The sequence below is a fragment of the Pan troglodytes genome, chromosome 3, assembly GCF_028858775.2.
Source record: "Pan troglodytes isolate AG18354 chromosome 3, NHGRI_mPanTro3-v2.0_pri, whole genome shotgun sequence".
NCBI lineage: Eukaryota > Metazoa > Chordata > Mammalia > Primates > Hominidae > Pan > Pan troglodytes.
In genome coordinates, this window is record NC_072401.2 from 83,756,781 (window position 1) to 84,837,436 (window position 1,080,656).

Genomic DNA, 1,080,656 nt, shown 5'->3' on the forward strand with positions numbered 1-1,080,656 from the left:
AATAAGACCCATGACCAATTCCCTGAATAGGTATTGGCTGAGTGACTTTCAGAAAGTAATATCTTAAAAGTTTCACTTTTAAGCTATTTTCTCTTTCTATGGTGCTGTATTCCTCACAAATCAGAGCTCAGGCAACAGGCTATGGGTACAGTGCAAGATAACACTATCAGCCTCTGCGACAGCTGCGTGGGACCTGGGGTGTCTGGAGCCCATCATGGATAAGAAACTCATGGATCTGATGAAGAAGCCTGTGTTCCAGGCTCTCGAAGAGCACAACAAGTGGCCGAGAGAATGTTCGGTGGGGTTGGCGAGGAGACTGGGCCAGCACAGCTCTAGACACCCCAGGTCCCATGCAGCTGTCTTAATTTTCACATATCTTTATTCTTTATTTTCACAGTATGTTCTGCAAATAAAAGCTTGGCATAAAAAACTGAACTGGATTCAAAATCCATTCACATTATCACAAGGAATTCCAGTATTACATTACCCAGTAAAATATTAGTTGGAATATTGTGACTGCCAATATTCAGCCAGTTTTGACATAAAAATGATAGCTTTATGTGGTTCAACTAATAAAAGAAAGGACTATTGGCATCTTTAGGTATAATGTCAATTATTGCACAGTCTGGTATGGTTGTAAAAGTCATTCATAAGCTTTTGTCACATATTTGAGTGAACATAATTTCTCATTGATAGTAATTATCAAGAATTTGAATGAATCATTATAAAGTATCAAAAATTGTAACTAGCCATTTTAAGCATAAAACCTCATATGAAAATGCACCCAAAAAGAAGCTAGACACAAAAGTCTACATATTGTTTGATTCCATTTCTATGAAATTCCCAGAATAGATAAAGCCATAGAGATCGAAAGTAGAGTAGTAGTTGCCAGGAGCTGGGGGAAGAGAGGAATGGAGCATGACTGTGAAGGGGTACAGGGTTTCTATTTGGTGTGATGAAAATGTTCTGAAATTAAACCACTTAAAAGGGGTGATTTTTATGGTATGTAAGTTATATCTCAATTAGAAAACATATAAGAAAAAATGTTCACTGAAGCAAGCAAAAGATAAGAATTTTTAAATGTTTTATGAGGATATTGTATATGAACTCAAAGTTTAATATTTTTCTCAATACTTCGAATTTTAGTTTTTAACAATTCTGTAATACAAGGAAAACACAATGAAACTTTATACCAAGTCCCACAGAGATCAGTTAGTTTACTTCATGAGGCTGTACAGGTATCATCATTTTTCATGAGTGCTAGCACATGAAAAAGTACTAAAATCTCTGTGCTGTATTATCCTCCAACCTGTAATGAAGTCTGCTCTGACCACTGCCCCTATCAATTGGGTTGGGAAAGTTAGGAAGGAATGTCTGCCTGAGAGGAAGAGGCCAGAGAAAAGATGGCAAACTTGGAGGCTATATGACCAGTTAGGATTAAAAATTCATGGGAAGGTCGGGCGCGGTAGTTCACACCTGTAATCCTAGCACTTTGAGAGGCTGAGGCGAGCAGATCACTTGAGGTCAGGAGTTCGAAACCAGCCTGGCCAACATGGCGAAACCCTGTCTCTACTAAAAATACAAAAAAATTAGCCATATATGGTGGTGGGCACCTGTAATCCCAGCTACTTGGGAGGCTGAGGCAGGAGAATTTCTTGAATCCAGGAGGCGGAGGTTGCGGTGAGCCGAGATTGCGACACTCCAGCCTGGGCGACAGAGCAAGACTCCATCTCAAAAAAACAAAACAAAACAACAACAACAACAACAACAAAAATTCACAGGAAGCACAAATTCTGGCTAGGAAATGATTAACCCCTCCTTTCTCTGTGAATCTTGTAATCAGGAGGAAGTTCTAGCTATTTTATTTGAATTTTGAGGGATAAAGCGACCTTAGAAGGCAGAAAGAATTTGAAATATGTGGATTAAAAATCAATTCTACAATCACTAGAAAAAGTTGGACCAAAGTGAATTAAGTCTTCAGTTTCAACCCCTCTGTACCCAGAACTTTGTATATTTTGTTCATTCACTTATTCATTGAACAAATATTAATAGAGCACTGAATATGTGGCAGGCACCATTTCGGGTGCAGGGAATATACAAAACAAACAAAAAGCCTTGCTCCTTATTGGATGGATGTAAAATATTTAATATAACAAATGGCAATGTGTGCTATGAAGAGCACTGGAAGGTGAGGAGGAGAGAGAGTGCCAGAGTAGGGGAGAGGGATAGCTTTTGATTTGGGGAAGGTCTTACCAAGAATGTGACATTTAAGCAAAGATCTGAAGTAGGTGAGCGAGAGAGCCATAAGGGTGTCTGGGGATGGAGCATTTCAGGGAAAGAGAACATGCAGTGCCTCGAGGCAAGGGTGTGCCAGCTATGCTGGAGAGGCAGTAAAGCACTGGCGTGCCCAGGGCACTGTGATGGGGGAACAATGTGGAGGTGTCAGTGGGAAGTAGTAAAAGTGACATCAGAGCCATAAAGTCATGGAAGACTTTGGATGTTACCCTGTGTATACTGCAAATATGTAGATAGGTTTTGAGTAGAGGACTGATACCGTCTGGCCTATGTTCCAACAGGATCCCTCTAGCTTTTTTTGTTGCCAATAAACTGTAGGGAGCATGGTTGATGCTGGGAGACTAGTCAAGAGGTGATTTTAACAATCCTGGGGAGAGGTGATTTTGGCCTAGGTTAGAATTGTAACTGTGAGGGTGGTGGTCAGCTTCTGGATATATTTTGAAGGTAGAGCTAATAGGATTGTTTGTAAATTGTGTGTGAGTTATAAGAGAAAGAAAGGAATCAGGGATAATTCCAAGGTTTGGGGTGGAACAACTGGAAGACAGAAGTTTTTAAATTGTCCTGGTTATTGCTTACCTGCAGAATAATTTATTGCTAACAGTCCCTGGATCTGACCCTGATGGGGATGGTAAAGAGTATGTGTGTGTCGGGTGGTAAGGTTTTTATTTTGTTTTCATAAGTGCCTCAGTATCTGATAATTGGCCACTTGGAATCAACAGTTACGAAGCATGATATTCCTTTAAGGATAAGTCTAGCCGGGCACTTTGATCCCCTGATAGTATTACTGCTAAAAGCCAATTACATAGCAATACATTTTTTCTTTACTTATTTGTTTCCCATTTAGATACATTTTTTGAAATATTTCACTCTTCAGTTCAGTATCTTTAACAGAATCTTGCAAAAATTTCAAAAGAGAAACTAATGATTTCAAAGTTCAAAGTGAAGTTTCAGAGGGGCTAGCAGAAGTTTTATATAGGATTTGTCATTTCAATGGGTCTTAAAATGTGAGCAAGAATATCCTGATGGAGAAATCGAGGAAAAGCTTCTGGCTAAAAACAAGAAACAAGAAGAAAAACACAAAGATGTTAGAGTATATGGTATATCTGGGAATTTTAAAAATATTTATGTGGCCAGAATATTGTAGAGAAGGAAAGAACAAAAATTAAGGCTCCACTGTGAAGGTTTTCAAGAAGGAGAGTTGTGGTCCGACCGGGGCTGTAATAAAGTAACCTAAAATAATGGGTAGTGTGGCACTGCAGTGTGAGTGAAATGAAACGAAGGCCTGAAACAAGAAACTGGCAGTGAGTGTGGAAAGGATGGTATATATTCAAGAGTTTGTGCAAGGCCAAGTCTTCCCTGTTATGACAAGAAAAATGAGAAGGAACAGAGCTCCATCCAACAATTTAGGTTGTAGGCTGGCAGGAATGTTACTGCTCTGCAGGAATGGGGTCAGTCAGCGGGTCCTGAGCTCTTCAGAAGATCCCTGACCTGGACAGGCTATACTACCTGATGTATTTTTGGTCTGACAGATGAAACAGCACTTAAATTGCAATAGGAAGTGACATTACTCCGTTCATTTAGTTGCCTTATAAAAAGTCTAGTGCAAGTTTCCATGCTGAATGTAGTGATATCCCTGCCATCTACTAGGTGAAGTGTCAAATCTCCTTTTTGAGTGATTTTGCTGATCAAGTTCCATTATCAGGATGTTCATTCATGGAAATATCACAATAGAAAGTCACTAGGGCCATGGAATTCATACTGATCTCCTGTGTGCCATGGAGGGGCACACAGTGAACTTCAAAGGTGCTGGTCATGTTCTACCATTTCTTTTTTTTTTTCTTTTTATTATACTTTATGTTTTAGGGTACATGTGCACATTGTGCAGGTTAGTTACATATGTATACATGTGCCATGCTGGTGCGCTGCACCCACTAACTCGTCATCTTTTTTTTTTTCTTTTGAGACGGAGTCTTGCTCTGTTGCCAGGCTGGAGCGCAGTGGTGTGATCTTGGCTCATTGCAACCTCCGCCTCCTGCGTTCAAGTGGTTCTCCTGCCTTAGCCTCCTGAGTAGCTGGGACTACAGGCATGCACCACCACACCCAGCTAATTTTTGTATTTTTCACAGAGACGGGGTTTCACCATATTGGCCAGGATTGTCTCTATCTCTTGACCTTGTGATCCGCCTGCCTCGGTCTCCCAAAGTGCTGGGATTACAGGCATAAGCCACCATGCCTGGCCAATGTTCTACCATTTCTTAAACTCAGTGGTGGTGTATTAGGGTTCTCCAGAGAAACAGAAGGAACAGGATGTGTGTGAATGTGTGCGTGTGTGTATGTGTCAGTATAGGAAAAGAAAGAGAGAAATTATTTTTAGGTTAGCTCATAACACTGTGGGGCTATTAAATCTAAAGTCTGCAGAGCAGGCCAGCAGGCTGGAGACCCAGGGAAGAGTTGATGTGGCAGTTCCAATTAGAAGGCAGTCGGCCAGCAGGATTCTCCCTTTCGCGGGTGGGGCCGGGGGGGCCGATAGGAGGAGGGGAAGATCAGTCTTTGCTTATTAAGGTCTTTAGCCGGTTGGATGAGGCCCACCCACATTATAGAGGATAATCTACTTTCTAAAAGTCTTCTGATGTAAATGTTAATCTCATCTAAAAAATACCTTCACAGACATATCTAGAATAATGTTTGACCAAATATCTGGTACTGTGGCCCAGCCAAGTTGATACATAAAATTAACCATGACAAGCGTGTACATGAGTCTTCCTTTAAACTATAACTACACATTAAAGATAAAAACAGGCCAGGTGTGGTGGCTCATGCCTATAATCTTAGCGCTTTGGGAAGCTGAGGCAGGCGGATTGCTTGAGCCTAGGAGTCTGAGACCAGCCTGGGCAACATTGTGAGACTCCGTCTGTACAAAAAATTAAAAATTAGCAAGGTGTGGTGGCACTTGCCTATAGTCTCAGCTACTGGGAAGGCTGAGGCTGGAGGATCACTTGAGCCCAGGGAGTTTGAGGCTGAAGTGAGCAGTGATCACAACACTGCATTCCAGCCTGGCTGACAGAGCTAGACCCTGGGTCAAAAAAACAAAACCAAACCAAAAACAAAGTAAAGGGAAGAATCTAGAAAACATCCTAACTATTGCCTTTGTCAGCCAGGCAGGCAGAGTTGAGAGGCGGAAAGGAGGGCTGCCCAGAACCCCCAAGAGGCTGACTCCCGTGCTGTATCTGAAACTGCTTCTGCTGGCACCTGCTGGCATTGACTATTGCTATTATTTAAATCCACCCAGGCTATCATGTTTCATGTTCAGACTAATTTGAATCATTTGTCATGTAGAAGACACAATTCCTGAACTCACAGTAAGCGCAGAGCAAGGCAAATATGTATTACTCTGTTCACCAAAATGATGTTTCTTAAAAATGATGTGTTTATTGAAGTTCCATAAATCAAAGTTTATTTCAAATGCCTTAGAGAAGCTTATTGTTAAAGAAGGCTGGTGATGAATTCCTTTACAATTTCAAATTTTGCTATGTTCCTTTTCTTATAAAAGGGCAATTATCATGTGCAGTGTACTCTACTAGCCTGCTAGATTCTGAGTGGTTCTTTACATTGTCCCTTGATAGGCTATTATTTTGTACAAAATCCATTTGCCATCATTAGCATATGCCCTTTGTAAGAATTCTTGACAATGTTTTCATGTGTGTGTACCTTTTATTAAACCAGCTTTTACAAATGCTAACAGAGACAGCTTATATTATCCTTTTAAATGCTCTTGATTTACATAGTTTAATCTGTGCTAAAATTCATTTGATATTTTGGAAAATATTTCTCTGCATAAAAACTGGTTAAAATAAAATGAGTTTAACAAAAATGAATTTACACAAGTGTCTGTGTTCTTTTTGTGTTAATTTTTAAGATGTACTATCTCCAGCATATAATTTTTACTCCCCATTCTCCCTACGTTCCAGCACGTCAAGTGGACACTCTGTTATACTATCAAAGAAAGTCAACACTTGATTAGCTCTATTGAATTGTGTTCTGATGATGTCGATGCGGTAGCCAGTGCTTGAGTCTGGATTGGACTTGACCACCGGTGACTTCAAATTCTGAGGACCTCTGTTTCCTCTTCTGTAATAGGAAGTCTGATTAGATGCCTTTTGAGGTTAGTTTGGCTTCTAAGACGGTAATTATCTGTCCAAGTTTTTGTTTCCTATAATTTAGCAACAATATCAACAGAAGGGCTATATTAGAAAATTCTACCTGCATCGCCCTGGATCTGAACATTCTTCATGATACTATAAATAGAAATGTCTTTATTCTTGGCATCAAATTTTGATTTAGAAATTTACTCATTTTTGGATACATACTTACATTGGGTTTTATTATCTGTCTTTTTGATTTGGGTGATTCCTTCCAACTAAATTGCCGTGCTTATCAATTTCTGCCTATGGATATTGAACCCATCTCCCAAATCCTGCTTCTTCCTTTACCTGAAGGTCTTTGATCACCCTGACAGTGAGTTCTCCTTCTTTTAAACTCCTGGCTTAGACCCACCATGTGACATTTGTCTTTATTTTTATTTTGTTTTTGGAATTTAACTAATCTAGAAAAATACAAAGTCCATAAAACAAATTCATATTATCTTACCATTCAGAAATTCAGAATGAATTACAGTTACCATTTTGGATTTTATGCCTCTAATCTCTTGTTTCTTGTTTTTTTTGTTTTTTGTTTTGTTTTGTTTTGAGACTGGGTCTCGCTGTGTCACCCAGGCTGGAGTGCAGTGGCGAGATTTTGGCTCACTGCAACTTCCTCCTCCTGGGTTCAAGCTGTCCTCCCACCTCAGCCTCCCCAGTAGTTGGGACTACAGGTGCACACCACCATGCCCGGCTAATTTTTTTTTTTTTTTTTTTTGGTATTTTTTGTACAGATAGGTTTTGCCATGTTGCCCAGACTGGGCCTTAACTCCTGAACTCAAGCAATCTGCCCACCTCAGCCTCCCAAAGTGCTGGGATTACAGGTGTGAGCCACCACTCCCGGCCTCTGTTGTTTCTTTGATGAAATACTATAGATATCACTAAAGTCCTCTTCAACACCAGTCCAAGTCTCATTGCCAGAAGCTACATGTACATATGTAAACTTCCAGATTATTTAAAAAATACACATATATATGCTTGTAATTTTTTTGCATTTTAACTTATGTGCATGGTTGTTATACGGTATGACAATATATAGTTCCACATCTTACGTAGGAATGTGGATCTGAGAGTTCCTTTAGGAGGAAGAAAGTACAGAAAGAAATGTTTCCTTTTTAATTTCCTGATATAAACCAGACTATGCAAGGAAAATCTGCAAAATACTTTAATTATCTCCAGGCCTTTTCTAACTTTCCTCTTCGGTTCTCTCAAGGATTGAATACGCTCATGCTAAGCTTTGCTGCCCCAAGCTCATTGTTGAGGAATTTCTCTGATAGCCCTTCTGGCTCATCTACATTCTTCAAAATTACCTATTTATTTGACTTTGACCAAGGCTGCCTTAACATTCCCCAGCTTGACTAAACTTTAGATCAGCTTCTTCCCTGACACTAGACCCCTGACCTCCATTTTTGTACAGCATATTTAGAAAACCTGTAACATATTTTCCTGCCCCTTTGAAATATAAATCTTTCAATCAGTCTCTTGTCAGTTTTACAACTTACGAATGTATTTCTCAAGAACCTTTGAGCCATGTCTTTGAAATGTAATCAGCAAATGAGATAGTCACTCTATCTTTCATAACTTTGGTGGGTACCTTCCTCCAAGTTGTAAAACTGCATCCTGTCACAAAGATATGGGAAAATTTACTTTTGAGTAAAACCAATTAGTAAACACATATAACTTATACACTCCCTCTCACTTCCAACACTTAGAAATCCTACTGTCCTTTGTTTCAGTGGTGTTGAGTTTGGATTGAGTTCTGGCCCCTCTCCGCTATTGGAATAATGTTGAATAGAGTCTTCCTTGCCTGTTTAACATTGTCCAGTACAATTTCTGTTTTGACACTTTCAATGTTCTACCCAAATCAAGATTCCTATTTCATAATGGTTCTTCAAACAAAATGTCAAAAGGAAAGTAATCATAATCAAAACTTCAGTGACTTACATGAATGGCCAGTTCTTTCTTGAGTATCATAGGGGCTTTCATATATTTTAAAAACAGCTATCTGTTAATTCACATATATTTCTGAGCTCCTTCCAAGCAATGTAACAGCAAATAATTTAAATATTTTAGGCAATAGAGCCAGGATATTTTGGTCAAGGATAAAATTTTGGACCATCCTTTGTGGCTTTATGCCCTTGATTTTCAATTTCAGCTGCACATTAGAATTAGATGTAAAGAACATATACTGCTGGGTCCAACCCCTGGAGATTCTGATTTCATTGGTGTAGGTGTGAGCTGGTCATAGGGATTTTGAAAAGCTCCTCAGTGGATTCTAATTTGCAGTCAAGGTTGGAAATCACTGCCTACCCTTTACGTCGTTGTTTTTTTGTATTTTCCCAAGTCAGAGTCTTGCTCTGTTCACCCAGGCTGGAATGCCGTTGCGCGATCTCAGCTCACTGCGACCTCCACCTCCTGGTTTCAAGTGATTCTACTGTCTCAGCCTCCCGAGTAGCTGGGATTATACGAGCTTGCCACCACGCCCAGCTAAATTTTGTAATTTTAGAAGAGATGGGATTTCACCATGTTGGCCAGGCTGGTCTTGAACTCTTGACCTTGTGATCTGCCTGCCTCGGCCTCCCAAAGTTCTGGAATTACAGGCGTGAGTCACTGAGCCTGGCCTTCATAGTTTATTAAAGCACTTCTTCTATTTCCGAATTCAACAAACACTTTTTGGGAGTCAGCTTTGTGCCAGACACTGTCTAGATACTCAAATGAATGTGGCATGGCCTCTGCATTTCAAGGAGCTCTCAGAAAAATGGGAAAGTCAGAATATGAAGAAACAGCACAATGCAATAAGGACTATAATAAATGTTTATTCAAAGAGTTATGAAAACACAGGTGAGACAGCAATTAAAGTTCTCTGGGGGTTGTGTCTGAATTCATTAGGCGAACTAGGTGTGCATGGAGAGAGTGGCAGGAAGAAGGAGGGGAGATTCTAGGCAAAGGAAACAGTAGGAACAAAAGTCCAGGATCAGAAAACCACCATTCTCTAAATGTTCTAAAGGCCTCCTTTGTTATTGCTGCTGCTGCTGTCGTGACAACATTTGGTCTAAGCCAGGTGATCTCTTGGTTAGTAAAAGGTTACATTTGCATTTTCCAGATCTTCATCTTTTCTATGAAGTTTTGTCCACATCACTGTATCTCAACACTGACCTATGTCAAAATTATCTGGGGAGTTTTGTAACAGCAATGACGGAACATTGGTGTTAGTAGTCAAAGAGACTCCGACAATATTTGTCTGCAGGGTATGACCTTTTCTTTCTTTCTTTTTTTTTTTTAAAGCTCCCCATGTGTCCACTACAAACAGGCATTAAGGATCATTTTGGGAGACATAGTGATAATTGCATTCCTATACAAATTTAGAAAACCTCGCTTGAGTAAACTTAGCCAACCTGTATTTTAAATGGGTAGACTTTATGGTATGTGAATTATAAAGCTATTTTAAAAGTACAAAACAAAAGTGTGACACATTTAAAGTTAAAAATCAATACTCAAAAATTCCCTGGGTTGACGAATGTGCTTCTTTGATTAAGAACCCCTGGCTGAAATCCTAACAGCTTACGGATGTGGTGGTTGTAAATACAGGGCTTAAAAGGGGTAGCAATTGGGAGGCAGAAGGTTTTACACGCACAGAACCTTCACCAGAAAGATTAATTGACAACCTGGTGTGCCATTAAAGAATGCCAGCCCCTGAGGATATAGCATGTATTACATCTTAGGTCCAAAATTGCAGCTTATTAAGTATTTCACTTTAACAGAGCGATTTCAGCTTTTAATGTATTGTTTTCTTTAGTGCTACACTGAAATAAATGTTATGGGCTCCCTCTATTGCTCTTCTTAAATCAAAGTATCTGTTTATTTTAAAGATCTCTTTAATGGAGATCTTAAGTGGCTCAAGCTACAAGATTATTTTTATCTACAAATAATGAAATAAAGAGGTGTTAACATTTCTGAGTTACATATAATGCCCTAAAAGAAAGACAAAGGCCTTCAGTTTATTAAGTTCATTGACCAGAATGAAATGAGACACTTATCAAACTGATTTCTAAGAACCAGTTTTTATAGGCAAACAAATCTGTCCAGGTTTATACAGACAAGATTAAACTCATCACCTTGCAAATCTTTGCCAATTCGTCATTCATAACTTCTTTTAATGCAATAGAGCCAATGCCAATGTAATATTCAAATATTTTCTATATGGTTACAAGACCGTAATTAAACTCCTTTGAACTTTAAGCCCCTTTCCTCTCAATAGTTTATGAACAGGAATAATTTTATGCAGGTTGCAATGCAAATAACTAATTACATATATATTGCAACACAACTAATTAAGGTGAACAAATTAGTCAACTTCAAGTCATAGGATAACCTGAAAAGCAGGTTTGAACTGAGGAAATAAATGTGAAAAGAAATACGGACCATTTTTTTAAATTAAAGGAATAAACATAAACTCTGAATAATGAACTAACATCTTTTCTTTATTCCTATAACATTTTGTTGGAAATTGTAATTACTGAAGATACAGTTGTCAGTTCATAGGTAGTAAAAGTACGTAACCCCAGAATTTGGGGAAAAACAAATATTTTTCGTCTGAAATTAACTAGTAAAACTCAACTCATAATGATGGGGACTAGTAATGCCCAGAGTAACCTTCTGGGACTGAAAGTTCTAGTATTTCCTGAATCTTGGTCAAGACTCCACATGAAGTAACTACAAAGGTATGGCATCTAGTAAAATGGAGAATCAAAGAAACATAGATTTTTTTTCTGCACAGTCAAGAGAAAAGCATGCTTTCTTCTTTCTTTCACTGGAAATATCCCTGGAATGAAAGAAGGTCATTAGGTCATGACAATTTAAAGAAAAAAATTAATTTAGGTCTATTCCATTTTCTTTCATTCAGTCTTACATTCACAGAGCCTCCTTATGATCTATAATTTGGTTGACTAAAAGAACTTGTGGATCAAAATACAGCATCCTACAGAAAAACAATTTCTACTCTGTGACATTGTGGTTTATCAATCAGTCTCTTGAGAGTTTGGTTACAATGAGTCAGTCTCTTTTGAATGAAATGACAAGCTCAAGTTTGGGGACCTAAAAAGCTGAAAAACAGACTCTTAATTCTGAATTAGTATATTCCAGAGGCTTACCTAAACAGCCAGCCAAGTTCACCTCCTTGACTTCTCTCAGACATAACTGCTATAATTACAAATTTTAATCTAAGCTGATTGTGGCAATAAAATGAAAAGGGATTGATTGGATTACTAGGCTCTCAGATTTTCCTCTTAATATAAATCTGAATCGATACATTTTTGAGGCAGATGCAAGACATTAGTTGGAGCCCAGTTTTATATTTTGCTAGTGGTTAAGTGCAAGCCATGAAGGATTTTGGCTCCTCATGAAAATGTGAAAGACAATTGTTTACAGTGTTTATATGAGGATTTCTTCTATGAGAAATTCTCTTTTATTTTTTAAAAGGCATGATTGTGGTAGAAACAACTATACATTTATTAAATTTCATTTCTTTCTGCACACACAGCTAAGTTATATTTCCAAAATTTCCTTAAAATTGCATGCTGCCATGAAATTGGTTTCCAGGTGATGAAATGCAGGTAGGAATGATACACATTATATCCAGGTCTGGCACATAAAAACTCCCTCCGTGATCCTTCATATTCTTCCTCTTTCATATGCAACCAATTCCAGAATAAAGAGAATTCTGAGGTCTTAGAGAATAGAAGAGCCACCTAAATGCCTGCACCGATATGCATCAGACTGTTAGGTAAACACACACACACACACACACACACACACACACACACACACAAAGACAAAGAAGATTATGTTAAACTTCTAAAATTCTGCAGTTTTATTGAACTAATTAACCATTAAACTAATTAACCAGCTGCCTAATACAGACATTGGAATAAGGAGTGAGAGGCTGCTGTAATATAACTAAAATATGTGGTTGCTTAGCGATTATCAGCAGGCTAGAACTCTAGGGATTCATATTATGCAGTGCCTAAGACAACTCAACAACTAGGAAGGCAAATCCCATTCCAAAGGAGGCTGCAGCTGTAGAGAATGGGGTAAAAAACAGATTATCATCAGTGTAATTGGATGTTGTTGGTGATGTTTAGCAAGATACTGGAGGAAGGCGCTGAGTTCAGGTAAGACCTGGGTTTGAAAGCAAAATTAAAGTGAATCATTAGAGTCAAAATTTATCATAGCTATCTTAAAATATTTAAGATTTTTAAATAAAAATTTGACTTAAAAATGCAGAAAAACTAAAAGAAGAAAATCAAAATCATCTATTATCTCCGAAATGAAAGAAAACCATTGCTAAAATTTTGTATATTCCTGTGTCTAGGAAATTGCACACTACACATGCACACACATACACACACACATGAACACACAGACACCCAGCACACCATGGATCACACAGAACAAATAGATTTGAAACATAACTCTTTTCCCAATAGTTATTGTGAGCAAGTTTATATTCTATTAAATATTCTTATATAAAATCACTTTTTTGTGGCTTCATTTTAAGTTATAATATCATTTATTAAGCCAATAACTTATTACTAGTTATTTGCTATTGTAAGCAATGTATAAATGAATATTCTTGGAGCCAAATTTTTTTTTTCTTATATATTTCTGGAACTGGAATTTCTTTTTTTTTTTTGAGATGAAGTTTCGCTCTTGTTGCCCAGGCTGGAGTGCAATGGTGCAATCTCGGCTCACCGCAACCACTGCCCCCCGGGTTCAAGGGATTCTCCTGCCTCAGCCTCCCAAGTAGCTGGGATTACACACATGTGCCACCATGCCCAGCTAATTTTGTATTTTTAGTAGAGATGGGGTTTCTCCACGTTGGTCAGGCTGGTCTCGAACTCCTGACCTCAGGTGATCCGCCCACCTCAGCCTCCCAAAGTGCTGGGATTACAGGCGTGAGCCACCACACCCGGCCTGGAACTGGAATTTCTAAGTCAAAGAGTATGTACATGTAGAAAACTTTATAAATGCAATCAAAACCCTCTAGAAAAATTGCCAATGGCGATGTATAGGAATGCCTATTTTTAAAATGTATACTATTATTTTATAATTTTGTCTTTTAATTTTTACCATTGAGATCAAAACCCAAGACTACAGGCCCGTGGATGCAAATTAGGAGTCATTTACTATAATGCTTATATTAGTTGGGATCAGACTGAGGGATATTGACATGAAGCCCGCCATAAAAAAGGCTTAAATAAGGGGGAAGTAGGGTAGTATTTCACGTACATGTCCATGTAGGTAGTCCTGAGCTAATGTGGCATCAGGCAAGGGTTCAACAATGTCAGGTACCTTAATTCCATCCTTTTGCCGCTTTGTACTTGGTCCATGACCTCCCTGTCCAAAAACAGCATCATTTGAGTTCTAGGAAGCAAGATGGAAGCAGAAACAAAGAAGAAAAAGGCAAATGGTACATTTGGGTTCTCCTTAAATAAAAGGTACCGAGAAGTGCTACATAATACTTCCATTTTCATCCTATTGGCCAGCACTTGGACACCACCCACCCCAGATGAAAGGGAGGCTGGGATATGTACATTATTTTATTTGAGCTTCAGGACAACTTTATTAAATATGTGGTAGTTTTATCCCTATATTCAGTAGAAGGAACTTAGGTATGAGAGTTTATCCAACTTGTCCAAGGTTATGTGGTTAGTAAGTGGTGGAGACATAACTGGAATCCAAGTCTGTCTGACTCTAGACCCTGTACACTTAATCACCACACCATTGCACCTCAAAAAGACTTACACCAACAAAGAAGCTATAGTCTATGGCTCTGTCTCTTGTTCAGGGCATAAAACTTCATGCTGGCTTGGATGACAGATGCTTTACTATCTCTTTTAGTCTGCATTTCACTTCCACAAGCATCTCTTTCTCTTACACAAGCATCCAATCCACCATCAACTTCTATAGGTCTTAGTTCCAAAATATATTTTGACTCTTTCCATTTGTATCTAGTTCCTGCTACCACCATCTATCACTAAGCCCCTGGAATTCTACAGTCTGGGGGTGGAAACTAGGCCATATTAACTCTAATCTCTATATTAGTTAGAATAAGTCTGGAGTAGTCTCCAAATTGGTTCCCCTTCTTTTGCTCTTGCACTCTAAGATCTGTTTTGCATAGCATAACTATTTTCCAGTTTCCATGGTATAAGCATTTAAAAATGTAAACCACATTATGTCAATTCACTGGTCCAAATCCATGCCCACATCTCTGGTATCTTCTTTACCAAATCCATGCCCACATCTCTGGCATCTTCAAGGCCTGTCCAGCCACACAGGCCTTGGGTCATTATGCTGAATAAGGCAGGCTTTCTCTTGCCTCAGGGCTTCTGCATTCTGCTCACAACTATTTTTCCCTAGATGTTGCCTTCATGTCTTTTCAGCCTTTATGCCTTAGTATAAATGCCATTTGTTAGCTAGGTGCTTTTTGACCAATCTAAGGTATATTTCTACCATCCCTTTCTATTACATGACTGTTTTATTTTCCTAAAGATACTTCTCAGTATATTTCACCATCTTAATTGTCTATTTGTTCATTATCTAAGCACTCCTTCTCCCCTGAAACCAGAAGGTAAATTATTGTCCACTGCTTGCATTCCTAGAGTCATTAGAGCATCTAATCAATTGTAGATGTTTAATCAACAATTGTTAAAGAATGAGTGAATGAGTGAATTTCCCAAAGCATGGCGTGCAAAACTCTTTCCTCCTTCCACCTCAAAACAAAAAATCTCAAGGAAACTAACTTCAGAAAAAGAGCACCAAATTATTTCACAAATAGCAAGCTTGAATTCCAGTTTAAGCTCAGCAAGGGCACACACTGTGGTTTACCTAAGATCTTTGTACACCTCTCCCATCTGTTAGCAATGACCTACATCACCTATACAGCACTATATAGCTGGCTAGTTGGGTTTCAGATGCAGATCACATCTCTAAGGCAGTGACAGTTCACTAGGAGGGTAACTTTCTGGAACCCACTAGACTTTGGCTAGATAACAGTAGAGCAAAGAAGTCCACATAGAAGGGAATATAATACAATTTTCTATGTGCCAGGCCAGACTTCATTTCAAGAACTTCACATATATCAACTTACAACCACCCTGTAAATCCTAGGCTGTCATTATAACCAATTATACAATTTACAGGGTTGTTGTAAGGAATGAGAAACACAGAGAAGTGAAAATAGCTTGCCCAGATTACATAGTCATTTGCAGAGCCAGGGTTTGAACTTATGAAGTTTAGCTCCAGAGTTCATGCATTTAAAGATTGCTATAGTACAAATAAGATTTGGGAGATGGAGACCAGAATATACCTCGTAGAGATGGAACTACAAGAGACAGACATATGTTTTGAAAACCTCTTGGATTACACACATAAGAACATCCTCTTACTCATCAAACGGCAAATATTAAGCGCTGTCTCTCTTGCAAGTTGTTAACTATTTTGGAAACCATATTTGTTGCAGGCTAAATTTTGTCCCCTCCAAATTCAAGAGTAAAGATCAAATTCTTCTTAGTACTCAGTGTTGCTTGAAAGATGAGTTAGGACCTAATTCTCTGTCCTCTGACTAAACCTTGGGCCCTGCTAGGTGTGTCATTTTACCTTATTTAGTCATGTTACGTGGCCTTAGGTAAGCCATATCATTTCAGTTCCTCAGCAGGGGTAGTCAAGCATGCAAACTGAGATCACCGTTTCTGGCCTCAGACCAGTGATTTTGTAACTACTATCTATGTGACCTTACAAAATACATTACTTCAAGTTCATTTCCTCACCTGTAATACCCACTGTACAAGGTTGTAGCAGGAATTAGTAAGATAAAAATATATGAAGGGTTTGACATATAGTAGATGCTTGAAAGTATTTTTCTCCCAATTATTATAATACATAAAATTTAAGTTTTTTTCTCAAAATAGACCTTACCCATCATTAGATTTACAGAAAGACTCAGGTGAAGTAGTTTTCCAGACTTCTCATTTTAACTATTACTAAGGGAGCGCCTATTCACAAAGTATCTTAAGACAATTACATTTAAGATAGGGCAATGAGTGTTGTGCATCTATCTGCATTAAGAACTAGAAAGTGGTAAATAAGTGAGGGACAGCTAAAATACCATGAAAACTCACGGCAGAAAGAAATTGACTTCACCTTTTAGAGTTGAGGCACACAGAGAAAGGACGTAGGAGGTAAACCTAGAATGCTGCTAATGAGTAGTTTTTCTCTGCGTAGCCCACAGATTGAATACTTTCTCTTCTGCTTCACCATTTTGCACCACTTTTATTATTAAATTTATAAATTAGATTGTAATTCCTGTTTCTAGTCTACTAGTTATTATCCGCTTTTGCAGGACATGCTCATTTTACCACCACTGAATTCCTCAGCACCTGATTAAAGTAACAGCTGTAATAAGAAATAACAGAAAGGATATTTGGACTTTGAGCTTAGTCCAACATTAATAGCATGGCTCTTGAGTCTGATTGATTTTGTTTAACTTCAGACTGGGCCTCTTACTTAGGTCAGTGATTTTTAGCGTTGCCAGATAAAACACAGGACACCAGTTAAATTTGAATTTCAGATGGACAAATAATTTTCAGTATAAATATATCCCATACAATATTTAGGGGATACTTACAACAAAATATTATTGTTTATCTGAAATTTCACTTTTAACTGGACGCTTGGAATTTTTATTTGCTAAATCCGACAACCCTAGTGACTTCTCTAATCATGTTTGCTTTCTGCAAATAGGGCTGAAAATAGTACCTTCTCCCTAGGATGATCTATATACAGAACGTTGCTCATGGCAAAACCTTAATTTACCTTGCAAATCACGATACTTTAGTAGAGACTTATGTTAAAACTCTGGGACAATGACCATGCCCAGGCACCCAAAAAGATGGTTACCTTTATTCGACGGTTTTCTAAAGAGCACAGAGAAAGTTCAATAGAACCCTAAACAAAGGTACAAACTGCGTTGAAAGATACGTAAATGTGCCTTTAATAGCACAAGGGTATCTTAGCCACATCACTGCAAACTGCAGTCTCCCTGGTTACGGGGAAAGCGGTAGTTCGGTCTCTGCGCAAGCGCACAGGGACTTCTTGGGTCCACGCCCCGCCCCTCCCCGCCGGAGAGAGTCACGTGGGCGAGTCGTAGCTTTAGATAAGCGGCCAGCCTTGACACGTGACCCAAGCCCCAGCTTCGCGCAGGGATGGAGCCGGAAGAGGGGACGCCCTTGTGGCGGCTGCAGAAGCTGCCGGCCGAGCTGGGCCCGCAGGTGAGGGCGGGTACCGGGGGAAGCGGCGCGGGGCCTGGGCTTCGCGACAGCCCGGCGTGCGGATCAGGCCGGGTGCGACCCAGACGCCTTCGCAAGCTCCCTAGGGAAGGGAGGAGGAAGGGGCGTGATTTCGGGTGGTTGGTCCCCGCCTTCCCAGGGGAGCCTAGGAGGACAGCTTGGGGCGCCACCCCCAGCCTAGAGGTGCAGCTCCGGGGGCTTTGCGCGCAGAAGCGCCCACACCAGACTGGGCTTTGAAAGCTTAAGTCGGTGTTTGCTGCCTCTTCGTATACGTTTTCTTAATTCATTCAACACATAACCTCCCAAAGGCTCCCTACCTACCGGACAGCAGGTACAGAGCTAGGTGCTGGAATACAATGTGACAAAGACCGAAGCGGACCCTGCCCCCCTCCCTTGAGGGTGGTTGGAAGGAAGCGAAATAACTGGGCGAGTTACTTTCGTTAGGGTCGTCCCAAGAGGTGATGTACCCATTGACTTCCAGTCTATAAAAGAACCTGGCTTGTAAGAATCTGGAAAAAGCAACCACATTCATTTGTTCAGCCAGTTTTTCATTGAAGTCTACCATACATTGAGCGCCCCGATGGGATGAGGTAAATGGTGAGTGAGACACAGCCTGTGCCCTGGTGGAGCATCTTTTTTATAAGTCTCAATTTTGGCTTCCTGTTTCCTCTATTCCATTTATACTGGAGAAAGTGTGGAGGAGACAGAAAGGAATGAACTTACCTCCTGCCAGGGTCAAGAAAAAAAAACACCTAATTCTTTTCTTTGTTTTTGCAAGTGAGGAACCTGAAATGTCAGCAGAAATTTTGGCTAACTTGCCCAGGATTGCCCATCCAGTTAGTGGCAGAGCTGGAACTTATGCTCAGATCTATTGATTCTGAGTGTTTTATTGGCTTTTGGCTCTCCTTGTCTTCACTCTACCCATTTAGATAAGGCCCATAACCTTTACTACCATATATGTTGATGACTTCTAAATCTTTAGGTCCAGCCAAAAATTTCTTCCTCTATGGTTCAAGAATGCCAGGTAAAAAACAAAACAAAACCCCAAACCAAAATCTCTTCCCTGAGTGTCAGGCTTCTGCCACAGGTACCTCAAATTCAGTATGCCCTTGCCTCAGCTCTTCTTTCCCCCTGGACCTACTCCTCCCGTAGCCTCATTTTCGGTTTGTGGCACCACCACTTTCACCCAGCCCCTCTCAACCTGACGTTCTAGGTTTCATCCATGGCCTCCCCTTTTCACATCTCTTCTACCTCTTTACTGCCTCCATTTTGAGTGTCCTCAACAATTTAAGCCCCTTAATCTTTAACTCCTTAACTGAAAATTGAGGCACCTGGGCTCACCCTCTCTCTTCTCTTACATCTTCCAACCTGTTAGCAAATATATGGAAAAATAATGCAAATGTGTGAATAGGTTGCTTCCCGGTTTAGCACAGAGTGAAGTCTAGGCTCTTTTGCTTTGTACACAAGGCCCTTTTTGATTTGGCTCCACCCACCTCTCCAGCCTTGTCTCCTGTCACCCCCTAGGCACCCCCCAAAATAACTTGCTTGTGTCTAGAAATGCACTTCTTCTCTCCTGTTTGCTTGGCCAACTACTCATCCTTTTAAGATGGACTTTTCCTTGCTTCCTCTCTGTGCTCCTTCGTACCTTGTATATATTTTTATTATGTCCCCATCATTCTAAATTACATGTATTTGTATGTTTGCCTTTTTCGAATGGACTAAAGCTCTGTTATGGTAGGGCCTTATTTATTCTCAGTTTCCTCATTTGTAAAATAGAAATAATAACAATGGTTACTTCAGAGTTGTAGTGAGGATCAGTCCAGAGTGTGGTACCTAGTTAGGGCTCCATAACGGTAGCTATTATAGTTTCTTTGCCATTCAATAAAGTCATTTCCATGACCTTTGTCGTTAAATAAGGTCATTTCCATGACCTTATTTAATAACTGGGATGAAGTGTTCATTACATATTTGTGAATGAATAACAAACATATTCCAAAAAAGATAATGCTTTTATTTTTCAGTTTGAGTTCTGGGTTTTTCTTTAGCATGGGGACAGTATAGGATAAGGTGTAGAGAATTTTGAATGGATTCAAAATTGAGTATGTTGATTTATGGTAAATAAAAATTCAGTTTGTATAGTATATTAGCCACCATTTGGAAGCAGTTGCTTGTGTTCTGGCATGTGTGGTGTTAGAGGGAAGGAGTTATTAGTTAAAATGGGGTGGAATATGATTATTTCCAAGTTATTTGGTTCAAATACTCCTCTTGTAAGATACAAATAACTTCGAGAAAGATAACCTTATTAAATGTTAAGTGCTTAGAATAGTACTGGCATTGTGTTATCTCAGTTAATAGATGTTGAAGGCATGAATTGGAGGAGGAGGAGTAGTGATAATAATTAGAATGGTAACGAGGGCTAGCAATGTCTACATGTCTTTGTACATGCCAGGAAGATGCCAAGTGATTTGCACGTATTCTTATTCCATCCTTACAGCAAGATTAAGAGAATAGATGATATCCTCATTTAACACTTGAGGAAACAGACTCAGAACATTTAAATAAAACTTGAAAATACTGAAACTGGGATTTGAACTGGATAGTTTTATTCCAAAATCCGTAGTCTTAATCACTATGCTCAGTTATACATGTGTTAAGCTTTCCGTTGCTGATATTAAGATACTAATAGGATAGAAAGGAAAGTAAAAAAAGGGAAAAAGTACTGGAGACTTTCTGGGAATACAGCAAAAGTAACTGCTGAGCTGGGTGCGGTGGTGCTCGTCTGCAGTCCTAGCTACTTGGGAGGCTGAGATGGGAAAATTGCTTGAGTTCAGGAGTTCAAGGCCAGCCTGGACAACATAGTGAGACCCTCAAAAGAAAAAAAAGTATGTTGTGAAAATGGAGGGAAAGCAAAATGAAGCTTATAGGCCTACAGTAAGAGACTTTGATATAAGTCCTACCCTTTTGTTTGGTCATTGCTGTAAATATGATATCTTTTATATGTATCTTCCTTTTAGTTTTTTCATTAGGTAATTTTTATAACAAGATTATTTTAGCTTCTGAAGGTCAACATAATAATAGAAAGTCTAGGATTTTTATGAGTTCTAATTTTTAATTAGAATAATCTTAAAAGTGGTTTATACATTTTAACTTAAGCTGGTCTTGCAGATAACATGAACATCTCCCAACATTTGTTTGTTAAGAGGAAGATAAATTTGTTTCATCATTTTACTTATAAGTACATTTATTTCCTTTTTTCTTGCTAGCTTCTTCACAAAATAATTGATGGCATTTGTGGTCGAGCTTATCCTGTGTACCAAGATTATCACACTGTTTGGGAATCAGAAGAATGGATGCACGTTTTAGAAGATATTGCCAAATTTTTCAAAGCCATAGTTGGTAAAAACTTACCTGATGAAGAGGTAACTTCTCTGCACATTTCTATAACTTACAATAAATAATGCTCAGGTTTCTCTGAGTTTTTTAGAGCAATGTATAATACAAGGGCTATCATCAGTAACAACAAATACCTTATAATTGTGAATGGAAAAATCTGTGGAAGTCCTAGGTTTTTGCAGTTTTGTTTTTGGTTGTTTTTACTCTTTTGTGAAACATTTAAAACATACAGAAGAAAACAAGAAATTATATAACTGACACCTGCATTCACATTACCAGTTAAACAGGTGTTAACATTTTGCAATGTGTGTGTTTGTTTCAGAAATAAAGCATTACAAAGATAACCTAAATTCCCTTATCCCCCTCCTGGATATCCCACTCTTAACTAGAGATCACCACTCTTGAAGGTGGTGTTCATGTTTTGTATTATATATTGTATGTATGTTTGAATCTTTTAGTATATTGAAATTATTTGGGGTGTGTAAGTGTATAACTTGTAATAAAATGTAACATTTGTCTGCACTTGTAAATTGTTTTAAATGCAGCATTGTGTTTTACATTGATAAACATGGATCTAGTTAGTGTATTTTAACTCCTTGTAGTATTTGATGATAGGAATTAAATAGGATTTATTTATCTCCCTACTGACTAATGAATAGTCATTGCTTCTTTCATTATTACAAGTAGTGCTGCTATAAATGTTCTTTTCATGTCTCCTTGTTCACACTCACACCAGCTTTTCTGGGGTAGATATCTTGAAGTGAAATTGCATGGTCGGCCGGGCGCGGTGGCTCACGCCTGTAATCCCAGCACTTTGGGAGGCCGAGGCGGACGGATCACGACGTCAGGAGATCGAGACCACGGTGAAACCCCGTCTCTACTAAAAATACAAAAAGTTAGCCAGGCGTAGTGGCGGGCGCCTGTAGTCCCAGCTACTCGGGAGGCTGAGGCAGGAGAATGGCGTGAACCTGGGAGGCGGAGCTTGCAGTGAGCCGAGATCGCGCCACTGCACTCCAGCCTGGGTGACAGAGCGAGACTTCGTCTCAAAAAAAAAAAAAAAAAAGAAATTGCATGGTCATAGGATATCCTTCTTCCACTGAATTGCTTTTGCATCTTTGTCAAAAATTATTTGAGCTTGTGTAGGTTGCTCACTTTTCTAAAAATTAAGTTATGTATGTTTGTCATTGATTTGGATGATATTCTGGATATAAGCTCATTGTTAGAAATATGTATTTTAAATATCTTCTATTATGTGCTTGCCTTTTTACTCTCTTAATGGTATCTTTTGGTGAAACAAGTTATGAAATTTAACAAATCTACTTTGTCAATATTTCTTTTGCTAGCTAATACTATTAATGTTTTGTTTCAGAAATATTTGTGCTGAAGACATGAAGATTCTTGGATGTATTCTTGTAGAAGCTTGATTGTTTTAGCTCTCACATTATGTTACTGATGCATTTTGAATTAATATTTGTGTATGGAGTGGAGGTCAAGTTCACAATTTTCTACATTAATATCTAGTTGACCATTTATTGAAATGACCATCCTTGCCCCACAATATTGCTGTGCTGCCTTTATTGTAAATCAAGTGGCCCTATATTTGTGCCTCTGTATCTCAACTCTTCAATGTATTCCATTAGTCTACTTTTGTATATTTGCCAATGCTATACTGCTTTAATTACTGTAGAATTAAAGCTAAATTAAATTATGTCTTCATATCTGGTAATAGAAGACCTTCATTCTCATGCTTCTTCAGGAGTGCCTTGGCTATTATATTTTCGGATAACCCTCTAGAATCAACTTTTCAGTTTTAACCTACAAACCTGCTGGAATTTTGATAGAGATCATTTATGGGGAGAATTGACATCTTAACAACATTTAGCTTTCCAAAGTTAAGAACATGGGATAGCCCTCTATTTATTTAGATTAGCTTTAGTTTGTCTCTCTCGTATTTTGTAGTTTTCAGTGTCGAGCTCTTGCAAATATTTTTATTTCTGAGTCAATGATGTTTTTGATCTTTAATTTTTCAGTAGTTTTTTGCTAGTATGTACAGTTGATTTTTATATACCTTGTGTCCCACAGCCTTTCTAAATTTGTTTACTGTGTCTAATTGTATACAGATTTTTTTGGGGGAGATTGTATATAATAATTTTCTTTTTCAACTTTAACATCTTTCATTTATTTTTCTTACCTTAGTGCATTGGCTAACACCAGTAGTCAGTGTTTCTTTTAAAAAAGCAGTCATAGTAGATATATGTCTATTCCTAACCTTAGGGAGAAAGTGTTTACTATTTCACCATTTAGTATGTTAGCTCTGTAATTTTATAGATATCCATTATCAGACTAAAGAAGCATCCTACAATTCTAACTTTGCTGAGAATTTTTACCATGAATGGATATTGAATTTTATGAAACGCTTTTCCCTGAATTTATTATTGTTTCTTCTCTATTTTGTTCATGTGATTTTTGAATGTTAAACTAAGGCTGCACTGCCAAAATAAACCCCACTTGATCGTGATGTATTATCTTTTTTTTATATATCTCTTGATTTGGATTGCCAATATTTTGTTTAGGATTTTTACATCTATATTTGAGTGATCTTGGCCTAGGTGTTTTTTTTTCTTTTCCTCCCTATAATACTCTTGTCAAGGTGTTAAGTTTTATTCTGGCCTCATGGAATGAATTGGGAAGGATTTTTTTCCTGTTCTCAGGAAGAATAAGTGAGATTGACTTTATTTATTTAGTGTTGTGCTACTTAATTTTCACACATTCAGAAATTTTTTGGTTACCTTTTCTCATTAGTCATAACTTCATTACCCAGTAATAAAAATATAAACAGTATTATTTAAGTTCTTTGAGATCTGTCGTGGTTTGCCAAATGGCTCAGAATATGGTACGTTATGGTGAATGTTCCATATACATTTGAAAATAATGTGTACAGTTGTCAGGTGTAGTATTCTATATATTGCTAAGGTTAGGTAGAATGCAGTTTTTCAATTCTTCTATATCCTCATTGATTTTTTTTCGTTTCTTTGTGTCAGCTATTGAGAGTTGTATTAATACCTCTAATTGTGAATGTGGATTTATTCATTTCTTTTAGTATTGCCAAATTTTGCTGCTTTATATATTTTGAAGCTATGGTGTTAGGTGCAGAGGGATTTATGATTGTTGTGTCTTTCTGTTGAATTGCCCTTTTACTGTCGTTCTCTATTTCTTGTAATGCTTCTTGCCTAAGGGCTACATTGTCTGATATATTAATACAAGTTGAGTATCCCTTATTTGAAATGCATGGAACCAGAAGTGTTTTGGATTTCGGATTTTTTTGACTTTGCAATATTTGCATTATACTCACCAGTGCAGCATCCCTACTCAAAAAATCTGAAATCTCAACTATTCAAATGAGTACTTCCTTTGAGCATCCTATCAGTGAGTAGAACTTTTCCTGTTTTGGGATTTGAGATACTCACCCTGCGTGGCGGTATCAGCTTTGGTGTTTTCCAGGTGTATTCATTTCCATGCTGCTGCTTCCATCAGTCCTTTTTCTTTACTGTATATTTTGCAGAAATTTGTTAAAACCTATTTTCTGGTTATTCATTCTCATCTTACTCTTTTTTATAGTTACAGAAGTATTTCTCTTTTTCTTTTACTGTTGCTTTAAAAGTGTGCAAAAGGAGAGTGGAATTGTGTTTTTACATTTTAAACAGAAAGCCCCTTTTGCCTGTTTTTATTTTTATAGATATTTCAGCAGTTGAATCAGTTGAATTCACTTCATCAAGAAACTATCATGAAATGCGTGAAAAGTAGGAAAGATGAAATCAAACAGGCTCTGTCAAGAGAAATAGTTGCTATTTCCTCTGCACAGCTACAGGATTTTGATTGGCAGGTAAAGGTAAGAGTCTATGAGTATGTGTATTTTTTATTTCATTTTTTGGATATAGAGAAATATCTTTATAATATCATATATATAAAATGTGTTATTTTGGGAATGTATTATCCCAAAGAAATATCAAAGATAGTTTAAATTACATCTTGAATTAACTTGGGCATAAGTACACTACAAACATCTAAGCCATGTATAATAACATTATATTGATAATAAATATAGTTAGATCTGTAAATTATTAAATGACATAAGTGATGGGGCAGCATATAGTCAACATATACATATATATATATATATATAATTTATTTATTTTTTGAGACAGAGTCGTGCTCTGTCATCTAGGCTGGAGCGCAATGGTGCGATCTCAGCTTACTGCAACTTCTGCCTCCCGGGTTCAAGCAATTCTTCTGCCTCAGCCTCCTGAGTAGCTGGGACTACAGGCACGTGCCCCCATGCCCGGCTAATTTTTGTATCTTTGGTGGAGATTTGGGGTTTTGCCATTTTGGCTAGGCTGGTCTCAAATCCTGGCCTCAAGTGATCTGCCCGCCTCCACCCGCCAGAGTGCTGGGATTACAGGCGTGAGCCATCCCACTTGGTCAATATATATTTTTGACCACAACTTTCTAGACTTTATAGCTTTCTTAAGACTGGTAAATGTGATTCTACCTCTAGGAGGAAAACCTATAAGATATTATTAAAACATTAGTTTTTAATACATTTTGAGAGTCACTATCAGTAGAGTTCATAAAGAAGAATTTCAGACCAACTTTTTGTCCTTATAAGATACCTAGACCAGTAGATGAAGAGGAAATAAATACATTGTGTTTCTTGATGTTAGCATGACCCTGGATAAAGTGCCTTACATTGTGTATGTGGATTAAGTAGAGAAAAATGTGGGAAGATAACAGGTGGGTTCATAATTGGATAAATAACCAAGCAAAGACAGATGAATTTATATTAGTTAAAAAGTCTCTGTGGCTCTGGTCTTGGCCCAGTCAGTTTCAACATTTTTATGAATATTATGCTTATCAGATCTGAAGGTGATACAAAACTAGAGCTATAACAAGTGTATAATGTGACACAAAGTTCAAAATTATGTCACAGCCAATTACAATCAGTGACCAAATGAAGCAAAATAAATTAATCAGGCAACCTAAACAGAGGATTTTTAATTTAAATATTTAAATTTTATAAATTTAATTTCAATTTCAGAATTTATATTTTTATAAATATAAAAGATAAAGGAGACCAGGCACGGTGGCTCACGCCTGTAATCCCAGCGCTTTGGGAAGCCAAGGCAGGTGGATCACTTGAGGCCAGGAGTTCGAGACTGGCCTGGCCAACATGGCAAAACTGCAACTCTACTGAAAAAATATGAATATTAGCTGGGTGTTGTGGTGTGTGCCTGTAGTCCCAGCTACTTGGGAGGCTGAGGCACGAGAATTGCTTGAACCCAGGAGGTGTAGCTTGCAGTGAACCAGGATCATCGTGCCACTTCACTCCAGCCTGGGCACCAGAGCATAACTCTGTCTCAGAAAAAAATAAATAAATAAAGGATAAGAGAGATGTTAATAGTAGCATATATGAGAAATGTTTAGTTATTTTGGTTTATCAAAGTATAGCTTCATTTGTGTTGATTCAGGCCCATATTTTGTTGGTAGAAATGTAGTTCTGTTTTTTTTTTTTTTTTTTTTGAGATGGAGTTTCGCTCTTGTTGCCCAGGCTGGAGTGCAATGGCACGATCTCTGCTCACCGCAACCCCACCTCCCGGGTTCAAGTGATTCTCCTGCCTCAGCCTCCTGAGTAGCTGGGATTACAGGCATGTGCCACCACGCCTGGCTAATTTTGTATTTTTAGTAGAGATGGGGTTTTGCCATGTCGGTCATGCTGGTCTAGAACTCCCGACCTCAGGTGATCCGCCCACCTCAGCCTCCCAAAGTGCTGGGATTACAGGCGTGAGCCACTGTGCCTGACAGAATTGCAGTTCTTCAAGCAAGAGATGGTGCTAGTACATTCTGTTTCCAGTGATAATATCTTCTTAGTGTATTATCTGTTTAGTTTTGGCTGCCAAACTTAAGAGATATTTAAGCAAATTGGACTCCAACTAGAAAAGAATGACCAAAAACTTAAAATCGTGGTGTGTGAAATTGCTTTGAAACACTGAGACCATGTACCTGGAAAAGATTAAACCTAGTAGAAACATGACACTTACCTTTAAAAGGCTAAAATTCATAGATGGGGAAATATATAAATGCTTTGTGGCTCCAGAGACTAGGTGAAGGACTAACGTATATTATTTGCAATAAGATACGTTTCAATTCAACCTGGGGAAGAACTTTTTAACAAGTATGAATATCTGGAAATGATTGTAACCGCTTCTCGAGGTAGCACATGCATCATCATTGGTGGTATTCAAGCATAGGGTGAAAAACTATTTATTGGAAATATTGAGGAGGAGAATTATGCATAAGATAGTTAACCTGAAGCTGATACTTCCAGATCTGAGATATTATGGGTCCTGTTTTTGGGTGAGAGAATGGAGGAGCTATGTCAAGATTTGATTCTATAGTGTATGTACCACAAGGGAGATCCTTTGAGGTCATTAGGGAAGATGTCCCTTATCATTGCATAAGTAATTTTTTTGCAAGTGGCAGCATTCTAAACAAAGATTCAGTTTTTGTGGATTTTTCTGGCTCAGATTCTAGAAAAATTGAGTTTCCCTATGCTGTCTGCCAAGGAAGCTACAGTGCTCATTTCGAGAAGTATTAGTATTATAAATATTTGGTTCTTCCAATTCCCCTAGGATATATTCCAGAGAAAGAAATTAAGAAGTGAGGTAAATGTACAGAGTGTTTCTGTTGAGTGGCTCTAATTGAAGATGGTATCTTGATAACATATTTATCAATATTGTGATAGATAGATGGCTGACCATGAATTAAGCATCTTAATTTCTGAGAGTTTACCAGTATTTTTGGTCTCACTTATCTTTGTACATGAACTTTCATCTTCTTGGTGCCTTCAGTCTTCTTTAAGAATTCTCTGTTTCTTGTACATTAGACCCATTCAGTACTTCCCAGGCATGACTCTGATCTAGACACCTGCTTCTGCCACAAGATTGCTGACTGGTTGTCTTACTTTCCTACCGATTTCCTCTCCTTTATTCACTCTCCTTTCTCTTTCTGTTCTTCAAATATGCTTTAGCATGGACTTAATTTATTTCTTTCACCTTTCTCTATACTCAACAGCAAACAGTACTTTAAAAAAATGTACTGCTAACTAACCTCTGATGTATACTCAATATAGTTCTTTTTACTATTTATTAATTGCTATTTTTCTGATTTTAAACAGCTTGCACTTTCCAGTGACAAGATTGCTGCATTACGAATGCCACTTTTAAGCCTGCATCTAGATGTAAAAGAAAATGGTGAAGTAAAACCTTATTCTATTGAAATGAGTAGAGAGGAGCTGCAGAATCTAATACAGTCCTTGGAAGCAGCGAATAAGGTATTTGCTATAATTTTGTCATATGATTTGAATGTTTAAGGTTTTTGGGTTTTTTTTTGTTTGCGTTGGAGTCTCACTCTGTCACCCAGGCTGGAGGGGCAACGGCGCGAACTCGGCTCACTGCAACCTCCGCCTCCCGAGTTCAAGTGATTCTCGTGCCTGAGCCTCCAGACTAGCTGAGATTACAGATGCCTGCCACCAGGCCTGGCTAATTTTTGTATTTTTAGTAGAGATGGGGTTTTACCATGTTGGCCAGGCTGGCCTCAAACTCTTGACCTCAAGTGATCTACTCGCCTTGGCCTCCCAAAGTGCTGGGATTACAGGCATGGGCCACTGCACCCAGCCAAATGTTTTAAGTTTTGATTGATACTCCTAGACTCATAGTTCACTTTTAGTGTTTTTTCTCCAGATGTTTTATGTTAATTAAGCACAGAAAATACTTTGTTAATATGTTCTGAGCTCTAGTTTTAGATATTAATTATAACTTGTAATGTTCAATTACTTAGTTTTGAACATAATGTACTAAGTAATTTTTGAAAGAATAATAGTGCTATTCTAACAGCTGAATTTCTTTTGCTGCAATGCTCGTTAATGATAAAAATAACATTTTTACCTTAGAATAATAAAATTGATTCTGAAGAGTTTTTATGATTAAAAAAATTACGATCCTAAAAAAAGTGGCTTTATTAACTGGACTAATAATAGAAAATTGCTTTTATGATCCTCTAACTATGGAAGACAGAATATGACTTGTAGTTATTATGACAAAATCAGGTTGAGGCAAGACAGAACTAATGAATGTCCAAAAACTTCACATTTACAATGGAGTGGCTAAATAACAATAACTGCTCCTAGTGTTTAATAAATGAGAAAAATAATATTTAAACAGTGGAAACTGTTGTGAGGAGGAATAAAAATAATTGTCTTTGTATATGTATGTTTCTTCGTTATTGCTCAGCATTTTCTCTAGTGATCTCATCTCAGTGATTAAGTCTCAGTGATTCTTACAACCTCTATTGCCCTACTATTTAATCTTCTTGATCCTCCTTTTTAAAAACTCTGATAAACTTCAGCTTCTCTCCACACTCTGCATTTGCTCAAACAATGTAGTGCTTTGATTACCGGTCCACATGCCTATTAACCAAACGAGCAGCTCAGGCTTGGTTGGATGGCTGGGGCTAAATGTGTGAAGGGTGCATGTGATAGAGCCCGATATAAATGGTAACAGATTCTGAACCGTAGATTCCAGCAGGCATATGTCATCAGTTACTGTGCATTGTACTTGCTTGTTATGAGTTCTCCATGCCCTTTTTCAGAGACTTCAAAGCATTTAATATGGAATATATCAGCATCAGTCTTGTATAACCTGATACTTTCTCTTCAATTTGTGTTTTAAGGTGGTCCTGCAGTTGAAATAACTGGAAATGATGAATACCAGTCCTATCAGATTTTATTGCTCCAACTTATATGGCAGAGTGAATACTGCGTGTTCAGAAACCTTGTGATGTCTTGACTGTTGCACCAGGCTGAGAAAGCAGCAATATTGATATTATAAAGATAAAAATTTATCAACATTCCTTAACAGGAAATTACATGGTTGAGAGGAAATGCATAAAATGAAAGATGAAAAATCTATAGTAGCAGTTTATATTTTCATGATTGTTTTGCCTCATTTATTAAATATTTGAGAAATCTTTGGAGATACATAGTTTTATTGAAAGCTAAAAATAGGTTCTAAAGTAATGTAAAAATATAAAGCACAAATATACTTGAATATTGCTTAAAGAATTGTGTGAATAGCAACATATATTATGGATATATACTTTGTGATATTTTTAAAAAATAACTTTTTCAAAGAATGTATAAGCTGCATATATAACTCAGGAGATCCCATGTCTTTCTCATATTTCAGAGGAAAGATTATAAAATATAAAATTTCTTAGAGAACACCTCTTTGTCAGAGATAAACAAGAACAAATACTCTAAACTTATGTGAACAATTTTGAGTTTATGAATTCTAGAAACTAAAATCAAGAATACAGAAAAATGAAAATAACATTTTACTTCTGCGCTTCTATGTTTGGGAAACATTGCTCTGATAAAAAATAGCTGTCATGCAGTGTGTATATTCAAATATGAGATAAGACTATGTACACGTCCACTTTTGTTAATAAACTCAATATTGAATACTTTTGGATGTTAAATTCATTGGAAAAACAAACCATTTGTAACCTCAGTTAACTTTAACAACAAGCATTCTGAGCAAATGAAAAGTGTCTTGTTTTATTTTTATATATTGCTTTATTTTAAATGACTCCAAATAACTCAGTAGTTATACGTAATTATATGTAACTCAATAATACATAATTAATAGGTGCTTGCTATTTGCAAGCCATATGGCTTATTAGAGCATCAGACTATTCTTTGAGGCATCCGGAGCAATTATTACTATTCTCATCATACAGATGAGGATAGGCTTAGAGTGTTTTCTGAGTGTGATCTAAGCAGTGCTACTCAAAATGTGTCTGCAGAGAAGTGCTTGTCTGTGAACTGTTTGTTAAAGGTCAGTGATTCAATAAGGAGCTTGGGCCAGAAAGTATATCAGTATACTGCTGTCTTCATCGAGAAATTTTGGTTTTAAAAAAATTATCAGCTGAAGGAAATAGTGTGCTTAGTGTGGTAGTTAATTTACCTTCTTGTGCAAGTTATTTGTTATGATGGGCCAGTGATGGTTTGTAGAACAGCACTTCGAGTAGCACTCATTGTGAAGTCTCTTCTAAATTTCAGCTTTCCATGCAGTATCTCCTTTACAAGGAAAACGTCTTGCTATAGTTAGTCTCTCTCTCACCACTTGGTAACACTCCATTAGCACATTCAGCAGCTTTATCGAAATTGAATCAGTATACTAAATACTGTGCATATTAAAGTGTGCAATGTGATATTTTGACATATACATATTTACATCCATGAAAGCATCACCACAAATTAGGATAATGAACATTTGATCACTCCTGAAGTTTTCCTCTTGGTCCTCTATAGTCCCTGTCCCTTCCATTTCCCACAAGTAACCACTGATCTGCTTCCTGTCACTATAGATTGTTGCATTTTTGGAAGTTTAGTATAAAGGAATCATATAGTGTGTAATTTTTTTTTAATCTGGCTTCTTTCAGCATTATTTTGAGTTTCATCCATGTTGCATGTATCCGTAGTTCATTTCTTTTTATTGTTCAGAAGTATTATGTTGTAGAGTTCTGCCACAATTTATTCACCTATTGATGGATATTTTGGTTGGTTCAAGTTTTAGGCATTAGAATACACAGAATGCTGCGAACTTTCTTGCATACATCTTTGAACGAACATATGCTTTTTTTTGAGCAAGTACTTGAGAATGAAATGGCTGGATGATATAGTAGGTTTATTTTTTCAAGATACTACCGAAATTAAAAAAAATTTTATTTGAATAATTTTTGAGGGTACAGGTGGTTTTTGGTTGCACGGAGAAGTTATTTAGCGGTGATTTCTGAGATTTTAGTGCACCCATCACCCGAGCAGTATACTGTACCCTAAATGTAATCTTTTATCCTTCATGCCCCTCCCAGCCTTCCTCCCCAAGTCCACCATGTCCATTATATTACTCTTACGCCTTTGTATCCTCATAGCTTAGGTTTTCCATTCCCGAGTTACTTCGCTTAGAATAATGACTGTCAAGCTTTTTCAAAGTGATTTTAACATTTTGCATTTCCATTGCAGTCTATGAGAGTTCCAGCTCCATCTTGCCAACACTTGGCATTGCCAGTCTTTTTAATTTCAGTTATTTTAATATGTATGTGTCTCACAGTGGTTTTAGCAATATTTAACAAATTTCCCTAATGACCAATGATGTTAAGCATCTTTTCATGTGCATATTTGCCATGTATACATCTTCAGTGAAGTGTCTGCTCAGATCTGTTGCCCATTTTTCAATTGGATTTTTTGTTTTCCTAGTATTGAGTTTTGAGAGCTCTTTTGACTTATTCTGAATACAAATCCTTTATTAGATAGATACTTTGCAGATACTTTCTTCTAATCTGTGGCTTATCTTTTTTCCCCCATGTAAATTGACCCTATATTGTTTTAGAACAGTTTTAGATAAACCAAACTTTAAAAGATAGTACAGAGTTTCTATATTATTAACATTTTACATTAGTACAGTGCATTTGTTATAATTAGTGAACTAATATTGACACATTGTTAAGTAAATTCTAGAGTCTATTCAAACAGAAAATTTCTAAGTTTTTCCCTAGTGTCCTTTTCCTGCCCCAGGATTCTATCCTAGATACCATATTACATTTAGTTGGCATGCTTTTGATGACCTTGACAGTGTTGAAGAGTGTGGGCGAAATACTTTGTGGGATGTCTCTCTCTGTTGGAATTTGTCTGATGTTTTCTTCATGATTAGACTTGGGTTATGGGTGTTGGGAAGGAAGATCACAGAGATAAAATGCCATTTTCATCACATCAAATCAAGGGTACATACTACTAACGTGATTTATGGCTTGATATTAATCTTGATACCTGGCTGAGGTACAGGTTTCTTCACTGTGAACTGACTCTTCATTTTCTCCTTTTCTTACTGTACTTAAGGAAATCACTATAGTTCAGCCCATACTTGAGTGGGAAGGTGTGCTCTCCTTTTTGAGGCTGGAATATCTACATAAGTCATGTGGAATTTTGTACACATTTGTTTCTTTTCCACTATTGAGATTTCTACTTATTATCAGTATGGACTCATTTTATACTTTGGGTTATAATTCAGTACTGCTTTGTTACTCAAACTGTTCTAATGGCTTGGCCATTAGGAGCTCTTTCACTTGGCTCCTGTGTCCCTTTGACATATCCCCATCAATGAGGTTGGACTTTTTATTTTTTTCAGGGCAGGGGGGTGCATCTTCTTTTTCTTTTTCATCTTGGAAAGTATTTTCTTACTCTCTGGCAGTGCAAAATGCTCCAGGCTCATCTTGTGTATTTCCTGTCCAATCCTAGAATCAGTTATTTCTCCAAGGAACTCTTGGTTCCTTTTATTGAAGAATGGTGTTAGAAACCGAGCTAGGTATACTCATTTCTACTGAGGTGTTATTTCTTTTAGGCCCTTTTGGTGCTGACAGCACTAAGAAATATGTGTGTGTATACTAACCTGGGTATATACTCATATCTATATTTATATTATACATATCTATATTAAGCTAAACAAGCTCATATTGATGTCTCCAACTCTAATCCATTACATGGATTATTCTAGCCTCCTATCCTTCCCTATCTACAAATTTCAGTTCCAACAATGAGAAAGGAGTTAATCCATTTTGAGCAGGTTTCTGTGTGTGATGTCAGATAAGGGTTAGGTTCATTATTTTATATGTGGACATTCAGTTTTCACAACCCTGCCTGTTGAAACTATCCTTTCCCCAGTGTGTATTCTTGGCACCCTTGTTGAAGATCAGTTGACTATATTCATGTGGATGTACTTCTGGGTGCTCTATTGTACTTCATTAGTCTACATGCCTGTTCTTATGTTACTGCTTTGCTGTTTTTGATTTTTGTAGCTTTTTTCATACATTTGTAGGCCCCTGTCAGAAAGTACGAGGCCTCCAGCTTTGTTCATTCTCAGGATTGTGTGTGTGTGTGTGTGTGTGTGTGTGTGTGTGTGTCTACTAGGGGTCTTTGTGGTTCCTTTGAATTTTGGGGTTTGGGGATTGCTTTTTCCTATTTCTGTAAAAAATGCCATTGGGATTTTATAGGGATTGCATTGAATCTGTAGATTGCTTTGAGTCATGTGGATATTTCAAAAATATTGAATCTTTAATTCATGACCAGTGCTGTCTTTTATTTGTGTCTTCTTTAATTTCTTTTAGCAATGTTTTGTAGTTTTCAGTGTACAAGTTTTCTGCCTCCTTGGTTAAGTTTATTTCTAAATATTTCATTCTTTTTGATGCTATTGTAAATGGGATTTTCTTAATTTCTTTTTTGCCTTGTTCATTTTTAGTATATAGAAATGCAACTGATTTATGTATGCTGAATCTGTATTCTGCATCTTTACTGAATTCTTTTATTGGTTCTGACAGCTTTTTAAAATAAGGTTTTCTACATATAAGATTGCATCGTTAATGAACAAAGATAATTTTAGTTCTTTCTTTCTGATTTGGATGCCTTTGACTTCTTTTTATTGCCTAATTGCTCTAGCTAGGTCTTTCAGTACTGTATCGCATAGAAGTGGCAAGGGTAGACATCTTTGTCTTCCTGGTGTTAGAGAAAAAGCTTTCAGTTTTTCACTAAGTATGATGTTAGCTGTGGGCTTTCATATGTGGCCTTTATTATATTTATATAATTTTCTCTATTTCTAATGGTTGAAAGTGTTTTTATCATGAAAAGGTGTTAATTTTTGTCAAATGCTTTTTCTGCATCTATTGAATTCATTATGTGATTTTTATCCTTTCTGTTTATGTGATTGATTGATTTTCATATGTTGAAGCATCTTTGCATCCCAGGGATAAATTTCACTTGATCATGGCGTATGATTTTTTTTAATGTGTTGTTGAATTTGGCTTGCTATTGTTTTGTTGAGGATATTTGTACCTATGTTTGTTAGGGATATCGGCGTGTGGTCTTTTTTGTTAATATCTTTGTCTGGATTTAGCATCAGGATCATGGTGACCTCATATAATGAATTTGAAAGTGTTCCCTCTTCAATGTTTTGGAAGAGTTTGAGGAGGATTGATTTTAATTCTTCTTTAAATGTTTGGTAGAATTCTTCAGTGGAACCCTCTGGTCCTTGACTTTTCTGTGTTGGGAGATTTTTGATTACTGATTCAATCTCCTTGCTAGTTGTAAGTCTTCATATATTCTATTTTCTCATGATTCAGTCATCGTAGGTTGTGTGTTTCTAGGAATTTATCTATTTCTCTTAGGTTATCTAAGTTGTTAGCCTATAATGGTTCGTAGCAGTCTCTTGTAATCCTTCTTATTTCTGTGGCATCAGAAGTAGTATCCTCTGTTTCATTTCTGATTTTTTAATTGTGAATTTTCTTTTGTTCTTAGTCTAGCCAAAGATTTGTCAATTTTTCTATTTTCAAATAACCAACTCAGTTTCATTGGTTTTTATTTTGTTTTTATATTCTATATTTCATTTATTTATGCTTCAATCTTTATTATTTCCTTCCCGCTGCTAACTTTGGGTATAATTTTTTCTCATTTTTCTAGTGGTTGAAGAGTATCTTGTTTAATTTTCACATATTTGTCAATTTTCTAGTTTTCTTATGCCACTGATTTCTAGTTTTATTCCACCGTGGTCTGAAGAGATACTAGGTCTGATTTCAATCATCTTAAATTTGTTAAGACTTGTTTTGTAACCTAACATGGGCAATTCTGGATAATGTTCCATGTGCTTTTGGGAAGAATGTGCATGCTGTTGCTGTTGGATGGAATGTTCTGTATATATGTCTGTTAGGTCTATGTGATCTATAGTGTTGTTCAAGTCCTTTCGTCCACTATTGATATGTCTGGATGCCCTATTATTGAAAGTGGGGATACTGAAACCTACTATTATTGTGTTGCTGTTTGTTTCTCCTTTCATTTCCCTCAATGTTTGATTCATATATTTGGATGCTTTAATGTTGGGTACTATGTATTTATCATTGTTAGATCTTCCTGGTGATTGACCATTTTATCATTATATAATATCCTTTATCTATTTCTGTGTCTGTGTTGTCTCGTGCAGATTCCCAATTAATGATTTGTGGGTTTCTCAGATGTCCATAATCTCTCCTTCCTTCTGGTGTCAGTCTGTGGTACTGCAGGTTTTCTGGACTGTCACAAACAGCCCCACTCTTTTGTTCTCAGATGCCCAAGGCTTCTAGAGTTTTCTAGGTCCTGTTAGTACTCCGAGTCAGGCAAGAGAGAAATCAGTCCCTTGGGAAGCCCTAAAACATCAGAACATTGGATACATGCTCCACAATTCTCTCCTCCACCCCCAGTTCCCAGGGAAAGGCTACCAAGTTGTATCAGCCTCCACTGTACTGCAGGTCTTCTGGAATGACAGGAAGCAGCCAAGCTCTCTTCTGTCCTCAGCGGCCTGTAGGCATCTAGGGTATTCCAAGTCCTGTTCATAATCCCAGACAGAAAACAGTCACTTGGGCAGCCCCCTGTAAAGACAGAACGCTGAAGTCATGCTCCAACTCCTCCTTTCCCTGGGAGAAACCAGGAGTTGGGAGTTTTCTGCTGGTTCCATGCTGAGCTTTGGAGGTGGACTGTGGTGAATGAATACCACAAATGTTCTTATTGGAGATGCAGCTGGTTTTGTGTTCTCTTAAGTTACAGATGCATTTTAACTAGTCTCTGGATTACTCACAAAAGAAATTGGTCTGTATGTTGTTGACTTCAGATCTCAGGTAGTCAGGGGCTTTCTATTCTGCTGTCTTGCTGATGTTACTCCACTTCGCAGTTCTACGAACAATGAGAGTTGTTGCTTTGAATTCTCAGCAGCATTAGGTATTATCGGTATTTTGAGTTGTAGCTATTCTAATAGAGATGTAGTGGTATCTCATTGTTATTTTAATTTGCAGTTCCCTAGTGACCAAGGATGTTGAGAATCTGTTCTTATGCATGTTTTCTATCTGTACATATTCTTTGGCGAGGTGTCTATTCAGATGTCTTTGCTTATTTTTAATTAGGTTGTCTTAATGTTGATTTTTAAAAGTTCTTTGTATATTTTGGATAGATGTTCTTTATTAGACATGTGTTTTGCAAACATCTTCTTCCAGTCTGTGGCTTGTTGTTTCATTCTCCCAACTGTCTTCAAGGGCTGAAGTTTTAAATTTTGAAGAAGTTCAGTTGACCAGTTCTTTTTTGGATCATGCTTTTGGCATCATATCTAAGAAATCATTGTCTAACCCAGATTAACAAATATGATCTCCTAAATTGTCTTTTAGAAATGTGATAGTTTCAGTTTTACCTTTAGGTCTATGTTCTATTTTGTGTTAATTTTTGAATATGGCACACGGTGTGGCTCAAAGTTCACTTTTTGCATGTGAATATTTAATTATTTCAGCACCATTTGCTGAAAAGGCTATCCTTTCTCTACTGAACTGCCTCTGTGCCTTTGTCAAAAATTAATTGTTCAGGCCTGGCGTGGTGGCTCACGCCTGTAATCCTAGCACTTTGGGAGGCCAAGATGGGTGGATCACTTGATGTCAGGAGTTCGAGACCAGTCTTAATTTTAACACCAGTGTTAGTGTTGATTGACTAGTCTTCTCATTATGGATCTCGTTTTCCTTTTTCTTTGCATGCCTGGTAATTTCTGATTGGGTGCCAGACGTGATGAATTTAACCTTATTGGCTGTTGGCAATTTTTATATTTCTGTAAATAATCCTTGAGCTTTGTTTTGAATTGAATGCAATTAAGTTACTCGGAAACAGTGATCTATTAAGATCTTGCTTTTCTGATTTGTGAGGCAGATCCAGAGCAGTGCTCAGTAATGGGCTAATTATTCCCTATCACTGAGACAAGACTGTCTTGAGTACTTTACCTACTGCCTTGTGAATTAAGAGATTTTCCAATTTAGTTGTTGGGAACAGGCACTATTCCTGGCAATGCGTGAGTACCAGACCTGTTCCCTCTAATTTCTTCAAGTAGCTCTTTTTCCAGCCTTGGGTTGTTTCTTCACATGTACGTACTGATCGATACTCTCCTAAATACTCAAAGGGCAATCTGCTCTAGATTTCTGGGGTTGTTTTTTTCTGCAACTTCCTCCTCTTTGGTTTTCTCTCTTGTGAATTCTAGCTGCCTTGGTCTTCCCGGATTCTCAGTTGTACTTCCTCAATTCAGGGAGCCCTCCAGGCTCCCCATGGGTTCCTGTCTCTGAACTGTGGTCTGATAACTCTGTCAAGTAAGCTGGAGCAGTCGTAGGCTGCACCTGCTTTGTTTCCTGTCACTCAGGTATCATTATCCTGTGTTCCCTGATACTTGGTGTCTTGAATACCAGTGGTTTGTGTGTGTCAAGGAGTCAGGAGTGAGGGTGGGTGGCTGTTTTTGTTTTTGATTGTTTCAAGTCATAGTGTAAATCCTGTACCTGTTTTTAAAAGTAATTTTTATTTCAATAGCTTTTGGAGTGCAAGTGTTTTTGCTTTTGGAGTCTTAGTCATGAATTCTTTGCCTAGGCTCGTGTCTAGAAGAGTTTTTCTAATGTTGTCTTCTAGAATTTTTATAGTTTTAGGTCTTAGATTTAAGTCCAACTCAAGATGCATCTTGAGTTGATTTTTGTATAGGTGAGCGATAATGATTTGTTTCATTCTTCTACATGTGGCTTGCCAGTTTTCCCAGCACCATTTATTAAATAGGGTATCTCTTACTCAATTTATGTTTTGGTGTGCTTTGTTCAAGATCAGTTGACTATACATATTTGGCTTTACTTCTAGGTTCTCTATTCTGTTCAATTGGTCTATGTGCCTACTTTTATACCAGCACCATGCTGTTTTGGTAGCTATCGCCTTGTAGTATAATTTGTTCTTTTTGCTTAGGATTGCTTTGGCTATTCAGGCTCTTTTTGGGTTCCATATGAATTTTAGGATTGTTTTTTCTAATTCTATGAAAAATGATGTTGGTATTTTGATGGGAATTACATTGAATCTGTAGATTGCTTTGGGCACCATGGTCATTTGCACAATATTGATTCTTCTAATCCATGAGCATGGGGTATGTTTTCATTTGTTTATATCATCTATGATTTTTTTCAGCAGTGTTTTTGTAGTTCTCCTTGTAGAAATCTTTCACCTCATTGGTTAAATATACTCCTAGGTATTTTATTTTATTTTTGGCAGCTGTTGTAAAGGGGAAAATTCTGTACCTGTTAATCCATCTTGATTGGAAGTGTAAGCCCATGTCATTAAAATTTTAGGTTAAGAAAAAAATTATCTATTTTTTGTTCTTAGTCTAATGTGAACTGAATGCCTGAGAGATGTTGTGGGCAGTTAATTATAAAGTAGTGTAATTATGTTAATTCTGAAGTCATTAGAGAAGATGAGAAGATAGGATACAATGTTTATTTGATCCCTGTAACTATAGCTTGATAAGATTGAATCTTAGAATTAGGGTCAAAAGCTGAGCTATATCATGTAGCGTTTTATTTTCTGCTTAAGGTTATTTAAGAAAAAGCATCCTGGAAATAGTTAAGACCCTTTTAAAGGAGAGCAGATTCAAATAAACTCCTTTGAGAGGATTATCTCTCCTTGCACATACAGAGTACGTAACTGGTAGGCTGTACCGCACAGACAGACTGATCTACAGCTTGTCTAGCAAAAGCGATTCAATCTTGTGATGACCTGCCTTGCAAACCCAAACATAATTCATTGATAATAATGTCACATATTCCTGTGATAATTGAAAGAGTTAAGGTTATATTTGTTTAACATTGGGACATAATTATCTTCTAATAAAGCTAAAGTTTCTGTTAAGAATGCTATTTTCTTTGAAAAGGGAGTTACTTCTGTAGCTAATACCTATGTTGAGAATGTGATATGATGATATTCATAGACTCAACGTCCAGCCAAGATTGACATCTCCTGCTACTGATATTTTCTATTTAGGATATATGATAAATATTTTATTTTTCTTTTAAGAAAACCCCGAGTTTAGGTGAAATATTGTCTTTTATTTATATGCTACCAGACGCCAAAGTTAACGGATTTAAAAGTTGATTTACTTTTTATTAAGTTCTCTGGAGCGGCACATTAGTTGTATGTGGATTTTTTTTTTTTTTTTTTTAGTTTAGGGTCTCTTTGTTTTTTCCAACATAATGTTTCTGCATTCATCTATTCTTAAAATGAAAACCACATAATTTACTTCTTATAAAGTCTTAAATGGGAAACCAAGAAATTTAATCGAGCAGTAAAAACATTCTCAAAATGTAGACCATGATCTCAGTTTCTTCCATTTTTCTCCCGAGTGGAAAATAGACTTCTGCATAAGAAAGCTAAAATGTGTTAATATTTTTAAGTTAAAGGTTTAATATTATCAGAATACAATCCAAAGAGTAAATCAAGTTACATAATTACATTTTTATTTATTAAATATGGAATCATCTACTGAATTGCAATGCATTAAATATACTGTTTCCTCTTAAATAAAACTGCTTGACAGTTAAAAAATTATGGGCTTGCCATACTTGCAGGTCTCTTATGTTTTTAGATCTTATTTACTTATTTATATTTTTACAGTGAAATAGTAATTTAAAAAGAGGATGGGAAAATTCTGTAGTCACTTGAGTTTCCTCTAGCCACATTTTATTGCAAACCAGTTCCTCCTTTGAACATCTTTATAATTTAAGTCTTTAAAAATGCTTTCATTTCAAACACTAAATATCTCTATATTAGAAAAGTTTTTACAGTATATTATTTTTTCCACATGTCCCACCCCTTTACAGTATATTTTAAATACTATCTTTGGATTTCATTTCTTTCTGTTTTGTAAGATGGATACTATAATTCACCCTGGTAAACTCAGTTTTTCTTTCAGTATTATGTGTACAATATACATTGTACTGTACAATGTACATTAATGAAAAACACATAGTACACATTCAGTGTACATTTTCTTTCAGTACTATGTGTTTTTCATTAATGTACACTTTTCATAATGTATATTGAAACTGAACATGTTGAAGCTCAACAAGAGTTTTCGATTAATTCTGTTTATATTCTGAACGATTAGAATGTCTAAGTGTAAGGCAGAGTACGAGCTTTGGAGTTGGGCATCTGGCTTGGTCACTTACTTGGCAAACTCTTTTTGTCTTGATTAACTTCCATATCTCTGTGCACAAAATGGGAAAAACAAAAATCTCATAAATTTTGGATTAATTTAATTCTCACAAAATGTCTGTGAAGCAAATTCTAATGTTATCTTCAGAGAAAAAAATGGCCAAGCTGAATAGCACCATGTGTAAGCACGTGGGCTGTTCTGCAGAACTGGCAGAGCTTCTAGCATAAAAGAAAGGGAGAGAGGAAATGTTCTAGAGTCAAAGAGACTTAAGAGACCTCACTTGGATCCTCACTTGAAAAAACAACTGTAAAAAGGTATTTTGGAAACAATTGGGGAAATGTGGATAAAATTCATCAAATGTCAAGGAGCTATTATTTTTGTTTGGTATGATAATGGTATTATGGTTAGATTTTCTTAATCCCCATAATTTACAGATATATGTATAAGTGAAATCACATAAGGGATAAGATTTACCTTGAAATACTTTAGAAGAAAACCCCACAACTGATTAAATGAAGCAAGTGCAACTTAATTGTTGCAGACTTTTGGATAGTTGTGGAATCTGGATGATGGTTATGTTTGAAATGTTTCAGAATTTAAAAAAGAGAAAAATTATGCAGTGGACTCAGATATGAAATAACTGGGATACTAGTGACACAGGTACAGAGACTATGCAAACATATGTTCCCAGGTGCCTGGAGAACTCTCTTGCATGCCAGTGTATGACAAAAATACTTTCATCCAAGCACTTTCATATTCACTTTGTAATTATTGTGAATGTGTAGATATGCTAGTTTGCCCTAATATGGTTTATTAAGCTGGCCTCCCCATCTAAACTGTAATTTTCTCTGAGACTGAGAAGATCGGTTTGATATCTTTATCCTTTTCCCATTGCCCTTGCATGATTACTATTCAATCATTGCTGAATTAAACAACACTTTCCTTTGTTTAGGAAGATGCTGGATGCTAAACACCTGTCTTACTCAGGCTTCTTATTGACATAGCAAATTCTAAACGTGTTACATATACATGTGTTCCTTTTCTGCTTTAAATAAAACTGATGGGTATTTATTTCTCCCATTGTGTAATGTAGTCTGTGGAAATAGTAGCCAGTGTAGGATGCCTCAGATATATCCAGCTCTGCAGGCCAAAGCTCAGCTTTTAAAGTGGCGATTCCCAGTTATTTTGTTAAATGGATGTTAAAGTCATCCCTGGGTTGGAGTTTAGACTTTTATTGAAAAGCTTTTCTACTAATCACCAGTTAATGGATGAATAAAATTCACACTTTTGGTCTCTTCATTGTTTTATTGTCAACACATTCTTTCTCAAGGGAGAGAATTAATTTGGAAGTTGGAGGTCTTCAAATTAGGAAAGTCTGACAAATAGGCCAACTCTAATATTCATATTTACAGTGGAGATTTTCAAAGAAGTTTGACATAATACACCTCACAAAGGGATGCCAATAAGTCAGTTTTAGGCATTATTTTTGAATACAAGGAGACTGTTCATTTCTTCTTTTCTAGTATAAACACACCATATGTTTAAGTGTTTGTAAGGCATGTTGTCATCTTAAATAATATTTTAAAAAATCAAAGTGGTACAGACACAAGCTCCTGGAAATGTGCTGGTATCTTTTTTTTTTTTTTTTTTGATTGTTGAGTAATCCTGAAAAGAATTTCTTCCAAATAAAGGGATGTAGCTTTGTATTAAATTTTGTAATAAAAGTTCTCAAATGATAGATTCAAAATTCTAAACATTTTTAAGGATTATAAAAAGATATGCCTGAAATCTTGCATGTTTTAAAATGTAGTACAAAGTAAGCTTTTTATATGTAGGCATTTGTAATTTAAAAAAAAAGTTTTATTTGTGTTTTCAGAATAAACGAGCTAACATAAATTGTACATATTTACAGCAATAAACTACATTTCAGAAGCTGCACAACAACTTTTGTAAGTACAGCTGATGATTTTTGACACCAGCTTTCAAAAGTGTTTTCATTCTTTCATTTGCTGCAACATTTAAAATCTTGTAGTACCAAAGCAAAGGAAACACCAACTTATTTTATAGCAAAGCCACATTATTAACAAAAAATACTGAGTGAACTACAGTCCCGTGACTGTTATGGTATCTGTGAGTCCTGAAATCGAGAGCACAAGCATTTCTTGTGTCCATACCTGATTGCATGTAAATTGATTTTGCATTTTACAAGAACACACAATTACTCAAGGAATAATTAAGAATAGAAAAAAGGCCATGAAGGGTAAAAGGGTCAGGAATCAGAGGCCACTGAACAGTTTCTTATTCACTGATTCACTGCTTAGGAGGAAATTGATTTTTTTCTTTCACGTGTATAAATCACAGTCAACAGGCTTCATGGATTTTGTCCACAGATAGCTTTTGAGATAACAAAGCCATAAATGTCACATACATTAAGCACATAAAAAGGAATTAATGAAACGGTTAGAGTATTTTAATCAAATCCCTAACAGAAGGGGTACAGTTAAGCACACACAGTATGAAAGTTTGCTTTCAAATGTAAAAAGCAACTACAGAAAATCACAAGTTTCATTAGACAGAACAGCAATTTCAATCAGAAAATGCAGCATATATTGATACAAAATAGAAAACTTGAAATATAAAAGTAAGGAGTCCACCTTTTCCTTTCTTGGCATTTTTTTAAACCTGTCCCATTTCATTAAAATTTCTACAGGTTTTACTGAAATACTCACTCTTGACATTTAGCTTCTTTAGTGGTCTGGTAGGTATACAAAAGTATTACCTGCTTAGGTAAGAAAGCAAATGCTTATGTCAAAGAGCCTTAAAATATTGTAATTTATGTTTATTTGCAATGAAAGAAGTCTACTTGGTAAAAATAAAGAGGGAGAAAAGGATTCTTTTATTTACAAGAATTGTAATACCAATCAGGATATGAGTTGGTTAAATAATGTTTGGTAGGAGGATAGATAGCAAATTGGTAACTGGAGATCTAAAAACACAAGGAATAAAACATTTAACACGTAACGTATTTGGTGAGTTTAGCATAACGGATTTTGAGAGGCAACAGAAGGTATGTATTTCTTTCCGTATATACGTAGCACCTGCTTTTGAAAGCCCCAGCTATTTAGTACAGGATGCTATGAATTAAAATCGCAGGAGACTGGTGTGGAAAGTTCAGCTAATTTTCTGATTCCATGAAGTTTTTGGTGAGGTGGTAGCCAAAGAGGTGTCCCATTGCTGGCAGGATAGTAGTTTCCTAATTTTTAGTCTCATGAGTCCTGCTTTCTCAAACCTCCTGAATCACTGTAGGATTAGGCCCCTTGAGTAAAGTCAAGAGGAGCAAAATAATGTTCAGAGATGATAGACAGGAGAAGTTTTCAAGCAAGCCACGCTCAACCCAGATGCCTTTCTTTCAAAAACAATTTTATTTGTATTAAACAATATTAAACTTCCCAATTTTCATGTCCGTTAACCTTTTAAATGACATGCCAACATTATTTGACATTAGCCATCAGGCTTCCATCATGATGGCACAGCATGCTGCATGGTGGTTAAAAAGGATAAAGCTTATTTTAAAATATCAAAAAGTTTTTGGTCCTTGTAAACATGTAAGTCATTTGGAATTTTCAAAAATGTTGTGAAATCTTGGCTTTGTATAATGCCACGTGGTAGTTTTTTTTTTTTTTTTTTTTTTTTTTTTTTTTCCTTTATTTGGGCAGTGTCTCACTCTGTCACCCAGGCTGGAGTACAGTGGCACGATCTCAGCTCACTGCAGCCTCAGCCACCCGGGCTCAAGTGATCCTCCCACCTCAGCCCTCCGAGTAGCTGGGACTACAGGCACGCGCCACCATGCCTGGCTAATTTTTGTATTTTAAGTAGAAACGGGGCTTCACCACGTTGTCCTGGCTGGTCTTGAGCTCATGGGCTCAAGCAATCAGCCCACCTCAGCCTCCCAAAGTGCTGGGATTACAGGTGTGAACCACCGTGCTTGGCTCACATGGTAGTTTTTATCAAGAAAAAGAGTTACTGACTCTCCTTGAGATAAGAAGCTGAGCAACACAGTCAATAAATATATGTGTATATAATCATGAACATTCCCTTCTTGGAAGAGTACTGGATGTTCTGAATATGAAAGAACACTTGGATATATAATTCTGTTTTCCATGACACTGAAGTTAAGTTAGAATAATCAAAGGACTTCCCTAAAATTGTCTCAGGGGCATTGTTGTAAAATTTCAAGCTTTATCCAGTGAGTATTTTAAAAAGATCTAACAAACAGACCAACAATGAATTAATTAGCTTAAAAAAAGAAAAAGCAGATACACTGCAATTCAATTTATTTGAGGAGTATCAGGTAGAAAAATACGTTATCTAGTAAACTGGGATGGCTGGTTGCCACTCTGAGGTAAGGCTTGCAAATTATGTATTTCTTTTATGCAAATTAGTAAATTATTTAACAGGACAACTGGAAAGTTACTAATTGATAAAAGGGGGTGGAGGCAGAAAATGCATTTCCTTGTACGTCTATTATATTTTATGCACTCTTGAGAAGCAGTGGTGAATGTCAAGAACTGTCCATCCCTCTTATATAGTTCTAAATCTTCTATTTATATCTTGGCAGAAATAGGATTTGTTGTGCAGTACCTTCTGGGAGTATTAGAATTCACATGGGAATGTTCCATCAATAATACAGTGTAGCCCCAGCTTCAAGAATAAATACCCTGTAGAACCTAGATTTAAAAGGCCATTAATAAGGCAAACAATGATAAACGGGGGAAAAAACTATAAAAGAAAACTTTCCTTTTTCCATAAAGGAAAAGCAGCGGTAATTAGCAAGGTATATTCAATTCTTCTAGAACTGGTAGAATCTAGACTGGTGGTATTATCAGGATTCAGTCTGCTTGGAAAATCCCAGTAGAAAAAAATCTTAATGACCACTTTGCAAGACACAAAGCTGGATTCAACCGTACCTTTGACTGCATTTTTTATTCTTTGAGAGGTTGTAGATAGAGGCTCTATGGGACTAAAATAATTTGAGAGAGGAGGTCATCTGTCCCACAAGGTATTATCTATAATCCTGAAATATTGCCTGTTATGAAAAAGCGTTTCTCTTTTGCTGCCTTTCCCATTGTAGGTGATCTAATCAGCATTTATAGACCCTGCCATGGGCAGAACAATAGTTGCTTTGGACAATACAAAAGAATTAGAAAATGGGGTGTTTGCTTTTAAGGACCTCACAAAGGGAGGCAGAATATCTCTTTGCAAAACTAGAAATGTGCAAATAAACTGTCTATTATTGTTGAATAAAGTGACCACAAGAATTGAGGGAGTGTTAACAGGAGAGTGAACAGAATGAGGCAGGGTGCTCATGGACAGCATTTTCGAGGATGTTGGCCTGATTCATAAACCACGATTGAGATGGGGCTAGGAAGAAAAATATCTAATCAGTGGAAATAAAATGTAAAACTTCTAGCACAGCAGTGAGAACACTTTGGGATGATGTGTGGATGTTGGAGTGGAAGGATAAGGAAGACCTGAGGATGAGCTTGCTTGCAGCTAATTAAGGAACTCATGGAGAAATAAGGTGAGTATGAATGAGTGGTGGAGAAGACTGGGCCAGACTTAAATGATTTGTAGGGAGCCAAGACATGTTTTCTGTAGTGTGTTAATGTTAAATTTATTAATATTTCCCCACCCTTCAGGTGGCTGAGACCCCATAATTATGGTGGTCGTATCATTTATTATTCACATGGACAATTTTGAGAGTGAAAAGGAGTTTTATTAATAATTACACGCTGAGACTGTCTGAGGCAAATTGGGTCATATGGTCTAAACAATAATGTTAACCAAAAAGAACTGGAGCACATTTCAGGCTATTTCGCTGCTGTGCAAACTTTCCTTCTACATATTTTCTCAAGAGACTAAGGAAAGGCTTTTATGTATGGGTAAGCAAGTGGGTGGAACAGATGGAAGAAGCAGAAAACAAAACTGGACACAGCGTGTCTACTGAGCATGATATTTATCTGTTGGGAGTGGGAATAGTTCTCTTCCCCCTTACTCTCTACTCATTTTTGAACTGCCCAAAATCTGGATCATCAAGGTAAAATGGATAAAATCTAGACAGCTTAGTAGAGTGGAAAAAGCTTGAATGGCCAGGAAATACTCAGGAAAATCATGAAAGTTTAGAGTTGGAAGGTATCTTTCAACAAAGAAAAAAAAGTTAAGAACATCTGTTTACAGAAGTTGTATTGAGGACAATGTTCAGAGACCAGAATTCTTCATGCATGCTTGAAGAACATGAATAGCTAGAATGCTAATCACAAATTAATAAACTGTCAGTTTTGTCATGGCTGTGCCTAACACCAGTGGATTTAACTAGGTAAGTAGTTAACTAGGTAAGTAGTTAACTAGGTAAGCCGGGGTGGAAGGAGTTGAGCAAGGAGAGTGGATAACAGATGTTCTAAAGACCTTGGATCTTTCCAACTATTATAGATGGAAAGCTGCTTCTTGCCTGAGAGCTCAAAAATATCTGCTACTCTACTTTCAGGAAACAAGACAGTGTGGGGTCCAAGACTGAGGAGGGCACTGCAACAACATTTGGGCTTAGATGCTGCCTAGAGATTGGCTTTTCTACCCATGATGGGGTGTTTCATGGCTGTTCCTTAACTGAATTACAGAGAATGGTTTAAGAACATCTTTATCTTCCAGGGATCTAAAAATAAAGGATTTGTATTATCTGAGACTCTCTCTTAAAGGGAAATATTGTAGTTATAGAAAATTACAAAAATAGTAACATTTTTCCACTTGGCTTGCAAATGTAACTGTATGTCCTATATATTTTTAAAGGAACGTGAATAGGTATTGAATTCAATTCACTTGATACCAGATGGCTTACTCTCAAAGACATGATATCAAGAATTATTACTAAATTAGTTGGGTTATGTTAGCAGAGGCCATGGTCCTCCTGTATCTTTCTGCTAACCTCCCATACAGATGAACTTCTCTAAAATTACCTTTGAAATTTAGTTTTGGAAGATAACTTGGAGGTCATCTGGTGGCATGTTCAAAGTCATGCACCTAGGCAGTGGCAGAGACAGCACCAAGACCAGGTCTCCAATCATATTAATAATTCCAAGGTGTCTTCCATCCACTGTGAATTCCCTCTCTCCATCATGATGCTCACTTATTGTTAACTTTTCGAGGTTAGGCTGCATACTCTTTGGTATACGTTTAGAGAACTCTCTTCCAAATCTATATAAATGCTGTCTAGAGGAAACAGATGTTCTACATATTTTTATGGGAGAAATTTAGACAGTTTGCAGGCTGTCTGCAAGGCTGAGGGGAAGTGGGTAGGGTGTTATATAGAAGTAGAAATTTGTAATGGGGGTAATATACAAAAAAGATGAAACGGATCGAGGATAGTCTGTAACTAGTGGTGTGCTATTTGAATGATAAGCCCTTCTAGGAGGAATAATAATAAATTGTAAAATGGGCCTACTGGAGACTGAAAAAGCTAATGAATAAACAAGTTTGATAAAGGATCGATACACTTTAAGTTCACTATATTACAATTATAGTGTAAGGAGATGGCCTTATCTTCAAACTCTGGGGTAGATAATATAAATTTCTGTAAGATTGAGCTAAAGATTTTTATTTCCACTTTATTTTGAAATAGGCCGGGACAGAGAAGGTTTATGTAAATATATGTACTCTTTACATAAGTGACAGAAAAGCAGAAAAGAAAACCAACTCAAGGCAGTTCAGAGGAGGCTATTATGATTATACAACCTGCCTCCAAAGGACTTTTAAAGGCAATGGGAATAAGAATTTGGAAAAAAATTATTAAAATTCATTGTTTTAGTGAATTCAATTGAGTCCAAAGAAGTCAAAACTTTCAACTGTTCATAGGCAAGATAGCCTTTGAGGTTTGGAAATAAGAAAGAGGAAAAATAATGGAATCAGTTTCATTGGGTTGACATGAGGCAGGATGGTATACAGTGTGGGAAGGAAAGAAGACAGGAGAGGTAATCTATTTTACACAAGTCAAACTTGCAAAATGCACACACATCATATTTTAACAATTTGTCCCTATAAACAATTATATTAGAAAATGTCCTCCCTTCCCTGTTTCTCTGAAAAACAAAACAAACCCAGGAAGAAGAAGCAAGAGCCAGGTAGCAATCCTGATTGCTCTTGCTCATTCTTTGGCATCCAAATGAGGTTTAATTAAGCTAATGAATCTGTGACCCTGTAAACCTAAGGCAAATGAATAATGCTATTTGGCCTTTCTTTCACTTACTTATTTTTATTGGTTTGTTTTTTGATTGTCTGCAGAAACAGAAATGCAGGTAGTGTTGTTCAGAAAAATGATTTTCCTTCCCATATGGTTCAGAAATACACCTACTTTTCCCACCTTGAATTCTGACTGGACTGAATGCTTTCTGATCAGTGCTGGTTGTTTCAGGATATGCAAAGTATCCAGGGGCCAATAGGGAATGGTTATGAGTCCCTTGATGTAACAAGAACTTTTTAATTAGAAAAAAACAAAACAAAACCAACTAACCAAACAAAACACCCAAACAAACAACTGTTAGACCGTTTCAATTTGAATAAGAAATTCTTGCTATAGGAGAAGTAATAACAAACACAAAACTCTTTACCCTTATCCTTCCAGGAGCTTATTATTCTCTGGTTTGCAATTCCTCTATTAAAAATGATTTCCTTTCAAATGCTTTTAAATTGCAGTCTCCAAAAATTATGTTTTCTATTTAGTTGATTTCAGTTATCTTAAAAAAAGAAAGTGTGGTTACAGTAAAAGCACAGTGTGTTCTGGAACTAGTAATTGACTGACCTGATCAGTTCAAACAAAGCATTTTTCTTTCTCAATTGATGGTGGACCCTAGTTGGCAAATTTTAGAACCAATATATCTCAAAGTCATGGCTTACTGAACTCTCCTGGCACTTAAAATGTTGGCATAAAAAGTCCTATCTTGCAAAGTTCTTACCTCCAAGAAAGATGTCCATTCTAAAACATTACTAAGAAACAAGCTGGTTTAGATATTCTGAAGTTCTATAGACACCATTGCTCTCCCTGGGACTGCCAGTTTGCATGGAAACACATCTTGTGGCATAATATTCCACCATTCTGAAGACTTTTTCAGGAATACCAATACTTGGGAGAAATGTATTTGAGAACATTTAATTACCAGACTCTTTTAAGCTTAATTAGCACATATCACACATATCCCAAATACTTGTGTGTGTGTTTTTCTTTCTCTCTCTCTCTCTCTTTTTTTTTTTTTTTTTTTTTTTTTTTTTTTTTTTTTTAGGAGACAGAGTCTCATTCTGTTGCCCAGGCTAGAGTGCAGTGGCACGATCATAGCTCACTTGAACTCCTGGGCTCAAGTGATCCTCCCACCTCAGCCTCCCAAGTAGCTAGGATTACAGGTGCATGCCAACACGCCCAGCTATTTTTTTTTTTTTTTTAATAGAGACAGGCTTTGCTATGTTGTCCAGGCTGGTCTCAAACTCCTGGCCTCAAGTGATTCTCCCACCTTGGCCTTCCAAAGTACTGGAAATACAGGCATGAATTACCATGTCTGGCCAAAAATACTAGTTTCAAGTCCCAGTGTATAACAATATTTCTCTTTGCCTTTAAAAAATAATGACATGGTTACCTCTGGATCTTTCAGGAATGAATCAGCCTGTTGGTGTTACCAATCATTTACTGTCCTTCCTTTGTTCCTTCCCATCATTTGGACATTTGACTCTTTACCCTGATCAAACCCATCCATTCACTTCTATTCTTAATAGAAGTTCCGGGAAACTGGAAGAGAACAAGTTAGAAGCTAAAGCTGCTTGGTGCAAATAAAGCTTTGGATTGCCTGTGGATTTTGAATATCTCTTCCATTCCTGACCCCCTCAACGGCATGGATAATTCAGTATCTGAATATATGAATAGCCACGAATGACTGATAAAGACAAATCTCTTTATGACGCAGTTCAAGGAGCAGCTTGCTACAGTTTCCGTTTCTGCTGGTGCGCTGTTCCTGAGCCCCACAGGCTTGCAGCCTTCTCATCAGCTGCTGTTCCTTTCAGTGGGGTAGGGCGATGAGGCAGTGATCACAGACACCTGGCTATGGCTTGCAGCAGAGTTACACAACTGCACACACAAAATGGCAGAGAAAGAGCAAGACCTAAAAAGATTCTGGTTTGGGCCCAAATCACTAGTCATTTCACTTCATGAAGAAAAGCAAATACCTTATAAGCTTACATTATTTACAATGCTCAGATTTTTTGAACATCCACCCAAAGCTGAGGACCACCACACAACAGGGTCAATGAACTATGTACAGAATTTACAAGGAAGTTTACATAATAGTCTACATTCCATTAACAAATTTACCTTTATGTTCACTGCTTGCTTTCAGGAAACAGATATATTTGTTTGTTTTTCTGTCCCCCTCATCCCAGTCATGCTGATTGAACCACCATGAGCAAATGCTTGTACATTCCTTTTTTCTCCCTCCTGGGATATATGATTTACTTTGTTTAGGAAAGAAAATGGTGACACATCACCCTTTGGTAATATACTATTCAAAATTGTCCATATAAGAAATCTTGGAGATTATTTCCTTCTAGAAGTATTATAAATATATCTTTTTTTGTTTAACTTGGCAAATTATAATTGAATTCTTTCTTAATATTTATAAAATAGTCATTGATTTTAGAAAGATGGAATTTAGTCAACATTTCTATGTATTGTACATAATGCTTTTTAAGGAATGCCTATCCTTGGACCCTTAAACCAAAGTTTATTCTCTGCACCACATTTTTTTCTCTTTGCATTTTCAAGATCCTTTGTTGATTGTAATGTACAATAAAGATGGCATGTATGAAAACACATATCATTCAGTTGGCAGAATTACCAACCAATCTGCTGTTTCTATTTGGCAATGTAGAAAACAGAGGCAATAATCCTGGATAATTCAAGCCGAAAATATATCTTGACCTGGATCTTTGCCTCACAAAGCTGGTAAGTGTAATGCACATGTCATCCCTAATATTTTAAGCCAAGGAACATGATTGGAAGGAATGAGTATGCAGTCATCACTGTCCAGTGAAAGCTGGAATTTCCAATGGGCTTACACAGGTGAAGTCTATGACACAGTTTATGTCACAGTTTCTGAACTGTAGACATGGGGTTACTTGGACATGACTTGGACATCAGAGAGTGAGTCTGTGTAACTTTCAGCCTCTTCCTCAACTTAACTAATGCAGGGGATTATGGCTATTTTCATGGCAAAAAGAAAACAACCCAATAATGATTGAATAATAATCCCTCTATCATGTAATAATCTGAATCTTTCAAGAATGGGGCCAGTTTTGAGGGCACTTAAGAATGTCCAACAACATTTATATTTTATGTACATGATTTTGGGCAAGACAAGGGAGACAGCCAGAGAAGGAGGTTTTTTTTTTTTTTTTTTTTTTTCTATTCACTGTTGAGCCTGAAAGGGGAGGACTTGGCTAGGAGTGGGGCCAAGGAGGGAAGAATTTGGCCCACAGGTGTCCAGAAAGAAGTGGGGACAGAGGTCTTTAACCATAAATATAGCAGCTTCTCCATTCTTCTGGCTGCCACTGCCTCTAAAATCAGCTATTTACCAGGATTTTTATAATGCTGGCTGTGGCCCCTCTACTGCCCAGGAGGGCATATGGTGACACCATTTTGTGCCTGATGGGTAGATTCAGGCTTAATAAGTTTACATTTTACAAAGGTTAAGATATGAATTCAAAATGTTCTCTTTTTTTCTCAGAAGATGCTTTACATCTAAAACTACAGCATCAAAATCGTTACATTTTTTAAAGACAAGATAAAAATATAATAATAAAAATACAAATATTCTCAATCTTTCCCAAGAATAATAATCTAAATAGATAAATAAAAATAAATTGTTTGTTAAGGAACATAGATTACAGATACTTCCTTTCTGATTTAGCATTTCATTCTTAAAAGCTTTTAAAAGAGCTTTGACACAGAATGATTCATTTTTATTAGGCATCAGCCAACAATTTTCCTTCCTGTGTTTAAGATAAATGGCTGCACAGTGGTTCCTTTGCGGTCATTACGGAATATTAACCTTACAATCACTGACATGGCCACATGCCACTCTATTTGGCCATTTTATGATGGCAAAGCATCTCACCCTGCCAAGGGACTGAAGAGTTTCAAAATGGATGACTTCATACCCTAAGGCTGGGGATTTCCTTGACCAGGAAAGTGTGATAATACAACTAAAAATCTAAATAAAAATGTGGTCCCTATCATGAAACCATTGAGATCATTTTTTCCAGTTAAAGCAGAGTTTTTGTATATATATTATCTTCAGCCTTAACTATTCATTTATTTTAAGGTTCCCTTTTCCTCTTGCTTTCTAAAAGAATATCTTGTACCTTTCTCCCCTTCAGCTCATCAGTAAAAATTCAGCATCATCTGTCCAGTGAAGACTGTAATTTCCAGAAGCTGATGCTATTGTAAACATGGACCCCATCACAGTCTTAGGGAAAAAGCTAGATCATTAAGCCAGGCAATCGTCCCTATTATTACCTCAACCCTTATTTCACATTCATGGGTCAGGTCCCAAACCTCCTGCATCAGTGTTTGGTTAGCTTACAGTTTCATTCAGTCTTGCAAATGAACATAAAGAATTCTTAGATACTGAGGTTGAAAAATAAAATGACAAGGTTTCAGTGATATAACATGGGAAGAATCTCAACTGTAGCTGGTTGGACATGTTTAGAATTGTGTTGGGCTACTGAAGGATGCCCCTTCTATGAGAACCATGACCAAGAGTAATCCACAAGCGGAGATAAAGCAGAGGAGCAATGACAGTGATTAATGAGTGTAGACAGGGTCTATTCTTTAGGGACTGGTGCATGTGTTGGAAGCTCCACTGCTTTTCTCATCGCTCTTGTTTTTATCTGTAGTTCTGCAATTTTCAAGATTTTCTTTAAAATGGAATTCTGGTCCTGAAGGGGAATGACATCAGCATGGGTATTTGTGCATTTTCCAAAACATTCATTCCAGTCTGGAATGCAGAGCTCAGAGAGCAGAGCCATGAAGTGCCAGTTGAGGCCTGTGTGACTAGCCTGTCACCATTAGATACTGCTCTCTAGAAGGCAAAGAAATATATACTATTTGATTTAAGATTTGGCAGTTCAGATAACTGCCCAGGCACCCTTTTCACAGCACATAAATCTTGCCTTCCTAATGGCAAGGGCAATATTTTTCTCAAGCAAAAATTGCTCACCATCCCCTTCCTCCCACACTCTCTGGAGCAGGAACTATGGAACTGGGGTGGCATGGCTTCCTGGCACAGCATCAGGGGGTTCCAGACTGATGAGATGAATTCAGGGCTGCATGTTTGAAATGGCCAGTTAGAAAAATGGTCATTGCCTTCCAAGCTCCTTATTCTCAAGAAAAAAAGAAAAATGTTCTCAATGGCTACCAGATCGACCAGGTTGGATTCTAATGTTAATTTAAAATTTGCCAGAAAGTCTGAGAAAGAAGCATATTTCAGAATATCCAGCTTAATGGTGCAGTGAAGATGGCAGGTTGGGATTGCATAACCTTGACCAGCGCTTGTCCTTCCTTCCCTCTTCTTCTGTGGAGCTGTGGAGCCCTTTTACAACGGACATGGGAGAACTTAAGGATAGAGGGGACTCTTCCTTCCCTGTCTAAGCTCCTTTTTCTTTTGCCTTCTTCCTGGAAATCTGTAACTTGTCAATGGCTTTGTTTTTTTCTTCTGAGATCCTGGAAATTGTGTGGTTTTTAAAATTTATTTATTTATTTTTGGCAGCATAAGATTGTTACAGTTTACCAGGAAGCAGTGCAGGCGGACAGCAAGGTCCTCTTTTCATTTTCCCTAAAAAATAAATCAGTGAAATCCAGGGAAACTAGAAAAGACTGCTAAAGATCTACCTGTCTAACTTCTCTCTTTGTGTTTGTTTGTAAACATGGCAATTAATAGAGCTCGTAAAGAGCTGATAACCTGGACAACGGTAGACTGGAAAAAATAATTTTTTTTTGTTTTGTCTTTTTGAAGTTAACATGGTGCAGTAATAAAACTGATATGCAAGACCTAAAACCAATTGGATGGCTGAATCTCTTACCTCGAGAAACAGCAGTATCACTGTTGGGGACCTGTAAGGTTAAAAAACAACAGAAGAGGAAAGTAGTCTAAATGGAACCATTAGAACAGACCTCAGTGTACATAGTAAAGCCAATAGACGACATTAAAAAGAGAAAAGGTGATGGGGAAAAACATTCGGGACCACTTGTCTATGGAATTCACATCAGTCAAGTCGGGGATCTTGACTTTGAGCTGGGAGGCACGCCTGCGGATGCGCCCCTTGCTGGGTACCCCGTGCCGGTCCAGGGCGCGCCCGTAGGCCTCGCGGCTGCTCAGGGGCTTGCGGTACTGGATGCTGGCGCTGTCATAGGAGTACATGGTGGCCTTGGGGTCGCTCACGCTCGTGAGTACTTCCGAGCCACTCGTCTCATTCCGGATTTCCAGGGTGCTGAGGAGAATGTTACCGTGGGCGTCGACCTGATGGCAAAAAGAACAGGCTCGGACACAAGTTGCAGGACCTTTGCCTGTTTTCATTAACCTGTTACTAATGATACCCCATAAGGCTCATTAAACACTGTGTTCCTAAACATCTGGCTTGATGTGCCTCCCTGATGTGGAGATAGATAGATCGATCTATCATCTATCTATCTATCTATCTATCTATCTATCTATCTATCTATCTAATCTATCTATCTATCTATCATCATCATTCATCCACCTTGCTAGCTTTCTAGCTATCATCTGTCTCCACTCACAGAACACTAGTGTGTGTGTGTATGTGTGTGTGTGTGTGTGGTATTTCTCCTTGTTATAAAAGTGGTACATGGAAACAAAGCTAGAAACACAAAATAAAAAGTAAAAATTCATAATCTCACCTTCAGAGTCAATCATTAACATCTCGCTTGGCTTCCAGTCTTTTCTTTATTCATATTACTTGCAAACACAGGTTCATTCATATATTTTGCCTTGCAACCTGCTTTTCTCAGTTAATAATACAGCCTGGGCATCTTTCCTTGTTAATAAATATTCCTCTGTGACACGCTTTATTAATAGCTTACATGAATAAACCATAATTGAATTAATCTGTTGTTAGATGTTAAGGTTTGTTTTACTTTGTAGTATTATAGACAAGTCTGGAAGGAATATTTTGTAGTTAAATCTTTGTGCATATCCATAATTATTTCCTTAGGCGAAACTGACAGATATGATTAATGGGTCAAAGGATTCGCCTGGCTATCCTTTGACTTTTGTTCCTCTACTGTTGTTCACTGATGCTTCCTGTAGTTCCAGTGATACCTATCCCAGGTTTCCTGGTTCTTCTCTATGCTATGCCCACACAGTCTTTTGGAACTACAGAAAATGTGAGCACAGTTTGGCTCAGAATGTGGCCTTGTTTAACTTCAAGCTGATATACTTTGCAAACTGATTTACCTGGAAGGGACATGGCTCATATGTGAAAATGAGCTTGAAGTACTTCCAGGGCCAATAGAGGGAGAGGGAGCTGTGCTAACATGTGTATTAGCATAATGCCTGACTTACAGTAAGGAGTCTATAAATGCTTTTGAATGAGATTAATCTTAGTAAACACTTAACACACTAGGTATAGGTAAGGAGGCAAAAGAGCCTGGTAAAGAAGAGATGGAGAAAAACATAGGCGGCAAATACAAACAAGAGAGAAAGAAAAGAAAGGGACAGAGGATAGATAGCATATGATGGTGCAACCGTGGTGCAGTTTAAAGAACTAAGATTTATTGTGTTTCCATCATGAGTAGCATTTATATTACTTGTTTAATACAGCAACCCTATTTTAAAAGGCCATCCCATCCCCATTTTATAGATAAGGCAAATAAGATTTAGAACGGTTAACAATCTGGCTCGTTTACACAGCTAGTAAGTGCCAGCCCTGATATTAGAACCCATGTGTATCTGATTCAAAGCTCAAGCACTTTCTACTTGGAGGACCACATCACAGTCCCTGGCCTTTGTTACACTTTGTTTCCACAGGAAACTCAGTAATGCATTTGTTAGCTTTAAGATTTGAGTTGGTCGGAGAGAGAAATGGCGACTGACTCTGGTTTCTGTCATCTCTCTCTCCTTTTTTACTTATCATTGTTTCCCTCTGTGAAGCATTTTGCTTCAGTCTAATTGGGCTACCCACGTGCCCTGACTGTATACATCTATTGGTGACTTTATTCAGGGAGTTATTATTATTATTTTGTTGTTGTTGTTAATAACTACAATTTATTGAATTCTACTGTGTAATTTATCTCAGTAATTTCAGTATTTCAGTAATTGAATCTTACTAACTTACCTTAGTTATAATAACACTAAGACATATATGTTATCCTAATTCAGCAGACAGGGAAACCAAGGCTCAAAGAAGTTAAGTAAATTAAACAATAAGATTAAACAACAAGTACCAAATTTGGGATTAAAACAGAATATTCTTTGTCTCAAATATTATTTTCTCTCCTCTTTGTATGTTAATCAAATCCACCTGTTTTGGCCAAGGCTCAATTTAAATCCTGCTTTCTTTGTGTACCTTTGTACTTTGCCTGCCCATAGGCACCTCCAAAACTTTCTCCCAACATTTATTGAGTGCTTACTGTGTGAGAGATGAAGTGTTAGGTGTCAAGGATATATGCAGCACAACTAGCATCCTTACCATCAAAAACCCTTAGCACTGACTTTTACAACAGAATTTACAAACTCAGCCACCTACAGGGACCAAGAAGCATGGCTGAGTAGAGCCAGGTGAAAGTAAGTAATTGAGTGAAGCTAGGGAATGGTGATGCCTATGGGGCCTCAGAGAGCAGATGTCTAAGGAGGGGACTGCAGCTCAGCTCCAGTTGACAACTACACTGAATGGACTAGACTCTAATGTTGCCAGATCACCCCCTTTACCAGAAAACCTGAACATATAGATTTTTATTTTGTCTTTCCTTAAAGTTGACTCAATAGTGTAAAAATGATCTTCAGGTCAGATGAAACATATCTGTGTCCAGATCTGACTTTTGCATAGCCAGTTAGGGACCTCTTTTTTTTTTCCATTCACATATCCTTTAGCATATATTACTTTGTGTTGATGTTGATTTTTAGGTTTCAGTCCTATTTTCCCAACCAGAGCTATTGGGGTGCTCAGGGGATAGATAATGAGGGCCTGGACTAGGACAATGTAGCAGAAAGAAAAGGAAAACTACACTAAAGAGGAACTTTTGAAAAATGTTTAAAATAGAAATGAAATTGATTTGGCAACTGATTAGATTTGTAGCACAAGGAAGTGAAGGTGATCTGGAAACTGTCAGCCTGTTAGGCTGAAAGATTATATTGTCATCAGCGAAATGGGGTGTCTGGTGTGCGTTGCATGTATAGGGTGGAAAAAAAGAGTTTGTTATTTTGGTTGAATTTGTGATATACATTAGGCATCCTTGTGGTGGTGTCCAGCAAATAATGTATATGTGGTGATGACTGGGATAATGTTGGGGCTGAGATTATTTTAGGAGTGGGAGGCAGCTATGGAGTCAGTGAAAGAGACACAGAGAAACTATAGAGGTAGAGAACAAATAACATCTTGCTATGAAGAGAAACTCAAGGAGGGAGAAGGGTATCCAGAAGGAGAGAATGGTCAATAGTGTTTCAGAGAGAACAGGGGGAATGAAGAAGGCTCATAGATTTATCAATAAGGCCATTTGCGGTCTTAGAATAAGAGCTGAAGCAGAACCTGGATTGCAAGGGGTTAAAGACTGAATTGGTAGCAAGGAGGAGAAGGGAGTTTGTATGGACTCCCCTTTTCAAAAGTTTGCAGGTCAAAGGAAGAAAAGAAATAAAAGCATTAGCTCACACATATTGGGATAGGGTGTCAAGTGAAGCTGGAAGAGACACAGTAGATAGCAAAAGAAGGATTGAGAAAGGCAAATTCTAAGGGAGTGAGTGAGGAAGTCAAAGATGTGGAAGGATAACAGGCTACCTTCAGAAATGGGAATTTTACACATGGAGATATGGGAGGTAGAATGTTTCTGAGCAATGGGAACATGTGCTAATGTTTGCTGGGGATTTGAGACCAGGTGACGGTAAAGGTCATTGAGAATAATGAGCCAGATGCAGTCTCTGTCCTCTACTGTATGTCTATAATTGAAAAAGTCATGTGCATGAAATTTGACATTACTAAGGATGGTAGGGTTGAAGTGATGAGGACCAAAATGCTTGAATTCCTTAAAGGAGGGAGAATTACATTAGAAGATAAGGACTGGAACACATGATTTTGTTAGGTACTTTGGAATAGCCAAGATAATCACAAAATATGAATTTTGTCCATAAGAGATCATTACCTCCTTAGAGATATAAGAGTGAAGCATAATATTGGGAGTGACAAGTTTTCAATCAAACTGTACATGGCATAATATAGATCATGATTAGGGATTCATCAAAGTGAGAAATCATTGGGGGTCACAGAAGCCTTCTTGTAACAGTGGGCCTTGCATTGAGTTTTAAAGGATGGGTAGAGGACAGAACAAAAATTGAGAGTTGAAAGCTATGTTATTATTCTAGTTTTATTATCTACTCAGGAATGGACTTGGATAAGTCTGGGTCTCAGATACCTTATCTATAAATGGAAGGTTTTCATTAGGTAATCTCAAGAGTTGGCTTCCAATCTTTGACAGTTTTTGATCATGAAGAACATTCCAGGTGGAGGACATAGCATTCTGAAAAAATGCTTGTAAAATGGGATCACCTGATCTGCACTCTATGCATCATTAAGTTACATTATTATGAATCTCTCTAAGTAAAAAAAAGTTGCTAGAGTTTAGAATCGGCTAGTGAAGCATACAGATGCTCCTAATTAAACAGAAGTCAGGGTTAACAAGGTACATTTTATTAAGCTATTTTGGTTAACCTTGGTGCAGATTTAAATGTGCCTAAAACTTGCATGAGGTTTACCAGTTTGTGCAAATCCCTCAATATTCTCCGTCACTGAGCTAGAAATCATAACATTAAGTGGTTTGACATTTAAGATAATGGATCTAGTTCTGCAACTATCCATGAAAGCTGATTTCATTACTGTAGAGTTATGTCAACATTACCATGTTCTTTTTCAGGAAAATTTTTAAAGTAGCTATATAACAATTCTTGCCCACTTCCATTTTCTTTCTTACCCAGTGTAGGACTTGTCCTAAAGGCTGATGTTAACAGACTCTGTGTGTGTGTGTGTGTGTTTGTGTGTGTATGTACATGCTCATGCATTTCTTCTATAGTGTGATACTTCACCCTCACCCTCCAGCTTTCTGCTGTCGGGTAAGGTATACATGTGGTAGCCATACCACTGCTGACATCCACAAGTTTCTTGTTGGCTCTGCTGTAACCGATTCCCCTTGGAGAAGAGTGGCTTTCCCTTTGCCTCAACCATATTAGGGCATCTAAGGTATTCTTATATCTGAAGCTGACACAGCTTTCCAAAAATAATATCCATGGAGAAAGGGCTATTGTTTTTTCATATCATCAGAGGGAGCAAGAAGTCATGTTGTACATTGCCTCAACATCTGCAGTGGCCAAATGCTGCCTAATTAATAAAGAAATATCAAAATATCAATATTTGAGTTGACCACAATCCAGATTGAAGATTTTTAAACCTTGAGGCAGAAGGAAGTGAGGCAAATTAAAATTGTTAACATACTGGATTTCTAAGGCAGGTATAGACCAGCAGATTTTTTTTCAAAAGTTGCTGATGTTGAAAGAACTCTTCTGTGGGATAATTATTCCCCACTCCTCACAGTGCCCTCAAGTATGAGAATTCCCACTCCAAGTCCCAGAAGAGAATCTAAGGGAGGAACATGTACAACTTCTTTTCTCCTTCTCCCCTCTCACTGCTCCCCACTGACCTATGTGGTAGGTATATTTAGAAGAAGGAAGCAGGCATTCTAGGCTCCGTGCCTTCTGGAGTTTTCTGTCTCTGATCTGCTTCCTAAGAGGGTGCAGTGCAGATAGGAATCTGCATGTTGAACCCTCCTGTGCTTTTGGGTAAAGTCTGCAGTTGTTCATCAGTTCCAGTGACCGGGGAGGTAAGTCTGTTTCTGATTAGAAGGAATGACTGCAGTATATTAATCATATATTCCTCAAACCAACATAATGGATTCTCTTTTTTAAAGTTTAGAGTGTCATTGAACCTAAATTGAGAGAAAATGAATGTAATTATTAATAAGGCGTCAGGAGGGCCAATCGAGAAACGCTTCCTCTTCCACTTCAGATAGATGACCAGTAAAGGGGAGTGGAGAATACAGCTTAGTTCTGCAGCCCCAAGGGCTTGGCAATATTTCACTCTCACCCCACTCCTTATTAGACAGGCATATTTCCTGGCTGCAAAAGGTAATTTTAGGTGGATCATGGATAATCATTTAAAATGTTAATAGTAGTTCATGCATTCACTCACTCATTTATTCAATGTTTACTGAGTGCCTACTATGCCTCAGGCACTGTTCCAGACACTGATGAAGACATCAGCCCCTCCATAAGCAATAGAACATCATGTCCCTCATTTTATAAATTCAGAGATCTCAACAAATAAAGCCTCTTGATGTTACAGTCTCCTGTACAAACACTGGAACCCTGACCCTCTATTGATTCTAAATGTTTTACTGGAGAAATACTTTGACCTCTTTCAAATGCAGGTTATCAGTGCCCTTTCCAAAAGCTTCTTTGAAGTTTGCTCTCTTGCAACCACGATGTCCACCTTCTTCTTGCCTGCCGAGCCTTTCTTTCATCTCCTTCCTGAAGGTCATGACACCCAGCCTTAAGGCCTGCTGATCACAGACAAGTCTTAGAGGGGCTCACATATAAAGAAAGGTCCTGGAATTTTACTTCATAAAGACCTGAGATGGAAGGGACAATCCAGCTTCTGGCTGGCGCACACTTTCCTTCCTTCCTCCAGTGCACTGCTTATAAACCATGTTATCTTGTTTTTAAATTCTAATTCTGATGACACAACAGTCCTGGGAAGATGGTGGTGAGCAAAACAGACAAAGTTCTTGAAATACTGGTGTTTACGTTGTTATGGAGGAAAATGGTCAATACCATCCCTCCTTCTAAAATTAGTTTTTAAAAAAATCAGGTAACATTATGAAGAAAAAAGAGAGCTGTATATATCTTTTAATGTATTTAGGAAAATATGACCAGTTTGTGATTTTGTGCATATTTTTCTTAACATTATATTCATGCTCACATTGCATTATGACAAGGGAAAAATCTAAAGTAATTCACGTTTCCTTATTTTCTTCTGGAACTTACTACAGAAGAACCTAAAGGATAGTGCTGCATGGATGTTTAGAGGCATCTGCATCTCAAAATTGCCAGAGCAGAACTCTTGATCCTCTCTCTTCCCATCCAACTTGTTCCTTCCACTGAGTGTCCCATCTAGAATGTTACTCCAAGGGGGCAGGGATTTTGTATTATTCACAACCGTTTCCCCGAAGCCAAGAAAAGTACTTGGCATATAGAAGCATTCAATAAATATCTTTGAAATGAATGAATGGGGATAAATACATTGGGTATAGTGGTTAATTTTGTTTGTCAACTTGGTCGGCTGTGGTTTCCAGTTGCTAGGTCAAACACTAGTTTAGATGTTGCTGAGAAGGTATTTTGTATATGTGATTGGCATTTACAGTTACTGTAAGTAAAGGAGATTACCCTCAATAATGTGGGTGGGCCTCATGCTATTGATTGAAAGCATTGAGAGCAAAAACTGAGGTTTCCAGGAAAAGAAATTCTGTCTCCACACTGCACTGTAGAAATGTTGGCCAAGTTTCCAGCATGCCCTGCAGATTTCAGGCTAAAGATTGCAAAATCAACTCTCATCTGAGTTTCCAGCTTCAACCTGCCTGACAGATTTTGGACTTGCCAGCTTCCACAATTGCAAGAAATGATTCCTTAAAATAAATCTCTTATTATATGTATGTTGGTTCTGTTTCTATTGGTTCTGTTTCTCTGAAGAGCCCTGACTGATACAAAAGCCATGCCAAAAATCATAGGGTGATTCTCAAATGACTAAAGTCCAGAGAACATAATGTGATGGCTGTACTGTTTCTTTCCTTATCAGAAATCTGAAGTGAATTTACAGATTTATTTTCTGGCTTGGGTTTAGCCTTTCTTCCACCCCTTCCATCTCACTCACTCTCTCCTCTCTGCCCCAACATTCTCAATGAGTGCCTTAGGCTGTGAAAAATGTTGCCACTCACTGAATTGAACTGCTCTGGATATTTTCAATATATAATATAGCTCAACTCATTTTAGTGTAATTGGAATAAAATATAATCTTGTTTTCAGTGGCGGTTTTAAAGCCCTGTCGAGGAACACCTCTGGGCTCAATCTACTTTGCAAACAGTGAGTTATTTCCTTCTTGCTAGCCAATTCAATTAGATTCATATTTACTGAGTGGTTCTGAAGCACAGAGCAGGAAACCAAGTGAAGTGGAGCTGGCTACAGAATGAGCTAATTCACTGTCCTCAAGAAGCCTACACTCTACTTAATGAAGCCAACTAGTGCGAATGGCTGCCTTCCCTTGTAGAGAACACACAGTTGCAACAGCCCAGTCTTCATCTTCCCATTCCTCTCATAGAATGTACTGTATTTGCTGTTGCTGTCAGTCATTTGCGCTCACCAGGGCTGCCAAACCCTGATCTCTTAGCCTGGAATTCCTGAAACCTTTTCTGGGGGGGAGGAGATGGGAGGTTCTGCTGATGCTTTGCATGTCTCTTTGCATGTCCTGAAAGCTTGCGGCAGAAGTGGAAACTTTATTATCATTTTGAGAAGGAACAGAAGATTAAGTGCAAATGTACATAAATCTAAGACAAATAAGTTATATTATTCAGGAAATAGAAAAGGAAAAAAACAAAAAACAAAAATAAGGCTGTGGCTTCCAGTTGCTAGGTCAAACACTAGTTTAGATGTTGCTGAGAAGGTATTTTGTAGATGTGATTGGCATTTACAGTTACTGTAAGTAAAGGAGATTACACTTGATAATGTAGGTGGGCCTCATGCTACTGATTGAAAGCATTGAGAGCAAAAACTGGCAATTTTCCAGAACAGTACTCAGGTAGATACATTTATCCTGGATTCGTTTCTTTTCCTTATTTCTCCCATTCTATGTTTTAGTAGGTCCAAATTGCTCTACTTTTAAATAGATCCTGATTCTGTTGACTTTTTTCTTTTTTAAAAAATTTTTATGAGCACATAGCAGGTATATTCCATGCCTTGTTCTTTCCACCATCACCTCTTTCATCTTAAGTGATCTTCCTCTTTCCAGAAATGTTGCCCTGTGGTCCTTTCTCTACATAGAAGCTGGAATGATCCTTTAACAATGTAAAACAGGGCGACAGAGTGAGACTCCATCTCAAAGAAAAAAAAAAGTGCAAAACAGGCTGGGTGCAGTGGCTCATGCACGTAATCCCAGCAATTTGGGAGGCTGAGGTGGCCTGATCACCTGAGGTCAGGAGTTCTAAACCAGCCTGGCCAACATGGCTAAACCCCATCTCTACTAAAAATACAAAAATTAGCCGGGTGTGGTGGCGGGCGCCTGTAGTCCCAGCTACTCAGGGAGGCTGAGGCATGAGAATTGTTTGAACCCGGGAGGCAGAGGTTGCAGTGAGCCACGATTGCGCCACTGCACTCCAACCTAGGCGACAGAGGGAGACTCTGTCTCAAAAAAAAAAAAAAAAAGTAAAACAAATGATGTCTATTTATATCTTCTGTTTACTCTGTTTATATCTTCTAGTTACTTTTCAAGACATAGAATGAATTCCAAATTTCTTATTCTAGTCCAAAAAGCACCATGTGGTTTGCTTCCTGTGGGTACCTCAGCCCTCATTTCCTACCAGGCTGCTCTTCAAGCACTGCTCCAGCCACACAGGCCTTATTTTGGCTGTCTCTTGATGCTCCTAAGTCTGCAGGGCATTTTCACCTGCTATGCTTCTCTTGCGCAATGCTGTTTCTTGCCCACATTGTTACCTGGCTAGCTTCTCATCATTTTCTTTACTATAATTATCGTCATCTGCCATTATATCATGTGTTTATTCACATATTTGTCAATTACCTCAACTGGAATATAAGCTCCAGGAAGGCAGGTGCTTTTTTTGTTGTTCATCACTACTCAGTATGTCCTCCTTGCTTTTCCAGAACTAAGCCTAAGATACATTTTGCTGAGTAAATGTCTGCAGAATGGGGAAATCTGAAACTTATACTTTGAGTCATCTCTCTGAGCTCTGAGTTTCAATGGCCAAGGACACCTGCAGAGGTGGCTAGAATGTCTAGGATCTCCAGGGTTGTGGTTCTCAGACATTGAGGTGTATCTGAATGAATTGGGAAGCTTGCTAAAAACACCAGTTTGAGTTCATCTCATTTTAGGTTAAGATCCTCTTAGTCTGTATTCCACCCAAACATCCCAAGGGTCCTAGTAGGTTGTGGTGGATGCCTATTCGTTTGACCTGTCTGATTCCATTCTACCTTCCTCTGATGATAATGCCCTGATATTCTTTTGGTGCACGTGGTTGAAGTATGCCTAATTGCATCTTCTAGGTTCCAGGGACATGCATGTGATCCAGACCTAGGCATTTAGCATTTTCCATCTTCCTGGTGAGAAGAATTGACTTCTGCGTGAAAATATGACAAGTTTATCCAAAAAGACTCAATCCTAGGCCTTTTTTAAATTATAACTATGGGGTATAAGAAATAATTTTGTGCTAGGGTCAAAGAGCTTTGACACTATAAACTTGGAACTTTGGGACCACCATGAGGGAAGGGTCAAAACAAAGTCAATATAAAAGAAAGCAGAATTAAGAGATGAAGAGAGATACTTCTGACAAATTGTTTGGACACCTGGAACAGCACATGTGAAACTAGGACTGTGCTTCCACCTTTCAGTTGTGTGGGACAATAAATCCCTTTCCCTCCTCTTTTATTCTTAAACCAGTTAAGTAAAGTAGACTTCTTTCTTGTTCACCAAAGGAGTTCTAGATATCTGGGTAGAGAAAAAAATAGAAAATAAGAGACAGAGATTCCTGAAAAGGAAAATTAGACTTCTGAAGACTGGAGATAGGATAGGATTAAATCAAGGCTAGAGAACAAAAAGTGAACGAAGCCAGATTTGGACAGGGGTTTGAGGAATAAAGAAATTCATGAACTATCAACACAGGCTGTCAGTAGAAATTCTGGATGCTAGGTATAGATGGTGAAAGTTTCATCAAAGGCAGGGTGAGTTTTCCAGTTGGTCTGAAGGCCCAGGCTCAAAGGCTGACAGATAGGGAGCTGTTTCAAGCTGGACCTAAAGACAGAGCTGTATACCTTTACAATGTCCGCCTCTACCTGCACATTGCATCCTGGAATTAACCACAATACAGAGCTGATTTACATTTAGAAAGTTGTCTGAAAGTGTTTGGGTGACTTACCATGGAGAACAGGAATGGGAGAGAAGAGGCCAGATCACAATACTAATATCTGATTTTAAGAGAAAAAAAATCTATTTCTTGACTATTGGGGATACAACTGCATATTTGGTATTGTGAAAGGAAAATAAATCTTGGGGCCCCCAAATCACTAAGCTAAAGGGAAAAGTCAAACTGGGAACTGTTAGGGTACACCTGCCTCCCATTCTATTCAAAGTCACCCCTCTGCTTACTGAGATAAATGCATATCTGATTGCCTCCTTTGGAGATGCTAATCAGAAACTCAAAAGAATGCAACCATTTGTCTTTTATCTACCTATGACCTGGAAGACCTTTCCCTGCTTCAAGTTGTCCCTCCTTTCCAGACCGAACCAATGTTCATCTTACATATGTTGATTGATGTCTCATGTCTCCCTAAAATGTATAAAGCAAAACTGTGCTCTGACCACCTTGGGCACATGTCGACGGGACCTCCTGAGGCTGTGTCATAGGCACTCATCCTCAACCTTGGCAAAATAAACTTTCTAGATTAACTAAGACATGTCTCAGATTCTCAGAGTTCACAGAATGAATCTTTGGCAGATTCCTCTGGTGTCCCCTGTGACACGGAATGACTGAATCAGTCTCTGCTCACAGACCACCCAAGCTACCATTTCAGCCATTTCATTTATTTGCAAATGGAAAGGGATCGTGGCCAGAATATATAACTGAAAAAGTTCCAGATGAGTATAAAAGTGGCCCAGAGGTAGCTTACTTAAAGCCTAGTTGTACTGTGAAATCTATCTTTCAAAACTCTAAATACCATCTCTATTTTCAAATGATGCCTGAGGGGCTTATGAATCTACAGTCTTTATCACCTTAGAGGTTGAAACTCTCCTAATGTCTGGATCTAGCATCTGCACTGAAATAAAAAGATGCTTCAGAGCAGCTGGAGGAAATATAAATCAAGACAAAGCAAGCACTCCTGAAGCTTCAGTACAAATACCCCTTGACCTGACTGCCCAGCCAGAGCGATCAAAAGTAATGTGTAACAACTGAACAAGGCCACTCTATGCTCCAGTGAACCAAGGCAAATACTGAGGAAATCCCTCAAATGAAAATTGTCTGGGACCAGGGCACAGATGTCATTTAAATTTAACTGTTTACAAGCATCTAAAAGTAGAGGATCATCCAACCATTATATTTAAAAAAATTAATAGTCTTTTTTATATTTTTGAGTTTAACTAGCAGGTAGCAATTTAAAATACCACACAGTTTGCATTATTAATGTAACTGCTGAAATGACACACTGAATAGATGAAGTAAATACTTGCTTTGTTATTGACATATTATCTGTCTGGACTTTTGGTTTTAGAAGAGGATAAGAAAGTTAGGAACTACCAAACCTAAGCAGGTGCAGGGATGATTATAACTTGCATGAGATGGTAATGCTGTATTATTATCCCACCTAAATATGAAGAAGTTTATAAAATTGATACAGGAGATAGAAAGAAATTATTTAGACAGATAGTAAGGGCAACAGAGACCTCGGCGGAATTTCTGTTTTAACAAAAAGCAGCCCCCAAATCATTTCTTTTCTAACAAAGAGCAGTCTGAAAAATCAAGCTGTAGACATAGATAAGCAAGTTGGAAGCTTTCACGGTGAATGCTGGCAGCTGTGCCAGTAGAAAAGGGCTACCTGGAAGCCAGGTATGTTCAACATGAAGGCTCCATCTTCCCTTTCCTTTTTCACCCGAGTACAGTACAGAGAAGCAGGCAACATGGCGCCAGCCAGGTAGAGAACCCACTTGCATAATAAAAAATTAGAGTGGGGTGGCCAGCTTTTTCACATGCTATGCAAATGGCACATCTAGCCTTAACCAGTTTTTTGAGCCTTATGCAAATGGAAGACCTGGTCTGACCAATCTTTCATGCCCTATGTAAATTAGACACTACCTCCTCTTATTCAGCTGTAAAACCCATTGCATTTCACCACAGACCAGAAGACCTGCTTGGGACCCCTCTCTCTGCAGGAGAGAGCATTTCTCTTTCTTTCTCCTATTAAACCTCTGCTCTTAACCTCACTCCTTATGTGACCGCATCCTTGATTTCCTTGGCGTTGAGACAATGAACCTTGGGCGTTACTCCCAGACGAACAGTGCCATTTCAAAATCTTAGCCATAATGCTCCTTTAAAGATTACATGTAATGCTATATGGCACTGTGATTCAAAAAGAATACCAGAGGTTGATATAAAGCATGTTTAAATTTTTTTTTGAAAATAAAAATGATAGGAACAGTAAGACAGTCTGGAGCAGAAGCTGAAGTGGAGTATAGTCTCTTTTTCTTACTTATTATGAATATGTACGAGTTTTATAAAACATAGTGTAACACTGAATGCTTTGCGTGATTTCTAAAAACATCTAAAATGGAGAACAACTCTCCAGTATTAATTAATTAATTAATTAATTCAACAAGTATTTATTTGTTATCTACATTTTAGCTACTGAGGAAAGAACAATGAATGTAATAGACAAGGGCTCTGGGGTGTATAATTGGGAAGCTGTAGCTTAAAAGGAGAAACAGATGTTAAAAGATAATTATACAAATAAACATATACTCACTATCATGGAAGTCTTATTGTGGAAAAGCACAGGATCCCATAAGAACAATTAACAGAGATACCAAATAATAAATCAAGAGTGAGAGTGTCTATTAAGGCAACCCCAAAGTAGTAGCATTTATGGTAAGAACTGCTACAATTGAGAAATTGAGAGAAGCCCAATATGACCTTCAATTTCGCTAATCATTTTTTTCTGTTGTATACAATGTGATGTTAATTCATCTAATAAAAATTTTAATTCTGTGATTTCCATTGTTCCACTTTTATAGTTTCAACTATCTTCTGAAACTCCCCATTTCTTTATACACTATATCAATTTTTCCTATTGACTTTCTCTTAAACTTTTTATTTGGAAACTATTACAAAGTTGTGAAGATAGCACAGAGGGGCCCCATGTACCCCTCACCCAGGTTCTCCAACTGATTACATCTTACATAACTATGATATAATATCAAAGTCAGGAAAGTGACATTGACATAAAGTGTGTATAGTTCTGTGTAATTTTATTGCATATGTAGATTCATGTAACAAGCATTCCAATTAAGTTACAGAACTATTCCATTACTGCAATGATCTCCCTCACACTAGTTCTTTATAATCAGTCATACCCATCCCACATCCTTCCTCACTATCACTGACTCCCGGCAACCACTAATCTGTTCTCCATCTCTATAATATTGTTATTTCAAGAGTGTTATATCAATGGAATAATACAGTATTATAACCTTTTAATACTGGCTTTTTTCACTCAACCTAATGCCCTTGAGAGACATCCAAGTTTTTGCATGTATCAACAGTTCATTTCTTTTTTACTGGAATAGTACTCCATAGTGTGTATATACCACAGTTTGTTTAACCATTCATCTATTGTAGGATATTTTGGCTGTTTCCAGTTTTGGGCTATTTCTTATGAACTTTTAAATACACTAATTGTAGTTATTTATACTAATTATCTTTTAGGCCAATATTTGAGACTTTTACTGCTCTGTTTCTGTTGACAAATGTTTTTCTCTTGATGATGATCACATCTTCCTGTTTCTTCTTATGTCTAGTAATTTTTTACTATATATTGGATATTTTGAATGATGCACCATAGAGACTCTAAATTCTGCTATCTTCCCCGAAGAATGTTGAGTTTGGTTTGGTAGGCAGTTATATGACTAACATATCATCCAGAATATGTGGAGACTTGGTTTTATGTGTCATTAGGGTGAGCCTATTTTAGATTTTCCCTTAACCCAAGGGGAATCCCTTATTCTTGTGACTTATCTTTACCCTTAAGGTATAAGCCTCTTGAGATTTTTATGGAAAACCTAATGTGCTTACCACCCCCACACTCCCCAACAGGCTGGATTCAAACTCCAAACTCTGACTTTTATATGGTGGACAGTAACTAAAATCTCTGTTCATTTTTCTTTCCCCCAGCTTCTAGCTATTTTTTCTTTCTGTGCTCCTTGGTATTTGTACATTTGTACATTTGTAGCTCAGGGATCAAGCTGGGGAAGTTTACACTCAGGTGTCGAGTTTCTGCTATGGCTCACTTCTGAAATTTCCAGGAACTCTGGAACAATCAAACTCCATGATCTGACTCCTCAGGTCAGTACAACTTCAGTTTCTGCTGAAGTTTTGCTGCCCCACATCCCTCAGTCTGGGACATGGCTTCAGGGGAAAAGCTGCATAAACATGGATTTCACACAGTGTGGTTCCTTCCTTTTGAAAGTTGATTCTCTTTTAGTTTTTGCTTGTTTTGTTACTCTCCCATGTCTTAAAGCAGATTTCTAAAAATGTGCTCACAGTTTATTATTTCTATCAATAGGAAGATTACTCTGATACAAAGTACTCTGCCCTGTTTTAATATGATTTGTTTTTGAATTTTGTCAGAATTATGTCTATTTTTCTGTGGAAATCATTTGTGGAGTTCGTAGTCTAACTTTCCATGGATAAAAACATATTTTAAAAAAATCTCCTTTAAGCATTGTCTTCTGACAGTTGAGGAATTTCTTTATTCGTTCTCTTTTAATTCAAAATTTAAAAAGTCAATTTACCAGGAATAAAAGTTTACTGATTCGAGAGACAATGAATTCTTACCACATTTAAGCCCAATGTTACTCAAACAGCCTGTTTATGAAATAAAGGTCAGTCAAATGGGAACATTTTACTTATTTATTAGCCAGTCATGAAGTCCTCTGCAGGACTTATACATCTAGATCTGACATGACATAGGCTTTCCTCCTGCCTTTATTCAACCTTTATCATCTTAAAAAATTTCTCTGATATCCTAGTGTGGAATCAAAAGCTGAAAGTGTTTGCTTAAAGTTTGTTTTGTAGTCTTTTTATTTTATCTGAATAAATTGATTCCAGTTTGCTTGATGTTTCATTTTGATATGGACAGGAGACAGGAAAATACTGGAAAGAAGGGGGTAGTTCCCCGGCAAAGGCCCCACCCTCAAGCATGGAACCCTACGGCTCTAAATGGGAACAGGCATTTCTGTTTTAGTGTCAAATATTGCCTTTTGGCCCACCATGCCCCCCATACTGTACCCATATAAACCCTGAATCCTGGGCTCCATGAGCAGAAGAGCAGAGGAGCAGAGGAGCAGAAGAGTGGCATAATAGAGAAGGAGAGAAGAGAAGGAGTGTCTGAATGTCAAGAGAAGTTTGGCTGGAGATGGTCGGAGAGATGGCCGCGGGATGGCCAAACTCCTGGGGAACATTATCTTCCCACTCCAGCCTCTTTCCAGCTCCCCATTCATCTCACTGAGAGCCACCTCCATCCAGCAATAAGATCCTCCACATTTACCATCCTTCAACTTGTCCATGTGACCTGATTCTTCCTGGACTCCAGACAAGAACCTGGGTACCAAAAAGGCACTGAGCTGGTTAACACTTAAGCTGTCTGCGGATGGCAGAGCTAAAGGAGCACTGTAACACACCTGCTGGGGCTACGGGAGTCGCAGGCACCCACCTCTAGATGCTACCATGGGGCCAGAGCCCAAAAGTGCTTGCCCCGGCTCCCACACCTGCCCGTCTGCATGCTCCCCCTCCCATAAGGTTTGAGTGCATGGCAGCCCAACAGATGAGCGTATCAGGGAACTCTCCTGTTTCAATTTAATTACTCTCCCTAGAGAACATTGCTTTTTAGCAACTGAAGGGCCCTGCTTTCTTCGTTATTCTTTCCTAAATTGTACTTATCTTTGAGTATCCATCCAGTTCATGTCTTCTGCATTTTCCCACCACTGAACCTATTCCACCTTTTTTGGGTAGGGTTTTCCCTCGTGACTTATCAATTAACACACATTCCAAGCTGTGCAGAGGATGAATTAGTATGTTTGAAGGCAACTGAGATGAGGATGGGAATAGAAAAGATGTGGCCTCCCAAAGTACTTTTAAAGCTGGTATGGTTACAATCAGACATTGGGAAGTTGCTTCTTTTCAGGTATACACCTCAAACTAACTGTGTCCTGTCTCATTTTATAATCACCTCATATGAGTATAATATTCTTTCACAATAAGATCAGAAGATTCTTGAGGGCAAATATCTTGTCTACTTCTCTCCCCATAGCGCTGAACATAGTGCCTCACACAAAGGTAGAAGTTTATTTGATGTGTTCCTTTGAATTTTAACCACTTGGCTGAATCCCTAAGTTTTCTTTGCTAATTTTTCAAACAGTGTTTATCCAAACTTTCGTCCTACTAAAGAGCATGAAGATACACCCTGAAAATTTATAATTTGGCCTAAGTATCCAGCCACATTTCACACTACTCCGCTTTCTTCCTCACTAACTATGCTCTTGCTCTACCGGTCTTCTCTCAGTATTTAAACACACAGGAATTCCTGCCTCAGAGCCTATGCACTTGCTATTTCCTTTGCCTAGAATGGACATGGCATGGTTAGCTGTTTCTCATTACATAGGTATCAGATCAAATGGTCATTCCACAGAGAGGTCTTACCAAAGTGTCCTGCTCCCTTAAATCTGACCCAAATACTCTTTTGTTCAGTACTCTGTTTTCCTTTTTAAAATTATTATTATTTTAAGACAGGGTCTCACTCTGTCACCCAGACTGGGGTGCAGTGGCGCAATCTCTGCTCACTGCAACCTTTGCCTTCTGGGTTTAAGCCATCCTCCCATCTCAGCCTCCCAAGTAGCTGGGACTACAGGCAAACACCACAATGCCCGGCTAATTTTTATATTTTTTGTAGAGATGAGGTTTTGCCATGTTGCCCAGGCTGGTCTCAAACTCCTAGGCTCCAGTGAGCCTCAGCCTCCCAAAGTGCTGGGATTACGGACATGAGTCACTGTTTTACTTTCTTTTTAGCACTTACTAGTAACTAAAATTATCCTTTTGATATTTGTTTGTGTTTATTGCTTATCTTCTCATGTTAGAACCTAAGCTCCATGAGGGTGAGGAATTTTGTCTCATTCACATCAGTATCCCAAATGCCTAGAACAGTGCCTAAATGAACAGTTGTCACCCTCTGTGCTATCTTGAAAACAATTTGTGGTAGATACACATTTGAATGTACTTAATAATGGTAAATTGATTTCAGTGAAAAATGGCTCAGAGGTAGAGGCTACAGAGATGTTTTTAAAGAATAAACAGATCATTCATTTAAATTTAATTCCATCCAATGAGACCACAGGTTATAAGATGTACCAATGAGAAAAACAGAGTTCTTAAAACAACTCTGTGAGATAGACATACTATAATAATCTCCATTTTATGGATGAGGACACTGAGAGAAAAGGTTAGATAAAGACTGAAATAGGTTGATTTGGCTGAAGTTGTAAAGCCATTAGGTGACTAAACTGGGAATGAAAGCCAGGCAGTTTGATTTCAGTCTATGGTTATAACCACTGTGCCTCATCTCCATTTAGGAATGCAATGTATATTCACTTTAGTTCTCTCATTTATTTACCATGCAAATCTAGCATTATTACTTTACATATGCTTTTACAAATAGTTTAGAATAAATAATAATGGACTTGGGGTTGAGTTCCAGGGTATATTACTAATCAGTATAACCCTCAATCTAACTTCTTCATTCCTCAGTCCCTGAATATGTAAAATGAAGGTTTGGTTGAGTCTTATTAAAGATCAACTATTTTTTTGTTAATTGTTTTTAAGTTATGAGAGCCCGAGGCATCATGATGCTGATAAATTTAACAAGAATATTGTTAGGAATATTTAATATCTTACCTGGACTTTATTCATCTCCAGTTTATTCTTCTCATTGGCACTCTGGTCTTGTTTGCTAGCTCCCTTTTTCTGAGGGCCTTTCCCAAAGAAGATGTAATTTACAAAGGCATACTCCAGCAGAGCCAGGAACACAAACACAAAGCAACCCATCAGATAAATATCAATCGCTTTGACATAAGGGATCTTTGGCAGGGTCTCCCTGAGGTGGGTGCTGATGGTTGTCATTGTAAGCACTGTCGTGATTCCTGTGAAAGAGAAAGACAACACTTAGCTGAAGGCGCCACTATTAAGTTCCTTTTTCAAGATTGAGAGGACAGATGCCATTTGCCACTTCCTTATTGGTGCCCCTGAGTGATCACAGTAGCATGATAAACCACTAGGCAAAAAGGGCAGGTATTTTGAAAGACAAGGCATTAGCCTCCCTACATAGTCCATTAATGAATCATAAAATAGAATGTGTAGTTAATGAAGGGTTGAAACCATTTTTTTAATTGCACAAAATAAAAACAAAAGCAGATGGAAAAGCAGATCAAAATCCCATTGAAATCCTGCTATTGAATGTCGCTCACTTTGTTACATGACCACATCTTTCTTCTTCCTTTTCTCAGCATCTCATTCACTGTGCTCCTAAATCTGTCTTTGTGATACTAATCCCTATAGCAGCCTCTACCAAACTGAAAGCTGGTGACTAGTTTGAGATCTACTTCATCCCATGAATCTACAGGACACCCAAGTTACAAGGTCAGTATTGCATTTTAAAATGATTGTGTGTCATTCTTAGCAAAACATCACCAAAAGAGGAAACATGAGAAATGTCATAATTTGTATCAAGTGCTTCATTTATGTATATTTTACATTTACTATAATCTTGTTGCTTTGATATTTCAAATATTCTCTATTTTCTTGGTTCCAGAACCTAGAATGAATTAGTTCCCTGATGTCAGAAAACAGCTTCTTAAAAATTTGAACTTGGATTTGTTGAAGAAATTTAAGTCTGTAAACTCATAAAAGACAGATTTTGTTTTATTTACTTTGTTATATATAGCATTCTTAATAGTATAATGTTTGTTTAGCTGTATAACAAATATTTTGTGTTGATGATGGTGGTGATGAAGTGATAATTGTGAAAAGCAAGAAGTGAAAAAAAGTTGGAATCTAGTGTAGATATTTGTTCTGCAATACTAATATTATGCATTTGTATAGTGTTGTACAGTTTTAAACACTTACAGTTATAAATTATCTTACATGGCTGTCATAACAGCCTGAAAATGATAGGGAGTGTATATTATTCTCATTTTATAACTGATAGGGACTGTATGTTATTCTCATTTTATAACTGGGTAAACAGAAAATCTGAGATTAATTATTTTGTTTTAGGCCACCCAGCTAGGGTCAAAAGAGCATAGAAATGTTACACAATAGCATTTAAAATAAGCAATGAGATGAAAAGGTAAAATCTAAAATTTGATAGAGGCTCTTAAAAATAAAGTCAGAAAGTATAAAATAGATAGTAAAGACAAAGGAGAACTTCCAAAGGGAATGGAAGGTAGCAAAATGAAATGAAGGGAAAAATAGTTTCGCATTCATTTTCCAATCAGATTATTCTAGATGTATATTCCCGGATTTGACTATTCAACTTTTAGAAGAACAGATAAAGTAGGAGGTCAGGGCTACCATACAAAAAATTAAAGTGGTTCAGATCAGTAATAAATTCTAATGTGCTGGACTGATATAAAATGTCATAATGAGTGGTCTTTCTTATTTCTTTGAAAAAACCTTTAAATTTCACCTGATACAATTCTAGCTAATGTGCTTCACAGAAATGAATGAGTCACTTATAAATTCACCAATTGCATTTCTGCTTCTACTCTTTGTTTTACATTTTTAAGCAAAAGTGTTAGTAAATGAATGCCATTTTAAATTACATATGTTTTAAAATATCTCGTTTTACCATCCAAAGAATAGCTTAAACAAGCACCTTTATATACTGACATCTCTAATATCTCCAATTAAAATAGTATTAGCTTTGAGGATAGAAGAGTAAGGAAAACCACAATTCATAAACTTACTAGTTATTATTCTCTGCTGTGGACATCATCCACTGTTTTTTTCTTAAGTGTAGCATATAGACCTAACAATACTCATGTTCAAGTAATATGTGCAGATGCATATGTGTGATAGATACTATTATTTGTTTGCTTTCTTTAATCTTAGGCTGTTCAAAGATTGATAAGGGGCTGCAAACACTTGACTTTGTGAGCTTTATGTATTCAGCCATTACAAATAAGCTGTAGTGATGACAATTAGTGTAGCTGTGAACCGGTATGCTGATCATCTAGTCCAGCTTAACAGTCTCCGAAGTGAAGAGATGAAATATGTTAGTTTAGCCAGAAATGATATGTGTGTGTGTGTGTGTGTGTGTGTGTGTGTGTGCATGCGTGTGTGAGAATTAGCCCCAGAAAGAGATAACTGAAATGGCTGTAGGATCAAATAATGACACAGACTTGCACATCCCGAGATTCACCAGACAGACCTTACACATTCTAACCTTCCAAGGAATCCTTTAAAGTCTCAAATATAGCCTGTCAGCTTTCAGCAATTAATTAACCATGACAGGATTAGTTCTAAATTTTGTTCCCCCAAGAAGGAAATCATTTTTATTCTGTCTTGACCACAGATTATTAATATAGCTGATGAATTGTCTGTGCCTTATTCAAGTGTAATAAACTCCATTTAAAGGAGACGTGACTTGATACGATTTAATTTTAGTTAGTATTCAAAGGATAGTATTTCTCAGCAATTGACAGCTTGTTATTAGTCACAAGGTTTAGCTTTCTCCAAATTCATTTGAAAATAGTGCATTGTATATGTTCTTCACTGTTAAAAGCAGGGATTAAAGGGGAAGTCATCCCAAAGTTAGTAAAAACTAGTGTAATGAGAATTTAAAAATATATTCCATGAGACACTTAAGTAGTGCTAGATATATTCCAAGATTTTTGTTTGTTTGTTTTGGTAAAATGCTAAAAAGACAGTACATTGTAGAATATTCGTTGTGGACATTCTTACATTTAGATATTTTATATTCAGGGACTTGTAAGATGATCTAATTCTTTGGCTTGCTATAAGAGAGCCCTTGCCTGTAATTCCTGATATTGGTTATTTGTTTGAAAGTAAAATCTGTTAGCTCTCTGCAGTGCTGAGAATGTATTACCTAGTGCGACTCTGGCTGCAGATGCATCATAGTTGATCCAAAAAGACACCCAGGACAGAATTGTAATCAGTGTAGAAGGCATGTAGGTTTGCAAAATGAAGTAACCAATGTTTCTCTTTAGACGAAAACTTAGTGACAGTCGTGGATACGCTCCTGAGTTGAGAAACAAAAGACAAGTAATCAGACCATTATTTGGTTGGAACCATCTTCTTCCTTTCACAGCACCCCTAGTACATTTTGGGGGAAACAACCTCACCTGTTGTGAACTCCACCTTCTTAGACACCATCTTGTAGTCAACAATTGAAAATTGAGGAAGTTCAATTTTATTAACACCAGTGACTGCCCCTTCTCCTCCATTCCAGTAAAATTCAATGTCATCAGTGGTATAGCCATCTGAAACCAATAAAAACAGCACGGTTAAACAAAGTTTAGGAAATCATTTTGAATACCATCTGGGAGCTAGAGGAAAAATTCCCAGCACAAAAGTGGTAAGGTGGCATTGCTTTAAACTAGGGTGGTATGCAGGTCTCATGTGGAGTGCTATTTCTGATGGTTTGTTAGTAGCTTCATTGAAAGAATGGGTGCATCTGGCTTTACTGGACTTAAGCTCTGGATCGTTTAGTGATATCTGATGTCATTGCTGCAAATTTATTCTTATTGTATCTACTAATTTGCATTCCTTGGTTAAATTGGGGGATGGCTGAATTCTAGGTACCTGGACATGGCTTTGGCTATGTGCTACTTAACAACAACAATAGCACAACAAGTAATAATAATTGAGCACATATTTGTTAAATGGATAACAGATAGTGTAAAGAGATGAAGTGTAATGAAAGACCAAGTTTATATATAGGCATTACATGATTAAGACATTAAAAACTACATATTTCTTTTAGAAAATTTGGCAAGCTTTTATTAATATCCTTTGATTATAGCTAATATTATTATAGCTAATATGTGGGTGAAAGTCTTAGGACTACATAAATTTTTGATAATGCTTTTATATCTTTATACTTATGAGAGTGAACTTTAGTTAATTTAAGGGGAATGTGTAGGGAACTGTAGATTGTAATACAAGGGCTTGTCCTCAGGTCTTCAGCATGAAGGCCCTTTGCTGATGGCCTAATCTCTTCCTCTTCTCACTCTACTCCCACCTGGCAGTGGTCTAGCTGGGTTATCATTATGTATAAGAGTAACTTGCATAAGAAGAATGTACAGATACATTTTAAAAATCTAAAAATAATTTTAGGAATATTTTAAGACTATATTTTTCTCTACCAGCTAGAGACAAAGAAGCTCTTTCTAAATTCATTTTCTATTTAGGTTCACCTCAAATAAAAAAGCATAAAATCTTTTTTTCCATTAGAATTGCAGGGGCTAGTGTTTCAAAGGTAACCACATAAGCTTTTTGTAGTGGACACCATGCTGATCTACTTTTGATTAAAGCCAGTAATACCTTTTCAAGAGATAAAAAATGATGTATTTGATATTTAGAAGTTGAATGCCAGGTGCCAAAGGGTCACCATCAACTTGTCCTTGCAGAATGTAAGAAATTTTAAGCTATTTTTCCCTACTCCCTTCCCCGCTTTTAAAAAGGAAAACAAAACTGTCTTAACTTTACTGCTTTAAACTGGCTTCCAGATATAATCACCAGTGTCTGAAAGACTAAGACCCTCTTTACTATTGGACTTAGAATAATCTACATGGGACTAATTGGCATATTGGGGACTTTACCAAGTTTGGGTATGATTCTGTAAGACTGATTCTAAATGTCTCCTTGAGAATTTGGTAAAAACCTGCCAATAAAATCCATAGAAAAATATACACAGATAGATAGATGATAGATAGATAGATAGATAGATAGATGGAATTTGATGGCAATTTCAGGAGATCATGGATCCCATTCATGGATTTTAGAATACAAAACTCCTTTCTTAGTTGAAATGGTTAGTGGCAATATGACAGCTTATATTCAACCCAGATTCCTTCCTTTCCAATTCCAATTCAACCGTGAGTTACCTCTCCTAAGCCCAGCAGGAAGTAGTATCTGGGGAATGTGAGTTCTCAGCCCTGTCTGGATCCAGTGGACAATGGCATCATGGGATTTTCTTTCCCCCCTCAGCCACTAGAGAGAACCTAGGGACTGGTGGCATGGAGTCCTTGGGTGGGGATTAGAACAGTGAGATCAAAGAAGATAGCCGGGTGAAGGGGCTGTTGGGCCTACTAAAGAAGGAAGGGTATTACCACCTGTATGACTGTCTGGAGGAACTTCTGTCATCTCAGTCCTTTAAGGGGATGTGGGAAAGTTAAAAAGGTGGGCTGAGAAATCGCCATACTGTTTTCCATAGATATTGTGCTAATTTACATTCCTACCAACAGAGCATAAACGTTTCCATTTCACAACATCTATTGTTTTTTGACTTTTTAAAAATACAATTCGATTTAGCAATCCCACTACTGGGTATCTACTCAAAGGAAAAGAAGTCATTATATATAAAAGACTGCATTCGTACATTTATCACAACACAGTTTACAATTGCAAAGATATGGAGCCAATCTAAGTGCCCACCAACTGATGAATGCATAAGAAAAATGTGGCATATATATACACCATGGAGTACTACTCAATCATAATGGCCTGAACCCCGGAGGCGGAGCTTGCAGTGAGCGGAGATCGCGCCATTGCACTCCAGCCTGGGTGACACAGCGAGACTCCGTCTCAAAAAAAAAAAAAAAAAAAGAGAAGAACAAAAGAACAAAATAATGTATCTTGCAGCAACTTGGATGGAGTTGGAGGCCATTATCCTATATGAAGTAACTCAGGAACAGAAAATCAAATATTGCATGCTCTTATTTATAAGTGAGAGCTAAGCTATGGGTAGGCAAAGGCATACACAGTGGTATAAAGAATGTTGGAGACTCAGAAGTGGGGAGGCTGGGAGGAGGGTAAGGGATAAAAAAATCACCTATTAGGTACAATGTACACTATTTGGGTAATGGATATATCAATAACCCAGACTTCACCACTATATAATTCATCCATGTAAGTAAAAACCCCTAAAGATATTGAAAAAAAAGAGAGAGAAGAAAAGGCAGGTTGGGTCACTGAGAGAGAGAGAGAGAGAGAGAGAGAGAGAGAGAGAGAGAGACTACCTCCTGGTGCATCAACAGGCTGGAGCTCACTATGCTTTCCATCTATAACTTTGTTCCTTTTAAGGTGACCTGGCAGCTGGGCCCAAACCCCAAAGAATATGCAAGAAAAAATAACAATGCATATAAGGAACCCAGTAGCCCTAGAGAAGGAAAACAAGTGGAACAACTAGATTTAGGTATCATCTAGTGAAAAGAACTGAGGAGGAAAAGAACTGAGGAGGAAGCAAATAATAGCTTGAACTCTTCATTCCTCACTCTTGGTAAAAATATAGGAACGCTTACAGATATCTGATTACAGCACAGGCAACTTTTTATTCTAAAACTCAATGGTTTTTTTTTTAATATATGAAATGTCTTACATAAGTTGAAGAGAAGATGGCCACTGATGAGGCCACAATCTGTGGCTTGGAAGACAATTTTATAGATATTTGGAAAGCATGAAGAAACTATAAAAGCTTTGAAGGACTCATCTAGGAGATCTAATATAGGAATAGTGGGCATTCCTGAAAGAAGGGAGTTATATAGACGAGGAGCCATAATAAACAAAAAGAAAATACAAATTCCCCAGAGCTTACTAAATAAATTATTTTGCAGATTGGCAAGCTGAATATACCAGGTCATCCCAATATCATTCCTAAACTCCAAGGGTGTAATAATAGTCTTACAATCTTCCAGACAGAAAGTACAAGGTGTTTTCAATGGAAAAAGTATTGAACTTCTTATACACAATGCTGGAAAGAAAAGATTATGGAATGACACCCACAGAACATCTAGAATATAGGCATAAAGGACAGCAACTATGAGACCCAAAAGTACTACTCCCTGCCAAAATACCACTTCTTTCCAGAGAAGATATATAAAGATTCAGAGGACATATCATCTAGGTACCTGCATGAGGAAACTCTTCTACAGAAGACTCTAATCAAACAGATCAATCAGGACAGATAAGGGAATCCACCTTAGAAAGAGAGGAATGGTAAAGAATCATGACTAATCAATTTCATACAAATTAATTTGAAAATGTGGATGAAATGGGTAATTTTCTCAGAAGAAAGCATTTTTTAAAGCTCAAATAAGGAGGCACAGAAAATCAAAACAGCTTGATTTCATCCCTACAAACAGACATTTAAGAACTGATAATTCTATTGCTACTTAAACAGTTCCAAAACATAGGCTAAGAATGAAAATTTCTAAATTATTTTCATAAAGTAAGCAGAACATATTAGCAAACAAAATCCAGCAGTATTTTAAATAATAAAGCATAATCAATATGGTTTATTCTAAGGTTAACATTAGAAAATCTAGTAATATACTTCATTACAATAACAAATCTAAGGAGAATAAAACCCATATGGTTATTTATACAGATACTAAAATGGCATTTGATAACTTTCAACACTAGTTCTCTTTTAACAAAGCAAAAAACATTATTCAATAAATATGAGAAAGGGCCCGGTGCCGTGGCTCACGCCTGTAATCCCAGCACTTGGAGAGGCCAAGGTGGGCGGATCACGAGGTCAGGAGATTGAGACCATCCTGGCTAACATGGTGAAACCCCGTCTCTACTAAAAATACAGAAAATTAGCCGGGCATGGTGGCGGGCCCCTATAGTCCCAGCTACTCAGGAGGCTGAGGCGGGAGAATGGCGTGAACCCGGGAGGCGGAGCTTGCAGTGAGCCGAGATAGCGCCACTGCACTCCAGCTGCGGTGACAGAGCGAGACTCCGTCTCAAAAACAAAACAAAACAAAACAAAACAAAACAAACAAACAAACAAACAAAAAACAAAAAAACCTCACACAAAAATTTAGCCGGGCGTGGTGGCGGGCGCTTGCAGTCCCAGCTACTCGCGAGGCTGAGGCAGGAGAATGGCGTGAACCTGGGAGGCGGAAATTGCAGTGAGCAGAGATGGCGCCACTGCACTCCATCCTGGGCGACAGTGCGAGACACCGTCTCTCTCCGTCTCTCTCTGTCTCTCTCTCTGTCTCTCTGTCTCTCTCTCTCTCTCTCTATATATATATGAGAAGATATTTCCTTAACATGGGAAGATATATCTTTCCTGGTCCCAAACCAGCATCATGTTTAGTGTGGAAACAGAAAACATTCCCATGAAAGTTAAGGAGAAGATGAGAGTGTCTACTACCATTGTTCATATTTAACATTGTTCTGGAAATACTAACCAAGACATTGGACAACAGAAAGAAAGTTGAGGTACAGAGTTGGAAAGCTGCTGGTTAAACTATCAGGATTTGCAAATTATGCAATTGTATATTCAGTAAACTCCAAAGAATTAACTGAAGAGCTATTACAAACAATAAGAATTTGGTAGGGTAATGGGGTATAAAATTACTATACAGAAATTGATAACTTTAATATATACAACAATAACTTATAACATATAATAGATGAAAAGGACCAGTTAAAAATAGAGACAAAATTATCCAGTAATAAATTTGGTCATAAATATGCAAAACACATATGAAGCAACATTTAAAATAAATTTGAAGGGCACAAAAGAAGCCTTGAACAAATAAAAGGCATAGCATATTTTTGAAAGGAAAACTCAACATCGTAAGTTTCACAATTTAATATGATTGCCTCATAATGCCAACAGGATTTTTGTTCTGGGAACTAGACTAGATGAATTGAAAGTTAAAATAAAGAAACCCAAGAAAACTCTGAAAAAATAGTAGAAATAGGCTGGGTGTGGTGGCTCACGCCTGTAATCCTAGCACTTTGGGAGGCCGAGGTGGGTAGATCACTTGGGATCAGGAGTTCGAAACCAGCCTGGCCAACATGGTGAAACCCTGTCTCTACTAAAAATACAAAAAAAAAATTAGCTGAGCATGGTGGCAGGCACCTGTAATCTCAGTTACTCAGGAGGCTGAAGGAGGAGAATTGCTTGAACCTGGGAGGTGGAGGTTGCAGTGAGTCGAGATTTCACCACTGCACTGCAGCCTGGGCAACAGAGCGAGACTCCATCTCAAAAAAGAAAAAAAAAGTAGAAATAAGAAGCAACTAGCCCTACCAGGTAGTAAAACATTATACAACCTCAATACTTACAACAGTGTGATCCCAGTGCTGGAACTGAAAGAAAGATCAATGGGTAACAATAAAAAATTCAGAACTTGTGCCAAATACATAGGAAAATTTAGAATATGATAAAAGTGGTGCCTCAAATTATTGGGGAAAAGATAGCTTAAGAAATCATGCTGGCTGAGGAATTACTTGAAACAGCAGTTTGGACCCCTATTTCATGTCATAAACTATTGTAAATCTCAAATAAATTGTAGATCTATCTAGAAAATATGACCATGCTTATACCGCAAGAAAACATGGGAGAATTATTTTATACTACTGGCATGGATGAGGCCTTTCTAACTCTAACAAATAATTCATAAGTCATAAAAAATTAACACATTCAGCTACATTAAAAAAGTGTGGCAACAAAAATCTATAAACAGAATCAAAAGTAAATAAGAGACAAAAAATAATTGCAGTTCATATTTAAGACAAGGGTTAATGTTCTTAATATATAAAAAACTTCTACAAACAACAAAAAAGAAAAAGACAAAAACCTTAATGAGAATATAGTAAAAGGATATGAACAGAGAGTTCATTGAAAAATAAAAATGCCTAAACTCAATTATAATCAGAGAAACTCAAATTAAAATTAAAACTGTATCAAGATACTCCTTTTTGCCTTATAACTTGGAAAAAATCCACAAAGTGATAACATATTTTGCTGAGCACGTGGGGATGCAGCTACTCTCATGTTGCTGATGAGGATGTAATTTGTTATAACCCAAATGGAATGCAGTTTGCTTCAGCTATCGAAAGTATTAATGTATATACCCTTTCACCAAGCAACTCCTATTTTAAGAAATCATTGCTTAGGAATTACTGGAAAAAGTAGTTTGGACCACTCTTTCATGCCATGAACTATTGTAAATCTTAAATAAACTGTAGATCTGTCTAGAGAATATAACTATAAAAATTTCTAGAAATTAATCATTAAAGAAATTTCTAGAAATTTCCTTCTAGAAATTTGTGTGAATTGCACAATTGTGAAGAATGTGCATACAGGATTATTCATTAAAATACTGTTGTAATAGCAAAATATTTGAAACAACATAAATGTCCCCTGATATGGTTTGGCTCTGTGTTCCCACCCAAATCTCATCTTGATTTGTACTCCCATAATTGCTTCATGTTGTGGGAGGGACCTGGTGGGAGATAATTGAATAATGGGGGTAGTTTCCCCCATACTGTTCTCCTGATAGTGAGTAAGTCTCACGAGATCTGATGGTTTGATAAGGGGAAACTCATTTCCCTTGGCTCTCATTCTCTCTCTCTTCACCTCCTGCCATCCATGTAAGATATGACTTGCTCCTCCTTGCCTTCTGCCATGGTTGTGAGGCTTTCCTGGCCACGTGGAACTGTAAGTCCAGTTAAACATCTTTCTTTTGTAAATTGCCCAGTCTCGGGTGTGTATCAGCAGCGTGAAAACAGACTAATACATCCTCCGAGAGAAGAGTGGTTAACTAAATTATAAATTATAGCACATTAATGCACTATTATAAAGCCATAAAGAAGAACAAGGAATTTCTTATATATAATATTAAAAATCTCAAAAATCCAGTTTCAATTAAAAAAATCAAAGTTCAGAACAATAATGTTGCAACATGCTAATATATGAGGGAAAAATCTGGGAAAAACAGAAACATATTTGCATATACTTGTAGGTGTATGAAAAAACTCTGGAGGGACAGATAACAAGGTAATAACAATTTCTTTTGGGGGGACTAGGAAGATGGATGATAAGGATGAAAGGGAAATTTTCACTCTAAACTTTTAATGTATTTTGAGTTTTGAATCATGTGAGTAAATTAACAATCAAAAAATTAAATTACAAAGAAGGAAATCTTAGCATCCTATGTATTTTCTACATGTGGGCAATGAGATTTCAAATACACACCTCCAGAAGATCTAGAATGGGGTTTATTAAGAAAGAATTTTATAAGCAGGGAGTGATATGGTTTGGCTCTGTGTCTCCACCCAAATCTCATCTCGAATTGTAATCACCACGTGTGGGAGGAGGGGCCTGGTGAGAGGTGATTGGATTATGGGTGTGGATTTTTCCCTTGCTGTTCTCGTGTTAGCGAATGAGTTCGAATGTGATCTGATGGTTTAAAAATGTGTGTGTGGCACTTCCCCCTTTGCTCTCTCTCGCTTTCTTCTGCTGCACCATGGTAAGACATGCTTGCTACCCCTTCACCTTCTGCCATGATTGTAAGTTTCCTGAGGCCTCCAAGCCTTTGTATAGCCTGTGGAACTGTGAGTCAATTAAACCTCTTTTCTTCATAAATTACCTACTCTCAGGTAGTTCTTTATAGCAGTGTGAGAACAAACTAATACAGGGAGGTAGTGGATCACCAGTTGTTTCCCAAATTCTCATTATCCCATGGTTTAGGCTCATCAGGTAGGCTGGGTGCACTGAACCCTGCCTTGCAATGCTGTACATTTCACATTTTTATAGGATTGCAGGGGGTAGCCTTAGGAACTCAGCAGTTGAGACCAGCTTCTGTGTCTGTCTACTTAACTCAGATCTGCCGAGTCTGCTCACTTCCAGGGAGGAGGAAATGAACTGCCAGCACCACCCGGACCTGCCTCTCCTCAGAGACAAAAAAATTGCTTTTCTATCAAGTAACACAAAAATCAGATAAGTTAAAGAATTCACCATGCCCATGAGATAAAAACAAACCAATTGGCTTGGAAGAAGGGGAAGTGCTGATGCCAAGCCTGAGAGAAATTTCTCCCATGGACTTTTTTTTTTTAATGTGATGAAAAATGCCTCAGCAAAATCCATTCAGGAAGATGGCGTGAAAGGCGAAATTTTTCATAAAGATAGATGGAATCAAAATAAGTACAATTTAGTTTTTAAAAATCCTTTAAGGAGACAAGGCAATACAGTCCAAATTTAAAGCTGTCTTCTTGTCTGACTTATCTAGGCATGGATTTTAGTAGCATATCTAAATATCCTTTGCTAACCTTTATATGGGGCTGGGGTGGCCTTTCATTCAGTCAGGTTCTCGTTAAGTGCCTCACATTTCACGAATGAATGACTATCCTCTTCTGAGCTAGACTGCACATGGTTTTGCTTTTAGTTATAAACATAGAATAATTACACTGGGTATTTGTTAAGGAGGGAGTTGTAAACCAGTATCTAGAGACTCTGTGGAGAGAAATACTATTTATAGATCAAAGCCTGAATAGGAACCTTTGCTCTTGTCCCAATTGAAGTCTGGATTTGCCTATAGCTTTTGACTTCATTATGCCTGTCATTAGTTTGTGATCCTGGGTGGCCCATTTTCAAGTAGGCAGTAAAAACAGGGCTGACAGAACACAGCTTCCATGTTAGCTTTAGAGTCACCCATCAGTGATGCTGGCGTGCTTACTTTCCCCTCCTGAGCACTCTAACATGAGGTCTTTGCTGACTCTTCTCTGCCACAGACAACTTCTCTGGATTCAGTCTCTTATCTTTCTAGATATCCATCAGGATCCCTGATGAAGCACAAAACAATACCTAGTTCTTAGGGATGGCATCAAACATACCTAATTCTCTAAACTTGCAGGCAAATCAATGGAAAATATACTTGACATTGCAATACACCTACTTGTAGTGCCTGCTATGCATCAAACACTATCCTAGGCATGAAGGATATGCAGTGGGTTAGGCGTGGCCTTACTTTTCAGGATCTCATGGTCTAATAGCAGTCTAAGCAAACTATTGACCCAAGGGAGTTAAACTTCTCAGAGGATTTGGCCAGATGGGTAGAGCAGGCCTGCCTGGCAGAAGAAGTAACATATAGGATGAATACTGTATACAGGGAATAATATAAAGGTTGGATGATGTCAATGGAATATTGTGATTTACTTCATGAAATTTACTCAATAAGCAACTCAATTTTAGCAAGAAAACTGAACTTTGGCAAAGTTGAATCCATACGAACACCACAAAATCCTCAACAATTTCAGTATGCAAAGAAAAAACTGGGCCAAGAAGAGCAAGGTAATTAGGTAGCCAGGATTGAGTGTAGGGAGAGCTGTAGGTAGACTCCTATGGCCACCGGTCACAGTCCTTTCTGCTCCTAATTGACTTTTATATACTCCACTATACACACGCCCCGAAAAAAGCACAGAACCATGTTGAATTTTACCTGACTTATCTGTCTTTCCCCCACTAGGCTCTGAGCTTCTTGAGGTCAAGGACTGATTCTCATCATTTTTGCTTGCAATCAAAACACTGAAGTAGTAGATTCCAGGCTGAGCCACTAGCAATGACTCCCAGAACCACAGTGAAGATTGGCCTTTCAAAGGGACCGATCGCCACAATCAGAAAGCTGTTAATCAAGTAGGTACAGCAACCACATTGACTCCAGGATCACAGAAAGCTAAAACCAGAATTCTTGGTTCCAGAGCCATCCATGAGTTATGATCTGCACCAGCAAAATGGATGCTTCAAACACTACCTCTGACATGACTTGACTCCATCTAATCCAGAAAACTAAATTATAGCCACAACCTCAGTTTCAAGAGAATCTGGGAGATGTAGTTAGCTTTCCAAAGGAGGTTAGCATACATACTAAACTAGCTAGATGGACTTCTGCTGTCTGCAACAGACACTGGATTGACATACCTTCTTTCTCTTCTAGGGAAGAACTATTTGCTCCGGCATTGTGATTACCAGAGCTTTTCATTAAAACCTCTGTTGTAACCCATGCCAGTCATTCACTTGATATTTCTATGCTGCATACTCCACTTTCTATGCTCTACTCTGTACTGCTGGGGCTGGGCTTCCTGCCTCTCTGGCTTCATGTTAGATACTTCCCCTAGGAAGAGCTAGCTGAAGATTAGAAGGTGGAAGGGAGAGGCTGGGCGTGGTGGCTCATGCCTGTAATCCCAACACTTTGGGAGGCCAAGGCGGGCAGATCTATGAGGTCAACAGATGAAGACCATCCTGGTCAACATGGCGAAACCCTGTCTCTACTAAAAATACAAAAATTAGCTGGGCGTGGTGGCACACACCTGTAGTCCCAGCTACTCAGGAGGCTGTGGCAGGAGAATCGCTTGAACCTGGGAGGCAGAATTTGCAGTGAGCCGAGATTGTGCCACTTCACTTCAGCCTGGTGACTGCACGAGACTCCATCTCAAAAAAAAAAAAAAAAGGTGGAAGGGAGAAAGAACCTTCCTGCTCCTGGCTCTTGCAGCATGGTAGTGCCTCAGTTTCTGGTGACTGCTGCCAGGGCAATTGAAGAAGTCACCTCTCTTTTGGCAATTTCATAAACAACTAGGACAGTGCCTCTCACAGGATCACATCAGATTCAAACTTGTGCTCTACTGCAAGCATGTTAGCAGCCTCTGACATCTGCCCGTTTAGCACTCTTCTCCTTCTCCTTTCTGCGTTTTTTTTTTTTTTTAGCCCTTCCAACCTTTGTAACAAAGTCTCTATTAAATATTAAATTCCCTTTTTGAAAAAGCTTGAGTGGTTTCTGCTTCCCAGATAGGATCCTGTCAGTTACGTAGTACTGAACATACCATGCAGAATATTTCAACTGTTTCTATAGCTTTGTGTTTATCTCTACCCTTTGTCTTCTCTATTCCTCATTATATTATAAGCTCTTTGAAGAAAAGGGCCTTCTTTTATTCATTTAAAAAATTCCCGATGCCTAGAACAGATTCTGTCTATAGTAAAGTTTCAATACATATTTTTGAATAAATAAGTTAATATTGTTTGCTTCTTAGAGTTTTGAGTTTATGGTCCCAAACTGGTAATCTGATAGAGGGACCTATTTGGTATATTCTTGAGCCTAATTTACTCCCTGATGAAGGACGCCTTCACAGAGGCCTTACAGGTAAGTCTGGGCACCAAGGAAATGCAAAAATCTGTGTATTAATTTTAGGCTTACTGAGTTAACTAAGTGACAGAAGTGATGGACTCCAACTTCAAGCTGGTCTTTGAATTATAAGATCCTAGGTGAGAAACATGTAAGCACCAGTTATCTGAGAGTCAGTGATGGTTTGCCGCTTGCAGTTGAGGTGGGGAGAAGGGCGAGTCAAAACAGCACCTCACATTATCTCCCACTTCTGAAGAGCAGCAGAGCATGTCAATACTACACAAAATAAAAAAGCTGGACTATGACTACTGATCAATGGAGATTTTAATAATATTCCACAATTTATCCAGTCAGTGGTCTGGGTCTTTATTTCCAAGCTCACACGCACTTTGTTTAACTAAAACCCATTAGGCTTAGTGTTCAAGGCAGAGATAATTACAGATGATTTGGGGAAAAAAAAGAAGGCTTACTCCTTTTCTTTCTTTTTTTTTTTCTTTGAGACGGAGTCTTGCTCTTTTGCCCAGGCTGGAGTGCAGTGGGGTGATCCTGGCTCACTGCAACCTCCACCTCTCATGTTCAAGCGATTCTCCTGCCTCAGCCTCCTGAGTAGCTGGGATTACAGGCACGTGCCACCACACCCTGCTAATTTTTGTATTCTTAGTGGAGACAGGGTTTCACCATGTTGGCCAGGCTGGTCTCTAACTCTTGACCTCATGACCCGTCCCCCTCGGCCTCCCAAAGTGCTGTCATTAGAGGCATGAGCCACCGTGCCTGGCCAGCTTACTCCTCTCCAAGTAGAAGCTTGAGTTTTCATGGGAACAATAATGGCAGTTAGATCCAAAGGAAAGAATACTGGCTTTGAAATACACTATTATTTCAAAGGTTACACGAGAACATTTTGCCACAGAGTGAGAACATCAATTTACTCACACCTAAACAACCTATTTTACCAAAGGTTTTCTTTTATGAACCAGTGACTTCACACAGTGTCTCAGAGCTGAACACTTGGATACCAAGGATGTTGTTTCCTAGCAACAATAACTATACAGGAACTCTTGAAATTTCCTTTCAGCCCCTGGGGATTTCTTAGTGGTGAAGAAAGTACAGATAAAATTAAGTTGATGTCAATGGATAAAGATGCATGGAGTTAGTACAATTGTAGAAGTATCTGGGATGTTAGTATTCTTTTGGTACTTGAAACACTCTATTTTGGATGCATTTTCTAATTTGAAAATAAAAATTACTCCCCACTGTGCTTAATAGAGCTAGGGGGATGGTCTAGTCTTGTACATAAATGTGTTTCACATAATGCAGACATTTAAGCTTCTAATCCATGGGTGGGCAGAAATAAGTTTATGTCCTGTTGTGGAGCAGTTGTAACCCAATCTCAAATTTCATGGTGTGGATCTTGATTGGCTTAGGCCAATCATTAAAATATGGTGAATGGCTCAGGGTTAGGCAACAATCCAGGTCTAAAACATTATCTCATAGCAGTGCTCTGGCCAAATTAGTTGCTTGGCAATAGGCATGTGATCCAAGTTGATCCAGTCCCAAAGAAACCTAGGACTTTTCTTCAATAGTCAGAGGAAAGGTAAATTTATTTTTCTCTTTTAGCTGTTTGCAAACATGAATGTTGAGTGGAGAGTACCTGGTCCTTACAGGAGCCAGTACGTTTCCTTCCTGTTTACATCAGTTGCACCTAATTAAAGTATCCTAAATGACACTCAAAATCAGCATTTCAACTATTGTTAGAAAATAACCTACTGAAATAAGCATAGGGGTCTACCACTCCCTAATTCCTCTTACTCTTCCCACATGAGAGGAGACATATTAGGAATTTATCAAGAGCTCTGCTGTTGTAGCAATGTAGATCCTTTAAACTACAGAGTTATTGGATATTTGGAATTGTGCATCTTAGCTTCAGATAAGACAGTCAACTGGGTTTAATTTTTCCAGTGGCTCCAGATGTGCATAACAATTATTCAAAAGGCTACTTTGGGTTCCTTTCTCATGGAACTTTGTATCTCCATGACACCCCAAGAAGCAGCAAATAAACTATGGAAGCCAGATTTTTAAAACATTCTCACAGTTAAAGGCAAAATGCAACAACCCATTTAATGTTTGATTCCTGATAACCCACTGTTTGAATGGTCATCCACTGCTTACAGATAGCCATATTACTACTTTCTGAGTCTGCTCAGTAGTTAATTAGGTTTTTAGATAATTGTGAGAAAACATTTTCAATGGTCCATTTTCAAGGCATGATAAATCTAAGCACTGGCAGCCCGCTTGCAAATGAAACAAACCTCACGGCTCAGGCACCTAGAAGGTCACAATAAGAGAACAGAATGCAGAGGAAGGGTCAGCCCATAAAAGGGAAGACAGTTTTGTTATTGAGAAATCAAATCTTAAGCAGGGAAGGGGATGGGGATAACCTTATAAGGGGATAATGAAACTTAGGTGATGTCCAGGAAAATTGTAACCCCACAGTACTCAACCAATGAGGAACTGGGGGAGGAACTTTGTGTAAGAGATAAATTACCTGTTGTGACTTCCCCAAGTGTGCCTGCCCACCAAACACCCAATCTTGCAAAGCCATTATTAAAAAGTCTCACTTTCACTGTTCTTCATACCTCTAAGTCCATTCTTTGGGTTTGGATGGGTGAGTGTGTTTCTGATAATAATCATTAGAAAACATGTTCTATCATCAGTAAAAATTCATCTTCTTGGAGAGTATCCACCATGACATCCTTGCCCACCTCTATGTTAATAGAAAACAAACCCAATCCTTTTTTTCTTTTTTTAACATAATAACACCTCCCATCTTTGAGAACACTTTTCATGCTCCCTTTCTTTTATTCTCCAGGCTCTGGTCCTTCCCAGGGTATGCTCAGTCTTAGGAACTTTTTTCTGCTCACGGTTTCCAGTTTGCTTACATGTCCCATGAAGTATGCAGCCCTAAACTTAGGGGTAGTCATGTCTACCTTGTTTCTTTTACCACTTTTTGGGTTATCTGTCTTCTTTCTCTATTGCACAGACCTGTCCCCAAGGTTAATTCTGCCCTTGTTATGGAGCCACTCTTGATTGACATAAGAATTAAGCAGCAGCAGATTTGGACGTATCCCCAGATTTGCGATCTTAGAATCCAACCATGTTTTCTGATTTCTTTAGCATCCTCTGGAAAGCCCCATTACTTCCAACCAGATCTAGGACCTAACACACCTAAAGCAAGGTCAGGATACTCAGGCTTCTCCCTACTCCATTTCGACCCTGGCATTTTCTATGTTTGGACAATATGTAAATTCCCAGAGTGACTTTTCTAGAGCCCGGTTTCTTCATATCTGACTGTTTACACTGCCTAGTCTACTAATCCTTGTCTACACTAGACCATACCCATTTAAAGGCATTTAGACTCCAGGCATTATATCAAATACATTAAAATGTATTCACATTCCATGTTAAACATAATTTACATATCACTATAAAACATTTAATTGCAGCTTATTTGTTAACATATTATACTAATTTTAATATTGTAATATTCTTTATGTATTTTGGAGCCAATAATCCGTTTAAGACCCTTGATTAATTTGTAGATGTAGACACTTTGCCTATAATGCGTGTTGGCTATATGGCTGAACCTTTGACACCAATGGGACTCTAGTGCAACGGCCAAGATCTCCTTCCGAGCTTTATTTATTTGGAATATGTCCAACTCCTCCTAAATTTCCCACTGATAGAAATTCTGCTGCCACCATTAGATCTCCTGACCCTGATTGTGGCCCTTCCTGACTTTTAAATTGGCTGTCTACCTGGAATTTCTCAAGATGAAATTGCCTGCCAGGTTGAACTGCATGTGATAGGCATCCATCTGGGCTATTCAGGTGGGGTTAAGCCTCTATACAACCCTGTTCTGACCTCCTCTACCATTTTTCTGGTCCCATGTGGATGAGATCCCCCCATGCCTGCCCAAGTCATGACATTCTTGGAGTGACTGGCTAGCAAAGTCTAGTCACTGGTCTTCCATTAAAGCAGCACAAGTTCAAATTCGCTTTTTCCACAATCAAATGGTTTTTACTTTCTTTTGGACTCACACATAAGAACTAATATTGTTCCCATTTAATTGTATCTAGCCAGTTTGATAATTTTATCTAATTCAATTTGACTTACTATTTTAGCCTATTGAGTTTTTGCTTTTTGAGATGGAGTCTCACTCTGTGGCCCAGGCTGGAGTGCAGTGGCACAATCTTGGCTTATTGCAACCTCTACCTCCCAGGTTCAAGTGATTCTCCTGCCTCAGCCTCCAGAGTAGCTGGGATTACAAGTGCATAACATCATAAAAAAATTAGCCCATCTAATTTTTATATTTTTAGCAGAGATGGGGTTTCTTCATGTTGACCAGGCTGGTCTTGAACTTCTGACCTCAGGTGATCCACCCGTCTTGGCCTCCCAAAGTGGGATTACAGTCATGAGTCACTGTGCCTGGGCTATTTTTGTTTCTGGATGCTGATTTGCTCAACCTCTTAGTTTCATGTTATCTGCAAATTTGAAAAACATGCCTTTTATCATTATTCCCTTGATTGAGACAAATGTGGACTGGCAGAGACAAAGACAGAGCCCTGTAAGATTTCCCTGGTAATATTCCTGTAGGATGAATCAAGTCTTTAATCAGCACTTTGTGGGGTGACACCATCATTTATCCATTTAATATTTGCCTAATTGTTTAGCCTTTCGTCTATATCTCTATATTTATCATATTTTTCTTGATTGATTTTGCAGCCTATCAGATAAGAAAGTAAGGTCTGTTAGACTTATTTTTAGAAACATCAAGCTGCTTCCATAGATTACTGATTCTCCTTTTACAGAATGTGGGGTTAGTATATTGCCCAGAATGCTTCAATTTCATCAGCTTAAGTGTCTGTTGAATTTTTTTTTCTTACCTTCTTGGACAATAGAATGATGTATTTCATTCTATAAACACAAATAGCCATGTGGTGTACTAATGTCTGTAGGCTCATGATAATATCTTCCCACTCACAAGGTCTGCTTTCCTTTATACATGCTAATGGAGCTATATTGCATTAATTTATGTAGGTACATATGTTTTAGGTACATTGCTAGCCAAAGATCACAATGACAGTTACTCAATGGCCCCAATACATAGTGAAGTAAAGGATAATCACACCTGCAAATGCTAAAAATCTTATTGTCTGTATTGATGTGCTTGTTATCAATAAAATCTCAAAACAAACAGCTTGTAGCCTCTACATTTTATTTGTCTTCATAGTCAAAGGCGAGAATATTTTATGTCTCAGAAAAAAATCCTTAGTCATCTATTTCTGTGGCATAATAAATATATATGTGATTTTGTCCCTCATTCCTGACACAGAGCTCTTAAATATCTTGGAATTTCTTGGGTGACAGCAGCATCTCTCATTTTAATGCAGTGATTCTGGTGAGCATCTAGATGGCTTCAGGATGGGGGCTGGTTGTCAAAAAGACCACACCCTGATTAGAAGCCTGAAACTTTCACAGTCCCCACCCCAACCTCCAGAGAGCAGAGAAAAGCTGCAGATTGAGTTAATAATCCATTATGCCTATGTGATGAAACTTCCATAAAACCCACTAATGTTCAAAGACCTTCCAGGCTGGTGAACACATCAAGGTGCTGGGAGGGTGGCATGTCTGGAGAGGGCATGAAAGCTTTGCACCCCCACAACTCCCTGCCATTCTTTGCCCTATGTGTCTCTTTCATCTGGCTGCTCCTGAATTGTATAAACCAGTAGTAGTAAGTTGACTGTTTTCCCGAGTTCTGTGAGACATTCCAGCAAATTGTCAAACCTAGAGGGAGGTTTGTGGGAGCCCCTGATTTGAAGCTAAGTAGGACAGAGTTGTGGGTAACCCGGGAACCCAATGCTTGTGAATGGCATCAGAAGTGAATGCAGTCTTCTGGGACCGAGGCATTAAACCTGTGGAGTCTGACTCTGGAGTCTAACTCTGGAGTGTTAGAATCAGAATTGAATTGTAAGAGATCCACTTGGTGTCCAGAGAGTAGGAGAATTGGTTGGTGTGAGGCAAACCCAAACATTTGGTGTCAGAAATGTTGTGAGTAAAAGCAGTTCAGAGTTTTCAATTTATTTTAATAATCACAGAGTAGATTTCTCTTAGATACCTGTGGTCAAATCTTTTACAGTCTTGAAATCCTGTTGCATCGTCTATACATGTAATAAACATCTCAATTCTCGGCACCTCCCTTCTTAAAATAATCTCAGGTGAGAGATGAAAATAAATTGTGACTGTTTACTCTTGTTCTTAATTTCCACTGAGATCTGGGTACAACGTTCTCAAAAAGATGAGTTTCACAGTACTGTAACCAAATAAAACATGTACTCCTTGCAAAGTTTGTGAGAAATCTCTTTCAAAGTTCAGACAACCTTGACTTATTATTGTTATCATGGAAATAGAGAGGATCTTGCTGTTCAACTAGTCTCAGATGAGGTCATGGCATTATTATGATAGGATGTTGCCTCTGCCAGTAATTTCTGCTCTGGTTAAAAAGGAAGATTGAAACCTCTTTCCACTTTGAAACATTTGTTTGGTTGTAGGCAAAGTCTTTCGTGTTAATATTCTCCGGAAAGTGTAATGACAGCGTTCACTAGGACAAATGAAAAGGAATTAACCCCATATGCAAAGAAGCTAAACTAGTGTGTCAGTATCATAATGTTTTTAAAGATTGTTTTCAAATTGAGTGGTAAGAATGCCTAATCTATTTGGCATCCTTAAAGATGTGCATCATTGCTTTATTTTAAAAAATAAAAAACAAAATCAGGCCTAGTGTAGAAAAGGGAGTCACCTCTGATTTTGACAGGCACTTAGTGTGTCAAATATGCCTTTATTTTCTGAAGTGTAAACTACCTTTAAGAATAATAAGATCATGAAAAAGTAAAATAGAAACAGAGGCACTTATCTAGCTAACTTAAATGTACTACTACTTTAACCTTACTGCACTAACAGTGTTATTCTTGGCCTGAAACCCCAGATTTGATAGTTTGGATAATAATCTTATTTACCTAATTTAATTTCTAAGACCACCTTATATCCTCAATGTGGGAAACTATTCAGAATATCTCTATGGTATTTTTGGTTTGAAGAATCATGTGTATCCTGATTTTATTGGTTATGAACCCATCCTTGAGTGGTTACTGAGTTTTGTTTTGTTTTATTTAAATTCACTTTCTTTCCTTTTTTTTTAATTTTGGTGTGGGGGTCACTTTTCACTGAGAAATTCTGATGAGAAATAGTGATTTGTCAATAAAGCACATTTTTGGAAAATCCATTAAAATCTAAAAAAAATCCTCAAACTGCCAAAATCAGTGATGGCAAAATGTTTATGGTATGTTGTTAAGAGAAAAATATAATAAAAATGTATGTGTGTGTGTACATATAACAAAGATTATATATGGAAAGAGTTAATAGTGGTTATCTATGAATGATAATATTATGGATGATTTTTTCTTTCAAAAATTTTACGTGGTGAATATGTAATCATTTAAAAAATAAAACCTGATACGTTATTTTTATGTTCTAGAAATTGCCTGTTTGGGAAAAATAAACATCAAAGTTATTTAAATATCCTGTAGAGGGCACTCAAGATCTTCCAGATTCATAGGCAGCGACATGATACTGTGAAGATTTTATTCCTTTAGTTACAGGAGTTTTAGGTTTTCATGATGATTTTAGTTTTGGATCACTGATTCTCACAAGGTTTTATTTTAAAATTCATTTATGTTAAGTGACACTAGAACAATTATGATTAATATACCTTGTCACATATTCAGATCTTTAGCTAAAAATATATCTGAATATATGCAACTCTAATTGATTACTAAAGTAACTATAAAAAATGACTTGTTTGGTATATGTAATGCTTAAGTTATAATACTTTCACTAACATTTTGAGGAGTATGGTAGCTCATATGCCCGCTATTTTAGCTATGCATATTAATGAACAAAAATCTATGTGCCATAAGTGATATGAACCCATTCTTCACGTCTCTCAGTTATGATTTTACAACTGGTAGCAATAAGATGCATTGAATTAAAAATTACTAATATATCAGATCAGAATTTAATTTTCATTTTTATTAACTTATTTGCCTAGTCCCTGGTTTTTTTTTTAGGTATAATCTATCATTTTAGTCTCATATCCCTTATTCACTCACTCTCAGATGATACTTATTGAGACCTGCTACCCAATTCAATTTTTAAATTGGATGCCTTTCTCGTCTGTGGATGCAAAGTTGTGGTCCCTGACCTGAGTTTTCACAGAGGTATTGCACACAACCTCCAATAATCCTATTCTACCAAGCTCTTGTGTCTATAGAAAATAGTGGATTTTCTTTCCTAGGAAAATAGCTTTTCTCTGGCAATTCTCAGCTGTCTTCAAATATGGCATGGTTTTTGGATCCTCTCTAGAATCAGGATGGATAGCCTTAGCAACTAGGAGGCTATGTGCTTTTGAGATTCACAAACTGTCATGCTTTCTTGTATAATTTCTTGGCTTTTGAAATCCATGTGAATAGAATGTTGTAGAGCTGACAGTTCACAGTTGTTTGTATCTATAGCTTATCTGCACTCATTCCCAAGTGCTAGATTGGTGTCACAGAGGTTATTGTAGTAGGCATGTTGGGCACATTAATGTCTGTGTTTTAAAAATTGCATTGTGTCTGGGCATGAAGGAAAAGAACTGATTCGATTATTATTGGTTTTGCTAGAATTGATTTTTTACTCCATGTAATTTGGCAGTTACATTGATGAAATACGTGGCTAGCTGCCAATTTTGTTTATGTTGAAGGCTTTATTTCTGATGTCCATGAAATAGGAAGTCCTGCAAATATGAATTGGTCTTTAGAGCTGCCTGGGATGGAACAGTTTGGGAATAGCAGTTAGGAAGGGGCAATGCTCTGTACTTATTGCTCAATCTCAGGCTTGGGAAGAAAAGCAGTGATGATACTTTTCACTTTTTCAGATGGAGAAAATGGAAGTACAGAGTTCCATGACCTGATTGGGAAGGCTGAATGCTTCCAAGTTTCTCTCTGTGGAAATGGGGCCAATAATCTGTGCTACCTGACTTACAGGAAAGATAAAAGAGGTTATTTTGCAAAGTGATAGCTACAGAGTGCTTCTTAGAAGCAATCCATCATCAAAACGCTTAGAAGAATGCTTCCAAGTACATAGGCATCACATGTTGTGTCAGGGTGGGTCTACAACACTGGTTCTCAACCTCAGGTGATTTCCCCTGCCAGGGACATTTGGCGATGTCTATTTTTGGTTGTGAAAGGAGTGCTACTGGTACTTAGTAGGTAGAGGCCTGGGATGCTGCTAAACTTCCCACAAAGAATAGTACAGTGGCCTAGAAAAAAGAATTATTCCACCCAACATGTCAATATTGCTGATGTTGGAAAACCCTGGCCTATAGCTATGAGATGCTGTGTTTGGTAGAATGGCTCATGTTAAAACCATTTGTTTTGGTGATGTAACATGTGGTGCATAATTATACCTAGATTCTATTCTATTAGGATAGAAGATTTAAGAAGGGAAGATGCAAAATCGTTTTGTAATTCAGTCACAATAGAATTTCTTCACTATAATCCAAGCACCTTATCCCTACCCCCAGCCTAGACAATAAAAATGTGGTCACACACTACTTGGAGGGGGGAGGATACAGGGGAAATTCGCATCTGACAATCTTTGTAATTTTTTGCAAATTCTTTGCTCTTTGGTTTAGAAACTGTTGGCGAGAAAGTAAGATAGAAGCATGTTTACACATACAAACTTCCTAAATAATTCTCTTCACCCATAAGTTCCCCAGCACATACACTAGTTAAAGGCACTTCAGGGCAGGGAAAAGGGGAAAGAGAAATAGACAGGAAAGAAAAAGTCAGATGTGAATTTAGGAAGGCCTGTGTCTGTCTCTGCCCCTTCAAGCTGGGTTCTAGGGTAGGAATATGAGGTTAGACAGCCTCTTCCAAGTTCTGAGACATGAGTAGAAGCAAGCCTTGTAGGGAAGGCTGTTCATTCCACTGTTTGGGAGAATGGACAGGATGCTCTGTTAAGCCTGTGGAGTGTCAGAGATAATTTTGTCTGAGTTTATTAAAGTAAGGGAGGCTTTCCGAGGAATCCTGATTGTGAACACACACGGGGAGAGAACCAGTGTTCCTGAAAGAGATCTCAGGGTCATCCCGTTGGAAGATGCAGCATGGATGGTTCCTGCCAGGGATCAGGCAAAGACCAGTTAAGTCTTGAGCACATCACTAGTGCAGAGAGTTGAGTGGGAGCTGAGTTGACACCCACAAAATGCCCAGTCACCAGTGGAGTGAGGACCTGATCCTGCTTGTGCTGAGCCCCAGGCAGAAGTTACAGCTGAAGTTAGAGGCTGGCCCAGGACTCAGGAGACTCAGCATGATAGGTGGAAACCCTCTTCCTTAGCTCCCAAGGGTGAGGCTTCTGTAGTCACCTCCAGAGCTTACGATAGACTTCAGGGGTAGGTGTGGCACAACGGGGAGACAGTGCAAAAGGTTTAGGGCACATTTCCCTGCTCTCCTGGTGGCAATTACCCCTGTGCTATCTGAGCCCTCTATCAATGCCATGGGAAAGAACAGGAGGAAACATAAACCATCCTGCTGTTGCTGTATTTACAATCTGAAGTGTCTGAAAAATTGCTGAATCGAGGAAGTATATGGCCATTATCAGACTGAACCATAGAGTCTAAAATAAAATCATAAAAACCAAAGAATGAATTTTCATATATCTTAGTTTGTAGACTTTGAAATTCTTACCCATTTTATCTTTATCTATAGAAAAAATACAGAGATTATGAAGTCCAGTGCCTCATTCCCAATCTTCATTGAATAACTAGTGTGCCTATATAAGCAAAAACCATAATAGAATTCTATCAAGGAGATGTACAGTTAAATTCCCATGAAACAATATAACTAGGGCTTTAAGAGGATGCTGAAGTACTCTTTTTCTTCAAAGAATTTCCATTTTTATCTTTTCAGTTGAATAGACGGATGATCAATTTCCAGAAGTTCATGTTAGTAAAACGTGGATTTTTAGATAAAATTGTACTAGAAAAATTCTTTATCATCCACACCCCATAGTGCTAATTAAAGGACTCTGAGCATGAAGATGGGGCTTATCCCTTATCTAGATTGCTTTTGGACTAGCCACTTCTGGCTACTGATTTTCGTTTCAAAAGGAAGATGTTGGCTAAGTTTCTTTTCTACAGCTTAGCGCAGTCAGTGCTCCTGGGAATTCTTTGATAAATTTCATATAAATATTTATCACTGAAAGTCCGCTGTGTGTCTACTTCTTCCCTGTTGAAGATTATCTTTTACTAAAGTTATTACTTGGCAGGCAACTGTTTGTTGATACTTGGTTATATGCTCCATAAAATAAACCTTTAATTCTGAGGCAAGTAATATGCATTATAACAAGCAATTCCAGAGAAATCATTATATTAAGAATACATACAGCAAATTATAATTCTGCTCTGGAATAAAACCTGGAAATAAATACTAGTGATTAAATAACACCCTATATCAAAAGCATCCATGTTCCCTTGTGATCATAATTATAGTTGCCATTGATTTAGTGTCTTTAATGGGTCAGGTATGGAACTGGGCCTTTTACGTACATGACCATATTATTCAAACCTTACGGCAAACATTAGGAAAGAAATTATTATCTCCATTCTAGTGATTAGGGAACTGAGGCTTAGGAATTTTAAATGACATGGTCACAAGCCTTGTTAGGGCAGTATTAGTCTGTTTCCAAAATCTTTCTTCTTCACTCCACTGCCTAGTTTCATACTAATTATTTCATACTACTAATTCATACTTTTAGTTTCAGACTATAGAAAAAAATTACCCTATACCATATTAGGTTGAATCATATGAAAGTGCTGATATATTTGACCCTTCCTGGATGTAAAAGAGCAATCTCATATGGTTAAACATACTACAGTACAGCATGTTTAGCTACAGTATAGTACACAGATGGTTTTCAATTTATAATGTTTGTGTCCGAATAAACCAATCATAAATTGAAAATATCATAGTAAAAATGCATTTAATACACCTAACCTACCAAACAGCATAGCTTAGTTTAGCCTACTTTAAATGTGTTCAAAAATCTTACATTAGCTCACAGTTAGGCCAACTCATTTAACAAAAAGCCTATTTTATAATGAAGTGTTGAATATCCTAGGTAATTTACTGAATACTGAACTGAAAGTGAAAAACTGAATGGCTGTATTGGTACTCAAAGTATGGTTTCTACTAGATGAGTATCCCTTTTGCACTACTGTAAAGTTGAAAAATTGTATACGTCAAACTATCACCAATCAGGGACCATCTGTGGTATAGTATGTTCAGCTATAGTATAGCATAGTTGTATAGTAGAGTATAGTACAGTATAGTATAGTATACTCAGTAATATACTATGTACTATAGTATGTTCAGTATTAGGCTCAGCTCAGTCAAGATTATGAATTCAGGCACTATGGGAATTGGCAGAATAGTTTTGATCTATTGACCTATCCACATCTCACATTGCATTGTTAATCTGTTATCTTGAATATAATGAGGGATTTGAAAAGCAATACATAAGTCACTTTGAATCTATCAAGCCAGAAAAAGCAGTTCTGGTGTGACGGAGAGAAAAAGACGTTGAATCAGAAATTGGATTCTGGTCTCAGCTCTACCACTTGCCATTTCTAACCCCTGAGCCTCAGCTACCTCCTCTGTGAAATTAAATCAATTATACTTCCTTCACAGAGCTGTGAGGATTAAATAATTTAATTAAAAAAAAAAACTCCGGCCGGGCGCAGTGGCTCACGCCTGTAATCCTAGCACTTTGGGGAGCTGAGGTGGGTGGATCACCTGAAGTCAGGAGTTTGAGACCAGCCTGGCCAACATGGTGAAACCCCGTCTCTACTGAAAATACAAAAAATTAGCTGGGCGTGGTGGTGCATGCCTGTAGTCCTAAGAGGTGACAGCATGCCGGCAGTCCTCACAGCCCTCGCTGGCTCTCGGCGCCTCCTCTACCTGGGCTCCCACTTTGGCAGCACTTGAGGAGCCCTTCAGCCCACCGCTGCACTGTGGGAGCCCCTTCCTGGGCTGGCCGAGGCTGGAGCCGGCTCTCTCAGCTTGCAGGGAGGTGTGGAGGGAGAGGTGTGGGCGGGAACCCGGGCTGCGCGCAGTGCTTGTGGGCCAGCACGAGTTCCGGGTGGGTGTGGGCTTGGCAAGCCCCGCACTTGGAGCGGCCGGCCGGCCCTGCCGGCGTGCCGGGCAATGAGGGGCTTAGCACCTGGGCCAGCGGCTGCGGAGGGTGTGCTGGGTCCCCCCATCAGTGCCGGCCCACTGGCGCTGTGCTTGATTTCTCACCAGGCCTTAGCTGCCTTCCCTCGGGGCAGGGTTCGGGACCTGCAGCCCGCCATGCCTGAGACTCCCCCCGACTCCCCGCCTCTGTGGGCTCCTGTGCAGCCCGAGCCTCCCTGACAAGCGCCACCCCCTGCTCTACGGTGCCCAGTCCCATCGACCACCCAAGGGCTGAGGAGTGTGGGCGCACGGTGCCGGACTGGCAGGCAGGTCCACCTGTAGCCCCAGTGCGAGATCCACTGGATGAAGCCAGCTGGGCTCCTGAGTCTGGTGGGGACGTGGAGAACCTTTATGTCTAGCTCAGGGATTGTAAATACACCAATCGGCACTCTGTATCTAGCTCAAGGTTTGTAAACATACCAATCAGCACCCTGTGTCTACCTCAGGGTTTGTGAATGCACCAATCGACACTCTGTATCTAGCTACTCTGGTGGGGACTTGGAGAACCTTTGTGTAGACACTCTGTATCTAGCTAATCTGGTGGGGACTTGGAGAACTTGGTGTCTAGCTCAGGGATTGTAAATGCACCAATCAGCGCCCTGTCAAAACAGACCACTAGGCTCTACCAATCAGCAGGATGTGGGTGGGGCCAGATAAGAGAATAAAAGCAGGCTGCCTGAGCCAACGGTGGCAACCCGCTTGGGTCCCCTTCCAGACTGTGGAAGCTTTGTTCTTTTGCTCTTTGCGATAAATCTTGCTGCTGCTCATTCTTTGGGTCCACATTGGATTTATGAGCTGTAACACTCACATCGAAGGTCTGCAGCTTCACTCCTGAGCCACCGAGACCACAAACCCCCCCAGAAGGAAGAAACTTCGAACACTTCCGAACATCAGAAGGAACAAACTCCGGACACGACACCTTTAAGAACTGTAACACTCACGGCGAGGGTCCACGGCTTCATTCTTGAAGTCAGTGAGACCAAGAACCCACCAATTCCGGACACAATCCCAGCTACTCAGGAGGCTGAGGCAGGAGAATCACTTGAACCCAGGAGGTGGAGGTTGCAGTGAGCGGATATTGTGCCACTGCACTCCAGCCTGGGCAACAAGAGCAAAACTCCGTCTCAAAACAAAACAAAAAAACGCACAACTCCAAACACATTCACTGCGTATCTACTATGTTCAAGCACTGTAATGAACTTTTGTTATAAACAAATCAATGAACTCTCTACCCTTTTTTTATCCTGAAAGAATTCATTGCTAGAGGGAGATGGATAAATAAATACAATGTGATGTGAAAAGTATTAAAGGGCTATACAAAATGTTATAGGAAGACTGAGGAGAAAAGAAACATTCATCTACTTAAGAGCAAAATCTCAAGATTGCAAAGCTCATCTGTCTTGTTTGTATTCTAATAAATCCTTACTATTAATAAATATTGGTTGAATAAATACATGACTCACTGGGGTTGAGGAAGAAGGCTGGAAGTAGAACATTACTGTCACTGCCTCTTCCATTTCCTTCCATTTCCTTTCACTGCTCAAATCCTGTCAGCCTAGCTTGTGCCTCTACTCCTCCCAAGAACTTCTTCCTGCTGAGATCATCTATGGCTTCTTTTTTGTTTTTTGTTTTTTGTTTTTAAGACGGAGTCTCGCTCAGTCGCCCAGGCTGGAGTGCAGTGGTGCGGTCTCGGCTCACTGCAAGCTCCGCCTCCCGGGTTCACGCCATTCTCCTGCCTCAGCCCCCCAAGTAGCTGGGACTACAGGCGGCCGCCACTAGGCCCGGCTAATTTTTTTGTATTTTTAGTAGAGACGGGGTTTCACCGTGTTAGCCAGGATGGTCTCGATCTCCTGATCTCGTGATCCGCCCGTCTCGACCTCCCAAAGTGCTGGGATTACAGGCGTGAGCCACTGCGCCCGGCCCATCTATGGCTTCTTAACCGCCAGATCCTCTGGGCCCTTTTTGGCCTTTATCTCACAGGATCTCTTATTTGTGTTTGTTGTTGCTGATCATATTCTCTCAGAAAGGCTCACCTCCTTTCACTGTTTTTGAAATAAAATTTCTGGGTTCTATCCTTATCTTTCTCTGACAGTCTCCTGTCCTCTTCTTGGGGTTTTCAATCAAACCCAAAACTCCAATGTTCCTTTGGGAACATTTTAGTCTTCTTGGATAGTATTTCCACTCTTGGTTTAATGACTGAGGATGATTCCTAAGTTTTGGTTCCAGGACAGAATTTCTGCTTTGAGATTCAAACTTAACATGTTCAACAATCTACCTGTTATCTTCAAATGAAAATTCCTTTGGCACATAAAAAATACAAATGTTCAGAATGGAAGTCATCATCTTCTCCTCCAAACATTCTGTGCCTCTTCTGGTACCCTCCTGCTCCCAGCTCATGGAACTATCATCTGCCCAGTCACCTTTGGGAGTTATCGTTGATTCTTTCTTCTGCACATGCTGCCGAAATATTATCAATATTTGCTTTTCCTCCCCTTCCTAGACACATAGAGGATAATGGGAGATCCTTTGCAATTAGGCAGGTTATGTGACTCATTCTGGTCAGTAGGCTGTAACCGAAAGTAACAAGTGTTATTTCAGACCAAAGCCAGGATCTGAATCTCCATGCTCTTTTCCCTTGTAATGACTCAAGAAGCTCAATTTGCCAGATGGTGCTGCTATAAGATGATAGAATCTCCATCATCTGGATCGTTGAGTGATTCTGTGGAGCAGAACGCATCTCCCCACCAACAAATGATACACATTTAGTGTAAACAGGACTGGAGCTTTTACTGGGATAAGTCATGAAAGTTAGGGTATGTGTTTGTGACTGCAGCATGACCTAGCTCTCCCACTGATAACACTGACCTCATCTAACACATAAAAACATCTTTCAAATTTCCCTGTTTTCTGTCTCTATTACTTCATTTTTATTCATGATTGTCTTCCTGGATTGCTTCCACAACTTCGTAACTGGATTCGCTAACTACTCAAATTTTGGTTCTTTCAAATCTGTCTTCTTCACATCTATTAGAGTGTTTAATTTAAAATACAAATATGACAATGTCACTCCCAGCTTGAAATCTTTTAATGATCCTTCTTTACCTATAACAGTAATTTTTAAACTTTGTTCTCTGGAACAGTTCATTGATATTCTGGAAAAAGAAATCCCTAAAAGACTAATAATGCCCCTAGGTTCAAGAGGATTATGCAATAATGCACACCATTGTGGAGGTCTATAAATGCACATCGCTAAAATATTAAAATATCCATGTGGTAAAAATTAGTATGACTTGCTTTAAATTTTTCTTTCCCCAATTTTTTGGATCCTTAACCATTTTTGGAAGAATGCTTCTTAGTATTGGATATCAGAATAGTGTCTAAGCTCTTTTCCTGGACTGCAAGGCCCTTTATGATCACCCTCTGTCTATCCATCCCTTTGGCTTCTTTTCCTACCATGGTTTACTTAACAATTTATGTTTCAACACATTAAATGTGTACAGATCTTGCATACACTCTGTGGGGAAAAAAAAACTTGCCTTCAGCAGTGCTATTTACTCCAACTGGGATGCCATGACACCAATCCTGTGCCAATCACTTTTATTACTCTTAGTCAGTGTTATTTAGGAGTTCAGATGATGTTTGCTGCAGGAGGCTATGACTCAAGGGCTAAAATTCAGGCTCAATACTATGTGCTGTCTTGACATATGGTGAAATCAGGAGGGCTTCAAATGGTCCAACTGCAAGTTCCCCTCGCTACTCTACTCCTTTGGATAAGGTCTCCTAAACAAATAATTCTGTTCATCATGGGCCCAAGAACAGTTTTCCCTTATCCCTGGGTAGTGGGTTTCAGTTTCCTGTCAGCTTGCAGAATTATTTATTTGTTATTTTTCAGTTTTCTGAGGCAGGGTCTCTCTCTGTTGCCCAGGCTGGAGTGCAGTGGTACGATCACGACTCACTGCAGCCTCAACTACCTGTGCTTAAGTGATTATTGCACCCCAGCGTCCTGAGTAGGTGGGACCACAGGTGCACACCACCATGCCCAGCTAATTTTCTTTTATTATTTGTAGAGACCAGGTTTCACCATGTTGCCCAGGCTGGCCTGCAGAATTATGTAAACAATTCAATCACATATACCTTGCGGGAACCAGAGAGTCTTACATCCTCTTGATATTACAAAGCTTCTGATTGTTCACTCATTTTCTGGGTGCAATTCTCAAGGGCTTTGCATGGTGTATGGTGTCTTTCCCTCACTCCCGACACTGAGCTGTGAGTATTTGTGATTAATAAACTGCTGATCTCTCTGTCCACTGTCAGGTTGTTCAACCATCCCAATACCTTAGGGCAGAAATACTCTTCTCACATGCAGAATGACTCAGAGGCAATAAAAACAGAGACCTTCCTTGACACCTTACCTCACAGCTCCCCTTGTTCATCCTGAGCTGATAAGCACTCTATATGTATCTTTCTTTGCACTTACCAAATTTTATGTATCTGTGTCTATATTAGATTGTGAAATTCTTGACGTCAGAGCCCAGGACTTACCTTCCCACATAGTTGCCACAATGCTGTTTGTGAGTCTGATGATAACATTAAATTTACAAATTTAATGTGCATTTACAAATCACAGCTCAAGACTCCACAAAGTTGGTATTGTCCTTATTCTAGAGATGGCAAATTGAACCCTAATCAAGAGTTTTCTTTAAGACCACACAACACATTAAGAAGCAGAGCTGGATCTTGAACCCCAGTCTGGGTCTCACATATAAAGATGACATATTATAGGTATACAGATGTATTGCTCTTCTGAGTCCTTGAAGCTAGGATATGCCAAATTACTTGGTGATGTGACAGTGAAACTCATGTTTTGTCCTCAAAACTGGAACAAAAGAGGAACTAAGTATTTTACATTCTGGAGAGAACTACAAACATGTGTGATGACACATCTTTTCCTGAGTGTACTTAGGGGTAGCAGACACTGTCATTTCAACCACCATTCTCACCCCAACTCAAATAAAAAGAATGGAAGAAGCAGAAAGAAAAAGGGTTATGGATAGAGAAGGTATAAAGACAATAGAGAAAATAGTCAGTGTATAGGTTGTCAAAATGGAAAATGTTGTGGTTTTCCCTTCACCTCCTTGAGGAGAGATAAGGACACACTACTTCACTGGGAACAGCTGCAAGGAAGGGACACTTAGCACCTCATTCCCACAGGGATGATTTACTCAGGCAAAGACTTACTGACAAGTCTCTGTGTCTGCAGGGAGAAGGACATGTGGACCCTCTAAGAGGGCTGGCTACCTGCAGGGCATGTGGGTCCAGCAGAAAGAGGTTTGGTGACTCCCAAGGTCAGGGCATGTAGTGTGTGAGTATGGGGAGGGAGTGAGGAGGGAGAAGAGGAAGGTAGTAGTTGGTGATGATAGCTGTTTGTCTTCACATCAGGGAACTGTGTAGTGAGGAAGCCCCACACCTCCCCAGAACTCACTCATATACCCAAAGAGAGGCAGTCTTTGGATGCCTGCCATACAGAGAACATCTTTGGCCAGACTGTTAGCTGGGGAAGCATCGACATCTGGCACTGGATTATAATCACTTATCCACTAAGCAAAGACATTTCTCCTCTCAATGTCTAGTCCAGAAAGAAAAGCAGGGTGACAGAGCCGACTTGACTCTTTTCCTCCTGTTGCAATTCTTTCAGCTATAAGGTGAGGAGGAGTGGTGGATGGGAAGAGATTGAAATTTTAAATTGGACCAAGATTTCTATTTTTGCAAATAACTGAAAATGGCCAAAAAGTTATGAAGCTGGTTTGAGGGGTTCTCAAAGATCAGAAAGGGAGATTTAACAGCACAGTGGGGCCAAAATTGGAGAAAAAACAAAGCTCTCTGCATCTGATGAGTTCTGACTGTTCAGTAAACCACTCATCTAAGTTGCTTGTGAAAATGGTAGCCTATACAATAATCAAAACAGTGTGGTACTGGTACAAGAACTGACACATAGACCAATGGAACAGAATAGAGAATTCAGAAATAAGACTGCACACTACAACTATCGGATCTTCGACAAACCTGACAAAAACAAGCAATGGGGAAAGGATTCCATATTTAATAAATGGTGCTGGGAGAACTGGCTAGCCATATGCAGAAAATTCAAACTGGATCCCTTTGTTACACCTTATACAAAAATGAACTCAAGATGGATTAAAGACTTGAAGTAAAACCCAAAACTATAAAAACCCTAGAAGAAGATCTTGGCAATACCATTCAGGACATAAGCACAGGCAAATATTTCACAATAAAAACACCAAAAGCAATTGCAACGAAAGCAAAAATTGACAAAAGGATCTAATTAAACTAAGGAGCTTCTGTATAGCAAAATAAATAATCAACAGAATAAACAGACAACCTACAGAATGGGAGAAAATTTTTGCCATCTATCCGTCTGACAAAGGTCTAATATCCAGAGTCTACAAGGAACTTAAACAAATTTACAAGAAAAAAACAAACAACTCCATTAAAAAGTGGGCAAAGGACATGAACAGACATTTCTCAAAACAAGGCATTCATGCAGCCAACAAACAAATGAAAAAAAGCTCAACATCATGGATCATTAGAGAAACGCCCATCAAAACCACAATGAGATACCATCTTACACTAGTCAGAATGGCAATTATTAAAAAGTCAAGAAACAACAGATGCTCGTGAGGTTGTGGAGAAAAAGGAACACTTTTACACTGTTGGTGGGAATGTAAATTAATTCAACCATTGTGGAAGACAGCGTGATGATTTCTGCAAGATCTAGAGGCAGAAATACCACTTGAACAAGCAATCCCATTACTGGGTATATACTCAAAAGAATGTAAGTCATTCCATTATAAATGTACATGCACGTGTATGTTGATTGCAGCGCTATTCATAATGGCAAAGACATGGAATCAATGCAAATGTTCATCAGTGGTAGACTAGATAAAGAAAACGTGGTACATATACACCATGGAATACTATGCAGCCATAAAAAGGAATGATATCATGTTCTTTCCAGGGCCATGGATGAGACTGGAAGCCATTATCCTCAGCTAACCAACACAGGAACAGAAAACCAAACACCACATATTCTCACTTATAAGTGGGAGCTGAACGATGAGAACACATGGACATATGGTGGGGAACAATACACACTGGAGCCTGTCAGGGTGGGGGCGGGGGGAGGGAGAGCATTAGGAAGAACAGCTAACGGAAGCTGGGCTTACTACCTGGGTCATGGGTTGATCTGTTCAGCAAACCACCCTGGCATATATTTACCTATGTAACAAACCTGCACATCCTGAACATGTACCCCAGAACTTAAAATAAAAGTTGAAGAAAAAAAAATAAAGTAGTAGCCTGAATTGCTTCACACAGAGTGGCAATTGGAAGAAATTTTGTCTACTCATTAGGTGAATACCTGAGACCTCATTCCCGCCCACTAATGATCCACTTGTAAGCAGCATGGCAGTGTCCTTGGGATGTCAAGTCCAAGAATTTAGAGGCAACTACTTACTGTAAACCCTGAAAAGACAAGCACCTGGTTGGTCAATATTGTCTGTCTCTAGTGTTCAGATGGTTACTCACATTGAGCACAGAATATACCTGCATATCATTTGGTGCTCATAGCAATTACACAGAAACCCTAAGGCCAGAAGTATTGTAAAGTTTTTTCATCATAAACCCTAACTTCAGCTAATTTAAACTTAATTGATCATTATTCTGTGTGTTGCCTAAAGCCTCCCACGACTTTTCTTTTTCTTTCTTTCTTTCTTTTTTTTTTGAGATGGAGTCTCGTCCTGTCGCCCAGGCTGGAATGCAGTGGCGCGATCTCAGCTTACTATGACTTCCGCTTTCCAGGCTCAAGCGATTCTCCTGCTTCAGCCTCCCGAGTAGCTGGGACTACAGGTGCCTGGCACCATGCCCAGCTAATTTTTGTATTTTTAGTAGAGATGGGGTTTCACCATGTTGGCCAGGCTGGTCTCGAACTCCTGACTTTGTGATCCACTCGCCTCGGCCACCCAAAGTGCTGAGATTACAGGCATAAGCCAGACTTTTCTTAAACTAAAAATGCCTTACTAAGATGCAGAAAGATTTTTTTAAACCAAATTATAAACAGCCGTTTTTGTAAACCTTGATGAGAAAAATAAAATTATTTTTGAGTATGTGTGTGTTTGTGTGTGTCTCTTTCTGTTTCTTATAGTATAGGAAATCAGGTTTGGGACAGTTCTTTAGGAAATTGAAGAGAAGCATCTTTATATGTTTATATAAAATTTAATTTATCACTCTTTGTTTCTTTGAGTTTGACTACAAAATACAGTAAAAAGGAAGACAAATATTACAAAGATAAAAATAATAAAATAGCTACCCTTTTTTGCATGTTCATTGTCAGTAACTATTCTTGAAATTATGAAAAGTATGCATTTTTTTCTACTGCCATTTTATGAATGGTGATGTCTTGTGTGTTCATTATATTTTCATGGTACCAATTATTACTAGCTTAGAAGGGGACAAGATTAGGCCTGAAGAGTTCTGAGTAAGAAAAGTATATCAGAATTGCAAGGAAATTTGGAAATTGGCTTCCTTAGTTTGCCAAGTGAAAACTAAGGCCCAAAGAGATTAAAAAACTTGGCTGAGTTCATACAATTAAGTTGAGCAATAACAAGTTTGGAATTAGAAAAAAGGATTAGATGAGGATATGGATAGATTTGCCCGTTGGCTTAATATCTGTTGTCACAAACTGCTACTGGTTTAATTCTAAGGAATATAAATTTGACGGAGGAAATTACCTATTTTGTAGAAATGAGTGTGTGTGTGTGTGTGTAAATAGAAAGAAAAGAAAAGTGAAGAGGTAATTATTGCAACAGGAGATTAGACACAAGAATAATAATTTCATGACTAAATAAGTCCAACTCTTCATTTTACTGAAAGGGAAGCCTGAAGCTCGGGACTGTGATTTGCTCAAGATCACACAACTAGTCAGTGGCAGAACAGGATTAAAAACCTCGTCCCCAGTCCTATCCTCTGTCCACTAAGCTAAGTTCCTATATTTTTTGTTTGTTAGTATTGGGAACAAATTTAATATTTCTTAAGAGTTAGTCAATTTTGTTTTAATACAAAGAGCAACTTTAAAAAAATTTTTTTAAAATTGAGACGGAGTCTCTCTCTGTTACCCAGGCTGGAGTGCAGTGATGTGATCTCGGCTCACTGCAACTTCTGCCTCCTGGGTTCAAGCAATTCTCCTGCCTCAGCATCCCAAGTAGCTGGGATTACAGATGCCTGCCACCATGCTCAGCTAATTTTTGTATGTTTAGTAGAGACGGGGTTTCACCATGTTGGCCAGTCTGGTCTCAAACTCCTGACCTCAAGAGATCCACCTGCCTTGGTCTCCCAAAGTGTTGCGATTACAGGAATGAGCCACCATGCCTGGCCAAGAGCAACTTTTTATGAAAGTTTCAGTAGTGTATGACCACTAACATTATTTAAGTTTAAATAATGTTAGTGGTCACACACTGCTGAGACTATTAACATTCATAAAAACCTAGACTAAGGGTCTTAAGCAATGTGTGGTGAGAAAATCAGGTTAAAGTATGAGGGAAAAAACAACACTGGCTATCAGAATCCACGGTGCTGGGAGCTTGGGCCTGGCTCCCTGTAAGATTTCTGGGAATAATTAGAATTGTCCTAGAGCAAGATTTCTTAGTGTTATCACCATTAGATTTTGTACTAGATAATTATTTGCCCTGAGGAGCTATCCTGTGCATGGTATGATGTTGAGCAGTATCCCTGGCCTTTACCCACTCAATGCCAGTAGCACCTCCCCTCCCCTGTTATGACAACCACAAATGCCTCCAGACATTGCCAAATGTCACCAGGTGGTGATGGGGAGGGATTGCTGCAGTTGAAAAACCACAGGCTTAAACTGATAGGCCTGAGCCCATGGGTGTTGGGGAGTAGATAATACCAACTAGGGACGTGGCCAGGAGACTGGAGGAAGTAGGCATGGTAGTTCTTGACACCCTTCAATTTGAGGATATTTATATGTTGACTCCTAGTTAGGCTGCATATACACATAAGCAGGGGTGGAGATTCCAATTATGGGAAATGCCTTTGGACATCTTCAAACAAGGGCTTCATGTCTCTGGATGGTAGTAGAGATATAATATTGGGCTTGGAGTTCCCACTCCCAGAGCTTTCTGCTGCCTATAACCATGGGAAGCAACATGATTCATCTTTAGGGTTCTAGTTATGGAAAGTCTGTTACTGTTGCGATAGATACTTAGGCAGGTATTGGCTGCCCTCCACTTCCTTTTCCTTTGTTTCATGTGAGCTAGAATGTGGTTATAATCAGTCAGCCTTTACTGCAAGGACAAGGGCAACTTGTGGGGCATGGCACAGCCAAAACTGGCTGGGGTTTCTGTACATCCTTTTGGAGCAGAGCCATTTACTTACCTTGGCTCTGTTCTACAAGAGAAGAACAAGTGCTTCATTCCTGCTAGTGAATTGTGGGGTTTATTTGTTCTAGCAATCTGGTCTGTGTCCTACCTAATATACAGGGCAATGTGATAAGATGAACATTGAGGAGATAAAGGTTGGAGACTGGCAAGAAACTACAAAGAACTGCCACACGGGACAGCAAAGGAGTTCTAGGGAAAGCAAAACATTTACTTGATTAGACTTTTCTGCATCTGTTATTTGTTGGTTCCTTTTGGGTAGAAGATCAATTACCAGCATTTTCCTTTTTGGGGTAGTTGAAGATCTCTACAAGCAGATAAGAGAAGTGCAGTGAAGTCATTTCTTTTCTGTCAGGTTGAGAGGACTGACTCCTTAGAGCCGCCTTTGGAGGATAGAATAAGCTTTGACTTTAGCCATAAATTACTTATTGAATTTCTATTTTCTGCCAATGGAGATGTGAGACTGACAGAGATACTAGACATGGTAGCTTTCTAAAGTTGCTTACAGTCTAATCAGGGACTTCTAAGCTATTAGGAGACACATACCTTAAAATAGTATATGATAAATTAATCAGTAAGCAGTAAGATCTCTAGAGATAGTAGTGCTTGGAATGAGCTGTGAGTGGTGGATATAATAATGGTAATGCCTACTAATTATTTAGCACATGACATGTGCCAGCAGTGCTCAGATAAGCAGAGAGGAGGATAAAGGCCATTTCAGGCAGGTAATAGTGAGGTGTGGAAGGAGGGAAGTCAGAATGCATATGGTGGTAGATATGTCCAGGTATGGCAGAAGCAACACCTTGTGTAGCTTTGGAATTGGGAGATGTCACACTACTTTGGTACCCTAGGTTATAATCCACTTACACAACCTAATATGCCACACATAATGTCACAAAATCTCAGAGAAAAATTTAATAGTCTAAAAAGTAATATAAATTAAAATTTAATAGCACATGAAATCAGGTAAGTTGTGAAGCTTAAGTCACACTTTTAATTCTTCCATGACAGTGAAAACCTTGCAACTTTTCATCATAATGGAAACTAAACTTGGAGAAAAATTACGAATGTCATCTCATGAAAAAGTCTACCTCTGCCACATGACATTATTCTTCAGTTACTGAAGAAGGCAAGAAGAAAATATGTTTCGAAAGGGGGGATAATGTTGAGATTTTTTTTTTATTTTCCCATCTTATGCTATTCTCCTAATACAAGGTCTGTCTGTAGCAGTGGATAAAATAGGAGACTCAGTTTGGAGCCAGATTGTGGATCTCAAATGGTTGAATTTATCCTATGGACAATGAGTAGCAACTGAGGCTTTTAAAAACCAGTGGGTAGCATAATGAGAATGTCTTTACAGAGAAATGTATCTGGCTGCAGTGCTTAGAATAGGTAGGTGGAGAACAAAACTGGAGGAAGAGATGCTAGCTAAGAATTGTGTTTGGAATAATTCATGCTTATGTTGTAATTTGAGGGCCATTAGGAGACACTCTGCTACCTGAGTGAGAGACAATACATTTTCCGGCAGAGATTAGCTTATGGAGACTCACCTGCATGCACACTGAAGAGATCTGTGTCTTGGGAAAATGGTTCAATATACAGATAAATTTGGACAAGAAAGGAAGTCAGACACATTCCAGATGGCACAATGGCTTTATGAGACCTGGAATTGTTCAAAATGGGAACCTATGGTGAGTCTATGGGTAGTATGAGGGCACTGAATGTTGGGGTGAAGAATGCTAAAATTAAATTTGCCTATGACATACTTTTACCTACTGTGTCAATCAGGGTCCCAGCAGGAAACAGATGGCACACTCAATGTGAATAAATTGAGGAATTAATCAAAGGGCTATTTACAACTCTCAGGACTGGGCTAAGAGAAAGCAACAAGGTAAGAACTGGACAACAAAGCATCCTGAGGCAGGCAACAGCTAGGGAGCCAGTCACCACCACCTCTGGGCCTGAAGAGTCAAGGGAGAGAGCAGATTAGCTGTGCTCAGAATCCAGAGGGTGTAGCTCAGGAGAAGGCCCTCAGGTAGGAGCCGTGGTCTTGGCAGAGGGATGGAGTCAATCCATGGCGATGAGCGAAATACAGGAATAAATACCTTGATCTCACTTTCCTCTTATCCTTTAATCTCCTGCCCATGCCTTTCATTGGTAAAATCAACCAGAAGACACAGAGTAAACAAGCCCATGACTGCAATCCAGATAGGTCACCCTCCCAGGACACAAAGCAGGCAGAGAAGGGAGGCAAGAGAAGGGGTATAGCAGGGGTGGAGCAAGGAAGACATCTGACATCAATCTTCCTGGTGTTGCTAATCGCTGGGTGGGAAGAAACAATCCTTACCCCAAATCCCTCTCCAATGGGCCTTCTTGTAAAATGAAAATTATCCTGAAAAAGGGTGAATTAAACTAACTCAAACTAAGTGGTAATTAACTAATAAATGAATGAGTGATAGATTAAAGGGCAGGAGGATATTGAAAGGACAAACAAACAAAAAAGTGAAACAGACTATCATTTGGAATTTTGCCTAGGGTTCACTGTATCTAAACTGCTGAAGCTTCTGTCTGTGTCTCTTAATTGTAGCAGTCATGCAAGCTGAGCTGAGGATTAGAGAGAAATTGTATTTTGTTTTCTATTCTTGGTCAGAGGGACCTCCATACGGGGACCGGAGAGGTGGAAGGATGTACAGGAACTGAGGATAGGTTTTCAGAGTGCAGTCAGCTAGGTGCTCACTGCTTTCCTCTCTTTGTCCTATTCCTTTTGTTTCCCTGTTATACCAAGAACATATTCTGTGGTGCAAATCAGCATCCTGATATTATTTTAGAATTTCTTGTTGCCATGGTGTATGTTGATTATTTAATTTTTTCCTTATTTCTATTTTAGTTTGTTCTGCTTCATTCTTTAGGGTTCTTATTTTTCCTTGACTGTACTTTCTATCTCAAATTCTTTTTTTTTCTATTCCATTTTAAGAAGGAAACAAATTTTAAGCAGTCTTTAAAAGAATTTTATGCGCATCTTCTAAGTATTGCTTTTAACTTGGATTTTCTTGTTTTAGCTTTTATCTTTCATTCCTTTAACTTTCATGTTTCCAGCTTTTTATCCTCTGGTTCTAGCCCTTTATGTTTTTTATTTATGCTGGTTTTATCTTTAATCTTTCATCCTTCTTTCATGTTTAAATTTTTTTTAGTCTCACTGGTTTTAGTTTTTCTTTTCTTTTTTCTATTCTTTAAGTTTTATCTTTGTTGAACCTTCCATTTTCAGCCTGAAATTTTGCTTTATTTTCTTATCTTTTCCTTTTCTTTTTATTCTCAACTTTATGCTTTCATTTGCCTCAACTCCCTTCTCTGTCTTTATCATTTTAATAGCTTTTTTGCTCTTCCTCTTCTTGTTCTCCATCCCTTTCTTTTACTCCAACTTCTACTTTGTCTGCTCTTTTTTTCTTTATTTTGTAATTTGCTTTTGTGCTACAAAAAGGCAAGAAGCTTGGCAACATGAAGAATACTCATAAAGTAAATTGGACAGTTTGGAGACCTTTGTCCTTCCACTTTTTAATTATTCCCCTAATGGCCTCTCAGTTAACTGAGAGAGAATCTCCCCAAAATCCTCACTCTGGAAATCTCAAAAAATCCAAGGCAATGCCAGCCTCTTCTAGTGTCTTCTCTGTTGGTCTAAGTCCTAAATGTAAGGCTGCTGTTATATTGTGTCTCTGATGCATGCAGTTTTTATTGTGTGAATTTAGACCATTTCTATCTCCAGCGATCAGATAAATGTGTTATTGCATGAGAAGTAGATTAGTTTCTTTCCTCCCTTGATCTTAGAACTGTTGTTGAGCTCTCCAGCTCATAAAAGAATATTCTCTGTCCTGATTAAGTGTTCTGGGAAGCTAGGGATGATTAACCTTAATATCTTCCTGACCCTGTCCAGGTGAACACTGTTTCTCTTTTATGATCTTCTGTTTATTCAGTACATCCCAGGGTGGTATTAATCACCTCTTATGCTCTAAGTACCATGACTGACAGGTGGTCTGATGGAGCTTAACTTGGAATCATTAAGAAATGAGCAGGATTCCTTCCTTATTAGCCCTTTTGTTCTCAAGAGGAACTTATTAACCTAAATACAAAAGTATCCTCTAGTCTATTCATAGCAAACTTTACTTTAAAATGGACGAAACCTGTAATCCATTCTGTTTCTATTCTCTAATGGTAACCAGGGGACCAGATCATAGATTATTTTATAATAAGCCTCTTTCTGCTTACTGGTATTACAAATATGACCTGGGAAAGTGGTCATGTCTCCCTCTTTTTAACCCTGGGATAGCTGTTTCAGGATCCTGCAATCAGAGTGGGATGAGAAAACCCAAAAGTAAGAGAGACTGATTTTCGGGCCTGAGATGTGCCTTTTCCTCCCCCATAACCGACACATACAAAGTTTGGCTAATCTCTAATTTTAAGTCATGGTCCATGGTATATGGTATGTAGCATGGTAGTCTAGAAGATGGGCTCCGAAGGAAGACTGGGTTAAAATTCCAACTCTGACACTCAGTAGTTTGTGTCACTATGGACAAGTTACTTCAACTCTATTTGCCTCAATTTCTTTATCTCTAAAGTGAGTATAATAAATTTGTTAAGGTGTAAAGTGCTTACCACTCTACCTGGCACATTGTAATCTCTCAATAAATGTAAACTAATAGTTTTTAAGACTCAATTCAGAAGTCTTCATCTCCATAAAATATTCCACAACTGAGCCCCTTGGACACACACACACACACACACACACACACACGCTTAGACACACATTCTCATTTATCAGTCTGGTGCTTCAGGTACCTTTTTTCGTGTAGCATCTTGCACATATCTCTTCATGGCATGTTCACAGTGTACTAGCAGTATCTGTTTACACATATTCATTTCTTGTTATTTGATGAGCATCTTGAGGTTAGGAATTATGTCTTATTCACCTTTGTATTCTCAAAATCTAACATAATAGCTGGTATGCAGTGTGTGCTTAATAAATATTTAATTAAAAACAGTGATGAACAGTTGACGCCTGAGGACTTTTTAAGTATCTATGTCTTAGGTAACTTAAAAGATTGTTCCTTTTACTTCCTCAGCAACAGAAGGACAATAACTTAAACCTCTATAGGCACCCTAGTCTGTCCTCTGAGTGCGTACATGAATTGGGCTTCTATGTGCCACAATCATAACCAGGTTAATGGATCACTATATGAAAGAAAAAAGAAGTCTCCTAGAACCACGTAAAATTTATGATGGATTACAAACTACTCGAACCTTCGAAAATGCTCGAATTTTATAACTTGATGTGAGAATCACATCAATAGCCTAGAAATGTGGGCGAATTCTGAGATACTCTCATTACAGATATAAATTTTATGGCTGAGGTCACTCCACCTATCCCATTTTTCTCTCTTGCTGCCACTCTACTCACTCTCCCTCATCCATAGCCAAATTTCTAGAGTTATCCATAATTCCTGTGTCCATTTACCTTACTCCACTCTGACTTCTAGTTCCATCAATCCCAAACAGTTTGTACTACTACGGCTCTGACCCTCATTTTGCTATATTCAGTTTTTTGTTCTCATTTTCTTTGACCAGTCAGCAGCATTTGACCTGATTATCCTGGCCATCCTTCTTGTAACTTTCCTCCAGTGGCTTCTCTGATATTGTTTTCTCCTAGTTATCCTGCTATTTATATGGAAGCTCCTTGTCACAATTCTTTGCAGACTTATGCTCTTCTCTCAAGGTTGGGTTCTAGGTCTTCCTCTCTTCTCATTCATTTTCCATTTTCTCACTAGGCAAATTATCCATGTCATTGGCTTTAACAACTCTCTCTGCCTTGATAACTTCCAAATGTACATGTCCAGCCTAGATTTCTCCTCTGAGATCCAGGTCCATAGCCTCACTGCCCACTTGACAACCCCAGTTGATGACTTAAAGCCACCTCAAGTTCAATATCTTCAGCATGACTTTTTGATTTCCCCATCAAAACCTATCATCAACAAAGTTGCACCATTCAGAAACTTGGGAGTAACCTTTGATGTCTTCCTCCTTTTCTCCAGTATCTAATTTGTAATTTCCTATTTTAACACTGGAATTTCTCTTAAATCAGTCCAGTTTTTTTTCCATCACCACTGCCATAACCATTTTTGTCATATTTGGCAGATGCTACTGAACTGGTCTAGTCACTTCCACTCTGTACTTCTCCAAACTGTTCACTATAGTGGCAGCCAGGTGACAGATTTCAAAGTGCACATCTGTTCACTTTACCTCTTGCCTAAGTTCCTTCAGTGGTTTCTCATTTTGCTCCGTCTCTTCTACAACCTCAACTCCTGCAGGCTCCCCTCACTCTGACTTTAGCTACCCTGGCTTCAGCTTTAGTTTCTCAAATACCCATGTTCCTCTTGCCACAAAGCTTTTGCATATGTTGCCATTTCTGACTAAATCCAGAATATGTTTTACCCTTTGACTTTTGGCTTGTTTACTATTAGTCCATGAGATATTTTGTTGGCATGCTTTCCTTAAGTCCCCAGAAGAAATTTTTTGTTGTTACGGCCAGGAACATCATTGCGGTTTCCTTGACCTCCTTTTTTAGTTGTTTTGTTTTAATCTTATAGACACAAAGAACCATGCGATGCACCACTATTTTTTTCTTGTCACTAGCTTCTGAAGAGTCTTCATTATATGGTGGTTACCTGGAGCCAAATTAACTAGGTTTAAGTTCTGGCCGCAGTATCCAGTAGCAGTTTGATCTTTATCAAGTTATGCAAAATTTCTGTGATTTCAATTTCTCATTTATGTAATGGAAATATTAATAGTATTTATTCTCATTGGGTTGTTGTGAGAGGTAAATAAATTAACATGCATAAGGCATTTAGAATGTGTTTGATGTATAGTAAGTGTTCAACAAAAATTGGGATGATTATTATTTCTGACCACAACTTGAATTACCAGAGTAAGTCAGGTGAAAGTGACTTATGGGTCTTAATTATGTGGATTCTTGACTCAATGCTCCACTTTACTCTCTATATAATAACACATATAGTAATCGAAGAGTAGTTTTGAGTATCCAAATTCAGATTCTAAAGAAATACAGTAGACTCCTCATTGTAATAATAGAGATTTTACGTTAAAATAGTAGTCATGCTATTTGTAGGACTAACTGTAAAGGCATTATGATTTGCTCCATAGAACTGTATAATCAAATCCATAGCAGAAAATACCTTTGAAACAAGGTTTATCTGCACTTTTACTCCAACAGATACATTACTGCACACCATAATTAGAACTCAGGATTAGAGCCATGTTATATTATTAACACAGGCAGCTATTCAAACTTGTTGTAGGAAATTGGCTATTTCCCTACATATGAAAAGAGGCTGGATTCCATTTTTATTTTCTAACACCAAAAAATGAGAGAGAAAAAAACTCTGAGTTGCAGCACTCTTGTCATCAATTGTTTAAAAAAACAGGCAAAAATATAGTTATTTCTTAGGTTTTCAATCCTAAAAATGATGTTTCCTACTCTCTGTATTCTTTGAATTTTCTGGAAAAAAAAATCTTCCTTATACCATATCACAGATGTCTCCGTAGCTACAGACTCCACCAGCAGAATAATAAACGGATTCTCGAGATTATGCTGGGTCTGTTTATCTTTTTTTTTTTTAAAGCTTTCCTGCAGAGAGTAGAAACAGCCAGTGCCTTTGTTGTACATCTTGTAATTATATTTGGCCATATTAGGTGATCCTCCCCGCTCTCATGTTGGTTAATGTAACAGGCTCCCAGAGTGAAACAAAATAGAAATTCATTTTTACTTCAAGTCTGATGCAGAAAGCACACAGGCAGAAACACAGATCATTTTTTGCTTAAAAAAGAAATCACCATCTGCTTTGTATAGGGATTAATATTCAGGCACCATCTCATTGAGGTGTTTCATGTTAGAGTCTTTTGACCACAAATTACCCTCAGTTTTTCTTTAAATGGAATGTGCAGGTTTGGCTATTAACAGAAAGGCAGAATGAAAATAAAGGCAGGGTTTTGTCTGAAATTTTTAATACAGTGAAATTGGACTTGAGAGCTAGCCTTACAGAAAATAGTGTTAAAAACAAAGTAAACAGTAAAGGATTGAAAATCTTCATATAATCCCCAGAATTGTCTTATGGGTTTAACTCAGCTTCACTATTTATGAATTTGTGTAATAATGGTGCTGTGATTTTACAGAATGCTTTCAGAGCAATTTCCTCACTTTGGGTCATTTTTTTCTTCAGCTCAAAAAGTACTCTTTACGATTATTAGGCACGTTGGGAAGCTGATTTAACTTTTAGGTCAATCAAGGGCCATTTAGATCAAATGAACTAATGTATGTATAAGCACTTTGAAAAGTACAAAGTTCTCTACAAATTCAAGATGATTTCACTGCTATTAAATAAATGATACAAGAGTTAAGGAAGCTTTTCTAAACACTGAATAACAAATCTTCAGATGAAAAAATGATAAATGTTTCCATCATGATGTTCACTGCTAAGGGGTATACTTCAGATCTCATAATACTGTCTGGCCCCCTTGAGATTTGAAATCTTTGCAAGAGCTGTGAGATTACAGCCAAAAGCTATCAGTACTTGCACATGAAGAATATTTTGAGAAGCCATTTCACTTTCTGTGCCATAATGCAGTTTATTTTATTTGATTCTCCCAAGGGGTTTAAGTACCGAGAAATTGTAGTCCAACTTGTTCTTGTCCTATTGCTTGTGGGACAAAACCTAAAATTTCTATGTAGTTGGGCATCATCATCCCTAAGCTATTTTAATCAGGATACAGGAGACCTTGGCTTCCAATAGTGTTATGGTTACCATTTTAATGGTGGTTATGAACAGGGCTGGTATTTGAAAAACACCGGGGGTCCCCACACAAACTATAGATATATCACCCAAACTCAGAAAAATTCCTAAGATTACTTTAGAATTTTATCAAGTTACATTTACATTACAGTTACATTCGGGTTCATTGAAATTACTACTGTTATGGGCTGAATTGTGTTTTCTCTACCCCTAAATTCATATGTTGGAGTTCTAACTTCAGATTCTGACTGTGTTTGGAGATAGGGTCTTTGCAGAGGTAATTAAGTTAAAATGAGGTCATTTAGTGTGGATCCTAATCAAATATGACTGGTATCCCTAAAAGAAGAGGAAATTTGGACACAGACATGTACAGAAGTAATTTGGCATTCAGACTGCCTTTGAACTTGAGCTGTAACAGCAACTCTTCCCTGGGTCTCTGGCCTGGTAGCCTGCGCTATTGATATTAGACTTACTAGCCCCTACAGTTACATGAGTGATTTCCTTAAAATAAATCTCTCTCTCTCTCTCTCTCTCTATATATATATATATATATACACACATATATACACATACATATATACACACACACATATAATATGCATATATATAGCATATATATATATATATATACACACACATATATTTATATACATATACACACATACATCCTACTGGTTCTGTTCCTATGGAGAACTCTACGACTAATATAACTACCTATAGACATTTACATCCTAAAACATGAATGCAAGCTACCTCTACATTATATATTCTAGTTTACTGGCTAAGTGAATGGCCTTTAGAGTCACACTGCTGAGTTCAATGTTAGCTCTGCCATTTTCTAGCAATGTGTCTTTAAGCAAGCCATTTAACCTTTCTGTACTTTAGTGTCCATATCTGCAAAATGGAAATAAGGGGGTGTGATGAGGATTTAAAGAGAAAAGTGTTTCTGAAGCATTTAGCATAGCACCTTGTCACATCATAAGCTCTCAACATATGCTAGTTATTAGTATCATATCGTGATTATTTACATATTATTTTAGTTAGGACTTTTATTTGGGTTAGTGAGAAGTGAATAAGGCTAGTTTGAGTAGAAAGGAGTTGATTAAAAGATGTTGGGCAGCCCACAGAATCACTGAGAACATCAGAGAACCAGGCTCTGAGGCCACAAAGACAAGAACCATTGCCAAAATAAATGCTGTAGAACTGGTCTCAGGAATACCTCACTGCAGCTCTCTGAACATTACTTGCACCATCAACACTGTTGAGTCTGGGTACCAGAGGAGGACCCCAGAACCACTTTAGAAGCTGCTGTTATGGGGCTTCTCTTGTACCAGCACATTCTCTGTACTCCCTTCCTCTTTACATCACTAACTTCCAATTTGACATTTGCAATGAGTGTGAATGATTCGTGGAACCTGGCTTCATGCTCAGCTGCAAGGGGTGCTGGAAAAGCAAGGCATTTTCAGTTTTGATGATGGGAGATAGGCTCTGCCTTACAAGGTGGGAGACACATAAGACACAGGAATGCTGGGAGTTCCAAAAATGACCAACATTCACCACATATGTAGATGGATGCTGACATCAGCTGACTACTGGCCATAGAAACTCTTCTCTTCACTTCTGGTTTTCACAATCTTTTCCCAGTCTTCTCTCTGTGTCACTTTTAACCACTGCTGCCTATAACAACTCCCCAGATCTTACTCATAATCGCCCTAACTTTTTTGTATGTGTTGAATTGGTTTAAGTGCTTTGGTGTGATAGTGTCAGGTGAAGGATATAACATTATTTTACTTCCTATGAAAATATTTAATTATGACTGCTAGGGAAAACGTCTTATTACAAGAAAGAAAGGTATTGAAAAACATTAACCTTGAAATTAGAAAAAATGAGGTTTGTATCTTGGCTTTCTGCTTAGCATCAAAGTGACCACTGGCACATTTCTTACATTAGGTCTCAGCCTCTCCATTTGAAAAGCAAATAGCATTAAATGACTGACCCTGAAGGATGTTTGTGAGAATTGGACATAACATATGTCTTGTAATATGAGACTGACATATAGGACCTACTGTAATCATTTCTTAGCCTTCAGGGGCATCAAAAATATCAATCAAATAATATTTTTAAAATCTAATTTTATCAGATTTTTATACACAGAGCAACAACAAATAAATGTCAATTCTGGGTGGCATTATCAATGAACATTACGGGATGGAAGCTTTCTGGATAAAAGGACCATTTGAAAAAAACCAAAAGTAGATCAACATCTTCCAAGCCATTTCTATTAAGGTTTATGACCCACTTTTCTCTGCCATGTCAAACTAGCATCTCCATCACACAGGCAGCAGAAGGGCCATTTTACCTATGGTACATACTTTCCAAACCCTAAACTCAGGATTTCCCTGTTTCTTATTTTGTCCTTAGTATAAATGTAGCTAGAGATGGCACAGCAGACAAGATTGACTGAGTACTTCATTGGACACGATCAGAAAATAAATCTTTGCCTAAAATTTGCTCTCTGGAAGTGTTTGGAAATCAAATTTTGAGGAACAGAGAATGCTTTTGTAATAGCAAACTGACATCCCTAAATACATGTACTTGAAAGTTTTCGGGAAGAAAAATTTTGTATCATGAAAATTAATGAACAATATATGTCTATTTGCTCAACACTTTATTGGTAAACTTATTTAAGGAGTAGTTGTCAGTTTCTGCTTTGTATGAAGCACTGTGCTTGGCTCCAAGGATATAACGATGAGAAATACAAACACGATGTCTTTAGTCTTAGGGTTTACAAACCCTTTGGGGAGCCAGATCTTAATCAAATTCTTTGTTCATTCATCCATCCAATTAATTCATTCAACAATAATCTATTGAATGCCTACTAGGTGTCAAGCAGTGTGCTATGTGCTGTTAATGATTGCCATATTCATTGCATGCTTATTATGCATTAAGCCTGGTTGCTTTACATACCTTTAATCCTTTCAACAAACCTGTAAGGTACACATTATTTTATAGAGCAAACACAGACTTAGAAGGGTTAAATAATTGGCTTAAGATGATATATCTAGAAAGTTGTAGAGCTGTGGGGCCCAAACTCACCCCTGTTCTACAGCCTTTCAGGAAAAGTCCATCTTGTGACTCACACAGTTGATGAACCAAATGATTAGATCAATTTAAGTGTATAGCAGAATTATTGTTCCCTCAGGGCCCTTGATATATCTGCGCTAATGGTGCTAACAATTTCTATAAATTAGGAAAACAGTAATTAGGCCTACCAAATTGAAATCCAGGGAAGAAATGTTACTGTAATAGTTATAGCCAAAGACAGGGAGGCAAAAGCCATAAAAAGCAATGTATTGCCTTGTTGAATGACCTCAGAAACCCTTTAGACCACAGTGTTTCTCTGTTTTTTGTCACTGCAAAATCAAACAATTCTCTACCCCCACCTTCACATTCTTTCTAAGGTTATTTTCATTTGTGAAAACTGAGTCCCTTCATTCTGAAAGGATATGATCAAGGTCTGGAAAGGCACAGTGGAAGCATAGAAGATGAGAGTGAATGAATTCACCGACATCTAGACACTACCTGCACATTGTGCACATGTACCCTAGAACTTAAAGTATAATTAAAAAAAAAAAAGAAGTTTTCCTTGAGTTTCAAGATGATATGACTAGGCCATGTGTGGTGGCTCACGCCAGTAATCCCAAACTTTGAGAGGCCAAGGCAGGCAAATCACCTGAGATCATAAGTTTGAGACCAGCCTGGTCAACATGGTGAAACCCCACCTCTACTAAAAAATACAAAAATTAGCTGGGCGTGTAGTCCCTGTAGCCCCAGCTACTTGGGAGGCTGAGGCAGGAGGATCACTTGAACCCGGGAGGCGGAGGTTGCAGTGAGCCAAGATCGTGCCACTGCACTCCATCCTGGGTGACAGAGAGAGACTCTGTCAAAAAAAAAAAAAACAAAGGAAGAAAGAAAGAAAGGAAGGAGAGAGAAAGGCAGGCAGGCAGGCAGGCAGGCAGGTAGGAAGGCCTTCAAAAGCAGGGGGTCAGGGTAGGGATAAAAAAAAAAAGCCTGCCACAGAAAAGCTTTATAAGAGGCTAATATCTTTTGATGAAGGAACTATACATCTAGAAATTAGGCCCCAAATTTGCAGTTTTAAAAAAAAGTGAGGTAAATTGCTTTCTAACACAAAAGTCATTGCCAGATATACAAAACCTTAAAGAGTTTATCTTCTCTGCAGCCACTTTCAGGAAGCTACGGGGGAAGGATCCACCTTAATAACAAATATCAAGAAAGATGACATGGAATTCAGGACACAGAGACTGCAATACAAAACACAGACAAAAATTCCTAAGATGAAAGGAAAAGAGATCCTAAGATGATGATGGTACAGGAAGGCCTGGAGAGCACCCGGTTTAGATTACAGCATGAGAACACAGAGTTCTGGGAAAGATGTCCCTAAGAAGATGAATTTGACAGAGTGTGTGTTTAAGAAGAGATGTGCATCAAGAAGAAAGAGTTTGTGAATAATTTAATAATGGGAAACAAGCCAAGTTGTGCAGGAAAGGGAATTTACACAGCACACTAGCTCAGTTGTGAACAATGTTCATACAGTTATAAAAATGTGAACAGTAAATATAAGTATAATAAAAAATTGTGATCTAACTATTACACATTAATATTAAGCATATTAAATACTCACCAACTGGTCATGAATGGGCCATTAAACCAGTCAATGCTGGACAATAGGTCATGTTGAGGGCTGCCCCCTGTGCTACATATGCCTCCCCTAATTGCTGGATTATGAGAGAAGACCTGAGGGTTCTAGGGGTGGGACTAGGCTAAAAGAGAGAAGATGGGTTGCTTGGGAACTTCAGAGCAGTAACTATTTCCCAACCTATAAAGGAGTACTTCAATATTTTAATACTGGTGGATGCTGATTGATCATTAGTCATCAATATTTGGGAGATAAATGTGTGTGTGTGTGTTTGTGTGTGTGTGTATGTTGGCGGGGGAATGTGGGAGAGTATAAAAAAATAGTATAATGCATAAACCTGAAAAACCAAGAAGTAACAGTACAATGGTGATGTCATTTGGAAATGTGAAGGTAAATAATAAACTAAAAGAGTTGTGAACTCGGTTACTACTGGTTATGGGAATGGAAGGAGACGGGAATGTCGAAGGTGATAAGGGACTGCTGTTTTTATAATAGGCTTTGGAAAATATTGAATTCTTAAACCATGTATGTGTATGCCTGATGAAAAATAAAATTGGAAATGAATGCCTACTGTGTACTAGAGTCAATGTTATTTCAAGATAGGTATTCATTCCCATTTTACTATTAAGAAAGGAAGAGTAATTGGTGGAGCTGGTGTCCTTTCTGTTATATCACTTCGCCTATAAAGGTGGGAAGAGGCAGTATTTCTTTATAGGTTAGAAGGCCAACTCAAGGCATTTATACCAAGATTTGCAAAAGCATTTATTAAAGATTGATCCTTGATTTACCTTAACAATAAGTTAGCAATAATCAAGTTATGAACTTATTTGTAAGGGAAACATCAAGGGAGTCACTTATCATGAGCTTCCCTAAAATGTATCTTGACTTCACTGATGGAGAAAACACTCAAATGGAAGGAACTTTGATGAAATTCATTACACGTTGTAGCAGTTTGATATGGTTTGGCTGTGTCTCCACCCAAATCTCATCTTGAATTGTACTTCCATAATTCCAATGTGTTGCGGGAGGGATCCAGTGGGAGATAATTTGAATCATGGGGGTGGTTTCCCCCATACTGTTCTCATAGTAGTGAATAAGTCTCATGAGATCTGATGGTTTTATCAGAGGTTTCTGCTTTTGCATCTTCCTTATTTTCTCTTGCTGCCATCATGTAAGAAGTGCCTTTTGCCTCCTGCCATGATTCTGAGGTCTCCCCAACCATGTGGAACTGTAAGTTCAATTAAACCTCTTTTTCTTCCCAGTCTTGGGTATGTCTTTATCAGCAGCATGAAAACAGACTAATACATAGTTTTTGCTTAACTAAAAAACACTGGAAAGAAAATGGATCCAGAAACATGCTGGGAAAGATCTCTGAACATCCTATACTCTCTTCTCACCAAACCCTCACTAAACAAAGAAATAAACAAAGTATCTCAAATAAGCAAACCCAAATGTGCAAACCAAAATAATGTGAGTGCTGAAATGCCAATCAGGCAATAGGTAAATTAGAATGTAACAATGTACTCAGAATCTAGAATAAAACAGTATCCTAAAGAAACCAAAATTCTGTTTATATGCTGGATTACATTTATTGATTTGCGTATATTGATCCAGCCTTGCATCCCAGGGATGAAGCCCACTTGATCATGGTGGATAAGCTTTTTGATGTGCTGCTGGATTCGGTTTGCCAGTATTTTATTGAGGATTTTTGCATCAATGATCATCAAGGATATTGGTCTAAAATTCTCTTTTTTGGTTGTGTCTCTGCCCGGCTTTGGTATCAGGATGATGCTGGCCTCATAAAATGAGTTAGGGAGGATTCTCTCTTTTTCTATTGATTGGAATAGTTTCAGAAGGAATGGTACCAGTTCCTCCTTGTACCTCTGGTAGAATTCGGCTGTGAATCCATCTGGTCCTGGACTCTTTTTAGTTGGTAAGCTATTGATTATTGCCACAATTTCAGATCCTGTTATTGATTTATTCAGAGATTCAACTTCTTCCTGGAAAGAAGACATTTATGCAGCCAACAGACACATGAAAAAATGCTCACCATCACTGGCCTTCAGAAAAATGCAAATCAAAACCACAATGAGATACCATCTCACACCAGTTAGAATGGCAATCATTAAAAAGTCAGGAAACAACAGGTGCTGGAGAGGATGTGGAGAAATAGGAACACTTTTACACTGTTGGTGGGACTGTAAACTAGTTCAACCATTGTGGAAGTCAGTGTGGCGATTCCTCAGGGATCTAGAACTAGAAATACCATTTGACCCAGCCATCCCATTACTGGGCATATACCCAAAGGACTATAAATCATGCTGCTATAAAGACACATGCACACGTATGTTTATTGCGGCACTATTCACAATAGCAAAGACTTGGAACCAACCCAAATGTCCAACAATGATAGACTGCATTAAGAAAATGTGGCACATATACACCATGGAATACTATACAGCCATAAAAAATGATGAGTTCATGTCCTTCGTAGGGACATGGATGAAATTGGAAATCATCATTCTCAGTAAACTATCGCAAGGACAAAAAACCAAACACCGCATGTTCTCACTCATAGATGGGAATTGAACAATGAGAACACATGGACACAGGAAGGGGAACATTACACTCCGGGGACTGTTGTGGGGTGGGGGGAGGGGGGAGGGATAGCATTAGGAGATATACCTAATGCTAAATGACAAGTTAATGGGTGCAGCACACCAGCGTGGCACGTGTATACATATGTAACAAACCGGCACATTGTGCACATGTACCCTAAAACTTAAAGTATAATAATAAAAAAAAGAAACCAAAATTCTATGGTGAAATTAAAAACAATGGAATGAACAATTTGTCTTGGCTTTTAATTTGGTTGGATTGGATATTTTTTGGGGGGAATTATTATAGACACACTTGGCCTAATGTGGATGGATTATATGAGGATTAGATGAAGGAGGCTACATTTTTTTGGCTAGCTTTTGAAATAATCTTGTGATTATGTCACAGTTTTCCAATATGGTGCCATGGCAGAGACCTATAGATGTGATTCTTTTTCACCCTAATCGTGTCTAATCTGGTAGCTGTGTGGTAGGACACAGTATTTGTTGATTGAATAAATGGCTGCAGAGCCCAGTGTAACTTTGCTTTCCCACAGAGCTGTGAAGCTTGCAAAATCAGCACAATCTTTAATTTTATACATTTTCTAAAATGTGGAAGAAACTTTTATCTCATCCAACTTCACTTTGTTCATCCACTCAACAAACCATTATTGAGGAAATTATCTGTGAAAGCCTCTCAGTTGGGCATCCTTCACTGAAATCTAGTGTAGGAGAAATCATCATTTTCTTCTTTCAAATCATGTGAAAGTTAAGTGCTCACGTTGATCAGGGTCATGAAATATTTCAGTTCACAGGTTATGAGATGACCATAAATCCAGAGTTGATTTGTTTGCATCGTGTCATCAGGGTTTATAGCACTCTACATATATTTTAAAAAGTGATTATTTTTCTGGGTGGTATATGTGCTAACTCAATAGCTTGCAATACAGTCACATTCTGTTACCATTTCAAGTGTCAATTTTTGTTTTTTTCTATCTTGATATAATATTATATAATTATGTAAGTAAGGCATTAATATTCATTGAGTGTTTTGATGTGATACACATTTTTTAAAAGAAACTCCATGAAGTTGAAAAGAGCCGTGCACATTCCTCAGCCCCGGGCTCAAAACAAACAAGCCCAGTACAAACACCACCAGGAAAGTCTCCGATAAGGGGACAGATGAGGGGACAGCCATTCAAAGTTTTACTGAAAGAGCTGGAACCAAAAGAATTCCTTTCTTCCCCTGTAACTTTCAGGCTATAAAAAAGCAAACACTTGCATTGTTCGGGGCCCTCTTGTATGCGGTGAAATGGAGGGACCAGGTTCGAACTTGTAGTAAAGATCCTTGCCACTTGGCTTTGACTCTGGACTCTGGTGGTCTTCTTTGGGGAACAAACGGTCTGAGCGTAACATCTGGTGGCCCGTCCGGGATTCCCCAAGCCCACCAGACCCCTGGTCAACGGATCTGCTAGGATCGATCTACTGATAGGTGAGCTGGCTCATCTCCGTTTGTCTGTCCGTGTCTGTTCTGAATCCGAATCTGTGACTCGCGAGGTCTGAAACTGGAGCTGGCACAGTCCTGGCGGACACGCTATAGGACGGCCAGCGGAGACCGGTGGGAGACGTCCCCTGGCTCTCATCTGATCTATATTGCGATCTGAGCTGCCCCGGTTTGGCGGGCAGCAGCCGTATCTGAGCTGCCCGGTTGGGCGGGCAGCAGCTGTCTCTGATCTGAGCTGCCCCGGTTTGGCGGGCAGCATCTGTCTCTGATCTGAGCTGCCCCGGTTTGGCGGGCAGCAGCTGTATCTGAGCTGCCCGGTTGGGCGGGCAGCAGCTGTCTCTAATCTGGGCTGCCCCAGCGCGACCGCGATCCAGGCAGCTGACTCTGACCCGGGCTTCCGGTGCGCGCTTGCGATCTGAACTGCCCCGGTTTGGCGGGCAGCAGCCGTATCTGAGCTGCCCGGTTGATCGGGCAGCATCTGTCTCTGATCTGAGCTGCCCCGGTTTGGCGGGCAGCAGCCGTATCTGAGCTGCCCGGTTGGGTGGGCAGCAGCTGCCTCTGACCAGGGCTGCCAAAGTGCGCCTGTGATTAGATATCATTAATAAGTAAGTCAGATCAGATTTCCTTTACAGGGATTCAAACCCACATTACTTTACAGGAAGAGACTACAAATTATTACAGGATGGGTAATACCCAGAGCACTCCTCTATCTCTCCTTACGAGTAATTTCAAAGAAGTTAGAGCAAGGGGCCATGATCTTGGTATAGAAATCAGGAAAGGAAAGCTAATTACTCTGTGTCGCTCCGAATGGCCTGCCTTTGATGTGGGGTGGCCGCCCGAAGGGACCTTCCGACTTGCTGTCATCACTAGGGTAAAGTCCAAGATTTTCCTACCTGGGCGTGCGGGCCACTTAGATCATATCCCATATATCCTCATATGGCAGGACCTTGTTGAGAACCCGCCTCCTTGGCTGTCCCCTTTCCAATTGGCCTCTGAACCCTGTAAGGCACTAGTTGCTCGACCACTAAAATCCAAGCAACCAACTGCCCCCCCCATCCTGTTTTACCTGACAGCGGGGACCCACTGTTCACAGAACCCCCTCCGTACCCCTCCGGGCCCCAGGCCCCAGCCCCCCTGGCTGAGCTGCGGGAGGGAGCAGGCGGACGGGAGGCGGCCGGCACTCACGGGCCCGCTGAAAGGGAAAGTAACTTTGAAGGGCCGGCGGGGAGGACGCGAGGGCGCACTTCGCAGACCAGCCCCTCTCAGCCGCCTGACTCCATGGTGGCTTTACCCCTTCGGGAAATAGGACCCCCGGATGACACAGGAATCCCCAGGCTCCAGTACTGGCCATTCTCCACCAGTGATCTGTATAACTGGAAAACTCAGAGTGCTCGGTTTTCAGACAACCCCAAAGATTTACTGGCTTTACTAGATAGTGTTGTGTTCACCCACCAGCCCACTTGGGATGATTGTCAGCAGCTCCTCCGAATTTTGTTCACCACGGAAGAGCGAGAGAGAATACAGATAGAAGCTAGAAAGCTGGTCCAGGGGGACGACGGTCAACCGACTGCCAACCCCGACCTCATAAACGCAACCTTTCCTCTGACCAGGCCGGCGTGGGACTACAACACGGCAGAAGGTAGGTGACGGCTACACCTTTATCGCCAGACTCTAATGGCGGGTCTCCGGGCAGCTGCTCGCAAGCCCACTAATTTGGCTAAAGTATATTCTATTCTGCAGGGAAAGACAGAGAGCCCAGCTACCTACTTAGAAAGATTAATGGAAGCTTTTAGACAGTACACCCCCATAGATCCAGAGGCTCCAGGAAGTCAGGCAGCTATTGTAATGTCTTTCATAAATCAGGCAGCCCCAGATATTAAGAGAAAACTCCAGAAATTAGAAGACTTGGAGGGAAAGCGGATTCAGGACCTCCTTCAGATAGCCCAGCGGGTTTACAATAACAGAGATACTCCAGAGGAAAAGCAATTTAAGGCCACTGAAAAAATGACCAAGGTCCTGGCAGCAGTGGTACAGAAAGAGCATCTACAGCCAGAGTACACCCAACCTAGGCGGCCCCCCCGGCATGATAATCTGAGCAAAGACCAATGTGCCTATTGTAAGGGGGCTGGCCACTGAGTAAGAGACTGCCCCAAAAAGAAACCACGAGGACAGGGACCCGGACCCCCTAGGTCTACACCCGTACTAGTCACTCAAGACGAAGACTAGGGAAGATGGGGTTCGGACCCCCTCCCCGAACCTAGGGTAACTTTGCAAGTGGAGGGGTCCCCAGTCCAGTTCTTGGTCGATACGGGAGCACAGCACTCGGTCTTAGTTAAAACTAATGGGAAATTTTCCTCCAAATCCTCGTGGGTACAAGGGGCCACAGGAGTTAAGAAATACCCATGGACAACACAAAGAACAGTAAACCTCAGAGCCAAGAATGTAACCCATTCTTTCCTGGTCATCCCTGAGAGCCCCTGTCCCCTATTGGGGAGAGACCTGCTAACTAAAATGGGAGCACAGATCCATTTCCTCCCTGAGGGGCCCGTCGTGACCAACCCCCACAATCGAACCGTGTCCATCCTGACTATAAACCTAGAAGATGAGTACCGGCTCCACCAGGAGAAAGCGGCCCCTGACCAGGACATAGCAACTTGGCTCCAGCAGTATCCAGAAGCGTGGGCGGAAACGGGGGGCTTAGGTCTAGCAAAACACCGTCCTGCCTTATTTATTGAACTTAAGCCTGGGACAGACCCCGTGCGGGTACGCCAATACCCAATGCCCCTAGAGGCCAAGAGAGGGATTGCCCCGCATATCTGCCGGCTCCTTGACCAAGGGGTCCTACGCCCATGTCACTCACCCTGGAATACTCCATTGTTGCCGGTACGAAAACTTAATAGTGGAGAATACAGACCTGTACAAGACTTAAGAGAAATCAACAAGAGGGTTGTGGACATACATCCAACTGTACCTAACCTGTATACCCTCCTAAGTACCTTAAACCCTAAACATCAATGGTACACTGTTTTAGATTTGAAAGATGCTTTCTTTAGTTTGCCTTTAGCCCCTCAGAGCCAAAAGCTCTTTGCCTTCGAGTGGAATGACCCTGATAGGGGCATAAGTGGCCAACTGACATGGACCAGGCTGCCGCAGGGATTCAAAAACTCTCCTACCCTGTTCGATGAGGCCCTCCATGAAGACCTGGGTGAGTACCGACGTAAACACCCCGAAATAATTTTACTACAGTATGTTGATGACCTCCTGATTGCTGCTGAGACCCAAGAAGCTTGCATCCAAGGGACCAAGGGTCTCTTACAAGCTCTAGGGAATCTAGGCTACCGAGCCTCGGCAAAGAAAGCTCAAATCTGTAAGCCAGAGGTAATATATCTAGGGTACCTGCTTAAGGGATGGGAGCGCTGGCTAACAGACGCCCGGAAACAAACTGTTCTGCAGATCCCCAGGCCACAATCCACCCGACAAGTGAGAGAGTTCCTGGGGTCGGCAGGATTTTGCCGACTATGGATACCTGGGTTCGCAGAACTGGCTAAACCCTTGTATCAGGCAACACGGGGGCAACAACCATTTAATTGGACAGACGAAGCTGAGTTGGCCTTCCAACAGATTAAAGCCGCCCTACTCTCCGCGCCTGCACTAGGACTACCTGATGTTACCAAGCCCTTCCACTTATACGTGGATGAAAATAAGGGTGTCGCCAAGGCAGTAATAACTCAGAACTTAGGCCCCTGGCGGAGGCCAGTTGCCTACCTGTCAAAGAATTTAGACCCAGTAGCTGCCGGGTGGCTCCCTTGTCTCCGAATGATTGCGGCCACGGCTCTGATGGTGCAAGATGCTGATAAACTTGTCATGGGGCAAGAATTGCGGGTTGTTACTCCACATGCCATCGAAGGTGTACTCAAACAGCCACCTAATCGATGGATGAGTAACGCCCGGCTCACCCACTACCAAGGACTACTACTAAATCCTCTCAGGATAATTTTCCTGCCCCCAATGACCTTAAACCCTGCCTCGCTGCTGCCCAACCCGGACCTGGACGCCCCACTCCATGACTGCACCGAGATACTAGCTCAGGTGCACGGAGTTCGAGAAGACCTGCAGGACCGCCCACTTCCTGATGCCGACCTCGTCTGGTTCACTGATGGGAGCAGCTTCATGCATCAAGGCCAGAGGTATGCTGGGGCGGCAGTAACTTCAGAGACTGAGGTAATCTGGGCGGAACCCCTGCCCCCGGGGACCTCGGCCCAGAAGGCCGAACTGATAGCGCTCACCCAAGCTCTTACCTTAGGGGCGGGGAAAAAGCTGACAGTATATACAGACAGCCGATATGCTTTTGCAACGGTGCATATACATGGGGCCATTTACAGGGAGCAAGGGTTACTGACGGCTGAAGGAAAAGAGATAAAAAACAAGCAAGAGATCCTAGCCCTGCTAACAGCCCTATGGAGGCCAGAAAAATTAGCTATTGTACATTGCCCAGCGCATCAGAAACTAACTACTCCAACTGCTCAAGGCAGCTTTCTGGCAGACCAAACTGCAAGAAATGTGGCGAAGGCTCCCAGCCAACTCCTTGCACTCCAGCTCCCTGACCCAGGCCCCCGGGACTTGCCATATTTCCCTGAATATTCAGAACAAGATCTCCAGTGGATTGACAAACTTCCCCTGAAACAAATCCAGAATGGGTGGTGGACTGATACTAATGACCAAACCATCCTACCAGAAAAATTAGGACAACAGGTGTTAGAACACATCCACCGAACCACCCACCTGGGGGCCCGGCGGATGATAGACCTGATCAGACGCTCCAAGCTCAAAATCAGACATATAGCTGAGACGGCCAGCAGTATCGTGACAAGTTGCAAAGTCTGCCAGCTTAACAACGCATACCCCCAATCTCAAGCTGCAGCAGGAACAAGGCTCAGGGGAACCAGGCCCGGTATCTACTGGGAAGTAGATTTTACTGAAATAAAGCCAGGAAAGTACGGGTACCGGTACTTACTTGTCTTTGTAGATACTTTTTCAGGGTGGACTGAAGCATTCCCAACCAAAAGAGAAACTGCTCAGGTCGTAGTAAAGAAAATTCTGGAAGATATCCTCCCCAGGTATGGCTTCCCCATCCAGATAGGGTCAGATAATGGGCCCGCTTTCGTCGCTAAGGTAAGTCAGGACTTGGCTTCCATCCTTGGGGCAAATTGGAAACTACATTGCGCTTACAGGCCCCAGAGTTCAGGACAGGTAGAAAGGATGAATCGGACCTTAAAAGAGACCTTAACTAAATTGACTATAGAGACTGGCGCTAATTGGGTAGTCCTTCTCCCCTATGCTCTGTTCCGGGCCCGTAATACCCCTTACAAACTGGGCCTCACCCCTTACGAAAGCATGTATGGCAGACCTCCACCCCTGGTTCCTAGCTTAAAAGATGACCTGCTTAAGTCTGAAACAGAAAATGTCTCTGAATTCTTATTTTCCTTACAAGCCTTACAGAAAATTCACCAAGAAATCTGGCCCAAGCTGAGAGAGCTATATGAGACCAGTCCCCCACCGACACCCCATCCGTACCAGCCGGGAGACTGGGTCCTGGTTAAGCGACACCGACAAGAGACCCTAGAGCCCAGGTGGAAAGGACCACTCCAAGTACTCCTGACCACACCCACCACCCTGAAGGTAGAAGGCATTGCGTCGTGGATCCACTACACCCACGTCAAGCCAGTGGACCCAACCTCCGACCTTCTGGGGCCAATCACGGCGGCGGCGGCTGAAGCACCGGACATGTGGACTGTGGACAGAGCTAAGAACAACCCCTTAAAACTCACCCTGCGCCGGCAGCATAACTCACTGCAAACATGCTGTTAGGTAGTCTAACTCTAACATTAGTCGCCCTAGTGGCCGCTGGGGAAAACATAAAGCCAGCTCCTAATCCCTTTGTCTGGAGATTCTGGCTTTATGAAAACCAGACCCACCCTGGGCAACCTCATAAGCCCGGGAAGTTAGTGGCCAGTGCAGATTGCCCCTCCTCAGGGTGCAATAGCCCAATTTTACTAAATTTTACCGATTTCCCAGTAGCCAAACCAGTGGCACCAATAATATGCTTCGAGTATGATCAGACTGAATGCAATTGTAAGCACTATTGGTGGCACCAAAGTGCCGGCTGCCCTTATAACTATTGTAACATCCATAAATACCAATGGTGGGGTGGAGAAGAACAGATAGATCCCAGATGGCCCTTCCATCGCAGACGAGATAGAGACCTTTCATATACATGGATAGTTAGAGACCCCTGGAACTCCCGCTGGACCATGCCTCAACACGGGGCTGTATACTACTCCTCCGCCTCCACGTGGCCTAGCAGTCACCTCTATCTGTGGCGGAGTCTAGTGCAGGTACGGCCCCTGGTCCATGGAAATAACCAGCGACAAGAAAACCGCCTGACACAAGATTTACGTCCTTTTTCCTGGTTAAAATTATTGCAAGAAGGATTAGAACTTGCCAACCTTACAGGACTTCACAGCCTGTCTGGCTGCTTTCTATGTGCCACTCTAGGGCGTCCACCGCTAACCTCTGTCCCCCTGCCATGGGGATCATCCACCTCTGCCCAAGCTAACAACCACCAAAACCTCTCATATGCCCCTATCCCTAACGCGCCACTATACCTAAACCCCCGTCAAGAGAAGTTTCCCTACTGTTTCTCAGGAACTAATTCCAGCCTCTGCAACATCACTGCAACGCCCCCTAACATCACCTTAAGGGCTCCGTCAGGCATATTCTTCTGGTGTAATGGAACATTATCTAAAAACCTATCAAGCCCCTCTGTTACCAACCTACTGTGTCTTCCTGTCACATTAGTTCCCCGGTTAACTCTACTTACTGCCGGCGAGTTCCTAGGGTATACCGGTAACTGGACTAGTGCTGTTATTCACCCAGACCCTAGACCGAGACCTGCACGAGCCATATTTCTCCCCCTCATTGCAGGAATCTCCCTCACCGCATCCTTCATGGCGGCCGGACTGGCTGGGGGAGCCCTAGGTCACACCCTTATAGAAAGTAACAAGCTGTACCAACAATTTGCCGTTGCTATGGAGGAGTCAGCTGAGTCCCTTGCCTCCCTCCAGCGGCAGCTCACGTCCCTAGCACAGGTAACCTTGCAGAACCGGAGGGCCTTAGACCTACTCACTGCTGAAAAAGGGGGAACGTGTATGTTTCTAAAGGAAGACTGTTGTTTCTACATAAATGAATCAGGACTCGTGGAAGACCGAGTCCAACAGTTACGCAAGTTAAGCACAGAAGTAAGAACATGGCAGTTTGCTTCAGCTGCAGACCAATGGTGGAACTCATCTATGTTTTCTCTGTTAGCCCCCTTCCTTGGACCCCTGCTGAGTCTACTATTTCTGCTTACCGTAGGACCTTGTGTTGTTAACAGAATTTTGCGGTTCGTTAAAGAAAGGTTTAACACTGTACAACTCATGGTCCTCAGAGCCCAATACCAACCTGTAAACGCTGAAACAGAATCAGACTTATAAGACCCAAGATTGGCTCTAAAAAAATACCTGAAAAGAAAGGGGGGGAATGAAAAGAGCCGGGCACATTCCTCAGCCCCGGGCTCAAAACAAACAAGCCCAGTACAAACACATCCCATCCTCCCATCCCACCACATATCACCATATATCTCTTAAACTTCCCCCGGGCTCAAAACAAACAAGCCCAGTACAAACACCACCAGGAAAGTCTCCGATAAGGGGACAGATGAGGGGACAGCCATTCAAAGTTTTACTGAAAGAGCGGGAACCAAAAGAATTCCTTTGTTCCCCTGTAACTTTCAGGCAATAAAAAAGCAAACACTCGCATTGTTCGGGGCCCTCTTGTATGCGGTGAAATGGAGGGACCAGGTTCGAACTTGTAGTAAAGATCCTTGCCACTTGGCTTTGACTCTGGACTCTGGTGGTCTTCTTTGGGGAACAAACGGTCTGGGCGTAACAAAGTAAACATTATTGTCCCTATTTTATAGATGAAGCAATTGAGGCATAGGGTAATGTAATGACCCGCATAAGTGGCAAAGCTAGGATCAAGCTCAGAAATGTTTGATTTCTACTGCATTATAGGGGAGTTTGTTAGTAGTGCTTCTTAGCTTTATGATAAATTAATATATATTAAAATTGTACACATAAATTTAAGTTACTTGCAGAAACATATATTGAAAAGCCAGCTCTCTCTCTCTCTCTCTCTCTATATATATACACACACATTAATGAATGCCTTAAAACCTCATTATATATATATATATATATATAATCTGAGCCCAAGAGGAAATATTTTAAATAATCAGAAAATAAGAACTAATGTAAAGTAATAAATACAATATATTTTTTCAAATATTAATTTATCTGAGACCAATAAAGCATATTGCAGTCACTTTGCTAAAGGTTTTTTATATTGTGAAAGTATAGATTATTGTATTCTCTCTCCTTAGCATTTTCATGGAAATAAAGTCAGAAAATGTTTCTACAATCTGTAAATAACAACAGAAGCAAAGACCACTATATGTAAGAGGGCTATAAAGTGTGTGTATATTCTGACATAGTTTTCATAATTTCAATGAGGGAAATAAATCAGACTGCCTAGGGTCTAAGAATTAATATCAGAGCTGTGAATCAAAATCTATGCTCTTTCCTCTATTCCATTTTGAGCTTGACTAGAAGGCCATGTAAATCTTATTAATGAGACAAATCCACATGGGTGTACATGTGTATTTTTTTCAGATCAGAGCTTGTTGAACCTAACCTTATACATACTATGTTTTGTTTATTTGATAACTGAGATGACTACTAAGTAACTAGTGGATGGGTGGCGGTGTATACGGCGTGGATCCACCGGACAAAGGGATGATTCACATCTCAGGCTGATGGAGCAGGATGGCATGATACTTCATCAGGCTACTCAGAATGCTGGGACATTAAAAACTGATGAATTGTTTACTTTTGGAATTTTTCATTTATGATTTTCAGATCACAGTTGACCCTGGGTAACTGAAATTGCAGAAAGAGAAACCATGGGTAAGGGAGATACTACAGTCCTTTCTTTCCTTGGCCTCTGTGACTCAACACTCCATGGTTTTCCTCCCATTTCTCTGGCTGTTCCTTCTTTCTTTCCTTTCCAGTCTTGCTTTATTCTATCCAGTTATTAAATACTGAAATTCCCCAGACCTCCCAAGCCATCTTCCTTACCCTGTGTCACCTCCTTAGTAGAACTCACCCATGCTGATAGCTATAATTATCATCAAAATATGCAAATAATTCACAAATTTATATCTTCAAGGCAGACCTCCCTCCCTCCCTCTGTGCTCCAGACCTGTATCATACATCAAAATGTCCAAAATTGAACTTATGACCTCTTCTTCACCTTCCACTCAGAATCTAAAACATTCCCGGTATTCTCCTTTTTGGTAGATTGCATCCGTGTTTATTCATTAATTCAAGCAAAAACCCAGGAAATCAAGTGAGCAATTCTTTATTTCTCTCTTGCTTATTCATATTGTATACTTTACCAAGTCTCATCTAGTTCACCTTTTACCTCTCCCTGGAATTCATCTACTTCTTTCCATTTCCACCTGGTCCAAGCTAGCATTATTTCTTCCTGGTCCATTCTGACAGTCTTCAAAATGGTTTTCTTTAATTTACCGGTGTCAATCCATTTTCCATACCACAGCTAGAGTGATTTCTGAAAACACAAATCTTATCATATTAACTATCCTTCCCCTAGTTCAAAATCTTCAATGCTCCACTATTCTAGGATAAAGACAAAACTTCTACAAAATCTGGAGGGTCAGTCCTCTACAGGTTGAGTATCCCTTATTTGAATTGTTTGGAACCAGAAGTGTTTCAGATTTTGGAATTTTTCAGATTTTGGAATATTTTCATACATAATGAAATATCTAGGGGAGGGGACCCAAGCCTAAACACAAAATCCATTTATGTCTCATATATACCATATACATACATGCTGTAGGTAATTTTATGCAATATTTTAAATAATTTTGTGCATAAAACAAAGTTGATGTACATTGAACCATCAGAAAGCAAAGGTGTCACTATCTTAGCCACGAATGTGGGCAATTCGTGGTTTTTTGGCATCACCATCATTCCTGACTCTGAGTTTATATGCTGCAACAAGCAGTCATTTTCTTATACTTATTCACACCTAAGTACTTAGTAGAAAATGGTGTACCATTAATACAATTAAAAATAATGTGTTCAGGGTAACTGAACATCATGATAACATCACCAGAATACCTGCATCAGTTGATGAACAACAGCAACAAACAGGACAGCCTCCACCTACAATACTGTGTTTTGATTAAAAGGTTACTGTGTTTTTCTGTCAGGTGAGGAGAAATACAAGAAGAAAGCTAGGGACCAGGAAGTAGGTCTTTTAAGAAGGAGGAGGCATTCTGTTGGATGGCTTTTTAAAACGTTTTCTCCAGAGTCATTTGCCTCATTAACAATGATTTTTATGTTAGAAGTCTTTCTTTGATTTTTATAACTGATATGATTTCTTGTTCTATTATGAATGCATGCTAATCTAGTCCTTCAATAAGCCCATCACACATTTTTACCCTGTTGTCTGTAACACTTTTTCTGTAGTGTTAACATCATCTTCATTGTCATTATTATCACAGTCACCTGGATTTAGAACCATTTTGGCTATTTCACCATTGGTCAATGAATGAACAACTGAAGCCTCATAATTACGTTAAAAACTTCAATATCCACATTTTTCAGCTTATAATGGACTCTAAAAATATATATATTTGCAAATGTAAGCAAGTCAGACATCATTTTTTTTTTCACTTGACATATGGGATCTTTCAAACTTAACACTTTGTTCATCAGCATCACTTAACATAATCATAGGCCAGAGATTGTGCCACGAAGGCAGAACTGTGTCTTTAGTTACTATGTTCCAAGGGTTGGCAACAGCATATACGGCATTCTTCATGCTACATTGCTTTGAAAACCTTCTATACTCACACTTCTGTTCACTGCTGCAAGCATGCTGTTCAAGAAAGTGTTTTTATATTTGCTCTTCAATATAAAATAAGGATACCCTGGTCATGTGGCTGAATTAATGAAGTCACATTTGGGGGAAATACATGGCATAAACATTATTATTATTATTAATTATTATTATTATTATCTGTGAGATGGAGTTTTGCTGTCACCCAGGCAGCAGTGCAGTGGCGTGATCTCGACTCATTGCAATCTCTACCTCCTGGGTTGGAGCAAGTCTCATGCCTCAGGCTCCCAAGTAGCTGGGATTACAGTCGAGCTCCACCACGCCTGGCTAATTTTTTTTATGTTTAGTAGAGACAGGATTTTGCCATGTTGGCCAGGCTGGTCACGAACTCCTGACCTCGAGTGATCCACCCGCCTCAGCCTCCCAAAGTACTGGGATTACAGGAGTGAGTCACCGGCGCCCTGCCATAAACGTTATTTTTGATGAGAATTTCAGCTGGAGGTTGAGCAGAACAGTTGTCAAAGAATAACAAGATCTTACACTCATCCTCCAGTTCAGCTTCCCTGCAGTGAGCATGAGGCTGCTGGTACAAAATGTTTACAAAACCAATCAGAGAAGATGCCCCTGGTCATCCATGCCTTTTTGTAAAATAATGGACTAGTAAGAAATTCACTGTTTGAAAACAGCAAGGATGCAAACTTTCCAATCACAGCAAGTTTACACTTATACCTGCCTATAGCATTGGCACAGGCCAGCACAGTTATTTTGTCTTTGATTCTAAATTCCTGTAGGGACTGTCTTATCAGCTGAAGTCAGTGTCTTTCTGGGGCAATAATGCTGAAATGGTAATGTTTCATCAGCATTATAGACTTGTTCTGGCATCAGATTTTCATCAGCAATGATGTTGGCACATTCATCAATGAATTTCTCCACTGCTTCATGATTACCAGATGCCTTATTACCACAAATCTTGAAAATTAATGCCATGTCTTTTCTTAAATTTCTGCAATCAGCCTGTTGAATAGTCACAGTTTCTTTCAATCCAGGTTCATCATAATAGATACTTGATTGTTTCATGATCAGTATCCCATTAATTGGCACATGTTCACCTTCCATGCTGACAAATCGACTTTTTCAATACACAGTCAAGATCTTCATTTTTAGTTTTATGTAGAGTTTTCTATTTTTCATTAACTCCTATTCATCTCTTTTATCATAGAACTTCAACAGTTTATTCTGTGTCTTCAGGTCATATGTGGTGGTCCTTCCAATGCCTTACTCTTCTGAAGGATGTTTCACACTTACAGTGCTGCCCAGTTTCTCCAACAGCTTGGCTTTCTGTGCTATAAACAAACAGAAATTCTTTCTCTTTTTCTTCTCACTGTTATTGATAGGGGTATCTGCAGGCCTTTTTTTTTTGCCATTTTCAACAATATCTTTATACCACAGAACAAAGAATAAGCAAAAAATACACAGTGAGTAATACATGTAGGTTTGTGGCCTCATGTGGGGCATTGTGGGAAAACTGCTGTTGGCATGTCTGGTCTGCACACATGCCATTTTATTATGCATTGTGGGTGTGCTTGTTTGGGGGAATCTGGGCATGTGCAGAAAAAATAAATCACAGCAGAAGGAGCTGGAAGGGTCTTTTTTTCCCTTTGGGATGCTGAATAAACTATTGTGTTCCTGTATTTCGACTATAACCAGTGACATGAGGTCCGGAGTAACATTTTCTACTTGTGGCATCATGTTGGTGCTTAAAAAGTTTCAGATTTTAGAGCATTTTGGATTTTGAATTTTTGGATTAGGAATGCTCAACTTATACCTACATTTCCAATTTCAACTCACACCATGGTCTTTTGTATCTTATTACTACAGCCACATTAGATTTATTTTCATCCCTTATGCTTACCAAGATCCTTCCTACCACAGGGTCTTCAACTTGATGTTTTCCTTACCTAGAAGGCACTTTCAACTCCTCTTTGCCTAGTTAACTCTGTACTCATCCTTTAGATTTCTAAGCAATAGACACAATCTCGAAAAAACTCTCTTTACCTCCTTAAGTCCAATTCTGCCAATTCACTATTTCATAGCAATTTTACCTTTATTGGTGTAAGTCTTTGACAAGTGCCTATCTCCTTTACTGCTTGAAAACTCCATTAGGGAGGATAGAGGCCCTCTTAACTTTTGCTCTCCGTTGTCATCTTAGCATAGTGCCAAGGGCCCACCCAGCCTATAAGTACTTGTTGAATGGATTAATGAAATAATTAACCTAACATTTCTGATTATTTGATGCCAATTCTAAAAACTATGTCTTCAAGAGAGAATATTCAATTGTTCAGGAAAGAGGGAAGACACATTAGACATAGATTTTAATAGTGTAGATAAATGCTTCGCCAGGCACTGAAAAACATTTTACAGACTGAGAGTTACGTAAAAGAATGCTGCCAGGCATAGTGGCTCACGGCTGTAATCCCAGCACTTTGGGAGGCCGAGGCAGGCGGATCACCTGAAGTCAGGAGTTTGAGACCAGCCTAGCCAACACGGTGAAACTCCGTCTCTACTAAAAATAGAAAAATTAGCTGGGCGTGGTGGTGCACACCTGTAGTCCCAGCTACTTGGGAGGCTGAGGCATGAGAATCGCTTGAACCTGGGAGGCAGGGGTTAGAGTGAGCTGAGACTGTGCCACAGCACTCCAGCCTGGGGGATAGAGCGAGACTCTGTCAAAAACAAAAAACAAAAAACAAAAACACACACACACAAAACAAAACAAAAAGATGTGCCAGTAACAGATTGGTTGGAGACACCCCACTGACACTTAAGATTTTTTTTAAAAAAATGTAAATCCAAGCATGAGTTACAGCGCTTGTGTTGATATTCATTGCTGAATGCAATAGGTGGTCATGTAAAAAAGATTCAGTAAGTTTGATTTTGTAACCTAGTTATACATGACTTTCTATATGTTTTGGTATTGTTTCCTCCAAACTAAAAACAATAACCTTTGAATATTCAGGTCATCAGGACATTTTCATTACAAAAGCAGAAACCCAGCTTCTAGTACTCTAACCATATAATATCATGATGGCACATGACAATATATGGTAAACCTGTTTAGGAATCTTTTTATACTCAAACACAGTTCCTTTCCCATATTCTACAACTAATTGTTGACCTGCCCCAGAGAAGACAGCTGGGAAGAGTTTTGAAGTACACAGTATTGTGAACCCAACCATCAATTTCTCCATTAGCCAGGTCTAGCAGTATTCTGAGTTGCTCACCTTTGCTACCACTCTTTGACATGTCATATCCAGAATTAGAAGACAGGGTTAATGATCCCTCAGTGAGCCTTCAAATTTCAGGTTCTCAGCCTTCAAATTCCATGATTATTCTCTGAGAAATTGCTTTCCTTTATTATGCTCTATACTATCAACCAAAGCACTTTAGTAATATAATCTAAAGCAACAGCCCCTAAGAAGCTGAGTCTATGTTGTACAGAGATTAAAACGCTAGCTTTTAAGTCAGAAAGGCATGAGTTCAAGGTCTTTGACATTAACTAGATGTGTAACTCTGAGCAAGTTACTAAAAGTTTCTGAGCTTCTGATACCACTTGTAGAAGCCAGTGATACTTCTTACTTCATAGAGAGGTTGTGAGGATAATATGAATACCTGGTACAGGTTTAGATTTCAATTAAGTATAAATGTAACTACAATTCTTTTGGTCCTCTGACCCTACACATGCTCTCTAGTGAGCACAGGTCTAGTTTTCTGGTATATACACGCCAGGCTGCAAATTTCTAAGTCTCATTTTGCAACCAGGGTCCATCAGTCATTCTCAGCCATTCTCTCAATCAGGACAGCTGACAGAATCCTCAGTGAGGTCATTATTTTTAGCTTTGGAACTGTTAGAAAGTCTGCAGGGGATTTTCACAGCATTCAACAAATTAGGAAAGGTCATCAAAACAAATTCACTTACTGAATTCACTGGCTTGAAACCCTATCAAACCAGTGCAGTCATATTAAATTAAAGAAATTTCTACTGGCAATATTTCCATAAAAAGGGTCAAGCTGAATTGTGTTTAGAGTTGGTCCATTGTTGCTGCATTTTGAAGTCACAAACATTGATCCCAAACTGACTTGTCTCCTACCTGTACCTCCCCCCACCAAAGTGGTGTGTGATTTTATCCTTGTTTAAAAATTCCTCACTTCTCCTTGTCTGTCCAAGTTCAAGTCCCATTTCCTCCAAATAGCCATTCCTAAATTCTCTAACCCTGTCTCGGGTCTGTTTTCTGCTTGACCCAGAACAGACATTTTTTTTTTTTTTAAGTTGAGTGAGGGTGACTTTAACCATACTATTTAGCCGTGCACAAGCATATTAAACAGGATTCAGTTAGGTCCTGGCATTTTCTCAGATGCCCTTAATGACACTCGCCTCTACTTGGCTGATTATCCAAGCTTGTGGAGCATCCATCAGCCAGCGTGATGGAATCTTCACACCACACATCTTGCCAAATATGACAGCATCGAGGTCTGTTTCCTTGCTTTCCATAGTGCCATAAATAATGTTTTGGAAGAAATACTTGAGGGTCAGGTAATTGATCCATTTCTCTACATACCCTGAATGGTGCCTTTCAAACAAGCCAGACCACAAGGATGTTGGACCCCTTAGTGACATCATTTTGGATCTAATATGCTGCTTTATGAATTGTACTTTGGTGTTATGCTAATGGACCGCATTGATGGATTCTGTAAGAAAGAACTGGATGAAATTCAGGGCCCTCTTTCTGAATACCTACAGGAGAACTATTCCTCACACCTCATTAGGAAAAGCTGTACATCTTCTGAATAGTAAACTAGGTTTTTATTTTATGGAAAATTTGAATCATAAGTTGTATTTTATTTACTTCAGCCGTTAGAAAACTAAGTGATAAAGCTGAGGTCTGTTTCTTTCAACTGTATGGTCTTTCAACTGTAATAACAGGTCTGGCTTTATTATTTTTCTATCCATAGTTTTCCTTTGTTTTTGTCACCATAATTGCTAATTTTAATCCTTTTGCATTGAAAGTATTTTTTTGTGGGGTGCCTCATGTCTTTTGTAGAATAAGACGAGTATTAAAAATAAATCCCTGATCTATTCCTTCAGTGAATTACAGAAATTCCAGTTTATGGACCATTATTTAGCAATTATTTATTTCTTGCCTCTTGTTTTTTAAGTAGTTTTAAGTTTCCACAACTAGATTTTAAGCAAAAAGATGTGTTTAAAACTTTCCTTTCTAAAGACTGATTCAGATAGAGAAAAAAAGAAAAAGTAAATGAAAAAATAACAAAAAAACTTTTCTGCACCCCTCACATACTGACAGCATAGGATATGCTCACTGAATCTTTAAATCAGACTTCTGCACACTAGTCCACTTCTAAGTAACTAACTGTGTGAGTTTGACCTCAGTGCTATTGAGCTTCACAGGATTTCACTCACTTCATCTCTATATAAGGGAGTTGACCTAAATAATCTTCAGTGTCCTCTCTGGTTCTAAAATTCTGTTATAAGTGCTTGTGTTCCCTAAAAGGATTTTTGCCAGGCATAGATCTTTTAGGGCAGATGTGACTTAATAAACTACTCATAGATATGAATGTGACCAGGTGACCTATTTATTGCAGGGGATGTTCACGAAAGGAAGGGCTCTGTCCAAAGAAGATTTGTTCATTTGTTCATTAAACAAAGAAAGGAATATTTCCAGACACTTTGGTTCAGAATTTAAGCCAGAAAAACAATTACAAGTGCGAAAAAAAATGATTAGAAGGTCAGAGTTTTAAAAATTCTATAATTTCTCATATATCAAGTGCTAATTCTAGTTCTTTTAGTACGGAACAGGCAGTGTGATACTGTAGAAGAACACTAATTTGAGTGAAGACCTAGCTTGCAGACCACCATTGTTCATTAATTAACTAGATAATTTATTGCTCTTTGTTGTGTCCCAGATTTTTCAGTAATGAAAAGAGAAAAATTACCCACCTTTACTTGCTAGATGTTTTATGAGGGTCAAACAAGACAATGCTAGAAAATACATTTCCATAAGTGCAAAAGGTTATATAAACGTTGTGGACTATTGTGATTAATTTCCAGAGAGCATGGCCACTGGTGTTGTGGGATCGAAACAATGAATCAAGGAATGACATCTTATGACTCGGTGGGTATTTTGGATTGCTTTTATAACTGAACTGAACGATTTTGCAGTTGGTTATTAAAATGGCTGAAGTAATCTTAAACTCTTGATGCTCCCCAAGTCCGTGAATGACTCAACAGCTTGTAAATTCCCCAAAATGCAAATTTCATGGAGTTGAGAATAAAGCCCTATCAATATGCAGGTGCCACAAGGGCTGGGTCCATCTCTGTTTTGTTCACTGCACATAAAAAGATCTTATCAAATATTTACTGACTACATGGTTTGAAAGTTGAGTGATTGATTTAAGTTATCCTCCCTGGCTGTGTGGCTTGCTCCTGTGCTATGCCAGTCAGAGCATAAGATCCCAGGTTGTGCTTCAGCAAACTTACAAATAATGTAACATGAAATTCTGAGGTAACTTTGACATGCTTGTCTTAGATTGCTTGTGTCAACTTGGCATCGCTACCACAGCTATCATAGAAAAGATGGTGAAAATTTTTTTTCAGAATCTCCTTTCCCAGGTTTGAGTTTGCCAAAGAGATGTACTGGTACCTGCTATGGCCTGAGTGTTTGTGTTTACAGAACATTTTTATGTTGAAATCCTATGCCCTGAGGTGATGACATTAAGAGGTTAGGACTTTGGGAGGTGATTAAATCATGAGGGCTCTTCCCTAGTGAATAGAATAATGTCCTATAGAAGAGACCCCAGAGATCCAGCTAATCCCTTCTGCCATGTGAGAGTACAGTGAAAAGATGCCTGTCTGTGCAGGAAGTGGGCCCTCACCAGGAGCTGAATCTACTGGTGCTTTGATCTTGGACTGTAGAACTGTAAGAAATAAATTTCTGCTGTGTATAACCTACCCCCTCGAAGGTATCATATTATACCAGCGCAAATGGACTAAGACAGCACCAGATTTGGAACATGGTGGAGGAAAGGCCATTATTTTGGAGGCAACTGCTGCCAGATGAATGGGCTGATGTGAGATTCACAAAGACTTACTGGGGAGCATTTGAGTACCTCCAACTTGTTATAGAGACTGAGATAGTTGGTAGGAGCTTCCCTGAGATCCTTGAGTATTACAACACCTTCTTGCTTGGGTGCTGCAGGCTGAAATTACCAAGGCTGGTTTCTCTGACCTCTCCTCACCAGATTTTCCAAGCTTTCAATAAGCTCTTAGTTCCCTATATTAAAACTTGTAACACCTTGAATATATTGAGTGACTCTTCTGTTTTCTTGACAAGACCTTAACTGGCAACAGAATGTCAAATGTTAAATTTTGGAATGTTAAGTTTCAACTAAATGCATTTATATGCGCAAAGTTATAGTTAGCACTTTGGGAGAAACTAGAATTCTTCTTAGTCACTTATTACTTAGTGAACTATGGCTTTTCAGCATTCAGAAATACCCTTGAGACCTAAGAAAGTTAATTAAGTTTCCCACAGTGGGGTGTGTGTGTGTGTGTGTGTGTGTGCATTTATTTATTTTTGCTCTATGAAAACAACCTGTTCAACAGGGTAAAGTTTCCTACAGTGGAAAGAACAGATTTTTAACTCATATAGCCCATAATGTAGTCTGGGCTTCGCCACTTTCTAACTGTATGTATTTGGTGAATTCATTTAACTTCTCCTGGGCTTGGTGACTCCATCAGCATGATAGAACTAATGACAACTCTCTTACTTTTCCTATAGGTTGTTGTGGGACTAAAAAATATGTATAAAAGCATTACACACACCCCCCCCACACACACACATATGCACACATACACACATAAATATGTCATTACTTTCTAGGTACTTGTTCATAATTGGTTGAATGCAATAATTAGTGGAGATTGATAAAGATTCAATAAAAGTAACTTCCAGGGCACTGAAGCATGCTCTGCTCTCCCTAAGCCACAGTTAAGAATTGTTGAGTGTCTTGCTGGCACTGAACAGATCTTTCAACAGCTCAATGCCTGGTTTTCATGTCTATGAAATGTACACAGATGCTGTGGCTTACTTTCCTCGAGTAGTGTTATTGGCTTTTCATAACTTCCCTATCCAAAACAGAATGTCTGTGTACAGCACATACTCACAGACCACATACCTCTCAATCCTTCCACCTGGATTTTCTTTTCTTTATCACTCCTGCATTACATTTCCTACTGTTTTGATTATTTTATACTTCCCTATAATAGATAATAAGGTACATTAGAGCTGGGGCTTGTTTTGCCTAGAATAGTTCATGACACATGGTAAGGAGTCTAGAAACTTTGTGGGTGAATAAATAGATTTATGAGTATCTGAATTATTAACCAAGATTTTTTTAGCATTCTGTTTGATTCCCCAAAGTATTAGTTAGGAAGTGAACTGCTAAATCTACAAATGGATATTTTTGGAAAATGTACCAGCACATCTGCCCCCAACTCCCATTTTTCTTCCTTAAAAAATGGAAGGTTTATCTAGAATTGTGTATGAGGTAGAGTTGTTCAGTGCAAGAAATAGTGGATATTTCTTTCCTGGGAATTAGGAAGAGGAACTGTGAGCTAAATTCCTTATCACATCACCTCCTTTTCTACCAAGCAGGCTGAGCAATCATCTGCATGGTGCTTCGTAGAACACACAAAAGAATGTTGAAAAGTTGTCTGCTTAGCAATGAGGTAAACAGGGATAAGCTGAAACTAGTAGCTGCATTAATATTTGACCTGCCAATAATAGGGAGAAATACGTGTCTTCAGAGTCTTTTCAAGTGATCACAAGCCTAAAAGGAATTGAGTCACTAGCCTGTGGACTTGACAAAAAAAGCACATTGGAATTTAATGCTTAGTTAAAATATCAACGAAAGGTTTCTCCAGTTACTGGTCAATGATCTAATTTCTAATAGTCTAAAACGCTTGAGAATGGCGTGGTGCATCTGTAAAAATGCTACTTTGGGAATGTAAGCTTTTGAGGGACTAGGATGTAGTCATCTTGTCATCCTAAAAGTACTGATGGTGTCAGAAAAGGCATGTGCACAATGAACACTTGCAAGATGAAAGAATCAGAAACATCTGGGAACTTAGATAAATACAGCCAGGAAGAGTGAGACAAATAGCACTTTGTCATCAGTCAGCTCCAGAGCAAAGGAGAAGAGAGCTTTGATTTGATTGGTGATGTACAGAAAGATCAGCTTTTTAGGTGGAAGCCAAGAGATATGGAAGAAAATGGCTAGAATTGAAGAGGGGAAAGTGATGACGACATTGACAGCAGCAGTGACAATAATCACAGTGATGACAAATGTGAGAAAACTGAAGAACAGGAGCATTCACAACTGTTACAGAAAGAAGTTGAAGCCGCTCAGAATTCTGGGGGAAGCAAATAGCTTATTGCCCTGTACTTTCATGACAGTTGTTACCCCCATTTATTGAGTAGTTAAAATGCAGTAAAGACTGTACTGGGCACTTTACATGATATTTTAATGACATCCCACAAGGATCTATCCTTTTTTTTTTTTTTTTTTAGACAGAGTCTGGCTCTGTCGCCCAGGCTGGAGTGCAGTGGCATGATGTCGGCTCACTGAAACCTCTGCTGCCCAGATTCAAGCAATTCTCCTGCCTCAGCCTCCCAAGTAGCTGGGATTACAGGTGTGTGTCACCAAACCTAGCTGATTTTTGTATTTTTAGTAGAGACGGGGTTTCACCATGCTTGCCAGGTTGGTCTCGAACTCCTGACCTCAAGTGATCCACCTGCCTCGGCCTCCCAAAGTGCAGGAATTATAGGTGTGAGCCACTGTGTCCGGCCAGATCTATGCATTCCTTATTCTGTCTTCAGTTCTTAGCCCTCCATGATTCCAAAACCCTCCTTTATGCCCACTGAGGCACACAGTCCATCAAAAGTAAAATCCCCATATCCTCAATGCTCTCATCCTCACCACCTCCTCTTATCAAAACCTTGCTCTCCCTTACAAACATAGCTTATCCACCAGCTCTCTGAAGTCCTAGCTGCTTTTTCTCCTACATCCCTGGTATTAGGCCTTGGAGTTATATGAAGTGACTCTTTGTCACTTCTTTCGGGGGATGGGGGGATGGAGTCTTGTTCTGTCACCTAGGCTGGAGTGCAGTGGAGCTATTTCACCTCATGGCAACCTCTGCCTCCCGGGTTCAAGTGACTCTGTTTCTTATTGTCCCTTCCAGACTATTCTCCCTTACTCCTTCCTAAATTTGAATCTTATGTCATCTTACTGCTGTTGTCATCTGCCAATCCAAGGTTAATTATTCTCCTTTTTCTATGTTTGGCTTCTATTTCAACTTCAAACTCCTGTCTTAGTTCTTTGTGAATCCAATATACATGCGGATTATTTTTCTATACACCAGACTTTAAATTCCTTGGTCTCTGCAATGATCATTTCCTGCATTTCACCTCACCACTCACTCCCATCTCTAGACCTTGTTATGACCAATAACTGCATCACATCCAACTGGCTTATTAATTGGCCACTTTTTGACTGTGTCTTATCCCCCTCATAACTGTAATTATCTCCTGGTCTAGCTTCCATCCACTCCATTTAGACTTTCACTCCAGCACTCTGTGTTGCTAAATCCAATTGTCAGTTATCAGTTGTCATCCAACTTGCACTATCAGGGACATTTGTCCTAGGTGATCACTTCTTTTTCTAGAACATTTTTTTTTACCTTGATTTCAAGCATACCCTTCTCTCCTAGGTTTTCTCCTATCTCACTGTCATCTCTTTTAGTTTGCAGATTTGGCTCTGCCACTTACTAGGTATGAACAAGGGCAAGTTAGCTATTGCCACTGTGTCTTGGCTTCTTCGTTGGTAAATGGTAACAACACTTCCTCCTTGGAAAAATGGGAACGGTGGCACCTACTGATAGAGTCATGGTTGAGATTAAATGGGATATTATTTACAGTGTGCTTGCACATAATCATTGCCATGCTTGTGTTTTCTATTATCTCCCCAACCTCTAGCACCAATTTGACCAAGACTAAGCACTTGGACCTCTTCTTGAGGTATACTAATTACCTTGGAAATGCCATTCAGATTCATGGGTTTAAATATATCTATAAGATCATGACTTGTAAATTTATATTTCCAGATAGAATCTCTCCTCTGAACTCTAGACTTAGACTTTCACTTGATATCTCCACTTAAATGTCTAATTGATGATATAAATTTAAAATGTTAAACACTGATCTGGGCTCTACTTGCAGCTTTCTTCCACTTGGTCGATGGCATTTTCTCAGGGCTTTGATTTAGAAAGACCAGTTTACTTCTAAGTGTAGATCTTGAATGTCTAAAACAGAACTTATGACAAAAAGATGCTTCCCATGTGAATTCAGTCAGAGTAATGCATTAAGTCTCAGAGCTGGTGTCCAGTGTTATCTTTGCCAGGTTTAAATCTTCTGTATTCATGCCTCCAAATACATTCAACATACATCTCACCTTGACCTACTCTTGGATTGCCCTTCTCATGGTCTTTGTGGCATGTGAACGTGGTATCTGAGATTCAATCTAAGCATGCTTTTGCTTTAGTTTTTGCTACTTCTAGTCATGTTATCATCGTAGCATTATTATTCATCCTCAAATGGAAAAAAAGAGAATTTTCAATGTTTGTTATGCATGAAATTCTCTTCAAAGTAAAACTTTAAGAAGAGTAACATTATAACCTGGTATCAACGTAGCAGAAGAATACTTCTTAAACTTCATTAAACTAGGAAGAAAATTTAGTTTTATTGTAACTGTACATACTGGTCAAGAAGCTGTGAAAATGTAGCAGAATCAGGCTTGTTCCTTTTATTATGCAACTAGATGAACAGTTGGAAGGAAATAATCAGATGGACAACAGGGAGAGTATCATCTTGCATTTGTTGGGGCAAATGGGAGGACACTTCTGAATATTTCCAATCTAAAATCAGATGACAATTATGTAACGTATCTTCCCTCTACATATAACATGTACAAATTCAAAGAGGAAGATATAAAATAATGGCAACAACAACAAGAATAGGGGAGTTCATGTAGAAAACACTTATATATATATAACCGGATGCTGAGTGAACGCAGGTGACCCGTGAGAACCTATCGTTACTGCAGAGATGATGGAGGAAGGTAAAGAGGAGGTAGACATTCAGGATCTGGACCATGGCTGAGACCCTGAAGCTCACAATTCATGCTAAAACGATTACTGATTCCTAGTAAAGGGACTAGGTTACTTAAAATGAGAACTATGCCAGAAAAACACTTATGTCCTAAATTGTAAAAATATGCCTAATGACTAAGATGGACTTTTCTACTGTTGATACATTAATTACATAGAGAGGTGATTCATCACTCTGCCCAGGAAGATATTACAAAAAGATAGGTTTTCAGGTCACTAAGAAGATCAGAGAACAAGTCCTTTACATCTGCCTTTAATTCATGTGAAGCTAGAGCTTTAACACATCATGAGAAACGCCCACAATTATGACCTTGAATCATCAAAAAAGGATAAATGCTTTTCAGAATTCTGTGTCGAGAAAGATTTACATCAAGAATAGTTAAAATAAAGTCTGGAAAACTTGTGCTCTCCAGAATGACTCATTAAATTGCAGACCTCTAGATAGCGGAGGTGTAAACTATGTGCTCCTTCTACTAAAAAATCTCTAGTTTCTGGACACAGAGTCAAATAAAATCAAATAGAGTGTTTAAAACTTTTTCTTTGTTAAAATAAGTCCTTTCTACACAGAAAATATTTGCCCAAATATTATTTTTAATGTGGGTTTAGGAGTATTAATGATACTATGTTTCTGGAAGTCCTCCACACATAAGAAATGCCAGGAATGTTACTTAACAAAATTTGCTGTTCAGTTGCATGTATTTCAGGTAATTTGAAAAAGACTTTTCTGCCTCGGTTTATTTAAAACTCAAACTCTCTGATTCAAGGGCTGAGCAAACAGTGTGAAAAAAGCCTTTTAGCTAACCATTTAAATCACAGTAGGAAGCAAACAGGCTGGGAAAATAGATTGAGGAGGACAGGTGAGACAGGCTTTTAAAAAAATTTTCTTAAAATTATTATTTATTTATTTACTTATTTATTTATGCTGACTCCAGATTTTTACTACTCGAAGTTGAGTCCATCAACCAACAGCATTAGCATCATCTGGGAAATGTTTGAAATACAGACTCTCAGGCCCCAGCTCAGGCTCACTAACTCAGAATCTGATTTTAGCAAGACCCTGAATGTTCGACAAGCACTGCAAGGCGCATCTCACACATGTTGTGTGATTCTGCTCTGATAGTGTCTAAGATGAGGGCAGGCAAGTGCTTGGCTCTATTCAGTGAAATTTTTTTGTCTACATTGTAGGTCCACATAATCTAAATCCTGGCAATACAATTGATTTGGAATCAATGCAATAATGTACTAGGAGTTTTCTGAGACATCCAACTTTTTACACAATCAAATGAGTACAGCCAGTACCTATAGGGCACAGTGTGGTGGGATGAAGATTAACACAAAGAAATTATTTTTATATAATTTTTTATGTTTGAAAGAAATAGACTGTGCTTCATTTCGGTCTGACAAGCTATTCCTTTTTTTGGGGGGGGAGGGTGATGGAGTTTCACTCTTGTTGCCCAGGCTAGAGTGCAATGGCACGATCTTGGCTCACTGCAACCTCCATTTCCTGGGTTCAAGTGATTCTCCTGCCTCAGCCTTCTGAGTGGCTGGGATTACAGGTGTATGCCACCATGCCCAGCTAATTTTTGTATTTTTAGTAGAAATGGGGTTTCGCCAGGTTAGCCAGGCTGGTTTTGAACTTCTGACCTCAGGTGATCCACCTGCCTCAGCCTCCCAAAATGCTGGGATTACAGGCATGAGCCACTGTGCCCGGCCTGAGAAGCTATTCTTGTAAAAACCGTTGTCTATTCATTCAAACATACATTTTAACTTGCTTTATTTCTTTTACATGGCAGAGAATGTTGCTAAAGTGGCTGATGACCATGTCTCTCCCAAGTATAGATAACTCCCCTTTCCATAGCATCATTATTCAAATTAATGTTTATTGGTCACATTCATATTAATATGTGGTATGTATATATATATATATAAAATGGGTTTTAAATATATATGTATATATTTTTAAATATATAAAAATATAATATATATTATATAAATATCTTTATAAATATATGAATATAAAAATATGTATATATTATACATATATATGAATTTTAAAAATAGATTAGCATCCTGTAACAACTTGACTTCTTATTACATAGATTTGAATATTAAGCTGGAGCACTTAATTCTAATGTAAGGCAGGGTCCATTGGTCCACCTATTTCAAGGCATGCACTTTAGAGAGAAAAAATGGAGCCTTCTGCCAGAGGAAATAAAAGAAAGAATAGTTTACAATTTTTCCTTTGATCATTTCAGTGATTTCTTTCTTTGAAAATCATGTCATTTTCTGTTCTTTGCTGTACTTTATTTCATTTCTATGTTTCTATTCTGCTTTTTATTTACAGAACTGGGTCTATTAAAAGAGGAGGTTAAAGTAAAAGAGAAGAAGAGGAAAAAAAATCAATGCATGGCAACCTTAGAGCAGTGGCTGTCAAATGTGGCTGCATATTGGAATCAACTTGGAAGCTTAAAAAATTCTTGTGCTAGGACCCACCTTCCACAAATTCTGATGCTATTGGCCTGGGGTGGGGCATAGTATCAATAGTTTTTAAAAGCTCCCTTTAAAAGTCTTTCATCTTAAAGATAAGAATAATGCAACTTAAATGTGGAAATTGACACCTATATGGGAACTAAATTATATACTTGTTTCATGATTCGTATGTGGATGTTGTTCATAGAAAATCCAAGACCCCTCATAAGAATATGTCCATTTCCAAGATTGTAGATGTTAATGCATATATATGAATAATAAATTGACTTTGAATATAGTGCCTGTTGCACTATAATTATGGATAATAAATGGACTTTGAAACTGTAGCACCATTGTTGTCAGGCCCAGCACCACACTGATGTGATTTGGGGGAATAGTATTGGTAGCCATTTAGAAGAGAAAGGGTTTCTGGCCATTGTGTGATCTATTGCATTTATAGAAGTGATTTGGCAAAATAATTGTTATTCTAAAAGTATATCAATATTTGGTTTAACTGGCAAGAATGTCGAAAATAAAGCCTACTTAAGAACTGAATTGGGACAGATTCGGTGAGAGAGAAGGACCAATTAAAATGTGCTTTCTTCTCAGGTGTTTGCTTCCTGTCCAGATAGAGTACACCTAAAACCACCCAACTCACACCTAGTGGGGAAGCTAGAGAAAAAGGTTTTGTGAAGACAGTATTAAGAAGCAAGTTTTCTCAAGAGACTATAAGGGCTAAATCGTAGACTTGCCAGTCAGATTGACTGAGTTCAAATCTCATTCAAACCTCTACAGATTTTTGTCTTGAAGCTAGTTACTACCTTGATGGTTTGATTTTCTTCTTGTGAGAGGAATCAGTGGTGAATCTTTATAAAGTGCCTGGCCCATTAATAAATATTAGATATTGTTATTATCAAGTTTGGATCTCAAGTGAATCAAAGTTCCTTAGTTCAGCAAGGGTGTCCAGTATTAGAAGATCAAAGTTCCTTTATAAAATGTGGCTTTAAGTGTTTGGTTGTTTCCTAAAAGCTTTAGATTTTAAAAAATGAGCTTTATTTTACACTTCCTCTTTGGAATCTAGTTGCAAAATGGTCATCCATCATGACACCAATGGAAGAACAAACTTCCAGAATCTAAATCTGTAAATCTGAGATACTCTCATCAATCTACACAGCCGCTTGCTCATGGATGGAAAATAAACTGTCTGTAGTATAGAAGTGAACAAATATGAGGCTAACTTTATAGTCAAGTTGATTGCAAAACTAATTTTCATAAAAGGAACTCCATTCTCCCACTGGCTTTTATTTTATAACTTTGAAAGATCAGATACTTTTCAGAGAGAGTACTTTTTCACAGTTTCAAAGAAGCAGGCTGGAAAAAGGAATAAATTAATTCTGAAAAAATATTCCCTTCCTCTCTCCACCCACCCCTCTGCTCATCAAAAAAGCTACAGGCACTAAAATTCATTAACATTTCTATGAACATAAATGTGAAATATTCATTTTCATTAAGTAGTCTACTGAATATGGCAAAATCAAATTTATCTAAGGAGATATCCAATGCTGCTAATTTCCTTGACAATGGGGACATAAAGCAAAGGAAGTCATGAATCATTCATGAAGTTCAATTTACTTCTGTTATTTTTGGTGTTTTGCATCCATGAATAGAAAGTGTGCAGCATGTTGTAGATGCTGGTTTTACATTATTTCAGATCAGAACTAATGATTTGGCAGGCAGCAATAAAAGTAAGAATGGTTTAAAGGCTTTTGCTTGTAATTGTCCTATATTTCATATTTTCCTTGTGAGTATTTACATGTTTATATATTCATATTTTTTTCTATATTCTAATTTCCTTTATAAATCAGGATCACTTTAGAATTAATATTTGAGATAAGCACAGAAAGCAATGTATTAGTGATGTAACTAAATTTAATAAACTCCCAGCAGTCTAGATTTTGAGGCTAAAAGAGACCTTGAAGTTTATAAAATTAAACTGGCCTCTCAATGAGGAATGTCTTCTATATTATTTCTGGTATGTGGCCATTTCTTATTAGTTGAAGTGTCTCTGTGGTAGGGGAAGTTCTTTCTTAAGCAGGGACCTATTTCATGAATGAACACTGCTGCTCCTTGGAGAGTCTCTTAATTTCTAAATCTACCTTCTTGCAGCTTCTGACTATTGTCTACTTGTTGCTGCTATATCACCAGCACTTAGTAGTACAAAGAGCCACATATCGCTACTTAAGAAGTGCTAGTTGAATTAAATGGAATTGAATGGGTTCAAATCTAGCATTTCTGGATTAACTTTATGTGTCAACTTGGCTGGATCACGAGGTGTCCAGTGGTCAAATATTATTCTGGGTGATCCTGTGAGGGTGTTTTTGGAGGAGATTAACATTTAAATCAGTAGATTTAAATCAGTAGACTGAATAAGCAGCTTGCCCCCCACAACGTGGGTGAGCGTCATCCAACCAGTTGAAGTCCTGAGTTGAACAAATAAACTGACTCTCCCCTGAGTAAGAGACAATTCCTCCTGTCTGACTACCCTGAAACTGGTACATCAGGTTTTTTCCTGCTTTTGGACTCAAATGGAAACATCAGTACTTCCTAGGTCTTGAGTCTGTTAGGTCTTCAGACTAGAGTTATGCTATCAATTCTGGTTCTCAAGGCTTTGGACTGGGACTGGAATTACACCATTGGCTCTCTAGTTGGCTGACTCACTCTGTAGATCTTGAGATCGTCAGCCTCCATAATTGCGTGAGCCAATTCCTTATAATAAATCTGTCTTTCTCTCTCTTTCTTATTTCTCACTTGCTCTCTATATATAGATATATATCTTATCTGTACTTTATCTATCTTTCTCTCTCTCTCTGTATATATATCTATATACATGTATTGGTATATAATATATACTATTATATATGTAGTGGTATTGATAGCTATGTATCATATATATGATATCTATATAGAGAGATAAGATACATATATATTTTATATATATCATATACCAATATTTATATGTATATATGTGGGATATATAGACAGACAGAGAGTGAGAGAGAGAGAGGGAATAGTATTGGTAGCCATTTAGAATGGAAAGGCTTCTATTCTAAATATATATATATTTCTAAATGTATATATTTCTAAAAATATGTAAATATATATTCTCTATATTCTTTATGTATGCTATATATTCCATATATATATATATGCTATACATGTCCTATTGGCTTGACTGGCTGTATTTTACATTAAATTATATATTTTATGTTATACATTATATATTTTATTCTGTATAAAATACAGCCAATAGGATATGTTTAGCCTACTGGCTCTATTTCTCTGAAGAACTATGAATAACACACTGGGCAACTCTGATCATAATTTCATCTGCTATATGATAGCACGTTAAAACATTCAGAATGTCTGCTATGCCTTCTTATATTTTTCTTACAGATATCTTGGTCTCCTCTTTCTGAATGAAATTACCTTAAAATGGCATTAAAAACTGGACATAATTCTCCAGATGTGACCATTCAACGGCAGACTTTTACAGAACTACTCATGTCTTATGTCTGAAAACTATACTTTAAAAATTTTATTTCCACTTGTTAATGTAGCGCTTTACTTAAATAAAACTTAATATTTCAATTCTGCAAACCTCCCATTTTCTCAGAACATTTTCCATATCTAAGCTAGGCCATTTTGTAACACTAGGTGGACAGATATTTCTTTTTATTTTTAATATACTTTAAGTTTTAAGGTACATGTGCACAACATGCAATTTAGTTACATATGCATACATGTGCCATGTTGGTGTGCTGCACCTGGTAACTCGTCATTTAACATTAGGTATATCTCCAAAGGCTATCTCTCCCCCCTTCCCCCCTCCCCACAACAGGCCCCAGTGTATGATGTTCCCCTTCCTGTGTCCATGTGTTCTCATTGTTCCATTCCCACCTATGAGTGAGAACATGCGGTGTTTGGTTTTTCGTCCTTGTGATAGTTTGCTGAGAATGATGGTTTCCAGCTTCATCCATGTCCCTACAAAGGATATGAACTCATCATTTTTTATGGCTGCATAGTATTCCATGGTGTATACGTGCCACATTTTCTTAATGCAGTCTATCATTGTTGGACATTTGGGTTGGTTCCAAGTCTTTGCTATTGTGAATAGTGCAGCAATAAACATATGTGTGCATGTGTCTTTATAGCAGCATGATTTATAAAACCCTAGAAGAAAACCTAGGCAAGACCATTCAGGACATAGGCATGGGGAAGGACTTCATGTCTAAAACACCAAAAGCAATGGCAACAAAAGACAAAATTGACAAATGGGATCTAATTAAACTAAAGAGCTTCTGCACAGCAAAAGAAACTACCATCCGCGTGAACAGGCAACCTACAAAATGGGAGAAAATTTTTGAAATCTACTCATCTGACAAAGGGCTAATATCCAGAATCTACAATGAACTCAAACAAATTTACAAGAAAAAGACAAACAACCCCATCAAAAAGTGGGCAAAGGATATGAACAGACACTTCTCAAAAGAAGACATTTATGCAGCCAAAAGACACATGAAAAAATGCTCATCATCACTGGCCATCAGAAGAATGCAAATCAAAACCACAATGAGATACCATCTCACACCAGTTAGAATGGCAATCATTAAAAAGTCAGGAAACAACAGGTGCTGGAGAGGAAGTGGAGAAATAGGAACACTTTGACACTGTTGGTGGGACTGTAAACTAGTTCAACCATTGTGGAAGTCAGTGTGGCAATTCCTCAGGGATCTAGAACTAGAAATACCATTTGACCCAGATATTTCTTATCACATGCTATTTTTGTAGACAAGAAAATAATTTTATTTTGGAAATAATTAAATATGACTATTGCTTTACATTCTGTGTACATATTGTTACTATCAAGATATTTATATTAAGACAATGACAATCTTCTGAGAGTTAAACAGATGGATTAAGTGGATAGTTCATTAAATTAAATACATACGACAAGGACTAGGTTAAAAGTTATCAAACCATTTTTTAAAACAGTATAAAAGTAACCAGGTGTCACTAAGTGTTACCTTTGTCTGAAAACTTGGTCATAGTGTAAGCAGGAAGAACATAGTTAATGCCTTATGATAAAACAACAACAAAAAAATTCATAGTTTCATTACACTTACCACCCTTCAAAATTCCTAAAGTAATATAAATGTTAGATCTTTCCTTACCTGGCTGTTGGTTAACACTTTTATAATTTTTGAAATAGTTTTCTTTTTCTTTTTTTCTTTTAAGAGATCCTACTCTTTTTTTTTTCTTTTAAGTGATAGGGTTTCACTATGTTGCCCAGGCTGGACTCAAACTCCTGGAGTCAAGTGATCCTCCCAGCTCAACCTCCCAGATAGTTGGGACTACAGGCCTATGCCATCGTGCCCAGCTGAGATGGTCTTAAAACATGAATATAAAATTATACAAATGAAAGACTGTACAAAGTATATAAATGAATGTATAAATGAAATGATATTTTATTGCAAGTAAAAATATCCTTCTTAAATCTCATCTGAAAAAATTAAACTAGACTTATATTCTAAAAGTCAAATGACTTGAAAAGTTTGAAGCCAAGAAATTTAGCATACATTCACTACACAAATATTTATTTTCAGGTACTAGACTAGGTTTAGTGATTGAATGGTGAGCAAAACAATGATACCTTCCCTCATAGGAAGTTTATAATCTATGGGGGAAAGAAACAAGAAGCATGGAAACAAATACTACTATGATATAGATGTCTCAGTTCATTTGGATTGCTATGACAAAATGCCATAAACTGGGTAATTTATGAATAACAGCCATTTTTTTCTCATAGTTATATAGGCTGGGAAGTCTAAGATCAATGTACTGGCAGATTTTAGTGTCTGGTGAGGGCCCACTTTCTGGTTCATAAAAGGTACCTTCTAGCTGTGTCCTTATATGGTGGAAGGGGCAAGGTAGATCTCAGGGCTTCTTTAATAAGAGCACTGTAGTAGTTTTTCCTTATCTTCAGGAGATATATTCCAAGACCCTCAGTAGATACATGAAATTGCAAATAGTACCAAACCCTACATATACTATGTTTTTTCTATATGTACATATTTATGATAAAGTTTAATTTGTAAATTAGGCACAGTATGAGATTAACAATAATTAATAATGAAATAGAATAGTTATAAAAATATAATGTAATAAAAGTTACATAAATGTGATCTCTCTCACTCAAAACATCTTATTGTACTGTCCTCACCCTTCTTCTTGTAATGTGAGATGATACAATGCCTGCATGATGAGATAAAATGAGGTGAATGACGTAGGCATTGTGACATAGCTTTTGGTTACTACTGATCTTCTGAAGATATATCAAAGGGAGCATCATCAGCTTTGGGTGATCCTGGATCATCAAGCCATGATGATGTCAGGAGCAGATGGTGTCAATGATTACTGGGTAGGAAGTATAGACAGCATATACATGTGGATACACTGGATAAAGGGACGATTTATATCCCAGCCAGGACACAGCAGGATTGTGGGCGATTTCATCATGCTCCAATCAAGGGTATAATTTAAAACTGATGAAAGTTTATTTCTGGAATTTTCCATTTAATATTTTCAGACAGAAAGCAAAACTGTAAATAAGTGGGGACTACCGTTTTCCCATTCATGAGGACTCTGCCCTCGTGATCTAATCACCTCCAAAAGCTACATTTCTTAATATTGGGGGCTAGGTTTCAACATATGAATTTTTGAGGGATACAAACTTTCAGACAATAGCAATGGGAAACTACAAAAGAATTTTGAAAGAGAATAACTACTGGTTCCTAACTTAGATTGGAGGAGTCTCAAGAAAGCCTCCTATCGAAGGTGGCATGTGAGGTGAGGACTGAAGGATGAGAAGAGGAAGCCAAAAGAACTATGGTGGGGAAAAGCATTTCAGCCAGAAGAAATGAGAAAGTTATGATAATGGGATATGAGAAAATATGGTCTGCCAGAAACAAAGTCTATTGTGCTGGAGTAATGTATACAGTAAGCAAGAGGAAAATGGTGACAGATGGGATTCAAGATAATGAGGAATATAATGAGGAAGGTCAAGTCACACAAGAGCTTGAAGATCAAGTTAAGAAGTGGACAGTTTTACCAGTGTAGTGGGAAGTCTTTGATTTTTTTTTTTTTTTGAGATGGAGTCTGAGGCTATCCCTCAGGCTGGAGTGCAATGGCGCCATCTCACTGCAACCTCTGCCTCCCAAGTTCAAATGATTCCCCTGCCTCAGCCTCCCGAGTAGCTGGGATTACAGGCGTGTGCCACCACGCCCTGCTAATTTTTGTATCTTTAGTAGAAACGGGGTTTCACCATGTTGGCCAGGCTGGTCTTGAACTCCTGACTTTGTGATCTGCCTGCCTCGGCCTCCCAAAGTGTTGGGGTTACAGGCGTGAGCCACCGCAACTGGCCTGAATATTTTAAAGCAGAGAAATAATATGATCCAATTTACATCTTGCGAAGATCACTGTGGCTGCTGGGCAGAAATTGGGTTAGAGGGAGTCAAAAGTGAAAGCAAGAAGACTGTAAAAGGCAGCTACAATGGTCCAGGTAAAAAGTAATGATAGTTTGGAAAAGACTGGTGGCAATAGAGCGGGGGGAGAAATGGATGGGCCTGATAAATATTTTGCAAGTAGAATAGATGATACTTGCAATAGAATGGATCAGCAGAATTTGAGAGAAATGGAGCTGTTAACAATTAATCCCAGGATTATGGTCGGATAGTGAGATTAAAGTGACTGAGGAAGAAATTCATTTGAAAGGGAAAAATCAAGAATAAAATTTTGAGAAAATTAAACTCAAGATGCCTTTGAAACATCAAAACAGACATGCCAAGAAGAGTGCTAGTACATCAATCTGGGGCTCAGAAGAGATCTCAGTTGGAGATATAAATCTGAGAGCCACAGCATAAGATTGAATGTAAAGAGGTCCTTTGTGACCTTTCTGAGAACAGTTTTAGCAGAGGCGGGAGGTGGGTAGGCAGGTGCCAGATTGCAGTGGGTTGAAAGGAAGTTGAGGCAATAGACAACAGATATAGATTATCCTTTCAAGTACTTTGGAGAAAAAGAAAGAGAGATTAGGAAAAAACCTTCAGGGAAATGTGGGGATAGAGTGGAGGTGTTTTAAGATGAGAAGAGTTTTCAGCTTGTTTACAGGCTATGAGAAAAGAGGTAGACAGGGCAGGATTGAGGATCTGAGAGCTCAGGGGTGAGGTATGTGTGTGGACTAGAGATAATCAATTTCCAGAGGAGGAAGAAAGAGATGGAATTCTAAGCACAGCGGGCAGGGCCAGCCTAAGAAAGGAATAGAAACACATCTTCCTGTGAAATACAGAGAACTAACTCGGAATGGTGGTGAAGAATAAGAAAGTTTAAAGAAGATAAGTGAAAATGGGAGATTTCAGGCCTGAAATGGCTTTTTCTTTTATTATTATTATTTTGGTGTGGTGAGGTGACAACATCTACTGTAAATGAGTGGATGAGATTAAGGTCCGGATCTTTTTAAATCTGCACTACCTGATTCCTTCATCATTATTACTCCAAGCTCTTTCCATATCCATGATGCTTGTGGCAATCAAACCCTCACATGATACTGCTATTGATTTCAAATTCCAAATACGCTTTAGACTAAATTCCTTGATTGATTTTTGTATATGCCATTAACTCCTTTTATAGCATCCCAGGGCTACAGAGCTATTAATCTGCTCCAAGTTCAAGGAAACTTTCAATTTAACAAGTCTTTATGGCTTTTTCAATTTTACTTGATTAGATGACATCAAGTTAAACAAAACATCTTTAATTTGTCTCAAAGGACCCAACCAAGGAAAACATTTTGCCAGCCTTGAGATTGTGATGGGAGAGCATACGAACTAGTGGATTTTGTGATGCAGGCAAAGTTTCCACTCTGTTGGTCACAAACGTACGATTGGTTCAATCTTACATCAGTGGGATGTCTACCTCATCATTCTTATTTCCTGACTGACACTAGAGCCTCTCATTTGTAATCACTTTAAGGCTCAGTATAGTCTTGATACACTGTCAAGTCAGAAAGAGCTGTTTCAGAAAATAACACGTTTCTTTGTGAAAAGTTAAAAAATAGATGAATAATCTATTCAGTATTTATTAAAACCTAGCAACATATTGATTATGTACTTAGGTAGAAACCAGCAAGGCTCATTGAAACTCCACATTGGCATATGCTAATTCACTTTTTAAAATTATTATTCTTAACATTTAGGAACTCTACATTGGTTTATCTATTGTTAATAAGGGATTCATTTTAAGTAAAATGTTGAAGTTAAATTATGCTGTCATCAGAAGCCTCTCTTTTTAAGGGTAAGATCAATAGAATCAAGGCCTGCCTGGTTTTCTGCATCCACAAGCTACCTTCTCTCTGTAGCTGCAATTGTTTGACCCTTGATCTAAGAGCGAAATTCAGCTTCTGGGATCTATACTGAACTTTATCAGAGATAGTTTAGGAAATACAGACCAGTCTTTGGTTGAGTCAGCATTTCCCACCTAGCCAAGAGTGTTTCCAGTTAACGCTATACTTCTAATTATTATTATTATTATTGTCGTTGTTGTTGTTTTGAAATGGAGTCTCACTCTGTCACACAGGCTGGAGTGTGGTGGCGTGATCTCAGCTCACTGCAAACTCTGCCTCCCAGGTTCAAGCAATTCTCCTGTCTCAGCCTCCTGAGTAGCTGGTACTACAGGTGCATGCCACCACCCGGCTAATTTTTGTATTTTTAGTAGAGATGGGGTTTCACCATATTTGTCAGGCTGGTCTCGAACTCCTGACCTCAGGTGATCCACCCTTCTTGGCCTTCCAAAGTGCTGGAATTACAGGTGTGAGCCGCCGTGACAAACCTATACTTCTAATTATTGATGCCATGGTCCCTTACTCACCTGTTGATTCAGGATTCCATGATGAAGAGAAGAACACTTGGGCTTGAATTCTTACTCCATTACTTTTTTTGCCCTGTGACTCTGGGTAAGTTATTTTACTTCTTTGAGCCTCAAGTATATCATCTCTCAAGTGTTGTTACAAATACTTATGTCACAAAGGTGTTATATAATACCCAGCTTTAGTCATGCAAATCTTTCTCCTAAGTTCCTGCCTCTGTAGACTCCTCATTATCCAAATTCTTACAGTCAAGAGTTTTTGCTTTGTTTTAGGTAAGTATCTAGGAATTGTAGTTCTGTGACCAGCTGCTGGATCACTTTGATGATAATTACCATCTTTTCAAATTTGTACATATTAGCTTATTTTAGTGTCTCAGTTACTGTGTTCATCTATATGTCTAGACAACTAGTTGCATCTTGCTAAACTGCCTCAATGATTGTCATATGTCTGGGTCACCACCTATTATCTGACATCATATTTGATGATTACTTTGGGCTATCTGGGTGCCTGGGCTTCCCTCATCCCTTCCCCACAAAAGTTACATTTAATTTCTGCTTCATTTATAGTTTTGATCATTATATATTATATTAAATGGACTTAAAGTCATCTTTTAAAAATATGATTAAAGAAATCTTCAAACTTAAAGAAAAATATCAACCTATAAAAGAAAAACTCAGTATCCATCATAAATACAATATGCATTTTGGGAGAAAGTGTTGATAATTTTAGAACTTACAATTTACAACACAGAATCAATTTCAAGTATTTGTCAAAATTCATTGCTCCTTTAAACAAATGATACAATTCATAAGGTCTTGGAGTTTCAAGAGGTTGCTGTATGTCAATATTCTCCAGCAGAAGCCAAGGTAAAAAAATCACAAAGTCAATGGAAGAGTGCTCAAGGGTAACAAACAACTAATATGTATGGGCAATCCATGAATTATCCTTCTCTTTCTATATCAGTTCCAAAAGTAATGATTTACTTGTCGAACTAATGTTCTGCCTTATTTATAAAATGTTATTAGCTACTAGTATATGATTGGGTTTATATAGTTCATTCCTATGATTTGAATGTGGTCATTTTTGATATCTGAACCAAAAGTTACCATCAATACTTTATATATAAACACCTTTCAATACTTAATAACTTCTTTATATAATGAGATTTAAAATTAGAATATTGATTAGAGAATTATTCATGAATTTTCTTGTTCATTCTAGGTTTTAGTGGTAGTAGGTCAATGTCTATGTGTAAACTTGTAATTATATCTACATTAACACCTTCATCTATTTCCATATATACAGTGGAACTAGAAAGTTAATGTAATTGCTCAGTAATGAGACACTACTCTCCAACAATACTATAGAATCACCTGGAATTTTCCCATTTTCCTTTACTTTCTTAATGTTTAGATCTAGAAAGTATTTTAGACGATCTAAATAAACATCTGTCAATTTCTAACATTACATTAAGTGGTACTATAGTAATGTTCTGATTAGCTACTGCATTTTTTTGCACCTCTGAAAACCAAGAAATGGCTTAGCTTTGGTATTCACAATTAATGGTCTCAAATATCTACAGGCTGATGGCTGAGAAATAATCACAAAAGGATAACCAATCAGACTAAATCTTCATGACTAAAATATTTGAATTGTTAAGAAAGCGCCATCCTGGCTAACACGATGAAACCCCGTCTCTACTAAAAATACAAAAAATTAGCTGGGCGTGGTGGCGGGCGCCTGTAGTCCCAGCCACTCTGGAGGCTGAGGCAGGAGAATGGCGTGAACCCGGGAGGCGGAGATTGCGGTGAGCGGAGATGGCGCCACTACACTCCAGCCTGGGCGACAGAGTGGGACTCCGTCTCAAAAAAAGAAAAGAAAAGAAAACAATCAGTGAAAAAGCAGCCCAAGAGGACAAACGAAAATTAGTCACTAGACTTAAAAACCATTAAGTCTTTGGCGCAAAGCCTAAGCCCCATGAGTGCAATTTATCATCTTTTTCTTTTCATGAGGAAAGACACATTATTCACACAAGACACCAACATAATGTTTTTCTAAAAGACAATTTACAATAGTTTAGGTCAACAGATGATAGAACCCAAAACAATCTCACAAACTCTTTTCATATTAAAATGTCTTTCCTTTCTTTTTAATGCAGCTTGGATATTGGAAGGCTTTGGGAGAAACTACGCTCTGAGAAGGAGAAAGTATGAGTTTATAAATTGTTGAGCTAAAATAAGTGAACTTTCCCTAATTGTTCAAAATGATAACTTCATTGAAATGACCCTTGAGCCACCAATATAAACCCTTTGAAAACTTATCAGACAAGCACAGCTAGAAAATCCTGGTGCTAATTAACTCAGTGAGAAGTTGAATTCAACTGGGTCAAGGAAGAATCCCTCTTTTTCATTCCCCTGTCCAAGTAACTCACAACTTTCGATCTCCAGGGTGCAGTTCTGCTCATCCAGTGGATATCTTCGAAGATCCATCATACATGCAGCTGTGGTTGTGATTCTGATAGAGAGGAGAGAGAAAAAAGAAAACATTACAAAAGTGATGACATTTCATTTCCAGGCTTCCTAGCCCCAAATCATGTTTACCAGTTGGCAGAAACAAGGCATCAAAATTTTGTGAGATTTTAAGAAACTATTATGAATAATTATATGTCAACAAATTGGATAATCTAGATGGACAGGTGGAAATGGATAAATTTCTAAAAACATACAACCTACCCAAACTGTGTCAATAATAAATAGAAATCTGAACAAACCAATAACGAACAAGGAGAGTGAATCAGTGATTAAAAACTTTCCAACAAAGAAAAGCCCAGGGCCAGATGGTTTCATGGATGAGGTCTACCAAACATTCAGAGAAGAACTAATATTAACCTTTCTTAAATTGTACCACAAAATAGAATAGGGAAAACTGCCAAATTCATTTCATGAGGCCAGCTTCACTCTAATTCCAAAGCCAGACACACAATACAAGAAATGAATAGTACAGGCCAATATCCCTGATGGAATTAGATGCAAACATTCTCCATAAAATACTAGCAAATGAAATTCAACAGCATGTCAAAACAATATACACCATGACCAAGTGGGATTTATTACTGGGATGCTAGGATGGATATGCAACAATCAACAACACATACAAATCAATAATGTGATACAACATATTAATAAAATAAAAACCACACTATCATCTCAATAAATACAGAAAAATTAAAGCTTTTCCTCTAAGATCTGGAAGAAGGCAAGAGTGCTCACTCTTGGACGTGCTAGTCAACATGGTACTGAACTCCCAGAGAGAGGGAGAGAGATTATGCATATATATACAAGTAAATGTATATGTAAATATATCAGTGTGTGTATGTATATACACACTTATACAGTATACTGTAGTACAGTACATGTGCTGTGTACATAAAGTACTACAGTATATTCAGAGCCCTTTCATTTGAAAAAATAAAATGGAAAACAACACAAATGCCCACAAAAGGATGATTAGAAAATAAATTATGGCATTTCCACACTATTGTAGTACATTTTTAAAGATAGCTTATTATTTATTAATACAGAAGCAAATTCATGATGCATCGTTAAATAAAATAAGCAAGGTGCAGAGTAGTGTGTGTGGTAGGCTACTATCTTGAGAGGTTTTCTCCCTAAGAAGACACAGCTGTGCTTCTATTTGCATAGAGTATTTTTAGAAAATTTCAAATTGTAGCTCCTGGAGATTAAGATAAAAAAGAAACCATTTAATTTGAATTTTTGTGTTGCTTAACTTATGATTACACTTTATGGGGAGGACCGTTACATTTTTAAAAGTTCTTTGTCAATTCAAAAGTGAATCAAAAACTTGTAAATGTGGACTCACCATCTGAATTTTAGTTACTCTCACACTTCACTGACCAGAAAAACATCCCAGGCAAGAGAAAATGGAGAGATAATGAAGTCCAGATAGGATATGTAGAGTTAGGGTCCTTGAGTTTGAATAAACACAAAAGCTCAACTGGGAGTGGTGAATATGGTGTTAACTCTCATCCTAGGATAGTGTTTCTTCCCTGCTTATATGCTACCTGCTGAATGTAAGTGGACCAGAGTTTCAGAGATAAATCTTACAAATCTCTCTAATAGTGGGAAGTGTGAGGCACCATCAGTCACAGAAGGCTGGTTTTGTTGTTGTTGTTGTTGATGATGATGATGATGATGTATTTTGTTGCAGCAAGAGAGGAAGATATGCTTTTATGTATAACGTAGATTCCTCCCATTCACAAATTCTGCAGATAGTAGCACAGACATTGCTAAGGTGATAATAAAAATGGAAAGGGTCATGAGATAATAACAGCTATAATATTGATCATCATTTGGGGAGCACTTCTTAAGTACAGGGCACTGGGCTAAAAGCTTTGCATACATTATCTCTTTTAATTCTCACAGCAATGCTGTGTAGTAGGTGCTTTGATTAATGAGAGGACTGAGCTGCAAAAAGATAATTTAATTAATGCAAACTCACACCACTTATGGGCAACAAAGTTAAGACTCAAACTCAATCTGCCTATCTTTAAAATTTTTAGTCACAAAATATTTTAATAGCTTTACTGGGATATCATTAAAATATGGCTATTGCAAATGATACATTTGTTACATAAGTTATGAAAGTAATGTAATCCTCAACAAATATTAGCAAACTAAATTCAATAGCACATTAAAAGGATTATATACAATGACCAAGAGGGATTTGTTACTGGGATACAAGGATGATTCACCGTATGTGAATATATATATATATATATATCAGAGTATTTTTGAGGCTTCCAAGGTGAGTTATTGCTTTGGTCATTTGTGCTAAACTATCAGCAATAAAGGCTTCTTTTTCCTAAAGGAAAGAGAAAAACCCTACCTCTTTCCAATTTTCCTTTGGCTTTCATTATGAAAGATGAAAGCTCACAGATATGAACATTTTCACATACCTTTTGAAGCCTTTCTTAGGACATTGGTTAATTTACTTGAATTTATTTAAGCATTACATCAGAGCAAAAGGAATTTTCAAGTTTAATTAAAAATTTTTTTCAAAATATTTTACAAAACACTATGCTTTCTGTTCCTATGATCATATGGGTTAATTAATTTATTCACTTAATACATCATGAATATCTTTTGTTGTCTAAAAATACAGTTCTGCAACATTCTTTTTTTTAGTCTCATAGTGATTCAAACACCCTAAATAAAACACCCACAATAAATATTAAAAATTCATTTGTCTGCTATACTCTTTTACCATATTCTTTGTTTAACAGCTTCTTATGAATTAAAAAATTGTCAAGAGGGGAATATTCTCTTGGAATTACTAAAATGTGGCAAGTCCTGTGATTCTACAATTTAGCTGATGCTTTTCAGTCAGAGATGATTTTGCCTCACTGGGGACGTTTGGAAATATATCTGGACCTAAAAGTTTGAAACTGGAATCTAGTAGATGGAGCCCAGAGATGCTGTTAAACATCCTACCATGCACAGGACAGTCCCCAACAACAAAGACTTAGCTTTTCCAAAATGTCAGTGGTGCCAAGGTTAAGACATCCTGCTACAATGATGGTTTACAAATTTGATAAGGGACCTCAGTATGTAAAGTACAAATGAAATAAATAAAAGCCATATTATGTTAATATAAAATCACCTTGTAAGTTCTAATGTTGATCCATTTTAATGGGCACATACATATAAAAGCAGGGATTATGATGAGAATTATGGTTTTAAGCCTCTCTCATTACCAATTTATTTTTTATTGCATTTTATTTATACAGCATTGAGAAAATCCTTATAAATAGTGAAGTACTTGCTTCTAAATTCTTAAATAACCAAGCAAAGGCTACCCTGAATTGGGAAAACAGGAACAACAACAGCCCCAACCCCTGTGCCAAGAAATCACCTTTATAGTCAATGATACCACTGCAAATGGTTTAGGAACACCCATAAATGGTTGGTCTCTAGAAGTACTTAATGATGGATTAAAGGCAAGCTTTACTTGGTGCTCAATGCTCTGCATAATTTAACCTGGCAGCACAAGTTAATATAGTGATCTTGAATGTGTTAACATGGGGCATAGGACATTCTCATATTTATTGCAACATATTCACAATAGCCAAATATGGAATCAACCTAAGTGCCTATTAACAGATGAATGGAGAAAGAAAATGTGGTAGATATGGACAATGGGATATTAGTCAGCCATAAAAATGAAATCCCGTCATATGCTGCAACATGGATGGAACTGGAGGCCATTATGTTAATTGAAATAAGCCAAGCACAGAAATACTAATATTGCATGTTCTAATGCACATGTGAGAGCTAAAAAAATGGATCTCAAGATAGAGTGTAAAGTGGTAGTTACCAAAGACCTAAAAAAGGGAGTGATGAAAGGAAAAATAAGCATATAGTATATTAATTACCACCAAACTATACATTTAAATGTAGTAAAGATGGTAAATTATATGTGTATATTTTACCTCAATAGAAAAAGCACCTAAGACATTTAAGAAAGTAACATAGGACAGGTGATAGTGTAATGCTTCTTATTATAGTTTAAAATATTTATTATATACATTTTTAAGTTTTATTTTAGGTTCATGGGTACATATGCAGGTTTGTTATACAGGTAAATTGCATGTTACAGGGATTTGGTGTACAGACTATTTCACCACCCAGGTAATAGTCATAGTATCCAATAGGTAGTTTTTCGATCCTCACCTTCCTCCTTCCCTCCACCTTCAAGTATGCCTCAGTGACTGTTTTTCCTTCTTTGTGTCCATATATATTAATATTTAATGTTTAGCTCCCACTTATAAGTGAGAACATGTGGTGTTTGGTTTTCTGTTCCTGTGTTAGTTCACTTAGGCTAACGGCTGCCACCTCCATCCATGTTGCTGCAAAGGACATGATCTCATTCTTTTTTAAGGTTGTGTAGTATTCCATGGTGTATACGTATTACATTTTCTTTATCCAGTCTACTGTTAATGGGCACTTAGGTTGACTCCATGCCCTTGCTATTGTGAATAATACTAAGATGAACATATGTGTGTATGTATCTTTACGGTACAATGACTTATATTCCTTTTGGCATATACTCAACAAGGGAATTGCTGAGTCAAGTGGTAATTTTGCTTTGAGTTCTTTGAGAAATCACCAAACTGCTTTCCACAATGGCTGAACTAATTTACATTTCCACCAGCAGTGTATAAGTTTTCCTTTTTCTCCGCAACCTTACCAGCATCTCATATTTTTTTACTTTCTAATAATAGCCATTCTGACTGGTGTGAGATGGTATCACATTGTGGTTTTATATGCATTTTTAATGATTAGTGAAGTTGAGCATTTTTTATATGCTTGTTGGATGCTTGTATGTCTTCTTTTGAAAGGTGTCCATGTTCTTTGCCTACTTTTAATGGGTTTGTTCATTTTTTGCTTGTTGATTTCTTTAAGTTCTTTATATATTCTGGATATTAAACCTTTGTCAGACGTGTAGTTTGCAAAATTTTTCTCCCATTCTATAGGTTGTCTGTTTGTTCTGTTGATGAACAACATTCTAATGATGTTTTGCCGTGCAGAAGCTCTTTAGTTTAATTAGGTCCCATTTGTCAATTTTTGTTTTTGTTGCAATTGCTTTTGCTGTCTTCATCACGAAATCTTTGCCAGATCCTCTGTCCAGAATGGTATTTCTGAGGTTATCTTCCAAAGTTTTTCTTTTACATTTAAGTCTTTAATCCATCTTGAGTTGGATGGCCCCACACATGATTTTCTAAAGCATGATTCTAGAAAAAGATGTGATTATAAGGGCATCCTGATTTTCTGTTTAAATGTGGATGAAAAATAGGAAGTATGGTGTAAGAAAGGAGTCTAATTTCAATCTTCTGGATATGGCTAGCCAGTCATCTCAGAATCATTTATTGTATAGAGAGTCCTTTCCCCATTGCTTGTTTTTGTCAACTTTGTCCAGCATCAGATGGTTGTAGGTGTGCAGCAAAAAGTAATAATAGTTTTAAATAAAATTAGAATCCAATATTTGTGGCACCATTAAAGAAAAAGCCTTAGGGATACTTGAGAGTATTATTTGAGCACCACTGGTCAGCACATCTCACTTTATTTAGTCCATTTTCAGAAAAAATGTCATCTGGTTAGTTAACCACTCCATTATTAAATCAGGACATGCATTGAAATATAATATTGAACCATTGATTCAGAATTGTGAATTACAATAGCTTTTACAAAGTAGTTTACATAGCCAATTTAGCATTGTCTACAAAATAACTAGTTAATGTCTCATGTGTATGGGTACTTAGAGTTGTGAGTAATTTTTAAAAAACCCAACTTTTAGGAAGCATAACTGAATTTACTGTTGCTAGCCATTATGATCAATCTATTCAACAATCAATAGTTATAAGGAATATAAATTATATCACCTAGGGAAACTATATGTCACACCAAGACTTTACCATAACTCATTGTTTTTTAAACTATGATCACCTGGGCCAATTTACTTTTATTCCTCCCAAATCCCAATATAATATTAAAGAGAATTGAGTAATCATCACAACTTAGCAAGAGAAGAAATCAATAGCTCTAAGAACTTACTATTAAAAAGTCATCTGATTTCCTTTGGAAAGTACTGAAACAACTTCCATCTTGGAATATATATGTTCCACATTTCAGTCTCACAGGAGGATTTCACTGGTCTAACTTGAATTAGGTACCAACTCTCCCACAACTATTTAGTAAGGGTTGGAGGACAGCACTAATACACAAATACAAATATGGTCACCAAAGACCCACAGGACTCTCTGAGAAGGGAGGAATTATTGAGACTCAGACAGGGACTCCCACACAAGCACATATTCATGAATCTATGTTAGGCTATAGAAATCTGTGTAACACAGTGTTGAACTCTGCTGATTTAAGAGTTTGGCATTTCTAGATTCTGTAATGCTTATCGTTAAGTGAGCTGAGTGTATGAGCTCTTTGTGAGAAAAAATTGCTCAGCAAGAATTCCCCAGATCATCAACAAAAAGAGAGATGTCCCTGGGCAGAGTTCTGTTCAGCTCTCTTGTCTTCTGGGTGAGAAGCAACAATGAGTATCTCTAAGAATGATTGCTCTTGTATTTCCATTTGTTCTCCTTGCCTAATATGACTGCTTCACAGTTGTTAGTCACTTCTACCATTAATTAACACATCCACATGGAAATGTACTCACACTGTGGCTGAAACTGGCTGATTATAAATTGAAAAGATTGAATTGTTAATTCTGTCTTTAGTTTTTTAAACTCAAGATTTTCATTCTGGTGTGTGAAAATATTTTTATTGGTGGATAGCAAATGAAAGTATAGGACGGTAAAACCAGCTAAAGGCAAAAGCATTAACTGACTCTTCTTCTGCAGAGAGATTTCCTAGAGGTAGATTCATGACAGCATAACATTCATCTGTCTTCTTTCAAAGACATTTAGAATGGATTACATTATAATCCCAAGTTATTGACATTTTGATGGTTAGGTCAGAACACTATAATGGGCTATTAGTTAGAAACTGTGGTCTCATGATACTTTGGAATGAACAGAAATCATGTTACTGTAGTATTCATTTGTTAAGGTTAATGATGCATGGTCATTGGCCTTAGGAGTCATTGTAATAGCAAATCATGTATATTTAATGCCTGAAGGTGGCATGATTCTAATTGCTGACAAAACATAATCCAAAAGCCCTGGCCCATAAGTATCTTGAAACCTAGGTTTATACACACACACACAAATACACACATGTGAACACATATACACATGGAGAGGGTACATTTGCTAATAGCAATGTGAACTTAAATTAACAAATTATGTATGCTCAGTTGAGGTTTTCCTATAATCATGAATTTTATCAGGAAGAACTCCCAAGTTTTAAACCCCATCTCTGTATAACATAATTGTACAGTTTAATAGAATCTGTATGAAAGAAAAATGTGAAAGAAAATCCCCTAAAAATGCTGAACCCTATTTATACTCCTAATATTGGTGAAATTGAGAGTGAGTAGCTGTTATAAGATTGATATCAGTATCACTCAATAGAGTGTTTGAAGAATGGCTTGTTTAGCCTCTTGGATACACCTTTAATTCATGTTAGTTACATTACACAAAGAAACTGATGAGAGAAAACGGATGGGTTAGTCTGTTATGACTAAAGAGTACATAGATTTTTTTGCAGCTAATACTTATTAACTGCTCAGTGCAATAGGGTGAAAAGAATTTGCATTATCTTTATAGTTGTGACAGGATTTTGGCTAGTCTGTTTAGAAAAATACATTGGTATTTGAAGGTGAAATCCTGGGAGCGTGAGACATAAATGATAAGGAAACCAAAGGAGATAAACTGTTTTGTGAGATTTAAGAGGAATTTAGGTGTGAGGAAGCAAAATGTTGGAGTAGTAAAAAACTTTAAAGAACGGTCATATTGATATTTAATTTTAAAATTTTTGTGGTGCAATCATAATACATTTTCTGTATTTACTCAAAGCCTGATACACACCAAGCATGCCTGTATGCACGCACACACACACACGCACACACACACAAGCCTTGGGTAAATGTTTTATTTTTATACTTGGAATACTGGGAAGTGGCTGAACTTCTTATCCTGACAGCATTATTGGAACAGTAGTCTGTAAACTGAAGCAATTCAAAGCCAGAGATTACATAAGCCCTTTGGAAAGCCTCAGCAATCTCGGGGAGGGCATTGGACTCCCACAAATAATGGATTGTGGGTTCAGGCTACTCTTACCTAGATCTAAAGAGGCAGAGTTACTTTGGCTAGTATTATGTTAGAATCCTAGATGACAGGCACTGTACTAAGCACCTCACATACAGTATTAGTTTCCTCTTGCTACTGTAACAAGGTACCACAAGCTTAGTGGCTTAAAACAACACAAATTTATTCGCTTACAGTTCTGTAGATCAGAAGTCCTAAAATCAAGGTGTTAGCAGGGCTGTGTTCCTCCTGGAGGCTCTAAGGGAGAACTTATTTATCTGCCTTTTTCAGCTTCTAGGGGGCATTTCATTCCTTGGCTTATGGACCCTTCCTCCATCTTCAAAGCACATCTCACTCTCCTGCTTTCCTTTCATAAGAACCCTTGTGATTACATTGGGCCCACTAAGATATTCCAAGATAATCGACTATCTTTTTTTTTTTTTTTTTTTTTTTTGAGACAGAGTCTCGCTCCGTTATCCAGGCTGGAGTGCTGTGGCACGATCTCAGCTCACTGCATCCCCCATCTCCCAGCTTCAAGAGATTCTCCTGCCTCAGCCTCCCCAGTAACTGGGATTACAGGCATGCAACACCACGCTCGGTATTTTTGTTGTTGTTGTTGTTGTTGTATTTTTAGTAGAGACGGGTTTTTACCATGTTGGCCAGGCTGGTCTCGAACTCCTGACCTCAAATGATCCACTCGCCTTGGCCTCCCAGAGTGCTGGGATTACAGGCGTGAGCCACCGCGTCCGGCGGACTTCATCTTTTTTTTTCTTTTCATGTTTTTGTTTTTTTGGTTTTTTTTAGACAGAGTTGCTCTCTGTTACCCAGGTTGGAGTGCAGTGGTGCGATCTCGGCTCACTGCAACCTCTGCCTCCCAGGTTCAAGCTATTCTCCTGCCTCAGCCTCCCGAGTAGCTAGGACTACAGGCACCCGCCACCACACTCAGCTAATTTTTGTATTTTTAGTAGAGATGGGGTTTCACCATGTTGGCCAGACTGGTCTTGACCTCCTGGTCTCAAGTGATCCACCCACCTCAGCCTCCCAAAGTGTTGGGATTACAAGCGTGAGCCACTGTGCTCGGCCACAGACCTTATCCTAGTTACATCTGCAAAGCCCGTTTTGCCATGAGAAGTAGCATATTTATAGGTCCAGAAAATTTAGGACATGGACATCTTTGGAGGAGAAAGCATTATTTTACCACACGTGCATTATTTATTATTTATAATAGCCTTATTATGTTGAAGCCTTTTCCACTCCAATATCAAAGATAAGAAAATTAACATCTCACTGTATTAATAAATTTTTCCAAGTTTACATAGTCTATGGTAATGCTGAGATTCAAACCCAGATATACTAGATTCAAGGGTTAAGTTCTCTCCAGTTATTGTCATTAGGCCAGATGAATCTAAGCAGAGAAGATTTGCTTCAGTAACATTTCTTCCATGAGCAGTTAAACAAAGCACAAATATTAAAAGTTTACCTTACCATATTTTTAGTATTAATTGTTATCAGTAATTTATGACATTCATTACCAAGTCTATAGTGAGTATAAAATGATATATGACTAACCAGGAATCAGGCAATACTGTAAGCATTGGCTACAGCAATTAAAAACATCCAGCTACATATTCATGCTGTCATATATATGTATATACTTTAATACTGTAAGGTCTCAAGAGAGAAGATGGAGCCACTGTCTACTTGCTTTATAAAATAGGTAAGGTGTGCTTATTTCTCATTTGGAACTATTACCTTTGCCATTTTTTTAGAAATCCAGAGCTCTTACATCAGATAAATATTTACATTATTAAGAAAGCCTGAATATCACTCAGGATTGCAATGCAAGACAGTTTAGTTCTATACTTATTTGGTTGGTGGCAACTTGGACAAAATGTGCCTCAACCTAGGTTTATGATAATTCATGAATGCAGGTATGATGCAGGTGGAATGTGATATGGAACAGGAAAGAAAAGAGAGTTATTATATGCATGTACAAGTTCAATGCTTGATACACAGTAGGCACTCGATTAACAGTAGCTGCTATCACTTCCAGTCAATATGCTTCCAAAGAAATAAAAAATGCATATAACACTATTACAAATACATTATCAGATTAATATGTGGCCATATTAAAACATCTGGAAAATACAGAAAATTATAGATAAGAGAAAAAATGACCCATAATGACACTATCACAGTTTTATTAATTTCTTTTCTTCTTAAAATTGAGATTATATTGTATGTAGCAATTTCATTTGCTACTTTGGTCAACCTATAGGTAAGAACTTTCTTAAGTCTTAGGTATGCTCCATGGACATAATTTTAATGGATACTATACCCCGTGACTTACTTAACAATTCAGCTATTGGGAGATATCATTAATGTTCTTTAGGATGCTTTAAAAAAATCACACTGAGTAAATAGCATTCTCACTGCTATTCTTATTTTTTGATTCCATATTTCTGCTTTCTTTCCCTCCTCTCTTTCGTAGACTTAGTGCTGAATGCTAATGACACTCTTCTCAGTGCAATCCCAGGCAGTCATTTTCAGCTAATTAGCTACACAGCAAAGGTTGCATAAATGGGCCCATTATTATTCACTTCTGTTGGGGCAGGATGATTCATGAACCACCTTATAAATATGAAAAGCAGTCCATAAATCAGAGTAGGGGATTGAGGGTGGGCAAAAAAAACTTTAAAGGATTAATAGGGAATAGAACAATAGTAATTAACAGGCTCATGTCAAAGTTCCAGTATCAGGGTGAGTCATATTTTACCATGAATGTCTGGCTGAGTTCAAGACATACTATTTTTCCTAAGTTGTATCATTATACACATATGTCTATGAAGTGTAAGAGTATGCATTTAATTTATACCATATTTAATACTTCCTATTAACCAATAAGCTGAAATATGTATTAGACTGCAGAAATAAAATGAGGCTGCCCTCTCAAATTAAAGCATCTTTATTCTTATCGTCTTGATTATTAGGAATTTCTGCAGTGGACAAATTGCCAGGACTTGAAACGATAGCAACAGTTTCTTGGTCTTTTGGCTAAGAACAAAAGTGTGGTATCTTTTCTTAACAATTTAAAACAATAGCAAGCCCTAAGCATTCAGAAACGACCTAGATATTGAAATAAACATAGAAGCCAAAGAAAATGTTTACCTGGAATGGAATGCTCTGACTTGGAATCAGTAAGTACAGGATAACTAAACAAGACTCAGACAGAAGGAAGAGCTAGAGCTAATACATGAATCTCCTTCACAGTTACTACCTTTTTGGTTTATTTGCAAACCAATTCTATTGCTTTGCCACATGATTCTCTTTCCTAGAACAAAGAGCAGACACATTTACTGAAAGGTAATCAGTCATCTTGAAGTGGTATTCCTCAAGGAGTAAAGTAAGATTCAAGAGTGATGGAGTATTAAGATACTGTGTTGTTTGAGAACAATAGCTTTATGCTGAGAAAAAACAAACAAAACCAAAACCAAATAGGACAGAAGAATAAATTGTGCAAAATTCCCAGCTCCCTAAGGGGATAAAAGCAGGCCCAAGACATTTACTTTCTATTCAAATAAGCAATAAAGAAAACAAATATCCTGAAATTAGTGGAGAAATGCTACTTCTAGAGCAATGATTAGCATTGTAGTATGTCTTTTCATTTTTCCCCATGTGGACTTTTTGCATATTTGTAATCATACTTAGGATTCTGTTTCCTTCGCATTGAATCTTAATATCAGATACCTTTTCCTCATCGGCATCAGGATTGTAATTTTTTCAATGGGAAACAGTATACTTTAAATTGAACATTTAGGTGGCTTTCAATTTTGTCAGTTTAAAATGAAGCTAAAAACATTTTCATGAATATATTATTTTTCCACATTTTGGATTATTTCTCTAGCTAGAATCTAATAAATAAGATTATTATATCCAAAGATACAAAAATGTGTATGTCAAAAATGCTTTCTTCAAAGATTGTGCTAAATTATAATGCAAAATATTATTAATTTTCTTCACTGGTTCTCAGTTTGATATTGTAATATTTTTGTTCATTAAATAGATGAAAAATGGTACTTTTGTGATTTAAATGTTTTAATTACTAACAGAATGAAGTGTTTCTCATGTAATTGTTTACAAGCTGAATTTGAAACTATTCTTTCTCTAGATACCAAAATTATTAGTGATATATCAATATATCAACTTATGACTAAAAGAATATATCAATAATAATATTTTATTAAATATCAGGCAGGAATGAAAAGTATCGCAGTATAGATTAACTTTGCTGTTGTCTTATTCAGTTACTTAGATGAATAAATTTGTGTTGTTGAATTTAATATCTTTGTTGACATATATTTTTATGGTTTATTGTTAAACTTTTTTGGAAGGAGGTATAAGTTATAGAAATAAAAAATCAAAATAAGGCCTGTGTTGCTTTTCAGAGTTCACAATGAACACCATCAAAATCAAGCGAATTGAGAGGTGATCATATATTCTAAAAGACAAAAATAGAAAGGGGATTTTGTATATTTTCAAGTTAATAATTGAGCACTCCAGATATCATACTAACAATAAAACATGATTTCTCTCTCTCTGCTTTTGTGAGCATAAATCCCTAAAAATGACCACATTTAAAAGCTACAAAACAAAATTAGTTTTATTTTCTATTCATTTTTATAGGTCCAGTGTTAAATAGGTAAATTCTGGAGGGGTCAATATATCAACAAAACACTAGTTTTTTAAAAATAAGAAATACTATTTATTTCTATAACAAAGAAATTATAAACTAATATAATAAGAGATCATTTTCTAGCTGTCTGAGATTAGCCAAGATTGTCTGGTGACATTGGATTTTTGTGTCCCTTTGGGAAAATTAGGAGTCATACTTCTGGTGAGAAAATAAATGGATACATCCACCATGGTAAACATTTTGACAACATATTGATTCAGTGATTACCTCTTGACTCAGCCACTATACTTCTAGTTCCCTACTTGCTACACACAAGGAAACGTAAGTAGAGATGTTCCTCAAGCACTCCTTGTAAAAGCAAAATGAATAAACACCAAAATGGTCCAGCAAAGCTAAATGGATACACACCTCTAGTGTATATACACTGGATTACTTTACAGCATTTAAAATGTATGAACATGGGTATGTCTTACATAGTGTTGTGTGGAAAACAAACAAACAAAAAAAAGAAGAGATGCTTACAAAAACTACATTTATTTAAAATTTTATAAGAATGAAACATTAGCATATATGTCTTAGGGAATTACATATGTGTAGCAAATTTTTAAAAATGTACACATTGAAAGGATACACAGTAATTTTAGAATAGTGGTTATCTCTGGGGAGGGAGAGGTAGGGGAAGGAAAAAAGAGGATGGGATGAAGATGGTATTGGATTAATCTATAATTCCTCCTCCCATCCTTGGTTCCTTTCTTCCTTTTTCTCTCCCTCCTTTCCTTCCTCTTTTCCTCCCTCCCTTCTCCTCTCCCTTCCTCCTATCTCTACCCTGCACCTCCCATCTCTACTTCGCACCTTCTATCTCTACCCCGCACCTTCTTCTCACTGTTCCCCTCCCTCCCACCTTAAATCCTCCCCTTCCTCCTACCCCACCCCTCCTCTTCCCATCCCTCTTTTCTTTTTCCTCCCCTTCCCTTCTTTTTTTTTTTTCTTGTCAATTGTGTTATTTATTTTATTTTATTTTACTTTAAGTTCTGGGATAGATGTGCAGAATGTGCAGGTTTGTTACATTCCATCTTTTGTCTATCTTTCCATTGTTCTTTCTTTAAAGGAAGCTGAAGCAAATAGGGCAACAGGTTGTTATATTTTTAACCTCTCTGTTACTTTCCAATTTGATATCCTTAGACAAACAGATAAATCCTCAAATGAAGATCCTTTTGTAGTACATGAGCATGATGATTTAATTTTCACACACATGTGTAAGACATGCCTCTCTCAAACTTTGTTATGAGGTCAGCACATTACCTTTCTGATATTTAAAAAAAGAAAAATATCCCAAAATATCCCAAAATATCTCCACTTACACTCTTATTTTAAATGTTGCTTTGAACTTGGCATAGCCACCTTCCTGTCCCCAGTTTGAGTTACAACAGGAAAGGTAAAGGAACACAAAGATTATCTCTCCATCACATTGACTCTATACCTAATTGGTATTTAATACTGGGTGATGATTATGATCTTTCAAAATGAGTTCCTTCAATGAAGAAATTCATCAACTTACACGGATCTTGGTGTTTGAAACTGACACATATTTCTCCACATTTCTCATTATTGCAATTACACATTCATTTATTTGATTACTTGCTTCTTGTGTGACTTCCACCTGAATAGATGGTAAGTACCCCATAGGAAATGATCTCATAATGAACCATTTACTAGGGCCCAGCTCAGTGTCTGACACAGAATTGATGTGTAAGGTAATGAAATTAATATGGAAATTAAGGAAACACTGAAATCGTTACTTTTCTAAAGAAGAAAGAAGACAACCAGTGTGATATCTTCATTAAAAAATTATGCCACTGTTGCTTGAAAAATGTATTCATGGTAAAGATCCATTTTCTTTCTCCTGACTAAATTCTCATTAAAAATCATTTTTAGTCCATTGATTAAATAAACAACTACAGATCATTGTCAGTTGGACAATTTCCAGGGCCATGAAACTACTAAAAGTATGCTCAAATTAAGCTAGATATTTTAGGAACTCTCAATTGTTAAATTTTAGACACCCTGTGGCTTGAGAGAGAGGCGGCTAAAACACTGGTATACACATCGAATAGTCTAAGCATAAACATGGGTTAAGGTCCTACTTCTTCTCTTGCTATTAAGAATACAAATAGATTAGGGCCTCGAAGTACAAAATGTTGGTTTCTTTTCAAGAAACAAAATGACTGTCCTTGCCAAAAGAATAAATGAATGAGGCCTTCAGTGATTAATCTATGTCTGAGTTTCCTCCCATGTTAAGTGAGTGGACCAGTGGCTGGACTTTTCTATGAGAAAAGGAAGTATTCACATGGTACAAGAGGATTTCTGTTTTTAACCATTAAAACATCATTTTGATTAGTGTCATTAGAATGCTAACTTCATGAACAATTAAAAATTAATATTTTCTGGCAGATTTTAGTAGCTCCATACATAAAATCCAGGGGAAGATAAATGAAGTCATATGGTTCTGATTCACTGCTAGTGTTACAACCCATTGTGAATTTGATCACAATCCAATGAAATACTATTCAGTCTTAAAGAAGGAAGTCTTGTCATTTACAATAGCATGGATAAACCTAGAGGACATCATGTTAAGTGAAATAAGCCCAGCACAGAACGACAAATGCCACATGATTTCACTCATATGTGGAATCTAACAAGTTAAAGTCATAGAAGTAGAGAATAGAATGCTGGTTACCAGGGACTGGGTGGGGAAAGGGCATTAGAGAGATAATCAGTCACTCTAGTTAATAATAATATATTCTTGAAAATTGCTAAAAGAGTAGATTTTAAAAAAATGATATGTGGGGTAATGCATATGTGAATTAGAACAATTTAGCCATTCTACAATGTATAGATATTTCAAAATAGCATGTTGTACATAATAAATATAAACAATTTTTGTCAGTTAAAAATAAATGATAAAAAGGTAACTTTAAATAAATCTGATCTTATATTTGTACCTTCAAGACAGAGTAAAAAAATGAAGAAAATAAAGCAATGTTTAGAGAAGCATTAAAACTGAAACATACATGGACATATAGAAAGATATTTCAAAAATAGTTTGTCACAAGAAGTAACTTGATATTATTTCCTATGTAAGTTTTATATATTTTGATTGGCATTATTAGAATGATATATATATAGAGAGAGAGACAGAGAGAGAGAGCACACCTTCAACATTCACCTTAAACATTTAAAGTGTAATTTAAACTATCAACATTGTTCTTTATTAAAGATTAATAATGCAAATTTATTCATGTCTATTTCCATTTGTGTAGAAATACATCATTTATACTGCAAGAAGGCTGTGATTTCTAGAAATCAATTTCAAATAAATTACAAAATGCACAGAGGTTCTGTGCTTTCTTTATAGTAGTCAAACTTTTTAAAATAAAGTTTTAGTAACTAGAAATTCAGAGTAAATAAATGTGCATTTCTTCTCATCTTCCCTTTCCTACCACCACCTCTCAAACTAAAAACAACAAAACAAACCCCTAAATACACTGTATTCATAAAGAACATGTGAGCACGTAGCACATACATTGTTAAAGTTAAAAAATGTACTTCTTAACAAGGGAAATGATAGATAGAACTTTGCCTAGGTTACATTAAACATAGTTAATTTCTGTGACCATTACACTTCAGAATAATAAAAGTCATGATAAACATTTTCAGGTTTATGGTAACCTGAAATTGGAACCTGAATGTTCCAATTAACTCCAGTAATTAATTAATCTGAATGAAAGGCTCTTTTGGTACCTTGCCTATTTAAATGAATAAACAAATTGTGAAGTCCTATTACACAAGAACTGCGTAAATTAGAGCTACATTTTAGTAGAGATCATTATTATACTGAGTACATTCAAGATCTTGTACCCTGAAAATCTTATTTTTAGACCTAATTGTTAATTAAGAAAATATTGTACAATAAACACATAAAGCCTAATTTTGAATATTCCTTATGCATCATAATTTGGGTTTAAAAACATGAGTCACAGCAAAGGATTCTTGAATTTTGTGTATTTAAAAATATTTAAATGCAGTTTATTAAGTTAATATTTGTGAATCTTATATAAATTATTAGTATTACAATAAATGATATATTCAGAAATATGCAGAACTTATAATATCACTTATGAAAATAGAAGGTTTCTCTAATAAAAGTAAGTAAAAATAACATTCCTCTCTTTAGTCATTTCCTAAAATTTTACATTCAAATTTTCTATAAATAAGTTGCTCCATTTTATAGATAAATGCTACATTTAATACAGCAACTAGAAATAGGAAAATGGAAGAAATGGTACTAAGCACTTTACATATATTATCTTTTTAAATCCTCACAGTATCTCCCCTGTACATTGGGAATTGTTGGATCAAAAGAGAAATCTTAGTATATCAGAGGAGGGAAACATATGACCATGAATTTTGTGCTATGTTTAATCTTGATCTGTGGCAAAGTACAGATCCGAATTTATAAACACTCTACATTTCTTTATATTTGTAACTTAGAAAGGGCTTTACCTTCCATTCTGTAGGAAAAAAAATTGTGAAATATTTTGAAATGAACCAAAAAGATGAACAGATGTCTAGTAGTCAAAATTATCTCACCTTCACTGTCTATGAATTATTTTGGAACTCTCTACATTATTTAAAAATGATAGAAAAGTAACAAATTTCTACCTGTAGAATTGCAGTTGTAATTGATTATTGCCCTGTGGATACTGGCCAATTTTGCCAATTTGCATATATTTGTAAGTGCTTTTCAGTATGCTATGTTTTTTCAGTATACTATGTCTTTTCAGCATGCCTAGTCCTTGGATTCTCCTTTGAATGAGCTGTAGCATCTTAATAAATCTCTCATTAATTAATGGGTTAATTGAAAATTTTTTTTTTCTGAGACAGAGTCTAGCTCAGTTGCCCAGGCTGGAGTGCAATGGTGTGATCATGATTCACTGTAGCCTCAACTTCCTGGGCTCAAGCGATCCCCTGACCTTAGTCTCCCAAGTAGCTGGGACTACAGGCACGCACCACCATGCCTGGCTAAATTTTTTATTGTAGAGATGGGGGTCTCACTATGTTGTCCAGGCTGGTCTTGAACTCCTGGGTTCAAGCAATCTTCCTGCCTTGAACTACCAAAGTGTTGGAATTACAGGTGTGAGCCACCATGTCCAGTCTCATTAAAATCTTTAATCCATTTTGTTTTATACTTTTACATGAATTTATCTTTTTAAACTGATTGCCCATGAACCATTTTGGAGGTAATCTACTATAATATCCAATGGATTTATTTAACAGAGCCAGGTAAAATATGTTGCCAGAGTAGTGTATCTCATTAGGATACTTAAGGTTGGTGTGTCTTTTTGGTTCCCAGAAATGAAACCTAAGAGCCAACATAACCTAATTTTGCTGACTGAATTTGTCTATTTTCCTTCCCTCTACTGATTTTTGTTTCTTTTTTTGTTTCTGGTTTGCTTATAACCACTAATTTATTCTACATTGGTGACAGCAATGACTGGGAGTTTGGTTTCATGATCTGATCATCTAGTGATTTATACAAATGGCTAACAGGTTATAGAGATAAGATTTCCATACTCTTTGGGTGACAGATAACAGAGAGACTGGTTTGTTTACATATACATATATACATATGTAGGTATATGTATAGCCTCTTTGTCCATTTTGAGCTTAAATCAATTAAGAATCTTGTATTCAATGGAATGGAAAGCTGTTTGATATTTGGACTATGAGTTTTTGGGTTTCAATGTTTACCATTAACCTGTGGCAAAAGGGTTGATCTGGGTTTATAAGCACACTAAGTGTCCTGGTACCTGTATCAAAATATCTCATTTACCCCATAAATATATACACCTACAATGTACCCAGAAATATTAAAAATAAAAAATTTAAAAAGGCCTTTACCTCTCATTGTATGAGAGCATTGACAAATTACATTATAAAGACTCAATATAAAGGGGCTGTGTCTTGGTTGATTTAGATAAATAAGTGCTAATATAAATAAAATATGCTAACATTAATACTACATAATATTTAAGATTATGAAAATATAAATTTGTGTTTAAATAAACTGGATCATTATTCTGACAAACTTTATGTCAATAGTAATTATGTTTTGTGATATGTCAGCTTGAAGATAATTTTTACAATGTCCCTCTTAAAGCCTAGGACTGATATTGAACCTAATTAATGAATAATCACTGGCTATTTAGATAATTTCTTTTTTTTTTACTATTAGCACTTTTTAAAATTAAAATTAAAATTTAAATTTTATTATTATTATACTTTAAGTCTTAGGGTACATGTGCACAATGTGCAGGTTAGTTACATATGTATACATGTGCCCTGCTAGTGTGCTGCACCCATTAACTCGTCATTTAGCATTAGGTATATCTCCTAATGCTATCCCTCCCCCCTCCCCCCACCCCACAACAGTCCCCAGAATGTGATGTTCCCCTTCCTGTGTCCATGTGTTCTCATTGTTCAATTCCCACCTATGAGTGAGAACATTCAGTGTTTGGTTTTTTGTCCTTGCGATAGTTTACTAAGAATGATGATTTCCAATTTCATCCATGTCCCTACAAAGGACATGAACTCATCATTTTTTTTATGGCTGCATAGTATTCCATGGTGTATATGTGCCACATTTTCTTAATCCAGTCTATCATTGTTGGACATTTGGGTTGGTTCCAAGTCTTTGCTATTGTGAATAGTGCTGCAATAAACATACGTGTGCATGTGTCTTTATAGCAGCATGATTTATAGTCCTTTGGGTATATACCCAGTAATGGGAAGGCTGGGTCAAATGGTATTTTTAGTTCTAGATCCCTGAGGAATCGCCACACTGACTTCCACAAGAGTTGAACTAGTTTACAGTCCCACCAACAGTGTCAAAGTGTTCCTATTTCTCCACATCCTCTCCAGCACCTGTTGTTTCCTGAATTTTGAATGATGGTCATTCTAACTGGTGTGAGATGGTATCTCATTGTGGTTTTGATTTGCATTTCTCTGATGGCCAGTGATGGTGAGCATTTTTTCATGTGTTTTTTGGCTGCATAAATGTCTTCTTTTGAGAAGTGTCTGTTCATATCCTTCGCCCACGTTTTGATGGGGTTATTTGTTTTTTTCTTGTAAATTTGTTTGAGTTCATTGTAGATTCTGGCTATTAGCCCTTTGTCAGATGAGTAGGTTGCAAAAATTTTCTCCCATTTTGTAGGTTGCCTGTTCACGCTGATGGTAGTTTCTTTTGCTGTGCAGAAGCTCTTTAGTTTCATTAGATCCCATTTGTCAATTTTGGCTTTTATTGCCATTGCTTTTGGTGTTTTAGACATGAAGTCCTTGCCCATGCCTATGTCCTGAATGGTAATACCTAGGTTTTCTTCTAGGGTTTTTATGGTTTTAGGTCTAACGTTTAAGTCTTTAATCCATCTTGAATTAATTTTTGTATCAGGTGTAAGGAAGGGATCCAGTTTCAGCTTTCTACATATGGCTAGCCAGTTTTCCCAGCACCATTTATTAAATAGGGAATCCTTTCCCCATTGCTTGTTTTTCTCAGCTTTGTCAAAGATCAGATAGTTGTAGATATGTGGCATTATTTCTGAGGGCTCTATTCTGTTCCATTGATCTATATCTCTGTTTTGGTACCAGTACCATGCTGTTTTGGTTACTGTAGGCTTGTAGTATAGTTTGAAGTCAGGTAGCGTGATGCCTCCAGCTTTGTTCTTTTGGCTTAGGATTGACTTGGCAATGTGGGTTCTTTTTTGGTTCCATATGAACTTTAAAGTAGTTTTTTCCAATTCTGTGAAGAAAGTCATTGGTAGCTTAATGGGTATGGCATTGAATCTGTAAATTACCTTGGGCAGTATGGCCATTTTCACGATATTGATTCTTCCTACCCATGAGCATGGAATGTTCTTCCATTTCTTTGTATCCTCTTTTATTTCATTGAGCAGTGGTTTGTAGTTCTCCTTGAAGAGCTCCTTCACGTCCCTTGTAAGTTGGATTCCTAGGTATTTTATTCTCTTTGAAGCAATTGTGAATGGGAGTTCACTTATGATTTGGCTCTCTGTTTGTCTGTTATTGGTGTATAAGAATGCTTGCGATTTTTGTACATTGATTTTGTATCCTGAGACTTTGCTGAAGTTGCTTATCAGCTTAAGGAGATTTTGGGCTGAGATCATGGGGTTTTCTAGATATACAATCATGTCATCTGCAAACAGGGACAATTTGACTTCCTCTTTTCCTAATTGAATACCCTTTATTTCCTTCTCTGGCCTAATTGCCCTGGCCAGAACTTCTAACACTATGTTGAATAGGAGTGGTGAGAGAGGGCATCCCTGTCTTGTGCCAGTTTTCAAAGGGAATGCTTCCAGTTTTTGCCCATTCAGTATGATATTGGCTGTGGGTTTGTCATAGATAGCTCTTATTATTTTGAGATACGTCCCATCAATACCTAATTTCTTGAGAGAGTTTTTAGCATGAAGAGTTGTTGAATTTTGTCAAAGGCCTTTTCTGCATCTATTGAGATAATCATGTAGTTTTTGTCTTTGGTTCTGTTTATATGCTGCATTACATTAATTGATTTGCGTATATTGAACCAGCCTTGCATCTCAGGGATGAAGCCCACTTGATCATGGTGGATAAGCTTTTTGATGTGCTGCTGGATTTGGTTAATTTTTGCATCAATGTTCATCAAGGATATTGGTCTAAAATTCTCTTTTTTGGTTGTGTCTCTGCCCGGCTTTGATATCAGGATGATGCTGGCCTCATAAAATGAGTTAGGGAGGATTCCCTCTTTTTCTATTGATTGGAATAGTTTCAGAAGGAATGGTATCAGTTCCTCCTTGTACCTTTGGTAAAATTCGGCTGTGAATCCATCTGGTCCTGGACTCTTTTTGGTTGGTAAGGTATTGATTATTACCACAATTTCAGAGCCTGTTATTGGTCTATTCAGAGATTCAAACTCTTCCTGGTTTAGTCTTGGGAGGGTGTATGTGTCAAGGAATTTATCCATTTCTTCTAGATTTTCTAGTTTATTTGCGTAGACGTGTTTGTAGTATTCTCTGATGGTAGTTTGTATTTCTGTGGGATCAGTGGTGATATCCCCTTTATCATTTTTTATTGCATCTATTTGATTCTTCTCTCTTTTCTTCTTTATTAGTCTTGCTAGTGGTCTATCAATTTTGTTGATCCTTTCAAAAAACCAGCTCCTGGATTCATTAATTTTTTGAAGGGTTTTTTGTGTCTCTATTTCCTTCAGTTCTGCTCTGATTTTAGTTATTTCTTGCCTTCTGCTAGCTTTTGAATGTGTTTGCTCTTGCTTTTCTAGTTCTTTTAATTGTGATGCTAGGGTGTCAATTTTGGATCTTTCCTGCTTTCTCTTATGCGCATTTAGTGCTATAAATTTCCCTCTACACACTGCTTTGAATGTGTCCCAGAGATTCTGGTATGTTGTGTCTTTGTTCTCATTGGTTTCAAAGAACATCTTTATTTCTGCCTTTATTTCTGTTTTCATAAGTTCTGCTAGTCAGCTGAAATGCTTATGTATAATGGACAATTTTCAATATTACACTCCCTAGTTTTCTTTGTGAAATACAAGTTCATTACTTTGCTTACAAGTTATAATTAATAGGACTGAGACTATTTTAGGAGCAATAGAAACAAAGAAATATAACTGTATGTGTGTGTCTTTATTATTCAAGAAATAAAAAAAGTTTATCCTAAAGCCATAGTTCTTAAAATTTTGATCTTGGATTCATTTACACTGTTACATGACTATAAAACTGGCATCCATGACCTTATCTTAATTAAATGTTCAAATCTTTCATAATTTTTTGATTTTTCCATTTCTAAATCAGTTTATATCTATATCTATAGATATCTTTTGCATTTAAAACTATTTTTTATTTTCCCAGAGTGCTCCTGAAAATCCTCAAGTAATTTTGTAAGGATTGCACATGAGAAGTTGTTAAGTAAGAAAATGTGCTTAGGGCCAGGCACGGTGGCTCATGCCTGTAATCCCAGCACTTTGGGAGGCCGAGGTGGGTGGATCACCAGCAGTCAGGAGTTTGAGACCAGCCTGACAACATGGAGAAACCCCATCTCTACAAAAGTACAAAATTAGCCCCGCGTTATGGCACATGCCTGTAATCCCAGCTACTTGGGAGGCTGAGGCAGGAGAATCACTTGAACCCGGGAGGCGGAGGTTGTGGTGAGATGAGATCGCACCACTGCACTCCAGCATGGGCGACAAGAGCAAAACTCCATCTCAAAAACAAACAAACCAAGAAAAACAACAACAACAACAACAACAACAAAACTATGTGCTTACTCTGCCCCCAAATTTGTATAGGTAAAATGCTATTGATATAAATTGTTATTGATATAAATTGTTATTGATAAAATGTTATTGATATAAATATTGCAGAGTGTTTGTGCTATGATTTAAATGTTGAAATTTAATTGCCATTGTAACAATATTAAAAGGTTGGACTATTAAGAGGTGATTTGGCCATGAGGGCTCCACCCTCATGAATTGATGAACAACATTATCATGAGAGTGGGCTCATTATAAAAGAGGGATTTCAGCCCCCTCCCTCCCTCTCTCACTTCCTCTGTCTCTTACCCTTTCTTGTCCTTTCACCTTTACCTGTGGGATGACACAGCAAGAAGGCCCTTGCCAGATGCCAGGCCCTCCTCAATCTTGGATTTCGCAGCCTCCAGTGCCATCAGTCAATAAATTTCTGTTCACAATAAATTACCCAGTCTGCAATAGTCTCTTACCATAGCCCCAAAGCAAACTCAGAGAGTAGGCTTTATGGGAAGTCCCTGGAAATTTCTCAATGCCTTTGCTTTCCATAAATTGTTTTAAGCTCAGGGGATGTACTGTTTAAAACTCTTTTCAAAATAGCTTTTCTAGGTTTTCCATTTATTAGAGCCCTCAAGGGGCTTGCCTAAAGATATTAAGTAACAACAGTATAGTATTTTCAATTATAATTTGTTATTATTTTTATAAGTAAATTTTTTAAAGTAAACTTTTTAAAGGTATACTTGTCCATGTATTATTTCATTTTCACACTGCTGATAAAGACATACCCGAGACTGGGCAATTTACAAAAGAAAGAGGTTTATTGGACTTACAGTTGCACATGCTGGGGATGCCTCACAATCATGGTGGAAGGTGAAAGGCAAGTCTCATATGGTGGCAGACAAGAGAAGATAGCTTGTGCAGGAAAACTCCCTCTTGTAATGACCATCAGATCTCATAAGGTTTACTCACTACCACAAGAACAGCATGGAAAAGACCTGCCCCCATGATTCAATTACCTCCCAGTGGGTCCCACCCATAACACTTGGGAATTCAAGATGAGATCTGGCTGGGGACAAAACCAAACCATATCATTCCACCCCTGGCCTCTCCCAAATCTCATGTCCTCACAATTCAAAACCAATCATGCCTTCCCAACAGTCCCTCAAAGTCTTAACTCATTTCAGCATTAACTCAAAAGTCCACAGTCTAAAGTCTCATCTGAGACAAGGCAAGTCCCTTCCACCTATGAGCCTGTAAAATCAAAAGCAGGTTAGTTATTTCCTAGATACAGTGGGGGTATAGGCATTGGATAAATACACCCATTCCAAATGGGAGATACTGGCCAAAACAAAGGGGTTACAGGGTCCATGCAAGTCTGAAATCCAGCAAGGCACTCAAATCTTACAGCTCCAAAATGATCTCCTTTGACTCCATGTCTCACTCACATCCAGGTCACGCTGATGAAAGAGGTGGCTTCCCATAGTCTTCGGTGGCTCTTCCTCTGTGGCTTTGCTAGGTATAGCCCCCCTCCTAGTTGCTTTCATGGGCTGGCATTGAGTGTCTTCAGCTTTTCCAGGCACATGGTGCAGGCTGTTGGTGAATCTACTATTCTGGGACCTGGAGGACAGTGGCCCTCTTCTCACAGCTTCACTAGGCAGTGCCCCATATGGACTCTGTGTGGGTGGGGGGGCTCCAACACCACATTTCCTTTCTGCACTGCCCTAGCAGAGGTTCTCCATGAAGGCCCCAACCCTGCAGCAAACTTCTGCCTGGGCATCCAGGCATTTCCATACATCTTCTGAAATCTAGGCAGAGGTTCCCATACCTCAATTCTTGACCTCTGTGCACCCGCCGGCTCAACACCACATGGAAGCTGCCAAGGCCTGGGGCTTCCGTCCTCTGGAGCAACAGCCTGAGCTGTACCTTGCCCCATTTTAGTCATGGCTGGAGTGGCTGGGACACAGGGCACCAAGTCCCTAGACTACACACAGTGGGGGACCCTGGGCCCATCCCAGGAAACCATTTTCTCCTAGGCCTCCTAGCCCTTGATGGGAGGGGCTGCCTTTAAGACCTCTGAAATGCCCTGGAGACATTTTCCCCATTGTCTTGGGAATTAACATTGGGCTCCTTGTTACTTATGCAAATTTCTGCAGCCAGCTTGAATTTCTTCTCAGAAAATGGGTTTTTCTTTTCTATCACATTGTCAGGCTGCAAATTTTCTAAACTTTTATGCTCTGCTTCCCTTATGAAACTGAATGACTTTACCAGAACCCAAGTCACCTTTTGAATGCTTTGCTGCTTAGAGATTTCTTCCACCAGATACCCTAAATCATTTTGCTCGAGTTCAAAGTTCCACCGATCTCTAGGGCAGGGCAAAATGCCACCAGTATCTTTGCTAAAACATAACAAGAGTCACCTTTTATCCAGTTCCCAAAAAGTACCTCATCTCCTTCTGACATCACCTCAGTCTGCACCTTATTGTCCATACTGCTATCAGGCTTTTGGTCAAAGCTATTCAACAAGTCTCTAGGAAATTCCAAAGTTTCCCACATTTTTCTGTCTTCTTCTGAGCCCTCCAAACTGTCCCAATCCCTGCCTGTTACCCAGTTCCAAAGTCAGTTCCACATTTTCGAGTGTATTTTTAGCAACGCCCCACTCTACTGGTACCAATTACTGTATTAGTCTGTTTTTATGCTGCTGATAAAGGCATACTAATGTTGGACTTACATTGCCACGTGGTAGAGGAGGCCTCACAATCATGGTGGAAAGTGAAAGTCATGCCTCATGTGGTGGCAGACAAAAGAAGAGAGCTTGTGCAGGAAAACTCCCTCTTACAATAACCATCAGATCTCAGGAGACTTACTATCATGAGAACAGCAATGGAAAGACCTGCCCCCATGATTCAATTACCTCCCACTGGGTCCCTTCCACAACACTTGGGAATTCAAGTTGAGATCTGGTTGGAGACATAGCCAAACCGTATCAGTCCACAACTGCATTTCATTAATTTGAATCTAACTAATCTAGACAGTAAGTTTCCATCCTATCCCCACATATGCTATAGAAATCTACTTCTAGGCAAAATTGTGAAGTTGCGTTTGTTGTGAGTTGTGAAGAGTCAGCATTTCTCACTGCTTTTGCAGATCTTGCACCTCATTTATTAGCTTTTCTTACTCTTGGCACAACTTAGAAGTGCCCTGAATCACATTCTCCAAAAGTTCCCAATATTCTTTGTCATGTTATTTCTACTTATGGGTAATGAAATGCCATAACATAGTTTAATGTAATGGTTATAAAAGTCCAAGGCTAAAAATGGTTAAGACATTAATGAAGTTAGGTTTTCAGGTAGTTTATATCTTGTTATGATTTAATTTATCATCCCAGGCTATACATACAGGGAGGTAAGGCCAATAAAGCATCTTATGTCATACATGGGTTTCCATCACTCATCCAGTACGCCAGTATAATTTTGGCAGTTAAATCAGCTAATTGGAAGACCATGCTCCTTCCAATACTATTTTAGTGTGTGACCAATTTGCCATGGTGAGCAGAAATCAAATCAAATACCAAATAGAAAAAGAAATTCTGTTTGGTGGAGTTAGACTAATTTTCCCAGAATCCAGGCTGAAGGTTGAGGACAAATGGTGTAGGTTCACATCATTTGGTTTGTTATAATCTATGAAAAATCTTCCCCACCCCTAATAACAATTTCAATTTGTAATTACTACTATTTCAGGTTTGACTACAACTATGATGTAATGATGTCAGTTGGATCTGATTTCAAAGAGATAATGCACTTTTTCCTCTCTGAGTGAGTTCATTTAAAATAATAGGTTCAAAACGGAAACAAAAACTGGCAGAAATAAAGGCTCTTGAAAATGTGGCATTCCTTTAGTTTTCACTCAGACAGCATGGGGAATTGAAAGGGTCTCTGTGGACTGATGGTCTCTGTTTCACATCATCACAGATAATAATGGATCCTCAGGGAAGAGTCAAAAAATTCCTCTGTTGCTGATGCGCATGTCTCCCTGGCTCAGAAGCAAAAACAAACTCAGGCCAAAAAAAAAAAAGAGGCTTGTGCTGATTTCTTCACTTGTTCACTCATCTATATTGATCATCTTTACAATAAGGTGCCATGCTAGTAAATATATTTTAAAAATATAAGATGTACATAAGATGTATATACTATTAGAAGTATAGGATATGGATGTAATCTTTGTGGTTAAGAATGTGAACTCTGGGTAGACCGCTTGTCTCCATAGCCAGGCTCCATCAGCTGTTGACGTTGGGCAAGTTACCTGACTTCTCTGGACTCAGTTTCCTCTTTTCTCAGTCGTGATAATTTTAGTAATTAAGTAAAATAACACCTATAAAGCATTTGAAAATTGCCTTGAAAGACTAGGATTCAATAAACGTTTGCTATGATGATGATGATGATGATTAAATGACTTACCACAAGGTGCCTCCAAATCACTAAACATCCCAGTCAAAGACTTAATTCATTACAGGAGCTGCTAGACCTTAGGAAAACATTATTAAGATAGAAGCCCTGGCTGGGCATGGTGGCTCACACCTGTAATCCCAGCATTTTGGGAGGCTGAGGAGGGCGGATCATGAGGTCAGGAAATCAAGACCATCCTGGCTAATGTGGTGAAACCCAGTCTCTACTAAAAATACAAAAAATTAGCTAGGTGTGGTGGCAGGTACCTGTAGTCCCAGCTACTTGGGAGGCTGAGGCAGGAGAATCACTTGAACCCAGGAGGCAGAGGTTGCAGTGAGCCCAGATCGCGCCACTGCACTCCAGCCTGGGCGACAGAGTGAGACTCCATCTTAATAATAATAATAATAATAATAATAATAAGAAGAAGAAGAAGAAGAAGAAGAAGAAGCCCTGTTCTCAAGGTTCAAGGTGCTAACAATCTTGTGGGTGGTGCAGACATACTACACCAGTGTTCTGTGATTAGTGCTACACTAGATGAGTATATGCTGATTTATTGCCTATCTACTGCTGCATAACAAATTACTCCAAAAATTAGTAGCTTAAAACAACAAACATGTTATTTCACAGATTTTGTGAGCCAACAAACTGGGCTTGATGTAATTTAGTGCCTCTGCCTCAAGCCCTTTCACAAGGTTGCAATCAAGTTGCTGGCTGGGACTGTGGTCATATCTGAAAGCTCCACTGAGTGATGAGTCACACTCAAGCTCATTTACAAGGTTGTTGGTAGGGTTAAGTTCCTCACATGCTGTTGTACTGAGAACCTCAGTATCTTGCTGGCAGTTGGAGACCTCTCTCCGTTTCTTGTCATATAGGCATGTCCATAGGGAAACTCTCAACTGGCTTCCATTAGAGCAAGTGAAAAATAGCAAGAAAGGGCCAGCTGGCTAGAAGTCAGGCTTTTTAAAACCTGATCGAGACATGACATTGTATCACTTGTGCTATATGCTATCCATATGAAGTAAGTCCGAACAAACTCAAAGGAAGGGAATTACACATTGATGTGAATACCAGAAAGTGAGGATCATTGAAATCCATTTTAGATGCTGTCTAACACAAAGTACAGTGGTGAAACAAACAGCAGAGATAAAGACTTTAAAAGTAGACCAGCATGATCTGGGTTTTAAAGTATAAATAATTATTCACTAGAAAGGTATGGGGGAATGGCATTCTAGGTAGAGAGAATAAAACATTTGCAGAAACATGTGAAAAAAACCCTGATAGGATCAGGTGTCATAGAAGAAGTTATATTGATGCCTTAATAGCTTCTAGGTATACTAACATGCAAACTTCCCATAGCACCATAGAACAGAAAGGCTCATGGACAAAATTAAAATACTTGAATCATGTGATATAGTAAATCAAATTAAAACACAGAAGCAAAGGGAAAGATACGGGGAAAGCTACATTTATGATAGGGTGCAACCAGGTATAAGAACCTCAGCACCTGAATTCTGGGGTATGCAATGTTCATACATCTCTCTCTCTCTCTCTCTCTCTCTTTCTCTCACCTCAGACTTTCCTAATGATAGTGTGATTATGAGGACCAGAGTTGAGGTTCAAGAAACATAGCTCACAGAACATACTCTGGGCCAATGAGGTGTAGGGAAAGATGTAGTTTAAACCCAGCTGTGTCTTGGCAACAAATCCCCCAGCCATGAGTTTTACTTGTATTTATTGGGAAGAGCACATGTGGGGTGAGAATTGGTCCTTTAGGGTGTTGCTAATGGGTAGCCATGTTTGGGGGCATCATAGTTATCAATTGATGTTAAGACTTTGACCTTTCTATCTGTAAGTAACATTCTTGTTTGTGCAATCATATTTTTCTATTTAATTTTTTCTTTGGCATGTCACATGTTATTAATTTATTGTCTACATTGAACACATCATATGAATTCTGCCTTTGTTTCACAAGGTACTTGCTTACTTATTATCCATGCTTAATTATCCTATGAATTTTACCTATACCTCATAAGCTACAGGTTTACTTACTATCTAAGCTCAATATTTCTTATAGGTTTTATACAGTTTGTTATTTTTTTCTTGTCTTTTTAGCACAGTTGAATACAACATACACACATTACATTAGGGGACTTGAAGTGTTCTGGCGTAGCAGGAGCACAGGGGGCTTGTCAAGGAAGGGCAGGAAATAAATGTAGAAAGGTAGAGAAGGCTTTATATGGAAACATGGACTCTATCCTGCAGACAATGGAGAGTCACTGAGGGGTGCAAGCAGAAATAGAACTGTATTAGAAATATCACAATATACTTATATAAAATATTAAAATAAAAATAATGTATGATAAACTCCCAATGAATCATTCAAATAAGACAATGCATGCACTTCAACCTACTCAAAGTGATGTCCCTGGTGTCATTTATACAGGCTTCAGGGAAGTTGTAACATGTTTATTAGTCTGTGGAGGAAAGAAATGTCTTTGGCTGAGAGTAGAAACCATTAAGGCAGAAAGACGTTAATACATGAACCTCTTACTCAGCTCCTACTGGTATATCCAGTAAGTCAAAGAACAAGATTACCCATTTGCATACCATAGAAAAAGTTTTCATGGATTTAGTAATTTGGATTTTTGACTCTCTTCCAGTAAGGATAAAAGTTTAATGTTAGATGTTAATTTGTAATTTAGCTCAGGCACATATTTAAATCATATGTATTGCAAATTAATTAGTGATTAAAACTAGTTAACTTACTTCCTCCCTTTTCCCTAGCAGTTGAATCTCAATGCAAAGTGCTGTTTCATTCATACATAAAAAACAATTTGGGTGGTGCATGGGTGAAAAATGGGTCTTCAAAAAATCAAACAATTATTAACTATGTACCAGGACTTTTATGATGTCATACATATCATTTAATACTTACAATCAAGCTAAAATGTAGATGCTGTTTCAGAGAGGAAGAAACTGAGGATGAAAATGATCTATCAAACTGGCCAATGTCACATAGTTAGGAAATGCTAGAGTAGGGATTTGAATGTATGCCATTTAATACTAGAGCCTGGCTCTTAACCACTCTAGGAACCAACTCCTGCTGTTGGTGCTGGCCCTGGAAGTAAAGAACAAGTGGGGAAGTCTAAAAAAGTAGTGGCTTATAGTTAGGAATGCTTTGGATAAACTAAAAGAGAAAAGTAGAATTTACCGGATACTATAAATAAGTTGTGAAACAATTCATTGTACGTTCTATATAAAAATGTAACAATTGACTTTAAAACCATTTAGTGAATGCCAGGTCAGTAAAAAAGTGCTGTTTAAAAAGAAATAAAACTTTAGTTATAATTACATTGGGAAGCTATGCATAGTAAACATGAGGCTTTCATGAGCTTGTTTCCTATCCAAGAACTAACTGGGTACCATATGTCCTTTGTGAAAATCAAGGGTCTCCTACAGTAGTGAGCACAACACACCAGTCAGCTACAACTCTTATGCTGTACACATTTTCAATTTGTGCTCTACGTCATTCATTTCTGCAATTTCAATTTTTTATCACTAGGCTGCCTTTATTTCAGAATCTAGACTGAAATCTTCTCTGCAAATACTCTCATTATATTGCAAACTATAAGAAGACATTCTTAGAAAGAGCATACCTACTTACACACGATGACGTTAGAAATCCTTATTTCATGGGGTACCATCCTCCAAACTCTGTTGTTCACTCTAATGTGTTACTATCTGAGACATCTTATGAAATGCTATTGTTTTTTATTTTTTAGTTATACATTTTAAAAACTATCTCTTTTCTTCATTATAGGATTTAAGTTTTATTTTGCTTCTGAGAGCTGTCTGGTTTGAGAATACCTTTGTTTAATTATGAAACTGTTTGTTTTGTGCTTGCACAGTCCACTCTTTAGGGCTTTTATATTCAAAGAACTAATAAGAATCAAGAGGACATACCGATCATGGTTGCCCTTTAGCTTTGGTTGTAGGATCCTGACAAGAGAACACAGCTAAAAAGCCACTTTAGGATTACTTACGAAAAGCGATGTAACACTACTTGAAAAATTAACATAAATAACTCAGAATTATATGTTGTGAACCCTCTTGAGAGAAAAGAAAAAGTTTTCCTCTTGGAAGTAGGGAAATAAAATGGACATATTCTTGTCTACATAGTAGAGTGTTGAGAATAAGTATGAATTTCGTGGTTGAGTATTGTTGGAAATGACTGTGCAGATGAAAACATCACTAAATTGAAGTTTATAAAGAGATGCATTGAGAATAGCAGAGCTTTTCTTGGTTTATTCCTGCTTTGTGGAACTCAATGTTTCTCTCATGATGGGCAATAGGGCCATCTTTACATGCTTGTCTGACTTGTAATAGAAGTGGGGCTGGCAGAGCATTGCTGGTGAGGGTTCCTGAGCTGTAAGTCTAATATGCAGACCTCAGCCAAAAGCCTGTCAATCTCGAGGGACAGAAAAAAGACAACCCCAGCCTCCTTGCTCTGAGCTGCCCTGATGGAAAATGGGACTTCCTTTTTTTTTTTTTTTTTTTTTTGAGACTGAGTCTCGCTCTGTCTCTCAGGCTGGAGTGCAGTGGCGCGGTCCCGGCGCACTGCAAGCTCCGCCTCCCGGGTTCACGCCATTCTCCTGCCTCAGCCTCCAGAGTAGCTGGGACTACAGGCGCCTGCCACCGCGCCCGGCCCCCGGGACTTGCCTTTGATTGGCTCAGTACTGTGAGAAGCTTGACAATCCGTGTTTTGCATTTTGATCAAATACTGAAGGACAGTATGGTACAACAGTCTAAGAGAGTTTCACCACAAATTCATGGTCATCGACCTTATTCAGGTTCTGAACCCAATTCTACATTTGTTTCAATTATCTTTGGTGAATTCTTTCTCCATCTGAACTCAAGCAGCTATTCCAAATCTTTATTTTTCTTAAGTCCCCTAAAAAGTAGCCCCCAGAGGCCGGGTGCGGTGGCTCACGCCTGTAATCCCAGCACTTTGGGAGGCCTAGGCAGGTGGATCACGAGGTCAGGAGATGGAGACCATCCTGGCTAACACGGTGAAACCCCGTCTCTACCAAAAATACAAAAATTTAGGCGGGCGTGGTGGCGGCAGTCACCTGTAGTCCCAGCTACTTGGGAGGCTGAGGCAGGAGAATGGGGTGAACCTGGGAGGTGGAGCTTGCAGTGAGCCGAGATCGTGTGGCTGCATTCCAGCTTGGGTGACAGACTGAGACTCTGTCTCAAAAAAAAAAAAAAAAAAAAAAAAAGTGGCCACCAGGTATGGAACATTGCCTAGAAGATAACCTCAAGAAGAACGAATCCTCTTTCCCTCATCTACAAATGCTTTTATACCCAAACTTAGTGCCTTGTTTGAAACAGAATACTCAATTGTTTTAATAATCCTATCCACCTCACCAATGCCAAGACCTTATCAATCAATTATCTATGCCATCTCTCAAACCTACCTGTCCTTTTCTCATAGTTTCTCCACTTTTGCCTCTAAACATGTTCAGGGTGTTACAATACAGACAGACATGGAAACAAATGAAAAACTCAAACCAAACAGTGATTACAAAACTCTTTCCTTAACCATACCTCCTGTTCTAGCTACTGCCTTCCCTCTCTCTCCTGCCTTCTTCAAAGAGTGATATGGTCCTCCCACAGCACATAGTTCAGCCCAATTACTGCACACAGCCTTCTATAATCAGAGGTCTCCACTGAGTGTCATATTGTCAAGTACCATGGCCACCTTTCTCTTCTTACCTTACTGAGCATCTCTGAACTTTCCTTTGTTCTGTTTGCAACACCTTACTAGTTCCAATATTAATTAATGAATTAATTAAAGTCTTTCTTATGTGCTTATTTTATATTGGCATAAGAGTTATGATTTTAATTTTAGAAATTTGATTTAATACACTGAAAAGATTTTTCTTTCTTTTGTAATCAGAAGTATGGGTAAGATTTGTAAAGAAAATAATTTCCTCACCACGTAATTTAATACCAGCATTAATAACTATCTCACAATTTGACAATACTGAACTAGATTACTGTTTTTTTTTTTTTATGCTTAGTTGCTATTCCCAGTTACTTGTGGAAGTTAAGAGCTGGGGCTACTACAACTAGTTATGTATGGTTGTGATCTTCAAGAGGAGATATCTGAAAAAAATGAAAAACAGGAAAGCATCAGTTAAAAAGTATATATGTGCTAGTATGCATGTGGGGCTTATAAGCCCACCCAGGTTGGTAGGGGTGGGAGAGGATTCTCAGAGAAGACTACAGGTATAACAGAGAGAGCTGTGTTTCAGGCATTGGTAGATGGGCTGTGAGAGAATTTATAAATGTGTTGTGCAAGGCTCTAAGAGCCACAAAAGAACATGTGTTTTAGAGAACTGGAATAGTGCAGTATGATTAAATATAGTTTTTAAAATTTTTTAACTGACAAATAATTGTGTATATTTGTAGGGTACAAGGCGATGTTTTGATTTATGCTTCTATTATAGAAAGAGTCAATCAATTAATTAGCATATCCATCATTTTAACAATTCATCTTTTTTTAATGATGAGAACATTAAATATTCTAGCAATAGCACATATTAAGTACTAATACATAATACATTATACTAACCGTGATCACTATGCATTACAATCACTGAAACTCATTCTCCCAGTTTAACTGAAACTTTGTATCCTTTGATCAACATTTTGTCTTTCTCCATCCCTTCGTCTTTCTCCCCACTCAGCCACCTTTTTACTCTCTTTCTCTATGAGATTGATTTTTTAAAATCCACATATAAATGACATCATATAGTATTTGTCTTTCTGTGTTTGGATTATTTCACTTAACATAGACTTCTAGTTCCATCCATTTGTTACAAATAACAGAATTTTTTAAAAGCTAAATAATATTCCATTGTGTATATATACCACCTTTTGTTTATCCATTCATACATTGATAAACACTTAGATTGCTTCCATATCTTGGCTATTGTGAATAATGTTAAAATAAACATGGAAGTGCAGATATCTCTTCAACATACTGATTTAAAGTCCTTTGGATATATATCCAGAAATGAGATTACTAGATTATATGATAATTTTATTTATAATTTTTTAAGGAGCCCCCATACATTTTCCAAAATGATTGTACTAATTTACATTCATACCAACAGTGTACAAAGGTTTCCTTTTCTCCACATCCTTGCCAAAACATATTATCATTTGTCTTTTTTATAACGGCCATTCTAATAAGCATGAGGTCATATCTCATTGAAGTTTTAATTTGTATTTCCCTTATGACTAGGAATGTTGAGCATTTTTTAATATTTCTCTTGGCCAGTTGAATCTCTTCTTTTGAGAAATGTCTGTTCCCAACCTTTTGTTCATTTTTTAATCAGATTATTTGTTTCCTCACTACTGTGCTATTTGAGTTCTTTATATATTTTGGACATTAGCCCTTTGTCAGATAAATGGTTTGTAAATATTGTTTTCCCAGTCAATAGGTTGTCTCTTCACTCTGTTAATTGTTTACTTTGCTGTGCAGAAGCTGTTCAGCCCAGAAAGAAATGGAATGAAAATTCAAAAAGCTGAAAGAAAAAAGAATACCTGTCAACCAAAATACAATAACCAGTAATTCTGTTCTTCAAAAATAAAGGGAAGGCTGGGCACAGTGGCTCATGCCTGTAATCCAGCACTTCGGGAGGCTAAGGCAGAAGAATTTCTTGATCCCAGAAGTTTGAGACCAGCCTGGCAATTTAGCAAGACTCATTTCTAAAAAAAAAAAAAAAAAATTAGCCAGACATGGTGGCACACACCTGTAGTCTTAGCTTCTTAGGAGGCAGAGGTGGGAGGATCTCTTAAGCCCAAATGTTAGAGGTAACAGTGAACTGTGATTACGGCGCTGCACTCTAGCCTCAGTGACAGGGCAAGGCCCTGTCTCAAAAAATTAAAATAAAAAAAAATAAAATAGTGTTGGGGAGTGGTGAGATAAAAACTTTCTCAGACAAATAGCTGAAATAATGTGTCACCATTGCACCTACCTTATAAGAAATGCAGAAAGGAACCCTTGAAGGTGAAAGAAAAGATTGCTAAGTAACAACATGAATATATATACATAAATATATATATAAAATCACTGGTAATAGTAAGTATATAGAGCATTCTTATAATGTAATAGTGGTGTGAAAATCAATTATATCTCTAGTATAAAGGGCAAAAGACAAAAATATTACAAATAACTATAGCTGCAGTAATGTGTTTAAGGGACACAAATTATAAAAATTATGAAATGTGTCAATAAAACAAAAGGTGGGGGGGGAAGAGAGTAAAAGTGTAGAATTTGTGCAAGTGACCAAAGTTAAGCTGTTATCAGCTTAAAATAGCCTGCTATTAGTATAAGATGCTTTATGTAATTTTTATAATAACCACAAAAGAAAAATCCTCTGTAGCTACACAAAAGATAAAGATTTCAAAGCATACCTCTACAGAAGATCATACACCACAAAGGAAGACATCAAGAGAGAAAGAAAAAAAAGCAACAATAAAGAATCTACAAATTAACCAGAAACAATTAACAAAATGCCAATAGTAAGTCCTAAAATGTTAATTGTTACTTTTGATGTAAATAGATGGAATTCTCCAACCCAAAGACATCAAGTGACTGAATGGCTAAAAAAAAAAAACCAAGACCCAAATATATGCTGCCTACAGAAACTCGTTTCACCTCTAAGGAGTGACTGAATGAATTTAAAAAAAAAAAAAGACCAAACTATATTCAGCATTCAGGAAACTCACTTCATCTCTAAGGACACACAGAAATTGAAAATTAAGGGATAGAAAAAGATATTCAAAGCCAATGAGAACCAAAATTGGGGGAGGAGGGAAACTATAATTATATAAGCAAAATAGACTTATTTAAGACAAAAAACTGTAAAAAAAAATACAAAGAAGGCCATTATATAATCAGGGGTTACTTCATCAAGAAGATATAGCAATTATAAATATATATGCACCCCCATTACGGCACCTAAATATATAAAGCAAACATTAATAGATGTAAGAAATGGGGATGGAAGGTGGATCAAAGGGCCTTCCCTGTTAATGGTTTTCAAACTTTTCCTTACTTTCCAACAAGAAATGCATTTACCTTGTAACTCAGTACAACACGCTAAAAATTTAAGCAAAATTTTCATGAAGCAATATTTATCCTGAATACTTACAATGCACTTTGCTCTATTCAGTCTTATTTTATTCTATTTGCTTGTAAAAATGCTTGTCACCACCTGCTAAATTGATTTCACTCACTAATGAATGGCTGCAGTTTGAAAATCATTCAGATTTTGTTTGTTTGTTTATTTGCTAAACTATGGAACTTGGACCATATCCCAAAAAGTGAAAGGTTTAACAGAGAAGTGACTTGATGTTGAAATACTCCATCTATGTTTGTTGACTGACTGGATGAATTCATCCATCCATCTATCCATCCATCCATCCATCCATCCATCCATCTATCCATCCATTCCTAAGAAAGAGTGGGAAACAAGGGCTTATCTATGCTTAGATCACACTTCTATTTGGTTCCCCAAGTGCCTCACAAGGGAAGATGCAAAGAAGAGTAACAAAAATGAGCAATATAGCACCTAGCACTCTGGCTACAAGAAAACAAGTACAGCTTATGCACTGACCCTCAGAAGCCATCTTTAATGAGCAGTGAGACAGTTCATCTAAGTCACGAATTGTCACCATAGCTTCTGTTTCCATAGAAACAGGGCAACTGGTGAAGCACTTGGCTCTAAAAACTATGATGAAATATCCAGTAGCCAGATGGTCTGGCAACTGAAATTGTCATGCTTTTGTGAGCATTTATCATGAATTGGCATCACATGAGAAAAGAAATATTTTCCAGTGAGAATGGAGCAGAAATGGAAAAGTATGATCAGCAGGTGTCTGTTGGTAATTGACATTGAGGGCCAGGCAAAAGGCAAAAACCTAGGGCTTGGAGCTCCACCCAGTTCAACAATTCCCAGTTTACTTCTGCTGTCATTGTTCCTATTGGCTTTGCATCCACTGTGAAATAAATATTGCTTCCATCCTCACAGTGTCTAGGAACAAGTGGAGTTCTGAACATTTTCAAATCCCTCTTGAAGAAGATGAATTTCTTATACACCTCCTGCAAATTAAAAATGCCAACCAGCACTAGGCAGGAGAGAAACTAATGTAAGCATTTTATGTTCTTTGGCATGCATTTCAAAGATTTCTGTGTTTGGTCAATACCATTGTAACGTAATTGGCAAAATATTTACTTGACAATTATATATAAACAATAAGACATTAAAGGAGTAATAAAAATAACTTGTAGTAATTATGTGCTCACTACGTGCCAGTCACTGTGCTAAACACTTAACATTATGAGAGCTAGTAAAAGATATGTGCTACTATTATTCTCATTTTACAGACAAAGAACAGCTAGTAATTTGATTACAGGTGCAATACAGTCTGCACTCTTAGCCCATAAAAAAGTTTGTCTCTCCAAATATAAAACTTGTCTCTCCAAATATAAGGTGGTAAAAGCAGGGGCTTCAGGGCAGGGCTATGAAAACTTTCTGTGTCATAGATCCCTTTTGCAGTCAAGTAAAACCTATGGACACCCTCTTAGAAAATGTGTTGGTACAAAAAAATCAAAGAAAGGATTACAAAGGAAAACAATTGTATTAAAACATAGTTAACAAAATTTTAAACATATAATATAGTTATATATACTTTTAAAGTAATGTATCAAATAAGATTAGACAGTAGGCCTAATATCTATCATAATTTTGAAGTAGGAAATACAAAATAAAAATTTGAAATACCTGCAATAAATTGTAATTAGATGTGAAGTTTGGTTTATTCATGTTTTTTCTTTTCCTGTTGGTCAACTTTTTATGTTTAAAATTTTTATTTAAAAATTTTTTTGTGGGCACATAGTAGGCATATACATTTATGGGATACATGAGATGTTTTGATATAGGCATGCAATGTGAAATAAACACATCATGGAGAATGGGGTATTCAACCCCTCAACCATTTATCCTTTGAATTACAAATTCAATTACACTTTTTATTTTAAAAGGTACAATTAAGTTATTATTGACTATAGTCACCCTATTGTGCTATCAAATAGTAGGTCTTATTCATTCTTTCTATTTTCTTGGTACCCGTTAAGCATCCCCGCCTCCCCCAGCCCCTCACTATCCTTCCCAGCCTCTGCTAACCATCCTTTCACTCTCTATGTCCATGAGTTCAAATGTTTTGATTTTTTATTCCACAAATAAGTGAGAACATGTGATGTTTGTCTTCCTTATGCCTAGCTTATTTAACTTAACATAATAATCTCCAGTTCCATCCACATTGTTGCAAATGGTTGGATCTCACTCTTTTTTATGGCTGAATAGTACTCCATTGATGTTTTATTGGTTACAAGTCTCAAGTGTAATTAGTGGTAATAATACCACTAAGTCCTGTTGCCTACATTAATTATGGAAAGAAATGTTAAATTTCTATTAAATATTAGTGTAAAGATGTAAAATTTTCCCATCTAAGTTCAAGGACCCCTAGAATCCTACCTATGTTTTATTTTGGGGATCCTAGATGCCAGGTTAGGAGCCCTGGCTTTAGAGGCATGGTTCTCAATCTGGGGCCATTTTATTTCCCTTACCTCCACCCCACTCCACAGGACCCTTGGTAATATCTGTAGACACCTTTGATTGTCATGACTAGGGTGGTACGCTACTGGCTTCGAGTGGGTAGAGGTTAAGGAGGCTGTTACACATCCTATGATGTACCGGTAGCCGTATAGAACAAATAATTATCTGGCTGAAAATATCAATAGTGCCAAAGTTAAGAAATTCTGCATTAGCGTAATAAGATTTAGGTTTGAGTCCAAAAGCTGGTACTTAAAAATGGAGTACTTGGAAAATATTTCCATTCTGAATTTTGGTTTTTGGATCTGTAAAATGAGGGCAAGATCTATATCATTAGGCTTTTGTGAGGATAAAATAAAGTGAAAGTGTATAAAAAGGAATAATGCATTATACAAATTGTTTTCTTTTGAGTCCTTGGAATATACAGGGTCATTTCAGGAACTATTTCTGGGGACAGATGGAGAGCCTTCAAGGTTAGAATATTCAGGTATCTAAGCCGCTCTTTAACCAGGTATTTTCTGCTTTTTATCTATTTTATATATTGAGCTTCCCTGAAAGATTATTGAAAAACATAAAATTCTTTGCAGCTCAATATAATGCTAGACATAATTATTGTAAATATATTATGACAACCAAATATAAACAAAAATTCTGAGCTCTTTATTTCTTAGCATTTAATCACTTGCATGTTCATATTATTGCAGAGGTTACGTTAGCTAGCATTACTTTGGGACAAAGTTTGAACACAGCAACTTGAGAAGAAAAACACACGTTTAATATGCTTCCATGTGATACATTTTGACGAATATTTTCTCTGTACGAGTATTGAAAACACATCAAATAAAGGGACTGAGATAACTCATATTTCTAAACCACCTTTTCTTCTACTGCTGAAACAGAATAGAACTTTCTGTTTTCCAGTTTCCTGCATATGGTAATCAGTTTGCTTTGCTTTGAACTACATAATTGTAAGAATCACAGGATATCCAAAGCCTGCCCATGTATATTTATGTTCACTAACACAGTTACATGAGGGATCAGCAGAAATACTACTGGTTCTGTTGGTTTAAATTAAATTCCTTAATCAATCCCTTGAGAAGTGTTATCCAGGAGGTAACTGCCAAATGTGCATGAATCTTTTATGCGCTTCATTCTATAGCAGATTCTGGGAGGCTGGCAAATGTGAATTTTGCACAACAAAAATGAATGGCTGACATCAGACAAGGCGTCTGGTGGTTTCCTGATCTTGGAAACCTAATAACACAGGCTTGGCAAAGCAGAACACAAATATGATAAAGTTTTCTTGTCTTAGACCTCCCCCCATCCACCTCCCTTAAAATAGCAGAAGATAAGATATACTCTTTGATTCCTTATGCTAAGACTTTATCATTATTTAGTCCCTCAAAAGACTATGTAAACACAGAACCATCCTTATCATCCACTCTATCAATCGAGAAAGCCATGGCTCAGAGAGGTTGTGTAATTTGCCCAAAGTCACTCAGCTTGTAAGTAGCTGAATGAGGACAGGAACGTAGGGCTTTTTATTTCAAGAGCACATGGTCTTAGCCTCTACTAGAGACTGCCTCTCCTAATTTAACCCTTCCTCTCCTCCCTGCCCCCAGAATGAAGTGATTATTTAAGCCCCACATTTGCACTAGCGGTAGGATGAGTTACAAAGTGATAAGCCACTCTGGACTTGCTTCTTTGTCATTTTCTTATCAAGGCTAACTTGAAGTAAACATACAGAGTAAATATATTTTGGTTGTGGCCTTTGTGGTTTTCCTCTTTCCATGCTTCACTGAATTGTACCCTGAAGTTCTCCTTCACACCCTTGCCCAGGAAGCTGACTGGGAACTACCCATTGGCTTAACTGGAAGTTGCTAAAATCCAGAGAAAAAAGCTGTCAAAGTTTTGGCTCTTGAACTTTGCAAAGGCCTTATTTCAAGGAAAACACGAATACAATTTGAAAACAGATTTAATCTACTTGTTGACCTCCTTTCCTAGACTGAAAAAATAATTTCTTCTAGCTGAAAAGGAATGGCCATTTGGACAGGAGCTAAGTCCACAAGGAAAGACCCCTAAGCTCCACACAGCAAGTACAGTTGGCCAGCAGTACTGGGGCTGAGACACCAGGGCCCTTGAGAGTTAGCCTGTATGAAGCTCATCCTTCCAGTTCTATGGGTCAGAACTCGCCATCAAAAGTAACCAGTGGAGTGCAGCTTTTGAGATGTCCTTCAGAAGTGACACTTGCCTGTATGCCTGACATTGTTCAGTCTTCCATTTGGCTTACTTTTGGGGGTAACAACCTTCTCTAAATATTGAAATTGAGTACTGGGGTCATGTGACACTTATGGGTTGGTGTGCAAGTGGGGAGAGAAGAGACCCTTATCTAGGCAACATGGAATAGCTGGAACAGTCTTCTATGTCCAATAGCTCATAGATAGTCATAGAAAAGAACCCTTTCTACATATAGATAATTTTATCTTTCCTATGTGTTCGGTAAGTGGTCTAAAATAATTGTGAGATTCCAGAGGGAGAATGATAATAACGGGCCTCAAGTCTATGGATAATTCTTATATTGACTGAAGTAATTTAATTACTAATTGTAAATGCAGCTAACATTCATTGTCTTTTTAAATGTGTGCCAGGCACTATGTCAAACATTTTATGTACATTATTGCTTATAATCTGCATAAAATCCCTATTAGATGATATTGTTTTTATTATTACAGATATAGAAACTGAGTCTTAATAAGGTTAAGTGTATTTAGCAAGAAGTAAAATTTGGATTTGAGCCAGGAATTTGGGTTTTTCTTGCTTTAAGAGTTGAGAAAAAATGAAGAAGAGGGCCAAATAGTAAAAGAGGATGGAAGCATTGTCCAATCATTTTGCCTGGAAGAAAAATACGTATTCATGTATGTATATAAATACTTGCATGAGTGTAAATGTATACATGTATGTGTATGCATGCATAATCTTTCAATTTATGTGTGTGTACATATACACACATAGGGAGAGAGAAAAAATCTACCTTCAATGTGTGTGTGTGTGTGTGTGTGTGTGTGTGTGTATGTGTGTATGCATATATGGTCTACCTTCAAACAGATTGTGTCTTCTATAGAACAAAACCTCAATCTCAATAATAAAATAATAACTGACAGATATCCTGAGTCTGGGTGGGATGCCCTCATCTGTGTTCTGTGTAATAATTTTTTCAATTGTGTGACTCTCTTTTCTTTCTCTGTCAACTAAGTTTCCAGCAGGGCAGGGACTACAACTTGTTTATTGTTATTATTATTTAATCCCACAGCCTAGTACAGTCCATGACCAGCCTAAGTTTGCCTAGCTAGCAAGTGGGATTCGAACTCAGGTAGTCTGGCACTAGAGCCAAACTTTTAGCCACCAATTTGTCCTACTGCGCCCAGAACAATCCTCTCCCAGAAGCACTGCCTTGTGACTTTGGGGCATGGCTTCTTCCTTGGTGTGGGGGTAAATCAGATTTTCCTCGTATTTACTTTCTTTCTGTGTTGCACACAAGATTGGCAGGAAATAAACTACCCAGAGAAATGTTGTCTGACTCCAAGCTTAAGAACAAATCTGAGTATCCATAGTCCCTTCCATCATATCACCAATTTCTTATTTAGCATGTGCATTGAAATGTGAATAAATATAGCATATTAGGATGCTCCAGATGACTTGTAGCTGCCTGGGAGGATTTTATTCTGCAAAGCTCCTGTATAACATGATAGATGGAAATGTTCAAGAATACAGCACATAAATTATAGAGGCATATATTAAACAGGGAGGTTCTTAAGGCTTTTTAAAGCCAACGCACCATAAGGATTTTTTGTCTTTTGGTTTTTTTCCTTAGGATGCTGTAGGTAGGTCATCTAAATTATGGATACTTGGTTTGTGGATAATTAACTACTGAATAAATGAGAGTTCACTACAGTAACGGTTCACGTCATCTAGTCTGTGAATAATTGATTACGGTACTCCTGCCCTGCTTCTTGGCCCTGTTTATTGCTTATAAGCAGTCCCATAAAGTTAAACTCAGGTTTCGTCAGAAAGCAGGAATAAAATGTATACAGAGATATTCATTATAGCACTATTTATAACAACAAAATCTGGAAACAACCTACTTGTTCAATAATAGATTAATAGTTAAATAAATTTTGGCTTCTCTGGGTAAAGGAATAGTTTGGATGTAGTGGGATAGTGTTTGTAAGGAAAACTTCATTATAATTACATGCTTAAAACATAAGAGACAGAGGAATACCTAAAGTATTTGACATCTAGGGTGAATTATTTTTAATTTTTTCCCTCCATTCTATAGATCAAAATTATTTTCACTGATTAATTTCGGTAATTACCAGTTATAATTTTTAAGATTTATTTAATTAATATAGAACCATAAAGTATAACAAATAATAATGTTAAAAAAGAAGCATGAATTATAGAATTCTTATCTTGAACTTTTTCATATGTAATCATGCCAGTAAAGAAAATGGAATAAAATAAAATGTAAAAATGAATAACACAGTACTAAGAATGAAAATAAACAAATTAGTATTTTTAGACTACATTTTTTTAAAGAAGGGGAGGGGAAGCCACAATACTTCCAAACATTGGATTCCCAATGTTTCAGAGAATGAGCTGCACATACAAAGACATAGTTGAAGTAACTCAAATTCTGTTTATCTTTACAACCATTATGTTGCCACTTTTTATTTAAAATCTACTAGTTAAGTGCAGGAATATACAGCACAGGAGTTGAATACATGAACTGCATCCAAAGTGAGCTTGAATGATTCTAAATCCTATAGAACTAACTTTCCAAAAGAGAGGAACACGTGTAGTTAATTACGTGTGTCATGGACCATACATGGAGTCGTTTGGATTAATTCTCATGTACATTACAAAGTTTATTAATGTTTAACTAATGAAAACGTGCTAATTTGAAGCTTAAATATATACTAGTAAAACTCATCCATGTCTTCATTAATTGCTTAGAACCTAGATCAACAAAAAGGATTTGAAGAAAAAGAATATTTTCTCCCTGATATTTAGGATCACTGGAACATTGTGAGACTATGAGGCAGGCTGAATTTTACTTGATTTTATTTATTAATTGTTGCTTTTAATTTCTCTATATATTCCTTCCCCCTTATTGCTTGCACCTGAGGTGAACCACTTCCACTGTCCCACTCCTGAAACGTTACTGATGATACATCTCTGAAAGAAAGAAAATAATATAAAATTGTATATAGGGTAAACTGGAAAGGAGCCTCTGAAGCTGCCTTCTGCACAAGGAAGGCTGAAATGGCCCAGTGAGATTTCTGGGGTTTATAGCATTTGTGATACCTGAAATAAGTGTGCCACCTGGGCCAGGACTGATTAAGCCAGGGAATGAGATGCCCCATATTGGATGGTGGCCAACAGACAAATCAGTGCCTCTTTCTGGAGAAGTAGGAATGCCAAATGCACAGATAAGGTAGGTTAATTACATTTGAGTATTCATTAAACTGTTGTTTTGGTTCTCATGATGTCAGTCTTGGAAACACTGCCACCCACATGATTATCTACTATATTTTGAGGTTTTATTTTAGGCAATAAACCTTTTATTATCCAAGCTTATCTCTGTGGCCAAACTTAAATAATGGTTTAGTTTATAAATATGAACAAATAAAATAGGGCTATACTATAAATACTAGCAGGGAATATATAAACATGTTAATAATGGGTAGGCTCTCTGGGCTGTGAGATACTAAATGCATTTTTCCCCTAACATTTTCCTGCATTTTCTATATTATTTATCATGAACGTGTGTTGATGACATGTCAGAAAAATATTATCAGAGATAACTTTATTTTATATTTTCAACTTGATTGCCTTTAAAAGGAGAGAAGAAACAACCTTTATAAATTCTTTGCGTAGAAGTAAGTTCTTTGCTTTGGTAAAACTAGTACATTTTATACTAATAGCACAAACTAAAAGTGCTATAACCTGCTGAGACTAAATACAGTTTAACCTGGGCTGGTTATCTTAATTTGTGTTCGTACGCTATAGGATAAACAAACCATTTGAAGTTCTTCCAGGGAAGTAAGAGACCAAAATAATGGTCAGGTAGTTACCTTGGACAGCAAAGGTGAAGTGGGTTAGTGCTTTTGACAATCTCTTGCCTATACTGAAAGGTTATTTTTGAAGACAAGAGTACCGAATGTTCCAAGCTCCCACTGTTGTCATGGAAACATTTCAGCTAGCTGAATAGGTTAGGAGGATTTTATGTTCCTCACTCTGACAAATACAAGAAGGCATGATCCTAGCTTTGCATTTCTAATCAGAAAACTTCAGTTTTCAATTCTTCTAGCACTTGATTAGTCACATTTTCTTAATGTTTCCCTCCCCACTCCACAACAGAAAGCAACAGGCAATTCTCTTTCAAAAAGTATTCCCACTTTAGAAGCAGAGCCAAAATTGTGACTGGGCTGACCTTGCTGTGCTTGGGAGTAATATTGCTTGCAGCTCTGAAAGGCTCCTGCAGGTTAATTTAGGCTCCTGCAGAAACTCTTCTGATTTGTACTCACTTTCAGTGGTTTCCTGGAGGTAAACTCACTTACTAATAGGCAGGAATTATTCCTCATTTTAGCAGCAACAGACTGCCAACAGTAGCTTATAATGCACAGGTAAGCTTTTGGAAAATGGCATCCTAAGGCTAAAACCAAAACAGCCATGTTATGTGCGTACATTCAGAGCCAGCCAATCAGACTTTTTCCTATTATTTATCTGTAACAGCCCTCAACACTGTTTTGGAAGATAGAAATAGTCTAAGAATCCAAAGGCGAACTGGACAACTAACAACTGCATTGCAGGCAAAAGACTGACCAATTAGGTTGAGCTAGTTGAAGCTGGAATTTGTTGGACTTCTTTAAGAGTCATCAGACTCAGCCTGTGTGTGTGTGTGTGTGTGTGTGTGTGTGTGTGTGTGCAGGGAGAGTTGACAAAGACACCTTAGAGCATCAGGTTTGTTAAGTAGTGAATAATGTAATAATTAAGTTTGATGTAACAATTAAGAATGTGGGATCTTCTAGCTATGTGAATTTGAGGACTTCCTCTTGCATCTCAGCTTCTTTAACAGTATAACGGAAATGCTTGTGGTGAGAATTAAAGAGGTAATACATGTACATAGTGTATCATCCCCGACACATAATACATGTTGAGTAGCTATATTTGGCATGACAAAAACACGGGGAAGAAAGAAAACAAAAGAGCATAAAAACATAGAATAGAGAAAAAGAATATAAGAGAAAAGGACCAGGAAACAATGAGGTGCATCTGGCTATAAGGTAATCTCTTTTCTAGTTGCCTCAATTGTTGGATGTTGACAAAAACCTACCCCCTCCCCCACACCTCACCCTAAACCCCACTGGAGCCATCTATCACTGGATGCAACTAACTGAAATGATTTTACAGAATTAATTTGACTAATATAATGGTTTTCATTATTTAATTAGCTCCAATGAAATCCTGTTTTCTGTTTTGTTAAACGTTCCAATGTCTGTTCTGCACTAATGCAATGATGCTTGCCTAAGAAACCTTAAGTTAATAAAGAAGTGCATAATGAAAAGTGCTGTTTCAATGGGGCAGAAAGGGTTTGTGATTAGAGGGTTTCAGCCTTGCCATAGCAGAATTATATTTCTTCTGAGAATTAGATAGTGTATTTAAAATACATCTGTATATTCTTCTTGCAAGCTAAAAGTAACAAATTGACTGATGCAAATGAATAAAAAAGAAATCAACCTGAACATCATTAAGTAAATCTCAAACAGTGCTTAAATTCAGACCAAAATAAATGATTTTGGAGATCATCAAAATAAGTTGTAGCACATGTTTCAACTCCAACATTAAACTAAAACATGGTTGCCAAATGAGAAACCAAAAATGAAAATAAAACAGCTTGGGTTTTCATTTTGCATGAAACACAGTTTTCCTATACTCACAAAATGGATTTTCGTATAAATGCTTTGTTTTTGAAGAGTTTTGTATAATAATAAATGATAACATGTACAGTGCAAAGTGTATCCTCCCTTTAATCAATCATATTACGTCCAATATGTTATAAAATTTGCCCAGTAGAAAAAAGTTCTACTTCAGCTAGCTGATAGTAATAAGTGTTTTAATGCTCTCAGTACATATTGCTTTGTATTTATTCTCTTGCTTTTTCCATGTGGCTTTTCTCATTTAAATTACACATTTCAAAAATCTTTTTATTCAAACTAAGCACTTTTAGTGGATACTTACAAATGAATGGATGCATTAATGACTAAGTAATGGGGATTATGATTTGGGGAGCTTAGCGAATAGTAAAATTAAATGATACTTTTACCTTCTACAAATGAATTATTATTTAAATCAAATTTCATTTTACTGATGTAATACATGCACATAGGAAAAAAACTAAAAGATTTTAAGGAAATAAAGCATCCCCTACCCTTCTCTTTTCCACTCCTTAGGCTTTCTGAAGGAAATCATTTGAACCATTTTAGCTTTTTCTTCTGACGTTTTATATTTTGAAACATTCTTCTTTTGCAATGTATCCTAACAGCCAATTTTCTGACATCAACTGAGTGTCTAACAATTCAATTAAATCTAGAGTGAGTTTACTATTTCATTTTGTTGTAGCACATTTTACAGCAACTTTGTAAGAAAGTATATAAATGGAGGTAAATTTTTTTTAGTTTTGAAATATCAGGTCATATTTTTACTCTTATTTTAATAGATGATTTATTACACATGGAATTTTTGGGTTGAGTCATTTTATCTCAGGATTTTGAAAGTGCTTCTTCACTTTCTGTAGATTCCTGTTCTGCTGATGAGAAGTCAAGTGCCATTCTTATCCCTCCTCTTTGAATATGATTTAAGTTTTCTTCCTGGAACCTCTCTGAAATTTTTTTATCTTCAGGAGGTGCTAATTTCATAGTGATGGGCCTTCAAGTGCATCTTTTTAATTTATTGATCTGGGAATTTTGGCGAGTTTTTCAACATGACAACTTACTTTTTTTTTTCCCAATCTATTAAAGTCATCTCCATTTATTTAACAATTTTCCTTTCTCTCTCTTTTTATTTTTTTGAGATGGAATTTCACTCTTGTCACCCAGGCTGGAGTGCAATGGTGCAATCTCAGCTCACTGCAACCTCCGCCTCCTGGGTTCAAGCAATTCTCCTGCCTCAGCCTACTGAGTAGCTGAGACTACAGCCGCCTGCCACCATGCCTGGCTAATTTTTATATTTTCAGTAGAGATGGGGTTTTGCATTGTTGGCCAGGGTTGTCTCGAACTCCTGACCGCAGGTGATCCACCTGCCTCGGCCTCACAAGGTGCTGAGATTACAGGCGTGAGCCACCGCATCTGGCCTTCATTTTTTTTTCCTTATTCTCTATGAAACTGTCATTTCGATGACTGAATCTTTAGTTGATATTTAAATTTTTTAGTTTTTTATCTTTCATTATTCATCTCTTTTCTTTTTTCCACTTTCTATGAGGCTTGCTTGGTTTTTATTCTTACTCTTTCACTGATATTTTTTCCTTAAGAGCTATAATATTTTTAATTTCCAAGAACTCTTTTTTGTTGTTCTTTTAAAAACAACATACCATTTGTGTTTTATGGATAAAGTCTCATCTCTCTTTCTATGAATGCACTTTTTAAAAATGCCTTTATTCTTGAAATCATTTTGTCTTGTTTGCTGTCTCTGTTTCTTTTAAATTCTATTTACCCCCTCTGTCTCTTCTGGAGAAAGATTTTTTTTCAAATTGCTAACACTCACTGTTTGCTGTTTGTTCATTTTAATAGTAAGGCATTTAAAAGCAGGACAGGTATATTTAGAATTGTCATATCTTCTTGTTGAATTGATCACTTTACAATTATATATTAATCTTCTTTATTCTTTTTTACTGTTATCCACCAGAGCAACTAGATTCATAAAATAAACACTACTAGACCTATGAAAAGAGATATACAGCAATACAGTAATAGTGGGGGACTTCAACACTCCACAGAAAGCATTAGACAGATCATCAAGACAGAAAATCAGCAAAGAAACACTGGACATAAACTGGACCCTCAACCAAATGGACCCAACAGACATTCACAGAATATTCTGTCCAGCAGTTGAAGAATATATATATTCTTCTTCTCTGTGCATGGAACATTCTCTAAATTAGATCATTAAGCCACAAAACAAGTTTCAATAAATTTCAACAAATTGAAATCATATTGAATATCTTTTCAGACCACAGTGAAATAAAGTAGAAATTAATTCCAAGAGGAAGTCTCAAAACTATACCAATATATGAAATTAAACAACCTGCTCTTGACCAATCTTTGGGTCAATGATGAAATTAAGACAGAAACTAAATTGTAATTAATTAATTGCAATTCCTTTCAAAATACCAATGCCATTTCTCACAGAATTAGAAAAAACAATCCTAAAATGTATATGGAACCAAAAAAAGAGCCCAAATGGCCAAAACAATCCTAAGCAAAAAGAACAAAGCTGGAAGCATCACATAACTTGACTTCAAATATTACTAGGCAACAGTAACCAAAACAACATGGTACTGCTATAAAATTATAGAATAGAATAGAGAACCCAGAAGTAATGCTACAGAGCTACAACCAACCAGTCTTTGATAAAGTGAACAAAAACAAACTGGGGAAAGGATACCCTATTTAATAAATGGTGCTAGGAAATTAGATAGTCATATGCAGAGAAATGAAACTGCTCCAATATCTCTCAGTACATACAAAAATAATTCAAGATAAATTCAAGGTTAAATGTAAGACCTGAAACTATAAAAATTGTAGAAGAAAATCTTGGAAATACACTTCTGGACATTGGCCTAAGCAAAGAATTCATAACTAAGACCTCAAAAGCAAATGCAACAAAAACAAAGTAGACAAATGTGACTTAAACTAAAAAGCTTCTGCACAGCAAAAGAAACAATCAACAGAGTGAACAGACAACATGTAAATTAGAGAGAATGTTTTGCAAACTATACATCTGACGAAGAACTAATATCTAGAACTAGAAGAAATTCAAACAAGTCAACAACAACAGCAAAAAACAAATGACCCCAGTGGGCAGTGAGCAAAGGACATGAGCAGACATTTCTCAAAAGAAGGCATATAAATGGCCAACAAGCATATGAAAAAACGCTCAACATCACTAATCCTCAGAGAAATGCAAATTAATTCCACAGTGAGATACCATCTTACACCAGTCAGAACACCTATTATTAAAAAGTCAAAAAATCATAGATGTTGGCAAGAATGTGGAGAAATGAGAGCACTTATATACTGTTGGTGGGCATATAAACTAGTACAACCTCTATGGAAAACAGTATGGAGATTTCTCAAAGAAATAAAAATAGAACTACTATTTGATCCAGCAATCCCATACCCAAAGGAAAATAAATTATTATGTCAAAAGATATCTGCGCTCATATGTTTATTGCAGCACTATTCACAATGGCAAATATATGGAATCAACCCAAGTGTACATCAATGAATGACTGGATGAAGAAAATGTGGTATGTGTATATATATATATATATATATATATATATATATATATATATATATATATATAATGGAATACTTTTCAGCCATAAAAAACAATGAAATATGTCTTTCAGCAATATGGCTGGAACTGGAGGCTATAATCTTTAGGGAAATAACTCAGAAACAGAAAGTCAAATATTGCACATTCTCACCTATAAGTGGGAGCTAAATAATGTGTACACATGTACATAGAGAGTGGAATAATAGATGTTGGTTATGCAGAAAATTGAGAGGGGAGTGATGGTTACACTAAAAGGCCAGACTTTACCACTATGAAATATATCCATGTAACAAAACTGTGCTAAATCTATTAAAAAAAGATGACCTGACTAAGTAGGACTTATTTTAGGCATTTTAGAATTAGCAAAATTTATCAGCATCATTCTTTACCTTATTGTGTCTAAGGAGAAACAATCACAAAAAGCACATAGTGCATGATTCCCTGTATATAAAATTCTAGAAAATGCAAACTCATTTATAGTGACAAAAAGCAGATCAGTGGTTGCTTGAAGGTCATGGGCAAAGAGAAATATTGATTGCAGAAGCGTAAAAGGAAACTTTGGGGGTGATGGAAAAGTTCTGTATCTTGATTGTGTTGGTAATTCCCCCAGGTGTATACAGTATATTTGTAAAAATCCATATAATTGTACACTTTAAATGTATCACTTATTAAATGGAAATTATACCTCAATAACAAATTATTTTTCTAAAAGAGAAAAAAGCAAGGCAGAGGTTTTCATCTCATGGTTTGCATTTGAGACTTGAGCTTTGAGTTATATGCTATTAACTGTGAAGCGTTTCAGTTTCTTTAAAGACAAATCCCCAAAGAGTAGGCATACCCTGGAGTGCCCCTGGGATGCCAGTGGTCTGTGAACAGAGGGATGTTAATGGATACTGGATGTTCCAGTATGAGACTATGTAGGCTTACATTTAATTCCTTGCTTTCTCTTTGGTGCTTCATCATTGCCCCATAACATAGGGCCATGAGTCCAAATTCTCTGGTTTATTTTTTCAGCATATAAAACTCTTCTAGCCTTTGAATGCTTGGCGGGGTGGGGGAAGGATAGTTGCTGGGTTGCAAACATTGTAGGAAAAAATATGGGTTTAAGTCTTTCCTATGAAGTCTTTCTATCTACTCTGTTTTCAGCTCCAAGCTCTACCTTGATTTGCTTGTTTTTTTTGTTTGTTTCTTTTGTTTTTGAGATAGAGTCTTGCACTTTTGCCCAGGCTGGAGCGAAGTGGGGTGAACTTGGCTCACTACAGCCTCCCTCTCCTGGGTTCAAGTGATCCTCCCACCTCTGCCTCCTGAGTAGCTGGGACCACAGGTGTGTATCACCACACCTGGCTGATTTTTTTTTTTTTTTTTTTTTTTTTTTTTGTAGAAGTGAACTTTCGTCATGTTTTGAATTCCTGGGCTCAAATAATCCACTGGCCTTGGCCTCCCAAAGTGCTGGGATTACAAGTATGAACACTGATGTTTAATAGCACATTGTGTTTCCATTCTCAAGCTTATCTTCAGTTCTAAGGAATGTTATCATTTGCTTTATCACTATCTATTTGTGTAGATACATAAGAATTTAGCTTTTCCTTCTCAGCAAACTCAGTGTCCTTTCATTTATAGACTTCTAACCTACAAAGTATTTATTGATATTCCCTCCTTGCTGTTGCTTCCCTTTAGTTCTTTTTGTTTGTTTTGTCATTGAGGGTTTACTTTGTTTTTATTTCTCCTCTATCATTTTGGTGTTTAAAGAGTGGGCAGGGATTGACTCATGTATTCACTCCTCTGTGTTTAACCAGCATTCTCTAAAAATCCCAGTATTTTAGAAATGATTTAGTGGTTTGATATTTAGGAAGCCTTCACAGTGAAGTCCTGGAGTCAAACATGCATCACTTGGTCTCTGCACTTTCCATGAGACTGTTGTTTTTCTCTTCTTCCCGGTGACTTCTTACTTCTCCCCTAGTCATATTTACTGCTTGTGTGTTACAGAAAAGGTGGCTATCTGATGGGTTATTTTAAGAGTTCAAAGTAATCCTCCTTGCATCCACTAAATCTATCTATATTTCATGCAATATTTAATTTTGCCTTAAAATTTTAACTCTTGTTAATGTTAAGCTCTTTTCCATTATTTATTTATTTATTTATTTATTATTATTATACTTTAAGTTTTAGGGTACATGTGCACAATGTGCAGGTTAGTTACATATGTATACATGTGCCCTGCTAGTGTGCTGCACCCATTAACTCATCATTTAGCATTAGGTATATCTCCTAAAGCTATCCCTCCCCCGTCCCCCCACCCCACAACAGTCCCCAGAGTGTGATGTTCCCCTTCCTGTGTCCATGTGTTCTCATTGTTCAATTCCCATCTATGAGTGAGAACATGCAGTGTTTGGTTTTTTGTCCTTGTGATAGTTTACTGAGAATGATGATTTCCAATTTCATCCATGTCCCTACAAAGGACAAGAACTCATCATTTTTTATGGCTGCATAGTATTCCATGGTGTATATGTGCCACATTTTCTTAATCCAGTCTATCATTGTTGGACATTTGGGTTGGTTCCAAGTCTTGCTATTGTGAATAGTGCCACAATAAACATACGTGTGCATGTGTCTTTATAGCAGCATGATTTATAGTCCTTTGGGTATATACCCAGTAATGGGAAGGCTGGGTCAAATGGTATTTTTAGTTCCAGATCCCTGAGGAATCGCCACACTGACTTCCACAAGGGTTGAACTAGTTTACAGTCCCACCAACAGTGTCAAAGTGTTCCTATTTCTCCACATCCTCTCCAGCACCTGTTGTTTCCTGAATTTTGAATGATTGCCATTCTAACTGGTGTGAGATAGTATCTCATTGTGGTTTTGATTTGCATTTCTCTGATGGCCAGTGATGGTGAGCATTTTTTCATGTGTCTGTTGGCTGCATAAATGTCTTCTTTTGAGAAGTGTCTGTTCATATCCTTTGCCCACTTTTTGATGGGGTTGTTTTTTTTTTCTTGTAAATTTGTTTGAGTTCATTGTAGCTGGATATTAGCCTTTTGTCAGATGTGTAGTTTGCGAAAATTTTCTCCCATTTTATAGGTTGCCTGTTCACTCTGATGGTAGTTTCTTTTGCTGTGCAGAAGCTCTTTAGTTTAATTAGATCCCATTTGTCAATTTTGGCTTTTGTTGCCATTGCTTTTGGTGTTTTAGAAATGAAGTTCTTGCCCATGCCTATGTCCTGAATGGTAATGCCTAGGTTTTCTTCTAGGGTTTTTATGGTTTTAGGTCTAGCATTTAAGTCTTTAATCCATCTTGAATTAATTTTTGTATCAGGTGTAAGGAAGGGATCCAGTTTCAGCTTTCTACATATGGCTAGCCAGTTTTCCCAGCACCATTTATTAAATAGGGAATCCTTTCCCCATTGCTTGTTTTTCTCAGCTTTGTCAAAGATCAGATAGTTGTAGATATGTGGCGTTATTTCTGAGGGCTCTGTTCTGTTCCATTGATCTATATCTCTGTTTTGGTACCAGTACCATGCTGTTTTGGTTACTGTAGGCTTGTAGTATAGTTTGAAGTCAGGTAGCGTGATGCCTCCAGCTTTGTTCTTTTGGCTTAGGATTGACTTGGTGTTGCAGGCTCTTTTTTGGTTCCATATGAACTTTAAAGTAGTTTTTTCCAATTCTGTGAAGAAAGTCATTGGTAGCTTGATGGGGATGGCATTGAATCTATAAATTACCTTGGGCAGTATGGCCATTTTCACGATATTGATTCTTCCTACCCATGAGCATGGAATGTTCTTCCATTTCTTTGTATCCTCTTTTATTTCATTGAGCAGTGGTTTGTAGTTCTCCTTGAAGAGGTCCTTCACGTCCCTTGTAAGTTGGATTCCTAAGTATTTTATTCTCTTTGAAGCAATTGTGAATGGGAGTTCACTCATGATTTGGCTCTCTGTTTGTCTGTTTGTTATTGGTGTATAAGAATGCTTGCGATTTTTGTACATTGATTTTGTATCCTGAGACTTTGCTGAAGTTGCTTATCAGCTTAAGGAGATTTTGGGCTGAGACAGTGGGGCTTTCTAGATATACAATCATGTAGTCTGCAAAGAGGGACAATTTGACTTCCTCTTTTCCTAATTGAATACTCTTTATTTCCTTCTCCTGCCTAATTGCCCTGGCCAGAACTTCCAACACTATGTTGAATAGGAGTGGTGAGAGAGGGCATCCCTGTCTTGTGCCAGTTTTCAAAGGGAATGAGTCCAGTTTTTGCCCATTCACTATGATACTGGCTGTGGGTTTGTCATAGATAGCTGTTATTATTTTGAGATATGTCCCATCAATACCTAATTTATTGAGAGTTTTTAGCATGAAGGGTTGTTGAATTTTGTCAAAGGCCTTTTCTGCATCTACTGAGATAATCATGTGGTTTTTGTCTTTGGTTCTGTTTATATGATGGATTACATTTATTGATTTGCATATATTGAACCAGCCTTGCATCTCAGGGATGAAGCCCACTTGATCATGTTGGATAAGCTTTTTGATGTGCTGCTGGATTCGGTTTGCCAGTATTTTATTGAGGATTTTTGCGTCAATGTTCATCATGGATATTGATCTAAAATTCTCTTTTTTGGTTGTGTCTCTGCCCGGCTTTGGTATCGAAGCCCATCAGACTAACAGTGGATCTCTTGGCAGAAACTCTACAAGCCAGAAGAGAGTGGAGGCCAATATTCAACATTTTTAAAGAAAAGAATTTTCAACCCAGAATTGCATATCCAGCCAAACTAAGCTTCATAAGTGAAGGAGAAATAAAATACTTTACAGACAAGCAAACGCTGAGAGATTTTGTCACCACCAGTCCTGCCCTAAAAGAGCTCCTGAAGGAAGAACTAAACATGGAAAGGAAAAAACGGTACCAGCCGCTGCAAAATCATGCCAAATTGTAAAGATCATCGAGGCTAGGAAGAAACTGCATCAACTAATGAGCAAAATAACCAGCTAACATCATAATGACAGGATCAAATTCACACATAACAATATTAACTTTAAATGTAAATGGACTAAATGCTCCAATTAAAAGACACAGACTGGCAAATTGGATAAAGAGTCAAGACTCATCAGTGTGCTGTATTCAGGAAACCCATCTCATGTGCAGAGACACACATAGGCTGAAAATAAAAGGATGGAGGAAGATCTACCAAGCAAATGGAAAACGAAAAAAGGCAGGGGTTGCAATCCTAGTCTCTGATAAAACAGACTTTAAACCAACAAAGATCAAAAGAGACAAAGAAGGCCATTACATAATGGTAAAGGGATCAATTCAACAAGAACAGCTAACTATCCTAAATATATATGCACCCAATACAGGAGCACTCAGATTCATAAAGCAAGTCCTTAGTGACCTACAAAGAGACTTAGACTCCCATACAATAATAATGGGAGACTTTAACACCCCACTGTCAACATCAGACAGATCAACGAGACAGAAAGCTCTTTTCCATTATTTATAATTTGGAATACATTTTAGCTTCTTCATGAGGTTTGGTAAAAGCTAGGGTTGAGAATACTAGAGAAATGAGCCACAAAATGTGATGTATATATCACCACCAAAGAAAGTACTCATGTCCTTGGCTCAGATATTAAGTTTATAGTAGTAAAACCCAAGGTTATTCTGGAACCTATAAAATCTGGGTCTGATTCCTGCCTCAGCCGCTTGTCATATAAACTTGAGCTAATGATTTAATCTTCCTCATTAACCTTACTCATTCCTCATTACAAATTGTTGTTAATAATGCCTATTTTGTATGATGTTGAGCAGACTGAATGAGATAATTAACAAAAAAACTAAGGAGATTGAGAGACGTGAATGAGATAATAAATGAAGAAATTTAGAACACTGAACACTGTCTTGCCTGCAAAAGTATACTATAAACATTATTGACTTTTAACATACAAACAGAGCTTATAGATACTACAGAAAACAATTACTTGCTTTAGAGACAAGGTTTGGTTTTGCTCAGTATTTTTATTATTTTTTATTTTCTTTTCTCCCTCATTTGTCAAGTTTATGATTACAAACATGGTGGATCACCCAAATCATTAAACTTAGAATTTTGGGGTAGCTGTGCGTTATTCTCACTAGTGTGGGAAAACCTTCTGCACAATGTGAAGGCTGGATTTGTTTGTGGCTGAAAGTGAATTGATAGAGGCATGCTGGGATTGTTAAATGGGGCTCTCTCAAAGATGGATGTCAGTTGCTGCATGATCAATTTGGCTGTGGGGACTAGAATTGATCACATCAATGGTGGCAATGAAAGTTCCATTCAAGGCTGCAGTCTACTTAAGTCAACTGCATATGGATGGACATGACCTGGAATAGATTCACTTGATTAAAGCTCCAAGGCAGCAAGCAGAAATTTGGGTAGGGATATGGGAACTAGGAAATTTTATCGATAGTTTCTGTGTAATTTGTTAGCATAGAAATTTACCAGAGTGAAAATAACCCTAGGTTTAAAGATAAGAGTTCTAAATTTTACACTACATTATTGCATCATTTATTTCCAACTTAATGAGACACTTTTTAGGAAAATAAATTTAACAACTTTTGGCCATGTATATATTGATTGCAATTATCACAGTGATTTCATAGAAAATTTTGTTATTTTGTGCACATAAACAAAATATTCTGAATATTGTAATTCGGTAGGAAATTGAGTCTTGACTAATACATTGTCATTCTTTTGAATTCTGAATTTGAATATTTCCTTTTTCTTTTGCATATATTTGTGGTCACTTTACAATTTTCCTACAAAAACTGTTTTCTACATCTATTAACTTATGTTTGTTCTCATATCCTCAAGTCTTTATTATTAGGAATTGATGGTGACCACATTGCCATATTTATTTTTAATGTCTGACAATTTATAGCAACAACTCCCTAGAATTTGATGGGAACTAATATATTTAAATGTTAAATGGTAGGAACATAATCTAAACTTATCTCTGATAAGCTCAGGGATTTGTGGTTTGTTATATTGTTGAGAAAACTCCTAAGAGTATATGTAACCATTATCTTGGCTATGATAGTACCCTTTTCTGAACTCTGATTAAAAATTCTAATCAGTTCTGGAAAGTTGAACATCCATCTGTTTTCTGATGATTTTATGTATGTTAACTTTAGTTACATATAACTGTATATGTCACTATATATGACACTCTATAATAAAAATATGATACTCTGCAAGAAAATGAGTTACTTTAACTGAAGAGGAGGTGAACATGACAGAATTAATAGATACACTCTAGAATGCTGCTTCTCAACCTGAACTCTATTTTTACACATTAAAAATATTACTCTACATCATGTACAAGTTTGTTAGTTTAAACAGCCTCAAGAATCTCACAGAAACTTTGCTCCATTTGGTCTCATTTTTTCCCCATACTCTTTTAATTGGTTGTCTTGCTGATGAAAGGGGGAGGCAGTGGAGTGAAGTGTAAGACTGAGAAAATCAAGGGTTGCCATCTAGTATCTTTATAATGGTAGGACTGTAGACTGTTTTTATAGAGACTCTCAGTGTCGTATATAGTCACTTAGAACAAAGTAAAGTCTTTTTTTCTTTACTAATTAGGGTGAACTGGTAAAGAGGCCAAAGAATGGATTTTTCACTAGTTTTTTTTTTTTCCTGACTCTTAGCTTTCCTTGATTTGTAAAAATTTTTTTAGCTAGATAGTCATTCTTTGCCCTTCTCTAAACTCAGTTCCAAAATAAAGTAGAGAAGACACTTCTCACCAATCCACTTCTCACCAATCCACCCTCCCTCCCTGCACCCACCCCACACACAGCAGGCTCTAGGAACTTGTGCCTTGTGTCAAACTGTGAGATTTCAAGTTCCTGCCTCCCCTAATTTTAGCTGTAATCTTTGAGTAATGATATCAGTTAGGATTCCAGTGGAAAAGAGATGGTACACTCAAAGCTCAAAGTAGAATAATCTGATGAGAGTTTCACAAAGCAACTAATTTTCAAGTGTAAGCAATTTTGTAAGGAGCCTATGAGGGAGAGTGCAGCACTCCAGTTCTAGGAACAGAAGAGCTGTTACTATCCCTAAACCTGAAGGGAAAAGGAAAAATATGGTCCCTGGAACCAGGAAGGAAAACGTTGTATAGATAGGTCCTATTCTACTTTGTTGAGTGACATAAACAGTGTAAGACAACAAACAGGGAGGGGGCTGAGGGAATAAAACATGGCCTCACTCTCTTTCCTATGTCTGATCTTCTACCAGGTTCTTCCATTGACTAAACCCAAATGGAAGCCTTCCACACAGCTCAGCTTGCTTGGGTAGAAAGCAGGTGGAAAAAAATGGAGAGTGGACATGAAGTGGCAAGTGGAAGATAACTGAAACAGTAAATGATATAACCTGTGAGCCATAGTTTCCTCATCTGTAAAGTAGGGCCAACATAGTACCTACTTTATAGAATGTGGTGAGAATTAAGTAAAATACCTGATATGGTTTGGATTTGTGTCCACGTCCAAATCTAATGTTGAATTGTAATCCTCAGTGTTGGAGGAGGGGTCTGGTGGGAGGTGATAAGATCATGGGTATGGACTTCCCTCTTGCTGTTCTCCTGACAGTGAGTGAGTTGTCACAAGATCTCATTGTTTATAGTGTGTAGCACCGCACTCTTCTCCCTCTCTCTCCTGCTCCACCATGTGAAGACATGCCTGCTTCTCCTTTGCCTTCCACCATGATTGAAAGTTTCCTGAGGCCTCCCTAGCCATGCTACCTGTACAGCCTACAGAACCAGGAACCAATTAAACCTTTTTTCTTTATAGATTATCCAGTCTCAGGTAGTTCTTCATAGCAATGCGAGAACAGACTAATACAATATTAGATGCAGAGCGTGTAGTGCAGTTCCTCATACAAAACAGGGATTAAATGCAGAATAGCAAACATTAATTATTCTTACACACATGGGGGATTTTTTATCAAATGGAAAAAGAGTACCAAAATGGTCAGTAGCTGGGTGAAACCCATTAAATTCTTTCAAACCTTTTCTATTTTAGCATGTATGTAAACATATGAAATAATTCAAAACTATTTTTAACACAAAATTAGAACCATTCTAGTTCATATAGTTTATTACAGACCATGAGTCCTTAAAGAACATCTTCAAACTGGGCTTTTTCTATCCCTTCACTAAATACATCAGCAAGTCCTGTGTATTTGTCTTCATCCCCACACTTACTTAGCTCAAGCCCCTATCATCTCTGCTCTGAATTATTATACCAGCTTCTCAGATGGTCAACCAGGCTTCAGATTTCCCACTCCCTAATTCATTAGTGTGGCACTGATCCTTCTAAACTGGGCCTCGGACTAAATTTGTACTCTTCTTGGAGACTTTTATCAGTAGATATCCAGGTTATTCCATGATCTGTGTCCTTTCTTCCTTTTCTGGCCCATCTCTGGCCATTTCCTTATTGCCTGCTTCATCAGTAACAAGCCACAGTCCCTGTAGTCCCCCAGTGCATCACCCCTATTCCAATGGTTCTCAAAGTGTGGTCCCAGGCCAGAAGCACCCAAATCAACTATGAAATGTTTGTTGGAAAGGCAAATCCTCAGGCTTTATATGAAACATTGTTAATCAGAATCTCCCTGAAAGAGGCCCAGCAATCTGTGTTTTAACAAGCCTTCCAGGCAAGTCTGGTGCACACTCAAGTTTAGAAGCCCTTGGCATGCCTCTTTGTCTTAGGTCACGATCATCACCCTTCTGGCATGTCCATTCTACTTATTTAATCTTCAAGACACATTTCAGGCATCAAAGACTCCAGTATTGACTTCCTTACTTATTCTTCTTCTAGGAAGAGGACAATAAATGCTTGTAGATTTATTGATAACAAATTAACTTTAGTTTCCCTGAATCTCATTATTTGTTCAGATAACTCACTTATTTGAAAAGAATCAACCTAACTCTAGTGATAACTTTATGGGGGAAATTGTATTGTACAAGTATTTATTCAGAAAGGCTAATGTATTTGTTTGGAGAAAAGAGGGAGCTTTTATGTAATCAGATTTCTCGTGAAAATGTGCCAGACAATGATGAATAACTACATCTACTAGTAATAACAGTGAGTGATGTGAACTCTATTTAAATGGGCTCACTTTATAGGTGAAGAAGAGGGATTATGTAACTCATTCAGGGTTACAAATCTAGCAAATAGCAGAGTCAGCACTGGAACTCAGGTCTGGCTCACCTCAAAGATCAGGTACTCAAACATGATATTATCTTTGAAACACACAGAAAGCAATTACCTGAATTCTTTTTCTCAAGGATTCTTCTTTCAATTCAATCAAAGGAAAGAGAGAACTTTTATAGGCAATGTAGTATGGTTCTAGTTGTTTACTGAGCAAATAGGCAGAATTGTATGAGATGGTCTAGCCTCAGTTCTCTCCTGCAGTGTCATGACCAACTAGTTCATTAAAACTGACTACATGTGAAGTTTGCTACAAATAATTTTTAAAATAACATATTTTATTTATAATTTATTTTTGCATGCATGATAAAGATTCAAGGTTAACTATATAATAATGTTTCTCCCAAATACCTGTATTGCCAGAAGAGAGGCTGACAATGTAGCTATTGGTAAAGTAATTGCACAAAGAATACAGCCTATTTTATGGGAGTTGAAACATCATCCACCTTGGCTGGGCATGGTGGCTCACCCTGGTAATCCCAGCACTTTGAGAGGCCAAGGCAGACGGATCACAAAGTCAGGAGATCGAGACCATCCTGGCTAACACGGTGAAACCCCGTCTCTACTAAAAACACACACACACACAAATCAGCCGGGCATGGTGGTGGGCATCTGTAGTCCCAGCTACTCCGGAGGCTGAAGCAGGAGAACTGCGTGAACTCGGGAGGCGGAGCTTGCAGTGAGCGCCACTGCACTCAAGCCTGGGCAACAGAGCGAGACTCTGCCTCAAAAAAAAAAAAAAAAAAGAAAGAAAAGAAACATCATCCACCATGTATATTCCAGGAAGAGAAAAATACCATGTTCTAAGACTTTATAGAACCGTTGAGTATTTAATGGGGTGGGGACAGGGGTATCACGGTTACTGGAAAACCTCTTTCAACTTATTTTCTCAATAAATTTAGGGAGATTTTCTGATAGCATATTCTCTGGTGCAGAAACGGTAGGACTCAACCTTCTTGATTGTGTGTAGTGGGCATAATTAGACAAGAAAGTGAACTATCACATTTCCAAAACAACACTTTAAAGCTTCAATATTTTCTTTTGTTTTAAAATAAGATGCCCCTATTGTCAGTACAATGCCCATATTGTCAGTACAATCTTTTTATTTTTAAGCATTGTTAGCTCATTTTCTGCTCCAATCTCAATAAAGAGATGTTATCCATTTTATGGAATCGCATTAATGATAAGTACCAGCACATTCAATAAAGTATACAATTACCATTCCATTAACTATTTTACTAAAGCAATTTCATCATGAAACATTTCTTTGGAAAACATGACTATTATGGCCTTTTCTTTATGTTCTGGAAAATTGTGCCCTAAAAAGTGAGCTTCAAAATCCCTTTATTAGTTTTTCTGCATGTACTTCACATAGGTAACTTTAATGAATCATTTGTATATGTTTTATTTAATTATCTTAATTTCATTCATGGACAAAAAGCAAGAGTAATGGAGCCAATCAAATGAAATTGTTACTGTAATAAAAGAAAGTGGGTGGTGTTTGGGGTATAATTCAAAAAATTTGAATATATTAGACCATTGGAAAGGAACAATTTGTAAATAAAACTAAGGAGATGGAATCAGAGGAAGAGAGAAATTGCATTACAAAGAAGACATCATGACAAACATAAAGATGGAAAGTTTAATTACCATAGTTACTCTGCAGTGATATTTTTAATAAAAAGGGACTACGTTTTCCAAGTTGCCGTCCTAGTTTGTCATTTCAGGGTTTCTTCAACTGACAAAGTCTTTCTTACATAAAACTATATTTCTTTCTGTTTTAATTAGAGCTCACGGACTCACACAAATGGGATTCCCCTTTGACATAAACAACTAACAACCTCTCTTCCTTTTTAAATTCTTCAAATGCCTAACGGTAAAAAATCACATTATCTTTCAGTCTTCTTGCATTATCTCAATTGCTTTATAGTGTATTTGTTCAAGAGCCAAAAGGCCAGGCACACTGCCTTGCTTCAAATCATGGGTTTCTACTTCCCAGAGGTGTGACATTGGGCAGGCTATTTAGCCTCTTTGTACCTCACTTTGCTCATTTGTAAAATGGGGTTAATGATCATTTCTTCTTCCTAAGGTTGTTATGAGGATTCAATAGTCAATGTATATAAAGTGCTTAGAACAGTGTCTTGTATGTGGTAAGTACTAGAAAAAGTTTTCTATTATTGTTATCACATAGACTTTGTGTTTTGGTAAGTAATTTTTCAAAAAGTCTCATTTTTATCTTAATAGAATATTTAGGTATGATAAGGGATTTTAACAATAAAGAAATGTGTACAGGCTGGGCACGGTGGCTCATGCCTGTAATCCCAGCACTTTAGGAGGCTCCTCCACTTTGGGTGGATCACTTGAGATCTGGAGTTTGAGACCAGCCTGGCCAATATGGTGAAAGCCCGTCTCTACTAAAAATACGAAAATTAGCCAGGCATGGTGGTGGGTGCCTGTAACCCCAGCTACTTGGGAGGCTGAGGCAGAAGAATCACTTGAACCAGGCAGGCAGAGGTTGCAGTGAGCCAAGATCACATCACTACACTCCAGCCTGGGTGACAGAGTGAGACTCCATCTCAAAAAAAAAAAAAAAAAAGGCAATTGCTATTAATGGTTTCTTAGACAGTCAATTGTGAACTTTAGCTCCAGATTGACTGCAAGAACAATCCAGCAATCCTGAGGACCCACAGACCCTCTGAAGGAAGCAGACTGCTTCTGCAGGACCCTGGAGACACCCCAAATACTGTGAGTGCCCCAACTGTGGAAGTGGGTAAGGGAAAGCCTCCTCTCCTGAACAAACACCCCCACTGGAGAAACTGAAAGTCTTTTTGTGGGAGAAGTTTCTGACCTTACTTGGAGTTGAGTCAATTTAGAGAGCCAAGAGAAATACAGGGGTAGAGGAAGCAGCAGAAAGGCCTTGGGAGCTCACTGGGTCTCCAGGCAGGCCATTCCTGCCTGGCACCACAGGGATCCATCTGGAGGGCATCCAGAGGAGTAGGAGAGGGGGCAGCGGGGTGGGCGTCGGTGGCGGGAACACCACAGCCCGAAGGATATCTCCAGCTGAACTTTGTAACAATTTGAAAGGGGCAAGAAGCCTCCCAGCCAGAACTCAAGGGAGGGCGTGAATCCAGCATGCAGACTCCACAGGCAGGGGAAGAAACAAGCCCTGTTCCCCTCTGCAGTTGGGAGGCGGATAGCCTGGGGCAAGTTCTCAAGTCTGGCTCGCCCACTGCCTGAAAATAGACTCAGGGCTGTTAGGTGGGGCACAGCAGGAGTGAGACATGCCCTTCAGTTTGCATGGGAGCTGGATGAGGCCTGTGATTGCCAGCTTTCCCCCACTTCCCCGACAACCTGCAAGACTCAGCAGAGGCAGCCATAATCCTCGTAGGTACACAACTCCATTGACCTGGCCTTTCTGTTGCTTCCTGTACCCCTGTATTTCTCGTGGCTCTCTAAATTGACACCCACATCCTCCGCAGCAGCCACAGCAAGACCCACCCAAGGAGAGTCTGAGCTCAGACACGCCTAGCTCTGACCACACCTGATGGTCCTTCCCTACCCACCCTGTTAGGTGAAGACAAAGGGCATATAATCTTGGCAGTTCTAGGGCCCCACCCACCTCCAGTTCCTCTCCATAATACCCCAGCTGATGCTCTTGGGAAAGCACCACCTCCTGGCAGGAGGCCAACCAGCACAAAAATAGAGCATTAAACCACCAAAGCTAAGAACCCTCACAGAATCCAATGCATCCCCCTGCCACCTCCACTGGAACAGTTGCTGGTATCTATGACTGAAAGACCCATAGACGGTTCACATCATAGGACTCTGTGCAGATAACTCCAGTACCAGCCCAGAGCCTGGTAAACTTGCTGTGTGGCTAGACCCAGAAGAGCACAATAATCACTGCAGTTGAGTCCACAAGAAACCACATCCATAGGAAAAGGGGGAGAGTGCTGCATCAAGGGAACACCCTATGGGACAAAGGAATCTGAATAACAGCCTTCAGCCCTAGACCTTCCCTCTCACACAACCTACCCAAATGAGAAGGAACCAGAAAACCAGCTCTGGTAATATGACAAAACAAAACTCTTTAACACCCCCCAAGAAATAATACTAGTTCACCAGCAATGGATCCAAACCAAGAAATACCTGATTTACCTGAAAAAGAATGAGGAGGTTAGTTACTAAGCTAATTAGGGAGGCACCAGAGAAATGTGAAGCGCAATGCAAGGGGAAATACACAAAATGATACAAGAAGTGAAGGGAGAAACATTCAAGGAAATAGATAGCTTAAAAAAAATTCAAAAATTCAGGAAACATTGGACACACAGAAATGCAAAATGCTCTGGAAATTCTCAGCAATAGATTTAAACAAGTAGAATAAAGAAATTCAGAGCTCTAAGACAAGGTTTTAAAATTAATCCAATCCAACAAAGATAAAGAGAAAAGAAGAAGAAAATATGAACAAAGCCTCCAAGAAGTCTGGGATTATGTTAAATGACCAAACCTAACACTAACCAGTGTTCCAGAGGAAGAAGAGAATTCTAAAATCTTGGAAAATATTTTTGGGAGAATAATTGAGGAAAACTTCCCTGGCCTTGCTAGAGACCTAGACATTTAAATACAAAAAGCACAAAGAACACCTGGGAAATTCATCACAGAAAGATCTTTGCCTAGGCACATTGTCATCAGGTTATCCAAAGTTAAGATGAAGGAAAGACTCTTAAGAGCTGTGAGACAGAAGCTCCAGGAAACCTATAAAGGAAAACCTATCAGATTAACAGCAGATTTCTCAGCAGGAACCCTACAAGCTAAAAGGGATTGGGGGTCTATCTTCAGCCTCCTCAAACAAAACAATTATCAGCCAAAAATTTTGTATCCAGCAAAACTAAGCATCATATATGAAGGAAAGATACAATCTTTTTCAGACAAACAAATGCTGAGAGAATTCACCACAAACAAGCCACCACTATAAGAACTGTTAAAAGGAGCTCTAAATCTTGAAACAAATCCTGGAAACACATCAAAACAGAACCTCTTTAAAGCATAAATCACACAAGACCTATAAAACAAAAATACAAGTTAAAAAGCAAAAACAAAAAACAAAAATACCAAAGTACACAGGCAAGAAATAACACGATGAATGCAACCGTACCTCACATCTCAATACTAACATTGAATGTAAATGGCCTAAATGCTCCACATAAAAATTACAGAACCACAGAATGGATAAGAACTCACCAATCTACTATCTGCTGCCTTCAGGAGACTCACCTAACACATAAGGGCTCACATAAACTTAAAGTAAAAGGGTGGAAAAAGGCATTTCGTGCAAATGGACACCGAAAGCAAGCAGGGGTAGCTATTCTTGTATCAGACAAAACAAACTTTTAAGCAACAGTAGTTAGAAGAGACAAAGAGGGACATTATATAATGGTAAAATTCCTTGTCCAACAGGAAAATATCACAATCCTAAACATAAATGCACCTACCACTGGAGCTCCCAAACTTATAAAACAATTACTAATAGACCTAAGAAATGAGATAGACAGCAACACAATAATAGTGATTTGAACAAATGTAATTAACAGATATATACAGAACATTTCACCCAACAACTGCAGAATACACATTCTATTCAACAGTGCATGGAACTTTTTCCAAGATAGACCACATGATAGGTCATAAAATGAGCCTCAATAAATTTAAGAAAATTGAAATTATATCAAGCACTCTTTCAGGTCACAGTGGAATAAAACTGGAAATCAACTCCAAAAGGAACCTTCAAAACCATGCAAATACGTGGAAATTAAATAACCTGCTTCTGAATGATCACTGGATCAAAAATGAAATCAAGATGGAAATTTAAAAATTCTTTGAATTGAACGACAATAATGACACAATCTATCAAAACCTCTAGAATACAGCAAAGGTGGTACTAAGAGGAAAGTTCATATCCCTAAATGCCTACATCAAAAAGACTGAAAGAGTACAAATGGACATTCTAAATTCACACCTCAAGGAATGAGAGAGACAAGAGCAAACCAAACCCAAACCCAGCAGAAGAAAGGAAATAACCAAGAATAAAGCAGAATTAAATGAAATTGAAACAAACAAACAAAATACAAAAGATAAATGAAACGAAAAGCTGGTTCTTTCAAAATAGAAATAAAATTGATAGATCATTAGCAATATTAACCAAGAAAGGAAGAGAGAAAATCCAAATAACCTCATTAAGAAAAGTAACAGGAGATATTACAACTGACACCACTGCAATACAAAAGACCAATCAAGCCTACTATGAACAACTTTGTGTACATAAACTAGAAAACTTAGAAGAGATGGATAACTTCCTGGAAAAATAGAACCCTCCTAGCACAAATCAGGGAAAATTAGATACCCTGAACAGACCAATAACAAGCAGTGAGATTCAAATAGTAATTTAAAAATAGCCAACAAAAAAAAAGTCTAGGACCAGATGGATTCACAGCAGAATTCTACTAGACATTCAAAGAAGAATTGGTACCAATCCTTCTGACACTATTCCACAAGATAGAGAAAGAAAGAACCCTCTCTAATTCATTCTATGAAGCCAGCATCACCCTAATACCAAAACCAGGAAAGGACATAACCAAAAATAATATCCTTGATGAACATAGATGCTAAAATCCTTAACAAAATACTATCTAACTGAATCCAATAACATATCAAAAAGATAATCCACCATGATCAAGTGAGTTTCATACCAGGGATCCAGGAATGGTTTAACAAATGCAAGTCAATAAATGTGATACACCACATTGACAGAATTAAAAACAAAAATCACATGATCATCTCAATAGATGCAGCAGAAAAAGCATTCTACAAAATCCAGCATCCCTTTATGTTTAAAACTATCAGCAAAATTGGCATACAAGGGACATATCTCAATATAATAAAAGCCATCCCTGACAAACCCACAGACCCACAACATAATACTGATTGGGGAAAAATTGAAAGTATTCCCTCTAAGAACTGGAATAAGACAAGGATGTTCACTCTCACCACTCCTCTTTAACACAGCACTGGAAGTCCTAGCCAGAGCAATCAGAGAAGAGAAAGAAACAAAGGGCATCCAAATCAGTAAAGAGGAATTTAAACTGTCACTGTTTGATGCTGATATGATTACTTACCTTGAAAACCCTAAAGACTCCTCCAGAAAGCTCCAAGAACTGATAAAAGAATTCAGCAAAGATACAAGATTAATGTACACAAATCAGTAGCTCTTCTATACACCAACAACGACCAAGCAGAGAATCAAATCAAGATCTCAACTCCTTTTCCAACAGTTGCAAATATATATATAATACTTAGGAATATACCTAACCAAGGAGCCAAAAGTCCTCTACAAGGAAAACTACAAAACACTGCTGAAGGAAGTCATAGATGACACAAACGGAAACACATCCCATGCTCATGGTTGGGTAGAATCAATATTGTGAAAATGACCATACTGCCAAAAAATAATCTACAAATTCAATGCAATCCCCATCAAAATACCACCATCATTCTTCATAGAATTAGAAAAAACAATTCTAAAATTCATATGGAACCAAAAAAGAGCTTGCATAGCCAAAGCAAGACTAAGCAAAAATAACAAGTCTGGAGGCATCACACTACCTGATTTCAAACTATACTGTAAGGCTATAGTCACCAAAACAGCATGGTACTGGTATAAAAATAGGCACGCAGACCAATGGAACAGAATAGAGAACCCAGAAATAAACCCAAATACTTACAGCCAACTGATCTTTGACAAAGCAAACCAAAACATAAAGTGGGGAAAAGGACACCCTTTTCAACAAATGGTGCTGGGATAATTGGCTAGTCACATGTAGGAGAATGTAACTGGATCCTCGTCTCTCAACTTAAAAACCAACTCAAGATGGATTAAGGACTTAAATCTAAGATCTGAAACTATAAAAATTCTAGAAGATAACATTGGAAAAACCCTTCCAGATGCTGGCTCAGGCAAGGATTTCATGACCAAGAACCCAAAAGTAAATGCAATAAAAACTAAGATAAATAGTTGGGACTTAATTAAACTAAAGAGCTTTTGCTCAGCAAATAGAATAGTCAGCAGAGTAAACAGAGAACCTACAGAGTGGGAGAAAATCTTCACAATCTGTACATCTGATAAAGGACTAATATCCAGAATCTACAACAAACTCAAACAAATCAGCAAGAAAAAAAAAATCCCATCAAAAAGTGGGCTAAGGACATGAATAGACAATTCCCAAAGATGATATACTAATGGCCAACAAACATATGAAAAAATGCTCAATGTCACTAATGATCAGAGAAATGCAAATCAAAACCACAACGTGATACCACCTTACTCCTTTGAGAATGATCATAATCAAACAATCAAAAAACAGTACATGTTGGTGTGGATGCAGTGATCAGGGAACACTTCTACATTGCCGGTGGGAATGTAAACTAGTACAACCACTGTGGAAAACAGTTTGAAGATTCCTTAAAGAACTAAAAGTAGAACTATCATTTGACCCAGTAGTTCTACTACTGGGTATTTACCCAGAGAAAAAGAAGTCAATATATGAAAAAGATACTTGTATATGCATGTTTATAGTAGCACAATTCACAATTGCAAAATAGTGGAACCAACCCAAATTCCCATCAATCAACAAGTGGATAAAGAAACTGTGGTATTATATATATATATGTACATATATATGTGTGTATGTGTGTGTGTGTGTGTATATATATATATATATATATATATGATGGAATACTACTCAGCCCTGAAAAGGAATGAATTACCACCATTCACAGCAACCTGGATGAGATTGGAGACTATTATTCTAACTGAAGTAACTCAGGAATGGAAAACTAAACATTGTGTGTTCTCACTGATATGTAGGAGCTAAGTTATGAGGATGCAAAGGCATAAGAATGATACAATGGACTGTGGGGACTTGGGGGGGAAGAATGAGAGAGGGTAAGGGATAAAAGACTACAAATATGGTGCGGTGTATACTGCTTGGATGATGGGTGCACCGAAATCTCACAAATCACCACTAAAGAACTTACTCATGTAATCAGGTGCCACCTGTTCCCCAATAAGTTATGGAAAACAAGAAAAAAGAAAAAAAGACAGAAAAGGAAAAAAATAGTTTCCCAGGTAGACCTCTACAATGTTTCTATGCAGCTTTTTATTAAAAACAAAAAAAAAAAAGAAAGAAAAGAAGAACGAAAAGACCACAGTATGCACAATGCTCCTCATTCTCTCAAATGTAAAAATATGGTGGTTTAAACTGAACACAGTACTCTGGTAAGACGGTCTAACTCTTTAGGAATAATAGAATAATGTATCATCAATTTTAAACTTTACAGGCCCTATGGTTTACTTTTCTTCAAGCACACTGTAGCTTCCTATTGGGTTTCATGGAGCAGTGCCATATTGTTGACTACTGTGTTTGTGGATTGTCCCCTGGAGAAGCAGGCACTCACCTTCTCCACTTTTGTGGAGATGCACACATCTGGCTCCCTTCTTCTCCCCAATCCCTTACTAACATCAAGAGTCCCTAAAATCTTTTCCAGGGAGCAAGGAAAACTCAGTTCCTTGTGTGACTATTTTACGTGATGAATAATTGAACATTGGTATCCCCTACTCTTTCTCTGAGGGAATAACTGAGAACTTAGAATTTACAAAGCAAAACTGTTAGGCTATCTGAACAAAATTAATATTGGTCACTTGATATTTTTTATTGCAAGTTATATTAGGAAATAGTGTGTTTTACATTTTAGCTTATTGTATGCAGGAAAAAAACCTTAAGTGAATCTGTTTATAGTATTCTTTGATGGTAGTTTGTATTTCTGTGGAATCGGTGGTGATATCCCCTTTATCATTTTTTATTGCATCTGTTTGATTCTTCTCTCTTTTCTTCTTTATTAGTCTTGCTAGCGGTCTATCAATTTTGTTGATCTTTTCAAAAAACCAGCTCCTGGATTCACGGATGTTTTGAACGGTTTTTTTGTATCTCTACCTCCTTCAGTTCTGCTCTGATCTTAGTTATTTCTTGCCTTCTGCTAGCTTTTGAATGTGTTTGCTCTTGCTTCTCTAGTTCTTTTAATTGTAATGTTAGGGTGTCAATTTTAGATCTTTCGTGCTTTCTCTTGTGGGCATTTAGTGCTATATATTTCCCTGTACACACTGCTTTAAATGTGTCCCAGAGATTCTGGTATGTTGTGTCTTTGTTCTCATTGGTTTCAAAGAACATCTTTATTTCTGCCTTCATTTCGTTATTTACCCAGTAGTCATTCAGGAGCAAGTTGTTCAGTTTCCATGTAGTTGAGTGCTTTTGAGTGAGTTTCTTAATTCTGAGTCCTAGTTTGATTGCACTGTGGTATAGAAGAAATGGATAAATTTCTGGACACATACACCCTCCCAAGACTAAACCAGGAAGAAGTTGAATCCCTGAATAGACCAATAGCAGGCTCTGAAATTGAGGCAATAATTAATAGCCTACCAACCAAAAAAAGTCCAGGACCAGATGGATTCACAGCCGAATTCTACCAGAGGTACAAAGAGGAGCTGGTACCATTCTGTCTGAAACTCTTCCTATCAATAGAAAAAGAGGGAATCCTCTCCAACTCATTTTATGAGGCCAGCATCATCCTGATACCAAAGCCTGGCAGAGGCACGACAAAAAAAGAGAATTTTAGACCAATATCCCTGATGAACATCGATGCAAATATCCTCAATAAAATACTGGCAAACCGAATCCAGCAGCACATCAAAAAGCTTATGCACCACGATCAAGTTGGCTTCATCCTGGGATGTAAGGCTGGTTCACCATACTCAAATCAATAAAAGTAATCCATCATATAAACAGAACCAAAGACAAAAACGACACAATTATCTCAATAGATGCAGAAAAGGCCTTCGACAAAATTCAACAGCCCTTCATGCTAAAAACTCTCAATAAACTAGGTATTGATGGGACATATCTCAAAATAATAAGAGCTATTTATGACAAACCCACAGCCAATATCATAGTAAATGGGCAGAAACTGGAAGCATTCCCTTTGAAAACTGGCACAAGACAGGGATGCCCTCTCTCACCACTCCTATTCAACATAGAGTTGGAAGTTCTGGCCAGGGCGATCAGGCAGGAGAAGGAAATAAAGGGCATTCAATTAGGAAAAGAGGAAGTCAAATTGTCCCTGTTTGCAGATGACACGATTGTAGATTTAGAAAACCCCATTGTCTCAGCCCAAAATCTCCTTAAGCTGATAAGCAACTTCAGCAAAGTCTCAGGATACAAAATCAATGTACAAAAATCACAAGCATTCATCTACACCAATAACAGATAGAGAGCCAAATCATGAGTGAACTCCCATTCACAACTGCTTCAAAGAGAATAAAATACCTAGGAATCCAACTTACAAGGGATGTGAAGGACCTCTTCAAGGAGAACTACAAACCATGGCTCAACGAAATAAAAGAGGACACAAACAAATGGAAGAACATTCCATGCTCATGGATAGGAAGAATCAATATTGTGAAAATGGCCATACTGCCCAAGGTAATTTATAGATTCAATGCCATCCCCATCAAGCTACCAATGACTTTCTTCACAGAATTGGAAAAAACTACTTTAAAGTTCATATGGAACCAAAAAAGAGCCTGCATTGCCGAGACAATCCTAAGCCAAAAGAACAAAGCTGGAGGCATCATGCTACCTGACTTCAAACTATACTACAAGCCTACAGTAACCAAAACAGCATGGTACTGGTACCAAAACAGAGATATAGACCAATGGAACAGAGCAGAGCCCTCAGAAATAATACCACACATCTACAACCATCTGATCTTTGACAAAGCTGAGAAAAACAAGCAATGGGGAAAGGATTCCCTATTTAATAAATGGTGCTGGGAAAACTGGCTAGCCATATGTAGAAAGCTGAAACTGGATCCCTTCCTTACACCTGAGACAAAAATTAATTCAAGATGGATTAAAGACTTAAATGTCAGACCTAAAACCATAAAAACCCTACAAGAAAACTAGGCAATACCATTCAGGACATAGGCAAGGGCAAACACTTCATGTCTAAAACACAAAAAGCAATGGCAACGAAAGCTGAAATTGACAAATGGGATCTAATTAAACTAAAGAGCTTCTGCACAGCAGAAGAAACTACCTTCAGAGTGAACAGACAACCTACAGAATGGGAGAAAATTTTTACAATCTACCCATCTGACAATGGGCTAATATCCAGAATCTACAAAGAACTTAAACAAAATTACAAGAAAAAATCAAACAACCCCATCAAAAAGTGGGCAAAGGATATGAACAGACACTTCTCAAAAGAAGACATTATTCAGCCAACAGATATATGAGAAAATGCTCATCATCACTGGCCATCAGAAAATGTAAATCAAAACCACAATGAGATACCATCCCATACCAGTTAGAATAGCGATTATTAACAAGTCAGGAAACAACAGGTGCTGGAGAGGATGCGGAGAAATAGGAACACTTTTACACTGTTGCTGGGACTGTAAACTAGTTCAACCATTGTGGAAGACAGTGTGGTGATTCCTCAAGGATCTGGAACTAGAAATACCATTTGACCCAGCCATCCCATTACTGGGTATATACTCAAAGGATTATAAATCATGCTGCTATAAAGACACATGCACACGTATGTTTATTGTGGCACTATACACAATAGCAAAGACTTGGAACCAACCCAAATGTCCAACAATGATAGACTGGATTAAGAAAATGTGGCACATATACACCATGGAATACTATGCAGCCGTAAGAAAGGATGAGTTCATGTCCTTTGTAGGGACATGGACGAAGCTGGAAACCATCATTCTCAGCAAACTATTGCAAGGACAGATAACCAAACACCACATGTTCTCACTCATAGGTGGGAACGGAACAATGAGAACACTTGGATACAGGGTGGGGAACATCACACACCGGGGCCTGTCGTGGGGTGGGTGGAGGGGGAAGGGATAGCATCAGGAGATATACCTAATGTAAATGACCAGTTAACGGGTGCAGCACACCAACATGGCACATGTATACATATGTAATAAACCTGCATATTGTGCACATGTACCCTAGTACTTAAAGTATAATAAAAAATAAAAAATAAAAAGAAATGATAAAAAAACCTTTAATGAATTTGCCTATGAAATTTCTCAAGTAGAATATTAGATTTAAAATTCTTAAGGAGCCAGACCTATAATTTATGTCCCCTGCATAATCAAAGAAAACAAGACCTTTGTTAAACATTAACAAATGTCTTCATCATTCACATTCCATAGGTTGAAAAGGTGAGAGTTGGAGGTAAGGTTCAGGAACCCCTGAGCATTACCTCTGCTTTCCCTATGGGGATGGTTATATGCCCTTTATGAAGGAGAAGTTTGTTCCAGCATGTATCAGAAGATAAGCCAACCCTTGTCAGCATTTTAGTAAGGGGACAAAGATTGTTGGTGAAATTCTTCTGAAAAAAAAATGATGTAGCCTGGAGCATACAGAGGATCAAGGTGAGAACATGTCTATGGTGTGCCAGGCTGCTAATCTCACAGTGGGAAAAGCACATTTGTGGTCTTCCTCAGTCATATGGCAAGGGCCTCTTGTTAGTTAGTGCTAACACACAATAATGACTTAAATTGGGTAACATACTGTAAGGGGGTAGGGGGAAAAGAAGGAATGAAAATACCAGTCTCATCCTACAACATTTTAGCACCTTTCCTCCAAGCCCAAATTACTTTCGGAAAAAAAAGAAAATTGTAATTTTCAGCATGAAAGCTCTATTGTTGCCACCTACCACAAGAAATCATTGTAGACAGATTTTCAGGTTTTATTTTTTTTACTGGAAAAATAACCTGTAAAACTATAAATGATGCTGTAGAATTAAAACACAGAAAGAAAAGTAACAGATTTCTGAATTGCAAACTTCTGAAACTGATCTGGAAAGGAAATGAGGAATGCTGATTCATTATTTTTTTTAAAAAGATTCTATATATTGGATTTTCTGTGGCTTTTTCTGGTCACATAGGCCATTTTAATGAGTATGTACAATTTGCATTTCCATTATATAGGGATTGGAGGCTGAAAGAGGAAAAATGGGGAAGAAGGTGAAGGAGAAAGAGAATGGGATGAGAAAAATAACAGTTAAAATAATAAAGACAGGTAATATTGAATGCCTCTAACTACCGGGTGCTGTGCTATGTCCTTGAAGGGCCAGATCCTATCAATCCTCACCAAAGTTCTGTTAGGTTGATAGCATTTTTATTCACACTTTACATATGAGAGTAGTGAGGTACTGAAAATTTAAATTACTTGCCTAGACTTTCCGTATATTCTTATGCCATGAAAGGAAAGGCAATTAGTTCTTTGTGGTTCTGGATTCAGCTCCTTTCACTGCTGAGCTATAGAAATATCTTCGTGTATTAAAAGGAAGAGGGTAATTATGTACCATCACCTTTTCCTTCCTGTCTAGCTCTCACTTGGTATAGACCTCCAGAGAAACTGCGCCTTTTCTGGCATTGGATCAATGCAATTTTCACATTCTCCACTCTTGAAAAATGGAATTTCCCATTTATTCATTATGCATGCACAGTGTATAGATACAGCCTATTTGGAAACACAGCTCTTGTTTCTCAGAGAAGTATGCTGATAATAACTTTGGCAAAAATAGGGACTTTGATCGGCATTTTGTGATCAGCCAAGATTTTGATGTATTAACGCACTTTTACAAAGTTGTACCTTTTATTCCCTTGCTCCTTCTTCCTCTCAAAAAACTAGCTCAGAAAAATTTAGCATCTGAAAATGGTCTACAAGTAGCTGTCTGCAAAAATGGGAAAAGTCATCCCAAATAATAAATAATCATAAGCATGCTATTCAGACTGAGCTGCAGGGTCAGATGATAACTCCTAACAAGGCCAGCAACTGAGTAAATTGCCTCTTGATCTCCCCACTGAGAATAAATTCATGTAAATCCAAGGAAACTGAGCTGCTGCTGCTAATCCACCATGTGTGGTGACTAATTTTACTAAGTGAAACACAAGAAAAAGAAGGGTCCTTGGAGTAGAAATGTACATGAAGTTGATTGCCTTAGTCCAGCACTGAGCCCCGTGGCAGCAGTGAGAAAGGCCGGATAGGGTGATTGTCAGCCATGCCAGAACACAGCCAGCCAGGACTGGAACCAAGCTGCCAGCCCACGACTGCATCCATCCACTCTGCAGATCGCTAGGAAAGTGAAAAACAGCTACAGTATTGCTCTTGACTTTGAGGTAACCTTGCTTCTGAGGAGAGGGTTGACTGTACTTGGAAAAGTTTACTTTTGTTTAATCTAAATACTTAAAAGCCATTAACACTGAAAATTTGAAGTTACAATTTCAGATGTATCAGTTTACTAAGTTCTGTTTCTCTTAGCAGTTGCAAACTTGCTAAGAGTTTGCTAGACCAAGCCAGTTAAATGAGGCTATATAGAAATGATGGGGCCCATTGCCAACTGGACAAGCCCATTGCTAATACATTTTTTTTTTCTCTAAAAACAACATGCTAGTGTCCACTAAAGCTAAATATACACCTACCAGAAGACATTCACAAGCAAATTTATTTATAATTACCAAAACCTGGAAATAACCCAAAGAAGTTCACTAATAGGAAAATAGATAATTAAAATGTGATATATTCACACAATAGATAGAATATTACACAGAAATTATAAATGAACAACTGATTCAGTAAACAATATCAATGACTCTCACAGATGTTGGGGTAAAGCATTGTCTGGGAAGAGTTTACAAGGAATCTTCTGCTTACTAAAAATATTCAGTATCTTGATTGAGATAGTTACATGGGTGTACACATTTGTAAAACTGCATCAAGCTGAACATTTAATATCAGTTTTACTGTATATAAGCATTTAATTGTAAGTATAACTCAATTAAAAAGTTAAAAAAATACATCATAAAAGAACAAAACAAAAAACACAAAATAAAATAAAGCCTGTACCAGGCAAATGAAAATTTTGTGAGCCATAAATTTAGTCATTGACCATGAATGTCTGTCCTCAACTAACATTTTCAAAGCTCCTCCTACAATAGCTGAAGCATTAATGTTTCATCCTTTAGCTCATGTTTCTGGCTTTGGGAAAAGAATTATGACAGCAAGGCTTAGTATTTATTTAATATGTATATTCAGCCTTTTGTACTTCATATAAATGTTGCGTAAGAATTTCTAGCATGGTCATAATTCAAATAGTTGTTTTATACTTTGGAATTCTATTAATTTTTTTTACTTAAGTATTCCAAAACTTTTCGACACTTAGGATATTTCAAATTTTTCATACAGAATAAATATGTCCTTTTGGTTTTCCACTTGAAGTTAGCTTATTTCTTGAAGTATGCTCCCTGCAGTGGAGCTATTCACACAAAGAGCAGAACTGGATTTTCTGAGCATGTTTGAATGCCAATTACTTGTAGAAAGCTGGCATTATTTGTGGTGTCATACACAATTTGTAAGATTACCTATTTGTTGCATAGTTTCCAACACAAGTTACTTAAAAAGCATCTTTAAAAATACCAAAGTATAATGATTCTCTGAAGTGATTTAAAAGAGCTTTACTTTTGACTAGATTGAAGGTTGATTTTCTAAAAAATAGCTAATTTTGTGTTCCTCCATTTGTGTACTATTTTTGATAATTTAAAAAAAGGATATTAAGCAGAATCGGTATAATGATCATACATGTTAATCACAGTTTTCTCTGTATTTTGAATACTGACAGCTTATTAATTATGTTTATATGTTATGTTTTCCTCATTCTTTTATTTTTATTTTACTGCAATGTGCCTTACAAAAAGTTTCTTTACATGTTCAGGCATATCCATTTGCCTGTAATATCCTTCATTTCTTGAATGGTCTTGATTTCCTTCTCTTCTGCATCATTTAAATATGCTATTGTATATTCTTCTATATTAAAAACATAAATTACATGTTTTTTGATTGAGTTATTTATTGCAATGCAAAATATGAAATATAAATTCAAATTAATTACTGTTTATATAAATATTTAATTACAACAAAATTATGAAATTTTACCCACTGTATGCTATTTTTGCTGAAATGCTCATAAAAAGAATCAATGTATTTTTAAAATCTCAATTATTACTTCATTAATCTTCTTCTCCTGTTTTTTTGAGGTCAAACACCAAGTAGAGTTCTATTATGATAGTAAAACATTTTGTAAAATTAATAAGCAAGTCCTTCATCAATCATTTATGTGTGGCTGTGCCTATCTCTATCATCTATCTATCTTCTTTGTTCTTCATACCTGCTCATGCATTCATATACTAATATATTGGAGGTAAAGGTAAAGGTGTTTAGATTTTAAATTTCTTAGAACATTCAATGGAATCTGGAATTGGTATTTTTTGCAATTATTAACTAATTTAAAGTACAGCAGCTTAATTATATTAAATCTTCATAATTAGAATGTGCTCATCTTTTCATTTTCCTCAGTCAGAATGAATTATTCCTTTTCTCTGTTTTCAAAGACCTTATCCATAGTTCTGTCATGGCATTTATTTCATTTTTCATTGTGGTAGTCAATACTTTGCATGTTTCTCTCCTTCAGTGAAGGGTTATTTCCTAGAGAATATGAAACATAGTTTATTTCTCTGGTTTTTCTCAATCTCTTGTATAGTCCCTGGTGCAAAGTATGTGAACAATAAATGTTAAGTCATATTTACTGAAATTAATGATTTCTTCCATTATCCTTTCCACTAAGGTTTTATTTGTTTCAAAAACTAGATCTGATGTACTCCAAGTTAAACTCATAGCAAATATATAATATACATTTTTGATATTTAAAAATTATAACCTTTTTCATTTTATTTTCTAGTTATGGCTATGTATTGCTATTATATAAAAATTCAAATATTTTTATGCTATTTATTATTGTTGAAATTATAATTTTGATAAATTTTTGGTTGATTTCTTAAATTTTTAGTATGATATTACCCGATTTGCCAAATATGTTCATTTCAATACTTGTACCTTTTATATGTTTTGTTTTCTGAAATTTCTTACGTCAGCTTTTATAGTGATGCATTAAAATCCAGTGTTTACAAAGAACAACTTTACCTTTTTCTTTTTCAGTTACTGAAATAAGTTATTTCAGTGTAGCTTTGGATATCGTGGTAGAGAAACAATATAAAATTAAATGGAGAGCTTAAGAACATTCAAGAAAGCAAACAGTGATCACTTGGAGCCAGCATGGGCTCACCAGGATTGAACATTGCCCAAATAAACTTACTCCCTTTCTGCCTTTGTTTTACCTGGTTGGCATGTAAGAACAAATACAGAGACAAAATCTCTCACAATAAACATATAGATAAATGGATCAAAAAGAACTATGTTCAAATTCCGGCTTAGTACTCTAAAAATTTGGGCAAATTTACTAAAGTTCTTTAAGTGCCAGCTTTTGCATTAGTAAAGCAGGGATAATACTTTCTTCACCAGTATTATCTGAGCACTAGTAGTTACTAAATAAATGTTAACTTTGTTTCCTTTATTAATACACTGAGATACATAAGAAGCATGTTGGCTCTACTTTTCAATATAGAATTAATTAAATGAGTTAATTACATAAATTATAGATGTATGTAATTCATTGTTAAAATGACTTTTTTTTTTACAAGACTGTAAACTTTTTGTTGGCAGGGCAAGTGTCCACTCTGTTTACTGTTGTGTCTTTAATGTATAGCAAAGTGTCTTAGAATAAATGATGTTAAAGCTTGAATTAACAAAGCTCTCAGATTTCAAAAGGATAAACCGAAATGAATAATACAAAATTTAATTGAATAAAATTTATGTTTTAATACAGTATGGTATTCAGAAGAAGGAAGCTAAAAGATATACTGTCATCTGTGCTTGTCAGACTACATCTGAAACATATTGTCCAATTTCTGGCACCATATTTTAAGAAGGACATTGAAGTTTAAAAAAAGCATTATAAGAAAAAAAACCTAGGATGGTTCACTTCAATCCATTTTAAATGAGAAATTTTGGAGGAATGGGGACGTTTGTGCTATAAAGATAAGACATTGTGAAACAGCTCAAGGGAACTCTCATTATATCTGGAGATTTGTGAGTCATGAGATGAATTTAATAAATTGCAATTGTGTTGAGACTATTGTAAACCAATTTAATATCTTAATCGTTTAAAAATTTTTTAATAAAATTAAAGAAAATTTAAAAAGCTAGACTAGAATATTCAAATATTTTAGGGTGATATGTGATATACTAAGGAGTTTGAATTTTATTTTGGGGAACTAAAAAAATTATAAAAGGAGAAATTTCTCTTATCCTCAGGTTTCTGATATATAAATTTAGGGAGTTAGTCTTCTATCTTCCCAAAGAGTTTTTCTAGATATAAAATGCTATGAACCTAGTTTTTTTTGTTTTTTTTTTTTAGATGCAGTCTCACTGTGTCACCAGGCTGGAGTGCAATGGCAGGATCTCGGCTCACTGCAACCTCTGACTCCCTGGTTCAAGCGATTCTTCTGCCTCACCCTCCTGAGTAGCTGGAATTACAGGCATGTGCCACCACGCCCAGCTAATTTTTGAATTTTTAGTAGAGACGGGTTTCACCGTGTTAGCACGGATGGTCTTCAACTTCTGACCTCGTGATCTGCCCGCCTTAGTCTCCCAAAGTGCTGGGATTACAGGCGTGATCCACCGCACCTGAGAACCTAGATTTCTATAGTCACTGAGGCACAATGGAGGGTTTTGCACATGGAAATTCTAACTGCTAAATTTCTTCCTTATGAAGATTAATGACTCTGAAGGGTGGATGAGATGGAAATGAACCAGAAACAAAGGACTGGTTAGTATGTTATGGAAAAAGCTAGATATGATCTAGATAAAGTTGTGGTAGGAGAAATAGGGAAGGGTATAAGTGGGGAGCATTTTAAAGGCTGAAATATTGAGTATTCAGCTGATTGAATACAAAGGATACAAGATAGAACAATGTAAAAGATGATCTCAAACCTCATTAGGAACCTGTAAGTCCCTGAAGGATAAAGGCTGTGTCTTGTCTCCATCTTATTTTTGGCAGCAAATAGAACAGTGTGAGGCACATTTGCAGGTGCTCATGATTGTTTTCTGCTAAAGGGTGAATTGAGAGGAAGAGATGCGGCAATGTCCAAATGGATGGCCAGATCTAGGAATGTTTATAAAGAAAAAGAATTTACATTTTGCATATCAAAACATACACTCAGATCTAAGTCATTGATAAAGTGAAGGAAGAATTTTTTCTTCCTTTTCAAATGCCCTAAATTAGGGTAACTTAAATTTAAGATGGCAGTTTTACCATCAATAAAATCTTACAAAGCAGGAAAAGTGATGGAAAATTTTCTAAAAGAAGTAGAAAATGGGGTATTTTTTAAAAATGAAGCAATGGTAAAGGAATACAGCATTTATTTTAACTTGGAGAAGCTGAGGGAAGTGTAGCAATTTTTTTTTTTTTGAGACGGAGTTTTGCTCTTGTTGCCCAGGCTGGAGAGCAATGGTGCAATCTCCACTCACTGCAACCTCAGCCTCCCGGGTTCAAGTGATTCTCCTGCCTCAGCCTCCTGAGTAGCTGGGATTACAGGCATGAGCCACCATGCCCGGTTAATTTTGTATTTTTAGTAGAGATGGTGTTTCTTCATGTTAGTCAGACTGGTCTCGAACTCCTGACCTCAGGTGATCCACCCGCCTTGGCCTCCCAAAGTGCTGGGATTACAGGTGTGAGCCACTGCACCCAGCCTGCAATCTTTAAATGATGGGGTTGCTGTCACATTTTAGAGTGAGGAAACATTACCTTATGCTTTGGAAACTAAGTTTTATTAAGTTCTTATAAACAACTTCATGGTTTTCATTTAAAATAATTCATCACCCTCAAGGAAATATTCTGGTAAAACCAGTGAAGAACAAATTCTGTGGTTAAATTTTTCTTATGATTCTGTCACACATCAAGCAATATTTCATGGCAATCATTAGGTTTCATGAAGTGACTGTTTCAGGGAAAAACAAGATAGAAGAGTTTATTTTTCATAAGTAGGTTAATGATGTTTATTGTAATTTCCTTGATTTGCTAGCAAATTCTTTTATCTAAAGTCTATATGCTATCAATATGTAATAAAATACACTATTTGCATAATTTAAAATCATAGCTTTTAATCACCACAAAATATAACTAATATGTAATTTCTAAAATGTACTACATTTCAAATTGAATTTTTTAGATTTTCCAACAATTTTGTATGTAGAAATTGATAAATTATACAGTCTAGTGATATGAACTGACATAAATGGAGAAATTGCAGTACAGTTTGGTCAGTTGACACTTACATATATAAGGACAAAAAGCTCCAAAAGCTTGAATTAGGAGCAACTATCCATTCTTCAAATAATAACAAAATACTTTATTGAGAATCATATATGTAATGAGCAAAAACTTTGTTAAAAATGTAGAATCCCAAAAAGGCTTGGATATGACAGAAGTTATAAAAGTTCAATATTAATAATATTAAATGCATGGCAAGCAGTGGCAAAGGATAAACCTAGAAAGAGCTTGGACCCTCATTAACCTCTTTATATGTTAAATGCAGAAGTTAGAATTTTATTCCAAAATTAATGAAAGTGTTTGAGGTTCAGGGAGGTTTTTGAGTAAACGAGTGATGCAATTAGCTTCATTTTATAGAAAAGTAACTCTTTTAGCAGTGTAGAGAATTGTCTAGATAAGAGAAAGACAATAAGAAGACCAAGGTTATGAAAACATAGACAAAAGATTATCAGGTGGGATGTGGTGGATCACACCTGTAATCCCAGCACTTTGGAAGGCCAAGGCAGGCGGATTGCCTGAGCTCAGGAGTTTAAGACCAGCCTGGGCAACATGGTGAAATCCTGTCTCTACTAAAATACAAAAAAATTAGCTGGGCATGGCGGTGTGCACCTGTAGTCCCAGCTACTTGGGAGGCTGAGGCAGAAGAATTGCTTGAACCCAGGAGGAGGAGGTTGCAGTGAGCTGAGATCAAACCACTGCACTCCAGCCTGGGTGACAGAGTGAGACTACGTCTCAAAAAAAAAAAAATGATGATCATAATCTGGGTGTGGCAGAGGGAGTAGGAATGGAGACAAAAAAAAAAATAAGAAATTTGAGAATCATTTTTGAAGTAGACTCTGAAGAATTTGATGACCTGTTGGATAAACTATGTGAGGCAGAATAAGGATGTGAGTTTGCCTGATGAAGAGATCTGAAAGGCAGAATTGATGTGGATACTAACAGCATCCACAGAAATGGATAAGCAGGCAAGGAGAAGGAGATGATGTTTCATATTAGAACTTAGAATGTGTGTTATATGCTGAGTCTGAAATGCATGCAGGACATCCAGATGGAGATACTGTAATCAAGTTTGAGATTCAGATGATAGATTAGAGTTCTCATCAAAAGATAGTTTTAAAAGTCACAAAAGTGCGTGATCATGGATGAACCAAATAAGAAGAAGGTTGTATGGAAAACAGGAAAAGATTAACATTTGAAGGATTGTCAGAGGATGAGGAACAGGCAAATAAAATTAAAAGAAGAAATAGGAATGTTCTACCTCAAAAGCCAAAAAATGGTAAAAAATACATAAATATGTAAGTATCTTAAATATGTTTAGTAGGATAAAATTAAAATTAGTTTTCTGGATTTGGCAATTAGGAATCACTGATGATCTCAGTGAAAGAAAGATCAGAAGGCAGTTTTATTACCCTTGAGGATCAACCAGAAGGATAGGGAAAAGCGGCTCTGGTTTTGGGGATTTTAGAATTCGAAACTTATTAAAAGCACCAGGTAAGCGCTTGACCCTGATGCTATTTTGACAGGTGGGAGAGGAGTTAACTTTAATATATTGGATAAATCATAAATTTGAAGTCATATTTACAGCTTGCTCCCTTCATTTGTAGACTACCAAAATAATACCTACTACTTCATGGGCAATTTTGGAAAGAATAAGATGCTCTACAAAAGGGCTTAATGCTACTTGGATACAATATTTTAAAAATACAACAAGCTAATGATAATGATCAGCATTACCAATTTGTTGCCATGGACAATTTTTATTGGAACTCCAACAGAGTTGAACATGGATAAAATACCAAAATATTTTAAGTAATTGTAATTTTCCTCACCACGCCTGTGTCGGGAAATAAATTCTAACAATAGGCTTTCACACTGGGCATGAGTACCCACTATAGTGTTCCAGGCATGGTGTAAGCACAGTTCATGTACTCAAAGAGCTTGCAATGATTTTTTGGTCAATATGAAAAGGTAATCTAGTTCCCCAAATCATTGTCTGTCTCCAGGGTTTACATTATCCAGAAAAAATGTTATGTTACTTTTTGTTGTCCAATAATAAAAAGCACCATATAATAATTTCTACTGTGATCCAGTAAATTTTTATTTCCTTCTAAGTACATTTACAGCCACAAGGAAGTGATTTATCTCTATAGAACCAGAACATTTCCAGCTTTTAGTGATTGAGCCATGGATTTCAGGATCATTGGAAACTATAACATGGCTGATAATTATTTTTTCACCCTCCTCATTTTATAGATGAAAGAATAAAGGCTCAAAGAAATCAATTGACTAACACAGAATATTACTGTGATTTGAGTTAAGCACAACATTTCTGTTTGCTGACAACCATGATTCTCTTGAAATAGCTAATTTGTTTTAAACTTCTTTTATGGAAAAATCAATTTTACTAAACATCATACATTGTCTTAATATGAAAGTGCTTGATTATTAGTAAGTTGATATGAGTCTTCCAATAGCTTCTGAAGCCTCAGCTGTGCCAATGTGGCTTTAGGAGGGACAAAGCTTGGGACTCAGGAATTTTTGCTTCAGAATCAGCATTTTGACTCTTATCCCTAGCCCCAGGATTTCTGTTTTCCTACTGAACTAGTAGGTGTAGAAGACCTTAAAACCTTTTTACCTTATAAATCCAGCCATATTGAGTACTGAACTGCAAGACCCTCAAATGAGGGCCTGTTACATGGAATTAGGCAGTCATTTGACTACCTTTCTCTGGGTATGCAGAATGTGTTTCTAAGCCAATGAAGGCCAAATTCCACAAAATGGACACACATTTGAGGGTCTTATCAAATCCTCATAACCCAAATCCTCAAGATGGGTTCCATGGGAAGTTTATTCTTTTCAAAAGCAATTGGTGATAACTGAAAGTGTTCGAGCCACTGTTTTTAGACACTAGTACTCCCAATCAGTTGAACAGAACCCTATTCTCACATGGTTATGGGAAGATAGAGATCCATAAGAGAAAATACTTAGCAAGCTCAATGTTAGGCATTGGTATTCATATCTTAATTGACTTGTCCCACAGCACTGCACAGCTTTTTCCAAATGAGATACTCTGCTTAGATCAGAACTGAAACTGTGTTATCAAAGTTACTGAATTTTTAGCCCTTCCAAGGGGACCACTGGGTGTCCTCTCTCTTCCTGCTGCTCTAGCTCCCCAAATCTCTCTCTGACTGACATGCTTGGAGGTTTTTCTTACTACTGTGCATGAATTTGGATGGTCTTTTTCAAATCACCTTCCAGAAATACTTGGGACCTTGTAATCTCAGCTCTGGTTTATGGGAAGAATCAGTGAGCATCCCTCCTAGATGCCTTTGGCTCCTTACTGAGTGCTTCTCACGTCAAGACTCAGCTTTCTTCCTTCCTGTCATGCAACATTCTCCCACACCACATGCTCATATAATTCCTTAGCAATACTCTCCCTTTTACCTAGCCTCAAAGCTTTGGGAAAATGGAAAATATTTTTTCTTCACCAAAATGTTAAAGTTTATTTTTATAACAATCAGAAGTATATTTTCTATAGAATTCAGTCTTTATTATATTGACTGTTTTGTAAAGTGTTATCTTTAATAGCTAGCACAATCCAATAAAGTACCCCTTATTAAGATATTTTGCAAATTTCCTATTTGCTATTGCAACAAATTACCACAAATCTGGTGGCTTAAAACAACAGAAATTCATTTTCTTATCATTTGGGAGGCTAGAATCCTGAAATCAAGATTTTGAAAAGGATGCAGTCCCTCAGTAGAGCTAGGGCTCTAGTGAAAAATCCATTTCTTGTCTCTTTTAGCTCTGGTAGCCCCCAAAGTTAAACATCCCTTAACTTGTGCCTTCATCACCCTAAAATGTGCCCCTTTCTTTATATTGCCATCTTCTCTGTGTGTCTCTTTCTCCAGCCCCTTCCTGTAAAGATACATATGGTTGCATTTTGGACCCATGTTGAAAATCCAGGATAAACTCAAAGAATCATTAATTTAGTCACAGTATCTGCAATATATGGTAATATTCACCCTTTTGGTGTATAAACTAATATAATAAGTTAATATTCACAGATTCTGGGGATTAAGAAGTGACTATATCTTAAAGGGAGCATTATATTCAGGTGACCATAGACGCCATGGTTACCAAATTCAATTTTTGTTTGGATACACTCGTTTTCTTACTAGGAATAGTTACAGAATTATCCTACACTTGAGTGTCACACAAACCATTCAATAAACTCTGTGTGGTAATGCATGTGTGCCAAATAAATATCACTTGTCTCTATATTATCTTTCGTTGTCATACATTTGGCCCCTCTTATTTTTAAATAAACCATAAAAATACTGAACTGAAGTTAAACAATACTGAATGGAAGTTCAACATTCATTCACTTTCTTTCAGCAAACATGTATTGAACATCATAAGTATGCAAGGTTTCAATCAGTCACTTCAAATAATTTAGCTCACTTAAGTCTCCAAAAAGCCGTTTGAATTAGAGCTCAGCATAGTGATTAGGATCCTGGGTTTTGAAGTCAGGCAGACCATTTACTAGCCATGGGAAAATTATTTCACATAAGTGTTAGTTTCCATGTCTATAGAATGGACACACAGAATACCCAATGCCCCAGCACAGTGCCTGGCAATAGTAGACACTCTGTACATGGTGGCAGTTTGTATTATACCCATGAAGGAACTAATATATGCTGTAGTAGTTACTGTGGTATATTGCACAAATCATCCTTTAGGACCAAAATACTCATCTGCAAAGTCCCTTTCCATTAATTGCTCTTCAGTTAAGTGAAGCCAGGCCCAAGGTTTTGCTCCCTCACAAGGGCATCTAATTATGGCTCCACACCAAGGGAGGATACAAACAACTCTGAGAGCTCGAGATCATCCTGCAGAATTAGCTGAGTCCCCTGTTGCCACTGTCTCACAGTTCAACTTCTCCCTGTGCCCACTCCTACTTTCGGTGTCATGTTAATTAGTAACAAGTAGCAAGTATGTTGGAGACTTTGGTAAGACACATATCCTCCAGAAGATGAGTGATAGACGTACAAAGATCCAGAGTGCTACCATATCAACGATATGTTAAGTATCTATTAATCTAGAATGCAAAGACATAATGTCCAAAATTAAAGAGATTATTACATCTTGCATTTCTCACCAACGAGAAACAGAAGAAAGTACCTGGTAAGCATTTTTTTTTCTTTCAATTCTGGAGGTAGCATATTTGACACACTTGGGACCCAAGACCTCTTTCTTCTTTCTGATTTCTCCATTTGGAATAAGAATGTCTATCTTATGCCTGACCCACCCTGATGTTATTTTAGAATGTCATAATTCATCTGGTTTCACAGATTCATAGCTGGAGAAGAATTTTGCCTCAGGATAAATCATATCATTTCTCACTCATACTATGATATTGAGATGAGATTCTGGACTTAGAATTGATGCTGGAATGGGTTGATTCCAATGGCTGCTGAGATGGAGGTTGATGTAATTTGCACATTAGAAGGACATGAATTTTGAGAGTTCACAGGGTAAAGTGTTATGGACTAAACTGTGTTCCTTCCAAATTCACGTGTTGTAGACCTAACCCTCAGTACTTCAGTATGTGACTGTATTTGAAGCTAGGGCCTTTAAAGAGATAATTACGTTAAAACGAGGCTATTAGATGGGTCCTAATCCAATCAGGTATCCTTAGAAGAGAAGGAGATTAGGACATAGGGAGAGATTCCAGGGATGCATGTGAACAGAGGGATGACTACGTGAAGAAACAACAAGAAGGCAGCCATCTGCAAGGCAAAGAGAGTGTCCTCAGGAGAAACCAAACCTGCTTACACCTTAATGCTGAGATTCTAGCCTCCAGAACTGTGTGAAGCTACACTGTGGTTATTTAAGATACCTAGTCTATGGCATTTTGTTATGGCAGCCCTACCAAACTAAGACAGCCCCTCATGTAATTATTGGTCTCCATGGGTGTACCATTGGTCTACATGGGTGTACAAAAGTCCTACTCTGTTGGTTTGACTTAAGATGAATCTAAACTCAGGGCCATCTCAGCTCTAGTGCTCTATGTAGGATCAGCTAATTCCTTGGTTATAACTTCACTGCAGTTCAGATTCTCTGTCTAATTCTTCCTCCTTCACTCTGTCACAGGTGTTTCTGATAGCACCTCAATAAACTTCGTGCATGCAAATCTCCATCTTAGAGTCTGTTTCTTGAAGCCCACACTTAAGAGACATGTAAACTGTATAGAACATGGTTAACTATATGAAACAGAATAAACATTTAATAAATGTAAGCAATTGCTTTCAATGTTATTGATATCCTTACCAGCTTAGGATTTTACACATATGAGTTATTTATTATCTATTTGTTTGGGGAAGCAATACAATTTTGCATGAAAAAAATGAATGAATATTGCAGCAACTTTGCCTTCCCTAAATGACACATAATGAGTGAAGCTGCAGAGCCAGATTTAACTGGATCGAGAAATTACAGAGAGGAGCAGAGAAGGGAAAAGGCACCTGCGGCATTCCTCTCAGGCACTTGATGTTGAATAATAAACACTGCAATGTTGCATTCACTTGCATAGTCTCGCCTTTCTCTCATATTTATTTCAATTTCAAAATAAAGTGAACTGAAATAAATATGGGAGCAATGCCTTAATATTTTTATGACAACAGTGGTTATTATTCACTCCATATCACTTTATTGTTTCCATTGTCTCTGCTCCTTTCCCTCCTAGTTACATGTTTTAGCTATTAGTATTGAACAGAACCACTGAAATAATATTAAGGACATTTGAAGAGGTATAAACATTGCTTACAGCTACAATTTTCACCAAATTTTATTTAGCTCACATCTATGTAGTACAACTGCTGGCACTCAGAAAAAAATGTGGTGAGCTTATTTATTGAGATATTTATAGGTTTTCTTTTGCCCTATCTCTGTTCTAAGAAGAAAGGCAGTCCTCGAGGGATACTTGGATGAAGATTTCTTGGTGATAATCCCTCTTTCTGTGTTTTATATAAAAAAAGGATTTTATTGAAGAGATTTGGCTTGGTATAAACTAGGTGGAAAGAAAAGGGAGCAGGACTCTGAAGTAAGAATAAAACAGGGATGATTTCTTGAGAGGAGAGGATGCTCTTTTCACAATCCTTTTAGTAGTAGGGAGCTGTGTTCTGCTTCTTGGCGATGTTCCTAGTGCCCACCCCGAACTTTGCATTTGCTCCTCCTTTACCTGTAATATTCTTTCGTCTGGTATTGTCATGGGTAGCTAAAACTAGGTTTTCAAATGTTTCATTCGTAGGCATTCCTTGATACCTTATTTTAAATTATAGCCCTCACCATCTTGCATTTCATATTTACTAATCCAGCACTTCATAAATATGTAATATTAGTAAATGCTAATTAATTTGTCTCCACAGTGTTCATTTCAATTTGACAGTATCACATCTATTTCACTTATTGTTGATGGTCTATTTCCCCACTCAGAAATATAAGTTCTTGAGAACAGAGATTTTTCTGGCTTTGCTACTCACTGTATTCACAATACCTAGAACTATGTTTAATAGCAAGGGTTTAATAAATAGTTGATGAATGAATGGATATAATCCTTGCATTGTTGTACGTCCTTGGATAGTGGGAGTAGATCTGGTCATGATAAAGTGGAATTCACAGCCAGTACACTGGTGGGGGGTTGAAGTTAGATTTAACCCTATTTAAAGAAAATAAAATGCTTGATATTTCTGGATGATCAATATTCATGGTTGCATATTCCTCATCCACTACGCATGCATTTACTGGAAGAAATTTCTGTGGAAGGGTAAAACAAAGTTGGCATGAACTATTTATTTGTGCTGAAATATTTCATGGTGATTAACAGATCTAATCAGAATTTAAAAAGGCAATGATAGCCATATAAATGGAGTTATATTCTATTTTCTACCGTCTCAAAGAGAGGCACTTTTGCCTTCACTTCACTTATACTGTGTTTTATTGAGATTATTCAACCTCCTAGAATAAGCATAGAATGATCAGTTCTGTGATTGAGATAGCTAGCTGGAATTTCCACAATTTACTTACCTTCCTAGCCATTCTGCAATCTCGTCTCAATAAAAAAAGAGATATCTGTGAATTTGAACCTTGCCAAGAGAAATAGGAGAAAACAGCTCTTCCATTCTTAGTTAATAAATCACACAAAATTAATTCCACCCCACCCTCAAAACATGAAAAACATTTAACAGTGCTTCTTAAATTTTTATAGGTGCACAAATTTATGGGAAAATCTGATGAATGTTATAAATGAAATCTTTACACTCCCTGCCCCCTCCACCAAATGCATATCCTCACAAAGTTCTGTCTATAATTCCGGGGCATGGACTCCTGAAATCTCTCTATGGTTCCATCTGAGCACCTCTGCTCCAGGACAATACTAATACCTCAACACTCCAACATTATGCAGTGGCTCATGCCTGTAATCCCAGCACTTTGGGAGGCCAAAGTGTGCGGATCACCTGAGGTCGGGAGTTCGAGACCAGCCTGACCAACATGGAGAAATCCCATCTCTACTAAAACTTACAAAGTTAGCCCGGTATGGTGGTGCATGCCTGTAATCCCAGCTACTCGGGAGGCTGAGGCAGGAAAATCGCTTGAATCTGAGAGGTGGAGGTTGCTGTGAGCTGAGATTGCACCATTGCACTCCAGCCTGAGCAACAAGAATGAAACTCTGTCTCAAAAACAAAAAACAAAAAACAAAAACAACAGCAACAGCAACAAAAGACAAAATGCATGAGAAAGCCAAGAAGATTATTTTAGTTAGGTCATTACAAGAGGAAGAACATTTATTAAAGAGAAATGTCTCAAAGAAAAGGAAGGGGACATGGGGGCTTATATATTGGCAAAGACTCTCTTTTTAACCAAACTTTAGTTAGCCTCCTCTGAGCTATCTTTTAAATGGCTTTGGCTTTGGCCTTCCATGTCTGTCCTGGCAGATTCCACTTTAACAAGAACCCCACTAAGTCAGTTTAGCAAGAGTACCCTCCACCCTTGCTATCTGATCAAATTCTTCATCCTTACCTTTGATGTATAAGTTCTTGACCTGTTTTAAAGGGAGAATCATGTTAGGCCAGTTTAGCAAGAATCCTTCTACCTGTGATTTCTCCTTTTAAATATTTTACATTCATTAACCTCCTCACTCTGCTCTTTGGTTGCAAATCCTTGCTTTTTCTTGTACTTGGGCTTGAGCCTCATCTCTCTCCTCTATTGCAGTGAAGTTAACCCCTACTGCAATAGTCGTGAATAAAGTCTTCTTTACTGTTTTAAAAAATGCCAGATTATATATATATATATATATTTTAATAAGCAGGTAAACATGGGAGTCACCTGTAGCCTTTTGGGATCATGAGGAAGAATGGACATTTGAGTCTTATTTGAGTCAAATGTGGAAGGGTTCTTTGCAGTTGGAACACACAGCTGTGGAGGGAGCTTGAGAAACAAAATAGTGGGGAGAGGGCTTTTCATTCTTTTCTATTTTCTGGGAGCACAGAGCTCAGGTAAAGTTCAATGTTTTCAGTTCATAAAGTCTTTAAACTCTTGCCACAATAATTCAGCTGTCAGTAGTACTGAGTTTCAGAGATTTATACAATAATAACTTATTTGTGGAGCAATTGTATGGAAAATAAAAAATAAGTCATATTTTCCACTCAAAAGTAGAGAGTAGTGATTGGAAAGGAGAGATTTATAAGAAATTTCTCATGGTTGAGATGTTACTTCTAGCTTTAGTGGAAGAGACAGTCTTCGACTGAAGACAGATTTCTCAATTTTTTCTTGTCTAGAATTTTTATCTTCTTCATTTCTCTGCAAGGACTTATTTTCTAATGTCATAGTCTAAACATACGGAACATATATTTTTAAACAGGAAAATCATCATCTTGTGGGTCTAGAACCCCAGCATCTCAGACCATGGGAATATTCTCATAAACAGCCCTGATTTCCAAAGCCTACATGCCTCTTCTTGAATGTTCCAAAAGCCATATCCTTAACATTTTCTTAATTATCTTAATAACACTTTCTTTATACAAAATAAGCACAAAAGTACAACAATCTTGTAATGATTTATAATTGTCAGGCTTACTATAAAAGAATTTTAAAAGCCCAAATAAAGAAAAATTTACTAAATATTGCATTAAGACCTTAAAATGTCAGTTCATTTCTATGGTTACATTACATTTATGTATATATTTTATTTTACTATGTCTCTTACCTACCTAGGTTCTATTTTCCATTTCTGAGAAAGAAATATTAGGTCTTTTACTGCCACATCTTTCATTGCACATACACACTCCCATAACAAATGAAAAATACTAGCGTAGATACCACTGGATATCTTTTAGTAAAATAATATACTTTCGATTCTAATGACTCACATCTAAGTAGATTGGTAAAAAATACATTAAAAAACTTTTTTACAAGTCAGAGAGGTTTGGGGCATTGTTTCTCATGAAAAAAGAAGAAAAAACAGTCAAGATAATAGAAAAAATGTGTTATCTTTGCTACAGAAATGTTCCCGGTAGGTGGTATTAGAAATAAGCAATTGCCTTAGGGATATTGCTCCTCCTTTGCTGGACTATGAAGAACCTGGGATACTACAATGCTTAAAAGGAGCTTAGATGGCAAGGTGTCATTTAATATTTTTCTTAAGTACTCATGCTACTAAAAATCTAGAAGAAACAATTATAATACAAAACCTAAGAGAGAAATGAATTTTTTAGATAAGAAGAATGTTTGCTTGCAAAGAAACTACAGAGTTCTTTGAAGTACAGATTTTTTTTAAAGAGATAAAATTATAGATGAGGAATATGGAGGTTGTATATAAAGTATTTATTACTTTGTAACAAATTACTCCAATGTGTAGTGGCTTAAGACAACTGTTTTGTTTGTTCACAATCTGTGGCTCAGCAATTTGGGATGCTCTGAGCTCAGTAGTTTTCTAATTGAGTGGCTTAGAATCACTTATGTGGATGCAGTCAACTTGTGCCTTGGCTATGGCTAGATGGTCTAAGATGGCTTCACTCACATGTCTTGCGAATGCTAGCTGTCTGCTGGACTGTGTCTCTTTAACCCTATATTCCTGGCTTCTTCACATGGTGGCAGCATTCCAAGACTTCAAGGCCTAATGCAGAGATGCATTTCAAACCCCTGATTGCTTCATATTTACTAAAGGCTTATTGACCAAAGCAAGTCACATGGCCAAAGTCAGTATCTATGTGGGAGGGGATTACACAAGGATAGGAATACAGGCAAGCAGGACATTTTGGGGAACCATTACTGTAGCAAAGTGCCACAGAGGCACATACAGTTGATACTCATTATTTGTTGATTCCATATTTGCTAATTTGCCTATTTGCTAAAGTCTATTTGTAACCCCAAAATAAAAATTCACAGTGCTTTTGTGGTCAGTCACTGACATGTGCAGAGCAGAGAGAAATGTGAGTAGCCTGGCACACACATTTCCAGCTGAAGTTGATGGAGATGATGCTTTGCTTTCTTGTTTCAGCTCATACTGTAAGCAGATGTACATTTGCAGTAATGTATATTTAGTGCTATGTTTTTCACATTTTTGCATTATCATTTGTAATTTTGATTTTTAAAATGTCTCCCTAGCATAGTGCTAAAGTGGTTTCTGGTGTTCTTAAGCACCAGAAGGCTGTGGTGTGCCTCATGGAGAAAATATGTGTTCTAGATAAGCTTCCTTCAGGCATGAGTTATAGTGCTGTTGGCCAGGAGTTCTATGTTAATGAATCAACAATAGATACTAAGTCAGGCATCTTTAAGTAGAACCACATATAAAACAAGAAAATGTATTGGTCTGTTGATGAAAATGTTGTGACCAGATACTCACAGGAAGAGAGATACTCACAAGAAGAGAGATGGAGATATTCACCCTGCAGATTCTCACAAGAGGAGAGAGGCAGATACTCACCCTGCATTTTTTCTAAGAGCAATAGTTCAGTATTTGCTAATTCAGTGGTTGTGGCACCTTTATATGGCATAACTACCATGAACAATGAGAATTAGTTATATATCAATTCCCATCTAGTATAGTTTTAGAGCAGTATGCCTATATTATTTCTATGAGAAGTTAAAGAAAATCATAAGCCACTTCTGATAAATGAAGCAATAAAGGAAAGGATCATGTGGCAAGCCCCAGGTGAACTGAATTAGTTCAGTAACAATTCCATTTGATAAATATTGATTAAGTTTCTATATAATTGGGCAAAGCAATGTCACTTGTAGGTGCTTAGAATGGGGATAAAAATTTGAACACTTAACTTGGTTGTATCCTAAAAGTGCTCAGAATCTAGTCAAGGAAACAAGGCAATGGAAGATGTGATTTGTGCTAGAGGAGAGATGTTCCTAAAGTATTAAGGAAGCCCAGCAGTAAGAAATACATTTGGCTGGTGAAATCAGTGCAGTCTTCATGGAAAAGATGACTTTGAAATGTAGATGGTATTTATTTACATTTAGAAATGTAAATAGCTATGAGGTAAAATAAAATTTCTTTTGTAAGAATCATGAGCAAAAGTTGGGTTGGAGAAAGGATGGAGGAAGTTTGGGACATTTAGGCGGGGAATTTATTGTGAACGCCTAGTGCAATGGTTATGTCAAAGGTGGTAACGTCTGGCATTTACAGAGCACTTAATACTATTTTTTAAAGTGTGATATGTAGACAACTGATGATTTGAGATCTAAGCTAATTAGAGCGATGCTTTGATCAAAAGTTCTCTTTGACAACAGTCTGTTAGATTCAATTGGAGAGAAGCCACAAGAGGGGCTTGGAGAGGAGTTAACACATTATGAGAGCAAGATAATAGATGAAAGGGGGGGCATTGAAACCCAAAAGGAGGGTGATGATCACACAGATACTGGAGAGTTCTAATTCACGGAACTATGGAGTGAGAGATAGAAGTGTGCAGAAATCAAAGATCAACATGAGGTTCTGAGCTTTTCTGGATAGCAGGCTGGTGATGCCACTAACTGAAAATAGAAAGGTTTTCGGAGGGATTCAGGATCTGAGTTTAGGTATGCTCATTTTCATTACCGGTAAAGCCCCTAGAAAAGATAGGCATTAGAAATTGGGAAATTCAAGAGAGGCTAAGCCAGGGATATATATTTGGGAACCATTTGTAGAGAGACAGTTATGAAGCTATGGTTATAGATGAGATTAACAAACTGGAGTGATTGCAGAAGAGGATAAGGAATATAGGTACAAAAACTGCCTGCATGGAACAGGGAGAAGGAAGCAGGAGAATGCAGAATAGAGACATCAAAGTAGAAGAGAGCAAAGAATTATTCAGAAAGTGCCAACTTATGATAATATACAAAGGAAAGGCAGTTTGGGTGATAAGAAGATCCTTAAACACCTTAAAGGAGCTGGTTTAAGAATGTTGAAATAAGAAGTCAGTCTGGAAGTGGTTGGGAAATATTTATTATCTAAAGAAAAAAGATGGGATGATGCAGCTGAAGAAGGTAACCAGTTGAAGTTTCTTTAGAATAGGGACTCTTTTAAGGCATGGTTTAAATATATATTGTGGTTTGAGGATAGAGGTGGTTAAATAACATAATGGGTTTAATCAGTGTTGGGTAGTGTAAAGTTGAAATGGCAGAAATTTAAGAATATAAAACATTCTAAACTTCTGATGAGTTCAATACTAAAATGGCTGAATGTGAGATCTAGGTTTAGGAAGGAAGACAAGTAATTCTTGGGTAGATGTGGTAATCTGAAAGAACTGAAAAAAATCCAGTCTCATTGTTGATGAGAAGTAGATTCAGTAGGATCAGGAAGTAAAGAAATGAACAACGTAGTCTGTGAGTTGAGTCAGAGAGGAGGAGATTTAGATAGCTTTTGAATTTGGAAATAAGGTAATTCCACATATGCTGGTGTGTGTTTAGAATAAAATGGAGATGACACACAGGATTGAAGAGTTTGAGGAATAAGGTTGTGGGAAGTTTACAACATGAATGTTGACATTTTTTAAAAGGACTATTACCAAAGAACAGTGACTGAGAAGGGATTGAAGGGAATAACACAAGCCAAATGTGAACAACACTGAGTCCAAAAGATTCTACAATGGCCCAAATGTAATAAATAAGTTTAGTTGTGGTTGCTTAAGAGAATTACAAGACAACAAATAGAAGCAGGTTGGAAGAATACAAAATAATAACACAATTATTTTATTTTAGTGCTTTATATTTAACATACACTTGTGGAGTACCTAGATCAGGCTAGTTACTTTAGTATCTAATTTCTGTAAGCAGTGTCAGACTCTCACATCTGATGTAGCAAAACTCTGAAAGGCTTATGTGACTATCTCATATTAACTCAGCCAATTCCTTATAGAATTACGTTTAGTAATTGAACTTTAATATATCATCAGATTTGAACATGATCATTACAGTTACATAATATGACATATAACATTTTAATGTATATTTTATTAACATTTCTATATTTGATTTCACTTGATTCTCATAAGAATCCCACAAATACTACTCTTCTTTTCAAAATGAAGAAGTGAGGAATAGGAGGGAGGTTGTTAAAAGCTTTCCAGAGATCATACATCTCATTAATAATAACATCAAGTTTTAAAACAAGGTCAGTTGACCATAGACCACACTTTCTACATTAACTTTTAGAATGAAGAGAATGCACACTACTAGAGGTTTCTCTATGAACAAATATTTTGGGTCTATTTGCCTATGTACTCTTAGATGTAGAAACCACATGTTATTTCAGGAATACTTGGCTCTAGCCTAGTAGGCTTTTGGCATCTGCATTAGATGGTGGAGCACTGTTTCATTGTTTATCGCTCATGAACTTTGAAATAAAAAACACACTTAACACAATAAGCCTTGGAATGGGGAGAAAAGAGAGATTCAAAAATGAATAAGGAATAGCCACTCCTTCCTTTCAAAGCACTGTAAGCAGACATGAAAACAAGTGAGCCATCTGAATAGACATTTCTCAAATAATACATACGAATGGCCAACAGGTATATTAAAAAATGTTCAGCATCAATAATCATCAGAGAAATGTAAATTAAATCCACAATGAGATATCATCTCACCCCAGTGAGAATGGCTATAATAAGAAAGACAAAAAAATAACAAATGTTGGCAAGGATGCAGGGAAAAGGGAACTCATATACCAGGTGAAAATGTAAATTGGTGTAGCCATTATGCAAAAAAGTATGGAGGTTTCTCAAAAAACTAAAAATAGAACAACTATACAATGCAGCAGTCCCATTATTGGGTGTTTTTTCAAAGGAAATAAAATCAATATATCAAAGGGATAGCTGCACCCTCATGTTCATTGCAGTTCTGTTCACAATAACTAAGTTATGGAATCAACTTAAATGTTCAATGATAGATGAATGGATAAAGAACACATGGTATATATACACAATGGAGTACTATTTGGTTATAAAAATAAATGAAATCCTGTCATTTGCAGCAACATGGATGGAACTGGAGATCATTACATTAAGTGAAATAAACCAGGCACAGAAAGACAAATACCATATGTTCTCACTCATATGTGAGAGCTAAAAAAGTTACTGTCATGGAAGTAGAGAGTAGAATGATGGTTACCAGGGGCTGGGAAGGGATGAGCGGGGAGGGAGGATGAAGAAAGATTGGTTAATGGGTAGAAACATACAGTTCAATAGAAGGAATAAGTTCTAGTGTTCAATAGCACAGTGGAGTGACTATAGTTAAGAATAATTTGTTGTGCATTTCAAAATAGCTAGAAGAGAAGATTGTGTTTCCAGCAAAAAGAAATGATAAATGTTTGAAGCGTTGGATATCCTTAATACTAAAATGTGATCATTTCACATTGTGTGCTTGTATCTAAATGTCACATGGAACCCCATAAATATGTACAATTATGTATTAATAAAAAAGAGAGAAAGAAAAAATAAAAAACATTTAAAAAATCTAAAAAGGAAATAAATAAGCTGGGGAGGGAAATAAAGAGAGTATGAGAGAATCTATTTCTATAATCCTATGATTTAATGATAGGAGCAACGCTGAACTTTAGGGAATTTGTGGTGTTCATGAGTTGCTCTAAATTGTGTTTCTGGGTGTATACTAGAGACAAGCATGAACTGGTAGATATGTTCATGGGTGAATCTTTTTCTTTCCTCTTGAGAGTTTTTAATCTCTCAGGTGATGTCATCACTTAAAAGCTCAGGTATAAATAGAGTACAGGGTTCTGTTGTGAATACTATTTATTGCTATGTTGGGATATGAAAAATAATATGTATTATTATTGTTACATGTATCAGACATGAAAAAATACAGAGAATAATATAACAAGCATGTAGTCATTTTCTACTTAGGTATTTAATACTATAGATACAGTTGAAAGTCCCTGCCTACCTAGATCACATTGCTATTCTTCCATTTCTGGAATTGGTGGCTTTCATTTTCAAAAATGTCTTAATTCTTTAAGTATACAATAAACAAGGGTGTTATTATCCAATGTTTTAAAGTTTATATCAATTGTACTACGTCTTGCCTATTTATTATAATGAGTTTAAAAATATTTATCCATGTTGATGCACATAGATCTAGCTTATTTAATCAGTAGTATAGTGTATTGTTGTATGAGTATATCACATCTTATTTTTCCATTCTCTTGCTGATAAATATTTAGGTTATTTGCAATTTTTCTTCACTGTTAAAACAATGTGGCAATAAGCATTTATTTATAATTCTTTTCAAACACATGCGTGAGAGTGCAAACTTAGGGCTGGACTTCCTGGATTGAAGCATGCATAAATTCAAGTTTATTAGCTATAACTTAGCTTTTTATCAAAATGGCTGTACCACTTCGCTATGCATGCAAGATATTATTGCAAACATATTATTGTCAAACTTTATTCTTAAGTTTGTCAATCAGATGGATATGAAATAGAGCTCCCCCATTACTAGCAAAGTTGTTGACCTTATCATACGACTATTTGCCATTGGATTATTCCAATTCCCATCAGAAATCTCTGGGTGATTTTTGACTCTTGACCTATATACTAATCTGAACCATAGTTTTTGTTATAAGAAATATTTATATGAATTAAAATAACAACAGATGATATCACATTACCAAGAGCCCTGATGCTAAATGGGGTTCAAAGTGGTTCCCTTGCAGCTCAGAAATATCGCTAAGGTTAATTCTGAGACAACTGCTTAATATCAGTGATAACTATTTTCTCATCACATGTTTTCTACAATCACCATGACTATTTTCCTAATGGAGTAGAAAACTGTATGTCACTTTATGATTGGTCTCAGGCACAGGGTAAAGGATACCCTCCCTCTTCTCTACAACATCTATCAAATATAGAAAAAATATACAGTATTATCAGTATTTTGATATAATAAACTCTGAATGCACTGAAGGGGAAAATGAATCACTTACTCTAAAAAGGCTAGCTCTGAACTGTTAAAGTTTCTCATGAAATCTGACACGTTGTAAGTTCTCTTCTTAAAACTTAATATCTATTTATAATCTGTTTTTCCTATTTATTACTCATTTTTAAACTTGGAGATCCTATTATTCTTTGTAATTAATGTATTCCAATCCCGTCTGTCACTAACAGGCCCACTAGCCATTCATTTAAGGTAAAAGGTAACATAAAATGTGATATCATCCACTTAAAATAATTTATGCTATTTTGAAGCTCCTGTGTGAATAATTTCAGAGGAGCTGTGTCATCCAATATGAATGAAGAATTTGACTGAGCTGGCTTCTAAAGAGGCAGTATTCATTCCTATTCCAAGACCATTCTAGGGTGTTTGAGCATCTATACATTGTGAATAAATTTTCTAAAATGGGTTTATTTCTTGTAAATAAGTTACTACATTGACCTAAATGAATTCCAACAATTAAGTTTGTCAGTTTATTAAAAGCCCTGGGGAATAAAAATAAAATTTAACAATTATTCTAAAATATGATTGATCTTTCTTATTCTTATCCCCATTCATAAAAAACAGAGAAACTCAATATCTTATAGTACATCGAAGTACATTAATTTTTTTTTACTGAGGGTATACCTTATTTATTTATCCATCTTTTGATTTTTCCCCCTTCTCTACCTAGCATAGTCTTTTGGTCTGGTTGTTGCTCAGTAAATAACATAACTTAGTTATGTTTCCTGAACGCTTTAAACACAGAATTGAATTATCTACATATAAACTTTGAGAATTACTGTTTTATAAGGTTGCTGGATACAGAATCAACTTATACAAAGCAACAGCAATACTGAATACAACCGATTGTAATATAGTAGAGGGAAGAAGAAGACTTCATTTTCAATAGCAATATAAACCATAAAACATCTAGGACTCAAGCTTATAAAACATGCACTTCACCTTCATCAGAGACTGGACTATTTTTATTTTGTAATAAATAACACCCATTATTGTGGGTGTCCCATCCAGCAGCCATGAAGAAGAGTCAATAACGGTGTCCCCCTTCCTTTTAGGGATCCTTATACAAGTCCCACCATGACACTTTTGGTTAAATACCATTGAGCAGTACATATCCCATGGCCATACAGACACTACTGGACTGAAGGTGGGGTTACATCCCAACAAACCTATTATAAAATTGAAACATATAAGTTGAACCATCAGGGACAAAAAGCACTTTACTCTAAGGGAAGCTGAGAAATATGGTCTTTACTTAGGGCTGTCATATACCTAGCTAGAACTTTGGATTCTATTCCTGAAGAAGAAGAAACGAAGACAGATATTTGGAGATTTCTACCAATATCTGCCACAACGTTCGTCAGCCTTGTACTCTCATGGAGAAATTCTGTTGGCTTATGGCTTTAGAAACAAAAGTGGGAGATGGGAGGATACTATGGTTGATGTGGCTGAACTTGAAGTTGATATCAATTTGGGGAGAAGCATTTTTCGATTGATAATAAAAAGATGAGTTTATTTAATATAATATACTTGAACACTTTTATAACCATATTTTGCATATGAGAAATTATTGGTATTTATTTGTTGAAAATACAATTGAAGTTCACATTTCCCATAGGGTATTTTTCTAAATCTGAGTTTCTCCACACATTCTCTCATAAGCCCTACAAAGTCACAAGGAGAGTGGAGAAGACCACTCAATACCCATGCCTATATCATGACTAGAATACAGAGAACACCACAACTGTAATTTGCATGTAAGTAGGGAAATATTTCCAAACCAGCAGATCCAGCTACAAAGCCCACTCTGGAGCTGAGAGGTAGAGACTGCAAGGAAATGAGAAGAGGGTTCAGAGGGCTGAGGAATGATTGAGCACAAATCATGTTCACTGTAAACAAAGGGAGTCCCACCACCCATGGTAACATTGAGGACTGGCCCAAGACCTGATGAATCAGAGCTTTGAAAAAACATTGAAAGTTCACAGGACCAGAGGCTGGAGTCTTGTTAAGACACTATTTCCACAGATGGAGAACAACCATCTATTATTCTTTATGACTAATGCATTCTACTCTCATCTGTCAGTAACAGGCACACTAGCGTTTCATCCATTTAAAGTGAAAGAGATTATAGAATGTGACATCATCCACCAGGAGTAATTTATGCTGTTTGGGGTGTGGGGATGAACAGAGAGAAGGAAAAAAGCAGTGAAAATTAAGAGTCTTACTTAATGAAAAGAATCACAAAATAATAAGATATGCCAACATCTACCCTAAAGCGCATAACATAGAACTATTGATTTTAGGAGCTGTACTTCCTGAACAGAAAAAAAAAAACTGTTTCAGAAAAGAAATTTTGTTAAACCACACAAATCACTACATACATCTGTTATTACTGGCCCCCCAAAACAGAAGACATTTTACAATGAACAGAAGATGGCAATCAAAGCTAATATAAGAAAACAGAAATGAGAATCAGGATGTCAGCTGATAAATGTTCTCCTCCAAAACCTACCATGAAGCAAAAGAAAAAAGAAAGAAAACCCCCCAGCTGGAGTTAAATACTACTAAAGATTTCCAGGCATCAAAACACAGTTAGAATTACAAATTAAAAATTTAGAACATAAATTGAGAGGGAGAAAAAAATGAGAGGGAAAGGAGGAGGGGGAGATGAAGAGAAAGCGAGAGTGTGAGAGGCATACAGAGAGAGAGAGAGAGAGAGCGCGAGAGAGAGAGAGCGAATGTGAAAATATTAATTAATTCTCGCACTGAACTTTGAAGCTTTTCTGTGGATTTGAAATTTGTCAGAAAAGTTACAGTACACAGACACATAAAACATTTAACTTATGCTTTGTGTCAACTACTGTCCACTGGGCTGGGGCAATAGTAGCTTGTCTGGCTTCCTAGAGCTAAATAAACCAATGAGGAGATAAGCATATAAACAATCAATTAAGCATACAAAATTATCTTTACTGATTACGGAGAGGAAAATGTAAGATTTGAAGAAAGAGTATAAGGACCATGGGGGTGGGTTTCTAATTTGTATTGGGAAGTGATATATTCCAGAAGTAATATTTGAGATAAGACCTATAAGGTGAGTGAAAGCAGCAAATAATGAAGAGAAAACAACTCCAGGCAGAAGGAATGGCATCCACGTATGTCGTGCATTAGCAAAATGGCTGAAGCAGAGTTTATCCATGTCATCAGGTTTTGTTTTGTTTTGTTTTGTTTTATCCTTGACCTCTGCTACTTCCACCTATGCTTACACTTAAGTCTTTTGCCACTGCAGGTTCAGACTAGGGAGGGATTGTTGGGGGATATTGGAGACTGGATTGGGGACAGACTTTCAGTTATATTTTTATACTTCCTTATTCTTAGATTTTAAAGAATTTATCTTTTATAGGAATAATTAAAAGTTAAACATAGTCTTATGAAAAGAAGGGGGTTGCCTGTCTTCTTTTTTGTTTTGTTTTTGAGAGTGTCTCACTCTGTCACTCAGGCTGGAGTGCAGCGACACGATCTCGGCTCACTGCAACCTCCACCTACCAGGCTCAAGCAATTCCCAAGCCTTAGCCTTCCTAGTAGCTGGGACTACAGGCACATGCCACCATGCCTGCAAACTTTTAATTTGTATTTTTAGTAGATACAGGTTTTCACCACGTTGGCCAGGCTGGTATCACTCCTGACCTCAGGTGATCCAAAGGCCTCAGCCTCCCAAAGTGCTGGGATTACAGGCGTGAGCCACCACACCCAGCCCTGGGGCTGGCTGTCTTCTGTGCCTCACAGACTGTCTCTTACCATTCTCCTCCCTTGCTCGGCACCTGGAAGACTGAAGTGCATGGATGTTGTTAGTGGCCTCCCGCTGTGGCTACTGGTTGGGTTTGGCCAATGGGAGACCCAGGCAGGAGATCAGAGGTGGAAGAGCATGAGGACAGGGTACTTATTTTTCCAGATCTCACCTTGCAGGATCTGCGTAGTTGGCTGTGTTGCTTTATATTAAAAGTCCACATTTCATGCCAGGTGCTTTTTCTATACAGCTCTTTCCGGGTTCTGATAACTGTTCCATTCCCTTTGCCACTCAGGCTGTGGTAGGCTGAATAGTAGCCCCTAAAGATATCCATGTCATAATCCTCAGAACCTGTGAATGTTACCTTATATGAAAAAAGGAACTTTGTAGTTGCGTTTAAGTTAAAGATGTTGGGATGAGATTATCCTGGATTATTTGCCTGGGTGCTAAATATAATCACAAGAGTCTTTCTAAGAGGGAGAAAAGACAGTCAAAAACAGACTGGAATCAGGTGAGAAAAAGTGATATGATGTGAAGACATGAACTGAGGAATGAGGACAGCCTCCGGAAGCCAGAAAAGGAAAGGGCACAGCTTCTCCCACTAGAGCTTCCAGAAGGAACTCCATCCTGTGGATACCTTGACTTTAGCACAGTGAAACTGGTTTCAGACTTCTGACTTTCAGAGCTGTTTGATGAGAAATGTGTGTTATTTAAGCCACAAAGGTTGGGGTAATTTGTTACAGAGGCAATAGGACACTAGTATACAAGCCTAGGGCGGTAACGGTTCTCTGCTCAGGGTAGCACGCCATCCCCTTTCAGTCATTCTAAACCTTGTCCACACTGTATAAGTAGTTGTTATATTAAACTGTCCTCAATTACCTAGTTTGAGTATGTCATCTGTCTCCTGACAGAAACATCTATGAGTTTCTGTTTGATCATTTTTAAAGTGAGTATTATAACTAATAATACCTAATACACAAGATACCTAATAATACCTAATACAAAGCAAATGAATTATTGGAGTAAGCGCACTTTTCTTAAGTTGTAAAGATCTGTTAGTTGAAAATGTTTTTCTTGCTTCAAACTATTGGGCTCCACTCATTAGGAGACCCTCCTGGAATGAACAGCTAAGCTACAGTGAGTAGATAAGGATGTCATAAACTCATATTAGGCTCAGGTTCAAGTCACCAAAACAGATTATGATTAAGAATCTCACAAAAAATATAAAAAGGCAAGTGGGTTCTGGTAACGTGGGAAAGAAGTAGTGCCCAAGCACAGACATGTCAGCTGGTTAATCAATGCTTTAAAGATAAGGGCCTCTTATGTGTCAAAGAAGCTAAGCACTCTGCCTCTAGGGAATAGAACTCTTAGCTCTTTGCTGCATGTCTCTGGGCTTTTCTCAGAATGTCTTTGTTTTCTTCTCTGTTCCTAATTTCTACTTGTCACCTCCTCCCAGAAGTCATCTATGATCTACAGGCTGAGTTAGGTATGTCCCTAAGTGTTACTATAGCCCCCGTGGCTGTCTCTTTGCTAATCAAATATATTTACTTGTCTGTCTCCCACCAGAGTTCTCTTAGGACAAAACTATGTTCATTTTCTCTATGTCTTTAACAACTGACACAGTGTCTGGTTCATAGGAAAGTTTCGACAAATATTTAATAAAGGCATTTTGATTGAATGAATGAATACTATACAGCCATCTAAAGTTAAATCTACACAATTATTATATGAAGATATCAATATTCCAAGTATTATATTTTATTTATTCAGAAATTGTTAAAATTAATAGTCTCTAATAGTGCTTAGTATCCCTATTCAAGATTTTAGAACAAAAATAATGCAGGGGAAATGCCACGATGTAAAAATAGTTACCTTAAATGGAACAGCCAGACTTCAGAATCAAACACAAATGCTCATATGAAATTGAAAATCTGTAGATCCCTGAGAGACTTCCCTTCCGCTGTCTAAATTTAATGTGGATAATTTATCGTTCTATAAATACATTTCAGCTACAGTTCATTCATATGCTTTGCAGTCTCTGTGTGCATTTCAGCTCTTGGCATTAGTGAGTGTATAAGCTATAAGATTAAAAAACTTATACAGATTTTCTATTGGAATTGAGTGGGTCAAAAACCTGGAGCACATAATGTTTAATATATATTATTTCTCAGAAAAGAGTTACTGTGTCCTACCATTAATAGGTATTCTTTTATAAGCTCTGCATTCCTCTCTTCCTGATGGATTCTTAATGACACATCATTTGAGTCATGGTTCAAGTGGGTAAGGAAAACAGAGAGCACTTTGGAACTGGAATGAGTAGTGAACCAGGCCTTCAATATATTTCTGTCATCCTGACGGCAGGAAATTATGCTTATTTTGAAATACAATGCCTATCTCATCTTTAATAAGGCTAAAACTTTTGGAGAGTGATTACACAACCAGGAGGGAAGGGGCACAACAGAAGCTACAAAGGGTATAGGGAAAACATATATACCCATCTCTACAAAGGCAGACTGACCCACTGAATATCTTACTAGTCACAAACTGTACATTTTTTTTTTTTTACTAAAGTGCCCTGTTATAATCAGTAAATAATTTATTTATTTACTGGTTTCTTTCTATGCCATTCATACATTGATGTATTTTTTTGATTCACTGATTCAATTAGCAAGCTTTTTTTGTACATCTATGATAGAACAGGCACTCTGGTCGAAGTGAGAAGGTAAATGGCACATGGTCTCTGCCACTTTGAAGTTCATAGCTTATTAGGGGAGACTGATAAATATACTAAAAATTGCACAATGCAATGAACACCAAGAGAGTGTTATTGTAGTTACATGGTATAGAAGTAGTATAACAAAAGGGAATGTCAGAGGATATGATTTACTTAGAAACAACAATGGATTACTGAATAATTTGGAATATATAATCAAATTTGAGTCTAAACTTATAAAATATGAAATTAGATTTAATAGATCTGGAATTTTTCTTTGTTTAGTGAAAAGAAAATAGCTGAAGCTATGAGATTCTAAGGTATCCAGGAACATTTCAGTTAAGGGGGAAATGGAAAGGCTTGAAAACAATCTAATAATGAATGCTGTCAAGGCTCAGTGACGGTGGTCAGCCCTGTCTGTGATCTGAAGTGACGTTTGAGTAGCTAAAGGGAAAGGCAGGCAAATTTGAGCATTGCTATCTTTAGGTGAGTGCAGTCACATCCACAGAGAAATTAGGTTTTAATACCCAGTCAATTCCTAAGTTTTTGGTACTATGTGGATAATTTATTATTCTATAAATACATTTCAGCTACAGTTCATCATGTTATACTTTATAACACTGATAGTACCAAAAGCTTAGGAATATATAGTTTTTAACACTGATAGTACCAAGTCCATTTTAATATCAAGTCAATTCCTGTTATAAAGTATAACATGGATAGTACCAAAAGCTAAGGAATATTTAGCTTTTAACACTGATAGTACCAAAAGCTGAGCAATGTAGTTGGTCTTAGGCCCTTAGGTCATGTCTGACTTCTCAGATGGACCCAACTATAGGGTAGAAATGAAAATACCATAAGAATATAAATCATGCCCAGCAGGAAAAGAGTCAGTCAGAAGCAAACCAAAGTAATCCTAGGACTACGATAGTGTCAGCAATCACTTGGATATCACATCAACCTCTCCATGAAGAGCCTTTCACAACTATTGATGTCCAACTGAACCTAAGAAAAATCCATTGTTTTGGTTTGTTTTTGACAGCTTTTATAAAATATAATTCACATACCATGCAACTCACCCATTTAAAGTATACAATTCAATGTTTTTTGGTATATTACTTTTTTAAAAATTGTGGTTAAATATGTGTAACTTTAAATTTGACATTTGAGGCATTTTAAAGAATAAAATTCAGTGACATTATTTATATCCACAATGTTATACAACTATCACTATTATCTATTTCCAAATGTTTTTAACCATCCCAAACAAAATCTTTGTACCTATTAAGCATTAATTCCCCCATTCCCCATCTCTTCAGCCTCTGGTAACCTCAAATCTACTTCCTGTCTCAATGAATTTGCTTAATCCAAATATATAATATAATTGGAATTATACATTACTTATCCTTTTGTATCTGGTTTATTTTTCTTAGCATTATGTTTTCAAGGTTCATCCATGCTGTTGCATATATAAGAACTTCATTCCTTCTTATGGATGAATAATATGTCATTGTACACACACAAACACCCTTATTGTGTATCCACTTATCTGTCAATAGATACTTGGGTTGTTTCCACCTTTTGGCTGTTGAATAATGCTGCTATGAGCACTGATGTATAGTCAGAAAAATCATTTTTTTTTATCATTAGTCAATTACTTTAAGTGTATCCGTGGATTTACATACCAGGAGTTAGGTAATTTTTCCCAAGGCCACTGAAGAAGTTATAGGCAGTAATAGCATCTAAAGACTACATCCCACCTGCACTCTATTTTCTAAAACTTACTGGCTTTTCTAGATCAAATATATGCTATGCCTTTACATAGGTTACCTTTGGACTGAAATTAGTTGGAGTTCCATGCCATGCTACAGAAGTGGAAAAGAATGGAAATCTGCATAAATGCAATTGAATAGCTAGCTCTGTAGGTGAAGAGAAGGCACTTCTAAACAAGGGTGAATAATTGGCTCCTGTGACTGCTTTCATAATAATCTGTAAAAACACTGCACATTTGACATCACAAGATCAAAACATCAGCATAATACTTTTAATACCTGCAATATCTAGATTTTATAAAACAAAGGTTTACCATTGGTCAATATCTAGTTAGTTGCATACAGAGCCTAAAAGGGTTATGAGTATGAGAATTGTGGAAGTTAAATCTCATTGTATAATACTTTCCTGAAAACTAATTTTAATAGAGAAGTCAGTTCTGATTCACTCACTTTTTCTGACTGGCGTAAGATGCAGAACATTATGACAAAAGTAAACAACAGGGACCAGCTTTGGAAACACCATTATCTCTGTGTAGTTTTCTGATCACCTAAGCAGAGTTCACATACTAGTAGGTAAACAAGGACAGAAGTTGGCATTTTAGAGAAAAGAGAAACAGAGAGTAGCTCAAGTTAAATGTAATGTTACCTTAACATCAAGTTAATGGATTGCCTGTGGAGATAAATGAGCTAACCTTATATGAGATTTGTGCAAATTGTGCTGTGATACTACAAGTAAAATGTCCTGTTAAATAATTGAACACACTAATAAATTCTAATAGTCTCTTCATAAAAACCTTATTCTTTCCTTCCCTGTCAAGAAAGACTTAGGTTCGAAGCCATCTCCAAGTACTACAGATTGCTAGAAAGATGAAAAGTCAATTAACAGAAGATAAAATGTCATGATCACTTAAGTCTTTCAGGTTTCTGAATAGAATTTTAAATTCAGAAAACTCTTTTTCTGGTGTAGCCTGATAAACACACACACATATACATATATATATACATACACACACACATATATATACATATATAATTCAATAAACTTTTAATATTTTGTATTTATTAGAGAACAAATTATATTCTCTAGCTGTAGAAAAATGTGGACCATTTGATTCTGTGTTTATATGTTTGGCTATGCTTTTGATTTGGAGTTAGACTGTGTGGATCATATCCTTGACTTCTCCTAAGTTCTGTGACGTTGGGTAAGTTATCTCCATCCTTTGAGTTACTTAGAAAGATGAGAAAAATAATAAAACCTAGATCTTTAGTGTTCTGAAGATTAAATGAAATAATGAAATACATGCTTCACACATAGTAAGCAACAAAACAATGTTGGCTATTTTATTTATTTTTCAATGATAATATTCATTATGCTTCAAAATAAGAATTAAATGAATGCATCTCTAGATATTTTACTGGCCATTTTCCGGAGACACAGTTACAAAAGATGTACAGAATTAGATATACCTTTGAAAGAGGTGTGAGATCATTGTATATTTAAAGAGATCAAATGCCATCCAGCTTCCATGTAGAGAAATCTATTTCTACCCTTGGCATTCCTTCCTAGGATTATTTATAGACTGTGAGAGGATTTAGAGCTTCCATGAATTTTAAAACAAACAAAGAATAAAAACGTAGCAACAAGCATTTTAACCTCCATTCTCTTGCCCCCAACTGGTAAACTAATCATTCTTTCATAACTATGTTTTTCCACCAGAGTGTCTGAATAAAAAAGATTAAAAAGTCCCATCATGGAAAAGGGAAGCTCAAAGCCTTAAGGTCAATTCATGGTTTTAAGATATTCAGTGCTTTTTTTTTTTTTTTTAATCCTGTGAACCTATGGCTCAAACGGGAAGTGTTTTATTAAGAAAATCTCCATGGTTCTTTTGTAGTTAAACCTGTAAGGTCTTAGCTAACTGTGGAACTATATTTTGTACTAGTCTTTTTAAGCATTCACAGGTAAGGAGAACAAAAATATTTGAGAATGGGAAAGGTAGCTCTGAACAAATAGTAAAACCACTCATCTCCCCAAAATACCGTATTTAGCAAAATTTTCTTAAAATGGGTTCTGTTCAGTGCTACACAAAGATATTTCCTTCCCTTCCTTACTCTTTCCTGACTCAGTAAGTGCAGAAGCCCTTTCTTGACTCAGTAAGTGCAGAAGCTCAAAAAGAAATGAAGAGATTGGTGATAATTAACAAAGCAAAATATTACCCTTTGTAACAGATTATAGCTGTTGAACTAAACTTCAACACGGCAATGCAATACCAAAATCTGAGAGCGTGACCTACAGAACTATCCCTACAAGGCATTTTATAGAATTTCAGAACATACAGTCACATAAACCTTAAACTGAATTGCTTTTACAATGTTAGTAAAATCAAAATATATTCAAGTGTTTGCTTTGGACAAAATTAATTTGAAGGACATAAAGTCAATAAAGAATGAATACTTAGACATCAAAGATGTCCCATAATCCTCACAAGCAGCATATTTTATTAATTGACATAAACCAAATCTAAATATGTGACTTAATCATAATTCCTTTGAGCTGAATATATCCTACAAAACTAAGAAAGAGGCAACTTTTGTCTTCTCTGTTACATTTTCTCTTTATTCCATAATTATATTAGCGCCTTCTTTCTATAAAAACCATTCTTGTGAAAGAGTCTTGAATCAGTCCATGTAAATTTGCCTTTCTCAGGAGTATTTGGAGGTTAAGCCTTAGAATTAGAAGTAGAGTCTATTACTGTTGCCACATGGATTTCATATGCCAACAACATAGTAAAACTGCCTCTGTGTGACTCTATACATGTACACATGTGTATCTGTGTGTATGTGAAATGGTGAGTGGAGGGAATGCACAGAAGCTGCCCCTGAAGCCCCAACAGGTAGTCATTTACTTATGTTTCATTTATCAACAAATCAAAGCCCAAGATATGCCAAGAGAGTTGTGTTTGATTAGATGAACAGTTTTCTTGATGGGTATTTTATTAGTTTGTTTTCACACTGCTGATAAAGATAAACCTGAGACTGGGCAATTTACAAAGGAAAAAGGTTTAATGGAGAACTCACAGTTCCACGTGGCTGGGGAAGCTTCACAATCATGGCAGAAGGCAAGGAGGAACAAGTCACATCTTACTTGGATGGTGGCAGGCAAAGAGAGAGCTTGTGCAGGCAAACTCCCATTTTGTAAGACCATCAGATCACATGATACCCATTCACTATGAGAATAGGACGGGAAAGACCCACCCCCATAATTCAATCACCTCCCACTGGGTTCCTCCAAGACACGTGGGGATTGTGGGAGTTACAATTCAAGATGAGATTTGGGTGGGGACACAGAGCCAAATCATATCAAGTATGTTTGGGTTAGGGTTAGGGTTAGGGTTAGGGAGAGCAGAGTGAGAAGAAGAATTAGGTGGCCTCTCAAGATCCCTTCTAATCAGGGTAAAACTACCCAAACCTACTTTTGGGATATTTGACCAATAGTCTAAAGTGCAAGCACCATTGTGACTTTGTGGCCCTGCATATGTTAAAACATTTGTCCAATTAGTGCTGTTTGTCACCATATTCCCTGACTGTGCTTCTGATTTTGATCTTCAAATACAGACAGAGAAATTGCAGTTTGTGGCCAGCTGTGAACAGAAATGCCAGAGCACACATGCGCCATGCATGTAACCAGAGAACCCAGACTCGATGTGATAGAACACGAATCATGTAAGCAGTTCCAGATAATTTAATCACCTCATCAGAAATATAGTGATTTACTACTTAAATTCAGATACATCCACCTCCTTTAAACATCAAGGCCAAGTTCAATTTTTTATTTCTCAGCCTTTATCTTCTGCAACTGTAATTTCAGAGGGAGAGAGTGCAAAGCACGGAGAAATTATTGAGCTGGTTTTAGCCCAGCTGTTTTATTTTTTATTCTTCAGACCTATCTAAGGTCCTCTGAGGATTTTGCTTTCATTTTCTCAACCCCAGAATGAGCAAATGGAAAAGGCTCAGAGCAGCATGGGAGTTGTTCCAAGAGTAGGGCTGTGAACATACATTTGTCCTGCCCAGGAGTGAGGTTTCGCCTCCACCTACGCTCTGAGGGGGCAGCTGTGATGTCTCGATGGGATGAGAGAAAAATCAATATGCATGGCAATCTGGTGTTGTGCCCATGGGACCATTGAGGGAAGATATGCTGTGTGCCATCCCTGTGTCACAAATGAGGGTTGCCACCATCAACCAGGACACCTCTGTGTTAAAACAATTACTGAAAGGAAGGAGTGGAGTGATGGTTGTAACAGCAGAAAGAGGTATTTCTATCCTCTTTATGTCTCCCTCTCTTCACTTGCCTCGGAAATTCCTACTCATCCTACTACCCCTACTCTATCATTCTTTGTATGATATATCCGGGTATTCAGCAAAGAAGTGAATTTTGGGGTGGAGAAGCTCATTTTCTGCCTGACATAAGGGAAATAATGGACTCCCCTTCTCTGATAAGTCATATTTAGGTAGCAGCAGTTAATGGCATTTGACCGATGAATGTGAAACATCACAATGGCTTTACACGTTGAACGACTCCTTACAAGATGGAATCACAGAAATTGTTTATTGAAGTGAAAGGGCAACAGATGGACATTTACAGTCATTGAATGCCCTAAAGTGGAAGAGCAGGGAAATAATTTCTCCCTATGTAGAAGTGCCTGGTGTTGTTTATCCCAAGCAAAGTGGCTGACTTGTCTTTGACACTTTCTTAAGTTACATCAACCACAGAGGAGTGACTGTGTGCTGACATACTTAAATGCCTACAGGGCCAGCACTTTTCCTCAGAAAAACCTACTTGGAAGGTATCTGTATGGGAGGTGGAGGCAGTAGAGTCTTCATTTCTTTTCTGTTCCAAGCCTTGCTGTTCCAACCCTTGCCAACTTCATAGACTAATGGCTTTGTGTCCTTGTTAGGGCATGAATGAGCATAACAGCTGTCCTCTGGGGCCTTTATTTTATATTAGGGGCTGACTGTGACAGCTGAACAGGAAGCCACTGTCTGTTTCTTGGGTGGTCAATTCAAAAGAAGTGGCATTGATAGAGTACTGAGGCCTTCTGAGAGATGTGGATTTTTCCATTACTGGGAAAGAATTATTATTTACATTGATCAAGAAGAATGTGCAATGTGCAGACCATTCTTTAGAAATTAAGTGTTTGCCCCACAAAGGAAATGACTTTTTTGAGACAGTCTTGTCAACTCTGTTCTTGTTTCTTTTCATTAGCTATTCTCAGGATGTATTTCAATTGTTCTCTTGCTCTGTGGGAACCAGTTGACTACTAAAAGAGATTATATACTGTAAAACTCAAAGTGGATTATTTACATACAAGTGATCTCAAAACTTATAGTTTCCTACCAATAGAAGGTATTCAACAAATGCTTATTATATGAATGAAGGCTGTGTCAAATTCTTCACTACTGTATTAGTCCATTTTCACACTGCTGTAAAGAACTACCTGAGACTGGGTAATTTATAAAGGAAAGAGGTCGGTCTGAAGAAAACAGATCAGCATGGCTGGGGAGGCCTCAGGAAACTTACAATCATGGCAGAAGGTGAAGGGGAAGCAAGGCACCTTCTTCACAAGGTGGCAGGATGGAGAAGCGCTGAGCAGAGGGCGAAGAGCTCCTTATAATACCATCAGATCTTGTGAGAGCTCACTCACTATCATGAGAACAGCCTGGGGGAAACTGCCCCCGATGATTCAATTACTTCCACCTGGTCTCTTTCTTAACAAATGGGTATTATGGAAATTATAGGGATTATGGATGAGATTTGGGTGGGGACACAAGGCCTAACCACATCAACAACCTAGTTTTAAGTTAGGGTGATGAGGATGGAGAGACTAGACAGAACATTTCGTGTGGAAGGAGGACAGTTTATACTTGGCTGGGGTTGGGGGATCCACGTCCATTCCTGAAGGCTGCAAGAGTACTTTTTTATATCAATTAATTTAAAAGCAAAGCAGCATATGCTTATATTTGTCTGAAATATTGGGACAGACGGGACAGACATCTTATTACATGCTAGTAAAAATAAGCACTTGTGCTATTTTGGTTGACATTTTTCCTCTTTGATCTATGATAAATAGGGTTATATTTAGACTATCTTTGCTTTTCACAACTTTTTATTATTAAACATTTCATATATTTAAAAATATTGGTAATGAATAATACATTTTTAGGCATAATAATAAAACATATATATACCCACCACCCAGATTAAGAAATAGCACCTTTCCAATACTGCTGTATCTAGCTGTGTGAAAACACTGGCATTTCCACTGTCTTTTCATAAAAGGTAACCACAAGCATGGGTATGTTCTATATAATTTTCCTTATTATTCCATTATCTAGCAAAGAATGACAAAGAATAAATAGCCTTTCACTGGTTATAGAATAAAAAGTGGTAATTTTTTCAATTTGGAAAGACAGTTGGTCAAGGTGGACATGCCATGAAATATAGACATGTAATAGAAGTGAGTGCCTGCCCCAAAACAGACTTAGCTTTAATTCTTTTTTAGATAAAGTATAGCTGTAACTTTTTTCTTTTGTAGATAGTTTCTCTTTGAACTTTGGTTCCTTATTCAAAATTTTTGGAAATGCTGTTGGGTATATTCCATTCGAAAATATAGAATGATATGATATAAAAGATGGTCTCCCTTATTCCTCAATATTTTTTTTGTATCCTTACACAAGTTTGGATATTTTCATTTTCACAAGATTTAACGTATTTTAAAAATATTGCACAGTTCAGGGAGGTTACATTCAGATATATTTTATGAAGCATGGATGTATAGTCATCAAATTTATTTAAGGTAAGAAAAATGTTTCTCCAATTAAATATTAGTGAACTATGTTTGTTAAAATATGGCATGTCTAAATTTGTGATCTTTTACCTCATAAGACTGGCTAATGGCTACTCTACCTGGATAATATATTATTAACCACTCTGGCTGCTTGAAATACAAGTAACAGGGAGGTATTAAATATGTACACTATATTATGCAAATGAGTGATGTTAAATCAAGGTCCTAGAGCTGACTTTCTTAGGATGTAGTTAACATTAGACAACATGAGCTAAAGTTGTGGCTTTCAATGTCATATACAGCTATTTTAAGGCAGCACATATTTATTGAACAACTATTTGTTTCCTGGCCTTGTGCAAAGCTCTGGGGATTTAAGTATCTAGAAAGAGGTTATAAATTCAAGGGTGGTGCCTTTATTATTAATGGTATCATGCAGCAGTCACTTCCACAATGTAAGGTACATAAATTCAAAACTGTCTTTTGGTTTTGGGGCTTTAGTAGTTATAAATGGAAAGTGTGAAAGATAAGTCAGTCACACTTTGCCATACAGTGTTCGATGCCTTTATTAAAAAACAAAAACTATATCTTTATTGATAAACCCTTCCTGAATCAGACTCCAAACTCTTCTTTAAATCCATGTAGATGATCCTTCCAATGTCCTGGTGTCTCAGCAGCTGGACTTCTGCAATGACCTTGTCATCTGCCCTACCTCAGCCACTCACAGCTAGGGTCATGCTCTTGACTTTGTGATTATCAACAAGTGCATTTCAAATGCAAGCATACCACTCCCCATGTACCTTATCCTGTTTCAGTTTGTTCCTTCTGGTACTTCAATTCCAACAACGTTTTGACCCCTGCAGGACCAACAATCGATTGGTCCTACCAGCTTCTCATTGTGTCTTATCTCATACATGTTCTCACTTCCCTCTATGCCCAGCTTCAATTCTATGCTCAGACATTATGATCACTCCTTTATATACATTGACAGCTCTCTTACCAGTCTCTCTCTTTTTTGAATTACTTCGGCTAGAGTATAACCCTGGTTAATCAATATATCTGCCTATCCCATATGTACATCCAGGTGGCCAAAAGTAGCTGGAGAAAAACAATAACAATGTGGATTGATTCACTTGAAATTCATGACTACAAAATGGGCTTGATTATATTGACTGACAACATTTTTTTTCTCTGTCTAGACTAAGCGCCGTCCCCATCTTCTGGATGACTCTTTTGTATCATTCTTCCAACATTGAACATTTCCTTCCAATTTTAACTCTCAGCTGATGATTTAGCAAACTGTTCACCTAGGAAATAGAATACATTAAAAGAGAACTTGCACATGCCTGCAGACCACATACACCTACCCATCTGCTTCTATCCCATGTCCTTCACCTTGTGTCCTAACTCCATCCTCTATGCCCAAGGCTCCCCGCTCAGAGTCACCCTTCCCTTCTTTCATTTTGTCCTGTGTCTGTCTCTTTCAGTGCAAGCCAACAACGTTGCTGGTGGTATAAAATTCTTAAAAACTATGTAGGTCTCTTGCATATTTTGTGAGAGTTACTCTGTTAGACAAGAGGCTCCTACACAAATCTTTCCTGAAAAATCCCATCTTTATTCCTGACTTCTGCTAAGATAGCTAAGGGGATCCATGAGTCGTACATTTCGTATATTCAAAAAGGCCTCTGTGTGAATAAATAATCTGACCTTTTGGTTGTCAGAGGCACTAGCAAAAGGTTGTCCAGCCACACCCTTGTCTGTCCCACTTTTCTGAGAGTTAATCTCCTAATTTAACTTATTTTGCAATTTGAGTAAGTTAAGAATTTTTCAAATCATCAAGTCCTGTTTCCTTTTTGCTGAACAGTTTCTCCTCCAATTATCTCTTTCTTCTCACATTTTACTATAAACAGCAAGGAGAAACCAGGCCCCGCCTCCAACACATTGCTTGGAAATTGATATGGTTTGGCTCTGTGCCCCCACCTAAATCTCATCTTGAATTGTAATCCCCACAAGTCCAGGAAAGGGCCTGGTGGGAGGTAATTGGATCATGGGGGTGGTTTCCTCCATGCTGTTCTCATGATAGTGCGTGAATTCTCACAAGATCTGATGGTTTTACAAGTGTTTAGCAGTTCCTCCTTCTCTTTCTCTGCTCACCTGCCACCATGTAAGATCTGCCTTTCTTTCCCTTTGCCTCCTGCCATGATCATAAGTTTCCTGAGGCCTCCCCAGCCATGCTGAAATGTGAGTCAATCAAGCCTCTTTCTTTTATAAACTACCAAGTCTCAGGCAGTTCTTTGTAGCAGCAGGAGAATGTACTAAAACAGAAATCTTCTCAGCTAAATATCCAAGTTCATTGCTTGCATATTTTACTTTCCTCCTAACTGTAGAATACAATTCAGGTAAGTTTTCTGCCACTATATAACAACAATTGCCTTTCATGATCCTCATGTCCTTCTGGGCCCTCACACTAGCACTTTTAACATCCATATTTCTACCAGCAGTTTGTTTGTGATCATTTAGGTATTCTACAAGATGATAGAGGTTTTCACTACCATGCCCCTAGCATCCTTCTGAGCCCTCATCAGCAGTCTGTAACATCTATATTTCTCCCAACAGTTCCTTCAAGACAATCTACGCCTTTTCTGTCATGTTTCTCAAAATTATTCTACCCTCTATTCATTATCCATTTACAAAGCCACATTTCCTCCCCCATCTTTGGGTGTTAGCACAGTATCCCACTAAGAGGTACTGAAACATGTACCATACTACCTTCTGTCTCCAGATCCTCAGTCCCTCTGAGTTTATCCCATGTTTCACAAAATTCTTCTTCAGCTCACCAAAACATTGTCCCCAATATAGAGATTCACATCCTGCCACTATGCCTTAGTGGAGTTTTCCTATGCTCTGAAACCTGCAGTTTATTAGTAGAGATATCGGTTTATGGAGAACTTCCTTGAACATGCTGCTGCCAGGCAATATACCTGACCCCAGGGCAATCTCTTTCCGCTGCCCTCTCGTGATATTCAGATTCATCCTTGATGGGGAGGTTGGCAGGGGAAAAAAGGGAGACTTGAGATGTGCTGCAATTAAGAAGTATTTATAGTGGCATTTTATACTGGGAAGAATATGCTTTAATAAATTAAAAGGCTTGAAGGTATAGACAGGCACATTGTCATACTCAGCATAGAAAATGTCACAGGTGTTCTTACAAAATTATTCGTAAGATTATGAGAGGCTTAAATATTGAATGACAGAGTATGAATGAACAAAAGAGTAACATTCATTTTCTCAACAAACATGTATGGCATATATAGTATAGGTATGGCACTAGGCTAGCGCTTAGAAACAATGAAGTAAATAGGATATGATTCCTTACTTCAAGATGCCTATGTTCCAGTGGGAGAATCATAACTTTTATATTAACGTATGTTATAATATGACTTGGAAAGCACTATGATAGAGTTATGAATCCAGAAGCTGCTTATATTGCAGCAGCACTATTGTTTCAGCCCGAGGAAATGAACAATTTTGTATTATTTTCCTCCATCAGATTCAGTTGTGAATAGTAAGGAAACACCAACACTTCTAATGAGTCACTCCATCAGGTCAACAAAAATGGGCCATCACATGGGGCTTATGTGTTGTACCACATTGCCATTAATAACTGGGGGCAGAATGGGAGGGATCAGAGACTAGAATACATAGTTAATAAAAAGGGGTAATCCAGAAAAATAAAATCCCATGAACAAATAGACTTAAATGGCACAAAAACCAACTGTAGATCAAACATATATCCAGGAAGTTCTAGGCTTTGCAATCAAACCAAGCTATGTAGAAGATAGGACACAATCTTCTCACATTTGGTAATGCTAGATGCCCGAGGGAACTCCAGCCATTCTCAGTGGTGTCTAACCATTGCCAGAGGAAATCTGGTTGTTACTGCAGGTTATAAGAGGAATCCTGGCCAGGAGGCCATGGGCCTGGTTCTAATTCTGCTTCTGCTACTGATTTACTACCCAACACAAGTTACTTACTCCTCTTGTGGGTAACTCAACAAGTATACACTAAGTGAATCTTGTGCATAGAGGGGCTGTAAGTAAGAAGGAATTTTGAGCACTGCCTTCAAGGAGCTGACATTCTAGTGAATGCAACAGATAAGAAAGTAAAGAACTGCTCTACGGAGTGCTCAATGTAAAATGTGTTCATGAGGCACAGAAATACTACTGAAAGCATATTTCTTCTAACTATACCGTAATCTGATAGAAAACACTTGAATTTTTATTTTAATAAAACATTGTGCTGATGAATGTTTTAAAAATACCAATACCCAGACTTTGATTTGTTTGGGTATGCATTTTCTTAGAACTCTAACAACATGTCTAAACGTATTCTAGTCCCTATACACCAACACACCTTTTCTTCCCAGGGCACTTCTGTCCTTTGGTGAGCCATAACTCCAGAAGGTCTTTGAAGAGTTCCTATGCTTGTTCAGGGAGGGAAAAATCTTTTCCACTCTTCTTCTCTTGGCCATCTGCTCCCTTGCTTGCATATGCTCCGTGTTCTACAAGGGCCCTCCATGCTCTACCTGATCTGCCCTGTGGCAGCATCGAAGATTCCAGATTGGATCTATCCAGTGCTGGATCTCCCTGGTGCCCCTAGTAACAGCAAGACAACTAGAGTCTGAACCCTGTGAAGACCTATACCCAAGTGCTTGGGCCTAGATGGATTCTGAACACGTCTGAAAGTGCTTGAAAATGGATTTCTAGAGAAGCTGACCGTATATCCCAGCCTACAAGAATTCTCTTACGTTCATGTTCAGTTTGACAGATAATCTACTTTCTTCCCAAGGATTAGCTCTCAAGGGTATATTTGAGGATTCACCATCTCACTTATCTAGATGCATATTCCTTGCTTTTCACAGTGAATTCTCAGTTGGTGGAGTTCCTTTTAGGATACACTATTTGGTGAATGTATAGGCATTAATGCCATGGATTTTGTTCTAAAAGTCTTAAGATGTTCAGTACTACTACATATGGTTTGAGCTACCACACAAGCAGGAATGTCTAGCAAGTTCTGCTTTGACTTTTCTTATTCACTCTATATCACAGAAACAGTGTTGCATTTTGAGCCAGAGAACGGATGACATCAGACTGGCAGAATTTGGCACTGAATCACTGGTGACCTTAGACAAAGTATCTAAAGTGTTTAAGACTCAATTTCTCAACAATAAAATAGAAAAATCAAGAGAATTACATGGAATAATTCAGTGGAGTCTTCAAGACAGTATCTGGAATCTAATAAGTGTTTAATATTACCATTTGGGTATAAATAAATAAATATACAAATAAATAGAGAATAAATCAATACATTATTGTTCTGCATCTGGAGGTTGGAGTCCTTATGGACATACAGTTCTATGAAAATATTATAGTCTGAAATTTTAATGCTTACCAACATTTATACAGTTTTAATTTTGGAGTATGAGGTGGTAGAAATATTTGAAAACCAGAAATCAGAATTTGGGATATTTATTTTATTTTATCTATCTATCTATCTATCTGTCTATCTATCTATCTATCTATCATCTATCTATCTGTCTATCATCATCTATCTATCTATCTATTTATTTATTTTGAGACGGAGTCTCCCTCTGTGCCCAGGCTGGAGTGCAGTGGCATGATCTTGGCTCACTGCAAGCTCCACCTCCCGGGTTCACGCCATTCTCCTGCCTCGCTCTCCCAAGTAGCTGGGACTACAGGCGCCCGCCACAACGCCCGGTTAATTTTTTCGTATTTTTAGTAGAGACGGGGTTTCACTGTGTTAGCCAGGATGGTCTCGATTTCATGACCTCGTGATCCGCCTGCCTCGGCCTCCCAAAGTGCTTGGGTTACAGGCATGAGCCGCCGGGCCCGGCCCAGGATATTGATTTATATAGCAGATCACCTTACCCACCTCTGCTTACCCATGGTGAGGAAGTAGAATCACTGTGAAACTAATGAATCCTCCACTTCAGGACCTGTAACTTTTATTGGACTGTTTCAAGACCTTAGGAGGAGCCTAGCAATTATGTATTAAATTGTAAAACCTTTGGACTCCTAAAGCCTAGATAAGCCTCTGCCTGGGTCTCATGACACTTCTCCATAGTCTCTGACTGTGGCTATTTAAGGAACTTAATATCCTTTAGACGCTAAGTACACTATGTTTTTTTAAGAAACATGGCTCAAGTTTTAACTGACAACAAATCTTCTCCCACTGGAGTATATCCATTGAGTTCTGCAGTGACACTTGGAAATTTCCTCATTGAAGAGATCTTCAATAAAATACTTCATCAAATGTTTAAGAATATGCATCTCTTTGGTAACTTTTGTGCAGCACTGATGTGCTAGTTTGAATGACACCCACCTGATGATTCATCATGGGAAAAATAGTATTTGCCATAACAACAGAGAGCATTCATGGTTTTATTAGAATTCAGTGAGCAAAAAGAAGACTAAAAATTTAATAACTTTTTTTTCTGGAATGAGAAAAGATAATATAACCCCCAAAGACAGCTGTATGTGTCTTCCCTCATTTTCATAAGAGAAATGGCAGTTGGGAAAGGCAAAACAAGAGGATTGGCAGAAACAACTATTCATTCTAAATAGAGTGTAGCCAATGAAAAAATGTAAGCTTGTTAAAAAGAGTATGTATATTATTGTGTAGTTCTTAAGCTCACTAAAGAAACACGTTCCAAATTTGGAATATGTGTCTCAGGCTGTTTTCTGATTCCAGGCAATGAGACCATCTGACAAAATGACGTCAATTCTATTCCATACCGTTGAACTTATGTCCTACTTTAATCAGCTTGATATGAGTTTTGCAGGAAATAAAAGCAGTATGTTAATGAACTCGAGATGAGAGTGCTACAGTCAAAACATAAACCATTTTACAGTTAATGAAACTGGAGAAAATTTAAAGAGAAGCAGGGTATAGTTTAATACTGTCATTTTCAAAGTAAACATGTACTGTATCTTATTTTTGAGAATTGTGTCTGAAATAATGCATTTTGCATGGAACTTAAGAGGTAAAAAGAAGCTGCTGCCCTTTTCTCGGTCATAAAAACTGCATTTAGATAACAAACACATTTTGCATAATCTTATCTATCATTGTCAGATGATGAAGATTCTAACTATCCAGTGAAGAATCATGGAATGGAGGGTTAATTTACCTTTAAATCCATTACACAAATATTTGTATACATTTTCTCCATTTTTAGCATCCTCTTTGCACAAAGTTATTATATTGATAAAGTAGGTTTAGACTAAATGCTTTCAGTGTAGACTCTTAGGGTAAACACTTGGATTTAGATAATACCTTCAGCAAAAGTCCATTTATGGAGTGCCTATTACTTGCCAAACACTTTAGGTATACATTTTCTTTTAATTCTCCCCAAAACTCTGTGAGATATTTGGTGTTATTCCATTTTACAAATGAGGAAATTGAGACTTAGATTAAATAAATTATCAATGCTTACAGACTGCATGAAGACTGACTATAAATTCCAGTTTCTTCCATTGTAAAATGGGATAATACCACATATGGGCCGGGTGCAGTGGCTCCCGCCTGTAATTCCACTTTGGGAGGCCCAGGCAGGCGGGTCACCTGAGGTCGGGAGTTCCAGATCAGCCTGACCAATGTGGAGAAATCCTGTCTCTACTAAAAATGCAAAATTAGCTGGGTGTGGTGGCGCATGCCTGTAATCCCAGCTACTCAGGAGGCTGAGGCAGGAGAATTTCTTGAACCCGGGAGGCAGAGGTTCACAGCCTGAGCAACAAGAGTGAAACTCCGTCTTAATAACAGAACAAAATAGAAACAACAACAACAACAACAACAACAAAAAACACATATCTCATAAAACTGTGGGGATAATTACAAGCTCATATTTATTTCTATAGTGCTAGCTTCATGTGGATTAAAAGCTTCCTCAATACATGGTTAGGCATGCAGGCTCTGAAGCCTGAGTACCTCAGTTTGAATTCTTAGCTTTACTTCTTAACCAAGTGAACTTGTGGTTATTCAGGTCTTTATATGTCAGTTTTCTCATCTGTAAAATGGGGATAAAATAGTACTCACAAACATATTATTGTTATGAAGATTAAATGAGTTATAACATGTAAATAATTTTAAAAAGTGCCTTAGAACTTCATTCTTAATGTTTAGCTATAATTAATATTCACACAGTCACTTGATTATTGGATCTATCATTAATTTTATGTTCCTCAATTTTTATTTTTAAGAAAATTTACAATAAAGTAAATGGATTACAGATCTATTCTGTTTGTGGGACTGCAATGCATAGTTGGAGAGCAAAATCTCACATTCCAAGGTATCTACCATTTATGTGGAGGTAGAGACTTAACACATTTATTTATAAATGAATAATTTAAAACTACTATATATTTTTTGATAGTATGGATATCTTAAACAATTAATGATATAACACAGCAAAAATGTTATGATGGCTAGAAATTAAATGACAGACCCAAATGTATTTTTTACTTTTTTTATTCTGTTCAAATTTGAATGGGATTAAATTACATTTTCCTTTTTTTCACAAAAATATATATTCACCATGCTTTAAAATCAGGTGATTCAAAAGCCTTTAGGAATGATTGCAGTGGATTTCAATGAGGGAAAACACATAAAGCTATCATTTGGGATAATCATCAGCATTGGTGCTGACACTGGTTAGGTAGTGCCAACATATTTGGGTTTCCACACCATTTCCCACTAGGCTCATAGTAAAGTAAGCGTTAAAGACATAGGGACCTAGTATCTCTCTTTTGAAAACTTTCCCCAAATGTACGATTCCATCTTATGTGGATTCTAGCATGGTAAGGCTTGAGGGTTTTTTGTTTTGTTTTGTTTTGTTTTCTTTTTCCAAGGATGGTAAAAAAAGAAAATGTGAATTATAGCTTGGTAATTGTACGAGTCTATTTAATTATGTTTTAAAATGCTTTAAAGTCTTTAAATGGCCAGTCAAAATTTGTGATTTTCCCATTTGTGAATCAGTATTCTATGTGACTGCAGAGGGCGGGAGATAATTTTGCATCGTTTGTTTGGGTTTTCCAATTACAAGAGTTTAGTTTTTCTACTAATTTGATTTAATTTTTTTTCATCTGTTGTATTTTCAGTTTAGCTAATGTTGCTGGTCCCTTCCTCTCTTCTACACAGAAATGCTAAAATATATAAGACCCTGAAACTAAGCCAGTCACTTCCTGCTTCCTGGTTCTTTCCTAATTTTTTTTTCCTGTGCTGATGAATATTCTGGAAAGGTAGACTAAATTAATTTCTTTCAAAGTTTTCTTTCATTTCCATCATCTGAGTGAAAACACTGTTATCTAAGGGCACTAACAATTTATTAATGAACAAACCCACAGACATCTTCTTAGTCTCATTCTACTCAGCTTTCATGTATACCTTTAATAAATATTTGTAATCTCTGTACCATAATCCATGTATTTCACTAGTCACTGGAAGTGACTGAAATTGGTGAATAAGGTAGAATTGAGTCTGTTCATTTATGGAGTTTTGGAACAGTTAGGGGGTGAAGTAAATGTTGGAGATCTATCTTAGGTAAGATGGTCATTTCTGAGGGGATTGTATTTGAGCTGAAAACTGAAAAATAAGAAATAAACTGCCATGTGATTTTTGAAAACTGCATCCCTGAAAAGGAACAGAAAAAAAGGATCTTGAGGCACAAAGGAGTTACACATGTTGCAATAACTGCAAGAAGAAAACTTAGGGAGACATTTGTCTTCCTTGGCCTTGTTAAAACTTAACATTGGTTTAGTGACTCAATACTCTGCTGATTCTCTGATCTTCTGATCATCTTTTCTTTAGTTATTGTCTTCTGTGTAGGCATATTCTTTCCAGGCAAGAGAAAGAATAAATAGACCATAAATGCTTTGCTGGGAGCTTAATGACCCGAAAAGACCTGATTTTTAAAAATTTGACAATTCAAGAAATAAAATGTGCAATGTGAGTATGAGGAAAAATTACATGTACAAGTTAGATCTGGCTCCAGCAGTTGCAGACCTAACAGTAAAACATCTGCCACAGTCATTGGCATAGACTAAGTTTTCCATGCGTACAGTTCAGGGTGCTGGTTGAAAGCCTGAATACTCAAGTGTGCTCCCTACGATCTCAGGCCCCCCCCAAATCTACTGAATCAAAATATATGTTTTCACAAGATCACCAGGTGATTCAAATATACATTAAAATTTTAGAACCAGGAGGGCTTGGAGTCAAATTGGCTGAGGTTTAAAGCCTGGTCCTCCTTCTTATTACCTATGTGGCCTTGCCCAACTCAACCTCTTAGAATTTTAATCTATATCCCTTTGCTTTTGTTACCAAAAGCATATATTTACTATGCTTTGAAGTCAGGGATTTAAAAACCTTTGAAAATGATTGTGATGGCTTTCAAAAGCACAGATAAAGGATATGTGTAGGTGCTGACAATGATCAGGTTTGTTGGAAGGATCAATAAAATAATGTGCATAAAGCCGTTAGCACATACTTTACAGTGGTTTCCAGTATGTGCACAATACATGATAGTGAAGCTTCTCTTGTTCACCAAACCAATTATAAATTAGCCAACAATTTAATGACTTTAGATAGAGTTGGGTATGGTTAGCAGAGAACAGGTGGCAGTACTTATTATCTCCACTGTTGAGTAACCTGCTGGGATACACATCTTATGACACATACAATTATTTTCTTAATTCATTTTCCTAATGATGGCTTTAGCTGCATTTTCAGGGAAACCTTGTCAGGTATGTTCACATTGTTCTATTCACCAAACCTGGTAAAGCTAGAAGATTAAGGGAGTCAGATAAAATAGGAATTCAAAGTTCCTTCTAATTAAATTATTCTGGTTTTTAACCTGCTGGAGAATGAGAACAAGACCAAGATTGCTTGAAATGGTTTCTCTGCAGTTTCCAAATCTTTCTGGAATCATGAATGCCCGCAGAGCCACATCATAAAAAGATGGGCCACTGGACACTAGTGAGAGCCTTCAAAGATGTCTCCATCTTTGCATAATAGTATGTTGTACAACAGAGCCTGGGAGCTCACTGCATTAAAAAACAAACCAAAAAACATAATAGTCTGATTCAATCCACAAAGTATTGAATACCCACAGTTCTAGGAACTCTGTTAGTTCCTGGGGAAAGAAAGGTGAATAAAAACAGGTGCTCTACCTTGAAGAATTAATATTCCAATGTGGCAGTAAAGGCAGACTCTGAACATGTCGATAAAAATGTTTAGCTCCTTAACAAAACCTCTGTTTAGGAATGCAAATCAACTATTAAAAATACAGCATGGCAGATCCATAAATGCAGGGACTCAATCCTGCCCTCAATAAGGATAGAATATAAGAAACTATCCGATACCCTCCATAAATGCACAGACACAATTCCACTTAGAATTCTACTTAGAATTGAGTCTCTTCATTTATAGAGGTTATCGGATAGTTTCTTATATTCTATCATTTCATATTCTATATATCATCTTATATCCTATCATGTTTCTTATATTCTTATATTCTATCCTCCATATCAATCCCAGAAAGAGGTTTGTTATACAGTTCTGAAACAGTTATTCACCTGCTTCCTTGGACTGTTCATCACTGCCATAACATTATGTATAAGGAACCCACTTATCTTGGCTTGACTCCAGTGCTTAACCCATGCATGGTACTCTCCATTCACTCCAAAACTTTCCAAGTATGTCCATTGCACTGGTAGCTGTTTCCTTACCCTGACCTCTTCTATTTTTGGTAACTTTTTAGATGTCACTCATAACTCAGCTCAAATGTCACCTTCTTCAAAAATCTCTATTTCTTAATCTTCCTTGGAAGACCTAGGCTCCTATTGCTTTGTGGCCCTTTCCACGCTCAGGACTCGTTATCCATTAAACTGCAGTTATTTCTTTCCCAGACTCTATCTCCTTCTAAAAATATAATATTTCTTGCTCAACTTTGTATCTCCAGCAGCTGGTAATGCATCTACTGTTTCATAAAAGTTTGTTTAATGGATAAGCAGAGATTAACTACATGAGTTATTTGTCAGATATTGATGCACATTTATTGTAATGCCCAAACCAAAAGCAGATTGAACTTACATAAGCCAGGAAGTCACATACTGACTTCAGCACAAAGGAAGTTTGAATATTTTCTTTGGATACTATCAGTGATCTTTAAACATGTTAGTTGATTAAATGTTATTATTTAATGAAGTCAATCTTGATTCCATAATATACTTATTTTATGCCCTTCATAGCCTCTTTTAGACTCATCTTCAATGTCACTTATCATAGAAGGAATAGAAAGAATGTTTTTTTTTAAATTTTTATTCTAAAGTACATCGGATTTCTGACAAACCAATGAACTTGAAGAGTAACAATGTGTTTTTATATATAAGAATTTCCAGAGGGGACTATTGATTGCAGTCTAACAAACACAACATTATTTACCTTGGCATCCAAAATACAATATTCCCTTTTGAAGGTCAATTAGATTTGGGAAGAAAAATCAACCCAAAACATATATGGGTGAATAAAATGGTTATCAATCTAGACAGTCACATCTTGCATTAAAAAACGTCCAAAGTGACTATAAAATAATGAAGCTAACTTCACTGAGTAGCTTGTGAACTAATTCTGAAACAGCTTTGAAGACAAATAAATATAATTGGCTTTTTAAAAAGATGTTAATTTGACTGTGAAGGTACTCAGTTTTATATTTTGTACCATACGTATTTATTAAGTCCTTTATCTAATTCATTCTTTCATCCAAACCCACTGTGTGGCAATCATGATCTAGTCTTTGGGATTACAGCAGCACACACAACAAATTTTATGTACTCATAAAACTGAGCACATCTGGTGTTTGGAGATAGGTATCCAACAAATACATGATTTGAAAAATGGTTATAATTGCTAAGATGAAAAACAAATCAGGGTAAGAGGACAGAGGGTGATGCAGGACCTCTGTGATTAGATGGCATGGTGGAAGTGAATGAAGTAAAGTAGCTGGCTTTGTGGATATCTGGAGAAAGAGCCTTCCGGGTAAAGGGGATGGTAAGAACAAGGACCCTAGGCAGAAGTCCACTTGGCATGTATGAACAACAAAGTCTTTATGACTGGATTGAAGTGATAAAAGGGAAGTTATAAAGCTATAAGGAAATGAGGTTTGGGAGCTACCCTGGGGTTAGACAATGTGGTGTCTCATTTTGGATTCTTTTCTGAGTGAAGTGAGAAATTACTGGAGGGATTTTAGAAGAGGAGTGACACAGTTTAACTTCTCTGTATCTAACAGACTATGGAGCAGTTATTCAAAACTCGGAGGGAGTCGGCATGGGAGGATCCATATACTTTCACGCTAAATTGTGCACGTCTGTTTGTGAAATGTGAAGGTGCACATTTGTTTTCCTGGAAGGCAAATTTCATTTCTTATACCACCTTGTCAGAAAGATCTGTGATCCCAAGGAACTGCTGTTGTAAAGAAACAAGGACAAGCAATTTGAGGCAAGAAATGATGGTTCCAACGAGGGAGGGAGTAACCATGGATATGCTGAAATGCAGTTGGTTCCAGGATTTATTAGGACATGATTAGTTTGTAATCATCCCTAAGGTATGTATGCATCTATTTCCAATGTGGGTTTAAGTCCTTAATAATATTGAGTGACTTGAAGCAAAAGTTGGACTCGTGTCCCATCTTTGTAAGCTGTGTGATCTTAGCATCTCTCAGCATAAACTTGCTTATGTACAAACTGTATTTTTAAGGGGATCATAGGTAAGCTGTAGCTAAGTATGCTTTGCTGATAAAAGAAGTTTTGAGTACAGTGCCTAAATGTAAAAGCACTGGAATCACAATCCCGAGAGCTTCATCATACTGCTTCCAATATTTACTAGGCGTGGAACATTTAGCAAGTCACTTAACCACTCTCTGGCCTTTATTTCTTCATTTAAAATAGGAACACTAGTTTACCTCATAGGGATTTCTGGAGGAATGTAACAAAATAATTAATGCAAACTGTTTTTCACAGTGTGTGCCATATAGTAAGCACTGAATAAAGTCTAGCACTTTATTCAATTGTTACCTATTATGATTTCATAATTTGGATAAAGCACCTCTAAGAGCTAACCAACAACAATGCCAAAGCAGTCTCTCTAATAAGAGGAGCCTACTATCATGAAATTAATACTGCCCTCTTTAGTTGAAGATGCTATTGCTTTTAGTAGAATATTCCTTTTGAGTTATTTGTTCAAGACAGAGAATTTCTGAGTTCCATTGTCATTGTCTGTGCAAAATCATCAGCTTAGGATAGGTGGGGACACTTAAAGGTATAGAAAAATAAATTGGTTAGAAACATGAACAATTTCATTATACCTGGAAAGTGCATGGGCCATTTTCATCTATGTCTCTTGTTACTAGACATTAGATACCCTGAATTGCTAGAGATATTTTTCAAGGACATTTGAGACTACCCAAATGTTTTCAGACAAATTTCTTCCATAAATCAATGTTTACACCAGTCTTCCTAATTTTAGCCAAACTAAAAATTACAAATAGGGATGTTATTGTGATTTTAGGTCCATGTTCTGATACTTAATATGCATGATAGTGTTCTCTGTATATACTTACTGATTTTCTGACAGACAACTGAATCTTTTGTTAATAAAAGCACAATGATTACAAGAGAGAGATCAGGACTTACCACCCCCCCGCCACCAATTAATGCCTTGACTTTATGAAACTGAAGGTATATTTAGGAAATGTTCATCGAAATTCTATTTGTTAAAACACTTTGAGAGACATGCTCAGTGTCAGCGCAATATTATGGATGTATGCAGTATTTGAGAAGACGTTCAATTAAGCACTTTGGGGACCTTCTGGCAAAATCTATATATAGGCCAGTTATGACCAGTTTTGAACATCACTTTATGTTTTCACTTGGTTAAGTATAGCATAGCCACGCATGGTACTCCTCCATGAGACAGATGAACAGAAGGACCATGTTCCAAAGAGAGCAGCAATCTGTTGCTGTTAGCTTTAAAGGATTCTTCCCCAGCACTTGAGAGCTGGGATTTACAGGCCAACTTTTGATTACTTTTTCCATCCCTTGAAGTTAAATTTTTTTAAAAAAGGTTGATTACTGCCATTTATTGAACTCTTACTATTTTCTAGATGCTTTACATACAATTACATATAATATGAAAATCTTGTGAGGTAGTTTGTGTTATTAGCATCTTCAGATGAGGAAACTGAAGCACTAGGAGACTGAATATTTAAAGTTTCACAGGTAATAGGAAAAACTAGAGTTCAAGCATAGTTTTGAATGATTCCATCGCTCTGCTATATAATTCACCATACCATTTTTTTTTTACAACAAGGTGGGTGAGCAGTGGATGGCTCTATATATCATATGTCAGGAAGTTTGGATGTTGACCTTTGGATTTGAGACTAAAACTAAATTCATTACTGCATGTGACTGATTTCATGTTAGCTGTGATCTTTAACTCCATGGTAGGGTTGTGGTGCAAACAATCTTACAAGAAGCAGTAGTCTTGGGTCCTATTAGAAATTTACTTGGAAGGAAGGAAAAGGACTAAGAGAAGGAAGGTCACCTTTTTCTGGGAGAACCAGAAGAATTTTCCAGTGGCCTTTTTGCCTGTGAATAATATTGTGAGGTGTATCCAGTAGCAACATTGAAGGATTTCAGTTAACTTTTGTGTTTGAAAGACTGTCCATTTTCATAAAAATACAGAGATGAGCATTGAGAAAATAACTACTTGGCAAAGGAAAACCAAAATAATATTTTTCTGAATGTCAGATGCAAGCAGAACATTCTTTGAGGCACAATAGAAGTAAATAAAATTAAAGATACATTTATTGCCTATTTTAGAGGAGTGAAATCCGATATATTTGGCTGTGGGAAGGCCTGTTGCACTTAGGAGGTAATAAAAAGTGAAACACATAACCATGGTATAGCAAAGTAATCGTTTTGTAGATAAAAAAGGGGACCCCTGAGTCCTGACCTGTTTTGCAGCTACTCTGCCTAAAAGATATAATATTCAAAAACCTTACGTATGTGGCAGTCTCTGATCTCATTAACCCCTCCTTGAATGTGGACTACTGAGGCTATAAAATTCAGGCGTATTTCCGCGAAGGTTGAGGTGGACAGCCTGGGAGCCATGCCATCTGTATCACCAAGTTTTTCAGGTTGAGAAGCAGAGCTAAGGTAATGTCATCTCAGCTCAATACGATGTATCATTTTTCTCTGACTCTTGATCCTGGATTGGCTTCTGTAGTCTAACCCAGCTCATGGGGGTACAACCACAGGTGTTAACAGGAAATCAATTAACTTGGAAAAAGGACTGAGCTGAGCAGGGCTTGACATTAGTTCAGTGTAGTGCTAAAAGAAGTGCTATCACTTGAGTGCATCTTTTAGAGTGAGGCAAAACAAGGTGAGATGGAGCAGCAAAGTTTTATTGTTTTTTGGGAGAATCCAATCATTTCCCCGTCCATCCATTTATTCATTCGTTCATTTCAACACAGTATTACATGTTAGAAACATACCAGTTCTTAAGGGAATGGAGAAATGTATCAAATAGAGCCTTTGTCCTCGGTAATCTGGTAATATAGTTGAGATATAACACATACAAGAAAGTTCAAAGGTCATTGGGTGTTACGGTTATGAGATAACTAATGAATAAAACGTTGGCTGTTTTGGCAGACTGGCAGAGTTATAGACAGAAAGAATGATTTCCTTCAATGTTGTTCTGATGTCCAGAAATGGAAACAAAAGAAGCAGATTATTAGAGCGACCAGGTGTGGTCACTAGCCTTTAGAGGTGGTAAAAGAAGATTTTAATTTACAGTGGGAATCACTTTATAATAGCCAATCATGACATTCTGAGTGAACAGGACTCAAATTAGATGAATTAGGAAGAGATCAAGAACTGGAGTAACAAAGTGAAGAACTTCCAGTTGAGGGCTTATGGAAGACTAACTGAGTGAAGAGATTAAAGTAATAAAGCAAGTAGTCCAAGTATGGACTTTCCAGCATGTTTTTGACATGAAAGAAGCTGGAGGTCAATGAAATTAAGTGGTCTATGGTATTATCTATTTGAATGTAGAAGCCACTGACCTCAAGGTGGAATAGAACCAAAAAGCAAAACTGAGTTATGTGAGTTGTATAGGAAGGTAGCCATGAGTTCATGTGGATGTAAGGCAACACTAGCAGGGATTGAGAGGTGATATTGACAGATGTAGAAAGAGAGGAGTAATTTAATATCTTGGAATTAACAATTGGGAAGGAAAAGAAGGTATTTATATGACATTCCATGTCAAGAGTTTGGTAGAATGTGGAAAGGTGGGAACTCCATGGAAGAAATGAATAAATAGGTCATGCTTGTAAAGGAGTAGCAGGTCACAGGTCCAGAAGACAGAAGGGTGCTGGCTATCTTAAATTAAGTGTGGAAGTACCAAATACGAATCAAGAAAGGAGAACTAAGTTTAAAAATAAATGTGCTAAACCAGTAAATATGTATTTATATGAGTGGTGGAATATATACATATATATATATGCACACACACATACAGATAAGATGTTATATAATCAGTTCATATATATGTGGTGGAAGAGCTGATAATATATCATCTTATCTATCTATACCACTCTCTTAAATATTAGCAGTTCTCTCACCACCTCAGATACCCCTGAAATGCTTGTGGGTCATAGAGATGTCAGTGAAACATGACATTGCTATTACCTCACTCTTTAATATCTCATCATGTGTTTTTCTCCTTAAACGAAACACCCTACTGAATGAACTACAATCATCAATGTAACCTGAACTTTGACAAATAAGTTAATATACCTACCAGTAACAGTAGCATTGGTCTACTTGCAAGAATAATAAATACACAAGAAATCTGTAATTTTTATAGCTAAAGAAAGAGCCTGAATAAATGAATAAATAAACAATTGGCATATGGGAATCTTCAAATGTGGCTAAAAATTCTAGTTCCTTTGGAATTTATGTGTCTGGCTTGCTTTGTGTGTTGAGGTTTAGCTTGTAAAAGCACTATATAAAAATCTCTGAACTGTTAGAGTTTTCTCTGTTATAACACTGACAAAAAGGCTCATTCTTAGGTATGTAATTAAATTTTTTTAACTATTAAAGCAACTTATTACCTTGCTTTAATTGCCATTATTTAGTCACCTTTTTTTTTTGTCTGATTTGAACTTTGTCAGCAGAGAGATTGTGGATGAGAAGAAGTAAGTTAACATTTTGCATCAACCTTGGTATTATGTGCAAAGGGTAACAGAAAAACTCTGAGAGAAGGACCAGAATAATTATAACAAAATTCCACAATAAATCTATTCACTATGCTGTGGAATAAGATTTTATCTTCTGAGTCAAATAATATTCCCTATGCACATAAGAAGCAAAATCTCTTCTGTTCTAAATATCAAGGAAGATCTACCACTTGGTAAACATGAGATTCTCATGGATCATTTGCTCATCAATTAAAAAATAAAATATTTTTTACTCTTTGGTTGAAAATCTGAATGTCATACCTTTTTTTCTGCAGTGTGAAACCATGAATCTCTACTGCATCATAATATCCTGAATTTAAAAGGCATCACATTAGTAGTAATCAATAGTATACCAGGTTTTCACTTCCCCCAAAATACCCAGAAATTTCTCTCATGATTTTCTGAGCGATCCCAGGAAATGGCTCTCATGCTGTCAAGAACAAATCCTTTTAACCTCCAACAAGACAAGGTCACCCACTTTCGGGTACAAAGTTATCAGTGCCTCTAGTCATAGAATCTAAGCAAAAAGAGGGGATCAGATTATGCCTTCTGTATTTCCAAGATCTGTGTCTGTGTTAAGTTGCTGCTCTGGCTGGGGCCACAACACTACACCATACTGCAGGAAAAGACTAGAACATTGGCCATCCAAACACAATTGGATCCCTTAACTAAGTATCATTGAGCAAGACATGAATATAGCCACTCCCCGCTAGAAGTTTGGGGCTGAATCTTCCAAACACCTGCTCCATTATGAGGTGATTACAACCCATGATGCTTGCAGGAAAATTCTCCCGGGGAAGATGATTTAATGAGCAAAATTTAGCAAACACACAGATAAAACAAATGTCATTAAATCTTGCCTTTGAGGAAATAGTAATCAGAATGCTAATCATTACAACAATAGCAGCTATTTATGAGCGCAAATTATGCACCAGGTATGGTACTAAATGCTTTGCAATTATTTCTCATTATTGCCCTTACAACCCTATGCGATAGGCACTACTATTTTTGCCCTCTTATGGATGAGAAAAGTGAAAGAAGATTAAATAATTACATGAGCAAAGAGGTACTAAATGATGGAACGAGAATTAGAACTCAGGCATCCAACTCCAGTGTCTACATTCTTTGTCACTTCGCTCTATTGCCATCTGAAAGGACTTTGGTTTACGTATAATTAACATTTCCAAACAGATTAAAGAGTAAAAAGCATAAATAGAGTAATTAAAACTATTTAGGTGGTTGTAAAAACCCAGTAAAGCATGTAAATTAAAAATATGGCAATTAAAATAAAAGTTCAAATGATGAGCCAACTGGAATAACGGATATAACTGAAGCCTGAACTAAAACAAACATTAAGTTGAAGAAATGCCTAGGATTCTGTTCAAAAAAGGAAAAAGATATTATTAGAAATATTAAGAAACATAAATGAACTCATCCAGAAGCTCCAACATGACTAGTAGGAGCTATAAAAGGAAAGTATAGAGAAAATGGTGATAAGCCAATCTTTGGAGATATGATAGCTGAGATCTTACCAGAATTAATAAAGTATCTGAGTCTTTAATTTGAATACAGTATCCCAGAGTGCTGACCAGGCTTTTAAAAAAATCACCCAAAGCCCCATACCAAGGCACATTATAATGAAATCAAGTACAGGATCAATAATAGAGAGAACATTCTAAAATACAATAGAAAGAATGCATTTTTTATTAGTGTTAATCTTAATTCAAAAGATAGTGAAAATGAACTGCCAAAGTTATCTGTAAAAATATCTTAGAAAGTAGAATTCTACCACCTGTCAAAGCTTCATTCATTAATCCAAATCAAGTAAAGACATTTTCTGATGCATTAAGTGAAATTATAACTGTGCTTGGCAGTAAATATCTTTGAAAACTTTTGGCTATTATTGCAACAGCTATTAACTCCTGTTCAAAACTGTACAGGACTTAGTACTACATTTAGAAAGACCTTAGACAGTACAAAATGAGATAAATATTTTTAAATGTAAAGAAATTTGGTAACAAATTTATAAATGTTAAGTTGATTCAAAGTTAATTTAAAAAGCATCCAAATAACTAAGTCTTTGGAGGTTTGCCTTCTCTTCAGCAGGAACAGTATCAGCAAATTATTACTTTCCGTTTCACAGGAAACTCAGTATTATTTTTGTCTTGTGATGTGAATGCCTTGTGATATTTTTATTTTTAACATTAATGTTTTTTATCAGAAATATTTTTCTCATTGAAGCATATAACATTTTAATGTGTTGCCTCTGTCTTAATATGACTTATTACATTGAAGAATAAATATTTCCACCAAAGTAAGTCAATGGGAAACAGAGTGTGCACTGTAGAAATTTACTTTGGAATAGATTTTTCTGGAATGATTCTCTTCCACTATGTGAATGGGATCTGTGATTATAAAAATATTTGAGCATCCTCTGCATCAGGGTGTTTCTTGTTGCAAAAGAAGTTTTAGATAGAAAAAAAAAAGGTTGCGACTTGCACCTGTGCTGCTGTGCTACTATTTTGTGTATCTGTTCAAAGAGATTGACATCCACTTAATTTTTTTCTTTTTTGAGACTGGGTTTGGCTATGTTGCCCAGGCTAGTCTGGAACTCATGTGCTCAAGCAATTCTACTGCCTCAGCCTCCTAAATAGCATAATCTTATCTTAATGGATGAATATTAAAGTTCTAGCAATAGTAATTTGGAGTCTAGGCTTACTTGATTTCAATGCTAATTTTAATTTCACTAATAGAGTTAAGAAAGGGAAGAAAACCAGAAAATAGAGTCAAGGCACAGGTTAGTGAGCATTTGAGCATCTCTTCCCAAATTTGTCCTTACAGATGCTGAAGGTCAGGAGAGGAAGATTTCTCCAGCACTATTTCAGATCCTGAAGTAATTGAGATAGGGTCCTATTTAGCACCATGCCTATCTAACTGAGCATTGTCATTAAAACATACTATACAGGAAAGTTATTTTGCTATTATTTTATTTTGTGTCTTCAAAGACATTGAAAGCAAGTAAAACATATATGTTGGTAAAAGTAAATGACTTAAAAGTATGGCCCGTTTGCGTTGGTTCCAAGTCTTTGCTATTGTGAACAGTGCTGCAATAAACATACGTGTGCATGTGTCTTCACAGTAGAATGATTTATAATCCTTTGGGTGTATAACCAGTAATGGGATTGCTGGTTCAAATGGTTATTTCTGGTTCTAGATCCTTGAGGAATCGTCACACTGTCTTCCACAATGTTTGAACTATGCCCTTCAATGATAGACTGGATAAAGAAAATATGGTATAAAAAGGATAGCTCATGTCCTTTGCAGGGACATGGATGAAGCTGGAAATCATCATTCTCGGCAAACTAACACAAGAACAGAAAACCAAGCATCACATATTCTCACTCATAAGTGGGAGTTGAACAATGGGAGCACATGGACACAGGGTGGGGAACATCACACACTGGGGCCTGCCAGGGGGTGAGGGGCTAGGGGAGAGATAACATTAGGAGAAATACCTAATATAGATGACGGGTTGATGGGTGCAGCAAACCACCATGGCACACGTATACCTATGTAACAAACCTGCATGTTCTGCACATGTGTCCCAGAACTTAAAGTATGTATAAAAAAAGTATGGCCCATTATTTTTATAGCCATGCTGTACTAACATGTTACATTTCTTGCCAATAAGGATGGAGATAAAAACAGAACATGAAATTGGAACCTGGAACAAAGCGACTCATTATACTGTATTTTCTCTACATTCAACCATAAATGCTACATTCAACCATCGTTCCTAATTTTCTTAAGCTTCTTAGCAGGAAATAAAGCTCTTGGCATCTCATTTGGCATGTGTATTTCTAGATAAAAAAAGAAAGAAAGAAGGCTGCTCTTCAAAGACTCTTTATCTTTTCTAAAAATGGCATTCATCGTTGCCCTTTTTATATGGGGTGAATAAAAGTGACTCTTTATATTTTCAGCACATACAGCTTCTTTGGTACAGAATTATCCTGTGACACAAAAGACCAAAGTACATAATACTTGAAAATAATGAGCAATAACAGTTTCCTCCACCAAGATAATGGCTTTATTCTTCTTTAGCTCCACTAATCCAATGACAAAAGTCTCAGCACATAGAAAAGAATGAAATTCCTCTTCATTGTCCCATTTGAACAAACCTGGAGAGATTCTAAGGGACAGGAGCGGATATCATCAGAGGTAATGCAAAGGATTCTATAAGGACCATGAGAGATCCTTCCATTTAATCTTGAAAGTAGCAGAACCTCCTCAGGAAGTGCAACAACACATTAAAGAGATAGACTCTTAACCCAGAGAGAAATTTCTAAGAGTAGAAATAGTTCCCATTCATTGAGTGTTTATTAGATGACAGGCACTTTGCTACTCATTCCGAATGCATTTTCTCATTTAATGATCTCAATGAGTATGCCCCTTTGGTACTATGATGATCATATTGAAGAAAGTGTGGCATACACAGGTGATTGTGCCCAAGGTCATATAACTGACATATTGGAAAGTTAGGTAATCATATCCAAAGACTGGCTTCCACCAACATCCATCCTTTTAATCTTAGTTCTATAGCAACATGGAGTTGTAATATACATCCTAATCCATTTAATCAGCCTCACACTCGGAACCCAAATCCCTTTTTGCAGCATTCCAGACATGTGCCTGTACTAGCCTAAACAGAGTTTAACAAACATTCCTAGTGATGGAGAGGTTGGAATGAGAGAAAAAACAAACAGAAACATGAAAAAAAAAAAACACTGTTCTTATTTCACACATAATAGTTCTCATAGGAATTTGAAAGCTGGATATCATTACAGCCACTTTATAAGTGAGGAAACTGAGGCTCAGAGAAGTTGAGGAGTCAGTTTTAGGTCATTCTACCAAAAATAATGGAACTGGTTCTCATTTGATTCCAAAGCTGAAGTTCTTTCTTTTTTACCAGGTTACCTACCTCTGAAGAGACACTAGTAACAAGTCATTGGTTCCATTTTTGAATAGTTATGCAGCAAAATTTCTTTAGAGTGAACATTTTTCACATTAGGGTCACTAAGGTAAGCAAGTAGAACTAACATATTCTTTGAAGCTTCCACAAGTTCGTCATTGATCTTCTGCTGGAAGCAACACAGTGTAAGTCTAAGCTTTCTTTGGAATGACAGACTTTCAAATCTTTCAGGTGAGTTATATTTCTCTACTAGCTAGGCTCTTTTTCAGGCCCCTCTTCTCTAGTTCTGCCCACATTTACCCCCAGGTTTCTCAAATATTACTTAAAACTATAGTTATTTTATTCTTACATTATTTAACACAAGCAACTATATTCCATCTGATCTGTGGCTTTGAAGATAAAAAGGTCTAAGAGAGACAATCTTCAGTGCTTCGTTATCTCTGCTGCATATGGACAGAGTTCCAAGTCCTTTGCCATTTCAGTTGTGTTCTCAGTGGCCTCTGGATTGTCAATGATGTTCTTAAAATGTGTTATCCAGGACTGAGAAAACAGTACATGAGACCTGACCTTGTGCTCAACTTATATTTCTATTAAAATAGTGGTTGAGCCTGTAGGCCATGAAATCAGATGACTGGTTTCAAATTCAGGCTCGGTTATTTTCCAGCTATCTGGTCTTAAGGAAGTTACTTGTTACTGCCTCAGTTTCTTCATTTTAGAAGGAATAAAATGTGACTGTCTATCTTAAGAAATCATTGCGATGATTATATGTTACCACCACATGGACCCATCTGTTCCAGTTTGTACTTGGAGCCTTTCCTTCTCTGCCATTATGAAGAATGAATGGTCCAAGGCTAAGCTTCCATTTTTGGCTCCGTTTGTTAATTCTGCCTTTTCTTCCTAACTCTAAATGTTGAAATACTTCTCCTTTTTCTTGACATTGGACCTCATCTCCATTTTATCTATGCTCTCTTCCTTGGTGAAATAATACAGTCACCAAGGCCATTATATACTAATTACTCCAAATCTAGATCTCCCTCTTAGACCTCAAACTTCTGCAACTGCCAATCAACCTCTCCACTTACATGTCTACAGGCATTTCAAAAATAACATTTCCAAAACAGAGATCTTTAGTTTATCTCCAGAAGTATTTTGTCTACAGTTTTCCTCAAGTCTGTTCTTTCAGTTCCTTGGGTCAAAAACGTTATAAACATACTGACTACTCTATTTTTTTCACAACCCACATCTAAACTATGAGCAAATCAATCAGTGCACTAATTTCCACCTCTCTCAATAACTGTGTCCTTCTATAATGTGTTAATTATCTTTGTTTTAATAAATTCTAAATCATGCTTGCCTTAACCATTCTAGATGAAATGCAATTCTCCTTACCCATCATATAGAAGTTGAATAGTTCTGTTTTCTGACTCTGCTCGTTCATAATACACCGCCTGAACTAAGTAATGGGTATAATATACCCAAATACATTTGGACTCTTCAATATGGTCCTATTGAGGAGGCACAAAAGAATTCATTTGTGTGCTCCCTTTGCTAACGGTATTTTCAACGTTCATTTAGAAATGCATTTATAGTTATTTTATGAACAATATAAGAAAAATTAGTTGTGTATAAGTTATGCACCTAATTTTTGACTAAAAATGTTATCCATTAATTTATTTTTCTACTCTTACTTATTTCCAATAACCACCTTCAGTGTAACAATTTGCTACCACCTTGAATATTTAAACAAGTGGCCAAGAGTTCAAAGGGAATTTCTACAGCAGGGTTGTGAACATATTTTAAGCGCAGCAGTACTGACAGACTAAGCATATAGCTTTCTGAGGGAAATATTGTGAAGAGACAACATTCATGTGTGTATCTGTAGGTTGGCCCACAGTGAAAAAGTATTATCCATAATACTGCGCACATATTTCTCATATCTCAATGCACTTTATACTCTTAGGAGGAAATCCCCTACTCATGGGCTGTTGAAGAACCTTAATCACTAGAATTAATAATTTTCGTGCAAGCAGTTTTATTTTCATATAAGGTTCCAGTTTCATATAAGGGGTTAACTTTCTCCTTAAAATCTAGTAAACCTGACTACATAAAAGCCAAAGCCATCAGGGAGATAGTGTTAAGAGTAGACACTTTCTAAGTTGAGATTTAAAAATAAGTAAATAACCACTTACCATTTGCTTAATATGTGCTAACTATAGTGTGCATTGTAGGAAAAAGAAATACAAGGAACAGACTCTTTTAAAAAAGATTACAGGGCTGGGGGTGATGATTCACGCTTGTAATCCCAGCATCTGGGGAGGCCAAGGCAGAGGATTGCTTGAGGCCAGGAGTTTGAGACAAGCCTGAGCAACATAGGAAGACCTCATTTCTATTAGAAAGAAGAAAGAGAAGAAAGAAAGTAAGAAAGAAAGAGAAAGAAAGAGAGAGCGAGAGAAAGAAAAGAAAGAAAGATAAAGAAAGAAGAAAAGAGAGAGGAAAGAAGAAAGGAAGGAAAGAAGGGGAAGGAAGAGGAAGGAAGGAAGGAAACAAACAAGGGAGGGAGGGAAGGAGGAAGGAAAGAAGGGAGGGAGGGAAGGAGGGAGGGAGGAAGGAAGGAAGAGAGAGGAAGGAAGGGAGGAAGGAAGGAATGATGAAAGGAAGGAAGAAAAGAAGGAAGGAAGGAGGAAGGAAGGAAGGAAAGAAGGAAGGAAGGAAAGAAGGAAGGGAGGGAGGGAAGGGAGGGAAGGAGAGAGGGAGGAAGTCTATAGTGCAGGGCACTGACAACTGACAACTGAATATGTCAAACAGGAGCCTTTGAAATACCCTACCCAGCAAAAATCCTAAGAATGACACAAGAAGATTACAGATGCTCTGCAACTTGTGATGGCAATATGTCTCAATAAACCCATAGTAAGTGAAAAATACCTTGAGTTAAAAATGCATTTAAAATCCCCAATAAACCTATCATCAAGTAAAAAAAAAATCATCTAAGTCAAATGATTGTAAGTTGGGGACCATCTTTAAACTGTTTTTGAAGAGATCAGACTAATACATGTGAAACAATATCTAATTAAACATTTTATAATTATATGCTATATGGTAAGATTTCCAATTTCTATAGAACTGTGAGAAGGGGTATCTACAAGAGTTGAAGTAGTTATAGAAGTTGGAAGATGAGCAGTGTACAGTTAAAAGGAAAATGAAAAATATTTATTGTTGATTTAAAAAGAAACAAAGCAAAGCTGGGTGTGGTGGGTCACACCTGTAATCCCAACACTGCAAGGCCCAGGAGGGAGGGTTGCTTGAGGCCAGGCGTTTAAGCCACCTTGGGCAATATAGGAAGAACACATATCTACAAAAAATAAATGATGACACAAAAAATTAGCTGGGCATGTGCCTGTGGTGCCAGCTACTTGGAAGGCTGAGGCAGGCATATTGCTTAAGCCTGGGAGGTTGAGGTTGCAGTGAGCCATGATTGCACCACTGAACTCCAGCTGGGCAACAGAGTGAAATACTGTTTCACTCTTTCAAAAAGCCAGAAAAGGGAACAAAAAAAACAAAAAAGGGAACAATTGAACAGAGACTTGGAATTAAAATTCTGATTAGTAATTAAGGAAAATGAAGGAAAAACAATAGTTGTGATATAAAGTTTCATGGTTAGGCAAAATCAGAGACTATGTTTGAGACTATGCAACAAGGGTAGATTTAATTGAGAAGTGTCAAGTCTGGAGAGGAATTTCAACTTGATGTGGTGGATAATGGAGAATCAATCTGTTTCTGAGCAGGGCAGCAGTGTGATGAAATTGCGCTTTAGAAAAGCAAATCAGCTAACGATATGTAGGATACAACAGGAAGAAGAGAGAACAGGGGCACAAGAACAGGTAGAAAACTCAAATAAACGAAGCATGAGTGAGGTCTTTGGGAACAATTTTTGGGCCTGAGGCACTTCTGAGCAAATGCAGCAGACATCACTTTTAAAATAACTTAGAATTTTGAGTTTTGTGATTTTTTAAAATCTGGAAGTGACTTGTAGATATCATGTCACATTTGGAGGCATTTAATGAATAATTCTAATTTTGATATCAGTTTTCCATTTTTGTGCCATTAAGCCTTGTGTTTCATGTCTTAAATATTTTCAGAAAATGTTGAATAGTTGTCAGGCCCTATGTCTGTTGTGCTGGAAAATAAGATATTCTTGAACCAAAAGAGATGAAATTCCTTTGTCCTAGTGTTGTCCATACTTTAGTTGAAAAGGCAGAAACATGTAAATAACATATATATGGTGATAACACCTTAAGGGGCTCATTAATCCTCAGATTCCACTTAGTTACTGAAGTTTAATCATCTAAATACTCAAAGCAGATAGTTGTTTGTATTGTAGAACAAAAAATTTCTCTCTTCAATAATCCTTTGGTGTTTAAAAAGAACAAACAACTCTGCTTTAAGCAACTTTATACAACTTTACTTAAAAAGGGGTAAGAATTTGGGAATTTAATTAAAAAATAGAATTTACATGAATTTTTGTTATTGTTACTATCTTGAAATGGTTACCACTACTTTGCAAATAGAAGAAAATGGACCAGGCAGCTCTCTCAGCTCCAGTTCTTTGTGGTTTTGTTACAGGTGGGCTCTACCCTAATAGCTCTATCCCTGTCTTTATTAAAAAGAAGAAAAAAGATTTAGAAAAGATAAACCTGCACTTTGGGTGGCCGAGGCAGGTGGATCATCTGAGGTCAGGAGCTCAAGGCCAGCCTGGCCAACATGGTGAAACTCCGTCTCTACTAAAAACACAAAAATTAGCCGAGCGTGGTGGCACATGCCTGTAATCCCAGCTACATGGGAGGCTGAGGTAGGATACTCGTTTGAATCTGGGAGGTGGAGGTTGCTGCGAGTTGAGACTGTGCCACTGCACTTCAGCCTGGACGACATAGGAAGACTCCATCTCAAAAAAAAAAAAAAAAAAAGTTAAATCTAAACTTGTCCTAGAAGATATAGAAATGCAAGGCCTACTTCATTAAACATAAAGCTGCTTATTTAGTAGAACTGCATGTGCTGGAAAGGCCAAAGCATACTCTACTTAGTGAGCAACACTCACAGTTTACAAGCAGGGGTAGGGAAAAAAAGAGTTATTTAGGCAAAGCCTATTTTCTTCTCAAAATGTGTTTTGTGAGTTGAACCACTCAGGAGGATGAGGCACTACTTCCTGTAAATATGGTACTTGTTGTTCCATTACTTTTTTAGGTGTAACAAAGCAATATTAAGCTTACTGTAAATATATCCTATTAACTTCAATCAGATTACTTAGATTGATATACAAAAATAAGCCAATATTTTTCTAAAAGCTCCAGCCTTAAAAATATGTTTGTTGTATTTTAATGGTACTTATCATTCCAGAAATCCTCTGTGACATTCTGTTTTTGTGTAAAGTAAAGTACTGTTTCCAAAATGATGATGGGATGCTGCATAATCCATAAACAGCATGTTACATGGATACAAAATGGGACACCTCTATATCTAGAGTGTTATAATGTCATAACACTTGAAAATAAGAAATGACATACCAGGCTTATTATTATATTTGATATACAAACGACAGTGGAATTTTAGGCTTAAGAAACACTCTTTGATACATAAAATAGAAGTTGAATTGCAACCCAGCCAAATGGTGGCTTCTGGATGACTATTTCACAATCTGGGATACATACCATTGATTGAAGGAAACCTAGCTTTAATATCGTGCTCAAAAAGTTTATAAGGAAAACTTAGGTTTTTATTTTGATAATGATGATGTAAGCAACATGTGTTACATAGGCAATAGTATTATCTCAATTCTATAAATGAGGAACTATCATTGTAAATGGAACATGAATACAAATTTTTTAATTTTAATAAAATGCGTTGCTTAGATGTATTTTAATGTATATTTAAAAATAATGATTTCCCATATAAAGAGCTAATGAAAGTTTTCTTTAAAAATATGTATGAATTTATACATGTATACACATCAATACATACATAAATAATAAACAAGTCAATATTTTTTAATGATGTGCAGTTGTGGCAAATATCATGGAAGTGGTACTAAAATACTAAATTTGAAACGACGGTTTAATGAAATAAGATGAGAGTCCTGCAGAAGACCACTTGAAAAATTTCATAAATGGTTGTCAGAATCTGATACATCTTCTCAAGAAGTGGTGTCATTTCTAATAATATAACTAAGATGTAAAATTCATAACATTTCTGAGATATTTGTTTTTTCTTTTCTTTTCCTTCCTTCCTTTTTTTCTTACATTCTTTATCTAAGTCTTTTCTTTTTTTTTGAGAACTGACATTTAATATTCTTCCACGAGACATACAATCAAGGTCAGGAATTTGAGGAGATGTAGCTCTTATTTTTTTGGTTACTGTTTGTATTTAATCTTCTGCATTAATCTAATTAGGAAGGTTTAATCACAATGATACATCCACAAATAACATACTCACACAATAGCTGTAATAACTGCATAATTATTTCAGTTGCTCATTTAATATTTTACTTGGTTACAATGCCATATATACCAAAAAAGATATCGTAATATCATTTAATTATAAAGTTTTCCATATACATAAATGAATAAAGAACATAAAAATAAAAACTTTGAGAGGCAAAAATTGCAGTTCTTTCACTGGAGAACATTTTGAATAGCTTTCTCTATACTCCAGTGATGAAACTCTAAAATACAAGCCAACTAAACTGTGAGGGGAATATCAACACTGTGTCCTTTAGTGGGAATTGTAAAGTCTCCAGGCATTCTTTCTAATAAACTGAGTTACCTATTCTTTATGTACGGTCTGCTGTTTCTCTCTTCCATTTGAAATAGCAGGTTTCTTTCTCTTAACAAGATGCATTGTCAATAACAGCCAAGCTTCCTCTGCAAATACTACATCAACTCTCATATTTATTTCCTGCAATCAACCTCACAGTATTTTTACCTAGCATATCTCACAGTAAGCCTTGTGAGATCTGCCCAGGACTTTTGAATGTAATCATAATTGCTTCTCTACAGGGAAAGTCTGTAGAAGAGAGAAACAATTTCTTTCACTGTGGATAATCAATACAGAGAGCTAATGTTAGACATTTAGGACCCCAAACTGCTTTAAAAATCAATAATGTGTGTGTGTGCGTGTGTGTGTGTATGTGTAGTGGATCTGTATTATCAAGATAATTGCCCATATTTTTTACTTTGCTTTGTCATGAAGACTAAGGCAAGATGAGATGATTCTCCAAGGAATAGTGAAAAACTCTGTCTTTCTTTTATATTCAGTAAGTGTAGCCATTGATTTTATTCTCACACACAATCCGTGGTCAGACACTGCCAAGAATATAAAAAAATTGATTCGAAATAGAGCCAGGTAAACAAATATGGTAGAGGAGTTATCAAAATCCTCATCAGGCCACAGGTTTTTAGTTAACATTAGACTCATTTCTAAAATCTGAAGCAGAATGGCTTCTCTTTGTAATTTAGAATCATTAGTATGAATTAGAAAAGCCAAAAAAGTTGTATACATTTTTTTAAAAGCTCACACACTTGGCAGAGCTACTCCCATTTAGGCTGTCTACCTTCTGCAGTTCTTTTCATTTCTATAATGGTGAGCAGTGAAATCACCATACATAGACAACTGTCTTCCTAGAAATGATGTGCAGGGACAGTAAGATGCCTTATGCCAGGGCTGAGAGTGTAGACTCTGGAGTGAGAAGACTTGGGTTAAAAATGCTTTCAAGGCCGGGCACGGTGGCTCATGCCTGTAATCCCAGCACTTTGGGAGGTCAAGCGGGGGGATCACCTGAGATTAAGAGTTTGAGACCAGCCTGGCTAACATGATGAAACCCCGTTTCTACAAAAATACAAAAAATTAGCTGGGTGCAGTGGCACGTGCCTGTAATCCCAGCTACTCAGGAGGCTGAGGCAGGAGAATCGCTTGAACCTGGGAGGCAGAGGTTTCAGTGAGCCAAGATTGTGCCATTGCACTCCAGCTTGGGCAACAGAGCAAAACTCAGTCTCAAAAAAAAAAAAATGCCTTCCACATTTATGGTGGCTTTGCAAAATCACTTTGTAAGGTATAGAGTGGTTGGCATAGTGTGCTACCTTTTAAACAAAGGAAGGTATAAGAATATGAGACAACAAAATACTAACCCTTGGTGGTCACATTTGGAAGATTTTAGGGAAAATAACTTGTTTAGAAAACTGCTAAATAAGAGGAAGCAATCAAGCATTTATCCTGCTTTCACTGTACAAACTCTACCTCAAGATAATCAAATAGTGAGTTCAGTCCTTTTTTAGAGAGTAGTATAGTTCATAAATAAAGAAGAGATGATAGAATATCTCCATTTTGCAAATGCTAAATAGGTTTAGAAAATTATTATCAGTTGCTATTATGGGTTGAATTGTGTCTCGTCAAATTCATATGTGGAAGTCCTAAACCTCCGTGACTTAGAATATGACCTTATTTGAAAATAGAGTCTTTAGAGGGGTAATCAAGTTGAAGTGAGATCATTAGGGTGGGTCCTAATCCAATATGACTGGTGATGGCTGGTGTCCTTACAAAAGGGGGACATTTAAGTACAAATACACATAGAGGGAAGATTATGTGGAGACACAGGGGGAAGATGGCTATTTATGCACCAAAAAGAGAGGTCTGAAACAGACCTTCTCCTCAGAGCCCTCAAAATGAACCAGTTCTGCCAACACCTTGATTTTTTATTTCTAGCTTCCAGAACTGTGAGACTATAAATTTCTACTGTTTAAGTTATCCAGTTTGTGGTACTTTGCTACAGCAGCCCCAGCGAAGTAATACAATTACATTAAAATTAATATAAGTGGATAGATCACGCTGTCAGTATATCTGAATCTGCTTATCAATCTTCGTATCATCAAAGAAGACAGTCAGGCATTTTGGGTCCCTTCATAGAAGTATACTATACTGCCTATGAAGCAGTCTTGCCAAAACACAACCCTAAAAGCAGGTAATCTAAATCTGATCAAGTCTTAATATAGGAGATGGAGATAGAGAAAGACATTTACAATAAGGGAATATAATCACAAAAATGACATCGTTTCTTCAAAAAATAATTTACAAGGGGGGCTAAAAAGGGAAGAGAAGAAACTGTAGAGTAAAAGAGATGTGAATGTTAACAATTTAGCAGCCAAATGCAATGTGTGTACTCTTTGGGACCTAGTTTTAAAAAGTAAAGAAGTAACAAATTATGAGACAGTAAAATTTACTTTTGATCTCCCAGTGTTGGAATCTTTAGTATTAGCTTAATAGTAGTACATAGCTCATAGTGTTGTAGTAAAGATTACATATGACAATATAGGTGAGCATTAAGCATTGTGTCTGTTATATAATATATTTTCAATTACTTATTTACATGAGTTTTGCTTAAATTTCATGATACAATTGCCACTAATATTAGTTAAAATGATACTGTATGTACATCTTACTCTGTATATACTTACAATGTATGCATAACAGACCTACATACACACTCAACAACACAAGTACAAAGACCTAATGTGGAGCAGTATTGGAATGGAAGGCTTTTCGCTTCCCATCTTAGTCCATTTTGTGTTGCTATAACAGAATACCATGAACTGGGTAATTTATAATAAACAGAAATTTACTGGCTCCCAGTTCTGGAGGCTGAGCAATCCAAGATTCCCTAGGGAGCTGCATCTGGTAGGGCCTTCTTGCTGAATCATAGGATGGCAGAAGGGGAAATTGAGAGAGCAAGAAAGAGAGAAAGTGGGCACGGGAGACAAAACACATACGCTAGAGGGGGCACACCAACTCCCATGAAAAGCTTTAGTCCATTTGCAAGGATGGAGCCCTTATGACCTAGTCACCCCTTAAATATCTCTGCTCTCCAAACTGTCACAATGGCAATTACATTTCCATATGAGTTTTGTAGGAAACAAACATTCAAACCACAGCATTCCTCATTCCACTAGCTGTTTGCACACATTCATTTTTAATTCCTCAAAACCACCTGGCCCTGGGCTCACATCTGGTAAAAGAAGAAGGAAGGATCACTGTGGAACTTTGAAAGAAAAGCAATTGTAGGGGCTAGGAGGAGAAGGCAAAAAATTTAAAAAGGCATTTTTTTTTCAAGGAGGTTAAATGCTCCACTAAATGTCTTCTCAGAATTAAATTCCTCCATGCCTGCCATTTTCAGGGAAAGATAAACACAGTGTTTCAGCACCCACATGGCTAGGGCTTGGAGAGAATAAGTGTATGCAACCATCTGGATCATGTTTGGAGAAGAGGCAGAATACATCTGGTCATTAATAGTGATAATTGCTCTTTGGTTAAAAGCCATCATGTAGATATAGAAAATGTTGCAGCTGACAACTATTGTGAATCAGGTGACTGCATCCTACAATTTTTAATTTCATTTCTACAAACATTTATTGGGCATCTATTTGGTTTGAGAGAGAGGATACAAAGTTTAAGGAAATACAATTCACATTTTCAACAAATACACAATCCTGTACATCAGTGGAAAATGACTACAGAAAGATAAAACATTGTAAGAGAGTTATGAATTTCAATTTGTAAGATTAAATTGCAGTAGGGCATCAAATGAGAGAGAGTATTCATCTGGTTAGGAAAATTGTGAAAGTTCTCATGGAGAAAGTGGAATTTGAGGGAGACTTTGAAGCAACAGTAAGATGGGAAAAGGTGGTGGAGTGGGGGAAAGAGTGGGGGCAGAGAAGGGAGGGCATCGGTAGGGCTGTAGGGTTACCAGGTAAAATACTGGTTTCCCAGTTATATTTGAATTTTAGAGAAATGACAAATAATTTTTGTAGTATAATTACCATTGAACAATGTAGGGATTAAGGGCTCTTACACCCCTCATGCAATCAAAAATCCACATATAACTATGGACTCTCTCACAATGTAACTATTAATAACATACTGATAACACCTTACTAATAAAAAGACTTACTAATAATGTAAACAGCAACAAACACATAATTTACATTATAGGTCTTACTTTATTTTTACAATAAAGTAATCTAGAGAAAATAAAATGTCATTAAGAAAATCATAAGGAAGGGAAAATATATTTGCTATTTATTAAGTGAAAATGGATCATCATTAAGGTCTTCATCCTCATAGTCTTCACACTGAGTAGGCTGAGGAAGAGGAGGAAGAAGAAGGGTCCTTCTTGCTGTCTCAGGGGTGGCAGAAGTGGATGACAGGGAAGAGGTGGAAAGGGAGGCGGGAGAGGCAGGCACATTCAGTGTAACTTTTATTGAAAAAAAATCCTCCAATAAATGGACTTACGCAGTTCATCCCATGTTATTCCTGAGTCAACTGTATATTCCATGAAATGTTTATGGGATAAAATATTTAAAACATACTTAAGTTTGAAATGCCTCAGATATGTTTACAGAAATAAGCAGAGGGTCTTAGATTTCTGAAAGAGGAACCATTTTTTTTTTCTAGGCGAAATAAGAAGGCAGTAATGAGAAAAATTGAGATAGGAAATGGGCCAGGAAGTGACAGATAGTGAGGATGTTAATTTAGATGGTAGAAGTGATTTGGAAATAGAGAAGATTGAGATAGAGTGGAATAGAAGCAACAGATTAAATCTCAGCGACAAAAGAGACATGGAATTACAGTTGCCTTCAAGTTTATGTCTATTGAATGGGATAATGGTAATTTCATTAGCACTTGGGAAAGGAGGACGGCCCAGTTTTGAGAAAATCAAATGATATGAACTAGAGGTCATGTGAGGAGGAGCTGGCAGGCAATCCAAATACAGGTGCTCAGTGAGCAATTGGAAATTTTCGAAACTCAGTGGTTTGGGAGGTTAGATATTTAAAGCTGTTAAACTCAATAAACTGATCAAATCGTGAAGAATCCTTACAGTTCCCAATTAGTGGCAAAAGAGGAGTCAATAATGAAATAACAAAAAGACAGAAGAACAAGAATAATTTAAAAATTGGGCTGGGTCTTGGAAGTCCTGAAGTCAGAGTCAGTCATTACTCTTAAAGCATTCGGAGAAGTCAAGAGATGAGATTGAGAACCAGTGATTGTTTTGGTAATTTTTGGCAGAGTTGTTATAGGAAAGTAGCATGGATGGGAACCATGTTGTTGGAGATAGAGGAGTAATGTGTAGTGAGGCAGTAGAAGAAACAAAAGCTGTGAGAAAACTGGTGCTCAAAGCAGAAACTGAAGAGAGGGAGTCAACAGAGAGGAAGGGCTGAAGAGGTAGATAAAATGGGGGAGCAAAGTCTGTAAAGAGTGTGTACCAAGAAGATTACATGCAGACATGGAGAGATTAGCCTTAGAAAAAAGAGAAAAATCCTCCTCCAAGTTAAGTGGAAGTAAGGGAGGAAAAACAGAAGAATTTTAAGTGACATAGACGGAGGTGATATTGTATAGTCTCCTTTTTTGAGTAAGAAAGGAAATGACATCATGTGTTCTGAAAAGACCAAGGTAAATGGCTCATGGCACATGGACTAAAGTTCTGGTCTCCTAACACAACTTACGGCACATCATGGACGTTCTTTATTTAGATTCCCCACCTAAATGGAGGAGGAATTACTAGAGGTTACTGGGTTACTCTTTTGTGTAATATGTTTTGTCACAGGAGGGTGACCTAAGGGCAAGAGGCACAAGGAATTAAGTCTGTCCCAAGGGCCGAATATCTGTTGCATAGTAGCCTGGTTCCTCTAGAAGTGCCAGTCCCTTACCAGACACCATTCTGTTATGTCAGAGTGTTTACAGGACTATGTGCCATCCCTTTGGTGAAAAATCTGAATTGACATAGTTCACAAAAATAGACAACTGACTCTATTCTTCTGGCTTCATGTAAGTTAAGTTATAGTATCTCATATTGAGCTTAACGAGTTTGAATATAGCAACAAATTGATTTTGTTTAATGACATGCTGTTACGATTATGGAATACCTAGCCAAAGGCTTTCCAGTGCATTCAGAACATCTCATTGATCCCATGATTGCTAAAACCTACTCATTAATATATGGACCCATTCATGATGACTATGAACTGGACTGATGGAAAGGAATAAGACAAGAAGTTTGATTCTCTTAATTACTCATGCCTAAAATAAATACAGCTATAAATATGCCAATATGTTATATGATAAGGATATTCTTATATGTGTGCTTAGGAGGTGACAACAGATATTCTTTAAAAGACTCTTACCTAGGAAAAATGCAGACTGTCATTTCTTAGACTAGGAAATGTTACATCAGGGGAATTAAAATGAACATGCCCTAATACATAGGATCACAGAAGCAATGGAATTTGGGTTTAGTAGGTGATATAGTTTGGTTCTGTGTCCTGCACCCAAATCTCATCTTGAATTGTAATCCAAATTGTAATCCCCAGGTGTCAAGGGAGGGCCCGGTGGGAGGTGATCGGATCATGGGGGTGATTTCCCCATGATGTTCTTGTGATAGTGAGTGAATTCTCATGAGACCTGTTTTTTTTGGTAAGTATGGGGTTCCTCCCCCTTGGTATTCTCTCTCTCACCTGCCACCATGTAAGACATGCCTGCTTCCTCTTCTGCTATGATTGTTAAGTTTCCTGACACCTCCCCAGCCATGCAGAACTGTGAGTCCATTACACCTCTCTTGTTTGTAAATCACCTAGTCTTGGGTAGCATCTTTATAGCAATAAGAAAACAGACTAATACAGTAGGAAAATTAGGAACAGTTTCATCCAATCACTTTTTTTTAAGGTTGGTGGATCTGAAGCCCAGGGAGGTGAAATGGCTTACTGAAGGGCATCAACTGGTTAGGTCACAAGTCTCTTGACTCAAAGTCCCAAGTGCATTCCACTGAAAAGTTTCTTTTTTTCTTTTTTCTTTAAAATTTTAGATTTAGGAGGTACATGTGCAGGTTTGTAACATGACTATATTGCATGATGCTGAGGTTTGGGCTTCTGTTAAACCCATCACCCAAATCATGAATATAGCACTCAATAGGTAGTTTTTCAACACTTGCCACACTCCCCTTCTCCCCACTCTTGGAGTACCCAGTATCTATTGTTTTCAGCTCTATGTCCACTGGCAAATTTCTACTCAGCTTCTGGAATATTATTCTCAGGGCCAAAATAGTGAGTGTGTGGCAGATAATAGGCACTCAATTAGTGTATTTTTAATTGAGCAACTTTATCTCTATTTTAATCACTGATACCCCTGGGAGTTAGAAAACTATCCTGAGTATGCAGTTTGCCCAGTACCTAATAAGGCTATATAAGGCACAACTACTTTAGAGAAATATAATTTAGGACTTACTATGTATTGTCATATTGATTAGTTCATAAGATTGTTCCAATAATGAGTAAGGGGGTATTAGCCCATTACTATACAACTGATATACTATACAACTGATAAAACTAAGTCTTAACAAATTTACATAATTTGTTCAAGGTCAAGAAGTCAGAAAATTGTGGAGTTTATGCCCAACCTTGGTCCTCTGACACTAGATGTCATACTTTCTCTGCTATACCTTATGGCCTTTCCAGGATATTGATAACATTTAGGGAAAGGAAAACCAAATCTGTGAGGGAAGAGGAAGTGGGAAAGACAGAGGAAGAGAAAGGGAAGCTATGAGAACTAGTGTGAGGCTCTTACAGAGAAAATTGATGCCAGAAAAAAGAGTAGGGCATAGATGATAGATGAATGGTTTGTGTTTCTCTTTGGAAAGGTCATTGTCTGTTCGCTAGACAACAAGCTACAAAGAACTGGGTTGGCTCCGAAGGGATTAAAGCAGTGGTGCACAACCTGAAAATAGGAGTTGACTTCTAAGTGCACTTGAATGGCAGTGGAGTGGGAAAAGCACAGGCATGGGAATCAAGATACACGGATTTTAGTCCCAGTTCTGCCATTACCTTATTATTCCCTTATATAAGGTACTTCTCCCTTTTCTGTCTCAGTTTTCCCAGTTGTAAAATGAAATGTATTCAACTTCATGATTCTCAAATATTTTCCTTCCTTTGTATTATTCCCACTGGTAGATGCTGGTAATAATTTGGGAAATGCCTGAAGTGAGACTCTGTAATCTGACAATGTAAACCATATTCTTTCTTGCAAAAAAAATCTAGTTGCTCTTTTTTTTTAACCAATCAACTTTTTATATATTCTTGACTAATCCATATACTTACACATGTCATGATTAGCCTATTAAATTGAGTCATGGAATTACTCTCCCAGGATACTTCAGAAGGGTAATTCATCCCTTTACACATTGGGCATGTCTGACGGAAGTTACATTGGTAACAGAAAAATTACAATTGATTTATAGTATATGAACCATAACTAATGATTAACCACCAATCTTGGATTAGTAGGCTTTTTGTTGTAGCTATCAATAGACTCAAGGGAACTGTTAGTTTATTTTACCGTTTCTCCCAAAGACTTTTAACTCAGAGATTTTTAACTGAAGTTGAAAGTCCTTGGGGTACAGAAAGAGTGAAAAAATTTCAAAGATCATTTTGCCAAGAACAACTGATGTTATTTTACTGTGCAAATGAAGACCAAAGCTATCAACTAAATAACCAACCACTAGAAATTTCATCACAGATATATATTTTTTTCACTTGTGTATTGTTTTGGGGCATTGGTGAATTTAGACATTAATTGTTATATTTTGACCCGTAATTGGATTTTCAGCTTAGTGTTCATGGTACATGGAAGGATTTCAAGGGGCTTATGAACACTCTGAAACAACAGGAAAATTTGAGGCATATATGAGTTTATGAATATATAGGTTTCATCTGTTTCTCAAAAGAATGACTAAAGGTGACACCAAAGAATAAAGAGCCACCACTTTACATATCCTATAATAACAGGTTACAGTTCAGATATTTCCTTGTTAAAACTGGTAGTTAATTTTGACGTGTTGCCTATAATTTGTAAAAAGCCCTTAACTACATGAGGGTTAGTAATAGACCTTCATAAGTATATGACACCCCATTTATATATTCATCTATATATTCTTGCTTCTCTCCCCTTTGCCCACTTCCAAAAGTTTAAAATGAAACAAAACAACAACAACATTAAAACATGCAACATAAAGCCATTTACCGGAGTCCATAGAGAACTGTTCCATCAGGATGCAGTCGAATCATTCGATTTTTCACTGTGACCCCATGCACAAATGATTTCTTGTCATTCAGAAAGTAGGTGTCTGGTACCCAGAGTTGGTCAGCTACCCTATTGTCTAGGGTGAGGTTTAGTGGGATTCCAGAATAAGAAAGCCTTTTGTCTTTCCAAGACTGCTGGAAATACATGGTGAGTGTATAATCCTGTGAAATAAAGAAAGCAAAAAAAAAAGAATTTTACTATCATTATCATCTAAGGTTTAATAACATGTAGGATGTCCTGTAAGAGATTACATTTGAATATATTAAAATTTGCACCTAGAGGTATAAGGTAACCAATAGGTTAAAAGTACTAGGGGCCTGGCACTGTGGATCATGTCTGTAATTCCAGCACTTTGGGAGGCCAAGGCAGGAGAATCCCTTGAGCCCAGGAGTTCAAGACCAGCCTGCGGAACGTTATGAGACCTCATCTCTACAAAAAATAATTTTTTTAAAGTTAGTTTGGTGTGGTGGTACATGCTTATAATACCAGCTACTTGGGAGGCTGATGTAGCAGGATCTCTTGTGCCCAGGAGACTGAGGCTGCAGTAAGCCAGGATTATGTCACTGTACTCCAGCCTGGGTGATGGAGCAATACCTTGTCTCTAAAAAATATATATAATTAGTTAAATAAATAAATAAATAAATAATAAAAGTACTAGAACTATACTTGAAAGTATATATAAACATTTCCACCAATATAGAGCAAATAGATGTAACTGAATTTTAAAGTTTGAAGTTAAGGTAATGATGTCATGGGGAAGGCCATGAAGAGAAATTGTACAGAGGAATCTATGTTCACAAACATTGACCTCTGGACATTATATTACACTTCTGTTTTGGAGAGGAATGCCTGATACATAATAACTAAAACTGAATGCACTGAAAAGGAAAGGGTGTTTTTCACACCCCAAATTCTTTTGAATGAACACTGCTCATTTAACACATGAAGGTTATCAATTTGCCCTTATCTGGATTTTTCTTTGAATTACAACTTATCGATGGATGAGTCCTGAAAAGTAGTTATGAGGCACATACAAATGGAGATGTTTATTTGGTCTGAAGACTAACCTCAGTGGTGGCACTTTTCAACATTTCTCTCTTACCACATTCCTGTTTCATTTCAGGAAGTGGTTTGAATTCAGAGTTGAAATTGATCTTGAAAGTTTGTTTCTTCACCTTCGCAAAATATTACAGAGGATATCCCCCTGAACTTTTTCTTTCTACTTAGGTTTCCCCTGGCAGTTAGAGACAGGAATATTGGGCTCACTATAAATGGCTCAAGTTGCTGGAAGGGATGGTTTTCCAAATAATGATCTTAGCACTTTAGTTATTTTCTGTTTCTAACAACTCTATTAATACAAGGTAAAATTGCCCATTAAAGGAAAATAAACTGGCAGCAGTAAAATCCTAAAGTCTTTGATATGAATCTCAACATAATAAAAACAGAAAGTTCACTTTTTCTAAGACATTCATATGGCAATAGTGACTTTGTGAATGCCTTAGTGACTATTAAGAACACACTATGTACCTCCTGCACAGTGTTCCTGTACAGCCACTGTTATATATACCAGTGGGGAAAAAGAATGATTAGAATCATGTCTAACATCTGGGCAAACTGCACTTCATATAGACTTCCAAATGGATATTTATGCATTTCTGAAAAATCTTAAAATATAAAACAATATTCATTCCTCACAATGAATTCCAGGGTCTTTTAACCATATTGAAGAACGTTTATACTATTTACTCAGAAACCACCTTGCAATAATTTAAAGACATTCTTTCTTGTTTAATAGCAAAAGGATATTCACGTTTGACTGTTAGTCACACAATATCCTTTCTAAAGATATAAAGCCTCCTTCCACCTTACCTTCATGTAAAAAAAAAAAAAAACCCTCAGGCTACTTACAGTCCTCAGTTACTACCATTCTCATTTGCATCCTCTACAAGTTCTTAACATTGTGACTTTTTGGAGGAAAATGAATTGGGCAGATTATGGGTTTATATTACAAAACTGCTTGATTTTAAGCTCTACCACATATAAGCCTAATTATGAGTGAAAGACATAATCTCTTGTACCTAAGATGCCTCTTTTTTTACTTTTCTCTTCTTTTCTTTTAGAGACAGTCTCACTTGGCCATCCTGGCTGGAGTGCAGTGGTGCCATCCTAGCTCACAGCAGCCTCAGATTCCTGGGCTTAAAGAATCCTATCTTTCAGGCTTTCAAGTACTTGGGACTACAGGCATGCACCATCACACCTGGCTATTTTTTTTTTTTCTTTTTCTTTTTCTGAGACTGGGTCTTTCTCTGTTGCTCAGGCTGGTCTCAAATTCCTGGCCTCAACTGCTCCTCTGGCCTCAGCCTCCCAAAGTACTGGGATTACAAGTGTGAGCCACTGCTCCTGACTTGCCTTATTTCTAAAATGAAAAAGTGCATTTTACTGGCTTTTTGTGAGCATCAATTGAGAAAATTAAGGTTAAGGTACTTTAGAAACCATAACATGCTAAACAAATAAATTATCTTCAAAATTTTTAATTGCTATGTACAACTTAGTATTACACTTCCAAATAGAGTGTATATGCTCATTTTCATAAGCATTTATATTTTTAAAGAGATGTTTATATAAGAATTTGTAGGTAGATGGACTCAGTTGGCCATGAAAATAAATAATTGTCTGTAATGAATTCTAAGTCTTGGTGTTGGGTTCTTGTTTATAATTCAGCCAGTATAGGAAAATTAAGTATCAACCACAGCCATAGTGTAAATTTTGCTATGGCAGTTCAGCATTATCAACAATGGAATACATGTGTCAGCTTATACCGATTCCTCATTAGCATAGAGATTCTTATGAGTGCCACACAGGATTCCTCACAATGAAACCTGCGGCAAAATCCTTGCTCCACAATTCTTTTCTATAAAGCTTTAATGTGTAATGGTGAAAATATATGATCATAAACTATAAGGGACTATCTTGAAAATTGGTAAGAGTAAATTTTACCACAAAAGAGAAGTATATGAAGTAACACATTGGTTAATTAGCTTTATTTAGCCATTCCACAATGTACAGATATTTGAAAACACCATGTTGTACACAATAAATATACACAATTTTAATTTGTCAACTTTAAAAATGGCAAAATAACACTGAATGATAAATGCTATATTAATACATAGCATTTATTATCATTTACTTATTCTGTGTGGTAAGTGGAGAACAGAAAGGAAAAAACATGGGTAATCCCTGCTTAGACCTGTGTGTGTGTGTGCGTGTATGGGTATAGACTTTTCCCCTTTCCTCTTTGGAAACTATTTTTGTTTCCTGTAGAGAAAGAGCTACATGCCATGTGGTGAAACCTTTGTTATACAACTCATTCTGTTTTCAATACATATTGAGTAAAAATTATATCGTGGTTATAAATTCAAGCAATAATGTACCCAATTTGCAATAGAAGTTATCCAGTGAAAATGAACATATGCTAACATATTATACCTGTGAGTAGGTAAGGGGGAGCAAGTGCCCTTCACACCTGGTCTTTTAATGCATTTCTGGAGTTAGTAGCCTAATCTAGGACCTGATTCTACGATAAATAAAAATACAGACATATGATATTGATATCCTTAATAAAACCTTTTTGAAGATAATAATAATTGTGATGATAATAATGAACATTATGGAAGGACTAAAATACACCAATTTCTCCTTTTTCTACAATCTATATAAAGCCACATGCATGACAATAATTCCCTTCTCCTGTGGCGTGCTCTGTGCTCGTGGTTCTCATAACCCTTTCATATCTATTATAACATTTGTTCTCACACAAACCTTGTGAGATGGGCAAATTTTCCATGAAAGTGTTTATTATTTACAAGTCAGAGAAACTACTTATTATATTTTAAACAATTTTTTTATCCATCCCTTAATATAAAGGTTAACAGTGACATCTGAATATAATAAAGCCTATGACTTCGTTTTGGTGGATTCTATTTTTAGGTAGAAAAGAAAGCCTCTAAATTGCTGTATTTTTGTTCTCTTACACAACAAGTTTTCTATTAATTCTTCATTAGTCCAAAGTGCAAGAACTCCAGAGAAGATGGGACATTTTTCAGAAAGAAATTAATGCTCTTTGGCCAACAGCATTAAAATTATTTTCCTTCTAGGTGTGTTTACAAGTGTTCCACCATCTTTCTCAAGTGTGCAAGCTATTTCTTGAGAGAAAGTGTGACACATTTAGAAACTGTGGGCCATAGGGAATTCTTTGACACCGAGGTAAGTTAATGTGATTAATGGATATGAGCTTGCTAATAAAATTAGTTGGGCTAATTCAGGCATGACAGAATTTGACTCATTGAGGAAAGGCAAGATAGACAATACCAAACCAGTAGCACTCAATGAAACTCCAAAACAACATTTTTAAAAATTTATTTTTATTTTTTGAGATGGAGTCTTACACTGTCACCCAGGCTGGAGTGCAGTGGCATGACCTCGGCTCACTCCAACCTCTACCTCCCAGGTTCAAGAGATTCTCCTGCCTCAGCCTCCTGAATAGCTGAGATTACAGGTGTTCACCACCATGTCTGCCTAATTTTTGTATTTTTAGTAGATGGGGTTTCTCCATGTTGGTCAGTCTGGTTTAGAACTCCTGACCTCAGGTGATCTGCCCCCCTCGGTCCCCCAAAGTGCTGAGATTACAAGTGTGAGCCACTGCGCCTGTCCCCAAAACAACATATATATGTTTTTTTTAAAATCTAGAGATGATTAAAGGTATAGTATAAGAAAATTATGTTAAACAAAAGTCAGTCTTTTGGAGAATAAAGGTAACATTCTTCCTAGATTTATAGTTTTAAGGACAGGCTGATTTTTCCCCCATGTTAGGTACATTTAGCAGTGACTGAAGACAGTTTTGGTTGTCACCAGTGAGATTAGTGGTGTGCTACTAGCATCTGTGAGTAGAGGCCAGAGATGCTCCTTCACTTACTACAGTGCACAGCACAGGCCCCCATAATAAAGAATTGTCTGGTTCAAAATGTCAATAGTGGTAAGGTTGAGAAACACTGCCTTACATGAAAATATCTCTTTTTATCACTAATCATCAGAGAAAAGCAAATCAAAACCACAATGAGATATCATCTGACCCCAGTTACAGTGGCTTTTATTAAAAAAACAGGCAATAATGGATACTGGCAAAGATGTGGAGAAAAGGGAACCCTTGTATACGGGGAGGAATGCAAAGTACAGCGACTATAGAAAACAGTATGGAGGTTCCTCAAAAAATTGAAAACAGAACTATCACGTGATCTAGCAATTCCACTACTGGGTACATAGCCAAAAGAAATGAGACAATATATCAATGAGATATCTGCACTCCCATGTTTATTGTAGCATTAATCCACAATAGGCAAAATATGGAATCAACCTAAGTACCTATCAATGGATGAATAAAGAAAACGTGGTTTCATATATATAGATACATATATATGTATCTATATATATGAAAATACCTCTTTTTAGTATGAGTAAAAGATTTAAAAATGTTTTACCATTGTTTATCATGAAAAATATGTGTATGAACATGCTTATCTGGAGATTTTAATGTATCCTTCAAAACTTTATGCTAGGGAAGTCTGACATAAGATGGTTTCTAATTTGCTATTTTACCATAAGAAATCATTTTATTAAAATCCATTAATTATCTAGCATTTGGAATAGGAAAAACAGCTATGCAGTGTAGGCAAATATGTTCAAATATGTTGAGGTATGTGTTTTACCAGAATGAGATCTAAGAAGACATCACAGCGAGCTGCAAAAGTGAGGGTCCCTTGTTCACTGCCCCCACAGTCTGCACGTCTCAGACTATGTTAGGAAAGAGACAGGATATTTCTTTAACATCTAGTAATAGAGCATCCACTCAAAAGGATCATTCAAGCAATTCCTCCTTTTCTAACTATTCTCAAGAAAGGCATTACATGTATTTTTGTAATACGTGTGTATATCTTTTGGGGAAAGAACCAAAGCTCTTGTTCACATTTATGTTTTATCTTTCATTGATTTTAATATATATTAAAAGCAGTCCCAAGTACAGGCCTCTGTTCCCCGTAAAATATTCATGCCAGTTTAGCTGAGCTCTGAGATCTGCCCTTCGTAAAACTTGGGCTGCTTCCCTGGAAAGCCTTATTAGAGTAGAGCTGTGCATCACTGCCTATGATTTCCGCAGTTCTTCTGTGATGGAGACTGCCTGCCTGTAATTCCTGCTGCTTGAACAGAGTCACATTCTATCTCACGTGAGGCCGCTCTCCTCCCATCTTTGGAATAGGAGTAGATACCTGATTCAAGAGCAGTTGCTTCACAGGCAGTCAATAAACATAAGCCTGGCTCGAAAAAGTTGAGATGGACCAATCAGAGTCCTTTCTCAGGAATTTGCTTGTTAGACAAAGGATCTGAGGCAGGAGTTGTGGGACCAAGTGCAAAGGTTACAACTAAGAATTAGGGCTGCACTGCTATTATGAGGTTACAAGAGAGGAGAGACTGTGAATTAAAAGAGGAAGCTAGCCTGTAGAGAAAGAAAGAAAATGGAGAAAAATGCAGAAAGTAGCCATAAAGGGCAGAGTTTATTGTTAGAGAGTGAATGAACAGGTTCACGAAGACTGTCTACTTCTGTTTCTAGTTCTCCTGAGGTCTGAACACGTTCAGTGCTTTAGCTCCTTGTGATCTCTCTTTGGTATCCTTACACCAAATTCCCTTTCCTTGTGCTAATTTGCTCCCATCTTTATTTCCTCCAACCAGAAAAAGCTGTAGTAGTGATGCCCATCGACACACATATCAGAATCTCATTACCAATAATTGCATACATTAAAGGCCAAGGAAACCTCAAACAATCATCTAGCCCACCTCCCTGAACTGAAAAAAGGGAGGTATGCTGAGAAATCTTAGACCTAGAGATGTTAAATGACTTTTAAAAAGGGAGAAATATTTGATTTGGGTTTTGTTTATTAACCAAGACAGCAAGGAAGAGAAGAAATACATATTTACTTGCCAGCAAAACAATTCCTTATCAAACACAATGAAAATAAATTACCAGGACAAGTCACCTATATATACTAGTATACATGCCAGTAAAAAGAAACGCCCCTTAGGATAAGAAAAAAAAAAACATAATTTGTATGTGACAAAGACATTCAGTGAAAAATGGCCTGATAAATAAACCAATCTAAACCATAATTGTAATCAACCACAAAACACCTGTTTCTAATAGAACCTTCTGTCTAAATGAATGTTTTTCTTTTCACTGTCACCATTAGGTACATTCTAAAGCAGAAATTCATCATTGTATCCTTCAGGTTTGCTGTTAATTTCTAATCTTTTATCTTTACATCATCTAGTGTTATGTTAACTATTAATATGTGTTTGTTGTGCTTATTCCTTAGTCTTGTTTTGTTATAATACCTTTAAAATACATGCATTCTTTATTACCATTGTTGCTAAAGTCCATGTTCTTATTTATTATTGATTTTTCCCAGCTGTAGCCTAATGTGTGCTTCAGGGAACATAATCTTCTTTTACCTTTCTCGCATCCTAAATAGCCCCATTTGGTCTACCCAACTGTGTAGTCAGACTTTTCGTTAGTCTTGTGTTCTGAAAAATTTTGAAATTAATCAACCCAATGACTGAACAGAATCATGTAGCTGTGATGCTACACCAAATGATAATCATCTAAGAAAATCACGTGGAACACATTTTAATACATGGGGCACATATGACACTGACATGCCAACTGGAGTATGGATTCCAATAAAATGAACCGCATGGCATGAGACTCAGTATATGAAACTCTGAGCCTGTACTAATATAGCTCAGAGTTTTAGCATTCTTAATCTAATATCTACTCTTAAAACTATAAAGATCCATTTTTTAAAAAAATGTAAAAAACTTTTTTGATGATGAATCCAATTTCTTTAAATAGATATGATAAAATTTACATTTCACACGGTGACAGCCTAAATGGCTTACATTCAAGAATCTAAATAATCAGAAGCTCAAATAGTTTTTGTTGTTTCCATGGTAAGATATAGTTAAATGTTGAGCCTGAAGTAGGGAAAGTTTTCTAGAAACTTCCAAGTCAAAATATTTTAGCTTGTTAGAATGGCTAACTCATTCTTTCAACTTTTAATGGTTGTTTACTATATTTAAATGATTGTATTATGCCAGATGCTGAGACATAAAGGCTGACTGGTATATGTTCTCTGCCTCAAGGAACTCATAGGCTAGTGGGGGAGACTTAGCACTGCTTATTTCCAGGCTTTTCCACTGTTCTCTGCAGGCTTCTCAGTTCTTCCATCACCTGAGTAACCAGCTCCGTGCATGAAATTCCCGTCACTTCAAACACTCAGAGAACTCAGGGTGGTTCCACTTTTCTTTACTGGCATCTGCCCAGTAAAGGATACAAAATGATCGAGTAGGAGGATATCAGTTTAATAAGTGCTTGCATTAGCCTAGAGAATAGATAAATCAGAGTTGACTTAATACTCCACTAAAGGAAGGTGAAAGAGAGGAAAACTGTGAGTTATTTAAGGCAGCACTTGGTGACCTTTTAATATGGGAGGTTAGGGAGAAGGAGGCACCAAAGGATGGCCACCAGGTTTCTGACCTGAGTAGGTAGGTAGACTACGATAAGAAGAGTTGAAGATTGGGGGCTGAAGATGGCTAATTCATCTAAGATGGTTTTGTGTTGTGGGTGTCAGTGGCGCATGCACATAGAGGTGCCAAATAAGTAGTTATGGGTCAGAATGTAGAAAGACAGGGCTCAAGGAAAAACACAGCTATGTGACTCATGAGTGACAGATGAAGTTGTGGGAACGGATTAGCTCACCATGGAGAGAGCATAAGGTGAGAAGAGGATAGAGCCCCTGGGAAATTGGATTCTAGGATCAGTCACTCACTCTTTTGAGCTCCCACAACTCTCTTCTACTTTGATTGTAGCACTTATCCTATTGTTTTAAAATTATTTCTCAGTTCCACTAGATTCTGAGTTCCTGAAAGGCAAAGTTTATCTTTCAGGGCCCTGGCATAGTGTACAGTGGATAGCAAATGATCAAATGCATCAGTTGAATGTGAATTAAGTGGTGTCATGTGTTTGGGGCACTCAAGATCAGCAATAAGTGTGTTAGTGCTGTCATCTTATTACATTCCAAATTTCTGAAAAATTGTTCATCCTTATAAAACATAAATGGGGACTTTCACATAACTAAAATAATTAATAATCCAGAATTTCCATTCTCTAACAACTCAAAAATGAATGAGTCTATAATTCCTGAAAACATAGAGAATTGACAGATTTCCAGGAGATGACAAAAGCATATGGCAAAAGTAAAATTAAGTTAAAAAATTTACTCTTTAGAAATGAATTAGTAGTGACTTTATACAAAATATTAATAAATATATTTTGAGATATGTCAAAGTGATATTTTATTGATTGTTCCAGCAATTACTGTCATCAGTTTGATAGTATAAGGCTACTTGTACTAAAGTTTTAAGAACTGATCTCTATTCAGTGAAATTTTGAGGCTTGTTTACAAGTTAGTCAATAATCAAAACAAAAAATTAAATTGATTAATTCATCAAGATAATGATTCATAAACTTCACTCACATTTTTAAAACCACATAATGGCATATGACACAATAGATTTTCTGTAAGTTCCTTAGTTCCAGAGGTTCATAGGATATTAGTGTTTCCATTTTTCTCAATATCTAAATAAGAGCAGAAATAAAATCAGATGCATGGAAGATCTAATCGGATATTCAGAATATGGTGGTTTTGGCTGACTATCCTTAGGTGGACTATGACTACATGACCAGAATGGTAACCAATATGTGGTATGCATGGTAACCCAAGAAAGCAAAGCTAGTTATGAAGCAAGCTAAATTGAGAAAGGATATATGAATCTGAATTAAATCAAGATTCTATCAAAACCCACATTACTTTGAAGAAATGAAGAAATTAATCTATCATTTTCTATCCTTGGAAGGCAGTCTTATGATTTGTGATTTTATAATAAGTACAGAGCTTAAAAGGGAGAAATCTATAGGAATAATTCTAGGTCTGTACTGTTTTGTTGGAGGAGAAAGAGGTTTTAGGAACTCTTGACTGAAAATAGAGTGGAAAAGGATTCAGTAATATTCCTTCCAAAAATAAAGCAGTTCTGATATCCCTTAGAGCTTTCAGTTACCTTTCCACTAAGGACTCTATTGGGCCCATTTGGAAACCTTAATATCAGATGTTCTAACAGAAAGAATGATTTTTATCAAATTATCCATCAAATTATCATTCTAAAAAGACTAATGGTAATAGCCTCTTGATAGTCCCTGGGGAAGTCTTAAAATAGAATGAATAGCCTGATTATAATGCCCAAATGTCAACTTTACCACGTTATCTCTCTTGCCACCTTCTCTGTCTTCTGTATACCACCTTGTATTTTAAAAATCTACTATTCAGAGACAATCACTATCAACATTCTGGTGGTTTTCTCTCTCCTTCTACTTAAAAAACAATAAGATCATTTTATATATAATACTTTTTAATCATATGCATTGTTACTTTTTTCACAGCTATTTGTTTAGTCATTTATTTATTTTTGTCTGTTTATTGCTTATCACCTCTCCTCCTCTATCCTACTTTCTTTCTCTAACCAATTAATAATGTGGTAGGCAATTTTGTGTATTTTTGCTCATGCTTATAACATTATGTGTGTGTGTGTGTGTATATATGTGGCTTTTGTCATGTATTGAAAAGATAGTATATATTTATTTCTGTAATCTTTCCTTTCTTAATGACACAGCACAGAAATTCTCCAATTAAATGAGTAGAAATATAACTCATTTTACTTAATAGCTACATACTATAGTATGATATGAATATACTGTTAATTATTTAATCATTATTCTATTAATGCTCATTGCAGTTGTTTTAGGTTTTTTACAACTAAAACAATTCTGCAATGAATCTCTTCTACATCTCTCTCTCTCTCTGTGTGTGTATGTGCGTGTGTGTGTGTGTATGTGCGTGTGTGTGTGTGTGTGTGTGTGTGATGGATTCTCATATCCTATCTCAGTTAGCTCACTTCATAGATAGCTTGGCTTTTGTCATGCTCACCAAACATGCAAAATGAAATAACTGTGTGCGTGTGTGTGTGTGTGTGTGTGTGTTGTGTGTGTGTGTGTATAAGCATAGGTACTGGTACTAAATTACATTTTTTTTTCTTTGTACGATGCCATGTTCTGGAGCTCAATATTATAATTTGCTAAAGTAAATAAAATAAGACCATAGCCTGCTCCTTTGGAACCATCATTTTCTAAATATTTAGCTAAACCCAAATGTGTGAAAAGTCTCAAGTAAGGCCTTAAAGTCAGGTTTACAGAGCCACATAAATATCCATATTGGCCATCTCCAGTGGCTCGAACTCATTGAGCATCTGTTCTAACTTCTGTTGGTCTTTGACTGAGTCTGGATAGAAGTGTCTTGGCAGACACTACTTGAGAAAAGGATTTTTGGCTACTTTATACTTCATAATGAGAAAAAAAGAAAAAGAAAACTCTAGAAATGTCTTTGTGAGTGAAGAAAAAATGATTTGAGAATATTAAAGCAAAAATTTGGATAACCTTAGTTTTCCTCTGATGTAGCTTTATAATCATCCTTGGGCCTGTATCAAACATACACATCTAAATGAATTAAGGATATAGACTGGACCTAACTAGGAAAGAAACCTCCATACTAATGGCATGGGAAAACAAACTGAGCTATCAACTAAGTCTTTGGCTAAAATAGACATTCAGTATAATAATGACATGTGGCATTAGGAATTGGCAGACTTGGAATCTAATTTAAAGACTCATTGCTTATTAGTCCTATGATTGTAGAGAAAATTTATCAACTACTCTGAAACTCAATTTCCTTATTTGTGTGATCAGCAGGAACACTATATAATGAGACTGTTGGGATGATCAATTGAAATACTGTATGTAATAGTCCTAACAAACTTTAAAAAGTATAATTTAATAAATAAGAAAAATCAAGTAGCCTAAAATATGTTACATAACAATGCAGTTAATAATACATATTTTCATTCTTTTTGAGTAAATGATCAATTTTGGACCCCTAAATACTTAATAATAATTTCTGTCTGTTTCTGAACATTTAACTGTATGATCAGCATTTTACCGGGTGCTTTCCCTATGTTATATTGTTTATAACAATATAAAACCACCATATAGAGTTGGAGTTAATATCTTCCTTTGATAGGTGAGACTGAGTTTAAGGATGCCCTAAGTGCTTCTTCTCAAAAATATCACAGCTGTGATTTGAACCCTGATCTGTCTGACTCTATGGGCAAAGTTCTTTCCACTGTATCATATAACAAGCATGGTTTAAGCATGTGCCACAAGCACAAAAGGTTTTCCTCCTAGGACATAGCTTTTATCTGTTGCCCAAGGCTGACTTCTGCCTTGCTTTCTTATGGATGGCAATTAATCATTAACATTCAGTTCTTGGGTAGATTTTCCAGTTTTCTCTGATGTTTTATCCATGAATTCTCCTTCATCAGCCAGCGATGCTGATGAACTCTGCTGCCGTGATGTCCTCTGTGTGTGGTTGATACTAGATACAAATCAATTGTTCATCACTGCCCTGGACAACTTTTCAAATGTTAGCCAAGGGAAGGCCAGCATTTTTCTTCCACAGTGATCCTTAAGGAATATGGGGAGTGGAATAATTTTCTTTTGGTAGGATGGCTTCCCCTTTAAAAAGTCTGCCAAAGTATTTTACCGCTTCTCAGTAAAAACCTCATTAATCATTAGTTATAGTAGCAACTATATTTCCCTTGCTAGAAATTATTTGTAAGTGACAGTAAGATAAAAGGCAAATATTGTTATGTGCTTAGAGGCTAAATATCTCTTAATTTACATTGTGAGTCCATGACGACTCTAGGATAAAGGATGAGCGTAAACTTATTAAGAGAAGGGGCTGGTGCACTTTACTTCTATGACCCAGCACCACCAAGCTGACAGAATGCTAAATAAAGGAACTATCTCTGGCCCAAAATAGAATTATGCCCACCCACCTTTAAATCGGGTCCTCCATCTCCACCCTCATTCTCATTGACTGGTACAATCAAACACTCCATTGACCAAACCAGAACCTAAGAGTATTTCTTGACTCTTTTTCTCTTCTGGCATTTCTGTTTCATTAAAATGTTTCTTTATTCTGTCTATACTTGCTACTATCTAGTTTGGTCTTTATCACTTCTCACCTGATTTACTATAATAAGCTGCTAAGTAGACTTCTCTAGTCTTGCTCTTCCCTAATCCATTTGTTATATGGCAGGTAAAATGAGATTTCAATTTTTAAAAAATTGCAAATATGATCATGTTGCTCCCAAGGTTAAATTCGCTGTAGCTCCTCAATGTTATGAGAATAAAAATACAAATTTCTTAAGGGCAGACAATACCTTCCTCTGTCTCTATCTTATCTCTGCAGTCACACTTCTTGCTTGTTTATTTTACTCTATTATCCAGCCACCTTGGTCTTGGTTCCTCCAACATACCTCTTGTCTTGCTATAAAATCTTCTTGGTCTGGAACACCCATTCCTCCTGTCTTTCCCCTTTGCCTTTGCCTAGCTAAATCGTATTGAACAGGCCTTAGATTGGAAATGGAGCTACACCCTCTTCTCCCACGTCAGGAGCCAGGAAGTCTGGGTTTGGCCCTTTCGACGTGCTCCCACAGTAGGCTGTCATCATGGCCTGCATTGCTCTGTGTGGAAATTAGCTGGGTGCTCTTTTATTTCCTCCACTAGAACCTGGGCTTCCCAAAGGCATAATTCTCTTGCTACATCCTCAGTGTTGAGGGCAGGGCCTGCCGTCTAGTGGATGCCCAAACTACTATTTGCTGAATAAGTCAATAAATGGATTGGAGTCAGGAAAATCCAAAGATAGACATCCCAGTTAAGAAAAAATTAAAAATAGCAGTGGAGGTGAAACACTCTATTAGTCTGAATGAAGGCAGAGGAATATGAGGTTGTATAAAAGAAGGAGGAAAGAAAAAAAGAAAGGAAATAGAATGGACTTAAATTGGTTGCTGTGGATATGGGAGATGAAGAAAAGAATGTAAGTACTTGAGGAGGACCAGAATTTAAAGGAATGAAATATTGGATGTTAATTTAAAGTGCTTGAAGTAGAGACATAAATGGTAAAGGATAAGATGTAAATGATGAGTAAGACTTACTTTTAGACTATATTATCTTATGTATTTAAAATTTATTTTTAAATACATTTTAAATGTGCCTTATCCACTCTCTAGGGTAGGTATATGTTTCAAAGATAGGCATCAGCAATAAAAGTGGCCCAGAAAAAGAAACTGCCCTAAATAATTTATCATTCAACCAATCAAATTCCTAATTAAACTGAATAGTCACACTAACACATTTCTCTTTATGACATTTAAAAGTTATCAATTTTGTCACATTCTAAGTTTTACATTATTTAAAAATTTTTCTAAAAATATTGCCTTTAAGAAAAGTCACGCAGAAAACTCGGTTTGCTGAGAATGCACCTGAGGATCTAGAAAAGTGGGTTTTATATTTTTGGCAAGACAAAAATCCCAGAAAGTGAGCTCTTCTGTCTAGCAAAATGAGTAGATTGACCTGTATCAACAATTCTTATGCTCAGTGTGCATAATTATCACCAGGACAACTTGGACAGTCCTGAAATTTACATTTTTGGATAGATGCCTCCACGGAGATTATTACGCTATTAATTCTCATGTCATTATTGGGGAATTAATTTGAGAGTGGCCTGGAATTCCCTAAGGGTTCTTCAAAATCCTAAATGAGCAATGTCTATGCTTTCATTAAGCCTAGAAAATCTGTTCCTGTCTCCATTTATAATGTCATTTCATATTTTATCAATTTCCTCGTATACTTTCTTTCTACTGCAGCAAAGGGAACTTAAGCCTGAAATTTTCTCTTACTGTTGCTCTACAAAGACGCATTATCATGACAACCAAAAAGAGGAAAAGGGGGAGAGAGAGGGGGAAAAAAAGAAAGGAAGAGAAAAAGACAGAGGCATTTATTATCTTTACTTTCTGGTACTTTATGTTCCCCTGTCTTTTTGACTTGCTTACTTCTGGCTCAGCAAATTTTTTTTAAAGAATGTAAATTCTGGAAGATACAGAAAATTGAATCCCAGCTCAGACATGAGTGGAAATCAAGGTTCAGCAAGGGTGTGACCACTAAAGTGATACCTGCAAACATAATGCAGAATTTTATTTTTGAAAAGCAGCTTGAGTTGCCCCAATCTTCCACACTTTGTCTGTGCCCATTTCCCTATCCTGAAGGTGGGAGAGACTGAAGGACAAGAGACACCTTGTATAGAAATAAAACGGAGAGTTTTAAGAAGAAAAAAAAGGCTGTGCTGATGCATTTTTTTCATCTGCATGGAGCAATGTGTATTTTGGTACAGTGCTAAGAATCCTCAAGCAATTTCTCTCATGTCACAAGTTTAAAGAGTTATCTATGAATGAGTCAGCCTGGGAGTTGCTATGGTAACAATTCTCATCCTGTCGGAGCCAGTCCCCTTCTGATGTTACCACTGAAAAATACCTTGGTTTCAGAAGTATGTGAAGTTCCCCTTGCATTTAAATATTCATTATGTTATATATGCATTCCCTGATTTTGCAAGATTACCTGACTAGAAATCATTTTTAGTGCTCTATAAATAGACATGCTATGTCGTGTTCCTTTCTTCCACAAGATAAAAGATAAATTCCTGTACTCACAGAACAATCTCTCTCTCTCTCTCCATTTTCTTTCTGGGGCGATAAGTTTATGCATGTGCGTGTAATCAGTGTCCTTCACATTTTAATATTTGAAGAAGACACTCTGGACAGCAATCATAAGCCCCAATTTTCAAAAGAGTAGTTGAAAGTACTTGTGGGCTTGCCACACTGCAAGTGCACATGAATGTAAATGATCCTATAGTTTAGTGTGGAGTCACTATGGGCAGCATTTGTGTGGTTTACCAATTTATATCCCAGGAAAGAGCTGCCTGGCAGAATGAAATTGCGTGTAGCTGCCATAAGTCCAAGAAAGGAAGTCCAGACTCTTCTTTGACAAGAAAGGTTTTCAATAATCTAGCTCAACCTACTTTTCCAACATCTTTTCCCCCTTGGCTAGCTGCTCACTAAGGCATACCTGCTGCAGATAAAAAGAGATACTCAATATTTCCTTAACATTCTTGCCTTTCCCATATCTTTTAGGTTGTATTTTTTTTTCTGTTCTTGAAGGTCAAAATTCTACTTATCTACAAGTCCCAAGGGGAGTCAAGTTTATTCAAAGCCTTTCCCAATCCCCACTCCAAATCAAATTAATCTCCCATTATTTTACAGTTTGTTACTTTGTTAATGTCTCTCTCCTGTAGCATCATACATTCGGCTTGGCATGCATGGTCATGATCTAACTATTCATCTGTTTCCCAACTCTATACTCTCAAAGGTGTAGCCTATGTCTCCATTTTTTTTTTCTGTGTATATGAGGCAAGCATGACACACTGTTAGTTGTGATGGTTTCCCTAAAATCCATTGCTGTGCTGTGCTGTGCTGTTAGAAACTGTAAAAATATAGTATCATGATGAGAGTATAAGATTTGGTGTCAAATCAATCTAAATTCGACTCCAGTTTTGTCTATAATGAGTTCTGTCACCAAGTCACTTAACCCCTTTGAGGTTCAGTTACCTTATCCATTAAATAGAAATTTAAATAATGTAATAAAGAGCTTAACACAGAACTTGGTGTACAATTATGTGTTCAACAAGTAGTAGCTGTTACCACGGCAAATATAACTCAGGGACACTGAAAGATGTTGCTTTTTCTCAATTGTTCTCACATTACCACTTTTGTGATTGGTATATGAAAGACCCCTCTGAAGTTATGACATGTCTGCAGCTACATTTTTTTGTACATATTTGACCATACTTTGGTGCCTTCAGAGGGAGCACAGCCTTGCTGACAACTTAATTTTTAACTTCTGACCTCCAAAACTCAGAGGGAATAAATTTCTCTAGTTTTAAGACACTTTGTGGTAATTTATTAGGGCAACCATAGGAAAATAGCCACCTCCTAAAGTTGTTCTTTTGAATTTAATCTATATTTTTGGATATTCACAAACATTATCAGTCACTCAGTCAACCTTATCATTTGGCACTTCTACTTATCAGTAGCATTTTGGTACTTAGCATTTAGATTCTTGAATTTTTGGTCCTGTGCACAATATAGAATTTATCATGCCCCCTTCGTTTAGTGTGGTCAAGGAGAAACCACAAATACATATCAAATACCATCAATGAAAAGTATTTATACATATATTTAGAAATACTTTTTCAGCACATATTTTGGAGTAGAGATAGTTTTAGGTGCTGAGGATGCAACAATAAACAAGACAGAAAACTTGTCTATTCTCAGTGAGATTCCAGAAAAAGACAATAGCTAGTTCCAGGCCATACAAAAGGAGCAATCATGGTGGGTTAAAGGAGCAAAAAGGAGGCCTGACATGTATTAAGCATTTCAACAGGTGTGAGCTGCTCTACTATTATTATTATTAATCACCCAATCAGTGTTTAAACAGAATATTTAGAATGTGTGACCAAAAGAGAATGTTAGATTATTTTTGAATATGCAAATACAAATACCAAGGTACAGGATCAATCTGATCCAGCTATAGAGAGTTGAATGACGAAGCACCTCCAAAACATTTCTCCATCTAAGCACCATGCAGTACTCACACGATTTCTAGAATTCTAGGGAAACCACAATAATAAATGAATATGTTCAGTCTTTTATCCCTGTGGTTTACTTTAAAATCTTTCTCTAGCAGTGTTTATGTGTATGTTTGTGTGCCTGTTCCTCCTGTCAAGATAGAGCAATCCTCAGAAACACTTGACATTTTGGGACAGAATATCCTAAAAGGGAAAGGAAAATAATACACGGAAAGAAAAAAATGAAGGACACCACTAAAGACACATTTTATACAATCTACAAACTGCCTGGAGTCAGCACTGCTGGCAGGACATTGCTCTCTCAGTGGCATGTTAAAATAGAGAAAATGTGGAATTCTTTTTGATGATACCCTCAGCTTCCTGTTCTGACCTGGCAGTCACCAGGTGGAGGAAGCATTTTAGCTTCCTGTTCTTATTCCATAGTATCATAGAAAAGTCATACCAGAATACTGCTGCTAAAAGTACTGGTACAAACTTTCTGAATGTAGTTCACAGCATATTTTAAGTTTCGTTATTAGTTTCATATTTCATTATAATGAAAAATATATCCACAATTCTGGCTCCAAGCAGGATGGTCAAAGAAATCATCCTTTTCATGAGGACTAGGTGAATATGATTGCAGAAATAATTTCAGTGGAAGGAAATTAATAAAGAAGAAACATATTTGTTTCGTAATATACATACAGTGCTAAAAAGGATACTGAAAATCACTGATTCAAGTGGCAATTATTTACTTTTCACATCCCAGGCACATCTTGGTCATGCATTCACTTGGGTATCCTCCTTGATCTTGTCTGTTTTTCCTTTGTCTATGCTTCCCACATCCTATCAATTACCAATTTCCTTCATTTATTACTTCTAAATTCAATTCAGATGTATCCCCCTCACTCCTACTGATCTTAGTTAAGGCCACGATGTACTCTCTTCTGAATAACTATTTAATTCTAATTAATTTGTCTGCCTTCAATTCACTTACCCCTCCAAACTCATTTTCCACATCGGGTTGGAGTAATCATGTTATAAAACAAGAATCTGATAATGTCGCTTCTTTGCTTAAATGGCTCCCCATGGATCTCAGGATTAAATTCAAATTTGTCAACATGCTTTTTCAGACCATTTATGATCTATTTATATGCCTAGCCACATCCCTTATTTCTGTCCCTATCTTGAACTCTCTTTTATAGCCATAAAATCTTATTTGTCGTTTAATTCAAAGGATGCTGTTCTTCATAAGCATTCTCTTAGATGCTCATATAATGACTTTCAAAATACATATTTTGGCATTTATACTTGTCTTTCTCTTTGCCCCAAACCTGCTTGAACTGTCTACCTATGCCTCCTCTCCAACTCTCATTTAGTCCTAAATCAATGATATGAATTTGGATGTCCTTTCATCTGGATTAATTCCTTCATCCCACAATGCAAGAGACACTTTTAGAGCACCCTCGGCTTACCTTTATTTTAGCATTTATCACATTTATTGAAATTACTTATTTCTTTAATATCTTCCCTCTGTAGTGTAGGCTCCCTTAGGGATGGAATTATATTTTATTCACTGATGCTTCCTAGCATCTAACTGATGGTTGGCTCATAGTTACTACTCTCAAGAAATATCTTCTGAATTAGTACATAACCCAGGCAAACAAAACAGCCATTTCAAGGAGGGGGTATGGTGATAGAGTCTGCTTCTGTGTTAGCTAAGTTTTTGGCCCAGAGCTATCTTTACAGGGCTAGGCACTTGTTAACACAAATTCTTGAAATGATTTTTTGTGCAATAGATACTTATATTTACTTGGATTTACCTTTAAGTTAGTGAGTGGCATGAATCTCTAGAGAAGAAGCTGAGTATCAAAGAAACTAAGCACTCTCGTGCTAGCTTAAATGTAATTAATAAAGATATCAAGTGTTTCTGAGAAATGTTTGCCAGCTTCAGAAAAATTAAAAAAGACATACAACTTCATAAAATAATACAGGTATGTGAATGAGTCAAGACGAAAGGGGCAAATAAGAATAAGGCAAGAAATGAATTTCATAGTCCATAAAATATAATGTGCATAATGACTACTTATTTCCCCAGCTGCCAAATTTACAAAATGTGAATGATCCCACCCCTAGCCATGGTTGATAAGACTAGGAGAAAATATCTGATCTAAGTGGAGACAACTAGCTACCTTCTCAAATTCTAAATTTCAATAAAGAAATTAGAATTATGTGGGAAATTTTAACCTGAGAGCTTTGGCATGTGCATAAGCTACTTGTCATGTAGGCCAAGAAGCTGACCTTTATAAAGAGAAGAATGAAGCAGGCTGATGGATGGGAACAACGATGAGAAATGGAGAAGTTCTGGTGGATTTCTAGTTCCAGATTTTATCTCTTTCCTGAAGCACAATACAGGCCTAGCCTCTGTTATTATCTGACATCTCTACATAGGAGGAGAATTCAGATGAATATGCTAGTATAGCAATATTAGTTGTTTTTTTTTTAAACTGTTGTACACTCTAACTGATGGGTACCCATCCTGTATTAGTTTTGTATTGAAATGTTTTCTACCTTCTGAATTTAGGGCCATTGGTAGTAAATTTTGATATTTTAAATATCTTTCTCACAAACACTCTGAGGGATTGTAGACAAAATTATTCTATTCAATCATTGAAGAAATATATAGGCAACTGCTAAGAAGGTTGTAATTTGAGAGTTGTTAAGTATTTTAAACATCACATATACCTTTATATTCATATAGGAAATATCCCTGTTTTTGATAAGCTAGCTTAAGTTGGTTCTGGTCTTTTAGGAAAAAAAAAACAAAAAACAACTCTTAATCACACAGGAAAGAGCAAATAAATAATGGTTAAGGTATACATGTTCCAAAGTACAGGAAGGGGAAAGGGCACTTTCTCATGGTGGGAGTTAGGAAAAAAAGTAGTAGGAAATATGGAATGTTGGAGCTAAGTAGCTCACGGTTTGTGTGATGTGATTACCCACCATGTTTTGCATGTCACTGCCAAGATACTGTTTTTACTTCATACCTGGCAAATGTGATCATTGCCAAGACAATTCTATCCTTTTTTCAGATACAAAAAAAGTGTTTAGGAGCTCTTTTGGGATTTTCTAGATTTCCCTACCATCTAACCTACTTGGATGCCATTCATATTCTTTTCTCTAGCTATTATAAATTTCATATCTGTACCAAGCAAAGTCATCAGAGAATTGTATATTTTGATCAGAAATGTTTGGCTTCAATGAACTAGCCTTTCTCTGTTATATTTCCTTATTATACTCTCAAACCTGATATGAGAAATTATGTATGAAAAAGTCAGACAAAATGTTTTATATTGTAAAATTACAACATACATTATATCTCACAATGTTCACAGGATTTGTGCTTCCCCTTAAGTTTTGCTTTGCCTTTAGGCTTTGGAATCTTGTGTGTGTTTGTGTGTGTGTGTGTGTGTGTGTGTGTGTGTGTTTTAATTTAATTTAGTTATCAGGAATATTAACCTGCTGTCTTCTTCCACAATTCTATAGTGTCACACAACCTGTGTTTCCATCTGATATTCTTACCGCTGCTGTCCTATCTTCATTTTTCCATAGATTAGATTTACTATTTACTTAAACTTTTAAATTATATGTACTTTTGTTGCTACTTTCATATTCTTTGTGAAATGCTGTAGAACATTTCTATTAAAACTGTGGTCCATGGACCTACAACATCAACATAACGTCGGAGCTTGTTGGAAATGCAGAAGCTCAGGTCCCACCCTAGGCCTACTGAATTTTCATTTTAATAAGACCCAGGTGATTCATATTTACATTAAAGTTTGAGAGCACTACAGTAGAGAATTTAGAATCAGCTAACATAAATTTATCTCCGTTAGTGGTTAAAATTGCATACTCATTTCAATCCTGTCAATTTCAAACTGGCTTAAGCCACTTGGGGAGTTGGTTAAAAATGGAAATTTCTAGACCTAGGCGTGATTCTATGATTTGGTAGAGACAGAAGGACACCATGGAGTCTGCATTTTGTCAGGTTCTCCAGGGATGCAAATGGCAGGCTTGAGTCCTAGAGATCTTCACTTTCTCCAGGATATGATTTCAAAATGTCAGTACCAAATGTGAATCAATATACAGCTTCCTTTTTTGTCCTGAGATGGAGAAATAGAGGTGAATAAATATTTTAACTTTACAAGTTGCTGGTGAGTTAAAAGCAAAAGGGCTGAGATGATATGGACCCTAAAACCAATTCAAACTGTTGTCTGGAGGCCTTTGTTATGTGTATGCTTTGCTGAGGTCTGAGCAATATGAGAGATGGTGTGTTTATTTACTCTTGGGAACTGTTTTAGAGGCATCCCAGTCTTAGAGACTGTCCTTTCCAATTATACACACCTAGGTCTGCATGAAAGATTCGAAGTCTGTTGGGAGAGTGATAGAAAGATTCACAGTCCTAATAAATTTATTTAAAGTTAATCTATACTTGGTAGAGAAACAAGGTCCAGAAGGAGATGAAGAAGGTGTAGAAATGGTTGGAATGTGTAGGAAGTAGAGTAGAAGGAGGATGTTTTTTCAATTATTACAGTTACACTTTCATCCCAAATGTTTGGAAGCCACTTATTTAAGCAAATAGCTTAAATAAGGGTGAATTAGTCAGGCTTTAAACATTTTAATGGCAAAATTCCAAGTTAAACTAATTTAAATTAATTTAAACGTATTAGAAAATTTACCCACTCTAATAACTGGGAGGGCCAAGAGAAGTCTCGCATTTCAGGATTATCTAAATCCAGGTATCAAATGGCATCAGAATTCTGCCTCGCTCTAGCTCACAGTTTTGAACATCTGTCTTCATTCTCTGGGTCTATGGTTATGCATATGGTTACAATGTGGGCATGCTTCACATGCTTGAAAGGTATCTAGCAGCACCAAAATTATGATGTCTTTATAGTTTCTTGCAAAGAAGAGCACATTTTTTTTCTTGACCATTGTGGCAACAATCCCCAGAAGACTCTCACTGGTCTAGCTTTGATGACATGTTTACATCTCAAATAGTCACTCTGGCCAGGCTAATAAAAAATTCAGATTGGTCAGACTCAGGACATGCCCAGCCTTCGTACTGAGGGGTAGTGTCAGCCCCCATCAGAACTGCATAGACTGAACAAGATTACTGAAGGAAAGTGGTTGGGTGATTATCTTAAAACAAGGGGTTCTGGACAAATACCTGTAAATCAACTACATTGGTCGAGCTGAATTGGCTCAATATCTTATGATACAAATCGATAAAAGCCACCTTCAGAACATTGGACCCAAATTGATTTCAGGTTAATAAACATACTATCCTCTCTTTCACTATTGAGACATCTACAATGAGCCTAAATGGGCAAATTTGCTACTTCCCTAAATGCCCAGCAGGGATTGTCTTAAGAACTGAAGACCATAGAGTCCCATCAGTTTTTTGTTTCATGGAGAATCAGTGGTGGTTTGTAACTTGCCATCCACACAATCTTGAATACATATCAACAAAATACTCCTATGTTACAGGAGGCTTTCAATACTTTTTCTGGACAACTTAACCTCACTGCAATGGAAATAGTCCACTTAATCACAATTGCATGGGTATACATTAATATTTCTATTTCTGTGGAATATTTCTACTTCTATTTGTATCAAATTAGTTTTTGCATTCCTTTGTTTATATATACATATATTGGATGGGAACAAATTGAATTAAACTTGCTTAAAAAGTTCCCTAAAGTTCAATGTGATTTAATTGATTTGTATTACTATGTGGTCCAAATTTTAGTAGAATTTACAAGAAAATAGTTCACATAACCAAATATCTTAAATTCTTGTCATTAAGTAAGAAGAGTTGATAAGCATTTGGTAGATACTCTGATTCATATTAGCCTATGTTTTTGGAATTGGAATATAAATGTTGTGGTTGCTCATTATCAGCAATGAATTTTGTGTAACTGTAGAGGAGAAATAAATATTTTAAACTAAAGAGAAAATTATCTTCTTGGTTACTTCCAGCTGATTGTACTCTCTTTATGTATCTAAACAGGACATGAACATCTGTATTAGGTGGACAGATTGGTTATAAATAATAAATACAGCATTCTCTTCCATTTGGCAAAAACAAATATTTCTAAAATTTTACTTGGAGTATTTTATCACCTGTCTGTTCTGTCCTCAATCCTTTAAGTGGTCTGGTTAGCTCACACACCAACATGCCAGAAACCTAGCAGAGGACTGACATGCGATATCATGCCAATCTCTGGTGTTCCTCGCTCATCAGACCACCTCCAGATCCCTCTTTCCTACTGTTCCTTCTTCTCCTGCAGCTCTGATCCTTGGCTAGCCCACACTTTCAACTTCATTTCCTGATACCTATCCCAAGCCTCTCCTTCCCTCAACTTCCTAGAGGCCAGTTAGGGATGATTTATCAATATTTGAGTCTTTAAGCCATTTTTTAGCACAGGACTTGTTTATAAATCAATGTTCAGGGCAGGTTACCCTTCTGTGGCCCCCTTTCCGCATTTTCATATCGGCAAAGTCAGTCCTAGTCTCCTTGTCTCTCTTTGTACAATTATTTTATGTTACTTCTTTGCAGGTGCTTGATTTTTGGAAAAATATAAGTTGAAAACTTTGCCTTCTACACTGTTTGCTATAATGATATTGTTCTTAGTAAGCTTATATAGACATTAAATATTTTTGTTAGTTTCTAATTATATAATAAAATTAAAGTATAGATATACAATAAATGTAGTGTTTTAGTTTGGAGAGATAAAGTATGCATATATGGATCTGTGGCTATCCAATTGACTGCTATGTGGAAACCCAGAGACCACAATTTATTGAAAGTATAGTATCATCTATGGAATAAACAGGAAGGTTTTCTGAAAAGACCATATCATTAGAGTGAATTCTATTCACTTTTTTATTTCCCTAGAGTTTGTAAACCTATAGTTTCAGCTAAACTACTATGGTCCTCCTTGATCTTCTAGACAAATTTAGCAGTATTTTGATTCATTCTTTGTTTTTATATGTTTTTTTTTTCATTTTGCTCTTTGTAAGAGAGACATCCCCTGTTTCTTAAGCCAGAATTGTTTTCATCCATGCTTTTCTCTTTAATTGAACTAGCAGTTACCATTTTTTTTAGGCTGTACAAGTCAATCAAGGTAATCTTCATGTGACAGAGAAGGTGTGACAGAGCAAATCCCCTAACGTTACATAAGCATGAAAGAAGGACACCTGTTCCAGGGAAAGGAAAATCTTCTTAGAAGTGGTATTCAAGACCGCTATGCCTGTAATCCCAGCACTCTCGAAGACAGAGGTCAGAAGATCACTTGAAGCCAGGAGTTCAAGATCAACCTGAGCAACACATGGAGACCTCAACTCTACAAAAAACAAACAAAATTAGCTGAGAGTGGTGGCACATGCCTGTGGTCCCAGCTACTCTGGAGGTTGAGGTGGGAGGATCACTTGAGTTCAGGAGTTCAAAGCTTCAGTGAGCTATGATTGTGTTACTGCACTCCAGCCTGGGTGACTGAGTGAGACCCTGCCTCAAAAACAAACAAACAAACCCCACAAAAACTGGTATTCAACCTAAGTCTTTAAGGATGAGTAGGAATTATCTAGATGAGGAAGAGAGAAGAAGCTATTACAGACAAAGCATCTAGTATTTTTAGAAGGGTGAAATGTGTTCAATACCATAGGGAATTTGGGAATTTCAAATAGTAAATATGTCTGTATTATTACTTAGATTTTTTTTCAGTCAAGAAGGAGCCACTAAAGCTTTTTAATTAGGAAAATGCTTTGAACAGATGAACACTTTATAAAGATCACTCTGACAGCAGTGCTGAAAGTGGATTGGGAGAGGAAGGTGAAAGAACGTAGAGACAGGGAGACCTCTGGTTGACTGATGCAGAAAATAATGAAGGCTTGCACTAGGGAATAGGGAGTGATGATGGATAGAAGAGACAGATTGAAGAGAAAATAAGAAGGGAGAGTCATTAAGACTTTGATAACATAAGATTTCAGAATGGTATCTTTACTTCTTTCTCTTTCAACCACTAAAATGTCTCAGTGGCGTCTCTTCTTTTGGCACACTTTGACTAAGCTGTGCCAAAAGTGGAATCCCTGGTGCTGTGCCTTCTTTTTGTCTCTGCTTTCCGTGGAAGTAATGTGGGCTGCCATAGCTTCATCTGCATGAAGGATGACTCAGTGTCAATAGCACTGATCTTTATATCCTCTTATCAAACTGCTAGTAGGCTATCTCCGCATACATGTGCTGCCAATTCCTAAAGCTTACCAAAATAAAATGAAACTCAACACCTTCTCCCCAAAACTGGCATCTCACCATTATCATTAAAAAATATCCAAGTCATGCTCCAGTTTTTCCAGGAAGAAAATATTTTACTACTTTATCCTCTACTCCTTACATGTTTTTTTTTCTGAGACAGAATCTTGCTCTGTTGCCCACACTGGAGTTCAGTGGTGTGATCATAGCTCACTGCAGCCTTGAACTCCTGAACTCCTGGGATCAAGTGAGACTTCTGAGTATCTGAGACACAGGTACATGCCACTACACCTGGCTAATTTTATTTTATTTTTTAAGTAGCGATGAGGTCTCACTATGTTGCCCAGGCTGGTCTCAAACTTCTGGCTCTAAGTGATCCTCCCACCTCAGCCTCCCAAAGTGCTGGGATTAGAGGCCTGAGCCATTGTGCCCAACCTACTCATTACATTGGTAAGTGTTAAAGTCTTACTTGTCCTTCCTTGTATATCCAGCCAAAACTTTTTGCTCATGTCCCTTTGTGTCCTTTTCCACATACTGTACTATACATTTAGAAAACAGAATTATTTCATCTTTATCTCTACTTCAAGACTAAACTCAAATTTCTAGGAATGTCAATCACACATCTAGAAATTTGACAGATGATTCCTTATTATTGGTAACAGTTTCAAGTTTATAGAGTATTTACCTATGAAAATAATCTAATACAATTGTTTAGCAAAGTAAATCAATTTTTAAATTTTTATTGACTTTATTTTCTTAAGGGCATCCATCATTTTCCTCTCATTAATATTTGAAATTTTTATTTCATTTATAATTGTTATTGATTTTCTAAACTCATGGTAAGTGACATCAATCTATTATTTGTTTTTCTTGTGTTTTCTCTAATAAGCTAGTTATGGGTGGATTATTTACCTTTTATGTGATATACTTCTCTCCCCAATTATTAGTAAATAGAGGGTGCAATTATCTAGCATTTGTACTGATGGGATAAATAGCACTAATTCTTTTCAAAGTACCAATAAAAACTGTAGCATAACCTTTATTTTCAGCTTTGTAATGATTCAGTGGAGTACAACTAGAGACAACTAATTACCAACCTTTTGGTAGCAATATCCTAAATTACTAAATGGAAACCTAGAAGAAAAGACTTTTTAAAACTTATAAATAGCAATGCATATATGAAACCAACAACAGTAGTTTCCACTCTCCCTCTAATCATTTTGAAGTGGTAAGATACTGACTGAAAGTTCTTAAACACTGAGATAAAAATGAAAGATTAGTATTTTCCCAAACTTTCTTTTTACTTCTTAACATGTAAAATACCAGATTTCCAAACTAAAGCTAGTGAATGAAAATTTGATGAGGAATAGGATATTTAAATAGTGTCAAGAATTCTTTAGTAATCACAGAAATAAAAATTATAATTTATAACAGAGAAACCTGGAAGCCTCCACATTACCCAAATGATCAAAGAGCACATCATCAGTAATGGGACATCTGACATCATGTACCTTCAAATGGGATGCAGTGAGAACACAGCATTATTTCTGTGATAGTCCTGCTAAAAACACATAACCTGAATCTAATCATGAGGAAACGTCAAACTAACTCAGATGGGAAGATGGTCTATAAAATATCTTGCCTGTCTCTTAAAAATGTTAAGGTCATGAAAGACAAAGAAAGACTGATGAACTGCTCTATGTTAAAGAGACAAGATCACTGCTGCCATGTGTCCTCCTGGATTAGATACTGAATTAAATAATAAATAAGCTTACTGGAACTTTGCACACATAGGGGAATTGATGAGAATGAAGCCACTATACTGAAGAAACTTCACATGCCCAAGGCATCAACATCTACATTCATTGCTACAGTTTGCTTTGACCCTTTATTAATTATTTAGAGTGCTCTGTTTCCCCACACTGACAAATTGGGAGTGAATATCTGACTAGATATTTTAAATATTGTAATAGGGAATTATGCAGATGGAGTGAAGGTCACATACAGAAGTTTCTATCACATTTCAATCATCCATTCACTGAGTCAATCTACAAATTTATGTAGTTTGAATGTTCCAGGCTGTGCTCAAGGTGCTAGAGAATATACATTTTAACAAAACAGATACATTTAATGCTTTTGTAAAGGTTACTTTCTTTTGCAAGAGATATTGAACAAATTAAAACATAAAAACATAATATGCTGTATATCCTGAAGAAAATTAAGACATAGTAGAATAGATACAGAGTGATGGGTTTCAAAAAAAGAAAAGAGACAGTTTTGTTTAGCTAAAGTGTTTCAGGGATAACTCTTTGGTAGAGTAGCATTTGAGCAGGGATTTAAACAAAATGAGGAAAGACATGAAGATATTAAAGGGAAGTATGCTGTAAGCAGAGGAAGCAGAAATGCAAGGCAAGATGGGATGTGTTCTGAAGGATTTCTAGATATGTCTCATGATTGCACTGGAGACTCTCTGGGTCTGGCAGGCACACTGTTTTACTGTTTAGCAGTAGGGCTCTCTGAACACATTCTAGATTGTGGCTATTCACTTCCAGCTTCATCAAATACCCATCTATTTTCCTTTGTTCAAGAAATTCATTGAGAGTTTCCAGTATTTGTTGAGTATTTCCAGTTGAGTATTCCACACTTGGTCCTTTTTTTCATTGCAATACAATTGTACCTTATAAAAAGTTCATTTTAACTGACTGTTCAGGAGTAGAGAACATAAATGAGTGGACTCAGGTGCCATCTTGAACTAAAAACAAAAGGAAAAACAAATCCTATCCTCTAAAAGTATCTCTTAAAGCTTTTTTAAAGTGATGCAATCCAAACCAAACCAAACCAAACCAAACCAAACCAAACCAAACCAAAACAAACCAAAACAAACAAACGAAAAAACGTCTTCACAGAGACGGTAAACAAGCCCAAGGGCATTGGAGAGTTTTAACAGTAATTCTAAGATGAGAATATTTGTTATTATGGTATCTCTCACATCAATAGAAAAATAATAAGAAAGTTAGCGTACAACATAAACAGTGATTGATATTTTCAACAAGAAAATGAAAACAAAACTGTAAAAAAAGAGAGAGAAATTCAATCTGAATGATGCTTTCTAGTGAAATGAGCCCAATGCAGTGTGTTAGGAATAGATTTTTATTCTTCTTCAATACCCCTGCTTTTAAATATCCAATAAATAAATGATTTCATAAATCACAGCAAATAAAACTGTTTAAAAAAACATGAAAATTCATTAAACTACCTTTCTTTCTGAGGCAGTAGTCAACAGATTGTCAAATTAAATTTCAAATTGAAATTAAAAAGGAAAAAATACATTAATATCAAATTCTGATCCTAGGAGCTATGAAAAAAAAAATTATATTGCTCTACCGGATAAATTAGTAATGGTTCTCAGATATTTTACTTGTCAATTAGAAAGAAACAAAGTTCTTAAATCATTTCTGGTCATCATCCTAATCTAAATGTTCAGTAATTTGCACAAATTCATGCAGAATTGGTAGCAGAATAGAAATATAAACTGGGCCCTAATACCCCAGGTATTGGTTCTTTTACCATATCGTAACATTGCATCATTCAATTCGAAATCATTGAATATTTTCTGCATTCAAAGCCTGGCCAATATGCCCACTGCCTCCCTAGCATTGCAGGAAGAGACAATGATATTAGGTAGGTGCAAAAAAAAATTGCAGTTTTGGCCATTATTTTAAACAGCAAAAACAACAATTACTTTTGCACCAACCTAATACAATCTACAGCAATGGCTACATTGCACTCAGAAAAACAAGACTCGGCCTGGTGCGGTGGCTCACACCGGTAATCCCAGCACTTTGGGAGGCTGAGGCGGGCAGATCACCTGAGGTCAGGAGTTCGAGACCAGCCTGCCAACATGGCGAAACCCCATCTCCACTAAAAATACAAAAATTAGCCAGGTATGGTGGCACGTGCCTGTAATCCCAGATACTCGAGAGGCTGAAGCAGGAGAATCGCTTGAATTTGGAGGCAGAGGTTGCAGTGAACCGAGATTGCGCCACTGCACTCCAGCCTGGACGACAGAGCAAGCTTCTGTTAAAAAAAAAAAAAAATTCTCCAGAAGAAGAAAGTTTGGACTTAAGCATTCATAGAATGGCCTCTTCAGTTTTCTTCCAGGGCTGGGTAGGAACAATATAATCTTTTTGTGAATGTAAGCACACAGAGGCTTTAAATCAAGGCAGTGTGTTATATTTAGAGATGGTTTTGCAAACTCATAAACAAAACTTCAGCTTTAGTTTTATGCCACTTGTCAGTTTGATGACTGGTTGAACTTCAGTAGACTTGTGCTTTTTAAGCTCACCTAATGGACATTAATAACTTTCTTTGTAACCAGCTTTCTTGATATAGCACTTAATCCTTTGAAGGACAAATGTTTATTGAGCTATTACTATATGTGAAGCACTGTACTGAGAGCTGGAAATATAATAATAAATAAAACATCATACAGTCCCTATCCTTTTGGTGCTTGGAGGTTATGAGATCCCTGCTCTCATGATCCCTACGACCTACTGCAGGAACAGACATGACTAATCTAATAATTACACAATTAAATATAAAATTACAAATGTAATAAGGGTCATGAAAGAGAGGTACTATTCCTCTGTAAAAGTGTATAAGAAGAGCATTTGACCATTCCTAATTTGGGGGGAGGCAAATGGTCAGGAGGTTCTCAAAAATAAGGGATATTTGAGAAGAGCCAGAATAAACACAGCAAAAGAGGGAAGTGGGCTTCAGACTGAAAGGACAACTTGTGCAAAGGCTGGGTTGGAGAAGGAACTGTATTTTCCAGGAACATTGTATTTTCTTAAACTGGAAAAGAAAGCACACACACACACACACACACAGTATCTGGAGCCCAGACATTATGGGGGAATGTGCAGTGGTATGGGGCTGTGGAGGTGGGCAGGGGCCAGCCCAATCAAGACTGCTTAAATCTTGTGGTCTTTATCCTGAAGGAAGTGGGAAGACAGTGAAAGATTTAAGCAGGAGAGTGACATGATCAAGCTTACATTTTGGAAATAAAACACTTGGTATCAGAGAGAAAATGTGGGGGAGCAAATGCTATGGAGACAGTTAGTAGATTATTGCCAGAAATAATCATCCACGCAATGGAGGAGAGGGCATGTGATTCCCTGGGAAATTTGTTAGCAGACTTTTCAACATATACTTTGCAAAAATTGAATGTTTTAAAAATAAAACACAATGTTTTACACTTGAAAAGTAAAGGCAGATTATATCTATTTATTCATCTACATAGTCACACATGTGCTTATCCACCTTTTTGTTCTGTTTTGCTTTTCTTCTCTACTGACATACTTTCCATTCCTGAAAGGGTGATTCTCTCTTTTTTCTTCCCTGGGTTCTTTGAACACTTGATGCATCCTCTCATGAGAAACGCTCTTCCTAGTCTTCTTTCCACTCGGCCCAACCAATGTCTAATCTACTTTGCTCTTGGTTTAAGTATTTCTTTTTCCAGGAAGCCTTCACTGATTTCTAAAATCCATGATAGCTATCATGATGGTGACTCCCATTGCAACACATAGTTTATGGCCATTAATTAACTATTTACAATTGCTCATATAATTATTTGTTTATGTTAGTCAACTGTAAGTGCTTTGAAGGCAGGAACTGTGTCTATCACATCACCATTTCTTATTAGGTAACTACACTGCCTGGCACATCATAGGAACTGAAAATATATTTGCCAATGATGAATACATTAAAATATAATGTATTTGACAAGACTAAATTCACGTTTCTTTAAAATATCTTTGTTTTTTAAGGTGACGGTGCATGTTTGATATTTGGTTTATATTATTTGTAGGCAGGGACATTTACATTATTTCAGTTTGGGGTCTGCTTTGCTAGTGATTTTCTATCATGCCTCTGTTTTGATCAGTGCTTTAAAAGAAGGCTCTGTTTTGAACATACATTTAATTGAACAGGATATTTAATTTTAACACTCAAAGATTATGCAATATATTAGCTCACATGGAGATATTCCACCTTTAATTGTCTCACACTAGGGTTGTTGCTATGTTGTGGCTACTTTGCCCCAGTCTTAATCTCTTAAATGCCTGGAAAAATTCCCAGCAGCACTTTTGTGTTGGATTTGTACAATCATGTATGTATATGTGATATAAACGTGTATATATTGCTGATACTATTTTATTCTTCCTTAGCTATTTTTATTTCCTTAGCTTTTACCACAAAGAGTAGGTCACAAGTAGGTCACTACTTGTTCAACAATGTACGGTTTTGTACCTAAGGGATTTACCTATTTAAGTCAATATAATCAAGCTCAGGGTGGTGTGATACAGACTGAAAGCAATAAAGGAGAAGTTGAGAGAATGGCAAAATCCAAAGGTAAAGAAAGTTAGGAATCCTACATAGTGATATAAAAACCTACTCATTTACTCCCTCTGAAAATAAAGGTCTTTGTCCCACCTTTAGTTATGTTTAAACATTTCAAAAGGGGCAAAACTCTGAAATATTATAACTCTCTGAAATATGAAGAAATAAAAAAATCTTAAATGCATGGAATTGGCTACATGATATGATTTCTATACTCTAAGTTATATTTGCCTTTTCTTGAGTTTCATATAAATGGAATTATACATATAGAGTCTTTGTGTCTAGCTTCTTCTGTTCAGCATAATGTTTTTAACATGAAGTAATATCTTTCCTTTTATCTGTGATATTAATAATTTGTATCTTATCCTCTTATTTGATTAGTCTAATAGATGAATCTAGGTAGAGGTTTTTCTAATTCATGGATTTTTTATTTTACCTTTATTATTTCCTCTCTCATACTTAATTTGGTTTAATTCTCTCTTCCAAGCTTAAGATGGACTCGCAGATAGTTGATGAGAATTTTTTTTCTTTTTTAGTACAAGCAGTCAAAGCCTTAACGTTCTTTCTTCACTACTTTAATGACTTTCCATAATTTTGATTTGTAGGATGTTTATTTTAATTTAGTCCAAGATATAACTACCTCAACTTTCTTATTATTTGTGTTTGAAGATTACATCTTTTTAGATTATTCTATTTTAACACCTTTATATCCAAAATGGATTTCTTATGGACATTATTCAGACACCCTCTGCCTTTTCACTGGAATATTCATATATAGTTTATATTTAATATAATTAATGACTTTCTTAGCTGTAAATTTGTCTTAGTGCTAATTGTTTTCTATTTATTCTCTTTTTTGTTTATTTTTCTCCTTTTCCTGCTTTAATTTAGTTAAATTAAACTTTTAGTGTTATATTTTATGTCCACTATTGGGTTACTAACCACTCATCTTCAATTAACTTTTTAAGTGGTTGCTTTATAGTTCACAATATGAATCTTTAATTTATCACAGTAGGAGGCATTACTTTAAGTCTTATTTTATAGGTTAAGTAACTGGAGACACAAAAAGCTCTATATACTTCCCTAAGATTATACAGCTTGTAAGAGGTGAATATGATGTTGAAAGGGAAACAAAAGAGTTTAGTCTAGGTAAGGTAGTTCACATGCAGAAGAATACTGTATGAGCAAAAGAATAACGAGAAAACATTCATTAAAGACAGTAGGAGAGAGAAACTACATGCCAAATCACTTTAATGGCTAATGAATTAAATCACACAAAAAAGTGAGAGTCCTAGATATGGTGGTGGCAGTGAATAAAACAATAAATAATTTCATTAAACATTTTTAAGTTCATTCCCATAGGCATTGTTTGTCATAGAAATTAGTTAAGGCTAATTGTTTAACATCAGAATATTTTTATATCCAAATATTCCAATACTAAACAATTTCAGATATGTATGCATACGTACATATATGTGTGTATCTACACACACATATATCTATATATTTTTAGTATGTGTTATAATCTGTTTTACAATTCCAGTTCTTTATAAATTATAAGCATGTTGATATTATTCCTATGTATTTTACCTTAATAAGGTTCTTCAGTCTACTATTCTCATTATTAATATTATAAAGATTTAATCCAAAAAAGATACTATAATTAGGAAATTAGACTTAATATAAGGAGGGATTTAAATAGGTTTTTTTCTATTCAAACTGTATCTGACTTTGGCATACATATTTTATAATTCTTAAAAATAACATAGAAAAGGACAGCTGTATTATGAACATGAAAGCAGAGGCTAACCACCTACATAGAAAACATTTTTAGTACCTCATCTATCTTATGTAGAAATGGGAGGCTCTCTGTATATAAAAAAGATAGAAATAGATATGCATATATCATTCAGGTATTTTATTACCTCCTCTTTCTACTGGTTTGGCTTCATTACTAATCTTCCTGCAATATTTTCCAGTATGTCCTCTCTTCTGTGATTCAATATCTCCATAGTCATTAGTTCAACCTTGTGAAGATTTTCTTACCTATTTGTGTACCCATTAAACAAATGACAAGCTTCCTAGCATAGCATTAAAACATTCCATAGTCTGATTCTTAATCTCCTCTACAGACTTCTCTCTCATCATTCTCTTATATCGACATCATAGTCAATGTAAATCTGATGATTTTTGCCACTTTACATGTATATTTGTTTTTCTGCAAGTCCAGATATTTTCTAGCTTTGTTGAGGTGTACTTGATAAATAAAAATTGTAATATATTTAAGATGTACAAAATGGTGTCTTAAAATACACATACATTGTGAAATAATTACCACAATCAAGCTAACATTTCTATAACCTCACATAATTATGATATTTTTGGCATGTGGTGAGAATACTTATAATCAACTTTCTTATCAAATTGCAATTAAACAATACTGTATTATTAACTATAGTCACCATGTTATACATTAGGTCTTTAGAACGCATTTATCTTTCATAACTGAGCCTTTATAACCTGACCAACATCTTTGCCCCCAACTTGGCCCAAACCTATTCTATTATTGAGTTCACCTTTTTTACATTCTACATATATGTGAGATTATGCAGTATTTGTCTTTCTGTGCCCAGCTTATTTCACTTAGTATAATTTCCTCTAGGTTCATCCATGCTATTGCAAATGTCAGGATATATTTTTTAAAAGCTGGATAATATTGCATTGTGTGTGTATGTATGTGTGTATTCACACATACAATGCAATACACATACATATATATGTGTGTATATATGTATGTATACATATATAGACACAATGCAATATTAGGCAATATATGCACAATCCAACCTTAATATATATTTATATATATATTATATACATCACATTTTCTTTATTCATCAGTTGATGAGCACTCAAGATTTCTTCATGTCTTTGTGTTGTTTATTCATTAAGAAATTATACTTTTTTGTGTCTAGAGATACCTATGTATCTATAGCTATCTTGAAATAATTTTATCTTTTAATTTTTATACTAAAGTTAAAATAATATATGACCCATTATTACTGTATTAGAGTATTTTTAATTTGACTATATGTTTACCTGTATCAATGAGTCTTATATTTTCATATGTTTTCATGTTACCAATTAGTAGCATAAAATAATTAGCATCATTTCATTTCAATATGAAGAACATCTTTTAACATTTTGTGTAAGGCAGGGCTAATGGTGACAATCTCTTTCAGCTTTTATTTGTCTAAGAATATCCATATCTCTCCCAGAGCTTTGCTGGGAGTAGTACTCTTGTTTGGAAGCTGTTTTTCTTTTAAAACTTTGTATATATCATTCCATTCTCTCTTAGCCTGTAAGGTCTCTGCTGAGAGAAATCTGCGATAGACTCATGAAAATGCCCTTTTATGTGGTGTTTTACTTGCTTGTTTCAAAATTATCTGTCTTTAATTCTTGATAAGTTAATTAGAATGTGTCTCTATATAATCTTCTTCAGGTTAATCCTGTTTTGGAATCTCTAAGCTTCATGGCTTTAGATGTCCATATCCCTCCCATTATTTTTTTAAATAAATTTTCTGCAACTTTCTCTCTTTATTTTCCTCTAGAAATCTCATAATGCATATTTGTTTGCTTGATGGTATCTAATAAATCCTGTGGTCTTTCCTTCCTCCTTTTCATTTTCTTTCCTTTCTTCCTTGACTGGATGATTTCACATGACCTGTCTTTTAGTTCACTGATTCTTCTGCTTAATCAAGTCTGCTGTTGAAGTTCTGTATTGCAATTTTATTTCATTTATCATATTTTTCAGCTCCAGAATTTGTTAGGTTCTTTTTTGCAATTTCTATTTCTTTGTTGAACTTCCAATTTTGTCATGTATTATTTTCCTGATTTCACTGAGTTTCCTGTCTGTTTTCGTGTAGTGCACCGAGAATCCTTGAAGCAATTATTTAGAATTTTTTTGTCAGGCAATTTATAGATTTCCATTTCTTTAGGATTAGTTACAGAGCTTTATTAGTTTCCTTTGTGGTTTTATATTTGCCTGATTCTTCTTAAATTGTGTAGTCTTGTGTTGATGTTTGTGTATTTGAAAGACCAAACACCTCTTCCTGTCTTTACAGATTAGTTTTGGCAGGTACAGACCTTCTCATGCTGGGGCTAATGGTACTGCCTCCAGGATTGCAGTTGAGCAGGTCTGAAATCAGGTCACGTGGTTGTTGCCAGTTATCCATAAACCCAGAATGAACATGCATTCTCTCTGTTTGCAAAACTCTTCTAATGCCAATATCCAATTTTAAAATTCTACTCATCCTTTAAGACCATGAGGTTTCTCTCATAAATTTTTAACTTTTTTTCTCAAATGATCTATAAGCCCTCATGAGCTCCTCTAACAATTGGTTTAAACAACTGAAAGACTTATCTGAGGCCTTTATGACTGCAGATGTATAGTTAGATGTGTATATATATATATTATTTTCAGGTATATATATACCAGAAAAGCAAGATTATATATATGTGTGTGTGTGTGTGCATGTGTGTATTTATACATATATATGATTATATATAATATATAATATATGATATATCATATAATATATAATTATATATAAGATATATATTATAATATATATAATATAATATATAATATAATATTATATATAATATAATATATAATATATAATAATATATGATATATAATATATAATAATATATGATATATAATATATTATTATATATAATATATAATAATATAATATATCATATATTATTATATATTATATATAATAATATAATATATAATATATTATAATATATAAAATAATGTAATATATTATAATATATAATATATTATAATATATGAAATAATGTAATATATTATAATATATAAAATAATGTAATATATTATAATATATAATATATTATAATATATAAAATGATATAATATATTATAATATATAATATATATGTGTATATATGTATATATGTAATATATTTAAAATATAATATCTAAAGTATAATATATTATCTAATATGTATTATATAATATTATCTAATATATATAATATATTATATATAATATTATATAATACATATTATATATAATCATATATATGTATAAATACACACACACACATACACATATGTATGTATAAGAACTGGGTTTATTTCGTCTCTAGCCCAGAATAGTACCTTTTGTAAAGTAGGTAGTGAATAAATTGTATTTAAAAGAGTGAAAAAATAAATACTGAATCATTGAATTTCAAGTTATGTTTGTGATGTCAAAAAGGCAGAGCACTGGAATAATTCAAGAGAAAATGAGTTGTACATCTACTCGCTTTCATTGCATTGTATAATTGCAGCTTCCTATTTTGTAGGTTAATAAGACAGTATAACAACTATTAAATTTCTGTTTCACAGCTTCAATCCCAAGCTTTTACACTATATACGTGCTGAGTTAGGGCTAGTATTCTACCAGTCATTTCAGCTGTTCAGCTCGTTTTTCTCAGGATCTGCCAGTAGAGGGAGCTAGAGGAAGGCTTCAAGGCTAGGGGAAGAAGAAAGTTACTTGCTCCTTCCTACTTGTTTCCAGTGAGCTTCATGCCCACTGTGGTTCCTGTGAGCCTCACTTCAGCAAGGCTTCATCAACTCAGCAGTGACAGTTTTGTCCTGTGACAGCAGCTGTTGCAGTTTTTACAACACTTGCAGAACCAAGTCTATCATACTTCCCCTCAGAGACATTAGCTCCTGCTTAGAAGCACCCAGTCCTTTGAGACTGGAGTTTCAGTACCATGGGGTTCTTCCTCTCAGTGTCTTAAGTTTTCTAACATCTTTCCTTATTTTACCATGAGAGTAGTACCTGCTTTCTGAAGTTGGTGCTTCCATGATATGTTAGAATTACCTCTTACTCTTTCAGTTGCTCAGTTGACAACTTTACGGCTAGTTAACAATTCTTTATATTTCTCTGGTCAAAAAGAAATCTGTTCTGGTTCCTGTCTTCTTATTGGACCTTAACTGATAATCATGGGAAACGTATCAAATGTGAAAAAAAGGAAGACTTTTTCTACAAAAAATGATGAACTAAACAGTCTGAAAATTATTTCACCCAGAACAAATTCAGCAAATTGAGATTCAACACTGTCAACTAAAAATTTAAACCTCTCTGCAGAAAAGCATTTCCTTGGCCACTGATGATTCAAAGTTTTCAAGCATAAATCCAGTTATGTGATTTTGGAGGTATAAGCTCAGGGCAGTGTTACAGAACTAGGATGATCACATATTAAGTGCTGACAGGACTTTCCCAGAAGCTCTGCTCTAGGCTGTTTTTGGAGTCTGAGAGTCTAGAGAGGAGTTAAGGATATAGATATCATGGAAATGGATTAGAATACTAGGAAATACTAGGAAATAGACATGCCTTTTTTCTGGGTATATTCACAAGAAGATCATGCCTAAAAAATTAATATTATTTAACTATTAAGTAGTAAAAACAGAAGCTTTAAGAAATTAAATGCATTGAAGTATGTTCAAATCAAATGGGATTGCTTGATAAAACATATTTTGTTTCCATTTAGAGTAATTGTTTATAAGTCCCTAGTATAAGAAAACCATCTCAAAATTCCAAACGACTGTTGTCTTTAATTTGCATAAAATAATTTAACTATGACTCAGCTTAACAAAAATTAGTTTGCATATTCATTCTTTGAGGTGGATTCCTTTCCCATATTGAAAATATATTATGATAGAGAAATACCTTAGATACATCTCAATTTAGTGGCATTTTTGTGTCCTCATATGTTATAAAATATAATTTTGTGCACAATTTTTGAAAATCACATTCTATTTAGGAGTGGGAGGTGAAGCAAGATGGCCAAATGGAAGCCTTCATCAATCATCCTCCCTTCAGGAACACCAAATTTAACAACTATTGACACAAAAAAGCACCTTCTAAAAACCAAAACTCAGATGAGTGATCACAGTACTTGGTTTTTTAACTTCATATCGCTGAAAGAGACACTGAAGAGAGTAGTGAAGACAGTCTTGAATTTCTGATGCCACCCATCTCCTATTCCCTGGCAGTGGCCTCAGGGGTGGGGAGAGAGAATCTATGTGCTTGGAAGAAGAAAAGCACAGCAATTGTGGGGCTTTGCATTAAAACTCACTCCTGTCAACACTGGGCAGAACTCAGCCAACACACATGGACATGGAGGGAGCATTTAGATGAGCCCTAGCCAGAGGAGAATCACCCAACCCAGTGGTCAGAGCCTGAGTTTTACTAAGCCTTGCCACCAAGGGGTAAAGTGCTCTGGGGTCCTAATAAACTTGAATGGTAGTCTAAGTTACAATGACTGCAACTCCTAGGCAAGTCTTAGTGCTGTCCTGGGCTCAGAGCCAGTGGAGTTGGAGGGCATGCAGCCTAGTGAGACACCAGCCAGGGCAGCTTGTGCCCCTTCTTCAACACCAGGCAGCACAGCTCATAGATCCGAAAAGACTCCTTTCTTCTGCTTCAGAAGAGGAGAGGGGAGAGTAAAAAGGACTCTTGCAACCTGGATATCAACTCAGCCACAGTAGAATAGGGCACTGGGCAGAGTCATGAGGATCCCACTGCAGACCCTAGCTCCTGGATGACATCTCTAGACACAATGGGTCAGAAGGGAACCTGCTACCTTGAGAGGAAGGACCTAGCCCTGGCATGATTTATCAACTGTTGATTAAAGAGCTGTTGGGTCCTGAATAATCAGTACCTGTAACTAGGAGTACATGCCGTGGACTTTCAGTGAGACTCTTGAGACATGCTGGGTTCAGGTGTGACCCAGAATATTCACAGCTGTGGTGATTATGAGGAGAGACTCCATCTGCTTGAGAAAAGCAGAGGAAAGAGTAAAGGGGATTTTGCCTTGCAGCTTAGGTACCAGTTCAGCTGCAGTGAGGTAAAGCACCAGGCAGGCTCTCAGAGTCCCCAGTTCCAGACCTTGGCTCATGGATGGCATTTCTAGACCAGCCCTGGGCCACAGGGGAATGGAGATTAAGTCCAATGTTTCTTTGTTGATTTTCTGTCTGGAAAATCTATCAAACGCTGAAAGTGGGTGTTGAATTCTCCAGCTAATATTGTATCAGAGTCAATTTCTCTCTTTAGCTCTAATAATATTTGCTTTATATATTTGGGTGCTCTAGTGTTGGGTGCATATGTGTGTATCCCATATATATATATATATATTATCCTTTTGCTGAATTGACTGCTTTATAATTATATAATTAACTTTTTTGTCTCTTTTTATAGTTTTTGACTTAAAATTTATTTTTTCCTGCAGATCATGAATATTTTTGTTTATCCAGTTTTTCAGCAACATCAAATTGACTTTTTAATTTTTGCCTACATGGGTGTTTAATAATGTTGCATTGTTTTGATTTCACATGTCCTTAATTACTAGTTACATTAAACCTCCTTTCAGAAGCGTATTGGCCACATGCCCTTTTTTCTTGAAACAGCCTTTTAAAATCTGTTACTATTTTTCTACTGAGTAGTTTTATGTTACAGATTGTAATACTGTGTAATTACTGTGTAATTACAGATTGTAATACACCCTTTAAAAATGTTCTGCCCAGTGGCTCACCCTGGTAATCCTAGCACTTTGGGAGGCCGAGGCGGGCAGATCACCTGAGGTTGGGAGTTCAAGACCAGCCTGACCAACATGGAGAAACCTTGTCTCTGCTAAAAAATACAAAATTAGCTGGGTGTGGTGGTGCATGCATGTAATCCCAGCTACTCAGGAGGCTGAGGCAGGAGAATCGCTTGAACCCTGGAGGCAGAGGTTGCAGTGAGCTGAGATTGTGCCATTGCACTCCAGCCTGGGCAACAAGAGCGAAACTCAGTCTCAAAAAAAAAAAGAAAAAGAAAATGTTTTGTCAATCTGAGTTTTGTGATTTAACTTTATTCATGATGTCTGAGGTTGAAGGAGGTTTTATTTTAATGTGGTCAAATTTAATAAACTTTTATTATATGTCTTTATTTTTGTATCTTGTTTAAAAACTCCACTGTTTCCTAAAGTCATAAATTTGCCCCTATTTTCTTCTAAATTTGAATATTTTACTTTGGGTTTTATGTATATCTGAAATTTATTTGGGGTATAATATGAATAAAAATATAATTTTATTTTATTGTATATTTGCCATTGATTCCCAGCACATTTTATTAAACAGTCAATCTTCCCCTTCTGATTTGTAATTCTCTCTCCATTCTATGCCAAATTTCCATGTGGTTATAGATAGATAGATATGTTTATATACACATATATTTTGTTCCTTTGTATATCTCTTCCTGTATCAATATCACAGTGTTTTAAATAAGTTTCAAAATCTGGTAGAGTACATTTTCATATGCATGCACAGCTTGCAAGTGTTACTAGAAAAATGAAGGCTTACTTTTTATCAGTTCATTTCTACCCATTTTAATATTTATTTTAATTAACCCTCTCTTTTCCAAATATTTCAGTGTATATGACACCTGCCTGCATTAGCAGTTTTGGTTGTTAATATTAGAAGCAGATGTTTCATTTAGAAATGCATCATCCAGCTGGCATATCTCTATTTAGCTAGTCAGTTTCTTGGCACAGACTCTGATGCTTATTTCTGGAGGTATTGAGATATATATATGTATGCATGCTTGAATGTATGTATATATTAGGATGTTTGTGTGTGTACTCACATGCATTTTTGAGGCTACTAGTTCAATAATCATCCCATATGATTAATAAGAAAGATTCAGGAAGTATTTCATCCGCGGTCACACATACATAACCAAGAGTCAATTATGGAATTCTGAATATTGCTTTTATCCTGGGAAGGCATTTTCTCTTACATTTCAGTGAACAAGATAGTAACTGGCAAATCAACAGAACTTTTGAAAGGGTTTCAATTCATTTTTTTAAAACTGTAAAGTGATAAAAATAACATTAAATATTTTATCACATGAAAAGGTGTGAAGTCACTTAGACAGCTGCAAGACACCTGGCTTTTTATGACTCTAGATAGAATCATTCTAGTCAGAGAATTTCTCATTGAGTCCTGTGAATGAGTCTCTTTAGTTATAGTCACTGAAATTACATGGCAAATGCAAAAGCAAACTAGTATTTTAAAGGGCAAAGTATTCTTCAAACTCATTGGTATTTGAACTTTATGACTCTATGATTGAAGATGAGCTCATCTTGATTCTTATTAACATAGTTTTTAACATCTACACTAAATTCCAGTCATCTCTTTGGACTCAAACCATCAGTCAGCAATAAAAAAGTCAACTACTTACATCTTAATATTTTATATCTTATATATTTTATTTTAACAGATGCCCATTAAGTATTGCCTAGATGCCAGGTTCTATTTTGGGTGCTGAATATACAGAAGTGGACAAGTCACAGAATCTTCTTCAAGAATTTAGCAAGAAAGGGGAATAAATACTTAGAAAGCCTATGTAACAAATGACTTTATAATAGTGACCATTCACTGATTGTCCCTTGTGTACCAGACACTTTATTTAAAATGTCTTTAATTATCGCAACAATCCTATGTACATTTTTCCTTATCACACAAATGAGGAAACTGGAGATAATGCAGTCTAAACAAATTTCCCAACGTATTTCATAACCAACCTTTATTATATAAAAAGATATTTTGAAATTCAACAGTATTTTATAACCAAACCTTATTACATAAAAATACATTTTAGTTGATTATTTAACAAGAATGTTTCCTAGACCCTAACACCAAAAAGTAGTCTTATTGCTACCCAAGTGTTAGTTCTATTAAGTGGTAGAACCAAATATATTGCAAAACTATTGTTTTCCCTGAGCTCCTGAATGGCATATTGGGTAGGAGTTTGAGAGTTGAAATGGGAGGATCATGAAGAGATATTGATATTGGAGGAATGTTTCACAGAGGAAGATGTAGCTGAACTGAATCTAAACAAATGGTTCACCCAGTGGGAATCAGCACCCTTGCCAGCAATTAGAAAGGGTGAAGAAGGCATCCAGATTAGAGAGACTTACTCATGCAAAGACCTGGAGGCTTGATGTTATATAGGGATGCATATTATATAGGGATTTTAAATATTTTTATATGAGCGAACTCCATAGCTAACATGCATGCCTTGATCCCTATAATTCAATTATTTTTCTAAAAATTCAGAGGACCTGATCCTCTCGTAACATAAAAAGATAAAAATCTTTAATGGCTCTTATTATACATAAAAGTGGTAGTTTCTGAGCTTTCTAAGGGCTTGTGTTTTATTATGCTTGCTGATATGGTTTGGCTATATGTCCCCACCAAATATCATACCTAATTGTAATCTTCAGTGTTGGAGGACTGGCCTGGCAGGAGGTGACTGGATCATGGGGGTGGACTTCCCCGCTTGCTGCTCTCCTGATAGTGTGTGAGTTCTCATGAGATCTGGTTATTTAAAAGTGTGTAGCACTTCCCCCTTCTTTCTCTCTCTCCTGCTCCACCATGTGAAGAGGTGCCTGCTTCCCCTTGCCCTTCTGCCATGATTGTAAGTTTCCCTGAAGCCTCCCCAATCATACTTCCTGTACAGCCTGTGGAACTGTGAGTCAATTAAACCTCTTTTCTTTACAAATGGCTCAGTCGCAGGCAGTTCTTTATAAAGATGCAAGAATGGACTAATACACTTGCCCAAAGAAAAGTACTAGATATTGTAATTACAACAATAATAATACAGGACCAGTAAGCCATAGTATCTAATCAGAAATCCCAAGGAAAAAATTAGTAAATGTATACCTTTTATTTTCCCACCTAACTTAACAGCCAAACTAATTTACCACTATATGTTCCAAAAGATTTAGCAGTGACAATGCTGCTGACATAGGAGACTAGATAAGTAGAGACAGTGAATGAAGAAAAATTGTAGTACTAAACATTATGTTATAGTGATATTCTCTGAATGTCTAAAGACATCATTTGAAATGGTTTTTACACATCTTTGCCACCAGGTTGAGCACTGGCAGATATCTGTGGCAACTACTTTGTAAGTGAATGATATCACATATTAAGGGCTATCTGCAGGGAGCCAATTAAAATAATTGAGATGAATGTCTTAGGCTAGGAATGAACCTCCAAATACTTCACTAGCAGAACAGAAAGATAATTCCTAGGAAAAAAAAACACAAATCAAACCTTATTTATGGATCCCACGAATACTGCATTAAGTAACTAGTTGTAGAGTGTACCAAACTTGACAATTTATTTTTCTGTAAAAGACTTAAATACAACTAGCAAGTAAAAACCACAGGCTACTTGCATATTTTCAAAATTTGAAGCTTGCTTCTCAAATTAACAAAACAAAACACCAATACTGTGAATGGCTTATATTGGTTAAATGTAGAAAATATTCTGAGGTTGTCCTTGGTGAAGATGATATAGCCTGACTAACATGGTCAATCGGAATAAAAGTAAAATAAAATTTAAAAAATGGAATGCTATAGAGTACAGTACAAATAAAAGCACAGTACCATGTGGTTTGCTTCAGCATTAATGTAAAATTGGATTAAATATATGAGAAATGGAAAAGATTTTCCTATTTTTAAATAATCACAGAAATTCCTAATTACTGTTAACTGTTTTTGTAGCATGCTGTTAACATAATACATATGTTTTATTTAAAAATCTTATTGTGTTAGAAAAAGCCTTTACCAGTTTACTAACTTGCTATAAAATATGCACTTTTTTTCAATGTATTAAAAAAGCAGAAGAGCTTTCAGTTGACTCTTTACTAAGGATATTTCCTAGAACATAACACCAGAAATGAAAATCAAGTTAATTCCCCATGATTTAAAGATAAGTTGAATATATCATTAAACAACAGTAATTTTTATGATTTTATATTTAAAAAATCATAAAAAGTCAATTGTTCCAATTCACATTTCTCAAGATATTATTACTTATACTAGATCTTTTTCCAAAAAAGAAGAAAAAATTTTGAAAGTACTTAAAGCATTCAGACAGTGGTACAAGATAGAATAAGTGAAAATATCAGACAAATATTATCAAGGTTAGTAACCAAATTTTTTTAAGTAGAGGTTAATTTTTATTTATATTTGTGAAGCTAAAGAGAGCAAATGTTCAAAATATTTAAAGAGAATTCCTAGGAAAAAGCCTGGGGATAAGAAGGATTCCATTTTAGATGTATTAGCTATCAGCATAAATGTCTGCTTGCAATTAGAAATTTGTTCCTCAATTCATGAGAACCATGAAGGCTTGAGATATTAAGTTTAGAGTCACCTTCAGAAAGGAGTAATCATTAAATTACTTGTGATTTCTTAGAGTTACATAGTAGAAAAACAGTATCAGAGAACGGGAACTATAATCTTGGATTCACTCATATTTAAAGAGCTTAAAGAAGAGAAGTCAGTCAAGGAATTGAGAAGTTCTAGTAGGGAAAGAAGGAACACTGAGATGGCAGGGACCTCAAACCTGAAGCTGGAGACAGTTTTAAGTGGGCCAGCTTAGCGTGCAGTCACACAGGTCACAGCGCTTAGATAGTAGCCATGTTTGGTTTATATTCTGTCTTCCTGTGCTCTTGACTTAAGAATTTCTGAACAAGGGGCTCTGCATTTTCATTTTGCACTGGGCCTTGTAAATTATGTAGCTAGTACAAGTTTCAAAAATGAAAGTTGGAGTCAGCCTGGAAGTAGACTAATAAAGGTCTCCCAGGATTCTCATTAAAATGCCTGTGACTATATGAAAACAGACCCCAAAAATGGTCATAATGCTACAAACTAACAAAGAAGAAAAGTCACATGCCAAATATCTGGGCAGAAATTCAATTATCTGCCTCCTTGATGAAGATGAATGCAAAAGTACATTATTGGACAACATACCTAATATTGCATGCCCAGAATCATAGTTTGGCAGATGGCCACAAAATATAAAGGTGGAGATGAGGATGAACACACTGGTTTATTGATACTTTTAGTGTCCAACCTTGATATGTAGGGACACCAAGACCAGAGAGAAAAAAGCCTTCTTCCCCTAAATACAGGTGCTGTCTTTGAAATGAATCAAAACCAGAATCCAGAACCTTCTGAGCCAATCAGTTCTCAATCCCTGCGTGCATTCAGAGAGTACTCTGAGGATGACCTATGCAGGAAGTAGATGGCAGCAAGAGAGGTTTAGACAGTTCTCTTCATACGCCTTGGAATGATTAGCTGCCTAAAAACATCACTATATATAGGATTGAGAAAAAGTAGATGGTCGGGAATAACGCATGATTCTGGTGGGATGTGGTAGAGTATTTCAGAACCAAATAAGAACTGTAAACTGCATATGCATCTCTAGCTTGGTCAGACAACCCTAACCACGGAAGCAGAAGGAACTGAGGCCTGTCAGACTTAAATTGCCGTAAGGCTGTGGCCACATACCTTATTTTCTGGCTGAGAAAGTAGAAAAGGCTAGATCCTACTCAACTATAGGTGGTATCAGGACACTGTATGTATGGATCCTGTCTGTTATTTAACAACAGAACTGCAGGGAGAATAAATTGAAAACAGAACTGCGGGGCTGAATAAATTGAAAAATAGAAAATATTTGGTAAATTTGGATTTATTGGTGAAACCAACAAAAAACATTAGTTGCCAGGTTGTGTTCTGCTAATTAGATAAGGTGTTTTATTTATCTGAAATCTGGCACAACTAGAGTAATGATACTAATTAAGGATCTGGGCATTAGGAGCTGGGAGAAAAAAAGTGTTACCCTCTCATGATTGTTCTTCTCTTCTCCATGTGTTGAAAATGTATCTATCCTTCAAAGTTGGCTTGAAACCCACCACTTTTGTGAAGGTTTCTTTTGATTAATTTTATATTGACTTATTTTTTCCTTATCTGAATTCTCATTTTGTATATTTCTATTTATTGTTTAACATATGGTTCTGTATTCATAATTATATTTTTATTTCACTTAACACATTATGTACTCAACGTTAAATGATTTTTTTTTTTTTTTTGGAGACGAAGTCTCACTCTGTCACCCAGGCTGGAGTGCAGTGGCACGATCCCAGCTCACTGCAACCTCCGCCTCCCAGGTTCAAGCAATTCTCCTTCCTCAGCCTCTGGAGTAGCTGGGATTACAGGTGCATGACACCACACCCAGGTAATTTTGTATATTTTAGTAGAGACGGGGTTTCACCATGTTAGCCAGGCTGATCTCGAACTCTCGACTTCTGGTGATCTGCCCACCTTGGCTTCCCAAAGTGCTGGGATTACAGGCGTGAACTACTGCACCCGGCCCTGATTTTTTTATTTTCTGTGACATTCAGCATTTTTGGGGTAGGGAATAACATTCCTGTATACCTTTCCCATCCAACCTTCTAACTCCATTTCAAGCCTAATACAGAAGTAGACACATAAAAATTATCGTAATTGCCAAGGGAAACAGGAATGGCTAAAGAAAGGCAATAAAGAGATAAAGGAAATATAGATTTAGAGACAGGGTTTCTTTTTAGCTTAGAGAAGATAATTTTATAATTATACATATTTATAATTTCACAGGCAAGTATGTGATTAACTTTCTTAATAAGAATTTAGTCACATCTCACAAATAAGAATATAAGCTCCACAAGGCAGGATTTTTTTTTATTTCACTGTGCTTAATACAGTGCTTGACACAAGGTAGGCACTTAATAAAGATTCATTGAATGAATAAATGAATGGATGAATTATGGATATTGGGTACATAACTCAGAAAATGAAATAAACTGACAGGCTCTATGCACTTTCTATATATGTTTTCCTTTTCATCCTCAGGTGTATGAGTTGTTGTTTCTTTAACAAATAGAGAAACTGAGGCTTCAAATTTTAAATAGTTGGATCAAGATTACATAAAGTATTCAGTGGTGAACCTGACAATCAAACCAAGAACTGCCTTATTCCCTCCAAAGCCATTCACTTTCTGCTATATAGTAACACAATTGTAGAATACTACTTTTTAGGCTGGGTGTGGCGGCTCACGCCTGTAATCCCAGCACTTGGGAGGCTGAGGCAGTCGGATTACGAGGTCAGGAGGTCGAGATCAGCCTGGCAAACATGCCTGTAGTCCCAGCTACTGTGTAAATATTTCTCACTATCAGATTTGGCCCAATATCTGTAAGTAGGGATTCAGGACAATCTTGCTGTGATTTTAGAAATAGCCCAGAACTGCTAACTTCAATGTCTACTAAAAATACAAAAACAAACAAACAAGAAAAAACAAAAAAAATTAGCCAGGCGTGGTGGCACACGCCTGTAGTCCCAGCTACTCGGGAGGCTGAGGCAGGAGAATCGCTTGAACCCGGGAGGTGGATGTTGCAGTGAGCCGAGATCGTGCCACTGCATTCCAGCCTGGGTGACAGAACGAGATTCCGTCTCATAAAAAAAAAAAAAAAAAAAAGAATACTACTTTGTATTCATGAAGGAAAGCAAGAGAAAATAGGACCTTTAATGTGTCAAATGATATTTAAAATTAAACATAAGAAAATTATACATTATGATTGTTGCATTGCAGGGTCTCACTCTCGCCCAGGTTGGAGTGCAGTGGTGTGATCTCAGCTCACTTCAGCCTCGATCTCCTGGGCTCAAGTAATCCTCCCACCTCAGCCTCCCAAGTAGTTGGGTCTACAGGTATGTGCCACCCTGCCCGGCTAATTGTTGTATTTTATTGTAGAGATGAGGTTTTGCCATGTTTCCCAGGCTGGTCTCAAACTTCTGAGCTCAAGTGATCTGCCTGCCTCAGCCTCCCAAAGTTCTGGGATTAGAGGTGTGAGCCACCATGCTTGGCCTGCAATGGATTTCTAATAAGGATGTATTTTTGACATGCAACTGAATGGCAGATTAGGCACCGATTTCAAGTTTAAAATTCTACTGTCCTCTGTCCCTTAAAGTGCCATTAGGAAAGATTAATCTTAATTTTAAATCCATATATATAATATAAATCCATATATATATAGATATAGATATGGATTTATAGATATATCTATATACTGCAGTAAAAGTATGTGCTTGTGTTACTTGCAAATTTACATTTCTGTTTTATTCCTCATAGCTGTTACATTCCTTAGTTGGACACAAATCCCAGTTTGGACTCTCCCACCCAGAAGCTTAATAATGCCAGATATTTGTGAGACGTTGAAAAATTATCTTCAACTGTCAACTGTACCCCAACATTTTAAGTATAGGGCTATAAAATGACTTGTCAAAACAGAAACTAATTTTACCTCAAAAGGCTTCCAGTTCTGCACACAGAGATAAAATCTTTTGAAGAAGTACTGAAAATTAATGCAATATTTTTTCCATATCGCACTGAGAGATGCTGTAACTAGATCCAATTCATTTTGTTATTATGGGCATATAAAATCCTTGCCTTATGTTATAATATCCTTTTTTGTAAACCTTATTTGCAATTATAATCTAAATTCACTTGCCTCATAGTGAAACTTACCCAGCTTCTTCAGAGAAATATAGGTTAAAAAGTCCCTGGCATATGGTGAGATCTCAATAAATATTTGTTGAATGAATTGAAACTCACATACTTTCACATTTTGGTAATCACTTCTCTAAATAAGGAATTAATGTTGCTTCATCTTTTAGATTCCACTGACAGAACTGATGGTGTTTAATGAACCATCAGCTTATCAATATCAAAGAAGATAAGATTTCTAAAACTTGGCTTTCATCAATATACTAAAATATTTTAATTGAGTGAAAATTAAATCCTATCTCATTTACCATGAATAAAAATGTTTCTCATTTACAAAACAGATTCCCTTAGATGGCTTTTGGAACAAAGTATCTACATAGCTATTGCAACTGGCTAAAAGAAACTTGTTTAATTAAAATAGTTTTTTTCGCAAAGATTTGACAAACATATTTTTTGGATAAACATTCAAATATAACTTTATTCAAAAGATATATTCTGATGGCTTGTGCATCTTTTCCACTAATTCAATTAACAAAAAGAAAAGATAGCATAGACTACGTTCAGAAAAATGAAGTTAGCACCACTTATGGAAAAAAGCTTCATTTAGTGCTGAATAGGTAAGAGTAACAGTGCCTCTTGAGATTTGTATTTTTTTTTAATCTTCTTAAGGGAGACATTGAAGAAAAACATAGTGAAGATGGAAGATGGGATGATGGTCTGTGTAAATATTTCTTACTATCAGATTTGGCCCAATATCTTTAAGTAGAGATTCACAACAATCTTGCTGTGATTTTAGAAAAAGCCCAGAACTGCTAACTTCAAGCTAGACACATTAGGTTCCTTGCTGTTCCTGAACAAATTCATCTCTTTTTTAGGTCTTGACTAATTTCCTGGTTACAGCCCCCTTCTTGACCCAAACTCAATGCTTAAACCTCATTGGCTTTAAACCTCTGATTTCTGGCTTCTTTCTTCCACTACAATGTTGAACTTTTCATTATCTTGCTTCTGATTGTTCCATTTTAACTCACAAGGCCTTAAACAATGACACTAGCTCTGGGGACCAGCTAGTGTCTAAAGTTCTGGTTTAATTCTTGAGATTGAAAGAAATAGACTTCTCAAAAGATCAGAAATGAACTACTCCAGGAAATTTCAAATCTTGCCATTCATTTTCTATATGCAGATAACACCTAAATTGCATCTTTAAATCTACCTTTCTCATGAGCTTCAGCATCCCAGGTGACGACACCTGAGAAATATCTCCCCTTAGATATCCCTGTAGCCTCTAAAATTCGAAATGTCCAAAACCTTATTTACCACATTTTCCCATCTGATACCTCAGGCCTTACACATGGCCGCCACCTGTAGGTCTCCCTTGCAGTCTCTATTTGTATAGAGACATTATCATTCTTTCAAGTCTACCTGCAACCACACTCATGGTCCATCTCCAATCCCTACCATTCTGCATGAAGTTTAGGCATTTGTGGATTTCATATAAAATCACATAAAATTGTGAGTATATGAATGGCAAGGGCATTGTTTTTTTTCAGATTCTCATATTCTAATCAATTACCAAATCCTATTTAAGTATTTACCAACTCAGAGTGTCAATGTTAAAAGGGACTTTAATGATCACCTAAGTTACCCACCTCTATGTTATTTTTCTGTCCCATCTTGTCCTGTCCCATTATTTATTCATAAGCCACCAATAATGTCTATTACAAATACTCTTCTATCTGGTTGCCCAGCCTGTAGTCTCTCCCCACTCTAAGCTATATCCTTCAAACCACATTCACATTAAGCATCCTAAAATAAATATTATATCACTAGTCTGCTAAAAATATTAATAATATCCCATATCCTACCCAAAACATATCAGACTTGTAGAGTGTTTTAATGTTGTCAAATAACTTTCACATGTTATTGCATTTTAATCCTCCCAACAATCTTGATACCCAAAGCAGCTCAAAGTAATAAGTAATTCTCTCACTCACTTCACCTCGGGAAGCAAACTTTCTTTAAAAAGCACATCAAAGTTTACTCTAGTAGCTTAATGTCTCCAGATAATAGGTAAGGTAGATAATTTGAGCTCTGTGGGAAATGATGTTTATTTTCTCCATGATCTGTTTTGGTGTCCTGACAATTAGGAATTCATCATTTCTTTCAGAACTGTATTTGTCAAAAAGGAACAGTGTAAGGTAACACCTAGGATGCAGTTATTGCTTTATTACTTTTTACAGTAAAAACTAATATTCACTAAAGATGCTCCTCATAAAAGCCTAAAGCAATAATCGCAATTATTATAACATGTAATTATAAACTAATTAATATGATAGTATGGCTGAAGAGCAATACATTATTTGTTAAAACTTGATTAGGTCGAAGATTCCCTTAGCTTTCTCTTTGTGCTGAGAAATAATTAATATAGGTGAAACTTTGGTATTTGTATTCAGAAATTTATGCTTTTTTATTAAAGAAGAAATAAAAAGTCGAAATCCACAATGTGCTATAAACATCAAGGTGACTCTTAAAAGATTTGGGTTTACCAAGTTACCTTCAAACTATTTCAGCACAAAACACAGAATACTCCAGAAGGTTTGTCAAAGTTTTCTCTCTTTTACTCCTTTCCCATTTATTTCATGGATTCACTTATTATTCACAAAGTGGAAAATAATCCTGGAGATATTAATTTAGACGACTACTGAGACCTAAGCTAAAAGTATTCTTTTAAAAATTCCATGGCCTCTGAAACCTTTTGCAGAATTAATTTTCAAGTGTCTGTAAATTTCATCTGAGGGATTCCGATTGTGGGTGGTAGCAAGGAAAGTTCAGAGATGAATAACATGTTGTGAATATAAAGTTACCAAACTATGCATGTGAAGTGGATTCAAGGTTGATTCATTTAAATTGGAAATGAGAGGAGATATGGTTTATTATGAACACAATTACTGGTTCCCTAATAATGGGAAATAACAACAGAAACAAAATATTGTTGATCAAACAAAGTATTGATAAAAAGAATTCAAATGTTAGCAGCTTTTATTTTTTCTAGGTTTCTCTGTCATTCTCAAGATTAAGTGATACTATCTAAAAGTTACTCTCCTAAAATATGAGCTCTTTTAAGTTTTGGGAAAATCCTGTTTTAAGAAAAATCCGTGGATATTTGGAATTGCTGATAAAGAGCAACTTTTGTTTTGTTTTTTCTCCAGATTGATTTTCCTCCCAACCTACAAATATTAGTTAATTCTTACAGATCATTATGGGCCAAACACTGTTCTAAGGGCTTAACATACGTTCATATATGTCAACTAACTTTATTCCTACAACAACCTTTAAGGAGTTGATATTATTGGCTCCATTTTACAGATGAATAAACAGAGGCACAGAGAGGTTATTTTCCCAGTGTCACACATATAGAAAGTAGCAGAATTGAGATGTCATTATTGTTGTACTGAAAACAATGATACCCAATGCAAATATTATCTTGTATTAATTTTCCAAATTCTGATGAGTGAAATCAATATTGAAAAAAAATCACAGTGGGACAAACCGGAATTTGTCCAGAGGAAAGTAATTACGTTGGTGAGCAGTTGAGAGAAGCGTCAAGTAGAGGCTGTATATCCACCCATCAGAAAAGTTTTAGCAAGGATCCCAGAGGCTCGATCCCTTTTTTAGAATCTAGAATTCCAAGTACATCACTTAATATTGATGGTAGTGCAATTACATGAAGAGATCATCATAAACAAAAAGAATAGGGAATATTCTATTTTTCTTTTGAGCTGGTGTCCTTGATCCAAATTTTGTGGGGTTCATTCAATGGCTGCCTTGAAAAGTTTCAAATCTTTCTGATGCTCTTTAGCTGTTAAAGTGTTTTAGCTAGTAAATAGTGTTTCAGAGAGGATGTGACAGAGTTTATTTTCCTGCCATAAAGGAGGTTCTTTTCTAATAATACTCCAGCTGGAAGATCTTCTGCCTACTAAAAAGCCACCCAATCACCATGGTGAGATGGAGAAGAGGACAGAATGAGAAGCAGTTACCCATAGAACAAAGGCTGTTCAGAACAGGGCTAGGCCATGAAGGGAGAATCACACAGATAAAGTGATCCCATATTTGGGAAACAAACAAAACTGTTATGGTCATTTTTGCAGAATTTATTGTAGGACAGGTCTGCTTGTCATCAATCATTGATGACTAAACATTAAGCAACCTCGGAAAGAGATGGGAGGCTTCTGAGTAATATGAGTCCTCATGCAAGAAAGAGAGAGAGAAGAGGATGAGGGGAGAGAGGGAAATGCAGAGTTAATGTAGACCAAGGCTAGTATGGACCACAAGAGTTGGTTGGGTTTGCAGAATCTGGGAGAAAATAAGTCTGAACCCAAAATAAAACAGTACCTTAAAAAACTTTAGTCTTAATGGAAAGTATTTGAAATTTATTACAACTCTCCTGTAAGTCATATGTAATTGTATATAATGAAGCTTAAGTTAACTATATAGTAAACTTAATATAGATTTTTTTTCTATAACATAGATTTGAATTTCCAATAACATTAGTTCCATAAGCCTTCAGACTGTTGTTAAAGATGGGCATGAAATAAATGCCTCTAGAAATTCCTACCCTGCTTCTAGAATTAGACACATAGACCAAGCCTGGAGTCTTCACTGTGTTGTTCAATTTTGGTTTTTTAAAATATTGAGGAAATTAATTACCTCTTTGAACTTCAGTTTCTTCTCCTGTAAACTGGACATAAAAACAGAAGTATTTTAAAATGTTGCTGTATGGATCAAATAAAAACCTATTTTTACGTAAAAAGATAAAAAGATCATCACTCTTAAATGAATAGCAACAAAAAATCAGATAATTTGTAAAATTACAGCTTTTCTTGAATTAATGAGTGCTGAGGTCACAGGGCAAGCAAGCAATTTAAAATTTAAGGAAAAGTAGGCACCTCTAATGAGAGGCAGATGTAAATACTTGCTTACCTATGGTCAATGTCAGATCTTATACAAGCCAGTTAAAATGTTTTTTCAAAACTCAACTAAAATTTTCAATGAACTGCTGAAGGCTGAGTGTGTATTAGTGTAAGCATCTAGAAATACAGCTCAAGAGAAATTTACACTAACTCACTGGATCCTCTCCACAGTTCTTATGAGGAATATTGGGGGCAGAGAACTGGGAAAGCCTCCCTAATGGCATAAGCCTGGAGGAGGGAACAGCATCTGCTGCACGAAGGACAAGAAGGCTCACTCGGATGTTTCTTCCTTATTTCCCGTCCTGAACAAAAGCCATAAAATTCTAGAGGAAGAGACATGAAGCCTGTTGCACTCACTGCACAGATGAAGATGTACTGAGGCAGGAGAAAGGGAAAAGAAAATAACATCTCCACTGGTTGTCGAGGAACAGGAATATAACATGAGTGAAACCATTTGAGATCTCTTTCAGGTGAAGGAAGGGTAAAATCACTGAGGAAGCCTCATCCACAAGAACCAAAGCAAGCACCTGCCTAAGACAGAGCCTGAACCAGAACAACAGAGAGGACCACCTTGTTCCTACACCACTGGTCTAATAAGCTTTGAGGGACATGTGATGGCAGTCTCTTGCTGGGAGAGGGTCAAGAGCAGAGAAAGAGAGAGAGAGATAAAAGAGAGATTGATTCTCTGAAGTTTAGGCAAGGGACAGAGGAAAGATCTAAAGCCGATGATGGAGTAATCATTGAAAAAAACCCTCTGGTAAACTGGCACCCAGCCTAAATGTGAGGTAAGACTAGACAAAAATAAAGACAATGATGCACTGAGGCTACTCATAGCAATAGCAAAATCTAAACTCAGATTGACTCAATTGTCCATGTGGAAGACCAGCAAGAGATAAGGAGTGTTTATTTCCTGGAACAAATAATATTTAACTCAGTCTCTACTATACTATGTAAGATGTCTCCATTTCAACCAAAAAACATGAGATGCACAAAGAAGCAAAAAATAAAACAAAATAAATGTGCTGTTGAGAGACAAAAAAATGTATAGGACCAGATATAGACAGGATATAGATGTTGAAACAATCAGAGAATTTTTTAAAAGATGATTAATATGTGGGAGGCCCAAACAGAAAAGTTGGGCAGCATTCATACTCAGCTAAGTCATTTCAGCAGAGAGATGGAAGTTTTAAGAAAAAATGAAACACAAATGTTAGATATGGAAAGCATAGTAAGACAGATAAAGATTGTCTTTTCTGAAACAATTAGTAAATGTGATACAGCCAAAAACAGAATCAGTAAACTTGAAGACAGTTCAACAGAATTTACCCAAACTGAAAAGGAAATAGAAAAAAGAGTAAGACAGCAAAAAAGAACAGAATACCCAACAGCTGTGTGACTACATAAAATGATCTAATGTATGTGTAATTGGAATCCTGGATAAAAGAAAAGAGAGAGAGAGAGAGAGAGAGAGAGAGAGAAGACAGCAGGGAAAAGTATTTATGAGATAATGGTCAGTCATGAGAATTTTCCAAAATTAAAAATTAATTACAGTCATAGATCACAGATGCATTAAGCTTAAAGAAGAAATAAGTAATAAATACAAAAACAAACAAATAAAATATAGACATAAATTTATTCACACAGCTAAAAACTAAATATAAAGACAAAGTCCTTAAGGCAGACAAATAAAAAATTACATTCAGAAGAATAGAGATGAGGACTATATTATACTTTTTATTAGAAACCATGCAACAGAAGAAAATGAAGAGAAAGCTTTAAAGTGATAAGAAGAAAAAAACCTGTCATCCTATACTTCTATATTCAGTGAAAATATATCCCAAAAATCTTGAGAAAACCCTTCTTCTTCATAGAAACCTAAGTGCAGAGAATTTATTACCACTACTCTTGCACTAAAGGAAACTCTTAAAAAATTTCTTCATGCAGAATCTGATACCAGACAGGAACTTGGAATTACATCAAGACATAAGGAATGCTAGAAAGGGCATAAATAAAAGAAAATATGAAATTTATTTTTTCTGATTTTTATTTTTTTATCTTATTTTTAACTAAGAGAAATGTGCTGATATCAAGTGTTGGAAAATGTTATTTGTTAGTTTCTTTATACTGCAGACAAAATGCTGGTCTTTGGAGGAGGATGACCACTAATCAGAATTTTGCCTGGCTTATTTTTCTGTAACGTGTTATATGCTATGGTTGAAAAGGTAATCTTGCATAATTTATTCAAACTTTCTATTATAGACCCCAAAATTATATTTTAAAATATGTTTATTATTGTTCTAACTTTGTATAATTCATTTTATCTTAGGCATTGATTAGTTTCCATAGAGAAATACATAATGTAATTTGAATTTCTCTGGAACTAACTTGATCTAATCTAAACTTTCATTGAATAAAATACAATACTGCAGAAAGACAATTTCTTCAATCACACTTACCTTGATATAGTTAAATAGAATAGCATAATGATCTAACAATAATATCATTTCTAAGTATGAAACTCACTATACCAGTTTTTACACAAAAAGTGTTAGTTCAATAAAATAACATGGGTTATAATAGGATTGACTTTATAGTTTATCAATATATCTATAGAAAGCTACCATTGGGAAAAGATTTTCAGCCACAGACTATAAAATATCACTTTTGTATTTCTGAAAGCCATAGGTTTGTTTTTCACAATTGCCATTGATAGATAGCTAATCACAAGGACTTCAGAATATAAAGAACAGAAAGACTTTTTCCTACTTTGTTTCTATATATTCATAATTTTTATATAAAATATTTGCTTTAAACTCAATGTCTTGAATGTCTTCACTGATTATCCCACAGATTCCTCAAAGTCAACTTACTTTCTCCCTCCTCATCTCTATTCACTGCCACACATCTGCCTCAGTCAAATATGCTCATCCTCTGCATTCCGTATGTCATAGAATGCACAACAACTCATCCAGCTGTCCACATAGGAAACTAGAAATTATCCTTATCTTCTCCTATTCCTGCCTCTAGGTAATCACCAAGTCATATTAATTCTACCCCCATTTTATATTTTTGGATCTCTCCACCATTTATATGATTGTGGCTAGTCGTTCTTCACCTAGACTGTTACAATAACCTCATTGCTCTCCTAGTTCTAGTTTTAACTTTTTTCAACCTAGTCTTATGAATGTAGCTCAAGTACCAATTTGACTATCCTACTCTGATGCTTTAAGTTCTTTGTTTTCCATGTGCTGGCACCTCCTCTTCCTTCCATCCTCATCTCTCAACACTTTCAGGCCCTTTATGTTCCAGCCACATTGTGTTCTCAGAAACTGACATTGACTTGCTCATCCCTGGATTTTTGCCCTGGTTGCTCTTTTCCTTCAACTGAGTAACTCCCACCTGTGCTTCAGGACTCAACTTAGGCTTCATTTCTCTGGAATCTAACCCTGACTCCTTAACCCCAAATTAGCTGAGGTTACTCAACTCTTCATATCTACTCCCATTGCTCTCTGCACTCTTCCCTTTCATATATACTCACATTGCATTCTATTTGCCTATTTACTTGTTCAACTCCACAACAATCTTTTAAACTTCCTGGAAGTAGGGACAAGATCATTTCCATTCTTAGATCCTCAGATACATGCCTCTTGAAAGAGTGTACTTGTGGGTAGGCATCCTGTGGTTATTTGTTGCTAATGGCTTGTGCTTGAATAACACCTAATGAAAGCAAAATATTATTCTTCATTTTAAATCACAACTTAAATCGAAGCTTCCCATCCTACTAGGATTCCTAATCTGTCAACTCTGTTTGTAAATGCAGATTAGTAAGGCTTGTGAAACTGAGGAGCTCCTTTATCCTGTACCTTCACAGCCAAGTTCTTATGATGACTTGCCAAGTGTTTGACTCTTGATCACTTCATTTTTCAATTTCTAAAGTCAAAACCAGGTTCTCTTCTAATTAAAAACAGAGAGTGGAGTTTATTTGAGCTCTGGCAAAGAACAGTGGTCTCCCTCTTCCTTTCTAGAAATATACTTCAGACATGAAGGAGGCGCTTTTGTAAAAAGGCATTCCTGACTTCAAAGAAAAAACGGGCACCCATCTGCCCTTTCATTCTCTTTCTGAAATAAGCATGCCACATCTAAGGACCAAGTTTTCAAAATCAGAATATAAAACCCTCTACACCTGTACATCTCTCTATCATTTGATTGATTGCTTTGGTTCTCAAAATAGAAATGTATTTTCATCTTGCTGTGATGTTTATTGCCATGGCATCTGCATGGTTTTTCACATACAAGCACTTACAGAAAGCAGAACATAAACAATAGTTAGTAAGCATCACAGGATGGGAGTCAGTAGAGATGATCTCAGACAGAAAGGATTTTTTTCTTCCATTCTCTTTATTTCTAATCTTAAAACTGTTGGTTGCAGTGGCAGAGAGGGGTTGGCCAAAAAAAAAAAAAAAAGAGGTTAAAATAAAATTCTGTGTATCTGAATTAAATGTAGCATAAATAAATTGGATGTTGTACATATTCTGCCAAAATGGAATAAATTAATGTCAACTTCTAAATAAAATTTCTCTCTAATGGTCCTTTTTTCATATTTAAAATCAATTACAAGACAAAACTGGCATTTGGTCTGCAGTTTTGTTCCCCTTGTTTTGAGGCTAATGCCTGACACATTCAATTCTTGCATACCAACTTTTGATTTTATTGTAATAATTTGGTTTCATGCATGATTCATGTACTTATTCATTCATCCAAAAAATATTTACAGGGCATTAAACATGTGCTATGCATTGAGGTATACACTGGGCATGGAGTCTAGTTCAAAAACATGTGAGTGCAGACAGACCCTGTCCTAAGGGAGTCTTCCATGTGAAGATGAGCCCATGTAAAACTTCCATTGTATGCAGGACTAAGACCAACCTTATTTTCATGGCACATGGAATTGTTCATAATTTTTCTGCAACCTAACCTTCGAGCCTCACTTTTGTCCATCCACTCCATGTACCATATTTTATAGACAACATACTGTCCTATTTGCGTATCTCCTTGACATGTTATGTTCTTCTAAACTTTCTTGACTTTAAGAAAGCTGGTCTCTCTTGCAGAATATTTGCATACCCCCTCTATTATACATTAAGACCTAGTTCTTAACATAAACTCTTGTATGGTTCCTTCTTTGATACTCATATTTGGGTAGAGTTGACCTCTCACGGGTGAGTATTTCCATAGCTAAGAGTAGGGGCTTTCTACTTTTTGCTTTTACTGCATGTACTGTATTATAATTATTTTTAAATTTATTCCCCTTCTTTACCTTTTCCATCACAACATTTGGTAGCAAAAGCACAGTGCAAAGCTGATTTAAAATTTTATTTGAATCAATGAATGCTGTGGTAGGAGAGAACGGACTGATTCTAGATGAGGAAAAAGGAGAGATTTCTAGGAGTAAGGGTCCCACTTTACTTAAAATTGCACCACAACTTAAATATAAGTCCAAAATTAGTTGTATATACAGTAATCAAAACATTTGACTCATTTATACTACTACTAAAGGCCAAGAAAATGACACGACATTGTTCCTCTTCCTCAAGAAGTTTAACCAGCTTTCTTGACTTCTTTCTCCCCAGACCCTATATCCTAAAGAACCAGGGATCCTCCTGAAGTAAAAGCAGTTTTTAAATCTATCAGTCATTTTAGGCTATTAGGTATAATTTTACAAATAACCAGTATACAATCAACATAATCCCATGTGAGTTATTATCCTCAAAATGTGATTAAACATTTTCCTTAAGATTTCTTCTAGAAATATTTTTCTAGTTATTTGATTTTTATTGCACTTTAATTAGAAATAGGTCCCCATTCCTTGAAAATATAAAGCAAAATAGCATTCTTTTTAAACACCCCCTTAAGTCTTTTAAACCCCGAACATAATTTCAATATAAAAAATTAAGTACATACACAATCTTTTTTTCTTTATTATATTCCTCCTTTGATAATCTCTGAATGTAGTTTCCAGAGTAAAATAGAATATAAATATTCTTAAACCAAATCATGTAGGCGAAATTACAACTAAATGCTTTTTCTGTAATCACTAAATAAGGCATTTAACTAAGAAGCTTGTTTACTGAAAAGGAGTGTTTGGTTGTTTTTTTTTTAAGTGATTTTAATGCTCATTAAAGCAGAGCGTTGACAACATTGTACGTCTCAGTTTTGAATACACTTGCAGAAGCATACACAATTCTGCTTTCATACTACAGTGCCTCTCTCTAAGTTTCCTGCTCTACAACTCACCAGCTCTACAGAGACTTTTCCCCAGGTGTGATGACTGAGAAGCATCATTTGCTTCTCCAGCATTTAAAGGATGAGCCTGGGCTTCTGAGAGCACCAGAAAATGAGCAATCCACTCACTCAAAAATGGTTATTAACATGTTTTAGCATAAGCTTTATTACTTGTATTTAGAAGGAGAATTATAATTTTAATGGTCATTATGAACTTCCTCCATTAGGCAGATATATTTATCTAGCTCAAGGAAAGAGACAGGAACAGAGTAGTGATACCTTGCCTTTGGGGCATTCATAAGTTATGTGTGCCAGAGCTCAAAAATGGAGTAATGAAAAGTCCAACATAGTTCATATTTTGTCTTTGGAACAATGGAAATCATTCTATTCTCTACAGCAGTGATTCTCAGCTTTTCTTCTGTTTAATACATCTGAAGAATATAGTCAAACTCCTATTTCTTAGCTGATACAGTGACTCTTTGCCGTCTTGATGTGGGTATGTATGCCCTTATTTGAGAAGCACTGCTCTGTAACTTATGTAAATGCTTGCTTTGTTTGTTCTTTGATAGAATTTTCAAACCCAAGAAAGAGATTCCTTACCGTGGATGTATCTTCACAATCTTGCTACCTATATTGCCAAACGTGGAGGGGAGTACTGTATACTTTGTATTACCCTAGAAGTCAGAACAACTTGCGCTAATGAAGGGAAAATCATTGGAAACCAGATTTTTTGCCTTTAGTTAAGAGCTGTCTAAGAATAACATCTTTTCAATAATGGAATAAGATCTTCTAAAGTGTTCCTAAAGTGTTGAATTTTCTTTCAATGAAAATATACGAACAGCCACTAGGTGATATCTACTCGAGGTTATTATGGAATAAAAACATGGCCCATTAGCAAAACTCTGGATTGACATCACAATACTGGGCATCACAATATGGTACAATATCACAGTGTATCATCTTCCCCACCAACACTTCAGATTCTCAGACAATCATTTAACCTTAGGCAATTTATACTAGCCTGAGTCATAGTGAATATCAATTTTTACTCTTTACACACCTCTATACTGTTGTCAGATCTATATGAGATAATGGATATTAATTAAAAATCTAGTCACACTGGATACTGTGAAATTTAAAACAACTACAGCTTTTTATTATAAATCAGTTTCAATACACTACCCTATCAGGACACTGATTTCCAAAAGTAATAATAATAACAAATAACATTTTGTAGAAACCCGAATTGGGGGGGAAAAAACAGTTCCAAATGGCAGGTACCCCAAAGGTTTGGGGTTATTCCTCTGTGAGAATGACAAAGTTTCATGATAAAATGCCAACACAGTTATGAGCTCTTTAAACTAGGTACACTGAATCAATAACCCCCCAGAGTAAATGATACCCATATTGATTTGGGGTGGGGAAGGAAGACCTAAATCCAGGGAAGACTTGGAAAATTTTAATGAAGTTGAAATGAAAATAAAGAGAGAAGGAAGAAAGAAATTTGACTGAAAAACGTGTGTGTGTGTGTGTGTGTGTGTGTGTGTGCTAAAAACTACTTTCCAGGGAAACTTGACAGTTGTCAGTGATAGAGAAATTACTTATGGCCCTTGTGTTCAATGCACTTCAGTTTAAGAAGAGGCTGTGGAAAGGCGGCATATATGCTGCTAAGTATATCCCAACTTGGCAAGGCCAAATGAGTGATTCAAAACAAGGTGCCAGTGGAAATTTTACAATCACAGATACTTGTAAACTGATGCTAAGTTTCTGAGAAATAAGCTTGAATACTCAGAGATCTTGAGTTAGAGAAAGGCTAATTGTGAGCCTAAGTAATCCAGGATAATCTATAAAATTACTGGCTTGTGTTGGGAGCTATATGCTGTTTTAAAATGACTTATACCTAGGTCAGGTTGAATATAAATGTTATTATGACATCAATAAAAGAATAAACATCCAAGGTTAGTCTCCATTTTAATTCTCTTATCATATTCATTCATTTATTCACTTAATATGTATTAAGCACCAACTATGTGCCAAGCAATGTTCTAGGCACCAGAGAATCAGAAATGAATAAAACAGACAAAATTCTATGTGCTGGTTGGACTTACATTCTCATGGAGAGAGAAAGATAATGAACCATATAAATATGTAAAATAGATGTGAAATGGAAGAAGTGTTGTGACAGAAAAATGAGCAAGAAAATTGGATAGGAAGTACTGAGGATGGGAATGGGGGGTTTCAATTCCAATTCATTTGCAGTCACGGAAGATTCACTTGATTAGGTGTTATTGGAGCAAGGACCTAAAAGGCACAGAAGTGAATCCTGCAGCTCTCTGGAGAAAGTGATTTTTCCGTGTAGAGACACCAAGCACAGAGTCCTACAGCAGAAGCATGCCTGATGAGTTCTAGGAAGAGCAAGGTGGTCCCTGTGGCTGGAGCAGAGTGAGAAAGGAGCAGGAGATAATGTCTGAAAAAAATTAAGGAATAGGCCATGTTGGACCTTGGAGGCTATTAGGAAGATTTTCGGTTTTACTCTGAGAGAGGTAGGAAGGCACTTGAGTAGCTTCTTGCTTTTGAGGAGAAGAGAGACAGCATCTGATTTTTGTTTTAGGATCACTCTGGATGCTATTTTGAGACAGGAACGTAGGCAATCAAGGGCGGAAGAAAGTAGACCCAACTGTGGTAGTTTTCTACTGCTGCTATAACAAACCACCACACACTTAGTGGCTTAAAATGATACAATTTGGCTACCTTACAGTTGTGTGTGCGTTAGATGTCTCACTGGAGTAAAATCAAGGCCCGTGCAGGGCTGTGCTCCTTTCTGGATGGAGGCTCTAGGGGAGAATCTGTCTCTTGCCTTTTGTAGTCTCTAGTGACTGCCCACATTCCTCTGCTCATAGACCTTTCCTCCATCTTCACCATCTTCAAAGTTTGCAACATCACATCTCTGACTCTTCTTCCATTGTCACATATTCCCTGACTTCCTCTGACTCTGATCATTATTCCTTCTTACCACATCTGGGAAAAAGTCTTCATTTTTAACAACCCACTTGATTAGACTGTGCCTACCTGGATAATTCAGGATACTCTCCCCATCTCAAGGTCCTTAAATTAATCACACCTGCAAATTTCCTTTTGCCACATAAGGTAACATACTCACAGGTTCCGAGGATTAGGGCATGAACATCTCTGCAGGATGGGAGGCATTATTCTGCCTACCGAACCAGTTTACTGCAATCTACCGTCTATTTATATTACTGTTATTGGTACATTTGCCTCATTCTCTTTTTAAAACCACAAACACTTTGCAGGGATCGGCTTAGTGGGTGTATCTCACTTCAGTAGTCATGTCTTATTTCCAGGACTTTGTACTTCCTACTTTGGCCTGCCTCACTACCTACTTGGCTTGGCGTTTCCAATATAATCAGTGGGAAGGAAAAACAGTAATAATGGAATAGCAAAATACTTCTAGGACCTAAAAGCAATATAGGGTTTGGAAAGCTATATGTTCTCTCTGCATAGGAATTTTTATATTCACAGTGGCATGAGCACAAAAGGAGGAGATCACTGGAGATATATTAAAGTATGGAGACCACCATCTGTGTGAAGACAGAAGGACAAACCATATGGCATATGGAGGTATGTCTCCAACTCCACAACTCCATGACAAAAGTCCTTAAAATAGAAAGAAGATGGGATCAATAAACAAGTGAGATACTTGTCATTATCCTACTCTGAGCACTTTATATTTGGAAAGATTTTGCATTGTTCCTCAAACATATGTTTAGTCTATTGGATGTTTTTAATGCCCAAGATAAAAGTTTAAATTAATATACAGTAATGATTCTCATTTAAATTCCAGGTAAAGACTACCGATGGCTTATGGATTATGCAAGTGATTAATATTTGAAATAAAAATCTACATTGAGTTATCAAAGATAATAGTCACTTCCATTGAAGAATAAGCAAAACTTCCAAAGACTTCATTAATATCCACATCAGTGATATTTCAAGAGAGACTAACTCAGCAGTGTCAGCTAATGAAAGTGAATGAAGAATGTGAAGATCAAAAGATCGTATGAATCAAGAATTAATTTGTGAATTTCATGAGTCATAAGTGCCCCTAGTGTTTTCCCAGGCCTCACCAAGGCTGTAGGTACAAATGGTAGAGTTGCCATCATGTTCCAGCCACTCTTGGTCCCCATCTGCATGTGCCGGGTAAGTTCCTACACATACACATGAACCAGGCTTCTCAGACGTAGCCATTATTTGCCAGGGACAGTACTTTTCCTCTCTTCTTGTTCTGGGCCTTTCTCCTTGGCACTGCAGTATCATTCACGTATTGCTGCACCCACAGACTACTGTTGCTCTTGCCAGGTTTTGCCATCTCTGAAAGGTGCCCCCAGTGCTTCTGCTTGGTCTGTCATGTTCCCTGGCAACTCTATTGCATTTGGGAAACTGGTGTTATGAGAGTTGCTTGGGGTTCTAGTAAAATGAGTAATTGCATTAATTCCTCATTTTTATGTAAAATCTGTTAAAGGGATTCAAAAGCATTGTGTCCTATGTCTTACTACATTTTAGTGAAATGACTTTTTAAAGTTTGCATGTAACAGTCCTATTCCTTACCAAATCTTCATTCAAATACTGTTCTGTCTCAGGAATATTTTTTTCTCTTTCCTGAGCCAGATTTTTCTGCCTGACATTTTGTTTTCTTTCTTCAGGTGTCTCCTCAAATTCTCTTTCAAGTTGAGTCCTAGCAGGTATACTTTACCAGTTCAACAGACTCACTCAAGAAGATTCAATCCTAATAACAGATACAGCTTAAGCTAAAGCTTGGACACCTCAACACTTGTATAAGACCTCAGTCTTTGTACCTGTTTTGTACTATTAATTAAACAGTGAAGTTTCTTTTTCTTTCTTTTTTTTTTTTTTTACCTTTAAGTTCATGGGTACATGTGCAGGTTTGTTACATAGGTAAACGTGTGTCATGGGGGTTTATTGTACAGATTATTTCACCACCCAAGTATTAAGCCTAGCACACATCAGCTGTTTTTCCTGATCCTCTCTCACTTCCCACCCTCCACCCTCTGATAGGCCCCAGTGCATGTTGTTCCCCTCTATGTGTCCAGGTGTTCTCAACAGTAAATCTTAACACGTAAGAATTAACTTTTTGGGCTGGGTGCGGTGGCTTATGCCTGTAATCCCAGTACTTTGGGAGGCCGAGGCGGGTGGATCAGAAGGTGAAGAGATCAAAACCATCCTGGCCAGCATGGTGAAACCCCGTCTCTAGTGAAAATACAAAAATTAGCTGGGCGTGGTGGTGGGCACCTGTAGTCCCAGCTACTTGGGAGGCTGAGGCAGAAGAATCTCTTGAACCTGGGAGGCAGAGGTTGCAGTGAGCTGACATCACGCCACTGCACTCCAGCCTGGGCGACAGAGCAAGACTCTGTCAAAAAAAAAAAAAAAAAGAAAAAAGAAAAAGAAAAAGAAAAAATTAACTTTTTCCATCCTTACTTTCTTTCAAAACTATAGTTTAAAAACTTTTGTTCCCTACCATTTTTTCCAATCATAGCCAAAGGAGCTTCCTTGGTTGAGGTAAGGCTAGAAGAGAAATATTTCCTGCTTGCCTGTTAGAACATCACTCCCTCCTTGCCATCCTCTTGCCCACACCGAGAGCCACTGGGAGAATGTTATGGAATACTAGGGGCTAATGAAAGGCAGTAGTGATCACTTTTCAATAGCTTCCTACTAAGGTAGAAATGGTGACAAATATATAAAGCTGCTCCATTCATTGGGATAAGTCTATACAAAGAAAATGTTATATTAAAATCTTATTTATTACCAATAGGGAATTTTCGGATAATAAATGGCCTTTACATGTTACTCAACTTGTATCTTAAGAGAGATTTTGCCATAATAATTTGTGCACATTTGTGACGTTGCAGGTGCCTTATCAACTCTTAAATTTTCAATGCAAATATTAATAGGTACAAATTACTTTTCTCCCAAACTTCCTACTTCACACTTTTGATTAAGAACTTATTTTTGAGTCTTAGATTCTCTTGCTATTTCAATTAAGTAGTAACTGCAGACTGTGATAAGTAATATGAGATTTTTTTTTGTTGTACGCAGAAAAATATGGTGGTACAAATAATTACTGACTACAACTTTGCAATATGCCACATTCTGGCAAATGGAAGTATCAAGGAGTCAAAACTAATGGACAAGCTTATGGTTTTGCTTTAGGGAGGAGGAGAATGAGCAGTATTTATTATAGAGAACATTGCTCATTGATTACCCAATAGATTAATATATAATCTGAAAATAATATTAGAATAATGGACAGCCATAGCAAAATATAATATATAAAAACGACAACTTTATCTTATGGAAGAAGCATTCCAAGAATATTCATATTTAATGGGGATTTTGGTTAAGGAACTGGTAAATCATAGAATCCGTTTCAGTGGTGGTTAGTCACACGCATCTAAAAATAATACAGGTCAATTAGAACACATTTCCTTCACACTAGGAAAAAGAAAGTATTCTTCAGTCTAATGGTATCCAAACATGAATCTTTTAGGGAAATTTTCTCCAGAAATTTCTGTATGCGAATTATCAATTAACTTAATAAAAGAGAACAATTTCCTGTAAAACCAAGTTGTGTGAGAAGTTATATGACAATGATAAGTATGTTACTCATCTCTTTTTGTATTTCTTAATCATTATTTGAAATAACACAGCAATGACTATAGTTATATTTTGCAGTAATGTCAGAAACTGGTATGCCGGTGGGACGCAGTGGCTCACACCTGTAATCCCAACACTCTGGGAGGCCGAAATGGGTGAATCACGAGGTCAGGAGTTCAAGAGCAGCCTGGCCAAGATGGCAAAACCACATCTCTACTAAAAAACACAAAAAAATTAGCCAGGTGTTGTGGCGGGCACCTGTAATCCCAGCTACTTGGGAGGCTGAGGCAGAGAATTGCTTGAACCTGGGAGGTGGGGGTTGCAGTGAGCCAGTGAGCCAAGAGAGCGCCACTGCACTCCAACCTGGGCGACAGAGTGAGACTCTGTTTCAAAAAAAAAAAAAAGAAAGAAACTGGAAGCCAACTGATATCTGCAAAAGTGACCTCAGATTCACAAATTCCTTCTTTCCTTTATTTATTCATACAAAAAGTGTTTATTAAATTCCTAAGAGGTGCCAAGCCCTTTAGAATTCCTGGGAATTGGCGGGGTGCAGTGGCTGATGCCTGTAATCCCAGCACTTTGGGAGTCTGAGGTGGGCGGATCACCTTAAGTCAGGGGTTCGAGACGAGCCTGGCCAATGTGGGGAAACCCCACCTCTACTAAAAATATAAAAATTGTCCAGGCGTGGTGGTGTGTGCCTGTAATCCCAGCTATTTAGGAGGCTGAGACAGGAGAATCATTTGAACCAGGGAGGCCAAGGTTGCAGTGAGCCGAGATCATGCCATTGCACTCCAGCCTGGGCAGCAAGAGCAAAACTCGGTCTCAAAAAAAAAAAAAAAAAAAGAAAGAAAGAAAGAAAGAGAGAAAGAAAGAAAGAAAAAGAAAAGAAAAGAATTCTTGGGAATTATTGGTGAGCAAATGTAAATATAATGTAACCACACAAATTAATACATAATCACAGTAAGAAATGCTATAAAAAAAGGGGTTGTGAAAGATTAGGAGGAGATACTGACCCAGTCTGTGATCATGGGAAGTATCTTTGAAGAAGAAATATTTGAACAGAGATAGATGGAGTGTGATTTAACCAGGAAAAAGGAGAAAGGAAACACTGTGCAGAGAGAAGCAATTGTGTGTACGAAGACACAACAGCGGGATGTAGCTGGTGGAGGCCGGTGTCGTGGAGGGCAGAAAGCCAGGGCAGAGGCATGGAGTGCCAGGAGGCTGTTGCAGGAGCCAGGGAAGAAGTTGAAATGCCTAGAAAGAATTCAGACTTTATCTTAAAATCCACTACAAGGCAGGGAAAATTGCAATCAGTGTATGCAGGTGGGTCCGGGATTGGGGGAGTGCAGATGAAATTTGCAGATTTGGTAATAAACTAGAAATGGGGAGGTGAGAGGAGAGCGCTTCTAAGCTGGAGCAACTTCTGGGGTGGCTTCTAGCTGGAGGAACAGAATGAATGGACAATTGTGACATTCACTGAGCCAAGGGGTTGCTTGCAGGGAAGAGTCACAAAAATGGTTCTTACTTTGGTCCTAAAATTTAGTGAGCGTTTTTAAATGGGCTGCTTTTCTGAGGAATTATTTCTGTTTTCTAACTCCTCAGTATATTTTACATATTTATAATTATGCTGTATACCATTATGTTTTGTTTTTTCATTTTGGAAAAATAAATCCTCTTAAAGCCAATATATCAGAAAATTTAAGAGAAGTTAAAAGTTAACATCTTGAATAAAAAATACAATATAATGGTAAATAAATATATATATTTTTCAGAAATAGTGATTTTACTGTTTCTCAACGGACTTTTTTGAGCAGGATAATTACTTGTTGTGGAGGGCTGTCCTGTGTACGATGTTTAGCAGTATCCTTGCCTCTACTCATTAGATGCTGGTAGCAAACAGCCCTCTCCTTAGATGCGACAACCAAAACTATCCCCAGACACTGGCCAGTGTTTGCTGGGGGCGCGGGGAGGGGTGGGATGGGGGAAGTTGCCCTGTGGAATAACATGAGCTGATGATATTATAATGTGAGTAGTACTATTGAATTACACAGAACAACACCAGAGTATAAGAAGTGTATATTCTTCGAGGAGATGATGGACATTGTATGGAAATGTTTCATAGAAGAAATGATATTTGAGGTGGCTCATGAAAGAAGAGTAGGGAAGTGCTAGGTAGAAAAAAGCTATCCCTGGCCAGGCATGTAGGCCTCAAATTGCATAGCATTTTAAGGACTGATAGGTCATTCTGTGCTGCACTGGTCCATACTCTCTAGTCCATCGACACTCGCCTTTCTGATGTCCATACCTTTAATGTAGTAGGTTCTCTAACGTTTAGCTATTAAAGAGGTAAAGCTGTTTTTTATTTCCCTACTTCCTTAAGATCAATAGAAAGGATCAGATTAAGCCAAGATCCCTGGCTTTAATTCTTGAGAGAAAGAAAGATTATCACGGTGAGGGCATAATAGTTCTAAAAGATTCTAATACACTATTTCCAGCGCCCCAATGATTTATCCAATGTTGTGTCTGCCCAAGTCATCTGCTGAGGAGATCTCATTGCAGTGTTTAAATTTGAGTGATTTTCACTCAATTTCCTCACTTTCCCCTTTTATCCTACTATCAGATTCCAGTTTTACACAATTTTTGGTTTTGAACACTTCACAACCCTATAAAATGTCTTCGTATAACAATTTTTGAGTAATTTTGTAATCTGAAATAGATGGAATAGAATCCTATTGTAAGAAAAGCTGCCTACAATTGATTGCATTAGACATTTTCTATTTCATACAATTAATAGCATGTCATTCGAACCCCTTTGATAACAGGATATAAAAGTAAACAACTTATTTTCAATTTTCTAGCCCTCAGGCAGGTAGTATATGGCATTAATAACTTTCCTAATCATAACAGTAATTGTTTTATATTCAACAAAAAAGTCTGATAAGATTAGCAAGTTTCATCATGAGAAAATTTACTGAAGGAAGAACAGTCCCAAATGTGATAGAACTAAAATTATGTTAGCCAGAAATCGCTTTCTAGTATTATAAAAGGAAAAGTATAATTTCTGCCCTAAATTTGTTACTTGCAGATAATGTGATGAGAATTGAAATCTTTTCAATGATTTTTATTATGGTTTAAAGGGCCTAGATTTATTTTTTAAATGTAATTACTAGTGAAGCTTTATTTTCTTAATAATATTCTATTTTCATTATAAGTCCTGTTATCCTCCCAAATTTTAATAGCATAAAAGATAACCATGGCATATATATTAATTATTTTATATCCACCAGACAAAACTAATCATAAATCTGATCATTGATTATCTGAATATTTTGATTATACTATTTGATTATAATATTTGAATCTGAATATTTGAATTCTTAAATTTATTTTTGTTTCTTCTTCATTTGGAAAATATGATGTGCTTCAGAACTCCTATTTAAATCCTCCTAATGTGGTTTTAAAACATGAATAGATAGAAAAATGCTAGAGAGAGGAGAGAGAGAGAGATGTGCTCTCATTTATTCTCTACCTAAATTCTGTGATGCATATAAAGTAGAGATTTCAATGCTAATTTCCAAATGAGGAAATAGTCTCAAAATGTTGACACATAGACCACTTTAAACTGGCACTTTGAGGTAGAGCTGGACTAGAATACATTGCCTTTCGTTCCCTAGTCAAGGCCTCAATAGGTCCCTGTACTATTGCAAAACAGCAGATTATGGGGATTTACTGGGGCAAGAAGGGAGAATGGTGAACTCACCCTCGGTAGTAAAATCTAAGGACACAGTTCACTGAACCGCCTCAGCACCTCAGTCAAAACAGACTGCAAACTAGAGATCCCCAAAACGAAAAACATTTAAGGTTTTGGAGGTTTTTCCCCTATCTCCTCTTCATCTTCATTGTTTTTCAATTACTGTCATGACAAGCAAACACATAAAAATTTATTTGTGCTTCAAATGGAAAAGCTGGAGTGATCAGATCATAGCCATTATGTAGGTTTGACAATAAACATTTTAAAAATCCTGGGAATTGGCAGCTAGAAGAAGAAAAGTCCAGCAGATGGAGTCCCTGATTTGCACACAAGACAAAGAAGTCAAAATAGGTCCAGGAAAGGTTAGCAATGATAATCATATGGCCTCTTCTTTCTCAAAATATAGTATTTATTGTTTTTCCAAGCAAAGGTGGGCCTTGTAAAGGTTGACTATAGCTAGAATAAACTACGGCTGACTGGTTTTTTGGAAAATCAAGCAGTCTGATGGAGTGATGGACACAGCATGGTCTTTGGAAGAGAATATCAGCTGGTAGTAATGGGGATGATATATGATTTGTTAAATAGTGAATACAAGAAGAATTCCCTGCTTCGGAGCCCTTGTTATGTAAGCTGGCCTTCTCAATGACACGATTGTAAAGAAAAGAAACAACTTTTTCTCCTGGTACCAAGTACAGGTCTGGATAAGTCAGCCTGCTTCATGCTTCTCCAGCCTCATTTGTAGCACTTTCTTCTTGTTCTCTAAGCCTGACTGTGCAAACATGCCAAGCTGTCCTCCTGGTATTTTGCATTGGCTCTTCCCCCAGCCTAGCACCCACAGTCTTTATCTTGCTAGCTTTCTCATTCTTCAGGTCTCAGTGTAAATGTCACTTCCTTAGAGAGGCCTCCTGTATCTCCTGAATTAAAATTATTTTCTTTGACCCAGATGCTTGTATCTCAGTCTCCTATGTGCATTATTGCATTTGTTATTGTTTGCCTCCCTTCCGCAAGGGTAGGGATTATGTGTGTTTCCTCATCTCTGTCCCCAGCACCCAGCACTGTGAATCTTCCCTAATTAGTGTTCAATAAATGTTTGTCAAATGAATTCTAATGCCTCGTGTTTTTCTAAATGTAGGAAAGTACAGTGTTTTCTACTTTTGAAGTGTTTCCATGGAAGAGACATCTTAAACTAGTTCATATTTCTTGTCTTCCATGATTTCCTCTAAAAGCAATAATAAATAAGAATTAAAATAATACCAACTTAATATTTCCACATAATATCATGAAACGTAGAAATTGCCATTTTGCATAATCAAGAAAGGAACTGTGTCTCTCAGGCCCCTAAGTAGGTTCCCAGGTTGCAAAACAACATGAGCTTCTTTGTATCAAAAGCCTGTTACTTCCTATCTAGTGTGCTGGATGCTTTACACACATATCCTCTTTATTTCCTCAAATAATCCAACAGTTAGATTATATTATCCTCATTTTCCAGATAAGGAAAACAAGTCTTAAAACAGGATGCTAATTTCAGACAGTGCTAGGATTTGAATTCTGATTCATCTACATGCTATGCTGTTTCTCCAAAATACTTCTAAAATGTTCTTTCAAAGGAAAACTCCATAATATTAGGGGATGATGTGGGATTATTATTCACATTGTTTTAAACTAGATATTCTAGAATTTGACCTTCCTGTCTTGGAAACCCTGAAAAATAAAACTTAAAGTATAATAGAAAAAAAAAAAAAAGAAAGTGCTAACGGGGGATGCAGCGCCTCAGAGTTAGATACTGCCAAATAAGGCACCCTCCTCACTGTGTGAAGCCCTCTGGGTTAGTGGCTCTGCAGGCAAGGCGGCAGCAAGCGCCCAGGGCTGGGCTGTGACTGTCTCCCAGCCTGCCTATATAATGGAAAACTGTATCAATAATAATAGGTAATATTATATACAATGTTATATGTAATCATAATGGCACCAAATATAATTCACGGTTAACATTTCGTAAAAAAAAAAAAAATTAATGCTACCGTATTTTATTGTATCATACGCCTGGAGTCCTAGCTGAGCCTAATCTGAAGTTCAGGTATGTCTGGGCATGTCTCATTAGCTGGTGATGGAGTAACAGCCTGGTTTAATTATTCTATGCCATCCTCATGGATTAAGTATAAACTCTCTGAGGAGAATTATGCAGGCAGAGATTGAAGGGACTTTGGAAATCCACGAAGCATTTTGTGAGACGTTGGTTATACCCAGGTGGAGCCCAAGTGGAAAAATGTGGCATGAAATGGGAAAAAGCAGTGTTTCCCCACTTCACCATGGAACACAGCATGGTTCTCCACACTGTGAGGATAAAAGGGAATACAGTAACATTGTGACACTTTGCAGCAGAATTAGGGGAATGAGTGTGACCACTCCCATGGAGGTATCAGAAGCAGTACTGAGGTACCATGCTCCAGCAGCCCTTAGCCACTGCACAGCAAACAGTAAGAGGGCTGTCTTGGAAGAAATGAGAGCTCTATGTGAGAAATCAAGTGAGACATGCTTTTGGGTTCCAAGCCATTCTCTGACACAGGTGGAGAGGGTGAGCCAATGAAATAAGAGTGATATAATCTGACAGGCACAGGAGCATTTTTATTCCTTCCATAAACCTGCACTATGAGTTTTTGTTTAAGTTTCGACTTGACTTAGCATGCCTACTATTGATACTTTAATGCCTGCCAACCTCTTTGTTAATAAAGTTCTAAGTTCAGATTAACTGAAGTACTCATAATTTCCATTTGTACATCAATAATTTGCAATAATACTGCCCTTTCTCTAGTGTTCACATTTTTCAGTTAATTTATTTTTTAAAAGTCTAATATAAAAGAATATGTAAAAGATTTGGTCTTTTTTAAAGGCAGGTTGATTTTGATAAGGTATCTTAAGAATTTTATAATCAATTATTATCTTGAAGGAAAATAAAAAGCTCTTAAATAAGAAATTTCCATTGTAAATACAAGAGAACCGTTAACTAATTCCTGTTGACCACATATTTATCTTTGAAGAGCTGAATATTTAACGAAGAACCCGCAAACATGTGTAAAGCAGTTACCTTTCAAAAACTCTCCATACTATTTTCTGAATATTTTGAATTAGCTAATTAAAAGAACTCTCCCTCTTTTAACATGGTATTTAAAATCAGGGATGTTAAACCCATAAGGATAAAAGAGTTTTCCCTAAATTGTCTTTATGGAAACAATATATTGACATGGCAGCTTGTTATAATAAATCACTCTGTGCCTTTTTGCAATGTGAATTTGCTTCTTCTGTCATTAAGAGGTGGGAGTCTATTTCTTCACCTTCGCAAGTCTGGGATGGTCTTCTGACTGTAAATTCCACCTAGGCCTTCAGAGGCCTGGCAGCTTCTGGTCTTGCCCTCTTGGGACCTTGGATTACCTTACAGTGGAGGGGAAAGAGCAACTGGAGGTGACAGGGCACAGCCAGCACAAATTGTCAAATGTGAACAAAGCTTTTCCCAGTTGAGTTGTCACATGAATGCAGCCATATGAGTGACTTCAGATGAGACCAGCAAAAGCATTGTCAATCCAGAGAATGTTAAAAATCATCATTGTTTTAAGACACTTAGGTTTTAGGCTGTTTTATCATGAAGCAATAATAAATTCAATATGTTCTTTCCTTTCCTTGAAAAACAAGCTCTGTTGAGAAGTGAGATTTTTTTTTAGAACTTGCTGTTCTAAATTTGTTGTTTACACTAGTTCCGTATACTGTTTCAATCCGTGTCAAATGCCAATATGGAAAGTATTTCTATTGTCATAGGCAATTTGTAAGTTGATGAGCGCAGAAATTAAGTGTTGCTTCAATACAAAGTGAATGTTGTTTACTTACAAATCTTGTTTTCACTTGTTTTGGAAGCAAATAAAATGTCTTGAAAATTAAATATAGATAAAAGCCACAAAATCTAAAGTAGAATAACACATGTACTATAGATTCTTTTTACTAAACTTCTGATGTCATAAGGGGAAAAATATTGTATATTTGGTGACAAACTTTTCTCAAAGGTGTGCTTTTTTTTTTTAAATAAACATCTGGCAATAAACAAAAAGTTTAGATCTAGAGGAATTTTGAATATTATCTATCAATGTCAAGTCCATCAACTTCATTTTGGATATGAGGAAACAGGGTGAGTTAAGTGTTTTACTCATAATCATATAATGAGTTAGTGATAGACTTCTAAGATGATGAGAGTCAGAGATGGGTTAAATAACTGGCTCATGGTCCCACAGCTGGTGAGTGGCAGTTCCAGCTGCACCTTTTTTGGCTTTAGCTTAATAACTCCCAAGGGTTGAACAAAACTAAAGTAAAAAGAAAAAAAAGTGAGTCATATAGATGCTGGTAAAGAGAGAACCAAGAAATTGGTTTTGCTGATGTAAACCCAGTGCATGGGCCAACTCAAAGTGGGTAACAGAGGGTTTCTATCCTTGCCTCATCTGTAAGGGTCCTGTTCCTGGCTCTGATGAGGAACACTACGGGTACCTGGGCTACCCTGTTTATGACTTACAAATAACTTGTAAGTCTTACAAAGACTTTGTTTATGACTTACAAATACAACCTGAGATATGGGAAGCTCAGAATCAGGTAGGTAAGGGAAGCCCCAAAGTAATTATATCTGCCATTACAAAAACTATTTTGTGCCAAGTGCTATGTTAAGTGCTTCTAGGTATTATAGAAACTGAAGAGGAAAGAACTATTGATGTCTGAGCTGATTATTCAGAGCTTCCAGACTTCTAGATACACAAAGTTTGAGAGAGAGGGCAGAGATATCCTGCACCAAAGATGCTTTGGCACCTTGCATTCACTTTTATTTGGTATATATTTTTGAAATGCATGTATGAGCAATCCTGGTTTGAGGGTATTTGTGAGGGTAGACAATAATCAGGCTTAACCCATTCTGTGATGATAAGTTATACTGATTACCAGTTGATGGCTTAGAAGACAATAAATGGCTTAGCCTATGTTTGCCTTGCAAAGCTCAAACCACATATTGGCAGAAGCTCTCCCACAGAAGGCTGAAATAGAAATGGAGTGACATTTCAGCCCAACACATTCTGTTTATTTAAGCTGTTATTGATGTTTGTCCTTGAGACTTTCAATTTAATTTATCCTCCATGAAAGAAACCATAGCTGGTTTACATTCATATTGATGACTTACTCTAATAACTCCCTTTGATTAAAAATATGATCAGTTTTAATTTCAGGGAAGCAAGCTATATTTCTTTTCTTATTTTTGTTTTCTTTTACAGATATTTTTTCCTTTGGGGTAATATATAGTTACAGACTATCCCAGGGGATAGAAGACTGGAGTTAGGAGACAGAATGAGCAGCTGGGAGCCTAAAGCAGGTGGCCAATTATTCTGACCCCTTAGACATAGGGGTGTGTCTTTGATCTGAAAATGATAATAGATGAGTAGAGATCTGGGGGAAAATCCAGAACAATTATTGAGTTGGACTAGTAAATGTAAATAGGGGTAACATTCATTAACATATCCAAGGTTCCAAAGATAGGAGCCATAATTCCAAAGGAGAGGCAAGCTAGGTATTAGTAGGCATTGGTGTGGGAGGAGATAAAGAGTCTTGGAATGGGGATGGATGCCTAGCAATGTGACAGACCCAGGAAATAGCTCAGGGAATATTACCCCAGTTTAGTTACTGATCAGTTTCCCTAAGCAAGTCTCTAACCCCTGGTCTTAAATGCAAAGGTTTTGATGCACATTCACTAGCTTTTATGATAAGCAATGAAAAAATTGGAAGAATATATACTCTTGGGCTTTATAAGAACATATATTTCATAAAATTGGACATGAAAAGCTGTAAGTAGCCATAAATGAAAAGAATTTCAGATAAGCTTTGCCTACCTTGTGCTAATATAAAATATGTGTGTGTGCATGCACATGTGTAATGGTTGTCTCAAGAACGGTAAAGTCTAAAATATGTAATGAGAAGCATAGGTCAGTATAACCCACAAACTTAAATGACCTGCTTGACAGAGTGGAGGACATTATCAAGGCTTGAGTTTCAAGTCATCATTAAATCACTGAGAACCCATCAATTACAAGACTAAAGGTCTCCTAAATTTATCCAATGTTGTGTTTATTCTGGTGTGCTTGCAAAAATCTTGTTAGAAGTAGAGTACAGTAATCTATCCTTTTCTTCTTTTCCTCTGTAAAAACATACAATCAATCAAGACATTTCTGTAGCACTTTAGCAGAGGAGGTCAGGGTAGCCTATTACTCATGAATGGCTGATAATTTCACATACTCTATTGTATATAATCTCCTATTACAGATACTATTAAGGTAAATTCCTGATTTCCCCATAAGCCTGGATGTCTCCTGAATTGGCGACTTCAATAGAAGTTCAGAATGACTTTATTTATAAGACAGAACATTGTGATAAGGAAGACAGTTTCTCCAGACATGCGAATCTAGATATTCTCAGTTATTTACTAAATTAGATGTATCTATTCTGCATATATAAATGAAATATATTGCAGAGCATTTCAGGGAGGAGGGACTTTAGAAACAGTATACCCCAGTATCCCTACTCTAAAGTAAGAAACTAAGGTTCTTAGACTTTAGTGACATTCCAAGGTTTGGGAGATCTGTGAGACCATAGATTTCCAGCCCATTACACTTCCTGCTGTACCAATTTTCCTCTAAATGGCAGACATGTCTAACAGATGGTAGGCAAGATAATTTTAAGTAATTAAAGAAATAGCAGAGAATGACATAGTGAGAAAGTTGTTCTCTTTTAAAATATACTTCAATACTTCTGATTTACATCTAGTACAAAGCTTTAGTGTGAAGCTAGTACAATTTTTAGGGCCTTTATAACATCTATTCATTTCTGATTTTCTCAAAGAGAGAAGGTCAGAGGCATCACAGGCAGCAGTATTTAGCTAGAATTCAATGGCATCTTTTTTATGGAATTCATTTTTAAAATTATCTTTTATTTTTCAAAGTTATATTTGTTTTCCATTTATAACAGTGATATAAAGTTTCTTTTAAAAATAAGTTAATTTTGGTTATAAAATAGAGCTGATATAAAAGTATCATGTAAATAATAGCTCAGGGGACCCTCAACTCTTACAGAAATCATAGAGTTGGTATTATATGACAAAAGTTTAATGAAGCCAAACATAGCAATATTATCTATATCACTACCTTTCAGTTTATAAATTTTTATATTTGTATAACTTTATACATTAACTAAAGTTATTTACAGCTACTTAATAATTTTGTGAAATAAGCAACTATTTAATGATTTTGTGAAAGAAGCAAGAAAACATTACCATCTCTGTTTTATGAAAGAAAATGGAGCCCAGAGAAATAAAACCACTTACATGATCACAGTACAAATGACAGAATACCAAGAAAAGCTTAATTCATTTTTCCCCAAAGGGTATTCTGCCTTGTTACACAGCCCCTTATTTTAACCAGATATATATTGCCCTACTAATGAAAATGGGAAGTTTGCTATGCAAAAAAGCCAGTAGACGTTAATTATATTTTCATGGGTTCTAATATCCGGTACTAGAGAAAGGCCATTATAGTATGTCCTCTCTAAAACATACAAACTATTAAACTTGGGCACATTAAGATGAACCAACCATTGAATATGAGGGAGATAAAGAAGGAGGTATATTTCAAAAGTATAAGACCATGATCCTTGAATGCAAAAATTGTACACCATATCTGAATGTTTGAAAGATAGCAGAGAAAGGATATATTGCACAAAATTCAGAGAACAAAAAGAAGTTGTAATACTAAATGTATGCATTTGATATTTGGTGCCTTGGCAATTCAGAAACTATTGCCTGCATTTGTGTCAAGTTTATGTAAGTTACTTTAATATAAATTTTCTTATTCAAGCTTTGAAACAACCAAGTGGTTGAGGTTACCATAATTCTGCAAATAAAGAAACTGAGGCTCTGGGATGTTAAATATCAAACATGAAGACTCTTGAATAATGCCTCAATATTTGCATAAACGTGCTTCCACTGCTATACCCCATAATTATTTGGGAATGGGAAAATCTGATTTTGTGGCTATGGTTGATCCACTAGGTTCTTTGTGTCCTAGTTTTTCAGAGTTATCAAAGGCTTCGTTATGTCATCTTAAGGAGGTATTATTTTTAATTCACAACATGCCATTCCTCAGAATCGTTATTCATTGTTAAACATAATCATATAGGATTAAAGCTAAACCCTCTTCTTTTTTATCCCAGATTCTGGATTCAAAATATAAAGATCTCTCCACCTGATTCACTGGTCTTGCATATTGAGTAGTTTTCACAATATTGTTAAGTATAGCTAGACCAGTTTTATCCAAAAAGACATAAATCCAAGCAAAGCCCATTTGTGTTTACCCAAAAATCTGTGCATTTAAATACAACTAGAGATGGGCCATAAAGCTCCTCTCTTAGCCTAAACATCTTCCCCACAGGACTGGCAGACCTAAAGGATCATTGTTTTTGATTAATCAATTTGTCTATTGACGACCTTATTAAAAAGAACATGAAGCCAGGCACACTGGGCATGGCTGTAGTGCCAGCTACTCAGCAGGTTTGTAAAGCATGAGGATCCCTTGAGCCCAAGAATTTGAATCCAGCCTAGGCAAAATAGCAAGACCTTGTCTCCAAAACAAAATAGACATAATAAAGTAATTTTTTTTTTAAAAAAAGAACTTGAGTTACTTAGGACAGATTACATGGACGACCATGCTAATGTGTTCATTTGTCAAAATATACTGCATTTTCATGACACTTAATACTTCATAATTACTCTTTGCTCTCACTGTCCTAACACCTACATTAAAAACTGACAATAGTATTATTAGTTCCATTTCATGCACAAGGAACAGGAAATGTACACCACGTGCCATGTTTGCAAAGCTAATTAATGACATTCAAGACAGGACCCTACTTCTTTTTTTTTTTTTTCTTCATTCTTTGGGATCTGCCACAGAAAGGATGGAGTTTTATTCTAAACAAGGCATGCGTCACAGTTTTTCTCACTGCCTTGACAAAGCCTTATCCCAGAATGCTTTGCCTTTGAGCTCTCCACTGCCCTGGCCTTGATGGTATGAGGATTTCTGGATTGATATTAGAGATATTTACATCAATATCTAGGTTAATGTCTAGTTGAAGCCAGTTGGGTTTCATTCTGCATTGCTTGAAATAAGCTCTTTCTGACAACACTCTTTGGCAGTTTGGCAGTTTTTTTATATTTCTTTTTTTTATTATACTTTAAGTTTTAGGGTACATGTGCACAACGTGCAGGTTAGTTACATATGTGTACATGTGCCATGTTGGTGTGCTGCACCCATTAACTCGTCATTTAAAATTAGATATATCTCCTAATGCTATCCCTCCCCCCTCCCCCCACCCCACAACAGGCCCCAGTGTGTGATGTTCCCCTTCCTGTGTCCATGTGTTCTCATTGTTCAATTCCCACCTATGAGTGAGAACATGTGGTGTTTGGTTTTTTGTCCTTGCGATAGTTTGCTGAGAATGATGGTTTCCAACTTAATCCATGTCCCTACAAAGGACATGAACTCATCATTTTTCATGGCTGCATAGTATTCCATGGTGTATATGTGCCACATTTTCTTATCGTTGTTGGACATTTGGCTTGATTCCAAGTCTTTGCTATTGTGAACAGTGCCGCAATAAACATATATGTGCATGTGTCTTTATAGTAGCATGTTTTATAATCCTTTGGGTATATACCCAGTAATGAGATGGGTCAAAAAAAATGATAAAGGGGATATCACCACCAATCCCACAGAAATACAAACTACCATCAGAGAATACTCTAAACACCTCTATGCAAATAAACTAGAAAATCTAGTAGAAATGGAGAAATTCCTTGACACATACACCCTCCCAAGACTAAACCAGGAAGAAATTGAATCTCTGAATAGACCAATAACAGGCTCTGAAATTGAGGCAATAATTAATAGCTTACCAACCAAAAAAAGTCCAGGACCAGATGGATTCACAGCCGAATTCTACCAGAGGTACAAGAAGGAGCTGGTACCATTCCTTCTGAAACTATTCCAATCAATAGAAAAAGAGGGAATCCTCCCTAACTCATTTTATGAGGCCAGCATCATCCTGATACCAAAGCCTGGCAGAGACACAACAAAAAAAGAGAATTTTAGACCAATATCCCTGATGAACATCGACACAAAAATCCTCAAGAAAATACTGGCAAACCGAATCCAGCAGCACATCAAAAAGCTTATCCACCATGATCAAGTGGGCTTCATCCCTGGGATGCAACGACCCTACTTCTTTATTGAATGGCGAAGCCTCTTTCTAAGCTGATTTTTCTTAGCAAAGAGCAGAATCCTGAAAGAAATGGACTCTGGAGACTTAGGATGGAAAAGAGGAATTGGAGGATAAAAAAAATCGAGGGAGTAGATCTTTAACCAGGGGCAGTGCCCAATAGTAAGTAATTGCTATAAGAAAAGTTGGAATTAAATGGCAAGAACCAGGACCCAGAGATGAAATTGTAGCATTATAGGATGTTAGAGCTGAAAAAGGTATCCTCAGGCTCACTGTTCTCACATTCTCATTTTACAGATGATCAAAGTAATCTCGTAAGAAAGACTAAGAAGCAGACTAAATGACACATAGGAAGGAAAAGACAAAGCTGACATAAAAGTCAGGTCTCTAAATTTTATATGCTGTGCTGTGCCACTCACCTTACAACCTTGCTTAGGGATGATGTTTTAGAAATAATTTAATTTAAGCTAAGATTACTTTGAATAAAAATGGTGAAAAGTTATGGTGTGGAGGTGACATTTTGGATGGAAAGGACATGGGGTTAAGTGAAACATATAAAGGAGAAAAGAAGAGGTTAAGAACAGCCTATACCTGTGCTTAGTCAGGCATCTGTTAAATTTTTCCAATGACTGATAAATATTTCTAATTATAGGCCGGGCGCGATGGCTCATGCCTGTAGTCCCAGCACTTTGGGAGGCTGAGGCAGATCATCTGAGGTTGGGAGTTCGAGACCAGCCTGACCAACAAGGAGAAACCCCACCTCTACTAAAAATATAAAATTAGCCAGGCATGGTGGTGCATGCCTGTAATCCCAACTTCTCGGGAGGCTGAGGTAGGAGAATTGCTTGAACCCGGAAGGTAGAGGTTGCGGTGAGCCAAGATCGTGCCATTGCACTCCAGCCTGGCCAATAAGAGCAAAACTCCTTCCCAATGTATATATAAAATATATATATAATATATATATAAATATATATAATATATATAAAAATATATATAATATATATAAAATATATATTATATATAATATAAAATATATATTATATATTATATATTATATATAATATATATAATATATTATATATAATATATATAAAAAATATATATTATATATATAAAAATATATATTATATATAAAATATGTATATTATATATAAAAATATATAATATATATAAAAATATATGTAATATATAAAAATACATATAATATATAAAAATATATAAAATATATTATATATATTATATATTTTATGTATGTTTCTAATTATTAATCAAAACACAAGCTAATGAGGCTTTTAAAAGACTACTCTGCAGGTTTCTGATAAGCTAATTTTTAGCAAACAGGAAAAGTGGAACAAAGTATCTCATATGGTTTCCTTAAAACTTTATTTAGAAGGGTGTGATATTCCGTAGGCAAACTCTTCATTGAGTGATTGTGTTTTTCTTAGCATGATTGAGAGAATGTGCAGTATTTTTAGTGAGTGTTTTGACAGGATATACTTAGCAATTTGTAAATAATGGAAAACTTGCTGATTGTACATTCTACTCAAAATAAATTTGTCTCAAAGGCATATTTAAGGAGCATAAGACAGATTACATGAAATAAGAAAAAAACCCAACTATTTCGTTTTTATTTTTCTACTATGCTCCTGGTAGATGATAAGGCCATCCTTGCCATCTAGGTGGCTTAATGACTATTTTGTACAAAACTCCTCAGAATATTTTTTGACCTAAAGTCTTTAAAGAACTGCTCTATTCAAAAAGAAATGTAGCTCCCAACAAGCTAAGGAATAAGGGTGTGTAAATACTCACCTTTTCTGGGAACTCAGCTCCTTAAATCAGATCTGGTAATACCCATGTTAACATATACTGAGTTTTGGGACTCCGGTACATTTCGACAGAGCCCTATTTCACTTTCAGATGTGTGGAACAAATCCTTTGTCATGTAAAGTTTGCTGGGGGCATGCAGTAAAGAAGAGGTGGCACTTAGTGACTGGCTGTGGGGATTAGAAAGAAGAGAGGATGAATACAGGTTTTGTTGACTTGGCAGATGGTATTGCCACTGATGTGATTTTATAGCCTAGCCTATGACATGAGAGGTTGTTAACCCATGATTTGGTTTCAAGTCTACAATCTCAGGCCAAGGAGAAAAGAAAGTTTTCTTCAATGAGCTTCTTTAGAAGCAGAGCCTAAAATGGGGCCCCTTGTGGAAGTGATTTATTATGGGAGTGTGCTCGGAAGGGAAGCAAGAGACACAGAGATCTGCTGGGGAAAATGGCTAATCAAGTATGTTGTCTCTTGGAGAGAAGAGATTTAGTCTGTCCTACAGGGTAACCCTGAAATACAAATTGCACCACAGAGTGAGGCCTATCAGGTTGCTGTTTTTTTGTTTTGTTTTGTTTTTCCATGTAATCGGCTGCTGGCTGTCAGAGGGGTGATGGGTAACCTCTCAGGCAAGACTTTCATTAAACCGAAGACAATAGAGAAAGAAGCTTCTGGGAGCCTCCACAGCAACAACTCAGAGCCACTTTGGGATGAGTTTTCCTGTGCTCTGAAGGAGATCTGGGCTGGCCACCAAGAGCCTAGACTGGGGCTGGTTAACAAATCCAACTGCAGGGATCACTCCCAAAGGGAGCAGTCAGCATTCTGTATTTGAAAGAACATAGGGAATTCTTGCTTAGTCTGAGCTGATGTATATCCAAAGGACATCTGGCTGGTCTAGTTATGAGACAAAGCAGTGGGAACCCCCATGCAAGTCAGTTATTGGATCAAGAGCTTTTTGAGAGCAAGATTTCCACCTGGGGCTGAAGGAACAAGGACAGAGACCAGCCTCTTAGGAGAAAAGGGCTGACCAGGCCTAGCAGGTGGTCAGGGTCCTAGCCAATGCTGCTGGAATTGAACAAAGAAATCAGTCAGTCTCACCTGGGAAACTGGAATGTAAACCAGGAAACAAGACAAAAGCTGCATCTCATTGGGAAAACAGAGTGCAGATTAGGGCAAGTTTATGGCTTGGTGAATACTCAGGGACATGAGGTAACCTCATCTGCACAAGGATTACAGAAATCATACTAATTATAGGCCCCACCAGCTGGTGGATTCTCATCTACAGCTATACTTGATACCTATTTCTGGATTGACCCAGGCAGGCTCCAAAGGGGTCTAGGTAGCCAGGCTTTCATGACTCCTGCATTTTTGGAAAAAGGAGATAGCAATTAAACCCTTAGAACTCCTAATCTCGATATTCTTAAATATCCACTGCCAGCCTCCATAAATGTGCCGAATCTCTTATTTTCCCTCTGTTTTTACTTATACTATTTTCACATTTTTCCTAATATTTTGTATGATTCCATACTGGTGTGGCAAGTAGTAATTTCTGTGAAGAACAAAAACCTTAAAGATTTCTGAACAAGGATGAGCTCCCTTGTTACTGCAATAGGCATTAAAAACCTAACACCTAATTCAAAGCTTTATTAATTATTGATACACCATAAGCAGACTGGCTGGAGGCTTGGTTGCAACTGTTATTCCTTCCTGTATTATTTTTGGAAAGTCAGTTTAACATTTGATTCACTTGTTTGAGTCACCCATTGTGACAGACAGAAAGACCCAGCATAGATTGCCTATTAATCATAGCCTTCATGAAAACAGCCCTGCTTGCACTGCAGGTTTAATTTCTATATGAACAACTGAATTAATTACTGTAACGGCATCCGGTATGTCTCCTGATTTGTATATATAATATTTCAAAGTTGGTTTACATTTATACAATATTTGCAAAAGCTGGTTCAGCTGGTACCTATGGCATTGTCCATGTGCTACTTTTGTTGGGTCAGAGACTGCAGGCAAAAATAAAAAAAAAATCACACAATGCTTCTGATTTGCTGCTGCAACAGGAACATTTCCAGCAGCTTTTCTGCTCTCTCTGATTTCAACTGAATTAATTCTGAGTGCTAGTAGCTCTTCAGTGAAACAGAAATGACTTATACAGCCTCACATTGGCAGTGAAAATCCTCATAGGAGCCATTTTTAATTTTGGAAGAAACTTGCTCTAAAAGCAGCTCTTCCTCATCATACCTTGGCAAGAGAGGAAGGAAATTCCTCCATTTCAGTAACAGATATTTTAAGTGATTTGCCCTTAAATACTGAGATAATCTTGAGATTTGCCTAGTACCCCATCTGCCACTTAGTTACTTTTGGTACTGTGCAGAGAAAAGATAAGTGGTTTCAAATTCAATGAACAATTGCAACCTTATCGGTAATTGTAATTCTTTTAGCTTTAGCTCCTTTCCATCTTTTTATGACAACTATATATTCGCATGCTAGGTAAGGCTCAAAAGTCATCTCTTCTGAAGTCTTCTCTGTGTTTGTCACTCCTGCCTCTGAACCCTTTTAGCATGTTGTGCATGTCCTAGTCATAATAGCAATAATATTATAACGGAGCTAATGATTATTGAGCACATCCCATATACCAAGCACCATGCTAAGCACTTTATATCCATGATGTATTTTCCTTTTTGTAAGAATTATGTAAGAAATGTGATATTGGTATTTTATCCCCATTTTATAGATTACAATGTCCTGCCTCCCACTTCTGTGCCAGGCAATTCCATGCCTTTGTATGCAAGGCATTTCAGAAAATATTTTGTAAAGTTTAATGCAAGGAAATCAAACATTAGCCTTACATGTTACCAGGAAGGATCTATTTTCAAAAAGCTACAAAATACTTTAAGCTCTTAAACTGTACGTCACTCTTAGATACGAGCTTCAATGATACGTTTGAGCATATTACATATGTTCTTTAATTTGGTTCCTTTTTGTACAGGCATTTTTAATATACTATCTTTTAGTGTATTTGCTTGTAGGGATTTTTTTCTATATGAAAAGCATTCACTGTTCCATTTGTGAGAAAAACATTGGTTAAGATACCATTTAAAATATTTGGAAATAGCAATGTTTTTAATACAATCATATTTGAGAAAAATTGTATTTATCTTACACATATTTAAATTACATATTGTAACTTATAAATAATCCAATGATGGCTTGATATTAATATTTCCAAAGAGAAAATACAGGTGTCAGAGATGCCTATTAGTCAGTGTCTTTTCTATTAATCCAGAACAAGCTCTTATCGCATGACATTCTGTGGCATCTCTGTTTATATTTTGGCTGCTTGCTCACCTCATATCAGATAAATAGCCTGCTTATGTCATCTCTTTTCAAGTAATGAAAAGAGGTTTCCCATCTCTGTGGCATAGGGCCTCCAGGTCACTACGAAGGCACTCTAGGTGGTGCATGAGTGCCAGAAGAGATTAATGCATTCTTCCTCTGAGCAGCAAACTTTCAGATTTATAATTATTAGCAGCTTAAAGGCAGGAGATTACGGCTCAAGAGAAAGGCAAAAGTAACTTCTAGAAACAAAGAGGTTCTTCAAAGTATAGACAAAAGGCCAATATTTCCAACTTTTCCATTGGTTTGAGTCATCCTGAAGTGTTCCTTTTACTTGTGTGACTTTCTCTTACTGGGCTTACATCTACCACTCTACTCACTTTTCCATGTATACCTGAGTTTTACGCCTCTTAGAACACTGGACAATCTATATGTTTGAATATTTATTATAGCATTAGGAAGTGGCTAAGGATGCTTATTAAAGATGATTAACTGAGAGTATTTTCTCAAGTAAATAGAATAAGCAAGAAAGAACTGTTTCTAATTAAGGAAAACAAACAGTTTGTCTTAACATGCATGTTACAAGAATATATCCAACTTTTATTAGGAGAGCTCTAAATATGTCCAGACATTCGGATGGTAACAAAGGGGCTATGCTGTTTTCCTTCTTTCCAGCAACGTCATTGATGAGCTTACTTCCTTATGCCTCCACAATTTTCAAAGAAGATAAGAGGAAGAGAAGCACCCTAGACAGTGGAAAACAGCTATTGCCATCAAGGAGTCTGTATTTAATCCAATTGTAGACACACTTTGAGGTTAACGGTAAGTATTTGTGTTTTAATAGGTTTTCTGATAGGTGATAGTGTATAGGTCTATAATAAGAATTGTCTAAATTAAAGAAATGAACCATTCTAAGTGTGCTGCACAACAGAAATATTAAGTAAATACTAAATAATGGTAACATTGTCAATGCTTAAAGTCACATTAACAATGCCGATTAAATAGCAGCATTAATTTAAGTGTTGCCAAATTGGCTGTGTAATTTCTGAATGTTAATTTAATTAAATTAGTACCAACATAAATAACATAGTTTTCAAGAAAACCATCGCAACTCAAAACAGAATTTAGCTTACTAAATTCATCTATATTTTGTCACATGATACAATACATAATCACTGCTGCAAAAATATCATTCTTAGGAACCAAGAATATATATGTAGATTAAAATTCACAGCATTGCCTTATGCAAACTTAAATTTCCAGATAGATATTAGAGAGGCATTATCAAACATGATACCACATAGTAAAAGTAGTAGTTAGCCAAATATTATAGGAAAAAAATAGCAGATTCCTTTATAATGCTTCTTATATGATACAGACTCTGCTGGGAACCACAGTAGCAAACTAACCTTTCCTTTTTCTCTGGTAGCAACAGCCTTTGGTAGCTTGAAGAATTTCTACTAAAACATGTTTGGCTTGAATATATAACCTGCTGCGAGTTATAAAATATTAAATTCTGACTCCTTCCCTTAGACTGTGATATCAAAAGAAACCCTCAACAATGTACATTCCAGAATTGTAATCCATGTGTAATCTCTATGGTAAATGTCATCAGTTGCTTAAAATGGTAAAGCCACAGGAAGCCACTACACCTAAGCACTGCAGTGTAATAATAATCTTGATTGAATAAATATACTTGAGAGTCAAAGTTTACTTTAGAGGGCACAACTTAAAAAGAAATTTGAAACTTTTTCAAGCCAGGAAAATATGTTCTTTTTCTATCCAGTCAAGATGACTTTTTGCATTGTATCACTTCTACTTGTTTTTTTTCTTTTTTCCCTTAACTGATGACTAAGAGATTACAATGACTTCATTTCCTCTGTAAATCATAGAGTTGTTTAAGGAAATTTACAATCACATAATGGTTCTCAAAATATTCTAACCTCAGTTTCATCACCCCTGTCACCCTCATCACTCAATTAAAATAGAACATGCTTTCTATGCTTTGCTAAAAAATAGGTTACATATGTATTATATTTTCATTAGCTGGCTTGAGAGTTAAGAATTATAAACAATGGAAAAGAGTTCATTTAACAGATACCTTTTGAATGCCCTTCATATGCATGGTGCTGTTCTAGACACTGGGAATAAATTAGAGAACCAAATAGATAAATGTCCCAGCCTTATGCAAGCTAGTATTTCCTATTGAGGAGAGACAGAAAAAAAAAAAAAAAAAAAGAAAAAAAAATAAGTACATGTGGATATATGTAGTATTTCAGGTATTGGTAAGTTCTATTGAGAAAATTAAAGTAATGAAGATAGGAACTGCTGGCTTGAGAGGGGAGCAGGGGTTGGTTGGAGGTGTGTGCCATTTTACACCTTGTGAAGGGAATGCTGGGAACAGAAAGGAGGCAGGCATGGCTGGGGAGAGTGAGGAATCAGAAAAGTAGGGAGGACTAGAAAGATCGTGTAGGCCAAACTAAGGCTTGTAATTTTCTTTTGAGTAAGAAAGGAAGTCATTGACATGTGGGAGCAAAGGAGGAACATGATCTGACTTGGTGCTTAAGAGGATCACTCTGGCTGCTCTGTTGTGCATAGATGGTGAAGGTTTGGTACTGAAACACAGAAATTAGTTCAGAAGCTTTTGCTATCATTCAGAATTTAGACAATAGCAATAGCAATGTGGGGAGAAGTAATTAGACTCTGAATATAGTAAGAAGGCAAAGCGTTTAGAAGTTGCTGATGGGTCTGGTACAGGATATGGAAGAAAGAGAGACATCAAAGTTGACCCCATTAAATGGATGATCTGAGCAATTAGAAGAATGGTGTTGCTTCTTGCTGAGATAAGAAAAATTGTAGGACGAGAAGTCTAGGTCACAGTAGCAGCTGGGAATAAGGATTTTGTTTGGATATGTTAAATTTGAGATGCGTATTAGACAAATAAATGGAGATGGCAAGTAGATAGTTATATGAAGAGTCTGGAATTCATGCTGGAGATCTCAGACTTAGAAAGTCCTTAGAGTGAAGTTGGTATTTAAAGCCATTAGACTGGATGAACTCATTCATGGAGTAGGTGGAAAACAGAAAAGGTCTAAAGAATGAAACCTGGGATAGCTCAAAGTTTAGACATTAGGAGATAATCAGTAAGCAGCAAAGGAAGCTGAGAAGGAGTGGCTGACAAGGGAGAAACCTAGATGTAGTAGTATTTTGGATAACAAATAGACAAAGTTTCAAGAAGGGCAAGTGCAGGCCGGGCATGGTGGCTCATGGCTGTAATCCCAGCACTTTGGGAGGTCTAGGCAGTTGGATCACCTGAGGTCAGGAGTTCCAGACCAGCCTAGCCAACATGGTGAAACCCTGTCTGTACTAAAAATACAAAAACTAGCTGGGCATGGTAGCTGGCGCCTGTAATCCCAGCTACTCAGGAGACTGAGGCAGGAGAATCGCTTGAACTCGGCAGGTGGAGGTTGCAGTCAGGTGAGACCACACCATTGCACTCTAGCCTGGGCAAAAAGAGTGAAAACTCTGTCTCAAAAAAAAAGAGGCTGGGCACGGTGGCTTACGCCTGTAATCCCAGCAGTTTGGGAGGCCAAGGCAGGTGGATCTCACGAGGTCAGGAGTTTGAGACCAGGCTAACCAATATGATGAAACCACATCTCTACTAAAAATACAAAAATTAGCTGGGCATGGTGGTGCTTGCCTGTAGTCCCAGCTACTCGGGAGGCTGAGGCAGGAGAATCGCTTGAGCCCAGAAGGCGGAGGTTGCAGTGAGCCGAGATCATGCCACTGCACTCTAGCCTGGGTGACAGAGCGATACTTGGTCTCAAAAAAAAAAAAAGAAAAGAAAAGAAAAGAAAAAAAACAGCAACAATGAAAAAGAAGGGCAAGTGCAATATTTTCACTGAATAAGATGACTGAGAATGACCATTAGGGATAGCAACATGGGGGTCTTTATTGATCCCGACATGAGGTGTTCTGGTGGAGTACTGGAAACGGAGGCTAATTTCAGTGGGCTTGAAAGGAAATGCATGGAAAGAAATTGGAGATTGTGAGTATAGTCAACACTTTAAAAAATGTTTGTTATAAAGAAATAAAGAGAAATAGGACTATATTTGAGATAAAAATGCACCATGGCAATTGAGAAAAGAAAAGGAGAGATTTCCACTTAACCTATCAGAAAAGTTGTTAATGTAGAGGATTTTGATGGACAGGAATGAGAAGAAGGCCTTTCTAATCAGGAGAACATATTTGAAGTACAAAAGTGTTTTAGGAGTAGCACTGAGAGGTGTGGCTGGAGAGAGTGTGGTTCCTGAGGGTATAAGCTGGAATGAAGAAAAAAATGCAATCAGAAAATTAGGTGAGAGTCAAACTGTAGAAACTACAGAATATTGGCTGAGCAGCTTAGACTTTAAGTGATGTAACAGAAAATTAGCAGTCATTTTTCAACAGATAAATATTTTTAATGAAACTCTGGCAAAATATTTGGATTACAGGGTTCATTGGAGGACTGAACAGAATGGCAAAAGGAGATAATCAGAAAATAATTTCATTTTTGAAGAGGGAGGAATAAAAGTCTCAACTAGAAAGTAGAATAGGACAGATTTGAGGAATATTTCAAAATATATAATCAGTTATCTGTAGTGACTCAGGGAAGAAAGAGTTTATGACAACACGGGTTTAGGCAGACTGGTGATATATTTAACATGGTAACAGAAGAGGAAAACATTGGTTTGTGGGTAGTGGTTTTCTATCTCATGCCAAGCATCCTGGTTCAGTGCTGATCTAACTTAATCTCACATGGGGAGGTTCTATGGGTGCTCCAAAAATGGAAATGGAGGAAAGAAGGCAAAATTTAGAGATGAGATGAGATTAGTTTGGAATAAATGCCCAGAGTGATAAAAAGGCAAACTTGGAGAAGTCATCAGTCTTTGGAGAAAGCCAGGGGTTGGCATCTCTCCCTGTTTTTACAGCCATACCTCATTTTATTGTGCTCCACAGATATTGCATATTTTACAAATTGAAGGTTTGTAGCAAGCCTGCATCGAGCAAGTTATTGGTGCCATTTTTTTTAAACAGCATGTGCTCACTTCATGCCTCTGTATTACATTCTGGCAATTCTCATAATATTTTAAATGTTTTCATGATTATTATATCTGTTATGTGATCTGTGATCAGTGATCTTTGATGTTACTATTGTAATTGTTTGAGGGTGCCATGAATCATGCCCATATAAGAGAGCAAACAATTGATAAATATTTTGTGTGTTCTGATTGCTCCACCAACAAGCTGTTTCCTCATCTTGCCCTCACTCTTTGAGCCTTCCTATTCTTTGAGACACAAAAATACTGAAATTAGGCCAGTTAATAACCCTACAATGACTTCTAAGTATTCAAGTAAAAGAAAGAGTTGAATGCCTCTCACTTTCAATCAAAAGTTAGAAATGATTAAGCTTAGCCAGGAAGGCATGTTGAAAGCCCAGATAGGCTGAAAATTGGTCTCTTGCACCAAAGAGTTAGCCAAGATGTGAATGCACAAGAAAAGTTCTTGAAGCAAATTTAAATGCTACTCCAGTGAACACACAAATGATAAGAAAGTGAAATAGCTTTATTACAGACGTGGAGAAAGTTTTAGTGATCTGGATAAATGATCAAATCAGCCACAACATTACTTTAAGCCAAAACCTAATCCAGAGCAAGGCCCTAACTATCTTCAATTCTTTCAAAGTTAAAAGAGGTGAGGAAGTTGCAGAAGAAAAGTTTGAAGCTAGCGAAGGTTGGTTCATGAGGTTCAAGAAAGGAAGCTGTCAGAATACTATACAGCCATAAAAAGGAATGACATTTCCTTTTCAGAGACACGGATGAAGCTAGAAGCCATTATCCTCAGCAAACTAATGCAGGAACAGAAAACAAAACACCACATGTTCTCACTTAGGAGTGGGAGCTGAACAATGAGAATACATGGACACATGGGGGTAAACAACACACACTGGGGCCTGTTGGGAGTGGGGTTAAGGGGAGGGAGAGCATCAGGAAGAAGAGCTAATGGATGCTGGGCTTAGTACCTAGGTGATGGGTTGATCTGTGCAGCAAACCATTTACCTATGTAACAAACCTGCATATCCTGCACATGTACCCCAGAACTTAAATAAAAGTTGAAAGGAAAAAATAAATAAATAAAAATAAAATAAAACGTACTCGTGTTCCACTCCAGCCTGGGCGACAGAGCGAGACTCAAATAATAACAATAACAATAATAGTAATAATAATAATAATAAAATATACTCATGCTCAGAAAAAAAGGAAGGAAGCCACCACTATAACACAAAAGTCCAAAGTAAAGCAGCAAGCATTAATGTAGAAGCTGCTACAAGTCATCCAGGAGATTCAGCTAAGATAATTGATGAAGTTGGCTACACTAACAATAAATTCTAAATGTAGATGAAACAGCCTTCTATTGGACGAAGATGACATCTAGAACTCTCATAGCTAGAGAGGATATGTCAATATCTGCCTTCCCTTCACAGCTTCAAAGGACAGGCTGACCCTCTTGTTAGGGGCAAATGCAGCTGGTGACTTTAAGTTGAAGCCAATGCTTATTTACCATTCTGAAAATCCTAGGACTCTTAAGAGTTATGGTAAATCTACTCTGCCTGTGCTCTATAAATGAAATAACAAAGCCAAGGTGACAACATGTCTTTTTGCAGCACAGTTTACTGAATATAGTAAGCACATTGTTAAGATCTACTTCTCAGAAAAAAAAGAATCCTTTCAAGATAGCACTGTTCATTAACAATGTACCCGGTCACCCAAGAGTTCTGAAGGAGATGTAAGAGGAAACTGATGCTGTTTTCCAGCCCTCTAACACAACATTCATTCTGCATTCATTCATTCATTCGAGGAGTAATTCCAGGTTTCAAGTCCTATTATTTAAGAAAACATTTTGTAATATTATAGCTACCAGAGATAATGATTCCTCTGATTTATCTGGGAAAAGTAAATTGAAAACCTTCTGGAAAGGATTCACCATTCTAGATGTCACTAAGAACATTTGTGATTCATGAGAGGAGGTGAAAATATCAACAGTAACAGGAGTTTAGAAGAAGTTGATTCCAACCCTCATGGATGATTTTGAGGGGTTCAAGACTTCAGTGGAGGAATTGACTACAGATGTGTAGAAATAGCAGGAGAACTAGAATTGGAAGTGCAGCCTGAAAATGTGACTGAATTGTTGCAATCTCATGATAAAACTTGGATGGATGAGGAGTTATTTCCTATAGATGAACAAATAAAGTGTTTTGTTTTAGATGGAATTTATGCCAGATGAAAATGCTGTGACCATTGTGGAAATCACAACAAAGGATTTAGAATATTCCATAAACTTAGTTGATAAAGAAGCAGTAGGGTTTGAAAATATTAACTCCAATTTTGAAAGAAGTTCTACTATGAATAAAATGCTATAGAACAACATCACATGCTATAGAGAAGTCTTTCATGAAAGAAAGTGTCAATCTCTGCAGCAAACACCATCATCTTATTTTAAGAAACTGTCACATCAACTTCAGCCTCAGCAACCACCACCCTGATCAGTCAGCAGACATCAACATCAAGGCAAGATGATCATTAGCATATTTTAGCAATAAAGTATTTTAAATTAAGGTACATGCATTGTTTTATAGACATAATGCTATTGCACACTTAATAGACTGTAATATAGTGTAAACATAATTTTATATACACTGGGAAACCAAAAATTGTGTGTGACTCACTTTATTGCAGTATTTGCTTTATCATGGTATTTCTGGGCACCTAAGCAATTGTTCTTATGGCTTTGACAGCCCTGGCCCATACATCTTATAGTTGATTAATTAAGTTGGTTTTTTCAAAGGAAAGGACATTTTTCTGAGATACAAGTCTCAGTGGCTTACCATAATTAGCCTAACACACAGTACAGACACCTAACTAATCATATAATTTGGAACAAACTATGCTAATAAATATAAATAAATAAATTCTGCTTTTTCAAAATCAATTTTTATTAAAGTTAACCTAATTTTTCCAGGCCTAGGAAACTGTCATCCTATGTTTATCAATGTCTTCGTTCCTTTATGGATTTAGGATAGCGCCTTTCCTTTCATCCCTATTTTTTTAGCCTTAAGGACATGAAAACATAACAGCCATCCGTTGTTCAATTTGCAGGAGTTATTTACAGTGTTTGGCTAATTTGAAGACTGGCAAGTTTATATTACACCCAGTGATTTGGAGTTCTCATATTAAGAAGAATTTAAAACAGAGAAATTTCAAGACATTGCCATTCATGGCATATTGGAATTCAATTCTGAAGTATCTAAAGGGTTTATTTTTCTCTTGGCTTAAAGTTCTTTGCACAATACTTTCTTTATCTTCCTTCATGTTTTTATGATGTCAGTTTGTGAATGGAGCTATCATTGTGAGTGACGAGCTGCCTAGCTATCCTGAGAGAACTGAGAAATTGCACAGCCTCAACAAGGAGGCAGTTTTCCAACTTTTGCTAAAGGGGAAAAATATCACATGTCTGCATGAAATAGACAATGCCCATTTGGGTTCAAGGGAAGAAATCTTTATTATGCAAGAGATGAAACATTGTTTTTATTAAGAAGGGTTGTTATTGGTTTGAGGCAGCATTGCACACTGGTGTGTGGGTTTTAATATGCCATTTGTCTTTCCAACATCTACTGCCATTTAAAATGTCGCCAGTTTTTCCCAATGGTGAGGTAAAACCATGGGAACGGCATTCAAACCACTTCACAGAGTACAAGCCAATTTTAACAAATTCATAATTAAAACCCAGCCAAATCTCTCCTTGTACTGCCAAAGTCCTTCCTGTGTATTTTCCAATTAAATATCCTTTCTCTGAGGAAGCAGGCTTCTAGAGAGGCCAAAACTGAATCACTAATGCCTTTATAACAATGAGACCTCTCTGTTCTCATATCACTTTTAAGTACCTTAATCCTATTGGCTTTTGCAAACATTTGTAGAAATAATGCATCCATTCGTTCATTTGATGGATATTTATTGAACACCCTCTACACACTAAAAACTGTTCTAGACTTTGAGGATGCATCAATGAACAAAACAATGTCTTTTCAGTCATGGTGCTGTCATCCTAGCAGTTAAAACAAATAAGCAAACACAGAAGTACACAGCTAATATAAATATTAGGTTGATAACTGCTTTTCTTTTCTTTTCTCTCTCTTTTTTTTTTTTTTTTTTTTTTTTTGAGATGGAGTCTCCTCGCTCTTATTGCCCAGGCTGGAGTGCAATGGCGCAATCTCGACTCACTGCAACCTCCTCCTCCCTGGTTCAAGCGATTCTGCAGCCTCAGCCTCCCGAGTAGCTGGGATTACAGGCATGTGCCACCACTCCTGGCTAATTTTTTTTGTATTTGTAGTAGAGACGGAGTTTCACCATGTTGGCCAGGCTGGTCTCGAACTCCTGACCTCAGGTGATCCTATCGGCCTCAGCCTCCCAAAGTACTGGGATTACAGGCGTGAGCCACCGCACCTGGCCTGATAACTTCTTTGAAGAAAAATAAGGTAAAGAAGAGAAGAATGACAAAGTATCCTACTTTAGTTAAAATAGGCAAGAAAGACCTCACTGGAGAAGGACTTTTTAGAGATCTGAGTCAGAGCAGGACATTCCAGGAAGGGACAAAGCAAGTGCACAGGGCAGAGGCAAACTCACCTTGAAACTAAAGAAGCTCAAGCTTCAAGGCTGCTCACTTGATCAAACTCTTGCAAAGGCCCTGGGAAGGGTTCTAGGCTTGAATTCACATGCTCATGTATTTTTTTTTAATTTAATTTAATTTTAGTTTTAAGTTCTGGGATACATGGGTATGTGTGCAGGATGCGCAGTTTTGTTACATAGGCAAACGTGTGCCATGGTGGTTTGCTGCACCTCACAACCCAGTACCTAGGTATTAAGCCCAGCATGCATTAGCTCTTTTCTCTAATGCTCTCCCCCAGCCCTGCCCTCCCCCGACAGGCCCCAGTGTGTGTTGTTCCCCCGCCATGTCCATGTGTTCTCATTGTTCAGCTCCCACTTATAAGTGAGGGCACGTGGTGTTTGGTTTTCTGTTCCCGTGTTAGTTTGCTGAGGATAATGGCTTCCAGCTTCATATCCCTGCAAAGAACATGATCTCGTTCCTTTTTATGGCTGCATAGTATGCAGCTCATGTATTTCTTGTAAAATTTGCAAAATCATGAATTTTAACCACAATTGGTTATTTTCTGCTGTTTTTCACTCCTATTTCTACCTTCATCGTGCTCTCCTCACTCCTGTCAGATAGAGTTGGAATGGTCAGTGTCCTTGTTGGCATCATGTGGAGACTCGTTTTGTTTGTGTAGTGGGATATATTTATGTGGTTTGCAATTACTTTTTACTTAAGCTGTTGCTGGCTTCCCAGTGTAGGAATCCAAGGACACAGCTACCATCCATTGTGCCGACATGTAGCAGACAGTTATTTAATATAAAAATATTATGTTATGGTGATTTTCAGCTTATTTAAATTTATAAATTTGCTGTGTTTTTTTTATCTTAAATAAATATTCACTTTCATATCCAATGTTTGTATTCACTTACCTAAAAAAGGTTCCTCAAATGGCATAAGCTTCAAGTTCATGGCCCTTGTTAGGTTCTGACCTGGGAGCCTGCTTGGCACGTTCAAGGCCTGCATGGGTCGTGGTTAATCTCATTCCAGCCAAGTGAACACCGGGAAGAAAGGTGAGAGACGAGCTTGGGGAGTGGCCACAGAGGGATTGCTTAGGGCCTTAGAGCTATATAAAATCTTTGGATTTTATTTTAAGAGAGAAAGCCATAAACGGTTTTGAGTAAGAAGTGATATAATCCAAAAGGCATTTTAGAAACATCCCTATGGCTTCCATATGGAGAATGGATTTGAGTGTAGCAGAACTGGAAACTCAGAGGCTAGTTAGATGTTATGATTCAGGGAAGGGATAGTATGGCTTAGTTTTGGGTGGTGGTTTTGAATGTAATCGAATTTGGGATATATTTGAAGGTATGTCTGACACAATTTGTTGATGAATTGGAAGTGAGAGGTGAGAGAGTTGGGACTTGATAAGATAACCAGCAGGTAAAGGAATCAAAACAGAGAGTTTAAGAGACATGCTTAAGGACGCCTTGTTTATTACAAGAGCACCAAATTTCCTGACTTTAAGAACAGTTTTCTTTCCACTATTAAGATTTTGATGAGAATTAGAAGGCTATAGAAAAATCTTTTGAATGTTTTGGAAAGAGTTAAATAAATATTGCTTTTGAAGAAGAAGAGCAAAATATTATATTCTCCTAGGATATACGACAATATTTACATCAAATCATGTTACATAACTACTTTAAAATAAATTGCCTAATCTGTTTTACTGAATTTTTACAAGTTAGCATTTAAATATATATATATATATATATATATGAAAATATATAACCAAAGAACATTGTAGATAAGCCAAATTATCTAGAGAAAGGCATAACATTTTCTGATGTAAACAGGTTTCCATTATATCAGCAAAACAACCAAGCAACAACAAATCTCTTGCTTGTCAAAAAAAAAAAAGGCATTGCTTCCGACTTGACCTGAAGGAGTCACTGGAAATCTGATGGGAATAGCTTGGGACTAAAAAAATCCTTTTGAGAAAATGACCCTGTCTGATTTCAGCTCTGTTCTTCGTGGAATTTGGTATAAATGGCTTACAAGTGCCTCTTAAGGTGATGCAGTTCAAATCCTATCAGCTGTGTCACATCAGATTGTAAGTGGGCTCGCCAGGACTTCAGGACCCAGTAAGGTGCAAAGCAGCATAAATGAAAAGGCCTCATAATACTAAATAATGCAATAAGCTTTGCAAGGTGAAGATAAATATGACACTGATCTATCTTGGCAGCATCATATCAGTCATTATTATAGAATGCAGAATTCAACGTGGGAATGAACAATAAGAATGAATATTACCATTTGAGAGGTGCTAAACTGAAACAAGGCTCGTATAAAAAATTCACCCGAGGAAAAACAGCTCACATCACAAGATGACCAAAAGAAAGTATTTACAAGACAGTCACACAGTGATGAGCATTTTGAGGAGAAATCATAGGTTGATAAAATTAGATTCTAAGAAGACCACCCCCGACAGAGGAATTACTTTGAAGACGAGACGTTTGCTTGCACTGTCTTAGATGCTTTCAATATAGCTTCTGCATGAAGTAAAGGCTTTTTGAACTTTGCGTTGCTCACTGCCATGACTCATTTCTTTTAGTTTAGTTTATTCCTTAAAACATTGTTAACCACAGAGAATCTGCTAAGTTAATAGCAGAAAAGCAAAGTTATTTTCCTAGTAGGATTTATTAGGGAAGCCAAAACACTTCAGAATCTCTGAATTTAAATTTAAATTTATAAATTTGCTGTGATTTGCTTTCTTGTCTTAAATAAATATTCTCAACCAGCCCTCTTTTCCCTCACTGTCTGAATCTACCAAACCAAAAGTAACCATTTAATCAAATCTTCACTTTGCCAACATCACTTCTCAAAGCTTTGAATTCTTTCCATGAAAAGACCAATGATCCAATTTTTTTAAAAAGCACAATAGCTGTAGTTCACCTTTGTTAGTTTCCATAGAATGGATGGGGGGAAAAAAAAGAAAAAAGTCACTTTTTACAGAATCAAATTTTACCTGGGAAACCTGACAGTTCAATTACAGATGTCCAGATTTCCAAGCCAAAGAGAAATTTAAATCACATGTCAAAGCCTTTAGAAAAATAGAATTATGTGAAGCATTATTATTTTCCTAGCAAAATATTTTTAAATAAATGGATCTGATAGTTATTTTTTAGTAACTTTGTGTTTCATAATGATAGAATAGAAGATTAAATATGTTTATTGTAGAGTAACCATGGGATATTAATTCTTCTATTTGAAACCATAAAATCCTGGAATTGGACACTTAACATTTAGCAGAAAAATGCTTAAAATGAATAATAGTATAATTTATCCAACCAATTATGAATAATGTAATGAAGAAATGAAGAAATGGTGAAGGTCAACACCGTACATTCATCTTAAAGTGCCATCTTTCTTGTGTGGCTTTCATGACTCATTTTAAGGCTATTTTCATACTGGAAATTAATCGAGGCTGCTGAATTCATTAATATTAGCCTGCCAACACTCATCCCCTAACAGGAATGAGTATTGAAGTGGAATATTCACAAGGATACAAAGCATGCCACTGACTGCAGGAGAGACCCTGTTGGATTTTTAAACTAAGTATAAAGTCATAAGAGTTGATTTCCTAGTATGCTTTCTATCATACTGCAAACTATCTTTATAATTATTTGCTTGTATTTACTATGACTGAAAACAACATGTGGAGGTTAATTCCACCATGAGAAACAAATAGTCTTACTAATGCAAGTACAGAAATGTTTACAGGGTTGTTTTATTCTGCAGTTATGGGGCAATACCCTGGAAAGCTGAGATATTTCTGTGGGTTTTATTTATCCCACTTGCATATGACACCTCTTTACTTACTATGTCATTCAGGATATGAGGGTAAACTTAAGAGTAGTCTTGTATTCAGGTCTGACAGGCCTGTATTTACATTCCAGTTCCCTTACTTTCTGTGTGATTCTGTATAAGGTTTATAGATTGTCACCTATATAGACCACATGTCAGAAAGTTCACTATTGGAGGTCATCTTTATTCCTTGATGTTTGTTCTGGCAAATAAAATCCATGAATTATAGAGCATGGAAACACTTTGTCATCCATTTCCTAAGGGGTGTGCCCCAGGGAATTGTCATTCAAGTGTATTTATTTGGTGACACCATAAAATAATAGAAATGACATGAGTGAGGAGTCAAAAATGATTCCATATCTTGGTACTTGCATAGTACCATTGACAGAAATTAGAAATAATGGCAATGATGATTTGAACTGTAAGGTTCTAAGTCCAGTTTTGGAATACTGTGTTTGACAGCGGGTAGATTTTACAATTGGAAATGACCAGCAAGCGGTTGAATAAGAGGCTTACTATCTGGAGGATGTGTCAGGGCTAGAGGTAGGTATTTGGAAGTTACCAGCAGAGAGGTTATAGTTAAAGTCATAAAATTGGATAAGCTCTATAAAATTCATGTTTTAAAGGGGAGGCATGGCCTTCCACAACCCATCTTTGACCACCAGAGGCAGAACACCTGCTTCGCATACTGCAGATTTTACTTAGCATAGAATTTCTTACATTTTTTTCCTTAGGCTTTAATGTTGCAGCAAGAAAATATCTTTACAACTACATAAAAATATTAAAAAGTCTTTAGGTACAAGATATTCATTAATCCTCAGACACCATAAAATGACATTAATAGAAGCTACATCTATGAATTTGTCCATAAAATGGAGAAATCAGCCAGGTGCCGTGTTGCATGCCTGTAGTCCCAGTTACTCAGTAGGGTGAAATGGAAGGACTGCTTGAGCCCAGGAGTTTAAGACTAGCCTAGGCAATGTAACAAGACCCCTTCTCAAAAAAATTACATTGAAATTAAAACTAGACAAGTTAAAGGGCTTAGTTATACCATAAGAAATCAGATACCACAAAACAAACCTAGGGGTAAACAGCATGCTCCCTCATCCCAGCAATACATCGGTAAGTAAAACTGGGCTGTGGAATGATCAGAAAGTTATTCTTATTTGTAGTAGTCTTGAAGAATCCATAGTATAGAGAAGTTTCTCTAAGACTGAATTAGCTCATAGCACTCGTCCTCAATTTTGCCTCACATGAAGATTAAAGTGGTATTTGTACCAACCGAATTGAAGTTTTCTCCATGATAAATTAGATGCAAAATTTGACATTGAAATCTTCTCATTGACTATCAGTTAATTAGTTAATCAACTAATAAGATGGACTTCAGCATTGATTATTAGTATAAACCACCATTTTACTTATTTACTAACTAGAAAATGTGCCATTTAGCCTATGCTTTGTTTCTTACTTTGAATCCAGTTTTTTGTTTCAAAAGATTATTCCAATTTCTTAGTGATTAAAACTTTATATCTACTGGGGTGGACAAGAATGTCAATGACAGACTCTTCATAAAAATAAAAGGCATTACAAAGGCAATCTATTAGAGTTGTCTCCAAACCTTCCAATGAAACCTTACTGGGAACTGCAATATGTAAAACATATTGCAGATAAAATATCCCCTATGGAAGCAAGGTCCACCAACAGCTCCCTCAGCCTGCATTACCCCCAGGGCACCTCTGCGGAAATCCAAGGGGGCACAGTTTAAACATTCCTGGGTAATCTAATATCCCACCTGCCATGTGAATCATATCCCCAAAAGCCTGGATGCATGGATATCCAGTGTTTTGAGAGTCCCTCTAGTGACATACCTCATGAGGCCCTACCTTGTTCAAGGCTTTCTGCATGTCTAATTAAATTACTTCCACTGGTAGTTCCTTGTCTATAAGGCATTTGTTTATTCTTTTAAAAGATCTGTTTATGCCTGAGAGAATTCAGGTTGTTTAATCAGCCATGATTTCCATTTATAGAAACCATATAGACTTTTTCCCAATCTATTTGCTTATTTGTTCAATGAACCTGCCTCTTTCTACAGGTCAGTGATTAATAAGAGCTTTTTGAATGATGATGGACCGACCCTTCTGCACAGAAATGAATGCTTTGTTCTCTAAATAGAAACTCTAGGTATTATCAGCATCTCGTGAATCCTTGACCTTCTTTAACCTCACAGGCTATATAAAATTATGTTTTGAATGAATCACCTGCCTCTCACAACTCTGTGCAGCCTCTTCAGGTGGTAGATTTTACTATTGCTTATTCTCATGAAAAATCTGTGCTATGCATTTTGTGGTCTCCAGACTTCAGTCTCTTGCTCAGAGTTTGGCTGTTTACTGCTATTTTGTCACTTTCCTACCATAGCTAAAGTCATTCCCTATCAGGAACATACTTTACCACACTTCTGTCCATTCTATCCTGTATAATATCTTTGCGAGGTGGTATACTTGTGTAAAAATTCATGCATGCTTCAACACTAGTGACTATTTCATGTCAGTGATTGGATTTTGCTGGGTTAGGCCATTACCAGATTGCAGTCCATATTTTCACAAAGTTTACACACTCCTCTTACATCCAGGTTTAGACACACTTGCAGCTAATCCTAAGAGATGAGGAGAAAATGTGAATCTATTCTGGAAAGTTCACTGCTATGTAGTTAGCCAGGGTGGGAGTAGGAGATACTGACAGATCTCAATAACTAAGCTTACTGTTCATTGGGCTTCAGTGGTACTGCATGTGCACAGGATACGCTACTTAAAATATCCAATTTGTTCCTGTATAAAGGAACTCATCTTTAGCCTAAGCACTAAATGTGCTAGAATTGTCCTATTCAGGTTCTCTTCTGATGGTTTCTAATTTTGTGTGACATTTTTATATTTAATTCTTTGTTTTGCATCTAACTTCAATTCCCTAGGGAAATTCTTTTTAAATAATAATATTAATCAAAATTCAATGAATCACATTGTTTAAAAACTCACAAATGTCTGCCACTTAATAGAACACTTTGTGTGCCAAGATTATTAAAGGTACCATGTCCTTTTTTACAAGATTGAAGGCTCAGCAGAGACACAATGAGAGAGGTCTAGATTCCTCAGTTCATTTAGTCTCTTCCTTATTGTGAGTGGTAAATGTAAATGTAGACCAGAGAACTGCATTTGAGACCATGCCTTATGGTTTGTTTGTTTGTTTGTTTTTTGAGACAGAGTCTTGCTCTGTCGCCCAGGCTGGAGTGCAGCGGCGTGATCTCGGCTCACTGCAACCTCGTCTCCCAGGGTCAGGCGATTCTCCTGCCTCAGCCTCCTGAGTAGTTGGGATGACAGGGGCATGCCACCATGCCCAGCGAATTTTTGTTTTTTTAGTAGAGACAGGGTTTCACCATGTTGGGCAGGCTGGTCTCAAACTCCTGACCTCATGATCTGCCTGCCTTGGCCTCCCAAAGTGCTGGGAGTACAGGCGTGAGCCACTGCTGCCAGCCACCTTATGGTCTTATAGATGATTTCTCAATAACGATCTCTTTCTGTCTCTTTCGCTCATTTCTCCTTTCCCTGTTTGTTTCATCCAGTGAAGATTTGGTAAAGATCATATCATCATGTCAGCTCACATCCTTTCCTTTTTTTTGTAGCCCTTCTGTGAGTTAATTTTTGACCAGCAACCTTCCCAGCAATTTAGGCCCAGGCTTGAGTCTTTCAGGGCATGGATTCCCAACCAGTTTGTCCATTTGTATGTGTATTTCTCTGGTTTTGCTTCTCACTCATGTTTGACTTTTGATGATTAAGGTAGAGAAAAAAACGATTGCCTAGCATGCTACCTTTATATGTGACCTGAGCCACCACCCTATCTCATTTAATCCTTGACATGTTAAGACCTGAGAAGTCCTACCACAAACCTTGGTATGAAAGGTTGGGAAATACAGTATCTATTAGTCCAGGCAAACTCAAGAGTGAAACAAAAGCAGTGATATTGAACAAATGCCTTCTAAGCTGGGTCGGAGAGGGTGGCTTCCTAAAAGAAGAAAGAAGGTGAAAATATTGATTTTAAATTTTCTCTACCAGAAAAAAAACAGACATATTAAAAGACCTCTGAAAGGACAGTTTTTGCTCTTATTCTGTAACATTCCTATTTGGCTTAAGGTCTATTTTTCAATGAGGGCAGGACATACATGGACTAGAAAGGATGCTGCAATTTTTTCCCAGCCTGAGTCATTAATAGAACAAGAGTTGAAATTTGGATGTATCAGCAAGGTGTAATAGAAACCATTTCCATAGAAGATACTTAAGATGTGTTCATGGATGATTTAACCTTGGTTTAGGACTTACTAATGCTAAAAGTTCACTATTAAAAACATATTATTGTACATAAGCCTTTGCATTTTGTAAGAGCCAACATTCCCTAAGAAGAGTCACAGAATAAGCCTTATCAGTGGACTAAATATGATTAAAAAATAGGTTTCATGTCCAATCTTGAAAGCAGGCTTTTAATTTTTCTTTAATTAGGAAGTAGCTATAAAGACCATGAACACGCAAAGTGCCCAAAGGATGGGAAGGGCAAAGTCTAAACACGAGAGAGTAGAAGTGAAAGGACAACTTTGCTCAAGGTTTCCTGATCTCTAGCTGAGAATTTTCCTAACTCATGGCAAATGGGTCCATTTGGGCCCTAGCAATAAAGCCCAGGTGTCAAGTGAGACATCTTCCCTCTCACCTGGTGGCTCCATCTCTGCTATGGTGGGATCTGTTTAACTTCAGACTAGCAGAAAATAAGTCATTCTGTTCAGGGAATGTAATTAACATTCTGAACAATATTTCGACAAAGTGCATGCTCGTGTAAATGGTGTCCGCTCGGTTACCACTTGAGTGCCTTCTACACTAAAACAGGTAATTAAAAAGCCCACTACTGAGCTCCTTCAATCTCAACTCAACAAATAACTGCATTAATGGAGAACATTTAATTCCAACCCATAATTAAGTTTGGCAGTCTAAAATTATTCATTTTTTGTTTGAGGTTAACCTTTCTTCCCTGAACATTTTGAAATTCTTCCAAACCATCTCTATTCAAGAATCTATGCTACACATGCATCTAGAATACCTTTCTTTCGACAAACAATTAAATTACTTTGTTAAAGAGACATAAGAAGTAGCAATGTCTTATTTTCCCTGGTTGATAGGAATGTTGGTTTGAAAGATAAATGTTTATGAGTTTTAGAAACTGAATATATATGAGATCATCTTACTTACCCTACCTCCAACTGTAAGAATAAATAATCTAGAAGCCAATGTAACAGTTCAGGTTCTGCCATGATGGAAGAAGTCTATGTCTTCTATTGTGGTTAGGAGTTTTAAAAATAACTAAGTCACCTTTATATTACCAAATCCAATAGGACTTATGAAATGACAACTTTAAAAAATGTTGTCCATAAAGTGGCCGGGTGCAGTGGCTCACGCCTGTAATCCCAGCACTTTGGGAGGCTGAGGTGGATGGATTACCTGAGGTCAGGAGTTGGAGACCAGCCTGGCCAACATGGTGAAATCCCATCTCTACTAAAAATACAAAAAAATTAGCTGGGCATGGTGGCAGGCACCTGTAATTCTAGCTACTCAGGAGGCTGAGGCAGGAGAATTGCTTGAATGTGGGGAGGTGGAGATTGCAGTGAGCCGAGACCATGCCACTGCACTCCAGCCTGGGCAACAGAGCAAGACTCCATCTCAAAAAAAAAATGTTGCCCATAAAGTAATAATAATAGTAACAATGCAACTACTCTTTTGAATTGCTCTGTAGACCTCAAAAATATCAGGCAGGCATTACCCATTGATCTTCATCGCAGTCCTTCAGTCCAACACCTGCTGCTATTCATGAAGGTAAAGCAGACATCATTATCCCTAATTACATGAAAAAAAGAAGTGAGTCTAAGAGAGTTCAAGTGACTTTTAGAAGATCACGTGGCAAGCACCAGTATAGCAAGAAACAGAAGCCGACCTTCAGACTGTGGTTGAGGGCTCTTTCCACTGAAGTACCTAGACTCTCACTTTCACACATTCTCCTGGTCTCCCTTCTCTCTTTTTGAGTGTTCAAGGTTCTGCCTGTAACTGTTCAAGGTCATCAGTATCAGACCACTCAGGAGCCTTTTATATGCAGATATGACAGAAAAAAAAACTTGGTACATGAGTGGTTACTTACATCTTCTTAAAATATGGAAAAAAGACTCTTTTTATAGTATCATATTACACAGGTAATGAGCTTTTTTTTAAAAAAAGTCAATTTTACATTTAGGCAGCTACTCATATAAAGAAATTATTAAAGGATAGGAAAAGTATATAAAATGTGATCCTGGTATTTGAAGAGTTTAGACTTTAGGTAAAGGACAAAAGCAATGCACGTGCAACAATCAGTGAATAGTATGAGACAAAACTACCCAGAGCTCTGAGGGAGAGTCTCTTCAGGCCAGTCATTTTAGCTGTGTTTCTTACCCTGTGGGTAATAGGCGGATACTGTGATTCTCAGCCTAGATCTCACACCCCTTTCAGAACCCACTCATTTTTCCAGTTGCTGGGAGTGGTGGCTGACATCTCTCAGCTCGGTCACTCTCTAGATATGCCATAGTTGAAAAGGACTTTGTCACCCATGGTCACACCTTCTTTCCAGTGACAGCCCACATCACATGGTTGGCTAATGTTGGGTGGTAGAATCCAGGTGGGATACAAAGACGGCTATAGCTGAATGTTTATGTTCTCTCAAAATTCATATGTTGGAATCCTGACCCTCAATGTGATGGCATTAGAAGGTGGGGATTTGGGGAGATTATTAGCTAATGAAGACAGAGTATTCACGAATGAGATTAAAAGTCATATATATGCATACAGATATATCTAAGGTACCTCTCTTGGGTCCCTGAATCTTTTTGCCTTGAGAGAACACAGTGAGAAGAAGGTTGTCTATGAACTAAGAAGACCTCACCAGACACCAGACCTGCTGGTGCCTTCATCTTGGCGTTCCCAGTTTCCAGAATTGTGAAAAAAAATAAATTTCTGTTGTTTATAGCCACAGAGCCTATGATAATTTTGGTATAGCAGCCTGAACAGACTAAGACAAAGACCTATGTTTGAATTTCAGATAATTCTGAAGGGTGATTCTTGCTCCAGAGCTCTTCTTGGGGTTAGTTACACATTTGTAGCAATGACATCTTGATTTAGCTTCACCATGTCACCTCACCCTTTGCCTAATGCTCTTGCCCTCACTGCCCCACAGGAGTTGTTCCCAACAGCATTTTTCAATAAACATCCCAAGGATCACAAATATTCATCTAAGTGTCTCAGGAGAACCCAGCCTGCAACAGCGCCTCATTCTACTCTTCCCTTTTTTCTCACATTTTAATTTCTTCTCTGATTTCCACCAGAATTAACTGCAAGCACTAAACTTGCACTCATCTCAGCTTGCTTGCTCGCTCTCTATTTTTTCTTTCTGTTGCCTTCTTTCAGTTTTTAGATCCATTGGATGCTTCAGAAGCTAATCCGCAAAGCAATGGATACATTGACAGGAAGATGCATAATGCTACAGTCGGGGAGGAAAATGAGAGAACTGAACAGGAAGTCAGAGAGCACTAGATATAAACAGACAGATCAGCAGAGCCAGCAAGAAGACAACAGGGTTTGTGCCTCTGAGAAATTTACAGCATTGATCTTGAATTCTTGGACTCCACCATCTACCATATTTTAAAGGCCACAGTACAAATGGGTCTTAAGGCACACTGTGGCTATACTAGCTCCGTACTTCGGAGTTTGTATGCAAAACCACTTTAAATTGATAGCCATATGCTTGTAAGTAATTGCGCATGTGGTATGTATGGGAACTGAATTACCTCTCCCCCTTGCCTGAATGTGTGTTTGTTTGTGTGGGTATCACGCTGATAATATTCACCCTTGAGTTTGCAGCCTCAGAAGGAGATCCTACAGGAAATCAGGAGAGAAAACAATGATTATGCCTTGCTGTCATGCTCTCTTTCCTCAGTAGCCTCAACTCACATCTTTCTCATGTTCCTTTTCAATAGTGACATGGGGCCTCCATATTGCTTCAGTGTAAAAAAGGGAACTCAAGTTTCTTCAGCACTTACAAGGCACAGGTCTTCTGCTTCCTGTATGCTGGTTATAATCATACTTTATCTTATTTATTTATTTTTTGAGACAGGGTCTCACTCTGTCGCCCAGGCTGGAGTGCAGTGGCACAATCTCGGCTCACTGCAACCTCTACCTCCTGGGTTCAAGCAGATTCTCCTGCCTCAGCCTCCCGTGTAGCTGAAATTACAGGTGTGTGACACCACACCCGGCTGACTTTTATATTTTTAGTAGAGACGGGCTCTCACCATATTGGTCAGGCTCATCTTGAACTCCTGGCCTCAAGTGATCTGCCCACCTCAGCCTCCCAAAGTGCTGGGATTACGGGCGTGAGTCATGTCACCCAGCCTTAATCATGCTTTATATGTAACTACTAGTTGGCTGACTTTCTTTGAGACTGAAAAAAATTAACCTGAAGCCTTTACCGTCTACTATTAAAAGTCCAGTGCTTTCCCTGGGATTTTTGTGAATATCCAAATATGTTTTCCTGGTTGCCTTTGGCTCTTATTGTTTCTTCTGAACTCTTATTATCATTCTGGTCTCAAATACACGGCTCTTCTCTTCCCTGTACTCAATGCTGACCCAGTTGTGGAACTCAGAATTCCCAAAAACTATACCAACAAAGCACTACAAATAAAAGCCTTTATGAGGACGTGGAGAGGCAATGATGTTTTACAACACTGCAATGAAAACTAACATATAATCAAATGAAAACATCCCTGTTTTTAAGTTCTTCTGTTACTCAACACTGAGAAATAAATACTTGCTGAGAACTTCAACCTCTTGTCTAGTTTCTCAGTTTTATTTGTCTCCAATCTGCCTCTTCTCTCTGGTTCTCTATTTTCTATTCTGCTTTCAACTTTTCTTATACTCTTAAGCAGAAAATTTTAGCCCTTCTTCCCTTCTTAGCTCTAAACATAATTTTGCATTCCCAAAGGCTCATTAACATTTCCCTGAAACAAAGGGCCAGTTATTCCGGATATTGCCCATTAGCACTGTGAAACTGGCAGAGCCTCTGAAATCCCCGTCTTTTTTTCCCCTCCTTCCTGCCAGTCTCAGGGAGTTAGAAGGAGTAGCCCAAAGATTTATTTTCCTACTGACATAAACTCTGCCCTCTTCCTGAAGAAGAAGGAGCAGTTTTGATGACTTTTAATGGCATTTTTCTTGACCCAACACACAGAGACAAGAAAATTAACAGAGAGGGCACACACAAAACCCGAACCAGAACCCAGGGTGGGCCCAGTAATAACCCATTCATTGCCCATCATGCTGCTTTTCTAGAACAGATGGTAGCCAGATGAGCCTCCATTACTAGTCAATTAAGGAACCATATGGAAAAAGAGAGTGGAAGGAATGGAAAAATGGAAGACAAGAGAGGAAACATCAGTAATATTGAAATTGAATTTATGATTGAAGTTTTTCTCTTATTTATGTGGAGTTGGGAGAAGAGACTGTGAGGAATCAGGAGATGGAGTTGAACATTTGTTATCAATTCACTCCTGAATGCAACAGGGAAAATCCAGGAAAAAATAGGCTATCTCACAGTGTTGAATGTCTACTTATAGCAAGCCATTTGCAAAGCAGGTATCCAACAAAAATGATAAGCAGGTATTTATAAATTCTTATTCATCAAAATTATTCTTTGCTTCCTTCAACTCTTTGCATTGGCATTTACTTCCCCCTTTGCATCTGAAATTTCCAAAATGCTTCTTGGGAACTTCTAACAAGCAGCTCTTAAAAAATATATATATGTATATATATATATATACGTATATATACATATATATATTTGTTGCCTGACAGTATTTCCTTTCTACTAACTCTCCAATAAAATTAGAATTAAATGGATTTTGAACGTACAAAATGATGTACTGGTCTGATGATTTCAATTATAAAGTCACTCTGAAATTATATATTTTCATACCTCAGTGAAATCCACAATGCATTATGCCTAACTGGTAACTTTCTTGAAGTTCACTTTGTGCTGCACCCACCTCCCACCCCAGTAACTTAGTAACACCTTTGAAGCAAAGGCAATAAAATTCTGAATTGACCTGACCTGTGTGTGCCCGAATGTGAATGGGACAATGTGAATATCCAAATATGTTTTCCTGGTTATAGTGATAGCACATACATAGTTAAGCATTTGCTTGCTAAACTCCCAAACTACACCTAAGAGAACATATTCTTTAGCTGAGAAAGATGAACAAATACAGCAAGATCTATATGAGTGAGTAGTAATACCATGCCTTATTTATGTACTACCAAAAAGAGTAAATGTGAAAGTCTGTAATGGCAGCAGCAGAATTTAGTGATCTCTCAAACAGCCTACCTCTGCGTTTTTGAAGTACAGAAACAACAGTTTATTTATTTCAAGTTAGCTGTTTTTCCCTAAACTATGTTCTATGACTGTCTTCTACTTTATAAATGTACTGTTCATCTGCAGTAAACCCTTTTGTTTTTTTGTTTCTGTAGAATCAAGCTAAATATTTCCATTGCCTTCATTTAGATCAAGCCAAAAGAAACCAAGATTTTTTAAAAATAAAGACGATATTCCTACATGAGGCAGAAAAGTGAAAAATACCTCCTGTAAGCTATGTGGTAATAATAACTTGCTATTTTAACCTCGGATGCCATTTGCATTTCATAATGTAATTTCCCTGTTCTGAAAGGACAGTGATGAAATGATCTGACCTTTACATATTACTATTTGATTTCTCTCTCAGTGTTCACTGGAAGAATTCAGAAGAGCTAAATATACCTGGGTCTTTCTGTCTTTCTCTACCCAAAAATTGGTCGTCTGATTAGCCTCTGTATTCTCCCCTCAAGAAACAGTTGGCATGCTTCTCCCCTTCTGTTGTTGACGTACGGCCCCATTAGAGAATCCTGGAATGGAGAGCAGTTCTGTCTTTCCACCGGCAGGAATCTTGTGAATTAAAAAGTAACAAATGATTTTGGATTATTCGGGTCTTCATCTTGAACTCAAACAAACAAATCGCCCTTGCTAGCAAACCTGACTGGATAACTATTGTGTTGCCTCCTTTATGAACCATGACATGGATGCCAAAGGAGGGAGCAACGAAAACTTGGATTTGCACCGAAAAACTCCCTCCTCTGGCAACAGTTTTTTTTTTTTTTTTCTCTTCTCATCATGAAAAGACTAAGAGGAAAGGCTCTGTCTATGACAGTAACGCTAGGTAAGAACTAGAGCAAGAACAGCAACCACTTTCCTTCCTTATGGCTTGTTTTGAGGCCTGAAATTCAGAACTCAATTGTTTGGGTAGGATTCTGCCTATCCATTCATTTACAGAAATAATAAAAGATCTGTTTTTAATGGCAGAATTCAGACTAGAGGAAACTCTAAAGGGAAAGAAATTATTGTTGGATAAAATGAGAAAGGGGGTTAGAAGTCTGACTCTGAAGTCAGACAGCCCTGAGCTTTAAACCCAGCTCTGTTATAAATAAACCTTTCTGGACTCAGTTCTTTATCTGTGAAATAAGGATATTAAATATTCCTATCTCAGGTGACTCTTGTAAAAACTGATATAAAGTATTTATCCTGGTACCTGAGACATGGCATGCATTCATTACATTTTAACCACTATTTCTATTCTTAGCCTTATGGGTTATCTTTTTTCCTGGTCTAAATACAAAAGTACAGATAGACTTGAATTGAACGCATCACGCTTAAATTGAACACAATTTTATTCATCCTGCTCTATGTGTAAGGCTCTTATCCAGCACAGTATGAGGTGTGGTCATTGTCTTCAAGAAGTCCTCATTGCAAAAGACTCCTGGCATTTGGGAATTTAACATCTGCTGTGTCTCCTCTTCATTAATTACTCTGAAGCTCAGTGACATGGCAGCTTTTTCTGAGATATAAGTTTGAGTATTGTGCACCGTAAGGTCACAAGTTAGTCGTTCCAAGAAGAGAGACTTAATTCATAATGGCCTAGCCCTGGGCCTTGTCATTGTCTCTGAATGTGTGGTTATGACTGAATAAATCAATCCTCAAGTATATATACTAAAAAGGTGATTACAATGTGGGGATTTTTGAAGCTATGATGGATCATTTGTAATTTATAAAGTAAAAATTTTTGAACCTCAAAATTTTCCATCAGGAAAGATGTTAAGAGAAATTTACTTTCTGGTCTCACCCTCTTGCCTTTGGACAGCACAGCCATCTAAGCCAAGTAGGACAGATATAATTATCTTTTTTTGTTCTGAAGCTTTCTAAGGATGTACACTTCCCAACTACTGTTAGTAGTTCCTTCCAGCATCTTCTCACTCCTTACAGTCAAGATGCTCTTCCTTATGTCCAATTTAAACTTCATTTCCTTCTCAAGTTAAGATTGTCTCAGAGGGAGGACAAATCCATTATCTCTTCCTGTTTCTGATTAATAACACTTTGTACCTTGCGTACAGTAGATCCAATGTGAATTAAATCAGCAAATGGATCAAACATTTCATAAATCTGAAGACATTAATCAAACTGCTCCTTACTTTTATAAAGTTTAACTCAGGAATAAATATTATTAATTGCTAATGCATTTCTTCCTAGGACCCAATTTCTAGTATTAACCATATTCCCTAAATCTCTGAAACTTTTCTATGTTTAAATGTTACTAGAAATAATGATGTTTTATGATCTAACTGATGTAGTGACCCAATTACCACACATAGACTCTGAAGCTAATTATCTAGGTTCAAATCACAGCTCTATCACTTACTTGTTATATAACTTTGGGCAAGTTACTTAATTTTTTTATATCTCAGTTTACATATCTGTAAAATAGGGATAGTAATGATATATACTTCATATGGTTGCTTTATAGATTAAGTAGGTTAATCTTCATAAAGTGGTTAGAACAGTACCTGCTTTGTAGATGTGTTTAATTTCTGTTATCATTATCAAGGCTCCAGGATTATATTTCCAGCCTGAAGAGTCATGTGAATCTCTCTGTAATTTTGAATACCCTTGGTAATCTTACTGCTACAGATTATTTATTTATTTATTATTTTTGGAAGACTGTTTTGTTTAATTTTTTTTAACTTTTATTTTAAGTTCAGAGGAGTACATGTGAAAGTTTCTTACACAGCTAAACTTGTGTCCAGGGGGTTTGTTGTACAGATTATTTTCATCACCCAGGTGTTAAGCCTAGTACCCATTAGTTGTTTTTTCTGATCCTCTCCCTCCTGCCACCCTCCAGCCTCTGATAGGCTCCAGTGCATGTTGTCCTGCTCTATGTGTCCATGCATTTCATCGTTTAGCTGGCACTTATGACTGAAAACATGCCGTATTTGGTTTTCTGTTCCTGTGTTAGTTTGTTAAGGATAATGGCCTCTAGCTCAATCCATATCCTTGAAAGGACATGATCTCATTATTTTTTAAGGCTGCATAGTATTCCATGGTGTATATGTACCACATTTTCTTTATCCAGTCTATCATTGATGGGCATTTAGGTTGATTCCATGTCTTTGCTATTGTTACAGATTTCCTAATACTATTTTCCCTACTTGGAATATCAATTACCTTCCTACCTAGATTATTCTTCTCCTGCATATCTCAGCTCGATTGCACTTTCTCTGCTATGTCATGAGATCTCATCTTCAGGGTCACTGTGATCTCATATTCAGGACCTTTTTTGGTGCCATTAGTGGTCAATTATGACTTCAGGTAGATAGTTATCTTTTTGTAACTTACCTTCTCAGTGAGATTTTTGGATGTTCCTTAAAAAATAAAGTCAATCCTATAATTTTTAATAACCTTTCACAGTTCCTACCAAGTACCTTTGCTTTTTACAAAGTGCTTGATAAGCAGAAGTGAACAGATAAATAATATTTTTGTTTGTTTGATTATCTACAAACTTTGGTGTAAAAACTCTTCTTATCTCATCTACTATAATTTTATTGTTGATATTTACATATGAAGCACTGTATTAGTCCGTCCTCACCCTGCTATGAAGAAATATCTGACATTGGGTAATTTATAAGGAAAGGAATTTAATTGACTCACAGTTCCACATGGCTGGGGAGGCCTCAGGAAATGTACAATCATGGCAGAGGGCACCTCTTCACAGAGTGGCCGGAGAGAGAAATGTAAGCAGGGGAAATGCCAGATGCTTATAAAACCATCAGATCTCATGAGAACTCACTCACTATCATGCAAACAGCATGGAGGAAACTGCCCCTATGTTTCAGTCACTTCCCACTGGCTCCCATAGGGTTTATGGGAACTAAAATTCAAGGTGAGATTTGAGTGGGGACACAGAGCCAAACCATATTAAGCTCTCATAACAGTGCCTGGTTACAGTGTAAATGTTGAATAAATAGGATGATGATGATGATAATGATTGCTATAGACTGAATGTGTGTTCCCCACAAAAGTCACATGCCAAAACTTGAGCTCCGATATAACAATATTTGGAGGTGAGGTCTTTGGGAGGTTATTAGGTTGTGGGGGCAAAACCCTCATAAATGAGCCCTTAGGAAAGAGGCTCCAGTAAACTCCCTCACCACTTTCCACCATGTAAGCACACCATGTGAAGGCTGTCTTTGAACCAAGCAGTAGCCCCTCAACAGACACAGAATCTGTCAGTGCCTTGATCTTGGATTTCCCATCCTCCAGAACTGAGAGATAAATGTCTCTTGTTTATAAGCTTTCCAGTCTGTGATACTCTGTTATATCAGCTGAAATGGACTGATGATGAAGATGATGATGATGATGATGATGATAAAGGAGAATACTATGCTTTAAAATGACCAGTTTTTTCCCCAAGTACCTACTCAGGGTCAGGGAACTATGCTAAAATATTTGTACACATTATCTCATTTAGCCTTCGATAACCTAAGAAGAAAATATCATTTATTTCCATTTTAAAGAGAAATTCAGGCTTTGAGTGGCATAGTGTAATCATAAATCCTGGGTTTCCTAGGACAGTGTTGTTTTACACTTGTTGTCCATGGGTAATTATTAATAGTGCCCATTTTCATTCTCGAAGGTGTATGTTTTGTCAAGGACTTGCAAAGTCACTCTAGAGTTAATTAATGCCAACAGAACAGATCTTGTAAGTGGAGGAGCTGTAACTTAAAAAGAAGTGAGAAGTCAATCTGAGAACCCTAACCCTTAGGCTAAGCCCTTGTAAAGCAACACATTTTATTTCCTCCTCATATAAAGGGAGTATCACAAAATATGACATTTAGAGAGGTATGGAAGGACCATATACCGATTGAAATTTTGTTTAAGTTTAAGTGGTAACGTGGTTCTGCTCCTTCTCAGAGTAAGAAACAAGATAAAATTATCAGGAGGGAAGAGGGGGAAATTATTTTGATTTTTATTGTCAGTTCTCACAAAGAAATTTCACAATTAAAAATAATATGAATTTCAACTGCATGATGAAAACCTCAATAGCAAACAAAAATATTATATTTATTATATCTGAATATGCATAATGTGAGTTAATGTTACCCCTGGTGTCTTGGCATTAAAGAGGGAGAAATTCATTATAAGCCTGAGAGATAAATATGAAATAAAAAATACTAGCACTTAACAATTATATTATTGTACATTTTACACATAACTTACACCAGAGCATATAATCATATATATCTCTTGACACTCATAGCTCTGTGAAACAGGTAAAGCAGAAATTCTTGTTTTCATTTTACATGAAACTGAGAATCAAAGAGATTAAGTAAATCACAAGATTTATACTTGAGAGTATAAATTAGGATACAACATCATCCTGACATCTTAAAGTGATTTAAAATTGTTCAAATATAGCCTAACAGAAACATGTTCAAGGGAAAGGTACTTAAGAGTAAAACCAAAACTATACACTCCAGATCAAGAGTGTCTGGATTTAAAAGATTGTTGGTGTATACTGCCCACTGGACACTGATTTTAACTGTTAGATTAATTATTAAAACTACAAAATATTAACGTCATCTTGCCTCGTTAACACAGATGTTACACAAGCAGAGAATGGAGTTAGAGTTGTTGATTTCACATCTTGGGCTACAAATTATTAGGCGTCACTGTCAGATCAAGCAAAATGCTTTTCAAATGCGGAAGATCAGTGTAGGCAACACAAACGCTGTCTCTGCACACCTTGGCCACTTTTTCTACCTAGTTCATATCAACTCCCAAATTCAGGAAATTGCTGATTCTGGGAAAACGTATGAAATAACTCCAGCTTCTTCTTTCTCCTTATTCTGTTTTCTAATCTCTGTCCATAAGCAAACCTGTTCTCTCATGCAACCATTCATTCACATTCTGATATAAAAAGAGTACCTGAAGACTAGCATTATGTTTTTCTCTCTCAAGGTTAGCTACATTTCTGCAGGAATCAAAGCTGAATACATCAAGTTCTAATAATGACATTTCAAGGAGATAGCTTTCCAGTTATTCTGAAACCCCCTTCTGCAGGTGCTCACTAGTTATTGTACAGATAGGGTCCCATATTTTGTTTCACCAACTAAGCTCCACTCAGTGAAATTGAACAGGTTAAGTTTATTGAAAAAGAATAAAGGCAATTGCTTTATTTGAGTTTTGGCTCATATCTCTGTCCATTTTGCAGAACTAAAGGTGATGTATAACTCCTTTACAATGTGGAACAGCAGAACAGTGACTATGCAAACACATAATTCATCAAGTTAAATTTATGTCTGGTAACAGTGATTTTGAACACAATAGAACAGATGCCATCCTGTAAAATCCTGAAAGTCATTCGTTTCCACAGTTTCAGAGAACCACGTTATGAAATTCCTTCCAAACTTTATGCAACATAGCTTGTGGTGTATGTTGTTTACGTAGCGATGTTTACGTAGGTATAAGAGGCAGACACAAATAACCCACCAAGGACTGAATCCATTTTTCCAGTTTTGTGAATATATCCTACTCTCCAAATTTTTTATCCCGTCTTCCTCTCATTCCCAACTTCAACACTTCTAAAGATCAGTTCTCCCCACATGAAGACAGAAGTTTTCAGTTGGCCAATATTAACCTTTGTCGTGAATCTTCTTTTTCTCTTCTCATTGGCCTCTCAATAGTTGGCTTGGGATTTTTATTTCCCCAATTTTTTCTTTAGGACATGCTAAATGGGGGCAGGGGAGGAGGGCAGGGAAGAGACAGAGAGGTGGTGATGTCAGTGGTAAGAAAATTTCACCACCATTTAATGTGGTAGTTGATATACCACATTTACTGGTTGTAACAAATTACTGTGTGAATGTGGAGATTTCAGACAAAAGTTGACATTTTAAAACATATCATGTAGCAACAAGGATAAAATTATGTATACATGAGGTATATGTATAATTTTGTATACATACAAAATGACTAGACAGATAATGGATGTGGATAGATATATATTACATGCACATATATTTGTGGATTAGACATAATTTTAACTTTTTACTTTTATGTTTAGGTCTTTGGTTACCTTTTAAAATATAACTATTCTTATTTAAAAATCCCTACAGATTTGCTAAAAAGCCCCTTTTCATATGCTACCTTTTATTTTTGATTTTTCTTCTTTTTAAATGTCATTCACTTTGTAATACTCAATCAAATTATTCTTTAACAATTTATTACCTGTATCTAGAAATATTGACAGTCCATGTGCCAGTAAGATGATATTTGGAAAATGAAAAGTAGTGATTATTTTTTAAAGCAGACTATATATACATATATATATATTTGTATATATATACTGTGCACATACTCACACACGTATTTTATATATATATATATATATATATACTGTACACATACACATACATGCATTGATATTTGTCATGAAGTGATTCTGTGTTTGTGAAACTGGCTATGCCATGTGATGAAGCTGTTTCTATGGAAACAGCTCATGATTCATGGTCAACATAAAAAAATTACAGATTAAAGTATAAGGTAGACTTGATGAAGAAACTATTAATTTCTGAATTTAAAAATGTAAATGCTATATTTACTAACAATTTTTATGACTCAAAAATTTCTAGTGAATGTTACTATTCAGTCCCTAAAATATGCTGGGAGTGATAATAGAGAATATAAAGAATATAATTCTAAGCTTCCTAAAGCTTACATAGTAGGGGGATAAAGGCAAGGTTAGGAAGACCTTTATATGTATAATTCCTAAATTATATTGGGTCTTTTGTCTTTTATGAGTCTTGATTTCCTAATATGCCCCAGATATTCTTTCTCCAGTATAATTCTCTCTGGTAAGACTGCAGAAAAGACTCCATAGAAAAAATACGATTTGAAGTAGACCTAGAGGCATTTGGGTGGGAGAGGGTTTGCAGGTGGCAGGAGGTAGAAATAATGGCCACTGACATGAGAAAATGTTCTAGACACAGGTGGGATTCCAAATGAATGCCATTGAACTGTCTCCATGGAGACAACAAAGCTATTTCCCTTGACTAGAAAATTGTGTATCATTCCCTTGAAAATAATAAATCTTAAGAAAAAATATCTCCGTGAGTCATGGAGGGCTAGAGTGGGCAGAGATCCTGAGCTTTCGACAAATCTGTTTCTCTGTTTTCAGGAAAGATACCAAATAAACCCTATCATTCAAATGGGATTCACTCTTAGCAACTTCTCTGATTAATCCATTTAGCAACAAGAGTCAAGGCATCTAACCTCTAATTTTTCCTGATATATCTGAAGACCTTTCATCCATACTCTTTTCAGTAGAGGTAGGGAAAGAACAGCTGATTGCTAACAGCTACCTAAGGGCCCTCTTCTATTTGAATCTATTTCTCTAGCTGTTTCTCTGTCTTTCTCTAAACAAAATAGTATAATCTATGAATAAGACTGCTTAAATAGATTTCCTCTTTCCAGGAGACCAACTTGTAGGGGACAGGGCTCTCTTGAATTCTTGTTTAGAATCATACCCAACAGTCCATTCAAATGTTTTCATTCTTGTGCAAAGGTCCTGAGAGTCACTGTTCAATTTCCTGGCAGGTAAGCTTCATTTCTCAAGGCATGCTGTCAGCCTCATTTGCCCTGCCTGTTATATCCGGTCTCATTTCATCACCAAATACACTTTCTACAAGAACTCACACTGCTTTCATGCAATCTCACATGGAAACACAATGTTCCAGAAGGACTCTGAATCACTTTAGCGATACAGTGGAGAAGAGACCAGATGCTGTGTAAGTAAGTTTCCCACACATCTATTTCCCCTACCTATAAGGTTTTATAAAGGCATCTAAAACAGAACACAAAGATCACGCCTCTGGAAGGATTGAAAAGTATGCTCTAAATACTGTCAGAGTCTAGGTCCTCCTAGATAAAAAGCTATATTACTAGGGATAATTAAAGTTGACTCTATTCCATTCTGTCTTTGCCCAGCACCCTTTCTCCCTATCTCTAACCAACGCATTTCACTCGCTACATTTATGGGCTTCAGGATCTATCTCTGTAGAGCTCACCTTATTTGTGAACAGACTTGGAAGAAATAGTTCATTGATGTCAATATTCAATATTCTAACTCAATTCTTCCCCAAGTGCCTTATAACATATACTTATAATATACTCTAATTTTTTTTTCTGAAAATGTGTCCACTTCAGCAGTGAAAGAGATGGTGTGGTGCTCCTGGCCCTGGGTTCCCTCCCTAGGCACATGCAGCCCCGATGTCAATCACTTAATATGGAACCATAGATGGGGATGCAGGGCTCATTTCTTCTCTAACCCCTGTCATCCAAAGAGTCACTAAATTCCTCTGATTTGCTTCTGAATATCATTTTTCTGTCTATTCCTATGGAAAGTACTAGTTTAGGCATCTATCACCTCTCATCTGGACCTTGAAACACTCTTAGCTTCCTAACACTGTCCTCAGTTTTAGCCTCCTCTACTTCATCCTCCACATAGCTGCAAGAACCTAAAATACAAAACACAGTTGCCTTTAAACACTTTGGCAGATGTTCTGCATTTCAGGATTAGGGTCCATTTCCTCAGCATAGATATTCCAGCATCACTTCTTTATCTGTTTGCATGTGAGTGTGTAGTACAAATTCTCTTTTTAAAATGAAAGTGGAGGACACGTACATGTAAGATTTTTTTCAAGCCAAGAGTTCAAAGGGGTATATAAAAGACAGTAAATATTCCTCTGCAGTGCACTTCTGGTCCTTGTTCCACTTCCAAGATGAATAACTATTACTCATTTTCTTTTGTGTATCCTTTCAGAAATTGTCAGTGCATATACAAACAAATATATGTTTATAGAAAGGCTCCTTTTTACACAATGAGAGCATTCAATGACATTGTCCTACAACTTGCTTTTAGCATGCAGTCTGATCTTTTGACAATCCTCCCTGTGCCTTTTAAGTTTTCACAATAGGAATTATCTGTAGTTCCCAGAACACTTCATGCTGTTTTCAGGCACACCTCCCAGTGCATATGCCCTTTCTTCTGTGTGGAAATGTATATAGGCTGCAAATGAGAAGAACTTCTACACAATTGCTAACTACTATTCTTTTCTAAGATTCATTTCAGGCATTAACCCTTCATCATGTCTTAGAAACTACCAACTGGTGCTCCCATAGGATCCTATACATACATGTCTCTATCATAGCACCTACCACATAGACCAAGATAACTATGGATGTTTCAAATCCACAGTTCTTCTTCCAAAAATATGCTTTTCAAAAAAGACATTCCTCTAAAAAGAAAAATCTTCCCTTCATGATTAGAAACTTTAAATTGTTTTGTCTGTTTTTTGAAAAAGACTATAAGCTCTACAAGAACAGAGACCATATCTAGTTGCCTGTTTTTTTTTTTGTATTTTCTTTTCTGCTTGAGTAGTTGGATCAATGCTATTGGAAAATTATCCTTTATTCTCAAATTCACAATGCAACAACAGATTTTATTGGGGATGTGAGAGACAGGGAAAGATACATTGGTTCACTTAGCAGAAGAGTAGTAATGAAGACTCTGAGGACTCTAAAAGGGGTAACTGGGCTCACTAAAGATAAAAAATGCATCTTTCACTTTTTTCTTGTGGCCAGCCTTTTTTATAAGATTTCACCACTGATATGAATTAATCGTAAACATTTTCTTAAGCATATCTGTCAAGTAGTGAATAATAGATTGTTAAATGCTACTATTAACGTCTTTCCCTTTCAATAGATAGAAGTCAAGGAACTTCATGAAATGCTTGATCTACTGAAAACAGAAGTATTTTGGGAAAAGGAATTTCAGTGCTCATATGGTTTATGGATGAACTATGTACTAACATTTAGTCAACTATAAACATCTACTAATTCTTCCTCCTATGATTTTCAAGTATGCTTATGTCATTTGAGCCCCCTCACTGAAACCTAAGCCAACTGGAAACATTTAAACCATTCATTTCTCTTTTGAAATGTTTTACTTTCCTTGATAATGCAAGATTTCATTTGTGTATGAGTGTTTTGAAGGTGCTATGAAGTATTTGGGGGCCTGCCAAGGCAAAAATCATCAGAAACTTAAAGAATGGATATTAAGTGATATTCAGCTAAGACAAACACCCTGGTTTTATCCCTCATTTCTCAGTCACCTCATGGAAGGATTTTAGGCAGGTTGTGTAAATCCTTTGGGATACTCAGATCTTCAAAAATAATACTTTCCTTCTGTTTCACAACAAGTGTTAAAAAAAATTATTACTTCAGTTGTGGTGGAGCAGTGTTCCCAGTTTAAATACAATGGACAGCTCCACATAGAAATAATTCCAATTTAGTCTTGGCTCTAATGTTCAATACAATATAAACCAGGCATTAGGCCAGTTTCATTTTGAAGATCATTGCTTCTTGTTGCTGTCTTTGTGAATGTGTTTAAGGAAGAAAAAGTTGGATGAGGATGCCGTGACTAATTAAAATAATGATTCAAGAGGCCCTAGATTGCACACAATCAGTACTTCAATGTTCCCAGGAGGCTACATCATTTGCACTCAGTGGGAACTCAATAAATTCTTGTGATTGACTCACCTACCAGGAGAATATGGTATTTAAGACAATCTAGCAAGGGAGTAAGATGGAGACAAAGTTTTTTTATTTTGAGGGAGTCTAAAATCTTTAATATCTAAGCTTTTATTATAGGATATTTGAACTGGAAAAGGGTTTAGCAATTATGTAATTTAGCTTCATTTTACAAAGGAGAAACCTACAGAAGCCAAATTACTCACTCAAAGTCCTAGGCTATTTTTTACTAGTCTAGTAGTTAGGAGCCAGACCCTGGAGACAGGCTGCCTGGTTTCAAATTTTGACTCTGCCATTCACTAGCTGTGTAACTTCTGAGTAAGGTATTTAACCTAACAACATTTCCCGCTCTCTCAGCCTCAGTTTTTCAATCTGTAATGGTGGGGAAGGGTAAGAATTGTATAGCATTAAGTAAAGGATTAAATCGCTATTAATGTAAAGCACTGATAACCATACCTCACATATGGAAAATGTTCAGTAAGTTACTATTTATTTTCATTGTATTTCACACCATAATACCCAGTCTGATTCTGCAATCCTAAAATCCCAGGCTTTCAAATGTAAACTCAAACTTTAAAACAATCTAGATAGGCTTGCTTTAATGTGGCTTAGAGTAAAAAAAACAAAAAACAAAAAACAACAACAACAACAAAAAACGAATATATATATGCTATCTCCAAACAGACAGGCAAAGGGAAGATTTTCCTTCCCCAGCCTCTCCAGACGTTATAAAATTGTAACCCAGAACCTAAGAGAAAAACTTGTGTGATTACTCATATAAGAATAAAATGTATTTACATGCTAGCTAATACCTGTTTCTGCTTTTAAGTGGTACTCACCTATTTGTTCTGTTTGCAAAGGAAATTCTATTATAACCTCAGAGAACTTACTGACAGCATCAAGAGTATGTTTAGGCTATTTTACAAAGTTATTGCTAGCTCCTCAGTGGTGCAAAAACAGTTTGCAATGTTCTTTATTCTGAAGAAAAAAGGCATAGGTGTCCCCATAAAGCAACAGGATAGTATTGTGGAGTTACTGTACTTGGAAATGTTTTCATTGCCATCATTTGAGATTGGTTGATTCACAGGTATTAATACGGAAAAGAAGACCATTTATTAGTTTAGGTCAAGCCCCATCTCCAGGCTCCTGCCTTTATCCTGTTGCTTATCATCATCATCAATTATGGAATTAACTTTCCCTTTAGAGAACAGCTACCTGCAACTTAAATAATAACATTCCTAAAGAAATTTTAATGGAAAAAAAAAGTTCATTTCTTTTTTTCTTTACTTTTCTTTCTTTTTTTTTTTTTTAAGACTGTTTTGCTCTATCACATAGGCTGGAGCATAGTGGCACGATCTTGGCTCACTGCAACCTCCAGCCTCCCGGGTTCAAGTGATTCTCATGCCTCAGCTTCCAGAGTAGCTGGGACTATAGGCACGCACCATCACACCCAGCTAATTTGTATACTTTTGGTAGACATGGGGTTTCACCATGTTGGCCAGGCTAGTCTTAAACTCCTGGCCTCAAGTGATACACTCGCCTTGGCCTCCCAAAATGCTGGGATTACTGGTTGGGGCCACTGCACCCAGCCAATTTCTTAATTAAGCTAGAACTTAGGATAATGTACTACCTTGATATTCAAAGTGCAATCTATATACCAGCAATCAGCATTGCCCAGGAAAAATGCAGAATGTCAGGCCCCATCCCACACCTCTGATTTGGAATTTGCATTTTAATAAGATCCCAGAGTGATTCACCTATGTGTTAAAGATTGAGAAGCACTGACCTAGAGAAATTCATGTGGGGGCTGGGAATCTGACAAGCAGTTACTGTTTTGAGTCACCACAGTGATAGTAATGAGATATAATTGAAGTATGTACCAGAAACTTCCAGAGTCTAATATTAAAATAACCACAACAACAGAAACAGTGAATTTTAAGTGGATATTTGGTAAATTAAGTTTGTCTTTCATTAAGCATTATTTATAAAATTGGCTCATTTTCATTTTTGTCATCGTTGTTCACTGTAATGTCTGTAAGAACATTCACTGTTATACTCATTCATGCATGAAGGAAGGAAAGACAATGAATCCATGATAGCTATCTCATATTGGGAACAGCTTGGATTGAGTCCTGCATTGAGTCAGGACTCATTTGATGTAAGGTCTTCTAGGGGTGGCCATTTGGACCATCGTGTCTTCAGATTAGGTACAGAGAGCTGCCTGGTTGGAACTCCTACTTGGTAATCAGGATCCACCTCTTGAATAAAAAGGAACAGCTAGTCACTGGAATTTGAAATACAAGAGTTCAACTACTTGTTAGAAGGTAGTTAATATCATGTTTCCCCAAACTACTGTTCGAAGAGAAAATTTGCCTACTACTGTCTGTGTTTTACTGGCTTTATAGTAGCAGATGTTAGTGGTTATGTTAAGGACAATTTCTGGGAGCTCTTGTCTCCATTTACTCCAACTGCGTCCTGTTCATCTTTAGTCAGTCCTCTTTGTGCGTGTGTGTGTATGTGTGTGTGTGTCTGTGGCTTGGCAGAAACAGTTAAAAGACAAGGTTTGAAGGTTATAATATATAAATGGAAATCATGGTGGTTTTTTAAGATGATAGTTTAGAAAATGGTAACAGTATGTAGTTGCTATCACACAAACAGTATATCCCATGATGCCAAAAGAACAATCCTTTCTAATTTAATCAATAATATTATTGCCTGAAAAGTCTTGTTCTCAAGTAGATATGTTTATCTGCATCGGAATTATTCTTCACAAGTTTTGCATTCACTGCTTAGAACCAATGATTTTTGATTGTAGAGATTCTTTACTATGTAAAGATTGCTTTTGTTTCTTAATTTGTGAAAAATTAAGAAAACACTTAATTTTTCACAAATTAAGAAATCAGAAAATACTCTTGATACGATGTTAGTCTGTAAAGCAGACAATGTGTAAACCAATCAGGGATTATATTTTACTTGGGGAAGCAATGGAAAAGAACAAAAATGAATGGAACCTAGTTCTCAAATCTACTAATTTAATGCACAATTATGTCATTTTCCCAGCCATGGAATGGGTAATAATGGTAATAAATAAAAACATAAATATAAGCAATGTTTTAGAAATTGATTCAACTTGCATTTTCTTAAAAACTATTTTTATGATATTATTGTCCATTCTCTTTGTTATATTCTTGTCATTTAATGTTGATGAAAATTTTCTATTAAATTACTCAAGTTACTGCCTATCAGGGTACCGAAACATGCTTAATACAAAAAGCAATAAGCAATAAGTCTTATTTTCCATGGACTTCCTACCCTATTTATATTAGCTAAATATCACAACATATAATAAACAATTCTCTTTTGGGGGTGCGGGCTAACCATCTGAGTTGTGTTTATACAGAACCCTAAATTTTAAAAACATTACTCTTTATTTCCATTTTTCTTGGAGTTATTTCCAATCTATTTATTTCAATGTTTTGTCATAGATGACAGAAGATAAAATAAACTTTGGGTTCTGTTGATAGTGCTCATTAAAAGGAGAAACAAGAAAGAACAAGTAAATCAAGGTTTATTATTTTTCAACTTTGAGTGGTTTCTATTTTCTAATCATGTCTTTAACATTGTTGTGGAAAGGTAATGGGGATTGTAGTAGAACAGGTATTTTCAAAGGCTTATCAGCTGGGTGAATACTTTTGAAAAATCAAGTGCATATACACGTGTTGCTGTGAGTAAACAGACTGTATTATTTAATCATTAGGAAGAAATGTCCAGTGGCATTTCAATTAAAGTCAATCCTTGTTCTGAGCTTATGTATGAATTCAGTTGAACAACTAATTATACAGAACTTTTTGTTATGGTGGTTGTTGATTGCAGCAACTTCCCTATTTAATTGAGTTTAAAAAAAAACTGAAAAGGGGTATGTCAATATAGCCAACAGAATTATATATTTTTTAAAATTCTGAAAAGCATGACACTCTACACGGCAAGGTAGAACAAAGGCTGCATTTGCTTTTTGAGCTTTTTAAATCTTCTATTTTATCAATTATCTGTGGATGCTTACAAGATACCAAAGGAAATGATTGAAAAGGAAAAATATTATCATTATTAATCTACATGATACAACTTGTTAAACTAATTCATTGTCTAATATTGTCCAGTTGCATTTGTGTAGATTAGGCACATATTATTACATTCCTCAGAGTGTTTCTAAATAATATGTTTTGGGTTACTTTGTGGTGTTAACATGTATGTAAACAGAATATAATAAGTCAGTTTGCCAAATGAGAAATATTCATTGTGTATTACGTTTTTAAAATTGAGTTTCTTTTTCCAGCACGACAATCAGAGACATTTACAAATAGTATTTTAAATACGTTATTTGAAGCAGGAGCCGCTACAACTACAAAATACAGAAATTAAATAGTCACACTTTTTATTCTATTCCTATTCAATAAGCTATAGACATATTTATTTCGACCCTAACATAACCTAAAAAGGAAAAGAAAAGAATTCTTAAACCATAGTATATTAAAATAAAACGACACAGTAGGAATGAAATGAAAGACAATTCAATAGCCTTTATAGCCATAGAGTGATACAATCTCAAATGGTTTTACTCTTTAAATTATTCAGGATTTATAAATTTCTGCCGCCATAACATTTTTTCACAAGTGGAATAAAAATGGCATTTTGCTCACGTAGATCTAGCTGTTCCCTGGGTGGTTGATTCTAGAAAAGCAACAGGCTTTTCCGTCTTACGAGAAGCAACAGTTAGAAACTCTAAGTAGAAAACTCCTACACACAGTGGACGGAACCAGCCAACAGAGAAAGTGGCAGCTATTTCAGTTCATTTTGCAATAGCTTCCAAAAAGAGAGGGAAGAAATATATAAAAGAATGTTGACCTCTTTGAAATGAAAGGACTGTGCTGTGTTACTGTCGCCCCCTCTCCCTTCCAACGTCCCTTAAATTATCAGGATTTTTAGGCATGCTTAGGTTTCTAGAGTAAGGTGAAGCAATATGACTTGATTTATTCTGTTTCAACTTAAATTTGCAAGATGCAGTAAGACAAATTCATAACCTCCCGCAAGAGAACAATACAAGCCTACCCAGGCTCGGGCACTTTTCCTACTAGCAAACATGGACTGTTGTCTTAGCCTGTTGCTCCTGCCACCCGGTGTGCCTGAACCTGGAGAGAGAGGACACTTTGAAACCCAGACTGTGCTCTCGGTGGCAGGGCCTTGGTGCATCCGGGCTCGCGGACTGCGAGGGCCATGGGGATTGCCAGCACCGCGCCTGGGGAGGTGATGGCTGCCGACCACCGGTCCGGGGACCCTAGTGCAGGCCGCCCGGCTGCCAGCAGATGGTGCCCTCCTCATCCAAACACGCAGGGAAACCCAGCTAAAGTAACGCTCAGACTCCGCCCCAGCAGATCCACGGCGCAACAGTCACTCGTCCTTCCCAAAATAGTGACGAGCACGTTTCCCCTGGAACACCGCAGTAGCCCGTGTGTGTCGAAATTACAAACCAGGGGCGACCGGGTGTGTGTGCCGGAGCGGGGAGCGCGTGCGGAGTGGGACCTCAGGGGCCAGGGGCGAGGTGACCGCCAATGAAACGCAGAGGGCAAAGGGACCGGTCCATTTCCCATCTGCGTAAGCCGAACCGCCGGGCCCCTCGGGAGGCCACTCACCATATTCACTTCGGAGACCATGTCTATGCTGGCGACATCGATCCGCATCCCAACGTCGACGGGGGGCCCTGCCGGGGAGGTGGGCTACATTAGGAACAGATTCTCTCAGTGACAGCAGGCTGGGGAGGGTCTGGGGGCTTCCCAGCCCTTACTCCATTCTTAACGGGCTCCCTCCCTGCTCCCCCCACCACCCCTTTCAGGGGACTGCCTGGGAAAACAGGTGTGGGCACACGCGTGATGCAGTGACTATGCAGAGGGTGTGTCGGCCCGGGAGAAGGTCGCCTCCGCCTGAGGATTCATCCACCTGAGACTGGGGACCCGGGGTGTGTGTGTGTGTGTGTGTGTGTGTGTGTGTGTGTGTCCAGGGTATAGTGCACGCTTACGAAAATGACATGCCTTTTTTTTTTTTTTGACATTTATCTTTGACAGAAAAGGAGAACTAAGGATGGGTTACAGGTTGAAAAAAGATGAAGCGTTACCTCCGAAGTCCGGCCGCAAGCGAATGTCATATCCTTTGAGCAATCTGTCCACTGTCTCTTTCACGTATGACATGTTGCTGGGTTCATTGGTGCTAAGGGGAAGAAGTAGGGACCGTATTCAAAATGAGCACAAACTGTGAGCACATATAAAAAGATACAGGCACACCTACCCCCAAACAACAAGATACATGATCCAGCAGACACGTAAAAAGAAACATACCAAGAAAAAAAAAGAGAGAGAGAGAAAGAGAGAGATTCAACAACAGCAGCTCACCTGTGTGCACAACAGACCATGGTAATCATCACAGGGAAAGAGAGAAGCCCCAGACTCTCTCGATTTTGTACTGTCCACATTACTAACTCTGATTAAAAGAATTGTCTTTTCTGCGAAGATTCAAGGAATGCAACTTAGTCGGCTGCTGGGCAGTAATTCCCGAATGGACCTGCGCATGCGCAGAGCGCGCTCACTACCAAAAGACACCTTGTGCCTTGCAAACAATATTCCTAGTGGAACAGGCAACAGATTTCAATCCCTCTAAAGTTCCTATTTGGGGTGCTCCATGTCCTCCGGGTAGTCAGAGACAAGCTGCTGTTTCCACGCAGGGGATCCTACGAGCATGTGTAAACGGAGTTTCCTTCATGCATTGGAGGTTGCTATGTTGATTTCATTTCTGCCCTCAACCTGATTTTGTTTTTTTTACTGGGCGCTCAGTGATCTGGCTAAGGCTGCCTGTGATTGGCATCTTTCGTTGACAGTCAGGGAGGTCCTAGAACGGGGACTCTGGAGGCGGGTCTGTTGTTCTCTTGTTGCCTGTGGCGGGCACCGGGAGGATGTGATCAGCGGGGGTTGTGGGTGGGGGTGACTGGGAGCAGGGAAGAATGGAGAGAGAGGGAACAGGAGAGTTACTAAAGGTACAGAGGAAACTCAGGACGTATTTGAGAACTCCAAAAATTAGGTGCCCTTGGGAGGCATCCTAGGACATCTGGCTTGGTGTAGACTTCTGTAGGAGGCAGAGTAGGAGGGGCAAGCCAACTTTTCTTCCACCCCACTTTTCTTCCCTCCCCTTGTGGTTTTTCATCCAGGTTGGGAAATGAGGGAAACAAAGGATCCAGCAGCAGTTCTGGGCAGGCAATCTTTTTTTCTAGGGCCATCCACTGCAAGCCCCACTTTTCCTCCAGGTTGTGATAAGAAAAATCTCCTTCTTAAATTGACAGCATTTAAGGTGGTATTTGTGACCCCTAGCAGAACTCTGAAACATCCAGACAGTTTAACCTCTGTTCGCCAGTAGGTTGGGATTCTGCAGGAGCAAGTATTGTTTGAATTAAATCAAATTCAGTAACTTCGATTCTACAAATGTCATTGAGCACATGTTAGGCAGAAGGCCCTGGACTAGGTGTTTGTTCTTTTGTTAAATAGTATATATTAAATTTTGTTGTGGGCATTCTGGGACTTATAACTGATTCAAAAAGGGTTCTTGACCTAGAGAAATTCACATCTAATGGGAGAGGGACACACACAAGTGTAAGTAAAGCGAATTGTAATCCCTACTCCTATTATAGTCTGCTGCTTACTTTTATGAGGGAAAGAGGAGACAGCTTAAAAATTAGCTTCTAACTAGGATGGAAGTGTCTCAAGGTCAAGAAACTTATACATATTCTTAGTATTTCCCTACACAGGAGTTACCAAACAAAAAAACGTAATAGAAAAATTTATTCCATTACAATAATAACAAAAAATTCTAATGTACCTAGGAATAACTGGGGGAAAAATATGCACAAGAAATTTAGAGTGAAGGTACATAACATTATTTAAATACACAAAATATGACCTAGATAAATGGAAAATGTACCATATGGGTAATTGGGAAGACTCAACATTGTAAGGATGTCAATTCTATCCAATGTAAGAAATATAACCAATTTGAATCAAAATTCCTACATTCTAAATGGAAATGAATAAACTAATTCCAAAATTCAAATAGAAGAATGAGGGGGTAAATAAAAGCCAAGAAAACCTGGAAGAAGAAGAAGAAAAAAAGAGAAGGAATATGGGGGCATTTGCCTTTGAGATATCAAGACATTATTGTGCTATATAGAAACTGAATCAGTTTGTCTTTGGCATGGAATTCATGTAGGGATAAAAAGCAAAATAATACGAGCAAATAGAGAGCACAGAAATACTCCTCTATTTTAAGAGAAGTAGGAAAAGATGAGCTACTCAATAAATGCTGCAAGACAATTTATTATCCATAAGGGAAAAAAGTAGATCTTTACATCATTACATACATGAAAATATATTACAGGTAGATACGTAACTTTAATACAAAAAACAAAACTTTCAAAACTTTAAACTATATAGGAGAATATCTTTATGACTGTGATAAAAGGAAAGATCTAAAGATGAACAAAGTTATAAATGATAAAAAAGATTATTGCGATAACTATGTTAAAATGTAACCTTCTTTAAATCCAAAGCTTCTTCTGAAAAGTCAAGTTATACATAGAAAGAACATGTTTTCAGCAAATTTAACCATCAGAGGGTTTGTATAAAGAAATTACCAGAAAAAAAACTTCCAGAAGTAAATAAGAAAAGATCAAAAGCCACTCTAAATAAGGAATTGCAAATTAAAGGAAGTGTACACTATTTTAAACTCATCAGATATGCAAAACTTAAGAATATTAAAAATTGGCTTTTAAAACTCCATATATTTTCAGTAGACATATAAATTGATCTAAACACTTTGTACCACTCTTTGGACATACTAGTAAAGTCAAAGATGCCCATGCTCTTTGGCCCAGAATTTCTACCACTCAGAATATACCCTAGTGATAAACTCATGCAGTCTAAGAATGTTTATGGCAGTGTTGTTTTTAGTAGTGCAAAACTGGCAACAATTTTTATTAATTGGAAATAAATAGGAATATAATCACACAATGTAATACAACAGTCAAAATAGTTGAATGTCTACATGCTTCTACACTGACAAATCCCAGAAGTAAAACACTGAGCAAAAACGAAACAAGAGCAAGGTGCAGAATGATATAATGAGCCATGATAACATAAATTTTAAAACATTTAAGTGTAAAACCCAGAAGATATATTATGTACATATACACCATATATATATATGGTATATATACCATATATACACATATACACCATATATATGTATATATACCATATATACATATATATATACACATATACATATATATGGTGTATATGTATGTGTCGGGGTGTGTGTTTGTGTGTGTATGTATATATATATACACATACACAGAATAGAGAACAAAAATAGGAAGGATACCACACTTTAGGGTTCAAATGAATCTACAATATTTTATCAAAAAAATTTCATTCCAATTAGCCACAACATGATATGTGGGTGTTCATCATTCTACTCTCCATATATTTCCAGATATTTGAAATATTTTACAAAAAGCTGATCAAAGCTGATAACGAAGTGACCAATTAGGAGATACATTTGCAATTTATATTTTAAAATGTTTATGCCAATCAATGAGAGAAATAAATGTCTAATAAATAATGAGCAAACAATTGTAACAAGCATTTCACCAAAGAATCCCTAATATTTGATAGCAGAGTAGGGTGACTGTAGTCAGTAACTTAATTGTACATTTTAAAATAACATAAAGAGTGTATGTGGATTGTTTGTAATTTCAAGGATAAATGCTTAAGGGGATGGATACCTCATTCTTTATGATGTGCTTATTTCACATTACATATCTATATCAAAACATCTCATGTACCCCATAAACATACACACCTAGTATGTACCTGCAAAATTTTTTAAAAAATAGAAATTATTTTAAAAAATAATTAAGTGACCAATAAATATATTGTAAAGTTTCAAGCTCAGTAGTAATCAAATGAATACAATTTTAAAAATAGATATGAAGTACCATTTTCACTTGTTGGTTTGCTAGTTTAAAATGGTTTAACCTTAAGTATCATGGAAGCTGTGGAAAAATACAATTTCATATACTTTGGGGACAGTATAAATTGCCACAATTTATTTTAAGGATGATTTGTAATACTAATAGTAATATAATATGTTATTGGATGCATGTATTGGTGGCATTTGCCTTCTGTTCAATTGATCAGTTTTTCTGATTTAACCTAATATGATATAATTTTATTATAATCACTCATTGTTAGTAAAGTATGAATTTTGATAAGGCAGCAACACCATTATTGCTTTTCAAGATATTTACATATCCTTTGTTATGTTTACATACTTTATTTTCTAGCTTAAATATAGCATTAATTTAATACAATCTAAAAATCTCATGCTATTTTTATATTGCATTAAATATTCTAATTAACTTAAGAAGTCATTTTAACCTGTGTTAATAGGAATGGTACCACTTCACTTTTTGCATATCAATTTATCCTCTAGGGATATATTATTTTCTTTAAAAAAAAATTCTTGTGTTTCAGGTTATATTAATAGCCAGCTATTTAATATACTTTAGCTATATGAAAATGCATTTTTCACTTTGCATTTTTCAGCTCTTCTTATTTATATATTATAGCATGGACCTTTGAGGATAAAACTTATATCATGTAATAAGCCAAGTATATTTTTACCTCTTTTTATTTTTACTTCCTGTTATGTAACAATTTTCATATTATATTTAAAAATTCATATTGCAATTTTTTCTGGGTTTATACTTATTGGAATGTCTTCTCAAATTATTATTTATGATATTTTTACTGTTTGATAAATTGTGGTGATAATAAGGATATTCATTGCTCCTTTCAGGTATAATTCTAGCCAAATAAATATGATATTTTGTTTCAAAATATACACTCTATCTTACTAATAAAGAGATGTTCTAAGCCATTACTTTTATTAAAATGTTACCATTGCATTAATAAGAATAGTTAACATTTTAATAGGCTTATTTATCAGCACTATTTTAAACACTTGACATATCTAGTGTTCATAATATCTTAAGAGGAAGGGATATATAATTAGTTCTGTTTTAAAGATGAAGACACTTAAACACAGAAAGTAACTTATCCAAGGTCAAACAAAAAATGAGAGACAAAATTCAAATTCAAATAGTCTAATGACAGTTTACATTCTTTTCTAGTACGTTACTAATTATGAAAAATGTTGCCAGCATAAAATATATTTTAACCTCTACTGAGATAATTAAATGCTTTTGCAACTTCTCCTGTATAATTAAATGCATTTAGGGTTTAACGTATGTTATTAGTGATTTATATTTTAGAAGAAGCCCAAATTACATAAAGAATTTGTATTTGAGTACAGAAGACCATGCTATCCAAGTAGAATCTTATGAAGGATACTCTGCAAATCCTGATTTGCAGTGTTGTGCCCTCTAGTTGGTCCCTGTAATGCTGTGGGTCAGGAAAAGTCACAGAGAATGAGGACTATTAAGCCTGTTACCAGTAATATATTGTTTGTAGAGCATCATTTAAAAAGTGTTGCCATTTATATCTGTGTTAATGTGTTTTTACATATTTTATAGTAAAATAGATTTTACTGTTTACTGTTGTTGTTTAGTAGAAACTATAATTTTTACCTTCTTTTATAAAATAAATATTTAGTGCCTGATATTAACTGGAGAACAAAACAAACAACCCGGTGATTATCTGGTGAACACTTTCCAGCTGAACATATAACCTTTGCGCTAATTCATTTATTCGTGAGTGTATTTAAAAACATTTTTAGAACTATGCAACAATAAGTGATACAAACTGTTGGGGCAAGGGCACCCAAATCACCAATATATAATAAAAAATGCTAGAAACGTGAAAAGGACTTTTTATTTATTTATTTATTTATTTTTACACTAAGGTCTCACTATGTTGCCTAAGCTGATCTCAAACTTCCTGAATTCAAGAGATCCTCCCACCTCGGCCTTCAGAGTAGCTGCCATTGCGGCCAGCAAAAACATTTTTTCTTGCCTTGGAATATCAGGGAAGACACCTCAATAGAGTTGAAACTTTCTGCTAGATCTTGAAATTCACCAAGTTGAGAATTTGGGAGGAGTTAGAACAGGTGGAAAGCACAAGTAAAGGCTTTGAGTTTTAAAGTTGATGGCATTACAAAAAAAAACGGAAGTAGTAAAGGCAGAATTGAACAAAATTATGTTTGCAGTGGTGAGAGGAGAGGGGATAATGAGAAGAGGATAGGAATGGAGTAAGATGGTGAGAGGTATGTTTCCAATTTATAGCTAAGCAAGACAAGATTAGCCAAAGAAATCTGGGGATTTGTTTGCGAAAAAAACTTCTTTTACTCTGCCTCATGTTAAATACATATTCTTCATTAATTAACTGAGATAAGATCATTGCTAATCTGTCATTTTTATTTTGTTGTCATTAAAATTATTTTAAAATAGATTTAAAGAAAAATTTAGAAAAACCTGGACTGAGAATATGACATAGTGACAGTAATTAATTAAGAAATAATCTAATTACTTTCTGTGGAAAAAAAATTCAAGTTTATAAAACTATCCTCTCCCTGAAATGCAAATCGAAATCACAATACAATACCGCCTTACTCCTGCAAGAATGGCCATAATCAAAAAATAATAGATATTGGCATGGATGCAGAAAAGGGAACACTTCTACACTGCTGGTGGGAATGTAAACTAGTACAACCACTATGGAAAACAGTGTGGCGATTCCTAAAAGAACTAAAATAGAACTACCATTTGATCAAGCAATCCCACTACTGGGTATCTACCCAGAGGAAAATAAATCAGTATATGAAAAAGATACTTGCACACGCATGTTTATAGAAGCACAATTTGCAATTCCAAAAATGTGGAGCCAACCCAAATATGCATCAATCAATGAGTGGATAAAAAAATTGTGAGATACATATATATATGATATATATGTGATATATATGCTATATATATACGGATTTATGAAATTGAAATGTAATTGTAAATTTTAAAATGAAATTCCATAAATGGGTTGAATGGCACAGTAGAAGATTTTATTAGTTAGCTAGATAATAAAAACAAATAACATATATATATATATATATATATATATATACACATATATATGATGGAATACTACTCAGCCATAAAAAGGAATGAATTAATGGCATTCACAGCAACATGGCTGGAATTGGAGACTATTATTCTAAGTGAAGTAACTCAGGAATGGAAAACCAAACATTATATGTTTTCACTCATAAGTGGGAGCTAAGCTATGAGGATGCAAGGGCATAAGAATGACACAGTGAACTTTGGGGATTCAGAAGGAAAGGGTCAGAAGGCGGTGTGGGATAAAAGACTACAAATGGGTTCAGTGTATACTGCTCGGGTGATGGGTGCACCAAAATCTCACAAATCATCACTAAGGAACTTATCCATATAACCAAATGCCACTTCTTCCCCAAAAACGTATGGAAATAAAAAATTTTAAAAATAAAACTATCCTCTCTGTGAGAGATAAAACTTAAATCATCCAGCATTTTAAACAACAAATATTTTCTTCGGTCGCATGTCACTGCTACTACATACTAAAGCTGAATAAATATCGGATGGAGGATTTGGGGGATTGCAAATTTCTTTCCCTTCCTGTCATTAGAAATGTATTAGCCATAGTCATGGAATGGTTTTAATTTGTGCTTAAGAAATAAAATACTTTTCAATATGAACCCTCACATAAAAATATGGGCATATAATAAAAAGTCAGCAAGCCTTTAAGAAAAATCAATATCATGAAGTATAGGAAGTAAATTCCAGAAGCAGAAAATTAAATCCCATGGAAAGTAAAACTACTTTCAAACAAGTATAAAAGCATCCAAGAGTACACAACAAGAAACAAACTACTAGGAGAAAACAAAAAATCAACAACAACAAAAACTAAGATTTATGAAATTGAAATGTAATTGTAAATTTTAAAATGAAATTCCATAAATGGGTTGAATGGCACAGTAGAAGATTTTATTAGTTAGCTAGATAATAGAAACAAATAACAATCTAGATGGCATTGCAAAAGGTAAAGACACATTGAAAACGATCCAAAAAATCTAACAAGAGTTACATAAGAAAAGAACAGAGAAAAAGAAGGGGAGGAAATAATTTTTAAAAGTAATGTTCCCGGAATAACAACAGTTATTAGTTTACACCCTTACTCAATTTTTTTCATTTTTCTGTTTTTAATTTGTGTTGGTACACAGCAAGTGTATATACCTGTGGGGTACACGAGATGTTTGATATGGTCATGCAATGTGAAATCATCACATTTATTGTGATTATTTACACATGTGAAATCCCACATTTATAATTATATGAAATGAATAGAAAGAAATTAACCATTTTCATCTATTATTTCTGAATGCTAATGGCTGCAGTTATTTTTTCTTCTTTTATACTTTTACATATTTCTTTCCAAATTTTACAGGAATGTATGTTATTTTTAAACCAAAAGATATACCTATAAACAAACTGCATACTCCAGTTCTTTTGTCAATAATCATGAAATGACAAAACTTTAATAAGACTTGAAAATGGCAATTTTAATAAAAACACACATAACCAAAAAACAAAAATAAAAAGATAAAACTTTATAAAGAAAATAAGAATGATGCAGAAAGGGATATTCATCCCCTCAAGCGTTAATCCTTTGAGTTACAAACAGCCCAATAACACTCTTTAAGTTATTTTAAAATGTACATTTAAGTTATTATTGCCTACAGTCTCCTTATTCTGCTATCAAATAGTAAGTCTCATTCATTCTTTCTGTTTTTGTATCCGTTAACGAATCCCAGCTTCCCCTCAGGCCCCCCACTACACTTCCCAGTCTCTGGTAACCATCCTTCTACTCTCTATGTCCATGAGTTCAATTGCTTTGATTTTCGGATCCCACAAATAAGTGAGAACATGTGATGTTTGTCTTTCTGTCCCTGGATTATTTCACTTAACATAATGATCTCCAGTGCCATCCATGTCGTTGCAAATGATTGGCTCTCATTCTTTTTTATGGCTGAATAGTACTCTGTTGTGTATATGTACCACATTTTCTTTATTCATTCATCTGTTCATGGACTCTTAGGTTGCTTCCAAACCTTAGCTATTGTAAACAGTGCTGCAGCAAACATAGCAGTGGAGATATCTCTTTGATATACTGATTTTCTTTCTTTTGGATAAGTACCTAGCAATGGGATTGCTGGATCATATGGTAGCTCAATTTTTAGTTTGAGGAATTGAGCTCAATTTCAATTTGAGGAACCTCCAAACTGTTCTCCGTAGTAATTGTACTAATTTACATTCTCACCAACAGTGTACAAGTGTTCTCTTTTCTCCACATCCTTACCAGCGTTTGTTATTGCCTGTCTTTTGGATCTAAGCTATTTTAACTGGGGCGAGATGACATCTCATTGTCATTTTGATTTGCATTTCTCTGACGTGATTGAATGTTAAACAGCATTAATTAGTCATATTCTGATGAAATTTTGGAACATCATGGATAAAGAAAAACATCTAAAACACTCTTGAGAAAAATAAATCACATTATCTACATAGAAAAAAGAATAATTTGTCATTCTTTTGGCCAGTAAAATTAGTACCAGAAACAATGAAGCAATGTTTTAAAAATTCTGAGGAAAAATGACTTTGAAGTGCTAATTTCATACTCTAAAACACTAACATTCAATTGTGTTGGCACTATAAAATCATTTTTAGACATAAAAGGACTAAGAACATTTTGCCCCATTGGATCCTTTTAGCAAGAAATACATAAGGATTACTATAGGAAAACAAAGCATTAATACAGGAAAGAAGTAATTAACACACAAAATAAAGTGAGAAGCAAATAAACCAGTAAAATAAAATATTCTCCAATTTTTAAGTACAGTGCTGTGAAATTTAAAGCAATTGTTAAAATAAATTATTCTGAAGCTGCAGACAAGGGATACAGAAACTAATTATGAGTTAGAGGAGGAGCCATGAGGTTTATCAATTTTGATGAAACAGAAAGAAGATATTTTAAATAAGCCATAATTCTTTACTAGGAATTAGGAATTAAAAATAAAATCTCTAATTTATTGAGTGCTTACTCTGTTCCAGGCCCTGTTTTAAGTCTTTTTTGTATAGTAAGTCATTCATACCTAATATATCTAAGCTCTGGTAATATTATTATTTTTTTGATTTCTTAAAAGGAGGAGCAGATGGGAAAAGTAACTTGTAGTGGGCCACATAGCTTAGACATAACAAGACCAGAGTTCAAGCCCACAAAGTCAAAATCAAAACTCAATATTATCAACTGTTTTGCTATACTTTTCCTGATAAAGAAAAGACACAGGATAGAGAAAGAAATATTTAAATATTGATGAACAGATAATTCTCCCAGAAAGAAGAAGGAACTGAGATAGTAGATGAGTAAAAAAAAGTTGGAATATTCAAGAGAAGACCACACATTATTGAAGATAAACATACCTGCAGAGGATCCGAAAGCACAGCCATTTCTGTGGGTTGCCTTGATTACCTCTTATTTTTTCCCAGCTTCATCATGATTCCTCTATTCCTAGTAGTTTAGCATTTCCTGTGTCCACACATGGCAGAGTATCACAGCTGTTTATTATCAGCACATACATTCTTATAATAAAACCACTAAATCAAAGTGCTCTAAGGAAAATAACCTTTTTTAAAACTTACTAATGTCTCTTACTTATGTGGAATTCTGTCTGGCACAAAACAGATATGCAATAAATGCTTGTTGAATAGATGAATAAATAAATAAATTTAGCAATATTTAGTAAAGAGGATGGATCATAAGAAAGGCAGATATGTTAAGTATATGATATGTTTAGATAGTGATAGGAGAGAAAAATTAAATCAGGTCATGGCAGATAGGAATCTGTGGAGGGTTTTGTTTGTTGAAAAGTAGAAAGAGTGGTTAAGGAAGACCTGTATAAAAAGGTGACATTTGAGTAAAGAACTGCAGTTAGCAATGGATTGAGCCTTGTAAATATGTTGACAAAGAGCACTACCAACAGAAAACTGCAAGTGCAAAGATACTGAAGTAGGAATGTGTCTGGTAGGTTTAAGGAGGCCAGTGTGACTAGAGCAGAGTGAGTGGCAGAAAAAGTAACAGGAGGTGAGTCAGAGAGTTGAAGCATTCACTCTAAGATGGAAAACCAGTGGAAGGATTTGATATAAAATAACATGATCTGATTTGCCTTTTAACAGAAGCACTCTAGCTACTCTAGAATATAGACTATTAGAGGGCAAGGGTGGAAGAAGTTAAGTCAGTAATCCAAGTGGGAAAATTATAGTAGTAGTAGAGGTGATGAAAAGTGGTCATATTGCAGATATATTGTGAAGCTACAGTTAACAGGACTTCCTGAGAGAGGATATAGATGTGAGGAAAAGAAGTGAGTAAAAGATGACTCCGATATCTTCGAGCTGAGTAAATGGAAGGGTTGCCATTCTCTGAGATGGTGAGGATGTTGATAAACAGTTTGGGGAAGGTTTGCATTGTAAATCAATTTCAAACATGTTGAGTTTAACATGTTTATTAGAAATCCAAGTGGGAATTCTGAGTAGGCAGCGGGGTAACTCCATGTCAAGGAAGAGGCCTTGGTTGGAAGTATACATTTGAAAGCTAGCAGCACATAGATACTGTTCGTATGAATTGAATTGTTCCCCCCAAATTCATAAGTTGAAGACCTATCCTTGAATGTGACTATATTTGAAGAAGTACTCTTCAAAGAGATAATCAGTGTTAAATGAGGTCAGAAAGGTTGGGGTCCTAATAAAATATGATTGATGTGTTTATAAAAAGAGGAGACACCATACATGCTCATGCACAGTGGAAAGGCCATGTGAGGACAAAAGGAGAAGGCAGTCATCTGCAAATCAAGGAGAGAGACCTCAAGAGGAACCAAATTGGCTGGGCACAGTGGCTCATGCCTGTAATCCCAGCACTTTGGGAGGCTGTGACGGGTGGATTGCTTGAGTCCAAGAGTTCGAGACCAGCCTAGGCAACATGGTGAAACCCTGTCTCTACAAAATATATATACATATACATATACATATATGTATACGTATACATATACATATACATATACATATATGTATACGTATACATATACATATACATATATTTTATATATATATAAATTAGCCAGGGTGGTGGCATGTGCCTGTTTTCCTATCTACTAGAGAGGTTGAGGTGGGAGGATTGCTTGAGCCTGGGAGGCAGAGGTTACAGTGAGCTGAGATCTGCACTACAGCCTGGGCAACAAAGTGAGAGCCCGTGAAAGAAGGAAAGAAGAAGGAAAGAAAGAAAGAAAGAAGAAAGAAAGAAAGAAAGGAGGAAGGGAGGGAGGGAGGAAGGAGGGAGAGAGAGAGAGAGAGAGAGAAACTAAACCTGCTGACACATTTATCTTGGACTTTCAGCCTCCAGAACTATGAGAAAATTAAATTTCCATTGTTCAAGCCACAATTAGTATTTTGTTATGGCAGTCCTAGCAAACTAATATAGTGTTTAATGAAACACACTGCATAATTTCAATAATATTGTGAGCATAGGTAGAAAAGGAAGGAAATTCCAGGTATGCTGGGGCTTTCAAACTTTTGAGGTTAGGGTAGACAAAAAGAAACTAGAAAGAGCGACAAAGAAGAAACAGGTAGAAAGAAAACCAGAAGAATGAAGTGTGCTGAGAGCCAAGTGAAGAGCCAAGCATCTAGGAAAAGGGCCGAGTATCTAGGAAAAATTGTTGATAGATCGACCAATATGAGGCCATAAGGAAGTTACCATTAGTCAGATGAGAAATTCATATTTTTCAATGCGGTTGCTTAGTGGATTTTGAGGTCTTGAGTTTTGAGGTCTGGAGTGTCAAATTATTTTCATTTGATCTCATTAAATGTCTTAAATGAAAAGTTTAATATATTTTCAGAGAAAATACATTTCTGAAAAGCTAGTGATGTATGTGCAGTTTACAAATTGTCAGTAAAGATAAGAGCAAAAATGATGAAGAAAAAATACAACTGAATCTTGAAAAACATGGGTGTGTATTGCACGGGTCCACTTATACGTGGATTTTCTTCCACCTCTGCCATTCCTGAGACGACAAAATCAAACCCTCTTCTTCCTCCTCCTCAGCCTACTCATATGTAAAGACAAAGAAGATGAAGATCTTTAGGATGATCCACTTCCACTTAGTGAATAATAAATATATTTTCTCTTCCTTATGATTTTCTTAATCACATTTTCTTTCTCTAGCTTATTTTAGTGTAAGAATGCAGTACCCAATGCATGTCATATATAAAATATGTGTCAATCAACTGCTTGTGTTATCAGTAAGGTTTCTGGCCAAGAGTAGGCTATTAGTAACGTTCTTGAGTAGCCAAAAATTACACATGGATTTTCAACTGCCTGGGGGGTGAGGGCCCCTAACTTCTATATTGTAAAAAGGTCAACTACATATTTTAAAATTGTAGATTTCTGACATTATCATACTGTTTTTGTGGCATTAGTCTTACTACTAAGAAGCAGAGACATTAGCAATTTAACAATTCACTAGATGTAAGGTGATTATTTGTTAAAGAAGAAAAGAAGGCCAGGCATGGTGGCTCCTGTCTGTAATCTCAGAACTTTGGGAGGCTGACGTGGGAGGCTGACGTGGGTGGATGACTTGAGGCCAGACAGAGGCCAGGAGTTCAAGACCAACCTGGGCAACATATGGAGAGCCTGTCTCTCCAAAACCAAAAAAAAAAGAAAGAAGAAGAAGAGAAGAAGAAAAAGGAGGAGGAGGAGGAAAAAGGAAGAAGAAAGAAGAGGAGGAGGATGAGGAGGAGAAGAAGAAGAGGAGGAGGAGGAGGAAGAGGGAGAAGAAGAAGGAGGAGGAGGAAGAAGAGGAGGAGGAAGAAGAGGAGGAGGAAGAGGAGGAGGAGGAGGAAGAGGAGGAGGAGGAAGATGATGACAAAGAAGAAGAAAGAAGAAGAAAAGAAAACTTATTTTAAAGCAGGAAAAACTAAATGAAAACATGAATAACAATAGAAAAGAGAAGATATTTTATTTTGAAAAAGTCAATAATTCAAATCTGAAAATCTGAATTTAACAACAATTTAATGATTTGAGTTCTAAAAGAGGATAACAAGTTTTCTAACCATACTCTGAACTTCTCCTTAACAATCTGTGGATGAATATCTCCACAGCTTCAAAGCAGTGCGCAAAATTTTGATTGAGAGATGAGTCAGATGCTGTTCATAAAATAGTCACAGTGAGGGTGTTAGGTCATCAAAAATTTAAGTATCTTGACAATATTTCAGAGATTCAGTGGTAAAACTAGAAGCCAGCATGCTTGTGTGTGTGTGTGTGTGTGAGTGTGAAAAAATAAGTCATTCGATTTCGTAACTTTCCTGGTTACAGCTACTCTTTCCTGTTTTATAGGCTTTTATTTGTTTCCAATGTGTTTCTTATTTCTTTATTTGGATTTAGCCTTTGGTGGCTTCTTACAGTGGTTGTCATAGTACAATTCTCAAAGAAGTCTATCTCATATTTCCCAGTGTTTCCTTTAAGTTAAATGATATATGCTGCTCAGTTAAGAAAATGTTTATTTTCAGTTGTCCAAGGAGATTGAGTAAATAATGTGAGTAATGCGACCATCAGCTACAATTTAAGTTAGTGTAATTTCACATAGCTGCCAGAGTCATAATACTTTTCCCTGACAGTTGTGTCATATCAAAATCATGATCCCAAGCAATCCTTTAGACTTGAATGTTAACACAAGCAGGGAATTAAAAAATGTGACTCAACACTTTCATAAACGCATAAACTATAAAACATGGAGAAGGCCGCACATGTAGTAAATTGCAGATTTGGAATTACTTTTCAGGTCATTTAACTCCACAGCGTCTCTTTCTAAATACCTTATTAGCACTTCCTACAATCTGAGAAGAGTATTAATTTTTGTATTCTCAAGTTCTGCTTTTAAAAGTTTGTTATGTATTAAAAGTTAAAATTTCTAATTATAACAGGTTGGATATTTTAGCACCTAGTTCAAAAACTGATTCTTCCCTCATTTAAACCGAAAAACATCATTTTGCTCACTAAATTGTCTGCACAGGCCAGGCACAGTGGCTCAGTCCTGTAATCCCAGCACTTTGGGAGACTGAGGTCAGTGGATCACCTGAAGTCAGGAGTTGGAGACCAGCCTGGCCCATAAGGTGAAACCCTGTCTCTACTAAAAATACAAAAATTAGCCTGGGCATGGTGGTCGGCGCCTGTAATCCCAGATGCTCAGGAGGCTGAGGCAAGAGAATCGCTTGAACCCAGGAGATGGAAGTTGCAGTGAGCCAAGATTGTGCCACTGCACTCCAGCCTGGGTGACAGAGTGAGACTCCATCTCAGATAGATACATAGATAAATAAATAAATAAATAAATAAATAAATAAATAAATAATCTGCACAGATAGAAATTTTGTCACCTAGAGGACGGTAAAGAACATTTCTGGATTTCATGTTCCTTTTATCCATAAAATTATTAAGCAATTCTATGATTCACTAAAGTGTCACTATGTCACTTTAGTGATCAAGTCAAATAGGGATTTTCAAAAATTTTTATTACACATTATTAAAAGAGACGGAAAAATCTTAATGACAGGAAAGAAAAAGATAATAGAATTGGCTTTTTTATTCAGTAGTTGAGAATATGACTTTTTATAGGGCAAAGCCTGAAAGCAGCATTTTCTAAAGAATTTTTGGCTTTTGCAGCCTGGTTCATGTTTTGTTTAAAGCAACATGTTATACCTGGGTAAGAAGGGAACCATCTTCCTCTCTCTAACCTACATTATTTCTACTGTTTTTTTTTTCATTGAATCTCTCCCCTATTACCACATACCCAGTGTTTAATTAGCACTGATATACTCCTACTTTCTGTATAAGCCAGAAGCAAGCCTTTCACCTGCTGCATCCTCTACCTGCAGTGCTTTTCTGCCCATCTCATCCTTGTGAACTTTCAAGGTCTAGTCCTCGCTAATACTCCAGCTGCTGTGGCATTTGGCCAAAACCTCTATTTGTACACTTTTTACCATAGTTCTATCGTTAGCTGAATATATTTTTTTCTACTAGATTATGACCTCTAGGACAGAATATAGCAAAAATCCTGGTATGTTGTAGGATCTCAAAAATATGTTTGAATAAATTAAGAACAAAATGAATAAATAAATATTTGCAGGGACTGTATGGATAAATAGTAAAGCTTCAATGTATTATATTGTTGATCACAGATAGTAAACATGTAAAACAGGCTCATGCTTGCCCGTTGCTTATATAACATATTGATAATCTTTACAAATTATGGTAAGCAATTGCTGGCAATACTTTCCAATTATTGCTTTGAAACCATTTGGTGTCATTTTTGCATCTCAGTAAAGGAAGCCTTTATGCTGAGCTCTCACTTTAGTGTAGTTAAAAGCCAGAGGCCACAACATCCCAGAGTCTCATAGTTTTGCTTTCCAATGTGGAAGAGTCACTGTTGAAAAAAAGGAAAAGGAGTCTTGTTTGGACTAATTCATTGTTATTTAGGCTAATCTAATCTATTAAGGATATTACAGTATTGACATATATAATAGTTACTCTCTCAAATATAATGAATATTTTCTATTTCTGTTTATCCTTAAATTCTCAGTAATACTCAACACTATTAATTTTATCAACCTAACCCTCTTTGAAACATATTATTTGTTATTCTATATTATTATACGTCCTCTTAAATCTCTGCCTTTTCTTTCCTGTCTCATTTATAGATCCATCATAATAAATATGGCTACTAGGCCAGATACAGAGGCTCACGCCTGTAATCCCAGCACTTTGGGAGGCTGAAGTGGGCGGATCACGAGGTCAGGAGTTCGAGACCAGCCTGGCCAACATGGTGAAACCCTGTCTCTACTAAAAATACAAAAAATTAGCCGGGTGTGGTGGCGTGTTGCCTGTAATACCAGCTGCTTGAGAGGCTGAGGTAGGAGAATCACTTGAACCTGGGAGGCAGAGGTTGCAGTGAGCCAAAATCGTGCCATTGCACTCCAGTCTGCAAGGCAGGGCGAGACTCCGTCTCAATAAATAAATAAATAAATAAATAAATACAGCTACTAAATACTATAGTTTCCCAAACTTCATCTTATGTCTTTCTATAGCCTTATTCTATACTTTTTCATAGAGTATCTTATCTATATCCTGGATTTAATTACCAATTATATGGCAATTTTTCTCAAATTTAAACCTGTGGTTTTAACTCTTCTCTTGCTTCAGAATCATATACTTAACTTCTGAATTAATATATCATATTTATTTTCAGTTTGGACATTAATAAAGGAGGAAAATCTAAGTCCTTAACCTGTGGGATCTGATGCTATTTCGAGGTAAATAGTGTCAGAGTTAAATTAAATTGTAGGACACCCAGTTGATGTCCAACCCAGAAGTGGAGAATTGCTAGGTATGGGAGGCTGGTGGGGAGAGAGGGGGAAATGCTACACATTTTGGTGATCAGAAGTATTGTAAAAGTGTAGGAGAGGAAAAAAAAATTTGCTTTATTAAACATAAAAGAAGATGTCAATAGTGCTTATCCTATAATACAAACATGACAATAGTGTTAGATTTAGATATTGACAGGTTCTTTATAAAGATGACACTTTGAAAATTTATATTGACAAACCCAGGGCAAAGAATAGCTAGCTGCAAGTGTTTGTAGAAAGCAAAGTGGAAGATTTTACCTTAGTAGCTCTCAAAATCTATCATGAAACTATGGAAATTGTAAAAGTGCAGAATAGGACATTCACAACCAGTTCCAATAATATATGGATACATGATACATTATAGAGGTAACACTGCAAATGAGAGATTATAAGATCTCTAGTGTTTTTAGAGTTGATTATCTATAGGAAAAGACAATAAACCTGGATACCTACTTCGTAGCATATACAAAAATGTACTCAAGGTGAGATAAATGAAAATCCTATCAAATTTTATAATTAAAATAAATGGGACAAAATTTTGTGACATTATTTTAGAGAAAAATTTCTTGGACAAGACAGAAAAAACACAAACCATAGTGAAAAGATTCATAAACTTGACTATTTTCAAATTTAAATCTTCTACATAATGCAAAATTCTATTTTGGTTCAACTCCACATAAAAGTAATAAATTTGTTCTCTTCCTTCTATCATAGTTTCACTCCAAGACACTATTGGAAGTTTAAAAACTTGGTATCAAATATTTTTGCAAAAGATAATAGCCTATAACAAAAAATAGAATCTAGGATTAACAAAGTGCTCCCTAAATAACTAAGGAAAAGACAGCCAAGTCAATAAAAGAATGAACAATGGATATGAATAGAATTCAAAGAAGATAAATCCAAATGACAACTGCGCACATGAAAATATCTTAAACCTAAATAATGTAAATAAACTGATGAAACAGCATTTTTAGCATTATCAGGTTGGACATTTTAGCACCTAGTTCAAAAACTGATTCTACTCTCCTTTAAACCAAGAAACATCATTTTGTTCATTAAATTGTCTGCACAGACCGGGCACAGTGGATCAGTCCTGTAATCCCAGCACTCAGGAGGCTAGGGTGGGTGGATCACCTGAGGTCAGGAGTTGGAAACCAGCCTGGCCAACATGGTGAAACCCTGCCTCTAATAAAAATACAAAAATTATCCGGGCATGGTGGTGGGCACCCAGCTGATTTCTAAAAATAATTTTAAAACAATAATACAAGTGTTCTTAAGTATGTAGAGAGATGGCAACACAAATTATTTAGTTACCTTGAAAAACCATCAGGTGTAATTGGTAATGCTAAAGATAAGAATAGCCTTACACACACACACACACACACACACACACACACAGACACAGAATGCAATTTGTTGGTCTAATGCACAAAGTGACATGTCCAAGAATGTTCATTGCACTCTAATTTATAGTAGTGAAAAATTAAAAGCAAGGTATATGCCCATCAACAGGAGAATGAATAAATTGTGGTGTACTCATACAATGGAAAACTTTGCAGTGGTTACACAAATGAACTACAACTATATTTTTGTGGCAGAATCTGTTGTGTACCAACATCCAGAGGCTTCTTGACATACTTCCCTTGAGGTTCCAATGACCATGTGACATGTTCTGATCAAAAGAATGTGAAAAGAAATGTCATAGGTTACTTCTTAGCTAAGATGGTTAAATATCTCATGTGTTTTCTCTCCTTTTCCTTTCTCTCCCATGTATACAGAAAATGGCTGGAAAAAGGGAATCTAAGATAGTGGAGCCATGTAATGAGAGGAGCCAGATCCCTGTGTCAACACTTGGAGACAAGCTACCGAGGAATGCATACGAATAAACAACATTGGACTTTACATGAAGAACAAATAAACTTTTCATTATTTTGTATTGTTTTTGTTATAGAGGCTAGGGTTGATTACCATGACTATGTTTAAACATAGGTAATCTCAAAAATACAAATTAATATAAAAAGCCTTTGTAGGGAAATGGATGGAGCTGGAGGCCATTATCCTTAGCAAACTGAGGCAGGAAGAGAAAACCAAATACCACATGTTCTCACTTATAAGTGAGAGCTAAATGATGAGAACACCTGGACACATAGAGGGAAACAACACACACTGTGGCCTATCAGAGGGTGGAGGGTGGGAGGAGGGAGACGGTCAAGAAAAATAACTAATGTATACTAGGCTTAATACCTGGGTGATGAAATAATCTGTACAACAAACCCCCATGATGCATGTTTACCCGTGTAACAAACCTGCACATGTACTTCCGAACTTAAAAACATCAATTTGCATGATGATATTATATATAAAATATTTAAAACAAAAAATAATGTTACATGGTATTTATTTTGTATACACATGTAAAAATATATAAGTGTGCATGAAATGAACTACCAAATTCAATATGGTGGTTCCTTTCAAATGAAGTACAGTGTGGTGGATACTCAGGAAGCTTTAATTGTATCTGTAATGTTTTATTAATTTATTTTTAAATTCTGAATCAATTTTGACAAATGTTAGAATTTAATAGTGCTCAGTGTGGAGTACCTAGATGTTTATTATATCATATTCTACTGTGAGATTTTTTTTCCTGTATTTGGAAATATTTTTTAAAATGGGCTTTTAATGATTGGGAAGAATTTTTATAGAAGCCTATACAGCATATATAGTTGGTGGGAAGATTTATACTCATTCATCAAACATAAAATTAGATTTAGGTACAAATCTTAAAGCTTGAAAAGGGGAAGTTTTTCCCCTTTATTAAGAAGTGCATTTTACTCAGAGAATATGAATAAATGAGCTACCCTAAGATTGAAACTATATGAAAAATACAAAGTGAAGCAAGGCTTAATCAAATTCATGTACCCCACCACCATGACTGGAACATACCAGAACAGATGTGCATGCCCACAAATGATCTCTTTGGGAGCAGCTTGGCCTCTGAGTCTGAGTCTGATACGTTTCTGTTTCCCAAATGGTCAAACAAAACCATTTGACCCTACTTGGGACCTTACCCTTATTCATTCTTGCACCTAGTTTTTGGCCCCAAGCAAGCAGTACCCCAGGTAGAAGTCCTCGGTTCAGCTCACATCCTTCTTGCTGTCCATTTTTCTCTGTAGTTGCCGCCCAGACAGTTCACAGCTGGGTTTAATATCTACTGCAGCTCCCTCAGTCCTGAGTGGGATCACAGATCTGGGTCCAGCTCATACCTGTGGCCTTATTTTTGCAGCAACAATGATAAGGTGAGGTCTTGGACAAAACAGGAAAGTCTTTGAAGTTTGTCCCTGGGCCCTCCCACCTTTTTCTGCTAATGTTTCCCACACAGCTGCATTTCCTCTCAATTTTTAGGTACTTTGACCTTTGAACTTCATCTACCATTGAAACTACAACTAGTCTAATGCTTTCACTTTCACTTTGACTAAAACTTATTCACACCAACGTGTTAACTCTCTAATGTTTTAACACTTTTAAGATTTTTACCTCTAGCTGAAGAAGGACTCTCTGTCAGTGGCAATGAGTTAAAAAAAAAAGTGTCAGGTTCAAAAATCCACTGTGTGAGTTATTAATAGAACTCACACTTTGTTAGTGCTAACTATGTTCCAGGAGCTCTTCAAATAGTTTTAACATGTATTAACACATTTCATCTTTGATAAAAATCCTATGAAATAGGCACTATCATTGTCCTCATTTTGCAAATGACACTGAAACCCAGAGTGGAGAAGCAATGTTCCAAAAGTGAAACAGCTAAGAAGTTCAGGAGTCAGGATGACACTAGGTCAGAGCCAACAACATTCCAGCTTTGGGGAGGAAGATTCAGGAACTTTGCTACATAATAAGAATATATGGTGATGGCATGATAATTTCACAATAATAAAAGTTACTGGGAAATGTGGCAACATTTGAGTTGATCATATTTATTTGCATTGACAAAATAAAGTAAGCTCTGCATTGCTTACAATATTTCCTTCATTAGTGTGCAACACAATCATTGTTATGCAATCATTCACAGACTATTAGAGTAGGAGGCAGGAGACCTAACTACCATTAACTGATTAGATGTGATCTTTATTTTGTTACTTAACCCCTCAGGTTCTCATCTCTTAAGCAAAGATGAGGCAGAGATCTGAGCTAAATAATGTAAAAAGTTATTACTGCTCTAATAGTCAGCAAATGGGTCTGGTTAGCTTTACTGGCTATATTTTATTATAGTTTGTTGCTCAGATAACATGATCATCTGATTACATCTTAAACATTTTTTTAAAAAGAAATACTTTGGTGATTGCAATTCCTCCTGCATTGTTTCATTACTTATTAAAGGAAGGACAAGACAGTGTGTGCCACTCATTGAGAAAGCTTCCTTGAGTATGCACCAAAGCAAAGGCTGGCTGAGAATCTGCAGCAAAACAGCCAAATTTATCCAGAGGTGAGCAGAAGCCTGGTTAAAATGTCAGCTGTGGTAGGTAAAGTTTATCTGCACAGAGTTGCACAGCTCATCCGAATGTCTTGTTTTGTGAACTGTTTAGTAGAGCCTTTAAAAAGGAAGCTTTCAAAGTATACACATCCATTAAAAAATACTGAATTTGGATGAAACTTTCAGTTGCTTATCAAATGGTGACCACCATCACATTCTTGGTTTTATTTATTTCCGTTCCAGGCTGAAGACCACCTGTTGAGTACTACCTCAATCACTCTGTGGTCAATACATAATGTTTTTGGCACACTTCTCCTTATCCAGTGGACAGGCCCTAAAACCCCCCAGCTTAAATCACCTCAACCAATTAACTTCTCCACTCCTACAATCAAATTCCAGAGTACCTTTGGAGATAATCCACAATGGTATGGATTTTATGCTATCATACGACTTTGACATCATCTGGCTAACCAGAGGCCTCTTGTCAATGGTCATAAACTTGGTTTCTACAACTGGACTTATTAGCTCTCAAGTTCTATTTTTTTCTTCTTAAAAAAACTAAAATTGATGTTGTTCTTAATGTAAGCACATTAAACTTGGTAGATAGTGTTGATTACCTGTGTTAATGCATTAATTTTAGGTGTTATTCTTTAAAATTATATAGGTAAGCCTGTAAGGCAAATACATTATAATGGTAGTGTTTTTAAAACTTTTAATTATTATGGGTACATAATGGTATATATTTTGTGTGCTAAATGTGATGTTTTGATACAAAAACATATATTTAACTTTTTATAAATACATAATTTATATAAAATTTAATTAATAAATATTTTGAATATATTTATATTTTGTTTTATATTTATATACAAAAATATTGAGTGAACAAAATGTAGTATCTGGCCGGGCGCGGTGGCTCATGCCTGTAATCCCAGCACTTTGGGAGGCCGAGGTGGGTGGATCATGAGGTCAGGAGATAGAGACCATCCTGGTTAACACAGTGAAACCCCGTCTCTACTAAAAAATACAAAAAATTAGCCAGGCGTGGTGGTGGGCGCCTGTAGTCCCAGCTACTCGGGAGGCTGAGGCAGGAGAATGGCATGAACCCGGGAGGCGGAGCTTGCAGTGAGCTGAGATCACGCCACTGCACTCCAGCCTGGGAAACAGAGCGAGACTCTGTCTCAAAAAAAAAAAAAAAAAAAAAAAAGTAGTATCTGATAGCGTGACAGGGTGAACTACAGTTAATACTGCTGGTATTTTTAAAAGTCCAGTTAAAATATTGGCTAGGTGCAGTGGCTCACGCCTGTAATCCCAGCACTTTCAGAGGCCAAGGCGGGTGGATCACTTGAGGTCAGGAGTTCAAGACCAGCCTGGCCAACATGGTGAAACCTCGTCTCTACTAAAAATACAAAAAAAAAATAAAATTAGCTGGGTGCGGTGGCAGGAGCCTGTAATCCCAGCTACCCGGGAGGCTGAGGCAGGAGAATCACTTGAACCTGGAAAGCAGAGGTTGCAGTGAGCCAAGATCACACCACTACACTCCAGCTGGGGCAAAAGAGTGAGACTCCATCTCAAGAAAAAAAAAAAAAGTAAAATATTTTATTTTTTCCTGAAATGATAGTCCATATTAGAAGTTTTACAGTTGGCATTCCTTATATTCTAACACAAACTTTCTACTCTCTTCTATTATTTCTTTGTAGAATCTCATCTAGCCCACGTCTTATTTACCATTTATCATTTCAAATGTATATTTTAGGTACAGAGCACTGTTCTAAGTGACTATAGGGCACTTTTGGTTGTCCCACAATGATCATCTCTAGTTTTCTGCCCTCCAACTTCCTGTATTCTGTATTTAATGAATGACAACACTCAAGCATGTAACCAAGACAAAAATCTGGGAGTCATTTCTTGCTAACAAATACCAACAATGTCCATCTTGCCACCTAAATATTTCTCTAATCTTTCCTCTTATTTCTATCTCTACTGCCACTATTCCAGTTCAAGCAACCACACTCACCAATAATGCGTAAGGGCAAATTGTCGTGCCTGTCTCTATACTTCTCTTCACTCCAAAACATTATTTACCTAATCTCACAATCATTCCTCCCTGGCATCTCAGCTGTAACCAGAATGACTAATTAAAAATACAAACTTGATTTTATATATATATATATATATATATACACCAGTTCCAAGGTATACATCCTTTAATGGTACTTAATGCTGTTAGAATACAAATGTCTTAAGTAAGGCTTACATCTCCTTGGTATCTGTCTACCCTATCCGGCCTCTTGCCCCAGCTTTTCTTCATTCTCTGGAAAGATTCTCTGGTTATCTATTGCTATTGACTTCAAGATTAATTTCACAATGGTCAGAGAACATTCTTGGTACAATTTCTATTCCTTGACATTCTTCATTCTTTATTTGGCATGCTTTAAAACCCAGCATGTGGTCAACTTGAGATAAGGTTACATGTCATTTGAAAAGAATATATATACTCTGCAGTTATTAGGTGCAGCATTCTCTCTATGTCAGTGAAGTCCAGTTTGTTAACAGTGCTGTTAAAATCATTTATGCCTTTATTACATTTTTCATCTGTTTGTTCCTTTAGTTACTGAGAAGCGTATGTTAAAACATCCCACTATAATTAGAGATCTTAGTTTTGTCAATGTGTTCTTTAGTTTTTTAAGCTATTAATTGAGGTTCAGATAAATTGAGAATTATTAGATCATTCTGACAGGTTTACCTCTTTATCACTTTGAAATATCTCTCTTTAATAATACATTTTACAGATAAAGCATCCTTTGATGGATATTAATATAATGACAAATGATGTGTACTTCACCTTAAAATTTTCTGTCTTTACATTTAAAGTTTATATACTTTCTTTTCTTTTTCTTTTTTTTTTATCCAAACAGGGTCTCGCTCTGTCACTCAGACTGGAGTGCAGTGGCACGATCATGGCTCCCTACAGCCTCGGCCTCTTAGGCTCAAGCAATCCTCGGACCCCAGCCTCCTAAGTAGGTGGGACAACAAGTACATGCTACCATGCCTGGCTAATTTTTTGTAGGCTTTGCCATGTTGCCCAGGCTGGTCTCAAACTCCTGAGCTCTAGCGATCCACCTGCCTCAGCCTCCCAAAGTGCTGGAATCCCAGGCTTGAGCCACCATCCCCAGCCTAAAGTTTATCTCTTTTAAGTAAACTTGAGATTGGTTTTGTTATTCAGTGTGGCAATCTTTATCTTTAATTGCAGCATTTACTTTTATATATAATGCAATTATTTAAATATTTGTCTATTTGTCTCACTTAATCTCACTTGTTCCTGTCAGAGTTCACATATAGCAAAACTTTGTGTTACAAGAAAAGCCAAATATGTTGAAAATAACATGTTAGTTACAGAACCTTATGCTAAACCTAGATATAATGATTTTTTATTCTTGGACTCTATAATTCCCCACTTGATAAACAGTATTTTTATAGCTACACATCTTATCAAAATTCAAGTCACTATAATAAAATGCAAGTGAAGCAATTTGATTTTGGAATAATTTTGTATTCATGTTATAAGACATATTATAGATGCAATAGATGTACCTGACCTATAAAAGAAAATAGTTCCATCTTATGATCATTATAGGAAAGTTTTGAAAACATTTTTAATTTTTTGGTACTGCAAACTCTGTGGGAATATGCACTCTGTATTATATGTATTATATATGTATAGTATTATTTTATTACAATAAATATCTTTCCCAAGAGCCCAACTGTTTCAGCATAACATAATGAAGGGTCTGTCTGTGAAAGATTGGTAGACTTATGAAATTTTTGAAAGATGAACCCAATCTAAAATCAAAATCTGTGGTCATAATTCAATATATCAGGGACAGAGAAAAACACTTTTTTCCTCATAATTCTGTCGGAAATGATCTAATGGAAGGGATTCCATTGTCAAAGAATGTCAAAATGAGTCAGAAAAATAGTATCTGATTTTTACCAAGCAAAATAAAACAAAAGAAATTATTGCTTCTTTATTAGAAGATGTGAAAAAAAAGAATAACAAAAGCCTCCTCAAATCAGATACTTCCAAGTTTTTAAGTAAATAAAAAAATAAGTACAGGAAGAAATGAAAGAAGGGAGGAAAGAAGACATTTGTATTCATAAGACAAAGATTAAAATGCTGAAAGTTTGGCTGCAAATAAGCCAGAGTAGAGGACAAATTAAATGAAGGCACAATTTTGCTAAGCCCCATATGTTACAAGTTGACTCTTTCAGAGTTAGGTAAAGAAATTGGGTAGCCATTGCAGAAGCACTGGTTCCTAATTTTAGAGAACTTGCAGAGGGAGACGTAAAGTTCTCTGTGATTGACAAAAGGACATTTTTAGTCCTTGGATCTTCAGGAGGCTTAAAAAAAGCTGACTATAAGTTAAGAGAGACTGCCGATGGTTTTTACCTTATGACTGAAATGTTTGCATTGCTTTACTACTTTCTCTTTTAGCATCAAATGGATCCTTACCAGATACTGTGCTCAAACCACAGGTTTGCTGCATTTTCAGCATACACTGACATTTAAAATCTCACTGGATGGTCACTTCCTCACCAAGAACAGTTTTTGTTTGTTTGTTTGTTTGAGACGGAGTCCCACTCTGTCGCCCACGCTGGAGTGCGATGGCTGGATCTCAGCTCACTGCAAGCTCCGCCTCTCGGGTTCACGCCATTCTCCTGCCTCAGCCTCCCGAGTAGCTGGGACTACAGGCGCCTGCCACCACGCCTGGCTAATTTTTTGTATTTTTAGTAGAGACGGGGTTTCACCGTGTTAGCCAGGATGGTCTCGATTTCCTGACCTCATGATCCACCCACCTCGGCCTCCCAAAGTGCTGAGATTATAGGCGTGAGCCACTGCACCTGGCCCTACGGAGAACCATTTTTAAAAATCACTTCAGGAAAGTTTCTGCATCTGGGACATTAACCCTAGGAGTCACAAAGCCAGGTGTGTCTGGCCTCCCCCTAGGCCCACTCTTGGCTTTGGCTCTCTCTCCATCTAGGTGATTGCATCTGCCTGCTCCTTAACCTCTCAGAATTCACTGTTTCTATATATGCCTTAGCAACGGTTACAAATCACTGCATGCCATTGACCTTCGAGGAAACACAAAACTATTGAAACTATAAGTATTAAACTTCAAATAGCAAACATATTGTTTTTCCTAGAAGTATAATTTTTAAAGGTGGAAAAACTAGATGATACGAAATCAAATACACATTGACAGAATAAAACCAATTCTGGATTATAAACTACGTGTCTTAACAGATTCGAAGAGACTGTGTCATCTGTTTTTTGTTTGTTTGCTTGTCTGTTTGTTTTTTAAATCAAGTGTCTGGCCGCACCAATAGTTGGAATAGGCAGTCAAAAAGCAAGGTGTGTTTTGAGCATCTCAAACTCTTCCCATTCAGCCCTAAAGTATATCCTTTAATAGTCAAAGACATTGGAAATTAAACCAGGGAACCTATTCTTTTTTTTTAAAGTATTAATATTATGCATTGCATGCCTGTATTAAAATATCTCATGTACCCCATAAACAAATACACCTACCATGTACCCATAAAAACTAAAAATAAAAGGTATTAATAATGATGCTCTATTGCTCATCATGCCTGTAATCTTGACGTAAGTGTCTCGTCATTTTCTTAGAATCAATGCCTAGAATTGTAACCACTGGGAAAAATTAAAGAACTTTAAGAAAGTTTTAAATATATTATTGTAGGTCAGGCACGGTGGCTCACACCTGTAATCTCAGCACTTTGAGAGGCCGAGGCAGGCAGATCACAAGGTAAGGAGATCGAGACCAACCTGGCCAACATGGTGAAACTCCGTCTCTACTAAAACACAAAAAGTTAGACAGGCTTGGTGGGACGCGCCTGTAGTCCCAGCTACTCGGGAGGCTGAGGCAGGGGAACCGCTTGAACCCAGGAGGTGGAGGTTGCAGGAGCCGAGATGGCACCACTGCACTCCAGCCTGGGGACAGAGCAATACTCCATCTAAAACAAAAACAAAACAAACAAAAAACACAAAAGAACGTTTTAAATATATTATTGTAATGCCGCATAACATAATTAATGATTTCCTAACTTGCCTGTAAATATGTGTGGGCTGACATTCATCAAGAATAGGATTGAATTCCTGAAAGGACATTGCATTTTAGGTTCAAAGCCCAATTTCCTAGACCTAAGGTTCCTCTTAAGGGAAGTCAGAGATTAAATCAGCAGAATAAACGCCTCACTGGAGGAAGAGTCAGAAGACTGGGATTCCAATCCTGATTCTGGTAGTTAGCAATTACAGAAACTTAGGAAAATCATGTCGTCTCTCTGAGCCTCATTCCCATATTTAAAAGAATGTAGCAGAACTAGATGATTTCTCTGGTTCTGTTTTAGCTCTGCAATTCTGTCATGGAAGTGGGAAACTTGAATGTCAATATGGACATTTACTTTCTCCAAAACCTAAATTTGTCCCTTGTCTCAGTGTCTGTCAAGTCTGAAATGTGAGAGGTTTCTTTTGGTTTAAAATATTGTTATTTATTTCCTAAATAACAATGAACTTCCTCCTGGATTCATTCCTTACATAAGCATATTAAATGCTTAGGACTTGGGTCTTACAAAAATAAATAAAACATCATCCCTATCCTCGAGAAACTCAGTCAGTCATGAAAAGAAACCATTAGGCAAACGGTCCACAGAAGTACAACAGTCTGTAGAGACAGATAACAAAACCCTTACCTGGGAGGAGGTAGATTTCACAAGTGAGCTGCACTTAATCTAAATTTTAAAGATATGTAAGTGTTTTCCAGGTAGATAAAATAGAAAAGGGTACTTCTGAGGCAAGTGACGTGTGAAGATACATGGAGGACTGAAAGCTTTAGTAGATTCAGACAATTTGCTACATAGAATTTATCACTAAAAGAACAAAGTTTTTTTTATTATAAAGCAAATAGGAGTGATTTGGAAGTCTTATGCTATCCATAAATCAAACATTCAACTTTTGCTCACTCTAAACTGTTTCCAATAAATAACTTTTTGTGGTATACTTTTCTATGGCAAAGTCCCAAATCCTTCTCTGATATTTATCTTCATGCATTTTCAATATTAATCAATACCATTGAGGTTCTCCTTCTATTCTTATGACATTCACTCCCTTTAACTCTCTCTTAAAATTATGGTTAATGCCACTCCATGCAGTAGCCACCAGATGGTAATGAAGAGCAGTCTGGCTTCGTAGTCTTTTGAGGACCAAATATTTCACCACTGTATCATGTTCAGGATTCACAGATTTGTTTGGAAAGTGAAAGTTTAATTCCAAACACTGTGTTGGTTTGATGGCAGGCTAGTATATATCTATGATACTTTAATCATTTAGTTTGCGTGTGTCTGATTTGTGTTATAGATTCTGTACTGGGGACTTAAATATACAGAAAAAAAAAACCGTACATTTCTGCTATTGTGCTTTACTTTAAAGGTGGTTCTTATTTAAACATTTGAAAGACTAAAATATTTGTGTATAGAATGATTAGTGAAAATACATGCATTCTTTAGGTTTAATTTGTGTTTTCTTCTGGTTATAAATATATTTTAAAAAGGAATTCCTTCATATCACCAGTAAAAAAAATGATAAAAATATCTAATGCAAACATATATAATAAAATTGCATAAAATACACAGCACATTCTGCATCTTTGTTTCTTGGGCTTATTAACTTGCCGAATATGCTCACTCACTACTTTTTTTCCCAAAGCTTGTAAAGTAAATGTTGATATTTTCGCAAAGGCTTAGGCCTATTTTTTTAAAAAGATTTTTAAAATGTGTTTTACATTGTATGGTATATAATGTATTCTTTCTAGTATTTTGTTGTCTCCAAAATCTCTATAGTGAGAATGCATTGTTTGACTGAAAAGTCAAAAGAACAAAATTCAAATATAATGATTAATTTAGAATCTAAGTAATAGTTCATGAAAGTTTAACATTTATAATGGTTCACATATCATGAGATACTAACTATGTCGTAAAAAACTGCCTATCCTAAGACTAATAAAAACAATAAGTTGTTGTAAGATAAAGTTCAGAGTTCTGTAACAATTTCATATCACTTTTTGGAACAATTTAATGGCATTTGAAAGGTAAGAAAAATTTTAACATTGAATTGACACACAAAATTTTACTAGAACCGAAAACATTTAATAGACATTTAATTTTATATCCCCGTACAACTGTATTAGTTAGGATTTTCTAGAGAAATTGAACCGATAAAGTATAGATTATTCTATCTGTAGAAATTTTAAGGAATTGACACACAATTACAGGGGTTGGTAAACCCAAAATCTGCAGGGAAGTCGGGCAGACTGGAGACCCAGGGAACATCTAATGTTGCAGATCAAGTCTGAAGTCCATCTGCTGGCAGAATTCCCTCTTCTGGGAGGTCATTCTTTGCCTATTAAGGCCTTCAACAGATTGGATGAGGCTCGCCCAAATTATGGAGGGTAATCTGTTTTACTCAAAGTCTATTGATTAAAATCTTTATTTCATCCAATAAATACATTCACAGAAATATTGAAAATAATATCTGGCCGGGCACGGTGGCTCACACCTGTAATTCCAGCACTTTGGGAGGCCAAGGCGGGAGAATCACGAGGTCAGGAGATTGAGACCATCCTGGCTAACACGGTGAAACCACATCTCTACTAAAAATACAAAAAATTAGCTGGGTATGGTGTCGGGCGCCTGTAGTCCCAGCTACTCAGGAGGCTGAGGCAGGAGAATGGCGTGAACCCGGGAGGCGGAGCTTGCAGTGAGCCCAGATCGCGCCACTGTACTCCAGCCTGGGCGACAGAGCGAGACTCCATCTCAAAAAATAAAAAATAAAAATAAAAAACTAAAATTAAATTAAAATAATATCTTAACAAACATCTGGGTACTGTGATCCAGGCAAATTAACACAAAGTTAACCATCACACCATTCTTATAAAATGCTATTCAATTTGTTCTATGAAATAATTCAGGCATATGAAAAATATATATAACAGCTAGTCTTCAAAGATGGCCATCAAATGAATCATATCTCTCAGTATTTACATCTTTGTTATCCCCTCTGCATGAATCTGGTTTGACCCTGTTACCTGCTCTGACCAATAGGATAATGCTCTGTGACTTTCAAGGTTTGGTCATAAGAAGTCTTCAGCTTCAGCCTAACTTGAAATGCTTACTTTGGGAAAACCAGCCGGCATATAAAAAGTCTTACTACCCCAAGACCATCATGTTATGTGGAAATCCAAGCTGGCTAAGTAAGTAAGATGGGGGAGGTGGGGGAAGAGAGATCTCCAGCCAATTCCCCCTGTCTATCTGAAGCACCAGTCATGTGAAGCAATAAGCTATCTTCAATGCCCAGCTCAGTCAAACCTTCAAATTATGCCAGCCCCAGCCACTATCTAACTGCAAGGGGATGAAGGACCTCCAGGGAAAACCACCATATGAGCCTAGTCAAACTATGTGCACTGTGAAAGAGTATCATAAATTGTTTTAAGCTAGAAAGTTTTATAGTGCTTTGCTCCACAAAAGAAAATGAATATAAAAAAAGTAACATAGTGAACACCTAAGTCCTGACCACCAGATTTAGCAAAACTTAACATTTTGCAATATTTGCTTGAGATATTTTTAATGAGATAAAGCTTACATAAAGAGTTGAAATAGTCAATGTTTCCCTTATTTCATTCCTCTTTCTGCCACAGATACCCATTATCTTGAATTTGTTATTAATTTTTTCATGCAAATTTGTTCATATGGCTACATACATACCTACAACATGCATAATGGTTTTTTTATGTTTTAAATTTTATATGAGTATTTGGCTGAAGGTATTATCGTTATTGAGAGAAAGTGGTTTGCTCCCTGATGCACTAGAAGCCAATAGTATGTCACTGAGTTTTTGAGAAAAGAGAAGCTTTTTATTGCAATTTGACTAACAAGGTGACATGAGTCCAGCTCAAATCTGTCTCCCTGTACTGGCTTTAAGGTAGTAATTTTATTAGAAAAAGTTTAGGGGGTGGATTCTGGAATTAGCAGGAGATTGGTGGAAGGAAAGAGAAGGTCTGGAAAGTCCTTGGGCACGCACAGTTATCTCTTCATGCCTCCTCATGGGTCCCATGTGCAAATTTGGGAGGAGTTAGTATGAAACATGCAGTGAATATTCAGGCTGTGACGTCAGCATGTCTGTTCTCTGCAAAGTCTATTTCAACAGCCATATTGGCATTAATCCATTTTAGCTAGTTTTGTTATCTTATAAGCAGAGGGAGTTTTAGCACTGTTTCTTTTTTTATTCGTTATCTTGTAAACTAAACAATTTCTGTCAGTCACTGGTCTCTTCAGCTCTTTGGAGAATGATTTCTTTGTTTTGCCTCTTGCTTATTTTGTATACATTTACTCCTGATATATTTATATTGAAACATATATCTTATTTCCTTATTTTAATTGTTGTCTAGTTCTCTCTTTACACCACAATGTAATGTATCCACTTCCCTGTTAAATGACATTTAATTTGTTTCTAAGTTTCCACTATTACAAACAACGTAACATATTTTAGATGTCTCCTCATGAACATGTTTGAGAGTTTCTTGGAGCTATAAAATTTAAATTAGATGGTTTGGTCATATGGTATGAATATGTTAAACTTAAATATATTGGCAAACTGCTTTCCAAAGTGGTTCTATTAGTCCCTTATCAGTCTTGAAACAAGACATGACATTATATTCATCATAAAATAAGCACTTGGCAACAAATTTAACAATGTTTAAATGGCCATCAAATGAATCATACCTCCAGTATTTACATCTTTGTGTATCCCCTCTAAATAAACTATATGGGTTAATTTGGGGCACTATCAGTAATGCATAAATTATCCTTGCAAACCATTACTATTAGGTGCTGAAAATAAATCTGTTTCTTAACAATAGTATCATCTTTTTCAGAAACTAAAAATTCGCACATACCATACATATACACTAACATAATTAAAGGAATGTTTCTTGTAATAATTAGTACTCTGTACTAATTACACACAATCACACACACCATCTCACACACACAATCACTGCTCTTTGGAGTAGCACTTCTAAACTTATTCTGAGAGCTTATTTCAGAATTCAAGGTCTGATGAATAAAATAATGCTTCACACATTATTAGGCATTTTCAGTTGAGCCTAAAAGTAGTTATTAAATGTATTACTTGGATTGTATCCCCTTAAATTGTATTCTTTCCACTTTTTTTTTTTTTTTTTTTTTTTTAGACAGAGTCTTGCTCAGTGGCCCAGGCTGCAGTGCAGTGGCACAATCTCAGCTCACTGCAAGCTCCGCCTCCCGGGTTCACTCCAGTCTCCTGCCTCAGCCTCCCGAGTAGCTGGGACTACAGGCTCCTGCCACCACGCCCGGCTAATTTTTTTGTATTTTTAGTAGAGACGGGGTTTCGGCATGTTAGCCAGGGTGGTCTCGATCTCCTGACCTTCGTGATCCACCCACCTCGGCCTCCGAAAGTGCTGGGATTACAGACGTGAGCTACCGTGCCTGGCTGGCCTCCACTTATTTTAAAACTTCAGACTTTCAAACAAAACAAAAGCTAATATTGAATAACTAATATTTCTGAATGGAATTCAAATTAACGTGAGATCTTGGAGACTATTAAATATTGATATATTGTCTTAATGTCCAACTTGATCTCAGAAAATTATAAAAAATAATTAATAATCTAAAATACATACTATAATAGGTGACTTTCCAAATTTCATGTGTAAAGTTTATTCAGATAGTAGTATTGTCACAATTTTGTTTTTTTTCAAATAATTGCACTGAAATATCTAAATCTGCATTAACTATATGGCAAAAAATTCTTATTTTGACAGCAGTATTAACTGGTATTATGAAATGTTTACTCAAATACAATATGTTAAATTCTCCCAGATTAGGAAACCCTTGTACACTGTTGGTGGGAATGTAAACTGGTACAGCTATTGTGGAAACGATATGGAAGTTCCTCAAAAAACTAAACATAGCACCATCAGATGACCTAGCAATCCCTCTTCTGAACATACACCCAAAGGAAATAAAATCAGCATCTTGTAGAGATATCTGAGCTCTAATGTTTATTGCAGCATTATTCATAATAGTCAAGATATGGATACAACCTATGTGTGTCCATCAGTGGATGAATGAATAAACTGTTATATGTATATGTGTATGTGTGCATATATATGTGTGTGTATATATATACATGTGTGCGCATACATATATATACACACACATCTATATGTACAGCTTTGTAAAAGAAGGGATACTGCCATTTGCAACAACATGGATGAACCTGGAGGACATATAGTAAGTGAAATAGACCAGACACAGATAGCACAGAAAAATAAATATGAAATGATCTCACTTATTTGTGGAATCTATAAATAGTCAAATACATAGAAACTGAGAGTAGAATGGTAGTTACCAAAGGAGGGATGGTGGGGGGGGGGGGGAATTTAGGAGATACAGCTTGAAGCGTACGAAGTTATAGTTATGTATAAGAAAGTTATTATTATTATATATTATATAATAATATGTTATGTATAATAAGATCTAATGTACAGCATGAGGCCACAGTTAATAATATTTCATTGCACACTGAACAGTAATTTGCTAAGAGAGTAGATTTTAGGTACTCGATCCTCACACGCAAAAAGTAACTATGTAAGGTGGTGGATATGTTAATTTGACTGTAAAAGTCATTTTGCTATATATTTATATCAAAACATCTTGTTGTATACCTCAAATACATACAATAAGAAATGAGTGAAGATAAAAAATCTATAACTAGACAATGATAGTAGGCTGGTATACAGGTAATATTTCAGTGGAAACACTGTTTTAATACAAATGAGAAAAGGCATTAACTAAGAGACTATTAAATCAATTCTTCTCACCTATGCAAAATACGAGGGACAGAGAAATTCATTAACATAAAATTGTCAATAGCTTCTAAATTCTTGGAACAGGAGCATTTCAAACTGGGCCTATATCTACAAGCCTTCAGAATTTAAAGCAGTAATTCACATCAGTACCCTCCTCAAATGGTTACAATTGGTTCAATATTTACCAGAAAGAATTAATGAAAAAAAAAGAGGAACAGGTTGAACCCTTTCAGATTATTTAATTTATTATCACTCAAATATTTTGCATACCAAGCTCTTTTGACATATGATAAATTGACAATAAATGGGACCAAGTACCCGCAAGAGACTTACAATCTACATGACAGTCTATAGAAACTGGCAATGGGGAAGCTTATAAAATGGGATAGAGATTTTTATCACACATTAACTACAAATATTCATTCGCCTGTTTGGTCAAATGTTCTAATATTTGAGTTATCTTTTATATTAAAATGTTGGTCCATACTACAGTTGTCCATGGCCTATAAGAACTTGATGAGAGATAAAGTCTCACAGGAAAATGCACATACTTACATAAACACAAGATTTTGTGTTCATTTCCAGGGCATTTCATAGGCACTGTGGGCTTTAAAGTGTCCATCCTAAGATGTTAGCAGTTGGGTTATCTGTATTATTTGCATCTTATTATATCCGAAGTAAACTCATTTGTTAAATTTATAAAATGTGACTGGCTTAATATAGTGATATTTGGGGATAGTGTACTTGGGCCCAATTCAAATTCCACTAAACCTAGTAATCAGAGGCTTATATCAACTTAAAGAAAAAAAAAGGTATACGTATGATTTTAACACCTTCCTATTTCTGCACAGCTACACAGACAATAATAATAATTCACTGACAATCCTGGGCTATCACAAATAGGAGTTTACATGGGAAACAATAGCATATTTATATTCATAAGTTAAAGTAAATTATAACTTTTCAGAATGTTAGATTTCTAAAAAAAAAAAAAACCTCAAGTTAGCAGGCAATATTTTTTAAAGATTTCAGGCAGTGAAATTCAACATATATCTTCTTGAAGTAATACAAAAGTGGCATAAATAAAAGACTGTGAAATAAAATGAAAAGAGATATAAATGCCTTTAGTATTATCTTCAGCTGAACTTAAATACTATAACCCAATTAACAAAAATATAACTACTCTGAAAGAATGTTCTTTTAATTTGAATATAATAGTTTCACAGATTTTAAGTTTGAATTTTAAAGATACGATATGTAACTGTTTCCCCAAAGCCATTATTTTGGTTTCTTAATTTTTTGATATGTGTATTTTTAAAATGAAAATTGCAAGGGAAAGTGGTTTAGAAAATACAACTTTAGGTTTTAGAAAGTATAGGAAAAGGCTTACAAATGTAAGGCAGTGGCTTACATCTGTCATACCAGCACTTTGGGAGACAGAGGCAGGAGGATCACTTGAGACCAGGAGTTTGAGGGTAGCCTGGTGACATCGCAGAGCCCCCATATCTCTACAAAAATATAAAAATATATTAACGGAGCATGGTGACACATACCTGTAGTTCCAACTACTTAGAAGGCTGAGGTAGAAGGATTGCTTGAGCCCAAAAGTTAGAGGCTGCAGTCACTATGATGGTACCACTGCTCTCCAGCCTGGGCAACAGAGCTAAATTCTCTTTTTAAAAAGGTAGGAAAGTATTAAGATTAGAGAAATAATATAATATGTGGAGAATCTGTGGTGACTAATGCTTTCATGGCATATTTGGAGGATACACTAGTTCTTCCATTATTTTTCCCAAAAGAGAGAGCTTGAAAGTCATCCACATTCATAAGATGGATCTGGGAACAAGCAATTCATTGCTTTGTTTAATTGTTCTTTCAATAAATATTTATTGACATTCTATGTGCCATGCACTGTAACAGCAGATAAAATAAACACAGATGAGCAAAAATTACCTAGCCCAGGCCCTCAGAGAGACCACAGTCTATGAGAAAAGAATGATAGAGGTGGGATTAGGATGAAGTTAACAAATTCTATGAAGAAAGCAGTACAGAATACAGAGCACGGAGCTCTAGCTATTGCCCACGATGAGCACTTTGGGCTTTCCCTTAGAAAGAAAACTTGAATCCAGACGTTTAAAATACACAAAAAAACCAAAACCCCTGTCTAATACAATGTGTTCCCTCTTCATACACGTCCACTAGTCATCTCAATTTGAACAAATCATCAGAGTTCCGACTAGAACCTAATTGGTGTTTGGTTCCAGGATATGGGAATTACTTAGCTCATTGATCCATCATATGAAAATTTCCACATGCATCATTACTAATTTGAAAGACGCTTTTCCCCCTTGGAGCCAATAATTAATGTTTCCAAAGATCTATTGGGAATGCTTATCTTTGCTCAGTAAAACACTAAAGATATAGAGCTTAGTGTTCCCTTTCATGTCACAAGGGAACTAATATTTGTCCCCCTCCATTTTAATTTATGTATCCTTTCTCTCCATACCCCACCTTCTCCCTCTCTCTCTCTCTCTCTCTCTCACACACACACACACACACACACACACACATTTTCTCTTCCCCCCCCCCCCCCCCCCGCACTCTCTCTCCAGCCGTCCTTTCCCCCTACCTAAAGCAGTCAACCTCTGGAAGTAAGTCAACTCCATTCTGAAAAAGAAGAGTGTCGCAAGAAGTGAAAGTGATTTTCACCAGAGGTCGCTTGTCTCCACCTCTCCCCTCCTCTCCAGAAAAGGATGGAGCAGCAAAGCGGAGGGTGTGCGCGTGTCTGGTGGAGGCGGGTAAAGAAATGGGGTGTCTTTAAAGCAATAGCTTAGCAAATACTGGGACTAGAGTGCGGCTCGAGTCCACTTCCCAATAGTTTGGCGAGAGTCCGCCGGGTGAGCTGCAACCCCTGTTACCAGGAAGAATCTTTCTGCTTTCATTGCTCTCCCTACCGCCCCCCATAACACCTGAATGGGAGGGTCTCAAAGGTGGTTTGAGCCCGGACTTGATCCCCTCTCCTCACCACCGCTACCACCCGACGCCCAGCAGTCCCCGTCACCCGCCCTTTCTCCACCTCCAACCTTGACTCTGGGTACAAACAGGTCCTCGCACAACCTGATGACAGAGGAGCTTCATTGGTTAGATCCAAATCCCAGCGGAAGGGAGGGGGCCAGGAGGTAGGAGGACGAACACTGCTGTGGGCGGGGAGCCCACTTGGGGTCGGGGGCTGCGAAGCCGGAGGAGGGGCGAGAGACCCCGGTCCTCATCCCCGGAGTTACAGTCGGAACAAACTTGCCGAGTCTTGCAGCGCAAGCGCGCGGATACGAACCCCAGAACCTTCAGCGCGCGGGCACGAAAGGGTGTGGAGCGGTATACATAGCTCTACATACACATTGAGCGCTGAGCGAGAAAGGAGGGGGCGAGGAAGGCAGGTTCCGCCTCCCCTGGCCCCGTGCACACACACGCCCACCGCGGCTCGGGCTGGCTGAGCGCGGGCGAGTGTGAGCGCGAGTGTGCGCACGCCGCGGGAGCCTCTCTGCCCTCTCCTCGCACCCTGCTCAGGGCATCTGAAGAGCCTGGAAACGTGAACAGGCTTGAAGTATGGCATGTTGCAAAGATGGTTTCTGCCAAGAAGGTACCCGCGATCGCTCTGTCCGCCGGGGTCAGTTTCGCCCTCCTGCGTTTCCTGTGCCTGGCGGTTTGGTGAGTTCTCTGGGGTGCGAGGAGGTGGGCAACGGAAAGTGGAGAAATGGCTAGCTCCGGGACCCCTTTGGCCACTCGCTCCTCCCTGGGAGGACTAGGTCTTCTTATCTCAGCTGTAAGAGCAGGGGCCGAAGCCAGGCTTTTCTGTGACCGCATAGATGCGGAGAGCACCAAGGGCGCAGGATGCAAGAGGCGTGTGGGCACTGGGGGTCTTGTGGCGGGGCGCGCTTTTCCTGACCATTTCTGTCTTCTGCATCCCAACCCCCAACCTCCTCTCCTTTAGCTTGGGGCAAGCGACTCTTTCCCTAGAAAACAAACCTGTTTGCACCTGTTCTCTGATGAATTCTTAAAATAATCTCCTCCGCCCCCGTTTTTTTTTTTTTTTTTCGCTTGCAGTTTAAACGAATCCCCAGGACAGAACCAAAAGGAGGAGAAATTGTGCACAGAAAATTTCACCCGCATCCTGGACAGTTTGCTCGATGGTTATGACAACAGGCTGCGTCCTGGATTTGGGGGTATGAACGATTTCAAACGCGCAAGTGTGTCCTGTCTGTCCCTCTCTTGGTCTTCCTGTCTGTCTGTCTGTGGGAATATCATTAGGTATGCCTCACGTGCAAAAATAAATCTCTCTCTCTTTCTATCTCTCCTCTCTTGGTGAGACCTATGACAAGAAGACCGCCTCCACCCGTACTTTCCCATCTCCCTGCCCCCTCAGAAGCTTTGCCTCTCCCCCACACTAATTACCTCCCGGGACCTGACTGCTGGGTGGGGGAGGTTGGAGAGGAAGAGTCAAAAATGGGAACTCTGGGCTCAGCTGCCTGGACGCTCTTCGCTGAGAATAGTTTCCCTGAACCTGGCCACTTCGCTCAGAGCAGGTTGCATTGGAGGCAGCTGAACCGAAGTCCCTCGTCCTCCCACGTGTCCATGCCTATGCCAAAACCTTGGCCAATGTTCTACCTAGGACATAAATCTGGGGCATGAAGCTGCCTGCTCTGCTAGAGAACCCAGTCCTTTCCTTTTCTCTTCTACAGCAGGATGCTTTTTTTTTTCCCCTTTCTTTTTTGGTGATGTGTCATTTGCTTTCCTCCTAAGACTTTAAAGTTAGAGATGTTTCAGCTTGCTTTCTTCAACAAAAGAAGTATAAAGGACTTAATAGAGGTACATCCATTAACAGCACTGTTGCTGTTTTTCATATTCATATTTCCTTTGCATATATAATGGAAATCTATGTGGCAAGCTTTGCGCTAGGTACTAGGTCCACAGAAATATTAAGATACAATTCTTAACCTCAAACAGCTTCTCAGTCCAGTTCAACGAGGACAAATGACTTGCTAGGGTCCCATTCATAGGTTTGGCCCAGGTCCTTTGATCTCAAAGTCCCTGTTTTTTACAGTACACTGCACTAATTACCCTTCAGCAACTGAGTTGAACAGGATAGAGATGCTGCCTTAAAGGAGCTTACATTCAAGTGGTAACAATAATAACAGCCAGTAATATCGTATTTATTTAATTAAATGTTCACATATACCAGGCATTTTGTAGGCATCACCACTCTGTTTAACCCTCACAACAAAGCTTTGAAAGCCATTACCATCCCCACTTTACAGATAAGGAAATTGAGGCTTAGAAAGATAAGTAACTAGTCCAAGTTCCAAGTTAGTAAGTAGGAGGAGAAGGATGTAAACCCAGAGCAGGCTGTGTATTTAAAAGACAAAGCCGTGCAGATGGGGATGGTATCAGATGCTGTGTGATGAGTATCATCTAATATTAGAAGCATGGAGCAACTTTATACCTCCTATTGAGGGTGTGTAGGAGATGAGATGTTGGGAGAATGGAGAAAGTAAGAATGGGGAGCAGGACTGCCTGTGATGTGAAGTAGGAGTATGGCCTGGGGCTAGAAACTCTTTCTAGCCTTCACTTGAAATGTCAAGTTTAAAACCTTTATGGGCAGATAAAGTAGGGTTGGGTGTTTCTTTGGCATCTGGTCTCATTTAACAGATGGGGACACTGAGGTTTAGAAAGGGAAAGTGTTGTATATAAGGGCACATAGTACATCAATGATAGGATGAGATCAGGTCTTCTGAATTCCAAACCATTATTTTCTTGGATTTTATGAGAAGGTTATGGGAAGTCATTGAGGGTATTGATTCAGCATTTGTATATTTCTTTTTTTTTCTTTGAGATGGAGTCTCGCTCTGTCACTCAGGCTGGAGTGCAATGGCGTGATCTCGGCTCACTGCAACCTCTGGCTCCCAGGTTCAAGTGATTCTCCTGCCTCAGCCCCGCGAGTAGCTGGGATTACAGGTGCAAGCTACCACACCTGGCTAATTTTTTTAAATATATTTTTTGGTAGAGATGGGGTTTCACCATGTTGGCCAGGCTGGTCTCGAACTCCTGACCTCAAGTGATCCACCCTTCTTGGCCTCCCAAAGTGCTGGGATTATAGGCGTGAGCCGCGCCAGGCCAGCATTTGTATATTGACTGATAAGGATAGATGAGAAGGATGAAAGTTTCTCCTGCTTCTTTTCATGTTGCCTCTCCAGGGATAGGTTGCCTACACTGCATTTGCCTTCATGCAAATCTGAAAAGGGGTGAATCATTTGTCAATGCATGATCTTCCATAAGTGACTGGGAAATTACCATTTTAGATCAAAAATTGTGTTGTGGAGAATCGTTCAGATGATGTGATACCATTTAAGGCAATATTATATCAATAAAAGAGGATTTATCTGCCCATAAAGGTTTAAACTTGACATTTCAAGTGAAGAAAAAAAATAAGAAAAGTATCCAGTCCTATGTAGTTTAAATATTCATCAGAAAATTGATATACCAAAACATAAATCAAAGTGAAAAGTTAGAACTGAAACTATATTGTTTGATCATAAATGTTGAAAGTTAAAATAAGATGTGCCCAGCTGGCTATAATGCAAGCCGTAATTCAAAAGGAAGAAGGGATCCATTGTATATGGATCCTTTTTACCATCTACTCTCTCCCATTGCATAATATTGACAATACCATAAGTCAAAACATATATGTGAGCCATTACTGGGTTTTGGTTAATCGTAATTCTACCAAACGTCTCAAGGACATTATTAGTCATCTAATTTGTCACTGCCAAATGATCTGCATTACCCACCTGAAAACATTTTTATAGTTTTATGGGAAAGGGTCGAATTAACATTACTTCCAGCATTACGAATTGATTAACCATTTAAACATTTACTAAATAGCATAATGTGGGTTTTGTTTGTTTGTTTGTTTGTTTGTTTCTTGGCTTTGCTGATAAATGTTTGTGGTAAATGTGATTCACTTTTTAGAAGTGGGTCATTCTCTGTAAATGTGTAGTATTCCAAATGTGACAGAGAAATAGTGATTCTCACCTGCAGAAAATGTGTTTTCTGTTTATATGAAGTTGTAAATGTGTACCACTGAAAACAATGAGAAACTTCATCATTAGCACAGACTCTTAGATACCACAAATCAGATGCCTTCTATAATATTGGATACTCTGTGGAAAGTTTGGTATTTTCAAAATAAAATGAAAACAATCCAGATTTTGACTAGTAGGCTATAAATATGGATTTACTTCCTGGTTCCTATAATCCTGCTTCTGCTCTTCATGGGGCATTTACTTTATATCTGTTTATACAACTTTGCTGTGTTCCATTTCAAACAAAGCTAAAAGCAAAGATTTGAATTGAAATTGGATGGTTTGTGATTGCTCAGTAGGCCAGGCAGGGGTTGAAATAGATTTGGAAACTAAATTACATATTTTTAACTCAGCAGCACAGCTTGCGATAGGGAAATAAAAGGAACTGAAATGGTTTCCTTTTTTTACATCCCTCCGGGATCTCCTTTCCCTTGTCTCCTACATTCTCCCATTGGAGAAGAAAAGGGGAAAAGGCGAGAAGAGAGGGAAGGAGTCATGGTGACAGAAGCTGGTTTCCGACTTCTGAGAGGATGTAGTCCTCTCAACCTCTAATAAATCAGTTGCCATCATCCTGAAGTAGCTTGCACCTGTCTAGACATAGCACACAAGTGAAACCTTCCACAAAGGAGCCAGAAAATAATCCCCTAGCTCTCGTTCACTTTCAACACTGTTACATACTTTCTCAAAAATGCATTGCTAAGGTATTTACTAACTACCAGGAAATGGTTTAGGAAACCTGCCGTCACTCATTTTCCGTTTATTGAAGGGTTGCACAGCCTTTCACGCATCTCAATCTTTTGAGACACATGATCTAGAATAATAAATGTTCCAAATACAGATCACTGCCTTTGAATCATCTTCCACAACCTCTCTGAAATGGGAATGAAGCATTTGAGTCAATTTTGTAGGGTTATTCACTAACATAGTAGGACTTCACATTAGTGGACTTCACATTATTTACTAAGATTATTACGACAACACAAAGAGATAAGGCAGACATCATCATTCTGTTAGAAAAGAGGCTGAGAAAATTTCCAATGAATTGCCCATCAATTTTATAGCTACTCCTTGGTGAAGTCACAACACACACCCTCATCTTTAAAACCTTAGTCAGGCAGCTGGTTTATTGCTATATCCACTTCCGAGGCGCTCTTGCATTGCCCTGTTTATCAAGAGTCAAATTTCCTCAACATACCTTCTTGCTACTAAGTTAAGTAGGACCTTAAAATAAGCAAAACTACATTTCCTCTAAAGAAGTGAGATAGGAACTTTTGTTCTAAAGCTTTAACAACTTTCAAATAGTAAAGAAAACACAGAAAATTGTATGCATTTGGGTTAAGTTGGAATATTTTCCCCACAAAAATCAAATTGTGTTTGCAGTGTTTTCAAATGATCTATGTTTCTCCATTTAAAAGTTGATGTGTCATGTGCTAGCCTTATTAATTAAATGTCAATAGAGAAATTCCTTTAAAAATACATAGACAAAAAGAGCACTTCTCAGCAACATAAAGCTTCATTCTCTTCCAATTTGTCCCATTCATTCATTCATTCATTTGTGAAACCAATCTGTATTGAGAGACCACTGTATGTCAGGAAAAATGTAAGGTTGTGAAGATATCATTCTGATCTGATATGAGCCCTCACAGACTTTATAGATAAGCATTATAGAGAGATGAATATAACAAAGAAATAATAAAATAATTAAATGAAAATGCTATGAGATAATCTAATATCATGCTAAAAGGGAAAAAAAATAGGTGAGGGATCTGTTTCAGATTTAGTGTTCCTGGAAGTCTTTTAAGCTAAGACCTAAAGGTGTCAGGCATGAAAAGAGTAAGAGAAAAGTAATTCTCAGAGAGAACAAAGCAATTAAGTGCAAAGGTCTGAAGGTAGATAATAGGTTAGTGTGATGTAGACGGTGAGAGGAGTCCAGTGTGCCTGTAGCCAGAATGCAAGAAGAAGAATCTCATGGGATTTGGTTGGGATAGTAAATAGAGGCCAGGTCTCATAGGGTCTCTGGGGACCCTGTAAAAGAGCATAACTTATTCTCTTAGTGAACCTGGAAGAAATTGGAGTTTTCTAAATGGAGGGAATGACATGGTTTGACTTAGAGTGAAAAATGCTCCATCTTGTCTGCATAAAGGAAGACTTAGAAAAGGAAGTAGGGCAATTTGGAAGCAGGGAGACCAATGAAGCTTTTGTTACTTCGGCTTTAGTTCTCTTAAGTTGATGGTTGCTTGGAATAAGGTGGCAGATGTAGTAAAGATGGATATATGTAAGTTGATTAAAGTGAGTTTTTTGGAGGTTTAATTCAACAAAGAATTGGCGATTGACTTGATATGGATGTTAAAAAAAGAGAGAGAAGTAAAAAATGACTTTTCAATTTCTATTTTGAGAAATTGGGCAAGGTTGGTGTTATTTAAAGCTGGGGAGGACTGCACGATTTCCTGCCCTCATAAGTTCACACTGTGGAAGAGATAGAAAATAAGTAACAGAAATAAGTAAAATATAGTGTGTGTGCCAGATGTTGGTTAACAGCTATAGAGTAATGTAAAGCAGGGGAGAGGGTTGCAATTTTAAGTAGAATAATTAGTGGAGACTTCACTAAGAAGGTGCTGTTTGAATACTGGTCGTAATTCAGTAAAAGCATAAACCACATTTGGGATGGAGTCTTCTAATGAATGAGAAGGAATTCTAAGTGCAAACATGTAAAGTGGGGAAGTCAGGGTCCCTGTAGTGAAGTTTAGCAGGGCTGAGGCATAAAAGGGGATCAGTGTGATAAGAGGACAAGGTTGTATACAGCTTTGCAGGCTGATTAGGACTGTGCTTTTACTCTGAGTCAGATCAAAAGTGACTGGAAAGATTTTAGCAGGGACAAGTCCTGAACTAATTTTAAAAGGCTCTCCTTGTGTTCAGAACAGGCAGTCAGAGGCAAGGGCAGATGCAGCAAGGTTTTCCATAATAAACCAGGCAAGAAATGATGGATACTTTGACCAAGCTGGTAGCAGAGAAGTTTGTAAATTTATAAGAAATGGTTGGCTTCTGGATATTTTGAAATTAAAGTCAACTGACGACAGCTAGAACGTGGGATGTGAGAGAAAGGGAGGTGTCAAAGCTGATTCCAAAGTTTTCGATTTGAACACCTAGAAAAATGGAGTTGTCAAGACTGCCAGAAGTAGACCAGGGGCATAGATGAGCAATTTGTATGCAGGTATGGTACCTTTGGGATGTCTGTTGCATATCAGGTGGAGATGAACCTGAAATTCAGGGATCATGAGTATGTCAATATACATGATATTTAAATCTAGAAATCTAAAAAGATTACAGGGGATTAAGTTTGATAGGGAAGAGGTACAAATATTGAGTTTTGATGTCTCCAATGTTAGGAGGTGGCTCCAGAGAGGAGAGGAGGAATCTCTGTCCCAAGAAGACTTAAAAGGAGTGGTTTGTGAAGTAGCAGGAAAACCAAGGGAGTGTGTATAAAACTGAAGTAAAATATAAGGGGAAAAATAAAGAAAGGAAAAATAAAGAAAGGAGGAGAGGTTGATTTAGTCAAATGCTCCTGACAGATGAAGTAAGATAAGAACTTAAAATTGACCACTGTTTTGACTGTTTTGATGGAGCAGTTTTGGTGGTGTGATGGGTGTGAAAGTCTGATTGAGTGCATTCGAGAGAGAATGGAATAAGATTTTTCTGGGCATTTGTACATGGAAGCAGAGAAATTGCGATGGTAGAAGGAAGGAAGTAGAAAAATGCTAGGAAAAAAATACTTTTAAAGTTGGTGGGAACAATGCTGTATATAAGGAAAAACTCATGGTACTGACAAAAGGAAGTGGACCCTAGGCATGAAAAACAATTTATTGAGATAGATGATGGAGTGAATAAGAAGAATCAGAGGTACCGTTGATAGTTTTTTTTTCAGAAGTTCAAATATAGTATAGAAGAGAAAGAGAAAAGTTTGCCTTTCTTTTTTCAAGATTAGACCATAACATGTTTTTCTTTCTTTCTTTCTTTTTTCTTCTACTGGGATAATCTAGTACAGGATATTTAACATTAGATTGGTGGGAAGGCATAGCTGAAAGAAATACGTCTTTGAGAAAACAAGAGAAGTTTGAATTCAGAGTGCAACTTTACTATCTTATGTTCTTGGTTTAAAAAAAAAGATATACTATATACTGGTGCTATAATATATTTACATTTTCATTAGGGTTAGGATGTATCCATTGCATTTGGTGTTTCCTGAAATAGACATTGTAAAATCTAGATTATGGGATATTAGAAAATTGGTGGATATTTGGGTAATACTTCACTGAGTTGTTAGATTTCTTTTAGATGAGAAAATACATCTGATTTCATTTGTATATATCATTAAACATCACCGCCTTATACTCTAAGCCTTTCTTATATATTTATTCTATAAGCCACAGTTACACAGAATTGAAACCTGAATTAATAATTCCTGGTATATGACACACTTTCATTATTGGCCCATATGTAGCCTTCTTTTTATACATCTTTTCATCTATTCAATCATTTATTAAAATATAATAAACATACCAGTTAAACCACCAACCAGCACAAAGTGTAGGACTTGGACAACTCTTATTCTGCTATGTGGTCTCCTCCAGCCTATCTTCCTGTCTTCTCCGTCCAAAATAACCATGATTTTAAGTCCTTTTAAAATTATTTCTTAGTTTTCCTTTGAATGTCATTTTAGGTTGACTATCTTTATTTTAAAAGTTTATTTTAAATATTTAATTGTTTTGAACTTGCTATATATAATCTTTTGATGCTTTTAACTTAATTATATATTGCTAAAAATCATTCTTATTGTTGCATATTGCAATAGATCATTCATTTTGACTGCTGTGTGATATTCCCATTGCATAGAAACCAGCTTATTCATCTGCTCTGTTGGCAGTAGGCTTTTTGCTTGTTTCCAAGATTGTGGTGCTGTGAATATCCTGGCCCAAATTTCCTGCTGTAAATGTGCAAGAGTTTCTTTTGCATATATATCAAGAAATGGATTTTCTGGATCTTAGTGTAAGTGGGAGTTGACAAGATAATGCCAAACTATTTTTCATGACGAGTTTACAAAATCAACTCCCATTTACAGTTTACAATGAACATGACATTCAGGATCCAGATACCCTCTTTAACACAAGATATATATATCTTGAAATGGTATTTCTTAAAATGGCATTTTATTGTGAAATGATTTGAATTTTTCTGATTCTCACTATGTTTTAACGTGATTGAATATCTTTTCCAATCTTTATTGGCTACGATAATTTTCTTTCCGTGAATTACTTGTTTTTATTGTTTGCCCATATTTTATTTGTGTTGTTGTTCATGCTTTTCTTATTTATTTGATGGCTGTAATTATTTACAAAGTAGACCAGGATTGATGGATTATATGACATGGGAGGCACTAATCTTTAATGTCTTCTAAATGAAAGAAACTTCCAGAACTTTATAGTGTTTTCCGCTTTCTCAGTGATATCAATGGGTATCTCTTGTCTGTGTTTAGTATTCAGGAAGGCTTGTATTTGTATATTTTGTAAATGACAAGCAAAGAGATTTCTTAATGTATTTCACTTAGGATTCCTTGTTGTATCGCTTCAAGTGTCTTCATTTTTGGAGATATGTAACTAGTATTTTGTAAGATGATGGTGGATGCATGGATAAGGTGGCTGGGAAATTAGAAATGTTTCCTCAAGTGCATGGCTGGGGAGGCAATATGGAAAATGAGAATGGACTAGTTTCAAGATCAGCAAAACACCCTAGGTTTTCTCATGATGTGGCAGCAAATTAGACATCATTATTGGAGATGAAATTTCAAAAATGATTCCACCCTTTAACCATATCTGTACTGCTAAAGTTAAGTAAACTGGGAAATTATCTGATTCATTGTTAATTGCCTTCCCTCTTTCCCAGCAAGTTAGACTCATTAATTAGATGGGAATATTTCCCCAAATTTGATCTTGCTGGTCTTGGCTCTTTCTTTCCCAAAAACTGTTGAATCATCTTGTTTACTTTACAGACTGTCAACCATTAGGTATTAAAAAATATATTCCTACTACCAACAAAGTAGAATTTTAAAATAAAAGATGTCTTTGATGTTGCACAAATGCATATCAAATTATGGGAAGAAATCCTTCCAAGCTCAAAATTATCTGGTTTCCATGTAATTATACTCTGAGTAAGGTTGATTTGAACATCCTAAACTGTCGTATTAGAGGAAGTGTCTCTAAGAATTATTCTTAATTACATAGTGACCATTATTCATTGACAACTGATTTATCAGAAGCCTATTACATTTAAAACCTGTGATTGGTCCTGCCAGAGGATACAAATACAAATAAGACAGTTTCTTAAAATGGGGAATATTTTTAGTTTAACTGCTGTGGAAAGTAATTCTGTTAATTTTTCCTTTTGATGGGTTTTTAAATCACTACTGGGATGATATTAGGAACATGATGAAACACAGTTATTCAACGCCTAATATGTGCAAGGCATTGTGCTAGTTTGGGACTTCAAAAAGGATTAAGATTTTGCCTTTACTGTTACAGATAGAAAGACCCAAGCAGTATGCTGTAATAACAATAATAGTAAAGGCGTGAAAAGCGCTTTGAGAAAATACTTCAGAAACTAATGAACAAAGCAGGGAATGTAGGTATAGCATGTTATATTCTAGATATGAAATTCCACATTTGCTTAAGTAATTAATAACTTATTATTGGTGATATAATGTAGTATAGTAAAGCTAGCACATGCTTTGGAGATCAATACAAGGGGTTTAGAATTCTGGCTCTGTCATACATTATTTAATCTCTGTGAACTCAGTTTCCAGATCCATAACATTCTCATGAGGATAGCGCCTTTGGAGGGTGTCATGAGGATTACATGAAATAGTATATGGGAAGAACCTAATAGCCCACCTGGAACATAATTCATCTTTAATAAGTAGTAATTATTGTATCTTCGCTTATTGTTCTTTGGAAAATACCGACACCCTGTGAGCATACCAGCCCCTCGATCTGTCCAGTCTTCATCCCCACTGCCACATCCCTAGTCCAAGCTGTTATCACCAACTCTCGACTTGACCAACATGGCAGTCTCTTAGAAGAGCCCTTCTTCTACTTTTGCTTCCCTGTAATGTATTGTCAATACCACTGTCAGAATAATTTTGTAAAAAATATAATCTAATCATATAAACTCCCTTACTTCAAACCCTCAGTGGCCTCCCAATGACTATGGGATACAAATCAAACTTCTTACCACGACCTATAAGTAAAGACAGAGAAAGACTGAATATCAGAAGAAGAAAGCTCCAGGAAAGAACATAGGAAAAACGATAAATTTTGGGTTCTCTAAGGCTGCTATAAACAAAGTACCACAGACTGTGTGGCTTAAACAATAGGAAATTAATTTTTCACAGTTCTGGAGATACCAAAGTGTAGGCAAAATTGGTTTCTTCTAAGTCCTCTCTCCTTGGCTTATAGATGGCCATCTTCTCTCCATGTTCACATTGTCTCTGCTATGTGTGTGTGTGTGTGTCTGTGTCCTAATCTACACTTCTGATATGGTCACAGTGATATTAGATTAGGGCCCGCCCTAGTGAACTCATTTTAACTTAAGTATCTCTTTAAAAATTCTATCTCCAAATATGGTCACATTCTGAAGTACCAAGAATTAGGACTTCATCATAGGAATTTGGAGGGAATACAGTTTAGCTCATAACAATACTCTATGTAGCTCTCCATCTTTTACTGATATATCTACAACTTATTTTCCTTGTAGTTTTAACTACAGTCACCATAGCATATAAGTATGTTGCTTAAAAGATGCCACTTTTTAGAATACGAGTTCAGGGGTAGGTGTTCTATCCACTGTACTCTGGTTTTTATTCTATCATTGTGGCTTTTATTTCTCAGCATTCTGTCCCTCCCTTGCTTTGCTTCAGCCCCACTGGCCTCCTTTCTAGTCCTTGAATACACTCAGCCCTTTTCCGGTCTTTGATCTTGTCCTCTTGGAGTTCTTTCTGCCTGGAATCCAATTTCCCTATCTCTTGCAATGGCTCATGCTCATTCTCCAAGTTTGAGTTTAAAAGTCACTGCTTTGAAGAAGCAGCTATGACTGCAAATCAGGAATGGCCCTCCCAGTCTCTCACTCTTACCATCCTGTATTTTTCCTCTTAGAAATGATAGCATTCTGTCATTTAGTTTATCTTTTTACTGCTGTATTTATACTCTGACTGCCCTAATGGCACCTTAGCTCTTTGAGTCAGGGAATTCCTGAGTCTTGTTTACCAATGTAGCATCAGAGCCTAGCAGGGAACCCAACACACAACTGGCACTCATTCAGTAAACACTAATTGAATGAATGTCTGAAGGAAATCCCTTTACAATCAAATGTTTTTTAGGATCTCACTCAGTCTCAAAGATCCATAGGACCATATAAGGCAAATACTGAATAATGAATGTCACAAATGCTAAGGTTATAATTTTGAACACAAAACATTATTCAAGAATCATTGAGAAAGTAGCATGTTATGCAAGAATTGGAAAATGTTCATTATTATCATGGAATCATTGTAACTATAGAACTATAAGAATTAGCATACACCCACACACTTTAAAATAAATGTATAAAGAAAAATATCATTGGCCTAATTCTTTTCTCTTCTAGACTCCTCACTCCCCTGAAATACGTATGATATTAATATTTTATAGCACATGGTGTTGTAAATACTATCCTAGAAAACAGATGAACACTGTAAAATAGAGTAAAGTGAACAGCCTCAGCTAGGAACTTGTTAGAAATGCAAATTGTGAGGCCGCACCTTATGCCTAGTACTAAATCAGCATATCAGGGTGTGGAGTTCAACAATCTGTTTTAACAGACATATCAGAACCACTTCCCTAAACCAATCATCAAAGTAACTTTTGATTTCTCAAGAATCTTGTCAAATAGTCTAGTTGTCAGGACATAACCAACCTTAATTATTCGAGTAACTTATCACCGCTTGCCCTGACTTGCAATGACATAGTGTTTCTGCTTTTTAATACTCTGGAAATTGTCCTTAAGAAACTAACACAGTGATTTGTTTCACTGTTGAACCTATTTGAGTGAAATTGCTATCTTCTAGGGTTCAGCACACATTACCTGCTTCCTGGATTACCTAGCTATTCCTGGAACAATTTGACATTAATGAGCTTATTACTATCATGTTTTGCTGTTGTTGTCTCCAATTTTTCATTCAAATAAAAATTTAATTAACTTTTCTGCTTTCCATAGATGTAGTCTTGAAAACATTAAATCTCATGTTAGCTAAGCCTGATTCAGACTTTTTCTCTTACTATACTGCCTAAGGCTCTATTTTTCTTAGGATACTTATTCAGTAAAGAATTTTCTCATTCTCCCTCGAGCTATCTTTCTTTGTGTGGATCAATCTTCATTCTTTAGAAGAAGAAATATTCAGATTCATTTTTATGAAGATAACTTTAGAGCTAAGGCATTAAGTGATACCAATTTCTCTCTGCCTTTTTTTTTTTTTTTGGCATAAATCGCATTTCCCAAGCAAGAATCCAAGTGAGAGATTATTTCATCTTCATAGCAAATGTCATTCTTCCCAGTTATGGAATATCTAGCCTCTGGCTATACAGTACTATAAACCATTGTTTAAGGAAGTTATGTTCAAGGGCAACAATTTTTATATTTTTGTTGTATTAGAATGCTGTATTATGCATAGTAATGACTACTGTCATTATTGAGCACATTATGTTCTAGAGACTGGGACAAATGACTTACAAGTATTATCTCAATTAATACTCATTAATATCTTTACCTATGAGGATATGTGACTTGAAGATGATATTACTAGAAGATGTTAGAACCAAATTTGAACTCCAAACTTTCTGATTTTAAGCTTCATGCTAAACTCAGATTGTGTTAAACCCAGATTGTGTTCCCTTGTCTAAAATCTGTGTCAGCCATATTGTCATTATGCTCCCACATTTCTCTTCTGCCAAAACACCAATGTGCTTCTTTACAAACTAGTCTTATTTAGATACGGGAAAGAGTCTCAGTAGTGGCCACTGTCAGAAGCAAAGGGAACCTCACATGGAATGAGTACTTTCATGAGAGAGTCTTTTTGCTGAGCATCTTATTTCAGCAATTTCATTTGATCGCTATCAAAATCTTGCCTGATGGTTGTGGTGGCTACTATTGAGGAGTTAAATAACTTGCACAAGATTGTACAGCTAGTAGGTGGCAGAGTGTAAGTATCTGTCACTTGTAAGAAAGTTTGTCTTTGATCCCAATCAGCAGTGGATCGTGTGCTTGTTGATAAAGGTGACATGAATCATTTTTAAAATTATTTACTAGTATCCTCGGCTCTCCAAGGATACATTCCTTACAGCTGTTATGGTTTTTCTCTTCTTTGTTCCTGTGGCCACACTTCCCCTTTTTAACAGCTCACTTCTTTATAGAGGCCAATCAGATGATGGACTATAAAATATCACAAAGGTTAAAAGCTTTTGTGTCTCTGCATTGCCTGTTGTAACAGTACCCAGGGGTGACGTATCTTTGAAGAAACAAGGTTCCTGGTAAGTAATTGGGGTTTCTTTTTGCCTGTAAGTAAACACTGCTTTCTGGTCTTGTTGCGCTTTGTTCTACATTTGTTTTGTAGAGATTCATTATCTCACTGAAAATGTAAGATGCTTGTAAAAACATGATATATCATATCTGTATTTACTCTGTAATTATCTAACCTTCCCAGCCTGTAAAATTGGTAATTATTTTTTCACACTTATTTACTTCATACCCGTTAGGTCCTGTTACAGAAGTGAAAACTGACATATATGTCACCAGCTTTGGACCTGTTTCTGATGTTGAAATGGTAAGTATTTTCGAAGTTTAATGTACCTTTGAGACTTGAAGAAAACATGTAGAAAAGAGGGCAATTAATATTTATTTTGTTGTCAATCACACAAAGCCAGAAACCTAAAGAATCTCTAATTAAACTTAAGAATGTATGAAGAGTAAGACATTGAATCTCATTCAATTTGCATTTCAGTTGTAACATTTGAGTACTTGTTGATTTAGGGTCATTCTAAACAAAGAGAAGAACTTTCCTATTACTGGTTTCTATAGCACAACCTAGGGTGCAGCTTTTTTGCTTTCCTTTTTACTTTTCTTTTCTTTCTTTCTTTTTCTTTTTTTTTTTTTTTTTTTTGAGATGAAGTTTTGCTCTTGTTGCCCAGGCTGGAGTACAATGGCGGGATCTTTGCTCACTGCAACCTCCATCTCCCAGGTTCAAGTGATTCTCTTGCCTCAACCTCCCAAGTAGCTGGGAATGCAGGCGTGCCCCACCGTGCCTGGCTAATTTTGTGTTTCTAGTAGAGATAGGGTGTCTCCATGTTGGTCAGGCTGGTCTCGAACTCCTGACCTCAGGTGATCCTCTCACCTTAGTCTCCCAAAGTGCTGGGATTACAGGCATGAGCCACCGTGCCCGGCTGTTTTTTCTTTAGGAAACTATTGAGGAGGAGAAAATTAGAGGTGATAATTAGTTTCAGTATGAACTAGTCGTGTACACTATTTTGTAGTTTTCATTATATTTAGTATTTCATGTTGATCTAATTGCTTGCTGCCCATCCCAGCCCTTCTGCCTCCTTCTCACTCATGTTTAAGAGCTTAGAATACGAAGCACTGGTCAGGAAGAATTCATCCATACAGTTGTGCTCTCTTATATTAAATATATTTAGTTTGCAAGACAAAAAACTTACTTTAGTTTATTCATTGATTTAAAGCTCCTAGTAATTTGAAACCCTTGAGTTATTTGACTCATTTTAATAAACTTTGTGAAAATAAAATATCTCTTACAGATATTATTTTGTCTTTAAAATGCCTACAATTACATGATTAATTGTGCATGATATTTTTTACACTTTAACTGATTTTTGCTATCTAGTCTAAAGTAAAACACAATTGTAACTACCTGGTACTGGCAGTTTTCTTAAATTATAGCAAATTTATTATTAAATTATTAGTATGTGTGGTTATTTATCTTATGAATGTAGAAGATGAAGGTATCAAGATGGATAAAAGGTATTCTAATTGCTGAGAATCTTTTTGCTCCATTGATTCAAGATCATTCCTGCTCCTATTAATTTTTTTTGGAGTGGTCTTTTTTTTATGAGCATGAAGGAAGACAGAATTTAATGCATTATTTTCACATACTTATGTGTAGTCATTTGCAACTTAAATATGTTCCAAACTAATTGTCCTAGGAATACACAATGGATGTGTTCTTCAGACAGACATGGATTGACAAAAGATTAAAATATGACGGCCCCATTGAAATTTTGAGATTGAACAATATGATGGTAACAAAAGTGTGGACCCCTGATACTTTCTTCAGGAATGGAAAGAAATCTGTCTCACATAATATGACAGCTCCAAATAAGCTTTTTAGAATTATGAGAAATGGTACTATTTTATACACAATGAGGTAATATTTTTTACTTCTTCCCTTCCTTTTTTATTCTTTTCTTTCTTTCCTTTCCTTCCTTCCTTCCTTCCTTCCTCCCTCCCTTCCTCCCTCCCTTCCTCCTTCCCTTCCTTCCTTTTCTTCCCTCCCTTCTTCCTTCCTCCTTCCCTCTTCCTTCCTATTTTAGAATCTAAAGTCACAATTATTTTTTAAAAGGGTTGATTTTATTTAATTGCATTTTTCATCATAGACTCACCATAAGTGCGGAGTGTCCCATGAGATTGGTGGATTTTCCCATGGATGGTCATGCATGCCCTTTGAAATTCGGGAGTTGTAAGTTATAATAAAAATTTTGCTAGAATTTATGATTACCTCATGCAAGCTAATATTTACATATGTATTTTATTTTTCATAATCCAACATTTAAGTCATGGTCCATAACAAAAACTGTCCGGTTTTATTTCTGGAGATTTCATTAACTAATATTTTATAATAAAGAAATAAAAACAACCTCCTTTCCCCACAACAAACAAAAACCTATTTATACAGATAATCTAAGTAGTCTTAGTCACAATTGGCTGGTGATCAGTGGTGAAATTTAGGGACCTCTGAACTCTACATGTTGGTAGTGTTACACAGAAAGTACAAATTATATAGATAAATATATATGTAATTGATATAATTATAACACATATCACTTCAGATAGATAGATAGATACATAGATAGATATATAGATATTCTATTGTAAGCAGTCCTTCATAGCTAACTTGGAAGAAGTCCATAAAAGGTTCAGAGCTTCCTGACACAGTATAGGTTAAAATGACAGAAGCAGCACTGTTAGCATAACAGTGACTGAAGCATGGCAAAAGCATGGTAGGGGTGTGGTCTGAGTTAATATAATGCCTTATACAGCACATTAAGGAGTTTGGATTCTATCTAAAAGCTATGGGAAGCCTTTGGAAGGTTTGACAAAACAGTGTAGCTTTCTTTGACATTTTACAGTTCCACTTCCGCTTTTTTTTTTTTTTTTTGAGAATGGGTGGTAGAGAGGCTGGAGTGGAAGAAGCAGAGAAGAAATGGAGGCTGTTGTTTTAGTACAAGCAAAGATGGCAGTGGCTTAGACTAGGATGGTACTAGAGAGGAAAGTGTGAAATAGATATGTTTGGGAAATTTTGTAGAAATGAAGGCAACAGGATGAGATGAATGGATAGAAAACAATATGAGATTCCTTCCCTTAAGCTCCCTTCTCTGAGATGGCAGCAAAATGTGATTGCCTTTTCTAAGGTCTGCCTCACATTTTCAATTCAATCAGAATCTACTAAAAATAGATGCTGGCTTTTACTATTGCTTCAGATTCTTAGTCGCACTGATTGTGAAACTGTTGCCTGCTGTTATCATCGCTCATTGCTTAACTTAATGAGAATCGGCAGTCACTATTCTTTTTATAACCCCTAGTAATCACAATATTCAGTGGGCTAACTTGAAGCCAGAGAGTATTATGTTCTCTTACCAATAATTTAATGAGAGAAGATAAAGGCAGAAAAATACATAGACAGGGTGATCTCATTGGGGCCAGAATTAAAATCCATTTGTGCTGTAATCATTCAAATTTTACCCAAATTAGTTCTCATGTAGAGGAAGTCCTTTTCACTCCCCGCATCCCAACCTCTAGTTCTCAGAAAAAGCTCTCTTCAGAAAGACTTGAACATAGTTCGTGTTCAATCAGGGTTTGCATAAAATAAAGAAATTGCACATTGGAAGCTGATGTTTTTGGATTGGGAATTAAAAAGAGAGGCACACCATACTCAGCAGGTAAGGATTTTTAATTAATCTGGAAAGAGGAAGAAAAAACAAAACACTATTTAAAACCCCCATGCTTACAATTCAGAGGAATTAGAAAAACCAGGAAAGATAAAGGTTATTCTAGCAAGGTGGGGTAGCCAAAGGAAGGATACTTAATTTGCAATATCATAGACAAGAACATAGTATACAGAGGCTGTAACAGTTTACTGAAGTGCGAATATATTTCTGGAAATAAATGCTGACACATAATATAACTGAATGGTGCTAAAATGACAACACAAGCCTCATAGTTTGTTTCGTAAGGTGCTCTTAGGTGTCAACTCCTTTTGCAGAATTAAATGATTCCATTGAGGACCTACTATGCTATAGCCATTTTAGGATGGTTTGGAGGGAGGTTGGCACACAATTCATTTTGGTTCTTTTGAACTTACTTGTGTGAGAGCCAAGCTGTCTGTTATGGGTAGACTGGTAAGCAAGCAGCTGTTCTCCATTTGCACAGAGTGCCAAATAATAGAAAATGGGCTTAAATTGCCACCGGGAGAGATTTGTTGAAGATGTAAGGGGAAGTGTCCTGATTGTAAGAAATTAAAGGTAGTGGAATTGGTTGTGTATTTATATTCCCTGGACAGCTTTACAAACAACATAGCCAGTTGTCACTGTACAATGGTCCCCAAACACAGTGGATATTGCCCAGAGGCAGAGTTTGGAACAGGTGACCCCAGGGGAGCTCTCCTAACAGTAGGATTTGTTTGGTTTTGTTATTGTATTATTACAGGCAGCATTTCTGAATAGCAGAACTGTGTTAGGATGGTATTGGTCAAGCACTGGAAGTGAGTTAGAAGTATGGCTTCGGGAATTTAATATATATGCTTTTGAACTGTTTATCCTACTGGCATGGACACACATCCAAGTGTATTCATGCATATGTAGCATTTTAGATGCTTCAGTTTTAATATCTCCTCCTCCATCATTTGGCATAAAAAATAAATACTGTTGAGTTGCAAGGGTATTTACTTAGTCTCTAGTTTTCTAAATCTTAAACATGTTTGACTAAATTATAGTGAACTAAATTATAGTGACTAAATTATAGTGAACATTGTTTTCATTTATTCCATCTTTCTTGAACAAGTACTGTTTTTAAGTGTTGACCACTGATGTGGATGAAAAACGAGCATTGACTCTAACCACATTCTGTGCTCTCTTTTAGATGCCTATCCAAAGAGTGAGATGATCTATACCTGGACAAAAGGTCCTGAGAAATCAGTTGAAGTTCCGAAGGAGTCTTCCAGCTTAGTTCAATATGATTTGATTGGGCAAACCGTATCAAGTGAAACCATCAAATCAATTACGGGTGAGATGTGTAATGATTAAAGCCGACATGCTACTTGGTGTTAGCAATAAAGTTTTCTCCTGACTTTTTCATTGAAATAGTTAATTTTTTCAGGAGGACAACAAACATTTTCTAGAAATAGAGTTGATGCATGAGTTATAGCTCATAATTTCTTTATATTTATAATCTTACTTTAGTTTAAAATACATTCTGATTTAGTAAGATGCTAAAAGTGAGTTGGTTTTCTTATTCAGAAATGAAAGCCAGTAATCAAACATGTTAAAATTATTTTCACAAAATTATGTGGTAGGAAATCTGATCTTGTTTTTTGTCTTTGCTTTGTTTCTGGTTTTAGTTTTTGATGATTTTTGTGGGGCTTTCCAAAAATTTTCCTTTATCTTGCCCAATTTTGTGGTGCTACTTTCTCTCATTTTCTGAAAGTAAACAAAAATCTAAAACTTAATTACAAAGTATATTATGGGTATACATTAAAGTTATCACATGAGTAGGGGGGATGTTTATTATTTATGATTCTTGGTCTCTCTTTTCTTTTGGAATGTGAATAGAAAGAATTATAGAGTTTAGTTTTTAATCATATTTAGTGGAAAAATTAGCTGATTATTGCTTGTTCTAAGACTGTTCCTTACATACACGTATCATCAGAAAAAATATTTTTTATGATAGTTATCTTTGTTTGTTTTGGCCATTGTAACAAAACAACACAAATAGGGTGGCTCATTAACAACAGAAATTTACTTCTCACAGTTCGGGAGGCTGACAAGTCTAAGATGAGGTGCAGTCAGATTCAGTGTTCAATGAGGACCCATTTCTTCGTTCACAGAATAGTACCTTCTATGAAGAAGTCCTCACATGGGGACCCCAAAGGTGTAGGGAGTGGGTGCTCACACTGGGGCCTCTTTTATAAAGGCACTAATTCTATTCATAAAGGCTCCACCATCATGGTTTAAACACCCCAAAGCCAACCTCCTATTATTACATTGGCTATTATGTTTCAACCTCTGAACTTTGAGGACCACAAACATTTAGACCATAGCAATAGTTAAACTTTATTCAGCAATTACCATCTGACGGGCACCCTTCTAAATTATTTCCATGTATTTTTTCTCATAACCATCCCATGAAGTGGATACTACTATAACATTTATTTTATACATGAGAAAGGTTTAAGCACAATGTATTTGCCTAAGTCATACAGCTAATAACTGGCAAAACCCAAATTCACATCTAAGTGTTATGACTTCTGAGTTTGTGTTCTTAAAAGGTGTTGACTGCGAGATAAAATGCTAAGATTGCATTAGTAGAAAATGAGTAGTTTTAAGATCTGGAGCAAAGATGTGAGGTAACAAAAGTTTTTTTTTTGTTTTTGTTTTAAGAAAAAATGGATAAAGCAGTGTTGTGAAGGAATGATGAATGTAAAATAGTCAAACTGAAAGACAGTGAGAGGAATGGTGGTAGTCAGGGGCCTCCGGGAGGGGGAAACAGGGAGGTATTAGTCAAAGGGCATAGTATTTCTGTTATGTAAGGTGACTAAATCCTAGATATCCACCGCATAGCAGAGTGCATATAGTGAACAGTACTGTATTGTCTACTTAAAAATCTGCTGAGAGAATAGATCTCAAATGTTCTTATCACAGAAGATAATAAATAAGAAGGAGGGAACTTTTGGGGGTGATGTATATATTTGTGGCATAGATTGTGGTGATAGATTAATGAGTGTATACTTATCTCCAAACTCATCAAGTTGTATATATTAAATATGTACAGCTTTTTGTATGTCAATCATACCTCAAAAAATTGGTTAAAAATTAAACATAAATAAGATAAAATGGAAATTTATTATGGATAAATAAAATTAATACATAAGCCTTTGTTTTTAAAAAGGAATTTAGCCCACTGTCTCTTCTATTAAGACTACTTTGTATAAGTCACACACTGTCTTTGTCATAAAATCAATGGCACTGCTCCTCTCTCCTAAATTTCCATTACTTTTATCTTTATGACACCTGTCATGACTATTATCATTTTGAGGAAACCTTCTTCACATCAATTATGAAACAATACAGTAGCTTTCTAAAGGGCACTTTGCCTCTCATCTGTCCAGGAAAATATATTTTTGGAAGGGCATTTATTTTCCAGTCTGCAAATGGGATTTAGAACACATCTGGTAGGATGTGAGGTTTCTGAATGCTGGCCTCATGGTTTGTGAATAAGGCCACTGCTTCCTAGATACCTTTCTTCACATATTCTTTTCAGATGTAACACTAAAAACACTTATCAACAGCTACCAGAAATCTTATGGTTTATTGTACTTATTAGTTTTTCAGGTTTTTGTCTAAATGCCAGTAAAACATGCTTGAACTCAGGGGTGTTATATAAGCCTGTATGTTATACACGTCTATATTTTTCTTCATATAAAGAACATTTAGAAATTCACCTCTTTCCTAAAACTATGGTAGCCTCTCTCTAAGCTTGTGACTGTGTATGGAATCTATATATGAATGAAATTTAAATATATTTATATATAAATATGTATATTTATTACTTTCTAAAATTAAACTTTATATTTTCATAAATGTGTGTGTATGTGTCAGTGTCTGTGTATGTGTAACTGTGTGCATTTCTATTTTTTTCTAGTGGTTTTTCATAGAAGATAGGTCTAAATGCTGTTTCTAAAAAACGCTGAAAATGAAAGCTAATTGCCTTAGCAATATTAGACCATCAAAATAGAAAGCACTACAGAAAATTTTTAAAAGTTTTAGCCCAATTTGTTAAATTGCTTAATCATTACACGGAGCAAAGTGTTTTTCTGTATAATAACGTTCAATATCATTTTCTCCCTCGTTAGGAAACTACATACTTATTGATGTTTGTGTAGCTATGCACAAAAGAGAATTTCTTTCCTTAGAATCCTGTTTGTTAGTCTGAAATACGTTTATGAAGCCATTGACTAATTGCCTGCAGAACCGATAACACATTTTCCTCCTGTTTTCTTGGCAGGTGAATATATTGTTATGACGGTTTACTTCCACCTCAGACGGAAGATGGGTTATTTTATGATTCAGACCTATATTCCATGCATTATGACAGTGATTCTTTCTCAAGTTTCATTTTGGATAAATAAAGAATCAGTTCCTGCTAGGACTGTATTTGGTAATTGCAATTCATTTCTTGGGCGTTTTTGTTCACATTACATTTTATTCATGATTCATGGGATATTTCTAAGAAAATCTTAAACCCTAATGCATCAGGCTATCCTGAATAAGGAATCACATGGCTTTCATTTTTATCTAGCCAGTACAAAGTAATAAAGCTTGGGGAGATTTGGGCATCCTTCCTTTCCTCTGGGGCCATGCATCAGATTTCCCTTGTTGAGAACCAGACAGGCATAGACCAAATGTGAATCTGGACATAATCTCACTTTCAGTGATATTCTTGGGCTCCTAGTATAATGCTGTGTAATTGAATTAAAATTGTTTCTCCATGTTAAAAAGAAATGCACTGGCAGCTTAAAATAAAACAAATAAAAGTCATGGCTGAATGAATATGAAAGCCTTAGAATAATTTAGCTTTTAATGAAGAGGAACAAAATGCAAATGGTTTAAGTGCATTGAATTGGAAGGTATTATGTGCTTAGTTTATAAGCTCATATATTTACGTACTTCTTTTTTTTCTAAACATTGTTTTTTCTTTTTGTTTTTATAGTGGCTTCGTATATACTGTATAGTATTCTGAACCATATAAAGTTCAGAGCATATGAGTTTACAATTTTTATAAGTTAATGTGTTCTACATGTCAGTCATGCTTTTAAATAGTAAAATTTGTTATAATTATATTTATTTTAGTTAATGTCTTTCTCTATTCTTTCTCTGTTCATTGTGAGTAACAAAACATTCAGTAGTAGAATAAGAAGGAAAATGATCAGAATTGCTCTGGAATGGTGGTGTATTCCTCACAAGAGTGCCAATTCCTCTTTGATTTTCTACCTAGTAGGATCACAGCCATAGTATAATATCCTTTATCACACAATAGCTGAAGAGATGCTGGTGCGAAGGAACTAAATAGAACGGGAACTTTTCATCCTACCTCCCCATCCTTTTCGAGAACTATTGATTAGGGTGTCTTAGTGTCCTCAATGGATCTGAAATACTCTAAAGACAACTATCCTCCCTTTAATCTTAGGTTTCTCTAAGAAGGTGTTGGAGTATGAGGATGCATTAAAAAAATAGAAAGAAAAAGTACTGGAAGTATACTGGAGAAACTCATATGGGGGGGCAATGGGGGAGGGAGGGTGTGATCTTAGGAAAGCAGTGAGGAGGTATAATGGTACCTTAAAGAGTTATAAGGGTTCAATTAAAGAATAATTGCACAACTCAAAGTGTTGAATAAATTTTAGCTCTTAAATGTAAGTTTGAAAGCAGAAGAGAGAACAAAACAAATCTAAACTGTGGGTGTCAGCAAGTCTAGGTTTAAACCCAAATCTGCCACTTATTTTCTCCATTCATAAAATTATGACAATACATCTCACCCTCATAGACTAGTGAGGATTTAAAAAGTTATGTATAGTTCTCAATATAGGGTATCTGGACCACTTAGTTTGTATGAATTACTTTCTCCAATACTTCTCTTATCTAAGGAAGATAGATTTTGTTCTGACTTAGTTTCCTTGACTTTTAAGTGTTTTAAAGAAAGCATAACTTTCTAGTGTTGTACTATTGGATGCTCTGCTAAGTTCTTGATGTTCATTATCTCATTTAACACTCAAGCTAATTTTGTGTCTTTACACATCATCTTTTGAGGCACTCTGACTAGGCAAGAAGTATCTACTGAAACTGAGCATCCAAAGTCTCTTAACTTTTTTCTTGTACAAAAAAATACAAATATTTCTGGAGCTACCCTCATTAAAAATTTAAAAGAAAACCCAGAAGTTTCTATTATATTTTACAAATAAAAAAACTCTTGTATACATTTTTTAAAAATGATCCTAAAGAGTGTGTAGAACAGCAATTAACGATCCATCATAGGTGCCTGTAATCAAGAGGTGATAGTGTCATAAGTGCAGAAAAGCCTACCTTCTAACCAAGGGACTATCACTTATTAGCTGTGGACCTTCAATAAGTTACCTTTGCCTGCTTCCTCATGTGTTAAAACAGGATGAATGATTGCACTTACCTCACAGGACTGCTGTAAGGATTAAATGAGTTGATTTAGAAAAGCACTTGAAATAATGCCTCACGCATAGTAAATATGATTTAAGTGTTATTTATTAGTATGGCATTCCATGCTCCTGTCTACTTCATTTGAGAATTATTACTTGATAGGTTAATGTGACTGTCTGCCATATATTATTATTATTGTGATGACTTGATAACCTTTTATGTATTTCTTGATTGATTACAACATGACAGGTACTGTTCATCTCACTTGTCCCAAAATAATAGAAATTTCCAGTGGTGTGGGGAAGGCTAGTATTGATTACACCTGTACTCACCCAACATTTCCTATCCAAATAAGATATTTTAAGAAAACGACGTAGCAGGAAGTAAGGATATTAGTATTACTAGTACCAATGATAAACAGATTTGCCAAATATTGTTAACAATAATTACTCAGCAAGGTAGTCATTATTTTTATAGTTAAGGGAAATGACTCAAACATATTAAGAAACTTGTATAAAATCAAATTGTAATTGGTGGACCCAAGACAATTTCTGTCTAACTTTGACAACTCAGTCAGTCTGTCTTCACAGGAGGTGTGGGGATGTGGGGGCTTGTGGAGAGTTCCAGAACTGCTGAGTGAGATTACATGGATATGTGCTAAAGATGCTTTGTGGGTGTTTTTTTTTTTTCATTAGAAATTTACCCATCTTTTGTGCCCATGTGCCAAGATATTGTTTTCAGTTGAGCAGACAAATCATGTCTGTAATTAAGTCTTCAAAGACCTAAGATGTGTCAGACTGATAATTATTAGACTATCATTGAGGGCCTATGAAGGTACTTTCTTAGAAAAGTTAAGTTTTAAGTACTTAGGAGGAAATTAGCAATCTATTTTCATGTGAGATTTAGGTAAATATTAATTCTGGGCAAATTTTTTTCTTTCCTAACTCTTATTTCCCTTTCCACTCATAAGAAGATAATTTGTTGGGTCAGAGACATCATTAGAGACTGTGTAAAAACAAAGCAAAAAAAATCAGTGTAATAAAAGGAGCAGAGTGTCCTAAAAATCTCTCCAAAGGCCTTCTATCTCCAAAGCTGTATGCCTCTAAGTTTTCTAATTATTCCAGTATAGTAAAACATTAAACACAAGTAAATGCCAGCTGGCATATCTTAATCATTGCTATTTCATTTTCTAGGAGTGGCCAGCCAAAAATTCACTCTTGTGTACAGTCTTTGCCTACTCTTACACATCCTCACTCAGCTTTTGGGCCAGCCAATATGGTGCATATTCAGCATGCTAAATGCAGGGAATGGCATCAATAATTGGATATATTTTTTAAAATATGGCTTTTAAATGTGTTCAGGGTAGATGCTGGCTAAGCCATACACGACAGATGAATTGTCTTCCTGGATGCAGAGGAAGCATGGATTCTTATTCTGAAGAGTTGGTTTCTGTTTGCTATTCCACTGGTTTTCATAACCCACCAGTATAATAAACCAGTATAATCCACATCACCACTTAACTCATGAACCTGGTGATCTATCCTCCTAAACAATTGGAAAGTAATTACTGAATTTATGGGTCAATAACTGCATTAGTATTCTGTTTGCTTGACATTGGTAAGGACATTTATTCACATGATAAGAGGAGAAGATGAAGAACACTACTTCTGATCACCAAGAAAAATAGTCCTATTACAAAAAAAAAAAGTTCAAAGTAACATAGGGAATCTTAAGTTGCTTGTATTTGAATTTGAGTATGCTTTTTGGTTATCACACTATGGTCTGTGTAGAAGTTTCTGAGTACTGAGTAGTATTATTATTTATACTGCACTGTTCATATTTTATTCTAACTGTTTTTAGCATTGTTTCTATGACATTAGAGGAAAAATATTGCTTATATATCTGAGAAAGTTATAGAACATTTTTGAATTCTTAATACCCCATTAAATTTAAATTGTTATGAACAAGAAAAACATTTTCATGTATCGTCAAACGTAGCTGAAAATTTTCAGTTATTTTATTGTTTATTCATATATCTCACAGCCAACATGGGAATGGTGCCACTTTTCTGAGATTCAAAATGAAGGCCTAAATGTTCCAAGGTCTCTTTCTGAAATAAAACCCAATAAATTCACAATATAGCATTTTCATAGATATGTAGATATTTATATATTTGAATAAACTCATTTTATAATCTATTTTAGACTAATAAGAATGCTAACAATGTCACAAAATATTTTTAAAAGGGAATACAACCAAATTCTCAAGTTTCTTTCTCCGTATGGATTCTCAGATCTTTATAAATGATGTGTAGCTCATGTGCTGCACAGTTGCTCCAATTTTTCATATTCTAAGCATTGAAGATTTAGAAGAGACCGGATTTCAGAGAAAATGGATTGGTGAGGAACTGGAAAAATGAGTTTTTATTTCCATGCATTTATCTTGTGCCTAGCACCATGTGACATTATAAACCTGAAGCAATCTTAGGCTTGTCTACCCTCAAGAAGACTATGGCTAATAAAGCTGTGGAAATGAGGATTACACACCTGTATCAGTTAAGGAACAGTAGTAGGCAGAATACAACCAAATTCTGAATTGAGGAGACAATATTATTTTCTCCAAATCAAAATACTATATTCCTTTAATATTGCATCGGACTCATTATTTCTTTGGTCGAACATGCATTATTTGCCTTTCAGCTGGGGATTGGCATGGATTACAATATGCAGTTTAAATGCCTTCAACATCATTGTTCTATTATTATCATCATCACCATCCCCAAATTTGTTGTGTGTCAACTTCAGGAGCTATCCTAGTCGTTATATAGAATCAGTTTAAATGGATGTAGCAAATCCTCACAAAAATTTCCAGACTTAACTGCATAAAATGGATTAGACAGACATATATAGATGCAGAAATAGACAAGTGTTCAAATATTAGCATTCTTAAATAACGTGTTACTCTATAGTACCAGTGGCAAGGAGAATTTTTTCTGCTAGGAGTGGGAACTGATATTTTTTCCAAGCTAAGGAGAAAGCTTTCCTGGATGTGGTGCTTCAGAAGCCTATTGATGGAGGAGAAGTACTTCTGTTCTTTTTGCAAATATTTTCCAGCCAGTTGTAAACTGATGGGTGGTATAGTTCCAATATTTATAATGCCAAATTGCTCTGGAAATCTATTCATCCAGTAATATAACTCAATTGTTTTATAAAAATGAGGCTTCTGCACAACTAGTAAATTTAGTATTTTAATTCAATAGATAATATTTAAAGATAAGAAAGACCTATGTATAATTCATGCCTTTTCTGGCAGTGGTTCTCAACAGCAGTGGGCCATGCTTAACTCCAGAAATTCTGATGCTCAAATTTAGGAGGCCAGTGTTGCTCAATTTCCATTCCTGGATGAGAGTCAGTGCTTCAGTGAGTTACTCTTCCTGATAGGTGTGTGTCTGTTGAGTCCGTTGGGTGTGTTGGCTCAGTTTCCAGTATCATCCCACTGTGTGCTAGGTGCGTTACATGCTTTTAACCTTTATAGAAAACCCAATCAGTAGGTATCAAATAAAGCCCAAAGAATTTTCCAAACTCAAGGCAAGACATATTAAGCCAATTATGAGAAAAACTAGGATTAGAACCATATCTTTCACTCCAAAGCCTGTGCTAATTTTATTGAACCACTAAGATTCCAATTCTCCATCAAAGATGGTTTTCTTTGAGTTATTGTAGTTTTGTTAACCCTATCCCACATGATTTTCTAGGTTTTTGTTGGTGGTGGCGGTGCTTTTTAATACAAATGATGGTAAGGTGTTTTGTCTCTCTGCTCTTTTGCTTTGAAGGAATAACAACTGTCCTCACCATGACCACACTAAGCATCAGTGCACGACATTCTTTGCCCAAAGTGTCCTATGCTACCGCCATGGACTGGTTCATAGCTGTCTGCTTTGCTTTTGTATTTTCGGCCCTTATCGAGTTTGCTGCTGTCAACTATTTCACCAATATTCAAATGGAAAAAGCCAAAAGGAAGACATCAAAACCCCCTCAGGAAGTTCCCGCTGCTCCAGTGCAGAGAGAGAAGCATCCTGAAGCCCCTCTGCAGGTATTTGACTTAATCCACCTTCAGTTTAAGATTTTAGCTTCTTGGTCAAATTTATTTTGTCAGGGGAACAAACTGAGAACTTAAAAATCCTGATATCAACTTGTAAGTCATTTAAAAATCCAGAAAAACATAAAAGTAACTGTATGAGCTTAAAGTTTATGTTGGTGATTAACAGCTTAAAAATTAAACAGCTGTGACAGAGCTAGATGTAGGCGAAGCTAATTGTTTGAAAGTTTCTTTCGGAGTTACAGGTTTTTTTTACAGAAAGGGGCAAAATCCCATGTATACTATTAGGAGGAACCTGTGGACATCTTTAAGTGAGTTGAAAAAACATTTTAATAGAGTTCATTGTGCAAAGCAAAGCAGCAGTTTTTGTTTGTTTCTTTAAAAATTGCTTATGTTTAACTTTTGTGACTACATAATAGATGCATATATTTATGAAGTACATGAGATGTTTTGATACAGGCATGCAATGTGAAATAAGCACATCATGGAAAATGGGGTAGCCATTTCTTCAAGTATTTATTATTTGAGTTACAAACAGTCCAAGTACATTCTTTAAGTTATTTCAAAATGTACAATTAAGTTATTATTGGCTATAGTTGCCCTGTTGTGCTATCAAATAGTAGGTCTTATTCATTCTATTACTTTGTACCCATTAATCATCCCCATCTTCCCTCCACCAAACTCCCGCTACCCTTCCCAGTCTCTGGTAACCATCATTTTACCCTCTATGTTCATGAGTTCAATTGTTTTGATTTTTAGATCCCACAAATAAGTGAGAACATGGAAGGTTTATCTTTCCGTGCCTGGATTATTTCACTTAACTTGATGATCTCCATTTCCATCCATGTTGTAGCAAATGACTGGAACTCATTCTTTTTTATGGCTGAATAGTCATTCACTGTATATATGTACCACATTTATCATTTATCAGTTTATAGACACTTAGGTTGCTTCCAAATCTTAGCTATTGTAGACAGATCTGAAACAAACATAGGAGTGCAGATATCTCTCTGATATACTGATTTCCTTTCTTTTGGGTATACACCCAGTAGTGGAATTGCTGAATCATATGGTAGCTTTATTTTTAGTTTTTTGAGGACTCTCCAACTGTTCTCCATAGTGGTTGTACTAATTTATCTCCAGTATTTGCTATTGCCTGCCTTTTGGATATAAGCTATTTTACCTGGGGTGAGATGATGCGTCATTGTAGTTTTGATTTGCATTTCTCTGACGATCAGTGATGTTGAGCACTTTACATATATCTGTTTACAATTTCCATGTCTTCTTTTGAGAAATGTCTGCTGTATTAGTCCATTTTCACACTGCTGATAATGACATACCCGAAACTGGGAACAAAAAGAGGTTTAATTGGACTTACAGTCTCATGTGGCTGGGGAGGCCTCAGAATCATGGTGGGAGGTGGAAGGCACTTCTTACATGGTGATGGTAAGAGAAAAATGAAGAAGCAAAAGCAGAAACCTCTGATAAGCCCATCAGATCTGGTGAGACTTATGCACTATCACAAGAATAGCACAGGAAAGACTGTCCCCCATGATTCAATTACTTCCCCCTGGGTCCCTCCTACAACAAGTGGGAATTCTGGGGGATACAATTCAAGTTGAGATTTGGCTGAGAACACAGCCAGACCTTATTATCTATTCAAATTTTTGCCCATTTTTGATTGGATTATCAGATTTTTTCCTATTCAGCTGTTTGACCTCTTTATATATTCTCATTCTTAATCCTTTGTCAGATGAATAGTTTGCAAATATTTTCTCCCAATCTATGAGTTGTCGCTTCACTTTGTTGATTGTATAGTTTGCTGTGCAGAAGTTTTTTAACTTGATGTGATCCCTTCTGTCCATTGTGGTTTTGGTTGCCATGCTTCTAAGGTATTACTCAAGAAATTTTTGCCCAGACCAATGTCCAAGAGATTTCCCTCAATGTTTTCTTGTAATAGTTCAATGGTTTGAGGTGGTCTTAATTCATTTTGATTTGATTCTTGTATATGGCAGAGATAGGGGTCTATTTTCATTCTTCTGCATATGAATAATACAGTTTTCCCAGCACCATTATTGAAGGGACCGTCTTTTTCCCAGTGTATATTCTTGGCACCTGTGTTGAAAATGGGTTTGCTTAGGTGTGTGGATTTGTTTCTGGGTTCTCTATTCTGTTTCATTGATCTATGTGTCTGTTTTTATGCCAGTACCATGTTGTTTTGATTATTACAGGTTTGTAGTATAATTTGAAATGAGGTAATGTGATTCCTCCAGTTTCATTCTTTGTGCTTAGGATATCTTTGGCTATTCTGGGTCTTTTGTGGTTCCATATACATTTTAGGATTGTTTTTGCTATTTCTGTGAAGAATATCTTTGGTATTTTGATAGTGATTGCACTGAACCTGTAGATTGCTTTTGGTGGTATGGAAATTTTATTAATATTGATTCTTCCAATCCATGAACATAAAATCTTTTTCCATTTTTTGGTGTCCTGTTCAATTTATTTCATCAGTGTTTTCTAATTTTCATTATAGATATCTTTCATTTCTTTGGTGAAGTTAATTCCTAGGTATTTAATTTTATATGTGGCTATTGTAAATAGGATTACTTTTTTGTTCCTTTTTCAGATTGTTAACTATTGACATACAAAAATGCTACTGATTTTTGTATATTAATTTTGTATCCTGCAACTTTACTGAATTTGTTTATCCGTTCTAATAGTTTTCTTGTGGAGTCTTTAAAGCAGCAGCTCTTAACATGGCCACACATTAGAACTACCCCATGGGGCAGGGTGGGGCCTGTGCCTGTGTATTAAAGAAGAAAACAAAACCAATAAGCAAGAAGTTAGATAGTTGTAGTCAAAATTAGGAATTCTCGACCTGAAGGGATAGATCTAAGAAGATGTGGAAAGCCCAATAAGAGCTATTTTATTTTACATTTGACACATCAGTGAGTCTCTGATTTAAAACAAACAAACAAACAAACAATTAAAAAGTATCTTTTTCTTCATGGAGTCCAACTGTACAAAAATAGTCAGATCCTCATAAAAACATAGAAGCAAACAAGCAGCGCCCCTCTCACTCTCTTTCCTCTTCTTCCTCTTCTTCTTCCTCCGCTACTCACCTATCTCCTTCTCTCTCTTTCTCTCTCACTATCACTCTACTCAGCTTCTTTTTTGAACCAGCAGACAAATGCCTGTGGTCACTTAAATACAGTCTATGGTATTTGCCACAAATGGTAGTCTAAGACTCCCTTTGTTTGCATATACCCAAATCAACACGTATATAAATCATCAACTTTATTTCTCTATAGATAACAGATCAGTCCCCTATTCATTCATTAATTGATTTATTCACTCATTCAACAAATATACATTTATGCCAACTTTGTGCCAGATTTCCTGTTTAGAATCTGTGAGTCGATAGTGTACCAAAAAACAAATATCCTGCCAGGTGGAGCTTACATTTACTTGTGTGGGGCAAGGGAGAGGAGGCAGACAATACTAAAAAAATAACAAAACAGGTGATGTGTTAGATAGTGATAGGGCTATGATAATAGTAAAGCACTAAAGGGGACAGGAAGTGCGGGAGGAGGATGAGGAGGATGGGATTCTGTTCTCAGAGAGATGCCAGCTGAAGAAATTAGGTTAGGCATTCACTCTGGCAGGGATTAACTGGTCAGGGTCCTGCAATTTATAGCTCTGCTCCTACAGGGCACTGGGCCCTTTAAGAATGGCATGTGTGCAGGTGAAAAATTATTATCTTTCCACTAAGTAAGTTTAGATAGTTTATATTTTCCTTTAAATGAATCAACTTCATCACGACTTTGAAAATCATCAGAATGAATTTTACATACTATTTATTAGTTTAGGAAGTACTGATTGAGTATGCAGTTTTATTTTCTTTCCCATTCCCCATAGGTAAATTTATACCCTCTGTGCTTGTTGTTTTATTTTGCTTTGCCTTGTTGTATTGAAGCCATGATAGAAGATTCTTGTCATGGAATCTTTCAAAAACTTGAGTCTTGAATTTATTTATTTATTTCATTGTTTCTATTTTCTAATTATTGAGTCATGATTGTATTTGAATTCCATCTTTCTGCAAGTTGGTTTTGTTACTCCTTTTCCAGCTCCTTGAGTTCACCTCTTATTAGTTTATTTTCACTATGTTTTATTTAAATAATAAATTTTTCTTATTGCAATAAGATTTCCTTTGCAAACAACTTTGGCCATAATTCATACCTTTAGATATGTAATATTATTATAATTATTTGCTAAATATTCTATAATTATGTCGCTACTTTTATCTGTGAACTAAGAATTATTTGGAGATAATATTAATATTTTCAAATGGGATTTTTGAAAACTTCATTGTTAATTTTTAGTAGTATTGCATATGTTCAGAAATATTACCCATACAGATTTGAATGTTACAGATATTTTAACTGTGCCCTGAGCTATGCTAAAAACTTATAAACGTTTGAAGCCAAATTGAAAAAAGTTAATTTTTGATTATTAAAACAATTTTACTTAAAATATGATTTCAGCTGTTTAACATATAACCTTTTATTATCTTGATTTTTCAAATACCAAGAAATATTTGAAAAATTCTCCCACTGATTTTATGAGATCATGTTAATTTTTTTGCATTTTATTTTTATTTTATACATTTTAATGCTATGATATTCAACATGTAAAGACACATAACTGCTTTATTTCTATATCATTCCAGGCATCTAGTAATAAAATAAAGTTATTGTTTATTCCCATATAATGTTTTTTCCTTAAATTCTATTTGGTCTGATTTTAGTACTTTTGATTTTTATATTTCTTAATATTAATTTTGCTATTATATTTTCATCACTAAAATTTTCCTTATTCTTTCTTTCTTCATGTATTTTGGAAGTTATTTCATATTTGTATATCACTAGTAGTTAACTTTAAGTTTTAAAACAATGTATTTCAATTTGTGATTTTCTAATAATGTTGAAATTATAAAATATACTGACTGTCTCATGTAGCTACTAACACTCCTCAATGCCAGGATTGCTGTAGGTCCAAGTATTCTAGTTTTGGAGACACACTCACACACACACATACACACACACACATATATATACATAATTTTTGTGTTAGAGTGAGTTGATAGAGTTTTCTTTTCTTTTCTTTTTTTTTTTTTGCAAAGTGATGAGACTCATTATACTAGTGCTATCATGGAATATTCTAAACACTTCAAAGTACTACTTAATCAGAATAAAACCATTCTGCTGAATTTCCAAAGATGGGAAGAGAATTGATAATCTTCCATGGGCTCCCTGAAACATACTTCCTGACTACAGCAATTGCCATTACAGTAAATGGTTGGTTGAGCTCATTCCATTGGCTAAGTTCATTCTGATTTAGTAACTCCTTTTTCAGCATGATCCACATGCTGTGTGCAAATGGCACATCCAAGGTCAAGAAGATCAAATTTGGTTGTGAAGGACATAGGATTATACCATTTAATCATTGGGAAAGACTTTAAAATAAATACAGTCAAAATTTGCATTATATGCTTCATATCCTCTACAATGTGTGACTATGTATGTGTAATGACTTAGATCTCCACAGTGGCTTACTTGAAGACTATCTGTGGTCTAAAGACAGTGATTAATGGGTTGGCCCACCCATCCTCCTGATTCTAGATCCCTGCCAGAGTGCAGCTGGTTTTACAGTATCACTTGTCATCAAATGCCTTCAGTATCAAGTACAACTTTAAAGATTAAGAACACATCAAAATTAAAGGACAGAGAGAGAAAGAGAAATAAGAAGAAAGAAATCAAGAAGGAAAAAGTATGTTAAGAGCAAAATGTTACAACGTATAACTAGAAAGAAATATTTATTCTAAGAATTATAGGTTTTGAATTTCAGTAGAGATTTCAATCAGGAAGCTGAAATTTGCTTATTCAAATATGTGTTCCAACTTGTAAAGCTATTTACTTATTCAAATGATACTGCCTTTGCTTAAAATGTGTTTGAACTCCTCACTTTGAATTGTCTTTAGAGTCTACATGACATTTGGTATTTCAGTAGACCTTTGGGTAACTCACTGGTAGTTTGATTCATCATCACCGTATGTGACCTATGGACTGTTGTTGATAACCTGGCACAGGCTTATGGTGATCATTTCGGTTCTTTGGGAATTGGAATAGTTCATGGAATATTCATGAAGCAAGGAGAAAAGTCCAATTGGTGGAATCTAAAAGCATCTATGGGTAGCTTGAGTATGTCTTTGGGCGTCTCAGAAGGCAAACCAGCTGTTCTGTTTTTGCTGATTATTACCTTAATGCTGCATTTGTCCCTGTTCTTATTTGAGTTGAGTCTCATTCTTGTGGTTCTTTCCTTTCACATTCTCATTTCTTAGAGTACCTACTCTCTCATGGATGCAGGTGATTTGGATTAATAGAATAATTTGAAAAATAAACAACTATAGAACAAAAAATAAAGCTTTCTTAAAGAAATGATATTTTTAAAAATCACTTCGATCGTATATTCTTTAGTTCTTATCCAGCCACAAATTATGCATTAATATATGCACACTGTATCTTATGAAAAAAATCAGTGATATAATGAGATGGCTAACATTAATTATGTCAGGTACTATATAATGTGCTTTATGTGTATTACTCAATTTCAAGCTCACAATAACTATTTTACAGATGAAGAAACTGAGGTTTGCAGTTGTTGGGTGATATATTCAATGTAACACAGATAGAAAATGGTAAACCTAATATCGAAATTAATTTGGCTCTGTCTGAATGCAGAGCTCTTTTTCTTAAACACAATTCTATGGCATTTAATATTTAATATCTCTATTAAGAATAGACATTAAATTGTATGTATTTTATATACATAAATGCACACATATACATATGATGCATGTATATATGAATACAGAAGATAATAAGCCCAATATAGAATATTTTTGTTCATATTTCTATGAATAATTAATAGCTTAATATTCTGAATGCTTTCTATGTACCAGTAATAAAAACTTTTACATTTAGTCTATAATTGAATTCTAACAACTTATAAAATATGTTCTATTTTTATCCATGTTTTTACCATTGAGTAAATTATTAGTTAATGATCAAATAATCTTCCCAAGGTCACCTATCTAGTAAGTGGCAGGGCTGAGACAGGAAGCCTCATGCTTTTAAGCTTCAAGACTTAATGACTGATTGGATATATTGGGTGAGGGAAATGGAGGCTGAGATAGATGGTGGTGGCATCAATCACTAGGATAGGGAAGAGAGATGAAGCACATTTAATGAAGAAGCAAATTAATTCAAGTTCAGATAAGTGGAGATTTCCATAGCAGGACAACTTGTCCTTTCCCATAATAACGACTTTCTTTTTTCAAAGTTCAAGTGCAAAATTCTCTACTGTATGCATTTCCTTTTTGATCTACCTAATTTCTATTTCTCTTTATTTCCATTTTACCCTAACCATAACTAGTCTTCCCGGACTTTTCAATTTTAAAGTCCATAGATTCTTACAATTCTATTTGCAAAATTAAAGAGCTATTTTCTCTGCTTAGAATCTTTAAGAAAAGATTATGTTAAAAAAAGAATGTATAAATAATAATTCAAGTACTCTTATGATAATTTTTTTCTGTATTTATCCTTCAAAGTCAAACTGTAGCCTTATTTTCTTTTGGGGGCTCATTCTGACCAAGCTCTAGGATCTTGAGGATATGGCCTTAAGTATTCGGATCCTTAAAGTGGGGGTAATAATATAATCTACTGGAAAGGCTTATAATAAGGATTAAGTTATGTCATTCCATAAAGTACCCAGTACAGTGCTTAGTGCCCAGTAAACAGTATCTGTGATTATTACTTTTTATTTCTTTAGGCATCTTAAATAAAGTATGCATGAACTCATTTATCACTTTATAATATTCTGTGGCATTTTGCTTAATTGTTTCCTATGTGATTGCTGTACTTATTTAGCGCTATGGCGAGCTCATTAATAAAATGAATTATGGCTTCATACAGCACACTTATTTTCCCATACAGCACATAGCATAATGCTTAACAATTACAGTTGTTTATTGGTTGGTTATGAACCAACTATAGGAATCTGACAATAGGAAATGTGGTACTTTTAAAAAGTAATATATTTTTCCCCAGTTTTCAAAAAGTGAGTCTTTGATGGCAATTTTTTTTACCTGAAATAAATGTGAGCATAAAGGCACATGTTAAGTGGTGAGCCGCAGCAGCGTTTCTGTGACCATTTAGGACAGCAAATACTCATTCTTAGCGTTCTGAGTCACATTTTCAGCAGTTGGACTTGGCTGATGGGCAGCAATAGAGAACTGAGGACACTGGGGGAAAAAAAAGCAAAACAAAGAGCCTCGGCAAATCTACGCAAACAGCTGTGCATTATAAGGAAAGAGTAGTTGGCTATTATAATATACAAGCTTCATTCCATTCCTAAAGGGTATATAAACTAGGTCAGTTTCAGATTTTCACTTCAATCATTCTCAAAATTCCTCTTAAAAATGCTGTTCTTTAAATAGTTTAAGCTAACATGCAACAAATCTTATTTTATTCATTTGTCCTTATTTCTTTCATTTTTAAACTTCGTTTTGGGCAGTTTGAAAAGGGACATGAGGCAGTATCGACAATTCATCTGACATTTAGGTGTGTTTATGATAGGAGTTTAGTGACATTCTTTAAATTTTATATAAATAAGTACCTCCCCAAACTCATACCTGTTTTAAGTACAGAATGTTCTGTAATTAGTAATGCTCTTTAGGCAATGAGTGATTGTTTAATGCACAATTACTAAATTGTATGTTTTAAGTGCCCAATATATTAGAACTAACTATGTTTCATCTCCAGCCATTTTTTTATGTTAGTTTGGTTATTTTTCATATGTAGAGAAATGATATGCTAAGCATTAGAACAGATCTCAGCTACTCAGATAGCAAGTGTTTACCAGGCAACTATTGTGAAGTCACCTGCAAAGCACTGAGGATTCAAAGACAAAACCTAGGAACTTAGCCTTATAAGAGAGACAGGCTATTAATCTTGTTAGTGGCTGTATTTACTATATAAAAGTATGGTCTGAGTATTAGTTTTAGAATTCAAGTATGTTTGTTCAAGTATTCAAGTATACTTACTGCCAAATTTTTACTGCCACCTTAAATCTGTCTCCTGAAATACAAACCTTTATATTCAGTTACATACTGGGAACCTGTTATATTTATGAAATACCTATCAAGTGTCAGTATGTTGGGAATACTGTGCTCCTTCCTTCATAGATATGAGGGTGGTAGGGATGATAGTCATTCAACAATTAATTTAAATTAAATAGTGACAAAAATGCTGTGAAGGAGAGGTAGAAGTGGTAATAATACATTGTAGCAGAGTTGAGCTTCAAATTACTCTTTGAAATGCGAAAAAGTAATAAATTAAGTATTACCATTCAAAATGGCAAAGAGAAGAAGAAATCAATTTTAGCAGTTTATTGAACCAATATTTTGCATATTTTGGTAATTATTGGCAATAATGTCACATGGAAATAAAAATGCCAACATTCTCATCAAAATTGAAGATTTAGGTTCTTTCCTTTTCCATAAGAGGAAATGCCATAAATTTAGTGTTGCATTAAGAAGGCTATATATATTAACTGGTGATCAAGGAGGGAGTAAGGCAACATAGTATAATATGGTAGGGTGTGTATGTGTGTTATGTGGTATAAACATAGATGATATAGATGAATAGTATATTTGTTCATTTATTTTCATGTGTTCTGTGTTTATAAATAGTATGGCAAATGAAGAAGCTGTGAAATTATTTAGCGTAGAATTTAGAGAGCAGCATGTCATCAACATCATCATCATTTATTGAGTACCTACTACGTGCTACATACTGTGCTAGTTGCTTTACATGAATTATCTCTAATCTTTATAACAAACTCTGCCATCTGTTGTTATGTTGTTATACACGTAATTTTATGGTTGAGCAAACTGAGCCTTGGTATTTTGGTAAGTTGCCTAGATCATATGTGTAGTAAATGGTAGACTTGGATTTGAGCCCTGCCTGTTTGGCATCAGAAAGCTGGATGGTTTCAGATTCATGGTGCTGCCTCTCACCTAGAAATAACTGCAGGCAGGCATTAAGGGATTTTGTCTCTCTCAGTTCTCCAGTGTAGTGTAGCTTTAATCACACAACCTAATACTTAGGTTTCCATTTCTCCATCTGTTAAATGATGAAGTTAGGCAAGATTATGTCTAAATTCACATCTAATTAAAAATGTCTGTATTAGTACAAACTCATCCATTGTTTGTAACTAATGCAAGTTTGCTCTGCCTATTTTTTTTTTGGATGGAGTTTCACTATTGTTGCCCAGGCTGGAGTGCAATGGCACGATCTTGGCTCATTGCAACCTCCACCTCCCGGATTCAAGTGATTCTTCTGCCTCAGCCTCCTGAGTAGCTGGGATTACAGGCGCCTGCCACAATGCCCAACTAATTTTTTTGTATTTTTAGTAAAGACGGGGTTTCACCATTTGGCCAGGCTGGTCTCAAACTCCTGACCTCAGGTGATCCACCAGCCTCCGCCTCCCAAAGTGCTGGGATTACAGGAATGAGCCACTGTGCCCGGTCGCTTTGCACTCTTTAACAAGTGCTTACTTTAGTGCAAATGATGTATGAAGAGCTGATTAGAGGAAGGATGGCTCTTTGTGGGGTCACTGAGTCAGATCAAATTAAATATTCAGGTTATTTTATACTCACCTCTACAGCAGAAATCTACACTGCTCCAACAGCAATAAAAACATCAATTATACTGTGCTTATTACTTGCTGGAGAATATTTTAAGCACTTCATGTATATTCATATAGCCTTCACAGCAATACTTTTTACAGATGAGAAAATTGAGGCACAGAAAGGTCTAAGTGATTTGCCCAGAATTACACAGCTGTTAAGTAACAGAGACCAGATTTAAACTTGGGGGTCTAGATCCAAAGTGTAGGTTCACAACCACTACAGAATGTTGTCCTTCAGTTACAACCCATTACAACCACTGCTGAACTCTGCTGTGTCCCTGGCCCCATACTTATTCCCCAACTATCCACAATTTTTCTGAAGATTGTCTTAATGTTTACTTGTTAGAAGTGTAAGCCATACTTTGAAACTCTATCCCATTTATATACAAGACATACCCTTAGTCAGTGGTTTGGTTTACGTAGAAAGCGGTCAGAGAAAATTAATCACATTTTTTAGATAATCTACTTTTCATAAAATACATGTGGATTTTGTCAACTCTAAAAATCACCAATTAATTTTGCACAGTTATTTTAACAAATTGTAGACTAACTAATCCACAGTTTTCCCAAAATGTTGTGACATTTTAAACATTTAGAAAACTTTAGAATATATTACCATTATTTTGATTTGAAATAATCTATTTTATGTGCATCAACATATTCAATTAACAATACTTATTTACAACATCTGTTGTTTTAAATGTGGGAAAAATTTCCAAGAAGTTTAGGAGGTAGTTTTTGCCCTGAAATACTACATCAGGAGACAGAGTATAGTGATATAAATAATCCAGAGGAACAGACACTGTATTTGGACCAAGGGACACTACAAAGAAGCATGCCGAGCTTTAGGGGGTGAGGGATGCTGGAAGAACTCAGACTGGTGGTGAGGTGTATTTTATTGATCGTCAGCAGATAAAGGAGAGTAGAAAGGATAAGCCAGCTCATTATTATGAATATCATGAGTTGGTTTGTAATGTTTATGGTCTAGCTTAAGAATCATTCTAGAATTGCTATATAATTTATAAACAATTACCATATTATTGGAATTGTTATTACTTCTCCATTTACTCTGTCACTTCCCCAGCACATCTGGCACATATTTCCTAACACATAGCCAGGTGCTCAAGAAATGCCTGCTGATTGATTTCATTCCTCATATAACTGAGATATAGACATGGTTGCTGGTGATAGCAATATATGAAAAAACTACACATTTCCATTGGTGAAATTTTGTTATTAAAAGGTTTTTTTCTGGTACTTCAATATTTTATTTATTTTATAATCTTTTTTTTCCATTTATATTGCAATGTGAGTGGGCCAGCACTTCTTTTTAGAATGGAAAAAATCAGCTTCAAAAATATACAACTGCTTTAAACAACTTTCCTCAACATTTAGTTATATTTTCCACCAAGTTCTCATCCCTAAGCTACTGAGTAAGATTATTCATTCCTTCTGGTGTATTTGACTAAGCTGCCAATTTTCCCTTTTGCTATTTTGAGGAGCTAATTTTCCCACAACATAATATACATCGCTAAATCTCCAGCTTTTTGCTCAGCCTCAGATGATTTAGAAGTTTCAAGAAACATCAGTTTGGGTATGACTTATTTTATTTCACTTAAATGAATTAGAGGATATTATGTATGAAAAATGTCTTTGGAAAAAGAAAATTTTTATGTATTTTGATCAATTTTGCAACAGTTTTAGAAAGAGGACACTTTTCACTCAAATTGTATGGCATGGCATGCTTTTCTTAATATTTTCTAGTATTTCAGATGTTACAGGATTTTTTTAGCTTCCTAGATTCTTTACTTGACTAATACATCATGTACTTTCCCAAACTGTCTTTTGCTGCCACGATGAATAATCCTGAATTTTTAACTTCTTAGTTATTCTGTAAGACTATATTCCTTCTCCCCCAGTCTATAGCTCTTGAATTTGAGTTCAATTTTTATAACTCTGATATCTTCATATCGATGACCAGTATGGAGATTTCTTTATACTCTCTAGTCTCACCAATCCCAAACAATGTAGGCCACTAATTTTTCTTCTCTCTCAGACTCTCTGTCTCTCTTTTGAGGGTGGGTTGGCTAAAACAAGCTTTTAAAAAATAAATACTTTTAATTGCTTTTTGTTGTCTAATTGCAAACAGTTTTAGGCTTCCTAGTGAGAGAGAAGGCCATTCTTAGGGGATTCACAGAAGCAGTAGTCATGTGGGCACTCTATTTTTGCCTCCCTAAAAAGTTTTTCTAAGTACAGTCAGTTTAATGTGGATATCAAGATACTGCTTGAAAATTATATATATATGTACACACACACATATACGCACATATATATACACACATATATATACACATACATATACACACACATATATATATATAACAAATTTCCTAGTATTTTATTATACATATTAATATTAGCAAAACGGAAGAGCTATAGAGGAAGAAGAAGCCCCACCGTTTAGCACATCTGCACTTTCTCTTTGTCTAGGTCCCTGGCACTTGGGGATTGGGATTGACATCTCCAAAGAGAATTGGGCAAAGAGTGGCAAGGACTCTGTATTCAAAAAGCAGAAAGTCAACTCTTTAATTACAAAGTGGGAATATTACTATCTCCAGCGTAACAAGCTATGAGGACATATGGGTTTAGTTTATTGGGCAGATTTATTTGAAAAGTGTTTTGAAGAGTATGAACTTGAAGACCAATATTTAGTGGCCTGGCACCCAATATTTGTTGATTGAGTCAATGAATCAAAGACTGTATGAATACAATGTAGTCTCTGTAAAATATTAATTATAAATACATAGTATATATTTAATAATATATAAAATATTATTAATATTAACTGGTTAGATAACATAATAACAGTAAAAAGTCCCACAAACCCATTCAACATTGTTAATTAGCTTTTTGAGGGTCACATATAGGTTTTGGATAACTGAAGGAAATCTGTGTAACTCTTCTCTTAACCACAAATGACCTAATTTCTTTGGAACTCACCCATATGAAGCAAGTGCTATTCCTGTATTCCACTGGCTTTTCCTCTGAGCCTTAGTTTAATTATGCGGGTTGTCTCTGTCTCCCAGTGCAGATAGGTATGAGATAGAAAGTAAGAGTCATGCTCAACTCTGCTGGTCAGAGATACCTGGGGCCCCAGTATAGGTTTTCTGGCTGTGAGTGGAGGAAGGAATCTAATACTCGCCTGCTCTAATAATAATCAGATACTCTTCTGAGGGCTAGCTTGGCTGGAAGAGCTCTGATAAGGATATCTTGCTTTGAAGGAGTAAAAATGAGATTTTCTTGGAGCTTGAAGCTTCTTGCTTCCCTGAAGAGTAAGCAAGAGCTGGGCAAGCATATAGTAATTTATTTATTTATTTATTTATTTATTTAGTTAGTTAGTTAGTTAGTTAGTTAGTTAGTTATTTTCTTAGAGAATATCATTAGCTTAAAAAAATGTGGGAGGGCAATGATAAGTGGAAGCCTGGGTTAGGCACTTAACTTTCACATGCTGCTTCTTCCATGAAGAAATGAGCCTGAGATTTGTTTTGAGAAAAGCCAGATTTTATTAGGTTGAGCCATTAGAAAATGCCATTTTGCTAGAAAAAAATGGCTTTTAAAGAGGTGGAAAATGGTCTTTTGAAGTAAAGATGAGGCCCAGCTCTGACATAAAATTGCCTTATTAGTCGCCTCTTTTTAACAGCAAAAGAGGTAATTAATAAGAATTTGTCATGAATGATGATAGTGATTTGCATTTTTAAATTCGTTAGCTTATTTGTTTTGAAGACAGAGATTTAGGCTGAGCTGAGAGTATCAAAACCTTGGAGCCGTACTTTGTGTCCCTGGGCCTAATGGGGGCACATCCTCTCTGGGCATCCTGATGGTCTCAGTAGGATCGTTTTGTTAGTTTATTTGCTTTGCTTTATTTTGACTTGAAGCAGTTTATGCTTGTATAGATTCTGAGCTTCAACAGGCGCTCTCTCTTGTGCTTAGCTCACCATCACTGCTTCTGCAAGCAAGAAACCCACTGTGCTAAAGCCTTAGCTGATCCTGAAAAATGTTAACATGCTTTCTGCCTAATGTTTGCCAACAGGCTGATCTAAAAATGGCACCAAGGAGGTTACCTGTTATACATAGAACAAGAATACATTTTGGGACTGAAATAGATCATGGTCAATGGGGACCTGATCTGCTGACAGAAAGTTATTTTAGCATCCCCAACAATTCATAAAAGTAGAATGAGATTTTTATATGGTGAATCCTATTTGTTATTGGTTAATTAAAAAAATGAATGTCTCCTTGAGTAGCTTTCAATATCTAATTTCTTTTTCTTTATACTTATTTTCCCACAGTGTTTCTTATGAATTGCATTCATATTTCAAAATTCAATAAATCATTCATTTTTGCACATTTGCAATAGGTAATATCCCTTGCATCACAGTCAAATCTATTTTATCAAATTCATTACTACAAATGTTTCAAAGAAGTGTACCAATATATTATTGAGATAAAATATGGAAAAGTTTAAAACATTTTTTCAATGAAATATACAGATTTTTTTCCAATGTGATCTTCAAATTCCTAGCAAATGATTTTTTTTCCAATTAATCTGCAATGGATAGTTTGATTTTGTCCTTATTTGCCTGCAATTGCTGGAGTTTATGACTATTGTCCTTGTGGCCTACCCAGGTTAGCATTTGTTCTGAACAAAAAATGTCCTTGCTTGACCAATAGATTAGGTAATCACCCTAACAAGGGAACAAATGTAAAAGATGGTCTTCTAGCAGTGAACATTTGCTAAAGTATTTAATTTAAATGTTTCCAAATAGTAATCTAGATATATATGACTGTAATAGACATACTATAATGGGCTTAAAGGTTAGTAGTACAATCAAAAAAGGATTTTAGAATCCCATAAGAATGTGTGATAATGTTTGATTGCAGTTAACTTACTGTCCAGTCACTTTGTAGCCAGTAAGTGCACCTAGCTACTCACAGTTTTAGAAATCATAGCACTATGAAGTTTCTAAGCTTCAAAGAACATAAAATTGAGGGGTAAGAAGGATCTCAAGTCTTTATTACACTACAACGTCTGTGCAAGGTTTAGGCCAATTGTTCTATAATGTAAGACGGTTAAATACTGTCTTTAAATACTGCTGCTTTGTTCTCAGAGATTTTGTTACCAGACTATAGTCCTCATTTAGGAAAAGAAAATATATGAAAGGAGTAAAATTTGGGGCTGAAGCATGTAGGATAAAATCACAAATATGAAGGTGAGAGGTGAAATCCTGAATAAGATGTCCTTTATTCCACCTGCTGGGATCTAGCATGTGCATTACCTAAGTGCTTCCATTTTTAGGTCTATTTTGTAAAGCAGTCATCAAAGATACCTTAACGTTTCATCATATTTGTTGGCCTGAATGAAAATACATGCTGGACTTTTACTGGGGAGAGACAGTATGAATCCAAGTGTTACATTCGGGGTAGAATCCTGCTGTTGTTTGAGGTAATGGTAATCTGCTTGATAGACCGAATTTAGTACTGTGTAGTGCAGCCTAATTCATTACAGAGTTGTTCATCTCAGAAATAGCTACATGAAATAAAATATTATATATGTTTATTTCAGGCCAATTTGCCAGCACAGTAGAGTGAGCCCAATCATCTACTCTCAGCAATGCAAGCAGTGAGACGTAATTTGCTTCTGTTTTACTACCTCACCATAATATTCTTCCCTAGTTTGAATGCTCCCCACAATCAGATTACTGTGTTTCCTCCATGATATTTCTTTGTCATTAATATCCTCTTTTCTGGCAGAGGGTCTCTTTATTTATGATAAAGTTTAATAGGTTTCCAAAGGATAAACAAATCTGATTATTTTCAGGGTAACACACAGATTGGATGTTCAGTGGAGGACTTAAGATTTTTTCAGATCACCTGGATGGGGTTCAAGGTCTAGGTCTACCAGGTTCACTATTAGAATAATTTTAGGGTGCTGTGAAAATAGAGACATTAGCCAAAAGCCTCTTGATATATTGAGAGTAGTTGATAAAGTAAAAAGAATGCAGCCCAATGTGGGGTATGTAAAAGGATGCAGTAATTTATTTGGTACTACTATTTCCAATATACTGTAAGGCATTCTGGCTGACAGCCCCAGCCTCAACTGCCAGGCCTGGGAGTGAGGACATCTTCTGGGTGAATCCAACCCAGCCCTTCTGATTGAAACCACATGAGAGACTCTGAGTGAATGCTGCTTACCTGAGTCCAGCCAGCCTCCAAACCCTTGAGAGATAAAATTAAAATGATTGCTGTTGCTTTAAGCCACTATGTTTAGGGGAGATTTATTATGCAGCACAAGATTAACTGGGAAACACATGCTTTTAAGTCAGATACAACCAAGTTCAAATAATGACCCTGCCTCTTGCTAGTGGGATGATGTCAGCCAAGATTTTGACTTTTTCTTATTCTGTTTGTTCGTCTTACAGATGTCTAATCTTGAATGCTGCAGGTGCTCAATAAATATGTTTCTCTTCTTTCCTTCCTGTTTTACTTCCTTCCTTTTTTGCGCCCTTTCTTCTTTCTATCCTTCTTTCTCTCCTTTGCTTCCTTCCTGCTTTCCTCCTCTTCCTTCCCCTATAAATTTAACTAAGTGCAGCTGCTTTTGTGGTAGGCCATTTTAAACTGGAATATGTTAGTGCCAGGTGTGGATTTAATTGGACCTTTACTTAGAACGCAGGCAGACAGAATTCAGGATGCATTTATTTTTTCAGTGAAAACTGCTGAATCACTGGTTCCAAAATCGGCATAAAATATGCCCAGACCTTCCACAGACGGCGTGTGTGATGTGATCAAGTGCCTTGGGGGAATGGGGTAAACAAATTTTTAAAAAAGGAATGTTTCCATCAGTTCACAGCGAACATTATCAGAATTCAGTTCAGGCAAAGAATATCTTAAAAAGCTAGATAAAGGAAATGAAGGCATGAGCAACATGTTATTTGTAGGAATGACATACATTATCTCCTTGGCAACTGCAGGGTGGCATGCAATTTGGCAATCTATGTTGTGTCATCTTGGATGCCTGGAAGTCACTGTTTCCTATGGAAACAAAGGAAAGAACAACATGAGAAAAAGAGTTCTGATTTTAGTATTCTGGAAAAGTATTTTAAAACCAAGAGACCAGCAGGCTTCCACGGCATAACTAGAACTCAAAATGGCATTAAATTTTCATTTATTAATTCCACAATGCTTTAGAACATGAATTAGATCCAATTATTTTTGAATCTGCTGCACTTTTATTATTGCTTTGTGTTCAAAAGATGACTTAAGAAATTTGTGTGGAACTTTCAATGCACCAGTGCTTAGTCTTTCATAAACATCAGATTCTCAACTTATGCACATTTATTTATCTATTCATTCAACAGATATTTGTTAAGAGACTAATTTGTGCCAGGCATTGTACTAGGTATGGAGGCTGTATAGACTCCTTATGTCTTATAATCATCCTTTCCTATCCGCAGAATGTTGTGGCATTTCTTTATTTGAAGTGAATCAATAATTTAGCAAGCACTGACTTAGCCCCACAGTGGAGTCCCTATTATATTGGGAACTAAGAGTTAGCAGAAATGAACCATAAGGCTACACAATACTTGATGGGACACAAAACAATTCTCATAATGCTGTTTCTTTGGTTAGTCATTTGGGAAACCTTTCTTGGGTGTAGAAAAGTGCTGTTTTTATCAACAGCCTCCAAGTAAATGGCTCCAAAATATTTATAATAGTGACTCACGCTCTATATAATTTCATTTGATAGTTCATTTGACAGAAATTGAATGTCTTAAATGAAGGAAATGAAGGTTGCAATATAGCTGGCTAGAATCTATCAGTTTCCACTTTGATGAAATTCAAAGAAGTATCAACATTATAAAATGCTACAAATGCAGCTTAAAGGGTTGCAGTGAGACTGCCTGGTCACAGCAGGAGAATGATATAGCCAGTTACATGAGATTAAAGCATCACATCAGTCTTGCCAGGATCACCAGTGGCCTATAGAGATTTTTTTGTTTTGTTTTCAAAATAGTACTGGAGATAAGAACTTGAGGTTTTATTGTGGAGCAGAAATTTGGGTTCAACAGTCAGCTCTTCCTAAGGACAATGTTACCTCTCATTGATTTGTTTACTGTCTTTAAAGCATTGCTTTGACTGCTTATTCATCTACTTTCCAGTCTCTTCCTAGAAAAAGGTGAGGCATTTATTTACATTCCTGGAGACTATTAAGGAATGACTTTGAGGGAGATTGCTAGTATCTACCAAAGTCTCCACAAAAAGCCTGTAGGCTACTTTTTCAAATAGTGATTTAAGGTGTTCTTTTAGCTCAGAAGAGTGGAAGCTATATGCCTGATTTTATAATTCCAGTATTAAAATTAACAACCAGATTTCACTTCCTGAATTTTCCTCCTATAGGGTCTTATTTTACTATGTCCTCTCTAAGAGCAGTATTTCAGTTTAGAATTTTCTTGGGTTTGTGGAGATATTCATGGAAGATTTAAATAGCATTGCAGCTGTACAGAAAAGCTGTTCTAGTGTGTGCTTTAAAAATCAGCTTTTCAATAAACGATAGCTTTAGAACTATGATTGAGAGGAAAAAACCAGTCCTTGTTAAACAAGCTATCACAGCCACTGGCTACATGTCCCAAGCAGTTTGAAGAACAGGCTCATATTTCTCATCCCTTTGCTCCAGGAGAGGCAGGTTGGTGTCCATGGGCCTCATGCCTTTCCTGTGTAGCCTCAAAGGGCAAGAGGAAGGTGCAGGTTGATGTAGGAGTTGACCCTTTCCAACTCAGTAGCAGTCACTCAGGCATACTTTTCAACAGGCAGATGTATGAGACAGGAGAGGAAAAGCATTTCATTCTGGTTATCAGTTAATATTCCAGGACCGACTCATTAAACAGTCCATTAACTACTATCATGGCCCAGGAAGTATAATCTGGGTAGAATGAAAGACTGTCATCTGGTTTTCAAGTGGATTTAAATGTGCTACTTTTGACTTTATAGCTCTGCCAACTACTTACTTCCTAAACACATTGTGTGGAACTTATTTCTGCTGTTTTCAGTGTACAAGAGAGAATGATTTTGTTGTTGATTTAATACTGTTTACTCATCATTTATTTTTCATCGAATTCATTTGACTTACTTTCATTGAATACTTTCCAGTGTTTGGTACTGTGCTAGTTGGTAGGGAAAGGAAAACAGTGAGACACTGTTGAGGCCCTTAAAGAAACTCACAGTCTGGAGGGGCACTCACACAAGCGTGCTAAATGCTAGGCTAGGAAAAAGCATTAGGATGCGGTGTGAAGATGCAATGGTCCTGATTTGAGTTTATATGGTGTAAGATTTGATGAGGGTGGTGGGGTGTCAGAATAAACCTTTCAAAGGAAGCAATATTTAGATACTATCTTGGAAATTATAAAAGGGAGGTAAAGAAGATGAAGGAGAGAAGACAGTGAGAAGAGAATGTGCAAAGAACCAGAAGGAAGGGAAAATGGCTCACATTTCTAGAACTAAACTAAGACATCCTGGCTAGAGTCCAGGTGTTTTAATTTGGGTTTCTCTCAGAGCAGACTCTGTTGCAAGGATGTGTGCAAGCAATTTATTTTTAAGGTGTTCTCAAGAAGCACTGTGAGGGAAGTGAGAAGGAAAAGAAGAAAAGCCAATCAAGTGTCATTAATGAGCGGGTTTACCACTGTGTGCTCATTATGCTTGAGACCTTCCCAAAGTATGTGGGGGACAAGCCTTAGAACTGCCCCACTGGCTGACAAAGAAGTTGGAGTACTTAACAATTCCTGTCTTTTGTTGATTAGGTTCACTTAGCAGTGTTTTTTACATTGAAATTGTATATATTTAAGGTGTGCAGCATCATGTTTTGACATACATGTACATGGTGAACTGATTACTACAATCAAGTTAATCAACATGTCTATCTCTTAACATAGATACTTTTTTGTGTGTGGTGAGAATATTTAACGTTTACTTTCGTGCAAATTTATAGTATACAATACAGTATGATTAACCATAGTCCCGATGCTGTACACTTGATCTCTAGAATTTACTCATGTTACATAACTGAAATATTGTACCCTTTAAACAACATCTCCTCATTCCCCCCTGGCCCACACCACCACTCGTATCCACCATTCTACTGAGAAATTCGTTAATGGGTACAATGTACGTTATTTGGGAGATGGATACCCCAAAAGCCCTGACTTGACTACTACACAATCTATGCATGTAACAAAACAGCACATGTATCCCATAACTGTATTACACATTAAAAATATATAAATAAATAAATAATGTTTATAAAGATTCTGTAGGCAGTGTGTCCCTCAGGCAGAGAAAGGCAGTAAGTTACCAGCCTATGTGGAGTAACCTCCTGGGTAAGCCAAGTGAATATGGACCAGATGCTGATAGCCTTTGCTAATACCAGGGTATCTGAGGTGGCTGAGAGGGTGGTTTGGGGAAAGGAAGGGGATGATGAGGCTGGACTGGGGGGCAGGGCCCAAATCATGTAGAATGCTATGCCATATAATTGTTTTCCCTGAAAACAATCAGATGCCGCTGAAAAAGTTTAAATAAGAATTTGACATGATCACATTTATAGTGTGTAAATATTATTTTAATGAAGAGTAGAGAGATAAAAGGTGCATAAGGATGTTAAGTCTCAAAATGTTAATAGGTTGTGCAATAGCCAGGTGAAAAATGTTGAATGTCTTTGCAAGGGCTGTGGAGAAGAAGAGACAGATTAGAAAAATACTGAGAAAAACTGAAAGGAAAAGAGAATAAGGCAGAAGGAAGCAGAAACAGCTGAAGTTTTCTGGCTTGAAAGCTAGGTGGATAGTGTGCTAATCTCTGAGATCTAAACTACAGCAGGAGATATATTTGTTTGGACAAATATATCGAGTTTATTAGATAGGAATAAATTCGTACCTCTATTAGACTTTGAATATGGGCAAGAATGTAAGTTCCATAAGGGTAAGAACTTTGGGCTGGTCTCTACTCTCCTATTACCAGAGCCAAGAACAGTGCCTGGCACTCAATAAATATCTGAAGAATTGAATGAATAAATGGGTAGATAGATGAATAAATAAATTAAAAGTTTGGTATGACTCTAGGATATCTAAATGATGTCTTGCTGGCTATATGCGTCTAGATGTTAGAAAAAATTGGGGGGAGAAGACATTGATTTTATGATATTGATATAAATATTGTATTCAAAGCAACTGAACAGGCCCATTCACCTGAAGATTAAGAAAACTGTGATAACTGAGAGCTAAACCCTATGGAAAAATAACACATTAGAATTAGGTAGAGAACAAGCATCCCACACTGGAGACTCATAAAGGCAAATGGAACATTGCTAGAATGTAGAATAATGGGAAGAATTGAAAGAAACAAAGAATTCATTAACAGTGTTACATACTGAGACAGTATGTAAGACATAATTTTTTTTTTTTTTCTGAGACAGTCTCACTCTGTCGCCCAGGCTGGAGTGCAATAGTGCAATCTCAGCTCACAGCAAACTCCACCTTCTGCGTTCAAGCAATTCTCATGCCTCAGCCTCCCAAGTAGCTGGGATTACAGGTGTGCACCACCACGTCTGGCTAATTTTTGTATATATTTTTTAGTAGAGATGGGGTTTCACTGTGTTGGCTAGACTGGTAAGACATAGATTTTTAAGTGCTAATTATAGTGATCCACAAATAATTTCAAAGGAAAGATGGGAGAATAATCAAGTAACAATGAGTTAAAAAGTGAGTGACAGACGAAGAAGTGGAAACCATAATTGTAGACTATTTTTCCCCAGACTGGTAGTGGTAGATAATAGCAGCTGGAAGAGCTCACAGATTTGAGGAGTCTCATGAGCGGATGTTCCATAAAGAAAAGAATTTTGTACTGTTTTTCTATACTTGTATCACCAGAACCAAGAAGAATGCCTGGAACATAAATAGGTACTCAATAAATATTTGTTGAATAATGGGATGAGTAACTAGATGGCTGGATGAATCAACAAATTAAAAGTATGTTATGCCTTTAAGACATCTGATTGGTGTCCTACTGGATATATGTTTGCTTATTTATAACCCCAAATAAATTTTAGCATGCTATATTTTGAGTAAGTGCAAATATTTTTAAGTTGTTAATATTAAGTAGAATAATATCCACAGGATTCTTGATTTGATGCCTCTCTTGAAGTAGTCACCACCCCCAGAGGAAACCTTTTAAGCCTTTTAAACCTTGGAGCTCTTAATCATCTCTTTACAATTGGCAGATCTGGGCAAGATGGTAAGAGTTTTAGTTAGTTCTTAGTGTTGCTCCAAGAATGCTTATTATGTCCACCTAGGAAAAGTAAATAAAATGAATTTTGAACATGGCACAAAATACAGGCTCTCATACATTTCCAACATTTACCGAAGTGGAAAGTTACACTATTATTATTTAGTTCGGTTGAAAAATACAAATATCTGAGTATAGAAATAATGGACAATTCTATAGTAATATTTTACCTGACAGGGGCCATCTACAGATCTGAGTTAGAATATTAAATGATAACAATAGAATAAAAACATTTAACAAATATTGATCATTTACTATATGCTAGGGCAATGTGTTAAGCACTTTATGGAAATTACCACACCACTAACTCTAAGTAGTAGTTATTGTTATTATTCTCACTGTACTCAGGAGAAACCTTAAGCACAGGAAGGCTAAATAAGTTACCCAAGGTTATCAAGCTAGTATCTAGCAAAGTCCAAAACTTGAATCTATCTGATTTCAGAGCCTATGGTTCTGACTTTGTTTTTTTAAGTACTAACATAAGAATGATAATGAATGATAATGATAGTTCATAGTTTTGGTTTTAAGATTTGTTTTATACAAGTTGATAGAGAGCACATTTCCTTTACTGCCTACTAGATATTTGGGTCTTCTAGTTTCTGGCCTGCCTGGCTGAAGTGGTTATATTGGCAGTATACATTAATGTGCTGATGAACCATTTGCCATAAATTGCAACTCAGCTACTGGTTCAATTCATGCTAAATTTGCAATCTGCCTTTACTGAAGTGCAAAATTGGCTTTCTTGTCATAAAGTGGTAGAACATGCAAAATAGTCTAATACCTTATTTTCTAGCTCAAGTAAGATTAGCTAGACTCAGAGAAAGTTAAAAAAAGTTTCACTTTGGATGAACAGCTGTTTCAGCTTGAGAGCCTTGTTAAACGTTGAATGTTTTTTGATAATGCCCATCGGAAACCATAAGCTGATAGCTTAGATCTTACTCTTCAGGACAAGTTAAATTATTTTCTGGAAAACAGCCAAATGGCTTCAGCAATTTTTTGGGGGGTGTTGAGAGTGGGGGGTGTCTGTTTAACAATGTAAGTGCTACCAATCGGTGTCACAGTAGAACTTGAGTTTGTTCTGCTGACTTAATGTGCTGTTTTACTATAGATGGAGTAGATTTGTAATGAATCGTGTTAATAGGCTAATTCAACATATGCTTTATGACCAATTGACTCTACTTCCATTTGTAAAGACTAGGGGGGAGAGGACTGATTTTAAAAATATAAAAACTGACACAATAGGTGACTTAATGAATCCTCTTCTGCTACATATACATGTGTACACACAGTTTCTTTATACATAATTTGGCAAATGTGTAAATGAACTTTATTAATTTTAATTATTTGTAGAAAATTTTGAGAGTGATTGAAGAATCATTCTCAAATGAGAAACAAGAGATAGAGCTCATGTTGATACCTTCTCTGGGTTACAAATGGAGCTGAAATTTCAGTGTCCTATGTACCAAAGGAAAAATGTTTCAATCAGTTTTACCATATATCTTGAATAGTAAATTTTTAAATAGCTTTTTAAAGTGCTATATCCAAATTTCAGGGGTAGTTTGTGGAAGAAAGATAGGGAATAGATTTCCTCTTGTAGAAGAACATCATAAAAATATTTTTATCACATAGAAGATGCAGATTTTGAGTAGCGTTGATTCATTTTTAAAATAACTCACAGGGAAAGTGTCTTCAATTAAAAATACAACTTTGCTCAGCTAGATTGCACTTGTTAAGATACAGTTTTCTGTAGAATAAATCAACTAAATGTAAGCCTATTTATAAATATTTATTTATGCCTGAATGTAGAGGATATTTGTGATACAAAGTATTATCTATAAGCACTTCATGACACTCAAGCATCAAAGTAGGAAGAATATTATGAATGGGAGTAAGAACAATCAGTAAGAACCTAGAACAATTTTCACATGCAATGGGAAGGAAGGATTTTCTAATCATGAGAAAATTTTTTGTGAGATACAAAAAAAGTTAGTACAGTATTTAGCTTATAATGGAAACTATGTAAATGTAAGTCAAATCCAAACTGTTTACAAAGATCACTTAGGGGTTATTGTGGACAAATTTCAGATAAATTTTTTCTGTTTTTAAAAAAATCTCATAAGCATGTATTTTTAATTCCATGAGTATATATATTTGCTATTCCAGGTGGCCTCTTGAAGTGGTTAAGAGTATGTATTTGGGATTCAAATAATAAATAACACATTTTAATTGTATCATGCTGGGAGAGAGAGGTGCTCAACGTTTTAGGTTTCAGTGCCCTCATTGGGAAAATGAAAACATTAGTACTATCTCATGGGTTGTTGTAGAAACTATGTGAGGTTATTTGTGAAAACCCTTTGGGTAGTGCCTGGCCCATATTAAGGGCTCAATACATTGTAGAAATATTGATGATGATTCAGGATTTCTGCCTGGAAATTGATATTATCAGATATTAATTATGTTAGAGTAGAATGCATTATAAAATTGATCACTTTAAAAGAAAAAGTAAGAAGAGAAGGGAAATTTAGAATATCTTCAAGAAACCTCAAATTGCTGTTGACGAGGAAGAGTATCGGTCTGCCTTATCCTTATACCACTGAGAAAAATCTTTGAAAGATTGTTTCTAATATCAACAGTATCTTCTTCCCTCACCCCATAAGGGAAAGGGGAGCTCTTTTGCCTATTTAAAACTTACTTGTTGCTAATATCTCAGCTTAAGTATTACTTCCACAAAGAGGTTTTCCCACCTCCCAGGCTGGGTAATGTATTCCCTAGTACCTCTAATTTTTCTTTATACCATTTACTGTTTTTTTTGTGTGTGATTCTTGAGAGAAATTGCAAGGAGTGTATTATTTTTCACCCCTGTGCTCCCAATGCCCAGCAAAATAACCTGAAACAGTTGAATGAATGAATGAATGAATGAGTTGAATCAGTGTCTTTAATAAGACCTTATTACTTGTGTCATTAATTGTGGATCTTCTATTACCCACTTGACCTGGATAATAAACTCCAACAAGAGATGAAACATGGAACTTGAACTATTTTTCACTAAAAATAGATCTATTACAGTTATTATAAATGTGTATGTTCAGTAGGCAAACATTGTCTGGAATTCCAAAGAAATTGGAATTGGAATTGGAAATTGGAATTCCAAATTCAGCAAGGTTCTTTGCTCATCAAAGACTTCCTCACCTTGCATAGCTATGATTTTACAGAGGTACATGGCTTATAATTCCTGAGCTATGGAATATTTTCTCCCCAACAAAAATATACTGAAAATCCCGCCTTGATAAATGATTGTTTTGAAGACAGTGCCCCTGTTGCCTTTGCTGATGATGTAGATGAAATTGTAACTCAGACTACTTGCTATGCGAGCCTCCTATAGGGTTGGCATGGACTTGAATCTTTCTGGATGGCTATTCATCATAGCACAATTTCATTATGATCAACTCATATCAAGTCTATATTAAGAATAAAGCATTGTGCAAATATTGTCTGAGTTTGAATGTAATTTTTGAATATATTGAAGCTGAATAAAATAATTCCCATAGGATAATGTGGATGCTGTAAAGGTGAATTTACTTGGCCATCTAATTTAGCATTCTTTTGCAATGTTTTATGAGATCTCTCTATATATATATTAACTCCACTTTCAAGGATTAAAAATATTCTTAATATAAAGTGTGAAAAAGAAAAGTTATAAATTATATTGTTAATTACATTTTTCAATATTTAAACAAATGCTTGCTTTGAAATCCAAAACACATGTACACTTGCACACATACACACAGAAACATACTTATTCACATTATGAGTGAGTCATAATCACTCACTGTCTAAGTGAAAATATTCAGGGAGGTGAAGATATTCAGGGAAAAATATTTGGTGGTTGAAGAAGAAGCTCAAGTTATGTCTAAACTCTGAGGTTGAATAAAAGCTCCAGTTAACCGAATTCCCCTGATTTGGGTTAAGAGGTGCTGAAAATAACTCAAGAGTTACCTGGAGGAATCTTATCTAGGCAATTTTGACCAAATTAGGAAGAGGATGTAGATGCCACCTAGTGGGTGTGAAAGTATTTTCTCTCATCAACCACAAGTAAAAATATTAAAAAGAAATTAATGCTTAATTCTTGTCAAAAGTATTTTAGCTTTTCTGCATGTATTTTTTAATCTTGGCTCTATCTAGAATTTTGGGGTTACCAGAAAAGTATACCCACTCAGTAAAGAAGGCACAATAGAAGAGACTAGAAACAAAGAAAATACCTGAAAGAAGAAAGAGTGATACGTTGAGGTGGTTTTTTTCCTATAAAAAAGATTAGAAATTTTGGAAGACTGTGTGTCTTGAATTTAATTTTATTGACGTTAGATTATTCTTTTAGTTTCTTCAGGTTGCCATAACAAAACAGCACAGACTAGCTAGCTTAAACAATAGAAATTTATTTCTCACAGTTCTGGAGGCTAGAAAGTCTAAGATAAAGGTTCCAACAGGGTTTGGTTTCTTGTGAGGATTCCTGTCTTGATGTGCAGATAGCTGTTTTCTTACTGCATCCGCACATGACAGAGAAAGGTGGAGGTGGTGAGAAGACGGAGAGAAACCTGGTATTTCTTTTTCTTTTATGAGGGCACCAGTTCCATGGGACAGGGCTCCACCTTTGTGACTTCACTGAACCTTAACCACCTCCTTAAAGGTCTTGTCTCCAATATAGTCATGTGGAGAGTTCAGTTTTCAACATATGAATTTGGGAAAACACATTCCAGTCCACAGTAATGATTAAAACCTCTTAATATTTGCATTTTTGACCTTTGACATTTGTTGCATTCTGCCATCTCTAGTCTGGTGGGCTACACTGCCCCATTTCCCACTTGCAATTTATATGTTGAAGAAAGTCCTTTTGACTACTATAATTGACATAAGAGATAAAGGGAAAAAAGTGACACTATCGTGCCAGACCAATAGATTCACAGATACAATTCTTTTAAATATTCCAATATATTTAGAAAGAGGCCCAGCCAAACTGGGTTGCCAGTGTTGTAATTGTGAGCCAATGCTATGGGTATGTCTTTTCATACATAATGACATATGAATATTCTTGTAGGTTGGGATTGCAATGCTTTCTCCAATCTGTGCTGTTTCCCTGATGACCACTTTCTAGATTTTACTGATAGTTGGTAAAGTCCCAGAAAGAAACAGTGATCTGGCCAGGTGCTGTGGCTCATGCCTGTAATCCCAGCACTTTGGGAGGCCGAGGTGGGCGGATCACCTGAGGTCAGGAGTTCGAGACCAGCCTGACAAACATGGAGAAACTCTGTCTCTACTAAAAAATACAAAATTAGCCGGGTGTGGTGGCACATGCCCATAGTCCCAGGTACTCAGCAGGCTGAGGCAGGAGAATTGCTTGAACCTGGCAGGCGGAGGTTGCGGTGAGCCAAGATTACGCCATTGCACTCCAGCCTGGGCAACAAGAGCGAAACTCTGTCTCAAAAAAAAAAAAAAAAAAAAAAGGAAAAGGAATAAAAGAAACAGTGATCTGATAGAATAGTACACAAGATCCCCTTCTTATATAACCCACATCTTTTTTTTAGACATTGAAACACTTGTGGCTGTAGTCTTTCCTACATGGCACATGACATTAGGTGTAGTAGATAGTTCAGTTAAAAGCATGTTAGCTGAGTGCCAGGTGCAAAAGAATCACTCAAGAAAAGTTAACCATTGTTTTGGCTGTTGTTGTTATTGCTACTTTTTCCTGAAGAGCTTTTTGACATACGTCTTATGAATAAGTTATAAGGTTTACTCTAGTGTTAATTCGCACCCATACTACCTATATGAATTTTGATTTTTCTATTGCATTTTGTATTTATTTGTATTTATTTCTCATTGTCACCAGCAACATCCTTTCCCTGACTGACTTCACCATAGAATATTCTTTTTTTAAAAACTTTTTAAAATTATACTTTAAGTTCTGGGATGCATGTGCAGAACATGCAGGTTTGTTACATAGGTATACACGTGCCATGGTGGCGTGCTGCACCCATCAACCCGTCATCTACATTAGATATTTCTCCCAATGCTATCCCTCCCCTAGCCCCCCACCCCAAACAGGCCCTAGTGTGTGATGTTCCCCTCCCTGTGTCCGTGTGTTCTCATTGTTCAACTCCCACTCCATAGACTATTCTTTCCTTCAGTGATCATTTGCTTTGGTAATTATTAGACATGATGGCCATATTTTCATAGACGTATAATATTGTCTTCTAAAATTTTGTTTCCTGTAATTATTTATTTCTGTGACATATCATTTTCTTTTGGAGGCAGAATCTTATTATGTGACTTCAGTGGGTTCTTTCTATGTAATATTCGTTTGAATCCTGCTATGTGCTAGACATTAAGCTAAGTGCCTTACATGCATTATCTTATATATTTATTAGGAGGAAGGCAGCATTATTACTCCTATAGCAAGGACTTTGAGGTTTTGAGAGGCTAAATAACTTGCTGAATATCTCATAGCTAGTAAATGACAAATTCGGTATTTGCAACCAGGTCTGTCTTATTTGGGAGCCCACAATTTTAACTGTTTAGCAAGTGTTTTTCAATTTCTGATCCCTGGATCACTGGCAACAGCATAGCTAATGAAAAACACTTCCTGCAAATAGGGCTTGTTTGAGACTTTGAGTTTTTAACCAGTCTCAGATTATTCTTATAAACACTTTGTATGACCACAATACTGCTGTTCTACATTGAATAAGAAAAGATTCATCTAACATAGTATCTGTATTTAGAGGAAGTGAGTGGAGTGTCCTTTGCACTCTTTTCTCTCCAGGGTTATGTTGGCGGCATTGATGAAAGCAGTTCCTGGCATGATTTCAGGTAGCATTTGAACAAGTCTGCTTAATCAAGCTAAGAACCTCTGCTCTGACCAAAGAAGTCTCTAACAAAGCGGTTTCCTCCATTGGAGCCATGTATCTACCATACAAAACATTTACAAATAAAAAGGAAACACTAGGAATCAGTATGAAACAAAAGTAATCACAAAGTCACCTATCTTAAAGAAATTCTAATGTTTTAAACCCTCAACTCTAAATATATAAAGGGAAAATGAATGGATTCTTTAAGATTTCTTTTTCTGGTAATCCCAAATGGAAAACAAAAGTTTATCCCAGTGCCTGATATTGAAAGTAGTATTTCTGTAACTTATGGAAATACAAACATTGAATTAAATGCCAACATTGGGAGGAAATTAAATACAATAAATAGGGAACTCAGCATTTTGGTTTCTACATTTTGGAGCTCAATATATGATAGAGTGCCTTGGTATATAAAATATTTAGCATGTTTATTTGGAGGGGATGTGTTAAAAATTTCTACGTGTAGCACGTTCTAAAAATGCTGTTGATATTTCTCAGTAAATCATTACCTTGGAGTTTAGTTCTAGCTGCTCTACCACATTTGTTTATTTCCCTATTAAATAAGATGTGTGGCTTACCCATGAAGTCCTGTCCAAATGATCTTGAATAAATATCTTTATATTACTAGATTCTTTTTTTTTTAGTATGTGACTCATTGATGTTCTAGAAGATAAACCTATTCGTTATCAGTCTTGTTAGTTTTTAATTTACAAGGATTAAGTTACATTTTATTAAACTTCATTAGCTTCTCAAGCAAGTAATATGAATGTAGCTGTGTGCATTCTGTAGACCTAATCTTAGTCACTTTATCTCATTGCTGCTAGAGTCATAAGTTGAGATGAATTTTTTTTGCAGTTGATAAAAATTATTTAGAAATTGTGTCAGATCACAGTCATGACTGACGAATTGCCTGGATCTGCTCCTGTTTGCCTGTTGCTGCTTTAATTTGTTGGTAATGTTTAAATCTACCACCTTGCATCTCTTTTCTTGCTTCAGGCTATTGTGACTAATGACAAAGTAATTTCAAACTAAATCATTTTTTAAAATTCAAATGAAGCTTAGGTGCTTTTTCTTGTTCGAAACCACTGTGCATCAGCTAAATCATGATAGAACCACTGAAGTCTCTACACTCTGTATGAAACACATCACTCTGACACATTAGTTGCACCAAAATGTGAAAGCTGGGTGAATATTCTTCCTAGTGAGTCGTGTGCCAGATAGATCTGCAGATACCTTATTCCTTTTGTGGTCTGTCATCATGGAAAATGACTACTTTTAACAGAGTAAAACTTGAGACATAACTACAAAAATAACTTGAGTGTCATTTAACTGCTTGGCAGAGAGCAATGATTTAAGCCTCAAATCAGTCTAATTCCACTTTCCTTTATGTAGGATATGATATACAGAATAGTGAAACTTCTAAGGCATTCTCAGCCAGACTTGGGATTGAGTCAAGGTAACTTAAATGCCTTAGGCACTACCTGCAATATTCTAAAGATGTGTCCCATAGAAAAAGAAATAATAAATTGGAGATCAGATAAAAATTTTTGACACTTTCTAATTTGAAAAAGGATCTTGATTCTATAGGATATCCATTTTAATGCAATTTATCAAATATGAAATAGGTGCCTACTGTGTGCATTAATCTACAATGATTGATAAGACAGTCTTTAGCTCATTACTTCTTTTAAACTGGAATAAAAACACTTGATCTTTGTTTTCAGACAGTAATCTTTTTGGTACTGTTCATGTTGCACACCCCACTCTCAAAAAGTCTCTTACTTCATTGTTCTTTTTTCTAACCACCTTAGACTGATTCTTTTTATTTTTGCTTAGACTCTCCTCTTTCTCTAGGCATATTCTTCAAATGTAAGATTTTATTTCTTTGATATTTATAACTTATCCAATAGTAGATATCATCAGAATATAGTTTTCCAACTGTCAAAAGCATGACATACAAATAATGAATGTACAGGTCTCCAAGATTGGTTCAATTGTTAATTAATGAGAGACCCACTTAGATGGTAAAATGGATTCAAAATCTTTTTGAGGAATGGCTACGTATAGGCAATTTTTTAAAAGGAAAAGTAAAATAAGACTGGTAGGTTAAATACAGAAGTGCTTAATGTCTGACAAGGCAATAAAACCATAACCTTTCGTGATCTTTTGTACTAGACAGGAATCCATAATTGAATATGTTAACTTGACAGTGTTTGGGTTCTAATCAAATATTAAATGGCAAAATCAAACTCAAGTAAATTATTCTAAAGACTTAATAATCCTTGAGTGGGCTTGTTAAACAATACTCTATTATGACATTGAAAGGACATGCTGTATTTTTTTCTGATGTCCAAGTCTTGTATAATTTTTCTTAACCTTATACTACTACGAGTACTTGACTGACTCAAATATGTGCAGCTTGTTAAGTTCTTTAAAGCCTCCTCCACATTTGTGAGTAGAGAACCTCTACAGTGAGGCAGAACAGACACCAAGTAAGTAACTTGCTGTATGACTTCCAGTGACCTGTAACCTTTCTGTTCTTACTTTTCTCTACTGGAAAATGAGGTAATGGAATAAGTTGATCACTGAAATCCCTTTCTGTTTTAAAATATTGTAATTCTTATAGAGTGGGATTATGAAGGGCAAAATATGTTGGTCCTTCAGCTAGCGTGTGGATTAGGCAACAGTGCCCCCTAAAGGTCCTCTATGAGTTCTGGGCAGGCCAATCTTCTAAGTATCCCAGAATGTCTGAGGAACTTCCGCCCTCACGAGCCCTTGGCAGCACCTCCCATCAGGACCTTTGATCTAACTCATCTAACTATTATCTATTGCCACAATAATATTGCATAACAAAAAAATGATACTTCAGGTACACACAATTAATATTTATTTTTGCTCCCAAGTCTGTGGATCAACTGTGAATTCTGTTGATGTTGATTACGCTTGCTCGGGCAGCTCATTTTCTCTTAACGGAACACTCATGAATCTAGTGTCAGCTAGTTGTTGGATGTTCTAGGCTTGTCTCATTGTGATAACTGGCTGTTCTCCAAATGAGCTCTCAATCTCTAGCAGGCTAGCCCAGGCTGACCTGTTCTTATGGTGGTGGCGTCAGTGTTTCCAGAAAGAGTGTAAGCAAGTAAGAACTGTTGAGGTTAAGAATTGGAAATGACAAACTATCATTTCCGCCACATACTATTGGACAAAGAAAGTCATTAGCCAGCTTAGGAAAAATAGACTCCAACTCTGGATGGGTCAGGAGTGGGTAAGCTCCTGGACATGAATGTGGAGCATGAATATGGAGGCAGGAATATAGAGAGAAATGATGAATTGGTGTCACTTTTGAAGCCAGTCTATTATATAGAACACAATTCACAAGATTTCAGGACATTCCAGAAGCATACTGGTCTAGAACGAAAGAACTTAAATGTTTTAATACTTTGTTTTGGGGGGCAGTAAAGTTACTTAGAGTCAGTTTGATCCTTCCTACTCTTGCTCTTAAAATTCATTAGACAATACCAGAGCAGTGTTTGAGGCTATTTATACCATACTATTAAGACAGGCACTTCTACGTACTCTACCAAATGCTACATGAATGTTGACATTTTCTAGTCCAGCAGGTGGAAACATGCACTATTCCTGGCTTTGGGTGAATGTCAGGTATTGTTTCTTCTAATCATTTTGGACGGTTCCTTTCAGCCTTGGGTAGTTGTTACCTCACACCCATAAACTGATCTTTGCTTCGTAAAATACTCAATGGGGACTCTCTTTAGATCTTTGGAGTTCTCTCTTTGTTTAGCATTCTTATCTCTGGTACTTTGTCCTGTGAACTCTAGCCATCTTGGTCTCCCAAGACTCTCAACTTCATCTCTTCAGTTCAGGAAGCCTGCCAGTTTTTTTGTTTTTTCCTTTCCTAAACCACAGCATGGCAACTCTCTCAAGTTTGTTTCTTCCCTCTCGGTGATTATGGTTCTGTGTTGTCTAATGGCCAGTTTCTTCAAACAACAGGTTTTTTTTTTTGCATATTTTTTTAAGTTTTGGGGGTCATTTTAGGCAGGAAAGTAGACTCAGTTCCTGTTACTTCATTTTGGCTGGAAGGGAAAGTCTCCAGTCCTTAGAATTTGGTATTAGGAAACATACAGATTTCTAAAGGTCATGGACAACCTAACTGACTGAAAGAAGAAGATGGTATGCAACTATCATATTATATTTGAAAAAAAAATGTATTTCTTTCCTGTTTGTCCAATTTATCATTTTACTCTCTTTTCTTCTCTTCTTGGGATATTCAGCATTTGGTCACAGTTTGGTTCTTGAATATATTTTACCTTTCATTATATTTTTTATTGTATCATGTGTGTATGTATGTTTCCTTGCCAATGATTATATATGCTCTTTAAATTTTGAGGATATACCTTGTTCTTTTTTTATGTTATTCACCATGTATATAGTATTTTAGGATCAATGATAATCAGTTAATTACTATCCTTTTCTGTAACAAGAGATTCAAAATCTGAGGATTAATTAGGTGACATTTACAATGTTCTGTATAGAGGAAAAGTGCAGGATAAGTAATGGTTCTTCAGCTTTCAGGTTGATGTCAATTTTGATTTCAATTTTCTCCACCCAAGTTCAGTGCCATATGTTAGGCTACAATTTCTCATTAGTTCAGCTGCACCCTGCTTAGAAGAATACTCCAAGCCGACATGACGAATGCTTTCTACACCTGTCAGAGTCTACACTGGCTCTGTTTTGTGAGGCTGTTTTTCCTTCTCTACTCAGCGACCTTGAAGTCATGATTTATGAGATATGAATTGAACTTTAAACATGCTAGATGAGTATACTAAAAAAGATTACATTTGTAGAATAAACCTTTATGTCTAAAGTGAGATTTCAATTAATTGTATATAATCTACCCACTTCATATATTAGTATCTGTGAATTGCCCTTTGAGGCTGGCTTCTTCCAATCACCCTTTTATTAGCTGCTCTTCTTTCTCTTTCCTCTATTTCTCCATTTTTTCACTCACCATCTACTTCATGAAATGGTAAGGGGAGAAGTTATGGAAAGTAATGATCATCTAACATTACTATAGCTAAGAATAAGCATAGTTAGAGAGGACAAATTCCTGCAAAAATATAATAGTATATTCTAAAAACTCAGACGTGGGTATTTTGGGGAACATCTGAGAAATTACTGTCCTTCATTAGCATGGAGAATCTATAATTAATTATGTATATAGTTATTTATTGTGGCTGTCAATATTATAAGAATTTTAGTGGTTTACTGCACAACTTTCTTCAAATATAATCTTGTTCTACAAACAAAATAATTTGTTGAAAAGTAGTGAAATATTTCAATTTAATCACTCTTTATTGGTTAATGGTTTGAATTCAGATATTTATGCAACTGTTGGTTGATGCTGTTTATAAGTCTAATACAACCTTTTTCTAATTAAATTTTATTTGTATTTTCATCATTAATTGAAGTGAAAAATAAAATATGTCAGTATTATTAGATTTTATAATAATGTGTACAATTATCTATGCTTTTCATGAAAGTAAATTGAAAGGACTTAGAAATCAAAGTTTTTGGACTTTTTTAAATAAAGGAATGTTAGGTACATATGGATAGTTGTTATTGTTGGTATTCTGTGTACATGACTAGGTATAGTTCTCCCTGTTTATAAAACAAACACATAGAAAACTTTGAAATGTATATGACATATACAGAATATTATTTGCAATAAAGCTAAACAAATAACTTTTACAGCAGTATTCATTAACTCTTAAAATGCAATTAAGTATAACCTCAGCTTGTAGTTCTAACAGCTTGATCTTTTTTCTATAGATTTAAGGTTTAATTATTTATAAGAATGTACCATATTTTGAAATAGAAGATTTTTGATTCCAAGTTTCAAATGTATGCACATTATGTTTTAGTTATGTATTTTAAAGGTTTTTAAAATCAAGATGACTACAGCTTATTAATAAAGTTTTATTTTATGGAAATGACTAATTTTAAGAATTTTGATCTCTTTAAATTTTGTACAAATCTGCATAAAGTTACATAACCAATATATTTTTTCATATACCTTTTCAGAATACAAATGCCAATTTGAACATGAGAAAAAGAACAAATGCTTTGGTTCACTCTGAATCTGATGTTGGCAACAGAACTGAGGTGGGAAACCATTCAAGCAAATCTTCCACAGTTGTTCAAGAATCTTCTAAAGGCACACCTCGGTCTTACTTAGCTTCCAGTCCAAACCCATTCAGCCGTGCAAATGCAGCTGAAACCATATCTGCAGCAAGAGCACTTCCATCTGCTTCTCCTACTTCTATCCGAACTGGATATATGCCTCGAAAGGCTTCAGTTGGATCTGCTTCTACTCGTCACGTGTTTGGATCAAGACTGCAGAGGATAAAGACCACAGTTAATACCATAGGGGCTACTGGGAAGTTGTCAGCTACTCCTCCTCCATCGGCTCCACCACCTTCCGGATCTGGCACAAGTAAAATAGACAAATATGCCCGTATTCTCTTTCCAGTCACATTTGGGGCATTTAACATGGTTTATTGGGTTGTTTATTTATCTAAGGACACTATGGAGAAATCAGAAAGTCTAATGTAATTGCGTTGCTATAGTAGTTTGCTAAAAGATGATGAAAATGCAGAATGTCTTTTTAAATGTTTTTAAATATAAACAAATATTCTTTACTAAAATAAAAACTCTATGTAATTTTTCCATTTAAAGATATAAGCCAGTTATTGGGAGAGTTAATTAATTCCCGAGTGAAAAAGTGGACTATGTTTTTTTTCAGAAAAATTATTTTAAAAGAACTCAGCATTCAGTTAGATAGAATACACACCATCCTGGAAAGTTGGGATAAGAGAAATAGAGCTATTAGAGACAAGTGGCACATATTTTTTCATTGATATTTGAAAACAGACTATGACATTTTAAAAATCTACCCTATGAGTATCAACCTGCCACCCTAAATTTCCCAGTGGCACTACCCTTAACCAGAATTGTTTATTAGATGTCATATGCAGTGACCTTTGGTGATCTTCTTAGGAACTTCAAGAAAAGGAATTTTCCTGTTAAATTAAACATTGGCAAAAGGAAATGGAATAGTATAAACACTGATCAATAGAGTAAAATATCTGCTGCATAAAAAACTAAGACAAAGACCAGAGGAAATATGTTCCCTTTCTTATGTTGGCTAAACAGTACTTAACAGTTGACTTGAAATTTTGTTCTCTGAGCCAAAGTTTAACTCATTGTATGAATTCTTTTTCATGGTAGTTCATTCAGTTATGTGTTTATTTACTACATAGTTATTCAGAGCCTACTGTGTTCCAGGAACTATGCTAGAAACTGTCTCTCTAGGAAAGCTCTTGCACCTTTACCTACAATATTACTTAAAAAGTAGAACAGTCAATGCATGCCAAAGAACCATAAACTAGCAGAGGACATTGCATTCTTTAGTGAAGGACATTTATTTAGAGTCTGACAACATATTCAAAATATTTTTCAGCCTCTACTGATAGTGGATAACAAATATATTTGTTCACATAACCACTTTGATGTCAGTACAACTTCAGCAATTGGTTTTCAAAATAGATGAGAATATGGTACAGATTGTTCTATAAGTGAAAAGCATTATGTACTTGAAAGTAAAAATCAGGGCAATATAAGACTTAATAGATTAACTGTCTCAAATTTGATCAGAGTCACAGAGTAGAATTTGATCAGAATCACAGAATCATCAGACATAGGAACTGAGCACAGGCTTTTTCAGGTGCTTTCCCCAAGATAGATCTAGATATTAGCTAGTGAAATGCTAAATTTTGAAGAGTTTTGTGTCCGTAGTTCTGTAATTCTGGGCAGTCATCATGTTGGTTTTTTTGGGAGTTTTTTTAAGGTTTAATAACTAAGGGGAATATTTTAAAATTAAGAGAGCAGCAAATGAAAGGAGTAAAGAAAAAAATAGCTGTCGGGTAGGATGCCACTGACTCTGCTATGTGATTTATCAGGATTTTCATCTACTGACTTCTTTCTCATTAGGTAGGCTTAACAACTTACTTGAGAATTTTGCAACTGTCTATGCAGCTGAATCTAAGTATGGTTTTTTGTCACATTGCCTCTAGATTTTCTTCTGTGCTTCTCTCTATCTGCTCTGGAATGGATGAGTGAATGTGTTCTGGGTGTTTTAGGGAACATATTGATAGAAATGACCACCTTGCAGACAAAATCTCTCTCTCTCTCTCTCTTTTTGTTTTTATAGAAAAGAAGTGATAGTAGTTAATTGGCATCGATTTTTCAGATATTGCACTACCTTATAATGGTTGTTTTTGAGACCTGAAAATTGTGCAAATGCCAAATATTAATTGTAAGTCATATCTGAGAAATCTTTCTTGGCTGTCTTTCTAGGTATTCCATAGAATCAACACATTTTAAGGCTGAAAGATACTGTCGAAATCACCCAGTCCCAACCCCCCAATTTAAAATTGATTCTAGTAAAATTAGGTCCAGTAACACCTGTATATATGTATATATTTAATAAAGAGTACTTGTACAAAAAAGCTTATCATAAATTATTTCATGAATGTGAATAGATTTCTGGCCTTGAGGACGATGTTTGGAAATATGGTTGGAAGCACAATTCATTCCCTACTAGTTATTCAGAGCGTACTTTGTTCCAGGAACTATGCTGGAAACTGATAGTTCACTATTCTGATGAAAAGGCTGGTTTTGTTGTTGTTGTTGTTGTTGTTTTTGGTGAGGAACTCTTACTCTTTGCTAATCTATTGGCCTATCTTAAGAAATAATTATTTGGCTATTCATTGGCTTCCTTTAAAAAAAGTGTTCTTCTACAAATCTTACAGAGTGTAAAGAGATAAATAGAAATGATTTTTTTTCTTACCTTTACATATGAAGGTTTAAAAATAAATCATGTGGCCAAAGAATGAGAAAGGACAAAATTAACCAAGGATTCTTAATTGTTAATTTGAAGAACACATTAACCAGAAAGCTTAAACATTATTATTAAAATAAATTATTTCATTTGCACACAATGTTAATAATGATGATAATAATAATAATAATAATAATAATAATAATATGTTGTTTGCTTTCCTTAACTGAATTTTATCAAATTCATTCAGTGATTTTTATTTTGGTCATCATTTCTATCTTCCCAATAACCCAGAGGTACATCAAGTAAAAACACTTTTGCAAAGAGCCAGTCACTTTTCCCTCTTAGAAAATCTCAGAAGAATGATTGGGGCACCCAAAGTTCTGGTTATCTATGAATAATAATGAATAATTTTGGCTGAGAATGGTACCTTTATATAACTCTTTTAAAGATGAAATTCAGAATAATTTTATTCAGGACCTAGTATCTGCAGTCCATGTTGGCCACTAACTGCTACATAATTACTTTCAATTTCCTCCAGGCATGACTAGCTATAAAAATATATTTACATGATTAATCCACAGTTTAAAATGACTTGCACTTGTGCATATACATAGTACTTCGAATAACGTATATTTTAAATTGGACCTCACAAATCTTGTATTAAAGTAGGTAGAGAGTAGAGTCACACTTTTTTTGATGAAATGAGTCACAGAGAAGTTACATGACAAAGATAAAATCACAGGGTTGGAAAGAACTTTGAAAGGTCATTTTTCAATAATCTCACCTTAACAGTGACCCCTTTTCAAACAATGCATAAACAATTTATTTGTGGCTTATTTTACCCATGAGCTGGCCAATACTTCCTGGCCTAGAAAAATATCTCCACTCTCCCCATTCCTGTTCTTAATGGTCTTCTCTTCTCAATTTGTAAATATTCTCCAGTAAAAGACACCAGGTGTGGAGATGGGTCACTTAATTTCAAGTTCTGAGTGTCTTGTGGTTTTAAACAAGTCTCTTAACCTCTCTAAGACTGATTCCTCATTTATAACAGGGAGGAGGTGGATTATGTAATATCTAAGAGCTTTTCAGTTTTAATATTCTCTGATTCTCATAGTAAATACAAGCATACTCTTGTAAGAAGAACACTGAATACTTTGCACCACAAATAAGTGTTTATGGACAAAAATTTAGTTCTACTGCTTGATTACTTTAAGTTCATGGCTTGCTTCAAACTAAGGTTTCCCTACCTTCAAAAATATATATAACATCTCTCCATTTAGATAAAGTATATTCTTCCCCAGGGAAGACTGTATTCTTTAAAGACAGTAGAATATTGGCTATTTCTCTTTTCTGGGATTTCCTGGGCTTTTATTCACTAAATGGGCTCCTGCCCAGTTTGGGTACTGTGCTGATTTTTAGATATACAGAGATAAAAATAGCCCCTTTCCTTGCAGGTAGTCACAGTCCGGAAGAGATGATAGATGCATAGACAAAAAATTATGGGATGTAACTAATGCTTCAGTAGAATACAGCAGGGCCAAAACTAGAGTGATACTCATCTCAGGCACAAATATATATGGGGACATCAAAACTTCAATAATCAAGATACCTAATATTTAAGTGAATATTTTTAAAACTTAAAATTAATGCAAAAGATTTATGATGAACAGAATATACAAATTTTAAATAAATTAATAGAATCAGTAGTAATAATATTTTCTTCTGCCTCAGGCTCCAAAATTGCTCAGCATAGCACTGATCTAGAGGTGGATAAAAGATCCACATAACTTAATTACATTGTTGAAGGAGAGGAACAAGAGTGATAGCAGAGAAGGTTTCACAGATATAATCTTAAGCTAAATTTTATAGAATGATTTGGAGTTCTTATAGCCTCCATTCCCACTTCCACAAACAAACAAAAAAACGAAAGCGCAATTTTATCAGCACCTGAGGCAGGAGAAGAGCTGAGGATGTGGAAAGTCAAGGGGAACTCTTACTACAAATTCTTAGTTCTGTGTTTGGAGGGAAGGGTGAATGCAGGGAAGTGAGAGTTGTTGATGTTGGAAAGACCTAAAGGGCCTGGATTAGGAAGAGTTTTGTGTAAATTACTGAAGGAATGGAATTTCATCAGGATTAGTGGCAATTTATTAAAAATCTTGACGAATAATACGATGAAAACTAACATCCTTATTTTTCTGTTTTAGAGAAAGCACCTGATTATTGTGTGAACTATGGTTTGGAGGGCCACAAATCTAGAGGTAGTGGAACAATTGAGATCTCTTATTTTTTCTTTCCTGTCTTAAACTTTGCCTTCTATTCCTTTTTTCTTTTTTTTACCACAATGACTTCATTGTCATTTGTAAAAGTGATACATGACTGTTAAAGATAGACATTGTAGAAACTTAAAAACAATCTCAAAATTCTACCACCCAGAAATCAGAAATATTTTCTATTTGGATATGTTTGTCTAGAAGAGTAGATTGCTTGATTAAAAGACACAGTTTTATAAATGTAGAAGCCAATATGACATATATGCTGCCATTAAATAATAAAAAATTAAATTGACTTTTATCTCAAGATAAGATTAAAATTGGAGGGTAAAACTGAAGAAATTGTTGAAAGTTGGATGGTGCTTCTTTAAAGCAAGAGATTTAGAGAGTCAGAGCTTTTTATCCCAGGTTTCAATCTTTATTTCAGGAAAATTTTCTGCAATTTTGTCTAAGTTAATTTTTTTTTTTAAGAAATGCCAATTATGTCAAATCCCTTTTGTCTCTATACAATAGTCCCCAACTGTTTTGGCAACAGGCACGGGTGAGGGTGGGGGAATGGTTTTCAGATGAAATTGTTCCATCTCAGATCATCAGGCATTAGTCGATTCTCATAAGGAGCGGACAACCTTGCATGCCCTCCTATGAGAATCTAATGCCGCCGCTAATCTGACAGGAGGCAGAGCTCAGGTGATAATGCTTAATGGGTGCCACTCACCTCCTGTTGTGCTGCCCAGTTCCTAACAGGTCATGGATAAGTACTGGTCAGTGGCCCAGGGGTTGGGGACCACCGCTCTGTAACTATTTACAGTATTCTTTGTAACTACTTTGGTATCTTTAAAATTTTCTTTAACTTTTGTCAGCCATAACCCTAGTGAGTTTTCAGTTGTGATTATTCTATTTTGTAACTTCCAATGTACTTTTCAACTTCATAATGGTTAATTTTGTTTTCCATTGTTTTCTTGGTCACTGTCATTTCATTTTTCTTCTCTTTCTCTATTTTTACCATTGCTTTATTGAAATATCTTCTTTGAGCTTCTCATGTTTCTCTATTAATGAGATCATGTCTATAATATTTTTTGAGACTACAGAGACCTATTTATATAAACTCTTCCTCTATTTCTTGAAAAAGTTTTTATCTGGCGTGAGCTTCATCTGCTTTTTCATTGAGTTTTTATCTCCCTTGCCTATTTTTGGGGCTGGTTTCTTTCTATTAATCACTGAGCAGAGCCAGCTATTTACTGAACTACAGTGTGGGAAGTGGTGGGAGGGTGAGTCAGATCAGCCCACAGAAGCTATTTAAATTTCAGGTTTCAAGCCCACCTCCCCAAAACCGTTTTATGTGTTTTTTCTTCTGCCCAGGCACCATATTTTTATATCTATTTTTGACATTTGGGCGGCCTATGTAGTTCACAGTGTAAAACTCTCTGTTTTACTTTCTTTATGTTATTGCTAGTGATTATTGCTTGTAGTCCCACCCCCTTCCCCACATTAGCCTTAGTATTCTATATTATTCAGCAAGCTTGTTCACAACTCTCAAATATAGTCTATCAGAATTTTTATCTTTACCTCTACATTCCACTATTCGGAAGTATATAGTAAAATCGTATGAAGACAGATTTTGTTTTTTTCTTGCCTGTTTACACTCTATCTTACAGAGGTTTCAAACAAACCATCTTTGTTTGAAACATCGCAGGATAATGATACTTATTGAAATCTACATCCTGCCCAAGATATATGCCAGTCAATTTCCTTTCTCCTATTAGTGCAAATGGCTACCTACTTAAAAGCTGCTGACTATAGTTTGTCATCAATTACTTGTTAATTACAGATATGGTTTTCATTTTTTTTTCTCAATTTTTCATTATGTTATTTTTGGAGACTGTCTTAGGTGGGGAGTGAATTATAAATATTTTTATTTCACCACCTTTAACTGAGTCACCATATGTTATTTGCACTTCCAATAGACCAGGGATTGACCAGAGTATCTTTTACTGATACGACCACCAGAGCTACATGGCTTTTACCTTCTGTATATCAGATGTCACTGGAATCAAGCATTAAACCTAGATTAAATCTGGATTAAACCAGCTGTATGGCACCTTAGAAAATTGAGAAGGACTAGGAAGCTGATAGAAAGAACTCCTGTATAAAAAATAAATTCTTTTTACATTTTCCTTGGTAGTATTTCTGCAAGCTTCTTTAGTTTCTATAGGGGAATCCCAGAGTTTTCCTCTGAGATTGCTTCCCTTTCCTTTGTATTTTCATTTTTCCCTCTTGGGCTTTACTTTTCAGTCGTGTATTTCTATCCCAATGTTAATTTATTACACTGTTTATATTTTCCTGTCCTTCAATTCATCAGTAGATTAGTGAAGTACTTATTCCTTTAATTATAAGTATAAACGTTTTTAATTTCTTTTTGGATAACGATACATTTAATGGAAAATTTTTAAATGCTATGGTTTCTTAATAGCTTTTCTCTACCACTAATTACTTCCCGTTAAAAAAATAAAAGAAATACCCATGCATAATATAAAAGAAATTTTGAATAAAATGGTATCCTTTCCTTTTACTAGAGACAAACATCTCCACTTCAAAATGGAAAAATGGAACGATGCAAAGGAAATTTACGATATTCAAGAGTATGATATTATCACTGAACCGATTAATTTAATTGAAAATACTAACCTGCAAAAAAGAATTACACAAATGTATTTGAAATGTCATCAGATACCTCAAGCTATGACAGAGTTGATTATGTTACACAAGTAGTAAAGGATAAATTAAATATAGTCTATATTAACACTAAGATTTAAAACTAATTATAGTCTTCTTTAATTTTTATACTGTATACGTTTCATCTGGTTTTCAGTAAAACAAACTTTTCATTACTTTTACTTATCCCATGCAAATCTAGTTGCTATAAGATATAACCTAATTTGGAAACACCTCCCTGTAATACATTGGAATTTTGGTGTGTGTGTGATCAGAGAGGATAAACAAATGGTGTCAGCAAAATAGAATGTAAAATATGGAGATAATATGGATTTACACAATTTGATAAAAATTCTCCCTTGAATTTTGCAGATCATATATGAATATCATCATGTGAAGTGCAATTAGGATTTTTTCATATATTAATACATATACATAATCTCTTTAATAAAATATTTTGCTGAACTCGTTTGTTTTATATTTCTCATGTCTCATATTTCATATTTTCTCATATGTCTCATATTTTATATTTTCTCATATGTGTCTCATTTTTATTATTACTATAGTATCCATTAAAGGAGACTGGCAAATACCTGAACAAAGTTATGTTGTTGGCAATATAAGATATTACCAATTGCATAATATTATTTCCAAAGGCAAATTAATATGCAAACTATAGATTTCCATGGGTATCTATACAAATTATTACTTGAAGTCCATAGAAAACAGCTTCCTTAGAGGGAAGTAAAAGAAGCTCTGATAACAGAAAATGTATAGCATTTCAGTTAAAGTTTGATTGACATATTTTTTTCTCAGTCTTTTATACTTGTGAATTATAGTCTGCATTTTGTCTTTACAGATGTTGCTAACACAGTGCAGCATGTTGGCTTGTCATTTTACTGATTATGTATATTGTCTCCTAGTTCAAGTATACAGTAAATCAGAGCTTTCATTTTTCAAGGGGCAGAAAAATAATTGTTGGTTGATAAGGTAAGGTTATATGATTTTGAGGGAGCTTCATTGTAAATTGAATGAGAATCCGGTTTTCATGCAAAGGTGTATCTATGCGATAATACTTTGAATGTCTGTAGTTTGAAATAGAAGGTTAATTTTTTCCACTGGCTTATCCTTAATGAAGGAAATCCCCTGATAATTACTTTGATTCTGAAAATGTTGAAAACTCCAGAAGAAATAAAGCTTTTCTTTGATTTCTCAGCTGAAGTGTTGTACAAACTGAGGAATATGAAGTCCATTCCCTTCTTTCTTCTCTTGAATAATTTTAAAATTGTTTGTTTAGTTGTACAATTGAAAATATTCCTTATTATAGAAGTAAAAAAAATAATGCATATTTCCTCATATCATAAAAACTAAATTTGTTATCATCTGAGCTTCAATATTCTTGCTCAATTAGAATAGTAAATATAAAGTGTGATATTTATAACAGTTCAAGGTTTGATAGGAGATAGAGGTGTTTTGATTTTATGGGAAAATTACTTCCTCAAGAACACATTTCTTGAGGTTTTAGTAATCACATTTGACTCCCTGAAATTGGCAATTTTATTCTATGTAGGAATATTATCATGGTATATTATAGTGAGGAGCACATAGTCATTATTATTTTGTTTTTGCAAATTTATTTTGAAAAAAAGGAGCATTATCAAATATTGGTTTACTATTTTAAAGTAATTCATCAGGAAATGATTTTTTAAACACTGTCCCTTTAAGTAAATGTCCCTTGCTTTTCAAAGCTCAACTTATTACTTATGGTAATAGAGTTACTTTGCTTCTTAAAACAAAGTTTATACTAGAGCATAGCATTGTAGAATTATTCAGGTCTCAATTTCTCACTGGAAAATGAGTCTTTAAAATAGTAAGGATTTAAATTTCTATAAAATTTAATCACAGATACTTATATTTTAAGATAAATGTGTTGGAGCTAAACTCTGGAATTATTAAAATATAAAACATTATATCCCTCTAATGTATTTTTTCTATTTAAATTTAAAACAATAAACATAAATATCTTTGGAATATTTTTTGGTTTGTGTATTGTGTTTTCTGTCTATAAATATCCTTCCTTGAAACTGGTCACAGCATTGTGTCTTACTTGATAGTTCTTTGGAATCCCCACTGCTATCATGAATGTTCCTGGTTTTTACTTAACATCTAATTCTCTGTATGACCAATACCACCATCAAGATTGGAATTTTGCCAAGTTTTAATAGTTTGAAAAATTCTTTGTAGGTTACATGGATGAAGAAAAGTTACAGGACCTGTAATATCTGATGCGGCATAATAGAAACTTCTCACTATGTGGTTTTGGTTCACTAATGGGGTTCAAATGTATGTATTTCTGTGTAGTTTTTAAAGATTCAACCCAAGGAAGAGAGCTAAAATTAATAAAATACAGCAATCAATCTATGACTTAATCCTAACTTGGAAGACCAAAGTAAATGTCTGAGAAACTGAATAGGATTAACATTTAATAAAAACATGTGAGTATATGAATTTTAATATTTAGCTCAGATTATTAACTGTAATTATTTTGATGAAATAAAACACTTTGAATACTGTGACTGTCTTTTATAAAGTTTTTTTACATCATATAATGTACTATGAAACATTCTAAATGTAGTATTCCAAATCACCTCTTTCTTGAAGAAAAAAATGTAGGTTTTTGATTATAGCTTTTAAAGAAGAGAATGTTCCTGAGAGGAAAAAGTTGACCACAGATGTTCACAACACACACACAACATATTCCTATATGAACACAGACTAACAAAACACATAATACACACAGAATTCTTCTTTTGTTCACTTGTTGTATGACATATTATTTGGGCTAAGTCCACTTCAAATTTATGGTACTCGGTCACTTAAATATGATTTTATACTCTAGTAAGAAAAATTATATTTAAAATTTAATATTTAAAATGTACAGCTCTTTTTATTTACTGTGTAGTGATTTGTGTTCTATAAATTTATGTGTGTGTTTTTATATACACAATATTTATACACACATATATGTATGACTGTACATACACACACACACAGACACACACGTTTCTGAAACTCTCATTGATTGCCAGATTCTGTTTCCAGTTGAGTTGAATACTATTTAGAACGTTCTTGCCTCTTATATTCAATGTTGATAAGACAGAATTATAGTAAATATAGAAGAAGGTGGAAGTCAAAATCAAAGAAACAAAATTTTCCACAAACACAAGCATAAATAGAGATGTAGGGGAAATAAATTAATGGAATACTTGGAGGTATGATAACTTTTAAAACTGGATTAAATCAATGGCATACATTATACTAGTTTCATTTGTTTTAATCTTTGATGAAGAATTTCTATATAGCTCATTTTCTGGAGAAGTGTAGTTGTCCAAGGTCAATTTTCTTTCTGATTAATTGGAAGCCGAAGCTCAATGCTGGTCTCTTGGTTATGAAAATAAACTCTCGGGTGGTTCAGTAATTGTCTACTTGTTTACAATGTTACCTAATCTGCATTATTATCCTCTGTGCATTTTGAGAATTACTCTCTTTTACATGAAAAATTATATGAATTCCTGCTATGTTATTCCAGCATGTTTTGCTGATGTCAACTATGCATTCATCATGTGAATTGTTAAATGCTATCCCTCTCATTTTGTTCTGAAAAACGTAAAATAACGTCATCTATTTAAGATTAGTTTGGATTATGCTCACCTTTGAAAACTCTTCAGGGTAACATTCATCAACCGAGCATTCTAGGCAAATGGATTCATGAATCTGTATCATTAGCATTAAGATAAATGCTAATCAGTGGCGTCATTTTTAAAGTAAGGCCCATATTTCTGCTTGTGTAATAATATTATTGTCAAGATGCCCCATGTACATTTATCAGTTGAAAACTGAACATACTGATACATGTGTATGCTGAGCAGAGGGATATACCTCAATTGATATGTTACTCTGACATACTGATAGCATTTCCATTTTTTCCATGACTTCAGTTTCCTGCATTTTGCCTACTCTTAACTTGGTGTAAATGTAATACTGTTTGGTACCAAAACTCCTTCCCTCATAGTTTGTAGTGTTTCTAGCAGGGCCACAGAGAGAAGAGAACAAAAATCCCCCTCTCTTCTGCATGGAAAATGGAAAATGGAAAAGATGAGGGCATATTTCTATTTTTGAGTATTTTCAAGTGCACATTTCTCTAAACACTACATCATATAATAAATAATACTCCTCTATAAATGAGAACAATCTATTTTTCACTCATAAGTAAGACTAGGTCTAATGCTTATTTTAGCACAAAAAAGCAAATGTCAGGGATTGGGGGAAGCTATTGCTGTTTATTTTGGAAAAGATTACATTGTAAATAGAATTATACCTTCTGGCCATGCGAAGAATAAACCATACATAGAATTGAAAATGCCCTTTAGAGACTGTGCTAACTGAATTATTCAAATATCTCTCCAAGAGCAGATCTAAAATGCTGGCATTCATCATAAAGGTTGAGTGATATGTAATTTATTTTCCATTAGACAATTACTCTTTGCATTTCTGCTCAAGTGATGGCCTTATTGCAGGCTTCTTGATCTTGTCTTTCCAGATTCACCCATTCTACACTCTGATGCCAAATATTTTTAAAGTTCATTTCTGTTCATTTCACATTTGCCGCAGTCTGTATTTGTTTCAGGGGGATAAAATATAAATTCTTTACCATGACATGATATTTAGGGCCCAACACAATCACCTTTATCCTTTGCCTCCACCTAGTCTATGACCTAGTCACCCAGGACTGCATGAAATTCTCTAAACATATCCTGTATGGACATACCTTGATGTTTTCTCAAGCTAAATCCTTCGCCTGGACTGCCTCTTTCCTGCTCTTGTCTTGCTGGCAACCTGTAAATCACAGCACTGGCCATCTTGCCTGCTGAGGCCACCTCTAAATTCTCCTTAGTGTAATTAATTCCTGGCATTTTCCTATGTTCTCCATATCTACTTTGTGATTATTTGGTACAATTTTTTAATCTGTAAAGCAATTATATTTTGATAAATGATGAATACCCTCTGATCACAAGTTCACAGTTTTATCCTGTAAGTCTAACAAGATAAAAATCAATATACTCATTGGTCTGATGACAAAATGAGGGTCCTAGCATAGCACTTTGCAATTTGTAGGTTTAGTTTATTGGCTAATTTGAATTGTAAGTTTAGTTGACTAGTTAAAATCTAATCGCCTCACTAGTGTCACCTTGCATATTTTATCAATAAAATGTTGATATTTTAATGTCAGAACTGACCTATTACAGCATGCCAACAATAATTTTCACTTTATTTATGTGTTTTTGATAATATAAAAATAGTTTTGATAACTACTTTTAAGAAATGGGCTAGACAAATTACTTCACACAGTTTCAGTTTAAGATTGTGTACTATGACTAAAACAACCATTTGTAATGCTCTGAACTAAAGATACTACAATGGATCTATAATTATAATTCTGATGTTTAGAGCAACTGAAGAGGGAGTCAGATGTAATTAGTCAAGAATGTTTTTGATGTTTAAATAAGTTGAACATGTCTCGAAAGTGTCTTACAGAAAGTTAAATGCTTAATATATATATATTTTTTGAGATGGATTCTTGCTCTGTCGCCCAGGGTGGAGTACAGTGGTGTAATCTTGGCTCATTACAACCTCCACATTCTGGGTTTAAGCGAGTCTCCTGCCTCAGCCTCCTGAGTAGCTGGGGCTACAGGCATGCAGCATCACGTCCGGCTAATTTTTGTATTTTTAGTAGAGATGGGGTTTCACAATGTTGGCCAGGCTAGTCTCAAACTCCTGACCTCAGGTAATCTGCCTGCCTTGGCCTCCTAATGTGCTGGGATTATAGGTGTGAGCCACTGTGCCTGGCCCTTAGTAAATATTGAGTGTTATTCCAGTTGTCCATTGCTTCTTAACAAAGTTCCTTGAAATTTGGTTAAAAAAAAAAAGCATTGTTTTGGATTTTCTTATTCATTTTTCTGTGGGCTTACCTGGGTGATTCTCACTTGGGATTTCTTATGAAGTTGTAGTGAAATATTGCCAAAAATGGAGTCATAGTGCTTTTCTCACTCACAGGCCTGATGCCTGGGCTGAGAGAAGTACAACAGTAGTGGTTGTTTGAGGATCTTTGTCTGCAAATGGCTACATTGAGCTTTCTCAGAGCATGGCAGTGTCAGAAGTCACACTTCTTATGTGGCAACTGGTTTCCCCCAGAGCAGGCATTCTAAGTGACAGGAAGTGGAAAGAGCAAATCCACTGCTGCCCAGCATACAAAGTAGCATACTGTTACTTCCGCCATATTCTATTAGTCAAAGTAGATACAGCATCCACTTCAATTCAGGACAAGGGGACCTAGGCCTTGCCTCTCTATGGAAGAGAGTCAAAGTATTGGGGCCATCTTTAATTGTCATATATATTGACACTATCCAGTAGTCTATTTAGTGAATGTCATCATTTCACACCTGCTTGGCAGTTGAAAAACTGTGAAATTTAGATGCCTTGGCCCTAGATCCTCTACATTGAAGTGTCAAAAATATGATTGAGGATGGGCGTGGTGGCTCACGCCTGTAATTCCAGCACTTTGGGAGGCTGAGGCGGGTGGATCACAAGGTCAGGAGTTCGAGACCAGCCTGACCAACATGGTGAAACCTCATCTCTACTAAAAATACAAAAATCAGCTGGGCGTGGTGGCACGCACCTGTAATCTCAGCTACTCAGGAGGCTGAGGCAGGAGAATCACTTGAACTTGGGAGGCAGAGGTTGCAGTGAGCCAGGATGGTGCCACTAGACTCCAGCCTGGGTGACAGAGCAAGACTCCATCTCAAAACAAACAAAAACATGTGATCGAATAATTTGCCTTATAGTTAGTACATAATTGTGGCCTATGAAAAATAACCCAAGCTATCATTTCCCTTCGACCTGTATTATTTGGTATATTTTTGTGTATGCTGCCACTAACTAATAGTCAAACACTAATCCAGATAAGATAATTTAGAGGAAGAACTATTTATTTTTCGATGAAATCCGTAGAGGATACATATCTCTACATTTATAACACATGAAACAAGACTGTGAGAGAACTGGGTCATAGATGTTTTTCTAGGCAGGGTGTTAAAATTAGAGGTCATTCAGGTTCTAGTAAAAAGAATTACCAGAGTAGAGGGGCTTCTTTCTAAACCTTCACTAAAAATAACCGTACAATTTAATAAATCAAAGAGACTCTGACCTTTGGGACTGTACCACTGAAGCTGTATCCTTCCTGCTCATGTTATGCCATTCCCTTAACTGTCCCTTTAATTAGTTGATTAACTCCAGATCTGAGAGTGGGCAGTAACTAAGCCATTAAGTGGCATTTTGAAATTAGGCAAATTTGAAATTAGTTTTTGAGGTTCAAATTTCACAAAGTTGGATGGTCTATGCAAATAAGCAGCTCATATAATCTAAATAGAGATGTCACTTCTGCCAAATAACTTGCAAACCATTAGTTTAAAAAACAAAAACTTTCCAGAAAGCATGAAATAGAGCCTTTCATAAAGTCATGTGGTCAGGCTGCAGGGCTGTGCAGTCTGGTGTCACAGATAAAATACATTTTACAAGTGCTAGTATAGCTAAATTATTAGTTTAGATTTGAATTTTCTTGATCAAGACATTATTTTTTTTCTAAATTCCATTGGTTGTTCTCTTTTTTATCTTATTGAAATCATAGAATTACAGTATGGTAGTCAAAGAATAACAGCACGGTGATAAAAATTAAAAGGAAATTTATTTCCTTGGATTCCTTAAACATCATGAAGTGTACATATAACACAAATGAACACTTTTGAAAAACTCCTTTTATCTCTCCTCTTTTTTCCCCACATTCCACATTTACTTCCATATCCTTGCCCCCAAATGTCTCTATGCACGTTTTCCTGAGACCTATGCCGTGCACCACTCATCTCCTTACCCTTCCTGTTTTCCTCCTGGCCCTCTAATTTCTCCTCATATTCCATTACAAAAAAAAAAAAAAAAAGCTAACCTGACAGTTGGCCAAATCTGCTTTAGAGAGTTCCAATCACTCCTCTCCCTCAAATTGGATTTATGAGGGGATCTAGACTGAGAACAAAGGTGGGATGGTTGGTGTTTTGGAGATAGATGAGACTTATGTGAAAAGAAGAGGTGAGCACATTGTGCCTCTTCTCACTTCTAAGATTAAGGCCTGGGAAGGGGCAGGAGATGGGAAAGTAAACAAACTTTGTGTTTTGAGAGAAGTTAGGTGAGAGAAGATCTTGCCATAGGAGACTTATATGTGTTCTTCATCTGGCAAGTTCTGAAGGCATCAGGCTCACAGAAACATACTTCTTTTACATCTTGACATCTTGTTCAACACGGTATTTATCCCAGATGTTTTACTTTTGTTGAAAAATTACTATTTATGTTTGCATTAAAATAAGTCAGTGTGGATTTGTTAGATCTTGACTTTTTACTTCTAGTTTCTGCAATCATCTCATTTTAAAAAGTGTGAAATGTGTGCAGTAAACAATATTATGCCTTTAACACATGGACAAACCTGACAGACAACTAGCAATAGCCTATTTCTGTTTATCTGACCTTTCCAGACCAAACCTTACTCACCACTGATATAGTTTGGCTGTGTCCCCACCCAAATCTCATCTTTAATAATAGCTCCCATAATTCCCACGTGTTGTGGGAGGGACCCAGTGAGAGATGATTTAATCATGGGGGCAGTTTCCCCCATATTGTTCTTGTGGTAGTGAATAAGTCTCATGAAATCTGATGGTTTTATAAGGGCAACCCCTTTCACTTGGCTCTCATTCTCCTTTTGCTGGCTGCCATGTAAGACATCCCTTTGCTCTTCCTTCATCTTCTACCATGATTGTGAGGCCTCCACAGCCATGTGGAACTGTGAGTCAATTAAACCTCTTTCCTTTATAAATCATCCTGTCTGGGGTATGTCTTTATCAGCAGCATGAAAATGGACTAATACAACCACCATTCTATTAAATACATCATTAAGGATACTTACTAATAAAGGATGGTGGTCTGGGACACTAGCAGCACAGGAAAGTTAGAAAAACTATATTGTAAATATATATTTTATTATTTACTAAAACTTACTTTAATTTATGCAGTCAAATTAAAAATTGGAAAATTCATTCTTCAAAAGAGGAAAACATCAGCTGTTATTGGGAATGTGATTTTATATGCAGTTCAAGCAATTTTAAAAATAAATTATTACTGTAGAATATGAACTTGAATTGGGAAGAACACAAGGTCCTAGGAGAAAATAAATATTCATAGTAAATTGAGAAACCTATGGGATAATTATATTCTTGGAATGGGCTGTGTTATGCACACAATTAATTAATGCATCTATACTGCAATTGAAATATAAGCTGTAATTGTTAAAATTCACAAATAGTGTTATATGTAATAATTAGATGATCAATTTTTTTTGTGATAAAACTGGAATTGAGTAAAACAAACGAACAAAAAAGTAGACTTAAACATAATAGCACGTTTTGTTTCTTTGTTGCTTCCAAACAGGGCTTTAAAAATATTTGATCCTTAAAAAAAAACTTTGTAAATAAACTTAAATTATCTACAAAAATAGTAAACTTTTAATGACAGAAAAAATTTGTTGAATTGTGTTAAAATCATTTGAAAATTTTCAAAGAATTCAATTGTTTTGCCAATAAAATATGGGTTTTGAAAATGTAGCAGACTGTAGTTATTAAAAACAAAGCCCATGACACAGGAAAATATTTAAAATACTCATTCAAAACCAAGGGATAATATGAACAAATTTAATTGGATCTTAAATCTTATGTAATATTTAACTTTCACATTCTATAATTGTGCTTTGGAATATTTTAAATTTATATAATTTTTTTCATGGGATTTCTACTATAAGTAGTATAAATTCACATTTTTAGAGACATAAAATTTAAAAGGCTTTCCAATTTGCGGGATCTAAATTTGTTAAACCTTCAAAAGAGGCCGGGCACGGTGGCTCATGCCTGTAATCTCAGCACTTTGGGAGGCCGAGGTGGGCGGATCACGAGGTCAGGAGTTCGAGACCAGTCTGGCCAACATAGTGAAACCCTGTCTTTATTAAAAATACACAAAAAATTAGCTGGGTGTGGTGGTGTGCACCTGTAATCCCATCTACACAGGAGGCTGAGGCAGGAGAATCGTGTGAACCCGGGAAGGCAGAGGTTGCAGTGAGCCAAGATGGTGCCACTGCACTCCAGCCTGGGAGACAGAACAAGACTCCATCAAAAAAAAAAAAAAACAAAAAAAACAAAAAAACCTCAAAAGAATATAAATAACAACAAAATTAATGAAATTTGTCTCATACAAATATGTGCTGAAGATAGGTTACCTTACAGGCCAGAAGAAGGTACTTGCAAAAATATTTGGACTGAAAAAATTACATATTTCAAAATGAAAAAAATAGAAAGGGTATTTTCTGTTTAGCAGAATTTCTATGAGCTTATTTTCTCAATTTAAAATACTATAATACATGGTGAACAGTTAAGTGAAGATGTCAACAATTTTACATATATCACCCATAAAGTACATGTTTGAGAAGAGTATAGGCGATTTAAAAAATTGACAAGCAATAATACCATATTAAAATATATTCTTTAGAAAATATCAGTGACCCAGTCTTATAGACCAAAACACTAATTAAAATACATCAGCATACAGCAAGAATGATCATTTTATTATACATATATATATTTTGAGATGGAGTTTCACTCTTGTTGCCCAGCTGGAGTGCAACGGCTCGATCTCGGCTCACTGCAACCTCCGCCACTGTGATTCAAGCCATTCTCCTGCCTCAGCCTCCAGAAGTAGTTGGGATTACAGGCATCCGACCCCACGCCCAGCTACTTTTTGTATTTTTAGTAGAGACAGGGTTTCACCATGTTGGCCAGGCTGATCTCAGACTGCTGACCTCAGGTGATCCACCTGCCTTGGCCTTCCAAAGTGCCATTTTATTATGTTCATATTATCAATACAGACTTTACAAAAAGTTTTAGCTTTAATATGTAATTATATCATTTTAATTTTTAGAACTAATTTCCTTTCCAAAATGAATTTTGAATTGCACTTTATTGGCCCACCAATATAAAGTCTCAAAATCTCAAAAAATAAGAAAACGTATAATTTTAATTAATTACATTGCCCTCTTTCACTCTCAAGGGTCTCAGTTTGGGCAAAATATTATGTGGTCATCATAATTAGCATCCTAGTATGCTTAGGAGAGATCAGATGGGCTACACGGGATTTATGACTTGCTTTGGGTTACAGGGAATCTCAAACTTTCCTAATTACCAAGTGGGATAAAGAAGTAACACGGAGCCAGGGGGCTTGCCAAGAGATAGCTGCGACATGGAAGGAAAAGATCCCAACAGATGTCACTAGGAATTATGTTTGTAGGTAGGAACACCCATCTCAATTCTTTTGTTTGATTCATTACAGAGGGACTTATATTAGAAGAACTCTCCTAATGGCTGTCTTTTTAGTTCCTCCTGTGGAGATAGCAATCATCTATCTGATTGGTCAGTTTGGAACGCGCAGTCCTTCATGTGACCGCCTCTTCCTTTCGCCTAAAGCGGAAACTGCTCACAGGAAGTACCTGTTTTACTCGACCCCTCCAGGCTGTAAAACGGAAAGGTTCGGAATTTGCCTCTGCGCCGTCTTTTTTTGCCTGTTACCTGTGACGTCCTTGGTAAGTTTGTCTAATTCTGGGGTTCGTTATCAGTAAGCTGACAGTTAGAAGACATGGTCTTCATTCATTGCTCTAACAGTTATCAGGAAATATTTTGGAATTTTTTTTTTTTTTTTTTTTTGAGACGGAGTCTCAGTCTGTCACCCCAGGCTGGAGTGCAGTGGCGCGATCTCGGCTCACTGCAAGCTCTGCCTCCCGGGTTCATGCCATTCTCCTGCCTCAGCCTCCCGAGTAGCTGGGACTACAGGGGCCCGCCACCACGCCCAGCTAATTTTTTTTTTGTATTTTTAGTAGAGACGGGGTTTCACCATGTTAGCCAGGATGGTCTCGATCTCCTGACCTCGTGATCCACCCGCCTCGGCCTCCCAAAGTGTTGGGATTACAGGCGTGAGCCACTGCGCCCGGCCAGATTTTTTTTTTTTTTTTGCCACTTTTCTTTTTTGTTTCATTTCTCCCAGAGGGAATGGAAAGACGTTATATTTTGGACCTTCCTCTCACTCTGACATCTAGGACATAGGATGGGAGTAAAAGGAAAATTAAAAGGAAAGGAATTCCATGTTGCAGAGCGATTTGTGTAGTTGTATCTTCTGACATGGCTAAAGTGGGAAGTGTTGCACTCTGGCAGAACTGGTCTAGGTACCGATCATATATGTTCAGCTGTAGTGGCAATTTTGCCCACAGGAGAGTAGCTGTTTGTATATAAGCAGGTTTGCATACCTTGGGCTGTGAGCAAAAGCCAATAAGCTTTGAGGGACTCAGCAAACAAAATCTGACCAGGAGTGCTAAGGTATCCCTATTAAACGGGTGTTGGTCAAGTGATTATTGCTGCTTGGCTTTGAAATCTGTAGAGGCTGTTTTTTCTAAGTAGCCTTGACTGAGAGAAGGGTATGATTATAGTCTTTTTGTGTACGAGCCTTATAGATCTCAAAGTGGTTCTAGGATGGCCAGTGGTATTTGCAGGAAATGTTTAGTGCCAGGCCTACATAGGGGGCATAGGATAGTCTGCTCAAATTCTGGCCGGGTGCAGTGGCTGACACCTGTAATCCCAGCAGTTTGGGAGGCCGAGGCGGGAGGATCATGAGATCAAGAGATCGAGACCATCCTGGCCAACAGGGTGAAACGCGTCTCTACTAAAAATACAAAAATTAGCTGGGCGTGGTCGCACGCGCCTGTAGTCCCAGCTACTCGGGAGGCTGAGCCGGGAGAATCGCTTGAACCCGGGAGGCGGAGGTTGCAGTGAGCTGAGATCGTCTCATTTCACTCCAGCCTGGAGACAGAGAGAGACTCCGTCTCAAAAAAAAAAAAAAAAAGTCTGCTCAAATTCTGATCTTTTATATTGTTTTGACTCCTCTTCAGAGACAAGAGATGGAAGTTTGGAGTGACAAGTCTTGGAGTTATCTGACTTGGCCATCGATTTAATAGTTGTTCCTATTTTTTTTTAATCTCACGGTGGCTTTGAATTTAACAATTCTGTGTATTCTGGTCATAACTTTTGATCTTTGAGATTCACACTGTGACTCCACCCATAGGAGGTGCATATGGATATCAAATTATGGAGTTGGATATTAAATTAAAAAGCAATGGGAACCCTTCTTGTAAAGACCATATAGATTTTCATAAATCTTCATAAATTGAGGATGAGAAACCATTCAATACAATTATTGCAAAAACAGTGACTGAGAAAGCAATTAAAAAGTCACATGATTGGAATACCTGGTTCTAAAAATCATTTTTGTTTAGGATTTTTAGGTGCTAGCATAGTTTAAAATTTATGCTTCATTGTTAATAGAGAGCAATGGAAAAATGGAAGCAAGAATAAAATAAGTTAGAGCTGGAGAAAAAGAAAAGTTTTTAGGAGCAAATTTGGGAAATTAGGACACCAGCTTAAGAGAAATGACATAGAAAATGAGATTTGAAGTTCAAGTAGAGGGAAATAGAGATTCAAGAGGATCTAAATGTTGTATGTCATAGGATTGGTAAAAGAAGAATTTAAGAGTTTAGTTGCTACTAGATTGAGATAAGGACCTGAGTCAAATTAATCAAAAAGAGAAAGAGGCAAGATCTCAAATGGAATGGCTCCTTGAAAGAGAGTCAGGAAATAGGAAACTGTTAAGAACTCACAGTTAAGGGATGACGTTAAAGGCAGAACTAAGACTAGGGAAATCTGTTGAACTCACAAAGTGTCATTAGGTGGTTTTCAAGGTAATATAGCCATTGTAGATTTTGAACATAGTTACATTTTGTGCCTTGAAGGATTGTGCACAAATATTAGGATGCAAGACAAGGCTCAAGCAAGAGGGGCATATTGGAATGAGCCAGGCAAGAAGATAAATTCAGGCTTAAATAGACTAGATGTTGGTCTAATGAGAGAAAAGTTCCTGCATGAAACTATTTGTCTCAGGGAGGAAGAGGGGAAAGTATGTGTTTGAATGGTAGATACTTTTAGTAAATTCAGAATTGAGTGATTTCATTGTTATTGATAGAGAAGATTCTGGAACTTAAGAACTAGAGGAGTATGTTAGAAAAAAACGAATGCCTAGAAAAAAAATAAGGTAGTCAAGTATTCATTTCCAGCAAACAGCATTAATGCTATGTGTGTTGGAGAAGAGACCAAATTAATAAAAAGGTTAACCAGTTAGAAATTCAACTTCCTAAGTTGATTACATAGCTAAGAACAGTTAAAACTTTCTGAAAGATATAAGAGAAGGATAGAAGAAAATAAAAAGTAGAGGTGTGTTTCATTGTTGCAGAAAAATATGTAGCAGAAAAAAATGCTATTCAAGGTCTGTACAATTTTATGATGAAAGACAGGAGCACATGGAAAAGGAATTAGTTCTCTTTGGGCCCCTGGAGGCTCAGGCTTCAGGATCATCAGTTGCAGCTTCAATTCAGGAATCTGCTGAGAGTGATTTTCCAGCTGAAATAAATAGATGAGAGAGGAGACCCTCCCTGAGGGGCAGGTCACCAGCTTATCAATTCCATAACAAGAAACAGTGGAAAGAACTACTGTAATATAGGATTGAAATATATGCTTATCAGAGATGGTAGGCTCTGTTTTGTAAGATAGAGTCCACCTTCAGCTGCACCAAAGTGGCAGAAACAGGGCTCAGAGAGGGAATGAAAATGAAAGTTTTAAAAACAGGTTGTAGAGGGAAAATTTTATACTTAATTAAAACCTGGTGAACTTGATTAGAAATTTTTAAACTTTTCTGTAAGGCAGGAATGTCTCAAATGTCATTCTCTGAGAGAGGCAACAGTACACTGAGTGCATTTTACTCCCAGGTAGGATGAATCCTTAATGTCAAAATTATCGTATTGATAGGAGTTTTCAGGATTTTGTGTTACTCACATGAATGACAAGCATCCTGATGAGGCTGCAACCAAGAATATTTTCATGTCCCCTTCTTCCTCTAGATGACATTCAGTTCCGGTTTCTAAGAACGCAGTGTGCTTTGGGATAACTGTTTTAGGGTTTGGGAATGTGGCTGTGTTGAAATTACATAGGTGTGGGGACAGTTGTGTTGAGTATATGTATTCTTTTAGTATTGTTTTTGAACCATACATTTGTGAAGTTAAAACAGATGGAAAAATGTAAATTTGACAAACGTTACTTCTGTTCATATATTTACCCATGCCTACAGGTTCTATTTATTTAGTTGTTTGTTGCTTTAAAAAAAAACTTGTATAATACTTAAGTGTCCAAATACAGTCCTATGTACTTTGCAAATATTAGCTCATTTATATCTTGTATCAACTCTCTGAGGTAAGAATTTCTATACTCCCCATTTTAAAAATAGGCTCGAAAAGGTTTTAATTTGAAAGTGGCAGAAACAGACTTAGGCAATCTGGCTTCAGAGTCATAAGTAGGTAGGTAATCCATTTAGTAGGTTCTACCGTACTATGCATACCTAATGTGTTGTCTTTTAACATGCAGACACATACAAATAGGAATCCATGTTCTTAATTTTTCCTTTTCTCTACAAAAGATAGCAAACTTCACACACTCTGCTCTGTACCTCATTTTTTTTCAGTCAACTGCATGTTTTCAATATGTGGAAAAATTTTCCTCGTTGCATGGAATTAATATTTTGTGATGTGAATGTATCATAAACAGTTTCCTGCTAGTGGATGCTTGCATGTATAAATTCCTAAAAGTAGAATTGCTGTATCAAAAGATAAATGCCTGTGTAATGTTTGTGTATTACCAAATTTCTCCCTGTATATGTTGTACTATTTTGCATTCTTCTTATGGTGTGAGATCTGTTTCGTTAACAGAGTATTATGAAAATTTGGATTCTTGACAATCTGATAAGTGAAAAATATTATCTCAGTGTTGTTTTAATTTGTATTTATTATTTAATAAGAATATGTGAATGAGTTGTATATCTTTGCATTTCTTTAAGGGCCATTTTAATTTCTTCTTCTGTGAAGTGATTTTCATTTTTTTTGACCATTTTTAGGAATTTATTACTGTTATCTCCATTTGAGTTCTAGCTGCTCTTTTTATATGATGGAGATGAATCTTTTGCCTATCATGTGAGTTTGAAATATTTTTTCTCTGGTGTGTCATTTGTCTTTTGACCCTGATTTTCCTTTTAATATAGTACAATTTATCAGTATTTCCTTCTTTATGTAATGGGTTTTAGTCATTTAGAAATGTCTTTTTCACTCCAGATTTTAAAGGAATTTGTGTGTTTTCATTTAGTACTTCATGGTTTCATATTTCTTTCCCTTTGTACATTTAAATCTTTGATTCAGTTTTAGTTTATCAAAGGTCATAAAAATATGATAGAGATACAGCTCACCTTTTTTTGCAGATGATTATTCTTTCGGCTCTTTACAATGTAGCTAGGAAAAATTTGTCTTTGATGTGATATAATATCTGAATCCCTGGAGGAACTACAGTCATGCATCGCTGAACAGCAAGGATGTATGTTCTGAAAAATGCATCATTAGGTGATTTCATCATTCTACAAACATCATACAGTGTACTTACACAAACCTAGATGGTATAGCTTACTACACACATAGGCTGTATAGTATAGCTAATCGCTCCTAGGCTACCGACCTGTACAGGATGTTACTTACTGAATACTGAAGGTCCTTGTAACACAATGGTCAGTATTTGTGTAGTTAAACATATATAAACATAGCAAAGGAATAGTAAAAATACTGTATGAGATAAAAAATGATACACCTGTTTTGGGCACTTAGCATGAATGAGCAGCCTACAGGACTAAAAGTTGTTCCAGGTGAGGCAGTGAGTGAGTAGTGAGTAAATGTGAAGGCCTAGGACATTACTGTGTACTCCTGTTGACTTTATAAACCCTATACACTTAGGCTACACTGAATTTATTTAAAAAAAAAAACTAAGTAATTGCGCTACAATATTACAAGGACTACGATGTCACTAGTTGATGTGAATTTTTCAGCTCCATTTTAATATTATAGGACAGTCCATCATTGACCGAAATGTTGTTATGTGGCACATGAGTGTATGCCCATTCCAAGTATTAAGAATGCCTCTGAGGTGGCAGAAGAATAAATTCATCACGATGTTTTATTGACTTTTACCTAAGCATTCTGATTTGAACATTTTCAAGGTGTAGCTCATAAGGGCTCAGAGAGTTGATACAAGATATAAATGAGCTAATATTTGCAAAGTACATAGGACTGTATTTGGACACTTAAGTATTATACAAGTTTTTTTTTTTTAAGCAACAAACAACTAAATAAATAGAACCTGTAGGCATGGGTAAATATATGAATAGAAGTAACGTTTGTCAAATTTACGTTTTTCCATCTGTTTTAACTTCACAAATGTATGGTTCAAAAACAATACTAAAAGATTACATATACTCAACACAACTGTCCCCACACCTACGTAATTTCAGCACAGCCACATTCCCAAACCCTAAAACAGTTATCCCAAAGCACACTGTGTTCTTAGAAACCGGAACTGAATGTCATCTAGAGGACTTTAATTTCTTTGAGTGTTAATGGTTTTTTATTTGAATTTCCAAGGTGATTTAGTTTTCGGACTTAAATTTATTCTTGGGAATTTAATAATTGAAAGGGCTTATTTTCAAATTTGGCATATCTCTATAATGTTAGAATTGTATTCTTGGAATTTCTTAAGTTGTTTGATCTCATTGCGGGACCCTGATGTATTATGCTAGATATATACTTGTCATACTTTTTGATAAGACATAGAATTAGAAATCAGTTTTCAGCCTTAGTTATAGAATGACTACACATTTTTTATTTTTATTTATTTATTATTTTGAGACAGGGTCTCCCTCTGTTACCCAGACTGGAGTACAGTGGTGTGATGTGGGCTCACTGCAACCTCTGCCTCCCAGGTTCAAGTGATTCTTGTGCCTCAGCCTCCCGAGTAGCTGGGATTACAGGTGTGTGCCACCATGCCTGGCTAATTTTTGTATTTTTAGTAGAGACGAGGTTTTGCCATGCTGGCCAGCCTGTAGAATGACTACAGATTTGATTTAATTTAATTAATGTAGTTTTGACCTACTTTGGAGAATTTGGGGTTCAAAAATCTTAACTGCTAACGGTGGTCTCAGAAGACAATACCTAAAGTCATAGATGGTGTAGGTAACTCATGAAATGGAAGAAGCAAAGAAGCAATGTCTTGATAGATTGCTGATTCCCTTCTCTGAAGGACAGCCATGCTGACTGACCATAAGCTTAATTATTAAGTCCAGTGGTTTAGTAGAACAAAAATGCTGCAGATTATTGGTATATGGAAGGGATTATAGAATGCTTTCTTTCTTTTTGTGATGTTTCCTTTTATGTGGAAGGTCCACTGTTATAACATGTTTGATCTCTTGACCTAACTTTTATGTGAGTAGTTAAGGGAGTTATATGATCATCGACTTTAGAAGAAGAAACTAGAACATTGTCCTCCTTTTTTTCTTGGGATTCAGCTGTCCTCAGGAAGTTGCTCTGCTCTTCCATTTTACAGGGGTAAGAGAAGGACTTTTCTCATACTGTGTGCTGAGACTGAGTGGGAAGATCTGTGTAATATTGGAAAACCCATTGCTCATAGATGTATTAGGCAGGGTTCTCCAGAGAAACAAAGCTAATAGGATATATAGAGATAGATATAGGAATAAGAAGAGATTTGTTAGGGGAATTGTCTAATGCAATTGTGGAGGCTGAGAAGTCCCATAATATGTTGTCCCAAGATGGGGAACCAAGAAAGCTGATAGTGTTATTCAGACGGAGTCCTTAAATGTAAGAACCAGAGGAACAGATTGTGTAACTTCCACTCTAATACCCAAGGCCTGAGGACTCATGGGAGACCACTGATATAAGTCTTTGAATGTGAAATCTGGTGAACCAGAAGCTGCAGTGTTTGAGGGCAGGAGAAGATGGATGTTCCAGCTTAAAGAGAGAGAGAATTGGCTCACCCTTCTCTGCCATTTTGTTCTGTTGGACCCCCAATAGATTGGCTGACTTAAGTCTGCATTAGTGAGGGTGCAGCTTTACTCAGTTTACTGATTCAAATGCTAATGTCTTCTGGAAACACCCTCACAGACACACCTAGAAATAATGTTTTACTAGCTATTTGGGCATCTTTAAGCCCAGTCAAGTTGACACATAACATTAATCATACAATAGATTAAACTGTACTCTCTAAATTTGCTTTATTAGATGCAGAGGTAATATATTGATCGCATCTTAGGACAACTCCTTTGTATCACTAAATTGTTTAGAACTTGGGTAGGACTGCCAGTTACTGATTTTTTCTACCCCCAACTCGATCACAGTGGGAAGCCTATGATAAGGACAATAGGATGATTTATCGGAAATATCTGTTGATTGAGAATGTCTCATAGCTGAGGTGGGAATCAAGTCCATCGGTGAGACCATAACTTTCAATACCTGCTCTAGTAGCAATCCATGTTTAATATTCATGTTGAGGCAGTGTATGACAGGTTATATTACCCCAAGATATCACAAATAAAATGAACAAGGATCATCTGAATGCCACCCTTCATACCTCAATGTTACATACGCTTTTTCTGAAACCAGAATAAGAAATCACAAGAAAATCTGAATTTATAAGCAGATTGAAGCTTTATGCTAGGCTAGGTAATCAAAGGCAGAAATTATAATAAGATGTAGTAATAAAGTTACATATTATACACCTGAAGTTCTAGAACTGCTAAAAATATAAAGTTCACATTATGTTGAGTTTTTAATATTTGTCTTTGTCTTTTTGGGGCTGTTATAACAAAATACCATAATCTGGGTAGCTTATAAGCAACAGTAATTTATGTCACATAGTTCTGGGGACTGGGAAGTCCAAGACTTAGGTGCCAGCAGATTTGATGTCTGGTGAGGGCACCATTTGCTTATAAATGACATCTTCTTGCTGTATTCTCACATGGTGGTAGGGACAAACAAGCTTCATTGGGCCTTTTTAATAAGAGCACTAATTTGATTAATGAGGGTGACCTATCAAAGGCCCCCACCTCTTAATATCATCACTGTGGGGGTTAGAATGTCAACAAATGAATTTTGGGGGGAACACAAACATTCAAATCATAGCAGTATTTGTTTTTATTAATTTTATTCTGAATTTGAGGTGCCCCATATCAGCAACAGATTTCTTAATGAGAAATAAGACCCCCCTCCTCCCCTGCCACCAGTTCTTACATTTCTGGTGAGACAGTGAGAGCCAGGTCAGTTGTTCTACTCAAGAAGCCAAACTACCCATGTAAGAACAAGAAAAAACAGATTTTCTCTGCTTATTTAAGGGCAAGGAGGCAGCTGTCCACCTCTCTTTCTGCAAGGGTATCCTTGGAAACATAATGGGCATGATTCCTAACTCCAGCACTTTGGTATGTAAATAAAAATCTCCCGAGGAGCCACATAGCCCTGTGTGTCACAGACCTAGAGATGTCTCCAAGCCCTGGCTCTCATTCTTCCTTAAAATATAAATATCTAGGAATTTTCTGCTCTATGCTTTCACCCAGTAACTAGGTAAACTATCCCAGTATGTAACCTTTTGATTTTGGGAGAGCTAAGTTTAATTTTGGATCAGAACAGTTAGCTCCATCATTAGGGAAACAAATTGCTACAGATTTAATCCTTGTGGTATGTGAAAATGTTTTTATGAGAAATGGAATTAAAGATTTTCTGACTATATAGTGAATATATTTCCATGTTGAAGGAGGCTTGGGCTTTTTATAGGACACTGAGAAATCTAGGGTTGATTTATTTCTCCACATATCCGGTACATGACTTTTTGTCTTTTGTGCTTGATAAACCTGTTAACACTATACCTGGAGCATAGCAAGTACTCTACAAATGATGGCTATTATAATAATTACTATACTTATTATTTTAAGATGTCAAAAATGCCTGTGTAATTGTTGCAGAAATAATCATTCAAATGGAAAATACTTTTACATTCATTTATTTTATTTATGAAATGAATTTGTGGATGAAATTTAAGTTGGATAAAGTCTATCATGAGCCTGGAGACTTACAGAGAAGAATCTGTACTTTCTCATGAAAGGCCAACTATTTAGCTTATGACTCACAATCTCTCTCTCATTGGCGAAAAAGCACCCACCACATACATAAAGGCACAGATCACACACACACACACACCCTCCAATTGTTAAGCCTGTCTTCTTGAAGTGCATTTAGATTTTCTCTTAGGGTTTTATCAAAATGGATTTTATGCCTATCTAGGAATTGAGACTGAATCTATTCTCTTACTAGTAGCTAAACTCACTAGTTAGGAGATGATTTCTTGCTTGCCTTTCTTAACTCATCGTTTGGATTCTAGTTACAAGGTTTCACATTCTTTTTATTTTCTAATACTGTGACACTTTTTCAAATAAATGGGTACTGAAATCTAGCTTGAAAGACAAAATTGCTACAGATGGAATTATTAGCATACAGTATAATATAGTATATTTTAAAGCTATAATAGTTGAAAAAGGAGAGGGATCAACACAGGTAGGTTGGAGTAATTGCTAATTTTTAGTAGAGGAGAAGGATAATGAGTTGGACCTTATTTTGTATAAGAGGTAAATAAAGAAGATAGCATATCAACAATGGGAATTGATAAAAACTAAGATCATTTCTTGAACATAATTTGTTAATTTTTTTCTCCACCATAGTAAAATACAGCAATGAACAAATAAGAGGTGATGAACAGTCCCTTCCTTCATGAGGTTACACTATAGTAGGTTTATGGTACACTGTATTCATTGATTAATTCTATCAGTGAATTTGATAATCTAATTTTATGATCAGGGAACAGAAAGATATATGCAAAAGGATATAGGGCTAGACCAAAGAGTTCAAATCAGATGCTACAGGCAATGTGGCATCAATACAGTTTTTAAATAGGGAAGTGAAATAATAGGAAACTATTTTATGAATATTTATCAATGGTAAATTGAGTGGACTGGGCACGGTGGCTCACGCTTGTAATCCCAGCATTTTGGGAGGGTGAGGCCAGTGGATCTCTTGGGCCCAGGAGTTTGAGAACAGACCCCGCCTCTACAAAAAATAAAAAAATAAAAAATTAGCTAGGCATGGTGGTGTATGTTTGTAGTCCCAGCTTCTTGGGAGGCTGAGGGGGAAGGATTGCTTGAGCCCAAGAGAATGAGGTTGCGGTGAGCCATGATCACACCACTGCACTCCAGACTGGGTGACAGAGCAAGACCCTGTCTCAAAAAAAATAATGAATGATGAGATGGAGAGACATTTGAATCAGGATGGCCAATTAGGGAAATACTGGAATAATTTAAGAGTAAATGATAAGAACATCTAATATAGATTTGGCTTTTGGAGAAGAGAATTCAGAAGAAGAGTCCAAAGTTCTTGTAGACCTAAGTTATGAACGGAATAAAAGAATTAATTCCGAGATAGCTTGAGGATTTGGAGAAAATAATGTAAATTTGGAAGGGAAGGTGGCAAGTTAATCTTTATGCGTATTTAGATATGGCCAATGACTATATCCAGGAGAAAAATCCCTTTAGACATTGAATATATAGTACTGGGATTCTAGGCAGGAGATACAGGTTCAGACTTCTCCAACCTAAAGGTGACAGCAGTCATGAGAATGAGTAAGCCCTTTGTGCTATAAGGCCAAAAATTAGGCTTAGAGGCAGCCCATAGAGAGTTAGAAGGAGAAACGGAGAGGTGGAGGTCAGAGAACATAGCCAGCATAGTTAGGGAAGCTGAGGAAATTATAATGTCAAGTTAATGTGGTTAACAATACCAGATTTAATGTGAGGTAAGAGAAAATTAAGTCTGATAATTCTCATTAACTTTCTGGTTTAAAATATTACCCAGGGTAGGGGTGAGGTGTTTAGTGGGGGACCTGATCTCTTGTGTCCATGTAAATATACACTTTAAGCCACTGTCATCTGTTATTGCAGACTGATTTGTCTGATGAATTGGGAATGGGCTATTTAATTTGAGCAGTGGAGAGGAAGGAGGGATAGAAGTATGGACGGGGATAGGACAGCAGTGCTGAGTTGACAGCCGTAGGGATTACCCTGAGGGGTGCATGAGACAGAATACTTGAGAGAGAACAATAACAGACTAGTTACTAATTTTGTGTTTTCTGATCATATTGTGGACAACGAAGTACTCTTTATTAGCCACAATTAAAATGCTGTCCGTTGAATGGAAGTAAAGGAAGGGTGACTCAGAGAGACACAACTTTTCTTAATACTCAAGAGGGGACACACTTAGCATTCTCCTGAGACAGAGAGAAAGAATCCAGCTGAGCTTGTGTTGGATTGATTTTTTTGATGTGGATATAGATGAGAAGAAATCTGGAGAGATATCGATTCATTTTCTTTCTTAAGACCTGAAACATTGGTGGTGGTGGGGAGAAAGGAATTGGAATCTTTGTTTTACAAGAGCTGGCAGTTCATGACAGAGCCTGTGGCCTGAGTGACCTGTATTCCCAGACAGTTGCACCTGTCTTGACCCTGTTTGTTCCTGGTTCTGTTGTCTGTGCCCCTGGGGTGAGGCTAACATAGGACATTTGGGAAGCCAGCCATAGTCTACAAAACAAGCCTTCAATTGTCATTTTAATGGGTATACTATTTCACCTTAATTTAATTTCCCTACCTCCAAGAATATATCTTGTTTTGTAAGTTCAAAAGCTGACACATCATCCAGAGAGACTATTTATTTTCCCTATCTTCTTCACACAAAGGCTGAGATTATTCTTGCAACAGTAATCAAGATCTTCTGTCTTTGGATTGCAAAGAAAATGCATTCAACTGTACTTGAAAGAGAAAATTGAAATTCAGCTACAGATGATAAAGCACATTCTCCTTCTCTTTCAGTTTTGTCTGTCATATCAGCTGAACTGCATTAACAAAAGCAGAGGGTGCCTGTTGCTTTCTATTGGCAAAAAATACAATATTCATTGTCCAAAACTGTGTATGAGGTGTGTTGTGCTTTACTTCTATTAAGTATTCTTGTTCTTCTAGTCCTTTTTTTTTTTCTTTTTTGTTAATTCTAGCATGGTATAAAATGAACCAGGAAAATAGTCCCCAGAGGAAGGTTTTTCCACCAGCTTTAATGGCTGAGCAACTGTGAGTCTTTTAAAAAAATGATCAAATCTTGAGTGTGATTGGCTTGCCTATATTCCTATTTTAACAGTTTTACAATGCTGGTGTAATTGTTTTAGGAAACATGCAGACTTATTAGCATATTTAATGCTGGCTTTAATTATTTATGGCATTTATTGGGTATGTAAGTCCTAAAATTGTCACTGGGTACATCTACCAATAGCATAACTGCTACAGTGATAAAAAGCATCTAGAAATAAAAGTAGGTTGGTACTACTGAGATAGAGATTTCCATAAATAAAAGGTGCATTGCAGAATTTTCTTTTTCCCCATTAGACAGTCTCATGGGCATGCCAGTTGTGAAACCATAGTCAAATTTATAGATATGCAAGGGTAAGAATAAAATATGAGTTTATACTCAGGTATACGCAGTAAGTAATTATTTTTAGTCAGCTATATAACAAGAGGCCAGTGACACAAGTCTAGGCAAAATTGTAAAATAGGAATAGCTTATGTTCAGATTCTTGTAGCCTGTGTTTTGTGTGTTTAATAATAACTTCTCCAGAAGCTTCCTTGGTTTTCCTCTCCCCTCCAAATTTACTTATTCTCAAGAAGAGATGAAATGTATTCACACTGAGGTTTAACTGATAATAAAGGTGGTGAAAGTGCAATAGAAAGAACTCTTTGAGACCAACCAGTCCTGGCTTCAAGTCTAATTGTAATTATTTTCTAGCGAAGCTATTTTGCTGAATTTCTCCCTTAGGGAGATCAGGATTTGGTGCAAATGGAAGATTATACAATTTTGGGGGGGGGGCCTTAAAAATACAAAACAATGTATATAAATTAAGAAAGTGATTATGTGTAATTACACATGAAAATGACAAATAAACTCCAGAAAAACAAATAATTTCTAATTAACTTCCTAATACTTAAAAAAAAACTTTTATTTTAGGTTTGGGGTATATGTGCAGGTTTATTATATAGGTAAACTAGCGTCATGTGGATTTGTTGTACAGATTATTTTGTCACTCGGGTACTAAGCCTAGTACCCAATAGTTATTTTTTTTCTGTTCTTCTTCTTCCTCTCACTCTCCACCCTCAAGTAGGTCCCAGTGTCTGTTGTTCTCCTCTTTGTGCCCATGAGTTCTCATCATTTAGCTCCCACTTATGAGTGAGAACATGCGGTATTTGGTTTTCTGTTCCTGCTTTAGCTTGCTAAGGATAATAGCCTCCAGCCCCAAACATGTTCCCACAAAAGACATGGTCTCATTCTTTTTTTATGGCTCCATAGTATTCTGTGGTGTATATGTACCACATTTTCTTTATTCAATCTGTTATTGATGGGCGTTCAGGTTAGTTCTATGTTTTTGCTATTGCAAATAGTGCTGCAGTGAACATTGGTGTACATGTGTCTTTATAATAGAATGATTTATAAACCTTTGGGTATATACCCAATAACGGGAGTGCTGGGTCAAATGTTAGTTCTGTTTTTAGCTCTTTGAGGAATTGCAACGCTGCTTTCCACAATGGTTGAACTAATTTACACCACCAACAACGGTTGCTTGGCACAGCTCCAACAATTGCTCAATAACCTCACCAGCATCTGTTATTTTTCAACTTTAAAAAAATAGCCATTCTGACTGGTGTGAGATGCTATCTTATTGTAGTTTTGATTTGCATTTCTCTAATGATCACTGATATGGACCTGTCTTTCACATACTTCTTGGATGCATGTATGTCTTCTTTTGAAAAGTGATCATGTCTTTTACCCACTTTTTAATGGGGTTGTTTTTTGCTTGTACATTTGTTTAAGTTCCGTATAGATGCTGGGTGTTAGACCTTTGTCAGATGCATAGTTTGCAAATATTTTCTCCCATTCTGTAGGTTGTCTGTGTACTTTGTTGTTGGTTTCTTTTTCTGGGCAGAAGCTCTTAAGTTTAATTAGATCCCACTTGTCAATTTTTGCTTTGGTTGCAATAGTTTTTGGTATCTTTTTCATGAAATCTTTGCCCATTCCTAAGTCCAGGATGGTATTGCCTAGGTTGTCTTCCAGAGCTTTTAGAGTTTTAGGTTTACATTTAATCTTTAATTCATCTTGAGTTGATTTTTGTATATGATACAAGGAAGGGGTCCAGCTTCAATCTTCTGCATATAAGTAACCTGTTATTCCAGCACCATTTATTGAATAGGGGGTCTTTTCCTCATTGTTTGCTTTTGTCAGGTTTGTTAAAGATCAAATGATTGTAGGTGGGCAGCCTTATTTCTGGGCTGTCTATTCTGTTCTGGTACCATGCTGTTTTGATTACTGTAGCCCTGTAATATGGGTATTGAAGTTGGGTAACATGAATATTTTCAGCTTTGTTCCTTTCATGTAGGATTACTTTGGCTATTCAGGCCGTCTTTTGGTTCCATATAAATTTTTAAATGGTTTTTTCTAGTTCTGTGAAGAACATTGTTGGTAGTTTGATGGGAATAGCATTGACTGTACATTTCTTTGGGCCATATGGTCATTGTAATGATATGGGTTCTTCATATTCATGAGTATGAGATGCTTTTCCATTTGTTTGTCTTCACTGATTTCTTTGAGAATTCTCATTGTAGAGATCATTCACCTTCCTGGTTAGTTGTATTCCTAGGTATTTTATTCTTTTTGTGTCAGTTGTGAATGGGGTTGACTTCCTGATTTGGCTCTTGGCTTGGCTGTTGTTGGTATATAAGATAATTCTTTTTCTCACATTTTTTAAAACTATATACTCTTTGATTCTTTTATGTGACGACATTTTATATCATTGTCTGTAGAGAGAAGAGAAAGATATTTTGACTTTTTTAAAGAAGAAAGATTGGTGCTTTTTGTTAGACTGGAGAAGTTTCTTCTACTTTGCTGCATGTTTTTGGAAATGCCACATTTTTTGACTTTATCCATGGATTCTCACTTAGATTGCTTCTTGTCCATGAATAAGCCCTGGAAAACTCTAGCATTTTGAAATTTCCTTGTATTCCCTCATTGATGCAATAGCTGCCACAGCTATTGCCACAGAACTCATTCAGGCTTGAATGTATTTCTTAAACATTTATTCAGTGTTTTCTTTCTGCCATTGTGCCGAGTCTAGAGAATAAACAAATGAAGGAGGCATTTCTGCCCTCAGAGAACTCACAGGCTAGTGCAAATGGATATTTTATAATGCAATGTGAACAGTTCGACAGCGAAGTATGTACAAAGGGTATAACTTATCCGTGGAGGGAATTTCAACTGGCTGGTAGAACGCAGACCACTTGTGTAAAATGCTATAAAGGAACAAATTTTTATAGCCAAGTAAGTTTGAAAGACATATAATATTATATATTCCTCTCAGACATTCACAATGCACTCACCATCATTAAGGCTCTAAGAAGTCCTACACCCAAGAAACCTGTTTAATGGTTTAACTAGGCATTCCTTAACTCTACTTATCCATGTGTTAGTCTGTTCTCATGCTACTACGAAGAAATACCTGAGACTGGGTAATTTATAAAGGAAAGAGGTTTAATTGACTCGCAGTTCCTTATGGCTGGGGAGTTCTCAGGAAACTTACAATCATGGCAGAAGGCACTTCTTCACAGGGCAGCAGGAGAGGGAAGAATGAAAGCCATGCAAAGGGGGAAGCCCCTTTTAAAACCATCAGATAGCCTGAGAACTTACTATCATGAGAATAGCATGGGGGAAATCCCCCCATTATTCAGTTATGTCCCACTGGGTCCCTCTTGTGACACTTATGGGAACTACAACTCAAGATGAGATTTGGGTGGGGACACGGCGAAACCGTATCGGTCCATGAAAATAATTATTTCCACAACAACGAAAGTCAAAACAGCTAGTGGTCTGGACATAAAATGACCTATTTCACTCCTTATTTTCTGAAGATGTTGAGGCTACTTTGATTTTCTCTGTTGATAAGGAGTCATTTTTTTTCTGATTATGGAAGTTTATGTGGGGATGAAGCTCAAGGTTTTGGGTGAAAGAGTCAAGTGTTATTGCATAAATCACCTTGTCAAGTACCCCAAGGTGCAAGGCTCTATCTTCCATATAAGCTGATGGGGAAGTCATGAAAGTAACTCATATGCAAAGAATACATGTCACTACATGTTTCAGTTTCTGTATCATGGCCAAGCCAGTACACACCTCATGTAAAATGTGTCATGAATTTCCTCATGGATAATGGAAGTAAAGATACATGACAATGATTCAAAACATGTCTGTCTATACTGTCTACATATAATAACTCATGTGACATGTCTGATGTACTTACTCCACTAACCTTTTAAAAATCAATAAAGTTGAATAAACAATTAGTATAATATTGCTTTTCTTTTCTTTTTAGTCTATACCATAATCTATAACAGTGGTACCAGTAGCCCCAGTAGTTAATATCACAGTCATGAAGACTCACAGCCTATTGTAGCTAGCAAGAGGGAATCCATGACTCCTCTGGGAAGAAAGGTGATCATCTTTTCTTTGACATTGGTATGTTGATCAGTTCATTCTGTGGAACCTGTGGGTTGTACTCCAGTAGAGTCCTTAGGATGGTCTCTCCTGAAGGATGCCCAACACTAGCTAAAAGTACATTTACCAGAATAGGGTGAAAAGGTAAGGAAATAAATGAATACATAAGATATGTGTTTCACAGAGTTGGACCAAAAGAAACCTACTTAGATCTGAGGCTCATTTTCTCTTCATTGTGTCAGAATAGTGTGCCTGCAATTTAGTTTTGTTTTACAATGCTCACAACCAAGCTTGGCTTGCAGGATGTATTGCCCTGAAACATCTGTGGTCTCTTCAGCTTTTCCTGAATCTTCCGTTATTGCCTAGTGACACAGGTTTGAAGAGAAGGGCAAGAAGCTAGAGTGGATGAAGGGCTAAACAAACTTACCAATAATGGGATGACACTGAATTCACTGGTCTACTACATGTATTTCAAAGGGATGTGGAAACTTCATTTTTATCTAAGGTAGTGTGTTTCCACCAGGGCTCTGAGATCAGAAACAAAACATGGAAACTTTAAGAAGTATTATTCAAAGTTCATTCTCTTAGATAGTTTTTTCAGTTGACTTTTGGGACATCATTCTCTTACTTTCCCTCCTTGCCTCATTGCTGCTCCCTGTCAATATTTTCTGCTAGATCGTCTTCTTCATTATGACCTCTAAATGTTGAAGTCCCGAGGCTCTGTCCCTGGACCCTTTCTCTTGTTTAAATGTGTTCACTTCCTACATTATGTTTTAATTACCATCTGTATATGGAAGATTCCCCAGGTTCTATTTATTCCTTGAATCTTTCCCTTGAACATCAGACTCATATTCAAATGTCTACTTAAATATGATATATCCAAACTTGATTTCTTGATCTGCCAAATCTGTTTCTACCGTGATGTTCTCTTTCAAGTAAACAGTAACGTCTAGTTACTTAGGTGAGAAATTTTGGGATAATCCCTGTTGTCACTCTTTGGTTCACATCCCACATCGGCAAAACTGTTGGTTCAACAACTTTTGAAGTTTACTCTGAATGTAACCACTCCTCTCCATTTCCACTGTCACCACTTCATCAAGACAGCATCATCTCTAGCCTAGACTCTTACTTTATCCTTCAACCCCTTGCATTTCGTCTTGCCTCCATTTAGTTATGTTTTACACATGACCAGAAAGATCCATTTAAAATGTAACTATGCTATTATCCTCTGTGCAAAATTCTCTAGTGACTTATTATACTGAATAAAATCCAAAATCCTTACTATTTCCCAAAGCACTCCATTAGCTGTCCCCAGACTACTGTATCTTTCCTCACTGTTCTCCAAGCATTGTTACTCAATACTTTAAGAACACTCCTTGAGAGTTTTTGCACTTTCTAGTCCCTCTGTCCAGAAGGCTCTTTATCCAAATGTTCATATGGTTTGTCCTTTCACTTCTTTAATTCTGTGTTTAAGTGTCAGCTTGTCAGATAAGACTTCACTGAATATCTTGCTGAAAGTAGCATCCTTTCTCAATTTTTCTTAATATTTTTGTCGCCTACATCCTGATAAAATGTAAGATCTGTGAGAGAAGAGACATTGTCTAAATGTTTCATTTGTCCTCTTTCGAATACCCAGAGTATAAAATGTTTTGGCATAGGGACTGAGTAGTCCCTCAGTAAATATTTAGGTAATGAATTAATAAAGCATCAATTGTGTTCTAGGGGTTCCATCTGCTTTACAACAATGCCCTTTCTATTGGGGTAGGCAAAAAGAATATGGCCACAGTCAAATCTGTTATAGTTCGCAGCTAGTTGCCAGATCTAGCTTTTAGCAGCTAATCTCTACTAGAACGGAAGCCAAATCCTTGTGATTATGCAAACATAGCATGTACTAAGGAAGGCCTAGACTTACTTTTCTCTTTAAAGACACTAGAGTAACATAAAGATTTAGGACTCATTCCAGATTCTGCTCAGTGGGAGCTTAAGCCTGCTGTCTGCTTTCTTCATTATTATTAGATCCGTTATTTCTGGACCTGAGCTCAGTTGGCCATGTAGGTTAGAGGTGTCAATGCTCAGATGAGTTTCTTACCATTCAGGATGCTGGCATATATTTCTTTTTCCGGATAAGTCATTTTTTTTCCCTCATAATAAAAGTAACCCAGACTAGATTCATTAGGAAACATTAGGAAAAAAAAAAAAACATACCGAAATGCAGAAAAGTACTCAAAAATTCAACTCCTTAGAAACAACTATTATTAACATTTAGATGAATTTCATATCAGTTTTAGAGTGTGTGTGTGTGTCTGTCATTGTAGTGAACCAAGAATATTTACTGAGCACCTTTGTTCCTGTACTAAGTAAACTTAATTAAAAAGCTGAGAGAATTTGACTTTTTGCCCTCATTATCAGCTACTCCTCAAGAGGCATTCCTTTTGTTTGAAAATTATAGACTTTGTTCTGTCCACATTGCCGTTACCCATTGATTGAATGTGTACTTGTTCTCTTTTCATACCTTTCTCACCTCTCTGTGGCTAATATTTGACATACAATGCTCATGGCAGCCTTGCCTATCTTGCTTCCCCGTTTGTCAATTATTTCTGCTTAGACAAGCCAGAGAAACATCGGAAAACAGAATTAATCAATGAAAACTTGAGTTAAAATGTGTGAGAGCATCCCTGACTTGAAGAAGAATGTAGTATTGTGGTGTTAGGTCTGGTTGACATGGAGAAGAGTTGAATGTTAAGACTACTTTGTGACAGTTCCTACATCCAGGGAATAGGTGACAGGCTTATTGTAGGACTACAGTTTGAAATCCAGGCCAGTTGTTAGAAGTCCTAGCCAGAGAAAATAAGCATAATGGGAGGAGGAAATATGAGAACCATCTATAAAGGTGGTTTAACTAGTTCTATCAAATGGATTTTTCTCCTTAGATTTTTTAAAATTTATTTATCATTATATTTTTAAAATTTAAATTTGCGGACACATAATAGGTGTATATATTTATGGGGTACATGAGATGTTTTGATACAGGCATGCAATGCATAATACTCACATCATGGAAAATGGGGTATCCATCCCCTCAAGCATTTAACTTTTGTGTTACAAACAATCCAGTTACACTCTTAGTTACTTTAAAATGTACAACTAATACATAATCATTGCAGCAACACTGGAAGGTACAGATAAGTAACTGCTCACTTAAAGATATCCGTTGGTGCGTGTTTTGTGGTGTTGGTGGCATATAGAATGAGGGATTAGAGGAAGATACAGAATTGGGATTGTAGTAATTATTATAAAAACACAGTAGGAAAGTAATATCAATACAATATAAAATGTTTAAGAAACAGGCTGGGCGCGGTGGCTCATGCCTGTAATCCCAGCACCTTGGGAGGCCGAGGCGGGAGGATCACGAGGTCAGGAGATCGAGACCATCCTGACTAACATGGTGAAACCCCATCTCTAGTAAAAAAACACAAAAAAATTAGCCAGGCATGGTGGTGGGCGCCAGTAGTCCCAGCTACTCAGAAGGCTGAGGCAGGAGAATGGCGTGAACCTGGGAGGTGGAGCTTGCAGTGAGCCTAGATCGCGCCACTGCACTCCAGCCTGGGCAACAGATCAAGACTCCGTCTCAAAAAAAAAAAAAAAAAAAAAAAGAAGAAACATAATCTGCCCCTTTCCAGCACCGTTATTTAAATTGTATGTATTACTTTTGTGATTATAAAACAAATCTAATATTTTAAAAAATTAAATTCTTAAATGGGCATGAACAAGCTAGAACTAGGAAACTGGATGGGCCAAGATTTAAATGTGGCTTATTTCCCATAATCGTAAAGGACTGAAGTCTTGATTGAATGCACCATCTATTACCTGAAGGCACCACTGTGAGATGCAAAAGCCTTTCTCTCAAAGGAGAGCACTGAGTTCCTGTGGCACCTTGAAAGGGACACCGCTTTGCTTCTCCTGTTGAGCTCCTAATGCACAGTACACACCATGCGAGTTATTGCTTATCAGTGAAGTTGTGATCATCACTGTGAAATGTTGTTTTCCAGATGTTTGAGTCATTAAGAGTGGTGTCAGCACAGCAAGCAGGTCTTTCATTTGGGTATCTATACCTTCAGTAGGGGTTGGCAGCCTACTGGTTCTGGCTTGATTAATGGCTCCAAATAGGAGTGAACCATGTCTAGGAGATGACAACAGAATCCATGGCCAACTCCCAACCTTTTTTTGATTTTTGAGGCTGCTTGCAGGGTACAGAGCAGAATGAGGGAATTTGGGGGAATAGTCAGGTAGTGACTGCTTGCCTAGTTGGGATGCATTGCCAAATATGACTTGATTGTCTTGTCTCTGGATAGGATACTTCCCTTTTTTTTTTTTTTTTTTGAGAAGGAGTCTTGCTCTGTCACCCAGGCTGGAGTGCAGTTGCACAATCTCAGCTCACTGCAAGCTCCGCCTTCTGGGTTCATGCCATTCTTCTGCCTCAGCCTCCCGAGTAGCTGGGACTACAGGCGCCCGCCACCACGCCCGGCTAATTTTTTGTATTTGTGGTAGAGATGGGGCTTCACCGTGTTAGCCAGGATGGTCTCGATCTCCTGACCTTGTGATCAACCTGCCTTGGCCTCCCAAAGTGCTGGGATTACAGGCGTGAGCCACCGTGCCCGGCCAGGATATTTACTTTTTAAAGTAGTTTTATGTACATGATCTTAGATGAATCCTCCAGGACTGAGCCCTGGGTAGTAGGATGCATTCAGATGAAGGTCATGTGGTAATTTTTTTCTGTTTTCTCACAGTTGTCAAACCAGCTAGGACAAAATAAAGTTCTGCTTCTTAAAAGAATGTGTTTGCTTTTTTGCCTATACCCTTAAGGGTGGGATACTAGTATCTTTCAATGGAAAATGTACATGAAAATGTATTCCTTAAAATGCTTCTCAGAAAACAGATGGGAAGATTAGGAAGGAGAAATGGGATTCGTTCCCTCTCTTCTTTCTTTTTTTCCTTTCTTCCTATTTGATTTTTATTAAGCCTTCCTTAATGTGAGGCACACATAATGGTTAGAATTGTAATACAAATTGTTTTTAAAAGGCCTTTATATTTCACTTTGCTGAGAAGCTTCCTGTGTCGAGTTTAAAACATGTCTGTGATTTTTTTTTCCACACCAATTAACAGTCTGTCCAGTAGGTGGACTCCTTCATGTACACATAAGGGTTTTCTCTTTCCTTTATCAAGTGTTCCTTAAATCTGTGAAAAGGCATTTTTGCATATTGAACTAATGGTTTCACCAATTTATTATCTGAAAGGCTGAAAATAGATTCTGAGATTCTGCTTACTTCTGTTTGAGAAAAAAATTCATGTTTAGTTACTTTTATCTTTCCCTTTGTTTTTGTTCTAACGTATATTCTGGCATTTTTATTTTTTAATCAGGGATGTTTTAAAGAAACTAGTTGCTTTTCTTAGGTCAGACTTTAAGATTTATATCAAATTCTTCTGAACAAATTACATTTCTGAGCTTATATTCAACACAATATACACAAAGGACTAAATTAATTATACTTGTGAGAATAAGAGTTGTTTAATGAGTATGAAAATACGCTGGATAGAAGGAATAAGTTCTTGTATTCGATAGTACAATAGGGAAATTATAGTTAACGATAACTTATTGTATACTTCAAATCAGGTAGAAGAAAAGAATTGCAAAGTTCTCCACACAAAGATAAGATGAATGTTTGAGGTGGTGGATATCTTAATTACTCTGATTTAATCATTACACATTGTATATATGTATGAAAATATCACATGTACTCAAAAGTTTATACAACTATGAAATATCAATTAAAATACATTTTTATGGTCTCCATAGTTTTCTACATTTTGTTTTTGAGTGCTTTTAAGAATGCATTTTATACAGAAGAATCTGAATGAGTCATTTTTAACCTGATCCCTGTAACTACCTAAAGTCAAGTGGCTTTGGCAGTTTCTTTGCCTGCCTTCAAGGCCATTGGGGCAAGTGCAGATTAATATTATTAATTAGCCTTCTTTTCTTCCCAAATCTTTACTTTTCACCCTTCTCTTTTGAAAATCTACCTCATCATTGGCTTGTAGGCAGTAAAATGTCTGCATGGTGAAATTTTCAATAGTTGATTCAATACATTTATTCTAACATAAAAAATAAACTCTTGACCTGGAAACTCAATTTTGGAAAAACCTCATTTAGGTAACCTTGTATACTGTTTCTCTGTGACTAGGCCAGCAATGATAGACTGTTACTCAAAACTAACCTTTACTAAAAATTCATTGCCTTCTTATATATTACAGTTTCTACATCCACCAGAAGAATTATATGTTAAGATAACTGAAAGAATTAAATGTTTAGATAAATGAGAAAAAAAACCCACCTGGTTTCTGAATAATCAAGCCCAGTTTTGATGCTTTTAATCTAGATTTTTAAATTGTTGAAGAGAAAGGTTGTATCTTGTTCATATTTATGTCTCTCCTGGCATCTGATATCAAACATGGAGGTATAATATTCTGCCTATAATCACTGGTCAGCAGATGTTTCTTGAATAGAATGGGGTATGTTTATTCATTTTATAAACAAAACCAGTAAGGTGCTGCGCAAATACAAATCTACAAAATCATTTGGAACTTGTTTATATGTTTACTTATCCAACTGCACTATTACATATATATGTATATGCTATTTCTCCTTGAGAAGAAGAGGCATGTTTCAAAATTTTTTATATTTCTATTACCTACTACACAGCTTTATACACAGCAGCATTTATTAGGTGTGTGATTATATGCGTGTTTTATTTTCCTTGCTAAAATATAATTTTCTAATAAGTATAATGAGTGTTAAATTCACATTTATATCCAGTAATGCCTTATATATTATAGTTTTCAATAAATGTTGTGAAAGGAGTGGGAAACGGCCACAAGTCAAAACAAGACTTGGATGTAATAATAATGAAAATAATATAAACACCAATATTGGTGACAATATATCCTAAATTAGCAAATAAAGGAAAATTATGTTTGATGTATTTTTATCTCTGTGATTTATATGTATTGGCATTTCTTTTTTACGATACATGTTTTCTGAAAAATTACAAACCAGTTTATAAAAAAACAGATGGGGCAGACAATTGAAAATCAGGGCATTAACAAAAATATTACAGTCCCCAATAAAAATGCTAGCATAATAAAAAAAAAGCAAACAGATCAAATAGATTGTTTGAAGCCAATATTCAATACATTTAGAACTTCATCACAAAAGAAAGTTGAAAGTAATTTGACAGAAGGAGATGTGAAGAAGGGTTGAGGCTGCTAAGCCAAGGAGACAAGGACAAAATTCAAAAAGATTAAGAAAACTGCTCAAAAAACACTTCCAAAACAGAGCAATAAAAGGAGCCAAAGAAAATAAAAAGGGATGAATGGGCAATGTGAATATGACAGTAGTCCTCCCTGGCTTGCTGGGTTCATCTGCTGGTACTTGATAGCATAAAACATTAATGTGTTGGGGAAACAATCATGGATGAACTAATCTGATTTCTGTGTTATACTAACAGTTCTCCGCTATTTACTGATCACATATGAGCTAATTTTTGTGATAAAACTCAGTGAGTAGAATATTTTCTGTTGCTTCAAAAACTGAGATAATACAAATTGGAACCTTCTATTAATCAGAATAATTAAGGACATCATTAGAGAACAGAAACTTTTCTTAAAAAGGAAATGCAGTCTGGCCATGGTGGCTCATGCATGTAATCTCAGCACTGTGGAAGGCTGAGGCAGGAAGATTGCTATGAGCCTAGGAGTTCGAGGCTGCAGGGAGCTATGATGGTGCCACTGCACTCCAGCCTGTGTTACAAAGTGAAACATTGCTTCTAAAACAAACAAACACCACCACCACCCCCCCACTGGCCCCCTCACACATAATTAGATATGCTTGGGAATTTTGACTCTTCTTGGGCTAGTTATTGAAGTTCTTGGAGGTTTAGATTTCTCATTTCTAAAATGGGAACAGCAATACTTAGAAATAATTGAAGACAGGATATTATATAATTTATCCATTCATTTGTTATGAAAAATGAAGATTCAAATTCAGCTCTTCTGATTTTTACTGCATAACACTGAAATTGTCATTCTATACTTTAGGTACCTACAAAGGATTCTCCAGACTAGTTGTAACATCATGTTTCCAGGATGATTTATAAGGAGAAGAGACAAGATAATGTTTGAAACTTCATTCTGAAAGCAGGTTATTTAAGTTTTGAGACCTTGACAAGAATTTAAAATTAATGTTCAGGTTTTTTTTTTTTTAAAGGTTTATTCTGATTAATAGAAGATCTCACTCTGTCGCCCAGGCTGGAGTGCAGTAACACAATCTTGGCTCACTGCAAGTGCAATCTTGGCTCACTGTAACATTGACATCCCAGGTTCAAGCAATCCTCCCACTTCAGCCTCCCAAGTAGCTGGGACAACAGGCATGTGCCACCATGCCTGGCTAATTTTTTTGTATTTTTGGTAGGGTCGGGGTTTTACCATGTTGCCCAGGCTGGTCTCAAACTCCTGAGCTTGGGCGATCCACTCGCCTTGGACTCCCAAAGTGCTGAAATTATGAGCGTGAGCCACCATGCCCAGCCAATTAAATATTTAATACTGAGTTGATAAATAAGAATTTTTCAGAAAATACTAGTGCAAAAATTTAAAAAAAATACAGAAAGGGAATTCTGAAAAGGCCAAATTAGTGAGGTTATTTATGTAAATTAAGCCAGACAATCATGACTTCTACCAAAATACCAAATCTACAAAGTATTTAGGTAAATAAATGATTGGGATTGTCAAAGCAATTGAAAGCAAATGATAATGTCCTTCTCATGGTTAAACACTTCCTTCCAGAATTAAAACATTTAATCTACATATGATGCCAAAATAATTATACTCAGTATTGGTACCGGCTTTACCTATGATTCAGTCTTAGATATTAAATTGGTTTTGATTATTTTCATTAAATGTTTAATATGGAGATTTTATTTCTCATTGCCTATCAATATAAGAAAAAATTAATCTTAACTTATAAAATTATAGCCTTCAAATTGTTACCTAGCTGAAACATATTTATTAGACATATGTGAGAAATTAAGTCTCTTTCCCATTGCAAAGTTTATCACAAGTAATATGGAATAGTGTAGATATATAGTGATAATGATTTGTGGCTTAAATTCACGTATGGTGGACTCATTTTGTCTTACAAATCAGAAGACTCATGAAAAAAATTTAATAAATAAAACATCACAGTGGAAACACACATTCTTTATGTAATAAGTAACTTTAGAAATATGTAGTTGTTAAAAAATTTGGGTCAGCCAGTAGTATGCTGTCCTCAAGAGACCCATCTCATGTATAATAACACTCATAGGCTCAAAATAAAGGGATGAAGGAAAATCTACCCAGCAATCAGAAAACAGAAAAAATCAGGGGTTGCAATCCTAACTTTGGACAAACCAGATTTCAAACCAACCAAAATAAAAAAGACAAAGAAAGGCATTACATAATGATAAAGGGTTCAGTTTAACCAGAAGACCTAACTATGCTAAATATGTATGCATGCGACGCAAGAGCACCCGGATTCATAAAGCAAGTTGTTAGAGACCGACAAAGAGACATAGATTCCCACACAATAATAGTAGAAGACTTCAACACCCCACTGACAGTATTAGTACAGATCATCAAGGCAGAAAATTAACAAAGATTCAGGACCTGAACTCAACATTGCACCAGATGGATCTGATAGACCTTTACAGAACTCTCTACCAAAAAACAACAGAATACACATTCTTCTCATTGCCAAATGGTACATACTCTAAAATTGACCACATAATTGGACCTAAAACAATCCTCAGCAAATGTAAAAGAACCAAACCATACCAAACACACTCTCAGATCACAGTACAATAAAAATAGAAATCAAGACTATGAAAATCTCTCAAAATCATGCAGTTACATGGAAATTAAACAACATGCTCCTGTATGACTTTTGGGTAAATAATGAAATTAAGGCAGAAATCAAGAAGTTCTTTAAAACTAATGAGAACAAAGATACAATGTAGCAGAATCTCTGGGACACAGAAGTCAGTGTTAAGAGGGAAATTCATAGCACTAAAGGCCCACATCAAAAAGTTAGAAAGACCTCAGGTTAACAGTGTAACATCACAACTGAAAGAATTAGAGAATCAAGAAAAAAACCTCAAAGCTAGCAGAAGACACCTGTGAAAGGAAAATATCTTGGGCCCCCAAAATCACTAAAGAAAACTCAAGCTGGAAACTGCTTAGGGCAAACATGCCTCCCATTCTGTTATTATTATTATTATTATTTGAGATGGATCTATCGCCCAGGCTGGAGTGCAGTGGTGTGATCCTCAGCCTCCTTAGTAGCTGGAATTACAGGTGCACTCCACCACGTCTGGCTAATTTTGGTTTTTTTTTTTAGTAGAGATGAAGTTTCACCATGTTGGCCAGGCTGGTCTTGAACTCCTGACCCCAAGTGATCCGCCCACCTTGGCCTCCCACAGTGCTGGGATTACAGGCGTAAGCCACCATGTTCAGCCGCCTTCCATTTTATTCAAAGTCACCCCTCTGCTCACTGAGATAGGTGCATATCTGATTTGTATCCTTTGGAAAGGCTAATCAGAAACTCAAAAGAATGTAACCATTTGTGTATCACCTGTTTGTGACCTGGAAGCTCCCTCCCTGGTTTGAGTCTTCCTACCTTTGCTTCCAGTTGTCCTGCCTTTCCAGACTGAACCAGTGTACTTCTTACATGTATTGATTGGTGTCTCATGTCTCCCTAAAATGTATAAAACTAAGCTGTGCCCTGACCACCTTGGGCACATGTCGTCAGGTCTTCCTGAGGCTCTGTCATGGGTTCATCCTCAACCTTGTCAAAATAAACTTTCTAAATTAATTGAGACCTGTCTCAGATTTTCTGGGTTCAAACAAGAAATAACAAAAATTAGAGCTGAATTGAAGAAAATTGAGACATGAAAAAACCATTCGAAAGATCAATGAATCCAGGAGTTTTTTTTTTAAAGGAATAAAATAGATTAGCTAGGCTAATAAAGAACAAAAGAGAGAAGATCCAAATAAACACAACTAGAAATAATGAAGAGAATGTTACCACTGACCCCACTTAAATAAAAATAGCCATCAGAAACTACTATGAACACCTTATGTACACAAACTAGAAAACCTAGAAGAGATGGATACATTCTTGGACATATGCACCCTCCCAAGACTGAGCCATGAATAAATTGTTTTCCTGCATAGACCAATAATGAGCTCTGAAATTGAGTAAGTAATAAATAGCCTACCCAGGAAAAAAAAAAAAAAAAAAAAAAAAAGCCCAGGACCTGATAGATTCATGCTGAATTCTACCAGATGTATTATAGAAAGAAGAGTTGGTACCATTCCTACAAAAACTATTCCAAAAAACTGAGAAGGAGGGACTCTTCCTCAGCTCTTTCTATGAGGTCAGCATCATCTTGGTATCAAAACCTGGCAGAGACACAACAAATAAAGGAAACTTCAGACCAGTATTTTTTATGTACATCGATGCAAAAATCCTCAACAAAATAATTTGTAAACTGAATCCAGCAGCACATCAAAAAGTTAAGCCACCATATTGAACGAACCTACCTCAAAATAGCAAGAGCCTTCTACGACAAACCCACAGCAAACATTATACTGAATGGGCAAAGTTGGAAGCATTCCCATGAAAACCTGCACGAGGCAAGGATGCCCTCTCTCACCACTTCTATTCAACACAGTATTGGAAGTCCTAGCTCAAGCAGTCAGGCAAAAGAAATAATATACTCATGTAACTGTATCTCTCTACAGAGAAAAAAACTGTGAGTTCTCATTAATACAGAGAACACCAGTCCAAAACCACAGCATTTATTTTGTGCTAATTAGTGGCACTTTCTGGGTACAATAAACAGTTGTCATTACAAGGATCTTGAAGGATTGGAACGACACTCCTTCAAATGAACTATAAAAACAAAATATGTCTCAATTGGCTTTTTTTTTTTGAGGTCTTCGTTTTCTTTGATAAATCCATCAAGGATTCATCAAAGCGGTACAATAAATGTATTGAAGAGGTACAATAAAAGAAAAACTTGCAATTATAAAACAGATAAAGATTATGCAACATACTCTAATGGATCATCATTTAGAAAAGATCAAGGAGAGGTCTCGGTGTGGTGGCTCCAGCCTGTAATTTACATTTCACTGGCCTATAATCTCAGCACTTTAGGAGGCTGAGGTGGGAGGAACGCTTGAGGCCAGCAGTTCAAGACCAGCCCGGGCAACATGGTGAGACCCCATCCCTATGAAAAACTTTTTAAAAAATCAGCAGGGCAGCGAGCCGTGATCACACTGCTGCACTCCAACCTGAGTGACAGTGTGAGACCGTGTCTCAAAAAGAAAAAAAAAATTAGACACAGTGGTACATGGCTATAAGTAGGACTTACTGGTTAGTCTTTGGAAGACTAGAGGCTACTTGGAAGGCTGAGTTAGGAGATCACTTGAGCCCAGGAGTTCAAGGTCAAGGCATCAGTGAGCTATGATCATGCCATTGCGCTTCGTCTGGGCAAAAGAGTAAGATCCTGTCTCAAAAAAACAAACAAAAAAAAAATCAAGAAAAGGAGAAAAAAATCACGGCCTTAGTTCATTATGTCCAGATATACTAAATATACTTGCACCTTAATAGTAAGTTGAGAGTCAGTCAGAAAAGTGTCAAGTGACCTATATGTTGTTTACCTACAATCATCTTTGGGCATGAACTGGTTTAGTAATATAATCTTGAGTCTTAGCTGAGCACATGTCTGATTGGCTAAGACTGTAAGTCCTTGCCTTCTTTGTTAGGCGTGTCTGTGTGGTTAAGTTTTGGCCAATGAAATGTAAGTAGAACTAGTGATGTAGGAAGCCTCTGAGTCATGCCCTCAGAGGGAAGGGGTAGACTTTTACTTCACCAGCTTCCCAGGTTTCTGGAATGTGGATTTGATAAGGAAAGCTAGAGGAATCATAGTTGCCCATGAGGTAGAAACCAAATATTGAGGAAGACGGAGTGGTTCCTGACACTTTACAGCCAACATATTTTCCCTGGACTCTTTATGTTAAGATTATGATGTGGGAAAGAAATTTGTTTCTCTCTTGGCACTAAATTTTTGGGTCTTTAAAACATGTTATTGTATGTATTTAAGATCTAAAATGTAATGTGTATATATGTGTCTATATATATATATAAAAAAATAGTGCTAACTTATGTATATGTAGTAAAATGATTACTACAGTCATGCAAATTATCCTATCCATCACCTTTTTTTTTTGTGGTAAGAACACCTAAATCTACTGTTTTAGAAAATTTTTAGTATACATTAGAATATTATGAACTATAGTCATTATGCTATACATTAGATCTCTAGACTTAGTCATCCTATATAACTGAAAGTTCATACCCTTTGGCTTTTTTCTCCCCTTTTCCTTACCTCCTCACCCCTGGTAACCACTGTTCTACTGTTTCTATGACTTCGATTTTTTTTTTAAAAAAACTTCCGCATATAAGTGAAATCACAAAGTCTTTCTTTCTGTGTCTGGCTTATTTTACTTAGCATAATGTCCTCCAGGAACATTCATGTCATAGAAAATGGCAGTTATTACCTTTTTTTTTTTAAGGGTGAGTAATATTCTTTGTGTGTGTGTGTGTGTGTATACACTACAATTTCTTTATTCATTCATCCATTGGTGGACATGTAACTTGTTTCCATATCTTGGCTATTGTGAACTGCTGCAGTGAACATGAGAGTACAGATATCTCTATAGGGTGCTAACTTCATTTCCTTTAGGTATATACCCAGCAGAGATATTGCAGGGTTATGTGGTTGTTATGGTTTTAGTTTTTTAGGAATCTTCAAATAGTTTTCTGTAATGTCTGTATCAATTTACATTCCCACAAACAGTGTACCAGGGCTCCCTTTTCTCCATACCCTCACTCATATTTATTATTTTTTGACATTTGGTATTTGGCATACCTTTTCTAACAGGTAGGAGATGGTATATCATAGTGGTTTTGATTTGTACTTCCTTGATTATTATTGATGTTGATGCTTTTCATACACCTGTTGGCCTTTTTATGTCTTCTTTGGAAAAATGTCTATTCATGTTCTTTGCCCATTTTTAAATTGGGTGTCTTTGTTAGTAGAACAGCTTAATTCCTAAGATACATGTAATAACTATACCAGGATCTATATCTGTGTAAAGACAACTAGATGTGAGTAGAAAAGTTTGCGGTCACAATGTCCTCCTATACCAAAGAAGAAAAGATTAACCAGCAGTGAAAGACAAATATGTTAGGCATTTTAAGGAGAGTGAAAGATGTTTTATCCAGAGACATGTCATAGTAAATAAGAAAGCCTCGGTTTTGGACGCAGATGTCCTTGAATTTGGCTATGAAACCTCAGCTTAGTCACATAACAAGCTAGCACTATGTTTCCTCATGTGTAATATGGTAATACTTATTACTTATTCCATATACTCATCTCCCACCTCTTGTCCTCTACTTACCACTCCCTGATACACCAAGTTCAGAGTAATGTGCACTTTAATTCATTTCTATTTTGTGTTTAGGAATTTTAGATCATTTTGCCATCTGTCATACTAGAACTGAAACTGGGTTTTGAGAGTTGTTCAATTCTTACTGCTAATGGTTTTAGTTCAAAAACTTAACATTGTGAACTCAAAGTGATAATATGATTTCTTTTCAGACTCATCACAGATTTGTTTATGTAAAGGTTGGTAAATTTTTATATACAAAAGTAGCTGTTGCCAGAAAAATATCAAGTAGCTTTAGCCTTTAGCGAAACTCATACTTGACAAAGTCTCACAAAGATTTGTAATGTAATGACAAAGGAGAATATTGACATTTGGACTTATCTTTTAATTCTCTCATCTTAACACAGCTGAGATTTCTCCTTTTTTTCTATTCTTGTTTTAGAAAATGAAAAGCTTTCTTAAGACAATAGCACAGGCCGGGCGCGGTGGCTCATGCCTGTAATACTAACACTCTGGGAGGCCGAGGTTGGCGGATCACGAGGTCAGGAGATTGAGACTATCCTGGCTAACACGGTGAAACCCTGTCTCTACTAAAAAAATACAAAAAATTAGCCGGGCGTGGTGGTGGGCTCCTGTAGTCCCTGCTATGTGGGAGGCTGAGGCAGGAGAATGGCGTGAACCCAGAAGGTGGAGGTTGCAGTGAGCAGAGATGCGCCACTGCACTCCAGCCTGGGCGACAGAGCGAGACTCCTTCTCAAAAAAAAAAAAAAAAAAAAAGACAATAGGACGGACTCTGTGTTTGAAACTGAAAATCAGAGGATCATCTTCCCTTTATAAAGAGATACAATGAAATATTATTTAAATATCACCATCTGGTGTATTTAACCTACAGTTTTATTTATAAAAATGTTACCTCTAACCTTTTCAGAGCACATAGATTTGCCCCATGCATGTCTCTTATGCAGTCAATAATCTATCCCTGGTAATTGTACAGCTAGTACAGTTGTATTTTTAAAACCTTTTGTTCTTTTTAAAGCATATCATATTGAGTTTACTTTGCATCCATAAGATGTAGTGTGTTTCCAGCACTGAAAAAGCACTGTAGTTAATATGAAAAAAATTGCATAATGAATATTCATGTCTTCAATTGTTTTATAATCTATTTGGACTAACAGTAGTTCCATAGGAGAAACAATGCAGAGCAGCATATAAACTTCACTGAATTACTCTATGTAGTATAAACTCAGAGAAAAGTAAGACCGGTGGGCTATAGTAGTTGAAATTTTAATAGAATCTATAACACTTCAGTTGTTCAGAATTAATAGAATTTATAACACTTCAGTTGGCCTTGGAAGACAGGTAGAATGTGGACAGCTGAAGAGATGGAAAAAGTAGAAGAGAACATTAGGAAAGTCACCAAGCAGAGTGCCATGGGCTACGGGGGATGAAAAGGAATGTGTCCTGATGGAAGCAGAATTTAGTTGGGAAGTCATAGGACGTTAGATTGATAACTAAAATGGGATGCTGTTTCCCAAGCCTTGGAAACCTGTCAGTGTAGGGAGTATGGGCCTTTTCCCATAATCACTAGAACCACGGTATGAACTTGCACAAGATTGTGACATGATGAAAGTGGTATTTTAGGAAATTTAATCTAGAGGATGTTTATAGTGTGCATTGGATGTGGCAAAAACTGTCATTAGGCAGTAAAAATTAGCTGAAATTGTTCAGAATTGAGCTATGATGTTAAGGATTGAAAAGATGGAACAATTTTGAGCTCTTTTCAGGGACAACTGAGAATACAGTATGAGGAAAAAATGCAAAGGGTTAAAACTTTCTCCAGAAGCTACTGGGCAAAATTAGTGCACAATACTTTTTCTATTTGAAAGAAACATGTTAAAATCCAATGTTTTATCTGCCATTGAGTTTAAAATGCCTTTAATTTCCTTGTTTAGTAATTATTGTTCCATAACATTTCCAAAAAATCTACAAAATTCCTATTTAAAAAGCAAAACAGAAAAATTACAAAGAACTGGTAGTGAATGGTTAGAAACACATACTTGTGCAGAAGGTATCTTTATATGTACGGTAGCAGTTACCAACAGGCAGATGTTTGTTCTAAATAAGTTATGCAGCCTTATTACCCAGCCACAGTCCTGGAAACAAAGGGGGAGGTGTGAAGCATTTTTAATAAGCAGTACTAGGTGGCAGGAATGAGCCTGTAATTTTCAGAGAATTACCTCAGAGACCAGCCTAGTAACAGCAGACCTCTCAGGTAGAAAGAAGATTGGTTAAATAGAACTATGATTATATGTCTATGTACAAACAAAAACAACAAAAGGGAAACAATAAGGGTAGATTTGCATGTGTCAGTCTTACAAAAATATCAATGTTGAGAAAAATTTCCAGAAAACATCTACCCAGTTTGCAGGAATTTGGCCAAGTATACATTTTTTTTCCCTGACATTTTAAAGTAGTTTATCTAGTCTACATAGATAAATATTGTGTGCTTTCAAAATGCATCAGGGACTATATAAAACCTATGTATCAAAACATAAACTTGATTTCGAAATATGATTAATGTAACTGAGAATATACTCTGCTCTTGGAACAAAAAAAACCACACAAGAGAATTGATATGATGGTCCATATGTTCTTTGGTAGTTACAGAAATGGAATAGAAAATGAAGAGCAGATAAGTTTCAGCTTGTTGTTTGTTTTTTGTTTTGCACATTAGATGTAGCAATTGAAAAAGCATATTCCCAGTGAAGATTTCAGAGGTGAAATTCTACTCACCACTTCATTCCTTTGGGAACCTCTTGTATCTTCACTGTGACTAAAAACACTTCAGCTTTGCCTGAAGCATATTTTGTGGTTCTTAAAAATAACATGAATTTAAGCAAATTCTGAATTTTTTCTTCTTCCCAGCCATGTTGCTCGTACTTAAATAAAACATACATTTTTGATTTTGGTCTTATGTTTTAAATTATGCATGTATTTTGGTCTTCAAGGAAATCTGAGCTGAATGCCCATGCTTTCTTTTTTTAAAAAAAGACAACGAAATGTATGGATATGCCAAGTTCCCAAACTCAAGATACAAAGAGAATTATAATCTGCAAGCCAATAGATTTTTCTGCATAGGGTCCATGATCTTTTAATCCCATTTACCCATTGGACATCAATTTCAGTCTCCTGATAATTTAACTAGTAGAATGGCACTGTGGCTTGAATAACAAAGAAAATAATACCTCTACTTAAAAAACACTGCATGTTCTCACTCATAGGTGGGAATTGAACAATGAAAACACTTGGACACAGGGTGGGGAACATCACACACCGGGTCCTGTCATGGGGTGAGGGGAAGGGGGAGGGATAGCATTAGGAGATATACCTAATGTAAATGTCGAGTTAACAGGTGCAGCACACCAACATGGCACATGTATACATATGTAACAAACCTGCACGTTGTGCACATATACCCTAGATCTTAAAGTATAATAATTAAAAAAATAGTAATAGCAAAATTTATTAAGCTCCTACCATATTCTAGGTGATTTATGTATTAATTAAATTAATGCATCCAACAGATATATGAAAAAATGCTCATCTTCACTGGTCATTAGACAAATGCAAATCAAAACCACAATGAGATACCATCTCATGCCAGCTAGAATGGTGATCATTAAAAAGTCAGGAAACAACAGATGCTGTAGAGGATGTGGAGAAATAGCTTTTACAGTGTTGGTGGGAGTGTAAATTAGTTCAACCATTGTGGAAGACAGTGTGGCGATTCCTCAAGGACCTAGAACTAGAAATACCATTTGACTCAGCAATCCCATTACTGGGTATATACCCACAGGATTATAAATCATTCTACTATAAAGACACATGCATATGTATGTTTATTGCGGCACTATTCACAATAGCAAAGACTTGGAACCAACCCAAATATTCAGCAATGATAGACTGGATAAAGAAAATATGGGCACATATACACCATAGAATACTATGCAGCTGTAAAAAAGGATGAGTTCATGTCCTTTGCAGGGACATGGATGAAGCTGGAAACCATCATTCTCAGGAAACTATCTCAAGAACAGAAAACCAAACACTGCATGTTCTCACTCATAAGTGGGAGTTGAACAATGAGAACACATGGACACAGGGAGGGAAACATCACACACTGGGGCCTGTTGGGGGGTGGGGGGCTAGGGGAGGGATACCATTAGGAGAAATACCTAATGTAGGTGACAGGTTGATGAGTGCAGCTAACCACCATGGCACGTGTATACCTATGTAGCAAAACTGCATGTTCTGCACATGTACCCCAGAACTTAAAGTATAATAAAAAAAAATTAACACCAAAACCCTATGAAGAAGTTAGCATAATTATCCCCATTTTGTGGATGAGGGAAGTTAGGCACAAAATGAATCAGTAATTTGTCCACGTCACACACCTAGGAAGGGGCAAAGACATGCACTCAGATTCTGACATTCTGACCTCTGAGATCATTTCCTTAATGCTATGCAATAGAACTGCTCTATTGACATAATTTGTGAGGAATTGCCTTCCTGAGATAGAATTAAGAAGCAATGGTGATGAAGGACAGGTAAGCCCCCAAATTGTAGTTTAGCTTGGGATAGTTCTTGGCTTTGCTTGGGAAAGAATTCAAGAGCCAGCAGTATTTATTTATTTATTTATAACTTTTATTTTAGGTTCAGGGGTACATGTGAAGGTTTATTACACAGGTAAACACGTGTAATGGGTTTGCTGTACAGATTACTTCATCACCCAGGAATTAAGCCTAGTACTCAATAGTTACGTTTTCTGCTCCTTTCCTTCCTCCCACCCTCCACCCTCAAGTAGGCACCAGTGTCTGTTGTTTCCTTCATTGTATTCATAAATTATTATTATTTGGATCCAGTTTATAAGTGATAACATGTAGTATTTGGTTTTCTGTTCCTGCATTAATTTTATGAGGATAATAGCCTCCAGCTCCATCCATGTTCCCACAAAAGACATGATCTTATTAATTTTTATGGCTGCATAGTATTCCATGGTGTATATATACCACAGTTTCTTTATTCAGTCTGACACTGATGGCCATTTAGATTGATTCCATGACTTTGCTATTGTGAATAGTGCTGTAATGAACTTTCACATGCATGTGTCTTTATGGTAGACTGTTTTATAGTCCTCTAGGTATATACCCAATAATAGGATTGCTGGGTTGAATGGTAGTTCTTTTAGCTCCCTGAGGAATCACCATACTGCTTTCTACAATAGTTGGAATAATTTACACTCCCACCAACAGTGTATAAGTGTTCCCTTTTCTCCTCAACTTTGCCAGTATCTGGTATTTTTTTTTTAATAGCCATTTTGACTGGTGGAAGGAAGTATCTCATTGTTTTTGATTGGCATTTTTCTAATGATAAGTTACATGGAGCTTTTTTTCATATGGTTGTTCGGCCACATGTATGTCTTCTTTTGAAAAGTGTCTGTTCATGTTTTTTGCCCACTTTTCAATGTTTTTTTTTTTTCTTGTAAATATGTTTAAGCTCCTTATAGATGCTGGGTATTAGACCTTTGTCAGATGCATAGTTTGCAAATATTTTCTCCCATTCTGTAGGCTGTTTACTCTGTTGATAGTTTGCTTTGCTGTGCAGAAGGTTTTAATTTTAATTAGATCCCACTTGTGAATTTTTGCTTTTGTGGCAATAGCTTTTGGTGTCTTTGTAATGAAATCATTGCAAGTTCCTATGTGCAGGATGATATTGTCTAGGTTATCTTCCAAGGTTTTTATAGTTTTGGGTTTTACGTTTAATTTAATCCATATTTAGTTGATTTTTGTATATGGTGTAAGAAAGGGGTGCAGCTTCAATCTTCTGCAGATGGCTAGCCAGTTACCCCAGTACCATTTACTGAATAGAGAGCATTTCCCTGTTGCTTGTTTTTGTCAGGTTTGTCAAAGATCATATGGTTATTGGTGCACAACCTTATATCTGGGCTCTTTATTCTTTTCCATTGGTCTATGTGTCTGTTTTTGTACCATTACCATGCTTTTTTGGTTACTGTAGACTTGTCATATAGTTGGAAGTCTAGCAACATAATGTCTCCAGCTTTGTTCTTTTTGCTTAGGATTGCCTTGGCTATTTAGGCTCTTTTTTTGGTTCCATAGGAATTTTAAAATAGTTTTTTTTTTCTAGTTCTGTGAAGAATGTCATTGATAGTTTGATAGGAATAGCATTAAATCTGTAAATTTCTTTGGGCAGTATGGTCATTTTAATGATATGATTCTTCCTCTCCATGAGCATAGAGTGTTTTTCCGTTTGTCTGTGTCTTCTATGATTCAATTACAAGTGCTTTGGAATTCTCATTGTAGAGATCTTTCACTTTCTTGGTTAGCTGTATTTCTAGATATTTTATTCTTTTTGTGGCAGTTGTGAGTGGTATTGAGTTCCTTATTTGGTTCTTGGCTTGGTTGTTGGTGGTGTACTGGAATGCTAGTGCTAGTGATTTTTGTAGGTTGACTTTGTATCCTGAAGCTTGGTGATGTTGTTTATCAGCTGGCAGAGCTTTTGGGCTGAGACTATGAGGTTTTCTAGATACTGAATCATGTCATCTGCAAACGGAGATAGTCTGACTTCCTCTCTTCGTATTTGGATGCACTTTCTTTCTTTTCCCTAATTGCTCTGGCTAGGATTTCCAGTACTATGTTGAAAAGCAGTGGTGAGAGAGAGGGCATCCTTGTCTTGTGCTGGCTTTCAAAAGGAATGTTTCCAACTTTTGCTCATTCAGTATAATGTTGGCTGTGGGCTTGTCATAGATGCCTCCTTATTTTGAGTTATGTTTTTTTCAATATCTAGTTTGTTGAGAGTTTTGAACAGGAAGTGTTATTGAATTTTATCAAAAGCCTTTTCTGTGCCTATTGAGGTAATCATGTGGTTTTTGTCCTTAGTTTTTTTATGTGATTAATCACATTTATTGATTTTACAATGTACTTACGAGTAGTAACAGTAAAATAAACCAAGCTGAGGAAAGAATCTCAGAACTTAAAGACTGGATGTCTGAAGTAAAACAGTGAGATAAAAATAAATAAGAATAAAAAGGTATGAATAAAACCTCCAAGTATGGGATTATGTAAAGAGGCCAAATCTACAAATCACTGGCATCTCTGAAAGGGAGGAGGAGAAAGCAAACAACCTGGAAAACATATTTCAGTATATGGTTCATGAAAACTTCCCCAACCTTGCTAGAGAGGCCAACAGTCAAATTCAGGAAATACAGAGGACTCCCTCAAGACTCTATGCAAGAAGATCATCCCCAAGACACATAATCATCAGATTTTCCACGGCCAAAATTAAAGAAATAATTTAAAGGCAGCTAAAGAGAGAAATGGCAGGTCACCTATAAAGAAAACACCATCAGGCTAACAGCAGACCTCTCAGCTGAAATCCTACAAGCCAGAAGAGTTTGGGGGCCTATATTCAACATTATTAAAGAAAAAAAAATCTTCAACTAGGAATTTCATATTCAGCAAAATTAAGCTTGCTAAGCAAAGGAGAAATAAGATCCTTTTTATAAAAGTGAATGTTGAGGGAGTTTGTTACCCACCAGACCTGTCTTACAAGAGAACTTGAAAGGGTTACTAAATATAGAAAGGAAAGTTCACATGAGCTATTACAAAAAGACACTTAAACACACAAACCAGTGTCACTATAAAGCAACCACCCAAATAAGCCAACATAATAACTAGCTAACAACACAATGATAAGATCAAACCCACACATATCAATACTAACCTTGAATGTAAATGAACTAAATGCACCACTTAAAAGACACAGAGTGACAAGCTGGATAAAAAAGAAAGACTCAGTGGTATGCTGTTATCATGACACAGATCTCACATGTAGTAACACTCATAGGCTCAAAATAAAGGGATGAAGGAAAATCTACCAAGCAAACAGAAAACAGAAAAAATCAGGGGTTGCAATCCTAACTTCAGATAAAACAATTTCAAACCAACAAAGATCAAAAAAGACAAAGAAGGGCATTACATAATAGTAAAGGGTTCAATTCAACAAGAAGACCTAACTATCCTAAATATGTATGCACCCAACATAGGAGCACCCAGATTCATAAAACAAGTTGTTAGAGACCTACAAAGAGACATAGACTCCCACATAGTAATAATGGGAGACTGTAACACTCGACTGACAGTATTAGATAGATCATCAAGGCAGAAAATTAACAAAGATATTCAGGACCTGAACTCAACATTGGACCAAATGGATCTGATAGACCTTTACAAAGCTCTCCACCAAAACCCAACAGAATACACATTCTTCTCATTGCCACATGCCACTTACTCTAAAACCGACCACATAATTGGACATAAAACAATCCTCAGCGAATGCGAAAGAACCACAATCATACCAAACACACTTTTGGACCACATTCAATTAAAAAATAGAAGTCAGGACTAAGAAGATTGCTTAAAACCGTGCAATTATGTGGACATTAAACAACATGCCCCTGAGTGATTTTTAGATAAATATTGAAATCAAGGCAGAAATCAAGAGGCTTTTTGAAACTAATGAGAACAAAGATGCAACATACCAGAATCTCTGGGACACAGCTAAGTCAGTGTTAAGAGGGAAATTTATAGGACTAATGCCCACATCAAAAAGTTAGATAGTCCTCAGATTAACAATATTAACTTCACAACTGAAAGAATTAGAGAAGCAAGAACAAATCAACCTCAAAGCTAGCAGAAGATAAGAAATAATAATTGGAGCTGAACTGAAGGAAATCGAGAGGCAGAAAAAACATTCAAAAGTTCAATGTATCCAGGAGTTGGTTTTTTGAAAGAAATAATAGGATAGGCCACTAGCTAGAATAATGAAGAAAAGAGAGAAGATCCACATAAACACAATTAGAAATGGTAAAGAGAATGTTACCACTGACCCCACAGAAATAAAATTAGCCATCAGAAACTACTGTGAACACCTCTATGCACACAGACTAGAAAACCTAGAATATGTGGATAAATTATAGGATATATACACCCTCCCAAGACTCAACCAGGACGAAATTGATTTCCTGAATAGACCAATAATGAGTTCTGAAATTGAATAAGTAATAAATAGACTACCAACCAATAAAAAAGCCCAGGACCTGATGAATTCACAGCCAGATTCTACCAGATGTACAAAGAAGATCTTATACCATTTCTACATAAACTATTCCAGAAAACTGAGGAGGAGGGACTCCTCCCCAACTCTTTCTGTGAAGCCAGTGTAATCCTGATACCAAAACCTGGCAGAGACACAACAACAAAAAAAGAAAAACTTCAGGCCAATATCCTTGATGAACATCAATGTGAAAACCAAAAAAAATTAGCATACCAAATCCAGCAGCCTATCGAAAAGCTAAAATCCATCATGATGAAGTAGGCTTCCCTGGGATGCAATGTTGGTTCAGCATAAGCAGGTTTATTGAGGTGGCCATGTATGGCAGAGTGGCTGCTCCTTGTGGAGGAATGCCAACCCATAGGCAGTGCACTCAGAGCAGCAGGGTATGGGCTGTTCGTTAGCTGCATTTAGATCCACTATTAGTTACATGCAAATTAAGAGTTGGGCTATTCAGAAATATCTAGAGAAAGGAGTGGTTATTTCTGGATGTTGCCATGACACTTGTAAACTGTCGTGATGCTGGTAGGGGTGTCCTATGCTGATAAGCATCAAAGGCAGCTAGAGACAGCCTTTGACACCATTGGCTGGTTCCAGCCAGTTTCTTGATTTCATCTGGTCAGGATCAGAACATAAATCCTGCTGGTCTCCTACCTTATTTTTTCCCATTAGAGATTATATACTACTCCTTAATGTTAAAGGGATTGTAGAAGAGTGGAGGTCCATCTTCTGTAACTGCTTCCTGCTGATCTTATGAGTGTAGGCACTTGCTAACATTGGAGGAGTAGAAACTCTGGTTATCTGATGTAAGGAGGCCAAAGGCAGTATATCTGTTTCCTGGGTCAGAAAGCAGGATGAATTGGAAGCCTTGTGACAACATTGTCTTTAAATGGAATTGTTGTAATCTGGAAGACACAAACTTTACTAAGAGGTAACGAGCAAGGGCCAAAAATTAGTAGTAACAAGATAGCTATTAAAGGTTGTATGAAAGGTAAAAACCAGGTGAGATTTGATAGGGCACTTTTGATAGTCGACTGGATATAGGTGGAGTCAGTACCCTGGTTGTATCTATATAGCCATGTAACTTGTTCATATAATTTTTGAATGTTAAACTCAACTTGTCCAGAGTTATTAATATATCCACAGCAGGTAATAATGACATAGACTATTGTTCAACTAGTAAATAATGCAACACTATTACATTTGTCAAAGGTCTAGGGACTCTTGAATTCTCTTCAGTGCCCAACCTGTGTTGGTGGCCAATGATTCTGGGGTTTGAGTCTAATTCCTTAGGGTTGTCTCAGGTAGGCAAAGCCACTAGTCCTATTGCTGCCCTGCTTCCCATTAGAAATAATGCTATTGTTTGTTTATTTTTGGTATTATTGGGCCTTATGGGGTTATAGACAGTGACCCTCAGAGGAGCAATGGTGACCAACATACATTTTTGTTTTGATATACAAAACATTTTGTTTTTATGTACAAGTTTTTGATATACAAAAGAAAACTACTCCTAAAAGAATAGGTAGCTCTCCAGGGAGTCGGGAGTAGTTAGTTGCAGGGTCGGATTTCTTTCCAATCAACCACAGACAAAAGTGAGCCCAGTTAGGGCACAAATAGAGGCCATATGTGGTGTAACGTCTGTTCTCTGCTGCCAAGGTGGATCTATAGAGGTATTTTCCCCAAATTCCAATGGCATTGGTCAGACAGCTCCTATTTTCCAGAAGGGGGGATACTTCCGTCTTCCTAAATCAGGCAGTTGCTTTTTCTTTGCATGTATTGGCCTTGGACATGGCATCATGTACAGCTTCCTTACTTAGAAGTTGGATCCCATTTATTTTAGTGCAGCCTTGGGACTTGGAAACTAGGGTTGGAACAGAGCATTGTGGGGAAACTTCCACTCTTGTGTCATTAACACAGCAATGGATGCAAAAGATAGTGTCATTAGATCACTGGAGGTACCAGTTCCCAATCTCCCAGGTCCAGATAACAGTGGTGGAGGAAGTTAGGTAGAATCTGTTAAGTGGGGGAGAATTCCACCTAACAAGTAGGGTTCTGTGTACTAAGGGATCATGGTGGTTAATTACGAGGTCCAGAGACATGGTCGTGAGATTTTCCAGATGTGCCAGGATGTGGAACTCTCTATCCTGGGGATGTTGATGACAGAGTCGGCAACCAAGAAGATGATTCCTTGATGCTATACTTTTTTGAAATATTTACTATAGAGTTTTCTCCCACCCACACTGAATTAGGTTAACTGGGGGAGCAAACAGGATTATCAGAGGCAGCATGATGTCTGGCTGGACCTTAGAGTGGCCTCTACACCCAACAAGGACAAAAGATGTGTTTCCTAGGAGGAAGCAGTTGTTCAAAGCGGTAGAGAAAGAGTATTATGATCAAGAAGAAGAGAAAAATTGATACTCCTATTCTTACCACAGCACCACATCTCTGTACCAAATTGAGCGTTGGTCCTTTTACAAAGGTAATGGACCAAAGGAGAAGAGGTTGTTATATGAAAAAGATACTTGCACACATATGCTTATCACAACACAATACACAGTTACAAAGATGTGGAACCAACCTAAGTGCCACCAACTAATGAGTGGCTAAAGAAAATATGGTACATACACAACCATGGACTACTTACTACTCAGCCATTAAAAGGAACAAAATAATGTCTTCTGCAGCATGTTGGATGGAGCTGAAGGCCATTATTCTAAGTGAAGTAACACAGGAGTGGAAAACCAAAAAAAATATGTTCTCACTGATAAGTGAGAGCTAAACTATGAGTACCCAAAGACATACAGAGTGGTATTAATATAATACTCAGAAGGGGGAGAGTAGAAGAGGTGCTAGAGATTAAAAAACTACACAGGCATACTGTATACTACTCAGGTGATGGGTGCCCTAAAATCTCAGAATTCACTGCTATTTAATTCATCCATGTAACAAAAAACACATGTATCCCCAAAGCTATTGAAATAATCATAATAATAATCATAATAAAAGCCCAGGTGCGGTGCCTTACGCCTGTAACCCCAGCACTTTGGGAGGCTGAGGCGGGCTGATCACGAGGTCAGGAGATGGAGACCATCCTGGCTAACACGGTGAAAAACCGTCTCTATTAAAAATACAAAAAATTAGCCGGGCGTGGTGGCGGGCGCCTGTAGTCCCAGCTACTCAGGAGGCTGAGGCAGGAGAATGGCGTGAACCCGGGAGGTGGAGCTTGCAGTGAGCCTAGATCGCGCCACTGCACTCCAGCCTGGGTGAGACTCCGTCTAAACAAACAAACAAACAAACAAAAAACAACTCTGACCAACAACTCTAGGAATGGGCTGACTGGCCTGATAAGAATAGGCTGATGGTGCCTGCAGACCACAAAACATTGACCAAGAACGCAATGATTAACTGCCCACCTGAGACAGCACACGATCATTTCACAAAAAAATATTTTGATGATTTCTCTTAACTTCTCTTGAAAACTCCTGATCCAGAGGCACAACTTGGAGAGGTGGTTTTTGAATGCTACTTCACTGCCTCCCTTCAGTTGTTGGCTTCTCCAATAAAGCTAACTTCCCTTTAGTTAAAAAAAAAAATGTCGTGGGTGGCCTTCAGAGACTCACAAGTGTAGGTAACATTGTTTGTATCTGAAACCTGGGGGGCTCATAAGAAACAGGTTTAATCCTGGATAGGTGTACTCAGCTGGTGATCCCCTGAAGCTTAATGGCAGTGGGGATACTTAACAACACCTGATAGGGGCCCTTCCATTTTGGTTGAAATTCATCCTTGGGGGATCCTTCTTTCCAAATTTTCAGTAAGACGAAGTCTCTTGGTTGAATGGGGGAGTTAATTATTTCCCTTGTTGGAAAGGGCAATGCTTTATTTCCATATTCTTGAAGGGCCTTTTGAATGTGACCTAAATTCCAAATAGGGGGTATAGTGAGGCATGTCTGGCCCCTGTTTCCCATCATGACCTGAATTAGTTTTTCAGATTTCGATAGCCAATTAAACATTTTAGTCCAGGTGAGAATGGAGGTTGCTCAACACTCATTAGCCCTTAAAACTTTTTTTAAGCAATCTAAGAATTAAAAAACAAAGGTCAAATATAAAGTTTCAAGAACAGCAAAGAGTATAAAATCAAGTTATCCTGGAGGAAAACATTGCTTTTATAGACCTCTAAGATAAAATATTTCAGCATCAGTCAATATCAAGAGTTACAACCAGAGGAGAAAAGGTCACAGGAGCTATGAAAAAGCTGGAGCATTATCGTATTAGGCCTTCTCAAAGGGAGAAAGAATTGAAAGCAGCAAGGCGCAACAATAGTTGAATATGAGATATGAATCTGAGAAGTTTTAAAAGGAAGAGGTTATGGAATTAAAATAAAAATTTCTTGTAATTTTATTAAGAGCAAATCAATATCTTAAGAAGATCTTGCTTTAACATGGGCGACCATTCTCTAGAAAGACAATTATAAACAATTCCCTTCTAATGACAGCCACTTAATTACACACAAAATTCCTTCATGAATTTTCTTTTACAAACTTTATCATGACTTATACAGACTATCACATGCTTGTACTTTCTGACTTGTCCTATACTATCTCTTTCTTAAATAACCAGTTGTTCTCTAGGACAAGAATTCAGCATACAAGACCCTGTCTTGTATAAAATTAGTCTTTTTGTTAATATCCTTCCTTACCAAAAATACATATGTATATCTACAACTTTATTTACATTTCTCCCTCCTTATCAGTTCCTTTCTACCTCATTTCATAAATAACCTTTTCAAGTTGATAATTTGAATTAACCTTTACATAGCTTTTGAATTAGACAAAGTTATTCTTTTTCTCGATAAAAAGGCATATTCTTTGGCACATATTATATAAACCTACGAAGCAAGAAATCCTGAACTCTTTACCAGATGTTAGCATTTTAAAGATGAGAACAATTTCACAATTTTTAGAAACTTATCTTCCCATATATTATAATAACTCTTTCTTAATTGGAAATGACCCAGACGTCCAGTAAACATCCAAAATAATTTTAAGATTTTAAGCTATACAAAAAGTTCACTTACAAGCATTTATCTCATTACATTTACCTAATTTATTTCTTTTTAATAGTTTAGCAAGATTACTTATAAAAGTTGTGCTACTAGGCAAATCTAGTCATCATTCAAAGTTACTTCCTGATTAAACATTTTTAAAGTCTGAACATTAGGTGAACACCTAATAAGAGTCTTACAGTTGAATACATGAGCATTTTGCTGATAACCCCAAAGATTCAGGTGTTTTTATTGAACCAACAATCTTAAATTAGTCTTATTTATCAAAATTTGAAAATTCGGAAGACATTTCTATTTTTATCGATAATTTTAAACCCAGTTTTATTTACCAAAGATTCACATGACTTTGAAAAGCATTTGGACTTAATTTATGAATATTCATTTGCACTAATTTGATAGCATGCTAGACACAACACATAACACATGTACATACATAAACATATCTAAATATGTGTATACACACAGAAAGACGGAACACTTACCCATTTGCTTTTACCTCAGAATTCTAGTCATAAGATAGCAATATAAAATTCACCACTTTATAAAATATAGCTGGATTCAAATTATTTCTTCAAAGATTGAGACCTGTCCATGTGGCTAAACTTCGTTTTCCCTGATAGGTAAGCCAAGGAAAGCTATAGAATAGAACTTGGGTAAAGTAGTTTTTATTACAGTTTTGATTTTAAAAACCTCTTTTCTCCTTTTTAATAAGGGGAGAGAGGGAAGGGGTTGATAGGATTGTTCTAGGGGTGCCCTTGGAGTCCTTGAGCTGCTGGAGAACTTAACCAGCAGTGGAGAAACTGAAGAAAGTGTTCAGGTGGCTACTTTCTGATGCTGAGTGTCTGCTGCTTCAGGGAGTTGTCCATCAAGTCAGGGGTCTGGGACCTCCAGACAGATGGACTTGAGCAAGGCAATAGTAGGGAGTGTAGGCTGGGGCTAATTGGATAACAGGGAGGGGTGTCTCATGACCTTGGGGTGGAACCCTGAGCTGGAGAACTGGCAGGATCTCTTCAGAATCATGGGACGGAGGACACTCTGTGGGAAGGGGAATGGCCTTTCTAGGAGGAACAGCTAAGAGGGGGTTATCCAGCAAAACTGGCACAGCTGCTTCGTGCCTGGAAGTAACATGAGCCAGAAACATTCTACAACCACCGCTTAAGTCAGGATCCTGGTAAAGGACCATAAAGGCCTTTACTTAAGCAACCTCTCCCTATTTTGTTTCTTTTCTACAGAATAAATCTAATTGTAAAAATAGTTTTATAACAAAGAACCATTTCTAGGCCAAATATTTTGTTTTCCAATTTGTACTAGACCTGAGCAATGTTGCAGTAGAAATGAGTTTCTTTTTTTTAAGCCTTCTAATTTGAATTTGATTTAATTGCCAAAAAGGCACCCCAGCAGTGAGTCCTTCTGGATGCTTACCATTGTCCACATGTCTAACAAGGTTCTCGACCAGACACAGAGGTTTATCTAAGTCTAGCGAAATCTCCGTTATTTTCTCTTTTGCATTCCCACCTACTTTTTCTCAAGAATAGTCAGTACACAGTTGCTGCCAATTCCTGCAAAGAGGGCATAGGTACAGGGTACAACAAAAGTAAATGATGAGATATGAGTGGGCAGTGGAGTGATAACTGCATTCACCAGCAAACAGAATATGACAAAAGAGGTGGCTTTTCTTTTACTAAGCCAAGTATAAAAGGAAAGGTAAAAATAGAGTGACAGGATTAAGAACCCCCTAGAGAGGGACTCTAACCCACCACACTCGTAGAAGGGAAACTAAGGAATAAATGAACCCCCTCGGGTAGGACTCTAATCTACAGTCTTAGAAGGACATGCCAATGCTGAAAACCCCAGAGCATCTGAGGGTAGCCAACAGGACCAAATGCTGAAAAACCTGCAGCACCTGGGTATTGGCCAGTGAGGGTCCCCTCACCATAGGCCAAAATCCCCAGAGCATCTAAGGGGTACTCAAGAGTGAACCCCAAAGACCACGTTGGGGCCAAAGAACAATGTGACTCTGATATCACAGGGTCCCCTCACAACAGGGGACCTCTCACAACCAAGTATCCTGCCTTACACAATTGCTCAAATAAAGTTGGCAGGGAGTAAAAACAAAAACTGTAAATGAAACATACATTGCAGGGAGGAAAATAAAAAGGACCCATGGAAAAATAAAATGGCATTAGAGTAAAAAGGACCTAGAGAAGGGTCAATGATGATATAGTTGGTCAGATGTACTTCTGTCTAGGGCACCCAAACTATGGGGGATTTTGAATTGACCATCTAACCAGAGACTTCATTTCCTGGTTCACCAGATGTCAAAGAAGGGGCAGAGGGAACATTTACCCATCTGCAGAAGCCAAAATGATGCTGACTGGTCTCTAACTTGGGCCCCTGGTGAAGGTCTCCCCTAGGTTCCCAAGCTTGGGAGGGTTTGACTGCTGCAAGGAGACCAATGTGCAGACCATCAACTTGCCGACCACAGTTGGTCCCAGTGAGGTGTCAGCCCCTTGCCCATCAGCTCAATCTGCTGCTGTCACCTGATAAGAAAGATGATGGCTCTGAAAACAGCCTTTGACTGGTTTTACAGCTCTGCAGTGTTAGTAGGTATTTGGTGTTACAGTCTCTGTGCTACAGCTCTGCACCTTGGATTGTCACCTCACTGTCTCTCTCGACTGTATCATCAGTCACCATCTCACTGCCTTGCCACCTCTCTTTACCATCTTCTCACCTTCTATTTGCCATCTCACCATCTTACCAACTCTTGCCATCTTCTCGAGCCACATGTTGGGCACCAGAAGATACAGGGCAGGTGAGCTTCAAAATTTGGGCTTATCCAGGGAGTATTCATGGCTTCACTCAGGAAATAATTCAAGAGCAAGCTGATGGTGGGAAAAAGCAGGTTTATTAAAGCGGCAGTGTACAGAAGAGTAGCTGCTCTTTGCAGAGCATGGATAACTCATAGGCAGTGCACCCAGAGTAGGAAGTTATAGGCTGTTGACTAGCTGTATTTGTACCCACTTTTAATTACATGCAAATTAAGGGGTGGGTTATTCAGAAATCTCTAGAAAAGACATGGCAACTTCTGGGTGTTGCTATGGCATTTGTAAACTATCATGGCACTGGTGGGACTGTCCTATGCTGATTAGCAGCAAGGGCAACCAGAGGTTGCATTTGGTGCCATTTGCTGGTTCTGGATGGTTTCTTTATTTCATCTTATTCGAACCGGAAAATAAGTTCTGCCAGTCTCTGATCTCAAGGTTATGTATTGCTGAAATTCAGATAAAGATATAGAGGAATCAAAATTACCATTAATCTCATAAATATGACAGTAATAGTTACCAGACAGACCTCTCGGGTTTTCATAATTAAAAGTCCTTCAGTTATTCCACTTCCCCAGCACCATTTTCCAGATGAGAAAGGTAGAGCTCAGAGATGTGAAAGCTCCTTCATCAAGATCACAGACTTGTAAATGTCAGATTCAGAATTTGAAAATAGGTATCTGACCCCTAAAATCTGTGCTCCTTTCAATAGGACCTAGTAGTTAAAAAAGAGGGAGTGTAGAGAGCAGTTGAGTCAACATTGTGAGAAATGTTTGGAAGAAGCTGTACCTGTGGCTATGGCAGTAAAGGGAAAAGAGGTAGCTTGATAGGGCTGGGGTCTGGGTGGAAAGGTGGAAATGACTTCAATAGGAGGAGGACACTACATTCCTTGTGAGACACAGACATTTTCAGCCATCTCAGCCCATTTATGGAGCCCAAGGGTAAGGACTATTTCATCTAATCATGCATTCTTCCTCATACTCATCCACATATTTTAAGAACAACACATTATCTCTGAAAGAGTATTTTTTACATCGTAAGTCGACAGATCTAGTTTGAGGTTCTGACTTTGCCAGATACAATATGAACAGTGAGAGGAAAATCATCCTTTATGAGCAATAAGAAGCATTAATCTCATAAATTTGTAAGTAGCATTTGATGATGTTTGTGAAATGACTTTTAAAAGTGGTTAATCCCTTCCTACATGTTAGGCTGTTATAACTGGTTACCTTTTATTTCCTTATATGTCTGAAGAGTAAGTCACTTCCACATCAGTTACTGAAGTCTAAGGCTGTGACTGAGAATCTTGACAACTCCTATGACTCAGGCAAATGCCACATCTGTACACACACACACACGCAGCATTCATCAGGAATTGGAGTAAGCAGAGCTATAGTGTTTCCAAAAGTCTCCTACTCCCCCCAAATTATTAAGTGCTCCTTCTACGGTGTCTCAACCTTCACCAAACCAAATAATTAGGTCAGGTATAACTTTGAGATGCAGCATTTTAAAGCTCTAGAATTATATCTTTCCTCCTCTTTTTTTTCCTAATGTTTAAAATGTATTAAATGTAAAACTAATATTTTCATGAATGAAAAACGGCCTGAAACCAACATGCTACTTGCATTAGTGTACTAATATGTCTTAAAATATAAGCGATGTGGCCAAGCGTGGTGGCTCATGCTTGTAATCCCATAGTGTGGGAGGCCGAGGCGGGAGGATCACTTGAGGGAAGGAGTTTGAGACCAGCATGGCCAATATGGCGAACCCCCCCATCTCTACTAAAAATATAAAAATTAGCTGGGCATGGTGGTGTGCACTTGCAGTCCTAGCTACTCAGGAGGCTGAGGTGGGAGAATCTCTTGAACCTGGGAGGTGGAGATTGCAGTAAGCCGAGATCATGCCACTGCACTCCAGCCTGGGTTAGAGTGAGAATTCATCTGAATGTGATGCTACAATAATTGTTTACTTTTTTTCAGTATATATTGGGGTGGAATGGGATTGGGATGTCAACCAGTGGCAGGATGTAATAAAGTTATTCAAAAACCTCACCAGCTTCGATTAGTTAAACAAAATGATAAGTTAAAACATGCTAGTTAAATTAGATTATGAGGTAAAAGGATGTAACTATTTCAGTAGAATACATTTTAGACTATAAAGAAGAGAAACACAGAGAAACAAAACAAAACAACACAAAAAAAGCTCTTATTCCTTTTACTCTTCCCAACACCAGGGTTAGTTTTTCAGGTCTTTTCTCCCATTCATTGATTGGTTCACTGAAACTTTAGTATGGCATACATTCTGAAAACTCTGTGTTTTGATCTGTTTTTACTTCTGTAGCTCTTCCACTGGGGAATTCTACTTGCCTTTTGTTTAATTTGGCTGTTACATAAATATGTTGAAATGTTCCACTATTTTAGTTCCTACTGTGAAAATATTTTGTAAGCAGCAGTATTAAAACTCTTTTTCTCCCAGCTCTATAGATCATAGGAATTTGAAAGCAGCAAAGGAGTATGAGGCTTTATCTAATACACTCCCTCATGACACCACTGACGCCTAGAAAAGAAAATGGTTTGCCCACAGTTCACCTGGAGGTAGAAGACCCTCAACTAGGATTCAGCATTCATGACTCCAGTGCAAACTGATGTTTAAATTATAAAAATAAATTTTGCTTTTTATATTTGTAAAACAAATTAAATGGATTTCACTGAAAAATGTTTTCCATCTCACAGTCCAAATCAACTAGTACTTGTTAACTATGTGGTGTAATTCTATTCTCACAAGAGCCAGATAGGGTAAGTGTTGTTATTATCTTCATTTACCATGGGAACTTTGAGGTATAGAAAGGTTAAGTAACTTGTCGAGTTACAAAGCTAGTGAGAGGTGGATGGGAGATGTGTACTGTTACCACCAGGCTCCAGTTCTGTGCCCTTAACCACTAGGCTTGTCACCATGTGCTTGTTTTCTTCACTATGTAATACAGTTATGATGTGCATGTAAGAACTGGTATAATGGCAAAGTTTTTAGTTTTTTACATCTGATTACTTGAAGTTTAACTTTTAAAGTTAAAAGTTTCTGCCTTCATTACACGGGTCTATCAAACTCTACCTCTATTGCCCAATTATTTTATTCCTATTCAACATTTCACCTATCTGTGAAATTCTGAAATTGCTATAGTTGTGATGTTTTCTGGTGCAAATATATCTTACCATTCTTTGCCTCTACAAACAAAGAAACCTTCAGGTATTGGATGAGTAAAAAAATAAAATTTATCTTAATAGCTTTGCCTTAAGCCCTTTCTCAATTATTCAAAACAAACCAAAAATACCTCTTTGCCTCTAGGGGTAGTTTTGGCTTTCAACTATTAATTTCACCCTTTTCTGAGAGAAAGGTGCTTTCTAGGATGAAAAACTGTAGTTTCTATTTGGGGTTGGGGCAGGGGCAGTGTTCCCTGTCCAAAGTTTTGATGTCATTTTTGGCTCAAGTTATATCCTGTACTGAATGAGTCACTATGGGAGGAAACCAAAGAATAGAAACTGGACTTTGCAGTTGAGAAGGAGAACTTATGAATTCCATGACAAATTACCTTAGTCCATGTAAAATAATCTGAATAGTGAAAGTTAATGCCCCAGTCCTCTAGTGCTGAGCTGAGGTGAATTTGTGGAGTGAAGCAGGACTGAATTTGCTGATGTTAGCTAAGGGCTTTGAAAAGAAATACTGGTCCCATAGTCACACCCTCTGCCTGGTTCTCAATCCTCACTGGTCTTTAGGAATTGGAGAAAGCAGATAATTTAGGGATTTGTTTTATTTTATTTTTTGAGACTGAGTCTTGCTCTGTTGCCCAGGCTGGAGTGCATTGATCTTTGCTTACTGCAACCTCCACTTCCCAGGTTCAAGTGATCCTCCTGCCTCAGCCACCCAAGTAGCTGGGATTACATGGGTGCACCACAATGACCGGCTAATTTTTGTATTTCTAGTAGAGACGGGGTTTCTTTATGTTGGCAAAGCTGATCTCGAACTCCTGACCTCAAGTGATAAACCCGCCTTGGCGTCCCAAAGTGCTGGGATTACAGGAGTGAGCCACCGCGCCCAGCCAGGGATTTTTTAAATAAACATTAATTTGTCTTATTATTAAAGAAAACCAGACTTATTTCAGTGTTTTAAAACTATGAAAGTGTTTTAAAACTATGAAAATTACTTGTCACCCCAAGACCCAGAGAAGCTCATTGTAAACAGTTTTCTGTTTCTCTCGTTTCATGTATTTAAATACTTAAACACCTGTCTGAATGAAAAATGATCTGAAACCCACATGCTACTTGAGTTAATATGTTAAAGTATCTTAATATCATGTAAAAAATATTACATATCTCCTCATTATATGAGTTCAACAAATTTGGGTCTTGTTATTTACATGTTTTTTTTTTAGTTTTTTTTGTCAATCTGTAAATCAGAGTATCACAATATACATGGATAGTTTACCATAGATGAATATTATTCAAAAACATATTTTTAATGCCTTCATCATATTTTCTTCTATAAAAATTACTATCTATTTTGTCATTCTCCCTGTATACTTTTCTCTCTTTATTTTAAATCAGGAATAAGTATTGAAAATCTTTACTGAAAATCCTTATTTTCAATACGTATTCCTAATATAAAACAAAGAGAGAAAAGTACACAGGCACATAAATCATTGATTTTTTCCTTTTTTAATCAAATAAATAATATATAAATATTTTTGCTAATAATATTTTGTTAATTTCTTGTGCAGTGGTGCTATCTCAGCTCACTGCAAAATCTGCCTCCTGGGTTCAAGTGATTTCCTGCTTCAGCCTCCTGAGTAGCTGGGATTACAGGTGTGTGCCACCATGCCTGGCTAATTTTGTATTTTTAGTAGAGATAGGTTTTCACCATGTTGGCCAGGCTGGTTTCGAACTCCTGACCTCAGGTGATCCACCTGCCTCAGCCTCCCAAAGTGCTGGGATTACAGACTTGAGGCACCGCACCTGGCCTAATAAACTTTTGTTAATTTATTTAAAATTAATTTAAAATTCTATGACAAAGTACAACATTATTACAGAAACTTCATAAAATACATAATGACAAAAGAAAAAATATAATCTGATATCACTCTTAGCTTTTGATGTTTATATTTTCATTATTTCCCATTAAAATGTTACAATAGCATATTTCACTTAACTATAGAATATAACTCTTTTCAAGTCATTAATTTTTTGTAAGCGGCCTTTTTAATGGTTTTATAATATTCCATTTTAAGAATATATTACTTTAATGACTGCATCTTATTGGATATATAGGTTTTTCTCACTGTCTTAAATTATAAATATTCTGTAATAAACATCTTTTGATACATGCTGCCAGATTTTGTTCCTGATACTATTGCCATTTATTCACTTCTTTCCCAAATCTGTCCTTAGTGTCTACTGTGTGTTAAGGCACTGTGCTGAAACAAGAAAAATAGGCACTAGCCTTATGGATTTACAGTGTAGAACAGTGCTGCCCAATAGAACTTTCAGCAGTGATGGAAGTGTCTGCATTGTGCAATGCAGTTATTTTATCTTTCTAATTTAAATTTGAATTGAAATAGCCACATATGGCTAGTGTGGCTACTGTCTTGAATATCATCGTGAAGAATTTTCCTATTCATACTGTCAAATCTGTCAGCTTTCTTGATTACTGTATACTGTTAGCACTCTAATGGGATCTATATTAAGATGTCCTTTCATATATTATGTAAAGAGGAATACTTATTCTATTGCATGTTTTATAAATTCAGTACTACTTTTTAAAAACTCAACATATTAGCTAGCCAGTTACCCAGAGTAAATATGAGAACCCTAATATCTTGTATGCTGATACATATTGATGCATATGTTAATATAGATTATAATATATTTGTTCCAAGTGACTAATTAAGAGGCACTGGAAAATCAACAAGTAGTCTAATTTTAAAATAATCACTCTATATTCTACTCAACATATCTTTCTGCTTTGATTTATATGGCTAAAAAATAGTTCTAAAGAAACAGAGTTAACCTTCACTTGAATTATCCACAAGTAAGACATTTAATTATTTTGCTTTAAAATTTTCTCATTCCACCTGTGTGAAAACCTGTACTTAAATATACAGCTACATGTGGTAAACTTAAGTTCCACAATTGAAATGGAAACAGTTTAAATTCATAATTTGTAGATAATGCAGAATCAGTTGAGTGAAAAGATAGCACTAATCACAATTCTATGGATATATCTCTTTCTATAACTAACTTTATAATTATAGTACTATTTTATATATTCACTTAATAAACAGTTAAAACAAATACTGATGTTAGGGAAGCCAAAATAAAATACAAACAATAAAAGACAAGCCTAATTGTATTACAAATGAGTGAGATAACCACACTAAAGAGAATAGAGAACAACTAACTAAAATTACTATGGTAAAACATTATCTTGACTGGATACTGTATGGTTAAAGTAAAAAAAAATGTACATAACTGCTGTAATCATATTATAAATGTTTTTACAGGAGTGTTGACTAGCAAAATGTGTATTTTATACACACATGTTTTCTAAAATGTTTATGTATATGCTACAATTGAGCAAATAAGTAAACAAATTTTAGATGATGAGAGTCAGATTTCTGACTGTTGGAGAAAGAAGTATGTAAATAAGAAAAAGAGGAAGGGTTAAATGAATCCTGTGTTGTTATGTGGATTAGAATGAGAGGTATCCATATAAGTTCTTTGTTTTTAGCGTATATACTGATAAACAGATAAAGAAATACAGCTAATCCCTGTTACTCACAATAGTGATGGTCCATAAAATCACTGAGCTAGCAAATACAGCACCATTGCTCCTAAGGAAATACAGAGTTAGGTTCCCATGAGCCTCTGGTCACGTTTTCATCAATCAATCAATCAATGCATAACCTTGTTTTATGTGTGTTTCTAGTTAAAGACATTTAATACATATTGCTGACTCATTACTATTGAATTCACAGCCAACAGCACTATAATGTATGCCTAAAGGAAGCTTATCTAACATACATATGTTCTCTGTAAGGCACACCACAACCGCCTTGTGCCTAAGAACACTAGCCAGTGCTTCGGCACTATACTCGGGATCTATTTTAAACAGCAAAGTCAGCAACACAAAGCACAGAAAAGCAAAAAATGTGACACTAGATAGATCTCCAGTGGGACATGTATCTACAGTATGAGAACTGAAACAAGATGGCAAAGCATTGCTTTGTTCACCTTGAGCTGTGATAATGTGCATTGGGTGACTCATATTTTTCATATTCTGCCCAGGTCTGAGAATGACTTTGAAAATATCTTGAGAATTGATTTGATTTTGGGGTTACAAACAAATTTTAATGAATAGGTGAATTTGTGAATAAAATTGCAAATAATGAAAATCAGCTGTGTGTGTGTGTGTGTGTGTGTGTGTATTTGTGTATTCATATTTATATAACCTAGCTATGACTGGTAAGAGGGTCAAAAGCAATGGCACCCCTTTAAAAATGATGATTCCTAGCACCTAGACTTTGGTGCTTAAACACCACTACCCAGAAAAGGAAATTAGAACTCCTTAGAGAAGTAGTTGATTTCAGGGTTAGGGCAAGAAAAGTGCTAATTAAGTATTTAACATGTTGAGTTATTAGAAAGTAAGAAAGTGCGAAATGAGAAAAGAAAAAAGTGGTTTGTCACAAGAGCATAGGAGACAATCTGAAGGAGCTGCTAATGAACAAATTGAGCAATAAATAATAATAGTACTGGATTTTAACATCCAGAATAAAACAAAATGCTCTTGAGTCTTTGCTGACATCAATACATAATTCAGTAAATAAATTGATACATGAGGGAAAAGAGACAACCCTTTTTCACAGTAGAATTTTAATTAATAAATGCAGAAGGAAATAAGGAAATAGAGAACCACCATTAGGCAAACACCGTAGTAATATATGTCATAAAGTCTCCTATGGATACAAAAATTAATTGGGAGAAACAGAATTTTGCATAGTCTCAAAGTATATTCCCAAGATACTTACCAACTACAAAAAGAAATCTGTGGGAGAACCTGGTTAACACCAGCTTTATCAAATCATCAAGGTAAACATCATTTGGAATAAGACACATTGATAAATATGTGAACCCCTTGGTCTTGATGCACTAAGAAAGTCACAAAACCATTTTTGTAGTATTCTTATCAAAAAATACATAACGTCATTGTAATTTGATAGATCATTAGACAAACATAAATGGAAGGACATTTTACAAAACAGTATTCTTCAGAAGTATCTAGGTCATTAAAGAAAAGGGAAGACTGAGGAACTATTACATTTTGGAGGAGACTCAGTAGAAAAAACAGCTAAATGCAGTGTTAGATCCTGAATAGGATCTTTTGGAACAGAAAAGGGCATTAGTGGAAAAACGGGTGACTATCAAATAAAGTCTAGAGTTTAGTTAATAATATTGTATCACTGTTAATTTCCTGTACTTTTGTTATATAAGTTGTTAATATTAGGGAAATGAGTGGAGGATATAACAGAATGCTTACTAATTTTGCAGCTTTTATCTATGTCTGAATTACTTCAAAATAAAATGTTTAAAATACTATTAAAATTCATTGAGTTCATTTTCCTTCTTTCATGTCTGATTTGAAATTAGTTTTATGTTAAATCTGGAGTAAGAGAAACTGAAATTCATAAATATCTAAGAATACTTTAAAACTAGTTTTGCTTATCTTAGATATGCAATTTCTTTATCTTTTCTGGTTCCTCTCAAATAATACTTGCTCAAGTTATCTCAAGACAAAGGTGTTTTCTTGTTACAAGTGGATTAATATCTAACTGCAAAACCAGTCCTCTCGGGAGTCACCTACCTTCTTGGATCCTGTCATGGGCCAGAAGATCTCTAATAGCAGCTCTACTGCTCTCTAAGCCTTTGTTCCCCAGTAACTTGCATTACCTCTTTCTTTATGCCTCTGTCACAGTCTGTCACTGCTTCATGTTCTTGGTATTTCTTAGTTCACATCCGAAGAGAAGGAAATAAATTGGCAACATCATTTTTTTAAGTTGAACCGGTCCTCATTGAATGTCACAAGCAAACTTAATGGATTCCTTGTCCTTAGATTACAATGGTAATCTTGTCAATTCTGGCCCTTTTGGTACTTGGACACATAATACAAAGCCTGACCACCTAATGATTGCACTAAACAGGGGCAGTGGGTTAAGTAGCTGAGCATTGTATTGGCAGGCAATATGTTCGACCTATGTACAGTAGTGAAGAATAACAGTTTGCTGTCGCTTATATAATACTGTGGTAAATAATTTTACTTCTTTACAGTGTTAGTAATTTATATATTTTTTCAGTGCTTTACAGGCTAACAATGTGTTCACTCATGTAACTTCATGTGGCACTTTATATTAAAATGAAATGAAGTCTTACACTTTTAGGAAGTGGAAAATAGATATTAATACTGAGGTATATTGAGATGTTTTATGTGAGATATCTATATTATTTGAATACATTGTGCACTTTGAAAGTACAAGAAATTTTTGTTCATTTAGCAGTCTGCTTTTCCCGCTCCGTCTTGAAAATGCTCACCAGCTTGTCCTAATGATTAATTACTGAGGTGTCAATAACACAAAGAGTAATAGTTAACAGAATCAAAGTGTAAATCCTAGGAGGAGGCTTGTATCTTATTCAATCCAGTATCTCATTTTTAAATCAATTTATCTATCTTCCCTAAGACCATTAAGGAAGACACATGCTCTTATTTTTGCTTTAGTATAATCATCCTTGTAATAAATTCTTACTAGAATTTACCACTCAGGAAAATTTTTGTTGTTGATAAAAAAACATCTTTTAGTTGGAAATACAATTACACAATCTATGTTTCTCTTTTTATGATAGCTGTGAGGAAGCACAGGGCTAGACTTAATTTTCAAGTATGGTAGTTATATGAACATATTCTTAAAATAGAAGGGGAACATCACACACCAGGGCCTGTTGTGGGGTGAGGGGAGTGGGGAGGGATAGCATTTGGAGATATACCTAATGTTAAATGACAAGTTACTGGGTGCTGCGCACCAACATGGCACATGTATACATGTGTAACTAACCTGCACGTTGTGCACATGTACCCTAAAACTTAAAGTATAATAAAAAAAAATTCATTGTCTGCAATTCATTAAATTGTTAAGTAAAAGCTGTATTAAACATTATGTAATACCTTATTTAGCTGTAATTTATACATGCTTATCTAGCAGCATATGTTCTTCTCTAAGTCTCTATTTCCATTTTCATGCAAGCCACCTCAAATCATTTTGGAAAGCTGCTAATCAGTCAATGCTTATTGAGCATATACTATCCATTAAAAGCTACATCAGTGAAAAGTTCACAGGAGCCTCTGTTGTGGAGGAGTCTGCATTCAAATGGGGAGGGCATTTAAAAAATAGAAAATAGTAATAAAATAAGTTAAAAACTCCTCCACGCCATGATCTAATCTTATATTTCTCTGTGTTTCACAATGTCAGAGATATTACTGAGAGAAGTGAACACTGCTAAACTAAACAAAGCAAAACATAGGAGCAATTGATTTAATCTTTTAGCCTTGATGATGGAGCAAAACCTGGGGAGAAACTGATGGCGCAAGGGGCAGAGTTGTATTACTAGCACTTGCAGAGCCATATAAAGTGTGTGTGTGTGTGTGTGTGTGTGTGTGTGTGTATAGTTAGCCCTCCATATCCATGGATTTTATAGTCATGTATTCAAATAACTATGGATTTAAAATATTTGGGGAAAGAATTGCAACTGTACTGACATGTACAGACTTTTTTTCTTGTCATTATTCCCTTAACAATGGTGTCACAGTAATTACATAGCATTTACATTGTAGTAGCTATTACAGGTAATCTAAAGATGATTTAAAGTATACAGGAGCATGTGAATAGGTTATATGCAAATATGACACCATTTTATGTAAGGGAATTGAGCATCTGAAGATTTTGGCATCCAAGGGAGGTCCTGGAACCAATGCTCCATGGAATCCAAGGGACGATTGAGCATATATAAATATATATACACATAAACACACAAACACACACCATATATATTATGTATGTAAACATATACATAGATAAAGTGTATTGAATACATAAAAGGGACACATTTTGGATGTGTCTTACAGAACTTTAAATACGCTATTTTTTAAATCCTACTTTTCCACTTTGTGTAACTAAGTAAGTGCTCAATAAATCTTCGTTGAGTGAATGAATAGAGGAAAAATTGCTTTCAAAGAGTTATGGGAAAATAGTATGCTCCCTATAGATAAATATAGATTAAAGCTGAATACTAATCACATTAGGGCGTAAAACAGTTTTTGTTCAACAGTAAAAATAGCATAAGTTTGCATCCAAATTATAGGTATACAAAAAGCAACAGGGCCAGCTTTTTTCACTGAGCTATACCTAGTTAATTCAGGGCCTTTTGCATAATAAATGCTCATTAGATTTGATTGTATTGATTTTTTTGAAAAATAAATTAAAAGCCAATCCAAGCATGTCTTATAACAATGAAAAGTTTAAAAATAGGTATGTTAGTGATTTAGTAATTAAAATGAGCCGACTTTAATTAGCATTAGTTAGTGAGTTTTGAAATACCAACCTTCAAAGCCTCATAAACAGTGAACTAGCACAGCTGTGACACTAATTGGGTCTTCTCAGGAGCCTAGTAAGGCTGAATGTCATTTACTTAGCAGTGAACAGCTTGGCTAGGTTACAAGGACTCCCACTCCCCAAAAAATTCATCTGTGCTAAAATCAACTGTAAATCTTTATATGTAAAATCTAGTGTGGTTAGTGAATGAGCCCCTAGAACAGAAAGAACAGAAACACTTTCTGGCTTCTACCAATTTCCATGCAACATCGCTGCCTCTTACCACCTTCTGCTAAGAAGGGGTAAAATAGAGGACCTTGAGGCTAGAGTGGAAGTGGCTGAACCTGGCTTCTCCTGTCGTTTTCAATGCTGATTACCTGTCAGCTTCTAGAAGATTCAATTTTCCCTTGCATTTTTGTCTATTCCTCTCTGAGAAAGCTGGCAAGAAACTTCTTGCTGAAATGCTTTTCTCTTGGTTTTCCTCTTACCTCACTGGCCTTTCTCTTCCTTGGTCTTTTTATTGGCACTTTCTTAGCTCCCTTGCCTGCAAATGCTGGAGTAACCCAGGAATTACATTACTTTTCCATTGGTGCATAACAAATTACTACAAATTGTAGTGCTTTAAAATAACAGACTTTTTTTTAATCTCATAGTTTCTGTGTGTCAGAAGTCTGCTCACAGCTTACCTGGGTCTTCTGCAAGGCTGCAGTCAGAGTATCATTTGGGCCTGGGATATCATCCGAATTCTTGACTTCAGAAGGATTTCTTTCTAAATTTACTCAAGTTTTCTGCAGAACTTATTTTCTTTGAGCTATAGGAGGGAGGGCCTTATGTTTTGTTGGCTGGAGGCTGAAGGCCTTGCAAGCTGGCAGCTGGAGGCTGCCCTAAGTTTCTAGAGGCTTCCCTCAGTTCCTTGCCAGATTGTTTCCCCTACATGACTGCTTGCTTCACATACATCTCACCGTCACATATTCTATTGGTTAGAAACAAGTTACAGATCCTGCCTACATTCTGGGAGATGGGAATCATACAGGGATGTGAACACGAGAAGGTGAGGATAATGGAGCACCTGAGTCTGTCCACTTGAGGGCTAGTTCTCTGTCCTCTCCCCTCTATCTGCACTCATTTCTTCTTACATCTCAACGGCTATATCTATGGTGTTAAATTTGATCGTCCTCAAACTTCACACCAGTATAGCCAACTGCATAGTTTATATATAGTTCCTCTTGGATAGATCTAGTGGACATCTCAAATTTCATATATCTAAACCCAGAATAATTATTTCCCACCAATCACCTGTTTTTTCCCACACTCTTCTAGCCTCACTAAATGCCAGCTCACTTACTCAGATAAAAACCTTTGTATCATCCTTGACTCTACATTCTTCATACCCACATCTAGCTTATCAGAAAATCCTGTCCCGTCTATTTTCAAAATATATTCAGTCTCTGACCATTTCTCTCCACTTTGTAAAAATGCTTCCTGTTTTATTCCCAGTAAAAGCTACACCATCTGGCTTTTTTGTTACTTCTCTAGCCTCTTCTACTACTGTTCCCTTTTTCATTCCATTCCAGAATAGTGGCTAACTTGCTGTTTTCTGAGCAGCTCAGGCACCCTCTCACTTTAGAGCCGTTCAACTCACTGTTCCCTTTTACTGGAACACTCTTCCCCCAGAAGACTGCATGGCTGACTCCCTCACCTCCCTCATGGCCTTTGATATGTGAAACATTACAGATGAGTCCTACCCTATTCACCTTTTTGCTATTGCAATCTATTTTTTTTCCTTCCTGTGTTCCAAGTGTCCTTTATACTGCTCTCCCTTCTCCTTTTTTTCCTGTACTTATAATCTTACAACATTCTATATAGGTTATTCATTATATTTATTGTTTATGGTCCCTGTTTCCTACTAGAATGTGAGTTTCATGAGGACACAGATCGCTGTCTCTTTTGTTCATTGCTTTATCTGAAGCCGTTAAATGTTCTTGGTATATAAATAGATGCTCATTAAGTATTTGTTGAATGAATGAACAAATAACGCAGTTAGTCTTGTTCTCACCTTGGTATCTGCAGCACCTTCAATTAATCCTGGATTCATAATCACTTACAAAACTATTTTACCTTCAAAACGTTTGAAACTTGCCATTTCTTGTTTAGCATCTTCAGTTGGCACTAGGGTCTGATTTAAAATTTAGGTTACTTGGTAGCCCTCTGGTTACCATTCCAGCCCTAGTGGGGGTAAAGTCTATCTCCATTTCCTAGCAACTGGCTCAGAACCTACTTCTAGTCAGATTGACCACAAAGAACCCCAACACCACTGCCTCTGACTTTGCTGTTGATGGATACTCATGCAGTTTAACCATATGCCAGATTATTTTACATCAAATGTTGCCTCTCACCAAACATGTACATGTACCTTGGTGAATATCTCAGTGCTTGTTTCACTCCAAGCATTAAGAAGGAGGTAAAACAGGCAGTGGTAGTCACCTGACTCCTCTCCCAGCATACCCCTCCAGGGTTTTTTCTTCTGTGGACTGTTTATCTTTTATCCTATGCTCTTTTTTTTCTGTGTCCCTACATCCTTGAGAACTATTAATATCTGCTTTTTGGGTGGGATTTTCTGTTATTCACATATACTCTAAAGTAGTAAATAAATGTATCATTTTCTCTAGATTTTTTAACTTTAAATCCTCACTATTGTTATAGATTGAAAAATGTATTCCTTTCAACCACATTTGAGGCATTAGTATGCTGGTTAATTTGATTTAGGGCTCAAACATTAGAGAAGTCCATTTCTGTTTCCTTGAACTTGCATGAAAGAAGTTGCTGAGAAGTCTCCAAGCATATTAGGCAAACCTTGGCCAGAACCTTCCATTTGAGGTTGGGTACAGGTGAGTGGTGACTCATGAAGGTAGCTGGTATAAAAAAGAGAGTTATCTCAACCACATGGGTTGAGAAAAGTTTAAAGACTCATTCTCTACCACTATTGGAAAACAGGTAGCTAGGCCCTTGTCATGTGCTTTACGATGCTTCCTTTTCAACTTTGTTTCTTAAAAATTATTTTAATCAGATATCATTTGTATGACAATATTTACTGTTAATGAAGTAGTATATGGTGATTTTCTCTGAGTAACATAGCCTGTACTTACCTCTGGCTTTTTCATTGTCTTTGAAATCTGACACTAATTTTCTAATTGCATTTTTCTAGGAAGCAGAATCTGAAACTTTCTGAGGAGAGCATTTGAACTTCAGATTTCTAACAGGTAACGAGAAAATATGGAAAAGACCCACACTACCTACATTACACTTTCACAAAGTAAAAGTTAAAGTTCTGGTAGGAAATTTTGTAAAAAATAAAATTCACACTGAATTCATTTTTAAAAAATTGTATGTACTTTTAAGCACGATGCTTATTACTGAGAATCAGCCCAACTACACAAAGAGACAGATGTCAGTTTAAGTAGACAAATGTTTCAAAAATAAAATATTTTTTATCAGCAGTAAATGTTTTACTTGATAGACTAACTTGATAGTCTTAACTACACGAACAGTTGGATACAAAAGAAAATGTGTGTATTGCCAGCAAACATTTTCAAAAGATAAGCACTTGTGCCAAGTACTACATGCTTAGAAAATCTTTCATTTGGCCAGCTGAGACCACCACGTGTCTTAAAATATGCCATCCATCATTTCAGTGTTAAGAGCGCCCCCTGGTGTGGTTGTATATTTATATGCTTCCGTGACTTTTAGACGTTTTAAAAATTTCATTTTGCTATTAGATGGTGATGGGCCTTTTTTGCTGGGTTCACTTGGTCAGTATGGTGTGTAACCATCTAGACATTTGTATTTAATATTTTTCTTGTCTTTATCCATGACCGTGTCTGGAGTCAGTGGTCAGCTTGAAAGCCGAATTTGGGAATATTTAATTCCTAAACTTCCTCAGTCAAGCTAATGGCCAATAATATGTCATTTATTAAGTATGAAATTATATATTGCGATAAAATTTTACAGGATAATCAAGTTATTTGGTGGTAATAACTTTGTTAAGTGGCAAATTGCTGTGAACAATTTCTTTTTGGTAAGTTCATGGACATTATAATAATTTAACATGAGAATTCAGACAATATATTTTGCTTTTAAAATATCTATTGTGTAGAAACTAAATAACCCAAATGTTGATATTTCCTTACAAGCCAGCAACTCCTCTTTGGTGATATAACTTGCAAATATAAGCAAAATAATTCACCCATGTGTCATAAATAGGACTCTTATTTATTACCTGCCACCAGGGAATAACCCCATAGAATTGCAGCCAAAATTGGCAGCAAAGTACCTGTTTTGTAACTTTTTTTCTTGTATTTTATTTTTAATCCTTTAGGAATATAAACCACTCTTGCAAAGTGAAAGTACACATAATATTCTAAATCACATTTCTGTATATTTGATAATTGCAATTATTTTCCCTAATTGTTTCTTCTTCAGACTAAATTATCTTGATTTAACCATTTCTCATATAAATTGTTTGAAATTTAATAATTTGCAGAACTACAATTGTGAACTGTTTGCAGTAGACTGCTTTTGTTTTTATTTTTTTCTCTATGTTCCTCTCTCCTTTGATTCTGAAACCATAAGCTCAGTACAATATTTACATTAATTCCTGGCTTGTTGAAAGAATGTTTTTAAAAACATAGATTAAAAAAATCAGAGCAATGAATCTGCCTTAGTAGACCTGTGTTTGAATCCCAGCTTTCATATTTACTTGTAAAAATCATGACTGTGGACAAGTTGATGACTCTCTCGGAGTCTCAGTCTTTTCTGTAAAAGAGGAATGCAAATCACTACTTCAGAGGATGTCCTTAATACATTCTTTACATTAATATGTGCTTAAAACTTATTATATGCCAGATATGGGTACCTTATGACACCCCTTATTTTTCACAAGTGTATGAATGTGGTATTATTATTTCTATATTATTGATGAGGCTTAGTGATGCTAAGAAGCCTCATAAATGGACAAGCCAAGATTCTAATTCAGGTCTTTCTGACTTAAAGTGAGCTCATCATCACTGGCCATCAGAGAAATGCAAATCAAAACCATAATGAGATACTATCTCACACCAGTTAGAATGGTGATCATTGAAAAGTCAGGAAACAACAGGTGCTGGAGAGGATGTGGAGAAATAGGAACACTTTTACACTGTTGGTGGGACTGTAAGCTAGTTCAACCACTGTGGAAATCAGTGTGGCGATTCCTCAGGGATCTAGAACTGGAAATACCATTTGACCCAGCCATCCCATTACTGGGTATATACCCAAAGGATTATAAATCATGCTGCTGTAAAGACACATGCACACGTATGTTTATAGCAGCACTATTCACAATAGCAAAGACTTCGAACCAACCTAAATGTCCAACAATGATAGACTGGATTAAGAAAATGTGGCACATATACACCATGGAATACTATGCAGCCATAAAAAATGATGAGTTCGTGTCCTTTGTAGGGACATGGATGAAACTGGAAACCATCATTCTCAGCAAACTATCGCAAGGACAAAAAACCAAACACCACATGTTCTCACTCATAGGTGGGAATTGAATAATGAGAACACATGGACACAGGAAGGGGAACATCACACACTGGGGCCTGTTGTGGGGTGGGGGGAGTGGGGAGGGATAGCATTAGGAGATATACCTAATGTTAAATGACGAGTTAATGGGTGCAGCACATCAGCATGTCACATGTATACATATGTAACAAACCTGCACATTGTGCACATGTACCCTAAAACTTAAAGTATAATAATAATAAAATAAAAAAAGTGAGCTCACAACCACTGTGCTATGCATTTAATTTAATCATGCTTATTCATGTCTACTGATTTGTTAATTCATTTGTCATTACTGTCAAATAATCTCCCACTGCACATAGAGGAAAGCAACCTTCAGGGAAAGCATAGAGGAATCATTTTGTATGGATGCTCTTGTCTGAAAGCCAGAATTGCTTTGGGCATTTATTCTTCTATGAAGTTTTTTCAAACCAGGTGGTGCATTAAGACATTGCTTGTTATTACCATGATTGAGCTGATAATAGCAGTGACAACAAATAGGGGTATTAGGTTAGTGAACTTGAAGGCTTCTTTATGAATAATATAAAATCGGGGTAAAGGAATGTTAATTTTAGAAACTGTTGCATCCTTCTAATCCACCATTTATTTTGTGTTTTTTGTTTCCTGGACCTGGGAGCATAGTATAAGTTTGATGTGCATTGCCATTCAATTTAAGTGTCTAATTACTTGCATTGGCTTTGTGAAGCTTGTATCATTTTCTTTATGGGTTAAGAATTATTTTTTGATTTTTATATACCAGATTTCCTGTAGTTGCTACAGAGGCCAATGTAATAAGTTTCTCATTTCATTAGTAAGTAGTTTTGAGGGCTACTAAGTAGCTCATCACAGAAACACAGCGTGAACACGCCTGTTGTTTGCTTAATAAAATCTAGTGCTGCATATTATTTCCTTGGTCCTTGAGATTTGCTCTAAGAATTAGGCTGTTCAATCACAATTCAGAGCACATTGTTAGGCTCCTCAATGGCTGAGTGACTGTTTTCTTGTTTAGGTTGTGTCATGTCCTGCTTGGGTCAGATGTATAGGCATTATTATGAGTATGTATGCATATTATTATGTCTTACTAAGGTAGCACATTATCCCAAACACGAATTAACCTTATGAAAATCAGTTTAACCTTTAACAGAACCAATGAATGAGTGAAGAAATGGGAGTTTTCTTAGTATTTTACCCTCATTTCTGCCCTACAGTGGCATCTCCTGCCAGCCCATCTTAAACACACACACACACACACACACACACACACACACACACACACACAGAGCACATTTGGTAAGTGGGCTCTTTGACTTGTTTACTGTCTGTGGAACCTCTGATATTGTTTTAGTTTAGGCCCTGATACTTTGAACAATTGGAATAGTTTCCTAACTGGATTCCACCTCTCCATTTTTACTCCTCTCTAATCAATTAAGAGCAGGCTAATTTTTCTGAGGCATAGAACTAATATCAGGTTAAAATAATTCAGTGTCTCATTGCTCAAAACCATCTTCTGGTTCTTGCTTACCTCTCTTCTAGTTTTCTCACTGCCTGCCATTGTCCTCACTCCTTGAATGTTGTGCTTTGCTCTGCTGACAAAATTACAGATCCTAGAATGCTTTTTGCTTTCTTTGCCTCCCTTTGTCTTTATGCACCAACTCCGTATGTCAGTGACAGCCTTCTGTACTTCTTCATTTAATGAGTCCTTTTATTTTTGTTTCAAAACCCAGCTCTACTTTTATTTTTTACTGTAATCCTTCCCAGACTAACTTCCCACTGCACAAGCGTACACCCAGCCTGAATTAGGTACCTCTTCAGTGGGCCACTAAAGGCCTTATGTCCACTTCTGTTACTGCAAAGTTCTATTTACAGTGGACAACTTGAAGCAGGTATTATTGTATCACAGTACGAGGTACATTGAAAGTGTTCAGGAAAAGCATTATTTATGAAGCTCATGAAGAGGCTGAATGAAAAATATAAAGATGTTGTATTAGAAGTCCCATGAAGGCCATGCCTTCAGTCAGGTTTTAAAGCTGATAGATCAAATGCCTACTATCAGCCATTAGTGGGCAGGATGGGGAAGCAGCTGTTAGTTGACTTCATGTATGCCCTTTCTTCTATTTACATTGACTCTCTCTCAGCACTCATGTACTCCTCAGTGCACCCAACTATCCCTCATGACAGAGAGTTCTTGTGGCTTATTTAATATAATATCCTCTCTTTCCTACCTGCTGAATCCTATTATTGTTGCAGACAAAAACAAATACAGAAGTCCCCTGTTTTCTAATTCTCCTTGTTGGTATGAAAGATATTCTGCCATAATTCTATCAAGTGAGATATAAACAAAAATCCGATGGAATTTCTGGGAAGGTCCTGCCTTATTGATACAGATTTTTGCCTCATCTTCCTTCAGGCCACTTCCTCCTTTCTCATTCCTGGAAGGTAGACATGATGACTGGAACTAGAGCAGTCACCTTGCAACCTTGAGGGAAAGGCCAGAAATTACTGAGACTTTAGCCCTGACATCCTTAAACTTCTAAATCAATACCAGCAATTGCCTTCCTTTGGATTTTTCACTACTAAGAGAACGTCCTCAGGTTGTGTTGAAGCCTTTGTTATCTGGGTTTACTGTTGCATCAGTTGTCTCAGTTCCCTAATGGATACTCATTAGTATTACAGTTAAAATAAATGCATTAAAAGTTAATGGTATAAGTTTCTCACCTCCCCACCTATATTTTGTATTTTTTAATTCAACAACCATATATTAAGACCCACCATTACCATGTACTACCTTAGACACTAAGATATAAGTATTGACACACCATTATTATGCAAATGGCTTTCAGTCTTATGAAGGCACAGAAACATAAAATTAATTGCAATAAGCAATACAGTGTACTATAGAATATATAATATGATAGGCACAACAGTAGTTACGTAGAAAAGCCTGAGAATTGACAGAAGATATCATTTGCATTTTGATCAGGATGCCCTAAAATATGAAAAATTTCGATAATCAGGAAATGAATCGCTCGTGTGGAATTTCTGGCAGCCCGGACAGGACTAATTCCTTGTGCCTTTTCAATAACACAGTGTAGGTGGTCACCTACTTGTGTCGGCCTTACTGCCTCTTAATAATAATGAAAATGAGCTCAATCTAGGGGACTTTGAGCTGCTGACAGGCTGTCTTTGGAAAGCCAAATTGGTGAAAAGCAATCTGTGGAGAAGGAGGGGCTGGGGATGACACAGGAAGTTACCAAGGATGCTATTGACAAGCGGACTGAAGCACTAAGCAGAGAGCTGTAACAATGAGGGCAGTAAACAGGAAACTGAAGCTCTGTGGTTGAAAGGCAAGAATTAGTTAATGGACAGAGACATCAAAACATCAGGCAGCCCACAGCCCAGAACAAATTCACAATGAGGGAGGGCTAGGGAACAAGTCTCCTCAAGAGAGCACAAAAATAGGCTGCTCTACTCTGGGAGTCTCAGCAAAGTCTCTGTGAGAAAAGCCAGAAGCAGACCATAATAAGGATACTATTTATAAAATCACAGAGGCTCAAAGGAGTTAAAATGAGAAAATATTCCTAAAATAAAACATAAAAATTATAATGAGTTGATGTTTTGAAAAGGCGCTAAATGCATGAAGAACCTGATTCAAAAACAGGGCCTGGGGACTTTGATTTCATGGCATGATCTTGAGATGTATTTGGTACAGATTTTGAAATTAAAAAAAAAAAAGTTCCAGGAAAGGCAAAATTAATCTGGAATAAAATTTCTATGGTTGGGCCAAATGCCATTCGGAATTATCAGGTCTTGGGATAAGCTACAGAAGGAAATTTAAGCACATTACCACTTCTTCCAACTGTGACACACAGTTTTCCCAGAAGACAAGTGAAATGAAAGCTGCCAATGATCTAGGTTTTGAATAGTAAGGACTGACCATCTTCAGTGCGCCTTAACACCACACACTTGAGAGAAACTGTGAATACCAATAAGGCATCAAGGTATGTTTATGCTATCACAACATACTCCATACTGTTACTCTACCCAGGGTTAATGGACCAAGTTATGCTTTGATGCATGACCACCACTTCTGATAGTGAATTATAGATACTTTTCTTTGGCACAAGTCCAACCTTCCTTAAAAATAAGTAAACTGGCTTCTGTGACTATAGTCGGCCTGCACACTTCATCTAATACAGAATGCCAATTATGTCATCTAATTTTACTGAGAGTGATTTTCTGAAATATATATATTATACATGTTTGCATGTTGTATAGAAATATATATTAGATCACTTATAATATTACAGATGATTTAAATTATTCCCAGTGCAAGACATAATGCTAGTACATGCATGATTTTTTTTTTTCTTTTAAAGTGCTACCTATGAGGCAGCATAATTATTTCACAGGATGTCAAATTCCATAGAATAGAGATGTAACCTATATACCTTTTAACTTTCCTGGATAATTTGATGCTGATAAAGAATGTACAAATTAACCCACAAATTTTTTGAAACTATTTTGCTTGTAGTTGGCAGACTGCTTTGATCTATGAAACACAGTAATGAAACTCTAGAGTATACTGTTTTCTAGATTTAAGTTCTAGGCATCTAGGATTCCATAAATATCTATGTTGACTTCCATGTCTTCAATGTTTACAATAATTTCGGTTATTTCGACTTTAGTTTTTAGATTGAGAAGTTCTGACCTTTTGTATCTTTCTTCATTTGTAAATTTGTTCTATGGTTAATTATTATTATTCCCCATACCTTATCCTGAGCTTTGATATTTCTGAAATGTGGCAACAAACAGCGTAAGGCAGTATAGGAACACACAAAGCAGAATGTTACCAAAAAACCTCTCAGGGATATTTAATTGCTATTAGTTTTCTAAAAGTGTTATCTTATCCTTATTTTAATTTTTTTATGTAGAAAAATATATAATGTAAAATTTTTAATTCTAGCCATTTTTAAGTGTACAATTCAGTGGCATTAGTTACATACACAGTGTTGTTGAACCATCACCACTACCCATTTCCAACATCTTTTAATATCCTAAAGAGAAACTGTAAACCCCTTAAGCAGTATCTCCCCATTCCTACCTTCCCAACAGATTCTGGCAATGTAATGTGCTTTTAGTCACTATGAATTTGCCTATTCTAGATGTTTCATATAAGTAGAATCATACACTATTTGTCCATTTGCATCTGGCTTATTTCACTTAGCATACAGTTTTCAGGGTTTATCCATGTTGTAGTATGTATATTACTTCATACCTTCTTATGGCTGAACCATATTCCTCTGTGTGTGTGTGTGTGTGTGTGTGTGTGTGTGTGTGTATGTCTTTGTGTGTTCATACTACATTTTATCCATTCATCTGTTGATGTACACTTGGGTGTTTCCACCTTTTGTGATTTTTAAAGCAGCTGTATTTCTTAAACTACTACATTTTTATTGAGCTAAGTCTCAGAGTCTCTTGAAGATCTTTAGGCACACTTTCTTTTGGAAACTGAATCCTGCACTGAAGTTAACATGTTAAGATGAACATATCTCAATTAAATGCTGCTGTATTTAAATATGAAGTGGATTAAACTATTGACTAATCCATATGTAAAACTGTACACACATTTACTTGTAATTCATAATTTTAGTGTCAATGTATATTCATGTGCCGCATAATGATGTTTCAATTAAGGGTAGGCTGCATATGTGACAGTGATCACATGAGTTTATAGTGGATCTGAAAAATACCTATTGCCTAGTGACGTTGCAGCTGTGGTGAAGTTAGAGCTGTTGTGACATTGTAACAGTCATAATGTCATAGTGCAATGCATTACTTACCTTTTTCTGGTGATGCTGGTGTAAATAACCCACTGTACTGTCAGTCATAACAAATCTATCACATACCATTATATACAGTTCATTATACTTAATACCAAATGACTATATTACTGGTTTATATATTCACTCTACTATGTTTTTTATTCATTATTTTAGCTTGTGCTCCTTTTTTTTTTTTAAATTTAACTGTAGAACAGCCTCAGGCAGGTCATTCCATAGGATATTCCAGAAGAAAGCATTGTTCTCACAAGAGATGACAGCTCTATGTGTGTTACTGCTTCTGAAGATCTTCCAGTGGGACAAGATGTGGAGATGGAAGATAGTAATATTGATGATCCTAACTCTTTCTAGGTCTAGGCCAATGTGTGTTTTTGCATTTTAGATTTTAACTACTTTAAAAAAATAGAAAAAAATAAAAAATTTTAAAATAGAGAAAAAAACGTATAGAATAAGGATATAAAAATATTTTTGGACAGTTGTACAGTGTTTGTGTTTTGAGCTAAATATTATCACAAAGGAGTCAATAAAGTTAAAAAAGTAAACACACAGTAAAATGTTGCAATAAGCTAAGGTTTATTATTGAAGAAAGAAATTTTTAATAAGTTTAGCATAGCCTAAGTGTACAGTGTTTATAAAGTCTACAGTAGTGTACAGTAATGTTCTAGGTCTTCACACTCACTCAGCACTCACTCACTGCCTCACCCAGAGCAATTTCCAGTCTTGCAAGCTCCATTCATAAGTGCCCTATAAAGGTGTACCATTTTTATCTTTTATACCATATTTTTACTGTACCTTTTCTATGTTTGGACATGTTTAGGTACATAAATCATTACCCTCGAGTTATAGTTGCCCACAGTATTCTGCAAAGTAACTTGCTGTGCAGCTTTGTAGCAGACGAGCAGTAGCGTGTATCATATAGCCTAGATGTGTAGTAGGCTATATCATTGAGGCTGTGTAAATACACTTTATGATTTTTGTATGTTGATGAAATTGCCTAATGATGCATTTCTCAGAACATGTCCCCATCGTTAAATGGCACATCACTTATTTATATTTTTTCAGACAGTACACATTTTCAAAGGCTATTGAAAAAGCTTGTGGCTCTAAGAAATAAATGGACCTATGTTACTTTATGCATTGAATGTCTAGGTTGATAGTTGGCCGTTCTGTAACATGCTATATCTTACGCAGTTTTTTCCATTGAAAACCATTTTCACTTCTGTTTCACCAGGAGGACTAGGCCTGCTTACCGTCCCAAAATGTAGCCGTCAGACTCTTCTTCCACCATGATTCTCGAACAGTCTGCCTTATTAACATGTGTGTGTGTGTTTTTGAGGGGGGACTTGTTTGCGTATCTCGTAACAGTTACTGCATTTTTTTTTCCTGATTTTAAAAGCAACGCATTTTCATTTTAGGATGTTTACGCACTAGAGAAACATTCGATTTGCTAACTTTGCTATTATAAACAATGTTGCAACATATAGCCTTGTGCCTACCTTTCATGTCTGTGTGCAAGTATTCCTGAAGTTAAAACTAGGTGCATTTGTAATTTTGATAGATGCTTTCAAATTGTCCTTTATGTCATGCTGTCATACACATTACATTCTCATCAGCAGTGTGTAATAATCCCCCTTTTCTTACATCATCCCCATCAGTATCATAAGTATTACCAGGTTTTTGAGTCTTTATCAAACTATTAGGGAAAAAAGGTCTTAACTTTTATTTCTCTTATTATGATTGAAAGTTTTTCTTGTTTAAGAATTACTCATATTTCCATTTTTATGAATTATCAGTTTATATAATTTGCTTCTTTTGCTTTCAAGGGATTTTTTTGTTTTGAAGTTTGGAGACTTGTACATTGCCTAGCATATTAGTTGTCAATATTTTTCCAAATTTGTGTTTTGATATTTTTCCTCTGGAGTTTTGTCATTCATTATTTTTTAATGTGGTTTTGTTTTTGTCTTTCTGTTTATGATAAACAATAGCTTCTATGTGAGATTGTTTTAAAATATTTCCATGATTTCTTTTAGTAATATTATGCACATTCTTCATATTCTATATTTAAATATTTGATTTATTGATAATGTATTATATTGGACTGATAAGGCAAGATAACAATCAAGTGAAGAAGAAAGTGTCGGGGAATAATTATAGTAAAATGCTTCCAAAGAAAGTTGGATAAAAGCATTTAAATGTTTTTATTTGCTTTCTGAATGGTAACTTAGTTGCCCTAATGTCTTTTATTGAAATATTCATTTTTTTACATGAATTTTCTATGCCATGTTTATCCTATACACAATTTCCAAATGTGCTAGGGTTTATTCGCAGAGTTTTTAATGCTATTGACATTATATCTTCATGCTTAGCACTATACTAGTTTAGTTATTCTAGCTGTAAAATGTATTTCAACATTCGAGATAGATACTGTTTTTGTGTTTCTTTTCTTGTCTTTTTTCATCAATTTCACAGATCTTCATTCCTGTTTGTATTACCATCTGAACTCCAGAATCAATGTATGTACTTCTCCAGAAGACGACAAAACTTGTTGGTATTTTAAAATTGGGATCATACTATATTTATAGTTTGACTTAAAAATAATTGTCATCTTTATGCTTAGTGTTTCTATCCAAGAATATGTATCTCTGGTCACCATTTTTATCTTTCAATCATTGTGATGTTTCTTCATAAATAACTTACATAAATCTTTTCAGATTTTGTTGTTGTTGATTTAATTGCTTTTGTTAGCTTCTCATTTACTCCCATTATTCTCCCAACTCTTCTTTACACTCTCTGTGACCTTGTTTTCTCAGTACTACAGTTTATAGCTACATCTTTACATTCTTGTTTTGAACTGGATCTTTACCTTCAAACTTAAATGTTTTTCATAGAATTCCAATTTGCCAACCCAACAACATTTCTGTCAACCCACCATATCTTCATTCCATATTTTTTTTGCACACTTCTTTTTTTGCCTTATCTGTAAAGATTAATATTTACAAAAGCTGAAGTTTCTCACAATTCACTCATTCTGCCATCCTTTTTCATATGGTTTCTGCTCCCACAACTGTTAAAGTCACAGTATTATGAAGTGACATAATGGTCTCATAGTCATCAATTCCCATCAATGTTTCTCTCTATTCATCTTCCTTTCCCCAATACTTCTTATTGCCTCTGCTCTCTTAAAACACTCCTATAGATTTTTCATTGAGTTTCTCTGAGTTTTACTTTCCCTTTTGAATCTTACATCAAAAAGTATATGATTGCTAGTAACCTGCATTTGGGCTATACTTTTTCCATGCTTTCTCCATTGGAATGTCATATTTCCTATGAGTTCTGCATAGGAATTAAGCATACACCTCCCAAATTTATATCTCTATTTCTAACCTCTTTTCTCATTCTAGTTACATCCTCTTGTTTACATTTTCTTTGGTGAGCCATTTGTGAAAGATATATGCTCACTTTTTAATTATAGAGTTGATGCCAGGACATACTGTGTTAGTTCTCACATTGCTACAAATAAATATCTGAGGTTGGGTAATTTATAATGAAAAGAGGTTTAAATGGCTTGGTGGGGAGCCGTGGCTCACACCTGTAATCCCAGCACTCTGGGAGGCTGAGGTGGGTGGATCACCTGAGGTTGGGATTTGAAGAACAGCCTGACCAACATGGAGAAATCCCGTCTCTACTAAAAATACAAAATTAGCCGGACAAGGTGGTACATGCTTGTAATCCCAGCTACGCGGGAGGCTGAAGCAGGAGAATCACTTGAACCCGGGAGGCGGAGGTTGTGGTAAGCCAAGATCACGCCTTTGCACTCCAGCCTGGGCAACAAGAGTGAGACTCCATCTCAAAAAAGAAAAAAAAAAAGGCTCACAGTTCAGCAGGCTGTACATGAAGTGTAGTTTTGGCATCTGCTTCTGGTGAGGGCCTCAGGGAGCTTACAATTATGGCAGAAGGCGAAGGGGAGCTAGTGGGTCACACGGTGAGAGCAGGAGTGAGAGAGAGTGGGGAGGTCCCAGATTCTTTTGAACAACCATATCTTAAGTGAACTAACTGAACAAGAATCCTCTCATCATCAAGAGGATGGTACTAAACAGTTTATTAGGAATCTGCCTCCATGCGCCAATCACCTCCCTCTAAATACCACCTCCAACATTGGGAATCACATTTCAACATGAGATTTGGAGGGGTCAGACCTCCAAACCATATCAGTTAGCTAGCCAGTTACCTCAGTTTTAACTTTTACCTTGTCTTTAAATATGCCTATGGAACTGGTTTTTGCCAGTTTATTGGGAACAGAAATAATATGTGACACTTTTAACTTGATGTTGTTTGAAATTATGTGTGCTTTTGTGTCTGGAATTGGTGGGTTCTTGGTCTCACTGACTTTAAGAATGAAGCTGTGTACCCTCAGGGTGAGTGTTACAGTTCTTAAAGGCGGCGTGTCTGGAGTTTGTTCCTTCTGATGTTCAGATGTGTTCGGAGTTTCTTCCTTCTGGTGGGTTCGTGGTCTCACTGGCTCAGGAGTGAAGCTGCAGACCTTCGCAGTGAGTGTTGCAGCTCATAAAGGCAGTGTGGACCCAAAGAGTTAGCAGTAGCAAAATTTATAGCAAAGAGCGAAATAACAAACCTTCCACAGTGTGGAAGGGGACCCGAGCAGGTTGCCACTGCTGGCTGGGGCAGCTTGCTTTTATTCTCTTATCTGGCCCCACCCACATCCTGCTGATTGGTCCATTTTACAGAGAGCTGATTGGTCTGTTTTAACAGGATGCTGATTGGTGCATTTACCATTCCTGAGCTAGACACAAAAGTTCTCCATGTCACCACTAGATTAGCTAGATACAGAGTGCTGATTGGTGTATTTACAAACCTTGAGCTAGATACAGAGTGCCCATTGGTGTATTCACAATCCCTTAGCTAGACATAAAGGTTCTCCACGTCCTCACCAGATCAGCTAGACACAGAGCGCAGATTGGTGCATTTACAAACCTTGAGCTAGACACAGAGTGCTGATTGGTGCATTTACAAACCTTGAGATGGATGCAGAGTGCCGATTGGTGTATCACAATCCCTTAGCTAGACATAAAGATTCCCCAAGTCCCCTCCAGATTAGCTAGATACAGAGTGCCAACTGGTGCATCCACAAACCCTGAGATAGACAGGATGCTGATTAGTGTGTTTACAAACCTTGAGCTAGGTACAGAGTGCTGATTCGTGTATTTACAATCCCTTAGCTAGACATAAAGGTTCTCCAAGTCCCCACTAGACTCAGGAGCCCAGCTGGCTTCACCCAGTGGATCCCGCACTGGGGCCACAGGTGGAGCTGCCTGCCAGTCCCGTGCCATGCGCCCGCACTCCTCAGCCCCTGGGTGGTCGATGGGACAGGGTGCCGTGGAGCCGGGGGTGGCACTCGTTGGGGAGGCTCGGGCCACACAGGAGCCCATGGTGTGGTGGGAGGTTGCGGGGGGACTCAGGCTTGGCAGGCTGCAGGTCCTGAGCCCTGCTCTGCGGGGAGGCAGCTAAGGCCCGGTGAGAAATCAAGCGCTGCATCGGTGGGCCGGCACTGCTGGGGGACCCGGCCCACCCTCCGCAGCTGCTGGCCTGGGTGCTAAGCCTTTCACTGCCTGGGGCTGGCAGGCTGGCCGGCCACTCCCAATGCGGAGCCCACCAAGCCCATGCCCACCCGGAACTCTAGCTGGCCTGCAAGCCTTGTGCAGCCCGGGTTCCCGCCCATGCCTTTCCCTCCACATCTCCCCACAGGCTGAGGGAGCCGGCTCTGGCCTCAGCCATCCCAGGAAGGGGCTCCCACAGTGCAGTGTCAGGCTGAAGGGCTCCTCAAGTGCGGCCAGAGTGGGCGCCGAGGCCTAGGAGGCGCCAAGAGCGAGCAAAGGCTGCGAGGGCTGCCAGCACGCTGTCACCTCTCACTTTCTCCATACTTTGCCTCTTGTGAGATGACTGTACATTAATGCCCAATAAAACTTTGAAAGCCATTTGCAGAGACTTTCAGCCAAGGTTCCTAAACTACTGTGGAGCAGACTCCCTTCCTCCTGTCATGCTCTTACTAGGCTTATATGAGCAAGAAATAAGCATTTATTGTGTTAAGCCACTTAGATTTCAAGGTTTTTCTATTATATCAGTTAGCATTGCCTCAACCAATACAATTGCTCTGTGAACACTTCCTGTTAAAGGTATTTTAGATGCTTCAAACTATATCTAGAATACATTTTCATATGTTTTGTTATACCTAATCTTTCTCCTTTTCTTTCTATTAATGAACACAATATACCATTATATTATTATATACCAAATACCCAGACTAAAATAGTCATTTTAACTTTTTATTTCATATTTTCCTCAATGGAGTATAATACTTTCCATTGCCTAGAAAAGTTTTCCTATGTACATTGTTTCTTTTCTCTCCGTTTTCTCTTTCTTTTTCTTTTTTTTTTTTTTTGGAGACAGAGTCTTGCTCTGTAGCCCAGGCTGGAGTGCAGTGGCATGATCTCAGCTCATTGCAACCTCCACATACTGGGTTCAAGCAATTCTCCTGCCTCAGCCTCTCCAGTAGCTGGGATTACAGGCACACACCACCACCCCCGGCTAATTTTTGTATTTTTAGTACAGACGGGGTTTCACCATGTTGGCCAGGCTGGTCTCGAACTCCTGACTTCATGATCTGCACACCTTGGCCTCCCAAAGTGCTAGGATTACATGCGTGAGCCACTGCGCCCGGCCTCTATCCATTTTTATAGTATCTATTCTATTTCAGGTTCTTGTTATCTCTAATTTGACAGTTGCCATAACTTATAACCAATTTCTCCATTTAATTATTTCTTCACATTCTCCATACAACTGATTAATATTCCAAACTTGGTGTGATATGTCATTAGTTTTTACTCAAAACTATATGTAATAAAGTTCAAAATCTTTATCTGTATTCTGCCCTTCAATTTAATTTTGCTGTTATTTTATGTCACTTCCTATATGGTATAATATATTGTGTAAACAAAAATACCTAACACATCTTTTACACCCTGCTCATTTTCCTACTTCCCTTTGTTCTGTTTACATGGAAATTGTAAACCTTCTTAAGATCCAGTTCAAATGTTGTTTCTTTCACAAAGCTTCTCTGATCCCCTTCTTTAATAATAAGTAATTTCTTCATCCCATGATGAAGTGCCATCAGATGGAGTGTCATTTATGACACATTGCTTTAATTATAGCTACATGTGTGTCTTATCTCACCTACTAGAGGAGATTCATGATGACATGCTTTAAGAAAACTATTACTAATTGAATGTTTTACCTGGAAAAAAAATTGCATGTTAAAATAAACTTATTTTCAAGAGTTGTATTAAGAATTTTCTTATCAGCAATTTTTCCAAAAGATAAAAGTGGGTGCAAACTGAATTAGAAAATAGATCCTCAATGTGTTTCTAAATAGATTATTACTAGATAACATAAAACATATTCCATGGTCATTAAATGATTGTTATGAAATGAGAGACTATTACTTTATAATATTCAACTAAACTGAGTCATGATTCTTTACATATTTTTCAATTTAAAACAAGATGAGTATGGGCAGTATCACATACACTATGAAAAATAAGTATATTCTCTTTGGAGGTAAAAAATTTGTGATGAAATGAGACTTTGATGTTTCCCAAGGAATGCTGTATCCATTTTAATATGCAGAAAGATGGTAATCTCAATCACGTGCTTAGAATACTGCTGTTGTCTTCATAGTTTTCTTCATTTGAGAAAGGAGTAATAATAGTTCACATATAAGGCTCAGCATTACAAAGTATTAAGATTCATGAATGTAGAGAAATACATTTTTTTATTTTATATGCAGAGAGTTAATTATACTTCGCTGTTATCAATCTGCACAAGGGCTCTCTTATATTTTTCTGCAATTACTTTTTTTACATGATTTCTCATATTCACTGACATTTCTCTCTGCCTATATCCATAGACAAGACTTCATGTGTATCCCTGAAAACTATATAATATTACTCCATGTATTGATGTGTTCATGTTTTCATTTGTATAAATGATGTTGAATTATTCTATTTAATAGTTTTATCACTCATAATTTTCTTATGATTTACTAATTGTACTCTATATGCACTTTTCTTCTTTTCGTTATTGCCTGGAATTCCATCTTGTGAATATTATCACATTTTATTCCATTTATCTCTTATGATTGGCACCTAGTATTACCAGTGGAAGGTTTTGTAATTTACTTGCACATATAATTTTTACTATTTCCTGAATGCTTTGCAGAATGGCTGACTCAATTTCTAAGTCCGTCAGCAAAACCCAGCAGCTTAATTTCCCTATTATACTTTCTAACATTTGGTGTTATCCAACTTTCTGAATTTTGTTAATTTGAAAACTCATAATTTGAACTTTGTGCTTCTTTAGTAGGGAATATGAGCCTTATTTTCATATGTGAAGCTTTTGTCAACTCCTTCTATTGGGTTTTCTGTTTTTCTTTTTTGTTTTTCAGAAATTCCTTGTATAATCTAGATTAATACTTTGTTAGTTTTAAACATTGCAAATATTCCTCCCTGTCTTTAATCTTTCTTTGAACTTTACATTGAGCAGAAGTTCTTCTTTGTATTATGTCAAATTTGTTACATTTTGCATTATGTTTTCCTAAATCAAATTTATTAAGGTATAATTCATATACAGTAAAATGCAGCCACGTTAAGGGTACAGTTTGATGAGCTTTGACAAGTGCATACATCTGTGTGCCCTCCACCGCAAGCAACATATAGAAAATTTCCATCCCCTCCAAAAGTTTTCTTGTGACCTTTTGCAATCAATTTCTGCCTTTGATCCCAGTCCCAGGCAACCAGTGATCTGTTTTCTGTCACTAAATATTACTTTTTCTTCTTCTAGAATGTCATAAAATGGAACCACGTAATTTGTACATTTTGCGTTTGGCTTCATTCACTAAGCAAAATGTTTTGAAAGAAAAGGAAAACAGGTATATATAGACACACACACATTCACACATACACTATATATATTGTTTGCCATTTCTGGTGCTCTTCATTCCTTCCTGTATATCCAGCTTGTTATTTGGAATCACTTTTTTTCAGTCCTTTCAACTTCGTTTAGCATTTCCTTTTAGTGCAGATATGCTACGAGTAGCTCATATTTTAAAGACACAAAAGGTTTTTATTTCAACTTTTAAAATTTGTTTGTTTTGCTAAGCAATTCTACGGACATAATTACTTTATTTTTGTAGGGTACTTTCAGTAGATACAGAATTTGGCTGAAAAACTTTTCCTTCTCTACTTTGGACATGCCATTCTGACGTCTTCTGGCCTCCGCTGTTTGTGATACAAAAACCTACAGTTGGTTGCATGATTGTTACCATCTACATAATTTCATTTGTTTTTAGGTGCTTCCAAGATTCTCTATCTGTAGCTTTCATAAGTCGATTATGAGTTTCTCGGTTGTGATTTTCTTTGTATTTATCCTATTTGGAGTTTGTAAATTTCTTGGACCTGTAAATTTATAGCTTTTTCCTTTCTTTCTTTTTACCAAATTTGGGAAGATTATAGCCTTTTATTTCTGCAAATATTTTTTTCTTTCACTTTTTGTCTCTATTCTCCTGGAACTCCAGTGACATAAATGTTGAATCATTTGATATTATCCCTCAAGTCTCTGAACCTTTATTGTTTTTCAATCTTTTCTTCAGTGTACTCCAAATTTTATTCAATCCATTAATCTATTTTGAATTTTATGGATTTATTTTCTTTTTCCATTTTAAAACCATTTGGTCATATTCAGTGAATTACATTTCAGTTATTGTACTTTTTGGCTGTAGAATTTCCATCACATTCTTTTTTTATTATTGCCATTTTTCTGCTCCTCTCCCTCCTCCATCCCTCCACATGCTAGTAGATCCCAGTGCCTGTTGTTTCCTTCATTGTGTTCATAAGTTCTTGTCATTTAACTTCCACTTGTAAGTGAGAACATGCAGTATTTGGTTTTCTGTTCCTACTTTAGATTGCTAAGGTTAAGAGCCTGTAGCTCGATCCATGTTCCCACAAAAACATGATCTCATTCTTTTTTATAGCTACATAGTATTCCATTATGTATATGTGCCACATTTTCTTTATCCAATCTGTCATTGATGGGCATATAGATTGATTCCATGTCTTTGCTGTTGTGCATAGTGCTACAATGAACATTCGCGTACATGTGTTTTTTTATGGTAGAATAATTTATATTTTGGGGAATAATGGAATTGTTGGGTCGAATGGTATTTCCGCTTGTGGCTGTTTGAGGAATTGCCATACTACTTTCCATAACAGTTGAACTAATTTACACTCCCCCCAACAGCGTATAAGCATTTCCTTATCTCCACAACCTTGCCAAAATGTGTTATTTTCTGAACTTTTATTAATAGCCACTTTAAATGGTGTAAGATGGTATCTCATTGTGCTTTTGATTTGCATTTCTCTAATGATGAATAACATTGAGATTTTTTCACATGTTTTTTGACTGCATATATGTCTTCTTTAAAAAAGTGTCTGTTCATGTTCTTTGCTCACTTTTTAATGGGGTTGTTTTTCTCTTGTAAATTTTTAAGTTTTTTATAGATGCTGCGTGTTAGACTGTCAGATGCATAGTTTGCAATATATTTTCTCTCATTCTGTAGTTTGTCTGTTTACTGTCAATATTTTCTTTTGCTGTGCAGAAGCTCTTAAGTTTAATTAGATCCCACTTGTTAGTTTTTGCTTTTGTTGCAATAGCTTTTGGCATCTTTGTCATGAAATCTTTGCCCATTCTTATGTCCAGGATGGTACTACCTAGATTGATTTCCAGGGATTTTATAGTTTTGGGTTTTACATTTAAACCTTTAATCTATCTTGTGTTGGTTTTTGTGCATGTTATAGGAAGGGGTCCAGCTTCAATCTTCTGCACATGGCTAGTCAGTTATCCCAGCACCATTTATTGAATAGGGAGTCTTTCCCCATTGCTTGTTTTTGTTAGGTTTGTAGAAGATCAGATAGTTGTGGGTGTGGCCTTATTTCTGGGCTCTCTATTCTGTTCCATTGGTCGATGTTCCTGTTTTTGTACAATTACCATGCTGTTTTGGTTACTGTAGCCTTGAAGTATAGTTTGAAGTCAGGTAACCTGATGCCTCCAGCTTTGTTCTTTTTGCTTAGGATTGTCTTGGCTATGGGAGCTCTTTTTTGGTTCCATGTGAATTATAATATAGTTTTTTTCTAGTTCTGTGAAGAATGTCTTTGGTAGCCTGATAAGGATAGCATTAAATCTGTAAATTGCTTTGGGCAGTATGGCCATTTTAATAACATGGATTCTTCCTTCTATGAGCATGGGATGTTTTTCTATTTGTTTGAGTCTTTTATGATTTAGTTGAGCAGTGTTTTGTAAATCTCATTGTAGAGATCTTTCACCTACCTAGTTAGCTGTATTCCTAGGTATTTTATGCTTTTTTATGGCAATTGTGAATGGGATTGCCTTTCTGATGTGGCTCTCGGTTTGGCTGTCATTGGTGTATAGGAATGCTAATGATTTTTGAACATTGATTTTGTATTCTGCAACTTTGCTGAAGTTGGTTATCAGCTGGAGGAGCTTTTGGGCCAAGACTGGGGGGGTTTTAGATCTAGAATCATGTCATCTGCAGAGATAGTTTGACTTCCTTTCTTCATATTTGGATTCGTTTTATTTTTTTTCTCTTGCCTGGTTACTCTTGTTAGGACTTCCAATATTGTGTTGAAGAGGAGTGATGAGAGGGCATCGCATCTTTGTCTTTTGCCTGTTTTCAAGGGGAATGCTTCCAGCGTTTGCCTATTCAATATAATGTTGGTTGTGGGTTTGTCATAGACAGCTTCTATTATTTTTAGGTATGTTCCTTCTATACCTAGGTTATTGAGAGTTTTTTAACATGAAGTTTCATTCAATTTTATCAAAAGCCTTTTCTGTATCTATTGAGATAATCATGTGTTTTTTGTCTTTAGTTCCTTTTATGCAATGAATTACATTTATTGATTTGCATATGTTAAGCCAACCTTGCATTTGGTGATGAAGCCTACTTGATAATGGTGAATTTGCTTTTTTGCTTTTTTTTTTTTTTTTTTTTTTTTACACAAACAGTAATACTCACATAATTAGCAGGCTCAGAAATACATCAGAAAGTTGAACTTCATTTTTGAGTAGGCTAACCAACAGTAAATGATTAAGTGTTTTTTTGTTTGTTTGTTTGTCTGTTTTTCTATCTCTTGACTGTAATCACATACGGCAGCATGACAGGTTAGTGAATAACGAAAAAGCTGATTGACTTTGGTACAAGTAAGGCTGATTCAACGGGCTCAATTTCATTCTCTCATGAGGGCCAGCAATGTATACCTCACTATCTTGCAAGGATTTCTTCCAAAAGATGGGTATGTTGCCAGATTTTGGTATGAAGATGATGCTTGCCTCATAGTATGAGTTGAGCAAGAGTCCCTCCTCCTCAGTTTTTTGGAATATTTCTGTAGGAATGGTATCAACTTTTCTTTGTACAGCTGTAGAATTTGACCGTGAATCCATCAGGTCCTGGGCTTTTTTTGGTAATGGTAGGCTATTTATTACTAATTCCATTTTGGAGCTCATTATTGGTCTGTTCGGGGATTCAGTTTCTTACTAGCTCCGTCTTGGGAGGTTAATTTCATCAATAGATATAAGGTTATTCAGGTATTTATTTTTCCTTCAGTGAATTTTGCTAGTTTGTGTATTTTTAAGGATGTGGTAAATTTCACTGAAGTTATTAAATTTGGGGGAATAGAGTTTTATAGTATTTTAAAATAGTCTTTTGGGTATTTGTGGTATCCAGAATGATGTCTTCTTTTTTTTTTTTCATTCCTGATATTAATAATTTGTGTTTTCTCTCTCTTTTTGATCAGTCTTGCTATAGGTTTGTCAATTTTATTAATTTTAATTTAACTTTGTTTGCTTCTTTGATTTTTGTCTGTTGTTTTCTGCTTTAGTTTCATGATTTCCACTCTAATCTTTACATGTTTTTTCCTTATTTTGGCTTTGTATTTAGTTTGCTACCATTTTTTTCAATTTTTGTAAGGTAGTTTGTGTTGCTGACCTTACAACTTTATTTTTAATGTAAGCAATTAATGATATAAATTTCTTTCTAATACCACTTTAGCTGAATTCCACAATTTTTATATATTGTATTTTATTATATTAAAATTTTTCATTTTATAATTGATCCTTGAGAGTTCCTTTTCAATTGATAAGTTATTTAGAAGTGTGTTGTTTAATTTCCAAATATTTGGAGCTTTTTCAGATGTCTTTCTGTTATTGATTCATAGTTTAATTCCCTTATGGGCTAGAAATGTACTTTGTTCATTTCTATCATTTTAAATTTCTTAAAGTTTAGTATATGGTCAAGGAGATATACATACACACATTATATATGATATGTGTATGTGTGCACATACATAGAAATACATATACTAATATAATATATAATATATAAAATTCTACCTACAGATCAAGGCTTTTATTGTATAAGATAAATAGTGGTGATGTATCCGGATGGAATTTTGGAAATAGTGGCTATTTCCTACCCAGCAGAACCTTGGAGGCCTCTGTTTCAGGATTTTCACTGATTTTCCTAGTTATCTTGTGGTGAGTTTCCTGGAACAAAAGCCTATAAAACAGAACACACCTATATCTGTAGGCCCTTGGGGGATTCACACTGTAACACTGGCACATTTCCATGTTAAGGAAATGCTGGTCCTGCTTCTCCATGCAGGCATCTCTTTCTCTCTGGATTTAGAGTAATTGTTTATATCGAGACCTCAATTCTCCAATGGGCTTAAGAAAATTGTTAATTTGCTATTTGTATAGTTTTGTTTTTGTTTTTTGTTATCTAAAGATAAAGCTGAAGTTCTTTCTAGCTATTTTTATTTCTGACCTATTATTTTTTATGTATTGGAATATTCAATTATCTAATAATTTATGTCTACATTCATGAACCCTTTTCTTATCTAGTTTTAGAATCTGGGATTTAATAGGCCCATGAAATACATTGGGTAATCATTTAAAAAGTTTATGTGAGATGGGTATCTGTTCTTTGAAATCTTGATAGAATTGTGAAAACATCTAGGCCATAAAGGCCATTTTAAAATAGAATTTAAGTTTATTCAATGGTTTTTTAATGTAGTTATTTTTTCTGTTTCTTTGCCAGTTTTTCTGTTTCTGTGTCAAGTTGGCATGGTGTTGTATTCCTTCCTGTGACAAAGGGTGGGCAAACATTCATCCAGGTCATGTGAGGAAGAAAAAAATCAACAAATAGATATTTCTCTCTTCCTCTGTGCCCCAGAGCCCTCTCCTCACCTGGAGCCTCTCTATATTATTGTTTTTTAATCTCCTCAAGTTTTTCTCCTAGTTTATTTTGTATTCTGGAGTCTTACGGCTATAATCTCTCACTTTTGAGGCATACGCCATGTTAGTTTTGTGGAAGTGATTTAGTTCATGTTTGTGGTCCTCTCCTCAAGAAACAAAAACTCCCATATTTTCTATTGGAAACAATTGAGGCTGGGCTTGGTAGCTCACGTCTGTAATCCCAACACTTCAGGAGGGTGGGGCAGACGGATCACGAGGTCAGGAGATGGAGACTATCCTGGCCAACATGGTGAAACCCCGTGTCTACTAAAAAATACAAAAATTAGCCCAGTGTGGTGGCGTGCGCCTATAGCTACTCAGGAGGCTGAGGCAGGAGAATCGCTTGAACCCAGGAAGTAGAGCTTGCAGTGAGCTGAGATTGCGCCACTGCACTCTAGCCTGGTGACAGAGTGAGACTCCGTCTCAAAACAAACAAACAAACAAACAAACAAAACAAACAAAAAAAATTGAATAACCTCTGTACCTCTACTGTATTAAACACTTGGCAACAATTTTGGCAATGTGAGAGACATATGCCATGATTTTAGTTTCCTAGGCTTAGTTTATAATATAGGTAATCAGCAGAGACTCCATAACATTTCATTATAATCTTCAGTGTTCTATATTGATAATAAATATGTGTGACAATGATGGTTATTTAACTTATACATTTGAATAACACTTCAGATTTTATACTGTTTACACTCTTTATTCTATTTTATTCTCCTTCCTACATGTGTAGTATAGGTATTAATAGCCACATTACTGAAGATTAGGGAACTTGTTGCACAGAAGAATTAAATGATCAGCTTAATATAAAAAAGTAAATGGTAGAGTTCTGTCACATTCTGTATCTAGTTCTTATATCACTGAACACACTGCTGCATAGGATTAGACATTCTTTGCTTATTGTGTTGTGTACTAATTTATGTCAGTTCAAGCATAGATTGTTAACACATAGAATCAAATATATTTAAGGTTTATTTGGGATTTGCCGCAAACTTCAAAGAAGGTTGCTGCCAAATAGAGTCCATATTTTCTTCTGGAAAAGTAATTTCTCTCAGAAGAAATTATCTATGCTATCTAACAATATTTTCTTTGATGAGAGTGACTGAATTCTCTCTGGTGCGTCTTTCAAGTGTCTCTCATGGCTTTTACCTCATGATTCCTTATTGAATTTATTTGACACCTTGTTAAAAATAATTAATTGAAAATGCATATTTGAGACTGAATTCGGAGCAGAAGAGCTTTAACTAAAACAACCAGATATGAAACGCAGAAGTGGTTTTTAAAGAAGCAAGGGCAGCATAAGGCAGTGGATCTTACTTTAGCATGCATACAACTCATTTAAAAAAATTGTTAAAATTCAGATTCTCAGGTTTCGACTGTAGTAATTCTGACTGACTTTCTGTCATGGGCTATTAAATCTAAATTTTCAACTCTTACGTGAGATTGGATTACTTTTTGAGGTATACTGCCTGCCTACTGCTGTAATATCTATATATATATATATATATATTTTTTTTTTTTTTTGAGATGGAGTTTTGCTCTTTTTGTCCAGGCTCGAGTGCAATGGCATGATCTCAGCTCACTGCAACCTCTGCCTCCCAGGTTCCAGTGATTCTTCTGCCTCAGCTTCCTGAGTAGCTGAGGTTACAGGCATGTGCTACCATGCCCAGCTAATTTTGTATTTTTAGTAGAGACGGGGTTTGTTGGTCAGGCTGGTCTCGAACTCCTGACCTCAGGTGATCTGCCCACCTTGGCCTCCCAAAGCGCTGGGATTACAGGCGTTAGCCACTGTGCCCAGCCTCCTGTAATATCTTAACCAAAAGTAAGATATCAGATTAGATAGAGCTGGGATCCCCAACCCGCAGGCCATGGACCGGTACCAGCCCATGGCCTGTTAGGAACTAGGCTGCACTGCAGGAGGTGAGAGGCAGGCAAGTGAGTGAGGCTTCATCTATATTTACAGCTGCTTTCCATTGCTCACGTCATTGCCTGAGTTCCACCTCCCGTCAGATCAGCAGAGGCATTAGATTCTCATGGGACCGGAAACCCTGTTGTGAGCTGTGCATGCTGAATTGTGTGCTCCTTAGGAGAATCTAATGCCTGATAATAGGTCACTGTTTCCGATCTCCCCCAGATGGGACCATCTAGTTGAGGGAAAGCAGCTCAGGGCTTCCACTGATTCCATATTATGGTAAGTTGTATAATTATTTCATTATATATTACAGTGTAATAATAATAGAAAGAAAGTGCACAATAAATGTAACGTGCTTGAATCATCCTCAAACCATCCCCACTGGTCTGTGAAAAAATTGTTTTCCATGAAACCGGTTCCTGGTACCAAAAATGTTGGGGGCCATATGTCAGCTTTGAAGAAGAGATGCAATGCTTGGTGGAATGAAGACATCTGATTGAAATATCTGGCATATTGCCTTGCTTATCCTAATCCATATCTAAGTACATCAGGATTCCCTGTCTAGTCCCAAGTAAGGATTAGGATGATCAAGGTAATTGTGACCATGCCACAATGACACTGAAAAAAATTTATTTATTTATTCAGTCACACATTCAAAAATAATTGTTGATCACCCTAATATATAAAACAGCTGATACATTGTAATAAGTAGAATTATATACTGTTTTACTTTAACACAAATAATATACTGCTTTAACACAAGCTTTTCTAACCCTTGGCCTGTAGGCCACATGTGGCCCAAGACAGCTTTGAATGTGGCCCACCACAAATTCATAAACTTTCTTAAAACATAATGAGAGTTTTTTGTCTGAAATTTTTTTTTTTTTTTTTTTTTTTAGCTCATCAGCTATCGTTAGTTTTAGTGTATTTTATGTGTGGCCCAAGACAATTCTTCTTCTTGCAGTGTGGCCTGGAGAAGCCAAAAGATTGGACACCCCTGATTTAACTTTTAACCATGGTTTGTAATTGTTGTCTCTTTTAGTGACTTTCCTACCTCTGAACTGAAAGCTTCCTAAGAGTGGCATGTTAGTTTGCAGCTCTGCCTCCAGCCCTTAGCATGGGGAGTCAATATACCTCTGTAGAGGGAATGAATGAGGTGTGACCTTGAGGTGGTTCCGCTAAAGGGTTTTTGATAAATGAGAGTGGGTTGGGAAGTCCTCCAGATCAAATTTACCCTCATTTTACAGATTTTTTTGCATGAGAAGTGGTCATTTAATAATCTCTATTATGCAAGAAAATCTATCACCTATCAGCCAAGAGAAGGCTACATGGTTTTTTAAAAAGGCTTTGTTTTAAAAAGGGCAAAATTCGAGGTGATTGTGAACATACCAAAGTGAAACTGAAAACATTTTATTCATTTATTCAATCATGCATTCAAAAATAGTTATCGAGCACCCTACTGTATAAAGCACCTGATACACTGTAATAAGTAGAAAGAATTTTTTATGCTTAAAATTTACAGTGTTGGGGGGAAAACAGCCAAATAAGTAATTCATGCAACACTGGCATATCTAAAGTCGTTAGCACAGAACAGAGGCCCTGTGTTTGTGGAACAGTTAAGACTAATATGCCATCTGTGGTTCATTTTATAGAGATGATTGATTACTCATGTGTGTGCCATGCCAAAGGGCACTGACCATAATAATGACAAAATTTTTGTGTACTTATTTGTTTTTCCATTACAATGAAAGATGCTTGAGATCTAGTAGTCTGTTTTCTTTCTTTCTTTTTTTTTTTTTTTGAGACAGAGTCTCGCTCAGTCGCCCAGGCTGGAGTGCAGTGGCTTGATCTTCACTCACTGCAAACTCCGTCTCCTGGGTTCACACCATTCTCCTGCCTCAGCCTACTGAGTAGCTGGGACTACAGGCGCCCGCCACCACACCCAGCTAATTTTTTTGTATTTTTTTTAGTAGAGACGGGGTTTCACTGTGTTAGCCAGGATGGTCGTGATCTCCTGACCTCGTGATCCACCCGCCTCGGCCTCCCAAAGTGCTGGGTTTACAGGCGTGAGCCACGGCGCCCGGCCTCCAGTAGTCTGTTTTCTATGTTCATGTATTCTTTATCAAGTTCACTGCAATTCTCTGAACAATGGACCTTCAGTAAAAGACACTGACAAACTGACCCTTCCCACCTTCTGCTGGATGTGCAAAAGATTAGTAAGACAGGAGATTCAATAAAGGTCACTGACTGCATAGAGGGGCATTGATTAATTGAGAATTGACATATTATCTTTTCCTTTACCTATTCTAATTTTTCCAACCATCCTGTGTGTTTTCAAATAGTCCATCCAAGTGTGGATGCCAGTGTACTTACCTTTTGTAATGAGCATAATAAGACTCACTGGAAGCCTCTGCATAGTATTTTGGGAAGAAATCTCTATTTTGCAATTTTGATGTTTCTGAAATTTAAATTTCTAATCAGTTCCTTTTCTGTGTTCTGCTGAGAAATGCGTAGGTACAAAGATTTATTCAAACATCTCGTATACAAAGTAAGTTCTGAAGCTGAGGGAAAAATATGCTTGAAGGGGGTCTCAGTAGGGTGACCCTCCAGCTCTTCTCAGTAACAAAACTGTAATCTACTGAGATGCTTAGGGAACCTGCCCTTCTTTCAGCTGTCCCGGTTTTATCCTCACCTCCTGGCTTTCTTTAAATTTCATTGAGTTTGACTCTGCAACTAGACTATTAGCCTCTTCAGGCTATATTCACTTTATCATGTTTCCTTAAGAGGGAAGAGTATTTGAGAAAGTTTGATTTACTTTGTGACCTAGGATTATGACTTGATTATGTAATTATTCAGAATGTTTAGAGCCTAAAGTTAGATAACAAATTAAAGTTGCCCAATTAAAGGGTGTCAGAAAAGTTAGAGAAAAGAGTACAGTAAAAATGTGAATATTCAGCTTATATTTGAGTTTATTCAGCATGTTATAATGGAGAGCCTATAGACCTGGGGGACTGAGAGACTGAAATGTGTACCCCGGCTTGTCTATTGACCTTGTAGCTACATTTATATCCTGAAAACCTCAATGTCTTCATCAATAGAAAGGGAATATTGAATCTACCTATATCCCAAATTGTTATTATAATGGAAAAAATAATTTATGCAAATAACTTACCAGAGGGCCTGACTCTTGGCAAACATTAAATAACTTTTACTTTCCTTCTAATTCTTCCTACTGTCCATGCATACACAGTTCAACCAAGATAAACTCTAGCAAAGAACAGTACCTGGTTGTCAGTTAACCATTTAGCCTGAATAACAGAGGCTTAAAATTAACTTGCTTCCCCTCAGTTATGACTCTATCCTCTTTTTTCTTGTATGTCTTTTTAAAAAATATTTCCCACTCTGTAGCATGAGCAGCTGCTGAAAGCACTGAGCTAAGATAGAATCACTCTTTCTCTTCATACAGTAAATCTAAAAGACAAAGTGAAGCAAAATACTGAATCTAACTCCCCACTTAAAAAAATTCTCTGAGGCTTACCCTCACAAACAAGCTACAAGGACTTCAAAGTAGGACTCAATCAGTAAGCGGTGATAGCTCAGCAATTACTTATTACATGAATGTCTGTAACACAGATTTATTTCTAGTCTACATACAACCTCAGCTATAGTGAAAACAAATCAATGAGAAGTTATATTCTGCTTCAAGTGAATCCCTCATAGACTATAATTCCTTTATTATTTGCAGCAGATTGTTTTTCTGCCTGTGGAAAAGCATCCTAATGCAAAAAAAAATGACATTAAATAATATTTTCAGCATTCATTTGAGGTCCTATGATGTACAAGATGCTTTGCTCGTAACTGCAGGGGATAACAAGATTCAGACAAATTATAATTTTATGATGATTACATCATAATAGATATAATAACTATAAATAACTATAATACAGAATAGACCTTTTTAAAGAGTTATGAGTAAAGTACCATGAGAATTTAAAGAAGAACTTCAGTTCAGGTTTAAGGATGGTTGGAATTTCAAATGTGGTCGCCTTTTAGTGGCCATTAGAGATAGAGGATAGAGAAAGAATTAAGAGGGGTTATTCAAGGCTGAGAGAACAGCCCAATAACATAACTAGAGGCCAGAAAGGACAAAGCATATGTTAACGATGGCAAAGATTCAATATTCATGAGGTTTAAAGGAAGAATATGAGTTAAGATTTGACCGTATCAAGGTCATTGAATACCAAACAACAATTTGTTTCATTCACAAATATTCAGAAACACAATAATTTTACAGGCTGTAATAGTTGTAGGGTATAATGTCAGTCTTGTACTCAGTATATATTTATATGTATACTTTATCACCCGGAGGACTGACTGAGAGTGGCCACCATTGGTGAGGATATAAGGAGGACCTACATATCCATAATAGTCACGGGTCTCGTTTCCTGCCTGAGAGTGAGAGAGAAGAGGAGTGTTAGTGGTCCTCTTGTGGTTTGACAAATCTTATAAGCATTGGTACTTTTTCAAAACAGAAAGGTAAATATAAATATTATTACCAGGGAAACAAAGTGTTATCTGCTAAGACAATTAATCTGTATTAGAGACATTTTAGAGGTTAAAGCTTATTTTCACAGAACACTGCAACATTTCTCTGAAGCCCTGATATCATAAGAATCCTTTGTTCAAATAACACTTCCAGGGACAGTTTTAATAATAGAAAATAAAAGGATTACATATTCCCCTCATCTTGGACGAGAAATAAGAGTGATACTCTTTTTTTTTAAGTTCTTAATTCACCATTTGTGCAAAATTGAATCTGCATTTCTGCAGCTGTAGGAGAATGCAGATTCTTTTTAATTTGTTGAAACTTCTTTTATTTACAGTTAACCTGTAATTTCCAAGGTTAAAGTCTGGAATTTTGTTGATTAGTACTGAGGAGAGGCAAGGAAGATTCAAGATGCACAAAACATACAATATAAAAAGAAAAAGGTTTTATTAGAATTAACAAGTAGGATAGATAATTATTACACTGCAGGCCATAATAATAAATGTGACTGTCATGAGTTCTGAGTAGAATCAACTCTGTGTCAATTTATTGAACCTATAGTTTTGTTCATACTTATTTCACAAAATTAATAGATACCACAAAATGTAAGAGAAGAGTCTAACTTTAAACCCCAGTTGGAGATGATTATTACTTGCTGTCTGAGTACTTTCATGCTTCTCAAGTGACATTTTCTTTTTCTTTTTTTTTTTTTTTTGAGACAGAGTCTCGATCTGTCGCCCAGGCTGGTGCAATCTCTGCTCACTGCAACCTCCGCCTCCCGGGCTCAAGCAATTCTCCTGTCTCAGCTTCCTGAGTAGCTGGGACTACAGGCATGCACCACCACGCCTGGCTAATTTTTGTATCTTCAGTAGAGACGGGGTTTCGCCGTGTTGGCCTGGCCGGTCTCGAACTCCTGGCCTGAAGTGATTCGCCCACTTCGGCCACCCAAAGTGCTGGGATTACAGGCGTGAGCCAACGCGCCTGGCCCTCAAGTGACATTTTCTTAAACCACATCTAATTTATTGGAATATACAAAGGATATAGAAGAATGATAGAATTGTTGTAATTTTTAATCAACAGATACAATTCCCTATATTAAAAATGACTACTGTAAATGATCATAAATAATGCTGAAATATCTTCAACAGGAGCAGTCAACTCATCAGTGATACATTGACGTAAAAAGTGATCAATCCTGCAGTATAATTAATTAAAATCATTCATTGCCAAGGACCTTATCATCACTTACTGTTGTTCATTAGTTTGAGGTATATAACTCTTACTTTACATATATGTTTTAAAGGAAACTTTTCTAAGCTGGCTTTATTAAAAAGTAACTATAGACTTAGTTTATATCCTAAATAACTAAGTAAACTTTTCTTTTGGCTATAAATGTTGTATAGTTTGCACTCAGGTTGACTCTACAGTTAGTAATTTTTGTGGGATAATGAACACATCTAAAAAGGATCCACTTAAAGAGACACATTATGGATCACTTTTTCCTGGTTTGCACAGGACTGGGGATTAAAGATTCACATTGGAAAGCCGAATTTTGTATCACCTTGCAGAAAGCACTTCTCCAGTGAATAAGGAAACAAAATGGAAGTCTATTTCTGAAATCTGAAACTGCTGCAAGTTTGGTGTTCAATGACAAACCAAGATTAGGCAAATAAGTCTTTAAAAACAGTCCCTTTAATATACCGATTTCCTTTCCTTTGGATAAATACCCAGTAATATGATTGCTGAATCACCTGGTTTTCTATTTTTAGGTTTTGAAGAACCTCCATGCTATTTTCCATAATGGTTACCAACAGTGTATAAGAGTTCCCTTTTCTCCACATCCCCACCAGCATTTGCTACTTTTGTCTTTTTGATAATTGCCTTTTTAATGGGGATGAGATAATATCTCATTACAGTTTTGATTTTCATTTCTCTGAGGATTAGTGATATTGAACATTTTTTCATATATTTCTTGGCCACTTGTATGTCTCCTTTTGAGAAATGTCTATTCAGAATTTTAAAATCAGATTATTAGTTTTTTTTCTGTTAAGTTGTTTGTGTTTCTTTTATATTCTGGGTATTAACTGCTGGTCAGATGAATAGTTTTCATGTCTTTTCTTCAGCCTTACAAGTTGTCTCTTTACTCTGTTGATTGTTTCTTTTTTATTTTTATTTTAAGTTCTGGGATACACATGCAGAATGTGCAGATTTGTTACATAGGTATACATGTGCCATGGTGGTTTGCTGCACCTATCAACCCGTTATCTAGGTTTTAAGCCCAGCATGAATTAGGTATTTGTCCTAATACTCTCCCTTCCCTTGCCCTCCACCCCACAACAGGCCCCAGTGTGCGATGTTCCCCTCCCTGTGTCCATGTGTTTTCATCGTTCAGCTCCCACTTATGAGTTTCTTTTGCTGTGCAGAAACTTTTTCATTTGATATAATCTGAGTGATCTATGTTTGCTTTCATTATCTGTGCTTTTGAAGTGTTCCATATAACATCTTTGTCCAGTCCAATGTCCTGAAGTGTTTCGAGGAAAAGAAATTCATATATTGAAGAGATAATTTGCACTCCCATGTTTACTGCAGCAGTATTTACAATAGCCAAGATATGGAATCATCTGAATGTCCATGAACAGATGAATGGATAAAGAAAATTTGGTAAATAGATGTACATACACAATTGAATATTATTTAATCATATAAAGGAATGAAATCTTGTCTTATGGCCTACTCCCTAGAGTCAAGCTACCACAAAGCTATTCTTTTATCCCCATCCCAGTTGCTGGTGCATTCTTCCCTCAGGGTCAAGCTGAAGTGGTGCCCTGCCCTGAGGGACCTGGAGCCTTTTAACTGTGGGGACAGTCATGATCTGGTGCCACAGCTGAGGCATCAACCCATTTCCCAGGGACCTCAAGCCACTGGCATACTGGAGCAGTAACCCCCTGCCCTGTGCAATAGGTGAGGCAGCAGCCTGCACCCTGGAAATATGAGCCCCTGGCCCAATGAAGCAGCTGTACCTCTAAGCATCATAGTTGATGCCACACCCTGAACCCAGTGATCCAGAGGCTCTGCTGACCCATGTAGCTGCACTTTCTGGGGCTAAACAGACACAGTGCCTTTAGTCCCAGGGAATCAGAGCATTGGCTGAGCTGTGGTTATGTACCTTCAGGTCAAAAAGCCCACAGTGTCCTCCCTACCTGGAACTGGACTAGACTCCTACAGTCTGAGCTGCCAAGACATCCCCCGTCTTCTGGAAGTGGAAGCATCACTGTACTGCTCCCTGTCCCCTGGGGCCTAAATCATATCAGGAACTTACATCCTTGCTGCTATACCTGGCCTTATAAAGTCTGGCATACTCCTATGTCCTATCATTTCCAGTTCCAGAGTCACCACCTCATGGTACCTTATTCCCTGGAGCCCACCTGCCAGTGTGCCCTGTTTGTTCTGGGTCCTGAATTGCAGCTGTGCCCAAGTCTCTGGGGCCTGAGCCTCTGTAGGACTTCTTTTTTTTTTTAATTTTTATTCAGATCCATGCTGGTGCCTCCCAGGGTCAGAACCATAGCTACATCCAAGCTCCTGGGACAAAGCTACTGGGATGTGCCTCAGAGAGATAGGCCTCAGCTTAGTGGGAGAATTGCATTCTCTTGTGCTTTGGAGAGTGAGCCTATGGCCTCAAGTTCTGGGAACTACGGTATTTTGACAAAACCCTTAGCCCAGGAACCCAGTTCCACAGCTGCTCCAAGCATATGTGTCCTATATTCCAGTGCTACTGTATTATATACTGTATTATATTATAGTGCTGCACTATATTTCTGTGCTGCTTGAAAGCCATATCAGACCCAATTTCAAGAAAAATACCCAGCTAAGAGTCCCCACTGTGAGAAAAACAAGAATAAGAGGATCCCTAAAGCCTTTGCCCTAATAACCTATGCAGCCACCATTACTGAAACAAATTCCTATAGTCTAGGCCATGTAAGCACCTCCAGTCATCACTAACATTGATCACAGTGGAAGAAGCTGAATGTAGATTACACCTCTGGGTCCACATGGAGAGGTGCTTGCACCGTGTTCAACCTGTATGTGAAAGTCTCCCCCTATGAAAGCTGCTCTGTAAAGTTTAGAAGAAGTGACTGCACTGTCTGATGCACAGACATCAATGCAGAGACACAAGAAACATGAAAAGGCAAGGAAATATGACTCTACCAAAGGAACACAATAATTCTCCAGTAACTGACCCCACAGAAACAACAATTTACAAATTGCCTAAAAAAGGAAATCAAAATAATGATCTTAAGGAAATTTAGTGAGATACAAGATAATAGAAATAAATGATTCAATGTAATTAGGAAAACAATGATCCGAATGAGAAATTCAAATAGGAGCTATATTAAAGAACAAGACAGAATTCTTGGAGCTAAATAATTCAATCAATGAAATAAAAATATATATATATATATATATATGGTTGAGGTTTAACAGCAGACAAGATCAAAAAGAAAGAATTTTTGAACTGCAGTATAGGTCTTTTGACATGACTCAAAGGAAAATTAAAATAGTTAAAAAAAAAAAGCCTACAGGCCTGATGGCACACCATTAAGTGAATAAATATTTGATTATTGGAGTCCCCAAAAACATAAGAGAAAGACAAAGGAACAGAAAGTCTATTTAATGAAATAGTTGCTGAAAACATTCCAGGTCTGGGAAGAGATATGGACATCCAGATCCATGAAGCTCAGAGATTTCCAAATATATTCAACCCAAAGAGATTCCTTCTGAGGCACATTAAAACCAAACTGTTGAAAGTCAAAGATAAAGAGAGAATTTTAAAAGCAGTAAGAGAAAAACCATCAAGCCACATATAGGAGAATCTCTATTAGACTATCAGCAGATTTCTAAGGACAAATCTTGCAGTTTAGGAGAGAATGGAATTATATTGTCAAAGTGCTGAAAGGAAAAAAATAAATCTATCAGCCAAGAGTAGTACACCTAGCAAAGCTGTCTTTCAGAAATAAAGGAGAAATACTTCTTTGACAGACAAGCATAAGCCAAGAGAATTTATTACAACTGGAGCTGCCTTACTGGAAATGCTTAAGGAAGTTCTTCAAGTAGAAACCAAAGGATGATCATTACTATCATTAATACATATGAAAATATAAAACTCACTGCTAGAGGCAAATACATAGTCAAATATCCTGAGTGTTCCAATACTTTAATGGTGTTGTGTAAGTCATAAATATCTCTAGTATGAAGGTTAAAAGTCAAAATCATCAAAAATAACTAAAGCTATAATAAATGTTACAAAGTACACAATAGAAAAATATGTAAATTGTGACATCAAAAATTTAAATGGGATTAAAGTCTCGAGTTTTTGTATATAACAGAAATTATTAGCTTAAAATAGTAGACTATAAGATACTTTTGTCAGCCTCATGGTGACCACATACACAAAAAACCTACATCAGCTACACTAATGATAAAGATAAAAGAAACAAAGATTGGCACTAGAGAAAATTATCAAATTATAAAGGTAGATGACAAGAGAGAAATAAAGGAACAAAGAAACTACAAAAGAAGCAGAGAACAAATAGCAAAATGGCAGTAGCAAGTTCCTATGTATCAGTAACAACCTTGAATGTAAATTGATCACATTCAACCAATCTGTGTAATTTGACTGGATAATTTGATCCATTTACATTCAACACAGAGTGGCTGAATGGTTAAAAATCAATATCCAACTATATGTTGCCTGAAAGAGACCCACTCAAGCTTTAAGGATATACAGAGGCTGAAAGTGAAGGGATGGAAGAAGATATTAGATGCAAATTGTAATCAAAGAAAGCAGCAGTGGCTATACTTATCTGATAAAATAGACTTGAAGTCAGAAAGTAACACGGGACAAAGAAGATTGTGACTGAACGACATGGATCAGTTTATCAAGATGACCTAATCATTGAAAATATATATTTACACAACATTGGACCACCTAAATATGTAAACTATTAATGAACATAAAGAGAAATAGCAGTACAATAATAGGATGAGGCTTCAGTACCCCACTTTCAACAATGGATATATTAACCAGAGAATTAATTAGTAAATGCTGGACTTAAATTGCACTTTTGACCAAATGGACTTAGCAGACATATACAGAACTTTCCATCCAGCAGCAGCAGAAAAATAGACATTTTTCCCAGAATACATGAAACAATGTTAGGTGATAAAACATTTCTTTAAAAATGTATGAATATTTAAGTCCTATTGAGTATCATTTCTGACAATAATTGTATGAAACTAGTAATTAGATAAATCATGAAAAATTCATAAATTTGTGGAAATTAAATGACATGTTCCTGAACAACCAATGGATTGAAGAAGAAATCAAAAGATAAATTTAAAAAAAATCTTGAGACAAACAACAATGGTAACACAACGTACCAAAACTTATGGAAGACAGCAAAAGCAGTTTTAGAGGAAAGTTTATAGAAATAAATGCCTACATTAAAAAGAAGAAATATCTCAGAAAAATAGTCTAACATTAAGCCTCAAGGAACTAGAAAAAGAACAAACTAGAAGAAGGAAATAAATAATAAACATCAGAATCGAAATAAATCACATAAAGAATAGAAAGCCATATGAAGAGTAAATAAAACTAGAGCTTTTCTGAAGAAAAAAGAGTTGTCTAACCATAAAAAAGACTTAAATGAATAAAACCAAAGATGAAAGAGAACAAATTACTGCAGACACTTTACAAATAAAAAGGATAACAAGGAACTATTACGAACAATTAAATGCCAAAAAATTGGATAATCTAGGTGAAATGAAAAAATTCCTAGAAAAATACAACCTACCAAGATTGTAGGTATCACCTTGATACCTAAGTCAGACAAAGACATAACAAGAAAAGAAAACTACAGATCAATTTCTCTGATGAACAGTGATGCAAAAATCCTTAGTAAAATATTAGCAAATCAAATCCAGCAACACATCAAAAAGATCGTGACAGAATGAGATTTATCCCTGGCATGCAAGGCTGGTTGAACATATGCAAATCAATCAATGTGATACATCACATTAACAGAATAAAAGATATAAACCACGTGATCATCTCAATTGATGCAGAAAAAGCACTGGTGTACTCCAGCGTCCTTTCTTGATAAATATGCTCAACAGTTTAGGTATAGAAAGAAAGTTCCTCAACATAAGGGTGTTTTATTAAAAAACCCACAGCTAACATTATAATCAATGGGGAGAAACTGAAAGTTTTTCCATTAAGATTTGGTACAAGGCAAGTGATGTCCACTGTCACTACATCTATTTAAATAGAGTACTGAAAGTACTAGCAAGAACAATCAGACAACAAAACAAGAAACAAAGGACATGAAAAGCCATCTAAGTTAAAAGGAAGAAGTAAAATTATCTCTATTTGCCCATGATATAATTCTATATGTAAAAAAACCAGAATTCCACAAAAAACTCATAGAACTAATAAATGAATATGGCAAAGTTGAAGGATACAATATTGACATACAAAAATCAGCAGCATTTATATACACAACTGAAAACCCAGTCTAACTAAAAAAGACCTTAAGAAAACAATTCCATTTACAATAGCATCAAGAAAAAAATATACAAGAACAAATTTAACTGGGGAGGTAAAAGATCACTACACTGAAAACTATAAAATATTTAATGAAAGAGATTGAAAAGACACAAATAAATAGAAATGTACCTTGTTATCATGGATAAGAAGTTAATATTGTTGAAATATTCATAGTACAGAAAGTCATATGCAAATTTGACACAATCCATATCAAAATTCCAATAGTGTTCTTCACAAAAAATAGAAACAACAACTTTAAAACCAATATGAAACTTAAAAAATCCTGAATTGCCAAAGCAATTCTCAGAAAGAAAAACAAAGTCGGAAGCATCATATTTTCTGATTTAAAATTATATTACAAATCTATAACAATCAAAACAGCATGGTACTGGCATGAAAACAGATACATGGACCAGTGGAACAGAATAGAGACCCCAGAAATAAACCTGAATATATACTATCAACTAATTTTAGACAAGTACATGAAGACAATGTAATGGAGATAGGATAGTTCCTTTAAAAGATGGTGCTGGGAAAACTAGATTTCCATATGCAATAGATTTCCATATGCAAAAGAATGAAGTAGGCCCTTATACCATACACAAAAAGTCAACCCAAAATGGATAAAAGCAGCTTAAATATAAGACCAAAACCATAAAGCTCCTGGAAAAGTATGTAGGGGAACTGCTTCTGGACATTGACCTTTGTAATGATTGTTTTGGACAGCACCAAAAGCTCAGGCCACAAAAAACAAAAATAAAATAAATGAGACTACATCAAACTAAAAGAACTCCTGTATAGCAAAGAAAATAGCAAAGCAAAATGACAGCCTATGGATTGGAAAAAGATACTTGCAAACTATATATCTGATAAGCGGTTAATGTTTAAAATTTAGATAAAACTGATATCACTCAGTAGTGGAATAACTAATAACCCAATTAAATCATGGGCAGAAGACATGAATAGACACTTCTCCAAAGAAGACATAAATGGCCAACAGGTATGAAAAGTGCTCAACATAATTAATCATTAGGAAAATGAAAATTGACACCACTATGAGATACCATCTCACACCTGTTAGGATGGCTATTATAAAAAAAAACAAAAGATAACAAATATTGACAAGGGTGTGGAGAAGAGGGATCTCTTGTACACTGTGGGACTGTTGATTAGTATGGCCATTATAAAAAAAAAGTATGAGGTTTCTAAAAAAATTTAAAATAGAAGTACAGTATCATCAAGTAATTCCTCTTCTGGCCGTATATACAAAGGGAATGAAATCACCACCTCAAAAAGACATGTGCACTCCCATGTTCACTCCAGCATTATTTACAGCAGCCAAGATATGGAAATAATCTAGAGTGTCCATAGCTGGATGAATGGATAAATAAATTGTAGTGTGTAAATACAATGGGATATTATTTAGCCCTAAAAAGCAAGATCTTGCCCTTTGTTATAACATGGATTAGCCTGGAGACATTATGCCAAGTGAATTAAGTGAGACATAGAAAGACAAATATTGCATGATCTAACTTACATGTGAACTCTAAAATAAATTCACAGAGATAGAAAAACAGAGTAGTGGTTATCAGAGGTGGAAGCAAATGTGGGAACTGGGAGATGTAAGTTAGAGGATACAAAGTGGTAGATATGTATGATGAATAAGTAGATATCTAATGTGCAGCATAATGACTATAGGCAGTAAAATTGTATTGTATACAGGATTCCTGCTAAATGTGTAGCTGTTCTTGCCTCAAAAACAAAATAATTGTGTAACTATATGAAATGGTGGATATGTTAATTTGCTTCACTATAGTAACCTTTTTAACCTCATAATATCATGTTATATCCCTTAAATATACAAAGCAAAATCTATTTAAAATAAAAATAAAACAAAAAACTTATGAATATTACATGAAGACATGGAAAAGTTTTTTTATTTTTTATTTTTTCATCATATGGAAGGTCTGTCATTAGTATTGTTTTTTCTGCTTTAAGTTATGCCTATTGTCATTTTACTTTGTTGGTTATATAATATGAAATATTAAAATAAGATACAAAAATACATACACCTGTTACCATCAACATTAATAAAAGGAAGAAGATTGCAGGGGCATATTTAGGGCCAGTACATTAAAAGGCAATGTGAATCCATGCAACATACAATAACAGCAAAGAGAAGATGAATATGCAATAACAAAAGACTGAATTTTAAACATGCATTTCATATGAGGCAATTACAAGGACACAAATAATGCCTCTGAGACTGTATATGTCCTTATTAATTAAGCTTACATTCTGTGCCAAGAATTAGGAAGATAAAGGAAGAAGAAAAAGTCCTGGATCCCAGGTGATTTTAAGGATAATTTCTAAGGACATTCAAGATATTTTCTAGTAAAGGGTTTTTTATCTTCCCCGTGTCTTTAAATATATAGAGGTTACATAGAGATGTCTATGGATGTTCCTTTTATTTTATTTTATATATATTTAAAGCAACATCTAATAGAAGCAGGAGGGAGTAACAGTATATCAAAAATTACATTGATCTACGAAAATCCATGAACTGGATGAAAATAAAAAGGGGCATTGTGTAAAGATGAATGAAGAACCAAACAGGGCAAAAAGGAGAGGGAAATACAAATTACATCATTAAAACATTTGATTTAAACTTTTCAAAAAACCTGAGTTCAACCCATATTTACTATTTGTTATCCATATAAATTTGCATTTCAGTAGTCTTATCTTTAGCATTACCATCTGTGAAAAGGGAATAAGAATTATTGATGTATTTACCTTGCAGGATTGTAACACAGATAAAACAAGATAATGGATGTAAGAGAACTCTCCCATCTATAACATAGTCACACACATAAGTAGTTTTGTGGTATATTACTTACTTAACATGTAGCATATTTTACATAATGTGATATTGAGAGGTGACAGCGTGCTGGCAGCCCTCACAGCCCTGGCTCGCTCTCGGCGCCTCCTTGGCCTTGATGCCCACTCTGCCCCCACTTGAGGAGCCCTTCAGCCTGCAGCTGCACTGTAGGAACCCCTTTCTGGGCTGTCCAAGGCCGGAGACGGCTCCCTCAGCTTGCGGGGAGGTGTGGAGGGAGAGGCGCGGGTGGGAACTGGGGCTGCAGGCGGTGCTTGGAGGCCAGCACGAGTTCTAGGTGGGTGTGGGCTTGGCGGGTCCTGCACTCGGAGTGGCTGGCCAGCCCCGCCGACCCCGGGCAGTGAGAGGCTTAGCACCTGGGCTGGCAGCTGCTGTGCTCGACTTCTTGCTGGGCCTTAGCTGCCTCCCGTGGGGCAGGGCTCGGGACCTGCAGCCTGCCATGCCTGAGCACCACCCCCCCCCCCACCCCGGCTGTGGGCTCCTGCACAGCCTGAGCCTCCCCGACGTGCGCAGCCCCCTGCTCCAGGTCGCCCAGTCCCATCAACCACCCAAGGGCTGAGGAGTGCAGGCACATGGCACAGGACTGGCAGGCAGCTCCACCTGCGGCCCTGGTAGGGGATACACTGGGTGAAGCCAACTGGGCTCCTGAGTCTGGTGGGGACTTGGAGAACCTTTATGTCTAGCTAAGGGATTGTAAATACACCAATCGGCACTCTGTATCTAGCTCAAGGTTGGTAAACACACCAATCAGCACCCTGTGTCTAGCTCAGGGTTTGTGAATGCACCAGTTGACACTCTGTATCTAGCTACTCTAGCTACTCTGGTGGGGAGTTGGAGAACCTTTGTGTCCACACTCTGTATCTAGCTAATCTAGTGGGGATGTGGAGAACTTTTCTGTCTAGCTTAGGGATTGTAAACACACCAATCAGCACCCTGTCACAACGGACCAATCAGCTCTCTGTAAAACAGACCAATCGGCTCTCTGTAAAATGGACCAATCAGCAGGATGTGGGTGGGGCCAGATAAGAGAATAAAAGCAGGCTGCCGGAGCCAGCAGTGGCAATCTGCTTGGATCCTTTTCTGTAGCGTGGTAGCTTTGTTCTTTTGCTCATTGTGATAAGTCTTGCTACTGCCCACTCTTTGGGTCCACGCTGCCTTTATGAGCTGTAACACTCACTGTGAAGGTATGTGGCTTCACTCTTGAAGCCAGTGAGACCACGAACCCACCGGGAAGAACAACAACTCCAGACGCGCCGCCTTAAGAGCTGTAACACTCACCGTGAAGGTCTGCAGCTTCACTCCTGAGCCAGCGAGCCCACGAACCCACCAGAAAAAAGAAACTCCAAACACACCTGAACATCAGAAGGAACAAACTTCAGACATGCTGCCTTTAAGAACTGTAACACCGCAAGGGTCCGCAGCTTCATTCTTGAAGGCAGTGAAACCAAAAACCCACGAATTCCGGATCAGTGTTTTCCTAAGAGACCTCAAAAGTAGCACAAAAGCAAGATTTAGTAGAGAAGATAGCTCTAGAAAGCTTCATTTTGATTTTTAAAATATTAGGTTGGGGATGGATAAACTGTATTAAATACTTGTCTGTCTTTGTGGACAACTTTAATCTCATGGAATGTTAGAAAAGAGAAAGTAAACTAGGCTTAATTGAAGCCAATGAGCAATAACAATTGTGATATGAAAACACTGGAAACATGAAGAGAAAATGGCCACCTGATCTGAGAAGGAAGACGTGCTATATTTAAAAATATATGCTAAACAGTTTTGGAGGGAAACTGGGAGAAAGTGTAAGCATATAATTATATAGTTTGAGACTCTTAAAGGAACATTACCTTAAGATATTTTCATAGTCTGAAAAATATGACTAATGAAATATTTGATGAAGTGGGAAGCATGCCAACTAGATCATAGTAACTGACAGGGAGCACTAACTGAACTCAAAATTTTGAATATACAACAAATAATTATTTTAGTATAATTATATCCCAAATTTTTTATCTGACAACCCTGTTTCTAGAGGGCAACATAACTTTGTTTTCTAATGCTTTTCTGGCTTACATTGTATCTTTTTCTGGGAGGGTAAGGAATAAAGAATGAAACTACGCGCAAAGCCACAAACTACTGAGATCTGATTTCAGGCGCTTTGCCAAAGGTTGTTAAATGCTACAACCCATAGAATCACAAAACTGAAAAGAACCTTTATACAACTCCTGGGCAATTCCGTGATTTTAAGAGGAAAATGGAAGACTTAACTTCTCTGAGACAGAACATAATGAAATATAAAAATATTTATCACAGATACTGGTTGCTAAGGAAGTTTATGGAATCTACTTCCTTGTAGTCATTCAGGATCACCTAATGGTAATTCTTACCGTGTATTTGGGAGTGGAACGTAGGACTTCTTCAGGTACCTATTAGCTCAGGAAGCCTGTTTTTAAGCATTACTGGAGTCCCCCTTTAGTACAATCTCTTCACAGTTTTATAGCACTATGTTTTTCACCTCATGAATCCCTAAAGTTCCAATAACTTCATTACAGATAGTTGTGGGGATAATTTAAGCAAGTTCCACATTCCTCTAATTTCCTTTTGCACAACTTCTCTTACAAAATAACCGATGCATGAGACACTTTGCAAATGTGACAGCTGAGTTTTAAAGCCTCAGCTGTAGTTAGAAACTCTTGTGACTAACGTTTGGAGAGCTGATTCAAACTAGGTACCCCTCAAGTAGATTGCAGTACTGTCATTGATTCTTTGTTGCTTGAATAACTTATGTGAAATGAGAGCAATGTTTCTGGAAGGTGATTATCTGACTTATAATTAGAGCTTTATGCCCCAAAAGCAGCACATTTTAAAAAAACAACTGGAAAATTCTCCATGATCAACATATCTCCAACATTAGCATTTCTGTAAAATCAACATTGATTGGACATTTCATGAAGGAAGTCATAGAAACTAGCTAAATAAGCAAGTTCTTGCCATATCAAGAGAGACCTTCCAGAATGTTTAACATGGTTCCCTTGATTAGTTCTGTGTATTTCCTTTAAACGGTTAGCCTTTCCAGTGAAACATGCAGGCAAAACCACAATATAGGTCCTACAATCTTCTGGGCTTCTACCTACCTAAAAGGGCCAGGTCTTAGGTAGGAAGCAAAGTCTCTTTTTTGCTTCTTGCCTAAGCACTGGTCCCTTAGACACTACTTTTTGAATTATTTTGATCACACGAATGGAAATCACTTCAAACTGAAATCCCATTGCAGAGATTTCACCTCAAACTGAAATCTCATTGCCTTCTAAGCTGGTTGTCATTTACCAAGGGAAGGGTTATCTCTACTCTGTTGACATATAGTCTACTCTGTCTAGAGGCTATTGTGTCTAGGCCTCACTTTCCTGAGAGTGAGTTTATCTGTTCTAAAATCTGAAGAGCTATACAAATAAGGGATACATTCAGAACTTCTTCTTCCCCCCACTATTACCATTTTAATTCAATATTTTCTTGGAGATTTAGAGATTCAAAGAAATGTAATAATGTAAGAAAATGAAATGATTAGGACAAATATTAAAAAGAAGTGATAAAGTATTGGAATATTTCTTTTTGCTCCTGTTTCTATCTTCATTTTTTTCCCCTTCCAACTTTTATTTTAGGTTTAGGGGATACATGTGCAAGTTTGTTACATGGGTAAATTGTATGTTGCTGGGATCTGGTTTAAAAATTATTTTGTCACCCAGGTAGTGGGCATAACACCCTATAGGTAATTTTTCAATCCTCACCCTACTCTGACTCTCTCCCTTCAAGTAGGTCCTGGTGTCTGTCGTTCCCTTCTTTGTGTCCATGAGTGTTCTCACTTATAAGTAGGAACATGCGATATTTGTTTTTCTGTTCCTGTGTTAATTGCTAGGATAATGGCCTTTAGCTACATCTGTGTTGTTGCAAAGGACATGATGTTGTTCTTTTTCTTAGCTGCAATGTATTTGTGTATATGTACCACATTTTCTTTATGTAGTCCACTGTCGATGGGCATCTATGTTGATTCCCTGTCTTTGCTATTGTAAGTAGGGCAGTGATAAACGTATGTGTGCATATGTCTTTATGGCAGAACAATTTATATTCCTTTTAATATATACCCAGTATTAGGATCACTGGGTTAAATGGTAGTTCTAAGTTCTTTGGGAAATCTTGAAACTGCTTTCCACAGTGGCTGAACTAATTTACATTCCCACCAGGAATATATAAACATTTTCTTTTCTCCCTAGGTTTGCCAGAGTCTCTTATTTTTTGACTTTTTAATAATAGTCATTCTGACTAGTGTGAGATGGTATCTTATTGGAGTTTTGATTTTATTTCTTTGATGATTAGTTGAGAATTTTTCATATGCCTGTTGGCTGCATGTGTGTCTTCTTTTGAGAAGTTTCTCTTCATGCCTTTGCCCATTTTTTAAATGGGGTTGGTTTTTGCTTGTTGAGTTGTTTAAGTCCCTCACAGATTCTGGGCTTAGACCTTTGTTGAATGCATAGTTTGCAAATGTTTTTGCCCATTCTGTGAGTTGTTTGTTTATTCTGTTGATTTATTCTGTTTATTCTGTTTCTTTTGCTGTGCAAAACTCTTTAATTAAGTCCCACTTGTCCATTTTAATTTTTGTTGCAATTACTTTTTAAGTCTTCATCATGAAATCTTTACCAGGTCCTATATTCAGAATGATGTTTCTCAGGTTTTCTTCAAGGGATTTTATAGTTTTAGGTTTTACTTTTAAGTTTTTAATTCATCTTGAATTGATTTTTCTGTATGGTGTAAACAAGGAGTCCAGTTTCAATCTTCTGCATATGGCTAGCCAGTAATCCCAGCACCATGTATCGAATAGGGTGCCCTTTCTGCATTGTTTTTTATTGATGATTTGTTGATGATCAGATGGTGTGTTCTTTTTTTGTGGTTGTCTAATCTTTCCCATTGGTCTGTGTGTCTGTTTTTGTGCCAGTACCATACTGTTTTGGTGACTGTAGCCTTGTAGTATAAAGTTTGTTACTGTGATGCCTCCAGCTTTGTTCTTTTTGCTTAGGATTGCTTTGGCTGTTCTGACTCATTTTTGGTTCCATATGAATTTTAGAGTAGTTTTTTTCTAATTCTGTGAACAATGTCCTTGGTAGTTTGATATGAATAGCATTGAATCTGTAAATTGCTTTGAGCAGTATGGTCACTTTAATGATATTGATTCTATTTATGAGCATGTAAACACCATCTGTTTGTGTTATCCCTGATTTTTTTCCACAGTATTTTATAATTTTCACTGTAGAGATTTTTCAGCTCCCTGGTTAGCTATATTCCTAAACTCTTAAGAGACTAATAACGAGTTCTGAAATTTAATCAGTAATAAAAAACTTACCAGCCAAAAAAAGCCCTGAACCTGACAGAGTCACAGCCAAATTCTACCAGATGTATAAAGAAGAGCTGCTACAAATCCTCCTGAAATTATTCCAAAAATTGGGGATAAGAGACTTCTCCCTAACTTATTTTATGAAGCATTATTTTGATACCAAAGCCTGGACAGAGACACAATGAAAAAATAAAACTTCAGGCCAATTTTTCTGATGAACATAAACAAAAAGATCCTCAACAAAATACTGGCAAATTTAATCCAGCAGCGTATCAAAAACCTAATCCACCAAAATCAAGTAGGCTTTATTCCTGTGATGCAAGGTTAGTTCAACTGCATAAGTGAATAAATATGATTCATTACATAAACAGAACTAAAAACAAAAACCATCTAATTATCTCCATAGACACAGAAGAGGCTTTTGATAAAGTACAACATTCCTTTATATTATAAACTCTCAACAAACTAGTTATTGAAGAAACTTACCTTGAAATAATAGCTATCTGTGACAAACTCACAGCCAGCATCATACAGGTAAAAGCTGAAATCATTCCTGTTGAGAATTGGAATAAGACAAGGATGCCCACCCTCGCTGCTTGAATTCAATATAGTTTTGGAAGTCATAGCCAGAGAAATAAGGGGAGAGAAAGAGATAAAAGGCATCCAAATAGGAAGAGAAAAGTCAAACTCTCTCTCTTCACAGATGATATGATTTTATCATTAGAAAACCTCATCGTTTCTGCCCAAAGCCTCCTAGATCAGATAAACAACTTTAGTAAAGTTTCAGGATAAAAAACCAATGTACAAAAGTCAGTAGTGTTTCTATACACCAATAACGTTCAAGCTGACAGCCAAATGAAGAATGCAATCTCATTCACAATAGCCACACACAAGAAAGAGAAAACCTTCAGAATACAGCTAACCAGAGCTTCTGAAGGTGAAGTTTGTATGACTTCCTTGATCTTTCTAGCAAAGGCCCCAATACTTCTGTGTTAATAAATGGGGAGCCAGATATATCAAGAGTAGAAGACATTTAATTGGGGGTCTCTTAGAGCTGAAAGAGCTCGTGAGTGCAAGTTATCTGACGATGTAATTTCCTCCGTCATGAGGCCATTGGTGTAGGCTAAGAGAGAAGAGGCATTGTAGCAGGCGTGGGGACCATGGGCATTTGACTACTACTTTATGTAACTTACTTATGCCTTCAGAGCCTACTCAGGACCCATCATGTATATATCACTTCTGTTGGATGATAGAGTGTTGCTATGCATGCCAACTTTATGGCTTGGTATGTCAGAAAACACCCAGTTTATGAAGGGCAACTCAGGTCGCATGGGAACTTGGGTAACCCATGGTTAAACATTCAGACTCTACTAAAGCCCAGTAGCAGGCCAAGAGCTATTTTTCAAAAGGAGAGTAGCTATCTGCAGATCATGGCAGGGCCTTGTTCCAAAATATGAAAGGCCTGCACTGCGATTCACCCACATGGGTTTGCCAAAGACTCCAAATGGCATTTCTATCTCTGAGTGACACTTTAAGTACCACAGGGTATGCTCAGTTATATGGCCGAAGTGAAATAGCAGCTTGCACAGCCACCTGAACCTGTTGTAGAGCCTTCCTTTGATGGCCCCACTCAATGCTACAAGCTTTTTGGGTCACTAGGTAAATGAGATAGAACAATATCTCCAAATAAAGAAAATATTGCCTCCCAAATCCAGAGAGGCCTACCAGGCATTGTGCTTCTTCATTGGTTCTAGGAGAGGCCAGTTGCAATGACTTTTCCTTCACCTTTGAAGAGATATTTCAACATGCCCCATACCACTAGACTCCTAGAAATTTCACTGAGGTAGAAGGCCTGTGCATTTTTTTTGTATTTATTTCTCAACATGTGATATGTAAATTTTACTAATGATAGAATAGTTGCTATTTCTTGCTCACTAGTTCCAATTAACATAATGTCATCAATGTAATAGACAAGTGTGAAAGCTTGTGAAAGGGATAGGTGATCAGGATCCCTTTGAATTTAAGACCTGGGGCTGGCCAGTTTATATAATCCTGTGGTAGAACAGTGAAGTTATATTGTTGCCTTGCCAGCTGAAAACAGACCACTGCTGGTGTCTTTACTAATGGATATTGAGAAAAATGCATTTATCAGATCAACGGCTTCATACCAGTTACCAGAGGATGTGTTATTTGCCCAAGCAATGCAAACCTCATCTGGCACAGCAGCTGCAATTAGAGTCACCACCTTATTAAGCTTATGATAATCCACAGTCATTCTTCAAGATCCATCTGTCATCTTTACAGGCCATATAGCCAAGTTGAATGGAGATGTGGTGGGAATCATTGCCCCTGTATCCTTCAAGTCCTTGAAGGTGACACTAATCTCTGCAGCCCTTCTGGGAAAGTGGTATCACTTTTGGTTTACTATTTTCCTAGGCAGAGGGAATTCTAGTGGCTTCCGCTTGGCTTCTCCCACTATAATAGCACTCACTGTATAGTCAGGGAACCAATAAAGGAATTCGGCCAGCTGCTGAGCATATCTATTCCAATTGTACATTCCAGAACTTGAGAAATAACTATAGGATGGATTAAGGACTTACTGAGCCCACAGTGGGACAGACCTAAGCTAAAACTTCATTAATCACATGGCCTTCATAAATCCCTCCTTTGACTGGTAGAACACAGTGATGTTTGGGTTTCCTAGAATTTGCGTCAGTTCAGAGCCAGGGTCCAGTAGTTCCCAAAAGGTCTTATTTTTACCTTTTCCCCAGTGTACAGTTATTCTGGTAAAGGGCTATAGATCCCTTTGGGAAAGACTGGGAGAAAGATGAACAAAATAAGTTTTTGGTAGTGTACCAGAATCCTTCCTTGAGATAACCCTGACTCTCCTTTATTCTAGGGGTTCTGAATCTGTAAATTGGCTGAAATCTGGGAATTCACTGAGGGGCTGTTACTTTCTGTTTTTATGCTTCAGGTTAAAGTTTTGTTCACTTGACCTTAAACTTTTCTGCTTCTGCAGATCAAGAAAGAATTTATAAGGCTCCTACTATTTTCTATTCTATGTTTTTTACTTCTAGGAGCACCGTAGTCATTTAGCCAACACCATAAGTCTGTGTGAGGCAGATTATTATTATTGCTGTTTTGACTCTGCTCTCCATCATAGTAATCATGCTCACCTTGTCTTTGGCAGTTGAGTGCTACCACTTGGCCCCTGTCACCCTAGGATCTAATTATCTCCTTTACATTTAGATTTCCTAGTTCAGTTTCTGTAGTTCCCACTACAGACGAGAGAAGAGCAATTACAGAGCTCTTTAAGGATGCTGGGGCTCCCCTCAAAAATTTATTTCTCATAGTATTGGTGAAAGTCATGTCTCTTGGGCCCTCTCAGTATGGGTGAGTAGGTCTTAAATGACTGTACTCTAACAGTTCCGTCTCCCTAAGCCTTTGAATACCTTCCTATATATTAAACCAAAGCATTTCTAGAATATCTAATTTACTCACTGTGTACCACCTTTTGGTCCATGTTTTAGCCAACCAACCAACCAATTATAATCCTTCCTAACTCCCTGAACTGCAACATTAAATGCAGAATCTCTGTTTTGTGAGTCCATGTCAATATATTCATCCTAATCCAACTTGTTTCTTCCACTGTTATCCCACAGCCACAGCTTTAGCATCCATTTAAACACGTTTTCCCATTTTCTCTGTGTATAAATTAGAAAACTCTAGTAGTTGTTTCAGAGTGTAACATACTTTATGTGTTATACTTTGTACCTCACCTTTGGAGGCCTGCTCATACTTGAGCCTTGTCATAGATGTAGAAACAAAGAGAGGCTGGGGGATGGGTACTGAAGAGAATTGGTATTGTCTTTCATGGCAGTTGCTTCAGGGGAGGCCATTATACTTTCCTTAGGAGGTGGAAAAGCCAATACCACTATGAATGTAGATGCCACAGCCAAAGGGTGGGGAGACCAATTTCACTAGAAAAGAAAACTAATCAGAATTTAGGGGTTCAATGTAACCAGCTTCATCAGGGTCTTCCCACATATCTCAATCCCAATTTATAGGATCCCATTATTTTCCAATCAATACCTTCACTTCAGCAACACCTGGCCTATGAGGCTGGGGGTTCAACTTGCATTGTAATCAGCCAGTCACAGGATGAGATTCTCTGTTTGATCTTCAGCAGTCTCAGCCCTGTGGCTATAGGAGCTAAGGGTCTCCTTCAATGTACACATAGATACCTCTGGTCATTTATATGGTGTATGAGCGGCACATCTGAATCCGTGAGCTCATCCTTTTCTTCCACCACTTTGGCAACATTAGGAGCAACCAGCCAAACTTACTATATTTGTTAAGTTTTCCAAAAGTCATCCAGTTCCTTGTGACAGAGCAGGAGCATCGCCATCTTGGACAAGCCTCTCATTCTAAAGTTCACCTTAATAAAAAACCACCTAAATCCAAAGGGCATCAGCCTAATGGCTAAGGTCAGCATGACCATAAATCATAAATAACATCTCCAACCAGAAACATTCCAAACTCCTCCCCGACCAGAGACATGCTAGCCCCGAGATAACCCCCCTCCAGCCGGGAAGATACCAGTCTGGAGATAATCCCCCTCTGGCTGGAAAGATGCCTGCCCCAAGGTGAACTCCCCTCCACCCAGAGACATTCCAACCCTGCCATAAAACTTCTCCCGCAAACAGGAACATTCCAAACTTCTGATAAGCCCCCTCACCCTTAAACAAATATATACTCTTAGTCTACAAGAGAAATCGCTCCTGACCACAGCCGGCCAGGAGCGCCTCTTAGGTTTTAACTAAAGAAAACCTGTCTTTGACTGCCAAGCCGCGTTTTGTGTTTCTTTCTTCTTTAATTCTTACACCTTGCTTGTGGTTGGAACTGTTGGTTGATTTGTGGTTGATTAGGTGTATCCAATGCAGATGTTTAGTGTATCTCTATTGCCAGATTATGCCATGGACTGTCAGTGCTCTATTACTGGAAATAGAGTCATTAGCATCTTAAAGCTAATCAAATTAAAGAGACAATTCTAGAAACCCCAGAGTCAATTTAGAAAACTTGTCCTTAAAATTCTTTTACTCCACAGTCACTCTAGGTATCAAAATCTGTCCTAGAGTTCTCCAGAGAATCAGAAGAATTAGGATGGATGTGTTATAAGGAATTGTCTCACATGATTATGGAGGCTGAGAAGTCCCACGATCTGCTCTGAGAAGTCCCACAAGCTGGAGACCTAGGAAAGCTTGTGGTGTAAATTCCAGGCTGATTCTGAATGTCTGAGAACTAGGAGCACCGATAGTGTAAGCCTCAGTCCCAGGGCAGGAGAAGACTGATGTTTCAGTCTGAGTGTCAGGGGGAGAGAGAGAAAGAGAGTATTCAAACTTATTTTACCTTTTTCTTCTGTTTGAGGCCTCAGTGGGTGGGTTGGTCGATGGTCACCCTCATTGGGGAGGACAACGTGCTTTACTCAATCCACCCATTCTAGTGTAATCCCTTCCAGAAATGCCCTCATAAACAAACCCAGAAGTAAAATTTAGCCAGATATCTGGGCATCCCATTGCCCAGTCACATTGATACATGAAATTAGCTATAACATTGCCTGTGAGAATGTCTTACAAGAATTCCAGGTTCAGTATATATAGAAGTACTTTCAATAACATCTCTTAGTCAGTATAGAATTGCTTGATTAATCATCTGAAGGTGAAGGTCTTAGGCAATCCAATAGGTTTTGCCATCATAAATGATCCCTGATCTGTCAAGGGCACAATAGGGATTCTTACCACAAATGCTGACACCTACTTCTGGGAGTTAATCAGCTATGTTTCATAGGATCTTGTGATAGCTGAAATATTTAGAGGATTTAAGATCCTCTTTGGCTCTGCACTGATTTTACCTATGTTATCTCATTTTACTGGTATAAACCCCAGAATCAAAAATAAAAAAGAAGCCATCTTTCTTGTAGTGTATAGTGCAGACTTGGGTGAACACCAGTAAGCATCACTGGGTGCAAACTGGAACTCACAGGCAAGAGAATCAACAGATACAGGGATCCTGTTTTTTCAGTGTCCTGTGGAAAGGACTGCTTGGATTTGAGTGCTGCTATATGCTGCAAGGGAATGGGTTCCAGGAGAGGAACTTCAACACTTGTTGTTCTTTTGACACTGGGCTAGTGTTTAGAGTGCAGACTTTGTTGCATGGAAGGAAATGGACAATTTGGATTTAGGTGCCAGCCGTTTAGTTGAGTGTTAGAAAAATAGCTGCCCAACACTCTAGAATTTTGGAGGTTCCTGGTCACTTTTGAGTTTAGAAGGACGGGAGCATTTAGTTCTAGCTAGCTAACTACAAGCAGCCCAGAAGAAGCTCTCAACGTTATTTACCAGTTTGTCCAGTGTGAAGTTAAAGAGACAAGGAAAAATACCAAGGCGAGTTAAGATTCACCTATAAACTTAAAACCAATCACTTTTGTTCAAAATAATATTTGTTTACATTAGAATTATAAAATGTCATGTTTATTCCCTCATGTTATTTCTACTTAAAAATGTGGGTTACTGTTGCCGGGCGCGGTGGCTCACGCCTGTAATCCCAGCACTTTGGGAGGCCAAGGCGGGCGGATCACGAGGTCAGGAGATGGAGACCATCCTGGCTAACACGGTAAAACTCCGTCTCTACTAAAAAAAAAAAAAAAAAAAAAAAAAAAAAATTAGCCAGACGTGGTGGCGGGCGCCTGTAGTCCCAGCTACTCAGGAGATTGAGGCACCAGAATGCGTGAACCCCGGAGGCGGAGCTTGCAGTGAGCCGAGATCGCGCCACTGCACTCCAGCCTGGGTGGCAGAGCAAGACTCTGTCTCAAACAGACAGACAAACAAAAATCTGGGTTACTGTTACATAATATTAGGACATCAGGCATTAGCTGAGGCTAAAACAAACTTCTCTCATGAAATGTACCGAAGTTCACAGTAAAATTTCACTCTCACTGGAATTTCAGTCTCAGAAAAGTGGTAATAAACCTAGGGTTTGATTCTTAAGCAGCAAGTATCAGGTATTATCAAAATTAGGAGGTTAATAGTTCCAAAATGATGGTTGGCCATGTGAATAGGGTTTATCCAGTAGTATTTTACCTCATCAGACTCCAGTGAGACTGTTAATATATTGCCTTCTTTGACCAGATTTGCCGCAGGAATACTAAAGTCCAGGTGGATATGGGGACCCAGAACAGATACAGGCTAAAAATAATTAGAATTAATTGGAAGGTGAAATACTAAAAGTAAAAAATACAGTTTGGGTTGACTCTAATTGTCTTTATCTTAGGTGAAAGAGTACTAAATTGGGATAGTGGCAGTGACAATGGAAAAGGAGCAACAATAAGATAAGCCCAGCAATAATAAGTAATAAATTACCTGTATAAATATATTTGAGTTTTGAAAATGAAGTGACCAGACTTATTGCTCAAAAACATATAATTCAAAATGAAGCACTGATGTATGTATGAGTGAATGAAAGATTCAGGAGTCTGAGTCTTCAGGAACTATTTATCTGCCTCTTTCTTCTCAAATGAAATGAAACCAAATACATTTAGCATACAAACTGTTAATCATCTGCAGAACCAACCTTAGGTTAGAATTTAATAAATATTTGTGGAGTAAATTAACAGAATCACAAGGAATACACCTAAGACAGATAAATTGCTCGTTCTGTTCCTGCTTCAGATTTTTCTGTTTCTTGAGTCTAAGCAGACATCATGGTGTAAAGATATGCTTAGATAGCAGATAAAAAATTATAGAGTAGTACCTTTTCACATAAAGTATATTTGATTTCAAGTTGTGTGGATGTCTAAAACCAAGTTTTTGCTGTTTTTTTTTTTAACAAACCTACACAATTTTTTGACAGAAAAAAATTATTTCCTTCAGTTACTAAGTCACAATTCCGGAAAAAGTCTCACTTTTATTATGTTTTTAAAATCCTAAGAAGTGTCACCTACATTGGAAATATTTGCTAAACATGAACTTTCAAAATGCTAGTAGGATACACTTTAATTGAATCTATAAAAGTAATTCCCCAAAGTGTATACATTTGACTAGTTTACAGAAACCAATTCAGGATTTACAGAGGAAAATAAATAAATAAACTGAAAAAACGACTAGTCTTCCTTTGTTCAGCTTAATGTTTAAAATTTGAAAGACTTAGGAATTGAGTTTTAGTGATTCATATGGATGGCAATTCGCTTTTTTTGTTTTTCACTTGGAATAGTTGAAGTGTATATCTCTATTCCATTTTATATGGTTCACTCCAGTGGTCCAGTACATTGTTAATGTCATGAACAGTAATATGCCAACTAGAAGTTCTTGGATTTCCACGGTAATTGTGAGCAGTGGTAGATCAATGAAATTAACAGATAACTCAAAAATATATTTTTATTAAATAAACAGTGTTAATATTCCTAGACAAGATTTAAAAATTTTTTTTGAGATTATTTTTGTGATGGTTGTTTTTGACCAGAACTAACATAACAAGTTGGAGAAGCATAATATTGGTCTTCTATATTCTATGATTCCATAGACTTGTTTTACTTGTTTTGAGCTTTCCTATACTTGAGTCTTGTCTGATAACAATTCAGGTAGACAATTAAATAGTCAAAGGAGAAGCAACTGGAGAACACAAGTAAAATAGCCTTGATAATCTATACACTAGCTAATCAACTTCCTAACCTTTGAATGTTGATTGGATTCATAGACTGTGAAATGGAGTTCTGTAAAGTTTTCGTAACTAAACCTCAACTTAATTTTGCTCTTCTGTAAAAAAATTGCCCATGTTTGTGAAGTTCAGAAACAAAATACTAAGTTTAAATACACCAGGGTTGACTTAGGTCCCAAAGCAGAAAATGGAACAAGCAGATATTTTAGGAAACAGGCCGAGTCAGCATGGTACTTATTAGAAATGGTTATCTGCACACCTAAATCTCTCTACCACCCTGAGGATAAATAATTTTGTTCTATGAATCATCTCATTCGCTGACTTAGATCAATATAAATTTATGGTTTCCATCAAAAGATAGATGAAATCATGTTTTCCAAGCACTTCTGTGTTTGTTTTTTTCCTATAGCATTTCATTAATCTGGAACAATGTGAGTTTACTATTAGTTTTGCTTTGATCATTATCCTCATTTTGTGTCTTCTAAAAATAAGTTATATATACACATACATAAATTGATTTCTATATGTAGAGATATACATCTGTAAATGTGTATGTAGATAAAAATATTTTATCTATTGTAGTGAAACCAAGGATTCTAAACATTACCATTTGGGTCAAAGCATGTTGGCTAGGAATTCTTTTTACATTTATAACTTCTTATTTTAAATTTCTGACTCCTTACAAATAGCCATTTTACTTGAAATAGATTTTTTTACCTGAGAAATGACCCCTAGCTGTTAAAAAATATCATATGTTTAACAAGATAAGGCTTTTCAAGAACACATTGTCATCAAAACTCACTAAAACTTTTCCTTGGATAATCTTAGTTATGTATGACTTTTTATTGTCTATCAGAGAAATAATATTGTTTTTTTCAGTTCAGATTTTAAGGTGTTTTGCCATATTGAGTATTGTTTGGTTCTATTTATCTTTGATTTAAATATAATGGGACTGAGTATAAATGACCAATCATATTAAATGTGATATACCATGCAATATGGAGCTTCTTTCTTATCTCATACTTTGTTTTACTCTGCTACTACTCTACTACGTTTTCCTTTACTTTTTTTCTCTTGGTTTGCTTTTGTTATTTTCTCAATCTGTAAACAAGTCTGTGTGCCCAGCTGAGTTTGTTGAAAGCCTTCATCCCTGAAGTCCTAAACTACATACAAGAAAGCTATAGAGGAAGGAGTTGGGGATCAGAGGCCATACATGTTAAGACTGCAAGCTGTCCAAGATAAATTGAGTAAGTGAGAAGACATAATTCATATGGTGGGATGACATGGGTGGTCAGCAATTAGATAAATAAAAGCCTCTAAAACTCGGGTTGACTAAAACCCCAGGAAAGGAAAAAGGCAGAACACACAAAGTAAGTAGAGCCAAGGCAAGCTGTGAACCATTACAGAATTCATCTCCAGCCTCCCTAGGCAGCTCAATAAGTCTTGCTGAGCAGGTCCCTAGGTCTTTGTGTATCAAGGCTCTGCTAGACACTGTTTCCTTAGCCCTTGCATCTCAAATGTTATCTCTTCAATAGAGTCTCTTCAGTATCCCCAAAGCTACAGTTAATATGTTCCTCAATATTTTATCAGTTCCCATTTTATTTTTTCTTTCTAATGTTATTTAGTCAACATTGAGCACCTACAGTGTGCCAGCCATTCTGGTGAAAGTACCAAATGAGGTATGAAAGAGCTGTCATGTGTATCTTTTATTTTATTTTTATTTTTTTTTTATTTGAGACAGAGTCTCACTCTTGTTGTCCAGGCTGGAGTGCAATGGCGTGATCTTGGCTCATTGCAACTTCTGCCTCCCGGGTTCAAGCGATTCTCCTGCCTCAGCCTCCCAAGTAGCTGGGATTACAGGTATGCGCCACCACGCCTGGCTAACTTTGTATTTTTAGTAGAGACGGGGTTTCTCCATATTGGTCGGGCTGGTCTCAAACTCCCGACCTTAGGTGATCTGCCTGCCTCGACTTCCCAAAGTGCTGGGATTACAGGCATGAGCCACTGCACCTGGCTATCATATTCTTTAAATCCACTTAATTAGGCTTTAAACCACTATTCCAAAAGGATGCTAGGAAATTCCTTATCAGTTCTTCTTAGTCTTCCATTCCTTCCTAAGATCACACAAGGAGAATTTGCAACGCTCAGAAGATGGAAGAAAGCTACTGACTGTTCTCTCTGTCATGGTTGTCAGTATCATCATCTTTTCCAAGTTCACAGCAGACCCTGGAAGTCCAGGAACTCTCTCTTTTATGCTATGTGTGGAGGGTGGGTTCTTTGCCCAGATTCAAACTTCTTAGATATACTATCCTCCTATCATACTCTCTTAGGTCGGGCTACCTCTTTAGGGACCAGCTATGGTCTGTACTACTGAAGAAACCTACAGGCATCTTTTTCTCTAGCCGGGCATCCCTACCTCACTACTTTCCTCCCTAAGATATCTGACATAATCTCCTCAGTGATTTTAGGCTTTTTATAAAAGGCAGGCTTCTTCAGGCTACTTTCACTTCCTACCAGGCTGTAAACCCTAAGGTGAAGAATTGCAAAGCTAGATTATCTCAGTAAAATGAGAAAAGAAAAAATATATCTGAACCTCTCAAAAATGTATTTGTCAGTCTAAAATGGAAGATATTGTACAAGTGACTATTATACATGAGAAAAATAATTGTAATGCACCCAGAGAATTTATTCCTAGAAGCAAAATAAGTAAGCATGCCAATATTTAGCTACATTTGTGCCCATCATGGCATTACTTATTTACTAAAGCCAAAAACAACAACAACAACAACAGCAAAAACCAGGAATCAACATTAGTGTTCAACAATGGAAGAGTGGTCAGATAAAGTATGTTTCACATGTACAAGTCTGTACTACATAGGTACATAAGTATCATCAGAATTTTGATATTAACATGAGAAGATGTTCATAATATATTTTAGGTGCAAAAGTAAATTATAAAGAGCATGAATGGCAAGATACTTTCCAATATTTTACCAGTGGTTATGACTAAGTAGCTTGGTTGGTGGGGATTCAGGAGTTTTCAGTTTTACTCTTTTTGTTCACTTGCATGTTTTCATTTTTTTTTTAATCAAAGAATGTGTATTTTCTTTTAACCATGAAAATAAAAGCAAAAAGAACTATTTTGAATTTCAAAAAAAGAACTAGTAGCTTCTATCTATTGCATTTAACTGTGTCAGGCACTTTGAATAAGCATTTTTCATGCATTATTTATATTCTTCTTACCAATCCTGAGAATAGGTATAGAAAGATGGATTTTTTTTCTGTTTATTTCCCCTTTTTTTCCCCATAAGAGAGAGTATTGGATTGGTGGATGGAGAGGCCACGTTTCCTCCTAGGCAGGGTTGCTGTATAGTAACAGATTGCTCACCTATGGGTTGCTCCCCTTCTCTATTCATGTGGTTAGGTGAAGATCTCCCGTCCCCTGTCCACCCAGGCTTTCTTTTATCCTTGTCCTTTTATTAATATCTTAACATGCTTGTCATTGCTTTTAATTTGGGTAGAATAAGGCATTGAAGTGAGCATAAAAAGGCTTTACACGTATGAATGATATGAAGAAATCTAAACTTTTAAAAGATGTATGTTGAGTGATTTCCACACAAACATCAAATTGCTGTATCATAGCCAGGCATGGTGGCGGGCGCCTGTAGTCCCAGCTACTTGGGAGGCTGAGGCAGGAGAATGGCGTAACCCAGGAGGTGGAGCTTGCAGTGAGCTGAGATTGCGCCACTGCACTCCAGCCTGGGCGACAGAGCAAGACTCCGTCTCAAAAAAAAAAAAAAAAAAAAATTGCTCTATCAGATTTTGTGGAATTCTTTCACATCCATTTTTTCAACAACAATAGAGGTTTTTTTTTAATGAAAGCAGTATTGTATTAGTTTTAAATATTTGGTAGTTGTTTCTACATCATTGATGGCATACCTTTCTTCAACAGGTTCTCATCTGCTCAATATTCATGTGAGTGTAGTTCTACTGATTTGTCAGTACACGAGACAATAGCTGCACAAGCAATGAGACATAAAGTGCTAACGTCTGTGCCTTATCTGAGAATTTTTAATGCTATTTAAATATATTTTTAAAACTCTTTGGAGTAATGAAATAGATTCTAAAAATTTGTTTGCATATCTTTATATATTTTCTTTGTAATTTCATGCCAGATTTGTGCATGTGCCTTAAACTTATTATGATTTAATTATTTCCCTTAGTAAACACTTTTAGCTAAAAGAAATTTTGAAAAGAAAAATAATTTGTTGTGAAGTGAAATATGATAACCTATCAGGATCAAGGAGCTAATATGTGATGATATTTAGTATTTTACAAATACAAAACTGTGTAAGCAGCACTTCTGGATGGCATTAAATATAAAGCTAAGCAATCAACACTTATTCATAAGACAACAATTAAGTCACGAGTATTAGGACATGTCTTTGCAAAAGTGATCCTTCTGTGGATCTTGGGGTTGAGAATTTTACTTCAGGTGGTTATCAGTAATATAGAAATAGATCATTTACTTGATTAAAGCTTCTTTTCTAAGTCTTTTTTTTTGAGACAGTCTTGCCCTGTCGCCCAGACTGGAGCGCAATGGCGCTATCTTGGCTCACTGCAACCTCCGCCTCCCAGGTTCAAACAATTCTCCTGCCTCAGCCTCCTGAGTAGCTGGGATTACAGGCATGTGCCACCATGCCTAGCTAATTTTTGTATTTTTAATAGAGACGGAGTTTCACCATGTTGGCCAGGCTGGTCTCGAACTCCTGACTTCATGATCCGTCTGCCTCGGCCTCTCAAAGTGCTGGGATTACAGGCATAAGCCAACGCACCCGGCCCTTTTCTAAGTCGTTTTAATCTTTAAAGTCTAAGGCTAAATTATATATTAAATTAGTATTACTTTTTATTAAATTTGTATATTATTTTATTTTACAAAATAGTATTTTTTGTAATGCACAGCCTGATTTTGTCTACTCCTTGTATGTTTTTCTGATACAAATACCCTCTCCTTTTTAATTTTGCCCTTCTCTTATTCCATGAGATTCTGATGAGATTGCTATACAAAAGTAACTGGATTATATAGCAGAGTTGTGACGTAACTGATGTCTGGCTATGATTTGGAAGTACATGTAACCTAAAACAAGTGAGTTAGAGCTTTTGATGAGATATACACAGACAATGGGAAACAGAAAATAAGTTCATGATACTGTCCCAATCATATCATCTGCCAAAAGACAGGACTTGCCTTAGTAGAAGAGGAGGAAACCATAAAGAGAAGTAAAACTGCCAAATTCAGAGTGCTGATAGTATCTGATTGTTTGATGCGTGATGCAGGTACCACCCCCAACTTTCCCAGTTGTGTGAGTCAGTTACTTTCTCTCTTTTCTTCCTTGTTTCTTCTTTCTTCCCTTTTCCTTTCCTGCCCTTCCCTTTTTGTTTAAGCTAGTTTGACTTTTGTTCATATCATTTGCAAACAAAATGTTATTTGGCCTCAGGGAATGGGCCTAGCATGTGTGAGTTTTCCTTAGGAACACCTGGCTTGAAAGCAAGCTTTAAGTAAACAGAAAAATAGGATGATCCCCTCTGTAGATGTAGTCATTCCCCTTCCTTAGTAAAGCCAGGGTTTATTCAGTGAGCTTATTTTCAAAATGGCAGAATAGGGCAAGTATGGAAGTGTAATACATGTATTAATGATGTGGATTTCTCACTTACCACCAGTGACCTACCTACTAGTAATGTGACTGTCTAGTTTTCTGAAATCAGTGATAAGCAAAAGATCCCTGTTATGAAATGATAGTTCTAAGAGATCAGCCAGCTACCTGGTTACAGGTCAATTACACTGGTCTTTTTCCATTTTACAAAAGTAAGCAATCTGTAGTCTCTAAAGTACTTCTTTTGTATTTGGTTGTGTTTTCCAGCCTGTAATGTTTCTGTCAAAGCCTTTACTCATGGGTTTACTGAATGTTCTAAACAGTGTTGCAATATTCCACTCAAATCACTCTCATCTCCTAATTTACTTTACAGTGGAAAAAAAGCAGTACAAGGGACTAATACTTGTTTGTTCTTTTCATGTACCCCATTTTTAATGGAGTTTCATTTAGAATATGTGGTTATGATTTAGCATTATCAGGTTATCACTTAGAATTATTTTATTGGTGAATAAAGAACTAAGCCAAATATAGTATTGTGTCCGGAATTAGTGGGTTTTTGGTCTTGCTGACTTCAAGAATGAAGCCACGGACCCTCACGGTGAGTGTTACAGTTCTTAAAGATGGTGTTTCCAGAGTTGGTTCCTTCAGATGTTCAGATGTGTCCGGAGTTTCTTCCTTCTGGTGGGTTCGTGGTCTCGCTGACTTCAGTAGTGAAGCTGCAGACCTTCGCGGTGAGCATCACAGCTCTTAAAGGCAGCGCGTCTTCAGTTGTTTGTTCCTTCCGGTGGGCTTCTGGTCTTGCTGGCTTCAGGAGTGAAGGTGAACACCTTCCTGGTGAGTGTTACAGCTCTTAAAGGTGGTGCAGACCCAAAGAGTGAGCAACAGCAAGATTTATTGTGAAGAGCAAAAGAACAAAGCTCCCATAGCCTGGAAGGAGACCCAAGTAGGTTGCTGCTGCTCGCTTGGGCAGCCTGCTTTTATTCCCTTATGGGACCCCCCCCCCCAACATCCTGCTGATTGGCCCATTTTACAGAGAGCTGATTGGTGCGTTTACAAACCTTGAGCTAGACACAGAGTGCTGATTGGTGCATTTACAATCCTTTAGCTAGACACAAAAGTTCTCCAAGTCCCCACTAGATTAGCTAGACACAAGCACTGATTGGTGCATTTACAAACCTTGAGCTGGACACAGAGTGCTGATTGGTGCGTTTACAATCCTTTAGCATTTACAATCCTCTGGCTAGACATAAAAGTTCTCCAAGTCCCCACCAGATTAGCTACATACAGAGTGCTGATTGGTGCATTCACAAACCCTGACCTAAACACAGAGTGCTGATTGGTGCATATACAATCCTCCAGCTAGACATAAAAGTTCTCTAAGTCCCCACTCAACTCAGGAGCCCAGCCGGCTTTGCCTAGTGGATCCTGCGCAGGAACCATGGGCAGAGCTGCCCACCAGTCTGCGCCACGTGCCCGTACTCCTCAGCCCTTGGGAGGTCAGTGGGACCGGGTGCCACGAGCAGGGGGCGGCGCCCATCAGGGAGGTTCGGGCTGCACAGGAGCCCTCCGGGCGGGGTGGGGGGTGCTCGAGCATGGCGGGCTGCAGGTCCTGAGCCCTGCCACATGGGGAGGCGGCTGAGGCCCACGTGGGCAGGTAATGCTGAGGGACCCCGAACATCCTCCGCGGCTGCTGGCTTGGGTGCTAAGCCTCTCACTGCTTGGGGCCGGCAGCACTGGCTGGTCACTCCAAGTGCGGGGCCTGCTGAGCCTGTGCCCACCCGGAACTCGCGCTGGCTGGTGAGCGCCAGGCGCAGCCCAGGTTCCCACCATTCCCTCTCCTTCCACACCTCCTGGCAAGCAGAGGGAGCCAGCTCCGGCCTCAGCCAACCCAGAGAGGGGCTCCCACAGTGCAGGGCTCCACACTGAAGGGCTCCTCAAGAGTGGCCAGAGTGGACACTGAGGCCAAGGAGGCGCCGAGAGCAAGCGAGGGCTGCTAGCACATTGTCACCTCTCAGTATGTGTAGGAAAGGATTGAAAAGAAGGTTTGAAAACCAAATCTTGAGAAGGGCGGAAACCAGGGAGGCTTTGCTTATGTCTGAGGAAGGTGTATCAGATGACTCAATTCTAACTAATCTTGGTTTCTGAATGTGTGTGTTCATGTTAACCATGACTGGAATTTATGGAGGAGAGAATCTGTTTGACTTAGTTTGGGTAGTGTGCTCACGTTTGTGATCAGAGTGGGAAGGGGTCTATTATCCGAATAGCAGTATATAAGTATATTAAATGGTAAAAAGTCCAGAGCAGAACTGTAGTAGCTACATTTTTGCTTTCTCAGTGTGTTGCTTTTGTGCCCCCTCTCTCCTCTACTGCCCACCTTCTAATAGTAAGTCTACTAGCTATATGTTGGTACATATGATCAAAGCTGTTGGTAATCATATCTGCCTGCTTTTAGGGTTACTTTTCTAATGTAAAAATAACAGATACCCTATATCTGCCATATTGAAATCCATTACCAGCTGTAGACACCTCTGCAGAGATAATTATAATGAAACATATTTTCATATTTTTGATAAATGTTAATGATTTCTGAAGTGCAGTAAAGTAAGACATTGACTTATGAAAATGACTTCGTTTTGTGAAGTAATGCAGTGTTGTAATATTCATTAATTTTATGGAGATGATGAGTATGGAGCAAGGCCAAATGTTACTGATGGTATAATCTATAAACAAAGGTTTAACAGTTGTTCAAATAGATTAAAAATGGGAGCCAAAGTTAGCCTTTTTATGGAGCACAGAAGGACGCATGCTGAAGACAAGTAAAAAAGCCATAGCAATTAGTGTTGTATTTATGTTTCAAGTATATGTAATCACATATCCAATGATTTAAGTCCTTAGGGAACCAAATGTCTGCAAGGCAGCGATCTTATACCTTTATCATTCTATCTGTCCTCTAGTTAGGGATCTGATAGCAGTGGTTTAGACTTTTTTGTTTTTTCTTTTTGAGACGTAGTCTCTCTCTGTCACCCAGGCTGGAGTGCAGTGGCACAATCTTGGCTCACTGCAAGCTCCGCCTCCTGGGTTCACGCCATTCTCCTGCCTCAGCCTCCCAAGTAGCTGGGACTATAGGCACCCATCATCACGCCCTGCTAATTTTTTGTATTTTTAGTAGAGACGGGTTTTTACCATGTTAGCCAGGATGGTCTCGATCTCCTGACCTTCTGATCCACCTGCTTCGGCCTCCCAAAGTGCTGGGGATTACAGGTGTGAGCCACTGCGCCCGGCCAGCAGGGGTTTAGACTTTGAGCAAGAGCTTTACCTTTAGTCATAGCTGAGTTTGATTACTGGATCTACCATATTCCAACCATGTAACCCTGGATTAGTCATTGAATCTAATCAAGCTTATTAAATTCTTTTTAAAAAAATACTTGTAATATGCTTTATTTTTATTATATGTTTAAGTTATACAACAAAGTTTGATATGCATATCCATAGTGAGATTATTACCACAGTCACACAAATTAACATGTTGATGGTCTCACATAGTTATCTAAAATCTACTCTTAACACATTTTTACTATACCGTATAATATTCACTATAGTGAATTATTAGAATAATATATTTCACATAATTATTAATACAACTTTGTACCATTTGACCTCCATTTTCCCATTTGCTTCCCCCCACTCCATCCCTGGCAACCACCACTCTACTTACTGCTTCCTTGTATTCAAGTTTTTTTTTTAATTTTTTTATTTGGTTTAGTTTGTTTTTTTTAGATTTCACTGTTAGAATGACAGCTATCAAAAAGACAAGAGATAGCAAGTGTTGGTGAGGGTGTGGAGAAAAGGAAGCCCTTGTGCACTGTTGGTGGGAATGTAGATTGGTGCAGCCATTGTAGAAAACAATATGGAGGTTCTGAACAAATTCAAGAAAAGAACTACCATATAACCCAGCAATCTCTCTTCTGGGTCTATACCCAAAGGAAATGAAACCACCATTTTGAAAAGATATTAAATATCTGCACCTCCATGTTCATCACAGCATTATTCACAGTAGCCAAGGTATGGAAACAATCTGTTTCCATCAATGGATGACTGGATAAAAGGTAGACATATATATATACACAACGGAATATTATTCAACCTTAGAAAAGGGAAATCCTCCTATTTGTGACAACATGAATGAACCTAAAGAACAGTTTGCTAAGTGAAATAAGCCAGACACAGAAAGAAAAATACTGTGTGATCTCACTTATATGTGCAAGCCTATTAGATTCTCAATGTGTGATTTGGAAATAGCATTGCCTCTTTGGGTTGCCTGAGAATTAAATGTAATAATATAAGTAAATTTTGAATCACAGTCTTCAGCATGTAATATTTAAATGAATTCTAGCTATAACATTGGTTATTCATTAAACAGTTGTTGGATTGTCAGGTCAATGACTTCTGAGGACTTCTTAGTTAAAGCCACACTCTTTGTCAAAAGAATTATATCAATGAATGTAAAAATTTTCAGTATCTACATTGCAAGAATAACAACTAACATTTGTTTTATATTGTATTTTTAGATACATACACTTATGAAAACTCAGTGTATTATTGAATTGGAGCACATGTTTGCCACATAAAATATTATTGTTTTAAAGGAGTCCAACAATTTAATAAACTAGGCAGATGAACTATTGAATTACTACAGTGAAAATTTAGTTTCACTGATTATTCTACTCACTGAAGTAACAGATGCTAAAAATACTAGCAAATACTTTAATACTGATGGAACTAATTGATATATCAAATTATTCAGTGGATCATCAGCTGATGTGATTATACATGCAAGACATAAGCTATATTTAAAAATGTCTACTGATTCTATATGCTTCATCTCACACATTAGCATCAAATGCACATTTTTTTAATTTGAATGTAACAGTGGGAAGCTGTTTAAGTAGGTCACTCATAATTGAATTTGATATACGGTGTTTATTTTTCTTGTTCTACTAGTCAGTGAACATCTTGGTTGACTGGTCATAAAAAATAATGAAACTGAAAATCTGCATGCATTTACCTAGAAATGCAGTGTTACCATAAGAAAATACCAATAACAGAGAGAGTTCAGATGATAACCTGGTTTGCTGACTACATGTTATTGTCATTGTTACTGTATATTGAAAAAGGAAAATTAATGAGTATAGGAGACACTTGTGTAATATGAACTAGGTTAACTACCTTTGGGAGAATTATCAACAGAAATTATAGTGATAGGAAAAGTTTTAGCCTTGTTCATGGATACTTCTGAGAAAGAATCTGAAATTTTCAAAGTTCTTATCACAGAATTTGATTTTCAAATCACACATTCCACACTCTTCCCTCCCCACCTTCAGACTCATGTCAGTTAAGAAAAATGCCCTTTGTCTTTGTGAAAGTAAGGATCACTTCATTTTGAACCAATGATGGTGTCAAAATGAGCTGGTAGTGATAATAATAGATCACATTTATTAAATATTTACTATATGCCAGACACCATGTCAGTACAATTAAAAGAGAGAAAAAAAAAAAAGATGGAAATCCATGCCTTCATGGAGCTTATATTTTACTGGGAGAAGATAGATATATCGTGTCATTTGGTCCATCTGTTTAACTTTACGAAGTAAGCACCAGTGTTATCTCCATCTATTTTTGAGGAAATTGAAGCATGAAGAAGTTTAGTATTTGCCTTATGTCACATGGCTAGTTAAGGACTGAACCAGCTGCAATGTCCAGCTATTCCATGATAATTCTGTTTTTCCTAGTCTTTTGGTTCTTATTTTAACAATCCTATGCAATTCTTAAACTGAAGCTATCTACTTGCTGCCAGCCTTCATAACTACATACCTTCCCTTCTTTCTTATAATACAGATGAACTGAGTACCTTTCTGAGGCAAGCTCCCCCATTTATACCCAAGATTCCCTTGTCCTTGTTTAGTCAAAGGACTTATCCTAACAGTTCCTCCTTTTCTTTTTCTACATTGGTGTTTCCTCTCTCTCCACTGGATAATTCTACATCAGAGGACATACATGCTATTATTTTTCCATTATTTAACACTCACTCTCTCCTCACTGCCACCGCCTTCATCTCCCTGTCTCTCTCTCTCTCTGTCACTCCACTTTCCCCTATAGCTACTGGCTCACTTATCTGCTCTTTGATAAAAGCAAAATTCTTCATGAGTTAACCATACTAACTGTATTCAATTGCTCTTCCATTTATTTCTTAAAAGCATTTCATTCAGGCCTTTACTCCCCTTTTATTTCATGGAATTTTTTTGGTCTGGTTTCAAGGTCCAGATTCTGTTTTCAGAATTAGAAAATACATTTTAAAGACCATTGAGTATCCTTACTTTCATATATGGTAAGCCTTATGTCCATGGCATGAGCTTACTAACACACATATATATTACATTTACTCTGGATGATGCAGCAGTTTAATCTGCATCTTTAGCATATTTATATTCAGTATGCATCCAATGGAAGGGCATAAATGGTAAGAAGAAATTGAGATGTTGACAGAACCATCTTACTGCCAACTGCGGCAAATTAGATGTTTTGCCACATAGGTAAAAAGGAGGAGGACAGCCTGTACCATTTAACTTTAAACTAGCTGGTGTATGGTGATCAAGAAAAGCCCTGAATCTCTGGGATAGAACTGTTGGAGATCCTATGTTGCTTTTGTAAGTTGTAAGTAAGGGGTGAGGTTCATGATCTTTACTAATCTCTTCCTGGGTATGTGGAGAAGCCCAAGGGTTTATCTTATTGCTCCATCTGTAGCTGCTGAAATAAAATGGCTGAAGAAAGGAGACAGAAAGCCAAGAGGGATTATTAATTACTCTTTTGTCTTTCTCCTTTGCAACCAACCAGTCACCAAACCCAGGAGAGACTGATATTTTTTGACCTTCTCCCCTTCTCTGAATTCCCATTGCCAGTACTTTACACGCTTAATCATATCCCACTGAGTTTATTACAACAGTGCTTATCTTGCTTCCCAGTCTGACACTCTTCATATGGCTCAGAGTTTTCTTTCTAATGCACACACACAGACACACACACACACACACACACACACTCTGAAACTACTCTGCAGCTTAAAAGTTTGTAGTGACCTCTTATGGCCATTAGGATATAGTCCAGATATTTTAACAGGAAATGGTTAAAAACAAAGTTCAAAAGGTTATATTTTTGCCATCATTATTATTTTGCTGTTTGGGAATACTGTATGCATATTCCTTTAAAAGGAATTTTTTTAGGGCAGACCCCCACTTTCCCCATATCTCAGGCATGGACTTTGTCTGTCTACTAGATAATCCTCCACTGCCCCATACTCATAGGAGCAATGGTATATGCATTTCAACCTGCCTGTAATTGTCTGTTGTCAGGAAGTATGTCTTATTTACTGGTTTATCTTCAGGGCACAGGAGCATTCCTAATACACAATAAATATATCTTTAGATAAATATTCTTCAATTTAAATAAACATTCCATCTTTTCTCAAATTGCCAAGTATTGGCATCTCACATTTTTACAGAAACTTGGGAATAACGTTGGGGACTGTCTTACCAGTATTTGCATTTGTCTTCTGGCATCAGGCCTCTTTGAACACCTCAGATAACAGCGATCTCACTACCTCATAAGAAAGTCTCTTTCTTTATACGATACGATAAGCTTTATTATTTATAATCCTCTTTTTGTGTTTAACCAAGATTTACTTATAAATTCCTATTCTAATTTGTAATACTTTAGCCCCATTGAACCCCATCTACTCTTCTTGTAGACATCATACGTAATGGAAGATTTTGACTCTCCGTGTATCTTGCTGCTGTAATAGGTTTTACATTGTGGAGAAAAAGACATTATTCAGATGCTTCTTTTTATAATATCCATACATAATGGAGGGGGATATTCATTGCGGTACGACCCAATTAGACAAAAGCATTTAAACAACTTATTCATCACTAAATAGTAAAAGATTCTGCTAATGGAAGTAGGGCACAGTAATGTGTCATATACTTCAGGAAAATGTAAAAGTCTAAAAACTGAGCATTCTGTTTTCCATGATGAAAGATTTAGTCATCCTAAAATACAGTGACTTTTTGCAATTTTGTTACAACACCAAACTGAATAGAGATTATTCTTTTAATAACATATGACCGTAACACTAAAATTTGGCTCCAGAAAACCTGATACTCTGGTTTGCAAAATACTGCCTTATAATATATGCTTTTCATAACATACTGGAAGTCATATTTGTTATGTTTCATAAAGAATATAAATAATTTCTGTTTTCTTAGTCATTATCTTAAAGAATCTGACTGGCAAACGATATGTACTTGTAATTTATGTTTAAGTATCAAGCAGTATCACTTACAATGTCTAGAATTGAGGTAATTATGTAGTTAAGGTCTCATATATGTGACCACAGAAAATCCACAGAAACCTAATTTTATTTCATAGATATGGAAACATCAACTACTTGAAAATTAAATAACACATCTTTGTTTATATATTAAAGTAAGTATAAGCTGTGTTCTTATTCAGTGCCTTATTTTTTGAGTGAATAACTTGCTTTAAAATTGTATAGTGAAAATGTAAGTCACATTTAGTCAAATCTCTGGTACATTTAAATTGTTTGCCTTTTGGATTCCAGATCAGCCCTAGGATCAGTTATTCCTTCATTCCAAGAGTGCTTATTATCAGCTACCATATTGACCCACCAGTGATAAGACTTGAGGATATAAGAGGTCCAGATAAAAATGGATAGGGATATGAGAGAAAAGTAGGTATCAGAGAAAGAGAAAAAAATAATAATTTTATTTATTATTAAAACTCTGTATTAGTAAACTCTGTATAGCCATCAGTACCAACAAATGGCACTTTAGACATGGAAAACAGGGGGAATAGACAACAGTCCACCAATGATAGATAGATAAGATAGATATCACTTTCCCTTTAAAGTCACATCCCCTACATTGATGCCAATGTAATAGGACTATCCACAAAATATTTAGAATGGAAATCTTCTGACATGCATGAAAAATTAATAAAACTAAAGCACTGTAGCAAAATGTAGTCAGACAGAGAGTTAGTATAATTTCTCTGAATTTGAAGACGAGGTCAGGTAAATTTTAAATTCAACACAATGATTGAAAGTAGCCATTGATAGACGAACCAGACCCTAAGGTAACAGGTTATAAATGTGTTGCTAACCAAGCCAAGAAGGGAATTTAGTTTTTTGTTTGTTTGTTTGTTTGTTTTAAGGTATACACTTGCAAACTTGGGGGCACTTTCCAGAAAGGGAATAACAGAATAACAGCTATTTGAGTTATTGAAAATATAAAAAGCGTGAACATCTTGACTGAAACGGAATCACGGAAAGCATAACTTAACTAATTCTGTTGGATCTGACTGTCTAGCAGGAGATTGTTAATGAGCTGTCCATGGATTCTGGAAAATCAGAGTCAGAGAGGAAATATTCAGGTCAGCCTAAAGAGAATGATGGAACAAGGGAATTAGGAGGGCACATGTTTCCAGTTACTGTGGAAGTACAGCTTTCTCTGAATCATGAAATTCAGTTTAGTCATTGTTTGGCTAAAACATACCTCTAGATAAAAGCCTCAAAGTGGCAGTCTATAGACTAAAGATAGCCCCCAGGTCTTGTTTGCCCTACACTGTATTTTAGAAATTAAGTCTATTAAAAATGAACATATTTTAAATTAGAAATCTAGAAGCTCAGCTTCTTTCTAAAAAATTAGATCCAGAAGCCCAGCTCAAATTCCAGCAAGGCAACAGTCAAGTTGAACATGATTTTGCTGCTTCACCATGGTTTTTAATATAGCTTATGTTTCCCCAACATTGAAGCTTTAGTGTCAGTTCTTATTTTTTATCATGCTTATACTATGCATTTTCCTTATATATTAGTCCATTCTCCCACTGCTATAAAGAACTACCCGAGACTGGGTAATTTACAAAGGAAAGATGTTTAATTGACTCACAGTTCAGCATGACTGGGGGGGCCTCAGAAAATTTACAGTCATGCAGAAGGGGAAGCAAACACGTCTTCTTCACATGACAGCAGGAAGGAGAAGCGCTGTGCAAAGGAGGAAAAGCCCCTTATAGAACCATCAGATCTTGTGAGGACTCACTCACTAACAGCAGCATGGGGGTAACTGCCCCCATGATTCAGTTACCTCCCATCAGGTCCCTCCCATGACATGTGGGGATTATGGGAACTACAATTCAAGATGAGATTTGGGTGGGGACACAGTCAACCGATACTACCTTATAACAGTAGAAAACTATTTTTCTATTTTCTTGTTTCTATCTGGAATAGAACATAAAATCAGTTAAAAAATAGACATCGTATTTCATGTGTTGCAAAAGAACAGAGAATATGTATATTTTCATTGAAGTGTAAAAATTTTCTACCTAATTTTATGAAAATCCTCAGCCAATTTACTACTTTCCCATTATTTTTCTGGTTTCCATGGACATTTAATTTTGTGTCTTATGTTCTAGAGTCAACAATCAAAAAAAACTTTTAAGTCTTATTTAAAGCCCACCAAACTAACTCCATTGGTAATTTGGTGTCCTACTGTCTACTTAACGGAAATAAGTACCTTTATTACTGGACTAAGTAAGCACTAGCAGTAAATCATCCTGTTGTTTAAAACTGTAAGTTTGCACATTATGATTTGATCATCTGAAACCAAAACAATCCTGCATAAGTTGAAAGAAAATAAATTTCTGTGAAGATGAGAATCAGGTACTAGATTGCAACCACTCTACTTAAACTCTACAGTAGCTAACTTTTCTGTTCCTTGGCATTTCTTTCTCTCCCTTTCTTTCTTTTTTCCTCCTTCCCAGCTTTAATGAGGTATACATAAGAAATAAAAATTATATATATTTAAGATATACAATGTCATGTTTTGATTTATGTGTACATTGTGAAATAATTACTACCATCAAACTAATTAACATATTCATAACCTCAGATACTTACCATTTTCTTTGTGTGGTGAGAACATTTAAGATCTACTCTCTTAGCAAATTTCGAGCATACTATACAGTATCATTAACTATATTGCCCATGCTGCACATTTGATCTCTAGAACTTATTCAATCTACTGATACTTTGTGCCCTTTGACTTGCAACTCCCCATTTCCCCCACACCCCAGTGCGTGACAATACCATTATTCTCTGTTTCTACGAGTTTGATTTTTTTAGGTTCCATATATAAGTGAGATTAACCAGTATTGTATTTGTCTTTCTGTGCCTGGTTTATTGCACTTAGCATATGTACTCCAGGTTCATCCATATTGCCATGAATGGAAGGATCTCCCTTTTTTGGCTCAATAATATTCCACTGTATGCGTGTGTCTAATCACATTTTTAAATAGATTTATCTGATGATCTACACTTAGGTTGATCCCACATCTTGCATGTTGTGAATAGTGCCACAATGAAAGAGATACAGGTTGTGCATGCCAAGTCCAAAAGTCCAAAGTTAAAAATACTCCAAAATTTGAAACTTTTTGAGCACCAACATGATACTCAAAGGAAATGCTCATTGGAGAATTTTGGATTTCAGGTTTTCAGATTTGGAATGTTCAACCCGTAAGTATGTACGGCTTTAGTATTCCTTATCTGAAATACTTGGGATCAGAGGTTTGTCAAACAGAAATTTGATTTTTTGTTGTTATTGTTGTGGGGGGGTTGGATTTTGAAATATTTGCTTATATTTACCAGTTGAGTATCTCTAATCTGAGAATCTGAAATGCTCCAGTGAGTATTTCCTTTGAGTATGATGTTGGCACTCAAAAAATTTTGGATTTTGGAGAATTTTGAGTTTCAGATTTTCAGATTAAGGATACTCGAAACTGTAAAGCAACTATTCTAAATAAAAAAAAAAATCTGAAATCTGTAACACCTCTGGTCCCAAGCATTTCAAATCTGATATAGTCAACCTGTACTGATTTCATTTGCTTTAAATGTGTACCCAGAAGTGAGATTGTTGGATCATATGGTGGTTATATTTTTATTTTTATGTAGAGTCTCCATAGTGTTTTCCATAATGGCTATACCAACTTACATGTCCACCAACCATGCCCAAGGGCACCCCTTCTCTCCACACTCTCACCAACAAATATTATCTCTTCTCCTTTTGATAATAGCCATCCTAATGGGTCTGAGGTAATTTCTCATTAGAGTTTTGATGTGCATTTCTCTGATAGTTAGTGATGATGAGAATTTTTCCATACACCCGTTAGCAGTTTGCATGTCTTCTATGGATAAATGTCTTTTCAGATCCTTTTATTGTTTTTAAATTGGGTTACTTATTTATTGCTGTTGTATTATTTGAGTTCCTTATATATTTTGGATATTAGCACCTTATCATGTATGGTTTGGAAATATTTTCTCTCATTTCTTAAATTGTCTGTTTATACAGTTGATTTGCTTTGCAAAGCTTTTTAGTTTGATGCAATCCCATTTGTATGTTTTTGCTTTTATTGCCTGTGCTTTTGGGGTCATATAAAAAAATTACTGTCTCAACCAGTGTCGAGAAGCTTTGTCTTTATGTTTCTTTTAGTAGTTTTACAGTTTTCGGTCTTATTTTTAAGTCTTTAATCCCTTTTGAGTTGATTCTGCATATAGGGTAAGATAAAGAGCCAATTTTATGTTCTTGGATATGGAAAACAATTTTCCCAACACCAGTAAATGAAGATACAATCATTTCATCATTTTATGTGATTGACACTTTTGTTGGAGATCAATTGACCATAAATGTGTGGTTTTTTTTCTGGTCTCTCTATTCTGTTCCAGTGGGTGGTCTATATATCTGTTTTTATACCAGGGCCATACTATTTTGATTAGTAGACCTTTATGGTATATTAGAAATCAGGTAGTGTGATGCTTCTAGTCAAAATTGATTTAGGAATTCTTTTATCTTACGGTTCCATATGAATTTTAGGATTTATTTTTATTTTTATGAAAAATGCCTTTGGAATTTTGATAGAGATTGCATTGAATCTAAGATTTATTTGGGTAGTATGGACATTTTAACAATTTTAGTTTCAACTCATGAACATAAGGTATTTTTTTTCATTTATTTGTGTCTTCAGTAGTTTTATCAATATTTCATAGTTTACAATGTACAGATTTTTAACATCCTTGGTTAAATTTATTTCTAAGTATTTCATTTATTTATTTTTGATGCTATTGTTATTGGGGTTGTAGTTCTGGATTCTTTTTCAAGCAGTTCCTTGTTAATGTATAGAAACACAACTGATTTTTGCATGTTGATTTTTTTATCCTGAAACTGAATTTATTTATTATTTCTAGCAGTATTTTGGTAGAATCTTCAAGGACTTCTTTGTCTAAGATCATGTCATCTGCAAACAGAAAATTTTAATTTTTTCCTTCTGATTTGGATGCATTTTATCACTTCCTCTTGCTCAGTTGCTCTGGCAAGGCCTTCCTGTACTGTGTAGGATAGAAATGGCAAGAGTGGGCATCCTGATCTTGTTCCTCATCTTAAAGGAAAGGCTTCAGCTTCTCATCACTGCATTCCTGAGTTTGATTTTAGCTGTGGGCTTATTGTATATGGTCTTTATTTTTTCAAGGAACATTCTTTCTATACCTAATTTGTTTTTTTTATCATGACAAGATGGTGAAATTTATCAAAATTTTTTTCTGCATTTAAGATCATTGTATACTTTTAAAATCATCATTTTTTTTTTTTCTTTTCTTAAGACAGAGTCTCACTCTGTCACCCATGATGGAGTGTAGCGTGTGATCTTGACTCACTGCAATCGCTGCCTCCCAGGCTCAGGTGATTCTCCTGCCAGTCTTCTGAGTAGCTGGCATTACATGCACATGCCAACACACCTGGCTAAATTTTTTTGTACTTTTAGTAGAGACGGGGTTTCACCATATTGGCCAGGCTGGTCCCAAACTCCTGACCTCAAGTGATCCACCTGCCTGTGATCACAGGCGTGAGCCACCGTGCCCGGCCAAAATCACCACTCTTAATGTGATATATTATTGCTTTGCAGACATTGAACCATTGTTGCATTTCAGGGGTAAGTCCTTATTAACCTTTTATTGTTCTTTTTAATTTGTTTTGCTAGTGTTCTGATGAAGATATTTGCATCTATGTTCATCAAGAATATTGTCCTGTAATTATTTTTCTTGTAGTGTCCTTGTCTGGCTTTGATATCAGGGTAATGTTACATCATAAAATGAGTTTGGAAGTGTTCCTTCCTCTTCGGCTTTTGGGAAGAGTTTGAGAAGCATTGACATATAAAATTTTTTTTAAATTTTATTATTATTATACTTTAAGTTATTCTTATTTAAATGTTTGTTAGAATTTACCAGTAAAGTGATCAGATCCTAGGCTTTTCTTTATTGGGAGGGTTATTGGGAGGGTCCATTCAGATTTTCTGTTTCTTCATAATTCAGTATTGATATCATGTATATTTCTAGGAATTTTTTTCATTTCTTCTATGTTATCCAAATTGTTGTATAGTTATTTATAGTTGTCTCTTATGATCCTTTGTATTTTTGTGGTATTAGTTGCAATGTCTCTTCTCTCATTTATAATTTTGAGTCTCTATTTAGTGGGTATAGCTAACAGTTTGACCACTTAGTTTATCTTTTCAGAAAACTAATTTTAGTTTCATTGATCTTTACTATTGTCTAGTGTATTTTTTTGATTCTTTCATCTTTATTATTTCATTCATTCTGTTAACTAGCAGCTTAGTTTATTCTTATTCTGGTTCCTTGATCATTAAAGTTAGATTGTTTATTTGAGATGTTTCTTTTTCTTAATGTAGGCACTTACTGATACAGACAGGAAGCAGAGAAACACTAGGTAGAAAAGAGTGGGGTCCCTGGCAAGGGTTCCACCTTCAAGCATAGACCTATGGCCCTAAATGAGAACTTCACATCTCCATTTTCCCACCAGAATTTTGCCTTTTGGCCTGCCATGCCCCTGTCCTGTTCCCATAAAAACCCCAAACTCCACTGGCAGAGGAGCAGAGTAGCACGGCAGAGGAGGGAAGAGAGAAGCATCTAAATGTCGAGAGGAGAAGAAGCAGCTAGATATTGGAGACTATGGTTGGAGTGGAATTTGCCTGGGGATGGCTGAACTCCAGGGGAAGACTGCTTTCTCATTCCATTTCCTTTCCAGCTCCCCATCCTGCTGAGAGCCACTTCCATCGCTCAGTAAAATCTCTGCATTCACCATCCTTCAAGTCCATGTGACCTCATTCCTCTTGGGTACTAGACAAGGACCCAGGTGTGGGTGCATGAGGCTGTCACACTGACTCTCCAGTGAGCTGTTTAACACTTACGCAATCCGCGGACAGCAATGTTAAAGAGCACGCTGTAGCACACGCCATTTGGGGCTCCAGAGGTTGCGGGCAACCGCTGACGCTGCTGGGGCCTGTACAGGGTTCGTTCCTGCCAGTGCCCAAAGGCACTCGCCCCAGCCCTTGCACATGCTCACCTGCATGCTCCCCCTCCCATAAGGGATTTGAGCACTGCAGACTAACTGAGCCACACCTTCAAGGGTCAAGGGAACTATCCCATCTCATTATCACTATAAACTCTTAGTTTAGAACTGATTTTATTGAATATCAGAAGTTTTGGTATGTTGTTTTTTTAGTCTCCATTGTTTAAAGATATTTTGTGATTTCCTTTTTGATTATTCTTTGAGGAATATGTTTTATTTTCACATACTTGTGAAATTTCCAGTTTTTCTCCTGTTAGCGATTTCTAATTTTATACCATTGTGATAGGAAAATATATTTTATATGATTTTAGTCTTCTTAAATTTGTTGAGACTTTTTTTGTAGCCTAATAATATCTAACCTGGAGAATGTTTTGTGTGCTTTGGAAAGAATGTATATTCTGCTCTTGGATAGAATGTTCTGTATATGTCTGTTAAGTTTATATGGTCTATAATATTGTTCAAATACCATATTTATTTATTGATGTTTTATGTTTGGATGATCCATTGTTGAAAGTGGGGTACTAAAGTTCCTTACTGTTATTGTATTGTCTATTTTCCCTTCAGTTGTGTAAATTTTTGCTTTATATACTTAGGTAATCTGACTTAGAGTGCATAAATATTTACAATTGTTAATTATCCTGATGAATTGACCACTTTATCATTATATAGTAACATTCTTTGTCTTCCATGACAATTTTTGACTCAAATTGTCTATTGTCTGATACAGCTGTAGATATCCTACTTTCTTTTGTTTGCCACTTGCGTGGAATACCTTTTTGCATCTCTTCACTTTCAGCCTTCATGTGCCTTGAAAGCTAAACTCAGTCTCTGTAGGCAGCACAGAGTTGGATCTGTTTTTTAAATCCATTCAGTTACTCCATACCTTTTGATTGGAGTATTTAATCTATTTACAGTTAAAGCAGTTATTGATGGGTAAGGACATTTGTTGTCATTTTGTTAATTTTTTTCTGATGGTTTTGTGGTTCCTTTGTGTTTTTCTTCCTCTCTTGCTTTATTCCCATACGATGTGATAATTTTTTCGTGGTAGTAGGCTTTGATTCTTTTCTCTTTATGTTTGGTGTATCTATTACAGAGATTTACTTTGTGGTTACTATGGAGCTTACCTAAAATATTTTATAATTGTAACGGTCAGTTTAATGTAGATAACATTTAACTTCAACCACATGCAAATATTCTACTTTTTTTTTTTTTTTTGAGGCAGAGTCTCACTTTGTTGCCCAGGCTGGAGTTCAGTGAGCCACTGTGCCTGGCCAATGATTTATCTTTCGATAAGTCTGTACATTTCAATGTGGCAGTATTTTCTTTTCTTTTCTTTTTTTCATTTTTGAGACTGAGTCTCACTCTGTTGCCCAGGCTGGAGTGCAGGGGCCTGATCTCGGCTCACTGAAACCTCCGCCTCCCAGGCTAAAGCAGTTCTCCTGCCTCAGCCCCGAGTAGCTGGGATTACAGGCACCCACCACAACACCCAGCTAATTTTTGTATTTTTAGTAGAGACGAGGTTTCGCCATGTTGGTCAGGCTGGTCTTGAACTCCTGACCTCAGGTGATCCACCCGCCTCAGCCTCTCAAAGTGCTGAGATTACAGGCGTGAGCCACTGTGCCTGGCTCCAGTATTTTCTTCTTATATCTCTAAATAAATGTTATTAAATGGATAGCATCTTCAAAAAGAGGAACTTAAGTAGTGCTCACTGCCTTAATATGTACACTCAAAGGTTGTACATAATAAGCAACTACGCTAAAGAATCTTCTAGTAGCAGTTCTAGAAGAGAAATCGTTTTGGAAAGGTAATCTTTCAGATCAATTTCAACCAGCCATGTAGGTGGTAATCTGCTCCCTTACCTGAGTATATTGTTCATAGCCATATTTTTAATTCCAAACTCTTCCTGACTGCCCTAACATTCTACAAGAGTTTTAATTGTTTTCTTCATGTAGCTAAATTATATTCAGGCTACATGAACAAGTTCAAGTATTAGCTTAAGTAAAATCTGGACTGGGGAATCCATTTTTTCTAAAGTCATTAATCATTTGTCCATTTCAATGTATGTGTGTATGTGCATGCACACGTATATTTATATATACATATGTGTTTATGCAGCTTCAAGTGTGATTCTCAAATTCTCTGTTGTTTAGTCTTTAGTCCATTAATCAAAACCTTGTTTTTTCCATTTAAGAAATCATATATAATATATACTGTATCCTTGCCTCTTGCTGGATCTCTTCATTTGTAAGTTCATAAAGTGTATAATCCATTTGGCAAGAGTAGGGAGATACTTATAAATAAGTATGATGAAATAAGGGCTAAATTTGGCTGAATTATAAACATGCACATGAACTTAATAGAAATGGTCAGAAGCAGAATGGGAGGCCATGTTTTGTGCATGAAAATTTAAATGTAGTCCTCTGGAAAATGTTTCAAAGAAATGTTTAAAGACAACTCAAACAGCTGGATCACCACTGGTAGGAACAGGATTCAACACTTGGGCCTCCTGTAAGACCATGTAACATAAAGAACACACATACACAAACATGAGAAAAGAAGCAATAGGTATCCCTCTAAGAACATGAAATTATACGCTTTATAGAAGGGGAAATTGAAACAAACAATTGTGTGTGTGTGTATATATGTATATATATCTTATATTATATATAAATATATATTTATAAATATATATTTATATATTATATATATATTATAAATATATATTTATATATTATATATAAATATATATTATAAATATATATTTATATATTATATATAAATATATATTATAAAATATATTTATATATTATATATAAATATATATTATAATATATAATATCTTATATATTATATATAAATATATATAAATATATAATATCTTATATATTATTATATATTTACAATATATAAATATATAGTAAATATATATTATAATATATTATATAATTATATAATAATTATATATAATATAATATATAATATATTAGATATTATAATATATATTATATATTATAATATATAATATATAATATATATTATAATTATATATATTTAATATACATATTACATATATGTGGTATATATATTTAATATATATATGACATATATATGTGGTATATATGTGGTATAGACTACCACAAATAACCATATGAACAGTGTGATTGTGCATACAGGATCCCAAAAATGCTACTGTCAGCTCTGCAACTTTATTAATTATGTGACCTTGAGCAGGGTGCAAACTTTCCTTGTTCCCTTTTTTTCATATGTATATGAAGATAATAACATCTATTGTAGTCTAAACAGAAATGGCTCATAATAGATTTAACAAGAGTAGTACCAGGTGACAATGGAATACGCCAAGCAGAGAGAAGAAAATAATAATAGACATTGGTCATGGACAATACACTCAAATATCCACTTCTGCAGATTTTCTATGCTCTCTACCTCACAGTTTAGAACATTAGAAAGCAGCATATCTAAAATTTTCATTGCATATACTAAACTATATCAATAATGGCTGCCCTCAGTTTTTCTACTTAATCATAATATAATATATATTTACAATATATAGTATATATGTAGTATATATATACAGTATATAGTAAATATATATTATATTATATAATATATATTTACTATATATAGTATATATAGTATATATATACAGTATATATAGTAAATATATATTATATTATATAATATATATTGTAAATATATATATTATATTATATATTGTAAATATATATTATATTATATATTGTAAATATATATTATATTATATATAGTAAATATATATTATATATTGTATTGTGTATATATACATATATAGTATATACAAATATATATATTTTAATATATAGTAAATATATATTATATTATATAATACAATATTTTTTATATGTTACATATATTAAATATATAATATATTAAATATATAATATATTTAATATATAATATATTTAATATATAATATATTTAATATATAAATAATATACATATTATATGTATGTTATAATTATACACAATATATGTTTTGTTTTCTGTTTAGACTACAATAGGTGTTATTATCTTCATATACATATGAAAAAAAGGGAACAAGGAAAGTTTGCACCCTGCTCAAGGTCACATAATTAATAAAGTTGCAGAGCTGACACTAGCATTTCTGAGATCCTGTACACACAAAACACTGTTCATGTGGTTATTTGCAGTCTCACTCAATGGTTTAAAAAAAAAAAAAGACACTAGGTGAGTAGACAGCAGTTGTGATTAAGGAGGTCAGTAAGATGCCTTAATGGACGGTGGAATTTTGGGGTCTTTTATAATTCACTCATCTCAGCACCTTCTGACCTATAGTTAGAATTTCTGATTTCTCCTGGTCTCTCTTGATTTTTAATCCCTAGTACTTTCAAAGGTCTGAGAAGGGCAGAACAAAAACCAATTCATCATGTGGGCAAGCAGAGATCTATATTTCCCTGGAGCAAAGCAATGAACCTTTGAGTTTCAACCAGCTTAGGATATTGAGTCCAAACATTCGGATTTCAGACATAAAATAGTAAAATAATTTGTAACCTCTGGAAAATGCATTCTCAGCCTGAAATCTTATCTTATACTTCCTCAGAAAGAAAGAATGTTACCGTAACAGAAACAGGAACAGTTCGGCTCTTTCACCTGCCCTCGGACCAGGAGAAAACAGTGGGAATGACTGGCAAATTAAAGCAATATAATCTATACGTGGAAGGAAAAGGAGACTGTGTATTTAGTGAAGGCCATTTCTAATGTGCCTCTTTAAGCTGTGCCAGCTCTTTAATGGATACCTTGGCTGCATGAAAACAGCAGGAAACTACATTGCACTCCAGATGCTACCATTTAGGTGGCCCCCTGCTACTGGTTCTGCTGACAAGTAGGTTGTACAGATAGAACAGGGGCTATTTTTCAAGAAGCTCTTGTTTCTGATGTCATAGCATCCTTTTAAAAGCTTGTTCTACTCACTTAAAAATGCTCTAATTGAGATAGAGCTCAGGTCCTACCAAGAGAACGCTTAAACTTGCTATGTAAGTAGCTCATCTGCCTTACAAGAAGTTGTCCTGTGTTTGATTTGCAGCCAGCTCAGGTGACAAAGTAATGAAAGGCCAGAAGGACTTTAAAGGCTCAAAAAAGGAGGAAATCCCCAGGAAGTCCAGTAGGAAGGCATAGTTTTCTATAATTTGTTGCCCTGTACAATCACCAACGTAATAATGAGTTCACGTCAAACACATCAAAAACTTTTTTCATATTCTTTCTTCATTTCTTTGTTGAATTTTGAACACTTAACTAAGATTTATCTTCTGTTCATTAATTGTTTCTTTAGCTATGACTAATTTGCCATTAAATGTATTCACTGAATTTTTAATGTTAATTATTTATATTTCAGAAATTTTATTTGGTTTTGCTTTTAGTCTTTTTAGGCATTCCTTTTTTAACTGTACTCTAAGTTCTGGGGTACATGTGCAGAACGTGCAGGTTTGTTATGTAGGTATACACATGCCATGGTGGATTGCTGCACCCATCAACCCATCATCTACTTTAGGTATTTCTCCTAATGCTATCCCTCCCCCAGACCCCCATTTCATGACCAGCCCCAGTGTGTGATACCCTGCCCCTCCGTGTCCATGTGTTCTCATTGTTCAACTCCCACTTATGAGTGAGAACATGCAATATTTGGTTTTCTGTTCTTGTGTTAGTTTGCTGAGAATGATGGTTTCCAGCTTCATCCATCTCCCTCCAAAGGACATGAACTCATCCTTTTTTATGACTGCATAGTATTCCATGGTGTATATGTGCCACATTTTCTTTATCCAGTCTATCATTGATGGGTATTTGGGTTGGTTCCAAGTCTTTGCTATTGTGAAAAGGGCTGCAATAAACATATGTATTCATGTGTCTTTATAGTAGAATGATTTATAATCTTTTGGGTATATATCCACTAATGGAATTGCTGGGTCAAAGGGTATTTCTAGTTCTAGTTCCTTGAGGAATCGCGACACTGTCTTCCACAATGGTTGAACTAATCTCCTTTTCCTTCCACATATAGATTATATTGCTTTTGTCAGTCATTCCCACTGCGTTCTCCTGGTCCCAGGGCTGGTGAAAGAGCTGAACTGTTCTTGTTTCTGTTATGGTAATATTCTTTCTTTCTGAGGAAGTGTAAGATAAGACGTATATAACTTATATAAGATAAGATGTATATAACTTATATAAGACTTATATAACTTATATAAGATAAGACTTATATAACTTATATAAGATAAGACTTATATAACTTATATAAGATAAGACTTATATAACTTGTATAAGATAAGACTTATATAACTTATATAAGATAAGACATATAACTTATATAACACTTTTCCTAACAAGCGTTCCTGAGAGTATTCCTATTTCCCCACATCCTCTCCAGCATATGTTGTTTCCTGACTTTTTAATGATCAACATTCTAACTGGCATGAGATGGTATCTCATTGTGGTTTTGATTTGCATTTCTCTGATGACCAGCGATGATGAGCTTTTTTTCATATGTTTGTTGGCCGCATAAATGTCTTCTTTTGAGAAGCGTCTGTTCATATCCTTTGCCCACTTTTTGATGGGGTTGTTTTTTTCTTGTAAATTTATTTAAGTTCTTTGTAGATTCTTGATATTAGCCCTTTGTCTGATGGATAGATTGCAAAAATTTTCTTCCATTCTGTAGGTTGACTATTCACTCTGATGATAGTTTCTTTTAGGCATTCTTCATAGTTTCTTGTTCATATAAATATTTTAAGATTAGAAAAAAAATCTCTGAGTATATTGAATATATTTTCCTCATAGTTGATCTCTAACAATTACATTATCTGAAGGACTTCTTAGTTTATTTCTTCTGGTTTTTGCTTCTGGTGCCTCGTTTCTCTATGTATTTAGTACTTTTGTCCATGAGCTCCTCATTTTCCGTAGATTTTAATTTTGGAATTTCTCTGAGATCTGGGATAGAAGTATATCTTTCCAGAGAGGATTTACATTTAATTCTATGGGTCTAGAATCTCTGCAAACTATATTCTCAGTTTAAAGGCTATCAGACTAAGACAGTGTGAGATTGTGCATAAACCTGCAGGAGGGCCAGTTTGTGGTTCCACAATCTTATTCACTATTTTTCACCAGTGCCCCTTTAGGCAGTTTTGAGATTTGAGAGAGTTAATTTTTCTTGTGGTTTTCTGCAAAGTGGGTTATTTATGGTCTACCCTTTGCCTGAAGATATAGCTGTTTGCTATCACAGTTTTAAGAAGATAAATCTTCTATCTTAGGCCTAAGCTTTGATTTTTATTTTCCATGTATTGTGAGTCCATGAAAACTGAAATTCACATTCACATTTTTGGGCAAATACTCTTTGAGTAAATGCTGGCTACGCTCCTATGCTTATTTCTTTGGGTTCACTAAATTTCTACTTTGAGAATATATATCCTGCCACATTGTTGCAAATAGAAATCTTAATCAAAAACATTCTGGCTAAAAAGAGTTGGACTTATTCACAGCTATTCATATACAGCTTTCTTGTAAGTTATTTTCTTGCTGAGATAGTACGGATACCTCTTTGTTATTTTTCCGTTGTAATATCAGCTTTGTCACCTGAACTTTTGGTGATGGAAATATATGAAATTTTCATCAATAAAAAGCACACAGAGACTGTCTGTACTTTAGGTACTTGCCAGCATGCAGAAACATGAATTGACTACCATCTAACTCCTGCCAGATATATGGCTGAAATAATGGTTAGTTGAGATAACTGACTCTCTTTTGAAGAGCCATATCAACCACCCACTTTGATAGATTTTCTATGCTCTATACCTCTCAGTTTAGAACATTAGAAAGTAGCATATCTAAAATTATATTAATTGCTATGCACAAAGTTTCACAGAATTCTGATTGAATAAATGTTGCCTCAGTGTTTATAGAACAATGTTATAATTCTTATACTAGTTATGAAATTACCATAAAGTATTGTAGAATACTTATAGAGTGAAATTACCATAAAGTATTGTAGAATACTTATAGAATGAAATTACCATAAAGTATTGTAGCTGCAAATAAAATCCAAAATTGCTTGGAGGCCTGCAAGCTTCTGCATTATGCTCTCCTGCTGACCTGATGCCAGCTTCCCTCCACCACATGATGCCCCAGTCACATTGGGCTTTTTTCAGTTTCTGCCTCAGGGCCTTGTGTGTTAAGCCTTCTGGTTATAATTGCCTTTCTTCTTTGCTACAGAACATTTCTCTTTTTATTTTTATTTTTTCAGTCTACAAATATTTATTGCACACCTGAGCTATGCCTGTCTCTGAACAGCAGTGGATAAGACAGACTTACACAACAGTGAACAAGATAACATAAACTCCGTAAGAATAGGAGTTTATATTCTAGGGTCAGAGTGACAAACGAACAACTCCCAAAATGCACAGGCTGTATGGGGAACAGTTTGGCTCGAGAGAATATGTGTAAGGACTGGGGAAGATAAGATTTTGTAGAAGTAAGACAAATTGATAAAGATCTTTGGCTTGCAAAAGGGCAGTGTTTTGGGCATTAGCAGAGCAGAGAGGTGACAAGTGAGTTTTAAAAAAAATAACTTATTGTAGTAAATTTAAGGGGTACAAGTGCAGGTTTCTTACGTGCATATGTTGCATAATGATAGTCTGGGCTTTTAGTGCATCCATCACCAGAATAGTGAACATTGTAACAAGTAGGTAGTTTTTCAGCCATAACCCCCCTCCCACCCTCCCACCTTTCATAGTCTCCAGTGTCTACTATTCCACTCTGTATATGCATGTGTACATATTGTTTAGCTCCCACTTATACGTGAGAACATATAATATTTGATTTTCTGTTTCTAAGTTATTTCACTGAGGATAATGGTCTCCAGTTCCATCCATGTTGCTGCAAAAGACATTCTTTCATTCTTTTCTATGACTAAGTATTATTCGTAGATAGATAGATAGATTGCTATCACACGTGATATAGATAGCACTTTTTAACCCAGTCCTCTATTGATGGACACTTAGGTTGATTCCATCCATATTTTTGCTATTGTGAATAATGCTGTGATAAATGTACAGATGTAGGTATCTTTTTAATATAATGATTTCTTTCCCTTTGGGTATATACCCAGTAGTTGGATTGCTGGATTGAATGGTAGTTCTATTTTTAGTTCATTGAGAAATACCTAGTTTGTTTTACATTAAGTTTGTACTAATTTACACTCCCACCAACAGTGTATAGGTGATCCCCTTTCTCCACATTCTTGCAAACATCTGCTATTTTTAGACTTTCCCATTCTGACTGCTATACGATGGTATCTCATTATGGTTTTTCTTTGCATTTCTCTGATGACTAGTGATGTTGAACATTTTTTCATATGTTTGTTGACTGCTTGTATGTCTTTTAGAAATGTATGCCCTTTGCCAACTTTGTAATAGGGCTATTTCTTTTTCCTTGTTGTTGTTGAGTTGCTTGAGTTCTTTGTAGATTCTAGATATTAGTCCTTTGTCAGGTGCATAGTTTGCAAATATTTTTCCCATTCTGTAGGATGTCTGTTTACTCTGTTGCTTGTTTCTTTTGCTGTACAGAAGCTTTTTAGTTTAATTAAATTCAATTTGTCTATTTTTGTTTTGGTTGCATTTGCTTTTGAGGACTTGGTCATAAATTCTTTGCCTAGCCCAATGTCCAGAAGAGGTTTTTCCTAGGATTTTTATACTTTTAGGTCTTATGTTTAGGTCTTCAACCCATCTTGAGTTAATTTTTACGTATGGTGAGAAATATGGTTACAGTTTCATTCTTCTGCATATGGCTATCTGATCTCCCAGCAACATTATTGAATAGGATGTCCTTTATCCACTGCATATTTTTGTTGATTTTGTTGAAGATCAGTTGGTTGTAGACAAGTGGCTTTATTTCTGGGTCCTCTTCTCTGTTCCATTGACCGATGTGTCTGTTTTTATACCAGTACCATGGTGTTTTGGTTACCATAGCTTTGTAGTATAATTTGAAGTCAGAGAATGTGATGCCTCCAGCTTTGTTCTTTTTGGTTAGGATTTCTTTGGCTATTTGGGCCATTTTTTGGTTCCATATAAAATTTAAGATTATTTTAAATAATTTTGTGAAAACTGATACTGGTCATTTGATAAGGATTGCATTGACTCTTTATATTATTTTGGGCTGTGTGATCATTTTGACAATTTTGATTCTTCCAGTCCATGAGCATGGGATGTTTTCCATTTGTCTGTGTCATCTACAGTTTATTTCAACAATGTTTTGTAGTTCTCCTTATAGAGATCTTTCACCTCCTTGGTTAAATACATTCCTAGGCATTTTATTTTTGTATCATGTTAAATGGGATTGCCTTCTTGATTTGGTCCTTAGCTAGATTATTATTCATGTATAGAAATACTACCAATTTCTGTAACCTTATTTTGTATCTTGAAATTTTATTGAATTCATTTGTCAAATCTGAGAATTTTTTGGTGGAGTCATTAGGATTTTCTAGATATATTATCATGTGATCAATAAACAGGGATACGTTGACTTCCTATTTTCTAATTTGAATGCCTATTATTTTTTTCTCTTGCCCGATTACTCTGTTGAGGGTTTCTAGTGCCATGTTGAATAACAATGGTGAAAGTGGGCATCATTTTCTTGTTCTAGAACTTAGATTAGAGGTAATTAGAAATCATCAGAGGGAATGATGTCAACTTTTCCCCATTAAGCATGATGTTGGCTGTGAGTTTGTCATATATGGCCTCTTTTATGTTGAGATATATTGCTTTTATGCCTAGTTTGTTGAGGATTTTTATCATGAAGCGATGCTGAATTTCATCAAAGACTTTTTATTCATCTACTGAGATGATCATGTGGTTTTTGTCCTTAATTCTGTTTATGTGATGTACAGCATTTATTGATATGAGTATATTGAACCATCCTTTACTCCCTGGGATAAAGCTCACCTTAATATTGTGTATTATTTTTTGATGTGCTGTTGGATTTGATTTGCTAGTATTGTGTTGAGGATTTTTGCATCTGTGTTCATCACTGCATGTTTGCTTTTGTTGTTGTTGTTGTGCCCTTGTATGATTTTGCTATCAGGGTGATACTGGCCTCATAGAATGAGTTAGGGAGAATTCACTCCTGCACAATTAAAAAACATAGCTTCAGGAGGATTGGTATTAGTTCTTTATATGTTTGATAGTATTTGGCTGTGAATCCACCTGGTCCTGGCTTTCTTGTTGGTGAGAAATTTTTTATTAATTATTTAATCTTGTCACCCATTACTGGCCTATTCTGGATTTCTTTCATATATACATATATATATATACACACACACACACACACACACACACATATATATACACACACACACATATATATATATACACACACACACACACACGTATTTTATTGTACTTTCAGTTCTAGGGTACATGTGCACAAATTGCAGGTTTGTTACATATGCCTACATGCCCCATGATGGTGTGCTGCACACATTAACTGGTCATTTACATTAGGTATATCTCCTAATGCTATCCTTCCCCCCTCCCCCCACCCCCCACCCCTTCCTGTGTCCAGGTGTTCTCATTGTTCAGTTCCCAGCTGAGTGAGAACATGCAGTGTTTGGTTTTTTGTCCTTGCGATAGTTTGCTGACAATGATGGTTTCCAGCTTCATCCAAGTCCCTACAAAGGACATGAACTCATCATTTTTATGGCTGCATAGTATTCCATGGTGTATATGTGCCACATTTTCTTAATCCAGTCTATCATTGATGGACATTTGGGTTGGTTCCAAGTCTTTGCTATTGTGAATAGTGCTGCAATAAACATATGTGTGCATGTGTCTTTATAGCAGCATGATTTATAATCCTTTGGGTATATACCTAGTAATGGGATGGCTGGGTCAAATGGTATTTCTAGTTCTAGATCCCTGAAAAATCGCCACACTGACTTCCACAATGGTTGAACTAGTTTACAGTCCCACCAATAGTGTAAAAGTGTTCCTATTTCTCCATATCCTCTCCAGCACCTGTTGTTTCCTGACTTTGTAATGATTGCCATTCTAACTGGTGTGAAATGGTGTCTGATTGTGGTTTTGATTTGCCTTTCTCTGAAGGCCAGTGATCATGAGCATTTTTTCATGTGTCTGTTGGCTGCATAAATGTCTTCTTTTGAGAAGTGTCTGTTCATATCCTTTGCCTACTTGTTGATGGGGTTGTTTGTTTGTTTCTTGTAAATTTGTTTGAGTTCATTGTAGATTCTGGATATTAGCCCTTTGTCAGATGGGTAGATTGCAAAAATTTTCTCCCATTATGTAGGTTGCCTGTTCACTCTGATGGTAGTTTCTTTTGCTGTGCAGAAGCTCTTTAGTTTAATTAGATCCCATTTGTCAATTTTGGCTTTTGTTGCCATTGCTTTTGGTGTTTTAGACATGAAGTCCTTGCCCATGCCCATGTCCTGAATGGTATTGCCTAGGTTTTCTTCTAGGGTTTTTATGGTTTTAGGTCTAACATTTAAGTCTTTAATCCATCTTGAATTAATTTTTGTATAAGGTGTAAGGAAGGGATCCAGTTTCAGCTTTCTACATATGGCTAGCCAGTTTTCCCAGCACCATTTATTAAATAGGGAATCCTTTCCCCATTTCTTGTTTTTGTCAGGTTTGTCAAAGATCGGATGGTTGTAGATGTGTGGTATTATTTCTGAGGGCTCTGTTCTGTTCCATTGGGTGCTGGTTTTTTGAAAAGATCAACAAAATTGATAGACCACTAGCAAGACTAATAAAGAAGAAAAGGGAAAAAAATCAAATAGACGCAATAAAAAATGATAAAGGGGATATCACCACCGATCCCACAGAAATACAAACTACCATCAGAGAATACTATAAACACCTCTATGCAAATAAACTAGAAAATCTAGAAGAAATGAATAAATTCATCGACACATACACCCTTCCAAGACTAAACCAGGAAGAAGTTGAATGTCTGAATAGACCAATAACAGGCTCTGAAATTGAGGCAAAAATTAATAGCTTACCAACCAAAAAGAGTCCAGGACCAGATGGATTCACAGCTGAATTCTACCAGAGGTACAAGGAGGAGCTGGTACCATTCCTTCTGAAACTATCCCAATCAACAGAAAAAGAGGGAATCCTCCCTAACTCATTTTATGAGGCCGGCATCATCCTGATACCAAAGCCTGGCAGAGACAACACAAAAAGAGAATTTTAGACCAATATAACTGATGAACATTGATGCAAAAATCCTCAATAAAATACTGACAAACCAAATCCAGCAGCACATCAAAAAGCTTATCGACCATGATCAAGTGGGCTTCATCCATGGGATGCAAGGCTGGTTCAACATATGCAAATCAATAAATGTAATCCAGCATATAAACAGAACCAACGACAAAAACCACATGATTATCTCAATAGATGCAGAAAAGGCTTTTGACAAAATTCAACAGCACTTCATGCTAAAAACTCTCAATAAGTTAGGTATTGATGGGACGTATCTCAAAATAATAAGAGCTGTTTATGATAAACCCAAAGCCAATTACATACTGAATTGGCAAAAACTGGAAGCACTCTGCTTGAAAATTGGCACAAGACAGGGATGCCCTCTCTCACCACTCGTATTCAACATAGCATTGGAAGTTCTGGCCAGGGTAATCAGGCAGGAGAAAGAAATAAAGAGTATTCAATTAGGAAAAGAGGAAGTCAGATTGTCCCTGTTTGCAGATGACATGATTGTATATCTAGAAAACCCCATTGTCTCAGCCCAAAATCTCCTTAATCTGATAAGCAACTTCAGCAAAGTCTCAGGATACAAAATCAATGTGCAAAAATCACAAGCATTCTTATACACCAGTAACAAACAAAGTGTGAAATCATGAGTGAACTCCCATTCACAATTGCTTCAAAGAGAATAAAATACCTAGGAATCCAACTTACAAGGGATGTGAAGGACCTCTTCAAGGAGAACTACAAACCACTGCACAAGGAAATAAAAGAGGACACAAAAAAATGGAAGAATATTCCATGCTCATGGATAGGAAGAATCAATATCATGAAAATAGCCATACTGCCCAAGGTAACTTATAGATTCAATGCCATCCCCATCAAGCTACGAATGACTTTTTTCACAGAGTTGGAAAAAACTACTTTAAAGTTCATATGGAAGCCAAAAAGAGCCCGTATTGCCAAGTCAATCCTAAGCCAAAAGAACAAAGCTGGAGGCATCACGCTACCTGGCTTCAAACTATACTACAAGGCTACAGTAACAAAAACAGCATGGTGTTGGTTCTTGATTTCTTTTTCTTTCTGCTAGAGAAAATTTCTAATCTTTGCCTGGTCTCACCGTAATTGTCTTTTCCTCAATGAAGTATTTTCTGCCCACCTAATATAAAATCACTTTCCTAGTATTCTCATTTTTATATCACTGTATATTTTATACAGTTTATCTCATACTACAAGTATATAGGGTTGTGGTTGCTAAATAGCTTGCTCTCACACTAAACTGATTTCCACAAGGGCAAAAAATGCATCTGTTTTATTTATCTCCACTATTTCAATATATAATTGAGTTGACAGTACCATAATGTAAAAATATTGTTTCATTTGCTCTAAACTGAACATGATAACTAATATGTACATGTTTTGCTAGAAGTGAAAGGAGAATTAAATGCTGATGTGAGAAGTGGATATAAAAGTAGACATATAAACATTCAACAAATAACATGGTATACACTCTACCACCAAGAATCAACAAGTTCATATGTATGCTTTTGCAAAATTTTAAATGATGTATGACATGTACCTACTTTGTCACTTTGAAGTAATTGAAACAGTAGATGAGAGAGTGTAAATATCTCCCCACAAACAATTTGAGCTGATGACAGGAGGATGAGTTGGAATTGACTATGTGAAGTGAGAAGCAACAAAACTAAAAAAAATCTTTGGGAAGAAGGAATGTCTATTCCAGAAAACTGAAAGAAGGTCACTGGGATGTAGAAAGTGAATAGGAGATTTGTGTGAAATATTGCTGATTAAGTTGTCAAGGACCATGAAAGCTTTATAGTTCATTGTTATGGACTGTTTGTGTCCTCCCCAAAATTCATAATTTGAAGCCCTAACCCTCAGTGTGTCTGTATTTGGAGATAGGGTCTGTGAAGAGGTGATGAAGATTAAATGAGGTTATAAGGGTGCATCCCTAATCTGAAAGGGCTGGTGACTTTATAAGGAAAGAGACATCAAAATGAGCTTTCTTTCCACTATTTGAGGACATGACGAGAAGCTGGCCATCTGGAAGTCTGCAAAAGAGCCCTCACTAGAAACAACCCTGCTGGACCTTGATATTGGAATTTCTAGCCTTCAGGACGTTGAGAAAATGTATTTTTGTTGTTTAAGCCATGCAGGCTCTAGTATTTTGTTTGGGCAGCCTAGGCAGACTGAAGAAGTGGTATCAAAGAAGTTAGCCTTTACCTTAAAAGAAGTTAGAAACCATTGAGTGGTATTCTGTCCTGACTTAAAACAATTGACCTTTCCACCATTTTCAAGTTATTTTGGTAAATATCTGGACTCTTTAATAGTTATATTTAGGAACATAAAGAGTCTTGATACTAGATGTCATTATGATCATATATATATGTCATTATAATAAAAGAAATTCTCATTTATTTGTTTTTGTTTTTGTTTTGAGACAAAGTCTCTTTTGCCCAGGCTGATGGAGTGCAGTGGCATGATCATAGCTCGCTGTAGCCTCCAATTTCTGGGCTCAAGCAATCCTTCCACCTCAGCCTCCTGAGTAGCTAGGACTACAGGCATGTGCCACCACACCTGGATAATGTGTGTGTGTGTGTGTGTGTGTGTGCGTGTGTGTGTGTGTAGAGATGGGATCTCATTGTGTTGTCCAGGCTGGTCTTTAACTCCTGGCCTCAAGCGATCCTTCCACTTTGGCCTTCTGAAATGCGGGATTATAGGTGTAAGCCACTGTACCTGGCCAATAAAAGAAATTCTTAAACTTATTCTGTGGAATTGGATAGAACATAAGAATAGGAATGTACACCCAGTGAAGTCCTTACTCTTTGTCCTTTGGCATACTCCTTACATTAAAATAAAGCCAATGGTATTCCTTTAATGGTAGGAGCATCCGATTTGGTAGTTGAATCAGATAATAGAATTCTCTGTGCAGAGGAGAAACTTGTGACCAATAGAACTCTAGATCTGAATTATTATTCCCAGTGTGTTAGAGTGCTATACTTGGCAGATTCTCATACTTTATCCCTACGAAAGCATTAGGCCTGATACAACCTTTCTAATCAACCACATATCTTGAATATCATTCATCTCATCAGTGAAAAAGTATTTCTAACATCCATTAGATGAATTAACACACCCTCTGGTTTATACTTCTATAATTATGTGACAGGTACATCTTGTAGCCATTCCTAGAGTATGGATTTCTGATTAGTGTACTTCAGATGCAAACTAACAATCCTTACACTGTAAATTGAAGTTAATTTATGTACATATACATAACACTATTTATACTAAAATGTTTTTAATGTAAATTATCACATAGTGAGTATAACAAAGAGTTTTCATTGTGGATGTGATATAGTCATGTTTCTTCTCTTAGGCTACCTTGTTAGCAGTTGGGAAAATAGATGGAGGATGGGGAATGGCAGAGGTATTGTGGAAAGACCATTTAAAGAAAGCATATGAAATGAAGTTAAGTTAGGATGGAGACATTTTGGATAGAGAAAAGTTAGCAGATTTGAGATATTTTAAAATATTTTAAAATTTAATTTAAATTTCAAAATTAAAGAATTAAATATTATATATTGCAAGGGAGCTGAAGGCATCAAGAATTATTTCTACATTTAACTTGCTCAGCTAAATGATGGAGATGCTGTTCACTGGGATGAGCATCAATCCCAGGCAGTGTAACACACTTACTTGAAACTTTAGATATAGAAACAAAATCATAAAGGAGGAAACATTGATAAGGATCAAACTTGGGAGTAGAAGAGCATGATTGTACACTTATTCTATTGATTTTGCAGACACTTTGAGCTATTTTAGGAGAAATGTTGGGAAGGAAGTTTGATGTACTGTATTGCTCTGGAAGTAACAAGAGAATTCATATGTGCAGATATAACATGGGAGTCATCTAATTGCCCATGACAATTAAGTTTATTAGTGTGGTTGAACTACCTAGTGAGAGAGAGAACATAAAAAGCAAAAATAGATGAGAACCCATGAGTGAACCCTGAAGAACTCCTACTTCTAAGAATTTGTTAGAAGATGAGTTTGTAAAGAAGAAATAGCCATATAGACATGAAGAGTAATAAGGGAATATCATGGAAGCTAATGGAAGAAGAATTTCCAGGAAAGAAATAATTGGTATTATTGCAGTGAAAAGTCAAGAAAAGTGATCTAAAATGTTCATTTTGCGGGATAGAGAGGCCATTGACCTTTGGACTACCTATTGATATAGAATTAGGGAATGAAAACTGCATGGAGTGAAAGAAGAGTGACTGGAAGTTCAGGAAATGGCCAAGGTTTTTTGAATAGTTGTCTGAACCTGGATTCCTTTTCCTGTGGGCAGCCCCCTCTGCTCTTGCCCACCACAATTATATAATATTCTCATGCTGTGTACAGTTCACACAGTATAAATTGCTGTTTTAGCCTAAAGTATTTTTTTGTTTTGAGACTATTTTCTTCAGTTAAATAAAATAATGTTTTATGTAGGGTACTTTCATGGTGGGTATATGCTTTATCAATATTTTTGGTCGTTGCCAGTATTTGAGCAGTAATAATTTGTAGGCTCTTAAGATAATTTGTGACAATTATTGTAAGACATACTTAAGGGAATACCTTCATAAATCTACCTTAAGCCTGGTCCTGGATGAAGCATGTGCTTATGAAGCATGGCTACTATTGAATTGGCCGGTATTGGTTCCAAGATTTTTAAATTTATTCTTTCTGGTTCTTTAATGTAAATCAGAAAGTTATAGGTGTTGATGCAACATCATGAACTTTGAAGTAAATGTAAATGGCTCCACTTTAGATACTGTTAATTCTAAGCACAATTAGATTTTAACTATCTTGGTTCTGGTTATTTTGTATATATTCAGTATTATAAATTACATTTGTTCTTAAAGTTGTCTGTGAGGCATATCGGCTATTATTTCATAGTAACGTTAAAGACAAATTTTATGGTGATTACAACATGATGTTCAATCAAGATTAAAATGTGTTACATCATTGGCAAAAAGCCAGAAGGAGCTTTATTCCAATGTGATGCTTAAGTATAATATCAATGTTATATATGTTGTCATTAGGAATTTGACATTAAAGGAGATTCTCTTGATTATATATGGTTGCACTTGAAGGTCACCTTTAAAGGAGAAGTGTTTGAAAACTATATTTTATCCTTGATAGGTAAAGAAAAGTCCACTTATAAGTGGGAGCTAAGGCCTGGCACAGTGGCTCATGCTTGTAATCCCAGCACTTTGGGACACTGAGGCGGGTGGATCACGAGGTCAGGAGTTCAAGACCAGCCTGATCAAAATGGTGAAACCCCGTCTCTACTAAAAATACAAAAATTAGCCAGGCGTGGTGGCACACACCTGTAATTCCAGCTACTCAGGAGGCTGAGACAGGAGAATCGCTTGAACGTGAGAGGCAGAGGTTGCAGTGAGCCGAGATTGCGCCATTGCCCTCCAGCCTGGGCGACAGAGCAAGACTCTGACTCAGAAAATTAAAATAAAATAAAATAAAATAGTAGGAGCTAAATGATGAGAATATATGGACACATAGAGGGGAACAACACACACTAGGGTCTTTTGGAGGGTGGAGGGCGGGAGAAAGGAGAGGATTAGGAAAAATAACTAATGGATACTAGGCTTGATACCTGGGTGATGAAATAATCTGTACAAGAAACCCCCATGACACGAGTTTACTTGTATAACAAATGTTATATAGGTAAACTTACTCCAGAAGGCTTTTCCTGGTCTGTTTGTTTGGGAAAGATGTCTCGTATTTTTGGTGACATAGCAGCCTGATCATATTTTTTATTACTTTTTGCACATTGAAACCTTATCATTATCTGCCTCTTCTGCTGAGCATTCCTGAAAAGATAAATCATTCTTATCCATTATTTTTGTGGTAATTCCTGTGTTTAGTAGGCTGTAGTCACATAATAGGAGCTCAGTTTAATCAAGTTTAAGTAAACAAAATAAGTTTAAGTAACAAAATAGTGCTATTTAGGGTTTTCTAAGGGATCTTGTCATGCACTAAAAACCTTGGAAAGGGCAACTTTTATTTGTGGAAACAAGTTCCTTAAAAAGACTGCGTGTTCCCATCCTCACACATTGTAGATTTGCCCCAGCCTTAGACTCCTCTGGGGCAGTGTATCACACTTATATGAAACTTTAGATATAGAAACAAAATCATAGAGGAGGAAGAAACTTTAGAAAATCTAGTCCACTGGTCTCTCTCAATGAATAAACCTCTTTGTTTCCACTGTACTTTCAATGTATAATGGACATCTTTTGTTTCCGCCCCATTCAATATCCATTCTGCCTACCTCTGGTGACAGCGTACTCCATGTTCCACTTTTGGTCAATGCCCTGATTCTAGAGGAGGGCAAAAGATTTAGGTCCCTTACCTGTTCTACACTTAGATCTTTGTGCCACTTTTATAATTACTTTTCATTAGAAAACACATATATGAGTTTGGCTCTCTGCCTCTTCCTCAAATAGAGTGTAAAGACAGGAAAGGAGTATTAGGTTCTGTGTATTCACTATTTGCCATTCACACTCTAATTTCTACCCACATTGTTCTTCAACATGCATCAAGTCATGAATGGCCAGTGACCAAAAGATTATTAAAATATTAAAGGGCAATATAAAGTGATCTCTAGGTCTTTCAGATCTGATGGTTTTTTATTTGATGAATATGATAAAATACATTATCTGTATAAGAAAACCTACCATTCCATTATCAACAGTGGCTCTAAACTATATAAACTGTATGTAGTGTTTGAAAATTCTGGCCTATTTGCATAGAAATCTTACTTTTCTAATTAACAAATATTCAAATGATTATGTTAATTTAGTTTAGGGGTGCCCTTTTAGACTAAGAAATTTTAGACTCCGTTAGATTAATGAAATAGAGGTTGAAACCTTGTAACCTCTCTGAAACAAGAATGTAATTGGAAATTGTAGGATTTCAAAACAAAAATCTGTATTCTGATTTTTTGTTGCATGTTTTTAGATGGGTAACCTCTTTTAGGCTTGCTTTCTTCCTTAAGATCCTTCCCTCAGGAACTTAAAAGAAAAACTAAAATGAAATATCAGTTCACTAAAATAAGCACCCTGCCTCAAAGTTTAGCAAAGTGCATCCTGTCTCACTGTTTCTGCTGAGGCATCTCCAAGAAGGAAAAAAAAAATCAGTGTACCAAAATTTGCCCCTCTGGCCAGTTTTTCTCACTTACAAATAATGAATCCAAGGGGGAAAAAAGGATAGGTAAAATATCTTGTTAAAAGTTATTTTTACCAATATCTTGTTAAAAGTTTTTTTAAAGTCTCCAAAATGTTATGAAAGTGAAAAAAAGAAAATTATACTGAAAGCACTGGCCTAGTAAAACAACTTGCAATGATTAGAGTTACTACTTCAATGCTGTTATGTGTTCTTCTCATCAGATGAAATTTCTCTGCAAATGCACCATAAGTTATGTAGGTGATAGCAATAACAAGAGCCTTATTCATAAAAAGATTAATTAACAGGTATATTTTGAGCAGAATTTAGGAGCACAGAGATAGTCCAAGTTGGAAATAAATAGTCTGGAGTTTGCAGAAGCAAAGTGGAAAAGATTACTTTGCAGTGCTAAATATTCCAATCTAAATGGGTAGTTTTATCAAAATTAACTTCTGGACTGGACCCTTACTGGCTTGAGTTCTGGTTGGCAACTGCAAACAATTTTAATGCAAAATGGAAACAATTGGTAAATGTGTCTTTAAAAATTAAAATATCTGGCTGGGCGCACAGTGGCTCACACCTGTAATCCTAGCACTTTGGGAGGCTGAGGCAGGCAGATTGCCTGAGCTCAGGAATTCAAAACCAGCCTGGACAACACAGTGAAACCCTGTCTCTACTAAAAACACAACAAAATTAGCCGGGCGTGCCAGCGTGCGCCTGTAGTCCAGCTGAGGCAGGAGAATTGCTTGAACCTGGGAGGTGGAGGGTGCAGTGAGCCGAGATTACGCCACTGCACTCCAGCCTAGGTGACAGAGAGAGACTCCGTCTCCCAAAAAAAAAAAAAAAAAAAAAAATTAAAATATCTTTGATATCTAAAAGTTAAACAGGCCAATGTTTCCTGTATACTTTTACCTAAATATATCAGTGATAGATTGAAGGCAGAAATGACTTTGACAAGTCCATTTCAAAGTTTTAATGAAAGTTTCAAATTATGCAATGAGGGGTCATTGATTCACCTTTAATGGCCACCGTAGAATCATGAAATATTTTTATTCAGAGTCTATTTAATTAATAAAGATGGATGTGTTACCGTAACACTGAGGGTTTGGTCTAGGTTCTGCTGCTCACCACAGAGAAAGCCAATGACTGAGACAACGATTATAGCAGAGGTTGGCTGCTATAGCCAAGGAGATGGGAGGGAGATCAATCTCAAATTCATCTCTCCGACCGACTGAAATTAAGGGTTTATAGCAGGGAAGAAATGTAGCAATGCATAGGAAAATAGGAGCTCAGGAGGCCTAAGGAGGTAATCATGATGAATGAGGGGACTGGTGTCCCATTGTCTGGATGCGGGGATCTGGTACTTTGATGCTTTTTGAGACGCCTGGGGGTCCTTTTCGGAGGAAGGAACTCAGATGAAACAAATGTAAGTTTCAAGCTTTAAAACAAGAAGGGTCAATTTTCTATGTTTATACAAAAAAAAAAAAAAAAAAAAAAAAACTATGGGACCATTGGGTCAATTTCAGATGTTGAAACCAGAGAAACATCTGCACAAATATTAAAACTGCCAAAGTTAGAATCATATAATGAAGGCTAGAGTTCATTGCTCTTATGAGTGTTGTTAAGACAAAGTGGGATTACCACATACCCTGTACTCCTTGAATCTTATGTTAAAAGTTCCCACAAGGAAATGATTTAGTTTGTGAGATGCCTCCTGCATCCATTAAGCCTTTGGAAATGAGTACAGTGTTGTAACAATATTGAGAACACAGAGGCATCCTTTGGTTTTCCCCTAATTGTGTTCTGCAAAACACTAATCTGGAGATATGCTTCAGGGGGAAAAAAAGCATGGCATGTTTAGCTACATTTGGAATACACCACGTGCCATCCCTCTCAAAGAATCACTGTTTAGCACAATAGAGGTTGGAAAAATACTTCAATAAAGAAAATTTGACTTTGTTAGCTGCATACTTCTCAAAACTTAGATAACATCGAAACCCCGTTTTCAAGTAACTTCTATTAATATAACATCAAAGAGAACTAGTGAAATAGGCATATTTTGGGAAATACTGACATAAGATCCCTTTTCAATTGGAATCACTGTCAAACTATTAAAGCTAAGAGACTATGTATTTCAGCCATTGGGATGGAATATACTTTTCTTAAGTTAATGAAATACATTCCTACATTCCAGTTTATACATCAGTTTCTGAGAGTTCCATTAGCATGAGACAGATTCTCAGAGGTTTGTCCTTTTTAGATACCTGTGCAAAGTAATTGTGATCTTGCCCTGCAAAGCTGAAGATTTGAATGAAGAAATGTGATTACACTAAGGGACTAGCACATTTTGGGACCTTAGCTGGTGAACTGTACATATTTGAAAGATACTGTAATGTCAAAATAACATAGACATCCACTTTGAGGAAATGTGTTGGGCCTACTTGAAGTTTAATAATGAACAAAATAAGAATTGTTGCACAGTTGGGACACCGACTCACAGTGTGACACACGGAAAAGCCTTCAACCTGTATGCCACTGTTTTGTTATCTCTTACTCATAGCTATCAGAAAGGGAAAAGAGTGAGTATAGTTGGAAGGACCTTATGATTAAAGAAAATATTATGGGTACTTAATGAATGAACCACCCTAATGTGATCTGCTCCATAAAGGAAACTGCCTAAATGAACACTGTGATTATTCTCAGACTGGACATTACTGAATACTTTCAACACTCCATATGGGATAGAAATGATCTGTTCATTTAGACTGTGACTGGGAAGAATGTGAGCGAGAGTGCCTACCTCAATATCCCTTTACCCTTCAGGCAACATATGGCATTTGAGGACACCAGCTCACAGGTTCTTTGTCCACTCTCTTATTTTTCCTCCAGGCATAACAATTCACTGCTATAATCTGCCTTTCTGTTTGTTTAGGTAGCATCCATTTCTGTAACTTTTTAGGCTTAATAAAGTGACATAAAACACAGCCTTAAGCAAATGGTTGTACTATCCATCAATTCAGTGACTTAGGAGATGATGCCATTACATATAAAATAGAACCATTGTTCAGCATTTTTACCAGCGGCGTTGCTTCTTTCAGAGTTCCCATATTTCCTGTTATGAAATGGCTGAAAACTTGAATACATTGTGAAAGGGGACACTTTGCACCGTGTACACTTAATCCCTACTTGAGCATCATCATCTGCTGACAAATACATAAATGAACTGAAGACACCGCAGGTTATGTGCATTTCCATTTCAAGAAGATTGCCTTTTTTATTGTTTCTTATTTTGCATTGATACCATGAAGCTGTAAAAAGAAGAGTGGAAATAAAAGCAAGTGGAAATCAAGGTATTTCAGTTGAGTAATGTCCAGGAGTCCTAGCTCCAAAAGCGTATCATTCATTTATACAGCAGAACACCTGTATTACTAATGCTTTTAATGTTTTTAAATGCTACCAAATGTTTCTCTTGACTAACTTATTCCCAGGGGGTCCCTATAACTCTTTCAGGTCACTCAGGTACTGCTTTCTAAATTACCATGGTAGTAGATTCAATTACTATTGTACTCTTTCGGTGGCCTAAAAGAATAAATGGTCTTCCTAAAATGCTTCTTTTTATTTTTCCGCCAAGGAAAAGCCCAGAGTGTTAGAGCTGGATAGTACCTTGGAGATTATCTGACTCAATGTTCCATAAATATTTCTGATGATAAAACTCTCCTGAGAATTTGTTTTAAAAAATACAGATTCTCAGGCTACTCCCCTTGGAGACTCTGTTACAGTACGTTTGAAATTGAGCCCAGGAATCTACATTTTGTAATAAAGATTCCAGATGACTTTTACGATCAGATAGGTTTCGAAAAACTAAATTAGTTCAACTTTTTTATTTTATAGGGGGTAAGCAGCTGTCCAGGTAGATTAAGTGATTCATCTGAGTTGTATCATAAACCATTTAAAATATTGGGATTAGTTCAGGAAAAATGTTGATGGGCAACATTTTTGCATCCCATGGTAGGGACCAGGATAATTTATTTTCTTAGATTTTAAGTTGCCTTCTCTATTGTATAGAATGGTGTCATTCATGGTGGAGAAGTGATAGGGGAGGATACACCTTTCTGTATATACAGCAGTGGTTCTGAACTGGGAATGATTTTGCACCCCAGGTAACATTTAGCAAGGTCTGGAGACATTTATGGTGTCAAAACTGGGGGATACTACTGCTGTTATTTAGTGGGTAGAGGTAGGGATGCTACTAAACATCTTACAATGCACAGGATTACTTTTCCCCTCTCCAACAAAGAATTATTCATACCAAAATATCAGTTGTATCCAGATTGGGAAACCCTGATATACCCCTTAATGCCTTCTTGAGCTTCATCTTCCTCTGAACTATTTAAGAGTAATATCTGGGCAATTTGAGAAATAGGACTCTGTTTTGTTTTCTTCTTGAAATTACATAAAAAGCCTATATCGAAGCTAAGTGGGTCATTTGTTTGTCCATGTTGGGCTATACTTACTTAGACTGGATACAGTTATTATTTTGTTTTTGGATCATACAGCAAATCCTTTTGAAGATGCTTCCGCCTTCTACTCAGGCATCTAAACCTGCCTTTCTGTGGCACACCTTAATTATGTATGCTTTGACCTTTCAGTATTCGGTGCCTAGATCACCCAAACTCTTATTCCCAAGGTCAGCAACAAGCTACAGTGTCAATATCTGCTGATTTTGAACAGAAATCAGCACAGAGGTTTTGGGTGAAATCAACCCAGAGGTTAAGTGAATGGAATACTCAATTTAGTTAGAGTAACTTACTTACTAAATTGATCTGATTTTTATTTTATTTATATTTCTCGATTCTATCTTCTTTCTATTTCTGGTATGAGTACTTAATTTAGATCATTATTTTCTTTTTCATCAAGCATTGCCATCAATAGTTAACTAACATCTTAAATTTTTGGCATTTTTTTCATTTCTCCATCCATTTTACACCTAACAGTTATGTTTGTAAAATGTGTTTTCTGATTACACCAATCAATAGTTTCTCCTCACCTACAGGAATGTTTCTCAAACTTGAGTTACGTTTGGAATCTTCTTAAAGTTATTTCATCACTTGTACCATCTTAAATTATTTTATTACAAAATCACTTACATATGGGTAAACTTGAAACTGAATTGATCTTCATTATATTGGGAGCTTAATACAACGATAAAACCAAAACATGTTTTCAAATAAAAAATGAAACAAACTATACAACAAATAAAGATCAAATTTGTCATATTAACAGTGTGGCAGTTAACATTGTCCTGAAACTCTAACACTGTTTGTAGTGATCGTAGTTCTTTTATTTTCACATGTCTGTGGTTAGTAAGCTTTGGTATGACTCAATTCTTCTAATTCTTTATTTTGTCCCTTGCAAACGAACACTTTAACATAAAAGCTGCATCCATTCTTTTTGCATTAACCCAGGGCAAATAATTGCTATATACCTTTGTAGCTAAAATGCAGAACAAAGATAAACAGAGACACTAGAAATTGATAAGCTGCATCATCCAGGTCTCATATTATTTTTATATTATGAAAATAAAAAATTAAAAATGAATTTTGATTTAATTTATTAATAAATTAAAAATTCTCATTTTTAACTCAACAGCAAAGGTTGTGAGTATGACAACTGTTTTTTTAAATAATGGGAAACACTGACCTGTAGAATTGAGTCAAATGCCATAGCAAAGCATTTAAAGTCCCCAGTGTGCCATTCTTTTCTCATGTCTCCAGGCTCATCTGTTGGGCATTTGTTGCTTCAAAGCTTATTATGTAGTGTTACCGAGCTCACTAGATTGCCTTGTCTCTGTATTAATTCCAGCCTATGTGCTTAGGTTTTGCTTCTCCATCTGTGTATTCCTCCCCACCAACAATTTTTGTTTCTGTCTATTTCAAAATAATATTTCAAGATCTAGCTTAGGTATCATCTCTTCTAAAACCATTCCTAGGATCTCAGGATAAAATGCCCCCTCCTCTGTGAACTAAATACACCCTGTGCTAATTTCTAGCCTACTTCCTTATGTAGAGCAATAATTATTTATTTCTCCACTATACCATAAGCTTCTTTAGAGTAGACATTGTACTGATGACATCTATCCCAGGCTGTAACGTACAGTAGTTAATAGGTAAATAAATAGCAAAGTGCTGTGAACCATTTCCAATTAAAGAGCCGTCTCTGGTAACCAGCTTGGTTTTGTTTTGGTTTGGTTTGGTTTGTTTGATCATTTTCCAATACTCAGAGTTGAATACACTTTAAGAAAACATGGTATGGTTGAAGAATTAGTTGGATTTAGAATCAGAGGACTTACATTCACATCCTTTCCTGTCATTTGTTCTTAGGTGTAAAACAAGGTTAAACAGTCATCCTTCCACACCATTTTTTCAGATGTGCAAAATCTTGGCACAATGTCTTAACACACAGGTATATACTCAATAAATGTTAGTTTCCTTACTACACTGTTGTTTTACTTCTTTTGATAGCCTTCAGCGATTTGAAATTATTATCGTTACCAGTGAAGCTTCAGATTTATATACTTCCTTATTGTAGTTAGACTGAGATCAAGTATTAGTTATTTTTTGCAGAAAGAACTTTAAGATGACTACATATAATAGATGACACAATCAGTCTTTCAACTTCAATGAATACTTCACTCCCTTTAACCATTTATATTTATTCAGAATATATTTCTTTTACTGCCATGGGCATGAGGGAATTTTTACTTTGTTTTTACTACCTAGAGAAATCTGTCTTCCTCTATCTTTTTGTAGTCTATTTTTGTCAGAAAGATCTACTTTCAGAAACATTTCCTTTACCTACTGTATTATTGAATTTCTTTTTTATGCTTTCATATGGATATTAGAACCTGTAGCTTTAGTTCTTTAGATAATAGGAGTAGAACTTACTGATAACACAAAATTTATTGTAGAGGTATGTAATATGGGTTTAAACAATATGGAAAATTCCTTGAATTTTCTTAGCTTTTACATGTATTTTATAAAGATAAAGATAAGATAGATCTGAAGGCAGTTGAGACGGATGTAGCTGATGCCGACAAGGAAAAGAAAAAGAGCAAAGAGACTGCAGTTTGTTTATTATAGGATGAAATGCCAACTGCAAACTATGGAAGGATTTCCTAAAGGAGAATTCTTAGTAATAGACTTACTGGTTCAAGCAAATTCAGGCTAGATGGAAAAGAAAAGCTTTATAGATATGGGAATAGCCAAAGGATGAACTAAGCTTCTAAGAAATGTGATCAATGTCACTAGAGACAAAGGATCTGAATTTAAATGTAACATCATGAGTATAAGAAAAATGAAATCAATTTGTCATAAAGCAGCAAGCATGAGCCGACCCACTAGAAATCCCTGTTATCACAAATCATTCTTTGGTTATGTGTCTTCCTAAAGAATGAAAGCAATGTGTGGCACAGGTCCTTTTGTACTGGATTAAGGCTGCACCTGTCATACCCTGACCGATGTCACCTTCTGCCTACTCTCTGAATTCAATTCAAATGAAAACCTTGGTGTCTTTGGGTGGGAAGATTCATGACTAACAGGAAACATTTTTGAATATCTTGAACCTCGGAAGAAATTAATTTGGCTCTGGTTGCCCTGTTTGTCACAATCATGATGAGTACCACTTACCATATGGTAGGAAATAAAAGAGAACCTTGGGGTCTTGTTTTCAAAGTTGGAATAAAGTCTTCTGAGCTGGAAAATCTCAGTGAATAGTTATGTTTACAAGTATTGACCTCAGGGCCTTTTATATCTGTGTTGCCTATGTTTGGGCCACAGTTAAGATATGTCATTGCTGAAGACAGAGTGTTGTTTGACAACTTGCACACAGGAAGATAAATTTAAAGAATTATTTTATGTTTCTACTTCCAGATTTCTTGTAACTATCTAAGAAATAAAATAATTTTGGCTATTATGAAATGCACATCTAATTTCATTGTATTTTGGCTTGTTCTTAGTATTCATTTTAGCTTCTTATGAGGATACCAATATTCACTTATATTTCAGATTGGTTTTACTTTATATGCAGTTACCTCCCGTGCTCTTGGAGAACTTGCAGTTTATCAGAAGAGAATAAAAAGATAATTCCTTAGGAGAATGACAAGGCAAACCACAGGCTTGAAGAAAGTATTTACAAAATCCATATCGAATTGAGGACTGTTATCCAGAGTATACAAAGAACTCTTAAAATTCAACAATAAGAAAATGAACAACCTGAATTTTTAAAATAAGCGAAAGGCCTGAAATAGATACTTCCCAAAGGGGAGATGAAGATGGCAAACAAGCATATAAAAAGATGCTGGACATTATATGTCATCAGGGAACTGCAAATGAAACACCTATTTACCGATTAGAATGGCCCAAATCCAGAACACTAACAACATCAAATGCTGGCCAGGATGTGGAACAAAAGAAACTCTCATTCAGTGCTGGTGGGAACTCAAAATGGTACAGCCACTTTGGAAGGCAGTTAGGCAGTTTCTTATAAAACTAAACAAATTATTACCATGTGATTCAGCAATCATGCTCCTTGATATTTACCTAAATTAGTTAAAAATATATTCAGACAAAACCCTACCCACAGATGTTTATAGCAGCAGCAGTTGTATTCGTACTAATTGAATCTTAGAAGCAATCAAGATGTCCTTCAGTAAAATAATAGATAAATTGTGGTGCATCCAGACAGTGGAATATTAATTAGCACTAAAAAGAAATGCACTCTCGAGCCACAAAAAGATATGAATGAACTTTAAAAGTATATTTTGACGTGAAAGAAGCCAGTCTGAACAGGTATACTGTATGATTACAACTATATGACATTCTGAAAAAGGCAAAACTGTGGAGACAGTAAAAAGATCAGTGGTTGCCAGGAGTAAGTCAAAACAGAAAGATGAATAGGTGAAACCGAACCATTGCCCTGTAGACTGTTCTTTTTGATAAACATAGAAATTGACCCTTGTAGTGTTAAGAAGCTTGAAACTTTTATTTGTTTTATCTGAGTTCCTTCCTCAGGAAATGACCTTTAGGCCTCTCACAAAAAGTAAAAAAAAAAAATGAAACCAGATCACCACACCAGATGCTGGACCCATCATTCACCATGATTGCTTCCTTGCTCTTCCCAAATGCCTGTTTTCTTACACATTTTTACATTTCTTGCCTGCTATATAAAGCCCTGGTTTAAGTCAGGGAGATGGATTTGAAACTGAGCTCCCATCTCCTCCGCTGCAGCACCTGATTAAACCCTTCTTCCTTGGCAATACTTGGTGTCTCAGTGATTGGCTTTCTGTGTGGTGAGCAGCAGGACAGAGACCAAACCTTTGGTGTTTCGGTAACATAAGCAGAGCACAGAGGGCTTTTTAGGGCACTGAAACTATTCTGTATAATACTAAAATGATGGATACATGTCATTATACATTTGTTAAAACCTATAGAATGTACAATATCAGGAGTGAACCTTCATGTAAACTATGGACTTTGGGTAATCATGAAATGTCAATGTAGGTTTATTGATTCCAACAAATGTACAACCCTGGTGGAAGATGTTGATAGCTAGGGAGGCTGTGGGTGTATAGGGTCAGGGTACATGGGAACTCTCAGTGTCTTCTGCTCAATTTCGCTGTGAACCAAAACTGCTTCCCCAAAATATTTCTATTTAAAAAGATAATTCCTCAATGTTAAGTGTTATGAAAAAAAGGTTGTAAATTGTGTGATAACCCAGAGACAAAGGGGTGTATTCAACTTAGTGAGATATCGAAAAGACTTCACAGAAGTGGTAACTCTTAGAGCGGAATTTCAAAGGCAAGCAGAATTTTGCCTGTAGGAGGGGGAAGGTAAGTATTACAGTTAAAGAAGGAGAAGGAAAGGGGTTAAGCAGGAGGGAGAAAACGAGGAGGAGGAGAGTGAGGAGGCATGGCGTGTTCTGTGACTTTCTGTCTGTTGTAGCCATGTTAATAAGTTTGTAGTCTGTAGAGTCAATGCATTGGATATTTGTGATGAGTAGAAAAGCTAACATTTATTACATGCTTACCTTGTTGTTGTTTTGTTTTGGATTATCACACGTAATAATGCTGAGGCAAAAAGAGGTTAAATAGTTGCCCCAAGTTCATATAGCTAATCGGTGGCAAAGCTGGGATTCAAATTCAGATATTGTTATATCAAAACTCACATTCCTGAACACCACTCCAAGGGGTGATGTAGCCAAACATTCAAAGCGGAAGGAATTGAATGACGATTGGACATCAATGCATATCTTTTCTCTCTTTCCAGCCTCTTTGCAACAAAATAGACCAGTAGCTGAAGTCAACTGCAATCCTTCATGATGTTTCCCTTGGCCAGAAATGCACTAAGCAGTCTCAAGATTCGAAGCATTCTGCAAAGCATGGCAAGACATAGCCATGTAAAACACTCACCAGATTTTCATGATAAATATGGTAATGCTGTGCTAGCCAGTGGAACCGCTTTCTGTGTTGCTACATGGGTGTTTACGGCCACTCAGATTGGAATAGAATGGAACCTATCCCCTGTTGGCAGAGTTACCCCAAAAGAGTGGAAACATCAGTGACCATCACAGTTGCTGTAATGACAGAATTGTTTAAAAAACCAACTTGTCATGTAAGCACTCTACTGCTTATTAAAATATAGCACAATTGAAAAAATAAAATGTGTTTTAAATCTTTAAAAAGTCATTGCAAATGGTCATTATATTGCCTGGGAGCCATACAATAGCAGTGGGTATAGATTACAGGGGATTATGAATAGCAAATATTTGAATGTAGGATTAGTAAAACATGTATTCCTCTGGTTTAATGACTTACACCAGGTATCTTTCAGTGAATATATGCACATATGTAATTTACAAATTAATTTATTTGGCTGGAAAATCCTGTTGAATCTTCCTTGAAACTCTATAGATGTTTCTTGACTTGGGATTACATCCCAGTAAACCCATCGCAAATTGAAAATGTTGTAAATTGAAAATACAATTAATACCCTACATACCCATTGTAAAGTCAAAACGTTGAACCATTGTATGTTCAGATGCTCCTCATTTTATGATGGGGTTACATCTAGTTAAACCCCTCAAAGTCAAAAAATCATAGGTTGAGCTATCCTAAGTAGGGGACTATCTGTGTTCAGAAACTGACCATTTTTCACATCCTTCATCATTCCCACCCTGGTCTGAACCATTATATTCACGGAGATTATTATTAAAAACTTTGTAACCAGCCTTCTTGTCTCCGCAGTTTCTGTCCTCCAAACCTGCCTCCCACCACCGCACACAATCTTTTTTCAGCTCATCAGCCAGTGTTCATTTTAAAACATAGTCTAGTTCTGTATGACTCTTCATTCAAAACCTAATTCTCATTTCATTCCAGAGTTAATGCTAAAGTCCTTAGAAAGGTACACAGGTCCCCTAAATGCCGCACTGGCCAGTTTACCTCCTGCATCAACAGGTTTCTACTGGCTCCTCCCTCTGGGTGGCATGCACTTCTGGATTCTGTATGACTCCCTCACACCTTTTTGGGTTTTGTTCATGTCATCTTTTCAGAAGAGGCCTTTATCCTTTCTAAAATTGCAGACTTTATTTTGGCCTGGCTTTCTCTCTCCTGCTTCTTTACTTTTTTCTATATCACTTATCATAATCTCACTTAATATATATATTTATTTATTTGAGATGCAGTCTCACTCTGTCGCCCAGGCTGGAGTGCAGTGGCACAATCTCAGCTCACTGCAACCTCTGCCTCCTGGGTTCAGGTGATTCTCCTGCCTCAGTCTCCCGAGTAGCTGGAATTACAGGCACCCACCACCACGCCCAGATAATTTTTGTATTTTTAGTAGAGATGGGTTTTCACCATGTTGGCCAGGCTGGTCTCGAGCTCCTGGCCTCAAGTGATCCACCCGCCTCTGCCTCCCAAAGTGCTGGGATTACAGGCATGAGCCACCACATGCAGCCCACCCTTAAGATATATTTAACTTATTTATTTGTTTATTGCCTGCATACAAAACTCCATAAAAGCATAGGCTTTGCAAAGTTTTTTTATAAGTTTATCACAGGACTTGGTGGCTTTGAACTAGTTTGAATTAATGCATTAATGAGTGGCTTTAGGTAATTCAGAGTCCCCATCAGTCTGAAATTAAGAATTTGCTTATCATTGTGGGTTGCAATGATTATTGGAAGGCATATTAGTTCTATATTGCTGTTTTGCAAATTATTCCAAAACTCGGTGGCTTAAAACAGCACTTATTATCTCATAGTTTCTGCGGGTCAGATCTGAGCATGACTTAGTTGGGTGCTCCTGGCTCAAGATCTGACATTTCTACAACCAAACTGCCAGACAGGGCTGCAATCCTCTCAAGGCACAACTTGCGGAAGAAGCACATCTAAACTCACTCATAAGAATGTTGGCTGGCCTAATGATCTTGCTGAATGTTGACTGGAACATCATTCCTTTCTCATGTGAGTCTCTCCATAGAGCAGCTGATGATATAGTAGCTGGCATCACTTAAGAGTGCGAGAGGGTGCCCAAGACAGGAGCTTTTTGTAACCCAATCTTACATGTGACATATCACCTCTACCACATTCTATTCACAAGAAACGAGTCATCAAATCAAGCTGACACACAAGGGGAGGAGATTATACAAGGGCATGATTACCTGATGGCAGGAACCACTTGGCACTATTCTAGGGGATATCTACCACAGTTGGCAGTACAGACCTTCTCCTGCTCTGGATAACCAACTTCAATCAGTCTGTTTCTCAAGCTCTGTTATATATTAGTATCGTTATTCTCTAGATAGAGATCATTAAATGTGCCCAACCTCATTTTTACTATTTGAAAGTTTCTCTATGGTCCCTCCTTGATGTGCAATTGGTAGGTCTTAGGGATTGCCCGTTTACAGTATTTCTAAATCATTCTCCAAACTCGTTAAATGGTTTACAGTTTCACCAGCAACGTAAACAACTTCCTCTTGTTCCACCTCCATACTTACCCTTAGAGTTGTCAAACATTTTAATATTTTTGTTCCTTTGATGAGTGTGAAATAGTAGCTCATGGCTGGGAGCACTGGCTCACACCTGTAATCCCAGCACTTTGGGAGGCTGAGTTGGGCGGATCACGAGGTCAGGAGTTTGAGACTGGCCTGGCCAATATGGTGAAACCCCATCTCTACTAAAAACACAAAAAATTAGCTGGGCGTGGTGGCGGGTGACTGTAGTCCCAGCTACTCGGGAGGCTGAGGCAGGAGAATGGCGTGAACCAGGGAGGTGGAGGTTGGAGTGAGCTGAGATCGCGCCACTGCACTCCAGCATGGGCAACAGAGCGAGACTCAGTCTCAAAAAAAAAAAAAAAAATACAAAAATGACCCGGGCAGGGTGGCGTGTGCCTGTAGTCTAGTCCCAGCTACTTGGGAGGCTGAGGCAGGAGAGTCGTTTGAACCCAGGAGGCGGAGGTTGCAGTGAGTCAAGATTGCACTACTGCACTCCAGCCTGGGCAACAGAGCGAGACTCAGTCTCAAAAAAAAAAAAAAAAAAAAAAGAGGAGCTCGTGTTTTAATTTGTATTTCTCTGATTACTAATGAGGCTGGATATCCTGTATTAGCTCTTTGCTTTCTTCTATTTTGTGATTTTTGTTTGTTCATGTTGCTGCTTTTCTATTTGGTTATTTGTCTTACTCATTCATAGATTTTTTTTGGTATATTTTGCATACTAATTGTATCAGGATTTAATGAGTGGGGCAGAACCAGTATGAGTAGTATGCAATACAGGATTAATTATGGGCATTAAAATGAACGCAAATATGGGAGTTGGGGGAGAACTCTTTAAAATGTTATTGCCTCCATGTCTGGTGTTGAATGGTTCTCAGTAAAGGAAGAAAGCTGCATGTGAAGTAGAGAAGAGCTAGGACCAACTGGAATTGGGAACACTGAAATCAGGAATACAAATTGGAAGGTGTGCCTTTTTCTCACTTACTCTATCTAAGATGACATGGATGACCTGCAGGAGAAATTGATGCCCTTCACTATAGAGCTGCACATTCAACTGGCCCAGAATTCAGAAAAGCTGAAGGAGAACAATTGATGGGATTTTGAATAGCTGTCAGTGTGGCAGGCCAGATCAGCAACAAATTGCATAAGCTGCCACAGTGTTGGTGCTCTATGCCCACTTTCTAAATATAAAATGGTTGGTGTTTCATGTTCATCTTTCCTATCTCATACATTGTTTCTTATTCTTGTGGCCAACTCTAATCTGAAAATATAAGGGGAAGGGTGTAAGTAGTTCAAACTTAGCAAAGTTGACACTCAAAGAGCCACAGTAATTTACCCTGTGTCAACTTCATATCAGCGTACATCTTTTCTAAACATACCTATATTTCAAACAAAGAGTAGCAACACATGCTTCTACTAGCATGATGGCAACCTTTCCTCATAAGACTAAAAACACTGTTTCCTCTTACTCTCAGGGTGGCACTCTGAATTTCCAGTTTAATGGTACCATTGCTATGATCCGTAGTTGACACCTAAGACTTCTAGAACAGCAAAGCCTAAAGTAATGGAAACAAGAAACAAACATTTCTCTAGTGGATCACTAGGGATAATAGTGAAAGGAACCACTCCCATATTCACCTCTTGATTCCCAGATCTATAAATCCTGGCTCTGGGAAAATAGCACCATGTATTTTTGCTTATTTAGAGCATATTCAGCATTCTGGGAGGCATTACCTCAGCCTTGCAAGGTGGTATTATACAGCTGTTACTGTAACTAACATTCAAAAAGTTATTACTCCATTCTATCAGTGATAGGAAACATGGCAATACCAGTGACTCCCATAAACATGAGCCCATTGCTGCACTCATTTGCTGTAAAATGAGTTTCTTCACCAAAATCAGTGATGCATGCTATACAGTGATGCTTAATAAGGCATTTTTGCAAGTCCATGGATGACAGTATTTAAGAAGAGTTTTAGGGAGAGTAGATAAATCTACACACTTAGTAAATGTACATTCAAGCGAAAACAAAGTGCTGCCTTTTCAACAATGGAAATGGTCCAACGGAATCAACCTGACACTGATGGCTGCATGATCCCCTCCCTTCCCCCAAGAAATGGTGCCAAATGGAGATGCAGTGTTGGTCTGTCTATTTGGTAGGTTGGGAACTTAGCAGTGACTATAGCCAGACTAGCCTTGATAAGTGGAACTCCCATGTTGTTGAGCCCGTGCCCAACCTCCATTTCTGCTGACATGATCATTTTGTCTCTGAGGCATTGTGAAAACAGGATTGCTAGGAAAGGCTGATGGACGTAAGAATGGGTCATCTTGTCCACCTGATTATTGAGATACTCCTCTGCTGATTATCCTTTTGGTGAGCATTGATATGGATATCAATGAATATCTTCCACTCTGTGCCCATTTGGAGAAGTCTGCGCACAAAATCCATTCCCAGACTTCTTTTCACACATTTTGCAATAGTGTCTCTTCTAATTTCCCAACCATCCTGTCAAGCCATTGGCTGGAACCCATGACTCAGTGTAGAATTGTATCTTTGGCCATCTCTCCCTCCAGGCAAAATGAACAACTATGTACATTATTTAATGCACTGACCACCAGGAAAATTTCCCTTTTCCTTTAGGGCCAACATGGAGTTAAATTACATGGCTGAAGCTGTCTAAATTTAGGTATGGTCAGCATATCTTGCAGAACCAGACTTGAATTTTTTCTTCTTTGGACAGCTCATAATAGGAAGTCCTACTTGTAAACTTTAAGTTCAAAGTGACATGAAACTTTCTCAAATACACAGCTTACAAAGAATGGAGCCAGGACTCAAGCCCATATCTCCCTGGCTTTAGAATCTGTTCTTTTACTTGCATGTTACACTGTTTACCAGTCTTTCTTCATATATGTAAGTGGCAAGTTCTGGAAGGATTCAACTCGAGCTAGAAAAGACAGGAAGTCATTGTAGATTGTTGTAAAAATTATGGGAAGTAAGATCAAGAAAGTGCATCAGACTGCAAATGGGGATATAAAATACATATGGAATATAATGAGGGGTTTTTTTTGTTGTTTTTTGTTGTGGTTTTTTTTTTTTGTTTGTTTGTTTTTTGAGATGGAATCTCAGCTCACTGCAACATTTGCCTCCCGGGTTCAAGTGATTCTCCAGCCTCAGCCTCCCAAGTAGCTGGGATTACAGGCACGTGCCACCACGCCCAACTACTTTTGTATTTTTAGTAGAGACAGGGTTTTGCCATGTTGACCAGGCTAGTCTCGAACTCCTGAACTCAGGTGATCCACCCACCTTGGCCTCCCAAAGTGTTGGGATTACAGGTGTGAGCCACCACACCCAGCCTGGTTTTTGTTTTTAAACAGAGTCTCGCTGTGAGGCCCAGGCTAGAGTGCAGTGGTGCGATCTTGTTTCATTTGGTTCAAGTGCTTCTCATGCCTTAGCCTCCCTAGTTGCTGGGACTGTAAGCATGCACCACCATGCCTGACTAATTTTTTGTATTTTTAGTAGAGACAGTGTTTCACCCTGTTGCCCAGGGTGGACCCAAACTCCTGAGCTCAGGCAGTCTGCCCGCCTCGGCCTCCCAAACTCCTAGGATTACAGGCATGAGCCACCACGCCTGGCCGTAGTGAGCATTTTTAAATGATAGTTTTCTTAACTTTATCTTGAATATTTTCTGATTTGAAATTAGGATTAAAGTCTACCTCTTTGGGTTTATGTATCTATATATGTAAGTTCATGTCTGAGGGAGAGAGAGTGTGCATATGTATGTATCTATATATCTGTCTTTATAGATAGGTATAGATATATATGTATACATATGCATAAGTATTTTTTTTTTTTTTGAGACAGAGTCTCACTCTATTTCCCAGGCTGGAGTACAGTGTCACGATCTTGGATCACTGCAACTTCTGCCTCCCGGGTTCAAGGGATTCTCATGCCTCAGACTCCCAAGTAGCTGGGATTACAGGCGTGCACCACCATGGCTGGCTAATTTTTGAAATTTTAGTAGAGATGGGGTTTCACCATTTTGGCCAGACTGGTCTCAAACTCCTGACCTCAAGTGATCCACCCGCCTCAGCCTCCCAAAGTACTGGGATTACAGGTGTGAGCCACCACACCTGGCCTACACATCTGTATTTTTAGGATCAAAATTATTTTAGGAGCATGTATATGCCTAACATTATTATTACATCTAAATTTTTGACCACAGATTTCTTATAATCAAACTTAGATGTTGATTTTAGTTACTGTTTCTTTTCTTTCTTTTTTTTTTTTTTTTGAGAAAGGGTCTCACTCTGTCACCCAGGCTGGAGTGCAATGGCACAATCGCCGCTCACTGCAACCTCCACCCCCTGGGTTCAAGCAATTCTCCTGCCTCAGCCTCCTGAGTAGCTGGGATTACAGGCACATGGCACCACACCCAGCTAATTTTTGTATTTTTGGTGGAGATGGGTTTCACCATGTTAGTTAGGATGGTCTCCATCTCCTGACCTCAAGTGATCTGCCCTCCTCAGCCTCCCGAAGTGCTGGGATTATAGGCATGAGCCACCATGCCCAGATGATTTTTTTTTGTACTGTTTCTAACCTTTCTTACTGGAATTATATTCAGGCCATATGCAAACCATAAAAATTATAAAAAATGCGAGGTCTGTTCCAAGATGGCTGAATAGGAACAGTTCCAGTCTGCAGCTCCCAGCATGATTGATGCAGAAGCCGGCTGATTTCTACATTTCCAACTGAGGTACCTGGTTCATCTCACTGGGACTGGTTGGACAGTGGGTGCAGCCCTCAGAGGGCAAGCCAAAGCAGGGTGGGGCATCGCCTTACCTGGGAAGCTCCTTGCCAGCAACAGAACAAAGCTGGATGGAGAATGACTTTGATGAGTTGACAGAAGTATGCCTTAGAAGGTCGGTAATAACAAACTTCTCTGAGCTAAAGGAGGATGTTAGAACCCATCACGAGGAAGCTAAAAACCTTGAAAAAAGATTAGATGAATGGCTAACTAGAATAAACAGTGTGGAAAAGACCTTAAATGACCTGATGGAGCTGAAAACCATGGCACAAGAACTACGTGACATATGCACAAGCTTCAATAGTCGATTTGATCAAGTGGAAGAAAGGATATCAGTGATTGAAAATCAAATTAATTAAATGAAGTGAGAAGATTAGAGAAAAATGAGTAAAAAGAAACGAACGAAGCCTCCAAGAAATATGGGACTATGTGAAAAGACCAAATCTACGTTTGATTGGTGTACCTGAAAGTGATGAGGAGAATGGAACCAAGCTGGAAAACACTCTTCAGGATTATCCAGGAGAACTTCCCCAACCTAGCAAGGCAGGCCAACATTCAAATTCAGGAAATACAGAGAACACCACAAAGATACTCCTCAAGAAGAGCAACTCCAATACACATAATTGTCAGATTCACCAAGGTTGAAATGAAGGAAAAAATGTTAAGAGCAGCCAGAGAGAAAGATCAGGTTACCCACAAAGGGAAGCCCATCAGACTAACAGCGGATATCTCGGCAGAAACTCTACGAGCCAGAATAGAGTGGGGGCCAATATTCAACATTCGTAAAGAAAAGAATTTTCAACCCAGAATTTCATATCCAGCCAAACTAAGTTTCGTAAGTGAAGGAGAAATAAAATCCTTTACAGACAAGCAAATGCTGAGAGTTTTGTCACCACCAGGCCTGCCTTACAAGTGCTCCTGAAGGAATCAATAAACATGAAAAAGAATAATAAGAGCTATTTATAACAAACACACAGCCAATGTCATACTGAATAGGCAACCAGCCACTGCAAAAACATGCCAAATTGTAAAGACCATTGATACTAGGTGGGAACTGCATCAACTAACGAGCAAAATAACCAGCTAACATCATAATGACAGGATCAAATTCACACATAACAATATTAACCTTAATGTAAATGGGCTAAATGCCCCCAATTAAAAGACACAAATTGGCAAACTGGATAAAGAGTCAAGACCCATCAGTGTGCTGTATTCAGGAGACCCATCTCACTTGCAGAGACACACATAGGTTCAAAATAAAGGGATGGAGGAAGATCTACCAAGCAAATGGAAAGCAAAAAAAAAGCAGGGGTTGCAATCCTAGTCTGCAATCCTAGTCTCTGATAAAACAGACTTTAAACCAACAAAGTTCAAAAGAGACAAGGCCATTACAGAATGGTAAAGGGATCAATTCAACAAGAAGAGCTAACTATCCTAAACATATATGCACCAAATACAGGAGCACCCAGATTCATAAAGCAAGTCCTTAGAGACCTATGAGAGACTTAGACTCCCACACAATAATAATGGGAGACTTTGGCCAGGCATGGTGGCTCACGCCTGTAATCCCAGCACTTTGGAAGGCCGAGGTGGGAGGATCATGAGTTCAGGAGATTGAGACCATCCTGGCTAACATGGTGAAACCCTGTCTCTACTAAAAATACAAAAAAAAAAAAAAATTTAGCCAGGTGTGGTGGTGGGCGCCTATAGTCCCAGCTACTTGGGAGGCTGAAGCAGGAGAATGGCATGAACCCAGTAGGCAGAGCTTGCAGTGAGCCAAGATCATGCCACTGCACTCCAGCCTGGGCGATGGAGCACGACACTGTCTTAAAAAAAAAGGGGGAGACTTTAACACCTCACTGTCAATATTAGATCAATGAGACAGAAGGTTAACAAGGATATCCAGGAATTGAACTCAGCTCTGCACCAAGCAGACCTAATAGACATCTACAGAACTCTCCACCCCAAATCAACAGAATATACATTCTTCTCAGCACCACATCACGCTTATTCCAAAATTGACCACATAGTTGGAAGTAAAGCACTCCTCATCAAATGTAAAAGAACAGAAATCACAACAAACTGCCTCTCAGACCACAGTGCAATGAAATTGGAACTCAGGATTAAGAAACTCACTCAAAACTGCACAGCTACATGGAAACTGAATAACCTGTTTCTGAATGACTACTGGGTAGATAACAAAATGAAGGCAGAAATAAAGATGTTCTTTGAAACCAGTGAGAACAAAGACACAACATACTAGAATCTCTGGGACACATTTAAAGCAGTGTGTAGAGCTGGTTTTTTGAGAAGATCAGCAAAATTGATAGACCACTAGCAAGACTAATGAAGAAAAGAGGGAAGAATCAAATAGACACAATAAAAAATGATAAAGGGGATATCACCATCAATCTCACAGAAATACCAATTACCATCAGAGAATACTATAAACACCTCTATGCAAATAAACTAGAATATCTAGAAGTAATGAAAAAATTCCTGGAAACATACGCCCTCCCAAGACTAAACCAGGAAGAAGTTGAATCACTGAATAGACTAATAACAGACTCTGAAATTGAAGCAATAATTAATAGCCTACAAAGCAAAAAAAAAAGCCCAGGGCCAGACGGATTCACAGCCAAATTCTACCAGAGGTACAAGGAGGAGCTGATACCATTTCTTCTGAAAATATTCCAATCAATAGAAAAAGAGGGAATCCTCCCTGACTCATTTTATGAGGCCAGCATCATCCTAATACCAAAGCCTGGCAGAGACACAACAAAAAAAGAATTTTAGACCAAAATCCCTGATGAACATCAATGTGAAAATCGTCAATAAAATACTGGCAAACCAAATCCAGCAGCACATGAAAAAGCTTATCCACCAAGATCAAGTTGGCTTCATCCCTGGGATGCAAGGCTGGTTCAACATACACAAATCAATAAATGGAATCCATCACATAAACAGAACCAAAGAAAAAACCACACGATTATCTCAATAGCTGCAGAAAAGGCTTTTAATGAAATTCAACAGCTCTTCATGCTAAAAACCCTCAATAAACTAGGTATTGATGGAATGTATCTCAAAATAATAAGAGCTATTTATGATAAACCCAAAGCCAATTACATACTGAATGGGCAAAAACTGGAAGCATTCCCTTTGAAAACTGGCACAAGACAGGGATGCCCTCTCTCACTTCTATTCAACATAGTGTTGAAGTTCTGGCCAGGGCAATCAGGCAGGAGAAAGAAATAAAGGGTATTCAATTAGGAAAAGGGGAAGTCAAATTGTCCCTGTTTGCAGATGACATGGTTGTATGTTTAGAAAACCCCATCGTCTCAGCCCCAAATCCCCTTAAGCTGATAAGCAACTTGAGCAAAGTCTCAGGATACAAAATCAATGTGCAAAAATCACAAGCATACTTATACACCAATAACAGACAAACAGCCAAATCATGAGTGAACTCTGATTCACAATTGCTAAAAAGAGAATAAAATACCTAGGAATCCATCTTACAAGGGATGTGAAGGACCTCTTCAAGGAGAACTACAAACCACTGCTCAAAGAAATAAAAGGGGACACAAACAAATGGAAGAACATTCCATGCTCATGGATAAGAAGAATCAATATCATGAAAATGGCCATACTGCCCAAGGTAATTTATAGATTCAATGCCACCCCCATGAAACTACCAATGACTTTCTTCACAGAATTGGAAAAAACTACTTTAAAGTTCATATGGAACCAAAAAAGAGCCTGCATTGCCAAGACAATCCTAAGCAAAAAGAACAAAGCTAGAGGCATCACACTACCTGACTTCAAACTATACTACAAGGCTATAGAAACAAAAACAGCATGGTACTGGTACCAAAACAGAGATATAGACCAATGGAACAGAACAGAGCCCTCAGAAATAACACCACACATGTACAACCATTTGATCTTTGACAAACCTGACAAAAACAAGAAATGGGGAAAGGAGTCCCTATTTAATAAATGGTGCTGGGAAAATTGGCTAGCCATATGTAGAAAGCTGAAACTGGATCCCTTCCTTACACCTTATACAAAAATTAATTCAAGATGGATTAAAGACTTAAATGTTAGACCTAAAACCATAAAAACCCTAGAAGTAAACCTAGGCAATACCATTCAGGACATAGGTATGGGCAAGGACTTCATGACTAAACACCTAAAGCAATGGCAACAAAAGCAAAAATTGACAAATGGGATCTAATGAAACTAAAGAGTTTCTGCACAGCAAAAGAAACTACCATCAGAGTGAACAGGAAACCTACAGAATGGGAGAAAATTTTTGCAATCTACCCATCTGACAAAGGGCTAGTATCCAGAATCTACAAAGAACTTAAACAAATTTACATGAAAAAATCAAACAACCCCATCAAAAAGTGGGCAAAGGATATGAACAGACACTTCTCATAAGACGACATTTATGCAGCCAACAGATACATGAAAAAATGCTCCTCATCACTGGCCATCAGAGAAATGCAAATCAAAACCACAATGAGATGCCATCTCACACCAGTTAGAATGGCGATCATTAAAATGTCAGGAAACAGCAGGTGCTGGAGAGGATGTGGAGAAATAGGAACACTTTTACACTGTTGGTGGGAGTGTATACTAGTTCAACCATTGTGGAAAACAGTGTGGTGATTCCTCAAGGATCTAGAACTAGAAATACCATTTGACCCAGCAATCCCATTACTGGGTATATACTCAAAGGATTATAAATCGTGCACACAAAGGATTATAAAGACACATGCACATGTATGTTTATTGTGGCACTATTTACAATAGCAAAGACTTGGAACCAACCAAAATATACATCAATGATAGACTGGATTAAGAAAGTATGGCACATATACACCATGGAATACTATGCAGTCATAAAAAAGGATGAGTTCATGTCCTTTGTAGGGACATGAATGAAGCTGGAAACCATCATTCTCAGCAAACTATCACAAGGACAGGAAACCAAACACCGCATGTTCTCACTCATAAGTGGGAATTGAACAATTTGGACACAGGGCAGGGAACATCACACACCGGGGCCTGTTGTGGGGTGGGGGGTGGGGGAGGGATAGCATTAGGATAAATACCTAATGTAAATGATGAGTTAATGGGTGTAGCACACCAACATGGTACACATATACATATGTAACAAACCTGCACATTGTGCATATGTACCCTAGAACTTATGTATAATAAAAAAGTTTTAAAAAATGCAAGCCATATTGCTGTTCTCTATGTATTTGAAAACTAACTTTTGAATAAGTTTTTCAAATTACCAGCCACAACGTCAATGTTATATTGCCTCACACTCTTCTTGGAAATTACATTAGTATATATTATTATTATGAGAAAAATGTTACTTGACGGTTACTCAAAGCTTCATTTTGACATGTGTTCTTCCTTTATTTGGAAAAACTGTGCTACTAGGGCTATGTTTTGCCATTACAGTCTGGATAAGTGTGAATAATAAGTGTACAGAGAAAAGTTAGAATTTGCCATATCAATGTGCCATGACAGTTATTAAAGGATTAAATTTTTTTTCCCATTTGAAATATACGGTAATCCTGTAAAGTCCGTAAGCTGGTCTTTTACCCTACTGAATAGATGTTTACCTATTATTAGCCATGGGTTGGTTAAGTGACAAGGAAGTCACTTAAAAATAGAGATAGAAATAGAATCCACCTCTCTTGCCTTTTAGTCTAATGCTCCTTTGGGAATTTCACATACTTCCTCCAACCATACAATCTTGATCTCATCCTAAGTGATGATGGTAAGTGGATAGATAAATAGTGTATCTGCATACCAACTACTGGGAGAATTGGTAAGTACAAGAATTAGGCTGGTGAATAAGGCCAATATGAGGCTGTGTGTTTGATCAGTACGATTTATGTGCAGCTGCTTTAATGGGATTTGAATGTTAGGTCCAGTATTTACTGGTTCACAGCTTCATCACTAATAGTAAAATCTATCCAAAAAACTGTATGGGTATGGATGTTGGTCTCAGGTGTGAACAATGGATAAAGTGATATATCTCTGCCATGGAATTTTACTCATGTACTGACTTAACAAATGCACTGTGTGACATCTTTAAAGATGTGATGTAAGGAAAATGAAGTGGAGATTGCAAGCCAGTTATCAGTAATCATTGCTAAAACATGTTTCATTAAAACCCCTTTTAAACGAGTGTCTGCTAATTTGGGAAATTATTCACGTATCATGATAGTTCCTCATTTATTACAAACGCAGCAAAGTGCATACGTGTATAACCTACATCATAAAATCTTTCATGTTTTGCAGTAACAGCAGTTGTTTTCCTTAGGTGATGACATTAATTTGAGCATTATTTCTTATTTTTTAATAACCTTTTACATTACAAAAAAATCTGCAACTTCATTTTCTTCCCCTATCTGGAAACCATAGAAACCAATGTGAAATTATAGCTAAGAAGCTCGTCACTGGGCTATCTCAAGCTGATCTCCATGGAAACATTTCACATTCTTGAAAGGAAAGATCTTCCAATCAGACACACAACCATAACTGATGGGTGTCTGACAAATATAACAAGAAGAAGAAAGAAGTATATAGATATTTTATTGGATAATATATGCAGGAGAGTTTTTAAACTACTTCAAAAATAACATTTAAATGGTAAATATGATGCCAACTACAGAAATAAAGTAGAATACAGTTTTGAAAAAAAATTCTGTCTGTTACTCTTTTTACATATTGTTCTTTCTAGATTTTTGCATTAAAGACAACTTCCTAAAATAGTATGGACTTCGGATTCAGAAAAATCTGTATTCAGAGGCTAAATCAGCCCTTTAGCTAACTGGCTTATCACTCCCATTTTCTTATTATAAAGTTGAGGGGAATACCTGATTTACAGAATTTGAAGATTCCATTAGTTAAAATAAATGCTTAATAAGTAATCATAAAGTTTTATCTGGTGAAATGAATAATTGAGTAAAGGAAGTATTGACAATAAGGATGATGATAATGTTGATCATGGTTTCAACTTTGTAAAGAATGGTTATTAAGTGGTAGTACTTAAATATGAATGCCACATTCTCTAATGTAAAGAGCTCTATTATTTAACTTTGATAATACAAAGACTGTTCCTAGTTCAAAATTTGGATAATCTCCAAAAATTCACTTTTATGATTGTTTGGAGCTTGGATCACATGAATGGGGTAGAGGAAACAGCTTCTTCATATTGTAGGATTGGACTCTAAAAATAAACCTGTTAAGGTAAAAGTTATATTTTCAAAATTATCTTAAATTACACACATAATTTATACATATAATTTTAATATAGCTTTCTCTTATGCATATATAAAATGTATATAGTAATATACATTTGCCAAGGCATATACATGATGAATAGAGTTGGACAGTAGACTCAGAGTGTGAGGATGTGCCCTTTTGTGACAGCGAAGTGCAACCAAGGAGCATGTAGACTTATTGAGCAGAAAAATAGATGGAATTTTCAGCCCTATATACATTTTTTCTGTCCTTTTTTGTCTTTGTGATTCTATATCTATATTCCAGTCTCTTTAGTTTCTCCCTGCCTTTCTCTCTGTTTGCCTTTCCACTGTCTCTGTTCCTATCTTTGTCACAAAGCCTCTATAGTTGAATCTAATTAAGTTAAATACATATATGATGTGATTCCACTATATTACCATAGAAACAATATTAAAATTAAGCAGTTTTTAAACTATCTTTGCTGCAACACATGCTGAATAGTGGATGTATGACAAATTTCTATGCATATATTCAAAATTTGATTTTTCAAAAATGGGCAGGGAAATAAATTGATAGAAACAAATGTGGGTTAAGAAGTCATAGGTATTTATTAAATTATTTTAGGCATACATAATTAAATTGATTATATAATTTTTCAAATGACTGTTAATTTTAAGGAAATAACTAGAGATTCATAGGCCATGTGTAAATTTTGATTACCCCAGGTAAGCAAATGAAGTTTGCAGTTACCACAAATTTCAAATACGTTATATTTGGCCCCACACCAATGAAACATTGAGACAGAAATACTGGTATGTAAGACAAGCATATACTAGGAATAACCTTAACCTTAAATTCTCTCCAACTTCTTTCTTTTCTTTTGTTTATAGAGATGAGGTCTCACTCTGTCATGTAGGCTGGAGGGCAGTGTTGCGATTATATCTCACTGCAGCCTTGAACTCCTGGGCTCAAGTGATATTTCTGCCTCAGCCTCCCAAGTAGCTGGGATTGTGAGTCACCATCCCTGGCTTAACTTGAGTATTTAACTCTTACAACTATAATAATAGAGTACTCACAACAGTCTATTATTATCGCATCAACTGATGTAATGAGAATGGTGATTAAGTTCACAGACCACCCTAACAAAGTTTGTGTATCTCATAAGTTCCCTAACTTGTCTACAATTTAACAGTTCCAGTAACTCCATAAATTACTACCCAAGAATACGAAAGTAATAGAGGTTATCATCCCCCATTGAATGGGATAGGATTTCTGACCTTACGCCATTTCAGAAAAGTTATTCATATGTTAATTACTTGTAAGTAACTGCTCAGTTCTCTCGTATATGTGAATATTCAACTTGTCAACATATTTACAAAGTACTAAATCTGAAATGCAAATACATTTGAATTATGCTTCTATTATGTTCCTACTGTGACAACATGAAATGTATTTGTTGAACATGATAATTATTTTGTAAAATTAAAAAAATAGTATTCATTTTACTTTATCTTGATGGAACAATATTGAAATTTAGTCATTTTCAAATTTTCAATTTTTTGGTAAAAAAAAAAGTAGAGTTATCTTTTTTCTTTTTTTATTTGATATGGAGCCTCTCTCTGTCACTCAGGCTGGAATGCAGTGGCATGATCTTGGCTCACTGCAACCTTCGCCTCCTGGGTTCAAGCGAGTCTCATACCTCAGCCTCCTGAATAGCTGAGATCACAGGTGTGTGCCACCACACGTGGCTAATTTTTTTTGTTTGTTTGTTTTTGTTTTGTTTTTTGTATTTTTAGTAGAGACAGGACTTTGCCATGTTGGCCAGGCTGGTCTCGAACTCCTGACCCCAAATGAACTGCCTGCCTCAGCCTCCCAAAGTTCTGGGATTACAGACATGAGCCACTGCACCCAGCTCGTGTTTTCTTTATTTGCTAAATGTTACACAGCTGAAAAGTGACCAATTCTTGAGCTATTTCCTAATATGTGAGGAAATTTAGAATGGTGGGTTTTGTGAAATACAATTGTAAGAAGAGAAATATATTGTTTGGAGATAATCTGATATATGAAAATTTTAAGCAATATTATTCACTTGGTCTTAAGTATAACTCATTTATATAGTCATTCAGCTAATAGTTTGCATTTCTTACCCTTTAGAAATTAGTAACATACTGGATTGTGTTACAAGTACCCTATGGAATTGAATTACTAGAATTTGAAGTGACTATGGGGAAGAAAGTGGCAAAATAACAGAAAGCATCTTCCTTTATGAATTAGTCCCAAATGCAAGCCACGTTTCCTTTTCATTAGGTGGAACTGATCATTTGATGAAGGTATCTTGTCACTGAGCCAATCTCTCTTTGGAGCTACAAATTTGTTAGGTTTGTCTATGGTTAGTTATATACAGTAAAGTGAAGCTGAATAGAGAGACCAGAAATGCAGCCTCAAAAAATAGAAGTTTATTTCTCTCCGATTTACCATTCCAGTTTAAGCAAACAGTTTAGAGCAGTAGGTTGAATACACCATAGAAATGACTTTCATAAAACAGAAGCCACAGAAGACTCAAGGACAAATAAAAAACATCAATGACTGAAAGGAGAGTTAAATATTTCTAAAGCCAAAACAGATCATGTTCTAACATTGCCCCACAGCAATATAGTTATAAAATTCCTAAACAACAAAATTATGTATGTGTAGTTGAAATAATATAAATACCATTACTTGAACATACTGCAATTAAAACAAAAAAAATCCCAAATTGTAAAACAGAAAGCTCCTTCCTCTTGTAATTTAAAAACAACAACAAAAACTCTGTTAAACAACTTGTATTAGGGTTCTCCAGAGAATCAAAACCACTTGTGTGTGTGTGTGAGTGTGCATGTATGTACATATTATATTGATATGTTTTGGCTCTGTGTCCTCACCTAAATCTCGTCTTGAATTGTAATCCTCATAATCTCCACGTGTCAAGGGAGGGACCTGGTAGGAGGTGATTGAATCATGGGGGCAGTTTCCCCCATACTATTATTGTGATAGTGAATTCTCGTGAAATCTGATAGTTTTATAATGGGCTCTTACCTCTTCACACACTGTCTTTCTCCTGCCATCATGTAAGACGTTCCTGCTTCCCCTTCCTCCATGATTGCAACTGTCCTGAGGCCTCCCCAGCCATGTGGAACTGAGTCAATTAAACCTCTTCTTTTAATAAATTACCCAGTCTCAGGTATTTCTTTACAGCAGTGTGAAAATGGACTAATATATGTATGTATTAGAATACATATGTATTCTATATATAGATGTATTATATATACACATATGATGCACATATATGTATACATTATATATACACATATATATGTATGTACATAGTATATCTATAGAAGGACATTTGTTGTAATAAACTGGCACAGTTTTGGGGCCTAAAACATCCTTAGATCTGCAGGTGGCAAGTTGGAGACCTAGGAGGGCCATTGTGTAGTTATATTATGTATATGTACATATATATGTAATACACATATACATACACATTATATATGCATATGGTATATGTATATATACACACACATATAGAAAGATATATATTTACCAAACTGACTGACATGATTATGGAGGCTAAGAAGTCTTGAGACCTGCAGTTGGCAAGCTGGAAACCCAGGAGAGCCCACATTTAGTTCCAATTCAAGTCCAAAGTCCTAAAAACCAAGATAGCCTATGGTATAAGTTCCAATTCAAAATCCAGAAGGCCCAAGACCCAAGAAAAGCTGATGCTTCAGGATGAGCCCAAAGATCAGAAAGGACTATGTCCGAGTTCAACAGACAGTAGGGGGAGTTCTTTCTCATTCATGGGACTATTGGGTTTTTTGTTCTATTAAGGCTTCAACAGATTGGATGAAACCCACCCACACTGGGGAGGGTAATTTGCTTTATTCCATTTACTGATTTAAACATTAATGTCATTGAAATAGTCCCTCATAGACACACTCAGAATAAAGTCTGACCAAATATCTGTGTACCCTGTGACTCTATCAAGTTGACACATAAAATTAACCATCACATGACTGTTGTGTTGGAGAGAATATACTAAAATTTCAGACCCCAGAAATAAAGGATCACGAGAATGCAGTATTCAGAATTGGTGGGATATAGCAAAGTTTAGGTATTAGAGAAAAATTACAGATTATATAAGTACATATAACAATAAAAATGAAAAGTTTATTAAATACTCAACTGCAAGGAGCAAGAAAATTTTAGAAATGACTATACAAACAAAAATCAAGCAGAACTGACTCCAAAACTGAAATATATAGCAAACAGAACACCATTAAGAACTAACAATAAATCCAGAAGTAAACCCTATTATTTGAAATTATCAACTAGACTAAATGAACAACTAGACGAATGTTTTTAAAAAGTGAAGGGCAGGAACATAAATACAGAAAATTGGAAATGGCAATGTTTCCTTCTAAACTGAAGGAAGAATACCACAGATTATTCTGCATACCTCTATGCAAATATATTTGAAAATCTAGATAAAATGAATAATATTTAATTATAAGACAGCTATCAAAGAAATGTACAAGATACAAATAAATGGAAGTATCCTTCCATTTATTATTCTATGTTTATAGATTAGAAAAATTTATTACTTTATTTTTTATTATCTTATGTTTATGGATTAGAAGAATTGATATTGTTAAATCTGCATAATACCCAAAGCAATCTACAGATTCAGTGTTATTCTTATCAAAATTCCAACGGCATTTCAGAGAAATAGAAAAAAAAAATCTCAAAATTCACATGAAACCACAAAAGACCTTCAATAGCTAAAGCAATTTTGAGAAAGGACAAAGCTGGATAACCATCACACTTCTTGATTTCAAACTATATTACAAAGCTATAATCATCAAAATATTATGCTGCTAGCATAAAAACAGGCACACAGGCCAATGGATTAGAGAGCCCAGAAATAAACCCACGCATATATGGTTAACTAATCTTTGATTAGAGTTCCAAGAATACACAATGAGTAAAGGATAGTCTCTTTAACAGTCTAGGGAAAACTGGACATCTACATGCAAAAGCAGAAACTGTACCCTTATTTTACACTGTATACAAAATTAACTTCAAATAGATTAAAAGCTTAAATAGCAAATTTGCCATTTAAGATCTAGAACTATAAAACTTCTAGAAGAAAACATGAAAAAAGCACTTTGACATAGGTCTTGGCAATGGTGTTTTAGTTATGGCACCATAGGCACAGACCACAAAAGCAAAAATAAACAACTTGGACTATATCAAACTTAAAAGCAAAATCAACAATCAACAAAATGAAAAGGCAAACCACAAATTGGAAGAAAATATTTGCAAATCATGCCTCTGGCAAGGAGTTAATATCCAAAATAAAGGAAGTCACAAAACTTGGTAGAAAAGAACCAAATAACCCAATTTTAAAATGCTCAAAGGACTTGAATAGACATACAAAAGGCCAACAGGTATATGAAAAGGTGCTCAACAGAACAAATCATCATTCAAATGCAAATCAAAACCACAAATATCACCTCACACATTAGAATGTCATTATCAAAAAGACAAGAGACACGAAGTGTTGGTGAGGGTGTGGAAAAAAGGGAACCCTGGTACCCTGTTGGTGGGACTGTAAATTGGTGCAGACATTGTCAAAAACAGTACAAAGTTACCTAAAAAAAAAAATAAAAACTACAACTATCATATAACTACCATCCCAGTTATTCTTCTTGCATATCCAAAGGAAATGAAATTAGTATCTCAAAGAGATATCTGCACCAGCATTATTCACAATTGTTAAGATATGGAAACAATTCATGTCTATTAAAGGATGAATGGATAAAGAAAATGTGATATATATATGTGTGTGTGTGTGTGTTGTGCACACACACAATGGAATGTTACTTATCCATAATATAGGAGATCCTGCCATTTGGACAATATGGGTAAGCCTAAAAAACACTATGCTAAGTGAAATAAGTCATGCGTAAAAAGACAAATACTGCATGATCTCACTTATATGTGAAATCTAAAAAAGTTGCCTTGAAACAGAGATTAGAATGGTAGTTACCAGGGGCTGGGGGTGAGGGAAATGTGGAGATTTTTGGTGGAGGGGAAGAGTAATTTCCTAGCAAAATACAATTTGTCAAAATGAAATGATCCTAAAACATACAAAGTTTAAACATATTTACCTTAGGATAAATAGAGGAAATACTTAATGAAATTACTCAACAAAACCAAACCAAAACCAAGAATAAACCTGAACGGGTCCAGAGGAGAATTTTGCCAAAATTTGAAAATAAGAAAATCATAAGGCTGTCTAAACTCTTCTAGAACAGAGGTAATAAAGAAAAACCCAAATTCATATCAGGAAGCAAGTATATTATTGATTCCAAACATTATATAGATTGTTCCAAAAATAAAATTACAATCAAATCTAATTTCTTAATATTGGAATAATAAATAATGGCCATGTTGAAATCAAACTATTCTTGTATCCCAGGAAATCAACAAACAAATTCCAGGAATGCAAAGATATTTAAATGTTAACAAAAAAACTCTAGGAATGTAAGGATAGTTAAATATTAACAAACATTAATATAATCCATTTTATTAATATGGAGATAAATCATATATGCATAGATGCATAAAGATATTTGACAATATTTAAAACCTATTATGCTTTAAAAATAAAAATGTATGACTTTTATTTGAGTGAGCATGTATACACATTCAGACACATACACATCTTGCCTGAAATTCAGTCTCTCACCTAGTGGGAAAACATTGGAGACTTTCCCTTTCATGTCAGGTACAAGGCAAATGTATTCTCTACTTCTATTACTATTCATCATTTTATTGCAGATATTAGCTTACAAAATTAGTTAACAAAAAACATAGAGGCATAAGAATTAGAAAGCAAGAATCTCAATTTCAGATATGATTATATGTATAGAAAAACAAAAGAATTGGTAGAGAAGCTATATAAGAATTTGAGGGTGGTATCAGCTTACAAAATCATAAAATGAATCTTCAAAAAGAGGATAAGGATGAAACAATATCATTTACAAAAGTGAAAATAAATAAACAAATAGAATACCTACATGCGAACTTATGTCCAACAAATGTGTATTTGTGTGTGTTTGTGTGTATAAACAAAAACACATACCATGTTCTTGGACAGAGAGACTTAATATCACATAGACTTTAATCTCCCATGAGTTGATTGACAGCATTAAAGCTTCTCTAAGAAAAAAATTAATTTTTTTCCTTGGAGTATGGGAATTTAATTATAAACTTTATTTAAAAGAACAAATAAAAGTCATAAAAAGGCTAATTTTATTAATTATTAAAACATTGTCTTGAGTCTCTAAATTTAAATTACTTTATTATTGTACAAATAGAAGCCAGACCAATAGAATAAGCAATGCATAAATAGACTTACTGCATATGTAAATGTAGTTAGTATATGCTAAAGGCAACATTAACAGTGGGAAGGAGATGGACTTTTAGTAAGTGATGATAAGACAACTGATAAACCACAGGGAAAATAGATGAAGTTGTATTTATTTCTGACACTGTTGACAGGATAAATTCCAACTGGTTTAGAGTTCTAAATGAAAAAATAAGTTACACAATATCAAGAAAATATGAGAAAACATGAGAGTGAGAAAATGCCCTAATTATGAGTCAAAATTCAGATGCAATAGAAAAACATTGATTAACCGTATTAAGAAATGACTTTCGCGTTGCAAAAAATAAGCAAAGTAAAAGACACAAATGAGTAATTGGAAAAAGTGTTTAAAAAGTATATCAATTAAACTAGTTACTATCCCTAATATTTATAAACCTTCTGAAAATAGAGAAGTAAATGACCAATGAGCAAAAGAGATAAAAACAGATAGTTCACAGTAAAAGAAATGCAAATCGCTCATATATATATATGAAAATACAACTCTCTCATAACAAGAGGATATGCGAATTAAAACTAAACTGAAATACTCTTTCTCACCCATCAGATTGGTAAAAATCCCAAAGTTTGACAGTACATGTTGATGAGGTTGAGAGAACACAGGCACTGTCATAATTAACGTTGGAAATGCAAAATGATAACTATCCTAGGAGGAGAGTTTCTCAATATTCTGCATTTATCCCTTGACCCAGCAATCTCATTTCTAGGAATCTGTCTAAAAATCTGGTAAATAGATGAAAAATTATATGGATAATGCTACTCATATAGCAATTTTTTTTGTAATTGCAGGAGACTGTAAATAAGCCAGTTATTAAGCTTTTGTGTCTCAGCTTCAAAACTCGCCCTTCTATAACTGACTTGGTATGCGTTTTGGGTCTCATCCCACCACATTTGTTTGCTTGCTGTTTTTCTTAGTCTCTGTCTGCAGGAGGCACTGCAAAATTGGAGCCTCTACGAAAAATAAAATGATGATAGCCTTCTTGTCTTGCCTCCAGTTCCTGTGAGTGTCACAACAGCAGCACTTCTTCATCCCAACTACAAGAATTTGTCCCCCACTGATTTAAATACTACCTTTATCATGTACTAAATGGTTGTGTCTGGAGCTTGACATGTTGATTATAAAAACCCATTTAAAAGAAAAAACAATATCCAGGAAAACCTTGACTTTTTAATAAGTAATTTTGAGCTAACTGATTAATCATAGGAAAAACTTCTGGTACCATTGACAGGATTAGTTCAAAATTATTCCGGGGTTTAAATGTTTTAAAAATGAAATTATTTAACTAGAAAAAAAATAGGAATACCAAGATTTTATACAAGTAGTAATGACAAAAAACAACTGCTACCTATGACCAGGAAAATAAAGGAGGAAAGTTGCAATTAGAAATTGGAAGCATAAAGAGGGGCTCAACAGAACTGGGACTCAGAACTCTGAAGAAGGGTTCTTCAGAGATGGTGCTGGCATCTTTGAACTTGGAAGTCCTGTAGAGTAGGCATTCAGACCTCCAAGAGCAGGCCTTTGCTGACTGGTATCTGCAATCAAATGCTAAAGACCCTTCCACTAGAATTAGAAAAACTCTAAACTAGACTCAACAGCTCCCCTTGAAGAATATTAGGAAACCACCTCATTTAAAAAATGTATATGTGTGTACATATACACATTTAAATTACATATATATGTTCATATATTTAAACATGTATATATACATTATATATAATAAACTATTATGTATAATAATTTTACATATTTTTATATATACACTGTATATACACGTATACATATATAATTTACGTATACATATTTTATATATAATTTATACATATATTTTAAGTCAAGTATTCATTCTGCCTCTTTTATGACTCTAATAAAAAGTAAGCAAATACATGGATGATGAGGGGAAGTTTCTTTTCATATTATTCCAACCAATAAATGGAGGGAAAAAAATAAGAGTTAGAATATTGCCATGAAATGAAAGAATGTATTGAGGCAATGATAGTTAGTGACTATTAATATAAAAAAGAAAACAACCAGACTTACACCAACTGGTTGTAGAATGCCATCTATTAGCTACTCTTGCCAAGAAACACAAAGCTGAATTTCAGTCGAACTGCCAACTTACAGGAACTAAGGAGACGGAGGAAATTGTTGGACAACACCATGGGACTGGAGTAAGTAAAATCAAGACTGTGGGAAACTCTTCTGTACAAATAACCAGTTTCATCCACAAATAAATGGCAGAGAAAGAAATAAAGGGATTGGAAACCTATTTATTAAATGACCCTGATGTGGTTATTAAACATTGTATACCTCTATCAAAATATCTCATATACCCAATAAATTCCTACAACTACTATGTACTCACAAAAATAAAAAATATGAAAACTAAAGAAACAAATGAGACTAATGAGACATAATAAAATCACAATTTATCGTCATTTTTTATCTTAATTCAAAGAAACAAAAGGTATGGGGAATTTTAACAGTGTATATATGGCAATTTCAAAAGATGTTTAGATATAATGATAATATATCAGTTATGTTGAAAATATAAGTGCTCATCTTTTAGAGCTATAAAATTATGAAGCAAGATTTTTCTTTTCAGTCACTCTGCAAACTGTGGACCTCTGGCCGGCAACACCCCACCTGTGCCTTGCTCAGCCATGCTGGCATGCCCCAGTTTGCCTGTGTTATAGCTTGTACCCATGTTCAATAGCTCCCAAGCTCTTGTACTCCACCCAAAAAGAAAGAGGATATTCTGGACATTGAAGGGTGAGAAGGGTGGAGAAGAATTTGAGTGATGAAAATGGCTCTCAGTGGGGAGGTGAGCTGGAGAGGGGACAGGAAGAACAGGTTATCTTCCCCAAAGTCAGGCTGTTTCTTCCCTGAAATTAGGCCATCTCTCCCTATATTAGTCTACTTTTAGGCTGCTGATGAAGACTTACCTGAGACTGGGCAATTTATAAAAGAAAGAGGTTTATTGGACTCACAGTTCTACATGGCTGGGGAGGCCTCACAATCATGGTAGGAGGTGAAAGGCTCATCTGACATGGCAGCAGACAAGAGAAGAGAACTTGTACAGGGGAACTCCCCTTTATAAAACCATAAGATCTCGTGAGATTTATTCACTATCATGAGAATAGCATGAGAAAGACTCATCCCCCAGATTCAATTACCTCCTACTGGGTCCCTCCCACAACACTTGGGAATTGTGGGAGCTACAATTCAAGATGAGGTTTGGGTGGGGACCCAGCCAAACCATATCACTCCCTCTACTGACCGAGTTTGGGGCCTTTATAGGCACAGGATGGGGAGTGCGTGCTGATTGGTTTAGGACTATGTAAAAAAAGGTTAAAGCAAAGGCACCACTGGAAGGTGGGCACAACAGTGTAGAAAACCAATTAGGAAAGGGTAAGTATATGTAAAATAGGTGAAGGGTGGGGACCAATCAGAAAAAAGCACGCCAAACAGGAAGACAAATTCTCAATCCAGTGCTAGGATTTAACATGTAGCTTGGCTTTTGGGCTTTAAACTATCTTTGGCTTGGAGGTGGGGCTGCACCAAATACCATGCCTATCTGCTTAGGCATTTGGCTGCCTCCTGTCACTATCAATGAGATGTTGTCTGGAACTTGCTTCAAAATAATCCACTGTTGAGAGGGTGGCAGAAGGAGTACGCATAAATGAAACAAGATTGGCCATTTATTGAAAAGTATTAAAATGCTTAGAATTGTATCTACGGGAGGATTTTCTAATTGCTTTTTTTGTATTTCTATCTTGTATTTGAAATTTTCCACATTAAAAAAGAAATACATTTAGTATTCTCATTTGTAGAATATGTTTTTGATATTCATAATGATGACAATGTGCATTTGAGTATTATTGAGAGGTGAAGCTGGTGGCGTTTCTGGTTCCAGTGGGGACTTAGAGAACTTTTCTGTCTAGCTAAAGGACTGTAAACACACCAATTAGTGCTCTGTGTCTAGCTAAAGGTTTCTAAATGCACCAACCAGCACTCTGTAAAAATGGATCAATCAGCGCTCTGTAAAATGGACCAATCAGCACTCTGTAAAATTGACCAATCAGCAAGACTTGGGCAGGGCCAAATAAGGGAATAAAAGCTGGCTACAGGCCAGTAGCAGCAATCCCTCGGGTCACCTTACACGCTGTGAAAGCGTTGTACTTTTGCTCTTCACAATAAATCTTGCTGCTGCTCACTCTTTGGGTCCGCACTACCTTTATGAGCTGTTAACACTCACTGTGGAGGTCTGCGGCTTCACTCCTGAAGTCAGCGAGACCAGGAAGAAACTCTGCACACATCTGGACATCTGAAGGAACAAACTCTGGACACACCATCTTTAAGAACTGTAACACTCATCGCGAGGGTCTGCTGGCTTCATTCTTGAAGTCAGCAAGACCAAAAACCCACTGAAAGGAACCAATTCCAGACACATTATCACCTTTTGGTCACTATAAATGCATGTCAAATGTATTATTTCTTCACATCCTCCCAACAAATATTTGATCTGTGCATATTTATCCTCATTTGTTTGATTTCAAAACCTTTAACTCTTTCAACTAACTGCCCCTCTGCTGTTATAATTAATAATACAAGGTGATAATAATTTTAGTTGTAAGTCGGTCAGTTAATATTAAGCTCTTTTATTATTAATTTTTTTTTTTTTTTGAGATGGAGTTTTGCTCTGTGGCCAGGCTGGAGTGCAGTAGCGTGATTTTGGCTCACTGCAACCTCCACCTCCTGGGTTCAAGTGATTCTCCTGCTTCAGCCTCCCGAGTAGCTGGGTCTACAGGCATGTGCCACCAAGCCCAGCTAATTTTTGTATTTTTAGTAGAGACGGACGGGGTTTCACCATGTGGTCCAGGCTGGTCTTGATCTCTCGACTTCATGATCTTCCCGCCTCAGCCTCCCAAAGTGCTGGGATTACAGGTGTGACCCACCGCACGCCCCAGACCTATTATTAATATTTAATCATTAAGAAATAATAATGGTTAATGTTTATTAGTGTTATATGCCCGGCACTATTCTAAGGGTTTATATGTATTTATTTAAAAATTTCAACTACTCTATGAAGTAGAACTATTAGCATTGTTTTATAGATAAGGAAATTGAATTTGCTGAAGGTCATGCAACATATGAATTGCTCATAAATTTTAGAATTAGGATTTGAACTTAGGTAGTCTTGTAGAAGCTCATGATATGTGCTTACCTTTGTACTTCCCTCCCCAAAAGAAGGACTGAATGAAAAAGATTTAGCAATTTATTGTGCTTGGAAAGCTTGCGTGATTTGAGTCACCTATCCAGAATTATTTAAGTAATTTCTCTTCTGTTAGAGATGTAGATTTCTCCTTCATTACTATTAGAAATGATACTATATTGAGCAGCTGTATACACAAATCTTGAACCTTCATTTTGGCATTTTTAGGTAGAATCTTATGACTCTACTAGGTATAACCATTTTTAAACTTTTGTTATATATTTTCAAAATGCTTTGGGGAAAAGTTTTGCTAGCTGTCCCCAGTTTCAACAGTAGTTTCAACATTCTGTAATACTTTAGCCCCACTTAGTAATCTTATTTTTAAAAATGAAAAACTGAGAGGTGAAAAATACCATGTCATTTGTATGTTAATTTTCATTTCTTTGATGATTAATCGTATCACGTATTTTAAAATATGATTGTTATGTGTATGAATATGTGCATGTGTATGTATGTACTATCCATTATTTTTCTTCACCTGTTTTTTGACTGACGTTCTTGTCATTAAATTGTAAGACCTCTTCATATAGTAAAGTGCCCGTTCTTTTCTGTCATGTATACTGTAAGTAATTTATTACTTTATTGTTTGCTTTTTCCTTGTGTTCCTGATATTTTTGACAGGTGAGTTTTCAATTTTGATGTAGTTGTTTAATCAATTATATCCTTTGACCTTTTCCAATGGGCTTTTTACTTATGTAGTCTTTTGGGATTACATCAGAGAAGCATTCACAGGTTCTTGCCTTAATTGATTAGATCTTGAAACATTGTTCTTCCCTTTTTTCATAATGTTCTGGACAACTGATTTCCTTTCAGATCCTTCAGTCTACCAAGCTCTTTGGCAATTTGGACTGGAAGGGACATGTAATGCCTTCTCTTTGGGAACGTCAAAGCTGGACAAGCCCAAGTTGTTCAAAGCTGTTTTGTAGTCTGTATTAGTTGAAGAATCCTGGCTGTCAAAGAGCCTGATCTCAGCAGGGACTTCCTGGCATTGAGCTGAGGAGCATTATGAGTCTAAAGGCTGCAAGACTCAACTTGTGACTGGAGAATTACCAATGCCTTGCAATATGAACATGTGATTATGATGAAAATAGGTCAGGAATAGAAAAGACAGAAGAGAAGTAATGAAAAGGCCTCAACATTTTTAAAGCAGGACTTAATTTTTGTTGGCATTGACTCTTTAGCAATGACATACATAGTCAATATTTAGTAAAATTCTTGGAAAATTTTATTCGTGTACATGGCTTATCTAAACTTGAATTTCCAAAGTTTCCCTTCAGTCTTTAACTCACATATAGTACATATTTGACAACAGAAATTCAATGACAACAACAAATAAATCTTTCCATTTAATACTTCAGAGATGAATTTCCGTGTCTATTTTCACTACTCAGAATTTGAGTCAGAAGTTAAAGCAGTTGTGAATTTCAAAATATGATTTTTGTTTAAAAATCTTATTATTTTGAGAAGGAACATTTTGAAACACTTTTTTTTCTTCTATTTTTAACACATTAATTTGTAACAAAGTAATACAAGTGCATGGTTTAAAAACTCAAGGATTGAGGAAAACCTTAACCTAAAAACAAGCCTGCTATTCTACCTCCTTCTGTCTTCAGTCTCTTTCACTAGGACCATTTTACAATCTTCTAATTGGTTTTCTGTTTTTAGTTCATCTTGTAGCTCTACTTTATAAATTAAATTGATATTTCTCGATTAATCTATTGTAGCCATTGTCTATTGATGTCTTATGATAGATGAATTTTTAGTACTTTATTTCGAATAATGTCCTGTCCTTATTTGGGGATTGCAATACTTTTTTTAAACATCTGTGAGATTGTGGGTCAACTTTTTAAAGTTCTGTTTAATTCCAAGATAATCAATATTTCCACTGAGGAAGGTTTTGAAATTTATTCATCCTGATCTTTCTCTTGCCGTAAGTTTTTTTCTTCAATTACTAGTAATTATTGATTATCCTGTCACATTGACGATAACTGGTAATGTCAGGTTTACAAACGGGGCATTTCAATTGGCAGACTTCACTTTAGAATAAGTGAGCAGAGAGCTGGAGTTTCCCTAATTGCAAAAGTGGAATAGTTTTTCTTTGGGGGCAAATGCCAATCATCCTAGTTTACCCACATTGAGCCATTTCAGTTTCATTAGAAACAAACCACCCCACCCAACCCCACCACTATGTAGGTTTGCATTTTATAGGGGTAGGTAGTTATAGATGGAAATTATTTCAGCCCCTTTATAAATTAACCCAGTCTTCTTATAACTGGAAGACTGTCTCCTTCTATTTTTGTATCCCTTCTCCAACTGCAATGAATTCTGTGGGCCAAAAGTTTTCATCCCTCTTTATTAAATTTATTTATACATTTTATTCTTTATTGTCCTTTTATAAGGATCTTAAAGGAAGAAAAATTTGTATTTAGTCTGCTACTCTGAGCCACAAATTACTTTTTAAAATAAATTGTACTGTATTTTAAAAACAAATATATACTAATTGAAGAAAATGTGTAATACTTAGAAATACGTAAATAAGGAAATAACAATCAACAATGATCTCATCATTGATAATAATGATATTTGGGGTTTCTCCCTCAAAGCTATATCTCTTTTTACTTCTATACATATATCTCTAGTATATTTTTGTGTCCTACTTTTAATACAGCATTGAATAGTAATGTAATTTCATGTAAATAATAATCACTCATAAGTAAATTTTAAAGAACACATATTTCTCCATTTTCTGCATGTATGTACTATTCCCTCATGGTGGCAATTGAAAATGTTGTGTTCCTTATCACTATTATAAATAATACTATAGGCCAGGTGTGGTGGTTCATGCCTGCCTGTAATCCCAGCACTTTGGGAAGTCGAAGTAGGCGGATCATGAGGTCAGGAGTTCAAAACCAGCCTGGCCAATATGGTGAAACCCCGTCTCTACTAAAAATACAAAAATTGGCCTGGCATGGTGGTGCGCACCTGTGGCCCCAGCTACTCAGGAAGCTGAGGCAGAAGAATAGCTTGAACCCGGGAGGCAGAGGTTGCAGTGAGCCAAGATCGATCATGCCACTGCATTCCAGCCTGGGAAACAGAGCCAGACTCCGTCTCAGTAAATAAATAAATAAATAAGTAAATAAATAAAATAAATAAAGCTATAATGATAATTATGCACAAAAATCTTTACTTGCATCTGTAATTATTTCCTTGGGATTTTATCTTAAAGTAAAACTTATGAATTAAAGGCTGTAAAATATAAAAAATATAAAAATGGTAAAAGTTCACAGTTTGCGTGCCAAATTGCTTTCCAAAAATGTTTCTATCACTGGTATAGAAGAGGGCCTCTCTCACCAATTATTTTATATAATATAATGTTAAAGTTTTGAAGTTTTGCCAACTTAATAGAAATTGCATCTAGTTTTACTTGTTTTTTTCTTTGATTATTAATGAGGCTTAAGCTTTTTATTTTTAATTGGATATTTTTGTTTTTTCTTTCATGAATTACCTGCTTGGATCTTTTGCCAATTTTTTGCATTCGTGACATTTAATGGTTGCATTTTGAATTTTGTAGCCAACAAAATAAAAATTTGTTCTTTATTGAAAATAGGTACATAGTAATAGTTCATTTTAGAAATGTTGTAGTGTATAGCCTGACTAAAATGTTCAATTTTTAAATTTTCTGTGGATATTTTTATCATCCCCATATGGTTATATGTGTTGCCAAAATTTTAAAAGTAAATAATAAATGACAGAAGCATAAACAGATAGCAAGAATTGTACTAGATTTTTGGTCAAGGAAAATAATTGGAAGACAACTAGAAAGAATGTAAAGAAATATGGTATCTAGCACAGAGTCGGCCTTGGAGGCTGTCACTCCATAAATATTTAGAATGAATGAATCAGGAAATTACGACCAAGCAGAGTACTACAGAGTCAGCTGGTGGTAACATCAACTCCCTCTTTCAGTCTTTTCTGCAATTTGATAAGTAAATAAAGCAAATCAGAAATTCTTCCATTGTTTTAGTTTTTCTATGTGGCTGAAAATAATCACATCTTCAATACAAAGAATTTATTAGCTGGTATTGTCAAAAATGGTTTAAACTCTTCAAAATAGAGTTGGACAAATATAAGTGGTTCTTATCAAGTTACAATAATGGAGAGATCATTAAATTCACATTCAAGGCAGATACAATTGCAAAATTGGTGTTTCTTTAAATAGCAGGTGGTCTAGTTGTTTCTATAGCAATAGAAACAATCTTCAAAATGTTTTAAAATATTTCTCTTTTTGGCAAGAATTCTCTGTTTTTCCAAAAACTTATAATTGTAAAAACAATATAAGAATTGCATTAAAGATAATTTTGGGAAAAAGAAACAAGGTTTTTTAAAGGCACAGCTGTTGTTAATTTACATTGTATTTTTCTTAACTGTTAATGGATATATATTTGTTAGAGGCTATTGCAAAGCTAAAATTGGGTGAGATTTAATAAATTTTCGGTGAATTTCAGCTTTATGTGCAAAAAGTAAATAAAAATGTGGTTATGTATAATGAATTTCAATTGTCCATTCAGATGTCTAAATTCATTATCTGAACATTTTTTGAGACTCTGCTAGGTTAAAAAAACACAGAAATTATGTGTGACCTTTATATCTTGTCTGTATTCTTTCCTTGGGGTAAATTCCTCTCCTCCATGTGGAAGATTCCTGGCCACTGGACAATTAGCATAATCCGTGTTGGCTTGTAAGAATAACTTACTTTTGAGAACAATAACAGCACCAGGACTTTTCAGGTGATTAATATACATATTGGGGCTGGGCACTGTGGCTCACATCTGTAATCCCAGCACTTTGGGAGGCCAAGGCAGGTGGATCTCCTGAGGTCAGGAGTTAGAGACCAGCCTTGCCAACATGGCAAAACCCCGTCTCTACTAAAGATACAAAAATTAGCCAAGTGTGGTGGCATGCACCTGTAATCCCAGCTACTCGGGAGGCTGAGGCTGGAGAATCGCTTGAACCCAGAAGGCAGAGGTTGCAGTGAGCCAAGATCATGCCACTGCACTCCAGCTTAGGTGACAGAGCAAGACACTCTCTCTCTCTCTATATATATATATATACACACACACACATGCATATCTATCTATCTATCTATCTATCTATCTATCTATCTATCTATCTATATGTAGGAAAGGGACCATGATACTTCTGTTACAGGAATATTAGCTATAAGGAAACAGCAAACCTAGAGCTCCCATCTTTGTTGAGATGAAGACATCATCTATTTGAAAATGAGGAGATGGGATTTTATTGATAACATTGGAACCTCTGGAGTCATGCATGAAGCAAGAACCACCACGTGTACTTTCTTATTAAATGAGCCAACAGATTTCCTTTTTCAGCCTAAGTTAATTTGGGTTGCTTTTCTTTTCCTTTTTAAATAATAATGTCCTGATGACTTGTATAGACACTGCCTGAGTATACAGCTTCCATCTTCAAGGAAAAATAACAAAAATCAATCTAAATCCTTGTAACCTAGTGTAGATTTCTGTAGAATTCTGCAGCAAGTGCAGAGAAGCTCAGCTATGTAGACTAACTTGTGTTAAGGCTTCAAGGTAAGAGACATACCAGCACATGTTAAGAAAATGAACAGTTAACAACATTTGCAGTTTTCTGCTTCATCATGAGGGAGGCTGGAAGATATCACTTTGTCTTAACAGTAAAATGCTGCACAAACTGAAAATATACAACTCTTCTTAGATCCAGCAGATAATTCAGATCACAAGACAAACTGCTGTCTTTCAAATTGGAGAGGCAGACAAGCAGATACAGAATTGACAAATTACTGGCCAATCAAGTCTAAGATTTAAAACGCCAGTGGGTCCAGGCTTGGGTTGCTGTCAGGGCCACACTTTTGAGTTTTACCTCCAGAAGCCCTATCAGGTTCTTACGGAGAATACTGGTGAAAAATCCCCTCATGCCTTCAGTTGAGGGAGAAAAAATTTAACTATTATGTAATAGGCCCAGAGCATTCTGTTCTTCTTAATCCCTGATGTCAAAAGAAAATAATTTACTAGAATTTAAACTATTGAGGTTTTGCCAGAGCCCAACTCTATCCCAATCTAAACATCGTGTCCCACCTAAGGGGGAGGGTGAGGGGAACTGAGAAGCAGCTGTGAAGGTCATGGCCCCTATCCACACAGGCTTACTACAAGACAGACCTAATCATAATGTGTCCAGAATTGGTGTGTTCTTGGTCTCACTGACCAAGGGTGAAGCTGCGGACCCTCGCGGTGAGTGTTACAGTTCTTAAAGTTGGTGTGTCTGGAGTTTGTTCCTTCTGATGTTCGGACATGTTCGGAGTTTCTTTCTTCTGGTGGGTTCGTGGTCTTGCTGGCTTCAGGAGTGACGCTGCAGACCTCACTGTGAGTGTTAAAGCTCTTAAGGTGGCACGTCTGGAGTTGTTCATTCCTCCCAGCGAGTTCATGCTCTTGCTGGTCTCGCTGGCTTCAGGAGTGAAGCTGCAAACCTTTGCGGTGAGTGTTACAGCTCATAAAGGTGGTGCGGACCCAAAGAGTGAGCAGCAGCAAGATTTATTGCAAAGAGTGAAAGGACAAAGCTTATACAGCATGGATAGGACCTAAGTGGGTTGCCACTGCTAGCTTGGGCAGCCTGCTTTTATTCCCTTATCTGGCCCCACGCACGTCCTGCTGATTGGTCCATTTTACAGAGAGCTGATTGGTCCATTTTACAGAAAGCTAATTGGTCTGTTTTACAGAGAGCTGATTGGTCCGTTTTGACAGGGTGCTGATTGGTGCATTTACAATCCCTGAGCTAGACACAAAGTGCTGATTGGTGCATTTACAATCCTTTAGCTAGACACCAAAGTCCTCCAAGGCCCCACTGATTAGCTAGTCACAGAGCACTGACTGGTGTGTTCACAAACTTTGAGCTAGACACAGAGTGCTGATTGGTGCATTTACAATCTTTTAGCTAGACACAGAGTGCTGATTGGTGCATTTACAATCTTTTAGCTAGACACAGAGTGCTGATTGGTGCATTTACAATCTTTTAGCTAGATGTAAAAGTTCTCCAAGTCCCTACCAGATTAGCTAGATACAGAATGCTGATTGGTGCATCCACGAACCCTGAGCTAGACACAGAGTGCTGATTGGTGCATATACAATCCTCTGGCTAGACATAAAAGTTATCCAAGTCTCCACCCGACTCAGGAACCCAGCTGGCTTTGCCTAGTGGATCTCGCGCCAGGGCCATGGGTGGAGCTGCCCGCCAGTCCTGCGCCACAAGGCTGCACTCCTCAGCCCTTGGGCAGTCGATGGGACCAGGCTCCATGGAGCAGGGGGCAGTGCCCATCAGGGAGGCTCAGGCCACACAGGATCCCACCGTGGGAGGACTTGGGCATGGAGGGCTGCAGGTCCTGAGCCCTGCCCTGCGGGGAGGTGGCTGAGACCCGGCAAGAATTTGAGCATGGCGCATGTGGGCCAGCCGTGCTGGGGGACCCGGCGCACCCTCCACAGCTGCTGGCCTGGGTGCTGAGCCCCTCACTGCCCAGGGCCGGCCGGCCACTCCAAGTGTAGGGCCTGCTGAGACTGCGCCCACCTGGAACTCATGCTGGCCTGCAAGTGCCATGCGCAGCCCTAGTTCCCACCCATGCCTCTCCCTCCACACCTCCCTGCAAGCAGAAGGAGCTGGCTCTGGCCTCAGCCAGCCCAGAGAGGGGCTCCCACAGTGCAGCCATGGGCTGAAGGGCTCCTCAAGCGAGGACAGAGTAGACGCTATGGCCTGAGGAGGTGCCGAGAATGAGCGAGGGCTGCTAGCACGTTGTCACCTCTCAATAGGACTATAGACTACTTTCTCTCTCCCCACTTCTTACCACCACTTCGCTAAGAGCACTAAGAGCATATTCACTAGTTTCTTTTATGCAATACATTATGTCCAGCTTTCAATAATTTGTACGAGGCATAATAAAAACAGAAAACAAAGTTTGAAGGGATAGAGGGAGCATTAGAATCAGACTCATTTGGCGGGAATATTGGAATAATCATACAAGGAATTTTTTAAAACTATGATAAATTTGCTAAGGACTCTAATGGAAAAAGTCGACAATGTGCAACAACAGGCAGGTAATTTAAGTAGAGGGGTGGAAATTCTAAAATATACATATATATATAAATGCTAAAAGTCAAAACTGTAACAGAAATGAAGAATGCCTTTCAAGGGCTCATTGGTGGACTAATCAAGGTGGAGAAAAAAAATCAGTGATCTTGAAGATATCTCAATCAAAACTTCTAAAGTTGACAAAGAGAAACAAACAAACCAACAAAAATCCTCCGAACAGAATATAAGAACTACGAGACAACAACAGAAGGTGTAAAATATACATAATAGGAATACCAGGAGAAAAAAAAGTGAAAGAAACCATAGAAATATAGAAGAAATAATGACTAAGAATTTCTCCAAAATTGACATCAGTTACCAAACCACAGATCCAGGAAGCTCAGAGAACATCAAGAATGATAAATGCCAAAACAAAAACAAAAATACCTTATACTTAGGTGTAGTATAGTCAAAGCATAAATTCAAAGACAAAATCTGGAAAGAAAATAATCTTGAGAGAAGCAGGGGTGAGGGATTTCTATGTATAGAAGAGCAAGGATAAGAATTCTATCAGTCTTTTCCTCAGAAACCATGCAAGCAAGAGAAGAGCGGGGTGAAATAAAGTGCTGAGAGTAAAAACCCACCAACATAGAATTCTGTATCCTGTGAAATCATCCTTCAAAAGCAAAGGAGAAATAAAGACTTCCTTGGAACAAAAATGAGGGAATTTGTTGCCAGTAGACCTGCCTTGTAAGAAAAGTTAAAAGAAGTTCTTCAGAGATTAGGGAAACGACAGAGGTCAGAAACGTATCTACATAAAGAAAGAAAAATCACTTGAGAATGAATAAGAGAAGGTAAAATAAAAACCCTTTTCTTATTCTTAATTGATCTAAGATAATATTTTGTTAAAATAATAATAGCAACAATATAGTCAATAATTATAGCTATGAGTAAGTAAAATGAATGACAACAATGATACAATAGATGAGAGGGAGGAATTAAAAATTTGCTATTGTAAGGTACTTGTACTGTCTGGGAAGCAGTATAGTGTTATCTGAAAGTGAACTTGGTATAACAGTAATAGTCGTAAATGTATATTGCAAATTCTAGGGGAACCACTAAGAAAAGGTTTTGAAAAATATAATTTATGTGCTAAAAAGCCAGAAAAAGAGTCATATGAAAGAAATCAAAGAAGAAGTAAATACATGAAAATATATTCCATTTTATTCCAATTTTATAGATAGGAAGACTTAATATTATCAAGATTTCAGAGTTTCCCAGCTTCTTATATAGATCCAACACAATACCAAATAAAATCCTAGCAAGTTATAATGTGGATATCAACAAACTGATTCTGAAGTTTCTATGGTGAGGTGAAAGACTGAGAATACTTAAGACAATATTGAAGGAAAAAAAGTCGTAGATCTGAGTAGTCTTTTGTGTTTTTTTTTCTTTCTTTCTTTCTTTCTTTTTTTTTTTTTTTTGAGATGGAGTCTCACTGTGTCACCAGGCTGGAGTGCAGTGGAGCATCTCCACTCACTGCAAGCTCCACCTCCCGGGTTCATGCCATTCTCCTGCATCAGCCTCCCACTTAGCTGGGACTACAGGTACCCGCCACACGCCCGCCTAATTTTTTGTATTTTATTTTTAGTAGAGATGGGGTTTTACCATGTTAGCCAGGATGGTCTCAATCTCCTGATCCACCTGCCTCAGCCTCCCAAAGTGCTGGGATTAGAGGCGTGAGCCATGGTGCCCGGCCTGTGTTTTTTTTTCCTTCAATATTGAAGGGAACTGACTGACACTTCTGCTCTGCAAAAGACACTGACAAGATAATGAAAAGACAGGACACAGACTGTGAGGAAATATTTGTAAAAGACGTATCTGATGGAAGACTGTTATCCAAAATATACAAAGAACAGTTAAAAATAAAACATAAGAAAATAAACAACCACATTAAAGAATGGGAAAAATATCTGAACAGACACTTCACCGAAGAGGATATACAGATGGCAAATAAGCATATGAAAAGCTCAACAACCATGTCATTAGGGAATTACAAATTAAAACAATGGCAAGATACTACTACTTACCTGCTAGAATGGTCAAAATCCAAAATGCTAACACCAAATGCTGACAAGGATGTGGAGCAACAGGAACTCTATTCATTCTACTGACAATGCAAAACTGTACAGGCCTCTTTAGAAGGCAGTTTGGTGGTTTCTTATGAAACTGAACATATTTTTATCTTTCTAATTATTGCACTCCTTGTTATTTAGACAAATTAATTGAAAACTGATGTCTGAAAACCTATATACAAATGTTTATAGCAGCTATATTCATAATTGTCAGAACTTGGAAGCAACCAAGATACCCTTCAATAGATGGTTTATCCAGACAATGGAATGTAATTCAGCATTAAAAAGAAATGAGCTAGCAAGACAGAAGAGACACGTAGGAATCTTACATGTATATTATAAATGAATTAAGCCAATCTTATAAGATTACTTGCTATATGATTCCAACTATATAACATTCTGGAAAAGGCAAAACTGTAGAGACAGTAAAAAGATCATTGGTTTCCAGGGGTTAGAGAAAAGGATGGGATGAATAGGAGGAGCATAGAGATTTTTAGGGCAGTGAAACTACTCTGTATAACAGAGGTCCTCAACCCCTGGGCCACAGAATAGTACATGTAGTCCCTGGCTTTTTGGAACTGTGCCAGGGCCACACAGCAGGAGGTGAGTGACAGGTGAGCAAGTGAAGATTCATCTGTATTTACAGCTGATCCCCATCATTCACATTACTGCCTGAGCTCTGCCTCCTGTCATATTAGTGGTGGTATTAGATTCTCATAGGAACATGAACCCTACTGTGAACTGTGCATGCAAGGGACCTAGGTTTCGAGCTCCTTATTGAGAATCTAATGCCTGATGATCTGTCACTGTCTCCCATCACCCCCAGATGGGACTGTCCAGTTGCATGAAAACAAGCTCAGGCCTCCCACGGATTCTACATTATAGTGAGTTGTATAATTATTTTATTATATATTACAATGTAATAATAATAGAAATAAAGTGTACAATAAATGTAATGTGCTTGAATCATCCCCATGCCACCCCACTGCAACCTGGTCTGTGGAAAAATTGTCTTCTACAAAATCCGTCCCTGGTGCCAAAAAGTTTGTGGAACCCTGCTGTATGATACTATAATGGTGAATATATTGACATTACACATATATACATCATTATGAACGTGTCAAAACATACAGAATGCACACCACCAGAGTTGAACCCTAATATAAACCATGTATTTTGGGAGATAATGTTTCAATGTAGGTTCCTTGATTAAAACAAATATACCACTCTGCTGTAGGATGTTGACATCTGGGGAGGCTGTTTATGTGTGGAGGCAGGGAATATATAGGAATTCTGCGTACTTTCCATTAAATTTGGCTGTGAACCTAAAACTGCTTTAAAAAATAGTCTATTAAAAATGACCTAGAATATAAGACCAGGAATAAGGCATATGAGAAAATTACAAGGGGCCAAGCATAAAAATCATGCAGCGTTCTTGAGTGTTGTGATAACATGTACAGGTTTTATTCATAATTGGGGGCTGTTTATGTACTTAAAGCAAGATGATTATATCAACTTGTTTATTTCATAGAAAAAATTGCTTTTCTGAATTGTGATAAATTGATTTGATGAGAGTTAGAATGGAGAAAATAAGACCAGTTCAGGGGAGACTATTGTAATCATTTGGGATAAATCCGTGAGAATATGAATGAAGAAATGGCAGATAAAGGGAAAGATTCAAGAAGCACTTAGGAGCTGTAGTAGTAGGACTTGGGTTAGTAACAGGATAGGGATTGGATGTGGATATGAAGACCAGGCTGGTCCCACACATTTCAAGGTGCCAGTATCTGAGTCAAAGACATTCTTTAAACGTTATAAATAGAATGATTAGCCTTTCAACTAAAATATGCTCTATTCTCCTATCTTGAAAAATATAGCTCCATAACAATAAATTAACCACAGTGTTAATCTGTGATTATTATATGATGTTGGTAAAATATCAAAGACAATTCTATTTAATAATTATTGTGCATGTCTGAGTGTTTTGGTCAGCATTTGTTTCATAATAGCAATCATTTAAGGAATTAAAAACTAAAATGTAATTTTACTTAAAATATATAAATTTAGTATCTTTTCAACAAAATTGTAAATATAATAAGTAAAAGTTGTTTATTATATTTTTATGAAGAGTTTTTCCTCCAAAATAATTTAAATTATATATTATAATTAAAATGTAATATGCGAACTATAATAAAAATAATCATTTTAAGTACAATTTTGGCATTCACTTGCTATCTGTTGCTAAGGTGAATAATTGGTATCATGCTTCATATATCTTTCCTCTACACCTCTATATATGGACATATATATGTACTATTACATATACAATATATTATTGCTAAGTGTTCTGCAGTCTCCATCGAGCAGTTTTGGAAATACAATACTAATTATTGAGGACCTCTGGAACTGCAAATTGGGATATGAAGAGAACAAGAAAATGGATGCTTGGTGTTAATGGGAAATGATATTTCATTATTGCAAACATTTATTATAGTCATGCTCCCTGAAGAAGGATTTGACAAGTTCATTAATTTATCTTTTCATTTAACTAAGCACATCCACAGCCTGAATCTTCATACCTCTCCACAGCAAGTTCTCTCTGTGAAGTTAGTAGTGACACAATCCCCACGTCTTCTCAACGTTAAGAAATGTTCCCTTTTGTTTCAAGATTATCGGACAAGAGATGTGAGAAGCATTCTCATGGATTCTAAAGGGTGCTAGTTAGTCAAGAGAAAAACAAAAATGGTTATACAGTTCACCTTGTGCCACTGCTGAGTGCAAGATCCAGAGTGACAGAGGTGCCCACACCTTCCTTTATAATTGTGTGTGTGCATCTGTGTGTGTGTGTGTGTGTGTGTGTGCGCGTGTGATGCTCAGGCTCCTCTAAAATGTGTGACTCGGTGCAAGGGTCCCTCTTGCCTCAGTACAAGGCCACTCGGAGGAAGACTATGGCAATTTTACATGGTGCCTGGATCACTGGTAGGCTTTCAGAAGGGACAGGGATAATCATTGTAAGAAGAACAGGTTTAGAAGAAAATTATAGGTTCAACTTAGACAAGTTAATTTTGATATAATGGTGGGATAGCCAAACTGAGAGAGTTAGTTCAGTTAGAATACAGCTCTAGGCTACTGAATAGAGGACTGAGTTTGCAGTATAGACTTGAGAATTGTCAGCTTTGTAGATTCTAGAGAAAAAGAAGATTTCAAGGCTTTAGCCTCATATTTTCCTCCTTATTTCTCCCAAAGGAGAAATCTGTTTATTAGATCCTACACTGAACAGGCTAGATCAGCCAATGAATGAAGTTAATTTGTGTTAAATGGCTAGCACCATTTGAATTTATCTCTCATTTCTCCTCCACTCTTGCAATTAACTTGTCCTTCTCAACAGTCCTAGGGCCCACTTTCTTTGTCTTTCTTTGCATATCTCTGCCTCTTCCTGCCATGAGGTTGTAGTGTAATAATATTGAAAACCTGCCTTAGATTGAATTGGTGTGTGTCTGAGAGTTTAAGTGAAATAGAGAAGGTAACAGATCACGCTCCAAAAATCCCAGTTTATAAGGGTCATAAGGTTTGAGAGTTATGGTCAAAGACACCCCTTGCTAAAAGCTTCTGTCTGCCATTGGTCATTGTTTTTGCATGTCAATCTCTGAAATACAGTGTAGTGTAGGTTAAGAGTTCAGTATTACTAGGTATCTAGTTCATCTGGAGTTGTGAAATGTTACTATGATGTTAAGTGCCAGGATATTAGATAGTAATACTTTTATTAGTTGCATCAATAGTAATAAAAGAACAAATTCAAATGGTAACAATTGAACATATGCACAATAAAAAGAGTTTTTATCCCAGTCTAGGTCCTGGGTCCCAATTGTCAACACAAACAGGAGCATTCCCTACAAATTCCTCAGTGCTGTACTTTCTTGATTTTAACAATAAACTGATGGACAAAAGCACTGTTAATAAATGCCAGTACTTATATTTTGTATATATGTACATATAAGAATATATTCCTAGAAGTAAAATTTCTGAATCAAAGAATTTGTGCCTTTGAAATTTTATTTTTGTCAAATTGTTCTCTAAAGAGGTTGAGCCAATTTTTTTCCCTCACCAGTGTATAAAAATGTCAGATTAATATTACTAAATACTTTTGGTTTTGGTAATGTTTATGGTAAAGGTGATATTAATTTTTTATTTTAAATTGCATGTTGTTGATTATGATGTTTGTAAATTTGTAATATTTCTTGTTTATATAAGCTATCCATTTTTAGTGGGTTGTTGTGTTGTTAATGTGTTATCTTTAATGCCTTTATATCTTCAAAAAACATATTCTTAGTTTATTATTTGCCATTTGTACTTCTTTATAAGATTTTCTCCTGTATTTACATTTAATAATTTTGGTATAGGCAATTTTAACAATAGTTTTCTCTATGGTTCCTGGGGTGTGTGTCCCATGAGAAAAGTTATTTCCTACACTAAAATAATAAATAAATGCACTCATTTATTTATTCCTTATGACATTAATTTTTACATTTTCCACTTTGATCTGTCTAAAAATTATTGTCGTAAAAGGGTGATGTTGAGATACAGATTTATTTATTCCAGATTGCTAGCAGTTATTCCAAACCACTTTAATAAAACAATCCATCTTTTCTCTTATTGGTGTAAAATGTCACATCTCTAAATCTCCATATATGCATTTGCTTCGTTTATGGTTTGTATTGTATTCCTTGGATATGTCTACTTTTCTCACCCCAAGAAAGATTAAGTGAACAAAAATTATGAAATTTAAGTAGCTATATAAAATCAGTAGATTTTATATAAATACATATATCTGTACACAAATATATATATAACCAGCAAATATTATGTATAGACAATTTATAGAAGAAATGCAAATGCCCTGTAGAATTCAAAATATAACCAGCTTCACTCAGAATCAAAGACACTCAAATTAATATGACAATGACATTCCATTTTTTGTCTCTCATGTTGGCAAAAGTTAAAATGTTTGATTAACACAAGTTCTCGCTCACCATTAATGGAATTAAATTGACACTTTTTCTTTTGATTACCCACTTGATAGTAACTGTCGAGACTGAAATTGCTCATAATCTTCAACCCAATGATTTCCTACAGATATTCTGGTATATATTTAAAAAGATATATATACAATATGTAGCATTACTTGTAGTATCAAGTACCAGAAATGACCAATCAGAAGTATGAAACATTTTTCAGTGAAATATTACATACAGGTCATGCGTGGTAGCTTACACCTCTAATCCCAGCACTTTGGGAGGCCACGGAAGGAGGAGTGCTTGGGGCCTAAAGTTTGAGTCTGTAGTGATCTATGATAACACCACTGCACACCCCCTGGGTGACAGAGTGAGACCCTTTCTGGAAAAAAAAAATTACATACATTGCAGTGTTTTCAGTCTTTAAAATGAATGTGTTAATATATATTATGATTAAAAAATAACCTCTGCAAATATACTATAAATGAAAAAAATTTAAAAGCTTATTAAGCAAATACTGAATAGCTTGTAAGTTAAGATGTATGATAAAGCATATACATCCCTTATATAGAAAAGGTATACACATATATAGCTGCATATGGATAGAAAAATTCTGAAATATACAAAACTACTGAAGGTTGATCACTCTAATCAGTGATGGGATGGAGTTTTTGCAACATAATTGACATATGGTTCATTTGTTCAGTTATAAGATGTTTTTATACATAAGAAAGTCAACAGTTCTTTAAAAAAGTGGACAAAATAAACCAGTAAGCACTTTACATAGAAGAAATTAAATACAATTGGCCAACCGTACTACAAAATGATTCTTAAAATGAAATTTCATTCTTTACCTATTAGATTAGGAAAGTTTGGCAATACAAAGTGTTAGTAGTTTTTCTTCATAGTTTGTAATTTAGTATTATTTTATTTCTAAGGATAACTAATAGTCTACTTTGTGTGTGTGGAGGGGGGGTGTGTGTTTTCTGGCTTTTGAAAATAAAAAGATACTATAGATGCCTTTTTTTCACTACACATTCTTGATTTTCTGTTTGCCTCCACTCCCACCTCAGACACCTTCTCTGACATCTTTGATCAGCTCTAGTCCCCAGGGAGCTGACCTGTAGAGACTGTATTTATCCAAGTTCTTTTCTGGCTGGCTTCCTTTTAGGTTTTACAAAAAAGAGGCATTGAGATCATCACAAAGAAGTCAGAGAGAGATTGGGAAATTTCCTTCTCCATGATCGCTCCTACTATGGTACTGTTGAAACAGGAAAAGTTCCCTTATTCCCCTCGCAGGACTTGTGACTAGGGGTGTGACTGGTTTCTTTTGTGCCCTGTTGCTCACATCCCTAGGGGAAGCATGCAGACGGGCAGGTCTTGGTCATGGGCTCCAACCCCAAGGCAGTGTCCAGGGGTGAATGTTTACAGCTCCTGAAGCCCCAGGGGGCATGCGTTACAGTGTGCTCTTTTAGTGTTGCCATCTGTAAGTGGCTTGTGTTAATCAGCTCAATTAGACCCTCTCCCTTACTGTAAGGACAGACGGCTTTCTGTATCCTGGGGTTGTTGCCCTAGTGTACTTAAAAAATCGGATCACCTGGGCTTGGAGAATGAGTGCCAGGTTTTATTGAATGATGCAGATAGCTTTCAGCAGATGGATGCGAGCCAGAAGGGGGATGTCGTCCCCTGAAGTCAGGCCGCTCAGCAGTGGGACTCCTCTCTGACCGCCCTCAACTGAACTTCGCGTAGTCCTGCTGTAGATGGTCTACTGGCATCTGCTGGTTTTTGTTCGTGTGTTCTTCTGCCGGTGTGTTCCTCTCGACATCCAGCTGCTTGTGTGTGCTCGCTAGGGTCTCAGGGTTTTTATAGTCACAGGATGGTGGCGTGGTGGGTCAGGATGGTCTTGGAAAATGCAACATTTAGACATGAAAACTGGAATGCGTCTCCTTACCTAGGTCCATTGGCACAGGCCCGAGGGCAGAACGCTTGCCAAGGACCCTGCCTTTCTCTACCCAGCACTTCCTTGCCCCCCTACCATATCACTCTTTCTCTATAAGTTGCTGAATCCTTCTTCAAATAAAACATGCACCAGTTCGGCCCTCTTTCCTGGATCCAGTTCTCAATGTGTTTCAGGAGCACCCTCTCCCCTTCAAGCCTAGGAGTGGTAATGGCTTCTTTCTTTTGTGAGTTGCTGCATGCTATTTCCCTAGTCTGTTATCTTAACCCTTCCAACACCTCGGCAAATAATCTCTTCAATAAAATTCCTTTATCTAAACATTAAGACAGGAACCACATAAGGAAATCTGAGTGAAGAGCCTCAGAGTACAAGCAAAACCAAGAAAAAACATTTACACAAAGGACAATGCAAGGTGAGAGTTTAAATTACTAAATATTACATGAGATCATATATGGCAATGACATTGAATCAATGAAGCAATGAAATTTGGCATTCAACATAAGGAGGGCATTGGTGACTTGGTGGTCTTATTGCAAATAATTTCAGCAGAGGACTGGAGCAGAAGAAATAGATTGAGTTGGTGATTATTGGCATACCATATTTAGAAGCCTTAATTAAAAACTCTATTGTATTTATTTCATATAAAACTGGACAATTAAACCAACCCAGTGAATTACAACACCGGTTAGTTTTTTTTGGACAAAACGTAGTGTATTTTCTCATCTTTCTGAAATTAAAAACTCAATTATGGTATGTGAAGGCAATAGAAGACAGATTTAAACTATTTTTCATTAAGATTTTTCACCAACCACCCAGTCACCAACGTGGTTCTTAATTTATTTTCAGAACCCCATTCTCTAATACAGCTCAATAGTGAAACAGTGCCTTTAAAATTCTATTACCGCATACTGGAATTGAAGATCACTCCTCTACCACTTCTCTCAATATGAAATATTAATAACCACCTACCTTAATATTTTCATAGATGTCAATATCTAAAAAAACTCTAACATCATTAGAATAATATCTACTTTAGAGTTGATAAATAAAACATAAACAAGCTAATGGGACTATCCAGTGTAAATGCTTGCCAGAAAAAGTTGTTTAATGGAAACTCATGTATCTTTTGTAATGTTCCTGAGAAGGAATTTTTTTGGATAGTGTCTTACTTTGCTTAATTGTAGCAGAATCATGTCAATTTTAGTATGGTTTTCAATATATCAGTTTAGAAATGTAATGTGTTTTCTGGAAAATCAAGCATTAAAAAGATAGCAAAATCAAGACCTTTACCCACATCTTATGAAATGCAGATAGGATACTTGATTTTGGCACAGTTTCAGGCCCGAGTTAGAAGACTATAGACATCAATTAATGTAAGACTTTCCAAGCATTTTAAATTTCAATGAAAAGCCATTTCTATTGTTTTTTTCTAAAACAAGTGTTCACTTTATATTAGTAGCAATTAAAATTGTCATCAAATTTAGTTCTGAAGAAAAGCAGCCACCTTCAAGAAAGAGTAATTTTCTATATTACTTAACTTGGGCACTGGATCAGAACATTGTTTTTTACCCCAAGTCACAAAAGCCATGCCTTTTTATGAAACCCAAGAGGGCACTGAAATCTACAGGTAGAGCCAGAGATGTGTAAATCACTTGACTGAAATGATACTAAGAGAGTCAGATATACAGCAGAGCCATGTTCTATGAGAAGGAGAATAAAAATGTAAGTGAAACTGCAGGAAACATTTACTGAATGAGGAAAATAATTTGATGGTCTGATAATTCTGCTTTGCAATAATCTGTCTACACAATATATCTACATGTGGCATGGCCAACTGCGTCAGGATAGAAAATTAAATTTTCTACAAGGATAGAAGGTTAAAACTTTTGGTGGAACCTGATTTTCTCTGCCACAGTCTGATCATTTTTCTTTGTAAAGACATGGAAAATAAGGTGATGATTTCCATGGTAGATGGGGTGTAGATGGAAGGAGATTAAGTGGCCGGCTCTATGCTTGAGACATGGAAACAGAAACCCAAAGTAACCAGAAGCAGTATGCCACATAATTTATTGTAACATAAGGGAAGTTAGCTTTTCTTACCTTGTGTCCATGTTTTAATCTCACAGTAGTGATGATAGTTCTGAGATATTTCTAACTAATAAATTAACTGTGTATTTTTCTCACTAGATGTTTTGGAAGAAAAACAAAGAGAAATGTCTGTCTCTTTGCCTTTTCCAAGACAGCCATAAGTTTTATCTCTCTAAGTTCTCTTGAGAACAAGCGAATATATAATAATTGAATCTCTTTGTTTGGGGGGAACACCTTAAAATAGGTAACAATCCAGACATTATTTATGAAGACAGGCTCATCAAAAAGTTTATCTGAAATTGTCTGCGAGAAGCACTGTCCAATAAAATACAATGTGAGCCACAATTATAGTTTTAATTATTTTATAGCTGTATTTTTTAAAGTAAAAAGAGTGAAAATAATCTTAATAATAGATTTTAGTTAACTTAATATTTCTAAAATATTGCTTCAATACGTAGTCAGTGTAAAAATTATTAATGCAAGTACTTTAAGTTCTTCCTTTCATATGAAATGTTTGACACACAGTATGATTTTTATACCTACAGAATACCTAATTCAGACTGGCTACATTTTCATGGTGCTCAATAGCTATATGGAGCTAATGACCACTGGATTGGATAGCACTGCTCTTGAGAGTTAGAGGCAGAGAGAGCAGGTTGGAGGTAGCCTGATCTGGGAAACGGTGAGATTCTCATACTGTGAGAATTGAGAGATGGTAGAAATCTGTTCTCCATCTCCTGCAGTGTGACAAGAATTCGATGGGGGAAGGCTACAAAATACCTATGGAAGTTGGTCCATGGACACTGTGGCTGTGAGAGCAGTGATGAAGGTTTCTTTATGAATGACACTGGGTTAAAGCTTTAGGGGCATCTCTGTGGTTCACCAGAAAGAACACGGCTCATCCAGGATTTATGAATCAACATTAGGCAGCTACATACTCTATGCTGTCTCCCATGTTCCTGAAACAAACTAGGCCTCAATATTCTTATAAAATCTTAAGGAGAAATGATGGAGCTCCCCAAATGCTTAGACATTCTGCCATCTTAGTGGCTGAACACTGCAAGCTAGGATAATTTCATTTAAAATATGGCATTTCTTGCATTTGATTACTTTTTAATGAATTCACACCCTTTTTCATGGGCCTTTACCTCCAAATAAACAGTTTTATTTTATTTATTTATTTTTTTCCCCAAATGGAGTCTCGCTGTGTCCCCCAGGCTGGAGTGCAATGGCATGATCTTGGCTCACTGAAACTTCTGCCTCCTAGGTTCAAGCAATTGTCCTTGCCTCAGCCTCGTGAGTAGCTGGGATTGCAGGCATCTGTCACCATGCCCAGCTAATTTTTATATTTTTTAGTAGAGACGGGGTTTCACCATGTTGGCCAGCCTGGTCTTGAACTCCAGACCTCAAGTGATCCACCCACTTCGGCCTCCCAAATTGTTGGGATTACAGGCATGAGCCACCGTGCCTGGCCCAAATAAGCAGTTTTAGACTAAAGCTTCTAAATTGAGTAAGGTATACACAACACCTCTACTTCAAAACCTACCACTTGTGACTCAATCTGATGTGGCCTAACTTCTGGTTTAATCCCCTGTTAAAATTTATTACACTAGTACAAAAAAGAAGAGAGTTACTAAAATCATAAAAAAACTCATAATTAGAAATTTATATGAATAATACATTTTATGAAATTATTATCATTTTCTTCTACAACAAAATAAAGCTGGTTAATTGAGAATAAATTCTAGATGCCATGTAACTTGATATTTTTATAGTACCAAATGTTTCGTTAAGGATTTATAGTATACTCAGTATTACTCTACTCCTGGGGAAATAAGGTTTACAGTAGAGGAAACATAACAAGCAGTTTTCATTTGATACGTTAACTCTAAAGATTTGGTAATGGCCACTGTCAGCTCTTTGTGAAGAAAGTACCTAGGGCTACATTCAGATGTTCTGGGGTTGATTAGCAATGTCTGCATTGAGTTCAGGAGGTAGATTGGATTAGATCATGCTTTAGATGGGTTAGATTATGCTTTTACTGGACTAGATTATAAAACTGCATACATTTTCTGCAAATGTGTTAGACTGTTTTCCTCCAGAAGTCATCTTTGGAGAGGAAGACACACCTTATAGTTGTTTCTGTCTCATTTTAGTGTGCAGCCCCAAATCACTGCTCAAAGACCCTCTGTGACTATCAGGAACAGACATGGCATCAGTTAAATGGAAACATGGTGTCGTGGAATGAGAATGGGCTTTAGAATTACTTTGATGTTAATCTTAACTCTGCACACTTAGTTATGTGTCTTTGGAAAAATTGACTTCCTCTTCTGTAAATGAAGATAATACAATAACTGTCTCACAGGAATGTTGTGAAGTACTCTTTAATGAGTAAAGCATTTGACATTTGTTGTTTTTAACTAAGTATGCTTTGGGGCCACTATGAAAATTTTAAGGGCAGGGACCATGACATTTTTTTTTTGTATGTATGTATTTGGCATAGGTAATCAATAGGTGTTAAATCAAATTAAAGACTTTTAAACTGGAATGTTTTTAAGTTTTACTTTTTGTGCACTTCAAAGCAAAAGGATAAATTTACATTCTTTTTCAGTGGATCAAAATCTAGGCTTCATTAGAGACAGGATAATACACTGAATGACTTCTTTGAGATGCTTCCAGCCCTTTCTTTCTTTGCCACCTAGATATAAAGGCAAAAAAACAAGCAAACAAACAAAAAAACAAACCTGCCCATGAGAGTTTTCAGTAGGCATTCATTGGTAGTCATCATGCAGTTGTTGTAAAATACAGTTTAGTATTTTATGGCAGCTTAATCTACTTTGCCTTTCATCTGTGCATCTGTGAAAAAATAGTGACAACATGGAAAATATTCGAAATCAAACATATGGAGTGCTGGATACTGCAGCCAAATCCCGTCCCTACCAAACTGTTATTGAGAGAAAGTAGAAATTTCAAGGCTGGTTTGTATACTAGATGTTTGTAATGTACTCAAATAACCACTCCCTCAAGTTAAGATTATTTTTTAAAAATACCCCCTGGAAAAGAATAAAGAATCACTAGAAATTTTTTTTACCGATCTTATCAAGTGTTTATAAAAGAAAGAAAAGAACTTTCAGTAAATCCATATATTAGGACCACACACACAGCATGCATCCTTAAGAGAAGATCTGAACACAAATTAATATGTGCGTATTCAAAATTAAAGATTTTGAAATAAGAATAAACTGATAACACACATTTTCTGTTTATCACAGTGTTGTTGCTGTTTTTAGTGCTGTGCCCTGCCTCATGCATATGCATATTGGAGAAAAATGGAGCTCACAAAGTGCTCCTAGCAGAAGATGCACAGTGTTTTTTCATCCTGACTCTACTATCCACATCTACAGAGGAAGTCAATCACATAGATATGGTGTGTAAAGCAACCTTTTGAATTATGCATTGAAGAAGCACCCAATCTAGAAAGATGTTCACATCACATGGACTTCAAATAAATAACTTTTGGGGTGATGGGATGGTGATGCCATCGTTTGGTACGGCTGTGTGTTACATTGTAAGTTACTGGATTTTCTACCTCTTGGCACAATGTGAGTTACTTAGCAATCTTTCTCTTAGAGCAATATTCCTCAAAGGTTAGCTGCATTATAATCTCTGGAAGGTTTGTTAAAAATTCCTGAACTCGGCCGGGAGCTGTGGCTCACGCCTGTAATCCCAGCACTTTGGGAGGCTGATCACGACATCAGGAGATGGAGACCATCCTGGGTAACACAGTGAAACCCCATCTCTACTAAAACTACAAAAAACTAGCCGGGTGTGGTGGCGGGTGCCTGTCGTCCCAGCTACTCGGGAGGCTGAGGCGGGAGAATGGCGTGAACCCGGGAGGCGGAGCTTGCAGTGAGCCGAGATCGCACCACTGTACTCCAGCCTGGGCGACAGAGTGAGACCCCCGTCTCAAAAAAAAATTAAAAAAAAAAAAATTTCTGAACTCCACCCATAGTTTCTACATTTGGTATAGATTTAGTAAGTTTGGGGTAGAGACCAAGAATTTTAATTCCTACCTAGTACCTGGGCGATAATAATTCAGCAGGTCCAGGGACTACATGTTGAGAACAACTTGCTTTGAGTGATAGTTGAAACAATATACATATGAGTAAATGAGCAAAACAGCAGAGCTGTCTAGATATTTTTAGTAATTATTTTCTAAAATTTGTGCACGAGGAAATTTATTTTATATAACACTCTGAATAGAAAATGCCATTGTTGATTATTTAATTAGATGCTTTTTTTTTCTGAGACAGAGTCTCACTCTGTCGCCCAGGCTGCATTGCAGTGGCACGATTTCGGCTCATTGCAACTTCCATCTCCCAGGTTCAATCAACTTTTCTGCCTCAGCCTCCAGAGTAGCTGGGATTAGAGGCACGCACCACCACACCCGGCTAATTTTTGTATTTTTTTTAGTAGAGACGGGGTTTTGCTGTGTTGCCAGGCTGGTCTCAAACTCCTGGCCTCAAGTGATCTGCCTGCCTCAGCCTCCCAAAATGCTGGAATTACAGGCATAAGCCCCTGCGCCCGGCCGAATTAGATGCTTTTTTGCTTAACTTTAAATATCCAGATATTTAGCACCATGTAGACATTTGCTTTGATTACCCTATATTTTACCTTCTGCTTCTTTATATGAATTTGCTGGGTGTGAGATTGTATTTCCAGTCAAGTTGTTAATAATTTTAAAACAAATCAGACTACTTTGCAATATTCTTGCTTCAAGAGGGGCTGCTCAAGCATTCAAGATGTCAAGAAAAGTTTCACTTCAGGGTTTGATTATTGAGTAAGATTTTTTCTTTTTCTAGGTACAGTCATACCTCAGTATCCGATAGGAATCAGTTCTAGAACTCCTGCGAATACCAAAATTCGTGCATACTCAAGTTCACAGTTGGCCCTACGGAACCCACATGTATGAAAAGATGACCCTCTGTTATACACAGGTTTTACATACATGTGTATTATATTTACAATCTTTGTTTGGTTGAAAAAAATCTGGGTGTAAGTGGACCTGTGCAGTTCAAACCTATTTTGTTCAAGGGTCAACTGTCCTGTGTTTTCAATGATCATGGCTATCACTTGGTGCTTGTTAATTGTGATGTAGGCTTTGCAATTATGCTACTTCCAGCCATCGATTAATTAAGAGATACATAAACCATAGAGAATTTGGCATATGAACCAAACCCTTTACTTCCAAGTCAGGGAGAAATTCTGACTTTCTTTAAAAAGAAATTAACATTTAATGCACCAAATAATACCATAAGATGTTCTTTTAAGGAAAAGCAATCAAAAATACCTAAAAATAAAACCAAAATAAAAAATAAACAAAAATGAAAAACAGCAAAATTACTGATTACATTCATTGTGTTGTTTAATATTTCTATTCAGCTTAATTAAATATAATGAATTATATTTTTGAAAAATAAAATTACAAAATATGCAAAAACATAAATCAGGAAAATTAACACAAATTGTACATACAAACACAACAGAATAATTGAATACATGATTTTTAGACTTTGACATCCTTTCTTTGGTTGATCAGGAACAGAAATCCAATCAAGCTTAACCAAACACAGAGAAAAGATACAAAAATCCCATAGAAATCCACAAAAACTGAAATACTTGGCCTTAGAAAATCAAGAACTGGAGTAGCTTCTGGTGATCAACAACTGGTTCTTCAGGGCTTCTCTCTAATTTCTCTGACTTCATTTTCACTTACATGTTCCTGCTTTGTCTGCTTTTCTTCCCGTTTTGCTAAACTATATCTCAGTCTGTCAGTATCTGTACTTAAATTCCAAATTCCTAGGAAAGAAATTTAATGGGTGGCTTAGCCTGTGGGTAGAATTGTCTCAGGCCAATGGTTTGTGGGTTTCTTAATCATCTTTGGTCAGATATCATAGAGGCACATGATATATGGAATAGTCTTTTCCAGGGATTCTGACTTAGTAGAGTTAAAATATGAAGGCTAGGTGTATATCATAGGCAAATAATTTTTTTAAAGCATTCTTAGAGGAAGCCGGACTGGTTGGGTCATCATATTATAAGTAAAACCAGTGATTCATGTGCTGAGGGAGTACTCATGTTACAGAGAGAATACTAAAGGGGAAATAAATAGCCTTTTAGGAATGGGATTAAAATTTAAATATATAAAATAATGAAATCACACACAATAGGAACAGAGCACAGGCCCATTGAGGAAGCAAAACATTTCTTGTAGTAAAATAGTATTTGATATAGAGGGAAGTAAACAGGATTTTCTAGGAGAAATCAAATATAGTCCATTAGAAGTGCCTTGAGATTTATGATGAATAGCTTACCTTTATACTTCATAACAATAATGTTATAACTGTAATAATTCTATCTGTAAAATGAAAAATTTAAACCTTTATGTTTACAACTACTAATGTCATCTAGTATTATTTGGTTATGGATCCCTTATTAAATGTTTTTCTATTTATTATAGAATGTTTCAAATTTAGAAATACGTAGATTTTCCCATCTTGAAATTAAGCTTTACGTTTATGTTAACAACCAATTTTCAACAATGGAAGAAATGGATGAAAACTGATAATATACTTTGTCACTTGAACTTTTCACAATTTACAATTCAATTATATAGTGATTGATGATCAAGAGTAATGTATTATACCAAATAAGAAAAGTCTCTCATTAAAGAAACTTTTTAAGATAGTTTTAAATTAAGTTGGTTTAAATCTTCGATATTGACCATAACCAAAATTTGTAATGAGAACATGCTTTTTCACCAAATGGAATATTTTTCACCTAGCTATTCATTTAGAGTTAGCCATTTAGTTGAACAGATTAAATTTTAAAAATCGTAGATGACTTGTCATCCCCAGAATAACAAACTCTTTCTTGTAGTTTCTCTTAACCAGGTCACATACTTTCCCATATGTAACAATTTATTTCTATAATCTAAGGCCACACATTAGTTAGCTGTCTATACTGTCTTATGCATTGAGTGGATAAAATGAAAGAGACAGAGTGAAGACTGGAAAGGTAAGTTAAGGCCAGATTTCTGAATTAACTGGGAGGCTTTCGTAAGACTTCTGGGTTTGTGATCCTTGAAATGAGTAGTGCCTTTAATCATGTTTTATTTTATTTTAAAACATTTTAGGTACAATGGCCTCGTTTTATAGATTTGTATTAACAAAGTTTTGGATAGGACCTTGGAAACTGTAGGGTGAAGAATCAAGTGTGATGTTGTAACACTCCAATATTTAGAAAAAACTATCTTCGATATTTGATAGTGGGAGACAATGAATTTTTTTTTCTTGATGTGGAGTCTCCCTCTGTCACTCAGGCTGGAGCGCAGTGACACAATCTTGCCTCACTGCAACCTCTACCTCCTGGGTTCAAGCAATTCTCCTGCCTCAGCCTCCTGAGTAGCTGGGATTACAAGTGTACGCCACCACACACAGCTAATTTTTGTATTTTTGGTAGAGACGGGGTTCTGCCAATGTTGGCCAGGCTGGTCTTGAACTACTGGCCTTTAGTGATCTGCCTGCCTCAGCCTCTCAAAGTGCTGGCACTACAGGCGTAAGCCACCGTGCCTGGCCTCAGTGAAGATTTTTGAGCACAGAAGTATGAGCACTTTAGAAAATGATGAGTTTTAGGAGTTTGAAACTTAACACAGGGAAACAAGTTAGAAGATAGTTACAAGAAGCTGAGAAAGAGGTGATGAAGGCTTAAGTCAAAAAATACTGGCAATGAGAATTGGAAGAAAGAAGAAGATTCAGAGATGGAACAAAAATTTACTGAGTGCTTGCTACAAATCAGGTATTATTCTAGGTATTGTGGATATGGCAGAAAACAAAACAGAAAAATAAAACATTTTTATTCTTGGAAATGATGTATTCTATTAGTATGAGACAAAAAGCAAACACTTTAATTAAATATTAATATATGTATGTTAGAGAGTCTCAAGTACTTTGTAGAAAAAAACAAACAAACAGAGAACAGGAAGTACCTAGTAGAAGAAGAGGTTAAATAAGGTGATTTGTGAGAACTTTACTGAGAAAGCAATGGTTTAGACACTTTAAAGGAAACGAGGATTCCTAGCTTTTCTTCTAGGGTTTTTATGGTTTTAGGTCTAACGTTTAAGTCTTTAATCCATCTTGAATTAATTTTTGTATAAAGTGTAAGGAAGGGATCCGGTTTCAGCTTTCTACATATGGCTAGCCAGTTTTCCCAGCACCATTTATTAAATAGGGAATCCTTTCCCCATTGCTTGTTTTTCTCAGGTTTGTCTACCATTCAGGACATAGGCATGGGCAAGGGCTTCATGTCTAAAACACCAAAAGCAATGGCAACAAAAGCCAAAATTGACAAATGGGATCTAATAAAACTAAAGAGCTGCACAGCAAAAAACAACTACCATTAGAGTGAACAGGCAACCTACAAAATGGGAGAAAATTTTCACAACCTACTCATCTGACAAAGGGCTAATTTCCAGAATCTACAATGAACTCAAACAAATTTACAAGAAAAAAAAACCAACCCCATCAAAAAGTGGGCGAAGGACATGAACAGACACTTCTCAAAAGAAGACATTTATGCAGCCAAAAAACACATGAAAAAATGCTCACCATCACTGGCCATCAGAGAAATGCAAATCAAAACCACAATGAGATACCATCTCACACCAGTTAGAATGGCAATCATTAAAAAGTCAGGAAACAACAGGTGCTGGAGAGGATGTGGAGAAATAGGAACAATTTTACACTGTTGGTGGGACTGTAAACTAGTTCAACCCTTGTGGAAGTCAATGTGGTGATTCCTCAAGGATCTAGAACTAGAAATACCATTTGACCCAGCTATCCCATTACTGGGTATATACCCAAAGGACTATAAATCATGCTGCTATAAAGACACATGCACATGTATGTTTATTGCGGCACTGTTCACAATAGCAAAGACTTGGAACCAACCCAAATGTCCAACAATGATAGACTGGATTAAGAAAATGTGGCACATATACACCATGGAATACTATGCAGCCATAAAAAATGATGAGTTCATGTCCTTTGTAGGGACATGGATGAAATTGGAAATCATCATTCTCAGTAAACTATTGCAAGAACAAAAAACCAAACACCTCATATTCTCACTCATAGGTGGGAAGTGAACAATGAGAACACATGGACACAGGAAGGGGAACATCACACTCTGGGGACTGTTGTGGGGTGGGGGGAAGGGGAAGAGATAGCTTTAGGAGATATACCTAGTGCTAAATGACGAGTTGATGGGTGCAGCACACCAGCATGGCACATGTATACATATGTAACTAACCTGCACATTGTGCACATGTACCCTAAAACTTAAAGTATAATAATAATAAAATAAAAAAAAAGGAAATGAGGATTCAAGACATGGAGTTGTCTGACAGAATGTTATTCCTGGCAGAGGATAATGCCAGTGGAAATACTGAAGCCTGGAAGTGTGTCTTGCATGTCCCAGGAAAGGCAAGGAGGTCAGTGCAGCTGGATTGGGGGGAGAAATGGGAGGAATAGTAGAGAATTTGGTCACATTGACCATGGAATGCCAGATTATTGAGAACTTTGTAGGTTATTTTGAGAACTTTGTAGGTTCTTTTAAGAACTTTGGCTTTTGCTCTAATTGCAATAGAAAACCAATGGAAAGTTTTGAGCAGTGGAGACACAACATGCTTTATGTTGTAATAGAATCACACTGACTACTATGTTGATAGACTATGGGTGTCGGGGGTAGAAAGAGAGAGAGCAGTCAGGAAAGTATTGTAATAATCCAGTTGTCGTATCATAATGCTTTTGTTCAGTGTGGTAGCAGTGGATGTATTGAGAAGTATTAGTGTCTGGAAACATTCTGAAAATAGAGACAACAGAATCTTCCAATAATTTGGTGTGACATATGAGAAATAAAGAGGATGAAGTGGCTATTAAGTGAGAAGGACAGGCTGCAGGTAGAGAAAATGGGGGAGAAGAATATCAGGAGTTCAGTTTTGAACAGTTAAATTTGAAAAGGATATTAGGGCCTCTAAATAGGGATGGTGAGTAGGAATTTGAATCCTACAACTGGAGTTTAGGAGAGAGGTCACTCTTGAGACAGAAATTTGGCTGTTCTCAGTTCATAGACGATATCACCAAGGGATTGATGTTGACAGAAAAGAGGAGATATCTAAGGACTAAAACATAGGGCATTCCAACATTAAGAAGTTAGGAAGATGCAGAGGAACAATTAAAAGAGACTGAGAAGAAGCACCAATGAGGTAGGGGACACTAATAAATTAGGCTGTCTTAGAAGCCAGCAGGAAAAAAAATTTCAAAGTGGGGAGAGTAATTAACTGAATCAAATGCTGCTGATTATTCAAACAGGAATTCCAAAAATTGACCTTGGAATCCCAAAGAATCTGAAGAATTTTGCTGACATTGGCAAGAAGAGATTCTGTGGGGAGGTGGGATGAAAGTCTCATTGAATTGTGTTAAAGGGACAATGGGAACAGAGGAATCGGAGCATTAAAGAGTTTTGCCTTCAAGGACCCAAGAGGAGATATCAGATGGGAGAAAGATTTGAAAAGATAAAAAGGAAAGGTATTTGGTGGTTGCTCACTCCCCTCACAACAAAATTGGTTCATATGCCTAGACTGATGACAGCATGCATATATCAAGAGGGTATGAAAAGCTCACATAATGGTACTACCAGTGACAGCAGGACAGGCACAAAAGCTTGAGCAAAATGAAGGGCTTTGTTTTTATTGCCATTAAAGGCAGCCTATAAGAGTTTCCATGTGCATGGTTTAAACAACTTCCTGCTAGTGGCAAGGGAGGAAGAGTGAGGGCTTCCTTATTGGCTTTCCCAGCTGTGGGACAAGAGGAGAAATGGGATTTGGAAACACAGTGGTCAAACATCAAAAATGGAGTCAAATTATAACAAAGGAACTTGGCGGAAAATTTTGAGTGAGGTTATAAACAAGAGATGAAGATGGTTCTCTAATTTGAAGCCTAAGAATTGAAGATATTGATGCTGTTCAACTAAGATAGGAAACATAATACAATCAAGTCACATCTAGAAATGCCAGTCCATTCTGGCCATAAGAAAGAAGCAAGAGGAACAAGGGAAGGAAGGTGAGCAGAAAGTTAAAGTAAAGCAATAAATGTTGACAGTGTGAATTTTGGCATTTGGATCTTGAAGCAATCTTCTCCTGCATCTCAATTTCTCTGCATTAAAAAAAATGATTCTGGTTTAGCTAGGATTTTTGAAATGTGAGAGGCAGTGCCAAAAGGTTCACTTTCTCTGGAGTCTGCCCTGTCTCTCATTTTTAATTACACTGAATCTTTTGTTGTCAATGTAATCTTTAATAGGATTCAGTAAGTCTCTGTTATGAATCTTCTTGACTTCTAATTTTAAAGTGTAGTTTGGAAGTCATCTCTGTTGCCCTTACAATAAGAAAAAGAGCTGAAGAAATGGAAAACCAATGACTTTTCTTGACCCCATCAGAGAACTGAAATTGCAGGGCAAATCATCACCTCCAAATCTGGGGGAACATGTGAATCGAGAGAATCACAGTCAAAATCCTGCTTACATGGAACAGAAGACTCTGGGGCCATAAATTGGCAGAAACATGAAACGATAATTTTGATGAGTTGCTGGAGGCTGAGTGTAGACTAGCATGAATGTGAGAAACTCATAGGAACTACAGTCTGATGAGGTCCCCACACTCTCTTGGGTTTTACCTCTAGGAACCCCATTCACCTCTTAGGTTGAAGAACTAAGAAAGATTCCCTGCTGGCTATGGTAAGGGTATGAGAAGACTAATCACTATGAAATATACCCAGATCATTCTTCATAATAAAGACCTACTATTCAGTAGAAAGGGCCTTATCAGAGAATTATCTCCCTGGAGAGGGGGCATTCTTCATACTCTAGCCCCCTCTAGACTTCCTGCATCAACTGAGGAGAAAAAAGGGTAAGAAACACTTGTGAAGGTCACAGTCCAGTATACAGGCCTTCTAAAAGCCTGATATTTAATCATAAGGTTATGGAATATTTCCTCTTCCCCAAGTATTACCCCTAGAGAAACACAGCTTCCCTATAATAACAGTGCAATATAGCTAAAAAGCTCCAAATTATAGGCTCCCTTTGAGAAGGAGTAGGTAGGAAACCTGAAAGACAACAGGAGAGGTAAAAACAAGGATACTGTAAGAATTTGAAGTCTCTGGCACCTACAACTACTGCAAACATTAAGCATAACCAAACTCTTAGCCGTATTCAGATAAATGTGTATTTATTTCAGATCCTATTATCTGATCATACATGTCTGGCTTTCAACAAAAAAGCCACAAGGCCTGAGAAAGGCAAGAAAAAAAATACACAGTATGACAAGACAAAGCAATAATCAGAACCAGACTCAGATATGGCACAGATGTTTGAATTATCAGACTGCACATTTAAAATATCTATGGTTAATGTGTTAAGGGTTCCCATGGAAAAAGTAGACAGCAGGCAAGAACAGATGGATATTATAATCAGAAAGATGGAAACTCTAAGAATAAAAAGGAAATGTTATACATGAAAACCACAATAAAAGAAATGAATTATGCCTTCTGCTGGAATCATCAGTAGAATGAACATAGTTCAGGAAAGATTTAGTGAGCTTGAAAGGTCATAAGAAACTTCCCAAACTGAAATTCAAAAACAAAAGGATGAAACACACACTCATACATGACACCACACACACACACACACACATACACACACACTAGGAGAGAGCACCCAAGAACTGTGGGGCAGTTCCAAAAGGTAAAATATATGTGTAATTGGAATTCCAAAAGTAGAAAAAAAACAACACAGAGAAGACAAAATATTTAAAGTATAATGGTGAAAAACTTCTCCCAAATTAATGTCTGACACGAAACCAGAGATCCAAGAAGTGCAAAGAACACCAAATAGAATTAATTCCAAAATATCTATACCTAGGCCTATCATATTCAAATTGAATAAAAGTAAAAGCAAAGAGAAAAATTTTGAAAGAAGCTGAAGAAAACGAGGTAGGCAGGGGATCTTACTTATAAAGGAACTAGAATAAGAATTAAATGATATAGGTTAGAACATGGGTCTACATAAAGAAAGAGCAACAGAGAAAGAATAAATTAGTATAAAATAAAATGACTTATGATGCTTAGAATAAAAGTTAAGCAAGGGGACTGGATTCAATGTGACAAAAAAGTTTGGACAGTGAATTTTAGGAAGAAAGATGTAATTGGCACTTGCTAATGTGCAGCAAGTAACAGACATACTAATTCCAAGTGTAATTAATTGAAGAAATATTGTTCTAAAGATAATCATGAAAACTAGAGCAATAAAATGGTTTTTATGCTGCTCAATGTCTTCTATATAATTCCTTCTTCCTCAGGGTGAATATTCAAATATATGCTCTGTAGAGATGAGATTTGTTCCTTTTTACTGACTGCAGTACTTCCCAGTACTAAAACTGCTTGGGATATAGCAGGCAGTCAGCACATTTTCTTAAATAAAGATAGCTAATGAAGAATAAGCAGATGAGACGGAGAAGAAGTGAGGGTTTCTAAAGCTATTTAGAAGTTTAAATGAACTAATTCAGTTTTGGATTCTTTGGTGCCTTGATAGATAACGGGGGCATTAGATGACAATGGCAAGCAGGAGGAGAAGCAGCACGTGAAGGACAATTTAATTTTGGATACCTTGAGTTTCAGGTTTCTCAGGGACACACATGCAGTGATATTTAGTAGCTGGAAGAGATAGAATTGGTAAATGTTAGCATAATGATCAAAGTTGAAGCCCTAGGAATACAGAAAATTAAGTATTATGTAGACCAGGGGTCCCCAACCTTCGGGCAGGTTAGGACCAGTACTGGTCCGAGGCCTGTTAGGAACTGGGCGGCACAGCAGGAAGTGAGTGGCGGGCAAGCAAGTATTACTGCCTGATCTCCACCACCTGTCAGATCACCAGCAGCATTAGATTCTCATAAAAGCCAAACCCTATTGTGAACTGTGCATACAAGGGCTCTAGGTTGCATGCTCCTTATAAGAATCTAATGCCTGATGATTGGAGGTGGAAGAGTTTCTTCCTGAAACCATGCCCACCCCTGTTTCCTGTGGAAAAATTGTCTTCCATGAAACCAGTCCCTGGTGCCAAAAAGGTTGGGAACTGCTGATATACATTCAGAAACATCTACCTTCTTCCAAATTCACTTATTTATGTTCAATCTCAGCAAACAGTAGCAACCTCAACATATTTACTCAAGTCAGAAAGACAGATGTTAGATTTGATTATCTTTACTCAACAAATCCAATTCATTAACAAGTCTGGGCTCTAATAACAAGGCATGTAGTAAATCTGTTCACTTCTCTCCATCCTATTTTTCTCCCCTTCTCCAAGGCCCTTCCACTCTCATCTGGACATCTGTATTAGTTCCCAACTGACCTTGTTGCTTTCAGGCTTGGCTTATTCCTACCCTTATCTATACTCTCCATGCTCTCCAATGGCTGCACATCATACTTAAAATCCAAACTCCCTACTTGGTCTTGTTCTCCTCCTTCTCAGACTTCATCACATACATCTTCCCCCAGGCAATGAAACCCTAGCCTTATTGACTTAAAAAAGTCAAAAAAACAAAGCTGGAGGCATCACACTACCTGACTTCAAACTATACTACAAGGCTACAGTAACCAAAACAGCATGGTACTGGTACCAAAACAGAGATATAGACCAATGGAAAAGAACAGAGCCCTCAGAAATGACACTACACATCTACAACCATCTGATCTTTGACAAACCTGACAAAAACAAGAAATGGGGAAAGGATTCCCTATTTAATAAATGGTGCTGGGAAAACTGGCTAGCCATAGGTAGAAAGCTATAACTGGATCCCTTCCTTACACCTTATACAAAAATCAATTCAAGATAGATTAAAGACTTAAGTGTTAGACCTAAAACCATAAAAACCCTAGAAGAAAACCTAGACAATACCATTCAGGACATAGGCATGGGCAAGGACTTCAGTCTAAAACACCAAAAGCCATGGCAACAAAAGCCAAAATTGACAAGTGGGATCTAATTAAACTAAAGAGCTTCTGCACAGCAAAAGAAACTACCATCAGAGTGAACAGGCAAGCTACAGAATGGGAGAAAATTTTTGCAATCTACCTATCTGACAAAGGGCTAATATCCAGAATCTACAAAGAACTTAAACAAATTTACAAGAAAAAATCAACCCCATCAAAAAGTGGATTAAGGGTATGAACAGACACTTTTCAAAAGAAGACATTTATGCAGCCAACAGACACATGAAAAAATGCTCATCATCACTGGCCATCAGAAAAATGCAAATCAAAACCACAATGAGATATCATTTCACACCAGTTAGAATGGCGATCATTAAAAAGTCAGGAAACAGCAGGTGTTGGAGAGGATGTGGAGAAATAGGAACACTTTTACATTGTTGGTGGGAGTGTAAACTAGTTCATCCACTGTGGAAGACAGTGTGGCAATTCCTCGGGGATCTAGAACTAGAAATACCATTTGACCCAGCCATCCCATTACTGGTTATATACTGAAAGGATTATAAATCACACTACTATAAAGACATATGCACACGTATGTTTATTGCAACACTATTAACAATAGCAAAGACTTGGAACCAACCCAAATGTCCATCAATGATAGACTGGATTAAGAAAATGTGGCACATATACACCATGGAATACTATGCAGTCATAAAAGAGGATGAGTTCTTGTCCTTTGTAGGGACATGGATGAAGCTGGAAACCATCATTCTGAGCAAATTATCGCAAGGACAGAAAACCAAACACGGCATGTTCTCACTCATAGGTGGGAATTGAACAATTGAGAACACATGGACACAGGAAGAGGAACATCACACACTGGGGCCTGTCGTGGGGTGGGGGTATGGGGGAGGGATAGCATTAGGATAAATACCTAATGCAAATGACAATTTAATGGGTGCAGCAAACCAACATGGCACATTTATACATATGTAACAAACTTGCACACTGTGCACATGTACCCTAGGACTTAAAATATAATTTAAAAAAATCAAACATGTTAAGTTTGTTCCTACCCTATGACTTTTGCACTAGTTCCCTATTCTGCCTGAAATGCTCCACCCAGTCCTTCATCTTGCTGTAGGTCCTTATCATTCAGAACTTAATGTAAATGTCATACTCATAGAGGCCTTATCTCACTATCCAATTTAGAGTAGCTAGGCTGTCTCTCACTTTCTTATTCCTCTGTTTATTTTAAAAACATTTTTATTCACAGCATTAACTACGATAAAATATTCTTCTTGTTTATTCATCTATATTTCATCAGTCTTCCTCAATAAAATATAACGTCCATGAGTATAAAGATTATAACTGTCTTATTCCCTATCTGCAGTGCTAAAACAAGGCCAAGCACATAGTAGATAGTCAAAAAATGTTATTGAATGAATACATTTCTTTGAAGAAAATATATTTGATATTAGGTTTGATTTGCTTTTCAAAGTAAGGTATTGCATCTTACACATCTTCAAAACCCTCAGATGCCCAACGAATTGCCTTTCACAGAGCACTCAAAGCATGAGGTAATTTATATATTATTGTAAAGTTTGTATTTTCATGAAAGTACTAGATTATATTCTATACTCTGAATATTCAAGTCTCTCTGTCTCTCTCTTTCTCTTTCGCTTCATCTCTCTCACTCCCTTATCCAAGTGTTAACAGTATTTTTCCCTAGGTATTGAAATTATAGTGCATTTTTCTTTGTTTTGGGGAAAGGGCTGAATTTCTGTGGAGCAGAACATTTCTTCTTTGACATGACAGGATCAGAGAGAGTCCATCAATTGAAACAGCAATTTAAGCTAGAATCATAAATAATAGAATCAAAAATAATTCTGGGGCCAGGCGCGGTGGCTCACGCCTGTAATCCCAGCACTTTGGGGGGCTGAGGCGGGCGGATCACGAGGTCAGGAGATCCAGACCTTCCTGGCTAACACGGGGAAACCTCGTCTCTACTAAAAATACAAAAAAATTAGCAGGGCATGGTGGCGGGCATCTGTAGTCCCAGCTACTCAGGAGGCTGAGGCAGGAGAATGGCGTGAACCTGGGAGGCGGAGCTTGCAGTGAGCCCAGATCGCACCACTGCCCTCCAGCCTGGGTGACAGAGCGACACTCTATCTCAAAAATAAATAAATAAATAAATAAATAAATAAATAATAAATAAATAATTCTGGATTTCTTGACTTAAAAACATACAATTAAATACAATTATTAAAATACTTAAAAGGTAATTTTTTAAAGTTTGATATTGTTTGAATGTTTGTGTCTCCATAAAATTCATATGTTGAAGTCTTAATCTCCAAGATGATAATATTAGGAGGTGGAACTCTTGATACATCATTAAATTATAAAGATGGAGCCCTCATGAATGGAATTAGTACCCTTATAGAAGAGATCCAAGGAAGCTCATTGGTCCCTTTTACCATGTGAGGACAAAGCTGGAAGGCACCTTCCATGAACCAGAAAGTGTGCCCTCAGCAGACACTAAATCTGCCAGCACCTTGATGTTGGGAACTATGGTAAATTTCTGTTGTTTATAAGCTGCCCAGTTTGTGGTATATGTTTTAGTAGCCCAAATGAACTAAGATGAATAAGTATTAGTAAACAGGATTAAACATTCATGATTTTACCTGAAAAGAGTTTATTTTTAATTATATTACAAAGTATCTTTTAAAAATCATTATTTATTGTTCTCTTACCTTCCAAATATCAAAATGTATACTTTTGGAGGTGGAAAGATCTTCAGAGTTCCTAGTTCAGGCCTTCACTTTTTATATGAGGAAACTGTAAGATGTAAAATAACTTGTTCAATGTCAAACAATCTCTGGCAAAGCTGTCACTGCATTCACGGTTCCTGAGTTCAGTCCAGAGCTCTTTATTTAGAACTGAAAAGGCAAAATGTATGACAATTGCTTATGTTCTAATTGAGAGACAGCATGACACAGGAGCAAGAGCTTCATTTTGGAATCTGGTCTACAATTATATATATCTTTTAATTGTTAAACATTAAGTACTTTCAGACTTTCCAGATTTCTGTTTGAACTGGAATATGAGTAAGGTATTATACATCACTTCAAATCTGAGCCCTTCCGATTTCTAAATCCAACCATCTAAGTTCATGCTTTGCAGTTCATTTCTTCTTTAACTCTCCCATGGAGACCGTTATTGCATCATTCAAAGGGCTGAAATGAAAGATTTCTGTTTTCCTGGAGTGTTTTAAAAGTCACTGAGAAAATTCATTGAGGCTTAAAACTTTTCAAGCATGCTCAAATACCAAGGCAGGTTTCTTGTATGAAACATACAATATATTGAAGAAAAAATATGGACAAGAGGCTAAAAAGGAAGATAACATGATTGTAACAACTTCTTAAATAGGAGTAATGTGAAATAATTATGTTTTAGTTTGCAAAAAGCACTTTAAAATTTTGGCTGAATACTAAGCTCTCAGTTGAATGTATTTTTTTAAGTCATTTACTAGTAATTTCATTATTTTAAGATCTCACTTGTGGCATACTTCTTTATTTGCCAAGTTAGGAACTATGTAGCAAAACATCTACTACGTATTTCTCTCTTTCCGTTCCTATCTTATTTGTACAATGGATTTATAATGTTAAAAGGCAACTGGAAATTATGTGCAGTAACTGTAGCACAAAATTCTAAAGATGTTATCTGCAAAAAAATTTATATCATGTGAATTATGAAATCATTTAATTTAAAGACATAAGAAGGGTTGACCTGAATGCACAAATATTTGGTTTTTTGTGTGTGTGCTGGGCACTCTGCTACGAACTAATATAGAAGTTAATAAGACATAGCTGCTCTGACTCTTCAAATTTCTCAAACTAGTGCTGGAAAATTGTATCTGTCCATTGGCTATGGGCAGTTTCTTCACTTTTACCTAGATACACATGATGATTAGGGAACTTCCAATCCTAACTGGTGCAAACAATTAAGATTGGAAGGGAGAAGGAAAAGCAAAGGTACTTTTTCAATTTATCTAATACGTGTGGTTGAGAGTTACTCAAAGCCAATACTGCTGTGTATCATGCAATGCTTTTTCTTCGAAGGGGAAACTAGTTGACATAATAACATACTACCAAAGTATGGTATTTTGAGGCTCAAATTAACATTGCTTTAAGTTGCCCAAGAAGATGTTTTGGGAGTTAGGCAGACCCCTGAGTAGTGCTCCTAAGGACACATACTACTCAGATCGCGGAACTAAAATTTAAGAGAAGGTTTAAACCATACTCTTTTCCTGATAGAATTTTATTGAAACCAGATACATGAAAAGATGTTACCTCTTTTGTTATTTGAAAAAAAACTAATCAATAAGGATGGAAAAAGACATAAGTCAGGTACTCTACACTTTGATCAAAAGGCCACAGACAGTCTGAGATGTGCAATATAACTTTATACCACAAAGATAGAGGCATAATTGGAGTGGCTAAGCTTCTCAAAGGGCATGATCAAAGGAGAGCTAGAGCACATGAAAAGAAGAGTGCCAGGTCGATCACTACTAGATTTCCAGAAGACTAAATTATGCCACTGGAACACAGAATTGCCAGGCTTAGGACAAGGGTTCTTGGGTTACATATAAAAAGAAAAAAATAGCAATAATTATAACTTAACATGAAAGAAAGGCAAAAGAAAAACAAAGTCATTTTAGCAGTTAAAATAATGGGACAGAATTTGAGGCAGTGACTACATCCTCTGGGACAAAGGTTATGAAGTCATATAAATGTGTTGCAATTGGATAATGACAGCAGGAAAGTGGAATTAAATTTATAATTACAAAAATTATGTTTTATATACAGGTCTAGTCACTCTAATTCACTCAAGACAATAATACATAGTCAATTTTAAAATACATTTGGGAGATAAAAAGCAATTCTTTGGAGTTTGAAATTATAAAGGAGGTAATTGTGAACAATTTTCAAGTGTTTAGCAATTAGAAAAGCTACATTTGAGATAAACAATTGAGCACAAAAGTTAGGTTAGATTATAAAGCTTGTGAATTTCATATTGTTTAAAACATACATGAGAGACAAGGGTTCTATGAGGAATGTTAAACATATTGTTAAGATCCTGGTATAATTGAGTAAAAAGAAAGTTCATCAGTTATTGTTTAAGAACTATTAAAAAGAGAAAGATGAGAGATTCTATTTTTAATTTTTAAAATACTAGAAACTGGGATGCTTCTTTAAAGGCAACTTTGAAAATAATTTCAATCTAATGCTTGGCTACAAGACATGTGGTTACAATGAACATTCTCTATGCTAAGAATGTGTACTTTTTTTCTCTACTGTATTTAACACTGCTCTGTTGGAACTATACAACAGTACATGCATGATTGAGATAAGAAAGATGGTCTATTTTTTAGGGCAGGCCTGGTGGCGACAAAATCTCTCAGCATTTGCTTGTCTGTAAAGTATTTTATTTCCCCTTCACTTATGAAGCTTAGTTTGGCTGGATATGAAATTCTGGGTTGAAAATTCTTTACTTTAAGAATGTTGAATATTGGCCCCCACTCTCTTCTGGCTTGTAGAGTTTCTGCCAAGAGATCAGCTGTTAGTCTGATGGGGAGCTCCTGAAGGAAGCACTAAACATGGAAAGGAACAACCGGTACCAGCCACTGCAAAAACATGCCAAATTGTAAAGACCATCAAGGTTTGGAAGAAACTGCATCAACTAACGAGCAAAATAACCAGCTAACATCATAATGACAAGATCAAATTCACACATAACAATATTAACGTTAAATGTAAATGGGCTAAATGCTCCAATTAAAAGACACAGACTGGCAAATCGGATAAAGAGTCAAGACCTATCAGTGTGCTGTATTCAGGAAACCCATCTCACGTACAGAGACACACATAAGCTCAAAATAAAGGGATGGAGGAAGATCTATCTACCAACCAAATGGAAAACAAAAAAAGGCAAGGGTCGCAATCCTAGTCTCTGATAAAACAGACTTTAAATCAACAAAGATCAAAAGAGACAAAGAAGGCCATTACATAATGGTAAAGGGATCAATTCAACAAGAAGAGCTAATTATCCTAAAAATATATCCACCCAATACAGGAGCACCCAGATTCATAAAGCAAGTCCTTAGAGACCTACAAAGAGACTTAGACTCCCACACAATAATAATGGGAGACTTTAACACCCCACTGTCAACATTAGACAGACCAATGAGACAGAAAGTTAACAAGGATATCCAGGAATTGAACTCAGCTCTGCACCAAGAAGACCTAATAGACATCTACAGAACTCTCCACCCCTCAACAGAATATACATTCTTTTCAGCACCACACAACACCTATTCCAAAATTGACCACATAGTTGGAAGTAAAGCACTCCTCAGCAAATGTAAAAGAACAGAAATTATAACAAACTGTCTCTCAGACCACAGTGCAATCAAACTAGAACTCAGGATTAAGAAACTCACTCAAAACTGCTCAAATACATGGAAACTGAGCAACCTGCTCCTGAATTCTACTGGGTACATAATGAAATGAAGGCAGAAATTAAGATGTTCTTTGAAACCAACGAGAACAAAGACACAACATACCAGAATCTCCGGGACACCTTCAAAGCAGTGTGTGAGGGAAATTTATAGCACTAAATTCCCACAAGAGAAAGCAGGAAAGATCCAAAATTGACACCCTAACATCACAATTAAAAGAACTAGAGAAGCAAGAGCAAACACATTCAAAAGCTAGCAGAAGGCAAGAAATAACTAAGATCAGAGCAGAACTGAAGGAAATAGAGACACAAAAAACCCTTCAAAAAATCAATGAATCCAGGAGCTGGTTTTTTGAAGAGATCAACAAAATTGATAGACTGCTAGCAAGACTAATAAAGAAGAAAAGAGAGAAGAATCAAATAGACGCAATAAAAAATGATAAAGGGGATATCATCACTGATCCCAGAGAAATAAAAACTACCATCAGAGAATACTATAAACACCTCTATGCAAATAAACTAGAAAATCTAGAAGAAATGAATAAATTCATCGACACATACACCCTTCCAAGACTAAAGCAGGAAGAAGTTGAATGTCTGAATAGACCAATAACAGGCTCTGAAATTGAGGCAAAAATTAATAGCTTACCAACCAAAAAAAGTCCAGGACCAGAAGAATTCACAGCTGAATTCTACCAGAGCTACAAGGAGGAGCTGGTACCATTCCTTCTGAAAGTATCCCAATCAAAAGAAAAAGAGGGAATCCTCCCTAAGTCATTTTATGAGGCCGGCATCATCCTGATACCAAAGCCTGGCAGAGACACAACCAAAAAAGAGAATTTTAGACCAATATCCTTGATGAACATTGATGCAAAAATCCTCAATAAAATACTGGCAAACTGAATCCAGCAGCACATCAAAAAGCTTATCCACCATGATCAAGAGGGCTTCATCCCTGGGATGCAAGTCTGGTTCAACATATGCAAATCAATAAATGTAATCCAGCATATAAACAGAACCAAAGACAAAAACCACATGATATCTCAATAGATGCAGAAAAGGCCCTTGACAAAATTCAACAACCTTTCATGCTAAAAACTCTCAATAAATTAGGTATTGGTAGGATGTATCTCAAAATAATAAGAGCTATCTATGACAAACCCACAGCCAATATCATACTGAATGGACAAAAACTGGAAGCATTCCCTTTCAAAACTGGCACAAGACAGGGATGCCCTCCCTCACCACTCCTATTCAACATAGTGTTGGAAGTTCTGGCCAGGGCAATCAGGCAGGAGAAGGAAATAAAGGGTATTCAATTAGGAAAAGAGGAAGTCAAATTGTCTGTGTTCGCAGATGACATGATTGTATATCTAGAAAACCCCATCGTCTCAGCCCAAAATCTCCTTAAACTGATAGGCAACTTCAGCAAAGTCTCAGGATACAAAATCAATGTAGAAAAATCGCAAGCATTCTTATACACCAATAACAGACAGAGAGTGAAATCATGAGTGAACTCCCATTCACAATTGCTTCAAAGAGAATAAAATACCTAGGAATCCAACTTACAAGGGATGTGAAGGACCTCTTCAAGGAGAACTACAAACCACTGCTCAATGAAATAAAAGAGGATACAAACAAATGGAAGAACATTCTATGCTCATGTGTAGGAAGAATCAATATCGTGAACATGGCCATACTGCCCAAGGTAACTTATAGATTCAATGCCATCCCCATCAAGCTACCAATGACTTTCTTCACAGAATTGGAAAAAACTACTTTAAAGTTCATATGGAACGAAAAAAGAGCCCGTATTGCCAAGTCAATCCTAAGCCAAAAGAACAAAGCTGTAGGCATCACACTACCTGACTTCAAACTATAATACAAAGCTACAGTAACCAAAACAGCATGGTACTGGTACTAAAACAGAGATATAGACTAGTGGAACAGAACAGAGTTCTCAGAAATAATGCCACCTATCTACAACTATCTGATCTTTGACAAACCTGACAAAAACAAGCAATGGGGAAAGGATTCCCTATGTAATAAATGGTGCTGGGAAAACTGGCTAACCATATGTAGAAAGCTGAAACTGGATCCCTTCCTTACACCTTATACAAAAATTAATTCAAGATGGATTAAAGACTTACATGTTAGACCTAAAACCATAAAAACCCTAGAAGAAAACCTAGGCAATACGATTCAGGACATAGGCATGGGCAAGGACTTCATGTCTAAAACACCAAAAGCAAGGGCAACAAAAGCCAAAATTGACAAATGGGATCTAATTAAACTAAAGAGCTTCTGCAAAGCAAAAGAAACTACCATCAGAGTGAACAGGTAACCTACAGAATGGGAGAAAATTTTTGCAATCTACTCATCTGACAAAGGGCTAATATCCAGAATCTACAATGAACTCAAACAAATTTACAAGAAAAAAACAAACAACCCCATCAAAAAGTGGGCAAAAGATATGGACAGACACTTCTCAAAAGAAGACATTTATGCAGCCAAAAGATACATGAAAAAGTGCTCATCATCACTGGCCATCAGAGAAATACAAATCAAAACCACAATGAGATACCATCTCACACCAGTTAGAATGGCAATCATTAAAAAGTCAGGAGATATACCTAATGCTAAATGACGAGTTGATGTGTGCAACACACCAACATGGCACATGTATACATCTGTAACAAACCTGCACGTTGTGCACATGTACCCTAAAACTTAAAATATAATAATAATAAAATTAAAAAAAAGAAGCAGATGACTTCACAGGAAGGCTATTTTGAAAAGATATGTATAATTAATTGTACCTGAGTAAAATAGATTAAAATGTTATGACTTTGAACAGTAAAAGTTTTCTTAGCTAGACATAAAGAACACGAATCTAGTCCAGGCATGGTACTGTGTGCACCTGTAGTCCCAGATACTTGGGCGGATAAGGCAGGAAATTGCTTGAGCCCAGGATGCCAAGGCTGAAGTGAGCTATGACCATATGATTATGCCACTGCACACCAGCCTGACCAACAGTGTAAGACTCTGTCTCTCTGTCTGCCTCTCTCCATCTCTCTCTCTCTCTCACACACACAAGGAAATGATTGATATTTTGACAGCCTTAAAAGTTATACAGTAAATTGTTTAGCCACCGCTTTGACAAACAATAAAAACAAGACACAAAAGTATAAGCCACCATTGTTATCAGGGCTTTTTGTGCATGTAATTGACAAATGTTTTATATTAATAGTATATGCATATAAATATATAATATGAAAAATTTTATATTCATAATAAAAAAAGTCAGGAAACAACAGGTGCTGCAGAGGATGTGGAGAAATAGGAACACTTTTACACTGTTGGTGGGACTGTAAACTAGTTCAACCATTGTGGAAGTCACTGTGGCGATTCCTCAGGGATCTAGAACTAGAAATACCATTTGACCCAGCCATCCCATTACTGGGTATATACCCAAAGGATTATAAATCATGCTGCTATAAAGACACATGCACACGTATGTTTATTGCGGCACTATTCACAATAGCAAAGACTTGGAACCAACCCAAATGTCCAACAATGATAGACTGGATTAAGAAAATGTGGCACATATACACCATGGAATTCTATGTAGTCATAAAAAATAATGCGTTCATGTCTTTTATAGGGACATGGATGAAGCTGGAAACCATCATTCTCAGCAAAGTATCACAAGGACAAAAAACCAAACACCGCATGTTCTCACTCATAGGTGGGAATTGAACAATGAGAACACATGGACACAGGAAGGGGAACATCACACACTGGGGCCTGTTGTGGGGTGGGGGGGATGGGGAAGGGATAGCATTAGGAGATATACCTAATGTTAAATGATGAGTTCATAGGTGCAGTACACCAACATGGCACATGTATACACATGTAACAAACCTGCACATTGTGCACATGTACCCTAAAACTTAAACTATAATAAAAAAAAAGAAAGATGGTCTAATACTTACTCAGATGAATGGACAATGAGCTGTTTAAAAACAAGAGGAGATTAAATTCATGTGAAAAATGTGATGTCAGCAGTTGACTACATGTTTTGATGCTTAAAAAGTTTTAATTCTATAATCCTTTTTTTTTTTTTTTTGAGACGGAGTTTCACTCTTGTCACCCAGTCTGGAGTGCAATGCAGCGGTCTCGGCTCACTGCAACCTCTGCCTCCCGGGTTCTAGTGATTCCCCTGCCTCAGCCTCCCGAGTAGGTGGGATTACAGGAGCCCACAACCATGTCCAGCTAATTTTTGTATTTTTTAATAGAGATGGGGTTTCACCATGTTGGCCAGGCTGGTCTTGAACTTCTGACCTCAGGTGATCCACGTGCCTCAGCCTCCCGTGTAGAATATGTTATTCTAAGGAAGGCAGGACAATTTTTTACATAACTTCTTTTACAGCTGTATACAGTGAATCGTAGATAGGAAGATACTAGCACTTAAGAGAGGGTTTAAACCATATCCTTTTCCTTAGAACTTTACTGAAACCTGGATAGTGCTTCTTAAACTTTATGATGCATCTGAATCATTCACTGTCTTGTGAAAAGTGCAGATTCCTGTTCAGTTAGGTATGGGGTGGGGTCTGTGATTCTGCACTTTTAATTTTTCTCCTTGTCTGTGGGCCACACGTTGAATAGCAAGTCTCTAGGTCATGTCTGTAAAATGAAGGATGTGGGCTACCAAGCCTCTGAAATCTCTAAGTGTGCTTACATTCTGCATTCTTTTAAAGCTGACACTTTTGGTACTGGATCAGACTTAGCTTGTATTTCTGGAAAGATATGTTGTTCTGAAACACACCTCAGGGAAGATGATAGGCACTGAAGGACACTGGGAATGCAGATCCAGATCACTGGAAGGAGCAGATATTTTCTTATGAGTATGTAATACCTCACTAAGATATTAGTTTTCACAACATTTACACCACCATTAGAGTACCTTTAAATTCCATTTATGTGTACTATGAAAGCTTATATTCTAGTATAGATGGGATGATGCAAACTGATGCTTCCTTGCTAAAAAAGACAGACTGGGAAGTAAGTTTCCAAATGGAAGAAGACTGGGATGATTATAAAAAGGCTATTGATCAGAAGTGAGTGGCTTGAAGAAGGGCTCTCATCTCCTGTGTTTCAAAATGAGAGGGACTCAATTTCAACAGATATTCCTGACATAGCGATAGCAAAGTGAAAAAAGTTTTTAAAAAAAAAAAAAAAGAAGGGCAAGCCAGGGAAAGTAGAGGTGAGTCACAAAATTTTATGTAGTGCAAGAAGAAAGAAGTGTCTCGGTTAAGAAAAGCTGGTCACTAAGTACATGGGTGAACTGTCAAGCTTTAGTACAAGTAAATATTGTTTTAAAAATTCTTGAAATTAGGACCAGTAGGAGATGATGATGAAGTAAGGTAGAAGGAAATGAGAAGCACATTTGAAAGCCCAGATTTGGGCAGATCTTTTTTTAGTGGCCTATAAGAACTGTGGGTTTTTGGTTTACTATTTTAAGTCTTTAGAAGGGAAAACTTGGAGCCTGGAATTTTCTTATTTCTCAAAAAGAAAACAAATAATAACAATAACAAATAGGATGAAAAACAATTCCAAAAATTAATGAAAAGAGGAACTACTGTAACACTATAAATCATGATTTATCAAAAAGTATAAGAAGTTATAAAGCTAATCTGTTGGTTTTCCCATAAACAGTTCTTAACTCCTTCCCTATCTACCAGCTTGATGCTGAGAACTGTCTAGGAGATGGCAGGGCCATAATATGGAAATAACCAGAATCCCAGAATCATCATGTGGAGGAAAATAACAGGAACGTATGCATTGAACTGCTATATGATTGAGAAATGCTTTTGCAGTCTGGTGAGACACTCATTCGGTGGTTGTTTATTACAGTAGCTAGGTTAACCTAACTAACATAAAAATTTATATCAGAAGTGGTGTGCTGCTTTAAGAAGGCACTTAAATTTGTGCCATTGGCTCAGCAGGCTGGTTGTAGATAGTAAATATAGAAGGCCATAAAGCTGGAGATCCTTATTTGTCATGACAAAAACATTTGATAAAACTACCACTTGTGATAACTTGGAAAGTAGATCAAGTGCCTACTAAGCCTGTAACTCTTAAGAAGGTTTTTGAAAAGAGCCGGAATATAAGGATATATTGTTTGCCTTTCACTGGTATTACCAACATATCACAAAAAAAGGCAATTTTCAGGCAAACATGATGAAGATTTTCCATGATTGCAAAAGCTGATCAATAGCTTCTGGAGTTCAAATAATAGTAAAAAAGACAGAAAAGACACTGAGGGCATAAGGACCATCTAGACTTCTCAGGTAACAAATGTGGCTAGGTTGTGGAGCCATATAAGATTAAGGGAGTTGCCCTTCAATTGAAGCACATTATTTCAACTGCCCTCAAAGTAGCAGAAATTTAAATTTCAAAGTAGTAGTAATAGAGCTTTCTTTTGTGGAATGAAGGGCAGGGATGAAAGAAAAAGATATGGTAGCAAGGAAGACTTGAGAACTATATTTAGAAAAGACTTTTGGGTGTTTCAGAGCACTAAACTGACTGAATGACAATAGATATAGTTTCTGAGAGAAGTTTTTTTTTCTGTATTCTCTTATGGAACTGTATTGGTAAGGAAACCATGAGCCTCGCCAAAAATAACTTGTCTTTAACCAGTCTTTAACCCATACTTCCAACTTGCCATAATAAGAAACAGCCTGATAAGGTAAGGCAGACTGCTGACTCCTAAGGAGGACAAAATGCCCTACACCCTCCCAGTGGGTGCAGCCAAGTACCACCTAGTCCAATGGATAATGTGGTTGCTTCCAGGTAACCAAGTCCAGGTCTGAGCAAAGAGCCTGGAAGGGATCTTCACAATCACTGCACAGTAGGATTTCCTCGTTGCTGTGGATCCGTGACTGCTGTGTGTTTCCTGTTTCCCCTTTTTAGAGTAGGATTCATTAGATATATCTTTTCCATGCTTCATCATTGCATACTGGGTTGTTTGTATTAGCTGGCGATGCAACAAGTTTGTCACTTTGGTTTATATGTTGCTACACCAAAAGGAATACCTTAGGACTTAAGGAAGAAGATAGCACATTACCTAAAGATCGTGCAATGCAAGCTGCGTTAAGTAGCCAAGTGGAGCTTTGGGTATTCTTTCTTTAAAAGGGGAATGAATTTGCCTTGAGAATTAAAAAAAAAAAATACAAACAGATAATTGGTGTCAAGAAGATAGATTGTAGCAAAAACCAGTAGCTAGCTATTTGCCAAATCTGTTTCTTGTTTTTCTTGGGCTTAGAGTGAGACTACATTTCTCGGGCTCCCTTGCAGTTAGGGATACCTGTGGGACTGAATGATATCCAATAGAATGCAAGCAGAAGTAATTTGCACAACTTGCAGACATGACCCAAAAACTATCATGGACAGTTATGTGCCCCATAATGGAAAATATGATATATAAAATATTACAGGCACTATAGGGAATAGAGAGATGAAAAATCCTGAATAATCAATTTCTTTGTAATTAGCAGTGGGTTTAAAGACAATCTTACTTGAGCCCTCTGTATACTATTGGCTGCCATTTATTTATTTTTTACCTTGTGAAAGAACAGACTGATTGAAGGAAAAATTTAAAAAGTGGCATAGTGATATGTTTTCTCTCCTCTTCCTCTGGAAGTCATATTTGTAGCTCTTGCCCTATTGATAAAGTATTATTTATTTATTTAAAAGTTTTAATCTGGCTTGTTAATGCCCCTCTTCATTAATTTCTTCATTTTGGCAGGATACGAAATAACAGCACTTTTACAATGGCAATGCACAGAGCAATATTGATTGCAATTGGTCTATGTGGATAGGCATAATAATGAGCCATTGATGAACTCTGACTGCTATGCTTAGTAGTACATTGCCAATACAAGCACTAATGAGTACTTTGGAGCCATTATATTTTGCCTCTGTCATTGCCAGACTGAGAAAAACTTTTGGAGAATGTAGGACAACTGAGTCTATCTGAATTCCTTTTCTTGGTCTATTCCTGTAGTTGTTGATAATTTCTCAATACAGAAATTATAGAAATGTGAAAGTTTGACACACATACAAATATTGTATTTTCTTAATTCCATATAGTTATATGTGATTTTATGTATATCTGAATTACATACATGGACTTATGTTTTATTTTATATCTCTAATGTAGGTAACAACAGAAAGGTCATCTTTTGGTCTGCTTTGAAAGATAATTTTTTAAGTCTTGGGAGGCAGATAGAATTATGTCAGAGACATTATATTTTACAATACTTCTCATAGGCTATTAGCTAGCAGTACTTGTGAGGGTGGGGTGATAAACTGAGAAGATGAGCTACCAGGAGTACACCAGACTATGAGTAAAGTGTGTATAAGTTGAACTAAAAGCAAAAGCAAGAGAAGAAAAAAATGGAAGGTTAAAACAAGTGGACAATTGAAGAGGCAAGGTAAAGGGTCATGTAAAATAAAGGAAAATAGTGCAGTAAGTGAAATAACTTAGAAAGGAAAGGTTATGTCCATACATACTACTGTGCAGAGAAATCTAATTTTCATGAGAATAAATTAACCAGTCACCCTCACATGTTCACATGTGCATACACACACATACACACACCATTCTGTAGCAACAGTTGATAGTTATAAAATACTGGTTTAGAGTGTTTCCCTCTCTATGTGACGGAAGTGTCTCTAAGTAACTGAAGGATCCCTTTGTGGAAGCCTAGGACTCTTGACCAGATGTCTCCTTTTGCCATATATTTTCTTTATCAATTGTGGTCCGGCAAGGTTGAGGCATACTTGAGAATGAAATAAAGATGTTTAATTTATAAATGAGCCAATTTGGTATACCTGAGGTGAAAATCCTTTTTATTGCCAAAGGTCTTTGCTTTAGCAGAAATGAGGTTGCCTCTAATTGTCTGCTTATTGAAGATCTATGTATGAGGAAATATTTTCAAATCAGCAAGAGTGCTTTTGTTTTGTTAAGGCAAAGACCTATGGTCAGTTGTTAACCGATCCACCGAACCTTGAGCCTGTTTCTTCCTACACTGATGCAAACATATGTAAACCATTTGCAGACACTCTCAGTACATATGGCCCATTCATCTCCTTTGTTTTACTCTCTTTAATCATTGAACCATGAAGGTAGTCAATTATTAGCAAAACACCACGGATATGTTTTATGTATACCTGTTGTAATTGTTATACCATCATCTTTATGACTTCCTCTTATTATGATTAACTATTGCCACTACAATGATTGGTGTACGACTTGACCCATAAGAACTATTCACTGTAGTTGCAAGCACAGGTTAAATGCATATGGGAAAGATCAAACCCAGTTAATACTTCAACTGTGAACACCAAATTCTTGCTAAAATTTTTTCTTTTATGCATGATATAGGATTTCCATTAGAAAAGGTTGGGCATGAGAGTGGCAGAATCTAAGCACAGATCTTAGGGACAGAAATCCACACACAGGAAAGTTACCAATAGAGGTGCTACATGCTGGTCAATATCTTTCCCAACATTGTTGTGTTAAAAAAAATGTAATTTATTTTTTTGTTTTTTTCCGGTAGAGGTGTCACTCTTCCCTGATTCTAATGCTATATGTAAACCAACTATAATAGATTTCTAGAGCTGCCATAATAAAGTATCATAGAATATGTGGCTTAAACAACATAAATTTATTTTCTCAAAGTTCTGAAAACCAGATATCTGAGATCAAGGTGTTGGGAGGGTTGGCTTCTTCTAAGAACTGAAGAAAGAATCCATTTCAAGCCTTTCCCATTGGCTTATAGATAAACATCTTCTTCCTGTGTCTTGACATCATCTTTTTTTCTGTTGTCTGTGTCCAAATTTCCTTTTCTTATAAATGCACCAGTCATATTGGATAAGGGCCCATGTTAATGACTTCATTTAGCTCAATTACATCCTTAAAGAATCTATATCCAATTACAATTACATTGAGGTACTTAGGATTAGGACATCAACATCTGAATTTTGGAGGAACAAAATTAATTGTATGTCATCCACCTTCTTAATAATTTTTATCTCTTATGGTGCATATCCCATTGTGAGACACAGTGTATATGGAATGTATAGAAGTTAAATACATTTTTTTTTTTCAGATAGAGTCTCACTCTGTCACCCAGGCTGGAGTGTGGTGGTGAGATCTCGGCTCACTGTAACCTCCACCTCCTGGGTTCAAGTAATTCTCCCTACCTCAGCCTCCCAAGAAGCTGGGATTACAGGCGTCCACCACCATGCCTGGCTAATTTTTTTTATTTTATTATTTATTTACTTTTTTTAATAGAGACAGGGTTTTGCCATGTTGGCCAGGCTGACCAGGCTGAGGTTGAACTCCTGACCTCAGGTGATCCGCCCGCCTCAGCCTCCCAAATTGCTGGGATTACAGGTGTGAGCCACCATGCCCAGCCCATTTTTTAATAGATTTAGGGGGTACAAGTGCAGTTTTGTTACATAGATATATTGCATAGTGGTGAGGTCTGGGCTTTTACTGCAATCATTTCCAAAATTGTGTACACTGTGCCCAATAGACAATTTCTGATTCCTTACCCTCCCACCTTTTGAAGTCTCCAAATTCTATTATTCCACTGTGTATATCCATCTGTACACATTGTTTAGCTCCCACTTATAAGTGATATCATGTGGTACTTGATTTTTTCTGAGTTATTTCACTTATGTTGATGGCCTCCAGCTTCATCCATGTTGCTACAAAAGACATGATTTTGTTCATTTTAATAGCTGAGTAGTAATTCATGGTATATCTGTGTGTATGTGTGTGTATGTGTGTGTATCTCACATTTTCTTTATCCAATTATCCATTGATTTGATGGACAGTTAGATTGACTGCATGAACTTACTCATTTCTATGCTATTGCTAATAGTGTTGCAATAAACATAGGAGTACAGGTGTTTTTTTTTATACAATGATTTCTTGTCCTTTCCTCCATCTCCATTTTTTGAAACAGTTTCAGTAAGATTGGTATCAGGCTGAAAAGCAAAGAATTGCTGGAGAAATTTGCATAACTAAAAGGGAGTCGAGTGCTGATAGCAAAGAAAATGGGAAAAAGGCTTCCAAGGCATTTCAGAGATCTCCAGGGCAGACTTCTCCCATCATTGGCCCTGAGGCCTAGGAGGACTGAATGGTTTTGTGAGCCAAGCCTAGGGCCCCACTGCCCTGCACAGCCTTGGGACATTGCTCCCCACATCCCTGCCACTCCAGCTCCAGTCTTGGCTTAAAGGACCACAGATATTGCTAGGGCCTCCTCTTTGTAGAGCCGAAGCCACCATAAGCCTTGGTGGCTTCCGTGTTGTGGTAACCCTGCAGCCACATGGAGTGCAAGAGTAGTGGGGACTTGTCAGCCTCTGCCAAGATTTCAGAGGATGTATGAGAGAGTCTGGGTGCCCAGACAAAAGCCTGCTGCAGTGGTGGAGGCCTCACCGAGAATCTCTGCTAGGAGAGCATGAGGGGTTGGAGGCACCACATAGAGTTCTCACTGGGGCACTTCTTAGTGGAGCTGTGGGAAGAGGGCCACAATCCTCCACTCCCCAGAACGGCAGATCCACTTGCAGCTTGCAATCTCAGCATGGAAAAGGTGTAGGCACTCAATGCCAATCCATAAGAGCAGCTGCAGAGGCTGAATCCTCCAAAGCCATGGGGACAGAGATACCCAAGGCCTAGGGAGACCACACCTTGCACCAGTGTACCCTGGATGTAGGACATGGAGTCAAAGGAGATTATAATATTTTGGAGCTTTAACATTTAATAACTGCCCCGCATGGCTTCACATATCCATGAGGCCTGAAGTTTCTTTCTTTTGGCCAATTTCTCCCATTTGGAATGGAAGTGTTTAGCCAATACCAGTACCACCATTGTGTCTTGGGAATAGATAACTTGCTTGATTTTACAGGCTCATAGTTGGAAGGAGACAGGTCTCAGATGAGATTTTGGACTTACACTTGGGACTTTTGAGTTAATGTTGTAATGAGTTAAAACTTTGGGGAGACTATTGAGAAGGGTTGATTGTATTTTGAAACGTAAGAAGATGAGATTTGAGAGGTATCAGGGTGGAATAATATAGTTTAAATATGTGTCCCTGTCCAAACCTTATTTTGAATTGTAATTCCCAGTGTTGGAGGTGAGGCCTGGTGGGAGGTTATTTGTTCATGTGGGTAGATTTCTGGTAAACGGTTTAGTAATAACCACTTGGTGCTGTCCTCATGATAGTGAGTGAGTTCTTATGAGATCTGCTTGTTTAAGAGTTTGTGGCACTTCCCCACTCCTTCCCTTGCTCTTGCTCCCACCATGTTAAATGCCTGCTCCAGCTTTGTCTTCTATCATGTATAAAAGCTCTCTGAGGCCTTTCCAGAAGCCAAGCAGATGCTGGCACTCTACATGTAGAGCCTGCAGAACAGTGACCTTTAAACCTCTTTTCTTTATAAATTACCCAGTCTCAGGTATTTCTTTATTGCAGTACAAGAATGGGCTAACACAGGGTCCCCAACCCCCTGTTAGGATCTGAGCCACACAGCAGGAGGTGAGTGGTGGGTGAGCAAGTGAAGCATTATCTCTATTTTCAGCCCCTCTCCATTGCTTGCATTACAGCTTGAGCTCCGTCTCCTGTCAGATCAGCCACAACATTAGATTATCATAGGAGTACAAATCCTGTTGTTAACTGTGCATGCAGGAGATCTAGATGGTGTACTCCGTATGAGAACCTAATGCCTGATGATCTGTCACTGTCCCCCATCACCCCAGAGGGGACTATCTAATTGTAGGAAAAAAAGCTCGGGGCTACCATTGATTCTATAGTATGGTGAATTGTATAATTATTTCATTATATATTACCATGTAATACCAATAGAAATAAAGTGCACAATAGATGTAATGTGCTTGAATCATCCCCAAACCATCCACCCCCCCTAATCCCAGTCTATGGAATAGTTGGCTTCCATAAAACTGGTGCCTAGTGTGAAAAACGGACCAGACATGTCTCCTTGGGGACTGCTGGCCTACTAATTTTAGGATTGTTTTTAATAATTCTATGAAAAAATGATGTTGGTAATTTGATAGGAATTGTGTTGAATCTGTATATTGCTTTGAACAATATGGTAATTTTACTGATATTGATTCTTCTAAATCCATGAGAATGGATGGATGGTTTTTCCATTTGTTTACGTCATCTAGGATCTAGGAATTTTCTTTTTCTTTTCTTTTTTCTTTTTCTTTCTTTCTTTTTTTTTTCTTTGGAGATAGGGTATTGTTCTGTTTCCCAGGCTGAAGTGCAGTGGCATGATCATGCTTCACTGCAGTCTTGACTTCTCAGGCTCAGGTAATTCTCCCACCTCAGCCTCCTGAGTAGGTGGGACTACTGGTGCATGCCAACTTGCCTGGCTAATTTTTATAATCTTTGTGGAGATGGGGTTTTGCCATGTTGCCCAGGCTTGTCTTAAGCTCCTAGGCTCAAGTGATCTACCTGCCTCAGCCTCCCAAAGTGCTGGGGTTGCAGAGATGAGCCACTGGACCCATCCCTATGATTTCTTTCATAATTATTTTGTAGTTCTCCTTATGGAGATAATTTACTTCCTTGGTTAAATGTATTTCTAGGAATTTTAATTATATTATATCTATTTTAAGTGAGATTAAGTTCTTGATTTCGATCTCTGATTGTCATTGGTGTATAGAAATGCTACTAATTTTTGTACATTGATTTTTGTATCCTGTAACTTTAATGAATTTATTCATCAAATACAGGGTTCTTCTGGAGGAGTCTTTAGGGTTTTCTAATATAAGATCATACAATCAACAAACAGAGATGATTTGACTTTCTTTTTCAACTTGGATGGCCATTATCTCTTTCTGCTGCCTGACTGCTGTAGCAAGGACTTCCACTACACTGTTGATGAGGAGTAGTGAATGTGGGCATCCTTTTCATGTTCCAGTTCTTAGGGGAATTGCTTTCACACTTCCCTGTTCAGCATGATGTTAGGTGTGGGTTTGTCTTCTGTGGCTCTTATAGTTTTGAGATATGTTCCTTTTATGCCTAGTTTGTTGAGGGGTTTTATCATGAAGAATTGCAGAATTTTATCAAATGTGTTTTCTGTATCTATTGAGATGATCATATATTTTTTGCTTTCAACTCTGTTGATGTAGTGAAAGACACTGTTTGATTTGCATATGTTGAAGCATTCATTCATCCCTTAAATAAAACTCACTTGCTCGTTATTAACTTTTTTATGTGCTGTTGGATTTGGTTCACTAGCATTTTGCTGAGGAGGTTTGCAACTGTGTTCATCAGGGATATTGACCTGCAGTTTTCTTTTGTTGATGTTTCCTTGTCTGGTTTTGGTACCAGGATGATACTGGCCTTGTAGAATGAATTAGGGAGAATTTCCTCCCTCCCAATTTTTTGAAACAGTTTCAGTAAGATTGTTACCAGTTCTTCTTTGTACATCCATTAGAAATTGGCTGTGAATCCACCTGGTCTTGGACTTTTTTGGGAGGAGACTTTTTATTACTGACTCAATCTCACTACTCATTATGTGTCTGATCAAGATTTCTGTTTCTTTCTGGTTTGGTTTTGGAAGGTTGTATGTTTCCAGGAAAGTATTTATTTGCTCTAAGTTTTTTAGTTTGTGGGCATAGGGATGTTTATAGTAGTCTCTGATGATCTTTTGTATTTCTGTGGTATCAGTTATAGTATCTCCTTTATCATTTCTGCTTGGCTTATTTGAATCTTCTCTCATTTTGTTCTTGGTAAATTTGGCTAATATTCTATCAATTTTGTTTATCATTTCAAAAAAACAACTTTTCATTTTAATGATCCTTTGTAATTTTTCTAGTCTCAATTCCATTTAGTCTTATTGTGTGATCTTTGCTATTTATTTTGTTCTGCTAGCCTTGGGCTTGGTTTGCCCTTGTTTTCCTAGTTCCTTGAGATGCAACATTAGGTTGCAATCTTTCTTTCTTTTCAATGTAGGCAATGAATGCTATAAACTTTCCTTTTAGTACTGTTTTGCTGTATCTCATAGGTTTTGATCTGTTATGTCTCCATTTTCATTTGTTTCAAATAATTTTTAATTTCCATCTTAATTTCATCATTGAGCCAAAGATCAATTCATGGGCAAGTTGTTTAATTTTTTTGTGTTTTCATAGTGTCAGTAGTTCTGCTTGTTCTTGATTTCTAGTTTTATTTCACTGTCATCCAATAAGATTCTTGATATGATTTAGATATTTAAAAATTTCTTTAGACATGTTTTATGGTTGTTGTCTATCTCTTCTTAGGTGTGGTAGTATTTGTTTTATGAATCTGAGTGCTCTAATTTGGGGTGCATATATGTCAGATTGTTGTATCTTCTTGCTTAATTGATCCCTTTATCATTATATGATGTCCTTCTTTAACTTTTTTCACTGTTGATGATTTATTCTTGCTTACTTTTGGTTTCCATTTGCATGAAATCTCATTTTTTACCCCCTTACCTTGAGTATCTAAGTGCCTTCACTAGTTAGGTGAGTTTCTTGTAAGCAACACTGTGTTGAATTCTTTTTTTTAAAATAAAATCCATTCCTCCAATAATGTATGTAAGGATGCATTTACAGCATTTACTTTCAAGGTTAACATTGATATGTGAGGTTTTGTTCTTGTAATAATGATAGTTGTCACCTAGTTGCTTTGTAGTCTAAATTGTGTTATAAAAATAGTTTCATAAACCCTGTGAGTTATGTTCTTTCATATTTTTTATGATGGTGAGAATAACTTTTTGTTTCCATATTTAGAACTCTCTTGGGCATTTCTTGTAGGATCAGTCTAGTGATGACGAATTCCCTAAGCATTTACTCCTCTGAAAACAACTTTATTTCTCTGTCATTTATTAAGCTTAGTTTGGGTGGATGTAAAATTCTTGGCTGACAGTATTTTTCTTGAAGAAAACTAGCAATAGAACGCCAGTCTTTTTTTGACTTGGAAGGTTTCTGCTGAGAATTTCGTTGTTGAGCTAATGGAGATTCTTTTATAAGAGATTAAACCATTTTCCCTTGCTGTTTGTAGAATTCTTTCTTTCATGTTGACTTTATGAAGTCTGATGAATACATACCTTGGTAAAGTCCATCTTGCAATGTATCTTTCCGGAGTTCCCTGAGCATCTTATAACTGGATGGATAGATCTCCATCAAGGCTAAGGAAGTTTTCCTGAATTATTTCCTCAAATAAGTTTTTCAAACTTTTTACTACTATTTCACCTTCTCACTCAGGAATTCCTATGACTTGTAGATTTTGGCATTGTACATCATCTCTTTGAAAACTTTATTAAATATTAAAGTATTTTTCCTTTATTTTTGTCTGTCTTAGTTAATTTGAATGATTTGTCTTCAAGCTCTGAAGTTCTTTCTTCTTGGTCTAGTTCATTGATAAAGCTTTCCACTGTATTTTGTAATTCCTTCGATGAATTTTTAATTTCCAGAAGTTCTATTTTTTTAATACCTATGGAATTATTTATTCATATGGCAAACTTTTTCTGATCTCTTTGTGTTGGCTGTCTACTTTCTCTTGGGCTTCACTTAGCTTATTTAAAATTAACGTTTTGAATTGTTTATCAAATATTTCAAAGAATTCATTTTGGTTAGGATCTACTGCTGGAGAGCTTGTGTGATCCATTGGGGGTGTTATAACACTATTTTTTCATATACCAGGATTATTTTTCTGGTTCCTTCTCATTTGGGAAAAGCTATCTCATGATTTTTTAAATTTACTTGTTTTTGGATGGGTTTACTTTCCCCTTTGAGGATACAACTATACTGTATGTTTTGTATGGTTGTTTGGCTTTAGTGTGAGTGCTTTCAGTGGTAAAGGCTCTGTATGTATTCTTTGGGTATAGATAGTCTTTGTGCAGTGGCTTTTTCAAATGCTGGTTTTAGTAGCAATATACTGATGTATGAGTGGACTCACTGCCTTCTGCAGGCCTGAAATTGCAGAGGTCTCAGGAAGCTTGTGTCATTCCTCAGTTCTATGCACTTCTTGTGTTGTGCAGCTCAGCTTCCAGGCCAGTAGGTGGTGCTAACAGGTAAGAGCTGGCTACAGCAGAGGCACATGCGTATATGCTTGATCTCTGTTCACCAGAGGAAGCTGTTTGTTGCCTCAGGCAATGAGCTAACCTGTGGAATGCTTGTGCTCTGAGCTCTCTGCTCAGCTTAACATGAGGGACAAATGAAGGTGGAACTGGACTGCCAAGCTCACTCTTGTATACCCCCATGGCAAGCACAAATACCATCCCTGATGGCGGTTTTGGGAATAGCTCCTGGTGAAATGTTCTGAGGTCTCTGTAGGGATGGGGAGCTAGCTACCCCAGCTTCATGATCTGGGCAGGCAGTAAAGCAATCAACTTCCCTGTCACAACCCTGTCCTGGGGCTCAAGCTCTCATCTCAGACAGACACTGCAGTCTATCTCTAGGTCACAATTTAGCTGAGAGCTGTGGAGGATGCCTGCCCTGTAGTGCTCCTTCAATATGGCTTTGGTGTGGAACCTCTTTCCTCAGCCCCAGACAGACAGCTTTGCGGCTCACCTGTCCTCCACTACAGGAATCCTGCCATTTCATGTGGAGAGGAGGAAGGGCCCTGTCTTTTGTGCAATCCCAGGTCTGGTGGGCACACCACCAGTGGAGGCACATCCACCCCCTAATATCCCAGGAATGGCCATCCACAGGTGGCCATTGCCTAAGCACCCATGGGAGCAGCCACAGCATTTGCAGCAGGGAAGCAGAGGGAAAGCACATCTTCATGTCCTTTCCTGAGCACTGGAGTCACCTGCCTGCTGGAGTGGAACCACACTCTTTCCCCATAGAGATGAGCATAGCACCCACATCTGCACTGCAAAAGATGCAGTTACTATCAGTCCATAAAGGAAGAGTGCTCAGGCACAGGAAAGTTTATGCTCTGGTTTCCATTGGCTCTAGGTGTGCTCCCTTGGCATGCTGCACTTCCCTTTCCCCTAGGAGCAGCATACCACAAGAGCCACACCACCAAGAATCCTGCAGCTACTCTAGGTCCAGCCAGCCCTGTGGGGCTTCCGCAATTTGAGCAGCTGCCAGGGAAAGTTTTTCTGGTTCCACTGCCCATGTCGTGCCTTGAACTTGCAAGGGCAGAGGAACTCTCTGATAATTCAGAAACCAGAAGTCTGGCACAGGAGTGAGGGGGGCCAAAAATACCTCTACCTACCCTTTCCTTGGAACACCAAGTCTCTTGGGGTTTGATCTTTGCTAGACTCTTGCCTCCTTCTTTTTCCATACCCTAGCTTCTTTCCATGAGTTTTCTGATAAACTCTGGATTGCTCTCCTTAATATTTTATTTGAGTTTCACTTATTCATCTGTAACTTTATTCTTCTTTCTGAGGAAAACTGGTATCTGATTGCTCTAGTCAGTCATCTTGAAGAGAAAGTGTAAAAAAACAACCATTTTTAAAATGGACTCAGGCTCCCAAAGCTATTACAAAGCAATTTGATGGCAAGGTAATAATTGGTCACAATATTAATCACCCTTCTTTTCCCATAACTCCCTTCTGTCTATGTCATTGTCAAATAAACATTCTAAAGCAACCAATGTTGAAGACTGAAACATACCAGTATATTGCTAGAGCAACCAAAATAATCATTTAAGCTTTAAGCATCACTTGCACCCAAACTTCAATTAATTTTTATAGACATACAAAACAAATTATGAACTAAATAGATAGATCTGAGTAATATGCCATTAAATTGAAAATATTTTGAAAGTTAAAGTACTGCATGCTCTAATGCTTGTCCTCTATAGGGGAGCATTATTACAAATATGACTTAGTTAATTCCTTCAGAATTAACTTCCTTAGTTAAATCCTTCAGACACTGGCAGGCATAGAAAAGCACAAAAAAAAATAGAGGAAATGTTTGTAAATACTTCTTGATATATTTTTACCTTAAAGGAGAAAGTAAGAAGTAGAACTCAGAACTTACAAATCTAAGCAGGAAATAAAAAGAAGGGTAATCATGTGAAGAAAAATAATCTTACACAATTATACTGTGAGCACAGAGAGCTGGAGAGAGAAATAGGTGACTGGACAGTCATAGCCAATCAATTAGAAATGGATTTTAAATGTTTTTTTTTCTTTTAAAAAACAAAGTGTCCCACACTTGTGCGATGAAATTAAAGTCCTGCTCAACCCATGCATCTTCAAAAGAATCATGTTATGTTCAAACTTTCTTCTCTGAATACAGAAGGAATTAAGCACCAAAACAGCTAAAAAGTAGAGGAATTGCAGTGTTGATTTAGGGTGGAAGGTAAGGATTCTCCATAAGTAGCTTCACTGCCAAATGCCCTGTGATGGCTTTTAGATAATACCCAGCTATCTAAAGATCAAGTACACTGCTCTTGCATATCTCTTAGCTGCTCACTTGACTGACCCAATGGCCCTGGGAAGGTGTGCCTGGAAGCACTTATCAAAATTAGTTTTGAAGGCACTGGGATGCTAAATCTCTCCAACTGACACCTCCAGAAATGGATACAAAATAGGTATTATTTGACAGGTGATTCGAATTTGAGAAGGAAAAATTAAAAAAAGAAGTAAATACCCGCCAACATGATAAGTCTTAAGGGAATCCCTTAAGACTTGTAACTTTTGCCTGCTTTACTGACTGTTTTATAGTTAAACATAAGCATTTCAATGCCAGGTACTTCTGTTTAGAATGCCCTGAATTGAATGCTGTCACTCATAAAAACATTATTTGCTGAGCTATTAAAATAGATAATTTAACGAGATTGACATCTACTGCTTCTCTGATGTATACCACATTATACAGAAACGGAAACCACAAACTAAATTTAAGAAGATCTAAAAAATGAGGGTGAATGATGGGATTTAAGGGATACAACAAGAAATATCAGCTTTCTGACACTCCCTACTTAACCATTTTTTAGAGAAGCTAATGCAGATTATAATGTCAAGTTCTGATCACCATGGCAACATTTATGCATGCAAAAGGCACTCACATGGTTATGAAATTTCTTGATTTCACATTCTGGAGTCAGAGTTTAATCAGTTCTATCCGACTGGGAATAGGAAAAATAGGGGAAGCGTAAAAGAAGTCTGTGTCTACTGACAGTTGCAATCTGTCACTTTCATTTTCCTGAAGGCTAAATAATAAAGACCTTTCCTGGACCAGAGATTGGGATTTCAAGCAAAATTTTATCTCTTTTGCTGGCTCCAGTAAAATGCTGCCACACTTTAATAATATAATAGGAGATAACCCTTAGAAAATGTCAAGGGAATTTTCCTTCCCCTGTTCAGTTAAATTGTTCCATTTTCTCAAAAGTACTGTAGATCTTTAAATTATTAATAGAGTTACTTAGTAAGGGTGAGAATATATTGTGCAAAATACATATAGTCTATCTATTGTAATCTCTATTTTATTTTATCTAATTATCATGCATTTTTAGGATAATTTTTCCTAACTATGTAGTTTGCCAATTAGGGTGGGACCATGAAATATACATAAGAGCAAAGAGGAGGCCACCATGATATTTTGATATCATTAATTATTCAAGAATAGCAGTGATATAGATAAGAGTCCATCATTGATTTATGTCTGTGAAATACTATAAATCAAATATTTTTTTCTTGTGGCTAGCAGACAAAATATCACATTCCTACCATATCATGAGGCATACCAATTCTAAAGATCTGAATCAAACTAAGCAGGTTTTTAAGAGTTATGCTTTTAGAGAATCCACAAAATGTCACTTACACTTTCAGTTTATACAAATGCACTATGTTCAAACTTGATAATTCTTATCTGCAGCTAATAAATTTTAATAATAAAATTTTGATTTCAGATATAATTAGACTTACAGATCAGCCATAACATTTTATTAATATGTAAGTACTAATCATGAGGTTTCTGGAGAACAAGGATGAGTCTTGAAAAAATTTATACTAATTTCTAATTTTCATGTAAGTTTTGGACACCTGCACCCCTCCTTCTTTCTCCTATGACTTGATAATCGCATTTTGTTTATATCATCAGTTTCACTAAACATCATTCAATAATTTAATAATAATAAGACTTCCAATAATGTTACCAAAGAGGATATGTGATTCCTTTCTGAAGGAAACAAATATTAAAATGGATAAAATTGTCCAAAACAATCATTGCAAGGGCTTCAAATAAGCATGGTAGGAAAGAGTGACCCTTCTTGCTTAGGGCTGCTCCTACTCTCTGCCTCCCTGCAACATGCACTTAGCTGAATTTTCAATAATTATAACTTTATCGTGAAAACAAGGGGCTCTGCTGCTGCAAAGGTCAAACTCAATTCTGGATGGAGGGTGAAAACCTGCATCTTTGCTGTCTCAATGTTGCAGTTTGGTTTGTGCAAGCATAAGGCCATAAATTGATGGAGAGTTCCTAAATATGAAAGAACCATAAAGTGAATAAGGTAACTTCTCCATAGGTCACTGGTTGACTGCTAAACCTTGCTTGTGTGAGAGAGACCGTGGAAAGATGGGCAAAATGTGAAAGGCAAGGAAGATGGAGAATGGTTTGCAACTCATTCACATGCTACTCTATTAGCAGAGGATGGAAGTCTTGAGACTTATATGGGCACAAACTCTGCCCATCACAGTCAAAGTGCTGAAAGTCAAAGCAAAGAGTGTATTACTTAAGCTACAATTGAAAAACAACTCATCATAAATGCCAACAATGTTAATTATCCCTCATTAGGAACAGTAAGTTAAAAAGGCTGTAGGATGGCATATTCAAAGTTCTAAAAGAAAAAAATTATAAATCAAGATTTTATATTCAGCAAAACAATCTTTTACAAATGAATGCAAAATAAGGACAGCGTGAGATAAACAAAAACTGAGATTGGTTTTGTTAGTAGACATTCACTACAAAAAATTTATATAAATAATGTGTGTATATATAAAAACACACAAATATTTGTATCTATAATGTTGGTAGAAGGGAAGGGTAAGGAAATGAAGCTAATCTGGCTAAAAGTTCCTAGATTTGGCAGGGCGCAGTGGCTCACGCCTGTAATCCCAGCACTTTGGGAGGCCAAGGCAAGCAGATCACAAGGTGAGGAGATCAAGACCATCCTAGCTTACACGGTGAAACCCCGTCTCTACTAAAAATGCAAAAAATTAGCCTGGCGTGGTGGCAGGTGCCTGTAGTCCCAGCTACTCGGGAGGTTGAGGCAGGAGAATGGCATGAACCTGGTAGGTGGAGCTTGCAGTGAGCCGAGATCCCGCCACTGGACTCCAGCCTGGGTGACAGAGTGAGACTCTGTCTCAAAAAAAAAAAAAAAAAAAAAAGTTCCTAGATTTTACTGCAATTAAATCAGTATTATCCAAAACTAGATTTTGAAAAGTTAAAGATACACATCAAAACTACAGCAACCACTATGCAAAGCTCAAAAATATAGGTGAAAAACAGCAGAGAAATTAAAATGATATAAAAATATTGGTTTACAACAAAAGGAGGAAGTAAAGAAAGATCAGAGGTACTCAAAAAAATAGAGTATATATGCAAATCAAATAAGAAAGGGGTAAATGTAAATCAGGATACATCATTAATTACATTAAATGTGAGTGGATTAAACATTCCAATCAAATATCAGAGATGGGCAAACTGGATTAAAAAGAAAGGATCCCACTTTATTATTTTTTTTGAAAGGATCCTACTTTCTAAAAGAGATAAACTTATAATGCTTCATAAAGAAAGTGCTCAAAACAAAAATAAAAACAAACCTATAATGATGGAAGTATGTGAAAGGGAGACAAGAGTAAAGTAGAAAAATTTATGAAGGTCAAAGATGGAACAATTTAGTCAACCCAATAAGTAAAGTGGTAAAGGATTTTAATCCAATACAAGATAAAATCCATGAGTCTACATTGATATAAACGAATATTGAATAAATATATGGGAGAGAACAGACAAATTTCCTATACAGAAAAATTCCAAATAATTTATCTAACTATTTCACTCTTAATGAGGTGGAGCATAACTCTTCCCTTCTTAAATGGAGTCTGCACATAGTAACTTCCTTCTAAAAATACACTATAGTAAAGGGGGAAAGTATGAATTTATAATGGACAAATCTAACAAAAACTATTTCAGTAAGGTTATCAAGGTCAACATCAACAGTGATGAGTCATGTTGATAGTACATATCTTTTTTTTTTTTTTTTTTTTTTTTAACAAAGCCTCTCTCTGGTGCCCAGGCTGGAGGTGCAGTAGCATGATCTCAGCTCACTGCAACCTCTGCCTCCCGGGTTCAAGCAATTCTCCTGTCTCAGTCTCCCGAGTAGCTGGGACTACAGTCCCACACCACCACGCTCGGCTAATTTTTGTATTTTTAGTAGAGATAGGGTTTCACTTTATTGGTCAGGCTGGTCTCGAACTCCTGACCTCAGATGATCCACCCACCTCGGCCTCCCAAAGTGCTGGGATTACAGGCATAAGCCACTGTGCCTGGGCTGTATCCTTGTTATATATTATAAGAATGACAATTCCCCTCCATAGTCTTACACCCCCATAACCATAAATCCAGTCTAAACATGAGAAAAATATCAGATAAATCATAATAGAGGGACATTATACAAACACCTGAATAGTACTCCTCAAATTCTTAAGATCATCAAACACAAGGAAATTCTGAAAAACTGTCCCTTAGGCCAAGAGGAGCCTAAAGAGACATGATGACTAACTGTAACGTGGCATCCTGGAAGACATCCTGGAACAGCAAAAGGACATTAGGGAAAAACTGAAGAAATCCAAATGAAGTATAGACTTTTACTCAATATTGGTTTGTTAATTGTTATAAATGTGCCATAAAAATGAAGTATGTCAATAATAGGGAAAACTGCATGTCAGGTATATGGGCTATCTAAACAATCCTATATGTGGTATATCTAAAATTATTCTAAAATTTTGGGAAATAATTAAAAATTGTCAACCTGACCTAAAAATGTAAATGTAAATGGGTCTGAAATTGATAGGAATGCCACTGTATTCCTGCTTAATTTATATAAGCAGAAATCTTCTAGGTCGAATGGACAAAAGACGAATTTGAATTGTAAAAACAGAGAATCACAGCCTCTCAATCAATTTCCAGACTTGAGCTACTTTACAGTTTACAGACCCAGAACCCCTTGAATGAAGGGGAGGCCAGTCACCTTGGGGAAGGACCCCACTACATTACCAACAATTTATGCTGTTTGTCTTTCTCCCATCCTTCCCCAAGGAGACCTCTGGTATTTTACCAGGGTAATTGTGCACTGGGGAAGGGAAATGATCAGACATTTCAGGGACTACTGGACACTGGCTCTGAGCTGATGTTGATTCCAGGGGACCCAAAACATCATTGTGGTCCTCCAGTTAAAGTAGGGGTTTATAGAGGCCACATAATTAATGGAGTTTTAGCTCAGGTCTGACTTACGGTGGGTCCAGTGGGTCCTCAGACTCTTCTGTGGTCATTTCTCCAGTGCCAGAATGCATAATTGGCATAGACATATTTAGCAGCTGGCAGAATTCCCACATTAGTTCCCTGACTGGTAAGGTGAGGGCTATTATGGTGGGAAAGGCCAAATGGAAGTCATTAGTGCTGCCTCTACCTAGAAAAATAGTAAATCAAAAACAATATCGCATCTCTGGGGGGATTTTGGAGAATAGTGCCACCATCGAGGACTTGAAAGACACAGGGGTGGTGATTGCCACAGCATCCCCATTCAACTCTCTCATTTGACCTGTGCAGAAGACAGATGGATCTTGGAGAATGACAGTGGATTATTGTAAGCTTAACCAAGTGGTGACTCCAGTTGCAGCTGCTGTACCAGATGTGGTTTCATTGCTTGAGCAAATTAACACATCTCCTGGAACCTGGTATGCAGCCACTAACCTGGCAAATGCCTTTTTCTCCATCCCTGTCCATAAGGCCCACCAGAAGCAATTTGCCTTCAATATACCTGTACTGTCCTACTCAAGGGTATATCAACTCTCTGGCTTTGTGTCATAATCTTATTTGGAGAGCTGTTGATCACTTTTTGCTTCCACAAGATATCACACTGATCCATTACATTGATGACATTATGCTGATTGGATTCAGTGAGCAAGAAGTAGCAAACACACTAGACTTATTGGTGAGACATTTGCATGCCAGAGAATGGGAAATAAATCTGACTCAAACTCAGGGAACTTCAATCTCAGTAAAATTTCTAGGGGTCCAGTGGTGTGGGGCCTGTCGAAATATTCCTTCTAAGGTGAAAGATAAGTTGCTGCATTTGGCCACTCCCATAACCAAGAAAGAGGGACAATGCCTGGTGGGCCTATTTGGATTTTAGAGGCAATGCATTTCTCATTCAGATGTGTTACTCCAGCCCATTTATGCAGTGGCCCTTAAGGCCGCCAGTTTTGAGTGGGGTCCAGAACAGGAGAAGGCTCTGCAATAGGTCCAGGCTGCTGTGCATGCTGCTGTGCCACTTGGGCCATGTGACCCAGCAGATCCAATAGTGGTTGAGGTGTCAGTGGCAGATAGGGATGCTGTTTGAAGCCCTTGGCAGTTCCCCATAGGTGAATCACAGCAGGAGCCTCTAGGATTTTTGAGTAAGGCCCTGCCATGCTCTGAATATAACTACTCTCCTTTTGAGAGATAGCTCTTGGCCTATTACTGGGCTTTACTGGAAACTGAAGGTTTGACTATTGATCATCAAGTCATCATGTGACCTGAACTGCCTGTCATGAACTGGGTGCTTTCTGACCCATTCCATAAAGTGGGTTGTGCACAGCAGTATTCCATCATTAAATGGAAGTGGTATATACATGATCGGTCTTGAGCAGGTCCTGAAGGCACTAGTAAGTTACATGAAGAAGTGGCTCAAATGTCCATGGTCTTTACTCCTGCCACCATACCTTCTCTCCCCTAGCCTACACTGATGGCCTCATGGGGAGTTCCCTATGATCAGTTGACAGAGGAAGAGAAGACTAGGGCCTGGCTCACAGATGGTTCTGCATGATGTCCAGGCATGACCCGAAAGTGGACAGCTGCAGCACTACAGCCCCTTTCTAGGACATCCCTGAAGGACAGTGGTGAAGGGAAATCTTCCCAGTGGGCAGAACTTCTAGCAGTGCACCTGGTTGTGCACTTTGCATGGGAGGAGAAATGGCCAGATGTGCAATTATATACTGATTTATGGGCTGAAGCCAGTGGTTTGGCTGGATCGTCAAGGACTTGGAAGAAGCATGCTTGGAAAATAGGTGACAAAGAAATTTGGGGAAGAGGTATGTGGATGGAACTCTCTGAGTGGTCAAAAACCATGAAGATATCTGTATCCCATGGGAGTCCTCACCAACTGTTGACCTCAGCAGAGGAGGATTTTAATAATAATCAAGTGAATAGGATGAACTGTTCTGTGGACACCATTCAGCCTCTTTCCCCAGCCACCCCTGTCATCATTGCCCAAGAGGCCCATGAACAAAGTGGCCATGGTGGCTGGAATGGAGGTTATGCATGGTCTCTGCAACATGGACTTCCACTCACCAAGGCTGACCTGGCCACAGCCACTGCTGAGTGCCAAATTTGCCAGCAGCAGAGAGAAACTCCAAGCCCTCCATATGGCACCATTCCTTGTGGTGATCAGCCAGCTACCTGGTGGCAGGTTGATTATATTGGACCTCTTTTATCATGGAAAAGGCATAGGTTTATCCTCACTGGAATAGACACCTACTCCAGATATGTGTTTGCCTATCCTGCATGCAATGCTTCTGCCAAGACTGCCATCCATGGGCTCACGGAATGGCTTATCCACTGTCATGGTATTCCACACAGCATTGCCTCTCACCAAGGGACTCACTTTATGACTAAAGAAGCGAGGCAGTGGGTCCATGCTCATGGAATTCAGTGGTCTTACCATGTTCCCCATCATCCTGAAGCAGTTGGATTGACAGAATGGTGGAATGGCCTTTTGAAGTCACAATTATAATGCCAACTAGGTGACAATACTTTGCAGGGCTGGGGAAAAGTTCTCCAAAAGACTGTGTATGCTCTGAATCAGCATCCAATATATGGTACTGTTTCATGGGTCCAGGAATCAAGGGGTGGAAGAGGAAGTGGCACCACTCACCATCACCCCTAGTGATCCACTAGCAAATTTTTGCTTCCTGTTTCCATGACATTACTTTCTTTTTTTTTTTTTTTTTTGAAATGGAGTCTCGCTCTGTCACCCAGGCTGGAGTGCAGTGGCGCGATCTCGGCTCACTGCAAGCTCTGCCTCCTGGGTTCACGCCATTCTCCTGCCTCAGCCTCCCGAGTAGCTGGGACCACAGGCACCTGCCACCACGCCCGGCTAATTTTTTCTGTTTTTTAGTAGAGAAGGGGTTTCACTGTGCTAGCCAGGATGGTCTCGATCTCCTGACCTTGTGATCCGCCCACCTCGGCCTCCCAAAGTGCTGGGATTACAGGTGTGAGCCACCACGCCCAGTCTCCATGACATTACTTTCTGCTGACCTAGAATTCTTAGTTCCAGAGGGAGGAATGCTGCCACCAGTAGACACAACAATGATTCCATTAAAATGGAAGTTAAGATTGCCACCTGGACACTTTGGGCTTCTCCTATCTTTAAGTCAATGGGCTAAGAAGGGAGTTAACAGTGTTGGCTGGGGTGACTGACACCGACTATCAAGATGAAATCACTCCACAATGGAGTTTAGGAAGAGTATGCATGGAATACAGGAGATCCATCAGGCGTCTCTTAATATTACCATGCCCTGTGATTAAGGTCAATGGGAAATTACAACAGCCCAATCCAGGCAGGACTACAAATGGCCCAGACCTTTCAGGAGTGAAGGTTTGGGTCACTCCATTAGGAGAAAAACCATGACCTGCTGAGGTGCTTTCTGAACCAAAGCGAAGAGGTCATCATCAATAGCATCTATGACCATGTGATCAGTTGCAGAAACGAGGACTGTAATTGTCATGAGTATTTCTTCCTTCTTTTGTTAAAAACGTGTTGGTGCATGTATACACTTGTACTAAAAAACCTCATTTTATTTCTTTTTTTCTTTATCATGTGACATAAGATTTATTGACTTGATATCAGCATGTAAGTATTGTTAATTTACAGAATTTTGGTTGAGGATTGGTGTGTACAAAGGATAGTTGTATTATGTTAGGTGTAATTATGACCTTATTATTGTCTTTATTTGAAGATTATATATGATCTCAAGAGATGTGTATGGGTTCAAGTTGACAAGGGGTGGACTTGTGATCATTAATGATGAGTGTCAACTTAATTGAATTGAAGGATGCAAAATATTGATCCTGGGTGTGTCTGTGAGGGTGTTACCAAAGGAGATTACCATTTGAGTCAGTGGGCTGGGAAAGGCAGACCCACCCTTACTCTTGGTGGGCGCCATCTAATCAGCTGCCAGTGAATATAATGCAGGCAGAAAAATGTGAAAAGACCGGACTGACTTAGCCTCCCAGCCTACATCTTTCTCCTGTGCTGGATGCTTCCTGCCCTCGAATATTGGACTCCAAGTTCTTCAGCTTTTGGACTTTGACTGGCTCTTCTTGCTGCTCAGCTTGCAGAGGGCCTATTGTGGGACCTTGTGATCTTGTGAGTTAATACTTTATAAGCTCTCATATTTTATATATATATGTGTATATCTATATCAATATATAGATATATATGTGTATATATTCTATTAGTTCTATCCCTTTAGAGAACCCTGAATAATACAATGTGTGAGAAGAAAATTCTTGAGATTATTTTTTGATATCTCTTTTCCCTGGTGCTAGGAAACGAATAAGATATTAGGACTAAAAGATGCTCAGTGCTTAATGATTCTCTATGAATTTTAAATAGATATACTCCCTTAGCAACTAGTGGCATACAAAATATATCATAATAGGTCCAAAAATGGCAACAGCTGATCAGGTTTATGCCAATCCCAAATTCTAGCAAAATATCACTCTAGAAACCATTTACCATACATGCTGGTATGCCTACTCCCAGTATTCACAATTCCAAAATTAGTACAAATTTCAACACCCTCTCAGTCACTTTCTGAGTAAAGAGTAGAATGATGAGAAAAGGAAGAGGAATGTGCAACTACCCTGTCTGTAAGTGGTGGCTGAAACTAAATAGGCAGGGTGTTGGGAGAGTGTGTATGTTGGGGATAGGGGAGAAGTAGAAGACATCCGAACACCTCACCTATTCTGCCAAAGAGTTAACTATACTTGTGTAATATGGCTTAAGTGCCTTTAACATTTTACTTTTTCATTTCATTCATTCATCTCCACAAGCCAATGCTCTGCATAAGATGTAAGGGCAAAAAGCATTTGAGCAAATACAGTTAAAAGTGCCAAGGGTGTATGGATGCTTGCATACTCCCACCAGTGCCCCATGGCTGCTGGCATGCTCAAACTAGCACAGACCCTGCTGCCACCACCCTGATGAATTGCCTTGGCTGGCAACCTCAGAGTGTTGTGACCAGCAGACTGAGAACAGCTTTGTCCCTCCAGTGCAGCAGTTTCCTAACCTCAAGGGGCCAGAGAACAAAGTTGAAGGGCCTGGTATCAACCCCTCAAAGTTAAAGCTTACAGCCTGAGAGTGCTGAGCTGAGCCTTGACCACCTGATATCTTACAAAAATGAAGCCGTTTGACTCCATCCACTTTATACCACAATCAAACCTCCAAGGGCCTCAAAGAAGATAAAAGCAAAGCATTCCATCCAAAGAATAGCAACTTTAAAGATTAAAGAAACATCAACCCACACAGATGAGACAGAACCAACACAAGAACTCTGGCAACTTAAAAAGCCAGAGTGTCTTCTTACCTCCAAATGACCACACTAGATCCCCAGCAGTGGTTCTTAACAGGGCTGAAATGACAGACATTAAATTTATAATATGGATAGGAATGAAGATCATTGAGATTCAGGAGAAAGTTTAAACCCAATCCAAATAATCTGAGGAATACAATAAAATCGTACACCATGTTAAAGACAAAGTGGTCATTTTAAGAAAGAACCAAACTGGTCTGATAGAGCTGAAAAACTCACTACAAGAATTTCATTATACAATCACAAGTATTAACAGCAGAATAGACCAACCTAAGGAAGGAATCTTAGAGTTCTAAGGCTGGTTCTCCAAATTACCTCAGTCAGATAAAAATAAAGAAAAGAGAATGACCAAAACCTCTGAGAAATATGGGATTGCATAAAGAGAAGAAATTTATGACTCATTTTCATCCCTGAAAGAGAGGGAGAGAAATCAAGCAAATTGGCAAACAAATTTGAGGATACTGTCCACAAAAATTTCCTCAACCTTGCACGCAGGCCAACATTCAAATTCAGGGAATACAGAGAAACCCTGCAAGATACCATACAAGATGACCATCCAGAAAACATATAATCATCAAATTTTTCAAGTTTGACATGAAAGAAAAAAACATTAAAGACAGCTAATGAGAAAGGGCAGGTCACCTACAATGGAAACATCATCAGGCTAAGAGCAGAAATTTCTGTAGAAACCCTACCAGCCAGAAAACACTGGAGGCCTATATTTAGCATTTTTGGAGAAAAGATATTCCATTAAAAATTTTTATGTCCAGCCAAACTAAGCTTCAGAAGTAAAGGAGAAATAAGATCCTTTTCAGACAAGCAAATGCTAATGGAATCAGTTACCACCAGACTTGCCTTACAAGAAATCCTTAAGGGAATGCTAAATATGGAAATGAAAGACCATTACAAGCCACCAAAAAACACACTTAAGAACATAGACCGTTGACACCATAAAGCAACTGCACTATCAAGTAGACAAAATAATCAACTAAAAACATAATGACAGGATCAAATATGCACATAAAAATATTCACCTTGAATGTAATTGGGCTAAATGCCCTATTTAAAAGGCACAGAATGGCATGTTGTATAAAGAAGCAAGACCCAATGGTATGCTGTCATCAATAGATCCATCTCACATGCAATAACACTCAGGGGCACAAATAAAAGGGATGGACAAAAATCTACCAAGCAAATGGAAAAAAAATGAAGAGTAGGGCATGCAATTGTAATTTCAGACAAAACAAAATTGAACCAACAATGTTAAAAAATGACAAAGAAGAGCATTACATAATGGTAAATGGTTCAATTCAATAAGACTTTACTATCCTAAGCATATATGCATCGAACACAGGAGCATGCAGATTTATAAACAAGTTACTAGATACCTGCAAGATAATTATATTACCATGCAACAATGGTGGAAGACTTCAACAACCCACTGACATTAGACAGGTCATTGAGACAGAAAACTAATAAAGATATTTGGGACCTCAACAAGATGCTTGACCATATAAACCTAACAGACATCTACATAACTCTCCACTCCAAAGCAACAGAATATACATTCTTCTCACTTACAAATGGCACACACTCAAAAACTGACCACAAAATTGGACATAAACCCCACCAATTAAAAAAAATGGAAATCATGCCAACCATACTTTTGGACCACAGTACAATAAAAATAGAAATCAATACTAAGAAAATTACTCAAATCCATACAATTACATGGAAATTAAACAACCTGCTCCTGAATGACTTTTGGGGAAATAATGAAATCAAGGCATGGATTAAGAAATCATTTGAAACCAATGAAAACAATGATAATACATACCAGTATCTCTGGCACACAGCTAAAGCAGCGTTAAGAGGGAAGTTTATCCCACTAAACACCAACATCAAAAAGTCAGAAAGATCTCATATTAACAACCTAACATCACACCTAGAAGAACTAGAAAATACAAGAGCAAAGCAACCCTAAAACTAGTGAAAGACAAGATATGACCAAATAAGAGCTGAACTGAATGAAATTTAGACATGAATAACCATGCAAAAGAGTAAGGAATTCAGGTTTTTTGAAGAATAAATTAGATTGCTAGACCACTGGCTAGACTAATAAGGAAAAAGAGAGAGAAGATCCAAATAACCACAGTGAAAAATGACAAAGGAGATATTACCCTTTATCCCACAGAAATACAAAAAACAGTGACAGTTATTAAACCTCTGTGCACACAAACTAAAAAACCTACAAGAAATGGATAAATTCTTGGAAATATACAATCTCTAAAGATTGAACCAGGAAGAAATTGAATCACTGAATAGACAAATAATGACTTCCAAAATGGAATCAGTGATAATAAGCATTCCAACCAGAAAAAGCCCAGGAGAAGACAGATTCACAGCAGTTGAATTTTATCAGATGTATAAAGAAATCTGGTATCATCCCTACTGAAACTATTCCCAAAAAATTGAGGATGATTGACCCTTTCTTCATTTATTCTATGAGGCCAACATCATCTTGACACCAAAACCTGGCAGGACACACAAAAAAGGAAATCCTCAGGCCAACTTTTCTGATGAAAATAGATGTAAAAATCCTCAACAAAATACTAGCAAGCTGAATCCAGCTACATATCAAAAAGATAATCCACCACAATGAAGTAGGCGTTATCCTGAAATGCAAGGTTGGTTTGATATATTAAAATCAATAAATGTGATTCATCACATAAACAGAAGTAAAAACAAAAACAACTTTATCACCTCAATAAATACGAAAAAGCTTTTGATAAAATTCAATATCCTTCCATATTAAGCCTCAATAAACTGGGCATTGAAGCAACATAACTCAAAGTAGTAAGAGCCATCTATAACAAATCCACAGCCAACATCAAACTCAATGGGCAAATATTGGAAGCATTCCTCTTGCAAACCAGAACAAGGCAAGGATGCCCATTCTTACCACTCCTATTCACTATAGTACTGGAAGTCCTATTCGGAGCAATCAGGCAAGAAAAAGACCTAAAAGTCATCCAAATGGGAAGAGAAGAAGTCAAACTATCTCTGTTTGCAGACAGTATGATTCTATGCCCAGAAAACCCTGTAGCTTTTGCCCAAAGCCTTCTAGAGCTGATAAACAACTTCAGCAAAGTTTTGGAATACAAAGCCAACATACGAAAATTAGTAGTATTTCTATACACCAGCAACATCCAAACTGAGTGTCAAATCAAGAGCTCAATCTCATTCACAATAGCTGCAAAAATAAAAATAAAATCCCTAGGATACAACTGACCAGGGAAGTGAGAGTTTTCTATAAAGATAATTACAAAACACTACTGAAAGAAATTAGAGATGACACAAACAAATGGTAAAAAATCCATGCTTATGGATGGGAATAATCAATATTGTTATAATGGATATACTGCCCAAAGCAATTAACATATTCAATGCTATTTCTAGTAAGCTACCCATGACATTCTTCACAAAAATTTAAAATGCCACTATTCTAAAATGTATATGGTAACAAAAAGAGCCTAAGTAGCCAAAGCAATCCTAAGCAAAAAGTACAAAGCTGGAAGCATCACATTACCTGACTTCAAACTGTACATGAAGGCTATAGCAATGAAAGCAGCATGGTACTGGTACAGAAACAAACACATAGACCAATGTGAAAGACAAGAGAACCAGGAAAAGGCCACACACCTCCAACAATCTGACGTTCAACAAAGTCAACAGTAACAAGCAATGGGGAAAGGACGCCCTATTCAATAAGTGGTTCTGGGATTACTGGCTAGTCATACGTTAGAGATTGAAACTGGACCCCTTCCTTATACCATATATAAAAATCAACTCGAGATGGATTAAAGACTTAAATATAAGACCTGAAGCTCTAAAATCCCTAGAAGAAGATCTAGCCAATACCATTCTAGACATATGTCCCTGCAAAGTCTTCCTGAGAAAGACTCCCAAAGCAATTGCAACAAAGACAAAAATCGACAAAATGGTACCTAATTACACGAAAGAGCTTCTGCATGACAGAAAAAAATTATCACCATAGCAAACTGACAAGTCACAGGATGGGAGAAAATATTTGCAAACTGTGGATCTAACAAAGGTCTAATACCCAGATTGTATATCTATACAGAACTTAAACAAATTAACAAGCAAAAAACAACCCCATTAAAAGTGGACAAAGGATATGAACAGATACTTCTCAAAAGAAGACATATACATGCACAACAAGCATATGAAAACATGCTAAACATCCCTAATTATTAAAGAAATACAAATCAAAACCATAATGAGACACCATCTCATAGTAGTCAGAATGACTATTCTTAAAACGTCAAAAAATAGCAGATGCCAGCAAGCTTGTGGGAAAAAACGAGAATGCTCATACACTGCTGGTGGGAATGTAAATTAGTTCAGCCACTGTGGAAAGCAGTTTGGCAGTTTTTCAAAGAACTTAAAACAGAACTACCGTTCAACCCAGCAATCTTATTATTGGGTATATACCCAAAGGAACAGAAATAATTCTACCATAAACACACATGCATGTGTATATTCACCACAGCCAGCACTGTTAACAATAGCAAAGACATGGAATCAACCTAGATGCTCATCAATGATAGACCGGATAACAAAAATGTGATATATATATATAGTAGAATACTACACAGCCATAACAAAGAATGAAGTCATGTCCTTTGCAGGAACATGGAGGGAGCTGGAGGCCATTATCCTAGGCAAACTATCATAGGAACAGAAAAATCAAATACCACATATTATCACTTACAATTGGGAGCTAAACATTGAGTACACATAGACATAAATAAGGGAACAATAGACACCAGGATCTACCTGAGAGTGAAGAGTAGGAGAGTGGTGAAGATAAAAAATCTACCTACTGGGTACCATGCTTATTATGTGTTGAATGAAATAATTTGTACACCAAACCTCCATGACACACAATTTACCTATATAACAATCTGTTCATGTATCCCTGAAACTAAAACAGTTTTACAAGAAGTTCCAGGCAATTTTTGAAAATTTGAATTCTGATTTAGATCCCTGATCTGATTACCCTTATTGCTTTGCTGCAGTCCTTCAGTTTTTGAATTATATACTATCTCCAGGACCAACATCAGGAATCATTTTATGCTGTACAGTTCATTTCAAGCATTGATACACTTAGAGTAGCCATACTTCATTTTAGTGCTGGCAATTATAATCCTGGCTTATTTATTCTGGAGCACACTTTAAGTTAGCCCTTTTGCTAAGCTTTTTCTCGGATGCATCTGATGTTATGCTCTACATACTCCTCTTCCCCTAATTTGATTGCTTATCCTTTAGCTTGGGATTAGTGTAGTGTGGATTAATTGACATGACTGATGGTATGTTTATTCTCTAGGAAACTGCAGTGCTGGAGATTATAATACATATGCCAAATTTTCTCTTGTGCTTCTATTATTTCTCTATTCTTATCTTCATTTATCCCCTTCACAGCATGTAAGCCTAATGGGTATTATGAATGTTAGCTTAAGAGAGTCCCGTTGGAGAGATTAATGAATTTAGTAGCGGGATAATTTTAATTTTGTACACTCAATAAAGGTATCTATTTTTTAAGTGAGATTTTAAAAAGCGATGGTGGGTGAGTATAAGGGAAAAAGCTACTGCCTTTTTTCCTTGTTAAGAAATAGTTTGGTGATAGAGGGTTTAAGATGGAATGAACAGATATCATTTTTATATTCACCTTTTGATATATTGAAAGCTATTCAAAGAAAGAAATAAGATAGTAGAGTCCCATCAACCCTACGCTTCTATGGTCAATCCTGACTTCACATGGCAATTTCCATTCAATGAATTGAATCATCAGTATCCAAAAAATTAAATAATAAAAATATCTGGCATGTATCTGTGTAACTTGTGGATATTATATTTCAAATGAGATGCTCTTGGGAGGGTTAGTTTCGGGGGTGTTAAATTTGACTTCTTTGTAAAAAGCATGAATATTTTGAGCATTTTTTTTCCCAGAAATGAACTGAGTCAGATGGCATACCTGCTTTCATTTAGGTGCTCAAATTATTTCTCTAAAAAACTCTCTTCAATTCTCTGGAAAACAAAATCACCTAAGAAAGTATTAGATGTGTGACTTAATAGAGATTCCCTGTCTCTAATATTAGCTTTCTTGAATTTTGGTCTAATTAAATAAACCTTTAAGAAGAATGAGTAATGTGCATGACTTTGGTTGGCACAGTGAGGGAAGACACAGTGATTTTTACACTCCATTAATTCATACTTAGTGGACCAGTTATGATGAGTTTAGCATAAATCTTTTTTGCTAGAAATGTGATATGTGTGAATTTATAAGGTCACAGATTGGCAAGCATAGAGATATAAATAAGATAAACCACCCAGCTTTGCATATTCTAGTTAAGATGGTCAAATAATTCACTAGTCACACTGATACATTTTTGAGAGTTAAAAGAGTGGGTAACGATAATTATGTAAGGACAATAGTGAAAACATAAACTTTCTCAAAGCAAACCAGGGAATGTAATTAATTAATACTCAAACCAGGGAATATAATCTATCAAATCAATTAATAGTAAGTTTTATGCAGGGAAGCTCTGTTTCAAAGGATTATATCATATCACATCAGTCAAATTCTTGCCAGCTAACTTTCTGGGATATATAGACACCTTTCTACTTTCGTTATGATTTTTTCTTGGTCTGGGTGAACTATATGCAAACTCTCCAGTTACTGGAGAAAGCAGTTACTTCTCAACCTCAGTTTGATTCACTTCTTTGCCTTCTTCTCCAATTATCTCAAAAGTAGATGACTTCTGTTGTCTAACTTCTGTCTTCCCAAATGTATTATACATTGTTATGAAACTGATCTTTGTGATATCTTCCCCCCAAAATAGTGCAGATGTTGGAACATCAAATTTGGTTCATTCACTCAGTATGTTGAAGACACTATATCCTAGATACTGTAGAGAAATCAACAAAATTAAGATATCTTGCTTACTCTGAAGATTATGCTTTAATAGACATAATTAGACAAGCACATAGATAGTAGTAAAAAACATGTAAAACATGTACAATAAGTGCCATAAATAAAATAGAATGTGTACAAAGGAGATAATAATCATATCCATATTGAGGAATCAGGAAGAATTTCATGAGAAAGAAGACATTTGAAAGAATTTTTTTTTTTTTTTTTTTTTTTTTTTTTTTGAGACGGAGTCTTACTCTGTCACCCAGGCTGGAGTGCAACGGGCGCAATCTCTGCTCACTGCAAGCTCCACCTCCCAGGTTCACGCCATTCTCCTGCCTCAGCCTCCCAAGTAGCTGGGACTACAGGGGCCTGCCACCACCCCCGGCTCATTTTTTCGTATTTTTAGTAGAGACGGGGTTTCACCGTGTTAGCCAGGATAGTCTCCATCTCCTCATCTTGTGATCTGCCCACCTCGGCCTCCCAGAGTGCTGGGATTACAGGTGTGAGCCACTGCACCCGGCCCATTTGAAACAAATTTTAAGCAGATATTTCAATGAAATCAGGTGGAGGAAGAGAAAGAGATCACATTTCATAAACATTAAAATATTAAAAATTAAGATGGTAAATTTTTAATTAATGTGGTAACTGGTTGGTGGGCAGATTATCTTATGAACATATTTGCACCATCTACATTAAAATAGAAATTCAAGCAGTATAATTGGTTAGGTTAATTTATGTGGAGGTTTAATAAAAAGAATAGAACTGAGAAACGGACTTTGAAAATTGTCCATTTTTATGGTGTAATGACAATTACAAAGAGCTACCAGATATTTGAAAAAATGAAATAAAGTAGAGCTAAAGACAAAAAATAAGTTTGATAATTCAATTAATGAAGACTGCATTATTTAAGGAAATCCATGAATATGTAAGTAAAAATGGAAAATATTTGATTAGATGATGTGAGTGAGAGTAATTTTAGTGAAGTAGCAAATGTAGATGGTAGATTTGAAAAATTTAGAATTGAATTGGTAAAGGGATGAAGACAGCCTGTATAGATTATTTTTATCCAAAAGTTGGCAATAAAAAGAAGAAATAGAGCATGATCTGCATCATACCAGAAACAATTGCAACAGCTAATTGTGGCCTGTAGCAGTTATATTGTCCTTTCAGTGAATTAAATAAAAAATAAAATTTTTAACAGATGAAATGAGGAGATATTTAACCACACCTTCCATTGACCTAAACTTTTTCAAAAGCCAAACATCAACTAGAAATGCCTGTGGCAAGATTTAAAAGGAGAGAAAGGACTAAACATAGCCTAGTATTTGGATTAGAATATAATCAAATATCATGGTCTATTGGAAAATATCTAACCCTACTATGAAGCCAATTCAGTTGAAAAATAAGAAAAATGGGTAAGTTAATCATGAAGGATGAAAACTGTCTTGAAGAAATACTTATTGATAATTACAGTGTTTTAAAAAAAATTATGACCTCTACATATCTTTTTTTTGATGTGCTATTTTCATTTTCATTCACTTTTAATTCTACTTTTAATGTTTCCCTGGAAATATACCAAAATAAAATCAAATACTTTTGAGTTACTATTACTTTATTTTAAAGTATGTCTTTCCGTACATGTAATACAAATGTAATATTTTGTCAATGGACCATGTAACTGAATTGGTTTAAAATGGAAATATTCATTTCTATGGAGTACTTCTCAATTACATTGTGATCTTTGTACTGTTGTTACAAAATGCTCGATTCACATCCAAATAAATTTAAACATTGGTCTCCTCCAAACTGTTGCCTCTGGTAAATATTTTATTTTTTCATATTGATGTAAATATGACTTAAAATAATCCCTTTCTTTACATGAACATTCTCAGTGTGATACAGATTATTAAAAACAATTCTTAGATGATTAAGTACCAAATAGTTATTTTCTTTCAAAATTAAACAATAAACCAAATTTCAGTGATTTCTTTATCTTAAAAATTAAGCTTAAAAACAGTGTTACCAATTTTGCTGGCAGATTAACCTTTTATATGAGGTACAGAGAGAAGAGAAAGTTTGAATTGGTATTGCAAGAATCAAAGTAGAAAACAAGTGGCAAGTAGAAATGCAGAGAGAAAATAGCCTGTTAGGTTTTGGTAATTTAGAAGGAATCTTGTGATAGCATTTTAAATTCAGATGGGTAGGGACTAAAGTGGGCCACCAACTAGGCAGTTGTCTATGAATTCTCTGTAGGGAAAAGCAAAGCTTTCCACTCTGTTAAGAAGAGAAATATGAACGAGTAAAAAGAAAACCATAAATGTGCTCAGAAATGGAACCTAAGCATATTGGGGACTTGCTATATAAAACTTTTCCATCTATTGTGCCAAATAAGAGAATCTAAATGAGTTAGTTTAAGGAAATAAGGAAAAGTGTGCCAATCATTTTTACTACTTTATCATAAAAATAGTTTTTCTTCCTTATTTAAATTTTTTTGGATAATTTCTTCAATTTCTTTCTATTTCATATTGTGGTGTGTGATCAATAATTTCAATATGTATGTCTGATTTCCCAGTGCAGATCTGCCAACCTCAGTATTAAAGCAGATCCTGAAACAGCACTGTAACTCAGTTTCAGCTCCTCTTAGCTATGGTCTGAGAGCAGACCTTCCAATCTAGGACTCAGAGGAAGGCACCCCCATCTGTACCCCTGTAGTCAATCCAGCTAAACTTAATTCCACTGCAGGTCTTGAAATGGCCCTGTAGCTCAGTCTCAGCCCCTGTCACCAGTGTTCTGAGAGCAGTATTGCTTGCCCAGAGACCAGCGTGAGATATACCCATCCATACTTGCAGAGGCAGGCCTGAAGGCCTCATTTTGGCTGTGGACCCTGAAGCAGCCATTTGACTCAATTAGACCTCCACTCAGGCATAGAATGGGGCAAGGAATTCATGGCCAGGATTCCACCCAGACACCCAGAAGGAAACTTCCCTGAGATCCATGGGAATCAAACCTGTCTATGCACTCAAATTTATCAGTGCACCTTAAAGCTAACCTTCATCCTAGTACCAGCTCTTCTTGGCAAAGTCCTTGAGGCGTCTAGTTGACCTAGAGACCAGAAAAGATCCACACCCACCTGAGCCTTGGTAACTGTCCTGCCGAGTACAGACCACACTGAGGACTCAGTAGCAGTCACATAAACTGGCTCCAACCCTACCCAAGTGCAATCCAAGAGTCAGTTCTATCAGCCTGAAACCCAACAGGAGAAGGTCTTCACCTGCCAAAAGGAGTCTGTAAAGACTGGATGAGGTGTTTGTTTCTTCAAATGGAACACACTAATACAAGGATACATGGATAATAATCAATCAGTTAAATCTGACACCACTAAAGAAAATGAACAGAGTTTTAATAACTGATCTCAAAGAAAAGGAAATATACAAATAGCCTAGAAAAAACCTCAAAATTATAATCTTGAAGGGCAATGAGGTGCAAGCGAACAGATAGAAAGCTAAACAAAATTTAGAAAATGATGAATGAGGAAAAAAAACCTTAATCCTTAATAGACAAAGAGCATAAAAAGAACCAAACAAAAATCCGGGAGTTGAGAATACAATAACAGAAGTGAAAAATTCAATAGAGAACTTCAGCAGAAGACTTGATCATGCAGAAGAAAGAAATAGCAACATTAAATACAGGTTATTTGAAATTAGCTAATTAGAGGGACCAACATAAGAATGAAGAAGAGTGAAGAAAGCACAAGAGCCTTAGGGGACACTATTAAATTATGAATAAAGTATATGTCACTTAACAATGGGGATATGTTCTGAGAAATGCATTGTTAGGTGAATATGTCATGTGAATATCATGGAATATATTTACATGAATCTATAATTGCAGGCTACTGTACACCTGGGCTTTATAATATAGCATATTGCTCCTAGACTGCAAACCAGTACAACATGTACTGTACATAATACTGTAGGCAATTGTAACACAATGGTAAATATTTGTGTATCTAAACATATCCAAGCATTAAAAAAGGTACGGTGAAAATACAATATTATAATCTTATGGGAACACCATCATATATGTGGTCTGTTTACCAAAATGTCATATGGCTCATGACTATATACAAATGAAATTTTCAAATGAGAGAGAGAAAGAGATAGAAAGCTTATTTAAAGAAACACTGGCTGAAAGATTCCCAAATCTTGAGAAGAATATGGACATCCAGATTCAGGAATCCCAAAGGACTTAAGTAAAAGCAACCCAAAGAAGAATACTTTGAGATGCACTATAATCCAATTGTTAAAAGTCAAAGACAAAGGGAGATTCTTGAAAAGGGTGAGAGAAAAGAGACTTGTCAAAGACAAGGGAACTTCCATAAGGGTATCAATGGACTTCTCAACAGAAACCTTGCAAGTCAAAAGGGAATGAGATACTATATTCAAAGTGCTGGAAAGAAAACAAAAACAGAAACAAGAACAACAAAAATAAAAACAACCTGCCGACCAAAAATACTATACCCTGAAAATCTGCCCTTTGGAAATGAAGAAGAAATAAAGAGGAAATTCATCACCATAAAACCTGCCTTATAAAAAATGGTACAGGAGTTCTTCAAGTTGAAACAAACGAACACTAAGTAAAAACATGGAAACATATGAAAGCATATAATTCATTACAAAGGTAAGAATACAGTCAAATTCAGAATATTTGAATATTGAATAATGTAATGGTGATGTGTAAATCACTTTTATATTTAGCTCAAAATTCAAAAGATAAAAACATTAAAAATAATTATACCTTTAATAAATTGTTGATGGATACACAATATAAAGGCATTAAATGACCTCAAATGTGGGAGGAGTAAGAAATAAAACTGTAGTGTTTCTGTTCACAATTGAAGTTAAGTTACTATCAGTTTTTAAAAGAATGGTATAACTATAAGATATTTTATGCAAGCTCCATGGTAACCACAAAGAAAAAAAAACTTCTAGTGGATAAGTAAAAGACAGAGTAAGGAATCAAAGCATACCACTATAGTAAACTGTTATATCATCAATAAAGACAGAAAGAAAGGAACAAACGAACTACAAAGTAAGGAAACAATGAACATAATGACAATTCTACCTCCTTACCTATCAATAATCACTTAAAATGTTAAGATATTCCATGTAAAGTACAACCAAAAAAAGGGCTGCTTAAACTTACATTAGACAAAATATATTTTATGTCAAAATCTCTCAAAAAAATTAAAGAAGGTAATTACATTATGATAAACGGGCCCATTCATCAAGAAGATATAATAATTGCAAACAAATTCACCCAAGAATAGCTCAGCTAAGTATATAAAGCCAATTTTGACAGACATGAAGAATAAAATTGCCAGCACTAAAATAACTGTAGGGGATTTCAATACCTCACTTTCAGCAATGGGTTGATCATTGAGTCAGAAAATCAATTGGGTAACAGTGGACTTGAACAATACTATATGCCAAATGGACCTAACAAACATACAAAATGCTCCGTCCAATGTAAGTAGATTATATTGTTCTCAAGAGCACACAGTACATTCTCGATGGTAGGCTATATTTTGGACAACAAAACAAGTCTTAACAGATTTAAGAAGATTAAAATCATTTCAAGTATCTTTTCTAACCACAGTAGTATTCACTTAGAAATCAGTAACAGAAGAACTTTCAGCAAGTTCACAAACACATGGAAGTTAAATAACACAATCCTTAATAACCAGTGGATCCAGGAAGAAATCAAAAGGAAAAATTTAAAAACTTGAGAAATGCAGAAATGGAAACATATTTTAAAATATTTAGGATGCCACAAAAGCATTTCTAAAGGGAAAGTTTATAGGAGTAAATGCTTACATTAAGAAGAAGGTAATATCTCAAATAAACAAGTTAATTTTACACTTAGAGAAACTAGGTAAAGAATAAACTGAGCCCAGAGTCAGCAGAAGGAAGGAAGTGATAGATTATTACGTAAATAATAAAATAGAGATTAGAATGACAATAGAAATAATCAACAAAACTGAATTGGTTTTTGAAAAGATACAATTAACAAATCAGAGCTAGATTAAGCAAGAGAAAGAGAAGACTACAAAATAAAAATTTAAATCAGAAAGCAGACATTACAACTGAACCCACAAAAATACAAAGGATCACAAGACTACTACGAAAAAAAAATGAATACCAACAAATTTAAGAACCTATAAAAACTAGATAAATTTCTGGAAACACACAACTTAGCAAGAATTAATTATGAAGAAAATGGAAATCCAAATAGACCAATAATGATGAAGGAAATTTAATTATTAATCAGAAACTTCCCAACAAAGAAAATCCTAGGACTATATGGATTCAGTGGTGAATTCTACCAAGCATTTAAATAATTAACACCAATCCTTCCTAAACTCATCCACAAAATTGAAGAGGAGAAAACACTTCCAAATTCATTTCTTGAGGCCAGGGTTCGTTACCCTGATACCAAAAACAGACAGGGACTGTACAAGAAAAGAATATTATAGTACAGTAGCTTTGATGAAAGTAGATGCAAAAATCCTCAACACAATACTATGAAATGAAATTCAACAGCTCATTAATAGGACAATATGCTATAATCAAATGGAACTTATCTCTGGAATCCAACAATGATTCAACCTGCACGTCAATAAATATGATGCAACAAGTATGCTTTGGGCAATATGTCATTGCAGATTCAATGCTATTCCTATCAAACTACAAATGGCATTATTTGCAGAACTAGAAATAACTAGTTTTAAACAGAAGTACAAAAAAGACATAGAATTATCTCAATAATGCATAAGAAGCCTTATAAATGGTGCTGGGGGCTGGGCGCGGTGGCTCACGCCTGTAATCCCAGCACTTTGGGAGGCCGAGGCGGGCGGATCACAAGGTCAGGAGATCGAGACCATCCTGGCTAACACGGTGAAACCCGGTCTCTACTAAAAATACAAAAAAATTAGCCTGGCGTGATGACCGGCACCTGTAGTCCCAGCTACCTGGGAGGCTGAGGCAGGAGAATGGCGTGAACCCGGGAGGCGGAGCTTGCAGTGAGTGAGCAGAGATCGCACCACTGCACTCCAGCCTGGGTGACAGAGCGAGACACTGTCTCAAAAAGATAAATAAATAAATAAATAAATAAATAGTGCTGGGATAACTGGCTAGCCATATGCAGAATATTGAAACTAGACTCTTTCTTACACCATATACAAAAATCAACTCAAGATAGATTAAAGACTTAAATGTAAAACCCAAAACTGTGATAAACCCTGAAAGACAACCTGAGCAATACATTCTGGACATAGAATCTGGCAAAGGTTTCATGACAAAGATGCCAAAAGCAACTGCAACAAAAGCAAAAATTGACAAATGGGATCCAATTAAACTAAAGGAATTCTGCACAGAAAAATAAACTATCAACTGAGTAAACAGATAACCTACAGAATGGGAGAAAATATTTGGCTCACTGTTCTGCAGGTCATATAAGAAGTGTGGCACTGGCATGTACTTCTGGTAAGAATCTCAGGAAGATTCCAGACACAGCAGAAGGCTAAAGGGGAGCAGGGATGTCACATGATGTGAGAGAGAGAGGGAGCAAGAAAGAGAGATGGGAGGGGTGCCACACTCTTTTAAATAGCCATGTTTTGGGGAACTAGCAGAGAGATAATTCACTCTACTGCCAGGGCAGCACTAAGCCATTCATGAGTGATCCACCACCAGGACACGAACACCTCCCACTAGGCCCCACCTCCAGCACTGGGGATCACATTTCAAATGAGATTTGGAGGGACAAATATCCAAACTATATCACCTTGTCACTTAAAATCATAAAGAGAATGAATAATTCTTACTTGAACTCGCCTGGAAAGTGGTTTCTTTAAGACTGGTTTTGCACACACAGAAAAACTAAAGCAAAACTTTTCTCTAACTTACAAATACTGGGAGCTAAACTGCTTTACTTTGTTTTTGCCATTTTTCCTATGAATTTCCAAAGGGATACATGACTTTGCATTTTGGGATGATACTTGTGATCAAATTCAAAAGTCTTGGTGTGTCGTTTTATTTTGCAATATCTAGTATATTCTTTTGTTTACCTTGGGTCAAACAAAAACTCAGCCTAGCTGGTTTCCTAACATCAAAGTTTCAAATAGACAAGGAAGCAGGGTTTTGCTTTTTTTCAATCTCTTGAGAAATTTTCTGGTCATATCACACTCTTTGCTACTTTTCAGACATTCTGTGAGATTATTTTACCCACATAATTGTTTATACAGTTTATAGAAAAAAAAAGAGTGTGCTTGCTTTGTTCATTGAAATACTAAACACCATGGATTTGTCAGGACATTATTCTTGTTCACATCTCTGAATTTAGGAGGAATTATACACGGTGTTATTGTATATTAAATCCCTTAGAAGCACTCAGCCTTGATGACGAGAGGGCTAAGAGAAAACCTCCTATTGTAGGAGCCTAGTTTTCTGGGATTTAGTCATGCATTGATATCTTTTCCTATAACTGCCTTAGGACTACAATGTCCGGTGCTGCAACACGGTTGGGGAAGAAAATAGACAAACAATGATGTGAAATATATTAGACAAATAATGGCAAGTACAGTGCAGTACATGGCAAAAATTGGAAAATTTATGGCAATTTTACATTCTGGCAAAGGCAAAAGCAACCTAGGTTTTGAAAATCCCAGGAATGTATTAGGCTTCACTTAGATTTCTAAGCAATGAGAACAAAAGACTTTCTCTTAACTTTCACAATGCTATATTAAATTCATGAATTCTAGGAACCTGAATTTTGAGAAGAACATTTGCACATAATCCAGCCATCCAACTCACTGTAAGAAAATGTTACAAACCAATGGGGAAGAAATTTCTCTTTTTATCTTTTAAAACAGTTTCACTGTATTATGTCTAATATTGGAATTGTATTTTAATTATCAAGCTAGAAAATTTGGGGGTTAATTGAATCTGTGGATTCATATGTCACATGACTTCTAAAAAATCCTAAGCCATGATCTCTTCAAATGTTCCTCTGGCCCATTCTCTGTCTCTTCTCTCTTTCTAAGACTCTAGTCAAATATAAACTAAACCTCACTCTGGAATTTACATATTTTCACTCTCTTTTCCACTTTTTCCCCTTTGTGCGAGATGCTGGATAATTTCTTCTAATCTATATAGTATTAATTTTATCTTCTCTATGTTTAGTGAAATGCCAAATACATTTTTTGATTTTTGTTATTGTATTTTTCTGTAGTTCTTTTTTTTTTTTTTCAGACAGGGTCTCGTTCTGTCGCCCAGACTGGAGTGCAGTGGCGCAATCTTGGCTCACTGCAACATCCGCCTCCTGGGTTCAAGCGATTGTCCTGCCTCAGCCTCCCCAGTAGCTGGAATTACAGGCAGATGCCACCACGCCCAGCTAATTTTTGTATTTTTAGTAGAGACAGGGTTTCACCATGTTGGCCACGCTGGTCTCGAACTCCTGACCTTAGGTGATCCACACACCTCAGCATCCCCAAGTCCTGGGATTACAGGCGTGAGTCACTGTAATCCGTGCTCGGCCTGTAGTTCTTTCTTAAATGTACTCTTAAATTTTCCTGTTACCTACAAATGGTATCAAATTTACTGCTTACTTCTTTAAACAGAGTAAATGTGATTTATAAATGTATATTTAATAATGCAATATGTGAAGTCTGTATGAGTTTGTTTCTGCTCTCTGTTTTATGCATTGATTCTTGATCCTATTAAAATTCCTCGTGTGCCTGTTTATCTTTGAATGTTTGCTGGTTATTTTCCCTAAAAAGTTTATTTGAGGTAGAGTCTGAGGCCTTGGGTAAAAGCATCTCTATATGAAGGTTATTCTGTGGATACAAATACTTGGGAAACTTAAAAAAAAAATGTGTGTGTTTGTGTATGAATGTGTGTATATGTGTGCAAGTATGTGTTTGTATGTATATATTTGTGTGTGTGTATTTACAGATACAGATAATTTTATCCTATTTTTGTTTTGTTTTATCTTCAGCTGGGAGATTCACACAAATAACTTAACCATCTACTACCAGAAACAGGAAGTCTCTCGCACATTATATATTACATTTAGATTTAGGAGCTGAGATTGGACCTCATGATCCTGTGGATGGTTATATACTTCTAGGGAGAAATTATGGTGCTGATTAATCTTATTTCTGAAATCCTTCTTCCTCTTTTTTCACTTTCGTCTTCCAGTTATCTAAATGATAAAACAATAATACGCTACAAGTCAGTAAGACATTTTATTATTGATAGAATATCTTAAGAAGCCAAAGCATTACACATATTCAAGGTTAAAATCTATAAGACATTTTTGGCCAAGGACTTGTTTATGTTGCTCTTAATAGAGTATCTAATACTTTACTTTCTAACTATTTGAGGCCTGTTTCTGTGACTAGCTTTAGGTATTTGCCTCCAGAATGGAATGGCCTGACATTGCAAAAGCATTGGAATAAAGCAGTGACAAAATCCTGGTGAAAATCCTGGTGTGTACTTTAATGATGACTACCCCTGGAAACTGGTAGATGCATAGAATCTCTCTATAGATACAGCTATCCACTCGGAGAAATTACTTCCTTCAGAAAATGTAACCCAATTTATTAATATAAATCTATCTATTCACAGGTATTTGTCAGCTGAGCATGTACCATGTTCCCAGCATTGTATCATTCCTGACAATAATAGAAGTACAGTGTGTTTCAACTATCTAGAGAAAATAATTGTTCGTTAAAAATTTTTTTTTCATTTTGCTCCTGTCACAAATTTAACTTAGTTGCTGCCTCAGCATCCATTTTTAGGCCTGACATCAGTTATTTGAAACCCAGCTGTACCCTGTCACCTTTTGCCTATTTAAAAGTTCCACTCCCTCTGGATCACCAAGAACTCATCAGGTAAACCCTCAAAGAGATATGTAAAAAGGGAAAATAAATAGCCACCAAAAATACAAACCATTCTGAAGGTCTTACTTAAAACAAACAAACAAGCAAAAAACAGAGGGGGAAAGGGATTGATGATCTTGTGGTCATGGTGTCCAAGGGAGAGAATACAGTCATGGTTTTTTAGTTTCTGTTTCCGATTGGGCCAGTAAAGCCCCTTCCTCATTCTTCTTTTCCACTTATCAACAGAGACAGAAACTAAAAACCATAACTTCATGTTGCTAAAAGCCTAAAACAAAACAAAATAGAACAACAACAAAATAAGGCAGCTTGGAAATGACTGCTGCTTTAGTCAGCTGTAAATCCAAAGTAAAGAAAAGGAACTTTAAACTTTAAGTACTGAGTAAATGTCAGGTTTAACAAATATAATACTAGCCTTAAATTAATTATTGAACTAAAAACAATCCCCTAGATTAGATACAGAAGGAGAAAATAAAAGGTAACTAAATTGTGCGCATATATATATATATATATATATAATATTTTAACAGAAGTATGTGACAAATTGTGTATGTCTATATGGTCTGTTTCCAGACCACCACAATAAAGGGATTATCACAATAAGGTGAGTCACACAAATTTTTGGGCTTCCCAGTGCATATTAAAGTTATGTTTAGACTATACTGCAGTCTATTAAGAGTGCAATAGCATTATGTCTAAAAAATATGCATATCTTATTTTGAAATACTTTATTGCTGAAAAATGCTAACGATCATCTGAACCTTCGGAAAGTCATAATTTTTGCTGGTGAAATGACTTGCCTCAGTGTTGATGGCTGCTGACTGATCAGGGTGGTGGTTGCTAAAGGTTTGGGTGGCTGCAACAATTTATTAAAATAAGACAATAATAAAGTTTGCCACATTAATTGACTTCCTTTCACAGAAGATTTCTCTGTGGCATGTGATACTGTCAGACAACATTTTACTCACAGAAGAACTTCTTTCAGACTTGGAGTTAATCCTCTCAAACTCTGCCACTGTTTTATCAACTAGATCTATGTAATATCCTAAATGCTTTGTAGTCATTTCAGCAATGTTCAAGGTATCTTCGTCAGGAGTAGATTCCATCCAATTTCTTTGTTCATCTATGAGAAGCAACTCCTCATCTGTTCAAGTTTTTTCAAGAGATTGCAACAATTCAGTCATCTTCAGGCTCCACTTCTAATTCTCTTTCTATTCCTATCACATCTGCAGTTACTTCCTTCACTGAAGTCTTAAACACCTCCAAGTCATCCATGATCATTGGAATCAATTCCAAACTCCTGTTAATGTTAATATACTGACCTTCCCACATCAATCACAAATGTTCTAAATAGCATCTAGAATGGTGAATCATTTTCAGATTTTCCATTTACTTTGCTAAGATCCATCAGAAGAATTACTATCTGTGACAGCTATAGCTTTTATGAAGTGTATTTCTTTTTTTTTTTAATTATACTTTAAGTTCTAGGGTACATGTGCACAATGTGCAGGTTTGTTACATATGTATGAAGTGTATTTCTTAAATAATAAGTCCTAAACATGGAAATTATTTCTTGTTTCCCGGGCTGCAGATTGGTGCTGTGTTAGCAGGCATGAAAACAACATTAATTTCCTTGTACATCTCTGTCAGAGATCTTGGGTCTCCAGGTGCATTGTCAATGAACAGTAATACTTCAGAGGGAATCTTTTTCTCTGAGCAGTAGGTCTCAATAGTGGGGTTAAAATATTCAGTAAGCCATGCTATAAGTAGATATACTGTCATTCAGATTTTGTCTTTCCACCTTTAGAACACAAGCACAGTAGATTTAGCATAATTCTTACGAGCCCTAGAATTTTTGGAATGGTAGATGAGCTCCTAGCAAGAAACTCAGCTTGGCCTTTAAAGCTTTGAACTTGGGTGTTGACTTCTCTCTAGCTATCAAAGTCCTGGGTGAAATCTTCTTCAATTATATGGCTGTTTTGTCTGCATTTACAATTTTTTGTTTACTATAGCCACCTTCATCGATGATCTTACGTAGATCTTCTGGATAACTTGCTGCAGCTCTGCATTAGCACTTGTTGTCTCCCTTTGCAGTTTTATGTTATGGAGATGCTTCTTTTCTTAAACCTCATGAATCAGCCTCTGTTAGCTTCAGACTTCTTCCTCAACTCTCTCAGCCTTTAGAAAATTGAAGAGAATTGGGGCCTTGCTCTGGATTAGGCTTTGGCTTAAGTACATGTTGTGGCTGGTTTGATTTTCTATTCAGACCAATAAAACCTTTTCCACATCAGCAATAAGGCTGTTTTGCTTTGTTATCATTTGTGTGTTCACTGAGGTAATACTTTAAAATTCCTTTAAGAACTTTTGCTTTGCATTTGCAGCTTGGCTAAGTGTATGGCTCAAGAAGCCTAGCTGTTGGCCTATCTGGGCTTTCAACATGCCTTCCTCACCACGCTTGATCATTTCTACCTATTGATTTAAAGGAAGAGATGTGCGACTCTTTCTTCAGCTGAACACTAAGAGTCTATTATAGGGTTATTAATTGGCTTAATTTCAATATTATTGTGTCTCGAGGAATAGGGAATCCAGAGAAGAAGGAAAGAGACAGGGAAAGAGCTGGCCCAGTATAGCAGTCAGAACTCAAACAACCTTTATGGATCAAGTTTGCCATCTTATATGGGCCCAGTTTGTGGTGCCCCAAAACAATTACAATAGTAACATCAGAGAACACTGATTAGAGATAGCATAACAGATGTAATAATAATTAAAAAGTTTGAAATATTGTGAGACTTACCAAAATGTGACACAGAGACATGAAGAGAACACATGCTGTTGGAAAAATGACTCCACGATAGTCTTGCTCCATGCCAAGTTGCCACAAACTTTTAATTTGTAACAAATGCAGTATCTGTGAAGTGCAATAAAGTGAAGTGCAATAGAATGAAGTATGCTTGTACAATTTTTACTTGTTGATATTGTTTGGCTCTGTGTCCCCACCTAAATCTCATCTTGAATTATACCCCCATAATTCCCACATGTTGTGGGAGGGACTCAGTGGGAGCTAATTTGAATCATGGGAGCAGTTCCCCTTTACTGTTCTCGTGGTAGTGAATAAGTCTCATGAGATCTGATGGTTTTATCAAGGGTTTCTGCTTTTGCGTCTTCCTCATTTTTTCTCTTGCCACCACCATGTAAGAAGTGCCTTTTGCTTCCCGCCATGATTCTGAGGTCTCCCCAGCTATGTGGAACTGTAAGTCCAATTAAACCTCTTTTTCTTCTTAATCTCAGGTATATCTTTATCAGCAGCAGGAAAATGAACTAATACACTTGTTGATTAAAAAACAAGCACAAGGAAAAAATATAAGCCAATTTCTTAATTAGATTCAATTGAGAAAATATTACCTTTAAATGAATATCAGAACAAACATTACATAGGTGAAAAGTAAAAAACTTAAAAATTACACACATTTTAATTGAAAGTTTGCATGAATGTGATTTATCTGGAGAATCACCATTAAATTTAAACTATTATACCACTGTGATTCATATGGAGAATTGCTTTTATTCTTAAACTTGCATATCACAAGAAAAATTAAAATTATGAGTAAAATAGTGATTCCCATATTTAATAATTACTTTACACTTTAAAGAAATATCCCACACATCAAAATTTAATGATACAAATGAGCTTGATTCTTCATTGTTAATTAATCGAATATAGGTTCTATTGACAAGAACAGTATTCATAGGGGATACATATCTAACCTATTTCATTTTTTTTCTGAACTCATCATAGAAAAATCAGTCTCACATACATAAGTTGATAGTGATGGAAGAAGTGATTCTGAAGCATTTTCAGCAAGGTTGAGTATTTATTTTTAACTTTATCTAGGACAAATCAAGAGATGCTGTATTTTCAAAATTCACCATTGATGGTTCATCGATAGCCAATACCAACCATTTATCCTGCAAGTTATTGTTAAATTAAATTAAATTTCTGATGAAAGAAATTGATTTTAGTTGCTATTGATAATTGATAAATGAATATTCTTTTTTTGTGTGTGTGAGACAGAGTCTCGTTGTGTTGCCCAGGCTGGAGTGCAGTGGTGCAATCTCAGCTCACTGCAACCTTCGCCTCCTGGGTTCAAGGGATTCTCCTGCCTCAGTCTCCTGAGTAGCTGGGACTATAGGCAAGTGCCACCATGCCTGGCTAATTTTTGTATTTTTAGTAGAGATGGGGTTTCACCATGTTGGTCAGGCTGGTCTAGAACTTCTGACCTCGTGATCCACCTGCCTTGGTCTCCCAAAGTGCTGGGATTACAGATGTGAGCCACAATGCCCAGCCCATGAATATTATTTTAATGGAAAATTCTTAAGACCACTCTATCAAATTTCTATGGTGCTTGTCAATACCCTTTTATGGATTTGAATGATCGATCAAAATAATTCCCTACCTACTTGATAATTGTTATTAAATTATGAGCCATATCATAACACTCTGTAGACACTATCTTATTACAAACTTCACTTCAGTTTTTGGTTTTATGTCTTATCTGCCATTGAAAACCACATTGCATTCCTTCCTTGCATGGAAGTATTAAGATACCAGACAAATAGGCAAGGCTGGATTCTCAATTCACAATTTTTAAATGTTGATAGAAAATTGCTTTTTTTTATTGCAGAAATACTGACATTCTATCCAGTAGTCCAAACATTTTTGACAGTTTTCTTCTTGATAGCCATTGTACAACAGCATGCAACAACAATTTATGATCAGCTTTCATTTCACCTTCTAATGAAGAGAATAATCTAAAATTTGATACTTTAGGTTTTTGTAATTCATAACTTTTTCCGTGTCTCTAAACACATTATTTATTACACTTAACTTTTTTTAAAAACATCAAAACATTTCAGAGAAGTAAGAAATGTGGAGATTAATATTCTTGTCGAAATCTGGATGATTACTCCAGAATGTTTTCTTGCCTTTGCAGCTGTACCATCAGATTATACTCCTACACAGAACTAGAATTCCAAATTTAATATTTTTATACACTTCAGGTTTAGATGTTTTTAAGCAATGAAGCTAACAAAATTCATATACAAATTGCACATGTACTAGAAGAATTGACATGCTAAGAATATCTCTGTACTCTATACTGTGTGTTAGCTGTAATAAAAAAATAATTTGCTAGCCTTATTTATTCTATGAGTATTTCTTCTGTATCATTAGTTTGCTTCTGAAGTCGACCTATGATGTCACTGAAAAGTGGTATTTGAACTATCTTCTTTGCTATAAACTCACCCACTATTTTCAGACTAATGCCTATAAAATGGTCTTTCACTAAAATTTCAGCAATTATGTATACATACACTGTTTTAGCAGCCCACAGTGCTAGTTACAAACTCACAAAACAATACTGCTTATATATAAAATATTGAACATTTACTTCCCCTATTCAGTACTTTTCCTTTTAAAGGATACAATTAAATTAAATCCTGTTTTATGTTTTAAATTTAAAATCTATTTAAATTTTGTTGATTCCATTGCACTATTAGCCAGCATATTTGCCCATACACCCTGTGGTTTTAACACTTAACCATCAATTATGACTACTAAACAGAATTTAAGACAGAGTGTACTTCTGAGTAAACCAATATAAACATTTTAGTCTTATTATCTTCAAAGTTACTTTCATCACCATTTATTAAATTATTTTATTTTATTAAACCAATATAAACATTTTAGTTTTCCTATCTTCAAAATTACTTTCATCACCATAATTTAATTTATGACTGACTAGGTGCGGTGGCCTGGATCACGCCTGTAATCCAGCACTTTGGGAGGATGAGGCAGGTGGATTACTTGAGGTCAGGAGTTCGAGACCAGCCTGGCAGACATGGTGAAACCCCATCTCTACTAAAAATACAAAAATTAGCTGGGTGTGGTGGCAGGCGCCTGTAATCCCAGATACTCGGTAGGCTGAGGCAGGAGAGTCACTTGAACTTGGGAGGTGAAGGTTGCAGTGAGCTGAGATCATGCCATTGCACTCCAACCTGAGAGACAAGAGCAAAACTCCATCTCAAAATAATAATAATAATAATAATAATTTATGACTGCTGCTGTATTTTGAAGAGATGTATTATTTCTTGACAAAAAAAGAAAATCCAGTGAAGCTTGCCTGTGTCACCATAGTTCAATTAGGGTTAAAAATAATAAAAATTTTACTTCTCTGAATTAGTTAATTATGTTAAACTGAAAACTAAATGCCATGCTTAATTTAAAATGAAGTAAATTTGAAATATAGATACATGTTTAGATACTCATATATTTAATATCTTTACACGATTTTGGATAACAGTTATCAAACTAATCACACACTGTAATGTGGTCTTACTGAATGTGACCTGTATGAAGCTTCTGCTCTTTTTCAGCCAACATGCCAGTGTGGAAACACTAAAACTGTTCAAATAGACAAGTGTACTGATTATGTGCTTGGGTGTCATAACAACGGCAAGTTGTTTTAAAAGTTTCTAAATGTTCTTCTGTCCTGTACTTATATTGCCACAGCCAGTAAGAAACACTTCATGGACCAGTAGTGGTGCACAGATCACATTTTGAATAGCACTAGTATGGCACTCAGTTGTGGCTCCTGAAGAGGTAAACCTAAATCCTGGACTACCTCTCTGGTATGGACTATGTATGTGTAGCAGAAGAGTGAGAATTAAAAAGAGACAGAGTAACTCTAGTTGGTGGAGACTTGAAATACAAATAGGGGTTTGATCTCAGCAACAGGTATTTGGGAGCCAGCATAGCTCTGTGAGCAGAGAAATAACATGATGATAGTCATGCTTTGGCAACCAGTGCTCTGGCAGAATGTTGGAACTTCATGATGATCTAGTGCAACCTACTCATTTTACAGATTTTAAAAAATCATTTAAATAATCACCAAGAGAATCACGATTAGCACCCCAAAATGGAGAATATTATCCTTATAAAGAAGGTTTTGAAGAAAGTCCAAATAAAATGTATGTAAGAAAGAGCTTCTATAGCTTGCTATACTTAAAATTAGGTGATGTTGGGATGCTAATAACAGTTAAACTTGGAAGGACACTGCATAAGACCTTAACTCGACCCACCATGACAAAAACGCTCTGATACTTTATTGTCTTTTCAAAGTTGCTCTTCATTCAGTGACCTGGTCAGTTTTCAGGTCACTCCATTCCCAACAGCTATGTGATATGCATCAGCCATAACCACTGAAGAATGAAGAAATTAAGCAGTTACAGAAGACATTGTGGAACTACAAAAATTCCAGGACTGAAAGCAGCAATGTGAAGTTGCAATTAGCCTAGTTTTATTATTTTTAGATGGCATTTCACTAAGGTATGTAAAATTGCAAATACAACAGAACATAAAGATTTATTCCTTTGTTTTTAAATTTAGTGAGTATATTATGGTAAAAAGTTTGAATTAATTTGGAACCATTAATTTTTCCAGGAATATATTAGATGTTGTGAGTTACCTATTAAATGTCCACTTCATCTTTTTTATGTGGTATCCATTGTTTTACCATATACACATGAGCTTGGGAAAAAGTTGACTGTTGACTTTGTCCCCAACTCTAGAGGTGGGAGAGAAAAATGGGCCAAAATTTAGACAGAGATAAAATGGAACTTGACTCACATCTGACATCTTTAGTCATTTCGCAACTAGTTCCTGTTAGACAATCTCCATCTCACAAAAAAAGATAATCACATTCTTTGAGAGAATGAGTGAAAAACCTTATTTAATGGCAGAAGTAGCCTCAGAAGAATGAGGACTGGAGAAAAATAACTGATTGTACATAACTATTTCTCCTTGTCGTATCACTTGTGGAGACAGAGATCAGAAAACAAGTGGCTTGAGTTTGTGAGGTTAACCTATTCAGCAAATGGGGTTTCAAATTCAGTTGGTCCTTTTTTCTTATGGCTTTTTCACAACACTATATTTGAAGATAACCTCTGTACAATAATCATTCTACTAGGATGGAAGTTTCTAAAAGAAGATAACTTCAAAATGGCAGGAATTGTTCTTTGTTTACCTTCTTAACTAATTAATTATTTAATTCAAGAAACATTTATTGTTAATCTACCATGTATAAGATACTGTTCACTTTACTGGAGGTGCAGCAAGGTTTCTACTGAATGGGACTTTCATTCTACTTGAGGAGAAAAGCAAGAAAAAGTGAACAAAATGTAAGTAGTATAACTGCAAAAAGTACTTAAGCAAATTAAGGAATCAGACATAGTTTTGTTATAGAAAATGATGGGGATTGGATAGGTGCCCATTCAATAGGATGATCACAGAAGGCCTAAGAAGATATATTTTGACTAAGAAATTAATGATGAGTAGTCAGACAAAGGAAGACCAGAGGAATTGCCTTTCTGTTAGATGGGACCGTAATCTCAGAGGCCCTACAATGGGAAATAACTTGAATCTGATTTGTCATATTCACCCCTGAGTCCCTAGTAATTGGAAAATATTAAGCATACATTAAGAATTCATTAAAAACTGGCTAAATAAGTTAATAAATTATGAAGTCCTTTTTACATTTGGAAAGATTAAACTAGAGAGAGATTTGTTATTTGCCTAGGGTCATATACATATTTGAGAAAGTTGGAAGTCATAGATGAACCAAGTGCTTGCTTGAGATTTTGTCATAGTTTTTAATGTATAATATATTGTTAATTAATTTGATTTACCATGTTCTCAAACCCACAAGACAGCTGTATTTTATTGATTTCTATTAAATATGAAATTTAATTACCAATTTCATAATAAGCAATGTGGGACTTTTGTAACTAACTGGATGCAAAAGTGCTGAATGTTTGACTTGAGAAGATAGGTACACACAAAAATGAACATTCATGTAGGGGAAAAAACTGGACATGGGGAAAGATCTGTTCACATAAGCTAGGAACAATATTTATTTAATACACAGGATGAATAATTTTACCACCTGGATTTTTGTCTATACAAACATACACTTCCTAATGATAATGGAAGGTATTTAACTTGGAAAATAACTAATGAGGGGAAAAGTTGAAAATGAATCATAAAAATATTGAAGTTGAGAAGATTCAAATTTATTAATATTTTTAGCATATTATAATTTCTGAAAAGCTGCAACTTCTTCCCTTGCCACAAACTCCCCTCCTAGGTAGGTAGAGTCATTAAAAGTACTTGAAATTAGTCTCTCTGCAGAACGATGTTAATGAAATACCTCTTGGCAAACACAGGGAGTGTTTCTTATCAGAGAATTGGGTTTGTCATCATAGGATGTGGTAATTTCACATTTATTCCCATGGCAAAATCAAAAATTACTTTTGTATTCTACCTACCTCTCAGTAGATAAATAATAGATATCATAGATTGTTTTGCCTGAAATTTAGATTTAACTTGAAGAGGTGACTATCTATTTAAAAGAAAATACTAGCATAGGATTCCTGCTTTCTTAAATCATCTCTCCCCAATGCATTATTCTTCCAACACTTAAGTATTTTTCATTTGTAGCTGTTGAAAAATTTGTTGACATTCATTACTGAAATTAATGCCAAGGACCACAACAATCTTAATTTAGTGTTTGCTTCATATAGTTCTGAAAATAATTTTCATTAAAAACTTAAATTTTTCCTCACATAATGCCGTATTTCATCTGAAAAAGATAATCCGGGCTAGAGACCAAATAATGTGTTAACTAGATCTAACAGCCAGGTAATCGCAATGGATGAAATTCATTGATGATTTGTTTGAATGGGCTGTAAAATCATGAAAGCAGGCACAATGTCTATGTTTGTTACAAGATACTGTTTAATTCCCTTCAACCTAAAGAGGCCTTTCCAGTTTAGTAGGTATTTATTAACTTTCCTTGAATGAATTATTTAATTAATCAGCAGTAATTGCAAAGGCAGATTTGAAAAGAAAGATAAGGGTTTGAGAGACTTAAGGATGTTGATTTAAAAGTAAGCATAATTGAATGACTGCTATGGAACCAGTAAGGGTCTGGCAATGGATAAGAACACTGGCTTTGGAATCAGTACAACTTGGGTTTGGATCTTGCTTTTATCTTCTACCAGCTGTATGCATTTGAGTTGCTTAATTTTTCAAATCCCATTTTCCTTTTCTGTAAAACAGGGATAGTGATGCCTAAGTCAAATATCTGTTGTGAGGTCCCTATGAAGTGATATTTGTAAATAATCTCCTCTCCCTCCACTCTATCCCCTTTCTCTTCTCTTCTTCTATCCTCCCTGCCATCGGCCCACTACTCTTTAAGTTGGGAATGAAAAGCAATGAAATTAGAAGATGATGAAAAAAATGCAAGAAGAGCCAGAAGTTCAAATTAACAGTCATGCAAAAAAGATAGGGCCTATTGATTCCTCATTTGCACATTAAGATCAACCCAGGCTTCTGGGATTCATTCTGATCTGAAGCAGAGGGAGCTCAAGCTATCCAGGTGAAGCAACTCTTGATGCTAATCTGCCTTCAGCAGGTTTGCCCTGATTTGTTAACTAGGCTTCTGCTTTTCTTGAATCCAGATGGTCCCTAAATCTTCAGTAATTAGGAGTCCATATGCATGCATTGTTACTGTAGTGCCCTCTTAAGTCGCCTATTCCTTCCTCAGAATTAGAGTCTTGCATTTTTCTTGCCAGTTTCTCTTCTTGGGTCTTGAGTCCAGGCCCTGAACTCTGACATGAGGCCAGAATAATTTTGTCTGCTTACTATCATCCTTGCTGATGACTGCCAAATCCCAAGAAATAACAATAAATACATTATAAATTCATTAATTTAATCTCTGCTGAGCTTGCAGTTCTCCTTAGAAATTCTTTTTCTGATCTTTGGTCAGTTTCCCCACAATTCCTCACAAATGCTAACTCAAATCATTTCTATAGGGCAAGATGCCTCTAAAACTTAGGAAACGGTTTTATTTTAACAAGAAATCATACCACCATGTAAGGACATCCTTCGTCTCTACCTCTGATTTTGTTCGTATTTTAATCCACGTGTATTACTTTCCTGAAGCTGCCATAACAAATTACTACAAACTTGGTGGCTTGAAACAACAGAAATTTATTCTCTCACAGCTCTGGAGGCCAGAAGTCTGAAATCAGGGTATCAGTAGACCCACAGTCCCTACAAAGTTTCTAGGGAAGAATCCCTTCTTTGCTTCTTCTAGCTTCTGGTGGTTTCTGGCTTCCTTGGCTTGTGGCATCATCACTTTTATCTCTGCTTCTGTCGTCATATACTTTCTTCTCTGTGCACCTGTGTCAATTTCCCTCTACCTTTCTCTTATAAAGAAGACATGTGTGATGGTATTTAAGGCATGCCTGAATAACTCAAGAATATCTCCCAACCTCAAGACCCTTAACTTAATCACATCTGCAAAGACTCTTTTTCTAAATAAGGTAACATCACAGGTTCCAAGGAATTTGACAGGAATATTTCTGGGGGGACATTTTTAAGCCTATTCTGCCATGATTTTCCTTTTCTCTTCTGTCTTCTATCCTTTATCTTGATCCCCTCCTTCCTTAGTTTGGTTCCTTTGAAAGCAAAGCCAGAAAAAAAAAGTGCTTGATTATACGGGGCGGGGGGGGGGGGGGTGGTCTCAGAGAACAGGAGTGACAGAATGGAAAGTGTAAGACCAAAAGGGAAAAAGTCAGTATGAGGTTGCTTTATTTACAGCAGGTAAAATTAAGGATCAGTTTTTGTGAAGTACCTGTCAGTGTTATTTACCCATTTTGTTAATTGCATGGTTTGTCTTTTGTCATTGATTTGTAAGTATCCTTTACATAATTTCTATATAAGTACTTTGATAGATTCAAGTATTAAAGTTATCTTCTTTCACTCTGTAGCCAGCCTTTTAATCTACTACCCATCAATCTGGGCCAAAGAACTTCCTTGATAGTATTTCTTGGTTATTCTATTTAGAGGTTTTCTTAACAAAGTTTCAATATTTGTCCTATAATACTCCTATGACCTACCACTTTTATTGTATATTTTCAATAAATAAATTTTAATTTTTTATTTCCCAAAGTAATTTCTGTTATAAGTACATTTGTTTCAAAGTATTAGATCCATAAACATTAATTTACCTGTAGATTTCTTTAGTAGCCACCTGGTTCATTTCACATAGTAATAGCTCACAGAAACTCTAGCTGCTTCTTTTCTGATAATAAGACTTTTTTTTCCCTAGGCTTCTGAGTAATTCATCCAGAAAAACGGCCTTACTACATCAGGCCTGCATACATGCAAAACATTCAATTTCTTTTAATTTGGTACAAATATGAACAAGACAGATTGTGTCCTGAAAGAGTTCACTATGCAAGAGAGAATAAAATAAACAAATAACAATGAACCCAAGATGGGGTAGATTTGATTTTAAAAAAGAAAGGAAAAAGTTCAAATAAATTTCCTAGTACACCATGTCTCATAGAATAGTGCCTAGGCTGAACGGCAGTTGTAATTGAAAACATTTATTTGTTTATATCTTAGTAGTGGGTTTTGGAGCAGAACTGTGTAGAAGGTGGGTAGTGAAGTGAACTTAAAGTATAAATACCTTTTCTCGGCCAGGGTTTAGAGAGTAATACAATCAAAGAAAATAATTAACAAGAGCACTTGTTAAGATGGACAGCACTAGACTTTTTTCAGGGTCAATGTTTTCTATGGGTATTTCTCTACCTTCACCAGAATTGGTTACAAATGAGGTCACATGTGCTTTGCTCCGCCAGATCTCAACAGCTATGAGTCATTGCCCATTTGTTAGCAAAATTCTAGTCTTTTCTAGTAAGTTCTCTCCTCATATATTGTTGAGATTATCTGGGGACCTTTCTGTGTCCTTGATTCAGGACTCCTTGTGGCTTGATTGCTGCCAAGTGCTGGGGAACTCAAACATAGTTCTCAACACTGCAATTCCTGGCCTCCAAAGCCTAAGTTGCTTGCTTTTTTTCACCTCAAGTGATTCTGTCATGCTACAGATGGTGGGAACTGAGAGTCCTTTGAAGCTCCAGAAGGTTCCCAGAAATTTGTATCTTTCTGAAGCATTTATTTAAGTAGTCCCAACTACCTTCTTCTCCAATGTTGCTGAGCTACACTCTCATTAACTTTGAGTTTATCATTATTGGATTTTTCCTATGCTATAGACTGGTAGGTGTGTTCCACTGAAAATTCAGTATGTACAGATATATACACATGTTTGTAAGGTTGATATAGGAAGTGTTCCAGTATCAGCTGGACACAATTTCCCTTCAGCAATATAGACAGGTGCTAAATCCAGCTCACTCATTCATTCACAGTTGTATTAAGATAGTACTCACTTTTTGTGGTGTATATATACACATATATATACACACATATATATATACACACACACCCCAAATACATATATGTATATACCAAATATATATATATATATATATATATATATATATATATACACGCACACATAAATTTTGGTGTGTATATATATACCAAATATACATATATACGTATATATACACATAAGTTTGTCACCAGAACAAAATCTTGGGCACTCAATAAATAATTTTCATGAGTGAATTAACGAGTTGATTTTTCTTCCATTACTTAAGTGTCATTTCTTTTTATTTGATCTATGTAGGAATAAACTCAGTCTTAAAAGATTTTAGATATTTGTAATATTCAAAGTGAGAAGATGTATGTTAAGACCCTGTAGATTTTCCTTCTTAAAGCTCCTCTAAAAGTTTACAAAACTCTTGTCCTCTGCAGGTGGGTGAATGGATCAAGGTTCAGTCTTATCACCCAAGCTGAGACAATTAGAGTCTACTTTTCAGGTTTTTGAAAAGCCTCATGGAGACTACAAAGAGAGAAGGTGGTTAAAACCAAATCATCATATGGTAAAAGTTGCTGCTAAGGTTCCTGGAGTTGCCCTGGCTTTTATCATTCTGATGCTCAGAGACTCAGTGTTTAATTTAATTCTAAGAGTAACTCAATATCTTCCCAAGAAATCTTGTTTTACTTAGGCTAGCTAGTGCCATGTCTGTTATTTGCACCCCAAAGAAGCTTGATGAATAAATCTTATGGCACTAAATATAAGGGACAATGTGTGGAAGAGGGGTGAGGTGTCTTATTCATTAGCTAATAAAATTGGAATCCTAGTCCTAGAATCCAGTTAAAATGTTGTCAAGGAGTTATGACTTGATAGAATTGGATACTCAGTGAGGTTTATTGGAAATTCCAAGGACTTTGATGTTAGAAGACCTAAACCTGAGCCATAGCAATGTCTTTCTTTTTCTATGGAATTTGGCCAAGTTGATGTTAATTATAAAAATATTGAGATATATAAAAGATGTAAAAAGAATTATGAAAATATAAAATTAACAATGATAAAGTTGTTAACATAAATGAATATTATTTTACACTTCTATAAATTGGTAATGTTAATACCTGAGCATAGTACTATTATGAGAATTAAATGTGAATGTACATTGAAAATCCCAGTATAGAGCCAGCATATAGCAGTGTTTGTGTAGGAATGGCTTCAGATAAGGTCAGAAGCGAATCTGGAGCTACACACTGGAGAGTCTTAAATGCTATAGTGAAAAATTAGAAGTTGATTCATTTGGAAATTGAAAGTCATTGAAGGTCTTTGAGCAAGGAGTGATATGATTGTTGCTCTGTTTGAAGATTAACGTGACACCATGATAAAAGTTGAATAGTTGGAAGATGGCAAATATCTAACTCTCAGGAGATATGATAGTAATCCCTGTGATAGCCATGACACCCTGAGTTAGACTGGTTAACAGAGGGATGAAAGCAGGCTGGCAGTATTTGAGACACAAAAAAAGGCAAAGCATTTGCTGTGGAGGTACGTAAGGGAGAAAATTTTAAATCAGAAATTCTTAATGTTCCAAGTCTGATGGCTTGGGACAAAATCAATATAATTCAAGATATTAGAATTACTGCATGAGATATAATTAAGAAAAATTTTAAAATATACAGAGAATGACAAAAATCATACTTTGATATTAAGTTTAACACTTTTACATCCTATACTATCTTAAGCTTCTGAACAATTTTTTTTTTGTTGTTCTTCATCAGTATTGAGTTATGAATAAGTCTTTATCTACATAATAAGCTTATTAAATTTCTTTAGAATTGCCTTGAAAGAAATTAGCTTTTCCTCAGACCTCTGCTTTCCTGTGTAGAACACAACATAAAATTTTGTCAGATGTCCACTTCAGTTTCACCTATGAGCAATTCCACTGACCTGAAATACCAACAATTGTTTCACATTTGTTATCTTATCAATTTGTTTAATCTTTGCAAGCCCTCTGTTAGTAGTAGACACGATTGATCTTGTTTCAAAAATAGGGAGGGATAAGTTCTAAGAAGTGGTCATTTCTCAGCCCATGGTGGGTCTTCTTGGAATTGCCTTCTATTAGTTCTCCAGCCTCAAGAACAAATCAACATTATGGGCATGCCTCTTAAGGCACATGAAAAATGGTTCTGAATGATTATACTCTTTCTGAAACTTAAATTAGCTTTATTTGGAAGAATTCACAAGTTACAAGCATTGAATGTATCTGAACAAATGTATGGCAGGCTATAAAATATGATTACTTTGAAAAAACAAAATTCAATTGATTGCAGTTCTAAAATGTATTTTTATGGTGGTGATTATCAAACTTCTTTTTGTGACAGAACACTAAGTCTAGATTACAAAGTGACCAGTGATAATGGTATTTTAAAGCAGTGGTCCTTAGGGGTAAGGGTAAATGTGGCTGGAGAAAATATTTGGGAGTTTATAATGTTGCAAGAGTGACAGAGTATTTTTTTCCTAATGAATACTTCTAAGCAGTGTGCAGATTTCTTATCCCCATTGATCTCTGTACATAATACACATAGTCTTTATGTGCCAAATCTGTCCCTAGATTCATCCTGAATTGCAGTTAAATTAATAACTTTTAAAGAGCCTATGTTAAAATCACTGCAGCATGTTTTAAGGCACTTTTAAAAATTTTTATATTTTTAAATTTTTGTGGGTAGGTATATATGTTTATAGGGTACATAAAGTATCTTGATACAGTTGTATAATGCATAATAATCACATCAGGGTAAATGGGATATCCATCACCTCAAGTATTTATCATTTGTGTTATAAACATTCCAATTGTATTCTTTTAGTTACTTTTAAATGAATAATAAATTATTGTTGACTGTAGTCACGCTGTTGTGGTATCAAATACTAGATCTTATTCATTCAATCTAATGATATTTTCATACCCATTAACTATCCCCACTCTCCACCAACCCCACTATCCTTTTCAGCCTCTGGTAACCATCATTCTACTATCTCCATGAGTTCAATTGTTTTAGATTTTAGTACCACAAATAAGTGAGAACATGCAAAGTTTTTCTTTTCATGCCTGACTTATTTCATTTAACACAATGATGTCTAGCTCCATCCATGTTGTTACAAATGACAGGATCTCATTCTTTTTTATGACTGAATCATACTCTATTGTATATATGTACCACATTTTCCTTATCCATTCATCTGTTGATGGACAATTGGGTTCCTTCCAAAATCTTGGCTATTTTGAATAGTGCTTCAGTAACCATGGGAGTGCAGATCTCTCTTCAGCATGCTGACTTTCTTTCTTTGGGGTATTTCTTACCTAGCAGTGGGTTTGCTGGATCATATAGTACCTCTATTTTTAGTTTTTTGAGGAACTGCCAAACTGTTCTCCATAGTAGTTGTTTTAATTTACATTCCTAACAACAGTGGATGAGGGTTCCCTTTTCTCTACATCTTTTCCAGCACTTTTTATTACCTTTCTTTTGGATAAAAGCAATTTTAACCAAGGTGAGATAATATCTCATTGTAGGTTTGATTTGCATTTCTCTGATGATCAGTGATATTGAGCACCTTTTCATATACCTGTTTGCATTTGTATATCTTCTTTTGAGAAGTGTCTATTCAGGTCTTTTGCCCATTTTAAAATTGGATTATTAGGTTTTTTTTTCCCTATAGAGCTGTTTGAGGTCCTTATATGTTCTGGTTTAATCCCTTGTCAGATGGGTAGTTTGCAAATATTTTCTCTCACTGTGTGGATTGTCTCTTCACTTTGTTTATTGTTTCCTTTGCTGTGCAGAAACTTTTTAACTTGATGTGATCCCATTTGTCCATTTTTGTGTTGGTTGCCTGTGCTTTTGAGGTATTACCTAAGAAATATGTTTTATTTTATTTTAAGTTCCGAGATACATGTGCAGTATATGCAGGTTTGTTACATAGGTAAACATGGGCCATGGTGTTCTGCTGCACCCCAAGAAATCTTTACTCAGTCCAATGTCCTGGAGAGTTTTCCCAGTGTCTTCTTTTAGTAGATTAATAGTTTAAGGTGTTAGATTTACATCTTTAATCCATTTTAATTTTTTTATGTGGCAAGAAATAGGGCTCTAGTTTCATTCTTTTGCATATGGATATCCATTTTTTTCCAGCACCATTTATTGAGGAGACTGTCCTTTCCCCAAAGTATGTTCTTGGCACCATTGTAAAAAATGAGTTCACTGTAGATATATGAATTCATTTATAGGTTATGTGTTCTTGTCCATTGGTGTATGTGTCTGTTTTTATGGCAGTACCACATTGTTTTGGATATCATAGCTTTGTAGTATGATTTGAAGTCAGGTAATGTGATTCTTTCAGTTTTGTTCCTTTTGCTTAGTATAGCATTGGCTATTCTGGGTCTTATTTTAAGATGGCTTTTTCTATCTCTGTGAAGAATGTCATTGGTATTTTGATTGAGACTGCACTGAATCTGTAGACTGCTTTGGGTAGTATGGACATTTCAACAAAATTGATCCTTCCAATCAATGAGTATGAAATATCTTTCCATTTAATGGTGTCCTTTTATGTATCTTTCATCAGTGTTTTAGAGTTTTCATTGTAGAAATGTTTCACTTCTTTGGTTAAGTTAATTCGTGGGTATTTTATTTTATTTGAAGCTGTTGTAAATGGGCTTGCTTTCTTGATTTCATTTTCAGATTGTTCACTTTTGGCATACAGAAATGCTAGTGTTTGTGTATATTAATTTTGTGTCCTGCAATTTTACTGAGTTTGTTTATCAGTTCTAATAGTTTTTTGGTGGAGTCTTTAGGTTTTTCTAAATATAAGATCATATCATCTGCAAACAAGTATAATTTGACTTCTTCCTTTCCGATTTAGATGCTTTTTTATTTATTTATTCTGTCTGATTGCTCTAGCTGGTTTTTCCAGGACAATGTTAAATAACAGTGTTATAAGCGGCATCCCTGTCATGCTCCAAATCTTAAAGGAAAGGCTTTCTGTTTTTCCTCATTCAGTATGATGCTAGCTATGGGTTTGTTGTATATGGCTTTTATTGTCTTTAGCTATGTTTCTTCTTTACCTAGGTTTTGAGGGTTTTCATTATGAAAGGATGTTGAATTTTATCAAATGCTTTGTCAGCATCAGTTGAAATAATCATATGGTTTTCACCCTTTATTCTGTTGATATGATGTATCACATTGATATGAATAACAAAGAATATTAGAGGGGAAGGTAGACCTTCCTGAATTCAGAATATTCACCTATGTACGCCAAGATCTTTTACTGAATGTATTTTTTTTAAATAGCAAGAGATGAATGCATAAAATTAAAAACAAATATTTAAAATAGAGGTAAGAACTCAGTTATTTGGCACTGTAGGAGTGCACTGATTTTGCTCAAAATAGGATGGAAAGAAGAATAGTGGTGTAGTATAAATAGAAATTATGCCAATGTGCAGGGTGGACGCTCAAAGGTTATCATTTAAGCAGTGTCTTGATGGATGAATAAAACTTTTCTAGGTATAGGAGGAAAAGAAAATATCTCAGTTAATTTACCCAGAAATATATTACTTTATCCCAACTTGTAGTCAAACCCTGTTCTGAGAATGTTCTACAGTCTTCATACAAAAGTCCCAATTGTCTTCAGTTCATAAAGGCTGACTTTCCACTACCAGCTTACTCTTGATACTGGAATAGTCATACTGCTATTCCTATCTTAAATATAAATGACTTACCCAGAAGAAAAAATGATGTGAAATTAGATTTTTTGCAATTATTTCATTGGAATTATTCTATTTCTCAGGAATCTTGTGACCAATGTATCTCAAAGGGAATTCATACAAAATTTTGCTAATTTGCTAATTTTCTGTACTCTATAAATTTCTATTTAATACCTTAAATTTTATAAATAATATACTTTAGTTTGGAGTTCAAAAGAATGACTCAATCTTAATCAGAAAAATAAATGAAAGGCATGACAATTTTTGATATTATATTAGTATATTCATTGATATAGATTGTCACAAAGAATGTTCAATGCATAAAAAGGTGATAAAATACTTATATATAGTAACTACACATACATATTATATTTTCTGGAAACTTTTACATATATTTACGTATGAAAGTCTAAAATATAACATTCATTCAATTTCATAACATTCAATTTTATAAAGTGACCAACACAAGTAATGACCACCCAGTACAAATTATAAAAATATTAACATCAGCCCAGAAGAAACCCTTATAGTCCTTTCCAGCCATTAATTGCCACTGTTAATCTATTGAGACATCTATTAACAAGGCTAATTGTGCATGTTTTGGAAATGTATGTGAAGGGAATCATACAGTATATATGTATATATAATACACTTTTATGATTTCTTTCTATTAATATAATGTTTTTGAGATTATGTATGTTGTTGAATGTAACACTGACAGTACCTAATATATATTATATGTATGATTCAGCTAAATAAATTTTATCCAGTGAATATATGCTTTCTAATATTGTTGATGGATATTTGATTTTTTTCCCATTTTTGGCTATTAAGAATAATTTTTTTAGACATTATTGAATTATTTAATGGTTAAAAGAGTGGGATCTGAAGTTATATTGCTTAACTTCAAATCCCAATTCTACATATTATCTGCATCATTGTAGACAAGTTATTTAGCTATATTTGCCTCAGTTTCTTCATCTACCAGTGTTTAATTTGTTAAGAAATGCAACAGCCCTGAAAGAGTGCCTAGCACATGATTTCTGAATATTTATGTTTGTTTTTCATTTACTCTTTTTTTTGCCTTGGATTATATGCCTATTATTTATGTTGCCATTATTATGTGTGCTATTGTTATTTCTGTAGTACATTTTTGTCTACTTCCTTTCCTTCAACAATTCTGTTAGATTTTAGTATTTTTATAGTCTTGCTAGAATATGTCCATGTAAAAGTATTTCAGAATAAGGTTGTGAGTAGCAAACTTTTGAAATTCTTGAATGTCTGAAATTGTCTCTATTTATAGTCAGCGCCATAAAATTTGAAGGTAGTTTGATTGGATGCACATTTCTAGGTTCTAATGAACATTTTTTCCCCTAGAACTTTGTTATCCTTTTCCTAATTATCTGGTGTATTGTCCCAAGTGTGCCCATTTTCCCAGAGCCCACTAGCTATTCCCTGAGCACTACCCAAGAGTTCTTTTAGGCTGTCAGCTTTGAAGCCTCTTTCCAAGGCATGGATTGCAGGTGTCTTAGCTTCTTGGGCTTCCATTTCCAACTGGGACCATCCAGCAAGTCCACATTTCATGGAAACACACCTTTTTACTTCCACTGCTATGAATTACATTATATGTTTTTCTTTTTCTTTTTTTTTCTTTTTTTCTTTTTTCTTTTTTTTTTTTAAGACAGGGTCTATCTCTGTTGCCCAGGCTGGAATGCAGTGGTGCGATCTCTGCTCACTGCAACCTTTGCCTCCCTGGCTCAAGTGATCCTCTCACCTCAGCCTCCCAAGTAGCTGGGACTATAGGTGCACACCAGTAGGCCCAGCATTTTTTTTTTTTTTTTTTTTGGTAGAAGCTGGTTTTTATCATGTTGCCCAAGCTGCTCTCGAACTACTGGGCTCCAGCGGTTGGCCCACCTAGGCCACCCAAAGTGCTGGGATTACCAGTGTGAGCTACCATGTCTATAATCAATGCTTTTTTTTCCTTAATTATACTTTAAGTTTTAGGTTACATGTGCACAATGTGCAGGTTAGTTACATATGTATATGTGTGCCATGTTGGTGTGCTGCACCCAGTAACTCGTCATTTAACATTAGGTATATCTCCTAATGCTATCCCTCCCCCTTCCCCCCACCCCACAACAGGCCCCCATGTGTGATGTTCCCCTTCCTGTGTCCATGTGTTCTCATTGTTCAATTCCCACCTACGAATGAGAACATGCGGTGTTTGGTTTTTTGTCCTTGTGATAGTTTGCTGAGAATGATGGTTTCCAGCTTCATCCATGTCCCTACAAAGGACATGAACTCATCATTTTTTATGGCTGCATAGTATTCCATGGTGTATATATGCCACATATGTTTTTCTTATTTCAGTGGGGTTTGAGGGTAAAGAAGGATAATATTTTGACAAAGAAATAGGGTTTTTTTTAAAAAAAAAAAACATAGTCCTTAACTTTTCTTTATTTTACTCCTTATAACTAAATACTGAGAATAATGTGAGATTTTATTCCTAGACTGTGTCACACTTTAGCTCTGCTTCCATAATCGTTTGTGCCCACTAGCAAGTCATAGATCCCTCCTTTTGTTCGAGCATCTTTATCTCTAACATGCCACTAGTTATCATGCGGAGGTAACACATTTACAGAAAAAAGCAGTCAATTAATTCAATGTCAACCATATGTTCCTCTAAACTTTGTGAGAAATGGGGTTGGAGTTGTGGGAAGACACCACAGAGGGACTTGAAAGCTTTGGATTCTTATTATAATTAGCATGATCCTTGTTTTGTGACCTCGGATATGTAATTCCTGGTTTTTCAGCCCCAAATTTTCCTCATTTTTAAATTAAGAGGTGTGTGTGTGTGTGTGTGTGTGTAAAACAATTACAATCACTTAAAATCTTTAAAATCTCCTGTAGTTCCAACAGTCTATGTTTCTAAGCTTAAACCGAGCTGGCACTGTTTAACTATTCCTAAGTTAAAGTATATTTGTGTTTATATTGTGTGTGAGTATCTGAGTGTATGTGTGTGTGTGTATTGTGCTGTGTATGCATATGGGGGCTCCTGAAGGAAAATTTATCTTCAGTGAAGATGTTATTTTTGGTGTTGAAATTAAACAATTCTTTTGGAATGATTTTACCTTTGATCTATTTATTTATGTTGGCAGAGCTATCAGGAAGTGTACTAAGTGGAGAATGGGGCTGCTGTACTGTTTGAACAGAAGCCGTTTTGCATATTTATCTGTCATCTCTCTGGCCCTGGGGAAGCCTGAGACTTCTGACCAGCCTAATTCTCCTGTTGGACAATTTCAGAGGCTACTCCTTCACTTGTTTTTCTCTCTTTTCTCTTGGTATTTATTGATATTTTGAGATTTTTAAATGTTGATTTTGGAAAGATTCTATGCAATACAGTCATTGATTATATTTTCAGTCATTTATGATTCTTAGATAATTAGATTGCCTCTTTAAGTAGGTAATTATAGAAATTTCCCTTATACATATGGTATAGCTAAAACAGATCTCCCAATCTTACTTTACTGTAAGGGAAAAAAAGTATGCACCACAGTTTTCATCACATTCATTTGAAGTTAGGTGGTGGTACCTGGACTGCTGTTTATTGAAATCCCTTTGGATTGTTATTTCATCTTCTCTATTCTTGGCTTCTTTAGAAATATCTTCATTTAATTGTCATTCTGAATCTAGTAATTCTGTCACTAAAGCCTATATTTAATCTTTTGGTATATTTTTACAATGCTCTTTCTTTGCCAATACAAAGTTCTGTAGCATTCATTTATTCATTTTTAATTTAAAAATTTTACAAAGCATTTTGCCCTGGGCACACTTGAAGAAAACAAATACGTGCTTACATCTGTGGGGCTTAGAGATTAATAAAAACCCAGGAATAAAGAATTAGGCATACATATATATATGTAGTTACAAATTCTGATAACAGCATTGAAAGAGAAGAACTGGCTGCTAGGAAACAGAATAAGATAGTTGAGAAGTTACTTTATTATGTAGTCAGGGCATCAGGGACGTCTTCTCTGGACATAATATTTTAAATGGAACCTGAAAAATGAGAAGAAAACAGTGAAGTGTACAGGTAGGATAAAGCATTCCATGCTATTTCAACATATAGGAAAGTGCCATAATTCACCTGCCAGTCAATTAGTTCTAATATTTAGAAAAACATCCCAATAAGTCCAAATGAACCTTTTTGGTTGATTGTGGTATGATCCTATTGGACATAGATTGAAATGATGGGTTGTAAAAACATAACAAAGCATACCTGTTCTATATGCTAACATGAGATCTTTGAGTTTATGAAATAGGGAAAGGGCAGTGAAAAGAAACAGGAGAGGAGAGAAAGATGTGAGTAGGGTCTGGTGGTGGGGCACATATCAAAAACAGAATTTAGAAGAAGCATAGAAAGATGACACATAAAGGAATTCCTAAAGGAGGGAAGAGCCCAAAATTTTACAGACACGGTGATGATTAATGTTGGATTTGAAATTGTTTCTTGCTCTTTGATGTAATTATTCTCTTTCATCTACCAATGTTTTATATAATCTGTCAAACACATCAAATTTAGATTTAGAGGTTCTTTGAGAAGGATGAAGGAAAACAGTATCAACAAGCACAGGAGCTAGGGGTGATTTTAGCAGCCAGGTAATAGTGAAAGCTCAGGCCACAGCATGGATGGGAAAAAGAACAACTTAAGGCCCCACAAGCAAGTAAATTCTACATTTAATGGATGGAAGCTGAAAATAATGATTTGGATACTCAAAAAAAAAGGTCATTCCAGAAGCCTGGATAATTTGGAACTATCTGAACCAGTGGTTCTTAACTTGGGGTGATTTTGCCTTCAGAGATATTTTTCACCATCTGGAGACATTTATGATGATCACCAATTGGAGAGAGGTTATTACCATTGGGGATGCTACTGACATTTAGTGGCTATAGGCCAGGGATGCTTGTAAACATCCTGTGATGCACAGGAAAGTCCATATCCCCATCCACACACGCAAAAATTATCTGGCCCCAAATGTCAATAGCACCACGGCTGATAAACCCTGGTTTAGACCAAAGGCATTTTAGTCATACTAATTTCCTTATGTTTTTTAAACAAAAATTAGTTTTAAAGAATTTATGTGATCCCTGTGTCATATATCCCTGTGACACAATTTACTCCCCACAGTCTCTAAACAAAAATATGTATAAAATCACAACTTAAGAATTTTTATTCAAAAACTTTCCTGCTAAGTTTCCAACAAAAATACCAGTTTGGTCCTAATGGGTCTACAGAACAGCATGGATATTTAGATGAAACCCATTTCTACATACAGAAATCAATTCAAAATGGTAGTTTTGTTGATAGCATATTCACATAGCCCATAAGAAATGACACGAGCTGAATTTTCAAAGATGAGCAAGCTTGAGCTCTTTGAAGTAGGACATGGAGGCAGAGAGCATCTGTGTTATATAGAAGGCAGTGTGGTACATATATTGGATGAGGGAGCAGAGAGGAAGGGACACTAATAAGGAGACTATTGCAGGAGGTCTGGTGAACTTGGATGAATGTCCTCTTTGTTAGCAGGAATGAAGAAGAATCTGGAACAATGCTGTGTTCAAATAACAGTTTTTGAGTGAGTGAAGAAGGAGAATTGTATGATTTGGTCATAAATAAGGTATGAGGCAGAAAAAATAATCTTGGATGACTCAAAGTTTGCTGAGGACGGGCATTAAGTGAATTGCGTGTGTAGTATACAGATGTGAGGGAGCAGGTGTGCAAGATGAGGAAGATTATTTCAGAGTGGGAGTAGAGCTGAAGTTACCTAGAGAATATCCATGTTGAAACTGATGATAGTTGGATGGACATAAAAGTCTGGAATTCCAGAAAGAGCTCCAGGTTAGAACTAGAGATTGGGAGTTATTTGCATGACAAATGATGACTTGGAGAAGACTAGATAGCCATTTTACTGAGTCTTCAGCTCATTAACAGAAACATCAGCTTAACTTGCCAATGTGTTCAGGGAAAAGACGAGACAATTTAAATCGTTACTTTTGCTTGCTATTACCTCAGATGTTTTTAAACAACATTGGCTAAAAACAAAAACCATTACTTCCTTGGAAGCAGGTGCCTCAGAAACACAGCACGCTTGTTATAACAATGCTGCCAGTACTCAGTATTTTTAGATTACCTCCTTACGGATGCCATAGAAATTTTACATATCTTCTCAGGGCAAATCACTTTTCAGAAATTAATTTAAATATATATGCTTTTTGGAAAATACAAAATAGAAATAATAACTCATGTTTATTGAGTGCCTAATATGGGGTATAAACAATATTAAGTGCTTAATGCAAATAATCATATTTAGTCTTCAGTACCACTCAGTGAACTAAGTATATTTACTAATATTTAGTTCAGAAAAGAGGCTTAGAGGAGTTAAAAATTATTTGCCCAATGCCACAAGAGTCCATCCACCCTAGTCTTAGAGCAAAATCCTTTGAATAGATTGAGTAATAATAATTTAATCTCAAAATACAATCATGGAATAATGAAACTAATTTCCTAGGGTATCTCTGGAAAACTCCCCTTCCCACTCAAAAACAAAAAAGAGAAGGAATTCTAGAAATCTCTGAAGTGTGTAGCCTATTAAAAGCTTATTTTGAGGAATAATCTCCAATTAGGTAATATTGTTTGGGTAATATGCATTTGGTTAATAATTTTTATTATTTTATATTTATTCATATTGTTCGAATTGTAAAAAAAAAAATGTATGATTCTTCCATTCATTTGGGATTTACTCACAAACTCCTTTTATTCTTAATTTTTCAAGTTTGTTCCTTTTGTCTTCTATAGATATATGGTCCTTGAAGCAAGTGAATGACTTTTTAATTCTTCCACACTACAGAATCCTTGCAGAGTATTTTGTATAGAAAAGATTCAATTAAATCTTGTTACTTAGATGGATGAAGTTAAAATATTCATTATGTTCAAACACAAAGAAGCACACACACTACACACACACACACACCTGCTTGTGGATGCCAGGAATGAATCCATTATGCACCTTTGGTATACTGTAATTTCCTTCCGTAAGTAAACTTTGCAATGGATATCCAAGAAATTACTTACAGGTCAGGAACGGTGGCTCACACCTGTAATCCCAGCACTTTGGGAGGCCGAGGAGGGCAGATCACGAGGTCAGGAGATTGAGATCATCCTGGCTAACACGGTGAAACCCTGTCTCTACTAAAAATACAAAAAATTTGCTGGGTGTGATGGCATGCGCCTGTAGTCCCAGCTACTCAGGAGGCTGAGGCAGGAGAATTGCTTGACCCCAAGAGGCAGAGGTTCCAGTGAGCCGAGATCGAGCCACTGTAATCCAGCCTGGGTGACAGAGCAAGACTCCGTCTCAAAAAAAAAAAAAAAAAAAAAAAAAAAGAAAAGAAAAGAAAGAAAGAAGTTATTTACAAAGGTTGGTAACATGATTTTAATTAATAAAGTGAATAGCTTCTAAAATCAATGATTTCATTAAAATGTACAACTAGAAAATATCCGTGCGTGCTCATTTGATATTAAGCTGATAATGTCTTGTTTTGTGCAGGGCTCATGATAGAGGAGAAGCTTCATCTATACTTTTCTGCTTCAGGGAGGCTTAATTATATGAAGATAGGAGGAAGATATTATCAGTCCAAACAAAACAAAAGAAAATAACTCCGACCTCTCACCCCTAAAACCTAATTTTCATCATCCTTACCTTTCCCATTTTCAGATTGATGAAAGAGGAGACATTTAACATGCTGCCTGAAAAGTCAGACTTAAAAAAAATCTTGAAAATGTCTGCAGCAGTAAAAGAAGCTATCAACAGAGTAAACAATCTATAGAATGGGTGAAAATTTTTGTAAACTATGTGTCCAACAAAGGTCTAATATTCAGCTTCTATAAGAAACTTAAATTTACAAGAAAAAAATAAACAACCCCATTAATAAGTAGGCAAACGACATGAACAGACACTTTTCGAAAGAAGACATACATGCAGCTAATAATCATATGTAAAAAAGGTCAACATCACTGATCACTGAAGTGCAAATCAAAACCACAATGAGATACCATCTCACGCCAGTCAGAATGACTATTATTAAAAATTTAAAAAATAATAGATGCTGGAGAGCTTGTGGAGAAAAAAGAACGCTTATACACTGTTGGTGAGAATGTAAATTATTTCAAACATTGTGGAAGACAGTGTGGCAATTCCTCAAAGACCTAAAGACAGAAATACCATTTGACCCAGCGATCCCATTACTGGGTATAAACCCAAAGGAATATGAAACGTTTCATTATAAGGACGCATGCATGTGTATGTTCATTGAAGCGCTATTCACAATAGCAAAGACATGGAATCAACCTAAATGCCCATCAGTGACAGATTGGATAAAGAAAATGTTGTACATATATGTGGTACATATACACCATGGAATACTATGCAGCCATAAAAAAGAACACGATTATGTCCTTTGCAGCAGCATGGATGTAGCTGGAGGCTATTATCCTTAGCAAACCAATGCAGGAACAGAAAACCAAATACTGCATGTTCTCACTTATAATGGGAGCTAAATGATGAGAACACATGGACACAGAGGGGAAAAACATGCATTGGGGACTATCAGAAGGTGGAGGGGGTGAGGAAGGAGAAGATCAGGAAAAGTAATTAATGGGTACTAGGTTTAATACCTGGGTGACGAAATAATCTGTACAACAAGCCCCAGTGACTTAAGTTTACCTATGTAGCAAATCTGCACATGTACCCATGAACTGAAAATAAAATAAAATAAAATCTGCAATTCATTTTTATTGCCAATTGTTATTGAAATGTGCGTTGTCACTGTTTTTAGGTGATTTTGTGCATGTTTTAAGGATTAAGGTAAAAAGATACTGAAAGCTCACACTAGGAGATAATCTAGCTTATTTTTAGTGGATATTTTATTATTAATTACCTGAGATTGTTAATGGTGAAAGCATGATTAAGAATGTAGTGGAGTCACCTTTTGGATTATGGGGGACTGAACACATAGACTGACTTCATGGGCCCCTATACAGTTATTTTTTAGAGACTCTACTAAAAGTCTAGGCTCTATTTAAAGAAAATAAATATAAATAAATAAGAATTAGTGCAGATTAGCCAAATATGCTATTGACTTGTTCTATATACCCCAGCCACAGGGCCTTGTTAATTCTGGCTGCTTACATTTAGTGCAAATCCGAGGTGTATAACCTAGTTGATCATGGAATAGAATGTTCACTCTCATTATTACCGATCTTTCATAACTAAAATGGAGGTGATGTGTGTTTTGTAAAGATTGTTTAATATGTTTGTACAATACTGAGGATAGTTGAAAATGGTTTATGCAAAATGTCACAAAAATAATTCAATAAAAATTATAACTATTAATTACATTAAAGTAACCAGTTAGATTATTGCAACTAACAGCATTTCTTGAAGGTTTCATGAGTATTTACCTTAAAGTGTAATAATGAGCGATCAGGAAAGCTGGATATAGAGTCACTGGTAAATATTCATTAAAATACAAGCAAGCTGTTAGTAGGATTTTTGTGTAATATACTCAGGTCGGACAAAGCCAGAGATGTCACTTAAAATTCAGATGGAAGTAATTAAAAATATACATAAAATCTGTGGTACTGCCAGACCAGAAGGAAGAAGAAAGAAATACAGAATTTCATCTGCACGGTTCAGTTTGTAAAATTCAAAATTCGGAAGCATTGCATGAGCCATTCAAAGGAATGTCATCATAGCGTCTTCAGAGACAGGCTAGAGGACAATAAAATGTCACAAAGAAGCCAAAGAAATGCAAAGTCATAAGAAAATTAATCAAAGCTAGATAAGTAGGTGGAAGATTAAAGCCAGATGGACTAATTAGACTAATGTGTGACTTTAATATAGAGTATGAGGACTGTAAAACCAAACACCTTTTTAAATATGGAGTCTGTTTAGTGATTATATAGATTTCAGCATTTTCCTGTTTTACCTTGGGGGAAACAAAGAAAACAAAATAAAGCAAAAAGAAAAGAAAAGAAACCCCAGATCCCTGCCAAACATTTCTCTAGTCTATAGACAATGTTACTTCTCACACTTGGAAATTCCAGCTTGCTTGGGAAATATAACAGTTTCTTAATTGGGTAAATAAATTTCATCAAAGGTTAATATAATGAACTAAATCAAATATATAGTATTAATATTTTATGTTAGGAGAAAAAAATCCATATTTTGGGGAAAGTGCTTGCACTGTTTATTTATATTTTGGGGATATGTTACCATATCTAACCTGTAATATCAATTTAAAAATGTTTAAAGAAGCTATTAATATTAGAAATCAGATTTTAATTTAAAAATAGAGAAACAAACTTACTGTTTGAAACAAGAGAGGAATAATTAAGAACATTTACTATATACTAGATTTTATTTTTTAGAAATAATTTCTTAAGGATTCGTGAGATCCCTGTTTGTTAGAAGAATTTTTGCTAATCTTTTCATTTAATGCATATATAGATACGGGTGCTCCAGGCATCCAAGTTCCCATGCAGCTATCCTAAGGGCTGAGGAAATCCCTGAGCTCTATAATTCCTGGACAGCACACCAATACACTTTTGCATCTGCATTGAAAAACTCTCAGTGAGACATTTAAATTACTTATAAAAATTGAATGTTTACATTTAATTTTTATAAGTAATTTAAATGTCTCACTGAGAGTTTTTATGAGTTAATGGGTGCAGCGCACCAACATGGCACATGTATACATATGTAACAAACCTGCACGTTGTGCACATGTACCCCAAAACTTAAAGTATAATAATAATAAAAAAATTGAATGTTTAAAATTGAGAAGGCAGCTAAATATTTTAAATTGGGTGAAATATTAATCAAAATCCACCTTTAAAGTTATTATTAAATATTGACTGGATTTACAATTAGAGAATGACTGTAAACTAACTTTAAAAACTTTAATGGGTAACTTAGTCACAGGGATTAAAAATACTTCCCTGCCTGAAACAGCAGAAAAACCAGACAAGCGATATGAAAAAATGGTTCCCAAGAAACTTGACATTAGGCAACGAAGGACAGTGGTTCCTAAGAGACAGGAAACAAATGAGAAGAGCCCTTTGATTGCTCCTGTTTATTTTCCGGAGATAGTTCCTGGGTTGTGGCACAAGAAGCACACCCTGCAGGTTCCCTGAGTTGAGGGGACCAAAGCAGCAAAAGTTTGCAGAGCAGACAGAGAGGACAGAGCTGCCCAGAGAAACAGCCAGAGCCCTATGCAGGGACACCCTGGGGTTTTCAGTTGAGTTCTGATCAGCACAAATGTATGAAGAAACTGTTGAAAGCTGAGAAAGAACTATCTAAAAGGATTAAAGGGAATAATACCTGTAGCTCACACAGAGTGGAGAACAGTGCTGTTCCCAAGAGCCAGAGTAGAAAACCTCCTACAGAGTTTCACAGGGCATGAGGTAGATTACTCAGTTTCCTGCATTATTAGTGGAGCAAATTAATCCTAGATTAAACCTTGATCTTGCTAAATAAAGCTGAAAGGATGACCTAAAAGGATCATATTGTTTTCAAGTAATTTAATGGATTCCCATCATGAAGCTCAGGAATATTAAAGGAATACAAATACATTCAGCATTCTAAAGATAAAATTCACAGTTTCTCATATTCAATCTAAAATAACCACACATGTAAATAATCAGAAAAGTATTAACCATAATGAGAAGAAATCTCAATCAAAACTGATCCAGAATGATACAGATAAATTATTAGATGAGAAGCAAGAAAACAATAAAATCAAAAGTCATTTTTTATTTTAAAAAACCCTCAGTAAATTAGAAATTGAAAAGAACACTCTCATTTTGATAAAGGATATGTTTGAAAAACCTACAACTAATAACCTAATTAAAAAGCTACAAAGGATTTGAACTGATACTTCACTGAAGATGAGATACAGATAGCAAATAAGTGTATGAAAAGATCCACAACATTCCTTAGTCATTGGGAAATGCAAATTGAAACCACAAGGAGTATCTCCTACATGCTTAGTAGAATTAAAATTAATCTAATTAATCTAAAATTAAAAAGATTGACCATACTGTAAAGTTCCCAGTTCACCCCTCACTTTCCTTCTCTGTCTTGATTGAAAACCAGAATGATTTGACAGTTCTGTGATCCAGAAAGCTGCAGGTTTTTCCTACAAGGCTTGAACCCAAACCGGGACCTTACACATTGCCAGGCACTGAAAACATGTTTAGATTGTTGTCCAAAATACTGAAAGAAACTGGACCCATCCCTGAGACAAATTCCTTAAATCCTCATATAAACTCTATACCCTGACCCCCTCACTGTGGACATACCTAAGGAGAACAACACTTTCCTCTTGCTGTTCGTCACTAGGACATGCTATACCACTCTGTAATAAGTTCTAAAAGATGCTTTGGACTTATCACCCTGGAGTTTAGTGCCTCTTTCTTTGGAATCCCAACCAACTCCATCTCAGGACAGTTTGGGGAACTCCCTTGTGGGAATTCCCCTTTGCAGCTTCTGGGGTGACTGTAGCTTGAGATTCAGCAGGATGAAACATAAAGCAAGTGTAGGTAAAAATGTGAAACATCTGGAACTCTCAAGAACTGCTAATGGGAATGGTGCCATTGGAAACAGTTAACTTGGGAAAATATTTGGCACTTTCTTTAAAAATTAAACATATATTTGCCACGTAACTCTGCTTTAACCCTTATAGGTATTTAACTAAGAGAAATGAAAACATATGTACATGCACAGACTTATATGTAAATATTTATATCAGCTTTGTTTGTAATGGCCAAAATCTGGAAACAAAAGCCCATCAACAGGCAAATGCAAAAATCACTTGTGGTATATACATACATGAAAAGCCACTCAGCAATAAAAAGGAATGAACTACTGAATATAAAGAATGAACATACCTAATATGCGTATGTCTCAAAGTTATCATTTTCTATAAAAGAGGCCAGACATCTCTCCCTCTAAAATATATTTAAAAAGAATTTTTCCCTCTAAAATATAAAAAAGAGTACATTTTAAGCTGGGCGCGGTGGCTCACACCTGTAATCCCAGCACTTTGGGAGGCCGAGACGGGCAGATCACCTGAGGTCGGGAGTTCAAGACCAGCCTGACCAACATGGAGAAACCCCATCTCTACTAAAAATACAAAAAACTAGCCGGACATGGTGGTGCATGCCTGTAATCCCAGCTATTCAGGAGGCTGAAGCAGGAGAATTGCTTGAACCTGGGAGGTGGAGGTTGTGGTGAGCTGAGATTGTGCTATTGCACTCTAGCCTAGGCAACCAAAGCAAAACTCTGTCCAAAAAAAAAAAAAAAAAAAAAGAGAGAGTATATTTTTTTCCTATTCCATTTATACAAAATTCATGATATACAACTAATATTTAGTGTCAGAAAGCAAATCAATGATTGCCTAAAGACGGGAGGAGAGGTCCAGAGAAGAGAGAAAACGAGAGATTACAATGCAAATAAGGACACTTTTGGAGATGATGGATTTGGATCTTGATTTTGCTGATAGTTTCTTGGGTGTATATAGATGCCAAAACTTATCAAATATATAATTTAAATGTATGCAACTTATTGCATGTAAATTATACTCCTTATTTTCTTAAGGGAAATTTGGATTTCTGAATTTATTACTTTAATACACTGATTATTAATTTAAAAAATTAAAGTACTTCTAAAACATCTTCTCTGTAAGTAAAAATCTGTCAAATGCACCAAGAAGAATTCTACTTTCAGGCACATATCAGACTTATTAAAACTTTGGATATGGGGTTCAGAAATTTCTCTAATTTTAATAAGTCCCAGTTGATTCTTATAACCACTGATGTTTGAAAATCATGCTTTAGAATGATCAATAGCTTTACAAATTTTATATTTTGCACAAATAAATTGAGCACCTTTTAATTCCCCTAATAATTAAATAATTTCACCTTAGAAGTTTTTCAATGGATGCATAACAATTGATTTGTTTTGCCACAAACTTGATAGGACATATTCTGTCTAATAAGCAAACATAGTCTTCTATGAAATAAGCAAGACATATTCTATCAAATAAGCAAGAATAAATACGCAAACAAACTTATTTGGTACTCTATATTCATGCTGGAAAAACAGAACTGATTACCTAAGAAGAGGGAAGGGTAGAAGCAGGGTGAGGGATAAAAAAACTACATATTGGGTACAATGTACAATACTCAGGTAACAGGTGCATTGAAATCTCAGACTTCACCATTATGCAATTCATCAATGTAACCAAAAACCACTTGAACCCCAAAAGCTATTGAAATAAAGAAATACATATTTTAAAAAGAAACATGGTATTGAAGTTCTGTGTGGCAAATGTCACTCCATTGCTTCAAATTCTTCTCACTAATACAGGAGAGCATAGTGGAAAGGGAAATAGCAGCAGAAGATACACAGGCTGAGGCTCCTTATTTCTGCTTACTAATTTAATACCCTTGTGAAGAACAGGGGAATTGGGCAGTTATAAAAAAAGAGCTTAGAGAAATAATAGAGAAATGTCAAGAGTAGAGCAAGCAGAACACACTATCTCAGTGCCAAAAGAAGAGAGTGTTAAACATACATAGAGTCCTAGTATGTGATTATAATGAGATTTATTGTTATATATCGTTGTTTGTCTCTCTGCCAAGAAGACCAACTGAATGACTGATCATCTCCTCAATGACTTAAGAAATTTTCTCTTCTGAGTTAACACAACAATCCTCATATTTGTATACTTTTTAATTGGTAATTTTATTTTATTTTTTTACAAATCTGGGATAGAAAAGCATACTAATTTAATGGGATTATGATGGATATTCTGTTTATTCTTTCTCATTTCTGAGGTCTGAATGGGAAGTACACAATTTCCCCAAACCAAGGAGCTGTCTTTCAGAGAGTTCTGATTTTAATTAAGAGAGGTAGCTAGCAGAAAGTGGATACTTCAATTGCTTACAGATTCTCTCTGTTGAATAAATGCTGTTGAATTTGTAGTAGGGACCTCGTAATCAGGTTAATTCAGTTAAGGATATTTTCTCCTTATTAAATAATAAACCTTGTTATAATAACTAATTAACTTAATGCATGCAAAGTACTTCACTATTGCTTAGAACATAGTGAGTATTTAATAAGTGTTGGTTATCAAAAATATGGAGGCATATTGGGTACAATGTACAATATGTACCCAATGTACAATACTCAGGTAACAGGTGCAAGTTGAAAGTCACTAAATTATGATGCAGAAGACTAGGGTACTAATCCTCCCCCAGGTGTACAAGTTGAGAAAGTTTCTTATCCCACTCAGGCTTCCTTTATTTCTTGGATAAAATGGCTTTAATACCATCTCTGATGGAGACCTCAATCAGCTGGATACGTTGAGGCTCTTTCCAGGCCCAGGTTCTACTAAAACAGGACTCAAAATAACAAAATGAAAAACCTGAGAGGACAGAGAGAGACATACTGGGAAAAGCTACATGAAAACAACACTCAAGAATTCTATCTTAGAGGTGTTGATTCTATTAATCCTGTTGTGTTGTATTTTGCCACTTGTCCTCAAATAATTCTTTTTGAAATATTTTGTAAAAATATATAGTCACAATAGAGACAAATACAGAGGGAACACTACACTTGGGTTGTGCAAGGAACATGAAAATGAACAAAAAAAGAGAAAAGTAATGAGTTGAAGAGAACCGCTAAACAGATTGAGTACCAAGGTGGCTGATCCATTCCTGATTCCAATTAACTTTAATTTGTTTAAAGGCTCAGCAACACCAAATGAATCTAACTGGCCAATTAGCACACAGCAACATGAGTTCAGCTCGCCAAAGGCTGTTTATCAGCTGGATATGATGAGGGTAAAATTCTGTTAATTCTGTGATAAGTGTCAGGGCATGGCTCTGTCTTGCAAAACTCTAACTTGGGAGCTATAGAACGTACATACTTTGAGAAAGTGTAGGGATTGCAGAAAGAATGACCTGCACTTCATTTGGGATTTTATTAGCAAATACAACTGCAGTTACCTACAAGTGAATATTAATAGGAATATTGCCCGAGCCCATGGGACTTAGACTATGATTAATTCTTTGCCGCATACAGTTCCTAGCAAGGACTCACTGTTCAAAAAATGCTAATGGAGATGCTTATTTTATTTTTAAGCTTACTATTTCCTCAGTGAATATTCATTGCTCTTGCCAAAAGTCCATTCCACCTATTATGGTAAAAATATGGTGCCGTTTATTTTAAAAACAGGACTTCGAAACACTTTTTTTGTTTTGCTAACTTGGTGAGTGGTATATTTTCCTCCTGGGAAGCTATCATTTGATCTTCTGTTTAAAAGTGAAATTTTTTGCTCAGTATCAGGGCCAGCTGATATGAAATTTATTTAATAGCATTATTGGTTACTAAAACTGAATTTCTCACATCCAAAATTATTACCATAAATACACAAATTATATTTGCAACACATGGTTTTGCCAATGAAAATTAGGCAGAAAGTGCACGTGGGTTCTTATGAGGATAAGAGAGAACCTGGTGAGGTCTTAAAATCAGAATGGGAAGCAACAACTAATTCCAGCTCTGATAATAACTTGATGTGTAGCCTCAGGCAACTCATTTAATTTCAGGGTGCCTCCAGTTTTGTCATGGTGATAATAATGTATGCCTACTTCCCAAATGTGTTGCGGGGATTAATTATTTAATGTTTACCAAGTACTTTGAAGATGAAGAATAAAGACTTGATGCTATGTTTATTACTTGCAATAGAATATATCAGGCAACTGCAATCTATTTCTCCAGTGACTGCTGGTGTGCAGTGAGAAGAGCTTGATGAAAGAGTGGCTGAAAGTGTAAAAGAAATGAAGATAAAACAGCCACTTCTCAATGAATCAGAATTTTTTTCTGTCCTCTACACTTTGAAGACATGTGTTTGACAGTGAAGCACAGCAGGAATGTATTTATAAGTTATGTCCAGAAAATATCTTCAGGGCCAAAGATATGTCAACTTGATTTTCAACCATACCTGCATTAACAGCATAACGAGTTCCCATTCTAAATAATGGCTCTCAGACGACAAGAACTTCGGAGTGCGAAGAAAGACTTACGTTGAATCTACTTTAAGAAACTGAACAAATTTAAATTGTTTATTTGAGTGTAGTTTTAATTAAGAAACAGAACTAATTTAAAAAGATTTTCAAAAACATTAGAAACCAAAAGGATTTTCTAGATAAATTGTAAAGTAAATGGAAAATCATATTAATCAGTAGTAGCACTGTGTTTTAGATATTATGAGTCATTACCCACAGACTGAGTGACCAAAGCCTTAAAATTGTTCATTTCTGGCCGGGCACGGTGGCTCACACCTGTAATCCCAACATTTTGGGAGGCCAAGGGGGGTGAATCACTTGAGGTCAGGGGTTTGAGACAAGCCTGGCCAACATGGTGAAACCCTGTCTCTACTAAAAATACCTAAAAAAATTATCCAGGCGTGGTGGCAGGTGCCTGTAATCCCAGCTACTCAGGAAGCTGAGGCAAGGGAATTGCTTGAACCCAGAAGGTGGTGGTTGCAGTGAGCCAAGATAACACCACTGTACTCCAGCCTGGGCAATAGAGTGAGACTGCGTCTCAAAAAACAAACAAAAAAAAAAACAAGTTCATTTCTTATACAGCTAAGTTCTGGACTTCTACTATAAAAATCATAGAAATATGGAAAAATAATGTTACAATTTTATGTTATGCAAATAAAGAAACCAAGACCCTGCAATTGAAATGACTAGACCAAGTTTCCATTGCTAATTAATAATTCAAAAAATATTCCAATACATATATATGATCCTTCCTACATACTGAATCCAATAAATTACATTCTAATGTCTTAAAATAACAAAAACATGACAGAACAAATTTACATATATATGTCTGTACCGATGATAATCTTAATACAAGGGGAACACAACAGGGGTTTGCCAAACCATTATTCATAGAAAGTTCAACACATTTAGTTCTACAGAAGCTTTCAAAGCACCTTAATCCCAAAAACTGAATGAAAAGACACTTTGTGATGTTTTCACATCACAAGGGCCAGCTGGTGCTTCAAAGATATTTAGCTCCCAACTAAGGGCTGAGTCATTCTCAGATATTATGGCAAATACGAGTTGCCATTTAATGACCCCTTTTTTCCTATCACACATCTCTGTTGACCTACCAGTCTAACTGTTCCCTGTATCTCTCTGTATCTTCTTCTTCTCCTTGTTTGGGAACACTTTTGACTGTGAGGGTTGAACCTTCTTGGAGTTCTTCATCTCCCTTTATTTTCCTCTGAGTGTGGTAAGAAGTAAAGGACAGAGAAAAGAAGAGGGCAATAAGATATAATTGTGGGAAGAAAAAGACAGAAAGACATTATAAAAGAATGAAAGCCTTCCATATACTTTGTCGTTGAATTAGGGACTTATTATTGTAATAAAAAGGAATAACCGTTATGAAACCAGTCATTCTGCTGCTGAACCCTTTATATGCCTTCAATCCTCATTACTATCAACAGGGTCCTATTTTATCCCCAAATGGCTTGTTCTAAATAAAAAATAAGTGTGAGAGCTATAATTTTAACTTAGATCTTTATTACTTTAAACTATTTTATATATAATTAATTGAGATTAATTAAACTAGAGACTAAAATAAATTGTTTGAAAAAGAATGTTATCAACTCTAAAAAGAAAGATGTGTCAAAGGAAATACAAGTAATGACAGCTAATCACTAGATGCTATCAATCAGTACCTGCTCCTTTTCCACATGTCCCTTAAAAAATGGTTACACATTTGAAAATCTGTAAGGTTGTGTTTCTGCTTTTACTCAGTTCCCACGACTTCTAAAGCATCCTCTTAACTACCCTTAAATGAAATATAAACATATACAATTATCATTAATATGAAATTTTAATTATATTTTAGAGTTGATTAAATTGGACCCTCAACATTTAGTCACTCAGATTCTCTTTAAATTCTTTTTTTTTTTTTTTTATCTCCTAGTTCTACAAAGCTCTCTTTCTCTGTGATCATGTGGTTTTTCATGCTGGTGTCTTTAAATGGTTCCATGTTTATATTGGGACTAGTATTCAAATTCCACATGTTTGGCCTGTTTGTCTAAATCTACTGCGAGTTCAGTCTTAGAGGGAGGAAATTCAGACTGTACAACTGTAGCTTTTGTGCTTCGATTTCTTTTTAATAAAGCAGAGTCTTTACAAAGTCAGTTCCTGTATATGAGCATTTTTGTGTTTATTTTCCACTATGACAGTGAAGGACTTTTCTGAAAATTGTGGTGTGAGAGTAAGACTAACCTAGGACTTTCTAGATTTGGGTCAAAGGACAAAACCTTTCTGTTTGAGGGCCACCTGAAAATATCTTCCTCATTTTGTTCCCTTCCTGCATTTTTCTATCAAACATTCCCCTGGCTACTGTAATCCCAGATTGGAAAATTTTCAATTTCAAACCCTATTATATGTTCTCATAAAAGAATATAGTGAAGGAATACAGAGAAACAATAAAAATATTTTAAAGAACATCTCGTTGAATCATTTGTTGGTCTAATCTCATTTCAGTTCTAAATACCTACAGAATCTTAGACACAGCCATGTTATCTGTGGCATATATCTACTCTGTTAAAGTAATGACAGTAATACTTCCAATTAACACTTGCACAATGTTTTAAGTTAACTAAACATGTTAACTAAACACATTAACTAAATAGTTTCTGCTCTCAAAAATTATAACAAACCAAGTCTGTATTATATCATTTACTCTTCATAATAATTTTTTAGGTTTAGTTTTATCTACATTTAATGATAACATAATAAACCAGAAAGGCTTAGTAATCATAGCTGTTGATAGAATAGTAATGAGAATGTTATAATGGAATAATGGTTATAACAATTATAATTTAGTGCTTACTATGTGCCAGTCGCACAATTATATGATAAAAATTTATTGCTGATTATATTTTACAGTAGAATAAATGAAGTTCTTAAAGTCTAAGATTTCATAGATATTAATTCATAGAGCTGGATCCAAATGCAGGTCTTTCTGAAATGGTACAGAAGTTACTCAAACATAGATTTTCAGACGTCAAATTTTCATACTTTTCACCACACTGTTTTGTATTTTCTGTTTGTATTGCAGACATTACATGATTTATTGACTCTCTGTGAGTCATCTTTCATCTGTATTTATTATCTCCTCTTCCAAACAAGACTTTTAGATCTCTAAAAGCAGAAAGTGCCCTATTCAGCTGTGTCTTCACAGTTCCTAAATTGTTATTATTAGTAGTATTACCAAGTGTGCTCCTGGGCACTTTGGGGAAATCCAGCAGAAGCAGTGAAGATCTTATTATCTTGCAGTAGCCAAAATCAAGCCGTCTAGGTAAAGATACAATAATATTAACTGAAGTCATTGTCATTAGAAGTATCATACAGTGGGTTCTGTAATGGTCATTTTTATATGTCTACTTGACTGGGCCATGGGGTATGCAGATATTTGGTCAAACATTATTCGGGGTGTGTCTGTGAGGATGTTTCTGGATGAGATTAATATTTGAACCTCTAGACTAAGTAAGGCAGATTGCCTTCCCTAATATGGGTGGCCCTAATACAACCCACTAAAGACCTAAATAGAACAAATATGCTGACCCTTCCATAAGTAGGAGGGAACTCACCCTACTTAAAGCTGGGGCTTTAACTGAAAAATGGACTCTTTTTGGATATGGAGCACACCAACTTTCTCCTGGAACTACACATCCACTTTCCTGGGTCTCCAGCTTACTGACTGAAGATCTGGGACTTCTCAGCATCTACAATCCCATGAGCCAATTGCAGTTGTGTTTTTCTGGAGAACCCTGACTAATACAAATTCTTCTGACAAACATTAAGAACTAACTGTTCAAGCATTAACTTCAATCATATCTACTGAGTGCATGCTATGTGTAGGATTTGTATTAGTATCTGAAGAAACAAGCAAGTAAAAGATACTCTTTCTGCTCTCAAAACTATAACAACATATACATAATATATAAGCAGCACTCAGTAGCATATAAATGTCAAATAAGTAAAACCTGTAGTACATACTATTAGACTGTTAAAGGAATGATGCTTGCTTCATGGATAATGTGGCCATTCATCCCAGTCTAGCAGGGATGGTTGGTTTATGCCTCTCGTCTCAGCCCTATTATTTATAGCATCATTTCATTCTCAACAGTGTTCCAGTTAAACAATAAACTATAAGGTCACCTTACTCACAGATGGGGATAGAAGAAAAGGTTTCTTTAAAAGGTGAATTGTGGGCCATGTCTTAAAGGAAGTAACAGGCATGAATCACAGATCTGATATTTTGAAATGTGTCTTTTATCATTTCCTTAAATTTGCAGTCATGAATTGCTTCAATCCTGCTGTCTGCCTTGCCTTCGTTCTGGAGAGTCCTGTGAGAAAATAAGACATATTTTAGAAGAAGAGAACAGAATATTTCATTGATGTCTCAGCTGTCCTTCTCCAGAGGATGACAGTTCAAGTTCAGCATCGCTGTGCCAGTGTGTTGTGGTAGGGAGGCATGTGGTGTCATAAGCCCCTTTGTCATTATAGCTGATACTACCATTATTAGCTAGGAATTAATATTAACTGGAGTAAATTAGGTAAAAATGGCACATATTTAACTTTCATTCACTCAAAATAATTGCCCACTAAATTAAAATTGGCTCGCATTTGAGAAAATAATGTAAAAATGTCTTTAGTGGATGTATTTTAATGCTTATCAATACAGATGGAAAAGGAAAGCATTTGGAGAATGCTAATAAGACATTAAAGTAGGTTTTCCATGAAAATCATGTTCAATTTTTCAAAGCAATATAAAGATGCAACCCCTGGCAACTAATGCCACACCCCCTTCTAGAGCTGGCTTCTGCATGAGCATTCAATAAGATTAGAACTTTTAAAGAAAAAAATAAGAGTAGTAAAGGCATGTTTTTCATGCAAAAAGAGAAATGCAGTGTAGTCTTTAGGATTAAATTTATATGAATTCAAAATTTAGATCATATTATTTCACTATAAAAGGACCACAATATTTGCCAGATCAGTGGTGTCTATTTTAGAATGCGAATATTTTGAGAACAGTTGCCTTGATATATTCATCTTGGTCATATAAAATGGAGTACCTTGTATATAGTAAACATTTAAAAAGTACCTGTTGTATTAACTTGAAAAGATTATTTATTTTTGATGACTAAACTATAGACAAAAGTAGGTTTGAGTGGTGATCGATTTCTAAAATAAATTCCCAGAAATTTTCTGTGCATATACTTGACTTTTGGACATACATTTGAGCCATATACTTATACCTACTTATCATAGACTTACGATCACCAAATGCATACCCAGAAGCTAGTCTGGACACATTTAGGAGAATTAGTAAGGAGGGATTAATGGAGAGTAAGTCAGAGGAAACTTCTTAGTACTATACAGAGTTTTGCCTTTCAGATCCTCAGAAAATCCTGATATTAAGTTTTTCTATGAGGCCTAATAAAATGACAAAATTCCTGGATGTTGGCAAATTCTGCCTGCCTATTGATACTCAAATAAGCAGTCTGTAGAGTACTTATTAACACTCTTAAGTCGCACTGCATATTTTAGTAACAATGAGTGAAATGAGAGCCGAAAGTCCTATGTTATAGTCCCAGGTCTGCCAATGAGGTGCTGTGTGATCTTAGGCAAATCATTTAAGGTCTGTGAACATCAGTGTGCTCATCTGCATCGGTGAGGTTTAGGGTTTTTCTAATGATCTTCTTATCTAGCATAGATTACATGAGTGCAGGAATTTCAGCAATCAGGAATTTCAGGACACAGTCACTGAATAACAGGTCAGTAGACTGTGCAACATCTTTCAGTAATGTATAGTTGAGGAAAGTGAAACAAATAAATACTTCACATAGTTAAATGAGAATTCACATTTTAAGTCTCTTGGAAAACATTGGAATATAATTTTCCTATTAATAGTTTCCTAGTTATTAATATTTGTTAATTAGAAGCCTGGAATATAAAAAAAAATTCTGGCCAGAAATAAATAAGACTTAGATGAGGAAGTTAGAGGGTATCACAGTAGAGTGATTTATTTTTCTATGTTGTGAGGATAAACTAATGATAATAATGGGTTATTATGAAAATCTTTTCCTATGATGAACCTGCATGTGGAATTATATAGTTTGGCAGTGTATCATGAAGAAATACAGCAGAGAATTGCCAAACACTCACACCCTTTTGTGCCTTCATGGCACTTTCTGTGACAGTAACTCTTAGCCTTTTTGAGGATAACAAAACTCATTTGAGAATCTGATCGAAGTTACTGACCAGGGTGTTAATAAAATTTGTTACATTATGCTGTGCAAACTAAAACTCCCAGATTATTATTATTATTGCACTAACAGCACGAAAAGCATTTAGTTCTTTCTCAAATATCTTGAAGTCTTGCAGGTCACTGGGATTATGCTCAATGCTGGTGACTGATGGTAAGTCTGCACCCACATGGCTTTCCATTTCAGGACCAAGTGTGAAGGATCTGCCCTTACTCTGAGTGCTACAGACTGAATGATTTTGTACCCCAAAAAATCATACAATTAAACCTAACCTGCAATGTGATAGTATTTGGAGGTGAAACTTTCAGGAGGTAATTAGATCATGAGGCTTGAAGTCTCTTGAATGTAGTAGTGAAATTAGATCATGAGGCTTGAAGTCTCTTGAATGTAGTAGTGAAAGGACCGATAAGGGGTGAAAAATTATTGAGCAGCAATTATGTCTTAACCTTAGAAAGTGAACTGTGACTATTTGTTCACATTGTTTTTCTAAGTAAATATGAAAGGTGGCACACCAGTTATCAGGTTAGTTTGATCTGACAGAACTCAGATTATTCTCATTAATCCAAGAATTTGGATCAGGTCTCACTAGCTTCAAAGCTTGTAAAACTTAAGAAAAAAAAAAACTCATATTATGTTCTTTGAAGAGAGTAATGGACTGATCCTATGCAGTTGAATAATCCTGTAGTTGAATAATTTGAGAGTTCAGCAGCAGTAATTCCTGTTAATAGCAGTCATAGCTAAAGTTAAGTTTTAAAATTTCCAGAAGACCAAAGGACAACCGCTGCTAGGAGGTACCAGATCGTACTTCTAACATGGAGTAGAGTTTATGAACTAGGCTAACTATATTTTTTGAAGTTGTATCCAAACTATGTAGTGCAAATTTTTAAAATGACTATTTTGTGGATATAAGGGTCAAAATAGGCCTGACCTGTAGAAATTGTAAGAAGGCTGGGGCAGTGGCTCATGCCTGTAATCCTACCACTTTAGGAGGCTGAGGCTGGCGGACTGCCTGAGCTAAGGAGTTCGAGACCAGCCTGGGCAACACAGTGAAACCCTGTCTCTACTAAAATACAAAAAATTAGCCAGGCAAAATGGTGTGCACCTGTAATCCCAGCTACTTGGGAGGCTGAGACAGGAGAATCACCTGAACCCGGGAGGCAGAGATTGCAGTGAGCCGAGATTGTGCCATTGTACTCTAGCCTGGACGACAGAGCAAAACTGTCAAAAAAAAAAAAAAAAAAAAAAGAAAAGAAAAGGAAAAAAAAGAAATTATAAGAAGAGCAGACTTGGGCTTAACTTCAGCATTTTCTAATTTATTAACTTAAGTATTGTATACCCTTGTTTATTAGAAAAGGTCTTACCATTTTCCAGGAAGCATTTTTTTTTTTTTTTTATTATACTTCAAGTTTTAGGGTGCATGTGCACAATGTGCAGGTTAGTTACATATGTATACATGTGCCATGCTGGTGTGCTGCACCCATTAACTCGTCATTTAGCATTAGGTATATCTCCTAATGCTATCCCTCTCCCCTCCCCCTACCCCACAACAGTCCCCAGAGTGTGATGTTCCCCTTCCTGTGCCCTTGTGTTCTCATTGTTCAATTTCCATCTATGAATGAGAACATGCAGTGTTTGGTTTTTTGTCCTTGCAATAGTTTACTGAGAATGATGATTTCCAATCTCATCCATGTCCCTACAAAGGACATGAACTCATCATTTTTTATGGCTGCATAGTATTCCATGGTGTATAGGTACCACATTTTCTTAATCCAGTCTATCATTGTTGGACATTTGGGTTGGTTCCTAGTCTTTGCTATTGTGAATAATGCCGCAATAAACATACGTGTGCATGTGTCTTTATAGCAGCATGAGTTATAGCCCTTTGGGTATATACCCAGTAATGGGATGGCTGGGTCAAATGGTATTTCTAGTTCTAGATCCCTGAGGAATTGCCACACTGACTTCCACAATGGCTGAACTTGTTTACGTTCCCACCAATGGTGTAAAAGTGTTCCTATTTCTCCACATCCTCTCCAGCACCTGCTGTTTCCTGACTTTTTAATGATTGCCATTCTAACTGGTGTGAGATGGTATCTCATTGTGGTTTTGATTTGCATTTCTCTGATGGCCAGTGATGGTGAGCATTTTTTCATGTGTTTTTTGGCTGCATAAATGTCTTCTTTTGAGAAGTGTCTGTTCATGTCCTTCTCCCACTTTTTGATGGGGTTGTATGTTTTTTTCTTGTAAATTTGTTTGGGTTCATTTAAGATTCTGGATATTAGCCCTTTGTCAGATGAGTAGGTTGTGAAAATTTTCTCCCATTTTGTAGGTTGCCTGTTCACTCTGATGGTAGTTTCTTTTGCTGTGCAGAAGCTCTTTAGTTTCATTAGATCCCATTTGTCAATTTTGGCTTTTGTTGCCATTGCTTTTGGTGTTTTAGACATGAAGTCCTTGCCCATGCCTATGTCCTGAATGGTAATGCCTAGGTTTTCTTCTAGGGTTTTTATGGTTTTAGGTCTAACATTTAAGTCTTTAATCCATGTTGAATTAATTTTTGTATAAGGTGTAAGGAAGGGATCCAGTTTCAGCTTTCTACATATGGCTAGCCAGTTTTCCCAGACCATTTATTAAATAGGGAATCCTTTCCCCATTGTTTGTTTTTCTCAGGTTTGTCAAAGATCAGATATTTGTAGATAAGTGGCGTTATTTCTGAGGGCTCTGTTCTGTTCCATTGATCTATATCTCTGTTTTGGTACCAGTACCATGCTGTTTTGGTTACTGTGGCCTTGTAGTATAGTTTGAAGTCAGGTAGCATGAGGCCTCCAGCTTTGTTCTTTTGGCTTAGGATTGACTTGGCGATGCAGGCTCTTTTTTGGTTCCATACGAACTTTAAAGTCGTTTTTTCCAATTCTGTGAAGAAAGTCATTGGTAGCTTGATGGGGATGGCATTGAATCTATAAATTACCATGGGCAGTATGGCCATTTTCATGATATTGATTCTTCCTACCCATGAGCATGGAATGTTCTTCCATTTGTTTGTATCCTCTTTTATTTCCTTGAGAGTGGTTTGTAGTTCTCCTTGAAGAGGTCCTTCACGTCCCTTGTAAGTTGTATTCCCAGGTATTTTATTCTCTTTGAAGCAATTGTGAATGGGAGTTCACTCATGATTTGGCTCTCTGTTTGTCTTTTATTGGTGTATAAGAATGCTTGTGATTTTTGTGCATTGATTGTGTATCCTGAAACTTTGCTGAAGTTGCTTATCAACTTAAGGAGATTTTGGGCTGAGACAATGGGGTTTTCTGGATATACAATCATGTCATCTGCAAACAGGGACGATTTGACTTCCTCTTTTCCTAATTGAATACCCTTTATTTCCTTCTCCTGCCTCATTGCCCTGGCCAGAACTTCCAACACTATGTTGAATAGGAGTGGTGAGAGAGGGCATCCCTCTCTTGTGCCAGTATTCAAAAGGAATGCTTCCAGTTTTTGCCCATTCAGTATGATATTGGCTGTGGGTTTGTCATAGATAGCTCTTATTATTTTGAGATATGTCCCATCAATACCTAATTTATTGAGAGTTTTTAGCATGAAGGGTTGTTGAATTTTGTCAAAGGCCTTTTTTGCATCTATTGAGATAATCATGTGGTTTTTGTCTTTGGTTCTGTTTATATGCTGGATTACGTGTATTGATTTATGTGTATTGAACCAGCCTTGCATCCCAGGGATGAAGCCCACTTGATCATGGTGGATAAGCTTTTTGATGTGCTGCTGGATTCGGTTTGCCAGTATTTTATAGAGGATTTTTGCATCAATGTTCATCAAGGATATTGGTCTAAAATTCTCTTTTTTGGTTGTGTCTCTACCCGGCTTTGGTATCAGGATGATGCTGGCCTCATAAAATGACTTAGGGAGGATTCCCTCTTTTTCTGTTGATTGGAATAGTTTCAAAAGGAATGGTACCAGCTCCTCTTTGTACCTCTGGTAGAATTCGGCTGTGAATCCATCTGGTCCTGGACTCTTTTTGGTTGGTAAGCTATTGATTATTGCCACAATTTCAGAGCCTGTTATTGGCTATTCAGAGATTCAACTTCTTTCTGGTTTAGTCTTGGGAGGGTGTATGTGTAAAGGAATTTATCCATTTCTTCTAGATTTTCTAGTTTATTTGCGTAGAGGTGTTTGTGGTATTCTGTGATGGTTGTTTGTATTTCTGTGGGATTGGTGGTGATATCCCCTCTATCATTTTTTATTGCGTCTATTTGATTCTTCTCTCTTTTCTTCTTTATTAGTCTTGCTGGTGGTCTATCAATTTTGTTGATCCTTTCAAAAAACCAGCTCCTGGATTCATTAATTTTTGAAGGGTTTTTTGTGTCTCTATTTCCTTCAGTTCTGCTCTAATTTTAGTTATTTCTTGCATTCTGCTAGCTTTTCAATGTGTTTGCTCTTGCTTTTCTAGTCCTTTGAATTGTGATGTTAGGGTGTTAATTTTGAATCTTTCCTGCTTTCCCTTGTGGGCATTTAGTGCTACAAATTTCCCTCTACACGCTGCTTTGAATGTGTCCCCGAGATTCTGGTATGTTATGTCTTTGTTCTCATTGGTTTCAAAGAACATCTTTATTTCTGCCTTCATTTCGTTATGTACCCAGTAGTCATTCAGGAGCAGGTTGTTCAGTTTCCATGTAGTTGACTGGTTTTGAGTGAGTTTCTGAATCCTGAGCTCTAGTTTGATTGCACTGTGGTCTGAGAGACAGTTTGTTATAATTTCTGTTCTTTTACATTTGCTGAGGAGAGCTTTACTTCCAAGTATGTGGTCAATTTTGGAATAGGTGTGGTGTGGTGCTGAAAAAAATGTATATTCTGTTGAGGGGTGGAGAGTTCTGTAGATGTCTATTAGGTCCACTTGGTGTGGAGCTGAGTTCAATTCCTGGATATCCTTGTTAACTTTCTGTCTTGTTTATCTGTCTAATGTTGACAGTGGGGTGTTAAAGTCTCCCATTATTAATATGTGGGAGTCTAAGTCTCTTTGTCGGTCACTCAGGACTTGCTTTATGAATGTGGGTGCTCCTGTATTGGGTGCATATATATTTAGGATAGTTAGCTCTTCTTGTTGAATTGATCCCTTTACCATTATGTAATGGCCTTCTTTGTCTCTTTTGATCTTTGTTGGTTTAAAGTCTGTTTTATCAGAGACTAGGATTGCAACCCCTGCCTTTTTTTGTTTTCCATTTGCTTGGTAGATCTTCCTCCATCCTTTTATTTTGAGCCTATGTGTGTCTCTGCACATGAGATGGGTTTCCTGAATACAGCACACTGATGGGTCTTGACTCTTTATCCAATTTGCCAGTCTTTGTCTTTTAACTGGAGCATTTAGTCCATTTACATTTAAACTTAATATTGTTATGTGTAAATTTGATCCCGTCATTATGATGTTAGCTGGTTATTTTGCTCGTTAGTTGATGCATTTTCTTCCTAGCCTCGATGGTCTTTACAATTTGGCATGATTTTGCAGTGGCTGGTACCAGTTGTTCCTTTCCATGTTTAGTGCTTCCTTCAGGAGCTCTTTTAGGGCAGGCCTGGTGGTGACAAAATCTCTCAGCATTTGCTTGTCTTAAAGTGTTTTATTTCTCCTTCACTTATGAAGCTTAGTTTGGCTGGATATGAAATTCTGGGTTGAAAATTCTTTTCTTTAAGAATGTTGAATATTGGCCCCCACTCTCTTCTGGCTTGTAGAGTTTCTGCCGAGAGATCCGCTGTTGGTCTGATGGGCTTCCCTTTGTGGGTAACCCGACCTTTCTCTCTGGCTGCCCTTACCATTTTTTCCTTCATTTCAACTTTAGTGAATCTGATAATATGTGTCTTGTAGTTGCTCTTCTTGAGGAGTATCTTTGTGGCGTTCTCTGTATTTCCTGAATCTGAATGTTGGCCTGCCTTGCTAGATTGGGGAAGTTCTCCTGGATAATATCCTGCAGAGTGTTTTCCAACTTGGTTCCATTCTCCCCGTCACTTTCAGGTATACCAATCAAACATAGATTTTGTCTTTTCACACAGTCCCATATTTCTTGGAGGCTTTGTTCATTTCTTTTTATTCTTTTTTCTCTAAACTTCCCTTCTCACTTCATTTCATTCATTTCATCTTCCATCACTGATCCCCTTTCTTCCAGTTGATCACATCGGCTCCTGAGGCTTCTGCATTCTTCACGTAGTTCTCGAGCCTTGGCTTTCAGCTCCATCAGCTCCTTTAAGCACTTCTCTGTATTGGTTATTCTAGTTATTCATTCGTCTAAATTTTTTTCAAAGTTTTTAACTTTTTTGCCTTTGGTTTGAATTTCCTCCTGTAGCTCAGAGTAGTTTGATCATCTGAAGCCTTCTTCTCTCAAGTCGTCAAAGTCATTCTCTGTCCAGCTTTGTTCCGTTGCTGGTGAGGAACTGCGTTCCTTTGGAGGAGGAGAGGTGCTCTGCTTTTTAGAGTTTCCAGTTTTTCTGCTCTGTTTTTTCCCCATCTTTTTGGTTTTATCTACTTTTGGTCTTTGATGATGGTGATGTTCAGATGGGTTTGTGGTGTGGATGTCCTTTCTGTTTGTTAGTTTTCCTTCTAACAGACAGGATCCTCAGCTTCAGTTCTGTTGGAGTTTGCTAGAGGTCCACTCCAGACCCCGTTTGCCTGGGTATCAGCAGCGGTGGCTGCAGAACAGCGGATTTTTGTGAACTGCGAATGCTACTTTCTGATCGTTCCTCTGGAAGTTTTGTCCCAGAGGAGTACCCGGCTGTGTGAGGTGTCAGTCTGCCCCTACTGGCGGGTGCCTCCCAGTTAGGCTGCTCAGGGGTCAGGGGTCAGGGACCCACTTGAGGATGCAGTCTGCCTATTCCCAGATCTCCAGCTGCGTGCTGGGAGAACCACTGCTCTCTTCAAAGCTGCCAGACAGGGACACTTAAGTCTGCAGAGGTTGCTGCTGTCTTTTTATTTGTCTGTGCCCTGCCCCCAGAGGTGGAGCCTACAGAGGCAGGCAGGCCTCCTTGAGCTGTGGTGGGCTCCACCCAGTTCGAGCTTCCCAGCTGCTTTGTTTACCTAAGCAAGCCTGGGCAATGGAGGGCGCCCCTCCCCCAGCCTTGCTGCCGCCTTGCAGTTTGATCTCAGACTGCTGTGCTAGCAATGAGTGAGACTCCGTGGGCATAGGACCCTCCGAGCCAGTGTGGGATATAATCTCCTGGTGTGCCGTTTTTTAAGCCCATCGGAAAAGCGCAGTATTAGGGTGGGAGTGACCCGATTTTCCAGGTGCCGTCTGTCACCCCTTTCTTTGACTAGGAAAGGGAACTCCTTGACCCCTTGCACTTCCTGAGTGAGGCAATGCCTCGCCCTGCTTTGGCTCATGCATGGTGCACTGCACCCACTGTCCTGCGCCCACTGTCTGGCACTCCCTAATGAGATGAACCAGGTACCTCAGATGGAAATGCAGAAATCACCCATCTTCTGCATCGCTCACGCTGGGAGCTGTAGACCGGAGCTGTTCCTATTCGGCCATCTTGGCTGCCAGCCGCATTTTTTTATTAACCGGGTTAGGGGCCAAGTGTGATGACTTCTTAAACCACTTTTACTACTGAGATTGATTATATGTCTCATAATTCCTTCCTTCCTTCCTTTCTTCCATCCTTCCTTTTTCTCTTCCTTTTCCTTTCCTTTTCTCTCTCGTCCTTTTCCCTGCCCTTCCTTTCTTTTTCTCTCCCCTTCTTCCCTTCTCTTCTTCTTCTCCCTTCCCCTCTTCTCACTCTCTCTTTCTTTTATTTGACTCTCTAAAAAATGAAAGCATATTTTTCACCTCACTGAATACATCTGTTGTTTCAGTATAACTTAATCAGATTGTTAAGGATATGATCTTCAAGTACTCTTGTTTAAATAATTTCTTGTATACTACCAAGGGATATTTTCTTTTTCTTTTTTTTTTTTTTTGAGTTGGTGTCTCACTCTGTCACCCAGGCTGGAGTGCAGTGGTGCGATCTCGGCTCACTGCAAGCTCCACCTCCCAGGTTCACGCCATTCTCCTGCCTCAGCCTCCCGAGTAGCTGAGACTACAGGTACCCGTCACCAGGCCTAGCTAATTTTTTGTATTTTTTTTTTTTAGTAGAGATGGGGTTTCACCATGCTAGCCAGGATGGTCTCTATCTCCTGACCTCGTGATCCATCCATTGGACTCCCAAAGTGCTGGAATTACAGGTGTGAGCCACTGCGCCTGGTCAGGATATTTTTTCTTAGCTAATTATGTTTAGAAGTCCATTTTACATTTTCAGTTTCTTATAGATTTAATATTAATTGTTTACCTTAGACCATTTTACATTTTCGGTTTCTTATAGATTTAATATTAATTGTATACCTTAATCATTTGATTATAAAAACTTCTATTGAAGTTTTTTAAATGAATAAATATGAATAATGAGAGAATTTCCAAATCTTATTGATTTGGCAATATCACATGGGTCTTCACTTGAAGCCTAAAGTGACACAGTGCTTTAGCAATGCATAGTGTTGAATTGAATCATACTGTTGTCCAGTGGACTTGATAATATAATTGATTACTGTAATTTAACCACATCTAGTCAAAAGTAAGTTGCTTTATGCTAACTACATGGATCACCAATTTCGGAGAATTAGAAATCAATGACCTCTACTTAATACTAAAGGATTCTTAATGTCTTTGATGTTAAAAGACAATTAAGGACCTTAAAATTAGTACTACAAGGTCCTATATAGGTTCTATAAAAACACATTCTTCTTCTTTTTTTATTATTACTTTTTTTTAAGTTCTTGGGTACATGTGTAGGATGTGCAGGTTTGTTACATAGGTAAACATGTGCCATGGTGGTTTGCTGCACCTATCAACCTATCACCTAGGTATTAAGCCCAGCATGCATTAGCTATTTTCCCTAATAATCTCCCCCTCCATCCTCCTTCAACAGGCACCTGTGTGTGTTGTTCCCCTCCCTGTGTCCATTTCTAGTTGCTTATATTCTTGACGAATGAGTTTCTATACTTTAGTAATGTGGACATGTTTTGTTTTAGTCTTTGTTTCCAATTTTTGTATGTCCTACATTTTCAGCTTTACCAAGATTTTGATGCAAACATGGATTCCTTTTCAAATTCTAAATATTTTCCATTTTTTCCACTTGCTATAAAATGTTGCAAGTATAAATTAATACATGGGCAGGCAGGTGAATGAATGATTTCAGCGGTAACACAATAGACAGTGGTGTGGGCTATGGTGGGATGGGAGCATGCCTGTCCCACCTAAACAGGCCAGTGACTGCTTAGTTTCATCTGCCTGTCACCATGTAGGCAAGTGGGCCCTTGTTGTCAGATAATCACTTTTTCAAAAGAAGACAGAAATGTGGAATTCTATGTGACATCTTCAAATAATAAATATCATCCATTAACATTTCTCTCTTCTTATCTTAGCCATACAAGCCATAGGAAATACATTTAAGGCAAAATCCAACTGGCAGTTTCAGACACTTTTTTATATGTATATTAATATTTACTTGTCCAAAGTTCTAATTTCAGGATTTCTTTTTTGATGATGTTTAGGTAATGAGATGAACCAGGCAATCATGGCTATCATAACCTCAATTAATCACTGCATATTCAGCCCAGTGAAAATAAAAGCATATTCAATTAGTCTTTGAACATAGATGCTCTGTAGTTTGAATAATGATAATGCTACTTTGGAATTTTTCAAACCAAATTAGTCATGTCATATTGTTAGATATTTGCCAGTTTCCAAGAATTAGTGCAAATCAATTCCTCATTTTGATTATGTTTAATGTTTTCTATATTTAAAAGATAGTACTGAAACTATAGTTTCAAGAATTTTGATGATAAGGTTGAATTTTGACATTACCCCTGTGCCTCCTCTAAGTGATTTGTCATTACTGAATATATACAACATAGCATAAGATTAAAATACATTGGCTGGGCATGGTGGCTTATGCCCATAATACCTTCACTTTGGGAGAGCAAGGCAGGTGGATCACTTGGGGCCCAAAGTTCAAGACCAGCCTGGCTAACATGGTGAAACCCTGTCTCTATTAAAAATACAAAAACTAGCTGTGTGTGGTGGCACAGACCTGCAGTCCCCACTCCTTGGGAGGCTGAGGCATGAAATCAATTAAACCTGGGAGGCGGAGGTTGCAGTGAACCAAGATCCCACAACTGCACTCCAGCCTGGGCAACAGAATGAGACTCTGTCAAAAAATAAAAATAAAAGAAAGATTAAAGTACATTAAAAATAAAAATTTTGAATTTCATTGGAGGACCAGGTTCTTGAATAAATCCTCTACTAAAAATAATTTAAATGCTAGATAAAATTTGAAATTTAAAAATTTATTACTTTTTTATTTTAATGCATCCATGAGTTGTCAAAATTCAAAGAATGCACAGGACAGGGAACTTTGGGTTCCAAAGAGATCATGTAAATAGACTAATATTGAAATAATATTAAAATAATTTTTTAAATGTCTGAAATTGATTGTTCCCTTTCTTGGCTTATAATACTTAATAGGGAGTGATTTAGAGCCTTTGTCTTCTCTTGTCTTAAAAAGGATGCAATAATAAATAATTCTGAATATGCATTTGCATTAAAATGTATAGTTTAAACAGCCCCTGGCTTAATTATAGAGTGTGTAAATTAGTAAGGAGGGTTAGTCAATATCTCATATTTGTATTCATGTTTCATATTTAACCATAGATTTGAATTGCAGTATAGAGTTTTTGTTGAAGAGATAAATTACACAGAACTCTGAATATCCTTAAGAAATTTTAAAATGAGAAGGTACAAATTTAAAAAACAGATAAGAGAATATTATTAAGTTTTCAGAAAACTGCTTTCTTTTATAAAGTGGATGACTATGCACATTTTGTTATAAATAGCTTTCTCTATTGGAGTTGAACATTTATCTAAAGATGCTGGATTAGTGGACAGCAAGGAAGAGGACAGAAAATCTTAAAGCGTTAGTAGTCACAGGAAAGCCAATCAATAGATATTTATTGAACATTCACTTCCATAAAACACAATGTAAATATAGAAAAAGAGCTAAACACTTGTTCTCAAGAGAATTATCATATAGTTGGGTAATAAATAACTTCAAGAAAGTTAAATATAACAACATAAGAAATTCAGAAATAAGTAATATGAGTAAATAGAAGTGATAGATGTTGTTTTGAAGGAATTTGAACATATGATGACAGAATAAAGAATTAAGCTCAGCAGATTTTATAGACTGAATTTTGTACCCACCAATTTCATATGTTAAAGTTCTAACCGCCAGTACCTCAGAATGTGATTATATTTGGAGAGAGGACCTTTAAAGAGGTAATTGTAGTAAAATGAGGTAACCTGTGTGGGCCCTAATCCAATATGACTGGTGTCTTATAAAAAGAAAAGATTAGAATAAGGACACACACAGAGGACAGATCATGTAAAGACATCAGAAAAAGACAGCTATCTACAAGCCCAGGAGAGAGGCCTCAGGCAAAACCAAACCTGCTGACACCTTGATTTTCAACATCCAGCCTCCAGAACTGTGAGAAAATAAATTTCTGTTGTTTAAGCACCCAGCCTGTGGTACCTTTTCATTGAAGCCCTGGCAAACTCATACAACAGGCAGGCAACTGGAAACACAGACAAAGAGGCCTAACATGAGTGGTTTGCTAACTACTAAGAGATAATTGCCTCTTAGTGGAGGTAAAGAGAACTTTATGGAGGTGATGAAGTGGGAAAAAAAGAAAGTATAGGTTTATTATATTTACATCAATTTAAGAGAGCATCTTATGTGAAAACAGGAGGCTAAATTGCATTAAAATTTGTACTATTAATGTACTGAATAATATAATTTGATTCAATTCATATTTATTAAATTGAATGCTTTGCTCATTTATTTTCATTTTGCTTTGTGCTATAAACACATTAAAGCATTTTTTAAAAATCCAGCTTTAGTTGAATTTCCTACATTTTAAAATATGCATAATATTTGGTGTTATTTTATAATTCAAATTTTCACATGTTCTTTAAATTAAAATAAGTCAAAAATTTAAAGACATTAAGTGAACGAAAGTTGTTGATGGTGCTACAAAAGTGAAATGGGCTTTGCTTGAAATTATTTTGGAGACATAGGATAGGATTGTTATCTTGAACATCTCTCTCCAAAGTTAATATCCTGAAATCAGATAAAATATTATTAGCAAGAAACCTTATACATTGAAAGATAAAAAGAATAAATGGTTATGTACTCCTATTTTACCATTATTTAAGTTGTAATTCTGAGATTTGATTAGGCATTACTTTTCTACTCTGCAGGCATTACTGAAAAAAAAAGCTCTTTTCTTGATTCATTAATACTTTAGGCTACTTGATTATTGAAAGCCTTGTCCTTGAGACAAATTATTATACCTCTTAATGAAATACAATATTCTACTTTATTTATTTATTGTTTTGAAATGGCCCAACTTATGACAATACCAGAGAATTATGCATTAAATGGTATCTAAGATATCTGTCCTTCCCATATACAAATCTTTTCAGCTGTCTAACTGACAAGTAATTATCCAAACTCCAATAGAAAATCTGCAAAGATGGATTTTTCACTAAGCTACAATATAGCCTTTTGAAGGTTTTCTAAATCCTGAAGTTTGTGTCACCAACATATGATGAGCTGGTCATGAAATATACCATGACTTAGTCATTCTTTTATCTCCAAAATCTCTTCCTGGGCCATACGGGAACTTAATATTAATGTGTGCAAATAAATTGAATTGATTGGTATTGACCTGACCTGAGATTACTTATCCACACTTTAGTGAGGTTTTCTTTCACCCTGGACAAAGTCGAACATCTCTGTTTTCTGCAAGAACTCCAGGAATGTGTGAAAGGACTAGAGTTTCTGCTCTATTCTTAAATGACCTTGGGATTCTAGCCTATTCTTACGTAACGCCAAGTTAGAACATTTACTGATCCAGTTTTAATGCCAGTGTTAAAGGTATTCGGAGTGAGTCCTGACATATTGCTTTGTTTTGGTCATTTTAGCCCATATTTGGGTGCATTCCATGTTTTCCAGTCCCTTGCGGTTTGTGTTCCTTCATTCTCTTGGAGCTAGAGCAGACGTTTTAAAGGAACGATGTGGTATGTGGCAGGAGGCTTACAAATAGATAGTAGGCCATACTCTAGGAGAACAATTAATGGAAATATTTCCACTTATTTTAATCATCGGCCTAACAGTTCATGTGCCAATGAAATAAAGTATTTTCCTTGAAAAAGAGAAATACTTTTCCAAGTCATGTTGCATCCTGAGAGACCCCTGGTTCCAATCCTTCTACACTCTCTGAGAAAAGAAAATAACTGGGTAGCAAGAACATTTCATATAAAGCCTTTGAAGAAAATTCCTAATAGATTGAACCTCTATAACTGGGCCAAATGAATGAAGTACTAGTAACCTGACATCCAAATTGAAACACTCGTGAATCAATAGTTAGGGGAAGTATTTAGGTCAAAGAGTGAAAAGGATGGCCACATACAATTTTCAATACAAAAAAGGGGAATTATGATTAGGCATATATTTGTTCCAGTGTTAGAGATGTTAGTCAAACAGCTCTGGAAATAATGCTATACAGAAAAATGTGTACTAGATGGCAGTCTAAGTACCCTTTTCATTTACATCTCAGTCTGATTTTTGGATTCTGATCCAAATGAGTAAGGGAGAAAAAAACATATTTTTAATTATTTTGCCAAATAAATGCTTTTATTATTGCACAGTAGCATAGTGTACACACAATTAAACAGATGAGTTGTGATTGAAGTTTAAAATGTCATAATGCATCTTTTACTGGTACATCATGAATAATTATAACTGCATCTAAGTGCAAAAATACCCTCTGAGACACCTTGACACAAGTTAAAATTGTGTTTGTTAGATATTTAGCATCCTGTCATTTAAACAATTCATCATTGCTTATCCTCACTGTCTTGTTTTAAATAAAACAATAATAAACAAAAATTAGGAGCAAAACAGATAAATATTTCATAATATTTCAGGGACCTCAAGACTCTTAAGGATGCAGGGCAATTAAATTGCAGCCACATCTGATACTAGTGAGTGTTTTAGTTATATGTATGGATTTTTGCTATCCGTACAGCTACAAAACCTTATTTTTATTCTTATAATCTGATGTTTATTCTCATTCTCCTATTTCAAATTGATGCAGAATTTTTCATTCTTATTTTCTTTATATACTTCCCAGGTTTCATTTTGTTTTTTTTCCTGAATGTCATACAGGACTAAAATATATCTAAATAAAAAGCCAAAGTCACACTGTTGGAATTACTTTGCTTTCACTGTGTTTGATCATGATCTTGACTTTTTTATTATTTTTACAGAAGGTGCTGGAATCATTTTTTCATATATAATCAATGCTGGCTATTTAAATCTAATTTGCATACTTGTTTTAGAGATGTTTGGAAAGCCACAGACAGCCCTCTTGTCCCATTTGCATAAAAGCCCCAGAGCGCCAAGCTGCTAGGCAGTTAGGATACTGGAATCCAAATTGTTCAAGCTATTGAAGAAGCTGAGGACTTTAGGGGGAATGCCATACTTTTAAGCCTGGATCTGAGAAGGTAATAACAATAATAGCCAACACTTCTTTTGAACTTACTAAATGCCAAGTACCACAATAAGCTCATTACACGGATTATTTCAGTTAACATTTAATCTGTTGAGGTAAGTAGTACTATTAATCTCACTTTATAAATCAATAAACTAAGACTCAGCTTACGTAACTGTCTAAAGTCAGAAAGACAGTAAGTTCTGGAGGCAAAGTTTGAATCTAGACAGTCTAGGTGCAGACTGTAAACCATTCCCAAGATTTTTAACCACAAAGCTATACTACCATCGTACAAATTACAGGATGCAAAGCACTGTACGATTCTAGGTAGAGATATACTTGAAATTAATTTAAACAGCAACATTATGGTTCCTGATAGTCCATTCTCAAATAGGGCTCAAAGATTTATATGAATTGAGGGCAGAATACCTAAATCCCAGAGACTGGTGCTACCAGGAATTAGGCAAGATGACTGACCGGCAAGGTGACAACTTTCAGCAGGACACACAACTGACTATCATGAATTGAGAGAGTGATCCATGAATAAATATATACAGCTACCAGACCTACTGATCATATAATAGTTGTACAACAAATGGCTAATTAAAATACCACATAGCTATCTGAAATGCAGGTTTGCATATATTCTGCATGAAAAAAAAGAGAAATTGTTCCAAAATTTTGTTAGAAGCAGCGGAACCACAATCCTGTGCCACATTTCCCACTTCACAGAGGCAACCACCTGCACAATTCTTACTCTTTTAGTATTTCTCTTTATCTATTTACCACTGTTTAGTTTTAGCATTATTATTTAATTTCCCAGTCTTTTTCATGTATAGCCCCATCATACCCTCCCCAGCCCCGCTTTTCTATCTCCCGATCTTGCAATTTTCCTTATACCGTAAACTTGGTGAGATTAATATTTGCATTATTATAACTATCATGATTATGTGACTGACTCCCAGCTGAGCCTTGTGATATGCCATGATTACTTTTTATTCCTGTGCATTGTTTTTTTTTTCTTAGACTTAATAATACCTTTTAAAATGATTAGGAGGCATAGGCGGGTGGATGACTTGAGGCCAGGAGTTCAAGATCAGTCTGGACAACATGGTGAAACCCCATCTCTACTAAAAAAAAAAAAAAAAACAAAAAAAAAAAACCAAAAATTAGCTAGGTGTGGTGGCAGGCACCTGCAATCCCAGCTACTCCGGAGGCTGAGGCGAGAGAATCGCTTGAACTCAGGAGGTGGAGGTTGCAGTGAGCTGAGATTGCACCACTGCTCTCCAGCCTGGGCAACAAAGCAAGACTCTGTCTCAAAAAAAAAAAAAAAGTTTAGTAAGCACTTTTCACTAATTAATTTATCCCTAATTTGTCCCCTAATTTTGTAATCTCCTCTCATTTTATTCAGTCACATCAGTTATTCTATCAATTTCTTATTTTTGAAAAGTTTTGTAAAAGTAGTTTCTTGTTCCAATGCAGACTGTTTCTCTGATGGTTTTTAAATTGATATCTCCACACACCATCACACTAATAATTCTCTTCATCTCTCCTAATTTAGATTTCTAGTTTCCTGGCTTCCATGATTTCCATATTTCAGTTTTCCTTCCTGATGTTGCTGGATAAAATTCCCAGGAGCTTTCTAAGCATCAGTGGAGTACATTTGTTGACAGCATGCATGTCTGAAAATATGTTTTATTTGTTTTATTTTCTCCTTACATTATTGTTTGACTTCCTATGGAGTTCTAAGTGGGAAAACATCTTCCTCTTAGAATTTTTAAGACTTGGCTGGGAATGGTGGCTCACACCTATAATCTCAGTACTTTGGGAGGCCAAGGTGGGTGCATCATTTGAGATCAGGAGTTTGAGACCAGCCTGGCCAACATGGTGAAACCATGCCTGTGCTAAAAATAAAAAAAATTAGCCAGGTGTGGTCGTGGGTGCCTGTAATTCCAGCTACTCAGGAGGTTGAGGTAGGAGAATTGCTTGAACCGGGGAGGCAGAGGTTGCAGTGAGCTGAGATCTTTTCACTGCACTCCAGCCTGGGCAACAGAGCGAGACTCAGTGTCAACAACAACAACAACTAACAAAGGTTTTTAAAGACTTTTATTCACTGTTTCCTCGCTTTCAGTATTATTGAGAAGTCTGATGTCTTCATATGAAGCCTCTACTACCCAACCCCTGCCTTGGAATTTCATGGGAACTTTGCTTCATTCTGTTTTCTAAAATTTCATAATGGTTTAGATTGCTGAAAAGGGCCATTGCATTGCAATAAGCCAGGGCAACATCACAGAAGGCACCAAGAGGTTAATTCATATTGTAATTTACAATGTTGCTCCTAAAGTTGGGCAGTTTATAGCTGGTATGGTTATATGATAAAAACCTATTGTGTAGGATTATTTTCATCAATTACCCTGGATACTCAAGTGAATATTTCAGTGTGGAAAATTGTGGCTCTTACTTCTGGAACATTTTCTTTAATTATTCTTTTCTTCCTCTCCATTCCTCTATTGTCTCTTCTTGAAACACCTATTATTTATATGTTAAGGGGCCTACCTTGGTCCTCTGAGATGCTTAATTTTTTTTCTTTTCTATTTTTTACTTTCATTGTTTTACCTTCTCAACTTTTGTCTTCCATTCTTCCTACTGAAATTTTCATTTCTAATATCATATTTCTAATTCTCAAAGACTCATTTTTTGCTTTATGTTTCTTTTTTCCAGCATATTCTTATTTATTTGAAAATATTAAGGTTTTGTGTGTGTGTGTGCGTTTCCTTCATTACCTTTAGAACTATTCTCTTGGGCTGGCCAGACTCCCCAAAAACTCTTTCAGTTTGGCTAGAGGACATAATTATGGCTTCTAGTTCTCAAATCCTAGTGGAGTGACACAAATAGTATCTAAATTTCCTCCCAATTTCCTTGTTTTTAATATAGCATTCTGGTTACCAACTCTGATCAGGTATATTCTAATTTGCCCTCTCCTTTTGATAAACTACCATTCATCTGCCTGATTGGTATATCAGTGAAAGGCTTAGGGTGGAGGGAAGTAGCAGAGCCTTAGGTATGTGGAGGAGGCGAGGTACTCAGGAGATCTAAATAAGCTTTCAACTGATTTTAACACTACCTTTATTCCAACTTCCATAAGTACCCAACATTACCAATTCCTAAGTCATTTTTTTTTTTGGTATGTATAAAGGCATTTGGAAAATTCTGAGGTTTCTTCATTGTTACATTAGGACTCAGTTGTCTTGAATCTGTTAAATCAATTACTATTAATACTTTCCGTTGCATTTCAGTTTCCAGCATGTTTTTCTCTTTATTCTTTGGGTTTATTTCTCTTTTGAAAAATTACTTTTTTTAGTGGGATTTCAGAAAGGAGTGTGGCTACTACTCGTTTTAAATTTTTCATCTTTAAAAGGCATTACATTGTTCTATTTTCTAAAACACATTTTACCTGAATAACAATTAAAGATAAGTTGTGCCAATGTATCTTATTTTTCCTTTAATAATTTTGAATGTATTTTGTATTTGTTAAAACTACATAAAAGTATTATAAGCATTTACCCTCATAAATTATTTTGATATATTTATCATAACTAGTGTTTTCCTCTTAATATAGATTCCATGTCTCTCTTGACATTTTCCATTTCTTCATGCATGTTGTACACTTTTTTCACTAGCACTTTTAGATTTTTATCGTATTTCATTAAAGTCCATCTGAGCCATGTCTGTCTACTTTCATTGACTGATGCCTCTCTTGCTCATGAATCACATTTTCTTGCCTTTTTTGTTGTTGTCATTTATTGCTTAATTTTCTTTTTCTAAAGATAAAGTGTACATAAATATCTTCTTGCCTATTAAGAGTTTGGCACTTTCTGGAGTTTATTTTAGGGTCTCTATGTCATCAGCTCTTTAGTGCATTTTTTAAATCAATTATTTTGTAGCAATCATTTCTTGAAAATTTTTACATCCAGATAGGGGCATGCAACTTGTAAATTATTCGGAAAAGTATATTTTATGTAAAACGTGTATTACCTACAAATATGTTAATGTACTTTTCACACTGAAAGATGGTGATGCCTACAGGCTTTGTAACTTTGGGGAGTTACAAAGTGGCATAGGATGAAATGGACAAATAGATCAATGTTAGATTAGCAAACTCTCACAGTAACAACGTGGATGGCCACAGCAATCTGAAAGAACAGCATTATACTGGAAGTATAGATTGTAAAACAGTTCAACCGAAAGGATTTGGCACTGGAGACACAAGCAGTTTGTGCTTCTATTCATAGGAGTTCATATTTATAAAGGTTTGCTTCAGGTTTGCAATAATAAAAACAACATTTGGAGCTCTTGATTTCATACAGTTCATAAGTATCAGAGAAGAACTGTTGTTGATTTTGAGTCATATAGGAAAAATAATTTGAAGGTGAAAAAAATCCTATGAATAAATATGTATTTTGAAAAACATTATTAATATTTAAAAAACTGAGTCAGAAAGCCATTACAGCATTTATGAATGTTTATATAGTTCTTTGATCACACCCCAAATAATGGCCTTCTAAGCTCTTTCCAAATGCATCAGCAATATATGTGAAATTGGAATTAAAATAAGATAACTTAACATAATTACATACTTTAGCTAGTTCAGTGAGCAGAAATTGTTGGCACCATCTTGCCAGATTTTCCAAACTGAAGCTGCCATGTTTTGTATTATGAGCAGTTCAGCAGTTTTGTGCATCTGTCCCTCCCCTCCAATTTAATTAGACTGTCTGTTGCAGACAAATCAGACTGTGGCTTTTTTTTTTTTTTTTACCCAACTGCTATAAATGCCAAGTCAAAATATGAATAAGATGAAAACAAGATGTTCTGCAAACACATGCCACTTTATTGGGCAAAAACATGATAGGTGGATCTGCTCTCACTCTCCATCAGAGATGAGACAAGTGAGGGCTGGACAATGAGGTTATAAAAGGGTCAGATTGATGCTATTGTCTTTCTCGGCTCCAATAGAGCAGGGACTTGATTCTTCCCCCAGTGTAATCTTGCTTTGACACTGCAGCCAACACAGATTTATGATTACACGTTCTCCTATTGCAAAGGGAGTGAGAATCACAGCAGAGGAAACACAAGAGACAAGTAAGCTAGAGATTCTTGGAGAAATTTATAGTCTTATATGCTTTGCATTCCTGTGGCTAGTTTGAACCATTATGCCCTAGTAGGTCACTATAATGTCACATTTTAGCCATTTTAATAATCTGTAATAAGGTTGAAAAACTGTTACTCTTACAAAATGAAAATGTTATCTACAGGTAGCAATTAGTTACATTCCATGGAGGATAATAGCTGAGTCTTGGAATGCTTTTGGAATACCTTTCTCTAGCTTATTGCCTGAGTTAAGCAGTGATCCATAGAAAAAACTGGGTCTTAAAGTTAAGATGTCACAAGCAGCAGTAATGCAAAGGTAGAGCAATAAAGTAGAAAAGCTTTCAATGGGTAAGTAAAAAGTGGTGAAATACATCAGTAGGTAGGTGATTGGGAGCAGGGGCCAGGACACAGCTGTGAGCTGGGATAAATGAGGTCAGGCTGATGAAGTCCAAGGATGCAGAATGTCCTGGAATGCAAAAGGGTCATTACTAGAGGACAGTTGCATGAGAGAGGTGAATACAGTTCTTTGTACATAGTCTTGAAAAAGATTCACTTTTCCAGTGGATTCTATTAAAAAGTCCTGTAAAACTGGGTCTTCCTTTTTGAGAATCTGAAGCTATAGTTGGCTATTAAATTATACCACTGCTCTCTTGAAATTATTTTTTCTAATAATTGTAATGAATGGCATGAAACTATCCAGACTTTTCTTATTCCATTTCCATGGACATGTTTGTAAAACGTTTATTGAAGTAGAGGTTTGAGTTTACATTCATGGAAAAAAACTGTAGATAATTTGTTCATCCTTAAATTTATTACATCTTAGTTTGACTTTATCATATGTATGATGTGCTAAACGATGAACTCTTTGTATCTGAAATATGCCTCCTCAGTATTTCTTCTTGTAAACTTCTTCTAATCACTGAAGAATACAGTACTTCTCTTATGAGCTTTCCCAATTCTCAAAGAATCAGTTACTCCACAGCAACTTTCACACAAAATTCTATTGTAGTCACTATTATTACCAAGAGATTTCTCCTCCATTCACATTAAGTCATGGTGCCCGTATGGTTCTGAGTTAATGTGAAGATAAACATCTGAATGGCCAGTGGCATCCTGAGGAAAATCACACACCCCAAGGTGAATGTGCAAGAGTACATATTTTATCCGCTTATATAAATAGTGCTTTGAGAAAATATCTTCTACACCAACTTTCCATCTTGTCCCTCCTTCAATCATCTTAACAGACCCTTTGGACAAGTGTCAAAAATGGTAAAAGAAAGAGCCTTTTAACATTCCTCTTTCGGAATTCCATCTTATTTTCTAAGTTTATTCTATAGGATTTTGGCTTCTTATTACAGGCAACATTTAGACATATACACTATACATGTTTCCAGCAGATTGGATCCTCCCAAGATCTTGGAACAAAGTGTCAAATTAAATCCACTTGTGTCCATCAGGCACACATAAAAACATGAGCATGTACTTAAATAAATTTTCATAGCCAGTTAGGGAAAGGTAAAACTTTTCAACTTGAACAAATAATTATACGGAGCAAATTTGAATCATCAAGGAAGCTATCAAAATTATCTGGGTCAAAAGAGAATGCAGAGTGCCACCAATGGTCTCACTTTCAGATAAGGAAATGAAAATGTGAAAATGTATGAGAAGTTCTCTATTCAAAATGATTCTTCTCAGCTGGAAGACAGAAGAAACCAAAGTAAGTTAGTCTGAGTATCTTCCCTTTCAGATTTGCCCTGCAATTAACTTTAGTGTATTGAAATTGCAGGCATTTGTACTGTGAATATAATAATTATTTACTAAATTTCTATGGAATGAAAGAATTGATAAATCTGAATTGCATGGACAATTAAGAAGCTTATGACATACAGCAGGTCCTTGAATTTGCATGTTCTCCCTATCTCCGCATGGGTTTCCTCTGTGTACTCCAGTTTCCTTCCACATACCAAAGCTGTGCATGTCCAGTGAGGTTCATTACAGTATCTAAATGGTCCCAGTGAAGTGAATGTGGCTCTGTGTGTGGAGTGCACCCTGCAATGGAATGATATTCTGTTTAGGGTTGGTTCCCACGTTGCAACCCTGAGCTACTGGGATAGGCTCCTGCCACCTGTGACTCTGAGCTGAAATAATTATCTTACTTGTTTTTATGAATCTTTCATAAGTATATATGTAGCTCACATTTATTTTGATGTTTGATATTAGAAGTGTTTGGGGTCTTTATTTAGAAATTTGGTGATGCTTTTGTGACCAAAAATATGCTGTATGAACTTGACTTTTGTTTATATCAATTAGCTTATGGTAAAATTGGTTTTGTTATATGTCATTTTGCTTAAAGTCAGTTTCCAAGAACCTACCGACCATGTTAAGTGAAGACTTCCTGTATTATCCTTTCTTTGTATCAAAGATGTAGATAGTTACTATTTTTAATTTGCATTAGAGGGCTTTGTAAATTACAAAGCTGTTAACTGGAGACAAATTAAGAGAAAAGTTACAGGAAATTCTTTCTATCATTAAAATTGTTAACAAAATGCCAGTCTCTCTAAAGGACAAGAAAATGAATTTAAAAAAAACCTGAATATTAATAGCTCCATTACTTGAGATAAAGGGTTTAGTTTTGCAGGTCCATGGGCTTGCTCGTTAAAATCATGTGCTGAAATATTTGAGATAATTATATTATCAGAATTCTGGCACTTGTTTCTCAGCAAGAAAAACAAGGCACATATGCTAGGCAATGTGCTAAAATCCAAAATTTTGTGACTGTTTTTTGCATTTTAGGTATATAACACATATTTATCACATACCACATATGCCACAATATTAGTCTGTGGAGCTATAAATGAAAAAAAAAGGCTTTGACATTCTTTAAGGGATTTAGGTTTTTCTTAAAATTATTAAGAAGGCATCTACTTTCTATAGGAAGTCTCCTTTCAAATTTTATACAATAATGAGGTAATTTTTCCTTGAATGATTGGTGCTATTTGGTTTGTTTGAGGTGACAAAAAGTTTTACAAAAAGTTATTACATGAGACAAATATTAGTCTACTTTTAGGAAACATAAAAATATGTTGAGAATGTTGACAGCTTAATACTGTCCTTAGAAAAGCCTTAAAAAGAAAAGAGGGCAATAATATTGGAGAATAAGGCTCATCATATTTACCTTTAAAGATCTCTTTCATGTGTTTATTTTAATGACAGGAAGCTCATTTTAACAATGACATATAAGCATCGCACATTGATAATTTCCTAGTATGATTTTTCTCAACATTTTAATAAATATTAAATAAGATTATGGTCTCCTTTTAATGACACAATTCTGAACTTTGATTGCTAATCTCTCCTAACATTAGACCCTTCTAAATGGCTTTCTTTGGTACAATATTTCTCTCACTAAACTCCTACCCTTTTACTAAACATCATTGTATTTTCCAATTTTTTTTGTTGTTGGATTTCCTAATGTGAGTCTCCAGATTGATAATTTTTTCCTTGCACACTTCTAAAATGGAACTGTGTGGGCATTTCCATTCCAAATTCAACTTCTATAACGGACCACCTAACTTAAATGCATGTTCACTGGTGACTAACTACATGGACCTTTGTCTCCCCATTCCTCCCCCTCCCTCCCAACACATGGCTTACCAGATTTACTCATTATGTCCTGCATTGTTAGATCTAAAATATATTTACACACAAAAATAATGTAGGCATTTGGAAAAGAAAATTAAAGGATTTGAAGATTTAGTCTTACACCTGTTACCGTAAAAATTGCATTAAAAATGTAGATAGTATAATTTAAGCATTTATATTAAATGTATATCTTTCATCATTTTTGGAACACTTTTTCTGTCTAAGATCTATCTCTTTTATTTTGGTTTCAAGAACAGACCTGATAATTTTCCACAGAAATGTGTATGAGATCCACACATTATGTGGTTCTGATCCCTGTCAGAACCATCTGTGCACTTGGGTCATTCAAGCAGTTTTAATCAGAATATAATGTGGACAGTGATATATTTATATGTCATATCATATCTCTATCTGTCATATCATCTGTTTATATTTCTACCTATATATATCTATATATGGTAGAAATTTTCTGAGAGCAAAGCACTAAGGACCATTTAAGCCTTGAATTGCTAGAAGAAAACTCTATACCCCTATATGGACAGAGTCATACAGAGAATGAAACCAACAAAGAAGAGAACTGGAAGATGGAGGGAAAGTTTCAAAGCCTTGTTGAAAGCTTTCAGATCTCTAGATTCTGCCTTACTTGAAAACTATTTCTGAACTTATCTGTTATATAAGCCAAATAATTTTTTTTATTATTTACACAGGTTTCTATTACATTTATGTCACTGGCAATTAATATTTTAATAACCAATATTTCTCTTATTGATAACAATAATGATAATAACAATAGCAACAAAGTAACAGAGATTTAAGGAATCATTTTCCTTCCCTTGCCATAAAAGGAAGAAAAATGATTTACCATTAAATGAGAAAATAACATTTACCATTTTTTTATTTTTATTGTTTTTAAATTGTTTCTTCTTAAGCTGACTTTGTAGGGACATTGTCAATGAGTCTCCACAACCAATTAAACAATATGCTGTGTAAAATATTGTACATTATGCTCAATTCTTCCACAGCAGGGGTATCTTTAGCAACGAACATATAATTATTTATTGTTAAGTTTCAAGAAGAGAGTGTTCAAAAAGTATTATATTTTTTAGAGGTCTCAACTCAGACTGAAATTCTACTTTTATTAAAAAATGCAGCAGAGCTTAATTGTAGATAATTTTTAGAACATTTATGTAAAATCCTCTGGTTTTATCTTTGTTTTATCAAAGGTAAAATGGGTGATAATATTTACATGACAGATTTAGAACAAATTAAATGAAACAACCCATGTGGAAGTAATTGTGTGCCTGACACATTGTAGGCACTTGGTTATAATATTTCCATTTGTTATGGAGCTTTGAGATCAGATCCAATCTGAAGCAGAGGTGTAGAACACAGGAATAGTGCCTGTGTGTGTGTGTGCGCGCGTGTGTGTGTTTTACTTGTAATTAATATGTGAGTCACAGTTTGTAATATGATGTTTTAGTTTTTCCTCTATTTGATCTGTATTGCCAACTACAAACGCAGGGCACTTCTACATCAAAAGGTGAAGAACACAGCCTTCTTAACGGCAGCCAAGGTATTCTTTCTGTAGGATAGCATACAGGCTTCAAACTGATTGATCCATTAAGTGTTTGCACATAGTTCAAGAGAAACAAAATAGGAAAAGAAAGCTCTTGTTTTACTCAAAATTATGCCATGTAAAGTGCATAAAGACTTCACAAACTTTAAAGACACTTAGATACTAGCTGGTAAGCTTCCGCACTTCCTAATCTCTATTGCTATGATGGATCCCATCTGTTAAAACATCACTAATTTATTTAGTGCTCTGACTTCTAAGGAAATGGAATAACAGTAAAGGTAAATTAGACCATACAAAGTTTTAAAACACTTTCTACCATTAAGACAAGAAGAAAAAACTCAACGTAGCCTGTAAACAATACCTCAGGGTTTATGAAAAGTCAACAATAGGTAATTTATGATCAGAAATAAAAGAAATTCCACTTTCCTTTGTACCCTTTGAGAAAATGCCTATGGGATGAGGAAGCATCTAACAAAACCTAGATAAAGCAGACAGGTCTAAGCTTACTTTGTGTGAGCTTGTATGGTCCTTGAGGTCAATTAAGAAAAGTAAACCTAATCACAGGGTTTTTCTCATGGGAGCTAGGTGAATGGACATACATCTTTACCAGAAGAAATTTGATTTTCTTGAGAACATTAACAATATCCCTTCCCTGAAACCGTACCCGCAAAAGCTTGGCTAGATATGTAGAAATGCAAAATAGTCTTGCTTATTTCTACAGACAGAACAATGATTTAGTGTATTTACCAAAATGTATGTGTCATATTACTATAAATCACTGTTTCATATTCCTCTGAACTTGCAGGATATAAAATAATACTAATGTCAAAAATAACACTTAAATAGTCCTTTATCATCTGCAAAGAGCTTTCATATGTGTTCTCACTTATCTATAAATAATCACATCTCATCAAAAAGTTCCACATATTTCTTCACATTCATTTTTGTTATGTAATATAATTAATTATTGATGTCCCCCTTTTGTATCAATTCCATTCAAACAATATTGATTATGAGCTTACTCAATGTGAGGCACCACGCATTGGGAAGGTGTGTTGATGATACTGATAACTGTGATCCTGTATTGATGACTGTGATGATCATAAAGACAGTAATGCTGATTGCTATCATTTATTAAACAGTGTCCATGTGCTGTGTTTTCATATATGCTAGAGTCTAGCTCTAGATCCTCTAGTTTGTTTCACTGTCTTATTTTTCTGTTTCAATGTCAATAATGTGTTGATTTAGAGACACCATAATATGTTGTGATATCTGATAAGGAAGTTTCTGTTCACTATTTTATTTTCCAAAATTTCTTGATGATTTCTAGGCATGCAGTCTTCCATATAAGCTATAAGGGTTTGTTGTTGTTGTTTCTACCAGTTTATCTCAAACTTCTTTTTTTCCTTCCCCAGAAATCCAGCTCTATTGGGATTCTACTAGAATTATATTAGCATTTACTCATGAATTTTGAACTACTAGCATATTAATGATAAGGCTTTCTGTTCAAGAATATGATATGATTTTAATTGGCTTATTGTGTTCTATGTCATTCAATAAGATTTTATACATATAGATCCCATACACTTACTATTAAATTCATTCATGTGCATTTTATAATTTTTGTAGCTAATATGAATGAAAAAATATTTTGCTTCCTTCTTTTGCTGAAAGTTCATTACTAACTTAGAAATTGGTTCCTTACTTAGAAACTTCAATTACTGATTTTTATTAAATGTTCAAGCAATTTGTCATCTTTTTTTATTATTATTATACTTTAAGTTTTAGGGTGCATGTGCACAACGTGCAGGTTTGTTACATATGTATACATGTGCCATGTTGGTGTGCTGTACCCATTAACTCGTTATTTAGCATTAGGTATATCTTATTCTATCAGTTTATCTTTTGACAAGAGTATTTTGGTTTTGTATATATAGAATATCATCCACAAGAGTCTTATTTATTTTATATTTTAAAAATATTATTTTATTTCTTAATTGCAGTTTCTATAAGCTCTGAGGCAACATTGGATAATAATGGTGATGATGGGCACCCCTGGATCATTTTTGAATTTAAATAAAAAGGTTTTGGTGTCTCTATCTGTGGTAATAATTGTTGTTTTAGTAAAGTCTTTGTTATATTTAAATAATTTTATTCTTCTTCAATTTAATTATAACTTTAATTAGAAGTTCCAAAAAATTATATATGTGTTCAACATGTATTCGTATAGTTGGTTCATATCTATTGGTATAGTTAGTTCAATAGATGTTGGTTCAACATCTATTGGTATACATGTTCAACATCTATTGGTATATAGCAGCAAAAATTGACATATGAGATCTAATTAAACTAAAGAGCTTCTGTAGAGAAAAACAAACAAAACAAAACAAAAACAGAGACAAAACAAAACAAAAAGCTATCACAGAGTAAACAAATACTTACATAATGGGAGAAAATTTTTGCAAACTATGCATCCAACAAAAGTCTAATATCCAGAATCTATGAGGAAGTTAAACAAATTTACAAGAAACAAGACCAAACAACCTCATTAAAAAGTGGGTAAAGGACATGAACAGACAGTTTTCAAAAGAAGGCATACATGAGGCCAACAATTTTATGAAAAAAAAGGTCAACACCACTGTTCATTAGAGAAGTGCAAATCAAAACCACAATGAAATACAATCTCACGCCAGTCAGAATGGCTATCACTTAAAAGTCAAAAAATAACAGATGCTGGTGAGGTTGCAGAGAAAAAGAACACTTATACACTGTTGGTGAGAGTGTAAATTAGTTCAACCATTGTGGAAGACAGTGTGGGAATTACTCAAAGACCTAAGGACATAATACCATTAGACCCAGCAATCCCATTACTGGGTATATACCCAAAGGAATAGAAATTGTTCCATTATAAAAACACGTGCATGTGTATGTTCATTGCAGCACTATTCACAATAGCAAAGACATGGAATCAACCTACAAGCCCACCAATGACAGATTGGATAAAGAAAATGTGGTACATATATATCATGTAATACTGTACAGTCATATAAAGAGAACAAGATCACGTCCTTTTCAGGGAATGAATGGAGCTGGAGGCCATTATCCTTAGCAAACTAACACAGGAACAGAATAACAAGTGTATTAGTCTGTTCTCACACTGCTATTAAAGAGATACCTGAGACTGGGTAATTTATAAAGGAAAGAGATTTAATTGACTCACAGTTCAACATGGCTGCGGAGGCCTCAGAAAACTTATAATCATAGCAGAAGGGGAAGCAAAAACATCCTTTTTCGCATAGGAGCAGGAAGAAGAAGTGCCAAGCATAAGAAGGAAAAGCGCCTTATAAAATAATCAGATCTTGTGAGAACTCACTCACTATCATGAGAACCGAAGCATGGGGGTAACTGTCCCCATAATTCAATTACCTTACATCAGGTCCCTCCATGACACATGGGAATTATAGGAACTACAATTCAAGATAAGATTTGGGTGGGGATACAGCCAAAGCATATCATCCAGTATTAGACGTACTCACTCATACATGGGAGCTAAATGATGAGAACACATGGACTCATGGTCGGGAACAACATGTGCTGGGGCCTGTCAGAGGGTGAGGGCTGGGAGAGGATCAGATAAAATAACTAATGAATACTAGGCTTAATACCTGGTGATTAAATAATTTGTACAACAAACCCCATGACACAAATTTACCTATGTAACAAACCTACACATGTACTCCTGAGCTTAAAATAAAAGTTAAACGAAAAAGAAAATGTAGAGAGATTTGACAAATAGTAGCTAATACTTACACAGCACTTTGGATAGGCACTGTTCTAAACACTTTACATATAGAATTTGATTTAATCCATACAGCATCTTTGTAAACATGTTTGATGTCCACATTCTGTAAGTGAGAGATGGAAAGCAGAGGGAGATTAATTTTTCTCAGTGCTACACAATTATTAAGTGAAGGAGGTAGGATTTGAATACAGTCTTGTGGCTCTTATTCCTCTTTGTGACAGTAGAAGAGGCCAGGAATGTTTGAGGAAATCTTTCCTCATGGAACTAGGAGAAAAGGGTCACCCTGGTTTTTGCTCCAATAAATGCATGGGGTTTGATAAAATGGGGGCCTATCATCCCTCAAGGAAAGTGATTAGCAGTGTGCTGTATTTGGACAGTCTCTCATTTTCAAGATGTCACTCCGACGTACTAACCACTGCTCTTTTGAGCATTTTCTTGGGATCAGGTGTGGACAATATAGAGCTTACCTCCAAAGTTCTGAAATGGATTAAAATCATGTATTAATTAAACCCAATCTAAGGCCATTCAGTAACTAAGGCCCAAGTACACTGCATAATCTATTTCTATTCAAGATTTTGTCCGGCCTATGACATAATATATTAGAGATTCTGTAGTGAGATTAAATGACATTAAGATATTTCAAGATGCCAATGTCAAGATGCTAATTTTTGTATGCAAACTTGATCCTATTATTAACTTCTCAGAGAGAAACTGAAGTCTAAATATATTAGCCACTTTCACAGTCCAAAAAATCAAGTTCTGTTACTCTTTTAATCAAAACTCAAAGAAATAAAAGTACAATATTGAATATCTTCAGCTTCTTCATTTCGGTCCCAGCCAGAATTATTCTTCATGCTGGAGTAGAACTGATTTCTATCAGCAGCTACATTGTTTTTCTCTAGCATAAGTAGAAAAGGTTTAATGGTCTGAAGAGTATTTGTAGGGCCTCTCTTTGTAGAGTTCAAAGAGTTAATAAGAAACAAAAATTATTCTATCTTTTCAGTTATGGTAAGAAGTGAATCCTTATTTATAAAGCAGTTATTCCAGGAAAAAAATGTTTGCAAAACTAAGTGTTTAATGATGCCAAAGACCAGAGACGAAATTCCTTTTGACTGGAGAAGATAATTTTTTTGGTTGTAGTCTTGCCAGGATGCCACTCGGGACTGTTCCAGGTGTTCTAAATCCATGACTTGTGAATTTAAACTCAATTGGGAAAACTCTCCTAGCAAGAAGTTAATTTTGGTGCCCTGCAATCACATTTCTGAAGGGGTAATCCATTTATGCACTGGCCTCTTGTTTTCAAAAGTGACACGCAATCTACTTACAAAGTTTAGAAGTTTTCAAGGGTGGCAGCTCAGTTGTCAGGTGCAGACTCTTGTAAGTACATATTTTCAGTCTTACGCCAGTATGGTTATTTCCAGTGCCTCTTGCCAAGAAACCTGCTCCTAACAAAATTTCCTCCTCAATCTGGAAATGTCCAATCCAGTGCCACCCTAAAACCATGAAATAGCAAATTGTTTTTTGAGTTTATGGACATTCCTCATGATATGCCTTCCTACTGTTATTTTCTTGGCCCTACTTGCAGAATGGAATTTGGAGCATCTGGTCTAGAGATGTCTGTCAATAACAACTTAAATCTAAAACATCTCTAGTACTCAGAGACATATGCGGGACTTCACTACCCAGCAATTTAAAAGCAGCAAAGACTGTTTTGTCTGCTATGATCTAAGAGGCCTATTCCTTGCAATGGAACATTTGCCTCAGCCATACCTCCTTAGAAAAAGCTGCACCTGAAAAAGGATCTGCAGCATCCCGAATATGGATCCCTATTCTTGCTAAGGCCCTGGAGCTTTGACTCTTTGTGATAGTCTGCCTCTGCTGAGAGCTGAGTGGCCTCATTGATCCTAGCTGAGGATCCCATCTTCTGTTCCCCATTTCAAATCATCTCTCATTGGTATCTCCCCTTGAAGTCTTTCCTTAGGTCCAGGGGCCTTTGTTTATATCTCAATAGTCTTTTCTTTTGGACAAAAACACCACAAGTTGCAATCATCTACCACAGTCAAAATACCATGGGATGGGGTTGAAATATTTCAATTTGTTCAATGCCAGGGTCTTAAAACCCATCTGGACCTAAAATTAACCTCTGCAGATTACCAACATGAGAACACCAAGGACCAAACCACTCTTCTTTAAGCTACTAATTGCTTCTCCAAGTGTATGTTTTGCTACCCCAAATTCTACTCTTTGGTTTTATTTTTTAATATTTATGGCCTATGTATTTAGGGTTTAGGGTCAATAAAGCCACCTAAAATTATTCTTTCAACCCCTCACCCCTGGTAAAAACTGAACAAGTTAAGAGGAAAAAATCAAAATGGAAGCCAAAATAATGTCAGAGACCAGGTTGGCAATTGTACCTCTAGGTTGGTTAGCCAAGTGCACTACTTGGCAATTCAGAATCTGAGAAACAGACTTATCCTCTCCCATTCATGGGTAGCATAGAGAAAAGAAGAAAATGTATTCTCTTTGAAAATAGACTTATTAACCAAAGAAAAAAGTGAAAATAAGCCAAGCATTTATAGTTATTCTTCCCAAAGTTACCCATCAGTTTTTACTTCACTCCTGCTAGAGTAGAAGAAATGAAGGAGTGAGGAAAGTCTAGAAGTATGCTTTCCAAATTTCTGATCTTGGATGCCTGGAGTGAGAAATGGCATTTTCCTTTAATAAGTAAGGGTTAAATTAATAACTATTACTACTACTACTACTAGGTAATATTATTAATGCTTCAACTTTCAACTTAAGGGCATAACTGTGCTACATGGAAAATAAAATGTTACACACAGGAATACTTTTATTTATGCAAAGGTATATTTGCAGAAATACATTCTTTTGTTCCAGTTTCTGTATATTTCTAGCACAGACAAATCCTTTGATCAATGCATGTGACATATTGGGAACAATTTCTAAATGATGTATGCATGACACTCTCACAGTTCCTCAAATGTGGAGATAATGTTTGCCCCTTTTTACTTCTGAATTTCATTTATTTACCAGCAAACTAATGGATTAAACTAGTATTTTTTTTTAACTCTGGTTTATTATATCCATTATGAGACTAAAAAATTGAAAAACATTTTAAGGATGGTAGAAATTTGCCAATATTGGTAGAATACCTACTTTGTGCCAGGGACATTACATATCATAGCCCATGTTACTCTCATGTTGACATTATTGATTAGGTATTATTTTCTCTATTTTGTGGAAAATGCATTTGAGGCCAGAAAGGTCAAATAACATGTCCAATGTCATATAACACATGAAAGGAAACGATTTGAATCCATGGATGTCTGGTTCTCATGCTGTTTTCACAGTAGCCCACCATCTTTGTCTGTTTGCAACTTAACAACTCAGTCCTGTGCCTTATTGGAATTATTAGATTTGTTGCCACAGTTATGATGTTACATTGTAAATATAAAATTATATTTACTTATATCTCAAGAAATACCTTGCTAAGTTTCCTTTTTTTCCTATAATTGTGTGCTCTGAGGCCACTGGCAGATTTTGAGTTTAAAGGCAGCATTATGCATTTAATTATTTTATTATATGTTTTGTTCATTTGATTGACTAGGGATTAAGATAAATTTCCTGGGCTATGGGCAACATGCTGGGGCTTCTTCAAATGATTAAAGTTATTTCAAATTCCAGTATTTCTTATTCAAGAGTTATTTTAGGAGTCACTTATCCTGAGTTTTCAAAATCATGTCAACTTTAAATTAAAAAAAATACAGAACTAATATATTGGTCTTATATCCATCTTGTTGAAACCTCACTTTATCCTATGAGATAAGTAATATTGTTCTCTTTGGCAGAGGTGAAACTAAAGCTAAAAGATGGTAAATGGCATTTCCAGGGTCATACACCTAAGAAATGACATTTTAAGGCTTGAACTGAGTTTATTATGACTTCTAGCTTAGTGTTTGTCTCACGACATAGGCTTCCTCCATGCCGCAGGCACAATAGATACCTATGGACTAACAGTCTGACAATATCAACTTCTGCTTCAGGAGAGAACACACTAGCTGGTATTGGACTTAGCCTGTTGATGTAAATAACCATACAACTGCACATAATATATAAAGCTTCTGTTTTCAGACACTGGGTAACAGGCGACACCAGAATGAAACCCTTGAGAGAAGGAAAACACATGGCATGAGTTCCATGTTATCCTTGGTTTTGTCCTGGGACGCTTTCCAGAACATGGCACAGGGACGTGAAGCACCATGAAGATCGGCAGTCTCTCTGGGCAGTAGAGATAGAGCTTCCAGTTTGAAGATGTTAAAACAATTGGAATTTGCAGGGCAGAGTGCAGAAGAGGAAGAAGACCCAGAAATGAATAAGCGGAAATCTGCATGGAGGTTATCCTTGGGTTCTAGCTGAGGTCTGTGTTGTGTACACTGAAAGGGTAGAATCCATGAAGCACAGCAGAAAGCAACTGTTAGAGCATCTGAAAGCCAAACAGAGATTTAAAAAGACTTGATAGACTTGATTAATGCCTACTTCTGACTAAGACGAAAAGTGTCCTCATATAACGTGTTTCTCAGAGTTCTCTGGAAAGACAGACTATTTAAGTGGTGGTTCAACATTCTCACAAAGGTTCATTAATACATCTGGAATTATTTTTCTTCTAGATTTATCAGACTGGCAATGCATTACTTCAACTTATTTTCATAAATTTCATGTTACTTCATTAACATAACCAAAAAGCCTAGGAAGGTAATAGGTTCTTCTTGAAGACCAAAAAAAAAAGTAGCATCTATTTTCTGGAGCTCTTCTGTCAAAGACCTTCCCATGGTGATGTGACTACAGATTTTAGTGTACATAATAATTACTAAAAATATTTAGTTCATAGAATATTAAAGAATCATTTGCATAATTGGTGGTAGATAAACTTTTCTTTTGGCTCTTTTCTCATTTTCAGGTTTGCTTGAAGAAAGAGAAGAAATTATTAAATATATTAAAATCCAAACTCAAAATGCATTTATATTTTAAAACCCCATACTTTGAGCTATATTTTTCATAGGTGAATATAACACTTACTTCTTGAAGTATTTATCATGGGAAACTAGGGTCTTGAGTTCAATTCTCACTCAACATTCATGAAAAAACCTGTGAAGTCAAGTCACAGCACTTCATTTCTTTGGGCCCTGGTTTGCTAATTTATGACATGGAGTTAGGAGTAGTCATTTGATGCACTCATATGTCTCTTCCACGATTGATATATGGAGTACTGCTGCTGTACTTGCTATCTCAAATTCACACTCTAGAATCATGGAGATTGTCATCCATCTATGATTGTTGCCTTTTTAAATTTATGCCATGTACAAGGCAGAATTGCAACTATGGCTTAACCTGAATATTGGAGAAAAAGATAATGGCCATCCATTTTCTCAAGAGTCCTTGAAAGCAAGATGAAAGAATGATGGGGTCTTTCAATTATTCATGTGAAAAAAAGGACTTACAGATGTAGAAAAATTGCATTCCCTAAACTACTGTCCAATAGAGCTGAAGACAAGAAGATTGTGCCCTTTAGAGAGAGAGGAAGGTGCTCTTGAAAGGGACTTAGATCTGATGGTATTGAATATGCTTCTGTTGCTCATCATCTTTGATGCTTGGCCTCTAAAGATTTTTTGTTTGTGTTATGTAAGGAAATAATAATGCCATTTTTTGGGGATGTGATCAGCAGTTTTTTTCCCCTCAAACTTATTTGTGGGAAGGCCCTAAGAAAGCCTGAGAGTTTTAAAATTTCTAGAGCCCAGAAGAAAGGAATCAGAGGTATAATTATCATATTGCCATCTTTTATTTCTGTCTTCTGATTCTACTATTTATTATCTCTATGATGTCTTTTCTCTTTTCTCAAAGAGTAATGAATGAGCAATGAGTAAGTCTGAGACTACAGAATAGAAAGTGAAAAAAACAAGTGAAGAAAATGTTGATGGGGACAAGCAAAGCTAAAATGCCTAGAAAAAAGGAAAATCTGTATGCAGAAAAATTATAAATCAGATAGGTCAATGCAAAGTATTAAAATAGTCCCATGAAAAATATGGCATGAGTACCCCTAGTTGCCACATTGACATCCATAAAAATAACTAGAAATGACAATATGTGAGCACATTATTTTATATTTATACTTGTAGTGTCAATGATGTCAACAAACACCCCTCTATTTAACCTTCGTGTTGTTGCTGAACACCAAAAGGATGAGAAGGGTCATCATTTTCTGCTTGGTGTTGGCTGGTCTCACTCAGGCTTATTCAGCATATCTTTATCCTCTCAGGAGACAGGTTATATACCTGGCCTGAATTAGAAAAGTTAGCAAGTGAAATGAGATTTCCCCTAAGCCCCTAACAGTGTTCTTTGGAATGTATTTTAAAGCTTATCCTTTAATATAGTAATATTCCTTTCTCTACAGCTTTATTACATTTACTTTTCAATTGAATGAAATCCCCACAGTCAGCACAGAGGCACATAATGAAATAGTATCTGATTACCTCATGAAGAAACCTATTGGTGCTCACACACACATGCACACACACACACACATGCACACACACACACACACAAACACACACACGCAAACATGCATTCTCTCTCTCTCCTCACCACCCTCCCCACCACCATCTTCTCTCATATACATACAAATACTCTCTATATATTGCCAAGGATTCACCTGGGAAACAGAGGAAAGAAGAATCGGATCCAAGCCTAGAATTCTGGCAGAATTAGACCTGAGTTGCATATACCCTATTATTCTTAGTGAAGTTCAGCTTACAAAACATTTATGCATCCACCATTATTCATAGATTTCCTTCAACTGAAACAACCCTCTTCACTTTCTCAATCCTATCCATCTTCAGAGACTAAGATTATTTTGTAACCCCTGCAAGTTCTAGACCATTCCAGACATAAAGATATATATCCTTTCTAAATTTATAACACTTCTAATCGAAATTGATCATTTGCAAATATACCAGGCACTTCTGAAATGCTGTTCTAGTTCATTTAATTTTATAAATTGGGACTTATTTGGTTCTTCCTGTGTATATTAGTATTTGAACACGACCCACTGCTATAAACCAACCATCATGTCATGAGTAATAGCTCCAGAAAAGTGGTTTCTAATGCTTCATGTGGTTATGAACTTTTACATTTTTCACTAAGGCAACAAACAGAAAAAAAGAAGATATTAATAATGCAGGAAAAGGGACTGAGGCAAAGAATAAAGGTATGCTCTAGAAAAAATTCAAACATCATGTAAAGGTAGAACTCAGGAAAGCAGAGCTCTGAGCTGAGAATGTATGAAGGCAACAGAATTAATAATGAGTTCCAGAGAGAGAAATTGAAACTTAGTGAGAACCTAGCAGGGAAACAGGGATGCAAGTGCACAATAGCTCTGAAAGCAGGGCTGGGACTAAAGTGTCTCTGCCTACCAGAGATGGCAGGTGATGGGATATGTAAAACATAGATATGTAAAACATTGAGAGTTAGCAAAATGTTCAGTTTACAACAGGTAATCTCTTGAGTTGATGTTTGGGACTTTTTTCCCCTACTAATCTTTCTTCCACACAATGTTAAGACCATTTGCAAAAAGGATTTTTTTTTTTTTTTTTTTTTACTCAAATGGCATATTTCCCAGATATATACATAGTGCAAACTCTGGATTACACAGTGGGATTTTCCTCAGATAGCTAATTTGAGTTTTTAGCATGGAAGTATATGTATTTGAAAGTTATGGTTCCATAGAGTTATGCCTTGTCTACAACTTGATGGTGAAATCCTTGAGGTCAGCAACTGTTTTCAGTCACCTTTGTATTCTCACAAAGTCTATTACAATATTTTCCGTAGAGTAGATATTCAACTACTGATTAATTTGTCCTTCTTAATCATGCATGTTTACTATATAATGTTATGAATATTCAAATACTCTTTTCTAAATGATGTAACCTTGTCCAGTTAATAAAAAAATCATTAAAAACACATTCACATCATTAATGTATCTTGGGTTCTATGAAAAGTCAGGTGGGCAGAACTGACAATACATTAAAAACTCCTTTTTCACCATTATTTCACAGTTTTGAGCTATGTATGGAGCTGCCTTTGAAAACATTTGTACTTCTCATTTAGATGAGCTATGTGACATGCAGAGAAAGATGAAAAACAATCTCTGTGTGAAGTCGCATATGAGGGGTTAGTTCTAAATTTACCAGCCACTAATTTTCCTTTGAGCGATCATATTTGTTCTTTGATTACACATAACCTTACTGATTTCAAAGCAAAAGAGCAGGAGGAGATGAAAATACTTGAATCACACAACAGCCTCAGGTGGTGCCTTTGGAACTGAAGAGCTGACATTCCATTTCCAAGTCTCAAAATATAAGAGACATAACTAGACTGAGCAAATGTAATGCAACAGCAAAAGCCCTTGGCAGAGCAGAGCCAAATATCAAGCAGAGGACACTATTCGCTACTGGTGTGTATAGTAACCCATGCAACCCAGACAAGGAGCATTAAGCGATGAACTAGTAGCTCCTTGACTTACTCTTTCCTTGGGAAAGTTTGGTAGTGTTGCACAGGAAGTACCATGGTGGCAATGCCTCCAAGCCATGAAAAGCTCTTTCTCAAAAAAGAGGAAACTATTCTTTCAAAAGGGGGATTCTAAATCTTGCCTCTTATTGACTTAATAAAGAATTATATTCCCACAGAGTGGCTGGTGATAGACACAGAGCACTCTAACAAAAGACAGAAAGTTGCAGAGGACACTAGAGAAAACAAAGTCTCCCTTTGGAATTAACAAATACAGATTAAATACTTAATGTCTGATATGGAGAAAGTACATAAGCTTAATATATTAAATTATTTTATCCTATAAGTATATTATTCCTTTTTGGCTCTTACACTAATTTACATTTATTGAGTGATTACTGTATGCCAAGTACAGAGTTGAATATTTCACAATCTTATTGCTTTTACGCCTCATAATAAGGATGATCATAAAAAATATGTACAGTTAACAATCTCATTTTTTTAAAAGGTGAATTGGGTCTTGGAGAATTTAGGTAAGTCACTCAATATAACATAACTAGTGATTTCAAGACTGGGACTTGGAGCCAATCCTAACTGCAAATCGTATACTTGCAATTATTAATCTGAAAGATTCCTGAAGGAAGAAGACATTTTAGCATAGACAGCAGATGTCTGTAGCCAAACTATGCACTAAGAAGAAAATTCAGAGAGGACAACATTTGTTTCTTGATACTGTTGGATTAGAGACCATTGTTAGGAATCAGAAATTATTTTTTACCCCCTTTTCACTAATTATATGTACATATAGTGTGTCTCAATTAGACACACCCAATTCTAAGGAGTCTCAATTTAGTTTTAGTTATTCTCAAAAAATTAATTATAGATTCGTGAGTTAAAAGAGACCTACCAGATGTCGAATAGGAATACTTAGGCTAGGGGATAAAGATTTGAGTACCTAGAGAAGATAAAATTAATTAACAGTTAACAACAATCTGTGCAGAATGCTACATTCTTAACAAGGCTTTTTTATTTTCTTTCCCCTGGGAGTACTCTGAGCTATACCTAGAAATGTGAGCAGTCAGCCAATAGCATTGTAAACAATGGCTTCTGTGTTTTCTAGTTCACAGAAATTCAATTAATAAGTAATTCCACATCTTTGCCCCTTTGTGTAAACAAATTGCCTTCACTTTGCTAAACTGAAGCCTGGTGCACCCAGAGTGTAAAAGTGTCTTGACGTTGGTAAATTGTATTAAAGTTTTCCAGTCTTTTTCCCAATCCTTTGCTGAAAACATTGCATTCATGCATTAACTCATGTATTCATTCATTTAGTCATTTCACAAGAATATATAGAATGCCTACTCTATGCCAGGTGTATTTTACATGCTAACAAAGAGATGACGCGCACGCAGGTAAATTTCTTGTGTTATGTGCAAATACATAAACAAAAATATGCAACATAATGTCAGTAATAAGCTGAGTAAGAAGAGAGAGGGTACCTGGTAGGTGAGGGTGGAAATTTAAAATAAGGTGTTCAGATAAGGCTTTGCTGGGGAGGTGCCACTTGAGCAACACCACAATTAAAACAATGGTGCAGGGGAACACATTTGTGAGGTAAGAACATTTCAGACTAAGTAAAAAGGGGAGGCACCCTTGAGTGGAGGCCTGCTAAGTATGTTTAAGCAAGGTTCATGGAGGAATCTAGAGGTCTGGAACAAAGTGAGAAACAAGGAATGAAGTTAGAATAACAACTAGGGGCCAGATCATATGAAGTCTTCCATGCTGTGGCTTTTGTTCCTAGTGACAAGTCACTGGGAGTTTTCAGTAGGCTATGGCAAGATCTGAATTGTGTTTTAAAATTTACATTTTTATTATGTACAACAGATTGTACTTCCTATAGATAAGGTCACACAATTCTGAAGTTAGAAAAAACAAACAAAAAAAACCTTATAGAAATATCACTTGCCCTTTAGAAGAGTGTTAGTGTAATTGTTGAGTAGAATTATATCATTGTCATTTGCTTCATTGTCAACTTGTTTTTCTTTCAATTTTTATTGAATGCAACATCTATAAAGAAAAATGCATAAATTAGAAATACACAGCTTAATGAATTATCACAAGGTGAAAAATCTGCATAGTGATGATTTAAGTCAGGAAACAGAGTTGTGACCTGTCTTGTGTTATACACCTTCCCTCCTGCCATATGGACCATTAACTTGCTTCTGAAATTTTAGATTAGATGTGTCTAAATTTCCCTTTTTAATAGGTACTTCAGTCATATTGAATTAGGGGTCCACTCTACTCCAATGTGATTTCATCTTAACCTACTTAATTATATCTGCAACAATCCTATTTTCAAGTTTGCATTTTGAGGTACTAAAGTTAGGACTTCAACGTATGAACTTTTGAAGGACACAATTCAACCCATAACATACTAGATAAAAAGTTAGATTACTTTTCTGAAGCACTTCCGTTAGCATTTATTACATATACAACCTACTGGTGATGAAATATCTCACCTATAATGAATCCAAAAATACCTTTGTTTCACTCTCATTGTTGAAGTATGTAGAATCTTTCTTGATGCCTTCCTTCTTTTGTGGTTCAGCAATTTAAAAATGACCTTCCATTATGTTTTGGTCTTCATCGTTATGATGAGAAATCAGCCTTTTTTTCTAGTCATGGTTTTCCTGAATATAACATACTTTTATTTTTTTTCTTCTGGATACTTTTTAGATTTTTGATTTGTTATTGCTTTCCAGTAGAATAGCCACAATGTTCCCAGGTGTTGTTCCCCTTATATGCATTCATTTTAGCATTTACTGTACTACTTGGATTTGTGCGTTGATGTTTTTCACCACATGCATATGCTTTTCTCTCTTTGCACTTTTGACTTTCTGCCATAGGATTTGTCAGCACAAAGACCCTCACCAGATGCGGGTCCCTTTCTTTCTGGGGAATTTCAGAAGCAATAAGGAAACTAAAACAGAACCAAATGTAAGACATGGAAATAAAAAATATGAATAAATAAAAATGTGAAAATATAAATAAAAAGTTACTTCATATTAACTTTGACAGTACATTATTAATAAGAGAGGAAAATATCAGTGAAATTAAGTCAATTTGAAAATAAATAATTCACACTGAAGCATAAGGAGAAAACTGATTTCAAAAAATGAACAGTCTCAGCGAGCTATAAGCAGTATCAAGCAGTTTAACATCTGATTTTTTTTTACAAGTTCAATAACTTTTGATTGTATGCTGGACATTGTTAATGATACATTTTAAGGAGTCTATGTTATATTGTGTTATTTTAAAGATTTTTGAGTTTTGTATGACAATCAGTTAAATTCTTTTGATCCTGTTTGGCTTGATTTTAGGTTTTATTAGGGTAAACATAATTCTAAATTGTGGCTTTAATTCTAGGATATGGCTCTTTCACCTAAATCATGACGTTTTTGAGGTTCAACTGCATGTCCAAGGTGGTCAGTGCAGACTTTCACTCTGGGTTGAATAGAACTCCAGTGTTTCCAGGCATTGTGAACTCCGATGTTTTCAGACACTACATGACCTTTGTAAACCTCTGTTTGGCTTTCAGATGCTCTAACAGTTGCTTTCTGCTATACCTCATGGTTTCTACCCTTTGCGTATACACAACCCACACCTCAGCTAGAACCCAAGGATAACTTACTCTTTGTGGATTTCTGCTTATGCCTTTCTGGGGCTGCTTCCTATTCTGCACTCTGCCCTGCAAATTCCAGTTGCTTTAACATCTCCAAACTGGAAGCCCTACCTCTACTGCCCAGAAAAACTGCCAGTCTTCATGGTGCTTCTTTTCCCTGTGCCAGGTTCTGGAAAGTGTCCCAGGACAAAACCAAGCATAACATGGAACTCACACCATGTGTTTTCCTTCCCTCAAGGGTCTGATTCTGCTGTTGCCTGTTACCCAGTGTCTGAAAACAGAAGCCTTATACATTATGTGCAGTTGTATAGCTATTTACATCAACAGACTAAGTCCAATACCAGCTAATGTGTTCTTTCCCAAAGCAGAAGTTGATATTGTCAGACTGTTAATTTTGGCAATTCTGATTTATGTGTAGTGGTTTCCATTATTGTTTCAGTAGTGTTTCTCTTATTGATGTTATAATGCTTATTTCCCATTTTGATAATCAAGTCACTCTTTATTATTTTTATTGAGGTGTCTGAAATTTTATTCTTGATTTATGGAAGTTCTCTATCATTTATTCTGTGGCAAATATTTTCTCCAACAATATAGCAGCCCTTTCATTCTTTCCATTCTCTCATTTTTTGTTGCTAACTTCTTACTTAGAATTCATGACATCTATTCTCTTTCTTACTTTTCAGATTCTTGTCTTGTTTTAGATTAACATTATGATGGATTCATTAAATAAGTTGATAGTTATTTTCTTTTCTTCTATTCTCTGGGAGATTTTATGTATATAAATCAATGTTTATTACTTCTAAAACATTTGATAGAATTTTCTGGTAAAACTATCTGGGCCTGAAGTTTTCTTTGCAGAAGAGTTTTAAATTATAGATTTGACTTTTATTTTGTAGTACTTAGGGGACTATTCAGATTTTTCTTTTTTTGCATATTATGGTAATTTTATACACGAATATGTTAATTTCACCTACATTTTCCAATTCATTTTTCTTAATATCATCTTTTGACCTTTTAAGTGTCTATAGAATCTATAGTGTTGCATAATTTTTATTCTTAATATTATTTGTGTTAAGTCTCTATTTGTCTTGATAAATCTCACTAGATATTTAGCAGCATATTTATCTTTTCAAAGAACCTCAGTTTTGGCATTGTAGACACATCTCCATTGTATTTTTATTTTCCATTTCATTAATTTATCTTCCTATCGTTATTACTATCTTTTTTCTACATTCTTTTCAGTTTGTTTGTTTGTCTGTTTGTTTGTTTTTGAGACAGAGTTTCGCTCTGTCGCCCACGCTAGAGTGCAGTGGCGCCATCTCGGCTCACTGCAAGCTCCGCCCCCGGGGTTGACGCCATTCTCCTGCCTCAGTCTCCCAAGTAGCTGGGACTACAGGCGCCCGGCTAATTTTTTGTATTTTTAGTAGAGACAGGGTTTCACCGTGTTAGCCAGGATGGTCTCGATCTCCTGACCTCGTGATCCACCCGCCTTGGCCTCCTAAAGTGCTGGGATTACAGGCGTGAGCCACCGCACCCGGCCCATTCTTTTAAGTTTTAATGTCCAATGCTGTATTTTCTTTTCCCTCTTATTCTAGAGATAAAGTACTTTTTGGTCCTGAATCCGAACTTAAGATGTTTACCACAGCCTCTGATTCTTAGTGGGTGCTGGACTACAGTTTTTGACTTTGCTGTACATGAATCTGTCAAATGCTTTGTTTGGCTTCTCAGCTTCTCAGTAATCTGTGTAATTGGCATTTGCCTTTAGGAATAATATGGCCTCAACTTCACAATTTCCTTCCATAGTCTTCCCTTCTCTCCCAGACCTTGACCTTGTAATTCCTCTCTGCCTTGAGAGTTCTTTGGTATCACAAAACAGATTTGTTTTTTGTTCCAGATTTTTCTAGTTCTTCTCAGCAAGAATATGGAAATAAACAAATGGATGTACCGTTATGAAAAAAATTTTGATAAAGTTTTGACCAGTTTTTAAGAAAGCTAATATTCTAAATGTCTTGAATATACTGTAACTGTTATTACCAATTAAAATTTTATGGATTATTTTCAAGTGGAACCTCCTTTACTCACAATAAATTAGCTTTTCATAATACTTAAAAACTTGATAATTAATTGCAAAGACTTATTTTCACTAATATAATTCTGAAAAACTTTCAAAATATTACATTTAGGATTTCTAAATGCTGATTTTAAAATTGTTTCTTTGAAAAGAAACTTAGACTCTTACCATAATTTCTGCAAAAACATTTTAATAATTCAGAAATAAATGCTCACTTTGGCAACACATATACTATAATTGGATAATACAGGGAAGATTAGCATGGCCCCTCTCCAAGGATGACAAGCAAATTCATGAGGCATTTCATGTTTTTTAAGTCCTCAAAGCAATGGCAGCGAAAACAAAAAGTGAGACAAGTGAGACCTAATTAAAGTTAACTTCTGCACAGCAAAAGAAATTATCAACAGAGTAAACAGACAACTTACAGATGGGAGAAAATATTTTAAAAACTATGTATTCAACAACGATCTAATAGCCAGAATCTATAAGAAACTTAAACAAATTAACAAACAAAAAACAAATAACCTCATTAAAAATAGGCAAAAAACATGGACAGACACACAACAAACATATGAAAAAATGCTAAACTTCACTAACCATCAGAAAAATGCAAATCAAAACCAAAATGAGACACCATCTCACACCAGTCAAAAGGGTTATTACTAAAAAGCCAAGAAACAACAGTTGCTGGTGAGGTTGCTAAGAAAAGGGAATGCTTATATACTGTTGGTAGGAATGTAAATTATTTCAGCTACCCTGGAAAGCAGTTTGGAAATTTCTCAAAGAATTTCAAGCAGAACTACTGATACAGTTAAACTTTGTGTCCCCACCCAAATCTCATCTTGAATTGTAATCCCCATAATCCCCACATGTCAAGGGCAGGACCTTGTGGGAAGTGATTGAATCATGGGGGTGGTTTCTCCCATGCTGTTCTCATGATAGTGGGTGAGTTCTCACAAAATCTGATGGTTTATTATTATTTTTTGAGATGGAGTTTCACTCAGTTGCCAGTTAGAGTGCAGTGGCATGATCTCGGCTCACTGCAGCTTCTGCCTTCCAGGTTCAAACAATTCTCCTGCCTCAGCCTCCTGAGTAGCTGGGATTACAGGCATGTGCCACCACGCCCTGCTAATTTTTGTATTTTTAGTAGAGATAGGGTTTCACCATGTTGACCAGACTGGTCTTGAACCCCTTTCCTCAAGTGATCCACCTGCCTCAGCCTCCCAAAGCACTGGCATGACAGGCATGAGCCACTGTGCCCAGCCAATCTGATAGTTTTATAAGGGGCTCTTCCCCCTTTGTTTATTCATCCATCTTCCTGCTGCCATGTGAAGAAGTTCCATGACTGCTTACCCTTCCACCCAGATTGTAAGTTTTTTGAGGCCTCCCCAGCAATGCAGAACTGTGAGTCAATTAAACCTCCGTTCTTTATAAATTACCAAGTCTCAGGCAGTTCTTCATAGAAGTATGAAAACGGACAAATACAACTACCATTTGAACCAGCAATCTCATTACTGGGTATATACCCAAAGGAATATAAGTTATTCTACCATAAAGACATGCACGTATGTTCATTGCAGCACTAGTCACAATAACAAAGACAAGGAGTCATGGTGGATTGGATAAAGGAAATGTGGTACATATATACCAGGAAATACTACACAGCCATAAAAAAGAATGCAATCCTGTTATTTGCAAGCAAAATGAATGAAGCTAGAGGCCATTTTCCTAAGTAAATTAACACAGAAACAAAAAACTAAATACCACACATTCTCACTTATAAATGGAAGCCAAACATTGAGTACTCATGGATATAAGATGGCACCAACAGATGCTGAAGACTACTAGATGGAACAGGGAAGTGTGAGTGGTAATCACTGAAAAATTACCTATTGAGCACTATGCTCACTATCTGGGTGATGGGATGCATCATACCCTCAACCTCAGCATCATGCAATATGCCCATGTAAAAAACCTGCATGTGTACCCTCTGAATCTAAAATAGAATTTAAAAGTATTTTTAAAAAGAGAGAAATATGTACTATAAATAAATATAACTTGATGAAGACTAAATTCTTCTATACCAATTTACCTGAGAAAATATTTTAGAGAGATCACTTATACAGAGATGAAATTAATTTTTAAAATTATTTCACTTTTATTATCATTTTTTTCTAACTTCAAAACTGAGATTAAGAGAGAATAAGTGATTTCCATATTTCACACGGCAAATAAATAACAGAGGTGAAATATGCCTCTCTTGACTTCTTCAAACATTCTCAACTGTCTCATTACCTTCCCCACACCTTTAATGCTATGTTCCTGGCTAGTCACTATGCTTTCCCATCCTTGTAGTTGATAATGACATTTGTTGAAAAGGAAAGCAATGCTTATTTTCTTCACTTCTTCACCGCCTGACTTCACAGTCTGATCTGGTAAGCATCATTCGTATTTCAGGTTTTTGGAATTTTGTCAAAATCAAACAGACAAACAAATAACAAATAGCTTAAATCAATAAGTCAATATATTAAAATTAGAGAATGGATTCTTGCTTTGGCTGAAATGCTGAACAAATTATTTCAGAATTACATTCCAAGTTCAATACTGTGTAATAACTCTCTTCAAATTGTTTAATTTAAAAACAATTTGAAAATAATTTAAAACTATTCTATTTGATTTTTATTCAAAAATATGTAGTATTAATGTGCAAAATACATTTATACCTTTTTTTAAATTTGTGTAAGCACACCATAAAGCTTTATGACTGTCTTTTCTTTCTAGTTGCCACTTACTTTTCTTTTGTTAAATATGTATAATTTGTTTTGCTATAAATAGTCTATCTTTTGAGCCCAGCCAATATGGTATCTGATTATGGCTCTGACATCAATCAGCAGTGCACTTCTCTGAAGGAAGTGGTGTAGTCTATGTGTAATTCATATTTCCTTTGTGGTGCATGAGTGCCTATACAGTAATTAAAGCAAGCAGCTAGTGAAATCATGGGTTATTAGGAGGAAATGCTTGTGATTAGAATAAAAGATGATTGTTGCATTAATATTTCAGATGGCAGAGTCTGTACGAAAGGAAGCTGTTTCTGAAAGGACTTGGGGATTCTGCCCTTTGGGTGCATGTGCTAATTCCAAACCCCATAACTAAAAACCTAACTGCATTAATCCAAATGGGCCTGACTACTTGAGATTCACTGAATGTACAGAGAAGTAAATTGTAGAGTATAATACTGGAAGAGGACAGTGAAATCAATAAATATTGAGCACTTCCATCTATATGTAAAGCAACATGCTAATTGCTATAGATTAGAGACAGAGATGTAGAATTCTCTGCCTGACCTCAGAGAGCCTGTATTAGCTGGGGAACAAGACCATGTACATGGTTGTAATTGAATATCACAATATAATACTGTATTAATTTTCTATTGCTGCTGTAACAAGTTACCAACAACACATTGGCTTAAAACAACTCAAATGATGATCTTATAGTTACATAGCTTTGAAGCCTCACACAGTTCTCACCAGGCTAAAATCAAGATGTCTGTAAGGCTGCATGTCTTTTTGGAAGCTCTGGGGGAGAATTTATTCCCTTGCCTTTTCCAGTTTCCACAGCTGTCCACATTATTTTCCTAGAGTTTCCTTCTTCTAACTTCAAAGACAGCAGTATCAAATTTCTATCTGACCTGTCTTTTATCATCTTATCTACATCTGAAGCCAAAAGGAAATGGTTATCCACTTTAAAGGGCTCATATGATGACATTGGGTCCACCTGGATACTTCAAGATAATCTCTCTACCTGAGTGTTCTTAAACTTACTCATATCTAAAGAATCCCTTTTGACATGTAAGGTAGTCTATTCACAAGTTCTGGAAATTAGGCCATGGATATTTTGTGGGGAGGGCATTATTCAGCCTACCATAAATATTGAAAGGATAGCTTAAAAATAAAGTTTAAATTAAGATTTAGAGAAAGGGAGAAAGACATCATTGTGAGCAAAATGCTAGGATAAAGGTTTATCAAGGTAAGTTCATCTTTGAAAAGTAAACTATTTGCTTCTTGATATTTTCTTCTCCTTTTGAATCAATTTTACTTTTAGAAAATCAATTATTTCAAGATTTTATAAGCTATTACCATGAGTAACAATATATTTATATTATCTCAATTTATCCTCAAAATAACACTATTAGAGACATATTAGTGTTATCCCTGTTTATGTAGATGAGGAAAAACTAGGTTAAGTAAATTGCCTCAAATCACATACGTTGTATATATAGAAAGTAGAATTCAACCTCACATAATTGACACCTGTGCTCACAAACTTAACCACCATAATCTATACTTCTTATTTTACATTTTCCTTCAAATTTCTAATATTTTTTAATCAGGTTTTTCTAATAGGTGTATATTGCATTTAACACTTTATATTTTGCCACTTTTATATGTTATTTCTCAAATATACTGATTTCTCCTTTCATGTTTATAATATTCTTATTAATTTTTTTTCAAAATTTATTTTTCTTTTAATATTTGATCTTGGATCCTTAATTATTTTCTTCAAAAACCTATAAGGTATGAAGTTAATTTCTGAGTTAATTATGATTTGACCAAATCTCACAAATATTCAAAGGCAGTGTTTATATTTTAATTATTTTAAGATAATTTGTAATTGAATTTATGAAGCTTTCCCTCGTGATTATTCATGATTACTACAGAAAAATAAAAATCAAGAAAGCAAAAATAAAATAAACAATCTTATATCTGGATATCTAGAGATCTTAAAACAGTTTGGCTAGTTGTTTGAATAGCAGCTTTTAGGATTTTGGGGGGAAGAGGATGTATATTTACAAAAATAAGATCATATTGAAACTTTTTAACATTTGACTTTTCTTGCAGAAATATATGAAGGATATGTTACTATGTTAACAAAACTATCTTTTTGAATCATCATTTTTGCTAATTGTATAATAGGCCATTGATGTGGATGTTATTTTTAACTAATTCTCTATAGTGAGACTATGTTTTTCCAACTTTGTATTGCTATAAACAACAAAGTAATGAACATTTATATACTTGTAGCTCTATCAATCTATTAATCCATCATCTATTCATTCTCTCCTTGTATCTATTATTATTTGTCTTTCTGTTTGATTACATAATTTGCAAAGTAACATAGTGTATTGTTAAGCATGTGAGTTTTGGCCTCAGTTTTCCTGGAATTGAATCTCTTCTCCAGCACTCACTCAAAAGGTGAGTTCTAGTTAATCATTTAACCCTTCCGTGTCTCGATTTCCTCATATATAGGTAAGTAATAGTATTGACTTATCGACCTCATGGCATTGTGGTAAAGATTAAATATATTTACCACATATAACATATTCACATTATATGGTAATATGGGACTGCTAACATTATATGATTTCAACTCAGAAGATGTTTAAAAGATGACTTCTACTAAAATAAGCTTCTCATTAAAAAAAAAAAAACAGCATTAGAGTTCAAGGTATTTTTTTTTCTTTCATGATTTTAGACATTGAATCAGAAGACCAGTTCTAAGGCAATATTTTGTATAACAGAGAAGGAAGAGATGGAATATTTTACCACATTGGAAATAAGAGAAAAAGCAGTAAAATGAAAATCTAGACACAGCTCATTAATATTCAATATATCTCTCTAATTTTTCTGTTGTTTTCAACCCAGTTAGTGCCCATATTATACTACGTGTATAATGTCATCTTATGGAGTCATTTCAACTCTCTCTGTACAAGCATTAGGAAAATTTTAATTAAAATTAAAGCTGTACTTAAATTAATAAAATCATTGCATTAATAAAGGTTGCTTGTATTAAAGAAGGGCAAAAATAACATCTGTCTTTATTTTGTTAATACTATTAACACACTCAGCCATTGAATAGAGTCCAAGTGAATATTGTCTGCTGGCTAGCTCTCCTCTCAAGGACAGTTATGAAATTTCTGTAGATAGAATATGTTTTGGAGAAATCACCTATAATGAGAAGTTTATGCCATGAGTCCCACCTAGTAATCTGAATAAACATTTCTTGAATTGAATATGATTTATTGCCAAGTGGTTGACTGGTCTATTGTTGTGGGTGAACTGTGGACAACTTCTGGAGACAGAGTGATTCACTGACATTGGGCAGGCTGTGAATCTAAACATGGTTATATTCATATGTAGTTCTCATCAATTTCAGCATCAGCTAACAAAATGCAAAGCCTTTGTGGCTGAGCTATTCTCTAATTTAATTTTACTTAATGAACTAAACTTAGAAAAGAAAAATGCTGTGAAATGAAAGACATTTAAGGAGAGAGAGGATAAGCAAAGAATATAAAAGGAAATCCCATGTTTGTTTCCTAAATAATACAGCTGAGCCTTGAGTATAGACCTAATGCTTTTCTGTGTCATCATCTTTCTTATGTTAACTTTGGACCAGTGAGGTACATCTATTTTATTTCTTAGTTGTAATGTTTAATATTGAGTGTCAACTGACTGGATTGAAGAATGCAAAGTATTGATCCTGGGTGTGTGTGTGAGGGTGTTGCCAAAGGAGGTTAACGTTTGAGTCAGTGGAGTGAGAAAGGCAGACCCACCCCCAATCTGGGTGGGTACCAACTAATAAATCAGCTGTCAGCATGGCCAGAATAAAAGCAGGCCATGGAAAGATTAGACTGACTAAGTCTTCTCGCCTCCATCTTTCCCCCATGCTGGATGCTTCCTGCGCTTGAACATCGGACTCCAAGTTCTTCAGCTTTTGGACTGTTGGACCTACACCAGTGGTTTGCCAGGGGCTCTTGGGCCTTTGGCCACAGACTGAAGGCTGCACTGTTGGCTTCCCTTCTTTTCTGGTTTTGGGACTCAGACTGGCTTCCTTGCTCCTCAGCTTGTAGACAGCCTATTGGGGGACTTCACCTTGTGATCCTGTGAATCAATACCCCTTAACAAACTTCCTTTCATATATACATTTATCCTATTAGTCCTGTCCCTCTAGAGAACCCTGATTAATATAAATTTTGGTGCCAGGATTGGCTCTAGAGGAACAGAATTTTAAGGATGGAGATTTTTAGTTGTTTTGGGGGTTTCTGGAGTTGGCTGCTTAATATGATTAGACCTCAAAATGCTAAGGACTCTACTTCTAATAGCATGGAGAACACTGATAGTTCTTGGGGTGAACTGGTTAGGGAGTTATGCAAAATAAGTGCATTTGATACTCCTGATTCACCGCTCGTGAGAGACAATGAGTTTAGCGACTTTATACATACCTTTGACCATATGTAGAGAACAAAGGAATATAATGAAGTTGTTTGGTTGCTCCTAAGTTCAGCGGACAAAGGGATGAAAGAAAATGATGAACTTAGAGATTCTGTCTTTCAGCTCCAGAAGCACATACTGAGCCTCAAATCTTCTAAGACTGCCCTGAGTAAGAGTCTTATCTCCTGAAGAGAAAGGGCTGAAATGGTGGAAAATCAGACACAAGCTCCTATTGTGCAAGTGGCTGACCTGCAACAAAAGATGTACATATAGCTTCGCCATGTGTCCACTGTTAAAGTGAGAGCATTGATTATTAAAGAATGGGACCCTGCAACCTGGAATGGGGCCCTGTGAGAGGACCCTGATGAGGCTGGGGGCACCGAGGTCCTAAATTCTGATGAGACTTTTTTGCCAGAGGAAACAGCCTCCCCACATCCAGTGGTAGAACATCGCCTTCATCACCCATGCTGCCATCAGCTTTCCCACCTTTGTCTGAGGAGATTAACCATGTACTGCCTAGGGCAACAGTGATGGCCTCCCCTGAGGCACTTGATAGGCAAGACAATGCCGAATCTCCTCAGGAACCACCCCCAACACCTCTATCTGCTTCTAGACCTATAACTAGACTCAAGTCCCAGCAGGCCACTAGAGGTAAGGCTCAGAGTGTGTCCCACAAGGAGGTGCACTATACTCCGAAAGAATGTTTGAGTTTAATAATTTATATAAGCAGAAATCTGGAGGGCAGGCATTGGAATGGATATTAAGGGTGTGGGATAATGGTGGAAGGAACATAAAGTTGGATCAGGCTGAATTTATTGATATGGCCCCACTAAGTAGGGACTCTGCATTAAATGTTGCAGTTTGGGGAGTTAAAAAGGTTATAATAGTTTATTTGCTTGGTTAGCTCGAATATGGATTAAAAGCTCACTTCACTGTGAGTGAGCTGGAAATGCCTGACCTCCATTGGTTTAATGCAGAGGAAGGGATCCAAAGGCTTACGGAGATTTGGATGCTGGAGTGGATTACTTACTTTAGACTTACTCATCCCAGCTGGGAGGGTCCAGAAGACATACCCTTCAACAATATCTTATGAAATAGATTTGAGAGGGCAGCATCTGCATCCTCGAAGAGCTCTGTGATGGCTCTTTTCTGTATGCCAGTTCTTACAGTGGGAACTGCAGTCACTCAACTACGAAATTTAAATGTAAGGGGAATAATTGGATCCCAAGGTATCAGGGGCCAAGTGGTGGCACTCAACCCTCAAAGGCAAAGTGGGCATAGCTACCATAATGGACAGCAGAGACAAAGCAGCAATCAGAATAGTCTGACTCATGCACAGCTCTGGTATTGGCTAATTAATAATGGTGTTTCTAGAAGTGAAATTGGTAGGAAGCTTACTGCATTCTTACTTAAATTATCTAAGTAAAAAACTTCCAGGCTGAGTGGACAAAATACTAATTTGAATTATAAAAACAGAGAATCTTGGGCCCCTCAATCAATTTCCAGACTCGAGCCAGTTTACAGACACAGAATGCCTCGAATGAAGGGGAGATCATGCCTCTTTGAGGAAGGAGTCCACTACACTGCCAACAATTCATGCAGTGATCTTTCTGCCATCTTTCCCCAAGGAGACCTCTGGCCTTTTACCACAGTAACATTCCCCTTGGATAAAGGGGAATTATCAGACTTTTGGGGGACTACTGGATGCTGACCATGAGGCGACGCTGATTCCAGGGACTCCAAAATGTCACTGTGCTCCTCCAGTTAAAGTAGGGGCTTATGGAGGTCAGGGAATTAATGGGGTTTTAGCTCAGGTCCAACAGACAGTAGGTCTGATGGGTCCCTGGACTCATCTTGTAGCCATTTCCCCAGTGCCAGAATGCAGAGTTGGCATAGATGTGCTTAGCAGCTGGCAGAACCCCACATTGGCTCTCTAACTGGTAGGATGAAGACTATTATGGTGGGAAATGTCAAATAAAAGCCATTAGAGCTGTCTCTACATAGAAAACTAGTAAGGCAAAAACAAGGTCACATCCCTAGAGGGACTGTGGAGATTAGTGCCACCATCGAGGACTTGAAAGATACGAGGTGGTGCTTCCCATCACATCCCTTTCAACTCTCCTATTTGGTCATTGCAGAAGACAGATGGATCTTGGAAATTGACCATGGATTATCCTAAGTTTAACTAAGTGATGATTCCAATTGCAGCTGCTGTATCAGATGTGGTTTCATTGCTTAAGCAAATTAACACATCTCCTGGCACCTGGTATGCAGCCATTGATTTGGCAAATCATTTTTTCTCCATTCCTGTCCATAAGGTCCCCCAGAAGCAATTTGCCAATTTGCCTTCAGCTGGCAAAGCCAGTAATATACAATCACTGTCCACCTCAGGGGTATATCAACTCTCCAGTTTAGTGTCATAATCTAGTTAGCAGAGATCTTGACCTCTTTTCCCTCCCACAAGATATCACACTGGTCCATTACATTGATGACATTATGCTGATTGGATAGAGTGAGCAAGAAGTAGCAACACACTGAACTTACCAGTGAGACATCTGCGCGCAAGAGGATGGGAAATAAATCTGACTAAAATTCACGGAACTTCTACCTCAGTAAAATGTCTCGGGGTTCAGTGGTATGGGGCTTGTCAAGATATTCCTTCTAAGGTGAAGGATAAGTTGCTGCATGTGGCCCCTCCTGCAACTAAGGAAGAGACATAACATTGGCTGGGCACTGTGGCTCACCCCTGTAATCCCAGCACTTTGGGAAGCAGAGGCAGGTGGATCATGAGGTTAGGCGATTGAGACCAGCCTGGCCAACACAGTGAAACCCCATCTCTACTTAAAAAAAACAAAAACAAAAACAAACGAACAAACAAAAAAACCCACAAAAATTAGCCAGGTGTGGTGCCACACACCTGTAGTCCCAGCTACTCAGCAGGCTGAGGCAGAAGAATTGCTTGAACCTGGGAGGCGGAGGTTGCAGTGAGCTGAGACCATGCCAATGGTGACAGCCTGGGTGACAGAATGAGACTCCATCTCAAAAAACGGAAAAAAAAAGAGGCATAACGTCTAGTGAGCCTATTTAGATTTTGGAGGAAACACAATCCTCATTTGGGTCTGTTACTGGCACATTTATCCAGTGACCCTAAAAGCTGCCAATTTTGAGTTGGGTCCAGAATAGAAGACTCTGCAACAGGTCCAGGTTACTGTTCAAATTTCTCTGCAACTTGGGCCATATGACTAAGTAGATCCAATGTGTTTGAGGTGTCAATGGCAGATAGGGATGCTGTTTGGTAGGCCCCCATAGGTGAATCACAGTGGAGGCCTTTAGAATTTTGGAGCAAGGCCCTGCCATCTTCTGCAAATAACAACTCTTCTTTTGAAATACAGCTCTTGGCCTGTTACTGGGCTGTGGTAGATGCTGAACATTTGACGATGGGTCATCAAGTCTCCATGTGACCTGAACTGCCTATCATGAACTGAGTGCTTTCTGAACTGTCTAGCCATAAAGTAGCTGTATACAGCAGCATTCCTTTATCAAATGGAAGTGGTATGATCAGGCTTGAGCTGTTCCTGAGGGCACAAGTAAGTTACATAAGAAAGTGGCTCAAATGCCCATGGTCTCCACTCCTACCACTCTGCCTTCTCTCCCCAAGCCTGCACCAGTGGCCTCATGGGGAGTTTCCTATGATCAGCTGACAAAGCAAGAGAAGGCTAGGGCCTGTTTCACAGATGGTCTGCATAATATGCAGGCATAACCAGAAATTGGACAGCTACAGCACTACAGGCCTTTTCTAGGACATCCCTGAAAGACAGTGGCAAAAGGAAATTTTTACAATGGGCAGAACTTCAAGCACTGCATCTGTTTTTGCACTTTGCTTGCAAGGAGAAATGGCCACATGTGTGATTATGTACTGATTCTTGGGCTGTAGCCAATGGTTTGACTGGATGGTCAGGGACTTGGAAGAAGCATGATTGGAAAATTGGCGACAAAGAAATTTGGGGAAGAGGTACGTGGATGGAACTCTCTAAGTGGTCAACTCTGTAGATATTTGTATCTCATGTGTGTGCTCACCAAAGGGTGACCTCCACAGAAGAGGATTTTAATAATCAAGTGGATAGGATGACTTATTCTGTGAACACTACTCAGCCTCTTTCCCCAGCCACCCCTGTCACCATTGCTTAATGGGCTCATGAACAAAGTGGCCATGGTGGCAATGACAGAGGTTACACGTGGGATCAGCAACATGGACTTCCACTCACCAAGGCTGACCTTGCTATGGCCACTGCTGAGTGCCCAATTTGGCAGCAGCAGAGACAAACACTGAGCCTTCGATATGGCACCATTCCTTCGGGTGATTAGAAAGCTGCTTGGTGACAGGTTGATTATGTTGGGCCTGTTCATCATAGAAAGGGCAGTGGTTTGTCCTCACTGGAATAGACACTTACTCCAGATATGGGTTTGCCTATCCTGCACACAATGCTTTTGCCAAGACTACAATCTGTGGATTCACAGAATGCCTTATCCACTGTCATGGTATTCCACACAGCATTGCCTCTGACCAAGGCACTCACTTTATGGCTAAAGAAGTGTGGCGGTGGGCTCATGCTCATGGAATTCACTGGTCTTACCATGTTCCCCATCACCCTGAAGCAGATGGTTTGATAGAAAGGTGGAATGGCCTTTTGAAATCACAATTACCAAACCAACTAGGTGACAATACTTTGCAGGGCTGGGGCGAAGTTCTCCAAAAGGCCATGTATGCTCTGAATCAGCGTCAAATATATGGTGCTGTTTCCCTCACAGTCAGAATTCACAGGTCCAGGAATCAAGGGGTGAAATTGGAAATGGCACCATTTAACATCACCTTTAGTGACCCACTAGCAAAATTTTTGCTGCCTGTTCTGACAACATTATGCTCTGCTGGCCTAGTTCCAGAGGGAAGAATGCTGCCACCAGTAGACACAATGATTCCATTAAACTGGAAATTACAATTGCCACCTGGACATGTTGGGCTTCTCCTATCTCTAAGTCAACAGGCTAAGAAGAGAGTTACAGTGTTGGCTGGGGTGACTGACCTGAACTATGAAGATGAAATCAGTCTACTACTCCACAGTGGAGGTAAGGAAGAGTATGCATGGAATACAGGAGATCCATTAAGGCATCTCTTAGTATTACCATGCTCTGTGATTAAGGTCAATGGAAAACTGCAACAGCCCAATCCAAGCAGGACTACAAATGGCCCAGACCCTTCAGGAATGAAGGTTTGGGTCCCTCCATCAGGTAGAAAACCACAACCAGCTGAGGTGCTTTTTGAAGGCAAAGGGAATACAGAATGGGTAGTAGAAGATGGTAGTTATCAATACCAGCTATGACCATGTGACCAGTTGCAGAAACAATGACTGTAATTGTCATGAGTATTTCCTTTTTCTTTTGTTAAGAACATATTTGTGCATTTATACACCTGTAATAAGAAAATATCTTCATTTTATTTCCTTTATCATGTGACATAAGATTTATTGACTTCATATCAGCATTTAAAGTGTTGATAACTTTATGTAATAGCATTTAGGTTAAGGATTAGTGTGCTTCCAGTTGTGCGAAGGATAGCTGTATTACATTAGGCATAATTAGGAGCTTATTATTGTCTTTATTTGAGGATTATGTATTATTTCAGGACATTCATATGGGTTCAAGTTGAACAGATGAACTTGTGATGGTTAATATTGAGTGTCAACTTGATTGGATTGAAGGATGCAAAGTATTGTTCCTGAGTGTGTCTGTGAGGGTGTTGCTAAAGGAGATTAACATTTGATTCACTGGGCTGGGAGAGGCAAGCCCACCCTCATTCTGATTAGACGGTGTACACCATCTAATCAGCTGCCAGCGTGGCTAGAATAAAGCAAGCAGGAGAAGATAGAAGAGCAGAATTAGAGTCTTCCAGTCTTCATCTTTCTCTTTTTCTAGATGCTTCCTGCCCTCACACATCAGACTCCCAGTTCTTTAGTTTTTGGACTCTTAGGCTTAGACTCGTGGTTTGCCAGGGGCTCTCCGGCCTTTGGCCACAGACTGAAAGCTGTACTGTTGGCTTTCCTACTTTTGAGGTTCTGGGACTCAGACTGATCCACCACTGGCTTTCTTGCTCCTCAGCTTGCAGACAGCCTATCATGGGACTTTAACTTGTGATCATGTGAGTGAATTCTCCTTAATAAACTCCCTTTCATATATACACTTATACATACATTCTATTAGTTATGTCCCTCTAGAACCCTGAGTAATACAGAAGTGTAGTCACTGTATTTAAACTTAGTTTTATTATTAACACTGAATATTCTTTTATGATCATTAAAAAAAATACTAAATATGGGAATTATACCTTCACACAAAATGATATCATGATATGTCCCACTAAGGACTGATAGTATAAAATGTGCTTTGGAAGAATTATCTTTTCATCTGGCACGCTGAAGCAAGAGGACACTGAAGTAGACCATGTCATATAGCGGCAACATCAGAGTTTATCACATTAAATTAACATTTTACAGTAAAACAATCAATTGGGCTTATAGCTTTCTTTTTACTGAAGTGTAAAGCTTTTTAAAGTTATATAACAGCAATAAACTAATGGGTTTAGAGCTAGTTTTCTATTTGTATGTATCAAAGAAATAATTTAACCAAGTCAACACTAAATTTATTTTATTCAAAAAGAGTCCAAACATCAATTAACTTAGAAACTAACAAGACCATTGTATTACATGTAAAAGAAATTCCTAATAGATTCTGTGGCTCCAAATGATGTCTGGGAACTTTAGACGAGACACTTCAACTCAAAGTGTGAAAAACTATATCTAATCTGTGTTTTTTGGTAATTTCCTTTTTTTCCCCTTCATTAATATACAATTGTTCTGTGTCCCATTTGCTTTGGGTTTCTATGCTACCTAACATAATAAATTTATCCTTGCCAGAAATTTCAGTCCAATAACTGCAGGGAATGGAGATTTTAGAAAGACCTCTTGTTACCATTACTAGAAGCATGCTTTCTAGTTCATGTATTTCACTGATACCATATCAGTACAAAGGTGTACAGAATCAGCTTATATGCATCAACTGCAAGGAAAAGAAAACAACCATAGGTGGGTTAAATGAAAAGATGATATAACAGGAGTCTACGAGATGACAATAAGCCAAACTTCTGGTTTTAGAATGAAAAAACTAAAAAAAAAAAAAAAAAAAAAAAAAAAAAATAGAGAGACCAAAAGAACCATATCAGGTATCTAGGCGGGGAATGAGAACAATAACTTCAGAATATCACAATTGAACTGAATGCATTCTTTTTAACCATGTTCTGGTTATTGTGTCTTCATTTAAAACCCTAATACTTAGCAGCTTACATTTTTGTTTTGTTTTGTTTTTGAGATGGAGTCTTCTCTCTTGTCGCCCAGGCTAGAGTGCAAAGGCATGGTCTCGGCTCACTGCAACCTCAGACTCCCAAGTTCAAGCAATTCTCCTGCCTCAGCCTCCCCAGTAGCTGGGATTACAGGTGCCTGTCAACACGCCTGGCTAATTTTTGTATTTTTAGTAGAGACAGACTTTCATCATGTTGGCCAGGCTGGTCTTGAACTCCAGACCTCAGGTATTCCACCTGCCTGGGCCACCCAAAGTACTGAGATTACAGGCATGAGCCACTGCAGCCGGCCACAAATTTTTTTTAATCATCTCGTGAAGTCTGTATGTCATTAAATCAAACTAAGAAAATCATTTTTCTCTGCCCCTCTCCCCTCATGTTGAGACCTTAGCTGGAAAGACTCATCAGTGAGGTGGGGTGAGCACTCTATGGCTGGATGCTGAAAGTATCTGGAGACATCTTCCCTCTCAACAGACAGTTGATGCTAGCTATAGGCTCAGACCTCAGCTGGGCTTTTCATCTGGATCATCTTCATAAGGCCTCTCTATGTGGCCCGGACTTCCTCATAGCATCGTGTGGCCTCAAGATAGTCAGATATTTTAAGTGGCCTCTGAAGATGCAGTACAAAATGTCCAAAGAGAAAAGGCAGAAGATTTTCTGTTTTTAATAACCTAGTCTGAAATGTCGCATAATGTCACCTCTACAATATTGTATTAAAAGAGTTAGTCACAATCCCTTCTAGATTCAGGGGGAAAAGACATAGTCATCACTTTTCAAAGACTTGTTGCCATGATCACATAGCATGTAGAAGACCATGAGGAATGAGAGATGTTGTCATGGTCACCTGTGGAAAATATCATCTGCCAACAACTTTTTTTATCTATATACTAGCACATATTTTATTCTAGTGGGCATATGAATGGACATGTTTTATCTCTATGTGTTTCTCTTCAGGATCCCACCTTTTTTTTCAACCAGGAAGAAGGTGCTTTGTGGAGAAGTGGGTCTGCAGAGTTAGAGTAAGGAATGCATCAAAGGGAAATGGAAACTGGAGGAAACACTGAGAAAAGACTTGGAATCCAATGTGCCTTTTTGTATAGAAGTCACAGCAGCAAGGACTACAGACCATGCACAGTGAAACTATGAACTTTGTAAGATTTCTTAAAACTCCAAATGCCCCTGTGTTTGTCCTTGTATTATCTTCTGACTGTTTCCCCAAAGGAATATGCAGTAAAAACTTGAAAACCAAAAGGATATGTATTTGTTTTTGAATGCACCAAGAAAATTTTGAGCTGGAGAAAGGATAAACCACTGAGGAAGCAAATGTGGGAGGGAAAGGAGCCCCAAGGTAATGACTGTGTAGTGTCTATAGTTAAAGAGGAAGGAAAAGCAGACTGGGTCCATGGGGACCACACAAGGAAAAAGAAAAGAACGGAAAACTTGTCTTCACCTTAGATAAACCCTGGGGATTTTACCATCTGAAATCCCTAGTAGAATGGGATGGCTTAAAGCGAGCCTGTTGTAACTATAGCAGCTAAATAAACACTAGTTCCAATAAATGAAAAAAAAAAAAATGAAAAGTGTCAGGATGGAAACCAGGACTGTTTGCAGTGACCAATAAAGTATTGTGTGTTTTTTTTTTTTCCTGGCCCTTTCATTAGTTCTACTTGTCTATTTTCTTGTTTCTCTCTCAGTTGTATATACTCCTTACTTTTATACTGTGCTTATTTTTGTCATGTTTAGTATTTGCTTCTTTTTTTACATTTAGTGAAAAAAATAAAGGAAAAGAAAAGAACTCAAAGATCATCTAATTCAACACTCTCGTTTTAACCAAAAGAAAGCTCGAGGGAGATAGGAACATGATCAGTGTTAACAGGGATTATTGGTAGTAGCAGAGTTGGGGATGAACGTTGCTCTGCTGACTCTTCGTGTGTTTCCCACTATATGAGACTGCCTTTCAGCCTGCGCTGATGCTGAAATTTCAGTTAAGAACAATTGCAAAAGTATCAAAAGGTCCTTGTGTCAATTTGAGTTGTCAGGGAAGCTGATACCAAGATAGAATGAAAGGCATGAGATTTACTGGGGGAGGAACCAATGAAGAATAAAGGAGAGCAGAACAAAAACTCTTTTTTTCTGCTAAGAGAGAAATGACTTAGACCACAATGACTATCTGACACTAGGAATAAGACAGAGGGAATGAAGGAAGAGACTCGAACTGCTATGGAACTGTGAGAAAATCTCAGCCAGGTTCATAGGGAGTCCCAAAGAGGAGTCCCACATTAAGCAGAAATGTCTCTGCTTTAATATCATCAGTCATGGCTCAGTCATTGGCTAGGAGTTCAAATGTGGGGAGCAGTGGGAACACTGAATGGATCCCCAGCTTCTGGGACCTGGTAGTTTTGGTTCACTATGCTCTGTACAGTAGTGTAATGAACCAAAACTCTGTGAACTTCATATTGCCTTAAGCCTACCCTGCTTAATAATTTTGCTTCTCTATCCCACTACCATGTCTTCAGAAGTTGAAGTCCACACTTGCAGATTCTGTCTTGTAGTAGATCTAACTCTTATACTCCTATGACTGCCTCGGTTCCCTCCTATACAACTTACTTTAAATGGGTCTCTAGTAAGATGAGTGAGTATATTTGCTGTCTATTGCTATCTAACAAATTACCACAAAAATAGTGGCTTAAAAAACTTGCATTTATTTCATAGTTTCTGTGGGTCAGGAATCTGAGTACAATTTACCTAGGCCCTCTGCAAGGCCACAATCTCTGTTGGCTGGGGCTGGTTTCTCATCTGAGTTTCCACTGGGGAAGGATTTTCCTCCAATATTGTATGGCTGCTGAGTGAATACAGGTCTTCACAGTTTGTGAGATTGAAAGCCTCAGTTTCTTGCTGGCTGTTAAGTTTTTTTTTGTTTATTTGTTTGTTCTGTTTTTTTTTTTTTTTTTTGAGACTAAGTCTTGCTCTGTCACCCAGGTTGGAGTGCAGTGGCGAGATCTTGGCTCACTGCAACCCCTGCCTCCTGGGGTCAAGCAATCCTCTCGCCTCAGCCTCTCGAGTAGCTGAGATTACAGGCGCCTGCTACCCCACCTGGCCAATTTTTGTATTTTTAGTACAGACAGGGTTCACCATGTTGGCCAGGCTGGTATCGAACCCCTGACCTCAAGTGGTCCACTCAGCTCAGCCTCCCAAAGTGCTGGGATTATAGGCGTTAGCCACCATGCCTGGCCTTGGCTGTTGGTTATTGACTGTTCTCAGTTCCTTATCATGTAGCCTTTTTCTTATGGCAGCTGGCAACATGACAGCTTGCCTCTTCAAAGCTAGCAAAGAGACAGTTTTCTAGCAAGATAGACATTACTATCTTATGAAATATGATCATGTATGTGTAATATTCTGTGCTGTATTCTGTTGGTTAGAAGCAAATCATAGGTCACACTCATACTGAAGGGGAGGGGAAGATAGCAAGGCCTGAGTACCAAGAGATGAAGATAGTTGGGGTCACTTTAGAATCTGTCTGCTACAGTGGGAAACTGTTTATTGGGCCAGAAGGACTGCTGAGCATTTGGGTTCACCCTTCTGAGACTAAAACCTTGAAGAAGATAATCATGAGTGTCCAGCACCTCAAATTATCTTGAACATTCTTGAAAAGGACTGTCCTACAAGATCAGTGCATTCATTTATTGTATGGTGTATACATTATCAGAGTGGATCTCATGGGGAATCTCATACTTAGGAGATGGTGATTATGTGAGTTTTCTGAGAACTGAAGACATTTATTCTTGTTCGTTATACTCCAGGCTGTCAAAATACTCTTTCTCCTGGATTCATGTAAACTTAAGCAAGGCATTTAACTTTCTTGAGTCTCAGTTTCCACATTCTAACGTTCTCCTGCTCCCATCTTAGAGGTTTAAGCTAATTCTCTCATCTATGAATGTTCTCTGCAGATACATGCATGACTTTTCCATCCCTTTCTTCAGGTCATTGCACAAAAGACATTCTCTCAATGAAGTGTCGTCCATCCGTTTATTTAATATTGCAACCCACCCCTCCCTGCAGCACACTTGGTTTTCTTTACTCTGTTCAACTTTTGCTTTACTCTGTTCAACTTTTGCTTTTCCCACCATGCTTATTATTTTCTAGTACATGGTATATCATTACTGATTTATTAGGGTTCTTGTTTCTTCTTTGTCTGGCTATGATTTCTAGAATATAAGCTTCATGATTGCAAAGATCTTTTTACTTTTGCTTGTTTATGTATCTCAAGTACAACTAAAGAAAAATTACCTGTAGAGTCAGTTTAATCCTTTAAAAAACTCTCTGTAATAGATATTATCATTATTCCCTTCAGCCTACAAATGAAGAAACCTGTCAAACAGAGGTTAACAGTTTACTCTGATGATTCAAGTAATAGTTGGCATAGTCTAAGATCAGGTGCAGACAGTCTGACTACAGAATCTGAGCTCATAAAACCAGGCAATAGTGCCTTGCACTGAAAGAAAGGTAAACCTACATGCAAACCTTGAACTTTATTCCGCCTGTGAATATGAAACCAACCTTGCTTAGTAATTTTGCTTCTTTACCCCATTACTATGTCTTCAGGGTTTAATTCTACGCTTTCAGAATTTGTAGAAAAATACAAATAACAGCAAACAATTCCTTCACAGAGATGTATATTTTGCTTTGTATTGTTGAATTTTCCCCTGGAAGAATATGAGCATTATCTCCTCCACCCCCAAGAATTCTATCATTTTTTTCAGCGACTGAAAATATTAAAACTTGACAGGAAGCAAATACTATTAATAAGAATCTTTTGGTACATCTTCCTGGTTAACATGACACATTAGCATGGAGAATAACTGAACAGATTTAAGTAAATGACTGTTCAGAGGTTCTCAGATCTCTTTATAGATCTCTTTATTTGGTGTAGTTTATTATCCTCAATGGATTTTACTCTCTTTCACTAAGATACTCCTTTCGAGTTACGTTTCACATCAAAATCTGTGTCAAAATCATCTTATTGACCCTGAAAGAAGCTACAAAAATAAAATGATAATTGACATGATTAATCAGGAAATATCTAGACAAGTTTGTTGCTATTTAGGAAGCTTTCAGAAAAAAAAAAATCACAAGATGCTTTTCCTAATACCCAACTACAAATCATGAAAGTTGCAATAGAAGAGTGCTGGGTTAGGGGACAGAGGACCCAAGCCTGACACTGTCTTATGGTGTGGCCTTCTGTCAGTAACTTTTCCTTTCTGTGCCTAGGATATTGCATCATTGAAGAGAGTTATAGTATGGCCTCTATTGTACCTTCTAAGCCTAGTAAGCTGTATGAGTCCCTGGATATGTTATGAACTCATGGTAACCTGAGACATTCACCTTCAATAATGAAGTACTATGAAACAGCATTCCTCACTGAGACTAATTTGGACAGTAAATTTGACTCTAGAATCTGAATATGTCTTAAGAACCGATGAACAGATGGCTCCCAGTTGTATATTTGGTTCATTTTCTTTACATGGATGGTGGAAAGGACCTGAGGATGACAGTTGTGTCCATTTCTCCCATATGGTATCAGTTGGCCATGACCAACAATAACATTATGTAACAAACCACTCTAAAACTCAATGGCTTAGAACAAGAAGCATTGATTCACATGCTCAGGAGGCTGAATGCAGTTTGGCTAATCTAAGCTGGCTCCTCTGGGCAATCTACTTCAGACTGTGGGTCAGCTGGACCTGTCTCCAGGTAGGTTGGGTGTCAATTTACCCCACGAGTGTTTGTTATAGACACCAGGTTGATAGGGCATCAGTTACTAGGAGAAGCTCTTCTCATGGCAGATCCCTGGGACACAAGAAACAAGCCAAATCTTGTAAGGTCATTTAAGGCCTCTACCTCTGTCACATAGGCCAATATCCCCTGACCAAGGAAAGTCATATGGCCAAGCCTAATGTCAAGGATCAGGGAAGTATACTCTTCCATCCTGAGGTATAGTATGGATATTGGTGCAGAGTAATAAAGGAAAACAACAATGGTTCAATGCATCACAAGGGCAGGACGAGCCAGGAAAAAGATGTTTCTGAAGCTGGCCTCATAGGCTGGGTCTGAGCCTTATAAAAGAACATTTTTCCCAATTTTGACAAATCTCCCAGAAGTCTTGTTCATGGGAAATCATTACAGTTTTGTGTTTGGTATGGAGGTGTCTGGGGGACAGCATTATGGGAAAGGAAGGAGTGCCATGTAGGGCAATGACAGCCGTGCCCCTGGTGGTCTGTAGCTCATAAATCCTTCTTTAGATGTTGGTCCTCACTTAGGGAGCACAAGACCTGAGCAGATTTGATAATAAACAGATGCTTCATTTCCTTGGGGCTCTCCAAATTGAATGGGGAACATACCAGATGTTTGGCCTGAATTGTGTCACCCTTCCAAATTTATATGTTGAAGTCCTAATTCCTAGTACACCTCAGAATATGACTGTAATTGGATAGGGGTCTCCAAATACAGTCCATATCTGTATTGGAAAATATTTTCAAAAACTAAATAAAAGGAAAACCAGTCAAATATGAAAATACCACTTAGAGGCTACTGTTAAAGTTCTTTTTTATTTCACATCAGCACATGAATAAAATTTATATTACTCTTTAGTAAAATTGTATATTTTGTTGCTATTCTTAATATTATAGCATTTTTCCTAGGTAGTAAGCCCTAAATTATTTAAACAAATATGTGTGTGGCATTACGTTTATCAGTGTGCTAAAATTTACTTCACCATTTCTTCTTCCTCTTCTCCTTCTCATCTTCATCCTCATCCTCTTTATTATTCATATACATTTAAAATTTATCTGATTTTAAGTTTAATTTTTCTCCCATTGAAGTCACTCTTGGATATTTTAAGTTTTTGTGGTTGTCGTGAATATGTTCTTGTCTCCAGTATATTTTGTTTTCATAATTTTCATAAACTAAGTAGTCTATATAATTCACTGTAGAGACTTTTTTTTAAAATGCAGACAATTCTAAAGGATAAATAAAAATCATCCACAACGTGATCTCTTTTAATAAAGGATGGTTAATGTTTTCAGCATAATCTTCTGGATTTATGTCTATAGAAATAAAATACCACACTTTTGTTAATTTTATTGAATTAGCACATTTTGTAATTATTTACTTGAATAAAATAGAGTATTGCATTTATTTATTTATTTTGAGATGGAGTCTCATTCTGTCACCCAGGATGGAGTGCAGTGGCCCCATCTCAGCTCACTGCAACCTCCGCCACGTGGGTTCAGCAATTCTGCTGTCTCAGCCTCCCGAGTAGCTGGGATTACAGGCGCTCACCACCGTGCCCCGCTAATTTTTGCACTTTTTAGTAGAGATGGGGTTTCACCATATTGGCCAGGCTGGTCTTGAACTCCTGACCTCAAGTGATCTGCCTGCTTTGGCCTCCCAAACTGCTGGGATTACAGGTGTGAGCCACCGCTCCTGGCCTGCATTTTTCTATATGTAGCTTGCATATTCCATTACCTTAGTTACCGAGATTTTTACTTAAATGCCTTATTTTCATTTATTAAAATAATCATTTTATTCATAGTTCACCAATTGATGAACACCAAACTAGATTTATAGGTTTTCTGAAATAGCAATGTCCTTGAATTTCTAGGATAAAATGTGTCTATTCATGGTAAGGTATTCCTATTTAATTTGTGTAAATTTGCATAGATATTCAACAAACAGCTACAATTGCAAACTCCATATGCACTATATTTCAAAAGACTGTTCCTTTTTACTTACGAGAGAACCTTCTCGTAGAACCTAATAATTTCCCTATTTCTGTTTTTTTGTTTTGTTTTGTGTCGCCCAGGCTGGAAGGCAGTGGTGCAATTTCGGCTCACTGCAAGCTCTACCTCGCGGGTTCCCGCCATTCTCCTGTCTCAGCCTCCCGAGTAGCTGGGACTACAGGAGCCCGCCACCACGCCTGGCTAATTTTTTGTGTTTTTAGTAGAGACGGGGTTTCACCGTGTTAGCCAGGATGGTCTCCATCTCCTGACCTCGTGATCCGCCCACCTTGGCCTCCCAAAGTGCTGGGATTACAGGCATGAGCCACTGCGCCCGGCCTATTTCTGGTATTTTCATTCAAAGACCATGTCATTTTTTTTACCTTTCCACGTCTCACTCTAAAGTCAATTTATGTAAGATTATAAACATAATTTCATATTTTTAGCTATTTTAATAGTGGCACTGTATGGAATTTACTATTCCAACCAGTGGTGTACTGGTAAATGTTTAACAACTAGATCTTCAGAAAAACAAACAAATCCTTATTTTCCATGGTACACATACTACTAGTTTGGCTGGTTTTAAGCTACAAATGTGATATCATTGAACATGGATTTGGGAAGCAACACACCCATTGCCTTTCATGAACTTACGAGATCCAGCTATGGTGCTACTAAAACTGATGATGCAAGAATTAGTCATTGAGATGGCTGAATATGAAAAAAGTTTTCATAGTCTTAATATCTATAAATAGAAATGGCCTTATGTTGTAAGATAGGATTTTCCATATCCATATGAATAATTCAAGAAGCTTTTGAAAGCTTGCTCACTCAATGTATTGCGGTAAAAATGTACTGGAACAGGAGCAGGAGACCTAGACATCAGTTTGAACTTTACCATTGACTAGTAATTAATTACCTGAGCAAGTAGCATAGGTTTTCTGAGTTTCTGTGTAGTGTGTGTGTGTATTCTTAACTCTAAATTCTGTGAAACACAAACATATGCATTCCTTCATAAACTATACAAATTAAGCTTTTTTCCTCAGCTGTTCTTAGAAATTATAACTACGTTTCACAATCATATTCAAGTTCTTAAGTCCTTTATCAAGCCTTTCCTGACTGTATTTAATTTTCCTCCTCATTCACTTTCATTCTCTTTCTTTCCTATACATTCATTTTCTCTACCACACGATACACGTGAATAAGTATCATTTGAATTATGCACAGATTCATGGGTCTTAATCTTTACTTTTCAGATGGATTTAAACCCCATAATGGGTGAAATCATAATGCACTCAAATATTTAGCACACTGCCATGCATGTGGCAGTCGTTCAGTTAATAAATGCTCACAAAATATGAAAGTAGAATATAACACTGAATTTGGAAAAACAAGAAAACACAAACAAATCATTGTGCAATGTTAATTCAAACCCGTCTGTATTTTTGAACTTGAATTATTGCCATGTTTGTTGTTGATGGCTTAACCTAACAGCATGTGACAAATTATTATACATACTATTTATAAAGGGTTTACTACATGGCAACAATCCTACTGAAAACTTTTATCTTCTTTCATCTTTATAGTAGCTCCAATAGTGTAGTTCATTTCATCCTTTATTTTCTAAGCAAGGAAATAGTACCTGAGAGAGATTAACATGTTCAAGGTTATAAAGCTTAAATGATAGATCCAGGAATCAAATCCAGGTGTGTCAAATTCCAAATTCTGTCTTAAAATAATGTGCCACAAGGGGTTTTCGTTTGGCTAGCTAAAAGCATCTTCTGGAAATTCACATAGAAATTAAAAATATAATCAAACATAGGGAAAAGAGAAATAAAATGCTCTGGGTCTAAATAATACTAATGGTTGGCAATATAGGAAATAATAAGACAGCTACTTGAAGTTAACCTCACCCTAGAAAGAACTCTAATTCTAGCCAGCAAAATTGAATCAACCATTAATAATGCAAGGTGACGTGCAGAGAAAGACTCAGCCCATAAAAGTGATTCGTTTACCCTCTTTCCGGAAACAACATTCCATTGGGGCACATCAATGCCGCAAGCTGCTACTGAAGACACTACATACATGAGCCAAAAATCATTGAGGTTCACTTTTAGTCTTTGTGATTCTAAAAGGTACTTGGCAAATGTTGCAGGATGTTCTGTACAAGGAGGCAAATGGTAATAATTGGAAAAAATTGGGTATTCTACATGAATGGACCTCTGAAGGATCCATGGCATTAAATTTATTTTCAGACCCTTTTATATGTTTTAATTGAGGGTTAGCAATAAAACAGTTTTATGAAATTAAAGTGTTGTTTTAAATGCTAATCAAAGTTATCTGCTCAAAAGATAAAATGAATATTATAATAAAATACTTATAAAAAACAAAAACTTAAAACTTTGAAGACATACTAATGCTTATTTCTTTCGCATAAACCAAGATTCCTTTATACATAAGATAAGCATTGAGGTTTGCTAAATTTTGAGCTAACAGAAACGATGGGGAAAGGTTCACATTTTTAAGTCATTCAACTTACCTCACACATATTAGTTATTGAATAAATGTTTGCTAAATGAATAAAGGAACCTCTGCCTGTGAATATATGTATGTGTGCATATATATGTATATATACATATGTACATATTTCTATACATGTATGTATTTGCACTGGAAGTGTTATAAACACATATATATTCCTAGGCTGAGGACTATATATAGATACATAAATATGTATGTATTAGAAATACACATATACATATGTAGGTGTGTACGAGTATTTTTGAAATATAAGATGAGTCAGAAATATAAATCTCTAGCTATTGTTTGCTCTGTGGGAAGAACATAGATGTTAAGAATAAACACACTTGGATTTGAATTCTGGTTCTACCATAATCCACTCTCTAACCTTGGGTAATTTATCTGGTTTACAAGTCCCTGTCTTACTCTGTCAGTTCACAGTAATGTCTACTTTTTCAGATTTGTTGAGATAAATGCAGCAAATAAGCCCAGAATTGTGCCTGATACAAAACAGCATTTTCCCTTTTTTCTTCTCTTCTTTCATTATATAAGAAAACTACTCAGTATAGTACTATTATATCTAGATTGATTGGCTTGGTAATCAAGTTCTTCAAAGGACTAGCTCACTTTATCCACTCCCATGAATGCATTAATACTTCCCAATATCATCTCTGTACTATACTACTGTATTATATGAACAAATCCTGCCTATTTTTATTATGGAGACAACATTTGTACCTTTCCCACTACCCAAAAAGTGGGTTCTTTCATACCTACCAGCCTAAATTTTCCACATTTTTCTCAGTCCATCTCAAAATTTATTTCAACTCTACATAATAAAACTTCTTTCTTTAAATCAGTCCTCTCGGCCTTTGTGTCTTAGTTCTACACAATCTTCCAGTATGTTTTGGTAGGCTTTAGAGCTGAATATTTTGTTATTAGTGTGTTTCGTTTCCCAACAAGACTATTATCCAAACTTTTCAAGGAGATGGATGTGACTTCAAACTTCTTTGGTATCCCTCAGAATGTAGTGGACTGCTGGAATACGTGCATAATAATAATAATGGTAATAATAATACTAATAAGCAAATGAACAAAACACCCTTTAGATAAGGACTGAGAACTTCTGAATTGCATAGAGCAGATTTGCTCAAGCCTCTACTTTATAATTTCTTGGATCCAGTCACCTTATTGATAACTGCTGTCTTGGAACATGTGACTCAACGATTAGCTATGTCTGCATCAACATACCTGGGGTTGGGATGAGGAAAGTCTCCACTGAGATTTTATTCTTACCATGAGAATAGGATCCTGACCACTTGAGAGTACATTTTGAAGACAATGTCTGTTGAGTGTCAGCAGAATGCCTGGCATATAGGAAGAATTCAGTACATGTTAACAATTTTATTTTTGAATAAACCTTAATAAATATCTTACACTCAGCATTTACGCTTTCCTCTTGTCATGACAAAAGGATTTCAAATAAGAAATATTAAAGAATCCAGATGATCACAACATTTTAATGTTTTGTGGTCTTCAGTTATGAATTTACTTTTAAATGACATTTCAGCATTTCAACATAGCTATTTGGGGCTTCAGTTCCCATATCTGCTGTACCTTTCAAGAAGGATTGATTTGGTGTTGTGTGATTTATTCTATAATGATATTTTTAATGAAATAGAAAAAAATATGTATTTTATTTATAAAACTTTATTCTTTAAATCAGTGCTGTCAGCCTTTGTGTCTCTATCTGGTTCTACACCAGCTGGAGAATAAAAAGGGAAACCTTGATGTTCATGTAGATCGATGTAAGGAAACTATTATCTTCACTTCAGTATAAATGATCACAGTATGGGTTGGATGTGTATTGTTTGCATCAAGATACAAAAGCTCAATTGCTTGGTTTTTGGTTTGCACACAACCTTGTATGTTCAGATGTAATTTCTTTTTTAATACTTATACATTAATTAAGTTGTTTTCTTGCAAGAGTTTAGGTTGCTTTACTTTATGATAGGGTGTGATTCCAGACATTCTATCAAATTAAATGGACTTGGAGAGATATCAAATGCATAATTCAACGGGGAAGCAAATCTTTAAAGATAATCTAATTAGCTCTTAAAATTTTACAAATAAGCAGCAGAAGTTTGGAACCAATAAATACATACTCTGATTCCCATTGTAGAATATTTAAAATAATATTATAGGAAAACCAACTAACCATATAAGTGGTTTCAATTGGGCAATAATAATTTTCTTTGCTCATCTCTTATTGTGAATAAAAGTAGGATTAACAAAACTCTCGTTCTCATTACATTTAATGAATCATTTCCAGCTGTATATATAATTTTCTTAAGATTTCTAATTCCAGAATAGTAGACTGCAATCTTCCCTACAACTGCCTAACTCAGAAACAATATACCAATTATAAAAATAAATGAATAAGTATATATCATGCTTGAAAATAAGAAAGGGAAATATCAATAAACAAGAAACAAATGAATCCCTCACACACACACAAAAAGGAAAGTAGCAGGGAGGTAGAATCTGTAATTCCATGACTACCATTGGAAAAAGACAGTACACGTAGCCTATGTCATCTGGTAAAGCCCACAGCTGCACAAGGAAACTTCAGTTCAGATTACGCAATACAAGTTCTAGAAATCTGCTGTGAAACACAGTGCCTATAATTAACAATACTGTATTGTACACTTATTTTTCAAAATGTATAATTTTTGACATATATTCTTATTAGTTTTGAAGAAACTTCACAGGAATGGTAGTAACTGGACTTCTTTAGTTGTTTCTTTTTGTTTTTAAAATTTCCATTTTTTGTCGTTTTGTTTTTCATTATTTCTTTTTTAGCTTTTTGTGGGGGGAGTCTGAAACAAAAACCCTTTTTATTTATTCATTAAGAGGTTTCATGAATTTGCATGATTACTTTGTCTTTGTGAGTTACAGATTTGGCTCTCACTGTTATTCTATATTCTAAATGTATAAACAAAGGCTAAATATAGCAAATTAGGCTCAAATTCTTTAGGTTGAAAATTCTTCTGCTTCTTATGATTACAATATGATGATCTAACTCTTTGATGTCAGCTTCAATGTTAATACTCATTACATTTCTTTATTCTTTCCAACTTGCTCTCTTGTGAACACTGCTTCCTCTGCAATCCCCTTAAGCAATTTACAAAACAGACTCCACTTTCAGACTGGTTCTCACCTTTGAGTTTGTGAACTTCCTTTTTATTTCCCCGGCTATACTGCCTTCTGAATAGAATTAGCTTATCTTGTGGAATCTGCTTCATTCCCTGGAGCCTTTGGCGCCTGGTCCACAGACTTCATTTTTACTGCACCTCGATGCAAATGACAACACAAATATCACACATACATGTAATCACGCCCTCACACTGTTACACTATGGGCCTTACAGTCAGCCAACTCCCCCATTTCCAAAATTATTATTGAAACACCTCATTTATTGAAATATCCAAACCCAACTTTCTGCCTGTATGAAATGCTTGTTCAGCTATTTCCACAACTTTTCTTTCTTTGGCCTTGTTGGGAGTTTTAGCTCACTAATCTCTAATCAGAAATTCAGTCTTCAACCTCAGTGTTCACACTGTCCATTAGTTACTTCCTGTCTTCACTTTCTTCTGCATTCAGCTTGAACTACATATGCGGTTATCTCAGTCACTCTCCTCCAAACCTGAAATTTTTTCCCCCATCATGAATAGCCCAACCATTTTCCGCATTTCTACCTGAGCAAGTGAGCATTGTTGAAGGAAATTATACAACCACATTGGAATGATACTGTCATCAACTTTGTGTTCACCAATATAAATGATGCTTAAACTTTAAATGACATTCTCTTTTTCTAGTTGGAAAATCACTAATCATTCTTTGTTTCACAACAACTTTAGGCCTTTCCATTCTACCTAGACTCCTAGCCACTTCAACTTTATCATAATCAGCGGAATTTCAGAAGTCTCTTACTTCCCAAAGAAAATAAAAGTCAGCATTTTGGAACTGCTTTCTCTTCCCCACCACTAAACAAAAAAAATACCTCTCCGAATCCTTAGCCATCCTCTTTTTTTTTTTCTTGTCAAAATAGAGGAAGCATTCTTTCTCAAAAGCTGCCAAGAGCTTCCATTTTTTAATACATTTCTTTACTCTTTAGTGAGACTTTACCACTTCAATAAGACTATACTGCCAAAGGAAACTTACACCACAATCTTAATTTATTAAATTATTTGATTTTTCAGCAGCATGATCCTTTGTTTCTTACTACTCTTTGCTTGTTTTTACTGTTCTTTACTACCCAGTCTTATTTTCTCACTCTTTTTTTTCAAGACCTTTAAATATAATAAATGGTAAGCGTTTACTTAGATTTTTCTCTTCTCACTCTAACTTCCTCACATGATCATATCTATTTGCAGGAATTCAATCAATATCAATGAACCAAACATTTTTATGTTTGTTTTTTTCAGACAAGGCTTTTTTTCTGAATTAGATACCCATGAAATTATTTGCGTAGTTAACATTTACACTTGTTTTCCAAAGCATTTCAAATTTTACACGCCAAAGCTAAATTGTGATTCTCTTTTTCCAATCCTTTTTGCTCTCCACAATCTCCCATCATTGCCAAACAAGTCCTCAAGTCAGAAATATGGGAGTTCTTCTTAACATGATACTTCAAACAAATTATTATGTCCTCTCCATTTTCCTTCATTTGTTACTGTTCTCCCATCTCCACTGTACTCACCTGTGATCTCTTGGACTACTGCCATAGACTTAGAACTAGCCTACCTCTATTCAAATACTTATTCCATTACTGACTTGATAATTGAAGAAATGGATAAGTTGCTCCAATTATCACTGTTGGAACTGTTTACTTGCTACCTGGAAACTAGCTCCTACTCTAAAATCTGTGACCAATTTATTTCTTTGGATCCATAACAGACATTGCAGGTTTAAGCCCTCCTTTTCTTAGTATTATGTAGCTCTATAGTCCCTTTTTGAACTGATTCACGAAGCTCTCTTCTCTCTTAATTTCACATAGTCTGTATGCTGGGAGAGACAGATCTTGAAATCTCTGTAGTACCAGGACGGGGGCAGTCCGTGTTTGCCAAGGTCCACTGCTCTAAGCTTCAGCATGACTTCTTGCTACTAGAGAAATAAGAATTATACGACCAAGATTAGAAAATAGGTCCAGTGGAGACTGTACAAGTGGAGCAAATAATATCCTTTCACATAAGTTCCAGCTCTGCTCATCATTGCTAGTGTCTCTATGTAGGTATATGGAACTGAAGACTACTTGGTTTCTTGTCATTTCTATACAGATGCTAATGCGCACAGTTAGAACATGATTTCTTCTCCATACTCAGCTCATATAATTATCTGATATTATTTTTTTCTTGGTGCTGTGTCCTTGATTCCTATTGGAGGCTTGGCACCAAGCACTTGCTGGGCTTCTTTTAGATTCCCTTGGACTGCCTAGTTTCTGAGCCACCATTTGCAGCTGAAAGCCTGCTCAGAGCTTTTCTCTGGTCCTAGTAAAATTAGTTTTCTTTATTTTACAACGGGGCCTAGGTTTCAACATGCTAGGCCCATAGTATTTCGTGTTGTTTTATTTTATTCTTATTTAGATGAAAATACTTACCCAATATAGAAAATTTAGAACTTCTAGAAAAGCATTCAGTCACAAGTCATACAGCACAAATATATACATATACTCACAGTCACTTGTCAGAGCTCTAGCACTGAATTGAGGTCAAAATCTTGGATTTTAGGAAGATTTTGAAGTCATCTGATACTTTGTAACACTTTGAATATGGTGACACACAGCCTGATACCTCATGATCTCTGATGTTTATTGACCAAATGAGATCAATATGGAAGTAATATAGTCAGCTGAGGGAAAAAGACTCACTTGGTAACATATTTCATTCATTGATTATAAAATTATGACAAATGTTCATATTTTGTTTTATTCAAATATTATTTTAAATTGACTTTTTTAGCTGACTAAAAAAACTATGTGTTACAAAGAGGATTCTATATATCAATACATTCCAAAATTTAAAATTTATATAGAATAATAAAATACAAAGTAAGATAATACAAGACAATATATAAAATACTAATTCTAATAATATAAAATTACATGAAAGATCCTAGTCAACAAGGATATTGTATTGTTACTTAAAGAATAGAAAGATATTTTAATTCAATTGTACAGTGGTATTTTAGGAAGAGATTTATATTAAAATGAAATATTTGGACATTAGGGTACTTGAAGAACAATGTATTTAAGGTTAAAATTGATTTATTAAAAGAATGTTGATTTTCCTATTGAATATTATCATATCTCTCAATTGGCATGGCATATAAGTTACTAATTCCTTACATTCTCTTATAGAGAATTCTCTTATATTTTCTTATAAGAAAATTTTCCCATTATATGTGATATTAAATATAAGAAAATATATCTCTTATATAAAAGAATAAGCATTCTCTTACATATTGTTTTTACATAGCTACCTAACAAGCACATATCAAAGTTTGTTATGAAGATCTACTTCTCATGAAATTAGTACATATTTTAGCAACTTCCCTTATACTACATTTTCTTCCAAAATCCTGCTCACTCACTATGTTTCCTGGAGCACTTTACTACTATATCTGCTTTACCAATAAATGACTCACCTGTTTCTTGGGGTGAATTATATTGCCTTTTCTACTTCACAGTTGAAAATAACTAAACAGTACATAAAATAGTCCAACTGGAGCTTTCTATTTGAGCATTGCTTTGGAATTATGCCAGCACTTCCTGAGTATTAGCTGCTCTACTAATGATTGTCTAATTCTTCAAATTGCAGTTTGAATTCCAGCTATTTTAGAACTAGAGATAGAAGAATTTAGATTTTTTCACAGGGATTGGAGAATTGCATTTCTGAGCCAATAGGGGTTACTATGTCCTTGAAGAGTAAATAAGTTTGATATTGCCTATGGTTTAATAAGGCCCAGAGAAAGCCAATGGGATGAATATTATTATATCTATAGAGAAACTTCATTATAATGGTCTTTAAAACTGTAGTTTAATTCCTTAATTTTCCCAATAGTTTAATTTGCTTGTCTTGCTTCCACTCACCAAAAAGCAATATCTAATTCATTCATTGGAGTTTGTCTTTGGGAGCAGTTCCATGGTGGGGACAATATACTAGCCCTGTCATCATGGCAGCTTCATTTGAATTCAGTAATAGTTTCAAGTTCATTTTATTTTTTTAAGACATAGAGTAAACTATAAAATGAGGCCATCTTTTTCTCTCAATGGAATTTTTAATGAATAGTTTAAATATCACACTAATTTGTGTTTTCTTTCCATCCTCGGAGCAAAGACCTGAGAGCAATGACCTAAGAATCTGTATCATGATCTCATTAATCCCTCTGGTTCCAGCAGCTCTGGAGAAGAGCTCATCATTGACCTCATCCTTTATGTTTCTTTCTTTTTTAGCTATCTGCTGATGCTCTGTGGGATAGGAATAGAGAGGTGCCAGCACTTAATATGGTTTTAGACCTCATTTTCGATAATGGTGTAATTCTCTATTTTAAAAAGTAACTAAATTGATAGAAAAAATGCTGATTAGGACTTGTAGTATGTTCAACAAACTCTTAATTGATGTATGACAGACTATTAAAGATATTGAGTACATAACCTTGCACATTTCCTTTTTTGTAACAGTAAGATCAGCTTTAAAATCGACATAATATTCTCTTTTAAGAGAACTCAACATGAATTTAATCTTTTGCTAGAAACTCCACACCTAGAAAGCCATTCTTCTACATGTATCTGTGGAACATCTAACATGATACATACTTAAGTTAGGTGACCATGTACTTTACTGCCCAAATAGGAAAACTTGAGAGAAAAATGGTATGCTGTATTAAACTAGCCATAAATGGGAATGTTCCAGGAAAATGGAGACATAAAATTACCCTAAAAATAAGGATACAGTAGGCCAAATATATTACTGAACTTGACTTTCGTGAAGTAAAACCTGAGTTCTGCCATGATTACTAGAATTCTCTAGAGATTCTCGTTTTATATATTTTTAGACTTACTTGAGTGAAATCCCAACTCTGCTATTACACACTTTTGACAAATGAAAATTTGCTAAGTTTGTCAAGAAATATACCATACTCTAAGAAATCTCTTGCTTGACTCTCATGGGTTTCTCTTTGTTCTTTTCTAGTTAGTTTGTTTTGTTTGTTTTAAATTAGATTCATGGAAGTATAAGTTACATAGAGTAAAATCAATCATTTTTAGGTGTACAGTGGCATGAATTTTCCCATCATCATCAAGACATAGAACATATCCATCACCCTATGAAGTATCTTTATGGACTTTAGTAGCCACTCAGACTCAGGAACTGGCAATTACTGACCCATCCCTTTTCGGAATGTGATATAAATAAAATTATATAGTACATATGTTTTTGAGTCTGGCTTCTTTCACTGTGTGAAATGCATTTAAGATTTCTGTTATCACATGAACCTGTAGTTGGTTGCTTTTTATTGCTTTTTTTGTAAAGTAGTTTTCCACTGTTTCTCCATTTACCGGTTATATTTGTGTTGCTTTCTGTTTGGGTAATTATGATTACAACTACTGCAACTTTCATATACAGACCTTTGAGCAGACATTTGCTTTTATTATCTTAAGTAAACAGGATTGTTGTGTTGTGTGATAAGCATATGCTTAATTTTATAAAGAACTACAAATTTGTTTTCTAAAGTGACTGTACTATTTTTCGTTCCACCCATGCCCCACAGTGTATGAGAATTATAGCTGTGCTGCATCCTCATTAGCAAACGTATTGCCATTAAAATTATTTTTTATCCGTAATTGTAAGAGTGTAGTAGTATCTCAATATAATTTTAATATTTATTTTCCTATTGGGAGTAATGTTGAGATATGCTTATTTATCATTTGTATACCTTCTTTGGTGAAACATCTGTCAAACTGTTTACCTATTTTTAATTTTTGCCTTGTTTTCTTTTTATTGAATTGAGATTTTTTATATATTTTAGAAATCAAACTTTTTTTGTGTTTTGCAAATATTTTCTCAATCTGTGGCTTGTTTTCATAGTTTCTTAGGTGCCTTTTAAAAACAAAAATATTAACTTTGATAAAGTTTATCAGTAATTTTATTTATTATTAATACTTTTTGTGTCCCACCTAGGAAATCTTTGCTTGTCCAAGCTTGTAAAAACTTTCTCTTGTATTTTCTCCAAGGAAACTTAGATTTTGTATTTTACACTTATATGTATTATCTGTTTCGTATCTTTTTTGGCTTATGAATGTCCAATTGTTCCAGCACCAACATTTTAAATTTCCTCAATTTGCTTATTGTTGATATGTGTCAGTTTCCTTCTTATGCCCTTGCCAATTTTTCTTTTCCTTTAATCCAACAAGGATGTAAATGTACCACTTAAATTCCTATCTTGCTAGATAGTGAAACCAGAAATTTCCAGCCTATTTTTCTTGATTACTCTGAAAAACGTAAATAAAAACCTAAGAGAAAAAGAAAAAAATATAGATACTTTGTTCTTTATTTCTACCTTAAATTACAGGATTTGCCTTGCCAAAACAATTAAAAAGTAACTGATTTTCTTTACTTCTTACCATGATTTTTCTCTTCTTCTCTTTAGACATTTTGCCTGAAAAAGGGATATTGATCTTTTTCCTCTGAGTTTTGTTTTCCTGAATGAATTTGCTGATCTACCCCTGTTTGGTATTGTGTCATATCATGTCCACTTCTACTGATAGACTGCAGATAAACTGTTACCTTGCTGTGCTCCCCTTGGTTTTTAAATTGTGTTCTTTACACTGCTAAATGAAATGCACCGTAATTTGGGGAGCAAAATCTGGAGACATTAGCCTTTGGAATTAAAAGAAAATTAAGAAGAATCACCATGCATACTGTTGACCTAAAGCACTTATCAGAATAATACCCTAAGAGATGAATTAATTAAAGTCGGATTCAGATCCTGTCTCTTTAAAAAAGAACCACTTCCACTGAAATAGCAATAAAAGTTAGCTATAATCTTGAATTCACCTTGGGAAAAAGTAATCAATTGTGTTCTAAATGCCAAATCTAACAAACCCCTTTCTTACTGAAACTTCTTAATCACTAGATACTGATAAAATTGTTTATCAGTATTTTTCTTTATTATTCATACTTTCTGTGTCCGACCTAGGAAATCTTCCCTTATTCAAAACTGAAAAATTTTTCTCTTATGTTTTCTTCAAGAAATCTTAGATTTCTACTTTTATATTTATGTGTATTATCTATGTGTTTTGTCTTTTTACTTTTGCTTATGGATGTCCAATTGTTCCAGCACCAACATTTTAAATTTCCACCAATAAATTTATACAAATTTATACCAACGTATAAAAACTTTGCTCATTATTTTCTTTCTTTATAATTATTTTTCTATCATAGAAATGATCCTTGATAGTTTTATAAAACATGGAAAATGCACAAATATAAAAAAAGAGCACAATAAAGGAATTTGTTAAAAATCATCATTTAGATGTAATTAAATTTTTGTGCATGCACATGGCATACATTATATATATGCACACTCTATGTGTGATATAATATTTATATAAAGCTATATATGACATATGATATAATAAATATTAAAGATTATACTAACATACATTATGCATTATATAATATATTAAACAGTTGTATATAAAGCAAATGATTTAAAGTGATAGGTATATATTAGTAATTGATTTGTATATCCAATATAGTGTTTTCAAGTGTTATTATAAAATTATAACAGAATTATTTTCATGGAGAAACTCTTTTTAATATATAATTATATCCTTATAAGTATTTAAAAGTGGGAATATTAGGTTAAAGAACATATATGGTTTTAAGGCTGGGCATATTTTACCAAGATTACTTTCCCAAATAGTTGTACTTCTATATTCTTCCAACATCAGTGATAAGAATACATGTTTTACAGTACGTGGATTGTTTTGAATAATATCATGCTTTAAAATAAATGTTAGTAATGACACATAATTCTTGATTATCACTTTTGCTTAACATATCTTCCATTATTACTGAAAGTGAGTATTCTTTCATATGATTATTAGTCTTGTGGATTTTTTCTTCTGTGAATGGATTGTTTATGCCTTTTTTGTTTTTTTCCTTCCTGCTGAACACTATCTCCTTGAAATGCACTCCTACTTTCATTTCTATAAAATCATATTTTGACTTTCTCTCTAGATCTGAGAAGCTTACTTATCAAACTCAGCATGAGTTGACCTTCCTGGGAATCAGTAGTGAATCCTATTATTTTGCATGTGTGTATGTTAAATTTGAGGGAAGATACTTGAATACCAATCAAGATCTTCTCCCAAATTTACCTTCCATATTTGTATGTCATTGGAAAAGCATAGCAGTTTGAGTTGTAAGAAGTAGGCTTTTAGAATAGGAGATGGTATGAGTTCTAAAGCCTTGCTTTGCTTGTCAAATATTAGCTCTTTAAGAATAGTAGTATGAAGTGTGTGCCATCAACAGTGAACAGGAAAGCAACAAGATAATTCTGCCCAGGCTACCTGAAATAGGATTAGAACAAGAGGGAAAGCCACTTGTATGTGACTTTGAGAAGAGGTACTGTGTCCTTCCTCCCTTCTATGGGAGTACACTAGAACACTCAACAAGACTGAAGAAACTTGAATAAATGCAATCTGGGACTAAAGTACCACTCACTTTCCAACATGTAGCCTGAGGATCTTAGTAAGCCTTGGAGAAAAGCCCCAGGTCAAATGAGACATTGTACTAGGAGAATACTGTATAGATGTTTGCCTGAGGCATTGAGTTGAAGGGCCTAGGGACAACCTCACAGAGTTCTGTTTACTTCAAAATTCTGGAATTTACAACAGAAATAGCCCCTACCCTGGAAAAGAGTACAGACACAAATAGGGAGAGAAAGAGATTGAAAGCATACAGTAGGCCACCTGTATTGGTGCTATAGCCACTCCTGCCTGGAAAGGCGTTTCCAATGTCGCCAACCCCCTTCTATATCAACACTTAGATACTATATTTTGGAATTTTATTTCAATTATTGTTCTCATTTTCTGGTCTTAGGCAAATTCTAAGCTCATTAAGAGCAAAAGCTAAATTCCATTCACTTCTTAAACAATCTCTCATGACTTAAATCTTATCTGTAGCATAGTAGGTATTCAAATATGAAATATCTTAAATTTAATGTAGTCTTTTTGGGCAAACTTTTAAGGGGAAGAAACATCTGATTTGGCTGTGTCTTCATTCCATCAACTGCTTTCAAGGCTCCACTCTGACTTCATGATGAAGACAAATTAGAAGGCAGGAAATAGAATATATGCTAATGTTTTTAAAACTTAACTACTACTATTATAGCCCAGTGAATATCTTAGGTCTCTCATCATCTGAATTGCCAACTTCTATCCTAGAAGAGAATCAGGAAAGGAATAGGCAGATATAGGACTAGTGGGAGAAGGCACAGAAATATTATTTCCCCTCTGGATATTATTATTCCTATTTAATAGCTTAGAAAGCAGAAGATAGAATATTGTCATTTTATCACAATCACAGAGCTATGACATAGCAAAGTCAAAATGCAAAGCCTGATTTATCTGGCCTCAAACAACATACTCTTGCCCCTACATGAGGACTTCTCAGTAAGTGTAGGAACAAATAACAGGTGGAATGTTATGTTGATTTGATTCTTTCAGCCCTAAGATCAGCTAGACAAAGCCTAGGGCTGTTGGAATCCTTGGCTTATTGTCTCTGACATGAGCTGTCTCATCAAATAACCCAAAAGTATACAAATATTATATTTTTCTGTCTATCTTGATGTAAAAATTGCTGAAAGTCATCACATACTATCATACTGCATTTCCAATAAGTTTTTAGGTAAGTATAAGGAGCTGAAGAAGCAAAACCTGGCTACATAGTGTATACTAAAAGATAAACAGAGAAAAGATGGAACTTTAGACAGAATACTATCAGAACAGGCGTATTTTTCTGAGATACACAGTAGGTGAATGGCAGGCTACCAGTTTGCAACATGTATAAATTGAGTGAGCAGAAAGCAGTGGAACTTTAGCTAGGCAAGTCTAAAATTAAAAGGAAGTGAGAAGTCTGGGAAAAATATTTACAAAAGGATCAGATATTACAATTAGTAATAATGTTTGAAGGGTCAGGAATAAGGTTTTTGCCAACTTGTGACTAATATCAGGATCCCTACTTTCTATGGATATATTACTCTTCTAATGTTAAATATCCTCATTGGAATCTTATTTATACTATAAATTTTCTCTGCAGAGTTTTCACCATATATGTATAAAATTCAAAAACTTCAGATTTTAAATGCCACACATTTCAGATGATGATAGCTAAGCAAATGAAATGTAAATTTCCCTAATTTTTCTAATGCCATACTTTATTTTTTATGTCACTTAGGCATCTGGGGACATACAAAGAAGGCAGTCTGGTTCACAGACCTCCAAGGAATGGTATGTATTCCATGGATAGTGGAGGCTTCTGAGGACAGACTGGCCCAGGATTCAGGTATTGTTAGAGTAGATAGCTAAGCAGACATAAGCAGGGAGGAGAGGGTCCTCACCACCCAGGAATGTCAGGTGATCATCGGGTCATAGTCAGGTTGCAGCTGGTGCCAGGGAGAGACAGTGTCCCTGTAGATAAAAAACACCTGGAGCTGATGATCAGCAGCTTCTCTGTAAGATCTCAGGAGGTGGGCAAGTGGGCTCAAGCATGCATATCTAGGCAAGATGATAGAGTTTAACTGGTATATGACCTTTCTCTAGGGACACTTGACTGGTGGGGGAAAAATGCTTCAAATGAGCATGTGCACAACTTCAGTAAACACACTGTGCATGCAGCCCCTCCCAAGAGCTGGCAGGCTAACATGCGTGACAGCCTGCCCCAAGGGAAAAATCAAGGGAGGAGAAATACAAATCCCAGAACCATGTCACTGTATAAAACTCCAAGTAAAGAGTTGAGCAGGGCACTTGGATATCTGAAGAGACCCACCTGGCCTTCTTCCTAGGGTACTTTGCTTCCTTTTGTTCCTGCTCTAAAACTTTTTAATAAACTTTCACTCCTGCTCGAAAACTTGCCTCAGTCTCTCACTCTGCCTCATGTCCTTCAGCCAAATTCTTTCCTCTAAGGAGGAAGGGATGGAGTTTGTTGCAGATGTGCCAGATTCACCACTGGTAATGTTGTGATTTGGAGAAGGAGATTTTCATTAAGATGATGGCAATGAGCTTCAGCCCACCACTACGATATTGTATCCAGATTCCCAGCAGTTACTTTGTCCCTGTTTCTAAAATAATTCTCATCTCTTGGAAAGTTTTACATAGTGGACAAGAACACTGGAAATAAAACCAAATTGCTTAGATTCGATCCTGGATGAATAACATCGGCAGATAACTTAATCCTTCTGTGCTTCAATTTATATCAAAATGGAAATAATTATTATAGTACAGCTAATTGAAAAACAAAACTCTGTAAAATATTGTAAAGAGGTTTATTCTGAGCCAATATGAGTGACCCTGTCCTGGGGAACAGTTTCAAGAAGTCACGTGAAAGTGTGCTCAAAGTGGTTGGGTTACAATTTGGTTTTACACATTTTGGGGGGATAGGAATTACATGCAAAGACATCAATCAATACATGAAAGCTATACCTTGGTTCAGCCCCAAAAGGCAGGACATCTCTTGGTGGTGGGGGTGGGCGTGAGATGGGTGGGGAGGATTACACGTTGTAGGTGGATTTTGGGGATTCTTTAGTTGACAATTGGTTGAGAGAGTTATGCTTGAAGTCAGTAGAAAGGAATGGTTGGGAGTTGTGGAGAGCCAAGGCTCTTGTTATGTAGATGAAGCTTCATAGGTAGCTGCCCTCAGATAGAATAGATGGTAAATGATTCTTTTCAGACGTCATAGTTGTCAGACTCTGAATTAATCTTTACTACACCTGGGAAAGTCTTAGTAAGGAAAAGCCTGGAAGCATTGATGGAGATTTAATGATGCAAGTTTTTCCCACAAAAGATGGCTTTGCAGGGTCATTTCAAAATGTGTTAAAAATACATTTTGGGGTAAAATATTTTGATTTCCTTCAGGGTCTGCTATCTTTCATGTGGTTTTGTATGAGTCCGTTTGGAAAGTAAGCCACATTTTACTGGGTTAATTTAAAAGAAAAACATTTAATGAGATTTTATGGTTGGTAGGGTATGACTTAACCATTGCCTTGCAAGGTCTTAAGTCCTGTTCATAATTTAGTATCTTATTGCCACAGAGAGTCTGTTTTGTCAGACTTGTGATCTGTATTTTATACTTAATTCTGGTCAGTTTTATCTAACTCCAAAAGGGAGTGAGTTTACAAGGCATATCCAACCTGTCTTCTTGTCATGGCCAGGAATTGAGACTTTGGGGTTTCTCTGGGGTCTCCTTGTGCAAGAAGGGGTCTGTTGAGTTCGTTGCGGGACTTAGGATTTTACTTTTGGTTTACAGTACATACCTCATCGTGTTATTATAAGAATTAAATAAGTTAATACATGCAACATGCTGAGAACTATCCCTGACATATAGTAAACCTTTAACAAATGGTAACTATTTTTAATATCACCTTATGAAAAACAGCTAGAGTCCTTAACCAAAATGCAGGCTTTAATGTTAAATTTTTGGGAAATACTGATTTTTTTATTAGCATTTCATGATCTAAAGTCTTAGCAATTAATTTACAATCTGCAATCCTCCCAAACTGCTTTGCATCCCATATTTTAAGAGCATATGTGTTCTCCAATAGTCACTGTACTAGTCAGGGTTCTCCAGAGGGACAGAACTAATAGGAGATATATATTGTTTTGTCTCCTGGTGGCAGTGTTCCTTCCTCTGGAACTAAGACCTCTAGGCCAGCAGAATGTAATGTCGCAGTAACAGGAAGCAAAAATTTTGTTAGTGGATCACTAGGGGTGATGGTGAGTGGTGCCACTTCCACATCCACCCCTTGATTCCTGGACCCATGAATCCCGGCTATGGGAGAAAAAAATACCATGTATTGGATGCTGATTCTGAGCACACATGGCCTTCTAAAGAACTATGCTCCAGCTCTGCAAAGTATTGTCGCCTAGTTGGCCTGATTGTGATTTCAAAACACCAGTCCACTGTTCTATCAATGTAGCTGCTTCAGGATGATGAAGAACATGGTATGACCAGTAATTCCATGAGCATGAGCCCACTGCCACACTTCTTTAGCTGTGAAGTGAGTGCCTTGGTCAGAGGCAATGCTGCGTGGAACACCGTGATGGTGGATAAGACATTCTGTGAGTCCACAGACAGCAGTCTTGGCAGATTCATTGCGTGTGGGATAGGCAAACCCGTATCCGGAGTAAGTGTCTATTCCTGTGAGGACAAATCTCTCACCTTTCAATGATGGACAAGGTCCAATAAAATCAACCTGCCACTAGATAGTTGGCTGATCACCCCAAGAAATTGTGCCATATCAAAGGTTCAGTGTTGGTCTCTGTGGCTGGCAAATTGGGCACTCAGCAATGGCTGTAGCCAGGTCAGTCTTGGTGAGTGGAAGTCCATGTTGCTGAGCCCATGCATAACCTCCATCCCTGCCATCATGGCCACTTTGTTCATGGGCCCACTGAGTGATGATAGGAGTAGCTGAGGAAAGAGGCTGAGTGGTGTCCATAGAACATGTCATCGTATCCACTTGATTAGTAAAATCCTCTTCTGCTGACATCATCCGTTGGTGAGCACTCACATGGGATACAAATATCTTCACAGTTTTTTACCACTTAGAGAGGTCCAACCACATACCTTTTCCCCAATTTTGTCACCAATTTTCCTGTCATGCTTCTTCCAAGTCCCTGACCATCCAGCCAAACCATTGGCTACAGTCCATGAATCAGTATATAATTGCACATCTGGCCATTTCGCCTTTCATGAAAAGTGCACAGCCCGGTGCACTGCTTGAAATTCTGCCAACTGGGAAGATTTCCCTTCACTGCTGTCCTTCAGTTCCAAGAAAGCGGCTATAGTGCTGCAGCTGTCCACTTTCTGGTTATACGTGCTTATCGTGCAGAACCATCTGTGAGCCAGGCCCTAGTCTTCTCTTCCTCTGTCAACTGATCATAGGGAACTCCCCATGAGGCCATTGGTGCAGGCTGAGGAAGAGTAGGCAGGTAGGCAGGAGTGGAGAACATGGGCATTTGAGCCACTTCCTCATTTAACTTACTTGTGTCTTCAGGATCTGCTCGAGCCCGATCACATATATACCACTTCCATTTGATGATGGAATGCTGCTGTGCATGACCCACTTCATGGTTAGATGGGTCAGAAAGCACTCAGTTCATGATAGGCCATTCAGGTCGCATGGTGACTTGGGTCGCATTTGACCCATTGTCAAATGTTCAGTTTCTACCAGAGCCCAGTAACAGGCCAAGAGCTGCCTCTCAAAAGGAGGGCAGTTATCTGCAGAAGATGGCAGGGCCTTGCTCCAAAATCCTAGAGGCCTCTGGTGTGATTCACCTTTGGGGGCCTGCCAAAGGCTCCAAACAGCAGCCTTGTCTGCCACTGACACCTCAAGCATCATTGGATCTGTTGGGTCATATGCCTCAGGTGGCAGAGCAGCTCACACAGCAGCCTGGACCTGTTGCAGAGCCTTCTCCTGTCCTGGATGCCACCCAAAACTGGCAGCCTTTCGGGTCACTGGATAAATGGGCTGGAGTAACACACCCAAATGAGGAATATGTTGCCTCCAAAATCCAAATTGGTCCACTAGGTGTTGTCCCTCTTTCTTGGTTGTAGGAGAGGCCAAATGCAGCAACTTATCCTTCACCTTAGAAGGAATATCTAGACAGGGCCCACACCACTGGACCCCTAGAAATTTTACTGAGGTTGACGGTTCCCTGAAGTTTAGTCAGATGTATTTCCCCTCCTCTGGCATGAAAATATCTGACCAATAAGTTCAGTGTGTTTACTACTTCTTGCTCAAGGATTCCTTCCAATCAGCATAATGTCATCAATGTTATAGACCAGTGTTATATATTGCAGAAGCAAAAAGCGATCAAGTTCTCTCCAAATAAGATTATGGCACAAAGCTGAAGAGTTGATATACTCCTGAGGTAGAACAGTAAATGTATATTGCTGACCCTACCAGCTGAATGCAAGTTGCTTCTGGTGGCCTTATGGACAGGAATGGAGAAAATGCATTTGCCAAGACAATGGCTACATACCAGGTATCAGGAGATGTGTTAATTTGTTCAAGCAATGAAACCGCAACTGGTACAGCAGCTGCAACTGACGTCACTACTTGGTTAAGCTTATGATAATCCACTGTCCTTCTCCAAGATTCATCTGTCTTCTGCACAGGTCAAATGGGAGAGATGAATGGGGATGTGGTAATCACTACCCCTGCATCTTTCAAGTCCTTGGTGGTGGCAGTAATCTTTGCAATCCTTCCAGGGATGGAATATTGGTTTTGATTTACTATTTTTCTAGGTAGAGGCAGCTCTAATGGCTTCCATTTGCCCTTTCCCACTATAACAGCCCTCACCTTACCCGTCAGGAAGCCAATGTGGGGGTTCTCTCGGGTGCTAAGTATGTCTATGCCAATTATGCATTCTGGCACTGGAGAAATGACCACAGGATGAGTCCAGAGACCTACTGTAAGCCAGACCTGAGCTAAAACTCCATTAATTCCCTGATTTCCATAAGCCCCTACTTTAACTAGAGGACCACAATGACATTTTGGCTCCCCTTTAATCAACATCAGCTCAGAGCCAGTGTCAAGTAGTCCCTGAAATATCTGACAATTTCCCTTTCCCCAATGCACACTTACCCTGCTAAAAGGCCAGAGGTCTCCTTGGGGAAGGATGGGAGAAAGATTCATTGCATGAATTGTTGGTGGTGTAGTGGGGTCCTTCCTCAAGGGGACCCAGCATCCCCTTCATTCAAGGGGTTTTGGGTCTGTAAACTTGCTCAAGTCTGGAAATCGATTGAGGGACCGTGATTCTGTTTTTGTAATCAAATTAGTCTTGTATCCATTCAACCTAGAAGTTTTCTGCTTGTATAAATTAACTAAGAATGCAGTAGGCTTCCTATCAATTTCACTTCTAGGAACACGGTGTCTAATTAGCCAATGCCAGAGCTCTACACGAGTCAGACTATTCTGATTGCCACTTTGCCTCTGCTGTCTATTACAGTAGATATGCCCACCTTGTCTTTCACAGTTGAGTGCTGCCACTTGGCCCCTGCCACCTCAGGATCCAATTATTCCTATTGTATTTAAATTTTGTAGTTGAGTTACTGCAGTTCCCACTGTTAGGTCTGATATACAGAGAAGAGCAATTACAGGGTTCTTAAAAGATGCAGGTGCTGCTCTCGCAAATCTATTTTGCAAGGCATTGGTGAAGGGTATATCTTCTGGACCCTCCAGGCTGGGACGAGTAGGTCTAAGATGACTAATCGACTCCACCATCCCAATCTCCCTAAGCCTTTAAATCCCTTCCTCTGCATTAAACCAAGAGAGATCAGGCATTTCCAGCTCCCTCACAGTGGGCCATCTTTTAATCCATCTTTCAGCGAACCGAGCAAATAAACTATTAGAAACATTTTTAACTACCTGAGCTGCAACATTAAAAGCAGGGTCCCTACTTAGTGGGCCCAAATCAATAAATTCAGCCTGATCCAACTCTATGTTCCTTCCACCATTATCCCATACCCTTAATATCCTTTCTCATGCCTGTTCTCCTGATTTCTGCTTATATAGAGAACTCAAACAGTTCTTTTTGACTGTAGTGCACCTTCTCATGGGTCACACTCTCAACTTACCTCTAGGGGCCTACTAGGACTTTAGTCCAGTTATAGATCTAGAAGCAAACAGGGATGTTGGGGGTGGTTCCTGAGGAGAATCAACATTATCTTACCTGGCAACTGCCTCAGGAAAGGCCATCACTATTGCCTCAGGAAGCACAGGGTTTATCTCCTCAGACAAAGATAGAAAAGCTGATGGCAGCATGGGTCGGTGGGGTGGGGGGAGGGGGGGATGTTGCCACTACTGGTAATGGGGAAGCTGCTCCTTCTGGCAAAAAAAGTTCATCAGTTTACAAACTCAGTGTCCCTAGCTTCATTAGGGTCCTCTCACACATCTCCATTCCAAGTTGCAGGGTCCCATTCTTTTCCAATCGATGCCCTCACTTTAACAGTAGACACCTGATTAGGCTGTGCATGCATCTTTCATTGCAGGTCAGCCACTTGCATGGTAAGAACTTGGGTCTGTTTTTCCACAATTTCAGGGCTTTCTTCACAGGAGATGAGACTCTCACTCAGGGCAATCTTAGCAGACTTGAGGCTCAGTATCTGCTTCTGAACCAGGGAGACAGAATCCCTGATTTCATCATTTTCTTTGATCACTTTGTTCACTGAACTTAGCAGTATACAACCGGCTGCATTATGTTCCTTGTTTCTCCACATATGATCAAATGTATTATATATGGAGTCACTAAACTCTTTGCCTGGTACCACTCCTGGTACTAAACCACTTCTGATACCAAAATCTGTATCACTCAGGGTTCTCTAGAGGGACAGGACTGATAGGATATATAAAGGGTAGTTTATTAAGTATTAACTTACGTGATCACAGGGTCCCACAATAGGCTGTCTGCAAGTTAAGGAGCAAGGAGAGCCAGTCCGACTTCCAAAACTGAAGAACTTGGAGTCTGATTTTTGAGGTCAGGAAGCATCTAGCATGGGAGAAAGATGTAGGCGGCGAGGCTAGGCCTGTCTTATCTTGTCACGTTTTTCTGCTTGCTTTATATTCGCTGACAGCTGATTAGATTGTGCCCACCAGATTAAGGGTGAATCTGCCTTCCTCAGACCACTGACTCACATTTTAATCTCTTTTGGCAACATCCACACAGACACACCCAGATCAATACTTTGTATCCTTCAATCCAATCAAGCTGACACTCGGTATTAACCATCATAGCCACACATCAAAACTTTTCAGTTATAGACAAACTTGAGAACTTTCTTGTTTCTATCCCTTACTTAGATAAGGTGCTAAAGTACAAAGTCCATAAACTGTCTCTTAAAATGTGAAAATTTCCTGAATATAGTGGAGGGCATTGCAATGCACTATACAGAATAAAACCAAGGAAGGTCATTAAGAAATAGCAAAGTCGTGGAAAATATAAAACCTTGTGAAGATTCCAAGTTAGAATGAAGAAAAAGAGGGAGAAAGTTGAGATTCACAAGCTATCTTCTTTGCAGAGCACTTCACTCTAAAGTCTGTTGAATAGTATCATGCCCATTTTTAATATTGGTTCTTTGCAGTATAAACAATTCTTAACCATCTTTCTCACATGATTGTGTGGGGAGATATTTTTCTATGCTGTATAAATGGCAGAACACATTTTTTGGCAGTATTCCTGAGTGAGTCACAAATAGCCCATTGTCCAAAAGCATCTCCCCACCTACACAATCAAAGATAATTATTTCTACAGTATGTTATCTTTTCTAACTTTATATAAGTGAAATGAGAGACAGAATAACTTAAAGACAGACTTGTTACTTCACAGCCTGATCTAGGCCTGACTTTCATAATTACAGTGAAATTTTCTTTACTTTGAAAGACTCAAAAGAGTTGATCATGTCACCTCAAGTAGTCTCTCTGGGAATGCTGAAAGGCAGAGCATATGTTTCTTGATCTAAAATGGAGGACTGGATAAAGTTATTACTATTTTCACAGTCACCTTATAAGCTGAGAGTAAGGCACACATTAGGACGACTGTGCGCTGGTGTTTTACTGAATGCTCCGAGGACTGCTCTGTGCAAATAATATTTCCGTAATGAAAACGTAAACAAAACCTAAGCCTAATAAACAAACTTTACTTTAAAAGATGCAGGAAATCAAGGGTAATGTCAGTACAGCCATGGCTATGCTGAAGAAACTGTGAACTTCAACCTATCAGAGTAACTTGGCACCATTTTGAGGCAGGAAAATAGGGTCTGGAGGCCAGGAACAGAAGGCCGATTCACACTTCAGCTATGACAAGAAATAACCTTTCTATAGGGCATACACTGAGTAAATGACTTTGGAACTTTACTTCATCCTCTTCATTTACATAGGGTGTACCCCAAGTAAAGGGCATTTAAACTCCCAAGAATTCTGTAGCAGGGCTATTGAGCCCTTATGCTTGGGCCTGCTCCTACGCTGTGGAATGTACTTTCATTTTCAGTAAATCCCTTCCTTCCTTCTTTGCTTTGTTTGCGCGTTTTGTCCAATTCTTTGTTCAAGATGCCAAGAACCTGGACACCCTCCACTGTTAACACTTCATTACATACAATATCCTTATAAAGTTGTTACTGAAACCCTATATGGGGAACTAACTTATCCTTACACAGGTTCAGAGAAGATTAGTTCTTCTGACAAATGTACAAGTTGTTTGGAGAAATAATATTAATGTACATAAAATATTATCAGAATGTCTAAATTAAAATGTATGCAACTTGATAACACCTATTAGTGCTAGATAAATTCATGAAAGAGGAATATCATTAAGCCACAGAGAAGATGATGGAAAAAAGTAGACTAAGTAACTAGTTTGAAGGAGGCATGCTACCTAGGCAAGAGGAGTGTTCCTTAATCAAACACTCCTCTCGCCTGGGTGGCATGCCTCATCACTTCCCCAGGAAAGTGTAAGAATTTCTATCTACCCATAACTGCTGTACATGGCCTATTCTTCTCCTTTACAAATGTGAATATTTATTGATACTATCCCATTTCTGTACTACAGTTGTCTATTGGGGATGTCATGGGCATACAATTAACATTAACTTTCTAATTGACAAATGTGTAAATCAAGAGCAGTCATATCCTGGTATGATATCAATACAGAATATCATATGAACAGAGACTTTGAACTTGGGCATTTTCTCTCTTGGAGATAGAGTAAGTATATTTTGTGAGCAGAAGGAAGGAAAGTCCTTATTTGTGACAAAGAGAGTAGACTGTAGTAGACTAATAATATTCAAAATATTAGCTGTTTTTTTTATGGAAGTATTGTACATTCCAGTTCCTTCAACATAAGGTTTAGCTGTCGGATTTGCTGTGCCTCTCCATTGAGGAAAAGATACATCCCCATCCTACTAATATTAGGTTTCACCACTGATTTGTCTTGTCTATTGAAATGTAAAGAGATGTGAAATGTGCTAATTCCAAGCAAAAGTTTTAACAGCCCCTACCAAAGTGCTCTCCTCCCTGACATCCCCAAAAAACAAGAATGTCAATGTCCCAAGGGAAACTATTCTATCAGTCTGGGTACTAGAATGGCGGTTATGTAGAGAGATCCACAGAGAGTTGAGATTACCACAGCATGAGTTAGAAGTAAACATTTTTTGTTGTGGACCACTAAGAACCACGGATTGTTTATTATTGTACCTTAAATTAACAAGGTGCCTGATATAGGGTGGTAGGCTTTGCCTTGGTGGAAGGGAAGACCATCCTAATATAGCAGGCAGGCATGAGTAAAGGAAAAACACAAGACATTTTTAAGGAGCAATGAAGAAGTAAGGCTGAATAGAACAGAAGTGTTACAAAGAAGTGAGGCGTGAACATTTGTGTGTGTCATTTTTAGGCAATGAGAAATCTGCAAACTAGGCAAGGGGGTTTATACTTCATACTGTAACATTTACGAACATTCAGACTTTTAGGCAGGGGCTCACAAAATGAAAATACATGTAATAATAATTAATTTGGCTGTTGTAAACCAGAAAGAATGATTGGGTGAGAAAGCAACAGGAATTCTGGAAAAGCCAAAAAGCTGTTAACAGTAGTTCAATTATGGGTGAAATAATAAGACCCATATTTAAATGTTGTCAGTGGAGACAGAAAGGAGGTAAAGAACAAAGTAATTATTTCAAGCAGAACTATGGAGTTCCTGGCCATGAATAGAATATAGAGAATAAAAAAAAAAGGAATGAGTCAAAGATGATTTATAGTCATATCTAAGGGGCTGGGAAAATGGAAACACCATGAATAGAGGTGGGTAAATTAGAAGGACTAATTTTAAGTAAAAATGCTGTGTGCTTGGAGTGGATATGTTTCCTTTTTATATTTGAAATGAACCATCCAGTGGAAAACTGGAGAGCTCTACTGCCAGGATCAGAGATCAGGCCCCATGGTGAAAATCTGTGAGTCATCTACACAAGGGTTATCACTAACGCCAAGAAAATAGATGAGTCTTCTGAGAAAAAAACGAGCAAAAGTAAAGAAGCTTAAATGAGAAGCAACAGCTGGATGTCACAGGGAGCCAGAGAAGTTATAGTATCAAAGAAGTTAGATATGCATATACACTAGACATATATAATGTCAGATTTATTTTTTACAAAATATAGTTTCTTTAGGATTCTCTGAAGCATGAGATAGAACAAGAATAGAGAGGATAAAAAAGAGTCCTTTGGATACGACAATTCTTATTTTTTGTTTAAAGTGTCATTTAGTGATGAAGAGAATTGAGAAGGCTCTTGAAGTTTAAACATGGCATACCATAACCATTGGAAATCAAAGATACTGAAGAAAAGATGGAAGAGGATAAGTGTGAAAGAAGTAAAATTTTTTGTCTACCAAGAATGAATGCACTTAGGGACACAGGTGGAAGGAATAGTTTAGTGGATAGTGTCTCCACTTTATTTGACTCTGCGGGTCTGTGTGAAAATATTAAAAATAGCCAACATATATTGAGTCCTTACTATGTGTGAAGCATTGAATGGAGCACTTGACATATATTTAGTTATTTTAATCATGTAAATAACCTTATTGGTTAAGTATCTTTATTATGATCCCCCACTTAGAAAAAACCCAAGGCAGTTAAAAGTAAAAATTAACATACATTACCAGTAAGTGGAAGAATTGGGAGTCAAATCCATGAGTTAGGATTCAGAACTACTACCCTAACTCACTATTTTAGGATGAAAATAATTGCTGTTGAATTTGAAACTAGGAAAACTCAGTGAGGCCATTAAAACAAGCAAATTGAGGGGACTAGCGGGTTTTTAATCAAACTCTAACTAAATGCATATATCTGTTCTAGTACCTCCCATTTTAAATACTAGAAATTTCATAATAAAAGAAACATATCTTTTTTATGTAGTAATTGATGGAGCACAGTTCTTCGTAATTTATGATTTACCTCTACTATATCATTTGACATGATCTTTATAGCAAATTATGTAAAATACAATATTGCAAATCTTTTTTTTTCTTTGCAGATGAGAAAAATCTGAAGAGGGGGAAGAGCTTAAGTTTGCCAAAGGTGCTCTGTTAGAATGTGACAGAGCTGGAACTCAGAGTTACTTTGCTAACTAATCTTCTATCAAGCACCTCATTCAACTGAAATTAGCAGAAGATATATGTACATAGCTTTTCACAAACTCCTCTAGCTTTTTCCATTTATTCCTGAAGAAAACATTGTATAGAAATTGGAGAAAGCTAACTCTCTAAAGATGCACTTCCACTCTAGACTGACTTACTGCCTTCTTTTTACTTTGGACAAAGTCCAGTTACTGCATTTAACCCAGAAATGTAGATTTAACCCAGAAATATAGATAATTCATTTATAGAGAATTCTTCAGAATTATTTCTCCCATTACTTTTGAGAACAACTTCCTTGAGGCAGTAATGAAGCTCTGTGTATCCCTTTCATCATGCCATCCATGACGTAGAGTATTACTTTTAGCTTTGAAATTGAACATCACTAGGGCTGGAAAGGCGTAATTTGTCCCATGTTCCTATGAGTCACATATTTTAACAAAGCCCAACTTGTAATCTTTTGTCGCAATGTTGTAAAAGCTTTTCTTTGGTATTATTCTTGCTCCTGCTTAAGTTATTAACAATAATCTAAGCTATAATTAAAAATAACATTTCAGCCTCCATTTTCCAAGTAGGCACTTTACAAATTATTGTTATTTACTTAAGTCCAGTACTGTGAAATTACCAGCAGATGTTAGGGATTTGGTGAAAACAAAATAAATTATTTACTCACTACACTATCCAGAAAAATTAGGTTCATTGCCGTTTTCTCTATTTTTCCTCCATAAGATTAGCTAAATGAAATTTAGCTTCAAGTACTACCATTCTTCACTTTGGAAAAAAAGGTCCCACATAATTTGTTTGTTTACTTGAGCTTAGATGTTTAGGTTCCATGATTAATAGTATGTAAACAGTGAGCATCCATGAACAGATATTGCTCAGTGACTTGTGTGGAGGTTTGCTGACAGTGCAGTGGTCCAGATTCTGGCTCCTTCCCAAGAGATGGCATACGAAACTCTGGCAGTAGTATCCTATTAAAACAGTGAATTAAGCTGGAATTACCTTACTATGTCCAGGGCTAACTATGAAGAGGAAACGTGGTGCATATGGTTATCTCGGATATTAGATCAATAAACAGGGAGTCTGTAGAAAGATGAACCATTTCACTTCTGCAAGGTAGAAGAAGTCTATCCAAAAATAGCTCTTTCTCCTAAGAGTAAGATCATACTAACTGAAACTCTATTTCCAGGTTAATTTGGACTGGTGTGTCATCTATGTGTTAAAATGCACATAGCCTGGACTAATTAAGGGGTCAATAACCTAGTGGCAAAAAACTTTGAATCAGATAACTATTTTCCCCAACACAAAACAAAATTCATCCATGCTGAGGACAGTCAAAAACCAGGCTTCCAGCCGGGTGCGGTGCCTCACGCCCATATTCCCAGCACTTTGGGATGCCCAGCTGGGTGGATCACCTGAGGTCAGGAGTTTGAGACAAGCATGACCAACATGGTGAAATCCCATCTCTACTAAAAACTACAAAAATTAGCCCGGAGTGGTTGTGGGCACTTGTAATCCCAGCTACTCGGGATGAGACATGAGAATTGCTAGAACCCGGGGGACAGAGGTTGCAGTTAGGCAAGATTGTGCCACTGCAGTCAGCCTGGGAAAAAGAGCGAGACTTTGTCTAAAACAAAACAAAACTAAACAAAAAAACCCCAAAAAACAAAAACATAAACAAACAAACAAAAAAGGCTTCTGAGGATCTTACAAAGCAAACAGTCTTTGTATTTGATAGGTTAAGCAATAGTGAACCACCTGTTTCCTGTGTAGGAATAAAAAATAATGTTTAAGAAAAACTAGTCAATGAGGTATACGGGATATGGATTAGTTTATTACAAAATGATAGACAAATGTGATCTCAGGCTCATGAGTCAGTGTCTCTGCTTTGTCAGGACAATCACCTTATTTTTGTTAGTCTCAGTTTTATTACCTCTAAAATTATGGTGTCAAGCTAGGTTATTTTAAGGTTTCTTCTAGCCCAAATTAAAAATCAAAATAATCATCATAGTAGAATCAAAAAACCATAAACACTTAAAATTAGAGCATACCTCAGCGATCACCTCCTACCAAATTCAGGAATTCTTTAATTTCATTGAGTAAGTAATCTCTAGATGAAGACCAACCCTGAGAAGCAGCTCTCCATAATCTATAGCAACAGTTCTCAACCTTCTTAACACCAAGGACTGATTTCATGGGAGATAATTTTTCCACGGACGGGGATGGGGGGCTGGAGGAATGGTTTCAGGATGAAACTGTTCCACCTCAGATCATCAGGCATCGGATTCTTATAAGGAGAGCTCACCCAGATCCCTCACATGTGCAGTTCACAATAGGGTTTGCATTCTTTTTTTTTTTTTTTTTTTTTTTTACTTTAAATTCTGGGGTACATGTGCAGAATGTGCAGGTTCATTACATAGCTATACATGTGCCATGGTGGCTTGCTGCACCCATCAACCTGTCATCTACATTAGGTATTCCTCCTAATGCTATCCCTCCTCTAGCCCGCCCACCCTCCAACAGTCCCTGGTGTGTGATGTTCCCTTCCCTGTGTCCATGTGTTCTCATTGTTCAACTCCCACTTATGAGTGAGAACATGCGGTGTTTGGTTTTCTGTTCTCATGTTAGTTTGCTGAGAATGATGGTTTCCAGCTTCATCCATGTCCCTGCAAAGGACACGAACTCATCCTTTTTATGGCTGCATAGTATTCCATGTGCCACATTTCCTTTATCCACTATATCATTGGTGGGCATTTGGGTTGGTTCCAAATCTTTGCTATTGTGAATAGTGCTGCAATAAACATATGTGTGCATGTGTCTTTATAGTAGAGTGCTTTATAATCCTTTGGATGTATACCCAGTAATAGGATTGCTGGGTCAAACGGTATTTCTAGTTCTAGATCCTTGAGGCATCACCGCAATGTTTCCCCCAATGGTTGAACTAATTTACACTCCCACCAACAGTGTAAAGGGGTTCCTATTTCTCCACATCCTCTCCAGCATCTGTTGTCTATTATTGCTGTATAGGAATGCCTGTGAGTTTTGCACATTGATTTTGTATCCTGAGACTTTGCTGAAGTTGCTCACCAGCTAAAGGAGATTTTGGACTGAGACGATGGGGTTTTCTAAATGTACAATCATGCCATCCGCAAACAGAGAAAATTTGACATACTCTCTTCCTATTTGAAAGCCCTTTATTTCTTTCTCTTGCGTGACTGCCTTGGCCAGAACTTCTAATACTATGTTGAATAGGAGTGGCGAGAGAGGGCCTCCTTGCTTGTGCCGGTTTTCAAGGGGAATGCTTCCAGCTTTTGCCATTCAGTATGATACTGGCTGTGGATAGATGCAGAAAATGTCTTTGATAAAATTCAACACCCCTTCATGCTAAAAACTCTCAATAAACTAGGTATTGATGGGTTTGCATTCCTGTGAGAATCTAATCCCACCGCTGATTGGGCAGCAGTCATGCTCACTGGCCTACTGCTCACCTCCTGCTGTGTGGCCTGGTTTCTAACCAGCAATGGATGGTGCAGGTCTGCAGCATAGGGGTTGGGGACCTCTGATCTACCGCAGCTTCTTCTAAGAAAGAGGGAGGAAAGCACATGGTTAAACAGCTTGAGCTTGGGAGTTAAATCCAAAAGTTTGAATACCTGCTCACTAGCTGAGTGATCTTTGGAAGATCAGTTAACCTCTGTAAACCTTAGTTTCTTTGTTTGTTAAAAAATATATTATTATTACTATTACTCTTGTGCCAACTTTCTCCTTGACCAAACTTTAGTCAGGCTCCTCTGAGCACTCTTCTTGACTGTGTTAGCCCTTGCTGAATCCAATTTTAGCAAGAATCCTGTTAATGTTTGTTTAGCGAGAATCCCCCCATTCTGTCCTCCCTTCAACAGGAATCTCGTTACCTTAGTTAGGCCACAGTCACCCTACCCTCGATGTGTCTCCGTAATTTTCCATGCATTGACTCCCCTTACTCTGCTCATTGGCAGTGGCATCACTTTTGGCACACAAATACTGATAGACATCTGAGTTTTCTTTCACCTTGAATTTTTGCAGGTGGTTATTTTTTAACAAACTAATTGCAGTATTTAATAATGGGATGGGATTATTCAAACTAAGTTTCCAAAAAGATCATTTCCAGCTGTCTCATTAAATACTGATGGACATGTGTCTTGTGAACTGAGGCATGAAAGAGATAATGGACACTATAATGATGAAGACTGAGTATTTTTAATGGCATGATGGAATAAAGAAATGCATGGAGATAGGAATTAGCAAATAGCTTGTGGGTAATAAGGAAGCAAAGAAGTGAGTAATGTTAAATCAGCTTTTAGCTGAGACATTACTTCTTTTGAGAAATGTTACACCCCCTCCCCCAAGATTGAGAGGTTTGTCTCCAGTGCACCCAGGACCTTGAATATGCCAGTTTTTGAACTGTAAATTTTCAACATGTGTTATTTGTTATTTTCCTGGAACATAAAAAGCAATTCATTAGAAAGGATTTTGAAAGGGCAGAAAAGCATATTTGATCTCAATTTTATATCTATCTGTATCTATATATTCCATTGTGACATAAATAATAAAAATTTCTCTTCCTTCTTAACAATTCCATTTCCCTCAGATAACGATTGCCATTTACTTGTCTGGGTTCATTCCCCTTTTAGGCTGTAAACTCCTTGAATATGTAAAGTGAGTTATCTTCAGGATTGTTAATCCCATGATTAAAGAAGTCTGTATGGAGATGAGATCCTGAAGGTATTAAATCCTACCAGGTAACATTTTAAAATGCAGTCAGTATTATATGTGATGCAGAAATAATACTAAGGGGAGAAAGAGAATTCTCCCTAATAAGGAAAAAGATGACTCATGACACATGAAAGATTGGTAAGGCAGATTTTATTCAGGACTACTATAATAGGTATAAGGGCTACAGCAATGGGATTTTGTAGTAGGGGAGAGAGATTGGGGTTAACTTCAGATACAACAAGAAAAAATGGGGATTTGTAGCCAAGGATCAGGGTAGGGGGTTGGTGGGTGGAAAATTACTAAGAGGAAACATCAGGTATGAGAGGAGATTTTGTACCTAACAGTATTCTTGCTGATAACAGATCAGGCACCATGTGGGGGATGGTGGAGGATGAGGACTCTGATTAGACATCCACAATGCTCAGTTATCAAGGATGAGGGATTCTGGCTAAATGGAATTTTTACTAAAACTGGACTCTTGAGGACATGTTCGGGTATGGGGCACAGTTGAAAAAGAGCTCGGAAGAGCCTGAATGAAGTTTGGTCAAGGAGAGAATCTTTGTCATCCTCCATAGCACAACCACCAGACAAATGAGAATATATTTTTATTTGGCAAAAACTTGGCTGGCACAAACTAAGAAATTCTGAAGCCATTTAGTTTTTAAAAAATTATTATGGGAAATAAGCTTAAGTTTCACCATGATAGAAGAATTTTGCCTGAAGACCCAGTGTTGTTAGCCTTTTGTGTCTCTCACCATCATACGACAGCACTAAAAATGAAAATTAGATTTAACTATAGCAATAAACATCATCACGTAGAGTACATAGAACAAAAGTAACCAGGAGAACAAGCTTTAGAGACGATAAAAGCACAGTATCTTGGCAACCTTTTGTGTTGGGTTATTTTTAAAAAATGGATAATATTGTGCTCTAGTTCTCATTTATTCAGCTACTTGCTGAGTGATAGCAACATTACAACTACAGAACCTGTATGTCATCTTGACATTGTAAGTATTTCTTAAATACGGTAATACTTGTTTTATTTTTTCTTATTGAATTTTACTGTGGTGGGAAGAAACCCTTCAAGTCATACGTAACTTGATTATGTCAACTATGGCGCCTTGGTGACAAGTTACTATTATATCCAATTTTTTCTTTCTTTAATTTTGAGAATTATTTCTTGCGTTTACTGTTTCTATTAGAGAAAGATTTGAGAAAATATGACTTTAGTGTCCCTGTGTCAGCAAAAAATATCTTTATAAACACATTCTGGGATTGAATTTATTAGTCTAGAAGTGTCTGTGAAATATGCTCACTATGGCAGAAAGGCATAAGTAAATAAAGGGTTACTAAAACACGGGCAAATACTTAAAAAATAGTTAAGTTGTATAAATATTAAATGCCATTACTATGTTGGGCACTGTGCTGGGTGCTGGCTGTATATGCACAGATGGATATTAAAAAGCCTAGTCCCTGTGTGGCCAGTAATAAGTAATAATTCCTTATAATTTTCATGATTTAGATATTTTATATCTACCATGAAGTGAATAGTTTACAGTTTATTTATGTATGATTTATAACTAGTTCTTTGTTAAGCGCACATATTTCTGCTTCTTCGCCTCCACCCAGGGCTCCAAACTGTGGATGAACAAAGCAGCTGAAGGGCAAATCAGAGGCCTGAGTGAAATGTCTCCCTTCCTTTTTTGTCCCACAACCTCAACTTATAAGTTGAGTCAGAACATGTATACCCTTCCCGCAAATGTATGAAAATTGGATCAGCCATTCTTGCAGCAGGCTGTAACAGACATGTAGTGCCCTGATTTTCCTTATATAGATTTTTATCTTGCCTTAATCATCATCAAGCATGTTATAACTTAACATAGTGCAAAAAAAAATGTGTTGTACCTTTCCCTTTTGTTTTGCGTGATTTCTTCTCCCATTTATTTATTCTTTTATCTCACAATGCTTAGCTTAGTAAATATGTGTTAAATTTATAAATGAATGAATGAATATTCCACTCTTTCTGCTATCTCAGAGAGCATTTGCCACCTTTGTTTGCTCTTTTTAAAATTTTCTTTTGATAATGTCCCATAAACACTATAATTGCAACTGGAAGTTCCATCCTATGTCACATCCCCTCCGTAACCAAGTGGATTAAAATGTTTTCTGTTATGTCCCTTTGTCTTTTCTTCTAAAATCTCTCATGCTTGGGAGGTAGTTTTTTGTTTTGTTTTGTTTTGTTTTTGTTTATTTGTGTGTGAAACATTCTGTGGATAATAATATCTAACAGCTACATAGAGACATTTCTGAAGCCCTGAACCTCAGATTCTTCAGTTTGCTTTATTATTTCAATGTGTCTTCCTCCCTGTTTCTGAGCATTTACAATTTAAAATGCTACTTAACCTAAAATCTACAAAAATATTTAAGCACCAGTGTGTGTATATGATACACCATAACCTTAGGAGGGGTATATATATATATATATATATGTGTGTGTGTGTGTGTATATATATATATGTATATATGTGTGTGTATATATATGTATATATATGTGTGTATATATATATAACATATATACACACACGCATATATATGTGTGTATATATATACACACACATATATGTATATATATGGAATATATGCGTGTGTAATATATATATTATGCATGCATACATAATTATGCATATATATATATATATATGCATGCTAATGCTATCCTCTTTTTATGCATGAGAAGAAAACAGAGATTCCAATTGGGTAAGGAGCTGGCCTAGGCTTACAGATGGTAATTTCAGCCTGATTTCAAAGGGGCTCTGTGATTTCCAAAGTTGGTGCTTTCCTACAGTGGCTCAATATCTCTGCCAGCCTTTGCCACTTTCTGCCTTCATACATTTGAAAGACAAAAATATTAACTGATAAAATACTTGGACATTGACCATTCCATCTTTTCATGAGAGCTACAGAGCCTCCTATTCAGTGTTCTTGCCTTGTTGTTCCATGAGAACTTTAAAATGACTCATTAATGAGGGAGCTGCGTGCAGTTGTGGAGAGCGGTAACGTGCAAATATAAATTGGCACTAAGCAATGCTTAATTATACATACCCTGCTTCTTAATAATTTTCAAATCCGCTATGTCCATTTTCATCTTCTGATCTCTCATTTTCATTGCACTAATGTCATTTGCATCTTCTTTCCAAAGCAAGTCAAACATTGCCAGTGGCCCAGTCTGCACTTTGATATCATCAATATGATCAGACCTGCCTGTTTCTCATTTTATAGACCTGTGTTTTGCTGCCTCTCGCTGCAGCTTTCCTGGAGTCCTCTTTATAGACTTTAAATATTCTCATCTTTTGGCTTGTATGCTATTGTCAAAATGATGTTAGGTACCTGGGTTTATTAACCTATGATAGCATACCTTTTTTTAATTGTGTTCATTTGTCTTCTCTCAGATCTGTTATTTTTTTCTTTTGAGACAATCTACAGAGAACACATGAAAATAAAGGACTATGAACTAAATGGGATAGACTTGCCTCACTCTCCATCTTACATGAATTTATTTCTTCCTGCACCCATTGACTATTAGAAGGCAGGTCACTTTGATACATAACATCCTCACTTATTTCAATAGCTTATCTGGCAATACTAGATCCACTATTTTGGATCCAGATTTAAGGAAAGAAAATTATTTATGTTTAGTTATCAAAGCCATATTTTTAAATAAACTGGTTAATAATTCTCTCACCTCTCCACTTTGGCCTGTTTCAGATTGCCTCCGAAATTCACAATCAGCTATTTTTGGCTCTCTGGCATGTCATTTGCCCTGTGTGTCATGCCTTCTGCAAAGCTTGTCAACCTTTTCAGAGAGATGCCTGCATAACTGTTGTGATCAGTGTTCATGTTAGTGGTCTCCAGATTCTAGTAATTTTTCTCTCTCCTTTTTACTTATTATCAGTCAGTTTCCTTGTTCTAACATTTGACCTTTTATCTATATACTTTTAATTCAAAGTCTCCCTCATCAGAAAACCATCAAATACCAAACCCTCCAAAAAGCACCAAATTTTACCTTAATCGATCTGCTCAATTTTTGAGATGACGTATCTGCTATAGAACAATTTTTAACCTTTTGATTAATTCCTTGCCATTGCTACTCATTACTTATGTTTTATATGACATATAATTTTATTCCTTAAAGGACCTTTTCTTTATTTATAATTTCTCTTTTTCTGTGACATTTTATTGTCTATTTTTGAAGCCTAAATCTACTCTTCACCTTCCCATCTCTGAAATATTCTGTTTTCTGTCTTTTTCTTGTCTAACATTTTCCTTCCTTACACTTTTTACCTTGATGATATAGCAGATACTCTCCCTTGTACTTTGATTTTTGCTATTTTAGCTGCAATTTCCTCCCATTTGTTTTTCTGCCTTTGCTCTCTCCACAAAATGTTTCTGCTGCCTTATAAAATATTGACATTCTTATTGAAAGCCTTGCCTTTACTCAGTCACTTTTAAAATCATTCTTCATATCACTTTTAACTTTTTCAGTCATTCTCCAACATCTTGAAAGGGTATCAGAGCTTCATTCCCTCAATCCTAAATTCTTCCTGTTCTAACACCTCATCCTCCATTTACTATTATAATTTAATTCATTTGGCTCTAAAATTGGCCTACAAATTTCTTCATGAGTGTTTTCAAAGTACAGATTATCTGCTGTTGACTATAAGAGAAAGCAAGCAAGATAATTTTCCAGAAGTTAAAAAACTGAGACTAAGATAAAGGTTTTCCATTAAATTTGCTTGGCACTCTGGAATGAATGTTTCTGTCTGGCAAAAAATAGTCCATTCAAATATGCTTGTACTTTTTCTTACAAGTGGGGCTTTGAAAGCAAGTCAGACATCACCTTGTTGGAAAGAATTGTAAGGGAAGGACTGAGTCTGCAGTTTTAGCAACTTGACTCTAAGAATGAGTTTTCTTAAATAACTGAGCGCATGCTCATCATGTCTCTCTTACAGGTTTAGTGAGCTTTATTTCCTTTCTCAAATGGACCTGATCTTCTCTTCCCTCACCCTGGTGTCCTCACACTCTATCCACTTCCTGAAACATTTTGATTTTCCACCTCAGTATCTCACTAGCTCCACTTTATACTACAGGCTTCAGTTTAGGGGTGCTCTGATTTCCTGAGTGGGATACTTTTCTTATATGTTCCCACACCACTTTATATTTACCCCACAATTGGTTAGTCCCACTTTCTTGTAACTATCAGGTTCTTTATGCCAGTTTCTATAAGTTTCTGAGAGCACAAGATCATCTCAGAGACATCATCAGCATAGCGGCTAATGGCACAGGTTGGAGTCATGCCATCTGTGACCTTTATTAATGTGTAGTCTTGAAAGAGTTGCTCACCCCCTGTGCCTCATTTATCCATTTGTAAATTCAGGATATTATTAGCATTTGCTTTATAATTTTTTGTTTGTGAGATTTAAATACTTAGAGCAATTCCAAGTCATACTCACAGTAAATAATTTGTAAAATTTGCTAGAAAGTTTGCTATAATTATTAGAATAATAATTATTATTATTAGTCACAAGCACATTCCTAGGATCTCTGACACAGTATCTGTCATACAGTAGTACTCAATCAATGCTTGTTGAATAAATGAACTAATGAAAGAATAAATGATGTTGAAAATAATATACTCAGACAAACAATCTAGCAACACAAAAGAATCTATATAAACTGGAATATGTATAAATGGGAACTTCCCAGATGCTGGATAGCTCTCTTTTTTCCTTTCTGATGGGCAGATATATCTAGAAAGGAGCAAACCTTCCAAAGGAAATTTCATATAAAAATAGCTGGGCACTGATAATTAGTGTGCGCTTTAGAGATATCCTTTGTTATCTCCAGAAACTTCTTTTCTGGTCTCTTTCTAAATTATACTCCTGCCAAATTTCTCAGCTTTTGAGAAATTTCTGCTTTTGCCATAGCATTATAAAAAAAGGGAACTTCTTTCATATTTCACAAGCTAAATTATTTCTTACACGCAAATCCTATACATTCCTCTATCACATCTCCTTTTTACTTAATTTGTTGCAGAGCATTAACATAGGTGTGCAAGTGAACATTCTGTAATCCTATGCTCTTTCTCATTGTTTCTAGATATTTACTTGTGTAGCTCATTTATTATTGCTGTAATTGTTTTTGGTCCTATCACCTTTATGGTAAGGTAGCCAAAATCTGCTCAAATGGTTGGATGCAGAGAAAAACAGGGTGTTTGTTCATTCCTTCTTTCTTCTTTCTTTTGAAGTAGATATACATTCATGCCTAATCACACATCAAATTGCTCCTGGAATGACCCCATACTAAAATACTAAATTTTCACCATTCATTTTTGTGTTTTTCCCTCACTGACTTCATATCTATTGAAAACTTACAATGGGGTATAAGGAAGGCACAGGAAATAGGTCTTTTTTAAAAAAGTATAGTATAGTATAATATAGTATAGTCTTTTTGTAATGTTTAATAATTTGATAGTGTTTTGCATACAAGATTAATAATAATTCTAGTAAAAACTAATATTTATTTAGCACTTCCTATGTGTCAGGTATTCTTCCAAGGATTTTATACACATAAACTCATTTACTTTTCACAATAAGTCTAGTAATACTATTGGTATTCCTACTCTACATATGTAAAAACAGAGCAGCAGATATCCAGAGATAACACAAAAGTTATTGCACATATATTTGTTGAGCAAAATATGTAAATAATTTAAATTAAAAATTTAACAGTTATTATGAATCCAATGAAATAAAAAATTTGCTTTTTAATGTGGAATCTATAGACATCCAGGAATGGAAAGAGCATGGTGATATGTGGTGGCTGGAAATAAGTTTTGAATCATCATTAGTTTTGGCATTGAAGTGTAGATTGTGTTGATAAGATGTGAAATAGGCATGAAGAAAAAAGAATAAATAATCAAAGTTAAATGGGTGTGGTCATTGCATTTGACATTGTTCAAATATTTTACACTTATTATGTAATTTAAGTCTCAAAGTATTCTTATAACATAGGTCCCATTATTATCTCTGTTTTATAGAAGAGGAAATCAAGGCTAAGAGACGATAAGTACAATTCTTAGAGTCACAGGTTGATTAAGTAATGGAGGAAGATTCAAACCAGGCACTTCAATTAGAGAGATCCACTTGTCCACTGCACACAGGTTCTCTTGCTGAGGAAGAATATTTCCTTTTACTGGGGACCATAGCAAGAGAGGAATGGGCACACACACACAAGAAGCATGAAATAGAATGTAAAAATACCATGTTCAAATAGTCAGGATAGTTGAAATTTATAGACATTAAGACAATAGCAGTAACCTCTTTAATTTCCAATATTGTCTTCAGATATAATAAAATAATAAAATTGGGCTTTAAAATGTACTTATAGTATTGCCTGAATGTTTTTGCCTGATACTTCTAGATCCTTTTATAGTTAACCTTTGATAGAGATACATAGCTGGCAGTCAAACAGAAGGATGGTGAAAGAATTCTAGACAACCAGGTTACCCCCATAATGGCCTCAGTTGAGAGTACAGTCATGCACTGCATAATGACGTTTCAGTCATTATGGACCTCCTTTATGATGGTGGTCCTGTAAGATAATGCCGTAATTTTACTGCACCCTGTCTATGTTTAGATGTGTTTATATATACAAATACTTAAATTGTAAAAATTGTAAATCATATTTAGTACAATTAACATGCTGTCCAGGTTTGTAGCCTAGGAGCAATAGGCTATCCCTACAGGTGAGGTAGGCTATACAATCTAGGTTTGTGTAAGTGCACATTGTGATGTTTGCACAATGATGAAATTGGCTAATGAGGCATTTCTCCGAACATATTCCTGTCATTAAGCAACACATGACTGTACTTTATCTTGAAATGGATTTGAACTTAACTGGCTGGGGTCACCTAAGTATCTTTTCTTTTTCTCTATTAAATATTACTACATTTAAAGTGCATAAACCAGACTAACTGGGCTGCTGGGTATAGACATCCCAGAACCTCAAAATTTTTATCATTATTATTACTAAAATTATACCCTTCACAGTCACTCAAGGCTTCTTAGGATGTTTTTCGTTCTCCAGATGCTATATGCTATTATAAGCTTATTGGTTATTTTTCTAGCTCTTATAAAAATAAATCTCATTTTACATCTAAAAAAATAATTTCCAAGGGGATTAAATAGTATTAGTTTCCTATTGCTGCTGTAACTAAGTACCACATACTTAGTGGCTTAAAACAACACAAATTTATTATCTTATAGTTCTGAATGTTATAAGTTCAAAACGGATCTTACAAGGCCATTCAAGGTGTTGGCAGAGCTACATTCCTTCTGAAGGCCCTGAACCTTGCTTTTTCCAGCTTCTAGAGGCTGCTTGAATGCCTTGGCTAGTGGTTGCATCATGCTCGCCTCTTCTTCCACCATCACATCTCTTTATCTGAGTTTGAACCTTTTATCTCCCTCTTATAGGGACACCTATAATTACATTAGACACATGTCGATAATCCAGGATAATTTCCCCATTTTAATATCCTTAATTTATTCACATCCACAAAGTATCCTTTGTCAGGTGAGGTATCATATTCATAGATTCTGTGAATTAAGATGCAGACACATTTGGGAGGCCATAATTCTGCCTACTAGAAATACCAAAAATATGCTGATAAAAGAACAAAAGTAAAAGATTAGCAAATATGAATCTGTCTTGAGATGGGAAAGAATACTGTGCAAATGGAGGTAATCATAAGGAAAAGAAAGATAGACTTAAAACAAGTTTAAAAATCTACATATGTGGAAAAAGTATAACACAGTAAGCAAAATAACAGCCAAACGAAATCTAGAATAGTAAATGCAGCAGATAGGGCAAAGGGTAAATAAAGGACATTCATAATTTTTTTAAAAAGATAATTTTATCAACAAGGAAGTAATAGATGAATATACTAATAAAAGAATGAGTGAAGTATGTAAACAAAATACTAATTTAAAAAGGGAAATTCAAGAGGCCAAGAAAAATGTAAAAAATATTCAACCTTACTAGGTAAAAAATGCAAATAATTACAAAAAAGTGTCATTTTCCATATCACATCAAACAAAGTTAAAAAAATAGTGACTACTGTTAATGAAATGGTTTTGGAACATGTATGGCCAGCAAGAGTTTCAAATGTCACAAATTTTAGGATAAATAGGGAATACACATCAATAATCCTTAAAGTATTTAACACGTTATCCCAATGACTACATTTCCAGAATTCATAATACATAGGTGAAAATAAAATATTGATGTTTCCAATATTTTCATACAGCTGAACTTATATAGAACAAAATTGGAGAATAACTCATCTGAAAACTAATTACATCATTGGTTAAATACATTATAGTGGATCCTTATAGAATGAAAAGTTATATTGTCATAAAGATGCCATTTCCAAGAATGATTTTCAGAATATATTATTAAGGGTAAATACCAAATACAAATATTGTATTAGTAAAAGTAGGTTCTCCTCAGTAACAAACATCAACATTTCAGAGGCTTAAAAATAAAAATTCACTTATTGTTCATGCAAACTATACTGTGGATTCAGCAGCGCTCCATGGCAAATGGTGGCTCAGGGCCTCAGTCTGCTTCCACGCCGTGTCCCTGCCAGCTCAACCTGAGACTACAGGGTTCACTCCCCCTCTTCAATGCCTTGAACCAGTAATCTCAACTAGCCATATGGTTCTGGATAACTGCAAAAGTGGTAGAAAATTATCTTTTCTTGTGCCTGGAATAAGACAAATGTTAGTGAGAATTAGAAGTGTCTGAAACTTTGGAAGGCTGAGGCAGGCGGATCACCTGAGGTTGGGAGTTCGAGACCAGCCTGACCAACATGGAGAAATCCTGTCTCTACTGAAAATACAAAATTATCAGGGCGTGGTGGCACGTGCCTGTTATTCCAGCTACTAGGGAGGCTGAGACAGGAGAATCACTTGAACCTGGGAGGCGAAGGTTGCTGTGAGCCGAGATTGCGCCATTGCACTCCAGCCTGGGCAACAAGAGTGAAACTCTGTCTAAAAAATGGACGTATCTCAAAACATTAAGAGCTATCTATGACAAATCCACAGCCAGTCTATGACAAACCCACAGCCAATATCATACTGAATGGGCAAAAACTGGAAGCATTCCCTTTGAAAACTGGCACAAGACAGGGATGCCCTCTCTCACCACTCCTATTCAACACAGTGTTGGAAGTTCTGGCCAGGGCAATCAGACAGGAGAAGGAAATAAAGGGTATTCAACTAGGAAAAGAGGAAGTCAAATTGTCCCTGTTTGCAGATGACATGACTGTATATTTAGAAAACCCCATTGTCTCAGCCCAAAATCTCCTTAAGCTGATAGGCAACTTCAGCAAAGTCTCAGGATACAAAATCAATGTGCAAAAATCACAAGCATTCTTATACACCAATAATAGACACACAGACAGTCAAATCATGAGTGAACTCCCATTCACAATTGCTTCAAAGAGAATAAAATACCTGGGAATCCAACTTACAAGGGATGTGAAGGAACTCTTCAAGGAGAACTACAAACCACTGTTCTATGAAATAAAAGAGGATACAAAAAAATGGAAGAACATTCCATGCTCATGGGTAGGAAGAATCAATATCATGAAAATGGCCATACTGCCCAAGGTAATTTATAGACTGAACGCCATCCCCAACAAGCTACCAATGACTTTCTTCACAGAATTGGAAAAAACTACTTTAAAGATCATATGGAACCAAAAAAGAGCCCACATTGCCAAGTCAATCCTAAGCCAAAAGAACAAAGCTGGAGGCATCACGCTACCTAACTTCAAACTATACTACAAGGCTACAGTAACCAAAACAGCATGGTACTGGTACCAAAACAGAGATATTGACCAATGGAACAGAACAGAGCCCTCAGAAATAATGCTGCATATCTACAACTATCTTATCTTTGACAAACCTGACAAAAACAAGAAATGGGGAGAAGATTCCCTATTTAATAAATGTTGCTGGGAAAACTGGCTAGCCAAATGTAGAAAGCTGAAACTGCATCCCTTCCTTACACCTTATACAAAAATTAATTCAAGATGGATTAAAGACTTAAATGTTAGACCTAAAACCATAAAAGACCTAGAAGAAAACCTAGGCAATACCATTCAGGACATAGGCATGGGCAAGGACTTCATGTCTAAAACACCAAAAGCAATGGCAACAAAAGCCAAAATTGACAAATGGGATCTAAATAAACTAAAGAGCTTCTGCACAGCAAAAGAAACCACAATCAGAGTGAACAGGCAACCTACAGAATGGGAGAAAAATTTTGCAATCTACTCATCTGACGAAGGGCTAATATCCAGAATCTATAATGAACTCCAACAAATTTACATTGATGTAATATACATATAACGTACTCCATTAATGTAATACATGTAATGAACTCCAACAAATTGTTGTTTGAAAAAAACAAACAACCCCATCAAAAAGTGGGCAAAGGATTTCAACAGACACTTCTCAAAAGAAGACACTTATGCAGCCAAAAGAAGCATGAAAAAATGCTCATCATCATTGGCCATCAGAGAAATGCAAATCAAAACTGCAATGAGATACCATCTCACACCAGTTAGAATGGCGATCATTAAAATGTCAGGAAACAACAGGAGCTGGAGAGGATGTGGAGAAATAGGAACACTTTTATACTGTTGGTGGGACTGTAAACTAGTTCAACCATTGTGGAAGTCAGTGTGGCGATTCCTCAGGGATCTAGAACTAGAAATACCATTTGACCCAGCCATCCCATTACTGGGTATATACCCAAAGGATTATAAATCATGCTGCTATAAAGACACATGCACACGTATGTTTATTGCAGCACTATTCACAGCAGCAAAGACTTGAAACCAACCCAGATGTCTAACAATGATAGACTGGATTAAGAAAACGTGGCACATATACACCATGGAATACTATGCAGCCATAAAAAGTGATAAGATCATGTCCTTTGCAGGGACATGGATGAAGCTGGAAACCATCATTCTCAGCAGACTATCGCAAGGACAAAAAAACCAAACACCGCATGTTCTCACTCATAGGTGGGAATTGAACAATGAGAAAACATGGACACAGGAAGGGGAACATCACACACTGGGGCCTGTTGTGGGGTGGGGGGAAGGGGGAGGGATAGCATTAGGAGATATACCTAATGTTAAATGTCCAGTTAATGGGTGCAGCACACTAACATGGCACATGTATACATATGTCACCAACCTGCACATTGTGCACATGTACCCTAAAACTTAAAGTATAATTAAAAAAAAAAAAAGAAGTGTCTGAAACAGGTATGGCCCTGGTAAAATCTGGCCTGCTGCCTATATTTGTACAGCTCACTAGCTAAGAATGATCTTTAAAATCTTTAAAAGGCTGAAATATATCAAAATAATAATATTCCAGGGTACATTAAAATTAAATGAAATTCAGATTTCAGTATCTATAAATAAAGTCTTACTGGAAACACAGCCAAGACTCCTCATTTACATATTGCTTATGGCTAATAACAAGGTACAAAGCAGAGCCGAGTAGTCCAGACAGAGATTGTATGAATCATAAAGCCTAAAACATTTATTATTTAGGCCTTTACAGAAAGAATTTGCTCACCTCTGGTCTAAACACCTACGAAAAGTAGGCACTAAAGAAAAATTCTCATAATGGTTACTTGTAGGTTTGGGATTTTATTTTCGTAAGTTCCTCTATTTACCAAAATTTCTACAAGGAATATATGTTATAGCTATATTTGAGGAAAATTGGAAAAATTAATAAAAATAACTCATAGGTAGTCTCCTAGTAATATTCATACACCATCAGTTCCAGATAGCTGCTTTTTTTGAATAATACAACCTAGCACAAGAGACCAGGAAATTACTACTAAAGACAGGGCCCTTGCTTCCTTTACTATCTCTTGTAGCTCTTTTCCATTCATTTAATTTTCTAGCCCTACTCCCTTTCAGTTCTGCAAATAAAACAAACTCATTCTGTCATCGCAGTCACTACATTTGCTTTTCCCTGGAGAGCCATTCCTCTAGATTTTCACATGGCTGACAACTTTGTCACTAATATCTTAGCACAAATGTCACCTCATGAGTGATCTTTCCTGACTCCTCTGCGTTATGTTGTATACTGCCACAGTCAACCTCTATCACATTTATGTTTTATTTTCTCTATACACTTATCACTATATGCTTTATTTCATTTATTTGTTTATTTTCATTCTTACTGTCTAGTATTCCCATTAGAATTTAATAAGATCAATGAGAGCAGACTCCTTGTCAGTCTTCTGTTACTGCTATATCCTAGAACATTGAAAAGCCAATAGTAGACGATTTTTTTAAAAACATTGGCTAAATGAAAAATAATCATGTCAAGTCAGTACCACTAATATATACATACATTAACATCTTAGGGAAGCTCAGTGAAACGCCAAGTATGTGGAGTGGAAATCCTCTTAGGCAGTGCAAAATTCCTTTGTGTTAGTCACTTATTAATACTTGAATATAACTGTTCCAATGACAATTAAAATGTTAATGGTTCTTATATATTATACATGACATGCTGTTGATTAAAGAATAATACATAACTCCAAAAGAATTTAGTGGAAATCCTGAGAATAATTTCTTTGAAAAAATCATATAATTTGTGGATCCACTAATGTTTTATGATTTTCCTGACAATATTCTTGTATATGGGCAAAATGTATAAATGTATACATAAATAACATCAACAGCACATATTATATATCTGATTTGTGAAAGGATAAATGAGAAATGTTACTTTATTCAATAAGCATATAGAGAAATGAGGGAGACCTTTATAAAAGAACTATTATAAAAGTGAAAAACATTGTCAATATAAGTTTAAGATGCTATAAAACCAAATTTATGTTATGAGAATCATATTACCATTTTTTTCTTCCATTAGTTTTATTGGTACCAAACAATTATACTTTTTTGGGAGTTACTGTTTGTATTTTAATACATGCCCACACTGTGTAATGATTAAATCAGGGCAATTGAAATATCTATCAGCTCAACTACTTATTATATCTTTGTGTTGGAATATTCCAAATTTTCTTTTTTAGCTATTTTGAAATATATAATAAATTATTGTTAATTATAACCACCCTATGATGACTAGAAAACTAGAACTTTATTCCTTTTATTTAATTGTATTTAACCACCTTCTTTTCTCTCGTGCTCCCCTCTCTTCTTCCCTGCCTCTGGTAACCATTATGCTACTCTCTACCAACCGTGTTGCTGCAAATGACAGAATTTCCTTCTTTTTCATGGCTCAATATTATTCCATTGCATATATATATACCACATTTTTCTTAAGTATTCATTCATTGATGGACACACGTTACTTTCATATCTTGGCTATTGTGAATAGTGCTACAATAAACATGAGTGCAGATATATATTCTATATACTGATTTCCTTTCTTGAGGATATATACTCAGCAGTGGGATTACTGAATCATATGGTTTACTCATTTTTAGTTGTTTGAGGAACCTTTATACTATTTTCCATATGGCTGTATTAATTTACATTTCCACCAGAAGTATGCTAGTGTTCCCCTTTCTTCCCATCTTCACCAGCATTTGTTAGCTTTTTCTTTTTGAAATAGTCATTCTAACTGAGGTGAGATAATATATTATTGTTGTTTTGATTTTTATTTCCCTGATGATTAGTTATGTTGAGCATTTTCTTCATATACCTGTTGTCCATTTATATGTCATCTTTTGTGAAATGATTTTTCAGATCATTTGTCCATTTTTAGTAGGATGATTTGTGATTTTTGCTATTGAGTTATTTGAGTTCCTTATATATTCTGGTTATCAATCTGTCCTTAGATGGATAGTTTGCAGATATTTTATCCTATTCCATAGGTTGTACTTTCACCATGATTATTTTCTTTGCTGTGCAGAAAGTTTTTAGCTTAATAAAATCCTATTTTGGTTTTGATGCCTGTGCTTTCGAGGTCTTATCCCAAAATATTTGCTCAGACCTGTGTCCTAACACATTTCCTCTGTGTTTTCTTCAACTATTTTCATTTCAAGTATTGCATTTAAGTCTTTAATCCATTTTGAGTTCACTTTTGTATATGGTGAGGGATGTAGGTCTAGTTTCATTCTTCTCTGTATGGATAGTCAGTTCTCCCATTACCATTAATTGAAGAGAGTGTCCTTTCCCTATTGTATTTGTTGGCACCTTCGTCAAAAATGAGTTGTCTGTAAATGCATAGATTTATTTCCAGATTCTATATTTTGTTCCATGGGTCTATGTGTGTGTCTTTATGCCTGAATCATGCTGTATTTGTTACTATAGCTTTGTAGTATATTTGAAATTTTGTAGTGTGATGCTTCCAGCTCTGTTCTTTCTGTTCCAGATTGCTTTGACTATTTGGGGTCTTTTGAGGTTCCATACAATTTTTAGTTGTTTTTTTTTTCTATTTCTGAGAAAAAAAGTCACTGGAATTTTGATTGATAGGGATTGCAGTACATAGCACTTTCCGTAGTATGGACATTTTAACAATATTAATTCTTCCAATTCATAAGCGTAAATTATCTTCTATTTTTTGTGTGTCCTATTCAATTTCTTTCATCAGTGTTTTATAGTTTTTATTACAGAGATCTTTTACTTCTTTGGTTAAATATATTCTTAACAGAAAACAAAATACCGCATATTTTCACTTACAAGTGGGAGCTAAATGATGAGAACACATGGACACAGAGAGGGGAACAACAGATGCTGGGACCTGCCTGAGGGTGGAGGGAGGGGGTAGGGAGAGGATCAGAAACAATAATTATTGGGTACTAGGCTTAGTACCTGGGTGATGAAATAATCTGTACAACAAACTCCCATGGGATGATTTTACCTGTGTAACAAACCTGCACAGGTACCCCTGAACCTAAAAGTTAACAAAATTCCTAGGTATTTAAATTGTTTTGTAGCCATTACAAATGGGACTATTTTCTTGATTTCTTTCTCAGAGTGTTTTCTATTGACACATAGAAATGCTACTGATTTTTGTATGCTGATTTTGTATCCTGAAATTTTACTGAATTCATTTATCAGTTCTAACAGTTTTTGGTAGAGTCTTTTAGTTTTTGTAAGTATAGGATCATGTCACCTGCAAAGAAGGATAATTTGGATGCCCTTTATCTTCTCCTTGCCTAATTGCTCTGACTGGATCTTCCAGTACCATGTTGAATAAATGTGGTGAAAGTGGATATTTTTGTCCTGTTCTAAATCTTAGAGGAAAGGCTTTGCATTTTTCCACATTCAGTTTGATGTTGGCTGTGGTCTTTACTGTTTTGAGTTATGTTCCTTCTATAACCAGTTTGTTGACAGTATTTATCATAAGTATGTTAAATTTTAACAATTTTTTCAGCATCTATTTAAATTATCGTGTGGTTTTTATTCTTGATTCTGTTAATGTGATGTGTTATGTTTATTAATTTGCATATGCTGAGTCATCCTTGCATCCTTGGGATAAATTCTACTTGATCAAGATAAATGATTTTTTATCCCCTGTTATATTTGCTTTGCTAGTATTTGGTGGAGGATTTTTGCATTTATGTCCATGAGAGATATTGGTCTGTAATTTCTTTTGTGTGTCGTATCCTTGTCTAGTCTTGGTATCAGCATTATACTGACCTCATAGAATGAGTTTGTAATAGTCCTTTCTCTTTAGTTTTTTTTCAATAGTTTGAGTAGAATTGGTATTAGTTCTTCTTGAAATATTTGGTGGAATTCAACAGTGAAGTCTGAAGCCCTAAGCTTTTCTTTCTTTCTTTTTCTTTCTTTTGTTTTATTTTTTTTGAGACGGAGACTCGCTCTGTCACCCAGGCTGGAGTGCAATGGCGCAATCTCGGCTCACTGCAACCTCTGCCTCCCAGGTTCAAGTGATTCTCCTGCCTCAGCCTCCTGAGTAGCTGGGATTGCAGGCGCATGCCACCACACCCAGCTAATTTTTATATTTTTAGTAGAGACGAGGTTTCATCATGTTGGCCAAGCTGCTCTCGAACTCCTGACCTCAAGCTATCTGCCCGCCTTAGCCTACCAAAGTGCTGGGATTACAGGCGTGAGCCACTGTGCTGGCCCCTAAGCTTTAATTTGATGAGAGACTTTTATTATTTCTTTGATCTCATTACTCAATTATTCATTGTTGGTCTGTTCAGGTTTTCTATTTCTTTGTAGTTCAATCTTTAATTCCATATGTTCAGAAATTTATCCATTTCTTATAAGCTATCTAATTTGTTGGTGTATACTTATTCATAATTGTCTCTAATGATCCTTAATATTTCTGTATCACTTGTAATGTCTTCTTCATCTCCGATTTTATTTTGGTCTTCTCTCTTAGTCTAGCTAAATGTTTGTCAGTTTTATGTTTTCAAACCCACCTATTCCTTTCGTTCATCTTTTGTTTTTTTTTTGGTCTCAATTTTATTTATTTTGGCTCTGATCTTCATTTTTTCTTTCCTTTTATTTGTTTTGGGTTTTGTTTTTGCTTTTCTAGTTCTTTGAGCAACTAGAAATAGTTCTATTTATTTTAACTTTTTATTTTTTTGATGTAGGCTTTTATTGCTATAAACTTCCCTCTTAAAACTGTTTTTGCAGTATTCCATAGGTTTTGGAATATTGTACTTCCATTTTCATCTGTCTCAAGGAAAGTTTCCTTTTTAATTTCTTTATTGACTCATTTGTTGTTCAGGAGCATGTGGTTTAATTTCTATTTTTTTTTTTTTTTTTAGTTTTAAATTTTCCTACTGTTATGTATTTCCAGTTTCATTGCATTGTGGTCAGAAAAGATACTTGATGTAATTTTTATTTCTTAAAGTTTGTTGAGTTGTTCTGTGACCTAATAATATATGGTCTATCTTGGAAAATGTTCCATATGCTGTTGAGAAAATTTGTATTTTGCAGCTGTTGGATGAGATGTTCTCTAAGTGTCTATTAGGTCTATTTTGTTGAGTGCCATTTAACTCTGATATTTCTTAGTTGTCTGGATAATCTGTTCATTGCTGAAAGTGGGGGTGTTGAAATCCACTACTATTATTGTATTGCAGGCAATCTCTCCCTTTAGGCCTATTAATATTTGTTTTATATATTCGGGTGTTCCAGTGTTTGTTGCATATATATTTACAATTGTTATATCCTTTTGCTGCATTGGCACCTTTATTATTATATAATGGTCTTGTTTGTCTTTTCTTGTTCTTGACATAAAGTCTCGTTTATCTGATATAAATATAGATATTCCTACACCTTTTCTGTTTCCATTTAAATTGAATAGCTTTTACTATCCCTTCACTTTCAGTCTGTATGTCTTTATAGGTGAAGTGAGTTTCATGTAGACAGCATATAGTTTGTGCTTTTTTTAAAAAATCCATTCATGTACTCTATGTCTTTTAATTGGAGAATGTAATCCATTTACAATCAAGATTAGTATTGATTTATTAATACTAATCAATACTAATTAATGCTAAATCAATTCTAATATTGATTTATTGAGGTAAAAGTTTATTAACACCATTTGGTTACCTGTTATCTGGTCGTTTTGTAGATCTTATCTTCTTTTGTTCCTTTCTTACTGTCTTCCTTTGTGACTAAATGATTTCTCCATAGAAATATGTTTTGATTCCCTACTATTTATTTTTAATACATCTATTATAGGTTTTTGCTTTTTGTTACCATGTGGCTCACAAAAAATATAACAGGTTATTTTAAACTGATAATGACTTAAATTTGGTCACGAAGAAATGTAACAGAAACAAACTATAACATTATCACCCCTCACATATTGGCTTTTTAATGTTTCAGTTTATATCTTTTTACATTGCCTATGTCTTATCCAATTGTTTTTACAGTTTTTAATAGTTTTGCTTTTTTCTTTTAACATGCCTAAGATATAGGTAGTTTAATAACCCCATTAGAGTAGTGGAGTATTCTTAATTTTTCTGATTTCCTTTTTTTATACTAGTGAGTTTAATACCTTCAGATTCTATTTTGTTACACATTAGCATTCACTTTTTTTAGATTAAATAATTCGTTTCAACATTTATTGGAAAGCAGGTCTGGTGTTGATGAATTTCCTCAGCTTTTGTTTGTTGGGGAACATCTTTATCTCTCTTTCATGTTTGAAGGACAGCTTTGCTGAGTACAGTATTCTTAGCAGGTTTTTTGTTTGTTTTTGGCTTTTGTTGTTCCTTTAGCACTTTGAGTAGAGCATTGCACTTTCTTCTGGTCTTCCAAGATTTCTGCTGAGAAATCTACTGAAAGCTGTATTGGAGTTCCATTCAATGTGGTATATTTACTTTCTCTTGCTGCTTTGAGTATTCTTTCTTTGCCTTTGATTTTTGCTAATTTGATTATTATGAGCCTTGGAAATGTCTTGTGTGTGTATGTGTGTGTGGTGGGGAGTGCTGAATTTGATGAACTCTGAGCTTCCTTTACCTGGATGGTGTCATCTTTCTCTACACTTAAGAAATTTTAAGCCACTGTTTTCTTAAATAGGCTTCATAGGCCTTCTTCTCCCTTGTCTCTTTGGGAAATTATTATGTGGAGGTTTGTTCACTTGATGGTGTCTCATAATCCTTTTATCCTTCTTCAATCTCTATTTTTTCTTTTTGCCATTCTGATTGAGTAATTTTATATTTTCTGTTTTCAAGCTGGCTATTTTTTTTTCTGTTTCATCAAGTCTGCTATTGAAGCTTCCTATTCAACTTTTTGGTTCAATTATTGTATTTTCTACTTCTGGAATTCCTATTTGTTTTAATTGTATCTATTACTTTGTCAAATTTCTCACTTTTTTCCTTCTTACTTTCCAAATTTCATATAGTTTTCTATTTGTATATTCTTGTGGTCACCTGAACTTCAAGAAGATTACTCTGAATTATCTGTCTGACATTTTATAGATCTTCAGTTTTTCTGGGTCCATTGCTGGAGTGTTTTGGTTTCTCTTGGTGATGCCATATATCCCTGAGTTTTTACAAACCTTTTGTCTTTATGTTGATCCTTGCCTATTTGAGGAAAAAGCTATCTCTTTCAGTTTCTCCAGGTGTTTTTTGGTGGTGTTGGACCTTTACTACTTGGAATTGAAATTTACATGCTGGCCTGTTGTTTCTTCACATTCTGGGGATTACTTATAGTGAGCACCAGAACTAAAACACTGCACTGCAACTAACTCATTACTTTGCCATTGTTTCCTGGTCTGGAGAAGACTTACAGTGACCATCAGAATTTAAATGCTACTCTAGAACTAAAATACTGCTCTGTTTTTCTTTTTTCTGGTCTGATGAAGACTCATAGCGAGCACTGGAAGTTAAACTTTGCCCCAGAACTAGATTAATGGCCTGATGGTGTTTCCCAATCTGAAGATTACTTAAGCAGGCACTGGAACTTAATCCTGAACTTTTGGTTAATTCTAGGCCAGAAGAAGGCTCCATGTGAGCATCTGGGCTTTGTGGAAAATCCATCTACGAATTCAGACCTTCCTCAGATTGTGACTTCTGTAGCAATATGGGTCTTGGCCAGTCTCTTCACATGTCATCCCTGCTGATCAAAGTGCAGAGTAGCCCCCATAATTTATCCTCCACTTGCTGTAATCAGCATGCCATTATTTGTCTGCCATTGATTTCAGGTGGTTCAGCCCTCCTGGCAATCTCAGTGCTTCCCATGGGACAGGACTGGCGTGGGCTTATTGTAAAGGTTTCCAAACCAGTGTGAACATTAAACATCCACCTCCAATTCCCTACTTTTACTTCAGAAACTGTGGGTCTAGGAAAATCCTCTGTGATAGCGGTTATGTTGGCTTGGAGGAGGAGGTGGCATAGTCTGAAATGACCTTTTTCTTACTGATCACAGCTTTTCTCTGTTCTGTTGGCCCTGGGAATGTCTTAGCTTCTCCCCTGAGTTCTGGTGAGCTCAGGGTGGTATTTTTGTGTTTGAATAGTTTCTAGTTGTATTTTTGTAAGTGGAGTTACGCTGTGGGATCTTCTGTTCTGCCATTTTGCTGACATCACTCAAATTTCTGATTCTTAACTGCTAATGCAAGAAAGTCAGATATTCCTGAAGGTCAAAACTAAGATCAAGTTTTTAAAAATTACAAAATAAATATTTTAAAAAGCAAAATACTATTTTAAAAGTTTCTTTAAAATTAACATTTTGTCTGTGGGATTTCTGAACTTTCTTTACTTTTAGGATAAAGACAGATGACTCAATAGTTTAAATGAAAAGTGTTTCCTTCAACTCTCTTTTAATATGGACTAAAATCTGGTTCTCTTCTTCAAGTTGTAGTCTTGGGAATGTTATATCTGATCTCTCCTTTTTTAATACCATGTTTCACATGACATTTTAAAAATTACTGTATAAGTTAGCTATTGTGAGAAACAGTTTTATTCAGTTTGAAGCATTCAGTAAAATAAAAAATATATAGAAGAAAGACAACTGCATATATGCCGAGTAGCTATAGAATTTTGTTTCCTTTCTAAAGGTTTTATCTGCCATAGATCCTTACATTGCAACTTCTCACAGTTCTCATCTAATGTTTTATGTTTGGATTTCACATACACCAACTTAGTTTCAGTATCACTCTTCTTAGTGTTAAAGGACACTCCTATAAAACACAGATGATTAAGGGAGGGGAGTACACTATTTGCCAAGGGGCAAAAAATACCTCATAGAGGAACAGATAGCAATTGTTACTTTCTTCTCCTAGAAAATGTTTAGATACTTAGTATAGTGTGAACAATCTTCTCCTACAAAATATTTAGATACTTAATACAGTGTGAAAAATCTTGGTTTGTTTGTGTGGAGATAGATAAATTTTGCCACCCAAAGATGCTTTAAATCTCAACATTGTGGTCATAGAGGGATATTTAAAGCCTTTTCATGATGACTTTTACAGATCAAGTCTTTCATCTATATTATTTGCAAATTTCTTTCATGTGGAGTATCCATGGTAAAATTTGACATAATTTTTATTAACCTAACAGTATGATTTATCTTCACTATTACAGTATTAGCTGTGTCTGTTAAAATTCATTTTCTATTCCTCCTGAAAATACAATAAATAAGTATGCTTTACTTCCCTGTCACCATTGTAGTCAGATAAAGCTACGTGACTACACTTGTCAAATGAGATGTGGACTGAAGTGGTGTATACCACTTTGAGACTTGGACCATAAACACCTTCACCTTCACCATTTGCCAGCTGAATGTTGAATCAGGCTGCAGAAGATTTATTGATCAACGTATGGCTCCCAAAGCCTCTCATCCATGAATAAAGATATAGAGCAGAGAAGCCCTCATTCCACTCACCACCTATGAAGTTCAGTTGTCTGTAAAAAATATACAGCTATTTTCATAAATCACTGAGATTTTAGAGATTTTGCTTTATCATATTTTATTACATTAAATAATTCAAAACTCTATAACAATATACCTAACAGTATTGACACCTTGCTCTTTTCCATGGCCATAGTTAACTCTCTTTTAATTGCTGTTGAGGGCACTTGCCACCTTGCTCTTTTCCATGGCCATAGTTAACTCTCTTTTAATTGCTGTTGAGGGCACTTGCCAACATGGACTCAAAAGACAGCCTGGGTAAGAATTTATGCATAGAGCAATATAACAGATGAGAAAGAATATCCACCTATCTGTTCAACAAATATTTATTGAACATTTCCCTCATGATAAACACTATATCTACTGGACAAATAAAGATGAATTGCTCATGTGCTGGCATGTATTTTAGCCATGATCATGTGGTTCTGGAGCCAGGAGCCTTAGTGTTAGTTTGCTGACCCAGTTAGGCAGTTCTACGATATAGTAGCAGCAGCTCTCTTAGCTGCTTATTTCTGTAACATTTTTGGGAATCATCTATTAGAATATATTTTTTTAGACCTCCTGATGATTCTTCACATCATTTCATAATACTATGTGCTAAATTATTTTCCACTTGAACAAGATTCAGTAGCTTCCATTCTCTGAAATGCAGGCCTGGGCCCTAAGTATTCGTCTTTCCAAGAATATATTTACAGATGTCTCAGCCTTTGGGCTTCAGTTTGATAACATTTTGTTTAATGTTAAATGTTATTTTAGCGTTTCTTTTGGTAAATAGTGTGATTGCACACCCAAATTCCAAAACAGGAACTGAAACTTCTTCAATGATAAGGTGAAAATTCAGATAATTCAGAATAGGTTCATATTGTTTATTAATAAAAAGAAATAAAATAAAAAATAAGAATAATGATGTAAGAACCTACTGACACCCATGGTGCTACTGATCCAATATTGAAAACTGCTGGTGAGATACATATAGGTATATAGGGCTTGGCAAAATAAAAGAAAAATCAATCAATTGTTAAGTAATTTTAATAATAATATTGTTATTCTTAAATATCAAATGTGATAATAACATAGAAGTACTTTGTAAAGAGATAAAGTGCCATACTCATTACTGGTAGTATCTTCTACATAAATGCCTTACATTTTTTAGTGCCATTTAAAGACGATGATCCAATGTCATATTATTGTAACTGAAGGACAATGCACTGTATGTTTTATCTACTAAAGGTGTAGATGGAAATTAGATAAAGGACCCTTCACTCTACAGATGAGATTTGAATTAAGTAGCATTATTGTAAACAAAAGAGGAGTTCAATAATTGAACGTCCACAGTGACTGTGTAGGTCAAGATAGAGGCCTGCCTGTGGAACACTTTAAATTACTGCTTCTCGTGTTCTACTTTACTTTGGGAAACTTGAGCTGCCATTATAACACCTTTCACCAGACTGAACGTGTAATTGAAAATAAATCAATCTTGAGGTGATTGAAATTATTATTGCCTGACTTCTTTCACTCCGTCATTCCACAGGAAGCCAGTTGGCAGTGGATAGAGAATTAACTGACATTTCTCCTTTCATTTTATTACATCACAAACTTCCACAAAAATTAATTATAGCACATTTTTTCTGTGACTTATTAGAAATTGTAATATATATTTTCTATATTTATTTTATCTATATTTTCCCCACCTTATATGCCCTCTCAATTCAATTACTAAAATCTCCTTTGCCTTCCAGAACTTTTCAAAAACATTTGTAAAAATGTTTGACATACTATTGATATATATGTATATATAAAATGTTGTTAGCGTATATGTACTTTTATACAAATAGCATAGATTTATATAGTTTTCAATAAGTACATGACCCAACTTGCATGGATTAAATTATTAACTAGTTAACTATATTTTACTTTATTAGAATTTACTAATTCCACTTTTTTTGTTGTTGTTGAAACGGAGTTTTGCTCTTGTTGCCCAGGCTGGAGGGCAATGGCGCGGTCTTGGCTCACCACAACCTCCACCTCCCGGGTTCAAGTGATTCTCCTGCTTCAGCCTCCCAAGCAGCTGGGATTACAGATGCCTGCCACCACGCCCAGCTAATTTTGTATTTTTACTAGAGATGGGGTTTCTCTATGTTGGTCAGGCTGGTTGCGAACTCTCAGCCTCATGTGATCGGCCTGCCTCAGCCTCCCAATGTGTTGGGATTACAGGCATGAGCCACCGTGCCCGGCCTACTAATTCCACTTTTATCCTTCATAGCATGTGCATATTCATTCATAGAGCTTAATTTTTGCCCCCCACGGACTTCTTTAAGCTCTTTTTGCTTTTTGAAAACAATAAAGAGAAAAAAGGTAGTGAGTAGCTTTTACTAACAGTAGCTGTTTTTGTCCCTCCTTTATGTTCATTCCTTTACATCCAAGCCATCGATATGTTCTTGTCATTTGCCTCATTGTCTCTTGGACTGCATCTTTTCTCATAATTCACTCTGCCCCATGTCTCATCCTCATGACTTCACAACTGCACCAGGGCATTAGCTGCCCTGCCAATTTCTGGAAACAATTCCCCCTTCTCCTCACTACCTCCACATACTTCCTCCACCTAGATTCTGCTTCTAAACAATGATTTTTACCATGCTACTTTCTTGTTCAAGGATCCGTGCTCATTCCCACCATCTTTTGTAAATTTTACCAATATAAAAATTGTTCATCTTATGAAAAAGAGTTCAGTGACTTAAGTGAACGAATGTGAAGAAGTTTCTCTGCCACACAATAGCATAGTAACAATCATACGCTAATACTGTAAATTGTCATGAGAGCGTATATTAGCTAGCAGTCCCTCAGTACAATGTAGTATTATTTTGAAAAGGAATGGAGTTAGTATCTAACTCCAAACTAACAGAACTCCATTCTGTTAGTTAATATCTAACAGAATACCAGTGTTTTACAAAATGCCATGAAAGTAATGCTAATCTAAGGAAATCATTTTGAAAAAGCCTTTTGTTAAAGTCTGGCTCTCAAACAGCTCACTCATTTTCAAAAATCTCTTCAACAATTGTGATGAGCCACAGTCTAGTTGGTGTTACAATGTGGTCTGCATAAGGCTGATTCATTTCCACTTCTGTGACTTTTTTTGCAGGCTGTGTTTCCAGCAAACAACACCTCTTTATTCCTCTTGACATGTCCAGAACCACTGTGATTTAGGTAAAGATTTCCCTCTCACAAAAGTCATTTTAAATTGTCTTGATTATAAGCCATTATGCATTAATTTTAAAGCCATAGTAGGTAGGCAAAATTTTCACTCTCCTATCTAAGAATTATATCTTTTTTTTTTTTTTTTTTTTTTTTTTTTTCGAAACAGAGTTTCAGTCTTGTTGCCCAGGTTGGATTGCAATGGTGTGATCTCAGCCCATGGCGACCTCCACCTCCTGGTTCAAGCGATTCTCCTGTCTCAGCCTCCTGAGTAGATGGGATTACAGGCATGCACCACCACACCTGGCTAATTTTGTATTTTTAGTAGAGACAGGGTTTCTTCATGTTGGTCAGGCTGGTCTTGAACTCCCGACCTCAGATGATCCGCCTGCCTTGGCCTCCCAAAGTGCTGGGATTACAGGAGTGAGCCACTGCGCCCAGCCTATATCTTCTTATATATAAATCAATCATGTGTTTTTGATTGCAATGTATTCTTCTTTTTGGGGTGTGACATTCCTAATTTAGTTAATTCTTAGTATTTGTTTATATTTATGTCTCTAGGATGAGTTATGTGATATAACTTTTTATGTGTTTCTTTTTCTTATATTTTGTTTGTATCTACCTACGTAAAATATCCATCAGGCTCCTATATTGAATAAGCATGCTGTCAATATCCCTGGGTAAACTTCAATGGACAGTGGCAACGTGGTCAGTCAACAGCTGACGGTAACATTGTGGCAACAGGGACTCCGTACTTTCATATCAATGAACAGTATTTCTGGCGACTTATGCATGATTCCAGAAGACAACTTCCAATAGAGATAGAGAGGAGTACCAAATGGTTTTCATGGGAGAATTTATTTGTATATTTTTATAAACAGCTTCTTGGAGATACATCATAGACATATAAAAATTATATATACTTAGGACAACTTAATGTTTTGATAGACACACACATTGTGAGATGATCACCACAATCCAGGTAATATATCAGCTCTACATAGTCAACGTGTGTGTGTGTGTGTGTGTGTGTGTGTGTGGTCAGATGATTTAAGATCCATTCTTTTAACGAATATCAAGTATACAATACATTATTCTTAATTATCATCACCATTTATCTGTAATGTTTTATGAGCAAAAAGACAATATATGTATTTACAATGTGTATAATATAAGTTATGTAATATTTAAGTAGTAAGGAATTATTTAAAAATGAAATATATTAAAATGTTAACCTTTGTTAATTCTGAATAACAGAAATATGAAGGACTATCATATCCTTTTGCAAATGTCTATACATTCACGTTTCTTTCTTTCTTTTTTTTTTTTTGAGACGGAGTCTCGCTTTGTCGCCCAGGCTGGAGTGCAGTGGCGCGATCTCGGCTTACTGCAAGCTCCTCCTCCCGGGTTCACGCCATTCTCCTGCCTCAGCCTCCCGAATAGCTGGGACTACAGGCGCCCGCCACCACACCAGCTAATATTTTTTATTTTTTTGGTAGAGACAGGGTTTCACCATGTTAGCCAGGATGGTCTCCATCTCCTGACCTCGTGATCCACCTGCCTCGGCATCCCAAAGTGTTGGGATTACAGGCATGAACCATCGCACCCAGCCTACATTCATATTTCTTAATAAAGATGGAGACAGCAATGGCCATTCTACATAATTAAAAAGATTTTCTGTGAGTTCAGTAACAATTTAAACCTTGATTTTTTAAATTTGAATAATATGGATTATCTTATTTCAATTTTCGAATTAGCTTTCTGATTATAACTGCTCTTACTGACCTAAGTATACTGCCTTGCATGAAAGTTGTAGTTTTAATTTAAAAAAATACTTCAGCATTTTGTTATATACCTTGATCCCTGTGAACTCATGAGTTATGTGTTTTTTTCTGTGAACTTGTTGGTGATATGAGTCTACTCCAGACAGAGAGATCCATAGTTAATGAACTTAAAATCGTTTCAGTTTTCTGAGGCTGCAGGGTTGAGAGTGAGACCCTAAACCAATGGTCAAAGGACAACCTGCAGCAGAATCACCTGGGTAAAGGCTATGCATTTAGATCTGTAAATGGGGGTCATTGTGCATGAATATGTGGCATCTGTCCCCCACGTTCTCACACACATGTGGAGGAACATTGTCCTTAAACCATTGAGTATATGCTACCTTCTAAGATTTCTTGTTCTGTGAGCATCAGGCTTTTCCTGGTAGTACTCCAATCTTAGTAAACTTTTTTTTCCTTCCAACAATAAAACCCCAGGACAAATTAATACAAAATTCCCCATATAGTCTATCATCAAATATTAAGAACATAAAACTCTTCTATGAAGATCATCATTCTACAATTAAAAATCACAATTTTATTGGAAATACTTCATTTCTTATTATTATACTTTTGGAATAATGATTTATTTATGCTTAAGCAAATCTGAACTTCATGATTCAATCCAAATCATTTCTATGGAAAATGTATCCCTTATTAAGTGAATAACTTCACAAAAATTATACAGAGGCCTAGTTAATTTTCTATGATATTAAACAGACAATGAAAGTAATGTAAGGATTAAAACCTATATGCCTTTGTCTTAATGTCTTGGACTTTATCCAAATATTCTTTCAAATTTGACTCTTCCTTGAAAATGCATATGCATAGAATAAAATAGCAAATTTCTTTAAATATTTTTATGGGGATATTATTCAAGGCATATTCTGTGAAGAGTGAGTGGACTCTCTGTACTCTGAAAGATGATATTTAAGATTCCATTATTTCATTTTTGACTAACATGTGATAAAACCAATTAGCATTGTTCTATTTTCTAAGTGTCTTCTTGCCTACATGCTGAGTTAGAAGGGCAAGAAAGAAAAAAGCTATGATGGAAACTGTACTCAGAAATATTCTGCTACTGTGCCTACATATATAGTCCTTTCTTAGCTGAAGAGTATACCTTACATAATTTTAAGTGAAGTAGAAATTTAGCAAGTCTGTTGCTATTAAAATAATAAATGAGATAGTTTTAATCAATAGGAGAATGTCGATCATGGATTTTTGGCTTTAAAGATCTCTTTGTAGAGATATAAAGTAGCATGATTATTATATTTATTTAAAATGCATTCATTTTGGTTAAAAACCATCTTAATTCAATGCTCGCACTCACTCTGAGTGCTGTATCGTGATTTTCCCATTATAGATAATTGAATAACACTGACTTATGACTTAAGCCCTTAAAGAAAAGTATTGTCAGTCTTAAAGTTAAGTTAGAATTTTCAAATATATTATATAACTTAATAAAATATTACCCTTTGTGGTGAAATCTATATATTTCTCTGTGGTTTAAGGTCAATATTTAGAAGACTCTTTTACTCAATAATATTGATGTTTATCATTGTTTGAAGGAGACTAAAGTAAGAGTTGCAAGTCTGTCTTCTATATTTGTAGTTTGTGAAGAAACATGGAAGGTAAGTACCAATGAGACTGAAATATCTGTGCAAATTGAAGGAGATCATAATTTAAATGCCATGTATCACTCATCTTCAGTAAGAACACAGATAGATGAATGGATAGACAGAGACACTACATATACTCTACAAATACATGTATCCATGATCATTACTTACATATGGATATGCTTTTCTTGGTACCTGCAAACAAGATGAATGCATTTTCATTTTTGTTGTTTCCTTCTTGTTCGTCTTCTATCCCATTTTCTCAGGAGCAGAAGAATAATTTAAACTGAATTCTCAGGCTCCAACACATCATCCTGATTGGTCGATAAAAGGCTCCTCTCCTATTTTATTCCACCCCTGTCTCTGATCTTTAGCCACTTTCCCCTTCCCCTTTCCAAAGATACCATCCACAATGCATTTGATATGTTTTCCAGAATACATCAAGTGACTAAAATTTATTTTCATTGTTAAAGTCCAATTTTATTAAGAAGTTAGAGGTGTGAATAACTATGTCTAAACAAATGATTTGTTGATCATTTTGATGAAACTAACCAGTAGCTATCATCCAATTCAACATTTACCAAGGCCTTACTCAAAGAAATGCAGAAGCCACAATGTACTAATTTAGGCACTTTTCAGAAATTTTCTCATTTCATTTTCACTATAATTATAATTCACTTTGATTATTCACATGTTAGAGATGAGAAAACTGAAGCTCAAGATTGTTAAATAACCCTTTATAATTAAATAAAGCAAAGGACAATAGTAGTGCTGAATAAATTCATGATAAATTCTTTTCAAATGAATAAAATAATGTTTGCATGCAAAAATAAATAAATTTGACACATCATTCCTTAAGAAGCTTATATTTAATATCTGGGGAAATATTTACCACCTGAGAAAAGAAGAACAATTGTGAAAGAACAATTGTGAACAATTGGGAAATTCAAGTCTGACTAATAGCAAAGGTCAAGAGTACTATTTAGATAATTAGGGATATATTGAATTCCCTAGGGTGAGATCATCTTGAACTGGAGTTTTCAGGTTGCAAACATACAGGCATTTATAAATTTGTGAATGAAGGCTTCGAAGCTAGGTTGGAAGCACACAGACAATATTAGAGAAAAGTAATGCTGTTTGCTTGTTTGCTTTCTGCCATGTTCAATATGCACAAAGCGAATACTGCTGTTTGAAGCTCACTTGTTCCTAAGTCAATAAAACGGATGGCAGGATAGTAAGCAAAACCTTTATGACTCACAGTGCTAATTTCATAATCAATAGCAATAGCAACAGCTTCAGTGACTGGCATTGACTATTAAGATGCGCAAAATGAACCATGGAGGCCGCTTTCTATACAGATATGTTATTTTCTCTCCCTCACATAACCATGGTCTAACCAAGTGAGTTCACTCACTATTTGTCTGGCTGAACTTAACCTTTACTAACCATCCAATTATTAAAATTGTATAAAAGGATTTGTAAGAAAAATCTGTGCGCCAGGCTCTTGTACAGATAAAAATTAATCCATTTAAAGACCTCCGAACAGGTTTCCTGCATAATTTCTGCACATTACTATGTTTGTATAAAACTTTTTATAAAAAAAGAACGGTAATATTGGTTTTGCTGCATGTAGAGTTGAGTGAATTTATTTGTATAAATTGATAATTTATATAATATTGGAATATGAAATGAATAAACTGTATGCATATAAATATATAATTATTTATATATTAACCTTCACATACATGTTTCAAACCTTGTGGACATAACTTTATATCATTCCTCTCACCTATATTTTAATTATTATCAATGGTTCCATAACTTTTGTAAACTGAAATAAGCCTTTTCTAAAGATGTTAAATAACATACCAGTTTAGAAATGGGATCTGGCATCAGAAAAAATGGGGCCCGAATTCCAACTATGTTATGTACTAGCTTTGTTGGAATATGTTATACTGTTTAATTTTTAACATATAAAAAAACAAAAAAAGTAACAGTAAGAAGTTCATATTTTGGGGAGGAGGTTAAATGAGATAATACATGTAAAAAAACGCATTATCACTTACCACAGTATTTTATATAAAAAAACTCAAAGATGACACCTACTAAAACTGTCTTTATATTATTCCATATATGTAGACTCTAGCTCATTCACAACCAATAACCAAATGACAATTTACAAGAAATGTTTGAAATTGAAAAAAACTATTTGGAAAATGCAGATCTCACAATTTGCATCGGAAATACAATGATATTGAAGTACAGACAAAAAAAAAATCAATTGCCCATTTCAATTTACTGTCTGAGACATGGCCTAACTTAGTTAAAATGCAGTCAGACAGACAGACGAAATATGCACATTCATAGAAAAGTTATCATCTTGGTTTTGTATTATTCATTCTCCCTCATTTGTTCTCTAGCACTTGATGTGCCTTTAATGCATTTTTAGCTGTGCATTTCATTAATTGAAATTTCAATTAATCTAAAGTTATCCAAAAAGATAGGAAGCTGCCAAATTTGTTTTTTTTTTCTTTGAAAACTACATTGTGCAGTAATATTCATAGCTACACCCACTCTCCAGCAATTTTGAGTTGTGTGGAATGAGTCATACAGACATATGCATGTATATTTTTATCTGGCTAGAAAATGTCATGCCCATCGAATTTTCAGTCTTCCAAATACATGCATTTCTGGGCCCGAGTTATCTTTCTCACATGCATGGAATGCAAGATAGGAAATGCTATACTGTAATGTATGTAAGTCAGTTTTTAAACCACCCCGTCGAACTTATTTGAAAAACACTGTTTTAATAAAACCTACCATTATGCTTATAATTTGTTAAATATTATTTTTATAAAATGTAAAATTAAAAAATAATGGCTCATTACTTAGAACGCAAAATACAAAACTGCCTATTAATTGAGAATTTTTGGTATCTGTGTTTAATTTTATAAACCATGTAAAATAATAACAAATGTATTCAAAAATAGATATCTTATGTTTGGATTTTCTAAGACAGTTAAGTGAAGAAATAATCAGATATATAGTTATGGTTGTTGTTGTTTGTTTGTTTGTTTGTTTTTTGAGATGGAATCCTGCTCTGTTGCCCAGGGTGGAGTGCAGTGGCGCCAGCTCACTTCAACCTTCGCCTCCCGGGTTCAAGTGATTCTCCTGCCTCAGCCTCCAGAGCAACTGAAACCACTGGTGTGCACCACCATGCCTGACTAATTTTTGTGTTTTTAGTAGAGACAGGGTTTCACCTTGTTGACCAGGCTGGTCTCAAACTCTTGACCTCAGGAGATCCGCTTGCCTCAGCCTCCCAAAAGTGCTGGGATGACAGGCGTGAGCCACTGTGCCCAGCCAATATTTTCGAGTAATACATTTTTAAAGTTAAAAGTTCCATATTGGTTAATGAAATCACTGTCAATTTTACAGTATCATATTGTAGAGTACACAACAGATTGGTTTGACTATTATATTTAGTCAAAACAACTACTTACAGGTCAGCGTTGATTACTTTCATATTTTGAAAATAACTATATATGATTAGCTTTCATTAAAGTTCATGTGACATTTCCCCAATCTTGATACTTCTTAAAATCTGAGAAAAGCATATACTTTAGTTGAAGAATGGCTCATAGTTCACATTAACCCTTGAGTTATTTGAAGCAAACTAACATCACTGAACTTGCTATAAGTTCTAATTGTTATAAACATGCTAATGTAAATCCCCCTTAACAAACAAATATAGCTTATTTCTTCAGACAGAATAACATCAAAACAAAGTGAAAATAGTGTCTGTGCACCCACAAGCACATACTCTGTCCCCACCATCACTTACCTTTACCCCTATGCTCTAGGCTAAAAGTCAAACTTTGTTGTGTGAGACTCAAGTTCTTTTGCAGTCTGGCCACAACCACCTTCCCTGTCTGGTTCCTACTACCCTGCAGGCATGACTCACCAAAACTCGTTCAAACACTCAACACTTCCCAGCTTTTGCACATGCATAGTCCTTTGAAGCAAAGCAAAATTGTTAATTTGGCTGAAGATATGGTTGTATGGCTGGAAATGTGGAAAGATAAGGCTGGAAAGATAAATTGCATCCAAAGTATAAAAGTTTTGACCCTTCGGCCACAAAATTTGTGTTGCTTTTATTAATCAATGCAAATATATTGATGATATTTTAATAAGGAGGTGACTTAGAGCTGTGCTGTAAGAATATCAGCTAGGCAGCAGTATACGAGAAAGCTTAGATAGAATAAAAACCTGATAAAATACTGAATGAGGAGAATGAATTTCAATAGAAAGAAGGTGAAAGAGTACATGACAGTGGTAAGAGTATAAATTCATACTTCAGCTCCCCTGCATACCAGATGCATGGATTTGGACAAATTATTCACTTGCTCTAAGCCTTTCCTCATGTATAGAATGAAGATAATAAAGGTACTACCCATATATTTGTATGGGAATGAAGGTTTAATGAAAATAAAAACCTACAAAGTATTTATTTAACACAGCACCTTGCTCATAGTAAGTGTCAAGGAATATTGTCTATTTCATTATTATTATTATATCAAATGGATTTGACATCATATTGGCTCTGATTGTCAAGACAGATAAAGTAATTTTAAAATATTATAAGATATCTAATCAGTATACTGAAGCGATATATGCACTCCTATGTTAGTTGCAGCACCATTCACAATAACCAAGTTTAGAAGCAGCCTAAGTATCCATCAACAGATGACTGGATAAAGAAAATATGTTACATATACACAGTGGCATACTACTCAGCCATAAAAAAGAATGACATCCTGTAATTTGCAACAACATGGGTGGAAATGGAGGTCATTATATTAAGTGAAATAAGCCAAGCACGGAAAGACAAACTTCACGTGGTCTCACTTGTTTGTGGGAGCTAAAAATTAATACAACTGAACTCATGGAGTTAGAAAATAGAAGGCTGGGAAGGGTACATTGGAGAGATGGTTAATGGGTACAAAAAATAATGAAATAGAATGAACAAGGTTTAGTATTTGATAGCATAACAGGGTGACTACACTCAACAATAATTTATTATACATTTAAAAATAACAAAAAGAGTCCAGTTGGATTGTTTGTAACACAACGAAAGGATAAATGCTTGAAGTGACAGACACTCCATTTACCCTGATGTGATTATTACATATGATATACCTTATCAGAATATGTCATGTATCCCATAAATATATATGCCTACTGTGTACACACAAAAAATTAAGATTAAAACAATTTCTAAGATTTCTAGCTTTAGTTCCTGGAATAAGAATGATCTCAACAGAATCATTTATGAGACTACAGGGGGAAAAGGAGCTGGAGGAGGGAAGATAATAAATAAGCGATTTTTTTTTCCTTTACAGCTTTTATTTGAGGGGTTGGTGGAATGTCCTGGTAGAACACATCTGGTAGGCAGTTAGAACTGTGCTCAGTAGTGAGCCTCCTGCTCACCATGATGTAAATAGACTATGAAAAATCTGATCAAGTAATTGTGTTTTGATTATTATTCAGTAGATAGTTTTCATTAAAATGACCATTATGGTCATATGGGAATTTATGTTTATCTTTAACAAAATCTAATCAAAGAGATAAACTATTTTACAACCAAGTCTTGTAGTTTCACAGATTCTGAGTCATTTCGTATATTTATATAATCATATTGTATGTTTATTTGAAAGAGGAATTCAGACATAATTTTGTTTATTTTCATCTGTAGAAAAATGTTTCAATTACCTCAGAACACTAAAGATGACTCAGGGAATCTCCCCATAATCAATCCAAGGAATTTTCCCAATGTTGATGACTCCAAAATTGAACTGTGTTGTTTGGTTCTAGCTGGGTTCTCAACGAAACTAACATTATTCCTATTTTGGTGATTTGCCAGCACAGTCACTGTAACATTTATTCTCAAAGTTCCCTACTTTTCTCAGACTCTCTATTCCATTATTTTGCCTGTCCATTTCAAATTGCCACATTTCCTATTTCATATGAAAATTAAGTGTGATTTCTCAATCTGGCCTATTTTATGTAGGAAGATTGGTGTGATCTCTCTCATCTAACCCAATATTTACCTTGCTTTAAGATAACTTTATGATTTTTTTCTGCTCATTTATAAGGTGCATGTTTTGAAAATATGCCCTTCCCAAACTGAACTCCTTCAAGATCGGGCTTTCCAGTTATGTCTTCATTTTATCATCTTCAATCTCATTGCCCCTGCCCTTAAACACATCTGGTATATGGTTTCTGAAACATTGTACAGTGAAAATGTATCATATAATTTAAAAACAATAAAATTATTTCCTCCAAAATTAAAATTGAAAGGATAACTTGATAGTGAAAGAAAACAAACAAAAGTTATTCACATTAGCCTTCATCCCTACCCCTAGAAAAAAGTGTTTCTTCTTCCTCTTAACATCTCTTAACATCTTTAGTTTTTTTTAAGTTTTTGTTTTTTGCTTCATAAGATGCTTGTCCTATGATGCTTTGTGTTAATTTAATTTTACATTCTTTGTCTTGCTACATAACAAGCACCCTGAAATCTGATTCATTTTTCATACATTCTTGTATAGGCATTGTTTGTAATATAAGGGTTGGATGAAAGGTGCTTGAAGCTTGTATGTGTTAAGATTTCTAGTTTTCCCCTTCGTGTGTCCATGTGATCTCATTGTTCAATTCCCACCTATGAGTGAGAATATGCAGTGTTTGGTTTTTTGTTCTTGTGATAGTTTACTGAGAATGATGATTTCCAATTTCATCCATGTCCCTACAAAGGACATGAACTCATCATTTTTTATGGCTGCATAGTATTCCAGGGACTGTTGTGGGGTGGGGGGAGGGGGGAGGGATAGCAGTGGGAGATATACCTAATGCTAGATGACGAGTTAGTGGGTGCAGCACACCAGCATGGCACATGTATACGTATGTAACTAACATGCACAATGTGCACATGTACCCTAAAACTTAAAGTATAATAATAAAAAAAAATTAAAAAAATAAAAAAATAAAAAATAAAACTGTTTTAGGACAAAACAAAACAAAACAAAACAAAAGATTTCTAGTTTTAAAAGAAAACGTAACAATGAAGGCTATACATGCCACAATAGCTGAGATTTTTGTGGTAACAAAGAACACAGCAATTCCCATCATCATATCTTTAGGCATGCTAGAGAAAGAAAGATAAATAACTCTTTATTCTTCTTTGAGTCCTGTCATCTGATCATGTATGCCTTCTGATTTAATCATTCCATAAATACATTAAGACAGGGCTGGGAATTTGCCTTTCTTCCCTATCACCATAATAGATTGAATTTTTACCATTAAAAATAATTAATTTTTGGCTGGGTGTGGTGGCTCATGCCTGTAATCCCAGCGCTTGGGGAGGCTGACGTGGGTGGATCACCTGAGGTCAAAAGTTCGAGACCAGCCTGGCCAACATGGTGAAACCCCATCTCTACTAAAAGTACAAAAATTAACTGGGTGTGATGGCATGTGCCTGTAGTCCTAGCTCCTCGGGAGGCTGAGGCAGGAGAATTGTTTGAACCAGGGAGGCAGAGGTTGAATTGAGCCAAGATCACACCACTGCACTGCAGCCTGGGCAACAGAGTGAGACTCTGTCTCAAAAAAAAAAAAATGAATGAATAAATAAATAAATAAATAAATAAAATAATAATAATAATTTCTTTTGGAGGGGAAGAGGAAATGGAGGAATTTCCGTTCAGTGGGTATGGAGTTTCAGTCACAAACGATGGAAAAGCTCTAGAGATCAGCTATACAAAACTGTGTTTACAGTTATTATTATGCTATACGTTTACAATTTTGTTAAGATGGTAGATAACTTATATGTTTTTAATACAATACAAATAATTTTTAAAAACATGTAGGTCTTTCAATTTTCACAATTTACTTATGAAACACAAATGACCCTAATATGTAGTGCATTCTATCTCCAGCAAATTATGCTAGTGTTCAAAATGCGGTCCAAAGAATGGTGTTCATCTGTGAACTGCTTGTTATGGATCTGTGATAAGTACAAAAGTTGAGAGTAAGTGCTTAGACATTTTTACAGTAATTTGACATCGTCATATTTCCAAATTTTATTCAGTAACAGTGTCACTCTGCAATAGATTAGAGGTAAAAAGAAAAAAGAAGTGGTCTTTCCTCACAGATAATTTGAGAAGCACCACCTTACAGTATTTCTCACCGGGGACTTGTTCCCAAGCTCCTGTAATGCTAAAACTTGTGTATATAATTTGATTTTTAAAGGATTTTTAGTACAAGAAAATGGAAATAATCACTTTCTATAATGGAGAACAACTTTGTGGATTTCAATGCCCCAGAAGATAGCATAAGTTGGAAACCTAAATAGATATAAAAGATGTAAATCATTTTAAAGTTGGTGGAGCATTATGCTGTAAACAAGGTTTTGATGAAGAATGGCTCAAGATTATTGTCTACCTTTAGAGAAAATATGGGGGTCATGGACTTTCTTGAGAAACTGGTGAGAAATATTGATTCTTCCTTAGGAAAAAAGTTGTAAAAGATGCATATAGATAAATATCTGCATATAATTTCAGAATGTTTGCTGTTTAAGTAGGGGATAGTCTGGTTAAAAGTAATGCCCAGGATGTAAGGAAGGGATCCAGTTTCAGCTTTCTACATATGGCTAGCCAGTTTTCCCAGCACCATTTATTAAATAGGGAATCCTTTCCCCATTGCTTGTTTTTGTCAGGTTTGTCAAAGAGCAGATATTTGTAGATATGCGGCGTTATTTCTGAGGGGTCTGTTCTGTTCCATTGATCTATATCTCTGTTTTGGTACCAGTGCCATGCTGTTTTGATTACTGTAGCCTTGTAGCATAGTTTGAAGTCAGGTAGCGTCATGCCTCCAGCTTTGTTCTTTTGGCTTAGGATTGACTTGGCGATGTGGGCTCTTTTTTGGTTCCATATGAACTTTAAAGTAGTTTTTTTCCAATTCTGTGAAGAAAGTCATTGGTAGCTTGATGGGGATGGCATTGAATCTATAAATTACCTTGGGCAGTATGGCCATTTTCATGATATTGATTCTTCCTACCCATGAGCACGGAATGTTCTTCCATTTCTTTGTATCCTCTTTTATTTCATTGAGCAGTGGTTTGTAGTTCTCCTTGAAGAGGTCCTTCACGTCCCTTGTAAGTTGGATTCCTAGGTATTTTATTCTCTTTGAAGCAATTATGAATGGGAGTTCACTCACGATTTGGTTCTCTGTTTGTGTGTTATTGGTGTATAAGAATGCTTGCAATTTTTGTACATTGATTTTGTATCCTGAGACTTTGCTGAAGTTGCTTATCAGCTTAAGGAGATTTTGGGCTGAGACAATGGGGTTTTGTAGATATACAATCATGTCATCTGCAAACAGGGACAATTTGACTTCCTCTTTTCCTAATTGAATACCCTTCATTTCCTTCTCCTGCCTAATTGCCCTGGCCAGAACTTCCAACACTATGTTGAATAGGAGTGGTGAGACAGGGCATCCCTGTCTTGTTCCAGTTTTGAAAGGGAATGCTTCCAGTTTTTGCCCATTCAGTAGATTGGCTGTGGGTTTGTCATAGATAGCTCTTATTATTTTGAGATACATCCTATCAATACCTAATTTATTGAGAGTTTTTAGCAGGAAGGGTTCCTTACACCTTATACAAAAATTAATTCAAGATGGATTAAAGACTTAAACATTAGGCCTAAAACCATAAAAACCCTAGAAGAAAACCTAGGCATTACCATTCAGGACATAGGCATGGGCAAGGACTTCAGGTCTAAAACACCAAAAGCAATGGCAACAAAAGCCAAAATTGACAAATGGGATCTAATTAAACTAAAGAGCTTCTGCACAGCACAAGAAACTACCATCAGATTGAACAGGCAACCTACAAAATGGGAGAAAATTTTCGCAACCTACTCATCTGACAAAGGGCTAATATCCAGAATCTACAATGAACTCAAACAAATTTACAAGAAAAAAACAAACAACCCCATCAAAAAATGGGAGAAGGACATGAACAGACCCTTCTCAAAAGAAGACATTTATGCAGCCAAAAAACACATGAAAAAATGCTCACCATCACTGGCCATCAGAAAAATGCAAATCAAAATCACAATGAAATACCATCTCACACCAGTTAGAATGGCAATCATTAAAAAGTCAGGACACAACAGGTGCTGGAGAGGATATGGAGAAATAGGAACACTTTTACACTATTGGTGGGACTGTAAACTAGTTCAACCATTGTGGAAGTCAGTGTGGCAATTCCTCGGGGATCTAGAACTAGAAATACCATTTGACCCAGCCATCCCATTACTGGGTATATACCCAAAGGACTATAAATCATGCTGCTATAAAGACACATGCACATGTATGTTTATTGTGGCACTATTCACAATAGCAAAGACTTGGAACCAACCCAAATGTCCAACAATGAGAGACTGGATTAAGAAAATGTGGCACATATACACCATGGAATACTATGCAGCCATAAAAAATGATGAGTTCATGTCCTTTGTAGGGACATGGATGAAATTGGAAATCATCATTCTCAGTAAACTATCTCAAGGACAATAAACCAAACAGTGCATGTTCTCACTCATAGGGGGGAATTGAGCAATGAGCGCTCATGGACGCAGGAAGGGGAACATCACACTCTGGGGACTGTTGTGGGGTGGGGGGAGGGGGGAGGGATAGCATTAGGAGATATACCTAATGCTAAATGACGAGTTAATAGGTGCAGCACACTAGCATGGCACATGTATACATATGTAACTAACCTGCACATTGTGCACATGTACCCTAAAACTTAAAGTATAATAATTAAAAAAAAAGTAATGCCTAGGATGACTATTGGCATTCAGGTTTCTATCCAATGGGTGTTTGTTTGACCCTCAAATTGGAATTATTTTCTCACTATACAGTGAATATGATGAAACATGCTTTTTATTGCTACAGCTTGATTAGACACATAGGTTCCTGCTTAGGGAATGGAAAATACAAATATAAGGGGTGAGAAATCAAGAAGCCTTGCAAAGTGAGAGAAAACACTGTTCAGCAAGAATATCAGCAAATATCTTAGAAAAAAATTATCCTCTCTCCATAGGCTCTGCTCTTAATTTCTCCCATCTCCATCCATCAGTTAGACTGTCTCATTTGTACACAATAGCCTCCCTTCCTTATAGCTTCATTTGCTTAGATGACCTTTACATATTTTATATGACAGCATCATGATAATGGAGATGATGACAAAACTAATAATGATAATAATTGCCAACATTCATTGAGTGTTTTGTTTATTAGATTGCAGTCACTACACACATACACATATGTATATAAAATTTCTCTGTACAACAGACCCATATGCGGGGTACCATTTTACAGATGAAGAAAGTGTTGCACACAGGAAAGTTAATTATTTTGCTCAATATCACACAGATGTTAAGTGGTAGAAGTAAATCAGAGATAAACTTTGCTGACAATATTTTCAGGTGTTTTGACTGAAGAGAGTTATTTCTGTTGTGTATAAGACAATAAAGCAATGTTTAGTTTGACAACTTGAGGCAGATCCTACAACACCAAATTAAGAGCAAAAGTCAATTAAAATGGATAAAAACCTAAATGTAGCACTTGAAACCATAACTCTTAGAAGAAAATATATACAAAAAACTGGATGACACTGGTCTGAACAATTACTTTTGGCATATCAAAAAGCTCAGGCGGGACTATATCAAACTAAAAACTTCTGCATAGTAAAGGATACAATAAACAAAATGAAAAGGCAGCATACAGATTGGGAAAGAATATTTGAAAACCACATATCTGGTAAAATGTTAATATCCAAAATACATGAAGAACTTACACAACTCATTAGGAGAAAAATAAGTAACCTAATTTTAAAAAATAGGCCAATAACCTGAATAAACATTTATCCGAAGAAGACATAAAAATTGCCAACAGGTATATGAAAAGATGCTCTACCTCTCTAATCACCAGGGAAGTGAAAATTAAAAACCCTATGAAATAATTGCCTCACATCAAGCAATAACAATTATTCATGAGAGTATGAAGAAAAGGGAATCTTTGTATACTGTTGGTGAGAATGTAAATTGGTGCAACCATTATGGAAAACAGTATGGAAGTTCTTAAGAACATTAAAGAGATAACTACCACATGACTCAGTAATTCTTCTTTTGTATATGTATCAAAGGAAATGAAATCACCACATCATAAAGCTATCTTCTGTTCTGTGTATATACCCAATGAACATGAAATCATCATGTTATAAAGATATCTGCACTCCTATGTTGATTGTAACATTATTCACAGTAGCCAAGATAGAGAGAAAACCTAAGTATCAATTGATAAATGAATGAAGAAACTGTGATATTACATATATGTATAATGGAGTATTATTCAGCCTTAATAAAGAAGAAGATCCTGCCACTTACCATAACATGGATGAACTTGGAGGTCATTATGCTAAGTGAAATAAGCCAGATTTTTAAAAAAATTACATAATTGCACTTATATGTAGAATCTTTAAAAAAAAAAAACTGAATACACAGAAATAGGGAATGAAGTGGTAGTTACCAGAGATGAGGTAAGAGGGAATGGGGAGACGCAGGTCAAGAAATACAAAGCTACAGATATATAGGAAAAATAAATCTAGAGATGTAACAGAGAACATGGGGACTATAGTTAATAATATAGTATTTAACTGAGTATTTTTACTAAAAGAGTGGATTGCAGGTGTGTTTGCCACAAAAATAAGAAGGGTAACTACAAGAGATAATGAATATTTTAATTGCTTGAATATAATAGCCATTTCACTATGTATAAAGAGATCAAAACATTATGTTTTACTCCTTAAACATATATGACACAAAATAACAATGGAATGCAGGACCATCTGTCATTGATCTCCAGTTTTCTCTTGTACCAACTGGAAACTCTTAGTGTGTGATTGAGCATGAACCTCAACAACAATGATTATTTCCAAAACGTATTTCCAAAATGATAAAGCCAATCAATATCTTGTGTATTGATCTACACGTTATCAAATAACTTGCACTGGTTTTCCTTCTTTTACTGAATTGTCAACTCATTTAGATCAATTTAATTCTGCTTAGTGACAACCTTGCTTAATGATGTAATTTGTAAATATAACTTTTTTCTCATGACAACAGTGCTGCAATGGCCTATTCACAAGCACCCTGCTGCCATTCCTTCCCTTCTAATTCTGCATACAGAAAAAAGGTTTTGCTTACAAGAAGATTACTTTCACTGTTGTACTTCCCTGCTCAAAACCTCCAATTATTTTCTTGTCTTCAGGATCAAGGTCAGATTTCTTAGCCTGGTGTCCAAGGCTTTCCACAGTCAGTCGAATCTTGTGTGCTCCACTTATATCTGACTCTTCTTTTGCATCATCCTTCTGTTTTATGATCTCTGTACATTTCTTTCTCAATTCAACATTTTACCATGCAGAGTTAAAGAATAACATTGAAAATTATTTCCTCTTCCTTTCAGAATCTCCCTGTTTTCTAATAGTCCTAATATAAATTCCATCATCTTGTCCTCCACTTGTCTAACAGTCTTAATATAAACTCCATCATCTCTCATGAATGTTCCAGCTTATGCTGATATTTTCCCTTCTTAGATTGTGGAATTAATTTTTGACATCATTTATTTGGCATTTGGTTTTATACTATCTATAGCATTCTTTCTATTATTTTTATTTACTCGTGCCTTCTTTTCTTAATTTGATGGTCAGTGTCATGAGGGCAGAGAACATATCTTAGACTCCTGCTATATTCCATACGATCCATACTTTCAGTAATGAATATCTGATAAATAACTGTTGAAAGTATATACTTATGCTATTGGGGTGAATGTTTGATGAGAAGTTCCCAGAGCAGCAATTATTCCAGACAGGAAGCTTGCCAGGCTGAGTCATTCAGCAGCTGCAACATGTTTGCAATTTAGTTTCTTATCTGGGTGAGAGAATTGGGAATAAAGAAATCTCAGTTTGAAGTGTAGTGAATAAGCTTGGGTTTTGTACCTGTTGTAATTAAATAATTTATTTTTTAAAACTATTGCTGTGTATGATTCTTCCTTTTGATTTTAAAGCAAATATAGATTTGGCTGTGAGTAATAGAAATGGCTTCAATAATAAGGAAATAGTCTTATCAAAAGAAAGACAAAATGAAAAGTTCATTGATATAATGGTTTCAGATCTAGTTAATTTTGTAAATCAGTGATGTCACATGGGACAAAGTTTCTTCTACCTTTCTGTTTTCATGCCCCCTGTTGTGTTATCTCCTCAGTCTGAGTGTTTAATTGGAAAATAGCTGTTACAGATCCATACTTCTGTGAAAGATACTACAATGTCCAGTAGGAGAAACAGAATCATTTCTTCTTTGAATCTCTAGTTAGAGGTGAAGAAGCCATTTCCAGAAACACCCTGAAGATTTCTCATGTCTTACTAGCGAAAACTGGGTCACGTTCTCACATCAAGATCAATAAATGGAAGGAAGGATTAGATCCCTAAAGATATAATGTACAATAATGTGACTATGATTAACAATACTTTATTGATACTTAAAATTTGCTAAGAGGGTAGAGTTTAAGTGTTTTCACCCCCCAAAAATTGATACTATCTGTTGTGATGAATATGTTAATTAACTTGATTGTGGTGATTATTTCACAATGTACATGTGTATCAAATTGTCAAATTGTACACCTTAAATATATAAAATTCTAATTGTCAAATATACCTTAATAACATTAAAAAAAAAAGAATTCTTGTTACCTGAGGTGGCAGGATAGGTATCAGAACAAAACTGAGACTCTTCAGTAGGTTAAAGGGGAAATGACTGTTTGCAAAATAATCAAACCAATTTTAACTAATCCAACATTAGCCAATAACCCCCCTCAAAAAGGTAGGCAATGCTCTCACCCCTCTTATTTGTTTCCAAAGGACTGAATAAGGAAAAGCATTTCCTGACTCTGGGGATATCATCCAGCTGATTAGTGGGAGGAATCTTCTGCCAGAACATTTTAATAGTTTTAATGACCATAAATTATATATATTGTTTGCATTAAAATATTGGCTGTGACTAAGCCCAGAGGTTTCTCTAGGACACCTTAAAAAAATTAGAGTAGATGCCTTCATAAGCCAACTGGTAAAGGAGAGAGATCAGTTATCCCCACCACCCCGTTTTACTCCTTTCTTTTACCTAACTAGGTCACTTGAAACCTTTCTCCAGTGACCCAGAGCTATGACAAAACCTGCTCTTGGATGTGTTATCTTGCCAGTCAGTTACACTGGAAGGGAATTTGTTCACGTGTTAGCTTTACCTTACACAAATGGATTAAAAATAAATGGTAAAAATAAGGATATTTTGGTTTTATGTGCCAAAATTGTAGATATCAGCTACAGAGTGTGTATAGCAATTTAAGTGATGCTAGGAGTTTTCTGGCATCAAAAGCAATTCAACATACATTTGAAGCTGTGAAAACATATTTCAATTAGCCAGGTAATGTGTGTGTGTGGGCGTGTGTGTGTGTGTGTGTGCATGTATATGTGTGTATGCGTATATGTGTTTTGAGGTAGAATGAAGGAAACAATTTTGAGATGCATGTTTTATATTGTAAACCTAATTAGGCTTATATATCCTACTGCCATCCATCAGCTTATAGATGTTTTACATCAAATGTATGCAATATTTTCTACATAGAAAAAATCAACAGTATGGTGTTTTAAGCCACTTGGAAATAATTTTGTTTCTAATCAACTGCTTCTGAAAAATATTTTCTCAAATATTACAAAAAAGTAATGTTACTAAAATACTTCCACTCTTCATTTTTTTCTTCTTAAAATCTGTTTCCATCTATATGATCTGCTTACTTGAGCTCAATGCTATACATACAACACCCAAAGTCACTACAGTTTTCAAAATTGCCTAAATACATTTTATGTGAACATATATTTAAAATTTAAACTCAGATTATGTCAGATTTCTGAACATGTATTCTACCTGACTACATTATTCTTTTTCTCCATTTCCTTTGGATAGACATATAAGAAAACTACCTGTGTCAAATCTGTCAAGAGAAAGAAATACTAATTAAAGTAAGGTTTTCAATGGAATAAATAATGATTTCTAAGAATAAATTATGATTTCTTCATCAAGTCAACTTGTAATAGGTTTAAAAACATATGAGTTTTAGCCAAAAGACTAATTTGACACAAGAATCCTTTGTGACGCTTTCTCCAACACAGCTACATCTAGCACAGTATGGCCATTTTCTAATTTGGATCCCTACAAAGTATTTATGGGGCTTGTGCTTCAATTATTTTACTTACCACAGTGCACTACATTAATTTCTGCATTTTCTTAAACTACAAATATTTGAAACTCAGGGATCATTTCCAAATTATCTCTGTGTATCCAATACTCAGCCAAGTGCCAAGCTCACCTAAGTGCTCAATTCCCATTAGAAATGCTTTGCTCATTTCTGGCTCCTTTGTTTGAACTATGCTGGGTACTCAGAATTGGAGTAATGCTGAACTGTCCATGTGAGGGAATAGCAGTAAGAAGTCAAGGCCACCTTGTTCATGTTTTACTCCTCTTTGTGGTCTCAGACACTATCAGAGTGCTTTCATACTTTTCCCTTCCTTATCTCTGAATTCATTCATTTAAAATATATTTATTAGATGTCTCCTATATGCTTGTCACTACTGCAGGCTCTGGGATGCATCAGTGAATGAAACAGACAAAATACTGCTCTCATAGAGCTTACATTTAGTAGGTAGATAGCAGAAGAATGATCAAATAGATATAAAATATAATGTCAGGTAGTGATAAGTATCATGAAGAAAAATAAAAAGGGATAGAGAGTTTCCAGAGATGTTATTTTTAGATAAAGTGGTCATCACTCTGAAGTGATAATAGCTGATCAGAGACAGTGTATATCTAGCGATTGAATGTTACAAGCATAGAATGACAAGCTAAGGGGCCAAGACAGAGCATGTGTGGTGTGACTAACACACAACAAAAAGAACCATGTGGCTGTAGCATAGTAGGCACAAGGAAGTGTGGTAGAAAGAAGGAGTGGATGTCTGATATTGTGGGACCTTGAAGGAGTATTGTAAGACCCTGATATTGTAGGGCCTTGATGTTATTGTGACATATACACACATAATTAGGTATTGATATATTTGTACATTATTTTAATATAAGAAACTACTTATGTTTGAATAAAGAAAGGACAAGATATGATTTATCTTTGAAAGGATTACTCTGACTTTGGGAATTATAAACTGAAGAATAGCAAGAGTAAAATCAGACAGACTAATTAGAAGGCAGTTGCCCCAATCCAAGGATGAAATGATTATAATGTGGATTTGGATAGTAATTGTAAAATGAGTAAGAAATGGTTAGTTTCTAGATTTAAGGTGAGCTAATGGGAAATATGAATGGATTATATGGAGGAGATGGACGTTGAGGAAAGTAAAGAATGGCTCCCTAAAATTTGGCCTGAGCTACTGATAGAATAATAGCATTATTTAGAGAGTTAGGAAGCACTGTAGGGTGTGCAGGAGGAAGGCAGAGAGGAGCTGGTTTTGAAGTGCAGCAGGAATCATACATTCATCTTGGGAGACTCTCTTAGTCTGTTTTGTGTTGGTATAACAAGATATCTGAAACTGGGTCGTTTATAAATAACACAAATGCATTTCTCACAGTTCTGGAGGCTGTTAAGTCCAAGATCAAGGTGTCAGCAACTGGTGAGACCATCTTGCTGCATCCTTAAATCGTGGAAGGTGTAAGGGCAGGAGATAACTGAACACCGAATGAAACTTTTCTATAAAGGCATGAATCCCATTAACCAGGGAGGAACTCTCATCACCTGGTCTTCTCGTAAAGGCTCTACCTCTCAATACCATCACATCGACAACATCTGCATTTTTGAGGGGACATTCAAACCACAGCAAAGATTTCTTTTAAGTTTATGATGCTTATTAGACACCTAAATGGTATATCCTAGATTTCAGAAAAAAATGGGAGAGCCTGGAGGTTTAAATTTGGGAGTTATTAGTGACTTCAAGCCATGGACTCAGATGGACTCACCTAGGAATTAATTATAGGAAGAAAAGAGGGGGAGACAAGAGAATGGCTAAATGAAGTACTCCAACATTTATGGGTCAGAAAGGGGAAGATAATCCAGTAAAAGGGACTGAGAGGAAGAGAAGAAAAAAGAAAAAGAAAGAATAGAAAAAAGCATTATCTAGTTAGAACCTGCTTTTCTTTTTGCTTTGAATGTTTTCTTCTCATTTTCTATACATCTCAAAAGGTGAGATTGATCCTGTGATCCAATCTATGCATTAAAATTATTCAGGCAGGTCATGGTGGTTCACGCCTGTAATCCCAGCACTTTGGGAGGCCAAGGCTGGCAGATCACTTGAGGCCAGAAGTTTGAAATCAGCCTGGCCAACATGGTGAAGCTCTGTCTCTACTAAAAATACAAAAATTAGCTGGGCTTGGTGGCATGCGCCTGTAGTCCCAGTTACTTGGGAGGCTGAGGCAGAAGAATCGCTTGAACCCGGGAAGCAGAGGTTGCAGTGAGCCCAGATTGCACCACTGCACTCCAGCCTGGGTAACAGAGTGAGACTTCATTTCAAAAATAAGTAAGTAAGTAAGTAAATAAATAAATAAATAAAATTATTCAAACTGAGACCAACACATCCAATTTCCCCAGTGTGTAAAGTGATGTCTAAAGTATCCATCATGCGTCTTGCCATCCCTGATCCCATCAGTCAGTTAGTTACCTCAGCTTATGGTTAGCCCCTTATTTTACTACAGAAGAAAGGAGCTGTAGGGTGGAGGCCAGATGTTTGGAATGTGTCCATTAAATTTATTCAGACCCAGGCTCTGAAGAACATTTTATCTTATTAAGGCCGATTTTGCTAAAATTCATAAATGTTTTGAAAGTAATTACAGTAAATGCCTCCTTATTTGGCCTCTTAACAAGTAGCTAAGAATGTTTTCATCATTTTCTTAAAATATAATGACTAATACCCATAGATACCAATTGCTCCCAGACATAGGCTTCTCTCCCACTATATTTAAGATGCTTTCAAAATTTTTTGTCCCCTACCCATTTGTGCCAATTGTACTTATCAGGGCAATACTCATCATAATGAAATACTTGTAAACTGATAAAATATGAAAATAAAATTAGCTGCTTTGCTAAATATTGATGAATGTGAGTTATTATATAATACTAAAATTAATTTTGATAATTTTGTGTTGGAGAAACAACTAAAAACTAGAGTGAAATTATAAAAATTTATAAAGAATTTGTAACTAAGTTATGAATCTAGATTTCTCCACCTGCCTCTTTAAGCACCCATGTAATGGGAGGAAGGAAGGAAAGGAGGGAGGGAAGAAGGCAGGGAAAGGAGGAGGGAGGAAGGAAAGGAGGCAGGCAGGCAAAAAGAAATACATAAAGAAAGAAGAGAGAAGAATTTTGAGAAAAAAAAGTGAATTGTAAGAAGATGCATTTTGGACGTGATTCATGTAAAAGAGATAATTTAGAGCTTCAGTAAAACCCAAAGAAAATGTTACATGTTGGCATTTCTATATGAAAATATTGGCAAATAAATGGATATGCATGTGATTTAAGTTAAAATTAAAATGTTTAAGTATTGTATGTGTCATTTTTATTGGATGCACCATAAAATCAATTTTGATGTCCACTACTGTTTTTCTCATTACTTTCGTATTTATGAATATGTATTTATTTGCGGCTCAGAAGAATTGATTAGTTTTATTTAAAAATGGTCAAAATTGCTGCAAAACACCCCAAGCAAAGTGCCTATCTCTTTCAAAATAGCTTATTATCAAGACATAATTTAAGAATCAGCTGACCTGCATCTTTTGAAACTTCCTTCCTATTCTTGATATTACATATTTATTTAAATAAAGTTTAAAATTAAATTTAAAAACATGGCACATTAAACAAATTTGACTTTAATAGCATAAAATCAACATCACTTATCAGTGTACTATTTAACTTTGAAAACTATAATAAAAATAACTTAATTTAAAATGCTTATTTGGAAAACAAAATGAAACAGCTGAATCTGCTAAAAAAAGAAAGGGAAAATCAATTTAGAAGAAAAAAATGACAGAAATAACAGAGGGACTATGAAGCAGAAGATATCATTCCAGTGTCATTTTCAAATTCTCAGAACAAAATGGATATAAAATACATCTTGTCATGTAGAGAATTGTGCAGCTTTCTATTTCTTCTTAATTTGAGTATTTGTGTTAACTGACTTCTACATGATTTAATGAAAAGAGAACACCCCAGTTCTAAGCTTGGTTTTACCATAAGCTCCCTATGAGACAGTCACACTTTTCAAGCATTTACCCTAAGCCAGGCACTATGTTTTCCATTTAATCCTCTTAATAATCCTTCCAGGTAAATATTGTCAGCCTCATTTTTTTAACATAGAAATACAGGCTTAGAAATGGACTAACCGCTTAATCAACAGTGGAGCAGGGGTGCCAGCAAATCTCTGCCTGATGACAAAGGCTGTATATTTAACCCCACCCCTACTGTCTCACCTCACTCATTCATGTGTCCATTTCTTCATTGCGAGTTGAAGATAGAGTCATTTGCCTTCTCCAGAGTAGGTCCAATCCAAATGTCATGTAGTGTTTATTGTTAATAACATCTCTCAGAGAAAATTAGAAAACATTAGAAAAACTAGGTAAAGGCACTTCCCCTAGAGACATGGAAACATGTTCAGCCCTGAAGCTAAGCTAGTGCTTCTAGTCAGCCCTGTCCTTCTACCCCACACTCCAAGCCAGGTCTCCTTTAGGCTACACAAATTATCTTACATTATTCTTCTGCTTAGCAGTGGGTTAACGAGTCAGCAGATTAACTTTTCAAACAATTTAATTTTGCATAATGGAAGAACCAGAAGTTGCATAAGTCCCAGTTCTGATTTTAATAGGGGCCAGAGGACTGCTGGCCAGTGACCAGCTATCAGCAAGTGTGCCTGCTTCAGATACTTGCCCAACTCAGGAGAATTGCCTAATGACAGGAAATGATAAAACAAATACTGCAGAGAGTCACTGTATTGTCTTTTAGGTCAAAGGTAGGAACCCCCGCTTTGAGAATAAATTTTGAACACATGCCTGATTATTAACATGTGACCTCACTGATGAGACATACATAGTATTCCTTAAAAAAAATTCCTGGATTTATTTGAAAAAAAAATTTGAATGAGGCATAAGAAAAACGTAGTGCCTTTTCTAATGAAGTTTAACAAATCAGTTTAAAAAATTTGTCACTAAACTAAATAGTTCATGATTATATTAGCAGCAGAAATATCCAGGGATTAGAAATTAGAATGTATGGCCAGATAGAAAGTGGCTTAGGGGTAATTATTAATTGACATTTCACTGAACAGGATTAAGATGATGATCCCCAAGAGTGAGTTTTAGGGCAGACAGTGTGAACAGTAACGGTATGTACTTGATTCCCAGGAAGGGACTTCAGATATTTGTTTGAAGCATGTTCTTCAGGAAACCTAGGAATAGAGTAAATCTATATAACTATTTTTTATCAAACATAATGTGTTAGTTTTCACTCAATGAGCAGAGTGGCTAGAAGAAGATAGGGGATAGATAAGAAACATATTAAATAAATAATTTTAAAAAGTGAAAAAGGATATGTTCAAATTTCCAGCCTGGGGTGCTTGATTTCACAGTGTCAACAGATGGTGTTTCTTCTAGTTCCCCACAGTGGCCTAAATGAGAAAGTTTTCCAAGATATCTAAAAATTAGGTCTTTTAAATTTAAAATTCAAGTCAAATCACAAAAGAAAATGAAAACAATATTTAGAGGTGAGCCTTTATTGTATTTCTGACTCATGAAAGTGCTGTGATAAAACTGCGAAAGAAGATGCTCCAGCTATGAAATTCTCCAGTGGCGATGTTCTACAAGATTTTATTAGGAAAACATGTAACTGGGCAAGCAAGTTTAGGAATCTGTATTTTTGGGTCTCTTTTGGACACTCACAATGTCCAAAATCATGCTATAAAGAAAATGGTCTAGCCTTGTTGGGTTTAGTATTTCCTGTATTTTTCTCCCCTACAGTAGACAAATTGTTTTGTTTTCCTAATGGAAACTAAATAATAGCTTCCTGAATATTTAGGGATGAAGTGGTGATGTTTTAAGGATAATTTGTTATATATCTTACTGTGTGCTTGTCTATAAGCACCAATTACATGGGTAGAAGATATTTTTGCTTATCTCCTCATATATAGTGGTATGTTTGGCATCTACTAGACTGCCTAGCATGTAACAGATGCTCAATAAATAGCTGTTGAACTAAATGGAATGAGGAAAGTTATTACTTGATTGAAATTTAGTCAGATATGTGGTCCTAATAATGAATTATTTACATGTAACACACACAAACACACACACAAGTACTCACACATGGAGCTGAGATTTTAATTGTAAGTTAGAGTTTACAAAATAGTCTTACGTATTAAATTTAAAAGTGTGTACTCATATTTTATTTCCATAAATACTTGTGAAATAGCTTCTATTCAACAGAGTACTGGAGAAGATGGTTTGCTTTCCATCAAAACTTGTATTTTTTCACTTGTAATACTGTGAAAGTAAAGTAGTTGCTGGAAAGTGACTAAGTAGAAATGATTTATCAGTCTCCCTCCATCCCTTATATTTTGGTATGACTATTTTTCACCAATGTAATATGAGTGGATGTGAGACCTATCACTTCTGAACCAAAGCTTTTAAGCAATGTATGTTCTTCTCTGTGCTTCCCCTTCTGCTACTGCATAAAATAGGCAAAACTGCCATGTGGGGAAAACTTGGGTCCATGTATTGTGTTGAGTAAGGTTGATTACCAGCCTAGAGAAACCACATTAGGCTGTTAAGTGTGCAAGAGAAAAGAAATTGTTGGGGTAAGCCATTGATACTGGGTTTATTACAGCAGTTAGTGTTACTCTGACTAATTAAAAACAGATAGTGCAGGGATAGTTTAACATGTGCAAGCCAATAAATGTGATACATTACATAAACACAATTAAAAACAAAAATCACATGATCATCTCAATAGACGCAGAAAAGGTGTTTGAGAAAATGCAGCAATCCTTTATAATTAAAACCCTCAGCAAAATCGGCATAGAAGGGACATACCTCAATGTAATAAAAACCATCTAGGACAAACCCACAGCCAACATAATACTGATGGGGAAAAGTTGAAAGCATTTCCCCTGAGAACTAGAACAAGACAAGGATGCCCATTCTCACCTCTTCTATTCAATATAGTTCTGGAAGTCCCCTAGTCAGAGCAATCAGACAAGAAAAAGAAATAAAGGGCATTCAAATCAATAAAGAGTGAGTCAAAGTGCCACTGTTTGCTGATGATATGACTGTTTACCTAGAAAATCCTAGACTTCTCCAAAAAGCTCCTAGAACTGATAAATGAATTCAGCACAATTTTAGGATACAAAATTAATGTACACAAATCAGTAGCTCTGCTATAAGCCAATAGCAACCAAGCTGAGAATCAAATCAAGAACTCAACCCCTTTTAAAATAGCTGCGGAAAAATAAATAAATAAAATACTTAGGAATATATTTAACCAAGGAGATGAAAGACTTCTACAAGCAAAACTACAAAACATGGCTGAAAGAAATCATAGATGACCCAAACAAATAGAAACACATCCCATGCTCATGGATGGGTAAAATCAATATTGTGAAAATCACCATACTGCCCAAAGCAATCTGCAAAGTCAATGCAATTCCCATCATACTATCACCTTCATTCTTCACAGAACTAGAAAAAACAATCTTAAAATTCATATGGAACCAAAAAGAGCCTGTGTAGCCAAAGCAAGAATAAGCAAAAAGAACAAATCTGGAGGCATCACATTATATGATTTCAAACTATATTATAAGGCCATAGTCACCAAAACAGTATGCTACTAGTATAAAAATAGGAACATAGACTTATGGAATAGACTAGAAAACCCAGAAATAAAGCCATATACTTACAGGCAGCTGATCTTTGACATAGCAAACAAAAACATAAAAAAAATTTGTTGAATAGAGAAGAGGACACCCTATTCAACAAATGATGCTGGGATAATAGGCTGGCACCATGCAGAAGAATAAAACTGGATCCTCATCGCTCACCTTATACAAAAATTGACTCAAGATGGATCAAGGACTTAAATCTAAGACCTGAAACTATAAAAATTCTAGAAGATAACATCAGAAAAACCTTTCTAGACATTGGCTTGGGCAAAGACTTCACGACCAAGAACCCAAAAGCAAATGCAACAAAAACAGATAGATGGAACTTAATTAAACTAAAAATCTTCTATACAGCAAAAGAAACAATTAGCAGAGTAAACAGACAACCCACAGAGTGGAAGAAAATCTTCAAAATCTACACATTTGACAAAGGACCAATATCCAGAATCTACAAGGAACTTAAACAAATTAGCTACAAAAAAAAATCTCATCAAAAACTGGGCTAAGGACATGAACAGACAATTCTCAAAAGAAGATACACAAATGGCCAACAAACATATGAAAACATGCTCAACATCACTAATGATCAGGGAACTACAAATCAAAACAACGATGTGATACCACCTTACTCCTGCAAGAATGGCCATAATAAAAAAAATCAAAAAAATTATAGATGTTGGTGGGGATGTGGTAAAAAGGGGAAACTTTTACATTGCTGGTGGAAATGTAAACTAGTACAACCACTGTGGAAAACAGTGTGGCGATTCCTTAAACAACTAAAAGTAGAACTACCGTTTGATCCAGCAATCCCACTACTGGATATCTACCCAGAAGAAAACAAGTCATTATACAAAAAAGATACTTGCACACTCATATTTATAGCAGCATAGTTTGCAATTGCTAAAATATGGAACCAGACCAAATGCCCATCAATCAAAGAGTGAATAAAAAACGTAGTATATGTGTGTGTGTGTATATAGTGTGTGTGTATACATATATGTGTAATATATGTCATATATGATATATATCAAAATATTTGTGTATATATGATAGAATATATACATGATAGAATATATATGATAGAATATATAGATGATAGAATATATATATATATATATATATATATATATGGTAGAATACTACTCGGCCATAAAAAGGAATGAAATAATGGCATTTACAGAAACCTGGATGGAATTGGAGATCATTATTCTAAGTGAAGTAGCTCAGGAATGGAAAGCCAAACATCATATGTTCTCACTCATTCATAAGTGGCAGCTGAGCTATAAGGATTCAAAGGCATAAGAATGATACAATGAACTTTGGGGACTTGGGGGAGAGGGTGGGAAGGGTGAGGGATAAAATACTACAAATTGGGCATGGTGTATGCTGCTCAGGTGATGAGTGCACCAAATTCTCAGAAATCACCACTGAAGAACCTATTCGTGTAACCAAAACCACCTGTTTTCCAAGAACCTATGGAAATAAAAATAAAAATAAACTTAAATTAAAAACCTCTTTCAAATTGTAGATGCCATAAAAGACTCATAAGTTTGATTACATTTAAAAAGACTTTTATGTGTTGAAATAAAATAAAAACAAAGGCAAAAGACATAAAGAAACCAACAAAAGTGAATTCCACAAATGTGTTGAACTAAAGGAGGCAGACACAAGAGAATGAAGAAGTATGACTTCATTTTTATAATTACAATAAAAGCAACACTAATATCTGTTGTTAGAAATATCAAGGAGTTGGGTTGGAACGGGAACCCAAGAGGTGATTCTGGGGTGCTAGCAATTTACTGCCTTTTGTTAAAATGCTGGTTACAAGGGTGTGTTTAATCTGTGAAAAGTCAGGAAGTTGTACTCACCTTTATGTGTATATATGAATTACTGTATCATACTCAGGTTTTGAAATGTCAAAAAAATCAATGGTTTAGTTAATGGTAGTTTACTGATGTGGGGATTTTTCTAATGTGCTATAATTATGTCAATAATATAAGAAGAACCTGAGCAATGTTACATGGGACCTCTTTGTACTATTTTTGTAACTAATTGTGAATCTGTAATTACCTTAATTAAAAATTTATTTAAATAGAAAAAAATTTAAAACATGGAAAAAAGCTAGTGCTATTATAGCATATTAGAGACATTGAAATGAGAAAAAGTCAAATGACTTAACTAATATTAGTCAGTGAAATGCGAAAATGTCAAATCCAGGTCCTTTCATTATAAAGTCAAAGTTCTTTTGAATGCTTCATGCTGCCTCCCAGCCAGATATTCATCTGGGGTGGCCAGGCAGAGTTATTGATGCTTGTCCTTTCCAAAGTACCTTGCATTTGTGAAGTTGCTTTGACAATTCAACATGAGAATAATATTTTAATGATGAAAGTAATAATACCATCATTAATTTTTGGTACTTTTTAGTTGATAAAGTATTTTCTTAGATGTCTCATTTAGTCCTCATAATAATTCTGCATGCTTTATAGATTTTCCATATGTCTATGTTATAGGTGATAAAACTGAACCTTAAATAAATATTTTTGTCCAAAATCATATCATCCAGTTTAGAACAGTAGAATGAAGACTCCATAAAAAAGATCTTCTGGAGGAATAAAAAGAGGTAAAGAGAGAGACTGTCTCCGAATTCCCAATATAATAAAAGTTTGAAAGAACATTTGAGAATATAATCAAGAAAATGAAAGGTAATTAAAACATGACGTGAAAAGAAAATACTTAAAAGAAGGAAAATGGAAAAGAATTACTCTGCTTGGCTCTCCAGTGCGAAATATATACCTAACCATAATCATGTATGCACTATTTATTCATTAAAATATAAACAGTAATAAAACCATATAAGGCCTAGAAGATAGTTTAGTAGGGTAGAGTTATAAAAGAACTAAATCCTCATCCAAAATAGCAGAGACTCTGAGGATAATATTAGAAATTAATGAGCAAAGGAATATCAATGTATGTATGTTGTTTTTATAGAAGGAGGTAACTGCTAGACAAAACAGTTAAGAGAGTTAAAAGTTGTTGCCTCCGAGGTGGTGCAACTAAGGGGTGAGAAGCAGGGTTTAGGTTTTTGGTTTAGCTTTCTATGATAGTTGGGTTTTTTATTACATACAACTACTACTCTGATTAGAAATGACATTTAAATGGCTATAAAAAGTCAAATGCTTAATACTATTGCGAATGATATATATAGACACAGTGTCCACTCTTTATCCCCTGAGGGTGAGGTCAGCTGTTAGCTCAGTTCCCGTGTGGCTGGGGATGAAAGTGGAAGCTTGCACATGGAGATGCAGGATTACAGGGAAGAGACTACAGGGAAACATGAATACATGCAGAGAGAATATTTAGGAGCAATTACCATCATCCAAGTCAGAGAGTTTAGGCCTGGAGTAGTAGTTGTAATAGAGTCAATGAGAATGGGAAGGATTCTGCTATGTTTTGAAGGTAGAAACAAAGGATTTGCAGTTTGATTGTATACTGAGTGTGAGAATAAAAGGTAGTAAGCAAGGACTTTAAAGCTCGGGTCTAAACAACGTGAAGAATGAAAGTGCTATTTTATGGAGATGAAAAAGACCACGTGAGGAACATATTTGGGAGATGGAAATCAAGATTTCAATACTAGACATGATAAATTTGTTATACCTATTAAACTTCCGACATGGTTTGGATTAGTGTCCCCACTCAAATCTCATGTCAAATTAGAGATGGGGCCTAGTGGGAGATGATTAGATCTGGGGAGCAGATTTTCCCCTTGCTGTTCTTGTAGTAGTGAGTGAGTTCTCACGAAATCTGATTCTTCAAAAGTGTGTGGCACCTCCCCTCCCCTCTCTTTCCTGCTCCACCATGATAAGACGTCCTTGCTTGCCTTTTGCCATGATAGTCCTAAGTTTCCTGAGACCTCCCACTCATGCTTCTTGTTAAGCCTGCAGAACTGTGAGTCAATTAAACCTCTTGTCTTCATAAATTACTCAGTCCCAGGTGGTTCTTCATTGCCATGTGAGAACAGACTAATACAAACTCCAACTGGAAATGCCATGTAAGCACTTAGATATATGAGTCTGTAATTCAGGAATAGTTCTGAAATACTAGAAAAAAAGCATAAAAAGATGAAAAAAAGCATAAAAAGATAGAAAATAGGAACAACAAGAAGGGATATGAGGTGATGGACTCAAGCAATTAACTTCAAAAAGATAAGATAATGAGGTAGAAGGAAAGGACAATGAATGGTCTCAGTGCCACAATGGGCAACAAGTAAGAGACCTACCCATCTTTCCTTCAACATCCATGACATCTGAGTGCTCCATGGGATGGATACAAGAGAAAAAATGGCCAGTTTAGCAGGAGCACAGGAAATTTAGTCTTCTGCATGGATGAACAAAGTTCAGAGTATCAGACAAGAGAAATAATGCACATATATCTTAGAATATATTTTTGAATTTGGGATTTAACTATACAATATGCCACACTTTAAAAAAATTGTATAAATATATATAATAATTTCTTCTAGAAATAAACACTTCTAAGGATGCTTTTCTGATGTTTTCTTCTTTGTAATCTATATAATTTATATAATATAGTCATATAATTATATAATCTATATATGTATCTGCATATCCATGCATTTGTTTTCTTCTATTATTTTATAAGAAAATAATAAAAGGGAAGCAACAAAAGTCCCAGGAAGCATTAATATTAAGCATACCACTCTTTGTTTGTCATGGCTACTTTTTCTCTGAATTTCTTTAACTTAAATCTTACCCGTTAGCATAAGTTTAACATACTCTTTTTTGTCATTTAAATATTCACCACTCAGCATTTTGGAAATGACTTCGTAGTACTTTGTTAGCAATAACTTTCTTTGGCTCTTTTGCCAAGTAGTTGATATCCAGATGCTCGTAAGCACAATAATGTGTTGGCATAAACTAATTATCTGCCATGTGCAACTATTTATACGTCCTCACTACATTAGTAAGATATGAAAGCGATTTAAAATTTCCTTTAAATAGCCACATGCACCTGCAGGCAGTTTTGGTTCAATAACACAGAAATGAATGATAAAGATATGTTAGGCATCTTTGTTCTTTATGGCTTTAAGAGTTCAAATGACTACGAATAAAACATTTTCTTTCCCTTTGCAGCATTGCAAACACTGTGACTTTTTTCTTTCTTTTTGTTTTTTTTTTAATCCTGAATTAATTCTGGAGTGTTACATCTTGGAAGCAAAGAAATTGGAGTTCTACAAACTCACAGAATTTAGGCTGGGTAGATTGTGACATTAGTATTTTAAAAATCATTTTGAGAGAAGTGGGAAAAATGTGAGGTTCACGATTTGTCAATGGCCAAGATGAGGGGAATGCATAGAAGGACGTAGCTATTGGACTCATTCCATCAGCCCAAGTTTGAATCCTGTCTCTGCAGGGCCAGCTTATTTATTAGGCACAGTAGGCATGATGCCAAGGTCTCATGATTTTTGGGGGGGTCTCACAAAATATTTTTATTTTAATTTTAATTTATTTTGAATTCAAGAAAAAAGAATTGAATATAATAATAACAGATATGTAAGAGTAAATCCAGCCTGGGATATAATTGTCTTCATAGTTAAGCAGTTATAAGATATAATTTTTGTTTTTTAATGAAGAAAGGGGATCACAAAGACAAAAATGCCTAGAGCTAATAAAAGTGATAATGCTGCTCTGAGTGGCTCAGTTGCCTTGAATGAACAACTTGGAATAACTTAACCAGCTTGAACCTTTCTCTTTTAATCTTTAAAACAGAGATAATATCTGAGTGTCCTGTTACAAGAAATCCATGAGACACTATATGTAGAGTTCTCTGTAGAATGTCATGCATAGAGTAAGGGCTTAATAAATGTGAGTTATTGTTCAGTTTTCCTAAAAATGGAGACTTTGGCACTATTACCACAGTCAAAGTGGCCTAAGGAGTTCTTTCTTTCCTTTTTTTCTCTCCCTAAAATGGCATTCTTTGCTACATTGCTACTTGATGAAACTGATTGTAAGGTCTGGTGAATTCAATCAGGAACAGTTCTTTGTAAAGATAATTGATGGCTTTATAAATTAACTGCTGATCTTAACCATTCAGGCATTAAACTGAAATATCTTGGGCAACACAACCAGGTTCCTTGGCTTATGTAGCGCTCATGGATCTTGTGTACTTTTACATTTATTTTTCATTTGAGTATTTATAAATGAGTAGAAAACTATGTTTTTGACCAAATTCTTAAATATGGGACTATACACAATCTGTCTTAATTTGAAAAAAAGAATATTTATAAACACTTTAACCATGTAAATTATGGTAGAATTCCTATGAAAAATAACTAAATAAAGAAAAACAAAGTCTTAGTATCACTCTTCCCCTGGCACCCAGTAATAATAGCCAGGGTTTCAGTCACATAGAAAGAACTGGAATTAGGCCAGGTGTGATGACTACAGGTAGCTCCAGCATTTGGGGAGTCTGAAACAGGAGGATCCCTTCAGCTCTGGAGTTCAATACCATCCTGGGAAATATAGTGAGACCTTACCTCTAAACAAAATTTAGAAATTAGCTGAGGGCCGGGCGCGGTGGCTCACGTCTGTAATCCCAGCACTTTGGGAGGCCAAGGCAGGTGGATCACAAGGTCAGGAGATCGAGACCATCCTGGCTAACACAGTGAAACCCTGTCTCTACTAAAAATACAAAAAAAATTAGCCAGGACTGGTGGCAGGCGACTGTAGTCCCAGCTACTCAGGAGGCTGAGGCCTGAGAATGGCGCGAACCCGGGAGGTGGAGTTTGCAGTGAGCAGAGATCGTGCCACTGCACTCCAGCCTGGGCGACAGAGCGATACTCCATCAAAAAAAAAAAAAAAGAAAAAAGAAAAAAAAAAAAACTGAAAAACAAAAAACAACAAAAAAATTAGCTGAGTTTGGTGGCACATGGCTGTAGTCCCAGCTACTTGGTTGAGACAGGAAGATCACCTGAGCCCAGGAGGTTGAGGCTGCAGTAAGCTATGATCACACCACTGCACTCCAACCTCAGTGACAGAGCAAGACCCTGTCTCAAAACAACAGCAACAGCAACTACTGGTATTGTTTCCAATTTTATCTGCTGATTTTGGAAAACGGCAATGGGGAGTGTGGTGACAGAGGATCCTGAACATTATACTGTCCGATATAAACGTAAATCTGTAAGTGGGAACAATGTAAATCTGTAAGATGGTGTAATGGTCTGCTTGATTTTCTGTTCTTGCAATGTTATAGCCTTTCCAGCCCTGGTTATTAACTCATTAATCTTGCTCTCCCCGCAGTAGAGAATCTAATGGAATCTGATGATTCCTTGGCTAGTAGCATAGACTTCCTAACATTTCAGCTGTCTCTTGAGCCGTAATCTATGGCTCTAAATCTGTGATATTTTTCTCAGCAAACAGAGAGGCTCTTTAGGAATTACAGGAATTTAATCAAATTGAACAATCAGCCTGTTGCACAGCATCCTGCCCTGAAGTCTGTTTTTCCCCAAACCGTGTGTGGAATACAATCACCTCGTTGGTTGGAACCAGTTTCTGACAGACTCTGGCAACTTATAGATGGACCCTAGTAAATTTTCCTCATTACATTCCTAAAATATCCACCCCAAAGGAGTTTCATTACCATAACATGCAGCTTCATTACCATAACATGCAACTTATGTACTGGCATAATGGCTCACTACATCTGTACAACTGGGACCCCTACTGTCACTTATCTACATGTGATGATGTATTCTCTCCCCTGTCCGTCATCCCATAAAACCTTTCGTCTCTTTCCCTCAGGAAGACACTGCTTTGAAGAATACTCTGTGTCCTCTTCCTTAACACTCCTATTGATGAAAACTTGTGCTCTCATGAACAGTCATTTTTTACTCACCAGGCGAATGAAATCTGGTTTTTTTACTAGTAACATTCCCATTTCAGTCCTATTCATGCTAGTATGTGCCATTGAAACTTCCCCACAAAGTTAACAAGAATTGCATGCTGAGTTCAACCCAGAAGGCAGAGTTGCAATGAGCCAAGTTTGCACCACTGCACTCCAGCCTGTGTGACAGAGTGAGACTCTGTCTCAAAACAAAAACAAAAGATAAAATTGCATGCTGGGTTCTGGACAGAAATATAGTTAGTTATAATTAAATATTAATGAGGCTGCACTCTGGTCCACTTCCTTGTTGCTAAAAGTCACATATCACTAGATACTGACCATTTACATCCCCCCGTTCCTATAGATAAGAATTTTAAAATTAGTGTCTTAAAACTGCTTAAGACTTGATTTGCATTCTCATTTTTCCTATAGATGGGATCTCTGACATTGGACTCATAAGATTTTTAAGGGTTGCTTAAGATGATTTTCAGGACCAGAATTCCACTAGCCAGTTTGAAGACTTCTACAGAGGAGTAAGATCAACATGAGAATACAGCTTCTTCATCTCCCTGTCCCACGACTTCATCATGCACTCTTAGACCAATCAATGATCTCCACGCTTCAGCCCACTCCAACACCCTTAGAAACCTTAACCCCAAGCTCCTTTGGGAGATGGATTTGAGGATTCTTCCTATCTCCTTGTTCAGTGACCTACAATTAATCCTCTTTCTCTGCTGCAACCCAGTGTCTCAGTGTATTGACTTGCTGTGTGCATCAGTCCATAAGCCTATTACAGTCACACCTTAGTGGTGATTCTACTAAGAGGCATCCATTGTCAGCATCTGCCCATGGCTAGTGCCCCCTCCATTTTGGAGGGCCCAGAGATAAGCTCAAGTAGCTGTCTGGCTCCTTTAAGCCAGGGGCTATCTCTGGAGCCTTCCTTACCAGTGGAGTATTGCCAACATTTGGCACATAAGCTTGCTTACAGTAGAGAAATGGTTTCTGAGTCTTAAAGATGTCTTCTGAATCTGGTGAGTAATCTCAAGTGCAATGAACACCCTTTTTCCCTTCTCCTGATATGTTGACCTTTTCAGAAGTCCTGTTACCTGTCAGAAGGTTCTGTTGACTCTCCCTAAACTATAGGACGGGCCCTGTTTAAGGGGACTTTCCCCAAATGGAAAGATAATAAAGAGCACGGTTTGGAGGAAGTACTCCTAGATGCTTTGGGTCTCAGTTCTGAAATCTAGTTTCAGAATTCAGACTTGTAAGACCGCATGCCTGTTCTTGTTCCATTTATGTGTGGGGAGTCTTGAAGGAGTCACTAGCTGATGCTCAACAGGCCTGATTTGCGGGAAACCATTTTGTCTCTTTTTCTAGGTTAAAACTCAGATACCGAGAGGAGTGACTGGTATTGTGTCTTTGTTACATCTATAATTTTGTCTTGGCTGCTACAAGAAATGATAAGTTGATTTTTCTAAGCAGGCTATTGGCCTGTGTATTACAAAATTGGGCATTCTTCACCTAAAAATCCATGAAAAAGAAGAAGAAAATGATTTACATTTGTAATGCAGCCTGGTCCCAGTACTTATTAGAATATGGGGAAAGATAGCCAGAAATGGTTCCTTTGGTTATAATACCTTCTTTCAGCTAGACTCGTTCTACAAGGAAGAAGAAAAGCAACATGAAGTCTCTCATGTATATAGTGTTTTATATTCCTTTGGCAAAACAGACCAATAAAGAAAAAAATGTAAAATTAGGATATCAGATAATGTTAATAATCCTGTACTAGCAGAGTCCCAGTAAAGAGATGATGATACTTTGTTAATTTAGTTAAACAAGTGGTCAGGTCCACTTCCCCCACTATATGGGGGAGCCTTGGCCACATCACCAGGTCCTGAACCATAGTTCCCACCTCCAAGAGGCCAGAAATGAGGGGGATACAGGAATGGTCATTTCTCACACCTATCAGGGAACCCTTCAGCCAGGGTGCCACTTCAGCTTCAGTAGGGCAATTCTGCTTTCAGCAGCTACTTATGGGAGGTGTTGATGTCAATGCAAGGAAACCTATGGGGCTAATTTGGGTATATTCTTTATTCTCTACTTCTGAGTTATTCAATTTGAAAAACAATATGCCCACTTACGGTTTTCATTTATATTTCCAATTCATAACCTCACCTGGGCTAATGTTCGAAGGCTGTTAAATATACTTCTAATATCTGAGGAGTGGAGAATGGTCTTAGAAAGGCTAGAGATGAAGCAGATTGTTTGCATGCTGACTTCCCTGGTAACCCTGGTATAGGTGGCATCCCAGATTTCAGTGCTTATAGCCAACCCTGGATGGAACGTTAACACTGGAGACAAGCCTAAGCTTCAGCATTATTGTGATTGCACTCTGGCTATACTCCATAAAGAGGACCTGAAGAAAAGAAGCCTTAACAAAGTTCAAGAAGTAATGCAAAAGCCCAGTGAAAGCCCCTCTGCGTTCATGAGATGCATTTTTAAAGTGTTCAGGTAATACACATATGTTGACCTCACTGTTCCAGAATATTTAAGCATAATAAACATGACATTTATTAGCCAGAGTGCTTCCAATATTCTGAGAAATTTGCAAAATGCCAAAGGGGCATTGGGCATGCCTTTGTCTGAATCGGTGGGGATTTCTTTCAAAGTATTCACCAGCAGTGACCAGGTTCAGAAGCAGAAAAACCTTCAAAGAATGCAACAACAAGCCACCTTGCTGACAGCTGCTCTAACCCAAGGAACTCTACCATGGCAAGGACCCTGCTTGGGCACCCCACTTAAGATAAGACCCTCTTTTCCCCATGCTTCCAATAAGAAGGGGCACTCCACTGCAGATCCTGACCAATGTGCCTATCGCAGACAGGAGGGCCACTGGAAAAAAGATTGTGCAAACCACAGAGGGACAAATACTGAGAGAAATCAACCTCTCATTCACCAAATGCATTCCCTGCTACCTGCAGGCAAGGGACTTGAGGCTGAGAACTTTGTTGATGAGGGATAGGAATTACAGGACCTGGGCAGCTCCTTCTGATCCAACCAACAACCTTCAGTTTTCCCACACAGAGACCCAGGTTGTTATAAGAGTGGAAAATAGATGATTGGAATTTCTAGTAGATACTGGAGCTACCTACTTGGTATTAAATAAATTCCTGTCCAAACTGTCCAGAAACCACAAAAGTGACTGGAGTCACAGGGAGGACCCTATAAAGACTACTTCAATCCCTAGATTGCCAACATACTTTCTTATATATGCCTAAATGCCCCATTCCTCTCTTGGGACATGATCTTTTGACTAAACTGAATGCAAAGGTTGCCATTTCCCTGTATGACTGAATGTCAGCATGTCCCCATATGAAGTTTGCACCTAGCAAGCTGAATTGTTACAAGAAGCTCATAAACCTGCTTCCATCCCTGAAGAATTGCTACAAAGGATGAACCACCATACCTGAGCCCATAGCAGACAAGAGAGGGCTAAATCCACAATCCCAATACAGGTTAATGTATGTGTAGAAATCTAAAACAATAATGTATGTGTAGAATCTAAAACAATATTCCTGAGGAAAAAAGCACAATAAGATATTGAAACTTTGTTGCCCATTTTCCTCCAATTTAGGCACAGTAGACCTTTCTGGTCCCCATATTACACACTACCTTGGTGGTCCAGAGGCCTGGGACTAAGGAATACAGGGTTGTTCAGGACTTCAGAGCCATTAACCAAATTGCAAAGGACATTTACCCAGTAGTTCCCAATCCTTATAGACTACTCACAACTTTAACTGGTGAACATTGCTGGTTTACAGTCTCAGATCTGAAAGATGCTTTCTTTTTCATTCCTTTGAGTTCAGAGTCACAGAATTGTTTGCTTTTGAATGAGAGGGTCCAGATACTAAGGAAAAGCAGCAGTACTGTTGGACAGCTCTCCAAGCCTTTAAAAACTCTCCAGTCATCTTTGGGGAAATTCTTACTAAGCACCTTCAAGACCTTCAGCTAAAACATGGGACTCTACTCTAATATGTTAATGACATATTAGTTGCTGGCACAAACAAGGAGGCTTCTAACCAGAGCTAAATATTAACTTTAAATTTTCTGGCCAAAGAGGGATATGAAGTATGCAAGAAAAGGCAAAATGTTACAATCCTCAGTTAAACACTTTGGGGCTAAGCTTTTGCAGGGACAGAGAAACCTGCTCCCTGACTGGAAGGAAGCTCTTTCTAGAGCTGCCAGGCTTATGACAAGGTAACAACTAAGGAGTTTTTTAGGACTGGTTGGGTTCTGCCACAATTGGATATTTGGATAATTTTTTTTCTTTTTTATATATACTTTAAGTTCTAGGGTACATGTGCACAATGTGCAGATTTCTTACATAGGTATACATGTGCCATGTTGTTTTGTTGAACCCATCAACTCATCATTTACATTAGGTATTTCTCCTAATGCTATCCCTCCCTCAGCCCCCCATCTCATGACAGGCCCCTGTGTGAGGTTCCCCACCCTGTGTCCATGTGTTCTCATTGTTCAACTCCTACCTGTGAGTGCCAAGATGGGGTGTTTGGTTTTCTGTCCCTGTGATAGTTTGCTTAGAATTATGGTTTCCAGCTTCATCCGTGTCCCTGCAAAGGACATGAACTCATCTTTTGTATGGTTGCATAGTATTACATGGTGTATATGTGCCACATTTTCTTAATCCAGTCTATCATTGATGGACATTTGGATTAGTTCCAAGTCTTTGCTATTGTGAATAGTATGGCAATAAACATATGTGTGCATGTGTCTTTATAGCAGCATGATTTGTCATCCTTTGGGTATATACCCAGTAATGGGATGGCTGGGTCAAACAGTATTTCTAGTCCTAGATCCTTGAGGAATTGCCACACTGTCTTCCACAATGGTTGAACGAATTTACAGTCCCACCAACAGTGTAAAAGCATTCCTATTTCTCCACATCCTCTCCAGCATCTGTTGTTTTCTGACTTTTTAATGATCACCATGCTAACTGGTGTGAGATGGTATCTCATTGTGGTTTTCATTTGCATTTCTCTGATGACCAGTAATGATGAGCATTTTTTCATATGTCTGTTGGCTGCATAAATGTCATCTTTTGAGAAGTGTCTTTTCATAACTTTTGCCCACTTTTTGATGGGGTTGTTTTCTTTTTTCTTGTAAATATGTTTAAGTTCTTCGTAGATTCTGGGTATTAGCCATTTGTCAGATGGATAGATTGCAAAAATTTTCTCCCATTCTGTAGGTTGCCTGTTCACTCTGATGATATTTTCTTTTGCTGTGCAGAAGTTCTTTGGTTTAATTAGATCCCAGTTGTCAATTTTGGCTTTTGTTGCCATTGCTTCTGGTGTTTTAGTGATGAAGACTTTGCCCATGCCTATGTCCTGAATGGTATTGCCTAGGTTTTCTTCTGGGGTTTTTATGTTGTTAGGTCTTACATTTAAGTCTTTAATCCATCTTCAGTTAATTTTTGTATACAGTGTAAAGAAGGGATCCAGTTTCAGCTTTCTACATATGGCTAGCCTGTTTTCCCAGCACCATTTATTAAATAGGGAATCCTTTCTCCATTTCTTGTTTTTGTCAGGTTTGTCAAAGATCAAATAGTGGTAGACATGTGGTGTTATTTCTGAGGCCTCTGTTTTGTTCCATTGGTCTATATCTCTGTTTTGGTACCAGTACCATGCTGTTTTGATTACTGTAGACTTGTAGTAAGTTTGAAGTCAAGTAGTGTGATGTCTCCAGCTTTGTTCTTTTGGCTTAGGATTGCCTTGGCTATGTGGGCTCCTTTTTGCTTCCATATGAACTTTAAAGTAGTTTTTTCCAATTCTGGAAGAAAGTCAGTGGTAGCTTGATGAGGATGGCATTGAATCTATAAATTACCTTGGGCTGCATGGCCATTTTCACAATATTGATTCTTCCTATCCATGAGCATGGAATGTTCTTCCATTTCTTTGTGTCCTCTTTTATTTCGTCGAGCAGTGGTTTTTAATTCTGCTTGAAGAGGTCCTTCACATCCCTTGTAAGTTGGATTCTTAGGTATTTTATTCTCTTTGTAGTAATTGTGAATGGGGATTCACTCATCATTTGGCTCTCTGCTTGTCTATTATTGATGTATAAGAATGCTTGTGATTTTTGCACATTGATTTTGTATCCTGAGACTTTGCTGAAGTTGCTTATCAGCTTAAGGAGATTTTAGGCTGAGACAATTGAGTTTTCTAAATATACAATCATGTCATCTGCAAACAGAGAAAATCTGACTTCCTTTTTTTCTAATTGAATACCCTTTATTTCTTTCTCTTGCCTGACTGCTCTGGCCAGAACTTCCAACACTATGTTGAATAGGAGTGGTGAGAGAGGGTATCCTTGTCTTGTGCCAGTTTTCAAAGGGAATGCTTCCAGGTTTTTGCCCATTCAGTATGATATTGGTTGTGGGTTTGTCCTAAATAGCTCTTATTATTTTGAGCTATGTTCCATCAATACCTAGTTTATTGAGAGTTTTTAGCATGAAGGGCTATTGAATTTTGTCAAAGGCCTTTTCTGCATCTATTGAGATAATCATGTGGTTTTTGTCATTTGTTCTGTTTAGTGAGGGATTATGTTTATTGATTTGCATATGTTGAACCAGGCTTGCATCCCACGGATGAAGCTGACTTGATCATGGTGGATAAGCTTTTTGATGTGCTGCTGGATTCAGTTTGCCAGTATTTTATGGAGGATTTTTGCATCAATGTTCATCAGGGATATTGTCCTAAAATTCTCTTTTTTTGTTGTGTCTCTGCCAGGCTTTGGTATCAGAATGATGCTGGCCTCATAAAATGAGTTAGGGAGGATTCATCTTTTTCTATTGGTTGGAATAGTTTCAGAAAGAATGATACCAGCTCCTCTTTGTACCTCTGGTAGAAGGTGGCTGTGAATCCATCTAGTCCTGGACTTTTTTTGATTGGTAGGGTATTAATTGTTGCCTCAATTTAGGAACCTGTTATTGGTCTATTCAGAGATTCAACTTCTTCCTGGTTTAGTCTTGGGAGGGTGTATGTGTCCAGGAATTTATCCATTTCTTCTAGATTTTCTAGTTTATTTGTGTAGAACTGTTTATAGTATTCTCTGATGGTAGTTTGTATGTCTGTGGGATCGGTGGTGATATCCCCTTTATCATTTTTTATTGCATCTATTTGATTCTTATCTCTTTTCTTCTTTATTAGTCTTGATAACAGTCTATTTATTTTGTTGATCTTTTCAAAAGTTGAGCTCTTGTATTCATTGATTTTTTGAAGGTGTTTTTGTGTCTCTATCTCCTTCAGTTCTGCTCTGATCTTAGTTATTTCTTGCCTTCTGCTAATTTTTGAATTTGTTTGCTCTTGCTTCTCTGGTTCTTTTAATTGTGTTGTTAGGGTGTTGATTTTAGATCTTTCCTTCTTTCCCACAGGGCATTTCGTGCTATAAATTTCCCTCTACACACTGCTTTAAATGTCTCCTAGAGATTCTGGTATGTTGTGTCTTCGTTCTCATTGGTTTGAAAGAACATCTTTATTTCTGCCTTCATTTCATTATTTACCCAGTAGCCATTCAGGAGCAGGTTGTTCCATTTCCATGTAATTGTGAGGTCTTGAGGGAGTTTTTTAATCCTGAGTTCTAATTTGATTGCATTGTGGTCTGAGAGGCAGTTTGTTATGATTTCTGTTCTTTTACATTTGCTGAGGAGTGCTTTACTTCCAATTAGGTGGTCAATCTTAGAATAAGTATGATGTGGTGCTAAGAAGAATGTATATTCTGTTGATTTAGGGTGTACAACTCTCTAGATGTCTATTAGATCCACTTGGTCTAGAACTGAGTTCAAGTCCTGGATATCCTTGTTAACCTTTAGTCTTGTTGATCTGTCTAATATTGATAGTGTGGTGTTAAAGTCTTCCATTATTATTTTGTGGGAATCTAAGTCTCTTTTTAGGTCTCTAACGACTTGCTTTATGAATATGGGTGCTCCTGCATTGGGTGCATATATATTTAGGATAGTTAGCTCTGCTTGCTGAGTTGATCCCTTTACCATTATGTAGTGGCCTTCTTTGTCTTTTTTGATCTTTGATGGTTTAAAGTCTGTTTTATCAGAGACTAGGATTGCAGCCCTTGCTTTTTTTTTGCCTTCCATTTGCTTGGTAGATCTTCCTACATCCCTTTATTTTGAACCTATATGCATCTTTGCACTTGAGATGGGTCTCCTGAATACAGCACATCGAAGGGTCTTGACCCTTTATCCAATTTGCCAGTCTGTGTCTTTTAATTTGGTCATTTAGCCCATTTACATTTAAGGTTAATATTGTTTTGTTTGAATTTGATCCTGTTATTATGATGTTAGCTGGTTATTTTGCCCATTAATTGATGCAGTTTCTTCTTAGTGTCTATGGTCTGCACGATTTGGCATATTTCTGCAGTGGCTGGTACCGGTTGTTCCTTTCCATGTTTAGTGCTTCCTTCAGGAGCTCTTGTAAGGCAGGCCTGGTGGTGACAAAATCTCTCAGCATTTGCTTGTCTGTAAAGGATTTTATTTCTCCTTCACTTATGAAGCTTAGTTTGGCTGGATATGAGATTCTGGTTGAAAATTCTTTTCTTTAAGAATGTTTAATATTGGCCCCAGTCTCTTCTGGATTGTAGGGTTTCTGCCAAGGGATCCACTGTTAGTCTGATGGGCTTCCTTATGTAGGCAACCTGACCTTTCTCTCTGGCTGCCCTTAAAATTTTTTTCCTTCATTTCAACCTTGGTGAATCTGACAATTATGTGTCTTGGGGTTGCTCTTCTCAAGGAGTATCCTTGTGGCATTCTCTGTATTTCCTGAATTTGAATATTTGCTTGCCTTGCTAGGTTAGGGGAGTTCTCCTGGATAATATCTGGAAGAGTGTTTTCTAACTTGGTTCCATTCTCCTCGTCACTTTCTGGTACACCAATCAAATGTATATTTGGTCTTTTCACATAGTCCCATATTTCTTCGAAGCTTTGTTCATTTCTTTTCACTCTTTTTTCTCTAATCTTGTCTTCTCACTTTATTTCATTAATTTGATTTTCAATCACTGATATCCTTTCTTCCGCTTGATCAAATTGGCTATTGAAGTTTGTGCATGTGTCACAAAGTTCTCATGCTGTGGTTTTCAGCTCGATCAAGTAATTTAAGGTCTTCTCCACACTGTTCTAGGTAGCCATTTGTCTAACCTTTGCTTCAAGGTTTTTAGCTTCCTTGTGATGGGTTAGAACATGCTCCTTTAGCTCAGAGAAGTTTGTTATTACCGACCTTTTGAAGCCTACTTCTGTCAACTCATCAAACTCATTCTCCATCCAGTTTTGTTCTCTTGCTGGCGAGGAGCTGAGATCCTCTGGAGGAGAAGAGGGACTCTGGTTTTTGGAATTTTCTGCTTTTCTGCTCTGGTTTCTCCCCATCTTTGTGGTTTTATCTACCTTTGGTCTTAGATTTTGATGAACTACAGATGGGGTTTTGATGTGGATGACCTTTTTGTTGATGTTGATGCTATTCCTTTCTGTTTGTTAGTTTTCCTTCTAACAGTCAGGCCCCTCAGCTGCAGGTCTGGTGGAGTTTGCTGGAGGTCCACTCCAGACCCTGTTTGCTTGGGTATCACCAGCACAGCCTGCAGAACAGCAAATATTGCTGCCTGATCCTTCCTCTGGAAGCTTCATCCCAGAGGGGCACCCACCCGTTTGAGGTTTCTGTCAGCCCCTACTGGGAGGTGTCTCCCAGTCAGGCTACATGGGGGGGTCAGAGACCTGCTTAAGGACACAGTCTGTCTGTTCTCAGAGCTCGAACACCATGCTGAGAGAACCACGGCTCTCTTCAGAGCTGTCAGACAGGGATGTTTAAGTCTGCAGAAGCTGTCTGCTGCCTTTTGTTCTGCTATGCCCTGCCCCCAGAGTTGGAATCTGGGGAGGCAGTAGGACTTGCTGAGCTGCAGTGGGCTCCACCCAGTTCCAGCTTCCTGGCTGCTTTGTTTACACTTTGAGCTACTCAAGCCTCAGCAAAAGTGGATTGCCCTACCCCCATCAAGCTGCAGTGTTACAGGTTGATCTCAGACTGCTGTGCTAGCAGTGAGCAAGGCTCTGTGGGTGTGGGACCTGCTGAGCCAGGCTAGGAGGGTATCTCCTGGTCTGCTGGTTGCTAAGACCATGGGAAAAGCACAGTATTTGGTCAGGAGTGTACCATTTCTCCAAGTACAGTCTGTCATGGCTTCCCTTGGCTAGGGAAGGGAAATCCCCTGACCCCTTGCACATCCTGGGTGAGGTGATGCCCCGCCCTGGTTCAGCTCACCCTCCGTGGGCTGCACCCACTGTCCAACCAGTTCCAGTGAGATGAACCATGTACCTTAGTTGGAAATGAAGAAATCACCCGTCTTCTGTGTCGATCTTGCTGGGAGCTGCAGACCGGAGCTGTTCCTATTCAGCTATCTTGGAAGCGACCACATGATGTTCTAAAGGGGAGATAAGGTAACCCAAACTCCAAGATGTGCTTATTTCACATTGAATGCCTGTATCGAAGTATCTGTCATACCCCATAAAAATATACACCTACTATGTACCCCCCAAAATTAAAATATATATATATATATATATATATATATATATATATATATATATGGAATATAACAAACTGTTAGAATGGACTGGGGATTGCCAAAAGGCTTTTTTGACCATTAAAGAAAGGTTGATAACAGGTCTTGTATTAGGACTCCCCAGTATAAGAAAGCCCTTTGACCTATTTTTGCATGAAAGACAAGGAATGGATTTAGGAATGATAACCCAATATTTAGGGAACATCAAGAGGCCAGGTCCATACTTTTCAAAACAATTGGGCACTGTCACAAAAGGATAGTCATCTTGCCTTAGGGTTATTGCTGCCACCTGTGATTTTCTTTAGGAAGCAGAAAAGTTTACTCTGGCCCAGCCAACTACAGTGCACACACCCCACTATGTACTTCCTTTACTGGAACAAAAAGGAAGCTATTGGTTGATCTCTAGAAGCCTATGTCAATATTATGCCATCCTCCTGAATAACCTAAATGTGATGTTGAGAGCTGATATTACTTAAAATCCTGCCACCTTGCTTCCTCAGATAGCATCTAAACCTATGCATGACTGCTTACAAATTACCCAACAAGTTAATTCTAGCTGGCCAGGTTTGATTGACATACAATTGGAAGATCCAGATCTGGAGATGTTCACTGATGGAAGTGGCTTTATGGACCAGGAAGGAAAAAAAAGCTCAAGTATGCTGTGGTGATACACCAGCAAGTTTTGGAAGCTGAGGCACTTCCCCCAGAACATTAGCACAGAAAGCAAAACTCATTACCCTCACCCACATCCTCCAACTACATAAAGACTCAATAATGACTATCTACAGAGATTCCAGGTATGCCTTTTCTGTTATCCATACTCATGGGATTATTTGGAAAAAAAAAAAAGCGGGTTTTTAACTGCTGACAACAAAGAAATTAAACATGCTAAAGAGATTTTAGCTCTGCTAGAGGCAGTCATGTGCTCCAAAGAAGTGGCTGTAGTTCATTGCGTTGGGCATCAACAGACAGACAGTTTGGTGGCAAAAAGCAATAATCAGATAAGGCTGCAAAGACCGCAGCAAGAGAAAAGATCCCCCAAACTTTACTAACGCCATTAACACCTGGAATAATCCTTGACCTTGAACTACCTACATACTCAGAGGAGGATCTAAAAGAGCACTCTATTGGGGTTTTGACCCCAGTTGAAAAACACAGGATGGATGGATACATAACCAAGAGGGGATATTCCTAGTATCTGATTGCCTCATGGATGGCATTGTTGGACATACTCAGGGAACCACTCAGTATAGGTGGGATGCCCTTCTCCATTGGAGTCAGAGATATATTGTTCACCCACGTATGCATAAGATTTTTCAAATGGTCATACAGAAGTGTCTCTCCTGGGTCTGGAGTAACCCAAAAACTGGCCCTCCACCCATGATACAAGGAGTCCAGGCATGGAGTGAAGGGCCAACTTGGGGCTGGTAGATTGACTTCACCATGATGCTGAGGGTGGCAGGAAACTTTAAATATCTGCTCATGTTTGTAGATTCTTTTTAAGGATAGATTGAGGCATTCTATTGCAGAGCAGAGATGATATCTGAAGTTGCTAAGGCTCTGCTTTAAAAACAATCATCCCTCAGTTTGGCTGGCCCATTTCTAATCAGAGTGACAATAGCCTTTGTGGCTAAAGTCACTAAGGATGTCTCTCAATTCCTTGGCATAACATGGAAATTCCACACAGCCTGGAGGCCCCACAAAGAAGAGTGAAAAAATGAATCATGTCCTGAGAAAAGGCTTTAGTTAAGATTTGTCAGGAAACCAACTTGACCTGGAATAAGGCTTTGCCTATTTCCCTGCTGAGAGTAAGAGTGGTTCTTAAAATCAGGATCAAATTTAGTCCTTTTGAAATGCTATATGGGATGCCCTTCCCATGCTCCACCCTTGGAATAAAAGACACCAATAATATACACAAAAAAGAGCAAGACACTGTCAGGTATGTGCAATCCTTAGGCCTGATTCTCCTGCCATTCATAAATTTGCTTCTAGCAGATTGCTGTTTCTTACAAATGTGCCCTTTCACCCTAGTCAGCCTGGAGACTGGATGTTATTGAAGACCTGGAAAGCCAGCATCCTGACAACTAGGTAAAGCCTCAGTAGAACAGATCACATGAAGTCTTGCTGGAAACTCACTCCTCCATAAAGCTCATGGGGATTAGACCTTGGGTTCGGCACAGCCACATAAAGTCAGCCCCATCTGACTCAACCAAAGTGCATCCTGATTAATGCTTAATTATAACTATTTTTTCTGCCCAGAATCCAGCATGTAATTCTTGTAAACTTTATGGGGGCGGTTTCACCATGGTGAGCTTTCTTTGGGGAAAGATGCTAAAACTTAAAATATCTCTGGCTCTGACTTGGGTCAGAGCCAAGCTCTAAGCCTACCAACAACCAGGCTCAAGAGTTTCTTTCCATATTACCTACAAATGTTCTAGAAATAAAACACCTTTTCTGCTTCATGCCCTTTCTTCCTGTGACATAAGTTTTATTTTCCAAGGGAGGCCTTGTCTAAATTGAAAAACTTAGGTTCAGGTGTGAGTACACCTTTCCTTTATGTACTAGCTTCAGCCAACTTTTGTCACTATTGATACCTTTAGTCCTATCACAACTCTAAAGCCCTAGCAACACTTTCTTAAATACCAGCTACTCATTCCTTGTTCTCTCATTTTCAAACTCTACAGATCCTGTGAACTGTTCTAGATCACCCAACTATGCAAAACCAATTTGACCCTTTAGTGAATATCAGGTTCTTCTGGTAAACATGAGTAACCACCACTGATTAGAGGTAGTCTCTATCCTACAATCTCCTAACTAGATGGATGTTAACTCACAATGAAAGCAGATCTCAGATGAAAATCTTCCAAGCAGAATGCATTTATTAACAAGCAGGTATAGTCATGGAACTTCTTAGCTTGGGAAAAGTTTCATTCATTTGCCCTTAGTTCCATAGACCAGCATCTTCCATGCAATATTCGCTCTGAGTGTTACACAAGAGAGTCTGATGGCAAGATCTGCTGGCCTTATAATTGGATCCAGTGGCAAGATGTCTCCAGGTCAAAGTCTCTAGGGTTGGCTTGCAGCACTCTGGGCATTGCTGAGCTTGCTCTTTGTAGACCTTATTCATGCAAGGAGTTTGGGTCCTCTTAAAGTCTTCTTAGCTTCAAATCCCATTACTATTACCTCCAAAAGATTATTATAGGTCTTATGCTAATTAATAAGCCTAAAACAGGTTGATTTATACTGAAAATTTTCTTAGGTTAATTAACCCCACCGTAAGATGTTAGTTAAATTTAAATTGCCTATACACATATGTCTACTACTTATACTAAAATGTCTACAGTTAATTGCACCAGAAAATATCATAAACAAACCAGCTGGTGGTGGTGGTAGAGTGTTTGAGAGGGTTCCTCAGTGAGCTCCTAGATGACTTGTAAATTCAATGGTTTCTTAAAGTTAGTCACCTTTATGGCTCAGACATAGCCCTAGGTAGAAATAGATGGCAGGATTGGTTTTGATGGCAAAGTCCCTTAAAACATTTCAGGCTATGATTTTCTAATGTCAGTGTTCTTCTTTATCCATCAGACTTTAGTCCTATATTCTAGCTAAATAATAATAGATCATTCTATTTTAGGCAGAGATACTAAGGCAAGATTTGATGGATGTCAGTTCCTGAACACTGGCAATAACCTACTTGAAGTTTTATCCTTTGAAGCTAATAGCCCACTGGCCTCTATCATTACCACCTACATTGAATGGCTCATGCCTGTAATCCCATCACTTTGGGAGGCTGAGTGGGTGGATTACGAGGTCAGGAGTTCAAGACCAGCCTGGCCAAGATGGTGAAATCCTGTCTTTACTAAAAATACAAAAATTATCCAGGCATGGTGGCAGGTGCCTATAAACTCAGCTACTCGGGAGGCTGAGGCAGACAATTGCTTGAACCTGGGAGGCGCAGTTTTCAGTGAGCCAAGATTGCGCCATTGCACTCCAGTCTGGGAGACACAGCAAGACTTGGTCTCAAAAAAAACAAAAACAAAAACAAAACAAAAAAAACCTTCCTTATTGTGAACCAAATACATCATTTCCTTTTGTTCCTTTTGCTGGCCTACCTTGATTGAATTTCTCTCCCACTTTTTTACCAACACAAAATGTGTCCTCGTCTCATTTCTCGTAAGTGTAGAGAGGCAGTGACGTTATCTTCAGCTCCTAGTTCTCCATAGGCTCTTTATGACAATAGCAACAGTCCAAATAATTGGACTATAGATTTAATTTTAGGCATAGGAAATGTTATCTTTGAAAGTAACATTATACATCACATTTTGAGCTTGTTATACATTTATTTGTTCTTTAATTTTTTTCAACAATGATTTATTGCATGCTTACAAGGAATCAGGCAATGCACTAATTCAAGGATATACAATGTTAAATAAAAATAAGCAGGACACCTGAACTCATGGAATATATAGCACTGTTGGTTAACAGATGTTAATAAAATAATCACACACAATGATTAAAAAACTGAGACAACATATCTTTTAAAAAAAGCACACTTAACAAGGGAACATAACAGAGACTGGTGGTGGGGTTACTATGTCAGGGAAGGCTTAAGGAAGTGCTTCCTAATTTCTTCTAAGAGGGATGAATAGGTGCAAATCAGGTAAAGGAGGTAGGAGGCTTCCATCAGAGGAAATGTGCTATGATGCCCTATGGCAGGAAAAGAAATGCCATTAGGGAGCCTGGCATATTTCAAGTACTGAAAGAAGGCTGGTGTTCATGGAGCAAGGAAAATAATGATTCAACACCAGATAGGAGCCAAGGCATGCAAGACATCAGCCATGTAAGGAATCTAGTCTTGAACTTAGGAGAAATAGAAAGTATTTGAAGAATTTTAAGTTATGCAGTGACACGATCAGCTCTGTATTGTGGCAAGATCACACAGCCTACTGCATTGAGGCCAGGCTAGAGAGGGTCAAAATGGAGAAGGTGAGAACAGGTGAGCTACTATAAACGACCTTTAAGAACTTTTTGGCACAGTCTTTCATTCATTTGTTAATTTACTCATGTTTATTAACTTGTCTATTGTACTTTCTATTAATGTTTATTGAGCACTTACTGTCTGGAAAGCACTGTGAGGAATATAAGGAGAGAGAAATAGTTTCTGTTCCCTCAAGGGCTTATTAAAGACAAGTACATTTTTCTTTTCACAATTTGAATGCTAAATTGTCTCAATGGTTTGATGTTGATTGACTAGCTAAAAGCAGTTTAAACCCATAAATTTTTGCTCCAGTGAATTGTGCAATGACAATGAAATAGTTCATATTAAAACCTGTAACTAACTGGCCTTTTCTACCTTGTCAAAAATCTCTGAAAAAGGCCTCAAAGTTCTCATTGTATTTTTAGGTCAGAGCCAATTTCTTTTGTTTTTCTTTATGTAGTGAAAACATGGAGATACCTTCCTAACATGCATTTCTACTCAGAACCAGTTTTTTTTTTTAATCGTCTCTCTTTCACTTTAACATCTAACAGTTGCTGTCACATCAGTCCTCTTTTCCTTATCCCTTCTTTTTAAATCATTTTCTATCCCATTTCTAATACCTGTCAGATGATTTGATAATCAGAGTTCCTGTTGGAACTCAATGAATATCATCCACCTACCCAATGTCTGTGCCACTATAAGGAAGAATGAAACGGAAATTTAGAAGAAATGTTTTTCAAGAACAATCTCAGACTTTTTCTCAACCCCTCTGGGTGTTTAGGTGGAGGAGAAATAAAGATAAAAACAGTTAAGAACTGGGAAAAAAACAAATACAACCAAAGACCCATGAAATAATTTGGTTTAGGCTTAGGCAAGCAAGTATTTATGGGCTGTGATTTTTGGATCTTTTAAAAAATCTTCTTTGCCAGAAAAGA

The 1,080,656-nt window shown here is 36.6% G+C and overlaps 4 protein-coding genes, 1 long non-coding RNA gene and 2 other non-coding genes across 19 annotated transcripts; 5 read left to right on the forward strand and 2 right to left on the reverse strand.

Annotated features, from left to right (window-relative positions):
* Nucleotides 1-10,951: 10,951 nt before the first annotated feature.
* Nucleotides 10,952-17,680, reverse strand: LOC107974333 (uncharacterized). The gene is made up of 3 exons (XR_001717010.3): nucleotides 17,448-17,680; nucleotides 13,779-13,913; nucleotides 10,952-11,313 (listed from the first exon to the last, which is right to left on the reverse strand). It is a non-coding gene; the product is annotated as an uncharacterized LOC107974333 (long non-coding RNA).
* COMMD8 (COMM domain containing 8) lies at nucleotides 17,615-30,805 on the forward strand. 2 transcript variants are annotated; one of them, XM_001154216.6, is made up of 5 exons: nucleotides 17,615-17,818; nucleotides 21,100-21,255; nucleotides 24,966-25,118; nucleotides 28,461-28,616; nucleotides 30,014-30,805. In XM_001154216.6, the coding sequence occupies exons 1-5, from the start codon at nucleotides 17,753-17,755 to the stop codon at nucleotides 30,032-30,034; spliced, it is 552 nt and encodes a 183-aa protein (XP_001154216.4). In that variant the 5' UTR covers nucleotides 17,615-17,752; the 3' UTR covers nucleotides 30,035-30,805. The 2 variants fall into 2 exon arrangements, with proteins under 2 accessions (XP_001154216.4, XP_009446237.4); XM_009447962.5 differs by having other exon boundaries at nucleotides 17,686-17,818; nucleotides 24,966-25,112.
* A 24,441-nt stretch (nucleotides 30,806-55,246) lies between these two features.
* GABRB1 (gamma-aminobutyric acid type A receptor subunit beta1) lies at nucleotides 55,247-491,668 on the reverse strand. 3 transcript variants are annotated; one of them, XM_054683169.2, is made up of 10 exons: nucleotides 491,613-491,668; nucleotides 491,159-491,196; nucleotides 453,607-453,698; nucleotides 453,128-453,195; nucleotides 324,576-324,796; nucleotides 169,733-169,815; nucleotides 78,223-78,360; nucleotides 77,967-78,119; nucleotides 74,756-75,000; nucleotides 55,575-56,006 (listed from the first exon to the last, which is right to left on the reverse strand). In XM_054683169.2, exons 3-10 carry the CDS (start codon nucleotides 453,677-453,679, stop codon nucleotides 55,662-55,664), a joined length of 1,326 nt encoding a protein of 441 aa, XP_054539144.1. In that variant the 5' UTR covers nucleotides 453,680-453,698; nucleotides 491,159-491,196; nucleotides 491,613-491,668; the 3' UTR covers nucleotides 55,575-55,661. The 3 variants fall into 3 exon arrangements, with proteins under 3 accessions (XP_001154620.1, XP_054539144.1, XP_016807284.1); XM_001154620.6 differs by lacking the exons at nucleotides 491,159-491,196; nucleotides 491,613-491,668 and adding an exon at nucleotides 453,881-454,054 and having other exon boundaries at nucleotides 55,247-56,006; XM_016951795.4 differs by lacking the exon at nucleotides 491,613-491,668 and having other exon boundaries at nucleotides 491,159-491,319.
* On the forward strand, nucleotides 183,980-184,083 carry LOC112209137 (small nucleolar RNA U13). Its single transcript, XR_002943804.1, has one exon. It is a non-coding gene; the product is annotated as a small nucleolar RNA U13 (small nucleolar RNA).
* A 323-nt stretch (nucleotides 491,669-491,991) lies between the features above and the next one.
* GABRA4 (gamma-aminobutyric acid type A receptor subunit alpha4) lies at nucleotides 491,992-566,589 on the forward strand. Of its 2 annotated transcripts, XM_526774.8 has the most exons (9): nucleotides 491,992-492,234; nucleotides 492,631-492,749; nucleotides 506,501-506,568; nucleotides 507,959-508,179; nucleotides 508,409-508,491; nucleotides 511,170-511,313; nucleotides 514,311-514,463; nucleotides 520,302-520,561; nucleotides 556,756-566,589. In XM_526774.8, the coding sequence occupies exons 1-9, from the start codon at nucleotides 492,149-492,151 to the stop codon at nucleotides 557,284-557,286; spliced, it is 1,665 nt and encodes a 554-aa protein (XP_526774.2). In that variant the 5' UTR covers nucleotides 491,992-492,148; the 3' UTR covers nucleotides 557,287-566,589. The 2 variants fall into 2 exon arrangements, with proteins under 2 accessions (XP_526774.2, XP_054539143.1); XM_054683168.2 differs by lacking the exon at nucleotides 514,311-514,463 and having other exon boundaries at nucleotides 492,025-492,234.
* Nucleotides 566,590-576,219: 9,630 nt separating this feature from the next.
* On the forward strand, nucleotides 576,220-746,145 carry COX7B2 (cytochrome c oxidase subunit 7B2). 9 transcript variants are annotated; one of them, XM_054683171.1, is made up of 4 exons: nucleotides 576,220-576,337; nucleotides 639,964-640,018; nucleotides 650,675-650,718; nucleotides 745,731-746,145. In XM_054683171.1, the coding sequence occupies exon 4, from the start codon at nucleotides 745,780-745,782 to the stop codon at nucleotides 746,023-746,025; it is 246 nt and encodes an 81-aa protein (XP_054539146.1). In that variant the 5' UTR covers nucleotides 576,220-576,337; nucleotides 639,964-640,018; nucleotides 650,675-650,718; nucleotides 745,731-745,779; the 3' UTR covers nucleotides 746,026-746,145. The 9 variants fall into 9 exon arrangements, with proteins under 9 accessions (XP_054539146.1, XP_016807286.1, XP_054539145.1 ...); XM_016951797.2 differs by lacking the exon at nucleotides 650,675-650,718 and adding an exon at nucleotides 580,798-580,873 and having other exon boundaries at nucleotides 576,222-576,337; XM_054683170.1 differs by lacking the exon at nucleotides 650,675-650,718 and adding an exon at nucleotides 582,630-582,747 and having other exon boundaries at nucleotides 576,222-576,337.
* A 201,864-nt stretch (nucleotides 746,146-948,009) lies between these two features.
* LOC112209051 (U6 spliceosomal RNA) lies at nucleotides 948,010-948,115 on the forward strand. Its single transcript, XR_002943733.1, has one exon. It is a non-coding gene; the product is annotated as a U6 spliceosomal RNA (small nuclear RNA).
* The last annotated feature ends 132,541 nt before the right edge of the window (nucleotides 948,116-1,080,656 follow it).

Coding starts and splice junctions, on each gene's coding strand:
- GABRB1 (XM_001154620.6), bottom strand. CDS start 453,960: ATGTGGACAGTACAAAATCGAGAGAGTCTGGGGCTTCTCTCTTTCCCT. Junction 453,699..453,880: donor ATGGTCTGTTGTGCACACAG/GTGAGCTGCTGT, acceptor TCTTCCCCTTAG/CACCAATGAACCCAGCAACA. Junction 75,001..77,966: donor TGCAGCCAGAGTCGCACTAG/GTAATACATTCT, acceptor TCTCTTTCACAG/GAATCACGACAGTGCTTACA.
- COMMD8 (XM_001154216.6), top strand. CDS start 17,753: ATGGAGCCGGAAGAGGGGACGCCCTTGTGGCGGCTGCAGAAGCTGCCG. Junction 25,119..28,460: donor ATTTTGATTGGCAGGTAAAG/GTAAGAGTCTAT, acceptor GATTTTAAACAG/CTTGCACTTTCCAGTGACAA. Junction 28,617..30,013: donor CCTTGGAAGCAGCGAATAAG/GTATTTGCTATA, acceptor TTGTGTTTTAAG/GTGGTCCTGCAGTTGAAATA.
- GABRA4 (XM_526774.8), top strand. CDS start 492,149: ATGGTTTCTGCCAAGAAGGTACCCGCGATCGCTCTGTCCGCCGGGGTC. Junction 492,235..492,630: donor TTCCTGTGCCTGGCGGTTTG/GTGAGTTCTCTG, acceptor TTTCGCTTGCAG/TTTAAACGAATCCCCAGGAC. Junction 508,180..508,408: donor ACTATTTTATACACAATGAG/GTAATATTTTTT, acceptor TTTTCATCATAG/ACTCACCATAAGTGCGGAGT.
- COX7B2 (XM_054683171.1), top strand. CDS start 745,780: ATGATGTTTCCCTTGGCCAGAAATGCACTAAGCAGTCTCAAGATTCGA.